The sequence below is a fragment of the Mobula birostris genome, chromosome 6 (genome assembly GCF_030028105.1).
Source record: "Mobula birostris isolate sMobBir1 chromosome 6, sMobBir1.hap1, whole genome shotgun sequence".
In the NCBI taxonomy this organism is placed as follows: domain Eukaryota; kingdom Metazoa; phylum Chordata; class Chondrichthyes; order Myliobatiformes; family Myliobatidae; genus Mobula; species Mobula birostris.
Window position 1 is genome coordinate 171,316,526 of NC_092375.1, and position 1,117,120 is coordinate 172,433,645.

Consider the following 1,117,120-nt stretch of genomic DNA (forward strand, 5'->3'; position numbering starts at 1 on the left):
ATATAATTGACCCCTGACTCTGTGGGCACGTTTGGGCACTTACTGTCATAAGTTCATGTAGTTGTTGGGAATTGCAATGAGTAGCTCACCATCTCCAAATTGTGACTTCTGCTGTAACAGGTGCTGTCAGATGCTTTCATGGCATGTATTGAGCACTTGTCTAGATGGGACCATCTATGACCAGCTTGTTTCTTCAAGAGCAGTTATGTGACGGGAACATCCTTAGCCTCAAAATTTCCTGCCACTTTGGATGTATGTCTCTATTCCTCTTTGTTACTTGGCAATTTAGGAAGAAACATCCTGGAATAAGTTTCATTGTAAAGACCACCACAATTCAATGAGAGCTCCCCGTGACTTTTTCAGGAAAGATCCATGAATGGATTCATCTTGTTATATTTTTGTGCCAGTGCATGCTATTGTAGAACAACTATATAGAGGTAAGCTGTTTATTACTTGTCCTAGGCTTAAGCTTATAGGAAATTCAAATCCTTAAATTAAATTGTGAAATAACTGGTTATAATATTGCAAATTCTGATTCATTTATTTATCACAAGTACATCAAAACGTACAGTGGAATCACCTTTCCAGCTCTTAGATCCACCCCTCCCCTCCTGTCTTCAACTATCATTTCAGATCTCCCCCTCCAAAATCTCTTACTATCTCTTCCTTCAGTTAGTCCTGACAAAGGGTCCCAGCCTGAAATGTCGACTATACCTCTTCCTATAGATGCTGCCTGGCCTGCTGCATTCACCAGCATTTTGTGTGTGTGTTGCAGTGGAATGCATTGTTTGCGTGAACATTTAAACATAAGGATACACTGGGGCAGCCCACATATTCCAGCGCCAACATAGCATGCCCACAATGTTCAGCAGAACAACGTGCTACAACAGAGAAACAAGGTTCTTTCCTCCCACCCAGCCACCCACCTACTCACACACAGACGAGCCGCCAACCCCAGAATAGGCTGCCTCCAGCACCCAGTGACCCTGCAGACATCAGGGCTCTGACTTCCCCAGCAGACACACAGGCCCCAGGGCTTCAGCCGTCAGACCTCAACTTCCAGACTCACTGAAGTTGTCTTCAACCTTTTGGGCTTTGATCTTAAGTTATGTCCCCAGAACTCCAACCCTTGAGCTCTGGAATATTCTAATTCTAAATCGGGAGGTTCATTCAGTATGTCCAAGACTGTAAGATTTTTAGGCTAATGTTGAATCAGGATTTATGGGAAAACAGGCAGGAAAGTGAAATTAAGCCTAAAGGTTTAATAATACTTTATTATTGAATGGACGTGTAGGCATACAAGGTTGTATCACCTGCTGATGCTCCTACTTCATATGTAGGCATAGTCCTGCATGTAATATTTGGAGTATAATAGTGTAACCCTTGGCATAATACCCTAGGGAATATCAAAGTCAAGTTAAAATAAGAATCAAGTTTATTATCATTGTCTTGTATGATGTGAAATTTGTTCTGCAAAGGCAAAAATGACTATAAATTACAAAATAAATAATGTTAAAAAAAGGAGTAATGAGGTAATGTTCATGGACCATACAGATATCTGATGGCAGAGATGAAGAAGCTGTTCCTAAAAATGTTGAGTGTGAGCCATCAGGCTCCCGTACCTCCTCTCTGATTGTAGTAGTGAGAAGGTGAAGGTCTTTAATGATGGGTGCTGCCTTCTTCAGGTACTGCTTCTTGAGATGTCCTTGATAGTGGAAAGGTTTTCACCTGTGATGGAGCTGCCTGAGTTTACAACCCTCTACAGCTTCTTAAAATCCTGTGCTTTGGAGGTTTCATACCAGGCTTTGACGCATCAACTCAGAATGCTCTCCACAGTAGATCTATAGAAATTTGCAAGAATCTTCGGTGATAAACCAAATCTCAAGCTCCTAATAGATCTGCTGGCATGCTGTCTTCATGATTGTTCGGCCCAGGACAGATCTTCTGAGATGCTGACACCCAAACACTTAAAGTTGACCCTTTTCCACCAATTAACACCAGTTAATGTTCGAAGTTCACTGTGGTCTGCAGGATTCCTTTAGAGAGGCACCCATGCAGTAATAGCTACCCCCAATAACTAAGTATAATGCCACGTGGAACCCAGAGGAGCAACAGCAAACGCAATCATGGTACTCAAAGGAAGTAGTCAATGAATACACAAAAAATTCTTATTTCTATAGGTGTTTGGATATTAGAAGCTGAAGGAGTATCTTTAAAGACTGACTTGTGTTTTTTTAAACATTTATTTATTAATGGATCTGGGAGCTGCTGTCTTGCAGACATATGTTGTTCAACCCCAATTGCCCTGAATTAAGAAACTTGCTAGACCATTTTAAAGATCTGTGGAGCAAGAGTTACAATTTGCCAAAGCTGCTAATATTTAAAGATTTCCTTTTCATTTATAAACTGGATGGGATTTAGTAACAGCCTGGCACTGCAATTGTCACCAATATTGATGCAAGCTATTTGTTGCAGATTTTATTTTATTACCTTAAATTTTCCACCTACCATGGTCTTTTAAGTTTACATCATGTTCTAGAGGAATACTTCAGGTTTGTGATTATTTGACCTGTAACTTGAAGGAAACATGGTTGATATTTTCCAAAAATCCCACGCAGTATTATGATATGAGTGCATAGTAATACAGCATAAGGTATGAATATTAAGCAGAGTACCAAAGACATCTATGCTTTCTGAAATAATACCATCTGACTCCTACGTCAATTTTCAGAGAAACAGAATTTGTTTTTGCCAATTATCTGTTAGATTGTGCTTCTCATAACACAGTACTTCCTCCTCACTGAATACCTTGCACACCTGATTTTTAATTGCTAATCACTGTTCTGGGACCTAATCCACTAACATTCATACCAAAAGCAAGAGTTACACTGGCTTAAGCCATTCTATAGCTACTCATCCATTACATTTCTGATTCAAAGTGTACTCATCCTATCCAAATTAATCTCATTTTCCTAACTCTCACCCCTTTTATGTAAATAAGGATTTTTCTATCAATAGTGACACTGACATCAAAGCAATCTGCTCACGAATATTTTGCATTCTCTATCACTGAAACTTTGCATTTCTGAATATTAATGTTTTAACAGATGGCTCTCTGCCATTTACAGTAATGTGAAACAGATTGAACAATTAAGATTTAACAATTAAGTTTTTTTAAATGCTTTACAAAAAGTGAAAGATCTGTTGGTGCATATCATTAATATGGAATTTATCATAGAAAACAAATTGGAAAGTTTTTAAAGTATAATGCTGAAATTATTATTGACTCCACATAAAAATATTTTTCTGAGTGAGGCAGTAAGTTGTTCAGCAGTAATTATGACTTAAGCTGTTCAATAATCTCAGCATACCTCATTCAGCAAGGCATGTGTTTCTCAAGGATGTTTACAATGAAATACATCCTGGAGAATAGTTAAAAATGAAGGTCAGATCAAGTCAATGATTTTAATATTTGCCTCTAGGTTAGTTTTAACAGCACACTTTTTGAAGGAGCAGAAAAGCACAGTAGCTTCCAGACTTCTGCTTTAGACAGTGCTGTTAGTTTTGCTAACATGATAACTATTGTTGACAGTTTGCCATAATTAAAATTGTGCATTTGATCCAATTTTACTTATAGCCTACAAAGAATATAACAATATCTTATTGCTGCAATTATATTGAAATTTTTAACAAAGACTCTCTCCATTCAGTAAAATTGTTAGAGGATGTGGCATTGTGACATCAGTTCTAGGTTCAGGTTGTTCTATAGATTTGCATAACTGTCCATCTTTTGTTGTTGTGTCTCGCATATCCTATAAGGCTTAACACCAGAATGAGAGTTCCAGAAGGTTTCTACTGTAAGGCCGAATTACCTACACCAGTTTTTCGGGTGAAGTACTTGTTAATCTAATTTAGTCTTGCTGTTCGCTAATTTAATCTATGCTAATACCATCTTGATTAAATTAGAAAGTGAAATACATGACTGCTTTATTCACAATAGCTAATTGTGAAATTGATAGTTAATGTACAGCTTTCATGTATACATTAAATGAAAAGAAATATGGCTACTTCATGTTTATTTTCAATATTCAATATTGAAATAATTTGGAATCTTGGCTTCATATTTTGGCTAAAAATGGATCTAACACAACATATTTCTGTCATCTCCAAGACAGTCTACTTTTCACCAGTCATTTTGCCCAATATTCTCCCATCTCATCATAATTAAAGAGACATAAAAGGCTGCAGATGCTGGGATCTTGAGGGAAAAAAATCAATTCACTGGAGAAACTCCGAAGGTCTGGTAATTTTTGTGGAGGCAAATAGATAGTTGCTGTTTTGGACAGAGACCCTACATCAGAACTGAGAATATAAAGGGGAGATAGCCCATTTAAAATAGTGAGGGGGAAGAGGGACTGAAGCAAATGAGACAAATGATGGGTGAATCCATTTGAGGAGGGTTTGATGGACAGATGAAACCAGGTGAGGGAAGGAGGGCTGGAGATAGTGACAGAGGTTGGAAGGTGAGTGGAGATGATATGAAGAGGGGAGTTGAAATGGCTTGTAAACAAGAACTGAAGGTGGCCACTGTGGACAGAGCACAGGTATTCAGCAATGTTGTCGCTCATTCTGTGCTTGGACTCAATGCTGTGGTTACCAAACCCTATATCCAGGCTATTGTTTTCTTCAGACTTGACCTTTCTAACACATTGCTAATCAACTTAGCTTTTACTCTCTATTACCATATCAATCAAAATTCTCCTGCTCACTTCCTATCCCTTACAAAGTCTTGATCACTCATCTTTCTGTTTTTTCCAACTTATTTTGGCTTCTGGTTAAATAACTGACAAATTTTAACACTGTCCCTATCAAATCTTCTAGTCATAGTCATAGTCATACTTTATTGATCCAGGGGGAAATTGTTAAAGGCCTTGTCCCTCTTTATGTTTGTAATCTGCCGTGTCTGCTATTCTGGGTTCTTGTTCATACCTTGTTTTACCTCTTCCACTTAAGATATATCAGTGATTTGGTTATTGGAGTTACAAAGAAAATCGTGAAGTGCACTAAAATCTAAGTCTCACCTTAAGTTAGCAGAAAATAACTGTTTCCAATTGGATAAAGATTTGTTTTTTTAAAAAAAATTTAAAATTTGCTTTAAATCATTTTTGTACTGCATTCAGAAATTCTAATTACAAATCCTCCCATTGTGATATTGGTCATTAATAGGTGAATGGGCAGAAGATGAAAGTTGTGAAGTTGTGTTCCCCAGAGACTAGACTGTAGTTTGTAATTATGGGCAGTGTTGAGCACAGGAGCAAGGACATCTTGTTGCAGCAGTACAGAGGCTTGGTAAATCCTCCCACCTGGGGGTTAGTGTGCAGTATCAGTCCCCTTATTTGTGAAAGGATATTCTTGTCTTAAATTTACTGGACTGATTCCTGGGTTGGCAGGACTTAACACGTAGAGAGAGATTGGGAACATTGCTCACTTGAGTTCAATGGATTGAGAGGAGATCTCAGAGAAACCTGTAAAATTCTAACAGGACTAAACACAGGGATAATGTTCCCGATGGCTGGAGAGTCCCGAAGTAAGATTCTCCATTTGAAGTTTGTCATTCTCTAACACGGGTCCGAATGCTTCTATTATAGGTTTTTATATCGAAGTTGGAGTATGGTATGTTCACCCTAGGATGTTCACCCTATGAGTATGTTTTTTCAAAAAAACGAAGATAAAAATATAAATTATATTACATGCTCAAACAGCTTAACAGAATACTTGGATATATTTATTTCACATCATGTTCTTCCTATCTACTCCCAAAGCCTAAATCTTTAATTCTATAATGGTGACTCACATGGCAGAGATCGAGACAGTGATTTTTTTCGGGCAGCCTTTAAACTAGAAGATCAATTTTACTTGAAGACAGCGACCTCAGTTCATTCCGTTTCCACTGCAAGTTTGTTGAATACAAGGTTAAATAATCACCTCAAAGAACTTTGCTCTGATACTCCTACAGTTATGATCATTAAGACAAATTTAGTTTGGTGTCAGGTATTAATAAATTAACGCGAACTTCGGTGGATTTGTTACAGAATAACAATCGATTGTTGTGCTTTAAACTATGAAACTAGACACAATCACGAGGGAATAAAAGTTTAGAAAATCTTTCCGCCAGTTAGCTCCACAATATCGCTTGAGAAAACCACCTCAAATTCTGAGATACTTTAATAAATAGCATTTCGCACTGCATTTTGATGTGCATTATATCATTACAAACCGTTAAATTTCTTTACAGTGCACGGTCCAACTTTCCCAGTTCAAAATGCAGCTCTGCCCTCGAGATGGTATGAATAGTCTGAGCTTGAAATACACTAGCGAATGGCGTCAGTAAACTATGACAGCTGATCGGTTCAACTCCACACCAGTCCAAAATAGGACAGGAACCCTCCAGTTGTCTGGATTAAATAGATCCCTTGTGCCTTCCAGGGCCTTCACTCGGTCATGTAAGTCACTACCGACAACACTTTATTGACTGTTTTCTCCCCATTGCTGATGAAAATAATCAACCTGTAAAAACAAGGTACGCTCGCTGTTTCTAAGTAAAATCGATCCACGATTACCTCTTGATAGTGTATTTTACTTGCTTTGTGGCTCGTTATAAACGGCGGATTCTGATTTCTGACCGAACAATAGCAATATTAAACTCTCAACTGAAATTACTATTTTTCGAAGACATCGATATTACATTATTACATGCTACCAATATGCAAAGAATAATTGAATCTGTAAACATGTTATGGTTGGAACCACAAACGGCAGTGTAATTGTATCTGTTCCGCAATAGACAGGTAATTATGCAAAGAATATCAGGTATATTTAGTGGTTTCAGGCACAGAAGAAGCTAGTTAGTTAAGTTGTTCTTCTATTAACCTTCACTAGAGGCTTCGTGTTTGAACTACCTTGTTAGCGAATATATCTAAAGCTAAAATATAATGAATCTCGTCATTATAACTTATTTAACAGTTAAGATTTGGGCCTTTCGAGGCAAAGGAAGCAACGCTGGAAAATGGAACAGCCTAAATATACATCCAGGCTAATGAAGCTTGCTGGAATTCAGGTTTGCATTTTCTCCATATCTGACAAGTCTGACTCCTTCTCAGGCAAGTGGATGCCCCTGGCAAGACTAGTTTCCGTTACAAATCTTAGTGATCCTTAAGGAGTTACTGGTGAGCTGCCTCTTTAATAATTGGAGCACTGTTCTTGTGGTGTTGAGTATTCTCATGGCTGTGTTATGAAGCTTCCCGCTGCTGCCTGTAAGGAGTTTGTCCATTTTCCATGTGACAGCATGGGTTTTCTCCCACAGTCCAGACCAGCCCAAGGGCCTACTTTGTGCTGTATCTCAATCAATCAATCAATCAATAGAGAAGATTCTGACTCTGCCATGATAAAAGGAGGATTATACATTTCACGTCAGAATAGTTATGACTTGGTACATTCAGATGGTTCTATTTTCATGCAAGGGTGATATATGTTGATAGTGCACTAAAAGGCATGGTGTGACAGTGGTGAGAGGTGTAAAGGCACCTGATGGTGACATTAGAGAATCTGGAGCAAAAAAGTCCTGGAGGGTCTCAGGGTGTTGAGCAGCATCTGTGAGGGCAAAGGGATGGTAAATGTTTCAGGCTGAAATTCTGCATATGTGCTCATGGATGGTCTCAACCTCAAATGTCAAATCTCCCTTTCCCACCACAGATGCTACTCGACATGCTGAGTTCCTCCAGCCATTCGTTTTTTGTTCTAGATAGTGATGAGCTTCTTCAGGGTTGTTGAAGGTCTGGTTGAGTATGCTCCAATGGTAGATGGTAAAAAGACTTAGGAGAGTCTGGGAATGACTTACCACAGAATGCCTGTCTTCTAACTAATTTTATGGTAGGGCCCCAGAATATTGATGGTGAGGGACCTAGTAATAGAGTAGGCAATATCAGGAAAGATGCATGTTAAAGTCACTGACTGAAATTTAATAACTTATTGAGACCTATTAAATGGATAGATTCAGTGCATGTCTTACAAGTTCAGGGCAAGCATTTACAACGCAGCCCTTGAATTTGACTTTGCCAGATATGCTGGTTGGCAAGTACATGATCCCCTTCCATGTCCTGTATAAATACAATGTAATCCAGCCTGATATTTACTTTGTAGATGGAAAGACAGAATTTCAGTAGTCAAATTATTATCTTTTGTGGATGATACCAAAACCGGTGGTATAGTGGGTAGTGAAGAATACTGTCTAAATCTACAATGGGATCTGAACTGGGAAAAGCACAACCACTGGAATTTAACTTGAAAGAGTATGAAGGGATGCATTTTGGAAAGATAAATCAGGAAAGGACATATTGTATACAGTGAATTTCAAAGCTCTGGAAGTGATATGGAATAGAAAGACCAAGGAGCACAAATATATACTTCCCTGACACACATAGACAAGGTATATGACATGTTTGCCATCACTGGCAGGAGCACTGAGCACAATGTTACAGATGTACAAGGTGTGCAGAGACTGTACTTGGAATACTGGTGCAGTTCTGGTTGCCAAGATATATCAAAGCTTTGATTAAGCTAGAGAGGGTGCAGGAAAGATTCACAAGGATGTTGGTGAGAGTAGAGGGCTTTGAGTTATAAGGAGAAACTGGATAGGCCAGGACTGCTTTCCCTGGAGTGAAGAAGGCTGAGGGGTGGCCTTACAGAGGGTGTAAAATCATGAGTGGCATGGATGAAAAGATTGTCACAGTCTTTTTCTCAAAGTAAACAGGTTCCACCTTCTCCTCCTCTTGTTGCTCATCTACCCCCCACCCCCACCCCACTACCTCCATTGAGAATGGCTTATTCTTTATGTTTGCTACTTTATTTTCTGTTGCAGACTGTGCCTTTTAGAATTACATTGCAGTTGCACCACTGGACACTTTTTTGTAATGGACATCGAATCCTCCACCCAGAGAACAATCTATGCTTGTGCTACCTTTTTGATTCTTCCAACTGATATTCAACTGGAAGTGGTGCAAAAGAGGCTGTCTTCCATAGACACGTCTGGGTGTGACCACAAAAGACAGCAGCAAGCATCTGGTTTCCTTTTCCTGAATTCAATGCTACAAGTTCGAGGATTTCAGTGAATCAGGAAAGATTCACCTACACTTTGATGTGATAGGACTCTTAACTCAGTGTTCTCTTTGCTGAAATCCAGCTCATCACTTCTCACAATTAATATTCTTGTAGGTTCATCCTTCCTCTCTTGCTATGTGTACTTCCTGACTTATCCAAATGCTTATCCATCACTGAAATTCAGTCATCTTTATGTAATGTCACACTGCTTGTTATAATCATCACCAATAAGTCTTTTTCTACCATTTATCCCATTAAATTATATCACCTCAGCTCACTGGTCTCTTCATCCAGAAGGGGAATCCACAGGTATCTGGTGTTAAAATTTAATTTCATCCAGGCAATTTATATACACATCTCTAGTCTGATGTCAAGTGATCATTCGTAAAATGAAGATCTTAATAATCCAACTAACACATCTCTTCCATCTCTCACAGTGTCTTCTGTCATTGGACAAAACATACAACAGCAAAACAAAGATCAACCTTCAGAGTGAACAATGATCAATCTTTAGTTGTATCAAATGGTGCACGTCTTCCATGCACCAGTTCAGATACTCACATTGTGGGGGGGTTGATAAGCCCTGAAATCATTGTGTAGCACAGTAGCTGCAGGTTGCAGTCACTTCAATAACCACAAGCAGAGGATATCCGCCTGATCCTGCAGGCAATAGATCTTGTCCAAGGAGCGTGCAGAGATGCATCACCCGCCTGATGAGTCACTGATTTTCTGACATATTAATGAATCTGAGCCTGCACGAAGGGTACAACCTCTTGCATTTCTGTCATGAGCACACTGGAGTGAGATGGATCAGCTGGTTGAGTGGTGTCACAGTGACAATCTTGCACTCAACAACAGTAACACCAAGGAACTGATTGTGGACTTCAGGAAGAGGAAATCGAGGGAACACACACACATGTCATCGAGGGATCAGAAGTGGAAAGGGTGAGCAGTTTCAAATTCGTGGGTGTCAACATCTCTGATGAACTATCCTGGGTCAACCATATTGATGCAATTACAAAGAAGGCATGACAGAGGCTATACTTCATTCAGAGTTTGAGGTAAATTGCTATGTCACCAAGGACATTCACAAATTTTTCCAAGACAGCATTGTCATTGGTTGCATCACTGTCTGGTATGGAGTGGCCACTGCACAGGATCAGGAAAATCTGGAGAAAGTTGTAAACTTAGCCAACTCCATCAAGGGCACTAGCCTCCCCAGCATCCAGAACACATTCAAAAGGCAGCATCCATCATTAAGGACACGTATTATTAAGTTTTGTAGCTTTAAAACATTAAACCAATTAAAAGCAAAAACAAGAGAACCAGGAATGCCAAGCAGAGTGATCCCCTTATCAGAAAAGTTGTTATTCCACAAGAATAGGAAATCCAAATCTATTCTTTACTTTGTGAAGCATACACGTATCACATGGCAGCGTGACAACATATGCAATTCACATATTTATACCTATAAATCCACAATGAATTATTTCAATGAACAAGAATGCTTAATTAACCAATAAAGTTACAAGATTATTCAAATATTACCAAAATATTAAATACCCAACACTCCTCCCTGCTTAGCTATAAACTCCAACTCAATATAGAATGCAACTTAACTTTCTACATGATATACTATACAAAACAACTACCACACATTCATCCATAGCACATGAAATTTGAAATTGGCCCATTCATGCCTAAAGATTTAATCACTGTGCAGTATTTCTTATTCTTGTGGGATAACGTCTTTCCTGACAGGAGGATCACTCTGCTAGGCAGGTGAAACCCGTGAAACAATCTCGGGTTCTGGGGCCTGCGCTGCGGTGGTTGTAGGAGTTGACTTTGACACTACAAGAAGTGGTTCTGACAGTCTGGACACCATTTTTCTTCTTTTCTCAGCTTTTCTCTCTGGATCTACTTTGATCCTTGCTTTGCTCCTGGTGCCGGCTTCTTTCTCTCTCATTATCCCACTTTTTCTTTCTCACGTTCCTTCTCTCTTTCATGCCTTTCTCTTTCTCGCTCATGTTCTTTCTTTCTATCCCTCTTCTCCTCTTCAGCTTTTTGTCTTTCTTTTTCTCACCTTCCTCCGTCCTATGATGTGTATCTTGATCTAGAGAAGGTGCATTTAGTTCACTGGAATATTTTCTTACTAACCCTTCTATTGCTCCTTCTACGATCTGATCTCAGCTCTTGGTTTCTTCATCCACAATATCATCTGACAGATCTTCTGTTTTTATGTCTCCATTGTCTCCTTTCGTTTTTGGCCTTCCATTCATCCAGATAGGCTTTGGACTTTGCATCTACTTTTACAAGCAGCTTTTTGTCTTCCCACTTGAAGTTCATATAATAACCTTAATGCTCACAGCGTAGATTCTGGTTCTTTATACTCACAAAAGCCGAATGGTTGCAACTTTCCTGTAGCTCCTTGGACTCTATTCCATCTTAAAACCAAACCATATTTCACAAGTAACTGCCTGATTAACATATCAAAACTTTCTCAGAATGTTGCCTACAAAAACAGTAGTCAGTCCACTGTTTTTGTCATTTTCATAATCCCTCTGAGCAATATATTCCTTCCTTGGTCCAATACATTTTCCAACCAGAGGCACAGAGCTTGGCACCTACACTGTCTATCCTCTGCTGGGCCACGGTTCATGGTGTGCAGCATGGAGACAGTTGTGCCATCGTTGAGTACCTTTCTTAAGTTGCTTTATTACAGGGGATATGGTACGAAAATAGTGGATGACCTCCGATCAACTTGTAGTTATCTCAGCCAATCATGCCTCTACAATGCTGGTGCTCCTGTTTTTACCATGTACAAGTTCAATGTAGCTTGTTGGTTGTTGTATTTCACTGTTAGAAATGTCATTCCCACAGGAGTTATCTTTTCCCCAGTAGAAGTTATTAGTTGGATATTTGCAGGCTTCAATTCAGTATCTTTCAAATGCCTTTCAAACCCATTTTGTGGGATGACTGAAACAGCCCAGCCAGTGTCCAATTCCATTTTAATTAATTTGCCATTCACTTCTGGTTTAAGCCATCTCATGTTGGAAATCTCAAGCTAGCCAGTCCTGTGTCACTCTGATCATTATCAAATTTTTTGTCAGCATACAGATTAGTGCTCTTTTTGAAAATGGATCTTGACTTTTTACTTCTTTGCAGTCCATGGAGCGTGCAGACATGCATCATCCACCTGATGAGGCACTGATTTTCTGACATATTAAGAAACCGAGCCTGCATGAAGGGTACAATCTGTCAGGAGGCTTTCTCCCTCCAGTGCATTCATTGGGTTAAGGACAGGGTATGATTTTGGATTGGTGCCACTGTGGAGTGAGGTGGGAAATGTAGCAGAGAAAGGTGCAGCGGTAAAATGAATCAGAATCATGTTTATTTTTTACTGAAGTACAGTATATCACGAAAGTTGTTGTTTGCAGCGGCAGTACAGTGCAAGAGATAAAAGTTACAATAAATAAATAATGCAGATGAGAAGTAATAAGGTATGGACAATTCAAAATCCAGTAACAGAGGGGAGGAAACATTTCCTAAAAGATTGAGTATCGAGTATGGGTCATCGGGTAGCAGCACCATTCTCATTGATGGTGGTAACTAGAAGAGGAATGTCCTGGATGGGGGTCCTTCATGACATGCTGACTTTTGAAGATGTCCTTGATGGTGAGGAGGGCTGTGCCTGGCTGAGTTTACAACCCTCTGCAGCCTCTTTTCATCCTGCACATTGGAGCCTCTACACCAAGCAGTGATGCAACTGGTCAGAATGCTCTCCATCGTATATCTTTAGAAATCTGCAAGTCTTTGGTGGCATACCAAAAGCATATTTTATGTGCTTGAGGAGATTTGGTATAGAGCTTAATTTACCTCAGTTGTAATCTAGCAGTATAGAATACGAGCATATTGATTGACCTGGGAGTGGTCACAAAAGGAGCACTGTTCACTGCATGCTTGACTTGCAATGCTCCAGCATTAATGTTTGAACACCAGGAGTGCCAGCGAAGTTTCTGGAGTGATGAAATAGGATCTGGAAATGATCATTATCAGATTTTACTTCATTCAGAGTGAATTCTGAATTATGTAACACTTATTATTATTCGTCCCCTGTTGGGCACAAAGACAATTCAGTCTGATTTGTTACCCAGGCATCTGTAATTACAGTCTGGACAGTGTAAAAGTTAGCAAGCCTCAAATTGTTTTTAAAAAATCATAATATGTTCTCCCACATAAAATCAAGAAGTCATGGAGTCACACAGCATAGAAACAAGTCTATCAGCCTCAATGGTCCATACTAACCATTACATGATTGCACTAATCATTTACTGATCCCATCTTATTCTCTCCACATTCCCTTGTCTAAATTAGTAAGATCAATATTTTTTTCCTGTGCAGCTTTTTTGTGTACTATATAATCCTATACAGGAGAAACCAACACTGATACCTATTTCCTCATTTTCCTCTTAAATCCTTTTGAGCTATCTTCAGTATTTACCAGTGGCCACTTTCTCAGCCTCATTTTGACAATAGAGCTATTGATCACTCAACTTTAGAAATCACTCAGCTTAATCCCATTTAGTCTGTGCTGAACTGTTATTCTGCCTAATCCTATCGTCCTGCACCTCCCTACCCTCCCCATTCATGTATCCATCCAAACTTTTCTTAAATGGTGGTAGATTAATTGTCTGCAGTAAGTCATCACTTGAGTGTCAGTGAGTTGTGGAATCTCAAGTTGATGGGAATGTGGGGAAATAAAATGGGTTAGGGTTGAATTAGAGTATAAATGGACGCTTAAAGATTGGTATAGACTCATTAGGCCAAAAGGCCTGTTTCCGTGTTGTATGAGTCCATGACCTGAAACAAAACACCACTGGAGGATGGGGTCTTTTCCTAACATTTTGTTTTGTATATAAGCATATTTGCCATACATTTACAATTCCTATGCCTACTGTTTTAACTATTTAATTTTGAAGCAGGTTCACCCTCTCCATGTCAAATTTTAATCATCTTTCCATGTACAGCTTATTTCCTTCATTTATTATACTATGTAGTGGAAGTGTTACCTACACTTACCAACCCAATTCTGGCTATTTTATGAGTTATTTTGCAGTCTGGTGTTAAATGGTTCATTACTGAATGACTTGTAAATGGACCTGAATATTATAGAATCTCCTCAGTTTTTGACAGAGAGAAAATAATTAACTAAATCTGGGTGAGTTCTGAATGTGATCTCTCAGGAGCATAGTGTTGTGGCTGTGGCCTGCAGCCACAGGGCTCCTGGAATGGCTGTGGTGCTGAACTGTCTATGGATTCACTTCTGGGGACTCTGCAGTTCATGCTCTGTGCCTTATTTGTTTCCTTTTTTATTATGTGCATAATTTGTTCTTTTCTGCACATTGGGTGTTTGATGGTCTTTATTGTGTGGGGATTTTTTGTGGATTCTATTGCACTACTTTGTTTTATGGCTGCCCGTCAGAAGATGATTCTCAAGGTTGTATTTGGTATACATATTTTGATAATAAATGTTGACCATCTTTGAAGTTTGTTGACCTCTGACTATCATGTTTAAATATAATTCCAATAACGTTGGCAGTTTTCGTTGAATAAGCCGTGTCCACCCATTCCTGACATACCAAACACCTCCATACTTAAGATTCCTCTTACTACACTTGCTAAAGGCAATTACTCTCATCTTCCCTCAAATGTTCAGCTGGTATATATGCCTTAATCAAGATTGCAGCATGGTCTGCCGTTCAGACTGGTAATTACTAACATATCATTGCTGAGTATTGTCTTTTAATAGCTTTACTGATGATTTTGCACCTCCAAATTAAATATGAACAGATAAACCTGCTCAATAGAACCTACTAAAGCAAATTTTAAGTAAGAATGACAATAATAAATGTAATTATTTTACAGATATGGCTGGAAAAGAACATTATTCCTATGAATTCAAGGATACAAATTACTCCACAGAATTCCTTAATGTGTTTAACGAATTTTATCAAAGTGGATTATTCACCGACATTATTTTGGAATGCTTCTCAGGGCAATTATTTCACTGCCATAAAGTTGCTCTGGCAGCTTGTAGCTCTTACTTCAAAGCAATGTTCACCGCAGATATGCAGGAAAAAGCTACCACGATTATTAAACTTCCAACCATTGATCACAGTATCTTAGACGCTCTGATAAGGTATGTATACACATCAGAAGTACTAATAACAGAAAACAATGTCCAAACTTTGTTAGAGACTGCAGATCTCCTGCAATTTGCATCAGTTAAAAAGGCATGTGAAAACTTTCTGGTCAGACATCTAGATTTTGGCAATTGTATAGGAATACATTCTTTTGCAGAAAGCCATCTTTGTACTGACTTAGAGAAAGAATCTCGAAGAATGTTTCTCTCCAACTTTGAAGAAATTTCAAGACAGGATGAATACTTAGAAACCAGCAAAGACAAACTCCTTTTTATACTGTCCAGAAAAAACCTCAATGTGTGGAAGGTAGATATACTTCTTGAAGCTATTGTCAGGTGGATTGCATATGATACGGAAAATAGAATTGAATATTTGGTGGAATTGTTAAAATATGTCCAAATTGATTTAGATGACCTTTACATCAAAACAGCACTTGAAGTGCATGGCCGGTCTCTTCTCACCATTGATGTTAAGATGCACTCTTTAAAAAGTCATATTCTGGAATCAAATTACTGTATGAGTTTACAGCTTTGCAAGAAGTTAACATGTAATATGTATATAATTGGTGGTTATTACTGGCATCCACTTTCTGAGGTCCACATATGGAACCCGTCAACTGATTTATGGACACAGGGTTCACAGTTGCCTGGTTACAGAACAGAAAGTTATACTGTTTCTGCTTTAGGACCAAACATTTATGTTACAGGTGGTTATAATTCTGATAACCTGGAAGCCCTAGATACCGTGTGGATTTATAATTCAGAAATGGATAATTGGGTGGAAGGGAGCCCAATGTTAAATGCTCGTTATTATCACTGTTCAGTGGTAATGCATGGCTGTATCTATGTGATGGGTGGATACCGAGCTGGTGCTCCAGCGCAAGACGCAGAGTTTTATGATCCTTTGAAAAAGAAATGGATTCCGATCGCAAGCATGCTGAAAGGTATGTAATCAATGTAAGATCAAACAGGTTTTAACCATTAACTGTTTATGATTAAAATTGCAAAAGAATTGACATGATAGCCTCCAAACCAACCTAGTAGTACTGAAATCTGGACTGATTTTGTGCTGTTTGTGTTTTTTTTTCACTATTGAGCTATGTACAGTGTAAACATTAGAACATAATTTACTTCTAAGAATGCTGCTAAGATATTTGAGCAAACAGTAGAAGGAATATTTTAACAGATGTTATTTTGTATTTTGATACTAATCTACTAGTTTAAAGAGACTTAAGTTATCAGAGCATTATTTAAAATTCATCATATATTTAATTAAAAGCAGTTTGAATTACTTTTTCTTCAGTAAGGATTTTATTACTGCACTGTTACTAACAGAAATCTGATGGATAGGGGTTGGAAATGCAACTGCTTGTGTTGTCCAGGAAGTTATCTATGTAACAGGAGGACACTACGGTTACCGAGGAAGTTCAACTTATGATAAAATTCAGAGCTACAAGTCAGATCTCAACGAGTGGACAATAACCACCATCACTCCACACCCAGGTATTTAAAGCAGTTCTAGTAAATTAAAATCACTATTAGAACATTTTCATTATTTTTTTAATTGAACAATAAAAATGACAAGGATTTTGAGATCAACTATGCACAAATGTTTCTGTAGTATACAATGAATGTGAGTGCACTTTAAAGAACTGTGTAATATGAGCTGAATAAGTTGTTACACCAGACACAGCTGTTAGTTGAACATTGATTATTTTCAATAAAAGGTGCTTAATTGGTACTTTTATCCTTGTTATCTAGCTTCATGAAAAGCAACACAAAAGAGCTCTGGATATGAAATTGTTAAGATATATGGTGTATTTCTGTTTAAGAAGAGGGCAGTAACGGAATGAGATGTAATTGAGAACAGGTTATCGAGGTAAAAAAGTAGTGATGGCAGGCAGCAGAGGTGGTATATGTCTGCAAGCTTCATAAATAGTCACCAGTGAAGACCAAGAAGGTATGGTCAAGGGAGGCAGAGGAGTGCTTACAGGACTGCTTTGGACTGGACAAGTTCAAGTTCACAGTATATTTATTATCAAAGTATGAATACTATATAAATTTTTAGATTCATCTTCAAGAATTCAGGGATTCATCTTCAAGTCTGAATGAATATGCCAGAGTTGTCAATGACTTCATCATCACCTATATCAATGACTGTGCGCTTTTAAGAACATACTAGATACACTCAAATCAAAAGCCGTGGATGAACCAGGAGAATCATAGCCTGCTGAGGGCTAGCTGTGGCATTCTTAAGAGTGAGAAAACAATTCCGATTGAGGTTCGACATGGAATTGGATGCATTTCAGCTCTGGTAGGGTTTGCAGGCCATTACTTCCTCCAAGGCAAAACATAACGTCATGAATGGCAGTGATCTTCACTTTCAGATGAGCTCAACACCTCTATGCATGCTTTGAAATGGAGAATAAAACTACATCTATGTGAATCCCTGTGATCTCTGTCTTAGAGGCTGACGTCAGAACATCACTCAAGGTGAACCCTTGCAAGGTGTCAGGCCCTGATGGTGTTCCTGGTAGGGCTCTGAAAATCTGTGCCTGCCAACTGGCGGGAGTGAAGAGAGGACATCTTCATTCTCTCACTACTACAGTTAGAGGTTCCTGCCTGTTTCAAAAGGGTAACAATCATACCAATGCCCAAAAAGAGCAGGGTAAGCTGCCCAGTGACTATTACCCAGTTACACTCACATCTACTGTGATGAAGTGGTTTGGGAGGTTGGTCATGACCAGAATCAAGGACATGGACCAGCTGCAATTTGCCTATCACCACAATATCTTTACAGCAGATGCAATCTCTCTGGCTGTCCACTCAGCCTGGGATCACTTCATAGCAGCTTCTCCAGAGCCGACCAAAGGTGTTATTGTCTTTTTTTTTTAAGTACTTTTTATGATCACAAGACCCTGCTGGACATTAAGAACTTAAAATACTGCAGATCTACCCTGTCAGTGAGTTGCTCACTGGCAGAGAAACTGAAAGAAATGGACTTGATGTGAATCCTGCTGCAACCTGGCTCCGAGGAGTCAGTGTGCGAAGGCGGTGTGCAGTCTAACAGCGAGTGATCATCTTAGTCACTGTTCTTGCAATCACAAGACTCTGGTGGACATTGTTAATGTGGAATGCTGCAAGTCTGATTCACTGATTTATTAACAGGCGGCGGCGGCAAATGGAGGGGGAGCTGCGTGGCCCTTGACAAAGCGAGCACTAGTCCTCAAGCTGTGGTGTCGTTTGTTTACAGCCACCCAGGAGGGAAATGCTGGAGTCGGTGTGCTCCACCAGTGCTGGGGGCAGGGTGGTGCAGCATCCAAGCTTGTGTTGGTGCTGCCCCCCAGTGATCGCTCAGCAGAAGATGAGCTGTATTGTGTTTGATGACAGACTGCTGCAACATTCATGGACTCAAGAGTTTTGGATGGTATTTTTTTGTGTGCAACTGTATTTTACTGATATCTTATGTATGCTTTATATCTTACATATGCTATATGTGCCTTGTGCTGTGTATGACTGTTGCTATTGTGTTTTGTTGGTATTATATATGCTTTCTATCTTACACGTGCTATATGTGCTTTGTGCTGTGTATGACTGTTGGTACTGTGTTTCGCACCTTGGCCCTGGAGTAATGCTGTTTTGTTTGGCTGTGTTCATGGATATTCATGTATGGCTGAATGGCAACTGAACTTGAACTTGATCACCTGGACAATAGTACTACTTATGTCGGGCTGCTCTTTATTGACTACAGCTCAGTATTCAACACCATCATACTCTCAGTTCTAATCAACAAAATCTAATACCTGGGTTTCTGTACCTCTCTTTAAAACTGGATCCTTGACTTCCTCACCAGGAGAGCTCATTCTGTACAGATTGGAAAAAACATCTCCTCCTCACTGACAATCAACACTGGCAACCTTCAACGACCTGTGCTTAGTCCACTGCTCTACTCTCTCTACACCCATGACTGTGTGGCTAGACACAGCTCAAACGGCATCGAAAAAGATGCCGATGACACACCTATTGTTGACAAAATTTCAGATGGTGACGAGGAGGCGTACAAGAGTGAGATAGATCAGCTGGTTGAGTGGTGTGGCAGCAACAACCTTGCACTCAAAGTCAGTAAGACCAAGGGATTGATTATGGACTTCAGGAAGGGGGAGTCGGGGAAAGACACACTACTCATCATCGAAGGATCAGAGGTGGAAAGGGTGAACAGTTTCAAGTTCATGGGTGTCAGCATCTCTGAAGATCTATCCTGGGCCGAACACATTGATGCAATTACAAAGAGGTATGACAGTGACTATATTTCATTAGAAGTTTGAGGAAAATTGGAATGTTGCAATTGGTATGCCTCAAAAAGGTGGCTTTCATCATTAAGGAACCCCATTATTATGTTTTGTAGCATCAAAACATTAAATTAATTAAAAGGAAAAACAAGAGCGGCAAGAATCAGAATCAGGTTTAATATCACTGGCATATATCACGAAATTTGTTGTTATGTGGCAGCAGTACATTGCAATCATAATAATATAAACTATGAATTACAGCAAGCTATATATAATAAAGTCAAATTGAATAAGTAGTGAAATAGAGGAAAAAAAGTAGTTAGGTAGTGTTCATGGGTTCAAAGTTCATTCAGAAGTCTGATGGTGGAAGGGAAGAAGCTATTTCTGAAACATTGAGTGTGTCTTTAGGCTCCTGTACCTCCGCCTCGATGGTAGAAATGAGAAAAGGACATGTGTGTGATGGGGATCCTTAATGATAGATGCTGCCTTTTTAAGGCATCACTCCTTGAAGATGTCCTGGATGCTGGGGGAGGCTAGTGCTGACTGAGTTTACTACTTTCTGCAGTTTATTTCAATCCTGTGCTGTATCCTCGCCCACCATACCAGACGTTGATGCAGCCAGTTACAATGCTCTTCACTGTACATTTATAGAAACTTGCGAGTGTTGTTGGTGACATACTAAATCTCCTCAATCTCCTAATGAAATATATCCGCTATTGTGCCTTCTTTGTAACTGCATTGATATGTTGGGCCCAGGATAGATCCTCAGAGGTACTGACACCCAGGAATTTGAAGCTGCTGACCCTTTTAAGTCTAACTCTGTTCCTTACTTTAAGTGAGGCACATATATATATTACATCGGTGGTGTGCAAGTGGAGCAGGTCAAAAGCTTTAAGTTCCTCAGGGTCAATATCACAAATGACCTGACTTGGTCCAACCAAGCAGAGTTCACTGCCAAGAAGACCCACCAGTGCCTTTACTTCCTGAGAAAACTAAAGCAATTTGGCCTGTCCCCTAAAACCCTCACTAATTTTTATAGATGCACCGTAGAAAGCATTCTTCTAGGGTGCATCACAACCTGGTATGGAAGTTGTCCTGTCCAAGACCAGAAGAAGCTGCAGAAGGTCGTGAACATGGCACAGCACATCACACAAACCAATCTTCCGTCCTTGGACTCACTTTACACCGCACGCTGTCGGAGCAGTGCTGCCAGGATAATCAAGGACAAGACCCACCCAGCCAACACAGTTTTCGTCCCTCTTCCCTCTGGGAGAAGGCTCAGGAGCTTGAAGACTTGTACGGCCAGATTTGGGAACAGCTTCTTTCCAACTGTGATAAGACTGCTGAACGGATCCTGACCCGGATCTGGGCCGTACCCTCCAAATATCCGGAACTGCCACTCCGTTTTTTTGCACTACCTTACTTTCCATTTTTCTATTTTCTATTTATGATTTATAATTTAAATTTTTAATATTTACTCATTTTTACTATTTTTAATATTTTTCTTATTTAATATTTGTAATCCAGGGAGTGGGAAGCGCAGAATCAAATATCGCTGTGATGATTGTACATTCTAGTACCAATTGTTTGGCAACAATAAAGTATAAAGTATGTATAACATGGTAGCGTGATGACATATGCAAGTCACGTATTTATACATATAACTCGTAATAAGTTATTTAAATGAACAAGAATACTTAATCAATATATATATATATAGACACACACATTACTCAAATATTAGTGAAATATTAAATGCACAACACTACACCCTGCTTGGCTATCAACTCAACTCATTATAGAATACATCTCAACTATATACATAATATACAACTACTATACAGACATCACAGCACAGTAAATTTTAATTTGTCCTATTCAGGCCTAAAGATTTAATCACTCTGGAGGATTTCTTACTCTTGTGGGATAATATCTTTCCCGACAAGGAGGATCACTCTGCTTGGCAGGTGAGACATATGGATGTGAAACAATCTCAGGTTTGGATCTCCTCTGGGGTGGTTGTAGGAGTGGACTCTGAGACTGCAGGAAGTAGTTCTGATAGCTCTGGAAACCTTTCTTCTCCTTTTCATGGCTTTTGCTTCTCTCCTTGTCTCAGCCTTTTCTCTCTTTTTATCCCATGTTTTCTTTCCCACGTTCCTTCTTCCACACTTAAGTTCTTTCTCTCTTCTTTTCAACTTCTTATCTTTCTTTTTCTTGCCTTCCTTCTTTCTAGGATATGCATCTTGATCTTGGGTAGGTGCATATAGTTCACTAGAGTGAACTATTAATCCTTCTATTGCTCCTATGATCTGATCTCTCCTGTTGGTTTCTTCATCCACAACATCATCTGACAACCCCTCTTTTTATATCTCCATTAACTCCTTTCTTTTTGGCCTTCCACTCATCCAGCTTGGTTTTGGTCTTTGCATCTACTTTTACATGCAGTTTTTTTGTCTCCCACTTGAAGCTCTTGCAATAACCTTAATACACACATTGTAGATTCTGGTTCTTTATACTCGTAAAAGCCAAATGTTTGCAACTTTCCTAAAGCTCCTTGAACTTCTTCCAGCTTAAAACCAAGCCACATTTTGCAAGTAACTGCCTGATTAATATATCAGAAGCTTCCTCAGATATGCTGCCTACAAATACTGTTGTAGTCGGACCACTACTTTCATCACTTTCACAATTCCTCTGAGCAACATAGTGCTTCCTTGGTCCAATATGCTTTTCAACCAGAGGCACAGAGCTTGGCACCAACACCTGTTTGCCGTCTGTTGGGAGATGATTCATGGTGTACAGTGTGGAGACAGTTTTGGCATCATCCAGTACCTTTCTGTAGCATTTTTTGTAAATTTCCTTTTAAAATCTGCATTAGTCTGGAGTATGTGAGCTCCTACCACAATTTTTAGCCAGTTTCTGTTTAGGCGTTGCAATTTTGTTCACACTCACTTTCATTCCTGACTGCAACTCAATTGCGTTTCTGTCTGCTGATTCCATTGACAGAGCTATTTCAACTACTCCTTTAAACGTAAATTGTGCTTCAGCTAGAAGCCACAGTTGAATGCTTTCTTGTCAGATCCTACAAACTAAATGGTCTCTCAGTACAACATTAAGCCCATTACCAAACTGACAATGCTCAAATAATCTCTTGAATTCAACCACATACGTTGAAATGGACTCCTCTTCCTTTTGATTCTGCTTATGAAACCTAAAGCATTCCACAACCAACAATGGTTTTGGTTCTACATGTTCCTGCATTACTTTCACAATATCAGCAAAGCTCATTTCACAAACGAGGAAATCTGCAGATGCTGAAAATTCAAGCAACACACACAAAATGCTGGAGGAACACAGCAGGCCAGACAGCATCCATAGGAAGAAGCACAGTCGCCGTTTCAGGCCGAGACTCTTCATCAGGAGTAACTGAAAGAAGAGATGGTAAGAGATTTGAGAGGGGGAGAGGGAGATCCGAAATGATAGGAGAAGACAGGAGGGGGAGGGGTGAAGCTAAGAGCTGGAAAGTTGATTGGCAAAAGGGATACAGAGTTGCAACACTTTCAATTAAGACACAACACCTTATATTCCATCTGGGTAGCCTCCAACCTGATGGCATGAACATCGATTTCTCTAACTTCTGTTAATGCCGCTCCTCCCCTTCTTACCCCATCCCTTATTTATTTTTATTCCCCCCTTTTTTTTCTTCTCTCTGTGTCCCTCTCACAATTACCCTTTGCCTGCTCTCCATCTTCCTCTGGGCTCCCCCTTTCTTTTTCCCTAGGCCTCCTGTCCCATGATCCTTCCTCTTCTCCAACTCTGTATCCCTTTTGCCAATCAACTTTCCAGCTCTTAGCTTCTTCCCTCCCCCTCCTGTCTTCTCCTATCATTTCGGATCTTCCCTCTCCCTCTCCCACTTTTAAATCTCTTACTATCTCTACTTTCAGTTAGTCCTGACGAAGGGTCTCTGCCCGAAATGTCGACTGTACTTCTTCCTATGGATGCTGCCTGGCCTGCTGCGTTCCACCAGCATTTTGTGTGTGAAAGCTCATTTCAGTTGGTTTGGTTGGAGCAGATAAACTTTGAAGCAATTGTATGCCTTTAAACCCAATGCACTCAGCAAAATTGGTACTCGTTTCTCACTGGCTGTTTTATTTGATTCAAAGTAACGTTCAATTAGTTTAGTGTAAATGAGCTAGTTACCTGTTGAACAATTGAACATGTCAATGTAGTCACCATTTCTGCTCTTTTTAATTTATGTTTATTATTACCCAGTACTCACTATTTATGAATCTGTGAATTCTTCTGTTTTCTGCCTTTTTTAAACTCAACTATCTCTGCATGTGTTGCACTGTTTTTCACTTGCTGTTCCTTTCTGTGCTTTTTCATTTGCTCAAATGTCTCACTGTGCTTCAATAGGTTGGCAGCTGTCCCAGCTTCACTTTAAAAATACCTCGTCATCACTGTTATGCTTTGTAGCTTTGAACCATTAAACTAATTCAAAGGAAAAGAACAGAACCAGTAATGTGAGTTTTGTTTTTTCTCTCTACTTTTAGTAATGGCATATAACCCGTAATGAATTATTTCAATGAACAAGAATGCTTAATCAATCAATATATTATATTCAATATTATTCAAATATTAAATACGCAACACTAATCACCCAGAACATTCCCTCTTCTCATTGCTACCATCAAGGAGGAAGTACAGGAGCCTAAAGTCACACACTCCGTGTTTCAGGAACAGCTTCTTCCCCTCCACCATCAGATTTCGGAATGAACATTGAACCCATGAACACTTCCTCAGTACTTTCCCTCTCTCATTTTGCACTATTTATTTAATATATTTTTATATCTAGTTAATTTAATTTATAATTTTATTACTATGTATTGCAATGAACTTGCAAAACTGTTTTATACCTCCATACTAGTACTTATTCTGCAAGCTGCTGTGAATATGGTTCAAACAATTTTCCCTGAGCTACAACTTTGGTCCAGGCAAAAAGGGACCAGTGGAAATTATTGGGAAAAATGTGGTCAGATTAAAGATATAGGCATTAATTTGCAATTCTCAACTCTATTTTGTTCAGGTGCTATTGGATGTTTAGTTTTTGGGTTGGTAAATGAGAGAATTCAGGTAGATTGCTTGACACACTGGACCAAACATTCAAAGGAATAAGCACTAGTATGGAGATGTAATAGTAATAGAAAATTGCTCTGCAATTAGTATCAGAACTGACATAGACATTGATTTTTTTCATTGCAATGTAATGCAGATGTTACATGTGTGTTTGGTGGGAAAGCAATGGGTCACATTGATGCCAAAAGTGGGAAGGCTGTAAATTGTGTAAGGATAAACCATGCAACAGACTTTGCTCCTTGGAATTCCTTTGCAAGATGACGCGGGGCAAAACTGCCTCAGAAAAGGGCATAGTAGTGCAGGTTCCTTTAAAAAAAAGTATATGCTGATGAGAAAGCAGTCCCCATTTGTTTCAGATGGAAGGGGGACAATATAGAACTGACAAACTGGGATACCATCTACACATTAGCTTGATGATGGATTTATTTGGAATGTAGTTTGTACATGCCCCATCCTTCCTGCTCCCCCGCCTTCTCACCTGACCCTGGCACTTCCCCACATAAACATAGGAGGGGTAACAACTGTCCCTATATGCCCTCCCACACCACCATTCAGAGCCCTAAAAAAGCCCTTCCAGGTGAGGAAGATGTTCACATGCAAATCCTCCAGTCTTATCTACCCCTTCCATACACCTTTTTTTATATTGCTATATTCCCTCTTCCAGTCCAAATGAGAGGTTTCAATTTGAAATGTCGACTGTTCATTTCCTTCCATAGATGCTACCTGACCCACAGAGTACCTCCAGCTTCTTGAGTATTGCCCCTGTTCCTGTGATGACTACATAAGGATTATGTCTACAGAATTTCTCTGTTTACTGAATGGCTTGAATCAAATAGATGGAGCTGGGTGCTTTGAGAGGGTAACGTGTTGCATTTTAGAAGCCATTCTAGAGTTCCAGAGGTCCCATGAGCAATGTTTCAATGAGCATAGATTTACTAAGCTCAAAATAGTGAGTACAAATTGCAGCAAGAGGCTGAAAATTCTAATGTCTGGAGTAGAAGCATTAGAAATAATCCAGAGAGGTGAGGCCACAGGCAATGATGTTAGTACTTCAATAGGAACAATAGGAATGGGAAAATGTTTAGTTTCACAGGAAGTCGAGGCTCAAAAGCATTCATGAAGAATTGAAGAAAATGATATGGTTAGATTTATGGTATGTAGAGTACTCTGGAGTGGGGGACGAGTTCAGGAATAAGTAACTATGATTGCACTCTTACTTAAGAAATATCTGTAATGTGTTACAGATGCATTCCCCACTTTTCTACATTTTGCCCATGTGCATTGAAATTGATTCTACTACCTGCACAGAGAACTTCATTTTTTGACAGCAGTGTTCTTGTGATGTGTCCTTTGTCCACTGTTTTAAAAGTAGTGCTGAGTAAAATACTATACTCAAATTACAGTAGGAAGTAATTTTGCAAGGTTTTAGTGCAGTGTTATGAGAAGGTACAACCAGTTACAACTAGCATAATGTTAATTATAGACTCTTACCAACTACTTCTGAAATACCTTAAATTTCTCTTCATGAAGCTTACAGTAGAGAAAACAAAATTAAAATGGATATGTTGGAATTGCTATTTTTTTAATCTAGTAACAGCAGATTTTAGGAACTGTGAGTCAGGAAAAAAGTTGAAACAGTGAATGTATGCAGTTCTTATTATAAGAATGTTTATAATTTAGTTGTTCTATTTTTCTCTTCTAGAGTATGGGCTGTGCTCCATGGGTTTATATAACAAGATCTACCTTGTTGGTGGACAGGCAACTATCACTGATTGTTACGACATAGAAAAGAATGAATGGAAACAGATAACCCAAATGAATGAAAGTCGAATGGAATGTGGTGCATTGGTGATGAATGGCTGCATTTATGTTACAGGTGGATACTCGTATTCTAAGGGAAGTTATCTGCAGACTATTGAAAAATATGATCCCGAGAAAGATACTTGGGAAATAATAGGGAACTTGCCTGGTCCCATGCGTTCACATGGCTGTGTAAGTGTATATGATATACAAGCCTAAATAATGTTCTATTTATAATCTAAAATGATGTGAGCAAATAGATGATGTCGAGAATGTTACTAGTAGGCGGATAATGATAAATCACAAACTTGAAAATGGAATTGGAATAAGAGAAATTGTGATAGAATAAGAATCCGGAGTTGATTAAAACAAATGTGTCTTTTTGGATGGCAGCACATGTTTGAAGGGCCATATGGCCTACAGTAGCTTTTAAAGAAAGTTATGATGTCAAATAATGTTTAATTTCACTATTAAAGTGAACAAAGGAAATCAAATCAGATGACTCTCTGTTTTAGTTCTCTTAATGTGGCGTGGTGTTCACAGGTAATTAGGATTACTGTGCTTGTAGTTTCCCAAAAATTTTGCTCTTTGAACTCTGCCTTCTACTTGGGTACAAGATTGTGGAATACCCTCCCCAGAACACATTTCATAAATGAAGAAAGTCTGAGAACTTCTAAGTGAAAAGAATGCTGGTACAACAAATACAGCTCAAGTTCTTTAAATCTGCAATTTCCTGGTGCACATCATGATTACATCATTAAATTAAATGTACTTTAATACTTGCCAATATCAGAAGCATGGTATATTGCAGGAAACATAATCCTCTAATGGTGTATTAACAGTCCATGATTCTGCCATACAAATGGTTACTTCCTGCTCTGGTAGGATCATGGATTTTTATCAAATCTATAGAGTGTGCTAGTAACAACAGAAACTCTACTGAGAGTGGCTGTAAGTTGATGGATAAATCCAAAGCAGCATTTGTTTCTCTTTCTATTGTATTCACTTTTTAATTTTAAACAAAAAATTAAATTAGTAACAAACTTTTGTCAGAATTACAAAAATCTTCTAAAATAAGCATTCAAAGAAAACATTTTATTATATTTTATGGCATTTCAGTATTAAAAGATTTACTTTCAATGTTATGTTTATAAAGAATCCAACAGCACTTATATTTGAATGCTGCTATTAAAATATACTTCCAACCACTTGGAGTCATAGAGTACTACAGTACAGAAACAGGCCCTTCGGCCTACTTAAGACTATACCAGCCTGGTTTTCTGCCTAGTTCCATCTACCTGCACCCTGACGATAGCCCTCCATACCTCTCTCATCTATTTACCTTATCCAAACTTCCCTTAAATATTATAATTGAACCCACATCTACCATTTCTGCAGCAGCTCATTCCACGCTCGCACCAACCTCTGAGTGAAGAAATTGCCCCTCAGATTCCCCCTAAATATTTTACCTTTCACCCTACACCTATGACCTCTATTTCTAGTCTCACCCAATCTGAGAGGAAAAAGCATTGACCTTATCTACACCCTTCAAAATTTGGGATACCCCTTTAAGATCTCTCCTCATTCTCCTGCACTTAAGGGTATAGAGTCTTCACCTATTCAACCCATCCCTGTGACTCAGGCCCGCAAGTCCCGGAAACATTCATGAATTTTCTCTGTACCCTTTCAAGCTTATTGATGTATTTCCTGTAGGGAGGCGATCAGAAATGCACACATCACTCTAAATTTGGCCTCACTGATGTCTCATACAACTTCAACATAACATCTCAACTCCTGCACTCAATGCCTTGATTGGTCAAGGCCAATGTTCCACAAGCTCTCTTTCTGACGCAAATTACCTGAGATGCTACTTTCAAGGAAATATGGATCTGTATTCACAGGTCTCTTTGTTCTACCAGATACCTCAGTGTCCTACCATTCATTGTGTATGGCTTAACCTGGTTTATCCTCCCAATGTGCAACACCTCACAGATGTCTGCATTAAATTCCATCTGCCATTTTTCAGCCCTTATTCCCAGCTGTTCCAGACTATGCTACAGCTTTGACAGCCTTCCTCACTGTCCACTATGCCCTCAAACATGGAGTCACCTACGAATATGCTGATCCAGTTTACCACATTATCATCTAAATCATGAATACCTTAACACAGAAGATAAGCAACAACAGACCCAGCACCAAACCCTGCAACACATCAGTAGTCACAGGCCTCCGGTCAGAAAGACAACTGTCTACTACTACTCTGGCTTTCCTTGATAAGCCAACATAGGATCCATTTGACTAGTTCATTCTGAATGCCAAGCAACTTAATCTTCTAGTCCAGCCTCCCATGTGGGACTTTGTTAAAGATCTTGCTAAAGTCCATGTAGACGTCCCCCACCTTCCCTTCATCAACCTTTTAGGTAACCTTGTAAAACTCTCTAAGATAGGTTGGACATGACCTGCCATACACAAAGCCCAGTTGACTATTCCTAGTCAGCCCTGTCTAACCAAATAATTACATATCCTGTCACTCAGAATACCCTTCAGTCATTTACCCAAGATTGACATCAGGCTCATTGGCCTATAATTTCATGGTTTATTGTTAGAACTTTTCCTAAACAACAGAACATTAGCTATCCTCTTGTTCTGTGGCTCAGAACTTTCTGCATCAGTCCTGAGATTTAAATGGAGATCTGCATGGAAATTGTATTGTGTGTATATGAAGTTACATAATTTTTCAACCTACACTTTTGGAGTATTGCTAGTGGAACATGCTGTAAGGTTTCACTGCTAATGTAATGGCCTCTCTGTAATGTTCCACTGCTGAGGTAGTGGTTTCTCTGTAGCAGCAACGTTTGAGTTATGACTAGAGATAACAAAGCATGTTAGCCAATGAGCGATTAAGCCGCTAGCTGAACTGAGAGTTACGCTGGGAAAATTAGACCATGTTGTCCTAAAGGCAAATATCATTGGTCATTTCCAGGATAATTACATCTGTTCAATATGACAGTAAATTGAAATCCCACAAAGATTAGCCCACAATTGGGTTTAACCTCTCTACCCATTCTATCGAACAATACCCAAATGCTTAATCTCCTTTCTGAGGTGTTGATCTCATTCCTGACCTGTTTCCATACGCTGCTTGGCTTACATCACCAATACCCTGAAACACAGACATTCCAAAGCCCAAGGTGGAGGTCCTGACTCCACCACTTGACCACTTAACTGTTCTTCATTCTCCCACCTTCCAGGCCACTTAACTGCATTTACTGACTCTTCCCCAACCTCCTCAACCATTAATTTGATCACCACCATCTCAAGATGAGGTTGCCATCAGCATCAATTCCAGACATTTCTACTCCAATCTTGCCTGACCACAAACCCTTGCCTCTAGCAACTTGCCTAATCACTGACCTGATGCTCACAAAAATGTACAATGTCCTTCCAGTGATACCTCAGGTCCACTGAAGTTTGGAGCAGTGGGCCCATATGTCATTGGCAGGCTGCTGAAACAAAACATTTTGTACACTCACTTAGAACACACTAGAATTGCTAGGCCAATTCTTACGTGCAGATTAAAGATAATCTCTGATTTAGTAGGACATACACTTTGCTAGCAATTGAAAAATACCTCACCGACTTTGGTTTCATTGACATGCACAGAGGCTGCTAAGCAATGCTTGAAATGGTCACTGAGGCACAGAGGCTTTTAAAGCAGTAAGGCTGAAAAGGCAACGTGAGTAAAAAAAAACAATCTGCAAGAGTTTTGTAGTTCCCCAAAAATCTGATGTCCGTTATCTTATTTAAGCCAAACTGCTGGAGCAGCCAAATACGACATGGGTTTTATTTTGCAGTATATGAAGATAAAATATATGAATTTAAATGAATCTGATCAAGAAAGTTGTTCAACTAGTTGTATTTTAGTTTCTGAATGATGTCCAGATTATTGACTCTAATGAAATAGATCTATTGCTGCTCGACTCGTTTCATGAACCTAAGGAGGCTACGAGGGGTGATTGATAAGTTCGTGGCCTAAGGTAGAAAACCTAGCACATTTATTTTTCAACATAGCTCCCTCCCACATTTACACAGTTAGTCCAGCGGTCATGGAGCATATGGATCTTGGACCTCCAGAAAGTGTCCACAGCAGGGGTGATTGATAAGTTCGTGGCCTAAGGTAGAAGGTGCTGAGTTATACAGCTCTCATTACATGCACATGCAGTTCAACTCTTTGAGTGATTATGCAGAAAGTTTGAAGTTAATAACTCATCAGGGGTGATTGATAAGTTTGTGGCCTAAGGTAGAAGGAGATGGGTTATTAACTTCAAACTTTCTGCATAATCACTCAAAGAGTTGACCTGCATGTGCATGTAACGAGAGTTGTATAACTCATCTTTTTCTACCTTAGGCCGTGAACTTATCAATCACCCCTGCTGTGGACACTTTCTGGAGGTCCAAGATCCGTATGCTCCACGACCACTGGACTAAGTGTTGTGACAAGAATACACATAGATGTTAGCTGTCCTGTGTGATCAGCAGTTGGTCTACCACCTGTCTTCGGGAGAGAGAGAGATAAGGAAGACAATGGAGCAGCATTTGGAGATATGTAATGAAGGGACGGGAGAGAGAGCTGTCTAGAGCGGCTCCCCCTTTGAACCCTGAACTGTTTGAAGTGATGGACAGGCGATACCCCAGCAGGGGGATAAAAAGGGACAGGTTCGCTAAGGCAACACACACGACACCACGAGGTAACAAGACCCTGGAAGCGGTGCCCCCCCCCCCCGCAAGTCGGCGGGAGTCATTTGGAAGGCTGGTTGCGGAACCAAGCCTTAGATGCACAGGGTGGAAAGGTACGATCAGCGGGAACCCGGTGTGTGTCCGCCCTTGCTTGGGTGCCAGGTTCACTGCAGAGGATCGACCGCATCTGGAGGAGGGGTCACAGTCGGTGACCTCAGGTGATATCACAAAGGACTCGCCCGAAAGCTGCTTGTGAGCAATATCGCAGGTCTGTGTGTGGAAGCCGTTTTGAATGATCATTCGTTCTTGTTCTCTCTCTCCTTCCCCCCACATTGTCCATTGCCATGGCAACGATTACTGCGAACTGAACTAAATTGAACTGGACTTTGTGTCACTTTGAAATTGGTCATTTACCCCTAGACAACGATAGAGCTTGATTGATCCTGTTATCTTAATTCTGTGCACATGTGTGTTTATCATTGCTGAACTGTTGCATTTATTATCCTTTCGATTACTGTGTTGCTTGTTTCTTTAATAAAACTTTCTTAGTTCTAGTAATCCAGACTCCAACTGAATGATCCATTTCTGCTGGTTTGGCAACCCAGTTACGGGGTACGTAACAGTGTGTAAATGTAGGAGGGGACTATGTTGAAAAATAAATGTGCTAGGTTTTCTAAAACTGACTCCTTCTGCCTTAGGCCACAAATTTATCAATCACTCCTCGTACATTAAAAAATAAGTTAATACCAGCCATTTATTTTATGAGCACCTTATAAGGTTTACATTCAAGCACTCTATTTTTATTTGGAATCTCCTGTGGCATCAGAGGTTTGAGGTGTGGCAAATCATATGCTTATTCACCAGAAAACACTGGGCAACAGAGTATTGAATATCAATGGGACTGAACTACCCTGACTTTCAGCATTTCTATCCCCAGTACACTTGGATAATTTTCCTGCAGCCTACTGTCAACCAAAGTGATATTCTAAAGCTTACCAACACTCATCCCTACATTCCCGTCCCAATCCTTCTTCTTTTCCTTTATTCACTTGATTCTACACTTCTATGATCTTTCCTAATTCACTCTTTTTTCTTCCAGAGCCTTCTGATTCCTTTCCTATACTTCACTCTTCAACTGCCATTTATCTCTTCCATTTCCTCCAATTCTTTTTCTTTAACCCCCCCCCTTCTTTTCCCTACTTTCTCCAATCTATTCTGCTTTCTCTACATGACAGTATTTCTATTTTCCTTTATGGTATATTGCTGTTTGATTGTTCAGTACATGATGTAAAAAAAAGTAATTTTATTGACCTATTTTGAAGACTAGTGCGAGAACTTCTGGAGGCAGAAAGTACATCATTATTCTCACACTGGATCAGTAAAAACAGAAAAAGTATGGACGTGTTCAGCAGATTGGGTAACATTTGAGGAGAAACAAACAGAGTTAACTGTTGATGACCAGGGGTGTAATTGAAGATCATTGATCTGAAATGTTAACTATTTCCCAACCCACAGATACCTGACCTGCTGGGTATCGCTAACTTTTTCTTTTGTTTTATTTCAATATTTGCACCATTTTACTTTTCTATCACACTTTGCCTATTGTGTCACATTTTGTGTAGTGAAAACAATCTGAATTTTGAAAACTAAAGTAACTACCAATAAGACAGTTTAAAAAGTTCCATCAGTGAATCATCCACTTCAAAGTCATGTTTACTAGTTCACTAATAAGAGCAAGCTGTAAGTATTAGCCCCGGTGTGATTACTTGATCTAACGTCTAGGGCATTAGGCTTTGAGAACTGTATGGTATCTTGTTTATATTTTTGGCATGCATAAAGCAATAACCCAACAAAAGGTTGAACAAACTTTCCTCCATCCTAGCCAGTGAAATAGTTTCATTGCAACCTTGGATGTATGCCTCATATTGTGGTATGCACATTCTATTTTAGTACAACACTGCTGCAATTTGATTCACAGGTCTCCACTGACGTTTATATTCATAAAGTCTTATTCATGTCACCCTGTCAATGTATTCTTCCATTCTCTTGCCCTTCAATAATAAATCTAGCTTTCACATAAATAAATTTAACTTATTTGACTCAATTACACCTGATGATTAATTAGTTTCAGGCTCCCCTGAACTTCCTCTTGGATTTATTAATATCTCATATTGTGGCTGCTTCCTTTGAATAGAATTCTATTTGCATAGAATCACTTTCCATTATGTACCCTATTAACTCCACTTTTAATTTAAAGTTCTTTTTAAATTACTGGGCAGCTTTTTTTTTGAGTATTATAACATTCTTTTATTTTCTATTTTCCATTCCTAGTTTTCCTCTGCCGTCCAAAATTATCAAACTGCTCTAATTTGTGCAAATTTAATTCCATGCAGATTGCATGCCTCAGAACTACTTTTATTCAAATCTACACTCTCATCAATATGCTTCAGAGGTGAACCTATTTGTTATGAATATCAATCTATTTTGTCATAGAAGGTAGGTGTTTGGCTTGAAAATCATTAGAATTTCTGAAAATATGTAGGATTCAAGGTTCAAGTACATTTATTATCAAATATGTATAAATTATACAACCTTAAGATTTGCTTGCTCACAGGTTGCCACAAACCAAGAAACCTGAAGGAACTCAATTTAAAAAAAGAATAATAATAAAATACAAACAAGAGAAAATTTGCAGATGTTGGAAATCTGAACAACACACACAAAATGCAAAAAAGGGTTTTGGCCCAAAACCTTGACGTACTTTTTTCCATAGATGCTGCCTGGCCTGCTGAATTCCTCCAGCATTTTGTGTGTGTTGCATAATACAAGACCAACACTTGATGTGCAAGAGAAAGAAAAAAAAATACAGATCATGCACACAATTGAAGCGAGCAACAACATTCCGAACCAAAATTGAGTCCTCAGATCAGGAAAAAAATCATACTTTCATGCTACAGAACATCAAAAATGGCTCTCAACATTTTCACATACTTTACAAATTATTGAAGCAGCTTCACTGATTTCTGTTGAGATTTGTGATACATTATTCTGGCGTGCACACAAATGGATGGATGACGAGAGCTTTCTTTATCCTTGATGAATTGAAACTAAACAATACTGAGTAAAAATTAACAAGCAAAAATTACTGATCAGAATGTGTGTTTGTGTGTGTATGCTCACGATGATAACTACGGATTGGCAATGAGCAATGTGTTTAAAAGTACCTGAAAGAATTGGATTGGTTTTAACAACTGTACTATTGGGAATTCTGATAGGATTTTCTTACCTTGAAGAAATGCATTAGCTAAGGTATGACACTTGCATGGTGTACGCAAAATTACTTTTTTTCTTTCTCCTGGGGGATAATGTTAAAATCAAGAGGGTTATATAATTTTTATTAAAACAAGCACACATCTCTCAGGATACCTAATTGTGTGCTCCATTTTGAAAACCACATTGCAATCTTCAAAATGTAAGCATTAAGCATGTTATTTCTAAAAGTTGGTAAATCCAATTCCTAAATATCTGAAAAGGCTAAGACTTTAGAAAGTATAAAAAGTCCAAAGGGATAGAGTGAACAGAAAAGCTAGTAGAATTATAGAAATGTGGCAAATTGAAAGAAAACCCTGCAATAAGTATAGACCTATTGAGAATTGTGGGTGAAGCAAACAAATGAATAATAAAACTAGATCGGTTATAAAGATAAAAGTGAAAAATTCCTAATGAAGTATTGCAGCTGGTGTGCATTTTTTTGTGATTACATCAATGTCATCAAAATTCAAAGTAAATTTATGTCACCATATACTACCCTGAGATTTATTTCCTTGTGAGCATTCACAGTCATCATCATCATCATCATCAGGTGCCATGCCCAGTTTGAGCTTTGACTGCCATGGCCCACACACTCCTGTTCCGGGTCAAGTGGATCCATTCACTGGTATTCATTTCTAGTTCTCTGGCTGCTGTCTCCATCATCATTTGTCTTTGTCTTCCTCTTGCTTTCTTCCCTTCAATCTTTCCCATAATTACCGTGCATTCGAACTCCTTTCCTAATCACGTCCAATGAAGTAACATTGCCTTTTCATGATCTCATACATTATTTCTCTCTTTGTGCTTGCTCTGTTCATGACATCCTCATTAGATACTCATTTCATCCATGATATTCTTTGCATTCTCCTCAAAAACTTCTGCTGCTTCAATTCGTTTCCTCATGTTACTAGATATTGTCCAACATTCTGAGCCATATAACATACCTGGATAAACATAACATTTCAGTGCTCTGAGGTGGGTTGTCGTACCTAGTTTAGCATCGGTCAGTATACTCTCCATTCTCGTAAAGGAGTCTTTTGCATTCCCTATTCTTCTTTTGACATCCGTGTCGCACCTGCCATCTGATGTCACCCAGCTTCCTAAGTAGCAAAAGTTCTGTACTTGTTTTATGTCTTCCCCATTTATTCTCAGCCTGCAGATAGGATTCTCCTTCTTTTTGGATATCACCATACATTCTGTCTTTTTGCAATTGATAGACAGACCCATTTTTGTACTTTCTTCAACAACTATATCAATTAAGTTTTGTAGTTCTTCCTCTATACTTGCAATTAGCACAGTGTCATCCGCATATCTAAAATTATTGATGTTTTCACCGCCAACTTTGATTCCCAAGATGCTCTTATTTTTGTAATATTGTTTCACTGTACACATTAAACAAATCAGGGGAGGAAACACACCTTTGTCTAACGCCTCTCTTGATTTTCGTAAACTAATTCGCTTCTCCATCTATTCTTACAGTGGCAGTTTGTTCCCAGTACAGATTTCTGATTAGGTGGAGGTCTTTCAAATCTAGATCTAGAGTTTCCTGTAATATTTCAAATAACTTATTGTGCTTCACTTTATCAAATGTTTTTGTGTAGTCGATAAAACAAACAAATCTTTTTGCACTTGAATAGCTCATTCTGATAGTATCCTTAACATCAATATCGCGTTTCTTGTACCTTTGTCTTTCACAAAACCACATTGTTCTTTACCTATTTCAGCTTGTATCTTACTTTTAGCTCTTGTCATCAAAATTCTTAGAAGTATCTTAGTGATATGACTCATTAAACTTATGGCCCTATGTAATTCACATTCTATTGCTCCAGGTTTCTTAGGAACAGTGATAAATACTGATTTTTTCATCTCTTCTGGTATTATTCCAGTCTCATAAATGTCAGTAATTAAATCAGTAAGTTTTTCAATTCCATAATCTTCAAGGGTGATAATTTGTTCTATTACTAATTCATCAGGACTTGCTGCCTTTCCTTTCTTCATCTTATTTATTGCATTACGAACTTCAGATTTTAAAATACTTGGACCTTCAATGTTCTTAATTTCTGGTTTTTTGCCTCAATCATCTTCAAACAATTCCTGAATATACTCAGTCCATCTGTTCATAATCTCATCTTTTTCCATGATAATGGTATCGTCCTTTGCTTTCAAACATCCACCCGAAGAACATAGGAGCTTTTTACCAGTGATATTCTTGATTTGTTGATGTGACCTTTTTAGATCAGTAATAGGGATTCTTTCTAATTGCTCACATTCCTGGTTTAACCATTCTTCTTTGGCTTTTTGACATAAACTTTTAACTTTTTTATCTAAGGATTTACAGTATATTCTATAGGATTTGCTTTCTTCCGTCTCCTTTCTTCCATTAGATTTTTGATTTCATCTGTCATCCATTTATCCTTTATGTTTTTTTTCTTTTTTAGGAATCACTGACTTTGCTGATTCTACCAAGGCATCCTTTAGAGAGTTAAACTTCATTTCTACATGATTGCTATCATCTTCAACAGATTCTATTTCTAGACTTTGAAATCTATTCCTTACTTCAATTGTAAATGTTTGTCTTAAGTTTTCTTCTTCAATTAATTGCGACCATGGTTTTCTTAGCAAATAGATTCTAGGAAACCTAGTATCTAGCAACGGTGGTTTGCTATTGCCTTCTGTTGGGCGAACTAAAAAATCACCATTTCTCTTCCCAAATGTTCATCCGCCTGTACTATAGCCATTGAGGTTTGAGGTCCTAGCCCATCCGCCTTCTCCGTCATAAGTTCAGTTACCGAACCTGCCGGATCCACCGTTGGCCTTCGCTCGTATCCTGAGCAGGAATCCTTGCAGGTGCTACCATTCCAGGTCAGAGCAGCCCTGGGAGCAATGAATGACCAATGGGTAACTCCACTTTCCCCAAAGCTCTGAAAGTCCCCAATCAGAGCCTCATCACCGGTTGCAGTTTAGCGTCGTACCCAGGACTTGCATTCACAGCAGGTACAAAGAAGTTCAATAGAATCAGTAAAAAACTACAATGATAGGCAAACAACCAATGTGAAAAAGATGTATGACAAGGTGGTTTTCTCCTTTCATCCCTTCTCTTTTTGTTTTCAGCTTTGAGAGCTCTCCTTGAGGCAAGTTACTGTCTGATGAAGGATGTTAAACTGGTTTGTTATTATCAAATATACAGTGAAAAACTTTGTTTTTGATCTTTGATCAATACTGATCAAATCAGTATTGAGGTAGTGCAAGGAAAATGCAGAATAAAGTGCAATGTAGGCAGACAGTAAGGACTATGACAAAGATTGTGAGGTCAAGAGTCCGTCTTCTCAGACAAAGAGACAATAGTCTTCTAACAGCTTGCTTCTCCCAGCTTGTGTTGTCCATCACTGCTTCTTGTGAATGAAGCTATCTAAATGCATATCTTGTTTATTTATATAGTTCAATCAATGCCAATGAAATCAGATAATATTGGTAATCACTAATTAATATATTAGCTTTGCATTTGGCTTAGCCTAGGAAAGTGGAGGCCTTAAATCATGTGGGACTGTCTAATTCATCCAGTTCTGGACTTCTGAAATTTTATCCATGCCAGCAGATGGTTCTAGAGAAAAAACATGCTTGCGATGCATGAAAATTTTAAAAAACACATTGTTTACTCTTTTTCTTGAACGTGGTGTTATTCAGTATGCTTGGGGTCTTTCACAAAGTAAATTTATTATCCAAATATGTATGTATCACCAATTTTCCTGAGATTCGCTTTCTTGCAGGCATTCACAATAGAACAAAAGAAGTACAATAGAATCAATGAAAAACTACACATAAATAGTGCAAATCCAAAAAGAAATAATAATAAATAAATAAATAAAACTGAGAACTTAAGTTGTAAAGTCCTTGAGGGTGAGTCCAATGAACAGATTAGTGTTGTGGTGAGTGAAGATGTCCACACTGGTTCAGGAGTCTGATGGTTGAAGGGTAATAACTGCTCCTGAACGACTTACCTAAGGCTCCTGTACCTTCTTCCGGAAGAGAGGATGGTGGAGGTCCTTGATGATGGATGCTGTTTTGCACTGATGGGCAAATTTAAGGGAAAGTGAACACTGCTAATAATGTCATCATTTTGAATTTAGTTTCCCTTCGCTTTTGTTGTTTTCTATTAGTTGTACAGTCTTACGTTGGGACTGCTCGGTCTTCGGTTTATGATGCTAGGTTGCCCTCTGAAACCTTTACAAACAACTCACCCCGCAACGAAAATCGAGCCACTGCCATAACACTGATGACGGAGTCCAGACGAGAGTGTAATGTGGCTGAAGGACCTATGACCATAAGGGACCACAGTACCAGACTGGAGATCCTCCACCTGTGGGCGCAGCAGTACACTTCGCGCCTGCGCGCACTCGGAGTTCATCGCCGGCGCCGCGATTGCGTCACGACGCCGGGTGCCAGCGCGAGGCAGGGGAGGCTTTAAGAAGCGGCGGTCGAGCGGCGGGTGGGTTTGCGCGGCTGCTTCGGCGGATCGTTGATCTAGCTGGGTAGGTAATGATGATGAAATTTTCTGCGGGCCGCGGCGCGGGTCTTTGTGTACAGGAGGCATGGGGTGGGTGGAATGAGAAGATGGAGGTCCTGTATCTCTCGTCGCCAGTCTCTGCTCGGGCTCTGGCTGCCCTGTTTTCGGCGTGTGGTGGTCAGTGGGCAAATGGGAGCCGTTCATCCCGCTCCCCGGCGTTGGTGTACGGCTGGCTGTATTTACACTGCCGTAAGGGCTGCCCAGTGAGGGTGGCCGGCTTAGCTCAGTGATCTCCGTGCCTGCATGCAACCTGGTGACCGCGTGGCCGGCTGAGCGGAGCATGATTAATGAAGCGAGCTGAATTTTCTCCTACTTTCAGTGTCCGTTTACAGCACGTTTCAGAGCACGATTTTCATTGACTGTGGACTGTAAATTCGGTCTACGTGTTTAATCAGGAATAAATACACATCCTATTTGCGTCAGTTCTGTTCGCAATTACGGCATGATTCAACAGGCCTCGAAGCCCTTTTTTCTAACGCAAGAAAAAGCAGAACGTAATTTCCTAATAACATATATTTCTAATGTTAATGTATTGGAAGCCATCGTTTGGACCGGTTTTAATAAATCTTGAAGCTTAGCAAATGATGTTCATTTTACTTAAAGAGAGGGATGGGGAAAGACGTTTGGCATCTTAAAACCTACACTGCCCTAAATCCACGAAAAATGTATTTGTGCAGAGGAAAAAGAGTCATTAAGGCTCAAGGATAATCGTCGATAACAGATTATATCTTCACATCACCAGCGTCCACAGTCTTTCCCTATGAGCCATTGAGATTTGTTTCGAAATATTTGCCACCGGATTAAACATGATCATGAGTCGATTATGGGGCTAATTTATGAATTTTTAATTCCAATTTACTTTCCAATATATAATTACCAACGTCAAAATAGATTTTGCTTAGTTAGGAATGATTTCATATTTGAATTGGACATTACACTGTAGGTGTAATGTATAGGTTAAACCATCGTGACGCTTATTCACGCTGGTTTTGAGGAGGGGAATAATTTACCTGTCATAGGACAATGGTTCTTGGGTGCAGGAGAATTTTAAGAAAATTGTAAGCATAAGTTTGAAACATAAAAAGCGTACAGCACAATACAGACCCTTCGGCCCACAAAGCTGTGCCAGACATGTCCTTACCTTAGAACTACCTAGGCTTACCCATAGCCTCTATTTTTCTAAGCTCCATGTAGCCATCCAGGAGTCTCTTAAAAGACCCTATCGTTTCCACCTCCACCACTGCCGCCGGCAGCCCATTCCACACACTCACCACTCCGTGTATTTAAAAAAAAAAGCGTTTACCTCTGACATCTCTGTACCTACTTCCAAGCACCTTAAAACTATGACCTGTTAATGTCTAATTTAAAAATACAGGAAGAGAGCAAAACCTGATGGAAGTCCTGTTTAGTAATCATAGTTTGTATTTAGGAATGTCTGCTACCTGAGGGTACCAAATGGCATGTTTGGACACAAATTTGACGTAATTAAAATCAGCTGTGGCCATCAAATGTGTCTGTCAGCTGAATCAGTGGGAAAGCAATTATTTTTTACATATCCTGACCTAATTGTCAGAAATGGATTGTATTTTTTTTGTGTGAGATGGTTATCCAACTTCTGCAGTTACTAACTTCAGTAGTTCAGTTTTTGCCTGCCTAAAATTCTGAAACCCTTACATGAATACAAATATTTTAATGTGTAAGTATTCATATTAAATATTAGTGTCATTTTACATGTACAATGGTTAACTACTTAGGCACAATTATGCCCTTTAACAACACATAATTTTCCCAAGTGTATACTAAAGTCAAGTCAGTGTGAAGGAACATTTTATTTGATTGGAAATGGCTTAATGTTTAATTTGAACCACCTGCCCACCCTGCTCATGGACCATTTGTCCTGCTCCCATCAGGGAGGCAGCTACGCAGTATCCACCCTCGGACCACTGGACTCGAGCAATACGGCTGATCCACGCCTCCACCCACTAACCCTCCCCCCAGTCACCAATACTTGCAGCATGGTAATGTTGTGGTTAGCGCAGGTTCAATTCCTGCTGTAAGGGGTTTTCATGGGTTTCCTCCCACAGTCCAAAGACGTACTGGTTGGTAGGTTAGTTGGTTGTTGTAAACCGACCTGTGGTTAGGCCAGGGTTAAATCAGGGGTCAGGTCTCAGCTTGCTCCTGCCCCACCAAACTCATTCCTGCATACCTCGACACTGTTTTATCCCCCCTTGCTCAATCCCTTCCCACCTATGTTTATGACACTTCTCATGCTCTGGGCTTTTTTTTCAATGATTTCAAGTTCCCTGGCCCCCCATCGTCTTATTTTCACCATGGATGTCCAGTCCGTATGTACCTCCATCCCCCACCAGGAAGGTCTCAAAGCTCTCCGTTTCTTTTTGGATTCCAGACCCAACCAGTTCCCCTCTACCACCACTCTGCTTTGTCTAGCGGAATTGGTCTTTAACTCTGAATAATTTCTCCTTTGGCTCCTCCCACTTCCTTCAAACTAAAGGTGTAGCCGTGGGCACCCGTATGGGTCCCAGCTATGCCTGCCTTTTTGTTGGCTATGTGGAACAGTCCATGTTCCAAGCCTATGCTGGTATCCGTCCCCCACTTTTCCTTCGCTGCATTGGCGCTGCTTCCTGCACGCATGCTGAGCTTGTTGACTTCATCAACTTTGCCTCCAACTTCCACCCAAATTTACCTAGTCTATTTCTGACACCTCCCTCCCCTTCCTTGATCTTTCTGTCTCTATCTCTGGAGGCAGCTTATCTACTGATGTCTGCTATAAGCCTACTGACTCTCACAGCTACCTGGACTATTCCTCTTCCCACCCTGTCTCTTGCAAAAACGCCATCCCCTTCTCGCAATTCCTCCGTCTCCGCTGCATCTGCTCTCAGGATGAGGCTTTTCATTCCAGGATGAAGGAGATATCTTCCCTTTTTTTTTAAAGAAAGGGGCTTCCGTTCCTCCACTATCAACTCTGCCCTCAAGCACATCTCTCCCATTTCACGCACATCTGCTCTTACCCCATCCTCCCGCGACCCCACTAGGGATAGCGTTCCTCTTGTCCTCACCTAACACCCCACCAGCCTCCAGGTCCAACATATAATTCTCCGTAACTTCCGCCACCTCCAACGGGATCCCACCACTAAGCACATCTTTCTCTTCCCCCCCCCCCCACTTTCTGCTTTCCACAGGGATCGCTCCCTACGCGACTCCCTTGTCCATTCATCCCCCCCATCCCTTCCCACTGATCTCCCTCCTGGCACTTATCCTTGTAAGCAGAACAAGTGCTACACCTGCCCTTACACTTCCTCCCTCACCACCATTCAGGGCCCCAGACAGTCCTTCCAGGTGAGGTGACACTTCACCTGCAAGTCTGCTGGTGTGATATACTGTGTCCGGTGCTCCCAGTGTGGCCTTCTATATATTGGTGAGACCTGACGCAGATTGGGACACCGCTTCGCTGAACTCCTACGCTCTGTCTGCCAGAGGAAGCATGATCTCCCAGTGGCCATGTATTTTAATTCCACATCCCATTCCGATATGTCAATCCATGGCCTCCTCTACTGTCAAGATGAAGCCACACTCAGGTTGGAGGAACAACAACTTGTATTCCCTCTGGGTAGCCTCCAACCTGATGGCATGAACATTGATTTCTCTAACTTCCGTTAATGCCCCTCCTCCCCTTCTTACCCCATCCCTATTTATTTATTCTCTCTTTCCCTCTCACAATAACGCTTTGCCTGTTCTCTGTCTTCCTCTGGTGCGCCCCTCCCCCTTTCTTTCTTCCAAGGCCTCCGTCCCATGATACTCCCCCTTCTCCTACCTTGTATCCCTTATGCCAATCAACTTCCCAGCTCTTGGCTCCATCCCTCCCCCTCCCCCTCCTGTCTTCTATCTTTTCAGGTCTCCCCCTCTCTCTCCACTTTCAAATCTCTTACGATCTCTTTTTTCCGTTAGTCCTGACGAAGGGTCTCAACCCGAAACGTCGACTGTACTACTTCCTATAGATGCTGCTTGGCCTGCTGCGTTCACCAGCGTTTTGTGTGTGTGTTGCTTAAATCGGGTTGCTGGGCGGCACGGCTCGAAGGGCCAGAAAGGCCGATTCCATGCTGTATCTCAGTAAATAAGTAAATTTCCTGTCAGTCCCCTTGTGTACAGGGTACCTCATGTCACTTTGTGGACCTGCAGCCAATCTATGTAAGCTACCTTGTATCTTATTTGTGCTGCATCAGATCTGGAGTAAATTTTTTAGTTCTCCTTTGCAGTTGTGTACTGGAAAGACATTAATCTTGAATCTCTTGGATTATGCATTTTCTGTTGTACAGATTTGCCAAAATGGCGGAGAATGGAGTGGCACTAGAAATGACTCCACTTGAGAAGAAAATATGTGAACAGATTGAAGTACGTAATACTGAAATGCATTCGGATGATTTGATAGATGTGAATAAAGTTTGATATTGGATAGAAATTTCATTGATTTTTTTTCAATTTAGAAACTGTTCTTTTTTTAAAAATGAGTATTGCAAGCTTAAGTTCTGCAGATTCTCTTGTTTGTAATTTGGCTGGGTAAATATGTAGCTGCTCTTTAGCTATCATGAGTTAGCTTCCTATCTACTCTGCTCATTTTGCTTTTCTCCTCCTTGTTACTAGAACCTTAGTACACTGTAGCAGAAAACAAGTGACGTAGGCTATAGTATTTATTGGGCTATCAACTTGTGTTGACTTCCATACCTAGGGTGTCCTCTTTTATGTGCAGGTCCTGGGTTTGTTGCTGAACCAGATCAAGACCCCTATTTATATATCGTCTTGATTTTGTTTTGTTCCAGTGGTCAGCTCACATGTGTGATGTTCTCCTCAGTATCAAATATGCTGTACTTTTTCAAATTTCTGAAGCACTTCCTTTGAAGATTGAGTTGAAACCAGTACTTCCATCCTAATCTTCATCCCTCATCATGACTAATTCATTCACTGATACTGGCGTCCCCGTCAGTTTCTTTGCTGTGTTTATTCATTCTCCATTATCGATCTGAACTTTGTGATTCTGTCGTATTCCACATTTTTGTTCTGTATCTTAACAAGTATAAAAAATAATGTTCATTCCCAGCCTGCTTAACTAAATCTGCATATGTTAGCTTAACAGAATCCCTGAACATAAAGCCCTACTCTGTCTTCCTAATATTGTTTTATTATTTTGTGTGCTTTTAATTTATTTGATTATGGCCTGTCCGAATATCACCTTTAAAGGCTTATCTGGTAGAAGGCACTTTAAATTTGCATCAAAATTATCCAGTAGGTGTACCAAGTTGCCTGTTTGGGGGGGGTGGGGGGTTGGGGGGATGGTGTTGAACAACGTGAAGAAACCAATGGCCGTTTCAAAACTGGAGTCAGAAAATGCTGGAAACATTCGACAAGCCATTCTGCACCTGTGAAGAGAAAAGCAGTTGAAGACCTATTGACTGTTCTTTCCAACACTTTTTATTTCAGTTTCCCAAAAGTTACATTATGGCAAGTCTTTTTCATAAGTCTCAAGCTCTTCTAGTTCTGATGGAGGAAGAATGTTCCAATACTTTTCATCAGTATCACTGCTTGTAACAAGTCAATTGTTTCTTGGGTGAAATATTTGATTCTGCCACGGGTTCAGATCAGAGACGTGCAAATGAGAAATTTCATTTTCTTGTTGCAGTGAATTCCCTTTTGGTTAGAGAATTGCATGGAATTCTACTTCTGCTTCACTGTTGTGCTAATGGATGGGTTGAATGCAGATTTGGTTTTAGTTTACAACCTGTTGCTCTAAATTCTTAACAATTCTAAAGTGTTCAAAGTTTTCTAATTATATCTTTAACTGATTTTTCTCAGTAAAGGCCTGTGGTGCTGTTCTTGGGTCACGATTACATTTCTTGGGGTTAATGATTAAAAACTTTAGTACTTGAAATTTTAAGCTTTTCATGGCTTTATTTGGGTGGCAGATGGGGCAGCGACTTTTCCTAGGAAGTGCATTTTGACAGCTTCTGTACTTTGTGTTTGTACAGTATTACTTTGGTGATCACAATTTGCCAAGAGATAAATTTCTCAAAGAACAGATCAAGTTGGATGATGGCTGGATACCCCTAGAAACCATGATTAAGTTTAACAGGTAAGGAAAATTGCAGTTGGCTAAAGCAAGTAGTGATGTAAATTATCTCTGAATCTTGAAAATGTCTTGCAGGTTAAGTCGTCTAACAACAGATTTCACTGTAATAGTAGAAGGTCTCAAGAAGTCCAAAAGTGGACTTTTAGAAATAAGTGAGGACAAATCCAAAATCCGCCGTTCTCCTAGCAAGCCTCTTCCTGAACTTGAGGAGTATAAAAACTCTATTAAAGCCAGATCTGTCTATGTTGTAAGTATTCCTGATGAATCTAACTTTGTTAAAAGTATACTGGATTGTATTTTTAATCATGGATTATACTTGAGAGAAAAGCATGTGATTTTCTTAAATAACTTTTGGGGGAAAAGGTAACGTTGAGAGTACAAACCTTAAGTGCATTAGACATTTGGAAATAACTAAATGTCTAGAGCTGTTGTCTATTATGTTAGTGTCTCCATTCAGAGTCTGTCGGTCTGATTTTAGTGTTGATATCACTCAGTGGATGTTATCTGCTAGCCGGAGGTGAGAAGGGTGTTTTGTTCTAATAAATTACAGATTTGGAATGTGCCACCAATGGGTGCATAAAAATGTACTTTGACCAAATAAGTTTGTAACTTGCTGGAAAGTATTTTACCTAATTCATGATAACTTTCATTGACGGGTTGCAGTTATTGCCTTGGTGTAAATGTTAGCCTTTCAGAAATATAAAATAATGAATATTTTAAACTTTGAGAGGAAACCTCTTGAATTTGAAATGTATTTGTTTAAAAAAATATATATTCTTCTGTATTTACCAAAAGGTTAACTTTTTAAACATTTTAAACAGAAAGGCTTCCCTACAAGTGCAACACTTGATGAGATTAAGGACTGGTTTGATGAAAGTGGACCTGTGGAAAATATACAAATGAGAAGAACACTGCAGAGGCAGTTTAAGGTTTGTATTTGTCTCCCCTTCTCCCTCCCTCCTTCACCTTCAAAAATATCCAAAGCCAAGAAATGACAAAATTAACTAAGTTGTTCCCACTGTTCTGCAACAGGGATCAGTATTTGTCGTCTTTGACAGTCTAGATTCAGCTACAAAATTTGTTGAAGCTCCAGGGTGGAAGTATAAAGAAACTGAAATGATTGTACTTTTCAAGTAAGTCAAAAAATTTGCTGAAGCGATAGGAGAATGCCTGAATAAGAATACAAGTTCTACTTCTGTAACTTTGGGGGGGGGGGGGGGGGTGCAGGAGGTGGTCGAAAACAGTGCTAGTGTATAATTCTGAAAGTAGGCATGATCTCCTCAATGCAGAAAATACTGCATCCTTTTTGATTTTGTTTAGGTAGTGGGGGCACATAGGGGGGTATTTAATTTGAGATTAAATTTCCACTTGAGTCAAAAGGCCAGATTATGCTGCTGTCAGCATTACTGTTCAAATATCTTTGTTCAGAGGTGCTAAGAAACGAGCATTTTTTGTAATAAAACCCATTATTTTACCATTACAGCTATTTAAATTCTGTGGGGCTTTTCAAATAAATACATCTACAAGATCAGAATTTAGCATTTTAATGAATTTAAGAATGTTTATTTTTCTTAAGAGATGCTTATTTTCAAAAAAAAGCCGAAGAGAGAAAGCAGCATAAAGCAAAATCTAAAATGTAAGTAAATTCAACAACTAATTACATACTATCCCTATTTTGTTAATGAGTATCTTTAAATTGATGGGGGGTAAGGCTGCAAACAATTGGATGATTATGAAATTTAGTTTCAAGAAATATTTTTAGAAATCACTAATTTTAATTTTAAGTCAAATCTACCTATTGGCAGTTGTCTGTATCTTAATATGAGCAGATAAGATGGGTGCTTTTGTCTTGGAAAACTGGAAGCACTGCATCTAGTTGAACATATTTTAGTTTTCCCTTTTCTCAAATTTAAGTGGTGAAAAAATTGCAGGGAATTATGGCATTTGTTTTCCTCTTCCAACATTAAAGATTTGACTGACAATAATCCATTGACTACATAGTAGATTTGCCAAAATATCTGAATTATCCTTGTTATGCAAATTCCCTTGGTTGAAATCAGTATTGTTTATCTTAGTGATAAAGAACAGCAGAAAAATTCTGAAGATGTGCTCGGCAAGGTAAGTACACAAAAACTCGCTTGCTTTCACTAACACATTTAAAAAGGATGTTGGAAACGGTTTTGAATTATGAATAAATTGAGTACCAGGAAAATTTTCCACTTATTAAGCATTTGACTACATCAAGCTGCCTTGAACTGTATAGATTTAGATAGCTTGAAGCAGTCAAAATTCTTAAACAGCAGAAAAGTTTCACTTGAAATTTTCAATACAATGAAGTTGTTTTCCCAGTTGGAGCGAGTTTCTACAATGTTTAGTAAAGCCACATCCAGCTGATTTCAGTGGGATATGTTAAGAGGTGCAATCACAGCACAAGTGTTTTAGAGCTACCAAAGTTGCAAGTTTCGGTGCAGAACAAAGTTTTGAGGAACATATTAGAATGTGAATTCTAATGCTCAGATAGCTGGGTGCATTCCACCAATGATGGAGGAAAAAATACAGGAATGTGCATAATGTCAGAGTTTAAGTATCAAAATCTGGAGTTATGGTTGGAAGAGACAATGGGATGAAGATCATACCATGTTGCTGCTTTTTAAAGAAAACTTCTGAATTTATTTTTAAAGAAGTCGTTTGAAGAAAGAACTGGGTGCTTGCTGAAGTTTGCTGGTGATTTGACCGATCAGACATGCAGGGAAGATATTCATGAAATATTCTCCACTCATGGTGAAATACAGTGGATAGATTTTATAAGGGGTGCTAAAGAGGTAAATTTTCATTTTAATAATTTCAAAAATTAAGTTTTTTTATATATTCTATAAAGATTCATTTTGGATTTAGGGAAATATCCTTTTCAAAACAAATGCAAAAGAAATACTTGAAAAGGCAAAAGCAGCTCATGATGGAAAATTGCTTTTGAGAGACAAAGAAGTGACTTGGGAAATGGTTGATGGTGAAGAGGAAAAATCAATTTTAGAGAAGATAATAGAAGACCATCAGGAATCTCTGAACAGACATAGAGCCAAAGGTAAAGCTTTATAACTGGGGTTGTCACCTGCTTTATTTTGCAACTTAATATTCATTATAATACTCAAAATGCTGCTCTATTTTGCAAATATACTTGCACTATTTACCTGCAGCGCGAAAAGGTCGGGGTAAAGGAAGAGGTGGCAAAGGAGGCTGCGGACCACAAAGGGTGCAGTTCCAAGGCAAGAAAACAACATTTGAGGACGAAGACAGTGAGGAAGCGCAGGAAACTGGAGAGGCTGGTAAGTTGCCAAACTTGCACTGTAAGTGATAGTTAAATCCAACACTTAGAACTATTCATGTAGTAAATGCACATGCCCAATCTTTGAGGGTAAACTGATGCAGAGTAAGAATTGCATTGCAATCTTAGGAAATTTATCTCAATATTCATCTTCAATATATTTACCTCTTAACTAAATTGTTAACCTGTCAATTGAAGAATTATGTTGCACACGAAAGGTTGAGCGGGCTGGTCTGAGCAAATGCTTCTTTCAGAATATTTTTAGTTACTTAGTATCACTTTGCAAAATATTTAATGTACTTGTGGGAAGTTCCACTTTATATATTACTATCTAACACATTTTACTCAGTAAATATGCTCCTGTTCTTAAATATGAGCAAACTGAGTTTCTATTGGGACAACATTGAAAGTTAATTGTAAGAACGTGACCCTGATATTTTATAAAGATCAGGATATTTTTACCCTAAGTACAATTTGAGTTATTGGTCCAGTTTAAAATTCTTGTTCTCTACTGCAAATCTGTTTTAAACTAATCAAACTCCTTTATCTAATTTAGCTGCTACAAGTCCAAAGAAGCGAACACTTGAAGAAACTGAATCTGTGAATGAGCCTGCAGCAAAACAACCAAAAACACAAAATGAATCTAGTGATCAATGAGATTGTTTTGTTGTATAAAAAGAACAAATAGAGCACATGTCCCATCCAAGGAGTCTTCACTGTTTAATTCAGACAGCCTTCACACTGCATCTCTTCAAGGATTTATTTAGCTGAGAATCGGATGAAGTCTACTTCAATGTCAATCTGCAATTTAAAATAAGTGCACTGCTGTAAATTTGAAGATGCCTTAATTGCATGCTTAAGTGTGGATGTTTTTATAAAAATTTTGTTAAAACATATTTTGGTGTAATGCAATATTAGTTTCCTATACGGATCATTTATTGGTGGAAACTAAATATTGTGTACTTCAAGTACTAAAGATTAACATTTTTATTTATAAAAATACGATACTGCTAGTATGCAAATCTAAGCCTCAGCACATGCAATGGATTTGATACCAATCTGTAGTTTTATCTACAGTGAATGCCATCTTTAATTGGATCAAAAATGAACAAAGATTCACAATCTAAATGTGTATTAAATCTCTACGATCTAAATGTGTATTAAATCTCTATGCTTTGGAATGGGAAGGAATTGCATTCCTTCAATAGTTGTGCACTGTTGTTAGTACATTAGATTAAGAAACCAAGTTGAATAAAACCATGGTAATTTTCATCAGCCCAAATATTTTGATAATTTGCAAATTGCTTTGAGAATTTGTTGCTAAATTTAAGGGAAGGTTGAAAATGACTTGATGGTAATTATCAATCTAGAAATTGTAATAACTTTTGTACTTTGAGTTCCTTAAAATGTGTGTTTGGATCTAAAATTGATTTCATTTATTGATTTAGAACTCCAGATATGACAAGGAAACAGCCTTTCAGGTCAATTAATCTAGGCTGCTCATTTTAATCAAAATCTTACATATCCATGTATCTGTCCAAATGTGTCGCAAATATGCTGATTGCTTCCCCTCTCACAGATGGCAGCTTGTGCCTTATACCCATCACTCTGGGAAGAAACTGCCCTCAGATCCCCTTTAATTTCTCTTCTTATTTTGTACCTATGCTGTCCTGATGTTAGACTTCCTCTAGACAGAGGAGAACACTGCCCTTCATGATTTTATAAACCTCCCTAAAACTACCCCTAAGTTTTTCCCATGCCAGGGAAAACAGTTCCAGCGTATCTAGTCAAAGTTCTTCTGAGTGGTCTGCACACTCTCTAGGTTAATCACAATACTCCATGTGTAGTTTAACCCATGTTTTGTACCATTCTACTACCTTTGTTCTAATGGGGTGACCTCATTGAAACACATCGAATGTTGAAAGGCTTAGAGTGGATAGGGAGAGGATGTTTCCTATAATGGGGGAGGCTAGAACCAGAAGGCACAGCCTCGGAATATTAGGATGTCCCTTTATAACAGAAGAGGAGGAATTTCTTTAGTCAGGATGGCAAAGCTGTAGAATTCATTGTTACCGATGGCTGTGGAGGCCAAGTCGTTGGGTATATTTAAAGTAAGGGTGTCAAAGGGAATAATAAATTAGCCACAGTGGAACAGGCTTGGACTGAATGGCCTAATTCTGCTCTAGTGCCTTATGGTTTAAATGCTGTGATCACAGCTAGGAAAGCATAGGCCTGTCGCCCTCCCTGACATGGGGTGGAATTCAAAGCATATCAAATGCCTTCACGATGATGTCTCTGTATTTAACCATTTTTAGGGAACTGTGTATTTGTATCCCTAGGTCTCTGTTTGGTCTATCTATACACATACACACGCACGCAGCTGAGGGCCTTGCCATTAAATTGTCCTGCCCTGCTTTAATTTCCAAAAACACATCACTTGCCAAAGTTAAATTCCATCTGATGTTTTTTTTAAATCCACTTTCCGTTGATCAATATCACGTTGTGACCTTGGACAACATTCTTCACTATCCACATTATCAATTTTGATGATGTCTGCAGACATCACTAATCATGCCACCTACATTCTCATTGAAATCATTACTTGATAACTTTTAATAAAACTAGCAATTAATAGATTTTACTTACTGATTTCCTCTTGTGGAATTTATATGATGCTGGCAAGTCATACCTAAGTTCTGTTAAATAAAAGGTAGCAGATTTCAGCTTTCATACAGGGTTTAATGGAAGCATTGCAAACGTGCCATGATGAAATATGTGCAATTTTGGTCTCTGTGTATACAAGGAAAGGAGGATACCTGCCATGAAAGGGGTGCAAAGAAGGTATGGAAGTCAACTGGGCCTGAGTACCTCTTCTCACCTGCTTATTCTCCCTGGGTCCCCTCCTTCCCTTTCTCCTCCTGTTTACTCTTACCAGATTCCTTCAGCCCTTGATCTTTCCCACTCCACCTGTATTCACCTATCACCTTCCAGTTAACCTTCCCCACCCCCCACCACCTTTTTTTATTCTGGTATATTTCCCCTTCCTTAGTCCTGAGAACAGCCTGAAACATCAACTGTTTTCATTTCCATAGATGCTGCCTGCCCTGAGTTCCTTCAGCATTTTGTGTGTGTTACTGCATAATGGCAGTTTAAAATATGAGATTTAATTGAAATGTGCAAACCTTTAACACATCTGCCCAAATGGATGCAGGAGGATGCTTCTCCACCTAAGGATCTAGAACTAGGCATGCCAACTTTCTGGAAATGTGGGTAAGATACAAGACTTCAGAAGGTGGTGAAATTTAATTCCCTAGTGCAGAATGATGTAGAGGCCAAATCAATATGTTGAAGAAAGATGTGTGGTGGGGAGCCTATGGCACATGTGCCCAAGATAGCATACACAATATTTTGTTGGCACACAGCACATAGTGCCGCCTCTCAATTCTTTAAATTCGCATAATAAAAAAGATAAATAATACTGATCTTTACTATCAAATCTAGCAGTGAAAGCTTTTTTTTACAACCTGAGAACAGTGAAATGTGTATACAAGAAATGTCACATGCTATCTTGGTGCCTGATAAAGGTGGTGAGAATTCTTGATACTGAATGGTATTTTGAAATCTTCATAGATATGTACACACCAGTATTTAGTTAATAAACAGTTACAATCACAATATTATTCAGAAGTTATTATTATTCAATTGCCTTATTAAAAGATTTTAAACAGGTTTTCTCAAATTCTTCATTTTTTTGAAGTGACAACATTCTTTGCTTTTTGAATACCAGCACACACACTGACACTATTTTAAAACTGATCACTCTCAACACAGTGTGGTATCTTAACACACATGACTTATAATTGGAAACTGTTCGGCAACAGTTTCCTGCTCCAATTAAGCGGCATACTGTTCCAAATGAACAAAGAAATTAATCCTGCTATTTTCTCAATCAGTTTTTTGTTCTTTAAGAGTTGTTCCAATTAGCAGAATCCACTCTTTATGAACCATAGTTACAGTAGTGAAAATGTATTTATCTTGTAAGTGGACTTACCAGCAATTACTTCCATCTTTACTTTCCATTCATCAGCCTTCTTCTTAATATGCTACAAAGGAAATTAATATTTAACTGGCACACTTTAAAAAAGCATAACAACTTTTTAATAAAAAGTGTAAGTTTTTCTCAACTACCTGCAATGATCTTACCCTTTATATGTCAATCCCAAAGGTAGTAATCTAGTGTGCTGCTTCAATAGCATTACGTGAACAATGATAACATTTTAAGTTGGTACAGCCATTCAAACTGAGTCATACTTGTTTTCTTTGGGTCATCTAGTGCATTTTTTCCATTATCATTGAAAGAATAATTACTGTATCTACTCTAAAACTTTACAGCACTGGCTCATGATGTTGTGCCAATTTATAGTCAATATCCTGTGCATCATCCATATCCCTCTATTCCCTTCATATTCATCTGTCTATATAAAAGCTTCTTCAACTCCACCAAATGCCCAATTCTATAACCACTCCTGGTAACCTACTCCCTGCCTAAAAAAAAATACTGCCCATCATGTTGCCTTTAAACTTCACCCCTCAAACCTTAAAAAATGTCCTCTGGTGTTTGATATTTCAATGCTGGGGAAAAGATTCTGACTGTCTACCCTATCTATGCTTCTCAATTTTAAAAGCCTCTTGTCAGATTTCCCCTTAGCTTCTAATGCTCTAGGGAGAACAACCCAAGTTTGTCTTGCCATATAGCTCATACACACTAATCTAGGCAGCCTCCCTAGTAAACCTTTTCTGCATCTTCTCCACATCCTTCCTATAATGGGGCAATCAGAACTGTATGTGATAGCTCCAAATTGTCTGATTGAAGTTTTTTTTTAATAGCTGCAGCACGACCCTTACTCAACACCCCTACCAATTAAGATATGCATGCTGTACATCTTTACCAGCTTATCCACTTGCATACCTACTTTCAGTGAACTATGGACTTTGACCCCAAGATTCCTCTGTACCTCAATGCTATTAAGGGGTCTACCATTAACTGCATACCTTCCCCTTTCATTTGACCTCCCAAAATGCAGCACCTGACTCTTGGCCAGATTAAACTCCATCTGCCCATGTCTGTAACTGATCTATATCTCACTGTAGTCTTTGATACTCTGTCCACAACTACACCAATCTTGCTGTTAACCAATAAGCTTGCTAATCCACACATTTACAATTTCATCCAAATCACTAATATATATCACAGAGGTCCTAAAACTGAATCTTATAGAATATTACTGGTCATAGACCTCCAGCCAGAATAACAGCTTTCCACTCCTACTCTTTGTCTTTAGGCAAGCCAGTTCTGAATCCAAGCTTGCAATTCACCCTGGATCCCATGCATCTTTATTTTCTGGATCAACCTACTATGAAGTACCCTATCAGATGCTTTACTAAAGTCCATGTAGATAACATTCACTGGCTTAGTCACAATAAGCTCCTTTATCACCTCCACAAAAAAACACTCAAGTCAAGTTTGTAAATTACCCTGTATAAAACCATGTTGATTGTCCCTAAGCAGGCCATGCCTTTCCAAATGTGCATAAATCCTACCCCTCACTATCCTCTCTAATAGCTTCCTTATCACTGATGTGGTGCTCACTTGCCTACAATTAACCCGCATCACCTCTACTTCTTTTCCTGAGCAAAGAAATATTTGCTACTTTTCAGTTAACTACGACTTTGACTGTTGCTAGTGAGGAGACAAGCATCCTTGTCAAAGTCCCAGCAATCTCCTCATTTGCTTACGTATTTCAATATCCTGGGGATTTATTCACGTTAGTGCTTTTCAGAAAATCCAGCACTACCTCCTCCTTAATCTCAAAATGTCCTAGTACATTAGCATGTCCCACTCTGCCTTCACTATCCTTCAAATTCTTCTTTATAAATACTGATACAAAGTACTCATTTAATACCTCAAGCACTTGTTCTGACTCCAACCACCAATTCCTTTTTATCCTTGAGTGGACCTACCTTCTCCTTAGTTATCTTCTTAACATAATCTAGCCTTGATCCTGCTAATTAAGGACAGTTCATGGCCCTTTTTGACCTTCCTAATTGCCAATTTCATCACTTTCCTGTTCTATTAATATTCCATAAGGGGCCAGTATAATTTTAGCTTTCTAAACTTTCCGTAGGCTTCCTTTTTTTCCGAGATTAAATTTAGGACTTCTTGTCATCCAAGGTTTCCATTTTCATCCTTACCAGGATATAACTATCTTGAACTCCAATCAGCTCGTCTTTAAACAAATCCCACGTCAGATGTGGACTTATCCATCATAAATGCCCTTAGTTCCTATACTTTTCTGTCATAATCTGCCCTCCCATAACTTTGTACCTTCCAGCAAGATACAATTTTATCCTTACTCATAACTATCTTAAAATGTAATGATGATAATACAATCATGATCTTGCTCAAAGGCCATGCTGTCTTGAGAGTCTAGATGGCTTGCTTACCCTGAGCAGACTGTCCAGTTCATCTGGCAAAATGCCTCATCACCAGATCTCACCAATAGGCACCAAGACCTCGCCTGGCTGGCGGTGAGAGGGGCCCTCCCAGTCAGAGCCCTCCTGTACGCCCGGAACGTGGTCTCCGCACCCCACTGCCCACGGGATGACTGCAGTGAGGAGGAGTCTGTGACCCACCTCTTTGCACACTGCCAGTTCGCAAAGAGGGTGTGGAGGAGGATGGACGGGCTAGTGTCACGTTTTATCCCCAGCAGCTGCGTAACAGAGGACTCTCTGATCTACGGGCTGTTCCCGGGGACGCACACGGAGACCAACATCCGGTGCTGCTGGCAGATCATCAACTTGGTGAAAGACGCTCTTTGGTCGGCCCGAAACTTGATGATCTACCAGCACATGGAGATGTCCATGGGAGAATGCTGCCGACTGGCACATTCTCAGCTGCAGGAGTACGTGCTGAGGGACGCACTGAAACTTGGTGCAGCCACCACAAGGGCCCAGTGGGGAAGGACCACAGTATAGGTTTCTCCACCCGTGGGAGTGGGAGGGGTCGGTGGGCGGGGAGTATACCCCTCAACAATGATATGGTAAGCTGAACTACTGGAGTGCCACGTGGGTGGCTATAAATACGTATATGTACTAACTATAATGGAAACGTATGTAAAGGATGAAAAGTTATTGAATGGCTTATTGTATATATTTATTTTTGAATAAAGTATATTTTGAAATTTAAAAAAAAAAAATTTCTTATACTGCATACCCAAATGAGAGGTAAAAGCAGATCTTGACTATTTCCTTCTATTTCACTTGCGATGTTTTAAGACGGTTGTACTGGTAAGCCATTTTTGTAACAAGCTTCTGTAGTCATTTCATTGGTAAATGTACAGTATCTAACCTGCAAATCAAACCAATTTCAAAGTTGTACATTCACTCACGTCTGCTGACTTTTATCTCAATCCTGGGAAGGCTTTGGTGAATGAGAGTGAAATAGAAAGAAATATTCAAGATTTCACTTTCTAGTGTCTCGGTAGGGTACATAGGAAATGGGAACAAAAGTAAACCATCTCATCTCTCGAGACTGTTTGGCCTTTGAGCATTTGATTTAGTTTCAGCTATAGACAACCCAAGTCTGCACAGATTCTGGCTTGGAAATATATGTGTGAGAAAATGATAAGAAAAATGTAATTCAATCAAATGTAAATTTGATTTGAACATAATTTCAGGAATGCATTGCTCTGAACTCTTGTTATAAAAAGGATATGGAGGCTGACGACCATAAGAAAATTTTGCTTAATTGGGGTAAGGATATTGCTGGTAACTGGTCATATTTACCCTTAAAAGAGATGGTGACCATTTTCTTGAACCAGTACAATTCACCTGCTCATAGAGCTATCAAGTAGAGAGCACCAGGTCAAGGACTTGGATATGAACAATTAATAGCAAAATAATGGCATGATTATATTCTTCAGGAAAGTGCATGAGGTGACCAGATAGAAGTGCTTAAGCAATGTCGGGCAGTGTTCTTCATTTCTGGAGTCCAAAATTATAGGTAAGACAGTCACTTATCTAAATAATTTTCTAAACTAATGATCAATATAAAGCCCATCTACAATTGGTTCCTTGCTGCAGAAAAACACATAAATTCACTTACATCCCTGGTTGCCGTTTTGTGAAGGGAATATACAGCTGTTCTTGCCATATCTAAAGCAGATCTGAGGAATATCATGTCCATACCTACAAAAACAAATGTTTGAAAACAGTAAACTGAATAAAAGATATTAGCTTATTTTGGTTATGGTTAAAATGTTCTCAATATTTTGCTTGCCTGTTGTAGGACTTAATTTACTTACTTGCTCCCTCAAGCAGGTTAGTTCACAAAGGAAATACTTGTAAATAACCAGAATCTGAAGTGGTCATTGATAATGATGTAAGTTAACTGACAAATTGATGATGGTAGTAGCGGTTGGTCACCATGTGCCATTCATGCTCTTATAATCCAATTCTTCATAGTTTTAAAATTAACCACACACACACACACACACACACACATCTTAGTGAGAAGAGCAGCATTCTGAGTCATCTCTCAATACCTCAAAAATTAGATGAAATAGCTTAACTGTACTTACTACTATAATTCTGCAGCATTAATAAGTTCAGCATACATTCAACTGTAAAGTTGTCATATAACAACTCCCATATACTCAGAATATCTCAAAGCAGCTCAAAGCCATTTGATTACTTTTACAAGTGCTATATGGCCACTAGATGTGGATATGTTCAAACAAACAGCAATACGTCATGAACAGTCAATGTGTCCCTGGGTATTTAAACAATAAATAGTGGGAGAACACCTGCTATACCAGGCAACATGGCACTGTGGTTTAATTACCTTGAATGATAGCACTTGCCACGGTAGCAGTTTTTACTATCAAAAGCATGAAGTTGGGAAAATATTTCAATTAAGCTTAAGAATACGGTGGGTTCTGGTTAATCAGGACAGCCACTTATTAGGGACAACTCCTAAAGAACAAAAACTTTTTGAGAAAATTCCCTTCATTTATTTGGGACACGTGGCTTAATCGGGGCAGGAGACCGTTGGCAAATAGTTTCTAACTAGCCTCAGTCATGGGCAGTTGTGTGGCCATTAGTTACTAAACCATGCTTAAAGTGAACAGTTTCGAAATAGCTTCAGTTGCATGAGTTTGCTTGTGTTCAAAAACCTGTAATTTTTGTCACTGATTGTTGGCGAGAACTAAGCAGTAAGACAAGTTAGAATTATTTTGCTCACTGCTCCTTCAAGCATTCAGGCTTGGAGATGCCAGAAACGGCCGGGAGTGAACATGAAATGATTTCACTACTTCAACAAGTTAGGCACTACAAAAAATTTGAGGGTATCTGTGGTAAACCATATATATATTGTAACTGGGTTAACTGTCTGGACACGCCCCTCTGCTGACTGCCCCTGTGGCTCCTCCCACAGATTCCTGAATAAAGGTGTTTCGCCTTGCCCCTCCCCCTCAGTCCAGGGGCAGACACTCACCATGGAGGTCGTACTGTACAGCGAATAAAAGCCTTTCAGTATTTTACCCAACTTCAGTCTTTTGGAGTTATTGAAGGTGCGCTTCAATTTTATTCGCTGTACAATACGACCTTACAACCTCCATGGTGAGTGTCTGCCCCCGGACTGAGGGGGAGGGGCAAGGCGAAACATCTTTATACAGGAACTGTGGGAGGAGCCACAGGGGCAGTCAGCAGAGGGGCGTGTCCAGACAGTTAACCCAGTTACAACATGGTTTACCACAGTATCGACAATCATCTTGAATGTCACAATGAAAATAAAGATTTGGAGGATGCAATCCTCAAAAGTATTGTATTAAGACAGTCCATTATCTGCACTAGGTACTGTGTTGATTTTGTTCATTGCGAACACTGGATGGATTCCTCTGTTAATAATATTAGGAACTAATACACAGTTTTATAGTATTGTAGTAGTATTGGTAGTGTTCTAATTTGTCCTGTATTTCACTTAAATATATAACTTGTTACTCTGTCAATGTCTTTTATACCTTCTTAACTATTTACAAGAAACTTCAGCTAATTGGGGCAGCCGCTTAATTGGCAAAATGACTCGGTCCCAATTAAGCGGCATCCACTGTATATAGTTTGAGACTTCAATGCAGTGATGATGGACTATGAATTGGTGGATGTTTAATTAAAATGAAACCCCATTTTCCCATTCATTGTGGTGCCACTGTTTAAAGAAACTCTGGGGACTGATGCTCTGATCAACGTAAGTACTATTATTTTAAAATTTGGTTATTTCACGTCCATGGAATCTTGCACAGACTGCCAGCCACCTTTCCCTCCATTACCAGAGTAGGTACTCATCATGTGCACTTAAGGCTTCCAGAGATTACAAAATTTAATGTAAAATGCAAATATTTTTGCATAATTTCAAAATTCATATTTGGATTTTGGTAACATATAGAACCTGATGTGTACTTGCAACTAAATTTCCTTATCAAAGTTTGGCTATCTTAATGACAAAGTGGCAAAATTTTACTACCCTTTCTTTGTAACCAGTATTGCATTATCACCCTAAAAATATTTGGATAAAAGTAAGATACAAGATGGTGGAAACAACAGATAATATGCTTGTGGTGAGAGTAGTTTATGTGAACTGTTTATCTCTGCACAGATGCTGCCATTGCCTCAGAGAATTTTCAGTATTTTGTGTTTTAGATTTCTAGTGTCTGGATTATTTTGCTTTTGTAATGTTTTACTGAGGATTCTTACTGGGTGCATAATTCTAATATGGATTTAAATTTGAGCACTGAATTCGAAGGGAGAATACAGATTTATTATGAGGCTTGATCTCTTGCTTATGCCATTGTTAACTGCCACACAATTGAAATTTACTGATAAAAGTGGATTTGGAAATTGTCTGCAGATCTGCTTCCTCATTTGTTTAAAGTGCCTGAAATTGTTTGCATAATTGGTAATGAAACCATATGATACGTGTGTTATTCTGAGGTAATCAAATTATTTTCTTAAATTATAGCGCAACCTGTGAAGTGCCTGAATATCTGGTTCTAACTCAGAAACTTAACTCATCTTTATTAAAACAAATTTATCTCTAGCTGGTAAAGGAGTGTACTGAAGCACTGTCTTGCAGCAACTGGAATATACCTTTCTCACTATAATTTGAATGATCTTCCTGCTTAAACAAATATTAAAAATACATAGTACAATATCAAATAATCTACCTTTATTATGCTTTGTCCCAAAGGGGGGATTCATTATTACGGTATCAAATTTTTTGGATAATTTGTCTGTCAGTTTAGAACAAACATCATATTGGATCATATTGACATTGGTCAATTCAAATTCTTCTGCATTTCTGTAGAACACATCAAGGGCATCTTCATCGATATCAACTCCCAAACATAATCTGAAAAAAGTAAAGAGACCGATAAGAAAGAAATGTTTATTCAATCCTGTCCATTTAATGTGACTGGGGTTTCTATGTTGTGCCTCCGTAACCATATTCCTTTTCTGGGTTTATCTTCAGTTTTAAATTATACCAGCTTCCACAAATACAATTAATGGACTGCCACCTATCCACCATTCAAAATATTCATTATCTCCACCCTGGCAGAAAATGCCTTCCATGTACCATCTACAAATATGCAGTAGTTATTTATCCACGATACTCTGATCGCACTGTCTAAGCCCATGTTCTCTACCACCAAGGATCAGGCACATGTAACCTGCAGATTCCTTTCCAAATCGCATACCAACTCCACTTATAGGGACTTGGGAGTCCTTGTGCAAGACTCCCAGAAGGTTAATTCACAGGTTGAGTCTGTGGTAAAGAAGCCAAATGCAATGTTGGCATTTATTTCAAGAGGAATAGAATACAAAAACAAGGAGATAATGCTGAAGGCACTGGTCAGGCCGCACGGAGTGTTGTTAACAGTTTTGGGCTCCATATCTCAAGAAAGGATGTATTGTCATTGGAGAGAGTCCAGAGGAAGTTCACGAGGATGGTTCTGGGAAATGAAGGGGTTAACATATGAGAAGCATTTGGCAGCTTTGTGCCTGTACTCACTGGAATTCAGAAGAATGGAGGGGGATCTCTTTGAAACCTACCAAATGTTGAAAGGACTAGATAAGGTGGATGTGGAAAGGATGTTTCCTCTGGTGGGGTTATCCAGAACTAGAGGGCACAGCCTCAAAATTGAAGGGCGACTTTTTAGAACAGAGGTAAAGAGGAATTTTTTTGGCTAGAGAGTAGTGAATCTGTGGAATGCTCTGCCACAGACTGCAGTGGAGGCCAAGTCTGTGGGTATATTTAAAGCAGAGTTGATAGATTTCTGATTGGTCAGGGCATCAAGGGATATGGTAAAAGGGCAGGTGTATGGGATTGAATAGGATCCAGGATCAGCCATGATGAAATGGCGGAGTGGGTTCGATGAGCTGAATGGCGTAATTCTGCTTCTATGTCATGCAGTCTTAAATATACCTCCAGTTTTTTCATTATTACTCGGTTTAAATCATAGAGCTCTTCAGTGGGAACAGCTTCATTAGAAAGATTGCAACGGTTCAAGATCAGAACTCATCGCCATTAGTCCAACTGGGGGTGGGGAACGTATGCTGGCTTTGCCAGCCGCATCCAAATCCCAAAAATTAATGAATAAACAAAAATCACTGTGTGCTCACATGAATCAATAAGCATCACCAAGATTCACATCAACTCTAGATGGGATGTAAACATGCAGGAAATAATCTTTTTCAATGATATATATCAAAAGATGAACCTTCCGACTAAAGTTTTCTCAGTAGCTTGTCCTCTTCCTCTTCTTCCCACTGCACTGCTGATGTTTCCAGTTACCGTACACATGAAGTTAGATAAGTTATACAATTGGGTTAGGTAAATGGAGCCTAACAAAATGCAATGGAAAATAAATACGACAATCAACAGTTAACTATTTAGAAATTAAACTTAAAGTATGATTGGTGTTTAATAAATTTTATGCCACAGCTTGCAATTAGGTGGTGATTGACAGTACAGATAGTTTGTGAGGTGGAGAGTATCTGTGTTTTCCAGGTGCACCATCTTGAGATTCTCAATACCATCCACAGTGCTTCTCTCCACACGCAGCAATAATGGTTCAGGGATCACTGGGAATTAGTGTAGATGTTGTCTTCTCCTCAGGAAGCTTCCCTTGAATCTATTCCTGTCAACACGATAATGACAGCTCATGACAGAGCTCAAACAGAGTGTCTGTGATGTCTGATGGGGCAAAAATAATGGGCTGTATGCCTCAGAGAGGTCAGTGACAATGGTTTACTTATTATTCCAGTGACTATGATAGATCATGCAGTATTTGTGGTACCTTCCCAGTGTCCTAAGGTGTCTGCTGTAGGTGGGCCAGGTGACACAAAACAGAAAGGACAGCCAGGATCACTGCTGCCTGGAGACCACGAGCTTCATACTGTGTCTAAGCCTCAATCTTTCCACAATCAACCAAAGACTGTGTTGACACATTGAAGACTGATGAATTTCTTCACTGGGAAGTGGCTCCTGACATTTGGGAAATGATCCACAATGAACCTTAATTTTAGGAGGAAAGTGTGGCACAACTGGTGTGGAATAGTAAAGGACGTTGGCCTTCTGTATGTTACACCAGGCCCATCGTTTTGGATCCTTCAGTGAAAGCACCAATGCCGACTTGGAGCTCATCCTGTAAGGATACAATAATACAAAGCTTGTCTGCATACAACCTCTGGACTCCTAAAATTTGGGTATCTTTGTTGTTGCCTTACATTGACTAACTTCCTTTTAGATCAGTGATCTTTCTGGTAGCAAGTTTGTTGGAAAAGAAATACAACGGTGCAGCGTGAAGGATTGAAGGAAGCGTTGGGGCAATGATACCGTCTTCGTGGATGCTGACCAGTGTAACGAATGGAGCAACTGTAGATCTATCAGTTAATATTGTGGCTTGCTTGATTCATGAAGCTTGTGTAATATGGAGACAAATTTCTGTGGGAAGATGATTATATACCTTATACTTTATTGTCGCCAAACAATTGATACTAGAACGTACAATCATCACAGCGATATTTGATTCTGCGCTTCCCACTCCCTGGATTACAAATATTAAATATTAAAAATAGTAAAAATAGTAAACATTAGTAAATATTAAAAATTTTAATTATAAATCATAAATAGAAAATAGAAAAATGGAAAGTAAGGTAGTGCAAAAAACCAAGAGGCAGGTCCGGATATTTGGAGGGTACGGCCCAGATCCGGGTCAGGAGCCGTTCAGCAGTCTTATCACAGTTGGAAAGAAGCTGTTCCCAAATCTGGCCGTACGAGTCTTCAAGCTCCTGAGCCTTCTCCCGGAGGGAAGAGGGACGAAAGATGTGTTGGCTGGGTAGATCTTGTCCTTGATTATCCTGGCAGCACTGCTCCAACAGCGTGCAGTGTAAAGTGAGTCCAAGGACGGAAGATTGGTTTGTGTGATGTGCTGTGCCGTGTTCACGATCTTCTGCAGCTTCTTCTGGTCTTGGACATGATAATTTCCATACCAGGTTGTGATGCACCCTAGAAGAATGCTTTCTACGGTGCATCTATAAAAATTAGTGAGGGTTTTAGGGGACAGGCCAAATTTCTTTAGTTTTCTCAGGAAGTAAAGGCGCTGGTGGGCCTTCTTGGCAGTGAACTCTGTTTAGAGTTTTGGAGGCTATCCCATAATCTCTACTGACTGATGTAGTCAAAGGCTTCGGTGAGATGAGAAAAGGCATGTGTTGTGGTCAGTGTTACACCCAACATTTTCTATAAGTTGTCACATGATGAAGATCATGTCCACAGTGCCTCTTGATGACAGAACCCACCCTGTGATTGGAAAGCAGCCCTTTGGCTAGGATAAGATTGTTGAGGAGGACGCTGGGGAAATTTTCCTGTGCCAGAGAGCGAAGAACACCCGTGCTTACCACAGTCAGACTTTCTTTTTTGAAGATGCTCATGATTATAAATCCGAGGTCTCCTAGGCTACCTTCCCCTTCCTAGATGTGGATGATGAGGCTATGAATTTGTAACTGAAACTTGTTATTTTTGAATTGCGATACAATCTTCTAATCTTGATCAGCAGTAATTCAATAAGATTATTGAGGATAGAGTCAAGGATCACGCATAACACAGTCAAAGTTCGACAGGCCTTCACAATCATTTTTCAAAAGGGTGCTGGTAGTTTCTTTTATCTAATGAGTTAACCACCCTTCCCAGCACTGGGTGGGTTGGGGATAATTAGGCTGCAGAAGGTTTGCAGCACAAAAGAACCTGCTCATGTCGTTAGTTATCTGTTGGTTGCTCAATCACCGGTCCTCTCTCCACCATCACCATTATTTTTTAAGTTGTTTTGCTGGGAATCTGTCACTGGGAGCTTGTACAGCTTCTTCCCCCCTCAAGGAAATGTGTAGTTTTCAATCCAACAGCTCCTTGGATTTGCTATTAATTAGCTCCTCAGTCCCCAACCATTGACAAGAACAAGAATTAGTTTGATAGAAAAGCCAAGAGTCTCTTCCTGATAGAGACTCCGGATAGCCCATTTGTTGTGGACACTGCAGCTCCTGAGGCTGAGAGTTGACTCAAAACACAGGACCATTGAATAATAAATGACAAAAGTGGTTACTTAGCCACTTGAGTCTGCCCCATCTCATTTAAGTGGTTTCCACATTGGCCAACATTCTCATATCTTGGATAGAATGATTTGAGTATCTGGTCTGTGTTGGTTATTTTGATGCAGTGTTAATGGTATACTGGTTTATTAGTCTCGCTGTACTGAGATACAGTAAAAGACTTTGTTTTGAATGTCACCCACTATCAGAAAGGGCCTTTCAAATGGAACGTTAAATTGAAATTTTCTCTGCCTTAGGAGACCAGAAAGATAGGAAGTTTGATCTTGTAGGATGAGCTTGACTGCAAATTGGCTGCATTTATCTACATCAATGACTGCAACTGGGTGTGATGCTTTTAAGGATAGTGTGAAAATGTGTTAATGTTGTAAAATTCAATACAAATTATTTTAACCAGGCCAGAATAATAGAAGCTAAATTACAGACAGCATGGATCAATGCCTGTAATATCACTACTAAACATGACATTTAACTGTAAGACATTGACTCTTGCAGAAAATTAAAGCTATCCTTTAAAAATGAATAACATCAATGAAAATAACTGCAAAGTGAAAATAGTCTAGATGTGATTCATTAGATTTTAGATGCGTTACATTAGATTTTGAAGCCAAAATTACATATTTGCTTACAAGTCCACAAATTCTTACTTTACTCTGAATATTTCACTCCTATATTTTGCAGTCCACTTACCCTGCATTCAGCAGAGCTGCACCAATACTGAGAACTCCACATCCACACCCAAGATCAGCAACCAATTTATTCTCAATGTCATCGAACGTTGTGTGTATCGTATACAGCATACATGCTAAAATGAGGGAAAATAATTTTTCACCATATTGAACTATTTAAAATTTATGCAGTTTCTCCACTGTGATTATATTGTGTTTATGTGAGGCAAAATAGTGGACCTCCTGGCATAGCTGTGCTTGAGCATAGTCAAATTAGCATATTTGGATTTTCAGAAAGCCTTTGATAAGGTGCCACACATGAGGCTACTTAACAAGATAAGAGCCCATGGAATTACGAGAAAGTTACATACGTGGATAGGGCATTGGCTCATTGGCAGGAAACAATGAGAGGGTTAACATATGAGGAATGTTTGTCCGCTCTTGGACTGTATTCCTTGGAGTTTAGAAGAATGAGAGGGGACCCCATAGAAATATTTTGAACGTTGAAAGGCATGGACAGAGTGGATGTGGCAAAGTTGTTTCCCATGATGGGGGAGTCTAGTACGAGAGGGCATGACTTGAGGATTGAAGGGCGCCCATTCAGAACAGAGATGCAAAGAAATTTTTTTAGCCAGAGGGTGGTGAATCTATGGAATTTGTTGCCACAGGCAGCAGTGGAGGCCAAGTCATTGGGTGTATTTAAGGCAGAGACTGATAGGTATCTGAGTAGCCAGGGCATCAAAGGTTATGGTGAGAAGGCGGGGGAGTGGGACTAAATGGGAGAATGGATCAGCTCATGATAAAATGGTGGAGCAGACTCGATGGGCCGAATGGCCGGCTTCTGCTCCTTTGTCTTATGGTCTTATGGTCTTACCCTAACATGGTTTGAGAATTGGTTATGAAATTGAAAACAAAGAGTGGGATAAACTGAACCTTTTGAAGTTGACAGGTTGTGGCTTTGGGCAGGAACATTGCTTGGTGACCAACTAATTACAATCATCATTTTAACTTATTTATTTAATTATTGAGATGCAGTACAGACCAGGCCTGTCTGGCCACACCACCCAGCAAATCCCCCTCCCCCCAATTTAATCCTAGCCTAATCACGGGGCAATTTACAATGACCAATTAACCTGCTGGCCGATATTCCTTTGGACTGCGGCAGGAAACTGGAAAACCCGGAGGAAACCCACGCAGTCACGGGGAGAACAAACAAAATCCATACAGGCAGTGGCAGGAATTGAACCCGTGTCTCTGGTACTGTAAAGCATTGTGCTAACCACTACTCTACTATGCTGTTCCAAACATCAACAATTTGGCTGAAGGGACCAAACAAGATATTTCTAAGCTTGTTGATACTAAACTAGGTGGGATAAGTGTGGAGGGTGTAAAACGACTTCAAGAATAGATTTGCAGGAGGAGGGGAACCAGAGTGTTAGAGCAGATAGTGAGGTGGAGGAGGATAAAGGTCATGCGAGACTGCATTATAGACAGAAATCAAAGGCTTGTACGTGATAGAAATGTTCTCAGGTGCATCTATTTCAATGCAAGAAGTATTGTAGGTAAAGCAGATGAGCTTAGGGTGTGGATTGGCACGTGGGATTACGACATTATTGCTATTAGTGAGACTTGGTTGCAGGAGGGGCAGGACTGGCAGCTTAATGTTCCGGGGTTCTGTTGTTTCAGATGTGATAGAGGGGGAGGGATGAAAAGGGGAGGAGTGGGATTACCAGTCAGGGAGAATATCACAGCTGTGTGTAGACAGGACAGCCCGGAGGGCTTGTCTATGGAGGCCATATGAGTGGAGCTGAGGAATGGGAAAGGAGTGACCACACTAATTGGGTTGTATTATAGACCGCCCAATAGTCAGAGGGAATTGGAGGAGCAAATCTGTAGAGAGATACCAGACCGATGCAAGAAACAGAAAGTTGTAATAGTAGGGGATTTTAACTTTCCACATATTGACTAGGACTCCCGCACTGTGAAAGAGCTAGATGGCTTGGAGTTTGTCAAATGTGTTCAGGAAAGTTTTCTAAATCAATATATAGAGGTACCAACGAGAGAGGATGCAATATTTGATCTCCTATTAGGGAACCAGACAGGTCAGGTGACAGAAGTATGTGTAGGCGAACATTTTGGGTCCAGTGACCATAATATCATTAGTTTCAAGTTAATTATGGATAAGGATAAGTCTGGTCCTCGAGTTGAGGTTCTAAATTGAAGAAGAGCCAATTTTGTGGAAATGAGAAAGGATCTAGGAAGAGTGGTTTGGGATAAGTTGTTTTCTAGCAAGGATGTGTTCAGTAAGTGGAAGGCCTTCAAAAGCAAAATTTTGAGAGTACAGAGTTTGCATGTTCCTGCCAGGATTAAAGGCAAAGTTAACAGGCATAGGGATCCTTAGTTTTCAAGGGATATTGGTGATCTGGTTTAGAAAAAGAGAGAGGTGTATAGCAGGTATAGATGACAAGGAACAAATGAGGTACTTGAAGAGTATAGAAAATGTAAGAAAATACTAAAGAAAGAAATCAGCAAGGCAAAAAGAAGACACGAGGTTGCTTCGGCAGATAATGTGAAGGTAAACTCGAAGGGTTTCTACAAGTATATTAAGAGTAAAAGGATAGTAAAGGACAAAATTGGTCCCCTAGAAGATCAGAGAGGTCGTCTATGCGTGCAGCCTCACGAGATGGGGGAGATCTTAAACAGTTTTTTTGCATCAGTATTTACTCAGGAAACTGGCATAGCATATATGGAACGAAGGGAAACAAACAGTAGTGTCATGGAACATATAGAGATTAAAGAGGAGGAGGTGCTTGCTGCCTTACAGCAAATAAAGGTAGGTAAATCCCCTGGGCCTGCCATAATATTTCCTCAGAACTTGAGAGAGACTAGTATAGAAATTGCAGGGGCCCTGGCAGAAATATTTAAAATGTCCTTAGCCATGGGTGTGGCGCTGGAGGATTGGAGGGTAGCTCATGTTGTTCCGTTGTTTAAAAAAGGCTCCAAAAGTAAATCAGATAATTACAGGCCGGTGAGCCTGACATCAGTAGTAGGTAAATTATTGGAAGGTGTTCTGAGAGATCAGATATATAAGTATTCGGACAGCCAAGGGCTGATTAAGGATAGTCAGCATGGCTTTGTGCGTGGTAGATCGTGTTTACCGAATCTTGTAGAGTTTTTCGAGGAGGTTACCAAGAAGTAGATAAAGGAAAGGCTGTGGATGTTGTCTACATGGACCTTAGTAAGGCCTTTGACAAGGTCCCACATGGGAGGTTAGTTAAAGAGGTTCAGACACTAGGTATCCATGGAGAGGTTGTAAAGTGGATTCGAAATTGGCTGTGTGGGAGAAGACAGAGAGTGGTAGTGGATGATTGCTTATCAGATTGGAGGCCTGTGACTAGTGGTGTGCCTCAGGGATCTGTGCTGGAACCATTGCTGTTTGTTGTCTATTTCAATGATCTAGATGATAATGTGGTAAATTGGATCAGCAAGTTTGCTGATGACACTAGGATTGCAGGTGTTGTGGACAGCGAGGAAGGCTTTCAAAGCTTGCAGAGGGATCTGGACCAAATGGAAAAATGGGCCAGAAAATGGCAGATGGAATTTAATGCAGACAAGTGTAAGGTGTTGCATTTTGGAAGGACAAATCAAGGTAGTACACAGTAAATGGTAGGGCACTGAGGAGTTCGGAGGAACAAAGGGATCTGGGAGTTCAGATATATAATTCCCTGAAAGTGGCGTCACAGTTAGACAGGGTTGTAAAGAAGGCTTTTGGCATCCTGGCATTCATAAATTAAAGTATTGAGTATAAGAGTTGGGTTGTTATGGTGAGGCTGTATAAGACATTGGTGAGACCAACTTTGGAGTATTGTATGCAGTTCTGGTCACCTAACTATAGGAAGGATGTCAGTAAGATTGAAAGAGTGCAGAGAAGATTTACTAGGATGTTGCCGGGTCTTCAGGAGTTGAGTTACAGGGGAAGATTGAACAGGTTAGGACTTTATTTCTTGGAGCGTAGAAGAATGAGGGGTATAGACAGAGTAAATGTGAATAGGCTCTTTCCACATAGATTAGGAGAGATAAATACGTGAGGACATGGCTTTAGGGTGAAAGGGGAAAGGTTTAGGGAGAACATATCGGGAACTTCTTCACTCAGAGAGTGGTGGGAGTGTGGGACAAGCTGCCATCTGACGTAGTAAGTGCGGGTTCACACTTAAGTTTTAAGAATAAATTGGATAGATACATGGATGGGAGAGGTCTGGAGGGTTATGGACTTGGTGCAGGTCAATGGGACTAGCGGAATAAAGTTTCGGCAGAGACTAGAAGGGTCAAACGGCCTGTTTTCTGTGCTGTAGTGTTCTATGGTTCTAATCTAGGGACAAGTCAAGTGAGGAGTCAGACATGGCAATGTGGAAAAATATGAGGCCTACTCCAGCCTCTACTGCTTACATTCCCTGTGAATTGATTGGTGTGACCTTGATTGCATGAATTCAATTCAATCATATTGAAAAGTGGGAAGAACTACCTTCAGGCAATCCTCTTAGGTTACGTGTTTGTTTCTGTTTTGGTTATTTTTGATGGGCGGGTGGGAACTGTATTTAGTGAGTCAAAATCATTTCTACAATGAACTGTAATTATATACAAAGATACCGAGCTGTCATTTAGATTGGATTATTTCACCCAAATGCTCAGCCACAGTCATTTTGTTCCAAGCTACATTTCGGATCAGTACTGGTAGGACCAATGCTAATTTATACAATAGAATTATTTTAATCTGGTAAACTCAGGATTTTGGTGCTAAACTGAGATTTCAGAGTTCTTTATTATTCCAATTAATATTCTAATATGCTTTTAATTCACTTCCTTTTGAAAAGATATTACAGAATAATATCTTTATAATTCCCTATATTCCCTAACAAGCAATAATATCATTGCTTGTGAGGGAAAATATTACAGCAGTGCTCAGGCAGGACAGATTAGAGGGCTTGTCTACTGAGTCCTTATGGGTGGAGCTGAGAAACAGGAAAGGTATGGCCACATTAGTGGGATTGTATTACAGACCACCCAATAGTTAACGAGAATTGGAAGAGCAAATCTGCAGAGAGATAGCAGGCAACTACAGGAAACATAAAGTTGTGGTGGTAGGGGATTTTAGTTTTCCATACATTGATTGGGACTCCCATACTGTTAGAGGTCTAGATGGTTTAGAGATTGTAAAATGTGTTCAGGAAAGTTTTCTACATCAATATATAGAGGGACCAACTAGAGGGGATGCAATATTGGATCTCCTGTTAGGAAACCAGTTAGGACAAGTGACGAAAGTCTGTGTAGGGGAGCACTTTGGTTCCAGTGATCATAACACCATTAGTTTCAATTTGATCATGGACAAGGATAGATCTGGTCCTAGGGCTGAGGTTCTGAACTGGAAGAAGGCCAAATTTGAAGAAATGAGAAAAGATCTAAAAAGCGTGGATTGGGACAGGTTGTTCTCTGGCAAAGGTGTGATTGGTAGGTGGGAAGCCTTCAAAGGGGAAATTTTGAGAGTGCAGAGTTTGTATGTTCCTGTCAGGATTAAAGGCAAATTGAATAGGAATAAGGAACCTTGGTTCTCAAGGGATATTGCAACTCTGATAAAGAAGAAGAGGGAGTTGTATGAAATGTATAGGAAACAGGGAGTAAATCAGGTGCTTGAGGAGTATAAGAAGTGCAAGAAAATACTTAAGAAAGAAATCAGGAGGGCTAAAAGAAGACATGAGGTTGCCTTGGCAGTCAAAGTGAAGGATAATCCAAAGAGTTTTTACAGGTATATTAAGAGCAAAAGGATTGTAAGGGATAAAATTGGTCCTCTTGAAGATCAGAGTGGTCGGCTATGTGCGGAACCAAAGGAAATGGGGGAGATCTTAAATAAGTTTTTTGCATCTGTATTTACTAAGGAAACTGGCATGAAGTCTATGGAATTGAGGGAATCAAGTAGTGAGATCATGGAAATTGTACAGATTGAAAAGGAGGAGGTGCTTGCTGTCTTGAGGAAAATTAAAGTGGATAAATCCCTGGGACCTGACAAAGTGTTCCCTCGGACCTTGAAGGAGACTAGTGTTGAAATTGCGGGGACCCTGGCAGAAATATTTAAAATGTCACTGTCTACGGGTGAGGTGCTGGAGGATTGGAGAGTGGCTCATGTTGTTCCGTTGTTTAAAAAAGGATCGAAAAGTAATCCTGGAAATTATAGGCCGGTGAGTTTAACGTCGGTAGTAGGTAAGTTATTGGAGGGAGTACTAAGAGACAGAATCTACAAGCATTTGGATAGACAGGGACTTATTAGGGAGGGTCAACATGGCTTTGTGCGTGGTAGGTCACGTTTGACCAATCTATTGGAGTTTTTCGAGGACTTTGAAAAGGTCCCGCATGGGAGGTTAGTTAGGAAAATTCAGTCGCTAGGTATACATGGAGAGGTGGTAAATTGGATTAGACATTGGCTCAATGAAAGAAGCCAAAGAGTGGTGGTAGAGAATTGCTTCTCTGAGTGGAGGCCTGTGACTAGTGGTGTGCCACAGGGATCAGTGCTGGGTCCATTGTTATTTGTCAGCTATATCAATGATCTGGATGATAATGTGGTAAATTGGATCAGCAAATTTGCTGATGATACAAAGATTGGAGGTGTAGTAGACAGTGAGGAAGGTTTTCAGAGCCTGCAGAGGGACTTGGACCAGCTGGAAAAATGGGCTGAAAAATGGCAGATGGCATTTAATACAGACAAGTGTGAGGTATTGCACGTTGGAAGGACAAACCAAGGTAGAACATACAGGGTTAATGGTAAGGCACTGAGAAGTGCAGTAGAACAGAGGGATCTGGGAATACAGATACAAAATTCCCTAAAAGTGGCGTCACAAGTAGATAGGGTCGTAAAGAGAGCTCCTGGTACATTGGCCTTTATTAATCAAAGTATTGAGTATAAGAGCTGGAATGTTATGATGAGGTTGTATAAGGCATTGGTGAGGCTGAATCTGGAGTATTGTGTTCAGTTTTGGTCACCAAATTACAGGAAGGATATAAATAAGGTTGAAAGAGTGCAGAGAAGGTTTACAAGGATGTTGCCAGGACTTGAGAAACTCAGTTACAGAGAAAGGTTGAATAGGTTAGGACTTTATTCCCTGGAGCGTAGAAGAATGAGGGGAGATTTGATAGAGGTATATAAAATTATGATGGGTATAGATAGAGTGAATGCAAGCAGGCTTTTTCCACTGAGGCAAGGGGAGAAAAAAACCAGAGGACATGGGTTAAGGGTGAGGGGGGAAAAGCTTAAAGGGAACATTAGGGGTGGGCTTCTTCACACAGAGAGTGGTGGGAGTATGGAATGAGCTGCCAGATGAGGTGGTAAATGCGGGTTCTTTTTTAACATTTAAGAATAAATTGGACAGATACATGGATGGGAGGTGTATGGAGGGATATGGTCCATGTGCAGGTCAGTGGGACTAGGCAGAAAATGGTTCGGCACAGCCAAGAAGGTCCAAAAGGCCTGCTTCTGTGCTGTAGTTTCTATGGTTTATATGGTTAATAGTATAATAATTTTTTTGAGTGAAACCAGTAGATTTAATGTGTGAGAAAAAGAGGCCCATCTAAGGCTACGTCCACACTACGCCAGATAATTTTGAAAACGCCAGTTTCGAGTAAAAACGACAGGCGTCCACACTAAGCGTTTTTCAAAATATCTCCGTCCACATTAGGCGGATATTTGGGCGAATCTCCTCCTACTGGGCATGAGCAGGACACACACAGAAAACAAGCGAAGAGGAAACGATATACTTCGTGCGCGTTTGTCCAGTTACACAGTAGAAAAACTTAAAAGGAATTGCTCTTGGCTCTCGCACAGGAGGACTTAAAACTTAAAAAAAAACAAATATTGGAGCGTATGGAGGCAACCGACAGGGAGTTCACGGACAGTATGACCCAGCTGACGACGAACATTGAAAAACTAACTCTGTTACATTAATAAAGCACCTTGTTAAACGTATAAAACGTCTGCATCAGTGTTATCTTGTATTTCCATACAATGTTACATTAGGCTGTTACACATCTATTGTCAGAGAAATACTTGCATAAATAGGTAAACCACCTTCATACAAGCAAGGACAGAAAACAGGGCAAAGTGAGTATACTTATTTATTCAGTAAGCTATGGGTCAACTGGCTTCAGTCTAGTCCATCTGTTCTGAAATTGTTAGGTGGTGGCGTTCAAGAAAACAACGAACATCTGTTCCAGCACGTCATGACAGCGTTTTTAAATAGTCAAAAAAACTCACTTTACAATTTAACTCTCACGCCGTTCACACCAACTGCGCGTTATAACAGCTTGCGCAGTACCAAGCAGAAGCAGAAAAAAGCATTGTTGTTGTGGTGTTGTCATGACAGCGTTTTAAAATCTCTCCGGTTACCCCATACACACTACGCCGGATATTAAGCGTTTTCAGATTTATTCACTCTGGAGAGTATTTTCGAAAATCTCCGTTTTCAGGGGCTGAAAACGCCGGCTCAGTGTGGACGGGAGGGCAAAACGAAGAGAAAAAGCTTCATTTTCAAAATTATCCGGTGTAGTGTGGACATACCCTAAGTTCAAGTGAGTGCACTAAATACTGGCAAGTTTAAATGGAGTGTGGGTACTGGGACCAAAGTAATCTTAAAAGGAGCACAGGAAATGTTGCAAAGGCAGAGTTAAAGAGCGTATAGGAAGCAGGGTCAAGCAGGTTTCAGGACCAGAGCTCTGGTGTGTTTCATGAGAGCAAGGGAATCAGCACCCCCTGAGCCAGAACCACTGTGACTACCAAACAGCTGTGATTTCTGAATGATCCGATAAAGGATTATTGTAGTTTACTCACTATGAATAACATTCCCACTTTCCACTGAGTGAAATGGAGAGGCAAGTCTTGTAGAAGCATGTTTACCACCTGAAAAGTCGTCATATAATGCCCTCATATAAATATATACAGTGCCACTTCATAAATATTGCTAAATATTTGTATTTGTCCAGTATGCGATGGATAAACTTAATGTGACTTGTGGATTTTTCTGCAGATCACTATTATGAGCATCTACTCAGTTGTTTTATTAAGTTTCTGTCTAATCTCCAAAGATGTTATGTCTGAAAATTGGAAACCATTGCTTACTTTACTTTATTGTTGCCAAACAATTGATACTAAAGCGTACAAACAACAGTGATATTTCATTCTGCGCTTCGCGCTCCCTGGAGCACAAATCGATAGTAAATATTAAAAATTTAAATTATAAATCATAAATAGAAAATAGAAAAGGGAAAGTAAGGTAGTGCAAAGAAACCGAGAGGCAGGTCCAGATATTTGGAGGGTACGGCCCAGATCTGGGTCAGGATCCGTTCAGCAGTCTTATCACAGTTTTATTGGGAAAACAATAAAATCTGGACTTAGTGGAAGGGTTGGCTCAATCTATCGATTCCTTTCTTATCTATAGTCTTATCATCATTAGGGACACCCATACTTTCTGAAAGGCCAATGCTTTTATAGAGTTGTGATACCTATAGATCACTCAGGCTTTCTTAATATAATGGTAGATTACTTAAATATTTAATGACAACATGACTGGGCTGAGAAGTGGCAGATGGAGTTCAACCCAGATAAGAGTGAGGTGGTTCATTTTGGTAGGTCAAGTATGATGGTAAGTATATAGTATTAATGGTAAGACTCTCGGCAGTGTGGAGGATCAGAGGGATCTTGGGGTCCGAGTCCACTGGACACACAAAGCTGCTGTGCAGGTTGACTCTGTGGTTAAGAAGTCATACGGTGCATTGGCCTTCATCAACCATAGGATTGAGTTTAAGAGCCGAGAGGTAATGTTACAGCTATATAGGATCCAGGTCAGACCCCACTTGGAGTACTATGCTCAATTCTGGTCACCTCACTACAGGAAGGATGTGGAAACTATACAAAGGGTGCAGAGGAGACTTACAAGGATGTTGCCTGGATTGGGGAGCATGCCTTATGGGAATAGGTTGAGTGAACTTGGCCTTTTCTCCTTCGAGCGGCGGAGGATGAGAGGTGTATAAGATGATGAGAAACACTGATTGGGTGGAGAGTCAGAGGCTTTTACCCAGGGCTGAAATGGCTAACACGAGAGGACACAGTTTTAAGGTGCTTGGAAGAAGGTACAGAGGTTTTTTATGCAGAGTGGTGAGTGCGTTGAATGGGCTGCCAATGATGGTGGTGGAGGTGGATATACGATAGGGTATTTTAAGAGACTCCTGGATAAATACATGGAGCTTAGAAAAACAGAGCTATGGGTAACCCTAGGTAATTTCTAAAGTACATGTTTGGCACAGCATTGTGGGCTGAAGGGCCTGTATTGTGCTGTAGGTTTTCTATGTTTCTAACATGCCCAACCATTGTTATTATCTGGGATTTCTTTTAGCTATTACTAACAATAGTTATAGCCTAAATTTGGCAAGTGGAGGTGGAATCATGCATTTAAAGACAATTCCACCTTATACAAAAGAAAGATAACTTCACATGGACAGTTGGAATTCAGAGTTGTACATCATCAGAACACACTTCTCCACTTCTGGAGTTGTCAAGTAACAGTCCATTGTCAAAACTGATTGGGTTGAGATAATGCACTATTAAATGAAAGGATGAATTGTGTATGGAAACCAATAGGTCATAACTACTGAGTTATTGATGGAGGTGACCCAAAATTTCGGGAAAAAGAAACAGACACAAGAGATAAAAAGGAGTTAGAGAAGAAGTTTGATTGAGTAATGAGGCAGCTAAAAGCTAGCCCATCACTAATGATATTGCTGAGAAAGGCAGACAGAGAGGAACTAACAGTACAGTGGAAGACAATAAACTGCTGGAATGTGCATGAATTTGGGAATAAGCAGTGTCGGCAATGGCCTGATTTGAAGCTACGAATTCCAGCATCTGCTCTGTCTCTCCATCCAGCCTGATATGAAGATGTTTATATTTAACCTTGTCAGAACCATTCTGTTCTCACCCACAATGCATGGATAGATGAACTATGTTCAAAATGTTTGAATTTCAGAAGAGACAACTGACTGAATGACTGAGTGTGGCATAAGGGGGAAAATTCAGCAGTCTGAAGCCATACATTATACAATGGACGATAGCTGTTGGAAGGCAATCATTGATGCAAAGGTGTTTCTTGGGGGCTTAGCCTCCATCACGGGGCTTGACCAGACTATTTTAAACTCTTGGACTTTGGTGGGCAGCAGTAACACCCTTCCAAAAGCATGATTATATGCAACTTCTTCTGGTTAAGATAAAAATTGGGTAACTAGCACTGCATGTTGATAAAGAATCACAAATCTATAAAGCACATAAATGGGCTCTTTGGCCCAAATTGACTATGCCGACAGTGATGCTAATCCCATTTGCCTGCATTAGGCACAAAGTCCTCTACTCCTTTCCATTTTAAGTATGTGTCAGAACACCTTTCTGAGACACCACTCCCTAAAGATGTCCTGGGTACTTTGAGGGCTAGTGCCCAAGATGGAGCTGTCTAGATTTACAACCTTCTGCAGTTTCTTTCGGTCCTGTGCAGTAGCACCCCCCCCCCCCCTACCTACCAACCATACCAGACAATGATGCAGCCTGTCAGAATGTTCTCCACGGTACAACTATATAAGTTTTTGAGTGTATTTGTTGACATACTAAACTCCTAATAAAGTATAAATAAATACAATTCTAATGTGCATTTTGTTTTAACGGGATACGTGGCCAATTCCTTCCTACTTCCCACCTGTTCATGCTTTATCAATACACTTCGAGGGGTTTTGGTACAGTAATGGCACAATGCATTAATATACAGTACATTGCGTCGCAGGCCTGAAGGGTCGATCAGATGTGCTTTGTGCACGGCAATGAATAAATGGGCACATGGGAGATGAAACCACGTACAGCCAATTACTGGCGGCATCACTCACTATTAAAGAAAATAAATACACGAGGATTCCATGACCATTCCAGAGTAAAGATTAAAAGGAAATCATCTGGTACAGGAGAGTAGTAGAACTCCCATGTTGTCGGGAGATGTTTACCTGCAATGTGCGGGCTGGTTGGATACTGTTCCAGTAGTAACTTAGGCCGATCAAAACCCTCGACCCGCTGCAGCAAACTTTCCAGCTCCTTCAGCTTCATGGCAACTGCCTACCTCCGGAACGAAGTCCAGGCACTCGGGGCCCGCTGAACACCCTGCTCAGCGCTGCCGATTACCGGGGGCTCATCCCAACCCTCGGAGCCTGCGAGCACCCTGCTCAGCGCTGCCAGTCACCGGGGGCTCATCCTAACCCTCGGCGCCCGCTCAACACCGGGTGTTCCGGCGGCATTTGCGTGAGGCAAAGAAAAAGAACTAGTCGATGACCTGCAATGAAAATTACTGGCGTTCTTATTTTAAAAATTTATTTCACATTTCCGACTTCCGCACTACTGTCCTTAATGAGCATGCGCTAAGCGTTACTTTAAAACCGGGTACACACTGGAAATTGTTCTAATGTCTTTAAATTAGGTTAAGCAGATCACCAACATGTTCAAGTCCCCCGAAGATCAAAATTGCAATGGTGGGGTTCGCCAAGCAACGTTGTTTGACTTTTGTGTGCAAGACAAGTTCACGCTGTCGCAATTAGCTTGACATATTCAGTCCGTTCAGTGAGCTTTTAAGGAGATATGGTACAACATAAATAATACTCTTGCACTTGGGGGAAATCTGCAACTGAATGAATGGGGGAAAAACAAATATGGATTCGGGTGGGAGAATGCTTCCAGGGAACGCAGAGAAACCTTTCTATGGTGGATTACACCAAGCTGGTTAATAACAGTACCTGTTTTTTTTGTGTGTGAAAGCTATCAAAGAAGCCAGAATTAGAATAAGGTTTAATATCACCGACAGATGTAGTGAAATTTGTGGTTATGCGGCAGCAGTACATTATAAAGCATACTAAAATTTTAAATTACAGTAAGTGTGTATGTGTATATGTGTGTGTGTGTATGTATATATATATTTATAAATATAGAAATCCCTAGCACATTACAGGCCATAACATTGAATGGGGGGGGAAACGTTACAGACATGTAAAAACACGTTACAGACCACGTAACCTACTCTAGTCACTGCCTAGAATTTCCATACCGCATAGCCCTCTATTTTTCTAAGCTCCAGAGTCTCTTAAAAGATCCTATTGTATCTGCCTCTACCACCGTTGCTGGCAATGCATTCCACACATCCACCACTGTCTGTGTGAAAAACTTATCTCTGACATCCCCCTTCCAAGCACCCTAAAACTGTGCCCTCTCCTGTTAGTCATTTCAGCCCTGGGAAAAACTCCTCTTGGCTATCCACACGATCAAAGCCTCTCATCACCTTATTCACCTCTATCAAGTCACCTCTCATCCTCCATCGCTCCAAGGAGAAAAGGCCAAGTTCACTCAACCTATTCTCATAAGGCATGCTCGCCAATCCAGGCAACATCCTTGTAAATCTCCTCTGCACTCTCTCTTTGGTATCCACATCCTTCCTGTTGTGCAGTGACCAGAACTGAATACAGTATTCCAAGTGGGGTCCAACTAAGGTCTTACATAGCTGTAACATATATATAAAATTAAATACATAGTGCAAAAATTGAGGTGATGTTCATGGGTTCAATGTCCATTCAGAAATCTGATGGGAGAGGGGAAGAAGCTATTCCTGAATTGTTGAGTGTATGCCTTCAGGCCTCAGTACCTCCTCAGTGAAGAGAAGAAGGCAAGTCCTGGATGATGGCAGTCCTTAATGATGGATGCTGCTTTTTGACGCATTGCTTCTTGAAGACATCCTGGATGCCAGGAAGGCTAGTGAGCTGACTGAATTCACAACTTTTTGCAGCTTATTTTGATCCTGTGCTGTAGTGCCCCCCCCCCCACCATACCGGATAGTGATGCAGCCAGTCAGAATGCTCTCCACGGGTACTTCTGTAGAAATTTGCGAGTGTTTTTGGTGACATACCAAATCTGCTCAAACTCCCAATGAAGTATAACTGCTGCTGTGCCTTCTTTGTAACTGCATTGATATGCTGGGCCCAGGATAGATCCTCAGAGATGTTGACACCCAGAAACTTGAAATTATTTACCCTTTCCACTGGGTGGTATCCCTCCAGAAATGCAGCCAAGTACTCCCAGCTGGTAGTTCCGGAGTTTACTACTTAAGTAAAGCACTTCACCTCGCTGAAGGCTGCTAAGCACGCTATTGACTGTATACGCTTCCCCTACTCATATGGAGAAAGTTGATGGTGTTATCTCTCCTTGACTATTGAGTTGGGTAACGTAGCAGCAAGCACCAAACTGAAAAGTGGCTCAGATCAGCAGCAGTGATCTAGAATAGTCGTGCAGTTAGGAAGCTGAGAGTGGCTGTGGCCTTGAATTACAGAAGCAAAGCATGTGTATTTGAGGTCACAGAAAGTCACAAATCCAAGGATAAAAAACATGGAGTGCTCGCCCTCTTAGGAGCACAGTTTTAGTAAGTCTGGTTATTTTGTGAGTAAATAATAGCCTTCAGATTTGGACTTTTGAGGTTGAAAATACCCTGAACATGAACTTACTGTGTTGTTCTGGGAGGATGTTAAAAATTTCCCACCAACAAACATTCAGATGGTGAATTTTTGACAGACACTCAAATGGGTTTTATATTGTTTTAGTCATTAGAACAAATGCATAACCATTATTTTGTTAGGAGTGATGTAAGTGAATTTCCAGTTCTTTGCACTAGAGAAGGTAAATGTCAGGGATTCAAGAACACAAATATATAACATTGTACATATTAGTGAGAAAACATTGGACTCCATTGGAATGACTCACCTCATCAAATATGGTGATAAATGCATAAGTGTATTCCTAAGACCTTTGGACAGATGGGGCTTGTCAACTATGATTGGCAGCTCATTCTGGAGAAGGAAAACTCTGATTGCAAACCTCCGCTGCCTGGCGGCTATATCCACTCATGGGGAAGGCTTTGGAAGTAAACCCCATGGGAAAAATCCAGAGCTGGAGTCCCTAAGGCAGTCCCGCTAAGCGCTGCTGCTGGTGCCGAACTGTATCGGTCTCTGCCGTTCCTTTGGGTTCATCAGATATGTGGATGGGGGTGTAGTCTATCCGGTCCAGGTGACTTATCTACGTTCAGACCTTTCAGTTTCCCAAGCACCTTCTTCCTAGTAATAGTGTAATTGCATTCACTTCTACCCCCTGACACTCTTGAACTTCTGGCATACTGCCAGTGTCTTCCACAGTGAAATTTGATGCAAAATATTTATTCAATTTGTCTGCCATTTTCTTGTACCCCAGTACTACCTCTCCTGCATCATTTTCCAGCAGTCTAATATCTACACTTGCCTCTCTTTTACTCTTTTACATCTCATAGGTATTCTTCAAAGTCTTTATCTTGGAATCCAGTGCTAATCTGATTTTCCCAATTTACCTGCATATAAAAATCCCCATGACTATTGCAACAAGAATGATAGATTTCCTTCCATATTGCGAGAAAGGACATACTCAGATATCATGGATTCTTATGATACAATTTTGCTAATATGTTTGTATTCCAGAGTCTAATTATCCTAAGCACATCAGCGACAAAGTGTAAATCAGAAATGTGTATATCTTCAAAAAGGTGAACATTTAGGACGAAGCAGCCCACTTGACAGCCATCCCATCAATCACCCTAAACATTATGCCTTTCACTACCAATTCAGTAGCTACAATGTACATAACCTATAAAATTCATCGTATTTACTCAATCAGATTTGTGCACCAGCACCTGATGAACACAGTACCTCTGCAGTTGTCGAAGAAGATGGCTCACCGCCACTTTTTCAAGGACAATTAGGATGTGCATTAGATGCTGGCCTTGATCACCTGAAAATGAATAAATAAAAATCCTCAAAAAACAAAAAATAACTTAGGTAGAAGGGGTAAGTCACAGTAACCTCAACAAATGAAACTTTTGGAATCTGTACCATTTAATATCAATGGTATATTTTGTGAAATGTGATGTTTTGTGGCAGCAGTACATTGCAATGTATAATAAAAACTATTAAAAACTATAGCCGTAAATTACAGTGTTGGCACGTGGCCAAGTGGTTAAGCTGTTTGTCTAGTGATTTGAAGGTTGCTAGTTCAAGCCTTGGCTGAGCAGCATGTGTGTCCTTGAGCAAGGCACTTAATCACACACTGCTCTGCAACAATACCCGTGCCAAGCTGTATGGGTCCTAATGCCCTTCCCTTGGACAACATTGGTGTCGTGGAGAGGGGAGACTTGCAGCATGGGCAACTGCTGGGCTTCTATACAACCTTGCCCAGGCCTGCACCCTGGAAACTTTCCAAGGCGCAAATCCATGGTCTCGTGAGACTAACAGATGACTAAAAAAAAATCACAGTAAAAAAATATAAAAATTGTATTAATTAAGTAATGCTAAAAACGGGTAAAAAAAGAAAAAAAAAATGTGAGTTAGTGTCCATGGACTCATTGTTCATTCAGAAATCTGATGGGGGTAGGGAAGAAGCTGTTCCACTGAGTGTGTGTCTTCGGCCTCTTGTACATCCTCCTTGATGGTAGTCAAGAGAAGAGGCATTTCCTTTACCTCCTCCTTGATTGTGAAGAGAGATGACAGCTTTTAGAGGCAACACACATAAAAGTTGCTGGTGAACGCAGCAGGCCAGGTAGCATCTCTAGGAAGAGGTACAGTCGACGTTTCAGGCCGAGACCCTTCGTCAGGACTAACTGAAGGAAGAGTGAGTAAGGGATTTGAAAAGTTGGAGGGGGAGGGATGGAGCCAAGAGCTGGACAGGTGATAGGCAAAAGGGATACGAGAGGATCATGGGACAAGAGGTCCGGGAAGAAAGACAAGTGGGGGGGGGAACCCAGAGGATGGGCGAGGGGTATATTTAGAGGGACAGAGGGAGAAAAAGGAGAGTGAGAGAAAGAATGTGTGTATAAAAATAAGTAACAGATGGGGTACGAGGGGGAGGTGGGGCATTAGCGGAAGTTAGAGAAGTCGATGTTCATGCCATCAGGTTGGAGGCTACCCAGACGGAATATAAGGTGTTGTTCCTCCAACCTGAGTGTGGCTTCATCTTTACAGTAGAGGAGGCCGTGGATAGACATGTCAGAATGAGAATGGGATGTGGAATTAAAATGTGTGGCCACTGGGAGATCCTGCTTTCTCTGGCGGACGGAGCGTAGGTGTTCAGCAAAGCGGTCTCCCAGTCTGCGTCGGGTCTCGCCAATATATAAAAGGCCACATCGGGAGCACCGGACGCAGTATATCACCTCAGCCGACTCACAGGTGAAGGACTGGAAGGATAAGTGCCAGGAAGGAGATCAGTGGGGAGTCCCTACGCGACTCCCTTGTCCATTTGTCCCCCCCATCCCTCCCCACTGATCTCCCTCCTGGCACTTATCCGTGTAAGCGGAACAAGTGCTACACATGCCCTCACACTTCCTCCCTTACCACCATTCAGGGCCCCAAACAGTCCTTCCAGGTGAGGCAACACTTCACCTGTTAGTCGGCTGGGGTGATATACTGCGTCCGGTGCTCCCGATGTGGCCTTTTATATATTGGCGAGACCCGACGCAGACTGGGAGACCGCTTTGCTGAACACCTACGCTCTGTCCGCCAGAGAAAGCAGGATCTCCCAGTGGCCACACATTTTAATTCCACATCCCATTCCCATTCGGACATGTCTATCCACGGCCTCCTCTACTGTAAAGATGAAGCCACACTCAGGCTGGAGGAACAACACCTTATATTCCGTCTGGGTAGCCTCCAACCTGATGGCATGAACATCGACTTCTCTAACTTCCGCTAATGCCCCACCTCCCCCTCGTACCCCATCTGTTACTTATTTTTATACACACATTCTTTCTCTCTCTCTCCTTTTTCTCCCTCTGTCCCTCTGAATATACCCCTTGCTCATCCTCTGGGTTCCCCCCCGCCTTGTTTTTCTTCCTGGACCTCCTGTCCCATGATCCTCTCGTATCCCTTCTGCCTATCACTTGTCCAACTCTTGGCTCCATCCCTCCCCCTCCTGTCTTCTCCTATCATTTTGGATCTCTCCCTCCCCCTCCAACTTGCAAATCCCTTATTCACTCTTCCTTCAGTTAGTCCTGACGAAGGGTCTCGGCATGAAACGTCGACTGCACCTCTTCCTAGAGATGCTGCCTGGCCTGCTGCGTTCACCAGCAACTTTTATGTGTGTTGCTTGAATTTCCAGCATCTGCAGAATTCCTGTTGTTTGAGCTTTTAGAGGCATCACCTTTTGAAAACGTCCTTGATGCTGGGGAGACTACTGCCCCTGGTGGAGCTGGCTGAGTTTGCAACTTACTGTAGCTATTTACGGCCCAGTGCAGTGGCCCCTCCAAACCAGATGATGATGATGCAACCAGTTAGAATGTTCTCCACGGTACACCTGTAAAAAAAGATTGTGAGAGTCTTTGGTAACTCACCAAGACTCCTCAAACTCTTAATGAAATATAACCATTGTGCTTTCTTTGTAATTGTATCAACATAGAATAGTACAGCACATCACAGGCCCTTTGGCCCACAAAGTTGTGCCGAACCTCAAACCCTGCCTTCCATATAACCCCCCCACCTTAAATTCCTCCATATACCTGTCTAGTAGTCTCTTAAACTTCACGAGTGTATCTACCACTGACTCAGGCAGTCCATTCCACGCACCAACCACTTTCTGAGTAAAAAACCTTCCTCTAATATCCCCCCTGAACTTCCCACCCCCTACCTTAAAGCCATGTCCTCTTGTATTGAGCAGTGGTGCCCTGGGGAAGAGGTGCTGGCTATCCACTCTATCTGTTTCTCTTAATAGCTTGTACACCTCTATCATGTCTCCTCTCATCCTCCTTCTCTCCAAAGAGTAAAGCCCGAGTTGTCCAGTAACAGTAAAGTAACCTGGAGCAGATACCTGAAAGAGTAGTAAAGGAGCAAGAACATCTTAAAGTAGAACCAAGTGGTAGAGATACAAAGAGTTTTAGGGAGGACATTCCAAAATTTAAGGCCTTTAAAGCTGAAGGTATTCCGGTCAAAAGTGGGATACTTAAATATTTAATCAGACAAAAATACAGATCTCACCAGAAGGTTGTAAGCCTGGAGGAGATTACAACTACAATTTACAAATATATCACCCTTTGTTTAGCAAAATCATTTCTAGTGTCCTTTACAAGTCAAGAGCCACATGGGTAACAAGTGAATGGGACTCAACATTAGATAGATAATAACAAGCATTGCTTTGGACAGCCTGAAGTTCTATTCTTCACTTTACTTTATACTTTATGGTCGCCAAACAATTGATACTAGAGCGTACAATCATCACAGCGATATTTGATTCTGCTCTTTGTGCTCCCTGGAGTACAAATCGATAGTAAATATTAAAAATTTAAATTATAAATCATAAATAGAAAATAGAAAAGGGAAAGTAAGGTAGTGCAAAAAAACCGAGAGGCATATAATCTTAGCTGATTATTATTAATATCATGCAGAGTGAATTGAATCAGTCAAAAGTTGGCTTATGTGATGGTGGGGATTTCAGGAGGAAGCCGAGATGGATTAATCATTCAAAGGTTCAAAGGTCCAATTTAATGTCAGAGAAATGTATACAATATACATCCTGAAATGCCTTTTCTTCGCAAACATCCACGAAAACAGAAGTGCCCCAAAGAATGAACGGCAGTTAAACGGGAGAACCCCAAAGTCCCCCCTCCCCGCACCGGCAAAAAAAGCATCGGCACCGCCACCGAGCACAAGCGTGAGCGAGCTGATAGTAAAGACACTCAGCTAGTCATCCAGTCAGAACTTGTTGCTGAACAGATTTCCACAAGACAGGCTGAAAACACTTCAAACTTGGGCGTCTTGGAACTGATTCAAAAAGGGAAAGTTGTCAGAAGTTTTAATTTGTAAAGGGTCAGCAGGATTGATGAAAGATCCCAGTATTGATCAGCCAGAGTGGAGTTTGCTGTGGTTGAGTTTGTAGTTATTCAGTCATGTATGGAATAAGATCTATAAATGTAGATACAAGATAGCTGATAAAATATATAAACCCATTTAGGCCTTTAAACGACGTAAAGACTATTCAGTACTGCACCGGTTATATAATCAAGTGACAGGAAGTGACTTCAAATGTTAAGCAATCAGCCTGAAGAAGTGATCCAAATTAATAGTCAGTTCCCGACTGAATACTGTAATGATGTTCCATATAGGTTAAAGTGAATTGGTTTGCAGTTGGGAAAGAACCTAAATAAGTGTATATTTCAATTAAAATATGCGTTTATAAATAACTGTTTCTACATTTTCATGCCAGTAAGTAGTCAACTGATGATATGAAGATAGTTGATGGTTTGTGTCAAATGTCATCATGTACATCAGTATAACACTGCTTCTTTAAGCACTTCGTGTAACTATGCGTCGTGATTTACATGATACGTTATTATACCCTTTTCTGTTAGCTGAAAGCCTTCAAATTCAGTGTTTTGTCGACTGCTCTTTCTCTGCTTCATAAAACAGCAACCCCAAAGCACCACTACAGAATCCTCTGCTTTTTATCCCCCCACAGGAAGAGTTCAACTTGCATATGTTTAACTTCATCCATTTCCTGCATACAAACACTTTCTCTCAGTTGACGTGGAGCACAATACGCATTTCCTATCTATTGCAATATTCATTTTAAAGCTGAACAATTTAAATCCTCAGAAGGTTCACCGTTGTGGGACACACAGCAGGCGCTTCGCACAAAAAATGCTGGAGAGTCAGGAAGCCTGGAGGGAGAGGAACACGCAGCCGACGTTGCGGGCATTCCGAGCGCGTCGCCCCAGGATCTGTCACCTCACGCACGGCGATGTCCATTTAAACGGCAACCGCGACGTCGCGATCGCGAGCGAAGAACGGAGTCCGCGCGACTGCGGATCTCGCGAGAGCTGCCGCGACGCTGGTCAAAGAACAAAATAAGTCAGGGATCAGCGCGGGGGGAGGGGTGGGGGGCGGCCGTCATGGCGGTGCCGTTGCTGCGCCGGGACAAGCGGAGTGTGGCTGCTTCGCTGAAGGTTGAGTGCTCTCGGTCGGACGGCAGAGGCACGCAGTTGCTCGGTGAGCTACTGGACAGTGTGCTGAGCCCTAAGAGGCCGGTGGCCGAGGCCGAAGTGATCGAGTGGTGCAAGTGCCTGATGGCTGGCGGCGAGAGCTTCGATGACTTCTGTAAAATGGTGCGCGCCTATGACAACGCCACTCTGTGCGGTTTGGTGTGGACGGCCAACTTCGTGGCTTACCGGTGTAGGACGTGCGGGATCTCGCCGTGCATGTCCTTGTGCGCCGAGTGTTTCAACGCCGGGGAGCACACGGGCCACGATTTCAACATGTTTCGGAGTCAAGCGGGCGGGGCCTGCGACTGCGGGGACAGCAGCGTGATGCGGGACAGCGGGTGAGTGACCGACCGCGGACGCGACTCAGCCTGTTCGCGGCTCCTCTCTCCAGTAATCTCCGCTTCCAGGGCTGCGGACTCCGGCCTTGGCTTGAAGTAGTCCTCGTCCGTATTCACTGGGTAATCACTGACCTTCTAGCAGCAGCTGCACTTGTTTGTAAACTCCTTGCGTTTCCCAGTAACGCCGAGGACCGGGTACAAAACGGGACGTGACTGCTGCTATCCTGAGACTTAAGGAATGATTTTATACGTTTGATTCCTTGATTTTTGGATTCCATTTAATTAATAGTGTAAACCTGACGTTAATCTCCGTGAAATCATACAAAAGTCACAACATTAAGTCCCAATAACCCTCTTGATTTTGTAATTTTATATAATGACCTACAAAAGCTGCTCCGAATCTTAAATTTTCAGAGCTACTGGTACTACTAGAGCATAGCCTGAACAATATTAAATTCGTGGTCGAATCCTTCTCGCAGAAACCTCAATTTATTGAACTCCGCGCATGGTATATGTACATCATAGGCCCGAACAGTTTGCTTACTCGAAGTTTTGGATACCATACTGTCACATGCCGATGACCAGGCAGATTTGACACTTTGATCAGGGGCAGCAGCTTCCAAAACTATTTGACTGCTATACTGGCCCGAGCAAATAAGCAAAACTGCATTCACCCAGATGGAGGATTTGAAGGTGGGGAAAGGTGCACTATGATGTACGTTTAAGAATGAGTTCTAGACTAGATTTCCATTCAGGAATATCCACTAACGTTATGTACAATGTTGTACTGTTGCAACAATATCGAGCGGACTGGGTGGGCTGATTCTGCTCCTATGTTTTGTGGTCTTTAAAGCACCGTGCAAATGTTATTAAGAGCATTATCAAGCACACAATGACACTGCCATATATTCTAAAACCCAGATTAAAGCGATACTTCCCACAGAAGTGGCTTGATGGAGAGAAGAGTTAAGGGAAAGAATTCCAGGGTCTTGCAGTAAGGGAGTGGTATAGCAATCTGGATCAGTAACTGCAAAGTAATTTGTAGATTGTGTTGGTGGTGGAGGGAATGAGTGTTTAGGTGGTTGATGGGCTGCTGTGTTCTGGATGGTGTTGAGTTGCTGGGAGCTGTTGATCTTTCAAAAATCATTGGACTCTGGCATGGTGCCAGAGAACTGGAAAATGGCAAATGGCACTCCACTCTTTAAGAAAGGAGGAAGGCAGCAGAGAGGAAATTATAGACCAGTTAGCCTGACCTCAGTGGTTGGGAAGATGTTAAGAGTCAATTGTTATGGACGAGGTGATGGAATACTTGGTGACATAGGACAAGATGGGACAAAGTCAGCATGGTTTCCTTAAGGGAAAATCCTGCCTGATGAACATATTGGAATTCTTTGAGGAAATTAAAAGTCAGATAAAGGGGATGCAGTGGATGTTGTATATTTGGGCTTTCAGAAGGCCTTTGACAAGATTCCACACATGAGGCTGCTTACCGTGTTAAGAGCCCGTGGTGTTACAGGAAAGATACTAAAATAGTTAGAGCATTGGCTGATTGGCAGGAGGCAGTGAGTGGGAATAAAAGGATCCTTTTCTGGTTGGCTGCCAGTGACTAGTGCTGTTCCACAGGGGTCACTGTTGGGACAACTTCTTTTTATGCTGTGTATAAATGATTTAGATGATGAAATAGATGGCTTTGTTGTCAAGTTTGCAGATGATATGAAGATTGGTGGAGGGGCAGCTAGTGTTGAGGAAACAGGTAGGATGCAGAAGGAGAATGGGCAAGAAAGTGGCAAATGATATATAATGTTGGAAAATGCATGGTCATGCATTTTGGTAGTAGAAATAAATATGCAGACTATTTTCTAAATGGGGAGAAAATCCAAAAATCTGAGATGCAGAGGGACTTGGGAGTCCTTGTGCAGAACACCCTAAAGGTTAACTTGCAGGTCAAGTCAGTGGTGAGGAAGGCAGATGCAATGTTAGCATTTGTTTCCAAGAGGTCTAGAATACAAGAGCAGGGATGCGATGCTGAGGCTTTATAAGACATTTTGAGTATTATGAACAGTTTTGGGCTCCTCATCTTAGAAGGGATGTGCTGGCATTGGAGAGGGTCCAGAGGAGGTTCACAAGGATGATTCCAGGAACAAAACGGTTATCATACGAGGAACGCTTAATGGCTCTGGTTCTGTATTCACTGGAATTCAATGTATTCATTGAAACCTTTTGAATGTATTCAGAGTAGATGTGCAAAGGATGTTTCCCATGGTGGGAGAATCTTGGACAAGAGAGCACAGCCTCAAGATAGAGGGGCACTCATTCAATACAGAGAAGCGGAAAAATTTCTTCAGCCAGAGGATGGTGAATTTGTGGAATTTGTTGCCACTTGTAGCAGTGGAGGCCAGGTGGTTGGGTGTACTTAAGGCAGAGATTGATAGGTTCTTGATTGGACATGGCATCGAAGGTTACGGGGAGAAGGCTGGGAAATGGGGTTGAGTAAGAGGGGAAAAAAAGGATCAGCTATGATTGAATGGCAGAGCAGACCTGATGGGCCAAATGGCCTGATTCTGGCCTATATGGTCTAAATAGTCAACCCCAACATCTTCCCAACCACTGAAGTCAGACTAACTGGCCTAGAGTTTCTTTCTTCTGCCTCCTTCCCCTCTTGAAGAGTGGAGTGGCATTTGCACTTTTCCAGTCTTCTGGAACCATTTCAGAATCAAGTGATTCTTGAAAGTTCACTACTCATGCCTCCACAATCTCTTCAGCCATCTCTTTTAGAACCCTGAGGTGTACACCATCTGGTTCAGGTGACTTACCTTCAGACCTTTCAGTTTCGCAAGCACCTTATGGTAACTTCACACATTTTATGAGCGGTCATACCTGGAACTTCCAGCATACTGCAGTGTCTACCACAGTGACGACAGATGCAAAATACTTATATTGTTCTTCTGCCATTTCCTTATCCCTCATTACTATCTCTCCAGCATCATTTTCCACTAGTCTGATAATCACTCTCACCTCTCTTTTACACTTTATGTATCTGAAGAAACTTTTGGTATCCTCTTTAATATTTTTGGCTGGCTGGCTTCCATATTCCATTTTTATCTTAATGACTTTTTAGTTGCCTTCTGTTGGTATTTAAAAGCTTCCCAATCCTCTAACTTCCCACTAATTTGTGCTCTATTATATACCCTCCCTTTGGCTTTTATGTTGACTTTGACTTTCTTTTTAGCTATGGTTGTGTCATCTTTTCTTAAATCCTTCTTCCTCTTTGGGACGTATATATCCTGTGCTTCCAAATTGCTTCCCCTTTACCCTTTTAAAGTCAAAGTAAAATTTGTTATGAGAATACATATATTTCTCCCTTGAGATTCATTTTCTTACAGGTATCTAGAACCATAGAACACTGCAGAATAGAAAACAGGCCATTTGGCCCTTCTAGTCTGTGCCGAAACATTATTCCGCTAGTCCCAGACCTCTCCCATCCATGTACCTATCCAATTTATTCTTAAAGCCTAAGAGTGAGCCCGCACCTACCACGTCAGATGGCAGCTTGTTCCACACTCCCACCACTCTCTGAGTGAAGAAGTTCCCCCAAATGTTCCCCCTAAACCTTTCCCCTTTCACCCTGGAGCCATGTCCTCTTGTATTTATCTCTCCTAATCTATGTGGAAAGAACCTATTCACATTTACTTTGTCTATACCCCTCATAATTTTGTAAACCTCTATCATATCTCCCCTCATTCTTCTATGCTCCAAGGAATAAAGTTCTAACCTGTTCAATCTTTCCCTGTAACTCAACTCCTGAAGACCCAGCAACATCCTAGAAAATCTTCTCTGCACTCTTTCAATCTTATTGATATCCTTCCTATAGTTAGGTGACCAGAATTGCACATAATACTCCAAATTTGGCCTCACCAATGTCTTATACAACCTCCTCATAACATCCCAACTCCTATACTCAGTACTTCGATTTATGAATGCCAGGATGCCAAAAGCCTTCTTTACAACTCTGTCTTCCTGTGATGTCACTTTCAGGGGATTATGTATCTGAACTCCCAGATCTCTCTTGCACTCCTCAGTGCCCTACCATTTACTGTGTTTGTCCTTCCAAAATGCAACACCTCACACTTGTCTGCATTAAATTCCATTTGCCATTTTCTGGCTCATTTTTCCAGTTGGTCCAGATCCCTCTGCAAGCTTTGAAAACCTTCCTTGCTGTCCACAATGCCTCCAATCTTAGTGTCATCGGCAAACTTGCTGATTCAATTTACCACATTGTTATCTAGATCATTGATATAGACAACAAACGGCAATGGTCCCAGCACAGATCCTTGATGCACAATCCAGTTTACAACCTCTCCATGAATACCTAGTGTCTGAACCAATCTCCCATGTGGGACCTTGTCAAAGGCCTTACTAAAGTCCATGTCGACAACATCCACAGCCTTTCCTTTGTCTACTTTCTTGGTAACCTCCTCAAAAAACTACAAGATTTGTTAAACATGATCTACCATGCACAAAGCCATGCTGACTATTGGCTGTCCAAATACTTGTATATCCGATCTCTCAGAACACCTTCCAATAATTTACCTACTACTGAGGTCAGGCTCACCGGCATCCTGGCCTGTAATTACCTGGTTTACTTTTGGAGCCTTTTTTAAACAACGGAACAACATGAGCTACCCTCCAATCTTCCAGCACCATACCTGACACCCGACACCTTACCATCTACGGGAAAGTAAAAAAAAAACATTAGGATTTATTAAAAATTGGTAGATAAGCAAACAACCAATGTGCAAAAGAAGGGCAAGTTGTGCAAACAAAAATAATAAATAATACTGAGGGCATGAGTTGTAGAGTTCTTGAAAGTGAGGCTGTAGGTCGTGGAATCAGTTCCAAGGTGTGGTGAGGGAAGTTATTCCTGCTGGTTCATGAGCCTATGGCTGCAGGGTAATAACTGTTCCTGAAACAGGTGCTGTGGGATCTAAGGCTCCTGCATCTCCTGCCCAGTGGTAGTAGTGAGAAGAGAGCATGCTCTGAATGGTGGGGCTCCTTGATGATGAATGCTGTTTTCTTGTGGCACTGCTCCATGTAAATGTGCTCAATGGTGGGGAGGGCTTTGCCTGTGAATGACTGGGCTGTATTCACCACCTTCTGTAGTCTTTTCCATTGTATGATGCAGTGAGCTAGGATGCTCTCCACTTTCCATCTTTAGAAACTTCTCAAAGTTTTTGTGACATGCCAAATCTATGCAAGTATCAAAGAAAGTAGAGGTGGTGTTGTGCCTTCTTTGTGATGGCACTTATGTGCAGGTCCTGGGACAGATCCTCTGTTATGGTAATGTCAAGGAACTTAAAGTTACCTAGTTTTTCCACTTCCAATCCCCTAATGAGGACTGCTTCATGGACCTCTGACTTCTTCCTCCTGGAATCGATAATTATAATCAGCTCTTTGGTTTTGCTGATGTTGAGTAAGAGATTGTTGTTGTGGCACCATTCAACTCTCTCCATCACCTTTGATTTGGCGAGCAACAGTGTTGTTGTCAGCAATCTTAAATATGGCATTGGAGCTGTACTTAGCCACACAGTCATAGGTATAAAGTGAGTAAAGCTGGGGGTGAAGCACTCAGCTTTGTAGTGTATCTGTGCTGATAGTTCTTATGGAGCAGATGTTGTTAACAGGTAATCCATAATGACTAGAGTCTGCAAGTGATGAAATCAAGGAACCAGTTGCATAGGGAGGTATCAAGGCCTAGGTCTTCAAGCTTAGTGATGAGTTTTGAGGGAATGGTGAGCTATAGTCAATGAAGAATATCCTTTCGTATTGTCCAGGTATTCCAGAGGTGAGTAAAGAATCAATGAAATGGCATTTGCTGTTGACCTGTTATGACAGTAGACAAATTGGGGCAGATCCAGGTGACTCCTCAGGCAGAATTTGATATGCTTCATGACCAGTCTCTCAAAATCAGTTATTGCAGTAAATGTAAGTGCTACTGTATGATAATCATTGAGGTACGTTACTACATTCTTAGACACTGGTACGATTGAAGTCTGTTGAGCAGGTGTGTACCTCGGACTGCCAAAGCAAGAGGTTGAAGATGGCCAGAAAAACTTCATCCAGTAGATTAGCACAGGTGTTCAGTAGTCGGACAGGTACGCTGGAGCCAGATGCTTTCTGTGGATTCACCCTCCTGAAGGATGCTTTCATGAAGGCCTCAGAGACTGAAATCACAAGATCATCGGCGCCTGTAAATGAATGTGAAAGTGCCTCTGTATTCTATCGATCAAAGCAAGCACAAAGGGAATTAAGCTCATGTTGGAGTGAAACCTTGATGCTTGATTTTGTTTTGTAGGAGATGATGGCATTCAAGTCCTGCCGCAGTTGTCAAGCATCCCACTGTAATTCAAGTGTTGTACAGAATTGCCGCTTTGCATGTGGGATGGCTTTCCAGAGGTCATACCTGGATTTTTTTTGTACTTTCCTGGATTGCCTGTCCTGAAATGCACCAATCTAGCCCTCAGCAGATTTCTAATCTATTGGTTCATGCAGGGCTTCTGCTTGAGGAAGACTGAATGATCTGTGGGAACACAGTCATCTGCTTTAAAGTCACTTAACTAAAGCCCCTTGGATTCCTGTTAAATCATTCACTCTCACTTTAAACCTACAGTGCCTTCGTAGAAGTATTCAGCACCCAACTTTGTTCACATAAAAGAGTATTACAATCAGGGATTTTGATCAATTTAACTGAGAATTTTTATTTTTGAATTGCATCTTTTTTTCACAGTAGACCCCAAAAATGGAAAATTGTCAAGCGTGGAAAAACTAAAAATTCAAAAGCTGAAATGTCAGCAGTTCGGAAGTATTCATCTCCCTTTGCTCAGTACTTAGCTGAACCCTTTTTGCAGTTATTACAGCCAGTAGCCTATTTGGATAAGTCTCTATTAGCTTTACATAATGTGATGGGACAAGATTTGCCCATTCCTTCTTGCAAAATTGCTCAAGCTGTGCCCGTTTAGTTGGGGAGTGTGGTGAGCAGTAATCTTGAGGTCTTGCCAGAGACTTTCAATTGGGTTAAGGTCAGGACTCTGATTAGACCACTCAAGGACATCAATTTTCTTCATTTGAAGCTATTCAATGGTTGCTGTGTCAGTGTGCTCTGGTTCATTGTCTTACTGAAAGGCAAACTTCCTCCCCAGTTTGAGTTTTCTCACAGAGGCTGGCAGATTTCTAATCCAAGATCTCTCTGTGTTTTGTAGCATTCATCTTCTGATCAATGGACCAGATTACTAGTCCCTGCTTCTGAAAAGCATCTGCATAGCATGATGCTACCTTCAGATATTTTACAGCAGGGGTGGTGTTTCCTGGTGATGCATAGAATTAGATTTACACCACACATAGTGTTTAGTGTTGAGGGACAAAATGTTCAACTTTAGCAAGACATTCCACATCTTTACAGAATCTTCTAAGTGACGCTTTGCAAAGTCTTTATGGGTGAGTATATGCTTGTTTTTTTTAAGCCAGGGGTTCTTTGTTGCCACTCTTCCATAAATACCCTTTTTGTGCAAGGCCTTAGAGATTGTGGAGCCATGATTTTTATCTCCAGGTGCAGCTACCGACTTCTGCAGCTCACTCAGAGTGATTGTTAGAGTTACAGTAGCCTCTCTTACAAGTGCCATTCTTCTCCGGTGACTAAATTTAGAGGGGCAACTTGGTCTTGGTAGTGTGGCTGTAGTTTTGCGATGGACTGCCTGAACTCTGAGGTACATTCAGTGCCTTTGAGATGGTCTTGTATTCTTCCCCAAATTTTTGCTTCTCTATTATCATTTCTCTGACTTGTCTTGAATGCTCTTTTATATTCATTTTGGCTTGATCTGTTGAAAATCTACCACACTGTTGGACCGTACAGTGGGAATATTTATTCTTATGAATTGGTGGAAAATAGGTGATCAATTTTCTACGTCAGCAAATTGGGTGTGTTGGTAAGGTAATATACAGTATTGTACTTGGGGAAAGTTAGCATAGTAATTACAAAGGAGATGAATACTTTTTTAGCCTCACAGTTTAAAAAAAATGTTAGTAAATTGTTGACAGGTTTTGAAATTTTTCATTTGATTTGACATGATGCACAATATCTTGTTGATTAGCTGAAAATACCCTACTTCAGTATAACTTAAATTTAGAAAATGAGGCAATAAAATGTGAAAAATAGTCGTGGGGGCTGAATACTTTTTCAAGGCACTGTATACTATCTGGTTCTTGATTCTGCAACCCTGGGAGAAAGACTGAATGCATTTATTCTGCCTATCCCTTTGTGATTTTAAGATCATCCATCAGTCACCTAAGCATGAAGGAATAAAGTCCTAAACTATATATCTCTGTAACTTAGTCTCTTGAACCCTGTAACATCCTTGTATGATTTTTTTTCTGCACCCTTTCCAGTTTACTAACTTTTTCCTATAGTATTGTGTTGGTAGCAATTCGCGCATCAGTGTTAGAGCTTGGGGTGTTGGAGTTCAGAAATGTGTCACTGTGGTTCTCTTAACAGAGAGTGCCGAAGGTGGATGGTTAGACTCCCTCTTGTTGGAGCAGATCATTTTTTAAAATCATTTTTAAAATTTAAAAAAAAGCTAAATCTGCTGTGTTTTGGTAACGAATGGTCAGCAGTTAAACAGGTTGGAGAGCACCGGTGTATACCTATTGATGGTCAAAACTTTTTTAAAAAAAAAGTGAAGTTCGAAAGTAACAGAAGTTTGAAGGTATTGTAGATTTGGCAAAAGATAGCAATTTTGAGGTGAATGTTGATGGACTTGGTAATAAACATAAGTAGGTTGGTCACAGAGTATAAATCAATTTGGACTAGAGGAAATTGTAGGAGTGGGAAGAGATGAACAAAAAGAATTGTGTATAAATTGCATGTTGAATTGAAGTCAACATATGAGAGGCTAAATGGGGAGAACTTTTACTGCATATTGTAATTGACAGATCTGCAGATGACTCAGTGCATTTCTGTTAATTAGGTAGATTAGAAATTGATAACTGTTGTAGCACAGAAACAGAATAATCAGATTGTCCAAGGTGAGGGAATAAATTATCAGATAATCTATCAGTTTTGCTACTTGAGAATTATATGTTGGTATTGAGACTCTTGGAATTGTTTGATATGTGCCATGGAGGCAGATGGGCCTTGGTTTGAGATCCATCAGAAAGGCAGTACTTATAACTGTGCAATGCTGTCTTCATTAGTCTGCCAGCCTGAATTATGTATTGAATTGCACTCAACCTCAGAAACAAAACATTTCTGAAGAACCACATATGGCTTGAGATTATTGAGAGAAGTATTTATTGTATATCTAAGGCTGCATTGAGTTTTGAATGTAAGGGGAATTGAGGGATGAAACAGTTAAGTGGACAAGGCCAATGATTTGATCACTGATATATTCCAACCCTCTGTCTTGTGTTCTTAAAAGTCAACTCTGGAGGATGAGCAGTTTGCTTATGTGAGTAATGTTACCTAACCCAGTAGAATAGTGAATATGAAAATTGAAAAATCACAAATAAAGGCTTGGAAGGCAATAAATTACTGAAAAAATGGAGTAAGAGTGTGGTAAAGTGAGGAATAATTTTATATTATCGCATTCTGATTTCAAGGGTTTGTTGAGAGAATGTGCTGAAAAAACAGAGTTCTGTTCAGTCATTGATTCTGTATGATATCAAATGATGAGTATGATGAATTGGTTCTCATTAAGAAGTCTTTCAGTAAAGGCTTGTGTTTCAAAGTTATTGCTGGCACCTACAGTACTGTGCAGAAATTTTAGGCCCATATATATGTATCTATAGCTAGGATGCTTAAGACCTTTGCAAAGCACTTTGTTTGTCAATGTGGAGCGGTGAGCTAGTTTGTAAATCTGGCAGAAGCAAAGGATGTTGGGAATGGCAAGGGTGGCCTACCAAGGGAGGGGTATGGGACAGGTGGCAGAGAGAAGAGCCAGTGATGGGGTTGGAACGGGTGCAGACTCACCCAGCCTTGAGACAGCAGGCAAGGTAATTTGATTTCAATCAATTGGTTTATTGATCATTACAGAATGTCTCTCTGGTGCTTCCTGCTCCCTCCCCTCACCCTTCCCCTTTTCCCAACCTGGATTCCTGTCTCCCTACCCCCTTCCCAATCTCAGTCCACGATAGAGACTAGTGTCAGAATCAAATTTATCATCAATCACATCATGAAATTTGTTTTTTTCATGGAATACAGTACAATACTGTATATGGGGAAAAATATTTAGAAGCCCAGAATAACCAAGGTTTGTTAGGCTTTCCTGTTATAGAAAATTTACTTTCCCAGTTAAATGTCTCAATTAAAAATTACTATAAAAATTTTTGCTGACTAGAAAGGACAGAACACTCGTTTTTGTAAAGATAATCACTTGGATGTTTGTTGATTGCAGTTGTATATCACCATCACTGTTATGTACTGTGCTGTATGACATAGGCGATCATGGTCTATCTATGACCATGATTGTTCTTGGCAAATTTTTGTATGGAAGTGGTTTGCCATTGCCTTCCTCTGAGCAGTATCTTTACAAGATGGGTGACCCCAGTCATTATCAATACCCTTCAGAGGTTGTCTGCCTGCCATCGGTGGTTGCATAACCAGGACTTGTGATATCCACCAGCTGCTCATACGTCCATCTACCACCTGCTCCCATGGCTTTGTGTGACCCTGATTGGGGGGGGGGGGGTGGAGGAGGTGCTAAGCAGGTGCTACACCTTGCACAAGGGTGACTTTGGTATCTCCACCCCGCCACCTGCAGTTGTATAAATGAAGTTCACACTCTCCTCTCAATTATAAAGGATGGCATGTTATTTGTTCCATCCTGCTTATGATCGCCAACATTAACTGGCCATTTACAGTAAAACAACTAATCTGGTATTCAACTATTTTGAAATTCCAGTGGTTTGGCATCTGGCTCAGTGCTGCACTGGTTCCTCCAATCACCAGGATCCTGGTTCCTGCTGTTCTCTTTAATGCATCTGGGTGCCAATTCCCTCAAACACTCTTGTACACCCAGGAGCTTATTGCTGCCATTTCCTTGAAACTAAATGGATTTATGAGAAAGTTTTAGTTTTCTGCCTAACTACTTGTTAAAATAAAAAATAAATGTGAAGTTTATTGGAGATTTAAAGGAATTGTATCTAATAGTTCTGCAAATCTGGCACCTTCAAAGTTTCTGGATTATTGGAGCTTTATTGGCACAATTCTATTTTTCTACTCTTCCTTTGGGCCCATACCCACCATCAACACCTCACCCATCCCTTTATCTAACTATCTGTCTATTTACTTAGATACAGTGTGGAGTAGGCTCTTTAAGCCGCACTGCCCAGCAATTCCCCCAATTTAATTCTAGTCTAATTACAGGTCAATTCACGATGACCAATTAACTTACCATCTGGTATGTCTTTGGACTGTGGGAGGAAACCAGAGCACCCAGAGGAAACCTATGCCATCACGGGAAGAACGTACAAGCTCCTTACAGGCAGTGTTGGGAACTCAACCCAGGTCACCTGTACTGTAAAGCGTTGTGCTAACCACTATGCTACTGTGCCACCCTTAATTAGAAGTATATAGGTGGATAGATACCTTTGAGATTGATCTCAAAGGAAATTGCAGTGTCACAGTAGCATTACAAGTGCACAGATCTACAAATAGAAGAGAAGTAAGAAAGAATAAAAAATAAGTTATCTCTAACAGTCTAACAGGAGAGGCTATAGGTTGACTCATTATAGAGCCTAATGGCTGAGAATAAGATTGACCTCATATAGTGTTCTTTGGAGCAGTGCAGTTGTCTTAGTCATGAAAAGTGCTCCTCTGTGTAGCCAAGGTGGCGTGCAGAAGGTGTGAAACATTGTCTAGAATTGCCAGGATTTTCTGTAGGGTCCTTTGATTTACCACAGCCTCCAGTGTGTCCATTTGACTCCTGTAACAGAGCCAGACTTTCTAATCTATTTATTGAACTTGTTGGTGTCACCTGTGTTGATGCCTTCTGCATAGAAGATTGTACTGGTGGCAACGGACTGGTAGAACATGTGAAGGAGAGGGCTGCATACTCCAAAGGACCTCAGTCTCCTCTGGAAGTAGAAATGACTCTGGCCCATCTTGTGCACAGCCTCTTTGTTGGTGCTCCACTGAAGTCTGTCATCCAGGTCCTCACCACATTCATATCCTCGCCATCAATAGTAACAGGGAGTAGTGCAGGCTTAGCCTTCCTAAAGTCTATCACCATCTCCTTTGTCTTACTGATGTTGAGCTGCGAATGATTCAGCTTGCACCATTTGACAAAGTCCTCCACCAGGACCCTGTATTCATCCTCCAGTCCTTATATATTCAGTTCCTTGGGTGAATTTCCATTGAATCTGCTTCCATCAATTTAAAACAGTATTTTTACTGCAACAGCTAGAAGAAAATTGGAAAAAAAAACATCTGTTGCTGAATTGAAGTTGTCCATAAATCTGAGTCCTCTAGTCACTGGTCCTTTAGCCAATGGATGCATTTTCTATTTATTAGCACTATTTATGACTTCTTGTAAGTTTGAAGACCTTCATTCTATTATTTAGAACAACCATTAAAGTTTTTCTATTCTTCCAATATCACCAAAGATCTTCAACAATGGTAAAATTGTAGTAAGTATTTCCTATGGCTTCTAGAAGATACTGACATATTTTGTAAAGTGCAGTACCCAGAATTTGATACACAACTTTTGCAGAAGCCCATTCAGTATTTTGTAAAAGTTCAGTCTGACTTCTTCCTTTTAATACTCTGTACCTCTGCTTATGTATCCAAGGAAACAACTTTATTAATTAATTCTGCAACCTTTAAGGAAAAATCTTGTTACAAGGTAGTTTAAAACTGAACATTATTTGGAGGCACATACTGTGACAATTTCAAGAAAAAATGTAGGGAGCAACCTTCTTCAAAAGAGTGTACAAAGTACATATACTGTATGTAACCTTGAGAATCAGCTCCTTGTAGGCAGCCACAAAACAAAGAAGCCCATTAGAACCCATTAAAACAGACCGTCAAATACCCAACGTGCAGAAACCAAACAAGTAACATTCAGAATTGAAGTTCATGAAAGTGAGTCCACAGCCTTGTAGGCAGTCAGAGTTGATCTCGGAACCATTTAGTTGCAGGCCACAGCCTCATTCAGCGCAGGTGCATATAAACCTCGTGAGCAGCGAGCAGAAAACCTGCCCATTCCTCTCCTCTAGCCCCAACACCCTGACCTTTTCAATCTGGGCCGGTGGTTAAATCGGCCAAACAGCGGGTCATTCTTGCTCTTGGTCCTGGGCCCTGCTGCTTCGAAAAGCTCTTGGGCCTGGGTTCCACTGCCTCAATTTAGCAAGTTTCTGACCTTTTCAATCTGGCCTGGTGCATAAATCGGTCAGAAATTGGCTTGTTCCTTGCTCTCGGACCTAGGCCCTGCCACCTTGAATCTGCCTTGCTTCGGCTCTGCCAATTCGAATCAGCTTCAAGTCTGCTCTGGCAATGACTATACATTATCCCGTTGCCCGCTCCTGGGCCTGGGCTCCCCTGCCTGATTTGTCCCTAACACACCACACTGCAACCATCCTGCATCTTCGAGGCTTCAGTTCACACCATAAAAATGCCTGGTAGTACAGGGGATTCAAAAGCTCAACACTGACAGGGAAGTTACAGGCTATTGATTGCAGTGATTGTTACCAGAAAAAGTGTGATCAATAGAGTAGTTGGTAGTTTTGTTTGCTGCCAGGTAGTCATCACTGTTTCACCAGCACCATCTTAAACTGGAAGTAATTCCATTAATTGGGAGGGACTGTGGAACATCCTCTGTAAATTCAAATGCCCACCAAGAGTTGTCTTCATCTTCTTTTGCCTAGAGAGGCACGCAAGCTGAATACTAAACAAAGAGTCTAAAAAAAATCCTATCTCAGTGCAGACAAGTTTCAAACAAGGCTGTGTCATTGTCTTAATACCATACTCGCTGCAATTTTGAGGTGAGGTGCCACATTGTCGGAGTGGAACTGAACATCAGTAAAACTACGGTAAAATTCCAATAATTCACCACCTGGTTTTCCAGAATTTGGATTTTACTCCTATTTTATTTCCAAATGCAGTTTTACATGGTAGTACAATAAATTTTCCAGTGAATTTGATGAGTTTAAAGGGAGTAAGAATTACAGACCTCTAGCCCTGGTTGCAATATACTATAATGGGAATCTGCTCAACCTTAAGGGGAAATCTTGCCTGACAAATCTTTTGGAATTATTTGAGTAATTAACAAGCAGAACAGACAAAGAAGGGTCTGTGGATGATTTTTCTTACTGAGATTTTCAGAAGGTCTTTGACAAGGTACTGCCCATGGTATTACAGGAAATATACTAGCAAGGATGGAACATTGGCTGACTGACTGGAGGCAAAGAATGGGAATAAAGGGGGCCTTTTCTGGTTGGCAGCTGGTGACTAGTGTCCAACTGGGGTCGGTGATGGGACCGCTTCTTTTCATGTTATATGTCAGTGATTTGGATGATGGAGTTGATGGCTTTGTGGCCATGTTTATAGGTAATACAAAGGTAGATGGAAGGGCAGGTAGTGCTGAGGAAGCAGAAAGTCTGCAGAAGGACTTAGACAGTTTGGGAGAATGGACAAAGAAGTAGCAGATGGAATATAGTATAGGGTAGTGTATGATCATATACTTTGGTAGAAGGAATAAAAGTATAGACTATTTTCTAAATGGGGAGAAAATTCAGAAATCAGAGTTGAAAGGGTCCTGGGAGTCCTCATTGGAGGATTTTCTGAAGGTTCAGTTGAAGTTTGGGTCAGTGGTAAGGAAAATGCAATGTTAGCATTCATTTTGAGAGGTCTAGAATATAAAAGCAAAGATGTAGTGCTGATGCTTTATAAGGTATTGTTTGGACTAAAAGGGATCTTATTGAAACTTATCAAATATTGAAAGGCTGAGATGGAGTAGATGTGGAGAGGATGCTTCCAATAGTAGGGGAGTCTAGGACCAGAGGGCACAACCTCAGAATAGAGAGGTGTCCATTTAGAACCAAGGTGAGGAAGAATTTCTTTAGCCAGAGTGTCGTGAATCTTTGGAATCATTGTCACAGACAGCTTTGGAGACCGAGTCTCATGGTCTCTAGCAACTGCACCCAGAACAAAGATGATCTGATATTCCAGTTGAGCTACTATATACAAATAATGATGATGGGCAGAAGACAGGCTCCAAGACATTATCAACATCAACTGCTTCTACCCTTCATTCTCTGCTGTACCACACTGCATGCTGGCAGCAAAAGTTAACAACAATATCTTGTAAAATGTAGACCACTTCCAATATCTCAGGAGCCCGTTCTCTGTGAGAGTAAGCATTGATGAAATTCATCAGCACAGCCTTTGAGTTGAAGGGTATTTAGTGATCAAGACATGCAATGTGGCTCAATATCGTGGTGTACAAGGTAGCAATTGTTTCTGACTGTACATGCTTCTGAAACTTGCACCACCTGCAACATATGGAAAAACACCATCAATGCTTTCTCTCCAGAATCCTCTAATTTCACAAAAAATAAAAGAAAATAAACATCAGTTATCTCTCTCAGGCCAATATTCCCTTTATTATATTTACATGTGAAAAATGAAAATAATCTTTAAACATTTGACAGTTATGGTTGATTGTCTGAAATAGACATTAGCCAGCCTTCAATTTTCTAGTACCTAACCTTTGGCTATCAATAATAAATATCTCCACATTTTTTCTCTAATTTCCCTCAGTGTCCTAGGATACACTTGATAAATCTTCTATAGCAGGGGTTCCCAACCTTTTTTATGCCATGGATCCTTACTGTCTTACTATGTGTACACATAAAAAAGAACTTCAGTTCCCAGTGTGCAATGCAGATGGTTCACCTTGAACAGGAAGTGACATTGGTAAATGAAACAGGCAGAAGCCATGTGGAGCTAGAAGCCATGATTGTCGCCTGGTAATAAATCTGTTAATGTTTTAAGACCCATGCAAAGTTTGTCTTTGTTAACAAACAAACATAACATTGTGTCAGAAGCTGGCATGAGGTGTAAATTTGGAGCGTAAGTGAATACTGCGAGTGACTGAGAAAGAAATGCAAGGTTCCAATGGAGAGAAACTGCCAGCAAGAGAGTGCATTGTCTCGAAGTTCACCAAGAAATTGAGATAATAGAAGCATGAAAAATTCTGTTACGGATAACCTAAGTCCTCCCGCACCTATGCAGTTTACCGGCCATCTAGCTGATAATTGGAAACACTTCAAACAGTGATTCAGTATATATTAAGTGGCAAGTAGAGCGGAGGCATGGATGAAATATTGAAAGTGTCTATCTTTCTACACCAGTGGTCCCCAACCACTGGGCCACAAAGCATACGCTACCGGGCCGTGAGGAAACAATATGAGTCACCTTTCCTCATTCCCTCTCGCGCACTGTTGAACTTGAACATTGGGTTGCCAACTGTCCCGTATTTGCCGGGACATCCCGTATATTGGGCAAAATTGGTTTGTCCCATACGGGACTGCCCTTATCCTGTATTTCCCCTGCTAAGATAGAGCATTCCTATGAAACCTTTTGTGCTGAAATGGTGTGAAGCGAAGAAGCAATTACCATTAATTTATATGGGAAAAACTTTTGCGCGTTCCCAGACCCAAAAAATAACCTACCAAATCATACCAAATAACATATAAAACTGAAATACCACTAACATATAGTAAAAGCAGGAATGATATGATAAATGCACCACCTATATAAAGTAGAAATAATGTATGTACAGTATAGTCGGGAAAATGAAGGCAAAACAGATTGGAAAAAAAATCGGCACGTATGCGCATGTGCGCACAGGTGCCCGCGCAAGGCTTCATGGTCATGGTAGTCTTTTTGGGTAAAGTGTCCCGGGATTTGACTGCTACTTTTGTTCCTTATTTGGGAGTGAGAAAGTTGGCAACCCTAACTGTAAAAGACATGCTGAGGTGAGTTTAACTCTACTTGAACCCTCCCCCTGGTCGGCCGGTCCGCAAGAATATTATCAGTATTAATCAGTCCACGGTGCAAAAAAGGGTTGGGGACCTCTGTTCTACACGTAATTGGTGAAGATGCTTTAGATATCTACAACAGCTTTCAAATTGATGAGACAGTCCTTAAATTGGATATTGATGACAACATTCCAGGAGTATTTTGTCCCAAGTAAAAATGTCACGTTTGAGAGACACAAGTTCTTTTCCTGTGAACAGAAACAAGGTGTTAGTTTTGACCAATACTTAGCTGAGTTATACACACTGAATAAGTCCTGTGAGTTTAGAGATGTGAGAGACTCCCTAGTCAGAGACAAAATAGTTTGTGGAATCCCAGATTACATTCTCAGAGAAAGATCGCTCAGTGAAAAAGATTTAACACTAGAAAGATTTAACACTAGAGTTAATACTGTGAATATGTGTGGGACAGCAGAAGCCACATGAGCACACGCTAAAGGGCTGTGCAGGGCAAAAACAACGGTGTATGCTGTGAAAACAGAGGGTCAGAAGACAAGGTGTTTCACAAAGGAACCACAAACCAAAGAGAGAGGCTCAAACTGTAAATGCAGGAAATGTGGATGTAGGCACATGGAAAGTCCTGCAATCATTTCACAAAGTGGTGTAAAGCTGTAAAGAGAAAGGTGCAAACATTTGCTGAGGAAATCGAGGAAGTTTGTAGATTCTGTACAAACTGTAGGTGCTGGTTAAAAACAGTATGAATTGTTTCAGTGACTGAATGAGACAGTAATTCCATTCAAGCTTGATGCCGGAGCCCAGGTGACTCTGTTTATGGATGAATACAAGACTCTTAAAATAAAGAAAAAGATTTACCCAGTGAAGTTGAACGTGATTAACTATATGGGAGAGAATGTTCCAGTAAAAAGAGGCTGGATAGTGACCTTCAGGCACAAGGAGCAGCACCTAAAGCACAGCTACTGATCGTTGAAAAGTGAGTATAGCCACTATCAGGTCTGACTGTATGTGAAAAGCTCAACCTGGTGTAAAAGAGTTTTTGTAGTGGCTTCACAGATCAAAGATGACCACACTCAGTAAAGAATATGCAGATGTCTTTGAGGGTCTCAGATGCTTACTGGGTATAACTTGAGAAACTAACAGCAACAATGAAAGATCCAGAGAGGTTATGCAAAAGAAACAGAAGAACTCCACTTTCCATTGACATCCATACTAGCTCCACCAGCATGATAGTCAGAATGCCAGTGTTGAACAGAATGATCATGAAGATGTCGCCAGTCTTGCTTCCACATCATGCACCTTTGGTTCAAAATCTGCCTCTCATTGACTTCTAGTTGAAGACTGGAAATCAAAAATATCTCCACAATCTACTCTGAAGTTGAAGAGGAAAAATAAAAAGGAAGATGGTGAGACCACGCAGACCCAGAACAACTGCAACAGTTCAACACAAACCAACAGGAGGAGTTGCTATCTATGATAGGCAACTGGCAGAAGGAGCTCTGTGAATTGAGATAGAGTCAGTTGGAACGTGCACAGACTCACTGATCACATGAATGTAGTCCAAGTCTCCATTATGAGGCATGTGAAGCGAATTAAGGTCATACAGCAAGAACAAGAACAGAGATGAATAGGTAGGATCTTGGCAGAAGTATGTGAAAGCAATTAACACATAGATCAGAGTTATCAAAAGGACACTAGTATTAATGCAGGAAGTGAAAGCAAGACATCTGTTGAAACAAATAGCAGTCCAAAAGGGATTGTTAAACCACCACAGAGGTGGATTGAGAGTGCTTGAGTGAAAAAGGGTCTGTACAATATTTGCTCATTACAATTGAAATTAATGTAAATATCTTTGGCAAGCATTATTGTTTCTTGCAGGTTTATGAGAACATACTGTTGTGTTTGTTTTCTTCAAGGGAGGGAAGATATTATTGTGTGTGTACATAATAAAGAACTTCATTTTCCAGTGTGCAATGTGGACGGGTCATCTGGAACTGAAAGTGACATTAGTAAACGAGACAGACGCATGCTTTTGGCGGGCACAAGTATGGAGCTGGAATCCATGACTGTAGTATTCTGTAAATAAAATAAACCTAGTGTTTATTAAAGAACAAACATAACACTTAACTTTAACGGAGGGGTCTGTGGACCCCGGGTTGGGAATGCTTGCCCTGTAGTGAGCTCGGTAATGGATAGAGATTACTAAGTGACAGGAAGTATTTGAGGCATATTCTTAAAGTTACCTTTATAAAATGTAACATTCCTACTGATTCTTGGGAATTCCTGTCCCAAGAAAGTTCAAAATGGAGGAGGAACTTTCTGAATGGTGTTTGGGAAATTTGAATTCAGCATTGGTAGATCAGCACCAATCCCTTTGGCTACTGTTGGTCATGGACCTCTAGTCTGAAAAATAGCCCTCTGCCACAACTTTCTCTTACCCTGAAGCCAATTTTGTATCCAATTGGTTATCTCTCCCTGGATATCATTGATTTAATTTTCCGTGCTAGTCTACTAAGCAGTACGTTGTCAAAGGCCTTGCTAAAGTCCATGTAGATGATGTCTACCACACTTCTCTTGTCTTCAAAAAAAAAGCTCAACCAAATTTGTGGGACACTATTTTCCATGCACAAGGCCATGACTGTTCTTAATCAGTCCTGACCTTTCATAATACACATCAATGCTGCCTCTCAGAATCCTCTCCAATAACTTAACTACCATTGACATTAGGCTCACCTTGCCACCTTTCTGAAATAAGCATTTGCTGCCCTCCAGTCTTCCAGTATCTGGCCTTTCGCTATCGATAACAAATATCTTCATAGGTATCCTGCAATTTCTTCCCTAGTTTCTCTCTGTGTCCTAGGATACACTTGATCAGGTGTAGGGATCTAGCTTCATGCATTTTAAGACCTAAAGCAATGTGGACAGTCTTCAAGCCATCATTATTATTTTCCCTGAGTTCTCTAGCAGCTATGTCTAAATATAGAAAAGAAATACATGTTAAGGACCTCACCCATCTCCTGTGGCTCCACATGTACGGCCTTGCTAAGGGCCTCGGTTTTCTCACTAGTTACTCTTTTGTTCTTAATAGACCTGTAGAATCTCTTTGGTTTAGCTGCCAAAGCTATCTTGTGTCCCATTTCTGACTTCCTAACTTGCTCTTTAAATGTACTCTTATACCCCCCCCCCATACACCTGAAGTGACTCAGTTGATCCCAATTACCTACACCTGATGTATGCCCCTTTGTTCTTCACTTGAGCCTCAATATCACTTGTCATCCAGGGTTCTCTACACCTGCCAGTTTTCCTTTTACCTACAGGGACATGATGTCCCTGAGCTCTCGCTTTCTCACTTTTAAAAGTCCCACACTTGCCAAACATCTCTTTACCTGCAGATAGCTTCCTTCAATCAACTTTTTCAAGTTCTTGCCTAATTCTGTCTAAATTGGCTTTGCCCCATTGTGAGACTAACTTGTGATCAGTCCTATCCTTTTCCATATTTTTCTTTAATAGGTGATAGAATTAAGATTACTGGTCGCTAAAGTGCTGTCCACTTACATTTCCAGTCACTTGCTCTGCTCTCATTCTTAAAAAGTTGTTGTTTTGACCTTTCTCTAGTAAGGCAATCTACTATTAATTGAGAAACTTTTCCTGAATGCACGTAATAAATTCCTCACCAATCAAGTTTTTATTATGATGACATTCCCATTCAATGTTTGGAAATTAAAATCACCTATTATTATAGCCTTATTATTCTTGAAGCTATCTGCAGTCTCTCTACACATATGGTGCTTCCTGCTGATTATTGGCTGGCCTATAGTACAATCACATCAAAATAATCACTGCTTTTTATTTCTCAGTTCAAACCGGAGCCACACTGGACAAGGTACTGCTTGTCTTTCTAGGTACTGCTAATTTGTAATCCCTATGGGAGCATGACTTATTCCGTTGACACATTTCTTGGGACCTCGCCCTTCCACACTTCAGTATCCCCACAATTATTAACTTGCAAACAATGATAATGCGGTGTCTTGAAAAACTGACAGTTCTTTCCCTCCACAGATCTACTTGAACCTAGAGTTTCTCCAGTAGTTTGTATTTTGCTCCAGATAACCATATCTGCAAACCACCAAGATTACTTAGTCCTTCTTTTCAGTTTCTAAGAAACCAAAGTGTGCATTCATTTCCACGGTGTTGTTATACCCTTCTTGGAAAAATGTGTTCAAATATTAGCGTCAAGCAAATGACTATATGTGGACATCAAGTTTTGTACCAGAAATTTAAAAAGGCATTTGATAAAAATGCACTAGAGAGGGCTTTAATGAAATAAAATGTCATAACAGTATTTGCAGACAGGTCTGATATGTGTGTGGTCTGCTTGATGTGAAATTCCATGGGATTGGGAACTCCCAAGGAACTATTTGCTCAGAAGGTTGTGTGAGTAATTTTGAGTAGAGGAGGTAATTTGATCTAATTACATTTCAATAAGACAAAAGTATAGAACAAATCTGTAATAATATGTATGTATATGAATGAGGAAGTTTTTTGACATGGGAATCCCATTAAGATAATAGAAATTAATTTTGTGAAGTAGAACACTCTCCAGACTTTGCCGATCAATGTCAGCATCAAACACTCTTAGGTAATGTTTCATTCCCTACTTGCAGAAGTGCTGATTTGTTCTTTCTTTCCAATCCAGCTCTTAATCTTATACCGAGTCCAAAACTGTTCACATTTGGACAGCATGACTTTTCTTGCCATCGACATACAACTGCTGATATACTTTATTGCTTGAAAAAGAATATAAAGCAAAGGAAAAGGAATTTTTGTTTTCAGGGAACTGTATCTTTGGAGTTCTTTATGTTAAAGTGTTCAGGAGGACGAGTCATTGATTATATTTAAGATCACACTAGATAGATTTTTGGTCTCTAGGAGTTTCAAGCAAAGTGAGAGGCAGGCAGGAAAGGTGAGTTGAGGTGAAGATGTGATCAGTCGTGAACTTATAAATGTTGGAGCAGGGTTGATAGTGTTTGGCTTAAGCTCCTATTTCTTACAGTTTGAGAAGGAAGATTGCTTTTTCTTAACTGATAGTCATAAGCAAAGGAACACAGATACCTATTCAAAACATAGTGGAGGAATTTTTTTGTATTTTTGAGAACTTCAGTTGTATACATATACATTTATCACCATACACACTAATAACATTTTGAAAACTTTTTGCAGTTTTTGTAAAAGGCACCGGTCCACATCAAGTTCCAGTATTCCTTCTGTTCCTAATGAGCTGATGATGATGTCAGAACACATACTCCCTCGAGTTATTCTTCGTCTTGTGCAGCATTTACGGGATGGCTATAGTGAATCAGGTAGGGCTAATGTCTTATTATACATGAATTTCTGCTTTCTGCATTAGGATAAAAATAGAGCTTAAGTATTTACATGTTGTCAGCCCTCAAAATAGAAAAGTCACTTGATCTGCTACGAACGAATCCAGTATTAATGACCTAGTGTATAATACATCACTGTGCATGAAACACGCAACTTATAAATGTCTTAAACAATGAGGTGTCTATAATGTGGCATGTGCACAGGAGCCACCCAAGTGCAGTTTGACTCTTGATGCCTGAGATGTTGGTTAGCTTATCCTGACTGCAGACTTGAAAGATGTTATAGGTACAGAGGAGATGTCGGGGTAGATTTTTTACGCAGAGAGTGGTGAGTGCATGGAATGGGCTGCCGGCGGTGGTGGTGGAGGCGGAAACGATAGGGTCTTTTAAGAGACTCCTGGATGGCTACATGGAGCTCAGAAAAATAGAGGGCTATGGGTAAGCTTAGGTAGTTCTAAGGGAAGGGCATGTTTGGCACAGCTTTGTGGGCTGAAGGGCCTGTATTGTGCTGTAGGTTTTCTATGTCCTTCTCTTCCCTGAGGTAGCTGCAGCAGTTGTCCTTTTCTCAGAAGCATGCAGGATGCAATCATTGCTATCAAGGAGACTCTAGAGTTTTTTGTTATCATTGACACCTCTATCTTTGAATACCCTTTTCCTGGGAGGAGAAGATGGCGATGCGACGCAGCGCGTGCAGCCTCTCCGGTGAAATGATATCGTATTTGTTAAATAGGGTGCCGTGCACAATTCTGATTTGATGGAGACAGCCATGTGAAGCATCTGAAACTTCTGAAATGCCCGGTTCGCTGCCGCTGCTACCGTGCAATCGAGAATCTCCGGAGGGAAGGCCCCAAATCCTCGGCTTTGCCTGCTGCTGGCGGCCGGGTCTGGGGTCAAAGCGCTCGGCAGAGATGGTGCTCGGTGTCGGAGGGCTGGTCGGAGGCTCGGAGTTTTCAGATGACTCAGAGTCGGACTGTGGTCAGGCATGGCAGGGAGAGTTTTCTTCCTTCTTCCATCTGTGTGAGATGTGGGACTTTCGAGAGACTGAACTTTTTTTTTACCGTGCCCATGGCCTGTTCTTCATCAAGTTACAGTATTGCTTGCACTGTTGTAACTATATGTTATAATTATGTGGTTTTTGTCAGTTTTTCAGGCTTGGTCTGTCCTGTGTTTCTGTGATATCACACCGGAGGAATATTGTATCATTTCTTAATGCATGCATTACTAAATGACAATAAAAGAGGACTGCGTGTCCTCATAATCTAATCTAATCTCAGATAGCTAAATACATTGGAGGTAGCAGTGAATTTCATTACTACTGTTTCAGTATTACTCTAAAGGCAACAATAAAGATGTGAGAGGAATGTTTGGGGTTAATTTAGAGAACACATTGAAAGTGCATAGTGAGCAGGCAAAGTTTAATATTTAATGGAAATGTGTATAAATTTTAACAGATGCATACATTTTAAGACACTGTGACCTACAGATGAAATGATCGGCTAATGAGAAATAAAAAGTAGAGTTAAGTCAAAGAAAGAGACCCATAAAGATACCAGAAATAGCAGCAGGGTGAAGAATTGGGAGGCCTTTACAAGCTCAGCATAAGAGGACCAAGAAATGTATAAAGAAAGGTAAGATCGAATATGAGGGAAGATTGGTAAAATACATAATAATGAACTTTATATTTATTCAAATAGGAAATAAGTGGCAGGTGAGAATGTGGACTCACGTACAGAGATAGGAAAAATTATCATCGGGGAAAAAAGATATATTAAAGAATGAAGGGTCAAGAGAGAATAAGGAACTGAAGGAATTACCTTTTGATCAGAAAATAGGTGAACTTGAAACTGATAAATACTGATGACCTGATTGAAATTCTGTAGTTATGAAGCAGGTGGCTTTAGAGATGATGAGTGGTCTTGGTTGTTATCTTCCAATGCTCTAGAGATTTTGCAATTTTTTTGTGGAATAGAGGTTAGCAATGTTTATGGCAATGCCATTCTCTTTTATGTTCTACTGAATGAATCGATGCTTTGAAGCTCAGCCTATAAAGCGAGCTTGTATACCTGTCCTTTCCAGACTGACTGGGCAAGTTCACAAATAGGAAAGGGAGAGGCCCAGTGCAGGCAAATGGGACTAGCTCAGGAAGGGACCTTGGTTGGCATGGGCCAGTTGGGCCAAAGGACCTGCTTTCCTCCTGTATAACTAACTGTATAAGTAATTGATAGCTATCTTGGGTTTGAAGTAGAGGCAATGTAGTGGAGCAGTTACCTCTTCATCTTGTTACTTTGCTTCATTTCTTTAGGAACTACATTGGATGATATTTAATATTGCAGTGAGGAAAAAGTGAGAGAAATATGGAGATACTCCCCTGGCCCATCTTTGCACTGTGTTCGTGTCTGTGATGGGACCCATTGAATGTAATCACGGCTTACATGCCATCACGAAGCAGACATGTAATATAAACAAATTTCCGACGGTAGCCAAAATTGAGGATTCTCCCCACCCCTTTTAGATTGACCATATAAAAAGCTATTCAGCTATGGCAAGGTTTTGATTTGAAGTTGTGCTCTGTATTTTTCTTGGATTTATCACATGGTGGAGGTCATGCCTCTTGTACCATTCTAATTGATAGAATTCATGTTGTAGTTTGAGGAGATCTTTGGCCACTAAGAGGAAGCAGTTGAAGGGAAGTATTGCAATGTCTTGTGAAAAAAGCAAGAAATCTCTTCTATAATTACTCTTGTTCTCCTAACCTGGCGCATTTAATGATTAATTGCCAGTCATTAGAGTTCTCCACCGTGATCTTGAGTAGTTTACATACCGCCAAAGGCTGATGTCAAGCAAGCACTCGATGTATTGAGTGCTGTGATTAACATACAAGAAATGGTTTATCCTGATGCCTTTCACATTCTTGCTGAGGACTTCAATCAGGCTAGCTTGAAGAAATCTTTGCTCAACTACCAACAGCACATCACCTTCAGCGCCAGAGGACACAACACACTTGACCACTGCTGCATTATCATCAAGAATGCATACCATTCTATCCCTCAACCACATTTTGGGAAATCTGATCATCTGGCTGTCCTTTTCCTACCTGCATGTAGGCAGAGACGAAAGACCAATGCACCAGAGGTGAGGCCAACAAGGAGGTGGTCACGGGAGAAAGAGGAGTGGCTGTGGTTGGCTTCGAGTCAGTTTTCCAGATTCAAGGATGTATCAGAGGACCTGAACGAACCTGCAACGTTTGTCATGGACTTTTTAAAGACACTTGTGGGTGATCGTGTCCCCACAAAATCACTCAGTCTTCCTCAACCAAGACACTTGTGGGTGATCGTGTCCCTACAAAATCATTCAGTCTTCCTCAACCAGAAGCCCTGGATGAACCAAGTCCTTATCATCTGCTGAGGTCTAGATTGGTGGCGGTTATGACTGGTGATCCAGGAAAGTACAGGAAATCTAGGTATGACCTCTAGAAAGTAGTAGTTCCAGACCAAACTTGAATCACAGAAGGATGTTTCAATAGCTGTGGCAGGGTTTGACTGCCATCATCTTACAAAGCAAACCCAAGCAACATAAATGACAGTGAGGTTTTTGTGACTGACAGAACATGGAGGTATCTTCATAAACCCCCTGGCAGCCCCCGAAGACCCTGTGCTTTCAGCCTCTGTGAGAGCATTCTTCATGAAGGTGAATCCAAAAGAAAGCATCTGGCCCAGTTGGTGCACTGGCTGAATACTGAAGACCTGTGCAAATCAACAAGCTGGAGTATTTAAGGACATCTTTAACCTCTTGCAGTCTGAGGTACACACCTGCTTCAAGCAGGCATCAATCATACTGGTGCCCAAGCAGAATGAATGACTATTGTTCAGTAGCACTTAGATCTACTGTAATGTTGTGCTTTGAGAGTTTGGTCATGAAGCATATCAACTCCTGCCTGAGGAGTGATCTGGACCTCCTCCAATTTGCCTGCCATTATAACAGATCAACAGCACATGCCATTTCATTGGCTTGTCACTCAGCTCTGGAACATCTGGACAAATGAGGATATCAGGATGTTCTTCATTGACTACAGCTCAGCATTCAACACTGTTAGCCTCTTGAGGCTAACATGTAAGTGCAATCACAAAGAAGGCATAACAGCACCTCTACTTTCTGAGAGAATTTTATGCAGATTTGGCATGTCATCTAAAACTTTAACGAATTTTTATAGATGCACAATGGAGAGTTTCCTGACTGGTTGCAACACAACCTTGTATGGAAACACCAATGCCCAGGAATGGAAAAGTCTACAGAAAGTAGTGGACACAGCCCAGTCCATCACAGGCAGAGCCCGCCCCACCATTGAGCAGATTTACAAGGAGCGCTACCACAAGAAAGTAGCTTCCATCATCAAAGACCCCCACCATCCAGGCATGCACTCTTCTTGTTACTGCCATCAAACAGTAAGTATTGGGTCCCACACCACCAAGTTCAGGACCATCTATTACCCTTCAACCATCTGGCTCCTGAACTAGAGCAGGTAACTTCACTTACCTTAATTCAAAACTGATTCCACAATCTACAAACTCAGTTTCAATGAAACTACAACTCGTTCTCAGTATTTTTTTTTGTCCATTTTGTCTTCTTTTGCAGATTGGTTGTTTGTTAGCCTTTGTGTATGTATCGTTTTCATAAAGTCTATTGTATTTCTTTATTTTCCTGCAAATACCTAGAAGAAAATGAATCTCAAGGTAGTATATGGTGACACATGTACTTTGATAATAAATTTACTTCGACTTTGTGAGTTGGATTTGTTACATACCTCAAGGAGATCTTGTGACTTTCTTGTGAGAATGATGTAATGGTCTTTTGGAAGTCACTTGATGTAATTTTATGGCCGATGTGAGGTCACGTGATGACATGTTCACCACGGGTATAAAAGAGAAGACCTCAGGTGATGCAGTTAGTTTTTAGTTTTCTAGCTAGAACGTTCGTCATTGTCTCTGTTCCGTTGCGTATTTGCTTTATGATGCAGTTTCATTTTTAAAACGGAGTTTTACGTTCTGTTGCAAGGTACAATAGTGCTGGACTGGCAATTTTTGCTAGATTTGTTGATGTACCTTTTTTCAGTGGTATTGGAGAGTGAAGACTTTATCGAAGTACAGGATATGAAGGATTAAGGGAAGTTGGGAATGTTCGGCAGTTTAATACAGATCGACCTTATTGAGTATTCGTTGAAGAAGTAGCGACCTGCATCGAAGATAACTCCTGCTGAAAGAGCAAGGTAGTTCATGCAGGATTTGCTCTCTAGAAATTAAGGTCAGTTGTTTTAAACTGTTTTATTTCCTTACGCGTGAATCCTTTGGACAGAACCAGCGGGAAAGTCGCGTCTGTGAAGAAATCCTTCTCCAGAAAAGTCTCTCCCAAATGAATGTAAAAATCTGTTGGACTTTCGAATTCAGCATTTTAAGAACTGTATTTGACTTTACCGCTTTAAGAACTGTTTTCGCATTTATCGCTCTAAAAACCAGTGCCGAGTGATGATTTGTTGAGCGGCCGCATAGCGGTTAACTTCTGGTTAAGGTTTTCATTTGCTTTTTATTGTTTATCCGTGTTTAATAAATGTTTGGTTGTTTTTATATAACCTCGATTGATATTCATTGTTGCTGGTTACGTAACATATTTGTCTCTTGAAGATTGTTACAATTATTCCAAAGTTCCTGGTATATCCTCTTGTTCTGTGATGTAGTTGCTGGAGGATATAAATCTTTTATTTGAAGATCCTTTCAAACACATTTCTTGTACATTTTCATGGATATCATTTATTCTGGACAGCTTGTTGATGTTTCAGTTGACACATGGCCTTTTCATTTGAATAGTAACCAGTAAAAGTGGACCTTGTAGTGCTCTGTGGAATGGAGTGTAGGACATTTACACTAAGGAAAGAGCTCTGAGAGTTGTTTGAAGTGGTCTTTTCCATGGATGCTAACTGTCTCTCTATTCTTTATAATCTTTCCTTTGTATTAGATTCTTAGCAGTAAGGACCCCTGGTAATTTGGGCTGTAGATAACCTTGATAGTGTTAGTTGCTAGGTCCCTTGCACTCCTTCCATCCATCATTATTTGCTCAGTGTTTAGCTGGAACTTGGACTTCATGTACTTTGGATTTGTGGAGTTGCCAATTGAAGAATCTTCCGTGATCTGTTGTTAGGTTGACTGATGATTATTTAGTGATTAATCAGTTATTGCAAAGTGGAATTCGTTGTATTCTTCAAGGGAGAGCAGCTGGTAAGTTAAGTTTGCAGTTTTTTTCTTTTGTATATCTCAGCACGTGTAGGATAAAAGCTAACAGTGAAAGATTTTAGGTATGTTTTTTAAAAATGAAACTGCAAAGTAACAATGTTTAAAAGAAAAGTATATTGTAGTAATCTTCAGTTAATATTTTTTCTTGTAATTGGCAATTCCTTTATAAATAGTACAGACTAAAATCACATGGATTAATGTATTATGCTGAATTTATATTGAACTGGAGAGTTCTGAATTTGCTGGTCTCTTATATAATGCAACTGTCTTTTATGTCCATTGTCTGGGTACAGAAAAAGAAATAAGCTGGGTTTTCTAATTTCAAAATGTATCTGTGGGCAAGTCTGGCATAACCACTGATATTTTTTTTTAATTACTTGGTGTCTTGGGTGTTTTGTGCAATAGGAGAATAAAATCTTTAAAGATCACAAAAGGTAACAGTATCTCCAGTGACGTACTTCAGCAATTGCTTCAGCTTTGTAGAAATAATACTTCCAAAAGGCAAGTTGCTGATATGTGTTGCCTGGAAATTGAATGTGAATTCTTTGCAAACTGTTGCCTTTTCAAATAACAGTAATGTTTCCAGGAAAATGTTCTGCAAAAGCTGAATTTTTGATTTACTGTGAAGCTCCAAAAATCCTGTGTCCAATGGTCAAGCATCTGGTATTACTCCAGATTGTGAGCTTGGTGACAGTAGTGCAGGTATTATGTGTAGCTGGTGCTGGTGGTCTAAAGTGTGGTGGGGCTGGGACCGCTATACCTTATGTGTGGTTGGAGTTCAGACACCAGGGACACCATCAGCAACATGGGTAGGTCTGCATCCAGAGCTGGGGTCTTGAGAGTTTATCTATATTCCATTCCATTGTAGTGGTTGCGTTTCACACTATTACAGTTTTCTTTTCATGTTCTATTAGCATATCAACTACCTTGTTACATAGCTCAAAAAATTCTAGCACTGAAACATTTTTTGAGGGGGTGACGAAGGTGATTGAGGATAGGGCAGTGGATGTTGTCTACATGGACTTCATTAGGCTTTTAACACAATGCTTATGTTAGGCAGATTCAGAATATAAAGATCCTGGGATCCACAATAGTACATAGCAAGTCCTGAAGGTTGAGCATCTGGCAGTTCTCCATTACTCCAGACTATGAGCCTGGTGACAATAGCAGGTAGTATGTGTAGCTGGTGCTGGTGGTCCAAAGTGTGGCAGGGCTGAGACCGCTATATACCTTCTGTGTGACTGGAGTTCAGACTCCAGGAGTCAGCAATGTGGGTAGGTCTGCAGCCAGAGTTTGGGACTCAAGTGTTTATGTAGATTCCGTTCCTTTTAAACTCATTGGGTTGACTGGAAAATTTATTATACTATTGTGTAATGTGTGAAAATAAAAGAGATAAGGGTGTGTTTGGTATTAGTAAAGTCCATTAGTCTGGAATATCTGATACTTCAGCACTACTAAAGTCTCAAGGGTACTCTGGATATCAAAACTCTACTGCATTACCTTTGTGTTAACCTATTTGCACAGATTTGTAGGTCATATCACCTGCTATACCATGTTGTGGACATTAATTTGTTTTCAAAGTATTTTCTTTATTCCTCCTACTTTAGTTTCTGATTCAGCAACTGAGAGAGATCTCCAGAAAACACTCCAACAGATGGAACCTCTAATTTCTCTTTTAGAAGATCTGACAAAAATGGGAGGGGCGATGCGATCCATCCTGACAAGAGTTCTGGGTAATCACCAGATATACAAAGATATCAGCTCTGGTGACATTTGTAAGTCTGGTTTTTAAAATTGTTTTAAAATTATTAACATTTTAATTTACTGATAGATTTTTATAACTATTTGTATTTATAATTTTAAAATCTCAAAAGTGTATTGATATAGACTGTTGAAATTGTATTATGTCACTAATGAGCATGTCTTGTGCTAAAGTTGTTAGAAAGCTTTGAAGCATACAGTATGTAAATGACTTGTGGGGCTGTTCTGGCTATGCAGGGATTTGTATCAAATTATCTATTTGGAGTGAGCTTATTGATGGGTCCCATTAATTAAAGAAGAATGCTGATTGGCTGAGTTTTAGTCAAGTGATTCAGTTATTTTCAATAACTGAAAATATACTGTCATTTCAAAAGTAAAATCTAAGCCTTGGAAAAATTAAAGAATTTATTGAAAGTGGTCAAATAGAGGCCAGCCATATTCATACATACATTTCACACTATTGTAGTTTTTTCAGCTTCTATTACCATCTTATTTGCCTTACTACATAGCTCAAAAAAGTCTAGCTCCAAAAAGCTTTTAGAGATGGCGACGAAGGTGATTGAGATAAGGCAATGGATGTTGTTTACATAGACTTCATTAGGCCTTTGACAAGGTGCTCATCTTAGGCAGATGCAGAATGTAAAGATCCTGGGATCCATGGTGACTGCATAGTTTAGATTCAGAACTGCTTGCCCATAGACAGGAGAGGGTAGTGGTGGGAGAGTGCTATTCTGGCTGGAGGTCTGTGATAAGTGGTGTAGTGCAGGGATCAGTGCTGGGACCGCAATGATTCGAATAAAAATATAGGTGGGTGGATTAGTAAGTTTGAAGACAACACAAAGATTAGGGCAGTTGTGTATGGTGTAGAGAGTTATCAGACATTACAACTCAATATAGATCAGCTGTAGATAAGAGTGGAGAAATGGCAGGTAGAGTTAATCTGAGCAGATGTGAGGTGATGCAAATTGGGAGGCAAAATGAAAGAACAGGATCTTTAACAGTATTGATCTATAGAAGGATCTTGGGGTCCAACAGCTCTCTGAAAGTAGTCATGCAAGCCGATAGGATGGAAAAGAAAATGTATGGCATGCTTGCATTTTTTGGCCAGGGAGCTTAGTATAAGAGTAATGAAGTCATGTTGCAGTTATATATCACATTGGCTGGTTAGGTCTCACTTGGAAGTATTGTGTGTAATTTTGGTTGGTCTGATTTCTAAATGGACATTGAACCCATGAACTACCTCATTTTCATTATTTCTCTGTTTGCACTATTTTTAATTTAACTATTTAACTTACATTTACTTACTGTAATCGATTTACTTATTTTTTCTCCATATTATCATGTATTGCATTGTACTGCTGCCACTAAGTTTAGCAAATTTCATAACACATGCCGGTGATATTAAACCTGATTCTGAATCCTGATCATCATCATCATCAGGTGCCATGCTCAGATTTGGCTTTGACTGCCATGGCCCACACACTCCCATTTCCGGTCAAGTGGATCAATTCATTGGTATTCATTTCCAGTTTTCTGGCTGCTGTCTCCATCATCATTTGTCTTTACCTTCCTCTTGCTTTCTTCCCTTCAATCTTTCCCATAATTACCATGCATTCTAACTCCTCTTTCCTAATCACATGTCCAATGAAGTTAGATTATGAAGACATGTAGTCCCCTTTTATTGTCATTTAGTAATGTATGCATTAAGAAATGATACATTATTTCCTCCAGTGTGATATCACAAAACACAGGACAAACCAAGACTGAAAAAACTGACAAAACCACATAATTATACATATAGTTACAAACAGTGTAACAATACCATAACTTGATGAAGAAAGTCCATGAGCACAGTAAAGTTCAAAGTTTCTCAAATGTCCCACATCTCACACAGACGGGAGAAGGAAGAAAAACTCTCCCTGCCATGCTGACCACAATCCAACTCTGAGTCATCTGAAAACTTTGAGCTCTGATCAGCTCTCTGACACCAAGTACTGAGCGGCATCTCTGCCGAACGATTCGACCTCCTTCTCGGTCGCCAAAAGCAGGCAAGGCCAGGGATTTTGAGGCCTACTCTCCGAAAGATTCCCGACCACACAGTAATGACAGCAGCGGACGGGCGTTTCAGACATTTCTTCAGATGTTCCTCTGTGCTTTCACGTCCATTCTCCATCAAATCAGAATTGTCTACTGCCCCTATTTAACAGATACGACATCATTTTTCACCGGAGGGCTGTGCACAAACAGCGCGCTGCTATCTTCTCCTCCCGTCTAAAAGGCAAAATAATAACCACTCAGTCTAGATAGGATGCATCATTGATAAGGAAAGTGTACCTGAAGTTAACAGAAGTTCTAACCCCTTTTACCCCTCCCAAGAATCTGTTTTAAGTTCAGGAGCATCAGAGAAATACGAATATTATATCACATTTATAAAATATGAAGGGGATAAACCTTGTTAACTACAAAATCAGGCAGTTCATGTGGTGAGAAACTATGAATTATGAATTAATAAGACACAGGCACAGACTTGTTCAATGCAACACAAATGATCAATCCTTTGATACAGAGAAGTTATGCTATTAATGTTACATAAATGGTGTATGAAAATGTATTTAATAGATCAGCCAAAATGCACAACAGAAATAAAAATAGAAGAAATGCTGTGGAATGAGGGTATCAGTTTAAGATACGTAATTGTCCAGGGGGCACTAGGTGATTTTTAACTGATATGGAGGAACAGGTCCACAGCAGATGCCATCTCATTGGCTCTTTACACAACCCTGGAACATCTGGACAGCAAAAATGCATACATCAGGATGTTCTTTCTCGATTACAGTTCAGCATTTGATACCATCATCCCCTCAAAACTAATCAATAGGCTCTAAGACCTTGGCCTCAATAACTCCTTGTGCATTGGATCCTGGATTTCCTCATTTGTAGACCCCATCGGTTTGGATTGGCAAAAACATGTCCTCCATGATCTCCATCAGCATAGGTCCACCACAAGGCGTGTGCTTAGTCCCCTGCTTTACTCACTTTACACCTATGACTGTGGCTAAGCACAGTTTTAATGACATAATCAAGATTGCTGATGAAGCCACTGTTGTGCGCTGTATCAAAGGTAGGGGTGAATTAGCATACAGGAGGGAGATTGAAAATTTGGCTGAGTAGTGTCATAACAACAATTTCTCACTCAATGTCAGCAAGATCAAGGAACTGATTGTAGGCTTAAGGAGAGGAAACCAAAGGTCAATGAGCCAGTCCTCATCAGAAGATCATAGGCAGAGAAGGTTAGTAGCTTTAAATTCCTGGGTGTTACTATTTCAGAAGACCTGTCCTGGACCCAGCATGTGAATGCAATTGCAAAGAAAGCATGGCAGTGCCTTACTTTCTTAGGAGTCTGCACAGATTTGGCGTGACATCAAAAACTTTGACAAACTTCTACAGATGTGTAATGGAGAGTGTATTGACTGACTGTATCACGGCTTGGTATGGAAACACCAATGTCTTTGAATGGAAAATCCTACAAAAGGTAGTACACTCGGCCTGGTACATCACGGGTAAAGCCCTCCTAACCATTGAATGCATCTACAGGAATTGCTGTCGTAGGAAGCAGCATCCATCATCAGAGATCCTCACGACCTAGGCTGTGCTCCTCTCTTGCTGCTGCATTCAGGTAGAAGGCACAAGAGTCTCAGGACTCACACCACCTGGTTCAAAAACAGGTACTACTCCTCAACCGTCAGGCTCATGAACAAAGGGGGATAATTATACCCACTTGCCCATCCATTGAGATGTTCCCACAACCAATGATCTCACTTTAAGGATGCTTTGTTTTGTTATTTCATGTCCTCATGATTTATTTATCATTTATTTATATTTGTATTTGTACAGTTTGTTGTCTTCTGCACTCTACTTGATCTTTCATTGATCCTGTTATAGTTACTAGTCTGCAGATTTGCTGAGTATGCCCATAGGAAAATGAATCTCAGGATTGTATGTGGTGATATATATGTGTGTGTATACACACACACACACACACACACACACACACACACACACACGATCTGGTGGAATAAGTTGATTAGGAAATTAAAAAAAAAATTAGGAGCACTGAATCATTTAAGCTAAGGATTTGTAGAAAACTTTAGCATAATTTCTGATTTCAGTTTCAGTTCTGGGCACCACACTTTTTAAAAAAAAAAAAAAAAAAAATGGCAAACTCAAATTTATTGTCATATGCACAAGCACATGTCTGCCTGCACAGGTGCACTGAAAAGCCTACTTGCAACAGCATCATATGGTATATAAGCATCATTCATAAGAAAAAATATAAATTAAATGTAAATTATACGCAAATTTTACAAGAAAGAGCACAATTAGAGCAACAAAAGTACATTTTATTGCAAAGTGATCGAAGTGCCAAAGCTCTTCAGAGATGATGAAAGTTGAGGGGTAAGTGGGATCAATTGCATTTTCAAATTAACATAACTGGTTTGGCTTTTAAATATGAAGAACAAAGCAGGTCTTTTTCACCTTTCATTGCCATGTTAACTTTTTTAAAAAGTCTTTCTCTGAGCTAGACTAAATCTTTGTACAACTGTGGTCCATTAATGGAAGAGGAGGTCAAATAGACTGGCCACTTTGTATTGGACTAACATGTTCAGCTGAGTGTGACTGAAACTGCATTGTGAGGCAGCTTGACTTGGTCCAATGTGTAACTTTCCCAAACCAAGTAGAATGACAAACTAACTACTGGAGGAACTCAGAACAGCCAGTCCAAGTGTAGAATCTTGACCCAAAAGATTGACTATCCATTTCCATCCACAGATGCTGTGCCAAATTCCTCCAGCAGTTTGTTTTCTGGCCTTTTATGAGATTTAATTATAGTTATTACTCTCTGGGTGTTTGTGGCACTGTACCAACAGAATTTATGGACTATTGGATTTTACTTCATCCCTGAAAACACTTTTCATTTTATTTATTTTTTCCTACACATTACACCATCTTATATTAAAATTTACACTGAACTCATTTGGATTTAAAGGGAGTGGGAAATATACAACTACACCAGATCCCAATACTAATCACAAATCTATTAAGAAATTGGACTACAACCCCATCTCTGGCTGCTCACCTTGGCCACAGGCTGGACCCTGGTCACAGCTCCTGGTCTCCTGGTTCCAGCCTTTCACCACACCTGATCCCTGGCTTTCATTATGGACCAGTGAATGAGATAGATGTTGGGCCATTAGGATATATGAACAATTTAATGCCAGACCATCAGAGTTCTACTGAAAATTAACTGAGTAGTTACTTTGATTGCATCTTGTATGGTTGTTGATGTTGACAGTGTTTTTGCTAGTTTGCTTGGTGAGTGGTTTTCTTGAAATATTATTTGTTACAATTTAATGCTGAAAAGTGTTTGTTTCCTTCCCTTAAGGCACTGGAGAAAAGACATATGCAAAGAAAAATTATGACAAGTATCTTGCAGCATTAAAAGGTTCAGGACTAGTTTCATCAGAGGAACGGTCTGTGACATCTGTACTGGATCAAATGGCAGGAGCAAGTAATGTAACTATTTTGGGTAAGTAACATGTTAGTGAGAGTGAAATAATGTGTTCTATCACAAGACTACAATTTTGTAGGGTTTTGACAAATTTAAGTGCCTCCTTTAACTTCTGGAATCTAAATTTATGTTCATGTATTGCATGAAATGGTCTTACTCATGTAGATTTGGCTTTAAAAGAGAATGAGTCACCAAGGGTGAACTGTACAGCACATATCACAGCTAACTAACTTCTAAGCTGTAAGCATTAGAATCTCGTGTGATGCATTACAATCTTTCAAAAATCTTTTTAATACTTTGGACTTGAATGAATATGTTTAGCTATTGCCCTCAATGTTGTTAAATACTCACTGAATTGTGTGCATTCAATTGTTCTGAGATTTTGAAAAACTTAACGTTTTTTTTTGCTGAAAGGGTCTGTCACCGTAATATAAAATTTTATAATAGGATAAATCTTGCATTTTACTGGGAAGAATGGATCACCTATAGAGGTGAAAATCCTGTTTGTAAGTATAATTGTTCTGTTTGCCTGGATATTGTGTCCGGATTTTTATTTGGATTTTGAGGGTAAGGAAATTGTATTTGGGAAAATAATAAATGAAACACATCCATACTGGTGGCTGGAAGTGAATGAATTTGTCATACTTGAGAATGACAGTTTATTTTATTGTTGGTGTTACAACTGCATTGATTTTAAATATAATTCTTGAGTCCCTCAAGCATTTGAAGCAAAATAATCACTTTAAGGATGTGGTTATTGTGTAATCCATTGCTTGAAAGGGTTGTGGTAGTAGGCTTACTGTAATTCTTTATATTAAAAAAAAACTGAATAACTGGTTTCTGTTCAATAGCTTAATTTGTTTAACTTGAGTGATTGTACAGTGAAATCTTTATTTTCAGTGATCTTTGAAATACTGTTCATCATGAGGATCTCTGGTTTTCTGATAGCATCTATGCACAGTGGATGCACCTGTATACCTCGCTAAAGTAAATATCTATTCCACCAATCAATGGCAGCAACTCCATGTATAAAAACATGCTGATATGGTCAAGCGGTTCAGTTGTTCAGACCAAAAATCAGAATGGGAAGAAATGTGATCTAAGTGACTTTGACTCTGGAATGATTGTTGGTGCCAGACGGGGTGGTTTGAGTATTTTAGAAACTGCTGACCACCTGAGATTTTCAGCCATAACAGTCTCTAAAGTTTGTGGAGAAGGGTGCGAAGAACAAAAAATATCTAGAGAGCAGCAGCTCTGTGAGTGAAAACACCTCGTTAATGAGAGGAGAATGGCCAGACTGGTTCAAGCTGACAGAAAGGCAGCAGTAATTCAAATGACCATGCGTTACAAGAGTGGTGTGCAGAAAAGCATCTCTGAATGCATGTTGAACCTTGAAGTGGATGGGGTACACAAGCAGAAGATCACACTGGGTTCCACTCCTGTATCTAATACAGTGGTCACTGACTGTAGCAATGTGACTAGACGAAATTCAGAATCAACAGTGGACCACATCCAAAAATGTTAATACTAGACAAAGCTTGTTTGGTACTGTTATGAAGCTGTCAGCCCAGTTTTGTGGGTCTGAAGCAGTGAATCTGCCATGAATTCACAGCTTTCAGATTCAGATGCAATAATGCTATTAACTGCATGATTGGTCAGTATATTGAAGTATTATATTTGCAGTAATCCAGTGTTTTTTTTTAAAAAAAAAGCTAAGCTGCTTGCATAGGCACCCTGTATGTCCATACAGACATATTAAGCAAAACTGGTACTTGATGGTAAGTCATTTGACTATCAGAATTCTGTTCTGTGTTAAAGCCTTTAGAGGACAACTAGACTGACTTAGTTTCCTATTTAATAGTATAGTTATTTTAATACACTTAACCAGTTCAGGTAATTCTCAGTCTCCTTCTGATCACTTAAGTATCCCCTCCCTCCCCTGGCTTCATCTGCCCATCTTCCCTTCCTATCAGATTCTGACATTTGTAATTTTTTGTGTCACCTTCCAATCTTGCAATCTTCCTTCACCCTCCCTTCTTCCTACCTGGCATCATCTGCTCTTTTTATCCTCTCCCTATCTATCCCTGCCTTTTACCCACCACTTGCTGTGTCCCAGTGCCACCATTTACCTCCAGCAAGTGACTCTTATCTGTCTGTCAGTCTCCTCTTTACTTTGATCAATCTGTCACCTGCCAGCCATTTTCTCAGTCTCTTTACTTTGTTCCAACTATCACCTGCCAGCTATTTTCTCAGCTCTCCCTCTCATGTCCTTTTATTTTCCATGACATAGCAGAATTAAGCCATTCAACCCATTGAAACTGCTCCACTATTCCATCATGGCTGAGTTATTATCCCCCTCAACCCTATTGCCTTTCTCCCTGTAACCTTTGATACCCTTACTAATCAATAACCTATCATCCTCTGCTTTAAATATACCCAATGACTTGGCCTCTATATCTGTCTGTGGCAATAAATTCCACAGATTTACCACCCTTTGGCTAAAGAAATTCCTTCTCATGGCTGTTCTTAAGAAACATCCCTCTATTGTGAGGCTGTGGCCTCTGGTCTTAGACTCCCCCACTTTAGGAAACATTCTCTCCACATTCACGATATCTAGGCCTTTCAATATTTGATAGTTTCATTGAGATTCACCCTCATTCTTCTAAACTCCAATGAATACAGGCCCAGAGCCATCAAAAGCTCCCCAAAAGTTAACCCTTTCATTCCCAGAATCATTCTTGTGAATCTCCTCTGGCTCCTCTCCATTTGATCTTTATACTGACCATCTTGTTATCCATGCTCTTTGTCCTCATATAGTGCCTTGACCAGGAACATTGACTATCCCTTTGCCTCCATAGATGGGCCTGATTCACCAACTTCCTCCAGTACTTTGATTATAGCATCTGCAGTCTCTTGTGTCTCCACACTTCCCTGTTTTGCTGTCTCCAAGAGTGCTGAAATTATGTTAAAGATTTCCATATCTTATTTCATCAGCAATAAGTCGAATTTTCTATTGTATTTTTGTTTTTAAAGGTGCTACAACAGGAGCAGGGCAGCTGGATTCTTCTGATGAGGTGGGTTTGAATATATAGTATAACAAAAAACAGCTGTGTGCAGACTTAATCACGTTTCATTTGTATGACACATATTCAAGATTAGGCAACAGCAGTCTCAGCTTTTATTTAAAGATGATTATAAGAATCCTCTGAACTTAATTTGAGTTGTCTCAGTATTGCTTTTTTGTCATTATGGAAGAGTAATTACTATAGCATAAATGATTACTAAACTGGTAATTTTCACAGGTAATTTAGATTAAAGATGTTTCAGCAAAGCCTTCTCTAAAATAACCAGATATTTTGAATTTTCATCAGTTTTATTGCTTCCTGTGTGAGCTACAGTTATTCTAGTGGGCTTCCTTTGTTTCCTGATTTTCATGATAACCCCATTAGGTTAAAATTTACTTCACATTAATAAACAAAGTAAGAAATCATTGTTAATAACCTCAAACCAGTGAATAATTATGTGATACTAAAATGCAGCAGATGCTGAGTGCTTTACATAAAAAAGAAGCACATATCAGAGATGCTTGTTAGGGCAGGCAGGTAAGTGGAATTAATTTTCAGATAATTGTTCCACCTGTTTCAAAACAGCGACGATCATAGCTGCTCAAGAAGAGCAGGATTAGTTGCCTTAATGACTTTCGCTCATTGGCACTCACATCTACTGTAATTAAGTGCTTCGTGAGGTTGGTGGTGGCTAGAATCAATTCCTGCCTAAGTAAGGACCTGGACCCGCTGCAGTTTGCCTATCACCACAGTAGATCTACAACAGATACAACCTCACTGGCTCTCCACTCTGCCTTGGATCACCTGGACTATAGTAATACATAAATCGAGGTACAGCTTAGTGTTCAACACAGTCATACCCTCAATTTTAGTCAAAAGCTCCAAAACCTGGGCCTCTGTACCTTTCTCTTCAACTGGATCCTTGACTTCTTCACTGGGAGACCAAAGTCTGTTTGGATCGGAAATAACATCTGCTTCTTGCTCAGTATTAACACTGGTGCAATTCAAGTATGTGTTCTTAGACCGCTGCTGTACTCTCCCTACACCCACGACTGTGTGGATTGGCACAGCTCAAACACCATATATAAGTTTGCCGACAATACAACTACTCTTGGCAGAATTTCAGATGGTGACGAAGAGGCGTACAGGAGCAAGACAGATTATCTGACGTTGCAGCAAAAACCTTGCACTCAATGTTAGACCAAGGAATTAATTGTGGACATACCGGTTCTCATCAAGGAATCAGAAGTGGAAAAGGTGAGTCAGTTTCAAGTTCCTGGGTGTCAACATCTCTGAGGATCTATTCTGGGCCCAACATATCGATGCAGTTACAAAGAAGGCACAACAGTGGCTATATTTCATTGAGGAAAAATTGGTTTGTTACCAAAGGTGCTTGCAAATTTCTACAGAAGTATTGTGGAGAGCATTCTAACTGATTGCATCACTATCTCATATGGGGGGAGAGGGGGCACTGCACAGGATTGGAAAAATCTGCAGTAAGTTGTAAACCTAGCCAGCTCCATCATGAACACGAGCCTCCTTAGCATCCAGGACACCTTCAAAAGGTAGTGCTTCAAAAATGTGGCATCCATCATTCAAGGATACCCATTGCCCAGGACATGCCCTCTTCTTCTTCCCCTCTGATAGTAAGTTAATTCTTCTCTTCGGAAATACAGTCAACAGATGGGTTCAGTTATTTATAATTTTGTAGTAAGATAGATGGCATTGCAGAAAATACCTATATTTCTGGTCAGCAAGAACGGAATTTGAGATTGTTCCTACAAACCAGTGGACCTGATTAAAAATGGATAGAACTATGAAATACAATATCAAACAAAAGAAAATAATTTTAATTTAAAGTTGAAACTTTTTTGCATTCACTCTTGAGGTTTCATGGGTATATTAGTTATTTTACATTTCTGAATTTATCCTTCACCGGTTAAACTGAAACAACTCTATTTGTAAAAAAAAAGATTCAATTATGAATCAAGGGTTAACTGTTTTAGCAATATGCACTCCTTTTTTCAGGAGGAGCCAGATGGCAGTCAAGGAGTTGGCAAACGGAAGAGGGTAAAACTCTGCAACAGCACCAAAGGTATTTTTGAAACAATTTATGCTGATGCTAAAGATAGTGATTCCATGAAACCCATTTGAAGGAGCCGCCCTTTCGTAGTCAAGCTTCCGATATTTAAGAATACATTAATTCCTTGCTGAGTTATATTTTCATACATTCAAATTAATTTAATTACCTTTCCAAAATGTCATTTTCATGTTTCAGTTTTGCATGATAACAATATGTGACCTTGTTACTTACATATGCAGTAAAGGGGTGGGAAAGAGGAGGTAAAAAGTTGCAGCAGGTAGATTGGAATCTTGAGTTGAGATAATCAAATGAGCCAGGATCTTATTAAATGTCAGAGCAGGTTTGAAGGCAGAGTGGCCTATTTTAGCCCCTTGTTCATGCACAGCAATTATTTATGGTTCTCAAAGCAAATATACTGTACTGCTAGGTCTAGTGTAATTGTGTTTGGATTTGGGAAGGCAAAAATAGATTAAGGCATTTTCTGCTTGCGAGTACAAACCAAATAATTTTTATGTGTGGTCTTTCTCACTGGCACGTCAATGGTGATGTGCACTCATCCAATTAAACCAAATTACAGCTGAAAGAATAATTTCTCTTTCTCTTGAGCTACCTTTGTTTTTAACATTGACCTCCATCTTTTAGCAAAGTTTGAAGAAAGTTGTATCTAAAGCTGAAGAAAATCTGGAGAAAAGCAGTATGTACTAAAAATATATGGTGGTTTGAGCAAAATTATATGGGAAGGATCAGACAATCATTTTGGGTGCAAACTTTTATAAAAACTCTACCCGTTATTTTATCATGTTCACTCTGTCAAATATATACAGAAATTTATTGTTTTTACTATAGATTGTTTTCAAATTTGTTTTAATTTTATAACTGACTTGTTGACTTACTGTGCCTTTCATTTTTCTCATAATTCTTTAGAACTACTTTCTTAGGTTTGTCTTCAATCATCACTTCTGCCAATTAGCCTTGGCTTTATTTTATTTTAATGCAACTATTAAGACTCATTTTGTGACTTATTCTGTTACGTAAATGGCAACAATGAATATCAAGTGAGACAGGTTATATAAAGACAACCAAACATTTATTAAACACGTATAAACGATAAGGGAAAAAAACAAAGGAAAACTTTAACCGGAAGTTAACAGATATGCAGCCGTTCACCAACTCGCCACTCGGCTCTGGTTCTTAAAGCGTTAAATGTGAAAACAGTTCTTAAAGCGATACAGTCAGATATAGTTCTTAAAACGATAACTTCGAAAGTCCAACAGTTTTACACATTCAATTGGGAGAGACTTCTCTGGAGAAGGATTTCTTCACAGACACACCTTTACTGCTAGTCCTGTCCACAGGGTTCATGATGCCGAAAATAAACAGTTTAAATCAACTGACTTTAAATTCCTTTAGAGAGATAGAGCACCTTTTTGCATGAACTCCTTGCTTTTTCTGGCAAGAGTTATCTCGATGCAGGTACTCCTCCAACGAAGACCCAATAAGGTTGATTCTTTATTAAACTGCCAAATGATGCCGATCCTTTGATAAATTCTTCACTCTCCCTTCAACTGTTGGAATTGAGTAAATTGGCACTTCCAGCCACAAATTTCCAGTCCAAATAATATGGAATCTTTCAACAGAACGCACAACCGTTTTAAAAATGAAACTGCGTCACAAAAACAAATGCAACAGAAACGGAGGCACAGCACGTTCTTCCTGGAAATCTATAAACTTAAAAACCCTACTGCGTCACCTGAGTCGACCCTTATATAGTCACGGGGCAGATGTCATCACGTGACCTCACATTGGTGGGAAAATCACATCAGGTGACCTCCAAAAGACCATTACATCATTCTCACTAAAAACAAAACAGATCTCCTTGAGCGTGTATCAATTCTTGTTTATGTTTGCTGCTTTACACTAGCTCTTTCACATCTGAAAAGTTAACTTATCTATTCAGTTTATGGAAATCAAAATGGCAGATATTGGAAAGCGGAAATGTAAAACTCAACAATTCAGAAAACATCTCCAGAAACAAAGAGAGGCAGTGAAAGTTTTGGATTTGTGATCTTTGTCAAAATTAGCTAGGAGCAATGCAAGTTAGTTTTCTGAAGGAGAGAGGTGGGGAGGGAGGGATGTGCACAAGAAAGGTAATGCATGTAATAGGACTAATTAAAATAACTTAATATGAGCAGTTAACAGCATTTTATATTTGTGTAATCTCTCAGTGAAAGGTTTTGGAAAGGTTTTGACTGCATAGGAGTAGGATGAGAACATCTGAGCTTATGATACAAGCAGAAAATGAAAACTGCTTATGTTTTCTTGTATTTTTTAATAATGGGGTGATGAATATTTAACAGCCTTTGAATACTTGTGAATATCACAGACACGCAGAAAGTGAAATTCCGTGCAACGCACACAAAATGCTGGAGAAACTCAGCAGGTAGATAGCATCTATGGGATGAATAGACAGATGTCGTTTCAGTCTGAGACTCTTCATCAGTACTGGAAAGCAAGGGGGAAGAAGCCAGAATTTGAGGTGGGGGAAGAAGTACATGCTAGAAGGTGACAGGTGAAGCCAGGTGCGTGGGGGATGAAGTAAGAAGGTGAGAGGTGATGGGTAGAAAAGGCAAAGTGCTGGAGAAGAAGGAATCTGATAAGAGAGGAGAGTGGACCATGGGGAAGAAGGGAAGGATTAGACACCCTGGGAGAGGTGACAGGCAGTTGAGAAGAAGAGGTAAGAGGGGAGCCAGAGTAGGAAATTGAAGAAGAGGGAAGGTGGGGAGGAATAACCAGAAGTTGGAGAAATCAATGTTCATGCCATCAGGTTGGAGGCTACCTCGATGTAATTCTCAATGTGAAATTCTGTAACAGTTCTTATTACTGGCAAGTCTAGGAGTGGTATCACTTAATCAACTGTTGACATTTCAGTAGGTAGGTAATGAAGTAACTGGCTAGAGATTGGCCATCCGTACCCACTAGCTGTTTTGATGGAATAGGTATATAACTTGTGGTTAAGAGGGTGATGCAGTAAATACCTGAGAGGTGCAATTAAGACTAATCTTTACTCTTAATCTTAAATCAATTTAAACCTGAATTTGACATGTTTGAAGATATTGGGCATTATCCAGCTAAATAAACAAAACCATTTTTTATATTCAATTTCAGATCCATCCATCATGGATATATTAAAGCATAAATGCTTTCTAGAAGAAATATTATTTTGGACTGTCAAATATGAGTTTCCACAAAAAATGGTAACCTTTCTACTAAATATGTTGCCTGATCAGGACTACAAGGTATGTAGATTTTAATTTTTTAAAAATTATCAAGTTAAACCAAATGTTAACGCGTTGACTCTTCTGATATCAAACAGGACTACTTATGTCACCTTTCCGATAATATTGTTGATATTATGAAGTAAACCAAATTCTGTTTAGAAGTTCTAATCTTGTTTTACACAAGCAGGGAACTTCATTGTACCCTAGTGTGTGTGACAATAAATTAATCTGAATCAGTGCTCACAATGTTTTTTTTCTACTGGATAAACAAATGTAAATTGATTGACTGCTTATTGGAACATCATTGTTCTATCCATAGGGGAAACAGAGATATTGGTATCTTTTTCTGCACTTAAATGCAACTGCCTGGTAAATAATTAATGTAACATTTGTTAGAATCCACACAAAATTTGAGGCTATTATCTATACTGTAAGTCTGGTGTAGTGACTAATAATTGACTGCCTTCAGCTATTTTGGATAAGATGGATAATTTAGTGATTGAACGTGGGTCCTGCCTTCAGCAAAGTTAGCAAATATGAACATATGAGTGTTTTAAGCCTGAAATGAGTGTCCCCTTTGTGTATGATATTATGGTTAGACACTTCCTCCTAGACCCTGCAACCTTCTTGTCTTAACCATGTAGACACCACTGTAAAGAATTGCTGTTTAAATCCCAAAGGCATTCAGAGTTTGTTTGCAAGATCACATGAACCAAAATTATTCTTCCTGCTCTAGTTAATAAGTCGTCATACTAACTTTTACTTTTTCTTTTGCAGATAGCTTTTACTAAAACATTTGTTCAGCATTACGCCTTCATCATGAAAACTCTGATTAAGAGTCATGAGTCAGAAACAATGTCCAATAGGATTGTTCATATTAGCGTGCAGTTATTTAGCAATGAAGAATTGGCACGTCAAGTCACTGAAGAGTGCCAGCTACTAGAAATAATGGTCACTGTTTTACTTTACATGATGGAAAATTGCCTTGTCAAAAGCGAGTTACAAGGTGAGTAGAAGTTCAATTTTTTGACAGCCTAATACTTTTGAAGGTGGTGTTTATCAGACTTGTAAACATGTATTGTATATGGAAATAAAAATACTATTGGGGGGAAAAAACTGCATGTCTTCAACTTAAATTGGGCACAATGCTTTAAATATTAAATTCTAGCAAATACTTTCAGTATTTAAAAACTTTTTTCAAGTTATTATTTTGTTTAAATGAAACATTGTAGTTCTACTGGAATTCTGAATTTCAAAATAATTTTCATTTTGTAATATTTTCTTTCTTACTGTTGTAGATGAAGAGAACAATTTTCATGTTGTTGTAAACTGTGGTGAGCCACTCCTAAAGAACAACACCTATTGGCCTTTAGTTAGTGATTTTATTAATATCCTTTCACACCAAAGTGTAGCAAAACGTTTTTTGGAAGATCAGGGTCTTCTTCAGATGTGGATGAATTTTGTTTCTTTCTTTCAAGGTAAGTTCATTCCTTAGGATTAAAAAGTCATATTTATAGAGTCTGATGTATTGTATGCTCATTGACCTGCTTGCCCATTGCATTGTTGCAGGTAGTTTGCTTCTTTAGGAGTCTTAGGGACTTTTGTGGGAGTCTGCAGAGATTTGGCATGACATCTAAAACTTTGACAAGCTTCTATAGATGTGTAGAGGAGAGTATATTGTCTAGGTGCATCACTGCCTGGTATGGAAACACCAATGCTGTTTAACAGAAAATTCTACAAATGATAGTGGATTTGGCCCAGTGAATCATGGGTAAAGCCCTCCCAATGATTGAGCACATCTATATGAAAAACTGTTGTAAGAAAGTAGCATCCATCATCAGAGATCCCCACCATCTAGACTATGTTGTTTGCTCGCTGCTGCCATCAGTTAGAAAGTACAAGAGCTTCAGCACTCCATTATCAGGTTTAAGAACAGGTCTTGAACAAGATGAGATAACTACACTCACTTACCCATCCAATGTTCTCAGTTTAAGGACTCTTTATTATGTTATCTCATGTTCTTGTTATTTATTGCTATTTATTTATATATGCATTTACACAGTTCATTGATCTTTCATTGATCCTGTTGTAGTTACTATTCTATAGATTTGCTGAGTATGCCCAGAGGAAAATGAATCTCAGGATTGTATATGGTGACATATATGTACTTTGAAAATAAATTTACTTTGAACCTTGAACTTTCTAAATAATTAAAAGTTCAAAGTAAATTTATTATCAAAGTACATATATATCACTATACACAATCCCTAGATTTGTTTTCTTGCAGACATACTCAATAAATCCACAGAATAATAATCATAACAGAATCAATGAAAGACTGAACCAACCTGAGCATTCACCCAGTGTGAAAAAGACAACAAACTGGGTAAATACAAAAAGAACGAGATAATAATAAATAAATAAGCAAATATTGAGAATGTGAGATGAAGAATCTTTGAAAGTGAATCCATTGGTTGTGAGAACATTTCGGTGATGGGTAAGTAAAATTGAGTGAAGTTATCCTCTTTGGTTCAAGAGCCTGATAGTTGAGGGGTAATAATTTAATTTAATTTTTTAAAGTACATATTTAATTTTGTGCTTTAAATGAAAATACAAGTGGGAACTGTAGTATGCAGTAGTGGGTTTGTAACTATTGCTTTGTAATGTGCTTGCTTTACCTGTTAGTGGAATTCATGTTTGTTGAGTTCAGCAGTTGTAAGACTTTCAAATGTTGTTTCTTCATCTCAAGCATTATGAACTCTGAATACGCTCTGAACATGTGTAACAAGTTAGGCACACAATTTTTTTTCTGCATTGTAGAATCAAGTTCCTGCTGATGTTCCATGTAACTTTTAACCTCCTGATTAGTACTCCTTAAAGTGAGATATTTTTATTTTGTAGGATAGTTAATGTTATTCAAATGAGACTGATACTTACTGCCTGTTATGCTGCTGCTGTTTAGGGCAGCAATGAAGGTCCTCCATCTCTGGCAGTGTTCAGGGCTTCCTTCATTCATGCCAGTAGGTTCCTGTTGGTTTTCTCTACTGTTAGCCATGCAAGTTCTGTGTGGAGACTCAGGGATACCATCACACTCAGATGTAGAAGGATTTTTCATTACTGTTTCCATAACAGTTTAGTTTTGTCAGTCAGTATTGTTACCCGTGAGCTGACCAACCACCCTCCCCCCCCCCCCCACCCCTCCCTCCCCGAACCAGGAGGACCAGTAAACCATTCGTAGTATGGCCTTTACCATTTGACCTGTTTACCTGTTTGGAAGCCAAAGCATAATGCCCTGACTCCAGCCAAAGTAGCTCTGGGAATTATTGAGGCATGTAAGCCTCCAAACCTTAATAAGATTGGGGCCCTTTTTGAGGAATAAGACAATAGTTGATATCAAATAGGAAGTTTTATGTTGAAACAAGGGATTGAATTGAGGCTATTTAATGTTTAAGTTTTATTCCCATATAAATCCTAATTGTGACAGATGTTACTCTGAGGTGGCTTCTTTGACTTGTATGTTCTGGTCCTGCCCTCTCTTGGAAAAATTTTGGAAAGATATCTTTGATATCATTTCAACAGTTTTGTGTTTTGATTTACAACCCCATCCTATTACGGCAATTTTTGATTTGCTAATGATGGAACATTGCTTTTTATCCTCTTCAGCTTATTGGATGATCACATTTATTACATGAATGGCCAGAAGGTCCATTTTATTGAATTGGAAAGAGACCAATCCCCCTACTACATGTCAATGGTTTTCCCAAACTATATCATGTTTAAATTTAGAAAAAAATCAGAAGTGTCATTTTTGATCCTTCGGTTATATTTGAAGAGACTTGGAAGCCATTTATTCAACATTTTCATATGATGTAGTTAGAACTTTTCTGAATCCTTTTTATTAACTTGGAATATATGAATAGAGGAGTGGAGTTGACGACATTAATGAATGTATTCGATCTAATATATTGGTTCAGCCCTGTTTTGTTCTGTTTGTTTTTTTTTGGGTTTAGTAACTTAGCTTTTTTTTTAGTTTTTTGTTTTCTGTGGTTTTTCTTTGTGCTTTTTCTTTTTCTTTCTTTTCATGATTATATATGAGAGTTTGGAAGTCTATTACACTTGTACTATTTATAGTTTCTCTTGTATATGTTTATTACTAATAATGTAATTCCAATCTCTTTGTATCACTATTGTTATTATGTTTATGAACTTGAAAACTAATAAAAAGATTAAAAAAGAAAGAATGTTTAAGTTATCAGAAAGAAGTAGTTTGCTGGTGAAAAAAATGATTTGTTAAATCCCTCTGTTACAGGATTTTCTTTTACTGCAATTCCAGTGAAACTAGAAACCCCTTCCATTGCTGTAATGATCTAGAAAACACAATCTGAAATCAATAATTTGTCCATGGCAGTAATGTGACTTTAATTGGAGATCTCCATGATGAGATTAAAGTTCATAAATTGTCTTGTGTTCTTGTTTATCTATTTTTAAGGCATGAATTTAAACAAACGAGAACTAAATGAGCATGTTGAATTTGAGTCACAAACATACTACGCTGCCTTTGCAGCAGAATTAGAAGCCTGTGCACAACCGATGTGGGGACTTCTAACCCATTGTAGAATTAAGGTGAGATATTTTGTGTGTTTTAAACATTTTTGAATAAGGTGTATGATGGTATAAAATATGAAGAATTAATTCTGTGCTTTAATATTAATGAATATAAATTTGCTAGCCTGGTTATATGCACCAGCAGATTTGTAATTATTAGACTGAATGAATAAATTCTGCTCCAATGTCTTATGATCTAATTATTGCTTTGTAATGAGTTTGATTACCTATGTTTGAGAAATTGTGATTGTGCCTGTAATTGGTCTAATAAATGGTGAGTTACATAAAGTTGAGCTAAACTATTAGTAGAAACTGAAATAAGTATAAATTACCAAAGATAAACAAAAGATGAATATTTGAGGGCTCAACACTTTCTCAGAGGTTAAAGTTAAGATAGCATGGGGGCGCAGCAGGTCAAACTGCTCACTCATAGCTCCTGTACCCATGGTTTAATCCTGACTTCTGTGCTGTGTGGAGTTTGAAGTTCTCCCTGTGACTGCAAGGGCTTTCCCTGGGTACTCTAGTTTCCTCCCAATCTCTAAAATAAGTTGATCAGTGAGTTAATTGGTTAGTGAATGGATGGATGATTGAAGAATCAGTTAATGACCATGCAAAAGAAAAAGGATTATGAAGAAATGTTGGGAGTGAAAATAATGGGGTTCTTCTGACAGCTGGGTTAGATTTTTCTTTGTTATTTGAAAATGAATAATATAAGAAGAGCGAATATTAGGTGGAAGTCTTGATGAGATCTGAAGTATGTATTCAAGGGATGTTGCAGTAAACAATTATAATGCAAAACTAGGTGAATTCGGCTAAATCTCTCCATGGACTGAGTCAGTCCAAAGCAGCAGTGTTGAATGTTAATGTCATCTCCACAATACAGTCGGCCCTCCGTATCTGCAGGTTCCGCATCCGCAGATTTAACCAACCGCGGATCGGGATCAAAAAAGAAAACCTGAAAGTTCTCTCTCTTTCTTCTTATTCCCTAAACAATACAGTATAACACTATTTACATAACATTTCCATTGTACAGGTTTCCCCTGCTATCCGAAAGTAGAGCGTTCCTATGAAACCTTTCATAAGCTGAAATGGCGTAAAGCGAAGAAGCAATTACCATTAATTTACATGGGAAAAATTTTTGAGCGTTCCCAGACCCAAAAAATAACCTACCAAATCATACCAAATAGCACATAAAACTTAAAAATAACACTAACATATAGTAAAAGCAGGAATGATATGATACACAGCCTATATAAAGTAGAAATAATGTATGTACAGTGTAGTTTCACTTACCAGAATCGGGAAGACAGCGAGTACACTGGAAGGTTCACGCATTTTTCTATCATACAGTTCTTTGTAAGCACTCAAAACATCCTGCAAACCTTCCCTAAACCTACATGCCCTTTCAAAATGAAAGTCATACTTTTCTGCAATCATTGCAGCACTGTCAATCATAGCAAAAATCTCACGCAGTTCAAAGCTATGGCGGCTTGATGCTGAGTATTTGTTTTGCTGAGAGCAAAACAAATGCTGAACGCTATTTTCGCTTTTTGCCACTCGGGGTGCGCGCTGCCGCTATAACAACTTGCTGCAAAACAAACGCTGAACGTTATTTTCGCTTTTCGCCACTCTCACTGCTCGGGGTTCGCGGAAGAGCTATGATGGTTACGTCTGTACTGAACATGTACAGACTTTTTTCTCTTGTCACTATTCCCTAAACAATGCAGTATAACAACTATTTACATAGCATTTACATTGTATTCGGTATTATAAGTAATCTAGAGATGATTTAAAGTATACAGGAGGATGTGCGTAGGTTATATGCAAATACTATGCCATTTTATATATGGGACTTGAGTATCCGTGGATTTTGGTACCTGCGGTGGGGGGGGGGGGGGGCCGGAACCAAATCCCCGTGGATACGGAGGGCCGCCTGTATAAAGAACATTGCAAGGAAGGGAAGGAGTAGATGTAAGTTTAATTTTAAGTCAAGAAAGAGAGGAATTATGCTTCTCTTCAGCTTGGAAAAATATATCTAAGGAAAAAAAATTACAGAATAAAGCAAGACATTTAGCATTATGCAGAAAATCAGTGAAATGTTAATTATAGGCTCACTAAGGCAGGACAGAGATGGGTTTATTCAGGGGCTACTTCTGTGAATGGGCGATTATGTGGTATTCTTAAAACTGCATAAAGGGAGCTTTTCTGGCATATCAAGGATGAGAGTAATTAAAATAAGTTTCTAGAAACAATGAATTTAAGAAAGACATAAACAGTAAAAGCTGATATTGAAGAACAATACAATTAAATGAATTCCAGTATTACCTTCATTTGAAGATGTAAAAGATTGAGGAATTTGTATGCCAAGTGATAAATGGACAAACATCTCTCAGTTACATGGGAATGTACTTGGGAGAACAACTGAAAATTAGAATATTATGTGAATTAATGCAGGAATTGTAGAATGCACTGTGTTTCAAATGAAATCAGAAAGGGAGAGTAACATTTAATTATTATTTTGGATATATTCTGTTTTCTTAGACGTCTGGTTAGGACAGTAGTGACCAAATAACTTCGTGGTGATAGAAGAAATTAAGCTCTTGGGATTAAGCACATAACAAGGTTATTAATATTGTTTTAACTTTGACTGATCTTTTTTAACATAGGAGATGGAAGAATACACCAGAACAGTGGTCCGGTACTGCCTAGATGCATTGCAGGATTGGTTTGATGCCATCAATTTTGTTGATGAGGTAATTATGAAATGGAATGTCATGTTTTAAATTCCCTGGCAATAAATAATAACTTCTTTTGATTTCCTAATTACTAACCTTTTACGAATCATGCTTTGGTACATCTAGATCCTTCTTCATCATTTAATGCCATTTAAATGATATATTTAAAAATTCTCCTGCCAGCATTACAATTACACATTTTATTTGTCAGATCTTTGCTTACTCAGTTCATATATACCTTTATATTTTTATTGGCTAGCCTAATTTCAGTCCACATCAACATGTTACATCCTACAGCACTTTCTCCCCTGCAATAACATTTGATACTGCAACTATCAAATGTCCCTTAGAGTCCAAAATATAGTTCTTTCACCAGCCCTCCTTTATCTATACCCTGTGTTTCTTGCGAGTGCTCTAATTAGTCAAACATGGCATTCCCTTCACAAAATAGTGTTAAGTTTGCTCATTTACCTTGAATTTTTCAAATTGTTCTGCTATAATTGTATTGATAGCTGGTCACACATTCCTTATGATAGATGTTAAACTAATAAGCCTGGAAAGCTGCTTCATGCACCCATGCTGATCTTGTCAATTTCATCAACTTTACCTCCAGCTTCCACCCTGCCCTTAAATTCACTTTGTCCAATTCTGACACCTCTTTCCCCTTTGTCAATCTGTCTGTCCACCACTCACTCACCCAAATCTTATATCTTTGGAATGTGAGAGGACAACAGAGCTCCCAGAGAAAACGCACACAGTCATGGGGAGGACTTACAAACTCCTTACAGACAGTGGTGGGAATTGAAACCCGATCTTATAGCTGGTGACTTAAAGCATTGCGCTAACCGTTGGAACCATAATAGGGATTTGAATTAAAATGGTCAGTCACCAGAAATTCCACTTTTGGCGGATGGAGAGGAGGTACTCAACTAGTCCTCCAAATTACGTCAGGTTTCACCATTGTAAAGGAGGCCAATCGGGAGCATTGGATACAAGAGATGACCCCCAGCAGCTGAAGCATTGCCTCACCTGGAAGGACTGTTTGGGGCCCTGAATGGAGATAAGGGAGGAAGTAAATGGGCAGGTGTATCACTTCTGTCACTTGCAGGTATATGTGTCAGGAGGGAGATTAGAGGGAAGGTAAAAATGGACAGGGGAATCATTGAGGAATGATCCTGTGGAAAGCGGAGAGGGGGCAGTTGGGAGGGAAGTAAAGAGGGATCCTGTTGAAGATGCAGGGAATGGTGTGTTGACTGCAGAGGTTCATGGGCGGTAGGCGAAAACAAGAGAAACTCTATCCCTGTTAAGGTGGCAGGAAGATGGGATAAGCACGAACGGGAAGGAAATGGAGAAGATGTGGGTGAGGGAACTATCTATGTTGGAAGAAGGGAAATCCCGTTCTTTGAAGAAAGAGAACATCTCTTAATGTCCTGGAAATGATAGCTCATCGTGGCAACAGATGCGGCAGAGACAAAGGAGCTGAGAGAAGGTGGGAAGAGTTACTGTATTCATACAATGGTTTAGACGGTTGCATTCTTCAGATCTTCATGTTCGTTGTAACATTCAAGATGATTTGTTGATAACCTTCATAATCCTTAACTTGTTGGAGTAGAAAAATTGTTTCATTTTCACTCCCGGCCTTTCTGGCATCTCCAAGCCTGAATGCTTAAAACTGTGCTGAATTGTTTTACAGCTTGCTTCTTGCCAAACATTAGTGACAAAAAACACTGGTTTTTGAATACAAACACGCGCGACTGGCACATTTAAAAACCGTTCTCTCTAAGTACAGGATGGTGTCCAACAGCCACACGATGTGCACGTAACTGATGCTAATTAGAAACTGTTAGGCAACAATCTCCATCCCAATTAAGCTGTATATTGTCCCAAGTAAATGAAGGGTATCCCAACTATATTCTCAATTAGTTTTTGTTCTTTAAGAGTTGTCCTAAATAAGCAGCTACCCCAAGTGACTGTTGGTCTATTTAACCAATCCATTTATTTTTGATTGTTAAAACATAAACTTGATGATAATATGATAATGTAGCTTTAGACTGATGTCTTTTTCTTTCTTTTCTTAAATCTAGCCTGCTCCTAATCAGGTTACATTTCACTTGCCTCTTCATCGTTACTATGCCATGTTTTTAAGCAAGGTAAAGTCATACTCAAACTGGTATTGTACTTCTTAGTTGTGTAAAAGTTATATGGTGTATTATGGGACTATAACATAATATGGGAGTATAGTAATATGGTATAGTTTGATACTCCCATATGAAAGTGTAACTTTAAGGAAATAGTTGGGAAGTTGAGTGAGCAAAACTGACAAGTGTGAAGATAGGTGTGAATATTTAAATAATAGAAATTTAGTAATAGATCTTCACCAAACTTCAGAGACCTGTATATGTTTGAATGTATTGGTCATGGGCAGAAAAAAATTGCTTACTTTTTCATACTTTGTACTTGGAAAGCAAGGATGTGTGCTGCAGCTGTTGAAAGTTGTGATTAGGCTGTAACTGGAATACAGAGTACAGTCCTGGGCACTGCACAGTAACTAGATATATTAGGCAGGTTATCACTTACTTGTACCCTGTATCCGCCTGTTTCTTGCTGTGTAGCCAGAATCATGGCAACTATACCTTGCTGGTTGTCTCCTAATTGATTAGCATGGACAAGAAAAACGCAGGGTCTTTCAGTGAGAGTGGCTTCACACAATAAAATATTTTACTTTTTTTTAAATCCCACTTATTTTCATGGGCTGGCTGTGTTTGTGCAAATTATCTTGATGTAGGTTCGGATCTGGGAAATAAGCAGAAATTTATAGGGAATTTGCTAGGACAGTACAACTGTTGCATACTCTGTTTAGTTGAGATTTCAGGAGGGAAATAGTTCAATAATGAATTTATCGGCCAGCAGGCACTAGTGGATCTCAGTGGAAGCTTGGAGAACATGGAAAGCTATTTCATCAAATGATTACCATAATATCAGGTAATTAAGGGAATATTTATTCCCTTGAATATATTTGACTAGGGAAGATTTGACTGTGACCTCAAGCTCCATAAAATAATCGATAAGGCAAATGGATATTCTTCTACAGGTGCAGACATAAGCCAAAGGGACATGACCTTAAGATTCAAGTTAGGCCATTTGGGGAGGTAGGTTGGAACCTTCTGTTGCAGTTGTACAAAACATTGGTTAGACTGCACTTGGAGTTCTGGTCGCCATAATGGGGGAAGATGTAATAGTAACAGAGCAAGTGCAAAAAAGAAATAGTAGGAATGGAGGGCTGTACTTGTAAGGATAGATTGGATAGGAAGGGTTTATTTTCTCTGGAGCATTGGAGGCTGAGGGGTGACCCTATAGAGGTTAATAAAATTGAGGGGCATAGGTAAGATAGGTGGTCAGAATCTATTTCCCTGGGCAGTGGAGTACGCAATTAGAGACCACATTAAAATGAGAGGGGAGAAATTTAATGGTGATCTTAGGGATAACTTTGTCACAAGCAGGGTCATGAATGTGTGGATTGAGTTGCCAGAGGCAGAGACAATTACAATGTTTACAAATAGTTTAGACTAGTACCTGGATAAGGCAAGGTGTTGAAGGATATGGGCTTAATGTGGGCAAATAACATTAGAATAGATAGGCATCATAGTAGCATGTCTGAGTTGGGTAGAATGGACCTGTTTCTCTGCTGTACTTTTATAGGATTCTGTGAAAGAGTATGATAAAATCAAAGCAAGTTAATGACATAGAAGATGATTATTTTGTCCATGCAAGTTGATATGCTGGCAACTGGTATGCCCATTACAGATTGTGTTTTATGAAATATGCATCCAAGTAGTTTTTAAATGTGATGAAGATCTCTTCAGGGAAGGAGTTCAAAATTTGAACCACCCACTGGGTATAAAAGTTCTCATCTCTGTTCCAGTCGCTTTAAAACTATGCCTCTGGTTTTTGACCCATGTGTTAAAGGATGATAGGTCCATCTTGTTTATGTACAACCCTCATAATTTTATATATCTCAATTACGTCTTCTCTCAGCTTCTGTTACACAGAAAAGTAACCAGTCCTCCTTCGTACCTGCAAGTTTAATGCAATCTCAGTTTTAATCAACAATCTCCAAAACCTGGGCCCTGTACCTCTCTCTGTAACTGTATCCATGACTTCATCAGGAGACTACAATCAGTGCGGACTGGAAATAACATCTCCTCCGTGCTGATAATCAACACTGGCACATCTCAAGGATGCGTGCTCAGCCCACTGCGCTACTCTGTCTACATCCACAACTCTGCAGCTAGGCACAGCTCAAATGCCATCTATAATTTTGTTGATGACACAACTATTGTTGGCAGAATTTTAGATTGTGACGAGGTGGTGTGTAGGAGTGAGATCAATCAGCTGGTTGAATGCTGTTGCAAAAACAGCCTTGCAGTCAACATCAGTAAGACCAAGGAATTGATTGTGGACTTTAGGAAGGGGAAGTTTAGTGAGCTCACACCAGTCCTCATTGAGGGATCAGCAGTGGAAAGGGTGAAGATCTATCCTGGGCCCGACATATTGATGCAAATATAAAGAAGGCATGACAGCAGCTGTATTTCAATAGGAGTTTGAGGAGATTTGTTATGTCACCAAAGACTCTAGCAAATTTCTACAGATTTACTATGGAGAGCATGCTAACTGGTTGCATCACCGTCTGGCATGGAGGAGCCTCTGCTCAGCATCAGAAAAAGCTGCAGAAGGTTGCAAATTCAGCCAGTACTAGCCTCCCCAGCATCGAGGATATTTTAAAGGCTTAATGGATGTTAAATACAATTCTACCTTTACCTCTCAGCTATTGTTTTCTATGCCTGAGCATTGCCTTTCAGCAACTAAGAAATCTCTATCAAATCAATTCAAAACTCGTATTTTTCCATAGAACACAAATCTTGAGTCATGTAATGGAAATATATTTACAGCATTTGATGTTATCTCAGTCAACACCTTTATCGCTGTCATCAGTGTATTTTTGCAAGTTGTGAAAATGAAGGAATATTGCATCAAAACTAATAGAAATCAGCCATGACACTGAATGGTGGAATGGGCTGAACTACTGTATTTCTGCTGTGATTGAAATGTCTGTACAATATTGTTTTATTAGTTTAAATTTGCTAAAAATTTTAGTGATTTATTTGTTCGGAAATTTGTCCTGGTGAGGAAAATAAAGAATGGTAGGGTGAAGGAACCATGGGTGACAGGTGAAGTGGAAAATCTAGTCAGGTGGAAGAAGACAGCATACATGAGGTTTAGGAAGCAAGGATCAGATGGGTCTATTGAGGAATTCAGGGTAGCAAGAAAGGAGCTTGAGGGGCTGAGGAGAGCAAGAAGGGGGCATGAGAAGGCCTTGGCGAGTAGGGTAAAGGAAAACCCCAAGGCATTCTTCAGTTATGTGAAGAACAAAAGGATGACAGGAGTGAAGGTAGGACCGATTAGAGATAAAGGTGGGAAGATGTGCCTGGAGGCCGTGGAAGTGAACGAGGTTCTCAATGAATACTTCTCTTCGGTAATCACCAATGAGTGGGAACTTGATGGTGAGGACAATATGAGTAAGGTTGATGTTCTGGAGCATGTTGATATTAAGGGAGAGGAGTTGTTGGAGTTGTTAAAATACATTAGGACAGATAAGTCCCTGGGGCTAGATGGAATATTCCCCAGGCTGCTCCATGAGGCGAGGGACGAGATTGCTGAGCCTCTGGCTAGGATCTTTATGTATAGGGAATAAATTATGGTATTTTTAGATGTTTCTTTATCAGAATTTATTTTTAAAAAAATTATCAACCTACTCCAAAAGTGATAAGCTACTTAAAGCATTGATGGTTATCAAGTGGAAACTTCTAAAAGTTTATAATTGTAGCATGTAACGTTTTACGTATATTTGTGACAGCAGGTCAAAGGCAGCATTTCTTAAATTGGTTTAATGGTTTGAATAACTTCCAAGTGAACATAGTGCAAAAGATAAAAGTACAAATGAAGTACTTCATAAATTATAATATACTATATAAAGTTCATTTATCCATTATTTACAAAAAAATTATTCTTGTGTTTCTATAATATATGCCCATTTTAAAAATAATTTATAGGCTGTCAGATGCCAACAACTGGATCTTGATTCACTTTTACCAGATCAAGAGATGTTGATGAAAATGATGGTTCATCCACTTCAAATTCAGGTTTTTCCATTTCTCTTTGTTGCATGTAAAATAACTTTCTGTCAGCATCTTGAACCTGCATGTTATGTCTCCCAAAGTGCTAATATATGGCTGTATATGTTCTGTTGTGCTTTTAGTAATTTGTTGAAAATTTCTAAGTGAAACTTGCCAAATTGAGCATGCAAAGACAGCAGTTACTACCCACCATGGTCTAATGCAAAAAAAAGGTAGATGATAAGATTACTCTGGAAAGCAAAAAAAATCAAATCAAACATCAAAGGCCATTCAAATAATCTTTTAAATTATTTGGTTCTCAAAATGAATATTGTATACCTTGAAGTATTTTGACCAAAAGCAGTTCAAGTTATGAAAAGATGCTGAAGTTTGACCATATTAATTTAGTTGACTTTTTGCATGCTTTCCAAAAATTTCATAGGAGTTTTTATTTCAGACATCCTTTTTTTTTCCAGAGTGGTAACTGAGTGTATGCAGTTTATAAACTTTTACAGGCAGATAAATGTGACATATTCTCTGGCTCTACCAAGTGCAAGCTTTATGTTCTCAATGTGAAACACTGTTTCTATGCAATTTTGAGTTTGAGTGACTTCTAAGCCCCTCTACAGGATCATACAATATGGTACAGAAGGATGCCATTTTGTCCATGCTAGCTTTAAAAATGCTATTTCAAATAGTATCCTAATACGCATCAAATGTGAATAGAAGCAATTTTTGAATGTTTCCATCACCAGCTCAGGCAGTTATATTAATCTAGATGCTGGCCACTTTTTGGGGGTGGGTGGGGGATGTGTTTTTCATCAACCTAGCTAATTATAGCATTTATTTTGGCTCTATGTCTTTATTCATCAGTGACTCTGCTAAGGATAAAAATTCTTCCAAATTAATCTTATTCATGCTTTTTCATAATTTCATACACCTCACTTAAACCTCCCGTATGCCTGTATATTCCAAAGGATGCATTTGGAGTTGATGCTGTTTCCTCTTAACAGCTTAGAATTTTTAAAACATCTCTGTCAACCCATTTGTCAGCATCCAAAGGTCTAAACCTGCTTGGCAGGATAAACATAGAGAAAGAGGAACCACTGAACATGTTTCTTTTTTCTTGCCTCCTAGCTCCATTGACTTCCTTTGAGAAACACATCCATTGTTTCCATCTTCACGAGTGGCTATCTTTTTGGTTTTCAAATCCTTTTTGTTATTTCTTTAGCTCCATGTTTTTATAAAATATTGCTGAGTTTAATCCCATTTTTATCTGTCAGTATCTTTGCCATGCACTATGTAAGTTTATTTCCTAATTACACTTGCACTTTGAACATTTCTTGAATTTATACAGTATTGAGCTTTTACTGCCGTCTTCTCATTGGCATCCAAGGCAGTTGTGATTTGGGGGTTACTTTGTAGCTGCTGCGTTTTGTTTTTGAACCTTCAGTAGCTTCTCCTTTTTAAAGTTATTGCTTCCTGGACACTTTTGACAGATTTCTCTGCCCAATAAATTTGGCCTTGCCCCATTTGAGAAAGTTTAATCCTTGTTTAATTTTATTTCCCCAGTTTTAAAAAGTAGGGCATTTTGTGGAGAAACTGCAGAATCTCCTGGCATTGATGTTGCATGAGTTTGAGAGAAGATGTATGTGAGCTTAATGTCTTGTTCCTCTTTTCTGAAGCAGGCTGAATACTTTTGGGAGCTATTCTTTTTCCACCCTCCAAAAGTTTGACGCAAAATAAATGTTTTCTCCAGTGGGCACTTCTGAACTTTGAAAATTGACACACATTACTTTACGTTTCCATATGAACTTAGTCTATTATTTACAGTTTTGTAATTTGAAAATACAGACTGTGAGCAGTCCAGTAGTAGAGATATAATTAATTTAGAATTCTTGGTTCATTGATCAGTTTGCTTTGTATAACTCTGAAATAGTATTGATACTATTTTTATATGCAAGGTAAACAACTTTTTGCCTCTTCATAATGGGTATGAAAGACTAAGGGGCTATTATACTTTTTTTTTTAATTTAGGCTAGTCTATCAGAAATACACAGCAATATGTGGGTTAGAAATGGTCTTCAGATTAAAGGACAGGCTATGACTTACGTGCAGTCCCACTTCTGCAATTCTATGATTGATCCAGATATCTTTCTTCTGCAGGTATGTATATATTCAGTATTTTGATGCTTGCATTTGTTTCGGTTTAGTGTATTTGATGGAATTTTGATTTAAAATTCTTAAAGTACCATCTATGTAATGATTTAATTTTATAGAATAAATCTTATGTTGGAATATCATTTTCCCCCATTAGGTTTGTGCTTCCAGACTTGATCCAGATTATTTTGTTTCATCTGTTTTTGAAAGGTAACTGTAATATTTTTGAAATCTTGAATTGATGATTGCAAAATCATCAGGATGTAACTTTGCAATTTTATAATTGTGAATTGTTTATGAATACAAAGGTGTTATTGTTGTTCTGATCTTAGCCTGTACAATAGTGAGTGCCATAAATTGCCATCAGTGGATTATCTTCTGTAGATGAAGTTTAATGCATTTGAAAGATATATATTATGATCATTACAGAATTCAAGAGGCAAAGCTGTTTAAATAAATAATTATTGATTTATCAAAGTAATTTTGTGACTTAATCTAGATTTAAAGTGGTGGATCTGTTAACAATGGCATCACAGCATCAAAATGGAGCGCTTGATCCAGAACATGAAAGATCAATGCTTGAGGGTGCCTTAACTTTCCTGGTCCTTTTACTCAGTCTTCGTATTCACTTAGGTAAGGTTCTATATTGTTTTACGTATTTCTGTATAACAAAATTGTGGAGCTACCCATTGGCTCTGATTATGATTTGATTTTTGTTATCTTTAGCCTTCATTCTAAATTGGAGTTTCAGAAAATTTAGAAACATAGAAACATAGAAAACCTACTGTACAATACAGGCCCTTTGGCCCACAGAGTTGAACCAAACATATCACTACCTTAGAAATTACTAGGCTTACCTATAGCCCTCTATTTTACTAAGCTCCATGTACCTATCTAAAAGTCTGTTAAAAGACCCTATCGTATCCGCCTCCACCACTGATGCCGGCAGCCCATTCCACGCACTCACCACTCTCTGAGTAAAAAAACTTACCCCTGACATCTCCTCTGTACCTTCTCCCCAGGATCTTAAACCTGTGTCCTCTTGTGGCAACCATTCCAGCCCTGGGAAAAAGCCTCTGACTAGCCACACGATCAATGCTTCTCATCACCTTATACACCTCGATCAGGTCACCTCTGATCCTCCGTCGCTCCAGGAGAAAAGGCCGAGTTCACTCAACCTATTCTCATAAGGCATGCTGCCCAATCCAGGCAACATCCTTGTAAATCTCTTTTGCACCCTTTCTATGGCTTCCACATCCTTCCTGTAGTGAGGCGACCAGAACTGAGCACAGTACTCCAAGTGTGGTCTGACCACCACACTTCTAAATTTTAATTTAAAAGAATATGAATTTTAGTTTTGCATTTCTACAGCAGAATATCCTGCAAGGAATAGGTATAACATGAAGAATTCTGATCTTATGGTTTAGGTTGAAATCAGCGATGTATGTATAAAAAGGGCTTGTCAATGTGTAGAGCTTTGGAAGTGAAGAAAAAGATAAGAGAATCATGCTATCCCAAACACTTCACAGCAGGTGTTGGGGTCACCATTTTTGATTACATTGACACTTTTGATCACCTTTTTGATTACATTGGCCATGCTTTAAGAGATTAGAATCTTGTCCAGAACTTAGTGAAGTACTGTTGGTCTGCTCATTGCCTTCTTTATAGAAGTGATTCATATCATCCTTCTGAAATATTCTTTATAAAATGTACCAATTTCCTTTAGGAATAAAATAGGCCTGGGCCTTATTCTATTTGATGGAGGCTTTTATAAAAGTAAGTAAGCAGGTGGCATGCAAAAAAAATTCTTACGTCAAATCAAAACTACACCAAATAAGCTAAAGTGAATACTGAAGAACCTGCTAGAAAAGAGCAGTTACTCTGGAAGATCACTGAAAGAATTAAATTACATATGAAATGTGCATAGGTTATCTGAATTTTTGGCCAACTAGTTAGTAGCCATACTGGCAAATTGTCTGGTTCAGCCCCATCCAAAATTAAATATCATTTTATTCACACATGCTTTTAATTTAAGTTTTAATTATTCCTTGTCGTCTCATCAAGAATTTCCATTTGTGGGCATAAAAATGTATCAAGTAAAATTAAAGGCTCATGAAAAACTCTGATCAAAACTCAGGTACCTGGATCATGTTGTTACCTTTCAAAATAGCTTGTTAAAAGCAAGAAGTGTGGAAATATTTTCAGTTCACTGCATCTTGTAAATACCAGATCTTTCCAAGCTATGATAAATTTCATAGCGTTATATTTTTATTGAGCCAGTCTGTTTAATTTTCAATTCTGTGTTCTATAATGTTGTGCAGTAATGAATTGTGTCAAAAATGACAACTTGTATTTGTATTCATCTGCAGATTTTTTTAAAGTAGCTTAATATTTTATTCATTTCCATTTCAGGGATGACAGATGATGAGATCCTGCGGGCAGAAATGGTGGCACAACTCTGCATGAGTGACAGAACACACAGTACATTATTAGACTTAATATCCTTTTGAGGCAGTTCTGAATTTGGTAGTGTGTAGTTTTAGTATAGCTAATTAAACAATAAATGCAGTTCAATACTTCAGCTTTACATGTTATAGTGACGAGTTTCCTCAGTGCAATGTGCATAATTTTCAAAGTTTGTAAAATGTTGAAATCCAGTAATTGAACATCAAATTGCTGTTTTGCAAGTGAGATGGATGACTGAACTTGTGAAATAATTCTAGTCAGTCTGCTGCTGGCATTGCTGAATTTCAGAATGCAGTTTTCTTCGATAAACTATTCCTGTTAATGCGATTTTTTTTTTTTGATTGGTGTTAGAATTTAGTGGGATTGTATGGAGTCCAGCAGTTTTATGGGGAGCAGGTGCCACCATTATAGAATTTCAATTAGCCTGTTCAAGATCAGCAAACCTCCACCTGTGTTCTCATGTACACATTTTCTTATATCATGCCTTACAATTTCCTAATTACCTTCAGATAGCCTTTCCTACAGAGCTATAGCTTCTGTCTTTATTCAGTGTCAAAGCACCAAGCACTTTTATTGACTTTGCTGGCTTTTTTAGAAGTTTTAATAAATATTAAACTAATATCTAAAAATGTTCAATATACATTTTAATTACTTCCTCTGCCTATGAAGTTAAAGTGCCTACTTGTCAAAAACATTCTGATGAAATTTTAAAGCTGATACTTAAAAATTTGAACAGCAATATTCTCCTGTGAAGCTTGCAGGAATTGTATGCAAGTAAATGCAGGTAAGGTAGCATATGTTAAAAAATTTGGTATCTGTGGAATACTGTAAGGACTGACTTAAAATCTCTGATGAATTTAGAATAACAAATTAATATTTGCCCAACCTTAGGCCACCAGGTGGCACTGTGATGCAGTGCTGCAAGATCATAGAGGAAATATGGCAGTATAAGCTATCTCAGATCAAGTACTAATAGGCTACATTCTCCTGAGAAATGATGGCAGTATTTTCTTCTTGTATATGTTAGGAAGCTTGGGACTCTGGTGTTGTTAATATGTGTGAGTGTGGATGTTCTCAATACCTGTAGTTTGCTGAGGTTTGGCAATGTTGCTCCGTTGGCTTATCATTAGAGTCCAGTAAGGGAGGGCTTACATCCTCTGGTCCTTCAGCATTTGCTTTGGAGGTTCTGCTTATTATACCTGTACTCAAATTTTGCGCAGCTTCATTGACTCTGTTCATTTAAACATTGAGAAATGGCTCTAAGGAAGAAAGATAATTTGTCAATAATCTTTTTTATATCAATGGTGCTTACTCAAAATATTTTAAAGATTTTGTAAAATATTTTGCAATTTTTGACTGTTATGATTGCTGATTAAGCAGTTATGTAGGCTAGGCCTGCTTCAGCCCTATTAAATGTTGATATTTATGTCCGTAAGGCTTGATAGCGAATTTCAAGGGATTAACCATTGTAAGTACTAATAAAGGCAAGTCAGCATTTGGCAGTTATTAAGTGGCATATGTGTACGGCTTGTTACCAAGAAATTTTGAATATTATTTTAGTGCTTTTATTTATGGATTGTAGTGATTTGATTTTGTTTTGGACCTTTAATATTCTGGGGAAGAGGGCGGACATGATAATAATTGATGTCTCAACAATTGCAGCTGTTTTCCTTTGGGTGAGCTAGGACTGCAATCACTGACTGAAGTGTTTTCTTTTGTCGATCTTTGACTTCAGTTTTACCAGGACTACTTGATGTTCTAATCGATCAAATACTGCCTTGATTTCAAGGCTGTCCCCCTTTCTTAAAAGGAAATGTGTACACCCAACAGGTCAGGCAGCATCCGTGGGAAGTTAACATTCCATGTCTGGGACCCTTCATTAGAACTGACAGAAAATAAGTTAGTTTTAGGTAGCGAAGAGGATGGGTAGAACAAGGGGAATATTAGAGTGAGACTCCATACTCTAATGTGGCAGTTAAGGAGCAATAAAAATCAGATTAAGCTTCTTTGACAGTATAATGTGTTGTGAATTGTGAAACTGGCAGACATTCCCAGCAGCCAGACCAAAAAAACCCCTGAAAAACTGAGTCAAAATGATGAATGGCAAAATTGTCTTTTTTTTTTGTAATTTATTTTTTATTGAAGTTCATCATCAAACAAACATTTCCATAAGATGTATTTCAGATACTGTACATATACATCATATAGTCATATTTGTCTCAAATCTCCACATAATATTTATCTGAGGTATACACTTATAGAAAGGAGAGGAAAGAAAGAACAATCAAAAGAAGAAAACTATGTATAAAGTAGGGAGTGATTTTTTTACAACATATTCATTGACTTTTGAGAAGAACAGAAAGAGTGCATTATCTAAAGTTGAAGAATTTTGTGTTGGCTCCTGGTTTCTGTAGCATACCATAAAAAGGCATTCCTCAAGATTTGATTGGGCCTGATTGTAATAGTGCAGGTTGCCAAAAGAAAGAACTTTGTGGGAGTGTGAAAGTGTATTAAAAGGCACCTATTCACACCTCCCCCACCTTCTCTGCTCTCAAAATATAATTTGTTTCCCCTCTGCCATCCAATTTTTGAATGGACATTGAACCCATGAACACTACCTCACTACTTTTTAATTTCTGTTTTTAACTATTTAATATATTTACTGTAATTCAGTTTTTTCCCCCTATTATTATGTTTTGCATTGTACTGTTGCTGTAAAGACAACAAATTTCACAATGTTTGAGGGTGATATTAAACCTGATTCTGTTTCAGGGGTTTTCTGTACCAAAGTTCTGATAAGATTCTAGATCTAACCATCAACTGTTTCTATACTGAATGTATCCAGCATTTCTGTTTTGGATTTCTGCGTCTACAGTATTGTTATGATCCTCTTTCCATCTCTTGGAATAATTTTTGCCGTTAATTTTCAACCAAAGATTTGGTGTACTAAATGGTCCTGGCCAACCTGAAAATGGCATCTGTCAGCAGGTGAATGCCACTTTTGGCTGTATCCACCATCATTTTGCTGATAACAAAAAAGTAATTAGCAAGATTGGATTTATCTTGCTTTTGTAAATATGACTTAGCTGAGCAATACTTAACATTGTCAGATAGATATCATCTTTCTAACTATAGGAACAGAGGGTAGGTGCTGCTAGCTTTGGTATACAGACTATCACTACTTCAGGGTATTGTCCAGTCTTGTGGTCTTTTCTGTATCCAGTTCTTTAAAGCTTATGGAATTGACATTGACTGGCTTACTTAATGTTGGAGATTTTGGGAGGAAGCTAAAATGGATAATCTACTCAGCACTTCTGACTGATGAGATTATGAAAAGTTTAAACATTGTCTTTAGTATTTTCATGCTGGATGCATACTTTGTTAAGAGTGTGTTGTATTCTGAACACCTTCAGCACCTGTTAACTATTTAATTATTCATCACCATTTACATGAAAGGAGTTCAGGTTTTGACTTGATTGACCGGTTGTGTATTTGCTTAACTCTCTGCCTTTTGCATACTGCATATGCTGTTTAATACATGTACGCATGTTGTACATTAAAAAAAATTGAATACTGAAGTAAGGTTTACAAAACAAGGTAAATTAATATCATTTCTTAAGATGTTTAGTCTTTTAGTAAGATGTTAAGGTGACTGGATGTCTTCCATGTGTATATTTGTAAAAGAAAGATTTATGTTTGTTTACTAAAAAAATTAGTTTTATTACTGCAAAGATACCTGACCCTAATTGCATATGTTTTTCACAATTTTGTATATATGCTGGAGTGTTGTTTTCTTAACTAAATTTGTACATTCCTGAAAATCCCAACCCAAAGAGTGGTATTATCCCAGGTAGCTACTATTTTGAAAACATGCTTTCAGCTGTAGCTGATTTTAAAGCACCAGCATTTGAACCCGGAGGTTCCATGCAGCAAGGAATGTACACGCCTAAAGGTATATCATGGTGCTTAGAGTTGTTTTATTTGAAATATTGCTGATAGTAAAGAGAAATATTTGCATGTATTAGGCATTCCTGGACCTCCTTACAAGAAGCCGATGCAGATTACAGTTGAAAGCTTTCAAAAAGTCAAAGGCCTTTTAGCATTTGGATATGCTTGTCTGCTTATGTTAGCAAGATTTTGCTTTCCTGTGAATAAAATTGGATTTTTTCCAACACCTATGGCTTACCATTAGCATAATTTCAATCTATTTTGTTGCAGTTTAAGATCATCATCATGATTTTGAGGCAAAAGTTTATGTTCTTTTCTGGCAACAATTTGGGCCATAGACCTCTTAGGTTGCATCTTTTTTTTTAAAAGAAAGAGTTATATTTTGAACGCTGAGACTTGTAGGCTCACAGAGAAACATAAGCTGTGGCAATATTTTTATCATTAGACAGAAGATGGCAGTATGTGCATTCATTTCCAAATGGGTCAGTAAAACCTAAATGCAAAAACTTGGAATTTTAAAAAAACTTATCAGCATTGTCATTTATTATCTGCTAATAGAGTAATTGAACAATACAGCCCAGAAATAGGCCCGTAGCCCATCTAGTCCATGCTGAACTATTATGCTGCCTACTCCCTTCATCTTGCACCTGAACCATAGCCCTCCATACCCTTCCCATCCATGTACCTACCCAAATTTCTCTTAAATGTTGAAATTGAACCCACGTCCAGCACTTCTGTTGGCAGCTTATTCCACACACTCACCATGCTCTGAGTGAAGAACTTTCCCCTCAGATGCCCCTTAAATATTTCACCTTTGGCCTCTAGTTCTAGTCTCACACAATCTCAGTGGAAAAAGTCTGCTTGCATTTACCCAATCTGTACCCCACATAATTTTGTATACCTGTGCACTCACAGGGAATTAGTTTAGATTGGCATCATGGTTTGTGCAGACATGATGTGCAATATTGTTCTGTGATAAGAAAATTAAAATGATTTTCATGTTTGCTCCTGATTGTTATCTAACAATCTACTTTTCTCCTAGGAAGAATAAAAGTTATGGTGATATTGCACCTATCCTTACTTGTATTATATTTGGCTTTTGGTACCTTCTTGGTGTTCCCCATTAGAACATATTTTTAAAAGAACACACATATAGGTTTAATAAATGTTCTCATATATTTTTCAGCTTTTTTATAGTTGGCAAATTTATTAATATATTTTTTGTCCTTTGATCAGCTGATGTCTGGGATCTTGAGTTTGACCCAATAATGGTGATTCTAAGGACAGTATATCGCAGGGATGTTCAGTCTGCGATGGACAGATACATGGGATTGTAAGTACCTTTTTAACTGAGTGGAACTGTTCAATAAATTGGGTTAGCACAATTCCTTATATTTACAATACTTTGTTCTGATTAAACATGTCAATACATTTTAAAAATAGGACTCTCACAAAACTGGAAATTCAACTTTATTAAGAAAATTTATGTGCAATTTTGTTGTGTTTTATGTGAATTTAGGGATGCTATGACAGGCATGTTGTTAATATAAAGAATAGGTTGTACACATTATAAAGTAGTTCTGTTTTTTTTCTCGAATTACTATCCCTGTTGACATGACAGTATTAAAGTTGGAATAGTATGCATTTCATTCTAACTTTTGCATCTCAGAGATCTACCTTATGATCTCAACTAGGCTTCAAAGGACAAATTTAAATAAGAAAAATGATCAACTTACTTTGCCTGCTGTGCTTTCCTGTTTCATTAGATTGGATTGGATTTATTTATTAATAACACTTACATTGAAACACAGTGAAAAGTTTCACTGTATGAAAAGTAGAGATATGGAGGCCTATGGTCCCAGAGCAGGTCGATGGGTGGAAGCAGTGTAAATAGTTTGAGCATGATCTAGATGGGCCAAAGGGCCTGTTTCTGTACTATACTTCTCTATGCCTCTATTTGTATTAGCAATTAATGCAATCTGTGGATCTGCCGGGGGCAGCCTGCAAGTGTTTCCACACATTCTGTCACTGAAATGACATGTCCATGATGTTTAGCAGAACAACGCACAACCAACATATAACAATCAAAGTAAAACACGCCCCTTTTCCATACCTCCACCTAACATGCAGACAGGCCTCCAACCCCAGGACAGGTAACCCCAGGGCTCTGACCTGCAGACCTTAGCCCCAGATTCACAGACATCGGGCCACCGACCCTCAGACACACCAACCCTTATCTTGTAGAGCAGCAAATTGGGTGTGCTGTTCATTTACTGGAAAAAGCAGAAGAATAAAGCCTAACTTCTAATTTGTTCTACTGTGCTATATACTGTGGAATGGAAAACAAACAATTTTTGGGCAGTTGACTCTTGGTGTATTTCCAAAAAAATTATTTGCCCCAGAGGAGAGAGCAGTGGTAAACATGAAATAGATTCTTCATAACCATTGAATTCTCACTCTAGGCATTTCCACTAATCCATTTTTGGGACTTTTTAAGTTGAATGTTGTTCTTATTGAAATACTAGGATTCCAAATGAATTTAATGGTTCTAACAAATAAGTTTTCACTTGAAGTTCAAAGAAGAATCAATTCAGAGCAGATTGCTGTTTTCACTACTAGTTAGAAGAGGTGAAGGTTAGCAGCTGGAAATGGAAAATTATAGTTTACCTGCCAATTGTGCCTAATTTAATGATAAGCCCTGATTAATGTATTAGGAACCTAGCTCTGAAGGCAGTTTAACCATGTGCATCATTTTCCTGCCATTGCTAAATCAAAAAGTGAAAGTGTTGGAGTTTTTTTTATTCCTCAATGTTTTAGGTTCTAATGATAGGTTCATTTGAAGCTTTGATGGTCATGATCTTGGTTATTAAATGCAGCTTATTCTTGGAAAATGGTTTAATATGACTGATACCTGCCGTCTTCTTTCTGAGGACTACTGTGTTGCTTCTGTGCTGGTGCCAGACAACCAACCAAGCATTTCTGACTTGGCAGATGTCTAGATTATAATCTCAGCTATACAGTATCCTAATACATTAATCAGGGCTTGTCATTAAATTGGGTACAGTTTCCAGATTCAGATTGATACACCTTTTTTCTTTAGATTATTCCTGTTTTTCGGACTCTTGTATGCTTTCTTTGCCCTAGCCATATTGAAACACCTCCAGATCTTTTGTGATATTGGAGTCTTTATTTGAAGATCGTGTGGTTTGTTCTGAGAAACAAAAAGCAAAAATCTACAAGTATTCAGCTAGCATTTGTGGTGAGAGTAACAGAATTAGTGTTTCAAGTCAAGGACCTTTTGTCAGAACTGGGAAACTTAGAAAATTACATGTTTTAAACTGCACTGAACTGCAGTGAGGAGAGCAAAGTTACTAACTGTTATAAGGTAGAAACAAATAGATAATAGTTGATACAGAATGCCATCGACTAAGAGAGGATGAAGGTGCTCGTTATTGGTTGTTAATCTGTCTGGATAGGTAAATAAAGGAGAAAAGCAAAAAAAAGAAATTGTGGAATTAAGATGCAAACCATAGCAATTGATGGAGAGCTGGAAAAAAAGGGACAATGTGGAAACTGCAGCAGATCAGGCAGCATCTGTAGTGAGAGAGAAAAACACTGAGTGACATTAGAGACGGATTGAGAAGCAAAAAAAAACAGTCCGTATATGCTAGAAATATATTAAAAATGGTAATTGTGGGAAAGGTGCAGCATACGGTTCATGAAGAGAGGCACAGTGCTAATACTTCTGATTGATTGCTTCTGCATCTTTTATTTTTTTCAGATTAACAACATCTGTATTTTCTTTTGTTTGCTTTGACATCATTGGTTTGGAGCTAGTTCTTATGGTACTAGCGCAATGCATCTGCGTCTAGATACCTAACACAGATAGGTGTTAATTAATGTGAGTTCTTGTCCCTAAAAAGTCAGGCTCTAACCCGATATTCTGCATGAAGAAGGGAGAATAATGGTGCATGAAGAAGAGAGAATAATGGACACCTGTGCAGAGTGACTGCATCCTGAGTGTTGTTGAGATTTTGGACATAGATCTGCATAGATTTGCATTTAGTCAAAGACAATTTGCATTTTCGGGGAAAAAGTCCTTTTCTGGAGAGCATTTGTTTAATATGAGTACATACTGTAGTAAGCTACTTAGATGCTTTGATGAGGTAATCAAAGTCTATAGCACACTGTCAGATTATATAACGACAATGATCAATTTTCGTTGCCTTGCAAACAAAATACCTCAGGCCAACTGAATTGCCACATATACAGGAAAAAATGAAAATGTTTATTGACCTTGTATGCACAATGCTAAAGCAAGGTAAATGTGTAGTATTTTGGGATGATGGTAATCTTGTGACATACTACACAGTGATGTCTTAGTGCTGTACTGTCTGTCTTAGTTGTGTACTTGTTAATTGCCTTCCCAGATAATTAGAGTTTACTATTGCATTGATCCTGCGTATGTCTGAAAGAGAAAATATGGTTCTTACCTGTTTTCATAATGTTAGGCCGCTTTCAGCCTACACTGTTTATTTTAATGAGTGTTTATCAGCTGAGACTAGAATTAGAGGTTGTGGCTAAGGGTGAAGGTGAAATGTTAAAGGGAAATTCACTCAAGTGTGGTGAGAGTGGAATCAGCTGCTGTAGAAGTGGTGGATGCGGGTTTGATTTCAACATTTAAGAGAAATTTGGATAGGTGTGGCAAAGCAAGTCTGTCACCAGTTCTCTCCCTGCCCCCCACCCCCAGCCCCACCCCCAGTAGCCCCATAATTCTCATGCTAAGAAGTGCTGAGGCTATGCTTATCGGGTGCACTTTTTCTAAAAGTTTTCCACTTCTGGAACATGATGAACACCTATGCAACAAATGTGCTATTGTAGCCTGCTGTCTGATCTTTCAAGTCCACACCTTCATAAAAGCACGTGATCCTCATCAAAACCCAGTGCTGTGACAATGAGTATACGGATGGGAGGGATATGGAGAGCTATGGTCTGGATGTAGGTTGGTGGGATGAGGTAGAATACTAGTTCACCATGGACTAGATAGGCCAAAGGGCCTATTTCTGTGTTGTAGTGTTCCATGACTCTAGTTCTGTAGTTCTGTTTGTTTTGTCTCTACTTAAGTTTGTGTTCTATTTTTAAAAGAAACTACTTAGTATATCTATTTTACAACAAAAGAAGAAAATCTCATCAAAATGGGTCATTACACTGTCAAATTAATCAAAGAAGCGTTAGATTTATGCTTAAAAGTAAGTGCAATGTTGAAATTCAATCCCTTTTATCAATTGGAGCAAGGTGAATCAATAGTTGGTTATATAAAGAAGCTGATTGGCAAATGGACCTACTAAACCATTACTGTGTTAGTAGATATGGCTTCTTTATCTTGTCCACATGACTGATCATTCCTTAAAGAATCAGTCTTTTATCAGAGAATTGAGGCCAAGTCATGTAGATTTTAGTTGCATGACTTTGGCATGTAAAGCAGTTAATTCTGATTAGTTCAGTTTGCCACTGAATTCTGATAAATTTTACCCTTTGCAAATGTAGGCATTCCATTGAAAATGATTCCCCCCCCCCACTTTTCAATAAGGTCTGCTTTTGTGATGTGACCATTTGTACAGCTTTTTAAAAATATTTCTTGAGAACTAAATGCATATTAAAATATGGCAGTCATATTTGCTTTGATATTTTCTTTAGATTTATTTTGTCTTAAAACTGAAATAATTTATACTTTTTAAAAAATAATCTCGAGTTCATTTAACCATGAAATGGAACTGCAGAAGAGTTGAATGCTCTGTGAAGGGTAATAATAAGTATTTTTGCCAGTAAATATCATTGAAGGCTTTTTTTTGTAATACTGCTTTGCTAATGCAGAACCAAGCTGTTGAGATTTTTGATGTATAGCCTGTCGTTTTGACAAAACATTGCATAGATTTCACATTGGAACAATTTAATTGTAAATTCAACAGTCACTCCCTGAGGCACATTTGAGCCATTCAAGGCAGGTAGAAACCATGTTCTGTAGTCAATATCTTTCACATTTCTTATAGATATTTATTACCATCTTTATTACTTCCATTTCTTGTAATAATTAGAAGCAAAAGGAAACATACTTTTATTTCCTTCCTTGCTTAGCTGTGATTTCTGCTGATGCATGCATATTTTGCATTTTTTTAAAATATTACACGTTATCTTTGTCTACTCTCGACAGCTTAAAGCAGACTGGAAAATTTAATGGTAATCCGTGGCCACCATATCGGGAGAGAGCACTTTTAAATCCCAGCTACAAAGGCTTAACACGAATATTGCACTGTAAAACTTTGCACATTGTGCTGTTTACTCTTCTCTATAAGGTAAATAAGAGACGTGCAAGTCTAATGTGTTGACTGATAACTAAACATGACATTTAAGGTTGAACTTCTTGATGCCACATTGTAATTAGTGAACTGTAGGCTGTCCTGGGTTACATAAAGATTTAATTTTGTAAGCCTAGAACTCTCTAAGTCAGAAATACCTGTTTTTAAGAAAATTCACTTCATATTATTCTTTATATACTTGCTGTAATTCTTTCATTTCATTGAATATTACCCTTAAATCTAGTCACAATTAACCTACTGGAATATGTACTGTTATAGAGTTATTAATGAATGCTATGAAACATTTTATTATTACTAGAGTACAAAATGCTTGAAAATATATATGTGAAATTGCATAAGGTTAGATTTCGGTTGTTAAGATATGTGTAACCTAAGAAGCCCCTACACTTTATAAGTTGCATCTTGAATGCAAGTATCTTTTCCTCTGGTTTCATCATAAGAGTATGCTCCACGTCTGATCAGTGTTCCCAAGGAATGACAATCATAAGAATTTGCAATTGAATTTTGTTGCACTTTATTTGTTATAAAAGTCAGGTTGCTTTATCATAGTTTTTTGGATAAATTCACTTTGGCTTGGTAAATGTTTTAGTTACTATTTATATTTAATATTTAAGTTGGCATTAACCACCCTGCTTTAAATCTCAAAAATGTTTTTGGAATTTCTTACATATGCATTTTGTATGCTAGGTGCAATAATATTTCTCACTACTATATGAAATGGCCAGGTTTGCTAGAGCTGTCATGGAAGGTTTAAGCTAATTTGGCAGGGGGATGGGGAACCAGAATGATGGGGCAGTTGGTATACAAGTAGATGCAATGTGTAGTGAGACTGTGAGGAAGGACAGGCAGATGATAGGGCAAAATTGCAGTCAGTGGGATGAATTGAAACGTGACGTGGGCAAAATCAAAAATGGTGATGAATACATTTGAATGAATGCAGTTTATTGAATAAGGCAGATGATATTGTAGCGCAGTTAGAGACTGATAGGTACAACTAGAGACTGATAGGTACAACGTTGTGGGCATCACTGAGTCATGGCTGAAAGATCAAAGTTGCGAGCTTAACGTCCAAGGATACACATCGTATTGAAAGGACTGACAGGTAGGTGGAGGAGATGAGGTGTCTGTTAGTAAAATGTAAAATCAAATTGTTAAAAAGAGGTGATATAGGGTTGGAAGATGTAGAATCCTTGTGGGTAGATTTAAAAAAACTGCAAGAATAAAAATATCCTCGTGGGAGTTTTATACAGGCCTCCAAATAGTAGATAGGATGTAAGATACAAATTACAATGGGAGAGATAGTAATGGGGGACATCGAAGTGGCAGAGGAACTTAAGTAAGTATTTCGTGTCAGTCTTTACGGTGAAAGACTCTAATTGTATGCCAGAAATTCAGAAGTGTTGGAGCAGATGTGAGCTATTACTAAAGAGAAAGTGCTTGGGAAGCTGGAAAGCCTGAAGGTAGGTGAATCATCTCAGCCAGATGGACTACACCCCAGGGTTCTGAAAGGGGTTGCTGAAGAGATTGTTGAGGATTTGTAATGATCTTTCAAGAATCACTAGGTTCTGGACTGGTTCAGGAATACTTAATAATTGTAAAAATGCCACTCTTTAATGGAGGGAGGTAGAAGAAAGGAAATTATAGGCCAGTTAGCCTGACTTCAGTGATTGTGAAGAAGGATGAGGTTTTGAGGTACTTAGAGGCACATGGTAAAATAGGCCAAAGTCAGCATGGTTTCCCTGAGGAGAAATTTTGTCCAACAAATCTGTTGGAATTCTTTGAGGAAATAACAGGCAGGATAGACAAGGCAGGTCAGTGGATGGTGTTTACTTGAGTTTTCAGAAGGCCTTTGACAAAGTGCCACACATGAGAGCCTGTGGTATTACAGGAAAGATATTAGTATGGATAGAAGATTGACTGATGGGCAAGAGGCAAAGAATGGGAAGAAAGGGGCCCTTTTCTCTTTGGCTGCCGGTGACTAGTAGTGTTCCTTAGGGGTCAGTGTTGGAACAGCTTCTTTTCATGTTACGTGTCAATGAATTGGATGATGGAATTGATGGCTTTACGCCCAAGTTTGCAGACGAAACAAAGATAGGTGGAGGGGCAGGTAGTGTTGAGGAAGTGGGGAGTCTGCAGCAAGACTTAGATTGTGAGAATGGGTAAAAATGTGGCAGATTTAGAAATTGGGAGAATGGATTAAAGTGTGGCAGAAATAGCGTAGGGAAGTGTATGGTATTGCACTTTGGTTGAAGGAATAAAGGCACAGACTATTTTCTAAATGGGGAGAAAATTCAAATATCAGAGGTGCACAGGGACTTGGGAGTCCTCATGCAGGATTCCCTGAAGGTTGACATGCAGGTTGAGTTGGAGGGAAGGAAGGCAATGCAATGTTAACTTTTATTTCGAGAGGACTAGAATATAAGAGGAAGAATGTATTGTTGAGGCTTTATAAGACATTTGTCTGACGACACTTGGTGGAGTATTGTAAACAGTTTGGGCCACTTATGTAAGAAAAGGTGTGCTGGCATTGGAGAGGGCCCATAGGAGGTTCATGAGAATGTTTCTGGGAATGAAAGGGTTAACACATGAGTTTTTGATGGCTCTGTGCTCACTGGAATTTAGAAGAATGAGGGGGATCTCATTGAAACCTATTAAATATTGAAAGGTCTAGATAGAGTGGATGTAGGGAGGATGTTTCCTATAGTGAGTGAGTCTAAGATTAGAGGGCACTGTCTCAGAATAGAGGATTGTCCATTCAGAACAGAGATGAGGAGGAATTCATTTAGCCAGAGTATAGTGAAACTGTGGAGTTCATTACCACAGACGGCTGTGGAGACCTAGTCATTGAGTATATTTAAAGCAGAAGCTGATAGGTTCTTGATTAGTCAGGGCTTCAAAGATTAGGTGGAGAAGGCAGGGGAAAAGTGGTGGAGTAGACTCGATGGGCCAAATGTCCTAATTTTGCTCCCATGTCTTATGGTCTATGTAATCTTTAATTTTTATAAAATGGTGAAATCTTCTCGAATCCTGCTAATGTTTTACAGTGTTTGAACCTAACAAATGAATAAATAATTCAAATGAATAAATATTGGTTTCTGGATTGTGGTTTACTTTTATAGATAACAATGGATCACCAGAACATGTCTGAACATATACTGTGTATGGTATTAAACTTGATTGAGCTGGGTCTTGACAACTTACCAGAAGAAACAGTTGAGGATGAGGTGGGTGAAACCTCTGAACAAAAATTTCAGTAATACTTATGTGCAAAACTGAGCACATTAGAATATTAAACCTGAATATGTGGAACATAATTTGTTTGCTCTATGTGTTTGACATTCTGAGTGTTTGATCATGTGGAGTCTGACATTTGGAAACAATGATTTTCTGGTTCTGATGCTGAAGTATATGTGTTTACTAAGCATGATTAACAGGAAAAGAGATCAAACTACCTTATCCAATTCAAAGGAGATGCTTATGTAAAACTGATGCTTTGTAAAGTACCTTTAATAACACTTCCAGTTTGTAGAAATTTAGCTGTTTAATTTGGTTTTCTTCTGAAGAATCTTTCAGTTTTAGACTTAAATTTTCTTACCCCAACATTTTCTTGTGTCACAAATCATATCCTGACAGCTTGCAAGAATGTAGCTAGTGACTGTAGTGAATGTTGATTGAAGATGCATGTCACCAAAATGACTTAACTTCTTACTTTTCAACTGATGTTCTGCAGAAATGCTTGTTCTCTTTAAGCCCTTTAAGTAACTTTCCACAGTTGAGATTGAGGATTTAATGATTTGGAGGTTTGCTTGTATGAATCAAGACCTGACAAATTACATTAAATGCCTCTTCTGTCTTCTATCATCATAAATTTTTATCCAGTTGTACTGTATAGGTGACCCCTGATTTATAAAGTGGGATGGGTTCCGTTCCTAGAAAATGTACTCCTGCCCTGCAGAAAGCTATCTAATTGCTGTTTATGCTTGAAATTGAGTTTATATTACAAACTTTCTGTACCAGTATGTCTATCATGATCGAAAATCTGCAGGTTAACTGTGACATGGTCTCCAGTGTTCTGAGGAACATAGCTTTTATTTTCTTGCAATAAAAGAGAAAAAAGGTTTAACTGAGTACTGAGTTAAAGCCAGAAAATTTTATTAAAATTATGAGCCTTACATGCAGCCAGTTGATTTGCAGGTCAAAGCAACATGTAAGTATTTGTTGCTATCTAATTGGTGATAATACAAAGGAAAGTATTAATGATTTAGTATATCAAAATTAAAAATAGATCTGCATTGATTAATAATATACAATGGTAGGATATTAGAATTTTCCTTGATTCAATAAACTAAAAGCTCTTGGCGTGGCAAACTTAGCTAGTTTTATCTTTTATCTTTTGAGCAAAAGATGAATCTCAGGTCTTTATTTTATCCCCTGAGTAACCAAAAATTACCTAAACTATTCTCAGAGTTAAGCTGAGTGGCAATGTATGTTTGTTGTTCAATACTTGGACAGGTAGGATAACTACTTGTTTTACAACTGAATACCCTTGGTACCCTCAGGCAATTGAGCAAGTGTTCTGACTCAGATGTGGTACAAAACCCTTCAACCAACATAAATGGGAAATCGTCCATTAGAAAATTCACCAGCTTTTATCTTAAATCCAGTTTTATTGTGTGCAAAGAATCTCAGGCATAAAATTGTGCAGTTTTAGAAAGAATAATGATCTACATTGCTAATTCAGTCTTTGCAGACTAAAACAATGATTTGTATGATACGTAACTCTTCAAGTAGACTTGCATTTCAAGTTTTATTTGACAAAACCTTGGGTACTGTGGCAAATTAAAAAAAAACACTAGTGTGAGAAGCCCCTTCAACCCCTCATGCCTGTTTTGCCATTCATTAAGATCATGGATGACCTAATCATTCAACTTATTTTTTGCTGCTTGATTCCCATAATTGTAGATTCTAAATAGACCAAAAATCTAATTAATCTAGTTAGATTTTACACAGCAACTCCAATGTTGTCATATCATTCCAAGGCATTTCAGGAAAGTGCAGGGAAAGCATATATGACAGTCAGTTATCAATTGCACTGTTGTTTATCAATTGCAGCGTTGACATTGTCTCAGAAACAGAGACTTGCAGCTAGGCTAATGTATGTCAGAATCAGATTTATTATCACTGACAGATGCATTAATTTTTTTGTTCTGTGGCAACAGTGCAGTCAACAACATAAAAATCTATGAATTACAACAATAAATCATTAAAAATGGAGTTGCAAGGTTTTGTTCATGGACCATTTGGATTAGCTGTTCCTAAACCATTGAGTATGGGTCTTCAGGCCTCTATAGTAGGAATGAAAAGAGGTGAATGCCCTTCATAATGGATGGTGCTTCTTGAGGTGCTGCCTCTTGAAGATGCCCTTGCTGGTGGGGAGTGCTGTACCTGCTGTAGGCTTGGCTTAGTCTATATCTCTCTGCAGCCTCTTGCAATCCTGAGCATTGAGATTGCCATATGAGGTGGTGATGCAACCTGTCAGAATGCTCCCCACTGTACATCTGTAGAAATTTATAAAAATCTTTGGTATTGTACCAAATCTCCTTGAACTCCTTCTTTGTGATTGCATCAATATAACAATTAACAATTACAGCACAGAAACAGGCCATCTTGGCCCTTCTAGTCCGTGTATTGGGCCTCTGAATTGTTGATGCTCAAGAACTTGAAGCTGCTCATCCATTCCACCACTAACCCTTCAGTGAGGACTTGTGTGTGTGTTCTCTTAACTTTGTCTTCCTGAAGTCCTTTATCAGTTCCTTGTTCTTGCTGATGTTGAGTGTGAGATTGTTGACGTGACGCTGCTTAACCAGCTGAACTATCTCACTCTTGTTTATCACCTCATCGCTATCTGAGAATCTACCAACAAAAGTAGCAACATTGGGGAATTTATAGGTGCCATTTGACCTATGATTAGCCACACAGTCATGAGTGTAGGGAGAGCAGGGAATCAGCTAACCACGCAACTTTGAGGTGTGCCTGTGTTGCTAGTCCTGCAGAGATTTATTATCTGTTCGCGCTGACAGTGATCTCCCAATAAGAAAGCTGAAGATCATGTAGTCAAGAGGGAATCTGTACTGATCCTTTCTTTACTCATCCAATAAAGCAGCAGCGTATTCTGGACCTAATCAAGATCAAGGCTGAGACTGATGAATAACATTTGTGCCACAGGGATCTTAAACAACCGTGTCAATCAATATAATGTTGATAAAGGCCAGCTGGTTCTTGCCCACAATGATAATGAACTTTAGTTACAATGTAGCTACAGGAGGAGGTCAAAAGCAGGGTGTTTTGTAATGAGTACTTTACCTCCTGATCTTGTAAAGTCTCCTCATTGTGAAATGTGAAGTGTAAAAAAAAAATTACTAACTATTCATCTGCTTGGGTGCAGTTTGAAAATTAAATACAGGTGTCTCTCCCCCCCCCCCCCTTCTCAAACGTTCGCTTTACGAAACCTCGCTGTTACGAAAGACCTACATTAGTTACCTGTTTTCGGTAACGGAGGGTGTTTTCACTGTTATGAAAAAAGACAGCACGCGGAAAAGGCAGCACGCACCCCAAGCAGCCAAGCTCCTCCCCCGGAACTGCATTCTAGCCGGCATTGCTTAAACATGTGCCTGTGAGCATCTGTGCTTTATGTCGATTTATTTTGAGCATCTGTTAGCAAGATGAGTTTTCTGGTATCGGAAAAGCCTAAAAGAGCTTGTTCCATTTAGCGTAAGGTTGTTACACTTAGCGTAAAACTAGCTATAATTAAGCGTTTTGATCGTGGTGAACGAAGTAAGGACAAAGTGAGTTTGGCTTGTGGAAGTTGATGAAGATGATGTTGAAGAGGTTTTGGCATCCCATGACCAAGAACTGATAGATGAAGAGCTGATGCAATTGGAAGAGGAAAGGATAAGAATCGAAACGGAATGCAGTAGCGAATGGACTGAAAATGAAGTCGTCCAGGAACTGAACATGAAGCAACTGTGTGAGATTTTCGCTGAAATTGACAACAATGATTGCAGAAAAGTACGACTTTAATTTTGAAAGGGTACGTTGGTTAAGGGCAAATTTGCAGGATGGTTTGAGTGCTTACAAAGAACCGTATGATAGAAAAATGTGCGAGGCTAAGCAGTCAAGCATACTGTCGTTTTTCAAGCCTTCCACATCAGCCACAGCGGACGACGAACCTCGACCTTCGGCATCGAGGCAGGCAGACATAGAAGAAGATGACCTGCCTATCCTGATGGAAACAGACAACGATGAGATGACACCCCAGTATCCCACCACCCCAGTCCCCCGGCCGCGGACTGATACATTGCTGCGGAGAATGCAGCGGTAGCCGGGACACACATAACACATCTTTAAGAAAAAAGCCGAAATAAACAAGCTAATTAATTAGGTGCCACCTGGCACGTAAATGTCGACCCAGATCAGAGGCGACGCAATTGGCAATCGCCTCTGATCTGGGCTGACATCTACGTGCCGGGAGGCATCTAATTAATGAGCTTGTTTATTTCAGCTTTTTTCTTAAAGATGTGCTGGGTGCATTCCGGCTACCGCTGCATGCTTTGCGGATCGGTATCGGTTCGCTGCCCAGAGGTTGGGGACCACTGCACCACTCCAACCTCCGACGACTCAGCCTAACACACCATCATCAGTGTGCTCAGTGCTGACTTCTCGATTCTGGTAAGTGATACTACACTGTACATACATTATTTCTACTTTATATAGGCTGTGCATTTTTATGTGTTATTTGGTATGATTTGGCAGCTTCATAGCTTAAAGGTTACTGGAGAGAGTGTTTCTGCCGAGAGCGTCTGCACCGTGTTTCTGCCGAGAGCGCTTGCGTGAGATTTTCACTACAGAGAACAGTGCGGCAATGATTGTAGAAAAGTATTTCTACTTTATACAGGCTGTGTATTTATCATATCATATTCCTGCTTTTACTATATGTTACTGTTATTTTAGGTTTTATGTGTTATTTGGCATGATTTGGTAGGTTATTTTTTGGGTCTGCGAACGCTCACAGATTCTTCCCATATAAATAAATGGTAACTGCTTCTTCACTTTAGAACATTTCAGCTTACGAACTGTTTCATAGGAGCGCTGTACCTTCGGATGGCGGGGGAAACCTGTAACTTCAACAGAATGGTACAATTGACTGTGCCTTTCTTGCTGGCTCCAATCTTTCTCCTCCATCTAATAAAGTGATTTTGGAACCAATACACTTGGTGGGACTGATTTGATGTCCTGTTCAGCACATTTGGAATTATTTGAGTACATGTTAGTGGAAGTATTTATGTTGTAATTAATATTAATACTTGGATGCAATATATCACCTGCTTTGTTGGGTAACATTAATTTTTCACTGAGAGTCTGATTTTTCACCCAAATAGTATATTGTAATGCATTGCTACGGTTCATTCGCTGTAAGTCTTTTTCTCTTACAAAGAACTTGATGAAGCCTCCCCCCCACCCCCCGACCAGTCTAAGCATTTGTCAAAGCAAGTGCTGAAATGGAATGCTTATTATTCAGAAACATTGGGGAAAAATTTGGAAATCTTACAAATAAAGTTTAAGAACACACACTCCCACAATTGCGCCCTTGTGCCTTCAAACTCACTCACACTCACACTAGATTTGGTCAAGTTAAATGTTCTATTTACTATTCCCCTCTCAACCTACCCCCATGCCCCGGCCCATTCATTGACTTTGTAGAATGCAGATCAATTGTCAGATTTCCTGGTTCAGGAACAAATAAATCTCTAAATTCACACTGCCTTTCGGGGCTTCTTTTCTGCAGCAATGGGCAGGTGCCATAGCAGAAGATAGTTTGGGGCACTAGTTAACAGTTTTTCCCCTTCTGACTGGCTAAAGATCAGTATAATCAAATATGTAAGTAATGGTTTGAATCTTATTTTGCAATCCTGCAAAACAACGCAGGGTAAAAATTAGCCGCTGGTATGTGTCCACAACAACCTAAGTGACCCAATGGCCTTTAATTGAATATTTTTTCCTCTTTTCTGTAGCTGGGAGGAACAAGTTAATTTATCAACAAGAATTGACTGGATGTTTGAAAATGTTATGTGGAGGAAATTCAAGGCCAGGAAATGGAACTAATTGATTAGCTTTATCAAAAGGTTGGCACAGTCATGAAGGCTGATTGGTTGCCTCCTTTTCTATAAGATTCTGTGATCAGTCTCTGAGCATCTGAACTTATATGTACAAAAGTTCCAAAGTCTTGGTCACTCCCACTATGTAATGATGACGCAAAGGAACAGTTTTGTTCTATTGCAACTAAAATCTGGGTCATTTTTCTCCTTTTTTTTGTTTGTGAAGATGATTCTTTTTAAAATTTTATTTCAACTGTGCAGTCATATTGCAGTTCTCATTTGCGTTCATTTATCATTTTTGAGAAAATACGGCTGATTACATAACTAACTTTCCTCACAGGAAATGTTTGGTGAAGAGCGATGTTCTGACAGTTGGTTCCATGGAACCAGCATAGCAACAAATCTACATCATGTCATTAACCACGTGCGAGTCAGGGTTCCGGAGACTGCACCTGAAGTGACCCGGGAACCACCTGCCAGCACAAGTTCAGGTGTCACTTGTGTACAGGTTAGTTTGTTCCAGTTGAAACAGTTTGGTTATGTATTTTCAAATAACAAATACTTTTGCAAGCGTTAATCCCTTACAGTTTACATTATGTGCATCATCTGTGAATTATAATGAACATTCCATTTAAAAAAATCCTTTGCGTAAAACTTATCCTCACAAGTTACCTCCTGTGTGTTTCACATTTATGGAGAACGACACTTCAGTTATTCAGCATCTTGATCCTTTTTCAAGGTGATAAATTACCTTGAATAATCTGCTGGAAAAAAAAGTGACTGGCCTTAGTTGTGAATGTCTTATCTGTACTGTACACCACTTGGAGCATAATAGTCAAAGGAGCACAATTATGCACTAAAGATACAGTAATTGTTAAAAAGTGATCAATGCACCATGTATACTTATTTGGAACTGATAACCAATAATCAAAAGATTAGAATAAAAAACAAATCCATTGGTCTCAGTTATGTCTTCAAATTGAAAGTCTATTCTTTGTATTCACACAAACACAGATTCCATATTTGTAACATATACAAAATGCTGGTGGAACGCAGCAGGTCAGGCAGCATCTATAAGAAGAGGTACAGTTGACGTTTCGGGCCAAGGCCCATTGTCAGGAAACATCGACTGTCCCTCTTCCTATAGATGCTGCCTGACCTACTGCGTTCCACCAGCATTTTGTGTGTGTTGCTTGAATTTCCAGCATCTGCAGATTTCCTCGTGTTTGCGTTTTTAAATACCATATTTGTAATTTCTTTAAAATCATTGAGTTCCTTTGCATCCATTTTGGAACGTTGATAGAGTAAATCTGTTACATTACCACTCTTATAGGAGTCGCAATGGTGCAGTTCATAGAGACTGCCTTGCAGCTCTAGTGACTTGGGTTCAATCCCAATTTCTGGTGCTATCTGTGTTTCCTCCAGAATCCCCAAGACAGAGAGGCTGGTAGATTAATTGGCCACTGTAAATTGTTGCTAGAGTGTAGATGAGAAATAGATATGACAAAATTAAGTTGGGAGTAAGAATTGATCTTCAACAACAGAATTTTTTTTCCTGTAAGTGTGATAAAGATTTCCTCAATTCTTGTATCTAAAATGCAGAAGTAACTTCATTAATACATGATCCTTTTTCAGATAAAACAGCAACTTAGGCTGAAAAGCATTCTTAAAGTAGTAGAGTATCCCAGCAATTCACTAGAGCCCAGCACACACAATAGGAGAGAGCTCTCCCTAAAGAGGTAGTGGTGAGCAAACTTGTGGCTACAGATGACAGGTCTCCTGGTCCTGATGGAATGCATCCCAGGATACTGAAAGAAATGGCAGAAGTTAATAGTGGAGGCTTTAGTGAAAAATTCTCTGTATACTGGCAGGTCCCATCGGATTGGAAGAAGGAGGTAACGATAGGTCAGTTAGTTTAACACCTGTAATTGGGAAAATGCATGAAGCAATGATTAAAGAAGAAATAGCAAGGCATCTGGGAAGAAATGGATCCATTAGGCAGATGCAGCATGGATTCAGCAAAGGCAAGTCCTTTTTGACAAACTCACTGGAGTTATTTGAGGATATAACGAGCACAGTGGATAGAGGGGAACAGATGGAGGTTATTTACTTGGATTTCCAGAAGGCATTGGAAAGGTGCCACGTAAAAGTGTTATCCATAAGAGAAGGATACATAGAGTTGGAGTGATGTATTAGCATGGATAGAGGATTGGTTAATCAATAGAAAATGGAGAGTTGGGATACATGGGTGTTTCTCTGGTGGGCAATCAGTAGTGAGTGTTGTGTCACAGGGGTCGGTTTTGGGCCAGCAACTGTTCATGATATACATTAATGATCTAGAAGAGGAGACTGAGTGTAGTGTACCTAAGTTTGCTGTTGACAGTAAATTAAGTGGAAAAGTAAATTGTGCAGAGGACATGGAGGGTCTGCAGAGAGATATAAAAAGGTTAAGTGAATAGGCAAGGCTCTGGCAAATGGACTACAATGTTGGAAAATAAGAGTTCATCCACTTTGGAAGGAAAAATGGAAGATCAGGTTATTATTTAAATGGTAAAAGATTACAACATGCTGCTGTGCAGAAAGACTTGGGAGTGCTTGTGCATGAATCACAGAAGATTGGTTTGCAGGTGCAGCAGGCTATCAAGAAGGCAAATGGAATGTTGGCCTTCATTGCTAGAGGAATTGAATTTAAGATCAGGGAGGTGATGCTGCCACTATGCAGTGTACTGCTGAGGCCACGTCTAGAGTGCTGCATGCAGTTGTGGTCTCCTTACTTGAGGAAGGATATACTGGCTCTGGAGGTGGTGCAGAGGAGGTTCACCAAGTTAATTCCAGAGATGAGGGGGTTAGACTATGAGGAGAGATTGAGTCCCCTGGGATTGTACTCACTGGAATTCAGAAGGATGAGAGGAGATCTTATAGAAACATATAAAATTATGAAAGGGATAGGTAAGATAGAGTCAGGAATGTTGTTTCCACTGTTAGGTGAGATTACAACTGGGGCACATAGCCTCAGGATTCGGGGGGAGTAATGTAGGATGGAGATGAGGTGGAGCTGCTTTTCCCAAAGAGTGGTGAATCTGTGGAATTCTCTGTCCAGTGGAGCAGTGGAGGTTACCTCAGTAAATATACTTAAGCAACACACACGGATTGCTGGAGGAACTCAGCAGGCCAGGCAGCATCTATGGAAGAAAGTACAGTTGATGCTTCTGGCCGAAACCCTTCGGCAGCACTGAGGGGAAAAAAGATGAAGAGTAGATTTAAAAGGTGGGGGAGGGGTGAGAGAAACACAAGGTGATAGGTGAATATATATTTAAGGCAAGGTTGGATAGATTTTTGCAGAGTAGGGGAATTGAGGGTTATGGGGAAAAGGCAGGTAGGTGGAGATGAGTCCATGGTCAGATCAGCCATGATCTTGTTGAATGGCACTGCAGGCTTGACTGGCCAGTTGGCCTACTTCTGCTCCTATTTCTTATATTCTTATGTATGCTCACCTTCTCCTGGTGCATAGATCTTCACATTACTGATATCAGCTTTGTAACTTATCTCTGTGCCCTCTCAATTACCTTCATGAGCTTTTCATGAAATGGTGGCCAGAACTTTAAGGTTTATTGCAAGTTTAGCACAACTTTCCCAGTTCTCTAGAATTGAACTTCAGTACTTAGTTTGCTTTCTGAATAAGATGGCATCCATGACCAACTGTGATGCCTGAAAGACAGTTCATCAAACTCCTTTTAAATATGTTTCTACAATTAAACTGCAAGCAATTGGAGCCTGTAATTTACATTTTGATGATAGGTTTTTGGTCCAACTGAGCGATTTAGTGCTTTTGCTATCTCTGGGGGAATTAAACCCCAAGGCTGCAGGAGTAAGATAAGTGGGTGACGGTCAGGGAAGCGAAGGGAAGAGCTCAGATAGTAGAGAGCACCCCTATGGCCATCCCCCTCAGTAATTGTTATCTCATTTTGGATGGAGTTGAGGGGGATGACCTGACAGAGGACAACCACAGCGATTGGGTCTCTGGCACTGAGCCTGGTTCCCTGGTGCAGAAGGGAAAGAGGAAGATGAGGAATGCAGTAGTCATAGGGGATTCCATAGTGAGGGGAACAGACAAAAGGTTCTATCAGCCTGATAGAGATACCCGCATGGTGTGTTGCCTCCCAGATGCCAGGGTACGGGATGTCTTGGATCGGGTACAGAGTATTCTGAAGGGAGAGAGTGAACAGCCAGAAGTCTTGGTACATGTTGGTACCAATGACATGCATATCAAAAGGGAGGAAAATTCAGGGAGTTAGGTAGGAAGCTGAAAAACAGGACCTCCATGGTAGTAATCTCAGGATTGCTGCCTGTGCCATGTGCCAGCGAGTGCAAGGATAGCATGATCAGGCGTATTAATGTGTGGCTGAGAGACTGGTGTAGGGGGCAGGGCTTCAGGTTCCTGGATCATTGGGGCCTCTTCTGAGGGAGGTACAACCTGTACAAAAAGGACAGGTTGCACCTGAACCCAAGGGGGTCCAATATCCTGGCAGGCATATTTAATAGAACTGTTGGGGAGATTTTAAACTAATTTGGCAGGGGGATGGGAACCGGAGTGATAAGATTGAGGAAGGGTAAAACAGAAATAAATCAAAGATAGCGTGCATCTGAGATTATACAAAGAACAGGCAGTAGATGAGGCTTAATGACAGCCAGTGGCATGAGTTACAGGGCAATAGAGGTGTGGTGCAGTTAAAACAGAAAGCAACAAACACTGGACTGTAAGTGTTATATTTGAATGCACGCAGCATAAGGAATAAAATGGATGATCTTGAAATTCAGCTACAGATTGGCAAATATGATGATGTGGCCATCTCTGAAACTTGGCTAAAGGATGGCTGCCATTGGGAGCTGAACGTCCAAGGATATATGGTGTATCGGAAAGATAGGTTAGTAGGCAGTGGGGGTGGTGGTCTCTGTGTATAAGAAATAATATTAAATCATTAGAAAGAGATGACATAGGATTGGAAGGTGTAGAGTCTCTATAGGTTGAGTTTAAAAAATGACAAGGGTAAAAGGACCGTAATGGCAGTTGTATACAGGCCTCCGAACAACAGCCAGGTTGTGGATTACAAATTTCAACAGGAGATAGAAAAGGCATGTCAGAAAGGCAATGTCATGATAATCATTGGGGATTTTAACATGAAAGTGAATTGGGAAAACCAGGTCAGTACTGGACCTCAAGAGAGAATTTGTAGAATGTCTAAGGGCTTTTTACAAGAGCTTGTTGTTGAGCCCACTAGGGGATCGGCTGTGCTGGACTGGGTGTTGTGCAATGATCTGGAGGTGATAAGAGAGCTTAAGGTTAAGGAACCCTTGGGGAACAGTGATCACAATATGATCGAGTTGACATTGAAATTTGAGAGGGAAAAAATAAAATCCAGTGTGTCGGTATTTCAGTGGAATAAAGGAAATTACAATAGAATGAAAGGGGAATTGACCGAAGTTGACTGGAAAGGGACATTTGTAGGAAGAACAGCAGAGCAGCAATGGCTGGAATTTCTGCGAAAAATGAGGGAAGTGCAAGACAGATATATTTCAAAGAAGAAGACATTTTCGAGTGAAAGAAGAACACTACCGCAGCTGACAAAGGACATCAGAGCCAAAATAAAAGCAAAAGAGAGGGCATACAAGGAAGCCAGTGCTAGTGGGAAAATAGAGGATTGGGAAGCTTTTAAAAACTTGCAGAAGGAAACTAAGAAGGTTATTAGGAAGGAAAAGATAAATTATGAAAGGAAGCTGGCAACTAGTATCTAAGAAGATACTAAAAGCTCCTTTCAGTAAATAAGGGGTAAAAGAGAGTTGACGGAAGATATAGGACCAATAGAAAATGATGCTGGAGATATTGTAATGAGAGATGGCAGTGGAACTGATTGTGTATTTTGTGTCAGTCTTCACAGTGGAAGACATCTGCAGTATACCGGACATTCAAGAGTGTCAGGGAAGTGAAGTATGTGCAGTGAAAATTAACGACTGAGGAGGTGCTCAGGAAGCTTAATGGTCTGATGGTGGATTAATCTCTTGGATCTAATGGAATGCACCCTCGAGTTCTGAAGGAAGTAGCTGGAGAGATTGCGGAGAAATTAACTATGAACTTTCAAGAATTGATAGATTCTGGCATTGCACTAGATGACTGAAAAATCGCAAATGTTGCTCCACTATTTAAGAAGGGTGGGAGGCAGCAGAAAAGAAACTATAGACCTGTTAGCCTCACATCAGTAGTTGGGAAGTAGTTGGAATCGATTGTTACGGATGAGATTACGGAGTACCTGGAGATACATGACAAGATAGGCCAAAGCCAGCATGGCTTCTTGAAAGGAAAATCCTACCTGACAAACCTACTGTAATTCTTTGAGGAAATTACAGGTAGGGTAGACAAAGGAGGTGCAGTAGATGTGGTGTACTTGGATTTTCAGAAGGCCTTTGACAAGGTGCCACACATGAGTCTGCTTAGCAAGATAAGAGTTCATGGAATTACAGGGGAGTTACTTGCATGGGTGGAACTTGGCTGGTTGGCAGAAAACAGAGTGGGAATAAAGGGATCCTATTCTGGCTGGCTGCTGGTTACCAGTGGAGTTCCATAGGGGATGGTGTTGGGACTGCTGTGTATGTCAATGATTAATGGATTTGTTATTAAATTTGCTGATGATACAAAGATAGGTGGAGGAGTGGGTAGTGTTGAGGAAACAGAGAGCCTGCAGAGAGACCTAGATAGTTTAGGAGAATGGGCAAAGAAGTGGCAAATGAAGTACAATGTTGGAAAGTGTATGGTCATGCACTTTGGTGGAAGAAATAAATGGGCAGACTATTACTTAGATGGGGAGAGAATTCAAAATGCAAAGATGCAAAGGGACTTGAGAGTTCTTGTGCAAGATACCCTAAAGGGTCAACCTCCAGGTTGAATTGGTTGTGAAGAAGGCGAATGGAATGTTGGCATTCATTTCTAGAGGTATAAAATATAAAAGCAGGGATGTGATGTTGAGGCTCTATAAGGCACTCATGAGACCACACTTGGAGCATTGTGTGCGATTTTGGGCTCCTTATTTTAAAAAGGATGTACTGACATTGGAGAGGGTTCAGAGCAGATTCACAAGAATGATTCCAGGAATGAAAGGGTTACTGTATGAGGAACGTCTGGCAGCTCTTGGGTTGTATTCCTTGGAGTTCAGGAGAATGAGGGTGGGTCTCATAGAAACACTCCGAATGTTAAAAGGCCTGAACAGATGAGATATGGCAAAGTTATTTCCCATGGTAGGGGATTCTAGGACAAGAAGGCATGACTTCAGGATTGAAGGACTTTCATTTAGAACAGAGATGTGGAGAAATTACTTCAGTCAGAGGGTGGTAAATCTGTGGAATTTGTTGCCACGAGCGGCTGTGGAGGCCAAGTCATTGGGTGTATTTAAGGCAGAGATAGGTAGATTCTTGATTAGCCAGGGCATCAAAGGGTATGGGGTGAAGGCAGGGGAGAGGGAATGACTGGAAGAATTGGATCAGCCCATGATTGAATGGTGGAGAAGACTTGATGGGCGACTGGCCTACTTCTGCTCCTATATCTTATGGTCTAAACGAGATTGAGAGTGGAGTGTATGGCTTAAAGTCCAAAGGCGAACTCATTATCAATGAGGAGTAATGGAGGCTGATTAAAGCGTTGAGCAACATTGAAGTCGATGAGGATGAGACCGGAAGGCGAATGGGTTTCAGTGCCACCTGCCTGTGTATGACGGGTCTCCCTGTCCCTCTCCCTCTTGTTCGATGCTGCTGGAGGGAGAGTCAGGAGTTTTCCTCAAGCTGGAAGGGTTGATTGGCGTAGCTCATGGCTGTGGATTTGCTTTTGTTGAACTTGTGGCTGTGGACTCATTTTTGGAGGACTCTGCGTTTAATGTTCTGTGTATTTCTGGTTACTTGCTAATTGTGTGATTTGATTAGAGCATTTCAGTGCAGACTGGCTCTGCGGCCTGCAGTCAATGAATGTCAACTGAATTGTACTGAACTAAACTGAACACTCTTGGACTATTTTGAGGACTTTGATGTTTATTATTCTTTGTGGTATTCGTTCACTTTTTGCAAAATGTTCTATTTTATTTGCGTTGGGTGTTGATACTTTCTTTGAACGGGTTCCATGGTGTTTCTTTGTTTCGTGGCTGCCTGCAGGAGGACGAATCTCAGAGTTGTGTACTTTATACATACTTTGATAATAAATGTACTTTGAATCTTTGAACCTGTGGCCACGAATTTTATTAATTTTTACCTTTGTTCCTCTACCCTACTGAGACTCACACAGTGGCACAAGAGGTAGTGCTGCTGCTGCAGATTTCTAGAGCTCCAGTGACCCAGGTTTGATTCTGACCTTGGGTGTTCATTGCAGTTTGCATTGTCTCTCTGACCACATGTTTGCTCTGTGTGCTTCATTTCCTCCCATGTTCCAAAGATGTGCTGGTAGCTTCATTGATTAATGTGAATTGTCTCCAGCCTAGGCATTGGCGGGTTTCATTAATATTTTTCACGTATCACTAATCTTTTTTTTAACATTTTGTGGCTTTATCTCATTACTCATTTAATTACATTGTCATTTCCATGTCCTCATCTTTGAGATCAGGTGTTCCACTTAGCTTCTGGGGTTCTGATGTATGGGATCTTCAACCTATTTTTGGAGGTGGGGCAGGAAATGGCAAAAAGTATGGGTGGGTAATATGTGCTATGGTGCACTGGTCCATTCCTTATCAAGGGTTTCTGTGTGTTTCTAGTGCATGGCCTCAAGGTTCTCAATAGAATAGGGAGTGTTCCTGCTTCTCTTTGATTAGCTGTGGGCAAGACTGTGTTCCTGCTTCTCTTTGATTAGCTGTGGGCAAGACTGGAGGAAACTTTGAGCCATATTCTTTTATCTTTATCTGATAATCTCTGGCGACAAAGTTTAAGTAGTGTTTTAGGAGTTCATTCAGTGTCAGACATTTGAGTGATGATACCTGTCCAAGGTAGCCAACTATGAGTGATTAAGACTTCCGTGTTGCAAATGTTGGCCCGATTCTTCAATCCAACAATAGATCCTCTCTTGTAGGGGTTTATTTTGAGTTTTGAGTGTCAGATTTAAAAAGGGAGCAGCACCTGTTGGGACTTTCTGTGGAGGTTGAATCATTTGGGTTAGTTGGCACTTTGGCAAAGACCAATAAGAAGTTAGGTTTTAGCAGAGCAGCCATTGTGGGAGTGGTTCCAAGATTATCCTAATTTTTAATGTTAGTGGGAAACAGCATATGAGTACTAAGTTCAAGGCTAAAAATCTTGCAGCTGTGTTTAGCTAGATTTGCCAAGTAGATTATCTGCTTTATCTTTAAGGTTCTGTCCATCACATGAGATCAAGAAATGGACTTGAGAGCAGGGAGTTAGCAAAGGGACCAGATAATATCTCAGCTGTAGTACTGGCACTGTGCCCCAAAACAAGTCCTGTCTTCAGTCAAGCTGCCCTAGTTCTGTTTTAATGGTGACAGCAATCCAAAAATGTGGAAATTGCTCATATATGTTCTGGCCCAAAAAAAACAGGATAAATCCACTCCACCCTGCCCTCAAGTGTACCTGGCCCATTTCTGACTCTTCCCTCCCCTTTCTCGAGCTCTCTGCCTCTATCTCTAGAGACAGTTTATCTATTGATATCTTCTACAAACTCACTAATTCTCACAGCTACCTAGACTATACTGCTTCCTATCCTGTCACTTGTAAAAATGCCATCTCCTTCTCTCAGTTCCTCTGTCTCTGTTGCATTGCTCTCAAGATGAGGCTTTTCATTCAGAACTAATGAGATGTCCTCCTTTAAAGAAAAGGGATTTCCTTCCTCCAGTATCAACATCGTCCTCACCCATATCTCTTCCACTTCAAGCATGTCTACCCTTGCCCCCATCTCCTTGTCAACCCACTAGAGATAGTGTTCCTCTTGTCCTCACCTACGACCCCACCAGCCTCCGTGTCCAGCACATAATTCTTCACAACTTATGCCGTCTCTCCACAGGATCCCATCACCAAGCGCATCTTCCCCCTCCCCCCACTTTCCACTTTCCGTAGCAATCACTCCCTACATGACTCCCTTCTCCAGTACCTCCCCACTGATCTTCCTCCTGGTACTTATCCTTGCAAGTGGAACAAGTGCCACATCTGCTCCTACACCTCCTCCCTCACTATCATTCAGGACCGCAAAAAGTCCTTTCAGGTGAAGCGACATTTCACCTGTAAGTCTATTGGGATAATCTGTTGTATCCGGTGCTCCTAGTGTGGTCTCCTGTATATCAATGAGGCCAAATGTATATGGGGAGACCACTTCGCCAGGCACCTATGCTCCGTCCGCCAGAAAAAACTGGATCTCCCTGTGGCCACCCATTTCATTTCTACTTCCCATTCCCATTCTGACATGTCAATCAATGGCCTCCTGTACTGCTGTGATGAGGCCACGCTCAAGTTGGAGAGGCAACACCTTGTATTCCATTTGAGTAGGCAACACCTTGTATCCCATTTGGGTAGTTTCCAACCTGATGGCACAAACATCGATTTCTCCAACTTCCAGTAATTGCCCCCCACCCCCACCATTCCCCATTCCCACCTCCCTCTCTCATCTTATCTCCTTGCCTGCCCATCACCTCCCTCTGGTGCTCCTCCCACTTCCCTTTCTTCCATTGTCTTCTGCACTCTCCTATTAGATTCACCCTTCTCCAGTGTCTTATCTCCTTCACCAATCTCTTCTCAGCTCTTTACTTCACTCCTCTTCCCCTCATCTATCACCTTGGACTTCCTCCCCTACCCCCACTTTGTCTTCACATCTTTTTTTCCAGTCCTGATGAACAGTCTCAGCCCAAAGTGTCGAATGCTTGCTTTTTTCCATAGATATTATCAAGGTAGCTAAATAAAACTGTAGTAACGGGGAATTAAAGGAAAAACATTCTAATGGTTGGAGTCGTGCTTTGCACAATTTGAATGGTTATGACTATTAGAGGGGATGAATCTTCCCATTTGCAGGCCATGGCCGAAGGAACTCCTGGGGATAGTGTCCCAAACTAAACTACCATAACTTGCTTTGTCAGTGACCATCCTTCCATGATAAGATGCTTACTGATGAATGTACATCATTTATCTTCATTCACAATGCTTCAGCAAATAAAGGGGCTATGCTTGACCACCTGGAAGTTTGAATTGATATTAAATTTGTGCTTGTTCTAGAAAAGTGTCAAGCTCTGTCCATCACTAACAAGAGAGTGACTAACCACTTGGCATATAGTGGCAACATTGTCACCAAATCTCCCTGCCTCTAAATCCTGGGGAGTCACCACCGATGAAAAACTCAGTTTAATCAGCCACACAAATTTTGTGGCTGCAAGAAAATTTCAGAGGTTGGGTAGTTTTTCTGCTGTGCACAAGGGACAGATTAGATTTGTGATGTGATATTCTTCACGTCTGGAACATTGAACCTCCAACATTCCTTAAGAACCACAACACCATCCAGGACAATACATTCATTCCTTTCACCTCTGGTAAGTATGGCATGCACAGTTTGCAAAACATATTGTGGTAAATTGTTCCCAAATCTGCCGCCTCTACCACCAAAAGGTGAAAAGCACCACCTTCAGTACATGTTCTCACACACTGTCTTGAATTGGAAATGCATTGCCAGTTTGTCATCATTGGGTACCTTCACAATAAAGACTGCAGCCATTCAAGAAGATAGCTTATCATGTTCTTTCCAAGGATATGAAAGGATGAGAAATAATGGTGTTTTGCCAGTGTTGGACGCATTCAAAACATGAATGAATCATAAAAAATGTATAGCATTGTGCATATGGGGAAGTTTTTATATATAAAATAAGATTGAAGCTGAGAATTTGCATTTATTTAAATCGAGATTGTATTTTACGTTTCAGGGGTCAGAGAGGAAATATTTTCAATTCAGTTTTTTTCTGAACTTAGGGAATGTTCTCAAGAAGATTCCATTTTTTTCTTATCACATTTGCATTCTCTATTAATAGTACATTGTCATCCAATCACCTATAAAATACAAAATCCTCTATCATTGTTTGTTAATAGATGGTAAATGAATTATTTGGATCTTGCATGTGTGTTTATATTTCTGTTACTGGGAATATCTTACTTTGAAGCGAGTTGTTCTTTGCCTGAAGTTTTGTCATGTCTCTCTTCCTATGTGACAGGGGTCAAGAAGGGCCACTGCTCTCAACAGAGAGGTATTTCACTGCAGTTTAAGTTTTGTCTTGTCTTGACTTTGAATAACCAGTGTGTCAAAGTACTTGTATGTAGCAATGTATAATTCGGTAAATTGCCTTTAACCCTACTATAAATATTTGTATCAATAACTACCAATAAATTAACATAACTGCTTTTTTCCTCAGCCATGAGTTAACATTCTGCACCAGTATCATGTGCTTCAGTACTTGTAGGCATTTGCAGTTTTATTGATGAAAGTATCTTTCTGGATGCATGGCTGTCAAGAAAACAATTATTTTCAACTACTTGGGCTGTGGTTGAGATCAGCCACTAAATCAATTCAAAGCAGAGGTTAATCGATTTCTGCAAATGAGGGAATCTGGGAAATGGGTAATGCATGAAAGTAGAGGTAAGATCAGTCATGTTCTTCATGAATGGTGGAGCAGGTTGAAAGGGTTACGTAGTTTACTCCTCTTAATTTTATGTTGTGATCAGAATTTAATTTATTTTTTTCTTCCAGACTTCAAATACAGCTCAGGTCTTCAGCTTAGTTGCAGAACGTAGACGAAAATTTCAGGAAATCATAAATCGCAACAACAGCAGCACTATTCACAATGCAGATGTTAGACCAAAGACATCAAAGTGGACTGCACCTAATTCAACTCCACAATTCACCACAACCATTTTGGAAGTTAGAGAAAGTATGCTTTCTCTCCTAATTAAACTGCATCATAAACTCTCAGGAAAACAAAACTCATACTATCCATGCTGGTTAGAAGATTCAGAATCAACATCGAGATTGGACCCAATGCAGCAGATCCATGGTGATGGGACAACAGCAGTTGAAAGAATTTTAATAAAGACTGCAGCACGGAGTCGGCAAAACAAGTTCAGGATTGAGGAAATTTATAGGAAGGTAGCACCTCCTACACCTCCAAAGAAGAGTATTTCGGATAAGAAAGCTCTAGATAAAGAAGAAAGGTAAATGTTTATCCAGATATACAATATATGTGCATTTGATGAAAAGCCAATAGGAAACTAAAGTTCATATTTGCATTTTTTTTTTAGGATCAGAATCAAGTTTATTATCACTGGCATATGTTGTGAAATTTGTTTTTGTGTGGCAGCAGTACATTGCAATACATAATAGGTAGGGGAGACTAAAAGGATGTTTACAAGGATGTTGCAGGGTCTGAAGGACCTGAGTTATAAGGAAACATTGAATAGGTTAGGACTTTATTCCTTGGAACAGAGAAAATTGAGAGGAGATTTGATAGCGGTATACAGAGTTATGGGGGGTATAGATAAGGTAAATGCAAGCAGTCTTTTTCTACTGAGGTTGGGTGGGACTGCCACTACAGGTCATGGATTAAGGGTGAAAGGTGCAAAGTTTAAGGGGAACCTGAGGGGAAACTTCTTCACTCAAAGGGAGAGTGAGGAACAAGCTGCCAGGGCAAGTGGTGCATGTGAGCACGATTTCAACGTTTAAGAGAAGTTCATAGGTACATGGTTGGTAGGGGTATCGAGTGCTATGGTCCCGGTGCAGGTTGATGGGAGTAGGCAGTTTAAATGGTTCAGTGTGGACTGGGTGGGCCATAGAGTCTATTTCTGTTCTGTGCTGTACTTTTCTATGACTCTAAAACAGGGGGGCACAAACTTAGGGTGAATGGGGAAGGATTTGATAGGCAACTTTTTCACGCGGAGCGTTGTGAACACATGGAAGGAACTGCCTGAAGGAGTTGTTGATGTAGGTATAATGGTGTCTTTTAAGAAGCAGTTCGATTAGATATGTGGAGGGATAGGCTTAGAGGATAAGGGAGCAAATGACGGAAATTGAGGCTAGCTGGGTGGTCACTGTGGTTGGCATGGACTTGTTGGGCTAAAGGGCCTTTATCTGTGCTGTATTGCTCAATGATTCTGACTCTGTGACTGAAATTAGCCCAAAGAAAAATAGGGTTGAAATATTTTGCTTTAACTAGAATTATACTTTATATTTTGAACCTTTCCAGTATAGTGGAATCACTAAAATTCAGAGGTAATGTAAAATATTTAAGTTAAATGATGTATTGTAGAGAAACAATTCGTACATTATTGGAAATATACTAGATTTGACTATCATCTACAAGGAATTTTATAATTATCATTTTAAATATATATTCTAATCAGTAGTATTTACAAAATCAAAACCAGTGCTACTTAAATTGCGTTGTACAAACTGATTAAAATTTAAATGTCATGTCTTTAAGAAACAAATACGACATGTATTGCTAAGTGGTGATGAAAATAAAAAAAATAAATAATGAATGTTGGAAATCTGAAATAAAAAAATACTTGGCCCCTCTCATTTTAAATGGTCATGCCTATAGTGCATTCTTACATTCCTATTGTAACTTAAGCTATTAAAACAATTGGATTAGAAAAATGATTCAATAATATTTCTGGAATTCATCAAAAATATATTGGATTTCAAAGAGAGATTTAATTTTAAGCTATTTGCATTTTCTTCTAAAAAAAACACAGCTGTTGCAATGTTGTTATGTGTAATAAGACCAAAATTCTGAATTTTGCACAGTATGTAGGAAAAAAAAGGAATTTTGATTTGGATTTCTGTAGCTGCCATTCAATTCTATTTTACAGATTTTCTCTCTGAATAATTTCATCATTTGTCATTCATTGGCAGCAGATACTAAAATTAAGATAAATCACATCGAGCAGAATACTGTTGCAAATGTAGACTCGGTTTAATCCATTGTGTATTTCAAGTTAGATTTAGTAGTGATGAAAATGGAAAGGGCAATAAGTAGGTGATGATGACCCTTTTTTTTTCGAGTTTTGACCTTTAGTCAAAGACAAGTGGCATCTCTCACAAGATAGACTGTTTCCACAGCAACCAGCGCTGTACCAAAGAAAAAGACAAATTGATGCTGATACCTTGCAGCCTTACTATGTCTACCCTTTAAGCAGTCAGAAAAATTACTGAGCTGAGTGGAATCTGTCAGAATCTGTTTATATCATATACTCAGGGATCTCCATATACATTAGGAATAAGTTTAGGTCAGAAATGCCCTGAGCTGTGAAGAAACCCAGCTGCAGGAAGTGAAGGTTAATTCAGTTTTTTTTCTGGAATTTATCTGCCAAATGTTATAGTATATTAGACATGTTTCTAATCATACATTCTTTATCTGATTATTGACCAGGTCATCTTTGTTACCACTGATCCAACAAATAAAAATCAATAAAAAGCTTAGACTAATACATTGTTTCACTTGAATGATCTTGATTTCAGGTTGCTGAAGGCATTTACTACATTCAGAAATTATTCTGACTAAGGTTTTGTTTTTGAGGATTTCAAGATTTCAATATCCCTGATGCAGCTCTTTCTTTCAAATTTTTTGCTAAAATTGCTTTTTTCACAATACAGTTGACTAGCATGTATCGTATAACCCATAATTCTGAGTTTGGGGAAATGTCCTCCAAGTGGTTGCTGCCAGATGCATAATAGTGGCTAATTAAATTAGCAAACATTATCTGTTAGTATATAAACTGCCCTCCATCCTATTGTTTCCTCCCCTACGGTTGGCTTGTTAGTGATCAAACCTAGCTGGTTGTACCTGGGGTGTATTAATGAATGAGTTGCTTGATGGCTGGTTTTTGTTTTGGTGCCCACTTCCTTGCCTGGGATGTGTGTGCTGTAAGTCATGCAATTAATGTCTCACAGAACAAAGTTCTACTATAATTGCATTTCCATGTGCCACATTCCTTCAAATGTATAAAGTCAACATATTGGAGCATTTATATGCTGGCAACAATTATACCAGTGCTCAAGAAGAACAGTGTGAGCTGCCTTAACAACTATCAGCCAGTATTACTTACATCTGTAGTGATAAAATGCTTTGAAAGCTTGATCATGGCTAGAATCTACTCCTGCCACTGCAATTTGCCTATCGCCACAATAGCTCTATGGTGGATATGAACACGATGGTGCTCCATGCAACGTTGGATTATGTAGATGATACAAATACCTATGTCAGGGTGCTATTCATTGACTATAGCTCAAAGTATAACACCATCATTCCTACTGTCCTAATCAAAAAGGTGCAATACTTCTCTCTGCAACTGGATCCTCGACTTCCTAATTGGAAGACCACAATCTGTGCGGATTGGTGATAACATCTCCACCTCGCTGACAATCAACACTGGGATGTGTGCTTAGCCCACTGCTCTACTCTCTCTGTACCCATGACTGTGTGGCCAAGCATAGCTGAAGTGCCATCTATACAACCATTGTTGGCAGAATCTCAGATGGAGACGAGAGGGGGTACTGGAGCAAGATATACCAGCTAGTTGAGTTGTGTTGCAACAACAACCTTGCCCTTAACGTCGATAAAACCAAAGAGCTGATTGTGGACTTCAGGAAGGGTAAGATGAGAGAACGCAAACCATTCCTTATATAGGGAACAGAAGTGGAGAGAGTGAGAAATTTCCGGTTCCTGGGTGTCAGTATCTCTGAGGAGCTAACCTGGTCTCAGCATATCGATGCAGCTATGAAGAAGGCAAGACAGTGGCTTTATTTCATCAGGAGTTTGAGATCTGGTCTGTCACCTAAAGTACTCGTAAATTTCTACAGATGTACCATGGAGAGCATTATGACTGGCTGCATCACTGTCTTGGTGGGGAGTGGGGGGTGGTGGTGCTACTGCACAAGATTAAATAAGCTGCAGAGAGTTGTAAAATTAGTCATATCCATCATAGGTACCAGTCTCTGTAGTATCCAAGACGTCTTCAAGGAGCAGAGCATTATTAAGTTCCCCCCATCACCCAGGGCTTGCCCTCTACTCTTCGTTACCATCAGGAAGGAGGTACAGAAGCCTGAAGGTACACACCCATTGATTCAGGAACACAGCTTCTTCCCCTCTGATTTCTAAATGAACCCATGAATAGTCCCTCACTACTTTTTTTTATTTTCTGTTTTTGCACTACTTATCTTAATTCAACTATTTGATATACATATGAATATATATGTACTGTATTTCAGTTTTTTCCTATATTTATCATGTATTGCATTGTACTCCTGCCACAAAGTTAACAAATTTCTCGACGTATGTTGGTGATATTAAACTGATTCTGGGTCTGAAGGATAAACAAAAGAGATTGTGTATCTGTTGAGTGAAATCACATGTTGAAGAGAAAAAAATAAGTGTTATTGAATAAAGGAAAAAAAAAATAAAATTTGGGGAGAAGGAGGAAATGGGAATAATCTGGTTGGGATTGGATACTTGGGTTAATATGGTCTTGTTAAATTCTGTTTGTCGGGGTGAGAGGAATGACTTCTCTTTAGGAGGTGTGGGAGGCTGTAATGAGAGAACAAAAGGAAGTTCATGTGATAATAAATTTGGTCATCTTAGTATATGCCATCTTGGTTATCTTTTTGTATGAAAAAGTTACTTAGGATGCATGAATTAATAATTTAGTTTGAAATTTCATAAAGAAGTTTAGCACTTATTTAAGCTTATTTATCAGTATGTGGTATGCTTTTGAACTAGTCTAATTGAAATGATTGGGAACTGAAATTGTTTGATCAAAAAAAGTACATTTTCATTATTTGCCAGAAGTTCTTCCCAATGGTTAATAAGTAGCATTATTAAATTAGGCTGAACAACTTCGAAACTGCAGTATAATTTATGAGTCAGATTTTACTTTTTCTCAAAAATAGGTTGCCATCATTTTTTTGGATTCTTAAGAGGGTCAAGACCTTGGTATAACATTTTTATCAGATTGCAGGAACCTCTCAAAAACAGAGACTGATTATTTATTTGTTCAAGTATCAATTAGAGAGTCATCTTTTATGACTAGTAGGTCATGTCTGTTATGGATGAAATGAATATTCCTATTTTATAGACTAAGTATTTTGGTTTGGAATATGAAAATGCATCCATAGTACTAAAATATGATAGAATGCAGATGTTAGGTGGTAGGTCAGAGTAATAATCCAATAACATTTCCTTTTTTAAATTTATGGAATGTGGGCATTGTTGTCATTTATTGCCTATTCCTAATTGCTTTTGAGAATTGACTGCTTTAGTCAATGATGAAAGAGTTTCCAAACAGCAGTGGATTAGGGACTCTTGTATTTAGATCCAGTGATGAAAGAATGACAGGTGACTTGGAGGGGAATGCAGTTGTTTTTGGGTGGCTGTTGTTATTGTCCTTTGAAGGTGGTAGAAATTCCTGTTTTGGAATATGTTGCTGAAGAGTGAATTACAGATAGTTGTACAAACTCAAAAACCTTTTTATAACAAAATATTGACCCATTGTTTAATGTGGTAGCTAATGAGCAAGAGGTGTTATCACCCTTTTGATATAATAAATATGTGACTATCATTAACTGCATATACCTGCTGATTTAATGTATAAAAAGAATCTACTAAGAAAATACTAAAAAAATGGTTGAATGTCTCAAAATTAGAATGTACCAATTGCATTTAGGCAAGCTTTTCTGATCCACACTCTGGTTAATTGGTATGTGGGAAATGAAGCTTAAGAATATAGAATAGTACAACCCAGAAACAGGCCCTTTGGTCCACGCTGTCTGCACCAACCATGATGCCAGTCTAAACTATTTCCATCTGTCTGCACGTGATCTGCATCCACTATTCCATGCCTGTTCATGTGCCTTTCTAAATGCTCCTTAAATGCCTTGTATTTTAAATAAACTAATAATACTAATTGGTAAATATTGAAAAGGATTGTTGACCTATTTGCAAAAGGGCATCCTGAATCTGGAGAACAGTTCTAATTCTTTAAACTTCTAATATTCCACCCTTTCTATTTAGAGATATCAGGGAAGGAAAAATACCCTGGATAGTAGTTCATCACTTTGCTGAATCTGAACATGTTAATTTTAGACATGATACCCCCTTATCTTTGTCTGATAACCATTTATCTATCACCTGACATGGAATCTTGGAAGATCCTGTTCGGTATCTATGTGGGTAAACTAAATTAAAGACTACTGTAATTGTGAGGTATCATCCTTGGCCTCTTATGGGCATCTTTGGTAAAAGTATCAATTCTAAGCTGTAGGAGCATAAAACTGTATTTGTACTATCACACGGAGTTGAAATATGCATTGGTGGTAATTGAAGGAAGTATGGGTGTTTTCATTTTGTCCTTGCCAAACTTCAAGCAGCACCACTATAAAAGTAACCTGATTATTTATCTTATTTGTGAGGTCTTGTGTGCAAATTGCATGGCAATTTTATCTATATTTTTGTAGCAATCTAAGCTAGATTGTAAGCTAGAGGTTATTAAATAGCTTTGAAACTTCTGGAATGTCCTGACCAAGGGAAAACTGTTCTTCCAAAGGCACTTCATTTTTTTTTCAACCACCTAGCGACCTCTTACAGTAATGAGGTGTGGAATAAGAATATTGAACTTTAATCTTATGATTGATTTTCATTAATAAATGATGGATATGTTCAGCAGGTCAGGTATCATCTGTCCAAAGAGAAACAGAATTAACCTTTTAGTTGAATAATCTTGACTCAGAACTGGGAACGAGAGGAGGGTTGTGTGAAGAAGGAATAAATCAGTCAGAGGAAATGTCTCTTGGGTGAGGCCAGGATTGTTGATGGGATAAGATGTAAATGAGGTCAGCTTTTGGATGGATTATCAGGGCATCTCGAGAGGAGTACATGGAACAAAGGAATGAGGGTGGTTGGGAAATGGGAATACAAACAAAGGAGTATAGAAGCTGCAATATGAAGACCTGTAGGATATTCCTGTGTCAATGGAGAGAAAATTAACACAACAAGCAGATGTCACAGATAGACTGGCCATTTCTGACACAGGAAAAGAAAGCAAGTTACCTGAATTTGTAGTATTTCATATTGAGTCTTGAAAGACTGCAAGGTCCCCAGAATAGAAGATGACATGCTGTTTTTCATGCTTACATTGGACCTCATTATCTGAATTTAATATCACTGGCATTTGTCATGAAATTTGTTGTTTTGTCATGAAATTTGCAGCAGTACATTGCAATACGTAATAATAAAAATCTATAAATTGTAATAAGAAATATATATAGAAATTAAATTTCAAAAGTATTGCAAAAAGAGAGCAAAAAAAGCAGAAAATAGTAAGATAGTGTACATAGGTTCATTGGCCATTCAGAAATCTGATGGTGGCTGGGAAGAAGCTGTTCCTGAAAGTGTGGGTGTGTGTCTTCAGGCTCCTATATTACCTCTTCGATGGTAGCAATAAGAAGGCGGCATGTCCTGGGTAATGGGGGTCCTTAATGACAGACATTGTCTTTTTGAGACATGGCCTTTTGAAGGTGTCCTGGATGCTGGGTATGCTAGTGCCCATGATGGAATTGGCTGAGTTTGCAACATCCTGCAGCTTTTCCCTATCCTGTGTACTGGCCCCTCCATACCAGACAATGATGCAACCAGTTAGAATGCTCTCCATGGTCCATCTGTAGAAATACATGAGAGTCTTTGGTGACGTACAAAGTCTCCTCAAACTGTAAATGCCATTGTCGCGCCTTCTCTCTAATTAAATCAATATGCTGGCCCAGGATAGATCTTCAGAGATGCTGATGTTCGGGGACTTTAAACTGTTCACCCTTTACACTATTGATCCCTTAATGAGGACTGGTGTATGATCTCATGACATCCTCTTCCTGAAGTCCACAAACAATCCCTTGGTCTTTCTGACAGTAACTGCAAGGTTGTTGTTGCGACACCACTCAATCAGCTGATCTATCTAACTCCTGTACTTGTAATAGTTCAGGGGTTACAGTCATGTCAGTTAGATTGAGAATGGATAACAAGGAGAAGGCAATCCACTGAATTATGTTTGATTTCTCCAGTGTGGAGTAGAGTACATTAGTACTGTGTACAGAAGAAGTAAAAGGACAGGTTTTGCATCTCCTGCAATTGAATGAGAAAGTGCCTTGAGCAGAGTGTGCTTTCACAGGAAAGGAAAGCTTCATAATGCAAAATGAATTGGATTTGTTTGGTGGTGGAATCTTGCTGTTGGTGATGGGAATTGGAAAAAAAGTATCTTTTGTATACTTTTCTCAGTGACAGTTTTATATTAATCTGTTGGATTTATTTTTCAGACGGCAGAAAGCCCGCGAGAGACAACAGAAATTACTTGCTGAATTTGCTTCAAGACAGAAAAGCTTCATGGAAACAGCAATGGATCTTGGTAATTCTATTTAGTAAAGTGAGATTTGTAACTTCTGTTGTCCTTTATCATTATTGTTGTATAAATGAATGTGGCATTCCTTTGTATTCTGAGATGAATTGGTTGAACTGCTTTATTGCATTGGTGTTTTCATTGTACTGGTGGCTACAGTTGTAGAATAGACAAATGTTGCTGGATTTCACAATTAGGTGGAAAAATCTTAGCACAATGAAGAATTACTCTTTGGATATATTTCTCTTATTGAATAAACTTAAGCCGGATTGTGACACCCCAAAAAAGTGGGGTCTTTACAAAGGCAAGGGTGCAATGGAACATGGTGAAGAAAAAGTATATAAAATCATAAGACATAGGAGCAGAATCAGGTCTATTAGCCTATCAAATCTGCTTCATCTTTCCAGCACCCCTCTCAACCCCATTTTCTTGCCTTCTCCCTGTGACTTTTGACGCCCTTAATAATCAAGAATCTATTAAGCTCCACTTTAAATATACTCAATGACTTGGCCTCCACAGCCATGTGTGGCATGATTTTTCACAGATTCACCACCCTCCATCTAAAGAAATTGTTCCTCATCTCTGTCTTCAAGGGATGTCCCTCTATTCTGAAAGTGTGCCCTCTGGTTCTAGCCCCCCCCCCCCCACAAACAAAAGAATACACCCTTACCACATCCACTCTACCGAGGCCTTAATATTCCATAGGTTTCAATGAGATGCCCTCATTCTTCTAAACTCCAGCGAGTACGGGTCCTGAGATCCTCATATGTTAATCCTTTCATTCCCGGAATCATTCTTGTGAACCTCCTCTGGACTTTCTCCAAAACCAGTACATCTTTTCTTAGATAAGGAGCCCAAATTTACTCACAGTATTCCAAGTGCAGTCTGACCAGTGACTTATAAAGCCTCAGCCTTACATCCTTGCTTTTCTAAGACATAGGGGCAGAATTAGGCCATCTGACCCCTCGAGTCTGCTCCACCATTCAATCATGACTGATCCTTTTTTTTTCCCTCCCCCTCAACCTCAGTTCCCGACCTTCTCCCTGTAACCTTTGATGCCACGTCCAATCAAGAACCTATCAATCTCTGCCTTAAATACACCCAACAGCCTGGCCTCCATTGCTGCATGTGGCAACAAATTCCACAAACTCACCAGCCTTTGCTAAAGAAATTTCTCCGCATCTCTGTTTTGAAAGGGCGCCCCTCTATCCTGAGGCTGTGCCCTCTTGTCCTAGACTCTCCCACCATGGGAAACATCCTTTCCACATCTACTCTGTCTAGGCCTTTCAGCATTTGAAAGGTTTCAATGAGATTCTCCCTCATTCTTCTGAATTCCAGCGAGAACAGACCCAGGGCCATCAAACGTTCCTCGTATGATAACCCTTTCATTCCTGGAATCATCCTTGTGAACTTCCTCTGGACCCTCTCCAATGTCAGCACATCTTTTCTAAGATGAAAGGCCCAAAACTGTTCACAATACTCAAGGTGAGGCCTCACCAGTGCCTTATAAAGTTTCAGTATCACGTCCTTGCTCTTGTATTCTAGACCTCTTAAAATGAATGCTAACATGGCATTGGTCTTCCTCACCACTGACTCAACCTGCAAGTAAACCTTTACGGTGTTCTGCACAAGGACTTCCAAGTCCCTTTCTATCTCAGATTTTTGGATTTTCTCCCCGTTTAGAAAATAATCTGCACATTTATTTCTACTACTGAAGGGCATGACCATGGATTTTCTAGCATTGTATTTCATTTGCCATTTTCTTGCCAATTCTCTTAATCTGTCTAAGTCCTTTTGCATCTTACCTGTTTCCTCAACACTACCTACCCCTCCACTAATCTTCATTTCATCTGCAGACTTGGCAACAAAGCCATCTATTTCATCATCTAAATCATTTATATACAGCATAAAAAGAAGTGGTCCCAACACTGACCCCTGTGGAACACCACTAGTCATTGGCAGCCTACCAGAAAAGGATCCTTTTATTCCCACTTGCTACCTGCTACCAATCAGCCAATGCTCTAACCATGTTCGGAACTTTCCTGTAGTACCATGGGCTCTTAACTTGGTAGGCAGGCTCATGTGTAGCACCTTGTCAAAGGCCTTCTGAAAGTCCAAATATACGACATCCACTACATCCTCTTTATCTATCCTACTTGTTATCTCATCAAAGAATTCCAACAGGTTCATAGGGCAGGATTTTCCCTGAAGGAAACCATGCTGACTTTGTACTATCTTGTCTTGTGTCACCAAGTACTCTATCACCAAATCCTTAACAATTGACTCTAACATCTTCCCATCCACTGAGGTCAGGCTAACTGGTCTATAATTTCCTTTTTACTGCCCTTTCTTAAAGAGTTGAGTGACATTTGCAATTTTCCAGTCCTCTGGCACCATGCCAGAGTCCAATGATTTTTGAAAGATCATTTCTAATGCCACCACAATCTCTAACGCTACCTCTTTCAGAACCCTAGGGTGCAGTTCATTTATATTCGAGTCCTCTTGAAATGAATGCAAACATTCCATTTGCCTCCATACCACTGACTCAATTTGCAAGTTAACCTTTAGAGAATCAGGCACAAGGACTCCCAAGTCCCACTGCACCTCTGTTTTCTGAATTTTCTCTCCATTTAGAAGATAGTCTACGCCTTTATTCCTTCCAACCAAAGTACTTCTCTACATTATATCCATTTGCTGCTTCTTTGCCCATTTGCCTTATCTTTCTAAAGGCTGATTTATACTTCTGCGTCAAATCAACGCCGTAGGTGTGGTGTCGCTGTGAACCCTATGCAGAGCCTACGCGGATCCCTACGCCGTAGCCTGACGCGCACCTCTCTCAAAATGTAACTATGCGTCGCGGCAACGCAGACTGCAACAGCTGTGATCGGTCCACTTGGTAGCATCACATTTCCTCCTACGCTGCAATAGCTTCCCATTGGGCGACTGAAGGACAGGGAAGGAACTCTGGGTGCAATGCTTTCCATAAAGCTTTACAGACCTCTGAAATTATGGAGGACACATTTCGCTTTTACGAAAAAAGACGCTTGCTTTAAACTTGTTTACCCCGAGAAAGACTACCATGACCATGAAGCCTTGTACGGGCAGGTGTGTGCGCATGTGTGACGTGCACAAGTTGCAGAGCGATGCAGACACACCAACGCACAAGTATAAATGCTCACAGTGCGCATAGGCCACTTGTGTAGGTTACAGCATCCATTTGACGCAGAAGTATAAATCAGCCTTCCCTTCTGCAGACTCACTGCTCCATAAACGCAACCTGCCTCTTTCCCTATCTTAGTATCATCTGCAAACGCCACAAAGCCATCAATTCTGTCATCCAAATCATTGATGTATAACGTGAAAAGAAGCGGTCCCAACACCAATCCCTGTGGAATACCACTAGTTACCAGCAGTCAACCAGAAAAGGCCCTCTTTATTCCCACTCTTTGCATCTTGCCAGCCAACCAATGCTAGTATCTTTCCCTTAATACCATGGGCTCTTATCTCATTTAGCAGCCTTGTCAAAGGCCTTCTGAAAATTCAAGTAAGAAACATCTCTCCTTTGTCTATCCTGCCTGTTATTTCTTCAAAGAATTCCAACAGATTTGTCAGGCGTCATTTCCCCTTAAGGAAACAATGCTGACTTCAGCCTATTTTATCATGTACCTCCAAATGCCATGAAACTTCATCCCTAATAATGGACTCCAACATCTTCTCAACCACTGAATTATAGGCTAACTAGCCTATACTTTCTTTTGTTTCCCTCCCTTTTTAAAAAGTAATTTCAACAATCGAGTGATACTTGAAAGATCATTACTATTGCCATCACAATCTCTTTAGCTACCTGTTTCAGAACACTGGGATGTAGTCCATCTTGTCCAGTTGATTTTTCTACCTTTAGACCTTTCAGCTTCTCAAGCAGCTTCTCTTTAGTTACAGGAGCTACACTCACTTCTGCCTCCCGGCACTCTGGAATTTTTAGCATACTACTGGTTTCCTCCACATTGAAGACTGACACAAAATACAGTGGATTCTGGTTAATTGGGGCACATTGAGACCAATACATTTTGGGCCAAATGAACAGCTGCTCCTATTAGTCAAAGTTTCATGGAAGTAGTTAGAAAAGTACATGAAAAAGACAAACTACTGTTTAACTGAGTAACAAATTATGTATTAAAGAAAATGCAGAACAAATTAGAATGCTACAAATACTACCACAGTACTATAACACTGTGTATTAGTTCTTAATATTTATCAATAATATGCTGTCATGTTCTTTTGATTGACTGTAAATGATTAAAATCAGTGCAGATAATGAACTGACTTCATACAATGTTTTCAGCAATTACATCCACCAAATCTTTATTCTAATTGTAACATTCAAGGTGACTATCTATACCTTCAAATTCTTCATAGTTCCTAACTTTCTGAAGTAGTGAAATTGCTTCATTTTCACTGCTGGCCATTTCTGGAGTTTCTCCAAGGCTGAGCGCTTGAAACTGTAGTGAGCAAAACTGTTCTGAATTGTCTTACTTATTTCTCACCAGCTATCAGTGACAAAAATCACTGCTTTTTGAACACAAATACACTCAATCAATGCTATTTAAAAACTGCTTGCTCTATGTATGGTGTAGCATCACACAAGGCATATGACTGATGCTAGTTAGAAACTGATCAGCGACAGTCTCTTGTCCCAGTTAAGTGGTATAATGTCCCAACTGAATGAAGGGAATCCCGGCTATTATGTCGATAGGTTTTTGTTCTTGAAGAGCTGTCCCAAATAAGTGGTTGCCCCGATTAACCAATGCCCCAAATTAATGAGAATCTATTGTCCTTATCAAGTTTGTCCACCATTTCTTTGTCCCCCCCATTACTATCTTTCCAGCAATACAATATCCATTTTCACCTGTCATTTACTCTTAATATATCTGAAAAAACTTGATATAATCTTTTATATTATTGGATAGTTTACCTTCATATTTCAGCATTTCTCTCTTTATTGCTTTTTTTTTTCACTTGCCTTCTGTTGGTTTTTAAAAGGTTCCTAATCCTCCTATTTCCCTTGTCAGCCATGGTTGCCTCATCCTCCCTTTGTGTATACTTCTTCTTTGGGATGCATCTCCCCTTCACCTTCTGAATTGCTCCCAAAACTCCAGCCATTGCTGTATGTCGTCACCCCGCTAGGGTCTGCTTTCAGTTAACTTTGGCCAGCTCCTCTCTCATGCCTCTGTATTCCTTTTATTCCATTTGTAATATTGATAACTGACTTTAGCTTCTCCCTCTCAAACTGCAAGGTGAATTCTGTCATATTATGATCACTGCCTCTTAATGGTTCCTTTACCTTAATATGATAGGGATGTTACAGAGAAAGCAACATAAAACAGTTAGACGTTCAGAAGTAGTGGTGAAATGTATTGTCTAAAGAGAGCAGGAGGGAAAAAAAGATGTAAATTCTGATAGTGTATATAGCAAATCAGGAAGAAATTTCTTTTGGAAATTGTAGAGGTACAGGAATAATGAGAAAAATTGAGAAACTACATTTGGAATGTGGTAATAAGGGAAAGTAATATGGAACCTGTAGATAATACATCAAAAATTGTTAGCTTGTTTGTACTTAGGATTGTTCCTATAACAAACGATAGCTTAACTGGAAAATCTGAACTATGATTTCAGAAGCACAGATGTCTGGAAAGCAGAAGGTGAGGGAAATGTGTATTGGTAAGAACATGGAAAGGCTCTGATAGGTTAATTCAAAGAGAAACAGGGAAATGCAATATTGAGTGATGACTGGTTTCTGATCTCTATTTTTGTTTAGCTATTTGTCAGCAAATATTGAATTGTTTTCCTTTACAACTTATAGTATCTTCCAAAAGCAGATGTATGAACTTCTAATCTTAAAAGGATAGGATTTCATAAGAGTTATGTTTGGGGAAGCATAATTTGAAAAAGCTTTCAGTCTGTACAACATTAACAGTGAAGTACTGAAAGGTAATTAACCTAATTGCCTTTGAGAAACTAGTCCTCCTTAAGGATCTCAACTGGAAATGTCGACTGTACTCTTTTCTATAGATGCTGCCTGGCCTGCTGAGTTCCTCCAGTATTTTATGTGTGTTGCTTAGGAAATTATATGCAGTCCGTTCTTAGATCATGCTGAAACCACTTTGCATTGGTGGTGGAGTGAGAGCTTGGAGTTCGGTGTTTGCCAAGTAGATTGTTTTGTTCTTTGTGAAGTATGTACAGTACTGTTTAAAAAAAAAAGTCTTATACATGAGTGATGAGAAACCTGATTCTGATATGGGTCTCTATTGTGGACAGAGAGAGGGAAGAGGGCAGAGAGAGGAGAATCATGGTTAGGAAAAGGGGAAGGGTGAGGGGAGGGAGCAGGAAGCACCAGAAAGACATTCTGTAATGATCAATAAACTAATTATTTAGAACCTAGTGACCTTGCCTGGTGTCTCAGAGCTGGGTGTGTCATACCTTTGCCACCCACCTCCCCACCCCTGGCACTCCTTCCTTGCTACATGTCCTACACCTCTCCTGCAGCCCTCCACCCTTGCCATTCCCAACATCCTTTGCTACTACCAGATGCACATACTCGCTCTCCGCTCCACACTGCCAAATACAGTACTGTGCAAAAGTCTTAGGCACTATATATAGTACATTTTGCACAGTACTGTATGTTGTAACTGTAGTTACCCAGTCTGGGGGAAGGTGAGGTGTGCTATCTATCTTGCTTTTTAAAAGATAATAGAATTTTAGGGGAGTTGAGAAGTTACCACAGAATTCCAAAACTGCAAGCTACTTATTTATGTTTATTTATGTAGCTTCTCCATGTGCTTCAGAAAAGAGTGAGCCTTGACATGTTGATTGTGGCATATATGGTTTGATAATGAATGTCATTAGGAGATTACGACTGGAGATTGCTGTGTGAAAAATGTTACTTGCCACTTATCAATTATCCCTGAATGTCATTCAAGTCTTGGTGCTTGCAAGCATGGATCTTTTTCATTTTGAGGAATTATGAATGGAATTGACTACAGTTATATTTGTTAGTTTATTTCAAGGCTTTAGGCAGCATGATCAAATGATTTTAATATATTAGCTATATGGGGTGTTGATGGTGCTCATTGCGGAAGAGCTATTTTAATGATCAAGATTGGGTAGGGTATCACTTTGGACAGATGGAGGCTGAGGCTACAGATGTGTGTGCTGGTAAGCAATTAAAAAGGTTGCAGGGTTATATGAAAAGGCCAAGAGAATAGTTAAAGGTTGAGCAAGTGGAAGATTATGTGAAAGCAAGTGAAAGTATCCATTTGGTAGAAAACTTAGAGAAGCACTAGGTTTAGTTGCTATGACAGGCTGGTGCAATAAATGCTGTCATACTGGCTAACTGCATGGAGTAAAGTAAATTATGATGGGTTTACAGAACTAATGTTATTTTTGATCTGTTTAAAGTGAGATGAACCAAAAAGGTGACTGAAAAGAAACTGAATGTAGTGGCTTGCAAAAAAACCTGCAAAAGATTAAATAAATTTGAGGCAATGTGTGCTTTCTAGCTTTGCAGACTGAATCTTTTGTGAGTATAATAAGAAAGTAGCTTGTCAAAGTTGCAATTAGCAATATACAATGCATTAATAGGACATATAATATTCAAAATGTTTTTTTGAACTGCAGTCCCAATAGAAAAAGAGAGTAAAGTTCTGGCTGTTGTTTTCTGTAACTCTGCCTAAAATGTTCAGCTTTTAAAGACAAAAAGCTGGACAAAATACCAAAGAGACTTGTTACTTGCATAAGAAGTTCCAGATATTTTTAGTGTATGTTTAGCTGTTCAGCATTGTTATAATTTGCTGATATTTTGCAAAAATATGACAAATAGTTTATGTAGCTGTGTGTGGCAGCAGAGAAAAAAAAATCACTAGTCAAACAAAATCCAGATGTTTGTATTTGTATTTTTGTTAATATAATGATAGAGTTTGGTATTTAGAAACTAACAGGAAGAACAGCAGGCATGAATTGGTTGAAAAACAAGAGAAAACTACAGATGTTGGAAATCTGAAATAAGAACTGAAAAAGAATAGGAAACTATCAGAAGATTAAAACCGAAGATTGGCAGGTGGCAAATGTTATTCCTTTGTTCAAGAAAGGTAATACAGATAATTCTGGGAGCTATAGACCAGTGAGTCTTGCATCAATGGTGGGAAAACTATTGGGAAGGATTTTTAAAGCAGGACTTATGAGCATTCAAAGAAGCATGGTTTGATTAGGGCAGGGGTCCCCAACCTTTTTTGCATTGCGGACCGGTTTAATATTGACAATATTCTTAAGGACTGGCCGACCGGTGGGGGGGTGGCGGGGTAGGGTTGCCAAGGGACAAGAGTAGCAGTCAAGTACGTTGTGTTTACCCCGAGAAAGACTACCATGACCATGAAGCCTTGCGTGGGCACCTGTGTGCGCATGCGTGTGTGTGCCGATTTTTCTTTTTTTCCCTACAAATCGTTTTTGTCGATTCTGTTCGGGGGAGGCAGGGGAGGGTTGTTAATCACGACTGGAATATAGGTGATAAGTGGCTAATACACTCAATTTTGTTTCTAAAAGGGTTTATCTAATGAATTTAATATTAAACACAGCGCATACTCGCATGAATATAGTGTTAAGTCAATTATCAGGGGAGCTTGAAGTAAGTGTTGAACGAACTTCTAGTAGAAGTGGTAGAGACAGGTTCGATATTATCATTTAAAGAAAAATTGGATAGGTATATGGACAGGAAAGGAATGGAGGGTTATGGGCTGAGTGCAGGTCGGTGGGACTAGGTGAGAGTAGCGTTTGGCACGGACTAGAAAGGCAGAGATGGCCTGGTTCCATGCTGTAATTGTTATATCGTTATATAAGTCACTTATAAGTCAATAGCATTATAACATGTTAAGTAACGTTTGGATATTAAACACACAGCACATATTTTCCCCGTATGAACATATAAAATCATTGCAACACACCAAGATTGCTGTATCAGTGGGAGCCCTGGGCTTGTTTCCCTGCAACAAGACGGTCCCATCGAGGGGTGATGGGAGACAGCAATACTCGAAGGGGATTCCTTATGTCCAGTCTATTCCGCAATTTAGTTTTTGTTGCATTCATTGCAGAAAACTACGCTTCGCAGCGATATGATGTTGGAAATGGAAGCAACATTTTCAGTGCTTTCGTGGCTATCTCAGGATATTTAGCCTTGACTTTGATCCAGAATGCCAGCAGAGATGTTATGTCAAACATACTTTTCAGCCCGCCGTCATTTGCAAGCTCGAGGAGTTGATCTCCTTCCTGCGCTGACATGGATGACGCGCAGGTAATGACCTCGCGTGCGTTCAAGCTCAACAGTGTGTGACAGGGAATGAGGAAAGATGCAGATGACTCATATCGCCAAATCATATTGTTTCCTCGCGGCCCGGTAGTGCATGCTTTGCAGCCCGGTACCGGTCCGCGGCCGGTGGTTGGGGACCGCTGGATTAGGGAATATCAGCATGAAGAGCAGACCATGCTTCATAATCCCGATTGAATTTTTTGAGGAAATAACAAAACAAATTGAAACAATGGATTTTAGTGTGGTGTTTCTCATGCTTCCCAATGGTAAGCTCATTCAGAAAATCAGGAGGCATGGGATCCAGGAAAACCTTGCTGTGTGGATTCAGAATTGGCTTGTCCACAGAAGGCAGAGGGTGGTAGTAGATGGAATGTGTTCTGTCTGCAGGTCTGTGGCCAATGGTGATCTTATCTGAGACCTCTGCTCATTGTGATTTTTAGAAATGACTTGGACAAGGAAGTGGAAGGGTGGGTTAGTAAGTTTGCAGATGACACGAAGGTTGGTAGTGTTGTGGATAGTGTAGAGGTTTTTGTAGGTTACTCCAGGACATTGATAGGATGCAGAGCTGCTCTGACAAGTGGCAGATGGAGTTCAATTCTGTAAAGTGGAGTGATGCAGTTTGGATGGTTGAACTTGAAGCCAGAGTGTAGGGTTAATGGTAGAATTTTTGGCAGTGTGGGGGAACAGAGGGATCATGGAGTCCAAGTTGATAGGGTTGTTAAGAAGGCATATGGTGTGTTAGTCTTCATTAGTTGGAGGATTGAGTTCAAGAGCCATGAAGTAATGTTAAGCTGTATAAAACTCTCATTAGATCGCATTTGGAGTATTGTGTTCAGTTCTGATTGACTCATTACAAGAAGGTGAGCAGGCTTTAGAGTGGATGCAGAGGAGATTTACCAGAACGCTGCCTGGATTGGAGAACAGTCTTGTGGGAATCCATCGCGTGAGCTAGGGCTTTTCTCTTTAGAGTTGAGGAGGATGAGATGCAACTTGATAGAGGTGTACAAAATGATAAATGGTAGGGTGGATAGCCGGAAACTTTTTTGCATGATGAAGTGACTAATATGAGGGGGCATAATTTTGAGGTAATTTGAGGAAAGTTTGGCGGAGGGGTGTCAGAGGTATGTTTTTTTACATAGAGTGGTGAGTGCATGGAACATACTACCAAAGGTGGGATAGAGGCAGATACCTTAGGGACATTTATGAAAATATGGATGAAAGGAAAATGGAGGGCTATGAGTGAGGGGAGGGTTAGAGTGATCTCAGAATAGGTTAAAAGGTGAGCACAACATTGTGAGTCGAATGACCTGTAATGTGCTGTACCGTTCTATGTTCAATTAGAAGGTCAGCCTCTGTGGAAAGAGAACGAGTCAGAACTTGAAGAAATTGGTCCATCATTTTCCAGGATATACAGTGGCATGCAAAAGTTTGGGCACCCCTGGTCAAAATTTCTGTTACTGTGAATAGTTAAGTGAGTAGAAGATGAACTGATCTCCAAAAGACAAAGTTAAAGATGAAACATTCTCTTCAACATTTTAAGCAAGATTAGTGTTTTTGTTTTGTACAATTTTAGAGTGGGAAAAAAAGAGGAAAGGAGCACCATGCAAAAGTTTGGGCACCCCAAGAGATTTGAGCTCTCAGATAACTTTTACCAAGCTCTCAGACCTTAATTAGCTTGTTAGGGCTATGGCTTGTTCACAATCATCATTAGGAAAGGCCAAGTGATGCAAATTTCAAAGCTTTATAAGTACCCTGACTCCTCAAACCTTGTCCCAGCAATCAGCAGCCATGGGCTCCTCTGAGCAGCTGCCTAGCACTCTGAAAATTAAAATAAATGATGCACACAAAGCAGGAGAAGACTATAAAAAGATAGCAAAGTGTTTTCAGGTAGCCTTTTCCTCAGTTCGTAATGTAATTAAGAAATGGCAGTTAACAAGAACGGTGGAGGTCAAGTTGAGGTCTGGAAGACCAAGAAAACTTTCTGAGAGAACTGCTCGTAGGATTGCTAGAAAGGCAAATCAAAACTCCCATTTGACTGCAAAAGACCTTCAGGAAGATTTAGCAGACTCTGGAGTGGTGGCGCACTATTCTACTGTGCAGCGACATCTGCACAAATATGTCTTTCATGGAAGAGCCATCAGAAGAAAACCTTTCCTGCGTCCTCACCACAAAATTCAGCATCAGAAGTTTGCAAAGGAACATCTAAACAAGCCTGATGCATTTTGGAAACAAGTCCTGTGGACTGATGAAGTTAAAATAGAACTTCTTGGCTGCAATGAGCAAAGGTATGTTTGGAGAAAAAAGGGTGCAGAATTTCATGAAAAGAACACCTCTCCAACTGTTAAGCACGGGGGTGGATCGATCATGCTTTGGGCTTGTGTTGCAGCCAGTGGCACGAGGAACGTTTCACTGGTAGAGAGAAGAATGAATTCAATTAAATACCAGCAAATTCTAGAAGCAAACATCACACCGTCTGTAAAAAAGCTGAAGGTGAAAAGAGGATGGCTTCTACAACAGGATAATGATCCTAATCACACCTCAAGATCCACAATGGACTACCTCAAGAGGCGCAAGCTGAAGGTTTTGCCATGGCCCTCACAGTCCTCTGACCTAAACATCATCGAAAATCTGTGGGTAGACCTCAAAAGAGCAGTGCATGCAAGACGACCCAAGAATCTCACAGAGCTAGAAGCCTTTTGCAAGGAAGAATGGGTGAAAATCCCCCAAACAAGAATTGAAAGACTCTTAGCTGGCTACAGAAAGCGTTTACAAGCTGTGTTACTAAGTACTGACCATGCAGGGTGCCCAAACTTTTGCTTCGGGCCCTTTTCCTGTTTTGTTATTTTGAAACTGTAAAATATGGAAATAAAAAAGTAATCTTGCTTAAAATATTAAAGAAATATGTCATCTTTAACTTTATGCCTTTTGGAAATCAGTTCATCTTTTACTCGCTTAGCTATTCACAGTAACAGAAATTTTGACCAGGAGTGCCCAAACTTTTGCATGCCACTGTAACTGAATAGGGAAAAATGATTTGCAGTTCAATAGATGATCATCATTTATGATATGCAAATATTAATAATTTTAAGCAACATTAACTAATCAGAAAAGAGAGGTCCTAAAAATGCTACTTAATCACCCATCAAAAAATCTGATTTTATTTCCGATAAATGAAAGAAATTTATGCAATGTGTAGTAATATAATTTATCAGACCATCAATACTATGGTGTTTCAACGGGTTATAGTGTTAGTATATATAATTCCTTACATTTTTTGGAAAGTGGTGTTGATAGTTTCAGGTCAAACAAAACAAACAACGTAAACAGATGGCTAATTTAGTGAAGTAATTACAGAAAATAGGGACTTGTTAGTTGCATATATTGGGGCGATTCAGGAGTTACTAAATTTATTTTGTATTCATCAATTTTTTCCTTTTTTGTTGAATAATATCAATTATGAATTTTAAAAATTCTTAAGAATTCCTAATTGCGACAAATTTCTAATAATATTTTGTTCTTTGACAAGTGGGGAAAAAAACTATTTGCAAGTAAGAAAGAGACTTTTGTTTTCTTCCCCAAGCAAAGTGATTTCACAAGTGCTGTTAAAAGCCTAGTTAGAAAAATAATTGAGTTTCCAATTGCCTTTTGGGAAATGAGGTGAAAGGCTGGGGCAGAAGACATTAAAGTACAAGTTGTTCTACCTCCAGGGAGCCACTATGGCACATACTGTTTAGTAAGGGGAAAAAAAATCGCAGTTATAGACGTATCATATAGCAATAATTCCCATGTTTACCTAGCTAGCTTTTGGTTTTTATTAAACATTGCTGGATGATCACATGAAAAATAGCTAAATCCAGAATAAGTGACGGTCTTAAACATAGGTAGATTTAGGATGTATATCTTCATTGTATTAATGTTCAGATTTGATTTTTTTATTCAATTTTATTCAATTTAAAACAGTGGCAAGGTAGATGTGTCCACAAAAAGAATGCTGTAGATAGATTTGGTGAATTTTACAGATACAGGGTAGAAATGTTTTCTTCATTGAGTGAGTTGAAGTTCTGTGAGGCAAATTGAAATTCTATTTATTTACACTGACGTTGTTTCATACTTGTGTAAGAAGTATTATAAAATGCAAATTAGATTATATTTGTGGCTTGGTTAGAATTAATTAATGTAGATGAAAATATTTCTGATACGTTTATTTAAAAAAAACACTGGTGATAGATTTTTAAATGGATACAATAAAGAATTAACATAGTCTTCCTCTGCTTCCTTTATGTTCTAGACTGAACAAATACAGTGGATTCTGGTTAATTGGTCCATCAGTTAATTGGGACAGCTGCTTATTCGGGGCAACTCTTAAAGAACAAAAACTAATTAAGAAAATAACCTGGATTCCTTTCATTTATTTGAGATGCTATGCTCCTTTTTTGGGGCAGGAGACTTGCCGAATAGTTTCTAACTAGGGTCAGTCATGTGAACCTGTGTAGCCCTTAGACTCTACGCATTTTTTAAATAGCATCAGTCACATGTGTTTGTTTTCAAAAAGCAATGATTTTTGTCAAGGATAGGTGGTTAGAAATAAACAGTAAGGCATTTTAGATCGTTTTGCTCATGGTGGTTTCAAGCATTCAGACTTAGAGATGCCAGAAAAGGCAGAGAGTGAAAATGTAACGATTTCACTACTTCAAGTTAAGAACAATGAAGTATTTGAAGACATCGACCATTATCTTGAATACTAAAATAAAAACGGAGGATTTGGAGGATGCAATCATCAAAAGCACTGTATGAAAACTGTACATCATTTGTTCATTTTGTAAATTTTGTTAATTTACAGTTAATCACATCAGCCTGTAAATTGTCCGTCATATCTGACGATGAGAGTGAAACCTGTGTGGGAGAGATTTTATAGGGGAAAAGCTATTGCACTGGCACAGTTCCTCTCTCGACCTCTGAAGTCTGGGTCTAGTGGTATAAGTGGTCTTTCTTGGTTGCAGTGGATAACCATGACTACTTCTGCGTCTTACACTCTTCGCTGTCCACCAAACATTGCAGAACCGCCTTCTTGGCCATTGGATCTCGCTGTCCATCTCATCCGCCCAGTCTGCTAACTTCACATGCTAGGACTGACATGTCCCTATTTCACCAGTTATGATGTCCACTGACTACCTTCACCTGGTTTAGCTGGCCTCTTGAACTGGTATACTGGGGCGTGGCAGATATTGCATACAAATAGCTACTTGGAGCTAAGTGTTTCCTGGGGACCAAAGGTGAGTGAGTTGCCCCTCCATGACATGATAAGTGCTTTCACCAGAGGTGCTACCCCTCCCGTGACACCTCATACACCAGATGAATTCCTCTAATACACAGTTTTGTAATACTGTAGTGCCATTGGTAGTGTTCTGATTAGTTCCATATTTCATTTAAGCACAAAATTTGTTACTTAATTAAAGGGTAGTTTGTATTTTTTATACCTTTTAAATTATTTCCATGAAACTTCGGCTAATTATGAAAGCTGCTTAATTGGGGCAAAATATACTGGTCCTGATGAACACCAATTAACCGGAATCTACTGTAGTAAAAATTCTGGCAAAAGATTGGATGCCATTTTGTTTCTGTAACATGGCCACAGATCAAAATCAAAATATTAACCGTGGCAAATTCTTAAATGTTGGTTTGTTGGCTGTTGCAGAGTTTTTTAAATTTTAGCTTTTCTTCCCCATACTAAATGTTAAAAGTTAATATAGGCAGCATTTTATGAGTATTTAATTTTTTTCTAATTAACTAGTATTTTCAAAAATATTTTTCAGCTTTAAAAGTATGCCTACTCAGTGTAACCTGATGCTAAAGTTCGTATTTTTGAGCATGACTAAATAACTGGTATATTAAAGCGATAAAGTGACACCAGTATTCTTACAATGAAGTCATGTTTTATTTAACAGAAATAATTTTGTGTTGATTTAGCATGTTAGTGAATTGCACTACTTCATGGGAGTTGCCACATTTGGTGATATGCAAATTAATTTGGGATCAACTTGAGCAAACAAAAACATTTTGTGCTTGAGAACAAATAATGTGTCCAAAGCAGAATTTCTTAATCAATGTCCTAACTGCTACAGGCAACTTATTGACATAAAACGTAACTGCTTTTGTCCAACTGTCCTTGAGCCCTGCCAGTCTAGTTCTGGATGTCGGTTTATCATAGTGAGCTCTCAGCAGTGACTGACTGGAGATGGTGCCTTACCTCCTTTGAAAGTTTTCAAGATGGGTTGGGAATGTTCACTCTAGTGATTGTGGATTCTGCTCCTAAACCAGATCTGGCAATCCAAGAAGTTGATCTGCCAGCATGATGCTGTGGAATCCTACTTGATCTTGCCCTGTCCTTGGACTTCACATTAAATATAGTGAAAAAAATTATCAATATCATTTATGTCTTCACTTCTTGTTCTGCAACTCAATGGAAAAAACATCTAAGTGGTGTCATCCACAAACTTTGTCAGTTTAAAGCAGTCATTGGAGTATAGAGAAAATAAGAGAGTAGAGAGAACACACCACTGCGGCGCACCAGCACTGACGGAGTGAGATGTGCAGACGTTCTTGCCCAGTCTTACATAATACCTGCTGTCAGAGAGGAAGTTTGTGATCCACCTGCAAATGGGACCTGATGGATTCAGTTTGGAAAGTTTCTCTTGTAGAAGCTCAGGGACGATGGTATTGAAGACTGACTGATATCAACAAAAGGAATCCTGATGTGTATCAGGGAGTTAAGTTGCTGTAGTGTGAAATCCAAACTGATGTTAATGGCATCATCTCCAGATCTGTTAGCTCTGTCAAAAAACTTTACATGGCTTGTGCAGTTTGGCTCCACTTCATCTCTGGTTTTCTGCTGCAGTAAGCCTTGACGTGATTGCTTCAAGATGGAATGGAAAGTGATGTTCCAGTAATTGATGGAGCCACTGTTATTAACCACAGTTCTTCTCCAGGGTAATTAGGGATGTTCAATGAATACTGGCCTTGCCAACAATACCCAGGTCCCAGAAATGAATTAAAAAAAACTATTGGCCACTAATCAGAACCTGTTTAAATATTTGTATCCATTGTTAGATTGATTTTGAGAGTGACATTGAATGTAGAGTTAATACATAGTGGATCACATGAACTTGCACAGTTTTGTGTGTGAATTTGTGGAAAGTATGAGGGGGTTATACGTGGGTTGGGAAGTGTTAGGTATCCTGATAGATATTGACTTGGGAAAAGATCCTTTCCTGTTGCATCAAAGATGAGTATTAGGAGCTGTGGATGCATGGTGCTATCTTTTAAATACAGAAGGAAATTTCAGTGATTCCATTGAGTTCTGAGAATTGTGGGGTGACTTGGATTGGTGTGCATGTAAGGAAGCTCATAAGATTTTAATTTCTGTAAATCACAGATCATCTAGAAGGTTAAGAATAAATTAATTTATTGGCTTATGACGTAAATGGCAGTTAATATAATTTACATCAATACAGTAATACAAAACAAATGCATAGCCTGCAGCCGATATGGTAGTTTGTTTCTCTGTGTTGAATTAGTTAGTTTGCCATGTTCATGAGTACATGGTTGTTAATTGATTTTTCTTGCAGAATTTCGCCTCATTCTGACCCTCCAAAAAAAGCATTGTAGACAGAAAGGTAACATTTTGCCATTTTAAAAAAAACATTGTCCACAATAATTTTCCATTAAAATTGCTTTAGATCCTTCAATATTACGTTTAATTTGTACTAATTTAAAAGGCTCTCTCCCGCTCTGATCTACCTCTCAAACTCTGCATATTTACGAAAGTCAGGAATTGATTTGAATGGGTAAGAAACATGTTTGTGTTTAACAGCTGATGTGCCCAGTTACCACTAGGCAGTTGGAATTAAAATTAAACCCTTGGGGGTAGAGGGCGGGCATGAGGGGATGGGAAAATAAATTAATTCTTTTTAATTTTGCACGACATTTGTAGCTTCAGTGACAATTGTTAAGTACAAATGACTAATTTTATTTTGAAGTGAGCTTGCTTCTGTGACATGTATTTTGTATCTATCAGTGAATATTTTGTTACATTTCATGTATTATTGGCATAGTCAAAATACATTTTTCTCTAGCCTGAAGCAATGGTATTTTGCTTTAGTAATAGCTATCATATATTGCCTGTACTGTGGCAATTTCATTATTGCTCTTTGACCTTCATTTCAAAATAAACACTGCTATCTTGTCATTCAATTGAAACCATTTTTGTCATTTGAAGTTTATTTTCAGTGGTGCCTTTATAGTTAAAATGATGTTGCAGGTTTGTGCCAATCTTGAAGTGCAATATTCCTTCATAAGAAATTTCCTTCTGTGCTTAAAGGTTTACAATGATAACAGTTTGAAGTGATATTACTTTTCTAAAACGTTTACTTCAATATTGCCAAATAATATTTAGGTACCCTGGTCCATTTTCAGATATCTTAGCAACTATAAGATGCTATAGAATATTAGCAAAACAATACAAAATAATTTTGTATTGCAATATTCTAATATTGTATTAAAATACTGTAATAAAACCATACATTTTAAGGAAAATTATTTTTTATAATATTCATTTTGTTACTAGTAAGGTTGGCGTTCCCAATGAGCCTTAGGAAGCTAATGGTGAACTAGTTTCTCAAACTGCTGCAGTTATTTTGGTGAAGATACTCCCATAATGCTATTGTGCAAGCAGTTCCTGAATCTAGCATGCTCTTGTAGTACGTTGAGTTTCTGGTCTTCCCCGGAATATTGATGGTGGGGGATTTGACTATGGGGATGCCATCGAAGGTCAAGGATAAGTGGCTAGATGCATTCTAATTGGAGATTTTCTGGCATACCTGTGGTGTGAATATTACTTAACATACATTAGTCTCTGTCTTTTGTTGCATACAGGCATGGACAGTTTCATTTGCTGAGGAATTGTGACTAGAATTAAACATTCCAAATATTAGCATTCTTTCCCACATCTTACTGTATGATTGAATTACAGTTATTGAAGAAGCAGGTAGTTGGGCCTAGGACACTACTGAGCCATTTAGACTGCGCTATCCTGGGGTAGGGATGATTGGCCTCTGACATCCATAACCAATTCTTTTGTGTGAGCTATGATTCTGGCTATTGGAATGTTTACCTTTTGATGCTAATTGACTTCACTTTTACCAAGATGTCTTGATGTCCCACCTGGTCAAATGCTGCTTTAGTGTCAAGGACAGTTATTCTCAACTCACCTGTAGGATTCAACTCTGGTTCAAATTTGGCAGAACCCAATTTGGGTAACAGTGAGTAGATCATTGGTAATTAAGGGCCATTTGAAAGCATTGTTGATGATGGATTCCATCAGTTTGCTGCTGACTGAAAGTAGACTGATATTGTGGAAATCAGAAAAATCTGGCTTGCCTTTTGTAGTGGGATGTATTGGGCCAGTTTTCTATCTTATCACATGGATGCCAGTATTGTAATTGCAAAGAAGCAGTGTGATTAGAGTTGCATCTTGTTCTGGAGCTGGGATGTTGTCCGGCCTTATAGCTTTTGTTGTATCCACAGCCTTCAGCTGTTTGTTTATCAATTGCTGCAGATTAAATTGGCTGGGGAGTGACATCGCTGATGGCAAGGATCCAAGCTGGAATCTGAAATGAAACATCTCTTTGGATATGTATTGACTGAACATGGTTCAGATTCTGAATCAGGTTAATTCACTGACATAAGTTGTGAAATTTGTTGTTTTGTGGCAGCGTATGGTGTGGACATTAAATTGTTTTAAGTTATAATATTTTTAAAAAAGTGCAAAAGAGGAATAGCAAAGTGATATTCATGGACTGTTCAGAAAATTGATGGCAGAGAAGAAGCTGTTCCTAAAACATGAGTTATGGATCTTCAAGCTCCTGTACCTCCTCCCATATGGTAGTAAAGAGGGGATGTCCCAGATGGTGTATGTCCTTAATGATGAGTGCCGCCATCTTGAAGCACCACCTTTTGAAGATGTCCTCAATGGTGGAGAGACTTGTGCGTGTGATGGGGTTGGTTGAGCCCACAACTCTCTGAGGACTCTTATGATCCTGTGCATTGGCATCTCTGTACCAGACAATGATGCAACCAGTTGGAATGCTCTTCACTGCACATCTGTAGAAAATTTCTAGAGTCTTCTGTTGATATACCAAATATCTTCCTCCTAATGAAGTATAGCCCCTGGCATGCCTTTGTCATGATTGTATCAATATGGTGGGCTTAGGATCAATCCTCTGAGTTGTTGACATCCGGAATCTTGAAATTGTTCACCCTTTCCTCCACTGATTCCTTAGTGAGGTTGATGTGTGTTCCTCCGACTTCCCCTCCTAAAGTCCACAATCAGTTCCTTGGTCTTTCTGACACTGAGCGCAAGGTTGTTGTGGTGACACCACTACCAGCCTATCTGTTTTGGTTCTGTATCCCTTCTCGTTACCATCTAAGATTCTACCAAAAACACCGGTGTTGACTTCTCAGAATGTTTTAACTTTCTCTTTAGCATTAGTATCCTGTGCTCTGCCATCACTGAGGAAAGAGTTTTCAAAGAGGGTACTCTTCCTGTTACCTATAAGACCATAAGATATAGGAGCAGAGCTAGGCCATTCGGCCCATTGAGTCTGCTCTTCCATTCAATCATTGGCTGATCCAATTCTTCCAGTCATCCCCACTCTCCTGCCTTCTTTCCCGTACCCTTTGTTGCCCTGGCTAATCAAGAACCTATCTATCTCTGCTTAAATGCACCCAATGACTTGGCCTCCACAGCTGCTCAAGGCAACAAATTCCACAGATTTACCACCCTCTGACTAAAGTAATTTCTTCGCATTTCTGTTCTAAATGGATGTCCTTCAATCCTGAAGTCGTGCCCTCTTCAGGATTGAAGGACGTCCATACTCTTGTCCTGTACCCTCCTACCATGGGAAAGAACTTTGCCATATCTAATTTGTTCAGGTCTTTTAACATTTGGAATGTTTCTCTGAGATCCCCCCTCATTCTCCTGAACTCCAGAGAATACAGCCCAGCAGCAGCCAGACATTCCTCATACAGTAACCCTTTCATTCCTGGAGTCATTCTCATGAATCTTCTCTGAATGCTCTCCAATGTCAGTATATTCTTTCTAAAATAAGGAGTCCAAAACTGTACACAATACTCCAAGCGTAGTCTCACGAATGCCTTATAGAGCCTCAACATCACATCCCTGCTGTTATATTCTATACCTCTAGAAATGAATGGCAACATTGCATTTGCCTCCTTCACCACCGACTCAACCTGGAGGTTAACTTTTGGGGTATCCTGCATAAAGACTCCCAGTCCCTTTGCGTCTCTGCATTTTGAATTCTCCCCCCATCTAAGTATAGTCTGCCCGTTTATTTCTTCCACCAAAGTGCATGACCATACACTTTCCAACATTGTATTTCATTTGCCACTTCTTTGTCCATTCCCCAAAACTATCCATAAGTCTCTCTGCAGGCTGTCTTTTCCTCAACACTACCCACTCCTCCACCTATCTTTGTACCATTGGCAAATTTAGCCACATATCCATTAATCCCATAGTCCAAAGCATTGACATACATTGTAAAAAGCAGCAGTCCCAACACAGACTCCTGTGGAACTCTGCTGGTAACCGGCAGCCAGCCAGAATAGGATCCCTTTATTCCCACTCTCTGTTTTCTGCTGACCAGCCAAGTTCCACCCATGCAAGTAACTCCCCTGTAATTCCATGGGCTCTTGTCTTGCTAAGCAGCCTCATGTGCAGCACCTTGTCAAAGGCCTTCTGAAAATCCAAGTATACCACATCTCCTTTGTCTACCCTGCTTGTAATTTCCTCAAAAAATTGCAGTAGGTTAGTCAGGCAGGCTTTTCCTTTCAGGAAACCATGCTGGCTTTAGCCTATCTTGTCATGCTCCTCCAGGTATTCTATAATCTCATCCCTAACAATCGATTCCAACAACTTCCCAACCACTGATGCCAGGCTGACAGGTCTATAGTTTCTTTTCTGCTGCCTCCCACCCTTCTAAAATAGCAGAGTAACATGAGCAATTCTCCAGTCATCCAGTACAATGCCAAAATGTATTGATTCTTGAAAGATCATTGTTAATGGCTCCGCAATCTCTCCAGCTACTTCCTGCAGAACTCGGGTGCATCTTCCATCAGGTCTAGGATATTTATCCACCCTCAGACCATTAAGCTTCCCGAGTGCCTTCTCAGTTGTAGTTTTCACTGCACATACTTCAATTACCTGACACTCTTGAATGTCTGGTACACTGCAGATGTCTTCCACTGTGAAGACTGATGCAAAATATGCATTCAGTTCCTCTGCCATCTCTGTGTCTCTCATTACAATATCTCCAGCGTCATTTTCTATTGGTCCTATATCTACCCTCAACTCTCTTTTACTCTTTATATACTGAAAGAAGGTTTTAGTATCTTCTTTGATATTAGTTGCCAGCTTCCTTTCATAATTCATCTTTTCCTTCCTAATGACCTTCTTAGTTTCCTTCTGCAAATTTTTAAAAGCTTCCCAATCCTCTATCTTCCCACTAGCTCTGGCTTCCTTGTATGATCTCTCTTTTGCTTTTACTTTGGCTCTGACCTCACTTGTCAGCCATGGTAGTGTTCTTCTTCCATTCGAAAATTTCTTCTTATTTGGAATATATCTGTCTTGCGCTTCCTTCATTTTTCACAGAAACTCCAGCCATTGCTGCTCTGCTGTCCTTCCTTCTAGTGTCCTTTATAGTCAACCTTGGCCAGTTCCCCCCTCATGCCATTGTAATTTCCTTTATTCCACTGAAATACTGACGCATTGGAATTTAGTTTCTCCTAATTGTTCAGATGTGGTTGTATTGCAGAGCCATGGTGATCAGTTGGTTTATGAGATTGATTATGTCCTTCTGTTGCATGCTGCTTTTGTTTCAAAGCAAGCAGTAAATGATTTAACACCACCTGGCAACCTGCTCTGCACTTCTCATTAAATATGGGTAGTTCTTGTGTCTTGATATTGATGTTAGAGTTGAAGTAAAAGAGGTTGTTTTGCAGAATACATCTTAAACAACCACTCTTTACTTGCTTAGTTTAATCATGCCCTGGTGTTCACTGTCACTTGCATGACTGTTGAGTTTTAATGAGCTTATTGCATGAGTAGCTGCTAGGCACTTTCAGGTTGGGATTATATTGCTATGAAGTATTAGAAACCCATCATATGAGTGTCAAGATTTGTTTATTAGCACTTTTTAGCATTGTTGTCAAGTAACTCAGTATGCCATTTCTGATATTTCTGCTTCAGAATCAGTTGTGGTGAACTTAACAGAGGAAAATAAACAGTGGTGTTGTGCAGATTTTGGTTTTGGTGTCATGATTTTTCTTAATGAATAACAATGTTCAGGACTTTACAAGAAGCTGCAGACTTAGAAACTGCCTCACCAAATTTAAAAGTCAGTGGTTTAGAGTCTAATATGAATCAATGTTATCTCTGTGTGAATTTTAGAAATTTCATTTTGCATTATGCATTGGCATCCTATTATGTATTTAACACCATTATTTTCTACTCCACAAAGAGGAGAACTGACACGTGGACTAGAGTAATGCAAGTGTTTGGCTTACTTCAAATTATTTGTAAATGTATAGGACTTAAGTGTCACTTTCAGTTTTTATCACTGAGGCTCTTGTACTGAAACCAATTTCTGCCAATAGGGCCGTGTAGCATGTCTGATCTATTTAGAATCTACCTTGAGAGGAAGTCAGTTGGAAACAATAAAAATTGGATTGCTCCACTTGTCTGGAAAAAGTAGTTCCACCCTCATTTGGAAAAATAAGAATGTAAGGTGTTCAGCCCATCTGAATGCTCCACCACTTAAGGATCGAACTTTTTAAAGATGTATATTGTGTGGATGATTCACCACTGTTGGTTCAAAGGCACAGACGTAGCAAGTCTTTATCAAATTATTACGAGAATGCAAGGGAGAGTTTCTGATGAGACACTCAGATCAACAGAATACGATCATTTTTAAAAGCATTTGACACAAGGATAGTTTACAGATGGTGATGTGCCCATATACAGGTACTGCCAGTGCAAAGCTGATTTTAGCAGATGTTATTCCAAATACCTTCTATGTAGATCAGGAGAGAAGATCTGTGTCTTTTACTAGACCTCATCATCAAAACATCTGTAGAGTTTTTCCTTCACCTTTATCTCCCAATTCTTGAGGGTGTAAAAGAGTTAGCATTCTTGAGTTCACTCTTCTTATCTACATATCCTTAAATAGCCACCACATGTTATTAACCTTCTGAAATTCTTTAGCCAATTGTACCAAGAAATTCTGCAGGATTGTTTATTGCGCAACTGCTTATACATTTAGTATATTTCCTAACTGCAGCTCACACACGAGGTGATTTTGTACATCAAAATCATCCAAACATTATAATTAACACAGAATAAGAATGCTAAAGCTGGTGTTTGGGTGATATAAACTCTCCCTTATTAACCAATGCCTAAATAGCAATAGTTTTCTCTTGAGTGCACACTATTTTTGACCAGTGGTTTAAAAAGTGGAGTTTCTCTTATATGCTGAGAATTGGTTCAATTTTCCATGTACTTTCAAAGAGCTTTTCAAATCCGAAACTAATCAAAAATTGAATTAGTTACTGTTTTGTGTTTTTCTTCAGGAACTATTTTTAATCATTGATTTGATTTGATCATTCCATTCAATCATTCATTTTGAAGTTAGTAATTGAGGGCTACAAGATTGCAAATGACACATACTTGCTCAAGGAGGAGGTTATAGGAATATCCCAGTAATTACAGACCAGTCAGTCTAACCTTAATGACAGGGAATATTCTAGAAATAATGGAGGAAAGAATTAGCCGTCATTTGTAGTAACACAGAATTTGAAGGGGCAAGGAACTGTGAGGGCTTGCTTGTAGATCAAATGATAAACTGATGGAACGGGTTGATTCACCATATATGACATTTAAAACTGAGAAGTATGGACGTGTTGCAAAAAACGAGAAGAGATAAAATATAGGGAGACTATTCTAAAAGTGTTAGAATTTCTAAAAGAAGAATGATGGATGTATAGTTACTCATTTAGTTGATGCAGGCAGGGACAGTTAAGGTGCTTAAAAAAGCCCAAAGGCATTTGCATTTTAAATCGAGGCTTGAAGTACAGGTAGAAGGTTGTTATGATGAACTATTTATAAAACACTGGTTTTGGCACAACTGATGTTTTTATAACATCTGTTTTTATAACATCTATTTCTAAGTGCCCCCATTCAGAAAATATGTGAAAAGGCTGTTCAAGTTTGACAAAATGATTCCAGAGGCGAAGGACTTAAGTTATTAGAATGACCAGGTGAAATTAGGGTTGTTCTCCTTGAACAGAGGATGTGCCTTGATTGAACAGTGAAACTTATAGTCGTGAAGGATAGAAACAGTCAAAGGCAACAGTCAAAGGTGGAAGGGTCAAAAAAAGGAATTTAGAATGAGGTGAATGGCAAAAGAACCAAGAGAGGCACTGGGAAAATCTTTATTACACAGCAAGTGGTTGGAATGAAATGCATTGTCAGGTAGATGTGGAGGAAGATTCAATTGTAGTGTTCCAAAGGAAACTGGATAACTATAAATATCTGAAAGGATAAGTTGACTGGGTATTGGAGAATGTGTGTAGGACTAGCTGGATCACTATTGTAAAGAATTGGGTTAAAACTTTTGCAGATACATAAGTTTCTGTGGAGGAATGAGTTCAGGTTTTCTTTAAGTAGAGTCTGATTCTGATGTGACATTGCAGTTATTGAAGTACTTTATGAAATGTGCTAAGCCCCAGAACAACCTTGCATTGTAAAAGTTGTGGTATGTTACCAGCCAGGAACTTTATTGTTTGCTTGTTTTAATGAGTTTAAGTTAATAATTGTTAATCAGAGTCCAAAAGTAGTTGACGAAGGGTCTCGGCCTGAAACGTCGACTGTACCTCTTCCTAGAGATGCTGCCTGGCCTGCTGCGTTCACCAGCAAGTTTGATGTGTGTTGCTTGAATTTCCAGCATCTGCAGAATTCCTGTTGTTTCTAAAAGTAGTTTAGTAGTTCTGAATTATACTCCCTTTAATGTGAAGGAGTACATCGTATGTTTATTTGAAGTTTATAATAAGTGAAGTTGTAGCACTCATTTCCGGGCTAACACAATGGAACTTCTATGGACAGCACCATCGGAAAAAATTTCTGTCACTTGTGGGCTTCACAGTCATTAATTACACTGTACATTGTATCCATGTTTGTAATTAACTGAGTAGTGTTGGTGAAATCCAAGCTGGGTATTGGTGACCGGTATATTGATATGTGACACTTAATACCAGGGGTTCCAACCTTTTTCTATGCATGGATCCCTGGTTAAGAGCCCCTGCATTAATATGAATGTCGATGAGTCTTTCCATCACTTCTCTCATAATTGAGAATAGACTGCTTGGCTTGTATTTAGCGGGTTTGGATCTTTCATTTACTTTCATGAACAGAGCATTCCACATCATCAGATGAATGTTTTGTTATGCTGTACTGGAAAAGCTTGGCAGGATATATGGTTAGCTCTGTAGTGTAGATCTTCAGTACTGCAGCTGAGATATTGCCTGGTCCCTTAGCTCTTGTTCTCAGTCATTTTGTATGTCACCTGCACTAAATGAAAACTGAAAACAGACTTGTTGAGAATCTTGGGAGAGAACAGAGTTGAATTAACTATTTTGTGTATCTTGGTAAATATAGTTACTAATGCCAGTGTTTTTAGCACTTGCATGCTGTCTCCTTGTCTTTAGCACTTAAATGCTGTCCCCAGCCATTACTGAGGGTGGAAATATTCTTGGAATCTTCTACTGTCAGCTGTTTAATTGTCTATTGCCATTCTTGACAAGATGTGGTAGGACAGCAGAGCTTTTATGTTGGTGGTGAGATTGCTCAGGTCTGTCTGCAGTTAGTTGCGTTTGCTGTATAGTATGCCTATATTTCTGTGTTTCAGCATTACTCAGTAGATCCCCATTTTTAGAAATAGCTGTACCTGCTCCAGGCATACTGTCTGTTCTCCTCACTGAACCACTTTTGATTCTCTGGCTTGTTTGTAATTGTAGAGAATATGATGGGCCATGAGATTGCAGATTGTGTCTGCTGCTGTACTTCATTGTTACTCAGTACTGTCAGGTTTGTTCTGAGTCTATCCCATTTGGTACAATTGTAATGCCACAGAACAAGATGGAGGCTGTCCTTGTATGAAGATAGGACTTACACTAGTCTCTAAGGATGGTGAGGAGAGCTAAATATTATTTAGGTTTTGATTAAGGAACTGCAACTTCAATAATGCCTGTCCCAATTTAAGATAATTTTAACTAAATTCTTTTGAAAAGGATTTAGTCCTTTAGTCATCCTAGGACGTGGAGCTCTTATAAGCTTTAACAATTTCCCCATGGTGTTTTATTTTTCTAAAGAAGGTGGGACATCTGTTCCAGTGATCATTTCGCCATGCTGCTGTTTAAATGCCTCTATCCTCGACTGTTCCTTAGGGAACAGGTCAGCAAGAAGCTCCTTCAAATTTCTGTTCCAGGGAGAGATTGAACCATTTATGCATGACACAAGTATGAAATTAAAAATGTGTGTGAACTCTGACAGAAAAATTAAAAGGGTTTCAGGTACCTGCACTTGCTATGCTTCAGAAATTTATCTTCTGATAATTTTACTTTCTACTCTGTGATAGCTGCAGAAAATTTATTGAGGCCAAATTAGATTATGATAGTGACCTAGATGTATGTTTTGTACAATTTGCTTTCACAAATTCCTTGCTGCTGTAAAATAATTAAGAATAAATTACTGATCACTTTTCTAATGTTTAATTGGATTAACATCTAGATATTTTTCTGATTTTTGAATAACTGATAGATTTCTGCTCGTCATAAATAATCAATTTGATTTTAATTTGACATAGATGGTAACCTTGGCTAAGTTGCATATCACTGGGGCAGATGCAATTGATTTCACATTTGTAAGAAGTTGGAAATAGCCATCATTTTAAGCCAGGATCCAATTTTATTAGCTTAAATAGCAATCATATGACTCATGCAGCTTTGGCGTGAAATTTAGCTTATTTGGAAGTTTAAATATTTAGATGTTTTGTGGAACATTATTTAAAAATAAGCTTCTTTAACCATGTGATATCCTGCTTTAAGTTAGTCAATTTTAAAAGCTGTGTTGGCAGAGAGTAGTCATCTTACTGAAAGTGAAGACATACTTGATTTGATTTTTTTACATAGAAGTAGTCCTTTTTAACCAATTTCTTTTAGCATTATCAAAGACTAATGAATTAATATGTGTTAACAGACATCACATATAGAGAATTAGAAATGAGTCAGCCAGGGTTTACTGTCCCTGGCAGCTATGTTTAGCCCTACTTCTGCATATTCCTAATTTTTGTTTCACACAAGACTGATTTAAAATGAAAGATGTCAGTAGTAGTTTGTGCCTAGTAGTAGCATTTTGTTAAGCCATCAGTTTCTTTTAAATGCATGAGCAAGCTAGGTGAGTGCCACCGAGTTTCATTGTACTCTCTGGATTTAGGTCATTGATCTGTTTGCCTCACTAACTCTATTTAAAAAGTGATTAATGTGGCTGATCAGTATTGTTGAATTCATATCTTTGATTTCAAAGCCTGTATAAAATTATAAACAATATCAAGTTTATGTTGGAGATTGTCAGTAGGTAAGACAGTAAGAGTGGATAGAGAAACCAGTAATGTGCAAGGTCCCCAACCTGGGGTCTATGGACCCCTCGGTTAATGCTAGGGGTCCATGGCATTAAAAAAATGGTTGGGAATCCTTGGTCTATTGAATTAATTGTTTGAAGTATTTTAATGGAAAATACTATTATGAGGTATGGGATCCCAGATTTTAAGAAGTCAAGAATAAGGTTTAACACTTGTTGCATATGTCATTTTATTAAGCATTACAAGAACAAAGGAAATGAAGAGAGAAGTCTGGTGAAAGACTAAGAGGAGAAAAGGAAGGAGGGTAACAGTTAACCAGTTAACTAGCCACATTGAAGTAATGTGACACTGGCCACTGAAACCAAGAAGTTTCCAGAAAAATATGGAGCCAACTGCAATCACTATCTTAGGCTATCTTAGATTGGGTGGTCTGTAATAACCCAGATCTTATTAGGGAACTTAAGGTAAAGGAACCCTTAGGAGGCAGTGATCATAATATAATTGAATTCATACTGCAGTTTGAAAAGGAGAAGCATAAGTCACATGTATCTGTATCACAATGGAATAAAGGGAAATACAGAGGATTGAGAGAGGAGCTTGCCCAGGTGAATTGGAGGAGGATACTGGCAGGGGATGACAGTAGAACAGAGCTGAAGTTTCTAGGATTAGTTCACAAGGCGCAGAATAGATATGTCCCACAGAGGAAGATGTTCTCAAATGGCAGGGGTAGGCAACCGTGGCTGACAAAGGAAGATAAAGATTGCATATAAGCCAAGGAAAGGGTATGTAAGGTAGCAAAAGTGAGTGGGAAGTTGGATGATTGAGAAGCTTTTAAAATCCAACAAAAGGCAACTAAAAAAGTTAGAAGAAGGGAAAAGATGAAATACGAGGGCAGACTAGTCAATAGTATGTAGCAGGATACCAAAAGTTTTTTCAGTTATATAAAATTGGACCACTGGAAAATGATGCTGTTGAGGTAGTAATGGGGGACAAAAAATGGCAGACGAACTGAATGGGTACTTTGCATCTGTCTTCACTGTGGAAGACACCAGCAGTGTGGCAGAGGTCCGTGAGTGTCAGGGAGCAGCAGTGAATGTCATTGCTATTACAAAGGAAAAAGTGCTAGGCAAACTCAAAGTTCGTAAGGTAGATAAGTCACATGGGCCAGATGGACTACATCCCAGAGTCCTGAGAGAGATTGTAGTAAAGTGAACGAATGCATTGGTCGTGATCTTTCAAGAAACACTTAATTCTGGCATGGTCCTGGAGGACTGGAGGAATGCAAATGTAACTCCGCTCTTTCTGAGGGAGGAAAGCAAAAGGAAGGAAATTATAGGCCAGTTAGCCTAACCTCAGTGTTTGGGAAAGTGTTGGAGTCTATTATAAAGGATGAGGTTTTGAGGTACTTGGAGACTAATGATAAAATTAGTCAAAGTCAGCATGATTTCTGTTAAGGAAAATCTTGCCTGAGAAATCTTTTAGAGTTCTTCGAGCAAGTAACAAGCAGGGTAGATAAAGGAGAGGCAGTGGATGTCTTTTGCTTGGATTTTCAGAAGGCGTTTGATAAGGTCACACATGAGGCTGCTCATAAGATAAAATCCTATGGTGTTACAGGAAAGTTACTGGATCGTGGAATGACTGACTTGCAAGAAGCAGCAAGTGGGAATAAAGGGCCTATTCTGGTTGGCTGCCGATGACTAGTGGTGTTCCTCAGGGGACAGTATTGGGACTGCTACTTTTCACATTGTCAGTGATGATGGAATGGATGGCTTTGTGGCAAAGTTTGCAGATGATACGAAGATAGGTGGAGGGGTAAGTAGTGCAGAGGTAGCAATGCGATTGCCACAGGACTTAGATAAATTGGAACAATGGGCAAAAAAGTGGCAGATGGAAATGTATGATAATGCATTTTGGTACAAGGAACAATTGTGCTATCTAAATAGAGAGAATGTTCAAACATCAGAGGTGCAGAGGGACTTAGGAGTCCTTGTGCAAGACTTCTAGAAGGTTAATTTACAGGTTGAGTCTGTGGTGAAGAAGACATTTATTTCAAAGGGAATAGAATATAAAAGCAAGGAGATAATGCTGAGCCTTTATAAGACACTAGTCAGGCTGTACTTAAGAGTATTGTCAACAGTTTTGGGAACCATATCTCAGAAATGATGTGTTGTCATTGGAGAGAGTCCAGAGGAGGCTCGTGAGGATGATCCAGGAATGAAGGGATTAACATATGAGGAGCATTTGGCAGCTTTGGGCCTGTACTTGCTGGAATTTAGAAGAATGCGGAGGGTAGGGGGGATCTCATTGAAACCTACTGAATGTTGAAAGGATTAGATAGGGTGGATGAGGAGAGGATGTTTCCTTTGGTGTGGGTATCCAGAACTAGAGGGAACAGCCTCAAAATTGAGGGGTGACCCTTTGGAAGAGAGGGAAGGAGGAATTTTTTTTTTTTAGCTGGAGAGTAGTGAATCTGTGGAATTCTCTGCCACAGATTGTTGTGAAGGCCAAGTCTGTGCATATAGTTAGGGTGGAAGTTGATCCTGATCAGTCAGGGCATCAAAGTATATGGTGAGAAGGCAGGTGTATGAGGTTGAGTGGGATCCGGGATCAGCCATGATGGAATGGCGGAGCAGACTTGATGGAATGAACGAATTCTGCTCCTATGTCTTATGGTCTATAATTATATAGAAAATACAAACAAGCATAAGAAAGATAACTACAAGGAAAATAATGATTATACAGCTCAATCCAACAGAGGGGAGCAAATTTGATTGACTGTATGAATAGTATTGAAGAAACCTGCTAAATGTATTCTTTAACTTAAATATTCTAAATCTGCATTTTTTTTTGATTAATGGATTTGAGTTGTTCTTTTATATGATTTGAGTCAGAGTTCTTACTTAGGATGAGAAAAAGTGCAGCTTTTCTTCATGAACTTAAATGGAAGAAGTGATGTTTTTATTGTGATGATGCATCTTGCTGGGCACTATTTAAAACTCTTTATCATAGTTCTTGTTTTCCTTATTTGAATTTTTGTGAATGGTTGTTCTTAGAGTCACCTGACAGTGATGTTGCCATGGACATAGGATCATCAGAAAAACAGGATTCAGAAACTGTGTATGACTGTGTAATTTGTGGACAGAGTGGCCCTTCGACAGAGGAAAGACCAACTGGATTAGTGGTTCTATTGCAGGCTTCATCAGGTAACTGTTTGCATAAGTTTTACGTTTTATCTTGTAGTTTCTTATTTAAATAAGTTAAATGTGAAGATATTCCATTGTGATTTGGCTCTGCATATGCTGTACTCTTGAGGCAAATTGCTCCTGAATGTAAGTCATGATGACACATGATTTCAAAAGAAAGTCCAGCTATGTTGCATGGAATGCTTTCATCCCCGAAGCTGATTTTTCTTTGTAAAGGTCAGTTTAGATGTAAAGATCAGAGAACTAACACAATGATTCGGAGTGGTATGCCAAAACTAATTTCTCAAGTCTGGAAAGGATTTTCTAGGGGAAAGTGTTTTTAACCCATTGCTTTTGACTGCTTTTGCTGGCCTCTGCTGTAGAATGTGAAAAACTGGTCACTATTATTGGAAATATGGAAGTCGGGGAACTGGATAATAATGTTTAATTCACTGAGTATGGCCTGCTTAATCTGATGGTCATCTGTGAAGGGGCACTAATGTTATAAAGCCCATCTGTGGCATGGAGTCCAAATGAGCAACATCATTCATGCTGTTATAACACAATGGCAATTCTAAAACGTCAAAAGCTTTTATAGATTGTCATGGGTTGGTTTTCTTGTCTAATCTTAAATTTACTCTAAATATATTCCTGGGAAATGGTATAGAATGAAAATATTTTAGTAAATGTCATCATTGGTTGCTGCTGTAACATTTTGTACCATTTTGTTTATTTTCTTACATGTTATTAGATGTTACCAGCTGCTACCTAAAATTTTCTACTTTAGCCTCAAGGGTCTTAGCACTTTAATTCCATCTAATATATGGATTACAAAGGAAATTTCTGGAATTTAACTCTTTTAATACAACTGTACAGAGAGAGCATAAAGAACTTAATTGCATGTACTAAATAGCAAATAAAGTTTTCCCCAAATATGTTTGTATTTTTAAACTATTCGATTCTTTTTTTTCCTAAAATAATGAATTTTACTTTTGCTGATTTGTCATGATTGGTTCAGGAGAAAGGATTGAATTATAATGCAATTTTATTATATTTCTGACATTCGTACGTAAAAGCACTGATTTGTTACAGTCCTTGGGCACCGTCGTAGAAGCGCTGAACCAAAGAAACTACCAACCAGTGATGAAGAGCAGATTTACCCTGAGGATACCTGTGGGACTGTACATGATGTCAGAATAACAGATTTGCAACGATGCTTCAAAGATGTAAGAATCTTATTTTTCAGATTTAATTCTCCATGTTATAATTACATTTGAGTGTAAAATGATAAATAAATTGACTGGAAAGGAAGAGGGCAAAAAGCCAGAATAAGGGCGTTTATACTTAATTGCCAATGCCAATACTGTGCTATGCCACAATCCAGAAATGTGTTGCCTCAACACAAAATTCATTTATCCAATACTTTCTTCCTTCCCTGTAATTATTTCGCAGAGAATCGGAAAAGACCAACAAATTGACAGAATGCTTAACTGAAAACAAATTATTGGCTTTATTCTTATTGAAAAGTGCCATCATTTTCCACTCACAAAATGCTGGAGGAGCTCAGCAAGTCAGGCAGCATTTATGGAGGTGAATAAACAGTCAACGTTTTGGGAGGGGCCAGGGCTGGAAAGGAAGGGGGAATGAGCCAGAATAAGAGGGTTGGGGGAGGGGAGTACTGCTTTGTCAGGTGAGGGGAAAGGTGGATGGGTGGGGGAGTAGGTATAAAATAAGAAGCTAGGAGGTGATAGATGGAAGAGGTAAAGGGCTAAAGAAGAAGGAATCTGATAGGAGAGGAGAGTTGACTGTGGAAGAAAGGGAAGTGGAAGATAGGCAAGTGAAGAGAAGAAAAGGGGTGAGATTGGTACCAGAATGGGGTATGGAAAGTGAGAGAAGGGGGAGGGGAGGAGAAATTAATGGAAATTAGAGAAATCAATATCCGTGCTATCAGGTTGGAGGCTACCCAGATGGAGTAGGAGGTGGCTGCATTATGGCAGTATAGGAAATCATAGGGGTGGGAAGTTGAACTGAAATGCATGAAACCGGGAAATCCTGCCTTTTGTGTTGGACAAAAGGTACTCTACAAAGTCTCAATCTGCCTGGAGACCCACTGATGTAGAGGAGGCCACCCCAGATACATTAGATAACCCCAACAGATTTGTTGGTGAAATGTCACCTAAGCTAGAAGTTTGGGTTCCTGAATGGTAGTGAGGGAGAAAATGTAAGAGTAAGTGTAGCACTTGTCACACTTGCAGAGATAAATCCCAGGAGGGAGATCATTGAGGAGAGTCAAGTGGATAAGGGAATCACTTAGCGAGTGGTGGTGAGGGAAACCTGCTTAGTTGTAGGATCTCGTTGTAGATGGTGGGAGTTATGAAGAATAATGTGCTGGATACAGAGGCTCATGGCGTCTGTTCTAGATACAGGAATTTACGGAGAATGATGTGTTTCTCAGGATGAGGCTTTCCATTCTAGAAATCTTTTACAAACCTACTGACTCTCACAGTTATTTTGACTATACCTCTTCACATCCGTGTAAAAATGTTATTTCCTTTTCTCAGTTTGTCCATCTCTGCCGCATCCATTCTCAGGATGATGCTTTCCATTCTAGAGCTACTGAGATGTTCTCATGTTTTCCAAGAATGGGGTCTCCCTTCCACCACCATCGATGCTGCATGCACCACATCCTCCCATTGTCATAACAGGGATAGGGTTCCCCTTGTCCTTACCTACCTACCACCTCACAAGCCTCGATATCCAGCATATCATTCCCCATAATCTATCATCTACAACAGGATCCTACCACCAAGCACACCTTTCCCTCTGCCCCCCCCCCCCCCCACTGCCAGTCTCTGATTTCCTTGGGGATCGCTGTCTATGTGACCCCCTTATTCAGTTGTCCCTCTCTACTGGTCTTCCTCCTGGCACTTATTCCTTTAAGTGTGACAAGTGCTACACCTGCCCCTGCACTTCCTCCCTCACTACCATCCAGGGCCCAATACAGTCTGTGCAGGTGAGGTGACACTTCACCTGCAAATCTGTCGGGATAATCTGTTGTTTGTGGTGTGGTCTCCTCTACATCAACAAGACCTAACACACATTGGAGGACTGCTTTGTCGAGCACCTTCGCTGCAAAAGGTGCGAGTTCCCATTGGCCACCCATTTCAGTTCGACCTCATTCACATTCCGACACTTCGGTCTGTGGTTTCCTATACTACTACAGCAAGGCCGCAATCAGGTTGGAGGAGCAACACCTCATAATCTTTCTGGGTGGTCTGTAATCTGGTGGTATGAACATCAATTCCTCTAACTTCCGGTAATTTCTTCCCCATCCCTCCTTCTCTAACCCATCCACTTTCTCCCTCACCTGGTTTCACCTATCACCCGTCAGCCTGTACTCCTTCCCCTCCCCTCGCCACCTTATTCTGGCTTCTGCCCCTTACTTTCTTGTCCTGATGAAGGGTCTTGGCCCAGAACGTTGACTCAGTAGATGTTGCAGATTTGTTGAGAACCTCCAGCATTTTTTTTGAGTTGAAAATGATATCAGTTTTCAATGAGAGTTGTTGTGTAAAGCCAATAATTTGTTGGGAGTTGAACATTCTGTCATTCTGTTGGGCTGTTCCTATTCTCTGCTAAATAATTACAGGGAAGGAAGAAATGTCTGGATAAATGAGCTTCATGTTGAGGCAACATATTTCTGTATTGTGGCATGGTATTGGCATTGAAAATTAAATATAAACAACCATGCATTATTACAAGGTTTCCACATTCCACAATAAGAAGAAATAAACTCGACATGCAACTCTGTAATTTTAGGACATTGGTAATGGCATGAAATAATTTTCTGTTTGGCTGAATTCGTCCAGGTGGCCCAGTTAGCAAAACATTAGGTCAGGTTATGCAAATTCAAATTATTAGCAGAACATTGTCTATAATTTAACACTAATCCTTGTACTGAAATGTTTTCAAAATGGTAGCTGCAATGAATGAAGGCGGTAAACTGGTGCACTTTTGGTAGTGGTGCGCAGATGACTATGATTATGTAAATTTTCTGTATACCACCAGTGCTGAATCATAGCAACACACACAAAATGCTTTTGGTACGCCTGCATATTTCCTTTAGTCTCTCAATCTTGTTGGTTATAATCTTTACAATTCCTGTTTAAAATGTATTGGGATTATATTTATTTGGGACACAATACCGCTTAATTGGGGCAGGAAACTGTTGTTGAACAGTTTCTAACTAGCGCCAGTCGCATGCACTTGCATGACTGTTCGACACTACATTGTGCTTAGAGTGAACAGTTTTTAAATAACATCAGTTGAGAGTGTTTGTCTTCAAAGCAGCGATTTTTGCCGCTGATATAGTATGTTGCAAAAGTCTTAGACACATGTATATAGCTCAGATGCCTAAGACTTTTGCATAGTATTGTAGTGATTTTATGTATTGCACTGTACTGCTGCCACAAAAAAAAAAACAAATTTCATGACATGTGAGTGATACCATGCCTGATTCTGGTATGGATCTCTATTATAGACCGAGAGTGGGCAGGAAAAGGGGAGAGAGGCATTCTGTAATGGTCAATAAACTAATTAAGTGGAATCAAATGACATTGCCTGATGCCTCAGGGCTGGGTGTACCTGCATCTGTAACACCCCCACCCTGGCACTCTTTCTCTGACACCTGTCCCACACCTGTCTCACAGCGCTCGACCCATGCTAATCCCAACAACCTTTGCTCCTGCCAGATTTACAGACTCGCTCTCTACTCCACGCTGACAACTACAGTACTGTGCAAAAGTCTTAGGCACCCTAGCTATATGTGTGTGCCGAAGATTTAGGCAAAGTACTATAGTTAGCGAGAAATAAACAGTAAGACAATTCAGAACTGTTTTGCTCACTGTGGTTTCAAGCATTCAGGCTTGGAGAAGCCAGAAAAGGGCAGGAGTTAAAAGGAAACAATTTCACTACTTCAATAAGTTAGGAACTTTGAAGAATTTGAAAGTATCGATAGTCATCTTGAATGTCACAAATAAAATAAAGATTTGGTGGATGTAATCACCAAAAGCATTGTGTGAAGGCAGTTTCTTGTTTGCACTAATTTCAACAATTAAGTAACTACGAAGAATATGAAGGAATGGACAGTTGCCTTGAATGTTGCAAGAAAAATGAAGATTTGAAGGATGTAGATGTTAACAACACAACAACATTGTATGTAGGCAGTTCGTTATCTACACTAGGTGTCTGCTGATTTTGTTCATTTGCAGTCAAAAGCACATGGTGCGGATGAATTTCTCTGATGATAAATATTGGTAGTATTGGTAGTGTTCTGATTTGTTCAGTATTTCATTTAAATACATAATTTGTTACACAGTTTGGCTTTTTAAAATACTTTTTTCTGCTTACTTCCACGAAACTTCAGCTAATTGGGACACATCAGGACTGGTACATTTTGGCCCAATTGAGCAACTGCCCCAATTAGCCAAAGTTTCACGGAAATTGTTTAAAAAATAAGAAGTATAAAAAAGACAAATTATTCTTTAATGGCATAAAAAATTAAGTATTTAAATGAAATACAGAACAAATTAGAACACTACCGATTGTATCGGACGATGACAGGAAACATTTGTGGGTGAGTTTTTAAAGTGGAAAAGCTATTGCACTGGGGTAATTACACTCTCTCAACCTCAGAAGTCCAGGTCCAGTGGTATGAGTAGTCATCACAACTGGTGCTTCCTTAGTTGACTTGACTTCTGTGCCTCGTCATATCCTTCACTCTCCAGGGAGCATTATGGAACTGCCTTCCTGACCACTGGATCTTTCTGTAGATTTCATCTGCCCAGTCTGTCGACGCTTGAGTTTGCATGCTAAGACAGGCATGTCGCTGTCTCAGTAGGGTATGAGATTCACCAGCTGCCCTCACCTGGTTAAGCCCGCCTGTTGAAGCAGAGTACTGGGGTGTGGCCACTGTTGCATGCAAACCACTACTTGAAGCCACAAGTGAGGGCTGAATGTCCAGTGGGGACCAAAAGTAATATTCAAGATGGTTGCCCATTACCTCAAATACTTCGTAGTTCCTAACTTGTTGAAATAATGAAATTGTTTCATTTTCACTCCCAGCCGTTTCTGGCGTTTCCGAGCATGAATGCTGAAAACTGCAGAGAGGAAAACAATTTTGAATTGTCTTGCTGCTTATTTCTCACTGACTATAAGTGACAAAAAATTCCTGCTTTTTGAACACAAATACACACAACTGATGCTAATTAGAAACTGCTTGTCGACATTCTCCTGTGCCAATTAAGTGGCATAGAGTCCCAGATAAACAAAAGGGGGATCCTGGCTGTTTTCTCAATTAGTTTTTGTTCTTTAAGAGGTGTCCCAAATAAGCAATTGCCCCGATTAACTGAAGGTCCAATTAACTGAGGCAGGATTCAAGCAAGCAATAACCCTTACAAAATAACTTCTTAAAATATTGTTTTGTTTCAAATAAGAGAAAGTCTGCAGATGCTGGAAATCCAAGCAACACACACAAAACGTTGGAGGAACTTAGCAGGCCAGACAACATCTATGGAAAGAGTAAACAGTTGATGTTTTGGGCCGAGACCCTTCATCAATCTTGGATTTTACCCAATCATCAGGATTTTGTTGTTCTGTTACAAACAGACTTTGAAATTTTTGTACTAAGCATAATGATCTGTAGATGGCAACATTGTAACAATATGATCTCTTACCACTGGCCTATTACATCTATCCTGTATATGACTTTGAATGTGGAGCCATTTACTAAATTAGCTGGTGAATTTCATATGCAAGAAGATTCACTGAAAACAAAGTATATAACAAACTAGAAATTAAAATTTCATTCTATCCTTACTATGTGAATTTTAATCCTCTTATGTATATGATCAGATTAAGAAACTTCATTTGCTTCCACATCTAATTTGTAGTAATTTTTGCTGAGGTTCAAAACATAACTTTAATGATTGTTTATAATTCTTCTTATAGAGTTCTTGTTTACAGTCGGTTTCCATTGGTTGGGAAGGTGGAGTGTATGTTCAGACCTGTGGACATACCTTACATATTGACTGTCATAAGTCCTATATGGAGTCGCTGAGGGTGAGTTAAAAATAAAATGATTTAATTAAAGTCAATGTAAACCATACCTCCAATGTAAAAATGTTCTTCTTTGAATACTAATTCAGAAGCCCATAAATTTGTAAATTTTCAGATAAAACAAACCAAGTATGAAGAATTTCTATGAAGTTATGTTGGACATTTGCCCCTCACCTGGACAATTGTGAGCAGTTTTGGGTCGCCTATTTAAGAAAGAATGTGCTGACATTGGAGAGGGTTCAAAGGAGGTTACAAAAATGATTCTGGGATTGAAAGGCTTGTCACATGAGGAGCTTCTGATGTTTCTGGGCCACAACTCACTGGAATTCAAAAGAATGGGGTGATCTCATTGAAATGTATCGAATGTTGAAAGGCCTCGATAGAGTGGATGTGGAGAGGATGTTTCCTATGCTGGGCGAATCTTAAGATCAGAGAACACAGCCATAGGATAGAGGGACATACTTTTAGAACAGAGATGAGGAGGAATTTCTGTAGCCAGAGAGTGGTGAATCCATGGAATTCTTTGCCACAGTTGGCTGCAGAGGCCAAGTCATTGGGTATATTTAAGGTAGAGGTGGATAAGTACTTGATTAATCAGGGCATGAAGAGATATGGGGAGAAGGCAGAAAATTGGGGCTGAGGGGAAAAGTGGATCATCCATGATGAAATGGCAAACCATTTGGCCCATTGAGTCTGCTTTGCCATTTCATCGTGACGGATCCATTTTTTTTCTCTCAGGCCCAATCTCCTGCCTTATGGTCAATTTTGTCCTGATGCAGGATTTTGATCCAAAATGTCATTAATTACTTTCACCCTGACAGACACTGCTCAACCTGCTGCATTTCCCCAGCATACTGCTTTTTGCTTCAGGTTTCAGCTTCTGGAGTTCCTCGTCTCTACAGGTTTATTATATTCAGATGTTTGAAATGATTTGCAGTTTCTTCTTTGATTATTAATCCAAGAACCTTGACAATTAAACTAACTGTTCTATAATTTCCCTGCCTTTGCCCTTCTCTCTTTTTTTGAACAAGAGTCATATTGTTTGTTTCCAGTCTTCTGATACATTCCCAGAGTTCAACAACTTATGAAAAAATTCAACCAATGGATCCAGCAACTCGTCAGCCACTTTGTTCAAGATCCTGGCATGCAGTCTCTCAGGTCCTTGAGATTTGTCAGCCTATAGTACTCTGAATCTTTCCAGTATTTTATCCCTTGCAATCAAGATTTTTCAAACTTTGACCATGTTATGAAATTAACCCAGGGTATCTTAAGGATATCAGAAATGTCGCGATGCAAATATTTATTTAACATCTTACCATTTCTTAGTTTGCTGCTATTAATTAATTCGCCAGTATAGTTCCCTTACAAACCCCACATTTACCATGGCTCCTCTCTTCCATTTTTTGTGTGTGTGTGTGTGGGGAGGGGGGAGGTGTAGGTATGAATGTATATCTATCTCTCTCTCCATAGAAACTTTACCCTTTTTAAAAAGGCATGGTGGTTTTCTCTCAAAATTTATTTTCTCCCTTATGTACACTTCAATTTTCTGCTATTGGATATTAAATATTTCCCAGTTCTCTAGTCTAGCACCATCCCTTGCCACTCTTTTTCTTTTTGTTTTCAATTTAACAATAAGACAATAAGATACAGGAGCGGATTTAGGCCATTTGGTCCATCGAGCCTGTTCTGCCATTCAATCATGGCTGATCCTTTTCTCCCCTTCTCAGCCCACTCCCTCGGCCGTCTCCCCGTAACCTTTGATGACGTGTCCAATCAAGAACCTATCAATCTCTGCCTTAAATACACCCAACAACCTGACCTCCACAGCTGCCTGTGGTAACAAGTTTCACAAATTCACCACCCTCTAGCTAAAGAAATTTCTCTGCATCTCTGTTTTAAATGGACATCTCTCTATCCTGAGGCTGTGCCCTCTTGTCCTAGACTCTCCCACCATGGGAATCATCCTTTTTACATCTACTCTGTCTAGGCCTTTCAACATTCAAAAGGTTTCAGTGAGACCCCCCCCCCCCCCCCATCTTTCTAAATTCCAGTGAGTACAGACCCAGAGCCATCAAACGTTCGTAGTATGATAACCTGTTCATTCCCAGAATCAACCTTGTGAACCTCCTGTCCAATGCCAGCACATCTTCTCTTGGATAAGGAGCCCAAAACTGTACACAATACTGAAGGTGAGGCCTCACCAGTGCCTTATGAAGCCTCAGCATCACATCCCTGCTCTTGTATTCTAGACCTCTAGAGATGAATGCTAACATTGCATTTACCTTCTTCACTACTGGCTCAACCTGCAAGTTAACCTTTAAGGTGTTTTGCACAAGGACTCTGAAGTCCCTTTGCATCTCAGAGTTTTGGATTTTCTCCCTGTTTAGATATAAATGTGCAGACTATTTTCTACTTCCAAAGTGCATGATCATGCATTTTCCAACATTGTATTTCATTTGCCTTTGTCTTGCCCATTCTCCGAATCTAAGTCCTTCTGTAGCCTTCCTGTTTCCTCAACACTACCTGTCCTATGACCTATCTTTGTATCATCTGCAAACTTGGCAACAAGACCATCTATTTCATCATCTAAATCATTGATACACAGCATAAAAAGAAGCAGTCCCAACACCAACCCACGCAGAAGACCACTAGTCACTGGCAGCCAACCAGAAAAGGATCCTTTTAACGCAAACACGAGGAAATCTGCAGATGCTGGACTTTCAAACAACACACATAAAAGTTGCTGGTGAACGCAGCAGGCCAGGCAGCATCTCTAGGAAGAGGTGCAGTTGACGTTTTGGACCGAGACTCTTCATCAGGACTAGCTGAAAGAAGAGATAGTAAGAGATTTGAAAGGGGGAGGGGGAGATCCGAAATGATAGGAGAAGACAGGAGGGGGAGGGATGGAGCTAAGAGCTGGACTGTTAATTGGCAAAAGGGATATGAGAGGATCATGGGACAGGAGGCCTAGGAAGAAAGAAAGGGGGAGGGGTGGGGAAGCCCAGAGGATGGGCAAGAAGTATAGTGAGAGGGACAGAGGGAGAAAAAGGAAATAGAGAAAAACAAACAAACAATAAGTAAATAATGGATGAGGTACGAGAGGGAGGTGGGGCATTAACGGAAGTTAGAGAAGTCAGTGTTCATACCATCAGGTTGGAGGCTACCCAGACGGAATATAAGGTGTGTTCCCTCCAAGCTGAGTGCTTCATCTTGACAGTAGAGGAGGCCGTGGATAGACATATCAGAATGGGAATGGGACGTGGAATTAAAATGTGTGGCCACTGGGAGATCCTGCTTTCTCTGGCAGACAGAGCGTAGGTGTTCAGCGAAACAGTCTCCCAGCCGGCGTCAGGTCTCACCAATATATAGAAGGCTGCATCGGGAACACCGGACGCAGTATATCTCCCCAGCCGACTCACAGGTGAAGTGTCACCTCACCTGGAAGGACTGTCTGGGGCCCTGAATAGTGCTGAGGAAGGAGTGTAAGGGCATGTGTAGCACTTGTTCCACTTACAAGGATAAGTGCCAGGAGGGTCCGCCTACAAGGATAAGTGCCAGGAGGGAGATCTGTGGAAAGGGATGGGGGGGTGGGAATGAGTGGACAAGGGAATCGTGTAGGGAGCGATTCCCTGCAGAAAGCGGGGGGGGGGGGGGGGGGAGGGAAAGATGTGCTTAGTGGTGGGATCCCGTTGGAGGTGGTGGATGTTATGGAGAAATATATGTTGGACCTGGAGGCTGGTGGGGTGGTAGGTGAGGATAAGGGGAACCCTATTCCTAGTGGGGTGGCGGGAGGATGGGATGAGAGCAGATGTGCATGAAATAGGAGAGATGCGTTTGAGAGCAGAGTTGATGGTGGAGGAAGGGAAGCCCCTTTCTTTAAAAAAGGAAGACATCTCCTTCGTCCTGGAATGAAAAGCCTCATCCTGAGAGCAGATGTGGCGGAGACGGAGGAATTGCGAGAAGGGGATGGCATTTTTGCAAGAGACAGGGTGAGAAGAAGAATAGTCTAGGTAGCTGTGAGAGTCCGTGGGCTTATAGTAGACATCAGTAGATAAGCTGTCTCCGGAGATAGAGACAGAAAGATCAAGAAAGGGGAAGGAGGTGTCGGAAATGGACCAGGTAAACTTGAGGGCAGGGTGAAAGTTGGAGGTAAAGTTAATGAAGTCAACGAGCTCGTCGATGTAGCGAGGGAAAAGTAGGGGACAGATGTCAGTATAGGCTTGGAACATGGATTGTTGCACAAAGCCAACAAAAAGGCAGGCATAGCTGGGACCCATATGGGTGCCCATGGCTACACCTTTAGTTTGGAGGAAGTGGGAGGAGGCAAAGGAGAAATTAAGGACTAATTCTGCTAGACGGAGCAGAGTGGTGGTAGAGGGGAACTGGTTTCTCATAGAATCCCTTTTTTTGTTCAGGGTAAACTCTTTCTGAGCGTTATAGCTATTTGAATATCTGGCACTGTTGTGTCCGATGGGAGGGAGCTGAGGATGCAGCTTTGTGGGGCACCAGTGTGAGAATAATTGTGGCAGAGGTTTTACGGTCTATCCCTTCTGATTGTGGTCTGTTGATCAGGAAGTCAAGGATCTGGTTGCAAAGGAGGTGTTGAGTCCCGGGTGTGTAAGTTTGGAGTTGAGTTTGCTTGGAATTATAGTATTGAAGGCCGAGCTGTAGTCAGTAAACAATAGTATAACCTAGGTGACTTTACTGTCCATGTGCTCAAGAGATGAGTGTAGGGCCAGGGAGATGGTGTCTACTGTAGACCTGGTAGGCAATTATAATGGGTCAAGGTTGTCTGGGAGGCTGAAGTTAAAGACCACCCTCTCAAAGCACTTCATGGTGGTGGATGTCAAAGCTACCAGGCAGTAGTCATTAGGGCACGTTACCTTTCTTTCCCCTTGGGTACCAGGATGATAGTGGTCTTAAAGTGGTGGGAACCATGAATTGAAGCAGGGATATATTAAAAAATGCCTGCAAATACATCTGCCAGCTGATCTGTAGGAGATCTGAGGACATGGCCAGTGATTTTTTTTTCTCAATGTTAAGGAGAAACAGGAAGCCTAATGATTATATTCTGATCATATTATATCAGATTAATATGATGCTATTGAATTATGTTTACTTACAAACATAAATATTTCTTCATGAAGTTAAATTACTTGGGGGCTATGCTGTATTTTTTGTTGTAAGAAAGTTTGAAACATTATTTAACAAATCTTATAGTGAATGTCATGAGTTAGAATTTGATGATACTTTTCATTTAAAAAAAAGTTTGTGATTTTCTTTCAGAATGACCAGGTGCTTCAGAATTTCTCAGTGGATAAAGGAGAGTTTACTTGTCCACTCTGCAGACAGTTTGCCAACAGTGTTCTTCCTTGTTACCCTGAAAAGAATGAGGAAAAGAGTGCCTGGTTACCATACAACAATAAGACACTGCATGTTCTGATCAGAGAAGTGGAGGAACAGCAGGAACAATTGGGAATGTTTCCAGTAAGTATTACTGTAAGATGGAAGTATATTTTGAGTGCTACATTGGTTTACTACTAAATGTACCGCTGGAATTTTCAGCAAGTCATTTGCCATTTGGATAGAAAATGTTGAATAGAGTTTTGTGATAAGCACGGCGCTGTTCGGAAATGTATAACTCTACTGAGAATCACATATCATCTCGAAAGATGTTTTAAAAAAAGACTGCGTGCTATGCTCTGCTCGTTGATGGTCAACTCTTCTCTGTCTTCCACATTGGTATATCAAAATACAGAAGACAGAAAGTCAGATGCCATATCAGCTAAGCCACCACTCTGTCACTGGATTAAAAAGCATGATGTTGGGACAGCACTGAGGGTGCAGCCAGCCCAACATTCAAACAACATTGAAGGTACTGCCCAGATGACATGTAGGCAGCAGTATCTCAGGTGTACCAGGCCATCATGGGGGCAGCAATGAAGAAGTGCAGTTGTCAGTATTGGGCAGTGCTGCTGGGACTCCTCGGCCAACCTTGGGGCAACATTGTACGTTGAGTGATGAGTGGATTTCTATGTGTCATTATAATGTGAAGCAAAGTGGATCTATATGGGAGAGTGAACTGAAAGTTAATGAGCAGGGAAGAAGAGGACTTAGTGAATTATGTTCAAGATATCTACTTTTTAGAATGTTACTGGCATAAGAGTCTCGGCCGGAAACGTCGACTTTACCTCTTCCTATAGATGCTACCTGGCCTGCTGCGTTCACCAGCAACTTTTATGTGTGTTACTTGAAATTCCAGCATCTGCAGATTTCCTTGTGTTAGCAAAGACCCTTTTGCTTTTGGTTCTGGGAAATGAGGTGGGAGAAGTGGAAAGCACTGAAAAAAGGCAGTGATTGCATCCAAAGGTTATCAGCTTAGTAATTGAATGAGACTTCGTTCAATCGGATGAGAAAGGAAATGGCGGGATAAAGTGAAACCAAATATAAAATGCTATTGATTCTGGATATCTGGAATAATACAGTGCTGGAAATACTTAGCTAAGGCATCATCAGAAACAGATACAACATTTCAAGACAATGAGTAATAATGCTTTTGGGTAACCTATAAAGATCTGTGTTTTCCAAGGTGTCTGTGGGAGATTGTTCGGTAATTGTATGAGAGGATTTTGTTTCCAGCACCTGTGTTTTGTTAACTGGGGAAGTGAGGTGACATATAGAAAAAAATTCCTGTCGCTTAGGATATTTTGAGTAATTTCTGTTTTCTGGGATTGCTTGTTTTGTGGTCCTAGGTTGGAGTTTTGGTTCAATGGAATGGGATTGGAAACTGGTTACCAAGTTGGGGATAATCATAGAACAGTACAGTACATGAACAAGTCCCTTTGCCCATGTTGCCTGTGCCTACCATGATGCTATATAAAATTAAACTAAATTGAAAAGAAACTCGCAGTTTTATGACAGAATGGACATGTTTGGGGACTTTGGAAGTGGTTACTCTGGACCGTTTTGGATGGGTGCATGCTTTGTTACTTTAATCGGGAATTCATGGCTGAAGGTTTTGTTGTATTTATGCACTGCCTCTTCATGATCAGCAGTAAAGATTGATACTTGATGTATTTCTGTTCGTCTCATGTTTATGCTTAAAGGAAGGAAGATTGTTTACTTTGTTAAATCTTGGGATTGAAATATTATTTCTTTCTCAGAAGCAACTGAAGAGCAAATCAACAATTCAGTCGCAAAAGCCCTGATCCTCCGGCTAAGGTTGAAGTCAGTGATGCGCCTGCACCACAGTCACGATTTTTTAAATTTCATTGCAATGCTGTGTGAGCCATCATCTGAATCTTCTGATAGCTATGCCTACTGGAATTCTTTTGACAGCTTTTCACTTCCATTTTCGGAAGTCTGATGCTTTGAATGTGCATTGTATCAGCACGACACATTTGCTTTGTATTCTTTGCAGGAAAGGGAATTATAGATTTTTGTGGAGCTTTTTTATTTTGTGAAACTGAAAGCCTTATTTGTGTCCTTTTGGCTTATTGATCTGATCTTTAACTGCTCCTCCAATACTTGTATTTTCCAAGGAAATGATTGTCCTGATGCCTCCCCATGTGGAGATTTAAGTTTAATGGAGGTGGCAGTTCAAATCCAGTCATGCTGAAGTGGTTGTTAAATTAATCTGCCAAGTAGAATTATTCTGAAAATGATACCTGTGTGCAGAAGCATTTGAAATTTGAGGCCACCTTTTTAAACATTTGGGAAAATTTTCATAAACTTCCCATAAAATCAATTGAAAGATGGTCCCTTTAACTATAATGGATTTTTGAGGACCTGTCAGATTGCTGCCAGTCTCAACATATTCAAGATTATGAACAAGTTTGAATATCTTGCATTGTTGCTACTGGAGGAAGTATATGTTAAATTTATATACTTAATTTAACTTGCCCTTGGTGCAGATGGGTTGTAGAAGAATCAAGGTGGAACTGATGAGCACATGAGAGAAAATGAGAGAAAAAAGGGTAAGAAATGGAATTGATACAATGCTTTAGAGAGCTGGCATTGATCAGTTGGGCTGAATGGTAGCTTCCAATGTCATAAGGAAATAAGAGAAATTTAAATTGGCATTTACAAAAATAGTTGTTATTTTTGTAATTGGTTCTCATTGGTTAGCTTGGCATTTATGATTTACACTTGTATATCAGATTACATACAGACAGTAAGTCTCTGGCTAGATTTTGTTATTGTCCTAAAAATGTCTTTGCTACTTTTCCAAGGAGGACAAAATGTAAAGTTCTGCATGCCATTTCAATTGGTAGGGAGCACGTTAGGAAATTTGCTGCTCAGGCAGTCACAAAAAATGTTTTCCATAACTGAAGTATGTTAGAATTCATTTGACATTGTGTGTGCTGTTCAGTTTTTTGCCTAAAGCTAGGTTGCACCCAATAAGGTGCAATATCTATTTCCTGGAAAAAAACCCAGGATAATGAAATATTGATTTGCTACAGAAGAGTTGATAGTTATAAGCAAATTATCGGTCGCAAAAATTCAGTTTGCACTCTTGAGCAGCAGCATATATGAAGCTTTTAAAATGTGATGTTTAATGTTGGTTGTGCCTGTGAGGTTAGATATCGTTCTCATGTAAGTACAGGCATGGTGCTTAAGCTACTGAAGTAGTATTCAGTGACCTGGACCATTGATGTTAATACAGAAGTTTAAATCCTTTCACAAGAGCCGCGAAATTTACATTAAAATGATTATGTATGTCTACAATTTGAACAAGAAAGCCATGATCAGTACTGGTGACCATGAAATTGTTCTCTAGTTTCCTTCAGGGAAGGAAATGTACTATCCTTTGCAGCTGGTGTCTATATAGAACTTCAGATCCTTTAGTTTCTCTAAATTGTCTTCTCAGTACAGGGACAATACCAAACTTGCCAATGTCAAATAGATCCTATATTGGGTATTTTTGTAAAAGTGTGACATTTAGATATAAAATATATTAGTAGTGGAAAGCTTGATTTGTTTTGATAAAAATACACTGTTGGGAGTCAGATGTGGCTTGGAGTTATTATTTAGATGTCCTGGGGTGAATAAAATGTATAGGAAAGGTTTTATTTGTCCATGTTTTGAGTTAGGATGAGTAAACAGATGTGATTTTTTTCTCGTAGGTTGAGTTAAATCAACACTTTTCTATAATAGGTAGTTCTGAAAAATGTAACTGATATATTGGAGTAGAGGCTTAATGGAAGGGGAGTGCAAGGAGTAGGTAAAGAGAGAATGTCAAAAAATGATGGGTTTTGAAGAAGTAAGTAGAATATAGGGAAAAGATAACTTGCCTATGAATGGAAAAGGAAATATGTTAAATAAGTAATTCTAAGGAATTTTCATTTTGCAAATTATATAATACAGTCAATTCTGTTTAATTGGGCCATCAGTTAATCAGGGCAGCTGCTTATTTGGGACAATTCTTAAAGAACAAAAACTAATCGAGAAAATTGCTGGAATACCCTTCGTTGGTTTGAGACACTCTGCTGCCTAATTGGGCAGGATTCTGTGGCCAAACAGGTAACTAGTGTCAATCACGTGTATTTGTGTGGCCGATAGATGCTAGAACTTGCTGAGAGCGAGCAGTTTTTAAGTGGTGTCAGTTGCGTGTGTTTGTCTTCAAAAAGCGATGATTTTTGTCACTGATAGTTGGTGAGAAACAAGCAGTAAGACAATTTAGAACTGTTTTGCTCATTGCAGTGTCAAGCATTTAGGCTTGGAAATGCCAGAAACGGCCTGACTGAAAATGAAACAATTTCACTACTTCATCAAGTTAGGAACTATGAAGAATTTGAAGGTAACAACAATCATATAGAATGTTACAATGAAAATGAGGATTTGGAGGATGCAATTGTCGATAGCTTTTTATAAAGGCAGATCATTACCTGCACTAGGTGTCTGCGCTGATTTTGTTCATTTCCAATCAATCAGAAGAATGTGGCAGCATTGAATTTTTAATCGATGAATATTAGGTGCTAATACTCAATTTTACAGCACTATAGTACTATGGACTAATTGGGAGAGCCTGGAAAAGAGGAAATTTAGCTGGTGTGACATCTGGGAGATGGAGGGATCTCGGCTAAGTTTTGTCAGCAGAGCCACTTATGACCTCCTATCCACACCCCAGAACCTGAACCAGTGGTGGGGAGAAGACCCCGCTTGCTCTCTTTGTCAAGCACCCGGATCAGTAATGCACATTTTAACAGGATGCACCATGAGCCTCACCCAGGCGTGGTACACTTTGCGGCATAACCAAGTTCTCAGACAGCTGGCATCAATCTTGGAACAGAGGCGAATCATCACAAACACTCTCCCACAAACATCGGCAGGAAATGTCCACATTACACGATTTGTACCAGTAGGCCAACCTCTAGAGCAAATCAACCTCATATAAAGTTGTAAGCATTCTACGGTTGCTCAGGATTGGAAAACGGACGTGGACTTGGAGAAAAAAAAAGCTTGTGTTTCCCCCAGACATGTTGTGTCTGCCAAGCTAGCATATGTTGTGGAATTGACAGTACCATGGGAAGATGGTGTCGAAGAAGCTTATGAGAGGAAAGAGACCAAGTACTCTGAACTGGCAACTGAAGCTGCCCAGAATGGCTGGAAGACCAAGATTTTCCCTGCAGAAATGGGATGCAGGGGATTCGTTGCTACATCTACGACCAGTCTACTGAAGAAGATGGGGGTGAGGGGTCACTTCCTCCAACAAGCAGTCAAATCCTTGTCAAATGCAGCAGAAGAAAGCAGCAATTGGATTTGGATTAAAAGGAAAGACAACAACTGGGCTGCAAGATGAAGATGGGGGGGTATGGAACTGAGGGGTGTGTATCTGGGACGCTAGGTAGCACCGCTGAGCCCTCTGGAAACGTCGTGGGCTTATCAACAAAACGTCAAAGAAGGAGGGTGCCCACCTGATGACCCCCAATGACGAACCTACCCTCCCTCCCTGTCACCACTCTAAATCCACTGCCAACATCGAGAGTGCCAACTTACCATAGGGATTGAAACATCAAGTCCTAGTAGCTCTTATGGGCTGTGTTGTAATTTGTTCTGTATTTCTTTTAAATACTTAATTTGTTACTCAGTTTGTCTTTTTATCCACTTTTAACTATTTCCATGAAACTTTGGCAAATTAATTGGGTCAAAATATATTGTTTCCAGTGTGTCCCAACTGACCGGAATCCACCATATTTTATGAAATATAAAATATTGTTATTTGTTAATTTGAGTAAGTATGAGAGCTGTTGAAAATATTTGAGAGAAATATTTCTAACAAATTTGGCTAACAGTAAATTTTGAAGTGATTTTTAGTTGGTGAACAAGAGTCAGCAAATATTGAGAACAGAGATGCACTACACTTACCAATTATACAGTGCCTATAACAAATATTCCCCCCCCCCCCCGGAAGTTTTCATGTTTTATTGTTTCATAACATTGAATCACAGAAGATTTAATTTGTTTTTTTTGACGCAAATCAACCGAAAAAGACTTCTTCGTGTCAAAATGAAAACCAATCTCTACAAAGTGATCTAAATTAATTACAAATATAAAACACATAATAATTGATTGCATAATTACCCTCTTCAAGTCGGTATTTAGCAGATACAGCTTTGGCAGCAATTATAGCCTTGAGAATATGTGAATAGGTCTCTGTATCAGCTTTGCACATCTGGACACTGCAATTTTTCTCCATTCTTTACAAAACTGCTCAATCTCTGTTGGATTGCATGGGGATCGTGAATGAACAGCCCTTTTCAAGTCCAGCCACAAATTCTCATTTGAATTGAGGTCTGGACTCTGACTTAGCCACTCCAGGACATTAATTTTGTTGCTTTTAAGTCATTCATGTGTAGCTTTGGCTTTATACTTGGGGTCATTGTGTTGCTGGAAAACAAATCTTTTCCCAAGTCGCAGTTCTCTTGCAGACTGCATCAGGTTTTCCTCCAGGATTTTCCTGTATTTTGCTGCACTCATTTTACCCTCTACCTTCACAAGCCTTCCAAGGCCTGCTGCAGTGAAGCATCCCCACAGCATGATGCAGCCACTACTATGCTTCACGGTAGGGATGGTGTGTTTTTGATGATGCGGGGTGTTTTGCTAATGCCTAACATAGCGTTTAGTCTGATGGTCAAAAAGCTCAATTTTGGTTTCATCAGACTATAGAACCTTCTCCAACTGACTTCAGAGTCTTTCACTTGCCTCCTGGCAAACTCTAGCCGAGATTTCATTTGAATTTTTTTCAACAGTAGCTTTCTCTTTGTCACTTTCCCAAAAAGCTGTAGCTGGTTAAGCACCTGGGAATCAGTTGTTGTGTGCGCTGTCTCTCCCATCTCAGCCACTGAAGCTTGAAACTCCTCCAGAGTTGTCATTGGTCTCTTGGTGGCCTCCCTCGCTTGTCCCCTTCTTGCATGGTCACTCAGTTTTTGAGGATGGCCTGCTCTAGACAGACTTATGGCCGTGCCATACTCTTTCCATTTCTTGATGATTGATTTAACTGTATTCCAAGGGATATTTAGGGACTTCGAAATTTTCCTGTATTCGTCTCTTGATTTTGTGCTTTCCAAAACTCTTTTCTCGGAGTAGCTTGAGTGTTCTTTTGTCTTCATGGTGTAGGTTTTGCCAGGATACTGACTCACCAGCAGTTGGACCTCACAGGTAGACTTGTATTTTAACCACAATCAATTGAAACACCTTGACTGCACACAGGTCTGAAAAACAGATCTCCATCTTACTAACTACAGGTTTCCCCCACTATCCGAAGGTAATGGGTTCCTGTGAAACGGTTCGTAAGCTGGAATGTCGTAAAGTGAATAAGCAATTACCATTTATTAATATGGGAAAAATTTTTGAGCGTTCCCAGACCCAAAAAATAACCTGTAAAATCATGCCAAATAACACATAAAACCTAAAATAACAGTAACATAAAAGCAGGAATGATATGATAAATACACAGCCTAATAAAGTAGAAATACTTTTCTGCAGCACTGTCTAGTGCAGCGAAAATCTCGTGGAAGCGCTCTCGGCAGAAACACTCTCTCCAGTAACCTTTAAGCTATGAAGCTGCCAAATCATACCAAATGACATATAAAAATACACAGCCTATATAAAGTAGAAATAAGCAACACTCACAACGCGCTGGAGGAACTCAGCAGGTCGGGCAGCATCTGTGGAAATGATCAGTCAACATTTTGGGCCGGAACCCTTCGTCAGGACTGAAGAGGGAAGGGGCAGAGGCCCTATAAAGGAGGTGGGGGGAGGGTGGGAAGGAGAAGGCTGGTAGGTTCCAGGTGAAAAACCTGTAAGGGGAAAGATAAAGGGGTGGGGGAGGGGATGCAGCGGGGTGATAGGCAGGAAAGGTGAAGAAGGAATAAGGGAAAACACAATGGGTTGTAAAAGGAGGTGGAACCATGAGGGAGGTGATAGGCAGCTGGGGGGTCAGAGTGAAATAGGGATAAGGGAAGGGAGGGGGAGGGAATTACCAGAAGTTGGAGAATTCTATGTTGAGCACCTCCCCTCCGTCCGCCACAACAGACAGGATCTCCCGGTTGTCACCCACTTCAACTCTGCTTCACATTCCCATTCGGATATGTCCATACATGGCCTCCTCTACTGCCATGATGAGGCTAAACTCAGGTTGGAGGAGCAACACCTCATGTACCATCTGGGTAGTCTCCAGCCCCTTGGTATGAACATAGAATTCTCCAACTTCCGGTAATTTCCTCCCCCTCCCTTCCCCTATCCCTATTTCACTCCGGCCCGAAACGTTGACTGATCGTTTCCACGGATGCTGCCCGACCTGCTGAGTTCCTCCAGTGTGTTGTAAGTGTTGCTTTGACCCCAGCATCTGCAGAGTATTTTGTGTTTAAAGTGCAAATAATGTATGTACAGTGTAGTTTCGCTTACCGGAATCGGGAAGACTCCAATAAATTTCATCACAGTTAAACACTTGCTTATAGGAATAACCACCTGATGCAACCGGCAATCACCTCTGATCTGGGCCGGCATTTACGTGCCAGGCGGCACCTAATTAATTAGCTTGTTTATTTCGGCTTTTTCCTTAAAGATGTGCTGGGTGTGTCTGGACTACTGCTGCACCACTGCATTCTTTGCGGCAATGTATCGGTCTGCGGCCCGGAGGTTGGGGACCACTGCTTAAACTGTGAAGCTGCCCTCACCTCAGAAACCAAACAAACCACCTATGACTACTGTCACATACCCCGTGATGGGTTAAAGAACCAGCAGAAATGGAAAACACTTTGGAGTCCACTATTGCTATTAACTAATGGTATTTATTAGTAACTACGCAATACAGTAATATAAATGCAGATATATCAAACAGGTTAGCAATGATTATATATAAGTAAGTGTGGAAATATATGAAAATCAAGCTTCTTCAAGCCTAGGGGTAAATAGATAGTCTTACGATGATGGGTAAAGTTCAGTTCGTGGTATTGAGTTGAGTAGTGATGGAGAGAAAGAGAGGGGGAGAGATTTGAGTCTTCAGGTGAGCTGATGCTGTCTATCTTCCCGTTGTCCTCTGAAATCATTTAGAAGTCACCGACTGTGACCACAACAAAGGGGACCGTTCTTCTGTGGTAGAATTATCAACCCAGGCGAGGGTCGGACACACGAATAACTCCCCACCGGTCACACCCTTTTCACACTGCGAGAACCACTGATTGATCCTCCAAAACCCACCCTTTCTGTGGGCACAACAAAGCTCATTCAATGCCCAAAACCATGTGTCTGTAGGTCTAACAACTGACCTTCTATTTATCTTACCGGGCTGAACACCAGCTGTCCATCAAGCAGCTCCTCCCTTCTCTTTCTTTAAGAACTTAGAAGCTGCCAGTGTCCTTGCAGAAGTGTAAACAAGCTGCAGAGAAACCATAACACCATCTCCGAGTAGTCTTTGCCTCTCTCTCTCTTAATAACAAGGTGTCTGGTGTTGAACAACAACTCTCTCTCTTTTTCAAAAGCACAGTTCATAGTGGTAATTCAGGATCCCGTCACACTACCTTTAAATTCCACTTTCACAACACTTTCATCACCATCATCCAATGCTTTCTGTTTCAGCTTATTAAAAAGACTGACTGATTTCTCCTTAAGTATAAGAAAACTTAACGGAACACTACGCTTTGTACACCGATCAATCCACTCAAGCAAAAGACTTTCCATTTTATCCATTACTGGATGCTGACTAAGAGAGACCACTTTGCTACAAGTAGAACCAACAGTAACATCGGCAGCTTTTCAAAATAATTTCTCTCTGCATATAAATAGTGTGATTGGTGGGCGCAGGCAAGTTCAACACGCGGATAATGTCCTTACTTCGTTCACCACGATCGAAATGCTTAATTATGCCTAGTTTTACGCTAAGTGTAATACCCTTACGAGCTCTTTTAGGCTTTTCCGATACCTTAGAACTCATCTTGCTAATGGATGCACAAAATAAATCGAGATAAAGCACGTGTTTAAGCAATGGCGGCTAGAATGCAGTTCCAGGGGAGGAGCTTGGCTGTTCGGGCGCACGCTGCCTTTTTTCGTAACAGTGAAAACACCTTCTGTTAGCGAAAACAGGTAACTAATGTAGGTCTTTCATAACAGCAAGGTGTCGTAAAGCGAACATTCGGAAAGTGGGGGCCACCTATATGTGACTTCTAAAACCAATTGGCTACACCTGTGATGATTTGATATGCCATATTAAAGGGGGGGGGAATCATTATGCCTTTAATTATTTTGTGTTTTATATTTGTAATTAATTTAGATTGTTTTGCAGAGATCTGTTTTCACTTTGACGTGAAAAAGTCTTTCTGTTGATCGGTGTCAAAAAAGCCAAATTAAATCTACAGTGATTCAGTACTGTAAAACAATAAAACATGAAAAATTTCAAGGAGGGGTGAGGTGACTACTTTTTATAGGCACCTGTATGTCCATTAGATTTACAGTAGGTATAAAGGATATTGTAATTAGATAATTGTAGATCCAATCAAAGATTTGGAAAATAAAAATTAAGGTAATTTTTGTCCAACTGTTGTTGGCTGATCTGTTGCTCATAACAAGATGATAGATATAATCTTAACCGTTCAATTCCATTTGTGAAATGGTGGCAGTCTTTTCCTTTAATATTCCAGATTTAATGTTTTCAGATTATCATTCCACAAATTATAGTCTGGTGTATTTGAACTGTTGAAGCTTGTATGCTCATTATGTTTTCTAATTCATCCAAATTTATGTCATATTACAGTCTGTTCTTAAAATTCATGTAAAATTGCATTCTTCATACTAATATTTTAAGCAAATATCTTTGGTAAAGGTATCTTTTCTGCTTTCATTGATTTGCTTTTTGTAGTCAGCAACAAACTTGAGCAAAGAGATGGAGTCGGTGATGAAGGACATAAGGAGCACAACCCAAAAGAAATACATAGATTATGGGAAGATTCCTGGTTCACCAGACAATGACTTTCTCTTCATGTATTCAGTTGCTAGGTATGTAAGTATTATTACCTAGTTTAAAAATTGGACTAATAAGAAAAATTTACTTGGCATTGATAAAATAGAATTTTTAGTTGTTCAGTACAGTGCACCATTGCTCTTAAAAGTGCGTAAGGTAAATGGAATGATTTAAGTTAATATCAAATGGAAAATAAGTGCCCTTTCAAATTGAGTTTTTATCTTTTAGTTATATTCATTCATTTTATACATTGTAAAAGTTTTTTAAAAGAGATGTGTGATTTCCCTTCCCCACCCACCCCCAGGCGAATGAGGCTGCATTAGATGTGGCGTAAATCTGTGGAAGACACTAACTGTATGCCAGAGGTCCGTGAGTGCCATTGCTATTACAAAGGAAAAAGTGCAAAGCTAACTCAAAGGTCTTAAGGTGGATAAGTCACCTGGACCAGATGGACTACATCCTAGAGTCCTGAAAGAGGTTGCTGAAGAGATAATGGTCATGCTGTTTTAAGAATCACTTGATTCTGGCATGGTCCTGGAGGAATGGAAAATTGCAAATGTCACTCCACTCTTTAAGAAGGGAGGAAGACAAAGGAGATGATATTATAGGCCAGTTAGCCTAACCATAGTGATTGGGAAAGTGTTGGAGTCCTTTATTAAGGACAAGGTTTCAGGGTACTTGGAGACTAATAATAAAATAAATTGAAGTCAGCATGGTTTCTGTAAAGGGAAATCTTTCCTTACAAATCTGTTAGAATTCTTTGAGAAAGTAATAAGCAAATTGGACAAAGGAGAGGCAGTGGATGTCATTTACTTAGATTTTCAGAAGGTATTTGATAAGGTGCCACACATAAAATATACTGGCACGGATAGAGGAATGGCTGACAGACAGGAGGCAGAGAGTTGGAATAAAAGGGGCCTTTTCCGGTTGGCTGCCTGTGACTAGTGGTGTTCCACTACTCTTTACATTGTTGTTGATGGCTTTGTGGCAAAGTTTGCTGATGATACAAAGATAGATGGAGGGGTAGGTAGTGCTGAGGAAGCAATGCAATTGCAGCAAAACTTGGACAAATTGGGCAAAAAAGTGGCAGATGGAATACAGTGTTGGGAAATGCATGATAATACATTTTGGTAAAAGGAACAATAGTACAGACTATTATCAAACATCAGAGGTACAAAGGGACTTGGGAGTCATTGTGCAAGACTCCCATAAGGTTAATTTACAGGTTGAGTCTGTGGTAAAGAAGGTAAATGCAATGTTTGCTTTTATTTCGAGGGGAATAGAATATAAAAACAAGGAGATAATGCCGAAGCTTTATAAGGCACTATTCAAGCCGCATTTGGAGTACTGTCAACAGTTTTGGGCCCCTTATCTCAGAAAGGATGTATTATCATTGGAGAGAGTCCAGAGGAAGTTCATGAGGATGATTCCAGGAATGAAGGGGTTAACACATGAGGCGCATCTGGCAGCTTTGGGCCTGTACTCATTGGAGTTTAGAAGAATATGTGGGTATCTCATTGGAACCTACTGAATGTCGAAAGAATTAGGTAAGGTGGATGTGAAGAGGGTGTTTCCTCTGGTGGGGCTATCTAGAACTAGAGGGCACAGCCTCAGAATTGAGGGGAAATCTTTTAGAACAGAAGTAAGGAGGAATGTTTTTAACCAAAGAATGGTGAATCTGTGGAATGCTTTGCCACAGACTGCGGTGGAGGCCAAATCTGTTGGTATATTCAAAGCAGAAGTTGTTAGATTCCTGATTGGTCAGGGCATCAAGGGATTTGGTGAGAAGGCAGATATATGGGGTTAAATGGGATCCGGGATTGGCCATGATGAAATGGCAGAGTGAACTCGATGGGCTGAATGTCCTCATTCTGGTCCTATGTATTATAGTATAATCTGAAGTGATAGATACAAGAGGTTCTACAAATACTGGAAATCTTGAGCAACACACACAAAATGCTAGAGAAACTCAAGCAAGTCAGGCAGCATCTTTGGAGGGCAATGAACAGTCGACAATTCAGACTGACTTAGACCAAAAGACAGAGAAGCAGAATTAGGCCATTTGGCCTGTCAAGACTGTCCACCATTTCATCATGGCTGATCCTATTTTCCTTTCAGACCCAATCTCCTCCCCATATCCCTTCATGCCCTGATCAATCTTGCCGAGACTTGCTGGATTCCTACAGCATTTTGCAGAAATTAAGTGTGTCTGGCTGCTAGCTCAGAAGGTTATGGAGCAGGAGGTTAGATTTGACCTCCACCTTCCACATAATAGAATAGATATTTCTATTCTATTATAATAAATAAAAATTTTCCCCAATCAGAAACCATGGATGAACGGAGAAGTTCGCCTCCTGCTCAAAGCCAGAGATTCGGCCTTCAGGTCTGGAGACTAGGAGGCTTACAGCTCAGCCAGGGCCAGCCTGAGGAGGGGAATCTCTCAGGCTAAACACATATACAAACAGAGAATTGAGGAGCATTTCAACTCCTTGGACCCCTGGCACATGTGGCATGGTATACAGGTCATTACAGATTTCAAACCACCTAGTACTGTGCCCCCTTCCAGCTCTGCTTCCCTCCCTGATGAGCTCAATTACTTCGACTGTCGCTTTGACCGAGAGAACAAGGAGGTCACCCTCAAAGCAGATCTCCCACCTGGTGAACTGCCTCTCTCACTTTCCACCTCCGATGTTTGCGCCACCCTGAGCAGGGTGAATGTACGGAAGGCAGCTGGTTCGGATGGAATACCTGGCCGTGTGCTCAGAGTCTCCGCAGGGTAGTTGGCCGGGGTCTTCACGGACATTTTTAATCTGTCCCTGGCCCAGGCAGTTGTCCCCACAAGCTTCAAGATCGCCACCATCGTGCCAGTGCCGAAGCATTCCACTGCTACGGGTCTGAATGACTTCTGCCCAGTTGCACTCACCCCGATCATTGCAATCTGCTTTGAGAGACTGGTTCTATCACACCTGAAATCCTGTCTGCCCATTATCCTGGATTCCCATCAATTTGCCTATCGCACCAGCGGGTCAACAGAGGACACCATCTCCACGGCACTTCACTCTGCCCTGATCCACCTGGACAGCCCCAACTCTTACATCAGAATGCTGTTCATTATCCTCAGTTCGGCATTCAATACTGTGATGCCCTCCAAGCTGATCACCAAATTTCACCAGCTTGGTATCAGCTCATCACTCTGCAATTGGACCTTGGACTTTCTGACTAACAGACCCCAATCAGTTTAGTGAGACAACCTCTCCTCCTCCACTGTCACCCTGAACACCAGCGTGCCTCAAAGCTGTGTGCTGAGCCCTCTTCTGTACTCCCTTTTCACCTATGACTGCGTTCCTGTACACGGTTCTAACTTCATAATCAAGTTCGCAGACGACACCACGGTGGTTGGCCTGATCAGAGGGGATGACAAGATGGCCTACGGGGACGAGGTCCAGCACCTGGCCACATGGCGTGCCGATAACAACCTGGCCCTTAACACCCAGAAAATCAAGGAGATCATTGTGGACTTCAGGCATGTTAGGAGCCACACTCACGTCCCCATCTACATCAACGGAGCTGTAGTGGAGCGTGTATCAAACTTCAAATTCCTTGGTGTCCACATTTCCGAGGATCTCACCTGGTCCCTGAGCTCCTCCATCCTGATCAAAAAGGCGCAACAGCACGTTTATTTCCTGTGGAGCATCAAGAAAGCCCACCTCTGTCCCAGGATACTGATGGACTTTTACCGCTGTACCATTGAAAGCATACTCACCAACTGCATCTCAGTGTGGTATGACAATTGTCCTGTGTCAGACCGCAAAGCACTCCAGCGTGTGGTGAGAACTGCCCAGCGAATTATCGGCACCCAATTGCCCACCATTGAGAACATCTGCCATAAACGCTGCCTGGGCAGGGCAAAAGCATTATCAAGGATGCATCTCACCCTAACCATGGACTTTCTACTCTGCTCCCATCCGGTAGGCGCTACAAGAGCCTCTGCTCCCACGCCAGCAGGCACAGGAAGAGCTGCTTCCCTGAGGCTGTGGCCCTGCTGAACCTCACATCACAGTGCTAAGCAGTATTGCATACATATTGTACTGTCTCAGTACTTTTATATTTGTGTGCTATAGCACTTACTTTTCATTTGCAGTTTATTTTGTAAGTAACACTATTCTTTGCATTTCTGGTCAGGTGCTAACTGCATTTCATTGGCTTTGTATCTGTACTCGGCACAGTGACAATAAAGTTGAATCTAATCTAATATATGCCTGAATCCGGAATATGCTGATCTGTGCATTCCTTGCAGTTCTCTCCAGAACAGTCAGCTAGCTGTCACTGTGGTGTGGCAAATCATGTGTTCACAGCTGAGAGACATTTTTGGAATAAAGAAAAACATGTATTCAGAGTAGCGCAAGAAAATTAAATTAACCCAGCAAATACTTGCGTCTTTATCAACATTATTCTGTCTAAGCAGCCTCCAACCTGTTGGCATGAACATCGATTTCTCCTTCTGGTTATTTCTTTGTCCTTCCTCCCTCCCTCTTCTATTCCCCACTCTGAACTCTTACCTCTTATCCTCACCTGCCTATCACATCCCCTTGCTGTCCACCCTTCTCCCTTTCTCCCATGGTCCACTTTCCTCTCCAGTCAGATTCCTTCCTCTCCAGCTCTGCCTATTCCACCCACCTGGCTTCACCTCGCACTTTCTAGCTAGTCCTCCTTCCCCCTCGCCCCACTTTATTATTCTGGCATTTTCCGCCTTCCGAAGAAGGGTCTTGGCCCAAAATGTTGACTGATTATTCATTTCTATAAATGCTGCCTTACTACTGAGTTCCTCCAGCAAAAATGTGGTTATCTGGTCATTATCATTAGTGTTCATAGGAGTTTATAGTGTTCAAATTGGCTTTCCTGAATTTTCTATTACATCAATGATTGCATTTTGTACTTTGAAAAACCTTCAAAAGGTGGTCCATGAATTGAAGTCTTTTGGTCAGAGAATGAAAAATGGTCTGTTAGTTGGTCAACTATGTATCTTGATAATGCATGAATGCTCTAGCTATGTGTGATACTGAAATGCCCTTGGGCATTGATGTCAATTGATGGCTAGTGACTTTGTTATCATCAAACTGGCAAAGCAGTCAACCACATTAATCAAAAACCGCACATGCAAATTAAACATTTAAAAAGCTAATTTTTAAGATGGAGGTTGGAATATCAGAAATATACTTTTTAGACCATAATACTTAGAAGCAGAATTAGGCCATTCGGCCCATTGAATCTGCTCCACCATTCAATTGTGGCAGATTTATTTTCCCTCTCTACTCCATTCTCCTGCTTTTTCTCTGTAATCTTTGAGGCCCATACTAATCAAGAACCTATCAACCTCCTCTTTAAATATATCTAATGAATTGGCCTCCACAGCCATCTGTGGCAATGAATTCCGCAGGTTCACTACCCACTGGCTAAAGAAATTCTCCTCATCTCTGTTCTAAAGGTACATCCTTCTATTCTTCAGTCCTGGACTCATAAATAAATAAATCATTTTTTTAATGCTTTACTTTTTCACACCTTTTTAAAATAAAATACATTCATTAAGTTAGGATCTTTGTAGGGATTGATAATGTATGGAGTCATAATTCTGGCTTTGTATGCTATTAAAACTAGTATCTGTGCTTGTACAGGCTTCTTCAGGTGATGGATGCACAATATTCAATTCCATTTGCAGCTCATTAGTAAATAGGCAACATTAAGGCATGGGCTGATTATTGGCAAAGGACATTCACATCATCTCCAGTGAGAAAGATCCTAATTATCTAACTTTGACATTCAGTGGCATTTCCATCATCAAGTACCCAGTACACAGTTGATTGGAGTACTGTGCAGACACAACAGGTGTGTTCTCACACAGGTCCAACAAAGAGCTTTTAAAAACCCAGTTTCTATAAAAGAGCAGCAGTCATTGTCGGAACAGTCTTGAGTCAGAGTAGTAAGGCTTCGATGAGAACAGTGGGAACCAAGTTAAGTAGGTAAGTTCATTTCTTATTTCTGATTTAACTCTAGAGAGAATAGGGGTTATGTCTACAGAGCCAGTGTCCTGTTCTGCGTGTCAGAAGTGGGATTTACAGGAAACTCCCAGCCTCCCTGATGGCCACGTCTGCGCCAGGAGCATCGAGATGCAGCTGCTTAGAGACCGCGTTAGGGAACTGGAGCTGCAGCTCGATGACCTTCGGCTTGTTAGGGAAAGTGAAGTAGTGATAGATAGGAGCTACAGAGAGGTAGTCACCCCAAGGCTACAGGAGACAGATAAATAGGTGACTGTCAGAAGAGGGAAGGGAGAACGTCAGTTAGTGGAGAGCACCCCTGTGGCCGTTCCCATCCCCCCCCCACCAACATTAAGTACTCCATTTTGAGTACTGGTGGGAGAGGGGGGAAGCAACAGCAGTCGTGCCTCTGGCACTGAGTCTGGCCCTGTGGCTCAGAAGGATAGGGATCTGAAGAGGATGGCAGCAGTAATAAGGGATTCTGTAGTCAGGGGGACAGATAGGCGATTCTGTGGACACGGAAACACAGATGGTAGTTTGCCTCTCAGATGCCAGGGACAGAGATGTTTCTGGACGCGTCCACAATATCCTGAAAAGCGAGGGTGAGCAGCCAGAAGTTGTGGTACATATTGGTACCAATGACATAGGAAGAAAAAAGGAGGAGATCATGAAAATAAGAACACAGGGAGTTGGAAGGAAGCTGAGAAGCAGGACCTCAAAGGTAGTAATCTGGGGATTGCTGCCTGTGCCATGCAACAGTGAGGATAGGAATAGAATGAGGTGGTAGATAAATGTGTGGCTGAAGAATTGGAGGATGGGGTAGGGATTCAGATTTCTGGATAATTGGGACCCCTGGGACAGCTGGAACATGTACAAAAGGAATAGGTTGCACTTGAATCCAAGAGGGACCCGTATTCTTGTAGGCAGATTTACTGGAGCTGTTGGGAGTGGTTTAAACTAATATGGAAGGGTATGGGAACCAGTATGATAGAGCTGAGAATGAGCCAGCAGGTTTACAAGTAGATGATGGATGTATCATGAATGTAAGGAAGGACAAGCCAATGATTGGGTATAAATGCAGACAGAGCAAAGAGTTAAATTGTACCACAAAGTCAAAAGTCAAAATGGCGAAGAATGCAGGACTGAAGATGCTGTATTTAAATGCACATAGCTTTCAGAATAAGGTGGGACATACTCATGGCGCAATTAGAGATTGGTTGCTAGGATGTTGTGGACATCACTGAGTCGTGGCTAGAAGAAGGCCACTGTTGGGAGCTTAACGTCAAATGATATACTTTGTATTGAAAGAACAGGCAGAAAGGCATAGGTGGTGGTGTGGCTGTGTTGGTAAAAGATGGAATTATATCTTTAGAAAAAGGTGACATAGGATCAGTGAATGTTGAATCGTTGTGGGTGGAGTTAAGAAATTACAAGGGTAAAAAGAAAGTCCATTATGGGAATCACATAGGCCTGCAAGTAGTAGCCAAGATGTGGGGTTGAGATTGCAAAGGGAGCTGAAAAAGGCATGTAGTAACGGTAATAACACAACTGTCAAAGGGGACTTCAATATGCAAGGGGATTGGGAAAATAGGTTGGTGTCAGATTGCAAGAGAGGGTATTTGTTGAATGCCTATAAGATGGCTTTTTAGAGCAGCTTATGCTAAAAAGCTATCTTAGATTGGGTGTTGTGTAATAACCCAGATCTTATTAGGGAGCTTAACATAAAGGAACCCTTCAGTGCAATTGATCATAATATGATTGAATTCAACTGCAGCTTGAGAGGGAGAAGCATAAGTCACATGTATCAGTATGGCAGTGGAATAAAGGGGCATGAGAGAGGAGTTTGCCTGAGTAGATTGGAGGAGGATACTGGCTGGGATGATAACAGAGCAGAGACGGCTGAAGTTTCTGGGAATAATTCACAAGGCACTGTATAGGTATGTCCCACAGAGGAAGAAGTTCTCAAATGGCAGGGGTAGGCAACCGTGGCTGACAAAGGAAGTTAAGGACTGTATAAAAGCCAAGGAAAAGGCATATCAAGGAAAAGGCATATAAGGTAGCAAAAGTGAGTGGGAAGTTAGATGATTGAGAAGTTTTTAAATCCAACAAAAGGCAACTAAGAAGCTATAAGAAGGGAAAAGATGAAATACGAGGGCAGACTAGTCAATAATATAAAGCAAGATACTGAAAATTTTTCAGTTGTATAATGATTAAAAGGGAGGTGAGAGTTGATATTGTAGCATGATATTGGAAAATGATTTTGGTGAGGTAGTGATGGGGGATGAAGAAATGGCAGATGCACTTGATGGGTACTTTGCATCTATCTTCACTGTGGAAGACACTAGCAGTGTGCCAGATGTCCATGAGTGTCAGGGAGCAGGAGTGAATGTCATTGTTATTACAAAGGAAAAAGTGCTAGGCGAACTCAAAGGTCTTAAGGTAGATAAGTCACCTGGGCCAGATGGACTACATCCCAGATTCCTGAGATAGGTTGCTGAACAGATAACAGTTGCGTTGGTCATGATCTTTCAAGAATCACTTGATTCTGTCATGGTCCTGGAGGACTGGAAAGTTGCAAAAGTAACTCCACTCTTTAAGAAGGGAGGAAAGCAAAAGAAAGGAAATTACAGGCCTAGCCTCAGTGGCTGGGAAACTGTTGGAGTCCTTTATTAAGGATGAAGTTTTGAGGTACTTGAAGACTAATGATAAAATAAGTAAAAGGCAGCACGGGTCTGCAAAGGGAAATCTTGCCTGGCAAATCTGTTAGAGTTTGAGGAAGTAACAAGCAGAGTGAACAAAGGAGAGGCAGTGGATGTTGTTTACTTGGATTTCAGAAGGTGTTTGATAAGGTGCCACACATGACACTGCTTAACAAGAATAAACTCCTGTGGCATTGCATGAATGATACTGGCATGGATTACGGAATGGCTGACAGGCAGGAGGCAGCGAGTGGGAATAAAAGGGACCTTTTCTGGTTGGCTGCTGGTGACTAGTAGTGTTCCTCAGGGGTCGGTAATGAGACCGCTGCTTTTCACATTGTTTGTCAATGAATTAGGTAATGGAACTTATGACTTTGTGAAAAGATCTGAGGATGATACAAAGATAGGTGGAGGGGCAGGTAGTGCTGAGGAAGCAATGAAATTGCAGCAAGACTTGGACAAATTGGGCAAAAAAGTGGCAGATGGAATACAGTGTTGGGAAATGTATGATAATACATTTTGGTAAAAGGAACAATAGTGCAGACTTATTATCTAAATGGGAAGAAGGTTCAAACGTTAGAGGTGCAAAGAGACTCCCAGAAGGATAATTTACAGGTTGAGTCTGTGGTGAAGAAGGCAAATGCAATTTTGTCATTTATTTCAAGGGGAATAGTATGTAAAAGCAAGGAGATAATGCTGAAGCTTTGTAAAACACTAGTCAGGCTGCACTTGGAATTTTGTTAGCAGTTTTGGGCCCCCCTATCTCCAAGGATGTGCTGACATTGGAGAGTGTACAGAGGAGATTCATGAGGATGATTCTGGGAATAAAGGGGTTAACATATGAGGAGCGTTTGACAGCTTTGGTCCTGTACTCATTGGAACTTAGAAGAATGCAGCGACATCTCATTGAAACCTACCAAATGTTGAAAGGACTAGATAGGGTGGATGTGGAGAGGATGTTACCTCTGGTGCAGGTATCCAGTACTAGAGGGCACCGCCTGAAAATTGAGGGACAGCCCTTTAGAACAGAGATAAAGAGGAATTTTAGCCAGAGGATAATAAATCTGTGGAATGCTCTGCCACAGACTGCAGTGGAGGCCAAGTCCATGCGTATACTTAAGATAGAAGTTGATCGTTTCCTTATCAATCAGGGCATCAAAGGTTTTGGTGAAAAGGCAAGTGTATGGAGTTGACTGGGATCCGGAATCGGCCATGATAGAATGGTGGTGCAGGCTCGATGGGCTGAATGGCCTAATTCTGCTCCTATATCTTATGGTCTTACCCCCACCAATAACATTCTGGCAGGTTGCTCATTGAACAGGAATGAAACCAGGTCAGCAGGAAGAAAATAGTAAGAAAAGACTCAGCTCTTGGTACACTGAAACGGATCTACCATATACAACACACAAGTCAGAAGGGTAAAGGCACATTCTCTTGACTGGGTGAATACTGCGTCAATAGACAATAGGTGCAGGAGTAGGCGATTCGGCCCTTCGAGCCATTCGCTGTGATCGTGGCTCATCATCCACAACCAGTATCCGGTTCCTGCCTTATCCCCATAACCTTTGATTCCGCTATCTTTAAGAGGTCTATCCATCTCTTTCTTGAAAGCATCCAGAGACTTGGCCTCCACAGCCTTCTGGGGCAGAGCATTCCTTATATCCACCACTCTCTGGGTGAAAAAGTTTTTCCTCAACTCCGTTCTAAATGGCCTACCCCTAATTCTTAAACTGTGGCCTCTGGTTCTGGACTCACCTGTCAGTGGGAACATGCTTCCTGCCTCCAGCATGTCCAATCCCTTAATAATCTTATATGTTTCAATAAGATACCCTCTCAGCCTTCTAAATTCCAGAGTATACAAGCTCAGTCGCTCCAATCTTCTGACATATGACAGTCCCGCCATCCCAGGAATTAATGTTGTGAACCTACGCTGCACTCCCTCAATAGCAAGAATGTCCTTCCTCAAATTTGGAGACCAAAACTGCACATAGTACTCCAGGAATTCTCAAGCTGCTTTACAGATTTCTAGCACAAAGCAGAAACCCCCTCCACCGCCATCACCATCAACACACAGAAGAGGCAGTATGTGCCATCTACAAATTAGATTCCAGTTAATCACCTTGGCTCATTGAGCAGCACCTCCCAAACCACAACTTCAGTTACCAACACTTTTTTGATTTACGAATGTATTACTGGTGTCTGTCATTACTGAAACCTGGAACCCCTTATCCAAAAGCACTGTGAGAGTGCCTTCATTAAAAACACTCTAGTGGTTCTGGAAGGAGATTTATCACATCCAGGGTAAGTTGGGAGAAGCAATAAGACAATGAGATGAAATACTTAGATACTGAATAATGAAGAAGGGTGAAAAAATACATCCTGTAACGGAATGCTGAATAACGAAACAGCGTTTTTGGAATTTATGTTCAACTGCATGTAGAGTTAATGCTAATTTCACAATGTAACAATGGCAAGTAAAATCACTTTTTGTATTTGCATTAATCTTATTCACTTTTGGTGCTAGTCAAAAATGTGATTTTCTTACTTATGTGCAAGAACAAATTATTATGTGACCGGCGCAAGAACCATCCCATACTTACTTTTTAAAACCTCTGGCAACCCCTTGTGCCAGCAATTCCCTGTTTCATCCATTTCACAAGGAAGTAAACTAAGGTAAAAGAAAGTTATTCCAAAGCCAGCTAAACAATTAACCTTAAACAGTAGTATCTTTTTATCATATACAGAGGATGTATGTAGATTCATGCATTTGATTGGCAGTTTGGTGTTTCAAGTTCTGATAAGTTCTAAAAAGCTTATCAGAATAAATAAGTTCAGTTTGAGTCGCTATTAATTAATAACATTATATAACTATTCATCTTAAACTAAAACAGTTTCTAAATGTAATAACCTAATAACTCTAAAATGTATTTTTTTCCAATCATATGAGTTAGTTTCCCCAAGGATCTTTCACATTGTTTTGTTAATATTTTGGAACTTTGCCATAGTATAAACACATGTATGCTACATGTGTAGAAAAATTAGATGTATTGAAATTTATTTGTATTCCTAAGGTGAATGGAATCATGCTGCTTTTCTCTCTGACCTGTCCATTGGTTTGTCAATTTCTGCCTCTGCTCCCTTTATTGCTGGGAAGAACAGAGCAAATTGGCCTAGGAATGGAAAATTCTCTTGTCATACAAAACCTCTTATCAGCAGCAAACAGATGGAGACCTGTGCAACCAAAAAAAAATCAACACTACTTTGCAGTATTCTTAGCAACAGAGATCATTTGAGACCTTGGTAGATTCAGTTAATGACGAGGGGATTGCTTTCTGCAGCTCTTAGTGCAAGTTCTTTTATTTCTGTTAGAATGTCTAAACACAAATTCTGCTGGCAGAAGTAAATTTTTTAGTTTCATCTATAAGTATATGTTTCAATATATTCTTCTTGATTATAATTGGAGAAATATAAAGGCAGTAAAGTAATTTTTATGTTGAATTTATAAGAACATCTTAATTGATGCCACAGGTTGAATTTGGAGTTGGAATTGGTTCATCGAGGAGGAAACTTGTGTTTAGGCGGAGCAAGTGCCACTACAAAAAGATCCTGTTTAAGTAAGTGCATATGTTTATATAATTGTTGTTGTTATTATTATTGTATTTATTTTTTCTCAGCTCAAGCTGGTAAAACCTGAGGTACGGGCATAGCCAAGCACGCTCATTTGTCAATTGCTCGGAATTTTCGGACTATTCTCGTGGTGTTTAGTATTCTGGCTTTCTGAAGGTTTACATAGATATTACTGTTGACTCTGTGGTTAAGGCAGCATACGGTGCATTGGCCTTAATCAACCGTGGGATTGAGTTGAAGAGCCAAGAGGTAATGTTACAGCTATATAGGACCCTGGTCAGACCCCTCTTGGAGTACTGTGCTCAGTTCTGGTCACCTCTCTACAGGAAGGATGTGCAAACTGTAGAAAGGGTGCAAGGAGATGTACAAGGATGTTGCCTGGATTGGGGAGCGTGCCTATGAGAATAGGTTGAGCGAACTTGGCCTTTTCTCCTTGGAGCGGCACAGGATGAGAGGTGACCTGGTAGAGGTGTATAAGATGATGAGAGGGATTGATCATGTGGATAGTCAGTGGCTTTTTCCCCAGGGCTGAAACGACTAACACATGAGGATAGAGTTTTAAGGTGCTTGGAAGTAAGTACAGAGGAGATGTCAGGGATAAATGTTTTATGCAGAGAGTGGTGAGTGCGTAGAATGGGCTGCCAGCGATGGTGGTGAAGGTGGGTGTGATAGGGTCTTTTAAGAGACTCCTGGACAGGTACATGGAGCTTAGAAAAATAGAGGGCTATGGTAACCCTAGGTAATTTCTAAAGTAAGTACATGTTCAGCACAGTATTGTGGGCCGAAGAGCCTGTATTGTGCTGTCGGTTTTCTATGTTTCTATGTGTAGCCCTCATTGTTTAATGCTGCTATTGTTATTACCCTTCCCTTTGCATTCTTGCTTACTTCTTTTCTCTTAAATAATGGCATTTAATCAGATATTTCATTGTGATTACGTTTGAGGATAATAACATGCAAGCCTATGAAGTTGCAGAAGCGAACAAATGGCTTTACAAAAGTTGATAAAGCATCTGTAATATACATTATTCAATTGTAGCTCATGACAAAAGTGCTGAAAGAACTTTCAATGTTCATTGTTCTTACTTTATTGGGTCCACAGTATTATTCAAATCATCTTCTGTAATCTCATTCATCTTTCACTGAAAATAAAACCTCTTGAGACCTTGGTAGATTCAGCTATTGATGTGAAGATTGCTTCCTACAGCTGCCAGTGTGTATTTTTTTATTTTGTTAGAATTTCTGACCAAAATATATTGTGTTCAGTTGTAATCACCTCATTAGAGGAAGGATTGGGGCTGAGAAGAAAATTGGATCAGCCATGGTGAAATGGCAGAGCAGATTCAATGGCCAAATAACCTAATTCTGCTCCTATATCTCATCGTCTTACATAGAAGCTTTTAAGAGGTTGTAGAGAAGATTTATCAGAATGCTGCCTGGATTAGAGAGTACTTTTATGAGGATAGATTGAGCGAGGGCTTTTCCCTTTGGAGCAAAAGAAGATGAGAAGTGACTTGGTAAAGGTATACAGGATGATAACAGACTTAGATCAAGTGGATAGCTGGAGAATTTTCCCCAAGGGCAGAAATGGCTAATACTGGGGTGGGGGCATAATTTTAAGGGGATTGGAGGGAAGTACAGTGGGAATGTCAGAGGCAAGTTTGTTTTTCACACAGAGTGGTGAGTGTGTGGAAAACTCTGGCAAGAGTGATGGTAGAAGCAGATAGGAGAATTTAAGAAGCTCTTAGATCGGCAAATTATTGATAGTAAAATTGAGGGCTATGTAGGAGGGAAGGGTTAGATTGTACTGAAGTCAAGGAGAAAAATACGTTATGGTATTATAGCATGTATTGTGAACCAATTTATGGAACACTGAAGTAAGAATATTGTGAAGAATATAAGCAGTTAGTAGAATCTAATTATATTTGTTCATTTTTCATAACTCGTATGATCCAGAAATCTGAAGTAATTAATTCTAGACATTTAGCCAAAATAATTTCAGTTAATCAAATAAATCAAGAATAAATACTGTTAATGTGATATGGAAATTAACAGATTATCATAAAGATCCCATCTGGATTATATCATCTGGTGATAATAAACCAACAGGACCATTACATCAGAGTGACAGGAGAATAGTATATATTTGTGAGGAAATGGCCCTGAGTTTGTTGACTGTAACTTTGGACCGCATGAAGCTTCATGCTTTCAGTTCCAGGTGAAAGTGACTGGGCATGATATCAGGATGTCTTTTGTCTGACTATTGCATTGAAGTTCCTGAGTTAAACAAACATTAGATTAGATTAGATTATGAGGACACGCAGTCCTCTTTTATTGTCATTTAGTAATGCATGCATTAAGAAATGATACAATAATCCTCCGGTGTGGTATCGCAGAAACACAGGACAGACCAAGACTGAAAAACTGACAAAAACCGCATAATTATAACATATAGTTAGAACAGTGCAAGCAACACCATAATTTGATGAAGAACAGGCCATGGGCACAGTAAAAAAAAAAGTTCAAAGTCTCTCGAAAGTCCCACATCTCACGCAGACAGGAGAAGGAAGAAAACTCTCCCTGCCATGCCCGACCACAGTCCGACTCTGAGTCATGCGAAAACTTCGAGCCTCTGACACCGAGCACCAAGCACTATCTCTGCCGAGCGCTTCGACCCTAGCCCTGGCCGCCAGCAGCAGGCAAAGCCGAGGATTTGGGGCCTTCCCGCCGGAGATTTTCAATCGCACAGTAGCAGCAGCAGCGAACCGGGTATTTCAGAAGTTTCTCCAGATGTTCTTCTGTGTTTCTAATGGCTGTGTCCATCAAATCAGAATTGTGCATGGTACCCTATTTAACAAATAGGATATCATTTCACCGGAGAGGCTGCGCACGCTGTGTTGCGCCGCCATCTTCTCCTCCCGCCTCCTGTTATTGGACTTTTAGGAAGGAAAATAGTTAAAGTTCGTAGAGGTTCTGAAATTTTTGGAAGTACTCGCACTTTGCTCAGGACATTGCTTTGCTCAATCACCTTCAACTGCTTCAACAGCAACAATTACTTTATATCATATGATCGTGCAGGTGTTCACTAAAAGACTGCATGTTGTTTAATTCTCTTTGTAGCTTCTGAGAAAGTGAGGAAATACTACATGGAGCAGTACTTGGGCATAGAATGTTAAGTGGCAAGTAACTCTGAAGCCACATGAGTCAGGCGATGGCCATTTTCAACAAATAATACCTGGTCCATCGCCATCACCAGGACTTATTTTCTTAAATACTACCAATCAAAAATATGTCTGGACCAGTCACACAAAGACTCTAGCATCTAGGGCAGGTCAGAGGCTGAGTATCTTTTGATGATCTGTTTCCAAAGACACCCAAGATACAACTACTAAATACTCACTTGAAGGGAGTGAACATTTATGCAATCAATTATTTTGTGTTTTATGTTTGTAATTAATTTGGGTCACTTTGTAGAGACGCAAACAACAGGAATTCTGTAGATGCTGGAAATTCAAGCAACACACATCAAAGTTGCTGGTGAACGCAGCAGGCCAGGCAGCATCTCTAGGAAGAGGTACATTCGACATTTCGGGCCGAGACCCTTCGTCAGGACTAACTGAAGGAAGAGCTAGTAAGAGATTTGAGAGGGGGAGGGGGAGATCCAAAATGATAGGAGAAGACAAGAGGGGGAGGGATGGAGCCAAGAGCTGGACAGGTGATTGGCAAAAGGGATATGAGAGGATCATGGGACAGGAGGTCCGGGGAGAAAGACGGGGGGGGGGGGAGAACCCAGAGGATGGGCAAGGGGTATAGTCAGAGGGACAGAGGCAGAAAAAGGAGAGTGAGAGAAAGAATGTGTGTATAAAAATAAATAATGGATGGGGTACCAGGGGGAGGTGGGGCATTAGTGGAAGTTGGAGAAGTCGATGTTCATGCCATCAGGTTGGAGGCTACCCAGACGGAATATAAGGTGTTGTTCCTCCAACCTGCGTGTGGCTTCATCTTTACAGTAGAGGAGGCCATGGAACTTCCGCCACCTCCAATGGGATCCCACCACTAAGCACATCTTTCCCTCCCCCCCACTGTTTTCCACAGGGATCGCTCCCTACGTGACTCCCTTGTCCATTCGTGCCCCCCCATCCCTCGCCACTGATCTCCCTCCTGGCACTTATCCTTGTAAGCGGAACAAGTGCTACACATGCCCTTACACTTCCTCCCTTACCACCATTCAGGGCTCCAAACAGTCCTTCCAGGTGAGGCGACACTTCACCTGTGAGTTGACTGGGGTGATATACTGTGTCCGGTGCTCCCGATGTAGCCTTCTATATATTGGCGAGACCCGACGCAGACTGGGAGAGCGCTTTGCTGAACACCTACGCTCTGTCCGCCAGAGAAAGCAGGATCTCCCAGTGGCCACACATTTTAATTCCACATCCCATTCCCATTCTGACATGTCTATCCACGGCCTCCTCTACTGTAACGATGAAGCCACACTCAGGTTGGAGGAACAACACCTTATATTCCGTCTGGGTAGCCTCCAACCTGATGGCATGAACATCCACTTCTCCAACTTCCGCTAATGCCCCACCTCCCCCTCGTACCCCATCTGTTATTTATTTTTATACACACATTCTTTCCCTCACTCTCCTTTTTCTCCCTCTGTCCCTCTGACTATACCCCTTGCCCATCCTCTGGGTTCCCCCCACCCCCTTGCCTTTCTCCCCGGACCTCCTGTCCCATGATCCTCTCATATCCCCTTTGCCAATCACCTGTCCAGCTTTTGGCTCCATCCCTCCCCCTCCTGTCTTCTCCTATCATTTTGGATCTCCCCCTCCAACTTTCAAATCTCTTACTAACTCTTCCTTCAGTTAGTCCTGACGAAGGGTCTCGGCCTGAAATGTCGACTGCACCTCTTCCTAGAGATGCTGCCTGGCTTGCTGCGTTCACCAGCAACTTTGATGTGTGTCACTTTGTAGAGATCTCTTTTTACTTCGACACGAGTCTTTTTCTGTTGATCAGTGTCAAGAAAAGCCAAATTAAATCCACTGCTTCAATGTTGTAAAACAATAAAACATGAAAACTTCCAAGAGGGGTTGAATACTTTTTATAGGCACTGTATGTTGCAATATTGCTGGTTCTAAATTAATTTTTTTTGCAATATGTGGAAATCTAATGTGTTCTTCTCACTGAGGTGTAATTTGATGTTTCAACATTTGGCTGCTGGAGCATGGATGGGTAAATCAGTTTCAGCTAATCTGAGTAACTTCTTAAATATTGTATTCACACCATAATGATTTGGACCTGACAGTTTTTGCAGTGTGTTGATAGCTTCCATCCACACTTTTGCATTATAGTACTATTTAGTATCACAGTGGAAGTCTGTGGTGCATGCAACTGGTTTGATATGTTCAGTTTCCACAGCAGATAACACAAATTTAGAGCAACCTAAGTTTCTAAAAGGCACCAGATATCAAATTTGAAGTTTCAGCTTACCGTTGTATAGCTCTGATTTTTCTATTCATCATGCAATTCAGTATAGTGGCAAAGAGACACATTGTCTTTGAATTAAATTTGAACCTGTGGACTTCGTGTGAAATTACATTCTTTAATCACAGGTATTACCATGATTCTTAGTACGTAAATTTCCTATTTGTTTTGGAAGACAAAACTGTATTTGTGCCAATGGAAGTATGCCGCATGGCAAGCCAACCTCACTTTTGGCTATTAATGGAGGAGGGAACTGTAGCACAGGCACAATACAGTTGATGTAGCCCTTCATAGTCATCTGCACTTGCATCTAAAAGTGGGGATAAAAAGAGCTTGTTTTGTGAGCTGATGATGCACTCATTGCTCTAAGTATTTATGCATTAATTTATGAACACTGGTTGATGGAACTGTGACTACAGGCAAATAAAGATAGCAAGCAATAGATGAAGCTAAGCACTGTCATGACTATCTTTCAAAGACATACAGTTAGGGTTATGAGTGTAAACATGCAACGTTGGTGCCGGAAGCATGGCGACACTTGCAAGCTGCCTAGCACAATCCTCACTGATGCACTTCACTGTGTTGTGATGTACATATGACAAATGAAGCTAATACTTTCCCTAATTTGAAGTGGTTAAAGCTCTGTGTCTAGCAGTGAGTAGTGGCAGAGAGTTAAATGTCTAATAGGAGGTTTGGAGACAAATTCCATCCTCGCTCATGGTTGGACCCAACAAATGAAGCATTTGCGATATGATCACCCAGAAGTGTTGAGTGGATGAGCTTACTTTACTTCTGTCTGGGGCCTGTACCATTACAGAATTCACTAATGCTCTTTAGAGGAGGTTCTTACCCATTTTTACCTGTGTGCCTCTATCACCTTGTGGGGCACTACAATTTCATTAGAAGTTACAGATTCAGATCTGATTATTTAAACAGAGGGATCATGAGACAGCCTAGTCCAGGGGTTCCCAGCTTTTTTTATGCCATAGACCAATACCATTAAGCAAGAGGTCTGTGGACCCCAGTTTGGGAACCCCTAGTCTAGACCATCAGCAGCAGCAAAGTTCTCCACTACAATTCTGCATCTCCTTCACATCATTCTATCCTTACTTTACCAATCCTCCTTGTATAAAGTGAGCGCAGAAGTGCTCAGTGAAAACATGTACCTAAAATTCTGATTGGAAAGCTGCAACGCTGTGTTATTTTTATACTTCCTGTCAACATAGAAGGAAGCCATTTCAGTCATTGAGTCTGTGTTGGTTCATTTTCCACGTAACTTCCTTATGCCCATAAATGTCACTCAGGTTCTATTATTCATTCACCTGAACACTAGAGGCAGTTGTATGGTAGCCAATTAACCTTACCACCTGGCACAAGGAATGTGGGAGCAAGCTGAAACTCAAATATGCAGTATCGGATTGAAATGGGATTATTTGGATGGTTTCAAATTGTTGGAAAAAAACTGAGGGAACAAACATGCTAAATGATTCTATGAAGTCCTGGTATGAATTTGATTAAGTTGTGTTTTGATATTATGCATATCCAACATCCCCACGAAGGAAGAATCCATCCATATGCTATGGTATGAAAGCAGAGAATGATGGAAACATTCAGCGGGTCAGGTAGCATCCTCTCCAGTTCTGACAAAGAATCAGTAACCTGAAACATTAACTCTGGTCGCTTTCCTCTTTTATTTTGGATTTTTAGTAACTTTTTGATTTCGAGCTTTTCATGGCCCTTTACCCAAGATCATCCAAAGTCCTTTTCCAAAATAAAGCTTATTTTGGACATTAGACTTGCTTGGTAATCTTAGAGCTAAGTGGGAACCAAGTTGCTATGTTGTACTGTACAGTGCAATAAGTGTCAAGTGATAGGGGAATAAATAGAAATCAGATATAGGGATTGGACTTTTTATTTGGTTAGGCTTGTGTTTTTATGTTATTTGCACTATTTGCCAATTGGATGACTTGAGAGAGGATTGTGACACCAATGTTGATTGTGGGAAAGGAAAGACAAGTTGTCAACAGTAAGTTAGACTGTATGTCAAGATGCAAAGGGTTGTGCAAATAAAGGCATGAAGAATGGAGACCTTGAAGAAGCAATCAGTGCAGAGATTACTACAGTTCTGTTCTTTATATCCAGTACAGTATTTAAATACAATGTTTAATTTGGTCCAGTGGCTATTAATACAAGGCTCTGTATTAAATTTGATGTGCACAGTTTAGTGCATTAGAGTGATACCAATAACATGTTAATCCAGCCTATTTGATGATTGCACAGAAATGGGAAGAAACGGACTGTATAATTCATCCAGGTAGGATGAAGTTCAATTTTATTGTCATCTGGCTGTACATTTAAATATTCAAACAAATGAAGCAACGTCCTCCGGACCATGGTACACCCACAAAACATGTATCACACACAGCACATAAACCAAAGTATTACCATAAATAAGTTCATAAATGATAATTCAAAATGCATGTAGTGCACTGCAAAACTAAACAGTAAATAGCTGGCTGTCCTAGTGACAAGACCTCAGTGTTGGCAAGTTAGTTTCACAGTCTGAGGGAAGAAGCTGTTACCCAGTCTGGCAGTCCTCATCTTGATGTTTCTGTACCTCCTTGCTGATGGTTGTGGGTCAGAGAGATTGTGGGAAGAGTAGTAGAGATCCTCAATAATGCTTTGGGCCCTTTGTCTGCAACGCTCCCGGTAAATGTTACAAATGGAGGGGGGAGAGAAACCCCAGTAGTCCTCTCATGATTTTTACTACTATCAAAGCATTGTGTATTTTTAAATACAGTTAACAGTATTGGTTGTTTTCAAATTGAAATAAATATTGTTTAACATGGGAAGATTCTACAAAGGAGACAGCCAACCTTATGAAAATCATACAACATTTATCTTGTTTAATTAGCTTGTTTTTCTGGGCCAACAAAGCTGGCACGTGAGAATTTAGAATTAATGTGATACCCTTGATGCACTTCTGTAAATACGCTTTTTTCAAAGAATGGATTAAAATTGTGAAGGATATTGAATTTCTTTCATAAGGTATACTGGGAGGTCTAAATTGTACTGGAGAATAGTAAGAAGAATCTTAATTTCTCTTGAATATTAAAATGGTCGTCTATCATTATACACCATTCTTTTGACACCAGTGTTGTCTGGTTGTCATCTGACATCTCATGCCTCAGGCTTGTAATTATCTCCAGCAGCTTTTAAAATAATTGAAGATCGAGATTGCACTGCAATTGATTGCTGTCACCTGCTTCCTGAATACAGAGTAAATGAGGATGAAATGATTTGGCAATCATTCCTTTCTCACAGCAGTGTTTCACTCCTGGGATACTAAAAATCTGAAATAGATCTCTTCAGCACTTGATAGTGAAATCATATTTAATTAACTTGAATTTTTAAACAAATATGTGCTTGAATACTTGTTGAAAAGAATATAAATGATTTGGTGTTCACGAAGTGTATGTTGTGTTTCTGTATACAATGAATGTCACGGTGTTAACATTAGACTAATAACCACTACAGTTACATTTTCTCATATACAAACAAGTAATTTTATCAAATAGTTTTTTTTCCTGTTCTTCTCTTCCTCTTTTTTTTTTTGTTGAGATTGACTGCTATTATGGTTCCATGGATGCCAGGTTAGCCTTTAGTAAATCTCGCAAGTGATTGCCATGTAATTGTCGTTGGGTATTGGAGAAAAGGGTAGATGAGGTATAGGATTAGGCACAGTGTTCTTGTTATATACAGCAGGTTTGAAGTACTCTTACTCCTCTCTTGTCCCTATAAAATGTGTTTAGTGTTTGATAAGAATATTAGCCATCCAATATAAAAAAGAAACATTACATAATTACTATATACCTCTATAAGGTACATTTCCCTTTAGGGATCAGCAAATCAGGAATTGACATGCTTCACAATTTTCCTCTCGTGCTCAGCTGGTCCAATATTTCTAGCTAAGATAACAACGGCTCATTTAGCATAATTAGTTTATCAAACTTTGCACCTTCTGTGTCATATATGGCTGAATAATTTATTGGGGAAGTTTGACAGGCAACTGTCAACTGTAGAGTTTAAAACTGAGCAGATATTTTCTTGTCTAAAATTGATTAAATTGAAGTAACATATTTTGATTAGAACACATTGAAACTTTTATTTATATCTGTAATAAAAAAACAAATATTCTAATAAAAATTCATTGGCATTGCACAGGTTGACGATAAATTTCTAGAACAATTTTTTGTACTTTTTAAATTGCCCTAAATTATGATGTATGTCAATGACTTGGACTATGGGATTAATGGATTTATGGCTAAGTTTGCTGATGATTCAAAGATAGATGGAGGAGTGGGTAGTGTTGAGGAAACAGAAGGCCTGCAGAGAGACTTAGATAGTTTAGAGGAATGGACAAAGAAGTGGCAAATGAAAGACAATGTTGGAATGTGTATGGTGGTGGAAGAAATAAACAGGCAGAGAATTCAAAATGCAGAGATGCAGTGGGCCTTGGGAGTCCTTGTGCAGGATACCCTAAAGGATAAACTCCAGGTTGAGTTAGTGGTGAAGAAGGCGAATGCAATGTTGGCATTCATTTCTAGAGGTATAAAATATAAGAGCAGGGATGTGATGTTGAGGCTCTATAAGGCACTCGTGAGACCACACTTGGAGTATTGTGTGCAGTTTTGGGCTCCTTATTTTAGAAAGGATATACTGGCATTGGAGAGGGTTCAGAGAAGATTCACGAGAATGATTCCAGGAATGAAAGGATTACTGTATGAGGAACATCTGGCAGCTCTTGGGCTGTATTCCCTAGAGTTCAGGAGAATGAGGGGGGAATCTCATAGAAACATTCTGAATGTTAAAAAGACTGAACAGATTAGATATGGCGAAGTTATTTCCCATGGTAGCAGAGTCTAGGACAAAAGGGCATGACTTCAGGATTGAAGGACATCCATTTAGAACAGAGATGCTGAGAAATTGGTTTAATCAGAGGGTGGTAAATGTGTGGAATTTGTTGCCATGAGCAGTTGTGGGGGCCAAGTCACCGGGTGCTTTTAAGGCCGAGATAGATAGGTTCTTGATTAGCCAGTGCATCAAAGGGGATGGGGTGAAGGCAGGGGAGTGGGGATGACTGGAAGAATTGGATCAGCCCATGATTGAATGGCGGAGCAGACTTGATGGGCTGAATGGCCTACTTCTGCTCCTATATCTTATGGACTTATGAATTATCTATTTTTTATTAATTTTTGGAAAAGGTACAAAGATATAAAACTGTTCTTGAGCAATCAAGAACACAATGTTTCAAGAGGCTCGTCATGAGGCACATCAACACCCTGTTGCCCCCCTCACTGGACCCCCAGTGCTGTGTGCTCAGTCCACTGCTGTTCACTCTGCTGACCCACGACTGCGCTGCAACACACAGCTCGAACCACATCATCAAGTTTGCTGATGACACGACCGTGGTGGGTCTCATCAGCAAGAACGATGAGTCAGCGTACAGAGAGAAGGTGCAGCGGCTAACGGACTGGTGTAGAGCCAACAACCTGTCTCTGAATGTCAACAAGAGAGATGGTTGTTGACTTCAGGAGGACACGGAGCGACCACTCTCCGCTGAACATCGATGACTCGTCCGTAGTGATTGTTAAGAGCACCAAATTTCTTGGTGTTCATCTGGCGGAGAATCTCACCTGGTCCCTCAACACCAGCTTCATAGCAAAGAAAGCCCAGCAGCGTCTCTACTTTCTGCAAAGGCTGAGAAAAATCCATCTCCCACCCCCCCATCCTCACCACATTCTACAGAGGTTGTATTGAGAGCATCCTGAGCAGCTGCATCACTGCCTGGTTCGGAAATTGCATCAGCTCGGATCGCAAGACCCTGCAGCAGATAGTGAGGTCAGCTGAGAAGATCATCGGGGTCTCTTTTCCCGCTATTACAGACATTTACACCACACGCTGCATCCGTAAAGCAAACAGCATTATGAAGGAACACACATCAAGGTTGCTGGTGAATGCAGCAGGCCAGGCAGCATCTATAGGAAGAGGTACAGTCGACATTTCGGGCCGAGACCCTGTCAGGACGAAGGTTCTTGGCCTGAAACGTCGACTGTACCTCTTCCTATAGATGCTGCCTGACCTGCTGCGTTCACCAGCAACTTTGATGTGTGTTGCTTGAATTTCCAGCATCTGCAGAATTCCTCGTGTTAGCATTATGAAGGACCCCATGCACCTCTCATACAAACTCTTCTCCCTCCTGCCATCTGGCAAAAGGCACCGAAACATTCGGGCTCTCACGACCAGACTATGTAACAGTTTCTTCCCCTAAGCCATCAGACGCCTCAATACCCAGAGCCTGGGCTGACACCAACCTACTGCCCTCTACTGTGCCTATTGTCTTGTTTATTATTTATGGTAATACCTGCACTGTTTTGTGCACCTTATGCAGTCCTGAGTAGGTCTATAGTCTAGTGTAGTTTTTGTGTTGCTTTTACATAGTTCAGTGTAGCACCATGGTCCTGAAAAACATTATCTCGTTTTTACTGTGCACTGTACCAGCAGTTATGGTCAAAATGACAATAAAAAGTGACTTGATATCCTGTATAGACCATTCCATTCCAAACTGAGATTACACATTTTGCATAGTTTATCCTATCTCGTAAATTTCCAAATTAGGTATAGGGTGTCAAATAATGTACACTTTAATCTTCCTTGTTTTTCTGCATTTATTTTCTGATACTTTAAAAAACATATTTTTGCAACAACCACTTCCCTCCCTTTGAAAATCATCCAAGGCTAATCATTCAGCTTCCGAGTCTGATAGCTTAACATCCGTTTATCTGTCCATGATCCAAGTTCAGCTATAAACATTTTTCAACTGAATCTTTCTCAAAACGCCCGTACTTGGTGGAAATATTTTCCCCTTCTGAAATTGGGAATGAAAACATTTTCATCACCATCATCAGTAGGGTTTTCCAAATCCAATTCTAAAATAGTACATCTTTTAACAGAGCTTTTTTTTATTTTCTAAATGATTTCAAGACTGAGTGAAGAATAGATTTTTATTTCGATATGTTAATTTTTTAATTCAGGTAAACTTAAAAAGTAAACAGTTATGAAAGACAAATGCATAACACCCCCGAGTGAACCAAATGAAGAAAGGAGGCAAAAAATAATCTGCTAGAAGAACCCAAAATGGCAACCATCCCTTTGCCTCACATATGCTGCTTGGCCTGCTGTGTTCTTCCAGCAGTTTATTTTTTTCCTCCAGCTTCCATCATCTGCAGTCTCTTGTCTCCTGGCTTGGAAGAATGAGGGATTCACATTAAGGCAAGATCAGAGATAACACAAATTGACACAGCAACTGTCATATATTGGAATTGTTTTGACTAATCTTCCACTGAGTTGATCTGGAAGTACCTGTATGAAAGAAATGGAGTTTCTGAGTCCATTATTGTGACACCTTGGATTCCACAACAGTCTTCAGCTGAACAGCAAATCAGCTTCCATTTTTAGTGGAAAATGTGACAGTTCTCTTGTGCAGGATCAGTTGATTTCATATATACCTGTAAAAAGCAATATTACAAAAGTAATGTTTTAGAAAGTGGTGGGTTTTTATTCAAATTGCTAGAGACAGATATAGGCTGTTTAAGAAACCTGACCTTGAATTAATTACCCTTTTTAAATCAATGAATTATATTAAATAAGCTTTTGTTTATATCTATCCAGCTGTCTAGATCCACATACTAAATGTTGCTCGTGACATAATGATAAACTATCTGGTACTTTTTTTAAAAAAAGACAAAATACAGCTGAAGGCTACAATGACTTTGTAAATTGTCCTGTGTTACGCTAGGATTAAATAGGTGGGCTGCTGGGCAGTGAGGCTCATTGGGCTAGAAGGGCTGTTCCGTGCTGTATCTCTAAATAATAGATAAATAAATAACTAAGTGGAGAAAATCTGTAATTAGTTTTCTCCTCAACCTTATTGTTGTGAGGTTCTGGCTTTGCTTGCCTCTGGCTATTTTGTAAGCTTGTACTACCCAACAGTTAGCATAGATTCATTAACAAGGTAGCAATTTTATGAACAAAGTCAGTTTTTGTACCTTGAAATATTTTTAATCTGTACTAAGTATCCAAGCACTTATGCTCTCAGACCAGTTCCTTCAGTAATTTAAAAACTGACTCAACGTGCTCTTCATCAAATTACGGTATTGCTTTGCACTGTTGTAACTATATGTTATAATTATGTGGTTTTGTCAGTTTTAGTCTTGGTTTGTCCTGTGTTTCTTGTGATACCATTCTGGAGGAACGTTGTATCATTTTTTAATGCATGCATTTCTAAATGACAATAAACGAGGACTGAGTGTCCTCATAATCTAAAAAAAAATTTCTCTGAGCTGCTTCAAGTAACTCCAGCAGAATTATATGTTGAATTACATAACATTCCTGTGATTTCCTAGATGAAAATTATGACAACTCCATCTTATAAAATGTGAATATCTATGACAGCATTGTTTGTTTGAATTACTTATTCCTCAAGAATATAAATGTCCACCTTAAATAATAACTTTGGTATTAAAATATTTTAAGTTGGTTACCTAAACTGACTGTCCAATCAAGCATACAAGTGCAATAATAGCCATTTCAAATTAAACAAGATCAAAACTTCTGATAACTATCTACTGTTTTTTACGCAATTGACAATTGATATATTAATAATCCTGTACATTAAGCACCACTTGGAGGGGTTACAGAAGAAACAGCTTGTACTCTTGGGTGGAGAAATTACTTAGCTTCCAGTCCAGATGAATACACTCCAGGTCTTTCAGTTCTGTCTTTACCTTCCAGTCCAGGTGGCTTCACTCCAGGGTTCTCAGGGTTACCAGACATAACCACTTACCTCAGAGATGTGGAAAGAGGGCTGGACCTCTGTAACAGCATGGGTTCAAGTCTTCCTTCCCAAGCATCCTACAAGTTAATGGGCCATTTAGAACAAAATTGAACTCAGAGCAAGACTGGCCTACTCAAGAGAACTGAGGGACCGCTGTGTATGTTACACTTGCTTCACCTGACTGCACCATTCCTACCTGAATGCTTCTCAATTCTTGGGATGGACTGTTTTGCATCGTTAGGCAAAGTCAGAGGTAAAGGGGTCTGCTTTCTGAACAATGCCCTGTGGTGCTCAGATGTGATGGCCCTGATGAGTTCCTGCTCATGCAGCTTGGAATATCTAACAGTGAGGTTGCTCATGCTACCTGCCATAGGGTATCACATCAGCTATCCTGACAACATCCCAAAATGGCTTTGAAATAAGATACCTCGAGTCCCCTTCATTATTGCTGTTGACTTCAACCAGGCCAACTTCAAGAGGGCATTACCAAAATACTACCAGCACATCCCCTGTCCCACTAGTGGCTCAAACACCCTCAATCATTGCTGCACAACATCAAAGACACCTACCAAGCCACCTCCTGCTGAATCTTTGGCAAACAGACCACTAAGCTTTCCCCTAGTCTGGGGAAATAGATGAGCTTCTACTTAGTTGGCTTGAGTCAGTACAATGGTTTATGTTCAAAGACTCAGCAGCCTTTACTAAAAAGAATATCCTGAATTAAGAAAACAAATAATATCAATCAGCAGTTTCCATAACGTTTTCATCCTGTCACTAATCATTCCAGTGATTGTGCACAATGAAGTTTTACATTTTTTTAGAACACGGAGAAATTCTGAAACTGTAGCTCATCATATTATTGCTTGTTTTAAATTACAGACCAGCTGTTGCATGTGCTTGCTATGCATATGCGTCTTTTTAGAATCGACTCTGCATACAATCCTTGGGCACGACTTACACAGTTGACGCAAGTTATTGATTCAGGGTAAGTATTCCATTTGTAATTTGTTTTAGATTTTGAACAGACCTAATGATGTAAAACAAAATTCATACATTCCAAATCTTTTCACCATAGTTTTGCCAAAGATAGGAACCAGTTGCACATTTCTCTATTAGCACACTTAGATTCTTTGGTTTGATCAAGTAGACGTTTCATAATATTGAGGTAACCATTTTTTCTGCAATGCAAAATACCTAACATTTTCTGCAATTGATGCCTAGCTCTTATGAATAACAATCTCATATTTTATTACACCTGGTGGTTCAAAATGTATCAGTCAGTTAACTCTCCTGATGGTTTTTAGTTCTGTTATATTGTCCTTCCTTTTTCAAGCTCCTTCCTTTCTCCTCCTGCCTTTTCATCTCCTCTCAAAATTCTTCCCCCCCCCGCTCTGCTTTTTCTCCCAAGTAAAGGAGGCCATTTAGTCCTTCAAGCTTTCTCCCAACTCAGCTCCCTTTTCCACACCTTCCTTTGATTCCCTTGTTTTCCAAAACCAGGTGGTGGACTGCATTTGGAAACGAAATCTTTGGTTGGATTACATCGTAATTTAAACTGATAAGTAATCATCTTCATGAAATTATCTAATTGAAAACTGCTTTTGGAGCAAATGTAATCTCCACATTGTCTTTTTAGGGAGAGTTCATTTCTTGTTGAATTTGGGAATTCCCTGCTGCACAGATTTGGACAATATCAGTTTTTTTTACCAGCTAGTAAAATTTTCTTTAATTCCATAGAACAGTTCAGCAAAAGAAAGGATCATACCTAATGTAACATTTACATAAAATTGTTTGCATTGTATGAAGGTCTTTGTTTAACCTCTTTTTATAGCTCCAAAATTATTGTGAAGTAATTACTTTCCTATGCTTTTCCATTCTCTAGTGAATCTGTTTTTAAGGTCACAGTTTAAGGTCAAAAGCATAATAGCATTTGAAACAGATTAAATCAAAAAATTTAACAGGACCATGAGTGCTGACATTTGGATCACAGAATTCTCAGTGATCAGTTTACAAAAACAAGCCTTCAGCTGTCTTGCACACTCATAACTGTTTAATTTCTATTTCCAGAATTTGTGATGATGAGAAGCCAGATGTGCCATTATTATACCGAGATGTTCCCTCTCTCCTAATGATCCTTGTTTTAACTATGCCACAAGAATTTCACAAAGGCAAGTTTTAATTTGTAGAGAAAAAAATGGTCGTTAGAACCACCTAACATATATTTTTGAGCTGATAAAATTATGTTAACATTTTGAGTGTAACATCATCTATTGAATACCCTAGTACAGCAAACAAATGATATTATCTTGAATATATGTAGAAAACTGGACTTAAAAGACCTTTAGTATAAGCTTGGTGCACTTATCATCATTGCCTGTCTCTTTATCACCTGTCCTTTTACATTGTTATCAGCTTCATTGTACACACCACACTGAGGCTTGGAAAGCCATTGAGGCTTTATATTTATTAGTGAAGTCCTTTCAGTGACCTTCATCTGTTAACACTACTGTGATCTGTGTGATCCTTCAATCTCAGCTCAGTGCCTGAAGGATAAAGATAGCAATTTACATTGAATTTTAGCAGTCACAATTGCAGCAATCATGTATAATAAGAGGTTGTACACAAAAAAATGATAATTACAGTAATGCTTACTGGATGTGACATGTAATGTCAGCACATGGCCTAAGGCAGAACAGAATGTGTGATGAATACAAAATTACAAAGCTTTTTTTGGTCAGAGTTATCAAATTCAGTAAATCTGTCTGCTTTAACAGTAAATTAAAATTGGGAACACCCATGAAAGTCTACTAGATGATTTTTTTAAAAAGCTCCCCTAAAAGTGGTGGATTTTGCACATTGTTATGTATTGAATACAGTTAAGTTTTATGAAAGAAGGGATTGATATTTTGCAGAAAAGGCTTCAACATTCTTTTACCTCTAAATGGGGGAACTATGACAGTCACATTGTCTTGTTAGCGGTTAGATGAGAATTGGTATCTTTTCCAATCCCACATTGATTAAACCAAAGTAAATGCCATTACACTGCTCATCCTGTGAAAGAAAATTGATCTGATCCCATTGCAAAGAGACACAGCTGCAAATTGAGTCTTTTATTACAGGAAGGACTTCCTGATGGAGGTCAGAACAATTGTTGGTGGTGATAGCGCAATTGGTGGTGGGGGAGGGATGCAGATGCAGTGGATGGAAAACAAGTACAAAACAGATTGTGAGCAGAGAAAAGGTTTGATTTTAAACACCGTGTCCAGACGTGCAGAATGCATAATTACAGAGCACATATTGTGTATCCTGTAATAACTGCACATGTATTGTTATCACAGTGAGGTTCTCCTAATTTTGTTGGGCATAAGTAATTTGGAATATGGGTGACGTATTGGGGGATCATTGAAGTAGAACCACCTCAATAACATTTTGACCTTTGGCTGAACCACTGAAAGGTGCATAGTCACAAAATTTAGCATGTAAGGTTAGAGAGTAAAAATAGAGAATAAAAATAATTGAAGGCACCTTTTATGAATTCCTTCTAATAGCAGGAATATCAAATGCTGAGGAAATGATGGGTAAAACTGGACCTATTATCACTACCGTCAATGCTGTGACCCTGTCGCTGATCAGATTTAAATACTTAGCTGGTTGTGTACAGTACCTTTAAACTTTATCTGTTGTATCTAAATAGCCTAACAGTAGATTGGTTATTGTATGGTACTATCAATGTACATCGAAGTATTACTGCTACATTCTGTATTTACATTTTTGTAGATTAGTTTACTGTTCCCAGTTTATTTCCAGTTTAATATAAACATTGCATAATTGTGTACAGCATTTTAAAATTTTTTGTTAATTTTGAACGTCAAAATGAAAATGATGTCAAAGATGATTCAAATGGTTAAATTTAATATTAGAGGATGTATACAGTATACAATGTAAAATTCTTACCATCACAGACATTCATGAAACAAGAAGGCCCACAGAATGAATGATAGAAATCGGAACTCCCTGAGATCCCCCTCCCCCCCATGCACAAGTAGCAGCAGAAGCATTGACTCACCCCCGCACTTGCAGAAGCACCAACACCCCCCCCCCAGCAAGCAAGCAATAGCCATCACCCCCCCCCCCCCCAAAAGAAACCTTGATCTAGAGTCCAACAAAAACTACAGCCCATAACCAGCACTTCCGTATCTCAGACAGGCTGTCTCTTTCCATTGAGGGAGAGAGAGAGAGAGAGAGAGCTCCTGCAACAACAACATAAGAGGAGACTAGCAACTTGATGTTCCAGTGTTACAATCTTCTGCATTGCTTCTCCAGGACCTTGTATCAGGTATTCTCACTCTCGATCAAAGAGAGAGTGCTCGAGTACAGAGGTCTTCTTCTGACAGCAGCAAACACCACCTGCTGTCTCGATGTTTCAGTCTCCCACAGTGGTTCACAGCGAAAGATTAGCGAAGAACCAGGCCATCTATGGTGCAGCTCCCCGAAAGTGCAAGTCTTCCAGGCCATTCCTGGAGATAGCAAAGCGCCAGGCTACGTAGCCGGTCCGAAAACCCATCACTTGCGAAGAACCATAGTTTCAATTGTAGTTCAAAGTTAGAAGTTGTAAACTTTTTCTTGTATTAATTATGTGGCCATATTTATTATAATTAATATGTGGCCAAATCAATGGGATGAGACAGTTTAAAGTTTATTTAGAATCGCTGCTTCTTATTCTTAATTTCTGTACAACAGTCCCACCTAGTCTCTTATACTGTTTTCATTTTGGAGACCAGCTAACATTCTGACCTCTCAGGATGTGGCAGCCAATCTGATATTTCATTATGTACAGTTCTTACTGTGGAAAAATATCTGCTACAAAGCTCATTTACTCAGGATTTTTGCAGGCAAAGGACATCTTCATCTAGTCAATCTAAATTGAATTTGATTGCAGCTTTCAGGATGAATGGACTATTAAAACACAATCCTATACCTCATCGCCTCACAAGAATAAGTTTTTAAAAAATATCTTTGAAAAGGTGCAGTTTGAACCTCAGACAGTCTAGATTAGGTGTTCCCAAATTTTTTTACGCCATGGACTCCTACCATTAACCAAGGGGTCTGTGGACCCCAGGTTGGGAAACCCTGGTCTAGATAAACAAAAAAAATAGTTTTTAGAAGTAAAACAATCAAATTAGTGCTCCATTTCACTAACGCTTTTATTAACCTTGCCTCATTCTTCCTCCCTTCCTCTTTTCTGTGCTCCTTTGCTCACTGTTTCACATGCTCCAGATGTTCTTCAGTGTGCTTTGTCTCTTACATCTTTGTGTCTTTCCTTCCTCTATTTCTTGCTCCCTTGCTTGTTTTGTACTTCATCTCCTTAAACATTTACTTACCACTTTTATGAATTTGCTTACTCTTTCTGTTCAATCACTCTTATGCTTGCTCCTTTGCAAGCACAATTTCACTTTCGTAGTCCTGCATTCTCTCCTTCTTTCACACTCACACACTCTCTTCATCCTTTCCATATGAGTTTCAGATAACCTGCTCTTGGCTTTTGATTTGAGTGGGACGTGTTTAAAAGCAAGATAGTGAAGCGTCTTGGCCTGAAATGTTGATTGTTTACTTTTTTCCATAGATGCTGGTTGGCCTGCTGAGTTCCTCCAGCATTTTAGACAATAGACAATAGGTGCACGAGTAGGCCATTTGGCCCTTTGAGCCAGCACCGCCATTCACTGTGATCATGGCTGATCATCCACAATCAGTATCCAGTTCCTGCCTTATCCCCATAAGCTTTGATTCTGCTATCTTTAAGAGCTCTATCCATCTCTTTCTTGAAAGCATCCAGAGACTTGGCCTCCACAGCCTTCTGGGGCAGAGCATTCCATATATCCACCACTCTCTGGGTGAAAAAGTTTTTCCTCAGCTCCATTCTAAATGGCCTACCCCTTATTCTTAAACTGTGGCCTCTGGTTCTGGACTCACCCATCGGCGGGAACATGCTTCCTGCCTCCAGCATGTCCAATCCCTTAATAATCCTATATGTTTCAATAAGGTCCCCTCTCAGTCTTCTAAATTCCAGAGTATACAAGCCCAGTCGCTCCAATCTTTCGACATATGACATCCCGCCATCCTGGGAATTATCCTTGTGAACCTACGCTCAATAGCAAGAATGTCCTTCCTCAAATTTGGAGACCAAAACTGCACACAGTACTCCAGGTGTGGTCTCACCAGGGCCCTGTACAGCTGCAGAAGGACCTCTTTGCTCTTGTACTCAATTCCCCTTGTTATGAAGGCCAACATGCCATTAGCTTTCTTCACTGCCGGCTGTACTTGCATGCTTGCTTTCAATGACTGATGTACAAGAACACTTAGATCTCGTTGTACTTCCCCTTTTCCTAACTTGACTCCATTTAGATAATAAACTGCCTTCCTGTTCTTACCACCAAAGTGGATAACCTCACATTTATCCACATTAAACTGCATCTGCTATGCATCTGCCCGCTCACCCAGCATGTCCAAGTCACCCTGCATTCTCATAACATCCTCCTCACATTTCACACTGCCGCCCAGCTTTGTGTCATCGGCAAATTTGCTAATGTTACTTTTAATTCCCTCATCAAAATCATTAATATATATTGTAAACAGCTGCGGTCCCAGCACTGAACCCTGCGGTACCCCACTGGTCACCGCCTGCCATTCCGAAAGGGACCCATTAATCACTACTCTTTGTTTTCTGTCAGCCAGCCAATTTTCAATCCATGTCAGTACTCTGTCCCCAATACCATGTGCTCTAATTTTGCCCACTAATCTCTTATGTGGGACTTTATCAAAGGCTTTCTGACAGTCCAGGTACACTAGTCCATTTTCATAGTTACATCCTCAAAAAATTCCAGAAGATTAGTCAAGCACGATTTCCCCTTCATAAATCCATGCTGACTCGGACCGATCCTGTTACTGCTATCCAGATGTGTCGTAATTTCATCTTTTATAATTGACTCCAGCATCTTTCCCACCACCGACATCAGGCTAACGGGTCTATAATTCCCTGTTTTCTCTCTTCCTTCCTTCTTTAAGAGATGGACAACATTAGCCACCCTCCAATCCACAGGAACTGATCCTGAATCTATAGAACATTGGAAAATGATTACCAATGCGTCCACGATTTCTAAAGCCACCTCCTTAAGTACCCTGGGATGCAGACCATCAGGTCCCGGGGACCTACCAGCCTTCAGACCCAACAGTCTCTCCAGTACCATTTCCTGCCTGATATAAATTTCCTTCAGTTCATCCATTACCCTAGGTCCTTTGGCCACTATTATATCTGGGAGATTGTTTGTGTCTTCCGTAGTTTTTTGTCTGTTGCTTTGGATTTCCAGCATCTTCAGATTTTCTTGTGTTTGAGATAGTAAAGAGATCTGAGTCAGAGGAGTCCTAATACGAAAAAAGCAAAGGCGGTAAGATTAGGGAACATTGGTTAACAAAGGATCATGAAGGGTTGATCAGGGAAAAGACAGGGAGGGAATTTGGTATTGAACGAGTTCTTTGAGGTTGAAAGGGATATAGGAGAGAACTTAAAAAAATAAAGTAATAAAGCAAAAATGGGTCATGAAATGACCTTGACAAATAAGATTAGAAGCCAAAAATCATTTGTAAATTTATGATAAGGGAGCAGCTAAAGAAAGAGTAGGTCCCTCAGGGGCCAAAGGAGCAATCTTTGTGTGAGTAACATTCTAACTGAATAGTTCTCACCAGTGTTCTGGTAGAAGGATATGAAGGCTGGTAACTAAGAAAATAGATGAAGGCATTGTGGTTGAAATAGACTTTACATGGATTTCAGTAAGGTTGGTGAGGAAGGTTAAGGCACAAGGGATCTGAGGTGTGTTGGCAAGTTGGATCCATAATTGGCTTGGTGATCAGAGGGAGGGACAGTGATGGATGGGTGTTTTCTGACTGGAAAGATGTGTGCTGGGATCTTTGTTATTTATGATATATATATATATATATATATATATATATATATATATATATATATCCATTTACATAGAGACAGGTTTATATTTATAGAGACATATGATAATACTCTTATACTTTATTGTCGCCAAACAATTGATACTAGAACGTACAATCATCACAACGATATTTGATTCTGTGCTTCCCGCTCCCTGGATTACAAATCGATAGGTGTGATTCATAAGTCTACGGATAACACATTTGCAAAGAAGATTGGTGGTTACATCAGGAGGCAGGTCAGCTGGAATGTTGGGCATCTCAGAGAAAAGTGCAAGTTAACACACTTTAGGAAGTCAGATTGTGGTAGGACAGATCAAGTAAACGTCAGGGACCTCGGAAGCATTGTTATACAGATGGACCTTGGAGTAGAAGTCCATAACTCATTGAAAGTGGCACCACAGACAGATAGGGTATTGAAGAAAACACTTGATATATTTAAATTCATGGATCAATGCATTGAGTATAACAGTTGGGACATAATGTTATATTTTAAACAACATTGAGTAGACAGCCTTCAGAGCATTGGGTACAATTCAGGATGCCACAACACAAGAAGGATCGAGTAGCGATAGGGAGAGTGCAGAAGGAGTTCACCAGAAAGTTTCCTGGAATGGTTTTCTATGAAATACAGGGAGATTATATAGGCTAGGTTTATACTCATTGGAACATTGGAAGCTGAGAAGTGACCTTACAGAGGTTTATAAAATTATGAGGGGCATAGATATGATTCACAGTGTCTTTTCCTCAGGACATGGGATTCTGGAACTTGAAGGCACAGGTTTAAAGTGAGTGGGGAGTAATTTAAACGATATGAGAGGTGAATTTTTAACACTGAAGTTGGTAGTCATCTGGAAGCAGCTGCCAGGGGAGATGGTAGAAGCAGATATAATTACAGCACTTAAAAATCTTCTGCACAGCTACTTAATTAGGAAAGGTATAAAAGGATGTGGGTGGAATGCAGGCAAATGGGATGAGCATTGATAAGCATCATGCTTGGCATGGGCAAGGTTTCCCAATAGGGCCTATTTATGTGCTGTGCTGTTTTGTGATTCTAATATGAATTTCTTTTGGATGAATTGGAGAAAGACATGGCTGTTACTTTCTACTCTGTTATGAGCAATTGAATGTTTAACTTTACATGGCATAGGATTCATTTGCATTTAAATAAATCAGTATAATAGCAAATAATGATGCTGCCTGGCCCGCTGCGTTCACCAACAACTTTTATGTGTGTAGCAAATAATGAGTCTGTTTTTGGAGTTTACAGTTAAGTAATGTTGCATACCACTTGTACATTAAGTTTTGCTGTTTATTTCATTTTGAAATATCGGCCCAGATTTTGCAATGCAAAATAAACATTTGCCCAATTATGTGCTAATACTACTTGCAACTCTGCAATTTTAGCAAAGACGTGATTCCCAAGGTTGCAGTAGTTTCTACATGGATGTCCTTCCAAATGCTACGTTCCTTCTGTCTTGGACTCCACATGCAACTCTGCCCTACCTGTGGTGAATACAAATGAACATCATTCCACTTATAGGACATGGCATGGACAGCTTCTCCGTTGACTTAAACAGCTGAGAATGCTGGCAAGCAATTATTTGTTTATTCAGATAACTTTAATTTTGTGCCCTCTCCAGGATTTTGCAGCCTTCCAAAATTTGCTGATTAGAATTGGAAGTAATACTTTAGTTATCACCTAAATAGATTCAACATAACATTCTTGTTATAGTGCAACAAACAATCTGCTGGAAAACTCAGAAGCGTGAGCAGTATCTGTGAGAGGATGAAAATTGTTCATATTTTGGGTTGAAATGTTGAATTGGTTCTGATGCAAGATTCTACTTTTGTCCCCTCCTTGTCACCTATTTCCCACCTTTTCAACCCCCCCCCACCACCAAATTCAGGATGTCTGCACCCTCTTTGTGATCTCTGTCATTTTTAAAAAAAAAACCAGACGGGTAACACCTCAATTGAGATTTCCTGTTGACACCCATGCTCCTGTCCCTATGAGTATTTCCCTTTTGTCTTGTGGCATCTGAACAATTTTTCTTCAAAGGAGCATCACACCTCTCAGATTTTAAAACTGAGCACTGTATTAAGAGACAAACATTCTGTGAAGATTCCTACACTTGGCATTCTGGACAGCCAACAACATGCTGCTAGGGATTCTGAAATTCAAATTGTCTCTGGGGATGGATGATGGAGGAAACCTTCACATTCTATGGCATTGTGCTGTGTGATTTCTGCTGCCCCAGGCACCGAAATCCTGACCTTGAGTTTAAGTACACGGAGGCAACTCTTACACACTTGTTCTCATGGGATGTTGTGTATGAACTTCTCTTGTGAAATGTAAGGTATTATATTTTAAGGTATTACTTAAGGCTTTTATATCTTCATAGACCAGTAGTTTTTGAATATATCTGGACGTTTTGAATGTCAGAACTTTAGAAACATTCATAGTTTTTGATTGTTTTGATAGCTGGCTAACCTGTTCTTCTTACTTTTCCAACCCCATCCTTTCTCAGCATGTTACAGAAGGTCCAGTCAATATGCAAGGGCCTTGCTTTGAGTGATTAAACTGGTTCCTGGTGGCAAGTTCCACTGGGGGGAGAAAAGCAGTAAATGAATCTGAACTTTGTTCACAGGTTTATGGCAGAGACTGGCTGTTTGCTACTGACTGCAAATTCTCAGCTATTAAAATTTTACCCACACCTTTGGGGAGGGTTGCAATTTGTGGATTTTGCTGAGGCAGTTTGGAAAATGGAAGGTTTTAAATGAGTTTTTGAACCATATTTCTCCAAGGAAACATTAATAGAATATTAATCAGCACATTAATTTGGTATCAATTGATCATTGCAAGAGATTGTGTTCTTAACCCTGCAGGTTTTTTTTAAAGTTAGAAAATTGGTTCATATCAGATAGTAATATGTGGAATTCAGTAGGATAGTAGAATTGGACATAGATTGCTAATGTAGCAGATGTTAAATAAAGCAAATGGTTGTGCATAGTACCACACAGTTGCCTTCATGAACCAGTGCCATTGTTTGATGGTGGTGTAATATTTTACTTTTGTCTGTGTGTGTGTATATATATATATATATATATATATATATATAAAAATAAAAAATATGTGTGTGTGTGTGTGTGTATATATATATATACATACATACATACACACACACACCCAATTTGTGAAATAAATAGAATTTGATTAATTAAAATGTTAAGAGGAGGAGAATAAGAATCAGCATACTGTGAAATCTCACTTGTATGATAGTAAGGACAATCAATGTATACATTTTATCTCCTGTTTCAAAGATATCATGGGATGTAAGAGTATCACTTCTGCAACAATTTTTAGGGATCAAATGTGCAGGCAGTGCAGAATGAGGAGACTTACAGCTTCTCTGTAATCACTGTGATCTGGTTGCCATGGTGATGTGCTGCACAAGCACATATTATGTGCACCGCTTCTGCAAGAAATTGGTACAAATTTTGTGATGAAAATGTAGTTTCCTATTGAAATCTTTACTAAAATGTCATACAGTGTTGATTAAAACAAGACCAGAGTTCCAATAGCTTTCAGTGGACATTCATTACTCCTGCAAATATCTCCGTTGCCTCTCTTTTTGTGTGATAGAAACACATCATCTATTCTGCATTTAGATCTTGAGGCTAATATTCTCATGCACTTTGGAGGGGATGGTGTTTTGATGACTTCAGTAATATCCCATTTAATAATTTGTATTATCATTTCATAGACTGCAGTCAGTATACCAGATTCTGAAATGTAGTTTACAAAATTTACTTATGAACCATAATCACTTGGAAATCATAATTTATATATCATAATAATCATCTACACTTTTAGGGTGCATATTCCATTGTTTAGTCATAATTTTGGCCTAAGCTGTGGGGTTGATTTCTCCAGTATGTCTGTATTCACTTTGCGTACTGAATCTGTTCCCCCAGGTCACGCATGACGAAGATTGACACTGAGAAAAACTCTTTCCTCTGTTCAGTAATGTGTCTACAACCTCAGCTTACTCAGTATCATCCTTATTTGCAATAGCAATTTTCTCTATTTCTCTTATCAACCAGAAAATGCCATTTTACAATCAAATTACCAACTCTGCCGAAGTTTCAATACTTCTACATTGAGATCTTTTCAGAAAGAATTGGCTTGATAAGCCCAAAGCTACTGAAGCAGTTATTTCATAGATAGACCCATAAAGTGAAAAAAAAAATTTTTTTTCATATCTATTTCCCTTTGTTCTTAAGTTAAAAGAACTTTTTAAAAATTACTTTAAACATTCATGTTAATTCAAATATGGTGCAGTAAAAGTAATAACTGAAATGCATCCGAAACAATTGGCTGATGCTTTGCTGATAGCAGGCGTGAAGCTGGAGAAGCAGACAGCAAGTGCATTCAGATCATCAGCTCAGTAAACTATGGAGCTACTGCTGGACTCAGCGTTGTATCCCATGCCAATTTATAGCATGGAACTTTTTAAAGAAATGAACTCATAGAATTAGCACTGGATTTTTTTAAAAAATGAGACAGAATAGCAGCCAACGAAAAGTTTATTTGGATAATCTTGACAACATTAGTAATAACTTGGATTTAGTGGTCAGCAATGAGACAGGATTTAAATGAGCATGACAGAGGGGTGGGAACCAGAGTAACAGGTCAGAGGGTGGAGGGGTTGACAAGAAGTTCAGAAGTAGATCAAGTAAGCCAGATAGCAAAGACAGCCAGGGCCAGGAAAATGAACACTTTGGGACTGTTAACAACAGGAATTCTGCAGATGCTGGAAATTCAAGCAACACACATCAAAGTTGCTGGTGAACGCAGCAGGCCAGGCAGCATCTCTAGGAAGAGGTGCAGTCGACGTTTCAGCCCGAGACCCTTCGTCAGGACTAACTGAAGGAAGAGTGAGTAAGGGATTTGAAAGTTGGAGGGGTAGGGGGAGATCCAAAATGATAGGAGAAGACAGGAGGGGGAGGGATAGAGCCAAGAGCTGGACAGGTGATAGGCAAAAGGGGATACAAGAGGATCATGGGACAGGAGGTCCGGGAAGAAAGACAAGGGGGGGGGACCCAGAGGATGGGCAAGAGGTATATGCAGAGGGACAGAGGGAGAGAAAGGAGAGTGAGAGAAAGAATGTATGCATAAAAATAAGTAACAGATGGGGTACAAGGGGGAGGTGGGGCCTTAGCGGAAGTTAGAGAAGTCGATGTTCATGCCATCAGGTTGGAGGCTACCCAGATGGAATATAAGGTGTTGTTCCTCCAACCTGAGTGTGGCTTCATCTTTACAGTAGAGGAGGCCATGGATAGACATGTCAGAATGGGAATGGGATGTGGAATTAAAATGTGTGGCCACTGGGAGATCCTGCTTTCTCTGGCGGACAGAGCGTAGATGTTCAGCAAAGCGGTCTCCCAGTCTGCATCGGGTCTCGCCAATATATAAAAGGCCACATCGGGAGAACCGGACGCAGTATATCACCCCAGTCGACTCACAGGTGAAGTGTTGCCTCACCTGGAAGGACTGTTTGGGGCCCTGAATGGTGGTAAGGGAGGAAGTGTAAGGGCATGTGTAGCACTTGTTCCGCTTACGTGGATAAGTGGCAGGAGGGAGATCAGTGGGGAGGGATGGGGGGGACGAATGGACAAGGGAGTTACGTAGGGAGCGATCCCTGCGGAATACGGGGGGGGGGGAGGGAAAGATGTGCTTAGTGGTGGGATCCCGTTGGAGGTGGCGGAAGTTACGGAGAATAATATGTTGGACCCGGAGGCTGGTGGGGTGGTAGGTGAGGACCAGGCGAACCCTATTCCTAGTGGGGTGGCGGGAGGATGGAGTGAGAGCAGATGTACGTGAAATGGGGGAGATGCGTTTAAGAGCAGAGTTGATAGTGGAGGAAGGGAAGCCCCTTTCTTTAAAAAAGGAAGACATCTCCCTCGTCCTAGAATGGAAAGCCTCATCCTGAGAGCAGATGCGGCGGAGACGGAGGAATTGCGAGAAGGGGATGGCGTTTTTGCAAGAGACAGGGTGAGAAGAGGAATAGTCCAGATAGCTGTGAGAGTCAGTAGGCTTATAGTAGACATCAGTGGATAAGCTGTCTCCAGAGACAGAGACAGAAAGATCTAGAAAGGGGAGGGAGGTGTCGGAAATGGACCAGGTAAACTTGAGGGCAGGGTGAAAGTTGGAGGCAAAGTTAATAAAGTCAACGAGTTCTGCATGCGTGCAGGAAGCAGCGCCAATGCAGTCGTCGATGTAGCGAAGGAAAAGTGGGGGACAGATACCAGAATAGGCACGGAACATAGATTGTTCCACAAACTCAACGAAAAGGCAGGCATAGCTAGGACCCATATGGGTGCCCATAGCTACACCTTTAGTTTGGAGGAAGTGGGAGGAGCCAAAGGAGAAATTATTAAGAGTAAGGACTAATTCCGCTAGACGGAGCAGAGTGGTGGTAGAGGGGAACTGATTAGGTCTGGAATCCAAAAAGAAGCGTAGAGCTTTGAGACCATCCTGATGGGGGATGGAAGTATATAAGGACTGGACATCCATGGTGAAAATAAAGCGGTGGGGGCCAGGGAACTTAAAATCATCGAAAAGTTTAAGAGCGTGAGAAGTGTCACGAACATAGGTAGGAAGGGATTGAACAAGGGGTGATAAAACCGTGTCGAGGTATGCAGAAACGAGTTCGGTGGGGCAGGAGCAAGCTGAGACGATAGGTCGGCTAGGACAGGCAGGTTTGTGGATCTTGGGTAGGAGGTAGAAACGGGAAGTGCGGGGTGTGGGAACTATAAGGTTGGTAGCAGTGGATGGGAGATCCCCTGAGCGGATAAAGTCGGTGATGGTGTGGGAGACAATGGCCTGGTGCTCCTTAGTGGGGTCATGATCGAGGGGTAAATAAGAGGAGGTATCCGCGAGTTGTCGCTGTATTACATCATTACCAGTGCTGCTAGTTAAAGTTCTGCACTCGAAAAATCACCTTTTATATATTTCTTTGCTTACCTTCCAGACGTTGTTTGTTCTTACAGTCAGTGAGCTCATAAGTCAACTCCTTTTCCATTTATGGAATAGTTCCTTTCAAATTCATGCTAACTTCTGCAAGCACCTTAACCAACTATTCTGCAAACACCAGAATTTGGATTTTGTGCAATTTATCGGATTGTCCTAATATACGGTATCATAAGTAACACACAAAATGCTGGAGGTACTCAGCAGGGCAGGCAGCATCTATGTCAATGTTTCAGGCTGAGTCCCTTTATCAGCACTGGAAAGAAAGGGGAAGAAGCCAGAATAAGAAGGTGGTGTGGGGAGGGGGTGTAGAAGTTAAAGCTGGAAGGTGATAGGTGAAGCCAGGTGGGTGGGGAAAGAGAGGAATGAAGCGAGAAGCTGGGAGGTGATAGCTGTGAAAGGTAAGGGGCTGAAAATGAAGGAATCTGATAGGAGGGAAGAGTGAACCATGGAGAAAGGGAAAGAGGAGGAGCATTGGGGGAGGTGATAGGTAAGGAGAAGAGAAGAGGTAAAAGGGGATTCAGAGTGGGAAGTGGGAAAAATTTCCGGAAGTTAGAGAAATCAATGCTCATGTCAGCAGGTTGGAGGTTGCCTAGATGGAATATGAGGTGTTGCTCCTCAAACCTGATACTGGCTTCATTGTGGGCAGTAGAGGAAGCCATGAACCAATATGTTGGAATAGGAGTGGGGATTGGAATTAAAATGGTTGGTCAAAATGTTTATGCACATCAGAATAACTTTATCTCATTTTCTGAATGTTGTTTTAACCACTCATGAGCAAGACTTTCTCATTAGTTGGTAAAATATGCTATACTTTTTCAAGGAGGCATTAAGAACATTTTTGAATTATTTACCCTACTATCCTCTTGCCAAGACAGGCTTCAAAATAAAATTCCTATTTTAAGAGTTTGGTATTAAGCTTGAACCTGTTTGTTGGTGAGTATAATTGAATTCTGGGATCTTAACCTAGAAAATGATTCTGATGTTAGTTTGTTTATCTTGCCATTTAACTTAGAAGATTTTACAGAGACATATTTGACAGTTCTCTCCAGTGCTTTTTGTTAGAATCTTCGAATCATACAGCCCTTCGATTCACTGGTCCATGCCAACTTGGATGCCCACCTAAGTTTGTTGCATTGGCCTATATTTGACTCATATCCCTCTAAACCCTTCCTATTCCTGTTCCTGTCCCTGTCCAAGAGCCTCGGCTACTTTCTCTGGTGGCTTACTCCATGTATAAATCACCCTCTGGGTGAAAAAGGTGCCCCTGAGGTTCCTATTAAATCTTTCTCCCCCTCATCTTGAATCAGTGTGCTCCATTTCCTGGTTCCTCCACTCCAAAAGGACTGTGTATGTTCACCCCATCTAACCTTTATGAGGTTATCCCTGATTCTCCTACCCAGCATCAACCTCTCTCCATGACTCAGTCCATAGAGTTCTGGCAGCATACTCATAAATCTCCTCTGCATTCTTTGTAGCATCTTTGCTGTAGCATGGTGACTAAAACTGAACATGATATTCCAAATGTAGTCTCATCAACATCCTATACAAGTGCAACATAACCACCCAGCTTCTATGCTCAATGCCCTGACTGATGGCCAGCGTGCCTCTTCACACTCTTTTCATCTTTAATATACTTCAAAAAATCTCTTTGGTTTCTCTTTAATCTTCTTTGCCAAAGTTACCTCATGCTTCAATTTTGCCCTTTTGATTTCCTTCTTAAGTACACAGTATTTCCTGTATATCTTCAGGGGTTCGTTTAATTCCAGCTGTCTAAATCCGACTACAGTCTCAATATCCCTCATTATTCACAGTTCCTACTACCACCAGCCTTGCCCTGCACTCTAACAGGAATACGCTTCACTGTACTGCCAGGTTTGCCTGCTGCTGGCAGTCCACATCTCAGAAGCATAAAGGAAGGTGACTGTTGCTGTTGCATTATATTAGGTTTGAGTTCTTGACCTTTAAATACTCTTACTGAGGTAGCCAAAAGTGTGCTGTCACACTGAAGGATAAGGTGAGTTTCATCACTGATGACTGCCTTTGTTGAGAAAGAATCTGAGAAAGGGAAAATTGTTCCGGTTGTTGTCATGGGCATTTATTAAGATGTTGTGTAGTAACAAATCAAGATGAGCAAGTTAAACCCTTTAGAAAATTTATTGCTATTTCTGCACAAGCCTCTGCTATAACCGATGTGCAGTCCCTTAACAAGACCATTGAAAAATGTGACACTAGTTGAAACATGCATGCATAACCTCATCAAAGGCAACACTCCTGGATCTCTGTACTGATCAAAATGATCTGTTTGTGTGTCTCTCTCCAAGAAGAGAAAATCTATCATGTTTGCTTATTAACACAAATTCCTTTCTCTAGCTCTGACACTATCCTCCTTTGGCAAATATCTAAAAATGAGGTAAACCATTTGCAGCCATTCTGTCATATTTGATTCCAAATTGAGATTTGAACCTCAATTTACTCTGGTACCAAAAGTGTCTACTTCAACCTCTATAATTTCTCTAACATTTTCACTCCACTTCATGTCATCTGCTGCAGAAGAATTCACCAATGTCTTTTTTTTTAACTGATAAACTTCACCATTCTAAGTCACTCAGAACCATTGTGTTTTGTCCTACACTCTAAATGTGTATTTACATTTATGAATATCACTGTGTGGTACAGCTGTATAACTGGTAATGTAAGATCCTGAGATCTGACCTTTGGTGAAATTGTTCTCCTTATGTACTATTTAAATATGAACTTTTGACGAGGATCAGTTATATACATTGCCCAGTGTTCAGAAGTTTTACCCAAATTTTTTATTATTTTGCAGAACATTTTACCTGTATTGTGAAAGTTTTATACAATTTATTATATGTGCAAGCTATTGCAACGCTCTCATTTCAATTTAATGAAGAAGAAAGAGAAGCATGGAAGAATTCTGGAAAACTGCAGGTCAGTTCTATTAATATAAAGTTCTTGCACACTAGTTTAATTTGTACATGAATCTCTCCATGTTTTTTAAAAAAAACCTTATTTGAGAAAACACAAAGATTGTGCAAAGTATGACTTTCCTCAGATGCAAAGTGCATAAACTTGGAACCTGCTACACCAGGAAATCACTTTTTGTGATTTTTTCATAATCCTTATTTATACCTTTTACATATTGGCAAGCCAACTGTGTATTGAATAAATCCTTATACTGTATATTGACAGGATTAGAGTGTTTCAGTTGTCTCTTTTAATTCAATGAGAACACTGTAGGTAATGAACCCGTCAAAGAGAATAACCTGACCAAAATGAAAAATTGAGTGACAAGTGATAACAGTTACAAATAGCCTTATGTTCTTGGCTTTTCATACCAAGATGCAGTTAACAGAATTAAAAGAATAGATTTGCTGGATTTTGGCAGTAGTCTGGAGTAAGAAACAGTACAAAAATCTCAGACTTATTGGCCAAGATCCATAGCTATTTTAATGTTTCATTCTATTGCTAAACTCCCTGTGTCTAGTGGTGGAGCAGGGACTTCCTAAAAGGCTATGACATTTATGCTTTGGAAATTGCTCTTGTTCTTGCGCTAAGTTTAGTTGCAGAACTTGAGTCAATTTGCTACAGTGTATTGCAGGAATGAATCGGGGAAAGTTGCAGTTTTTTCAAATTTTTTTGATGCTATTTAATCCTGTGTTTTCTTTATATGTTGAGAAAATTGAATGCAAGCATTGACAATCTAGAATATCTTCATCAGGAGCAAGTAGAGGCTTAACTAAAATGGCAAAAGCAATGCACCCCCTCCATACTAATCACCTACCAGCATGTCAGCACATCCTACCCCATAAGTGGTAGAATCTATTCCAAATTCAGATCTCACCAACCACCTCTAAAGTCACAGAAGTGGAGTGGACACAAATTATTCATGGCCCCAAAGAACAGCTAAAAGAGTATTTCAAGAAAATCAGCACCTGTATGTTATCAAGGAAAAATTAAGTTTAAAAGCTCAGTAGTATAAAATTAGATTATGCACAGTAGTTGTAAGCAACTGGAAAGCTTTGTAGTATACGAGGTAAAGTGTTGATGGAATGCAGATGTTGAAGTTTTCAAGTGTTCAAAAGTAATATTTGTTAGTGCCATCAGACCTTGGAGAAACCAAGTGAGATGGTATGGTCAAGTGAATGCCTGTCACTGCAGCAGTTTGATTTGTGTTCAAGGAAAATTATATTTAGGAAGTGAGAACATTTAATTTGGAAGGGAGGGGATAAGGGAGAGCAAATCAGAGACTTTCCATGCTGTGACACCCCAAGACACCTTTAACCACCTACAATGCATAAATTGAGAGTGAGTGTGATGGTAAACTCTCCACTTGCCTGGATGAATTCAGTGCCAAAGGTTCTGAAAAAAGCTTGACGTCATTAGGGCAAAACAATCTATTGGTACTCTATCAATCAATACCCTCCACTTCTGGTATACTGTATTTGAAGTGTGCACTATCTACAAAATGTGCTGCATTTACCCACCCAAACTATTCCCAAACTTATGGTCTCTGTCATCAGTAAGGATGAGGTGAGCAGGTCCATGGCAACGCTACACCTGCAGGTCTTCTCTTCAGTGCAAGTCTTACACACTGTCTGACTTGGAAATATACTATCAGTACTCCATTGTCACTGGGTCTAAATCTTGGAGCTCCCAGTGCAGCTGCACTGTTGGAGAACCTTTAGCACAAATGCAGTGGTTCAAAAAGACAGCTAATCTCTGCCAGCTCAAGGGCAATTAGGAATGAGCAATAAATGGTGTCCATACTGATAACACATCCAAAGTCTGAAAAAATAATTTTTAAACAAAGTGTAGGTTAAAAGAGACTGTAAGAGGTAAAAGTGACAATGTGAACTAGGATGCAGACAGCAAAAGTTTGAATGAGCTCAAATTTCTGGATGTTCAAAGGTGATGAAGAGAGCATTCAAAAATATCTGGGGTTAATAAGGAAATTGGATGAGGATTTCAGCAGCAACTAGTCCATGATCAGATAGTCATAGTCATACTTTATTGATCCCGGGGGAAATTGTTTTATGTTACAGTTGCACCATAAATAATAAATAGTAATAAAACCATAAATAGTTAAATAATAATATGTAAATTATGCCAGGAAATAAGTCCAGGACTAGCCTATTGGCTCAGGGTGTCTGACCCTCCAAGGGGGGAGCTGTAAAGTTTGATGGCCACAGGCAGGAATGACTTCCTGTGACGCTCTGTGTTGCATCTCGGTGGAATGAGTCTCTGGTTGAATGTACTCCTGTGCCCAACCAGTACATTGTAGTGGATGGGAGACATTGTCCAAGATGGCATGCAACTTGGACAGCATCCTCTTTTCAGACACCACCGTCAGAGAGTCCAGTTCCATCCCCACAACATCACTGGCCTTATGAATGAGTTTGTTCATTCTGTTGGTGTCTGCTACCCTCAGCCTGCTGCCCCAGCACACAACAGCAAACATGATAGCACTGGCCACCACAGACTTGTAGAACATCCTCAGCATCGTCCGGCAGGTGTTAAAGGACCTCATTCTCCTCAGGAAATAGAGACGGCTCTGACCCTTCTTGTAGACAGCCTCAGTGTTCTTTGACCAGTCCAGTTTATTGTCAATTCGTATCCTCAGTTATTTGTAATCCTCCACGATGTCCACACTGACCCCCTGGATGGAAACAGGGGTCACCGGTACCTTAGCTCTCCTCAGGTCTACCACCAGCTCCTTAGTCTTTTTCACATTAAGCTGCAGATAATTCTGCTCACACCATGTGACAAAATTTCCTACCGTAGCCCTGTATTCAGCCTTATCTCCCTTGCTGATGCATCCAACTATGGCAGAGTCATCAGAAAACTTCTGAAGATGACAAGACTCTGTGCAGTAGTTGAAGTCCAAGGTGTAAATGGTGAAGAGAAAGGGAGATAAGACAGTCCCCTGTGGAGCCCCAGTGCTGCTGATCACTCTGTCGGACACACAGTGTTGCAAGCACACGTACTGTGGTCTGCCAGTCAGGTAATCAAGAATCCATGACACCAGGAAAGCATCCACCTGCATCGCTGTCAGCTTCTCCCCCAGCAGAGCAGGGTGGATGGTGTTCAACGCACTGGAGAAGTCAAAAAACATGACCCTCACAGTGCTTGCTGGCTTGTCCAGGTGGGCGTAGACATGGTTCAGCAGGAAGACGATGGCATTCGCAACCCCTAGTCGGGGCTGGTAGGCGAACTGGAGGGGATCTAAGTGTGGCCTGACCATAGACCGGAGCAGCTCCAGAACGGGTCTCTCCAGGGTCTTCATGACGTGGGAGGTCAATGCCACCGGTCCAAGATGGAGATATTAATGAACTAGCCTGTTCCTAAGGTGAGGAGTGTATGAAACCATAATAATACAGTAAAGTCTCTGGCTGTGGTTGAACAGATAATAGAACCAGTTAGGATGAGGAGCAGTATTTACCATAGTTCTTGCAGACTAGCTTGCACACCAATGGATTTTTAGTCTCAAGGTGTCAGTTGCTTTCCTCCTAAGCAGCAACCACTTAATCTTTGTTCAGTTTAGGATTGATTATAATTATATTCTTACTTCATTACAAAAGCTATTTCAGTAAATTGCAATATGAATCAGAATCAGGTTTATTATCATCGGCATGTGTCATGAAATTTGTTAACTTAGCAGCGGCAGCCGCAGTTCAATACAATACATAATATAGAAGATGAAGAAAAAATAATAAGAATAACTAAGTAAATCAATTTCAGTATACATATATTAAATAGATTAAAAATCATGCAAAAAACAGAAATAATATATATTTTAAAAAGTGAGGTAGTATTCAGAGGTTCAATGTCCATTTAGGAATCAGATGACACAGGGGAAGAAGTTGTTCCTGAATTGCTGAATGTGTGCCTTCAGGCTTCTGTACCTCCTACCTGATGGTAACAGTGAGAAAAGGGCTTGCCATGGGTGCTGGAGGTCCTTGATAATGGACGCTGCCTTTCTGAGACACTGCTCCTTGAAGATGTCCTGGGTACTTTGTAGGCTAGTACCCAAGATGGAGCTGACTAGATTTACAACCCTTTGCAGCTTCTTTCAGTCCTGTGCAGTAGCTCCCCGCCCCTGTACCAGACAGTGATGCAGCCTGTCAGAATATTCTCCATGGTATATCTGTAGAAGTTTTTGAATGTATTTGTTGACATACCAAATCTCTTCAAACTCCTAATGAAGTATAGTTGCTGTCTTGCCTTCTTTATAACTGCATCAATATGTTGGGACCAGGTTAGGTCCTCAGAGGTCTTGACACCCAGTAACTTGAAACGGCTCACTCTCTCCACTTCTGATCCCTCTAGGGGGATTGGTGTATGTTCCTTCGTCTTAACCTTCCTGAAGTACACAATCAGCTCTTTCGTCTTTCTTTTTCTTTTTTCAATCTTTTTATTGATTAAAAAAAAAGTGTGTATACAAACAAGAGAAGAATATCTCCGGTATATATGTCAGTAACAGTACATACAGAAGGTAAAATAAACAATATCAGAATCACACATTGTGTTGATCTACTAATTATAAATTTGGTATAGAATGTATAATATAAAAAAAAGTAATTCATTCTCCTCTTATCAATTTATGAAGAAAAGAAGGACTGTTAGAAATTTTTATATATAAAAAAAGAAAAAAAAACACTATTCTAAACAGAAGAAAAGGACTGGGCAGTCCATCCTGAGAGAAAAAGCAGGAGAAGAGAGACTCTGATCAAATCCAAGGTTCTGAAAAAATAGCTGGAAGAGAATCAGTACAAAAATCAGATCATATGAAAATATTGAATAAAAGGTCGCCAGATTTCTTCAAATTTAAAGGATGTATCCAATGTCCGACTTCTTATTTTCTCTAGACAGGACATGATAGAGGAAAGCCAATAAAAGGCAGTAGGAGAGTTATTTTGTCTTACTGACGTTAAGTGCAAGGTTGTTGCTGTGACAACACATCACTAGTTGGCATATCTCGATCCTGTACGCCCTCGTCTCCATCTGAGATTCTACTAACAATGGTTGTATCATCAGCAAATTTATAGATGGTATTTGAGCTATGCCTAGCCACATAGTCGTGGGTATAGAGAGAGTAGAGTAGTGGGCTAAGCACACACCCCTGAAAAAGAAGTTGATTAACTAAAATGTATCTTAGTTAATAGTAAATAATTAATAATTACCATTGTTGACACAAACCATTATTGCCCTTCATGGTGCTTCTCTTGCATGCTTCTTTTTGTATTGTGTTTTGACAGGTATTTTTTTCAGTGTTTGTAGCTGAGATGGATTTCTGAGTTCCTATGGGGCATCTCAGGCAGCAGTTGAGAATTAATTTGATTAGCTGTGAGTGTTGAGGAAATTGCAGACTGCTGAACATAAGGATAACTGTTAGAGTGGCTGGTGAGGGAGCAGGCATGTTATCATTCCTGAGGGTGTGTCTCATGGAATTGATGCCAAACTGCCATATCCCCGGCATAGTGCCTCAGGAGTTTTGCCACTCTGTATTTGAACAAAGGCCATGGCCAAAATGGCATCTATCAGAATTCCCTGTGACTAGTGTGAAACATCAAAGCGAGCTCTTGTACATTTGTGTCCTGAGTTACAAACTTATATAAACATCTGTTTGTTGCTAACCTAACCTTTAAAAATGATTTCAAAGTCTGATCCATTGGAATGGGTAACAAGAACGCCTTCACTATCGTTACCATTCTGTGTCATGGTATCTGCCTGACGTTTTCATGATGGCCACCATGTGTTCTGTAAGCAAGGAGCTAATAAGCTAAATGGGCTCCATCTATGGTACCTTTGCATTGCTTTGAATTCCATCTCCAGTTACAATGAATGGCAAATTGAGGGAGGAGGTTTCCTGGGGTAAACAGTAGAGTTAGCAAGAGTTTTGAAGATTCTTTGGAAAATGTCCCTGCAATAATTGGTTATGTTTAATATGTGAATTTAGGATTGCAACATAAGAAGTACATGGTGAACTGATACTGCCCTTTTTTTTCTTCTGTTATTCAAGCCTATTCTTTTTGCATCAGACATCTCCACTAATGCATGTGTTATCAAGCACATTTCAAATATTTCCTGTTTTTTTTAATATGTACAATCACTGTTAGTTATAGAACAGCATTTATTATAAACCTAGTAAGTTTATAATTTTATATCTGAATTTCCATTTGTTAAAACTTTTCTCCCTTTTATACTAATTACAGTGATTATTGTGTCCATTGATCTAATTAGTTTCCTCTCTGGTCAACATCCTGTCATATCTGAAATTCTGAAATTTTAGTTACACTGTCAACAATTATGTATTCATATTTGAGATCTATTTTTGCGTCTTGAACATAATGAAAAAAATGACTTCTGTATATCACAATATTGTGTTGGTTTGGTTTTCCAAGTGGAATAACTAAATATTTATTTTAAAACTTTCACAGACCATGGGTAATTCAGAAAAAAACAATGAAGTATTACTCAGCCACATAATCACTGAACTGTCGAAAGGAAAGCTTTACTGTGCAAGTAATACCGATCAATCATCAATGGTATGTACATACTGGTAACCGTATAAACTAAACTCACTGCATTTTTATATCTTCACAAGATAAATTCTAATCAGGACCCTTCATCTGTTTTTCCTTTGAAACTGTTGACTTTATTTTCTTGCTAATACTAAATATATCAATTTACTCATACGAAGACTGAGAAACATTGAAACAGCAAGGAATACGTTTTAGCCTATGATATTAAATTACCTGGTGCACATTTTGTTAAAGATGAGGAACTCATTTTACCTAAAAACAATAATATTTCTTCTCTTGTGTTTCATTGAAAATCTATCCATTCACAATATAGCTAGATGTTTTAAAGGTGATAGTTTTTATAACAACAAATCATTGCTTAAATGCAGTAAAATGCCCCATGATGCTTAGGGGCAATACTTGACATTGAACTACTGTAGTTTAGATGACTGATAACCTGTAAAAGAGTTTTTGTTTTAATACATGCAAGATTCTAGATTGTTTATTGTCATTCTTCAGTACACAAATGTAAAGAAGAATGAAATATTTGTTATCCCAGATCTGATACAACATTAAAAAACACAATAAGCATAAAGAACAAAATTAAGTGAAAACTGTAAGTATAAATATAAAAGCAATCCTATAAAACACAAACGTATAAATAACTGTTTTATGTATATAGACTGATCGTATGTACATAAAGTGATACTAGATGATGTATGTGTCCTGGTGGTGGGGTATGTTAATGGCTGGAGGCGTTGATCAGTCTTGATAACTTCAGGAATACATTGTAATACATATTTAATAGATTGTATTGAAGGAGCAAAATGAGTTGGAAAGATAGGGTGAATTAGGCAGTGAATTCCAAACCTTGCTATTAATGTAGGCGAAGATTTGACAGAAAGATGAGAGGAAAGTGGGGCTATTATCTGAGGAACTTAAAGTTGTAGGTTTGGGGAGCTAACAGGGACAGGTAAGATCATGAAAATATTTAAACGTGGATGAATGTCTTTAAAATCAGTGAGGCTTTAGGGAGGAGGTTCTTGGGAAACTGAAAGGTCTAAAGTTAAGTCACCTGGACTATACCCTAGGGTTCTAAAAGAGATGGCTGAATAGATTTAGTAATGATCTTTCAAAATCAAATAATTCTGGCATGGTTCCAGAGGAATAGAACATTGTAAATGAGACTCCAATTCTTTAAGAAAGGAGAGAAGCGGAAGAAAAGAAATCATAGGCCAGTTAGTCTGACCTCAGCAGTTGGGAAGATATTGGAGTCAGTCGATTGTTAAGGATGTGGTTTCAGGGTACCTGAAAGCACTTGATAAAATAGGCCACAGTCAGCATGGTTTCCTCAAGGGAAAATCTTGCCTGACAAATCTGTTGGAATTCTTTGAAGAAATAAAAGTAGGATAGACAAAGGAGAATGGGTGGATGTTGTGTATTTGGATTTTCAGAAGGCCTTTGACAAGTTGCCACATATGGGGCTGTTTAACAAGTTAAGAGCCCATGGTATTACAGGAAAGATTCTAGCATGGATAAAGCAGTGGCTGATTGGCAGGAGGCAAAGTGTAGGAATACAAAGATAAGTGGAGGGGCAGGTAGTTTTGAAGTAGAGAGGCTATTGAAGGACTTAGATTCAGAGAATGGCAGATGGAATACAGTGTCAGGAAGTGTATGGTCATGAACTAAAAGGTTAGACTGTTTTCTAAAAATGTGAGGTGCAAAGGGACTTGGGAGTCCTTTGCAGGATTCTCTAGAGGTTAATTTGCAGTATGAGTTGTTGAGGAAGGCAAATGCGATGTTAGCATTCGTTTCAAGAGGACTAGAATACAGAAGTAAGGATATAATGTTGAGGCTTTATAAGACACTGGGAGGCCTCACTTGGAGTATTGTGAGTAGTTTTGGGTCCCTTATTTAAGAAAGGATGTACTGGCGTTAGAGAGAGTTCAAAGGAGGTTCATGAAAATGACTCCAGGTTTGAAAGGCTTGTCATATGAAGAGCATTTGATGGCTCTGGGTACTCACTGGAATTCAGAAGAATGAAGGGGTGACCTCATTGAGAACTATCGAATGTTGTAAGGCTTTGTTATAGTGGATGTGGAGAGGATGTTTCCTAAGATGAGGGAGTCTTAAGACCAGAGGGGACAGCCTCAGAATAGAGGGGCATCCTTTTAGAATGGAGACGAGGAGAAATTTCTTTAGACAGAGAGTGGTGATTCTGTGGAATTCGTTGCCACAGATGGCTGTGAAGGCCAAGTCATTGAAGAAGTTCTATATAGGCATCCGTTAGTCTCATGAGACCATGGATTTGCGCCTTGGAAGGTTTCCAGGGCGCAGGCCTGGGCAAGGTTGTATGGAAGACCAGCAGTTGCCCATGCTTCAAGTCTCCCCTCTCCACGCCACTGAAGTTGTCCAAGGGAGGGGCATTAGGACCCATACAGCTTGGCACCAGTGTTATTGCAGAGCAATGTGTGGTTAAGTGTCTTGCTCAAGGACACACATACTGCCTCAGCCAAGGCTCAAACTAGCGACCTTCAGATCACTAGACGAACACCTTAACCACTTGGCCACGCGCCAACACTTGAAGAAGATAGATTCTTCATTATTCAGGGCATGAAGGGATACAGGGAGAAGAAAGCAGCAGATTGGGGCTGAGAGGGAAAATGGATCAGCCATGCTGAAATGGTGGAGCAGACTCAATGGGCCAAATGGCCTAATTCTGCTCCATTATCTTATTGTCTATACCTCATGGTCTTTGACAATGGACTAACAGTTGCCTTTTGGTTAAGGACGACAGAGATTTGTGTGAATGAAAGTTTTGCCTTGTGGTAGTTGGGAGGTTGGCCAGCAGAGCACTGAATAGTTGAGCCTAGAGGCAATTTCCAGTAACAAACCAGTTATAGCAGTTTATTTTCAGTAAATTCATATCTTTTTATTGCTCGTGATGATTAATAATATCTCATTCTACAAGTTTAAACTGAAGAACATGGTCACTTTTTAAACTATGAAATTACCTCCACAAAATGCTGGAGGAACTCAGCAGGCCAGGCAGCATCTAAGGAAAAGAGTACAGTTGAAGTTTTGGGCTGAAACCCTTCAGCAGGACGGTCCAAAATGTCAACTGTACTTTTTTCCATAGATGCCGCCTAGCCTGCTGAGTTTCTCCAGTATTTTGTGTGTGTTGCTCGGATTTCCAGCATCTGCAGATTTTCTGTTGTTTATGAAATGACACGTTCAATTTATAGTTTCGTACTTTTTGTGTGTGTGTGATTGCTGCTGTAAAGCTTAAACATAAAAACAGAAATAGAAAGCAACAATTACATTTTGCATGTCATTGGTACCAAAAATATCTGCCATTTTAGTAATTTTTTCATTTTGCCTTTTAACTCCTCAGTTTACCACCGCTATTTGTTCACCCCAGTCCCTAGAATACAGTATCCAGCGGTTCTGTCTACCTTTCTTCAGGAACGCAAGCCTTCTTCAACACCATCTGTTCAGTGATGATCTTCCCAGTTGTCAGGTATGCCAACCACTTCATCTCCTTGCCATGTTACGCGTCTCACCCTTCACTTTAAAAAAGAAAACTTGCATATTTGAAAAGGTCCTGGGGAAAAATAATATTTTTAAGACTAGAAGCCATAGGAGCACAATTAGGCCACCCAGTCTGCTTGCCGTTTGATCATGGCTGATTTGTTTTCCCTCTTAATCCCATTCTCCTGCCTTCTCCTTGTAACTTTTAATCCCCTTACTAATCAAAAACCTACCACAGTTGCTGATACAGTCTGCAATAGTAATAGTGTAACCGCAGCAGAAAAACCAGGACCAACAGGCTCCGGGACAGTTTCTTCCCCCAGGCCATCAGACTGCTTAATTCATGCCGAGGCAACTGTATTTCTATGTTATATTGACTATCCTGTTGTACATAATATTTATTATAAATGACTATAATTGCACATTACACATTTGAACGGAGACATAATGTTATGACTTTTACTCATATTTATGAAGGATATTAGTAATAGAACATAGAATAGTACAGCACAGTACAGGCCCTTCAGCCCACAATGTTGTGCCGACCCTCAAACCCTGCCTCCCATATACCCCCCCCACCTTAAATTCCTCCATATATCTGTCTAGTAGTCTCTTAAACTTCACTAGCTGATACAGTCTGCAATAGTGATAACATACTTACTTTGGCTGGCTGCTTCTGGTCAAGATGGCGCCGGTGAACAATGATTCCACAGACGACATTTTCCAGATAACAAAACTTTCCAATTCTTTCACTTTTTCTACGCCCTCTGCTTGTTGTTTTTGCCTTGTTTGTGTTAAGGAAACTGTTGGAGCCTGTGACAGTTTGAATCTCGATAGAAGGATCTAGCACTGTGCTGTGTCTGGAGAGCTGCCTCATGGAGATCAGAGACGGTTGGGGGGGGGGGAGGGTGGTTCGAAAAGGTCCGAGAACACAAGCTGAGTCACGGAAAAGACTAGAGACGAGGTGTAGGGTCATGAATGACTCCATCTCAAAGCAGCGAGGAAGACTAAAGCATGGAGGTGAATGTGGAAGTGGTCAGCAAAGGCTCAGCACAAGATGGTGTGTTCAGTCCCGTGTCAGCGTTCGGACCTGGATCGGTGTGTTTAATCCTGGGTGGGTGCCATTCAGCTCCGGATGGACTGTGTTCAGCCCTGAATCGGCGGTGTTAGAACCCGGGTCGGTGGTCACTCTGTATGGAAGGACTGAGTTCGTGCAGCTGCTCTCATTGTATGCAACGAAAAGGCGTTTCCCATTCTCAGAGTTATGTGATTATTGGACTGTACTTTGTATTGGTTTCCTTCGGTTTTTCAGTTTGTGGTCAATTGGTTGGTGGGTGATCTGTTAATTTTTTGTGTGTAAGGTTGGGAACTTGGTGCTACTGTTGCGGTCCTTTTCTGCGAGTGAGGGGGTTGGAGATTATTATGTGTAAAGGATCATTGATTGTTTTTGTAGCTGTTTTGTGCTGCGGGCAAAAGGGGGATTTTGGGGTTTGCGAGTTTTGTTTCCTTTTCATGCCAAGGGGTGGGGGTAGGGAGTTGATATCTTTTCTTTCATTAACATCCGTGGTCTATCTGTATTTAATGGCTATCTGGAGTTGATAAATATCAAAGTTGTATTATACCTGCATACTTTGACCATAAAATGAACCTTTGTACCTTTGCTGAGTCTTTGAACATAGACCAGTCTACTGACTCAAAGAAGCGAAAATATTTCAGCAGAATCAGCACAACAGCACAGAAAGGTGGGAAGTCTTTAACCAAATGGTTGAATTTATATGTACCGGTGATCATCCAAATTTTAAGGATAATTTTTCAATTTAAATGTTTATCTTTCACTAACCTTCATTGTTGGTGAGGTGGGGAAAGAACGAAGAAATAAACCTGCAGTTAGAAATAAATTTTGCAGAATTAAGTTTTACTATCCAATTGCATGGGAGAAGTGAGATAGTGGTACCAGAGTCCGGAACAAGAGAAACAGAGTTTTGCACAGGAATATAAAAACATTCCCTGAGGTGCTTTGGAGAATATTGGTAGAGAGAAGTGGAGTTGTATCGGGAACATGTTGATTATGCTGAGCCTCAGCTGTGGCAGCGTGCTTGTGTCCTTGAGCAAGGCACTTAACCACACATTGCTCTAGTGTCTGTGCGAGGAGTGGCGCCCCACCCAGACTTCCAATCTGTGCCTTGTAAGGCATGAAAATGCCCGACGCAGGTCTCTCATGGTCTGAGTCGACGTTCCCTCCTGTTTCTCTCCATGGTTCACACACAAAATGTAGGAGGAACTCAGCAGGCCAGGGAGCGTGTATGAAAAAGAATACAGTTGACATTTCGGGCCAAGACCCTTCAGCAGGACTCATGTTAACTGCCTGACCTGGGAAATGTTTCCAGCACTTTGGTTTTTTTCCTGAACTATAGGGACTGGATCTAGAAGGAAGAAGTGGCTTGAATGAGTGGATCAAATTCTTGGGGTGTGGGGGAGGGGTAGATTAACGAAGGGAAAAGATAAGGTTGGGAGTTAAGATGTTTGAAAAATGGTTGATCTTGCTTCTCAGTGATTGCATTGATCTGTGGTATTACGTAGCCAGCTTGGAGAACGATCCATTTGCTAATTTCACAGCTGTCTCCTTAGAGCCCAATAAATAGGTAAACTTAAAAATTCATAGTAATCTGGTTTGTTTTGCCTCAGATCAGAAGGCATAACACAACAAATAGGTTGATAATATTTTCTTATATTATTTAAATATGTAGAATCTACTGTTAATTAGAATATTACAAATAGTTAACATTTATCATTATTGTAATTATAGATCTTGTGTTGAATAAGAATAAAGATCATGGAGTGTAAATATGATACCTGAATGCAGTATATTCAGATGATATCTTTGTCCAACTACTATAAAACAAAAGTGTGACTGCTCAGGATTAAGTGATAACCACAAGAAAGTGCTTGGAAATAAATATATGACAAGAAGGATATTTTTACAAGCTTGACTTATATAAATATGTAAAATGCTGGAAACTCTTGGTAGATAAGGCTGCATTTGTAAAAAGAGGGAAAAAACAATGTTTCACATCATAGACTCTGCCACATTTTATTCAGTTTAGTTTTCCTTAGTGGATTAGTATAAGTAGTAACTGAGCATATACTAATATACTACAGCTTGAATGTTTATGTTGATAATCAAGGAGTACTGTCTTCAGTGATTCTCATGTTCTAAATCACAGTATCATACATTAAAGTAGTCATCAGAGAGTAAATTTTTTAGATTTTTTAATTCTTCAATAGTTTTTATTCTTGTTTGATCTTATAATATTTTTGTGGTAACAATACATCTTCAGTGATATTAAAACCTGATAAGTAAATTAATTAATATTTGATAGTTTAAATGTTTCTCTTAAGTTTTGGCATAATTATGCAATGTATAAAGCAAATTGTCTTATTTCATGAATGATTAGAATGTCAATTGTCCTAATTATCAACTCATTTTCCGTTAGTGATGCATCAACATCATAAAGTCATGCTGCCATGAAACTGTCATGATGTTTGCATGAAATGACTGTTGTCAGATTAATGTGTTTCATCGTTTATTGCCTCAGTTTATTACAACAGATGGTCTGTGTAAAAGTGACATTTTTATTTCTCATTTATAAGCAAACAGAAGAAGAATTTGGGATGCTTGCCAGATATCTTGGGTTACTGCCATCTTCTCTTCATCTGACTGATGAGGTCAATAGTTCTTCCTGCCTCGAATGGCCAGTAGCAGCTCCAGATATTATTTCTCAGTGGTGCTTAGAAGTAACAACTTCTGCAGAGAGTCACTCAGGACATGTAATGGTAAAGTAATTTATGGTGCATTCCATGTATAATTTGTAATATATTTAATAAATGTTTGCTTTCAGATTTTTGAAATTTCGCAATTTACTTGACTCCAAGTTGCAAATATAATCAGTAATTTCTGCATAAAGATATTAAGAAGCAATGTTGTTGAAGTCTTATGTTGTTATGTAAAAGCTTATTTCTATAAGGAAAACCAACAATGATTATGAATTACTAAATTCAACCCTGAGAGAAAGAGGGCAGTTGGTTAAAATAATTACAGATTGTCACTTCTAAAAACCTTTGGTCAAATATAACCCAGAGGAAGAAGAATGGGGCAGGCTGAGTAAGTTTATGCACAGTCTGGTAAAAATGGAACCATGCCTTCCTGAGTTTAGAAGAGGGTTCTGCAAGAAGACCAGTAACAAAAAACATTGTATCCTTCCAATCAACATGTTGCATGACCTATTTTCAGCTTGTAATTCTAAGACAGGAAAAAATAAATACTATTGCACTTCAATGATGAACCTGAAACATTAGTTACTTGCCGCAGACAAAACTTGCTTATTATTATAAAGAGCTGCACTAGAATATTGTACAGACTAATTTTAACAAATTTAACAAAGTGGAGCAGAAATGCTGCTTAGTCTGGTTGGGCTGAGTGAACTGTTTTGTGCTATATATCTTGTAGAATAATTTAATAAAATTTCCTCAAGCAAGCCTAGAAAAGAGTATTGTTTCATCTTGACGTATTTTCATGAATACAAGATCAGAATCAGGTTTATTATCACTGGCATGTGTCGTGAAATTGGTTAACTTAGCAGCAGTTCAATGCAATACATAATATAAAAGAATAGTAATAATAAATAAGTAAATCAATTACAGTAGACATATCTTGAATAGATTAAAAATCATGCAAAAAGCAGAAATTTATGTTAACAAAGTTGAGGTAGTGTTCAAGGGTTTGATGTCCATTTAGGAATTGGATGGTTTGAGTAACACACACACACACACACACACACACATGCGCGCGCACACACACAATACTGGAGGAACTCAACAAGTTGGGCAGCATCAATGGAGGGGAATTAACAGTCAACATTTCAGGCCAAGACTTCCTCAGTATGAAATGTTTACTATTCATTCTCCTCCATTGATATTACTGTGATGGCTAGTTCAAGACTAAATTGACTTCTCTGTCCTTTCAGAATCTACTTGTTCAGGATCCACAGTGGTCATTACCACGTCTTCTTCAGCTACCTGACAATTACAATACCATCTTTCAATACTATCATCGTAAAGCCTGCGTTCACTGTTCAAAAGTTCCAAAGGATCCAGCACTTTGTCTAGTGTGTGGTACCTTTGTATGCCTCAAAGGTCAATGCTGTAAACAGCAAAGCTATTGCGAATGCGTACTGGTGAGTAAATAGAAAAGGCAATGCACTATTTGTGATTTACCCGGTCATGATTTTAAGGTCTTGCACAGAGAAAGTTAAGTCACAGTATAGTCATCCTTGGAATGATCAGAGGGAAGGAGGCATGGATCCCAGACAGGCGAATGTTTCAGTTACATAATCATTAAAGTTAGTTTTAAATTCCCTGGCCCCTATTAACCCAAACTGCTACTTGGTCATACTTCTGGTAAAACCCTCTAATATTTTCTTTAGCTTGGCAATTTTGTTTAATTATAATTAAGTTTTTTTTCCCCTATATTATATGGATAATAGTTTTTCATGGAAATTCTTAAGTGCACCTTTATCATGGAAACAGTTGTGCTACAATTCTATCTTCCAGTCAATTTTGGTATTCCAGAACCTCCGCTGGTTGGAATGTATCTCTGCACCAAATAAAGTACCTTTGTGTTAGTTCTGAAAGATAATTGAAGTGGTCCTAATTTTTTATTTGTTTTGTTCTGTTCTCACTCATGGCCTTTTTCCATGTTAAAGGCCCTGTACAAATACATGTTTTATTTGCTGCCCAGAAATGCAGTGATTTGGCAAGTAAATTGTTATTTGAAATTCTGGGTCTTCCCACCTTGTACTGTTGATGAACCATCAATATACAAAATAATTCTGCTGCCATGGGATTTTATACTTCTTCACATTTAACAGTTCTTATTGTACTATATAAAATTCTTGTATTTGCAGTAGCTTGTAGAAAATTTAGATTTTTTTTTAAAATCTGTGGTTATGTTTTTAAAGGGGCTACTTTACCTCACAGATAATTATTGTGCTGTTTTTAAGCATTCTCACACCTTTATCTAAAGGTACTCATGCAGTTAACCGGAAAAAATAGATAAAGAGAATGATTTCCTAAATTGTAATAATGTTTTCTGCACTTGATCAGTTGATTAACCTCTATAACAGTGGTTGCATATATATTTGATCTAATTTTCATTTTGGTATGGACAGTAAACTAATTGGTATAAATTACATCAGGTTTAGCAGAAACAATCAGCTTTCTATCCATATTCAGAGTGATCATTAGCTCCATTTTATTAATTATTGTTAAATGTAGTTATATCTTTTCAAGAGTAGTTTATGATTCTAATTCTGTTATAATTTTACAATAGCACTCCCAGAACTGTGGAGCAGGAACAGGAATATTCCTTCTGATTAATGCCTCTGTAATTATCGTCATTCGTGGGCACAGATTTTGTGTGTGGGGATCTGTCTACCTTGATACGCACGGTGAAGAGGACAGAGATTTGAGGTAAACATTTCAGCAGCATTTCTTGATTTAGAAATAGTATTTCTATACTAGATGCAGATTATATTAACCCTACTGGGTGAGTAAAGTAGAGGTCTGGCTTAATTTAGAATGTGTGTTCAAATCATAATAGTTTTATAATTTCATTTCAAAGAGTGGCATCTAAATTGTGGCTTGCCATTTATGGCCAAACTGCTCAAGGATGAGAGATGTAAGTCTTATTCACAGAATGCAGTACTGAAATCCCATCCAGTCAATCAGTCTACTCAGTCATTAGTAAAGTTGATGGCAACTGTCATTGGCGGTGTTCTCAACAATAGCTAATTTACTGCTGTCCAGTTTGGGTTTCAACAGTGCTACTCATTTCAAGTCTACATTGCAGCCTTGGTCCAAATATGGGCCAAAGAGCTTCATTCCAGAGATGAGGTGAAAGTCATTGCCCCGACAATAAGGCGACATTTGACCAAATGTGGCATCAAAGACTATGGTAGAACTGAAGTCAGTAGACATCAAAGTGAAAACACCCAGTGATTGGTATACAATTGCATGCAGTAGGTTGTGATTATTGGTGGTCAGTAATTCTGAGCTTAGTACATCACTACAGAAGTTCCTTATATCAGAGTTGTAGGCTCAATGACCTTCAATTGCTTCAATGACCTTACTTCATTGTGAAGTTCAAAATAGGAAAATTTACTTATGATTGTATGATGCTCAATTCCATTTGAAACTTCTCAACAAATAAAGCAGTGCATGTCTGCATGCAGCATGTCTACCTATTGCAAACATGCCACTCCAAGCTCTGTTGCAGCGAGAGATATTGAGGACAAAGAAATCACTTCAAAGCTGTCTCCAAAGCCTCCTCGTAAAAATGTAGCATTTGGATGCTATGTTAACAGATTATTGCTGTTTCAGTTTTCATAATTGCTTGTGACAAAGGAAGCCATGCGGTCCATTGAATTTATGTCACCTAGGAGCATTCTCATCAACCCCATTTCCCCATTATTTTCCATGCGACCAGTTTGAACATGAAGACTGTATTTACACCCAACTGGATCCATATAATTTGCATGTCAGATATGAGACCTTAGAAACAGATATCCATTACAGCAAGATACTGCCCAATGGAAAACAACTGAACAGATTTCAAGGATGTGTTCAAAAGCCTCATTGAAACTATCCCCCAGTACAGCATGGGGATCCATAGTACATGGCTGTTCAGAACATTGAAGGAGTATTCAAGCTAACATTGAGAACCTCAAGTCTATTCATTAGGAACAGGTAAATTCTGGTGTAAACCTCTCACTGAAACCTCGTGAACCAAAGCCTCTTTACATACCACTCAAACTCTGGCCCACTCAAACAATGGTTGCGCCACTTAGTCTGACCTTCCCAATGTTTCAGATTTATCTGTGGAATGCCCTGCCAATAAGGAATCGATTTAGTGAAGCAGTTAACAGTGGTAGATTTACAAAAGTTCTTTCTTGTTACATTGGTTAATTGTAGGTGTGGCAAATTTGCTACCAGATGAGGTTGTGGACCTCTGCATTGCAGGACTGTTATTAGCCTGGGGAAAGTAAACGTTTGGTTTACTATTTAAATAAAATGTGTTCCTTGTTGTACTGTTTTATGTACTATTTTCCCCCTTTTATTTCCAGGCGTGGTAAGCCTCTGTACCTATGCAGTGAGCGATATAAAGTCTTGGAACAACAGTGGGTGACACACACCTTTGATCACATCAATAAAAGATGGGGCCCCCATTATAATGGATTATAGTTGACTTGTGAATCCTTCTTCAAAGAAAGTCATCAAGCAGCTTTGCTTCATCTGAATGTTATGGAGTTTATTTTAAAAGTAGCCATATTGTTAAAAGCAATCCATAAAAAACATTATTCTGCATTTACAATTGTGCTATTTATATCACATCTATGGCACTGTGTGAAACAAAATCCCAGCAACCGTATCAGACTCACTCTAGAAATGGGCTAAACTATCTTCTATAAAATAAAGAGCTTATTATTTATTTGTCATATTGAAGCAATTGTAGCAATCCACGTAAGTATAAAGAAGCACAGTTTTAATTCAGATATGTCCCTTACCAAAATGAGTGTAATGTGTATACCATAAGGCCAAGACCAATGCAGCATGTTTGAAGTGTTGTTAGATGATCTCATTTCTTCATAAGAGGATGCACCCTGAGAGAGGAAAATTGGTCGCATACATGTTATTGTAGTACCCAGAAGTTTGCTACATTTGTTGTGGTATTTTTCCGATAAGTCCGCTGAGTTTTTCTACATTTTTCAGAGGTTTTGATTTATAATTCTCATCATAACATTTAAGTTCTTTGTAACGTGCCCACTTTATTTTTAAAAAATGTATAGAAACTTTGAATTAAAAGAAAACTAGGCAGTAAAATCAGAAGTCTCTGAAAATTTTGTCAACTGTTCAAAACCATTTTTTGGGAACTGAGTGCTAAGACTGGAACAATTTTATTGCTTGGTTGTGTTTATTTAGTGCACTAGCTTCTTGCTTTTTAAGCTTATAAGCCCTTTACTGGATCGGTGTGTTGATCATATTTGGTCACCAGTATTCTCTTCAAAGGTAGCACAACATGTAATATTACAGCATGATTGGATCTGAAGTACACAGGCCATTCTCGCAGTAAATTACTGTTTCAGATGCACAACTGTCAACCCTAAGCTTATCTGTGTTGCAATTGTGAAACGTAACTGCACCTTACTAAATGAAAAAGTAATCTAGTTGATTGTGGCAAATGTATTCAAATTGAAAAGTAAACCTGAGATTCAAACTTCAACTGCCATATTTTGTAGACACTTCTGGAATTGTCTTTTCATTACATAAAAAAGTGATTTTAAAATTTGGAAATTTAAGGATATATATGCTTTATTTTGTGCCTTTTCCTTATATTTTAAAACATTAATTCAAAAGCTGAAAAGTTCTCTCATAGCTTTCTGAGATCTTAATCTAGACTATTTTAACTGTCTAGTTAAAACCGTACAAAATAAGTCATTGTTATTTTTATGTTTAGGGAAACCTTGTTTCTTTCACATTCATATCTATTAATAAGGTATACAGACTTGATAAACTGTTATAACAGAAAATTGCACCACCAGGATAACATTAAAGTTACATATTCAGGGAAGTAGTTAATTAAGTGCTGCATTTCATAAATATCAAATTGTTAAAAGACTGTTCATTTATCATTATGGATTGACTTGTTTACAAGGATTCATTTTTATAAAACAGTTGCAGCGACTGAAAATTAATGTATAGTAGCAAATTTGTTATTTGCCTCAGTCACAAAATTGTTCACAGCTAGTACATTCAGATCCTGCTAGAAAACATAATTTAGTGACATATACCACCTTCTGATATTATGCAAAAATGACTGACAGATCTGAGAATGTCTTAAGTCAAATACACCAATTTCCTCTTTATTAAAAGAAGGATCAGTAAGAGTGCAATCTTTAACTAATAAACAGCATCACAGAATGAAGCAATGATGCTCCAGCATGTGATTATAAATCAGACATTGGGAAGTACAGGTGTAATGATTGTACCTGTGAAGGCTATGGGTATGAATTTCCAAAGTTACTTAAATACGGAGTATTCTTTATTGTTCTAACTCTCACAGGTGGTAATGGGCTTCCCTTTACTTTTTACTCATGTGCTAGTGGAGGTTGTGTGCCAGATGTGCAGTTGATTTAAAATGTACTTGAGTTCATGCATGCTGCTGAATTAGGCTTTATTTTACTTTTCTGGTTTTGTAAGACCCACTTTACAATTTACCATTTTAATGCAAAAGAGTGTGTAATTTGCAAATAGAAGTTGAGTATTCACTAGTAGAGTGTTACCTTGTATGAATTAATGTTAAATACAGTACATTACTGTAAATGCTGAACATTTTCTGGCACATCGAAAAGTAAATCTTAAGACTTAATTAAAATGACTGTAAAATATGTTAATAAAATTATGTAATTCATATTTGTCTTCTCTAAAAGCAAGGTCTTCAATACAGCTCCAAAGATGGTTCCTTTACTTGGTCTGATCTGGTACAGGTTTTTCTGGTAAACTCTCCAGAATGAATCCTGGAGAACTGCACAGTTTTCCATTCAAAGAGGAGTTCTAGCATCAGAGTTAAGTCTGCCGGGTTCATTTAGCCCCTCTTGTAACTGATTTAACACTAGAGTAACACACACAAAATGCCAGAGGAACTCAGCAGGTCAGACAGCATCTATGGAAGGGCCAAGACCCTTCATCCGGACTAGAAGGAAGTGGGAAGAAGCCAGAATAAGAAGGTTGGGGGAAAGGAAGGAGTACAAGCTGGAAGTTCATAGAGGAGGGTAGATGGGTGGGTGAGAGAGAAAGTAGGGTGGTGAGATGCTGGGAGGTGATAGGTGAAAGGTAAAGAAAGGGCTGAAGAAGTAGTAATCTGATAGGAGAGAAGAGTGGACCATGGGAGAAAGGGAAGGAGGTGGGGAATTAGAAGGAAGTGACAGGCAGGTGAAGAGTAGGTGCAAGGTGGGAGTAGGAATGCAGATTGCAAAGGAGATCCACAAGCCTGACTTGTCCGGGTAGGCCCATAATTTCTACCTGATTCTGCCCCACTGAACTTGTGTCTGCATACATCAATTCCATTTCCCCCCCTTTGTTCAGTCCATTCCCACCAACATTTGCAGTCTCAGACATCTCATCATCACCCCATCTTCCCAATGCCTTAACAGGGATAGAGTTCTTTACCTACCACCCCATAAGCAAGCCTTTGCATCCTGCACATCATTCTCCACAACTTTTGCCATCTTTAATGAGATCTTACCACCAACTACATCTTTACTTCCCCTCTCCGCCAACCCCACACTTTTTCGCAGGGCTCACTCTCTCTATGATTCTCCTATTTATCCCTCCCCACTGATCTCTCTTCTGGCGTTTATCCCTGCAAGCTACTCCTGCTTCTACACCTCCTCCCTCACCACTACCATTCACGACCCCAAACATAGTCATAGTCATACTTTATTGATCCCGGGAGAAATTGGTTTTCGTTACAGTTGCACCATAAATAATAAATAGTAATAGAACCATAATAGTTAAATAGTAATCTGTAAATTATGCCAGTAAATTATGAAATAAGTCCAGGACCAGCCTATTGGCTCAGGGTGTCTGACCCTCCAGGGGAGGAGTTGTAAAGTTTGATGGCCACAGGCAGGAATGACTTCCTATGACGCTCTGTGCTGCATCTCGGTGGAATGAGTCTCTGGCTGAATGTACTCCTGTACCCACCCAGTACATTATGTAGTGGATGGGAAACATTGACCAAGATGGCATGCAACTCAGACAGCATCCTCTTTTCAGACACCACCGTCAGAGAGTTCAGTTCCATCCCCACAACATCACTGACCTTACGGATGAGTTTGTTGATTTTGTTGGTGTCTGCTACCCTCAGCGTGCTGCCTGAGCACACAACAGCAAGCATGATAGCACTGGCCACCACAGACTCATAGAACATCCTCAGCATCGTCTGGCAGATGTTAAAGGACCTCAGTCTCCTCAGGAAATAGAGACGGCTCTGACCCTTCTTGTAGACAGCCTCAGTGTTCTTTGACCAGTCCAGTTTATTGTCAATTCGTATCCCCAGGTATTTGTAATCCTCCACCATGTCCACACTTCCAACTGAGGTAACACTTCACCTGTGAGTCAGCCTCCTTTACATTGGTGAGACAGCGTGGTTTGGGGGACTGTTTTGTCGAGTACCTTTCTTCCATCTGCAACAAGCAGGATTTCTGGGTAGCTGACCATTTAAATTCCAATCCTATTCCCATCCTGACATGTATGGTACAATGAGGTCACTCTCTGACTGGAGCAGCAGCACTTCCTATTTTGTGGGTAGCCTCTAACGTAATGACAGGGACATTGATTTCTCTAATTTCTGGTATTTTCTCCCCCCTCCCCCTTCTCTCTCGATTTTCCATTTTGGTACCCTTTCTCCTTTTCTCCCATTATCCACTTTCCTCTCCTAGGAGATTCCTTCTTCAGTCTTTACCTTTTACACCTATCATCTCCCAGCTTCTCACTTCATTTCCACTCCTTGACCTACACATCACAGCCTGGTATGGAAACACCAACGCCCTTGAATGGAAAATCCTACAAAAAGTAGTGGATTTGGCTCTGGCCATTATAGGTAAAGCCCTTCCCACCATTGAGCACATCTACACCAAGCACTGTCACAGGAAAGCAGAATCCATCATCATAGACCCCCACCACCTAGGTCATGCTGTCTTCTCACTATTGCCATCAGGAGCCTCAAGACTCACTCCACCAAGTTCAGGAATAATTATTACCCCTCAACCATCAGGTTCCTGAACCAGTGGGGATAACTTCACTGGCCCTATCACTGAACTATTCCCACAGCCTATGAACTCACTTTCAAGGACTCGTCATCTCATGTTTTTGATGTTTATTGTTTATTTACTTGTTTTTCTTTTTGTATTTGCACAGTTTGTCGTCTTTTGTACACTGGTTGTCCACTTGGTTGTTGCGTCTTTCATTGATTTTATTATGCCCACAAGAAAACAAATCCCACGGTTGTATATGGTGACACATATGTACTTTGAATTTTGAACTCCACCCCCCCCCCCCCATCTGTTTTTGCCTATCACCTCCCAACTTGCATTCCTTCCCCTCTTTCCCCATCTTTTTATTCTGGCTTCTTCCCCCTTCTTTCCCAGATCTGATGAAGGATCTCAGCCTGAAACATTGACTCTTTATTCTTTTCCATTAATACTGCCCGATTGGCTGAGTTCCTCCAGCATTTGGTGTGTGTTACTCTGGATTTCCAGCATTTGCAGACTATCTTGTGTTTATGATTTAACAGTATTTTCATTGTCTCATAGTATTTGCCTCATTCAATGTTAGCATTTTAAAATTCTCAGTACTGATTTTCATCTCATTAAAGTAGTCTGTTTCTGATTCAGCAACCTCCCCCTGTGCTGAGTGATTTTGATTAACACAGGTCTATTGACTGCAGATCATCAAGCAAATGATGGGGGAGTCTAGTACGAGAGGGCATGACTTCAGGATTGAAGGGCGCCATTTCAGAACAGAAATGCGAAGAAATTTTTTTAGTCAGAGGGTGGTGGATCTATGGAATTTGTTGCCACGGGCAGCAGTGGAGGCCAAGTCATTGGGTGTATTTAAGGCAGAGATTGATAGGTGTCTGAGTAGCCAGGGCATCAAAGGTTATGGTGAGAAGGCGGGGCAGTGGGACTAAATAGGATAAAATGGATCAGCTCATGATAAAATGGCGGAGCAGACTCGATGGGCCAAATGGCCTACTTCTGCTCCTTTGTCTTATGGTCTTAAAACAGTAATGGCTCAGGGATTAAGCCATAGGTTTTTCTGTACTTCCTCAGTCTGGCACCAGCTAGTACAGAGCGCACACAAAAATGGAATATACATCTACTTCTAAAACCTTGTGTTCTTTGCACCAATTCTCTGAGTGTATGAGTGGACTGCATAATAAAGCTTTTTCAAATCCACTTGTGACATAGATTAAGTTTATTCCTAAAGCAGCATTTGGGGAAAAGAAGATGGATCAGGGACAGGTTTTAAGACTGTGTATAGTGAAAGTAGTGTAGTCTGCATGGAGATGATTGGGTAGTTCTCAATTACAAGAGATTCTGCAGATGCTGGCAATCCAAAGCAACACACATGAAATGCTGGAGGAACTCACCAGGTCAGGCAGCATCTATGGAAGGGAATAAACAGTCGACATTTCTAGGCCGAGACCCTTCATCAGGACCCCAGTTCCTCCAGCATTTTCTGTGTGATTCAGAGATTTGGTCATGTTGGAATAAGCCCAAACTGATGAGGTAGCATCGTTATTTACTTTACATGCTTTTGCACTTGGTATTGTTAGTGATGTTGACATTGCTGAAATAACTTAATAAATAACAACTTGCTGTCAGGGTAATTTTGATGAGAATTTCAACACCCTAACTCATTGGTACAGGCAGTGGTGCTGATGTTACATACCTTGAAGGAAGCTCCACATAAAGGTTTATTGATTGGTGTTGAGAACATCTCAATTTCTGATGGCTATTCTCATCAGGTGCTGATTCACAAAATATCCACTCACCTTGAGCTTCCAGTCACAATTCCCACAGACTGACCTGGAAAGGAAATTACACATTCAAATTAAAATTTGAAACATTAAGATTAAAACATATGAATCTGATTAAGATAAAGGCTGACATATTTAAAAGCCTTTGTTAATAAGAATTCATAAAGCCTTGCAGTTTGAAATAGACCTGTAAAACAATTACAATATACAGTGCCTTGGAAAAAGTATTCTGCCCCGACAACTACTTTTACATTTTACTGTCTCATCTTCTAAATTTAAAATATATTGAAGTAGGATTTATGAGCTAACCTACAAAACATTTGCATCATGTCAAATCAAAAGAAACATTTCAAAACCTGTCAACAATTTACTAAGAATTATAAACCCAAAGTGTGAGGCTGAAAAAGTATTTATCACCTTTGTAATTACTATGCTAACTTGCCCCTGTAGCAACATACTACCTTACCAATTCACCCTATTTGTTGATGTAGAACGTTGGAAGAACAGCTGTTTGAAGTGAATTCATAAGAATACTGTAAATACCCACAGTGGTGTCAAGAAACCTCTCCCTCAAGGTCGCAAAAACAAAGAAGCTGGTTGTGGAATACAGGAGGAACGGATACGGGTTCACCTCTATTGACATCAATGGGTCTGGGGTTGAGAGGGTGAACAGCTTCGAGTTCCTTGGTATACACTTTACTGAGGACCTCACTTGGTCCGTACATACTGGCTGTGGTGAATAAAGCACAACAGCGCCTCTTTCACTTCAGACGGTTGAAGAAGTTCGGCATGAGTCCCCAAATACTAAGGACTTTCTACAGGGGCACAATTGAGCACATCCTGACTGGCTGTATCACTGCCTGGTATGGGAACCGTACTCCCCTCAATAGCAGGATTCTGTAGAGTGGTGTGGATAGCCCAGCACATCTGTGGTTGTAAACTTCCCATTATTCAGGACATTTACAGCAGCAGGTGTGTAAAAAGGGCGCAAAGGATCATTGGGGACCCGAGTCACCCCAACCACAAATTGTTCCAGCTGCTACCATCTTGGAAATGGTACGGCAGCATGAAAGCCAGGACCAACAGGCTCCAGGACAGCTTCTTCCACCAGGCCATCAGACTGATTAACTCATGCAGACGCAATTGTATTTCTAAGTTATATTGACTGTTCTGATGTATACCTTACTGTACACACTATTTATTACAAATTACTATAATTTGCACATTGTACATTCAGACACAGATGTAACAAAGATTTTTACTGCTCGTGTATGTGAAGGACGTAAGAAATAAATCAATTCAATTACATTCAATACCCCCTCTCTGTAAAGTCCAACAGAAAAGAAGATTTTCAGTAGACCAAACCAAAATGAAAACAAAAGAGCATTCAAAACAAGTGAGTAAAATTATAATAAAGAAGCTCAAATCTGGGGAAGGGTACAAGCATCTCAAAGTCACTGAACATACCTTGGAGCTCAGTACAGTCCATCGTGAAAAAGTGGTAAAAATATGAAACCACAGCCATACTGCCTAGGTCAGGCAGCCATCTAAACTTTGCCAGTGAAGAATGGCACTTGTAAGAGAGGCCACTGTGAATCCCAACAGTCACCGAGTGAACTGCAGAAGTCAGTGGCTGCAACTCGAGTTGAAGTTCATGGCTCCACAATCTCTAAGGCCTTATACAAAAAGACTATTTATGGAAGACGTGACAGGGAAACAAAAACGTATTCTTGCCCATAAAGACTTTGCAAAGTGTCAATTAGAAGATACTGTAAAGATGCGAAAGAAGGTTTTGTCATTGATGAGACTAAAGTGGAACTTTTTAGCCTCAACATGAAGTGGTAAGGCTAATACTGAGTGTTAGCCTGTGTGGTGTAAATCTAATACTGCACATTAGCCAAGTAACACCATCCCTACTCTAAAGTATGGTTAAGGTAGCATGCTATGGGGATGCTTTTTAGTAGCAGAGACAGAAATCCAGTCAGGATTGATGGGAAGATGAATGCTGCTAAATACGGAGATCCTGGATAAAAACTTGCTAGACTCTGCCAGAAAGCTTAAACTGAGGAAGAAGTTTGTCTTTCAGCAGGACCATGACCCAAAGCATACTGCCAGAGCAACCATGGACTGGCTTCTAATGAAGAAAATTGATGTCCTTGAAAGGCCCAATCAGTTTCCTGACCCTAACCTAATCAAACACATCTGGCAAGACATCAAGATTGCTGTCCACCACTGCTCCTCAACCAACCTAGCACAGCTTGAGCAATTTTGCCAGGAATAATAGGCAAATCTTGCTCTATCATGTTGTGCAAAGCTAATAGAGACTTATCCAAAATAGACTACTAGCTGTAATAGCTGCCAGATGTGTTCAAGTACTGAGCAAAGGGGGATGAACACTTTTAAACCGCTGACATTTCAGTGTTTGAATTCTTAGTTTTTTTCATGCTTAATAATTTTCCCTATTTTTTATATCTACTGTGGAAAAAGGAGCATGTGATTCACAAATAAAAATTCTCAGTTAAATTGATCAAAATCTCTGGTTTAAATTCTCATTTATGTGAACAAAGGGTTGAGGGCTGAATACTTCTACAAGGGCTGTAGACTTTTTTAAGGCTCAGAGGATTTTCTAAGCCGTAATTATGATCAACTTACCACTAAATACTTACTATTCTTCATGAGTAAGAAAGATTTTCCAGGGTATTTTATAGTCGTACCAGTTTGCAAAGAAAAAATCCATTTTTTTGGTGACGCAAGCAATCACAATTCATAATTTTTTGCATCTCCCACATGTGTACTTAGCAAGTAGCCCGAGTTGTCCTTTTTTTTTTAATCCATTTTAAACTTGTTTCTCAATGACACTACTGTAAGATACAAAATAAATGAAACGTCCTACTTTTCAAATTCAAAAATAGTATGTTAGAAAATGTTTTTAAAAATCTGCCATTAACAGCAGGGTGAGTTCTAGAATAGGTGAGGCAATTTGCCCGTCAGTTTCATCTGTAATGAATTTGGGAGTAAATGTGTGACTGCTAAACAGGACAGAAATATCTTGTATACTGTTGTAGTGAAAAGATTGCAAGAAATTATCTGCTGGAACCGAAAAGAAATTGAAGAGCACACTCCTGTGGTTTAAAAAGATATATGATTCTGATATGGGTCTCTTGTAGACTAAGAGTAGGAAATGTACAGAGAGAGGGGAATCATGGTTGGGAAAAGGGGAAGGGAGAAGAGACAGCTGGAAGCACCAGAGGGACATTCTGTCATGATTAATAGATCAATCGGTTAGAATCAAATGATTTTGCTTGCTGTCTCAGGGGTGGGTGTGATTTTACCCATGCCAACCCCCACCCCTGGCACTCCTTTTCTGAAACCTGTCCCACATTCCTCCCACGGCACCCCACCCTCACCATTCCCAACATCCTTTGCTCTCGCCCGGTTTACAAGTTTGCTCTCCGCTCCACCTTGATACAGTATTGCGCAATAGTCTTAGGTACCCTAGCTATCGAGTCTGCTCTGCCATTTCATCATGGCTGATCCGTTTTCCCTCTCAGCCCCAGTGTCCTGCCTTCTCCCCGTATCCCTTCATGCCCTGACTAATCAAGAATCTATCAACCTCTGCCTTAACTATGTCCAATGACTTGGCCTCCACAGCCGCCTATGGCAATGACTTGCTCCCTGTGCCAGTGAGGGTAGAAACAGGATGATTTGCACATTAATGTGTGGCTGAGGAGCTGGTGCAGGGGGCAGGGCTTCAGGTTCTGGGTTCAATGGGATCTCTTCTGGGGGAGGTTTTTTCTTGGACAAAATTGATGAGTTGCATCTGAACCCAAGGGGAACCAATATTCTTGCAGGCAGGTTTGTTAGAGCTGTTAGGGAGGGTTTAAACTAATTTGGCAGGGGGGTGGAAACCAGAGCGAAGGGACTCAGGATAGGATGGATGGTAAAAAAAACAAAGATAGCATGCAACACACATCAAAGTTGCTGGTGAACGCAGCAGGCCAGGCAGCATCTCTAGGAAGAGGTGCAGTCGACGTTTCAGGCCGAGACCCTTCGTCAGGACTAACTGAAGGAAGAGTGAGTAAGGGATTTGAAAGTTGGAGGGGGAGGGGGAGATCCAAAATGATAGGAGAAGACAGGAGGGAGAGGGATAGAGCCAAGAGCTGGACAGGTGATAGGCAAAAGGGGATACGAGAGGATCATGTCTGACATGTCTATCCACGGCCTCCTCTACTGTAAAGATGAAGCCACACTCAGGTTGGAGGAACAACACCTTATATTCCGTCTGGGTAGCCTCCAACCTGATGGCATGAACATCAACTTCTCTAACTTCCGCTAAGGCCCCACCTCCCCCTCGTACCCCATCTGTTACTTATTTTATGCACACATTCTTTCTCTCACTCTCCTTTTTCTCCCTCTGTCCCTCTGAATGTACCTCTTGCCCATCCTCTGGGTCCCCCCCCCCCCTTGTCTTTCTTCCCGGACCTCCTGTCCCATGATCCTCTCGTATCCCCTTTTGCCTATCACCTGTCCAGCTCTTGGCTCTATCCCTCCCCCTCCTGTCTTCTCCTATCATTTTGGATCTCCCCCTCCCCCTCCAACTTTCAAATCCCTTACTCACTCTTCCTTCAGTTAGTCCTGACGAAGGGTCCCGGCCTGAAACGTCAACTGCACCTCTTCCTACAGATGCTGCCTGGCCTGCTGCGTTCACCAGCAACTTTGATGTGTGTTGCTTGAATTTCCAGCATCTGCAGAATTCTTGTTGTTTGCGTTTAAAGATAGCATGCAGTTAGATTGTCAGGAAGGGCAGGCAGATGATAGGACAAAATTGCTGCTCAAAGGGTGAGTATCAGTGCATTAGGGACGCAGGATCAAAAAGGGTAGCAAATACAATATTCAAAGTGTTATATCTCAATGCACGGAGTATAAGAAATAAGGTGGATGATCTTGTTGCACTTTTACAAATTGTCAGGTATGGTGTTGTGGCCATCACTGAATTGTGGCTGAAGGATAGTTGTTGGGAGCTGAATGTTCAAGGTTACATGTTGTGTCAGAGGGATAGGAAGGTAGGCAGAGGGTTTGGCGTGGCTCTGCTGGTAAAGAAAGGCATCAAATCGGTAGCAAGATGTGCCATAGGATCAGAAGATGTTGAATCTTGTGGGTTGAGTTCAGAAGCTGCAAGAGTAAAAGGAGCCAGTGAGGAGGCATAGTTGAGTAGCAGGTAAAGCTTTTGTAGTGGTTGAATAAAAAAAAGTCACCAAACTGCAACTAATTAAGTAAAGTAAGGATGATGCAGGATCAGGTGATGTGCTGTAGCTGTATGATGTGGGAGCTGGTGGACCCCATTGTGGCTCCTGGTGACCACATCTGCAGCAAGTGTTGGCTGCTCGAGGAACTCAGGCTCAAAATTGACGACCTGGAATCTGAGCTTCAAACACTGCGACACATCAGGGAGTGGGAGAGTTACCTGGAAGATCTGTTTCAGGGAGTAGGCACACCCAGTAGATTAGCTGCCTCAAATTCAGTCTGTGCTCACGGACAAGAGGGTGTGACTGCAAGTGAGGCAGGTAGTGGGATCCAAGAGACAGTGCTGGAGGAGCCTCAGCCTGTGAGCTTGTCCAACAGGTCTGAGATTCTTGTTACCCCTGTGGATGAGCAATGGGGCTGTAGGAAGGATGAGCAACCTAACTGTGGCACTGTGGTTCAGGGAACCATTCAAGAGGGGGGAGAGAAGAGAAATGTAGTGGTAATTGGGGATAGTATAGTCAGGGGAATGGCAAAGTTCTCTGTCACAGAAATAGAGCATCCCGAAGGCTATGTTACCTGCCTCGTGCCTGGGTTCAGGACACCTTATCTGACCTGCAGAGGAATTTGTACTGAGAGGAGAAAGATCCAGTTGTCGTGGTCCACATGGGTATCAACAAATTAGGTAGAATGAGGAAAGAGGTTCTGCAGAGGGAATTTGAGCAGCTAGGAACTAAATTAAAAAGCAGAACCAAAAAGACAGTCATCTCTGGGTTACTACCTGGAATCTGCAAACTGACACAGGGTTAAAAAGATCAAAGAGTTAAATATGCAGTTCAAGGATTAGTGTAGGAGAAGTGGGTTTGAATTCATGGGAAACAGGCACCAGTATTGGGGAAGAAGGGAGCTGTTCCATTGGGCGGGCTCCACCTGAACTGTGATGGGACCCAGATCCTGGCGAATCACATAACTAGGGTTGTGGATAGGGCTTTAAACTAAATATCAAGGGGGGTGGGTTCAACAGATTAGAGAAATATGGATAAAGTAAAAGAGAAAAGCGTGGATAAAGATAAAATAAAAGCAAAAGTTTAAAAAAGGAGAAAAGTAAGTGTGGAGTGCATGAGAGACAAAGATTACTATATTTTAAAGGCACAATGAGTGTAAGGGCAGTTTATCTGAATGCCTGTAGTATTTGTAACAAGGTCAGTGAACTTATGGCACAGATCAGTATAAAGGGGTGTGATTTAGGGACCATTACAGAGACGTTGCAGGGTGGAGAGGATTGGGAAATAAATATCCAAGGATATCAGATAATACAGAAGGACAGGCAGGAAGGTAAGGTAGGTGGGATAGTGCTCTTAATTAAGAATGAGATCAGGGTGATAGTGACAGATGATATAAGAACTAAGGAGCAAAATGTTGAATCCATCTGGGTGGAGATTATGAATAGTGAAGGGAAAAAATCACCGGTGGGAATTGCTTATCGGCCACCGAATAATAACTTTACAGTGGCACAAGCAATAAACAGAGAAATATCTGAGGCATGTAAGAATGGAACCACAGTTATCGTGGGGGATTTAACTTGCATATAGATGGGTGAATCAAGTTGGTCGAGGCAGTCTTGAGGAGAACTTCATAGAATGCATACATGCATTAGTGATAGCTTTCTTGAACAGCATGTTACTAAACCTACTAGGGAACATACTATCTTGGATCTGGTCCTGTGCAATGAGACAGGTAAAATTAGCAATCTTGTGGTTAGGGATCCTCTTGGAAAGAGTGATCACAGTGTGACTGAGTTTCTCATACAAATGGAGGGTGCAATAGTTCGATCTAAAACCAGTGTATTATGCCTAAACAAGAGAGACTACAATGGGATGAAGGAGGAGTTGGATAGGGTAGACTGGGAACTCAGGCTATATGGTGGGTCAGTTGAGGAACAGTGGAAGACTTTCAAAGAGATTTTTCACAGTGCTCAAAAGTATATTCTGGTTAAAAGCAAGGACAATAAGGGTGGGGAAAGCCAGCCATGGATAACTATGGAAATAAAGGAAAGCATCAAACTAAAAGCTTGTGTGTACCAAATCAGCAAGAGTAGGGGGAAACTGGAAGATTGAGAAAACTTTAAAAAGTAACAAAGAACCACTAAGCAAGCAATTAAAAAAAGGAAGATAGGTTATGAAAATAAACCAGCTCAAAATATAAAAATGGATAGTAAAATTTTAAAAATTATATAAAATCGAAAAGGGTGGCTAAAGTGAATGTAGATCTCTTGGAGGATGAGAAAGGGGTATTGATATTGGGTAATGAGGAAATGGCTGAGGCTTTGAATGACTATTTTGTGTCAGTCTTCACAGCGGAGGACATGTCTAACATGCTGAAGAGAGATGATATGGATACAATGGGAGGTGAGGACCTTGATACAATAGTTCTCACTAAAGAGGTAGTGCTGAGCAAACTTGTGGGCCTAAATACAGACCCCTTGTCCTGATGGAATGCATCCCAGGGTACTGTAAGAAATGGCAGAGGTTATAGTTGAGGCTTTGGTGATAATTTACCAAAATTCTCTGGACTCTGGGCAGGTACTAGTGGATTGGAAGAAAGCGAATGTCACACCACTGTTCAAAAAAGAATGTAGGCATAAGGCAGGTAACTATAGGCCAGTTAGTTTAACATCTGTAGTTGGGAAAATGCTTGAAGCTATCATTAAAGAAGAAATAGTGAGGCATCTGGAAAGAAATGGATCCATTAGTCAGACACAGCATGGATTCAGCAAAGGCAGGTCCTGTTTGACAAACTTACTGGAGTTATTTGAGGATTAACGAGCGCAGTGGATAGAAGGGAACAGATGGAATTATTTACTTGGATTTCTACAAGGCATTTGATAAGGTGCCACATAAAAGACTTATCCATAAGATAATGATGCATAGAGTTGGGGGTGATAGCATGGATAGAGGATTGGTTGACCAATAGAAAGTACAGAAATGGGATACTTGGATGTTTCTTTGATTGGCAATCAGTGGTAAGCAGTGTGTGGCAGGGGTCAGTGCTGGGCCTGCAACTGTTAACGATATACTGTACATTAATGATGTACAGTAAGGAAATTTGAGGAAGAAAGAAAGTTTGAGGAAATTACCAGTAGGTTAGACAAGGGAGATGCAGTGAATGCTGTATATTTGGATTTTCAGAAGGCCTTTGACAAGGTGCCACACATGAGACTACTTAACAAGATAAGAGCCCATGGAATTACAGGAAAGTTACATACGTGGATAGAGCGTTGGCTGATTGGCAGGAAACAGAGAGTGGGAATAAAGGGATCCTAATCTGGTTGGCTGCCAGTTACCAGTGGTGTTCCAAGGGGTCCGTGTTGGGGCCGCTTCTTTTTACATTGTACATCAATGATTTGGACTATGGAATAGATGGCTTTGGGGCTAAGTTTGCTGACAATACGAAGATAGGTAGAGGGGCTGGTAGTGCTGAGGAAACAGAGAGTCTGCAGAGAGACTTGGATAGATTGGAAGAATGGGCAGAGAAGTGGCAAATGAAGTACAATGTTGGAAAGTGTATGGTTATGCACTTTAGCAGAAGTAATAAACGGGCAGACTATTATTTAAATGGGGAAAGAATTCAAAGTTCTGAGATGCAACGGGACTTGGGAGTCCTCGTACAGGATACCCTTAAGGTTAACCTCCAGGTTGAGTCGGTAGTGAAGAGGGCGAATGCAATGTTGGCATTCATTTCTAGAGGAATAGAGTATAGGAGCGGGGATGTGATGTTGAAGCTCTATAAGGCGCTGATGAGACCTCACTTGGAGTACTGTGGGCAGTTTTGGTCTCCTTATTTAAGAAAGGATGTGTTGACGTTGGAGAGGGTACAGAGAAGATTCACTAGAATGATTCCGGGAATGAGAGGGTTAACATATGAGGAACGTTTGACTGCTCTTGGACTGTGTTCCTTGGAGTTCAGAAGAATGAGGGGAGACCTCACAGAAACATTTCGAATGTTAAAAGGCATGGACAGAGTGGATGTGGCAAAGTTGTTTCCCATGATGGGGGAGTCTAGTACGAGAGGGCATGACTTAAGGATTGAAGGGCGCCCATTCACAACAGAAATGCAAAGAAATTTTTTTAGTCAGAGGGTGGTGAATCTATGGAATTTGTTGCCACAGGCAGCAGTGGAGGCCAAGTCATTGGGTGTATTTAAGGCAGAGACTGATAGGTATCTGAGTAGCCAGGGCTTCAAAGGTTATGGTGAGAAGGCGGGGGAGTGGGACTAAATGGGAGAATGGATCAGCTCATGATAAAATGGCGGAGCAGACTCGATGGGCCGAATGGCCGACTTCTGCTCCTTTGTCTTATGGTCTTATGATCTGGAAGAGGGAATAGAGTGTAATGTACCTAAGTTTACTGCAGACACTAAATTGAGTGGAAAAGGAAATTGTGCAGAGGATACGGAAAGCCTACAGAGAGAATAAGATAGGTTAAGTGAGTGGGCAAGGGTTTGGCAAATGGAGTACAATGTCAGTAAATGTGAGGTCATCCACTCTGGAAGAAAAAATGGAAGATCAGATTATTACTTAAATGGTAAAAGATTATAGCATGCTGCTATGCAGAGGGACTTGGGAGTGCTTGTGCATGAATCACAAAAGGTTGGTTTGCAGGTGCAGCAGGCTATCAAGAAGAGAAATGGAATGTTGGTCTTTATTGCTAGAGGGATTGAATTTAAGAGCAGGGAGGTTATGCTGCAACCGTACGGGGTACTGGTGTGGTTGCATCTGGAGTTCTGCGTGCAGTTCTGGTCTCCATACTTGAGGAAGGATATACTGGCTTTCGAGGTGGTGCAGAGGAGGTTCACTAGGTTGACTCCAGAGATGAGGGGGTTAGACTATGAGGAGAGATTGAGTCGCCTGGGATTGTACTCACTGGAATTCAGAAGAATGAGAGGGGTTCTTATAGAAACATACAAAATTATGGAAGAGATAGATTAGATAGAGGCAGGAAAGTTGTTTCCACTGGTAGGTGAGACTAGAACTAGGGGACACAGCCTCAAGATTCGGGGGAGTAAACTTAGGACAGAGATGGGGAGAAACTGCTTTTTCCAAAGAGTGGTGAATCTGTGGAATTCTCTGTCCAATGAAGCAGTGGAGGCTAACTCAGGACTCTTTCACAGTGGTGTCTGAAAACAGGATGCTGTCCAAGTTGCATGCCATCTTGGACAACGTCTCCCATCCACTACATAATGTACTGGGTGGGCACAGGAGTATATTCAGCCAGAGACTCATTCCACCGAGATGCAACACAGAGCGTCATAGGAAGTCATTCCTGCCTGTGGCCATCAAACTTTACAACTCCTCCCCTGGAGGGTCAGACACCCTGAGCCAATAGGCTGGTCCTGGACTTATTTCATAATTTACTGGCATAATTTACATATTACTATTTAACTATTTATGGTTCTATTACTATTTACTATTTATGGTGCAACTGTAACAATTTCCCCCGGGATCAATAAAGTATGACTATGACTATATTTAAGACAAGGTTGAATAGATTTTTGTACAATAGGGAATTAAGGGTTATGAGGAAAAGACAGGTAGGTGGAGAGGAGTCCATTGTCAGATCAGGCTTATCAGGCCAGATGGCCTACTCCTGCTCCTATTTCTTATGTTCTTATGACCCTGATAGCCATATTTCCAGGCCTTCCAACTGTAGCTGGGATGTGGACCACAGATTACAATGGGAAATAGAAAAGGCGTGTCAAAATGGCAATGCTATGATAGTCATGGGAGATTTTAACATGCAGGTTGATTGCGAAAATCAAGTTGGTAAAGGATTTCAAGAGAATGAGTTTGTTGAATGCCTATGGGATGGCTTTTTAGAGCAGTTTGTTGTTGATCCTACTAGGCGGATCAGCTGTACTGGATTGTGTGTTATGTAATGAACTGGAGGCGATTAGGGAGCTTAAGGTAAAAGAAAACTTAGGAACCAATGATCATAATTGATTGAGTTCAACTTGAAATTTCATAGGGAGAAAATAAAGTCTGACGTAGCAGTATTTCAGTGGAGTAAAGAAAACGACAGTGGTATGAGAGAGGAGTTGACAAAAGTCAATTGGAAGGAGATGCTGGCAGGAATGACAGCAGAGCAGCAATGGGAAAAATGCGGAAGGTGCAGGATAGATGTATTCCAAAAACAAAGAAATACTCAAGTGCAAAATAGTGCAACCATGGCTGACAAGGGAAGTCAAAGCTAATGTAAAAGCAAAAGAAAGGGCATACAACAAAGCAAAAATTAGCGGGAAGATAGAGGATTGGGAAGCTTTTACAAACCTACAGAGAGCAACTAAAAAAATCTTTAGGAGGGAAAAGATGAAATACGAAAGCAAGCTAGCAAACAATATCAAAGTGGATTGTAAAAGCTTTTTCTAATATGATCGAAGTGGATGGTAAAAGTTTTTTCAAGTATGTAAAAAATAAAAGAGAGATGAGAGTGGATATAGGACCGTTAGAAAATCAGGCTGGGGAAATAATAACGGGGGAAGAGGAAATGACAGATCAACTAAATGAGTAATTTGCATCAGCCTTCACTGTGGAAGACACTAGCTATGTGCCAGATGTTGAAGGGTGCGAGGGAAGAGAAGTGAATGCAGTTACAATTACACGGGAGAAGGTGCTCAAAAAGCTGAAAGACCAAAGGGTATATAAATCACCCAGACTGGATGAACTGCACCTTCGTGTTCAGAAAGAGGTAGTGGTAGAGATAGTGGAGGCATTAGTAATGATCCAGAGGACTGGAAAATAGCAAATGTTTCTGTGTGGATTGGTGATAATATCTCCTCCTCGCCGACTATCAACACTGGTGCACCTCAGGGCTGTGTGCTTACCCCACTGCTGTACTCTGTATGTACACATGACTCTGTGGCTAGGCGTAGCTCAAATACCATCCATAAATTTGCTGACGATACAACCACTGTTAGTAGAATCTCAGCTGGAGACGAGAGGACGTACAGGAGCAAAATATGCCAACTAGTAGAACGGTGTCGCAGCAACAACCTGGCACTCAACGTCAGTAAGACGAAAGAGCTGGTTGTGGACTTCAGGAAGGGTAAGACGAGGGAACACGTACCAATCTTCAAAGAGGGGTCAGAAGTGGAAATAGTGAGCAGTTTCAAGTTCCTGGGTGTGAAGATCTCTGAGGACCTAACCTGGTCCCAACATATTGATGTAGTCATAAGGAAGGGAAGACTGCGACTATACTTTGTTAGGAGTTTGAAGAGATTTGGTATGTCAACATATACACTCAAAAACTTCTATAGATGTATCATCGAGACCATTCTGATAGGCTGCATCACTGTCTGGTATGGGTGGGCTACTGCACAGGACTGAAAGAAGCTGCAGAAGGTTGTAAATCTAGTCAGTTCCATCTTGGGTACTAGCCTACAAAGTATCCAGGATATCTTCAAGGAGCGGTGCCTCAGAAAGGCAGTGTCCATTGGTAAGGGCCTCCAGCAGCCAGGGCATGCCTTTTTCTCACTGTTACCATCAGGCAGGAGGTACAGAAGCCTGAAGGCACACACTCAGTGATTCAGGAACAGCTTCTTCCCCTCTGCCACTTGATTCCTAAATGGACATTGATCCTGTGAACACTACCTCACTTTTTTAGTATATATTATTTCTGTTCTTGCACGATTTTAATCTATTCAATATACATATATTGTAATTTATTTTATTATTATTTTTCTTCTTCTATATTATGTGTTGCATTGAATTGCTGCTACTAAGTTAATAAATTTCACGACACATGCCAGTGAAAATAAACCTGATTCTGATTCTGATGTTACTCCACACTTTAAGAAATGGGGAAGGCAGCAGAAACGAAATTACAGACCAGTTAGCCTGACCTCAGTGGTTGGGAAGATGTTGGAGCCAATTGTTAAGGGTGAGATTCTGGACTACTTGGTGGCACAGGACAAATTAGGACAAAGTCAGTATTGTTTCCTTGAGGGAAAATCTTGCCTGACGAACCTGTTGGAATTCTTGAGGAGATTTCAAGTAGGATAGATAAAGGGGATACAGTAGATATTGTATATTTAGACTTTCAGAAGGTCTTTGACAAGGTGCCTTACATGTGGCTACTTACCAAGTTAGGAGCCATGGTATTACAGGAAAGTTACTAGCATAGTTAGAGTATTCGCTGATTGGTAGGAGGCAGTGAGTGGGAACAAAAGGATCCTTTTCTGGTTGGCTACCAGTGACTAGTTCCGCAGAGGTCGGTGTTGGGACTGTTGCTTTTTATATCAATGAATTCGATGATGGAATAAATGGCTTTGTTGCCAAGTTTGCAGATGATACGACGATTGGTGGAGGGGCAGGGAGTATTGAGGAAATAGGTGGGTTGCAGAAGGACTTAGACAGATTAGGAGAATGGGCAAGAAAGTGGCAAATGAAATACAACGTTGGAAAATGCATGGTCATGCACTTTGGTAGTAGAAATAAATGTGCAGACTGTTTTCTAAATGGGGAGAAAATCCAGGAATCTGAGATGCAGAGGGACTTGGGAGTCCTTGTGCAGAACACCCCAAAGGTTAACTTGCAGGTTGAGTCGGTGGTGAGGAAGGCAAATGCCATATTAGCATTCATTTCAAGAGGTCTAGAATACAAGAGCAAAGATGTGATGCTGAGGCTTTATAAGGCACTGGTGAGGCCTCACCTTGAGTATTGTGAACAATTTGGGCCCCTCATCTTAGAAAAGATGTGCTGGCATTGGAGAGGGTCCAGAGGAGGTTCACAAGGATGATTCCAGGAATGCAAGGGTTATCATATGAGGAACATTTGATGGCTCTGGGTCTGTACTCGCTGGAATTCAGAAGGATGAGGGGGGAGATCTCATTGAAACCTTTCGAATGTTGAAAGGCCTAGACAGAGTAGATGTGGAAAGGATTTATCTCATGGTGGGAGAGTCTAGGACAAGAGAGCACAGCCTCAGGATAGAGGGGTGCCCTTTCAAAACAGAGATGCAGAGAAATTTCTTTAGCCAAAGGGTGGTGAATTTGTGGAATTTGTTGCCACATGCAGCTGTGGAGGCCAGGCCGGGTCGCTGGGTGTACTTAAGGCAGAGATTGACAGGTTGTTGATGGTCCATGAAAATTACCTCATTGTCTATCTTTTGCATCATTAATTTATTTTTGTAACATGGTAATTTTTTGTGTCTTTGATAATAAACCCAATTCTGATTCCACTCACCATCCCCGAAGCCATCTCCTTCAAAACATAAATGTAAATCACCAGGTTCTTGTGAGTTATTGGATTTCAAGGGACAATGGTCCCTCCTCTCAGAAACAAAGCCTCTGCGATAATAAAAAAAATTGAAATTACATAGAAAATGCAAAACGCACAAGGAAGCCATTTTGCCCATAGTGCCTGTGTTAGTTAGGCAACAGTAACTCAGTCAATCTTGTTGTCCAAACAGGCACCTAGATGGCCCTGCAGTCAGAAATCTTCAAGTACACATCAAAGAATGTAAATGAAGAATTTTAATCTATATACTACTAAAACACTCATGCTCTGTCTATCTGTTTGTGACCTCCAATTAGAGCAAACGGTGCATTACAGCTGCACTTTTTTTGGCTAAATCGAATTAAAATGCGCTAACTTACAGAATGCAGGCAAAGTTCAGGGTTATGTATTCATATAAAATTGCTCATTCGCCAAAATAAACAGGCTCCCTTTTAACCCGAGACCCGATCGGCCATCATGGAAATTGGGACTCGACAGCCCGACGCATGCGCACGGCCAGTCTCAGCAGCTACACCTACCGGAGCAAAAGGGCAGGGCGGCTCTATTTCCAGTGGTTGCATTCTGCTGATCACCATCAGCATATGCAGGATTGGGACAGATCTAACTGCCACCCATCAATAAGAGATAATTAAATCTTATTGTAATGACATACTTCCAGACACTCATAAAACCCTTTGCTGCAGTCAAAAGACAGCGGTGACTATATCACGTCCATTTAGGAGAGCACCAACCACATCATCAAGAATAATCAGCATCCTTTGGTGTTACTGCTTCGTATCTTTTATCCAGCATTAGGGTAAAAAAAAATGGTCAGCCTAATTATGCCACGTGGAAGGGAAGGGGGACATTATGGTCAAGAGATGACACCAAATGTCGTCGAGAAGCGGCAAGGAGAGGGAGAGAACAAGAATCGGATGAGGCCAGGGCCGCACGACTCCAGGATCAATGAGTCAGGACAAAAAAAGATGAGAGAAGAAGAGACAGAGGAGGAGAGGCATGCACGTCTCCAGGATCAGAGATAAACAACAAACAGCAGAAAAGATGAAGAGATGGGGGATGAAAGGTCTGCATATCTCCACAATGACAACGACAGGCACAAGGGTGACAAATAAACCAGAAATAATGCCATCAAAAGTGTCCTTCGTTAAATGAGGAGCAGCTATATTTGCTTTGCTATGTGTCGTTCTTCTTTAATAAACTGAGGTTTTCTACTTCAGTTTCCAAAGTAAAGCAATACCAATAGCATTCAGGAAAATTTAATGTTCATTCTGGTCACATCAGGCTGCACTACCCTACTCTCAAAGGGTGCCCCAACGAGTCACCCTGTTGTCTAGTTTCTTTCTAATCAAATCTTTGTGGATGTATACCTCTTCTATCCTTCCAGTCAGTGAACACCATACATAGAAGCATAGAAAATAGGTGCAGGAATAGGCCATTCGGCCCTTTGAGCCTGCACCGCCATTTATTATGATCATGGCTGATCATCCAACTCAGAACCCCGCCCCAGCCTTCCCTCCATACCCCCTGATCCCCGTAGCCACAAGGGCCATATCTAACTCCCTCTTAAATATAGCCAATGAACTGGCCTCAACTGCTTCCTGTGGCAGAGAATTCCACAGATTCACCACTCTCTGAGTGAAGAAGTTTTTCCTAATCTCGGTCCTAAAAGGCTTCCCCTTTATCCTCAAACTGTGACCCCTTGTTCTGGACTTCCCCAACATCGGGAACAATCTTCCTGCATCTAGCCTGTCCAATCCCTTTAGGATTTTATACGTTTCAATCAGATCCCCCCTCAATCTTCTAAATTCCAACGAGTACAAGCCCAGTTCATCCAGTCTTTCTTCATATGAAAGTCCTGCCATCCCAGGAATCAATCTGGTGAACCTTCTTTGTACTCCCTCTATGGCAAGGATGTCTTTCCTCAGATTAGGGGACCAAAACTGCACACAATACTCCAGGTGTGGTCTCACCAAGGCCTTGTACAACTGCAGTAGTACCTCCCTGCTCCTGTACTTAAATCCTCTCGCTATAAATGCCAGTATACCATTCGCCTTTTTCACCGCCTGCTGTACCTGCATGCCCACTTTCAATGACTGGTGTATAATGACACCCAGGTCTCGTTGCACCTCCCCTTTTCCTAATCGGCCACCATTCAGATAATAATCTGTTTTCCTATTTTTGCTACCAAAGTGGATAACTTCACATTTATCCACATTAAATTGTATCTGCCATGAATTTGCCCACTCACCCAACCTATCCAAATCACTCTGCATCCTCTTAGCATCCTCCTCACAGCTAACACTGCCACCCAGCTTTGTGTCATCCGCAAACTTGGAGATGCTGCATTTAATTCCCTCATCCAAGTCATTAATATATATTGTAAACAACTGGGGTCCCAGCACTGAGTGTTGCGGCACCCCTCTTGGTTTAAAATATTTTCTCAATTCCCTTCTTATATTTTACCAGTTACTATAGTTTACTTTATTCTTTCTATTAAAGGAAGCTGATTTTTTAAAAGCTTACTCTATCTTGTTTTATGCATTATAATTGACTCTCCCTCTCAGTCTCCTCTTTCCAGAGAGAACAGTGCTGGTTTATCCAACCTTTCCTCACATTCACAATTTTCCCATTCTAGCAACATCCCCATCGATCCTCCCTGCACTTCAACTCCATCACTATAATGTGATGACAAGAACTGCATGCAGTGCTCAGTGTGCGGTGTAACAAGTGTGTAAAATCTCCCTGCTCTTAAATTCCTGCCATATAAGAAATATAAATCGCAGCCATTTGGCCCATGAAAACTTTTAATAAAATCATGGCTGATCCAACTTTGCTTAAATCCACTTTGCCAACATTCTTCGATTCCTTACTGGTTTTAAAAAAAACTATCTTGACTTCAAATATATTCAAAGAATCAATTCTCACAGCTTTCTAAGGCAAGGAATTCCAAGGACTTAAAAGTGGAGTTTATTGTCATATGCACAGACAGATACACTGAGAAACCTACTTGCAGCAACGTCACGGGTATATAGCATTCAGAACAATAAACAACGCACGATTAGAACAAAATGTCCATTTTCTGCAAAGTGATTCTAGTGTTTAAAACTGTAATGATTAATGATTCAAGAACCAAGTGGTTGAAGGGAGCGCAGCAGTTCATGAACCTGGTGATGTGTGACCTTTTGCCCAGTGGTAGCTGCATGGCCTGGCTGGTGGGGATTTTTGATGATAGATGTTTATCAATCATTTGTTTGAATCTAGGATTAGTTAAACTCATCAGTTGACAACTAATTTATTTTGTTTTGGCACAACCTTGTGGGCCGAAGGGCCTGTACCTGTGCTGTCTTGTTCTATGTTTCTATCTAGAGAAAGTGCCTCTTGTAGTTACTACCGATGATGGGGAGGGATGCACTCGTGATCTATTGGGCAGAGCGCATTGGGCTGTTCCTCATGTTTCTGTGCATTCTAATTGCACAGAAGACTTTTTACAGTAAGTTTTTTTTTTCCTTTCAGTTTTATTCTGAGGCTATGTCCTTTAACGGATAAAGACAAAGATCCTGTCTTAAGTATTTAATTGCTTCTCATTTTTTTAAAATCCAATGAGCATACACCTGTGCAACCTTTCCTTATAAATAACAATATTATTTCTTTATAGAGCACTTTTCATACAAACAGTACAGTTCAAAGTGCTTTACAGTGGGTTAATGTGCAAATATTAAAAAAAACACAAAGTGATGCTAGTTAAAAGCAAGGTTAAATAAATAGGTTTGAACTGGTGTTTAAAAGTGTCAACTGAGTCTGCATCCTTATTATGGAAATGATATTTAAGCCTCCAAATAGCAGCCAAGATGTGGGGTTGAGATTGCAAAGGGAGCTTTAAAGGGCATGAAATAAGGGTAATGTAACAATTGTAATGGGGGCCTTCAATATGCAAGGGGATTGAAAAAAATCAGGTTGGTGTTAGATTGCAAGAGAGGGAATTTGTTGAACGCAGCCTTTTAGAGCAGCTTGTGCTTGAGCCTACTCAGGGAAAGGCTATCTTAGATTGGGTGTTGTGTAATAACCCAGATCTTATTAGGGAGCTTAAGGTAAGTGATCATAATAGGGAGCTTAGGAGGCAGTGATCATAATATCGCAAACATGAGAAAATCTGCAGATGCTAGAATTTCAAGCAACATACATAAAAATTGCTGGTGAACGCAGCAGGCCAGGCAGCATCTCTAGGAAGAGGTACAGTCGACGTTTCGGGCTGAGACCGACGAATCAGCCCAAAACGTCGACTGTACCTCTTCCTATAGATGCTGCCTGGCCTGCTGCGTCCACCAGCAATTTTTATGTGTGTTGCATGATCATAATATGATTGAATTCATACTGCAATTTGAGAGGGAGAAGCACAAGTCACATGTATCATGATCACAATGGAATAAAGGGAATCACAGAGGCCTGAGAGAAGAGCTTACCCAGGTGGAATGGAGGATAACATCAGCAGGGATGATGGCACAGTAGAGATGGCTGAAGTTTCTGGGAATAGTTCACAAGGGGTAGGATAGATATGTCCCACAGAAGAAGTAGTTCTCAAATGGCAGCAGTAGGCAAACATGGCTGATAAGCACAGTTAAGAACTGCATAACAGCCAAGGAAACGGCATACAAGTTAGCAAAAGTGAGTGGGAAGTTGGATGTTTGGGAAGCTTTTAAAATCCAACAAAAGGCAACTATAAAAACTATAAGAAGGGAAAAGATGAAATATGAGGGCCAACTAGCCAATAATATAAAGCAGAATACTAAAAGATTTTCAGTTATACAAAGAGTAAAAGGGAGCTGACAGTTGATATTGGACCACTGGAAAATAATGCTGGTGAGGTAGTAATGGGGAACAGAGAACCATAGAACATTACAGCACGGAAACAGGCCTTCTGGCCCTTCTTGGCTGTGCTGAACCATTTTTCTGCCTAGTCCCACTGACCTGCACCTGGACCATATCCCTCCATACATCTCTCATCCATGTACCTGCCCAAATTTTCCTTAAATGTTAAAAGTGAGCCCGCATTTACCACTTCATCTGGCAACTCATTCCACACTCCCACCACTGTGTGTGAAGATGCCCCCACTAATGTTCCCTTTAAACTTTTCCCCCCTCACCCTTAACCCATGTCCTCTGGTTTTTTTTCTCCCCTTGCCTCATTGGAAAAAGCTTGCTTGCTTTCACTCTATCTATACCCATCATAATTTTATATACCTCTATCAAATCTCCCCTCATTTTTCTACGCTCCAGGGAATAAAGTCCTAACCTATTCAACCTTTCTCTGTAACTCAGTTTCTCAAGTCCCAGCAACATCCTTGTAAACCTTCTCTGCACACTTTCAACCTTATTAATATCTTTCCTGTAATTTGGTGACCAAAACTGCACATGATACTCCAAATCTGGCCTCACCAATGCCTCATACAACCTCACCATAACACTCCAACTCTTATACTCAATACTTTGATTTATAAGGCCAATGTACCAAAAGCTCTCTTTATGACCCTATCTACCTGTGACGCCACTTTTAGGGAATTTTGTATCTGTATTCTCAGATCTCTCTGTTCTACTGCACTCCTCAGTGCCCTACCATTTATCTTGGCATGGCAGATGAACTTAATAAGCACTTTGCTTCAGTCTTTACTGTGGAAGACATTAGTTGTATGCCAGAGGTCCGTGAGTATCAGGGAGCAGGAATGAGTACCATTGCACTTGAAGGTAAAAGTGCTAGGCAAGCTCAAAGGGCATGAGGTGGATAAGTCACCTGGACCAGGTGGACTACTTCCTAGAGTCCTGAAAGAGGTTGCTGAAGAGATAACAGATTCATTGGTCATGATCTTTCAAGAATCACTGGATTCTGTTACAGTCCCAGAGGACTAGAAAATTGCAAATGTCATCCCATTCTTTAAGAAGGTGACGAAAGCAAAAGAAAGGAAATTATAGGTCAATTAGCTTAACCTCAGTGGTTGGGAAAGTGTTGGAGTCCTTTATTAAGGATGAGGTTTCAGTGTATTTGGAGATTAATGATAAAATAAGTCAAAGTCAGCATGGTTTTTGTAAAGGGAAATCTTGCCTGACAGATCTGTGAGAATTTTTCGAGGATTTAACAAGAAGGGTGGACAAAGGAGAGGTAGTGGATGTCATTTACTTGAATTTTCAGAAGGCGTTTGATAAGGTGCCACACATGAGGCTGCTTAACAAGCTAAAGTCCTTTTTTCGTTACAGGAAAGATAGGGGCATGGTTGGCAGGCAGGAGGCAGTGAGTAGGATTAAAATGAGCCTTTTCTGGTTGGCTGCAGTGACTAGTGGTGTTCCTCAGAGGTCAGTATTGGGACCACTACTTTTCACATTGTTTATCAACGACTTAGATAGCGGAATTGATGGCTTTGTGGCAAAGTTTGCGGATGATACAAAGATAGCTGGAGGGGTAGGTAGTGCTGAGGAAGCAATGCGATTGCAGCAGGATTCAGACAAATTGGAAGAATGTGCAAAACACTGGCAGATGGAATACAGTGCTGGGAAATGTATGATAATGTATTTTGGTAAAAGGAACAATAGTGCAGACTATCATCTAAATGGGGAGAAAATTCAAAATTCAGGGGTGCAAAGGGGCGTAGTAGTCCTCATGCAAACTCCCAAGACAGCCTAATCCTGCTCCTATGTTGTATGGTCTTATCCGTTGTAGTTTCAGGTATTGAGTTTCACTGTTTAGGAGCGTAGTTAAAAAAAAGATGACTTTAACACACAAGAGTCTTTTTCTGTTGGTCTGTCATAAAAGCCAAATTAAATCTACTGTGACTCAATGTTGTAAAACAATAAAACATGTAACCTTCTGGGTGGGGTGGGGTGAATACTTTTTATAGGCTCTGTGAATGTGTGTATTTATATATACAGCACACACACATATATGTATACACGTACATACATACATTTTTATAAACAAAGGTGTGTGTGTGTGTATATATATATATATAGGCATCCATTAGTCTTGTGAGACCATGGATCTGTGCCTGGAAAGTCTTCACTCTCCAGGGCACAGGCCTGGGCAAGGTTGTATGGAAGACCAGCAGTTGCCCATGCTGCAGGTCTCCCCTCTCCATGACACCAATGTTGTCCAAGGGAAGGGCATTAGGACCCATACAGCTTGGCACCAGTGTGGTCGCAGAGCAATGTGTGATTAAGTGCCTTGCTCAAGGACACAACACGTTGCCTATATATATATATGTGTGTGTGTGTAGTTGAATAAGTAATACAAAAGAGTAGTGAGGTAGTGATCATGGGTTCAATGTCCATTCAGAAAACTAATGGCAGAGGGGAAGAAGCTGTTCCTGAAGCTCTGTGCCTTCAGGCTCCTGTACCTCCTTCCTGATGGTAGCAGTGAAAAGAGTGCATTTTGTGGGTAATAGAGGTCCTTAAATGATGGATGACACGTTTTTTTTGAGATATCACTCCTTCAGGAAGTCTTAGGTGCTACGGAGGATGGAGACTAGTGCCCATGATGGAGCTGACTGAGTTCACAATGTCTGCAGCTTCTTTCGATCCTGTGCAGCAGCCTCGTACCCTCACCCCCCACGTCAGATGGTGATGCAGCCAGTGAGAATGCTCTCCACAGTATGTCTGTAGAAATTTGCTTGCTGGTTTCACTGCAGCTTCAATTTACAGTGTTACTGATAGAAACTGACCTTCTGGGCTATGATTCAATCAGCAAAGTGAGGTTGTCCAGCGCAGGCTAAATGTGGAACCACCAGGTTCGGGAGCAGGTCAGGCTCTTGAACCAGAGGGGATAACTTCACTCACAACAACATCGAACTGATTTCACACCTATGGACTCACTTATCATTTATGTTCTCAATATTTATTGCTTACTTATTGATAATTATTAATATTTTTCTTTTTTCTTTTTTTTTGTTTTTACACAGTTCATTGTCTTTTGCATGTTTGTTGTTTGTCCATCTTTGTTATGTGCAGTTTTTCAGTGATTCCATTGTGTTTCTTTGTACCTACTGTGAATGCCCGCAAGAAAATGAATCTCCAGATGGTATATAATAACACTTAAGACCATACAGAGGCAGAATTAGGTCATTTGGCCCATCGAGTCTTCTCCGCCATTTCATCATGGCTGATCCATTTTTTCCTCTCAGCTCCAATCTCCTGCCTTCCCCCTGCATCCCTTCATGCTCTGTCCAATCAAGAATCTATCAACCTATGTCTTAAATGTACATAAAGACTTGGCCTCCACAGCTGCCTGTGGCAAAAATTCCACAGATTGACCACTCTCTGGCTAAAGAAATTCCTCCTCATCTCTGTTCTCAAAGAAAGCCTGAGGCTATGTCCTCTGGTCTTAGACTCTCTCACCATAGGAAACACCCTCTCCACATCCACTCTACACATGTACTGTGATAATAAATTTACTTTGAACTTTGAAATGCTTCATTACAACTAAAACAATTAAAGTAAATTGTCAACTTGGTTTGCCCTTTCCTAAAACATCTGCCATTTGTTCAAAGCCAATACTGACATTCTAAGCTCAAGCTACCAGTTTATGAGTTCACAGAGGCAATAGTGTATAGAAAACAAAGTGCTGGAGGAATTCACTGGGTCAAGTTGCATCCGTGGAGGCAATGGTTGATTTTCAGTCTGATGCACAGACTTGACCCAAAACTTTTTTTTTGCTCTAGATTTTAGCACCTGCAGTCTCTTATGTCACTTGGTTGGTAACAAAAACAGAAAATAGTAAGGTGATAAAGATACAAAATTTATTATTTAAATTATATTTCAGAAATCATCTGCTACACTGATAAATTCAAACTGAGTTCTGTAAGTAAGAGCGATCTAATAATTCTGTTGATCAAATATCACTTCTCTAAACTTCTAAAAAAAACATTCAAATTCTGCGACACTTTTAAGTACACAACCAGATAGATAAAATTTTTAAGGATGTCTGGCTGTGGAACTGTCAGGTATTAACTATCTGTTTCCTCAGCCTGTGATGAATAGTGAGCAGCACTGAAATTGAAAACTTCTGCCAATGTTTTTCAAAAATGAAGTCACGGTTAAATACACTTTGTGAATTGTTATTCTTGATGCAGTTACATGCCAATTCTCCATTTTAAAAAAACATTGTGATTTAAAACACTGTGCTTGATTTATAAAGAATACATGTAGTTATCAGTGAATATATTTTCCATCTCGAATGTTCATTTATGTTTATAATCTTCCTGTGCTGGTAGAGTTTATAAGTAAATTGAGTTCAGATAGATAATCAGTAACAGTTATTGAGCTGGTGCTTGCATTAAGATATTATAGTAAAATCAAAGAGTTTGTATTTCATTGTATTGTGTGTGTGTTTGAGTTTGTTCCTGTTAAAAAAAAACATGTCATTGCCAATATTTATGTTTTGTGTGGTCCTTCTCTACTGCTTGTTTATCTAAGTTTATTAACACGTCGTTACATTCCGAGGCGCCTCGAGGTGACTCGTGTAGCAGCAGAACTCTCACCGGATAAAATTAAATATTCTCGCTTCAGCCTGACACAGCTGAAAAGCACAACGAGTTTCAAGGTCAGTACAGTCAAAGATGTCAGTACAGTCAACAAAGAATAGATAGAGTGGATAGCCAGCGCCTCTTCCCCAGGTCACCATTGCTCAATACAAGAGGACATGGCTTTAAGGTAAGGGGTGGGAAGTTCAAGGGGGATATTAGAGGAAGGTTTTTTACTCAGAGAGTGATTGGGGCATGGAATGCACCGCCTGAGTCAGTGGTGGAGGCAGATACACTAGTGAAATTTAAGAGACTACTAGACAGGTATATGGAGGAATTTAAGGTGGGGGGGTTATATGGGAGGCAGGGTTTAAGGGTCGGCACAACATTGTGGGCCGAAAGGCCTGTACTGTGCTGTACTATTCTATGTTCTATGTCTCAATGTGTTTAACTGAACTATCACTGCTTAAAACTGATGGAAACAATGCTGCTTCTAGATGGACTCCTCAGATTCCACGTAGGAAGCGTGGCTGCAGGTCAGGGATACAAGTGCGTTTAAGGAAACGGGGTTTTAAACTCCCAATACCGATTATCTTGCTGGCAAATGTGCAGTTTCTGGTGAATAAAATCGATAATCTCAGAGCCAGGGTGCTGAATTAGAGGGACATTAGGACCGCGTGTGCCCTTTGTTTCACGGAATCCTGGTTAACCCCTTCTGTACCAGATGCAGCAATTCAGATCGACGGGTTTACTATACACTGTCAGGATAGATCTAGGGAGTCTCTCAAAAGCAGAGGTGGAGGAGTATGCTTCATGGTCAACTCTTCTTGGTGCACAAACATATCAGTGCTGTCCCAATTCTGCTCATCAGACCTGGAATATCTAGCAATTAAGTGCTGTCCAGTTTACCTACCATGGGATATTTCCAGGATCATTTTGGTAGCAGTATACATTCCAATTCAGGCCAAATTTCAGTCAGGCTTTGGAGGATTCGAGCAATGGGATCAACATGCACAAAACAGTACACCCTAACGCCTTCACAATTGTTTTGGGGAATTTTAACCAGGCCAGTCTGAAAAAAAAAATCACTAAGCAACTACCATCAACAGATCACTTGCAATACCAGAGGAAATAACACACTGGACCATTGCTACACCACCATCAAGAATGCCTACCGTGGTATTCCATGCCCTCACTTCGGGAAGTCTGATCACCTGGCTGTACTTCTACTCCCTGAGCATAAGCAGAGACTGAAGACTACAGAACCAGTAGTGAGGACCAAGAAGGTATGGACAAGGGAAGCACAGGAACGGCTACAGGACTGCTTTGAATCGGTGGACTGGACAGTATTCATGGATTCATCTTTGAATCTGAATGAGTATGTTGCAGTTGTTACCGACTTCATTAAAACCTGTGTGGATGAGTATGTGCCTACAAAGACTTACTGTACGTTCCCAAACCAAAAGCCGTAGATGAACCAGGAGGTACGTCATCTGCTGAAGGCTGGGTCTGTGGCATTCAAGTCTGGTGACCCAGTCTGTACCAAAAAACCAGGTATGATCTGTGAAGGGCTATTTCTAGAGTGAAGAGACAATTCTGAATGAGGTTGGAGGCAACGTTGGATGTATGACAACTCTGGCAGAGTTTGCAAGACATTACTTTCTACAAAGCAAAACCCAATAGTTTGAATGGCAGCGATGCTTCACTTCCAGATGAACTCAATGCCTTGTTTGTGTGCTTTGAAAGGGAGAATATAACTACAGCTGTGAAGATCCCTGCTGCACCTGACGACCCTGTCGCAGAGGAGATTTACAAGGATGTTGCCTGGATTAGGGAGTATGCCTTATGAAAATAGGTTGAGTGAACTCAGTCATTTCTCCTTGGAGCGACGGAGGATGAGAGGTGAACTGACAGAGGTGTATAAACTGATGAGAGGCATTGATCATGTCGATAGTCAGAGGCTTTTTCCCAGGGCTGAAATGACTAGCACAAGAGGGCACAGTTTAAAGATGTTTGGAAGTAGGTACAGAGGAGATGTTAGGAGTAAGTTTTTTTTTTAAAACGCAGAAAATGGTGAGTGCATGGAATGGGCTGTTGGCAACAGTGGCGGAGGCGGATACGATAAGGTCTTTTAAGAGACTCCTAGGCAGGTACATGGAGCTCAGAAAAATAAAGGGCTATGTGTAACCCTAGATAATATCTAAGGTAAGGACATATTCAGCACAGCTTTGTAGGCCAAAGGGCCTGTATTGTGCTGTAGGTTTTGTGTGTTTCTATGTTTCTAATTTGCCTATCACCACAATAGGTCAACAGCAGATGCAATCTCAATGTCTCTTCACATGTCTTTAGACCACCTGGACAACACAACCACCTATGTCAGGATGCTGTTCATTGACTATAGCTCAGCATTTAATACCATCCTTCTGACAATCCTGATTGAGAAATTGCAGAACCTGGGCTTCTTTACCTCCCTCTGCAATTGGATCCTCGACTTCCTAACCAGAAGACCACAATCTGTGCGGATAACATCTCCTCCTCACTGATGATCAACACTGGTGCACCTCAGGGGCAGGGCCGGACTTTAGGCAGGGCTAGGCTGGGCTGCAATCCAGGGGCCCGAGCTGCAGAGGGGCCCAAAATAGGTAGCTATCATCATGGTGGACAAAAAAAATTCGAGAGTGGAGCACAGAAAAGAAAAGAAAAAGACGACTGTGAGAAAGAAGCATTAAAAAAGACATTGAAATTGGCAGAATTTTATCAGCCTGTTCTTGATGATGCAGCAGTACCATCATTCTTGTCATAGTCTGAGACCGGTGGCCAAACGGAGACTGGTTCAGTAGCCAGCGCTAGCACCAGCGTTAGCACAGGACCACCGTCCTTGCCATAGTGGCCTCCAAACAATCAACTCGGGCCGCCATTAATGTTAACGTTACCGCTACTGAGGATTATTACAGCACTGATCCTGCTTGCTGGGGAAAGGAAACATTAGATGATTCAGTCCAAGTGTACTGGGCTAAGAAAGGGCCCGAGTCCTGCCAGAATAAGGATGTAGATATCAAAGCTTTGGAATGAGTATACAAACAGCAGAGACGTTTTTTCTCCAAATTTCACTTCAAACGCAAGCTCGTAAATGGTGAGTACATATCAAGGCGATGGCTCCTATATTCCCCTACCACCGGCTGTGTGTTTTGTTTTGCATGCCGCATCTTCAGCGATGGTAACCGTCAGTCCATCTTCAAAACTGGCTCTAGCGACTGGAAACATAGGGGAGCATGAAAATAGCGAACACCACAGGAAAACAATACTGACCTATGTTACACTAGCGTCTAACAGCGGAAGAATAGTTACAGAACTGCAAAAACAGTTCAAGTTAGAGTGTGTCTACTGGACCGACGTATTGAGAAGAGTGTTGGTAGTTGTGAAGCTTTTGGTCGAGAGGAGACTGGCTATCCAAGGCTCCAGTGACATATTTGGCAGGCCTGATAACGGCAACTACATAGGCTCAGATGCATAATGGGACAGAACCGGCTGAATCCTGTTTGCCCTCTACCCTGGACCCCCATCAATGTGCCTATCGCACCAACAGGTCAACAGAGGAGGCCATCTCCACGGCACTTCACTCTGCCCTGACCCACCTGGACAGCCCCAACTCTTACATCAGAATGCTGTTCATTGACTTTAGTTCAGCATTCAATACTGTGAACCCCTCCAAGCTGATCGCCAAACTTCGCCAGCTTGGTATTAGTGTATCCCTCTGCAATTGGACCTTGGACTTTCTGACTAACAGACCCCAAGCAGTTAAGTTAGACAATCTTTCCTCCTCCACTCTCACCCTGAACACCGGCATGCCTCAAGGCTGTGTGCTGAGCCCTCTTCTGTACTCCCTTTTCACCTATGACTGCATTCCTGTACATGGTTCTAACTCCATAATCAAGTTCTCAGACGACACCACAGTGGTTGGTCTGATCAGAGGGGATGACAAGACGGCCTACAGGGACGAGGTCCAGCACCTGACCGTGTGGTGTGCTGACAACAATCTGGCCCTTAGCACCCAGAAGACCAAGGAGATCATTGTGGACTTCAAACATGCCAAGAGTCACACTCACGTCCCCATCTACATCAACGGAACTGTAGTGGAACGTGTATCAAGCTTCAAATTCCTTGGTGTCCACATTTCTGAGGATCTCACCTGGTCCCTGAACTCCTCCATCCTGATCAAAAAGGCGCAACAGCGCCTTTATTTCCTGCGGAGCATCAAGAAAGCTCACCTCTGTCCCAGGGTACTGACAGACTTTTACCACTGTACCATTGAGAGCATACTCACCAACTGCATCTCAGTGTGGTATGGCAATTGTCCCATATCGGACCGCAAAGCACTCCAGCGTGTGGCGAAAACTGCCCAGCGGATTATTGGCACCCAATGGCCCACCATTGAGAACGTCTACCATAACCGCTGCCTGGGCAGGGTGAAAAGCATTATCAAGGATACAACTCACCCTAACCATGGACTTTCTACTCTGCTCCCATCTGGTAGGTGCTACAGGAGCCTCCACTCCCGCACCAGCAGGCACAGGAAGAGCTGCTTCCCTGAGGCTGTGACCCTGCTGAACCTCACATCACAGCGCTAAGCAGTATTGCACCCATATTTTACTGTCTCAGTACTTTTATATTTGTGTGCTGTAGCACTTTTTTTATTCGCAGTTATTTTGTAAATAACACTATTCTTTGCATTTCTGGTCAGATGCTAAATGCATTTCATTGGCTTTGTATCTGTACTCGGCACAATGACAATAAAGTTGAGTCTAAATCTAAATTTAAAATCAACTCTGATGTCACTTGAAAGTGATCTCGTTCAGAAACTGGATTTTAGTGATCTGATCAAGGACTTTGCTGCGAAGAAATCCAGAAGAACTAGGCTTTAATTTTGAAAAACAAGCATCTGACTTTGTAAATATCTAGGCTTGTGTCAGTGCTGTTCCTGTTTTTGTGGCAATAGGCTAATAGTTGACTGTTTACAAACTTAGTAAGTAATAAGTGGTCTTTACTCTGCAAGCCACACAGCACAGCAATAGGTTAGTATGTGCTAGATCTCATTTTTCAAAAAGATTGTTGGAGTATTGTCAAGTTTCCTAGTTTGCCATAGTGCCATCTCTCTTGGCCTTTTTGTCTCTCATTTCCATTTTACTTTCTCAGAACACGGTTGAGAAAAACACCGAGATAAAAATGCTTTGGCATTGTTTGAGAAATAAGGCCTATGGTATGTGCAGCAATAGCTAAATAAAGATTTAAGATTGGGTACATCATACTTCGTCTCCCTCATAACTTTACTAAGCCAACTAAGCCTAGGTCAATTTTTGAGTGCTTTAGATGCTGTCCTTCTAACAAAGAATCTGCATTACTTTCTGTCCTCCCTCTTAAGGTCTGTAAGCTTCTAGCCCATGTATTGTACTAAACCAATGTCTTAGTCCACAGCTTTGATATTTAGACCAGTACGACCTTTGCTCTTGTTCTTGCCTTTTTTTGCTTGGTACAGCGGCATTTTACGGTGTTGGCAAGGGCCCATCAGGGCCCCCAGCTCAGGGGCCCCGGCCCCACTAAGTCCAGCCCTGCTCAGGGGTGTATGCTTAGCCCACTGCTCTATTCTCTATATACCCATGACTGTGTGGCTAGGCATTGCTCAAATACCATCTATAAATTTGCTGATGATACAACCACTGTTGGTAGAATCTCAGATGGAGATGAGAGGGGGTACAAGAGTGAGATATGCCAACTAGTGGAGTGGTGCCACAACAACAACCTGGCACTCAGCATCAGTAAGACAAAAGAGCTGATTGTGGACTTCAGGAAGGGTAAGATGAAGGAACACATGCCAATCCTCATAGAGGGATCAGAAGTGGAGAGAGTGAGCAGTTTTAAGATTCTGGGTGTCAAGTTCTGAGGACCTATCCTGGTCCCAACATATCAATGCAGTAATAAAGAAGGCAAGACAGTGACTATACTTCATTAGGAGTTTGAAGAGATTTGGCAGGTCAACAAATACACTCAAAAACTTCTATACATGTACCGTGGAGTGCATTCTGCAGGCTTCATCACTGTCTGGTATGGAGGGGCTACTGCACAGGACTGAAAGAAGCTGCAGGAGAGTTGTAAATTTAGTCGGCTCCATCTTGGGTACTAGCCTACAAAGTACCCAAGACATCTTCAAGGAGCGGTGTCGCAGAAAGGCAGTGTCCATTATTAAGGACCTCCAGCACCCAGGGAATGCCCTTTTCTCACTGTTACCATCAGGTAGGAGGTACAGAAGCCTGAAGGCACACACTCAGTGATTCAGGAACAGCTTCTTCCCCTCTGCCATCTGATTCTTAAATGGACTTTGAACACTTGAACAGTACCTCACTTTTAAAATATATATTATTTCTGTTTTTTTGCACAATTTTTAATCTATTCAATATATGTATACAGTAATTGATTTGCTTATCTATTATTATTTGCTTATCTAATATTTTAAAAAATATTTTGTTCTATATTATGTATTGCATTGAACTGCTGCTGCTAAGTTAACAAATTTCACAACACATGCCAGTGATAATAAAGCTGATTCTGATTCCTTTTGAGCTTCTGCATCGGTGTTTTAATTGTAACTTCTTGGTGTGGGAGAATATGCTATCCTCTGGGTAATGAAACTTCTCCCAAATTCCTCATTGAATTTTCTGGCTCCTAGTTCTGATAATGGCTATATGTGGCTTCATCTTGTCTACACACGTGTTGTCATGCCTTCTCATGATTTCGAAGGCCACTCCATCCATTTCAATCCTTATTCAGAGAAATCAGCCCCTGCCTGTTATAAAATATCTTATGACTTTAAATCTACTTGCACTTCATCACTAGAATTTGAGGATCAGGACTGTTCACAGTTTTGTTAAACCAAGATTTTATAAGTAAACTCAACCCAAACATATCTACTTCATTTTCACTGGGATAGAACCTCAAATACTTCTGTTTATATGATAATGTTAATCTGCATCATTACTTCTAATGTGTCTAAATCTCCAGATATGGTTTCCTTATTCTTCCCAGCAAATTCTTCAATTACACATTATAAAATTCATTTGCTAATAACATGCCCATTTATTTAATTATTGACTTCCCATAATTTGTTACAGCAACCCTCTGTATTGACTGTACTATCAATTTGTCTGCAAAATTTAACTGCAGATTTTAGATTCAAGTGAAATTGTTTGGTAAGTAATGAATAATAATGGACTTATAATAATGTCCATGCCTTCATTTACACTATTAGACGGCCAATATATATTCTACAAGCATTACTTATAGTCTGTATAGATTTGTCTGTTGTCCAACCACCATTAGCTCTATTTAACACAAATATCACCACAACCTGACTTGCTTTTTAATTTTGCAAAGTTAGTCTCTAATCCTGTTCTTTACACATCCATGCTTCAATTCTTTCCATCGCTCATACCAAGCAGCCAAACTCGACAAAGCACAATGGAAAAAGAAGCCAACCAAATACAAGGAACACAGATTTTGACAAAAGGGTTAAAAATAACTACCCCAGAGCAGAACACTTTTTCAATCTGAACAGTTATCGCTAATGGTCTGTGATGTTAGAGATTTGATAGAGGTATATAAAATTATGATGGGTCTCGATAGAGTGAATGCAAGCAGGCTGTTTCCACTGAGGCTAGGGGAGAAAAAAAACAGAGGACATGGGTTCAGGGTGAAAGGGGAAAAGTTTAAAGGGAACATTGGGGGGGCTTCTTCACACAGAGAGTGGTGGGAGTATGGAATGAACTGCCAGATGAAGTGGTAGCTCACTTTTAATATTCAAGAAAAATTTGGACAGGTACATGGATGAGAGGTGCAGGGAGGATATGGTCCGGGTGCAGGGTCACTGGCACTAGGCAGAAAAATAGTTCGGCACAGCCAAGAAGGACCAAAAGGCCTGTTTCTGTACTGTAATGTTCTATGGTTCTATGGCTTGAGCAGTTTTGTAAAGAAGAATGCGGAAAAGTTGCCGTGTCCAGATGTGCAAAGCTGATAAGAGACCTATCCACACAGACTCAAGGCTGTAATTGCTGCCAAAAGTGCATCTACTAAATACTGACTTGAAGGAGTTGAGTAATTATGCAATCAATTATTTTGTGTTTAATAATTATAATAAATTTAGACCAATTTGTAGAAATTTGTTTTCACTTTGACATGAAAGTGCCTTTTCCGTTGATCAGTGTCAAAAAAGCCAAATTAAATCCACTGTGATACAATGTTGTAAAACAATGAAACATGAAAACTTTCGGGGGGGGAGGTGAATACTTTTTATAGGCACTGTATATCTCCTTCCTTTTCAAAACATCCATTAAGAACATGAGTTGTAAGTGTCCTTGAAAGGAAGTCTGCAGGTCATAGAATCAGTTGAGTGAAGTTATCTAAGCCGGTTCAGAAGCCTGATGGTTGTAGGGTATTAATTTTTTCTGTACCTGATAGAGTGGGGTTTAAGGCTTTTGGACCTCCTACCCAATGGTAGTAGTGAAATGCAAGCATGGCCTAAATGGTGAGGGTCTTCGCTGACAGATGCTGCTTTCTTCTGAAAATGCTCCATGTAAATGTACTCAGTGGTGGGGAAGGCTTTGCCTGTGATGGACTGAGCTGTATTCAGCAATTTCTGTGGCCCTTTCCGTTCCTGCACATTGGTGTTGCCATATCAGGCTGTGATACATCCAGTTAGGACGCTCTCCACTGTGCACCTATAGAAGTTCAAAGTTTTTCGTGACATGCCAAGTCGACACAAACTTCTAAGAAAGTAGAAGTGCTGTGGCGCCTTCTTTGTAATGGCACTCACAAGCTGGTCCCAGGACGGATACTCTGATATCCTGACGTCAAAGAATTTAAAGCTACTGACCCTGTCCACATCAATTCTCCTAATGAGGACTGATTCATGGACCTCCAACTTCTTCCTCCTGTAGTCGATAATCAGCAATTTGTTTTTGCTGACATTTGACTGAGGGATATTTGTTGTGGAACCATTCAACAAGATTTTTAATCTCCATCTTATATGCCAATTGCTCACCACCTTTGATTTGGCCAGCAACAGCAAACTTAAATACGGCATTGCAGCTGTACTTAGCCACAAAATAATAAGGTATAAAGTTCAAAGTTCAAAGTAAATGTATTATCAAAGTAAATATGTCACCATATCCAACCCTGAGATTCATTTTCTGGTGGGCATACTCAATAAGTCCATAATAACCACAATAGAACCAATGAAAGACCACACCTATTTTGGCACTCGACCAATAGGCAAAAGATAACAATGTTCAAATACAAAAAGAACATAATAATAATAATAAATAAATAAGCAATAAATATTGAGAACATGAGAGGAAGAGTCCTTGAAAGCAAATCCGTAGATTGTGGGAACATTTTAATGATGGGTAAATGAAATTGAGTGAAGTTATCCCCTTTGGTTCAAAAGCCTGATGGTTGAGGGGTAATAACTGTTACTGAACCCAGTGGTGTGAGTATTGAGGCTCTTGTATCTTCTTCCTGGTGGCTATAGCAAGAAGAGAGTGTGGCCTGGATGGTGGAGGTCTCTGATGATGGCTGCTGCTTTCCTGCAACAACACTTTGTGTAGTTGTGCTCAATGGTGGTGAGAGCTTTACTCATGATGGACTGGGCCATATCCACTAATTTTTGTAGGATTTTCCATTCAAACGCATTGATGTTTCCATACTGGGCTGTGATGCAACCAGTCAATATGCTCTCCACCACACATGTACAGAAGTTTGTGAAGGTTTTAGATGTCATGCCAAATCTTTGCAAACTCCTATAGGGTCTGCTGTACTTTCTTCATAACCGCACTTGTGTCCTCCAAAATAATAACACCAAGTTGCTGACCTTCTCCACCTCTGATCCTCCAGTGAGGACTGGCTCATAGACCTCTGCTTTCCTCCTGAATTCAGTCATCGGTAACACACAGCCATGTGGTGCACATGTGGTGCACATTTAATAATTAACAACATCCTGGCCACACTAAACTCAGCCCTAATGCTCGGAAATCTGTGGAGGTTTGTGCTGTTCTGCTGAGTGTTAGTAAGGAATCTAATACTGGAACAAATTACCTTTGATTGATAATGGCACAGTCTAGATTTATGCCTCCACTTGAGAGACTAATACTTCTGCTCCATTACTAAGGTAAAAAAGCAACATTTATCATTCAAACTCGAGGATCTAGCCAATATCTTAATGTCTCTTAAGTGAGGGCTAAAGAGAGAAATAACCAATGATTCATACTTTTTTAAAAAATGCAAACTGCTGAAAATATTGAGCGAGCCAGGCAGTTTCCATGGATAGAAGAAGAATTAATAGTGAATATTTCAAGGTACTGCAAATAGGAGATGAACAAGTCTGCATTCACAATAAGAGAGAAAAATAATTATACCAAAATGGAACAAGTACAATTTGATGCAAGAAGTGCAAAGAATGTTTGGATCTCTGGACAGTGGGAAGGGAGAAGGTAAATGGGTAGATCATACCCACAGTATTCCTCATCACACCTTCCTGTGGTTGCATTGGTGTGTGAGATGAGAAATGACATGAGTATTCATAGAGTGGAAGAGTGAACAGATCCTTCAAAGGTGCTAGTATTGGCTCTCATGATTACATTCTGGGTTGGCTATTCTGACAACTAGATGCTTATCCTATCAAGTCACAAGGTCAATTTTATTTCATTGAAGTGAAACCATCTAATTTTATTCAGGTCTTCAAGTGAAAAGTCAAGGGACAGCAATTGGTTGCAATTATAAAGGACTGAGGGCAGAAGAATTTCTGCTGAGGTCCTCCACACCCAGTAATAACCGCAGTAGGTAGTCAGCAGATACGTAGACCAATAAGTATTAACCACATTACACCTTGTGCCCCTTCAAAATAAGTTTAAATACTTATGCATGCAGCTGCCTACATCACTTATAGATGGAAAATTTATAGAATATATATTTTTTCCCCTAAGATTTAAGCTCTAAGAATTATAACAATTTCAGGTTGTCAAGATTACACAAATAATCTCTATCAATAAAAGTACTCTATGCTTTTGATTACGTTCACTTTTTATGACTTGCCTACAACCTAGACACCAGCAAAACATATTTCAGGCTGCTGTTTATGATATCAGCTCAATGTTTAACACTATCATCCCCTCAGTACTAATCAACAAGCTTCAAAACCTGGGCCACTGTCCCTCTCTGCAACTGGATCTCAACTTCCTTATTGGGAGACCATAATCGGTGTGGATTGATAATAACACCTCCATGCTGACAATATACACAGGTGCACCTCAAGGACGTGTTGGTAGCCTATTGATTTACTCTCTCAGCACATGACTGTTTCCCATGGTGGGGGAGTCTAGGACAAAGGGACAACCCCTCAGGATAGAGGGGTGCCCATTTAAAACAGATGCAGAGAAAATTCTTTAGCCAGAGGGTGGTGAATTTGTGGAATTTGTTACCACAGGCAGCTGTGGAGGCCGGTTATTGGGTGGATTTAAGGAAGAGATTGATATTTCTTGATTGTACATGGCATCAAAGGTTATGGGGAGAAGGCTGGGAAATGGTGTTGAGGAGGGGGAAAAAGGGTCAGCCATGATTGAATGGTGGAGCAGACTCGATGGGCCAAATGGCTCAATACTGCTTCTATGTCTTATGGTCTTATGGACTGTTTGGCTAGGGACAGCTCATACATCTTCTGTAAATTTTCTGATGACACCACTTTTATTGGGAGAATCTCAGATGATCTCGGAGGAGTACGGGAGTGAGATAGATTGGCTGGTTGAACAGTGTCACAACAACCTCATACTCAATGTCAGAAAGACCAGGGAATTGACTGTGGAGTTCATGATAGGAGAGTCAGGGGAACATACATTGGTCCTCATTAATGGATTAGTGGTGGGAAAGGAAAGCAGCTTCAAATTCCTGGTTACGAACATCTCTGATTGGTTGCAACATAACCTGGTATGGAGGCTCCAGTGCGGAGGATTGCCAGAGGCTGTTGTGGGTTGTATATTAAGTCAGTTCCATCATGGTCACAACCCTCCCCTCCACAGATGACATCTCTAAGAGGCTGTGCCTCAAGAAGGCAGCATCCATCATTAAAGACCCTCACCAACCGGCTCACATTCTCTTCGTGTTACTACCATTGGGGAGGAGGTACAGGAGCCTGAAGCCTCACGTCCAACATTTTAGGGACGTCTTCTTCCCTTCTGCCATTAGATTTCTGAACAGTTCTTCATTATTTTGTACAATTTGTGTCACTTATAACAAGTTAACAAATTTCACATCATATGCCGGTAATAATAAACCTGATTCTGATTCTGAAGTTTTATGTCTTGCACTGTATACTGCTACTGCAAAACAACAAACTTCATGTCATATATCAGTAATAATAAATGAGATTCAGACTATTGTCAGTGCTGTATGCTATCGTTAGTCTTCCTTTATTGTTAAAGGATCTGATCATGTTAGCAGGTGGCCACTTCATCCAGGTTTGTTTTAATTAGATGTGCACTGTTTATCTTTGCCCCTCCACTGACATGTACTTTCTTCACTACAGTAACTTCCATTATATTTCAGATGGAATGCTTGTAAAGTGTGGCAATTCAACAAGCTTTCCATCACTGTCAGGACTGCTGGAACCAGATTCATATCTACTCTTATCTAATGGAGCAGGATTGATAGCCTATATATATATTTTTTTAAAAAAAGAATCACAGCTTGCCTCATTTTTCCAGCTATAGAAGTTGAGTGACAAAATCTCATGGAGAAAAAGCACAGGAGAATGTAAACCAAAAACCTTTACATATAAAAAAAAACAAGCAGTTAGAGCAATACCAAAAATAACCAGGGTTCATGGATGATGGAATAAGATCAGAATTATTTTTGAACAAAATCCAAGCATTCAGCATTTTTTTTTTAATTTATCATGCAGGGAAGATAGTGAATGTGGATTTCATAATCGATTGGTTGTATGTCATGGTTGACATACAACATAAACCAATGACTGACATGATCTGAAATATAAATACAATCCTTTGTTATAAAATTGATGCACTGTTGGTTACCTGAAGGTGTGCACAATTTCTACTTATAATCTTGGTCATGTTGTATTTATGACAACAGCCCCAGCAAGGAGTAGTATTTATTTGTTCATTTGAAAAGTATACATCATACCATAGTCAGATCCTACTGTATCCTTTTATGTCAATATAAATGTATGTATAAAAATAAAATAATTTATTTGCTTGCACATGAACGGAAATGCCAACAGCCAAGACACATTGCTGGTATTTCAGACTTGCATTGAAAATATTGTGTATTTCTACTAAGTAATGATAAAGGTTAATTTTACAATGGTTAATTAATTTTAATTGAATTCCTCAAGTATTAAATACTGTAAATAATAATTTTCTAAGATGATTAACAGACTAACTCTAAAATAGAAAACAGATTAAAGAATATATTCCTAATAAATTCATGGGGGAGAAATGCTGCAGTTTTGACAAAGAATATGTTCATGTCAGTCAAAGAATTAATCCCACTTCCTAGCACCAGATCGACAGCCTTGTGCATCACGTCTTCAGGTACGCACTAGTCAAGTTTTAAATTGAATGAGGATATCTGACTCAACTGTTCTTTCAGAGTACCAGATTCCCACCATCCTCTGAGTAAAATTATCTTTCCTTAGCTTCTTCTTAATCCTTCGACAAATTACTCCGTAAAGAAATACATCTTTCCAGTTTACTCCAGTTAGTATCAACTTAATTCTATCAATCTGCTATGTCTTCCTTGAAGTCTTGACAAAGGGTCTTGGCCTGAAATGTCGACTGTACCTCTTCCTATAGATGCTGCCTGGCCTGCTGTGTTCTACCAGCGTTTTGTGTGTGTTGCTTGAATTTCCAGCATCTGCAGATTTCCTTGTGTTTGATGTCTTCCTTCAGCTTCCTTTGTTCCAAAGGAAAACAGCCCAATTTTTCCTAATGGCTAAAAATTTTCAGCCCTGGCAATGTTTCTACAAGCTCTTTTGCACCCTCTACGATGTTGTGATATCTTGAATTGAATTTACTTAAATCTTACATCCGTCCCACAATGTGAGGGAGTAAAAGTGTTTGCATTATGACTCCATTGCAATGTGAATTTATAACTCTAGCCTTGTAGAAAGAAGCTGTCCCGTAGCCTGTTGGTCCTGGCTTTAATGCTGTGGTATCATTTGCCAGATGGAAGCAGCTGAAACAGTTTATGGTTGGGGTGACTGGTCTTCCAGGCCATCTTTATGCACCTGCTGCTGTAGGTGTCCTCAGTAGAGGGAAGTTCACATCCACAGATGCACTGAGCTGTCTGTAACACTTGCAGCAGTGCCCAGTGATCAAGGCTGGTGCAGTTCCAGAACCAGGCAGTGATACAGCCAGTCAGGTGCCCCTGTAGAAGGTCTTAAGGATCTGGGGGCTCGTGCCAAACTTCTTCAGTCACCTGCGGTGAAAGAGACACTGTTGTGCTTTTTTGCCACACAGCCAGTGTGTACAGTCCAGGTGAGATCATCAATGATGTGTAAACCGAGGAACCTCAAACTACTGACCCTCTCAACTGCAGTCCCATTGATGTTGATTGGGCCGAGCTTGTTTCCAATGCCAGCACATCTTTTCTAAGATGAGGAGCCCAAAACTGTACACAATACTCAAGGTGAGGCCTCACCAGTGCCTTATGAAGCCTCAGCATCACATCCCTGCTCTTGTATTCTTGGAATGAATGCTAACATTGCATTTGCCTTCGTCATCACTGACACAACCTGCAAGATAAACTTTAGGGTGTTCAGCACAAGGACTCCCAAGTCCCTCTGCATCTCAGAGTTTTGGATTTTCTCCCCGTTTAGAAAATAGTCCGCACATTTATTTCTACTACCAAAGTGCAAGACCATGCATTTTCCAGCATTGTAATTCATTTGCCACTTTCTTGCCAATTCTCCTAATCTGTCTGAGTCCTTCTACAGCCCACCTATTTCCTCAATTCTACTTGTCCCTCCACCAATCTTTGAATCATAAAAACATAGAAACATAGAAAACCTACAGCACAATACGGGCCCTTCAGCCCACAAAGCTGTGCCGAACATGTCCATACCTCAGAAATTACCTAGGGTTACCCATAGCCCTCTATTTTTCTAAGCTCCATGTACCTGTCCAGGAGTCTCTTAAAAGACCCTATCGTATCTGCCTTCACCACCGTTGCCAGCAGCCCATTCCATGCACTCACCACTCTCTGCATAAAAGTCTTACCCCGATATCTCCTCTGTACCTACTTCCAAGCACCTTAAAACTATGTCCTCTCATGCTGGCCAATTCAGCCCTGGGAAAAATATGAAGGATGTAAGTAATAAAGTCAATTCAGTTCAATTCACTCTCACAGGTATGTAGCAGAAAGCAGTCGACAACCACATACATGAGAATGCACATTCCAGCATACCAGTGTTTTATTGTAGTTGCACTTAACTCCCTTCCTTTCATTTTAGTCTTGTCGAATCTTCATTCTGCAAACTTGGCAGCAAAGCCATTTATTCTATCATCTAAATCATTGATGTACAGCATAAAAAGAAGTGGTCCCAACACCAACCTCTGCGGAACACCACTAGTCACTGGCAGCCAACCAGAAAGGATCCTTTTCTTCCCACTCACTGCCTCGTACCAATCAGCCAATGCTCTAACCATGCCAGTAACTTTCCTGTAATACCACGGAACCTAACTTGGTAAAGCAGCCGCATGTGTAGCACCTTGTCAAAGGCCTTCTGAAAGTCCAAATATACAACATCCACTGTATCCCCTTCATCCAACCTATTTGAAATCACCTCAAGAATTTCAACAGGTTCATCAGGCAAGATTTTCCCTCAAGGAAACAATGCTGACTTTGTCCTAATTTGTCCTGTGTCACCAAGTAGTCCATAACCTCACCCTTAACATTTAGCTCCAACATCTTCCCAACCACTGAGGTCAGGCTAACTGGTCTGTAATTTCGTTTCTGCTGCCTTCTTCCTTTCTTAAAGAGTGGAGTAACATCAGAATATGATTTATTATCATCGGCATGTGTCATGAAATTTGTTAACTTAGTAGCAGCAATTCCAAGCAATACATAATATAGAAGAAAAAAGAAATATAATAAATAAGTAAATTACGGTATACATATATTGAGTAGATTAAAAGTGTGCAAAAAACAGAAATAATACATATTCAAAAAGTGAGGTAGTGTTCACAGGTTCAATGTCCATTTAGGAATTGAATGGCAGAGAGGAAGAAGCTGTTCCTGAATCACTGAGTGTGTCCCTTCAGGCTTCTGTACCTCCTGCCTGATGGTAACAGTGAGAAAAGGGCATGCCCTGGGAGATTTCCACATCCTTTCAACATCTGCCATGTCTAGGCCTTTTAACATTCAGAAGGTTTCAAAGAGATCACCCCCGCCCCCCACCATCCTTCTAAATTCCAGTGAGTCCAGACCCAGAGCTATCAAACATTCTTCGAATGATAACCCTTTTATTCCTGAAAGAATTAGCATATAGAAAATAAACTGAAAACCTGGTTGAGTGGTACCACAAGAACATCCTCTTACTCAACATCAGTAAAGCCGAAAGCTGATTATTGACTTCATGAGGAGGAAACCAGAGGTCCATGAGCCAGTTCTCATCAGGGGATTGGAGGTAGTGAGGGTCAGTGACTTTAAGTCGCTTGGCGTTATTATTTTAAAGTATCTGTCCTGCAACAAGCATGCAAGACGCTGCAGCAGCTCTACTTTTAGAAGTTTGTGCAGATTTGGCACGGCACTTAACACTTTGACAAACTTCTACATATGCACAGTGGAGAGTATAATGAGTGGCTGCATCACAGCCTGGTATGGAAACACCAATGTCCTCACATGGAAAAGCTTACAAAAAGTAATGAGTACAGCCTAGTCCATCACAGGGAAAGCCCACCTCACCACTGAGCACTTCTATACAGATCACTGCCACACAAAAACAACATCCATCATCAAGGACCTCGACCATCCAGGCCATGTTCTCTTCCAGTTGCTACTATCGGGGAGGAGGTACAGACCTTGGATCTCACACCACCAGGTTCAGGAACAGCTATTGCCCTTCAACGATCAGGATCCTGTACCAATGTGGACAACTTCACTCACCTCAACACTGGACTGTTTCACAACCTAAGGACTCACTTTCAAGGACTCAACAGCTTGCTCTAAATATTATTTATTATTTTTTATTATTGGGTTTTTTCATAATTACACAGCTTGTCTTCTTATACACATTGGTTGTCCTTCTTTGTGTGTAGCTTTTTCGCTGATTCTATTGTTTCTTTCTATGTACTGTGAATGCCCACAAGAAAATGAATCTCAGGGCTGTATATGGTGATGTTTCCTCAGTTGTCACTTTATTAGGACTACCTGCACATCTGCTCATTAATACAAATATCTAATCAGGCAATCATGTAGCAGCAATTCAGTGCATAAAAGCATTACAGACATGGTCAAAAGGTTCAGTTGTTCAGCTCAAACATAAACTGGGGAAGAATTCCGATCTAAGTGACTTTCACCGTGGAATGACTGTTGGTACCAGGCAGGGTGGTTTGTGTATCTCAAACTGCTGATCTCCTGGGATTTTCATACACACACCAATTTATAGTCTAGAGTTTACAGAGAGCAGTGTGAGAAAAACTACAAAATCTCCAATGAACTGTAGTTCTGTGGGTGCAAATGCCTTGTTAGTGAGAGAGTTCAGAGGAGAATGGCCAGACTGGTTCAAACTGGCAGGAAGGTGACAGTAACTCAAATAACTACATGTTACAACAGAGGTGTGCAGAACAGCATACCTTTTTCTAATCACTCTCACTGCAATCTTCAGCATGTAATTTCCCTCAAAGCAATGTACTTTCAAATTAATTTAACAATCTACAGATTTCACAGTCGTCTGAAGGATCAAGGAGCACATTTAAGCAGACAAAATTTTGTTGCTGTGGCTGGACGTGAGGCAGGAGAGGAGACTCTATGCCAGGCTGAAGCACAGAGAGATGAGGCCCCTTCTACCCAGCATCCTGTTAGCAACTGCGCAGTCACTGGAGAACAAAACTGAGGACCTGAGGGTGATTGCTGTATTGGAGGGAAATGAGGGGTTGTTGTGTTCTATGTCTGAGTGAGACATGGCTTACTTTCAGCACACCACATACAGTGATCAGACCAGAAGGTTTCTCAGTTTACAGAATGGATTGACCTGCTGATTCAGAAAATGTAAAAGGTGGAGGTAAATGTTGCATGATAAAGTCTTGGTGGTGCTCTGATCAGGTGCTTTTAATTGAACTCATGCTCTCCTGTCTTTGAACACCTTACAGACAAATATTGTCCATTCTATTTACCAGGGAGCTTTCCTCCATAATCCTGACTCCAGTTTACATACCGCCAGTGGCCACTATAATTAAGAGCCTGCGGTATCGTCTCCAAACAAGAAAAAGGTCATCCTGACACATGTCAAATCACATTTCAACCAGACTTGTTTGATGAAAACGCTATCCAATTACGATCAACATATGACTCCTAGCACCACAGGTCCCAACACACTAGACAACTGTTACACTAAGATAAGAAATCCTAGCATTCCATGCCCAGACTGCATTTCTGTAAATTGGATCATTTAGTTGTCCTTCTGCCTGCATACAGGAGAGGCTAAAGAGCAAAGCTCCGGAGATTAGGACAACAAAGAGGTGGTCACGAGAGGCAGAGCAGTGGCTATGGGATTGCTTCGAGTTGGTGGACTGGGCCGTGTTCACGGACTCATTTGTAGATCTGAATGAATACACCATAGTGGTCATGGACTTTATCAAAACAGTTGCAGAGGAGTGTGTCTCCACAAAATCATTCAGAGTCTACCTCAACCAGAAGCCCTGGCTGAACCATGAGATCTGCAATCTGCTGAGGGCCAGATCAGAGGCATTCAAGTTTGGTGATCAAAAATGAAACAAGAGGTTCAGCACAATATCCAGAAAGCCAACTCATGGGCGAAATGGTAATTTGGAACTAAACTTGAACCAATAATGGATGCTCGACAGTTATGGCAGGGCTTGAATATCATCACCTCTTATAAAGTTAAATCAAGTGACATAGGCCACAACAGGGCTTCAGTTCCAGATGAGCCTTCTATGCTTGCTTTGATCATCAAAACATGGAGGAACCATGACAAACTTGTATAGCCCATGATGATTCTGTGATTTCAGTCTTGGAGGCCAACGACTGAACAGCCTTCAGGAGGGTGAGACCACAAAAAAAACCTTTGACCCAGACAGGGTACCTGGCCAAGTACTAAAAACCTGTGCTGATCAACTGGCTGGAGTGTTCACTCAGATCTTTAACCTCTTGTTTCAGCAGTCTCAGGTACCCACCTGCTTCAAGCAGGCCTCAATTATACTGGTGCCCAAGAAGAATGAGGTAACCTGCCTCAATGACTATTATCCAGTCGCACTTACGTCCACAATGAAGTGTTTTGAAAGGCTGCTGATGAATCATATTTACTCCTGCCTGAGAAGCACCTTGAATTCGGCCTTCCAGAACAACAGGTCCACAGCAGATGTCATCTCAGCCCTGGCACATCCAGATAGCAAAGATGCATACATCAGGATGCTCTTTATTGACTACAGCTCAGCATTCAAACACCTTCATCCCCTCAAAATTATTCAATAAGGTTGAAGGCCTTGCCTCAACTGTTCAATTGGATCCTCTGTTTCCTCACTTGCAGGCCCCCGTCAGTTCAGATTGGCAATAATATCTCCTCCATGGTTTCCTTCAGCAAAGGAGCACAACAAGGCTGTGTGCTGCTCCACTTGCTTTACACATATGACCGTGAGGTTAAGCACAGTTCTAATGCCAGAATCAAGTTTGCTGACCACATCACTGTCGAAGGCCAAATCAAAGGTAGCGATGAATCAGCATATAGGAGGGAGTTCGAAAACCTGGCTGAGTGGTGCCATAATTCAATGGCAGCAAGACCAAGGAGCTAATTATTGACCAGGAAGAGGAAACCTGAGGCCCATGAGCCAGACACGCATCGGAGGATCAGAGGCGGAGGGGGTCAGCAACTTTAAATTTCTCAGTGTCCCGGGCCCAGCACTCAAGTGCAATTATGAAGAAAGCACAGTACTGCTACTCGGCATGACATCTTAAACTTTGACAAACTTCTATAGATGTGTAGTGAAGAGTATATTGACTAGCTGCATCACAGCCTGGTAAGGAAACACCAATGCCCTTGAACGAAAAATCCTACAAAAATCAGTGGATTATAGCCCAGTCCAAAATGGGTAAAGCCCTCCCAACCAGTGAGCACATCTACATAAAACATTGTCATAGAAAAGCAGCATCCATCATTGAGGGCCCTCACCACCAAATTCACGCTCTCTTCTCATTGCTGCCTTCAGGAAGAAGGTACAGGAGCCTCAGGACTCACGCCACCAGGTTCAGGAATAGTTATTACCCCTCAACCATCAGGTTCTTGAACCAGAGGGAATAACTTCACTCACCCCATTCCATTGCTGAAATGTTCCCGCAACCTATGGACTAATTTTCAAGGACTATTCATCTCATTTTTAAAAATATTTATTGCTTATTTATTATTATTATTATTTCTTTCTTTTTGTATTTACATAGTTTGTAGTCTTTTGCACACTGGTTGAAAGCTCGAGTTGGTGTGGTCTTTTATTGATTCTATTATGATTATTATTCTATTATGGAAGAAAACGATAACATATATGAACTTAGAACATTGAAACTTGAAGTAGATGGGCGACAACAGCAAATGCCACAAACAGACGTTCAGTGGCTAATAAAGTGGTCACTGAGTGTGCAGTACTTTGATAATAAATTTACTTTGAACTTTAAATATACAGTAGGGAATTAGTATATGTAACAAGATCAATAGAGCAAGCACTGAGCTCCATGGAACCCTGCAGCCTTCCAGTCACAAAAAGTTCCTGTAAAACATTACCCTTTGCTTCCTGTGAATTAAACAAATTCTAAATTCCACTCAGCCTTGGATGCCATGGGCTTTAACTTTTTGAGCAGCCAAACTAATACTCATTCAGATGAAAGAAATGTTATGCCTCATTGACACTCTTGTTGCTCCCTTAAAAAAATTATCAGTATTACAAAACTTTTTCTTAACTGCTCCAAGTTGATGGTACCCGATAAATACAAAATGAAAAAAAAAATAGGATTTTAACAATGTTGCACTAGCTCAAACATAAATGGAATTTTTTTCAGAATTAACATACTATAAAAAACCTACTCCATGCTGCTTGACCCAGAATTCGAGTGTTTGTGTGATGCTCCAAATTCCACCGTCACTCTCGTGTCTTAATTTAAAATAAACCTGAAATCAAGAGTTCCCTTTTCTCAAAAAAATAAAACAATTTCCTTAGTTCATTAAAAATGGATATAAGAGGCAACAAATGGCACAGATTCGGAGGAATTTTGGGCAATGCAAGAACAGCTAAGTTGACAGAAAAGACAGTAAAAACTACAATGAGTGATTCCAACGAAACATGAATGTTATCAAAAACAACGTTAAGATGGTTATATTAGAATATAAGTGCAATGTAGTGCCTTAGATTGTGAAGATATGATTAGAAATGAAAATAGGGAAATGGCAGATGGCTTGAATAATTACTTTGCATGTGTACATACTCCAGAGGGTGAGCTCTCAAACACAAATAGGACTTTATCAAAACCATCATACTGTAAGCAACTAACAACAATGGATGCAATGACAGAAAAGATGACAACAATGCAGAATCATGCACCTTTTATTCCTGGAATCTGAAGGAAGTATCTGACAATATCACAGAGTTCTTTCTGTTCAGCAACTTAACCCTAACTGATCCATTTTAGAGGAGAAGAAATGCCAGAGAAAAGATACAAAGCATTAACAAATCAACAGCGTAACAGGCCAAAAAAGAACTACTACAAACTATAAATAAAAGTAGTTACTCAACATCTTGAAAATATTCCACTGATTCAGAGATTGCCAACGTGGATTGCCTAATGGTCGAGGGGTAATAACAGTACCTGAACTTGGTGGTATGGCTCTTGAGGCTCCTGTACCTTCTTCCTAATGGTAGCAGCGGGTCTTTGATGGTGGATGCTGTTTTCCTGCGACAGCACTCCGTTTGGATGTACTCAACGGTGGAGGAAGGTTTGACCCATGATGGACTGGATTGTATCAGCTTTGGGCCCCTTATCTAAGAAAGGCCTCCAAGAGAACTACAACCTTGTCGTGGTTTGGAGGCTTGTGTGCCTCAGTGACCCAGAGAGCTTATTGGCTTGAGTGAGGGCTTTATGCTTTGTCTCTTGGTAGAGTCACCCATGTTAAATAGGTCAAAGGGTAGAGGACACACTAAGAGTGGTCCACCGGTCCTCCAGTTTCATGGGTTCAGCTCAGGACTGGTAAAACAAAATTGTTAAGGAAACATCATTGAAGATTTCTTCTACATCTGATGTGATGGTATTCCTAAGCCTCCACCTGGGACTTGCATGATTTTCCGTAGTCAAAACCGAGAGGAAGCTGCTGACATGATGAAGGAAGCCCTGAACACCACCAGAGCTGGAGAACCTTCATTGCTGCCCTAAAGACCAGTGTAACAGGCAGACAGTATTTAAAAAAGGATGTGCTGAATTTGAGAAGGTTCAAAGGATGTTTATGAAAATGATTCTGGGTTGAAAGGTTTATCCTATAAGGAGTGTTTGATGCCTCTGGGTTGTACTCACTGAAAGTCTGAAGAATGAGGGGTGTTCTCATTGAAACCTATCGAATATTGAAAGGCCTTGTTAGAGTGGATGTGGAAAGGATGTTCCTTATGGTCTAAGACCAGAGGACACAGCCTCAGAGTAGACACAGCCTTTCAGAATGGAGATGAGGAGAATTTATTTAGCCAGAGAACGGTGAATCTGTGGAATTCATTGCCACAGGTGGCTGTGAAGGCCAAGTCATTGGGTATATTTAAGGCAGAGGTTGATGGATTCATCATTAGTCAAGGCATGAAGGGATACGGGGAAAAGGTCAGAGACTGGGGCTGAGAGAAATATTGGATCAGCCACGATGAAATGGAGGAGCAGACTTGAAGGGTCAAATGGACTAATTCTGCTCCTTTTATTATGGTCTTAAAACACAACCATTTCTCATTTCCTTCTGATACAGCAATGTGATCCAGTTTGCCATTATGACAATGGGTGCACACTTATAACATAATAACTACAAATTATAACATGATAATTACTAATTATAACATAATTAGTAAAGGTCCTGAAACTTGGGTGCCGACACTGCTTCATTCCACGTCTCTATTTCTAGGCTTTGTCTGTAGTTTCCTGTTACCACAATCGAATAATCCACGTTCCTATATATTAGCCGTCACCATTCTTTACTCTGTAACAGTCACTCTGACAGGCTCGAGGCCCAGAATGACCAATAGGGCTTTAAGGTTACATCCCTATCTGGATTCTATTGTGACCCACTAAATGACCATTCCCCTAACACCAACACTTTACCTGCTGTTACAGTACACACACAAAAACAATAAGTTATTAAAACAATCAGCTGAATAACAATGATAATATGAGACATCTGCAAGTCAAATTCATGAATGGATTTATACCTTCACACTGCAATTCCAAATACTGTCCCAAAAGGAGGGCTCTCTAAAACCACCTCGGCCCCAATCTCATGATCTCTTATTCTTTTCGACAATACGTACCATTTCTTATCCTCCCTGATGATCTTTTCCCAATCAGCAGTGAAGTGTGGAATAGGTGTTAGTCCTGTGGCTAATTGTCTATGTCATTACCATAAGCTCCAGTCCAGCGTCCGTCCGTTCTACAGCTAGCTGAAGCAAGCTCAGCACTGCCATCTTTAACTTGATTGAAGAGTCACTGACGGCCACATTATAGCCAGTCAGATTGCATTTTAACTGCCTCGTAATACGGTCTTACTAATGTGACTTAATAGTCATTGTTCACCAATGTATACTTCAGGAAGGTTTTGTGATTAACAGGCAATATGGACAGGGAACAGTTACCATATGTAGCAACACCACATTGAGTTAGACCTCTTCATACAATCTCCTCTGGGCATGCCAAATGACTCCCCCTTTGGTGACATTGCATCAAGTTCATAAACACAAGTGATTCTGCAGATGCTGAGAACCCAGAAAATTCCGGAGGAACCCAGCAAGTCAAGGAGTGGAATAAACATTCAACATTTCGGGCTTCCAGTAATGTCTCCCCCCCCCCCCCAACCCCCGCCTCCCCCCTTCTCTCCTTTTCAATTCCCCATTCTGGCACCCCTCTTAACTCTTCCCTTCTCCTCACTTGCCTGTCACATTCCTCTAGCGCCCCTCCTCCCCCCTTTCTCTAATGGTCTGCTCTCTTCTCAGTTTCCTTCTTCAGCCCTTTATCTTTTCCACCTACCAACTCCTCTCTCCATCCCCGCTCACCTGGCTTCATCTATCTCCTTCCCTTCCCTCACCTTCTTATTCTGACTTCTTTCCAGTCCTGATAAAGAGTCTCAGCCCAAAATGTCAACAGTTTATTCTACTTCATAGAAGCCTGATCTGCAGCGTTCTCCAGCACTTTGTGTCTGTTACTCTTCACCAAGTTCACACCCCCGTCTTGGACTTGTGTAACTCAATTGCATGGGCCCAGCGGGTGCTTAGTTCCTTCATGGTATTTTCCAATATTATACACTTTCATAAGATGGCATGTCTGATTTCCACTGTGTTGGAGAATGTGGAGGCCTGCTGCAAAATACAGTGGACTCCTCAGCTAGCGCATGGGCTACTGCACCGGCAGAGCGATCCTGACACAGGAATGCTTCCACCCACCAGGTGAAGTTATCAATGATCACCAGGGCACTTACTCCTAAACTGGTAAGGACCCTGTTAAGTCCTTCTGAAGCTGTTCCTATGGACCTTGAGGCAGAAGCTGATTTTCTGGCTGGAACTTAACTGCTTTTCCTGGTCACACTGGTGAACTCATGTTATACAGAATTTAAGAAATATCTCTCCCCTTCTCCAGCTACCACCAGCCTCTTTCTAGTTGGGTCTTTATCTTATCCCACCCTAAGTGAGCTAAGCCATGGTAGGTTTTTAACACTGTACACTTGATGCTCTCTGGGGCTACCAAACATTCACCTTCTTGCCAGATCACATCTTCCCTTAACACTGGTTCTGCCCATTCCCAAATTCACTTTTCCTCTCACAACGCCCCCTCTTCATGACAGCCTCAAAAACTATCCTCCCCCCCACTAAAAACAGGTGAGCAGCCACTGTCTGTTACAGCAGCAGATGTGAGAAGGACTCAGAAGAGAGTTAACCCCCATAAGGTGGCCAGGCCAGGCAATATCCCAGGCCGAGTACTCAGAGAGTGTCACACCAGCTCACTGACGTCTTCATGGACATCTTCAACACTTCACTGGTCCAGGCTGCCGTCTCCACATGCTTCAAATCAGCCACCATCATCACAGCTGCATTGCATTTCTCTACTTCTAGTCTTTGTGGTTCCGTCACCACATTAGCACAATCCACATCCCCATTTACTAGTTACTAACCCTCACTATTCTTACTCCGCAACAGTAAAATGCCTCTGGCTGTTGGAGAACAATTAGGTCAACCCCAAAATAACGCTGAAGGAATTTCTCAGGTCAGTAACAAGTACATCAATTATACTTTCCTCTTAGTCTGTGGCTGCATGCACCAAGATTGACAAAGCAAATCATGGCTAGCTGAGGGCATTTAGGAAAAGCAAGACAAAAAAAAATATTTAATGGCAAATGATACAGAATCAGAAGACTTGGAGAAATATGAAGAGCAGCAAAAGATGACAGGACAGAGCAAGAACTCTAACATTTATACTGCAGACGTGCTCGACAATGACTATTCTCAAAAAGGAATATCCAAGCATTTATTTACAAAATGCTGGAGGAACTCAATAGGTCAGCCAGGAATAAACAATCAATGTTTCAGGCCGAGACCCGATGCTGCCCAACTTTCTGAGTTCCTCCAAAATTTTGTACGTGTTAGTCTGGATTTCCAGCATCTGCAGAATCTCTTGTGCCTGACCACTTGCTTCTGATGGTATATGACTATTGCGCTCCCAAAGGAATCCTAGTTTGGGAAGAGGAGTTGTGACGGGAGTGGTGTTCACGTTCACCGTGGACCAGACCCCGAACTGCACCACCTAACCTTGGATATAGTGCATACTATTTACAAGATGTATTGCAGCTATTTATCTTCTTTGTCATTGTCTTGCTGGAAAACAAATCTTCTCCCAAGTCACAGTCCTCTTCCTGACAGCATCAAGTTGGAGGAACAACACCTTATATTCCGTCTGGGTAGCCTCCAACCTGATGGCATGAACATTGACTTCTCAAACTTCCTCTAATGCCCCACCTCCCCCTCGTACCCCATCCGTTATTTATTTATATACACACATTCTTTTTCTCTCTCTTTTTCTCCCTCTGTCCCCCTCACTATACCCCTTGCCCATCCTCTGGGCTTCCCCCACTCCCCCTTTTCTTTCTCCCTAGGCCTCCTATCCCATGATCCTCTCATATCCCTTTTGCCAATCAACTTTCCACCTCTTGGCTCCATCCCTCCCCCTCCTGTCTTATCCTATCATTTCGGATCTCCCCCTCCCCCTCCCACTTTCAAATCTCTTACTAGCTCTTCTTTCAGTTAGTCCTGAGGAAGGGTCTCGGCCCGAAACGTCGACTGTGCCTCGTCCTAGAGATGCTGCCTGGCCTGCTGCGTTCACCAGCAACTTTTATGTATGTTGCTTGAAATTCCAGCATCTGCAGATTTCCTCGTGTCGGGTTTTGCTTCAGGATTTCCCTGTATTTTGTTGCATTATTTTTACCTTCTACCTTCACAAGCCTTCCAGGGCCTGCTGCAGTGAAACATCCCCACAACATGATGCAGCCACCACCATGCTTCACAGTAGGGATGGTGTGTTTGTGATGATGTGTGGTGTTTGGCTTATGCCAAATGTAGCACTTAGTCTGATGGCCAAAAAGCTCAATTTTGGTTTCATTAGACCACAGAACCTTCTTCCAGCTGAGTTCAGAATCTCCCACATGCCTTGTGGCAAACTCCAGCTGAGATTTCATGTGAGTTTTTTTTCCTCCAACAGTCACTTTCCCTTTGCCACTCTCCCATAAAGCTGCGTCTGGTGAAGCACCTGGACAACAGTTGTTGTATGCGCAGTTTCTCCCATCTCAGCCACTGAAGCTTGTCATAGGTTTCTCGGTGGCTTCCCTCACTAGTCCCCTTCTTGCACAGTCACTCAGTTTTTGAGGATGACCTGCTCAAGGCAGATTTACAGCTGTTTCATATTCTTGCCGATAGACTTAACTGTACTCCAAGGGATATTCAGTGGCTTGGAAATTTTCTTGTAACCATCTACTGACGTGTGCTTTTCAATAACCTTTTCATGGAGTTGTTTGGACTGTTCTTTCATCTTCATGGTGTAGTTTTTGCCAGGATACTGACTCACCAGCAATTGGACCTTACAGATACAGGGGTATTTTTGCTACAATCAATTTAAACACCTTGACTGCATATACAGGTGATCTCCATTTATCTAATTATGTGACTTCTAAAACTAATTGACTGCACCAGTGATGATTTAATGTGTCATATTATGCAATCAATTATTTAGTGTTTTATATTTGTAATTAATTTAGATCACTTTTTAGAGATCTGTTTTCATTTTAACACAACTGAGTCTTTTTCCATCCACTGTGTTTCAATATTGTTAAACAATAAAACATGAACATTTCCAAGGGGGTTGAATACACTTTATAGGCACATATTTGTCACCCTATACAACCCTGAGATTCATTTTCTTGCAGGCATACTCAATAAACCCATAATAGAACAATGAAAGACCACACCAACAGGGCATTCAACTAATGTGCAAAAAACAAACTAGGCAAATACTAAATAGATAAATAAAATAAACAAGCAATAAATAGTGTGAACAGAGGTCAATACTTGAAAGCCAGTCTGTAGGTTGAGAGAACATTTCAGTGGTGGGGCAAGTGAAGCTGAGTGAACTTATTCCCTTTGGTTCAAGAGCCTGATGGTTGAGGGATAATAACAGTACCTTGAACTGCTTCCAATGAGTTCAAGAGCTATCTCAATGGAAACTGTCAAAGTGGCTTGTGGAGGAGAGTAGAAATAACAGGTCCACATTAATAAGGTGTAATCAATGTGTCTCACTTGCAGCTCCTCTTTCAAGATAGGAGCAAGACAGGACTGCATCTTGGCTAGCTCAGAGATTCTTTAACACCTAACATACAATGGCCAGAAATTGCTGCCAGTAGCTTGCTAAATATATATCATTACATGTCACCTAGTTAAACATGTTCCTACTCTGTCCTTCAATGAATAAAGTACGTTCCTGACAACTCTGAACTTCAGATCTGAAAATTAATTTTCTCTAACCTTTCTTCAACAGTCAGTGGATTGGCGACTCCAAAGCTCTGATAACGCGTGTTCAATCCTAACCTTTGCATTCTCTGTGTGTGGAGTTTGTACATTCTCCTTTAACCATGGGGATTTCCTTGAGGTGCTTTTGGTTTCCACACACATTTAAAATATATGTTGGTTGACAATTGCAAATTGATCCTAGTGTGCAAGTGAGTGGTTGAATATGATGTGTGTGTGGCTGTTTGTGTAGACATGGTCTGCATTTGTCTACGTAGGTTCTTTAGTAGTGAAATTTGGCGTCTGAGTAAGCTAGGTGAATGGATAACTTTCAAGTAATACTAAAAATCACTCCATTCTGGATGTGTTCTAATGAAAAACATTAGACTGGGAACATTCATTTAAGTATTAATGTTCCCTATAAATAAAGGTAGCTAATTACACATCCATAAAATTAGTTATTTGCTGATCTATTAGAAAGCAATAGTTAACACAGTTGTTTCTGGCTTCTAATCCTCCTTGTACATGTATCTGCATGAATGCTCTTCACAAACATCACCTTGGAAATCCAAGAAAATAAGACAATGATATGTTGTATATAGTTTCCCGCTCTCCCCCACCCACCAACCCCGAGGCCATAAACCCTCCAAAGTGATCAGAAACCCTTGATAGTTCAACATTGGAGATGAGCCTTATTTCCATTCTCCTCCAACACACATGCATTACTGGGGTCACTGAGTGTTAAAGATGAACATCAAACCTGAGATAATTTCTTTCCACATGTCTATTTCTGTTTCAACCCTGGGGCACTGACACTAATTATAGTAGCCTACCCCTATCACATTTGGAATTGGTTAACTCAACACAGACAAGGGATTCAACATTGTGGTTAATTCATTAATCAGAGACTGACATTTTTCTTTTGAGAGGTTACACTGAAACAAAATCTCTAATTTGAAAGAATTGTTTTCAACGGCCAAATAGACAAATGTCATAAATAAAAAGAGATAGATAGCACTTCAGAGCTGAGAACCTTAATTTCAAGAATTTAAATATGAGTTAATTTATATACAAAGCAACTTAATAGTTGGTAAATCCTGAAATCTTAATGGTTGACCACTTTAACAGGAAAGCATATACAACCCTGTTCATCAGCTATCAAAGTGCAACTTCACAAAAACAAACGGCGGAGTATTAAATATTACTTGGATTGATCCATACAAGTAAGGTAAAGTTCTAGAGAAGTAGAAAATTATACTCAACATTTGGCTCGTTCATTTTTCCTGGAGAGTACAATGCACAGTATGTTGGCCAGATAGAACTACAGTCTACAAATCAATGAATTTGAATGAATCAACATCAGTGGAAGCAGACAGAACACTTGTCTTTGTTCTTGCCATGATGGAGGCTGCCATTTTATGAGGACACTCTATTTTCCATTTTGTGAGTTCAAATTGTTTGGCTTGATCAGTGTTTTAAAAACACAATGATGCTCTAGATAGTCTGCTGGACTAGAGATCATTTTCAAATAAGAAGATATTTGTGAAGTGTCCTTTGGTTAGATATAACATGCAGGTTTTTGACTGTTGGAGCCTATATCTGCCCTATGTGATTCAAGCTGGTTGCTGACTGAAGACAAAGAGTTATAAATTACCAATTGTCACTTGCCGGGAAGAGGGCAATAATTAGATGCTGGTCTGGAGCAGAGCCAAAAAATAGGTGTCAGAGGTCAGACTTATGACCTACAGCCAATAACACTGGAATGCAGTATTTGAATTGGTGAGTAATGGATAGAAAAGCAGACGCTTCAAGTGTGTTCGCAGCAGTAACTGTAGAAGACCAATTATTGTGGTTGTGAGATGCCCCACAGACATTCGAAATACAACTATGAGAAACATGAGCAGCAGCAGAAACTCTTCTTTTTAAACTGGTATTATATTTTCTGTTCTTTGTTCATCAGAGGTCAGGAAAACTTAGTAGGTGTACACACAGGTATTGGGTGTGTAAATTCATGTGTTCTTCTGTTGAGACAATAAAGGTACTTGTTGGTATACACAGATTCTCTCTGTGCCTCCCTGATCATTATTTCAAAGGGTGATTCCTGTAACAAGTAGTAGATATTTACCCACTGGCCACTTTATTCGGTACACCTGTACACCCGTTCATTAATGCAAATATCTAATCAGCCAAACGTGGAAGCAACTCAATGCATAAAAGAATGCAGACATGATCAGGAGGTCCAGTTGTTGTTCAGACCAAACATCACAATGGGGAAGAAATGTGATCTAAGTGGCTTAGATTGTGGAATGATTGTTTGTGCCAGATGGGGTGGTTTTAAATATCTCAGAAATGATGATCTCCTAGGACTTTTTATGTAAAATACTCTCGTTTACAGAGAATAGTGCGAGAAACTAATAACATCCGGTGAGCAACAGTTCTACGGGTAAAAAAGCCTTGTTAATGAGAAGGATCAGAAGAGAATGGCTGGATTGGTTCAAGCTGACAAGAAGGCAACAGTAACTCAAATGACCATGTGTTACAACAGTGCAGACCACACAAAATGTTGAACCTTGAAGTGGATGACTTTGGCAGCAGAAGACCACAAACATACACTCAGTGGGCATTTTATTAGGTACAGGAGATAGCTAATAAAGTGGCCACTGAGTATAATGGCATTGACAGGGACTTGAGGCACTATCATTTGCTTCCCACCTAATATTTTTCCTCTACCAAACCCGCTCTGCTATCAAGCACTTTCCTCTTCTGTGCTGGTGTATGGTATTCTATGTCATTCACTGCAGAGCCCTTGCAATACAAAGTGTACTAGTAATTATCCAATCTACATTTTGTCATGGTTATATACTGTCCATTGTTTTTATCACTTTGTGTACACCTGAACATTGCCTCCATCGCCACTCAATACAGTTCTCTTCATAAGCTCAGTAATAGTTAATTTCAGCTGATATTGTTCACTTATTCATGAATGTGGCATCCCTCATCCATAATCTCACTGAGTCAGTCATAGGAACTGGCCCTTTGGCTCAACCTGTACCTGCTGACCTAGTTGTGTACTTCAGTTAGTCCCATTTTCCTAGATTTGGATAATATCCCTCTAAACCAGGGGTTCCCAACCTTCTTATCTCATGGACCAATACCATTATGCAAGAGGATCAAGGACCCCAGGTTGGGAACCCCTGATCTAAACCTTTCCTATCCATGTACTTGTTTTTCAAACATTGTAATTATAGTCATCGCTACTACTTTCTCTGGTAGCTTGCTCCATGTACCCACCTCCCTTTGTAGAAAAGTTGCTCCTCAGATCCCTTTGGAATCTTAGCCCTCACCATAAACCTGAGGTCACCCCTCAGCTCCTAAGTTCCAGGGGAAAATGTCCCAGCCTATCCCGTTGGCACTGTGGAGGATCAGAAGGATCTTGGGGACCGAGTCCATAGGACACTCAAAGCTGCTGTGCAGGTTGACTCTGTGGTTAAGACGGCATACAGTGCATTGGCCTTCATCAATCATGGGATTGAGTTTAAGAGCTGAGAGGTAATGTTGCAGCTAAATAGGACTCTGGTCAGACCCCACTTGGAGTACTGTGCTCAGTTTTGGTCACCTCACTACAGGAAGAATGTGCAAATTATAGAAAAGGTGCAGAGGAGATTTACAAGGATGTTGCCTGGATTGGGGAGCATGCATTATGAGAATAGGCTGAGTGAACTTGGTCTTTTCTCCTTGGAGCGACAGAGGATGAGAGGTGACCTGACAGAGGTATATAAGATGATGAGAGGCATTGATCGTGTGGATAGTCAGAGGCTATCCAAGGGCTGAAATGACTAGCATGAGAGGGCACAGTTTTAAGGTGCTTGGAAGTAGGTACAGAGGAGATGTCAGGGGTTAAGTTTTTTTACTCAGAGAGCACTGAGTGCGTGGAATGGGCTGCCGGCAACAGTGGTGGAGGTGGATATGATTGGGTCTTTCAAGAGACTCCTGGACAGGTACATGGGAGCTCAGAAAAATAGAGGGCTATGGGTAACCCTAGGTAATTTCTAAGGTAAGGACATGTTCGGCACTGCTTTGTGGACCGAAGGGCCTGTATTGTGCTGTAGGGTTTCTATGTTTCTATCCAGTCTCTCCTTATAGCTCAAACCTTCCAGTCCTGATAACATCACCATGAATTTTCATCTGCACCCTTTCTAGCCTGATGGCATCTTTCCTATGCCCAGCAACCATAACTGCACACAGTACTCCAAGTTCAATTTCAGCACTGTTTTGTCGAGCTCTAACATAACACCTCTTGGACTCAATGCTCGGACCAATGAAGGCAAATGACTCACTAGATAGATAGATAGCTAGATACTTTATTGATCCCAAGGAAAATTTCAGTGCCACAGTAGCATTACAAGTGCACAGATATGCAAATATACAAGCATTAGAAGAGAAGTAAGAACAGAATAAAAAGTAAGTTACCTCAAACAGTTCAGCAGAAGGGGATCATCACTTCCCCAGCTTATGAAAGAGCCTAATGGCCGAGGGTAAGAATGACTTCATCTTTGGAGCAGTGCAGTTGTCTTGGTCTATAACTAAAAGTGCTTCTCTGTTCAGCGAAGGTAGCATGCAGAGGGTGAGAAACATTGTCCACAATTGCTAGGATTTTCCATAGGGCCCTTTGTTCTCCCACAGCCTGCAGTGTGTTCAGTTTAACTCCTATAACACAGCCAGCCTTTCTAATATGTTTATTGAGCCTGTTGGCATCACCTGTGTTGATTCCATTGCCCCAGCACACCAAAGTATAGAAGATTGTACTGGCAACAACAGGATAGTGGAACCTGTCGACGTGAGTCTTCAGTTTCAGGGAACTATGCAACGGTACCCCTAGATCCCCCTTCTCAACAACACTTTCCAGGGCATTATCACCATGCAAGTCCTGCCCTGGTTTAATTTACCAAAGTTGAGTTAAAATTGACTTTGTGGTTGGAGTCAGAGAAGACAAGTCAGAGTTAAATTCCATTTGCCATTGTTTGGCCCCCTTCCCAAGTCAGTCTAGAAAAACTGGATTAACAACAACCGCCCAGTGGCTCTGACATTTATCATCATGAAATGCTTCAAGAGCCTGGCTATGACATGCATCAACTCCAGCCTCCCAGACAACCCCGACCCACTGAAATTCACCTAATGTCAAAACAGGTAATAGCAGTCCCCATCTCCCTGGCCCCACACTCATCTCTGGAGCAGTTGTGCTCTAGAGATTCATCCCTAATATGATTTGGAGTCATAGAGCACTACAACACAGAAACAGGCCCTTCAGGCCATCTAGTCTGTGTAGAACTGTTATTCTGCACCTGGACCATAGCTCTCCACACCCCACCCATTCTTGCACTCATCCAAACTTCCATTAAGTGTTGCAATTGAAACTACCCACATCCACCACTTCCATAGGCAGCTCATTCCACACTTCCACCAACTCTGAGTGAAGAAACTCCTCTGGCGGGACGAGAAGATGCGATGCAACGCAGCTCGCAGCGGCCACTCCGGTGGTGGTATCAGTTATTTGTCAAGTAGGGTGCCGTGCACAATCCTGATTTGATGGAGACGGACGTGAGAGCACGGAGGAACATCTGGTGAAACTTCTGAAAAGCCTGCTTCACTGCTGCTCCTACTGTGTGATCCAGAATCTCCGGAGGAGAAGGCCCCGAGTCCTCGGCTTTGCTTGTTGCTCAGCTGCCGGGGCGGGGTCGAAGCACTCGGCAGAGGATGGTGCTCTGAGAGGCTGTGTCAGAGAGGCTGGTCGGAGGCTCGAAGTTTTCGGATGGAGTCCACTGAGGTCGGGTGCTTCCAATGGTGCTGCATCGGCAAGTTTGGCAGCGCTTGGAGGTTCATGGCAGGGAGAGTTCCTCCCTTCTGACGCCTGCGTGAGATGATGAGTCTATTGGGACTTTGAGACTTTTTTTTACCGTGCCCATGGTCTGATCTTTATCAAATTATGGTATTTCTTTGCACTGTTGTAATTGTGGTTTTGTCAGTTTTAGTCTTGGTTTGTCCTGTGTTTTCTTGTGATATCATTCTGGAGGAACGTTGTATCATTTTTTAATGCATGCATTTCTAAATGACAATAAATGAGGACTGAGTGTCCTCATAATCTCATCTAATCTAAATAATTCCCCTTTCACCCTTAACATATGACCTTGAGGGAAGGTTTCTTAGTGTTTTTCCAAGGGAGTTCCAGGGAGGTGGGAATTTGAGTGCCAGGGCAGACAATGGAGTGGTTGTAAGCAAAGTATATGCTAACCCTATATATAAAGACAGAAACCAAAATGGTTGTTGTGATGCATCTGGTGTGGTAGTGTCGTGGCTAGTGATTATTGCTCTCACTTTCAGCTTCCACCACTGGCTAGCAGTCTCACACAAAGGAGAGCTGAATGGGTAAGTCTTTCCCTGCCAGTACATAGCTTCTCCAATAACAAGCCTGATGTTGTGCCTTCTCACTGGCGCCAAATGGAAACTAGACTCCTTTCGGACTCAGGCTGAACTACAGAGGCCGGGGAGGAGGTCTGGCCCCTGCACACGTAGCACGCAGGCCCACCGGTGTGTGGACTCGCCCAGGTGCTCGTGAACCAGATCTCCAGCTATAGGTAAATAGCCCCACTGTTTGTGGGCAGCCTCGGGAGAGATGAAGGCTAATGGAGCAAACCCAGACAGCAAATCCGGACTGCAGCCCCTAAGATGGTTGGACAACATTAAACATCCTTCTGGCAGCTCCTGCAGCCAAGCTGGTGGCAAACGTATTACTTCATAAGCTTTCCTTTGGACCACACTGGTGAGGCCGGGAGAGGGATCTTGATGACTGGGCATCTTGGGATCTCTGTATCTTCCGTCCAGGATTGTGATGATGATCCTCATCACCCATTGTCCTTTGAGACAGACAGATGCCAACCAACCAAAGACAGAAACCAAATGACTGAGCATAACGTTCTGAGTTGTGCAACAAGTACTGTAAGTAAGGCAGATGAGTTCAGCAGGGTTCCCAACCCTTTTTATGCCATGGACCAATACCATTGAGTGAGGGGTCTATGGACCCCAGGCTGGGAAATCCTGGTAGAGCATGGATTATCAAATGGAATTATGACACTGTAGCCATTAGAGAGACTTGCTTGCAGGAGAGGCAGGACAGGCAGCTCAGGTTCCGGGGTTCTGTTGTTTTAGATGTGATAGAGTGGGAGGCATTAAAAAGGAGGACGGGAGGCATTACTAGTCATGGAAAATGCCACAGCAGTGCTCAGACAAGACAGACTGGAGAGCATGTCTACTGAAGCCATACGGGTGAAACTGAGGAATAAAAAAGGGATGACCACACTAATGTAGACCACCCAATAGACAGCATGATTTAGAGGAGCAAATTTGTAGAGAGATACCAAATAGTTGCAAGAAAAATAATGTTGTGATAGTAGGTGATTCTAATTTTCTATATATACTGTAATAGGACTGGAGGTATCGAGTTTGTCAAATGTGTTCAGAAAGTTTCCTTCATCAATATATAGAGGCCCTAAATAAAGAGAGTTCGATACTGGACCTCTTATTAGGGAACAAAACAGGGTAGGTGACAGAAGTGTGTGTTGGCGAACACTTTAGAACTTGTGATCATAATGCCATTAGTTTCAAGATCAGAATCAGAATTAAGTTTATTATCACCGGCACATATTGTGAAATTTGTTAATAGCAGCAGCTGTTCGATGCAATACATGACAATATTGAAAGAAAAAAAAACCAAGTAAATCAATTACAGTAAGTATATGCACATTGAATAGATTTTAAATGGTGCAAAAACAAAATATTAAAATAATTGAAAGAATAGATAAAAAAGTGCAAAACAGAAATAATATATCTTTAAAAAAGGATAATTATGGAGATGGTTAGGACTGTTCCTCAGGTTAAGATTCTAAATTGGAGAAGGCCCAATTTTGATGGCATGAGAAATAATGTAGCAGGAGTGGATTGGGATAGCTTGTTTTCTGGCAAATGTATGTGTAGTAAATGTCTTCAAGAGTGAAATATTGAGAATACAGAGTTTGTATGTTCCTGTTAGAATAAAAGGCGAGGCTAATAGGTTTGCAGAACATTGGTCTTTGATAGATATTGAGATTCTGTTTACGAAGAAGAATAAGGCGATAGCAAGTATAGACAGTAAGGAGCAAACAACATGCTTGAGAAGTATAAGAATGAAAGCAAACACTTAAGAATGAAGCAGGAAGGCTAGAAGAAAGGCATGAGGTTGCTCTGGTAGACAAGGTGAAAGAAAATCCCAAGGGCTTCCACAGAATATATTAAGTGGAGGTAATGGAAGAGAACTATTATTGTTCCATTGATCAAGAAAGGCTCTAATCTGGGAAATCTTAGGCTAGTGCGCCCGACGTCAGTTGTGTTAAATTATTGTAAGTATTCCGAGGGATTGAATACATAAGCATTTGTATAGACAGGGCCTGATTAGGGAGAGTTAATGTGGTTTTGTGCATGGTTAATCGTTTCTGACCAATCTTATGCAGTTTTTTTTGAGGAGGTTACCAGGAAAGTTAATGAAGGAAAGCCTGAGCATGTAGACATCGTGCACTTCAGCAAGGCCTTTAACAAAGACCCACATGGGAGATTGGTCCAGAAATTTTAGATTTATTCGTCACATGCATATCAAAACATACAGTGAAATGCGACATTTGCGTCAAATCAAATCAACGAGTATTGTGCTGGGCCACACTGCTGACGGCTCAATAGCATGTGGACAACTCACTAATCCTAATCGTACATCCTTTGGAATGTGGGAGGGAACTGAAGCACACGGAGTAAACCTATGTGGTCATGGTGAGAATGTGCAAACTCCTTTCAGACAGTGGTGGGAAGAAGGTTCAGTCCCTTGGCATTCAGGATGAGGTAGTAAATGGGATTCAACTTTGGTTTAGCAGGAGAAGCCAGAGAGTTGTAGTAGATGGTTGCCTCTCCGTTGTTGTTTGTCATCTACTACATATTAATGACTTGGATGTTAATGTGGTAAACTGGATCAGCAAATTTGTGAATGACACGAAGATTGGGGGCAGAATGGATAAGGAGGAAGACCATTTGGATCAGCTGGAAAAATAGGCTGAAAAATGGCAAATAGAATTTAATGCAGAGAAGTGTGAGGTGCTGCTCTATGGGAGGACAGACCAGAGCAGAACATACACAGTGAATGGGAGGACACTGAGGAATGTAGTAGAACAAAGGGATCTGGAAATACAGATCCGTAGTTCCCTAAAAGTGGCACCACAGGTATATGTCATATAGAGAGCTTTTGGCACAAATCAAAGCACTAAGTACAGGAGCTGGGATGTTATTTTGAAGTTGTACAAGAAGTCTGTAAGGCCAAATTTGGAGAATTGTGGGCGGTTCTGGTCACCTACCTAGAGGAAAGATGTAAATAAGATTGAAAGACTGCAGAGAAAATTTACAAGGACGTTGCCAGGATGTGAGAATCTGAGTTATAGGAAAAGGCTAAAAAGGTTAGGACTTTTAATCCCTAGAGCATAGGAGAATGAAGGAGATTTGATAGAGCTATACGAAATTATGAAGGGTATAGATAAAATTCATGCAGGCCTTTTCCACTGAGACTGGGCGAGACTAGAACTGGAGGTCCTAGGTGAAGAGTGAAAGATGAAATACTTAAGGGGGAGATTTTGTTCATTCAGATAGTGGGGAGAGTGTGGAAGGAACTGCCAGTGGAAGTCAGTATCTGAATCAGGTTTATTATCACCAGCATGTGTCGTAAAATTTGTTAACTTAGCATCAGCAGTTCAATACAATACATAATAGAGAAGAAAAAAATGAATAAGTAAATCAATTACAGTATATGTATATTGAATAGATTAAAAATCATGCAAAAACAGAAATAATATATTTAAAAAGTGAGGTAGTGTTTAAGGGTTCAATGTCTATTTAGGAATTGGATGGCAGAGGAGAAGAAGCTGTTTCTGAATCGCTGAGTGTGTGCCTTCAGGCTTCTGTACCTCCGACCTGATGGTAACAATGAGAAAGGGGCATGCCCTGGGTGCTGGAGGTCCTTAATGATGACGGATTTCGGTTCAGTTGGAACATTCTAGACAAGTTTGGGTAAGTACATGGATGGGAGGAGTATGGAGAGCTACAGTCCAGGTGTGTATCGATGGGATACAGTTTGACATGCAATAAGTGGTCTGAAGAGCCTGTTTCTGTGCTGTAGTGATTTATGATGAATACAAGGATCGGTGGCATTGTTCATGGTGTAGAGGGTCTCCAAAGATAAGCTGCAGGTGTGGACAGAGAAATGGTAGATGAAGTTTAACCCAGCCTAGTATGAGGGGTTGCAATTGGGAGGGTCAAATGTAAGGAGACGATACACAATTAATGGCAGGTCTTTAACCAATCCTGGGGTCAAAGTCCATAACTCCCTGAAAGGGGCTGAACAGCTAGATGGGTTAGTAAAGAAGGTGTATGGCTTGCTTGCCTTTATTGGCCAAGGCAATTCAAGAGTCAAAATTTATGTTGCAGCTTTGCATAACTCCGACAATGCAAAAAAATGCACATGGACCTCATCGGCAGAAGGAATTAGCTAAGCTCTTAATTAGTAGTTTTTACTGGTTTGTTACAACATTGTCGGCTGAAGAGTCTGTTCCTGTCTTCTACATATACAGTACTCTATATAGAAAATGCATGATTACATTGAAAGAATTAATGATATATGGACAACTTACGCATTAAATGGTAACTACACAGAAAGGCTCCTTCAGTACTTTACCCTCCACTTTATGTGTTCTTTGAACCCCTCCTAATTTCACAGTCCTGCAGCATTTCCTGAAGTAATTAGGAATCAAAAATCCTAATTACTTCATGAATAACAGAAACAAGAGTGCATGGTTTACATGATAGCTACACAATTCATTAACCCTTAACTCACTTTGTCAGATTTCCTATCATACTGTATGATTTTTATTTGACAACAATTTACAAACAACAGATTTGAAAGGACTTACTTGGACTAAACCACTCTTAAATATCCATGGTCACTAAGATTAGAACATCCTTATTTCCATACCTCTGAGTTGCTTTTGACCCTTTAATTGTCATTTCAACTTGTGGAAAACGAACCTTAATTTTATTATCAGGTGTTTCTGTTATTACGCCAAAGAAGTAGGCAACTGAGGAGACTTCTACCCATTTCTTCAATTATCCAATCTCATTTGAGTTTTACCCATTTGCCTCAATCCATGATGCCCAATGCAATTTAATCCTAAAATATCTTCCTTCAAAAGAAGACATTACATGAATGCATGTTGCAAAGGAATATTCAATCATCTTCTAGAATAATTTTAACATTACACTCAAGAAACTCAAGGAATGCAGCTACAATCTACGCAAGGTCATCAAGGCAGCGAAACGACAATACAGGGACAAGATCCAGTCACAACTCTCCACCAACAACACATGCAACTTATGGCAAGGTCTGCACACCATTGCAGACTTCAAAGCTAAGTGCAGTGGTGCTGGCAACATTGCTGCCTCTCTCCCAGAGGAACTAAATCTTTTTTTTTACGCTCAGTTCGATGTCACCAACACTGAGCTCCCAAGGAAACCACTGAAGTGACCTGCACCTTAGTCATCTTTGACACTGAAGTATGCAGGTGTTTCCAATGAGTGGACAGTCACAAGGCTGCAGGACTGGACAGCATCCCAGGGCAGGTACTTAGGATGTGCACCGCACAACTGGCAGGTGCGTCTACAGACATTTTTAATCTCTCCCTCTCCCAATGTAGAGTGCCCTCCTGTTTCAAAACATCCACCATTGTCCCTGTACCTAAAAAGACCAAGGCAACATGTCTGAACGACAGGCATCCTGTCACACTCACCTCAATAATAAGCAAATGCTTTGAGAGGCCGGTCAAGGACTACATCTGCAGCATGTTACCACCCACACTGGACCCCATATGATTCACCTACCGACACAACCAATCAACAAATGATGCAATAGCCACAGCTCTACACACCATCCTTACACATCTGGAGAAGAGGGATGCCTATGTGAAAATGCCATTCTGGGACTACAGTTGAGCATTCAACACCAGGCTTGACAAGAAGCTCAGAGACCTCAGCCTGCACCCTGCCTTGTGTAGCTGGATCCTGGATTTCCTGTCAAATTGCCGGAAGGTGGTAAGAGTGGACAGACTCCCTCACCTCTGCCCCTCTGACCCTCAACACAGAAGCCCTTCAGGGCTGTGTGCTAAGCCCCCTCCTTTAATCTCTGTATATCCATAATTGTGTCGCCACCCACAGCTCCAATCTGTTAATTAAATTTGCTTATGGTGCTACATTGATTGGCCTTATCTCAAATAATAATAAGGCAGCCTACAGAGAGGAAGTCATCACCCTGACACAGTGGCATTAAGAGAACAACTTCTCCCTCAATGTCACAAAAACAAAGGAGCTGGTTGTGGACTACAGGAGGAATGGAGACAGACTAACCCCTATTGACATCAATGGATCCGGGGTTGAGAGGATGAACAACTTTAAGTTCCTCAGCATTCACATCACCGAGGATCTCACGTAGTCTGTACATACCGGCTGCGTGGTGAAAAAAAGCAAAACAGTGCCTCTTTCACCTCAGACGGTTGAAGAAGTTTGGCATGAGTCCCAAATCCTAAACACTTTCTACAGGGGCACAATTGAGAGCATCCTGACTGGCTGCATCACAGCCTGGTATCTTCCCTCAATCACAGTACTGTGCAGAGAGTGTTGCGGACAGCCCAGTGCATCTGTAGATCTGAACTTCCCAGTATTCAGGACATTTACAGAGACAGGTGTGCAAAAAGGATCACTGGGGACCCAAGTCACCCCAATCACAAACTGTTCCAGCTGCTACCATCTGGGAAATGGTACCGCAGCATTAAAGCCGGGACCAACAGGCTCCGGGACAGCTTCTTCCACCAGGCCACCAGACTAATTAATTCACGCTTATAGAATTGTATTTCTATGCTATATTGACGGTCCTGTTGTACAATCGATGTTTTGGGCCAAGACACTTTATCAGGAATAGCAAAAATGTTCTTTTTGCCAATCCTGATGAAGGGTCTCAGCCCAAAACATTGACTGTACTCTTTTCCATAGATGTGTCAATTGCTTGGACTTTCTCGTTTTTAATATTATGCTTCATTAATTCATTCTATTCACACTAATTTAATTGCAGGAAGCAGGATGACTGTCAGCATTTCCACTTTGCTTAAACACATTTTATATAATTATACTGTTGGAATGCTTCATGTATAAACATCCAACAGTTACAAAGTTCTGCCTTTACAAATCATGATAATTCTGAACAATCTTTCAAGTGTACTGTCCACTTAAGTTAAAATTTTGGTGTGCTGTGCTGAATTGTTCAAAAGAACGATTCTTTTGCTGTTTTTTTGTCTTGTAAGCCACAATCAGTAGAAATATTAGTGCAGTGGGATAAAACAACTACTGTATTTCATAACAATGAATATTTTATTACAGAGCCAGGCGTTCCAGATTTTATTATTGCTCCATCATTACCAATTAGTGTAAACTCATGGTACTGAAAAGAATCTGCCTCAGATAATGGCATTGACCTAGATTCCACAGCAATTTTATAGTCCATAGTCACTGGATTAATGAAACCAGAACAATTCTTTCAAAGAAATCTTCAAAATGTAGAGAATTCTTCAGGGTTTTGTGGGAATGATGCTTCCCCTGGACTGGAGCATCTAGAATTTCTGAGTCGCTGTCTCAAAATAAGCAGCTGGTCATTCAGGGCAGAGATTTCAAGATTTTTTTTCACCTCTTGGGTAATGAATCTTTGAAATTCCCTACCAATGAAGATCGGCTGCTGAATATATTTAATGCAAAGATCAGCAGGTTCTTTACAAATTCTGAGATTTGGGGTTTCTATGGGTTATGGGAAAATGGCACCAAGGTAAAAGATCAACAGGATCTTATTGAAAGTTGTTACAAGAATAAATTTCTACAGCTCATGTTCTTTAGGTTTCTCTCCCCAAGCTTTATAACTCTAATCAGATATATCTGCCCTAATTCATCATTCAACTTCAACTCAAAATGTTGGCTCTGTTATTCTTCCAATTGATGAGGCCTGGCCTGCTGAGTATTTTCAGCATTTTTTAAAATTTTAGTTTTCCAGCATTTGCAGTTTTTATTTTTCATTCATTAGTCAGTATGTTCTAGTTTGTTATTGTGAGCACGACAATATATCCATGTTCTTTGACAATCTGCAGCAAAATATATTGACTAATGAAGACACATATAGGGTTATGACTGGAATATTCACTTGCCTTTCTCTTAAAACTGATGGGAAATGCTTGCATCTCTCAAACATGTAATACGCAGATCTATATTGTAAACTTGGTGGGCAGTATTGCAACTTCATCCACTGCTCCAGAAATATTTATTTCAATTCACAGTATCAGCTAAGTTTTGCAAGGTGATTTCATATTTTCCCCCAACCATCAAATAGCAATGAGGGCTAAGATTGGTTATGACTGTCATGCAGTAATACAGGGATTTAGGAATGGGGTGGGAATGGCATGTTAGGGTGTGAACTTATTGGTCGGAACACTCCTGCCCTTCCTAATTCTACAAAAAGGGGGGAAAAAATCGCTATCCAGTCTCACTGTGGGGTGGGTAAGTAACTTGGACAAGTTTAACTTTGTACTCTAAAACAGACAAGGGGATTGCATAATGCAATTCTTAAGTCTATTGCAACAACAGGTTTACATATTGCTGTTTGATTGCATGTTACTAACTTAACCCAGACAGGGTTAATACAGTTCATTTACATGAGCAGTTTATTAGCTATTAACCTCAGGAAGGGGCCTGTAGTTGTGAGAATCCAGCATTACCTGAAGTTAACTGGCACCTCTGAAAGAGGAGGTGAACTGTACATACAGCAAACTTTCTGAAACCCATTCCAATGAGAAATATCGAAGAATGAAGAAGAAAAAAACATAAGGAAGGGAACAATAGGAGCAGGACATTTGGCTGTTTCAGCCTACCCCATCATTAAATCCAAATGTGCAGATTTTCTCTTGTTCCTGGCAGAATTTTGTATCTTTCAATGAGATCTCCTTTCATTCCTCCAAATTCGAGTGAATACATGCTGTCAACTCAGTGTTTCCTCATACGATGCTGCCACCATCTCATCTATCAGTCTGTGGAAACTACCTGTTATCTTTAGTACGACACTCAAACAGCACATGATACTCCAGGTGTGGTCTCACTTAGACTCTGTGGAAATGTAACAAGATCTCCTCACTCCTATATTCAAAAACTCTCAATTACTTCCTGTATCCGTATATTTGCTTTCAAAGAATATCCAGATCCCTTTGAACATAATTTCCCAATCTGTCACCACTTGGATAATTTTCTGCCTTTATACCCAACCACAGTGGTGCTACACCTCATCCAAGGGTGACCTGCAAGTTAGTGGAGGGAAAGAGTGCCTTATGCCTCCTTTGGTAGGGACGTATCTCTGTCTCACCACCCAAACAATGCATTTACACACTGAATTTAATTAAACAACCTTGAACCTTTTTTGCATCCTCCTCATAATGTAGAACACATCTAGTTTTATAAACAATGCAAAGTATTTTCTAATTGGTGAGGTGCAAGGTAGGAGATAGATCCTGAATTACAGGAAACCCAAGGGCCCCATAGACATGTTATGTAAATCAAAGAAGGAAAAGTCTGTGAAAGTCAATGCTATCTGCAAAGTTCCAGAATTCTTATTGCATTTCTATAAGATTTTCAGTGACCTTACACAAGAGACTGTTGGTGATTGTGCTTTCAAATAGCACATCCTATCAAATAGTTTCAGATATTGCTCAATGCACTCAACTACCTCCGGTCTCTCTTAATCTGTTATTAATCTCATGAGCCTCACATCCAACCTGCCAACTATTCAAATGTGGCAGGCACTGTCAACCACTGCCATCTTCTCTCATGAATGTTGTGCTTGGACAGAAGAAGCTATTCCCTGGGTGCAGGCAAGGTTGCAAAACCTGATCTTATATATCCACTATATTTCATATAATGGATACGAAAACTTCTGTTATTAGTATACCTAATCCTTCCCTCACATTTCCTTTGCTATAAGCAGCACTAGGGCTCCACAGGGGACTGTATTGGCTCTCTTCTTGTTTACCCTGTATACCCCGGACTTTAGATAAAATACTCAGTCACGTCATCTGCAGAAATTCTCTGATGACTCAGCAATAGTATAGTGAATAAAGGGAGGATGGAAGGATGAATACAGGGCCCTGGTGGAGGACTTTGTCAAATGGTGCAAGCTGAATCATCTGCAACTCAACATCAATAAGACAATGAAGATGGTGATGGACTTTAGGAAGACTAAGCCTGCACTGCTTCCTGTTACTTTTGATGGTGAGGACCTACAGGTAGCTGGGGGTGCACCTGGACAACAGACTCCAGTGGAGCACCAACGCAGAGGCTGTGTACAAGAAGGGCTTGGTTTCCTCTACTTCTTGAGGAAGCTGAAGTCCTTTGAAGTATGCAGGCCTATCCTTCACATGTTCTGCCAGTCTGTTGTTGCCAGTACAGTCTTCTATGTGGTGGTGTTCTGGGGCAATGGCATCAACACGGGTGATGCCAACAGGCTCAATAAACTGATTAGAAAGACTGGCTCTGTTATAGGAGTTAAACTGACACACTGGAGGCTGGGGTAGAACAAAGGAACCTAAGGAAAATCCTGGCAATTCCGGACAATGTTTCTCACTTACTGCATGCCACCTTGACTGAACAGGGGAGCACTTTTACTAATAGACTAAGACAATTGTGCTGCTCCAAAGAGCGCTCTATGAGATCATTCTAACCCTTGGTCATTTGGTTCTTTAATGAGTCAACCTATAGATGGGGAAGTGATGATGCCATCCTATTAGACTGATTGCGATAACTTATTTTTTTAATTCTTTCTACTTCTCTTCTAATATTTATGTCTGTGGCTTGTAATGCTTCTGTACACTGCAATTTCCTTTGGGATCGATAAAGTCTCTTTCTATCTATCTATCCTTTCCCTTTTGTCTTTTAATCATTTCAAATGTTATATCCAACCAACTGCACCATTAGCCTTAGATGTTGCTCAATGTACCTTAGCCCCATCCCTCACCAAATTAATATTCTCCCCATTCATTTCCTCAGTGCAGCCCTACCCTTTCTTCTTTCTCCTTCCAGAAAAACTAGAACTGCAATCTGGTTAGGTGTAGTTAGATTAGTGCAAAGAGTGTAGATGAAAGCACAGTATAGAAGGTACATTGCATCATTTTCTCCGCTATAGGAGAATGAAACGTAGGCTCCTTTACACAAAGAACGGTAGTTACTTGTCTTTTGTAATCATTGAGAGCAAATTATCTCCAGCTCCAACCTAGAAGTTAACGGCCAAGATAACCACAGTAGCCACATTCTGCTCACCACAGTTGGCTAGGTGACATTGGATTGTGCAAAGCAGGAGAGAGATTTGAAAAGAAGTGAGGGGGGCAGTCAGGACATTCTGCACACCACAGATTGTGGGATAATCTGGCACCTGGCAAGGGCCAATAAAAAGAAGTGAGGTTCAAGTGGAGCGGCCATTGTAGGAGTGGCCATTGTTAGAGTGGGGGAATTGATGCTTTGGCTCAGACAGGCTTCGGAGAGGAGAGGCAGAGGCTGTAGATAGATTTTGGGTAGTTTTCTTTCTTTCTTATTGCACAGTTAGAGCAGTGGGAATGCCAGGCAGGACAGTGGAATGCTCTTCTTCCAGGATACAGGAAGACAAGGAGACATCCAGCATCCCTGATGAATACACCTGCAAGAAGTTCATCTAGCTGCAGCTTTTTACAGACCGTGTTAAGAAATTGGAACTGGAGCTGGATGAACTCCAGATCATTTGGGAGGGTGAGGGGTTGATTAACAGGCGATACAGAGAGATAGTTACACCTAAGGTGCAGGACACAGGTAACTGGGCGAACATCAGGAGGGAAAAGGGGGATATACAGCCAGAGCAGGGTACCTCTGTAGTCATTCCCCTCAACAATAGATTTGAATACTGTTGAGGGAATTAGTATTCATTTCAAGAGGTCTAGAACACAAGAGCGGGGATGTGATGTTGAGGCTTTATAAGGCACTGGTGAGGCCTCACCTTGAGTATTGTGAACAGTTTTGGGCTCCTCATCCAAGAAAAGATGTGCCAGTATTGGAGATGGTTCAGAGGAGGTTCACAAGGATGATTCCAGGAATGAAACGGTTATCATACGAGGAACATTTGATAACTCTGAGTCTGTACTTGCTGAAATTTAGAAGAATAAGAGGAGGATCTAATTGAATGGCCTAGACAGAATAGATGTGGAAAGGATGTTTCCCATGATGGGGAAATCTAGGACAAGAGGGCACAGCCTCAGGATAGAGGGGCATCCATTTAAAGCACAGATGTGGAGAAATTTCTTCAGTCAGAGGGTGGTGAATTTGTGGAATTTATTGCCCCAGGCAGCTGTAGAGGCCAGGTTGTTGGGTGTATTTAAGGCAGAGGTTGATAGGTTCTTGATTGGACATGGCATCAAAGGTTACAGGGAGAAGGCTGGGATGCGCGGCCGAGGAGGGGAAAATGGATCAGCCATGATTGAATGGCGGAGCAGACTTGACAGGCCAAATGGCCTAATTCTGCTTCCAAGTCTTATGGTCTAATAACATAGAAGAGAGAAGCCACAGCGGTCAGGTCTTTTGCACTGAGTCTGGCTCTGTGACTCAGAGGTGGGGAGAAGTAGTGATAGGGGATCCAGTGGTACAGGGAACAGACAAGAGGTTCTGTGAACAAGAACGAGATTCCTGGATGGTAGGTTGCCTCCCAGGTGAAAGGGTTAGGGATATCTCGAAATGAGACCAAAACATTCTTAAGTGGGACGATGAACAGCCTGAGGTCATGGTCCATGTCAGTAGTAATGACATGGGTAAGAAGGGCGACGAGGTCCTGCAAAGCAAGTTCAGGGAGTTAGATATTAAGTTGAAGGACAGAATCATTGGGCTCTCTTCCAGGGGAGGTGGGACCTGTACACTTGGACAGCTTGCAGCTGAACTGGAGGGAGACCGATATCCTTGCAGGAAGGTATGCTAGTGTTGCATGGGGGGCTGTTTAAACTAGAGTTGCAGGGGTATGGAAACCAGAGCACCAGAGCAGATAGTGGAGTGGTAGTTGGGAAAGATGTTGTTAAGCCTACATAGCAAGTCAGGAATCAAAAGGTTAAGCATGGTGGGATTAACGTGCTGAGTTGTGTACATTTCAATGCAAGGACTATTGTAGGGAAGGTGGATGAGTTTAGAGCATGGATCAGCACGATATTGTAGTCATTAGAGAAACTTACTTGCAGGAAGGCAGGACTGGCAGCTCAGTGTTCTGGGTTCTGTTGTTTTAGATATGATAGAGTGGGAGGGACTAAATGGGGAGGGGTGGCATTACTAGTCAGTGAAGATGCCACTTCAGAGCTCAGATAGGACAAACTAGAGAGCTCATCTACTGAAGCTATATGAGTGGAATTGAGGAATAAGAAAGGGTAACCAAAGTCTATGCTTTTACGAATGGCAGGTTGTGTCTAACCAATCTAAAAGAGCTTTTCGATTTAAGGAAGTAACTGGGGAAGTTGATGAAGGCAAGGCAGTGGATGCTGTCTATGTGGACCTTAGCAAGGACTTTGACAAGGTCCTTCTTGGGAGGTTGGTCAATAAGGCTCAAGCAACACACACAAAATGCTGGAGGAACTCAACGGGCCAGGCAGTATCCATGGAAAAAGAGTACGGTCGAGGTTTTGGGCCAAGGCGCTTCAGTGGCTTGGCATTCAGAATGAAGCTCTAAATTGGATTAGAGACTGGTTTTGCAGGAGAAGCCAGCGAGTGGTGGGAGACCTGTGACTAGTGCAGTGCCACAGGGATCAGTGTGAAGAACTGATCCTTCCTCCCTTCTTCACTCAGAGGGTGGTAAGAGGGTGGAACGAGCTGCCAGTGGAAGTGATGGATTCAGGTTTGTTTTCAATTTTTTTTAAAGAGAAATTTGGATAGGTAAATGGATGAGAGGGGTGGGACTAGGCAGATTATTAGTCTGGCACAGACTAGATGAACCGAAGAGTCTGTATGTGTTGTAGTTTTCTATGACTCTACATTAATAGGATTATATTATAGTCCACCCAATTGTCAGTGGGATTTAGAGGAGCAGATTAGTAGAGAGGCAGTTGCAAGAAAAACAAGGTTGTGATTGTAGTTCATTTTTACTTCCCACATATTGACTGGGACTCCTATACTGTACAAGGGCTGGATGGGAAGGAGTTTGTCAAATGTGATCAGGAAAGTTTCCTTAATTAATATACAGAGGTTCCAACTAGAGAGAGTGTGATACTGGAATGAAACAAGGCAGATGATAGATTTTGTCCAGAGGAACACTTTGCATCTAGTGATCATAATGACATTATGGAGAAGTATAGATCTGGTCCGCAGGTTGAGATTCTAAATTGGAGAAGGGCCATTTGGAGGGGTTTATACATCCTCAGCGTGAACACGTGAGCACTCTAGCTTCCTCCCATATTCCAAAGATGTACTAGTTGGTCATTGTAAATTCTCCTGTGATTAAGCTCGGTTGCTGGGCGGTGCAGTGCTTTGTGCCGGAGGGGCCTGTTCCTCACTGTATCTCTGAATAAAATAAAATGGATTTGAAAGAGATGGGTGAGATCTGGAAAAACAGCAGAGAGATCATGAGCCATATGCAGATTACAGGGGAGGACATGTTTGTTGCCTTGAGGCAAATTAGGGTGGATAAATCCCCAGGACCTGACAAGGTGGTCCCTTGGACCTTGTGGGAGTCTAGTGCAGAAATTCCAGGGTTCCTAGCAGAGATATTTAAAACATCTTTAGCCAAGGGTGAGGTGCCGGAGGATTGAAGAGTAGCTAATGTTCTTCAATTTTTAAAGAAAACTTTAAGAATAAACTGGGAAATTATTACCTGGTGAGCCAGACATCAGTAGTGGGAAAGTTATTGGAGGGTATTCTAAGGAACTGGATATATAAATATTTGAATAGACAGGGACTGTGGCAGAGAGGGCCTCAAGATGGCCGTGGCTCAAAAGAGGGGAGCCATGGAGTCATAAGTAGCTAGCCACCTGGACACAAGCTGGGGTCTGATCAGCCCCGGCTGGGTCACCTGGAGAAGGTTGTATGATGTTGAAAGACCCGAAACACCCGATGATTCCAGGAACATCACTGAAGATATGTCCAGAAGCATCAGTAGATGTATGCACACAGCAAGGATACTCATCACAGTGTTGTGTGTACACAGTGCATGGTAGGCCACTGAGGAGTGCAACCGAACAGAGGGATCAGGAATACAGATTCATAATCCCTAGAAAGTTGTGTCATCGTAGTTAAGGCTATAAAGAGAACTTTCGGTACAATGGCCTTAATAAATCAAAGTATTGAGTACAGGAGTTGGGATGTTATGTTGAATTTGTATAAGAAGTTGGTGAGGTCTACTTTGCAGAATTGTCTGCGGTTCTGTTCACCTACCTATAGGAAAGATACCAATAAGATTGAATGACTGCAGAGAAAATTTACATGGATGTTGCTAAGAATTGAGGATCCAAGTAATTGGGAAAGGTTGAATAGGTTAGAACTTTATTTCCCAGAGCATAGGAAAATGAGGGGAGATTTGATAGAGGTAAACAAAATTATATGGGGTATAGATAGGATAAATGAAAGCAGGCTTTTCCCCCCTCTCTGAGGCTAAGTGAGACCAGAATTAGAGGTCATGGGTAAAAGGTGAAAGGTGAAATGTTTAAGGGGCACAAGGGGGAACTTCTTTTGCTCAGAGGGTGAGTGTGTGGACTGATCTTCCAGCGTCAATAGTGGATGTGAGTTCAATTTCAACATTTAAGAGAAATTTGGACAGATACATGGGTGGGAGGTGTATGGGGAGGTGGGGGCTATGGTTTGGGCGCAAGTCTATGGGATTAGGCAGATGAATAGTTTGGCGTGGACTGGATGGGCCAAAGGATGTGTTTCTGTGCTGTAGTGTTCTACAATTCTGTCTTGCTGTTGTCTGCTGTTGGAGTTATGGCAGACATTTCAATGAGGGCTTACTGTTTCTTGTGGAGGTTTAGGTAAATTAACTTCTTCCTGAACATATTAAGTGGATACAGCCATCTACTGAGTATGTTTCCACATCTTCCTCTCTCTTGCAGCACCATATTTATCATCCACAGCTTCTCTCATTAAACCAATAACTCTATACTCTTGGTTTGTGCAGGTCTCAAAGTCAAGGAACAGTCCCACTCCTAATAGATTATACAACGTTGATCAGCACCTGGAATTCAACACATCTCATACAAACAGCAACTTACTTGCACTTACTAGATGGCCTCTTTAAAAAGTGCAAGTTGCATGGAGTTTTTACTGCTGACTGCTTGTTCAGCTGGGTGTCATTAAGAGAACATGAGCTCATTAATTCAGTATGGTAGTTAAATTAGCACTAAATGCAACCACCTACCTGGTTTTGGATAGAGATGTAGGTACAACTCATGCCAAAGATGTGCTCTTAAATTTGATTTGATATCCCAGCACTTTGTCATATGCTGGCTTTCAGTTTCAGGCAGGGCGATAACATTGAAACCCTGCCACTTATGTCTTTCTAAAAGTAGCTGTCTAAAAGAATGATAGATTTCTTTGCTACCACTGACCTTTTATGCTGAAGTGGAATGTATGATACTGATTGCGTATTTTATAACAACGTTTGAAATTTTTTTAGTCCACCCATTCCCCAATGAAAATACCTATGAAAAGGACTGTAAACTTAGCCAAAGCAATGCAAGGCTAAGAGGCAAGATATTTTAAAGCAATTTTTGGATATGATAACGGACAATGGGTTGCCTTATGAATATTAACAATGTCAGCATACATATTAACTGGAGATGAATATTTTCATACCTCCAACAAGAAATCCGTGATGAAATTTCCCTCCAGGAGACCATGTGTCTTGTTGACCCTTCAGTTCTGTAGCGAGCGAATTTCTGTTGATTTTTTTTTGCTGTTGTCTCATCATCCATCTCAGATTGGTACTTAAAGGTGAGTATTGCATTCATGAAATGTAGATGATAGTTGCCGTTCCTGCTATTCTGCTTTTGCATTGCCAGTGATGGTTGACAAGCAGAATCATTCTCAAATTTGTCAAGCTACGGCTGAATTGATGAACCTGAATTTGCAGGGAGGAGGGGGATAATGAAATACGATAAGCTTGCTTATTCCTCCCAGTGTGATTATTGAAAACCTGTGATCAGTTACACCAAAGATCTGTCAAACAGGAGGTTGTTTCAGATTCTACCATTCTGGGTACGTTTCAGATACACTTCTGACACATTCTTTCTTGTTAAGGTTCTAATACATGTATAGATGACAGCAAAAATGTAAAATCAATTTCAAAATAAAATTCAAAATGCTTCCACTTTCTGCTAGACATGCAGAAACAAAATGGATGGTGATTATTTTTTATTTTATGCAGCAAGTGGAATTTATATTTCCCTCCACTATGGCTTTGACCAGTACAGTAAAAGTACACAAAGTAATCAGGTTTAGAATTAAAAGCAATTATAAATAACGCTAAATCATTCATTTTAAGTGCTTTTCATCACTGATAGAGGCAACAAATTGATAGCATTTGATTTCAATCACAATTTATTTTTAATAACAATCTTATTGTATTTTCATATTCCAATTTTCAATATTCCAATCAATGAGACATTATCAATTTTACATCACAAATGTGGCTGATCTTCACTTTGTGTTACTTACAGGTTTAAGATTTATTTACTGAATTTCTGATGGGAATGCTTTATCACTGTTTAATGAATAATGTGATGAAAAATTTAACTTATTTGTTAAAAACATCATTTTGTTCTGAATTCACAGAGAATACATGCATATATATTAGTTTAATCTCATTTGGGTTTACGGAATTCGAAATGCTAACATGCTGAGCACTTTTGCAAATCAGACAAATAGCATATTATACAAACAACACACACAAAATGCTGGAGGAACTCAGTAGGCTAGGCAAGATCTATGGAGAAAAGTACAGTTGACCTTTCAGGCCAGACTCAGCCCAAAACGTTGACTGTACTTTTTTGTTCTCCATAGCTGCTGAATTCCCCCAGCATTTTGTGTGTGTTACTCAGATTTCCAGAATTTGCAGATTTTTTTCTTGCAGCTTGATATACAAAATACAGCTTTCTTTTGAAAAAGTTTAAAATGTAATCACCATATGTAGTTAACATTATTCAGGATTGATTTCATAGTGAAACTTGTAGGAATAGTACCTGTACCTATTAGCCCATTTGGGAATTACCGCACAGTATCTGACTGCTTTTAGTACTTGTTACCATCTTTGTCTTTTGAAACACTGCAAATATATGGTTCTTTTTAATTATCCACATTAAAACCTATTTGCTATTCTTCAACTTACATGTTTTACTTGGTCAGTACTTTTTAATGTTTTGATTTCTGTCCTAAATTATTTTCTTAGTTTAATACAGTATAACTACTGAGATGTAGATCTAATGTTGAAATTGGCTGCTGAATTCAGGATATGTACAGGTTAGGATATTACTGCACAAATGTGCAAATTTGTACTGGCCAATAGATGCAAAAGGCATAGGTAGAGAGAGGGGAAAGAGGTAGGACAAGATATAAGCAACAGTCGGGGTAAATGGAAAGAAAATAAATGCAAAAAGGAAACTATTACTACAGAGACACCCACAACACATTCCCGTTTTGTTTCCATGGTTTTTATACAAATATTGCTGATGTATTATTGATGTATGATGCAGTCTCTTAAATATTCTGGCTTTCACTAAGCATTCAGTTTTCTACATCATTTGCATCTTAGCTATAACATAGGAGAGGAAATTTTGAATTTTGAAATACTGTTGAATATATTTAAAAGCATTGTACCAGTTTATCTAATTGTCCAGCTGGAATGTGGCAGCTGGCACTGGTGCGGCCTCCTCTACATCAGTGAGATCTGACACAGATTGAGGGACTGCTTCAGTAAACATCTTTGCTCAATCTGCCCACTGTAAGAGGCTGGATCTCCCAGTGGAGACCCACTTCAATTTGACTTCCCGGTCTGAAATGTCTGTCCATAGCCAAGATGAGGCCAAACTCAGATTAGAGGAGCAGCACCTCATATTCCATCAGGGTAGCCTCCAACCTGACCGTATGAACATTTCTCCCCCACCCCACCTCTTTCTTTTTCATTTGACATTCTGATTACCCCTCACCTGCCCATCACCTCCCAATGCTTCCACTCACACTTCTCTTTCTTCCATAGTCCACTGTCCTGTCCAATCAGATTCCTGCTTCTTCAGCCCTTTATCTCTTACACCTATCACCTCCCAGCTTCTTAATCCCTCACTCACCCACCTTTCCATCATGTGCTATCTTGTACTCTTTCCCATCCCCCAACCTTCTTATTCTGGCTTCTGACCCCTTCCTTTCCAGTCCTGATGAAAGCTCTTGTCCAAAACCTTGACTATCTAATTCCCTCCATAGATGCTGCCAAACTTGCTTAATTCCTCCAGTATTTGGTGTGTGTTGCTCAAGATTTCAAGCATCTGCAGAACCTCCTATGTTAATGTTTTGAGATGCCTTAATCATTACCAAATATAGCAGTACAGGTAACATATTTTAAAATATTGTAGGTGCAGAAAATCTTTCTTTCTTTTTAAATCTTTTTATTGTTATACAGGAAAAATAACATGAGTACATTGAAGTAACAACACTTATAATGTCTCAAAAAAGACATCTTAAAGATTGAAAAAAGAAAATCTTTAATAAAAATGCAAGAAATATTGTTGAGCAAAATCTGTTGACAAAAAGAAGGTTCATGGTTTAAGTGGATTATTTTTCATGATCAGTGATTAAGTACAACATTTTTGACTTGTGTACGTGGCTAGCAAGTTAGCAATCCAATTTCCATAGATGAAATAATTGATCCAAAATATAAATACAGTATTTACCTTGAATTCACAACTAGATATTTTCAATAATACCATAACACAAAGGAGCTAAATTCGGCCATTCCAACCATCAAAGCTGCTCCACCATTCGATTATGTCTGACCTATTTCCCTCAGCAGTCTGTAAGGAGGTTGCACATTCTCCTCGTGATTGCTTGGGTTTCCTCCGGATGCTCTCATTTCCCTCCACAGTCCGAAGACACACCGATAAGGGGTAGTAAGTTGTGGGTATGCTACGGTAGTACCAGGAGCCCGGCGACATTTGCGGGCTGCCCCCAGCATATCCTTGGACTGTGTTGGTTGTGACGCAGATGATGCATTTCACTGTGTGTTTTGATATTTTGATGTACATGTGATAAATAAACCTTTAATCTCTCAATCCAATTCCCACTGTCTGTAACCCTTGACGCCTTTACTAATCAAGAACCTATCAACCTTTGCTTTAAATATTCCCAATGACTTGTCCTCCACGGCTGTCTGTGGCAATGAACTCCACAGATCCACTACCCTCTGGCTAAGGAAATTCCTCCTCATCTCTGTTCTGAAGGGACACCCTTGTGTTCTCAGGCAACGCCCTCTGGTTCTAGACTCTCCCACTACTGGAAACAACTTCTCCATGTCCACTCTATCTCGGCCTTTCAATATTCAACAGGTTTCAATGATAACCCCCTTCCTTCTTCTAAACTCCAGTGAATACCGGCCCAGAGCCATGTTAATCTTTAATTTTCAGGAACATTCTCGTGACCCTCCTCTGGATCCGTTCCAATAGCAGCACATTCTTTCTCAGCTATGGGGCCAAAAAGGAATGCCCACAATACTCAAGTGCAGTCTGACAAACCCACAGCATTGCATCCTTACTTTTATATTCCAGTATTTGTGAAATACCTGCTAACTGCATTTGTCTTCCTTACTACTGACTTAACCTCCAAGTTAAACTTAGGGAATCGTAAGACCCTTAAGTCGCTTTGCACCACCACTTTCCGAATTCATTCCCCATTTAGAAAACAGTCTACATGTTTATTCCTTCAACTAATGTACATGACCATACACTTCCCGACACTCATTCCCTCTGTCACTTCTTTGCCCAAGCTTCTAAAGTATCCAGGTTCTTCTGCAGTCTCCCTGCTTTCTCAACACTGCCTGACCCTGCACCAATATTTGTACCATTTTCAAATTTGACCATAAATGACAATTCTGCCATTCAGATCATTAACATGTAATGTGAAAAGTAACAAACCCAACACCGACCACTGCGGAACGCCAGTTATCACCAGCAGCCAATGAGAAAAGGACTTCATTTATTCCCACTCATTGCCTCCTGCCAGTCAGCTAATTTTCTATCCATGCTAATATCATTCCTGTAATACCATGGGGTCTTATCTTGTTTCACAACCTGATGTGCAGCACCTTGTCAAAGGCCTTGTGAAAGCAGATCAATATCCCCTCTTGCCTCTTTTTTTTTACTCTTTACATATCTGGAAAAAAATTGTGTGCTCTTCTATACAACTGGCTAGCTGACCTTCATGTTTTATTTTTTCCCTCATTGTTTTTAGTTGCCTTCTGTTGGTTTTTAAAAGTTTCTCAATGCTCTCACTTACCAATAATTTTTTGCTATATTGCTTTATTTTTGGCTCTATATTATTTTTTTATCAGCCATGGTTGCCTCATTCTCCCTTTAGAATACTTATTCTTTGAAATTAACCAATCTTCTGAATTACTCTGAGAAACTCCAGAAATTACTACTCTATGTCATCCCTGCTAGTGTCCCCTTCCAATCAACTTTGGCTAGCTCCTCTCCCATGCCTCTGTACTCCACTGTAATACTGATACATCTGATTTTATCTTCTTCCTCTCAAACTGCAGGAGGAATCCTATCATATCATGATCTCTGCCTCCTAAGGGTTCCTTTGCCATAAGCTCCCTGATCAAATGTTCACTGCACAACATCTAATCCAGAAGTAATACACACAGAATACTGAATGAACTCAAAAAGCCAGGCAACATGTTTGGAGAGGAATAAATGCCTTTACCCTAGTAGGCTCAACTATAAGATGGTTTAAAAAAAAGCATCTCATAGGCATTCTACAAATTCTTTCTCTCGGGATCCAGCACTAACCTCATTTGTTCAATCTACTTACACAGTGAATTCCCCCATGAAGATTGTAACATTGCCTTTTACATGCCTTTTCTTTCTCCTGCTGTAATTTGTATCCCACATTCTACAGTTCAGGGGCCTGTATATAACTCCCATCAGGGTCTTTATTCTCTTGCAGTTTCTTAGTCTATCCACAAAGATCCTACATCCTCTGATCTTATGTCACTTCTTTCTAAGGATTTGATTTTATTTTTTGCCAGCAGAACTATTCCACCCCTTCTTCCCACCTGCTTGTGTTTTTGAAATGATGTGTATCCTTGAATGTTAAGCTAGTCGTGGTCTTCTTTCAGCCACGACTCAGTGATGCCCACAATGTAATACCTCCCAATTTCTAACCATACTACAAGATCAGCTACTCTATTCCATATACTGTGTGCATTGAAATATATCACCTTCAGTCCTGTATTCATCACCCTTTTTAATTTTGACCCCGTGTTACCTGAAGTTAAATTCTCCTCCCTTTCTAAATTTTTTCTTTTTTTTAAAATTTTGGAGAATGTCATAACCTCTCCTTCCCTTTTACTTCATGCATACTTCTCCAAAATGCTAAAGCCACAGCCACAGCCCTAGTTATATGATTCACCAGGACCCTGGTCCCAGCATGGCTCAGGTGGAGCCTGACCATCGGGACAGCTGTTTCCTTCTCCAATACTAGTGCCAATATGCTACTGAACTTTAACCCACTTCTCCCACACCAATCTCTGAGCCATCTCATATGTATTCAGCTCTCTGATCCTATAAACCCTGTACCAATTTGCATGGGCTCAGGTAGCAGTCTAGAAATCATTACCTTTTATGGTTTTGCATTTTAATTTAGTCCTAAACTGCTCAAATTCCCTCAGCAGATGAGTTAGAAAAACAGTATTTTTCATCAAATGAGTTACAATAACTTAAGTGTTAATAGTCAATCCCAAAAGGAACTGACAATTTACATCCTAGAGTTTTGAAAGACTGTTTATCATCCTCCAAAATTATTCTGAAATTGTTCTTGTGAATTGGAATGTATCAAGACCAAGAGATTAGCCCAATGTCAGCAGTTGGAGAAATGCTGGATTTTACATTGATTCAACAACTGTATCAAAAATTATAGAATGGAACAGAGTCAGTGCAGATTTTATGAAAGGAAAATTATGTTCAGTTAATTGTGTGAAAAGGTGACCAGTAGGATAGATAAGCAGGGACTTTTGATAAACTGCCACACAGGAAGTTTTGTTAACAAGTTTAGAGTACATGTAATTAACCTCAATTACACTGAGTTGGTTTTCAGAAAAAAGAATAAGTGAGCATAGATGGGTCTTTCTCAGGTTGTCTAGGGCATGATCTATATCCATGGCTTGACTGAAACAACCAATGGTCATATGCTAATTATACAAAACCAGGTGAGATAGAGACTACAGAGGAGGATACAAAGAGGGTTTAACATAATATGAACAAGCTAAGTGGGGGAAGAACGTGGCAGATAAACATGTTGAAAATGTTCAGTTAATTACTTTGGAGTGCAAAACTGAGAAACTGAGTATGCTTTAAATTGAGAGACTATGTAATATTCATCTTCACTTGGTATACATAAGCCACTAAAGGTAACAGCATGTGTGGCAAATGCTTAGGAAGGTAAATAGTACATTCACCTTTTTTATGAGGGGAGCAACAATCTGCTGGAGCAGGGGTTCCCAATTTTTTTTGTGCCATGGACCCCTACCTTTAACTGAAGAGTCTGTGGACCCCACATTGGGAATCCCTGTGCTGGAGGAATTCAGATGTTTGGGCAGCATCTGGGAAGAAAAGGAATTGTCAACATTTTGGATTGTGACCCTGCATCAGTCCTAGTTCTAGCATCTGCAGTTTGTATCTCGTCTTTATTATAAGAGCATTTGAATACAAGAGTAAAGATGTATGATTGCAATTATACATCACCTTGGTTACTCAACATCTTAAGTATATATATCTAAGTATCCTTAGCTAAAAATTAATTTATTTGCCATATCAGGAATAATTCAAAGATTACAGGAATCACAGGTTTGTCATGAGTTGAGATCTGACATACTTGACCAGATGTCTTTGAAGTTCAGAATGAAAGGAGAGCTCATTGAAACTTATGTACACAGCTCAACAGACAGAAAGCAGGGAGCTTGCTTCCCCTGACTGCAGAGTCTAGAAATAGAAGACAGTCTCAGAATACGAGGTTGATTAATTAGGACTGAGAGAAAGAGAATTTGCTTCAAGTAGAGTCTGGTGAACATTTGTAATTATCAGAGGTTTGAGGAGCCTCAATCACTGAGTTTATTCAACAAGAAACCAATGAGTGTGAAGGGATTCAAGAGATATAGGGATAGTGCAAGAAAATGCTCCTTAATTGGAAAATCAGCCATGATCTCAAAGAATGGCTGAGTGGGCTCAAAGGCCAAATCCTATTCTTATTACCTAAAAGTAACATTAAAAACTGCTTTGATCCCACTGTCAGTGTAGTTTACATGTTTGTTACAAAAGGAACTTCAGAAAAACTAGCCAATAAAATAGTTCATGCTCCAAACATTTTAAGCAATTAACATAAAATATACTTAGAATTAAAAACTTGAGAGTTTATTTAATTTACAGTAGGCCACTTAGGTAAATGCAAAAACAAGTACTTTTAGTTGTACTGTACTTTTATTGTACTTTGCAATCTTCAGATAAATCTCCAGAAGGTAAAACACCCAGATTATACTTAGTCCTTCATGTACCTAACACAATTACTTTGAATAACATTTTTATAGAAATTATCTAATCCATGTTTTACAGCCGTGCTTTCAGGTTTTTACATGCTAAAATTCAGTGTTCAATTTTGTTTGGGTGCTCAAACAAGACGGAAGAAGTCCTAAAAACCTGACTGACCCCGAGTAAAAATTGCCATTATGCCGCCCAACTGTGATTTTTGTAATTTATAAGTTTTTCCAGTTTGTTTTTTTTTAATACGCAGAATTATTTCTCCAGTTCACAGTAGCATTGGTTAATTCTTTGTCGAACAAAAAGACACATCAGTTTCTGGTTAATTATTAAACGGATACTGAAAGAGTTCACCTGGCAGGCAGCCGCCACAGGCGATCAAGTGGAAAAGACGTGTTGGATGCAAACTGAGCCTGGAATCGCTACTCCCGTCTAATGAAAGTGTTCAGTTTCCGCTGGTTCCCGGTGGAAAGCCTCGGGAACGCGTGCAGCGCCTCGGGAACTCACTCACGCTTTCCTGTGAGGTCCTGGGCAATGTCTCAAATCCAGCACAACCTTCATTGAGGTTAATGGTTTGTTTACATTTTAACACTGAGAAACTGTCCAACAAGAATCTCGCAGAGGAGGGTAAGTTGTCATAATATGATGCATACTCCGATTTTCATTAGTGTTTTCTTAAACCGAGAGTTCCTTTGCCCTCCCGGCCCAAATGTCAGTCCGTGATTAGAGGCTTCTGGGGATCACCTGAACTGCATCGGCCTGATATTAGTCAATGTAACGTCCTTTAACACCATCCACTCCCACCCCCCAATAGTATGAGTTCTCATTACAAAACCAAGCCGGTTTGAATCCTTGGGAGTAGGCAGTGTGTGCAAGATTTTTAAAAAAAAAGTGACAGCGGGAGATGTGCCGTCGATCAGGCAGCTCCTGTGGAGAGAGAAATAGAGGCAAATCTATTAAATCGGCGATCTTCCGTTGAAACGGAAAAATAAGAAAACATTCGTGTTTTAAATTCCTGAGGGGGAGGGGACACTTGCAGAAATTTAGGGGAATCTGCGTTAAAGATGGAGATCGATTTCCCGGGTGACAATTATTGGTGCAGTTAGGAGGGTGATTATTCACAGTTGTTCTATCAGAAGAAGGTGTAAATTGAAAGAGTTCACGACGCTAATATTTGTAATGTTTATTGAATTTAAACTTGCATAAGTCTAAAAGTAGCGCTCAACGGCTTCAGGAAATTTTACATTTTGGGATTTACAACTAGAATGAAACAGGAATGGATGCACGAACGCTGTCATACAGTTGAATGTACATTGTTTCTAAAAAGTTAACATTTTTACCTGTTAATTGTCATTTGACTTCTTTCTCCCAGGTGTCCTATAATCTAAACTTTTTACTGAATAGTTTTGTGCATCTGAACTTCAGTTTATCTCTTTTCCATGCCTATCCTCTTTCACGTCGAATATCATTGGTTAAGGAGAAAATCTGTTTCGTCATTTGGTGACTCAACGATCAATGGCTTCGGTGCTGCAATTTTTTGCTGAATAGGTGAACTAGTGGAGACTTTTGTGAGACATAGTGTTGGTGGTCTGACCCCAGCAGGTACTGCTTGAGCAAAGTTTGTTTAATTGATGAGAGGATAGGGTCTTTTAAGAGACTCTGGGCAGGTACATGGAGATCAGAAAAATAGAGGGCTATGGGTAACCCTAGGTAATTTCTAAGGTAAGGACATGTTTGGTACAGCTTTGTGGGCTGAAGGGCCTGTATTGTGCTGTAGGCTTTCTATGTTTCTAGGATAGGATAATGCTCAAGTGAATATAAACATTGGTTCAGATTAATTGTCCATCACTCAGATGTGATTCAATGTACTTTCAGTTTGAGAGTCGTGTATTTTTCCATTGTGATTGGGTACTCTGTCTTCTGATCTATCATGATTCAACTACCATGTGATTTGATTTTTGTACCCGCTGCTTTCATCATGTGGATCTGCTTTTCAGTGAGACCATGGAGACACAGCTGAGAATGGAACCAAGGGAGCAAGTAAATTTAGCTGGATGAGATTTGTGCCCCAAGTGATAAATAGCTAGTACCAATTAAAGGTCAAAGTAAATGTATTATCGAAGTATGGATATGTCACCATATACAACCCTGAGCTTCATTTTCTTCTGAGTATACTCAATAAATCCAAAACAGAATGGATTAGCCATAGCCATGATGATTCTATTAGCCATAATAGAATCAATGAAAGACCACAGCAACTTAGGCATTCACCCATGTGCAAAAGACACAAACTGCAAAATACAAAAAGAAAGTAAAAAAAAAGCAATAAATATAGGGAACATGGGAGGAAGAGCCCTTGAAAATGAGTCCTTAGATTGTGGGAACATTTCAACGATGGGGCAAGTGAAGTTATCCACTTTGGTTCAAAAGCCTTATGGTTGAGAAGTAATAACTGTTCCTGAACCGGGTGGTGTGAGTCATGAGGCTCTTGTACCTTCTTCCTAAAGGTAGCAGCGAGCAGAGACCATGACTAAGGTGGTGGGGTTCCCTGATGATTAATGCTGCTTTCCCGTGACAGTGCTTTGTGTGGATGTACTCTATGGTGGGGAGGTCTTTACCTGTGATAAACTGGGCCATATCGATTAATTTTTGTAGGGTTTTCCATTCAAGGGCATTGGTGTTTTCATACCAGATTGATGCAGCCAGTCAATATACTGTCCACCACACATCTAGAAAAGTTTGTCGAAGTTTTAGATCTTGTGATGAATCTTCACAAACTCCTAAGGAAGTAGAGGTACTACGATGTTTTCTTTGTAATTTCACTTGGATGGTGTGCCCATGATAGGTTCTCTGAAATAACACTGAGTAACTTAAAGTTGCGGACTGCCACCACCTCTCATCCTATGGTGAGGACTGGCTCATGGACCTCCAGTTTTCTCCTCCTGAAGTCAACCATCAGCTCCTTAGAGTGACATTAAGTAAGAGGTTGTTGTTGTGGCAACACTCAGCCAGACTTTCATTATCCCTCCTACACGCTAACTCATCACCACCTTTTTCCCTCCCCCCCCCCCACCTTATTATTGTGGCATCTTCCCCATCCCTTCTCAGTTGGCTGAAAACGTTGACTATCTGTTCATTTCCACTGATGTTGCCTGACCTGCTGCATTCACCCAGCATTTTGTCTGTGTTACTTTGGATTTCCAGCATCTGCAGACTTTCTCGTGTTTACAATAGTATCAATAATGAAGCACTTGGATAGGTGCATGGAGGGGAGGAGCTTGGAGGGATGTGGGCCAAACGCAGGAAGTTGGGTTTAATTAGGTGGACAACATGGTTGGCATGGACTTGTAGGGCCAAAAAGCCCACATCATGCGTTATTACTCTTTGACTGTCTTATCTTTCCTAAAAAGGTAAAAGTTGCTTTCAAATTCGGATCACTGTAAAAGTAGAGAGCATTGAACTAAACATCTTGTATGTTTCATGTGGTGATTCAAGTTAATTTATTATCAAAGAATGTATAAATTATACAACCCTGAGATTTGTTTGCTCCCAGGTAGCCACAAAGCAAGAAACCCAAAAGAACCCAATTAAAGAAAAAAAAAGAATAAAAATAAAAGACCAACACTTGATGCGCAATCACACAAAAAAATACAAATCATTCAGACAATTGAAGCAAGCAACAGCATTCTGAACCAAAACTGAGTCCTCAGATCCAAGCCCCAGAGTAACTTGAAGTAGGCCTAAGGCCTCCTTATCAGTTCATATTGGTGGTACGGAGCACAGCAGTCAGGCCTAGACCACTCCACCCAGCGCCTCCCTCCAGTTCCAGATTTCATCGCTCAGCCCAAAGCCGCTCTCAAGCTCTTCAAATTAGCTCAGCGCCCAAAGCGAGCCGACCTCGCTCCTGAGCTATCTATATGGGCACCAGAACTCCATCTGCAATCATTCTGCAACACACCATCTTGGCTCATCCCCCGAACTCGCTTCAAAATGCTTGCCCCTTCACTGTTTCTGTTGATAATTTAACACAATTTACCTCAGAAAAGGGACTTCTGGTGATATCTCTAGTTGGATTTCTTAGCTTTTTGACCACCAGAAAGCTGTCGCACATGTTCGGCAGTGCCATCTTAACTGGAAAAACTGAATCCACCTTAGAGGATGGAAATGAAGTATTAATTTTACTCTTCTGACAATGCTATGTTTTTGGGGGTGGTAGGAAGCAGGAGGTACAAATTAACCACTTGTCATTTTACAAACTGGAAAATTACATTCTTCAAGTCAATTATATTAATAACAGATAAAAATTATCTCTGATCTAAGAATTTCATGTTTGTTGTAACTCATTTTTTAATAAATTAATGAAATATTTATTTATTTGATCAATGAATGAGTAAACATTAAACTTGTGATTATTTATTTATAACCCTAAATTCCATAAAATGAATATTCATTAATGTGTACAAATCTAGTCCTCTGCTTTGTCATTAACAGGTTGATTATATGTTTGAATAGTTTAAAAAGGTTCACAATGCTATATGAATAATTTATTAGTGAGATCAACATTCAGTCCTCCTGGGTTATCTGTTACCCTGGAGATAACTCAAGAAAAAGGGGGAACATTGTTTAAATAAACACTTTTGTTTGCTGTTATTAATGCACCAATGCTGCATTGTTACTTTTTATTAACAGTTGGATTCTCACAAGATTTGTCATTAAGGACCACGGTAATTTATATTATTTTTGGAAACTGTATATGATTAGCATATGTGTTTGGAGGAAAGTTAAGTCAAATAAGCATTTCTAATTAAAATTTTAAATCAAATGTGCATATTTTTTTCTCAAACTTCCATTTATCCCATAGGCTTGTTTGCACAGTCCACGTTGTCTTCATTTGGCCCATGGGTCTGTTCTTTGTACAGCATTCCAGATGGTCTCATTCCCTGTTCTGTCCTCTTAACAAAATGTGTTTTCTCAACAGTCTATCTGATAAAACCTGAAGAACTTTACTTTGTAAGGATGATGAAAACTGGGGAGTTTCAGATTAAAGTCAGTCTGTTTTTATAGACTCCTCCATATCTTTTTGCCTATCATTCTAAACATATGGTGCAAATCACAAAACATGTGTTCATGGGAACAGTCTAACTAAAGCCATTGTGTACTATATCAAATATCCACTCGGCCTTCTTTGCTCCAAACAGGGGCAGCACAGTGACAGAAGAACTGCAGTGGGTTCAGTCCAGACATCAGATGCTGCCTCTGTGGAGTTTACACATACTGGCTGTGCCCTCATGGGTATTCTCCAAGTGCTCCAGTTTCCACTTGCATTTCGAACACATATGAGTTCATAGAGTAATTGGTCACTCTAGTGATTGGTAGGATCTGGGAGAGAAGTTGAGGGGAGAATACAAATTGGTGTTAGTGGAAATGGGAGCTTGATGATCAGTGGGGGCATGGCTGGCCCAGTGACCTGTTTCTGTACCACTCTACCTTGAGATTAAGCCTAATTTTACCAATCTAGCCTTACAGCTGAACTCCCATATCCTTAAAAACATATATTTTCTGAACTCTTTCCCATGTTCATGTCATCTCTGGAATGTAATGATGGTGATTGAACACCAGTTTGGGTTAACCTTTTATTATTAATTGAAAGCGCCACATAATCTCCCTCTTTTCTGCTTCTTTTCATGAAGTTTGGGATATGATCTGCTTTAGCATTCATTCTCTCAATATCCTGCCACTTCAAAGATTAATGACCATGTAGGCAACTGTCCCTCTATTCTTCTACGTTCTTTAGAACATTATAATTAAGGCTATAATGTTTCTCATTGTTCTTTTTGCCAGAGCACATCACTTGACACTTCTCTGTATTAAATTTAATTTGCCGCTTGTCCACTCATTCTGTTCGTCCCCATTCACTTGCATTCTTTTGCTGAACTGCTTATTCTTATGCACACCTCCAAAATTTATATCAACTGAAAATTTTGAAATTCTGTTGTGTACACTCTGTAAGTTTTTAAAAAAAAGTTGTGATTCTTGCACCGACTCTGAGAAACACTACCTTCTTCCTCTTCCAGCTCTGAAAAGTATCTGTTATAACATATTCATCCACTTTCTGAGCTTGGATCAATTTATTACAAGTTCAAGGCCAAGGTAGATTTTTAGCTGAGTAGGAATCAAAGATTTGTGGAAACTGAGGCCAAGATAGATCAGTCTCAATTTTATTCAATGACAGAGAAGCAGGACTACAGGGCTCATTCCTGCTTCTATATCCATGTGCAACAATTTATCCACTAATACTAACACTTTTGAAGTAGTGTGTGAGGGATTCACTTGCAGGGCTGGAGCCATTTGAAAATGGCACGTCTCGCTGGGAGTGAGTTTTATTTAAGCCAATAAAGAAAAGGGAGGTGTAAGTGGAGTGGCCATTGTTGGAGTGGGGCTTGGACAAGCACAGACGCAGGCTCTAAGTAAGTTTCCAATAAGTGTTCTTTTTTCTGTTAGTATTTAGCTAGTGCACTGAGAATGGGTCCAGAGTTTGTGGTGTGTTCCTTGTGTGAGAGTGAGTCTCCAGTATCCCTGATAATTACATCGGCATGAAGTGCACCGAGCTGCATCTCCTTTGAGACCTTATTAAGGAACTAGAGTTGCAGTTCAATAACCTTCAACTCATGTGGGAGGATGAGGAGATGATAGATAGAAGTTCCTGGGTGTCAATATCTCTGAGGATCTATCCTGGACCCAACATATCAAGGGAGGGAGGAGAAGATGGCGGCGCGATGCAGTGCGCACGGCCATTCTGAATGATATCATATGTGTTAACTAGGGGGCCGTGCACAATCCTGATTTGATGGAAATAACCATGAGAAGCACGGAGGAACACCTGGAGAAATTTCTGAAATGCCTGCTTCGCTGCCGTTGCTACTGCCCGATCGAGAATCTCCGGAGACGAAGGCCCCAAATCCTCGGCTTTGCCTATTGCCTGTTGCCGGGGCCAGGGTCGAAGCGCTCGGAAGAGATGGTGCTCGGTGTTGGAGAGCTGGTTGGAGGCTTGGAGTTTTCAGACGGACTCGGAGTCAGACTGTGGTCGGATGCTTCCAGGATGCTGCATCGGCAAGTTTGCGGCGTTGGAGATGATGGGACTTTCGAGAGACTTTGAGACTTTTACTGTGCCCATGGTCTGTTCTTATCAAATTACGGTATTGCTTTGCACTGTTGTAACTATATGCTATAATTATGTGGTTTTTGTCAGTTTTTAAGTCGGTTTGTCATGTATTTCTGTGATATCATTCTGGAGAAACATTGTATCATTTCTTAACGCATGCATTACTAAATGACAATAAAAAGAGGACTGCATGTGCTCATACTCTTAAAAAAAAAATCTAAGCTACAAAGGAGGCATGGCATCGGTTATATTTCATTAAGAGTTTAAGGAGATTAGCAAATTTGCAAAAGACACTTTCAAATTTCTACAGAAGTAACCATTCTAACTGGCTGCATCACCATCCGGTATGGGGAGAGGGGTGCTACTGTATGGGATTGAAGTAAGCTGCAGAGAGTTGTAAACTTAGTCAGTTCTGTCATTGGCACTAGCCTCTACAGTATCCAGGACATTTTCAAGGACCAATGCCTCAAAAAGGCGCCATCCATTATTAAGGATCCCAATTACTCAGGTTGTGCCTTGTTCTCATCAGGGTGGAGGTACAGAAGCCTGAAGGCATGTGCTGAACGACTCCAGAACAGCTTCTTCCCCTCAGCCATCCAATTTCTGAATAGACATTGAACCCGTGAACACTACCTCACTACATTTTTATTTCTATTTTTTGCATTACTTATTTAATGTAACTATTTAATATATACTTACTGTAGTTCACCATTCTTGTTTTTTTTTCTATTTTTATGTGCTTCATTGTACTGCTGCCACAAAGGCAACAAGTTTCATGACATATGCCAGTGATGTTAAACCTGAGTCTGATTTTACTGTACAAGGAAGTAGTCACTTCTAAGCTGGAGGAGGCAGGTACCTGTCAGGAGAGAGAAAAGGAATAGGCAGTCAGCGCAGAGTACCCTGTGCCCATTCCCCTCAATAATAAGTGTACTGCTTTGGATACCCTGGTAGGGCGACCTACCAGGGAGAAGCTGCAGAGGGCAGGTCTCTGGCAGTGAATCTGGCTCTGTGGCTCAGAATGGAAGTGGGGGAGAAGGAGTGGGCTGTAGTGAAAGGGGATTTCTTGATTAGGGAAACAAAAAGGAGGTTCTGTGGATGAGGAAGAGATCCTTGGAGGGTTTGTTACCTCCCTGGTACTGGGCTCAGGGACAGCTCAGGTCGAGCCCGCAGCATTCCCAAATGGGAGGGTGAGCAGCCAGAGTACATGGACCACATTGATACCAATCAAAATTCAAAATAAATTTATCAAAGTACAGATCTGTCATCATATACAACCCTGAGCTTCATTTTCTCGCAAGCATACTCAATAAATCCATAGAGATAACAGAATCAATGAAAGGCCACCCAGCTGGGGCGTTCAGAGTGCAGAAGATAACAAACTGTGCAAATTAAAAAAAAGAGACAATAATCAATAAATATTGAGAACATGAGATGAAGAATCCTTGAAAGTGAATCTATTGGTTCTGGGAACATTTTAATGATGGAACAAGTAAAACTGAGTGAAGTTATTCCTTTTGGTTCAAGAGCCTGATGGTTGAGGGGTAGTAACTGTTCCAGACCCTGGTGGTGAGAGTCCTGAGGCACTTGTACCTTCTTCCTGATGGCAGCAGTGAGAAGAGAGCATGCCCTGGGTGGTGGATATCCCTGAATAATTATAGGTTGGTGTGCCTGACACCAATAGTGGAAAAGTTGTTAGAAGGAATCCAAGGGACTGAATATATAAGTATTTGGATAGACAAGGACTGATTAAGGATAGTCAGCATGGCTTCGTGCATGGTATGTCATGATGAAGTGAGCAGAAAAGTTGATGAAGGCGAGGCAGTGGATGCTGTCTCCATGGACTTTAGCAAGGCCTTTGACAAGGTCCCACATGGGAGGTTTGCAAAGAAGGTTCAGTCGTTTGGCACTCGGTGAGGTAATAAATTGGATTAGACGTTGGCTTTGCGGAAGAAGCCAGGGTGGCAGTAGTTACTTGCCTCTCTAACTGGAGGCCTGTGACTAGTGGAGTGCTGCAGGGATCGGTGCTGGGTCCGTTGTTGTTTGTCACCTAAATCAACAATTTGATGATAATGTGGTAAACTGGATGAGCAAATTTGTGGATGACTCCAATAATTGGGGGCATAATGGACAGCGAGGAAGACTATCAAAGCTTGCAGTGGGATCTGGATCAGCTGAAATAATGGGCTGAAAAATGGCAGAAGGAACTTAATGTGGACAAGTGTGAGGTGTTGCACTTTTGGAGGACCAACCACGGTAGGTCTTACATGGTGGAAAGTAGGGCACTGAGGAGTGTGGTAGACCAGAGGGATCTCGGAATACAGATCCGTAATTTCTTGAAAGTGGTGTCACAGCTAGATAGGGTTGTAAAATATTTTGGCATATTGGCCTTAAATCAATATATTGAGTACAGGAGAAGGTATGTTATGTTGAAATTGTATAGGATATGGGTGAGGCCTAACTTGGGAGTATGTGTGCAATTTTGGTCACCTACTTACATCCGTTGGTCTTGCGAGACCATGGATCTGCGCAGGCCTGGGCAAGGTTGTATGGAAGACCAGTAGTTGACCATGCTGCAAGTCTCCCCTCTCCACGACTGTTGTCCAAGGGAAGGACATTAGGACCCATACAGCTTGGCACCGGTGTCGTCGCAGAGCAATGTGTAATTAAGTGCCTTGCTCAAGGACACAACAAGTTCCCTCGGCTGGGGCTCGAACTCACGACCTTCAGGTTGCTAGTCCAATGCCTTAACCACTTGGCCATGTGCCCACCTACTTACAATGTTTGTACAAGGAAGGTATCAACGAGATTGAAAGAATATAGAGAAAATCTACAGGGATGTTGTCAGGACTTGAGAACCTGAGTTATAGGGAAAGGTTGAATTGGTTAGGAATTCATTCCCTAGAATGTAGAAGATTGAGGGAAGATTTGACGGAAGTATACACAATTACAAGAGGTATAGATAAGGTAAATGCAAGCAGACTTTTTCCACTGAGCTTGGGTGAAACTTCAACTAGAGGACATGGGTTAAGAGTGAAAAGTGAAATGTTTAAGGTGAATGTGAAGAGTAACTTCTTCACTCAGAAGATGATGAGAGTGTGAAACGAGCTGCCAGCACAAGTGGTAGATGTGGGGTCGTTTTCAACATTTAAGAGAAATTTGGATAGGGACATGGATGAGTGGGGTGGCAAGGTGAAAATATGTCTCTACCAAAGGAGGTGTAAGGTGCTCCTTCCCTCTGCTAGCCTGCTGGTCACTCTTGGGCAAGGTGCAGCACCTGCTTTGCCTCCCAGCCCCGGATGAGGGTCACGTGGAGCCATGGGAGCAGGTGGTGGATGGTCGGATGAGCAGCTGGTGCATGTCATAAATCCTGGTTATACGACCACTGACACCTGGCAGACAATCTCTGAAGAGTAATGGTAACAGCTAGGGTGACCCGTTTTGTAAAGACACTGCAGAAGAAGGCAATGACATACCACTTCTGTGGAAAATTTTACCAAGGTCAATCATGGTCATGGATAGACCATGATCGCCCATGTCATATGATACTACACAGAATGAACGAATGAACAAACTTGCATGAGAGGGGTACAGAGGACTATGCTCCAGCTGTAGGTTGATTGGACTAGGCAGATTAATGGTTGGGCACAGAATAGATGGGCCGAAGGGCTTGTTTCTGTGCTGTAGTGTTCCCTAAGTAACTGCTCCTTAAATATTCTTAGATGGTTACCTGATCTACTTTGTGCAAAAAAAAGTTCCTGCAACCCATCCAGCACCATCTCTTTAGATATGCCTTGTCTTTTAATTTTCCTTTATCTCACAAGGATATGACATTCACAGTAATTTAGGGGTTACTAATTTCAGTCCTTGTGCTAAATTGACTCCCTGACTAATTAATCTCCTGCCTGTAGAACCTCCCTGAATAATTTTCTTCAATGTATAGACCACCTTCAAATTGTTTTCAACCTCGGCTAATCGGTGGTTAGCGTGACAGATAACCCGCAGAGTTTTGAACTTCCTGCAGTTACCTGGCCTTTTGGCTGGGCACCCCCTTGCTTTCCTGAATTCTGCATCTCAGGAGTGCTGTACAAGCCAGGGCACTTTGAACCTTCTCATGTTCAGATATTAAAATTAAGACATTTTTAAGATTTAACATTTAAAAGAAAAAGCCCATCTGTTTTGTGCTGAACCATTAATCTCCCTAGTCCCATCAACCCGCACCTGGACATTGCCTTCTATACCCCACTCATGCACGATAGTTATGTGCTGTGCTGTAAGACATAGACGATCATGGCCTTTCCATGCTTAAGATTGTTCTTGACCAACAGTGGTAACAATTTTGTATTTGAAAGAAATGCATTTCCTTCCCCACTTACCTTACAAATCTGACTGATTTAAAAGGTGTTTCAATTTCTGGACACAGTCTCACCAGGTAAAGGATTCAAATTGTGATACCTGGAGTAATAAGAAGAAAACATGGAAAGGCTGGCCCTGCTGCTGAAATAAGTGATGCAGTGTCCTAAACTTCTTAATGAGTCTCAGAACTCTCTCTGATCTAAAATATATAAATTTTGACGTTTGGACCTTGTAGTTAAGGGCAGTATGTACTATGAGGTCCGTACTTGTCCTTGAGAAAGGTATGCCTTGGTACTGGAGAAGATGCTTCCACTGTGCTGTTTGGAGGACAGATCTATGGTTTTGTCTCAGTAATAATGATATATTTCCAAGTCAGGATGATGTGTGACTTGGAGGGAACATTCAGTTGGTGGTGTTCATCCAAACACTTGAAACTCTTATATTTTTTTGCATTTGATGTTTGAGATTTGAGGTAGGTTCTTTGTGGATGGAACACTGAAGTCACACTGTCCAGGTTAGTGCACGGTTAGTGCTTGTTCAGGGTGTCAGATGTGGGAATCCTGGGAGACCTCCAGCCTCCCTGATGGCCACATCTGCGCCAGGTGCACTGAGTTGCAGCTCCTCAGAGACCGTGTTAGGGATCTGGAGCTGCAGCTTGATCACCTACTGCTTATCAGGGAAAGTGAAGAGGTGATAGACAGGAGCTACAGGGAGGTAGTCATCCTTAGGCTACAGGGGTCAGAAAACTGGGTCACTGTCAAGAGAGGGAAGGGAAATGCCCAGATAGTGGAGAGCACACCTGTGGCTGTCCCCCTCAGCAACAAATATCTTGTTCTGGATGCTGTTGAGGGGGATGACCTGACAGGGGACGCCCACGGTGACCAGGTCTCTGGCACTGAGCCTGGCGCTGTTGTGCAGGAGAGAAAGAGGGAGAAGAGAAATGTGGTAGTCGTAGGGGATTCCATAGTCAGGGGAACAGACAGGCGATTCTGTGAGCCTGACAGAGATACCCGCATGGTGTGTTGCCTCCCAGGTGCCAGAGTACGGGATGTCTCGGATTGGGTCCTGACTATTCTGAAGGGGGAGGGTGAGCAGCCAGATGTCTTGGTACATGTTGGTACCAATGACATAGATAGGACAAAGGAGGAGGTCGTGAAGAGAGATTTCCAGGAGTTACGAAGGAAGCTGAGAAGCAGAACCTCCAGGGTAGTAATCTCGAGATTGCTACCTGTGCCACGTGCTAGCGAGGGCAAGAATAGTCGGATCAGGCAGATGAATGCGTGGCTGAGAGACTGGTGTAGGGGGCAGGGCTTCAGATTCTTGGATAATTGGGATCTCTTCTGGGGGAAGTATGACCTGTTCAAAAAGGACAGGTTACACCTGAACCTGAAGGGGACCAATATCCTGGCGGGAAAGTTTAATAGAGCTGTTAGGGAGGGTTTAAACTATTTTGGCAGGGGGATGGGAACCGGAATGATAGAGTGGAGGAAGGGGAAAACAGAAATAAATCTAAGATAGTGAGCAGTAAAGATGTCAGGAAAGACAGGCAGGTGATGGGGCAAATTTGTAGCCATTGGGATGAGTTGCAGTGCAATAAAGTTGCAGTGAAATCAAAGCAAAAAGTATCAAATACTGGTCTTAAGGTGTTGTACTTAAATGCACGCAGCATAAGGAATAAGGTGGATGATCTTGTTGTACAGCTACAGATTGGCAGGTATGATATTGTGGCCATCACTGAGACCTGGCTAAAGGATGCATGTCTCTGGGAGCTGAACGTCCAAGGATACACGGTGTATCGGAAGGATAGGAAGGTAGGCAGAGGGGGAGGCGTGGCTTTATTGGTAAGAAATGATATTAAATCATTAGAAAGAGGTGATATAGGATCGGACGGTGCAGAATCTTTATGGGTTGAGCTAAGAAACCGCAGGGGTAAAAGGACCCTGATGGCAGTTATTTATAGGCCTCCAAACAGCTGCAGGGATGTGGACTACAAATTACAACAGGAAATAGAAAAGGCTTGTCAGAAGGGCAGTGTTATGATAATTGTGGGGGATTTTAACATGCGAGTAGATTGGGAAAATCAGGTCAGCACTGGATCTCAAGAGAGAGAATTTGTAGAATGTCTGCGAGATGGCTTTTTAGAACAGCTTGTTGTTGAGCCCACTAGGGGATCAGCTGTACTGGATTGGGTATTGTGTAATGAACCGGAGGTGATTAGAGAGATTGAGGTGAAGGAATCCTTAGGAGACAGTGATCATAACATGATTGAGTTCCCTGTGAAATTTGAAAAAGAGAAGCCGAAATCTGATGTGTCGGTATTTCAGTGGAGTAAAGGAAATTACAGTGGCATGAGAGAGGAACTGGCCAAAGTTGACTGGAAAGGGACACTGGTGGGAAAGACAGCAGAGCAGCAATGGCTGGAGTTTATGTGAGAAATGAGGAATGTGCAAGACAGGTATATTCCAAAAAAGAAGAAATTTTCGAGTGGAAAAAGGATGCAACCGTGGTTGACAAAAGAAGTCAAAGCCAAAGTTAAAGCAAAGGAGAGGGCATACAAGGAAGCAAAAATTAGTGGGAAGACAGAGGATTGGGAAGTTTTTAAAACCTTACAAAAGGAAACTAAGAAGGTCATTAAGAGAGAAAAGATTAACTATGAAAGGAAGCTAGCAAATAATATCAAAGAGGATACTAAAAGCTTTTTCAAGTATATAAAGAGTCAAAGACAGGTGAGAGTAGATATAGGACCGATAGAAAATGATGCTGGAGAAGTTGTAATGGGAGATAAGGAGATGGCAGAGGAACTGAACAAGTACTTTGCATCAGTCTTCACTGAGGAAGACATCAGCAGTATACCGGACACTCAGGGGTGGCAGGGAAGAGAAGTGTGCGCAGTCACAATTACGACAGAGAAAGTACTCAGGAAGCTGAATAGGCTAAAGGTAGATAAATCTCCTGGACCAGATGGAATGCACCCTCGTGTTCTGAAGGAAGTAGCTGTGGAGGTTGCGGAGGCATTAGCGATGATCTTTCAAAAGTCGATAGATTCTGGCATGGTTCCGGAAGACTGGAAGATTGCAAATGTCACTCTGCTATTTAAGAAGGGGGCAAGGAAGCAAAAAGGAAATTATAGACCTGTTAGCTTGACATCGGTGGTTGGGAAGTTGTTGGAGTCGATTGTCAAGGATGAGGTTATAGAGTACCTGGAGGCATATGACAAGATAGGCAGAACTCAGCATGGATTCCATAAAGAAAAATCCTGCCTGACAAGCCTATTACAATTTTTTGAGGAAATTACCAGTAGGCTAGACAAGGGAGATGCAGTAGATGTTGTATATTTGGATTTTCAGAAGGCCTTTGACAAGGTGCCACACATGAGGCTACTAAACAAGATAAGAGCCCATGGAATTACGGGAAAGTTACATACGTGGATAGAGCGTTGGCTGATTGGCAGGAAACAGAGAGTGGGAATAAAGGGATCCTATTCTGGTTGGCTGCCGGTTACCAGTGGTGTTCCACAGGGATCAGTGTTGGGGCTGCTTCTTTTTACATTGTACATCAACGATTTGGATTATGGAATAGATGGCTTTGTGGCTAAGTTTGCTGATGATACGAAGATAGGTGGAGGGGCCGGTAGTGCTGAGGAAACGGAGAGTCTGCAGAAAGACTTGGATAGATTGGAAGAATGGGCAGAGAAGTGGCAAATGAAGTACAATGTTGGAAAGTGTATGGTTATGCACTTTGGCAGAAAAAATAAATGGGCAGACTATTATTTAAATGGGGAAAAAATTCAAAGTTCTGAGATGCAACGGGACTTGGGAGTCCTCGTACAGGATACCCTTAAAGTTAACCTCCAGGTTGAGTCAGTAGTGAAGAAGGCGAATGCAATGTTGGCATTCATTTCTAGCGGAATAGAGTATAGGAGCAGGAATGTGATGTTGAGGCTCTATAAGGCGCTGGTGAGACCTCACTTGGAGTACTGTGGGCAGTTTTGGTCTCCTTATTTAAGAAAGGATGTGCTGACGTTGGAGAGAGTACAGAGAAGATTCACTAGAATGATTCCGGGAATGAGAGGGTTAACATATGAGGAACGTTTGTCCGCTCTTGGACTGTATTCCTTGGAGTTCAGAAGAATGAGGGCAGACCTCATAGAAACATTTCAAATGTTAAAAGACATGGACAGAGTGGATGTGGCAAAGTTGTTTCCCATGATGGGGGAGTCTAGTACGAGAGGGCATGACTTAAGGATTGAAGGGCACCCATTCAGAACAGAAATGCGAAGAAATTTTTTTAGTCAGAGGGTGGTGAATCTATGGAATTTGTTGCCACGGGCAGCAGTGGAGGCCAAGTCATTGGGTGTATTTAAGGCAGAGATTGATAGGTAACTGAGTAGCCAGGGCATCAAAGGTTATGGTGAGAAGGCGGGGCAGTGGGACTAAATAGGAGAAAATGGATCAACTCATGATAAAATGGCGGAGCAGACGCGATGGGCCGAATGGCCTACTTCTGCTCCTTTGTCTTATGGTTTTATGGTCTTATGGTCCCATAATAGAGATAATAGGTGGCATACCATTAAGTGGATTGATTAGGGCTGGATTGTGTCAGGCTTTGGAGCTACACTCATTAAAACACATGGAGAATATTGATGTTAATAATTCACTGTCCCCAACTATGTCTCACTGTAGGTCTCTGCAAATGGTTGAAATGAATCAAACTAAAATAAAATAACAATAACAATTTTATTTGCAACGCTGAGAAACAGCCTACCCTCTGTTGACTCTGTATTTATTTCCTGCTACCTCAGGAAAGCAGCCAACATAATCAAGGACCCTTCCCACCTCAGCCATCCTCTCTCCCCCAACCCCATCCCCACCTTGCCTGCTGTGAAATTGATACAAAAGGTTGAAAGCTTGGGCCACCAGACTGGAGGACAGCTTCCATCTTGCTGTCAATCAGACTCTTGAACGGACCAATTGTATGTTAAATTTGAATCCTTGTTCTTCCAATCTCTCTCATTAGAGCGCTTGTACTTTGCCAGTGCACTACAAGCAAAGTGCATCTTTGCTTGTAGCTGCAACCCTTACGCATTCTGTTTTCTGTTTACTACTTCAGTGTACCTCAATATATGGCAGGGCCTACAAATAAAGTTTGCTATTTCAATACATGTGTAAATAACAAGCATAGAAGAGTTGTAATTAATTATTTGAACCTAAATATTCTGATCTACAATAAGCTTGTATAAGTTTATTCTTTAAAATTGGTGACTCCATTGAAATGAATTGCGGTCACTTACACCACAGAAGGCTTCAGGTGACAATTGCATTATTTGGGAGGGTTGCATTCCTAGAAGTCAAACCATGTCGCGATTTTCCACACTACAAAGCCGTTTCATTGCATCAAGAAACTTAAATTGAAAAAAAGTGTTGATTTTATTTACCCTTTTTACACACATTTCATGAGAACGAACTTTTTTCCATATCTCAAATTTTTGAGATGTAATTTGTGAATTCTGTAAGGGAGAATTTCTTAAACCTAAATATCTATTCATTGGTGGCCATGTGCTTTGTAAAGTCGAAGGGCCACATGAGAAATCTATCCAGACACTTGGCTCCCAACAACTTAGTGAATACCCGGGACTTGGCGGTAGTTCAAGGCTGTAGTGAGAGGTTAGCTGAGTATCAGTCCATTGATTTCGAAAATGTTTTATTCCTAATTTGATAATTTATTTTGCACTTTAAACTGAAAAATTTGCTTTGGCAAAAGGTCCAAAATGTAAATGTTCTGTATGTCTTTAATATAAATTAAGAATAATGAATCACGTCAGTAGTTTCTATCCTGGGACATAGGAAGGGGATCACTTGAGAGATAAGATACAATTTTAATAATTGTCACATTAACAAGACAAAATTGTTAGATTTTGATAAATTACATACCAGCTGCAGTTCAGGGTCATGCAAATTTCAAGCCAGTATAAAGAAGAATTTGGTTATTTCAGCCTAGAGACATGCATTTTATTAGATTACATAAAACATTTAATAAACCAGAACAAGCTGCCGGCCAAATCAATTGGTTCATAAAGTAATAACCTTTTCATAAATTATAGAATAACTTAATGGTTTGGACAAATAACCCAAAGGCTATGAAATTGGGGCCTTGCATTCATGAAAATCAATAAACATGGTCACTTTTGGTTGAAGCTAGGAAAATCTTTAAGAAGTTTGCTGGATTGTTGTAAATACTGCATCAGGATTGCTCATGTAATTGTGGTAAGGAAACTTGACTTACTATTTTAGCATTGTTGTTGAAAGTTCAAACTTGACAGTGCAGTTATTTCTCATGAATAAAAATGGACATTATTTGAGTTAACAAATGACATTCAAATTTCACTTATTTTTACTTTTGCTTATTTTTACATTAATTTTCTTATCAAAAAAGATTTTTGATCGTTTTACAACAATGAATCATAGAAAGGCAAGCTTGTATTTATTGAATGAGTCCTTGTAGCAAAATTCAAAGTAAATTTATCATCAAAGTACATATATGTCACCATATACTACCCTAAGATTCGTTAACTTGCGGGCAATCACAGTAAATGCCAGAAACATGATAGAATCAGGGCAGACTACAACCAATGTGCAAAAAAACCCCTAACAAACTGTGAAAATACAAAAAGAAATAATAATAAATAAGTAAGCAAGCAATAAATATTGAGAACATGAGATGAAGGGTCCTTGAAAGTGAGTCCAGTTAAGTGGGAACTGAAGTCATTATTATTTTAGAATGACCTCTTTTATCATTGGGATCTTAGCTGCTACTGTGGTATAAATATTATCTCCAAGTTATAAAATGGATTTCAAGCACAAGTTCTTTACTGGGGGTGTTCGGCTTGGTTGACATCACCACTTGTGTGATGGCATTTTAAACAGAGGTCAAGTATACTATTGGTGAATCCCATGGTGCTATTTTGATGATCAGGGGAATTAATTTCTCTAAAAACAGACTGACTGGTTGTATCAATGCAGTTTGTTGGATCTCGCAGTTAGACATTGGCCTTTACATTTCCCACACTGCAATTGTAATTACTCTTCAAAACCACTTCAATTGGGTGTAAACTAGTCAAGTTTTCTGACTTGTTGCAAAAAAATGTTTGTGAAATAGGAAAGGAAACAAAACACAAAGTTTGTGAGGGTGCAGTAACTTTTCCCTATTTTAACTGCACTTCTAGCTTTGGTGAAGTGTGTCAATCTTTTTATCAAACTGAATTCTTAAGGTGAGCATATTTATTATTATTAGCAAGGCCATTTATCTATTTAATTTGGACATGCACCAATCTAGTAACTAATATATTATTTTTAATTCTCTTTTCCCTTGATCCTCAGCTAAATGTCTCTCTTTTATGTTGTCTTCTGCACGATGATAGTTGTTGAGTTGATCAAGATTTTTGCAGTAGCCATGGAATATTACAAGGCGCTGAAGTGTACTTTTCCTCATACAATTCACTGATATGTGCATGTAAACTGCATGGCATGGGTCGGAAAATCCTGGGATGAGATCAGCGTCCAATTGACTCTGGGACCAAATATATCGATCTCAGCAATCAGGCAGCAATTCACTGGGAGCTCTTGCTACATATGTAGTGCAAGCCTATGATAGATACCCCAGTTATGCTGACAAGGTTTCATTCATTTGATTTGTTGCATCTACAATTATGTGCCAACTGTCTTTTTGGGTGCTTCTCTAGTATCGTAAGGTTGTGTCTCATTTATGATTGTAACCTTCACAGTGAACTTGAGAAATATTGCTTTTGATAGACAATTATGAAAAAACTGCTCAGTTTTTTTAAAAAAAGTATCTGTTAGCATTCATTTTGTTTCAAATGTTGTTATTCTCTGAGCCATATGCAGCAGAAAAAAAAACAAAACTGTCTCATCAACCTTGGCACTTACCTGAAATTATTTTTCTTTGTATTTTTCCAAAAAAATTGTTTTTCCAGGATTTATGGCGGCTCCCTATCAATATACTGTCCTTGAGACACTGACTGATCCTACGGACATCTGGGAAATAATAGAGACAATCGGAAAAGGAACCTTTGGAAAAGTTTACAAAGTGTCTAATAAGCTAGATGGTAGCCAAGCTGCAGTCAAAGTACTGGACCCAATCAGTGTTAGTATTTGACATCTTCCCTTTAATTGTATCATATGATGTAGGTATTTTAACTGCAATTGTCTTTTTTTCTTGTAGTGTCATACACATTTTAATTAATGTGATTGATATACAATACAGTACGTGAGGTTTTGAATGCTAGTGCATTTGGAGAGCAAGAACAAATAGCTCACAAACCCAAGTATTGAGCAGCCGGTCCAAAACCAAATGTTCTTACTAAACCAGTTTGTGCAACATATATCTTACATTTGAATATGCCAGGGTGCAGTGTAATCACCCATTGCCCAAAATAGGTGCTGAGGTCTCGCTGCAATTATCTGCCAATTAAGCTCTTGATTCAGGAATGTTGTGTCTTTTGTGGATGTGAAAGGGCTATGTATTCTTTTTTCTCCTTCTAGTCTGAAGCTGTGCTGTCATTATGTTTACCCAGTTTGCACTTAAATTTAGTTTAGGATGGCCAGTTGTACATGCAAACAGAACCATTTGCTTTCTGTACGTAGAATCAGATCAGGTTTATCAGAACTGTCTTGTGATGTGAAATCAGTGGTTTTGCAACAGCATCCAGTACAATGGAAAGATGTAAGAGTACTATAAATCATACAAAATCTCCCCAAACTGCCAATGAAGTAGAGCTGCTTGTGGTAGGTAATTTGCAGCGTGACCAGTTCTTGTTCAGACAGATGTTTATTGTAGCCATAACCAGCCTCTCAAAGCACTTCATTATGGTAGATGTGAGTGCTGTCGGTTGGTAGTTGTTCAGGCAGCACGCCCTGCTCTTTTGAGGCAGCCGGTATGATTGCTGCCCTCTTGAAGCAGGTGGGAACTTCAGATCACAGCAGTCACATTGAAGGTGTCCTTGAATAATGCAGCCAATTGAGCAACACAGGATAAGAAGAAAGAAAATATAGGGGGGCAAAAAAATAGTATCAGGAGTATGCCTTGTGCCTGCTCGGCATTGCCTAGGATTACAGCACCTAACAGTAGGCCTTTCATTTTCCTGCCTAACCTCTGTTGATCTTGAAATCCCCTGGAGGGAAAAATACCATCTTGGTTTAAACAACACTGCAGATTTTCTATTGTTTACCTTATTTTAAATATACTATAATGACTTGGCATTCACAGCTGCCTGGGCTAAAGAATTCCCAAGATTCACAACTCTCTTAGATAATAAATTCCTCCTTATCCAAGCCTTAACTAGGTGGTCCTTTGTCCTGTACTTTGTATCCTAGTTCCAGATTCTTCACACCAGTGAAGGCTTCCTTGAACCATTTACCTAGTAATTTGACCTAGTAATATGTTTCAATAAAATACCAATAATCCTTTTAAACTCCCAAGAGTACAGGCAATAATTAATAAAACATATGAATCTTTTATTAATAAAACAAAGCTTTCAGTCTGTGGATTTTGTAAATCATCTTAACACTGTCTTGAAAGTAAGTGTATTCTTCCTTCATTAAATTAGGCTGAAAACCGTGCAGTGCTCACGTTGCACCAAGACTTGGCTACTTTTGTACTCTATTGTGGCAACCCACTTCCTAGCACACATGAATCGGCTCACGAAACAGCGCACGCAGGCAGAGGGCCGGCCCCAAAAAGGGGCGCCAGGCCATCTTCACCAGCAGGGGGAAAACCCCGCGCGCGGAAAGGGTCTGGGAATATGCATTCCCCACAGCAGTCCCGCCCAGGGAGGGCAGGAACGGGAAGGCTTTAAAAGCAGGCCACGAAGTTTGAATAAATGTCTTTCATCGCAACTCTAACTCACCGACTCCGTGTGGTTATTCTAGTGCTGTGTGTAGCACACCGCTACACTATCTTACTTGCATTCAGGGCCAATATTCTAATCACCTCCATAATTATGTTCTGTACTTGCAGAGAATCACTATTCATGCTGGGATTAAAATAATTTAAATTTCTTACCAGTACTGTAATGTATTATGAGTACTATAATTTATACAACTATAGTACTAGTACTGTAGTTGTATAAATTTCTTATAAGAAGTTTCATGACACAAACAGCATGTGCAACTTTCTGATCAGTACACTGTATAAATTTGCTTCTTCTATTCCCTACACTATTACTTTTGGGCCTCTATATTCAATTGAATTAGAAATATACATTATGTGGTGACCTAACATTATTTATTATTGTCATTCACTTCACATTTTATCATTTTTCCTAGGTTGTTGATGAGGAAATTGAAGCAGAATATAGCATCCTGCAGTCACTTACAAGTCATCCTAATGTTGTTAAGTTCTATGGGATGTTCTATAAAACTGATTTGAAATCTGGTGGACATCTCTGGTTGGCTCTAGAGGTAAGAAGCCTATGGCTTTAGGATAACTTTTGTGTTTAACTTCCAGGGAAGTGTACCAAAGGAACTTGTAGATTTATAAAACTAAATTTTACAGTTAGTGATAGCAGCGAGATTAGATCAAATCCATAAAATAGTGAACATAGAAAATGCCCTTATATCAAATGTTTGTCTCCTGCTCTTTCTGATAAATTTAAGAACCTTAGAAAATAATTTAAATGTGATACTTTTCACTCTCAGAATGTATTCTAAAAACACTTTCTGTTCTTTGCTGAACAGATGCTCAGTTGCATGAACCAAAACCACATCATTGTAATGTCCAAGTAGACAGTTTACGAGGGGGAGGTGGGGCATTAGCGGAAGTTAGAGAAATCAATGTTCATGCCATCAGGTTGGAGGCTACCCAGATGGAATATAAGGTGTTGTTCCTCCAACCTGAGTGTGGCTTCATCTTTACAGTAGAGGAGGCCGTGGATAGACATATCAGAATGGGAATGGGATGTGGAATTAAAATGTGTGGCACTGGGAGATCCTGCTTTCTCTGGCGGACAGAGCGTAGGTGTGGGAGCACCGGACGCAGTATATCACCCCAGCCGACTCACAGGTGAAGTGTTGCCTCACCTGGAAGGACTGTCTGAGACCCTGAATGGTGGTAAGGGAAGAAGTGTAAGAGCATGTGTAGCACTTGTTCCGCTTACAAGGATAAGTGCCAGAAGGGAGATCAGTGGGGAGGGATCGGGGAGACAAATGGACAAGGGAGTCGTGTAGGGAGCGATCCCTGCGGAATGCAGAGAGACGGGGGGAGGGAAAGATGTGCTTAGTGGTGGGATCCTGTTGGAGGTGGCGGAAGTTACGGAGAATAATATGTTGGACCCGGAGGCTGGTGGGGTGGTAGGTGAGGACCAGGGGAACCGTATTCCTATTGGGGTGACGGGAGGATGGAGTGAGAGCAATCTGCTCTCCATTCGTCCCCCCCATCCCTCCCCACTGATCTCCCTCCTGGCACTTATCCTTGTAAGCGGAACAAGTGCTACACATGCCCTTACACTTCCTCCCTTACCACCATTCAGGGCCCCAGACAGTCCTTCCAGGTGAGGCGACACTTCACCTGTGAGTCGGCTGGGGTGATATACTGCGTCCAATGCTCCCGATGTGGCCTTCTATATATTGGCGAGACCCGACGCAGACTGGGAGATCGTTTTGCTGAACACCTACGCTCTGTCCGCCAGAGAAAGCAGGATCTCCCAGTGGCCACACATTTTAATTCCACATCCCATTCCCATTCTGATATGTCTATCCACAGCCTCCTCTACTGTAAAGATGAAGCCACACTCAGGTTGGAGGAACAACACCTTATATTCTGTCTGTGTAGCCTCCAACCTGATGGCATGAACATTGACTTCTAACTTCCACTAATGCCCCACCTCCCCCTCGTACCCCATCTGTTACTTATTTTTATACACACATTCTTTCTCTCACTCTCCTTTTTCTCCCTCCGTCCCTCTGACTATATCCCTTGCCCATCCTCTGGGTTTCTTTCCCCCCTCCCCCTTTTCCTTCTCCCTGGGCCTCCTGTCCCATGATCCTCTCATATCCCTTTTGCCAATCAACTGTCCAGCTCTTGGCTCCATCCCTCCCCCTCCTGTCTTATCCTATCATTTTGGATCTCCCCTCCCCCTCCCACTTTCAAATCTTTTACTAGCTCTTCCTTCAGTTAGTCCTGACGAAGGGTCTCGGCCCGAAACGTCGACTGTACCTCTTCCTAGAGATGCTGCCTGGCCTGCTGCGTTCACCAGCAACTTTGTGTGTTGCTTGAATTTCCAGCATCTGCAGAATTCCTCGTGTTTAAGTTGATGTTGTTTACTTGGATTTTCAGAAAGCCTTTGACAATGTGCCACACATGAGATGGCTTAACAAACTATTAGCTCATGGTATTATAGGAAAGATTCTAACATGGATAAAGCTGTGGCTGATTGGGAGGAGGCAAAGAGTGGGAATAAAGGGAGCCTTTTCTGACTGGCTGCCAGTGACTAGTGGTGTTCCATAGGGTCTGTGTTGGGACCGATTATTTTTATGTTATATATTCTCTGGAGTTCAGAAGAATGAGAGGAGATCTTAGAGAAACATACAACATTTTGAAAGGGATAGATAAGATAGAGGCAGGAATGTTGTTTCCATTGGTGGGTGAGACTAGAACTAGGGGACATTGCCTCAAGATTCAGGGGAGAAGATTTAGGACAGAGATCAGGAGAAACCGTTTTTCCCAGAGAGTGGTGAATCTGTGGAATTCTCTGCCTAGGGAAGCAGTTGAGGCTTCTTCACTAAATTTATTTAAGAAACAGTTAGATAGGTTTTTACATAGTAAGGGAATTAAGGGTTATGGGGAAAAGACAGGTAGATGGAGCTGAGTTTATGGACAGATCAGCCATGATCTTACTGAATAGCGGGGCAGGCTCGATGGGCCAGATGTCCTACTCCTGCTCCTATTTCTTATGTTCTTATGTCAGAGATTTGGAGGATGGAATTGATGGCTTTGTTGCAAAGTCTGCAGACAATATGAAAATAGATGGAGGGACAGGTAGTTTTGAGAAAGTAGGCTACAGAAGGACTTAGACAGATTGGGATAATGGGCAAAGAAGTAGCAGATGAAATATAGTGTTGGGAAATGTGTGATCATGCACTTTGGTAGAAGAAATGAAAGGGTTGACTATTTTTGAAATGGAGAGAAAATACAAAAATCTGAGGTGCAAAGGGTCTTGGGAGTCTTTGTGTAGGATTCCCTAAAGGTTAATTTGCAGGTTGAGTTTGTGGTGAGGAAGGTAAATGTGATGTTAGCATTCATTTCAAGAGGACTGGAATATAAAAGCAAGGATGTAATGTTGAGACTTTATAAAGCACTGGTGAGGCCTGACTTGAGACATTTTGGGCCTGTTATCTTGGAAAGGATATGCTGAAGCTGGAGAGGGTTCAGAGGAGGTTCACGAAAATGATTCCAGGATTGAATGGCTTGTCATATGAAGATGGTTCTGGGCCTGTATTCCCTGGAGTTCAGAAGAATGAGGGGTGACCTCATTGAAACTTACTGAATGGTGAAAGGTCTTGTTAGAGTGGGTGTGGAGAGGATGTTTCCGATGGTGGGAGAGTCTAAGACCAGTCTAAGAGCCTCAGAATAGAGGGATATCCTTTTCGAACAGAGATGAAGAATTTCTTTAGACAGAGAGTGGTGATTCAATGGAATTCATTGCCACAGGCAGCTGTGGAGACCAAGTCTTTATGTACTATATATTTAAGGCAGAGTTTGATAGACTCTTGATTGGTCAGGGCATGAAGGGATACAGGAAGAAGGCAGGAGATTGGGGCTGAGAGGAAAATTGGACCAGCCATGATGAAATGGCAGAGCAGATTCGATGGGCCAAATGGCCTATTTCTGCTCCTATATCTTTTGGTTACCCTCTCCCACCTAGTTCCTTTGCCTACGCATCTAATCACCTGGGTTTCTTCTCTTTTGACCTATCTTTGCTACTCTGTATCCCATTTGGTTCCATCTCCCCTTCAACCATCCTTATTGGCTCCACTTCCATCTTCTAGCTTCATTCTTTGTACACATTTCCCCTCTCCTCCTCAAACCTGGTTCCATCTGCTTTACTTTTTTTCAGCCTCCCTTATCTGTTCTCTGCCATTACCTAGCTCTCTCTATCTCAGAACTGCTACCTCCCCCTTCTCCCACCTTGCTCCATCTGTCCATTATCCCCCATCTCACCTGGTTCTACCTATCAACCCCTCTCTCTTTCCTTTATATACCACTAACTTTCCCCTACACTCCTAGTCCAGATCAGACCCAAAATGTTCATCATTTAACCCACTGAGGAATCAGGTTGCTTTTTCCTCAGATTCCAGCATCTGTAGTCAGTTGGGTCTGTAATAATCTGTAATATTCCTTCTCCATTTCTCCTCAGAACTGCTTATAGAGTGGTGTTCCTGGTTTTGGATTGTGATCGGAGCAATCAGTAATATCATAATAAAAATGATTTTTCCCATTTGCCTGGGTGAAAACGGCATAAGTAGATATTGTTATGAACACTTATCAGAGTCAGGTTTGTACAGGCTTTGATAAGGCTCATTTATTCTATTGTCTGTTGATTTTAAATATTCTAATTGATGTACTCGCTTGTAAAAATGATTTTATTTTCCCTTTACAGTATTGAAATGGAAGAAATATTAAACATTGAGCTGTATTTAGCCTTTGAAATGTTATGCAAAAACAATCAAAGTGACTGGGCTACTGATTCTAAATTAAGTCATTTACAGAAAATTAATGTATTTGAATTCCTGGGATGTTAGTCTGTTTGTGCACATTCATGGTCCAACACATTGGCAGTAAGTCAAGACTATTCAAGTATGCTTCTTGTCTACTTTATACTGCTTGCTAGTAGCCATGCTGATGACATGAAAGATTGAAAGGGCAATAATCTCTGTCCATCATTCATGAAATTGGTCTGCTTCAGGAAATTCAGCTTGGCTGAGAGCAGACTATCAGTTATTATGAAGAATAGCATAATCAACCCATTGTTTTTCCAGTTGTACTTTATATGAAATGAATTAAATTTTAATGTTAAACACAATTATGCTGATTGCTATATTTTATGAATGAAGTAATCCAATTTTTTTTCTATTAACGCATAACATATAGAAGTTTTTGGACTAATTTCTCTCTGCCCTGTTTTCGTGAACAGTAAGGCAGAGTGAAAAGTAAAACACTGCTTCGACCACACTTGGAATATTGGGTTCGGTTTGGTTGCCTTGCTATTGGAGAGATGTGGAGACTTCAGGGAAGGGGCACAGTAGATTTATCAGGATACTGCTTGAATGAGAGAGCATGTCTTGTGAGGAAAGGTTGAACAAGCTAGGGCTTTTCTCTTTGAAGTGAAGGAGGATGAGAGGTGATTTGACAGAGGTGTACAAGATGATAAGCGATACAGCGAGAGAGTGGATAGCTGGTGACTTTCCCCCAGGGTGGAATTGGCTAGTACAAGCGAGCATAATTTAATGTGATTGGAGGAAAGTATTGGGGAATGACAGAGGTGGTATTTTTTTAGACAGAGTGTTAGGTGCTTGGAACACACTGCCAGAGGTAATGGTGGAAGCAGATACTTTAGAGATATTGAAGAGGTCCTTAGCTATGCACATGGATGAATGAAAAATGGAATACCATGTGGGAGCTAAGGTTTAGATTGATCTTGGAATAGGTTAAAAGGTTGGCACAGCATCATGGTTGAGGGGCATTTATTGTACTGTACTTTTCTATGTTCCATGTTCTATTGTGCTTCTAAATCTTAATGGCAAGATGGTGCCAGCGAACCAATGACAATGTCCTGCAAATAGTTCATGAAATTACTTCTTTTACTACTTTTATTTCTTCTTTCAAATATGATTCTGCTACTAAATTGAGTGCGATTGGAAACTTTGAGTTACATTTTGGTGGTGTATTTTTGGGCTGAGGGACTTTGGTGAGATTGGGAGTGGAGTGTGTGGACTGGTGATCTGGAAGCCTGGATGAAGGACGCGAGCCCATGATTGACTCCACTGCTTCCTCTAGTTGAGGCGTTGAGCAAGGTTGAAGTCGACAAAGATGAGAGCAGAGGGCAGGCAGGTTTTCAGTGCCGTCTGCCTGAGTTCGACAGGTCTTAGACCATAAGGCCATAAGACATATGAGCACAATTAGGACATCTGGCCCATCGAGTCTGCTCCACTATTCAATCATGATTCTTTTTTTTAATCTCCTTCTCAACCCCAGTTCCTAGCCTTCTCCCCGTAAACTTGCCATGTCCAATCAACAACCTATCAATCTCTGCCTTAAATACACCCAACGACCTGGCCTCCGCAGCTGCATGTGGCAACAAATTCCATAAATCCACCACCCTTTGGCTGAAGAAATTTCTCTGCATCTCTGTTTTGAAAGAGCACCCCTCTATTATCTACTCTGTCTGGACCTTTCATTGAGATCCCCCCTTATCTTTCTGAATTCCAGTGAGTACAGTCCCAGAGCCATCAAATGTTCCTCGTATGATAACCCTTTCATTCCTGGAATCATCCTTGTGAACCTCCTCTGGACCCTCTCCAATGTCAGCACATCTTTTCTAAGATGAGGGGCCCAAAACTGTTCACAGTACTCAAGGTGAGGCCTCACCAGTGCCTTATAGAGCCTCAGCATTACATCCCTGCTCTTGTATTCTAGACCTCTTGAAATGAATGCTAAAATGGCATTGGCCTTCCTCACCACCGACTCAACCTGCAAGTTAACCTTCAGGGTGTTCTGCACAAGGACTCCCAAGACCCTCTGCATCTCAGATTCCTGGATCTCCTCCCCGTTTAGAAAATAGTCTGCACAATTATTTCTTCTACCAAGGTGCATCACCATGCATTTTCCAACATTGTATTTCATTTGTTACTTTTTTGCCCATTCTCCTAATCTGTCCAATTTCTTCTGCAATCTACCTGTTTCCTCAGAACTACCTGTCCTTCCACAAATCTTCATATCATCTACAAACTAGGCAACAAAGCCATCTATCCCATCATCTAAATCATTTATATACAGCATAAAAAGTTGTCCCAATACCGACCCCTGTGGAATACCACTGGTCACTGACAGCCAACCAGAAAAGGATCCTTTTATTCCCACTCACTGCCTCCTACCAATCAGCCAATGCTCTAACCATGTTGATAACTTTCCTGTAATACCATGGGCTGTTAATTTGGTAAGCAGCCTAATGTGTGGCACTTTGTCAAAAGCCTTTTGAAAGTCCAGATATACAACATCCACTGCATCCCCTTTATCTATCCTACTTGTAATTTCCTTAGAGAATTCCAATAGGTTCATCAGGCAGGATTTTCCCTGAAGGAAACTATGCTGACTTGGTACTATCTTGTCCTGTGTCACCAAGTACTCCATCACCTCATCCTTAACAATTGACTCTAACATCTTCCCAACCACTGAGGTCAGGCTAACTGGTCTATAATTTCCTTTCTGCTTCCTTCCTCCTTTCTTAAGGAGTGGAGTAACATTTGTAATTTTCCAGTCCTCTGGCACCATGCCAGAGTTCAATGATTTTTGAAAGATCATTTCTAATGCCACCACAATCTCTAACGCTATCTCTTTACGAACCTTAGGGTGCAGTTCCTTTGGTCTGGGTGACTTATGTACCTTCAGGTCTTTCAGCTTTTTGAGCACCTTCTCGTAAAAGTAACTGTACCCACTTCTCTTCCTTCACACACTACAACATCAGGCATACTGCTAGTGTCTTCCACTGTGAAGACTGACGCAAAATACTCATTTAGTTCATCAGCCATCTCCTTGTCCCCCGTTATTATTTCTCCTGCCTCATTTTCTAGTGGTTCTATATCCACTCTCATTTCTCTTTTATTTTTAACATCAAAAAACTTTTAATATCCTCTTCTTCTCGTTAGCTGCTGCCAGTGGAAAGTGCAGGAGTCTCAGGTTCCATGTTGCAAGGACGGGTCAGTGAGGCTTGTGGCTGCGGACTTGTTTTGGGGGACTTTAAGGTTTGCATTGCATACGTTTCTGGATTCTGGTTTTTCTGTTTGGCTGTTTTTGAGCGGTTTGATTGGAGTGATTGGTGCCGACTGGGGTGCTTCGGTGAAGACTGGTTCTGCAGCTTGCAGTGGGCTCGTGGTGCCAAACTGAACTAAACTGAATACTCCTGGACTCCTCGTTTGCTGTTGATATTCTTTGTGTAGTTTGCTCACTTTTTGCTGTTTGCGTGATTCGTTCTCTCTTTTTTTTGTACATTGGGTCTTTGATGTTTTCTTGAACGTGTTCCATGGTGCTTCCTTGTTTTGTGGCTGCCTGCAGGAGGGCAAATCTGGGGAGTTGTATTCTGTATACGTATTTTCATAATAAGTGTACTTCGAACTCGGAACTTGAAATCTCACTTTACTTAATATCTTCAGTCTGAAATACCCGTAAAGATAACGGGAATTTCTATTTCACCTGTAAATTGGCTAATGTACATACATTAAATAAAATCAATGCCATAATTAATTCTTGTACGTTTCACATACTGGCAATAAAGTGATTCTGATTCAGTTTAAGATGGCACTGGTGATGCCTGGTGACTACTTATCGGTGGTAAAATTCAATACAAAGGAACACCTTATTAATAAGAATCACCATCGACAATGGAGAGGCGAGCAGAGGTGTGAGGAGGCGAAGGCGAGGCATGGAGGAGGTGGGGGTGAGCTAAGTCCCGATATCTGATCGATTTAAATGCCAGGCTGAATTGGAAAGGTCAGGTACAGGCGGGATTGTGGCGGTGGGGTCCAGGCCCCAGAGCTGACAGTGAGTGACGAACAGCACGATGTTTGGATGACTTAAGTGTGGGGCGAGATGGAAGAAGATGGTGTCGGGACCAGAGGCAAGGGACAGGCCGATTCTGCTCATTTCTGCTTATTTCTGCTTGCTGCTCCGCAACATCTGCTCAGCTCTGCGATGAACTGAGGTGGTGGTCTGCTCCAGCTGCAGTGATGCCTGGCTTTGTATCTTTCGTAACACTTCAGTTCTGAATTCTATTTGTTTATTTTTATTGTTTTGCACAATCTTTTTTTTCTCCCTGCACGTTGGGTGTTTGATGGTCTTTTTTTTCAGTGGGTTCTTTTGGGGTTTCTTTGTTTTGGGCCTGTCTGTGAGGAGACGAATCTCAAGGTTGTGTAATGCATACATACTGTGATCATTTCAAAGCACATTTATTATCTTGACTAAAGATAGAATCACTTAGAGTAGAAAAGAGAGTCAACAAAGAAAATGAACTGTAGACCTGGGCCTCTGTGCCTCCCTTTGCGACAGGATCGTTGATCAGTAAACCTCAATTGGTACTGATCAGTAACAGCACCTCCTCCTCACTGATCTTCAACGGAGGCGCACCTCAATGCTGTGTGCTTAGGCCCCTGCTCTGCTTTTTATTTACCCATGACCTTATGGCTTAAGCACAGCTTCAATATCTTCTATGAATTTGCTGATGACATGACTGCTATTGATGGAATCAAGGGTGGTGGTAAGTCAGCATACAGGAGTGAGGAAAAGCGTTTGGTTGAGTAGTGCCACAATACAACCTCAATTTAATGTCAACAAGACCATTGAGCTAAATGTTGACTTCAGAAAAGGTAGTCATGAGAGCAGGTGTGTGCTTGGGTATTAATGTCTCGGATGACCTGTCATAAGCCTGGCCATTGATGCAAGCATGAAGAGTGCATGCCAGGGCTTTTACTTTCTCAAAAACTTAAGGAGACTTTGTATGTCATCAATTACACTTTCTACAGAGGCACCGTTGAAAATATCCTGGCTGGTTGCATCATGGCCTTGTATAGTTATCTCAACACAAGCTGCAGAGAGTTGTGGACATAGCCTGGCCCATCTCAGATACATCCTACCCCACCATTGATAGCATCTACAGGAGGCACTTGGTTTCCATAAGATATAGGAACAGAATTAAACCATTTGGCCCATTGAGTCTGCTCCATGTTTCATGGAACAATATGTTGTAGAACTGGGAACAAGCTGTTTTCAATCTATCCATGTCTCACAAGGTTGACTGGTGATATAGTGGCATCTGCACCTGACTTCGTGGCGAGTGGTCCCGGCTCGAATCCGGCCGGCTCCTTGTATGCTTTCCATCTGTGCTGGGTTCAGTGTCGAGCTGGCAACTCAGCCTCATTTAAAAAAAACAGACAGATGGTAAAGAAGTGGCAATGTTGCTGCCCATTGTGCCACCAGGCGCTGAAAGGAACAACAGCAATGTCCGGTAGAGTAGAGTGATCAAAACATAATTAAATTTCATTTTTGGTTTGAGAATGAGAAACTTGGATTTGTGACCACTGTCTTAAACTTGCAAAGAAAATTACAAAAATGTTGATAGCAGATCGGTGCAACTGAATTCAGAAGTATAAAAAAAGCGGATGAAAACTTGCAGAAAATGTAAACATATTTCATAATGCTCAAGAAAAATGCAATCTATTCCAGTCTATTATTGAGATAGAATGCATTGAGAAACAGTGAGAAGGATGATCCATCTGTTGCTGGCTAAGAAAGTTAAAGATGGTATCTGTTTGAAATAAAAGGCTTAATGTTGCAAAGATGACCTGTAGGCCAGAAGATTGTGATCATTTTAGAAACCAGCAGAGGATGCCTAAATATAACAAATTATAGAGGGAGAGAATAGATAACAAAATGTTGCAAGGAATTGGAAAAGAGCATTGCCAGCTTGTAAAGTGAGTAAAGCTAAATGTTTCAAGGGTGTGATGAGGGAATTAACAATTGGGAATAATGAAATAGTTAGTGATTTCATGGTAGAATAAAATCATCCATATAATTATAGAAAATCCAAGTGCAAAAGAAAGTGAGGAGATTAAAATAATCATTATAACTTGAGAAACACATTAAGGATCTGAAAAGCCTAACTATTTACAATATATTATAAATGATGAAGGGATTGAACGTATTCTAGCCGCATTTACTGATGATGCGCTGGTAGGTAGGAAAGCAAATTCGGAGGATGCAGTACATGAGTCTGTAAAGGGTTAAACGTGTGTCCACAAATTTGACAGATGGTGAATAATATGGGAACATATTGAATTATCCAAAGTTTAAATGGAGAGAGACTTATAGCAAGATTTAGGTGTACTTGTAAAGGAAGTTAGTGTGCAGATATTGGAAGTACCTAGGAAAGCAAATAGAATATTGGTCTTTACTGCAAAGGATGGTTAGTACAAGTAGGTAAGTACGGGGCACTGGTGAAACTATATATAAAGGACAGTGTGGGTCTTGTTCTCCTTCTTCAAGGAAATTTGTTTGCTGTGGTGGGAGTTCAAAGAACATTCTTTTATTCCTGAAAGTGTGTATGAAGAAAGACCAAGTGGATTGGGCCTACTTGGTATTCATTAAATGAGAGGTGATTTTATTAGAACATTTATTATATGGATTCCAAGGGGGTTGCCAACTGCTGGAAGTGCAGGAGTTTAATCTAAGGAATGTTGTAATCTTAGGGTTAAAGATGGTGCTACTGAAGACATATGACAACTTACTGGTGGTTCGAAAACAAAGGAATTTGATTAAAAACATTATTAATAACACTTTTTTTGAAATAAATTGTGGGAAATTATCTCTGTAAACAATAAGTGACGGCAAAGTGAAGATGTGCCCTGTTGGTGCATAGCAAAATCGATGCATTTGGAGTTGGAGCTGTCCAGGTCTGTTGCAGATTGCAGGGTGGCATGTTCTAGGCCTGGAGCAGTTTGCCGTGGAGAGGTTTGGGTCCTTGTTTGAGGTACAATCCACTGTTTGGGCAATTTAATAGACTGGAAAGGCAGGGTTCTTTCAGATTCCTTGCTTTGCGACTGTCTGTAAGCAAATAAATCTCAAGGTCGTATAACTTATACATTCTTTGATAATAAATACACTTTGAATCTTTAAATCTTTGGAATGGTGTGGTCAACTGTATTGAAGGTATCTGAGGAAGAAAGATGGATGGAATGCTGTAGGGTGGTCATTGTAATAGAAACTTAGTGCTGTGGGAAAAATGGAAAACAACTGGAGTCATTTAATTATAGTCCACTGCCTTTTGAAAACCTTGGTGTAATATTGTTAATGTTTCTTAAGCATTTGGCAATGAATAAATCACATCTATAGATTGACAGAAAAAGTTAAACTGAGCACTTGCACTGAGAAATGCACACACAATACTGGAGGAATTCTGCAGGTCAGGCAGCATCTATGGAAAAGAGTAAACACTCAATGTTTTGGGCCGAAGCCCTTTTACACTGAGCTACAGTTATTACAATAGTTCTAAAGATATCCTAAGCATTCTCCTCGCCTGACTATTGGAACTTTAGAACAGTACGGCACTTGTGGGGCAAATCTCACCAGACGCTAATTGGCAAGAGTGTTAGCATGTGTGAAATTTATATCAGCTGAAACAGACAGATCACAGCAGGACTGGCTTTAAAACTAATGTTATGTCCACCATAAGCACACTGACTTTTATAACTGCCTTAGCTATGCATTATCCACTTCACTTCTTGTAGGAACTAATTTTTTGTAGCAACACTATTTCATTCTCACATTTTTTCCATCTCAGTTGTATCTGTTCTGATTATGCCCCTTCTCCATATATGCTTCTATCAACTTACCTTTTCCTTTATCTCAGCTGAAAATTTCTTTCATTATGTTCGTTAGGGTTCCTGATGTATCATTCCAGTTTCTGCCTTCTGATCTTAATCAGAATTCTGAAAGGTATCCTCTTGTCAAATGCCACCCTGTTTCTGTATTCTATGGAAGGCCCATTTTGATTTCTAGCATCTCCTTTCAGTGTGATACCGCCACTCAATTTGTAATCTCTGTCCCTCTTAGTTTCTGAAAGCACTATTCATTCTGTGACCTACTCCTCAATCAATTCAGCACCTTCTCCCCTACTGCTACATCTTTCTGTGAATGCGCAAGCGATTTAGTACTTGCATTTCAGAATCAGGTTTACTATCACTGGCATGTGCGGTGAAATTTGTTAACTTTGCAGCAGCAGTTCAATCCAATACATGATATAGAAGAAGAAAAAATAAATAATCAAGAATATTCCACCTGTCCAGGGCCACCTCCAGCTGAAATAGAATTTATTCCTATCACAAACAAGAGAAAATCTGCAGATGCTGGAATTCCGAGCAACACACACAAAATGCTGGAGGAACTTAGCAGGCCAGGCAACATCTACGGAAAATAAATTATTCCTAACTCTTACAATTATGAACATTGTATTTGCTCATGGTGCAGTTTTCTTTATATTGTGGAAGTCATATACATATTGGATGTCTGCATTGCCTAATACCTCCCATTCAGTCTGCATCTGTACGCCAAGTCTGCTGATCCCATTTACACTCCCTTGTGAGTAATTGCAGAGCATTTTGTAGATTCTATATGGTCCACTCATGGTGGAGTGAAGGTAATGTGGTCACTAGAATGCTAATCAAATGAGGTACTTGAGAGTTGTTGGATTTGCACTCATCCCGGCAAGGGAGGAGTAGTGACTTGTGTCTTGTAGATGATGTTAAGACTTTGGGGTATTAGTAGGTGAGTTTTGACCAATTTCTGACCTGTCTCTGCTGTCTTAATTTTTTTCTGTGGATGTTCTGGTTGAGTTTCTGGTCATTGATAACGTCAAAGATATGCTGAATTAGTGTTGTTAAATTTCAAAGGTAGATGGTTGGCTCTCTCTGATTGGAAATGATCATTGTCTGGCACTTTTGGTGCATTAATATCATTTGCGAGTTAACAACCTGTGTTTGAATTTTGTTCAAGCCTTGCTGCATGCCAGCATGGATTGTTTCATTTGCTGAGGAATCGTGAATGGAATTGGACATTGTGTGATCATTAACCATTGCTCGAGAATGACATTATTTGATCCATGTGTGACAGGCTGCCTGAATCACATAGTCTCATTGTTGAATCTAATAGAAATGTCTGTTTTCCCCTCTGTTTGGATTCATAGCTGAGATTTTTATTACGGCAACCAAGCAAACTAAGCAGGAGTCGGCAACTTTTATTGCGTCCATTGAATGATGATGAGGAAGATTATCGAATCCATGCACTCTGTCAAAATGTGGAGGGAGTTCAGCTAGTCCCTTGTAATTCCTCCACTCCAACCAGTATGCATCTGTGAGGTGTAGGTCTCAATACTGAGTTGCCACACCATCTAATCCCATACCCCACCCACCCAAATACTACCCTAATAGATAGCCCCTTTACATCATATGATAATTCATCCCGGTATTTGCATCAGGTTTTCAACTCTTCACGTATAATTACGTGGCATGATAGTGTAGTGTTTAGCATAACGCTTTATAGTGCACCAGCTTTCTGATATGTCTATCCACGGCCTCCTCTACTGTCAAGATGAAGACACATTCAAGTTGGAGGAACAACACCTTATATTCCACCTGGGTAGCCCCCAACCTGATGGCATGAACATTGACTTATCTAACTCCCGTTAATGCCCCTACTCCCCTTCGTACCCCATCCCTTATTTATTGATTTATTTATTTTTCCTTTTCTTTCTCTCTCTTTTTTTCCCTCTGTCCCTCTCACTATAATTCCTTGCCTGCTCTCCGTCTTCCTCCGGGCTCCCCTCCCCCTTTCTTTCTCCCTAGGCCTCCCGTCCCATGATCCTCTCCCTTCTCCAGCCGTGTATGCCTTTTGCCCATCAACTTTCCAGCTCTTAGCTCCATCCCTCCCTCTCCTGTCTTCTCCTATCATTTCAGATCTCCCCCTCCCCCTCCCTCTTTCAAATCTCTTATTATCTCTTGTTTCAGTTAGCCCTGACAAAGGCTCTTGGCCCGAAACGTCGACTGTACCTCTTCCTATAGATGCTGCCTGGCCTGCTGCGTTCCACCAGCATTATGTGTGTGTCACCAGCTTTAAGATCTGGGTTCAACTCCTGCCACTTTCTGTAAGTGGTTTGTACGTTCTCCCCTATGACCACATGGGTTTCCTTTGGGTGTGCTTCAGTTTCTTCCTCATTCCAAATATGTACAAGTTAGGTTGTGTGCATCCTGTGTTGGTGCGTAGGTGTGACAACTCTTGTGGGCTGCACATCAGAAGCAGAGCATTTCACTGTATGTTTTGATGTACATTTGACAAATAAAGCTAACTAATTAACTGTAATGACTCCTTTTAGCTTTAATTCCATTAGTTCTCTCATTTCTAAGAGTGCATCCTGCATGCCAGTGGGCATAACAAAGTTATACAATCTAAACAAACTTCTTTTAAAGTGTCATTTGAATATTTATCCATTCTCTAAGTTTGTTAAAGGAAATTAAATAGCTGTGAAAATTAATCATCTATCTCAGTTTTGCTATTCAGCATGGAAACTTAGGTTCACACATCAATGTAATATTGAGGGAATGCTGCTTGTGTTGGAGAGGCTGTCTTTTATTTGAGGTGTTACGCTGAGCCCTCTTCTCCTTGCTCAGATAGATATTAAAGACTCTATGGCTCTGTTTCAAATAAAACTAATCATAACCAAATCTGCAGATGCTGGAAATCCAAAGCAACACACACAAAATGCTGGAGGAACTCAACAGGCCAGGCAGCATCTGTGGAAAGGAATACAATTGACATTTTGGGTCGAGACCCTTCAGCAGGACTGGAGAAAAAAAGATGAGGAGTAGAGTTTAAAAAAAATGAGTTTCTCCGGCATTTTGTGTGTGTTCCTTTAAATAAACCTGCCCTGTTTTACTGCGAATACCTGTTCATTAATCAGCATTGCCTGACACCAATCGTTTTATTTTAAACTGCACCATGAGAATTTGTTGTGTGTAAATTGACTTTTGAATGCCCTGAATTTTGCCAGTGATTGAACTTCAAAAGTATTTTTTATCTTGCCTGGCAAGAATGAAAGTAAATTTTCTTCCCACAGAAATATGGAATGAAAATTTTGAAACTGAAATCTTATTTCTGATATTTCTTCCACAGCTGTGCAATGGTGGTTCTGTCACTGAACTTGTCACTAATCTGCTCAAGCATGGTCAATACATGGATGAAGCACTAATCTCATACATTTTGTATGGGGCACTTTTGGTAAGAGCTAAGTGACAAAGAGACTATCTGTTCTCATTTGTGTATATATTCGTACAGCATCATATTTGAGATAATGGTTGTGACTCGAGCATATTGCCAGTGTAGTACATTAAGCATTTCAGTAATGCATCTGCAGATTAGTTTAAAGTTAACAAAGGATAACTGTTTTGTATACATCCATATGATCTGTTTGTATTTTCTGCAGGGCCTTCAGCATTTACACAACAACAGGATTATTCATCGTGATGTCAAGGGCAACAACATACTCTTGACAATAGAAGGAGGAATCAAGCTGGTTGACTTTGGTAATTTCTATTTCCCATTTATTTTCTCTGAAGTTTGCAGTTCAGCCAAAAGCTGCAATTTATTGTTGCCATAGCCAGCACAACTTTACTGTGACGCCACGGGTAAAGTATATTTTGCTTTTTTTTGTGTCAGAGGATTGAATTTAACAGATGGACTACCGAAGGAATTGTTAGCAATAGCCTGTCTGCTCAAGGATATTTGAAAAACTGTTCTTAAAATGATGAATATGTCAGCCCTCATACAATGGTACTAAAAGTGTTCTATTTACTTGATGGTATTAGAAAGCTTTCTGGTACAATAGGACAAACTATTTCATATGAGCTTTTATTATTTTACAGTGTGGTGCTTGGTTCCTTTTTGCTTCTCAAAGGGAACACTGGTTCTCTGTTAAATGACTAAATAGCCTAAAGCAATACTAGTCCCTCTGCACGGAAAGGAAAATGGACTTGGCACCAAAGATAACTGTTCCATTTAATTGCTGATTTCATGAAGGTAGATTATTAAGAGTGGAAAAATATAGATCAAAAATGCCTTGGAGAATTGGTAGTAACTGCTTTTACTAATTTAAGGTAATAGGCACACAAAGCTGTTCACCTCTATATGTCCTGCCGAGAGTCTGAGATTTCTCCATGACAACCATCATCATTCCAGCTCCACATTCAGCTTGTGTGGTATGCTTGTCCGTGCCAGTCTCTTTTGTTTATCCTGGTAAAATACTTTGCTATCATGAGATTTATCAAGAGCTATTGAAATCCTCAAATGGAAGAATGGGTTTGAATATATGCCATTCGTGGGATTGAAAACCAACAACAAACATTTTAAAAAGTGTATCTCAGCCATACTACTACTGATTTCTGACATATTACAATTTTTTTTGCAAAATATTCATTTTTCACTTTTGTTAAATAGGTGTCTCAGCTAAACTTACAAATGCAAGATTACGTCGAAACACTTCTGTGGGTACACCCTTTTGGATGGCACCTGAGGTGGGTTGGATTTTAACTTTTATTCATTTCTGAATTTTGTGGAATTTGGCATGGGATAACTGCTGCAGCTGTAATATCCAGCCCTGTTTAGTTACGTGCATTGTCAGTCGAAGAAGAGCACTATTTGTTCCAGCCTGTTCTTTTTGCCTGGGACAGTCAATTCAGTTTTGCTCCATGCTGTAGATATTGGTCATATGGGCATTTAATTTGCGAATACGTGAACACCGTGACAATAATAAACTGGGGATAAATGTGCCCTTTCCTAACATTTCTAGTCTGGAACAAGTGTGGGAAGGAATACTTAATTGACTCTGTGCTGCTACATTAATTATGAAATATGTTAATTTTAATCTGATGCATTTTCAAATTACTTAAAAAAAAAGAATCTTCTGATGGCTTATCTCTTTCTGTATGGAACCATGAAGACCCAGGTCATTCAATTTTGGTCTTTGCTCAGAGCTGAATTTACTTCATCTGAAGGATTGCATTGTTGTCAACACCCTTGGTTCAGGGAGAGAAAAATAATTTAAAAATACAATGTTGGCGGCTTCTGGCTACGATGGTAGCACAGTGGCTAAATAACCAGATTAGTAATCTGGATTACAAATGCAGAAAATGGATTTAAAATCTACCAAAACAGCGGTGGCATTTGAATCTGGTTAATTAACTGGAGCAAAAGAGTAGTGTGGTGTAGCGGTTACCGTGACGCTGTTACAGCTCAGGGCATTGTGGGATTTGCAGTTCAGTTCTGGCACTGTCTCTAAGGAGTTTGCACATTCACCCCGTGACTGTGTGGGTTTCCTCCAGATGATCTGGTTTCCTCCCACAGTCCAAAGATGTAGCGGGTAGTAGGTTAATTGGTCATTGTAAATTGTCCTGTCATTAGGCGAGTGTTAAATAGGTGGGTTGATGGATGGTGTGGCTCGTTGAGTCAGAAGGGCCTGTTCATGCTGTATCTTTAAATGAGTAATAAATAAATACTAAGACTTTCATCATGATGATGTTAATCTAGCCCCAACTTTATATTGGGCCCTTAATGTCCTCTGAAATGGTTCAGAAAGCCACTCAGTCTCAGGGTACTTAAAGGATGGGCAGTAACTGCCAGCACTGCCTGTCTGTTAAGCTCCAGGAAAATGAAGAAAAAATGCTTTATTACATCCTATGCTGTTTCCTTTTAAGGAAAAATAAAGAAGATTTTGTATTTATGTAAATCAAAAAGTTTGCAGATGCTGGAAAAATGAAATAAAAATAGAAAGTTCTGGGAAATCTCAGGAGGGAGCAAGCTTCACTACCCAATAATTATATTATTTCTCCATAATACAGACATTCTCTTTTTCCATCCATTACTCTTCCCCACCTTACCTGTTGTCCAAACTAACTTGTTCCCCTTATTCCCAGTTATGATGAAACAATAACCGTTTCTCTTCCCACAGACATTGCCTTAACCTGTTGAGTTTTTCCATCGTTTTCTGCTTTTGCTTGCACTTATGCCACCGTCTTTTGAAGTGCATTTGTGGTTGTCATGTGGAAATCTTTTTGCTCTTGAAGTGAAAGTGATGCAGAGTACCAGCTGTCTGTCACCTAGGCAGTATTCCACTCATTCCAATCAGAAGGTTCCAGTCTCAAATTCCTTTCCAGCAACTTGAGTATAACAATCTAGGTTGACACTCCAGTGCAATATGAGGGATTCTACTCTGCTGGAGTTGATGTATTTTGTTTGAGATGAGAAAACATGGATTGGTATGATCTTTTGAGAAATCATAAAATTCTGTGGAACTAGTTCAAGGAGGAGAATGAATGGAATTATTCTGTACTGGTGAATGCCTTGTTAACATTCTAAAATCGTTTTATCTAAGAGTTGTTGTATTGCTGCATGTGAGAACTGGGCATCATCCCTTTACGAAAGCAGTAACAACACTACAGAAGTATTCCTTTGAATGTGAAGTGTGACGTCGTGGAAGGGACATGTAAGACATAATACAAATACAAACACTGTGAGGGAGTTACCAATAAAAAGAAGCCAGGAAGTTCTGCATTTCAGTGTTCGTGTGGGAACTCTGAACTTGGTGTCTTTGATATTACAGTTTGCCAGCAATTCCACGTGGAACCTTTTGGGCAATTCCCAGTGGTTACGAGCCCCGTACTTTTTGCCATTTGATCAGTAGTATATGTTTTCTCACTGACATTGCCCAAAATATTTTTACTTTTGCTTTAGAGCTGATGGTCGGTGCAAGGTCAAAAGCTGAACTTTAGTCTTATACAAATGGATTGCCAGGATCGGAGAACAGCCCAACCCGACCATCAACCATCTGAGTTATGCATTTTCTGAGTTATTTCCAACAGTTTAATACAAGTTATATATCTGTTTGAATCAATTCTGATCATTCAGAGATTTGTCTAGAAGACCAGAATGAAACTTAGGTATTCTACTCAAAATTACTACTATTTAAGTGAACTATTTGCCAGGGGAGGGAACACATGGAAATAATGCCAGACCCCTCAACTGTCAGAGGGGATAATAAATCTATCCCACTTAATTAGAATTACAGAACACCACAGCACAGAAACAGGCCCTTCAGCCCATCTACTCCATGCGGAATCATTAATCTGCCTAATCCCATTGACCTAAACCTGAACCATAGCACTTCTGTAGGTAGGTCACCAAAACTGGACACAATACTTCAAATTAGGCCTCACTAACATCTTACCTAGTTTCAAAATAACATCCCAACTCCTGTATTCAGTATATTGATTTATTAAGACCAACGTGCCAAAAGATTTCTTGATGACACTGTCAACCTATGTCACCACTTCCAAGGAATTATGGAACTGTATTCCCAGATCCCTTTGTTCTAGCGCACTCCTCAGTGCCCTACCGCTCACCATGTAAGATGTACCCTAGCTGGTGCTCCCAAAGTGCAACACCTCATATTTATCTACATTAAATTCCATCTGTTAATTTTCAGCTCATTTTTCCAGCTGATCCATATTCCACTGCAATCTTGGTCTTCTTTGCTGTCTATACACCTCCAATCTTGGTGTTATCTGCAAATTTGCTGATCTATTTTACCACATTATCATACAGGTCATTGATATAGATGACAAACAACAATGGACCCAGTACTGAACACTGTGGCACACCACTAGTCACAGGCCTCCAGTCAGAGGCAATCATGTACAACTACTCTTTGGCTTCTTCTGTGAAACCAATGTCTAATCCAATTTACTACCTCATCTGGAATGCCAAGTGATTGAACCTCCTTGACCAATCTCCCATGCGGGATATTTTCAAAGGCCTTGCTAAAGTCCATGTTGACAACATCCATGCCTTGCCTTCTTCCTGGTAACTTCCTCAAAAAAGCTCTAAGATTGGTTTGGAATGACTTGTAAGCACAAAGCCATGTTGACTATTCCTAATCCGTTCCTGTGTATCCAAATACTTGTATATCCAAGCCCTTAGAAAACCTTCCAATAACTTTCTTGCTACTGATGTCAGGCTCACCAGCATATAATTTCCTGACTTATTCTTAGAGCCTTTTTAAAACAATGGAGCAACATTAGCTATCTTCCAATTCTCATCCATTTCTGTGGGGTTTTAATTATTTCTGCTAGGGCCCCTGCAATTTCAGCACTAACTTCCCACAAGGTTTGATGGAACACTTTGGGGATTTATCCACCCTAATTTGCCTCAAGAGGACAAATACCACCTCCTCTGTAATCTGTGTAGGGTCCATAACCTTGCTGCTGCTTTGCCTCACTTCTATGGACTCTATGTCTGTCTTCCGGTAGATACAGATGCAAAAAGACCATCTTCCTTATCTCTTTTGGCTTCACAAATAGATTAGTACCCTGATCTTCCAGCGGGCCTTTCTTCTGTCTCTTGCTGTTCTTTTGCTCTTAATATATCCGCAGAAGCCCTTGGGATTCTCCTTCACCTGGTCTGCTAGACTAGAGCAACCTCTTGCTTTCTTTTAGCCCTCCTGATATCTTTCTTAAGTGTTCTCTTGCATTTTTTGTACTCCCCAAGTACCTCATTTATTCATACCTGCTGTGCACCTTCTTTTTCTTAACCAGGGCCTCAATATCCCTCAAACCAAGGTTCCATTAACCTTGTTCTTCTTGTTTTTTATTCTGACAGAAACATACGAATCCTTTACTCCCAAAATTTCACTTCTGAAGGCCTTCCACTTATCAAGTACACATTTTCCAGAAAGCAGCCTGTCCCAATCCACACTTGCTAGATCCTTTCTCCACTTTTAGTATCTTTACCCAAGGATCAGATCTAACATTTTTCATAATTACCTTGAAACTAATGGCATTGTGATCACTAGTTCCAAAGTGTTCCCCGACGCAAACTTGTGTCACCTGCCCTGTCTCATTCCTTAACGGCAGATCTACTATTGTACTCTCTCTAGCTGGAACTTCTATGTATTGCTTAAGGAAGCTTTCCTGAACACATTTGATAAACTCTTTCCCATTCAGTCCTTTTACAGTTTGGGAATCCCAGTCAATATGTGAAAAGTTAAAATCACCTGCTATCACATTCTTACATGTCCTGTGACAATCTCTCTTCAGATTGTCTCCTCTAAATCCCATGGACTGTTGGGTGGTCTATAATATAATCCCATTAACATGGTCATACGTTTCTAATTCCTCAGTTCTCATTGGATGAGTTCTTCAGTCTCTCGAGTCTGAGCACTGCTGTGACATTTTCCTTGACTAGTAATGCCTCTCCACTCTTCCCTTCCACTCTATCACGTCTGAAACAATGGAGCCCCTGAACATTGAACTGCCAGTCCTGCCCCTCCTGCAACTGTCTCACTAATAGTTACACTGTCATAATTCCAATTGCTGATCCATGCCCTAAGCTCATCCGCCTTTCCTACAATACTCCTTGTGTTGAAATATACGCAGCTAGAACATTAGTCCCGCCATATTCAACCTTTTGATTCCTGACTTTGTATGTAGGCTTAACAACATCGTTGTCCATAACCACTCTACTATCTGTTCTGGTGCTGTGGTTCTCATCCCCCTATAAATTGGGCATTAATGATAATTTGCTCATTATTAGTATTTTGCTAACTATCTGGAATCTGAGAGCTAAATCCTAGTCAAAATCTCAAGACTTCATGTTAATCTTGTCTTTCAAGTTTGCTTTTCATGTTCACTGCATGTCCTGTGTTTATCACCTGGTCATTTAAATCAGCTTATAACACATCAGATGAACGGAACCTAACATGTTTTCACTTGTTTTAAACCATTTTCTCAGTGTACTGGATTTTGAATTTTAATTTGATTTATATTAAGGATAATTTGAAATTTTTGAGCATGAAGTTGAGAAGGAATGTATTTAAATTGGTGCAGATTTGACTATTAGGCTGTATGCACTAAGAATACTGAAACATCAGAAGTCAGCTAATTTTCACCAGCCAAACAAACCAGAATGAGTACAAAACAGTGAAATAAAAGATGAATGGTAGTTGTGGCACGATGATACCAACTTCACTTCTAATGCATAACTAATACATCGCAAGAGTTGTTGAACCTCAAGATCATTACTCAAACCAAGGTTTTCCCATTTATGATGGATTTCCTCTCACTGAGTAAAATATAATCTCAAACAAACTGTGTACGCACTCCCGCTTTCTCTGTAACTTTTTACTTCGACTGTGCTCTTAAAAACATGCACATTTTTAAAAAAAAAGTACATCAGAAAATATAACCTTTGCCCCCTTTCTGCTCACCTTCTCTTCCATGTGGCAGTGGGTGCTGGAATTTCCACTTCAAGATGTATCTCTGGTGGATTAGCATCCACCATGCCAAAGCAAATCAGATCCCTTTCCAGTGAGTCTGACTCAAGGCCAGCATTTTACTGCTGGGAAGCACTGAAGGGTATGATTCTCGCATACTGTTGCTGTTGCTGCATGCAGATTTTGATCATGTGATATTTTATTGGTCTCTGGCATTGCACATTTCCATTCTCCATGCAGCCCCAGCTGTCTTTCTTTGCACACCATCACAACAAAAAATACAGCTTGCATAGATTTATTTCCTTTAGCTACCAATATAAATTGCTTTTATTAAATATTGTGAAGTGCTGGTTATCTAAATTGGAAGTTCATAAGTATTAATTTTAAATAAGTAAATTGGGTAATTCACTGTTTTCTCTTTTAATTGAGATGAATGATGGCATATATAATTTAATTCATGATTTTGCAAGTATATCTTCTAAAGTACTGATCATTATTCCTGATCTTGTACGGTAGAATTAACCACTGATGTTTTGAGAAGACTTTATATTTTAAAAAAATGCAGATTCCTCATTTGGCTATAATAATTTTGCATATCATTAGGGCAAATCTCATATGATCCTATTCATCTGCCGATGAAAGATTAGGCAATGAACTTTGGAGAACTGAATGTAAAAGATTTTTAAAAGCTGAAGACAATATTTATATATTTGATTCCCAGATTAACAAAAAAGACCAAGACTTTTTTATGAATGTGCAAAAAGCCATGAGATGCCTTAAAATACACTTAGGAATGAACATTATTAATAAATGTACAGTAGTTACAATTTAAAGTATTTTGGTGTATAATTTTGCAATATGAAAATATATGGCTTATAGTAATTATATGCTGCAATGCATTTAACAAAATGAATGCTAATCATTTTTAAAATAATTTGCATATGTGCTATTTGACAGCATAATAATTAATGTTATGCTGTAGATAAATGACAGTGACCTGTGCCTGACAATTCTATACCAGTTTGATTTTGCTTCCTTCACATAATTGATGAAGAACAAAATAAATGGAAGTGTCGCTACCAATGCAATTATGAATAAACTGGTGGTTTAATATATCACTAATTGATAGGTCATTGCTTGTGAACAACAGTTTGACTACTCGTATGATACCCGATGTGACATCTGGTCTTTAGGCATCACGGCAATTGAACTTGGTGATGGCGAGCCACCTTTGTCTGATCTGCATCCTGTGAAAGCACTCTTTAAGATTCCAAGGTATGTCACTAGATGGCTCTCTTGGCTTAGTCCTATTTCATGATTACAGATGAAAAAACGATCCTTTGTGTAAAGAATGGAAATGTATTCTAACTTTGAAATATAAGGAAGTTACTGATCTGGGTAATTGACCAATATGAAGATCTGGGAAGTATTTGCTGGAAAACATTGAAGCGTTTACATATTTTCATTCTATATATGGAGCCATTGGCTGCTTTTTGACAAATGGCTTTGAGTTGCACAATAACTTTCCTACTAACATACAGGCAGCTCCTGGATTACCTATGGGTTCCATTCCTGACAACTTTTCATAAGCTAATTTCTCTCTCAGTAGCACCTGTTTTCCGTAGAAACCCTTATTGTATTGCTCTGTGTATACCTGTTTTAATTCTCTCATTTAATCGAATAATCACACACACTGCCCATAAATAAATTATCATTTATCTAGTCATTAATGAGCACCATGGAACATTTTTATCATATTGGTAGCTTGAAAAATATTTAATGTATGGGAGAATATGCCTAACTTATATTTCCATAAGCCAGTTCATCATAAATCAGTGGCTCTGGATACTTCCTATCTGTGACTTGTGCTATTATAGATCTTCCAAGTGTACCATTTCACAAGCTTTCATCACCCAAAAAGAACAAAAGCTATATGATCACTTGTACATCATAGAGTGTGCTGTCTGCCTGTGTTACAGACTGCAGCTAGTCCAGCCCCCCACTATCCTTTGTCTGAAAAACGAAATGTGGGTCCAGGTGGCAGCATTGACAATCAAATGAAAGAAAGAGGAGAGGAATTAATGAGCCAAAAAATTAACACAAAAAAGACAGTTTACAAAAATGAATTGAAAATCTTATAATGATGAAAAATATTTAATTAATTTACTGGATCTGAAAAATAGACAGGTTCATGAAATGTTTTGTGTAGTTAAAATGAAATACCTGTAGATAATATAACACAGATAATGCTGAAGTATTTTTCTCCAGGCGTTGTGAACATTGTCTAGTGACTGTTGTTTAAATATGTATATTCCATGCAGAATAAAAGTTATATTTAAGAGTGCAAATAAATCATTGAGTGAAAACTGTCTCTAAAGTGGTCACTCTAGACTTCAGATTGAGTAAGAATTTGTTTTTATATTTGTACTCTTTGCTTGTTTTGCAAACTTTTATTACATGCACAGATATTCCAGTATCTGAAATATCAAACTATGTAGATTTCAGTTTTTGGTTCAATTGTTGTCAACGTTTTACTAAATTATAGACTGCATTTCATGTATTTTCTATTTAGAAGTATTGTAGACAATATAGGCAATGAAGGGGAAATGGGTTTAACGAAATGATCTCAGGAACTAGAGTTTGTTTCTATCATTTACTTCAATTATTGTATGAGTTTTCACTTTGCACATAATGTGAGGTGATTGACAATCGGGCAACTAAGCAGCAATTCATTTTGCTTCATATTTTAATAGAGAAGATGATTGATAAAGCATGAAAAACTGACTGTCGAGGATTACTTCATGCCAAAAACCAAATCATTGCACATTGCAAGTAATTTGTTCTTCATTGCATTTTCTTTCTGCTGGTGGCTATTTATTGCTGATGAGAATTTAAATGCTGCAATAATGCAAGACTTGACCTTAATCACCACCATCATAGAGTTATTATCAGTGGTCCTTTTGGTTTTAATTTGCATTTCTGATTAGCTCTGATTCTTATTTTAACTGCGTAACAGTGTCTGTGCATTACAATGTTATCTCCATCCACCGTACCCAGAACCTAGAATTGAACATGATGTGGTGTGAGAAAAATGATATTCAGTGGTACTTAAGCTTGTTTCTTCTATACTTGTGTTAAATAGAGCATAAGAATTATAGTTAGAGAAGGGAATACAGATTTGCAGTTATTGGTATAATGATGTTAAATAGTTGAAATCCAAATTACTTCAAAAAAAAATCGAAGAGCAGAAAATGTCAGAACATTGTGAAAGAAACTAATTTAAAATGTATGTTCATCAATATTTCAATTCAACATTCTCTTAAATTTTGTTAGGTTTAAATCAAAAGTTTGTTGAGGAATTGATAAAGATATTCAAAGCTTTTTTTAGTTAACATTTATATTTGAATCGAGCTAATAGGTTAAGAAAAATCAATTTCGATTTTGGTGTAGGGAGAGAGACCAGATATCCATTTTTGGTCCAGGCAGTAACGTGTTGTTTCTCCCTGTGCTTTATTAAAATAGATTCTTGGATGGTACTCATAAATCTCCTGAATAGGGAGCTCCAATACCTGCAGTTGGAGATAAATCATACTGAGAAAACACTGAACCATGAAATGATTCTGTTAACATGTCATCTGTCTGAAATATATTTTCAGATCCCCAACAGAAGGGGCTGAATTGTAAAAGGATGGTGGTCTGTCACTGTTGATAATTTGGGGTTTAATCCCTTGACCCTTTCAGCATCTGTTTACAATGCTGGAATATTTTTCTTTAATTAAAAAAACAGATAAACGAAGATTATGGCACTGTGGTGAACATCTTTAAAGGTTCATTTATATATTCTTAGGAAGACTATTGGTGTTTAAAGCTAACTTCATTCTAGCAATGTAATGTTACAAAATGGTAAATTAATATGAGGATAAAGTTTTTGCCTCCTGTAGAGGTATTCAGTATCGTGTATGAAGATTTTCATTTTATGGCACGGCATTTAACTAATATCTGTAGCATTATATATGGTATGCTAATGTTCATTGTATTTTCTTGTCCAGAACTTGAAATCAAAATATTAATCAATTTCTGATTATTTTAATTTAAGAAAAATAGAGGGGCACAAATTAATTTTTGATATAACTATGATTTCTAAAGCAGCACATTTTCATTGGATTCCTTTTGAACATAAGGAGACTCAATATTTATTTTCAGAAAAGGGCTGAGTTTGTATTGGTAAATGCTGTGTAGTTTTGGATGTTCAGGTGCAAAATGAGTAGGCTGACAAAGCTTGGAATAGTGTTTTTGATTAGATTCCATTAATGCCTTTTTCAGTCTCTCTGAAGCCAACAATCTTGATCCAATCAGATGTGTCAAGTTGCTTATAATTGGTTTAATTGTCAGAAGTGTAATTTGCACTGTTATATAAATGCTACTCAAACATCAGCAACCAAAAGCTATCTAGAGCGACTTTTCAGTGAAATCTGTGCATATTATCATCTTATCTAGAGAAGATAACGCTGATAAGTGGAGACTCTTTGCATGCAGCTCTGATGGGAATCGTCAAATATTTCTGTATAGGCCAACTCCAGCTGAAATTCACAGTTACAGCTATTGGAACGTCAGTAAGCAACATCATTTTAATATATTTTTTTTTAAAATCTACTGATCCTCACAATTGGTGGTACCTGGATGGCAGACTCCGCTCCCCTTTAAGAAAAGGGAAGTGAAGAATGCGGGCCGGTTTGCGGGTATGATTAAAATGCAGAGGCCTCAGACCCTCACCCTCAACTATCCTGCTGATGTACGTATGTTCTAGAAAACTGAAGACCTCAGAGCAAGATTGCAGTATCAGACTGACTCAGAGACTGCTGTGTACATTGCTTCATGGATCGGCTCATCCCTGCTATTTTGGATGCAGGGCTGCACCCTAGGGCTTCACAATTCACTGTAAAGACAGGTCAGATGAGTCTGTTAATCATGTATGCTTCATGATTAACTCATCACGGTTCACAGACGTGATACTCTCTCTCAGCTCTGTCCACCTAACCCGCAATATCTATCAGAATCAGATTTAACATCACCAACATATGTGGTGAAATTTGTTGACTTTGCAGCAGCAGTACCATGCAATACATAATAATAGAGAATAAACTTATAGCATGAATATATACAGTGCCTATAAAAAGTATTAATCCTCTTTGGAAGTTTTCATGTTTTATTGTTTTGCAGCATTGAATCACAGCGGATTTAATGGCTTTTTTGGCACTGATCAACAGAGAAAGACTCTTATGTGTTAAAGTGAAAAATTTAGATCTCAGCAAAGTGATCTAAATTAATTACAAATATAAAACACAATAATTGATAGCATAAGTATTCACCCACTCCAAGTCAATATTTAGTAGGTACACTTTTGGCAGTCTGTGCGGATAGGTCTCTGCCAGCCTTGCACATTTGAGCACTGCAATTTTTCCTCATTTTTCTTTTCAAAACTGCTCAAGCTCTGTTAGATTGCATGGGTGCCCTTTTCAAGTTCAGCCACAAATTCTCATTTGGATTGAGGTCTGGACTCTGATGACTTGGCCACTCCAGGACATTAACTTTGATGTTTTAAAGCCATTCCTGTGTAGCTTTGGCTTTATGCTTGGGGTCATGGTCTTGCTGGAAAACAAATCTCCCAAGTGGCAGTTCTCTTGCAAACTGCATCACGTTTCCTCCAGGATTTTCCTGTATTTTGCTGCATTCATTTTACCCTCCACAAGCCTTCCAGGGCCTGCTGTAGTGAAGCATCTCCACAGCATAATGCAGCCACCACCATGCTTCACGGTAGGGATGGTGTGTTTTTGATGATATGCAGTGTTTGGCGTAAGCCAAACATAGCATTTAGTCTGATGGCCAAAAAGCTCAATTTTGGTTTCATCAGACCATAGAACTTGCTTCCAACTGACTTCAGAGTCTCCCATGTGCTTGTTGGCAAACTCTAGCCTAGATTTCATGTGAGCTTTTTTTTTCAGCAGTGTCTTTCTCTTTGCCACTCTCCCAGGCAACAGTTGTTGTATGTGCAGTTTCTCCCATCTCAGCCACTGAAGCTTGTAACTCTTCCAGGGTTGTCATCGGTCTCTCGGTGGCCTCCCTCACTAGTCCCCTTCTTGCACAGTCCCTTAGTTTTTGAGGATGTCCTGCTCTAGGCAAATTTACAAATTTACATTCTTTCCATTTCTTGATGATTGACTTAACATTTACTCAAGGGGATATCCAGTGACTTGGAAATTTTCTTATAACCGTCTCCTGACATGCTTTTTAATAACTTTTTCACGGAGTTGCTTGGAGTGTTCTTTTATCTTCATGGTGCAGTTTTTGCCAGGATACTGACTTGCCAGCAGTTGGACCTTCCAGATTCAGGTGTATTTTTTACAACAATCAATTGAAACACTTTGACTGCACACTGGTGATCTTAATTTAACTAATTATGTGACTTCTAAAACCAACTGGCTGCACCAGTGATGATTTGGTGTGTCATATTAAGGGGAGTGAGTACTTAACAATCAGTTATTTTGTGTTTTATATTTGTAACTGATTGAGATCAGTTTAGAAACGTAGAAAACCTACAGCACAATACAGGCCCTTCGGCCCACAAAGTTGTGCCGAACATGTTCCTACCTTAGAAATTACTAGGCTTACCTAGTAATTTCTTTGTAGAGATATGTTTTCACTTTGACACGGAAGTGTCTTGTTCTGTTGATCAGTCTCAAAAAAGGCCAAATTAAATGTACCGTAATGCAATGGTGTAAAATAATAAAACATGAAAACTTCTGGGGTGGGGGGGGGGGCGGGGTGAATATTTTTTATAGGTGCTGTATGTATACATCTTGGAGGCCGAAGAGCTTATCCACCTGGAGTTTCTCTGACCATGGTCTCCTTTTCCTTATTGCTGGCTTGATAGCCAGTCTGATTTTCACCCTGACTAGCCTGTGATCCATATAACAGTCTGTGCTTGGCATGACCCTGGTGTGTAAAATATCCCACACGTCCTTTTGGCGCTCCAGGATGCAGTGCAGGTGGTGCCAGTGTTTGGATCGGGGCTGTCTCCAGGTCGCCTGGAACCTGGCTTTCTGTTGAAACAGTGCATTTGTTACAGCCAGGCCTAACTCTGTGCAGAGCTCCAGGATCCTCCTCCTGTTGCAGTTGCAGTTTCCAATACCATGATGACCTGGTCTTGACACCTGTGCCCGCCCTGCCACTGTAATTGCCCAGGACAATGACCTCGTCGGCCTTATATGTTTCCAACAGGAGGGACTTCAGCTCCCCATAGAACGCCCCTTTGACAGCAGGGTCTGATTTCAGCGTGGGGTCGTAGACGCTTGCAAGGGTGACAAATTGGTTGTCTTGTAGCAGGAGTCGCAGGGACAGAAGTCGATCTGAGTGTCTGACCATTAGGCTTTGAAGCTTACTGACGATGGTGCCTTTGATCATGAAGCCCACCCCTGAGAGTGTGTTCTCATTGCTGCTTCTGGCTGACCAGAAGAGAGAGTAGCTTGCGCCATGGACTGTCAAAGATCCTCGATCAGCAGCACGTAGCTTGCTTATAGCAGCAACGTCAATGTCCAGCCCAGTTAGTTCTCGTGCCACAAGCACTGAGCAGCTTTGGGCCCGGTTACCTTCTGTAGACTCCTGCATTGTGCGTACATTCCAGTACATGATTTTGAGATATGTTGACTTTGATTTATATTCCTCATATTCCACTTGAGTGAGATGCTCATTGGCCACGGCGAACCAACAAAGTGGTGGTGAGGCAAGCTTTTTTTTTGAACCTCCTTTTCTAGGCCCGTGTCCATCCAGAGCAAGCTGTGCTATTCCCGAAGAGGGCGGCTTGGTCACTCCGAGGGCTGCCGAATACTGCTGTTGCCTCAACTCAACAGACAGACGTCCCTTGGGGCTGAGCTGCCTAGAGGCAGAGTTGAGACTGTGACTTCCAGTATCAGCTAAGAGCTGTTGTTTTATCTCCTTCTCCAACACTGTAGGACTTTTCTTCCTGCCTGTGCTGCATAGGTTTATAGTGAGGATTGGTGTGCGTGGACTGATTCCACTCCTTAGGCCCGGGGATGTTCCACAATGGCGCAGTGAGCTGTGATGACTGCGGTGACCGCAAGGATGTAGGTTGAGTACTGGAGTTTTCAGTAGATGTATGTACACAGCATATGTACAGGTGTCCCCCGCTTTTCGAACGTTCGCTTTACGGCACCTCGCTGTTATGAAAGACCTACATTAGTTGCCTGCTTTCACTAACAGAAGGTGTTTTCACTGTTATGAAAAAAGGCAGCGCACGCCCCGAGCAGCCAAGCTCCTCCCCCGGAACTGCATTCTAGCTGGCATTGCTTAAACACATGCCTGTGAGCATCTGTCCTTTATGTCGATTTATTTTGACCATCCATTAGCAAGATGAGTTCTAAGGTATCGGAAAAGCCTAAAAGAGCTCGTAAGTGTGTTACAGTTAGCGTAAAACTAGACATAATTAAGTGTTTCGATCGTGGTGAACGACATAAGGACAAAATGAGCTTGGCTTGTGGAAGTTGACGAAGATGATGTTGAAGAGGTCTTGGCATCACATGACCAAGAACTGATAGATGAAGAGCTGATGCAATTGGAAGAGGAAAGGATAACAATCGAAACCGAATGCAGTAGTGAACGGACCAAAAGTGAAGTCGTCCAGGAACTGAACGTGAAGCAACTGCGTGAGATTTTCGCTGCAATGATTGCAGAAAAGTACGACTTTAATTTTGAAAGGGTACGTAGGTTTAGGGCATACTTGCAGGATGGTTTGAGTGCTTACAAAGAACTGTATGATAGAAAAATGCGCAAGGCTAGCAGTCAAGCATACTGTCGTTTTTCAAGCTTTCTACATCAGCTACAGCAGACGATGAACCTCGACCTTCGGCACTGAGGCAGGCAGACATAGAAGAAGATGACCTGCCTGCCCTGCTGGAAACAGACAACGATGAGATGACACCCCAGTGTCCCACCACCCCAACCTCTGGGCCGCGGACCGATACATTGCTGCGAAGAATGCAGCGGTAGCTGGGATGCACCCAGCACACCTTTCAGAAAAAAAGCCGAAATAAACAAGCTAATTAATTAGGTGCCGCCCAGCACGTAAACGTCGGCCCAGATCAGAGGGGATTGCCGATTGCATCGCCTCTGATCTGGGCTGACATTTACGTGTCGGGCGGCACCTAATTAATTAGCTTGTTTTTTTCGGCTTTTTTCTTAAAGATGTGCTGGGTGCATCCCGGCTACCGCTGCACCCCTGCATGCTTCGCAGATTGGTATCGGTCCACGGCCTGGAGGTTGGGGACCACTGCACCACCCCAACCTCTGACGACTCAGCCTAACAAACTATCATCAGTGTGCTCGCTGTCTTCCCAATTCCAGTAAGTGATATTAAATTGTACATACATCATTTCTACTTTGTATAGGCTGTGTATGTTTATGTGTTATTTGGTATGATTTGGCATCTCCATAGCTTAAAGGTTACTGGAGAGAGTGTTTCTGCCGAGAACGCTTGCGTGAGATTTTAGCTACGGTGGACAGTGTGGCAATGATTGTAGAAAAGTATTTCTACTTTAGGCTATGTATTTATCATATCATTCCTGCTTTTACTATATGTTACTGTTATTTTAGGTTTTATGTGTTATTTGGCATGATTTGGTAGGTTATTTTTTGGGTCTACGAACGCTCACAAATTTTATATAATTTTTATATACGTTAAATAAGTAGTGCAAAAAATAGAAATTACCAAAGTAGTGAGGTCCTGGTGGCATGGTGCGAAGACAATAACCTATCCCTCGACATCAGCAAGATGAAGGAATTGGTTGTTGACTTCAGAAGGAGTAGCGGACCGCACGACCCAATTTACATCGGTGGTGCGCAAGTGGAACAGTTCAAAAGCTTTAAGTTCCTCGGGATCAATATCACAAATGACCTAACTTGGTCCAAGCAAGCAGAGTTCACTGCCAAGAAGGCCCACCAGCACCTTTACTTCCTGAGAAAACTAAAGAAATTTGGCCCGTCCCCTAAAACCCTCACTAATTTTTATAGATGCGCTGTAGAAAGCATTCTTCTAGGGTGCATCACAACCTGGTATGGAAGTTGTCCTGTCCAAGACCAAAAGAAGCTGCAGAAGGTCGTGAACAGTGCGCAGCACATCACACAAACCAATCTTCCGTCCGTGGACTCACTTTACACCGCATACTGTCGTAGCAGTGCTGCCAGGATAATCAAGGACACGACCCACCCAGCCAACACACTTTTCGTCCCTCTTCCCTCCGGGAGAAGGCTCAGGAGCTTGAAGACTCATATGGCCAGATTTGGGAACAGCTTCTTCCCAACTGTGGTAAGACTGATGAACAGATCCTGACGCGGATCTGGGCCGTACCCTCCAAATATCCGGACCTGCCTCTTGGTTTTTTTGCACTACCTTACTTTCCATTTTTCTATTTTCTATTTATGATTTATAATTTAAATTTTTAATATTTACTAATTTTTTAATATTTTTTATATTTAATATTTGTAATCCGGGAGTGGGAAGCGCAGAATCAAATATCGCTGTGATGATTGTATGTTCTAGTATCAATTGTTTGGTGACAATAAAGTATAAAGTATTTATGGGTTCAATGTCCATTCAGAAATTGGGTGGCAGAGGGGAAGAAGTTGTTCCTGAATCGCTGAGTGTGCCTTCAGGCTTCTGTACCTCCACCCTGATGCTAGCAACGAGAACAGGGCATGTCCTGGGTGATGAGGATCCTTAATGATGGAGGCCACCTTTTTGAGGCACTGCTTCTTGAAGATGTCCTGGTTACCACAGAGGCTAGTGCCCATGATGGAACGGACTAATTTTACAACTACCTGCAGCTTACTTTGATCCTGTGCGGTAGCACCCACATACCAGATAGTGATATGGCCAGTTAGAATGTTCTCCCTGATGCATCTGCAAAAATTTGCAAGTGTTGTTTGGTGACACACCAAATCTCCTCAAACTCCTAATGAAATATAACTGCTGCCTTGCCTTCTTTGTAGCTGCATTGATATGCTGGGTCCAGGTTAGGACCTCAAAGATATTGATACCCAGGAACTTGAAATTTTTCACTCTTTCCATTTTTGATCCCTCTATGAGGATTGCTGTGTGTTCCCTCGTCTTTCTCTTTCTGAAGCCCACAATCAGCTCTTTGGTCTCACTGACATTGAGTGTAAGATTGTTGCTGCGACACCACTCAACTAGCTGGTATGTCTCACTCCTGTATGCCCTCTCATCTCCATCTGAGATTCTGCCAATGATGGTTGTATTGTCAGCAAACTTAAAGATGACATTTGACCCTTGCCTAGCCACAAAGTCATGGGTTTAGGGAGAACAGAGCAGTGGGCTAAGCACACATCCCTGAGGTGCACCAGTGTTGATTTTTAGTGAGGTGGAGATGTTATTTCCTATTCACACAGATTGTGATCTTCTGGTTAGGAAGAAGAGGATCTGGTTGCAAAGCGTGGTACAAAGGCCCAGGTTCTGGAGCTTTTTGATCAGAACTGTAGGAATGATGCTGTTAAACACTGAGCTGTAGTCAATAAATTCATCTTGATTATGCTTATTTGTATTGTCCAGATGATCCAAGGCCAAATAACGTCCACTTATTCTGCTGAGAGAGTTTTCTGCCATCATCCTGGTAACAGTGTACATTCCACTTCTGGCCAACATCAGGCAGGCATTGGAAGAGCTGAGCATCAAGAGCTGGCAGACAGGGAACAGCACACCCTATCATTGCGGGGGAATGCAACCAAACCGGCTTGAAAAAGTCTCTGAACAACTACCACCAACTTATCACCTGCGGAACCAGAGGAGCTAACACACTTGACCACTGTTATACACCATCAGGAATGCTTACCATGCCACCACCTCATGCCCGTGCTTTGGAAAGTCCGGTCACCTGGCTGTACTTCTACTCCCACTGTATAGACAAAGACTGAAGACTATAGAAACTAGTGGTGAAGACCAACAAGGTATAGTCAAGTGAGGCAGAGGAGCACTTACAGGACTGCTTTGAGTCAGTGGACTGGAAAATATTCAGGGTTTTATTTTTGTATCTAAATGAATATGCCAAAGTTATCATTGATTTTGTCAACATCTGTGTGCCTTCGAGAACATACTGGACACATCTAAACCAAAAGCCATGGATGAACCAGGAGATTTGCAGTCTGCTGAGGGCTAGATCTCTGGCATTCAAGACTGGTGATTCAAAATGTATAATGTGTCCAGGTATGACCTATGGAGGACTATTTTAAGAGTATTAAAACAATTCTGATTGAAGTTAGAGATGGAATCGGATGCTGTCAGCTCTGGCAAGATTTGCAGGCTATTACTTTCTGCAAGGTGAAACTGTGAATGATTGTGATGCTTCACTCCCAGATGAGCTCAACGCCTTTTATGCACACGTTGAAAAGGAGAATACAACTACATCTGTGTGAATCCTTGCAACACCTGGTGATTCTGTGACTTTTGTCTTGGAGGCCCACGTCAGAACACCTTTCATGTGGGTGAACCCTCACAAGGCGTCAGATCCTAATGGTGTACCTGGATGACATCTTCAGTCTCTTACTGTTGCAGATGGAGGTTCCCACCAGCTTCAAAAGGGCGACAATCAAACCAGAGCCCAAGAAGAGTAAGGTGAGCTACACTCACGTCAATTATGATGGGGAGCTTTGAGAGGTTACTCATGGCCAGAATCATCTCCTACCTAACCAAGGGCCTGCCTGGAGCTTCTGCAATTTGCTTATTGCAACAATAGGTCTGCAGCGGATGTAATCTCACTGGCTCTCTGCTTGGCCTTGGGTCATCTGGACAATAGCAATACCTACTGTACATCAGGCTGCAGTTGATTACAACTCAGCATTCAACACAATCATGCCTTCATTATTAATCAACAAGCTCCAAAGTCTGGGCTTTTGTATCTCCCTCTGCAACTGGATCCTTGACTTCCTCATCACGAGACCAAAGTAAGTATCGATTGGAGATAACAGCTACTCCTCACTGACAATCAACATTGCACATTTCAAGGAGGTGTGTTTAGCCCACTGCCCTACTCTTAGCACCCAAGATTGGGTAGTTAGACACAGCTCAAACACCTTCTATAAATTTGCCAATCACACCACTACTGTTGGCAGATTTTCGGATGGTGATGAGGAGGCATAGAGGAGTGAGATAGATCAGCTGGCTGGGTGGTGTCATAACAACAGCCTTGCACTCAATTTCAGTAAGACCAAGGGATTGATTGTGTACTTCAGGAAGAGGAAGTCCTGGGAGGACAGACCAGTTCTCATCGAGGTATCTGCAGTGGAAAGGGTGAGCAGTGTCAAGTTCCCTGGTGTCAGCATCTCTGAAGATACATCCTGGGCCCAACATATTGATACAATTACAAAGAAGGCATGGCAACGGCTATATTTCATTAGGAATTGGAAGAGATTTGGTATGTCACCAAAGACTCTCACAAATTTCTAAAGATGTACTGTGGAGAGCATTCTAACTACTTGCATCACCATCTGATGTGGAGAGGCTGCTGCATGGGATTGGAAAAAGCTGCAGAAAGTTGCAAACTTAGCCAGCTCCGTGGAACACTGGCCATCCTGAGGACATCTTCAAAAAGCAATGCCTCAAAATGGAATTTCATGGCATATGCCAGTGATACTAAATCTGATTCTGATTATCTGAAGTGGTATAAATCTTTTAATGACTTCCCTCTTTCTTATTACTCCCACATCCCCTTTTCCCCCCACTCACCTCTCCCAGTTCAGCAATCTCCTTAAGGTTGAACTCTTATGATATCGGCACCCTGAATCAGAATCCTGTTCAATATCACTGGCATATGTTGCTCCTTAAAATCCCTTGTTTGACCAGGCTTTTGACATCATCTTTCTGTGTGGCTTGGCCAGATTTTGTTTGGCAGTGTTGCTGTGAATAACTGATAAATAATTAGTGGTTCAGAACTTTGACCATTTTGAATTTTTTTTCCACTAGTTCTGTTGAAGTTGCTCTTTATAACCTAAGTAATGGCTTTGCTATCAGATTTTCAAGAATCAAATTACTTTAGTGGTTTAGTCAGGAGGAGAAGATGGATGCTGTCACCTGAGTGCAAATTAGTTTCACTGTAAGATGCTTGGTTACAGCTAGAATTTACCATTATTTGTGTGTACTTCCTCATCATGCATGGTAATTATGGGAAAGATTGAAGGGAAGAAAGCAAGAGGAAGGCAAAGACAAATGATGATGGAGACAGTAGCCAGAGAACTGGAAGTGAATATCAATGAATTGATCCACTTGACCCGAAACAGGAGTGTGTGGGCCATGGCAGTCAAAGCTCAAACTGGGCATGGCACCCGATGATGATGATGATGACGACTTCCTCATCACACTGATAATTTAGGATGAGAAAACACACAAAGTTATAGTAATTTTTAGTCATTAAACAACACAGTATTGATGGCTTTATACATTTTAAAAGTATCTGTGTCATTGTGCATTGAAATCTCTGACAATAGGGTAACATTCATATTAGATCAGGCTGAATAACTCAAGGTGGGGTCCAGATGGACCGATAAATACTGCACTTTAGCAAGATAATAGAAACCAATGGGGTCTAATCTATTAAACAGTTAGGTGTAGATTAAAGTCTTCACAGTCACATTGAGTTGCATAATTTTAGTAAAAAAAATTGGCAACGATGAAACCTTATTGCTGCTTTGAGGATAGGTTTCAAGCTCATTACCCCTTGGCAAAGTGGTTTCAATCATGTGACACTGTTTCTAAGTGTATTTGGGAATCGGCCTCTTGGTCAAATCACTTGATTGATTGAAGTGCTTTCTTTAAAGATTTTGAATGCCCATCAGCTCATTTAAAAGTTATTCAACCAGTCCTGCAACTGTACAGATTGAATGAGGCAACACTTGATCACATACTTTACGATGGTGATCCACTTTGTCATTATGGTTTGAGTTCTTGAAGAATAAATTCAATAATCCCTATTTGTTTACTATCACTTCAAATTGCTATGGCACCTGCCTATATTTAAATTCTGACTTAACATAAAGAAAACAAACTAAGTTAATGTTACAAAAGCATTATATATTTTAAAACTGTAAATGTTATTAGGAAAAGAGAAAACTGGAGGGACAAATCATCGACCTTCTTTGCTCTTGAGTATGTCAAAGCAAGATACGATCTTCTGTTAATGCTTTTCTAGGAGTAAGAAAACTATTGTGCATTTAATATTTCCATAATATTTGAGTAATATTCTAAATATATTTGATTAGGCATTCCTGCTCATTTAAATAGTTCATTACAGATTATGTAAAAATATGCAAATTGCATATATCCTGACACGACCACCTGATAAGTGCATGCCTTGTTTAAAGTAAAACTTAGCGGGCCGGCTGGTGGCACAACGACATCAGGAGCAGAGGTTCCCTGGTTCGAAACTAGTCGGGTCCGCCCCCAAGTACGCTTTCCATCCGTGCTGGGTTGAGTGTCGAGATTGCAACTCGACCTCATAAAGTAAAGGGAAAATACTGTGAAAATGTCTGTGTGAGGAGTGGCGCGCCACACAGTCTCTCTCTTGCTCCATGCCTTGTAAAAAGCCATGAAAAAGACCTCATCACGGACGCACGCTCGGACACGCAAACGCACATGCACAGACTCGCACGCACACAGGCACACACCAAAAAATAATTAAAAAAAAACAAAACTAAGCTATTCTACTCTGGGCTCCGTGTTTTTGCTTTCAATTAATCTTGTGTTCTGGAGTTGCAAAACATAACAGTGGAGACAAGGAAATTTTATATGAACCTGAAACAACTACCTACCTATTGAAGTGCAGAGGGACATTCAAGTTTAAAAAAGGTGCAGTGCGTGTTCTTCGGAAGGGACAATATGGAGTTTAATACAAGGCAGAAAACCGAAAAATTTACGGGTTCATAAATAGTGAGTACTGGGTGACAATGATCACAAGTTTTAAAAAAAAGCAGAAATGGCTGGCTACATCAGAAAGATATACATATCCAATTGCACGGTAGGTAACTGGCTCATGTATACTGAGTAAATTGAGTAGGAAATTAAATAGCCAATGTGAAGCATGTGTCAGTTTTGCTGAAAGCATTGGGTTTAAAGGCATACAGTTTGCTTAGAAGTTTAACTGCTTCAACCAAACAAGTTGCAGATGTTGTGAAAGTAATTCAGGAACATTTAAAACTGAAACCACTGTTGATTGCAGAACATTTTAGATTTCATAAATGGAGTCAAATGGAAGGGAGATCCATGACAGTTTATGTTGCTGAATTGAAGAAATTGAGTGATGTCGGTTCAGTGACAGGCTTAATGATACACTGAGAGACTGGTTAGTTTGTGGAATCTTACAAGAAAGCATTCAAAAATGTCTCCTAACTGAGGTGCAATTCCCATTTAAAAGAGCAGTTGAAATCACTGTATCAATGGATATGGCAGACAGAGATGCGATTGATTTACAGTCAGGAATGAAAGTAAGCATGAACAAAATAGCAATGTCTAAACAGAAACCTACCTGGCTGAACCATGTTACTGTGTGGCAGGGGCTCACATACACCAAACCAATGCAGGTTTAAGGGTAAAACTTGCAGAAAATGAAACACAGTAGGACACATACAAAGAACATGTCAGGCAGATAAAAATAAATGGACTGCACAGGGAACAGAAAGCGATTAAAAAGTCAAATTGTAGTATCAAAAAGAGAACTAATCTGCATGCAGCGCTCACAAAATACTGGAGGAATTAAGCAGACCAGGCAGCATCTGTGGAAAAAAAGTATAGTTGACGTTTCGGTCCGAGACCCTTCAGCAGGACTAATCTGTGTGCTGTTGATGGGAGTGACAGAGGACTGGGTAGCCTGTGATTTACAATGTGAAAACTAATAATAGACAAGCAATATGGCTTACACCAGAAGTGAACGGCAAATTAAGGAAAATGGAATTGGCTACTGGCTCAGCTGTTTTAGTCATTCCACAAAGTGAGTATGAAGGTGATTTCAGAGATACTGTACTGAAGCCTGCAGATATTCAACCAAGAACTTATACTAGAGAAAAGATAACTCCTGTGGAAATGACTTTCATAACAGTGAACTACAACAACCAACAAGCCACATTGGGCTTGTGTGTGTTTTTTTAAAGGAAGGGCCAGCATTGAGGGGATGTGATTGTCTGAGACAAGTACAGATTTATTGGAGATCCATCCACTATTTGCATGCCACATCCCTTGCAACAGAGTCAACTGAAAGCGAATTAAGAAGGGTACTGGATGATGCCATAGTAGTGTTCAAGGATGGCATTGGAAAACTCAAACATATCAAGGGTAAAATAGTGTTAAATGAAAACATCACACCCAGATTTTGCAAGGCCAGTCTGGTTCCTTATACCATCTGTTATAGTAGCCAGTGAGCTAGATAGCATGGAGACTGAAGGAATTTTTTCAAATGAAGAGTGGAGCCCATGGGCAATGCCAACGCTCAAGGTAGCAAAGAAGAATGGGTCTATCAGGATTTGTAGTAGTTATAAAGTCACCATCAATCCAGTACTGAAAATGGATCAATACCCTATGCCCAGGATAGAGGATATCTCTGCAAACCTTTTTGGAGGAAAACATATCAGCAAAGTATACTTAGCTGAGGCCTACTTGCCGATGGAGATGGAAGAAGAGTCCAAAGTGTTTCTCACTATAAACACTCACGAAGGGTTTTATCGGTGTAATAGGCTTATTTTTTGGAGTAGCATCTGTACCTGCACTCTGGCAGAAAGCTATGATGGTACAAGACTGCCCAGACACTCAGTGTTACCTGAATGACATTATTGTTATCAGTAAGGATGACAAGGAAGATCTCCAAAATTTCAAGACAGAGTTAAAAAAATTAGAAGATTATGGGCTCAGAGTACAACGTAACAAATGTGAATTCTTTGTACCAAGCGTAACTTCATATGGTCACACTGTTGAGACAGGATTACACAAGTGTGCTGAGGAAATTCAAGCAGTAGATGCTCCAAGGCCAAAGAACATGTCACAATTGCAGTCCTTCTTAGGATTTGTCAATTACTGTAACAGGTTCCTGCCAAACCTGGCTACTGTGCTCCCACCCCTTGAACTCATTACTAAAGATTGGGAAGAAATGGCATGGACAAAGCAGTGTGAGGTGGCTTTCCAAAAGCTAAAGGAAATGGTAACGTCAGACACTGCACTCACACATTATGATCCACATTGTCCAGTGAAGCTTGCCATGCACTCTTCAGGATGCCAATATGTCCAGAAGAAGGTATCCAGAGCTGTCAGAACCACTTCCTGCAGTCTCAAAGCCAATTCCTACAACCAGCATGGAAGAGGCCCCAGAATCTGAAATTGCTTCACAGACCCAAGTCTCACAACGCAGAATGACCTCCTTACCATCAGGAAAGACGATATTCCACGAGTAAGAAATCCTCCATAGCAATATATCTTTAGGTCTGAATGGGACAATTTAAACTTTACTGTGCTGAGAATGTTTATATAGCAGTTGCATTATGGAGTGTACTGTATATAAGTTGGGATGCATTCTATATTGAGTTGGAGTTTAGAGCTAAGCAGGAAGGAGTGTTGAACATTTAATGTTTCAGTAATATTTGAATATTGTAAATATATTAAGCATTCTTGTTCATTTGAATAATTCATTGCAGGTTATATGTAAAAATATGTGAATTTCATACGTCATAATACTACCATGTGATAAATATATGTCTTGTTTAAACCCTTAAGGCTGATTTATACTTGAGTGTACCAGCTTACGCCATAGCCTACACAAGTGGGCTACACCGTTGTGAGCACTTATACTTGTGCGTTGGTGTGTCTGCGTCTCTCTGCAATTCACCACCAAAATGCTAGCTAGCGGTGGGGTTTCTATGCCACTGTGTTGAGTTTCTTCGTGTTGAAGAAGGTATGAAGAAGGTCAAATGAACAAGAATGCTTAATATATTTACAATATTCAAACTCAACACGAAGAAACTCAAACTTCAAACAATGGCAACTGAAACTGAAGGAGGGTGAATTTTCTGTATGTACAGTGTAGTGTCACTTAACAGAATCGGGAATTTTAATCCAAAATCGATTTGTCGGAAAAAATTGGCATGTACACGCACGCACACACACCTACCCATGCAAGGCTTCATGGTCATGGTAGTCTTTCTCAGGGTAAACAAGTTTAAAGCGAGCGTCTTTTTTTGTAAAAGTGAAATGTGTTCTCCATAATTTCAGAGGTCTGTAAAGCTTTACGGAAAGCATTGCAGCCAGAGTTCCTTCCCTGCCCTTCAGTCGCCCAATGGGAAGCTATTGCAGCGTAGGAGGAAATGCGATGCTACCATGCGGACCAATCACAGTTGTTGCGGTCTGCGTTGCTGCGACGCATAGTTACATTTTGGGAGAAGTGCGCGTCAGGCTACGGCATAGGGATCTGCGTAGGCACTGCTTAGGGTTTGTGGCTATGCCGTACCTACGGCGTCGATTTGATGCGCAGGTATAAATCAGCCTTTAGATTACAGTGGATATAGTTAAAAGAAAATTGATACTGGCGAGGTTGTGTTTTAGAGATCAACTATTTCCTCGAATCAGTTAGTAGTAAATAGAGGGCTTAAATTTTAATAAGCTGAGCTACAGTTAGCTTTTAGTTGTATGGGATAGACTGCCAGTAGCATCCTCTGCATTGTTCAGTATGTTTCTGACCTCACCTTAACAGTGATAGAGTTCCTCTTGTCCTTACCTACCACCCCATGAGCCTCCACATCTAACACATTATTCTCTGCAACTTGTACCATCTCCAAGGGCATCTACTGCCAAACATATCCTTACCTCCCCCCACCCTCCACTTTCTGAAGGGATTGCTCCTTCCATGATTCCCTTGTCCATTTGTCCCTCCCCACTAGTCTCCCTCCCAGCACTTACCACTTCAAGTGGCCAAAGTGCTACACCCGCCCATTCACCTCCTCCCTAACGTCCATTCAGGGCCCCAAACAGTCCTTTCAGCTGAGGTAACACTTCACCTGCGAATCTCCTAGAGTTGTCTATAGTGTCCAGTGCTTCCGAAGCAGCCTCCTTTACATTACTGAGACCACTGTAAATTAGGGGACCCCTTTATCAAGCACTCTGCTCCATATCTGACACAAAGGAAGATGGTTGTGGTGATTGGAGGTCCTCATCCTCAGGACATCACTGCAGGAGTTCCTCAGGGTAGTGTCCTAGGACCAACCATCTTCAGCTGCTTCATCAATGACCTTCCTGCTGTCATAAGGTCTGAAATGGGGATGTTTGCAGACGACTGTCCAAAGTTCTGCACCATTCATGACTCCTCAGATAGTGAAGCAGTTCATATCCAAATGCAGCAGGACCTGGACAATATCCAGGCTTGGGCTGACAAGTGGCAAGTGACATTCGAGCCATGCAAGTGCCAGGCAATGACCATTTCCAAGAAGAGACACTCTAACCATCGTCCCTTATCATTCAGTGGTTTCACCATCACTGAATCCCCTACTATCAACATTCTGGGGGTTACTATTGACAGGAAACTGAACTGGACTAGCCATATAAACACCGTGGCTACCAGAGCAGGTCAAAGGCTAGGAATCCTGCGGCATGTAACTCACCTCCTGACTCCCCAAAGCCTGTCCACCATCTACAAGGCTCAGGTCAGGAGTGTAATGGAATACTCACCACTCACCTGGATGAGTGCAGCTCCATCAGCACTCAAGGAGCTTGACACCACCCAGTACAAGGCAGCCCACTTGATTGGTACCCCTTTCACAAGCATCCAATCCCTCCACCATCAACGATCAGTTGCACCAATATGTACTATCTACAAGATGCACTGCAACAACACACCAAAGTTCCTAGCGCAGCACCTTCCAGACCCATGACCACTACCACCTAGAAGGACGGGAACAGCAGCTACCTGGGAACACCATTTGGAAATCCCCCTCCAAGTCACTCACCATCCTGACTTGGGAACATATCACAGTTACTTCATTGATGCTGGGTCAAAATCATGGAATTCCCTCCCTAACAGCACTGCGGGTGTACCTACACCTCAGGGACTGCAGCGGTTCAAGAAGGCAGCTTATCACCACCTTCTCAAGGGCAACTAGGGATGGGCAATAAATGCTGGCTTAACTGGCAATGCCCACATCCCGTAAATAAAAAAATACATCAAAATGCTTCTGTGTCAGTAGCCTCCAACCTGATGGCATGAATATCGATTTCTCTTTCCAGTAAAACAAAAAAATGCTTCTCCCTCACCTCTTCTTCTGTTCCAGACTCTAGACTCTTAACTCTTCTCATCTGCCTATCACCCTCCCCTGGTGCCTCTCCTCTCCTATCAGATTCCTTCCTCTCCGACCCTTTACCTTTCCTACTCACCTGGCTTTACCTATCACTGTCTAGCTAGCCTCCTTTCCCTCGCCCCACCATTTTATTCTAGCGTCTTCCTCTTTCCAGTCCAGAAGAAGGGTCTCTACCTCAAATGTTTATTCATTTCCATAGATGCTACCTGACCTGCTGAGTTCCTCCAGCATTTTTTTGTGTGAGTTACCTTGGATTTACAGCACCTGCAGAATTTTTCTTGTTTTTGACTTCTAAACTTGCATAATGTATTGTGGAGTAGGTTGGTGCTGGAGGTTGAATATTGGCATATATGCCCTCTAGCTCCATTGCCAGTCTTGGCACTAAATCTATTGATCTGAGGAACCACATATCCGTCATATTTGTAGCATGGGCTACAAGTTGCATGTGGTTACTGATTGTAATGAAAAAGGTAAATGGACTTTAAAAAAACTAATTAACGTTAATTGTTGTGCTAGAGCCTATCAGAAACATTTAAAATCCACTGTGAACATGAGGAAATCTGCAGATGCTGGAAGTTCAAGCAACACACCCAAAATGCTGGTGGAACACAGCAGGCCAGGCAGCATCTATTGGAAGAGTCCTGACGAAGGGTCTTGACCCGAAACGTCGCCTGTACCTCTTCCAATAGATGCTGCCTGGCCTGCTGCGTTCCACCAGCATTTTGGGTGTGTTGCTTAAAATCCACTGCATATACCTTTCATATCATGGACTTTGAAGAGGATGTCAGGGAGATCCAGAAACAGGACCCGTGTATCGGCACCTTCATAAAGTTAAGTGGGATTGTGACTAGGGAAAAAATACTATGGGGTTTCAATTTAGCAGGCTGAACCACACTTGGCTTTCCAATAAATAACTTAGTTTAGGATAAAACTGCTTGAGGTTCCTCTTCATTGACGAGCATGTTTCTGGCTTGTGAGCCTGAATATTGCTTTGCATGGTGGCATACTGTATATACCCTCCAGAAAAGAGAAAAGAGCAAAATTAAGAAGGAGAAAGAAAACAATAAACCAAAGTCCATTTAGGTTTATAAATAATGCAGAGAAAGTGGCTTTGTGAAAGAGAAACCAAGTTTGACCAAATTATTAAAGTTTTTTGAAGAGGTAATAGATTTTTATGAGTGATGATGAACTGGTGGATATACTCTCCTTATTTCCAGAAGGCAGATGATGAGTTGTGACATCGAAGTATACTGCAGAAAATAAAAGCTCATGGAAATGTGGATAACATTTTGGCATGGTGAACAAGATACAGAAGAGCAAGTATAGAAAATACCTGCTATTTTCTAAATAGCGAGTAGTACCTTTATGGGCTAACCTGTAAGAAGATTCAGGCTAGCCTTGTTTATCTTCAAATTTAGAACAGCAAAAAAGGATTTGAAAAGATACAGAGTGAGCTTAACAAGCTGTCTGAAGAGAGGATGATCCCTACAGAACTGGTTCACCATATATTTTCTCTTTTTTGGGGGAGAGAAAGATGGGGAGAGGTGCCTATTTAAGTTGGCCTCAGCTGCTTACAATCCATATCAATGACTTGGCTGAGGAGACAAAACGTCTTCTTTCCAGTAGAAAATAGAAAGAACAGGGCCAGTAGAATATAATGTGGAAAAATGTGAAGTTGTCCACTTAGTAATAGCTAAATGGTGATAGATTGGGTACTGCTGATGTTTCAAAAGGAAATCGGTGTGCCTATTGACAAGTTGTTGAAAGCAAACATGCCAGTGCAACAGTGATGAAGAGGGGAAATGGTATGTTGATTTTTGAACAAGAGAATTTGAATACGGTAAGAAGGATATCTTACTGCCTTTATCCAGGACTTTGGCAAAACTGCATTTGGGTAAGTTTCAGTGTAGAACGTGTTGGATACAAGATTGAAGGTTTTATATTTGGATGCATGCAGTTTACGGAATAAAGTAGATGATCTTGTAGCGCAGTTAGAAATTGGCAGGTATGACGTTGTGGGCATTACTGAGTCATAGCTGAGAAAAGATTATAGTTGGGAGTGTAATGGCCAAGGATACAATTTGTATCGAAAGGATAGGCAGGTGGCAGAGAGGGTAATGTGGCTCTGTTGGTAAAAAATGAAATCATATCCTCAGAAAGAAGCGACATAGGTTTGGAAGATGTAGAATCCTTGTGGGTAGAATTAGGAAACTGAAAGGGTAAAAAGACCCTGATGGGAGTTATTTATCGGTCACCGAATAGTAGCCAGGATGTGGGCTACAAATTACAATCGCAGATAGAAAAGGCTTGTCAAAAGGGCAATGTTATGATAGTCATGGGGGATTTCAATATGCGGGTAGATTGGGAAAATCAGGTTGGTGCTGGATCCCAAGAGGGGGATTTTCTAGAATGTCTATGAGATAGCTTTTTAGAGCAGTTTGTGGTTGAGCCCACTCAGGGATTAGCTATTCTGGATTGGGTGTTGTGTAATGAACTGGACTTGATTAGGGAGCTTAAGGTAAAAGAACTTTAGGAGGCAGTGATCATAATTATGAAATCATTCACCCTGCAATTTGAGAGGGTGAAGGCAAAGTCAGAGGTATCAGTATTACATCAGAGTAAAGGGAATCACAGAGACATGAGAGAGGAGCTGACCAAGGTTGACTGGAAGGGGACACTAGCAGGGATGACAGTAGAGCAGCAATGACTGGAGCAAGAGAGGGCACATAATACAACAAAAATTAGTGGGAAATTAGAGGAATGGGAGACTTAAAAACCAAAAGAAGACAACCAAAACTGCCATAAGGGAGGGAAAGATTAAATATGAAGGTAAGCTAGCCAACAATGGCACAGAGGATACTAGCAGTTATTTCAGATATATGAAGAGAAAAAGAGAGGTGAGAGTAGATATTGGACCGCTGGAGAATGACGCTGGAGAGGTAGCAATTGGGACAAGGAAGTGGCAAAAGGACTGCATAAGTATTTTGCATCAGTCTTCACTGTGAAAGACCACTCGTATTATACTGGATGTTCGACAGTGTCGGGGCAGAAGGGAATGTAGTTGCTATTACTAGGGAGAAGGTGTTTGGGAAGCTGCAAGGTCTGAAGGTAGATAAGTCACCTGGACCAGGTGGATGACACCCTAAGATCCTGAAAGAGCTGAAGAGATTGTGGAGACAAGTAGTGATTTTTCAAGAATCACTTGATTCTGGAATGGTTCCTGAGGACTAGAGAATTGCAAATGTTACTCCATTCTTAAAGAAGGGAGGAAGGCCGAAGAAAAGAAATTATAGGCCAGTTAGCCTGACTTCAGTGGTTGGGAAGATCTTGGAGTTGGTTGTTATGGCTGAGGTCTCAGAGTACTTAGAGGCACATGATAAATAGGCCAAAGTTAGCATGGTTTCCTTAAAGGAAAATCTTGCTTGACAAATCTGCTGGAATTATTTGAGGAAATAAAAGGAAATAACAAGCAGGATAGACAAAAGAGAATCAGTGGGAGTTGTGTACTTGGATTTTCAGATGTCCTTTGACAATGTGCCACACATGAGGCTGCTTAACAAGGTAAGAGCCCATGGTATGATGGGAGAGATACTGGCATGGATTGGCAGGAGGCAAAGAGTAGGAATAAAGGGAGCCTCTGTGATTGGTGATGTTTCTCAGGGGTCAGTGTTGGGACTGCTTTTTACGTTGTATGTCAGGGATCGGGATGACAGAAATGATGTGTTTGTGGCCAAGTTTGCAGATGATATGAAGATGGGTGGAAGTGCAGGTAGTGCTGAGGAAACAGCGAGGCTATAGAAGGACTTGGATAGATTAGGAGAATAGGCAAAGAAGTGGCAAGTGGAAGTGTATGATCATGCACTTTGGTAAAGGAAATAAAAGTGTAGACTATTTTCTAAACGAGGAGCATATTCAAAAATCTGAGGTGCAATGGGACTTGGGTGTCCTCATGCAGGATTCCCTAAAGATTAATTTGTAGGTTGACTCGGTGGTGAGGAAGGCAAATGCAATGTTCACATGACTATCGAGAGGACTAGAAGACTAAAGCAAGGATGTAATGCTGAGGTTTTATAAGGCACTGATAAGGCCTCATTTGGAGTATTTTGAGCAGTTTTTGCCCCTTATTTAGGAAAGGATGTGCTGACGTTGCAGAGGTTTCAGAGGAGGTTCAAGAGAATAATTTTGGGAATGAAAGGCTTGTCGTGTGAGGAGCCATTGATGGCTCTGGGCCTTTACTCATTGGAATTTAGAAGAATGAGGGAGGATCTCATTGAAACCTATTGAATGTTGAAAAGCATAGACAGAGTGGGTGGAGGGAATGTACCTTGTGGTGGGGGAGTGTGGTGAATCTGTGGAATTCATTGCCATAGGTGGCTGTGGAGGCCAGGTCACTGAGTGTATTTAAGATGGAGATTGATCGGTTCTTGATTAGTCAGGGAATGAAAGGTTAAGGGAGGAGGCAGGAGAATGGAATTGAGTGGGAAATGGATCAGCCATGATGAAACAGTGGAGCAGATTTGATGGCCTAATTCTGCTCCTATGTTCAAAGGTTCATTTATTATTGTAACCCCCTCTCTGGGGTCATATGCAAATTTGGCTCGTTAGCTACCTCTGCTAACAGCCCTGTGGCTCAGTGGTGAGAGGACCACCTTTCATAAACAATACACATCGAGGGTCGGTATGATTTGGGGTTCAACCAAACAGGAACATCTTGATGTTCCGATTAAAGAAACCTTGATTTGAGCAAATGCTGTGTAAATACTGCCCATACACAGTTTTAAGTTGGCAAGAAATAACTGATCGTACACTGCATAAAATTATAAAATTATTAATTTCAGCCTTATCAAACAGTTATTAGGAAAAAGAAAAGAAAATAAAAGTGCCCATTACAGTTAAACCAGTCCAATATGCACATAACCGTTGGAGCTCATCTCTTCCAAAACTGGATATTAGGGGGTGTATCTCTTAATCATGCGCTGGACCTACGGTCTGTGTGACAACACCCACCACATTTCTGAATTCCCCTCAAAGACCATCTCGAGCAAACTGTCTGTCTCTCTCTTTCTCTCTCTTTACCTATCTCTCTATCTCTCCATCTATTTCTCTATCTCCCCTCTCCCCCCTGCTCTCCTCATCTCGCCCTCCCTCCCTCTCCCCCCCTCTCTCTCTCTCTTTCTCCCTCCCCTTCCTTCTTGGAGCCATTCGTCTGTACCAAGTACTTCTTGCAATGGGGACTCTCCTTTCAATGGCATTCTGTGGCATCTTCCCTTCGGTCCTGCTCTACAGCTCCCACCAAAAGACCCACAGCCAGACTACTGTCCCTCAAAAAACTCTTCCCTACCTGCCCTCTCTACAGATCCCACCATCCTGATTGGCTGACAGCACATACCTAAGTAGAACAGCAGGACTTCTTTAGACGAAACCAAAACATTCTACCAGCAGGACACACTACTTTTGCAGAAAAATGCTAAAGTGAATTACCTACAGCATAGCATTATAAATCTTAACCAGGGCATTACATTATCTAAGAATACAACTCTGAAATCTGGCATTCATAGCAAGAGGATTCGAGTACAGGAGCAGGGAGGTACTACTGCAGTTGTACAAGGCCTTGGTGAGACCACACCTGGAATATTGTGTGCAGTTTTGGTCCCCTAATCTGAGGAAAGACGTTCTTGCCATGGAGGGAGTACAAAGAAGGTTCACCAGATTGATTCCTGGGATGGCAGGACTTTCATATGATGAAAGACTGGATCGACTATGCTTATACTCGTTGGAATTTAGAAGATTGAGGGGGGATCTTATTGAAACGTATAAAATCCTAAAGAGATTGGATAGGCTAGATGCAGGAAGATTGTTCCCGATGTTAGGGAAGTCCAGAACGAGGGGTCACAGTTTGAGGATAAAGGGGAAGCCTTTTAGGACCGAGATTAGGAAAAACTTCTTCACACAGAGTGGTGAATCTGTGGAATTCTCTGCCACAGGAAACAGTTGAGGCCAGTTCATTGGCTATATTTAAGAGGGAGTTAGATATGGCCCTTGTGGCTAAAGGGATCGGGGGTATGGAGGGAAGGCTGGTACAGGGTTCTGAGTTGGATGATCAGCCATGATCATACTGAATGGTGGTGCAGGCTCGAAGGGCCGAATGGCCTACTCCTGCACCTATCTTCTATGTTTCTAAATCCTTCTTCTCTGGGTAGCCATGAAACCAAGAGAGAAAAGAAAAGAAAGGCAGCATGATACTCAGCCCTCCAGATCTCCCCTCCCTGCACAAAAAGCGAACAACAATGGAATAAGCACATTAATCCCTGAATCCCTCCTCCCACCCAAAAATAGAAAAAAATTGGGTGGAAAAACACAGAATACAAGAACATTATAAAACCGGGAAAAAATCTATAGTCCAAGACCACATTCAAAATGCAGAAAACCTAGGCAACATTCTCCAGGTACAACCGCAGACTCTCTCCTCTCTGGTAGCATAGCACAGCGATCCTCAATGGTCAAAAGGCAGGGAGCTGGCGCTCACCTTCTGCATTTGCCTTGATGTTTCAATCTCCCTCGTTGCTTTAATTGGTGAACAATGGAATTTTTAATTGGCGAAATGGAGTCAAACATAGGCTCACGCCCATCCTGCAGCCTGCCTGCCATGAGGTTCGCGCACGCTGCCTCTGCCTTGTAGAATCCTCTTGGAGACTGCAGAGCACTGAAGCACCTAAACGATCTCCAATCTGCAAATCCAACAGTTCCAGAATCACATTCAAGATGAAAAGCAAACATAATAGACATAAAAGAAGTGAAATGCATGGTTTCAGAAGATGTCGACCGAATGAGCACCTTATGGTCTTATGGAATATTGTGTAATGTTTTGATGTCTTATGGAAGGATGCATGTTTGCCATCATGAGATTACAGTGAAGATTCAATAGAATGGTTCTAAGGGTTGTGGATTTACTGAATGAGGAGAGTTTGAACTAACTGAGACTCTAGAATCCCTACAGTTTATGGACAAGGAATGTTCTCATCAAAACATACAAAATCAGTTAAGGGCCAGGCAGACTTGATGTAGGGAAGATGTTTCTTCTATCTGAGAAATCTGGAACGTTGTGGCATCATTTTGAGAAAAGGTGGGCCAATTAGGTCAAAGATGAGAAATCCTTTCACTCAAACAGTAGTGCATCTTTGGAATTTCCCTACTCTGGACTGGGAAACTTCATTTGTTCATTCAGAGCAACGCTGGATAGTTGGACATTAGAGGAAATCAAGGATTCTGGAGATTGTACTTAAAATGTTGATAAATCAAAAGAGCAGCCAAAATCTTAATGAATATCAAAATGTACTTGAATAAGTGACCATTTATTTCTGCTTCTATATTTTATGCTCTACGGTGCAGTGCAATTATTTTCTCTCTCTTGAGTTTCTTGAGTCTCTGGAAGATTGTTCAAAGATGGTGGAAGCAAAGTCCTAAAATGCTTTTAAGGCACAAGTTCTTGATAAGCAGGAGGATGAAAAGGTTATTGCGGGGGATGCACAGTTGAAGTTACAGCCAGGTGATATTATTAAGTGGTGGAGCAAATTCAAAGATTCCAGTAGCCTGCACCTGCTCCCAATTTGTATGTGGTCATTTTCAGGTTGTAGCTAGTGAGGTGCCAGCATGGTCAGTGCAAGGACCACAGATGTTTACAACCTGTACTGATGATTTAGATGAGGGGATCCAGAGACAAGAAACTGAATATGCTGTAGTCTTCAGCAAGACCGTAATAGCTGTGACTCAGTGGGTCAGGTAGCGTTCCCCAGGCAAAGGGATGGTCAATGTTTCAGGTGGAGCCTGTATCAGGACAGAGTGTGGTAGAGAGACGGCCAGTATTAAGAAGCATGAAAGAGGGGCTGAAAGTCCATAGGTGGAATGAGATGTGGAAGAGATGATGGATAGAGGGGCCATTTGGGGTCAGGGAGTGATGGAGCTGGGTGACCACAACTGGTGGGCGATGGGTAGAAACAGACAGAAGAAAGGTAGATAGGGCCGTGTGGGAGTAGAGTCAGGCTGGAAGGTGATAAGTAGAGACATACGAGGCTGTAATTGCTGTAATCTGATAAGTATGGAAAATGGAATCTGATGTTGGAGAATGGATGGAACAAGATGGTGGTGGTGGGGGTGTATTGGGAAAAGTAGGAAAACCCCTCTTTAATGGCTAGATTAGAAGGGTAAAGGAACACTTTTCCATATCAATGCCAGACATAATTCATAATCATCTACCCTATTTAAAAATGCTCCATCTTCCTGCTAGGGCTGATAGAGTCTTTAGCTATACTTCATTTTCTACACGTCTTCCCTGAGGATCAAGGATGACGTGCTCTTATTCTACCATTTGTCATTCTCAGCTGAGTGTTTCAGTCAATATGTGAACTGCTGACTCTTCCACAGAAGGGGCATGAGGTGGCATGAAGGGACAGCTGAGTAATTTGTGAGCTACTCCATTCCTTTAACGGCTTACACAACATTCCCAGTACATATACACTCTTCTCGTAACCATCCCAGATGCTCTATCTCTACTTTAAGCAGACACGGGCCCGAGATTCCCAGGATTCAGTGCAGATGTTATATTTCTTAAGCAGGTTTTGAGCGCATCCATAAGACTTTTCCTTTGCCTACCTGGTAATCGAGAAGACTATTCCTTCTTTGGGATTCTTAGTGCTGGGATGTTGGCTTGGGAGAGAACAAGGGCATTGATTTGCTTGCAAACAACAGGAATTCTGCAGATGCTGGAAATTCAAGCAACACACATCAAAGTTGCTGGTGAACGCAGCAGGCCAGGCAGCATCTGTAGGAAGAGGTGTAGTCGATGTTTCGGGCCGAGACCCTTCGTCAGGATTTGCTTATTGTTCCATTTAATGTGGAGGATTCTGTAGGGATTGTATTGTAGTATCTCTGCTGCTGTATTGAAGGTCATGGTGAATTTCACCGTTTGACATCTGTTTTCACTGACTGATGAATTCCAAAATATGAGATGATTCAGGTTTTGAGGTTCTTTCTCTGGACCTTTAGTATGAGGGTAGTGTGATACTGCAGAGATAAGTTGGTGTAAGGCCATTATTCATTGGAGCATATAAAGCACATCCTCCAGTGTGGTCCAGTAAATGAATTGACACTGGCTTTTAGCTCAGCCTCTAACCATGTGCATTTGAAGTTCAAGTGCAAGTTTAATTGTCATTCAACCATACACATGAATACAGCCAAACAAAACAGCATTTCTCTGCGACAAGGTGGTAAATACAGTACCAACAGTCATACACAGCACATATAATTATGATAGCAGAAAAACCTGCAGGTACAAAAAAGAAGTAAAGAAAATTGTAGTCCAAGTTCCTGAGTGTCGTGGCCTGTAGATTAATGATGCATGGATGTTATCGGGGAGCCACGTTTCTGAAAGAACAAGGCCTCAGCAGTTCTTCATTATGCACAAGTACAGCTGCAGACAAACGTAACCTAGCTTGTCTTCCCAGGAGCGAACACTGGAGGGCAGCAGCAGCAGCAGGTGAATCCAGCGGCACACAGCCAATCCCGGTGTCTCCTACCCCAGCAGTTCCAACAGGCGACCCTGAAGCATGAGGGCCTGGTCTGTGCTACAACCAAGGCTACATGGCTCCTCAGGCTTTGGTCTCCTGAATGATTCAGTGAATCGGACTCGCAGTAGTCTGCATTACCAATGTCCAACAGGACCTTGCGATCACAATAAAACCATCCAAGCTAATCTTTTACACCGCTCATCTGATCATGCACTGGCTCCACACATCACCGCTGGCTTGACTACTAAGGCTCGAGTGACCTTGATTTTGGAGTGTAGTCACAAGATCTTGCCTTTCTGATATTTTTTGCTGGAATGTTATGCCACACCTCCAATATACTGTATGTACTCCAGTGCATAAAGGCATCATTTTGAATAAAATGTTTGCTGTTCGTAATTTGGAAACTAGTTTTAATGTTACACTAAAACCTAAACTTATAAAAAAATTCCTTTGCAATTCTATGACAGTAAACTGATGTGATTTTAAAATCAATATGCAGATATGTAGTCTGGATCTGAATTGGAATTTCTGTCTTTAAACTATCAGTTGATGGTGTTCATTCAGCCTATTACTAATACAATGACATTTTGTTATGACAAACAAATTTTCATTATAAAATTACTGGACTGTATCACGAATCTTCTTAAGCAAATTAAATGCAGTTGCCTTTGAAGTTAATAATTCTTCAGGTCTAAAATTTGTAGGGTGCAAGATCTCAACAGGGCTAAGTGTCTATCAGCAATTAGTGTAATCCAAAAAAATACCTATTTTCTAATATCCCTACCCCTGAAATGGCATATTGTTCCTTAGCATGGTCTGCTGAAATGCTGCAAAATAAGCAATTAATATAACTATGCAGGTGCAGCTTGAGGGAGCTCGCATACTGAAATTACCGATAATAATGTTTGTGTTTCCTCATAACTTTAGTACATAAAGTACCCCAATTCACAATGTAAATTGCTATGGATTTATAAGTAACGCCAAGGTTAAAAAAAAGACAAGCTAGAATTCACATTGGAAAACTGTGATATAATGGTAGATTTGGTTAGTTTTAACTCCAACTTGCATTTCACAAAGATTAAAAGTTACATTTTAAAATTAAGTTTAATGGGAAATACAAGCAATTTCCCACAGAGCTAACTTACTGTTTTATCTACATCAAATATTCCAGGTAGTCTGAATTATTACATGATTGTATGTCAATCAAATGCGTGATTAATTTTGAAAACAGATAATATGGAATGATTATGTGGAATAATTTCAAATACAGTAGTTGAAATTGTGTCTTGAACTTTAAGTGTAAAGCTCAGAGTGTTTTATAACAATTTTGAACCATAAAATGAGATCACTGCTTCAATAGGTCACCCCATGTATTACAGACTAGATGCTTTCAAACCTCTCCTGTTAAATCAGTCACTGAGACAAAATGTAATAGTTGCTGAAGTCGAGACACCCATCTATTTGTATTTATGTTTTATGTATAAAGTATATATATGAAATGGGTGTTAGTTTAGGTTGAATGGTAGTGCTGTTGACTAATCTGAGGAATATGATTTCAAATCTATGTCCAGAACTTAAACATATAATCTGTTCTGACACAGGCTAACACTTTGTGGCAGTTCTAAGGGGCTACAACACTTTCAGGGGTTAAACGTAGATCCCATTTATTCCTAGTGGACCCAAGTGTTTGACCAGTACTCTTGGCGTACTCCAAAACATTTTCTGCTTCAAGCCACGCAACTAATAATGTTGTACTGGAACAGATTAACTGGACTTTTTAATCGTTGCTCTTTGAGGGACTCAGACAATCACCTTTGTCTGTTAAATAATAGTAATATTACTTCATCTGCGGGAAGTGTCATATGGCTATGAAAGGCTACATTTGTTCTTTGAATATCATCCATTAATGGTAGGATTCATACAATTTTTCAAAATTGTGTAAAGAAATAAAATACATCAGTATTTTTGTGTGGCTCATGTAGTAGATTTTTTTCTCGGATAGTGTTCATTTCACCGTTTTTTGCCATAATTTGGTGAAAAGGCATTACAGAAAATGCATTGCAGGATCAGGCATGGTAATCATCAAACAGGGTTGTTAACTTCCTTTAGTGAGATTTTTATCCTTTGCAGATTTATTGTTTGGTTTATATTTTTATTCAGTTTTATTGTGTTATTTGCAATAGACTGTGAGATTTCTGTTTTGTACATCTTGCTGATGTCACAGAGTGCTCAACAGCAGTTAGGACGTTGTTCCTATGGTTACTGGTGAAGTGCCCACTGGTCCTGACAGCAGTTGTGCAGTTGTTGATTTATTTTTAGAAGTGTTAGTAGGCATAAAAGAACATACTTTATCAGGTTTATATTTTGCATATCAAATAAATATATGTGATACCAGTATAATTTATGACTAAAATAGCATTATTAGATCTAGAACTTTTATCTTAGAGTAAGACATTGCCACTTTTCATATTTTATGCACTGTATTAGAAAAAAATACCGTTTAAATGGATTTTCAGTCTTATTTTAAATCTAACTGGATATTATTTGTTAATGATGATGCAGATGTGCATTTTTATTTTTAATTCAGGGACACTTATGTATTAATGCTGTGTATGCATTTTGTTCTAAGAGTCCTATTGGGAAAATGGTATTTAGACCATAAAGCCATAACACATAGCAGAATTAGGCCATTCAGCCCATCAAGTCTGCTCCGCCATTCAATCATTTCTGTAATAACATGACATTAAACCTCTTACGTTACTCTTTTCCCAATGATATTTATATTTTTAACCACAGTTCACCATTGATCAAATGGATCCCAATATTGATTTGTGATCACTGATCAAAACATCATGTAAACTAATTTTCATTCACTATGATAGTTCCTTTTCTTCCTGCTTCTTTGTCCTGTCCTCCCTGGCTTCACTTTATTCATAAAGCTTTGCTATTTTGGCGTTTTATCAATTCCTTAACATTCTCTTTGTCCCAGACCCTGCTTCCCAAGTCAGAGATGCAGGTAGGTTCTTCCAACCTTGAGAATAATGATAGATTATTACTGCACAGAGTGTCCTTTTTTGGTCATGACACCGATATCTGCACAACACCTGCTTAATAAGCACCCTGAACCCAATCACTATTTTCATTCTTCTGCCGTTTGGGTGGAACTAATTCTGTTTCACCTTTGAAGCTTGGGATCCGCTAGCTGCCTATTATGCAGCTTCTCTGCCTCTGATCTACCATCACACATTGTGACCTTTTGACCAGGTTAAGCCATCCATCAGATTCATGCCCTTTGGTTTTGTCTTCTTGATGGAGGGAGTTCTGCCTGAGAGCACTTTTGCCAATGACCCATGGAGTGATAATTTCTACTCTCTGTTTGTTCTGACCTTCTAATATCAATTAACATTTGAAATACTAAATTTTAAACTTTTTGAAGCAATACCCAGCTAAAAATTTACACATTTCAAAGAAAATGACTGGGTAATAAAGTGTAGGTCAACTTGGTCTTGATTTTATTTGCACATTACAGCGAGCAGCAACAAGCTGGAAGTTGGATGATGGGGTACTTGATGATCTTCTCTCACTTTGGTTTTGGCACTGAACTTACAGGCAAAGAACTAATGTCTTGCATCTGGCTCGTCAACTTTGGTTTGCAATCTCTTTCATTCATTGATTGTGAGCTGTTAAAAGACAGTCAGGATAGGCTTGTGGAGGTGCCCTGTGGTCCATTGCCTGATTCTAAGATACTCTCAAATTTTGCTTATCCCCATTGGATGGCTGTGGTAAGTGAATCCCTGGAACACGTTTATGCCTAAGGAGCTCCAAAAACTGAGTGGAAATTTGGGAATAACCCTCGGGCAAGTACTGGCAGCTTGATCTGGACCATCTAAATTGCCAAATAACATATTGTTTGAGGTTCCAGTGCAGCTACAGAAAATTCAATTGGGAAAAGATTTTGTGGCTAAAAAATTTGCTAGGCACGAATTGATGTATAATATAATCTTATGCCGAATATTTACTGAATTTGCCTAAATATCTGAAATTACAACCCTGGAATATTCAACTCCATCTTCAGTCTGTGCTCATGAGTAATATTAGAAGCTAGATTTATCCTCTAGAAAACTGCATGCTGTACAGGAAAGGGTATGGCTGTGGGAATTCCTTACAAAACTGGAAGCATGAAGGATGTCTCATTACCAGCTATTGTGCAGGTGAGAATCCTGCAAACCCGCCATCTTAAATTAAAGGCAGTTGACCATCTTCAGTACGCAAGATCAAAGATGTGCAGGTCAAAATTTAAAACTGTGAGATCCTCCAGTGTACCAAGATGGTCTTGAAGGGATGCTAAAGGAAGCTCAGGTGATCTGGTCATGTTATCTTTTTGGCACTTTCTATGAAATATTTTATGTGCACTATTTTCTGCAGAGAAGATCGATAATAATTGGAACCAAAGAGGGAAACAAAAGATATATAATGACACAGTCCAGGAGAACCTCTGTCACGTCAGTACCAATAAATGAGGAAATGGACTGGTTGATCACATTAATAAACACGCAGCAATATGTTGGGATACAAGGGAGTAATAGCACTCATGGACTGAAAGCATTAATATCAAGAACCTTTTTAAAGCACCAGATGGACCATTCTAGTTTTGTATTTTTTTTACTAGAGCAGTGATGAAGTCTGACTCACTTTTCAACAATCTTTGAGAATGAAGGATAGCTACCATCATACCAGGAATATGATGGCCAGGCTTTTTAAAAGATTTACTTCAAGATAAATTAATAAAAATGATTGCAACTGAGAGTTTCAGAAGTAGCAGTCAGCTATGTGTCATTTGCTTTGTATGACATTCATTATTTTTTCTTGCAGCTGTTGCATTAAACCTTGACAGGATTTAGTGCCAAGTTCTTATCTGGTCATATTTTTGTTTTGATTATTTGTCAAGTTGTTGTCAAGCCCCTGTAAAATAGAACTTTTTTTTTAAAAAAGTTTGTATTTTGAATAAATTCAGTGGAAAATTGCTGCAAAAGTATGTAACCTTGTAATTTTATTCCTCCTTTTGGCAAAACTTGCAAATTCAACTGCATATCAAATTCAGAAATTACTGATTGCTCAGATTTTTACTGACAGTTTAATCATATGACAAAATCTTAACTGGAGATATTCCTAAATAAATTTCAAATAGCAAAGAACAAATAAACTTTTTGCACAATTATTCTTTCTAAATCTGTCTGTAGAAGTTTAAAAAATAAATGGCATTTATGTAGTAATATAGTGAACATCCCAAAAAAATTCATTATAATCAAAATTTGACACAAGACTCTATGAGATTTTTGGGTAGACATTCAATGTATAAACAGTGACTCTTCATTCAGCCCTGGAACACCTGGACAGTGAAGATGCATACATCAGGCTCTTCATTGGCTATAGCTTGGCATTCAATACTGTCACCCCCTCAAATCTAATCCATAAGCTCAAAGACCTATGTCTCAATAGCTCCTTGTGCAACTGGATCCTTGATTTCTTTACTTGCCGACTCCAGTCAGTTCAGATTGGCAACTACATCTCCTGCATGATCTCCATCAGTACAGGCGCACCACAAGGCTGTACGCCTAGCGACCTGCTCTTTTCAATTTATACTTATGACGGTGAGGCTAAGCAAAGCTCCAATGCCATATTAAGTTTGCACTTGCCACCACTGCCATTGGCTGATTCAAAGGTGATGATGAATCAGCATATAGGAGGGAGATTGGAAATCTGGCTTAGTGGTTCCACAAAAACAAACTCTCACTCAATTTCAGTAAGACCAAGGAGCTGATTATTGACTACAGGAACAGGAGGTCATGAGCTACTCCTCATTGGGGGAGTCAGAGGTGGAGAGGGTCAGCAACTTTAAATTCCTTCGTGTTATCAGTTCAGAGGACCTGTTCTGAGTCCAGCATGTGTCAGTGCCATTACAAAGAAAGTAGGGCAGTGTTTCTACTTTCATTGAAGTTTGTGAAGATTTGGCATGTCATCTAAAACTTTGACAAACTTCTGTAGATGTGTGGTGGAGAGTATATTGACTGATTGCATCACGGACTGGAATGGGAACATCAATAGCCTTGAATGGAAAAGCCTATAAAAAGTACTGTACATGGCCCAGTCTGTCCTGGGTAAAGCCCTCCCCAGTGGACATATCTACATGAAGTGCTGTGCAGGAAAGCAGCATCCATCATCAGAGACCTTCACCATCCTCTTGCCATGCTCTCCTCTTGCTGCTGCCATCAGGAGGGAGTTACAGGAGCCTCAGGACCGACACCTCCAGGTACAGGAACTGTTATTACCCCTCAACCATCAGGCTCTATAACAAGAGGGGATAACTTAACTCAACCTATGACTCCCATTCAATGACTCTTCATCTCATTTTCTTGATATTTATTGCTTATGTATTCGTTATTAGTTTGCACATTTACTTTTCTTGTATTTACTGTGACTGCCTGCAAGTAAATGAATCTCAGGGTTGTATATGGTGACATGTATGTACTTTGATAATAAATTTACTTTTAACTTTGAACTTTTTAGTGTTAAAAATATTATGACTGATGAGTCAAATTCTAAGAATTGTTAAGTGGCTGAACAGGCTGATTTATTAAGTGGATCCTGTTTTTAACCACAAGATGTTTTCTCTACATTTGTTATCTCTACATTCAGACCAATAAAACAATAATTTATAGTCAAGATCAGTGTAAATAAAAATTTGACTTTCCATACTGGCCAGGTAATCTGGAATGGAACTTTTAGGTAAGGAAGCAGGTTAAAAAATACGTTAAGAAACTGACAATGTTCTGCTCATTGCTCAAGCTGACAATTTGCTTCTCACTATGGAGGATCAGAAAACCAACTGCATAGGTTGGTTTGGTGTCACTTATTGACAGAACTGGGTCAGGTTTGCATATATGCTTCCTTTAAGGACACAAGTCAGCATGGATTTGTGAAAGGAAAATCATGTCTGACGAATGTCATAGAATTTTTTGAGGATGTAACTAGTAGAGTGGATAGGGGAGAACCAGTGGATGTGGTATATTTGGATTTTCAAAAGGCTTTTGACAAGGTCCCACACAGGAGATTAGTGTGCAAACTTAAAGCACACGGTATTGGGGGTAAGGTATTGGTGTGGGTGGAGAATTGGTTAGCAGACAGGAAGCAAAGAGTGGGAATAAACAGGACCTTTTCAGAATGGCAGGCGGTGACTAGTGGGGTACCGCAAGGCTCAGTGCTGGGACCCCAGTTGTTTACAATATATATTAATGACTTGGATGAGGGAATTAAATGCAGCATCTCCAAGTTTGCGGATGACACAAAGCAGGGTGGCAGTGTTAGCTGTGAGGAGGATGCTAAGAGGATGCAGAGTGACTTGGATAGGTTGGGTGAGTGGGCAAATTCATGGCAGATGCAATTTAATGTGGATAAATGTGAAGTTATCCACTTTGGTGGCAAAAATAGGAAAACAGATTATTATCTGAATGGTGGCCGATTAGGAAAAGGGGAGGTGCAACGAGACCTGGGTGTCATTATACACCAGTCATTGAAAGTGGGCATGCAGGTACAGCAGGCGGTGAAAAAGGCGAATGGTATGCTGGCATTTATAGCGAGAGGATTTGAGTACAGGAGCAGGGAGGTACTACTGCAGTTGTACAAGGCCTTGGTGAGACCACACCTGGAGTATTGTGTGCAGTTTTGGTCCCCTAATCTGAGGAAAGACATCCTTGCTACAGAGCGAGTACAAAGAAGGTTCACCAGATTGATTCCTGGGATAGCAGGACTTTCATATGAAGAAAGACTGGATGAACTGGGCTTGTACTCGTTGGAATTTAGAAGATTGAGGGGGGATCTGATTGAAACATATAAGATCCTAAAGGGATTGGACAGGCTAGATGCAGGAAGATTGTTCCCGATGTTGGGGAAGTCCAGAACAAGGGGCCACAGTTTGAGGATAGAGGGGAAGCCTTTTAGGACTGAGATTAGGAAAAACTTCTTCACACAGAGAGTGGTGAATCTGTGGAATTCTCTGCCACAGGAAACAGTTGAGGCCAGTTCATTGGCTATATTTAAGAGGGAGTTAGATATGGCTCTTGTGGCTACGGGGGTCAGGGGGTATGGAGGGAAGGCTGGGGCGGGGTTCTGAGTTGGATGATCAGCCATGATCATAATAAATGGCGGTGCAGGCTCGAAGGGCCGAATGGCCTACTCCTGCACCTATTTTCTATGTTTCTAAGTGATCTGGTGGATTTTTAGGATAACCTAGTAGTTTCAAGGTCATTATTACTAAGATGAGCTTTAATTCTTGATTTATTTAATTCCACAGCTCTTGTAGTGGGATTCGAACTTGATCTCAGGACAGATAATCTAGAATCTAGGATTTATGCGATTGGGATTGCGGGGTGTTCTCATTGAACATGGTGGTTGTCTCTCGGGGTCCGAGGAAGATTAAACGTTGTGCTGTCATCTGTGGATACGTATGAGACTTCGGAGGTCAGAGGACGGAGGTCGGAGGCTGCAGGCCGAAGCACACATGCGGTTGCAGGTTGGACGTGGAATGGCGGTTGTTAGAACAGGCACACACACAGCTTTGTGGCGTCAGTCTCATGCTGCTGCAAGGCGTTGATTTCGGTCATCCTCAAAGTCAGATGCAGCTTATCTGGTCAGGGCGCGCCATGCAGCCCTGTCGGCTGTGGACACCTCAAGTTGTCGAGGCTGGAGGTCTGCCCATTTGATGTACGATTTCAGATTGTCTTTGAATCTTTTTTTGGGGCGGCCCTGATTGCGACTGCCATGCTCAAGCTCACCGTAGAGCAGCTGCCTGGGAATTCTTGTTTCACCCATGTGGATTACATGGCCAGTCCAGCGTAGCTGGGCCTGGAGGATCCTTGCCTCAATGCTTGTGCTGTTGGCTCTGTCAAGGACTTCCTGGTTGGTGATTCGGTCCTGTCATCGAATTCTCATGATGGACCGCAGAGAGCGCATGTGAAACTGCTCCAGCTCTTTGATGTGCCTGCGGTACAGGGTCCAGGTTTCGCAGCCGTACAGGAGAGAGGTGAGGACCACAGCCTTGTACACCTTGAGCTTGGTTGAAAGCTGAATGTCCTTGGGCTCCAGAACTTTGGCACGGAGTTTCCCAAGTGCCTGGCTGGCTTTCTGGATCCTTGCTATGCTCTCTTTGTCAAGGGATCCATCAATGGAGATGGTGCTTCCTAGATACTTGAAGCTCTCCACATTCTTCAGGGCAGTGCCATCGATGGTGATGCATGGCTGAGGAGGGTGACTGTTTGGTGCAGGTTGTAGGAGAACTTCTGTCTTACCAAGGCTGATTGTCAGGCTGAACAGCTTTGAGGCTGCGGAGAACTTGTCGACAATCATCTGCAGGTGGTTCTCCTGGTGGGCCATGAGGGCACAGTCATCAGCAAACAGGGCTTCAGTGATGAGCCTCCTCAATGTTTTGGTCTTTGTAGCAAGGCGTCTCAGGTCAAACATCGATCTGTCTAGGCGATATCTTATGTAAATACCCAGGTCTAGGTCCTTAACATGTCCATTAGCAATGTGATTCCATCAGCAGATAATAGTGAAGATGAGCCAGATCTTGAGGGGCCGAAGATCATCTTGATGGAGTTGAAGAGCAGCTTCGAGTTGTTGATGTCAGTGAAGCGTTGCACCTCTTCAGCTTTCCTATCTCACCACAGGTCATGCATCTTGCAAATTTCCTGTTGGGCATGGGCCTGAAGGGACTTGAACCGCTGTTTTTTTGGGGATGGAGCTTGGGTCGTTTTGCCACTCCATGAATGCTTTGTTCTTCCTGGCCAGGAGAACTTTGATGGCACTGTCATTCTCGTCGAACCAATCTTGGTGGATCCGGTCCTTGGGGCCAAGGACTGATTTTGCTGTCTCTGTCACCATCTCTCTAAACTGATCCCATTTCTGGGTTGGCCCACCAGTTAGTGGTCCGTTGGCAGACAGCTTATTATCAAGGGTGGTCTGAAACTTGCGAAGATACACCGGCTCTTCAAGTCTGGTGGTGTTAAAAGCTGTTCTGATGGACTTAGGGCGCTTGGGATGGTGGGGAGCACTACGTAGTTTCATTGTGGTGCGGACAAGCCTGTGGTCAGTCCAGCACTCCGCTCCTTGCATGGCTCTGGTGATGAGGACATCCCGGATGTCTTGGCGATGTACTATAACGTAGGTGATCATGTGCCAATGTTTGGATCTTGGGTGCATCCATGTTGTCTTGTACTTGTTCGCCAGCCTGAACACTGTGTTTGCGATGAGGAGGTCGTATTCTGCACATTTGCTAAGGAGCAAGAGGCCGTTGCTGTTCATATTGCCAATACCATGCCTAGAACCCCTTCCCAGCGACTGTGATCGTAGCCTACTCGGGCATTAAAGTCACCGAGCAGGATTAGTTTGTCGTTGGCAGGGACTGAGCACAGAACAGAGCTAAGGTTGGTGTAGAACTGTTCAATGGTCTCATATTTGCTGGTCATGGTGGGGGCATAAGCGCTGATGACTGTTGCATGACGTTTGTGGCCGAGGGGCAGACATAGCCACATAAGCCTTTCATTGATTTCCACAGGCAGGTCGGAGAGTTGTTTCAGGAAGCTGGACTTGACTGCAAATCCAACTCCATGAATTCTCTCTTCATCTTGCGCTTTTCCTTTCCAAAAGAAAGTGTAGCCGCTGGTGGTTTCAGTCAGGGATCCTTCCTCCGCAAGCCTGGTTTCACTGAGGGCTGCGATGTCGATGTTGTAGCGTGAAAGTTCCTTAGCAACAAGGGCTGCTCTTTTTTGGGGTCTTGCTGAGTTCTCTCTGTCCATGAGTGTGCGGACGTTCCATGATCCTGACAGAAGTCTCTTTCTTCTCCTTTGAGCGTAACCGTATTGGTGGATGAACTGCTAGCCGTGGCAAGCTGGCCCGTTGTCTCTCTGTAGGGCAGGTAATGTTTAGGCACTGTCTCTTTGAACACATCTGGTGGGACAGATGCTGAGAGGCAAGTTCCTCAAGCTGGGAAGTCTTAGAACAAGGAGTTGTTTCTTTAGGACAAAGAATACAATTATGTTTCTTTTCAGAGTTGTAAGTCTTTAGATTTCTCTATTCAGCAAAATGTTAAATATTTAGTTGTTTACTATATTTAATACTACAATTTTTTGGCAGTTAGGAAATTCAGAGGAAGGGAACTGGACTAGAAATAAAAGATCAGCCCAGAACTCATTGATTGGTAGAGCGGGCTTGAGAGTCCAAATGGTTGACTCCTCCATTATTGTCTTTGAAAGCTTGATGGGAACCTAATTGGCTGGAAACTGCTGCCAGTGGCAAGCTGCCCACTCTCCTCACTGATCGTACATACGTTTGTGTGTGTATATGTGTGTGTGTGTGTGTGTGTGTGTGTGTGTGTGTGTGTGTGTGTGAGAGAGAGAGAGAGAGAGAAAAAGAGAGAGTGAAGCCAAAGTGTCAGGTGTCCAGCCAAAATCCCGAAGTGCCAAACTATGTGTGGTATAGAAAATAGAACTGTAAGCACATGAACAGGCCCTTCACGCCTATATCAACTATAATGCTAATCCAAACTATCCCCTCATGGTCTATTATCTCTCCATTCGCTATCTGTTCTTGTACTTGTCTAATTGACTTTTCAACCTTGCTTTTATTGTTGAATAGTCTATGAATGGCATCTCATTATTCTTTCTTTATGCACTAAAATTATTCATTTTTATTTTTGTTTTTACACTGTTCATTCATTCATTAGGTGCCACATTGTATGATGTGCGTGATCTTGACCATGATTGTTCTTGGCAAATTTTTCTACAGAAGTGGTTTGCCATTGCTTCTTCTGGGCAGTGCCTTTACAAGATGGGTGACCCCAGCCATTATCAATACTCTTCAGAGATTGTCTGCCTGGCATCAGTGGTCGCATAACCAGGATCTGTGATATGATCATCCATCTACCACCTGCTTCCCTGGCTTCACGTGACCCTGATTGGGGAGATAAGCAGGGGCTACAGCTTGCCCAAGGGTGACCTATAGGCTGGCAGAGGGAAGGAGTGCGATACACCTCCTTTGGTAGAGACATATATCCAGTCCGCCATCCCAAATTACACAAAACAACTCATCCACGTCACGGATAATGGATCTGATTCTGATTCTGCTTTCACCACTTCCCCTGGCAGTGCATTCCAGTGCAGTACTCTCTCCTTAACAAAACTTTCTTGAAAATGTCCTTTAAACTTTCCCCATTCTCATCTTCAAGCTTTGCCCTCCAGCATCTCTCATTTTTCCTGGGGAAAATGACTGACTATCTTTCTAAACTGTTCGTCATTTTATTTACGTCTGTCTGGTCTTTGCTGTGCTTCTGCTGCTCTAGAGAAAATGACCCAACCTCTCTTTGTAGCTAGTGCTCTCTAATCCAGGTAGCCTTTCTGCTGAACTGCTTCTGAACCTTCACCAGAGCTTCCACGTCCTTTCTTTAAGGCTGTGATCAGACTTGGCACAGTATAGTCCAAATGAGGTTTCCCTGAAGTTCATTACAGCCCCAACATGACATCCTGACTTTAAGTAGCACCTGCAATGATGAAGACAAGTATGCTGTGTGCTGCTTTACCACCTTACCTACTTTGTATGCAACTTCCAGAACTATGGATTTGTACCTCAAGATCCCTCTGCACTTCTGTGCTCCTAAGGTCCTTTCATATGCTGCATGCTTCCCTACAACACATTATGTGCCATTTCTCTGGCTGCTTTTCCAAATGTTTCATATCCTGCTTAATCCTTTGACAGCCTTCCTCATTATCCAAAATTCGACCAATTTTGTGTCATCTGCAAACTTACTATTCACCCCACCTGTATTTTCATCTAGATCGTCTATATGATCACAAACAGAGATTCTGGCGCTGAACACCACTAATCACTGACCTCCAGTCAAAATAACACCCTCCATCCTACCCTCTATCTTCTAAGTCCAAGACAGATTTGAATCCAATCAACCAAATCTTCATTAATACCAAACCTAAATCTTCTGAATTAACCTAATACGCCAAAGTCCATGTCTTTTCATAGCTTGTAGAGATTTCATATTCAGGTTAATTTATTTATCACATGTGCATCGAAACATTTAATGAAATGTGTCATTTCTGTTAACATCCAACACACCCGAGCGTCTGCTGGCAGCAGCACTCAAATGCACCACACATTGCAGCACCAACATTGCATGCCCACAATACTCAGCAGAACAACACAGAGCACAACAAAACAACAACAACAAAACAAACCCTTTTCCTCCCTCCCTCACACCCACAAACAGTCCTCCCAAGAACCGGCCTCAGGACCTCTGGCCTCCAGCTCACAGACTCGCAGAACACGGGCCTGTGACTACTCCAATGAACTCTCAGACTTGTAGACCCAGGGCTTCGGCTGTCAGGTTTCGACATTTGGACATCTGATAGACCTTCAGGCTTTGATCATCAGTGTCAACCCCAGGACTATCTGATAACAAGACCCCAACCCCAGGCCTGGAACGCCAGGTTTGCCAATTCGTATACATGGGGGGTGGGGTGTCACTGTGCCTCCTGTCCAGATGGCCATCTGGTCCTGTGACCCACTGACAGGGGATGGGGGTGGGAGAGGGGTCACCAGCCCTCATCCTCGCTGGTCCTTGTCCATAGTGCTTGCCAGTCGATATCCACAGATGCCCTTTGTCATACATCCAAATCACTGGTCTCTGAGCATGGATTGGAGGCCTAGACTCTGGATGCCCTTTGTCCCATGTCTGCATGACTGGCCTTTGAACTTGGAGCGGAAGCCTAGTCTCCGGACAGACCTCTAACTCCCCCACATCCCAGATCCTAAACCCTAACCTGACTTGCAAAGTTCTCTGTTGCTAAAACCGTTTCTAGGCTTAGCCATGACCTCGATGGATACCGCAGCTCATTGCTGACTTGCGCAGTAGAATTTGAGTAGCTTTAAAGGTCTACAGGCAGATTCCCCCAGTTTTACTGTCTGGTGAAATATGCCTATTTCATTCTCCATGGATGGGCATAAGGAAATTTTTTCATTAAAATTGGGGGTTGCCAGCAGAACTCACCAATGAAGTTTGACACGTAAACGACTTGCTTTTTTCTCTCCCCTCTTCTGTGTGAGGCTACTAATCCAAATTTTGTTTCTTTCTCTACAGATACTAAATTTTTCCAGCTTTTTTCGCTATCTGGAGATGATATATTGGATTTATTTTCAATACAGTGTTAAATTAAAATAAGCAGTGGTTCTTGATGAGCTTTGTTCTGAACTCTTAATTATGAGTTGATTTGTATCCAAACTGAAATATGATTGTATTTGATAAATGCGCTATGCCATTGTGTTCATGATTTTGGTGTATCTCTTCAGCTAGAAGTTTTTGTCCACTTTTGAAACTTGTTTTCCTACTTTTGGTAAAGTTAACATTTGATATTATATGGATCTCATTTCCCTAGAGAGAGCTGCTCGAACAAATGTAAGATCAATTTAGCACATCTGGTCTGTATTTCCAGTCAATTAGATACAAACATTAGGTCTGTGCCACAGATGGGTTGTGTTTAGTTGCCCAAACGAGAATTTTCCCATAAAAAGACAGCATGCAATGATCATTGATCAACAACCATCTCTCAGGAAAGTACCTTTTCTCATTTGCTAGATTTGACTTGGATAATCTTGATAACTTTAAGTTTATGCACTCTGTTTTCTTTCGATGCATAGAATGTTTGCTTTTTTGATATTCGCATCTTACTCTAATTCAGCTTGGAAGTTATTGCAAACTTAGCATGGAAGCAACTTCTCATCCCTTTCCCTCACCCCACATCCCTTTCCTTCACCCCACATCCCACCATTAAGGATCAGAAGGAAATAATTTCCAACCTGCATTGCGGCTGAGAAGAAGAAAGGCTGATTAAGTAGTCTGGTAGAGAAATTTGTTCCTTAAGATTGTCATAGCTGGGGCAGGGGTGGTGGTGGTGGGGGGCGGGGTGTTGTGTTAAGGTCCACTATCTATTAAATGCTCCCAGTGGTGTGCATCTCAAATAGCTCCTGACAACCAAGCCCAACTCTTGGCCTTCACATGTGGCTTAGGTACTAAGCCTGGTGGAACCGTTTCTACTGACAGGAGGAGGGGCAAAAGGGGGTTACTAGTGCCTTAAAATCAGTTACTTTGGGTTGATGGGGCTTGTCAGCTGTGGTGGGAAGCTCATCTAGAAGGAAAACTCTGATTTCAAACCTCTGCTGCCTCGTGGCTATACGCACTCATGGGGAAGGCTTCACCTCTTTCTCCTTTCCTTCCCAACCTCCCCCACCCCACTGAAGGACTCAAACAGCCTTTCCATCTGAAGCAGCAATTCATTTGCACTTCTGCCATGATGGTGTTCTTCATTCAGTGGTGTCAATGTGGTCCCTCCTACAATGGAGCAACCATGATTGCTTTTTGAAGCAGCTGTGTTCATCTATGGAGTGGACCCTGAGCATCCAGTTGCCTGCCACTTTAAATGTCGTCTTTCTTGTACTCTATCTGCCTGTGGTTGTCTTCTATGATAGAATGAAGGCCGATATAAGCTGAATTAACAGTACTTCATCGAGGCTTGCTGCAGCTTTATTCCTGACTCAGTGACAAAAGCAAAAACCTAAGTTAAACTCACTTTTTCAGTTCACTCATCTATAATAATTTTTTTTATATACACTAGCACAAACTGATATCTAGGCATTTCCTGCAGTTCTGTATTGTGCTGTTTTTACGTTCCTTTGACATTTTTCCCCCTCTATCTGCCTCCCCGTTAATATCCCTTCCCCACCATCTCGGGAATTTAAAATTAGGTTGTTTTCAATTATTCCTAGTTCCCAAATGGTATTCAATTCAAAATGTTACTCTTTTTCCGTATATTCTGTCTAATTTAGTAAGTGAAACACTGTCGTAGGAAGACAGCATCCATCATCAGAGATCACCACCACTCAGGCCATGCTATTTCCTTTCTGCTGCCATCAGGTAGAAGATACAAGAGCCTCACAACTCACACCACCAGGTTCAAGAACAATTATTACCCCACAACTATCAGGTTCTTGTACAAGGGAGATAACTGCACTCACTTGCCCATCCATTGAGATGTTGCCACACCAATAATCTCACTTTAAGGACTCTATCTTGTTATCTCATGTTCTCATTATTTATTGCTATTTATTTATATTTGCATTTGCACAGTGTTGTCTTCTGCACTCTAGTTGATCTTTCACTGATCCTGTTATAGTTATTCTTCTCTGGATTTGCAGAATATGCCCACAGGAAAATAAATCTTAGGGTTGTATATGATACCATATACTGTATGTACCTTGATAATGACACTTACTTTGAACTTTGAGTGTTTCCAGTGTTTTCTGTTTTTCTTTTGGATTTCTGGTATCCTGGGTATTTCTTTTTGAGTTTTGTCCGATATAGTATTTGATAGTCCTAGCTAATTTTTCGTAGAGCAGTTTTTTAAGCAAAAGTACTGAATCAAAATTGTTAACTGTTTATACATGTTTCAATAATTCATTTAAATTCTATTGCTTCATAAATCAGTAACAAAATATATAAAAAGAAGTGTTTCAGTAAATTGGTGTGTATTCAGTAAATGGGTGTAAGGGCTATTTGTAATTTTGCTTCGTGGAGTAAGAGGAAAGGGTGTACTTTTGGTTTGAAAATACATTAGAAGTGTGCAACTTGAGGTAACTATTATCCCTAGTAGAGAGATGTATTGCAATTAAGCTATCTATACATGAATAATTTTAAACTCACCACCCTGATTATAACCTGAGGTGGTTGACTCCCTGAAGAAGCATCAAGACATTTGCTATTACTGTGTACATAATAACATGTATTATGTGCTCTGAGTTTTTCATTTAATCAAGGGAAGTAGATATCTCTGGCAACATTCAGTTAGTGCTCATGCGGAATTGCCCATGAAGGTTATTTTAAGTCATTGCTTTGAACTGCTGCAATCTTCATGATGGTGGTATTCCCTGCATTGGGTAGAAGATTGTAACCTAGCAACTAAAAGGAATGGCAAAACATTTAAATCTCAGTAGTGTATTATAGTTGTTAAGATTTTCAGATTAGTAAATTTATGAGATGCATCTGGTTTGGTGTGGTGCTTTGGTGCATGTTGTAGAAATTTGATGCTGTGTGTACCATTTACTGGTTGTGATGGGAGCGAATATTTAAGATTGTCGACCTATTGACGATCTGCTTTATCTTGGAGGGTCCCAAACTTTGGTGAGGGTACATCAGAATGTGAATTATGTTCAATCATCCTCCTGATTTGTACCTTGCAGGTGATGGAAAGATTTTGTAATGTGAGTCTACAGCAACAGGATGAAGTTTTGTACTAGTTGTGAAATGGCTCCATTGCTTTGTGCACTTCAGTGAAAGATGTTTGATTGCATTGCAGAGTAGCTGACTGTGGCAATATTGGAGACAAAAGAGACTGTGGATACTGGATGCTGGAGCAGACATTAGAAGTCGGTAGTCAAACTGCATCTGTGGATGCAAGGGAATAGTCAATAATTTGCGTCAAGACATGCATCAGGACTGAGAGTGCAGAGAGAAAATAGCCAGTATATAGAAGTGAGAGAGAGGAATGAAAAGAAGCTGATAGGTATTCCAGAATACTAGCATTTCAGATAACCCACTTCCCCAGTCCCACTAGACCTCCCAGGGTCTCCTTCCCTTGGTTCATCTTTTTCCATCATTTCACCCATTGCCTAGGATCATCACTCTCTATCATCTGGCCATCGTTTCCACCTCCACCCCAAAGCCTAGTTTCACCTATCATCTACCAGCTTCTGCCTCACCCTACAGACTCACTACCTCCCCTCCACACTGAAATAGGGTCTTGACCCAAAACATGGACGATCCCATTTCCATCAAACGATGCTGCTTGACACACAATATTCTTCCAACAAGTCATTTTTTGTTAGAAGTACTGAATGCCCCATATGTTAAATAAATTCTGGATCTTAACCAATATTGAGTCTCCTTTGTGGATGCTGATATGAGATTTTGCATTTAAAGTGCAAATGTCGTGACAGATACTCAGTGCTAATATGAGTGCCAGGCAGCTACTCCCAAAACTTCACCAAGTTTTACCAAGCCCTTAGATTTGTCAGAGTGCAGAAAGAATAAACAACTGCCTTTTCAGAAGTCTCTAAACATAGTGGCTTGTATCAGATCAGCAAGATACAGTCAAAATGTCTCTTAATTTGTAATTTGTCTGATAATTACTCATATTGGTATGTCAATGTAATGGATACTTTTATTTCCTAATACTTGAACATTCTCTTTGGGAATAACCACGTAAAAATAAAGGATCCAATTTCCTATTTCAACCTGTAAGATCTATACTGTATCGCTTCAGGAAAATAAACATAGGGTTCTGTAGTATAACAGCTACACAGTGTGGGGTTCTTTTAGGCCACTGTTCAGTCAACAGTGTGTAACATAATGTGCATCCAAATAAGATACATTACACTGTAAACTCCTGTTCTGTAAACCAGTAACAGAAACAGTGTTCAGATGAGCTCCTATTGAATCAATACCGGTGGAGCTCTGTACTGATTACAAATGTTTGCTGGTCCTGTTATTTGCAATGTATTGTTTCCTCATGATTTCACAGTTTGAAAAAAAAATACTGCATCTGTGAATGTTGAAATCCCCTTTGATACTCTGGCCCCCTCCCACCATTTCATGCAGACATTGTGGCAATAATTTACTTTCTGTGTAAATACTGAGTATGGGTCAAGGGGCACTTTAAAATATTTTTTCTGTATCTCATGATGCATTGTATATACTTCTGCAAGTCAGCATTCACTGTACAAAAGGAAAAGAATGGTATTATTCCACAAACCATTTTATTAGTATCCAGCAAAAATGCCACTCAAACATGAAATATAGACTCCATTGATAGTGAGCTGAATTTTGATGTTGTATAGAACCATGTTAGAATTATACTCAATTCCAGAAGTCAGTGTTTGGCAGTCATTCATGTAATATAAAATATTAAAAAAATATATAATGCAGGTCTTTAATAAACTGAATAGTAAGTTGCATACAATGTTATTTCATCTCCCAACTTCATAGACATCAAACCATTGGAGATTTTGTACTGAACAACTGAGCCATACTTTGCAAACAAAGGAATGCAAGATTGTGACCACCTATTTCTGCACTCTTCCTACTGCGTTGCTTATGATTATGTATCTGTTCTGGCTGAAATACAAGAGTAACAATAGTTCCGTGTCATTGGTGCAATATTTTGTAACTTGCATAGTGCAGTTTTCACTTGTATTACTTGCAATATTCTTGTTATTCCTTTTATGACTGCCAATGTGTGTATGTTCCTTAAACATATGTCATATACAATATGGTATCCTTATGAACCCACCTAAAAGTTACTTTTATTTCTTACTTCCAATGCAGATCAGTCTTCTTATTATCAGATTATCTTGGTCCAGTGCACCAGTGCTTGCATATTTGGCTTCAATTTTCTCTATGCCCCCACTTAAGAGTATCTGTAGTGCTTTGCTTCCAGCTGTTGGTCACTTAGTGAGGTTTTTATCTGCATTTGCTCATTTCAGAGCCAGATGTTTATGCCAGCTAAATAGCTCATTAACTGCTTGAGTAGCATTAGGGGATTATTATTGCAGGTGCAATGTAATTGTTTGCTATATTTGTTGCTAATATTACCATTAATTAAGTGGCATTTTTAACAAAATATGCTTTTCTGTGACAGTTTTTCTACTCTCAAAAAAGTAATTTTAACACCATGGTGAATTCATGTTATCAGCAATTGCAAATAAGAAATACAGGTTTTTGCACTCTATAGGAGGAATGATTGCAGGAAAACATAAGGCTCTTGCACACACACGTAGTAGAAAGTTGTTGTGTTTTTTTTAAATCAATAATTGACCCAAGGGAACAATAGCAAAACACAGGAAGAAGATTGTTCTGCTCTAACAGAGTGAGAAGATACTCCAGCTATGATCTTGAGTGATTACACGCTGTCAGAAGTAAAACTCTTCGATGATAAAATAAGGACTTCCTTCTATGCAATTTTTTAGAAACCAAATTTCTTTATGTTTTAAAAATATATATTAAGTCTAAGGTAGGTTTTCATGTAATTTGGGCTGTGCAAAACAGTTATGTCAACATTTTAAAAGAAACTGACAAGTTTTCCAGATGACTCGATGCTATGCATAATGTTATTTGCTATGAACAGTAGACAAGTAGCCCGCCCAGATCTGCAGCACTTTTCTGGTCCCTGCACTTCAACCATTAAAATAATGGTGAACTAATCTTGCTTGCCACAGCTAGAAATGATCTTAGATCCTTGCTTTTGGTTCCTATTGTGTGATATTTGAGTGAGGTATGCTGGCCAAAGATCTTCAGCTGGAGAAGGAATAGAGAAGTTTAGCAAAATAAGGGGGAATGGCAAGAATAGTAATGAGCTAGTTAATTTGCCAGTTGTGTCTCATAAACAATTATGGAATTTGGATGGATGTATCCACACATTTTTTTATATTGTTCATGAGTTGCTTTTCTTGGATAGATTATTATAAATAAGTTTAATCTGAAATAATAAGCTAAAAACTCAAAGGTACAGATAATTGCAGGACATTGGTTTGATATTTAAAATTAGATTTACATTAAAAGTAATACAGTTATCATCCAGATAGTTGCAAGAAAGAAGGTCTGTTTCTGTTTTGAAACTGCCAAAACCTGTGAACAGAAACAGGTGTTTGATGTTTAAGCAAATTACTCAGATCATTAGTAACAGAGTAACAGGTTTTTATGATCCAATCTGTTCATTTGAGATCTGCTCAGATAAAAATATCTTTTGTGCCCTTGATAAACACTTTCCTGAGTATAATATTTGTCATGGTTTATGGTGTGAGGAAGATTTAAAGTACTCATATAGAAAATGGAAAGTGTTTTTTTTTAAATCTTTCTTGCATAAATTTGTCAATGGACAATAATTAGCTTCATGTTTAGAGCTAATTCTGCCCATATTAACCTGTTTCATTTTGACCAGCTGTGCATTGAATGACGCACAGGCATAAACCATTCTGTAAACCTTGCAACAACACGACTAATGTTCATTTATTTATAGTTAGCTTGATTTTCGTAGTTCCTTTGAGCCCATTTATGTGGTTCATTGTTGCATTTCCATTTTAATAATTAGAGATTGTTCATTTTTCAACTTTATTTCAGTTTTGGGTTCTGAATGTTCCTGACAAGACTAATGCTTGTTGCCCAACTCCTAACAGAACTGGGTGGCTTACTTGGCCATTTCAGAGTGCTTTTAAGAGGCAGCCACAGGACTGGAGTAACATACAAGCCTGATAAGGAGGGGGAAGGCGCAGCTCCTAAAACTTTTCAGGTTCCTATACCTCCTACCTGTTGGTAGTAATGAGAAGAAGGCATGTCCTGGGTGGAGAGGGTTTCTAATGATGAATGCCGCCGCCTTGAAGCACCCTCCTTTTGAGGAGGTCCTGTGATAGAGCTAGCTGAGTCAACAACCTTTCTGTTGCCTCTTTTGGCCCTGTGGTTTGAGGCTTCCATACCAGACAGTGCTGAAATGTGTTAGAATGTGCTCCACGGTAGATCTGTAGAAATCTGCATGAGGCTTTGGTCTTCTCAAACCTCTGATGAAGCAGAGTCACGGACATGCCTTCTTCCTGATTGCATCAATATGTTCGGCCCAGGATGGATCCAATGAGATGTTGAATCCCAGGTACTTGAAGTTGCTCACCCTTTACACCGCCGGTCCCTCATTGAGAATTGGTGTGTGTTCACCCAACTTCCCTTTCCTGAATTCCACAATCAAGTTCTTGGACTTAAATGACATTTAGTATATGGTTGTCGTTTGACACCATTCAATCAGCCGATCCGTCTCATTCCTGTGTGCCCATTGTCACAGTGGAGTCATCGGCAGATTAATAAATGGGGTTTGAGCTGTGCCTAGCCCCACAGTCATGGGTATTGAGAGAGTAGAGAAGTAGGCTAACCACACATCTTTGAGGTGTGCCTGAGATGATTGTCAGTGGGGAAATATTATTACCGGCCCATACTGACTGTGGTATCCCTATGAGGAAGTTAAGGATCCAGTTGCATGGGGAGGTACAGAGGCCCAGGTTTTGAAGCTTGTTGATTAATACTGAAAGGATGATGGTGTTGAACTCCAAGCTGTAATCAATAAACAACAGCCTGACGTAGCTATTGCTATTGTCTAGGTGGTCTACGGCCGAGTGGAGAGCCAGTGAAATTGTGTCCACTGCAGACCTGTCCGCTGCAGACCTGTCCACTGTATCCCTGTCCGCTGCAGACCTGTCCGCTGCGGACCTGTCCACTGCGGACCTGTCCACTGCAGACCTGTCCACTGTATAGACCTGTCCGCTGTAGACCTGTCCACTGTAGTAGGTAAATTGCAGCTGGTTCAGATGCTTGCTTAGGCAGAAGTTAATTCTAGCCGTGACCAACCTCTCAAAGCACTTCATTACTGTAGATGTGAAAGGCTTCTGCTCTTAGTGTAGGCAAGGTTTTATTTAACCCTCAATTTTATTTGCATTCTTCCCTTTCAGATATAGTTGCTCTTCACTTCCATTTTGAATGTTAGTGCTCACTTTAATAGCTATATGTGGTGCTGATCCTATTGACTATCAGCCCTCATTTGAGAAACTTCCACTACTTTCCTCTTTAATTCTTCTGCTTTATGGTGACATTTATCAGGACTGCTGCATACGTAGTGTTATCAAGGATCCCACCCATCCATCCAGCATCCTCTGACTTTCTATCATCAGACAGGAGACTACGATGCATAAAAACAAGAACGGTTACAAAGAGAAACAGTTTCTTCCCCCAGGTCATTTGGCTTCTGAACTCCCTGCCACATCCTATTCAGTGTCACTGGTTAATCTGTTCCAGTATAATATTTAATTTTAGTGCACCTTAGTTTGTTATTTATGTGTGATTCATCTGTAGATTTTATCCTTATCTTCATAAGTATTCTTGTGTTATGTTTAGTACTGTGCTTTACACCCTAGATTGGAGTAACATCTCGTTTCTATATACATTATATGGTTATATACTGTACGTTATATACATGTATACAGTTGATTGACAATAAACTTGACTTGACTCGACAACTTTACTAACTTCTCCACTCGAGGTCACTGCTCTGTGACTCCGCATTGTTGTGGCTGCTTCTGGTTTTGAGTGAATGATAGGACGTATCTTTACTCCCCCTTTCTGCCCACTCACCCAAAACATGCCTTGTGATATTTTATCAGTTTAAAAGTGATATTCTTCATTGTTTTCATTCTAAGTATGGTTTGTTAATTTTCATGCTTTTAAGTGTATCTAGAATTTGCTTTTACATAAACTGAGAAGTTACCAGTCTTGAACACATTTATGCCTTCTTGATTATTTTCATTTTCCAGATGATGGTTTATATATAATTATTTTTTTTGAATTATATGGAGCTGGTGTTTCCATCTTCTAGTTCGTTAATGTTAATGAAGAAGAAATCATACTTTCACTTAAAAACTGCCATATACTTAACATCCTCCATAGCAACAATTGTTCAACATGTTGGCAGCTTGAATACATCAAGAAGAAATTTAATGGTCCATGTGGATGCATAATAGCAATGTAAAAATAAGCCAATTAAGCAGCAGGTTAAACAAACTTAAGAGTTTGCAAAAATCATGAGACTGATAAAGTTGTCAAGAGCTTGAGATTTTAATTCCTGTCGTTTTTGACTGTTGCCATTTTGCCCCAGGCAAATTTATCCTTTAGACATCTAGGAAATAGGGGTCCAAGTATTTTTTTGTAAACTTAAATTTATTTTCTAAATTGGACTTTTTGAATTCAGGCTTGGACATGGTCACTCTGTATAAACTTATAAAAGCTTGTCAATGTGAACAATTATTGTAACACAATGTTTGGATTCTGCCCTCATTAGCTACTTAATTTCATGGCATTGAACATCCTGAATAATCCTCTGTGAAATCAGAGTGCTGGCCACATTAGAATTCCAAAGGTTTAGTGTTGAAAACAATGCTAGCAAGCATGATCTTGGATGGCAGAGATTGGAGATCAATAGTTTGGGCAAAACCCCAAAACAGCTGAAACTTTGTTGAGCACCTTCGCTCTGTCCACCATAAAAGGCAGGATCTCGCAGTGGCTACCTATTTTAATTTGACGTCCCAATCTGATATATTTGTCCATGACCTTCTCTACTGCCATGATGAGGCTAAACTTTGGATGAGCAACTCCTTGTAGTCGGTCCAAGTAGCTCCAACCTGATGACATGAATATTGATTTCCTCAGTTTCTCCCCCCTCCCTCCTCTCTTTTCCATTTCCCATTCTAGTTATCCTGTCACCTTTTTCTTCTCCTTATCTGTCTATCACCTCCCTCTGGTTTCCCTCCTTCTCTTTCTTCCATGGTCCACTGTCACCTCCTATTAGATTATTTCTTCTTCATCCCTTTACCTCTTCCACCTATTCCCTCCCAGCTTCTTTCTTCAACCTCCCTTCCCACCCATCGACCATCGCCCTCACCTAGTTTCACATATCACCTGGCAGCTTCAACCCCCCGCCCAACCACCTTATTCTGCCTTCTGCCTCCTTTGCTTTCCAGAAAAGATGAAGGGTCTCGGCCCAAATTGTTGACTGTGTATTCCCCTCCATCGATGCTGCCTGACTTGCCGAGTTCCTCTGGTATTTTGTGTGTGTTGCTCAGGATTTGTAGCATCTGCAGAATCTCTATGTTTATGAAACACTATTTAAATTGTTAAGTGCAAAATTTGTTGCTTTCTTGCTTATATTGATGACCAAATTTTAAAAAAAATACTGGGTTTTAATTATGGTTTAATAATTCAGCTGTAATAGAAAGATTAAACACTGAAGTATGAAACTTAAATTTCTAAATAAGATTAGAAGATCTAATGAGGGAGGCTACTAATTAGAAAATCATGAGGGAGCAGTCATACATAGTTCTGACTTAGGATCTGAAGGTATGAATTCAAATCCCACAATAGATGAGACATTTATATTCATCTCTTTAAGTAATTGGAAATGAGACAGGTAATATCTTACCTTTTTTTGAAGGCGATTGATGAAGGTAGAGCTGTGGATGTTGTCAACGTGGATTTTAGTAGGAAACTTGACAAGGTCCCTCATGTGAGGCTCATATAGAAGATTAAGATACGTAGGATCCATAGTGAATTTGCCATGTGGATTCAGCATTGTCTTGCCCACAGAAGACAGGGTAGTGGTCTATGGGACTTATTTTGGTTGGAGATGTGTGACTACTAGTGTTACACAGGGTTTGGTACTGGGATCTCTGCTGTGATAAGATAGATGGGTTAGTAAGATTGAAGATAATATAAAGATTGGTGGCGCTGTCAATAATGTAGAAGACTAGCAAAGGATGCAGAGTGACATAGATCATTTCAAGATATAGGTGGAGAAATGGCAGATGAAGTTTAATCCAGGTGAATGTGAAGTGCTGCACTTTGAGAGATCAAATGTGAAGAAATAGTATAGTTTTAATGGCAAGACTCTTAAAAGTGTTGATGTATGGGGGAATCTTGGAGTCTGATTCCATAGCTTTCTGGAAGTGTCCACACAGGTTGATAAGGTGATAAAGAAGGGATATGTAATAGAACCATTCGAGAGGCGCTTGGATACATAAATGTGCAGGAAATGGAAGGAGATGGACATTGTGTAGTTAGAAGGGATTAATTTAGTTGGGCATTTAATTACTAATTTAATTAGTTCAGCACAACATATGGACTGTAAGCTCTTTTCCTGTGCTGTATCATTCCGTGCTCTATGTTTTAATGATGACTGTGGAACCAGCAATTACTTTGTTCAGTAGTGACCCAGGTGTGCCTAAATTAGTAGAGTTGACCTGTAGAATAAAAAAGCAATAAGTTGTATAGAATCACCCTTCCACACTTCTCCACGATGGCTCTCATCTGCTGGGTGATCCATATGAGACTGCATTACAATCATATATTAACGGAAGGAAATTATCCTTGATGTCCTCAAAACTGACTCTCAATCTTATGAAATCTAATCAAATAAGTAAGCTTCTTTCTAATTTGTGCTGACCATCCTGCTTCAAATGGTGACTCAGTAATCTTCCATGCTGAGCATAATTTAGATGAAACACTTCATGCCCATTCTCAATTTCCCTTGAAAGGTTAATGGAGTGGACTGAGCTTGGATGAGAATATTGTCATTTCCCCAATTTAGGTTAAAACATCTGTCATCACAAGTGACGTTGTAACACCAACACGTCTCGACCACCATAGTTGGTCCTCCTTAGTCTTCAGTACATTTCCATTGTCAGTGCTATGGAAACGATCTTATTGTTGAACCATCTCTATCTCTTGCTGAAGATCCCACTATCTCAGAATCCAAATGTTAGCTTTTTTAATTCACTGTTTATGGGTATGTCTAAATGCCTCCTTTCTTCTCTGCTTTCTCCCCTAACAAAGCACAACAGGTACAGTACCTACAATTCAAAATAAAACAACCTGCCTCACTAATATCCTGTAAACTTATACCCTCTCACCATAAAGCTATGCTCTCTAGTACTTAACATTTCCACCCTCGGGGAAGCAAAGGCTCTTGACTGTCTGCACTTCAAAATTTTAGAACAAAAAAAAGCAAACTTCTGGAAAAACCAGTGAGTTGTGGAGGCAAAGGGAACATCGACATTTTGCTGGAAGTAGGAGAAAGTCAGCACTCAATGCCTCAGCTGAAGAACAGTCAAGCTTTTCCCTTTTAATAAACCTTTTGAGATTTAGTCTACAATTGATTCAACCATGCCAAGGTATATCAGATTGTTTGATCATTGCACATGAAGTATAGAATGGAGAAAGGTTACTTGTACATAAGTGAATTTTCCCATATTTGCTTCTATTTAAATTAATTGTAAGAAAACTCAGCAGGCTTCCTGAATACTGTTCTATGGGTAGTTCATTTTGTCTAGATGCGGGAGAGAAAAAATGTGGATGCAGGTAAAATGATAGTTTGTGAATTAATCTGTTTGATCCCATGATAGTCGTTTGATGATACCTTGTAACGTTACCCTGAAACTACAATTTATATTATTTGACCCGTACCATTTTGTTTCACATTTGACATTTCCACGAGGCCAGAAGCATAAAAATTCATCATGATTCAGAGTATTTTATTAGTCACTTATCATGACAATTGCTACTATCATTCTTCACAAGATTTTTATCTAGATCACTATTAAATGAATTAATCAAGTAATAGTAGCTTATTTTGCATTTATGACAGATTATTTTAGTCTCATTTTGGAGTACATTTTGCATTTATTCACCATTTCAACATAGTTTAAAATCCCTGATTTGCATCTCTATTATTCATGTCCCAGACTTCTATAATCTAGGCAATCATTTTTTTCAGCTTTTTCACTGCATTGAAAATAAGTTCAGTTATGAGTCTTCTCATAACTTATAGCTTATGGGCAACCATACTTATTACTTCCACTTCGGTCTGAGTTAAGCTATTAATCAATGTCTTCTTGAAAATGGGGTGAGCAAAGGTGTGCATATTATTTGAAATATTGCAGCAATATTCATTTATGATGATTTTCAATGATAAAGTTTTTTGGCTTAGGTAGCATTGAGATTTATTTGAGTATTTTGCTTAGCCTCATTGGTTATGGTTTTACATTACTGATGTCATAACCAAGGTGCATATTAATACATGTGCATGCACATCAGTAAGATAATCGAAAATATGTTGAGCTTCTGAAAATCATCAACCACTACATTTCTCCTGATGGAAAATTTCTTATTTATTTCTTTCAGCATTTTTTATTTTCATTTTGCTTTCATTTCAGATTGCAATTGCACATTTAGCAATATGTAACTCTGAATTCAAAGACATGCAGATGAAGAAATAAATCTAACCTTACAAAACAACTTCATAAGTTCTACTTAAGTTGCCCTCTGATTGTGGTTTTTCTCTTTCAGAAATCCACCGCCTACTTTATTGCACCCAGAAAAATGGTGTAAAGGATTCAACAACTTCATTTCACAGTATGTATTTTCTTCAACCCAGGGTTCAATTTAGTTTGTAGCATTGAATTTTGATTAAAAAATGACAGCCAATCTGATTTTGGCTTTATATCATCACTAAAATTTAAAATTAAACATCACTTTTTCCAAATAAATGAAATATTTTATGAGGTACTGTTAGAGGACCCTCAAAGGATAACTGCAATGCATTTTGGGGATGCTAGACAAAGCATACCAGTGATAGGTGAGTAACAGTCAAACTAGGTTTTAATGGTCTTGGTCAAAGATCTCAGCCTGCCAAGTTGTTGTGGTATTTGATTGCATCGGCCATCCACATTTAAGAAAAAATCACACATGGGTTTTCTTCTACTCCTTGGGGAAGAGTGGAAGCAACTCATTCTCAGTCCGAAAATAACAAAATTGATGTTATCAAGTATAGCGTACTGCTTTGGTGTGCATGAAAAACATTTTGGCTTCTTAAATATTCATGGCCCTGAATTCAATGAGGTTAAGTATATTCTCAAACAAGTGAAAATCTGCAGATGCTGTAAGTCTAAACAACACACATAAAATACTGAAGGAACTCAGTCGGCCAGGCAGCATCTATGGAAGAGAGTAAACAGGGGTTCTGATGAAGGGTCTCAGCCCAAAACATCAGCTGTTTACTTTTTTCCACAGATGCTGCCCGGCCTGCTGAGTTCCTCCAGCATGTGTGTGTTGTTAAGTATATTTTGCTTTTTTACATTGCTAATGTGCCTTGAGGATGGTGAGAGAGGTTTGGGTAATGAGGAGCAAAGTCATTCACAGCACATTGTCCAACTTCTGACCAGCTTTTACAACCACGATATCTCTGGGTTGGCCTGATGATTTTCTGCTCAATGATAATCCCAAGGATATTGAGTTCTTGATGATGATAGTGGCATTGAACTTCAAGAGAGGGTGATTAGACACATACCTCCCCCTTCCCAATCCTTGTTGGGGGTTCCTACTGCAGTTCCTTGCAAAGATTATTCTGCTGGCATCTCTGAAATTTGCAAACTCGATCCACAAGAGTCAAAGTCACAAGCACATGGGGAGCACTGCCTTGTACAACCTAACCAGCTGGTTCCAGCATAAGAGCTTTGGTGTGATAGCTGAAATTATGTTGGGGCCCTTCAGACTTTGCTGAATCCAGTGCTTTCATCTGCTTCTTGTTGCTGTATTGAAAGCTGAAGAGGTCCAGATGGATCATTAATTTGGCACTTCTGGTTAAAGATGGTTGTGAATACATCATTATAATCTTTTACATGCACATGCTGGTTCCCCCATCATTGAGGATGAATGCTAATAGAGCACTTCAATTATTTAAATGTACACTGCCATTCAAGGTTGGATGGGTTAAATCATGCATCATCTGCCCCGGTCTAGTTTATACCAGAACCAGCCAGTTCCGCTGAAAGGTCTTCAACTTTCAACCTTAACCCCATTCCTTCCCACCACCGCTGCCTTAGTATTTCCAGCTTTTTCTGTTTTTATTTCTTATTTTCAGCAAATGCAGTTTTGAGTGTCTGTAGTTTCTACCTCACAGTCACAAGATTCCACTCCTGTCCCTGTTCATATTCATCTCATGTTGTCTCTCCTCCAGACAGATTGGCTGTGATTTATAACCCTTTATAAACCTTTCTCAGCTGACTGCAACCACCAGTCGTTCAGACTGTCTTGGTCTTCAATCTCTTGCAGACATTCCCTTGTCATCTCATTATCCCTCCCCAACTTAAAACATGTTTGATTTCTCACTTCTTTTCTGTTCTGATTAAAAGGTCATTTGCCTGAATTGTTAACTATTCCTGTTTTCACAGAAGCTGCCTAGTATTTCCAGTGTTTCTGTTTATATTTTTAGATTGCTAGATCTGTTGTTGTAAAATAATGAATTTAGTAGAATGATAGTATCATATGGCAAAATTTACTGTCAAAATGGAGCTTGATTTCCATGTGGTTTGAAGTGGTTACTTCTAACAATATTGCAATGGTTAGCTACATTGATGATGGGCTTTCTGTCTGGATCAAGGATAAGATAAAATAATCTAAGCTGAGCTACAAAAGCAGTGAAAGAAATTTTAATAAGTCTTTAGTAAGTGTTTCTTCATAATCACTAAGGTCAAATTCTTCAGATACTGGAAATATGGGTGGTGATGGGAGTAGGGGCTGAAAATAAGAGACATTAGAAATACTCAATGTTGAGCAATAACATTGTGGGGGGTGGGGGTGGTGAAGAAATTATTGACTCTTTAGGTTGATGACCTTCCAACATGAAATTTGGGAGGAATAAAATGGGACTGGCATAAGAGTCAGTGAGATTTCAATCGTTCAGATTGCCTGTTTCCATGCTGCACTGCCTGAGTCAGTGGTGGAGGCAGATACACTAGTGAAATTTAAGAGACTACTAGACAGGTATATGGAGGAATTTAAGGTACGGTGTTATATGGGAGGCTCGGTTTGAGGGTCGGCACAACATTGTGGGCTGAAGAGCCTGTACTGTGCTGTACTATTCTATGTTCTATGATCTTAGGCCATCGGAGTGAATTCCAGTGTGTGTACTGTAGTGCCTTCTGCTTCCTCATATCCTTGAGCCCATATACCACGTGCTCCCAGTAAGGACGAGATCACGAAAGACACAGTAGTGGATCCCTTTGTGGATGTCGCCCTACTGGCCTTTCAGAGAGCTCCTTCGTTCTGGTCCAGGTGCAGACCAAAAATTGATCATCTACCTTGTTCCCACACCTAATGACTAAATAAAGATTAGATATGTAAGCTCAAATGGATTCAGAAGGAGCAGGACTTTTTCAATAAAGGTAAAAATATTTCACAATATAAGTCTGGAATATAGATTCTCCTGATTTCTGAAATTACATGGGCTTGTGCCAGATAATGCTACATTGGAAGCCACTGCTCATGCGGTTGAGTAGTGCAGGGGACCTTCCCAAACTCAGTCCCCCCTGTTGGGTTCTTGCCAAACAGCAAAATGGTGCATAACACAATGCTCATGCAGAAGAAGACCAAAGAAACAGAAATGTGCGGGATAAATCTGTTTTCCCATACAGTTTGTTTCTTTGCTCTTCTTTCTGAGAGAGGGTTGAAAATAAGTTTGCGCATCCAGTTGCTTCTAATCATTTGTAACCAAACTCAAGAGCTGGGTTTGTACTTTGATGGTTTGACAATTTATGAGTGGATTGTATTGTGCAATTGAATAACCAGAGTAAACTGTCTGAAATGTTCAAACTAGAATGGGAGAAATGTTTCCTTGCTTGACTGGGTAAAGGGGATGCTGATATTGTCTTACCTCCTTAGTGCTCGCAACTAAATGTGGATTTCTCTCAATTAGAGTTCAAAACAACATTACTAGATTAACTGTGCTAATTATGCATGATTTGTTATTATCATGCGTCTTATATACGTTACAACTACCCTTGTTTTCTACCCCATGTAGATTTTGTTCTTTGCTTAATATGACCTTCTAGTATTCTCTTCCAGAATCAGGTTTAATATCACCAGCATATGTTGTGAAATGTGTTAACTTCACGGCAGCAGTACAATGCAATACATGATACTAGAGAGAAAAATATCTGTGAATTACTCTGTGTGTGTGTGTGTGTGTGTGTGTGTGTGTGTATGTATGTACACACACACGCATATATGCATTAAATTAAATAAATAGTGCAAAAGAAGTAGGAAATAAAAAAAATAGTGAGGTAATGTTCATGAGTTCAATGTCCATTCAGAGAGGAAGAAGCTGTTCCAGAATCATTGAGTGTGTGCCTTCAGGCTTTTGTACCTCCTTCCTGATGGTAGCAATGAGAAGAGGGCATGTCCTGGGTGGTGGGCAATGTTCCTTCTAATTTGTAATGACCAGTGTGTGCAAAAATCTTGTGCTGTGCAATTTTTTGCCCAGTGACAACAACACGTGCGCACTGAATTTTATAGAAAGAGGTAGAAAGAGGCAAAACACTATCAATAAGAAGTTCGATCTCCTCTGGGTTTGATCATTTTCACTCTCGTTCATCTGCACTCTCACAAAACATGTAGCAGGCCTGTAGTGGGTAATGAAGGATTTTCTTGCCGGAGCTTTTGCACACCATCCATATGTGATTTACTTGCTGAATGACGCCTTAAAAAGTCAAGGTTCCAAATAGCACTCCACTTCTTCCCACTTGCAAATTCTCTGGCAACTTTTACATCACGACAATACACACAAGTTTCTGGATTGTACATAAATATTTCTTGTAGCTGCATATTCCTGCCCTCATGAGCTTTTGGTGTAGCAGTTTCTACTGTTTCATTAAGCCATTCTACTTTAAAATGAACTATCAGTTCTTTTTCGCTTCATGCCCTTTGCTTCTTTGGAAGTTAACATAGAGATTTAATAATTTCTATAATAAAAACAATATAAATAAGCCAGTTCTGAAATCTTCAGACAAATTATAGCAAACTCCACATTGTCAAATCAGAAACCGGAAAAGGAAATGTGATTGTGTACCATTGTGAAATGTACTTAACATGCCAATGAGGTAGAGGGTGACCACCTTTTGTGCACAGTTTAAATTCCTTTGTCCGCTAGTAGCAAAAGATGTGTGTGCACGCACATGCGCACACCTGAGAGGAAACATATGTGTATGGGGGTCCTTACTGAGGGACGCTGCCTTTCTGAGACTCTGCTTCTTGAAGGTGCTCTGGATACTGTGGAGCCCCTAATGGAGCTAAATAATTTTACAGCTCTCTGCAGCTTGCTTCGATCCTGTGCAGTAGCACCCCGCCCCCACAACCCATACCAGATGGTGATGCGGTCAGTTAGAATGCTCTCTACAGTACATCTGTAGAAATTTGTGAATGCCTTTAGTGCCATACCAAATCTCCTCAAACTCCCACTGTCTTCCCTTCTTTATACCTTCGATATGTTGGATCCAGGTTAGGTCCTCAGAAATATTGACACCCAGGAACTTGAAATTGATCACTGTCTTCACTTCTGATCCCTCTGAGGACTGGTGTGTGTTCCCTCATCTTACGCTTTCTGAAGTCCACAATCAGTTCTTTGGTCTTACTGAAGTTGAGCACAAGGTTGTTGCTGTGACACCGCTCAAATAGTTGGTATATCTGACTCCTGGACGCCCTTTCATTACCATCTGAGGTTCTGCCAAAACTGGTTGTATCATCAGCAAACTTGCACGTGTCATTTGAGCAGTGCCTAGCCACACAGTCATGGGTACAGACAGAGTAGAGCAGTGGGCTAAGCACACATCCCTGTGGTGAGCCAGTGTAGATTGTCAGCGAGGTGGAGGTGTTACTTCCCATCTGCACAGGTGGTGGTCTTCTGGTTAGGAAGTCGAGGATCCAGTTGCGGAGGGAGGTACAGAGTCCCAGGTTCTGGAGCTTTTGGACCAGAACTGTAGGAATGATTGCGTTACGTGCTGGGCTGTAGTCAATAAAAATCATCCTGACATAGGTATTTGTATTGTCCAGGTGATCCAAGGCTGCGTGGATCCAGTGAGATATGCCATAGACCTATTGTGGCGATTGGCAAATTGCAGTGGGTCCATGTCCTTGCTGAGGCAGGAGGTGATTCTAGCCATAACCAACTTCTCAAAGCATTTCATCACTGTAGATGTGAGTGCTTCTGGATGATGGGTCATTAAGTCAGCTCACACAGCTTTTTTTGGGCACTGGTATGATTGATGCCCTTTTGAAGCAGGTGGGAACTTCCAACTAAAGCAATAAGACTGAAAGTATCTTTGAGCACCCCCGCCAGTTGGTTGGCACAGGTTCTCAGAGCCTTACCATGTACTCCATCAGGGCCTGCTGCCCCTTGAAGGTTCCCCTTCCTTAAAGACAGCTGATGTCAACAGAGATCACAAGGTCATAATTTGCTGCAGGAATCCTCATTACTGTAGTTTTATTTTCCATTTCAAAGCAAGCATAAAAAACATTAAGCTCATCTGGTACTGAAGCATCGCTGCCATTCACGATGTTTGGTTTTGCTTTGTAGGAAATCGTGGCCTGAAAACCCTGCCAGAATTGATGTGCATCCAACCTCGATCAGAATTGTTCCTTAGCTTTTGAAGTAGCCCTCTACAAGGCATTCCTGGTTTCCTTGTATAGACCTGGGTCTTCTGACTTAAATGCCACAGCCTAGCCATCAGCAGATGACGAACCCCGTGGTCATCCACGGCTTTTGGTTTGGGCATGTACAGTAAGTTCTTATAGACATACACTCATCCATACAGGTTTTAATGAAGTCAGTGATAGCTCTGTTGTACTCATTCAGACTTGAAGATGAATTCCTGAATACAGTCCAGTCCACTGATTCAAAGCAGTCCATTAAGTCCTCCTGCACCTCCCTCTTTGGTCCTCCCTACTGGTGCTGTGGTCTTCAGTTTCAGCCTGTTCTCAGGGAGTAGAAGTACACACAGGTGATCAGACTTTCCAAAGTGTGGGCGTGGGATGGCACGGTAAGCACTCTTGATGAAGATGTAACTGTGGTCCAGTGCGTTGGCTCCTCTGGTACAAGTGACTTGTTGGTAATAATTATTTAGAGATTTTTTTCAAGCTGGCCGGTTAAGACACAGGATGTGCAGTTTCATGCATCTTGATCACATCACTGACTTGTCTAAAGCCTGCTTGATATTGGCCTGAGGTAGGATGTACATCGCTACCAAAATGATCGCTGAAATCTCCCGTGGCAGGTAAAATGGATGGCGCTTGATTGGGAGGTGTTCCAGGCCTGGTGAAGAAGAGTGGGACAGCACCACCACATTCATACACCAGAAGGAGTTGATTATGAAGCACACTGGTCCTCCCCTGCCCTCGAAAGACTCAACAGTCCTATCTTGGCGATGTATTGTGAACCCATCAATCTGAATCGCGGCCTCCAGAATGGAAGGGCTTAATCAAGATTCTGCGAAACAAAAGACGCAAGTGGTACCAATGTCCCTCTGATACAACACCCTAGCCCCGAGATCTTCAGTTTTATTTACCATTGACTGTAAGTTTGCCAGCAAGGTGGTTGGTATTGGGAATCGAAAGCTTTGATTTCTTAATTGAACCTTTAGTCCAGCTGGGCAACCTCTGTTCTGCTGTCTTAAAGGGGAATCGCGCCAGCAACCAGAGGAGTCCATTCCAGTTCTGATTTTATGTAGCGATAGATTGTTAATTGCATTAAAATGACATTACTAACAGTACAGACCTTGGATGTAGTTGTGGTTCTCAGCTGTAGCAGACTGAAATGGGAATATTTGATGGTACCCATCAGAGCTGCTTGCATAAGTTGCCTTTCGATTGCTCCCTGGAAGTGATTTTTCTTCAAAACAAGTAACACGTTTGAAGGCAAACAATCCTCTTCAGTGACAATTGGTAATAAATGGTGACATTCACAATCAGTAAGCATCCAACATATTGTGCACTTGACTTGATGCATCATGTTTTTTAATCACCTAATCCATTTTTGTCTTCATTTTTGTAGGAATATTTAATGAAACCATCATTGCAAAATAAAATGGTTACTCAATTATTTTCCATTATGGAATTGGAGGCTCTATAATTGTGACCTTTAGTTTGGTTCTATTAACTGAATTGGTGGATTGGACCATATTCAAGAGACAAAAGACAAAAGTAGGAGTATGCCATTCGGCCCTTCGAGCCAGCACCGCCATTCACTGTGATCATGGCTGATCATCCACAATCAGTACCCTGTTCCTAATATTCAGAGATTTGTATTTGGTTCTAAATGACTATGCACCAGCTGTCACTGACTTCATCAAGACCCATGTGGATGGGTGTGTGCCTTCAGTAACATACTGAGTTTTCCCAAATAGAAACCCTGGATGAGACAGGAGACCCATAGTCTGCTTAGGCCAGATCTGTGAGATTCAAGACTGGCGATTGAAAATCCTACAAGGAGTCCAGGTACAACATACAGAAGACCATCATATGAGTAAAATGGCAATTCTGCATGAAATTAGAAACACAATCGGTTGCACGTCAGCTGAGGCAGAGTTTGCATGCCATTACTTCCTATAGGGCGAAACTTAACAGCAACCTGTGATCTCTGTCTCAGAGACCGATGTCAGAACATCCTTCATGAGGGTGAACCATTAAGACTGCTGACCCTGTATCTGGAAGGGTTGAGCAGCTTAAAGATCCTGGGTGCCAACTTCTCAAATAATCTGACCTGGTCCCAGTACATTGATGTAATCTTGAAGAAGGCACATCAGTGACTACCTCATTTGCAGTATGAGGAAAATTAGTATGTCATTTTAGACTCCAGCAAATTTCTGCAGATGTACAGTTGGGAGCATTCTGACTGGTTGCATCACAGGACCCGTTGGAGATCATTGTGGACTTCAGGCATGCTAGGAGCAACACTCACGTCCCCATCTACATCAATGGAGCTGCAGTGGAGTGTGTATCAAGCTTCAAATTCCTTGGTGTCCACATTTCCGAGGATCTCATCTGGTCCCTGAACTCCTCCATCCCAATCAAAAAGGCACAACAGCACCTTTATTTCCTGAGGAGCATGAACAAAGCTCACCTCTGTCCCAGGATACTGACGGACTTTTACTGCTGTACCATTGAGAGCATACTCACCAACTGCATCTCAGTGTGTATGGCAATTGTCCCATATCGGACTGCAAAACACTCCAACGTGTGGTGAAAACTGCCCAGCCGATTATCGGCACCCAATTGCCCACCATTGAGAACATCTACTATAAACGCTGCCTGGGCAGGGTGAAAAGCATTATCAAGGATGCATCTCACTCTAACCATGGACTTCTTACTCTCCTCCCATCCGGTAGGCGCTACAGGAGCCTCTACTCCCACACTAGCAGGCACAGGAAAAGCTACTTCCCTGAGGCTGTGACCCTGCTGAACCTCCCATCACAGCACTAAGCAGTATTGCACCCATATTGTACTGTGTCAGTACTTTTATATTTGTGTGCTGTAGCACTTACTTTTTATTTGCAGTTATTTTGTAAATAACACTATTCTTTGCATTTCTGATTAGATGCTAACAGCATTTCATTGGCTTTGTATCTGTACTCGGCACAATGACAATAAAGTTGAATCTAATCTAATCTAATTTGCCTATCGCCACAATAGGTGACAATAGGCAGACGCAATCTCAATGGCTCCTCACACGGCTTTAGACCACCTGGACAGCACAAACACTTATGTCAGGATGTTGTTCATCAATTATAGCTCAGCATTTAATACCATCATCCCACAGTCCTGACTGAGAAGTTGCAGAACCTAGGCCTCTGCATCTCCCTCTGCAACTGGATCCTTGACTTCCTAACTGGAAGACCGCAATCTATGCGGATTGGTGATAACACATCCACCTTGCTGACGATCAACACCGATGCACCTCAGGGATGTGTGCTTAGCCCACTGCTCTACTCTCTCTATATACCCATGACTGTGTGGCCAGCCGTAGCTCAAATACCATCTATAAATTTACTGATGATACAACCATTGTTGGTAGAATCTCAGACGGTGATGAGAGAGCATACAGGAGTGAGATACGCCAACTGGTGGAGTGGTGTCACAGCAACAACCTGGCACTCAACGTCAGTAGGGCGAAAGAACTGATTGTGGACTTCGGGAGGGGTAAGACGAAGGAACACATACCAATCCTCATAGAGAGATCAGAAATGGAGAGAGTGAGCAGGAGTGAGCAATTTCAAGTTCCTGGGTGTCAAGATCTCTGAGGACCTAACCTGGTCCCAACATATTGATGTAGTTATAAAGAAGGCAAGACAGTGGCTATACTTCATTAGGAGTTTGAAGTGATTTGGCATGTCAACAAATACACTCAAAAACTTCTATAGATGTACCCTGGGAAGCATTCTGACAGACTGCATTACTCTCTGTTATGGAGGGGCTACTGCACAAGACTGAAAGAAGCTGCAGGGGGTTGTAAATCTAATCAGCTCCGTCTTGGGTACTAGCCTACAAAGTACCCAGGACATCATCAGGGCTTGGTGTCTCAGAAAGGCAGCATCTATTATTAAGGACCTCCAGCACCCAGGGCATGTCTTTTTCTCACTGTTACCATCAGGTAGGAGATACAGAAGCCTGAAGGCACACATTCAGCGATTCAAGAACAGCTTCTTCTCCTCTGCCATCTAATTCCTAAATAGACCTTGAACCCTTGGACACTACCTCACTTTTTAAAATATACAGTATTTCTGTTTTTTGCATGTTTTAAAAATCTATTCAATATATGTATACTGTAATTGATTTACTTATTTATATTTTATTATTTTTATTTTATTTATTTTTCTCTTCTATATTGTGTATAGTATTGCATTGAACTGCTGCTGCTAAGTTAACAAATTTCATGTCACATGCCTGTGATAATAAACCTGATTCTGATTCTGACAGTGCTAAAGCATACAATTGCAAGAGTCTGCAAAGGGTTGTAGAGTCAGCCAGCTCTATCAGAGGCACAACCCTCCCCACCATTGAGGATATCTTTAAAGTGCAAAGCCTCAAGATGGTGGCATCCATCAATAAAGACCCTCATTGTTTGAGCCATGATGGGGAGGGGGTACAGGAGCATGAAGACTCATACTCAATAATTCAGGAAAAGTTTCTTCCCCTGCCTCGTCAGATTTCTAAACCATCTGTACTCCTTTTTTCTCAATATATTTATTTTGTAATTTATAGTAATTTTATTTCTTTGTACTTTGTACTTTCTGCACCTGCAAAACAATAGTTTTCACTTTGTGTAAGATAGTGATAATTAACGTGATTCTGAATCAATCCATTGAAATGGGTGCATTTGTTATAAATGCATGTTGATGGCTGTTTTTACAAAATTGAAGTACAGTATAAAATATATATGAATGATTTTCTATATATTAAAACATTTCATAATGATACCTCAAGTTAATTTGGGCATTAATTTCATTGTTTGATTTATTCCTTAGCAATTTCAGGACAATTCATAATTATTTGCCTTTTGGGTAATGTGAATCATAAAAATACAATTGGTCTAGCTCCATAATCTGCCATGCATTATTTCTTGCCACTGAAAGGATATAGATTGTGGATTGAATACAATAAGTGCCTTGATGCTACTCAATAATGTCAGAAGGTACTTCATCTAGTCTCTGAGAGTGGTGAGTTTATGCTGAACTACTTAATTGCTGCATTGGACTTGTGCATCAATTGCTGGGGACCTTGAACCACTAAAAAACATCTTCGGGTTTAATATGGTGTCTGATCTCAGGTCAGATTGATTTGTTAATCTGAACCTAGATAGTTCAATTTATTTGTACAGAAAGGGAAATTTTTGATTTTAAACAGCATGATTAAGTGCAGAATCATCTCAGGTTTTTCAATATGCTTGGCATTACAAGTGTTATAGCCAGGCAGGTAAAAGCAGCAGTTGTTTGGTACAAATCAAGACATCACAAGCAGTATCATGATAAATTTCCAGTTCTTTTGTTTCAGTGTTTTCATTTGAAGAATAAGTATTAGCTTGCGTGCCAAAGTTGGACTTTCCTAGTAAATAATAAGTAAGTTTGGTCCAGTACAATGAAGTTTCTAACTGAAATGCACATTGCCTTAACCCACATCTACCTGCAGGTGTCTCCTGTATTACGGTAGGGTGGTGGTGGTGGTGGGGGGGTGGGGGGGAGTAGCAAGGGCAGTGTGGACTGCGTTCCTCAAAAATGATTTTCTGTAACGTGAAGCCATGTCACCTGTGAATGTCCCAAGAAATGCAAGTTGAAAAAATACATACGTTTTGTGTTTATTTACTTTTTTCACATAAATTTCAGTAATGATTTGTGAATTGTGTAAAGTTAAATTTCTGTTACCCGAACAGCCATCATGCAGGTGGCGGCTATATTTATCGAACACTGCGCATCTGTTTTAATTTGTTATTTGTCATTCTTCACAGCATTGCACAAGGCCACACACACAAATTACGCAGATAAAAGAGGGGGTAAAATTTGTCTGAAGAGGGTGGGTGAGAGAATACAGTTATTTGGACACTCATTATGTGATAGTGTTTTATGTGAAAGCTGATAATGATAAACTAGAGAAAAAATGTTGTAGCTGATCAAGAAATGTATTCGAAATTGCATGTAGATATATTAGGTGTGTTTTTTGCATAAAATGAATTTGCTACTAAAGAACTATTAAATTACTGGCAATTTTGAAAAGCAAGGAACGGCAATTCAAAACCATGAACAGCCCAGTTTTGCTGAAAAAGTAATAAATCCTCACTCACTCTGCACTCTGATGCCATATTCCCCTGAATATTTTCTTGCAGTTTATAAACGGAAGTAAATGAGCGTAAGCATTTTGAAGCACCCTTGATTTCCAAATGTATTAATGTATCACCATCTGGTGTGGGGGTGGAGGGGAAATGCTGCACAGGATTGAAGTAAGCTGCAGAGTTGTACACTTAATCAGCTCCATCATGGGCACTAGCCTTTGTAGTATCCAGGGCATCTTCAAGGAGGTGTCTCAGAAAGGCGGTGCCCATCATTAAAGACCCTCACCACCCAGGTCATGCCTTGTTCTCATTGTTACCATCAGGAAGAAGGCTCAGAAGTGATGCACTATCAATTACTCCAAAAGACTGGAAGTAGAGTAAATACTGAGGGGCTTTTATTAACAGTAAATGGACCAACGTCCATGCTGAGTATCTGCCCTGGACTGAGGGAGGAGCAGTGACACAATCATCTTTATTCAGGGGTCTGTGGGAGGAGCCACAGGAGCAGTCAGCAGAGGAGCGTGTCCAGGCATGTCCAGACAGGTAACCCAGTTACAACATATATATATGGTTTACCCCTCCTTTTTAAAAAAGAGAGTCCCGTGGGGTGAAGTGACTGACAATATTTAAAACAAGTATATTTACAGGTCAAGTCTATCAGGCGGTCGAGTCCGTCGCTGTGATCTACGTAGCACTGGTGGTGATTGCACCGGCGATGGTGGTTGTGCTGGCTCCAGCCTGACTTGAGGTGTCAGCACGATAGCCGTCGGTAATCCCTCGTGCATGTGCGTCACACCCAGTATAGGAGTGTCATGTGGTGTCTGTGTCGGGCTTGGAGTGCACGGTGTCTGATGGGTATATATATCGGTGGATACAGGGTTAATAGTCACCATGGAGTGTTCAGGGTAGGGGCCCGGTGCTCCTACGGGCGCCAGGTCGTGGATGGAGACCGTGTCGTCCCGCCCATCGGATAAAATCATGTAGGCATACTGGGGGTTGGCATGAAGTAAGTGAATCCTCTCAACCATCGGGGAGTATTTATTGCTCCTCGCATGTTTCCGGAGCAGCACTGGCCCCGGGGACATCAGCCAAGTTGGTAGGGTGGTTCCAGTGGTCGACTTCCTGGGAAAAGAAAAGAGCCGCTCATGAGGGGTGGCATTGGTGGACGTGCATAACAGGGAGCGGATGGAGTGGAGCGCCTCAGGAAGGACCTCCTGCCAGCGGGAGACCGGCAGTCCCTTTGACCTGAGGGCGAAGAGTGTGGCCTTCCACACCGTGATATTCTCCTTCTCCACCTGTCCATTCCCTGGGATATTATAGCTCGTGGTCCTACTAGTAGCAATACCCCTAGTCAGCAGGTATTGGCGCAGCTCGTCGCTCATAAACAAGGACCCTCTGTCACTGTGGATATAGCAGGGGTATCCGAACAGAGTGAAGAGCTTGTGCAGGGCTTTTATGACTGACGTTGTGGTGGTATTGGGGCAGGGGATGGTGAAGGGGAACCGCGAGTACTCGTCGATTACGTTAAGAAAGTACACATTGCGGTCGGTGGAGGGAAGGGGGCCCTTAAAGTCGACACTCAGTCGCTCAAAGGGGCGGGTGGCCTTGATTAGTTGTGCCTTTTCGTGTCAGTAGAAGTGCGGTTTGCACTCTGTGCAGACTTGGCAGTCCCTGGTCATCAACTTCAAATCCTACTGGCATTATTGATAAAAATTTTAGGTTTAAATCCTTTTCAGAAGGGATTAATAGCAATTATTTATGATATAATTATGAAATTACAGCCAGATATATCTGATAAAGTTAAAAAAGAATGGGAAAGGGAACTTCAACTTTGTCTACCTATAGAGAAATGGGATAAGATTTTTCAATTAGTTAGTACTTCTTCTATATGTGCTAAACATACATTAATACAATTTAAAGTAGTACATAGAGCCCATATGTCCAAAGGTGAACTAGCTTGTTTTTATTCCCATATAAACCCTACTTGTGATAGATGTCACTCTGAGGTGGCTTCTTTAACTCATATGTTTTGGTCTTGTCCACCTTTGGAAAAATACTGGAAAGATATTTTTGATATTATTTCAACAGTTCTGTGTTTTGATTTAAAACCCCATCCTATTACGGCAATTTTTGGATTGCCAATGGTAGAACACAGATCTTTGTCTTCTTTAGCCTGTCAGATGATAGCATTTGTTACTTTAATGGCTAGAAGATCTATTTTGTTGAACTGGAAAGAGATCAACCCTCCTACTACTTTCCAATGCTTTTCTCAAACTATATTAAGTTTAAATTTAGAAAAAATTAGAAGTGGTATTTTTGACCCTTTGGTTAAATTTGAAGAAACTTGGAAACCTTTTATGCAACATTTTCATATGATGTAATCTGACCTTTCCGAATCTTTTTTTTTCCTAGCTTAAATTATATGAATAGAGGAGCAGAGTTGACGACATTACTGAACGTGTCTGATTCAAGATATTGGTCTAGCCCTGTTTTGTTCTGTTTTTTTTTGTTTTTTTTCTCTTTTTCTTTTGGGGATTTTTTTTGTTTATATATTTTTTTTCTTTTTATTTCTTTTCTTATGACTAATTTCATTATGAGTTTGGAAGTCTATTATTCCTATGTTACTTAAAATCCTTTTTGTATATGCCGATTAAGATTATTCCAGTCTCTTTGTACCAACTTTGTTATTGAATTTATAATTTTGAAAATTAATAAAAGGATTTAAAAAGAAAGTAAGAATTTTATCATTTTTGATTTTGCCCCGCTGTTGGTTACTAAACACGAATGCGACTGCACGCTGGTCAGTCAGCAAGGGTGAACTTTTTGCCGGCGAGATAGTGCCTCCAGTGCCTAATAGCTTCCACTATGGCCTGGGCCTCTTTCTCCACCGCAGAGTGCCGAATTTCAGGGCCTTGAAGGTTATGGAAGAAGAACACCACCGGTCTTCCCGCCTGGTTGAGGGTAGCAGCCAGTGCGAAGTCAGAAGTGTCACTCTCTACTTGGAAGGGAATGGCCTCATCTGCCGCATGCATTGCTGCTTTGGCAATGTCCCCTTTAATGTAGCTGAAGGCCGTGTGGGCCTCAGCTGAGAGGGGAAATGTGGTGGACTTGACCGGGGGCAGGCCTTGTCTGCGTAGTTAGAGACCCATTGGATGTAATATGAAAAGAAGCCCAGGCACCTTTTGAGGACTCTGAGGGTGTTGGGAAGAGGGAGCTCCAACAGGGGACGCATACGGTCGGGGTCAGGGCCAATGACTCTGTTCTCCACGACGCACCCAAGGATAGCAAGTTGGGTGGTTCTGAACACACACTTGTCTTTGTTATAGGTGAGATTGAAAGCTTTGGCTGCTTGGAAGAATTTTTGGAGGTTGTTGTCGTGATCCTGCCAGTCATGCTTGCAGATGGTGATGTTATCCAGATATGGGAACATGACCTTCAGTTGGCAGTGGTCCACCATCCGGTCCATTTCCCTCTGGAAGACAGATACACCATTCGTGACACCGAAGGGGATGCGCAGGAAGTGATAAAGCCTGCCGTCCACCTCGAAGGTGGTGTAAGGGCGGTCCTCCCGGCGGATGGGGAGCTGATTGTAAGCGGATTTTAGATCTACAGTCAAGTACACCTTGTACTGTGCTATCTGATTGACCATATCCGCGATGCGGGGTAGAGGGTACGCGTCGAGCTGCATGAACCTATTGATGATCTGGCTATAGTCCACGACCATCCTATTTTTCTCCCTGTTCCGAACAACGACCACCTGTGCCCTCCAAGGACTTGTGCTTGCCTCAATGACCCCCTCCCTGAGCAGCCGCTGCACCTCCGACTTAATGAAGGCTTTGTCCCCCGCGCTGTACCTCCTGCTTTTAGTTGCCACAGGTTTACAGTCGGGGGTCAGGTTGGCAAACAGCGGTGGGGGAGGGATCCTGAGGGTGGAGAGGCTGCAAGTGGTGTCGGTAGTGCAGCTGTTGGCATGGTGTTGGGTGGAATGTGCAGGTTGGTGTGTGGGGGTGATCAGTAGCGGGGTATGTGACGTATTCCTACAAAACTGAGGAATTCTGACAGTGATTGGTGAGAGGGGCCCATCATACTCCATTGTCACGCTTTTCAGGTGGCTCTGGAAGTCGAGCCCCAATAGCTCAGGGGCACACAGTTGAGGCATGACCAGTAACATAAAGTCTCGATATTCTATGCCGTGCATCACCAGTGTTGCTACACAACCCCCCCGGATGTCTGTTGTATGTGACCCAGAAGCCATGGCGACCCTCTGGCTGACCGGCCATATCGCGAGTCCGCAATGCTGCACCGTGTCCGGGTGGATAAAACTCTCCGTGCTGCCTGTGTCAAACAGGCAGCTTGTCCTGCGCCCCTCCACCAGGATGTCCATCATTGACCTTGCGAGCTGGTGGGGAGCGCTTTGGTCGAGGGTCACGGGGGCCAGAGTAAAGTCGCTGTCTTGGGCGCGGTGGGGTGCCTGGTTAGCACCCGTGGGTCATAGGCGGTTCGAGGTGGCACTGACCGAGATGGCTGCCCCCATGTCTTGCACATGGTGGCAGCGTGCAGGCAAGATGGCGACCCCCATGCCTCGCACGTGGCGCTACTCGATCTCGCTCACAGTTTGGACTTACAGGCTTGGTGAAGTGGCCCTTCTTTCCGCAGCTGGAGCAGGTAGCTTCTCAGGCCGGGCAGCATTTTCGGGGGTGCCTCTCGAGTCTGCAGAAGTAGCACTTTGTGGACTCGAGACTGACAGCAGCCGTGGTCGATTCGCCGGCGGGTTGCGGGGTCTGTGGCATCCACAAGGTCGTCGGGAGATCGCGTGCCTGGAGAGCGTCAGAGTTGTGCAGAGTGGCCTCCAGCGTGTCAGCCAGCTCAGTTGCCGAACGTAAGGTAAGAGTGGCGTGTTTCAGCAGCCGCTGGCGCACATAGACTGACCTGGTCCCCGTGACGAAGGTGTCTCTTACTAGGAGTTCCACATGCTGTTCGGCCGTCAGCCCCCAGCAATTGCAGGCCCACACGAATGTCTGTAGGGCCCAGACGAACTCAGCGCTTGACTCTCCGGGCTGCTGCTGCCGCATCGCTAAGCGATGTCACGCATAGATGGTGCTTACCGGCTGCAGGTATTGTCTTCTGAGGGCGCTCATTGTGCCATCATAGCTCGGCTGGTCTCTAATCATTGAGTAGACCCGTGGACTGACCCTGGAGAGGAGAACTCTGCCCTTTGCGGCGGACTTGGTCACTTCAATCTCCTCCAGCATTGATTTGAAGCAGGCCAGCCAGAGTTCAAAAGCGTTTCCGGCTTCAAGTGTTTGCGGGTCGAGGTCTAGCTTGTCGGGTCTCAGGACGTGTTCCATGCTTTAAAGTTACTGTTAATAGAATTGATGCACTATCAATTACTCCAAAAGATTGGAAGTAGAGTAAATACTGAAGGGCCTTTATTAACAGTAAATGGACCAACGTTCATGCTGAGTATCTGTCCTGGACTGAGGGAGGAGCAGTGACACAATCGCCTTTATTCAGGAGTCTGTGGGAGGAGCCACAGGAGCAGTCAGCAGAGGGGTGTGTCCAGACAGGTAACCCTGTTACAACCTATATACATGGTTTACCACAAGAAGTGTGAAGACAAACACTCAACAATTCAGGAACAGCTTCTTCCCCTCTGACATCCAGTTTCTGAATGGACATTAAACCACTTATTTAATTTAACCTATATATATACACACACACACATATACACACACATGTAATTCACAGTTTTTTACTCTATTATTGTTGTACTGCTGCCACATAACAACAAATATCATGACATATGTTGGTACTATTAAAACTGATTCTGATTCTAATATTTGTAATATTGCAATATCCATAATGTGAAAGCCATATGTGTAATGTGTGCTTGAATAATACACTTAGTTTGCTTACCTTCACTTTGTCACTGAGATTAAAATGTTTGCTTCTCAGCATTGCCCGTCTTTCCTTGGTATGATGTTTGGAGTCTTGATATAGTTTAAACGCAAACAACAGGAATTCTGCAGATGCTGGAAATTCAAGCAACGCACATCAAAGTTGCTGGTGAATGCAGCAGGCCAGGCAGTATCTGTAGGAAGAGGTGCAGTCGACGTTTCAGGCTGAGACCCTTCGTCAGGACTAACTGAAGGAAGAGTGAGTAAGGAATTTGAAAGTTGGAGGGGGAGGGGGAGATGCACACATTCTTTCTCTCACTCTCCTTTTTCTCCCTCTGTCCCTCTGAATATACCTCTTGCCCATCCTTTGGGTCCCCCCCCCGCCTTGTCTTTCTTCCCGGACCTCCTGTCCCATGATCCTCTCGTATCCCCTTTTGCCAATCACCTGTCCAGCTCTTGGCTCCATCCCTCCCCCTCCTGTCTTCTCCTACCATTTTGGATCTCCCCCTCCCCCTCCAACTTTCAAATCCCTTACTCACTCTTCCTTCAGTTAGTCCTGACGAAGGGTCTCGGCCTGAAACGTCGACTGCACCTCTTCCAATAGATGCTGCCTGGCCTGCTGCGTTCACCAGCAACTTTGATGTGTGTTGCTTGATATAGTTTGTTTGCTTGATATAGTTTGTTTGCTTGGTTTTGTCATTTAGTAGCTGAATAACAGATTGATTTTTTTTAAGTACTCTTTTCAACCTGAGGAAGTTATAACACTAAGTATAGATCTGCACTTTAAATAGTCATCATTTAAAAGTGAAGAGCTCTTCAATGTAAGCCAGGCAAGAGAGAGCATTACTTTCAGTTTGAATACTTGAAGGTCCATTGAAGCTTTTGAGTTTATTGTACAGCTTGCTGAATTGTCGGAGAAATAACACAGATTCAATCCATTATCTGATTTTGGCTGCAGTATTGCCAGATGAAATAGGAATTATAATTTGTTCCATAAATTATGGAGGGGGAAAGTAATACTTCTGAATGTACATCAGCAAAGTTCATATATTAGGCAGATCTAGATGTATCTGATCTGCTTGAATGTTAGGGCACTGTTCCAAGGGCTGTGTTTTGTTCCATGTGTGAGATGTGGAAATTCTGGGAGGCCTCCAGCCAGGTAAATGCCAGGTATACCGAGCTGCAATTCCTCCAAAAACGTATTAAGGAACTGGAGCTGCAGCTTGATGGGAGACTGGGGAAGTGAAAGATAGGAGTTATAGGGAGGTAGTCACCCCGAGGTTGCAGGAGGCAGGTAACTGGGTGACTGTCAGGAGAAGGAAGGGAAATGGGCAGTCAGTGCAGAGGTACCCCTGTGGCCATTCCTTTCAATACTAAGAAAACGACTTTGGATACTATTGAGGGGGATGACCTACCAGAGAGGAGCTTCAGTGTACTGGGTCTCTGGCAGTGAATCTGGTGCTGTGGCTCAGAAGAGAAGAGAGGTGAATAGGACTACAGTGGTGATAGGAGATTCCTTAGTCAGAGGAAGAGAGATGAGATTCTGTGGAGGTGATAGATAGAGTGTTACCTCCCAGGTGCTAGGGTCAGGGAGGTCTTGGATCAGATCCACGGCATTCTGAAGGGAGAGGTGAGCAGCCAGAAGTCTTGGTACATATTGGCACCAATGACATAGGTAAGAAAGATGAGGAGGTCCTGAAGAGAGATTTTAGGGAGCTAGGTAGAAAGCTGAAAAATGGGACCTTCAACATAGTAATCTCTGGGTTGTTGCCTGTGCCACACGCTAGTGAAGGTAAGAATCGGATAATTTGGTGGATGAATGCATGCCTGAGGAACTGGCACAGGGGGCAGAGGTTCAGATTTATGGATCATTGATATCTCTTCTGGGGAAGGTACTCCCTATACAAAATGGATGGGTTACACCTGAACCAAAGGGGGTCCAAATTCCTTGTGGGCAGGGTTGCTAGAGTTGATCAGGGGGGTTTAACCTAATTTGGCAGGGGGATGGGAACTGGAGTGATAGGGCTGAGGATGGGGTAGTGTAATGAGACAGAGGCAGTGTGTAGTGAGACTGCTAGCAAGGAGAGGCTGATGAAAGAGCAAAGTTGCTGTTAACAGGATGTGGCAATGTAAAGGGTGGACAAAATTGAAAAGGGTGAATACAGGACTGAAGATGTTATACTTGAATGCATGCAGTATATGGAATAAGGTAGATGAACTTATAGCATAGTTACAGATTAGCATGTATAATGTTGTGGGCATCAATGAGTCATGGCTGAAAGAAGATAATAGCTGGGAGCTTAATGCCCATGGAAACACATTGTATCGAAAGGACAGGCGGGCTGGCAGAGGGGGTAGCGTGGCTCAGTTGGTAAAAAAAATGAAATCAAATCACTAGAAAGAGGTGACATAGTGTCGGAAAGTGTTGAATCATTATGGGTAGAGCTAAGGAACTGCAAGGGTAAAAAGACCCTGATGGGAGTTATATACAGACTGCCAAACAGTAGTAAAGAAGTGGTCTACAAATTACAATGGGAGATAGAAAATGCATGCCAAAAGGGCAATATTATGAATATCACAGGGGATTTCAACATGCAAGTAGATTGGGAAAATTAGTTTGGTGCTGGATCCCAAGAGGGGGAATTTGTTGAATACCCATGAGATGGCTTTTTTGGAGCAGCTTGTGGTTGAACACCGTAGGGGGTCAGCTATTCAGGACTGGGTGTTGTGCAATGAACCAGAATTGAATAGGGACCTGAAGGTAAAAGAAAGCTTGGAGGCAGGTGATCATAATATGTTCGAATTCAGCCTGAAATTTGAGGAGGAGAAGTCAATTCAGAAGGTGCAGGATATTTACATCCCAAAGGCGGGACAAGAAGAGTCAAAGCCAAAGAGAGGGCATATAATAGAACAACAATTAGTGGGAGATTAGGGAAGCTTTTAAAAACCAACAGAAGGCAACTAAGAAAGTCATAAAGAAGCAAAATATGGAATTGGAAGGTAAACTAGTCAATAATATAAAAGCAGATGCAAAATGTTTCTGCAAATATATAAATAGTAAAAGAGAGGTGAGAGTAGATATCGGAACTCTGGAAAATGATGTTGGAGAGGTAGTAATGGGATACAAAGAAATGGTGAATGAACTGAGTAAGCATTTTGCATCAGTCTTCACTGTGGAAGAAACTAACAGTATGTTAGGAGTTCAGAAGTGTCGGTTGTGTAAAGTTGTCATAACTAGAGAGAAGGTTCTTGGGAAACTGAAAGGTTTGAAGGTAGATAAGTCCTTGGACCAGAAGTTTCTAAAAGAGATGGTGGAGGCTGATATATCTGTTGGAATTCTTTGAAGAAATAACAATCAGGGTAGGCAAAAGCGAATCAATGAATGCTGTGCACTTAGATTTACAAAAGATCTTTGACAAGGTGCCACACATGAGGCTGTTTAACAAGTTCAGAGCCTAAGGTATTAGAGGAAAGATACTAGCATGGATAGAACATTGGCTGATTGGCAGGAGGCAAAGAGTGGGGAAAAGAAAGCCTTTTCTGGTTGGCTGCTGGTGACTAGTAGTGTTCCACAGGGGTCTGTGTTGGTACCACTTCTCTTTACATTATGTCAATGATGGAATTGATGGCTTTGTGGCCAGGTTTGCGGATGATATGAAGATAGGTGGAGGGGCAAGTAGTTTTGAAGAAGTAGAGAGATTACAAAAGGATTTAGATAGATTAGGAGAATGGACAAAGAAGTGGCAAATGGAATACTGTGTTGGGAAGTGTATGATCGTGCACTTTGGTCAAAGAAATAAAAGCATAGCCTATTTTCTAAATGGAGAGAAAATTGAAAAATCTGAGGTGTAACGGGACTTGAGAGTCCTTGAGCCATAACATAATAAGACCATAAAACATAGGAGCAGGGCCAGGCCATTCAACTGATGGAGTACTCGCTGCCATTCCATCATGTCTAATGATGAATCCCATTCAATCCCATACGCCTGCCTTCTTGCCATAACTTTTGATACCCTGACCAGTCAGGAAACTAACAATTTTCACTTTAAATATACCCACAGTCTTGGCCCCCACAGCTGTGTGTGGCAGAGCATTCCACAGATTCACTACTCTCCAGCTAAAAAAAATACCGCTCTATCTTTGTTCAATTTTGAGGCTGTGCCCTCTAGTTCTGGACTACCCCACCGGAGGAAACATCCTCTCCACATCCACTTTATCTGGTCCTTTCAACATTCAGTAGGTTTCAATGAGATCTGCCTGCATTCTTCTAAGAACAGACCCAAAGCTGCTAAATGTTCTCATATATTAACCCCTTCATTCCTGGAATTATCCTCGTGAACCTCCTCTGGACTCTCTAATGACAATACATCATTTTTGAGATATGGGGCCCAAAACTGTTGACAATACTCCAAGTGAAGCCTGACTAGTGTCTTATAAAGCCTCTCAGCATTATCTCCTTGTTTTTATATTCTATTCCCCTTGGAAAAAATGCTAACATTGCATTTGACTTCTTTACCACAGACTTGGCCTGTAAATTAATCTCCTGCAAGTCTTCCACGAGGACTTGTAAGTCCCTTTGCACCTATGATGTTTGAATTTTCTCCTCATTTCAATAATAGTCTTCACTTTTGTTCTTTTTATCAAAATATGTTATCATACATTTCCCAGCACTGTATTCCATCTGCCACTATTTTGCCTGTTCTTCCAATTTGTCTGTCCTTCTGCAATCGCATTGCTTCTTCAGCATTACCTACCCCTTCATTTTAGTATCATCTGCAAACTTTGCCACAGAGCTATTAATTCCATTATGTAAATCATTGCCAAACAATGTGAAAAGCAGTGGTCTCAGTACTACCGTGAGGAACACCACTAGTCACTGGCAGCCAACCAGAAAAAGCCCCTTTATTCCTCTATCCATGCCAGTATCTTTCCTGTAATGCCATATAATTTAATCTTGTTAAGCAGCCTCAGATGAGGCACCTTATCAAATGCCTGCTGAAAATCCAAGTAGGTGACATACATTGCTTCTCCTTTAACCACCCTACTTGTTATTTCCTCGAAGGACTCTTAACAGATTTGTCAGGAAAGATTTCCCTTCACAGAAGCCATGCTGACTTTGACTTATTTTATCATTAGTCTTCAAGTACTCTGAAACCTCACCTTAATAATAGACTCCAACACTTTCCCAACCACTGAGGGTTCTTTTACCTTCCTCCCTTCTTAAAGAGTGAAATGACATTTACAATCTTCCAGTCTTCCAGGACCATGCCAGAACAAAGTGATTCTTGAAAAATCATAACCAATGCACCCATTATCTCCTCAGCAACCCCTTTCAGGACTCTGGGTATGTAGTCCATATGGTCCAGGTGACTTATCCACCATAAGCCCTTTCAATTTGCCTAGATCTATTTCCTTTGTAATAGCAATGCCACTCACTGCTGTTCCCTGACACTCATGGACCGTCTGGCACACTGCTTGTGTCTTCCACAGTGAAGACTGATGCAAAATACCCATTAAGTTCATTTGTCATTTCTTTATCCCCCATTACTAGCTCACCAGCATCATTTTCCAGTGGTGCAATATCAACTCTCACCTCCCTTTTACTCTTTGTCTAACTGAAAAACGTTTAGTATCCTGCTTTATATTATTGGCTAGTTTGGCCTCATACTTCATCTTTTCTTTCCTATGGCCTTTTTAGTTGCCTTTTGTTGGATTTTAAAAGCTTGCCAATCATTCAACTTCCCACTCACTTTTGCTACATTATATGACCTTTCCTTGGCTTTTATGCAGCCCTTGACTCTCTTATCAGACATTTGAGAACTTCTGTGGGACATATCTACCCTGAGCCTTGTGAACCATTCCCGGAAACTTCAGCCACCTCTGCTCTGCCATCATCCTCGCCAGCATCTCCCTCCACTTGACCAGTGCAAGCTCCTTTCTCATGCCTCTGTAATTCCCTTTATTCTATTGTGATACTAATACACGCGTCTTATGCTTCTCCCTCTCAAATTGCAGTATGAATTCAATCATATTATGATCACTATCTCTTAAGGGTTCCTTTACCTTAAGCTCCCTAATAATATCTGGATTATTACACAACACCCAATCTAAGATAGCCTTTCCCCAAGCTGGCTCAAGCATAAGCGGCTCTAAAAAGCCATCTTATAGGCATTCAACAAATTCCCTCTCTTGTGATCGGACACCAACTTGATTTTCCCAATCCCTTTGCATATTGAAGTCTTCCATTAAAATTGTGACATTATCCTTATTACATACCTTTTCGAGTTCCCCTTGCACACTCAACCCCACATCATAGCTGCTATTTGGAGGTCAGTTTCTTATCTCTGCCCACAAAGATTTGACATTCTCTGACCCTGACACCCCACTTTCTAAAGCTTGTGCAGGATTTCCTGAAGGTTAATTTGCAGGTTGAGTTGGTGGTGGAAAAGAAAAATGTGATAGTAGCATTCATTTCAAGAGGACTAGTATATAAAAGCAAGGATGAAATGTTGAGTCTTTATAAAGCTCTGGTATGATCTTTCACCATGAACTTAAAGATAAAAAAAAACTTGGACCTTCAATGTTCTTCTTAATTTCTGGTTTTTTGCCTCGATCGTCTTCAAACAATTCCTGAATATACTCAGTCCATCTGTTCATAATCTCATCTTTTTCCATGATAATGGTACCGTCCTTTGCTTTCAAACATCCACTTGAAGAACAGAGGAGCTTTTTACCAGTGATATTCTTGATTTGTTGATGTAACCTTTTTGGATCAGTAACAGGGATTTTTTCTAGTTGCTCGCATTCCTGGTTTAACCATTCTTCTTTGGCTTTTTGACATAAGCATTTAACTTTTTTTATCTAAGGACTTATATTCTATAGGATTTGCTTTCTTTTGTCTCCTTTCTTCCATTAGATTTTTGATTTCATCTGTCATCCATTTATTCTCTGTCCTTTTTTCTTTTTTAGGAATCACTGACTTTGCTGATTCTACCAAGGCATCCTTTAGAAAGTTAAACTTCATTTCTACATGATTGCTATCATCTTCAACAGGTCCTATTTCTAGACTTTGAAACCTATTCCTTACTTCAATTGTAAATTTTTTAAGAAGAACGTTGAAGGTCCAAGTATTTTAAAATCTGAAGTTTGTAATGCAATAATTAAGGTGAAGAAAGGAAAGGCAGCAGGTCCTGATGAATTAGTAATAGAACAAATTATCACCCTTGAAAATTATGAAATTGAAAAACTTACGGATTTAATCAATAACATTTATGAGACTGGAATAATACCAGAAGAGATGAAAAAATCAGTATTTATCACTCTTCCTAAGAAACCTGGAGCAATAGAATGTGAATTACATAGGACCGTAAGTTTAATGAATCATATCACCAAGATACTTCTAAGAATTTTGATGCCGAGCTAAAAGTAAGATACAAGCTGAAATAGGTAAAGAACAATGTGGTTTTGTAAAAGACAAAGGTACAAGAAATGCAATATTGATATTAGGGATACTATCAGAATGAGCTATGCAAGTGCAAAAAGATTTGTTTGCTTTATCAACTATTACAGGAAACTCTAGATCTAGATTCGAAAGACCTCCACCTAATCAGAAATCTGTACTGGGAACAAACTACCACTGTAAGAATAGATGGAGAAGTGAGTCAGTTTACGAAAATCAAGAGAGGCATTAGACAAGGGTGTGTTTTATCTTCTGATTTGTTTAATGTGTACAGTGAAGCAATATTACAAAAAATAAGTGACAACTTGGGAATCAAAGTTAGCAGTGAAAACATCAATAATTTCAGATATGCGGATGACACTGTGTTATTTGCAAGTATGGAGGAAGAACTACAAAACTTAATTGATATCGTTGTTGAAGAAAGTGCAAAAATGGGTCTATCAATTGCAAAAAGACAGAATGTATGGTAATATCCAGAAAGAAGGAGAATCCTATCTGAAGACTGAGAATAAACGGGGAAGACATAAACAAGTACAGAACCTTTGCTACTTAGGAAGCTGGGTGACATCAGATGGCAGGTGCAACTTGGACATCAAAAGAAGAATAGGGCTGGCAAAAGACACCTTTACGAGAATGAAGAGTATACTGACCAATAGTAAACTAGGCAGGACAACCCGCCTCAGAGTACTGAAATGTTACGTTTATCCAGTTATGTTATATTGCTCAGAATGTTGGACAATATCTAGTAGCATGAGGAAACAAATTGAAGCAGCCGAGATGTGGTTTTTGAGGAGGATGCAAAGAATATCATAGATGAAATGAATATCTAATAAGGATGTCATAAACAGAGCAAGCACAAAAAGAGAAATAATGTATGAGATCATGAAAAGGCAACGTAACTTCATTGGACATGTGATTAGGAAAGTGGAGTTAGAATGCACGGTAATTATGGGAAAGATTGAAGGGAAGAAAGCAAGTAGAAGACAAAGACAAATGATGATGGAGACAGCAGCCAGAGAACTGGAAATGAATACCAATGAACTGATCCACTTGACCCGAAACAATAGTGTGTGGGCCATGGCAGTCAAAGCTCAAGCTGGGCATGGCACTTGATGATGATGAGATGATCTCTCATGGAGTATTGTGAGAAATTTTGGGCCCCTTATCTAAGAAAGAATGTGCTGATATTGGAGAGGGTTCAATGGACGTTCACAAAAATGAATGGAGGATTGAAAGGCTTGTCATATGAGGAGCGTTTGATGGCTGTGGGTCTCTATTCACTGGAATTCAGAAGAATGAGGGATGACCCCATTCAAACCCATCGAATGTTGAAACGTAGATAGAGTGGATTTGGAGAGGATGTTTCCTGTGGTGAGGCAGTCTTAAGACCAGAGGACACAACCTCAAAATAGAGGGGTGACCTTTTGGAACAGAGATGAGGAGGAACAACTTTTAGCTAGAGAGTGGTGAATCTGTGGAATTAATTGCGACAGGCAGCTGTGGAGGCCAAGTCATTGGGTATATTTAAGGCAGAGGTTGATAGATTTTTGATTGGTCAGGGCATGAAGGGACACAGGGAGAAGGCAGGAGACTGGGGCTGGGAGGAAAATGGATCTGCCATGATGAAATGGCAGTGCAGACTCAGTGGACCAAATGCCTAATTCTGTTTCTATACCTTATGGTCTTACGGACTTTGTATGTCAAGACAGGACTGTTTACTAAGAAGAAGAAGAATAGCCCTTAACTCAGCAGTGGAGTTACTGGGGTGCCGTCTTTTGACGGTGTTTCCGTAGCAAGGTATTCTTGTTTTTTTTATATGAGGCCGAGTTGCTAGCTCAAAACTCAACCCGACTTGGATTTGAACTCACGAACCTTCGTTCCGGAGTCCGGCGCTGATATTATTGCGCCACCAAGTGGGACACTGTCTACTAAAATGTTACAAAGTTTCTCTTTGTGCTAATGCCATTCATTAAACTGGTTCATGAGAGTGAAAAAGTTTGCATTATTGCAATCTGAAAATGGTGAAAATAAATCAAGTTTGGAGTATTATCAAATAAATTGACAGCAAGAAAGATCAGATATTCGGACCAAAACCTTGATAAGTGACATTTAAGGAAAAAGGTGAAAATGTAGAAACCACTGAACAGATTTCGAGTTTAGGGTTTGGACAACTGAAGGCAAAGTTACAAATTATTTATTTATATAAAATCAGTAACACCCAAACTGGCCAGAGTTGGGTGTGTGCAGAGATCTGATGAGGGTTGCAGTACTTGAGATTACAGTTGTAGTTTTTGATTTTAAAACCTTTTTTCATTGAGACTTTTTTCCAGGCTGATGATAAAAGAAGCATGAGCAAAGACGTAATAGCTACAATGTAAGATTTGATTAAAAGCAGGGCAGTCAGCCACAAACATTGGAATAACCAGATTCAGGGTAGGTAAAGTGTGAGTGACTTGATGTAGGGATAAAGGTGAACTATGTTACGGAACTGTAAGAAAATGGTTGTTACTGGACGGAAAATGTGATTGGAATCTGATGTACAGACCACATACAAGACTAAAGTGGAAAATGGTGTGTTTTATATGCAGGCTTTGTATCCTCTAACAAATGTGCAAATGAACACAAAGCCCTAACTATAGAGTAGTTCAGTGCATAGAATTTCCAAGAATGATATGTTTGTTGTTGCGAGTATTTTTTCTATTTTGATTAAATTCAGGTAGTTTGAGTTTTGGTAACATGAGTTATTAATATTACGTGTTCTGTAACTGCATACTTTGTATTCTGTTTCATAAATGACTTTTTTCCTCCTGGTTGTTAGGCTTCCAATATTGGCATCTGATTTACTAATAACAAAATGGCAGTTTACATCATTAAGGGATAGCAACACAAACAATGTTATCAGCAGCTGCAAGCTGCCTGCAGATTTTCAAGCCACATCATGCAGAACCATATGTAGGTGTCGGCTCTTGTTCATGGGTAATAAATGGTTTATCCTCAGCTTCCAATTATGGCAGCAAATAGATGCTCAGTGTGACAAAATGAAAATGGTGTTTAGATGCCGAGTTGCTAGATTGCAGCAAATGGCTGCAACCTATGGTTAATGTTGTAACACTAATGAATTCTGAGAATTAATTTTCAGCTCAGGAAGTCTGTTGAAGCCAGCCAGAATGTCAAACAAGATAAGAGACTCAGTGTTACTAGAGTTTGGATTTTTGTTTTCTGCTGGTGGACAATTGTTTCTGACCTCATAAATTAGAGGTGATAGGATGCAATACATTGTAAGATGACTGCCGATGTTGAGTATAAACAAAACAAATTAATAATTACTTCCTATATAATTTAAACATACAAATGCAATTTTCTTTTAGTTAGAGCCCTTAAAAGAAAATATTTTTCAAAATAATTTGAAGTGAAAACCATTTTTTTGCCAATCGCTGAATCAGAAATGTAACTAGTAAAATGCATAAGAGGCAGATGAATATAAATTCATCTAAATTTGCCACCTATTTAAATAAAACTAAAAATGAGCTCTCAGATGTCCATATGATAAACATTAGTTATGGCATTCAGTAATATACAGCTGTTAAATTAATTAGAAAATGATAAATTTCTCTGGGTGGACCTGTTGATTCTTTTATCAAATAGATGGAAAAGGTGGATACATCACGTTTTTTTTGCACTTTTACCAGCAAGCTGCAATAAATAATGAGAACACACAGCATCCTGCAAACCCTGCTTACATCATTGCCAGGAAAATGCTGGTCTAAGACATGAGGTAGTGCCAACCAGCGCACAACCAGTGGCTGGTGTGAACATACAGGATTACGAAGAACCTCCTTGGAGAATAAGATGTTAGACCAGTTGAAAAATTGGGCTAAACGAAGGAACAACAAGTGGCTTATCCTTCACTGGTAGAATCATTGTTCAAGGAATGATGTTCTTGCACTCATTCAGTGGTAGGCGAAACTTGTTAAATAATAGAAGTCAAATCCGTTTTTATATCGGATCTTGTTTTATATGCCTTTGTTTAACTTTACACTATTTCCTGAAATAGAAAGCAAGAGCTACTCTGTCAGAATAATTGTGTCAGAAGTAAAACTGGAGTTGTTCACATACAGTATATCGTATTTATAATTTAAATGCAGATTTTACTTGGAGGTTATTTTTTATAATAGTTTTGGGGGGAAATGACTTTACTATTTTAAGCAGTGGCAGATGATTTTTTAAAATAGTCAGAAATCAGCTTTATAACATAAATTTTATTTACTGAATACAAAGGAAGACTAGCCTTAAGTAAGGAAATGCCAATGTTCCAGATTATTGATCCAAGTTGCAATTTCAAAGCTACGATAATTTCTTTGGCATTTGATATTTTTGCTTTTTTTATTCCGTCATTTTGGGCTCAATGGCACAATCTTAGTCCATATTAACTCATAATTGTACCTCATGAAATGTTAAAATGATAAAGTGACATTTGTCCTTTCTGTAATTTTTGCCGGTTTTTGAAATGTTTTTGGCTTATTTAAAAATAGTTAAATATCAAGAAACATACAGTATGTTCAGATATGTACAATTTTGTATTCCATGCTCTTAGTATGAATAAGACATTTGAATGACATGATTGCCATTGCATGGATAACACGGCATTTTTACCACATGCTTGTTCAGGATTTTAATGTCATTTTATGCCACTTTTTCAGATGCCTAATTAAAGATTTCGAAGAGCGTCCGTCGGTTGAATATTTATTGGACCACCCATTTATAAAGCCAGCTCATAGAAAAGGTGTAAAGCTGCAGCAGCAGCTAGCTAATCTGATCAAAGTACAGCAAGAAGAATGTTCGGCAAAAACTAGGTATGATACTACACTGTTAATGTGCTGGTCTTAAATAAGATACTTCAAAATGGCCAGTAGTATTTGAAAATAGTTTGTAATTGAACAATGATTCATAATCAAGTCATAAAAGCATGTTGTAAAATAATTGATAAGATTGTATTTTTATTACAGTATAGTCTAAGTCAGTGGTAGAAAAATATTTTCCAGTTAAAGCTTTATACAGTAGTAAGTTGTACCATGGAAGTTGTTCTTGGAACCTCCTTACTTTTTATTCTCACAAGGAAAATATGAAAAAAAATCCACACAGTAGTTCAAAAGTTAGGACCAGAAATGCAGGGGCAACATGCTTAGGGTGCCATGGTGGCATTGTAGTTAGCGCGACACGATTACTGCTCAGAGTGTTCTGGGGTTTCGAGTTCAATTCCGGTGCCGTACTGTAAGGAGTCTCTGTACGTCCTTCCCGTGGAATGCGAGCGTTCTCCCGGATGCTCCGATTTCCTCCCACAGTGCAAGGACGTATGGGGTAGGTTAATTGGTCTTTGTAGATTGTCCCGGGATTAGGTTAAGCATGGTTGTGGGGTTACTGGGGTGGCATGGCTCGAAGGGCTGGAAGGGTCAACTCCACTCTGGACAGCTGAATAATAAATTGTATGCAGTTTGCAACAGCCAATCAATGAAGAACTTAGACTTTTTTCTTTGACTACATCTCATCATTTGAGCATGCAGATCTTCACATGTGTTATATTTTTTAAAAGCACTTTATATAATATAAATCTTAGCATATACAAATTTGCTAATTGTTATTGGTCCAACTGAAGCAACAGCATTAATTAAGCATACTTCCACATTGTGAAATATTCTTATCTGTCCATTATGTATTATGTAGTTATCTTCCATAACAATAGTTTACATTACTAAGTTGTTTACAAGAATGCATTATCTTTGTAATATGAAGCATCGATATGTATACTTCTTTTGTTGAATAATGTTTTCAGTTTGTGTTGCAATATTTGGAATTGGCCAGTGAGTGGCAGAATACAGCTGAGTATAAAGGTTTTCTACTGAGATCACTTTAATACAGTACTTGATGTTCTTAACTCACTGGCTCAAAGGTAATTTTGCATCCCCAATGTGAACATTTTAGTTGTGAGATTACAACCACATAGTTTAGTAGTGCCTGAGCAATGCTTGGGCAGGGGTAGGTACCACCGAATGGCTCTTGTATAAATCACGGACTTTCTTTTGCATGCTTGGCAAAGGCAAATTATAAACCAATCAGAATTGGGTTTATTATCACAGACAAGTGTGAGGTTTGTTGTTTTGCGGCAGCAGTACAGTCCAAGACATAAAAATTACATATAAATTACAATAAATAAATAAATAATGCAAAGAAGAGCAATGTGGTAATGTTCCTGGGTTTGTGGACCATTCAGACATCTGATGGCAGAGGGGAAGAAGTTGTTCCTAAAATGTTGAGAGTGGGTATTCAGGCTCCAGTATCTCTTCCTCGATGGTAGTAATATGAAGAGGCAGTGTCCTGGATGATGAGGATCTTTAATGATGGATGCTGTCTTCTCTCGAAGATGTTCTTGATGGTGGAGAGGAAAGGTTGAGCCCATGATGGAACTGGCTAAGTCTACAACCCTCTGCAGCCTTTTGTGATCCTGTGCATTGGAGGCTCCATACTAGGCTGGGATGCAAATCTGGGAATATTAATAGTGATGGACGAAGTGTACTGGGGTAATTGGGGAGTCGGGTGTGGACATGGTGGAGAACTGAACTGGAGAAGCTAGAAGTCAGATTGCCAGGTATGCCAGGTATGATGTTGTGGCCATCACTGAATTGTGGCTGAAGGATGGTTGTAGTTGAGAGCTGAATGTCCCAAGGTTACACATTATATCAGAGGGATAGGAAGATAGGCAGAGGGGTGGTGTGACTCTGCTGGTAAAGAATGGCATCAAATCAGTGGAAAGATGTGACAGAAAGATAGGATCAGAAGATGTTGAATCCTTGTGCGTTGAGTTAAGAAACTGCAAGGGTAAAAGGACAGTGATGGCAGTTATGTACAGGCCTCCCAACAGTGGCTGGGAGGTGGACCAGAGATTACAACTGGAAGTAGAAAAGGCAAGTCAAAAGGGCAATGTTACAGTAGTCATGGGAGATTTTAACATGCAGGTCGATTGGGAAAATCGGGTTGGTAATCAATCTCAAGAGAGTGAGTTTGTTGAATGCTTATGAGATGGCTTTTCAGAGCAGCTTGTCATTGAGCCTACTTGGGGATCAGCTATACTGGATTGGGTGTTATGTAATGAACTGGAGGTGACTTGGAAGCTTAAGGTAAAAGAACCCTTAGGAACCAGTGATCACAATATGATTGAGTTCAACTTGAAATTTGATCGGGAGAAAGTAAAGTCTGATGTAGCAGTATTTCAGTGGAGTAAGGAGATTACAGTGGTATGAGAGAGGAGTTGGCCAAAGTAGATTGGAAGGAGCTGCTGGCAGGGATGTCAGCAGGGCAGCAATGGCGTGCATTGCTGGGAAAATGAGGAAGGAGCAGGACATATGTATTCCAAAAATGAAGAAATACTCAAATGGTAAAATAGTACACCCATTGCTGACAAAGGAAGTCAAAGCTATTGTAAAAGCAAAAGAAAGGGCATACAACAAAGCAAAAATTAGTGGGAAGATAGAGGATTGGGAAGTTTTTAAAAACCTACAGAGAGCAACTAAAAAAATCATTAGAAGGGAAAAGATGAAATAGGAAAGCAAGCTAACAAATAATATCAAAGTGGATTGTAAAAGTTTTTTCAAGTATGTTAAAAATAAAAGAGAAATGAGAGTGGACATAGGACCGCTAGAAAATGAGGCAGGAGAAATAATAATGGGGGACAAGGAGATGGCTGAGAAACTAAATGAGTATTTTGCATCAGTTTTCACAGTGGAAGACACTAGCAGTATGCCTGATGTTGTAGTGTGTGAAGGAAGACAAGTGGGTGCAGTTACTATTACAAGAGGGAAGGTGCTTAAAAAACTGAAAGACCTAAAGGTACATAAGTCACCCAGACAAGGCGAACTGCACCCTAGGGTTCTGAAAGGGGTAGCATTAGAAATTGTGGTGGCATTAGAAATGATGGTTCAAAAAATCATTGGACTCTAGCATGGTGCCAGAGGACTGGAAAACTGCAAATGTCACTCCATTCTTTAAGAAGGGAGGAAGGCAGCAGAAAGGAAATTATAGACCATTTAGCCTAACCTCAGTGGTTGAGAAGAGGTTAGAGTCAATTGTTAAGGTTGAGGTGATGGAGTACTTGGTGACACAGAATAAGATAGTACAAAGTCAGCATGGTTTCCTTCAGGGAAAATCCTGCCTGACGAACCTATTGGCATTCTTTGAGGAGATTACAAGTAGGAGAGATAAAAGAGATGTAGTGGATGCTGTATATTTGGACTTTTTGAAGGCCTTTGACAAGGTGCCACACATGAGGCAGCTTACCAAGTTAAGAACCCATGATATTAAAAGTAAGTTACTAACATGGTAAGAGTATTGGCTGATTGGTAGGAGGCAGCAAGTGGGAATAAAAGGATCCTTTTCTGGTTTGCTGCTAGTAACTAGTGGAGTTCCACAGGGGTTGGTGTTGGGACCACTTCTTTTTATGCTGTATATAAATGATTTAAATGATGGAATAGATGGCTTTGTTGCTAAGTTTGCAGATGATACGAAGGTTGGTGGAGGGGCAGGTAGTGTTGAGGGAACAGGTAGGATGCAGCAGGACTTAGACAGATTAGGAGAATAGGCAAGAAAGTGGCAACTGAAATACGATGTTGGAAAATGCATGGTCATGCACTTTAGTAGTAGAAATGTTATTTAGTAGCAGACTATTTTCTAAATGGGGAGAAAATCCAAAAACCTGAGATGCAAAGGGACTTGGGAGTACTCATGCGGAACACCCTGAAGGTTAATTTGCAGGTTGAGTCGGTGGAGAGGAAGGCAAATGCCATGTTAGTATTCATTTCAAGAGGTCTAGAATACAACAGCAAGGATGTGATGCTGAGGCTTTATAAAGCACTGGTGAGGCCTCACCTTGAGTATTGTGAAGAGTTTTGGGCCCCTCATCTTAGAAAAGATGTGCTGGCATTGGAGAGGGTTCAGAGGAGGTTCACAAGGATGATTCCAGGAGTGAAAGGGTTACCATATGAGGAGTGTTTGATGGCTCTGGGTCTGTACTTGCTGGAATTCAGAAGGATGAGGATAGATCTCATTGAAACCTTTCAAATATTGATGTGGAAAGGATGTTTCCCATGGTGGGAGAGTCTAGGACAAAAGGGCACTGCCTCAGGATAGAAGGGTGCCCTTTCAAAACAGAAATGCAAAGAAATTTCTTTAGCCAAAGCGTGCTGAATTTGTGGAATTAGTTGCCACATGCAGTTGTGGAGGCCAGGTTATTGGGTGTATTTAAGGTGGAGATTGATAGGTTCTCGATTGAATATGCCATCAACGATTATGGGGAGAGGGCCATGAACTGGGGTTGAGGAGGCAAAAAAAGGATCAGCCATAATTGAATGGTGGAGCAGACTCGATGGGCCAGATGGCCTAATTCTGCTCCTATGTCTTATGGTCTTATGTTCTAAGTCAATATTATGGAAGTTTAATGGAGATAGTTGGCTTGTGATGGAATTACAATGAGTGTGGGAGTTTCCCTAAGTTGGGTGGGTTCCTAGCCCCATGCTTTACTTGGTCAGGCAGCAGAACTACTTAAAGCGTGAATCTTGGAACAGCGTGATCTAATATGCAAAGAAGAGGCAGATGAAATATGGTATAGGGAAGTGTATTGTCAGGCACTTTGGTAGAAGCAATGCCGGCCTAGACTATTTTCTAAATGGGTAGCGAATTCAGAGATTGTAGGTGTCAAGGGGACTTCGGAGTGCTTGTGCAGAATTTCCTAGACGTTAACTTGCAGATTGAGTCTGCAGTAAGGAAGGCGAATACAATGTTAGTATTGATTTCCAAAGGACAAGAATATAAAAGCAAGAATGCAGTGCTGAGGCCTTATAAGGCATTGGTCAGACTACACCTGGAGGATTATGAACAGTTTTGGGCTCTATATCTAAGAAAGTGCAAACATTGGAGGGAGTCTAGAGGAGATTTACTAGAATGACACTGGGAATGAAAATGTTAACATATGAGGACCGGTGGATGGTTCTGGGCCTGTACTAGGTGGAGTTTAGCAGAATGAGGGGAGATCTCATTGATACCTACTGAATATTAAAAAGCACAAGATCTCTTCTGGACTGCTACTGTATCGTTTCTTAGGTAAGATATTAGCACTGTGTGCAGTAATCCAGCTGTGGTCTTACCAACATCCTTTGCAATTGTAACAAATCTTGCCTATTTCTAAACAACATGATCTACATGTATATGAAGCACAAGAGGATAATTAGACCTGGGGTAGGACTGCTCAGGATCAGGGGAGAAACGTGCAAGAAGGTAAGAGAGGTCTGTAATCAATACTTTGCAGAAGCTCAGTCTTATTAGAGATGGTCAGCATCGCTTTGTGAGGGGCAGGTTATGCCTCACGAGCCCGATTGAGCTTTTCAAGGAAGCAACAAAACAAATTGATGAATGTAGATTTTTGGACATGGTGTGTGTGGATTTTGGTGAAGCGTTTGACAAGGTTCCCCATGGTAGACTCATCTGAAGGTTCATGAGGCATGGGATTCATAGGAGCGTGGCTGCATGGATTTAGAACTGACAGAGGGTGGTAATAGACGCAATGTAATCTGCCTAGAGGTTGGTGACTCATCTGTTCTGGGACCCCCACCCCTCAGCTCTTTGTGATTTCATGAGAAGTGGCAGATGGAGTTAAACCTGGAAAAGTACGAAGTGATATACTTTGGAAGATTGAACTTGAGGGCAGAGTACAAGGTTAATGACAGGATTCTTCACAGTGTGGAGACCAAAGGGACCTTGGGGTCCACATACATAGATCTCTCACAGTCGCTGTGCAAGCTGATAGGGTGGTTAAGAAGGTGTGTGGTGTGCTGGCCTTCATTAGTCAGAGGATTGAATGGTCCAGCTTCTTCCCACATCCCAAGGACATGCCGGTAAGTAAATTTGCTTCTGCAAATTACCTCTAATATTATTTTATGACAAAAAAAGAGTTTATCTGGTAAAGAAAGGCATAAAAGAGAGAAAGGGGGATGGAATGCAGGGTGGCAGGGAAATAAGAAGAGGTGGGAAGGGTCCACTTACCATAAGACCATAAGATATAGCAGCAGACTTAGGCCATTTGGCCTATCGAGTCTGCTCCACCATTTTATCATGAAGGTCCCACTTCTGCCACTCCGATCTCCTGCCTTCTCCCTGCAACCCTTTGGAGGAACTTGACAGAGAAACAAAATACCTAGTGGGAGGAACACAGCTGCCTGCCACACCCCTGACCTATTAGACATGCACATGGCACCATAGTGAAACAAAGTGGCGTTGCTGTGCTGTGAGCTGGCATTGACTTTATGGGCTGAATAGCCTCCTCTGCTTTGTATTAAGAAAGGAGCGTGAAGGAGGTTAAAGGACAGGGATGTTGAAAGAAAACGGAATAGTAGTACGGGGTAGCTTTAACTGTTCATGAAATTGTGCTCCCTGCTGAGGTGCTAAGCCAATGAACAGTGCAATAAGCACTGGCTGCATGCTGCAATTATGTCAATCAGCCAGTAGCTCATAGCTGGTGTGTTGTTTCCATTGGAAGCAATTGGCAATTTGTGATTCCTGTGGCCATTTTTAAATGTTTTCCAAATTAGTCCGCAGTATAAATAATTATAATAACCTCAGGGTTTCTTTTTCTGAAGTGTTATTCTAGGTTCTGGTGAGTATTCTCAGGTTTAAATGAGTATTTTTTATCTATTTCTGTGCACATAGATTTTTTTAAAAATGCTTTTATTTTCTTGGATTTTTAGAAAACTAATTAGACTTTCTGTATCCTTACCTAGAATAATTTGAAATCATTCTGTACGGTGAGCTGTGAATTCTGTAAGAAACTGTGTACTTGTAAATCAAAGCCACAAGAATGTAATTCAAAATTGATTCTTAAGAAAAATAATTACACATGCATCTAATCACGAGCTATCTTATACGGTCATAATAAAATCCAGTCTTGTGCCAAATGACCAAATACTAAGAAATCACAAAATAGAGCATAAAGATACATTGGGACTAAAAATCTTGCACAATGATGAAATTTGGATCTAATTAATGGCCTTGACTTAAGCACTCCTCTCTCCTATTTGAACCTTATATCTCCGAATGCATAGATACCTTTCTCTCTGTACTAATCCCAATTTCACTATCAAATTCACAGATGAGAAGGGTGCTGTTGCAGTCTGGCAGACTGACCTCTACTTTGCTGAGGTCAGGGTGGACCCCCTCAGACACTTCCTCTTACTTACCCCTTGTACGAGACCCCACTAAGGAGCATCAGGCCATTGTCTCCTGCACCATCACCAACCTTATTGACTCTGGAGATTCCCCATTCACTGACACCAGCTTCATAGTTTCCTTATCCCGTACTGCTCGTTTCTCCCTTCTACTCAACATCCACAAAACTGACTGTCTGGGAAGGCCATGTCCCACTGAACTCGTGTCCACATACCTCAGCTCCACTTTGTTCCTTTGGTTCAATCCCTTCCTATCTACATGCCTGATACTTCACCTGCCCTCAATCACTTCAAGTTCCCTGCCCTGATTTTCACTATGGATAGTGAACAGAGGGATCTAGGAATAATGGTGCATAGTTCCCTGAAGGTGAAATCTCATGTGGATAGGGTGGTGAAGAAAGCTTTTGGTATGCTGGCCTTTATAAATCAGAGCATTGAATATAGGAGTTGGGATGTAATGTTGAAATTGTACAAGGCATTGGTGAGGCCAGGTTTGGAGTATTGTGTACAGTTTTGGTCACCGAATTATAGGAAAGATGTCAACAAAATAGAGAGAGTACAGAGAAGATTTACTAGAATGTTACCTGGGTTTCATCACCTAAATTACAGAGAAAGGTTGAACAAGTTGGGTCTTTATTCTTTGGAATGTAAAAGATTGAGGGGGGACTTGATAGAGGTATTTAAAATTATGAAGGAGATAGATAGAGTTGATGTGGATAGGCTTTTTCCATTGAGAGTGGGGGAGATTAAAACAAGAGGACATGAGTTGAGAGTTAAAGGGCAAAAGTTTAGGGATAACATGAGGGAGGACTTCTTTACTCAGAGAGTGGTAGCTGTGTGGAATGAGCTTCCAGCAGAAGTGGTTGAGGCAGGTTCGATGTTGTTGTTTAAAGTTAAATTGGACAACTATATGGACAGGAAAGGAATGGAGGGTTATGGGGTGAGTGCAGGTCAGTGGGACTAGGTGAGAGTAAGAGTTCGGTATGGACTAGAAGGGTCGAGATGGCCTCTTTCCATGCTATAGTGGTTATATGGTTATATGATATCCAGTCCCTGTGCACTTCTATCCCACATCAGGAAGTCCTAAAAGCTCTCCACTGCTTTCTAGAGACCTAACCAGTCCCCTTCAACCACCACCCTCTTCCATCTGGTGAAATTGGTTTCCCCCTCAACAATTTCTCTTTTGGCTCCTCCCACTTTCTCTAAACCCAAGGTGTAGCCATGAGCACCCAAATGGAGCCCCAGCTCAGCTTGTCTTTTCTTTAGTTATGTGGAATAGTCCATGTCCCAGCATACACTAGTAATGCTCTCCTCCTGTGCTATATCAACAATTGCATTGATGCTACTTCTTGCATCCATGCTGAGCTAGTCAGTTTAATCAATTTTGCCTCCAACTTCTACCCTGCCCTCAAGTTTCCTTGGTCCATTTCTGAAACCTCTCTCCCATGGGTATCTTTTATATATCTAATGATTTCTCTTATAAACCTACTGACTCTCACAGCTATGTTGACTATATCTCTTCTCAAACTGTCCCTTTAAAAATGTTATTTCCGTTTCTCAGCTGCACCTGTTCTCAGTATGAAGGCTTTCCATTTCAAAACATCTGAGATGTCGTCCTATTTCAAAGATCAGGGTTTTTATTGATGTTGCCCTCACCCGCATCTCCTCCATTTTCTGCTCATCCGCCTTCACCCCATCTTCCTGCCGTCGAAACAGGGATAGGGCTCCCTTTGTCCTTATCTACTGTCCCACAAGCCTCTGTAACCAGCACATCAATCTCCATAATTTGCACTATCTACAACAGGATACTACCACTAAGCATATCTTTGCCTCTCCCACTTTCTGCAGGAATTGCTCTCTATGTGACGCCCTTGTCCGCTCGTTTCGCGCCCCCCCCCCCCACTGATCTCCCTCCTGGCACTTATCCCTGCAAGCAGGACAAGTGGTACAACTGCTCTTTACCTCTTCCCTCACCACCATTCACGGCCCCAAGTAGTCCCTCCAATTGAGGTGAGTTTCTCAGCATCATCTACTGTATCCTTTACCCCTGGTGTGGCTTCTACATCAGTGAGACCTGATATAGATAGGAGCACCCGTTGAACCCCTTTGCTTCATCCACCACAAAAGGTGGGATTTCCCAGAGGTTACATATTTCAATTTTACTTCCCATTCCTATTTTGACATGTCAGTCCATGTCCTACTCTACTGTTAAGATAAGGGCACTCTCAGGTTGGAGAAGCTACACCTCATATTCCATCTGGGTAGTCCCCAACCTAACAGTATAAACATTGATTTCTCTAACTTCCAATGATTTCTCCCCCACCCCTTCTCTCTTTATCCATTCCCCATTCTCCCCTCTTACTCCTTCTCTTCTCTTCCCTTTCTCCATGGTCCACTGTCTTCTCCTATCAGATTCCTCCTTCTTTACCTCTTCCAACTATCCCCTCTCAGCTTCTTATTTCATTCCTCCTCCCCACCCTCCAACCTACCTTCTCACCTATCAATTGCTAGCTTGTACTCTTTCCCCTCACCCTGCCTCTGCATTCTGCCTCTTTCGGTCTCCAGTCCTGATATAGGATTTTGGCCTGAAACATTGACTGTTTATTCCTTGATCTAGATGCTTTCCAGCTTGCTAGGTTCCTCTAGCATTTAGTGTGTATTGCTCTAAGTTTTGGAGATCAATTTGTAAACGTAATCAACGTTTCATGTCATGTGAACTGCCAGTTATCAATGGCAACAATGAGTACTACTCTCATTTACAGCTGTAAAATATTCTTAAAACACTTCCAAAGAGGTTTCACTTTGTCCATATTCTGCTTGAACAAGCACAGCATGCCTTTGGTATCTAGTGATAATGCAGAGTGCAATAGATATTTGTATATCAACAAGGAATTTATGAAGCACAGCACCTTGTCCAGGGATAGAGTCTGGCTAATAAATAATTGTAACGGTGTTTACTGGTTGAGTTTTGGAGTCCAACTGAGTCTTGGTTTTTAAAGCAACATGTCTGCCTCACCTTACAGAAGCCATCCAAATATCTGACTGATTTATCTTTATAAAGCTGACTTGATGAATTTCTGTTGAGGGAAATGTTGTGGCAATTCCTTGAATATTTGGCATTGACATTGAACATTTGTTCTAAGTCTCCATAGAAAATTAAGGGATTAGATAATATTGTTAAATAGACTCAGTAAGGCTGTAATGAAAATCTGCAACATGGGTGCCTGACATTGGTAATTGGTTTCTTATTGTCACATGTATTGAGATACAGTGAAAAGATTTTGTTTGCATGCCATCCAGACAGATCCAACCCTGACATAAGTACATAGAGGTAGTAAGAGAAAAACAGAGTACGGAATATACAGTAGAGAAACTGGCAAGAGAACATCTGCAGATGCTGGAAATCCAAGCGACAGACTCAAAATGATGGAGGAACTCAGCAGGTCAGGCAACATCTATGGAAATGAGTAAACAGTCAGTGTTTCCGGCTGAGACACTTCATCATGGCTGGAAAACAAACATGAGAGGTTAGAGTAAGAAGATGGGGGGAGGGAGGGCAGGGAAAGGAAAAAGTAGAAAAGGTGGTAGGTGATAAGTGAAACTGGGAGATGGGGAGGGGTGAAGTAAAGAGCTGGGAAGTTGATAGGTGAAAGAGATAAAGGGTTGGAGAAGATGGAGTCTAATAAGAGAGAGTGGAGGACCATGGAAGAAAGGGGGGGGGGGGGAGTACCAGAGGGAGATGATGGGCAGGTAAGGAGATAAGGTGAAAGAGGGAAATGGGAATGGGGAATGGGGAAGGGGCAATTACCTGAAGTTCGAGAAATCGATGTTCATGGAGGCTCTCCGGACAGAATATAAGGTGTTGCTCCTCCAACCTGAGTGTGGCTTCATTGTGGCAGCAGAGGAGGCCATGCATTGACATGTCAGAATGGAAAGTGGAATTGGAATGGGTAGCTACAAGGAAATCTCACTTTCTCTGGCAGGTGGCGCATAGTGCTCGGTGAAGTGGTCTCCCAATCTACATTGGGTCTCATCAATATACAGGAGGCCACTCCGAGAGCACCAGATACAATTGATGACTGCAACAGCCTCACAGGGGAAGTGCCACCTCACCTGGAAGGACTGTTTGGGGCCCTGAATGGTAATGAGGGAGGAGGTGTAGGGACAGGTATGGCACTTGTTTTGCTTCCAAGGATAAGTACCAGGAAGGAGGTCAGTTGAGTGGGATGAGTGACAAGGGAGTCACATAGGGAGTGATCCCTGAAGAAATCGGAAAGTGGGTGGGAGGGAAAGATGTGCTTGGAGGTGGGATCCCATTGGAGATGGCAGAAGTTATGGAGAATTGTGTGCTGGATGTGGTGGCTTGTGGGTTGGTAGGTGAGGACAAGAAGGACCCTATCCCTGGTGTGGCGGCAGGAGGATGGGGTGAGGGCAGACGTACGTGAAATGGGAGAGATGCAGGTGAGGGCAGCATTGATGGTGGAGGAAGGGAAGCCCCTTGCTTTGAAGAAGGAGGACATCTCATTAGTTCTGGAATGAAAAGCACCATCCTGAGAGCAGATGTGGCAGAGACAGAGAGACTGGCAGTTTTAAAAGTGACAGTGTAGGAGGAGGTATAGTCCAGGTAGCTGTGAGAATCAGTGGGTTTATAAAAGATACCAGCGGATAGACTGGCTGCAGAGATGGAGACAGAGAGGGGGAGGGAGGTGTTGGAAATATACCAAGTAAATTTGAGGACAGGGCGGAAGTTGGAGGCAAAGTTGATGAAGTCGACGAGCTCAGCATGGATGCAGGAAGCAACACCAATGCAGTCGTTGATGCAGTGTAGGAAGAGTTGGGAAGCAATACTCCCCATTGCTCTCCCTCCTGGTACTTACCCTCGCAAACGAAACAGGTGTCACATCTGCCCCTACACCTCCTACCTTACTACCAGTCCTGAAGAAGGGTCTTGGCCTGAAATATTAACTGTTTACTCTTTTCCATAGATGCTGCCTGGCCTGCTGAGTTCCTCCAGCATTTTGTGTGTGTTGCTCTGGATTTCCAGCATCTGCAGATCTTCTCATGTTTGTTGCCCATTTCAATTCTACTTCCCATTCCCATTCCGATATGCCAGTCCATGGCTTCCTGTACAGCCACAATGAGGCCACACTCAGGTTGGAGGAGCAACACTTTATATTCCATCTGGGTAGCCTCCAACCTGATGGCATGAATTTCGATTTCTTGAACTTCCAGTAATTGCCCCCAACTCCTCTCCTTCACAATTCCCCATTCCTGTTTCCCTCTCTCACCTTGCCTCCTTACTGTCCATCACCTCCCTCTGGTTCTCCTCCCCTTCCCTTTATTCCATGGTCTTCTACCCTCTACTATCAGAATCCCCCCCACCACTTCTCCAGCCCTTTACCTCTTTCACCAATCAAGTTCCCAGCTCTTTGCTTCACCCCTCTCCCCTCCCACTTTCACCAATCACCTGCCACCTTGTACTACTTCCTTTCCTCCCCCTCCCTTCTTGATCTGACTTCTTCCCTTCCTTTCCAGTCCTGATGAAGGGTCTCGGCCTGAAATGTCGACTGTTAACTCTTTCCACAGATAATGCCCGGCCTGCTGAGTTCCTCCAGCATTTTATGTGTGTTGCTTGGATTTCCAGCATCTGCAGATTTTCTTGTGTTTGTAATACTACTTATGGTTTTTCATATACACTGCTTGTGTGTGCTGATGAAGGTGTAGGCAGTGGAAAGTGACAGCAAACTAGCTAGCAGCCATTGAAAGTTGGATAGTGTGGCGCACAGGCTGGAATTTAGAGTAATATTTGGCTGTGGAGTGAGGTTTACTTTATTATTTATTTATTTTATTTTTATTTAGAGATACAGTGCAAAATAGACTTTTCAGCAGCTTCCAATTTAATCGTAGCCTAATCTCGGGACAATTTGCAATGACCAATTAACCTACTACCTAGTGCATCTTTGTGGGAGGAAACCAGGGCACCTGGAGGAAACCTACACATTCCACGGAGGATGTACCTACTCCTTAAAGAGGGCACTGGGATTGTACTCCAAACTCCAACTCTCCGAGCTGTAATATCGTCCCACTAACTGTGAGGCCACCTATTATTCTCATGGACATGTGGGTAGGGAAAAGATTAACCTGAGCAGAAGGTCTTGTGAGGCCTGGAGAAACACTCCTGTTCATCTTGGCCAGTGATGGGATAATTATTCATTTAGGATGCCAGTGAGACTACTGAATTTAACAGCTTTATCTGCTTGGCCGGCTGCAGTGCTCACTATTTAGATGAGATTTAAAAGACCTTTGGAGTCAAGGAATGTGTGACCGACTTTTCGTTTTGCAATAGATGTTGAGTCTTCTGCTCAAGTCGCCAGGGCTCTTATCCAGCCATCCACAATCAAAGCAAGCACGATTAAGACTGCAGAGAGCAAATTTATAAAATTAAACACAAAAAGGATAAGCTGATGGTGCAGGTTATCAAAATGGGTTATAATAACCAGAGTGTAACATGAAGGAACAAAGATGCAAATATTAGCATATTGTCCAACTAGAATCAGAATAGGGGAAAATGTAAAAAAAATTAAGACATTTAATCTGAATGCATGCATTTGTAACAATGACAGACAGAGCTAATGCTTTCTAGTATTAAGTAGGAAGCCAAAGAAATGGTATTATAAAATGCCATAATTAATTTAATCCAAGCTGTGTAATTGATTATCCAATCATTCTGTTCATGCCTTTTCCATGTCATTTGTTTTAAACAGGCAAGAGCACACCTGTAACAGAAGAAATCATCACATGAGGGCCTCAGAGAGCAGTGGTCAGAACATGTCTGATGACTTAGTCACCCTTGAATTCCTTGATGAGGTACGGTTTTTAAAATGCTTCTTTGTCTAAGGTAAATATTATCTATCATCATAAAGAAACACTTCTGTAACATCTCAGTGGTACTGTTTTATTCTGATGAACAAATATAAGAAAAGAGTAAAGACTTGCTGTGGAGATTGGGGTGGGACTGATTGATCAAGTTTGCCCCTACTCACAGCCTGCACAGCATTTGCATTCCTGGACAAGATGGAGAGGGCTTCTGCTAGTCCTTTGCATAATGGGATGCATCTGAAATATAGCGCTTGTCCCTTTCAATCCATGTGGATGCCTGACTGGAATTGATAGACTCCAAGCTTAATGGTGAAATGCTGCCTATATTTTCTATAGAAGGGCCTTGGCAGTTATAAGTCACATCACAAGACAAAGGTGTAAGAACAAATAGCTGAAAGCTGACACCAACTTACCTAGCTGGCTGTCAAACCTGTGAGATCATGTTGGATGTTTCTGATATTTGAAGGAACTCCAAAGCCCTTTTCTTAAATTCAGTTTTTGGCATCTGAGTGTCGATGACAAGGCCAGATTTCATTGCTCACTTCCAATTGTCCTTGAGAACATACTGGTAAGTGCTGCCTTAAATCCCTGCAATCTTTCCAGAGAAGGTACTTTACAATTCTGCTGGGTAGGAAGTTTTAGGATTTAGACCTAGCGGTAATGTATTTCTAACAGGATAATGTGTGATCTGGAGGGGAATCTATAGCTGATAATGCTCCTTTGCATTTGCAGTGTTGCTCCTCCTCGTTATCTAGATGTGGGTTTGGGAATTGCTATCTGCAGTGCATTTTGTAGGTGATGTTGACTACAGCTATTGTGTACCAGTGGCAGTAGGAATGTATGTCCAGGCTGGTAGATGTGGTTCTAATCAAGTTGGCTGCTTTGTCAAGTTTCTTGAATGTTGTTAAAAGTGTATGCATCCAGGCAAGTGTAGATTATTCCATCAGACCTCCGTGCCTTTCTGTTCTAAAAGGAATATTCAAACTGAAGATATGAAATAGGAGCAGAAGATCAGTATAGATCAAAACTGGTTTGATGTGACCACAACCGTACATTCCCATCTACCTCTGATGATCTTATGCCTCTTTTCTTATCAAATATTTATGAATCTATCTCAGCCCTAAACATACAAAAAGTCTTCCACTGTACACTGAGGAAGAGAGTTCAATCAACACTTCAACATTTCAAAACAATGAAATTTTAAGTTTGGTGCAAGGCTATCAACCTGAGATATTAACAAGATCATAGTAAGATAAGTGACATTCTGAATTTAATGTGTGCTCCTGCTGCATTTTGGCACAATGTTGAGTTCAAAGAATGAGAATAGAGAAAATGCACCTTCCAGAAGTGAAATATCCATCAATAATTGTTAGGAGTTAACACATAATGATATACCAACTGATCTGTTGGAGCTTCTTATTTTTTATGTTTATACTGTCACTTTATAAAAAAATTGAATGCCAAATTTTGTGCTGTTTACTGCCTATTAATTAGAAATAAAGAATTGTCCTTGCGGATTCTGTAATGCCTGTATGAATTAAAATCTGTAGTCTGGAAAAGTTAGGTTGCATGAAGATTCCTATTGTTTTTTCCCCCTCGTACATTTGCCATTTAATTTTCTATTACTTTCCACTTTAGCATTTACTGAGTGGTTTTACAATTGTAATCACATATGTCTTCTGATTCCTTTTTTTTGTTTCTTTGTCAATACTCTTTAACTGCAGTGTCTCCTAATTTTGGCAAAGAAACTACCAATAAGATAATGACTGATTCTCCTTAAAATGGCAGATTGGCAGATTCAATTAAAAAAACTGAAGTCTGTACCTGGGCATGACTGACATAAACACTTTTCTATGAAAGTGTAAAATAGGTGCAGCTGTTTGATTTTCTGTTTTTGATTTGAACCTCTTCTCAGGAACCCTGAAAGGATTGTATCATGCTTTTGAGTGATAATGACTTTTTCTAGAATTTTTTTTTAATTCAAGGCAACTAGTGAGCAGCATCTTTACAATGCAGCTATTTGAAAACCTAAAACTTTACATTTTTTGATTTTCCAAGGAAACCATCATCAATTGCCTACAGAAAAGGTATTCAGAGTTACAGATATACACCTATGTTGGAGACATCTTAATTGCTTTAAACCCTTTCCAGGATCTATCTATATACACTCCAGAGGTATGATCTAAGTTCTTGTGTATTGCAAAGATTTGAGCATCATAAGGGAGAAGGAATCATGGGAGGAGTTGGGCGGGCAGCATTGGGCGTTGATTGGTTAGTTGGTAGGTGTGTTTTTTCTTGTAATACCATTTTTTGACAGAATTGAATCTGTAACAAGATGGAATTTTGCTGTAGAATTCCTCTATCTCTTTATGCCAATGGGACTTTTACCAAAAAAAAGAATACGAAGTTATCTCTTCACAAGAGATGCGTGGAGAAGAGGATATATAATCTGGATTTGTGGCATTCATGGGACCTTTCAAGTAATTTTAGACCACAGACCATAAGACATAGGAACAGAATTAGACCATCTGGACCATCGAGTCTTGTCTGCCATTCAATCATGGCTGATGCTTTTTTCTATCTCCTCCTCAACCCCAGTTCACAGCCTTCTGCCCATAACCTTTGATGCCATATCCAATCAAGAACATATAAATCTCTGCCTTTAATATGCCCAATAACCTGGCCTCCACAGCTGCATGTGGCAACAAATTCCACAAATTCACCACCATTTGGCTAAAGAAATTTCTCTGCATCTCTGTTTTGAAAGGGCAAGCTTCCATCCTGAGGCTGTGCCCTCTTGTCATAGACTCTCCCACCATGGGAATCATCCTTTCCACATCTACTCTGTCTAGGCCTTTCAACACTTGAAGGGTTGAAAGGGTTTTTTTGCTTCCCCATCCTTCTGATTTCCAGCGAATACAGATGCAGAGCCATCAAACGTTCCTCGTTTGACAACCCTTTCATTCCTGGAATCACCCTCGTGAACCTCCTCTGGACCCTCTCTAAAGCCAGCACATCTTTTCTAAGATGAGGGGTCCAAAACTGTTCACAGCACTCAAGGTGAGGCCTCACCAGTCCCTTATAAAGCCTCAGCATCACACCTTTGCTGTTGTATTTTGGACCTCTTGAAATGAATGCTAATATTGCATTTGCCTTCCTTATCACCAACTCGACCTGCAAGTTAACTTTCAGAGTGTTCTGCAGAAGGACTCCCAAGTCCCTCTGCATCTCAGATTCCTGGATTTTCACCACATTAGAAAATAGTCTGCACGGTTATTTCTACTACCAAAGTGCATGACCATGCATTTTCCAACATTGTATTCATTTGCCACTTTCTTGCCAATTCTCCTAATCTGTCCAAGTCCTTCTGCATCCTATCTGTTTCCTCAACACTACCTGGCCCTCCACCAATCTTTGTAACAAAGCCATCTATTCCATCATCTAAATCACTTATATACAGCATAAAAAGATGTGAACACTGCTAGTCACTGACATCAACCAGAAAAGGATCCTTTTATTCCCACTTGCTGCCTCCTACCAATCAGCAATTCTTTAACCTATGTTAGTAATTTTCCTGTAATACCATGGGCTTTTAACTTGGCAAGCAGCCTCATGTGGCACCTTGTCAAAGGCCTTCTGAAAGTCCAAATATACAACATCCTCTACATCCCCTTTATCTATCCTACTTGTAATCTCTTCAAATAATTCCAATAAATTCATCAGGCAGGATTTTCCCTGAAGGAAGCTATGCTGACTTTGTACTATCTTGTCCTGTGTCACCAAGTATTCCATCACCTCATCCTTAACAATTGACTCCAACGTCTTCACAACCACTGAGGTCAGGCTAACTAGTCTATAATTTCCTTTCTGCTGCCTTCCTCTTTTCTTAAAGAGTGGAGTAACGTTTGCAACCTCCTTTCTTAAAGAGTGGAGTAATCATTTGTAATTTTCAGGTGTACGAATGGTGCTCAACCAGCTAACAATCAGTGACTCTTCAAGTTTGTGTGTGAATAAACCATACAAAGCAGAAAAGGCACAGGAAGAAGACAATTAATAAGTTGATCTCAGCTGAAGATGTTGTAGAGCTTTTACTGTTGTTTAAATGATGGAAAATTCGCAGTATTTCTGTTTGTATTTATTTTCTAGTAGTCTATTCTTAGTGTGATATTTCCAATGTCGATAAGAAGCAACATCTAAAGACAGATCAGTGATTTCCATAGTAGCCATTGCAGAACCCAGTAAACCAGTGTGGAAACAATTCATCCTTGGTTATAATGACTGCCTAAAAAAAGACATATAATTTATCTGGAATTACTTTCTTGATTTAATGTGTTCTCTACATGTAGGAATGTAGTGGCTACTCCAGTTCCTAGTAATGGTGCTAGCTTTAAATTCTTAGTTGGTGTTTCAAAGTTCCTAATTAGGGATTTCGCTCTCCTTACACTTGTGTACAGGAAATGACATTAAACAATCTTGAATTTAATTACAGTTTTCAAAGGTTTATCACGGAGTCAGGCGTTGTTCAAATCCACCACATATCTTTGCCACTGCAGATGCTGCTTACCAAGGAATGGTGACGTTTAGCAAAGACCAGGTAAGAATAAGGCCAAATAAAACATCAACATCAGTAAAATCTTTTAATTCTTTCTATATGGGGTGACCAGATTGTTCGAATACTTAACATATACTGCAAGTAAAACAGAAGGTATGTTTTACAATTATAAAAAAAATGGGGGAGAAAAATAATTTTCCATGGTATTCATGCACCATAGTTGGTTGATCACAGTGTTGCCCATGTACTTTTGCAACTGAAGAAATTGTTAATGTTAATCCCAAATAGACCCTCCTTCCTTACCCCAGTCTTACCTTGCATTACTCATGAATAAGATTTTTTTTTAGATTATGAGGACACTCAGTCCTCATTTATTGTCATTTAGAAATGCATGCATTAAAAAATGATACAATGTTCCTCCAGTATGATATCACAGAAACACAAGACAGACCAAGACTAAGACTGACAAAAACCACATAATTATAACATATAGTTACAACAGTGCAAAGCAATACCGTAACTTGATAAGAGCAGACCATGGGCACGGTAAAAAAAAGTCCAATTCCCGATAGCCCCAACATCTCATGCAGATGGTAGAAGGGAGAAACTCTCCCTGCCATGAGCTTCCAGTGCCACAAACTTGCCGATGCAGCATCCCGGAAGCACCCAACCACAGTCCGACTCTGAGTCCATCTGAAAACTTCGAGCCTCAGACCAGCCCTCCAACACCGAGCACCGAGCACCATCTCTGCCGAGCACTTCGACCCCGCCCCAGCCGCCGAGCAACAAGCAAAGCCGAGGATTCGGGGCCTTCCCCCCCCCCCCCGGAGATTTCGGATCACACAGTAGCGGCGGCAGCGAAACAGGCATTTCAGAAGTTTCACCAGATGTTCCTCCGTGTTGTCACATCTGCCTCCATCAAATCAGGATTGTGCACGACCCCTATTTAACAAATATGATATCATTTCACAGGAGAGGCCGCGTGCACTGCACCATCTTCTCCTCTCACCTTGTTTTTAAATTGGAAAAGCCATTGCACTGCGGCAGCTCCCCTCGCTCAGCCTCGGAAGTCCAGATCCATTCTTCCTTGATTTCAGTGGATGACCATGTCATTATCCATGCCTTGTCATGCCCTTCACTACCCACGAAGCATTGCAGAACTACCTTCCTGCTCATTGAATCTCACTATCGCTCTCATCTGCCCAGTCCATTTGAGCTGACCTTACCTGGAAGGAAGGACAGGCATGTCCTTATCTCACCAGGGTAGGAAGCCGCCGGCTGCCCCCACCTGGAAGGAAGGGCAGGCATGTCCTTATCTCACAGGGTACGAGGCCGCCGGCTGCCCCCACCTGGTTTAGCTTGCCAGTCAAAGTGGTGTACCAGGGTTCGGCTACTGTCATATGCAGTCACCAAATTGGAGCCACAGGTGGGAGCTGTGTGTTCAGTGGGGACCAAAGGTAATTGAATTGCCCTGGAATGGATACAATATACCCCTTCACCAGAAATGCTATCTCTCCCTGGACACCCCATATACCCCATATACCACCTTTATAATTTGCAGACATGCCTGCCCTCAATTGCATTTTCAGTCTCTGACTGTGCAAACCATAATATTTATATTAGTTGACTGACAGCTCTTTATTTCTTTCTTGCTTCCTACTGAGCTGAGGCTTTCTCTTTGAAACTTTCTGTTCCCTGTTTTTCTTTCTTCCTTGCTTCCAGCTTCTCCTTACCAATAACATTATTTTCAATAGCCAACCCCTAACCCCCACTGTTTCCATTTTTTAACCCAATCTTTAAGTCTGTTTGAATTGAAAAGTTCACATTTGCTTCAACTATCACTATATTAAGCCATGGGAAATCAATTAATTTGCTTTATTATTTTAGTTCAGTGATGAAACACCCAAGATACAATTTAAAATGTCAATCTGAACATCTTGCAGCTGTGTTCCTGCCCCTCAGCAGCATCATTTGTTGATCCAAGACAGAATGCAGCAAAATGCCAGGTTCAAAAGCCTCATAAGTATCTTTCTCTCTGTCAGCCAAAGACAAGCTGGAGAGGATAAGACACTGAATTAAATTTCACACCTTTATTATTTTGGCAGTAGAGCTGTGGGAAACATTGAGCTCATTTCAAAAACCCATATATAATAAAACTATTTTTGCTGTACACATCAAGGCAAGATCAACAATGAGACTCAGGCTGATAAGTGGCAAATATCATTTCAATGCACAAGTGCCCATCAGTTACATTCTTCAGTAATCAGAATCAGGTTTATTATCACCGGCATGTGTCGTGAAATTTGTCAACATAGCAGCAGCAGTTCAATGCAATACATGATAGTATTGAAAGAAAAAATAAATAAGTAAATCAATTACGTTAAGTATATATATGTATATGAAATATTCAAAAAATGGTGTAAAACCAAAATAATGTATGTTTATAAAAAAGTGAGGTAGTGTTCATGGGTTCGATGTCCATTTAGGAATCGTATGGCAGAGGGGAAGACCCTGTTCTTCAATCATTGACTGTGTGCGTTCAGCCTTTTGTACCTCCTTCTTGATGGTAAAAATGCAAGAGGGCATGTCCTGAATGATGTGGTTACTTAATAATGAATGTCACCTTTATAGGGCATCACTCCTTGAAGATATCTTTGATATTATAGAGGCTAGTAACCAAGATGGAGCTGACTAATTTTACAACTATCTGCAGCTTCTTTTGGTCCTATGCAGTAGGCCCCCGTACCAGTTTTCCATAAGACCATAAGATATAGTGGTGGGTAAATTGATGGAAAGTATTCTTAGAGATGGTATGTATAATTATCTGGATAGACAGGGTCTGATTAGAAACAGTCAACGTGGATTTTTGCGTTGAAGGTCATGTTTGACAAATCTGATTGAATTTTTTGATGTTACTAGGAAAGTTGACGAGGGTAAAGCAGCAGATGTTGTCTATATGGACCAGTAAGGCCTTTGACAAGGTTCCACACGGAAGGTTAGTTAGGAAGGTTCAATCGTTAGGTATTAATATCGAAGTAGTAGAATGAATTCAGCAGTGGCTGGATGGGATATGCCAGAGAGTAGTGGTGGATAACTGTTTGTCTGGTTGGAGGATGGTGTGTAGCGGTGTGCCTCAGGGATCTGTACTGGGTCCAATGTTGTTTGTCATATACATTAATGATCTGGATGATGGGGTGGTAAATTGGATTAGTAAGTATGAAGATGATACTAAGATAGGTGGCGTTGTGGATAATGAAGTAGATTTTCAAAGCTTGCAGAGAGATTTAGGCCAGTTAGAAGAGTGGGCTGAAAGATGGCAGATGGAGTTTAGTGCTGAAAAATGTGAGGTGCTACATTTTGGTAGGACTAATCAAAATAGGACATACATGGTAAATGGTAGGCCATTGAAGAATGCAGTAGAACAAAGGGATCTAAGAATAATGGTGCATAGTTCCCTGAAGGTGGAATCTCATATGGATAGGGTGGTGAAGAAAGCTTTTGGTATGCTGGCCTTTATTAATCAGAGCATTGAGTATAGGAGTTGGGATGTAATGTTGAAATTGTATAAGGCATTGGTAAGGCCAAATTTGGAGTATTGTGTACAGTTCTGGTCACAGAATTATAGGAAAGATGTCAATAAAATTGAGAGAGTACAGAGGAGATTTACTAAAATGTTGCCTGGGTTTCATCTCCTAAATTACAGAGAAAGGTTGAATAAGTTAGGTCTTTATTCTTTGGAGTGTAGAAGGTTGAGGGGGGATTTGATAGAGGTGTTTAAAATTATGAGGGGGATAGGCTTTTCCATTGAGAATGGGGGAGATTCAAACAAGAGGACATAAGTTGAGAGTTGAAGGGCAAAAGTTTAGGGGTAACATGAGACCATAAGGCCATAAGACAAAGGAGCAGAAGTCGGCCATTTGGCCCATCGAGTCCGCTCCGCCATTTTATCATGAGCTGATCCATTCTCCCATTTAGTCCCACTCCCCCGCCTTTTCACCATAACCTTTGATGCCCTGGCTACACAGATACCTATCAATCTCTGCCTTAAATACACCCAATGATTTGGCCTCCACTGCTGCCCGTGGCAACAAATTCCATAGATTCACCCACCCTCTGGCTAAAAAAATTTCTTCGCATTTCTGTTCTGAATGGGCGCCCTTCAATCCTTAAGTCATGCCCTCTCGTACTAGACTCCCCCATCATGGGAAACAACTTTGCCACATCCACTCTGTCCATGCCTTTCAACATTCGAAATGTTTCTTTAAGGTCTCCCCTCATTCTTTGAAACTCCAAGGAATGCAGTCCAAGAGCGGACAAACGTTCCTCATATGTTAACCCTCTCATTCCCAGAATCATTCTAGTGCATCTTCTCTGTACCCTCTCCAACGTCAGCACATCCTTTCTTAAATAAGGAGACCAAAACTGCCCACAATACTCCAAGTGAGGTCTCACCAGCGCCTTATAGAGCCTCAACATCACATCCCTGCTCCTATACTCTATTCCTCTAGAAATGAATGCCAACATTGCATTCGCCTTCTTCACTACTGACTCAACCTGGAGGTTAACCTTAAGGGTATCCTGTATAAGGACTCCCAAGTCCTGTTGCATCTCAGAACAATGAATTCTTTCCCCATTTAAATAATAGTCTGCCCATTAATTACTTCTGCTAAAGTGCATAACCATACACTTTCCAATATTGTACTTCATTTGCCACTTCTTCGCCCATTCTTCCAGTCTATCCAAGTATCTCTGCAGACTCTCCGTTTCCTCAGTACTACTGGCCTCTCCACCTATCTTCGTATCATCAGCAAACTTAGCCACAAAGCCATCTATTCCATAATCCAAATCGTTGATGTACAACGTAAAAAGAAGCGGCCCCAACACGGACCCCTATGGAACACCACTGATAACCGACAGCCAACCAGAATAGGATCCCTTTATTCCCACTCTCTGTTTCCTGCCAATCAGCCAACGCTCTGTCCACGTATGTAACTTTCCTGTAATTCCATGTACTCTTATCTTGTTAAGTAGCCTCATGTGTGGCACCTTGTTAAAGGCCTTCTGAAAATCCAAATATACAACATCCACTGCATCTTCCTTGTCTAGCCTACTGGTAATTTCCTCAAAAAATTGTAATAGGTTTGTCAGGCAGGATTTTCCTTTAAGAAATCCATGCTGAGTTCTGCCTATCTTGTCATATGCCTCCAGGGTACTCTGTAACCTCATCCTTGACAATCAACTCCAACAACTTCCCAACCACCGACGTCAAGCTGACAGGTCTATAATTTCCCTTTTGCTTCCTTGCCCCCTTCTTAAATAGCAGAGTGACATTTGCAATCTTCCAGTCTTCCGGAACCATGCCAGAATCTATCGACTTTTGAAAGATTATCGCTAATGCCTTCGCAATCTCCACAGCTACTTCCTTCAGAACACGCGGGTGCATTCCATCTGGTCTGGGTGATTTATCCACCTTTAGACTATTCAGCTTCCTGAGTACTTCCTCTGTCGTAATTGTGACTGCGCACACTTCTCTTTCCTGCCACCCTTGAGTGTCTGGTATACTGCTGATGTCTTCCTCAGTGAAGACTGATGCAAAGTACTCCTTCAGTTCCTCTGCCATCTCCTTATCTCCCATTACAATTTCTCCAGCATCATTTTCTATTGGTCCTATATCTACTCTCACCTGTCTTTTACTCTTTATATACTTGAAAAAGCTTTTAGTATCCTCTTTGATATTATTTGCTAGCTTCCTTTCATAGTTAATCTTTTCCCTCTTAATGACCTTCTTGGTTTCCTTTTGTAAGGTTTTAAAAACTTCCCAATCCTCTGTCTTCCGACTAATTTTTGCTTCCTTGTATGCTCTCTCCCTTGCTTTAACTTTGGCTTTGACTTCTCTTGTCAACTACGGTTGCATCCTTTTTCCATTTGAAAATTTCTTCTTTTCTGGAATATATCTGTCTTGCACCCTCCTCACTTCTCACATAAACTCCAGCCACTGCTGCTCTGCTGTCTTTCCTGCCAGTGTCCCTTTCCAGTCAACTTTGGCCAGTTCCTCTCTTATACCACTGTAATTTCCTTTACTCCACTGAAATACAGACACATCAGATTTTAGCTTCTCTTTTTCAAATGTCATAGTGAACTCAGTCATGTTATGATCACTGCCTCCTAAGGGTTCCCTCATCTCAATCTCTCTCATCACCTCCGGTTCATTACACAATACCCAATCCAGTACAGCTGATCCCCTAGTGGGCTCAACAACAAGCTGTTCTAAAAAGCCATCTCGCAGACAGTCTACAAATTCTCTCTCTTGAGATCCAGTGCCGACCTGATTTTCCCAATCCACTCACATGTTAAAATCCCCCACAATTATCATAACACTGCCCTTCTGACAAGCCTTTTCTATTTCCTGTTGTAATTTGTAGTCCACATCACTGCAGCTGTTTGGAGGCCTATAAATAACTGCCATCAGGGTCCTTTTACCCCTGTGATTTCTTAGCTAAACCCATAAAGATTCTGCACCTTCCGATCTTGTATCACCTCTTTCTAATGATTTAATATCATTTCTTACCAATAAAGCCACGCCTCCCCCTCTGCCTACCTTCCTATCCTTCCGATACACCGTGCATCCTTGGACGTTCAGCTCCTAGAGACATGTATCCTTTAGCCAGGTCTCAGTGATGGCCACAATATCATTCCTGCCAATCTGTAGCTGTACGACAAGATCACCCACCTTATTCCTTATGCTGCGTGCATTTAAGTATAACACCTTAAGACCAGTATTTGGTACTTTTCGCTTTGATTTCACTGCAACTTTATTGCACTGCACTCATCCCAATGGCTACAAATTTGCCTCATCACCTGCCTGTCTTTCCTGACAACTTTACTGCCCACTATCTTAGATTTATTTCTGTTTTCCCCTTCCTCCGCTCTGTCATTCTGGTTCCCATCCCCCTGCCAAATTAGTTTAAACCCTCCCTAACAGCTCTATTAAACTTTCCTGCCAGGATATTGGTCCCCTTCGGGTTCAGGTGTAACCCGTCTTTTTTGAACTGGTCAAACTTCCCCCAGAAGAGATCCCAATTATCCAAGAATCTGAAGCCCTGCCTCCTGCACCAGTCTCTCAGCCACACATTCACCTGCCTGATCCTACTATTCTTGCCCTCGCTAGCACGTGGCACAGGTAGCAATCCCGAGATGAGGGGGAACTTCTTTACTCAGAGAGTGGTAGCTGTGTGGAATGAGCTTCCAGCAGAAGTGGTTGAAGCAGGTTCGATATTGTCATTTAAAGTTAAATTGGATAGATATATTGACTGGAAAGGAATGGAGGGTTATAGGCTGAGTGCAGGTCGGTGGGACTAGGTGAGAGTAAGAGTTCGGCATGGTCTAGAAGGGCCGAGATGGCCTGTTTCCGTGATGTAATTGTTAAATGGTTATATAGGATCAGAGTTAGGCCATTTGGCCCATCGAGTTGCTCTGTCATTTCATCATGGCTGATCCAATCTTCCTCTCAGTCCCAATTTCCCACCTTCTGCCCTTATCCCTTCATGCCCTGACCATTCAAGAATCTATCAATCTCTGCCTTAAATATAAAAAATACTATGGGCTATTTTATCATGTGCCTCCAGCTACTCTGAGACCTTATCCTTAATAATCGATTCCAACACCTTCCAACCACTGAGGTCAGTCTAACTAGCCTATAGTTTCCTTTCACCTACATCTCTCCCTTCTTGAAGAGTGGGCTGACATTTTTAATTTTTCAGTCTTCCGGAATCATTCCAGAATCTAGTGATTTTTGAAAGATCATTACCAATGTCTCCACGATCTCTTCAGCCACCTCTTTCATAGCTTTGAGGTGTACACCATCTGGTCCAGGTGACTTATCTACCTTCAGACCTTTCGGTTTCCCAAGAACCTTCTTTCTAGTTATTGTAACTTCACACACTTCATGCCCCCTGACACCTGGAACTTCCAACATACTGCTAATATCTTCCAAAGCGAGTACTGTTGCAAAATACTTATTCAGTTCATTCGCTATTTCCTTGCCCCCCATTACTACCTCTCCAGCATTGTTTTCCAGTGGTCTAATATCTACTCTTACCTCTTTTTTATACTTTATGTATCTGAAGAAGCTTTTAGTATCCCTTTTAATATTTTTGGCTAGCTAACTTTCATATTCATCTTTACCGTAATGACTTTTTTTAGTTGCCTTCTGCTAGTTTTTAAAAGCTTCTCAATCCTCTAACTTCCCACTAATTTTTGCTTTGTTGTATGTCCTTTCTTTTGCTTTTATGTTGGCTTTGTTAGCCATGGTTATGTCAGCTTTCCTTCAGAATACTTCTTCCTCTTTGGGATGTATATATCCTGAGCCTTCCAAAATGCTCTCAGAAATTCCAGCCATTGCTGCTCTGCCATCATCCCTGCCAGTGTTGTTTTTCAATCAATTCTGGCCAACTCCTCTCTCACGGCTCTGCAATTCCCTTTACTCTACTGTAATACTGATACATGTGACTTTAGTTTCTCCTTAAATTTCAGGATGGATTCGATCACATTATGATCAATTACCCCTGAGGGTTAATTTTCCTTAAGGTCTCTAATCAATTCTGGTTCATTGCACAACACCCAATCTAGAATGGGTTCAACCATGAGCTGCTCTAAAAAGCCATCTCATGGGCACCATAATCCAGCATCAACCTGATTTTTCCAACTACCTTCATATTGAAGTCCTCCATTATTACCACATACTTACTACTGTTTGGAGATCTGTATACAATTCCCAACAGGGTTTTTTTTACTCTTGCAGTTCCTTGGCCACAATGATTCAACACCTTCCGACCCTATGTCACATCTTTCTAATGATATGATTTCATTCTTTTACCCGCAGAGCAACGTTTCTCCCTCTGCCTTCCTGCCTGTCCTCTCGATACAATGTGTATCCTTGGATATTAAACTCCCAGCTATACTCTTCTTTCAGCTACGATTCATGATGCCTACAACATCATACCTGCCAATCTGCAACTGTGCTGCAAGTTCATTTACTTTATTCCGTGAATTGCGTGCATTCAGCTATAACACTTTCAGTCCTGTATTCACCCTTTTCGATTTTGTACATTTTTTATGTTGCGGGTCATCCTGCTGACTGCATCCTTTTTTAGATAATGGGCCCAAAGCCGCTCACGATACTCCAAGTGAAGCATCACCAGTGCCTTATAAAGTCTCAGCATTGCATCCTTGTTTTGTATTCTAATCCTCTCAAAATGAATGGTAACATTGCATTTGCCTTCCTCACCACAAACTCAACCAGCAAATTAACCTTTAGGGAATCCTGCAGGAGGAATTCCAAGTCTCTTTGTACCTTGGATATTTGAATCATCTCCCCATTTAGAGGATTGTCTGTGCTTTTTTCCCTTTTTTCAAAGTGCATGACCATACACTACCCAGCACTGTATTCCATCTGCTACTTCTTTGCCCATTTTCTTAATCTGCCAAGACCCGCATACTCACTGCTTCCTCAACACTATCTACCCCTCCACCTATCTTCATATTGTCTGCAAACTTGGCCACAAAGACATCAATGCCATCATCCAAAGCATTGACATGTAATGTAAAAAGAAGTGATCCTAACACCAATCCCTGCAAAACACCACTAGTCACTGAAAGTGAACCAGAAGAGGCTCCCTTTATTCCCACTCTTTGCCTCCTGCCAATAAGCCAATGCTCTACCCATGCTGGAATCTTTCCTGCAATACTATGGGGCTCTTATCTTGTTAAACAGCTTCATGCGTTGAACAAAATGCCTTCTGAAAATCCAAGTGCACAACATCCACCGATTCCCCTGCTTGTTATTTCTTCAAAGAATTTCAACAGATTTGTCAGGCAAGATTTTCCCTTGAGGAAACCATACTGCCTTTGGCCTATTTTATCACGTGCCTCCAAGTACCCTGAGACCCCATCCTGCATAATCGACTCCAACACTGAAGTCAGGCTAACTGGCTTATAATTTCCTTTCTTCTGCCTCCCTCCCTTCTTGAAGCATGGAGTGACATTTGCAATTTTCCAGTCTCCCGGAACCATGCAGGAATCTGGTGATTCTTGAAAAGTCCGAAGTAAAATTTATTCTCAGAGTACATGCATGTCACCACATACGACCCTGAGATTCCTTTTCCTGCGGGCATACTAGATAGATAGAACAGTAACTGTAAATAGGATCAATGAAAGAGCAAGTAGAGCATAGATGAAAACAAACTGTACAAATGCAAATATAAATAATAATAAATATTAAGAACTTGGTATAGCAAGATAAAGAATCCTCAAAGTGAGATCATTGACTGTGGGAACATCTCAATAGATGAGTGTAGTTATCCTCTTTTGTTCAAGAGCCTGATGGTTGAGAAGTAGTAACTGTTTTTCAACCTGGTGGTGCAAGTCTTGAGCCACTTATACCTTGTACCTGATGGCAGCAGCGAGAAAAGAGCGTGGCCTCGGTGGGCGGGTTCTTGATGATGGACAGTGTTTCATGTAGATGAGCTGAATGGTTGGGAGGGTTTTACTCGTGATTTACTGGCCTAACTTCACTACCTCAAAGGCATTGGTGTTCTCATGCCAGGGAGTAATGCAGCCAGTCTGCACATTTTCCATCACACATCTATAGAAGCTTCACAAAGCTTTTGATGACGTGCTAAATCTCCGCAGACTCCTGAGGAAGTAGACGCACTGTTGTGTTTTCTTCGCAATAATATTTATATGATGGGTCCAGGACAGGTCCTCTGAGATAGTGACACCCAGGAATATAAAGTTACTGACCCTCTCCACCTCTGATCCTGCAATGAGGTCTGGCTCATGGACCTCTGGTTTCCCTCTGCTGAAGTCTATGATCAGTTTCCTGGGCTTGTTGACATTGAATGAGAGGTTGTTGTTATGGCACCACTCAGCCAGAGTTTCAATCTCCCTGCTGTATGCAGATTCATCACCACCTGTAATAAGGCCCACAACCATGGTGTCATCAGCAAACTTGTATTTGGTGTTGGAGCTGTACTTAGCTACACAGTCATAGGTGTAAAGCGAGTAGAGCAGGAGCTAAGCAGGGGTGTACCCGTGTTGATGGAGGTTGTGGAGGAAATGTTTTTGCCAATCCAAGCTGGACTGCAAGTGAAAAAATCCAGGATCCAATTGCACAAGTGGGTACTGAGGCCCAAGTCTTGGAGTTTGTTGTTCAGTTTTGAGGGGATGATGGTATTAAATGCTGAGGTGTAAGCCTGATGTATGCTGATGCTTCTACAATCTCTTCAGCTACCTCTGTCAGTGCCTTGGAGTGAAATCTGGTCCAGGTGACTTATCTACCTTAAGACCTTTCAGCTTCCCAAGTACCTTATCCTTCGTAAAGCAACTGCACTCATTTCTTTACTCTGACACTATTGAACTTCTATCATACTGCTAGTGTTTTCCACAGTGAAGACTGATGTAAAATACTTATTCAGTTCATCCACCATTTCCTTGTCCCTTATTACAACCTCTCAAGCGTCATTTTCCAGTGGTCTATCTACTGTCAGCTCTCTTTTACTCTTTATATATCTGAAAAAAAAGGTATCTTTTTTGATATTATTTGCTGTCTTACCTTCATATTTCATTATTTCCCTTCTATTTCTTGTTTAGTTGCCTTCTCTTGTTTTTTAAAAGCTTCCCAATGCTCCAACTTCACACTAATTTTTGCTCTCTTACATGCCTTTTTTTTAACTTCTTATCCATCTTAGTAAAATTTTTACAATGTTTTGCTTGCTACCAATTATTTAAAAGTTGTTGATGTAACAATTAACAGGACATAGGGTGGTAGAATAAACAGACACTTGGCAGGTGGAATTTATATACAACAGTGGGAAATGATGTATTTAGTGATTGCAAGAGGCAGTATATACTGAATAACAGGAAGAGAGATGCCTGGCAGTTTATGTGCATAAATAGAAACATAGAAAACCTACAGCACAATACAGACCTTGCGGCCCACAAAGCTGTGCCAAACATGTCCTTACCTTAGAAATTATCTAGGGTTACCCATAGCCCTCTATTTTTCTGAGCTCCATATACCTATCCAGGAGTCTCTTAAAAGACCCTATCGTATCCGCCTCCACTGCCGTTGCTGGCAGCCCATTCCACGCACTCACCACTCTGCTTAAAAAAACTTACCCCTAACATCTTCTCTGTACCTACTTCCAAGCACCTTAAAACTGCATCCTGCTACTTCCAAATCTTTGAAAGTAACAGGACAGAAGTTGCGTACGGGATTTTCGACTTCACAGAATTATTGAATACAGAAGTGGGAGATCAATGCTGAATCGTTAGAAAGCTCAAGTTATACAATGGCTAAGGTATGATTTATTTACTTACTTATTGAGATACAGCACAGAATAGGCCCCTCCGGCCCTTTAAGCTGCACCGCCCAGCAACCCCTGATTTAATCCTAGCCTAACATTGCGACAATTTACAATGACCAATTAACCTTCCAACCGGTATGTTTTTGGACTGAGGGGGGAAACCGGAGCACCCGGAGAAACCCAGACAATCACGGGGAGAATGTACAAACTCCTTACAAGCAGTGGCAGTAAAGTCACACACTTTAGAAAGGATATGAAGATCCTTGAAAGAGGTGCTGAGAAGATATACTGGAATTGCACCAAAAATGTAAAGTTTTAGCAACAATAGGTAGATTGTAGAAGTTAAGAAGATTGGAAAAATATGTTGAAAAATATTAGTTTAGATATAGTCAACAAAGAAACACCATTCTCACTCAGCTTGATGGTACAAGGATTGGGTAATAGATTCAGGCAAAATATGAGGAAGAACTATTTTACACAGTGGTAATAACCTAGAAATTACTGCTGATAGGGTGATGGAAGTGGAACTGGCAATGATTTGAAGTGGAACTAGGCTAGACAATTGAGAAATACCGGGATAAAACAGGGAATGAAATGGATTAGATTGCTTTGAGGAAAGATAGCATGGACTTGTGTTCAAGAGCCTCTGGTGTAGTAATGATTCTGATTACACTGGACAACAAAGATTTTGCTTACTGAATGCTTTTGGATGTACCCTGTGGATTTTGGGCTGTTGATCATGAAAATCACCATAGATCACGTTTGTGAAATTGCCTATATCTGTTCTTTCAATTTATAATTTGTCAGAATAGCTGATGCCAAGATTAAAGAAGGTATTTTTGTTGGTCCACAAATCAGAAAGGCCACTAGTAACAGGCAATTTGAATAACTTCTAATGGGACCGGAGAAAATTGCATGGAAGGCATTCAAGGATATTGTTGAAAATTTTCTTGGCAACTACAGAGCACCAAACTACATGCAGCTGGTTGATAACATGCTTCAACATACAAAACCATGAAGTACAACATGTTACTAAAGATTCATTTTCTGCATTCCAATTTGAACCTTCTCTGTAAATCTTGGCACTGTCAGTGACAAGCAGAGTGAAAGGTTTCACTGGGACATCACGGTCATGGAGAAACAAGAACAGGGCAACTGGAATCCATCAATGCTGGCTGATTATTGTCGGGCACTTAAAGCGAGAAGCCTCTGAGTAAAAATGAAAACCAACAAAGCATTTTTAGCTTTGTTGAACTATCGAACAATTGTATAACGTCAGCACTGTTATGCAATTAAGCACTTTATATTCAATAAAAGTTAATTTCTTATTTCTCCAAATTTGTAGACTCAAAAATTGGAAGTACATTTATTATCAAAGAATGTATAAATTATCCACCTTGAGATTTGTCTGCTTACAGGCAGTCACAAAGCCAGAAACCCAAACAACCCAATTTTAAACACACACACACACACACACACACACACACACACACACAGACACACACACACACACACACACACACAGACACCATGCAACAATAGAGTCAAATGACTGCATTCTGAGCCAGATTGAGTCCATTGGCCCAAACCTCAAACTCAGTTCATCATATTAGTGGGGCAAAAAAAGTCGTGAAACTCATAGAGACGATAGCCACTGAAGCAGTTCACAATCTTGGTGCTGCTGGGAGAGGAATGGACATTGTGAGAGAGCGAGTGAAATCAGCCCGACCCTTGTCTCTCGTTCTGAAACTCAGGCTCTCTAGTCTGTCTGGACCGGCATTTCAATTGTCCAAACACACTTGGGCCACATAGCCCAAAACCGTACTCGATCTCACCAAATTGGACAATTGTATAACGTCAGCACTGTTATGCAATTAAACACTTTATATTCAATAAAAGTTAATTTCTTGTTTCTCCAAATTTGTAGACTCAAATCCAAACTTGCACTCCCGTGTGATACAAGTAGTCTGAAATTATATTTGTATTCAGCTTCAAGCAGTCTATCATAAACAAAAAAAAAATTCTGAGGAAGCAATACTTTTGAATAAATTTGTTGTCCAGTTTTGCTTTCATAAGAACTTAAAAATATACTTCCTTTGTTTGTAGCATTATTACCTCAATTTAATAATCAAAAATATTCCTGAATGAGATTTTTTTTGTAGCACTTCAGAAGAGCATTGCAGTGTTGTACAGGCTGTGCAGAATGTATGTTGACTATTAATCAGCTCTTTTTAAAGTCTCTGTCATTTGTTTTGATCACTTTAGTGTATTATCATAAGTGGAGAAAGTGGTGCTGGGAAGACAGAGAGTGCACATTTGATTGTTCAGCACTTAACTTATCTGGGAAAGGTACGCTTGATAATTATTAATTTAAATAGATTGCACCCATTGAACAAGTAGTTTTTGTGCCTATAATAATGAAATGGCAACATTTTAGGAACATTTGAATTTGCACTTTAAAATGGAATCAAAACTGATTGGCTTTGACGTATGCTCTGATTTTATTTTATTTTCAAACACGAAAACTGAGTAACAATGTTCACAGGCCATCTGGAGCCTGGAGCAATACTTCTGATGTTTACCATGGTCTTGCTGTGATGTACAACTTGGACAATTAAACCTTTCCTGCTGCTCGCCAATCTGCTACTGCTACTGTCACTTGTGGCCAAATGTGTACCTGCTGTCACTTCTTTGAGTGGACCTGATACCAACCAGGATGACTTCAGTCACCCACACAGTAAACGTTTCCACAGGATTCCAAGACTTGCGCCCTGGTGTAAAAAGAGAAATTGCTCCAGGGTTCAGGTTAATATCTGTGCAGTAAGTTGACAGAGCTGAATTTACATTGTCAAAAGCTCAGATATTGTTCCTTGCACTAACGTTGAATTTCATTCGAATGGTGTGGGAGTTTGAGTGCACAGAAATCAGAGGGAAATATTGAGTGGAACTAGGACGGAGAACTAAAGTGATGGGCAAATGGAAGCCAGTGACCTCACCTGTGGTGAGACTGGAAGCGAGATTGTCACCGTCTTACACAAAAATGTGTTGTTTTGTGACTGCTGTAAAAAGAGAGGAAATTAATATAAGTCCAAAACAAATAAATAAATAAACAAACAAACAAACAAATAAATAGAAAAGTAATAATCAGATAGTGTTCATGGACAGTTCAAGATTCTAATGGGAGAAGGAAGGAATCTGTTCCTAGTTGATTCTCCATTTAGTCTCTCCATTGTAAGGAAGTACGCTATCATGAACCCCAAAAACTTACTAATAAATTAAAAGTAGTCCATTTAAGTCACCATTTCACATTGAAAAAGTGTTGGGGCCCTGTTTGCTGGGACATGATGAAGTAAAATGTCATGTATTGTCGCATAGGAATGTGGCGTATGAAATAAGATGGTGATTGAGGAGTGAGTGAGAATGCATTACAGTAACTGACCACTTGAGACCAATGAAGGTGAAGAGGTGGTAAAAATGTTTAGTAGTGACATCACATTGGACATGTTGGAAGGGGCAGTAAGGATCCTTTGAACCTAGGGTTGGTTGTATGGAGAGGATTGTTTTTCCATTGTGGTTTTTGTTGCTAACTGAAAAGCAAAGAGGGACAGAAAGTGAAACATGATTTCAATAAGCTTCTTCTTGCTAATGCACTTTTCTTGCTTTACGCTTTTCAGGCAAATAACCGTGTTCTGAGAGAGAAAATCCTTCAGGTTAATCCACTTGTGGAAGCTTTTGGAAATGCATGCACAATGATCAACGATAATTCCAGTCGATTTGGGAAATACCTAGAAATGAAATTTACTCCCACAGGTGCTGTGATGGGAGCGAAAATCTCTGAATATCTCTTAGAAAAATCCAGAGTTATTCAACAACCAGCGTATGTGAACTTCAGTTATAATTTTGTTCTCTAGCAATTACTGTTTTCTTAAACTGACCATGGGGAGTTTTAATACTGAAATTAATTGTTTTCCCATGAGTTTCTCTAAAAATTATTGTATTTTGCACTTTAGCACAGTTAAATTCTAATCACAAAAATAATTCAATCTCACAAAATATTGACAAATATTAGACTTGTTTCAAACTGTCCAGAAAAAGTATTTTGCAACAGAGTACCTTTGTTCAATTACTTACGACACTGAACATTTTTTAATCATTATTTAGTCTTCAACTCAAACTCGTTGTTAGCTACACTTAACCACTGGTACTACTTTTGTTCATCTTTGTTCCTTTCTAATTTTCAGGTTGAAAGTTCAAGTTTTGTGTTGTAACTTTCCAATCTACTTCATCATGCAATGTTTTGAACTCTGGTTTCAATCTAACTACCAGCTTTTTATTGAAAGATTTAGGATGATACAAGAGATTGCAGAAACGGGGATCTGGAACAAGTAGCAAGCTGCTAGATGAAATCATCAGGCTGGGATATGTGGATGCAAAGGAAATGTCGACATTTCAAACTAACATTCATTGACATGAAACAATGACTATCTATTTGCCTCTGTGCAGCTTGAATAGTTGTTTGAATTAGGGAGGGATAGAATGTGGTGCAAATAAGGTTAGCCCTGGATTCAGCTGTTGCTATGTTTGGATGAGTTCGTTTGGAATGCTTGTTTGCTAATAGTAAAGGTGAGCAGAAGCAACATTAAGTGGGCGATATAGATAGACAGGATAGTCATTTTGGAAGAATATTGAACTTAACATAAGCCATAAAAATGAGCTGGCTATTTGTCCCTTGGAATTTATAAAGCTTACTTAATGGATAATTTGCTTTCTAACTCTACCCTTATCAGTTGTATAATGCCAAGAATGTGTATGCGTATAGAGTAACATGGTGGGGGGGGGGGGCGGATGTTCATGTATCCAGGAAAAATATCCCAGGAGTCTTCAGAGGAGCATGGGCAGACTAGATTAAGCCACATACAGAGATTATTGTTAGATGAGCATGGGTTTTAAAAAATGACTTGGAGAAACAAAGCTGGAGAGAAGTTAAAGGAGCAGTTTCCAGAACCTGAGTTTTTGGTAGTGAGACGATGCCTAAATGTCTTTGTAGATCAGACCTATTAAATTTCCCAGAACTTGTTATGCAGATACATAAGTAGGACATACAATAGCTAAACTAAGTAGTGGCCATGCAATGTGCATTCGCCAATGCCTTTTTAGTTATCAAGATCATGCAAGATGAAAGATTTATAGGATACAGATGCACTCTCGGACCAACCAGGTTAGGTCTTACACAGTGAATGGTAGGGCATTGAAGAGTGTGGTAGAACAAAGGGATCTGGGAATACTGGCCATAATTCATTGAAAGTTTCATCACAGGGAGATAGGGTCATAAAGAAAGCTTTTGGCACATTGGCCTTCATAAACCAAAGTACTGAGTATTGGAGATGGAATGTTATGTTGAAGTTGAAAATAAGTAAAATTATTTATAAGTAATTAAAATTTAAATTTGGTTTGATAATACATAATTTTCTGAAACAATCAGAATTCCTTGTTGAAAATTTGAATTTTGCTCTTAGCATTTGATTCAGGTCAAATTTTAACATTAATTTGTAAAATCTATCGTGTTTTAATCACATTAATATCATTTCCTTTCAGGAGTGAGAAAAATTTTCATATTTTTTATTATATCTATGCTGGTCTCTTTCATCAGAAGAAGTTAGCAGAATATAAACTCGTTGAAAATAAATTTCCTAGGTGAGTAATTATACATTCATTTATAACATCAACTTGTAGCCTATATTTGAGACATGAACTTAAGAGGTGCTCTTGTTGGGATAAGCCAAGAAGCCTCTGTGCAATGGAGCTGGAGGAGATCAAAATGTAATTTTTTTTAATTCTTGGGGTTCTGGTGGGGACAGGAATTGCAAAGGGACAGTCAGTGTGAGGGGGAGTTTGATATTTGCCTTCCCAGCCCAAATTAAAATTAGATCTAAAGTTATTATAGCCATCTGAAATATGCGTGGGAGACGTGGTACACATTCTTTCCAAATTAATCTCAGTGAAAATAGTAATAGTGACGTGTTAGATCCTATCTAGAACATACAAAATAAAACATGTATAGTACCTTTTTGTTACTTTTTAAAATTTCTGGGTGGTGGGAAGGGAATGTTGATATTTTTGCTGCTACTTGTGTGAAGAGAGTGGGGACGGAGGCTTTCGGGGCTTCGTTGCTTTTGTTATTCATTCTATGGGGTTTCTTAGTTTTGTAGATGTCTGTGAAGAGGACAGATTTCAGGTTGTATACTGCATGCATTCTGTGATACTAATTGTACCTTTGAACCTTTAATTTGAGGAATAAAAAGTTTTCTTTTTGTATCTCAGTCCTTTCTCATCATTTGACTTTGTTTTCTATACTCTCATCCCATAGCAGACTTGTGTTTCTGCATCATCAGAAACTCTTCAGATCTTGGTATCAGTTCTCAAGCAGACTGCATTGATTTTGAAAACATTTCTATAGACTTTTCAGGATCAAAGCTTTTTGGCCCAAATCAGCAAACTGGGCTAAAAAAGATATTGTGCACGGCCTAAATCCTGCTTTGACTGAACAATGAGCTAGCCTTGCTAGATGCTATGAAGTTGGCTCATTATCATGCACTCTCTGCAAAACTGAATTGAGCTCCGGGAGATCACTTCAAAGGTAACACTACATGTGCCTGACAGGGAGTGATAATTAGGCTAAAACTATATGAACAAACTTTTACCATTGATTTATGTTAACTTCCATTAACTCAGTATCACTGGCAAAAACGTTAGGTAATGTTAGTCATGTAAATTTTACAGGCATAAAACATGCTAAAGTGTCAAAATGTGCCAGGCAGAATTCTTGTTAGAAGTGCTTCAGATGTCTAATTGGCAACTAGAAAAAAAGGGATTCTAGCATCTGTCTGAAACCACTACCCTTCATCATCTGCCTTTCACTTTTGAACATTTGCCCCCCCCCCGCAACTTCATCCCAATCCTAATTTAATAGGTCCCTCCTCAAAAATGGTACAGTTTATAGCTTACTGTTGCTTGATCACACAATGGTGTCTATGCCTTAAGATGGGACCATAATACAAGATGCAACCTTATTCTTCCCTCACCTTGTACTTTTACCTGTAGAGTCATGGAGCACTGCTGCACAGAAACAGGCCATTTGGCCCATCTAGTCTGTGCTGAAGTGTTACTCTGCCTGTACCATCAACCTACACCAGGACCATAGCTCTTCATATCCATGTACACATATACAAATTTCTCTTATAGGTTTAAATCAAAGCCACATCCATTACTTCTGCTGGCAGCTTGTTCAACACCCTCACCATCCTCTAAGTGAAGATGTTGCCCATCAGGTTCCCCTTAAATATTTCACCTTTCACCTTTACTTATGATCTTTAGATCTCATCTCACCCAACCTCAGTGGAAAAAGCCTGCTTGCATATACCCGATCTATATCTCTCATAATTTTGTATACCTTTATCAAATCTCCTCTCAATCTCCTATGCTCCTAACCTATTCAACCTCACCCTACAACTCAGGTCCCCAAATCGAAGCAACATTTTCTCTGTACCTTTTCAAAGTTTCCTGATGCCATCGCATCATCGTCCCTGAGGCCTGTCATGGTCATTCTATCAGAAACCTCAAAGCAGGAGGCCATGGTAGAACTAACAGTGCCTTGGGTAGACTGGATTGAGGAGGCATTTGAGTGTAAAAAAGCGAAATATCAGTAGCTGCTACAGCAGTGCCAGAGGCCGGGATGGAGGGCACAATGCAAGCCTGTAGAGGAGGTTTTGCTGGCTGCTTGCTGTGCAGAATCTACTCTTCACTTGGTATTGGGAGGGGGGGCAGGGGCTACAAAGAAAAGAGCCATCAGGAACATAACGGAGGCTGCTGAGCAAGGCTTCTGAAGGCTATGGATCAAGAGGTGTGACCCATGGACTAATGCTGCTGGGACCCAAGACAGGGCCTGATCAGCTCTGGCTGGGTTGCCTGGGCGAATGTATCTGATGTTGAAAGACCTGAAACACCTCATGACCCCAGGTTACATCACTGATGATGTATCCCTGCGCATCCTAGGATGTATTTCAGCATTACTGACATCTTTCCTTTAGGTAGGTGGCCACAACTGCACAAGATACTCCAAATCTAGCCTCCTTAATGACTTCTACAACTTCAACATAATATCCCAACTCCTGTACTCAATATTTTGCTTCATGAAGGCCAATGTCCCAAAAGCTCTCTTTATGACACTGTCTACCTGTGATGCCACTTTCAAGAAATTATGGATCTGTAGTCCCAGATCCCTTTGTTCTACCACATGTCTCCCTACTGTTCGCTGTGTATATCCTACACTGGTTCGTCCTCCCAAAGTGCAACACCTCACATTTGACTGCATTAAGTTCTGCTCTTTTCAGCTCATTTTTTTGAGCTGGTCCAAATTCCACTGAATCAGATTAAGGTGTACTATCACTGGCATATGTTGTGAAATCTGTTGTTTTGCGGCAGCAGTACTTTGTAATACATAATTTAAAAAACTGTAAATTATAGTCAGAAATACAGTGGATTCTGGTTAATTGTGGCACATTACGACCAGTACACTTTGGCCCAATCAAGCGGTTGTCCCAATTAGCCTAAGTTTCATGGAAATAGTTAAAAAGGTAAAAAAGAAAATGTAAACTACTGTTTAACTGAGTAACAAATTATGTATATAATTGAAATACAGAATAAATTAGAGCACTATCAATACTACTTCAGTATTAGTTCCTAATAGTTGTTGACGGAGGAATTCATCCAGTGCACACTGTTGTGTTCTTTTGGTTGATTGTAAATGAACAAAATGAGAAATTGATATGTTCTCTGTTTCATGGAGACATAGCTCACACAGGCTACATTGGTAAGACTCAAGGCCTTCTTGATACATCGGGAGGACTGGCCTGCTGATTTTGAGAAGGCAAAAGGTGGGGGATCTGTTTTTCATGATAAGCTCTGCTGCAATGTTCTTGTCACATTCTTGTTCCCTCGACCTGGAACATCTAATGATTCATTACTGACTGTTCTACTTACCAAGAGAAATCTACTCCATGATCCCGACTACGGTTTACATACCGCCAAAGGCCAATGTTAAGCAGACACTCAATTAACTGAGTGTCGCCATCAGCAAACAAGAAACAACCTATCCTGATTGTTGAGGGCTTCCGTCAGGCTTGTTTGAAGAAATCTCTGCCCAATTATCATTAACGTAGCACCTGTAGGACCAGGTGTCCCAATATATCTGACCCGTGTTATACTACAATTAGAAATGCCTACTGTTCCATGCTTAGACGGCAGTTCAGGAAATCTGATCACTTGGCTGCCCTCCTACCTGCATACAGGCAGAGGCTAAAGAGCGAGGCTCCAGAGATAAGGATATCAAAGAAGTGATTGTTGGAGGCTGAAGAGCGGCTACGGGATTGTTTTGAATCAGTAGACTGGGCTGTGTTCAAGGACTCATCAGAGGATTTGAACAAATATACCACGGTTATCACATACTTTATAAAAACAGTCATAGTTGAGTGTATCCCAACAATATTATTCAAATTATTCCCCAACCAGAAGCTTTGAATGAACCAAGAACATAGAATCTTTGTCACGCATAAGCCAACAGCAACATTGAGGAGATTACAGACCGAAAGAATAAACCAAGCTTTTGGACAAGACCAATGTGGTCTACTAAATCCCATGTGGGGATTGCAGCAAATATTAAGTTGGTCAAACTGGGAGAAAACTATCCACAAGGATCCATGAGCATCCACTGGCTGTGAACTGGCGTGAGCAACTCTCCTAGCTTCTACCAATGAAAATCAAGAGGGGCACAAGTTCGACTGGGCATCAATGAAAGCCGTGACTAAGGCAAACACGCGGCATGCAAGAGAATTCCTGGAAGCATGGTTTTCCTCAAACAATTCTGTAAACAGACATGTAAAAGGTCGATCCTTTTTATAAGCAAATCTGGGCAAAAGTCCAGATCACAACGCACAGAGTTTGCCACACAACCAATCAATGACACAATGTCCCTATGTCACAATTTAGTTTCTGTAATGATGACCAATCAGCTGATTGATAAGTATATAAAGGCCAAACATTCGGAGGACACACCACAAATGAATAGCGCACTGATGACGTCTCCTCGTATGATGAAATGTTTGCAAGTGGATTGCCGAGATCAGAGAACAGCTCAACCTAAGCTACTCATTTTTAGAGTTATTTCCAACAAGAGGTCCAAGTACGATCTCCAGAAAGCCATCTCATGTGCGAAATGGCAATTCTGGACCAAACTTGAATCTCTGAACGATGCTTGACAGCTGTGGCCATGCTTGAATGCTATCACGTCCAACAAAGTGAAACCAGGCAACAAGGGTAATATCACAACTTCAATCCCAGATGAGCTCACCATAAGACCATAAGACAAAGGAGCAGAAGGCAGCCATTTGGCCCATCAGGTCTGCTCCGCCATTTTATCATGAGCTGATCCATTCTCCCACTTAGTCCCACTCCCCCGCCTTCTCACCATAACCTTTGATGCCATGGCTACTCAGATACCTATCAATCTCTGCCTTAAATACTCCCAATGACTTGGCCTCCACTGCTGCCCATGGCAACAAATTCCATAGATTCACCACCCTCTGACTAAAAAAATTTCTTCGCATTTCTGTTCTGAATGGGCACCCTTCAATCCTTAAGTCATGCCCTCTCGTACTAGACTCCCCAATCATGGGAAACAACTTTACCACATCCACTCTGTCCATGCCTTTCAACATTCGAGATGTTTCTATGAGGTCTCCCCTCATTCTTCTAAACTCCAAAGAATACAGTTCAAGAGCAGACAAACGTTCCTCATATGTTAACCCTCTCATTCCCAGAATCATTCTAGTGAATCTTCTCTGTACCCTCTCCAACGTCAGCGCTTCCTTTCTTAGATAAGGAGACCAAAACTGCCCACAGTACTCCAAGTGAGGTCTCACCAGTGCCTTGTAGAGCCTCAACATCACATCCCTGCTCCTATACTCTATTCCTCTAGAAATGAATGCCAACATTGCATTCGCCTTCTTCACTACTGACTCAACCTGGAGGTTAACTTTAAGGGTATCCTGTACGAGGACTCCCAAGTCCCATTGCATCTCAGAACTTTGAATTCTTTCCCCATTTAAATAATCGTCTGCCCATTTATTTTTTCTGCCAAAGTGCATAACCATACACTTTCCAACATTGTACTTCATTTCCACTTCTCTGCCCATTCTTCCAATCTATCCAAGTCTCTCTGCAGACTCTCCCTTTCCTCAGCACTACTGGCCCCTCCACCTATCTTCGTATCGTCAGCAAACTTAGCCATAAAGCCATCTATTCCATAATCCAAATCGTTGATGTACAATGTAGAAAGAAGCGGCCCCAACACGGGCCCCTGTGGAACACCACTGGTAACCGGCAGCCAACCAGAATAGGATCCCTTTATTCCCACTCTCTGTTTCCTGCCAATCAGCCAACTGTCTATCCACGTATGTAATTTTCCCGTAATTCCATGGGCTCTTATCTTGTTAAGTAGCCTCATGTGTGGCACCTTGTCAAAGGCCTTCTGAAAATCCAAATATACAACATCCACTGCATCTCCCTTGTCTAGCCTACTTGTAATTTCCTCAAAAAATTGTAATAGGTTTGTCAGGCAGGATTTTCCTTTAAGGAATCCATGCTGAGTTCTGCCTATCTTGTCATATGCCTCCAGGTGCTCTGTAACCTCATCCTTGATAATCGACTCCAACAACTTCCCAACCACCGATGTCAAGCTAACAACTCTATAATTTCCTTGTTGATTCCTTGCCCCCTTCTTAAATAGCGGAGTGACATTTGCAATCTTCCAGTTTTCCGGAACCATGCCAGAATCTATCGACTTTTGAAAGATCATCGCTAATGCCTCCGCAATCTCCACAGCTACTACCTTCAGAACACGAGGGTGCATTCCATCTGGTCCAGGAGATTTATCTATCTTTAGACTATTCAGCTTCCTGAGTACTTTCTCTGTCGTAATTGTGACTGTGCACACTTCTCTTCCCTGCCACCCTTGAGTGTCCGGTATACTGCTGATGTCTTCCTCAGTGAAGACTGATGCAAAATACTCGTTCAGTTCCTCTGCCTTTTCCTTACCTCCCATTACAATTTCTCCAGCATCATTTTCTATCGGACCTATATCTACTCTCACCTGTCTTTTACTCTTTATATACTTGAAAAAGCTTTTGGTATCTTCTTTGATATTATTTGCTAGCTTCCTTTCATAGTTAATCTTTTCCCTCTTAATGACCTTCTTGGTTTCCTTTTGTAAGGTTTTAAAAACTTCCCAATCCTCTGTCTTCCCACTAATTTTTGCTTCCTTGTATGCCCTCTCCTTTGCTTTAACTTTGGCTTTGACTTCTCCTGTCAATCACGGTTGCAGCCTTCTTCCACTCGAAAATTTCTTCTTTTTTGGAATATACCTGTCTTGCACCTTCCTCATTTCTCGCATAAACTCCAGCCACTGCTGCTCTGCTGCCTTTCCTGCCAGTGTCCCTTTCCAGTCAACTTTGGCCAGTTCCTCTCTCATGCCACTGTAATTTCCTTTACTCCACTGAAAAACCGACACATCAGATTTTGGCTTCTCTTTTTCTAATTTCAGAGTGAACTCAGTCATGTTATGATCACTGCCTCCTAAGGGTTCCTTCACCTCAGTCTCTCTAATCACCTCTGGTTCATTACACAATACCCAATCCAGTACAGCTGATCCCCTAGTTGGCTTAACAACAAGCTGTTCTAAAAAGCTATCCCGCAGACATTCTACAAATTCTCTCTCTTGAGATCCAGTGCCGACCTGATTTTCCCAATCTACTCACATGTTAAAATCCCCCACAATTATCATAACACTGCCCTTCTGACAAGCCTTTTCTATTTCCTGTTGTAATTTGTAGTCCACATCCCTGCAGCTGTTTGGAGGCCTATAAATAACTGCCATCAGGGTCCTTTTACCCCTGCTATTTCTTAGCTCAACCCATAAAGATTCTGCACCTTCCAATCCTATATCACCTCTTTCTAATGATTTAATATCATTTCTTACCAATAAAGTCACGCCTCCCCCTCTGCCTACCTTCCTATCCTTCCGATACACTGTGTATCCTTGAACATTCAGCTCCCAGAGACGTGCATCCTTTAGCCAGGTCTCAGTGATGGCCACAATATCATACCTGCCAATCTGTAGCTGTACGACAAGATCAACCACCTTATTCCTAATGCTGCGTGCATTTAAATATAACACCTTAAGACCAGTATTTGGTACTTTTCGCTTTGATTTCACTGCAACTTTATTGCACTGCAACTCATCCCAATGGCTACAAATTTGCCCCATCACCTGCCTGTCTTTCCTGACATCTTTACTGCTCACTATCTTAGATTTATTTCTGTTTTCCGCTTCCTCCGCTCTGTTATTCCGGTTCCCATCCCCCTGCCGAATTAGTTTAAGCCCTCCCTAACAGCTCTATTAAACTTTCCTGCCAGGATATTGGTCCCCTTCAGGTTCAGGTATAACCTGTCCTTTTTGAACTGGTCATACTTCTCCCAGAAGAGATCCCAATTATCCAAGAATCTGAAGCCCTGCCCCCTACACCAGTCTCTCAGCCACGCCTTCATCTGCCTGATCCTACTATTCTTGCCCTCGCTAGCACGTGGCACAGGTAGCAATCCCGAGATTACTACCCTGGAGGTCCTGCTTCTCAGCTTCCTTCCTAACTGCTGGAAATCTCTCTTCAGGACCTCCTCCTTTGTCCTGTCTATGTCATTGGTACCAACATGTACCAAGACAACTGGCTGCTCACTCTCCCCCTTTAGAATATTCAGGACCCGATCTGAGACATCCCGTAGCCTGGCACCTGGGAGGCAACACACCATGCGGGTATCTCTATCAGGCTCACAGAATCTCCTGTCCGTTTCCCTGACTATGGAATCCCCTATGACTACCGCATTTCTCTTCTCCCTCCTTCTCTCCTGTACAACAGCGCCAGGCTCAGTGCCAGAGACCCGGTCACCGTGGGTGTCCCCTGTCAGGTCATCCCCCTCAACAGCATCCAGAACAAGATATTTGTTGCTGAGGGGGACAGCCACAGATGTGCTCTCCACTATCCGGGCATTTCCCTTCCCTCTCTTGACAGTGACCCAGTTTTCTGATCCCTGTAGCCTAGGGATGACTACCTCCCTGTAGCTCCTGTCTATCACCTCTTCACTTTCTCTAATAAGCAGTAGGTCATCAAGCTGCAGCTCCAGATCCCTAACACTGTCTCTGAGGAGCTGCATCTCGGTGCACCTGGCACAGATGTGGCCATCAGGGAGGCTGGAGGTCTCCCAGGATTCCCACATCTGACACCCTGAACAAAGCACTAACCGTGCAGGCATACTATCTAATTCTACAGGAATAAAACAGGAAAAATAAGTCTACTCACCCACTTACCTCGCCAAACAGACGAGCTTTTTAAACCGTTAGCTCGTACAGTTAGCTGTGGGAGCCCTGCTGTTCCTGTCTGTCCAGGCCGATTTGTGAAAGGGGGTGGGGGGGAGAAAAAAAAAGAGTTGGTGCTTCGCTCTCGCCTCTTCCCGTTTACCATTGAAGCCAAAGCCCTGCATTCTGCTCCCACTCACTCTGCTGCCCGCTGTATAGGGTGGTCTCCTTTTTAAACTCTCCGCGCAGTCCTGTTGACGTCACGCGCCTGCGCAGTCTCGCCCTTCTTGCACTCGAAGAAGTTTTTTTAAAAACTGCCTTCCTTCAGAATTCAGCTCCCACGACGCTCTGTAGTCCCAATCCAAAAGCTCAATGTCTGTTATGCTCACTTTGACTGTCAAAACGTGGAAGCACCTTCACAAACCCCCACAGCCCCCAATGACTGTGATTGGCTGGTTGCATCATAGCCTTGAATAGAAACACCAATGTCCTTGAATGGAAAATTCTACAAAAAGTACTGGATATGGTCTAGTCTATCATGGATAAATCCCTCCCCACCATTGAGCATATTTACACAGAGGGCTGTCACAGCATCCATCATCAGGGACCCCACCACCCAGGTCGTGCTCTTTTCTCGCTGCTGCTATCAGGAAGAAGGTACAGGAGCCTCAGGACTCACACTGCCATTTTCAGGAACAGTTATGACCCCTCATCCAGCAGGCTCTTGATCCACAGGGGATAACTTCACTCAACTTCACTTGCCCCATTGCTGTACTGTTCCCATGACCAATGGATTCACTTTCAAGGACTCTTTATCTTATATTCTCGGTATTTATTGCTTATTTAATTTTTTTTTTCATTTTGTATTTGCACAATTGTCTTTTGCACATTGATAGTTTGTCCATCCTGTTGGGTGCAGTCTTTCATTGATTCTATTACGTTTCTTGTATTTACTGTGAATGCCCACAAGAAAATGACTCTGAGGGTTGAACATGTTGGCATAAATGTACTTTTATAATAAAGTCTCAAATTCCTAAATGAAATAGATCCAGTATCTTGCCTTCTTTGCCTTCTTTCAAGATGTTGTAAGCTTTGATAGACTTCCTTGCTGACTACTCGGCCCCCAATCTTGCTGTCATCTGCTTCTTTGCTGATTCAGTTTACTACATTATCATTCAGGTCATTAATACAGATGACAAATAACATCGGACCCAGCACTGATCCCTGCAGCACACCACTAATTACAGGTCACCAGTCGGAGAGGCAACCATCTACTACCACTCCCTGGTTTTTCCCACTAAGCCAATATTGAATCCAATTTCGTACTTCATCCTGAATCCCAAGTAACTGAATCTTCTGGACCAGTTTCCTGCATGGGTCTTTGTCAAAGGCCTTGCTGAAGTCCATATAGACGTTGTCCAGTGTCTCATCAACTTGCCTTGTACCCTCCTTGAAAAGCTCTATATGACTGCTACTTAGAAACACCAAAAGTGTCTGCTAAAATGGATAAACAATTACATCATATATCCCTTTGCTGATTCCATTCTTCACACTGCTGCCTGTCACAATTTATTGTGCTGGTCTTGCACACCAGTTCCTATCTTTCTGTAACCTTGCTGCTCTATTCCTATTTCTCATTGATTTCCAGACCTCTGGTAGTCAATATAAAACCTTTATTCAAATCACAAGCAAGAGAATATCTGAAGATGCTGGAAATCTGAACAACACACAAAATACTGGAGGAACTCAGCAGGCCAGGCAGCATCAGTGGAAAAGAGTACAGTCGATGTTCTGGGTCGGAGCCCTTTGGCAGTATTGGAGAGAAAAAGCTGAAGAGTAAATGTGCTTAACTGGACAGCCCTAAATGTCGACTGTTTACTTTTTTCCGTAGATGTCAACTTTAAGATAACAGTTGTTAAACTACTTCATTTCGAAATGCAAATCTTTATTAATTTATTTCCCTGTGGAGTGGTAATTCATGATATTCTCTTATAAATCTGTGGTAATTCTGCACTGATTATACAGCTGCCTTCCTGCCACATTAGTGTCAATTCAGCTTCTTCCAGAAATAAAAATATGGCATGTGCCTTTAAATAGCCATGGATTACTCATCTGTAATACTTGAATTTTGGATTGCAAAGTTAACTTTGTGATATTCTGTGACTCCTCTTTGATTAATTAGGTATATTGACAATGACACAAGCAAGAACATGCACGATATTTTAACCAACAGCTTGTACAGGGAACGTTTTGAAGCAATTCAGCATTGTTTCAGAATCATTGGATTTACTGATGAGGTAAGTGAACCCATAACTGGCGGAAATAGTTATTTAAATTAAACCCCAAATACGACTGAAGTAAATAGTATTACCTCCTGGGGCAAGGAACTTGATAATTGTTCCTTATTCTCTACTTGTGTACAGCTTTAATACAATAGAACAAGAGAGAGTGAAGAGATGAAATATAAATGAATTCTCTTCTTCACCTGATTTTCAATAATAGAAATAACAGGTATAAAACTTGTTTGGTTTAATGATAGAGTATTCAATGACAATTGATTCATTGAAAAAGTCCACAATTAAATTACTGCATTTTAAGATGTTTGTTATGACCTGTGGGTGATATTATCCCTGCTCCTGCCACTCCAGGGAATTACATAGGCAGGAGCAGGCATCAGATATGCAAAGCAATTTTAGGGAGCAGGATTTCCAGGGCTGCAGTCTCAGGATTACTGCCCTTATCAAGTGCTAGTGAAGTGACAAATCGATATATAGTGCAGCTTAGTACATGGCTAAGGAGTTAGGGCAGGAAGGAGGACTTCAGATTTATAGATCACTGGGCTCACTTACGGAGCACGTAGGGCCTATACAAGCAAGGCAGTTGTTATCTGAACTGGAGGGGAACCAGTATCCTCGCTGGAGGTTTGCAAGTGCTACTTGAGAATGCTTAACCTAGAGTGTCAGGGCAGGTGGGAATCAGAGCAGCAGGGCAGGAAAGGAAGGGGGAAGATGCCAGAGTAAGAAGGTGGGGGAAGGAGAAGAAGGGCAAGCTAGAAGGTGATCTGTGAAGCCAGGTTGGTGGTGGAGGGTGGTAAGGTTAGAAGCTTGGAGGCAAATTATAACAGGGTAATGCGAGAACTCAGGAGCATTGAGCAGCTGCTGTGAGGCAAGTCCTTGTCTAACCTGAGGAAGCTGTTTAAAGGCCAGCTGATAAGAGTTCAGGATCAGCATATTCCAGTGAGGAGCAAGGACAACGGTGGTAAGGGAACCTTGGATGACCTGAGAAGTCCTAAATTTGGTCAGGAAGGAGAAGGATGCATAGGTAAGATCTAGAAAGCTAAAATCGACTGGGCTTTTGGAGAATATAAAGATCGCGAGAAAGTGTTCAAACAGACTATTAGGGATGCCAGATAGTCCGTTTGAGCACTTTCTGACATTCCTTGACGACGCCTTGATCAAGGAGAAAAGAGGGTAACTAGGGAAAATCTAGGTACATCCAAGGATAAAGGAGGGAATTTGTGCTTGGAGTCCGAACAAGTGGCTGAGGTATTAAATTAGTACTTTATGTCAGTATTTACAAGGAGGAGGAATTGGAGATTAGAAAAGGGAGGGTGGAGCATGCAATTGTGCTGGGTCATTTTGAGAGTAAAGAGGAGGTAATGCTGAAAAGCATTAAGATGGATAAGTCCTCAGGGTTTGATGGCATAGATTCAAGAATATTAAAAGAAGTAAGGAGTTTGCTGGGGTGTTGACAAAGTTTGCTGTGTCTTAACAAGCAACAGGTAAGGTCCCAGAAGGCTGGAGAGTAGCAAATGTGCTTAAAAAAGGAAATAAGGGTAATCCAGGCAATAATAGACCAGTGAGCCTCACCTCAAGGTAGGGAAGCTCTTGAAGAGAATATGAGGATTTGGCAGTGAATGTTATCTACATTAGTAATGCATTTGATAGAGTCCCTCATGGTTGGTTGATTGACAAGATAACGATGTGTAGGATCCAGGGTGATTTACAAGTTTGGATTCAGAACTGGCTTGCCCTTAGAAAACAGGGGTAGAAGGAAGTTATTCTAGTTGGAGGTCTGCAGCCAGTGGTGCTCTACATGGATCAATGCAGGAACTTCTGTGATATATGTCAATGAAGTAGATGAAATTATAGATAGGTGGATTAACAAGTTTGTGAACGATACCAAGATTTGTGGATTTAAGGACAGTGTAAAGGACTATCAAAGAATACAGCAGAATATAGATCAGTTACAGACAGCTTTTCATTGATTCTATTGTATATTTTTATTCTGTGAATGACTGCAAGAAAATGAATCTCAGGGTAGTATATGTTGACCTACTATATATGTACTCTGATATTTAATTTACTTTGAACTTTGACATGGGCAGGGAAGTGGCGGATGGAGTTGAATACACTTTGGGAGGTCAGATGAAAGGGGAAAGTATACAGTAATGGTAGACCTCTGAATAACCCCTGAAATGATGTACAGAGATATCTTAGAATCCAGGTCCATAGTTTACTGAAAGTGACTACGTAAATGGATAAGTTGTGAAAGAAGGCACATAGCATGCTTGCTTAAATTAGTAAGGATGTTGAGTATTAAATTAAGGCAGTCATGCTGCAGCTATACAAAGCTTTAGTCAGACTGCACTGGGGATACAAATTGACAATAAACTGGACTGGTCAAAGAACACTGAGGCTGTCTACAAGAAGGGTCAGAGCCGTCTCTATTTCCTGAGGAGACTGAGGTCCTTTCACATCTGCCGGACAATGCCGAGGATGTTCTACGAGTCTGTGGTGGCCAGTGCTATCATGTTTGCTGTTGTGTGCTGGGGCTGCTGGCTGAGGGCAGCAGACGCCAACAGAATCAACAAACTCATTCGTAAGGCCAGTGATGTTGTGGGGATGGAACTGGGCTCTCTGATGGTATTGTCTGAAAAGAGGATGCTGTCCAAGTTGCATGCCATCTTGGGCAATGTCTCCCATCCACTACATAATGTACTGGTTGGGCACAGGAGTACTTTCAGCCGGAGACTCATTCCACCGAGATGCAACACTGAGCATCATAGGAAGTCATTCCTGCCTGTGGCCATCAAACTTTACAACTCCTCCCTTGGAGGGTCAGACACCCTGAGCCAATAGACTGGTCCTGGACTTATTTCCATCCGGCATAATTTACATATTATTATTTAATTATTTATGGTTTTATTTTGCTATATTTATACTCTATTCTTGGTTGGTGCAACTGTAATGAAACCCAATTTCCCTCGGGATCAATAAAGTATGCCTATCTATCTATCTATGTCTAATAATGCATGCAGTCTGCTCGCTCCATTATAGGAAGATTGTGGAAACTGCCAAGAAGGTTTGTCGGGATGCGATCTGGATTAGAGAGTTTGGATGATCATGAAAAGTCAGACAAATTTGTGTTTTTCCCCCTGGAACATCAGAAGCTGAAGGAAGGCAGAATAGAGGTTTGTAAACTTATGAGAGACAAGACCATCAGAATCATTTCCCCAGAGTAGAAATATCAAATACCAGAGGACGTGCTTTTAAGGTTAGGGTGGGAAGTTTAAAGGTGACATGAAGGACAAGTTTTTTTCAAGTAGAGAGCGCCAGTTGCCTGGAGCAGGGGTAGCAGTAGAATCAGGCAGTTTGGTAAGTTTAAGATAGATGCATGAATAAGAAGGGAATGGAAGGATATGGATGATACACAGGAGGAGAACATCTAGTGTAAATTGACATCACGGTTGGCACGATATCATGGGCTGAATAGCCTGTCCAGTGCAGTACTGTTCTATGTAACGTATTAAAGCACTGTTTCATGAACAAAATTATATATGTTTTGAAAACACATATTCTGTTGGTCTGGAAAGGAAACTGCAAAACATATTTAAGTAATGAGTATCTTTAGGGGAAAACAGTATAAGTATATGCCTGCTTTCCCAAACCTTTCAGGAAGTACAGTATTAACCTTTCAATGAAGGTCTCAAAATGCAACTTATAGCATAAGACCATTAAACATTGGAACAGAGTCTGCTCTTCCATTTGGTCATGGCTGATCCAGTTCCCTCTCTACCCCATTCTCTCCTGCCTTCTCCCCATAAACTTTCAATTATCTTGTCAACCTCTGCCTTAAAAAAATTCAGTGACCTGGCCTCCATAGCTGCCTGTGGCAACAAATCCCACAGATTCACCACCGTCTGGCTAAAGAAATTCCTCCCAATCTCTGTTCTGAATGGACGTCCCTCTATTCTGAGGTTGTGCCATCCGGTCCTAGACTCCCCCACTATAGGAAACATCTTCTCCACGTGCCTGATAAAGCTTCAGCATTACATCCTTGCTTTTATATTCTAGTCCTCTCAGGACGAATACTGATGCTGCAATCTGCCAGTTAACCTTTAGGGAATCCTGCACGAGGTCACCCAAGTTCCTTTGCACCTCAGATTTTTGAGTTTTCCTCCCGGTTAGAAAATAATCCTACACTTCTATTCCTTCCACCAAAGTGCATGACCATACACTTCCCAATACTGTATTCCATCTTTGTCCAGTCTCCTAATCTAAGTCATGGTGCTTTGGGCTCAACATATTTCCAAAGGTGTGCCTTACATATTTTCTATGATAATTACGTTAACAGCGATAGGACTACAGTTTGTCCACCAGAAGCCTTGGGATTTGAGTAACAGGCCTACATTAAAAGCTAAATTGGATCAGGTAGCAGAAAGTTGGAATGGTCCATGTCACAAGTAATCATAACTATTGACTGTACCTCTCCAAAAGTCAGCAAATTTGAACTCCTCTGCACAGTTCCGGGTCTCCTGAGAAGTTATTTGACCATAAAAGTGAAGTTCAGATATTTACCCCATTAACAATAAGGAAGTGCTATTTTTCCCCTGCAAACACCAGTAAATGTACATTCCTGTGCTCCTGATTTGGCTAATGGGCACATTTCCTTTTCTAGCCTCCCACACTCCTATTTTAACTGAGAAATGGATATCGGTATTCAAAAGCGTTTTCCATTGGTGATAAAAAGAGCTCACTTAGGGGAACTAAAAGAAGACTATAGAGCAAAGCTATGTTAATATCTCCGATCCATTGGAGGTTATTATCCTGAAACTTTAACCTGATTTGTCCCCATTGACATGACTTTGTTTTTGATCTGTTAATAATGCATTGAAAATTGGAACAATTGGTATCTGAGCTGCAATTCCACCTGAAACAATGGCTACATTTACCTCAGCAATTATGAGTACATATCTAGCTCTAAACCAGTGGTTCCCTAAGTCGGCAATATCGACCTCTAGAGGCAGTGGGAATTTCTAAGGGGGCGATAAAAAATAAAGGGGGTGGTGGGGGAGCGCTTGGTAACAAGGGGTGCAGCTGAGGGATTGCAGGCTTAATTTAAGAAATGAACTACATAATATAAGCGTTTGGTCCTCAGCACCTCATAATTGATTACAATGATCACATAATCACCTCATCTCTTGCTAACCCATCATTCTCTTTGACTTTGCTTAAAATGTTGTTGAAAAGCAATGTGACACTTCTGTATTTGACATATTATAAGAAATCTGGTCTGAAGAAATTGTGTTATTTCTGGGCCCAGCCTGCGCATTATTGCTGTTCCCTGCTGTAGTACAGGGGTAGGTAGTATGATTACCATACACTCATTACAATTCCTGTTGGTTAGAGTATGGCGTTCAATAGGGTAAAGTTCAGAATCTGTCCTTTTGAATGGCCTTGACCTCATTTCTCCAGCTCATGGCCCAGCTGAGAAACTGCTGCCAACTTTCTGTATCTTCAGATAGAAATCCATGATGTCATAACTTTCCCCTTTATTGATCGCAGCACTTGAGGTTGGATTTAAACAATAAGTGATTGACTGTGGTCATTAACCCATAACATAAATGGCAGAAGTAGACCAAACGAAATATATGTGTAGACAGTAGTGTAGAGTAGCTGAACTATGGATTTATACCTGCACCAAGCCAACAACAGCCAATGTGCCTGAAGTGTGACAAAAGTTTTTTTTTCCCCAAATCAGGCAATGGAATCATCCAGACTCCTTGAACATTTGAAGAGACTGCACTTTGCTCAAGCAAACAAGATCTTGGCTTATTTTCAGTCACTTTGTGAAAACACTGTGGTGTGCATGTTCCATTCCAGATTTCATTGCTCATTGCTAAATCTGGAACACCCCAATGAGAAGAGGGCATGTCCTGGGTGGTGGGGGTCCTTAATACAGTAATAGATGCCGGCTTTGAGGCACCGCTCCTTGAAGATGTCTTGGATACTGTGGAGGCTAGTGCCCATGTTGGGCAATTCTCTGCAGCTGACTTTGACCCTGTGCAGCAGTCTTCCCCTCACCATACCAGACCATGATGCAGTCAGTCAGAATGTTCTCCACAGTATATCTTCGGAAATTTGCGAGTGTTCTAGGTAACGTACCAAATCTCCTCAAACTCCTAATGAAATATAGCCTCTGTCTTGCCTTTTTTATAGCTGCATCAGTATGTTGGACCAGGAGAGGTCCTCAGATGTATTAACACCCAGGAACTTGAAATTGCTCTCTCTCCATGAGGAGCACTGTGTTTTCCCTCATCTTACAGTTCCTGAAGCCCAGAGTCAGTTTTTTGGACTTACTGATGTTGAGTGCAAAGTCATTGCTGTGACACCGCTCAGCTAGTTGTATGTCTCACTCCTGTACGTCCTCACCTGACCATTTGAGATTCTGCCAACAATTGTTGTATCATCAGCAAATTTATAGGTGGACTAGTGAAATTTAAGAGACTACTAGACAGGTATATGGAGGAGTTTAAGGTGGGGGGTTATATGGGAGACAGGGTTTAAGGGTCAGCACAACATTGTGGGCCGGAGGGCCTGTACTGTTCTGTACTATTCTATGTTCTATGTATTTGAGCTGTGCCTAGTCACACAGCCATGGATGTAGAGAGAGTAGAGCAGTGGGATAAGCACATATTGCTGAGGTGCACCAGTGTTGATTGTCAGCAATGAGGAGATGTTATTTCCATTCCGCACAGATTGTGCTCTTCTAGTTAAAGGATCTAGTTACAGAGGGAGGTACAGAGCTGAGTTCTGTAGTTTTTTGATCAGGACTGTAGGAATAATACTGTTATACGCTGAGCTGTAGTTAACAAACAGCATCCTGACATAGGTACTGTACTGTCTGGGTGATGCAAGGCCTCGTGGAGATCCATTGAGATTGCATCCACCATAGACCTATTGTGGCAATAAACAAATTGCAGTGGGTTCAGGTTCTTGCTGAGGCAGGAGGAGATTCTAGCCATGACCAACCTCTCAAAGCATTTCATCACTGTAGATGTGAGTGCTATTGGATGATAGTCATTAAGGCAGCTCAACCAGCTCTCCTTGGCTACTGGAATTGTTGTCCTTTTGAAGCAGGTGGGAGCATCCAACTGTAACATGGAGAGATTGAAAATGTCTTTGAACACCCCTGCTAGTTGGTTGGCACAGGTTTTCAGAGCCTTACCAGGTACTCCATCGGGGTTTGCCACCTTGCGAGGGTTCACCCTCCTGAAAGACAGCCTGACGTTGGCCGCCAAGATGGGGATCACAGGGTCACTGGTTTTACTTTCCCTTTCAAAGTGACAATAAGAGGCATTGAGCTCATCTGGAAGTGAAGCATCGCTGCCATTCATGATGGGTTTCACTTAGTTGGAAATAATGGCCTGCAAGTCCTGCCAGAGTTGATGTGCATCCAATGTTGCCTCCAACCTCGCTCGGAATTGTTCCTTAGCTCTTGTAATAGACTTCCACAAGTCATATCTGGTTATCTTATACAGACTCGGTCGCCAGACTGAATGCCACAGATCTTGCCCTCAGCAGACTACGAACCTCCTGGTTCATCCATGGCTTTTGATCTGGGTACGTACAGCAGGTTTTTGTAGGCACGCAGTCATCCACAAGGGTTTTAGTGAAGTTGGTGACTGCTGTGGCGTACTCATTCAGATTTGAAAATGAATCCCTGAATACAGTCCAGTCCACTGATTCAATGCAGTCCTGTATGCGCTCCTGTGGTGCTCCTTCCTTGTCCATACCAGTCCTCACTACTGGTGCTTCAGTCTCTGCCTATACTCAGGGAAGAGGCGTACAGCCAGGTGATCAGACTTTCCAAAGAGTGAGCATGGGATAGTATGGTAAGCACTCTTGATGAAAAGCATCAGGGCGTGCTGTTTCATGCCTGTTGATCATATCACTCAGTTCATCTACAGCCTGCTTGGTATTGGCCTGTGGTGGGATGTACCACCAAAATCATTGCTGAAATTTCCCGTGGCAGGTAAAATGGATGGCACTTGATTGTGAGGTGTTCCAGATCTGGTGAACAGGACTGGGGCAGCGCCGCCACATTTGTACTCCACGAGGAGTTGATATTGAAGCATCCTCACCACTCTTGACTTTAAAAAAAACTTAACAATCCTATGTTGGCGATGTATTATGAGCCCATCAATCTGAATTGCTGCATCCAGAATGGAAGGGGTTAAACAAAATTCAGTGAAACAGAAGACGCAAGTGGTCCTAATGTCCCTCTGATACAGTACCCAAGCTCTGAGATCTTCAAATTTGTTTACCAGAGTCTGTGTATTTGCCAGCAAGATAGTCCATATTGGAAGTCAAAAGCCTCTTTTTCTTAAATGCACCTTTAGCACAGCACAACGACCTCTTTTCCTCCGCTATCTTAAAGGGGCAGGGCACCGGCCAGAATCCAATCTATTTCTGTTGATTTTGAGTGGAGATAGATTGTTTAATCACATCAAAATATCATTACTAACTGTCTAGACCTTAGATGCAGTTGTGGTTCTCAGCTGTAGCAGGTTGAAATGAGAATATTTGATGGTACCCATCAGAGTTCCTCGCAAGAATTACCTATATCAGTGGCGCCCAAGAAGTAATATGTAGAAGACGAAAACATGATTCAAGAGTTGTTATTTGCAAGGGACTAGAAATGAAAGGGGAGTCAATATTTCAGGTTGTTGAGAAATTTTTCAAAGAGAAAATTCTGCTCACCATCTTTCTTGCTTGTGCCACAGATGGGGCACCCTAAATGACAGGATGCCACTGTGGTTTTAGCACTTCCTTGAAAAAAGCTGTACCTAACATTTTTGCCATTTACTGTGCAATTCATAGATAACATCTTGTTGCAAAAACCTAAGTGATCAGCTGCACAAATCATTAAATACTGTTATCACAGTGGTTAAAATCAAGTCCCATGCTCTCAATTCTGGACTATTTTGAGAGCTATGTATTGAAAGTGATGAACACTTTAAACGCTTACTGTTGCACATAGAAGTCAGATGGCTCTCAAAAGGAAACTGCCTGAGACACTTTTATGTGCTTTTTCAAACTGTGATAAAATTCTTTGAAGACTTGAATGCTTCATTCAGTAATTAACACAAGAATATTAGGCATGACATTGCTTATTTGTCAGAATTAGTTGCAAAGTTTAATAAAATCAATCTTCGACTGCAAGGAATTGATGTGAATCTTATCAAAGTCAAATCAGACATCTCCACATTTCTGTTCAGGTTAATCCTATTTAAGTGCAACACTGGCTGTCATGACCTTTTCCAATTTCTGAGCCTCCCTGAGTTGGAAGAGAAAGAAAGAAAATCAAATGATCTTTAAATACACTGTGCTCATCTGGGTGTGCCAAGTATAAACTTGGCAGAGATATTTCAGGATCTTCACTCGATTCAGATTCCAGATTGGGTAATACTGTAACTCCATTCCTGAACACTTGTAATGAGGAATTAACAGGAAGGACAGAGGAAGAAATGATCTCGCTGCAAAATGACTTTGAACTGAAGCCGAGGTTCAAAAAATCATATCAAGACTTGGTTGCATAAAGAAATCTCTGAACGCTATCCAGCACTGTGGAAAAAGATCAAGATGTTCTTTATTACCTTTTCAACATCATATTTACTGGAGCACAGTTTCAGTTCTGTCACCCAACTTCTTTCAAAGCAATGAAACAGACTGCAAATTACTGAATGTGGAGATCTGAGACTCCTGATTGACTTTCAGCCTGATGTTGTGAAGCTGAGATCACTGCAACAAATCCATCCATCTCATCGAAAGCTGAAAAAGCAATGAAGCAGGGAATTGATGGACTATGAATGTACACTCCAAAATTGTTGAGAAAATTTGTTTTTGCTGTAATTAATCAAAGAATTAATTTTATTTGTGGCTTTGAATATGTTGATTTGAATAATTTCAGAATCAGGGTTAATGTCATTGGTATATGTCGTGAAATTTATTGTATAATAAAAACTATAAAATACAATAAGAAATATATTTTAAAAATTAATTAGTGTAAGAAGAGAGCAGAAAAATTTAGGTAGGGTATATTGGTTCACTGGCGATTCAGAAATCTGTTGGTGGAGGGAAAGAAGTTGTTTCTAAAACATTCAGTGGTGTCTTCATGTTCCTCCTCGTGATGGTGGCAATGAGAAAGGTGATGTCCTGGGTGATGGGAGCCCTTAATGATGGATGCCACCTTTTTGAGGCATCGCCTTTTGAAGGTGTCCTCTATGCTGGGAAGACTAGTTCCCATGGTGGAGCTGGCTGAGTTTGCAACTTTCTGCAGCTTTTTCAGATCCTATGTAGCCACCTCTCCATACCAGATGGTGATGCAGCCCATTAGAATGATCTCCACGGTGCATTTGTGGAAACTTGTGAGAGACTGGTGTCATACCAACTCTCCTTAAATTCCTGATGAAATATTGTTACTTTCATGCCGCCTTTGTAATTGTATGTTGGGCCCAGGGTAAATCCTCAGAGATGTTGACACCCAGGAACTTGAAACTGCTCACTCTCTCCACTTCTGATCCCTTGATGGGGACTAGTCTGTGCTGCCTCGACATCACCTTCCTGAAGTTCTGATCACCTCACTGCCGGAAGTATGTGGATACCATTGAGAGAGTGCAGAGGAGATTTACAAGGATGTTGCCTGGATTGGAGAGCATGCCTTATGAGAACAGGGAGAGTGATTGACCTTTTCTTCTTGGAGTGACAGAGGTTGAGAAGTGACCTGATAGAGGTGTATAAGATGATGAAAGGCATTGATTGTGTGGATAACCAGAGGCTTTTTCCCAGTGCTGAAATGGCTAACACGAGGGGGGATAGTTTTCAGGTACTTGGAAATAGGGACAAAGAGAATGTCAGAGGTAAGCTTTTTTACACAGAGAGTGGTGGATGCATGGAATACACTGCCAGTAACAGTGGCAGAGGCGGATACAATAGGGACTCTAAGATAGGTACATGGAGCTTAGGAAAATAGAGGGTTATGCGGTAGGGAAATTCTAGGCAGTTTCGAGAGTAAGTTACATGGTTGGCACAACATTGTGGGCTGAAAGGCCTGTAACGTGCTGTAGATTTCTATGCTCTATGTCCACAATCAAATTTTTGTCTTACTGATGCTGAGTTCAATATTGCCACAACAACATTTTTGCAATTATTTGTCACTGCATTGAATTTGCAGTTCCGATTTTCTTTCACTGTCAATTGTATGCCAAAATTCTTTATGGTGTTAATGTAATGGCCGGAAAGGGAGGGGATGTGGTCTGGGAACTGGGGGAGCTGTAACCCAAAACAGTATGGGAATCCCTGCTCTAAGCTAAGACATCTCTAATTGTATTTTAATGGGAAATTTTAGACTTGCTGATTTATTGTGAATTTAGAATCGATCTCTGTGAAAGGTCATCTTCAAACATTGAGTGGGTGCTAATATAACTGTTAAATAATGAGTTATTTCTGTGGAGACCAGGAAGTTTCCAAGAAGCAAATTAATCAAATTGCATCCAGATGGTTCTGTTTGAAATGATGAATGTATGTAAAAGTTGTTTCAACAATGTTTAATTCCAGTGATATGTTGATAATAATACAGAAAATGTTACAAATACTCAGCAAAACAGGCAGTGTTTGTAGAAAAATAAACCAACTTTGCAAATCAGCTGGTTGAGTGGTGTTGCAACAACAACTATGCAGTCAGTCTCATTAAGACCAAGGAATTGATTCTGGACTTGAGGAGAGAGAAGTTGAGGGAACATACCCGGTACTTATTGAGGGATCGGCAGTGGAAAGAGTGAGCAGTTTCAAGTTCCTGGTTGTCAACACCTCTGCAGATCTGTTCTGGACCCAACATATTGATGCAATTACGAAGGAGACACGCCAGCGGCTGTATTTCATTAGGAGTTTGAGGAGATTTGGAGTGTCACCACAGATGTACCATGGAGAGCATTCTAATTGGTTACATTGCTGCCTAACATGGAGGGGCCACTACACAGGATCAGACCTAGCTGCAGAGGGTTGCATCTCAGCCAACTCCTTCATGGGTGCTAATTTCTCCAGCATTGAGGACATCTTCAAAAGGTGATGGCTCAAAAAAAATGGCATCCATCATTAAGGACTTCCATCATCGAGGACATGCTCTCCATCAGGGAGGAGGTACAGGAGCTAGAAGACACAAACTACGTTTTAGGAACAGCTTTGACCCCTGTGCTATCAGATTTTCCTTCCTTCCTTCCTTCCTTCCCTGCTTCTCTCCCTCCTAAAGCGAAGAGAATATCTGTAATTTTTGTAATTTATTTGGTGGTTATTTTGCTTTCATTCATGACTATGAGTATTGATGGAAAGGCTTGCATTGAATATTTGTATCTCATTATTCTTAAACTGGATGGCTTGATAGTCCATTTCTTAGTGGATTAAAGAGACTGCTACAATGCCCTGGAATCTGAACAGTAGATCCAGTTCTGTAGGAATTCCTTCCCTGATATAAGTGGACCAAATAGAATTTTGGAACCATCTGGATATATTCTTATTGCCTTTTTATTTCAGAGTTTTGCAACAACTTAATTTCCCAGATTTCATGGAGATCTGAGCAGGCTTCCATATCATATAGTCCAAGTCTTTTGGATATTGGTGTAATAGTTAACTACTAATCTTCCCACCCGTAAAAATGTTATTCACTTTTCTCAGTTCCTTCGACGCCATTCCACCTGTTCCCAGGATGTGGCTTTTCTTTCCAGGACATCAGAGGTGTCTTCCTCTGCAAAGAACGGATTTCCCTTCCTCCACCTTTGCTGCCCTCACCCACATCTCCTCCCTTTCCCAAACATCTGTGCTCACCGCATCTTCCCGCTGCCTCAACAGTGATAGAGTTCCTCTTGATTTTACCTACCACCCTATGACCCTTACATCCAGCACATCATCCTCCACAACTTCCACTGTCTCCAAAGAGATCCTACCACCAAACATATCTTTACCTCCCCCCAACATCCACTTTCCACAGGGATCGCTCTCTCCATGATTCCCTTGTCCATTCCTCCCTCCCCCACTAATCTTCCTACTGGCATTTATCTCTCAAGTGGTCTAAGTGCTACACCTTGCCCATTCACCTCCTCCCTCATCTCCATTCAGGGTCACAAACAGGAGGCAACTCTTCACCTGCGAATCTGCTGGGGTCTTCTATTGTGTCCAGTCCTCCCGATGTGGCCTTCTCTACATTGAATAGACCCATCGTAAATTAGGGGACCGCATCGTTGAGCACCTCTGCTTCATTCGCCAAAAGTGGAACTTCCCGATGGCCTAACATTTTAATTCCGATTCCCATTCCTGTTCCGACATGTCAGCCCTTGGTTGCATATTGTGCCAAAATGATGTCACCCTCAGCATTCAGAGCAACACCTTATATTCCATCTGAGTAGCCTCCAACCTGATGGGATGAATATCGATTTCTACTGACCAACAAAAACTCCCTCCCCCTCCCTTCTTCTCCTGTTCCCTACATTGGCCTCTTACCTCTTCTCACCTGCCTATCACCTCCTTCCTCCTCCCTTTCTCCTCTGGTCCACTCTCATCTCCTATCAGATTCCTTCCGCTCCAGCCCTTTACCTTTCCTATTCACCTGGCTTCACCTATCACCTTGTGGCTGTCCTCCTTCTTCTCCCCCCACCTTTTTATTCTGGCATCTTCTCCCTTCCTTTCCAGCCCTGAAGAAGGGTCTCACCTCGAAACATCGGACTGTTTGTTCAGTTCTATTGATGCTGCCTGACCTGCTAAGTTCCTCCAGCATTTTGTGTGTTACTAGTGTACCATGTTACATTTTAAATAGGTATTTTGCACCTTCAATGGAGTAGTGTTACTGACAGCACGACAATGCTTTTTGAAAAGGAGGTGGATAACACAACCTCCAGTTAAAAATATTTCTATAATATAGGTATTGCTTAACCTAAAGCATTTTAATCCCATTCATGAAATAAAAAGTGTATGTTTGAGAACATGGGGAGCTCAGACTCCTATTATTTGTATTTTTCTATGACTATGAATTATAGGAGTTTGAAAAGAACGCCACTTGTAATTCTTGCACACTATCAATAACGGTATCCAAAGTTCAGGGAATATGCCAGGAGGAAAGCTCATTAACTTGCAACAGTAAAAAGCTCTCTCATATCATTCATCTGAGTCGGTAGTGATTGGCCTTTCATCAGAAGGCAGTGTATGTATTGAACAGGAAGCTTTTAAATCATTGCACTTTGCATAACTGAACTCTCTCTCTTTTCAGGAGGTTCATTCTGTGTACAGAGTGCTTGCTGCAATCCTAAACACTGGAAACATTGAATTTGCATCCAGAGCCTCAAAACATCAGATGGATAAAAGTGAAATTCCTGACGGCGAGCCATTAGAAAACAGTAAGTTCTTCCCCCAGAGGTCACTATTGAACTGCACTGAATATCATAGGAAATGAGAGCAGGAACAGACTATGTAACTGTGAAAGCATTCTCTAAATTATTATGTACCCCGCTTAGCATTAGTACCCCAAAATATCAATATATTCAGCATCCCACAGCCCCCTAGAGTGGAGATCACAAGACACTCACAATCATATGAGGGAAGATATTTTTCCTCATCTTATTCTGGGTAACTCCAGACTTTTCAGCTGCAAGACAAAGCAAAGAGCAAAGCATCGTTTTTTAGAAATGCAAGTGGCTGCTTTCATGATCTAAGGGTTTTATGTATTTAGCTTGGGGAGATCAAACAGTTTTACATCTCTGGAAAGAACTAAAGCGAAAACTATAAAAGATATTTGTGACTTTGACAGCTGCTGTCAAAGCACGGCCATTTAGTCACACTAAGCAGCAGGTCACACAGGAGATCAGCACCATTATGCTTGGTAAAGAATCTCTGAGGAACCGGATGTATTCAGGATACTGATTCTTGCCTTCAGGGTGGGTTAAGTCCAGCTTTCTGTAAGGACTCCACTGTATCTGATATTTTAAGAATGCGAGTGTTGATAATACTAATTTCAATGGGTTTCATCTTCTTCCACTTGTTTATCCAAGTAATAAACCATAACCCATGATGAACATCAAATGCTAATTTGACTTAGTAAGGGTGGAGGGAATTCAGAAGTGAGCCATTTATAATCTCAGAACTCTTGACAGCAACAGTAATGGAGTTTATGCCAATCTCCCTGCACAGACTAATGTCCCTTTAAAAATTTGATTTCATTCATGTAAGTCAGTTTGTGAAACCATTCTGGAAGGATTTTGCACAAATTTTACACTTGTTTCTGGGGATTCTAACTATATAAAGTGACTTTGATTTTCATTCAGTAACATAACGAGTATATTCCAGAGCCAAGTTCCTTTGCAGTTGGTGGAAATGGGTTGTGGGGTCAGGGGAGGTTGGTGGGAAAAGGCAAGCTCCTATTTTGAAATTCAACCTCATTGATTCTTCTGAGCAGCATGTGATAAAATTACAATAGGCACTTGAGAGGGACTACTTTCAAAACTGTGGGCTTCTTCCAGCTGCAGCTCTACTTGGTATTGGTTCTGAAGAGTTTCAAGAAGCACTTACTTCTCATTGTGTTGTGACACGTGGGGAAACAATAGTTCGCACAAATACTGTGGATGAGGCATCTGACGTCAGAGATGCCATGTCAAAGGCCTTGTACGGGAGGCTTTTCAGCTGGATTGTAAACCGCATTAATACCCTTCTTCAACCTGACAAAAGTGTATGGTAGGTGAAAGAATCATATATTAAAAAATGTGCTGAATTGTGAAAAGTGTATGATAATGTCTTTATGATAAAACTAAACTTTCTGGAAAACTGCTTTTGCTTTTAAAGAGGGAGAGAGAAACACTAATCATCCCCTTGCCATTATGGTGCTGTGATTGAGACAAGAAAAGCTTTACTTATAAAAGAATTATATAATTAATACTTATTGTATTAAGTGACAACCAAACCTTGTCTCATTTAAACATACATATATTAAAATCTGTAAGTTTATTTGACCTGGATTAATTAATAATCTTCTGACTGAACCAAATAGTTATTCCAAGATCATATATTGTATAGTGTGAGATAAATGTAAATACTGTACATACTAATGTTGTTCAGTGTGGACACTATACAAACTTTACAGTCATCCTTCTTGTTTCAAATGTTAATGTCAGCTAAGTTACATCCCATACTGCAGAATCATCTAAGATGGCATTTTTTGATTTTTGAACTAATAAATTGCCAGCTGGGTTACTATGTGACAGAAAGGAACAGATGAGAAAAATTGTCACTGCTTGACACTCAGATTTGACGAGCTTTAATGTAAATTACAGAGTGAAATCGCGTTCGATAATTAACTTCTATTTTTGTGAAATTTATTACATGCCAGTATTTTATTCCTGTGAATGCAAGCAGGCTTGAATTTTAATTATACAAGGAGATGGGATAATTGGGGTATTTTAAAATCTCATTTGAAATAAGATACTAAAGGGAGCTGATGTTAAGTTTACAAAGGGGCTTATCAATAGATCCAATCCTTTGTGGTCATAACAATCTTCCCTGGACTTTTTTTTACATGTTGTTTAACAATTGTTTGAACTTGAATTTCCCTTAGTGATTCTGAAAGTGGAATGAATGTGGGGATTCTGGACATCTTTGGATTTGAGAACTTCAGGAAGAATTCCTTTGAGCAACTGTGTATCAATATTGCCAATGAACAAATCCAATTTTATTTCAACCAACACATCTTCGCTCTTGAACAGGTCAGTAAAATTAAGAAGTAATCAGAAGTCTCTAAGGCAGTAGTAAACTTTGTTTTTTTTTCAATATAAGAACGGATGCTTCCTGTGTGCATTATAATGAAACACCATCACTGTCCAAACAGCTGAATTGTTACTTCATTGACCTAACTGGTACTGAATGATGGTTCATTGATTCTATTGCTGTGATTGTACCTGAGCTATGAATAAATGTGAGCTAGTTGAGAATAGCATTGCCGAGAATAGAAGGAATATCCTTGTTTCGAAGCGGTCAGCACCTTGCATTTCTGAGGTGTGGAACCATGTTGGGTCTGGGTGAGCAGTGTAACAGCTGGGACTGGAAAAGTTACAGATCTGGATGGTATGGTCACCTGGGAACATATTGGAAATTTCAGTGACGTGAGTTTGATCCTGACTCCTGGCGCTGTATAGATAGAGTTACCTGACGTGAGTTTGATCCTGACTCCTGGCGCTGTATAGATAGAGTTACCTCTGAGGTTTTTTTTGTTTGTATCCGGATACTTCAGTTTCCCACACAATCCAAAGACATGCTCGAATGTAAATTGCTTCTGTTGCAGTGAATGGTGATAGGATATTTATTTGTTTATTTATTTAGACAAACAGCACGGAACAGGTCCTTGTAGCCCAACAAGCCTCACCACCAGCAACCCACCTATTTAACACTAGCCTAATAATAGGACTAACATCAGCTTAATAACGTCAAAATGGTTGTTGTGACTCTTCTAGTGTGATAGTGCAGTGGGTAGCGCTTGTCGTTCTCACTTTCAGCTCCCACCACTGGCTAGCAGTCTCATGAAAAGGAGAGCTGAATGTGTAAGTGTCTCCCTTCCAGTACATAGCTTCTCCAGCAGCAAGTCTCATGTAATGCCTCCTCGCTGGCGACACATGGAAACTGAATTCCTCTTGGACTCAGGATGAATTGCAGAGGATGGGGAGGAGATCTGGCCCCCTGCACACGTAGCATGCAGGCCCACCAGTGTGTGGACGCGCCCTGGTGCTCATGAACCAGATCTCCAGCTATGGATAAACAGCCCCACTGCCTTATGGGCAGCCTCAGGAGAGACCGAGGCTACGGGAGTAAACCCAGACAGCAAATCCGGAGCAGAGCCCCTAAGGCAGCTGGGCGACATTGAACATCCTTCCGGCAGCTCCTGCAGCCAAACTGGACTCAAATGTATTGCTTCGTAAACTTTTCTTTGGACTGCACTGGTGAGGCCGAGAGGGGGATCTTGATGACTGGGCATCTCAGGATCTCCATACCTTCCACCCAAGGTTATGACGATGATCATCATCACCCACTGTCCTTTGAGACAGACAGATGCCAACCAGTAATAGGACAATTTACAATGACCTATTAACTTACAAACTGGTACATCTTTCTTTGGACTGTGGGAGGAAACCCTCATGGCTCATGAGGAGAACGTACAAGCTCCTTTCAGATGGTGCCAGAGTCGAACTCTGAAATGCCCAGGGTGTAATAGCATGGCCCTAAGTGCAGCACTACCACGGCGCCCTTGTGAAACGAAGAGTTGATGGAAAGAGGGAATTGAGGGAGAAGAATAAGATCCATAGGTATGCTCAGAATTAGAATTACATTTAATATCACTGACATATATGAAATGAAACTTGTTTCACATCAGTGTACAGACACAAAATTACTGTAACATACAAAAAAAGTGCAAAAAGGCAAGCATTCATGGGTTGAATACATGGGTTCAATAAATTTCATGTCCTAGAAGGCAGTGATAATAAATCTGATACTGCTGTCGGGTCTGCCAGAGGCTTAGTGCCCTACTAGCCTCCTGTGTCAGGAGGAAATATGAAAAAGTGTTTGAAATATTATGAGCTGAATCAGATGTGGTGCCAGCACTTGGGTGCGGAGCTTGAAAATGTCGCTCAGGTGTTATGGAGGACCTCAGTACTTGTTTTCTTAGTGAGCTTTGAGTTCCCCATATAAACACAAGAGCATGAGAAATAAGAACAAGAGTAGCCATCTGGATAGTTGAGCCTGCTCCACCATTCAATAAGATCATGGCTGATCTAGTTGTGGACTCAGCTTACCTACCTGCCTTTTCCCTATGATACTTGGTTCTCCAGCTATACAAAAATCTAGCTGTGCCTTAAATATATTTAATGAGGTGGCCTTTGCCACCTCCCCAGGGAGAGAATTTCAGATTCACTACTCTGGGAAAAGCAGTTCCTCCTCATCTCCATCCTAAATTTACTCCCCCAAACCTTGAGCCTATGTTCCCTAGTTCCTGTCTCACCTGCTGATGGAGCATCTTTCCTGCCTCTGTCTTATCTATTCCTTTATCAATTTTATGTTTCTATAAGATCACCTGTCATTCTTCTGAATTCCAGGGAGCACAGTCCAAGGCAGCTCAATCTGTCCTCAAGGCTAACCGCTCGCCTCCGGAATTAACCTGGTGAACCTGCTCTGCACGCTGCGAAGCCATTATATCTTTTCTGGTGACCAGAATTCCACACAGTGCTCCAGGTGCAGCCTCACCAGCCCCTTTACAGTTGCAGCATAACTTAACTGCTCTCAAATTCAACCCCTCTAGCAATGAAGGACAACAATCCATTTGTTTTCTTTATAGCCTATTGCACCTGCAAACGAGACGTCGTGCAATTTATGTACAAGCACTCCCAGTTCCCTCTGCCCAACGTCGAGCTTCAGTCTTTCACTATTTAAATAATAATCTGATCTTCTACTTTTCCTTTGCGGTGGATATCTCGTATTTACCAACATTGACTCCATCTGCCAGACCCTTTCTCACTCACTTAACCTGTCTATGTCTCTCTACAAACTCTGTGCACCCTCTGCACAATTTGCGTTTCCCCTCAGTTTAATGTCGTCAGCAAACTTAGACACGTCACACTCGGTCTCCACTTCCAAATTGTTAACTTATATCACGAACAGTTGCAGGCTTAGCTCTGACCCCTGTAGCACTCTGCTCACCACTAATTGCCAACCAGAGGATCACCCATTTATCCCAACTTTGCTTAAAACTGATTAACAGGTATCTATCCATGCTAATACATTACCACCAACCTCGTGCATCCTTATGGATATGTATTTTATGCAGCACCTTACTGAGGCCCAAGGAAACAACATCCACCTGTTTCCCTCCATCCATTGTATCATTATATCCTCAATGAAATCCAGGTCAAACAGAACTTGCTCTTCATGAATCCATGCTGTGTCTGCCTGATAGATGTCTCACTATTTCTTCCTTAATGATAGCTTCAGGCATTTTTCTGACTACAGACATTAAGTTAGCTGGTCTATAGTTGCTGCCTTTTGCCAATATCCTTTATTAAAGAGTGATGTGACATTTGCTGTCTTCCAGTTCTCTGGGATTTGCCCAAGGGCAAATTATCACACTTGCCTCTACAATAACTTCCACAATTTCTTTCAGTACCGTGGAATGCCTTCCAATTGAGACCAAGGGACCTATTTAACTTTAGGCCCAGTAGTTTGTTCAGCATTACCTCTTTAGTGATAACGGTTGTATCAAGGTCCTCACCTCCCATCGTATCCATAACATCTCTCTTTGGCGTATAAGATGTGTGCTCCACCATGAAGACTGACACAAAATAGTAATTCAAAGCCTTCACCATTGTTGCATTGCTTAGTATTAATTTCCCCTTCTCATTTCCCAAGAGACTTATATTCATTTAGGTACCCTTTCCTGCTTGGTATAATTGTAAGAAAATACTAAGTGTTTTTATATTTTGTGCAAGTTTACTTTCACAATCTACCTTCCCTTTCCTTATTGCTTGTTCAGTGATCCTTTATTGCTTTTTAAAGTTTTCCCAATCTTCCCACTACTTTTGGCATCTTTCAATGTATGAGCTTTTTGCTTGATACCTTTCTTTATTTCCATAGTTATCTAAGGCTGGCTTTCCCCACTCTTGCTGTTCTTGCTTTTAACCTGAACGCTTTTGTTGACCTTTATGAAAAATCTTTTACAGAGACAGGTGTGTAAAAAGGGCCCAAAGGATCATTGGGGACCCAAGTCACCCCAACCACAAACTGTTCCAACTGCTACTATCTGGAAAATGGTACCGCAGCATAAAAGCCAGGACCAACAGGCTCTGGGACAGCTCCTTCCACCAGGCCATCAGACTGATTAATTCACGCTGATACAATTGTATTTCTATGCTCTATTGACTGTTCTGTTGTACATACTATTTATTACAAGTAACTATAAATTGCACATTGCACATTTAGTTGAAGACGTAACATAAAGATTTTTACTCCTCGTGTGAAGGATGTAAGTAATAAAGTCAATTCAATTCACTGTTCCCCAACTAAATCACCATATAGTCTATAGTCCTAGTTTATACTGGCCAGCTCCTCGTCATCCTGTTGTAATTTTCCTTGATTAGGCATAATAGATCATACTGTTGCACCCTCCATTTGTATGAGAAATTCACTTATACTGTGATCACTCTTGCCAAGAGAATCCCTAACTACAAGATAATTAATTATTCCTGTCTCATTGCACTGGAAAGATTGAAGAAAGCATTTTCCCTTGTAAGCTTAGTAACATGCTATTCAAGAAAACTACCACAATTCATTCCATGAAGTCCTCCTCAAGACTGCCTTGACCAACTTGATTTTCCCTATCTACGTACAAGTTTAAGTCCCCCATGCTGCTTCATTCTTATATGCATCAGATATTTCCTCATTTGTTGCCTGTGCTGCTGTAATGTTATTATTTTGTGGCCGATATCCAACTCCCAACAGTAATGTTACCCTTCCTCCTTTACTATTCCTGATCTCTGCCTACATTCTGCTCCTTAGTTCTGATATCATCTTTCGTCATCGCCTTGATCTCACCCTACTTAAGAGCGCTACCCAACCTCCCTTATCTTCTTGCTATATTAGCTGATACCCTTGGATATTTAATTCCTAATCATCTTCACCCTGCAATCATATTTCTGTAATGGTCATTAAACTATACCTTTTGTACCAACTTGTGCCACAAGTTTTCTGACCTCATTTTGAATACTAAGGGCATTTAGATAAAGTGTCTTTACAGTCATTGTCCTTTTAGAATGTAGCAATCTTTATGTACTTTACATTTAACTTTTCTGTACTGCACTCTTCTAGCTTTTGCTTTGGTCTCTGCTTTGCTTTCCTCCAGCTTTCTGCATGAGTTTCCATCCTTCTGTCATATTAGGTTAAAGTTCCCCAACAACATTGGCAAACAATCCACTGAGGAACTTTGATTCTGGTCCTGCTCAGGTGTCTTTACTAGTCCGACCTCCTCCAGAACTGGTTCCAATGCCCCCAGAATCTAAACCACTCCCTCCTGCTTCATAGCTCAAGCCACATCATATTCATCCTACCTATTTTGCTATTCCTATTCCAGGGGTCCCCAACCTTTTTTGCCCTGTGGACCGGTTTATTATTGACAATATTCTTGCGGACCAGCCAACCCCGGGGGGTGGGGGGGGGGGGTAGATTTACCAACGGACAAGAGTAGCAGTCAAATATGTTCTGTTTACCCCGAGAAAGACTACAATGACCGTGAAGCCTTGTGCAGGCACCAGTGCGCATGTGTGTACGTGCCGATTTTTTCCCACAAGTCGTTTTTGGCGATTCTGTTCGGGGGGGTGGGTGGTGTTAATCACGACCGGAATATAGGTGGTAAGTGGCTAATACACTCAATTTTGTTTCTAAGTTCTAAAGAATTTAATATTAAACACACAGCGCATATTTTCCTCGCATGAATATAGTGATAAATCAATTATCAGGGGAGAACAGGGGAGGTTGAAGTAAGTGTTGAACGAACTTCCAGTAGAAGTGGTAGAGGCAGGTTCAATGTTGTCATTTAAAGTTAAATTGGATACGTATATGGACAGGAAAGGAATGGAGGGTTGTGGGCTGAGTGCAGGTCGGTGGGACTAGGTGAGAGTAGCGTTCGGCATGGACTAGAGGGGCTGAGATCGCCTGTTTCTGTGCTGTAATTGTTATATGGTTATATAAGTCATTTATAAGTCAATAGCATCATAACATTTTAAGAAACGTTTGGATATTAAACACACAGCACATATTTTCCCCATATGAACGTATAAAATCATTGCAACACACCAATATCGCTGAATCAGTGGGAGCCCTGGGCATGTTTCCCTGCAAGAAGACGGCTCTATCGAGGGGCGATGGGAGACAGCGATACTCGAAGGGGATTCCTTATGTCCAGTCTATTCCACAATTTAGTTTTCGTTGCATTCATTGCAGAGATATATTGGAAATGGAAGCAACATTTTCAGTGCTTTCATGGCTATCTCAGGATATTTAGCCTTGACTTTGATCCAGAATGCCAGTAGAAATGTTACGTCAAACATACTTTTTTGCCCGCCGTCATTTGCAAGCTCGAGGAGTTGATCTCCTTCCCGCGCTGACATGGATGACGTGTGGATAATGACCTCGCGTGCGTTCAAGCTCAACAGGGCGTGACAGGGAATGAGGAAGGGTGCAGCTGACTCATATCGCCAAATCATATCGTTTCCTCGCACATGCTCTGCAGCCCAGTACCGGTCTGCAGCCCGGTGGTTGGGGACCGCTGTCCTATTCTGACAAGCATTGGCATGGCTAGCAATCCTGAAGATCTACTTTGTAATTTATTTCCTAGTTTCCTAAATACAGCATGTAGAACCTCATCTTGCATTTTCCCTCCTGCAATGGCAAGGATATCATATTAAAGTGCAGAATTCACAAGTAACTTTCAAAAAGTGTTTCCAAAGGTTCATCCTGTTCTTTTTTGAAAGTGCAGAGGATACCTTTGACTGATATTAGAAACGATTTCCATGGCCCAAGGGTGGTAATCAAGGACTACTGTTGTCAAGTAGGTCAAGTTGACAAGGACAATGTATTTTATAGTCCTCAAACTGGATATATTTCCAAAATTCAATATCATTCCCATGAGAAAAGTTTGCATCATTTTGTGTGAACTACATCTAGTTTAGAAAGCTTGGGCTCAATATTTTAAAGTTCAAAGTAAATTTAGCAATATATGAGTATTTTAATGTGCAATTAGAATCTTACAGAAACATGCTATAAATGAATTCTTTCTTCAAATTACTAGATAGTTTTACTCTGATTGTTAGATTTAAATCAACCTTATTTTCACATTTGTTGGCATTAGGTTATAACTATTATTAAATAAGTAATATTTCGTTAGTGAAATATACAAAAGTATAGGCCTAGGTTATGGTGAGAGTGAAATTATAGGTGAGCATAAGCTACTTAACTAGGTACACCTGTACACCTGCTAGTTAGTACAAGTAGCTAATCAGCCAATTATGTGGCAGCAATTTCATGCATAGAAGCATTCAGAAATGGTCAAGAGGTTTAGTTGCTGTTCAGACCAAACGAACTCCTGAGATTTTCACACACTACATTCTCTAGAGTTTAAAGAGAATGATGCAAAAAAAAACAAATAACAAAATCCAGGGAACAGCAGTTCTGTGAGCAAAAATGAGAGAGGTCAGATGAGAATGGCCAGACAGATTCAAATTGACAGGAAGGCGACAGTAAACTCAAGTAGTTACGCTTTATAACAGTGGTGTGCAGAAGAGCTCCTCTGAATGCACAACATGTCAAACCATAAAGTGGATGGGCTACAGCAACAAAAGATCACAAACATACTCATTGGCCACTTTATTAGGTACAGGAGGCTACTGATTGTAAATAAGGAGTTAAGTTATAAACTTTCTTTGATCTTTTAAGATTGTAGCTAATAATTAGATGCCTTAATCCTTCATAGAAAATATGATTTGACAAAACTTAGTGAAGGTTGTTTCATTGCTATTTTTTTCTGGATTTATTTCATTATTTGCATGCTGAAGGGAGAGCATGTTTAAAGAAATAATAGTTTTCAGAGATTGCTCATGAGGGGTAATTTTATTTAAAGCTCAGTGTTTTACTTGTGATTGCTTATAGACTGAATACCAAAATGAGGGAATTGGTGCTGTAAAAGTGGAATACCAGGATAATCGACCAATTCTGGACATGTTTCTTCAGAAGCCAATGGGTTTATTGTCTTTGCTTGATGAAGAAAGCCGATTTCCAAAAGCATCTGATCAAACACTAATTGGTAAGAGTAATATCAGGTAATGTGTATACAGGGGCTTTAACAGAAAATGTGTCCCAAGGAAATGTTTGAGTGATGATGGGAGGAGTTTGAGATGTTTTTAAAAGGTGAATCAAGGTGCAGCAATAGAGAAAGGCAGTGTCAACTTTTTTAACTTTTCCCTTTTAGTCATTATCATCATTATGTTGTGTGACGAAGGTGATCATGGTCTCAGGACCATGATTGTTCTTGGCAAATTTTTCTACAGAAGTAGTTTACCATTGCCATCTTCTGGGCAGTATCCTTACAAGACAGGTGACCTCAGCCATTATCAATACTCTTCAGAGATTGTCAGTCTGGCATCAGTGGTTGCATAACCAGGACTTGTGATATGCACCAGCTGCTCATACGTCCATCCCCCATCTGCTCCCATGGCTTCATGTGACTCTGATCGGGGAGCTAAGCAGGTGCTACACCTTGCCCACAGGTGACCAGCAGGCTGGCAGAGCAAAGGAGCATGTTAAACCTCCTCTGGTAGAGACATACATCCACCCTACCACCCAACACTTTCTTCCTTTCTTCCTCCCCTTTTTCGTGCACTCCTTAATCATAAACAAATAAAATTAATTGAGATCTTGGTGATGTTGTCATCACGTTGGCCTTTGTTAGAGATTTTTTGTAAAATAAATATATGGTTATGCATAGCCCAAGATATCGTTCCAGAAGCATTAATGTTTAGCTTTCTCAGTGTGAGGGATCACAGGACCTGAATTAGTTCAGGGAATCCTTTCGATAAGTCATAATGTGGGGAGAAGAAACACTGAATGAATTCAAAGGCAGAGAAGCCAATCATGGTGAGCTGTTTTAAAATGGACAATGCTGACATTCTCAATCGTTGTAGCGGTGCATCCAAAAGGTGAATATTTTGTTATGCTAATCTGAACCATGCAATTAGTAGAGATTTAAAAATTCAATGGGCAAGGTGCTCAGTTAGGGAGTACAATGAATCCCATTTTATGACCATTTAGGTTAATAAAATATAACCTCACAGAATTCGCACAAAATACCACCCAGAGATTTGAGAGTAAGCTGTTTTCATTTGGAATTGATGTTGGGGGTGGGGCAGGGAAAGTAAATAAATCAGCGCATTTTTGTCAACTTGCGTTTCTTGAAGCATGCGCAGATATTACAACTTTGCCTTCTGGATTCTGGCCTACTTTGATTGCCATTGTATTAATAGAACTGGTTGAAATAGTCCTGTGAACAGTGATTTCCCCCCCTCCCCCAAGGATGTTGTGATGGCTTACATGACATAGGCAGTGGGCATCTTTTATTTATTTGGCCATACTGTTGTTCAGTTCACAGTCATCAATATTAGTTCCCACTTGTCAGCACAAAAGCAGAGTCACTGTTAGGGAAGTTGCAAATTGCTTGTGCTGACATGGGTATATGGAACCGAATGGGTGTGCTTTGTGGCAGAGTTAAGGAAAGTGCATTTTGCAGAATCATCATTATTAAAAAAGAATATAACTTTGAATTGAACACACAGTGTTACATACACAAACAGAGCTTCTACATTTCCAGTGTAAATATTTATTAAATCTGCTGTTTAAATTCTGCTTGTGGAGAGAATGGAAAACATCAAGTTCCTTGGGGTGCAGATCTCGGACAATCTCACCTGGTCCAGGAACACCACTGGGATTGTGAAACAGGCCCAGCAGAGATTCCACTTTCTGAGGAAGCTTAAGCAAGCATCACTCCTCACTAACATCTTAACTACATTCTACAGAGGCGTGTTTGAGAGTGTACTGACCTTTTGCATCACAACCTGGTACTCCAGCTGCAGTGCTGTCGACAAAAAAGTCTTGCAGAGGGTGGTTAGGGGAGCAGAGAAGGTTATTGGGGTCTCCCTACCTTCTGTCCAAGACCTCTTTCAGAGTCGATGCCTCCAGAAGACACGGTACGTCATTAAAGACCCCTCACACCCTCTCCATGAACTGTTTGTTCTTCTGCCATCAAGCAAACGTTACAGGAGCATCAAAACTAAAGCCACAAGGCTACTAAACAACTTCCTCCCACAGGCAGTCAGACTGCTAAATAGCTGCTCCACCTGACTCTGATTTGGACACTTTTAACTTGCACTGGATACTTATAACTGATTTAACTGACACGTGGCTGTTGTGTTTTACTATTTATTGTTATGTTTATTATTTAGTGTTGCGTTTGTTATGTTATGATTGCACTGCCCCTGAGGAACGCTGTCTCATTCTGCCCTGCAGAGCTGATGTATGGTTAGAATGACAATAAAGTTTTTTTGCATCTTTTGAATCTTGAATCTTTGTACCAGGTAGGAGGTCGTTCCAGGTAACAAACAATGACTAAGGCCTAAGATAGTCCAGGTCTCACTTGCTGACTGGAATTTGAGTTTTTAACTCTCAACCCTGATCATTTGTCTTCATACTGTCTGGTACAGTGGGGAAAAATGATCAGGGTTAAGAGTTTAAAAAGCGGTCCCTTGATTACAGAGAGAATGAAATGCTAAATAATGTTTAGTTACAAGTTTTGTACTCACCAAAAAGATAAATAGCAGTACTCCAAAATGTCAAGGACTTTCACAAGGTGAAGAAAGTATAAAATGAAAGTGTGAGATTGACTGAGAAATCTAGTCAGAAGTACGAATTGTCTAGCCTGTAACAAAAAGGAAAATAATAATTCATCTTGTGAACAGAAAAGAATCAAGAAAAATATATTGAAAGTTATTTCCCTGTGAGGTGATAAATCTTGGGCACTAATACTGTTCCATTCCAGATTTTACAGTGGATCTAAGATTGAATTAGCTCCATCATATTCTATTCCTTATTTTGTTACAGATGCAGTCAAACAGGTGATTTTAAAACTGAAGTAAATCAGATAGGAAAAAAAATCATTGATTGTAAGATCACAAAGAATGTGCAATATACATTCCACTGAGAAATATAAACTTCAGTGGAAGTTATCCATCTGTGGCAAACTAAAGAGATGCTAGATTAAAGGAAGGAATACTATGAAGAAGAGTGGAGATCGTGAAAGTTGTAGGAGCCAGTAAAAATGACAGGGCGAGAAGGTAGAAAATAGGAGCAAAATTGCAAGTGTTTTTAAAAAAATTTTGAAAATTTCTGTAACTATGTAAAGAAGAAGAATGTAACAAGATGCATCTTAGACCCCCTGGAGATAGTTCTGGCCCAGTTTGGAATAAACGGTAATGTTAACTCTGTTTCTCTCTGCTCAGGAGCTGCCTGACCTGCCATTTCCTGCATTTCCTGTTTATTTTTCATAAACAAATATATTGGGTATGTTCTCACTGCAGAGGACATAACATATTGAAATAGTGGGGACACTAACAGTCAACAGCAGCAGAGAACTTATTCATTGGTGTAAGGAAACAAATTGAAGAAATTCTTCTTCTTCTTCTTCATGTGCCTAGCGCATTACACGCCTGGGCGATCATGGCTCTCCACATCGAATGATCCCATGCAGCGTCAATGATATCTCACACACTTAGGTCTGTTAGTTCTTTCACAGCGTCCATATAGTTTCTTCTTTGCCTTCCTCTTCCGCGTGTCCCAGGGATACGGCCTTGTAATGTAAGGCATTCTATTTCTCCCTTTCTGATGACATGGCCCAGAAATTTAAGTTACCTCTCATTTAATGTTCTCATTAAAGATATTTTTGTATGGGCACGTTGGAGTACTGTCTCATTAGTTACTCTATCTCTATATGATATTTTCAGCATTCTTCTAAGAAACCACATTTCTGTTGCTTCTAAGTTTCTTTGGAGTTCTGGTGTTATAGTCCATGTTTCGGAAGCATACAGCAAGAATGACCAGATGTAACATTTTAGTAGCCTAAGTCTTGTTGTCATAGAAATGTATCTGTTGGTAAAAATGGGTTTCATGTTTTGAAAGTTGGTTTTGGCAATGGCAATTCTTCTTTTTATTTCTACTTTACTTCTAGCATCTTGTGATATAAAGCTACGGAAGTAATTAAAGCTGGTCTTTTGTTCAATCTCTTGGTTACCGATGTACAATTGGCAGTTGGGAGTATCTTGCTGTTTTGATATTACCATACATTTGGTTTTTTTACAGTTAACGGTTAGACCAAAATCTGCACTTGTTTGTACTACTTTGTCTGGGAGGATTTGTAGGTCTTCTGCAGCACTTGCTATTAGCGTGGTATCGTCTGCATATCTTATGTTGTTGATGTTAGTGCCTCCAATTTTTATCCCATCTCAGTCTTCTATTTCTCTGAGAATCATTTCACTATAGATATTAAACACTTCCGATGAGGCAACGCATCCCGCCCTAACTCCTCTTTGAATTTTAGTCCAATTGCTCATATTATCATCAATTTTTACTGCCGCCATTTGGTTCCAATATAAATTTTGAAGCAGTTGTTGGTCCCTTCTGTCAATGTTTAGTTTAAATAATTTTTCATCTTGCACTTTGTTGAATGCTTTAGTGAAATCAATAAAACATAAAAAGACATCATTTTGATATTCAATTGCCCCTTCTGAAAGCATTCATAGTATGAAAATTGCGTTCCTAGTTCCTCTATCCTCAATAAACCCATATTGCAGTTTAGAAGTTTCTGGTCTAAACTTGTTTTTAATTCAACTCAGAATAACTCTCAACAAAGTCTTTATTATGTGACTCATAAGACTTGATTGTTCTATAATTTTCGCAGTCAATAGTTCCAGGAGTTTTTGGCAGAGTTATAAATACTGATTTCAAGAGATCGTCAGGCAATACACCAGACTCATATCTGCCATTAAACAGTTCAAAAGAATATCTTTTCTCAGATCTTCTAGGGCTTGTATCATTTCCACTGAAATTTCATCAGGTCCAGTGGCTTTACCATGTTTCATGCTTTTCATTGCTTTAGTTATTTCTTCTTTGGTAATCGGTGGACCAGAATTAGGTGTTTAATATCTGGGGGTTCCCCTCTATTATCCTCAAACAGCTGCTCTACATACTGAATCCACCTCTCTATATACTGAATCCACCTCTCACATACTATATCTGGATCTATTAGTATGGATCCGTCTGCTGATCTTATGCATCCTGTAGAGGAGGTTTTCTTAAATCCAGTAATTTCCTTAATTTTCTTGTGCATTTCCTTGCTGTTGTTAATATGGCCTTCTACTTCATTGCATTTTTGATTCAGCCATTCTTCCTTTGCAATATTGCACAGTTGTCTGATCTGTCTGTCTAGCTCTCTGTATTACATTTCATTATTCTTCACTAACCTTCTTTGTTCCATCAGATCTAGAATTTCTTGGATTATCCATCCCTTGTTGGTGTATTGGATTTCTTGTACTGGGATTCTTGTACCGGGATTATCTCCTCTGCTGGTTGCTGTATAGCATATTTAAATCTGTTTATTTAGCATATTTAAATCCAAGCAGACCATTGCTTTTGTCAGAGCTGGGGAGCAACCAATACCTGCCAAAAGAACATCTGCAGGCATTCTGACCTCTGCAAGGGACTAGCAGCTGTTGGTGGACCTCGAAGGGCAGCAGAAGTTCCCCAACCATATCGCAGCCACCACCCTGCGACCAAACATTGTCCTACTGTCGAGTCTACTAAGCAAGTGGTGCTGCTGGAGCTGACAGTCCCATGGGAAGATAGCTTGGAGGAGGCCTTTGAAAGGAAGCTCTCCAAGTACGCAGGACTGGTCAGCAACTGTCAGCAGGCTGGATGGAGAGTGAGGTGTCTCCCAGTGGAGGTTGGTTGTAGAGGATTTGTAGCCCGTTCTTTAATTAGAGCCTTCAGCATTTTGGGCATCGAGGGAGAGAGGAAGAGGAGAGCCATCCGCAGTACCACCAATGTCGCAGAAAGGGCCTCAAGATGGCTGTGGCTCAAAAGAGGGGAGCCATGGAATCATAAGTGGCTAGCCATCTGGAGGAGGTTGTATGACGTTGAAAGGCCCGAAACACCCAATGATTCCAGAAGCATCACTGAAGATTGTCCAGAAGCATCAATAGATGTATGTACAGAGCAAATCTGTCCCAAATAGGTGTTGCTACGTTTTCGTTGAGGTGTTCTTCTACAGCTGACTTGAATTGTTGCTTAAGTATGCTATCATTTTTAAGTTCTCCCAGCATATACTTCTTACTCTTTTTTTCCACATTTCAGTTTCTTTAATTTTGTTTTAATGGTAGCTATTACTGGATGGTGATCTGAACCACAGTCTGCTCCTGGGTAGGCTTTAGAATTTGTGATATTATTTCTAAAGAGTTCATTGATGGTAATGAAATCTATTTGATTCCTTGTTCTATCTCCAGGGCTAATCCAAGTACACAATCTACGTGGATGGCTTTTATACCAAGTATTGGTGATCACTTGGTTGTTTCTGACACATCAATCAGTAAACCTTTCTCCATTTTCATTTTTTTCCCCTAATCCAAAGGGTCCTATTATGTATTAACCCTTCCCTCTCCAACTTTAGTCATCTCCCATGACTAGTTTTATATCCTGAGATGACATTGCTCATTAGCACTGTTGAGAGCTTCATAAAACTTGTTGATATCCTCTTCATCCGCATCATTTGTTGACGTGTAGGTTTGGATTATGCTAATGTTAAAAGGGTTACCCCTTAATTTAACTAAAAGCAGCCGATCGGATATCACCCAATATCCCATAAGACATTTTGATACTTGTTTGTTTAAAATATTTCTAACTCCATACATATGCTGTTGACCTCCAGAATATATTATCAGAGAACTATTCTTAGTGAATTTGCCACTGTCGGTCCATCTGATTTCTGACAGGCCTAAGATATCAACTTCCAACCTTTTCATTTCATTTAATGTGTTGTCCAACTTTCCTTTCTGGTAAAGTGTATGGATGTTCCATGTTGCTACCCTTAGCCTTTCCCCTATTGCTTACACAGTCTCTGGATGACGGCCTGGTGTCACCTGCAGCACATGACTACCCCTACCAAGCGAGGTGTTGTTTTGTTGATTGGAATCAACCCCGTTCACGCTGTTGGCTGGCTTCCTTCTTTTGTTTCTTTCCATGATTGACTAGGCAGAAATTTCAACAGTGGTTTGCCGTTGCCTTCTGTTGCTTCAGTGCTCATCTAACTAGAGCATTTGACCTCTACCGGTGTTCCCAATTGGGAATCCTACACTAGACGCCGCCCAACCTTTGCTGTTGTTGTACAAAGACAATCCTTCACCAAAGCTTGGAACCCATCTCCCTGCTGCCGAAGACTTCAGCGATTTTAGGTGAATTTTTGGTCTGGTTATTTTTCTGGCGCCAAACACTCGCCATAGACAGAGCTCCTTCAGCGAGACAGGGTGCACCCGGACCTGAGCCCTACGTGAAGGCGGAGTTGTCTTGGGTGGGAGAAGCTATATAATTGCTCTTGGTATTTCCAGATATTTAGTCAGGACCTCACCACCCCATACACCCCTGAAGAGATTAAGGGAGTCAAAATCAACAAATTCCCTGCACCTGATAATCTACACATAGCGCTCTAAACTAGATAGCTCTCCAGAGATACAATGAATGCGTAAGTGGTAAACATTAAAAATTCCTTAGATTCACTCTGGAAAGCTCCCTGTGGATTGGAAAGCAGCAAGTATAAAAACATCGATAAAGCAAGGAGAAAGAAAGAGAGTATAGATCTAAAGAGTAGTTGAGCAGATGCTGAAATCCATTATTAAAGGCATCATAATGTGATCCGAGCATGAGAAAATAGAGCAGGCCATGTGACCCCTGAAGATTGCTCCTCCATTTATTTATGGTATGATTGTTGGCTTCAATTTCAATTAACTGCCTAATCCCCATAACCGCCAGTTCTCTTACAGTTCATTTATCTCTCAGCATAGAACAAGGGTTCCCGACCTGGGGTCCACAGACCCCTCAGTTGATGGTAGGAGTCCATGGCATGAAAAAGGTTGGGAACCCCTGACCTAGGATATATTGATCAATCCAAGATAGGAAAATCCAAGGATTTACAATCATATGGGAAAAGGTATTCATCCTAATCTTGGGTTTTAATGGATGACCCTTCATCCTAAACTCCTTAATTGTGGATCACCTACCAGGGAAACTTTATCATAGCATTTACGCACAAAACCTTCAGAATCTCATATACTTCAGTAAGATTATCTTTTGTTCTAAACTTTGGATAGCATAATTCCAGTTTATTTTATCAATCTTCATAACTTCTGAGAAATAAATCTCATGAATCTACTCTGCATGCCTCTAGGCAGCTATCTCCTTTCTTACCAAGGAATCCAAAACATTTTACATTAGCCCAGATGTGGTCATACTTCCCAACTTTTTTGTCTCCACCCCTCTTGCAATAAAAGATATTCTCTTTGCTTTTTTAAAATACTGAACAATATTTGCATGCTAATTATGTATTTCTTGTGTAAGAACAACCAGATCTCTCCAAACACCAACATTCACTAGTCTTGAGTAATAATCTGTCTTTTTTGTTCTTCCTACTAAAGTGATTAACCTTACACTTGAATGTATTACGCTTTCTCTGCCATCTTTTTGCCTAATCACTTAAGTTGTTTAAATCCTTTTATGTCACACTCTATGAAAGGTCTATTGGAAATTGAAATAAAAGAGGTGGTTCCCTATTTTACCCTGTGATTAGATCCCCAAAGAACATTACACTTGTCAAATACTACTTCCATGTAAAAATCATCACTAATGTAAAGATTAGTCATAAAAGATTAATTGCATTTTGTTTTTCTTTTGCGTCTGACTGCTACTTTCTTAGTCATGGAGTCATAGAAGACTACAGCACAGAAAGAGGCCCGTAGGCCTATCTAGTCCATGCCAAATTATTAATCTGCCTTGTCCCATCGGCCTGCACCCGGACCATACCCCTCCCACACATGTGATTACCTAATTTTCTCTTGGACGATGAAATGGAAATCTCATCCATTGCTTTCACTGGCAGCTCGTTCCACACCATCACCACCCTCTGAGTCAGGGGTTCCCAACCATTTTTATACTATTCTTTAAGCAAGGGATCGGTGGTACTCAGGTTGGGAAACCTTGAACTGAGTGAAGAAGTTTCCCTGAAACATTTCACCTTTCATCGTTAACCCATGACCTCTAGCTCTAGTCTCACCCTGCCTTAGTGGAAAAAGCCTGCCTGCATTTAGCCTATCGATACCCCTCATAATTTTGTATGCTTCTATCAAATCACTCCTCATTCTCCTACATTCTAGGGAATAAGTCCTAACCTATTCAACCTTTCCCAATAAGTCAGGTCCTCAAATCCTGACAACGTCCTTGTAAATTTCTTCTGCACTCTTTCAATCTTATTAATAACTTCCCTGAAAGAAGTTGACCAGAATTGCACACAATACTCCTAATTAGGCCTCATCAACTTCTTATACAATTTCAGCTTAACATCCAATTCTTGTACTCAGTGCTTTGATTTACGAAAACCAAAATGACAAAACCTCCCTCTGCGACCCTATCTAGATGTGATGCCACTTTCAAGGATTTATGGATTTGTATTTCCAGATCTTTCTGTTCTGCCACGCTCTCCAGTGCCCTTCCACTTACTGTGTAAGTCTTACCCTGGTTTGTCCACCCTCGGTGCAACACCTCACACTTGTCTATATTAAATTCCATCTGCCATTTTTAGCCCATTTTCCCAGCTAGTTCGATCAAACTGCAAGCTTTGATGGCCCTCCTCACTGTCCTCCTCATCCACAATCTTTGTGTCATTCGTAAATTTGCTGATCCAGTTTGCTGCATTATAGTCATAGTCATAGTCATACTTTGTTGATCCCGGGGAAATTGGTTTTCGTTACAGTTGCACCATAAATAATAAATAGTTTTAGAACCATAAATAGTTAAAGAGTAATATGTAAATTATGAAATAAGTCCAGGACCAGCCTATCGGCTCAGGGTGTCTGACCCTCCAAGGGAGGAGTTGTAAAGTTTGATGGCCACAGGCAGGAATGACTTCCTATGACGCTCTGTGCTGCATCTTGGTGGAATGAGTCTCTGGCTGAATGTACTCCTGTGCCCACTCAGTACATTATCTAGTGGATGAGAGACATTGACCAAGATGGCATGCAACTTAGACAGCATCCTCTTTTCAGACACCACCATCAGAGAGTCCATTTCCATCCCCACAACATTACTGGCCTTACGAATGAGTTTGTTGATTCTGTTGGTGTCTGCTACCCTCAGCCTGCTGCCCCAGCACACAACAGCAAACATGATAGCACTGGCCACCACAGACTCGTAGAACATCCTCAGCATCGTCCGGCAGATGTTAAAGGACTTCACTCTCCTCAGGAAATAGAGACGGCTCTGACCCTTCTTGTAGACAGCCTCAGTGTTCTTTGACCAGTCCAGTTTATTGTCAATTCATATCCCCAGGTATTTGTAATCCTCCACCATGTCCACACTGACCCCCTGGATGGAAACAGGGGTCACCGGTACCTTAGCTCTCCTCAGGTCTACCACCAGCTCCTTAGTCTTTTTCACATTAAGCTGCAGATAATTCTGCTCACACCATGTGACAAAGTTGCCTACCATAGCCCTGTACTCAGCCTCATCTCCTTTGCTGATGCATCCAACTATGGCAGAGTCATCCAAAAACTCCTGAAGATGACAAGACTCTGTGCAGTAGTTGAAGTCCGAGGTGTAAACGGTGAAGAGAAAGGGAGACAAGACAGTCCCTTGTGGAGCCCCAGTGCTGCTGATCACTCTGTCGGACACACAGTGTTGCAAGCACACGTACTGTGGTCTGCCAGTCAGGTAATCAAGAATCCATGATACCAGGGAAGCATCCATCTGCATCGCTGTCAGCTTCTCCCCCAGCAGAGCAGGGCAGTTGGTGTTGAACGCACTGGAGAAGTCAAAAAACATGACCCTCACAGTGCTCGCTGGCTTGTCCAGGTGGGCGTAGACACGCAAACAACAGGAATTCTGCAGATGCTGGAAATTCAGGCAACACACATCAAAGTTGCTGGTGAACACAGCAGGCCAGGCAGCATCTCTAGGAAGAGGTGCAGTCGACGTTTCAGGCCGAGACCCTTCGTCAGGGCTAACTGAAGGAAGAGTGAGTAAGGGATTTGAAAGTTGGAGGGGGAGATCCAAAATGATAGGAAAAGACAGGAGGGGGAGGGATGGAGCCAAGAGCTGGACAGGTGATAGGCAAAAGGGATACGAGAGGATCATGGGACAGGTGGTCCAGGAAGAAAGACAAGGGGGGGGACCCAGAGGATGGGCAAGGGGTAAATTTAGAGAGACAGAGGGAGAAAAAGGAGATTGAGAGAAAGAAAATGTGTATAAAAATAAGTAACAGATGGGGTACGAGGGGGAGGTGGGGCATTAGCGGAAGTTAGAGAAGTCGATGTTCATGCCATCAGGTTGGAGGCTACCCGGACGGAATATAAGGTGTTGTTCCTCCAACCTGAGTGTGGCTTCATCTTTACAGTAGAGGAGGCCGTGGATAGACATGTCAGAATTTTGCCTATCACCTGTCCAGCTCTTGGCTCCATCCCTCCCCCTCCTGTCTTCTCCTATCACTTTGGATCTCCCCCTCCCCCTCCAACTTTCAAATCCCTTACTCACTCTTCCTTCAGTTAGTCCTGACGAAGGGTCTCGGCCTGAAACGTCGACTGCACCTCTTCCTAGAGATGCTGCCTGGCCTGCTGAATTCACCAGCAACTTTGATGGGCGTAGACATGGTTCAGCAGGTAGACGATGGCATCCTCAACTCCTAGTCGGGGCTGGTAGGCGAACTGGAGGGGATCTAAGTGTGGCCTGACCATAGGCCGGAGCAGCTCCAAACAAGTCTCTCCAGGATCTTCATGATTGTGGGAGGTCAATGCCACCGGTCTGTAGTCTTTGAGGCCGCTGGGGCATCTTCGGCACAGGGACGAGGGGATGTCTTCCACAGTACAGGAACCCTCTGGAGCCTCAGGCTCAGGTTTAGTACATGAATACATTGAATACATAAACTGCAAGCTTTGATGGCCCTCCTCACTGTCCACCTCATCCATAATCTTTGTGTCATTCGTAAATTTGCTGATCCAGTTTGCTGCATTATCATGCAGTTCACTGATATAGAAGACAAACAACACTGATCCCTGTGGCACACCATGTACTACCACTCTCTGGGTTCTCCTGCAAAGCCAGTTTACCACCTCATCCTGAATGCCAAATGACTGAACCTACTTGACAAAACTCCTACGTGGGACTTCGTCAAAAGCCTTGCTGAAGTTGATGTAGACAACATCCACTGTCTTGCCTTCATCAGCTTTCCTGGTAACTTACACGAAAAGACTTTTAAAGATTGGTTAGAAGTGACAATGCCATATTGACTATCCCTAATCAATTTTTGTCTATCCAAATACTTATATATTCTGTTCCCTAGAATACCTGTGGAACACACACAAAATGCTGGAGGAATTCAGTAGGTCAGGCAGAATCTATGGAAATGAATAACCAGTTGACGTTTCAGGCCAAGAGTTTTCATCGGGACTGGAAGGTATGTGGGAAAAGCCAGAATAGGAAGGTGGGAGGGGAAGGAGAGCAAGCTAGAAGATGATAGCTGTGGGTGGGGGATCAGGGATAAAGTAAGAAGCTGGAAGTTGAGAGGTGGAAAAGGCAAAGGGCTAGAGAAGAAGGAATCTGATAGGAGAGGAGAGTAGACCTTTGGCGAAAGGGAAGGAGGAGGGGCACCAGGGGGAGGTGATAGGCAGGAAAGGAGAAGAGTTAAGAGGCCAAAGTGGAGAATTGAAAATGAGGGAAGGGGGAGGGGAAAAATGCTCAGAAGTTGAAGAAATTGATGTAAATGCCATCAACTTGAATGTTACCTTGACGGAATATGAGGTGTTGCTCCTCCAGCCTGAGAATGGGCTCATCATAGCAGAAGAAGATGCCATGGACTGACGAGTTGACATGGGAATGGGGGGTAGGAATTAAAATGGTTAGCCTCCAGGAAATTCCACTTTTTGTGGAAGGAGCGGAGGAGTTTGACAATGCATTATCCTAATCTCTGTAAGGTCTCACCATTGTAGAGGAGGCTGCAGCAAGAGCACCGGATACAGCAGGTGAACCCAACAAGTTCACCGGTGAAGTGTTACCTCACCTGAAATGACTGTTTGGGATGCTGAATGGAGGTGTGGGAGGTGAGTGAGTGGAGGTCTGTTGCTTAAAATGCCAGGATGGAGATCAGTGGGATGGGATGAATGGACAAGGGAATCACAGAGGAAGTGATCCAGGCAGAAAATGGAGAGTGGGATTGGGTGAGGTAAAGATGTGTTTGGATGTAGGGTCCTGCTGAAGATGGCGAAAGTTGTGAAGAATGATCCACACCTTCAGCGACCTTATTAACTCTAGGGATCTCCTATCCACTGCCACCAACTTCACCCCACACCTCCCGTTTCTATAAGATCTACAAAGCTGCCTGTCCTGATAGGCCAATGTTTCTGCTTGTTCCTATCCCACTGAACTTGTATCTGCATATCTCGGCTCAGTTTTATCCCCACGGTTCAATCCCTTCCTACCTATATCCATGACACTACATACGTACTTGATATTTTCAATGACTTCAGGTTCTCTGGCCCCGATCATTGTATTTTCACTATGGATGTCCAGTCCTTATACACTTCCATCCCCCACCAGGAAGGCCTCAAAGCTTTCTGTTTCTATCTGGACACCGGACCCAACCAGTTCCCCTCCATCACCATTCTCCTCCGTCTGGCAGAACTTGTCCTCACTCTCAATAATTTTTCCTTCAGCTCCTCACACTTCCTTCAAAGAAAAGGTGTAGCCATGGTCACGCACATGGGTCCCAGCTGTGGCTGCTTTTTTTCGGCTACATGGAACAGTCTATATTCTTACCCTCCACTGGAATCACTCCCCAACTTTTCCTACGCTACATCGACAACTGCATTGGTGCTGCTTCCCGCACCCGTGCGGGGCCGTCGACTTCATCAACTTTGCTTCCAACTTCACCCTGCTCCCAAATTTACCTGTTCCATTTCCAACACCTCCCTCCTCTTTCTTGATCACTTTGTCCCTATCTTTCGACACAGCTTATCTACTGATGTCTATTATAAGCCCACTGACTCTCACAACCTGGACTATACCTCTTCCCACCCCGTTACTTGTAAAAACACCATCCCCTCCTCTCAATTCCTTCATCTCCGAAACATCTGCTCTCAGGATGAGGCTTTTAATTCCAGAACTAAGGAGATGTCCTCCTTCTTCAAAGAAAGAGGCTTCCCTTCTTCCACCATCATTGCTGCCCTCAACCACATCTCTTCCATTTCACGCACGGATGCCCTCACCCCATCCTCCCACTACCTCACAGGGGTAGGGTTCCTCTTGTCCTCAACTACCACCTCACTAGCCTCACGGTCAAGAACATAATTCTTTGAAACTTCTGCCATCTCCAATGGGATCTCACTATCAAACACATCTTTCCCTCCACCCCACTTTCTGTTCTCCACAGCGACTCCCTTGTCCATTCATCCCTCCCCACTGATCTCCTTCCCGCCACTTATCCTTGCAAGCAGAACAAGTGCTACACCTTCCCTTCACCTCCTCCCTCACTACCATTCAGGGCCCCAAACAGATCTTTCAGGTGAGGTGACACTTCACCTGTGAGTGAATCATTTGGAGTCATCTTACTGTATGCAGTGCTCCTGGTGTGGCCTCCTGTATATCGGTGAGACCCGATGTAGATTGCTTCGCCAAGCACCTACGCTCTGTTTGCCAGAAGAAGCGAGATTTTCCAGTGGCCACTCATTTTAATTGCACTTCCTATTCCCATTCTAGTGTGTCAATCCATGACCTCCTGTACTGTCGCGATGAGGCCACGCTCAGGTTGGAGGAGCAACACCATCTATTCTGTATGGGTAGCTTCCAATCTGATAGCATGAACGTTGATTTCTCAAACTTCTGATAATGCCCCCCCCCCCCTTTACCAGTCCCCATTCCTATTTTTCCTCTCTCACCTTATCTCCTTATCTGCCCATCACTTCCCTCTCGTGCTCCTCCACCTTTTCTTTCTTCCATTGCCTTTATTCAATTCTTCCTTCTCCAGCCCTGTATCTCTTTCAGTAATCAACTTCCCAGCGCTTCACTTCACCCTTCCCCCCCCCAACTAGATTCTTACTCTGACTCCTCATCTTATTTTCTCCAGTCCTGCTGAAGAGTCTCGGCCCGAAACGTCGACTGTTCTATTTTCTATAGATGTTGCCTGGCCTGCTGAGTTCCTCCAGCATTTTGTGTGTGTTGCTTGGATTTCCAGCATCTGCAGATTTTCTCTTCTTTGTGAAGAATGATTTGTCGGATGCGGAGGCTCATGGGGTGGTAGGTGAGGAAGTCTGTCCCTATTACAGTGGTGAGAAGTTGGGGTGAGTGCAGATGTCTGGGAAATAAAAGAGATACGGGTGAGGGCAGATCAGTGGTGGGTGAAGGGTAGCCCCGTCCTTTGAAGAAGGAGGACATTGAAAGGAAAGCCTCATCCTGGGAACAGATGCAGAAGAGATGAAGGAACTGAGAAAAGGAAGTGACATTTTTACAGGAGACGGTGGGGTAGGGGTATAGTCCCGATAGCTGTGGGAATCAGAGGGTTTATAAAAAATATTGGTATACAGTTCATCTCCAGAGGTGGAGACACAGATATCAAAAAAGCTGAGAGAAGTGACAGGAATTGACCAAGTGAATTTAAGGGCAAGTTGGAAGTTGGAGCTTCCAATAACTTTCCCACTACTGATGCCAGGCTCACTGCCCTTTAATTTCCTTGCTTATTCTTAGAGCCTTCCTTAAAGAATAGAACAGCATTAGCTAAGCAATAAACAAGCAGATAAACTACCAAAAAACAAACAAGGTCCACATAGTAATAGCCTCCAATGTGATTTTATACTTAAAATGTGGATTTTAGGCCAACTGGCAATAGTTCCCTGCCTGCTCCCTCTCAACCCGCTTTTTTGAGAATTGTGGGGTGCCTGTTTTGCAAAAATATAACGAAGTCCCAATTTAAAAGAGTTGATCCCAGAAATTTGAATATAGCAACAAATATAATATTACCATATCTAACAAAATCACCATTGTGTAATAAACATTACTCTTTCTGGTATCGTGGTTCTCTGGACCACAGTTCCACACCTAGTTGCAGCTTTGATCAAAGTCCCTCTGCAGCTAAGTCCTTGACTTCCTATCTAACTGACCACAGTCAGTAAAAAAAGGCAGCAACATCTCTGCCACGGTTATTCTAAATACTGATGCTCCACAAAGTTGCATCCTCAGCCCCCTGCTTTACTCCTTGTACACTCATTAACGCGTGGCCAGATTCTTCACTAACTCCATCTATAGGTTTGTAGATGATACCACTGTAGTGGGCCATATCTCAGATAATGATGAATCAGTATACAGAAAGGAGATACAGAGCCTAGAAGCACATTGTCACAACAACAGCCTTTCCCTCAATGTCAGCAAAACAAAAGAGCTGGTCACTGACTTAAGGAAGACAATGTGGTGCACATGTTCCTTTTTATGTCAACAGTGTTGAGGTTGAGAGCTTCAAGTTCCTAGGAATGAATATCACTAATTGCCTGTCCTGGTCCAAACACAGATGCCATGGCCAGGAAAGCACACCAATGTCTACTTCCCCAGGAAGCTCAAGAAATTTGACCTCCAATGCATCATAAAAAGCATCTTGTTAGGATGCAATATGGCTTGGTATGGCAACTGCTCTGCCCATGACCACAAGGAACAGCAGCGAGTTGTGTAATAAGCTCAGTACATCCAGAGAGACCGAGCTCCCATCCATGAACTTCGTCTTTACTTCTCACTACTTCAGTAAAACAGCCAGCATAATCAATCATCCCCCCTACCCCGGACATTGCCTGTTCTCTCCTCTCCTATCGGGCAGAAGATGCAAAGGCCTGAAAGTACCTACAACCAGGGTCAAGGGCAGCTACTCTATCACCGTTATAAGACTTTGAATGGTTCCCTAGTATGAGAATACGGACTCTTGACTTCACAATCTATCCTGTATTGATATTGAACCTTATTTTTTTTTTACCTATACTGTATTTCCTCTGTAGTTGTTGCACTTTATTCTACATTCTGTTATTGTTTTGCCTTGATGCACAATGTAATGATTTGCTATATATGAACAATATACAAGACTTGAGTACATATGACAATAATAAACCAATTCCAAATCCAACTATAGAGTAGAAGGCATCACAGAATGGATACCTCAGAGCAGTATTCTAGGTCCAATTATCCTTAGCTGCTTCATCACTGGTCACCACTGACCTTTATTATGTTAGAAGTGGGGATGCTTACTCATCATTATACATAGCTCCATTCTGTTCACTATCTCTCAGCAAGTAAAGCAGTGTATACCTGAAAGCTCACCATTGACCAGAAACTCAATTAGTCCAGCCAACAATAACTGAAGCAGAATGTCTTTCCACAAGTCCACGAGATACAAGTCAAAATTGATAGAACACTTCCCACATGCCTGGACAAGTGCAATGCCAATATTACTAAAGAGGTCTGACACCACAGAGAGCAAAGTAGCTCACATATAAGTACTCCACACACTTCTCTCAATACTAAACCCCTTCACCCCCAGTTGCAGAGTGCACCATCTATAAAATGTACATCTGTTCCTAGCCCAGGCTACTCTGACAGCACCTCCCAAAGTTGTCACTTCTGCCACCAGAAGGATTAGGGAATGCAGTGGATTCCACATCGGGACCAGTGCATTTTGGCCCAATTAAGTACATGCCCCAGTTAGTCAAAGTTTCATGGAAATAGTTATAAGGTATAAAAAAAGACAAACTATCGTTTAACTGAGTAACAAATTATGCATTTAAATGAAATACAGAACAAATTAGAACACTACCAATACCACTACAGTACTATAAAACTTTGTATTAGTTCCCTAATAGTTATTGATGATATCACTGTATACTGCCATGTTTTTTGATGATTGCATCCTCCAAAACTTATTTCATTGTAATATTCAAGATAACTGTTGATGTCTTCAAATCCTTCATAATTTCTAACTTGCTCAAGTTGTGAAATTCTTTCATTTTTGCTCCTGGCCTTTTCTCGCAGTTCCAAGCCAGAATGCCTGAAACTGCAGCGAGCAAAACAGTTCTGAATTGTCTTAGATTACTGCTCCCTATCTATCAGTGACAAGAATCACTGCATTTTGAACACAAACACACGCAATTGATGCTATTTAAAAACTGCTTGCTCTAAGCATGGACTAGTGTCTAATAGCCACACAAATGCACGTGACAGAATCTAGTTAGAAACTGTTTGACAACAGTCTTCTGTCCCAGTTAAGCAGCATAGCGCCCCAACTAAACAAAAGGAGTCCCGGTTATTTTGTTGATTTGTTTTTTTGTTCCCAAAGCGTTGTCCCAAATAAGCATCTGCCCTGATGAACTGATGGCCCAAATGAGAGAAATCCACTGAACTTGCATGTTTACTCATCCCATTTCGACGACTCCTCCCAACTCTCGCACACATTGCTGATGGAAGTACATTATTATTTCTTCATCTGCATTCGGTCTAAATCCAAGAAATCCACCCAGCAAAACCGGGTGCATCTCCATCAGAAGATCTGTACGAATTTAAATTATGGCCAAGTCATTTGACAAAATCATATTGTATGGATGAATTAAAGGACTCAGAGTTTTAACCTAGATATCTGGAAATTATCATTCAGGTTTCTCTGTGGTTTACTATGGAGATTATGTTTAGTATATCAATTTGTCATTTAAATTTGGCTTCAAATTCAGTCTCCTGTGGATGTACAAATGATGCTAGTTTTCTTCATGATATTTCAGATAAGTTTGAAGACAACCTACGAACAAATTATTTTTGGAGACCAAAAGGCATGGAATTGTGTTTTGGTGTTGAACATTATGCTGGCAAGGTATGAACAAAGATTTAAAATGACAAGTGTGTAATATCTGAAATATCTATTTATCTTACTGTAATTTTAACATAATTAAAGTGGGAATATAATTATGATTTTAAAACATGTTAAGCATCTGTATGTGGAATAACTCAGCAATAAACTAAGATCAGAAAAATACACAGTCAGAGTAATTTTTGATCTCTATACAGGTTCTCTATGATGCATGTGGTTTCCTTGAAAAAAATAGAGACACACTTCCTGCAGATATAGTAGTTGTGCTTAGGACATCAGAAAATAAATTGCTCCAACAACTCTTTTCTGGTCCACTAACTAAAACAGGTAGGAATGATCTTGTATATCCTCATTTGTTCACTGTTGCTGATAGTGTTTGCTTGTTCATAATATGTTAAATGTGCATTGTGGAAAGGTATTTAATTTCCTGTGGCATTCCACATGAATACACGTAAAGTAAGTTATTTAGTTTTATGGAGGAGGCATCAGACTTTACTAAGGGTGTCCCATGAAACAGTAGATGAATCTGTAAATTCCTCTGGTTAAAAATGGTCACAAAATATAAAATGTAAATAGTGAAGTTTATCTGTAGTTATATACAAATGATGCCTACATTTGAATTAATTATACTATTTACTGACATTGCAAGTAAATATACTCACTCAATATAGTTGAAAATAAAAATACTACAGATGATGAATATGTTAAAGAGTAATGAGGAATAATAAATCATCTCTGAAAATATGAATTTATAAATGAAAAATGACATTTAAAAAGACAACCAATATAAAATATTTAGTCATTATTAAAAACATTACTATGTCTGGCTTAATACAACTTAGTTTCTTTCTGAGGAGCACTGCATTTTCAAAATTAATTGGTGACCTTATATTTTCAAATTGCACTGAAGCAAAATAGTTAAAATCACAATCTAATATTGTATGAAACAGATCCAAAATAAGATCTAACTAAATTGTTGACTAAAACTTCTAGAACCCTAAAGGCTGAGCTAGGTTTGCACAACAATGGGATGGTAATTACCTCGTTCTCCGTTGAACATTCCGTTTACATCTGAGCTTGAAAACTCAGGATCTAATTTCAGGCATTATACATTTTCCGAAAAGTGCTACCTGTTTTTTTCCACTCAGCAAGTAGAATTAGGACGAGGATGCTACTGGGCCAGTGTGGAGGCCAGGGAGTAGGGGTGCTGCATCTGTGCCTGACACAGATGTTGGGCTTGAAGCACAGATCAGTATTTGGTGGAAGTACTGAGGAGGGATTGAAAGACTGATGTTCTGGACTTAGTTAAGGGTGGTGAAATCAGAAGAAAGGATCAAGCTTATGAGGCCAAGTGTTTTGATGTCATGTTTTTGTGCTGTGGAACAAGAGATAAGATTCATTTACTTGACAAATGTCTTAGCTTCAATGCAATCTTGACAAGACACTGTTGTCCTGTGAGTGCCGAATGACAGGTTTCCTTGAACCTTCACATCCAGCGCATCATTCTCCACAGCTTCTGCCACCTTCAACAAGACCCTACAATATTCCTACAGTGCTCCTGGTGCAGCCTTCTCTACATCGGCGAGACCCAATGTAGACTGGGGGAACCGTTTTGTTGAGCACGTTTCTTTCACCCACAACAAGCAGGACCTCCCAGTGGCCAACCATTTTAATTCCAATCCCCGTTTCCATTCCAACATGTCAGTCCATGACCTCCACTACTGCAATGATGAGGCTACTTTCGGGTTGGAAGGGCAATGCCTCGCATTCTGTCTGGGTAACCTCTAACCCTATGGCATTTCCAGCAATTTCTCCACCCTCCCTCTTCCCTCTTCTTTTATTCGCCACCCTGGATCCCCTCTTACCTCTTCTGTTCTCTTCATCTATCGATCACCTCCTCCTGGTGACCCTCCTCCTTCCCTTTCTTCCATGGTCCGCTCTCCTCTCCTCTCAGATTCCTCCTTCTTCAGACCTTTACCTTTTCCACCAATCACCTCCAGCTTCATACCTCCTCCTCCATCCAGCTATCACCTTCTAGCTTGTCCACCTTCCCCCTCCTCCACCTTCCTATCCTGTCTTCTTCCTGTTTCCTTTCCAGTCCTGATTAAGGGTCTTGACCCAAAACGTTGACTGTTTTGTCCTTTCCATTGATGCAGCCTGACCTGCTGAGTTCCTCCAGCATTTTATGTGTGTCGCTCTGGATTTCCAGCATCTGCAGAATCTATTATGTTTATGTGTTTGCAGACAGTGGCAAAAACAAAATTTGTCATATGTTTCAAAAGGGATGATTATAGTGAATTAAATGTAAAGACGGTGTTAACCATTTAATTCCTCATTAAATGCATTGAAAGATAAGTTGAGACATCATGACTCACTCTAGATCAGGGGTTCCCAACTAATTTTTATGCCATGGACCTCTACCACTAACTGAGGAGTCCATAGACCCCAGGTTGGGAACCCCTGTTCTAGATAAATTATTGGATGAAATGTGAACTGAATAGTTGAAGTAAATGTTTTCAAGAAGAAGCCAACTTAAAAGTTTTTAATAATACTGTAGGTGATTTGATTCCAGATCAACATTTTTAAGTCTTTTGATTTTGATTTTATTCCGTCCTGTTTTTTTTTCCTAAAGTGAAATGGTTTAGTTGAATGTCTGCAGTATATTACATAATAATCAACATCAACAGATTGCAGAAATGATTTTCCACAATCACTGGACAGCTGCTTAATTTCTGACAAGCATCAAATGGATAATCTTACCCTATGGAGCTCGTCATATTATGAAATACAGAGTTGCATTAATGGCATTCTCAATAGGTATTTAGTGCACTGTTTTGTACTTGGAGAATAGGAGTTCATGATTTAAGTTTTATACCCAAATAAAGGCAAGCAATGTCCTTTACTCCCTGTTGCCTAAAAACATTAGCTTCAATGGCAAGATTATAATAATTTAGATGTTGATGGATTTATTCGCTCCATTTGAACTAGAATTACTTCTACCATAGCTACTATACTGCCCATGGTTGTACAATACACTGACAGCTTTTCCTTGTAATTAGTCTTATCCTGTAATCACCTCAGTGGGTGAAGATCTGATTTAACTAACTTTATCTGTAAAGATGTTTCTTTCAGCAATTCACTTGTAATAAAAGACTTCACCAATTTGGATCTGACTTAAGTGAAAGGTAATTAACAGCCAGTTTCTAATTGCAACTGCATGATTGACTTATTGTTAGTATACTTACCTGAAGAAAATCTGTCAGTCAATATATTTTGCATAGTCAAATAAAATCTGATTTATTTTACTGCAACAGAATATAATTATATTTTAACTTTGATCCCTACTTTTTCTCATAAATTAAACTTTTTTTAAGCACTGAATACCTTTTTATATACCTCTTCATTAGTGTGAGTGACAGATGGACTTCCTGACCTGTACCTGATTCTTTTTTTCTGGTATATTTCCTAAAGACTTGAATATTAGTAATACTATTAGCTTCATATAAAGCAATTAGAAATTAAAATATTTAGCTCGGATTTATTTCCTGGATCAAGGCAGAGAAAAGCTTTTAGCAATTTTAATGTGTTGTTGGGTTGCAAACCATGCAAAAATATGGTTTGGAATCGACCTTCTGTAGGAACCTCCATCCAAATAGTTAAACTATGTCTGGAGCACTTTCTGTAAAGAAAATTCAGTAAACTATTTTTTTTCCATAGAATAGAAAATTTAGATTTAAATTTTAAAATTATATTGCATGACCTACCGCTGTCCAATTAACTGAGTAGTTTACTTGGTATTTCAAAAGTTACATGAAATAATTCTGTCAAGTGGCATTAGTTGTTCCTAAGCCAAACATGTTGGTTTGATAAGAGCTGTCTCATGCTATGCAATGTGAAGTTGCATAGTAGCACAATTCAAGTGTGAAGCTATTTTCTTGTTTGAATTATAAAACCTCTTTAACTGTAGACACTTGACACAGCAAGGCCAGATTTTGCAGCAACTCATCATAAATATATTTTAAATGCCATCTCCAATAAGACCCAGCACTAGGCGCATCTTTTCCCCTGTTCCCTTCCTCTCCCTTCTCCCCGTTCCACAGGGTCGCTCTCTCTGTGAATTCCTTATCTGCTCATCCCTCCTATCTGATTGCCTTTGAGCCACTTATCCGGTAACCTCCCTCACCACCATTCAGAGTCGTAAACAGTCCTCCCAGGTGAGGCAGCATTCACATGTAGATCCATCAGTGCCATTTATTGCAACCCGTGCTCCCGGTGTGACCTCTTGTAATTCTCTGAGACCCGAAGCTGACTGGTGGATCACTTCATCAAGCACCTTTGTAACAGGCAGGATCTCCTGTTGGCCAGCCAATTTAATTCCACTTCCATCTTCATACTGACATGTCTGTCCACAGCCTCTTCTACTGCAAATTAGAGTAAGAACACCTGATAACAACAGGAATTCTGCAGATGCTGGAAACACCTGATATTTTGTTTTGTCAATCTATAAACTGACAGCGTTAACATTGATTTCTCCAACATCCTGTAACCACTCCCCTCTGTCCCCTACCTTTTCTTTTCCCTTGGTCCTGTTCTTTCTCCCCTCCATCCTCATAACTTACCCATTATCCACACTTTCCTCCCTCTTCTTCCCCATCTCCTTCTCTTTATTCCATGGACCAGTATCCTCTCCTATCGGATTCCATCTTGCTCAGCTCTTTGCCCCTTCCACCTATCAGCTGTCAGCTCTCAAGCCTTTCCCACCTACATACCTTCTCATTCTCATCCAGATTCACTTATCACCTGTCAGTTTGTGCTCTACAGGGGGAACATGCCAGAATAAAAAGTTGGGGGGTGGTGGGGGAGGTTGGAGGGGGAAGAGGGAAGAGACAAGCTGGAAGATGTTAGATGAAGGCAGGTTGATGGGGGAGGATGTTGGAGTGAGAAGCTGGGAGGTGATAGTTGGAAAAGGTAAAGGGCTGAAGAAGAAGGAATCTGACAGGAGAGGAGAGTGGACCATGGGAGAAAGGGATGGAGGAGGGACAAACATCTGTAGCATTAGGACCAGAACTGTTTGAATGGGAAACAGCTTCTTACCCCAGGCGTAAGACTACTGAGCTCCCTGCCACCACCCAGGTTTCATCGCATATGAAGCGGCACTTGCATTATACTGTTTACTTTTTAACTTGTATCGTGCATGCACCTTATTATTTGTTAATTTATTTGTGCTGATATTTTATGTGTTATGACTGTGAGTTATGTTTACTCTGTTGTGCACCTTGATCTGGAGGAACGTGGTTTCATTTAGCAGTATACATGTGCACAGTTGAATTACAATAAATTGAACTTGGACTTGAAACTACATACTCTTTTAATGTATTCATTTCATTGGTTGTGGGGTGCCCTGGGATGTAGTGCAAGTGTTACTACATGGTATTAATGCAAGTCTTTCTTTTCAACATATTTGTTGAAGTAAGATTTTCTCACTTACTTGCAAGCTTGCAGAGTTTTTAATTTATTTTTCTATAAACTTGGCTGTCTGCTGAAGTCTGTATTTACTTCTTGTTACTCACAGCAGAACATGAAGGTATGCCAGATGCCCTGCAGGGTAGCAGGACTAACAGCTCACCAACACACTGCGAGGTGTTTATCGTTCACCTAGTAAAGCTAATTAATTGTTTATTATTTGAAGTCTATTTGAAACAACATCAAAGCCAGCTCATTACCATCTCAAACACCTGTCATCTTAGAGCATAATGCTCGGTGCCTTAAAACATACTTAGATGCAGTTCTTTAAATGTTAAAATAAAATAATGACTGCTGAGAAAACAATAGACATCAGACATGCCCACTGTAGCCACAAGTTTCCTTGTCACTTGTGCCCTTATACCCTTAATAACGAAAAGTTGAGCAACACTTCGAGCAGATGCAGTTTGGATTTATGTGCTTTGATTAGGGAAATCATCCAGGGAGTGTAACTTGGTGGCAGGTAGTCCCAGCCCATGCATGCTTGTGTGTTAAGGGCCTTGGATACCATGAGGATACAAGTGCTGTTTGAGTAATGCATTATGATGTATCCTAAGGTGCTGCTGGAAAGCTCATTGATTTCTTGGGAGTTTACTAAAGGAATCTTTAGCAGGAAAGAGAATTCTGGCCAACTGTTTAACTTTTTATGCTCTGTACTCAGTCAACTGTTATAGGCAGCTGAAAGGAAGAGTATGCATGCAATCAAAATAGAGGCTAAAACTAGAGTGCATAGATTTAAGGTGGGGGTGGAATTTAAAAGTGACCTGAGGGGCAAATTTTTCACACAAAGATTTGGAACAAGCTGTAGCAACAGGTCCAGTTACAATGTTTAAAAGTCATTTGGACAAGTATATGGATATAAAAGACCGAGAGAGGTATGGAGTAAATATGACTAACTTAGAGAGGTATCTGGATTGGCATGGACAAACTGGCCCAAAGGTTCTGTTTCCATGCTGTATGTTATGTTAATAACACCATGTATGTTATTCGTGGATGCAGTTAATCCATGTAAGTATTACATTACAAAGATATATCACACATAGTACATTTCTGTTTTGTTTTCTTAAGTCAAAATGCGTTTCCCCTGTAAATTTATCTAATCGTCTTCGTGCAGACTGATGCAAATCCACATTTAACCAATAAATTGATAATTATTAATGGGCTGTGATAAATAAAATGACTCCTCCAAAATGATTCCTGACATGTAGCATTTGATTATCAGTTATGTACATCATAAGCTGGAAATGCTCATTTAAAAGGCTTCATGGTTATGGGGAGTTAGTATGGATTGAGGAAAAATTGCTACTTTACAATTTGTTGGAATTCAAGAGGTGCCAAACTTGTTGATGAAGATACACCAGAAGTATAATTTTGATCTTCTGAAGGCCATTAATAAAGTATCATAAATAGTATTTCTAAAGACATCAGGCTTATGAAATTGATGTCAAACTAATTTTCTACATTGACATTATCTTGATGGTGGGCAGCTTAAAATGGCAAAACTGTCTAGGCAATATTGATTAAACAGGGTTGATTAAACACGGTTGGTTTGGGTTTCATACTGTTTGCAGGATTTGTGCATAACCTGATTATAAACAAGAATAAATGCAAATAAAGAAAGCCCTTCTGCTCTTAGCACATGATCCTGAAATCTACTGAAGGATCTCCAAAATGCAAATCGTATTTTTCATGAATAATATTAGGATTTATTCCAATATTCCCCAACTATTTTTCTTGAGGTTTTGTGGCTTCCTTGGCTTTGGGATTTGAATTAAGACCATAAGATATAGGGGCAGAATTAGGCTATTTGGCCCATCGAGTCTGCTCTGCCATTTCATCATGTTTGATCCATTTTCCTTCTCAGCCACAATCTCCTGCCTTCTGACATAGCCCTACATGCCCTGACTAATCAGGAATCTATCAACCTCTAGCTTAAATATAGCCAATTACTTGTCCTCGACAGCCTCCTGTGGCACGAATTCCACAGATTCATCACTCTTTGATTGAAGAAATTCCTCCTCATCTCCATTCTAAAAGGACAACCCTCTATTCTGAGGCTGTGTTCTCTGGTCTTAGGCTCCCCACCATAGGAAACATCCTCTCCACATCCACTCTACTAAGGCATTTCAACATTCAATAGGTTTCAATGAGGTCACCCCTCATTCTTCTGAATTCCAATGAGTAGAGGTCCAGAGCCATCAAATGTTCCTCATATGCCAACCCTTGAAAGTTCAAAGTACAAAGTAAAATTTTAAAATTATTATCAGAGGACACACACGTCACCGCATACAACCCTGAGATTTTTTTCAGTGGCCATACTTAGCAAATGCACAGAACAGTAACTGCAAACAGGACCAATGGACAACAAACAATGCAAATGCAGATATAAATAAATAACAAGATAAAAGAGTCCTTTGATGAATACAATCATCCTACTTTATTCAAGAGCCTGATGGCTGAGGGGTAGTAACTGTTCTTGAATCTGGTGCTGTGATTCCTGAGGCACCTGTACCTTTACCTGATGAAAGTAGCGAGAAAAGAGCATGGCCTGAGTTGTGAGGATCTTTGATGATGGATGCTGCTTTTCTACAGCAACATTTTATGTGGATGTGCTCAATGATTGGAAGGGTTTTATCAGTGATGTACTAGGATTTTCCCTCAAAGGCATTGGTGTTCCCAGGCTGTATTGCTGGCAGGCAGCACACTTTCAATCACGGAATCATTTTCATGAACCTTCCTTGAGCCTCTCCAAAGTCAACATATCCTTTCTTAGATAAGAAGCCCAAAACTGCTCATAGTACTCCAAGTGAGGCTTCCCAGTGCTTTATAAAGCCTCAACATTACATCCTTCCTTCTTCATTCTAGTCCTCTTTAAATGAATGCTAACATCACATTTGCTTTCCTCACCACCAACTCGACCTGCAAATTAACCTTTAGGGAATCATGCACGAGGACTCCCAAGTCCCCTTGCACCTTAGATTTTGTATTTTCTGTTAGAAAACAGTCAATCCTTTTATTTCATCTATCAAAGTGCATGACCATACACTTCCTGATATTGTATTCCATCTGCTATTTCTTTGCCCATTTTGCTAATCTGTCTCAGTCCTTCTGTAACCTCTCTACTTCCTCAAAACTACCTGTCCTTCCACCTCTTCGTATCACCCACAAACCTGACCACAAAGCCACCAATTCCGTCATCTAAGTCGCTGACATATAACGTGAAAAGAAGTGGTCCCAATACAGACCCTTGTGGAACAGCACTTGTCACTGGCAATCAGCCAGAAAAGGGTTTCTTTACTCCCACTCTTTGCCTCTTGCCAATCAGCCAATGCCCTGTCCATGCTGGTGTCTTACCTGTAATACCATGGGCTGTTACCTTGTTAAGCAGCCTCATGTGTGTCATCTTTTCAAAGGACTTCTGAAAATCCAAGTTCATAACATCCACCAATTCTTCTTTGTCTGTCCTGCTTGTTAATTCTTCAAAGAATTCCAACAGGTTATTCAGGCAAGATTTTCCCTTGAGGAAACCGTGCTGATCATGGCCTATTTTATCATGTGCGTCCAAGTACTCTGAGACCTCATCCTTAACAATCAACTTTAACATCTTCCCAACCACTGAGGTCAGACTAACTGGCCTATAGTCCTTTCTTCTGCTGCTCCTCCTTCTTGAAGAGTCATTTGCAATTTTCCATTCCTCCAGAACCATCCCAGAATCAATTGATTCTTGAAAGATCATTACTAATGCCTCTACAATCTCCTCAGCCACCACTTCCAGAGCCCTGGAGAGAATACCATCTGGTCCATCTACATTCAGACCTTTCAGCTTCCCAAGAACCTTCTGGCTAGTAATGGCAACTTTGCACACTTCTGCATCCTGACACTCTTGAACTTCTACTCACTGAAGACTTATTCAGTTCATCCGCCAATTCTTTGTCCCTTATTGCTACTTCTCCAGCATGATTTTCTAGCAGTCTGATATCTACTTTCGCCACTCTTTTGCACTTTATGTATATGAAGATATTAAAGAGGATATCAAGATATCCACGTGATATTAACAAATGGCTGAAAGCACTGGATACTGCAAAGGCTATGAGCCCAGACAAAATCCCGGCAATAGTCCTGAAGACTTGTGCTCCAGAACTTGTGCCACTAGCCAAGTTGCCCAAGTACAGATACAACACCATCATCTACCTGGCAATGTGGAAGATTGCCCAGGTATGTCCTGGTACACAAGAAGCAGGACAAGTCCAACCCAGCCAGTTACCGCCCTATCAGCGTACTCTATCGTCAGCAAAGCAATGGAAGGGGTTATCAGCAATGCTATCATGAAGCACCTACTCAGCAAAGACCTGCTTACAGGTGCCTAGTTTGGATTCTGTCAAGGCCACTCAGCTCCTGATCTCAACACCTCCTTGGTCCAAACATGGAGAAAAGAGCTAAGCACTAGGGGTGAGGTGACAGTGATAGCCCTTGACATCAAGACAGCATTTGACCGAGTATAGCATCAAGGTGCCCTAGCAAAAATGGAGTCCATGGGAATTAGGGGGAAAAACTTCCGCTGTTTGGAATCATACCTGACACAAAAGTGTGGCGCATGGCCAGGTGGTTAGGGCGTTGGACTAGTGATCTGGAGGTTGTGGGTTCGAGCCTCGGCCGAGGCAGCATGTGTGTCCTTGAGCAAGGCACTTAACCACACAATGCTCAAGTCTACCCAGCTGAGAATGGGTACCGGCAAAAATGCTGGGGGTTAACCTCGTGATAGACTGGCATCCTATCCAGGGGGCAGTCTTGCGCTCTCAGTCGCTTCTCGCCATGGAAACCGGCATAAGCACTGGCCTGATGGGCCACAAGGCTCGTGACAGACTTTAATTTGACACAAAGGAAGATAGTTGGATGTTAATCATCTCATCCTCAAGACACCACTGCAAGACCTCCCTCAGGGAAGTGTCCTAGGACCAACCATCTTCAGCTGCTTCATCAATAACCTTCCTTCCATCATAAGGTCAGAAGTGGGGATGTTTGCAGATGACTGCACAATGCTCTGCACCATTCATGGCTCCTCAGATAGTGAAGCAATTCATACCCAAATGCAGGCTTGGGCTGACATGAAGCAAGTAACATTCAAGCCACACAAGTGCCAGGCAATAACTATCTCCAACAAGAGAGGCTCTGACCATCGTTCCTTGACATTCGGTGGCATCACCATCACTGAATTCCCTACTATCAACATCCTGGGGGTTACCATTGACAGGAAACTGACATGGTCTAGCCATATAAAGACTGTGGCTACCAGAGCAGGTCAAAGGCTAGGAATCCTGTGGCATGTAACTCACCTCCTGACTCCCCCAAGCCTGTCCACCATCCACAAGGCTCAGGTCAGGGGTGTAATGGAATACTCACCACTCGCCTGGATGAGTGCAGCTCCATCAAAACTCAAGAAGCCTGGCACCAACCAGCACAAGGCAGCCCACTTGATTGGTACCCCTTTCACAGGCATCCAATCCTTCGACCATCAACTATCAGTTCCACCAGTGTGTACTATTTACAAGGTGCACTGCAACAAAGCACCAAATTTCCTAAGGCAGCACCTTCCAGACCCACAACCACTATCATCTAGAAGGACGAGAACAACAGATACCTGGGAATACCACCACTTGGAAATTCCCCTCCAAGTCACCCACCATCCTGACTTAGGAACACATTGCCATCCCGTCATTGTCATTGGGTCAAAATCATGGAATTCCCTCCCTAACAGCACTGTGGGTGTACCTACGCCCCAGGGACTGCAGCGGTTCAAGAAGACAACTCATCGCCACCTTCTCAAGGGCAACTAGGGATGGGCAATAACTGCTGGCTTAGCTGGCGACACCCATATCCTGTAAATGAATAAATAAAAAAATATATATTATTGGCTTGCATACCCTTGTATTCCATCTTTGTCTTCTTTATGACTCTTTTAGTTGCTTTCTGTTTATTTTTAAAAGCCTTCCAATCCTCTAACTTGCCATTAATTTTTGCTCTATTATATGTCCTCTCTTTGGCTTTTATATTGGTTTTGACTTCTCTTGTCCACCATGGTGGTGTCATCCTGTCTTTACAGTACTTCTTCTTTGGGGCTCATATATCCTGGACCTTCTGAATCTCTCCCCGAAATTTCAGCCATTGTTGCTCTGCCATCATCCCTGCTAGTGTCCTTTTCCAATTAATTCTGGACAATTCCTCTCTTGCCACTGTATTCCCTTTTCTCCACTGTAATACTGATACATTTGCCTTTAGCTTCTCCTTCTGAAACTTCAGGGGGAATACTATCATGTTATGATCACTCATTCCTAAGGGTTCCATTACCTTAAGCTTCCTCATCAATTCTGGTTCATTGCACAACACCTAATCCAGAATAGCTGATCCTCTAGTGGGTTCAACCACATGCTGCTCTAAAAAGCCATCTCATAGACATTCTAGAAATTACCCCTCTTGGGGTTCAGCACTAACCTGATTTTCCCAATCTACCTGCATATTGAAAACCCCCATGAACATTACAACATTGCCCTTTTGGCATGCATTTTCTATCTCTCGTTGTAACTTGTAGACCATTCTTTACTACTGTTTGAGGGCCAGTATATAATTTCCATCAGATGTATTTTACCTTTGTAGTTCCTTAGCTCTACCCACAAGAATTCAACACCTTCCGACCCTATGTCACTTCTTTCTAATGATTCGATTTCAACAGAGCTATGCCACTCCCTCTGCCTACCTACAATTCTTTTCAATACAATGTGTATGTTTGGACATTGAGTTCCCAGCTATAATCTTTCAGCCACAATTCAGTGATGCCTACAACATCGTATATGGTAATCCGTAACTGTGTTACAAATTCATCTACTTTATTCTGTATACTGTGTGCATTTAAATATAACACCTTCAATCCTGTTTTCACCCTTTTCCATTTTGTCTGCTTTTACATTGCAACTCATCCTGTTGACTATAATTTTGCCCTGTCATCAGACTCTCCTTGCTAGGAGTCTCACTACACTCTGCCTCTGTTTGTAAAACAACTACTCCATCTTGATCACTATCACACCAGTTCCCATCCCCCTGCCAAAATTAGTTTAAACCCTTCCAAACAGTTCTAGCAAACCTGCCCATAAGGATATTGGGCCCCCTCAGGTTCAGGTGAAACTCGTCCCTTTTGTACAGGTTGTACCTACCCCAATAATCAATAAATTTGAACCCCTACCCCCTTCACTACTTCCTCAGCCACGCATTCACCTGCCAAATCATCTTATTCCTACCTTCACTGGCATGTGGCATGGGCAGCAATCCACAGATTACTCCCCTGGAGATTTTGGTTTTCAGCTTTCTACCTAGGTCCCTAAAATCTCTTTTCAGGACTTCCTCACCTTTCCTCCCTAAGTCATTGGTATTATGACCAAGTTATCAGAAGATTGATGCCGATAAGAGAGAGACAAATGGGGGAAACATTCAAAATGCTAATAAGAGAGAGACGAGAGGGATTAACGAAAAGGAGACACAGTTCCGAGTATTGTCAGAGACCGGTTGCTTTGAACCGGAACTGTTTGAAGTTTGATGGACAGGCGATACCCCAGCAGGGGGATAAAAGGAACAGGTTCGCTAAGGCAAGGGACACAGCACGATACCACGAGATAACGAGACCCTGGAAAAGTGGTGTGCCCCCACAAGTTGGTGAGAGTTTTGGAGGTCTGATCGCAGGACCAACCATAGAAGCACAGGGTGAGAAGGTACGGTCGGCGGGAACCTGGTGTGTGTGTCCACCCTTGCCTGGGTACCGGGTTCACCGCAGAAGAACGATTGTATCCGGAACGGAGGGGTCACAGTCGGTGACCTCAGAAGACATTAAAAAGGGCTCGCGCTGAAAGCTAGCTGCGAGGAATATCAAAGGTCTGTTGAATCCGATTTGAATATCAGCATTCGCTCTCTCTCTCTCTCTCTCTCTCCCCCCCCCCAACGGCACGACAGCGATTACTGCGAACTGAAACTGAACTGAACTCTGTGTCACTTGAGACTGATCATTTTACCCCTAGACTGTGATGGAGCTTGATTGATCCTATTATCCTAGTTCTGTGCACATGTGTGTTTATTCATTGCTAACCTGTTGCATTTATATCCTTACTATTAGAGTACTGTGTTACTTATTTCTTTAATAAAACTTTCTTAGTTCCAGTAATCCAGACTCCAACTAAGTGGTCCATTTCTGCTGGTTTGGCAACCCAGTTACGGGGTACGTAACAGGATCAATATGTACCAAGACTTCTTGCTTCTCCACTTCCCCCTTTCGAATGCCATGAAACCGATCTGAGACGTCCCTGACCCTGGCACCTGGGAGGCAACATACCAGCTGCGTGTTTCTATTGCGTCCACCGAATCTTGTCTCTGTTGCTATGATATGGAATGTCCTCTCACCACTGTAGTCCTCTTCACTTCTCTGCTCTTCTGAGCCACAGCACCAGACTCATTGCCAGAGACCTGGTCTCTGTGGTTTCTCCCAGCAGGCCGAATTGCCAATCTTTTTTTCTCTGGTTTAATCAAGAAACAAATGTCCTCTACAAGTGTAAATAAGTGTCCTCTAAAATTACACGCATGAGTTCAGCATTGTGCATCAGTTTGTTCAAATGACTGTTCTTCAAGCCGAATGTCACAAAGTGGAATGCATTGACTTGAGTGATCTCTCTGGCCATGTTCTTACAACCTGCTCAGATCAGCTGGCAGGAGTATTTGCGGTCATTTTTAACATTTCCCTATTTCACTCTGAGGTTCCCATCTGCTTTCGGAAGACTACTATCATCCTGATACCTAAGAAATACAATGTAATATGCCTTAATTACTACTGCCTGGTGGCTCTGATGTCCACTACCATAAGTGCTTCAAGAGGCTGGTCATGGCACGCATTAACTCCAGTCTGCCAAACACCTTGATCCACTGCAATTCAGCTATCATTAAAACAGATCTATGGTAGATGCCAGCTCTGTGGCTCTTGATACATCTTTGGGGCATCTCGACAGTAGAAAACCAATGTTAAAGTATTGGCTAATGACTACAGCTCTGCCTTCAGTACTATAATTTCAAACAAACTCATCACCAAACTCCTAGACCTGGGAATCAACACCTCTCTTTGCAACTGGATCCTTAACTTTCTGACCAGCTATCAGTAAGAATAGGCAGGAACACATCCACTGTGACTATTCTCAACACCGGTTCCCCACAAAGCTATGTCTTCGTCCAACTACTCTAAAAACCTAAAACTACATAGTCATATTCTGAGCAAGAGCAAATCTGCAGATCCTGGATATCCAAGCAACACACACAAAATGCTGGAGGAACTCAGCAGACCAGGCAGCATTTATGGGAAAAAAGTGCAATTGACGTTTTGGGCCGGGACCCTTCAGCAGTCCTATTTTGCTCCAATTCCATCCACAAGTTTGCATACAATACCACCGTAATGGGCTGCATCTGAAGTAACAATGATACAGAGTATAGGAAGGCGATAGAGAGCTTGGTGTCATGATAAAAATCTTCCCCTCAATGTCAGCAAAAAACAAGAGCTCATCATTGACTTCAGGAAGTGGGGGAGTAGTGTGCATGCATCAAAGGTGCTGAGGTTAAGAAGATTGAGAGCCTCAAGTCCCTAAGATTGAACATTACCAATAGAATTGAATTGAATTGACTTTATTACTTACAGCCTTCATATACATGAGGAGTAAAAATCTTTATGTTACATCTCTGTTCAAATGTGCAATGATAGTAATTTATAATAAATATTATGTACAACAGGGTAGTCAATATAACATAGAAATACCTGTATAGTAGTGTCAGCCTGAATTAAGCAGTCTGATGGCCTGGTGGAAGAAGCTGTCCTGGAGCCTGGTGGTCCTGGCTTTTATGCTGCGGTACTGTTTCCCAGATGGTAGCAGCTGGAACAGTTTTTGACTGGGGCGACTCAGGTCTACAATGATCCTTCGAGCCCTTTTTACACACCTGTCTTTGTAAATGCCCTGAATAGTGGGAAGTTCACATCTACAGATGCGCTGGGCTGACAGCACCACTCTCTGCAGAGTCCTGCGATTGAGGGAAGTACAGTTCCCATACCAGGCAGTGATGCAGCCAGTCAGGATGCTCTCAATAGTGCCCCTAAAGGAAGCTCTTAGAATTTGGGGGACCATACTAAACTTCTTCAACTGTCTGAGGTGAAAGGGGCGCTGTTGTGCCTTTTTCACCACACAGCCACATGAGATCCTCTGTGATATTTATGCCGAGGAATTTAAAGCTGTTCACCCTGTCAACCCCAGGTCCATTGATACCTATAGGGGTTAGTCTGTCTCTATTCCTTCTGTAGTCTGCAAACAGCTCCTTTGTTTTTGCGACATTGAGGGAGAGGTTGTTTTCTTGACTCCACTGATTCAGGGTGATGACTTCCTCTCTGTAGGCTGCCTCATTATTGTTTGAGATGCGGCCAATCAGTATACTGTCATCAGCAAATTTAATTTGCAGATTGGAGCTATGGGTGGCGACACAGTCATGGGTATACAGAGAGGAAAGGAGGGGGCTTAGTAGTGTTGGTTTCCTTCAGTTTTTTGGCGTTTTCTTTCTTGTGGACGATTGACAGGTGAGTGATCTGTTAATATTTTTGTATGTAGGTTTGGGGGTTTGGTGCTACTGTTCTTTTTGCGAGTGAGGGGATCAGGGATTGGTATGTCTAGGGCATCGTTGATTGTTATTGTGGTTGTTTTTTGCTGCATGCAAGGGGGGTATTTTGGGGTCTACAAGATTTATTTCTTTTCTTTTTTGTGCCCGGGGCGGTGGGGGAGTTGATGTCTTTTCTTTCAACAATACCCATGGTCTTTCTGTATTTCATGGCTATCTGGAGTAGACAAATATCAGAGTTGTATTGTACATGCATACTTTGACAATCAAAATGAATCTTTGAACCTTTGTGTGTCCTGGTCCAACCATATTGAGACCACAGCTAAGAAAACTCAGCAGTACCTCTACTTCCCCAGAAGGTGAATGAAATTTAGCTCTTAACAATTTTTATTGATGCGTCATAGAAAGCATCCCATCTGGATGCATCACAGCTGGGTAAGGCAACTGCTGTGCCCATGACCACAAGAAACTGCAGAGTTGTTGACATATCTCAGCCCATCATGGAAATCATCCTCCCCTCCATGGATCCTGTCTGCACTTCTGGTTGCCTCTTAAAGCTGCCAACTTTCTCAAAGACCCTATACAACCCAGACATTTTGCCTTCTCTCCCCACCTGACCCCCTGCCAAATCAGACAAAAGATGAAAACATGGACCAATAGCAGGAAAAATAAAATCCATTACTACTCAGACTAAAGTGCTAAAGTGCAATCATCTCCATGAAGGGAGAATAATGTAAAATCAAATAAGGGATTAAAGGTGTATTGATAAGCTTGCCATGAGAGATCTATTGCTCATAAATAGTAAAGGCATTATGACTGTCTGGTGAGGGTTAACATTTACTTGGTAAAGCAGTAGAATGTTGGAATGGATAAAATTGATGGTGTTGAGTATAAATGTCTAAATAATGACGGGAAGTGAATGTGAGTCTTTTAAGTTTGTATATTTAGTTCATTCAGCCTTTTAGATTGATAAGAAGCAGAAGATTTATTGTGACTAGAGTCTTAAAGCAAATCACCATTTATCTTCATTGACATAATAGCCAGTTGTGTGCCAAATAGCTTAGAACTTGCTAGGATCATTGAGAGCATAATCAAACTGTGGCATTCAGTGTATTTAGACAGTATTCAGGTGGCCAGGCAACAATTTCCATGCATAAAAAAAATGGTTTGCAACCTACAGTTGAGATGGAAAACTGGTGTCTGTTGTTATTATTGACGGCAGGAAGCAAGGTTATCTATTATGATTTGTATTTTTCATCATATATCATAATATGCTACAAGAAAGTTAGCAGAAGAGGGACAAGAATAGCAATATTTCTCCAGAATTATTTATTCTTGGGAAAAGAATTTTGGAACACAGGTGCCAGAGCTTAAGTTATGAAATATTACTTGACTAAACATGAAAATTAATGGAAAAAGATTTTGTCTTTGTCATTTGTTGAAGGACTGCTAATAGACTTTTTATCAGACATTGAATTTTGGAACTATTTGGAACTCCTTTCTTGCTTGTTGAAAGCAGACAAGCAAGTGTTGTTATATTTAAGCACATGTTCATGTAAACAATTTGTTGCTGAATCACCTTCCACCCTATCCCATCGTAATATTCAAACGGTGCAAACCAGGCCTCAGCAAAAACAATGTCACCATCCATTTCACATGAGATTTTTATTCAGATGATGTCTGTTCAGTTTTCGATCTTGAGATACCAATCAGTTGGCCAAGGTACCATATTACCTAGTAGTAGGCTCCATATAGTGATAGATAATTGCTTTATTCTCTGGGCGCATCTACATAAGGAACTCGGGTTGGGATACCTTGCTAAGGAGCAAAATTCACACATGGTTATTGGTATATAAAGGCTGTTACTCGTATTGATTATATTAGGTTGAGAAAGAGCAGAAGGAAAAACTTTTGTTTAAAAAGGGTTCTAAGAGTAAACCAAGCAATCATTGGCCTGTGAGTTTGACGTCAATGGTGGGTAAATTGATGGAAAGTATTCTTAGAGATGGTAGATATAATTATCTGGATAGACAGGGTCTGATTAGGATCAGTCAACATGGATTTGTGCGTGGAAGGTCATGTTTGACAAATCTTATTGAATTTTTTGAAGAGGTTATGAGGAAAGTTGATGAGGGTAAAACGGTGGATGTTGTCTATATGGACTTCAGTAAGGCCTTTGACAAGGTTCCACATGGAAGGTTAGTTAGGAAGGTTCAATCGTTAGGTATTAATATTGAAGTAGTAAAATGGATTCAGCAGTGGCTGGATGGGAGATGCCAGAGAGTAGTGGTGGATAACATGTTCATCAGATTGGAGGCCAGTGACTAGTGGTGTGCCTCAGGAATCTGTACTGGGTCCAATGTTGTTTGTCATATACATTAATGATCTGGATGATTGGGTGGTAAATTGGATGAGTAAGTATGCAGATGATACTAAGATAGGTGGAGTTGTGGATAATGAAGTAGGTTTTCAAAGCTTGCAGAGAGACTTAGGCCAGTTAGAAGACTGGGCTGAAAGATGGCAGATGGAGTTTAATGCTGATAAGTGTGAGGTGCTACATTTTGGTAGGACTAATCGAAATAGGACATACATGGTAAATGGTAGAGCGTTGAAGAATTCAGTAGAACAGAGGGACCTAGGAATAATGGTGCATAGTTCCCTGAAGGTGGAATCTCATGTGGATAGGGTGGTGAAGAAAGCTTTTGGTATGCTGGCCTTTATAAGTCAGAGCATTGAGATAGGAGTTGGGATGTAATGTTGAAATTGTACAAGGCATTGATGAGGCCAAATTTGGAGTATTGTGTATTGTTCTGGTCACCGAATTATAGGAAAGACGTCAACAAAATAGAGAGAGTACAGAGAAGATTTACTAGAATATTGTCTGGGTTTCATCTAAATTACAGAGAAAGGTTGAACAAGTTGGGTCTTTATTCTTTGGAACATAGAAGGTTGAGGGGGGACTTGATAGAGGTATTTAAAATTATGAGGGGGATAGATAGAGTTGACATGGATAGGATTTTTCCATTGAGAGTGGGGGAGATTCAAACAAGAGGACATGAGTAGAGAGTTAAAGGGCAAAAGTTTAGGGGTAACATGAGGGGGAACTTCTTTACTCAGAGAGTGGTAGCTGTGTGGAACGAGCTTCCAGCAGACATGGTTGAGGTAGGGTCGATGTTGTCATTTAAAGTTAAATTGGACAGCTATATGGACAGGAAAGGAATGGAGGGTTATGGGCTGAGTGCAGGTCGGTGGGACTAGATGAGAGTAAGAGTTCGGCACGGACTAGAAGGGCCAGGGTGGCCTGTTTCCGTGCTGTAATTGTAATATGGTTATGTGGAAAAATGTAACGTAATCTACATGTGGCAAAGGCCAACGTATCAGCAGATTCATTTCAGGCATTATTATAGTAACTTGGGCTGTCCTATAAGCTTCTGCAGTATAACACTTCCTCATGTTATGCACAAACAAGAGAAAATCTGCAGATGCTGGAAATCTGAGCAACACACACAAAATGCTGGAGGAACTCAGCAGGCCAGGCGGCATCTATGGAAAAAAAGTACAGTTAATGTTTCAGGCCAAAACCCTTCGGCAAAAAAAAAGCTGAGGAGTAGATTTAAAAGGTGGGGGTAGGGGAGAGAGAAACACAAGGTGATAGGTGAAACTTGGAGGGGGAAGGATGAAGCAAAGAGCTGGGAAGTTGATTGGTGAAAGAGACAGAAGACCATGGAAGGAAGAAAAAGTGGGGAGGAACACCAGAGGGAGGCCATGGGGGGGGTGCAAGGTGATAAGGTGAGGGAGGGTTAAGGGGAGGGAAATGGTGAGGGCGGAGGAGGCATTACCGGAAGTTTGAGAAATCGATGTTCATGCCATCAGGTTAAGGGCTGCCCAAACGGAATATAAGGTACTGTTTCTCCAGTGGCCACCCATTTTAATTCCACTTCCCATTCCCATTCCCATTTCTCCATCTATCACCTCCTCCACTGTTGTGATGAGGCCACACTCAGGTTGGAGGAATGGAGATGGGCTAACCCCTATTGACTTCAATGGATCTGGGTTGAGAGAGTAAACAGCTTTAAGTTCCTTGGCATCCTCATCACTGAGGACCTCACATGGTCTGTACACACCAGCTGTGTGGTGAAAAAGACACAACAGCGCCTCTTTCACCTCAGATGGTTGAGGAAGTTTGGTATGGGCCCCCAAATCCTGAGAACTTTCTATAGGGGCACAATTGAGAGCATCCTGACTGGCTGCATCATTGCCTGGTATGGGAACTGTACTTCCCTTAATCACAGGATTCTGCAGAGAGTGTTGTGGACAGCCCAGCGCATCTGTAGATGTGAACTTCTCATGATTCAGGACACTTACAAAGACAGGTGTGAGAAAAGGGCGCGAAGGATCATTGGTGACCCGAGTCACCTCAACCACAAACTGTTCAGCTGCTACCATCCGGGAAACGGTACTGCAGCATAAAAGCCAGGACCAACAGGCTCAGGGACAGTTTCTTCCACCAGGCCATCAGATTGATGAACTCACAATGATTTGAGTGTATTTCTATGTTGCATTGACTGTTCTATTTATTATAAATTATTATACATTACTATGATTGCACATTTAGACAGAGATGTAACGTAAAGATTTTTACACATGTATGTGAAGGATTTAAGAAATAAAGACAATTCAATTCAATTCCTGCTGAAGGGTTTCGGCCCGAAACATGTCTGTACATTTTTCCATAGATGCTGCCTGGCCTGCTGAGTTCCTTCAGCACTTTGTGTGTGTTTCTCATGTTACGCAGTTGGGACAAGGTGGACCCTTTCTATTTGGAATTTCACCCAATTTAAAAATTAATCTGGGCTAAAAATATGGGACTAAGCATAAAATTGGCTTTGGTTTCCTGATAAGTCTGCACCTTCATTTTGAGTTGAGGGAAAAAGATTACTGTAAAAGTCATTTACAACCTTGCTTAATCTATACCAGGTAAACTTTAACTGTAGTTAGACCTGAATACATCTGGATTCAATGCTCAGAGTGCCTCTTGCAACTTAGTAATAAAATAGTAACAAAGAAAAGTCCTGTTGTTGAGTGCCTAGAACACAAACAGGTTCTGTACCTTGAGATTATGTCCTATCTCCACTATGCTCATATGGTGCTGGATTGTTTAACATCATTAGCAATCTCTAATAAATGGATTGCGTAAGTTTTATGATTGTGGAAACAGAATTTTTCTTTTAAATGACTACTGTTGTTTTATAATTATCATTGTTTCTGAAGTTGCAGTGATTGTCACTTGACTATAAAAGTAATGCTTCTGGTCAACCAAAATAATCTTTTGATGTCCTGTGTACATGGATTGAAAAATAGTTATAGAAGTATATGCTGCAATAGTTAAAAAGTTATCAGATTTATTTGCTCTTGCCGCAGTATGTAGGACAACTGCTCCTTTTGGCTGTCCAAGCTAACAAGATCTGTAATTAGTTCCCTTGACGAAACCTTTGGGGTTGTTTAATAATTTTGCATAACGGTTTTCATTAAAACAAATATGCATGATATAAGTGCTATTCATAGACAAGGTTTGACAACTTGCATAATATTGGCTTCAAAATGATTATAGCAATAGATGATTAGTTTGCTGTGACTTATTTTTGAAGATCATTTAAACATATATTTTATGTCACTCTGATTAGACACATTATCAATGTCATGAAGTCAGTGTGATGGAAGGAAATTAAAAAAAAGAAACTAGGCAGAGTTTATGAAATCAGCTACGTATTATTTCTTCAATGAAACTGATTGAGTAACGACAACGAAGGCAAGAATATACTGAGTATATTACACAGTAGCGTAATGTTCAGTGCAACGCTATTACCATAAGACCAGAAGAATTAGGAACAGAATTAGACCACCTGGCCCATCGAGTCTGCTCCGCCATTCAATTATGGCTGATCCTTTTTTTTAATCTCCTTCTCAACCCGAGTTTCCAGCCTTCTCTCCGTAGCTTTTGATGCCATGTCCAATCAACTACCTATCAATCTCTGCCTTAAATACATCCAACGACCTGGCCTCCACAGCTGCATGTGGCAACAAATTCCACAAATACACTACCCTTTATCTAAATAAATTTCTCCGCATCTCTGTTTTGAAAGGGCGCCCCTCTATCCTGAGGCTGTGCTTTCTTGTCATAGACTTTCTCGCCATGGGATAAACCCTTTCCACATCTACTCTGTCAAGGCTTTTCAACATTCGAAAGGTTTCATTGAGATCCCCCCTCATCCTTCTGAAATCCAATGAGTACAGACTCAGAGCCATCAAACATTCCTCGTATGATAACCCTTTCATTCCTGGAATCATCCTTGTGAACATCCTGTGGACCCTCTCCAATGCCAGCACATCTTTTCTTAGATGAGGGGCTCAAAACTGTTCACAGTACTTAAGGTGAGGCCTCACCAGTGCCTTATAAAGCCTCAGCATCACATCCCAGCTCTTGTATTCTGGACCTCTTAAAATGAATGCTAACATGGCATCTGCCTTCCTCACCACCAATTCAATCTAGAAGTTAACTTTCAGGTGTTCTGCACAAGGACTACCAAGTCCCTCTGCATCTCAGATTCCTAAATTTTCTCTCCATTTAGAAAATAGTCTGCACATTTATTTCTACTACCAAAGTGCATGCCCATGCATTTTCCAACATTGTATTTCATTTGCCACTTTCTTGCCCATTCTCCTAATCTGTCCACGTCCTTCTGCATCCTACCTGCTTCCTCAACACTACCTGCCCTTCCACCAATCTTCATACCATCTGCAAACTTGGCAACAAAGTATTCCATCATCTAAATCATTTATATACAGCATAAAGGTAAGTGGTCCCAACACCAACCCCTGTGGAACACCACTGATCACTGGCAGCCAATCAGAAAAGCATCCTTTTATTCCCACTCGCTGCCTCCTACCAATCAGCCAATGCTTTAATCATGTTAGTAACTTTCTTGTACTACCATGGGCTCTTAACCTGGCAAGCAGCCTCATGTGTGACACCTTGTCAAAGGCCTTCTGAAAGTCCAGATATACAACATTCACTGCATCTACTTGTAATGTCCTCAAAGGATTCCAACAGGTTCGTCAGGCAGGATTTTCCCTGAAGGAAACTATGCTGACTTTGTACTATCTTGTCCTGTGTCACCAAGTATTCCATCACCTCATCCTTAACAATTGACTCTAATCTCTTCCCAACCACTGAGGTCAGTCTGACTGGTCTATAATTTCCTTTCTGCTGCCTTCCTCCTTTCTTAAAGAGTAGAGTAACATTTGCATTTTTCCAGTCCTCTGGCACCATGCCAGTCCAATGATTTTTGAAAGATCATTTCTAATGCCACCACAATCTCTAACGCTACCTCTTTCAGAACCCTAGGGTGCAGTTCCTCTAGTCCAGGTGACTTACGTACCTTTAAGTCTTTCAGCTTTTTGAGCACCTTCTCTCTTGCACCCACTTCTCTTCCTTCACAGACTATAACATCAGACATACTACTAGTGTCCTCCACAGTGAAGACACTCATTTAGTTCAAAACACTCATTTAGTTCATCAGCCATCTCCTTGTCCCCCGTTATTATTTCTCCTGCCTCATTTTCTAGCAGTCCTATATCCACTCTCATTCCTCTTTTATTTTCCACATACTTGAAAAAAACTTTTACTATCCACTTTGATATTATTTGCAAGCTTGGGGCATTGGGGTTCAGAGTTCAATTCTGATGTCATCTATAAGGAGTTTGTATGACCTCCCTGTGAACACTAGGGTTTCCTCCAGGAGCTGCAGTTTCCTCCCACAGTCCAAAGACGTACCAGTTAGTAGATTAATTGGCTGTTGTAAATTGTCCCGTAATTAGGCTAGTGATTAAATTGGGATTGCTGGGTGGCGAGGCTCATAGGATCGGGAGGGCCTATTCCATGCTGTATCCATGAATAAATAAAACCGCATGGACAGGTGGTGTTGTTGGGATAAAACTACACAGTCCTGGCACAAGGGAGGGAGTGATGAAGTTCTGCATAGAAACAAGTAGATTGCTAAGTGTGTAAAGACAGGATCAGTTTTAGAAGTGCTAGGGGAGAATAAACATGAGGAAAAGGGACTTGTAGTGGAAATGAAAGCCAATGGGTTTACTGTGTTTCTTTTGCTCTGTTAAAATGAAGACCAAGAATAGACTGTATAGATATTTCACATTAGTAGCAGGGTTTTAATGTGTTGGGTAAAAAGTAATTGTTCCTGGCATATGTTGATATTTAGCTATTGAGAAAGGGGCATAGAATTGCAAGGGAAATACTCTGTCAACATCCCTAATCACTTTGGAGGTACACCTCCTCTCGTCCTTTACATTATCCTTGCCACATTCTCACTTTCTACCAGCACTTTACTCCCTTGATCACCTTTAGATTCCTTCCACAATGATGTAATACACAATCAAACCCCCACCACCCCTATGTCCATTGTTGCTTTATTTCACTGACATTAAGCACAGTCCTAATATTGCTTTCACCCCTGAATATTTTATTTCTTTCTGAAGAGCAGGTGATGGAGGTCATATTCTTTTGTCTTGTCCTTCTTTCCCATCTTTTTCCTTCAATGTCAAAAAGGAAATAGAAAGTATGGTCCAGCCAGAGAAGTAACAGCTCACAAAAAACTGCATAAAATTTTCCACGTGAAGCAGAAAGTGTGGGATTCAGAAAATTTGAAATTTATTGAAAGGAAGGGCAATTGCAATGATGTGTAAATGTAAATTAGAATGTGAGATATGCTATCAGGAGGCATAAAACAGACAGAAGAGCCTCTGGATGTGTAAAAAAGAGAAAAAGATCAGCTCAGGGTCATGTGTGTGCTGTTTCGACTAAGGCTGGAGAAATTATAGTGGAAAATTAGGACAAGGTGAACAAAACAGATTTATTTATTTGTTGAGATACAGCATGGAATAGGCTGTTCCAGCCCTTCGAGCTGTACTGCCTAGCAGTCCCTGATTTAACGCTAGCCTAATCATGGCACAATTATCAAAGACCAATTAACTTACCAACCGGTACATCTTTGGACTGTGGGAGCACCCAGAGGAAACCCACGTGGTCACAGGGAGAGTGTACACACTCCTTGCAGACAGTGGAGCAAATTGAACCCGGGCTGCTAGTACTGTAAAGTGTTGTGCTAACCTCTAGGCTACTGTGCTGCCCCCATATTTTATCTTAAAGAGGAAAGGCATAAAAGCATTTCCAAGCTTTAGGTCTAGAGTGAATAAGGAGCTGAAAGAATTTTTCTAACAATAAAAATTAGTATTAAAATATTATTGAGAATAATAAAGTGAAAAATTCACAAGACCAGATCCTAAGATTTTTGTAAGAGTTGGTTGTCATCTCCAAAATTCTATAGATTTGATTGAGAATGTTTCCACAGATTAAGTAATAACAAGTATTATTATTTAGGAAAGGAGGAACAGTAAAAAAACTTGGAAATATAGTCCTGCTGGCCTGACAGTAATAGTAGGGAAAATGCTGGGATCTATTTTTAAGCAAGTATTATCATGGCAATTTGGAATGTGTAGCATGGTGGGGGGGGGGGGGTATTAAACTTGCATGATTCGTTAATAGACAGAAAACAAAGGAGGAATAAACAGGTCAGTTTTGGGTTGAGAGTTTGTGTCAAATTGAATATTGCAGGTATCACTGCTGAGGCCCAGCTGTTCATAATCAATAATAATGATTTGGATGAGGGAATCAAGTATGATGCCTGCAAATTTGCTGATGTTACAGTAAGGCAGTGTGGGCTGTGTGAGGATATAAAAGGACACCAGGGAATATCAATGGTTTAAATGGGAAAGGATATGGCAGGCAGAAGAGAATGTAGAAAATATGAGGTCACTTCTTTGCTAATAATATTAACAAAATAGTATAAGGTTGGAATAATGTTTTAAATGATGAGAGATTGAAAATTGTTGATATCCATAGTGACCTGGTTGTCTTTCATGTCATTGAAAATGACATGGAGCTGCAACAAGAGACTCTGGATAGCCCAGCCCACTAGTTTACCAGTCTGGTAATGTAACCATTGCATCATTATCATGGTTAATAAACAATCTTTACCCAGGAATGACTTTTCTTATGTTTGTATAAAGTGAAGTAATGATTGGATAAGCCAAGATTTCTGAAGAATACATTGCTGAGCTTAAGTGGCTATCAACACTGATAAATGCAACACAATGCTTCTATATAAGGGATAATGGGCTTCAATTTATCTCTGAGAAATTTAAAGTATATGTATTTTTAAATGATTAGACTAAAGCAGAAGGTTTTGTCTTTTAAAGTAGATTAAAAAGCAATGGAAAGCACTTTGAACTGAAAAGATATTTCTGCGAATCCCCACGACGCTTGTAGCAATGGATCAGAACACTAATGTGTCACAATGAAATACTGCAGCTTCTAATTACCACTGGAAATATAACATAAATACTGTAGTTATGATAAATAAAAAGTTTAATTTGTGACCATTTCATCTATCACGTAACCCATGATGGGTTAAAGATCCAGAAGAGATGGAAAACACTTTGCAGTCCAGTTTTACTATTAACTAATGGTAATGCAATACAGTAATATAAATGCAGATATATCAAACAGGTTAGCAATGATATATAAGTAAGTGTGGAAATATATGAAAACCAAGCTTCTTCAAGTCTAGGGGTAAATAGATAGTCTTACGATGATGAGTAAGGTTCAGTTCAGTTTGTGGTATTGAGTTGAGTAGTGATGGAGAGAGGGAGAGAGGTTTGAGTCTTCAAGGTGAGCTGACGCCATCGATCTTCCCGTTGTCCTCCAAAATCCTTTAGAAGTCACCGACTGTGACCACAACAAAGGTGACCGTTCTTCTGTGGTGGAATTATCAACCCAGGCGAGGATTGGACACAAATAACTCCCTACTGGTCACTCCCTTTTCACACTGCGAGAGCCACTGATCTATCTGCCTCATCGATCCTCCAGAACCAACCTTTTTCTGTGGGCACAACAAAGCTCATTCAGTGTCCAGAACCATGTGTCTCTAGGTCTAACAGCTGACCTTCTATTTATCTCCCCGTGCTGAGTACTAGCTGTCCACCAAGCAGCTCCTCCCTTCTCTCTCTGTAAGAACTTGGAAGCTGCTAGTGTCCTTGCAAAAGTGTAAACAAACTATGAGCAGTCTTCACCTCTCTCTCTCTCTCTCTTTTTCTCTTTCTTTCTCTCTCTTTTTAACAAGGTGTCTGTGTTGGACACCTCTCTCTCTCTCTTTCCAAAAGCACAGTTCGTGGGGGTAATTCAGGACCCCGTCACGCATCAGACTTGCATTTTAACTTATTTTTTTTTCTTTTTCTTTATTAATCTTTTTATTGATTTAAAAGGAACATAAATACAATCAAGAGGAGAATTATCTCAAATATATATATATCAGTAACAATACAAACCGAGATTAAGGTAGACATTGTCAAAATCATAGATATAGTTAAACTAGTATAAAATATATAATTAAAAAATGAAAACAACAATTCTCCTCTTTTTGCTTTTTTTTTTTCTTTTTGTTGTTTGCGTTTAAATTCTCCTCTTATCAGTTTATGAAGAGAAAAGAAAAAAAATTGAGTTTTAAATGAAGGGGAAAAAAAACCACTACACTATATAAAGAAAACCAAAAAAAACCCGGAAAAAAAGGGACGGTTTTGAGGATACGACCAAAAAAACAGAAAGAAAGACTTTCAATCAAATCTAAAACTTCGAAAAAAAAGATTGAAAGAGTAATTAAGTCAAATTAAATGAAAATATTGGATAAAAGGTTACCAGATTTGCTCGAATTGAAAGGATGTATCAGATGTCCGACTTTTTATTTTCTCTAAACTTAAACAGGACATAATGGAGGAGAGCCAATAAAAGACCGTAGGTGGATTAGAATCCTTCCACTTTTCTTTTTCCCCAAGTACTTTCTAGAAATTTATATTCATTTAGTGAAAATTTGTGAAAGTTAAAATTGGCCAAATAGTAATATTTATATCAGAATGTGTATATTTTAAACCCCATTTTTGTATTCAGCAGAGTTTGTTGCTGACAACTGATAGGTGTAATGAGCTCATCAATTAAGTTGATTGCTGCATGCAAGTGAGACGAGGTTAAGGATAACTTTGTTTGTCTTGTCTAATAACTATAATTTAGATTTGATTATGAGGATGCTCAGTCCTCGTTTATTATCATTTAGAAATGCATGCATTAAAAAATGATACAATGTGCCTCCAGAATGATATCACAAGAAAACACAGGACAAAACAGGACTGAAACTGACAAAACCACATAATTATAACATGTAGTTACAACAGTGCAAAGCAATACTGTAACTTGATGAAGAGCAGACCATGGGCACGGTTAAAAAAAAGTCTCTCAGTCCTGATAGACTCATCATCTCATACAGGCAGCAGAAGGTAGGAATTCTCCCTGCCATGAACCTCCAAGCGCCGCCAACATGCCGATGCAGCACCATTGGAAGCACCCGACCGCAGCGGACTCTGAGTCCGTCCGAAAACTTCGAGCCTCCGACCAGCCCCTCTGACACAGCCTCTCTGAGCACTATCCTCTGCCGAGTGCTTTGACCCCCCCCCCCCCACCCCCGGCTGCTGAGCAACAAGCAAAGCCAAGGACTTGGGGCCTTCTCCTCCGGAGATTCTGGACCACACAGTAGCAGCAGCAGCGAAGCAGGCATTTCAGAAGTTTCACCAGATGTTCCTCCGTGTTCTCACACTCGTCTCCATCAAATCAGGATTGTGAACGGCACCCTACTTGACAAATAACAGACTTCACCACCAGAGTGGCTGCTGCGAGCTGCGTCGCGCCGCCATCTTCTCCTCCCGTAATTTAATATAGACATCCAGATAGCACTGTACCAAATGGAATTTATTAGAAATCAAGACCAATGTCCTAGTATAAAACCAACTCGCTCCTCTTAACTCCCAGCATTAATGTTATGTTCTGGATTATGCAGTCCCCACATAAAGTGTCAGAAAGTACAAGAATTCTATGAATTTGGACGCAATCACCTAGGACTCTAACTTATTGGCTGCACTCCTCTGCTGGCCTTTTTATTCCCAGAAACAGTTAAGAAACTTGCTCAAACAACCTGTAGCTTAGACTACGAGAGAATCAGCATCAGGTTTAATATTACTGGCATATGTGATGAAATTTATTGTTTTGGTGCAGCAGTACGTTGCAATACATAATAAAAAATAAATAAATCACAATAACAAATATACAGCACTGTGCAGGAGTCTAGATAGATAGATATATATATATATACGCGTGCGTGTGTGTGTATAGGGTACCTAACACTTTTATGTATTGTATGTGAGTGGCGATAAACTTGATTCTGATATGGATCTTTTTTGTGGACTGAGAGTGGAAGGAGGGCAGTGAGGCAGTGAGAGGGGAATCATGGTTGGGAAGGGAGAGAGGAGAGTGCAGGAAACACCACAGAGACATTCTGTAATGGTCAATGAACCAATTGTTGGAAATCAAATGACTTTGCCTGGTGTCTCAGGCTGGGTGTTTCTGTACCTGTGCTGCTCCTCACCTGTGGCACTCCCTGTCTACCATCTGTCCCGTACCCCTCTCATGGTGCTCCATCCTCACCACTCCGACATCCTGTGCTCCTGTCAGATTTATCAACTAGCTCTCGGCTCCACATTGTCAAGTACAGTACTATGCCAAAGTCTAAGTCCCCCTAGATATGTGTGTGTGTGTATATATACATACACACACACACATATATATTTGTGTGTGAGTGTGTGTGCCTAAAACTGTATATATAAAACAATTAAATTAAATTAGTAGTGCAAAAAGAAAGCAAAAAAAAAGAAATGGTGAGGCCATGTACACGGGTTTATTGTCCATTAAGAAATCTTTCATTCAGAGTCAGCTAAATTTCAATTAATTGATATTAGTTATTTTAATTTATTGTGTTCTATTATTTTTAAACTACAGTATTTTCAACAATTTTGACACCTTTCATAGATTATGGATTCATTGATTAACACAAGATGCAAACATGCCCTTCAGCCCACTCGTATGTGCTGCTAATCCCATTTGTTGCACTTGTGCCATAGCCCTCTGACGCTTTCCTATTCAAGTGCCTGTCCAAATGCCTTTTATACATCGTGTTTGTACTTGTCTCTACTGCATCACCTGGTTCTGCCATATACCCCCACACTTTGCATATATAAAAAGAAAATTGTCCATCAGATCCCCATTAAATCTTTACCCTCTTAGCTTAAACCTATCCCCTCCTGTGTTAAGCTCCCCTATCAAGGAGAAAGGACAGTAGCTACCCACCCTTTCTATCCCCTGAATAATTGTATAAATCTTTATAAGGTCACCCTCAGCCTCCTTCACTCCATGGAACACAGATACCACCTGCCAAAGGGTCTTGGACTGAAACGTCAACTGTACTCCTTTCCATAGATGCAGCCTGGCCTGCTGAGTGCCTCCAGTATTTTGTGAGCGTTGCATCTGCAGATTTTCTCTTGTTTGTAGCAGATACCACCTATCCAGTTTCTCCATGTAACCCAAGCCCTCCAATCCGTGAATCTTCTTTTGCACCTTCGCTACGTTAATCACGCACTTCCAATAACATAGCGACCAGACCTGTGCACAATACTGCAAATGCAGTCCAGCTTGTACAACTGTAAAATGATGTTCCAATTCCTATACTTATTCCTTTGCTGATGAGGGTAAGCTTACCACACAACAACTTCTCTGGTCTGTTCACCTGCATCTTCACTTTTTAGAAATATGTACTTGCATCCTCCAAGTATCCTTACAACATCCCCAAGCCCCAGTCAATCTCTGTCCCTGTTTTAGCCCAGTCTAACTTCCCAAAATACATCACTTTGCACTTGTCTGAGTTAAATAACACCAGCTTTTCATAAGTTCTGAATATTTTTGAATGTTTCCAAATGTCAGATACAGTTGATTGTTTTGACATCTAGCTAGGTCAAGGTCATAATTTCACTGGCTGTCAGCCTTTTTGCCAGGCATCTTCACAGACGTGTGTTATTTTGGTCCTGCCCCACTCCTTTCCCGGGGATAGAATTAGTACACATGAGGTTATGCTGAGAGTTAAATGTTCAAGCCTGCCACTTAGGAAGGGCAGACAAAAAGGCAAAGCAGGTGATGTTTTTCTGTTAATAATGATAGAAAACAGTGCAGTGAGAGAAGATGATTTTGATTCAGCAGGATTAGAGATAAGAACTAATAAAGAAAATGGGCTATTGTTAGGAGTTATTTATAGTCCACCAGGTAGAAATCATATAAATAGGGAAATTAACAGTAAGTGTAACACTAGTAATTCAGTAAAAAGGGAACTTAATTTACAAATCAAACCAATAGTGATAAAGTGGAGAGCAAGTTCATAAAATGTTGAGATGTTTTTGTTTTGATCAATGTGTTGAAGAATTAACTAGTTTACTTATTTATGTATGGGATGTGGGTGTCACCAGCTAAGCCAGCATTTATTGCCCATCCCTAGTTGCCCTTGAGAAGCTGGTGATGAGCTGCTTTCTTGAACTGTCAGTTTCCTGTCAATGGTAACCCCCAGGATGTTGATTGTAGGGAATTCAGTGATGGTGATGCCACTGAACGTCAAGAAACAACAGTTAGAGCCTCTCCTGCTGGAGATGGTCATAGCCTGGCATTTGCATGGCTCGAATGTTACTTGCCACTTGTCAGCCCAAGCCTGGATATTGTCCAGGTCCTGCTGCATTTGGGTATGAACTGCTTCACTATCTGAGGAGTCACGAATGGTGCAGAACATTGTGCAGTCAACTGTGAACATCCCCTCTTCTGAGCTTATGATGGAAGGAAGGTCATTCATTGATGAAGCAGCTGAAGATGGTTGGTCCCAGGACACTTCCCTGAGGAACTCCTGCAATGATGAGATGATTGACCTCCAACCACCACAACCATCTTCCTTTGGGTCAGGTATGATTCCAACCAGCAGAGGGTTTTCTCCATAATTCCCATTGACTCCTTTTTAGCTAGGACACCTTGGTGCCATACTCGGTCAAACGCTGACTTGATGTTGAGGGCTATCACTTTCACCTCACCTCTAGTACTTAGCTCTGTGGTCCATGTTTGGACCAAGGAGGTGATGAGGTCAGGAGCTGAGTGGCCTTGACGGTCCCCAAACTGGGCACCTGTAAGCAGGTTATTGCTGAGTAGGTGCTGTACGATAGCACTGTTGATGACCCCTCCCATTGCTTTGCTGATGATTGAGAGTAGGCTGATAGGGTGGTAATTGGTTGGGTTGGACTTGTCCTGTTTCTTGTGTACAGGACATGCCTGGGCAATTTTCCACGTTGCTGGGTAGATGCCAGTGTTGTAGCTATACTGAAACAGCTTGGCTAGTGGCACAACAACTTCTGGAACTTCAGGACTATTGCCAAGATTTTGTCTGGGGCCATAGACTTTGCAGTATCCGGTGATTTCAGCAGTTTCTTGATATCATGTGGAGTGAATTGGAATGCTGCAAGTGCCTCAGCCTTATCTTTTGCACAGGAGTGCTGGGCTCCTCTGTCATTGAAGATGGGATATTTGTGGAGCCTCCTCCCCCTGTGAGTTGTTTGATTGTCCACCACCATTCACAGCTGGATGTGGCAGCACTACAGAGCATAGATCTGATCCATTGATTGTGCAAGTAGTCTGGTATTGTGGCTTCACCAGGGTGACGCCTCATATTGAGGTATGGCCGGTGCTGTTCTCGGCATGCCCTCCTGCACTCTTCATTGAACCAGGGTTGATCCCCTGACCTGGTGGTAATGTTAGAGTGGGGGATATGCTGGGCCATGAGGTTACAGATTGTAGTTGAGTAGAATTCTGCTGCTGCTGATGGCCACAATGCCTCATAGATGCCCAGTCTTGGGCTGCTAGGTCTGTTCGAAGTCTATCCCATTTAGCACAGTGGTAGTGCCACACAACGCGGTGGAGGGTTTCTTCAATGTGGAGACAGAATTTAGTCTCCATAAATACTGTGCAGTGGTCACCTCTACCAATGCTGTTGTGGGCAGATGCTTCCGCGGCAAGCAGGTTGGTGAGAATGAGGGCAAGAGTGTTTTTCCCTCTTGTTGTTTTCCTCATCATCTGCTGTAGTCCCAGTCTAGTAGCTCTGTCCAGTAGGATCCGACCAGCTCGGTCTGTGGTGGTACTACTGAGCCATTCTTAGTGATGGACGTTGAAGTCCCCCACCCAGAGTACATTCTGTGCCCCTGCCATCCTCAATGCCTCCACCAAGTGCTGCTCAACATGGATACGTACTGATTCATCACCTGAGGGAGGCTGATTAACTAGTGCAAAGACTATTACACATTTTGTTTTAAAACCATAAGACCACAAGATATAGGAGCAGAAGTAGGTCATTCGGCCCATCGAGACTGCTCTGCCTTTCAATCATGGGCTGATTCAATTCTTCCAGTCATCTCCACTTCCATGCCTTCTCCCCATACCCTTTGATGCCCTGGCTAATTAAGAACCTATCTATCTCTGCCTTAAATACACCCAATGACTTGGCTTCCACAGCCAATAGTGGCAACAAATTCCACAGATTTACCACCCTATGACTAAAGTAATTTCTCCACATCTCAGTTTTAAATGGACGTCCTTCAATCCTGAAGTCACGCCCTCTTGTTCTAGACTCCCCTACCATGGGCAATAACTTTGCCATCTCTAATCTGTTCAGGCCTTTTAACATTCGGAGTGTTTCTATGAGATCCCCCCTCATTCTCCTGAACTCCAGGGAATACAGCCCAAGAGCTGCCAGATGTTCCTCATACAGTAACCCTTTTATTCCTGGAATCATTCTTATGAACATTCTCTGAACCCTCTCCAATGTCAGTATATCCTTTCTAAAATAAGGAGTCCAAAACTGCACACAATACTCCAAGTGTGGTCTCATGAATGCCTTATAGAGCCTCAACATCACATCATCACGTCCCTGCTCTTATATTCTATATCTCTAGAAATGAATGCCAACATTACATTCACCTTCTTCACCACTAACTCAACCTGGAGGTTAACCTTTAGGGTATCCTGCACAAGGGCTCCCACATAGTTTTGCATCTCTGCATTTTGAATTCTCTCCCCATCTAAATAATAGTCTGCCCATTTATTTCTTCCACCAAAGTGCATGACCATACACTTTCCAACATTGTATTTCATTTGCCACTTCTTTGCCCATTCCCTTAAACTATCTTAGTGTCTCTGCAGGCTCTCTGTTTCCTCAACACTACCCGCTCCTCCACCTATCTTTGTATCATCGGCAAAGCATTGACATACATCGTAAAAAGCACCGGTCCCAACACTGACCCTGTGGAACTCCACTGGTAACCAGCAGCCAGCCAGAATAGGTATCCCTTTATTCCCACTCTCTGTTTTCTGCCAACCAGAAAATGCTCCACCCATGCTAGTAACTTCCCTGTAATTCCATTGGCTCTTATCTTGCTAAGCAGACTCATGTGCGGCACCTTGTCAAAGGCCTTCTGGAAATCCAAGTACACCATGTCTACTGCATCTCCTTTGTCTATCCTGCTCGTAATTTCCTTCAAAGAATTGCAGTAGGTTTGTCAGGCAGGATCTTCCTTTCAGGAAACCATGCTGGCATTGTCCTATCTGGTCATGTGTCTCCAGGTACTCCCTAATCTCATCCCTAACAATCGATTCCAAAAACTTCCCAACCACTGATGTCAGGCTAACAGGTCTATAGTTTCCTTTCTGCTGCCTCCCACTCTTCTTAAATAGTGGAGTAACATTTGCAATTTTCCGGTCATCCAGTACAATGCCAGAATCTATCCATTCTTGAAAGATCATAGTTAATGCCTCTGCAATCTCTCCAGCTACTTCCTTCAGAACCCAAGGGTGCATTCCATCAGGTCCAGGAGATTTATCCACTCTCAGAGCATTGAGCTTCCTGAGCACCTTCTCAGTTGTAATGTTCACTGCACAAACTTCACTTCCCTGACACTCTTGAATGTCCGGTATACTGCAGACATCTTCCACTGTGAAGACTGAAGTGAAAACAGAATGAGTAAATTGATAAACTTTTAATGAACCTTTAAAGGGTAGCAATGAGAAGAGGGCATGTCTCAAATGGTGAGGCACCTTAATGATGAATACTGCCTTTTTGAGGTGTCACTTCTTTTGATCCTGCACTATGGAGCCTCCATACCAAGTGGTGATACAAGCAGTCAGAATGCTAACACCGCACATTGTAGAAATTTGCCAGAGTCTTTGATGATATATCAAATCTCAAACTATAGTTGCTGGTATGCCTTCAATGTGGGCTCAGGATAGAGCGTCTGAGATGTTGACACCCAAGAACTTGAAATTGCTCATCCCTTTCACCACTGAACCCTCAATGAAAGTGATGGAGTTCAAGCTGAATCTTACCACAGGAAATTATAAAGCTGTGAGAGGAGAACTGCCTATGATTGATCGGGAAAATACATTGAAAAGTTTGACAGTGGACAGGCAATATCTTACATTTAAGCAATAGAATTAAATCAAAGGTAAAAGCTTACAAGGTTGCTAGAGATAGCTGTTGACCTTAGAATATGGAGAAGACTGCTCAGCAGTCCTCGCAGTCCTTTGTAGTGATTTGCAGTCAGATTATTTTAACAGTAACTCAGAGGGCAAAGCTGTAAGAATGAGATCAGAACAAGGATCATTTGGCCCTTCAAGACAATACTATCTGAATGACGTTGTGACTCAGTGACATTTTTCTCTCCTTAATATTTCTTCTTATCTATTGGTCCAGAAATGTGAGTTGAAATCCAATGTAGAAAATTTAAATCAGATGAATAAATTAATCAGGAATAGTGAATGTGAAAGTTTTTGTTGACACCCATCCTGTTCAGCAACACCCTGCAGGGAGAGGGATCCACTGTCCTCATCCCTTCTGATTCAGGTAGCATGAATTGACCTAAGGAAGAACAAGAAATCTTTTGTTTTCAAGAAAAGCTAGATAAACTGAATGAGACAACTGGTGCAAAATGTAAAAATGGATTCAAAGTGCATCTATAGCTATGTTACAAGGAAATACTGAGGGAGAACAAATGTGGACCATCAAATCTGAAAGGGGAAAATTTATAGGGTAGAAGGGCTAAAGAGCATGTACTTCAATGCAAGAAGCATCATGAACTGAGAGCTTGGATACATACATGGAATTATGATGTAGAGGCCAATACAGAGACTTGGCTGAATTCTCAATATTCCTGGATTTCAGTACTTTAAAAGGGATAGAGAGTGGGGGGAAAGGGGAGGAGGGGTGGCGTTACTGGTCAGGGATACTAATATAGCTACAGAAAGGGTGCGTAATGTAGCAGGATCCTCTTTTGAGTCAGTATGGGTGGAAGTCAGGAACAGGAAGGGAGCAGTTACTCTATTGGGAGTATTGTATAGGCCCCCTGGTAGCAGCAGAGATACCGAGGAGCAGATTAGGAGCCAGATTTTGGAAAGGTGCAAAAATAACAGGGTTGTTATCACGGGTGACTTTAACTTCCCTAATATTCATTGGCACCTGATTACTTCCAAGGGGTTAGATGGGGCAGAGTTTGTTAAGTGTGTCCAGGACAGATTCCTGTCACAGTATGTTGACAGGCAGACTAGGGGGAATGCCATACTAGATCTAGTATTAGGTAACGAACTGGGTCAGGTCACAGATCTCTCAGTGGGTGAGCCTCTGGGGGACAGTGACCACCGCTCCCTGGCCTTTAGCATTATCATGGAAAAGGATAGAATCAGAGAGGACAGGAAAATTTTTAATTGGGGAAAGGCAAATTATGAGGCTTTAAGGCTAGAACTTGTGGGTGTGAATTGGGATGATGTTTTTGCAGGGAAATATACTATGGACATGTGGCCGATGTTTAGGGATCTCTTGCAGGATGTTAGGGATAAATTTGTCCTGGTGAGGAAGATAAAGAATGGTAGGGTGAAGGAACCATGGGTGTTAAGTGAGGTGGAAAATTTAGACAGATGGAAGAAGGCAGCATACATGAGGTTTAGGAAGCAAGGATCAGATGGGTCTATTGAGGAATATAGGGTAGCAAGAGAGGAGCTTGAGAAGGGGCTGAGGAGAGCAAGAAGGGGGCATGAGAAGGCCTTGGCGAGTAGGGTAATGGAAAACCCCAAGGCATTCTTCAATTATGTGAAGAACAAAAGGATGACAGGAGTGAAGGTAGGATCGATTAGAGATAAAGGTGGGAAGATGTGCCTGGAGGCTGTGGAAGTGAGCAAGGTCCTCAATGAATACTTCTCTTTGGTATTCACCAATGAGAGGGAACTTGATGACGGTGAGGACAATATGAGTGAAGTTGATGTTCTGGAGCATGTTGATATTAAGGGAGAGGAGGTGTTGGAGTTGTTAAAATACATTAGGACAGATAAGTCCCCAGGACCTGACGGAATATTCCCCAGGCTGCTCCATGAGACAAGGGAAGAGATTGCTGAGCCTCTGGCTAAGATCTTTATGTCCTCATTGTCCACGGGAATGGTACCGGAGGATTGGAGGGAGGCGAATGTTGTCCCCTTGTTCAAAAAAGGTAGTAGGGATAGTCCGGGTAATTATAGACCAGTGAGCCTTACATCTGTGGTGGGAAAGCTGTTGGAAAAGATTCTTGCATTTAGAAGAGCTTTGTGAAGGGCAGATCGTGTCTAACAAGCCTGATAGAGTTCTTTGAGGAGGTGACCAGGCATATAGATGAGGGTAGTGCAGTGGATGTGATCTATATGGATTTTAGTCAGGCATTTGACAAGGTTCCACACTGTAGGCTTATTCAGAAAGTCAGAAGGCATGGGATCCAGGGAAGTTTGGCCAGGTGAATTCAGAATTGGCTTGCCTGCAGAAAGCAGAGGATCGTGGTGGAGGGAGTACATTCAGATTGGAGGATTGTGACAAGTGGTGTCCCACAAGGATCTGTTCTGGGACCTCTACTTTTCGTGATTTTTATTAACGACCTGGATGTGGGGGTAGAAGGGTGGGTTGGCAAGTTTGCAGACGACACAAAGGTTGGTGGTGTTGTAGATAGTGTAGAGGATTGTCGAAGATTGCAGAGAAACATTGATAGGATGCAGAAGTGGGCTGAGAAGTGGCAGATGGAGTTCAACCCGGACAAGTGTGAGGAGGTACACTTTGGAAGGACAAACTCCAAGGCAGAGTACAAAGTAAATGGCAGGATACTTGGTAGTGTGGAGGAGCAGAGGGATCTAGGGGTACATGTCCACAGATCCCTGAAAGTTGCCTCACAGGTAGATAGGGTAGTTAAGAAAGCTTATGGGGTGTTAGCTTTCATAAGTGAGGGATAGAGTTTAAGAGTCACGATGTAATGATGCAGCTCTATAAAACTCTGGTGAGGCCACACTTGGAGTACTGTGTCCAGTTCTGGTTGCCTCACTATAGGAGGACGTGGAAGCATTGGAAAGGGTACAGAGGAGATTTACCAGGATGCTGCCTAGTTTAGAGAGTATGGATTATGATCAGATATTAAGGGAGCTAGGGCTTTACTCCTTGGAGAGAAGGAGGATGAGAGGAGACATGATAGAGGTGTACAAGATAATAAGAGGAATAGATAGAGTGGATAGCCAGTGCCTCTTCCCCAGGGCACCACTGCTCGATACAAGAGGACATGGCATTAAGGTAAGGGGTGGGAAGTTCAAGGGGGATATTAGAGGAAGGTTTTTTTACTCAGAGAGTGGTTGGTGCGTGGAATGCACTGCCTGAGTCAGTGGTGGAGGCAGGTACACTAGTGAAGTTTAAGAGACTACTAGACAGGTATATGGAGGAATTTAAGGTGGGGGCTTATATGGGAGGCAGGGTTTGAGGGTCGGCACAACATTGTGGGCTGAAGGACCTGTACTGTGCTGTACTATTCTATGTACTATTCCATAACGGTGAAAGAGGAAATGGCAGAAAAATTAAACAACTGCTTTGTGCCTACCAACATGGATACTCAAAACCTGCCAGCAAAAGTAAGGAAGCAAGTGTCCAGAGAGAACAAAGAACTGAAGGAAATCAGCACTCGTCAAAAGCTAGAGCTAAGAAGTTGCAAGCCAATAAATCCCAGTGATCAATATCACAGAATTTGAAAGAGGCGGCTAGAGAAATTATGGATGCTCGAGCTATCATTGTCTGTATTGCGTGGATTTGGAATCGTTCCTGTGGTTTGGAAGGTAGCAACTGGTAGAGCCATGTTTAAGCAAGGAGGAAAACAAAAAGCTGCAGAGCAATTAGTCTGGTGTCAGTATTGGGGAAAATGCTGTATTCTGTAAGAACATTAAGATGTAAGAACAGAATGTGTGGAAAGCAATATTAGGATTGAGCAGAATAGATTGAGCAACATGGATTTATGAAAAACAAAATAATGTTTGGCACCTCTGCAGTTTGTTTTTGATGGTGTGATTAGCGGAATGCATTATTGGGAACCAATGGATCAGGGTACAGTTAAATATTTTGGAAGGCTTTGGACAAGATCCAACGCAGGTGGTTAGTGAGCAAAGTTAGAGTACATGGAATAGGTTTAATGTATAGAGAATTATCATTCAGAAAGCTAAAAGTGGGAACAATCTGATCCTTCTCAGGTTGACAGGTTGTGACTAGTGGGGTGTTGCAGGGATCAGTGCTTGGGTCCCAACTACAGGTGTCCCCCACTTTTTGAACGTTCGCTTTACGAAACCTCACTGTTACAAAAGACCTACATTAGTACCCTGTTTTCGCTTTCAGAAGGTGTTTTCACTGTTACGAAGAAAGGCAGCGCGCGCCCCGAGCAGCCGCTCACCCCCGGATTTGGAACGGCATTGCTTTAACACGTTGCATTGAACAGCCATTAGCAAGATGAATCCTAAGGTATCGGAAAAGCTTGAAAGAGTAAGACATAATTAAGCATTTCGATCGTGGTGAACGAAGCAAGGACAAAGTGAGTTTGGCTTGTGGAAGTTGACGAAGATGATGTTGAAGAGATTTTGGCATCTCATTACCAAGAACTGATAGATGAAGAGCTGATGCAATTGGAAGAGGAAAGGATAACAATCGAAACCGAATGCAGAAAGTGAAGCAACTGCGTGAGATTTTCGCTGCAATGATAAAGTACGACTTTAATTTTGAAAGGGTACGTAGGTTTAGGGGATATTTGCAGGATGGTTTGAGTGCTTACAAACAACTGTATGATAGAAAAATGCGCGAGACTCAGCAGTCAAGCAAGCCTTCTACATCAGCCACAGCAGACGACGAACCTCAACCTTCGACATCGAGGCAGGTAGTCATAGGAGAACATGAGCTGCCTGCCCTGATCGAGGATGAGATGACACCCCCGTGTCCCACCACCCCAACACCCAGGCCCCGGACAGATACTGTACCAATTCGCGAAGAACACAGCGGTAGCCGGGAGGTACCCAGCATATCTTTAAGAGAAAAGCCGAAATAAACATGCTAATTAATTAGGTGCCGCCTAGCACGTAATTGTCGGCCCAGATTAGAGGCGATGCAATCGGCAATCGCCTCTGATCTGCGCTGACATTTATGTGCCGGGCAGCACCTAATTAATTAGCATGTTTATTTTGGCTTTTTTCTTAAAGGTGTGTGGTGTGCCTCCTGGATACTGCTGCGTTCTTCACGGCAATGTATCGGGTCGGCGGCCCAGAGGGTGGGGGCCACTGCACCACCCAACCTGCAATGCCTCAGTCTAACACACCATCATCAGTGTGCTCAGCGCTGTTTTCCCAATTCCGGTAAGTGATACTACACTGTACATACATTATTCCTACTTTATATAGGCTGTGTATTTTTATGTGTTATTTGGTAGATTTGGCAGCTTCATAGTTTAAAGGTTACTGGAGAGCGCGTTTATGCCAACAGCGCTTGCGTGAGATTTTCTGCCGAGAGCACTTGCATGAGATTTTCGCTACTGAGATCTGTGCAGGCAATCGTTGTAGAGAAGTATTTCTACTTTATATAGGCTGTGCATTTATCATATCATTCCTGCTTTTACTATATGTTACTGTTATTTTAGGTTTTATGTGTTATTTGGCATGATTTGGTAGGTTGGTTTTGGGTCTGCGAACGCTCACAAAATTTTCCCATATAAATAACTGGTAATTACTTCTTCACTTTATGACATTTCGGCTTACGAACCTTTTCATAGGAACGCTGTACCTTCGGATGGTGGGGAAACCTGTATTTGTATTTTTTTATCAATTATCTGGTTGAAGGGACAAATCTCCAAGTTAATTAGACTTGTGAGTACAGAAGAGGATGTAAAGCAACCTCAAGAATATTTAGACAAGTGACCCAGGACATGATGGGTGGAATACAATGTGTGAAGAATGTGGAGTCACTCACTTTGGTGCAGCAAACACAAAAGCAATGTATGTTTTAAATAATGAGGGACTGGATAATGTTAATGCTCAAAGGGAGCAAACATTTCTGGAATAGCAATCTACCAGATTGGACTGATGTGGTAGTGCCATGTGGAACGTAATGCAATACGTTCAGTATTGTACCAAGTGGCCAAATCTTGCCATGATTTCCTACGATAATCATAATACCTAACTGAAAGCAGTTGATACAGTCTGATAGGGTAATGCATTTACTTTCCTTTTCTTGGACATTGCTGCATTCTTAAAATGGCACTTGGATAACTAAATCTTTATAAACTACACTGTGCAGGAATAATTTCATCTTCCAGCCTGAAATCAGCTTTAATATATTGATGCTATAATATTAGCCCAGCAATTTCTTAGAACTCCATCTGTGCCAGTCCTGCCTCCCACACATGTGAGAGATCATTCCTTTGGAAAAAAGACATAGAACAGCCTTAATATCTCATTGTTTTTGGAATACTTTGAGGGTAATATAGGAATCAGCTGAAAGAAGATGGTATGGACAAGGAGGACTTCTTTTTCTGTTCTTCTTTCATACAATTAAGAGGAAGAAGAACTGTTTAGTTCCACTTACAACGGGCTCAAATTACCTAGATAAACAAGCTTATACTGACTCTAAAGTAATTCCTTGGCATTTTCCCAGGCAGAAACATGGAGACCTTTCCCTTGAGTGAGTCATATACTGCCAATGGGTAATTGTATAGTCAGCACAGTAGGTTGGGAGGCGGGGGGTGGTCTGTCTGTTACCCAGTGAAGAAAAAGAAAAGTGACTGCAGAGAGGTGAGAATGAAGATCTAGACAATCACCTGGGAAGAAGGAGATTTAAGGACATAGTTGATAAACTATGATAAAAATCAAAGAGGATATGAGACAGCTGACAGATATAGATGGAGGCACAGAATACTTTACAGCAACATCTCTTGGTCCAAAGCTGTTCAAGTTCATCTTCTAAGCCATTTGCAGCTCACCTCTAAAAGTCAACCATCTCGGAGTCGCTTGGGTAGAACTGCTCATGGGGGCACTGATCCAGATGGAAGACGGACACTTTAGGAAGGCACAAGAAGAGACGTTGTTTCTATGCAACATGATAAGCTTGAATTCCCAATATTTGAATAATCTTTAGTGTACACAAGATTGGAATTACTGAATTACAGTTTTCTAGAGTTATGCCACAGCATTTTACTCTGGAAAGAAGTGAGTGGAGTGGAGTCCTTATGGATCTTTCATCCAAAGCTCTATGACTTGTCCTTGGAATGGATTATCAGTTCTTATTTGAAATCCCCTGCATCTTCTTTCTCTCAGGATTTCTCCTTTTATCCCTAATGTAATGCAAAGTCTATGGATTTGTGTTAAACCCATCATTAATTTATTTTTGGCTGTTCTTTGTGCATTTACAGACAGCTCACTGGCATCCAGTGAAGCTGTGCCCTTGTAATGCTTTCCCTGACGGAGGTTGTTCATCTTGATCATTTTAACCTTTGCGGGCAAGTTGCTACCACTCAAAAAAAAGCTCCCTATGTGCTGAAGAAATTTGATAGCCATGCTAATCATTAAGTCTTACTTCTTATTGCTAATCATTAGCTCTTTCTTACTCTTCCAATTATAATGCAGCCTCTCAAACATAATGATACTGGACCCAAAATAAAATACACGGCGAGCAGATAATTCTTCTTTTCTAGAAATTTCATCTCTTCCTTTTTCCATATATCCACCTTTGGAGACTTTGGTATATCATTTGTGCCAAATTGAGAAATATTGGATGCAGTCAGTATGGATCTGTGTTAACATCTCCTCCTCATTGAAATTCAGCACAGGTGGACTTCAAAAATATGTGCTTAGTTCACTGCCCTGCTGTCTCTGCACTCATGACTGTGTGGCTAAGCACAGCTCAAACACCTTTTATAAATTTGCAGATGATACTGATGTTGTTGGTAAAATCTCAGATGACAATGAAGAGATGTACATTTCGATTAGCTGGTTGAGAGGCATCGCAACATCAACCTCGTATTCAGCATCAGCAAGGCCAAAGAACTGATAGTCAACTTCAAGGAAGGGAAATCAGGAGAACACACAGTAGATCTTATTCAGGAGTCAATGGTGGAAAGGGTGAGCTGCTTTAAGTTCCTGAGTGTCAACATCTCAGGGAATCTATCCTGGGCCTAATCCATTGATGCAGTCAAGACAGCGGCTCGAGTTCACTCGGAGTTTGAGAAGATTTCTATGAATGTCTGGTGGAAAGCCTTCTGACTGATTCCATTGCAGCTTGGTGTGGAACGTCCAGTGTGCAGGATCACCAGAGATTGCAGAGGGTTATAGACTCAACTAGCTTCATCATGGCACAACTCTGCCCACCATCAAGGCCATCTTGAAGAGGTGGTACTTAAAGAAGTCAGCATCAATCTTTAAAGACCTTCGCAATCTGGGACATACCCTCTTCATGATATTACCATAAGGGAGGAGGTACTGGAGCTTGAAGAGCCACATTTGACAACTCAAGAACAGATTCATCCCCTCCAACATCAGGTTCCTTGAATATGACCACATTATTCCTTTTTACATATTAGTTACTTATTTTGTAATTTAAAATTTTGCCTTTGGTGCTGTGCTGCTGCCACAAAACAACAAATTTCACATAATCTGTCTGATAATAAATCTGATTCTGATTCTAACTCTAATTTTGAAATAGAAAAATAGCAATAACAGTAGGCCACTAGGCCTTATCCTATTCTTTAATTGAATCGATGCTAACTTTCGAAATCATTTCGCATAATCCCATTTTATTCTTATAGAGTCATAGACATACAGCATGGAAACATAAGCTTCAGCTCTTGTTCCGAAAAAAAAAATGGAACATAAAGCAGTGGATGGGCCATTCAGCTCATATTGTTGTGGCTGATCTTGATGCCAGTTTATACTAAATGTCCTCCTCGTGTACCATCCAATATCCCACCATTCCTTTCATATTCATGTGTCTATCTAAAAGCCTCTTTAAGTACACCAAACTGCCTTCTTCCACAAAATGCTGGAGGAAGTCAGCAGCCCTAGTAGCGTTTATGGAAAAGAGTAAACTGTCGACGTTTCGGGCCGAGACCCTTCATCAGCATTGGAAAAAAGATGAGGTCCAAATAAGAAGATGGGGGGAGGGGAGGAAGAAGTACAAGGTGGTAGGTGAAAGGTGAAATCAGGAGAGGGTTGGGGTGATGTAAAGAGCTGGGAAGTTGATTGTTGAAAGAGATAAAGGGCTGGAGAAGGGGGCACCTGATGGGAGAGGATAGAAGACCGTGAAAGAAAGGGAAGGGGGAAGAGCACCAGAAGGAGGTGATGGGTAGGTTAGGAGATAAGGTGAGAGAGGGAAACAGGAATGGGGAACGGTGAAGGGGAGGGCAATTACTGGGAAGTTCGAGAAATCAATGTTCATACCATCAGGTTGGAGGCTCCCTGGACGGAATATAAGGTGTTGTATCTGCCCATCACCTCCCTCTGATGCTCCTCCCCCTCCCTTTCTTCCATGGTCTTCGACCCTCTTCTGTCAGATTTCCTCTTCTCTAGCCCTTTACCCTTTATCAATCTACTTCCTAGCTCTTTACTTCAACCCCCCCCAGTTTCATCCATCACCTACTACCTTATACTTCTTCTTCCCCTCTGCCCACCTTCTTACTCAGACTTCTCACCTTTTTGTCCAGTCCTGCGGAAGGGTCTCGGCCCAAAACGTCAACTGTACTTTTTCTGTAGATGCTGCCTGGCCTGCTGAGTTCCTCCAGCATTTTGTGTGTGTTGCTTGGATTTCCAGCATCTGCAGATTTTCTCTTGTTTGTCATCCTATTATCTTTACATCTTATACACCTCGATCAAGAGAACTCTCATTGTTCTCCACTCCAAAGAGAGAAGCACTAGCTGGCTGAACCTTTCCTCATAAGACAGGCAACATCCTGATAAATCTCCTCTGCACCGTCTCTGAGGTTTACACATTCTTCCTATAATGAGGCAACAAGAACTGAACACAATACAAAATGATGTCTAACCCGAGTTTTATAGAGCTACATTACCCTGTGTCTCCTGAACTCAATTCCCCTGAATAATGAATGCCAACACACCATACACCTTCTTAACCTTCCTATCAGCTTGCGTGGCAGCTTTGAATCAGAATCAGGCTTAGTACACTGGGACTTGTTGTGAAATTTGTTGTTTTGTGACAGCGATACATTGCAATAAGTTCAAAGTTCAACATAAATTTATTATCAAAGTACGTATGTCACCATATACAACCCTGAGATTTGTTTTCTTGCAGGCATACTGAGTGAATCCAAAACCACAGTGGAATCAATGAAAAATTACCCAACAAAGCGGACAAACAACCAACACAATAGACAACAAACTGAGCAAATACAAAAGATAAAAAATACTAATAAATAAATTAACAATAAATATCAAGAACATTAGATGAAGAGTCCTTGAAAGTGAGCCTGTAGGTTGTGGGAACATTTCAACGATGGGCAGGTGAAGTTGAGTGAAGTTATCCCCTTTGGTCAAGAGCCTGATGGCTGAGGTTAGTAACTGTTTCTGAACCTGGTTGTGAGAGTCCTGATGCTCCTGTACTACCTTCCTGATGCCAGCAGTGACAAGAGAGCATGACCTGGGTGATGGGGGTCCTTGATGATGGATGCTGGTTTGTCTGCAGCAGCACTCCATGTATATGTGCTCAATGGAGGGGAGGGCTTTACCCATGGTGGTCAGAGCTGTATCCATTACTTTTTGTAGGATTTTCTGTTCAAGGGCATCGGTGTTTCCATACCAGGCTGAGGTGCAACTAGTCAATTTACTCTCCACCACATATCTATAGAGGCTTGTAAAAGTATAAGATGTCATACCAAATCTTCGCGAACTTCTAAGGAAGCAAAAGTGTTGCTGTGCTTTCTTCGGAATTGCACTTATGTGCTGGGCCCAGGATGGGCACCCTGAAAGGATAACACTTTGACCCTCTCCACCTTTGATCCGCTGATATGGACTGGCTCATGGACCTCCAGTTTCCTCTTCTTGAAAGCAGTAATCTGCTCCTTGGTCTTGCTGACATTGAGTGAGTGATTGTTGTTTTGACACCACAAATAACAGAAAGCTATAAATTACAATAAAAAGTACAGTTATGTATAAAAATGAATTAAATAAGTAGTGCAAAAACAGAGGGAAAAATAGTGAGGTAGTATTCATGGTCAACTTCCATTCTAAAATCTGATGGCAAAGGAGAAGAAACTGTTTCTGAAATGTTGTGTGTGTGTCTTCAAGCTCCTTTACCTCCAGCTGATAGTAGCAGTGAGAAGAGGGCATGTCCTGGGTATGGGATTACTAAATGATGGATACTGCCTATTTGAAGCATCGCCTTCTGAAGATGTCCTTGGTGCTGGGGAGGCTAGTGTCCATGGTGGAGCTGGCTGAGTTTACAATTTTTTGCAGTTTATTTTGATACTGTGCAGTGCCCCCCATACCAGATTTAATACTAATAACTTATAATAGGTTTTTAAAAAACACAAGATCACTGTGATCTGGATTCATAAGTTTTTCAACTCAGGGTAATCATTTCTGAATTCTCCTAGCTCTCATTTGTTCTCCCAACAATTCCTCAGTGTTTCAGCCAATGGCAGCTCTACTGATTCAGTAACAACATTCATCTATTTGATCAACGTACATATATAAGCTATGCTATAATTGCAGAGAAAATGTCTGACTTACTAATTATTTCCTTGGTGGTCCCAAAGTCGTTCAGTCAGGCATTTATTTGCTCACCAGCGATATGATTGTAGTTCATAGTCGCACACTGATCAACCGGATGAATCAGAGTGGCTGTGTTTGGCTGAAAGCACTCAGGAGTTGATAGCAATTAAATCTGTGCTTCTGGCAGCTAATTCCCAATTTGAAGAGTCTGAATTGTCACATCATGGGTGGTTTCTTTGTGCAATGTTTGGGCACTCATGCAGTGATGTTTCCTCAAGAAGAAATACTTGCTAAGTTCTGAAAACAGAATTATTCTAAGAGCATTTTGGATGGTTATGAGGACAAGAAAAGTTTAAACTTGGTCAAGTGGATGTATTATGAAGGTTCTTGGATAGTCAAGATAAAATATTAGGGAAAAGATGAAATGATTTGGGAGAGTTGTGCTGTAATGAAGATCTTGGTGGTTAATGCTCTAAGGCAGGGGTTCCCAACCTGGGGTCCAGAGATGCCCTGCTTAATAGAATTGATCCATGGCATAAAAAAGGTTGGAAACCCCTGCTCTAAGGAGTCAGCCAGGGCATGATGTTGAAAACACAAGTAATGATAGTAAGGAACAGGAAGCCCTTTATAGGTGGAGGGTGAAGAGCTCTGTGGAGATTTGGGTCTTTGGAGTTCTAACAAGAAGCAAAATGAATAAAAATAACATTTGGTGTGAGAGCAAAGGAAATCCAAGATTACTAAGTGGAAGGCTTTTAACAAAAGAGTTCACACATTCATTGTTTCAGGGTTTTCAGTGGGGGTGGGGGGGATGCAAAGTAAGATTTTAAGAAAACGCTGAAGTTAGTGTTGGGTGGGAAAAGTATAAGATACATTGAACAAACAAGTAAAGTGATGGTAGACTAACAAGTAATGTTACTCACTATCCTATTCTCCAAGGTATGATAAAGTACTTAAGTACAACTGAGCTGCAATAAATGTACAACTTTCACAAAACCGTGTTTGTAGAGTGTTTCAGGATCTGCTTGTTACCGGGTTCGGACGTGGCCCAAGTGCAGAGTGAGAGACAGGTCGATATTTCACAGACTTTGATGCAAACAATGTTAAAGCGAAAAAGAAAACAATAAGCACTAGGCCAAACAGGGCCATTGACTAAAACACTCAAATGGAAAACGAAGACTACACTGTGGCTGAAAAGAACTAAGAATAAAATGAATACTGCTTGTCTTCAGAGTCAGTTGACTCAACAGTCCAATTTCTCAGGCAAGGCGGAATGCAGATAAAGAAGCGTAGCTGTGTCCAAGTCTCGACAAAATACTGCGATGGAATGAATGGAGTTAAATACTATCACAATTAAATAATAATTGGCTAACACGTGCATATTCACGAGCGCAGTTGCCGAATCTGATGCACTGCCAAATCCGTGGTTGTGACACTGCTGAGGAATCAAGGACAGAAGTTCACAGAACTTTCAAAATCTTGGGTGAGGACAGAAACTGTAAAGTAATGAGGAAGCATTAAAGTTGGCAAGTAGCATAAGCAGTCCAGAAAGAGCATAGCTCTAGTTCAACAGAGAGTGCCTGCAAAGAATAGAGGAATTAACTATGTTATTAGTTCTAAGAATGTATTTGTACTTACAGATCTGAATTTTACAATGATATTAGTATCAGGAAAAGTCCAAGTAATAATAAGACCATAAGACATAGGAGCAGAATGAGGCTATTTGGCCCATCGAGTTTGCTCCTTCACTTTATCATGGGTGATCTATTCTTTGTCTCAGTTCCAATCTCCTGTCTTCCTCCTGTATCCCTTCATGCCCTGACAAATCAACTGCCTGTGGCAATGAATTCCACAGATGCACCACTCTCTGGCTAAAGAAATTCCTCCTCATCTCTGTTCTAAAAGGACGCCCCTCTATTCTGAGGTTGTGCCCTCTGAGCTTAGACTCTCCCACCATAGGAAACATCTAGTTTAAATAGTGAGCAAAGGTTGTTAGTTTGAAGCAGAAATCTTCTGAGCAAACTCATTGAATAGAACCATGAGAAACGTATTACAGTTAAAAAAGCAGTCCATGCTTGACTAAAATGTTGAATTTAATCACTTGTTAAAAATGTTCCAGAGCTGCATTGCAATGGAGAAGGATGTGGGGGAAACACAGTTTGGGGGAAAATTATGGGATAGTTTTAATTATTTTTCACATATTTCATTATTAGACAGGAATTTTTTGTTTTGAATTTCAACACAGATATTTGGCTTTCATTCTTATTTGCAAAATATATGACTTCAAATTTACCTTGGTGCAAAAGAAAACTGAGATGTTAAAGTTAAGGTCATAATACTATGTGAGGGAAGGTAAAAGTATTTTTAATAAGCCTAATTTGAGCTTTAATGTAAAATTATGCCTTTGGCAACATCATTTAATAAGTCAAGGTCAGTTTCCACTGATGATGTCTAGTTCAACCTCACCACCACCTCTCTTCATTCATTTTCTGTCTCCAACTTGTCAAATTTAATGCCTTAACTGCTGCACTTGACAAACAGAAATGTGCCATCTAAACCACCATCTTCATCCCATTCAGAAACTGAACTGAAATGTTAGCAACTTCGTTGTGTTTGAACTTAGATGAGCGCCATCATTGCTCTATTTGCACTCATCTATTTTCTTTCTTACACCAAGACCCATTCACTGTCTTTCTTGTACTTGCTAACTTGCAATGACTCCTGGTAAACTAGTACCTACGTTGTAAAAATTTAACTCTGTTGAGTTATTGTTGATAATGCTAGAGAGCTAAATATTTACAACTTAGGCAGTAGTTAACCAGGAGCCATTGCAATAGTAACTGTGTCTCTATCTACAAATATACGAATGGAAATATAGAGTTTCCTTGCTATAGCTGTTTGCCTCTTGATTTGTTATAGATTTAAAGAATAGTAAAGCACAGTACAGGCCCTTCGGCCCACAATGTTGTGCCGACCCTTAAACCCTGCTTGTCATATAACCACCCCACCTTAAATTCCTCCATATACCTGTCTAGTAGTCTCTTAAATTTCACTAGTGTATCTGCCTCCACCACTGACTCAGGCAGTGCATTCCACGCACCAACCACTCTCTGAGTAAAAAACCTTCCTCTAATATCCCCCTTGAACTTCCCACCCCTTACCTTAAAGCCATGTCCTCTTGTATTGAGCAGTGGTGCCCTAGAGAAGAGGCGCTGGCTATCCACGATCTATTCCTCTTAATATCTTGTATACCTCTATCATGACTCCTCTCATCCTCCTTCTCTCCAAAGATTTCTGTTCAGGCATTCCTTAAAACTTACATCTTGTACAGAACTTGCATTATTTTACTGTGCAAGAAACTTACGGCTTCTAATGTTGTTTATTGTATCTTAAGTTTCATCTAGCCTTCTGATTCTCTGTTTTCTGACCTTTGAATTTATTCCCTCCAAAATTCACAAGCTATAAAGCACAATTCAACATGAGATTCCAGAATGAAAAGTTCTGGGGATATATGCAGATTGTTCATAAGTGGTTGAATGGGTTGAGAAAATTGTTAAAAAGTATACATGATCCTGGATCATAAGACCATAATATATAGGAGCAGAATTAGGCCATTTGGCCCATTGAGTCTGCTGCACCATTTCATTATGGCTGATCCAGTTTTCCTCTTAGTTCCAATCTCCTGCCTTCTCTATCTCTTCATGCCCTGACCAATCGGGAATCTATCAACCTCTGCCTTAAATATACATAAAGACTTGGCCTCCAGAGCTGCCTGTGGGAAAGAATTCTGCAGATTCCACCTCATCTCCATTGTAAAAAGTTGCCGCTGTATTCTGAGGCTACGTCCTCTGGTCTTAGGCTCTCCCGCCATAGGAAACATTCGCTTTTCATCCAGTCTATTAAGCCTTTCACCATTCGATGGTTTTCAATGAGGTCACCCCTCATTCTTCAGAATTCAGTGAATATCGTCCCAGAGCCATCAAACGGTCTTAATATGACAAGCTGTTTAATCCTGGTATCATTTTTGTGAACCCGCTTTGAACCATATCCAGATTCAGCACATCCTTTCTAAGATAAGAGGCCCTGCTCACAATACTCCAAGTAAGATCTCACCAGTGGTTTATAAAGTCTCAACATTACATCCTTGCTTTTATATTATAGCCCTCTTGAAATGAATGCTAACATTGCATTTGCTTTTCACACCACAGACTCAACCAGCAAATTAAACTTCAGGGAGTCCTGCACAAGGATTTTCAAGTCCCTTTGTGCCTCAGATTCTTGTGTTTTCTCTCCATTTGGAAAATAGTCAACCCTTTCATTTCTTCTACCAAACTGCATGATCATACACTTCCTGACACTGTATTCCATCCACTATTTCTTTGCCCATTCTCCTAATCTGTCTAAGTCCTTCCGTAGCCTCTCTGCTTCCTCAACACTGTCTTCATATCATCTTCATATCCACCTATCTTCATATCATCTGCAAACTTTTCAACAAATCCATCAATTCCATCGTCCAAATCATTGACATATAATGTAAAAAGAATCGGTCCCAACACAGACCTCTGTGGAACACCACTAGTCACCAACAGTCAGCCAAAAAAGGCTCCCTTTATTCCCACACTTTGCCTCCTGCCAATCAGCCTCTGCTTTATCCATGCTAGAATCTTTCCTGTAATACCATGAGCTCGTAGCTTGTTAAGCAGTCTGATGTGTGGCACCTTGTCAAAGGCCTTCTGAAAATCCAAGTACATAACACTAACCAATTCTCCTTTGTCTATCCTGCTTGTTATTTCTTCAAAAAATTCCAACAGATTTGTCGGGCATGATTTTCTCCTGAGGAAACAATGCTGACTCTGGCCTTTTTATAATGTGCTTCCAAGTACTCTGAGACCTCATCTTTAATAATCAACTCCAACATCTTCCCAACCACAGATGTTAGGCTAACTGGCCTAGAGTTTCCTTTCTTCCGCCTCTCTCCCTTCTTGAAGAGTGGGGTGACATTTGGAATTTTCCAGCGTTCAGGAACCATTCCAAAACCTAGTGATTCTTGAAAGATCCTAACTAATGCCCCCACAATCTCTTCAGCCACCTCTTTCAGAACTCTGTGGTGTACACCGTTTGGTCCAAGGTACTTACTCACCTTCAGATTTTTCATTTTCCCAAGACCTTCACCCTAATAATGGTAACTTCATTCACTTCATACTCCCTGACACCTGGAACTTCCACCACATTGCTCGTGTCTTCCACAGTGAAGACTGATGCAAAATATTTATTCAATTCATCCACTATTTTGTTGTCCCCCATTATAACCTCTCCAGCATTCATAGTGGTATTGTGCTCATATTGCGGTATAGGTAATATAGTTCTGAGTGCCCATCTGTAAAAAACATATAAAGGCTTTGGGGGGCAGGGTCAATGCAGAAGAAATTTACTGAAGTTTTCCAAAGATCAGGGATTTCACTTATGTGGATAGACAGAGGAGAAAACTTTGGAAGGGTAGCTGTTTGCAGTGTTTAAAATCAGAAATGATATGGGCAAAAAACATAAGAGAGAATTGGTTCTCATTTGCAGAGGGGTCAAAAACTAAGAGGCATAGAACAAAGGTGACCTTCAACAGCCTGAAAAGGGAGATGAAGAGAAGTTTATTTTTACTATCAGAACTGGTAATAAATACAGATTCAGACAACCCAGCTCACCTGTAGATGTGAACTTCCCACCATTCAGGACGTTTACAGAGACAGGTGCATAAGAAGGATGATTGGTACCCGATTCACCCCAACCACAAACTGTTCCAGCTGCTACCATCCGGGAAATGGTACCGCGGCATAAAAGCCAGGACCAACAGGCTCTGGGACAGCTTTTTTCACCAGGCGATCAGACTGATTAATTCACATTGACACAATTGTATTTATATGCTACATTGACTGTCCTATTTATTTATAATTATATACATACTATTTATTATAAATTACTATATTTTGCATATTGCAAGTTTTGACAGAGACATAATGTACAGGCTTTTACTCTTCATATATGTGAAGGATATAAGAAATAAAGTCAATTCATTTCTTCATCAAAAGGGAGTCAGATAAGTATCTGGAAAAGATATAGCAGGGAGCTGGGGAAAGGCTGAGTGGGACAAGCTGGACTGCTGTTACATGGAGCTGGTATGGACTTAATCGGTAGGATGGCCTCCTTCCAATTTCTATCCCTGTCTGTAATATATTTACTTCAATAGCAACCGTGTCTTCATCTGTAAATACTGAACACTAACTTACAGAACTTCCTTGCTACAGTTGTTTGCCTCTTGATTTCCGTTCAGGCATTCCTTAAAACTTGCCTTCTGTACAGGAAGTGCAGTATTTTACAGTGTGGAGTTGCTTACACCACTTAATGCTGTTTATTGTATTTTTAAAGCTGTTGTGTTTGTAATATGTACTCAGTGGCCACTTTATTAAGTTCCTCCTGTACCTAATAAAGTGGTCACTGAGCGTATGTCCGTGGTCTTCTGCTGCTGTAGCTCATCCACATCGTTTTGACGTGTTCTGTGTTTTTTCTGTGCACCGCTGTTGCAGCGTTTGTTTTTTGAGTTACTGTTGAGTTATTTTTGAGTTATTATTGACCTCCTGTCAGCTTGAACCAGTCTGGCCATTCTCCTCTGACCTTTCGCCCACAGAACTAACGCTCACTGAATTTTTTTTTTGTTTTTCACACCTTTCTCTGTGAACTCTGAAGACTCATAAACATGAGAAATTCTGCAGATACTGGAAATACAAAGCAACATGCAAAATGCTGGAGGAACTCAGCAGGTCAGGCAGCATCTGTGGAAAAGTGTACAGTCGATGTTTTGAGCTCTGGTCACAATAGACAACCCCATCAGATTTGCAGGTGAAGTGTTGCCTCACCTGGAAGGACTGTTTGGGTCCCGTCCCTGAATGGAGGTGAAGGTGGAGGTGAATGGGCAGGTGTAGTGCTTTTGCTGCTCGCAGGACGTGCCAGGAGGGAGATTAGTGGGGAGGGACGAATGGACAAGGAAGTACTGGAGGGAGAAATCCCTGCGGAAAGCAGAGAGAAGGGGGAGGTAAAGATATGTTTGGTGGAAGGATCCCTTTGGAGATGATGGAAGTTATGGAGAATGATGTATTACATGCAGAGGCTCACGGGGTGGTAGTTAAGACAAGAGCAGCTCACTCACAGTTAAGTCGGCGGGAAGATGGGGTGAATGTGGATGTTCAGGAAATGGAGGAGATGCGGGTGAGGGGAGCATCAATGGTGGAGGCAAGGAAACCCTATTCTTTCAGGAAGGTTGACATCGCTGATGTCCTGGAAAGGAAGGCCACATCCTGGGAACTGATGCAGCAGAAAAAAGAACTGAGAATAGCATTGTTACAGGAAACAGGGTGGGAAGAGGTATAGTCAAGATAACCATGGGAATTGGCAGGTTTATAAAGGATGTTGGTCAACAGTTTGTCTCCAGAGATGGAAACAGAGAGAGATCAAGAAAGGGGAGGGAGGTGTCAGAAATAAACCAGGTGGATTTAAGAGCAGGGTGGAACTCTAGAGACTGCTGTGCATGAAAATCCCAGGAGATGAGTGGTTTCTAAGATACTGAAACCACCCCATGTCACCAACAATCATCCCACAGTCAAAGTCACTTAGATCACATATCTTCCTCATTCTGATATTTGGTCTGAACAACAACTTAACCTCTTGACCATGCCTGTATGCTTTTATGCATTGAGTTGCTGCCACATGATTAGCTGATTAGATGTTTGCATTAATGAGCAGATGTACTGGTGTAGCTAATAACGTGGACACTGAGTGTATGTCTTTGGATATTGCAATTTTACCTTGTGTTACTGCATTAAACAAATAGGTACAGCAGTACTTGGCTGGATAGCTCTTTTTACCTCTTCAGCTACTATGTGAGGCGGCTTATACTTTCCAACATCCAACAAATTATTATTCAGATAATGCTGTGCTGTGAGAACAAAGGATTTCTGGAGCTTATTGTGCAGTTCAGCAGCTAAACCAGTAGGGGTCCTTCCACAGTTGTAGTACAGCAACAAATCATATTGCTTCAATGCAGCGATTTAGTTTTGTTTAGTAATAAATAAGATAAAATTAAACTATATTCAAACTCAATTTGTATTTATTTAGCAGATTTCCAGTTATGGAAATCACTTTGCAGGTAACTTAGTTACCAAAAAGCAGCACAAAGTATATTACTCTTTCAACTTGTATTTTTTATGATCTATTACAGTATATATTTAAAAGATGTGTTTATAGCATTCCGTTTCAATGTTGCACTGTATCTATCAGAGTTCATTGTTTTCACTCCTATAACATTCATATAATCACAGGTTGCATGATAGTAGGTAGTCACTGGATAAAATGCTATTTCAGTGATATAAATTTTATTCATTTACAACATTAACAAAGACAGATTTGCTTCTTTGGTGAAAATCTGCTGAATAGAGCAATTTTTTAAAAATTTGTTAAGAAAGATAACTATTTGAATTGTGTTTGTAATGAAAGCAGATTCATAACAAATTACATTCAACTTTTTCAAATCTGAATGATGAAATAATAACTTCACAATAAAAGTATTGAGATTTTATGATTGAACAGATCCTATTTTTGGACATTGAATTATGAAATAATAACTTTGCTTGCAACTTTGTGTTTTTTAACTGCTGTAATTTGCACAATTCCATGGTGTGACCTGATTCTTTCTCAAGCTATTTTTAAGGATACTTACAAAGCATAATGAGTAGTAATTAATTCTAATCAGAACGTCATCTGAAACCTTTCCAGTGTGCACAGGGAATATCAGTTCAAATTAACTGTGCCTGGAAACATTTGTAAGAAATTTGTGCAGAAACAAGTTATACCTTCTGTTGATGTATACGTTAACTCTGTTTCTGAATGCCAGAAATGAGTGTGAGTTGTGCACATTTTTAAGTTTTTAACACAATGCTGCAAAAATCTTGATGTCGGAGAACTTAAGATATAGAATAGATCATCAAGCTAAAGGAGAAACAATCAGTAAAGTTTTTTTAAAAATGAAGATTTATAAATTTGTATCCTTAATATAGTCATATCTGGTCCCTCCTTTAGTCAAGAAAGCACAACAGTGTCTGCTATTCCTGAGGAAATTGAGGTGAGGGATGATTCCCTCCCCCGCCCCCATTCTAACCAGCTTTTACAGGAGAACCATTGAGAGTGTCCTGACCAGCTGTATCACTGTCTAATATGGGAATCGCATCTGACTGCAGAACTCTACAAAAAAGTTGTGAGGACTACTGAAAGGATCATCAGAGTCTCTTTCACCCATCTGAGATATTTATCAGGAGTGCTGTGAACGCAGAGCCCTCCCATCCATCCTGCAGTCTCTTTGACCCCCTACATAGGGCAGGAGGTACCCATACCTTAGGACAAGGACTGTTAAGATGAGAGACACCTACTTCCAAGGCTGTGAGACCACTGAACTCCCTGCCACCAGACAGGTCTCATCACTTATGAAATGCCAGTGATATTACACTGGCTAATTTTTTAACTTGTGTTGGATATACACCTTAAGCTAAATGTCACTCTTCTGGAATATATTTCATTATTTGTGAATTTATTTGTGGTAATGTTACTTTATGTGTTGTGTGTGTTTTGTGTATTGTGTTGTGCACCTCGGTCCGGAGGAATGGTATTTTGTTGGCAGTATGCAAGTATTCAGTTGGGTGACAATAAACTTGAACATAACTACAGTGCTGGTAATTGGTTATTGTCAGACTTTGAGATATTTAGACAAAAAACACAACAGTACAGCATTTGGTTACATAACATAACCACAAATTTGGGATTGTTTTGGAGAGAGAATGTTTACATCAGAATCAGAATCAGGTTTATTATCACGCATGTGTCGTGAAATTTGTTAATGTAGCAGCAGCAGTTCAATGCAATAAATAGATCAGTAAATCAATTACAGTATACATATGTTGAATAGATTACAAATCGTACAAAAACAGAAATAATATATATTTTAAAAAGTGAGGTAGTGTTCAAGGATTCAATGTCCATTTAGGAATCAGATGGCAGAGGGGAAGAAGCTGTTCCTTAATTGCTGAGTGTGTGCCTTCAGGCTTCTGTATCTCCTACCTGATGGTAACAGTGAGAAAAGGCAATACCCTGGGTGCTGGAGGTCCTTAATAATAGACGCTGCCTTTCTGAGACACCGCTCCTTGAAGATGTCCTAGGTACTTTACAGGCTAATACGCAAGATGGAGCCGACTAAATTTACAAACCTCTGCAGCTGCTTTCAGTCCTGTGCAGTAACCGCCCCCCATACCAGATAGTGATGCAGCCTGTCAGACTGCTCTCCACGATACATCTATAGAAGATTTTGAGTGTATCTGTTCACATCCCAAATCTCTTCGAACACCTAATGAAGTATAGTAGCTGTCTTGCCTTCTTTATAACTACATCGATATGTTGGGACCAAGTTAAGTCCTCCGAGATCTTGACACGCAGAAACTTGAAATTGCTCACTCTCTCCACTTCTGATCCCTCTGTGAGGATTGGTATGCGTTCCTTCATCTTACCATTCCTGAAGTCCACAATCTGCTCTTTCGTCTTACTGACATTGAGTGCCAGGTTGTTGCTGCGACACCACTCCATTAGTTCGCATATCTCCCTCCTATACGCCCTCTCGTCACCATCTAAGTTTGTACCGACAATGGTTGTATCATCAGTAAATGTATAGATGGTATTTGAGCTACGCCTAGCTGCACAGTCATGTTTATATAGAGAGTAGAGCAGTGGGCTAAACACACACCCCTGAGGTGCACCAGTGTTGATTGTCAGTGAGGAGGAGATATTATCCCCAATCTGCACAGATTGTGATCATCTGGTTAGGAAGTCGAAGTTCCAATTGCAGAGGGAGGTACAGAGGCCCAGGTTCTGTAACTTCTCAATCGGGATTGTGGGAATGATGGTATTAAATGCTGAGCTATAGTCAATGCACTGCATCCTGACATAGGTGTTTGTGTTGTCCAGGCGGTCTAAAGCTGTGTGGAGAGCCACTGAGATTACATCTACCATTGACCTATTGTGGCAATAGGTGAATTGTAATGGGTGCAGGACCTTGCTCGGGCAGGAGTTCAGTCTAGTCATGATCAACCTCTCAAAGCATTTCTTCACTGTAGATGTCAGTGCTACTGGGCGATAGTCATTATGGCAGCTCACATTATTCTTCTTAGGCACTGGTATAACTGTTGCCTTTTTGAAGCAAGTGGGAACTTCTGCCGATAGCGGTGAGAAGTTAAAATTAGCCTTGAATACTATCACCAGTTGGTTGACTCAGGTTTTCAGAGCCTTAGCAGGTACTCTATTGGGACTCTTCGCCTTGCGAGGGTTCGCTCTCTTTAAAGACAGCCTAACATCAGCCTCTTGAGACAGAGATCACAGGGTCATCAGGTGCAGCAGGAATCTTCACAGCTGTAGTTGTATTCTCCCTTTCAAAGCAGGCATAGAAGGTGTTGAGTTCATCTGGAAGTGAAGCATCGCTGCCATTCATACTATTGGGTTTCGCTTTGTAGGAAGTAATGTCTTGCAAACCCTGCCAGAGTTGTCGTGCATCTGAAGTTGCCCCCAACCTCATTTGAAATTGTCTCTTCACCCTTGAAATAGCCCTCTGCAAATCACACCTGGTTTTCTGGTACAGGCCTGGGTAGCCAGACTTGAATTCTACAGATCTAGCCTTCAGCAGATGACATACCTCCTGGTTCATCCACGGCTTTTGGCTTGTGAATGTCCAGTCAGTCTTTGTTGGCACTCACTCATCCACACAGGGTTTAATGAAGTCGGTAACAACTGCAGTATACTCTTCCAGGTTCAAAGATGAATCCCTGAATACAGTCCAGTCCACCGATTCAAAGCAGTCCTGTAGGCGCTCCTGTGCTTCCCTCGTCTATACTTTCTTGGTCCTCACTACTGGAGCAGCAGTATTCAGTCTCTTTCTATACTCAGGGAGTAGAAGTACAGCCAGGTGGTCAGACTTCCCGAAGTGAGGGTGTGGAATAGCATGGTAGGCATTCTTGATTGTGGTGTAGCGATGGTCCAGTGTGTTGTTTCCTCTGGTATTGCAGGTGATCTGTTGATGGTAATTGCTTAGTGATTTTTTTCAGGTTGACCTGGTTAAAATCCCCCAAAATGATGGTGAAGGCATTAGGGTGTGCTGTGTCATGCATGTAAGAAAAAAACATAGAAAACCTACAGCATGATACTGGCCCTTCAGCCCACAATACTGTGTCGAAAATGTACTTACTTTAGAAATTACCTAGGGTTACCCATAACCCTCTATTTTTCTAAGCTCCATGTACCTATCCAGGAGCCTCTTAAAAGACCCTATTGTATCCGCCTCCACCACCATTCCACGAACTCACCACTCTGCATAAAAGACATACCCCTGACATCCCCCCTGTACCTACTTCCAAGCACCTTAAAACAGTGCCCTCTCAACCCTAGGAAAAGCCTCTTACTATCCTAATGATCAATGCCTCTCATCATCTTATACACCTCTGTCAGGTCACCACTCATCCTCTGTCACTCCAAGCAGAAAAGCCAAGTTCACTCAACCTATTCTCATAAGGGATGCTCCCCAATCCAAGCAACATTCTTGTAAGTTAGCTTTCTATGGTTTCCACATCCTTCCTATCGTGAGGTGACCAGAACTGAGCACACACTCCAAGTGGGGTCTGACCAATGTCCTGTATAGCTGCATCATTACCTCTCTGCTCTTAAACTCAGTCCCATGATTGATGAAGGCCAATGCACTGTATGCCCTCTTAACCACACAGTCAACCTGTGTAGCAGCTTTGAGTGTACAATCGCCAAGGTCCTTTTCCATAGTGAATTCTGAGACAAAGTATTCAGTAAGTACCTCCGCTATCTCCTCCAGTTCTATACACACTTTTCCACTGCCACACTTGATTGGTGCTGTTCTCTCTTGTCTTATCCTCTTGCTCTTCACATACCTGTAGAATGCCTTGGGGTTTTCCTTAATCCTGCTTGCCGAGGCCCTCTCATAGCCCCTTCTGGCTCTCCTAATTTCACTCTTAAACTCCTTCCTGATTTTCTAGATCTCTGCTATTACCTAGTTTTTTGAACCTTTCTTAAGCTTTTCTTTTTTTCTTGACTAGATTTTCAACAGCCTTTGTACACTACAGTTGCTGTTCCCTACCATCCTTTCCCTGTCTCATTGGAACGTACCGAAGCAGAACTCCATGCAAATATCCCCTGAACATTTGCCACATTTCTGCCATGCTTTTCCCTGAGAACATATGTTTCCAATTTATGCTTCCCGCTCTATAAAGCTGTCTTCTTTTAATACTCTTCCCACCAGTCTAACTCACTGACATCCACGTGCCTGCGCAGTCATTCCTCGATCCCATTGTAGATCCCATTGCTCAGATCATCTAAAGCCTGATTTACATTGGCCTGGGGTGGAATGTATACTGCTACCAAAATGATCCCAGAAATCTCCCACGGTAGGTAAAAAAGACAGGACTTAACTGCTAGGTATTCAGCACTTGGTAAGTTTATTTTATTTTTCACAATAAATAGCAATCATATGGGGATTTGAATGTAGAAATCCATAAGAAAGGATAAAGGCATTGGTCATCATATAAAGTAATTGGGTACATAGTAAAGCTGGTGCTTATTCTTTTAAATGACAGCAAGTTTGGACTTCCACACATGTGGTTTCAAATGCAGAAGTTTTTGTCGATCTTGTCAAATGACAGATGGCATCACATCTGTTGCAGGAGCAGAGCTCCACTTTGTTTGGTACCTTAGCACTTACACTGGGGAAATCACCTCTCAGATCCTGAAAGTAGTTCATTCTGCTGCAGTGTCCAAGTCATCATTGAATTTAATTATTTTTTCATTACTCTTCATTCAAATATTTTTTATTGCCACTTACAAGTTTATCAATATTTATTTTTCAAAATATTGTAATTTTTAAAAATTTTCTGCCTTTGCATTACTTATCTTAATTTGACTATTTAATATACATATATATATACTTACAGTAATTCAGTTTTCTGTACATTTATCATGTATTATATTGTACTGCTGCCGCAAAGTTAACAAATTTCACGACATATACCGGTGATATTAAACCTGATTTTGATTTTAACCCTGTTCAATTGCGAATACTTTTTAAATGTTAGGAACTTTTAAAAGAATGTTAAACACCCTCATAGTTCCTCTAGCTGATAAAGCTGGGTGCTGGGCCTGACTGGAGAAAGTTCATGCATTAAGTGGCCAGAGTTTTCACCGTGCACTATCAAACGCCTTGCCACTGTTCAAGTTACACTGGAAATGTCTGAAATGCTTCAAACCATAAAGATCATCTTTCCACATCAGCTTCAGATAGTATTGGTATACCACAGGTGGAAAGTCAAAACAGTGGAAGTGATCCAATAACATTCATCCTAATAAATGTTCACTTAATGTTTCAAGTGAATAAAATGCCAACTAAATTATTACTCATAGAACATAACATAGAACAGTACAGTATGGCACAGGAACAGGCCCTTTGGCCCCCAGTGTTTTGTCGAGCCAATTAAATTAGTAATCAAATGGGCCATTGAACTAATGTCTTCTGCCTACACAATGTCCATATCCTTCCATTTTCCTCACATTCATGTGCCCTTCTAAACATCTCTTAAAAGTCCCAAATGTGTCTGTCTTTACCACCAACCCAGACAGTGTATTCTAGGTGCCCATCACTCTCTGTGTAACAAAAAACTTGCCCTTGAACTTGCTGCCTCTCGCCTTAAAGATATATTATGGAAGGGAGTAGAGGAGCTTTAGGCCCCACACCACCAGGCTCAGAAACAGTAATTACCCCTCAACCATCAGGCTCCTGAACCGATTCCATAAGCTATGGACTCATTTTCAAGGACTCTATAACTCATGTATTCAATATTTATTATTTAGTTATTATTATTGCATATTTTCCTTTTTTTGTATTAGCACATTGGTTGTTTGTCCGACTTTGTTGTGTGCAGTTTTTCATTCACTCTATTGTGTTTCTTCGTATCTACTGTGAATGCCAGCAAGAAAATGAATCTCAGCCATATATGTACTTCAATAATAAATTTACTTTGAATTTAAACCTCTATCAGATCTCCTCTCAGCCTCCGCTACTCCAGAGAAAACGACCCAAGTTTGTCCAACTTCTCATTATAGGACATGCCCTCAAATCTGGGCAGCATCCTGGTAAACCTCTTCTGCATCCTCTCCAAAGCCTCAACATCCTTCCTATAAAGGGGCAAACTAAACTGCATGCAATACTCCAGATGCAGACTGACTCCAGTTTTATAAAGCTGCAACATAAACTCCTGGCTGTTGAACTCAATGCCTTGACTGATATTCAAGCCACATCAGAATAGGCTTTGTTACGTGTAGTAATACTATTTTGACAGCATATGATAAGAAATGCTGAGGAAACATTATGGAATCAATTTTACTAAATCCTGCCGAACGTAAAATGTAGAATGGTTGTTGTCACCTGTTGCATGATTCTCAAAATATTCTTGTAAATTTCTTCCTGCTGCAAAAACACTGTGCATATTTTAATTGAGAATTTCATCTTGATTTTAGTACTTGTTGAAAGGTGTGTGGAATATCTGCTGTGGCCTATTGTTTATTCATGGTTTAAATCTGCTGAAATGCATTAAAGTGCTTCCCACTCAATTAAAAAAATCCTGCCACCCATGGATTAAGACTTTGATGTCACCAATCCTTCTTCAAAGGCTCCTTTCATTGCTATTAATCACAGTTTAGCCTCTGAAGATGTAGCCAGCAAAAACATTTGGACATCTTGTGCGAAACTTAGTAACACTTTGACATATCCTGAATGTGCTACACATGGCTATTTACCATTTAACACATTTTCCTCTTCCAGGTAACTTAGCGCAGTCTAGAGCAAGAATAAGTGCAGCATCCAAATCATTACCTCCACAACTACATGCAAGCCGGAGCAAGGTTTGTTTGCTTTATAAATGGCTCTTTAAAATAGGGATTATTTTTAATTAGGTTTCCAAAATGAACAATGTGCTACTTGTTCTTGTTTAATAAACCCATTTTAGTAATGGTGTTTGGAAGTTATTCCTTTTCAATTATTGTACAAATTGTTTGTGTTTCATGTATGAATTGAGAAACAGTAAAATGGTTTTATGAGTTTATTAATAGAGACATTGATGAAATTGATTTCATTCCTCTTTTCAGTTGTGTGCAAAGATGCAATTAGTTTAAACTTTAACCAGCAGTTGATCTAACTGGAATGAAAATGTTTACAATTAAGTAGTTATAGTAAAGTTTATAATTGATTAATTTTAATTTGCTATCTTGCATTTTGCATTTACATTTATATCAAAGCTTTTAGTTTTGTGTTCTTCATTTGCATCTTATGGTGTGAGTCACCAGGACTTGTACCTATCCCTCTAGCTACTCTATCTTCAAAGGAAACAACTGAAGTTAAGCCAATCAATGAACACAGGCAGCACAAAACCAATATGTACATACACTAAGAGAGCTAACATTTACTGTAGCCTTCACATCAGGCTGGTGCCATTTAGAGTGATGTTTAAAATAAATTAGCTCATAGTAATGTTATGATGTCTAGAAATGTTTCTAAGATTTCAAGAAAAAGAAGAATACAATCTGTGAGCAATAAGTGTGATCCAGAAAAAAAAACCTCCTTGGTGATTGCATTCACACTATGATGTGAGAGACTAAATAATGAATCTCACTCCAGTTCTAATCAGAAAGTCTGGTATTTCTTTGGTCATGTGATCAGCTCCAGTGCTTTGATGTTATGGCTCAATGCAGATTTTTAGAGGGATATAGTGTTTTTATTTATAGTTTATTCCAACTTGTTTCTCGGTGCAAATTATAAGTGTTACTAGAAAATAAATGAAAAGCGGGTTTGAAACAACTTGATGTTATGTGGAAATGGCCAACTTTCAGCATTTACCTCTTTTAAGCTTACAACATTAATACTCTCTTGCTTTGTTTCTTGAATGAAATCCATTTTCTTGAGTTATTGATGACTATCTTTTATTTTATTTATTCTTCGCATACAGTCTCCTAAGTACTTGCTGAAGGTAAGAGTGGCAACAAGGTGACTTTTATTATACAATATTTTAAACACTGCAACAAGCACAGGAGTAATTTTCAAAATCTGTCTTTCTATAGTCCTGTTACTAATCACGTAGAACATAAAAAAACATTATTATTCTTAGGATAGTATTGAGTTTAGAATCTTTAATTACATTACTAATATTCCAAAATAGTATTTACCAAAACTCCTTAACAAATAGACCCAGATCATTTATTAAAATATATATACACTTTCATGAAGTAAGTTGAATCTACATTGAGTCAGATGTGTGCACTGACCACATTTGGTATAGATCTATAAAACTATACCTGCAGTTGAGGGATGTAATAGCCCCTTTGTAAATGCAGATAGGACACCTGAATTGAAATGAAATAGATAGTCTCTGCTCCAACATTTGCTTCCCCAACACCAAGGCAAGCTACATTCATGCAATCCAATCCTAAAGATTACCTTCCAAGTAACAACAGGTTAACTGAATGTGGAACCATGAGTGCTACTGCTGACCAAGCTTCAGTTTCAAACTTAAAAGTACATGTATACACAGGTGCAATGAAAAACTTACTTGCAGCAGCTTCACAGTCACATTGCAAAATTTCAGCACCATTCATAAATTAAAAAATAAAGGACCTAAGCTTTATTTCTTTGTCTCATCACAATTGCCACCATACCAAAATCCTCTGATGCTAAATGTGCCAATGACACCACCCTGTCAGAGCTATTAATTACAATCTCCAGGACTTAATTCCTTTCATCCATCTCTTATTTATGGTCTCCCAAGTCCAGATTCCATTGAATATCAATAATGGGGCAAGACTCAAACAATGAACATGTTCTCTCAATATTGTACAATTTTACTGAGGCCTGCTGTCTCACTCAGTCTACTGATATTTTTGCCATTCAGCTCCTCTTTTTGCCAAATGGCTTTGTCACCATGACAATGACACCCAGGAATTTGGAATTTGCTTTAAGTTTTTGTTACAAGTGAAAATTAATTGAGCATCTCAATGATCAATGCATTTATAATCAAAAGATTGAGAAGTAAATGGAGAAATAACCTATAAACTTCCAGAAGATAAACTCAAATCTGAATCCTTTTTCACTACGGATTGGTATCCTCTGAGAGTATCAATTTTGTAGCATCAACACATCTATTTTTAGTATTCCAGTTCCAATTCAGTATTTCAACTATCTTGTCAATTTTGAGTATGTCTTGTATGAAAAAACAATTTTACTTGCCAATTTGTAGAATTTGATAAATTAATTATACCATTATGACATTTTCTGTAATCGGTTATGGATTATTGCAGAATGCAAGCTTCATTTTATCTGAATTATTTTACAAACAAAAGCAATCTTAATGAGACAAATGACATTTCAGTGCTTTTTTTAATATATAATTTGGTCAAAGAATACTTAAGCTAGGTATTTTACTAATGTGTTTTGAATATCTCAGTTAGTGTTTATTTGCTATTTGCAGAGAAGTTGATACTCAAAGTTAATGGCTGAAGGTTAAATTTACATGCATTACGTATATTTATTTTATTTTATCCATTTGTCTTTAAATGACTAATTGGGTACATCAAGTTTTACATGCCTGAAAGCTGAAACAGGTATGATTTCTAGAATAATTTCCCCATTTTCAAAAAATATAGTGAGCACTTTTAAACTTAAGGTTTATTCACTAATACATTTTTATCAACCCCATTTCTATGTATTTTTGCTGTTGCCATGTCATTAATTATGCTCTGTACCTCTCCTTTTATGATGAACAGAAGATTTATCCCCAAGCTGTGTCATTAAATTTTCAAGTAATTAGGGATGATTTACTCTCTAATCACCTGTACGCGAATGGAAAGTATGGCACTATTTTGCTTCATTTGGGCCATCTTGTGGAGTTTGCTATACAGGAGTCACAAGAAGGAGCTAAGTGCTATCACTTTCTAGTTTAGAGTATTGCTGCTACCCAATGTAATATTATGAAATCCCCCAGATTTAAAAGGAAACAATTTCATGTTATATTTATGTAGATAAATTGTCAATAACTATACATTTGTAATATACATGGTTTGGAAATTACTTCAGAAAAATTATTAGTTCAGAAATAGACTAAATTTCTTTCTTATGCTAAGGGGGAATGATAAAACAATAATTTATGCATTAAGACTAAACACATACCTATGTTCTAAATATATTTACGTGGCAAACAGAAATGCAAGCCAGTATTTATGATGGCAGTGTAAGCATAATCTGAAGCAATTCATTTTAGTGCTTCATTAGATTTGATGAAATATGTTGTTTGAAAAATATAACATCATCAAAATCTTAATAGAGTGTGGTTAATATGGCTACTTTGAAGGCAGAATTTTATATGAAGGGCAAATTTTATGTTGGTTTAATAGTAAAAATATGAATTGAGCTGTGGTTTAATATCCATAGTATGCCTTTAAGCTAGTACCCTTCGATTTCTTTTATTTTTATTGGCTCTCAATTGCTGATTCTGTGCATTTTTTCATTGTTAATTTTATCACCTTGAATATAAGTAGTAGTTCTGGGAGGTTAAGGTTATTTTCTAATTTACATTTTCTTAACATTTTTTTCTGCCCTGTAACCAGGTCGATACAATGGAACTTATGAGACATCCCGAGGAAACAACAAACATGAAAAGACAAACTGTGGCTTCTTATTTTAGGGTAAGATTTTCTGCTAAGTAGACAATCATCCTTAATGTAAAATTCTCTTAATTTCAAGAACCCAGATTTTTAGTAAGGCTTAAAAGGGAGCATGCATTTGCTGTGGGGGGGTACAATGAGAAGTCTACTGTTATGTTCAACTGCTGATGTGGGCTAGTTTATAGAATTTAATGCTGTGCATCTGCCTTTGTTTTTCAGCGCTATTCTCCAACTATTGTCTAAAAATTTGACTAAAATATTTTGTTAAAGAATTATAATTACAGATATATCATGAAATATTTTTAAATTGTAAAATAAAATAGTTAAATAGTTCTAATGTTGCCAAGAGAAAAATAATCTTGAGCCGTTAGCTAAGCCTGGTAGTGGTTAAAACTTTAGGCAGCATTGCATTCAAAAGGCTGAAGGAGCCCTTTAGTAATCTTCTTAAGGGAACAGGTTGCATCCAACTGACATGTTCTTGAATGCTGACAGCAGGAAAAGAGTTACTTATTTTGTTCCAGCTTTTCCTCTTGGGCATCAGGTATTTCAATTTGAATTGACTTTTATTTCTTACCTCCTTCACATACATGAGGAGTAAAAATCTTTATCTTACGCTTTGTAATTGCCACCAAAAGTTGTTACAGGGTTTCTTCTGTTTGTGTATGCCTTGTCTATGATCAGTCGGCAAATAGTTCTTCAAATAAATATTACTTTTCCATTTGACAGTATTCATTGATGGATCTCCTGTCAAAGATGGTGGTTGGACAGCCTCATTTTGTCCGTTGCATCAAACCCAATGACGATAGACAAGCAGGAAAATTCTTTGAAGAAAGAGTATTGCTTCAACTGCGATACACGGGCATCTTGGAAACAATACACATTCGTGCACAAGGCTATTCTCATCGTATCCACTTCGAAGACTTTGTTGAAAGGTATATAAAAACAGTATATATGGTATGATTTCCAGTTTATAAAATGAAGCTTATTAGCACAAAAAGGCTTTCTAAATACTATGTGCAATTGCAAATAGAAGGAATTTATCTTTTTTGTCATGAGCAGAAATTCTTCTTTCCAATCTTGCATTAATTCCACAGGCTTCTTGGTTAAGTCCTCTTTGTTTTACCCTTTTTTTAATTTTTTTTAAATTCTGCATGCCAGACATGCAAAGCATATGAAGAATTAGGTAGGGTGCTAGATACAACTAAGATTTCAAACACAGCATAAACAATATACAGTAATGTCATTTTCTGGCACTGTGGAGGGTATTAATGCTTATTTGAAATGTGTGCTATGCAGAATTGCCACTTCTGCAAGCTGGATTTTGGGTCCTGTGGCCTGTGAGACATCTGCTGTTTACATTGTTGTTGACTCACTGCCATCATTTGGCATGATGACAGGTTGAAGATCCCTTGTCCATTCTCCCAAACAAAGCGATGCCGTTGGCTGCCTCTCACATCCTAGGAAGCAGTGAGATATCAAAGCCACTGCAAGTTTGAGGAAGAAAAGAAACTAGGGAAGTTGAGGCATGTTTGGTTCAGGCTGACTTCCCCTCCTTCACGCTGTGTCATTTCCACCCTTGCCTTCTTTGCATATGGTTGCTGAGAGTGGCACAACTGAGGGCTCATAAGTTTCATGAAGCTGTAATAAGCAGCTGGTTTTTGCAGGCTGACAAGCATTCACTCCTTGATCTCTGAAATATCTTTGTATGCAATGGATACTATCCAAGTACAGCAATTTTGTATTGGAGGTTCAATATTAGCAAGCTCAGCTCATTATTCAGCACTGTGAAGGTACAGCTCACACCTCTGCAGAAATGGATAGCCATTGCGAACATGGAGGCACAAGAAAGACTGCCGATGCTGATTTGGAGGAAACTCAGCAGTTCACGCAGTATCTCTGGAGGGCTGTGGACAATCAACATTTTGGGATGAGACCCATCCTTCAGACCAGATTGGAGTTGAGGTGCAGCTGGGTTTCCAAGAAAAGCAATGTTACAGAATGAAGATTTTAGCCTACTGCATTTAGACTTTCAAAGGAGAATGAGGTTTTATAGATTTTCAATAAAGATTATTTTTCACTCATAATGAATGCCCATTATTACAGCTGAAAACTAATCTTTATGGATCAGATTAGTCCCATGCATTAGTCTCCATGCATGTACTTTAGAAAAATTTTATGACCAATCTTCAACAGATAATATCATAGACAGTAATATTGTTTTGTTGTTTGTTTATTTTATTTCTATGGCCATTGCAGAACCATACTGTATTCATTGACATCCAAGTATTTTTTAAGAAAACATTAAAGCCTCAAAATTTTAGTGCAGCTTTTTTGACTGTGTCTGAAGATATCAAGGCTTCCCACACATTTTTTCTAAACATCCCAAATATATACTATGGTAATAATGACTGGTGTGTGCACTTTAAAACAAAAGTTCTGACCAAGCTTCAATGGTCTGTATGATAGATATCATATTGTTTTGTTGTTTATTGCTTTACTTTTAGCCTACACAGCAGGCAGACCTTATTGTGGATATTAATGCAGAACACAGCTTATCAGGTGCTTTCATACATGTTTTGGAGTAATCCTTTTTGCATCTTTTTGTGATAATAATTCTGGATCCAGTCAGAAATCACATTTCAGGGTAATTTCCACTCTGACTGACTAATAGCATCTTATTGCTAGCTGAGTTTGTTTCAATTTTTTTCAGCCATCCGACAGTAAAAGGAAGTGTTTCAATTTATTACACTTGCTGTCTGGTCATCTTACCTCACCTTGACCTTGACCTTGACTCTTTACTAGAGAGAAGTATACATTGTTTGATGACTACTCCAGCATGTTTTGGAGTAATCCTTCAAGAACTATCATGGATCAAGAAATCCACTTGATTGTCACCTTATGTCATCCTTTATCTTCTCTCTGTCAAAGTGCTGAGACTCTCTGCCTAAAGTCATGTGAGAAAAATACGATACAAGGAACAGGACTGCTGGGAATCTTATGACATAGATTCGATAGACTAAACTGCCTCCTTTGAACTCCTGAGAAAATTTAGGATCTAGGAGTGCTGTGGGAGAACCAGTAATAGGGTTTGAGGTTTAGCAAGTGCGCTGTAACCTTCTCTGCAATGGACAATCAAGATTGGCAATTTTAATGTTGTTCTCTGATGATCTCTTGTTGAAAAAAATTGTTGCCTGCTATTAAATTGTACTGGAGGTGGTTGATTTCGGGCTTCTCCAGCCAACTCACTGCCCATGATGTCAATACGTGCTATTAGTTATAATGAGCACACAGTTTGAGTGTGACTTAGTGTCTGCAACAACAGGTGTGTGCACCACATACGACAGACTGCGTGGCACTTCTCTGATGCATTTGAATTTCAAAGCTAAACAAAATTGGAACATAGTATAATCTTATGCAACAAAATATGTTGTACTGGTTTGACATTCATTTAGCCAAATGTTAGGTGATTGGAGGTTATTTTAATTGAAGTATAATTTATATAGCTGCCCTTGGAAATATAGTATGTCTATGGGTATTATCATTCATTATCAGTTGAATATCAATAATTTCATGAAGAAACAAATATAATATTTTTCGTGAATGGATTAAAAGGATACTTTAATGCTTTTCTTAATTGGTGTAGCATTGATAATTCTGATGCTTACAGTTTTCTTTGTTTCTACTGATATAATCTTTAAATTATTTTACAGAAAGAATTAAAGATTAATAATAAACTATGAAAAGATAACATTTTACAGTATTTATTTAACATTTTTATGTACCAGCATTTTGGATAAAGATCATCAGCAAGCCTAGATCTGGAGATTATTAGGGTATCACAAAAAAATTATGGAGGAGTTGAAAAAGGAGTTTGCAAAAACAGCACTGATTAAATGTGTTTTTCTATCACCAGTTTAATAAGACATCTTGTGAAAATTTGCTTGATGTCTTATCTTCCTTTATAGAGCTTTGATGATTTAGATGCCTCTGTATAATATACAATAGAATCAGAATGAAAATCAGGTTTATTATCACTGATATGTGTTGTGAAATTTGTTTTTTTTGGCATAATTACTGTAAGTTACAAAATTAAATAGATAGCTCAAATGATTTTTCTTAGGTTCGTGGACTGTTCAGAAATCTCATGGTAGAGGGGAAAAAGCTGTTCTAAAATCTTGAGTGTGAGTCATTAGGCTTCTGTACCTCTCCCCTGATGGTAGTAACATGAAGAGAGCATGTCCCAGATAGTGAGTTTTTAATGAAGGATGCTTCCCTCAATGGCAGGGGTGTTTGTGCCCATGTGTGTTCAAACTGGTTGAGTTTACTATCCACTGTAGTCTCTTGTGATTCTGTGGATTGGAGGCTCATACTAGGCTGTGATGCAGCCAATAGGAATGCTGTACACAGTGTGTCTGCAGAAATCTGCAAGAATCTTTGGTGATTTATCAAATCTCCTCAAACTCCTAGTGAAGTAGAACCACTGCTGTGCTTTCTTTGTGAATGCATTAACGTGCTAGGCCCAGGTGATCACACCAAGGACCTTGAAGATGCACCTCAAAGATCTCTCACTCTCTCTCTCTCTCTCTCTCTCTCTCTGTCCTCCCTCTCTCTCCTCTCTCTCTCCCCCCTCACTCTATCTCTCTCCCCCTCTATCTCTCTCCCCCTCTATCTCTCTCCTCCTCTCTCTCACCCCTCCCCCTCTCTCTCTCACCCCCTCCTCCTCTCTCTCTCCCCCTCTCCCTCTCTCCCCCTCTCTCCTCTTTCTCTCTCTCATCCCCTCCCTCCCTCTCTCTCTCCCCCCCTCTCTCTCCCCTCTCTCTCTCTCCCTTTCTCTCTCTCTACCTCTTCCTCTCTTTCTCTCTCCCTCTCTTCCTGTCTCCCTCTCTCCTCTTTCCCCCCTCCCATTCATGACTGTATGGCTAAGCACGTTCCTCATTTCTGAAATCATTTCTACACCTGCATACCTGCAACTATGGTGGCACCCAGAACAGATACGATTCTTTAGTTGTGGCTAAACCAATAATTTATCATTTATATGGTTCACCAACACTACTGTGCTCTTGTACTCTGTTCCTTTAATCATAAAGTACAAGATCTGTATCTCTTTTTTCAACCATCTCAGTCTGCCCTTTCGCCTTCACCAAACTAAGCACCTAAACCTCCCTACTCTTGTCCTTCTGTTTGTATTTTGTTCCTTTCTGACCAAAACATGATACCTTACAGCTCTCTGCATTGAATTTCACTTGCCTTCTATCCACCCACTTCTCCAGCCTACATCACTTTGCTATTCTCACAACTGTCCTCCAAGTCATTCATCTACATTGGGAGAAATAAAAATACCAGTAACTAATTCGAGGCAATCCTTTTGTACATTTGCCTCTCTTCATCTCCAAGGGTCTTTCTTGCACTGTTCATAAAATGTCTCTGCCTCTCTTCCATCCTGTTTAAAATTTTCTTATTCGAAAACCTTTTGATTGTGTGCCCTAACCTCTCCTCAATCAAAGCTTGTTGTGTAGTAATGTTCCCATAAATTACTTTGTGGCATTTTTTTTGCCAGTTTAGAAAAGAAGGTGAGGGAAAATAGGAAGTTATCGACCAATTAGTCCAATGTCAGTATGAGGGAAGATGTTCAAATGTATTATTAAAGAAGTGATAATGGGATTGGGCAGAGTAAACATTGATTTATGAAATAGAAATCACATATGAAAACTCTGTTAGAGGTTTTATTTTGAGATTGTACTGTAATTAGCAAAATAAATAAGAGCAAACCAGTTGACCTGGCATTTTTGCACTGATAGAAAGCCTACAATTAGGTGCCATGCATTAAATTATTAAACTGAATGAGAATGCTAAGTTTTAAAAACGCAAACAACAGGAATTCTGCAGATGCTGGAAATTCAAGCAACACACATCAAATTTGCTGGTGAACGCAGCAGGCCAGGCAGCATCTCTAGGAAGAGGTACAGTCGACGTTTCAGGCCGAGACCCTTCGTCAGGACTAACTGAAGGAAGAGTTAGTAAGGGATTTGAAAGTGGGAGGGGGAGGGGGAGATCCAAAATGATAGGAGAAGTCCGGGGAGAAAGACAAGGTGGGGGGGGGGGAACCCAGAGGATAGGCAAGGGGTATATTCAGAGGGACAGAGGGAGAAAAAGGAGAGTGAGAGAAAGAATGTGTGTATAAAAATAAGTAACAGATGGGGTACAAGGGAGAAGTGGGGCATTAGCAGAAGTTAGAGAAGTCGATGTTCATGCCATCAGGTTGGAGGCGACACTTCACCTGTGAGTCGGCTGGGGTGATATACTACGTCCGGTGCTCCCAATGTGGGCTTCTATATATTGGTGAGACCTGACGCAGACTGGGAGACCGCTTTGCTGAACACCTACGCTCTGTCCGCCAGAGAAAGCAGGATCTCCCAGTGGCCACACATTTTAATTCCACATCCCATTCCCATTCTGACATGTCTATCCACGGCCTCCTCTACTGTAAAGATGAAGCCACACTCAGGTTGGAGGAACAACACCTTATATTCCGTCTGGGTAGCCTCCAACCTGATGGCATGAACATCGACTTCTCTAACTTCCGCTAATGCCCCACCTCCCCCTCGTACCCCATCTGTTACTTATTTTTATACACACATTCTTTCTCTCACTCTCCTTTTTCTCCCTCTGTCCCTCTGAATATACCCCTTGCCCATCCTCTGGGTTCCCTCCCCCTTGTCTTTCTTCCCGGACCTCCTGTCCCATGATCCTCTCGTATCCCCTTTTGCCTATCACCTGTCCAGCTCTTGGCTCTATCCCTCCCCCTCCCGTCTTCTCCTATCATTTTGGATCTCCCCCTCCCCCTCCAACTTTCAAATCTCTTACTATTTCTTCCTTCAGTTAGTCCTGACGAAGGGTCTCGGCCTGAAACGTCGACTGTACCTCTTCCTAGAGATGCTGCCTGGCCTGCTGCGTTCACCAGCAACTTTGAGAATGCTAAGTGTTGGGAATAAAACTCTGAGGATTCGTTAATGGACTGACTACTATTGGGCATAGTGATTGGTGCTGGGACCCCAGCTTTTCACAATCTATGTTAACAATTTGGATGAAGGATTTCAATGTAAGGTTTCCGGGTTGACTGATGAATCAAACCTGGTGTGGGAAAATGAGTGAATGGGAAGGGGCATGGTAAATAGGAAATAATGTAGGGTCTTCCATTTTGGTAGAAACATGACAAAAGCAAGGTGTTTTTTTCATGGTGATGTAGTAAAAGGAGTTTGTGTGTGGAAAGACCAGGTGTCCATGTACATGAATCACTGAGAATTATCATGTAACCAGAGAAAGCGATTAGGGCATGTGCAGTTATCTTATTCCAATCATATAAGCCCGTGGTGAGACACTACCTGAGAAGTGTGCTTAAGTCTGGTTACCCAACAGAACCAGGAGAGACAGAGTGCAGTAGATTGAATCCTGAGTTGGGAAATTTGTTGTATTTGAAGAGATTAAGCAGACTAGGCTGCAAAAGTAACTACAGAGTAAATACAAGATTATTTAAATTCAGTATTGTTTTGTGTCATTTCTAGTACACAAGCGTAAAGGAGAATGAAGTAATTGTCACTCCAGATCCAATGTAGCACAAAAAACACAATTAGATGAAGAATACAATAATAAAAATACATAATAAATATAAATGCATAAGATAGCTTATTTACATACCACAAAAAATGACGCTACACACTAGAGCATAAATACGTGAGATGTCTCTGGCAGGAAATGATTAAGTAGCAGTAGTGGGGTGAGTTAGTTTGTGGAAGTGTTGATCAGCCTTAATTCTTGGGGAAAGTAACTGTTTTTGAGTCTGGTGATCCTAGCCTACTTATCCTCCTCCTTGATTTGACTGCGACAAACAATCCATTACCCGGGTGAGTGGGATCCTTAATGATATTACTGGACTTTTAATAGGGATCTTGTTTCCCCTGGCTGGAGTAGAGACAACAGACTTAAAATGAGGGAATTGCTATTCAGGGCAGGGATGAGAAAGAATATCTTTACCCAAGGGTTAATGAAACCTTGATATTCTCTACTCTTGGGTGTGGTGGCTCAGTTGTTGGCAGGATTGAGTGGCTTGTCAGATGAAGAGCGTTTGATGGCTCTGGGCCTGTATTCATTAGAATTCAGAAGAATGAGGGGTGACCTCATTGAAATCTATCTAATGGTGAAAGGCCTTGATAGAGTACATGTGGAGAGGAGGTTTCCTATGGTGGTGGAGTCTAAGACCAGAGGACAAAACCTCAGAATAGCGGGGCATCCTTTTAGAATGGAGATGAGGAGACATTTCTTTAGCCAGAGAGTGATGAATCTGTGGAATTATTTGCCACAGGCAGCTGTGGAGGACAAATCTTTATGTATATTTAAGGCAGAGGTTGATAGATTCTTAATTGGGAAGGGCGTGAAGGGGTACAGGGAGAAGGCTGAGAGGAAAACTGGAACAGCTGTAATAAAGTGGCAGTGCAGACTTGACTGGTCAAGTAGCCTAATTCTGTTCCTATATCTTATGGTCTTGTTCTATTCAAGGCATCAATTATGTTTTTAGCTGTTAAGGGAATTAAGGAATATGGAGTTACAGCGGGAAAGTGGTGTTGAGGTTAAAGATTAGCAGTCATCATATCAAATGCCGTAAAAGCTAGCACAGCACAGGAAGGGCCTCTTCAACCCACGATGTCTGTGCCAAACAGCGTGTTAAATTAAATGAATCCACAATCCACATGATCTACTATCCCTCAGTTGCAGAAGGAAAAGGAATGCAGATGTAAGGTTTAGGAAGATAAAATCAACCAGAGCACTTGACAATTATAAAGAAGCCAGTCAAGAACTCAAGAAGGGAATTAAGAGAACAAGGAGGGGCTATGAAACAGCAAGTAGGAATAAAGAGAATCCCAAGGTACAGCAGGCGGTGAAAAAGGAGAATTGTATGCTGGCATTCATAGCAAGAGGATTCAAGTACAGGAGCAGGGAGGTACAACTGCAGTTGTACAAGGCCTTGGTGAGACCACACCTGGAGTATTATGTGCCGTTTTGGTCCCTTAATCTGAGGAAAGACATTCTCGCCATAGAGGGAGTACAAAGAAGGTTCACCAGATTGATTCCTGGGATGGCAGGACTTCCATATGATGAAAGACTGCATCGACTAGGCTTATACTCTCTGGAATTTAGAAGATTGAGGGGGGATCTGATTGAAATGTATAAAATTCTAAAGGGATTGGACAGGCTAGATGCAGGAAGATTGTTCCCGATGTTGGGGAAGTCCAGAACGAGGGGTCACAGCTTGAGGATAAAGGGGAAGCCTTTTTAGGACCGAGATGAGGAAAAACTTCTTCACACAGAGAGTGGTGAATCTGTGGAATTCTCTGTCACAGGGAACAGTTGAGGCCAGTTCATTGACTATATTTAAGAGGGAGTTAGATAAGGCCCTTGTGGCTAATGGGATCAGGGGGTATGGAGAGAAGGCAGGTATAGGGTTCTGAGTTGGATGATCAGCCATGATCGTACTGAATGGCGGTGTAGGCTCAAAGGGCTGAATGGCCTACTCCTGCACCTATATTCAATGTTTCTATGTTAAGGCATTCTATACATTCATCAAGAGCAAGAGAATAACTGGAGAGAAGCTGGACCACCCAAGGATAAAGGAGGGAACAAGTGCTTTGAGGTGGAAGATATGGGAGAAGTCCTAAATTAGTATCTTGCATCAATTTAGCAAGTAAATGGATGAGGACAATTGAGAGATCAGTGTGGAATGTTCTGGAGGTGGTGTTGAGTCTTGTAAAGAACATTAAGATGGATAAGTCCCCAGATTATTGAGAGAGGCAAGAGGCCTTGACTGGGCCCTCTCATCTGGGGCCTTGACCAAGATTTTTATGTCTTCTAGTCACAGGAAAGGTCCTGGAGGACTGGTAAGCAGCTTCTGTTACTCAATTATACAAGAAAGAAATGGAGATAATGCTGGAACCATAGACAGGTGACTTTTATGTTGGTGGTAGAGAAGTTACTGGAAAAGTCTTATGGATAAGATTTCTGAACTTTTGGATAGTCAGCATGACTTTGCGCAGGGCTGGTTGGATCTTAATTAAGAATTTAATATAGAAATTGCTAGTCTGGCTGAATTTTTTATTTTTATATTTCATTTTTCTGGTGAGCATAATTGTGAGCACCAGTAATCATTTTACTTTGTATTTTCCGCTGATTGCTATGCTTAGACTGGCAATGGTTCAAGCTACCTGTGAACTTGGCAGTGGGTTTGCTATTTACAGCTGTTACGGCTGCATTGGCAGTGCAAATCAGAGCTTGTTCCTTTTGCTTTTCTCCCTCTTTCCTCTATTTTGCAGAACTGCCAGATTATCAAAGTTAGTTTCGTGTTTGCAGAAGCAGGTATAGATAACTTCACAGACAACTTTTTGCAAGCCTTAGTGAAAGGGAAATTCCTGCATGAGCAAAGTTTATGTTTCTGTGCTTTTATGTGGCTTTGATGAATATCTAATATGATTGGGATTGTTTGGTTTCATTTGATAATGTATAATGCCACACATTGTGCTCTGATTCTTAAAGCATAATTGCAGTCTCATTTTCAAATCATCATTACAGTTGTATGCTGCATGTTCTCATATTTCAGAGAAGATTCTGGATTTAACCACCATTTGTTATCAGACCATGATTGTTCTAAAGCCTGTTTAGCCTTTTTTAAACTGAACTTCCTCTGTATACACTTGCAGATATATTGTCTGAATGGTTCACCCATTCACCCATTTGAATTAGAACCCAAAATATCCCATTCTGGTACCTCACCTATCCTCTGCCTACCAAGGGCTGCTCTTACAGACCACACCTTCCAGCACCATTTTCCTCTTCCACATTCATTTATGATCAAACTCAAATATTACCAGTTTGCCATTTATTCAGCGCAAGATTCCACCCAGCTGTTAAACCTGACTTTGCTAATGTAATTAGGGACTCAGAAATGAATCCTAACTGACTTTTTTTTTCTAATTCTATTCCTCTACCTAATTGTACATTCTCTGCTCACAGAGTTCTCTGTTTCTGAGAGCTGTCACCTATGCTTTTTTTGCCTTTCTGCCCAGCCATTCTGTGCTGTATCTACTGTTACCCAGATGATGTATTCAGAAAATCTCCTATTGTAATTACACCTTCAACTGTCAAAGTAACCCTTTCTTTGCACTGTGGTTCAGCAGCTGCTTTTAATCCAACTGTATCAATCTGTGAAGGAATCAGAGTGTTGTCATCATATAACACAAACAGGCCCTTTGGCCAACACAGTTCATGCTAACCAACAAGCACCAAATTAGATAGATAGTGTTATGTACCCCGTAACTGGGTTGCCAAACCAGCAGAAATGGATCACTCAGTTGGAGTCTGGATTACTAGAACTAAGAAAGTTTTATTAAAGAAACAAGCAACACAGTACTCTAATCAAAAGGATAATAAATGCAACAGTTCAGCAATGATAAACACACATGTACACAGAATTAAGATAACAGGATCAATCAAGCTGTATCGTTGTCTAGGGGTAAATGACCAGTTTCAAAGTGACGCAAAGTTCAGTTCAATTTAGTTCAGTTCAGTTCGCAGTAATCGCTGCCGTGGGAGATGGACAGTGGGGGGGAAGGAGAGAGAGAGCAAAACGAATGAATATTCAAACGGCTTCCACACAGACCTTCGACATTCTTCGCAGTCAGCTTTCGGGCGAGCCCTTTGTGATGTCATCTGAGGTCACCGACCGTGACCCCTCCGTTTCCAGATACGATCGTTTCTCTGCGGTGAACCTGGCACCCAGGCAAGGGCGGACACACACCAGGTTCCCGCTGATCGTGCCTTTCCACCCTGTGCGTCTATGGCTTGGTCCCGCAACCAGCCTTCCAAAACTTCCCACCGACTTGTGGGAGACGCACTGCTTCCAGGGTCTCGTTACCTCGGGTGTCGTGTGTGTCCTACCTTAGCGAACCTGTCCCTTTTTATCCCCTTGCTGGGGTATCGCCTGTCCATCACTTCAAACAGTTCAGGGTTCAAAGGGGGAGCCGATCTTGACAGCTCTCCTTCCGTTAAACTCTCCTTCATTAACATCTCCAAATGCTGCTCCATTGTTTTCCTTATCTCTCTTTCTCCTGAAGACAAGTGGCAGACCAACTGCTGATCCCACTGGTGCCAGCACAGGCCAGCTAACACCTTAATCTATGTGTATTCTCGTCACAATAGATAGATATACTTTATTAATCCCGAGGGAAATTTGGTTTCGTTACAGCCGCACCAACCAAGAATAGAGTGTAAATATAGCAATACAAAAAACCCCAATAATCAAACAGCAAAATGCAAACTATGCCAGATGAAAAATAAGTAACTAACTCTGGAGGAAACAAATTAACTAACTCTGTACTAATTTATTCTTGCCACATTCCTTCCAAGTCCACCCAAGTTATCCCACTTGCATGTGGGCCATTTAGTGAACACTTAATAGTTTAAGAACTTGAGATTTTAAAACTGGAAGACCTATTATAACAAAATCAAAGATTAGTAAGGATGGAAGTATTAGAAGTAAAACTAACTATAGATAAATAAGTGTAAGATTATAAAAAGATGAGTGTTAACAAACTGAATGTTGGTCCTAAAGAAAGTAAGACGAAGGAATTAATACTGTAGGGTAAAAACAATTGGATGAATTATATAGCTATATTGTATCATTCAATTTAGAAGATACTGACAACATCACAGAAATAGCTGTATTGAGAACTGGAAGGGATAAAAAAAAGTTCAGGACAATTATAATCCATAAATAAATGCAATTATTGGTACCTGGGGGCTCACATTTCTCTGGGTGCTGAAGGGTCTTAATTGGAGGGAATATTGGGATTGTTGATGCATAGGTTCAATTTTTGAAAAATTCCCCAGATTTAAGGATGGTTCTATTAGATTGGAGATACAGCAGATGTAACTACTTTTTCAAGAAGGGAGGGAGAGAGACGAAAAGCAGAAAATGGAAGTCCAGTTAGTTTAACATCTGTCACAGGGGAATTTTTAGAAGCTTTTATTAAAGATTGCCATGCAGTGAGAAAAATTAAAGATAATCTGGCAAAATAAAGATGGCCTTGTTTGATGATTTTATGGTGTGCCAGAGAAGCACAGCAAGGAGTGCTAGTTGAGACCTTGACTGGTTACTGTAAATAACCCCTGGAGTAAATGGTGGGAGAATTCAGTGAAGTCGATTGGCATATGCAAGAGAATAGGCTGCAGGGAAATAAGTGAGAAAATGGAATTGATGTGATTGCTTTGAGAGCCAGGTGGCCATCTTCCATCTTATAAAAACTATGAAGTATAAAAATGTAATGTCTGTTGTGGATGAAAAGGGAATCCGTGGATGTACCATACAGTAAACCTATGTGAATCTGCCATATTGTTGCTGCTGCCACAGCAGACATCCTGGGCAATCAAAAGTTATTTTATTAATGCTCTAACACATTTTAATTCACTTTGTTTTGAAAGCTATTAGTAACATTTAAATGAACTTAGTAAGTTTCAAGGAAATGCAGTCTACAAAACTGGGTGTTGGGAACTGGGGGCATGTGGTTGGGGCCTACCACAGTCATCATCTGGTGAACTAGGTTCCAAACCATTGAGTTCCAAGTGGTTTGTTTGCAGATTATCAGACTTTTACTCTCTCCAGAAGGTGTTGCACCAAAAGTTATTGGGGAAAGTGAAAACTCGGTGTAGTAGTTAACAATTTGGCTAGGTAAAATATTTGCTAGATAACAAGTAATAGAAAGTAGGAAAATATGGTTCATTTTTTATTGGTAAGATGGTCATAGTCATAGTCATACTTTATTGATCCTGGGGGAAATTGGTTTTCATTACAGTTGCACCATAAATAATAAATAGTAATAGAAATAGTAATAGTAATATTACTATTAGTAAATAGTAATAGAAATAATAAATAGTAATAAAATAGTAATGGAAAAGTAGTAATAAGTAGTTAAATAGTAATATGTAAATTATGCCAGTAAATTATGAAATAAGTCCAGGACCAGCCTATCGGCTCAGGGTGTCTGACCCTCCAAGGGAGGAGTTGTAAAGTTTGATGGCCACAGGCAGGAATGACTTCCTGTGATGCTCTGTGCTGCATCTCAGAGGAATGAGTCTCTGGCTGAATGTACTCCTGTGCCCACCCAGTACATTATGTAGTGGATGGGAGACATTGACCAAGATGGCATGCAACTTGGACAGCATCCTCTTTTCAGACACCACTGTGAGAGAGTCCAGTTCCATCCCTACAACATCACTGGCCTTACGAATGAGTTTGTTGATTCTGTTGGTGTCTGCTACCCTCAGCCTGCTGCCCCAGCACACAACAGCAAACATGATAGCACTGGCCACCACAGACTTGTAGAACATCCTCAGCATCGTCCGGCAGATGTTAAGATGTTTCTATTTAAATAAATGATTTTACAGTTGGTTCAGAAGATATGGTTGCAAAAGTTACAGATGACACAAAGTAGCAATTTAGTTATGAAAAGGACAAAAGAAGGACACCTTGGTTAAATAAGTGAACAAAGATCTGATTATTAGAATATTATGTGGGAAAGTGAGAAATAATCCATTTTGGCATAAAAATAATAAAATATTTTACCTATATTTTGAGAAATTTCTGATTTCTGAGAGTTAGCCAATCTGGGTTGCCCCATTGATTCATAATATTGAATCATATATGAAAATTCACAAGAAGTTATGCTGATACTGCAAGTAATTTGGAAAGCTAACTAAACATAATAATTTATTGCTAGAGGAATCAAATACAAAATTAGTGCTTCATTTATTATTGGGCATTGATGAGACTCCAACCAGAGTGCTATATCGTTACTTAAGGATTTTAATGCACTGGAAGCAAATGTTTGCTGGGCCCATGCTTGGATGGGTTTTCGAATGAGGAAGGGTTGAAGAGCTTAGGCTTATATCCACTACGGCCTAGAAACGAGACAGAGAACCTGAATGAAGCATGTAAAATCCCAAAGATTCTTTGCAAGGGTGATGCAGAGAGAATGGTTTCTCTGTGGGAGAATCTGAAGCTCGTTGTTACTGTTTACAAATAAGAGGTCACCATTTCAGACAAAAATGAGACAAAATATTTTATCTCAGGATTCATTGGAACTCTCTTCCTTGATGAGCTGTGAAAGCAGAGTCTTTGAATATTTTTAAAGCAAAAGTTGATAGATACTCGAAAAGGAAGAATATCATTAGTTATCATGGGTAGCCAAGATTAGAGTCGAGGCTACTATCAAATCAGCCTTGCACTTAAGTGGTGGAGCAGGCTTGTGGCTTACTCCTGCTACTAATTCACATGATTATTTACAAATTATACCTGTTTTTGAAGCCTGTCGATGCAGCACAGTTTTATGAAACATGTTACTTCAAAAAATATTGTGGAAGCATGTACGTATCAAGTAATTAAGGTAGACCTGGACCAGACACCAAAGCAGAACCATAATGTTTACAGTTCCAACTAGAATCAGGATTTTGAATTCATTAAGCTCACACAGATTTGTAACTCTGAACGTATGCGTGCCTGTTTCCTCATCAAAGAAGTATTAGTCACAAATAGTTACTGAACAGATTTTAAATATGACGCAAATAGGAAACAACATTTAAAAGATTAAATTGATGACCTATCAGAAATATTAGCCATTAATAATTGTAACTATTAAGAAATTCAAAGATTTGAAGTACATTTGTTATCAAGGTATGTGTGCAGTATATAACACCGAGATTCGTCTTCCTCACAGACAGCCACGAAACACAGAAAGTAAAAGCATGGACCTCATTCAAAGAAAAACATCAACACCCCCCATGCGAAAAGAAACAGATCATGTAAACGGCAATAAAAAATTTGACCAGTAAATGCAGAATATAAAGCACAAAATCAAAAGGGTCCAGGCATATTTCAGTTCAGCTCAGTGTTCATTATCTGTGGGATGCCCTGATTCAAAAACGCCCAAAATGCAGCAAAAAATGGAGTGACCAGAAACTTGGAATACATCATAATGTAAACTAGAATCCAGGGTACAAACTGCATTGATTGAACCTTGCTCAAGACCTGGACTCTGGCACCATCCTCTGACAGCATCAGCTGAGAGGGAGAGACCATCTGAAGGCAATGACCTTCCTTCGGGAGGAGTGAATGAGAGGAGGAGAGAGACCCTATCATGTTAACACCTTCCTCTAGCGACTGAGAGGCTGGTAGACGGCGTTGATCACCTGCTCGCCTTTGTGTTTCTGAAATTAATTTTAAATTTCTTGTGTGATGGACACCGCCTGTTTGTCCTCTTCTTTTAGTCCAACAGTGCTTCTGCATGTTACACCATAGAGTTCAGGAGTGCACGAAAGATCAGTACACAGAGCTAAAGGGCTAGAAATACGTTCTATTTGATCCCTTGGATTTTTATCAACCATAGTTGGTGAACAAACGAACTTCATTCAGGGTTCCTGACTTCCCGTAACATAGCCTTTTGTCTTCCCAACAGCTGAAGGAATAATAGAAGGGTTTATGATCTACTGTTTACCACATTACTTATTCCCATTTTCCCATTCCCTACTAATTACGATACTGCCACACCAGTGGAAATGTCCAGGATGCAATTATCAACTGATTCAAATTATATTCCTATAATTAAGTTGTCATTTTAAAACTTGGATGTAGTGTGAGTGATAAATGTTTGTGTTGTTTTGTTTTGAAACTTACATTCTTATTGAAAATACAATCCACATCCAAAGACATGGTATGATTATGATTGAATTTAATCTGAAAGTATTTTCTTTAAAGTTGAGGCTTGCTCAGATGGTAGTAAGCACAAGATTACTGCTTATTTTATTTACCTATTGGAATGCATTGCAATTTTGTATGATTGAAGTGCCTTGAAGCGGTAACTAAAAAATGATGAGGCTTTGCTTTTATAATCCTTTTTCCTTTCCTTCCTCTTATTTGATCCCTTTTTCTTTATGCTCTCTCCTTCTTTCATTCACCCTATTTTTTCACCTAGTACGCAAATGAAGTGATTTTCTTTCTCAAATCAAACCAAGTAATTTGAATTCTATATGGAAGTAAATCAGCAGATGATTAATATGCCTCAAAGTGACATTTGTGAAAAATGTTCCTAATACAAAATCATTAATGATAGTAATCTTATTTTGTAATGCTGGTATTAATTAATATTATTTCACTTAAGATATCAAGGCTAATGATAATAATTCTTACTTTCCTAAATTAATCATTTTATACAAAAAATACTCAGAGGAAGTAAGCAAATTTACAATTTAAAATGCACGAGTTGTGACATGTTAAATTGGATAAAGGTTTGCCAAAAAGTCAAATGTTGTTTGTTTGCCTTAACAAAATTATTGGTTGTTTACCCTAAGGGTGACTTTATTACAGATGCTTTAAGTATGTTTTGACTACCTGTGGAATTTTCTTGTTAATACTACTGATGTGTTATTATTAATCTGTACCCTATGAAATGTTCACCTGCGCTTTGTTCTTCTGTGTTAGATATTACTACCTTGCCTTTAGGGCACATCAGACACCTCCTGCTGATCATGCAAGCTGCATTGCTATCCTACAGAAAGCAAGGCTAGACAAGTGGGTGCTTGGAAAAACCAAGGTAACAACAGTACATGGAATTTTTAATTATTACTTATCACTTGAGTTTCCTTTGTCAGGAAGTTAATTCTCTTTGAATATTTGAACAGTTGATGCTGCATTCTCATGCATGAATTCGGGTATATCTATATAAAGATATACTGTTAAGTTGGAACAGTAATAAACTATTATACATAGTTCAACAAAACAATTCTTTTCCACACATTGATAGAAGTAACAATATTTATGGGTGCATGCTTTCACTGTGCAAAGAATGGGTGTCAGCTGTCTTTCAGAGCAAGGTGAGAATCGGACTAAATGTGCGTATTTACAATCATACAGTGTTTAAGGATGCTACAATTAATGTTTATGCAAGCGAAGCATTCTGCCACTATAATTTCATTGTAGACTGCACTAACGATTGAACACTGTAGCAATCACGTCTCCACTGCGCTTTATTTATCCTTTGACACAGAGATCACAGGGCACGCTGTGATTACTCAATGTTATACTTGCAGTGCACTTTGCCATTTCTGGATTTGAATAGTATAAAATGTCAGATCCCCTTTATTTTGTCAACTCCCTTGGGATCTATGAAGCAGCTGCTGCGTATTTCAAGAAGGGAGGGAATCTACCACCATCATTCATTTCAGTCCGATTGTATAAGTTTGCTCATGGCTCAAATACCTTTGGAGGTAATGGAGCTGGAAGCAATAAATTATGAAGAAGTATCAGTAAATTGTGGATAGGTAAAATTTCTGTAATTTGATGTTGAGTTGGACAAACATGAAGTTGCCTAATTTTGACCCCTTGAAATTGACTGAACAGACTACTTTGCAAAGGATGAAAAATAGTGGGGATGAAGAAAATTACTTTGTGATACCATTGTAATAAATCTCCATTGTGGAAATAATCAAAAGGAAGTGTAAAAGAAAGTCTGTTCCCAGAGGCTGCAGGACCATTATTCACTTTTGATTTTATATTCTGTACCTCCAGGTGTAAATATTTTGTTATCTATAACTAGTAACCAAGATCCATAACATTATATGCATATGCATGGGAACCCAAATGCACTGAACTGCACCACAGAAGGGTGTATTCCTACATCCTGGATGATGAAGATCTACAAGGAGCCCCTGAAAAACAATTTAGAACCTTCTTTCCATAACTTGCAAGCCACTTCCAGGTAGAGATGGTCTTTCAATATCAGACCTCAAATTCATCACTAAACTTGGTCTATTGGGCAGCAATAGGCCATGCCCATCAGAGACATCGACAATCTACAACAGGCATCTTAAACACTAGAGAAAGCAACCACTAATACTGTCTGTGCAAAATTCACCAAACCCATTGGTTGAATGTGTGGATCAATGTCAGTGTTCTCTCATAGATCATGCTCCTCAGCACCAAGTCTCAGATCATGTTCATCTGTTTCTGATCATGTGGTCTGCATGCCTAACACGAAATTCCCAAAGCAACCTCTCGAGTCTTCATCCTGGCATGAGTTTCACAGGAGGAGAGATGGAGAAAAGTTTAAAAGGTTGTGTCTGTGGTGAGGAAGGCAAATGGCAATGTGAGCATTCATTTCAAGAGGACCAGAATATAAAAAGAAGGATGTGATGTTGAGGCTTTATGAGGCACTGGTGAGACCTCACTTGGAGTATTGTGAAAATTTTGGGGCCCCTTTACCTAGGGAAGGATGTGCCGACATGGGAGAGGGTTCAAAGGAGGTTCATGGAAATGATTTGAGGATTGAAAGGCTTGTCATATGAAGAATGCTAGTTGGCTATGGGCCTATACTCACTGGAATTCTGAAGAATGAGGGGAGATCTCATTGAAACCTATCAAATATTGAATGGCCTAGATAGAACAGATGTGGAGAGGCTGTATTCTAAGGTCTCAAAATAGAGGGATGCCCATTTACAGCAGAGATGAGGAGGAACTTCTTTAGCCAGAGATTAATGAAATTGTGGAATTTGTTGCCACAGGGAGCTGTGGAAGCCAAGTTATTAGGTATATTTAAGGTGGAGGTTGATATATTCTTGATTAGTCACAGCATGAAGGGATTCAGGGAGAAGGCAGGATATTGGGACTGAGAGGGAAATGGATCAACCGTGATGATGTGGCAGAGTAGACTCGATGGGCCAAATGGACCATCTTATGGTCTTATAGATACGTATATATGTACTTTGATAATAAATTTACTTTGAACTTTGACAGTGGCAACTTATTTCAAACGTTAAGAAAGTACATTTTGCTATTTAAATGCTTCATGTAGCTTTCAAACTATGATTATTGATTAAGATAGATAGATAGATATACTTTATTGATCCCGAGGGAAATTGGGTTTCGTTACAGCCACACCAACCAAGAACAGAGCATAACTATAGCAATACAAAAACCACAAACAATCAAACAACAAAATGCAAACTATGCCAGATGGAAAATAAGTCCAGGACAAGTCTATTGGCTCAGGGTGTCTGACCCTCCACGGGAGGAGCTGCAAGTTCGATGGCCACACATGTGTGTGTGAATGCAATGGTCAGGGACATGATAACTGTGAAGAAAAACAGTGGAGTGGTAACACATTTGGAGCACAATGAAATGGAGAATTTTTAGTGAAATTGCTTACTCAGTGATTTCACTAGTGGCCATGTTGCCACGTAGAAGCTTTGTTTGTGATCTACAGCATTCATATAAATGTCCATAGTCTTGGTGAATAAACAAGGCATTAGACAGATTCCTTTCTGGTGCAAACAACAGGAATTCTGCAGATGTTGGAAATTCAAGCAACAGACATCAAAGTTGCTGGTGACAGGCAGCATCTCTAGGAAGAGGTACAGTCGACGTTTCAGGCCAAGACCCTTCGTCAGGACTAACTGAAGGAAGAGCTAGTAAGAGATTTGAAAGTGGGAGCGGGAGGGGGAGATCCAAAATGATAGGAGAAGACAGGAAGGGGAGGGATGGAGCCAAGAGCTGGACAGGTGATTGGCAAAAGGGATATGAGAGGATCATGGGACAGGAGGCCGGTGGAGAAAGACAAGAGGGGGGGGCGGAACCCAGAGGATGGGCAAGGGGTATAGTCAGAGGGACAGAGGGAGAAAAAGGAGAGTGAGAGAAAGAATGTGTGTATAAAAATAAATAACAGATGGGGTACAAGGGGGAGGTGGGGCATTAGCGGAAGTTAGAGAAGTCGATGTTCATGCCATCAGGTTGGAGGCTACCCAGACGGAATATAAGGTGTTGTTCCTCCAACCTGAGTGTGGCTTCATCTTTACAGTAGAAGAGGCCGTGGATAGACATGTCAGAATGGGAATGGGTTGTGGAATTAAAATGTGTGGCCACTGGGAGATCCTGCTTTCTCTGGCGGACAGAGCGTAGGTGTTCAGCAAAACAGTCTCCCAGTCTGCGTTGGGTCTCGCCAATATATAGAAGGCCACATCGGGAGCACCGGACGCAGTATATCACCCCAGCCGAGTCACAAGTGAAGTGTCACCTCACCTGGAAGGACTGTCTGGGACCCTGAATGGTGATATGGGAGGAAGTGTAAGGGCATGTGTAGCACTTGTTCCACTTACAAGGATAAGTGCCAGGAGGGAGATCAGTGGAGAGGGATTGGGGGGACGAATGGATAAGGGAGTCGCGTAGGGATCGATCCCTGCGGAAAGCAGAGAGAGGGGGGGAGAGAAAGATGTGCTTAGTGGTTGGATCCCGTTGGAGGTGGCGGAAATTATGAAGAATAATATGTTGGACCCGGAGGCTGGTGGGGTGGTAGGTGAGGACCAGGGGAACCCTATTCCTAGTGGGGTGGCGGAAGGATGGAGTGAGAGCAGATGTGCGTGATATGGGGGAGATGCGTTTGAGAGCAGGGTTGATGGTGGAGGAAGGGAAGCCCCTTTCTTTAAAAAAGGAGGACATCTCCCTCATCCTGGAATGAAAAGCCTCATCCTGAGAGCAGATGCGGCGGAGATGGAGGAATTGCGAGAAGGGGATGGCACTTTTGCAAGAGACAGGGTGAGAAGAGGAATAGTCCAGATAGCTGAGAGAGTCAGTAGGCTTATAGTAGACATAGTGGATAAGCTGTCTCCAGAGATAGAGACAGAAAGATCTAGAAAGGGGAGGGAGGTGTCAGAAATGGACCAGGTAAACTTGAGGACAGGGTGAAAGTTGGAGGCAAAGTTAATAAAGTCAACGAGCTCAGCATACGTGTAGGAAGCAGCGCCAATGCAGTCATCAATGTAGTGAAGGAAAAGTGGGGGACAGATACCAGAATAGGTACGGAACATAGATTGTTCCACAAAGCCAACAAAAAGGCAGGACTCATACGGGTGCCCATAGCTACACCTTTAGTTTGGAGGAAGTGGGAGGTGCAGTCCATTTCCTGGCATGTTGCAAAATAGATTTACTACAATTGTTGTATAACAAGCATGAGCGTGAATGCAAACCTATTATCCTTAATATCCTCAAGGCCAGTCTTCATCATCATGTCTAACAAGTCACATTCACAGCTGTTTCTTTTGTTTAAATCAGCTAAAACTTGAATGTCCAACTGCTAAATATGATGTTTGTTGATGCCTCAGCAATTAGTACACAGGGTGCTAACTGAATCAGCTCTAAAATGGGTGACTGTACCATGGAGATGCATACCGGCATTGTTACTCAAGTCAAATCTAGTCACTTTTTATTGTCATTTCGACCATAACTGCTGGTACAGTACACAGTAAAAATGAGACAATGTTTTTCAGGACCATGGTGCTACATGAACAATACAAAAACTACACTGAACTACGTAAAACAACACAAAACTACACTCGACTACAGACCTACCCAGGACTGCATAAAGTGCACAAGACAGTGCAGGCATTACAATAAATAATAAACAAGACAATATGCACAGTAGAGGGCAGTAGGTTGGTGTCAGTCCATGCACTGGGTATTGAGGAGTCTGATGGCTTGGGGGAAGAAGCTGTTACATAGTCTGGTCATGAGAGCCTGAATACTTCGGTGCCTTTTGCCAGATGGCAGGAGGGAGAAGAGTTTGTATGAGGGGTGCATGGGATCCTTCATAATGCTGTTTGCTTTACGGATGCAGCATGTGATGTAAATGTAATGGCGAGAAGAGAGACCCCGATGATCTTCTCAGCTGATGTCACTATCCGCTGCAGGGTCTTGTGATCTGACATGGTGCAATTTCCGAACCAGGCAGTGATGCAGCTGCTCAGGATGCTCTCAATACAACCTCTGTAGAATATGGTGTGGATGGGGAGTGGGAGATGCACTCTTCTCAGCCTTCGCAGAAAGTCGAGATTCTGCTGGGCTTTCTTTGCTAAGGAGCTGGTGTTGAGGGACCAGGTGAGATTCTCCAAGTATAAAGACTTCGCAGAGGATCAATATAGGGTATTAGAATATTATGTATTTAACAGTGAACATATGGCTGAACTCAAACATATTGGAACAGCAGAAGGACTAGGAAACAAAATTGAGGTGTCTACAGTTAGGGGTATAAGCCAGAATGTAGTTCACCCTAATAGACAAATCAGCCAGATTGTGACTTTTCCTTCTTGAAGAAGAGATCCACAGTTAACTATCTTGCCTGCCTCATACTCTCACTGAGAGTTCTCCATACAAGCCAATGGGTTAATGCACAATATTCTTCACAAAGTAACTTTCTTCTACTAATCTGGGACATTCTCAGAAAATAGTTATGTTACCTTCTTGTAGAGTGCACTAGAGTTCAAGTAACACAGTAAGGGGTACTGCTGAACAGGGTGTCACTACGTTGTATTTGTTCATTGATTTTGGTATTATGTCACCTTTATAATATGAATTAATTGTAAATTTGATCTTATAGTTCAAAGAGTTCTTCTATGTTATTCTTGTATTGCTTCTTCCTCATTCCTAACATTAAAACAAAATACTCTCAATGTATCTAAATTAATAAAGTAATTTTGATTAATTCATTCATGGAATATATGGTGCCATTGACAGGGTATGCATTTTTGTTCACCCCATTTGTCCTTTGCCATTTCAAAGAGTGATTAAGTGTCAAGCATGTGTTCCAAATATAGTATAGTACTAAAATATATGAAATTGGGTAATATTCAAAATCTTTATTGCGTGATTAGAAATTAGAAGTGGGATATAAAAGTTTTCCTTGGTACCCCAAGAATGTCACCAGCTCTTCTTCTCCAACTATCTTGCTATTCAGCAGATATGTGTGATGGTTAGGTTTTGTTCTGTTGGATACTCTGCTGTGACTCACTAGCTCAAGCCAGAGATTTGCAAGAAAGTGGAATACAAATTGCACTAAATGGCCATTTTCTTAGATTGTCTGTGAAAATGTATAGTTGCCTGTCTGTTTTATCAATGTGAGTGATTTGGATAGAAGTACAACAAGAAGTTATTGAAGACTTCTGACATTATCAGAATACAGAAGAAAGGATGCATTACACTATGGGAAAATACAGTAAATTCAGAATCAGGTTTCTAATCAGTAACATATATCGTGAAATGTATTGTTTTGCAACAGCAACACAGTGCAATGGATAAAAACTAGTATAATTTACAAAACATACAGTAAATAAATAGTGCAAAAGGAGAACAGTGAGGTAGTGTTCATGGGTTCATAGATCATTCAGAAATCTGATGGTGGAGGGGAAGAAGCCATTCCTGAATATTCCATGTGGGTCTTCCAGCTCCTGTACCTCCTCCCCGATGGTAGTAATGAGTTATGCCCCAGATTCTGATAGTCCTTAATGATAGATGCCACCTTCTTGAAGCATTGCCTTTTGAAGATGTCATCGGTGGGGAGAATTGTGTCCGTGATGGAGCTGGCTGAGTCTACAACCCTCCACAGCCTCCAGCGATCCTCTGATTGGAGGTTCCATACCAAGCCATGATGCAAGGAGTCAGAAGGCTCCCCACCGAACCTCTGTAGAAATTTGCTAGAGTCTCTGGTGATGTACCAAATCTTCTCAAGCTCCTAATGAAGTATAGCCACTGGTCTGACTTCATCATGATTACATCAATGCACTGGGCTCAAGACAGATTCTCAAGAGAAATTGATGCTCAGGTACTTGAAGGTGCTTATCCTTTCCATTGTTGATCTCTCAGTGAGAACTGCTGTGCTCTCCCGACTTCCCCTTTCTGAAGTCCACAATCAATTCCTAGGTCTTGCTGATGGTGAACACAATATTGTTGTTGCAACATCAAGCAGCTGGCCAATATATCTCACTTCTGTATGTTCATCACTAACTGAGATTCTGCCTCTTATATGTAAATTCTCGTGCAGAATTAGATTTTTAGGTACAACATGAAAGAAAGACCTTGGCTCATGTCGCCATTTGTTGATACTTAACATAAGACCAAGTCTATTCTGCCTGATTGATATACTTAATCAATGTCCATCAGTGGTTGTTCAATATATTTTAATCTATGTATGTGATCTTTGTCTCAGCTGTTAGGGTGTATTCTGGAGTTGTGGTATACAGCAAATACAAATTTCAACAGCAACTGGTCTTCAGACCTGAATGTGGATTGTGGATTGAATTTAAAATGCAGTTCCGAACAGTGGTCTTCCTGAAGCTGCATTTTGGAGGTTGATTGCAAACAACGAAACACTCCATTTGACCTCAGATGCTTGCATATGCGTGAATGTGGCTCAGAGTCGGTGGGAATTATCATTCATTTTGGGTGTCTGGAGTGTGAGTGTTAAGATGGAGGTGTTTGAAAATTATATATAATTCAAAGGAAGCATTGTAGATATGTTGTAACTATAGAATTGTCCTGCTGTTACCTTTAATCTTTAGCATATAAAAATGTCAAGTAATATTGGGTCAGACAGGCCTCTTCTTCCAAGAGTGTCTCGAATATGAAGCCTGTTGCTTGTTTTGCTGAATAAAGACTTGTATATCCACAAGTTTCAGTGTCTCTCCGGTGACTTTGTTCACAGTCACAACATAACTACGTAATCTGTCGCTGTATTCCATACCTTCATAACAATATTTGTATACTAGTTTCATCTGTTTCTTGCTACAAATTTCACGTAACAAAGCTTTTATTGAAAACATTTCTATCAGGTCACCCTATATAAAATTACCTGTAATCTAAAAAGAGTCTAATATTTTTAATTTTGTATCTTCTTTGTGAATCTTCACTGTATGCAGCAATATGTCACAACAACTTTCATCTGAACTGCATGCAATGCATATAATTGCACTAAAGATTTTTGTAGTTGTAATATCACAACTCTTATATTTTACAACTTCTGTTATAAAACAGAAGTCTATTAGCATGTATAACTTAGTATCCGTGTGAGTATAAAAATGAATTCTGAATCTAAATTGTCATTTCACCTTACTCATAAAAGTAATCTAGCTTTCCCCAAATATCTAATCTAATATTAGATCGTTTTTTACTTGCCTGTGATTTGTATTTGAACAACTCCTCCCCTCACCCCACATTCATCTATTGTGGCCACGCAGTTGGTAGCACCCTCCTAGAATGGCGCAGTGATCTATAGGTGAGCTCTGGGCCACAAATAGTGGAAATTAACTCCATATTCATGGACTTCCTTGATAATCTTCTGACAGTTCAAGTGAAGGGATATTTATGAAATTTAGGTTAAAGATTTCAAAATCTCTTGGGTGCTTCCGTTACAAAATAATACATATATATTTCAAAATATCAAAATCACTTGATGAGTAAATGTACTAACATTGATTAAATTAAATTCTAAAAATAAAGATAGGTAAGATATAAACCTAGAGAGGTAGTGACCTAGTGTTGAAAGATTGGCTTGCCTATTTTTGACCAGTCCAATCAGAACTGGGTGGCAGGGTGGAGATCTGTCTCTACCAAAGGAGGTGTCAGGCATTACTTCCCTCCACTAGCCCACAGATCAACTTTGGGCAAGCGTAGTCCCCCGTTCCCCTCCCCCGATGGGAGTCACGTGAAGCCATGCGAGCTGCTGGTGGATGGTCGTATGAGCATCTGGTACATATCAAGGCCTGGTTATGTAACCACTGACGCCAGACAGACAATCTCTGAAGAGTATTGATAATGGCTGGGGTGACCCATCTTGTAGAGACACTGCCCAGAAGTAGACAGAAGCAAACCACTTCTGTAGAGAAATTTGCCAAGAACAATCATGATCATGGATTATGATCATGATTATGATTGCTTGCACCATAGGATACGACACACAATGATGATGATGATGACAGTCGGAATAGGCTGAATGGCCCCCTTCTGTACTTAAAGTTTTTAAGTACTTTAAGAAAGGACTTTCTTAAGAAAGGATGACTTTAAGAAAGGATGTTAGATGGAACTCCTAAAATGTTGACATTATTTCCAGTGGACATTGGAATTTGTATAGACACTGTCTTACCTTCTTTGTAGTTGCATCGATATGTTGGGACCAAATTAGGTCCTCAGAGATGTTGACACCTGGGAACTTGAAACTCCACTTCTGATCCCTCTTTGAGGATTGGTATGTGTTCCTCTGTCTTACCCTTCTGGAAGTCCACAATCAGCTCTTTCATCTTGCTGACGTTGAGTGCCAGATTGTTGCTGTGACACCAATCCACTGGTTGGCATATCTCACTCCTGTACACCCTCTCATCTCCATCTGAGATTCTACCAACAATGGTTGTATCATCAGCAAATTTATAGATGGTATTTGAGCTATGCTTAGCCACACAGTCATGGGTATAGAGAGAGTAGAGCAGTGGGCTAAGCACACACCCCTGAGGTGCACCAGTGTTGATCATTACTGAGGAGGAGATATTATCACTAATCCACACAGATAGTGGTCTTCCGGTTAGGAAACTGAAGATCCAATTGCAGAGGGAGGTACAGAGGCCCAGGTTCTGTATCTTCTCAATCAGGATTGTGGAAATGATGCTGTTAAATGCTGAGCTATAGTTGATTCACTGCATCCTGACATAGGTGTTTGTGTTGTCCAGGTGGTTTAAGGCTGTGTGAAGAGCCATTGAGATTGCATCTACCATTGACTTATTGCGGTGATAGGCAAATTGCAATGGGTCCAGGTCTTTGCTGAGGCAGGTGTTCAGTCTAGTCATGACCAACCTCTCAAAGCATTTTATCACTGTCGATGTGAGTGCTACTGGGCGATAGTCATCAAGGAACTGGTACTGTTTCCCTTTTGAAGCAAGTGGGAACTTCCGCCCGTAGCAGTGAGAGGTTGAAAATGTCCTTGAATACTCCCACCAGTTAGTTGGCACAAGATTTCAGAGCCTTAGCAGGTACTCCATTGGGACCTTCCACCTTGCGGGTGTTCACTCTCTTTAAAAACAGCCTAACATTGGCCTCTGAGACAGAGATCACAGGGTAATCAGGTACAGCAGGGATCTTCACAGCTGTAATATTCTCCCTTTCAAAGTGGGCATAGAATGTGTTGAGTTAATCTAATAGCAAAATATCGCTGCCATTCATGCTATTGGGTTTCGCTTTGCAGGAAGTAATGTCTTGTAAACCCTGCCAGAGTTGTCGTACATCCGATGTCGCCTCCAACCTCATTCGAAATTGTCTCTTCGCCCTTGAAATAACCATCAGCCATTCATACCTGGTTTTCAGAGACCTCAGTTGCCAGCCTTAAATGGCAGAGATCTAGCCTTCAGCAGATGATGTGCTTCCTGGTTCATCCATGGCCTTTGCTTTGGGAATGTGCAGCAAGTCTTTGTAGGCACACACTCATCCACACAGGTTTTAATGAAGTTGGTAACAATTGCGGCATACTCATCCAGATTTGAAAATGAATCCCCTTATACAGTCCAATCCATCGATTCAAAGCAGTTCAGTAGGCGCTCCTGTGCTTTCCTTGTTCATACCTTTTTAGTTCTCACTACTGGTGCTGCAATCTCTCCTACTTTGGTTTCGATTTTTTTACCTTAATTCATTGGATTTTCTTAGCTTTATTATTTTTGTCATTATCTTCCATCTTCATAAACCTTGCTCATCAATTTTAGCTTATTGCACAGCATATTAATAGTAGTTTGTACTTCTGGAACACATTTTCTTGTGAATTTGCAGTTCACAGTACACTTTAGGAAAATTGCCTTGAAAGGACGTTTACACGAAATTGTCACAGTCTTGATACAGTGCAGGGATAATTTTTTTTAACTTTGGTACAAACTTACTGACTTCAAAAATTCAGGTGCAACAGAAAATGCACAGAAGGTAGGATTCAAAATTAGCAGCAGAAAGGTGATGCTGTGCTTATGTAAGAAATTAATTCAGACTATTTTAAAAGTCTTCTTCTGAAAAAGATAAAAAAAAACCATAAAAATGGTCCTGACGAAGGGTCTCGGCCTGAAACGTCGACTGCACCTCTTCCTAGAGATGCTGCCTGGCCTGCTACGTCCACCAGCAACTTTTATGTGTGTTGCTTGAATTTCCAGCATCTGCAGAATTCCTGTTGTTTGCATCGAAATAATTTCATTTTATTTCCAAAATTTGCCACAGTAAGGTTATAGCTATTAATTTTAATTTTAAAAGCCTTTATTTTGTTTTCTTCAATATTACAAAGAACATTAAAGCAGAAATTTATAAAAATTTTTCAAAGTTACAAAGTTCAAAGTGAAATTAGTAATGAAGGACTAGGAATGCTGATTATAACTTGTTAGAATGGTGGAATGGCAGCTAGTGAAACAAAGGAAGCAGGGGTTCTTTCACACAGATTAGGTTATTTCATCAATTATAGAGACAGTAACCATGAACTGGAAAACTATTTGAGAGGAGAATTTGAAAGAACATAAGGAAAAAAACCAATATGTTGGGATAAAATAGACAATATCCATTTGATGAGCTAGCACCTCTGTAGACAGAACGGGTCGGATGATCTGTGCCATATTTTCACTGGTCTTATGATATGAAATTACTATGTGAAAGGCTACTTTTCCAAGGTTTTGGAAGGCTGCCAGCAACTGTGGAAATCGAAAGTTGTAATGTTCAGCATCTTTACTAAAACTTGGCGAAAATTGAACCATAAATTTAACTGTTGTTCTGGTTATTTAAGTTGAATTTGTTCAAAATAATTTTGGAGCTTGCATCATTTGTCTTTTTCTTCTATGTTTTCCAATAACCCAGTTGCCTACTTTCTATTCATAAATCTTGTACTGTTAACTTGTTATCCTTAACATCTATTGCATTTCATATTCAACACTGTCACCCCCTTGAAACTCATCACTAAGCTTCAAGACTTGGGCCTCAATATCTCACTGTGCAACTGAATCCTCGATTTTCTCACTTTCAGACCCAGACAGTTCCGGTTGGCAACAACATCTCCTCCACATTCTCCAGCAGCACAGATGTACCACAAGACCGTGTGCTTAACTCATTTCATACCTATGATTGTGTGGGTAACTGTAGTTCCAGTGCCATCTTTCACTTTGCTGATGATACCACTGTTGTTGGGTGAATCAAAGATAAGAGGGTGATTAGAAATCTGCTTGAGTGGCTCCACAACTATCTCTCATTTAATGTCTGTGAAACCAAAGAGCTGATTGTTGACTACAGGAGGAAAAAGCGGAAAGCCCATAAGCCAGACCTCATCAGGGGATTGGTGGTGAAGAGAGCCTCCATCATCATCATCTTCATTAAAAGCTGTGTTGTATGACGTGGGTGATCATGGGCTCATGATCATGACTGCTCTTGGCAAATTTTTCTGCAGAAGTCGTTTGCCTTTGCCTTCTTCTGGGCAGTGTCTTTACAAGACAGGTGACTTCAGACATTAGCAAAACTCTTCAGAGATTGTCTGGCTGGCATCCATGATTCTTCCCTCATTCTTCTAAACTCCAAGGAATACAGTCCAAGAGCGAACAAACGTTCCTCATATGTTAACCCTCTCATTCCCAGAATCATTCTCTGTACCCTCTCCAAAGTCAGCACATCCTTTCTTAAATACGGAGACCAAAACTGCCCACAGTACTCCAAGTGAGGTCTCACCAGCACCTTATAGAGCCTGAACATCACATCCCTGCTCCTATACTCTATTCCTCTAGAAATGAATGCCAACATTGCATTCGCCTTCTTCACTACCGACTCAACCTGGAGGTTAACCTTAAGGGTATCCTGTACGAGGACTCCCAAGTCCCGTTGTATCTCAGAACTTTGAATTCTCTCCCCATTTAAATAATAGTCTGGCCATTTATTTCTTCTACCAAAGTGCATAACCATACACTTTTCAACATTGTACTTCATTTGTCACTTCTTTGCCCATTCTTCCAATCTATCCAAGTCTCCCTGCAGACTCTCTGTTTCCTCAGCACTACCGGCCCCTCCACCTATCTTCCTATCATCAGCAAGCTTAGCCACAAAGCCATCTTTTCATCCAAATTTTGATGTACAACGTAAAAAGAAGCGGCCCCAACACGGACCCCTGTGGAACACCACTGGTAACCGGCAGCCAACCAGAATAGGATCCCTTTATTCCCACTCTCTGTTTCCTGCCAATCAGCCAACGCTCTATCCACGTATGTAACTTTCCCATAATTCCATGGGCTCTTATCTTGTTAAGTAGCCTCATGTGTGGCACCTTGTCAAAGGCCTTCTGAAAATCCAAATATACAACATCCACTGCATCGCCCTTGTATAGCCTACTTGTAATTTCCTCAAAAAATTGTAATAGGTTTGTCAGGCAGGATTTTCCTTTAAGGAAACCATGCTGAGTTCTGCCTATCTTGTCATATGCCTCCAGGTACTCCATAACCTCATCCTTGACAATCGACTCCAACAACTTCCCGACCACCGATGTCAAGCTAGCAGGTCTATAATTTCCTTTTTGTTTCCTTGCCCACTTCTTAAATAGCGGAGTGACATTTGCAATCTTCCAGTCTTCCGGAACCATGCCAGAATCTATCGACTTTTGAAAGATCATCGCTAATGCTTCCACAATCTCCACAGCTACTTCCTTCAGAACACGAGGGTGCATTCCATCTGGGGAATATTGGGGAAGATTAACTTGTAACTAATAGATGTCTCAATTGTTTTCCCATGTTATCTTATCCAAAATTAATTTGCAGATGAGATTTTGCTTCAGTCTTGAAAAGCTTGTTTATTGAAGTTTAATAGAAGAAAAATGTATTGGGAATCCTAAATTACAATAGGATACTGACCATCATAACTGCCACCCAGTTTCTATCTCCTTTCTTTAAGAGACTCTGGGAAAATATCCACATTTAGAAAGTTCCAAGTCAGTTCTTTAAAAATGTTCGCAATTATACCAATTTTATGTTCTAAACATAATGATGAACACTGTTATTGGAAACAAATCTGGTGTTCAGTGACATACAAAAGGACTCTTTACTTAAGAACCTGAAAAAAAATTATATTAGCTTTTATTCAGCAGGTATCACAGGGCAACTTCTCAAATATAAGAGTAGGGAATGTATTTCAAATGCCCCAAATTAGCATTATGATGCATTTATCTTTATATTCTAGCTTAAAGAACTGGTCAGACCAGCTTAAAAGAATGGATATCAATCCTTCAAACTGGGCATTTCTAAACAGCAAGGTATGCAAAAAAGGCAGCAAGAATTTTTTTCCCAAAGTAATGAATTTTAGCTATGTAGGAGATTAATAAAGCATAAACATAGTCTGAAGAGAATGATAAGGAAGAATATTACTTTCTCAGTGGGTACTATACAACAATAATTGTGAAGAAAAATTTCATATAGATCTTGGGAGTAAAATGCTGCTCCTAGTGTGGTAGTAAACCTTGTTACCCGTGTCACAGTTCATGCTGAGTTTGTGTTGGTGGATGTGTGTGGTGCCAGCTGCAGGCTAGATAGTTGCAACTGAGTACTCATTGGAGAATTCATTCACAAACGTTTAATATAAAAGCGGTAGATTGAAAAGGTTGCTGGAAAATTGGAGTGCATTTTTAAAAAGCAAACCTTTTATGATGGTTTGATAGAGAAAACCATGGTATACCCACATAAGATCCTGTCATGTTTTGTAACTTCTAAACATCAAATTAATTCAAAAAAAATATGGGAGTCTGGGAATGCGGATCTGTCTTCATCTTTACATTAAGTGAGACACGTACATATCACATGGTAGTGAAATTATATATACAAGTAATGTATTTTTACATATAACCTGTAATGAATTATTTAAATGAACAAGAATATATACTGTATATATACGATTACTCAAATATTATTGAAATATCAAATACTCAACACTCCTCCCTGCTTAGCTATAAACTCTCAGCAAATAGAGAATGTATCTCAACTCTATACACAATGTATTATAGAATGCAACTACTAAAAAGAAGCATCCACAGCAGAGTAATTTTTTTAATTGTCCTATTCAGGCTTAAAGATTTAATTGCTGTGGAGGATTTCTTACTTTTGTGGGATAATGTCTTTCCTGACAAGGGAGATGACTCTGCTTGGCTGGTGAAACTTGTGACTGTGAAAACGATCTCAGGTTTTGGGGCATCCTCCATGGTGGTTTTAGCTGTTGACCCTGAGATTGCAGGAAATGGTTCTGACAGCTCAATTCTCTTTCTTTCTCATTCACATTCTTTCTCTTTATCTCTTCCCTTCTTTTTCTAATTTGTACATCTTGATCTTGGGAGTTGCACTTAGCTCACTGGAGTATTCTCTTATTAACCCTTCTATTGCTCCCTTTACGATCTGATCTCTCCTCTTGGTTTCATCATTCACAGCGTCATCTGATAAATTGTCTGGTTTCGTATGTCCTTTGACTTCTTTCTTTTTGTCCTCCCATTCATCCAGCTGGGCTTTGGTCTTTGCATCAACTTTTATAAGCAACTTTTTATTTCCCCCTTGAAGTTCATGCAATAACCTGAATGCAAGCAGAGTAGATTCTGCTTCTTTATTCTCACAAAAGCCGAATGCTTGCAACTTTCCTGAAGCTCCTTGAACTCTCTTCCAGCTTAAAACCAAGCCACATTTCACAAGTAACTGCCTGATTATCATAGCAGAAGCTTTCTCAGATACGTTGCCTACAAATACTCTTGTAGTCAGACCACTGCTTTCGTCACTTTCACGATCCCTCTGAGCAGCATGGTTCCTTCCTTGGTCCAAAATGCTTTCCACCAGAGGCACAGAGGTTGGCATCAATACCTCTTTGTCCTCTGTTGGGCAACTGGTCATGGTGTTCAGCATGGAGACAGGTGTGGCACCATTCAGTATCTTTCTTAATTCACGTTCAGATGGTTTCATTGCATGGGGATGTGGCATGCAAATGATGGATGGATCTCCAGTCAAATTGTAGTTTTCTCAGCCCCCTCAATGCTGCTGCTTCTCTTTTTACCACATGCAGTACAAGCTCACTGTGGCTTGTTGCTTGTTGTATTTCACAGTTATGAAGGTCATTACTACAGGAGTTATCTTTTCTCCAGTATAAGTTCTTAGCAGGCTTCAGTTTGGTATCTTAAATGCCGTTCAAACTCATTTTGTTGATTGACTGAAACAGCTGTGCCATTTTAATTAATTTGCCATTCGCTTCTGGCATAGGTCATACTGTTTGTCTATTGTTAATTTTCACACTCTAAATCTCAATGCTACCCAGTCCTTTGTTACTGTCATCATTATTAGATTTTTCATTGATGGTGTGCAGATTAGTGCTCTTTTTGAAACTGCAGTTTCCCTTTTTAGCATTTTCTCTTCTCTGGGCAGTCTATTTATTTTTGTCTGCTTGACGTGCTCTTTGTATATGTCGTAATTTGTCGCATATTCTGCAAGTTTTACCTTTAAATCTGCATTTATTTGGTATATGTGAGCCCCTGTCACAATGGTAACACAAGTTGTTTGGCTGGGCCTGTTTCTGTTTGGACGATATAATTTTATTCACACTCACTTTCATTCCTCATTGCAACTGAATGACATCTCTGTCTGCAGTGTCCATTGATACAGCAATTTCAATTGCTCTTTTGAATGTAAGATGTGCGTCAGTCAGGAGTTGTTTTTGAATGCTTTCTTTTAAGATTCTACAAACTAAACGATGTCTTAGTGTCTCATTAAGCTCATTACCGAATTAACAATGCTCAGGCAATCTCTTCAATTCTGCCATATAAGCTGAAAAGGACTCACCTTTCTTTTGATTTCACTTATGAAACCTAAAGCGTTCTGTATCAACAATGGCTTTGGTTTTAAGTGTTTCTGCATTACTTTTGCAACAGCAGCAACAATCATTTCTGATCATTTGGTTGGGGCAGTCAAACTTCGAAACAGACTATATGCTTTTAAACCCAATGCACTCAGCAAAATTAGCACTCGCTTTCCACTGGCTATTTCATTTGCTTCAAAATACTGTTCCAATAGCTCAGTATACATGAGCCAATTACCCGTTGTGTAATCAAACTGGTTAATCTTTCCGATGTAGCCAGCCATTTCTGCTATTTTTTTTAATGATTATTATCACCCAGTACGCACTCTCTATGAATCCTGAATTCTTCCATTTACAACCTTTATATAAAAAAAGAACTTGATTGTTTCTTCCCTTCCAAAGACCGACTCCATATGCTTGGCTGTTTCTTTCAAATTCAGTTATTCTTTGCATGTTTTTTTTATTGTTAGCATGTCTTATTGCACTTTTAACAGGTCAGCCACTGTCTCAGGCTTGCTTTAAAAAATACCTCGTCACCAGTGTTATGTTTTGTAACTTCAAAACATTAAACTAATTCAAAAGAAAACACAGGAGTCCAGGAATGCAGGTCTGGCTTCACCTTTACTTTAAGCAAGGTGTGCACCTATCATGTGGCAGAGAAATGGCTTATGCAGTTAATGTATTTTTATATAGAATCTGTAATGAATTATTTAAATGAACAAGAATGCTTAATCAAGCAATACACACACACACACACACACACACACACACACACACACATGATTACTCTAACATTATCGGAATATCAAATTAACAACAGCCCCCACATCTCAGAATGACCTTGTATTGTCTGTCAGTCAATGAAACCAATGTCTGGACGTCCTTCAAGAGGGTAAATCCACAAAAGGCTTTTTGTCCCTATAGTGAAACTGGCAGGGTGCTGAAGAACTGTGCAGACTATCTGGCTGGAGTATTTAAGGGCATGTTGAACTTCTTAATTCTGCAGTCCGAAGTTCCCACTCAAGGCACCTTAAATCAGGAAAATCACCGTTATGTATATGGAGAAAATAAAAACAAAAGAAATAGGCTCAAGATTCAATTTTGAAAGTCAATGTTTTTCTGCAACTTGCAGTCGAATTATATCAAGAAACTGATCTCATTAACATGATAGTAACTAATTTCCTTAGATTCAGTAATTAATCCTAACCATAAATGTGACATACACAACTAACACATAAGTCACAAGGTATGTAAAGAGCTGTCCCATACATACAATGATCATTTGGACATCACATGGGCAGTAGTGTCTCACACAGGTAGAACCTGCCAGTGGTGCTGGTGTCGTATAGTCGAGCAGTGTTAGGCGGAGGATTTGGTTCTGTTACTTTGAAATTCTAAGTATATTATTGTTCAGGCTGTAGGTTTTTGCTGCTGCTGACAATAAGAGATGTGAATAAATCAACTTTTGTATTGTAGTTAGTCTTATAATTATATATGTAGCAAGAGAGAAGTGGAAACAGGATGTGAGGTTTAGGTTAAATTAATTTAGCAATGAAATTTTTTCCAGTGTTGGTATTTTCAAGATGCAGTTGACAGAGAAAAAATGGTTCATAGAATAATGTAGGATTTTATAGGAAAGAAATGCAATTTAACTCCTAAAAGTCCATGTTACTCCATGATACTCCAGAAAAGTCTTTGTCAGTCTTGTGTGGAACTAGTCATTGACTGAAGACAGAAGAGAAGTTGTAGTACATATTACAGAGAAACCTACAACACAATAAAGGCCCTTTGGCCCACAATGTTGTGCCAACCACGTAAACTACTTTAGAAACTGCCTAGAATTACCCTTCTGCATTGCCCTCTATTTTTCTAAGCTCTATGTACCTATCTAATAGTCTCTTAAAAGACCCTGTTGCAGACAAACGCAATCCAGGTGGTCTTCCATGGAGCAAACACTGGAGAGCTGCACAATGGGAGGGACCAGCTCCAATCCAGCACACCCATGCACCGTTGCTCTCTTCCACACTGTCTCTGGTGTCTCCTCCCCTGGGCGACTGCAACAGGCGACACCACGGCACGAGGGCCTGGACCGCACAGCACTCGAGACCTTGCAACTCCCCCCTCCATCGGTCTCTCCAATGAGCCAAAGAACTAGACTTGCAGTGTTCTACATTACCAATGTCCAACAGGGTCTTGCAGTCATTTGTTGGACTGTGTACCACTTCCATGCACCTCTTCCGACACCTTCTTCCCTGGGTGGCTTTAGCAAGCGACAACATGGTACTCAACAAGCCCATACTGTCTAGTAACTCAGTAGTGAGGTAGAGCTGCAGTACTTGATGTTCTTAATATCCAGCAGTATCTTCCAGTCATAGGAAAGGCGTAAAGGATGAACAATTACGCCATTGATTGAACCCGAAGAGAAAGCTTCGACCAACTTACTGGATGTTGCAGTATGTAGAGAACTGCATATTTTATCAGAATCAATCAGGTTTATTATCATTGTCATGTGTCATGAAATTTGTTGTTCTGAGGCAGCAGTATGGTGCAGAAAATAAAATATTACAAATAAATAAATAGCGCAAAAGAGGTGGTAGTGTTCGTGGAATGTTCAGAAATCTGATGCCAGGGGGAGAAAGCTGATGCTAATATTCTGTGTGTGGATCTTTAGGCTTCTGTACCACCTCCCCAACGTTATTAATGAGAGGAAGGCCTGTCTCATGCAGTAAGGGTCCTTGATGATGAATGCGGCCTTATTTAGGCGCAGGCTTTCGAAGATGTCCTCAATGGTGAGGAGGCAACATCCATTATTAAGGACCTCCAGCACCCAGGGCATGCCCTTTTCTCACAGTTACCATCAGGTAGGAGATACAGAAGCCTGAAGGCACACACTCAGCGATTCAGGAACAGCTTCTTCCCCTCTGCCATCTGATTCCTAAATGGGCATTGAAGCTTTGGACACTGCCTCACTTTTTTTGTTAATATACTGTATTTCTGTTTTTTGTACATTTTTAAAACCTATTCAATATACGTAATTGATTTACTCATTTATTTTTTTTCTCTGCTGGGTTATGTTTTGCATTGAACTGCTGCCGCTAAGTTAACAAATTTCACGTCACATGCCGGTGATAATAAACCGGATTCTGATTCTGATGGGTTATGCTGAGTCTACGCTCCTCTGCAGCCTCTGTCGATCCTGTGCATTGGAACCTCCACACCAGGCAGCGGTGTAACCGGTCAAAATGCACCCCACTGTACACCTGAGGAAAATTGGCAGACTTTGATGACATGCTAAATGTCCTCAAACTCCTAATGAAGCATTGCCGCCGGTGTGCCTTCTCTGAGATTGCATCAATATGTTGGTCTCAGGATAGACCATAACTGAAGTTGCTCACCCTCTCCACTACTGACCCCCCCCCGCCCCAAATGTGGATTGTTGTGTGTACGCCTGAGCTTGCCTTTCTGAAGTCCATGGTCTTGCTGATGTGGAATGCAAGGTTGTTATTGTAACACCGCTCAACCAGCTGTTCTGTCCCACTCCTATAACAGTGGTGTCATTGGTGAATTTAGAGATGGTGTTAGAGCGGTGCCCAGCCACTCAGTCACGAGTATGGCCATCCTCAAAATCTGAGTGACTGTGCAAGAAGGGGACTAGTGAGGGAGGCCACCAAGAGACCGGTTGCAACTGTGGAGGAGTTACAAGCTTCACTGGCTGAGATGAGAGAGACTGTGCATACAAAAACTGTTGCCTGGGTGCTTCACCAGTTGCAGCTTTATGGGAGAGTGGCAAAGAGAAAGCCACTGTTGAAAAACACTTACATGAAATCTCAGCTAGAGTTTGCCAGAAGGCATGTGGGAGACACTGAAGTCAGCTGGAAGAGGGTTCTATGGTCTGATGAAACCAAAATTGAGCTTTCTGAGCATCAGACTAAATGTTATGTTTGGCGTAAGCCAAATGCTGCACATTATCAAAAACACACCATCCCTACTGTGAACAATGGTGGTGGCTGCATCATGTTGCGGGGATGTTTCACTGCAGCAGGCCCTGGAAGGCTTGTGAAGGTAGAGGATAAAATGAATGCTGCAAAATTCAGGGAAATCCTGGAGGAAAACCTGATGCACTCTGCAAGAGAACTGTGACTTGAGAAGATTTTTTTTCTAGCAAGCCAAAGCTACACAGGAATGGCTTAAAAACAACAAAGTTAATATCCTGTAGTGGCCAAATCAGAGTCCAGACCTCAATCCAATTGAGTATTTGTGGCTGGACTTGAGAAAGGCTGTTCGTTCACGATCCTCATGCAATCTGACACATCTTGAGCACTTTTGTAACAAAGAATGGGGAAAAATTGCAGTGTCCAGATGTGCAAAGCTGATAGAGACCTATCCACACACATTCAAGGCTGTAATTGCTGCCAAAGGTTCATTTACTAAATACTGAAGGAGGTGAGTAAGTATCCAATCAGTTATTTTGTGTTTAATAACATTGGACAGCAAATTTCTTCAAAAATGTTGCTTCCTCAGAATTTTTTTTTGTTTATGATAGACTGCTTGAAGATGAACACAAATATAATTTCAGACTACTTGTATCACGTAAGAATTTGGAGAAACAACAAATTAACTTTTATTGAATATCATGTGTTTAATTGCATAATGGTGCTGATGCTTTGCAGTAGTTCAACTAAGTTAAAAATATTTTGTTAATGATTTTCATTTGTACTCAGTGTCTGAGGCTTCTCGCTTAAGTGTCCAACAATAATTCGCCAGCATTGATGGATCCCAGTGGCCCTGGTATCTTTTCTCCATGACCGCAATGGCCTGGTGAAACCTTTCGCCATGCTTATCACTAACAGCACCAACATGTGCAGGGAAGAAGTCCAAATGGGAATGCAGAAAATGAATCTTTAGTGACATGTTGCATTTCATAGTTTTATATGCTTGAAACATGCTTTCAACCAGCTGCATGTAGTTTGGTGCCCTGTGGATGCCGAGAAAAACTTCACCAACTTCCTTGAATGCCTTCCATGTGATTTTCTCTGGTCCCTCTAGAAATTCTTCAAATTGCCTATTATTGATGACCTGTTTGATTTGTGGACCAACAAAAATGCTTTCCTTAATCTTGGCATCAGTTATTCTGGGAAGCATCTGTCTCAAATATCAAAATCCTTCTAGAAATTTTTGTGCCTGGTGATAGCAAATTCCATCCTTACAGTTCTGAACCCAATAATTATCACTAAAACCTGTCCTGTCATGCAGCAGCCACGCTGCCTAAGCATGACCAAGCATGCTCAGACAAGATAGGAAACTTTCCACTTACATTGTAGGCAACATTTCAATTGACTTGAATTATGAATTGAAATACTAAACATAAGTGATTTCAAAAAATGGTGCGTGATAGGGAAATTTTATGGTGATTTTCATGATCAGTAGCCCAAAATTCATAAGATACACCTAAAGGTATTCAGGAAGCAAAATCTTTGTTGTCCAGTATAATTGTAATAAATTTGGACCAATTTGTAAAATTTTGTTTTCACTTTGATGCAAAAGTGTCTTTTCTGTTGATCAGTGTCAAAAAAGGCAAACTAAATGCCCTGTGGTTCAATGTTGTAAAATAATAAAACATGAAAACTTCCAAGGTGAATACTTTTTATAGGCAGTGTAGATTAATTGGATGTCGATAAAGTGATGCTAGGCACTGGAATATCAGTACGTAAGATGACTGATAGGAAATGATATAGTAGTGGTGGTTCAGAGCATGGAGGGATCGGTTAGTGGGCGGCGATGTTGAGCAGCCTTACTGCTCGGGGAGGTAATTGTTTTTGGGTCTAGTGGTCTTGGCGTGGAAGGTAGGTAGCCTTCACCTTGATGGCCATGGGACAAATAATCCTTGAGCAGGGTGGGTGGAATCCTTCATGATGTTACTGGCCTTTCTGTATTTTGGCCTTTAATGGCAGGTAGGCTAGTGCCGGTGCATTGGACAGTTTTGACTACCCCTTGCAGAGCTGTCCTGCCCACCGCAGAGCAGTTTCCAAACCATGTAGTGATGCAGTTTGTACGGGTGCTTTCTGCTGTGCATCTGTAAAATGGTATGATATGGATGTACGTAGTCCAGCTCTCCGCAGCCTCCTCAGAAAGTAGGAGTGTTGGTGAGCTTTCCTGATTGTGTAGTTCGTGTTCTGGGACTATGAGAAGATGTGTGAAATGTGCCCTCCCAGGAGTTGAAACTGCTTGCAGTCTCCACTGTTGTGCCAGTGATGTAAAGATGGGTTATAGAACTGAGTAATTTGGAAGGGAGTTCTATCTGTGATGGTGGTAGAGGGAATGGGAAAAGATCAGGGTGCTTCAGCTGAGGGAGTTACTTTAGGGCCTGTGATGCGCTAAGGAAAGGATTTTTGAAAGGTTTTCCTGAACGGTGTATGGATATCAGGAGAATAAAATACAGATGCTAAGAGTAAGAAATAAAAACAGATCATGCTGGAAATACAAGCCAAGCTGCATCTACGGGAACTGAAATGGAGCTTTCAGAGTCTTTGGCCTGAGGCATTAACTCTGCTTCTCTTCCCTTTCCATAGATATGGCCCAAGCTGCTGAGTATTCCCAGTATTTTCTGTTATTCGTGAATAGTGAATTGGAGAAACCACTTGCATTTTAAAATTGAGTATTTATTTTGAATTATACAGCTACTTTATGGAAGCCCTCCCGCACTTCCATGAACAGAATTAATAGGTGTAAGTTTACAGTATGACAACAGTGGTCTGTGTGGTTTAGCTAGAGTTACATGCATGTGTGGTAGGATGAAAGAGGATCTGGTGGTATTACGGAGGTGTGGATATACAGTACTCTGGGTGCAAGGATCTTCATAAATACTGTAGTTTGTTCATGTGTTTTTTTTTGTTGCTGGAGCCTCAGGTTTAGCTAGGGAGGGGATGGCAGAGTGTTGGTTGCTCAACTAATCTTAAGATCCTGACTCCTCCACAACCTTGAAAGATTAGATGAACCTGGATGGAAGGGACACTAAACGATCAGTGTGATCTGTCATTCTAAAATTGGAAAGCTAGAGGGACAATGGACTCAGCTGCTCTAAAATGTTGTGCTATGGTTTGTCACTGAAACCCCTGTATAGTGGGCGTGTAGACTATCTGGAGTGCTTCCTAAGCAATGGGATGGATTAACCTGTCAGCATGGGAGAAATGGCACCCATCTGAAACTGTTTATCTTACTCTAAGTTAGTTTTAGATCTTACCTTTTGTAACACGATTTCCTGTGGCACAAGTATTGGGTCTTTGGATTATTTGTAAATTAAATTCACTGCATAAAGGGAACCTCTAAAGACGTGTGGAATTTTCCAACAAAATTCCAATTCAATCAATGCTGATTTTCAATGACTTTTGCTTTCACTTCATATTCCACCTGCCCCATCTAGCAATGATCAGGTCATTTTACATTCTCGTGGTCCACTGGCTGTTACATCAAATAGTTTATAAATTTAACAATTAATCAACTGAGAAGTTGCAATTGGCAAAAGTTGTAACATTTCTGATTTGAACAATAAAACAGAAATAAAACAGAGATGTTGGAGCTCTGAAACAAAAGTAATAAAATTCCAGAAACGCTCAGGAGGCCAGTCAGCATCTGTGAGGAGAGAAATAGAGTCAATGTTTTCAGTCCGTGACTCTTCATCAAAGACAAAAAGTGAGGAAATCAAAGAATTAAAAGATTGTTACCAGGCAGCTACATTTATTTGAAATCCTTTTTCATGGAATTTGTAGAACTAAATATGTTACTGTCCATAAATCATACACAATTTTTAGAAGCGATCTGTGTGAGAACAGAGAAGTTGTTTGGTATGCAAGTCAGACAGTACAGTAGCTTTGCTGTTGGGAAAATAATTGAATTATTGAACACTAGAAAGTTAGTGAGTACTTTTATGGACTAAGTTTGCCTGCTATATCTGAAATATCAAAAATAGCTTCTATGGTGGCCAAGTGACAAATTGGAGAAATGTAAATTAAAAATAGTTTTATTACATTATATCAATGTCAGAGGTGACAACTCTTGAATGCGATTTTAAACCAAGGCTTCCCTCTGCCCTTGGAGATGGACTTTTAAAAAAATCATGGCGCTGTTTTTTGTAGATTATAAATACATTTCCAGTTTCTTTTAACTGCCCAGTATTTATTCCTCAATCAGCATTATTTAAAAACAGATTTATGTTTTTATTTCACAAATCTACATATGGCAATTTTCTGCATCCTTTACATTATGGCAGTCAAAGTATATTAAAGACCTTTGCAATCCAAAGTAGATTTGTAAATTGGACCTAACATTGGCTCTCTGGCAGGAAGCAAATAATATTTTATTGACTGAAAGGTTGTTACCAGTGGAGTTCCATAGCAATTAGTATTCAATGTATTACATTTTGTTCACATAACTGTAGGAGACGCGATAGGGAAGTTTGCAGATGATGCAAAGTTAGTCCATCTGATTAACAATGATAAGGAAAATTTTGGACTATAGGCAAAAATAGATGGTCTGGTCATCCATGCAGGGAAGAAACAGATGGAAAAACATGAAGTAAAGCATTTGGAGAAGTTTAAAGTTCAAAGTAAATTTACTTATCAAAATACTGTACAAATATGTTGCCATATGAAACCCTGACATTTATTTTCTTGCAAGCATAATAAATCCAAAATAGAATAATAACCATAATAGAATCAATGAAAGACCTCATCAACTTAGGTGCAACAGACAACAAACTGTGCAAATACAAAAAGAAAGAAATAAGAATAATAAATAAATAAATAAACAAACAATAAATATTGAGAACGTGAGATGAGGAGTCCTTACAAATGTGTCTATAGGTTCTGGGAACATTTCAGTGATGGGGCAAGTGAAGTTGAGTGGTTAGATTAGATTAGTTCATGAGGACACGCAGTCCTCTTATTGTCATTTAGTAATGCATGCATTAAGAAATGATACAATATTCCTCCGGTGTGATATCACAGAAACACAGGACAGACCAAGACTGAAAAACTAACAAAAACCACATAATTATAACATATAGTTAGAGCAGTGCAACAGTACCATAACTTGATGAAGAACAGGCCGTGAGCACAGTAAAAAAGTTTAAAGTCTCTCAAAAGTCCCACATCTCACAGAGATGGGAGAAGGAAGAAAACTCTCCCTGCCATGCCCAACCACAGTCCGACTCTGAGTCGTGCGAAAACTTCGAGCTCTGATCAGCCCTCTGACACCGAGTACTGAGCACCATCTCTTCGACCTCAGTCTCGGTCGCCAGCAGCAGGCAAAGCCGGGGATTTTGGTGCCTTCCCTCTGGAGATTCTCGATCGCACAGTAGCAGCGGCAGTGAACCGGGCATTTCAGAAATTTCTCCAGATGTTCCTCTGTGCCTTCTCATGTCCGTCTCCATCAAATCAGAATTGTGCACGGTATCCTACTTACAAATATGATATCATTTCATCGGAGAGCTGCGCGCGCTGAGTCGCGTCGCCATCTTCTCCTCCCACCTCCCCTTTGGAGGGGTTATCCCCTTTGGTTCAAGTGCTTGATGACTGAGGGGTAGTAACTGTTCCTGAACCTGGTGCTTTGAGTCCTGATGCTCATGCACCTTTTTCCTGATGACAGGAGTGAGATGTGAGCATGTCTTATGTGATGGGGGTCCTTGATGATGGATGCTGCTTTTCTGCGACAACACTTCTTTCACTACATTCAGATATGGCCCGGATGTGTAGAGAAAGACACTGAACTTGGTCAACATTTCACTGACTTTAATGAGAACTGTTGCGGAATTTAAAGGAAAAGGAAAACAATAAACACTAGGCCAACAGGGCTGTTAGCTAAAACTCTCAAACTGAAAGTTAAGTGCCAACACTGTGGCTGGAAGCAATAACCAAATACTAAATGAATACCGTTCCTTTACAGCATCTGTCAAAATGGTAGAGTGTAAACATTGCTGTGCTTATGGTCAAGTCTTGACAAGACTCAAACAAAAAGAAGGGACTTAAATACCACCATAATGAAACAGTAATTAGCCAGAACGTGCATACTCATGAGCACAATTGTCAAATCTGTTGTGTAACCCGCCTGCAGGCACACAGAGACTCCACAGCAGAGTCCATGGTTGTGACAGTTTCGTGGAGATGTGCTCAATGGTGGGGGATGGCATTACACGCGATGGGCCGGGCTGTATCCGCTACTTTTTGTAGGACTTGCTGTTCAGTGCAGTAAAGTAAGGGATTTCCAATAAATTGGAGGAAATTGAGCATAATGGTGGTAGACTTTGGAATGAGTGTGTGTGTGTGTGTGTGTGTGTGTGTGTGCGTGCGTGCGTGTGTGTGTGTGTGTGTGTGTGTGTGTGTGTGTGTGTGTGTGTGTCCAAAGATCCTTAAAAGGTAGTAAAACAAGTGGTTAGTTAGTAAGGCATTGTGGATCCTCTCCTTTATCAGCTAAAGCACAGAATAAAGACCAGGGGAACTGTGTGTGAACCAGCTCACCCATAGTCTGAGCACTGCACAGAGTTCTGGTCATTACATGACTGCACTGGTGAGGGTTCAGAGGAGATTTATGAAGAAATAAAAGACTGCCATCACTGGAATCTAGAGAAACAAACAATTTTTATGAAGTTTTTGCCTGGACTGGAAAATTGTGTCAATGATCAAATAAACTAGGATTATTAGTGGGATTAAAAACCAGTGGGCACAGATTTAGAGTAACTGGTTGAGGGGAAGCTGAATTTATTTTTCACTGGAGCCACTGCCTAAAGGGTCGATAGGTGCAGAAAACTGAAAGATAGTGTTCAGATACAATATATACATCAAAGAGCCGTGACCTATCTGTTATGGGCCAAGAGTTGGAAAGTGTGATTAGACTGGGAAATTATATTTTTATATGCACAGTGGGCTGAATTGCCTGCCTCTGTGATGTTATGCCTTCTGTTCACAACTGATTCATTGAATGTAAAGCTCTCTTGGACATGCAAAAGTTGTGAAAATTGCAAGTATTTCTCTCTCAATTATGCATGGTCTATTTGGGGAATTTGACTTGCCTGTGAAATGGAGCTAGTACTCTTTGTAAAGCTGTCTGATGTGCATAGTGTTATTGGTTCTCATTAAAACAGAATGTGGGTAAGTAATTGTTTACAGACTTCCACAACAGACACACAAAGGATTTCTGTAGTAATGTTATCTGCCTTTACATTTAATTCATGATTATTTATATTACTTTGTTTCAAAGCTGATAACTTGTTTCCTGTAGGTATTCCTCAAGTATTATCAAGTAGAACAGTTAAATTTACTACTCAGAGAAGTCATTGCCAGTATTGTGGTTATTCAAGCCCACATCAAAGGATGGCTGGGAGCCAAGAGATACAAGCGAGCCCAAGCACAAAAACAAAACAATGCCATCATCATCCAGTCAGGTATGCACAAACTGTTGCTAATAAATAGAATAGGATTGTTTGAAACTGTTTAAGTCTATACTGTTTACATCTAACTAGCACTACAAAGAGCAGCTTTTAAATTGCAGATAGATGGGAATTCAGTCAGTCATTACATTAACACCCCACTTGCCGATACTGGTGAAGTTGTTCCTCAAGTGGGAGCACAGCATTTAACACTGTTGCCTCATAACTCTGGAGGCTTGGCTTCAATTCTCGGTGATGCCTGTATAGAATTCTCCCATGAGTGCATTGAATTACATTGGACATGAACCCAGTGGGTTGAATAGCACAATAAATAAACAAACAAACAAAATTGCAGCAGGTTAGGCACAGTAACATCATTTTGCTGAAAGAGGTTTTGTAATTTACGGTTTGAATGTTTTGTGGTTTTCTCACCAGGTAAAAATAACGGGAAAAATAGACAAGAAGAGGGGTAACCTGACTTTTTTCACTTGTTGGGCTTAGAGTAGCAAATAAAATTTAAATTTCTCTAAAACAAGAGAGAATCTGCAGATGCTGGAAATCCAAAGCAACACACACAAAATGCTGGAGGAACTCAGCAGGTCAGGCAGCATCTATGGAAAAGAGTAAACAGTCAACCTTTCGGCCGAGACCCTTCTTCAATAGTGAAGGGTCCAGATGAAAGGTCTCGGTCCGAAACATTGACTGTACTTTTTTCAAAGATGATGCCTGGCCTGCTGAGTTCCTGCAGCATTTTTGTGTGCGTTGCTTTAAATTTCTCCTGTTCAGATGTGATTAGTTCAGGTATTTTTAATCTACAAAATTCTTGAATGTTATGAGTGGCCTCTCTCCACACAAAATTACAATTATCTTTACCAACAACTACCTCCTTTCTTATTTAGGTGGAGAAATAACCTGGAAAGTACAGATAAACCATAAGACATAGGAGCAGAATTAGGCCATTCAGCCCATCGAATCTGCTCCACCATTCCATCATGGCTGATCCTGGATCCCACTCAACCCCATACACCTGCCTTCTCACCATATCCTTTGATGCCCTGACTGATCAGGAAATGAACAACTTCCACCTTAAATATACCCACAGACTTGGCCTCCACCACAGCCCGTGGCAGAGCATTCCACAGATTCACTACTCTCTGTAAAAAATGTTCTCCTTACCTCTGTTCTAAAAGGTCACCCTTCAATTTTGAGGCTGTGCCCTGTAGTTTTGGATACCCCCACCACAGGAAACATCCTCTCCACATCCACCCTATTTAGTCCTTTCAACATTCGGTAGGTTTTTCAACATTACGTAGGTTAACCAGATGAACCATTGCTAATACTAAAATTGTGGATGTAAGAATAGAGAGGAGAAAAAATGGCTTGAACTGTCCTTGAGTGCAAGATCAGTGTTATACCTGAAGCACCAGCAGAAGCAGCTGCTCTTGGGCCTGTTGAATTAGCCCTTGGACCTTATTAGCCTTATTCTGGGAAGCCACAGTGGCACTTTGCTTGTGTTCATTGGGCTGACTGAAATGCTCTGAGCATTGCGTAGATCTCTAGTTTGTTGGGGGCTGGGGGTTAGGAGAAGTGGGGAGGAATGGGAGGGTGAGGAAAGGTGGTGATGTTGAGGATAATAAATATTAGGGAACTAGATGCAGGCTAGTAGCATATCAGTTTTTCAAAGTTTATCTAAGTTGATCTTTTTGACATTTTTCTAAACTTGTTCTAAAGCATAATAATGAGATCAAGATCATCAGTATCAAAAGGACTGACTTTTCCTCAAAGCCTCAGAGCCATCATTAGCCAATTTTCATTAGAAGGCTCATTGTAGCCCTGTAGCTAAAATTACAAATAAAACATTAATATTATTGTAGCACTAATTTTCAAGTGCAGTGGTAGCATATCCAAATGTCTATCAGCAAAGCAAAGGCTTTGCAATATTTTGTGTATTTCATGTAATATAATTTGTACTACTTTGACACTTGTTTTGCATAAAAGGCATAAAACAAATTAGTCTATTGCAGATCATTTATTCAGTATTTCAAGTGCAGGTTGAGCCATATGTTGTAAGCACAGAGAGAAAAAAACAGGATATCTGGTGAAGGAATGAATTTAAAGCTCTGCTGTGCTGACTTAAAGGACACACCAGCACATGCTTAGATAATTGCACCAATGTGCTCTTTTCCTTTGAAAACACAACCAGCTTCCTCCACAACATATTGTCTCATATGGACAATGGTTTGCAGAATTTGAGAAACTTGCAAAGCTTTTTAAAACACCCAACTTTAATCACCATTTTCACAAGCATCTTAAATATTTATGCTTGTGATGATATTAGATTGCACGTTTACTTCCTGTTTCTCACATCTTTCTGTTTATACCAGTACTGGATACCAACAAAAATGAAATTAATTCCCCAAAATAATGTGCTTACTGAGACAGATGCATTTATTGTTTGGAATTTAAGCCAAAAACTGCTTGTAAGAATGTGCAAAGTGAAGGAAATGTAAAGAAAAACATCAGATGCAGAAGGAAGTCATTATCCTTCTCAAGCCTACACTCCAATCAATAAGATCATGGCTAATCCTTAGTTCTCTTTGCTTTCCTATCCTTACAATAAACTTGGAGGAAACTAGACATTTGCAAAATATTAGCAGTGAAAAATTTGAACAATGAGAAGGGGAAATGAATTTTCTAGATATCTATGTAAGTTAGTATTTTCTAATGTTTCTAACATCTATAAAAATGAATCATATATAAGACCATTAGACATAGGAGCAGAATTAGACAATTCAGCTCCTTCGTTCCATCATGGCTGATCCCGGACCCCACTCAAGCCCATACACCTGCTAAGTTTTGATGCCCTGACCAATCAGGAAACGCTCAATTTTTGCTGTAAATATACCCACTGTCCTGGCCTCCACCACAGTCTGTGACAGAGCATTCCACAGATTCACTACTCTCTGGCTAAAAACTTGGCCACAATGCTATCAATTCTGTCATACAAATCATTGGCCTATAATGTGAAAAGAAGTCCCAGCACCGACCCCTGAAAACACCAGTAGCCACTGGCAGCAACCAGAAAAGGCCCCCTTGATTCCCAGTCAGCTGATCTTCTATATGACATTCATTTTAATTCTGAGGGAATATAGATCAACCAAAGAGAGATTGCCTTTAATAATTATGCATCATATCCATTTTATTCCCTCCTATCACAAGCTCATCATTCTCTCATTTGTTATTAGCCTGGAGAGCATATGTTGCACATAAAATCTACAAGCAATTGAAGACACAAAGAAAAGCAGCAATTTGCATCCAAGCAGGTATGGCAAATGGTCTTAAAATATCATTTCACAATTATGAAACAAATTCTTGTAAATAGCACTTCTTTCTAACAAATAATGCTAATCCAATGGTAATGCATTATTCCCATGCCTATTTTCATACATAGCTTCCTTCCTTAAATGCCTAAATCATTATCATGACATGAACCATAATGACATTATAATCATTATGACCTGAATCCCATTATAATAAAAGCATAATAGGAAATGGTGGAACCATTATTGGAAGACATGGCTTGCAAACTTTGATGTGCTTTGTTCTCATGTCAGGCTTAGAATCTAAAGTGGTGGCTTGTTAAGGGTCAATGTGGCAGTGAATATTCCTGCCTGTTGTTTGAAGTATTTTTCACTTTTGTGACAAAGACTACGATATATGTGTATTTAATTATCTGCCTGGATTTAACAGCTTTTGAATTTTGGTATTACTGCTGTCAGAAAGTGAAAGTTGAGAAGTTTGTCTGAGTAACTAGTGGAAGTTTTGTATCTCTACTTGAACCTCAAACTTATCCATGAGGCCTTTAGCCTTTGCTGTAGCTGAGAGTTGTCAAGGAGTTTAATGTGCACCATGAGCAACACCTCTAACTTCCGGTAAACTTCCCACCCCTCCCACTTCTCTTTTTCTTCATTCCATATTCTGGTACCCTTCTCAGCCTTTCTCTTCTCCTCATTTCATCATCTCCACCCTTCAACTCCTTGCTCCCTTTCTCCCATGGTCCACTGCCCTCTCCGCTCAGATTCATTCTTTTCCACCCTTAACCTCTTCCACTTCAATCACCTTTCAGCTGTGCACTTCATATCCCCTCCCCCACCCACACGCCTTCCCCCACCCCTGGTTTTAACAATCACCTGTCAGCTTGTACTCCTTCCCCTCTCCCACCACCTTATTCTAGATTCTTCTGCTTTCCTTTCCAGTCCTGATGAAGAGTCTCAGCCTGAAACATAGGCTGCTTATTCCCCTCCATAGATGCTGCCTGACTTGCTGTGTTCCTCCAGCATTGTGTTGCTCAGATTTCAAGCATCACTGCAGAATCTCTTTTGTTTATGTGCACCATTTAGTTTGTTTTGTGCCTTATAATCCTGACAAAATATTCTAGTGTATTGCTACATTGATAGTACCGCTGTCAATGGTTATGAACCTTCCGATTTTTTGGTACAAAGCCAGTGAGGTGCTTCTCTTGCCCCATTGTCTGCATTCTCAACTCTTACTAATTTCCACACTTTCCATTCAGCCTTCACATACATAATGCCAAATGTATATATGTTAAAGCAACACACATAAAAGTTGCTGGTGAACGCAGCAGGCCAGGCAGCATCTCTAGGAAGAGGTGCAGTCGACGTCTCAGCCTGAAACGTCGACTGCACCTCTTCCTAGAGATACTGCCTGGCCTGCTGCGTTCACCAGCAACTTTTATGTGTGTTGCTTGAATTTCCAGCATCTGCAGAATTCCTGTTGTTTGTGTATATATATTAAATTACATTTCTTGCCTCAATCCTATTTTCTCAGTGAATCTAGATCTGTTTGTAATTCACTTTTCTCATCTATGGTCCCAATATGTAAATCTTAGATTGAGAGTTTGCTCATGAAATAGTTTCACAGTGCATCCTTAAGATTACAATGAAAATGAGAAAGCAGTAGTTAAGATGAGCTTTCTCTGGTAATTTATCAAAAGCCACCCGATAAGTTGCAATTTGCTACCTATGTCTATCTGACTACTGCTACTACTACATTGACTCAGGCTTAGGGGGCCGGCGTCAGGCAAGTAAGTAAGGCATAAGGCATATGTCTATCTAAGCATGCATGTAATAAAGTTCAAACAAGTTAAAAGGATGTATGTGTACTGATTTGAACATATATACTGAATGTGTCGTTCAAAATGCAATAAAGCAACATCATGCAACAAAGAAATATCAGAAGGTGTGATAAAGGAATATCAGAATCTTGTTCCAGTGGTTTGATTTCTGGAGTATATATAGGAACAGTGGGTTGGAGTGCAGGGGGGAGTAGGGATGCCAGAAGGGAAGTAAACAGTTTGAGTAATTGGCATAAAACAGGCTTTTTAAATTAGCTTTTGTTTGCTATCTGAGATGCACTCATATTTTAGTCAGTCACCAAATCTAACTTACAGAAGGGTTTTGGGATAAGGGGAAAGTTCTGATTGTCTTGCTTGTGTTATTATGTGTGTACATAATAAAGAACTTCAGTTCCCAGTGTACTATGGGGGCGGTTCACCTGGAACCAGAAGTGACGTTGGTGAACAGGTCAGACGTGCTCTTGGCGGGCTGGAGCGTCCCGAGTAAAATGTGGTCGAGCTGAAGCCATTCTGTGAATTAACAACGTGTTAGACTTTTACCCACGCAAGTTTGTTGTTAAGAACAAACATAGTATTGCCCACCATCCAGCAACCTCCGCTGCAGGAATAAACCACAGGTGTTTCCACATTCCTTTGTCACTATGCAAAAGATACATTCAAAAAATTTCACAGAATTGGATGACAGTACTTTTGGGACTCTGTTGCAGACCACGCCTGACACTCAAGTGGACTATATATCCTCTCCTCCATCAGCATGTACCTTGATGTAACAGTACCAATCGTAGGTCAGATCCCAAAGAAGATAATAGACTCGAACCTTTGCAATTGAGCCTATACTGTATTCCATTTCTCAAACTTTAAGGAATAGATTAGGTCATTGCATTCATAAGACCAAAAGGATTGGATGCAATTAGATTCTAACCAATCTTGTGGACTTCTGCTCATCAACTAAAAGATTTTCTGAAAAAAATCATTTAAATGTAGAAATGATATGTTAAATCTGTAACTACTTGTTTTAAAATCTTTACTGGTTTATTTATTAGTGCATTTCATCTGAAGATTTAGTCTGAGATTCCAGAAGAATTTGGTTGACAAGCTCCTATAAACTGAAATGTGCTGGAATCTAATCTCCTTTCATCCACTTCACTGTAAAAGCAGCAATGGTGCTATCCATCTGTCTCCTCACTTCCTCTTCTTTCTGATTCTTCTTTCACAAAACATTCGCTTACCAGTAACAAGATGCCTTTTCATACTGTCAACATTTTTCTCATCTCTAATGTAAATTAATTCTTTCTAGTATGTCTCAACAGAGATCAAAGTGGGGATATTAACCTTAGTAGGTTTTCTTTCATCAGAACCAAAAGCCATATACTGTGAGGGTAGTGTAAGAGGGCCAGTCTAATTGTTATCAATAGCCCTCCTCCGGGCAGGGTTCTGTCAACAGTAGCAAACGTTTCAAAGGCACTGATTTATATTTTGTAAATGACCTTATAGGTCCAAACAGTGATGGGGAAGTAGAAATTAAATTGAATAATTCTTGATCTCTTTGCTCTGCCTACTTTGATTTGTATGGAACTTTATTAATTTTGCATATATGATGTTGCTCAGTGCTTCTGACAGCAGATGCTCACAGGTGGAGAGAACAGGGAAAACTAGCTCCTTATGGAAAACTCCTGACTCATTTATTTTGTTCGTTTGTTAAAGCTATTGCTTTGAGGTAGATTACATTAGCATTTTTAAAAATAAACACATTTCTTTCAAGTACAGGAGCTAATGGCCCAAGGGTCTCGGATGGCCTAGACTATTCCCTAACCATTCATCCATCAAAAACAGATAAAAAAATAACAATACTCTAATAAACGTGCATACTTGTTTCTATATGTTTAATATTTTGCACTTTTACCAGAAGGATTAAATAAATATAAAACAGTCTTTACATTGCAGAACTGTACAAGATCAACATTTGAAAATGTACATCAACTTCATTCCAACTGAATATAATCTTCTTATGTTGATACTTATTCCTGTGCTGAATCGTTTCATGCTCTAGATGGTATTAAATTACCGGTCTCCACACATGTGCTGAGTTTTTTTCTTTGGCTACAGAAAATGACAGGAGATGCATATCTTGGATTATTCTGGGTTTATTCAATCATTTACTTCACTGTGAATAATTATTTATTTACTGAGATACAGTACAGAATAGGCACTTCTGGCACTTTGAGCTGTGCTGCCCAGCAACCCCCGATTCAACCCTAGTCTAATCACAGGACAATTTACAATAACCGATTAACCTACCAACCAGCACACACAAAATGCTGGAGGAACTCAGCAGGCCAGATCTCGGCCCAAAATGTCGACTGTACTTTTTTTCCATAGATGCTGCCTTGCCTGCTGAGTTCTGTGTGTTGCTTGGATTTCCAGCATCTGCAAATTTTCTCCTGTTTGTGATTTTACCCAACAATTGGTATGTCTTTGGACTTTGGGAGGAAACTCACGTGAAGGTGGGGAGACATATGATGCAAACACCTTACAGACAGTGGCAGGGTATGGGACTTTTATTTCTAAATGCATTGTAACATTTTTCTTTGGGGAAAAAGTTTGCCACACTTAAACGTTGATATGTGATTGCAATGCACAATGACAAATAATTGGTCATCTAAGTAAATGTGGTAAAATGCCTTGAATTCCAACAGCCAGAGAGCATTGCCATGTTAATGCTTTCTGACTAAACTGCCAGATAGTCATGCTGAGTGATTGATTGCACATTGATTATTTCACTAGAAAGTTAATCCCCTTATTTTGGGGCTATAAGTGGACTAAAAGCAACAAAATAATTAAAGATTTTACAAGAAACAACTGCGATTTTTAATATCTCTTTTAAACTTTTAACAATTTCATGCTCACTTTAATCCTTCTTCCTTTCGAGCAAAACAACAAAAGTTGCTTTTTAGCAGCACACATCAAAGTTGCTGGTGAGCGCAGCAGGCCAGGCAGCATCTCTAGGAAGAGGTACAGTCGACGTTTCAGGCCGAGACCCTTCGTCAGGACTGTCGATATTAACGTGATGAAGGGTCTCGGCCTGAAACGTCGACTGTACCTCTTCCTAGAGATGCTGCCTGGCCTGCTGCGTTCACCAGCAACTTTGATGTGCGTTGCTTGAATTTCCAGCATCTGCAGGATTCCTCGTGTTTGCGTTTTTTTAAAAAAAGTTGCTTTTAAGTGATTTGAATTCTGTTTGGATATTTCATTAATAAATGCTTTTGTTTTTTTTAAATGTCTCCTACTTAAAATGACAAAATAACAGAACCTTGCTTCATTATTCCATTTTGTATTTTGGAAGCACGAAAACCAAGCAAGTTCAAGTTGAGTTAATACATTAATATTTTATATTGCGATCAACCTGACCATTCCCTACACAGACCTGCAGCTGAACCCACCAAGTGCCCTGGAATAGCATGTGAAGTCAGAGGTTCCCTAAGTTTGGGGACAGTGTGGTAAAGGTTTACAGTCATTATACATACTGTATATTGGTGACTATGGAATGAGTACCTCCTCCTGTCACAGAAAGAATTTGCTTAAAGCGTCCAGGACACAGACACACAGACAGACACAGACAGACAGACAGACAGACACACACACACACACACACACACTCTGTCTCTCTCCCCCCCAATTACTCACAAGTGCACACCGATCACAGACAAATATAGTCACATGTTGCCTATACATTTTCATCAGTCTCATCCCTCTCACCTCCATTCTTTAGTTTCCTTTTCTCTTTCACCTTAAAAAGGAAATGCAGAACCCGGTGGCTCATCTACAGAGCACTGGGACACAGTTGAAGTGGATCACTGAAGATTCTCTTGAGGTTTTCTGAGGGAGGCTTCTGAGAAAGGCCACAGCTTTTGGGTGATATTATTCCTGGGGCCAATGTGGGTTTGGCGGTGGAGAGGGTAATCGGCACATGCAGCACAGTCTCTGGAGCGGATTAGCGGCATGGTCAGTGTACGGCATTGTTTTGGGAGAGAAGAAGATGCTGGAAGCTGGAAAGTTGGGGGAGGCTGGGTGGTAGTTTGGGTGGGAGGGGGCAAGTAGTGGAATCAAGGGGACAAAGAAGAGAGAAGTGACTGAAAGTAGAAGGTGCTGAAAGGGGCGCGGCACAAGGCAGGGTGAAGTCCCAGGAATGCATTTAAGGGAAAGAGAAATGGAAGTGAGAGGGATGAGAAGGATGAAAGTGTAAAGATAACATGGCCATATTTGTGTGTGACCAGAGTGCACTTGTGAGCAATTAGAGAGAGAGAGAGTCTGTGTGTGTGCGCGCATGTGCACTAAGTTGGCACAGGAGACTCGTGTCTCCATTTGTCTTGTATCTCCTTATCATTGGACCAAAGCCTGATTATATAAAACTGTGTGGTAGGTGGTGTGCAATAGTCATCCATGGAATAAGTATTCATGCATTAGCATCTTCCATTCCTCAGTACTGGAGTGGATGGTAATTATCTGCCAACCCGTGGTACTGCTTCTGAAGGAGGAATTTCGTTGGATCAGCTTGTTTGCAAAACTATTGAAATGGTGATTTCCTTCAAATTTATGTAAAATGAAGTAATATTCCAAAGTGAATATAAATTAAAGTTTTGCATCTTTTTAGTCCATTTAGAAAGAGGCCATGGGGCAACAGTGCTTGGCTCAGAGGATTATACCTTGTTATTCGTAACAATACAAATAAGGTCATTTACCCATCAAGACCGTGCCAGCTTCCAAGGGATCAATCCCATGAGTCCCTTTCCATCCCTCCTTCTTTTATTTTAACACTTCAATGTACTCGCTCTCACTGTTTACCTGTTGTTACATGTCTACTCTGGTGTCACTTGATTGGAATGCTTAATTCAAAAGATTGATGGATAATTGTGCTATTTTCTGCTAATAATTTGATGTGATGGACCATCAAATCAGCATGCTGCTCTCAGTTTAGTAAGGCAGGTTGCATAGCAACAGGCAGAATTCTTGAGTTTATGCTTCTTATTTATGATAATGTCATGAAATGATTTCCTTCGTGGCAAAGATCAATAGAGTGTGTGTGTGTGTGTGTGTGCTCATCGTATGGCGTGTCTTGGGCATCTGAAACCTGGCGGAGCCCATCCCTCTCCAGTTTTTTTTTACGAGGTTGAGTTGTTAGCTCGACACTCAACCCAGGCACGGATGGAGATCGTGCAAGGGATCCAGCTGGATTCGAAATCAGGACCTCTCATTCCAAAGTCCAGCGCTGATGCCACTACGCCACTAGCTGGTCTGTACAATAAAGTAGTGTGTCACTATTTTATTGGGTCTGTAGCAAGCCCTTCTAAATTAGCAGTCAATACTATATCTAACTCCATGGAACTGCAGACTGCATGGTATTAGAAACATCAGCTTTCTGACCAGAGTGACTCTAGCTTTCTGACTGTAACAGTGATTGATGCTGTTGTTTCTCAGGGCTTTCAGTGCCATTCATGATTAGTTATCCTGGGGAAATAAATCTAAATTCCATCAGAATGAAAATGGATAAACATCCTGTTTAGTATGGCTGACTCAGGGAAAAAACACCAACCAGTTTCTAGCCCTTTCCCCAATGAGCAAAGTAGATCCTATGGTCTTATCATATGGAGTAGGACCAGCCTGCTCAGGAGCAAGTTCCAGATGCCCTGCCAGAAGTAAACTACCATACTGCAGGATATATCATTTGCATAAGCATAGCACAAATTGTCAGATTGCATCAATTAATGGCACTTTTGCAGACAGATGCACTCTTTTCTGAACAGTTAGGTCGTCTTAATTGAAATAAGAGGCAGGTTTGGGACTGACACATCTTCTCCTCTGAACAGGTCAAGGAGCATTAAGGTTTGGAATAGCTGCACACCATCATAATTTGCAACATATCTCATGTCAACATCTGGAATCTTTTGTATGTGGTTACACAGAACGTGTTTTTTCTTTTCAGGAAGTGGAACGTTTTCTTATTGAAGATTTCTTCCCCCGTAGCTCAAAAGCAGAATGGGTGCCAGTGAATGCAGCAGGATCTTGGGGAAACCAGTAATGTCAAATTCAGTGGTTCTTTTATCTTTGCAGTAACATGAAAAGTGATGCATTCACTGCATGTTTTTTTCAAGAGTATTAGTCATCTGGCAAGTGCATGTCTGTCCTGTTGTTTGTCAGAACTGGCAAACATTCTCCAAATTCAAAATGATGGTGTATATAAATGTAGATGTAGTCATTATCTTATCTAGGCTCCTTTAACACTGCTATAAGCTCTGCAAAAAGAGACCATTTTTCCAAAATTGTTACAGAGAGTAACGGTGATTCAAGAATATTGTTCTCAACTATAAGCTGACTGTTGAACTCTGCCCCAACTTATAATGTCGTCAGTCAAGCATCAGCCACAAGATGTGAGAAACTTGCAATTTTTTAATCAATATAATTACTTCCATTAGGGAGAGTATCGCTACAGATACTGCTAACGTCTAGAGTCAACCTCTTAAAAAGATGGCAACCATGTCAAAATTTACAGGTATTTCTGATTCAGAACTCTATAAAATTGTAACAAAGAATAATCCATCTACTTGCAGTCTTGACCCTTTTCCAACTATACTTCTTAAGGACTCTTTTAATAGTGTTTTCAATTTTGTTCAGAAAATTATTAACACATCCCTTGAAACTGGAGTTTTTCCAGATGCCTTCAAAACTTCGGCTGTCAAAATGTTATATTTATAGTGAGCTAACTACATGCCTATATCAAATCTTCCCTTCCTGGATGAGATTCTTAAGAAAGTAATTTTCAACCAGCTGAATAACTTACTGAATGAGATCAATGTTCTAGAAAAATTTCAATCTGGTGTTAGAGCCAACCACAGCACAGACAAAAGCCTTATCAAAATTGTCAGCGACCTCAGGCTCAGCTCTGAGCCAGCCGTCTCAGTTCTGTTTCTTCTAGATCTAAGTGCTGCCTTTGACACAGCTGATCACTTCCTGTATCTCTTTTAGAATTGATTATAAAGTTCTGTTTCTTGTTTTTAAAGCTCTTAATGGTCTGGAACCGGAGCATATCACACAGCATTGCTTTCGTTTTATAATCCAGCTCAAGCTCTCAGATCCTCGTCTGTCGGTCTCTTAAATTTAAACAGCCTCCCTCAAAAGATAATTGGCAGGTCAACTTTTTGAACTACAATCCTCAACTGTCGAATTCAATACTTAAAGCTATAAGGGATGCAGAATCAGTTGACACTTTTAAATGCCAGCTCAAAAATCTGTTTATTTAACCTTGCTTTTAACTAACATCTTTTTGTCTTTTATTTTTTATTTTATATTTGTACTTTTATCCCATTGTAAAAGCATGTTGAATTACATTATCTGTATGAAAAATGCTCTATAAAATTATTATGACTACTATTATTATTGTCTTCATTGTCATAGAATAAACTGTGCAGCAGGTAAGGTAGCCATATCTGAAAGTTCTCATGCTGTTTATGACCATTCCATACAATTGCCTCTTGCAATAAAGCTTGCTCTTGCATACAACACTTCAACTAAGATTCCTGTTTGAAATATTATTTCTATGTTCCACGGGGAGAGGTATTACATTTTAGATCTTATCCCTTAAATATTCTCTGATTCTTCTTTGTTCCATCCTCTTCTGAAATGACACGCAAGAGCATGGCCATAAGAATTGCCATATTTGATCCTGAAAATCCCTCTTCATGGTCAATGGGACTTGAACTTTTTTAATGATCTGTAGAGTCTTCAATGCAGTCTGAAGCAAATCCAGGTCTTTGTGCTTAGAATGCCAATAAAGTGTCATAGAATAACTTATAGCTGTCAAGTGTTCCATTGAAAGTTGTTTTCAAACTCATAAACTCTTCATTTTCAGCTTTCTGAGTTGATTCTGACAATAGCTGCACTTTTTAATCCTCTAACTAGCCCCAAGTGCAATGATTATGTAAAAGCAGAATTCTTCTTGTAGCTATAAATGAGCTCACTCGGGACATGATGAGTAGATCATTGTACACTAAAGCTATGCCAAAAAAGCCATTGAACTTTGAGGCATTGTTTGATTAAAAACTGATAGTTACAAACAAAAGCAAAGAATACTTCTGAATTCTACATGAAAATCAAAATCAGCATCTTTCTTCATGGAGCCTTTGTTTCAGTACTGCATCACTGCAGCATTGAAATAAAATGAGAAAACTGATGTGCAAAACTTTGGTTATTAATATTCCTTTTCAACTATGAAACCTATATAAAGGACAACTTGATCTGGCAGTTCTTTGTACACTCTCATTTCTTGTTTCATGTCTATTTTAATATAACATTATAAAACATTTTTTCTACATGTAGTACAAACACTAATAACATTGCTCTAAGGTTGTTCATGTCAGGGTTTGTTATGGCTGGTTGAACAACAAATTCTTTTATTGCGTCTTCCAATTTACTGCTATCATTGAGGTGACAATGTGGAAAGAATCGTTATGGCTACTGTGTGCAGCTACATCATAAATAAATTATTTTTAAATACATTTATGATAATCCTACTTGTAATAATCAAGCAACACACATCAAAGTTGCTGGTGAACGCAGCAGGCCAAGCAGCATCTGTAGGAAGAGGTGCAGTCGACGTTTCAGGCCGAGACCCTTTGTCAGGACCCATTCTCGAGCATCACCGTTATGTTAGCAGCACTGATTATTAAATTTTGGCAAGGTCTCTTGTATATGTTAGCTACATTTACCCTAGAAGTGGAAGGCAAAACTTGGCATTTTATTCTCTGCTTATCTAGCAACTTAAAGGGCAGTTTATCATCGTCATTCATGTTGGCTTGCGATATCACACTGAAATTGTTGATGACTAAGCAAACAGTCTTGTGTGAACTGTTATGCAAGATTTCCCCATATCAGGTGCTTTGATTGGAAGATTTCCACAACAATCTTTATGCATAACTGTTAAAATATCATTCTGATGTTCTAATGCTCCATTGGGAATGAGAGACTTCATCGATAATGCTTGCCATCACTGTCTGCAGATGACTGGGTTCCAATGTAGACAGGAAAGATTAGAAAACCAGTAGGAGCTCCTGCTATATTTGGGCAGTGCTCATTCCATCTGTTGGGTCCCTTGCATAGTTCTTTGATCTAGTGATAAACTTTTGCTTCCATTTAAAAATTGTTACATTTTGCATCCACTCGTTTATTCCAAGTAAGTAATGGGGAAGTATATTTCACAAACACAAGAAAACCTGCAAATGCTGGAAATCCAAAGCAGCACCAATAACGTAACATCGTAAACTGGCAAGTTGCTTGTTATGTCTCCCTGCTCGCTGGGAAAATGGAGACATCTCCTTTTCCCTTATTAGGGAGAGAGAGAGAAAGCCTGTAGGTATGTTGTATACCGGGTGAAACGCAAAGTCTTTGGGGCAACTGTAAGTCTGTGTCTTTGCTATTGCCTTGCTCACACTTGAGTGCTCAGTGGCATGTGCTGACGTTTCTTTTTTGGGGGAGGGGGGATTGTTGCTTGTTGCCACTTACATGCGGGGTAGGTACTTTGGGGTTCTTACGTTTAACTGTTGTGCATTCTTTGGGGCAATCCTCTGTTTTTGTGGATGTTTGCGAAGAAAAGGTATTTCAGGATGTATATTGTATACATTTCTCTGACATTAAATTGGACCTTCGAGCCTTTGACAAAATGCTGGAGGATCTAGCAGACCGGGCAGCATCTATGGAAAAGAGTGAATAGTTGATATTCTGGGCCAAGACCCTTCATCCAAATATTGTTCAAGTGATTTAAAAATATACTGGTAATACCATCTTCTGCAAGTGATTTAAAACTGCATGCTATTTTCCAGATTAATAACTATACTGTCTATCTAACCAAGTATTCCAGAAGATGAGATTTACTTATCTTGCTTCTTACTTATCATCTTTTGTAGGTGTTAGGGGATATCTGGCTCGCAAAGAATATAAAACGATGACCGAATATGATATTTTAGCAAGAGGACAAAAGTTCCAGAGCACAAGGTATGGATCCAGCAATGACTGTGAGAAAACACTGTATGTTATTGGTGAAGTTGCCAAGCAAGTTTGATATGACACAATCAATACTTTTAAAAATGTTCTTGATGAACTTAAAATAGAGAATAAAGGGTTAACCAGACGATTAAAAATAAAGGTGCAGTTTGAATATATTAGGAATTGAATGTAGTTAGGATGTAAAATCAAGAAGATTAAGAGCCTTCAATGAATAAAAGTTAATTGCTCAAAATATTCTCATTTCTTACAGCATCACAGGTGGATGCAGAAATGTTGTCTAAAACAAGGGTTCCTGGTTATGGGCCATGATAAGAAATGGTCTGAGATGCAAGTTTAGTATCAGAAGGTGCTACTGAGGTAAAAGCAGTGAGGATGGGTGAAGTAGTCAATAGCTAGAGTGAAATTTGAAGTCTAGTGTTCATTCGAAAGGTATAGTAACAATATTGAGATGACAGTTGAACACACCAGTAATTATCGTGCAATCAGGAGAGGTGCAATGAAGGTTCCCGAGTTCGAATCCAAGTCGGGCCACCCCCCAAGCATGCTTTCCATCCGTGCTGGGTTGAGCGTTGAGCCAGCCACTCGGCCTTGTAAAAAAAAGGGTCGAGTCAGGAATGTTCATATTGTGACCCAGTTAATCCGAAAGGAAACCAATCCTGACACCGTGCCCCAGACAAGAATGGCTGACTGTCTGGTGCGACATGCTAAAAAGAAAGGAGAGGTTGTTTTATTGATTGCATTTTCCCACGTGACAGCAATGACTACATTGTAACAATGCTTAATTGACTTAGCACTCTATGGAATGATCTGATTTTATGAAAGGCACATTAAAAAGTAAACCTCTTTAATGTTTTGTGTTGATTGGACATGCTGCACTTTGGGCCCAGTATCACTCCATAATCATATAAATGACCTCAACATTGTAACTTGGAAACAAGCCTTTAAGCCCATATGGATGTTTATCCTTCATTTACATAGTTGTATCAGTCCTGACATCACTTAACTTTTTTCTATTTCTTTCAATTAATGGGCTTCACTTTTTACATGACGCCTGTTCCAGCCATGAATAACAGCAGAAGTTTGCACAAACATGAGAAAATCAGCAGATGCTGGAAATTCAGGCAACAAGCTCAGTGGGTCAGGCAGCATCTATGGAAAAGAATAGGCAGTCGACATTTGGCTGTAACAAGGCTCTTCTTGTCCACCATTCTATTCTAACACATTTAATTTTGCTTCTTTGTGCCCTTGTCCTCGACCATTGAAACGATATGAACAACACCTTTCTCTACCATCTCCTTCATTAATTTTAACATTTATGCCAAATTACCTCCAGTGTCTTCCGCTCTAAGAAAAACAGGCATAATTTTTATTTCTTATAACAGGTGGAAAGCTAGAAAATTTCTACTGCTCTCTCTTAATTTCCTAATTGCCGCTCTTGGGTTGCTAGGGCGATACTGCCTCAAAAATTCTGACTTTGGGTGCTGCCAGTGTGATGCTGTAGGTTTCCTCTGGGTACTCTGATGCCCTCCCACCTGCTAGAAGAATGCATTGAGAGATTAATTGATGACCGCCAATTATCCCATAGTGAAGGTTAATAGAAAAAAGGATCAAAGAGAAGTCAGTGGGTATGTGTGGGAGAGAATATATTGCAAGGGTGCAGGGAAATGGGGGGTGGGGGTGGGGGGGGGAGACTTGCTCCCCTGAGAGATGACATCATTCTGATGGGCTGAATGGGCTGATACTACTTTAATTTTTCACCCCACTTCCATTCTTCTTTTTGTCTGTTGCCTCCTGTACTGTTATAATGAGGTCCACTGTGAGAATTAGAATAAGAATCAGGCTTATTATCACTGCCCTCTTGGTGAAATTTGTTGTTTTGTTGTGGCAATACATTGCTATATATATGTCACACCACTGGGTTTTGCTCAGGGTCACGTGCCCTTATAAAGGTGTGGACTTTAAAAATCAGGCGCAGGCCACAATAGCACATACGGTGCAAATGTGTTTATGGTGTGCTAGAGGTAAAAAGCTTTTAGAAAATATTGGCAGTGCCAAAAAATATCAAAATGACAGGAGAAAACACAGACGTATACCATCAGACCCTTAGGACAACAGCTCCAAAACATCAATCTAAAGCAATACACCTCACCTGACTGCAACCCCTCTCCCTTCTCTACTTTCACCAAAATGAGCCTTTAAGTCAGGATCTCCTTGATCTAGGAGAAAAAGGATAGTCCATTCTTTGAAATGTGTGGGTGGAGGGGAGTTGTTCCCATGAGCCTGAACAATTACACAAAAAGAAAAGAATCACAAAGGTCCGCAAATACATTTATCACAATAAGATCGCAATGGCATTGTGCAGCAAAATCAGGCCTTATCTAACCATTTTCCAGGTGCCAGCACTCTCCCCACACTTCCACAGAGCATGCGCCACCACAAACAGGCACCCTGTGTAAGCCACCCCACTCGGGGTCCCCTCCCTGAAACTGGAAGCAATAACAAGCAGGATGTGTCCAAGAAAACCACTGTCCTGGAACGTGCCAATACAAACAAAAGTGCTTATACTGCCGTGTGCACTCGATAAGTAAAGTGTCAGACAGGGTAATGAGGATTACAGGGCTACCGGGGGACCGGGGGGAGCATGGCTACCGGAGGGTGTGGAAGAAATTACTTGTTGCAGATCATATATATGTGATTTATATATATATTATATATAATGTGTACAATATATATTATAATATATGTAATAATATAATCATAATATATGCTATATATTATGATAAGAAATATAAAATATATATTAAAAACAAATTAAATAGGTAGTGCAAAAGGAGCCAAAGTGAGAGTGTTCATAGGTTCACTGTCTGTTCAGAAATCTGCTGGCAGAGGGGAAAAACTGTTTCTAAAATGTTGAGTGTGTGTTTTCAGGCTCCTGTACCTCCTCTCTGATGGTAGCGTGAGGACAGGGCATGTCCAGGATGTCCTTAATAACAGATGCTGACTTTTTGAGGTACTACCTTCTGAAGGTATCCTCAATGCTGGGGAGGCTAGAGCCCATGATGGAGCTGGCTGAGTTTACAACCTTCTGCAGCTTTTTCCGATCCTGAACAGTGGCCCCTCCACACCAGGCTGTGAGGCAACCAGTTAGAATGCTCTCTCGGGTACATCTGTAGAAATTTGTTAAGACTCTTTGGTAACATCCCAAATCTCCTCAACCTCCTAGCTGCTGGCATGCTCAATATGTTGGGCCCAGGATAGATCTTCAGAGACGTTGACACCCAGGAACTTGAATCTGCTCACCCTTGTCATGAGGTACAGAAGCCCAGGTTTTGAAGCTGATTAATTCATACTGAGGAGATGATTGAGCTGAATGTTGAGTCGTAATCAATAAACAGTAGCCCGATGTTGGTATTGTTGTTGTCTAGGTGGCCCAAGGCCAAGTGAAGACCCAGTGAGATTGCATCCATTGTAAATCTACTGTGGCGATAGGCAAATTGCAGCAGGTGAGCATAGGAATGTACAACTATTGCAGTGAGAATAGGAATAGCAGCTCATCTTTCATCTCCCTCTCCCTCTCTCCCCCTCTCTCCCTACCCCTCCCCCTTTGCAATTCTCTAAAACATGTTTGCTAATGTAATCTGGGTCTCTTAATCATCCCCAAATTTAATTTTTCCAGTATTAGAAAATGCACATTCATTTGTTATTCCATAATTTTCTGGAATTCCCTCCATGAACCTTTCCATCTTATTCTCTCTCCTTTAAGATGTGAGTTAAAACCTACCTCTGTGATCACATTTTTGTTCATTGGCTTTGATCGCTTAAATTTCTTATTGTAATGCTTCTGTGCTGCATGTTGAGAAGTTAGCGATATTACAAGTGTTGAACAATTTAAAGTTATGGCTGTTGTTGCACTTGGGGATTTCCAGAATATTAACCTAGCATCAGCAATGCCATACATGGCAGGTGGTGTTGGATCAATGGTGTAGATGCTGCAGTTAGTACACAGTTACATGGAGAATAATCACATCAAATTAAAATTTGCTCCTCTCTAGTATTCGTCATTTCTACTTTGGGAAAAACAGACTCTGACTATGCCTCTTATAATTTTGTATACTTACATTAGATCTCCTCTCAGCCTGTGACTTTTCAGAGATAATAATCCAAGTTTGTACAACCTCTCCTCATATGTCATTTCCTTTATCCAGGCAGCATCCTGGTAAACATCTTCTGTGCCATCTCCAAAGTCTCCAAATCCTTTCTGTAACGGGTTAACCAGGGCTGCATGCAAAACTTCAAGTACAGTTGAAACAAAGTTTTATACATTTGCAACTCCCGTTGTCTGTCCATCCTGATTGGTTAGTCCTTGACAAAACATGCTTCCGCTGTCTCACTTTGTTTAAAACCGTATTCCAGTTATTACTTAGAGCAAGTCTTTTGTCTTTGTTGAGAATATACATATCACAGGACTGGACATGCCTAGGCATCATCCCTGAAGAGGATGGCAGAGTTTGTCATCAAAACATCAGTTAAAATCAACACTGGGACCTGGCTGGAAGCTGGAGAAGAGTTCAAAACTTTTTTCATTATGTTGATTGAGTTTAAATGATGAATCACCAAATCACAGAGAGATGAACATTACAAGAGAAAGGTTGTGAGCCAGGGCTTGCTGCTATGCTCTGCCACCCATCTGTCACCCCACTTCCAGATCTTTGTGCACTGACTGATCCTGTTGGCACAATATTTGAGATGGGAGCAAACAGCAAACAAGTAGGCTTGCTTCTAAAGAGCCTGTTCAATCCTGAGAGCCTGTAAAGCCCTATCACAGCTCTTCCTTCTCTCAAAGTTCAGAAAAATTTAAATGATAAAACCAAAATAAAGGAAAAAATAAATAATTATAAACTGATAAAATATAATCACCTAAACCATGCTTATGTAGTTATAAACATTAAGCAAAGTTTATTTCCCCTTTCCATTCTTCCCTACAGTCCTGCAAGTAGATTCCGCCCATCTACTTAGTCCTTGAGATTGTGTCCCCTGTACTATACCTGACAGCATCCTCGACGAAAATACAGCAAGACTGAGCTCCTCTCCTGGTCTCCTTGCAGGTTCCTACAGCAGGATTGACTGACAAATAGTGTAAGATTCTTCCTTCAGTGAGGTCAGAATTGCCTTGTTTGACTAGAAATATAAAATAGGCCTAAATGGTTAGAACCTTTGACATTTACAGTAAAATGTGGTGTGGGAACATAACGTAAAAAAAGCAGATAGAAGGTTTTAGATTTGATTGGTTATATGAACAACCTTGCTATCACTGCCCTTATTTATTTACATTAGAATATTATAAAATAAAAAGAAAGTTTCCTGTCAGTGTAAATCAGAGCTGATCTGGTAAAGAGTGAATCTGAATGATCGGTTTCAACACGATTTCTCTACACTTCATCCATTCCAGAAATAAAGTGTGCTTGCTAAGCTTCTAATGAACAAACTAGGAACATGCTTGCCTTCCATTTCTGCAAGGTTTATTGGTTTGTGAAACTCCTGTGTACTTTTGATTGAAAGCTATTTCAGAAGTCAGTTTAATCAGCATAAGCTTTAGTGCAGATGGTGCACTTTTGATGTACACTGTGTTAGAAATCTGGGTTGTGACCAAAGAAAGATTGGCTGGAGTCAACTAGCACTTAGATCAAATTTACAAAATTTAGTGGAAACTAGTGAAAAGAAAAATGCCAATATTTACAAAAGTATATTTACAAGAAAACACAGTAATAACTCCATACTTAGTCTTGTCCAGTTTGAACTTCTGGCAGCCCCTATCTCTCTCTCATACTCAGGATGATGAACTCCTTTTATTAGGCACCAGGACATAATGTCCTTAATTACCAACAAAGTTAATTTAGGACTACACATGAATTAGAGCATGGTGCACCGCATAATGCAGTGACAATCATATCACAAAATAAACAGAAGTCTCTGCCTTAAATACAGTATACAAACAGCATACTGTATAGACATTTACATATCCCCATAACTAACGAAATGGAATGTTCTGCCATGTATGGTGGGAAAGTTGCTCAGCTCAGTTTAGCACACAGCTGACACCGCAGGACTGCCGAGAGATGACAGCGTGAAAGAGCAGAGCGCTCAACACAGTCGCACACTTACAGGTAAGTACAAATAAAGAATGAAATTAAACTGAGCTTTGGTGTCTGACTCTGCATGTATGTAGCAATGCGGAGGGAAAACAATGGGTTAATTATGAGACTATACCAGGGAAGTGCCTGCACACACAGCAATGACAGCAGAGTGACAAGGCAACGCTTATGTGTGAGTGAATGCACGTGTTAAGGAGTGGATTTACTGAGTGCCCTCCATCACGAACTGTGCCATGTCAATGATTTTGTGTATTCTTGATGAAGAAATTAGCAAAGTAACTCTGGCAGAAATTCTGCATATATAATGATGATCAATGTGTCATTAAGTGCTTTTCTGTTTCATCTACATTATATTTATATCTTATATAATTATAGTTTTGTAGCTTTGAACTTTACATTTGTTTACTTTTTTTACAGTCACATCAGTTATTTTGCATCTCAAGAAGAAGGCATTAAAGTCCAGAGTGTGAAAGATGGAAAGGTAACACTGTCACTCCCCCATCCCATGCTCTTATGGGCTCATCTTCCCCTCTGTCATAAACACAATCTTTGCATACTAACTCTCATTCAATTAGTTTTTTCCATAGGCATCCTCACAAATCCTTCTCTGGCACCCTGTTAGAGCCCCTCTCTTGCAAAGTGCCTCTCTCAGCACTCTCTCTTAACCCTCTTTCTCCTCCCTCTCTTTTCCTCCCTCACCCCCTCCTCTCCCCTTCTGGCCCCCTCTCTCCACCCTTCTCACCCCCTCTTTTGACCACCCCTCTCTCAACCCCTCTTGCTGCCTTTCACACCCACTCATTTCCTTTCTCGCCCTCTTCCATCTCAACGTTTCCACTCACACTCTGTAGCTTACTCCCCCAACTCAAAACCCCCCACACTCCATCTGTCACCACCCCGCCAACTCATTCTCTCACATACTGTCTCTCAATCTTTTCAAAACCTAAATGCATAGGTCTGAAATTTATTCAGAGTGGCTTTGGTATACTATCTTAACATGAAACCACTATAGTAATGTTTGAAGTTTTTGAGACAAAGGGCTGCTTGCATAGAACTGGTTCAGTGGAGAGACAGGGTGGTACAGTGAATAAGAGAATCAAAAGGCTGGAAATTTGCTGCTGCGAATAAACGCTAGCATTTCCCTGAGGTGATTTGTCTTGCACTTCACATTCTACAGATGTTAAAGCCCTTTTCTCTGTAAAGACCTGAGGTTCTTTGGTAGCACTTTGATATTCTGCTTGAATTCAATATGTGAAATGGAAGAGTCATTCTATGACTTGGAGCCGCACATAGTCTTTGATGTATGATCCAGTTTTTGCTGCTTACCACTTGATGTTGAAAGGATGAAATAAAAATGCATAGATTTGCCGGTAACTCTGTTAAGCATTTGTAAGATTAAAAGGTATGCATTTTGGAGTAAGTTGTTAGAAATCTTAAAGAGATTAATACTTTTCATTGTTCTTTTATTAAAAAATATAAATAAAATTTTGAAGTCAGTAGTGTACAATTACTGATGCACCATGTGTTCAAGACAAGTTGAAGGTTGAAAAAGTAGCAAGTTCCTGCATCCATACAATTGAAATGCATTATTCTACTCAGAAAACATAGCTAGTTAATTACAAAAAGACACCTACATTATCAGCAGTGTTGTTTTCATAAGATTAGCTGTTAAGTTGCGTATGAAATATGGATGCTCTTACTTTAAATTATAAGGGTAATTTCTAATGAAACATTTAAGTTTATAGTTTCTGATAACCATTTCCTTATTTGTTTGCAATTAATGCATGACGTAACAATTCATGTTTTCAATTGTAAATACGTGGCCCCATTTACTCAATGACTTGGTCTCCATAGCCCACAGTGTAAAGAATTCCGCAGGTTCACTACCCTCTGCTAAAGAAATTCCTCCTCATCTCTGTTCTGAATTGATGTCCCTCTATTCTGAGTCTGTGCCCTCTGGTCTTAGACTCCTCCACTATAGGAAACACCATGTCCATTATATTTATACCTTTCAATATTCAATAGGTTCACCCCTCATTCTTCTAAACTCCAGTGAGTACAGGCGAGAGGCATCAAATGCTGCACTTATATTAAACTTTTTATTCCCAGAATCATTCTTGTGCACCTCCTCTGGACCCTCTTCAATGCCAGCACATCTTTTCCTAGATAAGGAGCCCAAAACTACTCACAATATTCCAAGTGTGGTCTGACCAATGCCACACAAGGCCTCAGCATCACATACTTGCTCATATATTCTAGTCCTCTTGAAATGAATGCTAACATTGCATTTGCCTTTCTTACCACTGATCTAACCTGCAAGGTAACCTTTTGGGAATCTTGCATAAGTTCCCAATCCCTTTTCTGCTCATTCAGAAAATAGTCTATGCCTTTATTCCTTCTACCAACGTGCATGGCATGCACTTCCCTGGACAATATTCCATTTGCCACTTCTTTGCATGTTCTCTCAATCTGTCAAGGTGTTTATACAGCAGGGTTTTCCAACCTTCTTCCAAGGGGTCTGTGGAGTCTTGGTTGGGAACCCCTGTTTTCAAGACTTCCTGCTTCCTCAACACTACCTGCCCTTATCTTTGTATTTCTGTATCATCTGCAAACTTAGTCAAAAATCCATCAATTCCTTCTTTCATATCATTAACACATAACATGAAAAGAAGTGGTCCCAACACCAACCACATCACACCGGCAGCCAACCAGACCAGGCTTCTTTCATTCCCACCCTTTGCCTCTTGTCAGTCAGCCAATCTTCTATCTATGCTGTAATACCATCCTTCCCGTAATATTGTGAGCCTTTATATTGTTAAGCAGCCTCATATGCAGCATCCTGTCAAAGGTCTTCTGAAAATCCAAGTAAACAACATCCACTGACTCTTCTTTGTCTAAGCTGCTTGTTAATTCCTCAAAGAATTCCAACAGATTTTTCAGACAAGATTCCCTTTGGTCTATTTTATCATGTGTCTCCAAGTACCTAAAAATCTCATTTTTAAATGTGAACTCCAACATCTTCACAGCCATTAAGTCAGGCTAACTGGCCTATAACTTCCTTTCTTCTGCCTCCTGCCCTTCTTAAAGACTGCCATAGAGTCATAGAAAACTACAGCACTCCAGCCCACCTAGTCTGTGCTAAACTGTTTAAGCTGCCTAGACCCATTGACTTGCACCCAGACCATAGCTTTCCATGCTCCTGCCATTCATGTACCTATCCAAACTTTCTTAAACCTTGAAATCAAAGTTGCATCCACCTTGTGTTGTCAGTCATTCCACACTCTCACCACCCTCAGAGTGAAGACGTTTTTCCTCATGTTCCCCTTAAACATACCACCTTTCACCCTTAACCCATGATCAGTTGTAGTCTCGGCAAACCTCAGTGGAAAAAGCCTGTTTGCATTTACCCTATCAATAGCCATCATAATTTTGTATTCCTCTATCAAATCCACACTCAGTCTTCTACATTCTGGGGAATAAAGGTCAAACCTATTCGATTTTTTCTTATAACTCAGGTCCTCCAGTCCCAGCAACATCCTTGTAAATTTTCTCTGTACTCTTTCAATCTTGTTTCCATCTTTCTTGTAGGTCGGTGAACAAAACTGCACACAATACTCCCAATTAGGCCTCAAAAGGGTCTTATACATCTTCAACATAACTTCTCAACTCCTGTACTCAGTACTGTGATCTATGAGGGCCAATGTGCCAACAGCTTTCTTTATGAACCTATCTCGCTGTGATGCCTCTTTCAATGAATTGTGGATCTGTATTCCCAGATTCCTGTGTTCTACCACAGTCAGTGCCCTACCTCTCACTGTGTAAGAACTACTCTGGTTGGTCCTCCCAAAGTGCAAAATCTCTCATTTGCCTGCATTAAGTTCTATCTGCCATTTTTAAGCTTATTTTTCCAGTTGGTCCAGATCACACTGAAAGCTTTGATAGTATTCCGTGCTATCCACTACACCCTCAATCTTGGTGTCATCCACAAATTTGCTGATTCAGTTAACCACATTATCATCCAGATTGTTGATGCAGATGACAAACAACAGTGGACCCAGCACAGATCCCTGTGGCACTCTACTAGTCACAGGCCTCAAGTCAGAGAGGCAACTATCTACTACCACTCACTGGCTTCCCCACAAAGCCAATGCCTAATCCATTTTACTACCTCATCTTGAATGCCAAACAACTGAACCTTCTTGACCAACCTCCCATGCAGGAACTTGTGAGATGACTTGCTACCATCCATTTAGAAAACATCCATTGACTTGTCTTCATCAACTTTCCTGGTAACTTCCTCAAAAAAATTCTATAAGATTGGTTATACATGACCTTCCATGCAGAAAGACAAGCTGACTACCCCAATTCAATCTCTGTCTATCCAAACATTCATATATACAGTGCCTTGGAATACTATCCAATAACATTTCCCACTAGTGATGTCAGGCTCCCAAGCCCATAATTTCCTGGTTTATTTTTAGACCCTCTCTTAAACAGTGCAACAACAATAGCTATCCTCCAATCCTTCGATACCTCACCTGTCGCTAAGGATGATTTAAATATCTCTGCTAAGGCCCCTGAAATTTCTGTACTCACCTCCCACAGGGTCCAAGGGAACACCTTGTCAAGCCCTGGGGAATTATCCACTCTAATTTGCCTCAGGACAACAAAACATCCTCTTCTGTAATCTGTGTATGGCCCATGAACTTGCCGCTGCTGTGCCCCACTTCTATAGACTCTGTCCATCTCCCAATTAAATACAGATGCAAAAAATCTATTCAAGATTTCTCCCATATCTTTTGGCACCATGCATAGATTGCCATTCTGATCTTCCAGAGGACCAATTACAATCTTCTTGCACTGTAGAAGTCTATCTGTCGAAGTCATTAAGGTTCTCCTTCACCCTGTCTGCTGGAGCAACCTTTTGCCTTCTTTGAGACTTCTTGTTTTCTTTCTTAAGTGTTATTTTGTATTTTTATACTCCTCACGTACCTCATCTATTCCTTTCTGCCTATACCTGCTATGCATCTCCTTTTTTTTAACAAGGGCCTCAATATCTCTTGAAAATCAAAGTTCCCTAAACCTGTTATCCTTGCCTTTTATTCTGATGTGCACATACTAACTTTGTGCTCTCCAAATTTTACTTTTGAAGGCCTCCCACTTAGCAAGTATAACTTTGCCAGAAAATAACCTGTCCCAATCCGCACTTGCCAGATTCTTTCTGATACCAACAAAGTTGGCCTTTCTCCAATTTAGGATCTCAACCCAAGGACCTGACATATCCCTTTCCATAATTACCTTGAAACTAATGGCATTATGATCACTAGCTGTAAACTGTTCGCCTGCATAAACTTCTGTTAACTGACCTGTCTCATTCTGTAATAGGAGATCAAGTATTGTACTCTCTCTCGTTGGGACTTCTGGTTACCAATTAAGGAAACTTTCCTGAACACATTTGACAAATTCTATCCCATCTAGTCCTTTTACAGTATGGGAATCCAGTCAATGTGTGGAAATTTAAAATCACCTACTATCACAGTCTGCGATCTCTCTATAAATTTTTTCCTCTAAATCCCATGGGTAGTCTATGATATAGCCGCATTAATGTGCTCATATATTTCTTATTCCTAAATTCCACCCATAAAGATTCACTGGATGAGTTCTCCAGTCTGTCCTGACTAAGCACTGCTGTGACTTTTTCCCTGGTTATTAACTTCACCCATCCACCTTCGATCTCTAGCATTCTAAGGAACCCTGGTATACTGAGCTACCTGTCCTGCCCCTCCTGCAACCAAGTCTCACTAAAGGCAACAATATCATAATTCCATGTGTTGATCCATGCCCTGAGCTCATCTGTCTTTCCTACAACACAAGTGAAGTGACATTTGCAATACCACTCCCCCGGAACTATTCCAGAATCAAATGCCTCCACAATTTCAAAACCCTGGGGTGTAGCTGAACCCCAATGCACTCCTACACCATTGAGTTTATTTGTTTGTCTACAATTAGTATTATTTTAAATTAATTTTTAGAACATAAAATTTGAGTATATTCTTTGATTTTTAACATTATTGTTGGTAATTTTTGATTGTTTAAACTTGTGTTGAAAGGCTTCTGATGAAGTAACAAATCAACGATCAGCAAGTGAACTACCACCTACGTCACATCCAGTTATGAAAGGTAAGCCTCAGCATGAAATAAAGTACAGACTTGTTACTGAATCATGGCATTTGCACGAAAAAATTTCCCTCCTTAGCAAACCCGTGACCATCCACCTGTAGAAAAAAAATGCTTTAATTGCATTCTCAAAGAAGGGAAATTATTCTGATGCATGTTAGGTGCCATGAAGCTGGTTTAGTCAAACCCAGTTTGTTTTCAGTTGTTTCACAATTATAGCTTGCATTTTTGCGAGGAAACCTGGCCCTTTCATACAGAATTCGAAGTAGTTCTCAGCTTAGGTGCCAGTAACTTTCAGGATTCCCATGTGAATGTAGAAATGTCAAAGTGACTGGCCAAGCTTTAGACCTGCTTCCACTGGATTCCCTGTGGAATCCAGAAGCAGAGCTGGACTTTGATGAGGATTTCTCATCACTTATGCTTCAGATTTTGGCTGTTAAATGGCTTCTAGAATAGTTTAATTGTAGCCCGTGAGACATTGGAGCAGAATTAAGCCATTCACTCCATTGAGCCTGCTCCACCATTCCATCATGGCTGATTCATTATCCCATTCAACCCCACTCTCCTGTCCTCTCCCCACAACCCTTGACACCCTTAGTAATCAAGAACCTATCAACCTCCACTTTAAATATACCCAATGACTTGGCCTGCACAGATGGCTGTGGCATTGAATTCCACAGGTTCACCACCCTTCGGCTAAAGAAATTCCTCTTCATCTCTGTGTAAAAGGGACATCCTTCCATTCTGAGGCTGTGCCCTCCGGTCTGTGAATATAGGAAACATCCTCTCCGCATCGACCTGATCTAGATCTTTCAATATTTGATAAGCTTCAACGAGATCTCCCCTCTTTCTTCTAAGATCCAGCAGTAAAGGCCCAGTGCCATCAAATACATTAACCCCTCATTCCTGGGATAATTCTCGTGAACCTCCTCTGGACCCTCTCCAGGGCTCACTATGAAACAACCCCAGCACTGTGTGCATGGCCTGCAACTCTACAGTTGCTCATTGTCTCTTTGTCGGTCTATCATGCAGCCTGACAGAACAAGATAGGCCATTTTGATGCAACCGACCAAAATTCAATTGAGATCTCACTGCTGGTGATGAGTTTCAGCAAAAATATCCAGGCTTATGTCAAATATGTATGTGTTCTGGAAATCAATTTCACAATGCCTTCCATTAACCTTATTTAATGGATCTAATTTTCTAAACAAAATTACTCTGCAGTGAACTCAATTTAGAAGCTGAAAATACAGGGATGATTTTGACCCTCCACGACTCGTGGAACACAGTTGGCAGGTAGTTAAAACTGCCCATCAATGCTGCCCACAGATGCCCATTGTTTATCCCACAGGCTATGATTTTAACCTGCTCCTGTAAGAAGCCATGTAATATGAAGTGCCAGGAGTATAATAAATTAGAAAAAGACAAGAACTGCTGAAACATGTACATCTTGCTTATTTCACTCTCAGATTTCAATGTAGATACACATATAGATATCTCATGTTTACATATACTACACTACTTTAGTTTTTACAATGAAAGGGTGATTCACATATTCACTTAATTAAAGATTTAACCTCTTGCAGGCTTTCTCAGTCTCTGATCTTTTCAAATGACTATATTACTGTCATTGTACTTAAGGAAGACGTTATTCCTTTATTCAGTTCAGTGGATTCTTATATGTGGAATCGAACATCTTATTCACTTGTCTACCTCTTGAAATAATGAAGTGTTTCACATGTATACTTCTGATCCTATCTGCTATCCATAATGAACGGTAAGTTATGTTTGGCTGATCTATTTGAGTTCTCTAAGGATGTAACTAGTAGATAAATGAGGAGGGATGAGTGGATCTTAAGCATTTAGATTTTACATGTCCCTTGCAGGAGGTTGGTTATCAAGGTTAGGACACATAGAATCAGAGGTGAAATGTTGACATGTGTAGAGGATTGGTTACTGGACTAGGCATCTTTCTCAGGTTGGAGGGCTTGACTAATGAAGTACAACAGGTATCTGTACCATGAACCCAGCTCTTTGTAATCAACATGTTATTTGAGGAAACCAATTTTTTTCATATTTTCAACTTTGTTGATGAAATAGAGAATTGTTGGGATTGTGAATTTGGAGGAGAAAGTAAAGAGGCTTCCAGGGGATTTAAAGAAACTGACTAGGTGAGAACATGGCAGATGTAACTCAATGTAGAAAATTGTGAGGTCATCCAGTTTGATAAACATAACAGAAAAGCAGAGTATTGGTTAAAATGGTGAGAGATCAGCGTTGAAATTCAAAGGGAACCTAGCAGATGTTTCTACACAAGTTACTAAAGGCCAAATGTGGGTCTAGTAGGACATTGAATAAGGAAGTCGTACTGTAATGGTTTAATGCCTTGGTGAGACCAAGTGCCATCTGTGTGGTGTCTTCAATCTTGCTGAAGGGTAGTGGCCTAAATCGTCAACTGTACTCTTTTCCAAAGATGCTGCCTGGCCTGCTGAGTTCCTCCAGCATTTTGTGTGTGTTTGAATTTTTAGCATCTGCAGATTTTCTCTTTTGTTTGTGGTTTTAGTCTCCTTGCCTAAGAAAACTTGGCTTTGCCATAAATTAAATACGGCAAAGGTTTATTAGACCTCTTATAGGGATGGTGGGTTTGTTCTGTGAGGAGAGATCGAAAAGATTGGGACTGGTCTCTCGCAAATTTAGAAGAATAGGAGATAATCTTTTTGAAACTTATAATATTCATAAAAGATTTCACAGCCTAGCTTGATACAGGTGTGCACTTAAGTAGCCTCTGTAGTTTCTGTTGTGATCCCTTTGGTTAGGAGGCTTGCCCTTGTAAAGTGGATGTAGATATATTTCTGGGATAATCAAATTTGAGTGTTCCACAGCTCCTATTCATGCCAGAGTCAAAGGTTTTAGTGATCTCAAAGGCCACGTGTGGTGCTTGTATTTCCTTTGAAGTAATTACGCTTTGAAGATCATGTCCACTATGCCACCCCTAGATGGATGGAACCCACACTGTAATTCAGAGTGCAGCCCTTTGACTGTCAAAACAAGGGCAGCTAAGGAGGACTCTGGCAATGACTTCCCTTGTAGCAAAAAAACAGGGAGATCGCTCTGTAGTTACCATGTTGGAGAGTTTATTTCCTTTGTTGAGGATGGTCTAGAATCTAGAATGACCGTAGATTATGACATTCTGAAGATGCCGTGAATATCTGCCCCTATCCCTCTGTTGTATGCGGTTCCAAGCCTAATATGAAAAGTCCCTTATTGGCAGACCTAGCAATAGTAAAACTGAATGTGGCAGTACTGAGTGATATGTGACAGGTCAGATATGGTCATCTCAAAGAGCAGGGCAATGGCTGCACTTTCTTCTGGAAGAACAAATGGAAAGAAGAACACTGCTTTCATAGAATGGGCTTTACCACTAGACTGAGCTTGTTTGTTGTCTTAGCAACTCTCCCTGAGGGATTATTGAATACTTCATGATCCTTGAATCACTTTAAAATGGAATTGATATGCTGTAATCATCAGTGCATGCACACCAACCTCAGTAGTGACAGATGAGATTAAGAGTAATTTCATCTCGAACCTTTGAAAAAAAAATCCTATTTTACATCTCAGAAAAAGACAAACAGATCCTACAGGGTGACTTGGCAGGAAAAGATGCAATTGACTGGCAAGGCAGAAGTGCTGCGGGAGCTATCTCCAGTGCAGTCTTGCTTCAGACAAAATGCTTGAAGCGTAGTCTTGTCATAACCAACACCCTGTTACATCAGAAAGATTAACTCATGATATGTTGATTACCACCCCGGATCCAAGCTCAGGCACCTATAAGATCTTATGATCATTTATGTGAGGAACAAACAGATGCCCTCATTATCTATGTCATGACAGGAACTGATGACTGCTGAACTGACCATGGCCTTACCAGGCTCCAAAACATCAGTGCCCACAGAAACTTTACCACAAGAAGATCAATGTTAATGGTCTCAAGGACTCCACCTACCTATCCTGGTGTTACCTCTCCATGTTGAGGATATGTGTGTGTTTTTTTCTGGTGGTTAAAACTCTCACTTTGAATTAATATAGATGTGGTGACTTCTGTTACAATTGTAATAGCTTTCAAACCACCTATTTTTAATCTTGCCTTTGGAACTGTGGCCTTTACTATTGCTCTCCGCTGGTGAACTACTTTGCCATTTGTCACTGCCATTTCCTTAGATGTTGCAATTTTGCAAGCTAGATCAAATATGAGATGACGTCTGCTTAATATATCTGAATTTGTTCACTATTTAAGCCATAGAGAAACTTAACATGCAGAATACAATCTTGAAAAGTGCCAAAGTAATGCCAAGTCAGATCTTCAATGAGATGATACTGTATATTCAATACTAGCATTACCCAGTATCTGTTTCCTAGTTGAGATTTATAGCTCTCGATAGCTTGAGAGTTTAAGATTGACATGATCTTGTAACATTTGCATGACAGATGAATCCCCCCCCAACACACACATTATGAGCATTCACCCTTAATTCACAAATCATACCCAAAAATTTGAGATGTGGAATAAAATTCACTCATATAGAATTTGTCTAGAAATAAAAGTACGTAAATTGTTACAACTTTTTTTGAACTTCTGTTTCTTGATGTGTGCATGGATGGCCTCACCCCCAATCACAACACAAATTCGCCTCCATGCTGGTATGTACTTTACAATGCAAAGCACTTTTTTTTTGCTTTTCATGGTAGCATGAGATCTGCAAACATAGTTTCTTCAATGTGGGTGTATGCTTAAGAAATGTATACTATATGGAATGATTTTTAAAACATTGTTATATCACTCACTGGTGCTAACTATGAGTTTTTGACTGACTTGCTCGTATCTTATTCTGTTGTTACTGCCCATAATTATCAGCAACACAGAGGAGCCTACAGCCACGACATTGGCAGTGACGAAAGCCGTTTGGGGAGAGTGGTACAGCATTTATTAAGAGTGAAGTAATAAGGACCAGCTTCTGTAGGTGGAGAAGTGATGATAGTAGGTAGTGGATACGAAGGGGATGCCAGTAACCCAGAGAAATATGGGAGTTATCAGACATTTGTCCAGTACCTGGAGGAAGTGGCGATGTTCCTGAGAGCTATCAATGGTGTCAAGTTCACAAAAGAGGACATGTACACAGCAATGTTGCTGCTGGTAGTAGGGCTGGAGGCATATCAGGCATTGTTCATGAGAGACTATAGGAGAGAAGGTGGAAGTCAGGATGGAAGCTGTTTGAAGGCAGTGTCACATAAAGATGGAGTTTTAATATGGAAATTAGTGAAATTTTAAATAAGTAAATAATATTTTAAATAAATTCAGCAAAAATCATGTACCCTAAAATTTCAATATTCTGGCACTCAAAAATTTGGTGGTGCTGGACTGACAGATTTTCTGGACGATTGAATATTACTACTATTAGTACCTCAACGCGGTTTTACTTCACTTTTTTTTTAAAGATGTTACACAGTAGTATCTACTATTTTTTATGGAGCACAGGAACCAGAGTCTGGGTGAGTCTAAAGGGACCAGTAGGAATGGAACCTCAGTGAGTTTAACGAGAGTATGAGATGACAAACCAGCTAAGCAAGATGTTGAACAATGGAGGTTCTGAACAATCAGATACAAGATGTTTGAGGGAAGGACCAGTGTAGGGTTCTTCGGCTATTGGAGAGGGAGGGATCGGGCTGGAGGAGGAAGCCCTTCAATTATTGTAGTAGTTTACCACACAGTGGACCATATGAGCAGCAACCTTGCAATTGGTGAGTAGCAATGTAATAGAACATTATTGAAATCATTGACTTTGAATGTAAAGAATGAAAAGGCATTTCGCAATTTATTCTTGTAAATATTTTTATTGCAATTATAACACATTAAAAAATTGATATTATCCTGTATTTAGTAGTAATAGTCAATGTAAGAAAGTATATTATGGAATTTATTTTTTGCTGTACTTAATTAGTGAACAATAATACACAAACTTGTATTATACAATGCAAATTGTGTATGAATCTTCTTTGGAAAATTTATCAATATGAATTATTGATGTCTGTAGTGAAGGTATTAACTTTAACTCAGTTTCTTAGTTCTTTCAACTGAAAACCTGATCTGAGCATTGGGAATGTTTGCAGAGAACACAAAAGTTTGTGTATTGCGGCAGAGAAGAATGTTGTCTAAGACCGTAGGAGGGTATAGATCAGATAGAAAGCGTGTGGGGCATTGGTTGATGAAATTTAATCCCGACAAATGTGAAGTGATGAATTTTGGGAAATCACATAGGAATAGGACATACATGGTAAAGGCAGGGCATGAAAAATTTTGATGAAGAGAGGATTAATCCATTTTTCCTTGAATATACCTATGCAGATAGATAGAGTAGTGAGGAAGGCATATGGCATGCTTGCCTTCATAGGTTGAGGCATACACTTAGTGGCCACTTTATTAGGTACACCTGTATATCTGCTCGTTAATGCAAATATCTAATCAGCCAATCATGTGGCAGCAACTCAATGCATAAAAACATACAGACGAGGTTAAGAGGTTCAATTGTTTTTTAGACCAAATGTCAGAATGAAGAAGAAATATGATACAGTACAAGTGACTTTGACTGTGGCATGATTGTTGATGCCCAATGAGAGGGTATGGATATCTGCTGATCTCCTGGGATGTTCATGCACAACAGTCTCTAGTTTACAGAGAATAGTGTGATAAATAAAAAACATGCAGTGAATGGCCAGTCTGGTTCAAGCTGGTGGGAGGGTGATGGTATCTCAAATAACCAGGCATTACAACAGTGGTGTGCCCAAGAGCATCTCTGAACACACCACACGTTGGGCCTTGAAGTGGACGGGTTACAGCAGCAAAGAACATACACTCAGTGGCCACTTTTTAATGTTCAGGAGATACCCAATAAAGTAGCCACTGAGCGTATGTTGGGACTTTACAAAACTCTGATTAGCCCACTTGGAATTGGAATGGGGATTGGGAATTTTGAGTACCTTCGCTCACCAGGATTTCCTGGTGGCCAACCATTTTAATTCCAATCCCCATTCCCATTCTGACATGTCAGTCCATGGCTTCTTCTACTGCCAGTTTCAGCTTGGAGGAGCAACACTACATATTCCATCTGAGTAGCCTCCATCTTGATGGCATGAACATTGATTTCTCTAACTTCCAGTAATTCTTTCCCTCCCCTTCCCTCTTCTTCCATTCCACACACTGGCTCCCCACTTACCCCTTATCTTGTCCTTACATGCTAATCACCTCTTCCTGGTGCCCTTCCTCCTTCCCTTTCTCCCATGCTCTACTCTCCTCTTCTATTGGATTTCTTCTTCTTCAGCCCTTTACCTTTTACAGCTATCACCTTCCAGCTCTCACCTCCGCCACCCACCTGCTAGCTTGTACTCCTTTCCCTCCCCCCACCTGTTTATTCCAGCTTCTTCCCCATTCCTTTCCAGTCCTGAAGAAGGGTCTCAGCCTGAAACATTGACAGTTTATTCCTTTCCATAGATGCTGCATGACCTACTGAATTCCTCCAGTATTTTGTAGGTGTTACTCTGGATTTCCAGCCTTTGTAGAATCTCTTGTGTTTAGCCCACTATGAGTCTTGTGTGCAGTTCTGATTGTAGGATGGAGAGTGCAGAGGAGGTTCATCAGGATGTTGCCTAGATTGGAGGACAATAGTTAAGGGGAGAGATTGCATATCTGGGGTTTGTTTTCCCTTGAACAAAAGAGACTGAGGGGTGACCTGACAGCGGAATATAAAATTATAAGAAGCACGGATAGGGTAGATAGTAAGAATAACAGCAAGGGTATCAAAAACAAGAGGCCATAGGTTTAACGTGAAAGGAAGGAGTTTTAAAGGGATATAAGGGGAAAGTTATTTGTTGCTGCAGAGGAAGTGCTAGAGTCAGATACAATTGTATAGGAATCATTTAGATAGGAACATACAATGCCTATAAAAAGTACTCACCCCGCCCCCCACTTGGAAGTTTTCATGTTTTATTGTTTTACAACATTGAATCACAGTGGATTTCATTTGGCTTTTTTGACACTGATCAGCTGAATACACTCTTTTGTGTCAAGGTGAAAACAAATTTCTACAAATTGCTTTAAATTTATTACAATTGTTGAACACAAGATGATTGATTACATAGTTACTCACCCCCTTCGAGTCGGTATTTAGTAGATGTACCTTTTCCAGCAATTACAGCCTTGAGTCTGTGCGGATAGGTCTTCTGTCAGCTTTGCACATCTAGGCACTGCAAATTTTTCCCATTCTTCTTTACAAAACTACTCAAACTTTGTCAGATTGTATGGAGATCATGAGTGAACAGCTCTTTTCAAGTTCAGCCACAAATTCTCTGTAGGATTGAGGTCTGGACTCTGACTTGGCCACTCCAGGAGTCACTTTGTTGTTTTTAAGCCATTCCTGTATAGCTTTGGCCTTATGCTTGGAGTCACTGTCTTGCTGGAAAACAAACCTTCTCGCAAGTCACAGTTCCCTTGCAGACTGTATCAGGTTTTCCTCCAGGATTTCCATATATTTTGTTGCATTCATTTTACCCTCACCTTCACAAGTCTTCCAGGGCATGTTGCAGTGAAGCATCCCCACAGCATGATTCAGCCACCACCACCACCACCATCATGTTTGCTGTTGTGTGCTGGGGCAGCAGGCTGAGGGTGGCAGACACCAGCAGAATCAACAAACTCATTCATAAGGCCAGTGATATTGTGGGGATGGAACTGGACTCTCTGACGGTGGTGTCTGGAAAGAGGATGCTGTCTAAGTTGCATGCCATCTTGGACAATGTCTCCCATCCACTATATAATGTACTGGTTGGGCACAGGAGTACATTCAGCCAGAGACTCATTCCACCGAGATGCAACACTGAGCGTCATAGGAAGTCATTCCTGCCTGTGGCCATCAAACTTTACAACTCCTCCCTTGGAGGGTCAGACACCCTGAGCCAATAGGCTGGTCCTGGACTTATTTCCTGGCATAATTTTACATGTTATTATTTAATTATTTATGGTTTTATATTGCTATACTTATACTCTGTTCTTGGTTGGTGCAACTGTAACGAAACCAAATTTCCCTCGGGATCAATAAAGTATGACTATACTATATTCTATACTATGTTTCACAGTGGGGATGGTGTGTTTGTGATGATGCGCAGTGTTTGGCTTATGCCAAACATAGCATTTAGTCTGATGGCCAAAAAGCTCAGTTTTGGTTTCATCAGACCATAGAACCTTCTTCTAGCTGACTTCAGAGTCTCCCACGTGCCTTCTGGCACACTCTAGCCAAGATTTCGTGTAAGTTTTTTTCAACAGTGGCTTTCTCTTTGCCACTCTCATAAAGCTGCGACTGGTGAAGCACCTGGGCAACAGTTGTATTACACACAAAATGCTGGAGGAACTCAGCAGGCCAGGCAGCATCTATGGAAAAAAAAACAGTTGACGTTTCAGGCTGAGACCTTTTGGCAGAACCAGAGAAGAAAAGATGAGGGGTAGATTTAGAAGATGGGGGAGGGAAGAGAGAATCACAAGGTGATAGGTGAAACCAGGAGAGGGAGGGATGAAGCAAATAGCTGGGAAGTTGATTGGTGAAGGAGATACAGGGCTAGAGAAAGGGGAGTCTGATACGTGGGGATAGAAGGCCATGGAAGAAAGAGAAGGGGTGAGGAACACCAGAGGGAGGTGATGGGCAGGCAAGGAGATAAGGTGCGAGACGGAAAAGGGGACGGGGACTGGTGAAGGAGTGGGCGGGATGGGGGGGGGGGAGGGCATTATTGGAAGTTCGAGAAATCAATATTCATGCCATCAGGTTGGAGGCTACCCAGACAGAATATAGTTTTTTTCATAGAGTAGTGTGTACTATACGTTTTTCCATAGATGCTGCCTTGCCTGCTGAGCTCCGCCAGCTTTTGTGTGTGTTGCTTGGATTTCCAGTATCTGCAGATTCTCTCGTTTGTGAACAGTTGTTATATGCACAGTCTCTCCCATCTTAGCCACTTAAGTTTGTAACTCCCCCAGAGATGTCATAGGTCTCTTGGTGGCCTCTCTCACTAGTCCCCTTCCTGCACAGTCACTCGGTGTTTGAATTTGGTCTGCTCTAGGCAGATTTACAGCTGTGCCATATTCTTTCCATTTCTTAATGATTGACTTAATGACTCCAAGGGATATTCAGCGACTTGGAAATTTTCTTGTATCCATCTCCTGAATTGTGCTTTTCAATAACCTTTTCGTGGAGTTGCTTGGAATGTTCTTTTGTCTTCGTGGTGTAGTTTTTGCCAGGATACTGACTCACCAGCAGTGGGACCTTCCAGATAGAGGTGTATTTTTACTGCAATCAATTGAAACACCTTGACTGCACACAGGTGTATATATAGCTAGGGCACCTTAACTAATTTTGTGAGTTCTTAAAACATTGGCTGCACCAATGATGATTTGGTGTGTTATATGAAGGGTGGGGTTGCATACTTATGCAATCAATTATTTTGTGTTTTATATTTGTAATTGATTTAGATCACTTTGTAGAAATCTGTTTTCACTTTGACACAAAAGTCTTTTTCTGTTGATCAGTGTCAAGTAAGCTAAATTAATTCCATTGTGATTTTTATTCCACGAGGAATAGAATATAAAAGCAAGAAGGTAATGCTGACCCTTTATAAGACACTGGTCAGGCTGCAGTTAGATTATTGTCAACAGTTTTGGGCACCACAACTCAGAATGGATGTGTTGTCATTGCTGAGATCCCAGAGGAAGTTCACGAGAATGATTCTGAGAATGTAGGGGTTAACATACAAGGAGCATTTGGCAGCCGTGGGCCTATACTTATTGGAATTTGGAAGAATACAGGGGAATCTCATTGAAACCTACCAAATGTTGAAAGGACTAGATAGGATGGATGTGAAGAGGATGTTTCCTGTAGTGGGGATATCCAAAACTAAAGGGCACAGCCCCAAAAGTGAGGGGCGACCTTTTAGAACAGAGGTAAAGGGAAATTTTTTTTAGCCAGAGAGTAGTAAATCTATGGAATGCTCTGCCATGGATTGCAGTGGAGGCCAAGTCCGTGCATATATTTAAGGGGGAAGTTGATCATTTCTAATCGGTCAGGGCATCAAAAGATATGGCGAGAAGGCAATTGTATGGGGTTGAGTGGGATCCATTATCAGCCATTACGGTATGGCAGAGCAGACTCAATGGGCTGAATGGCCTAATTCTGCTCCTAAGTCTTATGGCTTATTTTGTAAAACAATAAGATGTGAAAACTTCCATTGGGGGGTGAATACTTTTTATAGGCACGGTTAAGTAGGCAAATGCAGGAATATGGACAAAATGGAAATGGTGGGATGAGTGCCTTACTTCTGTGCTGAATGATTCTGGCTCAGCAGTGAGTTAATTTACAGTTGGTTAAAGTTATAAGTATTTAGCACATATTTGTCTCTGGAAATTAGTTAATAGTATAATTTAATTTACAAATAGTTATTGGTATAATTCATTGCATTAGGATTAGTTTGCATAGGTTTATTCTGTTTAAGGGGAATCAGATGGGCATATCTTTAGGAATTGTTTACGTGATGTGGTATAACCTTTGATGCTTTATTGTAGCAACCCCATCATTAGATGGAAACTGTTTAATTTCAGTAAAGGGAATTTTGTTACTAGACCAACTCTTGTTACTTCCCTCAGTAAACAGCAACACAATAGAGCCTTCTCTTGCAACATATATGCTTCTTAACAGAACTTTCTTACACTCCCATAATCTATTGTTTCCTGCAAAACATTCACATCAGTTTTGCTATATTACTTACTCTACAAAGCACTGACTCTCTGTGTTTGAACTGAAAGGCTCCTGCACCCAATCATATTCACCAAACTTCTGAAGTCAAATGGCTTAAATCTGAGATTGTATGTAACCAGGTAGTTGTATAGTTGTAGCTGCACTTCTTCACAAGAAGTGAGATTGGTTTTGTCTAATTAGTTACCCAGGTGCAACCTCAGCTATGCTGCTTCCTTTTCATGCAAAGTTTTCTTATAAGATCGAGGAGCAGAATACGGCCATTTGACTTATCAAGTCCACAGTTCAATGATTACTGATTATTTTAACCCATTCTTCCTCTAACCCTTAACCCATTTATCAATCAAGAGCTTATCAATCTCTGACAAGTAGTGATTTAGACTCTATAGCCCTCTGTGGCAACAAATTCCACTGACTCACCATCCTCTAATTGAAGAAACACTTCTTCATTTTTGCTTTAAAGGACAACTCTTTATTCTGAGTGCTCTCTGATCTGAGGATCTACTGATGGAAGCATGCTGTCCACATCCACTCTATACAAGCCTTTCAGTATCCAATAGGTTTCAATGAGATTTCCCTCTACCTCATCCTTCTGAACTCCGCTGAGTACAGATGCAGAGAAATAGAACGTTCCTCATATGGTAAACCTTTCATTCCAGGGATCATTATTCAAAACCTTTTCTGGATCCTCTCCAGGGCCAGCACATCCTTCCTTAGATATTGGGCCCAAAATTGCTCACAATGTTCCAAGTGCAATCTGACCAATAAAGTCTTGGCAGTACATCCTTGCTTTATATTCCAGTCCTTTAAAGATGAATGCTAATGTTGCATTTGCTTTCTTGACTATTGACTCAACCTACGAGCTAATCGTGAGGGAATTCTGAGCTCGGACTCCCAAGTCCCTTTGTAGATCTGATCTCTGAAAATTTTCCTATTTAGCAAATGGCCTAAACCTTTATTCTTCCTACAAAAGTAATCACCCCACACTTTACTACATTGTATTCCACCCATCACTTCTTTGCCCATTCTCCCAACCTTTCCAAGTCCTTCTGCAGATTCTTTGCCTCTGTGATGCTAACTACTTCTCTGCCTGACTTGGTATCATCTGAAAACATGGTTATAATTGCATCAGATCCTTCATCCATTTCGTTAAAGTATAAACTGAAAAGTTGTTGTCCCAGTGTTGACCCCTGTGTAACTGCACAAGTCACCAGCAGCTATTCTGAAAAGAATCTCTGACTTCTGTTAGTTAGCCAGTATTCTATTCATGCTCGTACTTTGCCTTTACATCAGAAGCTCTTACCTTATTTAGGAGCGGGTGGTGGGATATGTCCCTACCAAAGGAGGTGTAAAGCGCTCCTTGCCATCGCTAGCCTGCAGGGCTAGGTGTAGCACCTGCTTAGCCCCCCGATCAGGGTTATGTGAAGCCATGGGATCAGGTGGGAGATGGTTGTATGAGCAACTGGTTATGCGACCACTGACACCAGACAGACAATCTGTGAAGAGTATTGATAATAGCTGGGGTCACCCATCCTGTAAAGACACTGCCCAGAAGAAGGCCATGGCAAACCATGGAAAATTTTGCGAAGAGCCATCATGGTCATGGAACAACCATAATACCAATATCAGACCACAAGGTACATATGATGACAACACGTGTGGCACTTGGTCAAAGCTCTTCGTGAAATACAAGTACATAACGTCCACAGACTCTGCTCTGTCTAACCTCTTTGTGGCTTCTTCAAAGAGTTCTAACAGACTTGTCAGGCGTGATCTCTTCGTAATGAAAACATGTTGACATTGTCCTGTTTTATCATACCCTTCCAAGCATTCCAAAAAAAAATCATCATTAATAATGGACTCTAAAATTGTCAAGCTCAGGTGAACTGGCCTGTCATTTCCCATCTCTTGCCCTTCTCCCTTCTTAAACAGCAGTTTCACATTTGCAATTTACCAGTCCTTTGGGTGCTCCCTAACATCAGTGCACATACACTGTAATATCCCCTGTAAAACTACATGGATCCAATTTGGTATAACACTTGGCCTGCAATTCTAATAAGGAAGCTTCCCTATCAATTCTTCATTCCAATCTATTTTGCTCATTCATTTATGTTTAATTGTGCAGCCACAAGGTGATGCTGGGATTGTTCTTTTTGGCAACAGTTTATTGTCCCCTCTTCCCCCTTCTCTTAGCTGGAGCTCCATGTTTTATTCCTGAATCAAATTAAAGATTAGGATGATTTGCAAAGTACAATAGCTTCTGGAAATCTGAAATAAAGAACATACTGGAAACACAGAATTTTCTGGCAGCAACTGTGGTGAGCTAAACTGTGTTAAGTTGTCAAAATGATATGTTCTGTAGAATTTATGTTATTGTGTACTTCAACAGTTTTTTAAATTGCTGAAACAAATTCCCTGTCAAATTGCTAGTGTTTCTGTAACTTTGTAGTAACTGATTTGTAAACATTGTTTTGGGTTGCTGAACCGTTTTACAGAAACACAATGTACACGAGAAAATAAGAACATTAATTTTAATCTAATTAATTTGTACACTGATTCAATCCCATCCTTCAATGACACATCATCTATTTAAGATTTTTTAAACTGTCTATTTTACTGTGCATTCCAGCAAAATGTATTAACGTTCTTTTCTATGGTAGGATTTAGCTCTGCCGTTTTGCTCGTGTGATTATAATTGGCAAAACATTGAACCAAGTTAATACAGCCATTTGAACAGATTCTAAGTGGATCATTGTGCAGTATCTTTCTATCTCTTCAATGAATTTAGTTAGATTACTTGTGTTAATATGTTAAATTTAACTGCATATTATTAATGATAGGTATCATACAAATATTTTGTGAATTGTAGTTAGACATAAGGGCATGAGTTTTCTAATTTGATGGATGAGATTCTGTCCGAATACTAATCCAGTGCTGGCTCAACCAACAGTTTCACATATTTACCATAACAGAATGGAAACGCACTGTTAAAGATCTCTGAGACATTTTGGTACATTGGTTTATTATTGTCACATGTACTGAGGTACCGTGAAAAACTTTGTTTTGCATGCCATCCGGACAGATCATTTCAGCACAGCAGTGCATTTAAGTAATACAAGGGAAAGCAAAAACAGAATACATAACCACAAACATGAGAAAACCTGCAGATGCTGGAAATCCAAAGCAACACACACAAAATGCTGTAGGAACTCAGTAGGTCAGGCAGCATCTATGAAAAAGAGTAAGGTGCTGATGTTTCAGTCTGAGACCCTTCGGCAGGAAAGCAATAAGTGAGGTCAGACTAAGAAGGTGGGGGGAGAGGAGGGAGAAGTACAAGGTGGCAGGTGATAGGTGAAAATGGGAGGGGGGAGGGGATAAGGTAAAGAGCTGGAAAGTTGATTGGTGGACGAGATAAAGGGTTACAGAAGGGGGAATCTGGTAGAAGAGGACAGAAGACCATGGAAGAAATGGAAGGAGGGGGAAGCACCAGAGGGAGATGATGGGCAGGTAAGGAGATAAGGTGAGAGAGGGAAACAGGAATGGGAAATGGTGAAGGAGAGGAATGGGTGGTGGGGGGGGGGTGGAGAAGATTACTGATGTTAGAGAAGTTGATGTTCATGCCATCAGTTTGGAGGCTACCCAGATGGACTATAAGGTGTTGCTTCTCCAACCTGAGTGTGACCTCATCGCAGCACTAGAGGAAGCCATGGACTGATATGTCGGAACGGGATTGGGAAGCGGAATTGAAATGAGTGGCCACTGGGAGATCTCACCTTTTGTAGTGGACGGAGTGAAGGTGCTCGGTGAAACAGTCTCCCAATCTACATCGATCTCACCGATATACCGGAGGCCACACCAGGAGCACCAGATACAGTAGATGACCCCAAACAGATGCACAGGTGACATGTTGACTCAGCACTGTGTGGGGCCCTGACTGTAGTGAGGGAGGAGGCATAAGGGCAGGTGTAACACTTGTTCTGCTTGCAAGGCTAAGTACCAGGAGGGAATTCAGTAGGGAGGGATAAGTGGACAAGGGAGCAATCCCTGCAGAGAGCAGGAAGTGGGGTGGAGGGGAAAATATGCATGATGGTGGGATCCCGCTGGAGATGGCAGAAGTTATACAGAATTATGTGCTGGACACGAAGGCTGGTGGGGTAGTAGATGAGGATGAGAGGAACCCTATCCCTGGTGTGGTGTCAAGAAGATGGGGTGAGAGCCGATGAGCGCGAAATGGAAGAGATGCAGGTGAAGGCTGCATTAAGGGAAGCTCCTTTCTTTGACGAAGGAGGACATCTCAGTAATTCTGGAATGAAAAGCCTTGTCCTGAGAGCAGATGTGTCAGAGATGGAAGAACTGAGAGAAGGGGATGCGTTTTTTATAGGTGACAGAGTGGGAAGAGGTATAGTTCAGGTAGCTGTGAGAGTCAGTGGGTTTATAAAAGAAAACAGCAGATAAACTGTCTCCAGAGATAGAGATTGATTGAGAAAGGCGAGGGAGGTGTTGGAAATGGAACAAGCAAATTTGAGGTCAGGGTTGGAAGTTCGAGGCAAATTTAATGAAATCAACAAGTTCAGCATGGGTGCAGGAAGCAGCACCAATGCAGTTGTAGTTGTCGCATAGGAAGTGTTGGGGAGTGATGCCAATGTAGGCTTGGAACATGGACTGTTCCACACAGCCAATGAAAAGGCAGACATAGCTGGGACCCATGTGTGCCCATAGCTACACCTTTGGTTTGAAGGAAGTGGGGGTGGAGTCGAAGGAGACATTATTGAGAGTGAGGACCAGCTACACCAGGTGGAGGAGAGTGGTGGTGGAGGGGAACTGGTTGGGTCTATTGTCCTGAAAGAGGCGGAGATCTTTCAGGCCCTCCTGATCAGGAACGTAAGTGTATAGGGACTGGACATCCATAGTGAAAATGAGACGATCATGGCCAGGGAAGTTAACGTCATTGAAAAAATTGAGAGTGTGTGAAGTGTCATGGATGTAGGTAGGAAGGGACTGAACCAGGGGAGATAAATCAGAGTTGAGGTATGCAGACACGAGGTTTGCCAGTGTTGGTGAAGTCTTTGATTAAGTTAGCTGCTTTATTAAGGCAGTGAGAAATGTAGACAGAGTCCAGGAAGGGGAGCCCTGTTCCCATGATGTGCACAAAGCTCTGGAGTTCCTTGTGGTAATAGGCAGAGCAATTGCCACACCAAGCCATGATGCATCTGGATAGGATGCTTTCTACCGTGCATGGGTAAAAAGTGGAGAGGATCAAAGAAAACATGCTGAATTTCTTGGTCATGGCATCTACTTGGTGATGTTCACTTCAAGGAACTTGAAGTTCTCAACACTCTTAAACTCCACACTGTTTAATGTAGATAGCAGTGTGTACACTACCAATCCCCCCAGTCCCCCTTCTTAAGATGAGTGACCAGCTCTTTTATTTTACTGACATTGAGGGAAAGCGGTAATCTCCCCCCCCCCCTGCCACCACCGATTCCTCTCCTTCACCATTTCCCATTCCTGTTTCCCTCTCTCACCTTATCTCCTTACCTTATCTCCTTATCATATCACTAGACTCTTTATCTTCCTTCCTACCCTCTAACATTCTTCATTGAGATTCACTACAGTGGTGTCATAGATGAAGTTAGAGCAGGTAGTCATGAGTGTATAGGGAGTAAAGTAAGGGCCAAGTACATAGCCTTATGGAGCATCAGATACTAAATGGAAATAAAAAGACAGAGGTTTATGTTGTCCACAGCACAGACATCTCTTTTGGTTTTGTTTTAGACAAGAAAAAACAGCTTAATCTATGTAATGGAAGTGCTTTTAGAATCTTGAAAATAACATTCAAAGCCAGCTGTCGACCTCTCATCCATCCATTTATTCCTAAGATGCCATTTAACTAATTTGATCCTTACAATACAACCACGCCATCTCTTTTATCACTTTGCTTTGCTTATTCTGTATCCTCTACATCAATGTCTGGTCTGCTGTAACCAGAACTTTACAATATATCTTTTTAAATTCAGTTGCACAATCACATTAGAGTGTGGTAGGTTTCCTTCACTTTGTCACAAAGCAGTGTTGCAATAGTTTCAGTTTAGGACCCTGAGTTCCTTTTATTTCTATGCAGTGATTTTTTGTCAATTATAATCAGCAGCTGTGCTTTCTATTGCTCCCTGAAGCACTTTGTATTTCTCTGCACTGAATTTCCAATTCGTTACAAATTCTTGGGACACAGGTAAAACCCTCCCAACCATTGAGCACATCTACGTGAAACATTGTTGCAGGAAAGCAGCATCCATCATCAGAGACCCCCACCATCCAGGATATGCTCTCTCTCACTGCTGCCATCAAGAAGAAGGTACAAAAGCCTCAGGACTCACACCACCATGATTCAAGAATTGCTACCCCTCAGTCATCAGGTTCTTGAACCAAAGGGGATAACTTCACTGAACTTCACTTGCCCCATTATTGAAATGCCCCCACAACCAATAGACTCTCTTTTAAGGACTTTTCATCTCAAGTTGATTATTTTATGGTTATTATTCTCTAGATGTATTAAGTATGCCCACAAGAAAATAAATCTTAGGGTTTTATATGGTAACATATCTGTATGTGTACTTTGATAATAATATTTACTTTGAACTTCAGAGTCTATCTTTTCTATTTGCTAAAATCCTCTGCAATCTAACTGCTCTGATTTTCACTCCCAGATCAATTAAAACTAAAAACCAAAAATCTCATTAGTTTTATTCTCTCAGGATGATAGCAATAGTTGTACCATTACCCTCAATACCCCAGTCAATCAAATATTGCAAAATATTTCTACTGGTTCCCTTTTTTATATGTTTACAAAGCTGAAACTGAAATCCATGTGCCATCATAAGAAAGGCAATAACTCTCCTTCATAAACACATCATTGGTGTTTTCATGATACTTTCACAATCCACAACTACCTTGAAATTATCCATTAATTACAATTTACATAATTTAATCCACAATTGCATTGAATTTTCGCTGGTCTATAATGTTCTGAGTTACTTTTGCTACTTATGGAATACTTGCTATATCCAGTCCTCCAAAAGTATCTTCCTTCTGCAATCCACTGGCACTGTTCTAGTATTTAGCAATTTTGAGGTAAACGTTTATAATGAGTTTCCTCTTTGTTTAATTAATTTTCACATACTCCTGAAATAAATTTCCCTTCATTATACACAACCATTCAGCAACTATGTTGATATCAGTTTATCCTGTAGTTGAGACCAAATAGTCATTCAACATTTCTGAGAATATTTTATCAAATATAAAATGCTTTGGCATATCCTGAGGCTGTGAAAGAAAAACAGTGCGCCTTGTCTTTTCTTTATTTGTTTAAAAAATCTGATGTAGCAATTTTGTAGGCTGTATTGCTTTACTTGTCTTGCCATCAATTTATAAGAAATTAGAAGAGTATTTCATCATGGTAGAAAGGCTTTGGGTTGTCAAGAAGGATGTAACTCACCATTGGATGCCCAACGACTGACCCACTGTTGTCGCACAGCAATTATGTGGCTTACTCAGTTGAGTTTCTAGCCATTTGTGACCCTATTGTATATTTATTGATGGTGGGCAACTCAAGTAATGACAGTGTCATTGAATGTCAAGGTAGATAGCTTCTCTTGTAGGACATTGGTGGTGTGATTGCTACCTGCTGTATAGCAGATCTTGCCTGGATGTTGTCTAGGACCTGCTGCAGGCATAGGTAGTTTCATTTGTAGAGGAATTTCAAGTGAAACTGAAGCAATCTTCGACAACAATCCCTACTTCTGACCTTTAAATGCAAGGAAGGTCATTGATGGTTGAGCTTTGAACACTAAAGCTGGGAATGCATTCCATGCATTTACTGAAGGCTGACTTCTCAGCATTTTTAAGTCTGGTGCTGTACCAATTATGCTCTTCTGCAGTCTTCATTGAAACATTGTTGGACCACTGGGTTGATGGTACTGGCAGAGGGATAAGTTGGCCCATCGGGTTACAGCTTGTGGTGGTGTACATTTGCTGCAGATGATAATCCACAGCTCCGTTGGCTGCCCAGTTTCAACCTGCTACTGAGTTTCTTGCATTTAGAACTGATGTATTGCCACACAAGATGTTGGAATATGGCTTTGGTGTGGAGATTGGACTTTGTCTCCACAAAAACTGTTGTTGTTTCTTTCTGCGCCCTGTGGCACATTGGATGGCAACCTCGCCGTTTCTTTTGCATTTTTGTCTGTTTTTTTTAACAAGGCTGAGTTGCTAGCTTGACGCTCATCCCAGCATGGATGGAAAGTGTGCAAGGAGCCAGCCAGATTCGAACCTGGTACCACTCACCTCTAAGTCCAGTGCAGATACCACTACACCACCGGCTGGCACATCTGTGCTATTGTATTAATGTTTTCTTGCTTAACGCCAGTTTGTACTCAGACTGGTCTGTTGCGGCCCTGTTGGCTGAGATGACAGGTTGCATACCCTCATCAAGCTGATGTAAGCTGGAGTGAATTTCTGTGTCTGTCCTAAACGATGTATCAGAAATTGGTGAAATAAGAAGAACTAGCCACCCACCTGCCCCATCAAAAACCTCCTTCCCCACCTGTGGCACCTTAACAGCTATCTCAAAACCCACAGAACAGCAGTGGAAACAAGTCATTGTTGATCACAAGGGACTGCAGAAGAAACTGTATTTTCAATGTAGCTGTTTAGATGGTTTATTTTTTTCTAAATTTCACAGTATTCCAGTGTGCCAGAGTTGAATCAAATGATTTTGGCTCTCAGCCCACAGTGAAGCTGTTTTAATCCTTATTGTACTTCATTAGTGGATCATTTTTAATTAATGAAAAGAGGGAATAAATACTATCATAACCTTTGTAGAATATATAGAGAATTAAAAAAAACTTTTCTGGCTCAGTTGTTTAAAAAAAACAAAATATTTGAATATATAATTTTTAAAAATGTAATGCATTTTGGCAAGAGTTCTGAGAGATGTTGTTTATTACAAATACTGTGTACAAGTCTCATAGGATAACATCTCAAAATATTAATTGGAATGATTCCAACATATCTTATATTTCTGCTTGTGAAACATTAAACAAAGTTTTTCTAAAAGGAATCTAAGAATTTAAAATTAATGAGAAGTTAAGATTATCAATGTTTTCACACACAGTTGAACATATCTTCATAGGCAATTCTGTTTATTTGTATTTTTAAACAAAGAAAAAATACTTCCAATAAGTCAGAGTAGATCAAATATTTCTTTATAGAGTACTGTTCTGCTTCTTGCTTGGTACTTCCAAAAGTAGAGTATCTTACTATTTTCAAAGCTGCATGTTTCTGATTTGACTTAAAATGTAGAAATTAAGCTGTAGAAATTCAGTAATGGAATTCCAGGTCTCTCATTGAGAGGCAAACTTCTGCAGTGGGAGACCAAGGTAAAAGTGACTGAACCATGCAGTTAGGGAGATCTCCCTTAACCTCACCCACCCCCCACTTCCTTCCCTGAAGGTGTGAGTATTGGTGGAGAAATAACTTCTGCACTTACTGCGGAGCTGCCAGTCACCCGTGGAACAAATGCTCATTGCGTCTGAGAAACGACACTACTAGGTAGAGATGAGGGGCCTTCAATCTGGTAAGCTCCCGCCAGCCACTCATTCCGCCACTATAGCGTGACTCATTCTGTCTGTCCTCCACCACACCCCGGAGGCTTTACATGCACAGGAGGCTATGGTGGATTCCGTGTTCTGGGATTGAGATGGTCAGAGTATGTCCATGGCCTGTGCACATGAGCATTGGAGAACACTGTAAGTCCAGCCAATTCCTCCTTATCAGCTCACCCAACACTCCTCACATCTTGGGTTACCCATGGCTCTTCACTCATGGCCCTCACTTTGCCTGGTCATTGGTTCACTGCTGAGTTGGAGACCCAGCTGCTGGACCACCTGCCTGCAACCTCAGTTGACCTCACTCCATAAATCCATGGAGACAGAAGAAACCTTCAATCTCGTCAAGCTCCCACAGGAATACCACAACTTAGCCATTGCTTTCAGTAAAAGTGAAACTAACACACTGCCGCCTTACAGACTACATGACTGTGATCTATCTCCTCCAAGGCACCACCCTTCCTTGAGGTCACCTTGTCAACCTCGTCCTTCCTGAAAGCCAAGCCGTGAATGACCACATCGCCAAAGTGCTACAGCATGGCTTCATTTGACTTTCCCAGTCTCCAACAGTGCAGGATTCTTCTTTGTCAAGAAGAAAAATGGGGTGTTCGTCCCTGCATTGACTACCGTTGACTCAACAAAATCACAATTAAAAACTACTACACTCTCCCTTTGTTGGATAGAGTATTCAAAATACTCCACGGGACCCGGATCTTCAGCAAACTGGTTCTACAGAGCATGTACAGCATCTGACAGGGGAATGAGTGTAAGATGGCTTTCTTAACACCCACTGGCTACTATGAATACTTGGTGATGCCTTTCAGACTTCCAACAGTCCAGCCATTTTCCAAGCCTTCATCAATGAGCTCCTCCAAGACATGCTACGCAGTTATGTGTTCGTCTACCTTGACAACATCCTCATCTTCTCCGAAGACTCTCAAGAGCATGTCTGTCATGTCTGATCAGTCCTTCAGTATCTCCTCAATAACCAACTGTAATGCAAGTTAGAAAAATGCCACTTCCACACCCCAGTCATTTCCTTCCTGGGTTATAACTTTTCACCTCAAGGCATAAGCATGCATGCTATCAGTGAATGGCCCTGACCACATTCCCTCAAATATCTATCTGCAGCACTTCTTGGCCTTCTACAACTTCTACGACAGGTTCATTAGAATCGACAACCGAATCACCACTCCTGTCACCTCCCTCACCAAGTCACCTACTTCATGGATAACCTAGCCTGCTGTAATGAGCAACACTATCAAAGATATCAAAACAATATGCTTGGAAGAGGGCACAGAGGGCTATCCTAGCTGCTAACTGCACCTACTGCTGCCAGGCCAACTGCCATTGGCACTCAACAAGAGTACTCCAGCCCAGGGACCATGTCTGGCTGTCCACCCAAGATCTGCCCATTTGCACCAACTGTTGGAAGCTCTAGCCCCAGTTAATTTGGTCCCTTCAAGATTATCCAGTGGATCAATCCAGTCACTTACAGTCTCCAGCTTCCACCATCTCTCAGGATCACGCCTACCTTCCACATGTCCTGCCTCAAGCCTGTTATCCATGGACCACTCAACCCATCATTTTAGATTCTGGCCTGCAGGTCCAGAACCTAAAATGATGGAAGGTGGTCCAGTGTACATGGTTAGCCAGTTGATGGATTCATGTCATTGTGAATGGGGTGTGCAGTACCTGGTGGACTGGGAAGGGTACGGCCCAGAGGAGAGATCTTGGGTGATGTCCAGTTACATCTTGGAACCACCGCTTATCGAGTAACTACACTGGACCCATTCATATCATCCTGGGCTGTTGGGGGCCAGCCGTGGGGGAGGGGGGGGAGCTTCCTATCAGGCCTGCATGGGCAGATACGTTCCAGTCTCCACACATCTAATAGGAGTCACCTATCAGTCCTTTCCAATTCATCACCTGCAGCCTATTTAAAACCAGCTCTCATCCACAATCTTCGTTTGCTCATTGAGCAAGCCAGCCATACTCAGTTACTCCTAGCTTCAGTTACCTGGTAGACTTGTTGTGTTAAGTATCTGTTCTCTTGTTTTGTGTCTCTTTGTGGTTCATTATTTTGCAGATTAAATTTATAGCTCACCGCTAAACTGTCTCCACTGCTCTGTGTGTGGCTCAAGCTCTTTTACAATTTCTGACAACTATGACATTGTAGCCATTAGTGTGACTTGATGGTAGGAGGGGCAGGACTGGCAGCTCAGTGTTCCAGGGTTCCATTCTTTTAGACATGTTAGAAGGGGTGGCATTACTAGTCAGGGAAAATGTCATGGAAGACAGGACAGACTGCAAAGCTGATCTTCTAAGGCTATATGGATGGAAATGAGGAATAAAAAAGGGACGACCAGATTAATGGGATTATATGGGACGTCCCAGAAGCCAAGAGACTTAGAAGAACTAATTTGTAGAGAGATTGCAGACTGCTGCAAGAAACATTAGGTTGTGATTGCGTGATTTTAACTTTCCACATATTGACTGACTCCCAACTGTGAAAGGGCTGAATGGGAAAGAGTGTGTCAAATGTGTTCAGGAAAGTTTCCTTAATCAATACATAGAAGTCCCAACTAGATATGATACTAGATCTCCTATTAGGGAATAAGACAGGGCAGGTGACAGAAATTTGTGTAGGAAAACACTTTGTATCTAGTGATCATAGTACCATTAGTTTCAAGAAAATTATGAAGAAAGATAGGTCTGGGTTGAGATTCTATATCGGAGAAAGACCAATTTTTATGGTGTCAGAAAGGACCTGGCAAGTATGGATTGGAACAGGTTGTTTTCTGGCAAACATGTACTTGGTAAGTGGGAGGTCTCCAATAGTGAAATTTTGAGAGTATAGAGCTTGTATGTGCCTGTCATAATAAAGGGCAAAAGGTATAGGGAACCATGGTTTTTGAGAGATGTTGAGGCCCTGGTTAAGAGAAAAAAAGGAAGTGCACAGGTAGAGGCAAGCAGGAACAAATGAGGTATTTGAGGAGTATAAGAAATACAAGAAGCACAGGAAGGAATTCAGAAGGGCTAAAGAAGGTATGAGATTGCTCTAGTGGTGAAGATGAATCCTAAGGGTTTCTGCAGATATATTAAGAGAAAAAGGATAACAAGTGACAAAATTGGTGTTCTGGAAGATCAGAGTGGTCATCTATGCACAGACCTGAAAGAGTTGAGACGATCTTAAATTGATTTGTTGCATCTCTGTTTACTCCGGAGATGGACACAGAGTCTATAGAAGTGAGGCAAAGCTACAGTAAGGTCATTGTGCATATACAGATTACAGAAAAGGAGACATATGCAGTCCTGAGGCAAACTAGGGTGGATAAATCCCCAAAGCCTGACAAGGTGTTCCCTCAGACTCTGTGGGAGGCTAGTGCAGGACTTGCAGGGGCCCTAGCAAACATATTTAGCTGCGGATAAGCTGCCGAAGGATTAGGGGATAGCTAATGCTGTTCCATTGTTTAAAAAAGGCTCTAAGAATAAGCCAAGAAATTATAGGCCAGTGAGCCTGACATCAGTAGTATGTAAGTTATTGGAATGTATTCTAAAGTACTGTATATATAAGTATTTGGATAGACAGGGCCTGATTATGGATAGTCAATATGGCCTTGTGCATGGTAGGTTGTGTCTAACCAATTTTATGGAGTTTTTCTGAGGAAGTTACTAGGAATATTGAAGGCAAGACAGTGGATATTGAATGTATGGACTTCAGAAAGGCCTTTGACAAGGTTCCTCAAGGAAGGTTGGTCAAGGAGGTTCAGTCGCTTGGCATTCAAGATGAGGTAGTAAATTGGATTGGACAGGAGAAGCCAGAGAGTGGTAATAGATGGTTGCCTCTCTGACTGGAGGCCCGTGACTAGTAGAGTGCTGCAGAAATTGGTGCTGGGTCTGTTTTCTGTCATCTTATCTCAATGATATAGATGATAATGTGGTAAACTGGATCAGCAAATTTGCAGATGACACCAAGTTTGGGGGTGTAATGGACAACAAAATAGACTATCAAAGCTTGCAGTGGGATCTAGACCAGCTGGAAAAGTGGGCTGAAAAATGGCAGATGGAATTTAATGCAGACAAGTGTGAGGTGTTGTACTTTGGGAGGACAAACCAGGGTAGGACTTACACAGTGAGTGGAAGGGTGCGGAGCAGTGCCCTAGAACAGAGGAATATAGATCCATAATTCTTTGAAAGTGGTGTCACAATTAGATAGGGTCGTGAAGAAAGCTTCTGGCACATTGGCCTTCATAAATCAAAGTACTGAGTACAGGAGTTGGAATGTTATTTTGGGGCAGTTAAAGTCAGGGGTCCCCAACCTTTTTTGCACTGTGGACCAGTTTAATATTGACAATATTTTTGCGGACCAGTCGACGGGGCGGGGAGGGCGGTGTTAGTCAACAGTGGGTGTGACAGGGAATGAGGAAAGGTGCAGCTGACTCGTATCGTTTCATTTTGCCAAATAATATCATTTCCTCGCGGCCTGGTAGCACATGCTTTGTGGCCCAGTGGTTGGGGACCACTGGTTTAAGTCATTGGTGTGGCCTAGTTTGAAGTATTTTGTGCAATTCTGGCCATCTACCTACAGGAAAGATGTCAGTAATATTAAAGGAGTGCAGAGAAAATTTCCAAGGATGTTGTCAGCTCTTAAGGACCTGAGTTATAGGGAAAGTTTGAATAGGTTAAAGTTCCAAAGGTTCATTTATTATCAAACCATGTATCTATATACAGTACAACTCTGAAATTTGTCTCTCCAGATAGCCACAAAACAAAGAAAGAACATGAAAGTCATTCAGAGAGAAACATCAAACCCACCCTTCTCTGTACAAAAGAAACAGCAATCCTGATCATCAACCCTCCCCAAGTCCCCTCCCTGCACAAAGCGGAACAGGAACCTGAACCCCCAGAAAACAATACTTCCCCCTAATAGGATACTAACAAAACATTAACCCCAAACACCCACCCCTCACACAACAGAACAGAAAAGGAACAAACGATTTAAAAAAAACACAGAATATAAAAACTATAAGTCTGGAAAAAGTCCACAGTCCATAAATGCAATAGTCCAATCCATAAACGCAGGGGTCCCCAACCTTTTTTGCACCGTGGACTGGTTTAACATTGACAATATTCTTGCGAACTGGCCGACTGGGAGGGGATGGTGTTTGAGTCCGGTTAAATTCACCTCAACATGTCTTTTACAGTTAGAGTTGCCAACTTTCTCACTCCCAAATAAGGGACAAAAGTAGTAGTCAAATCCCGGGACACTTTACCCCTGGAAAGACTACCATGACCATGAAGCCTTGCGCGGGCACCTGTGTGCACATGTGATGTGTGCATGCATGTACATGCCGATTTTTTTTTCCACAAATCGGTTTTGGCTTAATCTTCCCAACTATACTGTACATACATTATTTCTACTTTATATAGGTTGTGTATTTATCATATCGTTCTTGCTTTTACTATATGTTAGTGTTGTTTGGTAGGTTATTTTTGGGGTTTGGGAATGCTCAAAAATCTTTCCCATATAAATGTAATTGCTTCTTCTTCGCTTCATGCCATTTCGACACAAAAGGTTTCATAGGAACGCTCTACCTTAACGGGGGAAATACGGGACAAGGGCAGTCCCGTATGGGACAAACTAATTTAGCCCAATATACAGGATGTCCTGGCAAATATGGGACAGTTGGCAACAGTGCATAACAGGGAAGGAAGAAAGGTGCAGCTGACTCATATCGTTTCCTCACGGCCCGGTAGCACATTCTTTGCGGCCCGGTACTGGTCCGTGGCCCGGTGGTTGGGGACCGCTGCATAAACGGAACCACGATACCATCTTCCAATAACACCAACGTTCATCGAATGAGAGGGACATCACTCAAGGCAAAGAGGCCTACCCGCCTGCTACAGTGAGCTACACAGCAATAGGCCACTCACAGACTCCTTCTCCAGCAGCATCAGAAGGCAGGCAATCGGCACTGAAACTCTCACTCACCTTCTGCACTTGCCTCGATGTCTCAGTCTTCGTCGACGCTATTCCCTGGAGCATGGGAGAATTAAGGGAGATACGATCGAGGTATTCAAGATTATGAGGGGTATAGATAGGGAAAATGCAAGCAGGCTTTTTCCATTGACATTGGATGAGACTAGAACTAGAGGTTAAGGATAAAAAGTGAAATGTTTAAGGGGAACATGAGGGGGAATTTCTTTACTAAGAGTATAGAACGAGATGCCAGTGGAAGTGGTGGATGTAGATTTGATTGCAACATTTAAGAGGAATTTGGGTAGGTACATGGATGGGGGGGGTGCAGGGGTTATGGTGGTCTATGGTCCGGATGCAGGTTGATGGGATTAGGCAGATAAATAGTTAAGCATGGACTAAATGGGCTGAAAGGCTGTAGAGTTCTATGACTTCATATATCTAGAAGAAATGAGTAGCAACAGGAGTTGGAAATGAAGAGGAAATTTCTGCCAGATTTATGAAGGGTCAACTCATTGCATGGCATTCCCAACTAAGGAATGCTTTAAAAAGAAGGATCACAATATGAAATAATTCCAAGAGAGACACAAATTGCTCAGAAATCCAGGGCCTTGAACTTAAATTAAGCCAATTGTGTAGGTACATCAACTAGAGCAAATTGGGATGTTTGAACAGATTGTACAAATACTGTAGATAAGTAAGGACAAACTTTAAAAGGAATGCAAAATCCTCAGCATTGCATATAAATAAAAATTCTACAACAGAAGTGAACAATCACTGTCTAATGAAGCAGGTAAATACACCACTGGTTTTAAAGACCATGCTTATAATGGGACCAGACGTCTGATACACCAACTGCCATCATTGACCTCTACTTCTGCTCAAATAATGGAGCTGGCAACCAAACTCCCATCTGCCTGCTTTTTGGCAATGCCATTCCTCTGCCCCATTGCTAGAAGCTCCTATATCCTTGGTTAGTAGTTCTGTTTCCAGCAATCCAAGCTTTGCCGTTGCCCTGGAGGCACGGGTCATTTTGTATGAACATCACTTTCCGTATGTAAGCTGTTTTTATTTACATCATTTCCTGCACAGATTAGTTTTAATTTCAACTTGAAGCACACGATGGAAAGACATCCATCTCCATTCGCTCTTTATCTCTCCTTGAAACAGCAACATCTTTTCACAAATAAGTTCTCATTAAAATCCTGAAGAAAGCTTTCGGCTTGGGTGATCTTTTGAGAAGGTGTTTAACTCCTTGCCTAGCTTTGTACACTTGCACTGCAAGGGCAGTTGAGTGAAAAGGTAACTCTGTCATTATGGGGGGCACTGGGAACAGACCCAAGTGCAAGACACAGACACTGAAGTACTAGGAACAGGACTTGACTAGAGAACTAGAGTTAGGTACGGAACTGGATGCAGACAAGGAGTTGGGACAGGAACACAGACTAGGCTAGGGAAGCAGGATCAGGATGAGGGATTGGGAACAAGGAGCCTGGGTGTGGACTCCGAGCCAGAGACTGGACAAGGACCCAGACCTGGGTCTTGACTCGGGCTGGGACCCCAAAACTAGGCGAAGATGTAACGAGGCTTGGGTTTCTAGAGACCAGGCAAAGATGTGACGAGGCTTGGGTTCCTGGAGACCAGGCGAAGACGTGACGAGGCTTGGGTTCCTGGAGACCAGGCGATGACGTGACGAGGCTTAGGTTCCTGGAGACCAGGCGATGATGTGACGAGGCTTGGGTTCCTGGAGGCTCAGGTTCTTGGAGGCTAGATGGGGACATGACGAGGCTAGGGTACTTCAAGGGAACTCCTGGGCAGGACACAGGACTCCACCCCACGGAGGCAAGGACAGGGAGGGATAGATCCAACCACAGGGTAACGGCAAACAGCCTGGCTTACCCAACAGAGGCATGGGACAGGAAGGGACAGACCCAAACGCCGGGTAACGGTAAACGGCCTGGCTTACCCGACAGAGGCAAGGAGCAGGAAGGGACAGAACCAACTGCAGGGTAACAGCAAACAGCCTGGCTTACCCAACAGAAGCAAGAGGCAGGAAGGGACAGAACCAGCTGCAGGGTAACAGCAATCAGCCTGGCTTACCCAACAGAGACAAGGGACAGGAAGGGAGCTAGGTCCAGGGTGGCTCCAAGACTCAAGGCCACCAGTAACCTCAGCAGGCTACAGAACAGCCAAATCCATATCTCAATGATTGCACTAGCCTTCCACCAGTGGGTTGCTCCAAGGGGAGACTGTCAAGATGATCCAGTAACCACACTCGATCCCAGGGCCACTTCTATTCCCAGCCCCAAGATTAGGATCAGGTGCTTATGGTTAAGTCCAACCGAAACCAAGGACAGCCAGAAGACCTGGAGTCCGCGGACCAGAACGTGAACCAGAATGCAGACTTCGGACCGGGCCATGACAAACTCATCTTCAAAGGACTGGAAGCACATCTGAATGCCATGCATGATAGTGTCAGCTTTCAACCTGAACAATGCCGATCATCAAGCCCTGGAAGTCAGATAAAAATGTGATGCCTCAATTGCATCTTCGCGACACTCAAGTATAGCAGCAGCACAGGCCCACTTAAGAGCTGAAGTGGCAAGACTAAGAGCAGTGTATGCTACATGTGAAGTTGAAATGCAAATGGAGAAAGCCCATGTAAAGGCTACATTGAGTGTGCTCAAGGAAAGGCGTGAAGCTGAGGCTGCCTTAGAACAGGCAAAGTTCTATGAAGCAGCAGCTAGCTTAGAGAGCAGTGAATCTAACCGGAATCAGCCAGTGCATCTTACTAAAACTATCAGACACTGCACTGGGTGCAACCATGGCCAGCACGTAGCAGCACTCCATTCAGGGCTGGCACATTGGGCTTCTACTTGTTCCAGCACATCATGATGGAGAGCCAGCTGAGCATCTATCAGATGTAGCCACTTCCTCATACACTCTAAGAACATGTTCTGGAACTTTTGAAGTAGCCAGAAGAAGAGTCAGTGGATTTGTTGTGTAGTCAATAGGAAGGGAGATCTGCAAACCTTTGTCAACCCTCATTGAGTGTGACCATATTCCCAACAGCAGGGGTGAAATCCCAACTCCTGAAGCTGCACACAGTCATTCACATTTTAATGACGCTGCTGACAAGACTTGACTCTTCTGCTGTGAGTCTCCTGTTGCTTGGCAGAGACACCATCCATGCACGTAAGGTAGGTGAACAGCACAGGGTCTGGCACAGTGCACCTTATGCCCAGTGACTGGACCTGGGTTGGGTCATAGAGGGTCAAGTCTGTCAATGGTGCTTATCAGCACACTGTCAGCAGATTTAAGAATAATGTCCTGGAGAATGGACATCCAAGTCATTTCAGGCCTTGTGAGAATAGAATCTCTGTGAAGGAGAAGGTTGTGGGAAAGCAAACCAAGCACCCTGACATATTACCTCTGCTGAACCGGATTTAAGCAAACTGATCACCTGTCACTAGGAAGATGATTGTAAACTGCTGCCTTCCATTGAAGAAGAGGTCTTCCTTCGAATCCTAAACAAAGAATTTGGCAAAGATGAGTCAAGCAGTTGGGTAGCTCCCTTTCCTTTTCATTCACCATAACAACCCCTACCAAATAACTAAGTAGACTCGTATTCCTCAGCTGCACATTGAGAAGGAAACCAGAAATGAAAGATCACCATGTGGAGTTCATGGAGAGACTCTTCAGGAACAGTCATGTTGAGTTAACGCTTCTACCAGATCCCAACAAAGAAACCTGATAGTTGCCCAACTTTGGTGTTTACCAGCCCCAGAAACCTGCACAAATATGAATTTTATTTGATTCAAGTGTGCTGTTCAAAGATGTATCACCGAACAATGCCCTCTTGCGAGGTCCAGATCTCAATAACAGTATGCTCAGTGTCCTCATGTGCTTCAGAACTGTGTCCATTGAAGTGATGGCAGACTACTGTTCCACAGCTTCGTAGTGAGAGAGGATTGGTCAAGACTACCTCAGATTGTTGTGGTTTCATGACCACCAGTTGAACAACAATATTCTAGAGCATTGCATGAGAGTTCATGCAGTTGGTAACTGTCCCTCACCAGCTATGGCAATCTATGCCTTTGAGAGGAGAGCTTTCAAGAGGGAGAAGGTATACGGGACTGAAACACGGAGGTACCTGAAGGCAACACACACTGCTGGATATAGTGGATTGGATTAATCCTGGCGAAGGCAAAACTCACTTCAGAGCTAACTCACCCAGTTGTCATTCTGGGTAAGCACCATGCCACCACTCAGCTCATTAGACGCTACCACGAGCAAGTATGTGATCAAGGACGACATTTTAAAAGTGAAGAACAGTTATAGACCGTGTAATAAGACCGTTTAAAGACTTTTTGCCTGAAAGTTAATTAAATGATCATCTGACTTTTAGTTTTGTAGTTAAATTTGACATCCCATGGATACCAGGCGGGGTGTGCTCTGCCCTCTGGAGGCGCAGATCATTTTGTATAAACAGCACTTCCCATACATAAACTGCTTTTTACATTATTTCCTGTGCAAGTTAATTTTGATTTCAACTTGAAACACATGGTAGAGAAACAGCCATCTCCAGCCACTCTTTATTTGCCTTTGAAACAGTAATATCTTTTCACAAATAAGTTCTCATTAAAAACCCTGAAGAAAATTTCTGGCTGAGGTGGTTTTTGAGAAGGTGTTTAACTCCCTGCCTAGCTTTGTATATACACACACACACTGTGAGGGCAGCAGAGTGAAAAGATGGTGTGATACACCTGGATACACTAAGTAGCAAGAAGCCTCAAGCTGTATGGGATCTTGAGAACAAATAGGTTCTTTGATTAATGGAGTGGAGAATCTACTGAAAATCTCATTACGGTACCTTCAAAATGTAGTCTCCTGCACATTCAGTAAAGTTGCTATTGGGGAAAAAAAAACAGAAGACAGCTATCAACATCTGTGTCATAAAAATTGCTGCATTCATTCCCTCCCTAAGGCATACAGTACTTCACCATCAACATATTCCATACCACTTACCATCATTCATCACTAATATAAAAACAAATCCTGCCACTCATTGCAATAATCTCTGACCTTGATGACATTGCTCCTGGAGAAATCTGCAAAGTTTTGTTGACTTTTTGGTATTGTGACTGGTTGCATAGTCACCAGGTAATTCACATGCACAGAAATGTAAGAAGCTGCAGGGTGTAATACGTCACATACACACCTCTCCCCACCATCCAAAGTATCTACAAGAGATGCTGCCTCAAGTAGACAATATCTATCATTGAAGATCCCCACAATACAGGCCATGCCATTTTGGTATAGCTACCGTTGAGCAGGAGGTATAGAAGCTTGGAGTCCCACATAAGAAGAGCTACTTCCCTTCAACCATTTGATTCCTGATGCAACCACCATGACCTGAATCATCTCAGTATAGCAACACTATGACCACCTTACCCTACAATGGGCTTTGTTTTAGTTTTTGTTTTAATTGAGCTTTTTCTTGCATAATTTGCTTTTCTTGTGAATGTTGTATCTCTGTTGATATGTGCCAGTCATACTGTTGCAAGTTTTTCATTGCACCTGTGTATACATGTGCTTGCACATATTACAATAAATTCAACTTACGTTAAAAAAAAAGGATTTACAAGGCCCAGAGGTGGTTCAACTGAAGTAGTTTCAGGGGTGGCAGATTTGCTGTATGGAGAGAGTTTGAGGAAGCTGCATCTGTATTCCCTTGAGTTTTGAAGAATAGAGAAGATATAACTAAAATTTAGTCCTCTGTGACTAAATATTTTCAAACCTGGAAGGATGTTTTACCCAAGAATCAAAAACTAAGGGTCAAATTTCAAAATAAGAGCCAGGCTGTTGAGAACTGAGGTGAAAAATGTCTTCATATAACGGAAGGTAGAACTTTAGAATTCTCTACTTAGAGACCCGTGGAAGCTCATTCTGGGGCCAATCATATCACAGATCGATAGATTTTTCGAATATCAAGAAAATCAAGGAATATGGAGATGGTGCAGTAAAATAGGATGGATAATGGTGGAGTGGAAGATTAGCCGTGATCATGATGGGTGGTGGATCCAGCTAAAAAGCCCAGATGACCAACTCCTGCTCCTATTTCTCATGCTCTCGTCCATGCCAAATGGGAGGTTTGCAGGATTGTCAGTTCCAAGTCCAGTGCACATTTTTTTCACCATTACAGTGTTGTTTTATTTTTAAAAAATAATTTTCTCATCCAAAGAAGTGTACCAGGTGATTGAATATTCCCAGTGTATGTGGACATACCTTTATATAAGCAAAATAAAGTTTGTGATCTTTCTTTTTAAGTTAGCTAATTGACACAAGTAATTTCAATTTTAAATTGAGATTTTAGATTAGATGATGTGTGGAATTCTTTAGGAAACTCACATTGTGGTTCATAGAAAATAACTGTGCAACACAGTCTTTAAAGTCTACATCCCAAGAAATTTAGATAATCTGTGCATTTTTAATGTTAATCTTTACTCATTTTCTGATTAATCTTGACTACCACCTACAGTTAAAGAATTCAAAAACAACTGTCACAGATTTTTATGGTTGATCAAAGGCAATGAATATGAGTTTGAGAAACACTATCGGGCCTTTTGATTCCTGTTTGAGATGAAAGCACGATATTGCGAAGTAGGGGGTGGAATTGCCTGTGTGAGTTGGTTGTGTGACCTCCTACATGCTGATGAGACCAGTGGGGTGGGCGGGGGGGGGGGGTGATGGTTCAGCAGGTTTGGCAAAGATGAGTCAAATGAGTGTACTGCAGCCAAAACTTTGAGTTAAGTGCTGATTGAACATTATAGCCCAATGTTGTCAAGGAGAGTATTGAGGTAAGATACAGGAAAGTTTTTGGAAGCAATAATGAATTGGTAAAGAGTGAGAGATGGTTAAAAGCCTCATTGGGTATATTGACTTATAGACAGAGGCATAGGACTGAATGATCAGCCCCAAACTGCATTCTCCACTGGAACCTGGGGATCCTTTCACATTAGTTATAAAGATATTCATTTGGCTTTATAACCCATCTTCAGAGTTCTGACAATTCTATGGTCCTCACCAAAACAGATTATCTTGTCATATTAGCATTTGTTCATGGGAATATATTTCTCTAGAATCTGGAATGCATTTTTACAAGTAATATGAGATTGCATTTTGATCTCTGTATGTGGTAACTGAGTGAGGATCACCAACTTCATTAAGTTTGACCCAAAGCTGCTGCTTCTGACGTGCCAGGCCATAATGGGCATTTGACACTTAGGAAATGCACCAAGTGATATCATTTTAGAGCATTGCTATCAGAAATTGGGTCATATTTTTTGCTTTAGAAAAATTGTTGGTTCCTCGGAGAACTATGGTTTTATAGCATCATTCATCACAGCTGTGCCATTTAAAGTACTATGCTGCCACTTGATGCTTATACGGTCCACTGCAGAATATGTTGAAGGCTTCTGCAAGGTCAGACAATGTCTCTGAATGAAGTCCACTTAAAAGGGAGTTTCTGCTCCCACTCCATTTGCTTCATGAGCAATAGTTGCAGTTAAGTGTTTATTTTTTTTAATCAAATTTACGATTGAAACGTTCTTGCTAGAAGGGATTCTAACCTTAAAATTGAAAATGCATGTTTTTAAAACAGATTCTGCAATAAGAACATTTTACTAAATTACCATTGATGACCTCCAATAGTTTAAAATTATTGCAGATTTTTATTTATTGAAAATGCAGATAGTTTTGGTTTCACAGTGTGGTTTAAGTTAATCTGAATTTGTGATTAGACATGGTCACTTCATTAGGGTTCAGGCCCAATGAATGAAGCATATTTTTCTGAAGCTTGAAGCTATTAAAATATTCTATTTGAATTGCCAGAATTATCACTCACTGTGATAAAATATTTTCACCATCATAGCCCGTATCCATTGAATTCTACTGACTTTCTGTGTTCCTTAATATATTTCAGTTACCATTTCACGCAGAGAGCTGGATGTTATGTAATATCTCTTCTTCTGGTTTCTGACTCCTGTGCATACTCCAGCTCAAGGCAGCTGAATATCTTTATAACAAATGTCAAAGGATTCCCAATTACCAGTGGGAATATCACGGAGTCCTCAAAATACAATTGTAGTGCCTTTACCTTCTGGGAACACCTTGCTGCATTCTCCCAGATGAATGAATGAATTATTTTGTCATTAAATGCTGCATCTTCACTATCAGAAGAACTCAACCTTTGCTCAAGGCTTCGAGCACAAAGAAGAAGAGATTGGGGAGGAGGATGAGATCAGTAAATCCCACTGGAAGGGGTGGAAGCAGATGGCTATAAAGCAAATCCCTCCCAGATATGCTCACATTTCTGGAACTATATTCCAATATTGTCTTCATCTTATTTTCTAAAAGAGCCTCACTTATGATTAAGATGGAAGGGAAGGCTGCACAGCCTGTACTTCTTCAAGTAGTACTTTGGATCTTGCCCCTGAACGTATAAAGCACAGGAAGGAACTATGTTAACTCCCACCTCAAATTATGTGAGTAACTGACAAAGGCAAAGTTACGTGGTATTAATCACCTCGAATGCCTGCGCCAGAATGCCCTGAAAATTCTGCATCTTGAAGGTTGGGTGCAATGAAAGAAATGGTGACTTCCAAACTATATTGCTTTTAAGCATAAACAATAAATACCACAGCAGAATGGAATGACATCTTTGCATAGTTATCCTCAACACTCTGTCTTATAGTTTACCGGGGTGGATATGCTAGTTTGATTTGAAGGAAAGATTTTAATGAATCATAGTAACTATATAATAATATGAAGTAGTCTGTGTTGAGTTTTGCCTTGGCAGTAGTTTCATTCTTGTTATTTTGTCACTCTGTTGCAGTTTCAGATGCTGCAGTTAGGCTGTTGTAACTGTGTTCTCATATAATTGAGTGGACTGCAAATGACTCAGCATCTCATGCAGAGAGGCAGTTTGCAAAACTCTGATGCCCGAAAACTGCATTGCCCGACATCTAGTGAAGGGAAGAAAAATACTGGCATCTTACAATCTCCACAATACCTAAAGAATTAACTGTTTCTCTCTCCATATGCTGCCTGAGTATCTCTAGCTTTTGTGTTATTACTTTTGATTTTCAGCACTACAATTTACGCTTATAGAGATTGCTTTTGAAATTATTTTCTTATCATCAGGATCAAACAACACCACAATTAGTGTAACAAATTTGCAGTATGTGGGCTGCCTGGAACAAGACCTTGCCACACAAAAAAATATAGACCACAGAACCCTAGATGCAGTTTTGCCAAGTTTCAAAGTTTATCGGGGTTTTAAAATATTTTAAAAAGTATCTGATATTTGTGATATTCTTCAAAGTAATGTGTCTGGTCAGGCAGCATCCATAAAGAAGGAATTAGTTACCCTGAAGCATAAAAGCCTTCCTTCAGTCTATGAATTTAAGCATGCTTAGACCGCTCTAGAGCTAGGCTGTCCAAAATGTTGAGCTTGAGAATCTTGTTCAGTTTGGTGCAGAAGACTGCAGGCCAAATATACAAACTTCCCCAGTCAAATTTTTACAAGCTATGTAATACTGCATTATTAATATTGGCAGGGAAGCATGTGCCCTAAATGAGGGAGTATGTGAGGAACATGCTTGGACAAGAGATAATTTTACTCAATTTAGTTAGTTTGTGTCTTTGGCTACAGAGTTAAATACTCTTACAGAACAAACACTTGCAGGTGCAAAACATTAATGCCTCAGTCCCGAGGGAGAATGTACATAGATTTAAGGATGAAGTGAAGATAAAACAAATGGAATTAAATGAATAGTTTAATGGGTACAAGGCAGGGCTAGTGGGCAAATAGTGGAAGGGAAGGTCTGTCATTTTGCCTGTTACTCTCCCAAAGCGATACATCAGTAGTGCTTCTATTGTGTAATATTCCAGATTTAAGAGCTTAAGGATATCCATAAGGGGACAGTGCAGGAAGTAAAAGAATAAGGAGAAATTAGGGAGAGGAAGGACTGATCGGTGGAAAGTGCCAGATAAAGGGAAAAACAGTAATACAAAGGCAATTGAAGCAAATAAAAGAGGGAGATCATATTCTACAATTTGGTGTGTGGAATGCCCATGTGAGACAAACTTGTGTTTTTGAGAAAAAGTTCAAACACAACTGCTTAAACATGGCTTGCTTCTTAACTCCGCAACAAACGTATAACATTGATGTGATAAATATTAATCTCAAAGTTGTGATTCAAAGCCTGTTTGATTCACTGTTAAAATGTGGAGATTGAAAATTATTCAATAGTTATACTTCTAATTTGCCAACAGTTTTTAGTATGTTTGGCTATGGATAAGAAAATCTCACATCCCTGATATAAGTATGTGAATGAATTATGTTTTTAAAATGAAAACTGAATGAAGAGAAAATAGAGTAGGGCCTGAAAGCAGGTGGAGGATTGCAGTGTGCAATTAATGTAGGCTCATTGCCTCCTTTGAGGAAGCAGCACCAGGCTTATGATTATTGCTCATTTACATGATTGCTACATGCAGCCAGTAATAACTGCACTATTCACTGACCAAGCACCTCAGCAGAGGGTCCAATTTCATGAATGACTACCACCAATAAAAGCTAGCCTGCACGACTTAATGCTGGCTTCCACTTCTTAATGAGGAGATGCATTTTCAAGTTTTAAATGTTTCTGCCAGGATATCCTCGCACTAATTCAGACAAGCTGATTCAGACTAATTCAAAAACATTAGTATATGGGAGTATATGGTCTAAATATTTTGCAATGTCATTGGTGCTCTTTAATATTAAGGTGCCAAGTAAATGTGTATCATCAGTAAGCCTGCAAAACTAGTGGGATGAGATACGCAAATACGAGGAACTCTGCAGATGCTGGAAATTCAAGCAACACACATCAAAGTTGCTGGTGAACGCAGCAGGCCAGGCAGCATCTCTAGGAAGAGGTACAGTCGACGTTTCAGGCCGAGACCCTTCGTCAGAACTAACTGAAGGGCGAGCTAGCAAGAGATTTGAAAGTAGGAGGGGGACGGGGAGATCCAAAATGATAGGAGAAGACAGGAGGGGGAGGGATGGAGCCAAGAGCTGGACAGGTGATTGGCAAAGGGGATATGAGAGGATCATGGGACAGGAGGCCCAGGGAGAAGGAAAAGGGGGAGGGGAGAAAACCAGAGGATGGGCAAGGGGTATAGTCAGAGGGACAGAGGGAGAAAAAGGAGAGTGAGAGAAAGAATGTGTATATATAAATAACAGATGGGGTACAAGGGGGAGGTGGGGCATTAGCGGAAGTTAGAGAAGTCAATGTTCATGCCATCAGGTTGGAGGCTACCCAGACGTAATATAAGATTATTCCTCCAACCTGAGTGTGGCTTCATCTTTACAGTAGAGGAGGCCGTGGATAGACATGTCAGAATGGGAGTGGGATGTGGAATTAAAATGTGTGGCCACTGGGAGGTCCTGCTTTCTCTGGCAGACAGAGCATAGGTGTTCAGCAAAACATTCTCCCAGTCTGCGTCGGGTCTCGCCAATATATAGAAGGCCACATTGGGAGCACCGGACGCAGTATATCACCCCAGCCGACTCACAGGTGAAGTGTCGCCTCACCTGGAAGGACTGTCCGGGGCCCTGAATGGTGGTAAGGGAGGAAGTGTAAGGGCATGTGTAGCACTTGTTCCGCTTACAAGGATAAGTGCCAGGAGGGAGATTGATGGGGAGGGATGGGGGGGACGAATGGACAAGGGAGTTGCTTAGGGAGCGATCCCTGCGGAAAGCAGAGAGAGGGGGAGGGAAAGATGTGCTTAGTGGTGGGATCCCATTGGAGGTGACGGAAGTTATGGAGAATAATATGTTGGACCCGGAGGCTGGTGGGGTGGTAGGTGAGGACCAGGGGAACCCTATTCCTAGTGGAGTATGGATAGGTGATAACCGTGTGAAGAGTCAACCTCCTGAAAACAGTATCTAACAGTGTTCAGTGATTTCAAACAAGCAGTCAAAGTCAGTAAATACGTTGTAATATATCCCAACTGTATTACTTGTTTCAGACACTTCTCAGTGTTCCACATCCCATCATCTGTCCACCAATAATCCCTTTCAACCCACATGCATGCCTCCGTGCTCCACCCACATCTTACTTCTGCAGAGTATTCAACTACATTAAGCTCATCACCTGAGCAAGCACATTTCACTCTCCCTTGATCATGAATGTAATGCAAAATAGTTGGACACAGTGAGTGTTTGCCAAGGGATCAAACCTGTGGAGAAATACGTCATAACATAAACTGCCAGAATATAGGGCAGTAACCTTGAGGGACTATTCATATCTGTCTAAATACAGTGAATTCTGATTAATTGGGACACACTGAGACCAGTATATTGTGGCCCATTTGAGTAGCTGTGCCAATTAGCCAAAGTTACATGAAAGTAATTAAAACATATAAAAAAGACAAGCGACCATTTAATTGAGTAACAAGTTATGTATTTAAATGAAATACTGAACAAATTAGAACACTAACAACAGTACTATAAAACTGTAGTTCCTAATAGTTATCGATGGGGGAATTCATCCAGTGTATGCTGTCATGTTCTTTTGATTGATAGTAGATGAAAAAATCGGTGCAGATAATTGACTGTCTTCATACAATGCTTTTGACGATTGCATCCTCCAAATCTTCATTTTCATTGTAACATTCAAGATGATTGTCGATAGCTTCAAACTCTTTGTAGTTCCTACTCTTGTTCAAATAGTGAAATAGTTTCATTTTCACACCTGGCTGCTTCTGGATACTTGAAATCGCGGGTGAGTTAAACAGTTCTAAGTTATCTTACTGCTTATTTCTCATCAACCATTAGTGACAAAAATCACTGCTATTTTAACACAAACACACACAACTGACACTATTTTTAAAACTGTTTGCTCTAAGTAAGGTGTAGTGTTTAAAGGCCACACAAATGCTCACGACTGACACTGGTTAGAAACTTCGGCAGCAGCCTCCTATCTTGATTAAGCAGTGTAGTATCTCAAATATTTACAGTATGTTGTATCACAGGTATAGCATTTTGATACAGGGTTCTGTTGTATCAAAGTAGAAAGCTGTTGCTTCACTTAGGCCCATGCATTTGTGTAAATAAAATTGCGTAAGTGTACTTCAGAGTGATGTAAGAATGTAGACCTGAGCTAAAGGAGGGACTATTTTAGGAGTAGCTATCAAAAGCTTAGTTAGAGTTGTGTTTAGGGAAACTCTGTAAGAAAGAATAGGATATAAAGTTTGAAGTTGAATAAGAAGGGCATTTTAGAACACTAAATCCAGTGGAGCAAAAGAAAGGGGAGTGTAGAAGAAGATACAGCTTGCAAGTTGGGAGGGAGAAAATTTTAAACAATTCAGACATAACAGGAATTTGCAACACCAACCACCTGAAATGATCTTAAGCAAGGATATGCCTTTAAATGAGAAACTAGGCAGCTTGACCTCGAAACATTTAAATCAGCAAGAACACGAATGATGAGTGGTAAGTATGTCAAGCAAAATACAACATAAGCAGAAGTTTTTTGGGAAAGCTGAAATTTATCAAGTGCAGAGAATTGGGATGTTACTTTGGAGATAATATGTTCATGAATGAGAATCTCAGCACTTAATGGACTAAAGCCAAGGGGGAAGCCAGTGATATTGTGGGCTGGAACATGTAAAATTATTATTTGTTCAGTACTGTTTTACTGTAATTAATACTGAAAAAATGTTATAATGGAAATTGTGAGAAATGTAAAATGGAATGTCAATTTGCTGTCATTATTTGTCCACTTTTGCACAGTATAAAAGCATTTCCATTTGAGTGATATAGTACTGATGACAGAACAAAGAAACCAGCTTTAACTTCAACAGCATTTCCAAGTTACTAGACTACTCATTCCGATTCTGATTCTGAAATTGGGGTTATCTAAACAATTTGACTCCAAAACATGTGTTTTAGCTGTTCCTTGCCTTGAAATTAGTCTGTTACAACAGTTTAACTGCTTTAGTCTGTTAATCAGGGACTGCTCTGGAAGATGTGCAGAAAAACTGGAAAATTTATGTTGCCTGGGCAAATGTTCCCAAACCTCTGTGAGATTTTGTTTTTAACTATAATTAGTCCATCAACCTTTCAAGAGATTAAGAACAGAAATAAGAAAATGTGCAGGTTTGGAAACTGACTTTAGGATTTGAGTTTTGATTTTGGGGTGACAAGGAAGAGGCATGATGTTTGCAGAGCATGTCCTTCACAGATTATAAGGGTTTAGATGCAAAGGATGTTGACTTTATGTAAAGTATTTGGATGATATTCGTTTGGAAGTACTTGTAGGTCAGGATACAGCTCTGCTTATTGGCCTGGGACAAAGCAAATACTGGTGGGAAGTACTGCTGGTAAGTTGCATAACTCTACAATGCTCTAATTCCTTCCTCTCTTTGGTGGTTATATTTACTGAATCCAGGGAACTTGGTATTCAAAGTTCAAAGGAAATTTATTATCTACATCATATATGTTGCAGGAGGGACAGGACTGGCAGCTCAATATTCTGGGGTTCAGTTGTAGACCTAACAGAATGAGAGGGATTAAAGGGGATGGGGGTAGTATTTTTAGTCAGAGAAAAGATTAACAGCAGTGCTCAGTCAGGACAGACTTGTGAACTTTGTCTAGTCAGGCTTTATGGGTGGAACTGAGAAATAAGAAAGGTATGAGTACATTAATGGGGCTATTTTACAGACCACCCAACGGTCTACGGGATTTAGAGGAACAAATTTGTAGAGTGATGGCAGACTGCTGTAAGAAACATAAGGTTGTTATAGTTGGTGATTTTAACTTTCCACATAAGTTGATTGGGACTCCCATACTGTAAAAAGACTAGATAGGATAGAGTTTGTTGAATGTATTTAGGAAAGTTTCCTTAATCAGTCCATAGAAATCTCAGCGAGAGAGTGTGCGATACTTGATCTGCTATTCAGGAATGAGACAATGCAGGTGACAGAAGTTTGTCTAGGGGAGCTTTTTGCATCTAGTGACCATAATGCCATTAATTTCAAAGTAAATATGGAAAAAGATAGGTTTGGTCCAAGGGTTGAGATCCTAATTTGGAAGATAAAACAATTTTGATGGTATCAGAACTGATCTGGCAAATGTAGATTGGTTTTCAAGAGATATTGAAGCCCTGGTTAAGAAAAGAAAAGGAGGTGCTTAGCAGGTATAGGCAGGTAGGAACAATAAGGTACCTATGTACTGTAAGAAATGCAAGAGAACGTGCAAGGAATCAGAATCAGGTTTAATATCACCAGCATATGTCGTAAAATTTAGCGACAGCAGTACAATGATTATATAGGAAAAAATAAATAAGTAGATCAATTACAGTAAGTTTATATATGCATATTAAATAGTCAAGTTATAAACAGTGCAAAAACAGAGATAATAAAAGTGAGGTAATGTTCATGGGTTCAATGTTCATTTAGGAATTGGATGGCAGAGGAGGAAGTACTGTTCCTGAATCACTGAGTGTGGGCCTAAAGCACCTGTACCTCCTTCCTGATGGTGACATTGAGAAGAGGGCATGTCCTGGGTGATGGGGGTCCTTAATGATGGATAGCACCTTTCTGTGACTCCAATCCTTGAAGATGTCTTGGATACTACAGAGGCTAGTACCCAAGATAAAGTTGACCAATTTTTACAACTTTCCGTATCTTCTTTCGATCCTGTGTAGTAGCTTTCCTCCCATACTAGACAGTGATGCAGCCTGTCAGAATGCTCTCCATGGTACATCTGTAGAAATTTTCGAGTGTCGTAGAAGAAAAATCAAATCTCCTTGCACTCCTAATGAAATATAGCCACTCTCTTGCCTTCTTTATAGCTGCATCAATATGTTAGGGCCTGGTTAGATTCTCAGAGATACTGACACCCAGGAACTTGAAATCGCTTACTCTCTCCACTTCTGATCCCTATATGAGAGTTGGTTTGTGATCCCTCATGCTACCCTTTCTGAAGCCCACAATCAGCTCTTTGGTCTTACTGACATTGAGTGCAAGTTTATTGCTGTGACACCACTCAACTAGCTGGTATGTCTCACTTTTGTACGCCCTCTCGTCTCCATCTGAGATTCTACCAACATTGGTTGTATCATCATCAGATTTATAGAAGGCATTTGAACTATGCCTAGCACACAGTCATGGGTATAGAGAGAGTAGAGCAGTGGGCAAAGCACACATCCCTGAGGTGTGCCAGCGTTGATTGTCAGCGAGGAGGAGTTATTAATACCAATCCATACAGTTTGTGGTCTTCCGGTTAGGAAGTTGAGGATCTAGTTGCAGAGGGAGGCCCAGGTTCCGTAGCTTATCAATCAGGATTGTGAGAATGATGGTGTTAAACACTGAGCTATAATCAACAAAAAGCATCCTGACATAGGTGTTTGTGTTGTCCAGGTGATCTAAGGCTGCATGAAGAGCCACTGGGATTGTGTCTACTGTAGACTTATGGTGGCAAAAGGCAAATTGCAGGTCTTTGCTGAGGCAGGAGTTGATTCTGGCCTTGACCAATCTTTCAAAGCATTTCATCACTGTAGATGTGAGTGCTACTGGACGATAGTCATTAAGGCAGTTCACGTTACTCTTCTTGGACACTTTTTTTCCCCTTTGGAAGGAACTTCCAGCTGTAGCAATGAGAGGTTGAAAATGTCCTTGAATACTCCCGCTGGTTGATTGGCACAAGTTTTCAGAGCCTTACCAGGTACTCCATTGGGGCCTGCCGCCTTACAAGGGTTCACTCTCCTGAAAGACAGCTGATAGTGGCCTCTGAGACAGAGATCACAAGGTCACTGGGTGCAGCAGGGATCTTCACAGCTGTAGTTATATTCTCCTTTTCAAAGTGGGCATAAAGGGCATTGAGCTCGTCTGACAGTGAAGCATCACTGCCATTCATGCTATTGGGTTTTGCTTTGTGGGAAGTAATGTCCTGCAAACCCTGCCAGAGTTGACGTGCATCTGATATCACCCCCAATGTCACTCAGAATTATTTCTTCACTCTTGATAAAACCTCCACAAGTTATACCTGATTTTCTTGTACAGACCTGGGTCAACAGACTTTAATGCCACAGATCCACCCTTTAGCAGATGACGAGCCTCCTGGTTCATCCACAGTTTTTGGTTTGGGAATGTCTAGGAGGTTTTCATAGGCACATACTCATCCACACAGGTTTTAATGAAGTCGGTAACAACTGTGGCATACTCCATCCAGATTCAAAGATGAATCCCTGTATACAGTCCAGTCCACCAATTCAAAGCAATCCTGTAAGTGCTCCCATGCTTCCCTTGTCCATACCTTCTTGGTCCTCAGTACTGGTGCTGCAATCTTCACAGCCATATGATCAGACTTTCTGAATGGTTGGTGTGGAATTTCACAGTAAGCACTCTTGATCATAGTGTAACAGTGGTCCAGTGTGTTGTTTCCTCTGGGTACTACAAGTGATTTGTTGCTGGTAATTGTTTTCGTGACTCTTTCAAGTTGGCCTGGTTAATATCTCCGAAAATGATGGTGAAGGTGTCAGGGTGTGCTGTTTTGTGCATGTTGATCAAATTGCTCAGGTCATCTAGAGCCTGTTTGAGATTGGCCTGAGGTGGAATGTACACTGCTACCAAAAAGATCACTGAAATCTCCCACGCAGATAAAATGGTCGGCACTTAATTGCAAGATATTCCAGGTCTGGTGAGCAAAATTGAGACGTCACCGACACATTGGTATATCTTTAGGGACTGATCATGAGTCATTTACTACCTCTGCTTTTGAGAGACTCGACGGTCCTACCTTGAACCTGCCAATCTGAATTGCTGCATCAGGTACAGAAGGGGCTAACCAGGATTCTGTGAACACTGCCCTAATGTCTCTCTGATGTAGCACCCTAGCTCTAAGATTGTCAGTTGTATTTACCAGAGACTGTAGTCGGTAATGGTAGTTGAAAACCTCATTTTTTTTAATGTACTTGCAGTCCTGAGTGACAGCCATGTTTTCAATGAGGTACCTTCTGACCGAGGATCTTATGGTCACAGTCAGCATTATTTCCATCGATTTTAAGCAGCAATAGATTATTTAATCACCTTAAGACATCTTTATTACCTGTACAGAACTTGGATGCAGTTGTGATTCTCAGCTGTAGCAGACTGAAACGGGAATATTTATTTGAATCCATTGAGCTGCTCTGCCACAAGTTCTCCCATTTGAAGGTGCCCAGAAGGAAGAAATCAGGGGAGATTTGATAGGATATACAAAATTATGATGGATATAGATAGGGTAAATGCAAGCCGGCTTGTTCCACTGAGGTTGGGCGGCAATATTCCCTGTAAGGTGTGTGCTTGCACACATCTTTTGCTACTAGCACACAACGAAATTTAAACTGCACACAGAAGGTCATCACCCTCTACCTCGTTGGCATGTTAAGTCTATTTCAACATTGTACACAGTCAACATATTTCCTCTTCCAGTTTCTGCTACGGACGGTGTTGACAACATGGAATTTGCGACGATGTGTCTGCAGATTTTAGAAATGTCTTACTTATAGTGTTTTTATTGAAGAAATTATTGATTCACTATGTCAAATTCCAAAGAAGCAAATGGTGTGAAGTGCAAAAGAACTGCTAGTTCATTTAAAGCAGAATGCCCTTTTTAAAGCATCATTTAGGAAGTAAGTCACATATGGACAGTGTGCAAAATCCTACAGGCCTGCTATGTGTGTTTTGTGAGAGTGCAGATGAACGAGAGTGAAAATGATCAAACCCAGAGGAGATCAAAGTTCTTATTGACAGTGTTTTGCTAGCTGTTAAAATGAGTACCTCTACATATAAAATTCAATGCGCACATGTGGCCATCACTGGGCAAAAAAATTGCACAGCACAAGATTTTTGTGCACACTGGTTATTACAAATTAGAGGGAATATCGTTGGTAGGATTACAATTAGGGGTCATGGTTTAAGGGTGAAAGGTGAGAAGTTTAAGGGGAACATAAGGGGAAACTTCTTCACTCGGAGGGTCATGAGAATGTGGAATGAGCTGCCATTGCAAGTGGCATGCAAGCCCTATTTCAACATTTAAGAGTAGTTTGGATAGGTATATGGATGGTAGAGGTATGGAGAACTATGGTCCCGGTACAGGTCAGTGGGTGTAGGCAGTTTAAATTGTTCGGCATGGACAAAATGGGCTGAAGGGCCTGCTTCTGTGCTGTATTTTTCTATGACTCTAAGAGAGCATGACCTGGGTGGTGGTAGTCCCTGATGATGGATGCTGTTTTCCTGCAGCAATGCTTCACGTAGATGTGCTCAATGGAGAGGAGGGCTTTATCTATGATGAACTGGGCCATATCCACTACATTTTGTAGGATTTTCCGTTCAAGGGCAATGGTGTTTCCATACCAGGCTGTAATGCAACTAGTTAATGTACACTCCTCCATACATCTATAGTCAACTCTTCTTTTGAAGCATTTCTATATATGCAAAGTAGCTTATGAGGCAGAAATTTTTCAAGGAGGTATATCCTTTACAAGTGTAATGCCCTGCTTCACATCTTTACTGTTATGCTGTAGGTGTTTCATTCAGCAGCTCTGCAAGAGCTGCTGTTCTGCTTTCAGCCTGTTTGGGTTATTATTGAAGATAAGGGATGATATGGAATGTGTGCCATCCAATTAGCGGGAGGTTTTCTTGGTGAGGGACAATAAGTTTGGTCTTGGGCTTTTGTTCGATAGGAGATAAAGAGAAAAGATGCTGGGGAGACCAGTGGTAGCATACGATCTGGTGGGAGACCTTTTTAGAAAACATAGAAACATAGAAAACCTACAGCACAATACAGGCCCTTTGGCCCACAAAGTTGTGCCGTACATGTTCGCACCTTAGAAATTACTAGGCTTACCTATAGCCCTCTATTTTTCTAAGCTCCATGTACCTATTCCAAAGTCTCTTAAAAGACCCTATCGTATCCGCCTCCACCACCGTTGCTGGCTGCCCATTCCACGCACTCACCACTCTCTGATTAAAAAATTTACCCCTGATATCTCCTCTGTACCTACTCCACAGCACCTTAAGCCTGTGTCCTCTTGTGGCAACCATTTCAGCCCTGGGAAAAAGCCTCTGACTATCCACACAATCAATGCCTCTCATCATCTTATTCACCTCTATCAGGCCACCTCTTATGCTATGTCGCTCCAAGGAGAAAAGGCCGAGTTCACTCAACCTATTCTCATAAAGCATGCTCCTCATTTTTGTTCAAGATGGATTGCAAATGACGTTCGGAAGGTGGTGTCTGCTTTCTCGTTGAGCGAGGGCCCAGCGCGTGAGTGACAGAGAAGTCCAAGATGAGCTCCAACTTGTGCATATTTGACTGTTCAATTAGAATGGGCCCTTTTCTTTTTGTTATTCTTTACTAACCCTTTAGTTAAGATTCCTATAAGTAATTCCTTTAATCATTTTGTGGCATAAATGTGTAGCGAATTACACAGCATCCACACAAACGGGGCTTGGGGGGGTGGGGGGTTGCCTGGGCCCTCCATCTCATTCTTTAGCGGGGCTGGAGATTGTATTCCCTAGACTTATGCAGCCAAGGAAACCAGAGCCTTGGAATTGAATTGACTTTATTTCTTACATCCTTCACATACATGAGGAGTAAAATTCTTTACATTGTGTCTCTGTCTAAATGTGCAATGTGCAATCATAGTAATTTATAATAAATGGAGCAGTCAATGTAACATAGAAATACACTCAAATCAGCGTGAGTTAATCAGTCTGATAGCCTGGTGGAAGAAGCTGCCACAGAGCCTGTTGGTCCTGGCTTTTATGCTGCAGTACCGTTTCCCAGATGGTAGCAACTGGAGTAGATTGTGGTTGGTCAATAACAACCATGAAATAACAAGATAAAAGAGTCCTTAAATGAGTGTAGTATCCTCTTGTGTTCCAGAGCCTGATGGGCTGAGGGGTAGTAACTGTTTTTGAAGCTGGTGGTGCGAGTCCTGAGTCACTTGTACCTGATGGCAGCAGCGAGAAAAGAGCATGGATGCTGCCTTTCTATGGCAACATTTCATGTAGATGCGTTCAAGGGTTGGGAAGGTTTTACCTGTGATGTACTGGCTGAATCCACTACCTTTTGTAGGATTTTCCAGTCAAAAGCATTGGTGCCCCCATACCAGGCCAGAATGCAGCCAGTCAGCACACTTTCCACCACACATCTATAGAAGTTTGCCAAGGTTCTCCAAGGCTTCAGGTTCTTTCCACAGCCAAGGATGAACTGGAAGATTAACTGACTACTGTGTCACACCTTGTTGTAGGCCAACGGCAACAGAATAAAAGGGGACAGTTGATGTGCATATGAGATGGTATACATTGCAGGGGAATGAGGAGCTGGAGAATGAGACTGAATGGGAGCTTTATGAGATCTAATAGGCTGAATAGCCTCTGGTAACTGACATTAAAGAAAGACTACTGACTGCCAACACTTTCCACGCTGCCATTTGAAAAGTTCTGTGCTTCTTCCAGCAAAACTTTTTATCCTATCTCGTCTTGGGTAATAAAACCAGAGGATGCTCTCAGTAGTCAGCAGGTTAGGCAGGGAAAGTGATCTGAAATATTTAGTCTCTTTCTCATATAAGAAATTTAACTCTCTTTGTCAGCCTGATATCAACTTGTTTTCTCATTTCTGACAAGGAAAGATTCTTCATTCACCGTCATCATTAAAATGTCATAGTTCACTAGCTTAAGTTCACAGTTTCTCAAATGAATTTGATACAAAAAAGCAACTGTTTCCTCTCTGTTATAAAAAGCAGTTTTGTTTCAGATTGGGTACAGTACATGGATACAATTAATTATTGCCTGTTACAGTTTTCCAATACGTAAATGACGAGAACACGTGCTAACTGTAAATTTAGACAGAATTTCAGTGAATTATTCAGCAAACACAGCAAGATGCAAACTAAAGGCATTCTGTCCTAGTATGGCTCCCTGAGTTATTTTTTGCTGGAGGGGCAGGAGAGTGAGAGATCAGAGGAAATCAGGTTGTTGCCTGTTGCATTTAGGGAAATCCTACATCACACGAACTGTGGAGGAGAAGGAGACCAGTTTACCTTCCAGTTTTCTGAAGAATCATTGCTGCCAAGGAGGAAGTTGAAATCTGTGTGGCCATAAAATTCAGCCAAAGGTTATTCCCAGTTCTTGTCCATAAAACCTCTTACTTAGATCATTGTTTCATAAGCCTGTTTAAAATGACAGACCAATATACATCTGTAAGTTCAAATAAACCACCTCTCCATTGTCCAGCCTTGATTGCAACATTTTCTAAACAGAAGATCCCATCTGTGACAAAGCATTTTAAAATATAGTTTTTAATGTTGCATAGTTACTAAGATCAGCAAGATTTCCTTTGAAATCATGAGGTTGGTCGACATTTGATCCTTCATTTAGTTGATGATGTTCAGTCATTGCACCAGAAAATTGTACACATTCAGATTAGATGCATCTGCCCTTCAAAATTTCACATTCATAACCATCCATAGATGGACTAATGCATTTTGAATATAAATTTAGCCCTGATTCTTGATTGGTGGATACTCTGATTTCATCTTTCATCAGATGCCATAAACCAAGCCAAATTTCTACCCTCTTGACTTCTAGGCAATGCAAATGTATCCATATATAAAACCAATAAAATCAATAAATCTCTTTTAGGCTATTAATTATGATTAACATGTACTCCTTGGGTATGATGTTCAACTGTAAAATGTAGTTACATTTTATTTAACTATGAAAAAAGGAGCACTGCAAATTTAAACTAATCTTGGAAAAATTAAAGATAAAATATATCATATTTCTGATATGTACACAGGAACATACAGTGAACTGTGTAATTTGTATCAACGACCGACATCATGTGAGGATGGCAGCCCAGAGGTGTTTCCATGCTTCCAGTGCCAACAAAGCATGCCCACAACTTACTAACTGAAATCTGTATGTTTTTGGATTGTGAGTAAACTGAAGCACCTCGAGGAAATGCAGGTAGTACAGGGACAACATACGATCTCATTACAGACAGCAGTGGAAACTGAACTCCATTCTTCCAACCGCCGGTGCTGCAAAGCGTTACTCGATCTGCTAGGTGACCATGCTATCTTTGTTGGTTTTAGTTCCCCATGATCAAAGTAGCCAAGTCTTACAAGTAGTGGTAAAGGCCATTTCACTTCAGATGCGGGAAGCAACGTATCTAATATTTGTTTCATTCATTCTTTATGTGCCATGTCATATGACACAGGCAAACACGGTTTTTCCATGACCGGGATTGCCCTTTGCAACTTTTTCCACAGTTTGCCACCACCTTCTTCTGGGCAGTGTCTTTACAAGACAGGTGACCTAGTCATACTCTTCAGAGATTTTGTGCCTGGCGTCAGTGGTCACAAAATCAGGACTTGTGATATGCACCAGCTGCTCATATGACCATCCACCACCTGCTCCCATGGCTTCACGTGACCCTGATCGGGGGGCTAAGCAGGTACTACACCTTGTCCAAAGATGAGCTGCAAGCTAGCGGAGGGAAGGAGCACCTTAACACCTACTTTGGTAAAGATATATCTCCACTCTGCCACCCGCATATTTGTTTAGCACTATGGAAAAGAATGCCTGATTTCTTCAGTTGTGGCAATCATTACAACTCAATTATGTTTCAGAACTTTATGAACCATTTGTTTCCCTTCAATGATCTGAACTGGTATGTTCAACTTAAGGGGCCAAGCTTAGCCTAACTTACTTCGTCACAGGGAATAATCCTTTAACATGCTGCTTAGTGTTACTGTCCATTGAATTTGGTGTTGAGCAAGCATTGCATCCATTCGAATCAGAATAAAATAAAGTTGCCCCAAATAAGACTACTAATCCTTTTGTTCAGGGGCTTACAGCCAACTTCTGACACATATCATTGCAATTTAAGGATATGTTTATTTGTTCGAACTAATTCAAAAAGTTATTAATATTAAAGTTAGCATGCTACATCTAAAGAAGTTAAGTCTTCTGTACATCACTGTGAGGATGCTGTTTGATATACTTAATGTAGTTGCTATGCTCAGTGCACATAGATACTGAAACATTTGATGTCCATTTAAGATTTTCACTCAAATAGCAATTACTAATTGAAATCATATGAAAAAGGAAGAGAGTTTATTTATTTGACGGCATTGCTTCATGATGAAGGCATAAGAAATGAATCAGCATCCTAAAAATGTGTTGCTTCCTTCTTCTGATTTTTTTGATTCTGCACACTTTCAAATGGTTCTGTTTAGGGCAGTAAACAAGAAGCAGCCCTTGAAGTACAAAAGCTTTTTGCAGGTTCTGTGATGCACATGCCCACTAGGACTTCAAAGAGGAATGCTGATGAATTTTCCTTGTAATCCCTGCCTTTTGGCCCAAAGGCCTACTCCATCTGAATAAACAAAACCCTAGTGGCCCAACTGTGGTCAGGAAGATCAGGTGATGCAAAAAAATGTGATTTTTAAAAATCAATATAGCTTTTGTTGGTACTTTTAAGGCCCCTTTTGGCAGTTCTTTCATGTGTTTCAAAAGGCGGTTATGATTTCCAAGGGATTTGAAAACTTGTTACGTAGAGTAGGACTGTAAATCATTACTATCTTTTTTCTCTGCTGCAAGTTAGTATCTTTAACTTTGTACAGATTTTCAGTCTTTTATTATGTGACAGTTATTCATCAAGATTTTACACCCACTTTTGTAATGCCTTGACTTTCTTGGAATTATAATAATATAATTAGCTAGTTTAAGTGAAATCCAAATCAATGTGCTTTGAAATATTAATTATTTTTTAAATAAACCAAAATTTGATTTCCGGTGGAAACGATTTTTGTAAATTTTTCATACTCTTCCTTTCATTTTTGAGTCTCTTTCTGCTCCATCTCAAACAACAAATGGATTTTTCCTGAACATTTTTTTAGTCTTTCTCTATAATCCTTTCTTCTACTTCTTTCCATACCAGTGCAGGTGTTTTTTTGTTCTTTTTCCTTTTGCCTTTTGCTCTTTCCAGGCACTATGTGGAAAATGTACATGGTTTTTCATTTTTGTTTTGGCAATTAAATCCTTGCCCTTTCTCACATTTGGATGAACTTTCTCCCTGCAGAGCTGTGAGTTCAAATCAATTAGTCTCTGAATATATGGAAAAGAATCACCAGTTGGCGTTTCGGACCAAACTTCAGGATTCAGAGGGAAGGGGAAGATGCCTGAATTAAACGGTGGGGGGAGGGGAGGGAGGCTAGCTGAAGGGTGATAGGTGAAGCCAGGTGGGTGGGAAAGGTCAACGGCTGAAGAAGTAAGAATCCGATAGGAGTGGAGAGTGGACAACAGGTGAAAGGGAAGGAGGAGGAGACCCTGGGGGAAGTAATAAACAGGTGAGAAGAAGTAAAGGGTCAGAGTAGGGAACAGAGAAAGAGTGGGTGGAAGGAGAAATTGACCTTAATACCATCAGGTTGGAGGGTAGCCAGAGGGAATATAAGGTGTTGCTCCTCCACCCTGAGAGTGGCCTCATCTTGGCACGAGAGGAGGCCATGGATCGACACGTCAGCATGGGAATAGGAATTGGAATTAAAATGTTTGGCCTCCGAGAAGTCCCAATTGTGGCAGATGATGCAGAGATGCTTGACAAAGGGGTCCCCCAACTTACGACAGGTTTAGATGCTCCGATTCTCCCAAGGATGGATAGCTACTGCAGTCCTTTAACGATTCCAGCTCCCTCCACAAATTGGCAATTATGTTTTGGCACCAAGATTTGGACATTTAAAGAGCACCTGAACTCAGGTTTGGGGATCAATCAACAGGTCAACTTTAGTTCAGTTGTGTTTAGGATTTCTGGTTCATTTAGATTCTCATCAAGTCTTATTTGGTTCTCATGTAGCATCTGGTCAAGAACCCTGTTCTTGTCTCAGCCTCAAAATTGTGTCTTGATTCTAGTCTCAGATACTGCAGCACTTGGGTCCTTACCATCCTGACCTAGGCCTCTACAGTACGATTGATCCAAACATGGACCCAGCGGGATATCAGAGTTTCTCGTCAGCTATGGCCAGCCACAGTGAGAAGATCTCAAGACAGGGCCTGGAGATACATGACCTCCAGGTTGCCATGCGGCAACTGTTGTTAGGAGGAAGCCAGAATCGCTCAGGTGAAGCCGTCAGTTGCACTTCAGAGTCAGTCCCTCATTCTGACCTCGGAGAGGTCTGGCGGTGACCCAGGTTCTTGCTGCAGCTTCCTCACACAGTGCTTGTTGGCTTTTGAATAACAGCTATCCTGGTTTCCTATAGAGCACCAAAAGGTGGCCTTCATGACCATGAGAGCTCTGGCCTGGGCTGCCATGCATTGGGAGTGGAGGTTGGAGGTTTACTCTGATTCAGAAGAATTCATGAACATCATGTAGAGGGCATTCCATAATCCTGCTGGGACTAACATATCCTTGGACCATCTGATGAAGATGTGTCAAGGTAATCCAGCAGCCGCTAACTACGCAATTCAGTTTTGGACTTGGACCAAGTTGTGTGTCTGGAATGGGGAGGCCTTGGCCTCTCTGTACTACCACAGACCCCAAGGCAAATTGAAGAATGCCCTTGCTTTGGGAGAGCCAGTGGAGGGCTTAGAAGTTCTGATTAATCAGTCCATCACCTTGATTATCACCTGGCGGAGCAAAAGTGGGACCATATCAAGATGTTGAACATGGCTAGCCCAAGCTCTGCCTCTTCGCATCATAGTTCCACATCCAGACCTCAGACAATGACCAGCCTGCCTCCTGCACAAGATCCTGTTGAGGCAGTGCACGAGACACTCCGTTGATGAGAGGTCCTGGCGTCAGAGTCAAGGTTGCTGCTACCACTGTGGGGAAGCAGGTCACCTGCAGGCTAAATGTCCAAAGCTGCAGCCGTTGGGAAACTGCTAAGTCCTTCCTGTGTTGCGAGGACTGTGATGGTAGCAGCCATTACTCCCAACCCTACAGAATCCAGTGTCATGCTGAAGACGGAGATCTCTTGGGGAAAGGATTGGCAAAAGGTCAATGCCTTTGTGGACTCTGGGGCAGCTGGTAAATTCCTGGACTTGGGGACAGCCAGTCAGCTCAAGGTACCTCTGCAGAAGTTCAGCCAGCATGAAACCGCAACTGTCCTGGACAGATGTCCTCCTGGGTCCAGGCAGGTTCTGCAGCACACATCGGTTTTGTGAATGAGGATAGGGGAACGTGGAGGACATTTGTCTTCATATCATAGTTTCTCCACACACACCCCTGGTCCTCGGGCACCCCTGGCTGTCCAAATATAACTCTTCCGTGAACTGGGAGGAAGGGAGAATCATTGCATGGTCAAGTCTTTGCAAGGAGGAACGTTTTCGGTTTGATGTTCTGACCCCTAGACTCTCCTGAAACCAGCGGCCAACGGGGATTCTGACTTTTGCTCAGGGTAACCCATAACCTTCAGAGATCCAGTAATGCCTCCAAGGGTGGATAGCCGGCCCCAGTCAACAGGACCATACAAGTCCCGACCCTGTCTAGTTGGAGGAGTGCTGGAACTAGAGAGGAGGGGTCTCAAGTTCAGGAACAAGCCAAGAAGCCCACCAAGGAGAGGCCCAAGAATTATGAAGCCCTAGGATCCAAGCATAAGGAAACCAGTTGCCAGATCCCATCAAAGGGAAAAACTCCTAAATGTAGATCATCAGAGGCTAGTCCCAGGAGAACGTAAGCTATTCATAACACCTCATTGCCATCATCTAAGGATATGGATGAAGATTTGGACTCTGATTTGGTCAAGTCTCTGGAGTTGGATAAGGATTCTGATTTGGATTCTGTTTCGATAAATGTCTCTAGAGAGGAGACTCTGAGATCTGCCGAATTGTCCCCAAGAACTTACACTTTGCAACTCCCCAAGACCCTTCATATTACTCCCACCTTTCATGTGACCAAGTTGAACCCTGTGAATACCAGTCCTTTAGCCCCACTACCATCAGCCACACTGCCACCCAGATTTGTTGATGGGGAACAGGTCTTCACCAAAGAAACTTCTGGATTCACAAACTGTTCGGAGTTTCAGCAGTTCCTAATTGACTAGGTAGAATTTGGACCCCAAGGACCAGTGCTGAGTTCCAGAAAGTGACATCCTGGACCCGGCACTGATCGATGATTACCGTCAACATCACCCCAAGCAGCCAGAGCCATCAGTAGTCAGCTGCAGGGGAAGGTGTCCTGTTATGGTACACACCCGGTCACACCAGCCTCCAGAGTTCAGACATTCTAATCCTCCAGAGTATGGATAACTGGCGAGGTCTCTTTAAAGATTCTGGGACACTCCGCTAATTGGCGTCCATGTTTTGGCACCAAGATTTGGATATTTAAAGAGCACCTGAACTCAGGGTCGGGGCTGAATTGTCAGCTCAACTTTGATTCAGTCTGCGATTACATTTAGGATTTCTGAGTCATTTGGATTCTTGTCTAGTCTCGTCAGGTTCTCATCTAGCATCTGTTCAAGAAGCCTGTTCTCGTCTCTGTCTTGAAATCATGACTCATTTCCAGTCTCGGTTACTCCAGCACTTGGGTCCTTACCTTCCTCGTTTAAGTCTCTTGTCACAAAGAAAGTTCATAGAATTTTTTGAACTGATTCACCAGACTCTTTCTGGAATAGTGGTGGAAGATTGCCAGGAGAGCAAAGGAATTCTGGTGCAGTTATTTAAATTTTTACAGCGTCCAAAGTACTAAAGCATGAACTATCTGAGAAATGAACACTATGCTTTAAAGTTAATTGCAAATTTTTGTTAGGTAAATTGAGTTTGAAAAATTGAGTGGTTGGGCACGTTGCTTTTTTATCTGAAATTGAGATGGATGGAATGCCAACTTAAAAGCATCATTAAAAAGCCCCATTAAATTAGCAGATGCCTTCTAGCAGCAGGAAGTGTATGACACTATTTTCATTGTACTCCTGTCCCTCCTGGCAGTAAAGACCAAAAAATCAGTCTCCTTTATTGTTGACTATGTAAAGAAAAAAACAACAAATTCTTGTAACAATATTAACACCATCAAGAATTCCTAAAAGCTTTCACAGCCATTAATTTTGAAATAGATCCTGACGTGGGATTTTGATGCAAAATGTTGAAAATTCTTTTCACTGCACAGATGCTGCTTGACTCGTTGAGTTCCTCCAGCTTACTGTTTGGTACTTCATATTCCAGAATCTGCAATCACTTCTGTCTGTAAATAAGGCAAGTCAGTTAATAAATTTTGCATATCAAAATACCTACATTTTTCCATATAGTATTCTCCCTAAAAGACAAACATGGACCTAATATAATTAATAGAAAATAATAGTGGAGGAAGAATAAGGGTTTTAGGAGGAAATTTAGGAATATTGAGCCTGTTTGTGCTTGACCTATCAACAGCGCACACTCTTCCCTCGTGCAGTCCCTGTGGCCACACTAACCTTTCACAGCTCCTGCATCCCATTGACTGAAGGGCTCACTGCCACAGCTATTTCCCAAAGCAATGCAGTTCAAAATCTTGAATGGTGGACACTGAAGCTCCACCACTGCCACCTTTCCAATAGCTTTTTTCAACTATCTCTAAATGCATCTGATAATCATAAGCACTTAAAAGCAACTAAAAGAAATATGAATAATAAAAATAGTATGAATAATAATCAATGGAGTACATCTCATTACATATAATGCATTTAGCCAGTATAATACTTTTAATGAAATAATGTCAGTGACTGCATTCAGATGAATGGGACAGCATTTGATATTCCAGTGTGGGCAGATTTGAAGCAGAGGCAACTGATGCAAACTGTATCTGACCCTATGGTCAGTATAACTAAGAAAGGTGATTGGACTCAGCTTAGAGCCCTGTGATGAAGTGGGAGATTGGATATGTGGTCTCTGACCTCCAACACATTTGGCGCTGTTGTACAGTAATAAATAGATGCAGATGTCAAGTAAGCTCCAATGACGGGTTGTCCTCCCTCGGACCATTTGAAGAAGCATGACTTGATCTATGGATCAACCACCTATTAATATCCTCCACCAAACATTCAATTTCATTGCAAACAGTGGAACATCTGATACTCTGTTTCACTGATGCAAATGTGCCCATTTCTACCTGGAACCTTTCCAACTAACTTTTTACTTCTACCAGATCAATTCAAAGAACACATCATAGAGTGTGGAAGGTTCATAGTTTCCATCTAATACATCCAAACTAGAGGCACTGGTACAGCTATTTTTGCACAGTTATAATTAGCACTGAATCCAGGACTGAGTTTGTCACCTGTAAAAATAAAACCTGTCACCACTCTGCCAGAGTTATTAAGATAATCAGTAGTTTCATACCTTGGGGCCATCCCATTCCACCGGTAATTTTGTGACATTAGCGGTCAACTGTGTACAAAAATATTAAGAAAATTAGAGTTTAAGCACACTTCTTTGCTGGAGCTTCTGCAACTTGCCTTTCACCACAATAGGTCTACAGCAGATGCAATCTCGCCAGCTCTCCACTTGGCCTTGGATCACCTGGACAAGAGCAATACTTACATCAAGCTGATGTTAATTGATTACAGCTCAGCCATCAACACAATTATACCCTCATTTCTAACCAACAGGCTCCAAATCCTGGGTCTCTGTACCACCTTCTGCAATTATCTCCTTTACTTCCTAATTGGGAGACCATAGACAGTGCGGATTGGAAATAACATCACTTCTTAGCTGTTAGTCAACACTGGCTCACCTCAAGGATGCCGCTCTACTTTCTCTATACCTCTGATGTGTGACTAGGCGTACATCAAACGCCATCTATAAAATTGCCAGTGACACAACTCTTGGCAGAATTTCAGATGGTGATGAGGAGGCGTACAGAAGGGGGGTAGATCAGCTGGTTGAGTGGTGTTGCAATAACAACCTTGCACTCAACGTCAATAAGAGCAAGGAATTGATTGTGGACTTCAGGATGGGGGAGTGGAGTGAACACATACCAGTTCACATCGAGGGATAGCAGTGGAAAGGGTGAGCACTGTCACGTTCCTGGCCATCAGCATCTCTGAAGATCTATTCTGGGTCCAGCCTATCGATGCAATTCCAATAGTGGCTGTATTTCATTAGGAGTTTGAGGAGACTTGGTACATCACCAAAGACTCTCAAAAATTTCGGAAGATGTGCCATTGAGAGCATTCTAACTGCACAGCACTGGGAAAAGCTGCAGAAAGTTGTCAACTTAGCGAGCTCCATCATGGGCAATAGCCCCCCCCCCCCAGCATCGAGGACAACTTCAAAGGATGATGCCTCAAAAAGGCAGTATCTATCATTAAGGACCCCCATCACCCAGGACATGCCCTCTTCTTATTGCAACCATCAAGCAGGAGGCACAGGAGCCTGGACACGCACATTCACCGTTTCAGGAACAGCTTCTTCCACCTCCACCATCAGATTTCTGAATGAACAATGAACCCAGCTACACAACCTCACTATTTTTTTTCTCTTTTGCTTTCTTTTTACATTTACATTGTTTATTTAACTTAGTTTTATACATATATTAGGTATTGCAATGTACTGCTGCTGCAAAACAACAAATTTCACAATGATATTAAACCTGATTCTGATTCATTACCACTAAGAGAAGAAAAATATTTTTATTTCCGAACATTTCAGCCTTATTTTGAAGCATTACCAGATCAGACCACTGCTTATACTTCTTAGGAGCACAGAGTTTCTTCCTACCAGGATTGTCACTTTTTATGCTGTACATTGCAAAAACAGGAGTAATAGGTAGCAGCAACAACACTATCAAGAATTTGCAGTAAAGATTCTATTGCTGGCAAACCATAGCCTTTTCCTTACTCAATGGGCCACTGTCTACATCTGTTTCTTCAAAAATATGTCTCAATGCCAGAATTCTCAAAGAAGCACCAAGATCTCACTTTGCTGCCATGAGAGGGGTTCTCCCCATACTTCACATACAGCCAAAGCCTCTATCACACCATATGTTCTCCTCCAGATTACTGTGGTGTGGATGAAATGACCATCCACTTCTTCGTGATCTCTGCATTTGTCAAAACGGCTTGGAAGGAGATGCAGTGACCGTAAGATAGAGGAGCAGAATTGGCCATTTGGCCCATCGAGTCTGCTCCGCCATTTCATCACGACTGATCCATTATCCCTCTCAGCCCCAGTCTTCTGCCTTCTCCCTGGTATCCCTTCATGCCCTGACCAATCAAGAATCTATCAACCTCTGCCTTAAATATACCCAATGATTTGACCTCCGCAGCTGCCTGTGGTAGCAAATACCACAGATTCACCAGTCTCTGCCTAAGAAATTCCTCCTCATCTCCATTCTAAAAGGACACTCCTCTATTCTGAGGCTGTGTCCTCCGGCCTTATACTCCCCCACCAAAGGAAACATCCTCTCCACATCCAGTCTATCAAGGCCTTTGTGGTTCTTGTTAAGGTTCTTGCAGGGCCACTGCATAACGGAGGACTCTGCTCCATTGTCATTTTTCAGGGATGCAAAATGAGACAAATATTAATTGCTGCTGGAAGATCATCAGATCAGAGAGGTGCACTTTGATCTGCCTGAAATGTTTTAGTCTTCACATATAAAGAAATGACTACCAGTGATGGCATAGACACCGAAGGCTATGCTGAGTGATAGGGTTAATATGAAAGAGTACTGACTAGTTGGTTCTTTCATTGGTTGGTATATATTTATCTGTTCTGTTTCAATGCTGTACGATTCTTTGATTCTATAAATGCTGCCAAGTGGTACATTCCATGTTGCATGGGTACGTGCTGAGAGGTACACTGAACCCTGTTGCACCTACCAGGTGCATGATGAAATGGCGGAGGAGACTCAATGGCCCAAATGGCCTAATTCTGCTCCTATGTCTTATGGTTTTATGATCTTTATGGGGAAGTGCCACTGGACACTTAGAACCTTTGTAGCAGGCTCTCAGCTGTTACAAGTGCATTGTTTAAGGAGGCAACGTGAGTGACATTTAGTCATTGTAAGAGAATATAATGTATTAATGGCAAAATAAACGTAGAGAAAGACATGGCCATTTGTTTTTACTACACGTGTGTTTTTTGGAAAAACAAATTTGCTGCAATCTGCTTATCTCCCTGCATCTACTTAATAGTTCCCATTCCAAATAACTCTGGTGAAAGGCACTTCTGATTCTTTTGAAACAGTGAAGAAATCTTTCCCTGATACTTGTGAATCTTTTGTTTATTATGCATCTTTCCCAATTTTGTCAAATTGGAGGAACTGGAAGGAAAAAATGTTAAAAGAGTCATTCAGCTGTTACCAGAACTAAATGAATGCATATCAGGTTTAGTAGATTCACAAGGGTTTCTTTTTGTTACTATTTAGTGTATGACTTCTTAGCCCTAAGCTGGTTCCAAATGATGTCACCTGGTGTGCACAAATGTGGACAAAAAGGTATATTTCAAAGTGTTAGAAATGTTCTGATTATGCATTCCCAATATGACCCAAAGCCTTTTTGCAGCATTGCTGCAGTTGATTGCATTCTGCATCATATAAAGCTGCATCAGAGTTACACCGGTCATTTGGCCACAAGGTGCAATCAGAAGTTAGTAATTTCAAATGGGTATATAAGTGACAAGTTAATTTTAGATACAGATAAATCCAATTTGCTCCACTTTGGTGTAAAAAAAGGCCATGTTTTGAATCTCAAGGGAAAAGAATGAGTAAATGAGCAAAAGCACGGAATATGGGATCATATAATGAGAACAGTGCAGATTAATTTCATTCTTCCTTTCATATGATGCAGCTAGTTGTACTGGCTGGATCTTTTTCTTTTAAGTACTTATTCAATTGTCTCTTGAAAGCCATAATTGTATTAGCCTCCAGTATGCTATATGGCAATATATTCAAAAATCCAACTTCATTTTCCATTTTTTGTCAATAACTTTAAATTCATGGCCCTTCTGATAGGAGGCTGGAAGGTGAGAGGTGGAAATAGATGAGGTGGGATAGGGTAGGAAATTATGTTTAGATGTTGGGTAGATGGGGAGAGTTTGGAGGAAGGAGAAGCAGGGAGAGGAGAGTGCCGTAGATGATAAATAGCAACAGAAAAGGCCAAAAAATTCAGGCAAATGGAATTGGATAGGGCAGGAGTGGGTGAAGGCACAGGGAAAGTTTGGTAGATGATAGGTGGAAACAGATAATGGAGAGATACTGGGCAAATAAAACCAAGTGAGGAAGGATGAGTGTGCTATATTGAACATCTCTTTCACATCTTCTTTCAATCAGCTTTGCTTTGTGGGGTTCCTTAGCCTTGCTGCTAATATGTCCATCATCCATTTTATATTCCAGTAAATATTTTCTGTATCCTTTCCAAGGCCTTCATATCCTTCCTAAATTACAATAACCGTAACTGAATGCAATATAACATTTGTGCTGAGCCAGTGTTTTCTAAAAGCTGATCATAACTTTCTCAATGTTGCAGCCTCTTCCTCTGCTTTTGAATCACAGCTTCTTTTATTCTTTGTCGACTTAACTTCTCAAACTGTCCTCTTCTTGCAGAAGTTATCTGCACACCCAAAAGTGCTTCTGTTCGGGCATACCCTTCAAGATAATGTATTTTATATTATTCTTCAATATTCTTTCCAAGGTGTGTATTATAACACTAATCACAGTTGTCTGCCCAACCCACCGGCCTGAATATGTCTTTTTGAAGTCTGTCTGTCTGTTCCTCACTCTTCACTATATTTTGAGTTTTTTTCTATCTGCATTAGGTTTTACATTACCAAATCTAAGCTGTTAAAATATTATCAGGTAACGTTAGGTTCTAGTTTCAATTCTCTACCTTACTCCAGTCTAAGAAACAATTGTTCACTGTGACTCTTTTCTTTCACAGTCAGTTTCTTAATTGTAAGGCTACTGCCTGTTTTAATCCACAGGATTCAACTTTATTGACAAACCTGTTGTGCAGCATAATTTCAAACTAAGTTTTGAAGTCCACATTCTTCATATTAATTGCAATACTCTCAGTTTGGGGATGCAGATACACCATACCTTTAAGATAAAGATATATAATAATAATGCAACACACACAAAATGCTGGAGGAACTCAACAGGCCAGGTAGCATCTCTGGAAAGGAATAAACAGTTGGTGTTTCGGGCTGAGACCCTTATTCAGGACTGGGAAAAAAACGTTGAGAAGTCAGAGTAAGTAGGTGGGGGAGGGGAGGAAGAAGTACAAGGTGGGAGGTGATAGGTGAAACTGAAGGAGGGGGGTTAAGTAAAGAGCTGGGAAGTTGATTGGTGAAAAAGCTAAAGGGCTGAAGGAGGGGAATCTGATAAGACAGGGTAGAAGACCATGGAAGGAAGGGAAGAAGGAGGATCACCAGAGGGGTTGATGGGCAGGTAAGGAAAAAGGAGAGAGAGGGAAACAGGAATGGGGAATGCTGAAGGGGGGCAATTACTGGAAGTTTGAGAAATCAATGTTCATGCCTTTAGGTTGGATTATTATTATATAATAATAAAGTCATTTACAAAACAAAGCCATCAATGGTATTTAATTCTGGAATGAGAAATTGCAAATCATGTAAATTAAACAGCTTATATTTATAACTGATCTTCAATGTAGCAAAATGTTCTGAGATGAGTTACAAGAATTTGATGGCTGGCCATGTGAGAAAAAAATTAGAACAGTGTCCAACTGCTTGGATAGAATAAAAAAAAGTTCTCGTCATCAGATGTTGAAGTAACCTTGGAGAAGAATTTAATAAAATCAAATTATCTGCTGAGCGAATGACATTCAAAACCAGAGATGAGAGGTATTCACTCAGCAACTGGTTCAGCCTGAGGGCATGGTGTAACCAACTGTCAAACCATTTCTGTGGGATTCATGATCGAAAAGCTCTGTGCTGCTCAGAGCCCTGTCGATCAGGTTGGAGTCGGCTTAGGTGACCAAGCCACTGTTAGAAAATATGCTCCAAGTTATTTGCAAGGAGTAACAAATGTCAATGGCTTGCCGCACCTAGGCCATGCTACCTGTTTTGACATATCCATCATTATCTGAGTGTTCAGTTGAGTATTTTGTAGTTTCTTTGATTAAGTCAAGTCAAGTCAAGTCACTTTTTATTGTCATTTCAACCGTAACTGCTGGTACAGTACACAGTAAAAACGAGACAACGTTTTTCAGGATCATGGTGCTACATGAACAATACAAAAACTACACTGAAATATGTAAAAAACAACACAAAACTACACTAGACTACAGACTTACCCAGGACTGCATAAAGCGCACAAAAAGGTGCAGGCCTTACAATAAATAATAAACAAGACAATATGCACAATAGAGGGCAGTAGGTTGGTGTCAGTCCAGGCTCTGGGTATTGAAGAGTCTGATGGCTTTGGGGGAAGAAACTGTTACATAGTCTGGTCGTGAGAGCCCAAATACCTCAGTGCCTTTTGCCAGATGGCAAGAGTTTGTGTGAGGGGTGCGTGAGGTCCTTCATAATGCTGTTTGCTTTACGGATGCAGCGTGTGGTGTAAACGTCTGTAATGGCGGGAAGGGAGACCCCAATGATCTTCTCAGCTGACCTCACTATCCGCTGCAGGGTCCTGCGATCCGAGATGGTGCAATTTCCGAACCAGGCAGTGATGCAGCTACTCAGGATGCTCTCAGTACAACCTCTGTAGAATGTGTGAGGATGGGAGGGGGGGTGCGGGGTGGGAGATGGACTTTCCTCAGTCTTCGCGGGAAGTAAAGATGCTGCTGGGCTTTCTTTGCTATGGAACTGGTGTTGAGGGACCAGGTGAGATCCGCCAGGTGAACACCAAGAAATTTGATGCTCTTAATGATCTCTATGGAGGAGTCACTGATATTCAGTGGAGAGTGGTCGTTCCATGTCCTCCTGAAGTCAACAACCATCTCTTTCGTTCACATTCAGAACGTCTCAAAGGAAAAGTGGTGCTCAAATAAGCTATATCATGGAAGTTTATTCAGTCAAGAAAGTAGTTTAAGTGATTTTTAGTCACTGTATTACAAAAATTCATTTTTTGTTACTATAGTCCAACAAACTCACTTTTTCAAGCTCACAAACTGAAAAAGATCACTTTCTGTTACAACAGTCCAATAAACTCAAAAGGCCATTTAGGACAAAGCGGCCTGTTAGATTGCAGGCAATGAATGCCACTGATAAAATGTATTGCAATTACTTGCCTAGACGTGGAAAACCAACCGCCATACTACACAGTCTCTTGACATGGAAATTTCTTCCTGTTCCTTTGTTGTCACTAGCTCTTTATCTCTTTATGCAACAACATCATGGGAGTTCTTTAATCAGAAGACTACAATATCTAAGAAAGCACTCATCATCACCACCACCTCAAGCGCAATTCTGGATGGCAATAGCTGCCAACTTTGCAATGATGCCGACATCCTGAGATGAATAAATGGAACAAAAAAAATTTTTAAATTTGGATAAATAAATCAAAAAATTACTTTAGAATAGAGATTTAATCCTTCATCTGATTGTCAGTGTAACCAAATTGACCTTCCCTGCCATATAATATCAAGGTCAAGCAATTTTCAGTTCTTTGGCAGATTTGTTTGAATCATTACCGGGATGTGTAGGTGCTTACATATGAGTTATTTGTCCTTGACTGTAGATAATTCTTCATGCCAGTTCTCTTCATTGGGAGAAAATTCCAGGATGAATAATCGTAGAGAAACTTGGCAGTGTCTGTAGTTTTAGTGGGTATCTCCTGATGCATCTTGAAAGTTTCCAGTCCACCACAACTTCCCCAAAGTTAAATAAATGGGGCAGGTCATATGGAAGAGATAACTCCACTACATATTGCAGCATTAATCTCTATTTTCTAAGAGTTTCTCAAAAGTTTAGTTCATGCATTTCTTTTGTACAAGATTGCTGGATTTCTTTCATGAACAAAATAATGAGGATGCTGCTTTAGGAAACGTGATGGATCTAACATAATGATTATGAGATTGCATTTGTCACCTTAGGTTATCACATTGCTGGCCTCTCCTCCTTCATGCTGAAAATTTAATTGTTTAAATCTCTTCATGATCTTGCACTTCTTCTTCTTCTTCTTTCTTCTTCTTAGGCATCCGTGAGTCTTGTGAGACCATGGATTTGCACCTTGGAAGGTTTCCAGGGTGCAGGCCTGGACAAGGTTGTATGGAAGACCGGCAGTTGCCCATGCTGCAAGTCTCCCCTCTCCGCGCCACCGATGTTGTCCAAGGGAAGGGCATTAGGACCCATACAGCTTGGCACCGGTGTTGTCGCAGAGCAATGTGTGGTTAACTGCCTTGCTCAACGACACAACACGCTGCTTCAGCCAAGGCTTGAACTAGCAACCTAGTTCAAGCCTTAATGACTCACTAGATGAACGCCTTAACCACTTGGCCACGCACTTTACATCTCTGTAAACTAACCATACTATGGCTGCTCTCACTCAGAGCCATTTCTGATTGTGCCTTTCTTGAAATCTCTACTTCCATCTAAGGGGATGGCTTAGCTAACAATATCATTATAAGCTCATCAACTCCCACAGCTGTCTTGACAACACTTCCTTCTACCCTGCTTTCCATGATCATTCCATTCCTTTCTCTCAATTTCACTATCTCAGTCCTGATCATGAAACTTTACTTGTTTCCATATTCAACTGAAAAACCTCCATAACACCTCACATCTCCAAGCTGAAGGTGGCTAAAATATCAGTCAGTCATTTCTGATCTGCTGCCTGGTGGGTTTGATTCTGATCTCCTCACATTAGAATCAACAGGAACTCTGTGTTATTATTTTATTCTCTCTCTCTCCATTTCACAGACTCATTTCCATTTATAACCTCATCACACAACTAGACCAAATTAAACCAGAGGTAGACATATTTGAGGTGATTATAGGTCATGCATAAGATTCTAAAGTAATTAGTAGTTCTTCATTACCCTGTTCTGGGCTTAAAATTACCCTATCAAAATGATAATTCATTAGATAACTTGTAATTCATTAGATACAAATTAGTTTTGGTTATATGTTATAAAAGTGATATTTTAATTCCAACTGAATGTCTGAACAAACAAATGAGACCCCCGTTTATTAAATGTGTGGAGAAGCATCTTGGATATGTTATCCATTGTCTCTATTTATTGATTTATTTATATATTTAGTGATACAGTGCAGAGGAGGCCCTTCCAGCCCTTCGAGCTGGGCCACCTCAGCAAACCCCGACAATCATGATTTGACCCTAACCTAATCACGGGACAATTTACAATCACCAATTGACCTGCCATGCGATAGTGAGGATAGGAATAGACCAAGGTAGCAGATAAATGTGTAGCTGAAGAATTGGAGCAGGGGGCAGGGATTTAGATTTCTGGATCATTGGGACCTCTTCTGGGGCAGGTGTGACCTGTACAAGGGACAGAGGGACGAATATCCTTGCAGGCAGGTTTGCTAGAGGTATTGGGAGTGGTTTAAAATAATGTGGCAGGGGGATGGGAACCAGTATGATAGAGCTGAGGATGAGCCAGCAGGTTTACAAGCAGATGATGGATGTAATATGAATGTAAGGAAGGACAAGCCAAAGATTGGGTACAAATGCAAGAAGTGCAAAGAGTTAAATTGTACCACAGAGGCAAAAATTCAAAAGGGCAAAGAATGCAGGAATGAAGGTGCTGTATTTAAATGCAAATAGTGTTCGGAATAAAGTGGATGAATTCATGGTGCAATTAGAGGTTGATTGGTATGACATTGTGGGCATCGCTGAATCGTGGAAATCATAGTTGAGAGCTTAATGTTAAAGGACAGGCAGGATGCATAGGTGGTGGTGTGGCTTTGTTGGTAAGAGATGGAATTATATCTTTAGAAAGAAGTGACATGGGGTCAGAAAATGTCGAATCTTTGTGGGTGGAGTTAAGAAACTCCAAGGTAAAAGGAAATATGATGGGAATCATATAAAGGCCTGGAAATAGTAGCCAAGATGTGGAGTTGAGATCGCAGAGAGGGCTGGAAAAGGCATGTAATAAGGATAATGTCACAATTGTAAAGGGGAACTTCAATATGCAAGGGGATTTGGAAAATCAGGTTGGCGTTGGATTGCAAGAGGGGAAATGTGTTAAATGCCTACAAGATGGCTTTGTAGAGCAGCTTGTACTTGAGCCTACTCGGGGAAAGGCTATCTCAGATTGAGTGTTGTGTAATAATCCAGATTTTATTGGGGAGCTTAAGGTAAAGGAACCCTTAGGAGACAGTGATCAAAATATGATTGAATTCATGCTGCAATTTGAGAGGGAGAAGCATAAGTCACATGTATCAGTATTGCGATGGAATAATGGGAATTACAGAGGCATGAGAGAGGAGCTTGTCCAGCTGTATTGGAGGGGGGATACTGATGGGGTTGAAGCCAGCGCAGAGGGGGATGAAGTTTCTGGGAATAGTTCACAAAGCACAGGAGTGTCCAACAGAAGAAGTTTTCAAATGGCAGGGGTAGGCAATCGTGGCTGACAAAGGAAGTTAAGGACTGCATAAAAGCCAATGAAAGGGCATATAGAGTAGCAAAAGTGACTGGAAAGTTGGATGATTGGGAAGTTTTTAAAATCCAATAAAAGGCAACTAAAAAGCCATAAGAAGGGAAAAGATGAAATATGAGGGCAAACTAGCCAATAATATAAAGCAGGATACTAAAAGTTTTTTTCAGTTATATAAAGAGTAAAGGGGAGGTGAGAGTTGATATTCGACCACTGGAAAATAATGCTGGTGAGGTAGTAATGGGGGGACAAAGAAATGGTGGATGAACTTAATATATACTTTGCATCATTCTTCACTGTGGAAGACATTAGCTGTATGCCAGAGTTCCGTTGAGTGTCAGGGAGCAGGACTGAGTGTCTTCTATTACAAAGGAAAAAGTTCTAGGCAGACTCAGAGGTCTTAAGGTGGATAAGATGGACTACATCCCAGAGTTCTGAAAGAGGTTACTGAAGAGATAGCAAAGGCATTGTTTATGATCTTCCAAGAATCACTTGATTCTGGCATGGTTCTGGAGGACTGGAAAATTGCAAATGTCACCCCACTCTTTGAGAAGGGAGGAAGGCAAAAGAAAGGAAATTCTAGGGCAATTAGCCTAGCCTCAGTGGTTGGGAGAGAGTTGGAGTCCATTATTAAGGATGAGGTTTCAGGGTACTTGGAGACTAATGATAAAATAAGGTCAAAGTCAGCATGGTTTCTATAAATGGAAATCTTGCCTGACAAATCTCTTAGAGTTCTTCAAGGAAGTAACAAGCATGGTGGACAAAGGAGAGACAGTGGATGTCATGTCATTGGATTTTCAGAAGGCATTTGATAAGGTGCCACACATGAGGCTGCTTAGCAAGATAAAATCCCATGGCATGAGAGGAAAGATACTGGCATGGATAGAGGAATGGCTGACAGGCAGGAGGCAGTGAGTGGGAATAAAGGGGGCCTTTTCTGCTTGGCTGCTAGTGACTAGTGGTTTTCCTCAGGGGTCAGTATTGGGACTTCTACTTTTCACATTGTTTGTCAATGATTTGGATAATGGAATTGAAGGCTTTGTGGCAAAGTTTGCAGATGTTACTAAGATAGATGGGGGGGTAGGTAGTGCTGAGGAAGCAATGCAATTCCAGCAGGATTTAGACAAATTAGAAGAATGGACAAGAAAGTGACAGATGGAATACAGTGTTGGGAAATGTATGATAATGCATTTTGGTAAAAGGAAGAAAAGTGCAGACTATTATCTAAATCGGGAGAAAATTCAAACATCAGAGGTGCAAACAGTCTTAGGTGTCCCTGTGCAAGACTCCCTGAAGGTTAATTTTCAGGTTGAGTCTGTGGTAAAGAAGACAATGCAATGTTGGCATTCATTTCAAGGTGAATAGAATATAAAAAAAAACAAGGAGATAATGCTGAGGCTTTTTCAGACACTGGTCAGGCCGCACTTGGACTATTGTCAACAGTTTTGGGTCCTTATCTCAGAAAGGATGTGTTGTCATTGGAGAGAGTCCAGAGGAGGTTCACAAGGATGATTCTGAGAATGAAGGGGTTAACATATGAGGAGCATTTGGCAGCTTTGGGCCTGTACTTACTGGAATTTAGTAGAATGTGGTGGGGGGGGGGGAGGATGGGATCTTATTGGAACCTTCTGAATGTTGAAAGGATGTGGAGAGGATGTTTCCTATGTGCGGGTGTCCAGAACTAGAGGTCACTGCCTCAAAACTGAAGGGCGACCCTTTAGAATAGGGTTAAGGAGGAATTTTTTTACCTGTAGTGTAGTGAATCTGTGGAATGCTTTGCCACAGACTGTCAAGTCCATGGGTATATTTAAGGCGGAAGTTGATCATTTCCTGATTGGTCAGGGCATCAAAGGATATGGTGAGAAGGCAGGTGTATGGGGTTGAGCGGAATCCGGGATCAGCCACAATGGAATGGTGGAGCAGTCTTGATGGGCTGAATGGCCTAATTCTGCTTCTATGTCTTATGGTCCTACCCAGTACATCTTTGGACTAGGGGAGGAAACCTGGGCAGCTGGGGAAAACCCATGCATTCCAGGCGGAGAACCTATAGACTCCTTACAGAAGATGCTGGGCCTGAACTCCAAATTCTGACGCCCTGATCTGTAATAGCATCGTACTAAGCGCTACACTACTGTGGCACGTGTGTTCAGCTACCTAGATTCTGTAGTGGAACCATGGTTGCAAAATTGAAACTGGCACACCTCCTACAAATTGATCAAGCTGAAGTATGAAATGTAAAGTATTTTATAAAGCAAAATTGTGTAAAATTTTGGAATTTGAAGTCATTCTATAGTGCAGTGAGTTGTTGAATGATGTACGTCAGTCTGCTCTCACTCAGCCACTCATTGTCATAGAACACTACAGCACAGAAACTGGCTCATATAGTTTGTGTAGATTTATTCTGTCTACTCCCATTGACCTGCACCTGGACCATAGCCCTCCGTACCCCTCCCATCCATGTACCTATCCAAACTCGAACCCACATCCACCACTTCTACTGCAGCTCATTCCACACTCTCACAACCCTCTGAGTGAAGAAGTTACCCCTCATGTTCCCCTTAAAGATTTCAAATTTTACTCTCAACCCATGACTTCTAGTTCTGATCTCACACAAACTCAGCAGAAAAAGCCTGCTTGCATTTACCCTATCTCTACCTCTCATAATTTTGTATCCCTCTATCAAATCTCTCCTCATTCTCCTATGATCTCTGGAATAAAGTCCTTTTAATTCCTGTTCAACCTTTCTCAGTTCCTCAAGACCAAGAAAAATCCTTGTGCATTTTCTCTGTACTCTTTCAATCTTATTGATATCTTACCTGTAGGTAGGTGACCAGAAATGCACACAGTACTCCAAATTTGGCCTCACCAATGTCTTATACAATTTCAAAGTTCAAAGTAAAATTTATTATCAGAATATATACATGTCGCCACACAATTTCAACATAACAACCCAACTCCTGTCCTCAGTATTTTGATTTTTGAAGGCCAGTGTGCCAAAAGATCTGTTTATAACCCTATCTAAATGTGACACTGCTTTCAAGGAATTGGGGATCTGTATTCCCAGATCCCTCCGTTCTAACGCACTCCTCAGTGCCCTACTGTTCTTTGTATAGTTCCTATCTTGGTTTGCCCTCCCAAAGTGCAACACTCTACACTTGTCTGCATTAAATTCCATTTGCCATTTTTCAGCCCATTTTTCCAGCTGGTCCAGATCCCACTGCAAGTTTTGACAGCCTTACTCGTTGTCCATTATACCCCCAATTATTGAGCTGCTCATTCTACAAACTTGGTTTGTAGACGTAACGGTTCTACAAGCTGCAAAACCCATGGGATAGATCTTATTTAGTTGAGTGATATACTGTATATTGGCTAGAATTGGACAACCTTTGCTCTTCAATAACTGATAGGGTGACTGGAAGATATCTACTGATTTGCCAGAATTAACTCACTTTGGCTTACCCATTGGGGGAGCTAACCATTTAGCCAATAGGGAGATAAAAAAATCTCTATTTTCACTTTTAATGGCACTGTCACTCAGGAAACTGTCTGATCAGTGAAGTCTTGCATTTTTCAGAATCAATATTTATACCAAATTGTTTACTGCATGGTAAAGTGAAGGCATGATTTATAACAAGGAGATAATGACCAGGGGATGAAATTTTCTCAATGGAAGGGAAAACCTTGGGGATCAAAATATCAGATCATTCCATTTATCGTGTGCAGTCAAAACATCTGATTATTCATATCTTGATGCAACTGGTAAGAATGTGTGTGGATAAGAACCTTGGAAAATGGAATATTCAAAAATGGTGGGCAGAGCAAGGAGTTAAAATTCTGCTTTCAGTTGTAGTTAACATTTTGCTATAGAATTTGTTTAGTTCTTTCTTCAAAATCTTTATTTGTTCTTGGGAACCATAATGCTAGTCTTGTTCAGCATTAGAGGGGTTTTAAATGAATAATAAGCAGCAGAGGACAGGAGAATTTATGAAATGGCAGTAAACAAGTGGATGAGGCTTTGGGTTATTGGAAAGTTAACAACATTGTGATTTAATGTTTAGGATCAGGCAAGGAGACAGAACAAAGACAGTTAAGAACACCACGTCGACGTATGCAGCAGCCCAAAATGCTGAACAGCCCTGAGGACAGCCTGTATTATAACCAGTTAAATGTGAGTTCAAAGTAGCAATAAAGCTCTTTTGCTGACTTTGGGTCCAGATGATAATACCATTATAAATACCTGCCCCAACCTCTCCAGCCCCACCCCCATGCTCTTCTTCTGTCTGTCTTCGTGAACATGTGCTTATGCTCTTTATCTGTTGCTTTCATGTCAGGATGTCTGCCGTCACGGTGAATAATTGATGTGGTTTATCAAAGCCAAGCAAGATGCATGCTTCATCAGGCTCACTTGAGCTCTTTGATCAAAAAAATTATGCTGTGACTTCTGATATTATCAGCATCTGCTTGCATTCAACACAAAATCACTTTGAATTAAAAATTAACGACTTGCTGCTTTGCTGTTGACTGTGTGTTCTTTGCCCTCTCCACAGGGAATCCTAGAATACCAAGGGAGCAAAAGACGGCCAAGAAAACTTGGGTAAACAGATACTCCTTTAGTTCTTTCCAACTGTAAATAGAGAAGACTATTGTTTAATAGATTTCTGAAATTTTATTCTTTTATGAATTGAATTAAATTATACAGAAAATAAATCTTTATTTTATGACTGACATTTTTAATGATAATTCTGCACGTGCTGATACGTCACTTGTAACTATATCTTTTCCCTTCCTTATCACAGCCAAATCAAAGTGCTGGACATTGAGGATGAGTATTACAAATCACTATCAGCTGTTGAACCTGTCCCTGAGGAAAATGATTCATTAAACTCTCCTCTTCCTATTCCGAGAGGTCCAGAATTTACTCATAGCTAAAAGAAGACACTATAGGTAATCTAATGAGCTCATATTTCTCACTTAGGACTTACAAACTAATTTTCCCATTGGCAAGTTTTATGAATTATTATTGAATAAGCAGTTGCAGTCAGAAAGGACAGGAATGGTTCACTAATCGTTGTTGTTTTTTGTATAAGGGTAAAAAAACCTATAAACCGAAAATTATTTCTGTAGATCACACTGTCAATGATTTCCTTTTTTATTCAATCTATGTTCCTCTTGCTGTTTCATTCAAGTCCATCTCCAGTGGGGTTTTAATTCTAATTGCAAGTATGAAAATACACCCAGTATCGATCTGCACAATTTCAGTCAATTCCATCGTTAATTTATCAACAATGTGAGCACTGGGGGGATCTACGTCTATGTGATGTTTTGCATTAAAATTATTCTTTGAAAAAGTTACTTTGTTCATGAAATATATAAAAGTGTCAGAAAAATACACAAACCAATAGATAAGCAATGACGTGTATAAGTTAGAAACTATTTGTAATTACATTTGGTGAGTTGTTGGCTGCATGATGCAGAAAGTCTGTATTTGTGCCTAAGCTTTCTGTATTGTAAATAACTATTGACAGAGGTAATAATAGCCTTATTTAGAATGGCAATTGAATTTAGAAGTAATAAATCCAACACTGCACACCTGTCATTCGAAGAAATGTCCCCAAGTAGCGCAGCGTGGGCTCAGGGAACAGCATGGAGACCTCTTATGTTTGTGGTGTTAGCGTGCAGAGTAACAAATGGGCTGTCCAGGTGTCCTTTGATGCCTCCAGGTCATGATATGTGCCTGCTACAGCCGAGGTATAACTGGAAATAATTCAACTGATGTACATCCTTCTTCAGAGCAGAAAATTTTTCTTCAATGTCCACATTTCTACTGCATTCTAATGCACCTTAACTGGTGCATTATTTATGCATACTCTGTACAATTCTGAAACTCCATAAATAAAAAATGTTCAGCTAATCTATAGGTCTGGTTGCTTTATTGGTTTATTTGAGCTCATCAATGTGAGATATTTTATGGCTTGGGAATGGAGAAATGCTTGTTTTGTGTCTTGTCAGCATTAATCAGATCAAGATATAGTGGAGGAGTCTAAGACCAGAGGGCACAGCCTCAGAATAAAAGGACGCCCCTTTAGATCAGAATGAGCCAGACTGAGAGTAGTGAATCTGTGGAATACATTGCCACAGATGGCTGTGGGCACTAAGTCATTGAGTATATTTAAGGCAGAGTTTGATAGGTTCTTGATTCGTAAGAGTGTCAAAGGTTACAGGGAGAAGGCAGGAAAATGATTTTGAGGGAGATGAAAAAATCAGACGTGATGGAATAGTGGAGCAGAATTGATGGGCCGAATAGCCTAATTCTGCTCCTAACTCTTAAGATCAGGTTAGAGATAATAATTGTATTATGTGGAGCCTTCACAAATTCTCATTCTCCAGCTGAGATATTAGGCCAAAAACCTATTGGCCTGTTTAGATGGATGTTGGCAAAATACATGGGAGTAACAATATATTTTCCGAGTAAAGTTGGCAACCATTATTTTGAACCCACACTACAAACCAGATCTACCAACCATTAATCTTATTATTGTTTACGAAATGTGTGTGAAACTCAGCTGCAGCAATTGTTGACACAACAGAAATACTCTGAAAACAACCAAATGCCTGAGAAAAGATGTACTTTGAAAGACATGATAATGCTAAATAAATGTTAGAGCATTCTGTCATTCTTTACTATCACCAGATTCTCAAAGTTCAGTTCTGACATATTTGCCTGAAAACCAAATGTGAAACAGCAGGGCTTTCTAAGACCTGTGGCCAGGAAGTCCACCACATGTCTTTTTGGCTGTTCTTAACAAGTGCCAGCAGTTTTACATGTGGTTTGCAGAAGCTCGCTTAAAGTATTTCACTTTTAGAAACCAACAGCAGAAAAAGGGATTTGTATAATACACAAACATTATCTGTCCCAGCAACCAATATTTAATTGAATCAATTTGAGAGAAATCTTCTGTGTACACTTTGAAATTGGTTTCAATCACTTTTCTGCTCCAATGTAATGATGTCACGGACATTAGTACACGCAAAATTAAATGGTGAATTCCTATTAATGGATACATTTGTTTCTTCTTTCAGCATAGAATATGGCACAGCCTAAATTTGTTCTTTCTGCTGTTTTGTGCATTTATATTGCAAACGATGCAAAAAATTTATTTATTTAAAAAGTAAATAACTTCGAAGAAGCTTGTAGTTTGGTAAATAGAACATTGTTATTTCAAAACTGAAAGAAAATGCAAATGAAAATTTGTGTACACGTTCAATTTCATGCAGCGTATTATGGGAAAAGAAATGCAATTAAACTTATTCCATTTTACCCAACGTAAGAAAATAATAAGTTTCATCTCAATCAGCTGGAGAACTAATCGATCAGACTTTTCCCGGGTTTCTGAGGGAACTTTTCCTCTAACTTTCCCAGTTCCTTATTGGTTGGGTACCTTTGTGAAATGCAACAGCTGTGAATGGGAATCGGATGAAAGGGTATTACATGGATATGTGTGCCACCAGTCATTCAGTTGTGCATATCAGTTTTAAGCACCACCTCGGTGATTTGTTTAGTATTTTAAGTGTTCTTAATCTATACAAAAGGAAAGAGAATCAATGCAGCAGAGATGTGGTTCCTCAGAAGAATGCTATGCATATCAAATACGGACAGGATAACCAATGAAGAAGTTCTACAGACAACGAAAACAAAATGTACATTACTTAAAAAAATCAGAAAGCAGCAATCAAAATCCTTTGGACACATCATGCGAAGAGAGACATTAAAACATTTAGTTACAACTGGAAAGCTGGAAGGAAAAAGAAGCAGAGACAGACAGAGGATGAAAATGATAGATGGAGTAACATCATGATTAGAAACAGGGGGGGCAACAACTATAATTCGGAGGGTCAGGGACCATGATGGATGGAGAGACATGATCGCCCACGCCAAATGGCAAGTCACCTGAATGAATGAATCTATACAAGCAAAAAACATCCTCTCTGCTTTTCTTTCCCATAGCTGCCTCAAAAGTTTATTTCCATTCTAAGAGGTGAACTTTATGCCAGTAATATGGATACCTAGTGGCTGACTAATGTGGTTAGTGAGATATTGTGCCCAATTTGAGACCTAACCCCACTTGTTTCAGATGACATCTTGTTACTAAATTTTGGACAACCAGAGATAACTCATTTGTTCTGGGCTCTCACTGTGACAGAAAGCAAAATCTCAAAATCTATTTTTTTCTGTGAAGCTTTCCTGTTCTTTTCAGATTCTTCCTCCTTAAAATGCTTTCTCTCTTTGCTTCATCTCTTTAATGTGTGTTTAGAATTTTCGGTGTTTGCATGGTGATCATACAATGTACTGTATATGTTACTGTCCTATTCATTTAACATCTTTTAGTGTTTCCTTTCCTATTGCACACTAATGTCCTTCTTATTTTGTGTTTTTACCTTTGGCTTCTGATTTGATCTCTTTCCCTTTTATCTGCCTCTGTGTTCACTTCTAAATAATCTTCTTATGAGCTATTAAAGGTCATGCAGTTATGGAATAATTGCTGCACTACAAAGTAAAATAATATTACATAAAGTTTTCTTGTGATGTGATAAGGCAGTAAATAAATCTTTCTTAATGGTTACTGCTAGTGTTATATTTCCTTCCAGTTACTTAGAAGTCAGGTAGATCAACATTTATAGAAACAGAGAGTGGGAATGCTGATAATAACTGCATCTCATGTGAGTAAGGTTTCAGGTAGGGCAGAACAGATGACTAAAGAAATATGAGATAGAATAAAATAGTTTTTAACAATTAGGAACTGGTATCAAAATATAATGGAAGTGGAAAAAAGATTTTAACCATTTTATTATGCATCTGTTCTCATATTCCTTTACCTTTGCAGTCATTGATATAGTCAATGCATTCTCCTCCAAAATCTCTCTTCAGTTGAGAAGTTTTGTGGAATCAGATCAGAATTATATATATAGTTAAATTAATAAGGAGTGCGAAAGCAGAAATAAAAGAAAGTAGTGAGGTCATGTTCGTGAGTTCAATGTCCATTCAGAAACCGGATGGCAGAGAAGAATTAGCTGTTCCTGAATCACTGAATGTGCCTTCAGGTTTCTGTACCTCCTTTCTGCTGGTAGCAATGAGAACAAAGCATGACCTGGGTGATGCGGGTCCTCAATGATGGGCGCCACAATTTTGAGGCATCGCTCCTTGAAGATGGCCTGGATGCTATAGAGTCTAATGCCCATAATTTTGATCCTGTGCAGCAGCCCCCCCATACCAGATGGTGATGCAGCCAGATAGAATGCTCTCCACAGTGAATCTGTAGAAATTTGTGAGTGTCTTCCCTCAGTTTTGTTTTTAGTTCTTCCAGCCACCAATGAAGTTACCTTCCATGCACACACTGGTAAAATTCAACTCTACTTTTCCTCCTTCGTCTCTCAATCCCTTCACTAGCTCAACTCAGTCAGATTTGTTTTACACCCATGTCCAAACCTATGTCCTTTGGCCCTGTGCTCCCACTATTTTGGATCACGTTGCTTACAATATTGTTTCTATTACTAGAACCACTTTTTTAATATGACAACCACTGCCACTGATAACTTCTTTTCATGTATTTGCTGCCGCTAGTTTCAAATATTCCAGTTTCCCAATTTCTACTAACTAGAAAGTCCATCGAAAATAATGTTCCATTAGCTTATTACACATTACTTTAATCTCACCTCACGTTACCTTAATGGCATCCCGTGCTCCCTGACTTGACACTGGCCCTTAAACAATTCAAACCTAATATTGTTATCTTCACGTTTAAATATCTGTAACATGTTTAATCTATAATCCTATCCAATTTTCCTCTTCCTTGCTTTGTATAATATTCTCTCCTGAATATTGCTGCAAAGATATTACTTTGTGGAATCCCCTCTCTAAATCTCTTTGCCCTCCTACCTCTCTTTCATTTTCTTCCCTCCTTTGGTCAATGTGAATATATGAACATATGATTGACATGAGCCTATTAGGAATACCAGAAATATCTAGAGCCATCAGTATTACATCCTTATAAACAAATGATTTTCATTTATAGATGCTTAGAGTATCAATAACCTATATAATTAATGAATGTGACATGACTTATAAAACAGTGGCCACCTACGCTCTGTCCGCCAGAGAAAGCAGGATCTCCCAGTGGCCACACATTTTAATTCCACATCCCATTCCCATTCTGACATGTCTATCCACGGCCTCCCCTACTGTAAAGATGAAGCCACACTCAGGTTGGAGGAACAACACCTTATATTCCGTCTGGGTAGCTTCCAACCTGATGGCATGAACATCGACTTCTCTAACTTCCGCTAATGCCCCACCTCCCCCTCGTACCCCATCTGTTACTTATTTTTATACACACATTCTTTCTCTCACTCTCCTTTTTCTCCCTCTGTCCCTCTGAATATACCCCTTGCCCATCCTCTGGTTCCCCCCCCCGCCTTGTCTTTCTTCCCGGACCTCCTGTCCCATGATCGTCTCGTATCCCTTTTGCCTATCACCTGTCCAGCTCTTGGCTCCATCCCTCCCCCTCCTGTCTTCTCCTATCATTTTGGATCTCCCCCTCCCCCTCCAACTTTCAAATCCCTTACTCACTCTTCCTTCAGTTAGTCCTGACGAAGGGTCTCGGCCTGAAAAGTCAACTGCGCCTCTTCCTAGAGATGCTGCCTGGCCTGCTGCGTTCACCAGCAACTTTGATGTGTGTTGCTTGAATTTTCAGCATCTGCAGAATTCCTATTGTTTTCATCTATCAATTGTTCATTTACTTCTGATTGACAAATTAATTGTAAGATATAGTATAGCACTTTATATTACAGATAACATCTTCAAGTCCCTAAAGAATTGACTTTTTTTTCATAAACTGCTCATTTTTCTAAATTTCATCTCTTTTGCTAATATGTTTTGCTCTTTGTGCATTGAAGTCTGCCTCGTGGCGAACATTCATTTGATAACATGGATGAAAATAAAGACTACAACTTCATCTTTGTTTGCTTAGGATAAACTAGCACTTTGGTTATGGCCACCCACAGTCCTCCCCTCCTGATAATCAGTGAGGCATTATCCATTTAATGCTTGAGATCAAGGATGAACTTTTACCCTATATTGCACATTGTCAAGAAAGCACACATAAGTCTCAGTAACATGTAACAAACCAGGCACTGGTCAGTTGAAATTTCATGTTTTGATATTTCAAATGTTTTTATCTTTTTATACCCTGTATTTCAAAAGGATGCTTTTGAAAATAATGTCTAAAAATTTAATGTAATTAAAATTGAAACTACAGATCTTTAATTACCGCTTATAGATTTCTGAGCTGAGTCAGTTTAATTAGCTTACCTTTTTATTTGTTTCAACGATAACTATTATAGGTTCACTATTCACAGTCCTTTATTATCTATTATGTGAATGAATGTATCAGTTATGGAGTGCTGATGTGCCTCAGTAAGTTCTGATAAGCAGATCATCAGAGCCTTAGTGAGCCAGTTATTTGGAACACCTGGGGCCAAGCTTGTCAGAAAAATGACTTCCTGCCTGTGTGGCCTGGTAACCATATGAACAAAGGAAAGCAACAAATAGGTCTATCAGTCTGCTGTTTTATACTTCTTACACTTTGTGGCAAATTTAGTTTCTGACTAATGTGGACCTCATGCACTATTTTGACAGCATGATCTGTTTTACTCAGGCAGTTGTACTATTCTGATCTGAAGCAATCTGTGCAGCGCATATCTTTCACACTGTAAATAAAATGTTATCACTTCTTTAATAAGGACTTTTCACAAGCTTTGTCCCTTTCTAAACTATGAAAATGCATAATAATAGAAAACTAGATTTGCAGAAATGACAAATATGTTAAATGACAGTTGTTCGAAGATATATGAAAAAATGTGTTCTTTAAAGGACAGTTCAAAAAGATTTAGGGTTAAAAGAGAAGAATAAAGAAGAAAGGGAACAGAATTAAAAACATCAAAGAATTCTTAATGACGTGAAATGCCATTAGGATCTTGTATCTTTTGTTTCGGCTTCCTCACACCTGCATTTTGTTGCATCCTAATCCTCTTTTCACACATTTGAATTGCCTTCATTTGCATCGGCACATAGTAATGAAAGGAATAAAGCTTGGGAACTTACAATTTTTGCAAATACTTATTATTTTGTGGATCATTCAGATATGATGGATGCATGCAGGAACATCTCTGAATATGCACTATGCAGTAAATCCATTATTTTACCTAAACAAGTGTTTCAAATATCTGTATTTTCCCTATTTTTAATTGACTGTTTGAAAAGGAAGACTATTTTGGCAGAGGTGAAAGGAGTAATGGAAATTGAGAGGAGCAAGTCTACGGCAGCTGAGTCAGTGGCAGGAGCTGTAGGAGTGTCTGAATAAATCAGAGCGTGAAATTTAGATTAGCCCACTGCAGGCTATCAGTGGAAGGGGGTAAAGAAAGAGTTGGCTTGGCTAAAGGTGTAACCTGTCTCTTTTGGCCCTTGAAATCTTTAAGCAGATGGTGTGACCAGCTGCCTCTTTCAGCCATTTAACTCTAAATTGGTAATAGTTTGAAAAGACTGTGTGCTGAATTTTAGTGTTTTCCTTTCAAAGGCAATGAAGCTATCATTAGTTACTTTGGCAAAAACTGAACAATTGAAAACATTTCAAATAGATACAATTAAATATGTAAATTAATTTGTATAAAATATGCTTTCTGTTCAAGAATAGTGATGAATTTCAGACCATCATCATTGATCAGTGTAAAACTTGTTAGCACACATTTCATATATCTGTAGTATGTATCTATAATATTTTCCTTTTGACCTCAGCGGGTTGTATTATACAAAGTAATGATGGTCTGAGAAATTGTATTATAATTGTCTTGAATGACTGTCCAGGGATATGTTCAGCTAGGTGTGGGACAGGACGTTGGATACCTTGTCAGTTTGGACCAGGAGAAGGTCTTTGATAGATTATCACACATGACAAAGTACTCTATTGTACACAGACAAGAGTAACACAATGTTAGTGTGTGAATGGGGGGTGGAATTCAGATAAACTGAAACTAAGCAAGACTGCCCTTTTTCCATTTTCTTGTTTGTATGTTGTATTGAGTCTTTTGCCAAGGCTATCAGGAAGGGAGTGGGAAGAAGAGAGGTGATGATTTCAGGCAGCAGAGGCTTTCAGAACAAGGTCTTGTACATGGAAACACAAGGAATTCTGCAGGTGCTGGAAATTCAAGCAACACACATCAAAGTTGCTGGTGAACCTAGCAGGCCAGGCAGCATCTCTAGGAAGAGGTACAGTTGACGTTTCGGGCCGAGCGACTGTACCTCTTCCTAGAGATGCTGCCTGGCCTGCTGCATTCACCAGCAGCTTTGATGTGTGTTTCTTGTACATGGATGTTGTTGAGAATTCTATTCTGATTCATTGTCAGTTTACAGATTTATGAGCTTTGTGATGATTACAAACACATCTCTGGCAAAAGCAAGGACATACTCTTTAACAATTGGTCTTATAGTCCTTTGTCCTTTTCACTTTTAGATCTGATTATATTAAGGTGCTGGAATATGGTTCAGAGAACTTTGATATGTACTGAGAACTTGGTGGAGCATAAAGCTAAGGTGAAACTGGAACTGATATCATGGAAGTTTTGATCTCCCTCAGTCATGGACAAAAAAAAAGATCTGGTGTACAGTTATAAGCAAGAGAGATTTCTTCACTTGCAGACCTGAGTCAGGTCGGATTGGGAACAATAACTCTTCTGTGATCTCCATTAGCACATGTGCACCATAAGCTCTACTCAGTTTACACTTATGGCTGTGTGGCAAAGCACAGCTCCAATGCCATATTCATGTTTGCTGATGACACCACTGCCATTGGCCAAATCAAAGGTGGTGATGAATCAGCCTCTATAAGGGAGATTGAAAATCTGGCTAAATGGTGCCATAACAAGAACCTCTTTATGTCAATGAGACCAAGGAGTTGATTGTTGATTTCAGGAGGAGGAAACCAGAGGTCCATGAGCCAGTCCTCACCAGAGTGTCAGGAGTGGAGAGGGTAGGCAACTTTAAATACCTCAGTGTTATTATTTCGGAGGATGTATCCTGGGCTCAGTACGTAAGTGTAACTACAAAGAGAACATGGCAGTGCCTTTACTTTCTTAGAAGTTTGGGAAGAATCGGCTTGACATCTAAAACTTTGACCAACTCCTAGAGATGTGTGGTGGAGAGTAGATTGACTGGCCACATCACAACCTGGTATGGAAACACCAATGGCCTTGAATGGAAAATCCTACAAAAAGTACTGGATATGGCCCAGTCTATCGTGGTAAAGCCCTCCCCACCAACGAGCACATCTGCACAAAGAGTTGTCTCAGGAAACCAACATCCATCATCAGAGACCCCACCACCCAAGACATGCTGTCTTCTCACTGCTGCCATCAGGGAGAAGGTACAGGAGCCTTTCATTGGTTCTATTATGGTTATTACTATATTATTATTATTATTCTATTATGTTGGATTTACTGAGCATGCCCACAAGAAAATGTGGTTGTATATGCTGACATATATGTCCTTTGATGATAAATTTACTTTAAATTTTGAACTTTTGAAGTTTTTTCATCATTGTATATGCCACAGATATGGCCCGTACCCTTTCTCCAGCACTGCTGCAGTCAGCTGAGGTGTCCTCCATTTTTTCCAGAAGTCAGAAATGAACTGTTTCTGTAGAGACCCTGTGTTTACATCTTCAATGAAAAGTGGGAAAATGTACCTAAGATGGCCCTCCTCCAATGGCTACCTTCACGTGTGGCTGCAGCAACCTGTGCACAGATGGTGGGTAAGCAGAGAAGACTCGTGCTTTGCTCTGTGGTTCAATCTGTCCCTGGTATTGTAAAGGAGGCATCTGGCCGTGTGCCTTTGGACATTCCATACTTTACCACCTGTCTGCCATAAGGTTTGTGAAGAAGAACATCTTTGACCACTTCATTGATACATTTCTCTGCACAGGATGCCCAGGGGGGATAGCCTTCCGAGAAGAATGTCAAAATGATGTGACAGAGTGCCTCATCAGTAAATTTCATACCTCACTTGGCTAATGAGGAGAATTGGCATCCTCATTAGATCTTGGAGTCTCATTGCCACCACACATTGCCCTTGAGGAAGCTGCAGTAGAGATGAAACTGTCATGCTTCTCCTTCTAGACTGTGTATTTGCCAGGAAGGTCTGGAATACTTTTTTTTAGATTCATCACGAGAAGCTGTGCAACATGTTCCTATGAAAGCACACCGACACAACCGTCAGTTGCTGCTGGAAGATTAGCTTGTTGAAAGACTGTATTGGTTCCTCTGAAGCTTGCTGATCTTCCACTTCAAGGATCAGTTCAATGTTTCAGACTGTCAGAATCTATGCACCAAGGCTTGGTTCTCCCACTTCAAGAGCTCTGTGAGGAGAGGCAGTTGTTTAAGGTCTTCCAGCCATTGCACATTGAACTACTGGAAGCTTTGCAGAAAAAAATCTCCTTGGACAGTTTGCTGAAGAAATGTATGTGCAAAAGAATCGGAATCTGAACCAGAATCAGGTTTAATGTCACTGGCTTCTGTTGTGAAATACATAATAATGAAAACTGTAAATTACAGTAAGAAGTATATACTGTGTGTGTGTGTGTGTGTGTGTGTTTTTAAGTTACATTAAATAAGTAGTACAAAACGAAAACTAAAGTAGTGAGGTAGTGTTCATGGGTTCTCGCTGATGGTGACAATGAGAAGAGGGCATGTTCTGGGTGATGATAATGTAATATTATTATTATCATACAACCTTTGTGAGCACGTGGAATGATTTGCAAAAGAATGCATTTCTGGGCATACCTGTCACACTCCACAGAGAAATGTTGTGCCCTATATTGCCCACATCAATTGATGATGTCAATTGAAGCCCTATCTGTGGTCAAGGCTGCATCAGTAAGTGTGATCTTCAACTCAACAATATTCAGGCCATGGTTTTACGGATCTTTATATTGTGGTAATAGGTTTTGGCATGGGAATTGTAGATAATACAGGTGGAGTCAGTACTTTAAAGGTGATTTTGATGGATGATCAAAGGGAAAATTGTTTACAGAGAGTCAAGTTAATTGTACTCTAAGAAACAAAATGAGAATTTCATAAGTAGTTTACCACTTTAATAAAAGATATGTGGTAAAGTTATTTCCTAACTATTAAATGAACCAATTTATATGCAGAGGAATGTTGACCTGACCGTTATCCCTGGATATTGACAAGATTGAATCAGCTATCTATTTATGGTACATTTCATCTTATTATACTCTTAACTGAAAATTGTGGTGAGTAAAATCAAACAGGATAGGCCAATAAATAATGTTAATAAATTTTTAGTAGGGTAAGCTAAGTCAAAATTACACTGATCATAATTTGTGATGCACTTCTTCCCATTGACCCCTTCCGTTTGTGCATTGTTGCTTATCATGGAGTCATCATCATAGCTTGTCACACCAGACAGCTAGCGACTCTAGTGCTGTTTGGTTGATGTCGAGCGGTGTCGTGGATCCAAGTTCTGTTTACCTTTGTCAATTTTTGTTGTAGTGTGTCTTCGGATCTCTGGGGGAGCAATGCCTGCAAGTCTGTAAATGATGTTAGTGGGTGTGGGGCGCAGTGTGCCTGTGATTATTCAGCAGGCTCGTTAAGCATGGATTTTCTTTGCATGGACTGATCTGCCCCACACAGGTGCACAGTATTCTGCAGGTGCATAGCAGAGTGCTAGGGCAGTTGATCTAAGTGTGTGAGCATTAGGTCCCCATTTCTTGCCTGCTAATTTTTTCAAGAGAGAATTGCGAGAGCCAACCTTCCCTCTGAGTTTTTGGATGTGGGTGGCAAATGAGAGCGTCCTATCCAATGTCATGCCCAGGTAAATTGGAGTTGGATGGTATACGAGCTCCTTCCCACACCAGAAGATCTTGAGTTTCTGAGCTGCTTCTCGATTCCTCAAGTGGAATGCACACACTTGAATTTTTGATGGATTTGGGTTTGGAGACCATTTTTCATAATACTGCTTCATTGCTTCGAGGAGCATCATGGAGTAACATCATGCTAAAAATATGACTGAAACGGGTAGTTTCTGCATTAATATTTCATGAATGTTAGGTTGCAATACAACATTAGCATTACCAACACTAATGTTGTGGTATGTATGTCTAGTTAAAACTCAGTCTGATGTTTCCAGGCACGTTCTTTAAAATATCTGGACCCAAAACTATATTACCAGTCTTGCAGTAACATCAGTGAAATCCTCAAAAATAACTATAAGTGTAGCTGCCATTTAGTTTCCAAGGGGCACAGCCTTCATCCAACACACATCAAAGTTGCTGCTGAACGCAGCAGATGTGTGTTGCTTGAATTTCCAGCATCTGCAGAATTCCTCGTGAGAGCCTTCATCCATCCATTCAAAGCCATTGCTACAACAGAAACTTCCTTTGTGAGGAATTCATCTTAATAGCAAATGCTGTTGGTACCCATACTCTTAACCCTGGTTGGGTAGTAATGGAATTCTGTGTATTACAAATATCATGTCCTGCCTTTAACCATTAAATCTTGGTACTGCAGTGGTAGAAATCCAAAATGGGCGCAATCTATCTATTATTGTACTGCCAGAAAGATTGTAGTTGCTGAAAAAACAACATTATAAATATGCAAATACAGGATTGTTCCCTGTTTGAAGAATTAGAGATAAAAATATAGAAAAGAAAATTGACTGGTAGTAAGGTGGACTTCAATTCTGAGCAGAGAAAAATAAAATTGAAAATTATTTATCTGAATTCTCCCACATTTATTAACATTAATTGGTACAATTTAATAAGCATTACAGAAATGCGGTTATAAAATGAAAAGACCTGGGAATTATATATTACAGGATAACTAACTTATAGAGGTGGGATATCTCTGATAGGATAAAGGAAAACGTTTGGGTGAAACTAAGAGCAACAGGAGGTAGGGTGCAAGAAGTATATAAGCCAGTTCTGAAAACTTATGATAGTATAGGACATTATATAAATAAAGAAACTAGAGATCCAGCCAACAAGTCTAGTACAAAAATTACTGGGATCTTTAATCGTTTAGATTGGACTCACCAAATCAGCAGTAGGAATGAGGTGGACAAATTCACAGTGACATCTTCCTGCACTAAATCTTTAATAGTTAAAAATCTATCAATCTAACACCCCATTCCAGTAAAACAATCTGGTGAACCTTCTTTGCATTTCCTCTATCACAAGTATGACCTCTCTCTCTCTCTCCCTTGTTCTTTCTCTCTCTCTCTCTTTCCCTCTCTCTGCCATGTTCTCTCTCCCTCCTCTTTCATCCTCATTTTCTCTCTCTCTCCCTCTTTTCCTCTCTTTCTCATTTTCTCTCTCTCTCTCTCTCTCTCTACTTCATTCTCTCTTCCTCTGCCTCACTCACTCTCTCTCTCTGCCTCGATCTTTCTGTCTCACCTCTCTCTGCCTTGGTCTTTCTCTCTCTCTCTCTCTACCTCATTTTCTCTATTCCTCTGTATCGGTGTCTCTCTCTCACTCTCTCTCTGTCTTAGTCTTTCTCTCTGTCTGTCTGTCTCTCTCTCTCTCACCTCCTCAGTCTGTCTCTCTCTCCCTCACTTTCTCTGCTTCATTCTGTCCACTACATCCCAGAGTCCTGAGGTTGCTGAAGTGATAACAGATGCATTGGTCATGATAGTTCAAGAATCACTTGATATTGGCATGGTCCTCCGTCTCTGTCTCTCCCTCTTTCTCTGCGTAGTTCTCTCTCTCTCGCTCGCTCTCTCTCTGCCTTGTTATCTCTGTCACTCTCTCTCCCCCCCTCATTCCTTCTCTCTCTTTCTCTGTCTAGTGCACTCCCTCTCTCTGCATTGGTCTCTCTCTCCCTCTTTGTTCCTCTCCCTCCTCTCTCTCTCTCATCCTCATTCTCTCCCCTCTCTCTGCCTCATTCTTTCTCTCTCTTGCTGTGCCTTGTTCTCTCTTTCTCTCTCTCTTTTTCCCTCTCTGCCATACTCTCCCCCTTGTCTCTCTCTCTGCCTCATTCTCTCTCTCCCTCTGCCTCATTTTCTTTCTCTCCCTCACTCCACCTCATTCTCTCTCTCTCTGCCTCAGTCTCTGTATGTCCCTCTGCATTGTTCCCTCTTTCTCCCCCACCTCTCTGCATCATTCTTTCTCTCTCTTTCTCTGCCTAGTTCTTTCCCTATCTCTGCATCAGTCTCTCTCTCTCCCTCTCTGTTTCTCTGTGCCTCAGTCTCTCTCTCTCTCTCTCTCCCCCCCTTTCTGCCACATTCTCGCTGTGCTTCATTCTCTCTCTTTCTCCTCTCTCTCTGACTCGTTCTCTCTTTTCTTCAGTGTGTGTGTCTCTCTGTCTTTCTATCTATCTGCTTTGTTCTGTCCACCTGGACCAGATGGATGACATCTCAGAGTCTTGAAAGAGGTTGCTGAAAATGGATGCATTGGTCATGAGCTTTCAAGAATCACTTGATTCTGGCATGGTTCCAGAGGACTGGGAAATTGCAAATGCCACTCCATTCTTTAAGAAGGGAAGAAGGTAAAAAATGGAATTTATAGGCCAGTTAGGCTAACCTCAGTGGTTGGGGAAGTGTTGAAGTCCATTATTAAGGACAAGGTTTCAGGGTACTTAGAGACTAATGGTAAAAGATAAAGTCAGCATGGTTTCTATGAAGGGAAGTCTTGCCGGACAAATCTGTTAGAATTCTTTGAGGAAGTAACAAACAGGGTGGACAAAGGAGAGGCAGAGATGTCATTTGCTTGGATTTTCAGAAGGCATATACTGACATGGATAGAGGAATGTCTGACAGACATAAGGCAGCGAGTGGGAGTAAAGGGGGACCTTTTCTGGTTGGCTGCCAGTGACTAGTGATATTTCTCAGGGATCAGTACTGTATTGGGCCGCTACTTTTGACATTGCTTGTCAGTGATTTAGATAGTGGAATTAAAAGCTTTGTGGCAAAGTTTGCGGATGATACAAAGATAGGTGGAGGGGTAGGTAGTCCTGTGGAAGCAATGCGGTTTCAGCTGGACAAACAAATTGGAAGAATGGGCAAAAACATGGCAGATGGAATACAGTGCTGGGAAATGTATGATAATGCATTTTGGTAAAAGGAACAACAGTGCAGACTATTATCTAAATGGGGAGAAAGTTCAAACATCAGAGGTGCAAAGGGCCTCGTGCAAGACTCCCAGAAGGTTAACTCACAGGTTGAGTCTATGGTAAACAAGGCAAATGTAATGTTGTCATTTATTACAAGGGGAATAGAATATAAAAACAAGGAGATAATGCTGAAGCTTTATAAGACACTAGTCAGTTAGAGTGTTGTCAACAGTTTTGGGCTCCTTATCTCAGAAAGGATGTATTGTCATTGGAGAGAGTCCAGAGGAGGTTCACGAGGATGATTCCAGGAATGAAGGGGTTAACATATGAGGAGTGTTTGGCAGCTTTGGGCCTGTACTCACTGGAATTTAGAAGCATGCAGGGACTGTCATTGAAACCTATCTAATGTTGAAATGACTAGATAAGGTGGATGTGGAGAGGAATGTTTCCTCTAGTAGGGGTATCCAGAACTAGAGGGAACAGCCTCAAAATTGAGGGTGGCTTTTTAGAACAGAAGTAAGGAGGAGCTTTATTTAGTCAAAGAGTGGTGAATCTGTGGAATTCTTTGCCGCAGACAGTGGTGGAGGCCGAGTCCGTGGGTATATTCAAAGTGGAAGTTGATAGTTTCTTGATTGGTCGGGGCATCAAGGCATATGGCGAAAGGGCAGGTGTATGGGGTTGAATGGGATCTGGGATCAGCCATGATGAAATGGAGGAATAGACTTGATGGGTTGAATGGCCTAATTCTGCTCCTATGTCTTATGCTCTAATGGACCTTCCTTTCGTAGTGAGACCAGAAACAAGCTGTACACAATGTGCTGTTTCATTGGGGCTCTATAAAATTGAAGTTGTAAAACTCTTCATCAGTCATTTCAAAATGTATTGAAAAGCTGATGTTCCAATTCACATTTCTAGAGAATGTGGTTTAATTACTTCCTGCCAATCAGAGTACATTCCTGTCATTCTCTACTCTCTCTTCTATCTCAAGATCAATTTTTTCATCGGAATGATGTTTCCTTTGACTGGGCATCTAGAAATAGATGCCACATCGTTAGAATAAGGGATTGGCTACGAAGGACTAAGTTGAAAAGAACTTTTTTCACCAAACTGCAATAAAACTTTGGAATTCTCCACTGTGGAGCCTCAGTTATTAAATATATTCAAGAGAAACATTGATAGATTTTTTGATATTAATGGAATTGAAAGAAATGTGGATAGTGCAGTGAAGTTGAAAGATCAAAATAAATTTATTATCAAAGTACATATATGTCACCAATCACAACCCTGAGATTTGTCTTCTTGTGGGCATAATCCAAGAACCTCAATAGAATCAATGAAGGACTGCCCCCAAAGGATGGATAAACAACCAAATGTGCAAAAGATAACATACTGTGCAAATACAAAAAAAAGTAATAATAAATAAATAAGCAATAAATATCGAGAAGATGAGATGAAGAGGAGGTGGTGCTAAGGTAAAAGATCAGCATGATCTTATTGAATGGAGCAAACTCACATAAGGGGACCGATGACCAGCTCCTTTTTCTATTAGTTATGCCGTTACATTGAGAATCATTTCTCATAGAAGGACAGCACAGCTCACAGACCTTGAAAGGGTATAATCTTTCATGGGATTTAAGTTTAATGATGATTGATGCTCATCATCACTGCACATGCCTGACCTCCATTTTGAATATGTGCAGTGTACGAGCACAGGGAATAGAACCAAACAGGCGTAAGCCAAATGGTCATTTTAGTCTCCTCTGACATTCGGGCAGATCATGATTGATCTTGAGCCCCAAGTTCGCTTTCCTTCTGAATCATAATATCTCCTGATGTTCATAGAACATAGATCATAGTAGAGTTCAGTACAGGAATAGGCTCGTTGGCTCACATCGTCACACTAACACTAAATTAAATCTCAAAAATAGACTTGAATATAACACAAACATCCAAACACAAGAAAATTGTAGACATTTAGAAATACTAAAGCAATTTCTCTGTATTTATTATTGATTCTCCTGTTCCATTATTCAAGAAGAAAGCCAGAGATAATCCTGGAAACTATAGACTCAAGAGTCTCACACAAATGGCAGGGAAGTGACTGAAGAGAATTCTTATGGATAGGGTTTATGAACATTTGGAAAGCCATGCCCTAATTAGGGAGAGCCAGCATGGCTTTCTGCGGGGCAGGTTGTGTCTTAGTAACTTGATTGAGATTTTTGATGCGGTGACGAGGGTGAGTGATAAAGGTAGAGCTGTGCATAATGTTTACATAGATCTTAGTAAGGTGTTTGACAAGGTAACTCATGAGAGTCTCATCCAGAAGATTAAGATGCATTGGATCCATGCTGAATTGGCTGTTTGGATTCAGAAATGGCTTGCCCATAAAAGACAGAGGGTAGTGGTCGAAGGTACTTATTCCAGCTGGAGGCTCATGATTAGTGGTGTTCTGCAGGAATCTGTAATGGGACCTCTGCTGTTTGTGATATATATATATAAATGAACTGGATGAAAATGTAGATGGTTGGGTTAGTAAATTTGCAGATGATATGAAGATTGGTGGTGCTGTGAGTTGAGAAGAAGACTGATAAAGGATACAATAGGATATACTGTTGCACATACAATCAGAAAAATGGCAGATGGAGGTCAACCCAGCCAAATGTGAAGCGTTGCACCTTGGTGGGTCAAATGAAAAAAATCAGTACACTGGTTATGGGCAAGATCCTTAACAGTGTTGATGAGTCAAGAGATCTTGGGGTCCAAGTTCATAGCTCCTGAAAGTGGCCGCAGAGATTGATAGGGTAGTTAAGAAGGCATATGGCATGTCCTAACCTCTGCTTGAAATATGCCCAATGACTTGACCTCCACAGCCATCTGTGGCAATGAATTCCACAGACTCACCATCCTCTGACTAAAGAAACATAGGAAAACTACAGCACAATACAGGCCCTTCAGCCCACAATGCTGTGCCGAACATGTACTTTACTTAGAAATTACCTAAGGTTACCCATAGCCCTCTATTTTTCTAAGCTCCATGTACCTAGCCATGAGTCTCTTAAAAGACCCAAACGTATCCGCCTCCACCGCTGTCGCCGGCAGCCCATTCCACGCACTCACCACTCTCCTCGTAAAAAACTTACCCCTAACATCTCCTCTGTACCTGCTTCCAAGCACCTTAAAACTGTGCCTTCTCATGCTATCCATTTCAGCCCTGGGAAAAAGCCTCTGACTATCCACATGATCAATGCCTCTCATCATCTTATATACCTCTGTCAGGTCACCTCTCATGCTCCGCCACTCCAAAGAGAAAATGCCAAGTTCTCTCAACCTATTCTCATAAGGCATGCTCCCCAATCCAGGCAACATCCTTGTAAATCTCCTCTGCACCCTTTCTATGGCTTCCATATCCTTCCTGTAGTGAGGTGACCAGCACTGAGCACGGTACTCCAAGTGGGACCTGACCAGGGTCCTATATAGCTGTAACATTACCTCTTGGCTTCTAAACTCAATCCCACGGTTGATGAAGGCCAATGCACCATATCCCTTCTTAACCACAGCAGCTTTGAGTCCTGTGGACTCGGACCCCAAGATCCCTCTGATCCTCCACACTGCCAAGAGTCTTACCATTAATACTATACTGTATTCTGCCAACATATTTGACCTACCAATATGAACCACCTCAGACTTATCTGAGTTGAACTCCATCTGCCACTTCTCAGCCCAGTTTTGCATCCTATTGATGTCCCACTGTAACCTCTGACAGCCCTCCACACCATCCACAACACCTCCAACCTTTGTGTCATCAGCGAACTTACTAACCCATCCCTCCACTTCTTCATCCAGGTCATTTATAAAAATCACGATGAGAAGGAGTTCTAGAACAGATCCCTGAGGCACACCAGCGGTCTCCAACCTCCATGCAGAATTTGACCCATCTACAACCACTCTTTGCCTTCTGTGGGCAAGCCAGTTCTGGATCCACAAAGCAAGATCCCCTTGGATTCTATGCCTCCTTACTTTCTCAATAAGCCTTGCATGGATACCTTGTCAAATGCCTTGCTGAAATCCATATACACTGCATGTACTGCTCTACCTTCATCAATGTGTTTAGTCACACCCTCAAAATATTCAATCAGGCTCGTAAGGTACGACCTGTCTTTGACTAGGCCACACTGACTATTCCTAATCATATTATGCCTCTCCAAATGTTCATAAATCCTGCCTCTCAGGATCTTTTCCATCAACTTACCAACCACCGAAGTAAGACTCACTGATCTATAATTTCCTGGGTTATCTCTGCTCCCTTTCTTGAACAATAGAACAACATCTACAACCCTCCAATCCTCCAGAACCTCTCCCATCCCCATTGATGATGCAAATGATGAAATTCTTCCTCATCCCTGTTCTAAAGGGATATCCCTCTTTTCTGAGGCTGTGCCCTCTTGTCCTAGACTTTCACACAAGAAGAAACATCATCCCCACATCTACTCTATCTAGGCATTTCAATATTTTATAGTTTTCAATGAGATTTCTCACCCCCCCCCATTCTTCTAAGCTCCTGCAAGTACTGGCCCCCAGCCATCAAATGCTCCTCAGACATTAACCCTTTCATCATCCAGAATCATTCTTGTGAACCTCTTCTGGACCCTCTCCAATGGCAGCACATCTTTTCTGAGATATGGAGCCCAAAACAGCTAACAATACTCCAAATGCGGTCTGACCAATACCTTATAAAGCCTCAGCGTTACACCCTTATTTTTATATTCTAGCCCTTTCAGAATTAATGCTTTGCCTTCCTTACCACTTGCTTAATCTTCAAGGGATCCTGCATGGGACTCCCAAGTCCCTTTGCGTCCCTGATTTCTGAATTTTCAACCCATTGAGAAAATAGTCTAATCTTTATTCCTTCTACTAAAGTGCATGACCATTCACTTCCATACACTATATTCCATCTGCCTCTTTGCTCATTCTTCTAATCTATCCAGGTCCTTCTGCAGACTCCTTGCTTCCTCAACACTACCTGCCCTTCCACCAATTTTTGTATCATCCGCAAACCTGGCTAAAAAAATATTAATTCCATCATCCAAATCATTGACATATAGCATGAAAACAACCAATCACAACACTGACCACCTTGGAACACCAATAGTCACTGGCAGCCAAACAGAAAAGGCCCCCTTTGTTCCCACTCTTTGCCTCCTGCCAGTCAGTCAATCTTCTATCAAAATTGTTGCTTCACTAAGCTTATGGAAGGGTATACTAAAGAGATTACTGAGCAAATTAAATGCATACAGTGTGATTTGCACAATTGAAATTCAGAAACTGTACTTCGCTAATTGCATTGTAAAATACTGAATCCATGTTAACACATATAATTGAATTGTAAACACTTGTATTAATAGGCATTAAATTGTGGTCATCCAATATATGATATTTTACTCGAGATCAAATGTCTCCTGACCCACAAAACCTACAGGATGCATTTCCAGCATTCTCATTATTCTTCAGAAAGTTCAAAAATGACCACAGCTGGCTAGCTGCATTTAATGTAGCCTGCCTTTCATCTCTTCAAATATATTTTACTGCTTCTTATATTCTTCCTCCTCTACTTCCTGAGTAAATCCTTCTTCATTTTTCACCAATAGAGTGATTTATAAGTAAGCCATTTCTTACGCCTATGCTTTGTACCCTCTTCTTATTAATGACAACAGAGATCTGGAATAACTATTTAGTTTGCACAATACTACAAATCTTCATTGACTACATCATTAGGGGTTTTAAACGTAAAATCATGGTTATGATCTTCCACCAGGCTTTATTGATATTACCCAACAGCAGCCAAGCTAACACAAATGATTAAGGAATTTCAAAAGTAGATTATGTGGAATGCAAATCAAGTTTCTACAAGCTTTTGCACTTTATCAAAACCAAGAGGTAAGTATTCAGTTCAAACTAATCAGTGTTGTTAGATATAAGTCTTCAATAATTATGTTCATTTGAGGATGTGTAGAAACTCTTTAAGCAAGAGTTATTTGTTTTAGGTGTAGAGTGTAAGGGGATTTTTTCCAAATCCTCTTAGGTACTGAGCTGCTATTATACAGTAATCAACTGGTAGTCATTACTGCATAATGGTCAGCAGCTCAGTACCTTAGATTGGTATATTTTTTCCATTTACACTTTTAGTAGTATATTTTTCCACTAGCATTTGATAAAGACAAATATTTTCATTGCAGTATGAGATTGTTGAGAAATTGTAAATGAAAGTATTATGAGAAGATTAGATTCAAATCAATCAAACTTGCTTGTGTTATCCGGAAGAACAGAGATATCTTATTGTCAAGAATGCTTGCACATCTTTGAATGTAGTTTTTTCCTGACCTGCCTGATACTATACTAGGTATTTGTCTATTAGAATAAAGCATGAAACAATTTACGGATATTTTACTGTAATAATGATCAACATGATTAATTGTAATATTTCAACAAAATATGAAAGAAGAAAAGTATATTCAACTAATTAAGCCAGTTCCTTCTTTGCAAGGTGTTTGATTTGGCTACTCAATCCTTTATTTAACCTCTCGAAGAAAGCTTCTGAAAATTTCTTGAGATTAGTTGAGTTTGCCTGAGTAAACATGTAAGGACTTAAACATCATTATGTTCTTTCAGTACAAATGGTTTACAATTTTAAGGATAGAATTTACAAGAATGGGAGGAGGATCTGGAAAGGCTATCTTCCATTGAAATACCCGGTTGTTAAATAGAACGATTGCATTTATAATCATGATTCTTAATAACAGGCAATCACATTGATTGTGAAGGTAAAAATGGACAAATATAATATGATTTAACCTTTGAGAAAATAATATAATGGTAGATATGACCCATTCTGCAACCACAAGCAAGGACTGGGTCTGGATTTTTGCATGTTCAACGAACTTAATGTGATTAAGAATTTTTGACCCTAATTAGTGCTTAGTTCTGAAGCATTTTGTAATAACTTTACCGCAAAGTTAAGCTATATATCATATGAACTCATTCCTACAAAGTTAAAAAAAAATCAGATTTTTAAATCCTTGTTGCTTTTTAATTCCAATTTTAAATCATTCTGTTTTACAACATCTAAAACTAGAAATGAGAAGAAAGATTTTTCTAGATATATAAGCATATTTACTAAGTTTGTACAGGAGATCAGAAGTCAAAACAGCCATGTACTAATGAACTCTGCTGAAAAGTAGCTAGGTAAACATGAATAGAAGGTGCTAATAATTTATTTATCTAGCACTGAAAAAATAGATCAAATTCTTCTTAAACAATTGAATTTTGCTAATGTTCACATTGACATTATTATGATCAAGTTCATTATTTACTAATATTTACTAATTTTACACTCCAGTATCAACAAAAAAAACAATTTTTTGTTGAAATTCCCAATATTTTGTGTAAGTTAAGGTTAATGGGAATTCGAGATTCACATTTGTTTTTCAGAAATGGCATTAAAAAAGCAATTATTTTATCCAGGAATATTTTGACATATTGCATTGATGATACTGATCAGATATTGCTTCTCCGTTATTGTACATTACGTGGCAAACTGACTTATAACATTTCTTGGGGAAACACGCGTAATCCTGCTTTTAGGGACTGAACTACCACACACATTGTGAACTTTGGTTGAGGTGCAATGACCTATCCCTCCCTGCCTGGCCTCAGGGCAATAAGCATTATGACTTAGGCCAACTCTTAAACATGCAGGCTGTGTAAGCCTCAAAGCTGGAATTGTGGTATCATATTGCAGAAAATAGCTCCAAAATTAGAGAGGCCAAAGTTTTGATCTCTCCCATGTTTGGAGGGTGAACAATGGCATCTTCTGTTGCGGCATGACATCAAAGCTCTGCTGAGTAGCCGCCAGAAGTATTAGTTTGTGGCAGATTACTGTGGAAATTCACAGATGTTGTTCTCCTATGAGACACTGAGTTTATGATTCAAGTACACAGTAGCCTGAAGTATTGGATACTCTATGAAAAGCGAGTGCAAGACTGTAGTTATAGTCCCAGACCGGGATCTATGAAGTACAATGCAAGGCCAGCAGAATTGCTTTGTATTACTACCTGGACATCACAGCAGGTCACAGTAAGGTCAGCTGCAAAAGAGTCCTATGTTTACATGCTTGGACACGTGCTTATTTCTGTTGACAATACAACTTGTTTTTGACTTTAGGAAGTGATGGATTCTTTCATAATGCTGACTATTTTGGAAATAAATTCGCCACGCACTGCCTGGAAAATATTCAGTTGCAACAGTAAACCAACACGGAATTATACACCAACCAATTCAATCTGAAACTATTTTGAAATGACCATCTAGTTAACATTACAGTGGATCCTGGTGAATTGGGCAATCGGTTAATTGGGGCAGCCTGTTATTTGGGACAACTAATCGAGAAAATTGCTGGGATTCCCTTCGTTTATTTGGGACATTATGCCACATAATTAGGGTAGGAGACTGTTGCCAAATCGCCTAATGGCCACAGAAGGGTGCTCAGACTAACTAGTGTCAGTCACGCCATTACAGTTTTTAAATAGCATCATTTACATATGTTTATGTTCAAAAAGCTGTGATTTTTGTTGCTGATAGTTGGTGAGAAGCAATAAGACAATTCTGAACCATTTTTATACCTTTGTACCTGTTTCTATGAAACTTTGGCTAATTGGGGTAGCTGCTTAATTGGTCCAAAATGTACTGGTCCCAATGTGTCCCACTTAACTAGAATCTATTGCATTTCATTTCAGATATCAGATTATGACATTGTTAATGTTTTTTTTATGTTGCATACCCACAATTAGTAGCAGAGCTATTTAAAGGCTAGTTGAACTGGAACCCCGAACAGACGCAAGACTCTTCATCTGATTTAGTACAAGATCTATTTCATACTGGAACATGGATTATAGGTACAATCAAATCACAAACAGCTGTAACATGTGGCATATGCTGATCTCTAACAGGTGTCCCGGTTGTAAAAGTTTTGGAAATAAAAGCAGTATAATTTAAAATAAAATTCACAAGTTTCAAATGTAAAAAATATCCAGCAAAATTTAAATCAACGAATACTGTAACAAAAGCTTATTTACCATTAGTTTCAAACATAGTTTTAATTCCAGACTGCTTTGGTGATATGTTCTACACCCTCAAACAATTAATTTCCAAATGTTCCCACTTTCCCTTTGGATTACAGGGTCACCCAAGGTCGTATTGAATGTCTGAATTGATTGATAGTCAATCACTTCTGATTTTGAACTAGCTACATTGAAGTCATAGCAGAAAGTGATTCTGGCAAGAAATCAGAATACTTCTTGAGTTATAAATACAAATTTAAGTAATTTTGAATGTAAAATAATATCTTGCCCACAAATGATGTAAAATCAGTAGTCATTGATTTTCACAGTCTTGCAAAATTTTGTTTATGGTTGAGATCCTGAAATATTATTAGAAAAAAGAACTTTCGCCACCTTGATTATGTCAAATATTAAACATAAGTTGTTTTAGAATTCAATTCTTCCATTTATGCTCCTCAGTATAACTGTTGCATAAAAATCAGGCTATATCATTTCAGTGCAAAACCTTGTTCTAGGGAGCACCATTTCCAGTTTGGAGAATGGAGGAACAGATGATGGACAACCCAGAAATTATGGCAGATACTACAAACTGTAGATTATTACTACCCTGAAATGAATCAGTAGAAGAAAATAACTGGCAGGGTATTTCAAATAAACGAGACAGCATAATATGCGAAGACTATCCCTGGCCTATTACTGAGATTGAGGTTGTGCTTGCCAGGGACTTGTGGGATTCTTAGTCCTTGTGCAGGATTGCCTAAAGGTTAACTGGCAGGTTGAGTCAGTGGTAAGGAAGGCAATACAATGTTAACCTTCATTTTGTAAGGATTAGAATATAAGATCAAGGATGTAATGCTAAGGCTTTATAAGGCATTGGCCAGACCACTCAGAGTATTGTGAGCAGCTTTGGACTCCTTATCTGAGAAAAGATGTGTTGGCATTGGAGAGGGTCCAGGGGAGGTTCACGGGAATGGTTCTGGGAATTCTGGGTTACTATTTGAAAACATTTGATGGCTCTGGGCCTCTTCTCACTGGAATTTAGAAGAATGATTTGGGGGGGGTGGATTCTCTTTGAATTGTATTGAATATTGAAAAGTCAGCTCCATCCTGGGTACTCACCTACAAAGTATCAAGGACATCGTCAAGGAGTGGTGTCTCAGAAAGGCAGCATCCATTATTAAGGACCTCCAGCACCCAGGGCATGCCCTTTTCTCACTTTTACTATCAGGTAGGAGGTTTAGAAACCTGAAGGCACACACTCAGTGATTCAGGAACAGCTTCTTCCCCTCTGCCATCTGATTACTAAGTGCACATTGAACCCTTGGACACCATCTCATTTTTTTAATATATAGTATTCCTGTTTTTTTGCATGATTTTTAATCTATTCAATATACATATACTGTATAAAGTATACTGAATAAGATTTATATTTTTTTCTTCTTCTATACTATGTATTGCATTGAACTGCTGCTGCTAAGTTAACAAAATTCATGTCACATGCCAGTGATAATAAACCTGATTCTGAATTCTGAATTCTGAATAGAGTGGATGTGGGGAGGATGTTTCCTGTAATGGGTGGGTCTAGGACCAGAGGGCACAGCCTCAGATGAAACTTCTTTATGCCATTGACCAATACCATTAAGCAAGGGGTCCATGGACACCAGGTTGGGAATCTCTGGTCTAGAAGAACGTCCATTTAGAACAGAGATGGGGAGGAATTTCTTTAGCCAGAGGATAGTGAACCAATGGAATTCATTGCCACAAGCGTCTGTGAAGGCCAAGTCATTGAATATACTTAAAATGGAGATTGATCGGTTCTTGATTAGTCAGGGCACCAAAGTTTACAGGGAGAAGGCAGGAAAATGGGGTTGAGAGGGATAATAGGTCATCCTTGATGGAATGGTGGAGCAGACTCGATGGGCCGAATAGCCTAATTCTGCTTCTATGTCTTATGGTCGTATAGAACTGGGATTGAGCCTTTCCCTTCTATCTTCCAATATTTTATGATTTTCGAGACCATATTATAATAGCTTTGAACGAAGTGATGCATTATGCTTGCCCATAACTTAATTACATTGTTCTCTTTTCTTATTTAGCACCTATGATAGTCCATCTTCTGTTGGCGGATGAGCAGAATCTCTGGAATTATAACAAAACTTTTGATCACATGAATAGAAAGGAAAATTTGGAGCAACTTGCTTCAATGCTGTACATCTCTTAGCAACTAAAAGGCATGCAAAACTGGGGACGCAGAGAAATGGAAGTACTTATTGTAGAGAATGTAAACTGATTTTATTTTTCAAAGAATCTCTTACCTGGACTGCTCAGAGGTCATTGGATATCTACAGCAGTAGTATACATTTGTTTCTAGTTGGCAAAGTGAATCACATCTGATGCCACTTAAATGAACATGGAAATTTTGAACTTCTGAAAAGTACTTTTTTTCCTCTGATGTTACACTCCTTCTCTGGTGGCTCATCAGCTTGCGGCATGTTCCCAGTTGGGAAATCTGTGGATGAACTTGGGCAAGGTTAGACTCCATTCAACTCATTGAACAGGAACAATTGTGAGAAAGAGGGAAGCCAACGAGTATATTTGATTTTTTAATTAACTTAAATATTATGAAGTATTTATAAGTGAATGTCAGATACATTCACTAACAATTCAAGCTCTTTGACAGTTTTCACGTCCTGGATATTTGATTTAACCAGAATGCCCAAAGCATTGCTCAGGCACAGAATTTCCCAATTACAGTTGTAAATGTGCTGTGCTCTGCTGAATAGGAGTACACTCCAGGAACTTCCTTCACTTGAGCCTGGTAAGGAGCAATGAGTTTGGGCAGGTTGGCCTAAAACATTCCATGGGTTGCATGCTATGCACCACTGTTTCAGAATGTATCTCAAGGAGAGTCTTCAATGAGTTTCTTTCAACTTACATTCTGCAATAGAAAGAATATTAAAGCCTCCACCAAATAGAATGCTGAAGAACAGCAAAAATACTTTGTGAAAAACTTTGATAAGTGCATGAAGATAAAAGGAATAGAGGAACATAGTATCAGGGCAATAGTGAGAGCTGAGCTGATAGAAGATTTAAGGGGATCTAAGGAATGTTGAGTCCATCTGGCTAGAAATTAGAAATAGTAAAGAGAAAAAAAACACTGGTGGGAGTTGTTTAGAGGCCACTGAATAATAACATTACAGTGACACGGGCAATAAGCCATGAGATATCAGAAGCATTTAAGAATGGAATAACAATTGTCATGGGGGACTTTAATATGTACATAAATTGAGCAAATTAGGTTTGACAAGGCAGTCTTGAGGAGGACTTCATGGAATGCATCAGTGTTAGCTTTCTTGAACAACATCTTAGTAAACTTGGAAGGGAAATACTATCTAAGATCTAGTCCTGTGCAAGAAGATGGGGTGAACTTGACATTTTTTAGTTGGAGATCCTCTTGGAAAAAGTAATCTTTTTAAGGCATCCGTTAGTCTTGCAAGACCATGGATCTGCACCTGGAAAGCCTTCACTCTCCAGGGCGCAGGCCTGGCCAGGGTTGTATGGAAGACCAGCAGTTGCCCATGCTGCAAGTCTCCTCTCTCCATGACACCAATGTTGTCCAAGGGAAGGGCATTAGGACCCATAGGGCTTGGCACTGGTGTCGTCGCAGAGCAATGTGTGATTAAGTGCCTTGCTCAAGGACACAACACGTTGCCTTGGCTGGGGCTCGAACTTACAACCTTCAGGTCGCTAGTCCAATGCCTTAACCACTTGGCCACATGCCCAAGTAATCACAGTATGATTAAATTTCTCAAACAAATTAATGGTACAACAGTTCAGTAAAAACCATGTATTATGCCTAAACCAGAGAGACTACAATGGGATGAGATAGGAGCCAGCTAGCATAGGCGGGGAACACAGCTCTAAAATTGAGAAACAATGTAAGAATTGCAAATAGATTTTTCACAGTCTTCAAAAAAATTATATTGCATTTAAAAGCAAGGGCAGTAAGGGTAGGGAGAGCCAGACTTGGATAACTAGGGAAATAAAGGAAGGCATCAAACTAAAAGTTCATACATACAAAGTTACGAAAGAGTAGTGGGATGTTGGGAGATTGGGAAAACCCTAAAAAGCAACAAAGAACCACTAAGCAAGCAACAAGGAAAGGGAAGTTCAATTATGAGAGTAAACTAGCACAATATATTAAAACAGATAGTAAAGGATTTCATAATTATATATAGCAGAAAAGGGTGGCTAAAATGAACCTAGATCCCTTAGAAAATAAGTAAGTGGAATTAACATTAGGTAATGTGGAAATGGCCAATGCCTTTGTGTCTTGATACAATCGCTGTCAATGAAGAGGCAGTGATGAGCAAATGAGTGGACCTAAAGGTAGACAAGTCCCCTGGTTCTGATGGGATGCACCCCAGGGTACTAAAAGAAATAGCAGAAGTTATCATCGATATATTTTTCGTAATTTACCAAAATTCTCTGGATTGTGGGCAGGTCCTGGTGGACTGGAAGACAGCAAATGTCACGTCACTATTTTAACAAAGTTATAGGCAAAAGGCAGGTAACTATAGGCCAGTTATCTTAACAATGCTTGAAGCTATCATTAGGAAAAAATATCAAAGCATATGCAGAGAAGTGTTTCCATCAAGCAGACACAGCATAGATTCATGAAATGCAAGTCCTGTTTGATAAACCTGCTGGAGTTCTTTGAGGGTATAGTGAGTGCAGTGGATAGAGGAGAACAGGCAGGTGTTGTGTACTTGGGTTTCCAGAAGGTATTTTATAAGGTGCTGCATAAAAGACCTATCCATAAGATAAGGATGCATTTGCAGAAGGCATTTGATAAGTAGTGCTCTTTAATGTGAGGGATGTACAAGTACACTTAAAAAAAGAAATTTGGAGAGCAGGAAGAGCTCATGAGGTAAGGTAAGGGTAAAGGAGAATCCTGAACAATTCCAAAGTATGTTAAGAGCAAAAGGGTAGTAAGGGAGAGACAAGGTCAGTGTGCTCATTCATGTATGGAACTATGGAAAATGGCTGAGGTCACACCTGAATACCTCTCATATTTGTTCGCCATGGAAAAGGACATGGAAGCTCATGAGTTCAAGGAAAAGAACAGCGATTTCCTGAAACATAACAGCATTATGAAAGGGGTACAATCTTGAGTGCATAGAGATGAATACGTGTTTGGGCCCTGATCAGGTGTACCCTAGGACATTGTGGGAGGCAAGGGGAGAGCTTACTGGGCCGCTGGCAAGATTTTGGTAACTTTGTTAGCCACAGGTAAGGTAGCAGAAGACTGGAGGATGGATACTATTGGGTCTTTATTTAAGAAGGGCTTCAACGACAAACCAGTGAACTGCATGCCAGTCAGCCTAATATCAGTGGTGGGGAAGCCAAGACAAGGACTGATTAGGGATAGTCGGCATGGTTTTGTTCATGGAAGATCATGTCTGACAAATTTGAGTTTTTTAAGGAATTGGTCAAGAGGATTGTCGAAGGCAGAATGGTGAACATTGACTGCATGGACTTCAGTAAGACCTTTGACAAGGTGTTGCATGGGAGGCTGGTCCAGAAGTTTAGAATATATGAGATCCAGGCTGTGAGAGCAAACTGTTAGTCATCTACATTGATGAGTTGGATGAAAATGTAGGAAGCACGATTACACTATAATTGCTGGTAAAATGAACAGTGAAGAAGATTGTCTATGGTTACAGTAGGATGCAAATCAACACAGAAAATGGGCAAATGAAAATCAACCCAAAGAAGTGTGAAATGATGCATTTTAAGAAGTTAGAACCAGGCTAGGGCATACACGGTGAATGACAGGGCCCGGTGGAGTGTTATTTAACAACAAGGTCTTGAGATACAAGTACACAGTTTCATGAAAGAGTCAATACAGGCAGTCAGAATGGTGAAGAAGGTGTATGCTTATCTTCATTGGCTGAGTGATAAGTATAGGTATTGGGATTTCATATTACAGTTGTACAAATCATTGGGTTAGGCTGCATTTAGAATATTGCATGCTGTTTTGGATGACATGCTAAAGAGATGTGATAAAGCCAGAGGGGGTACGGAGAAGATTCACAAGGATGTTGTTACAAATGGAGAGCTTGAGCTATGAGGAGGGACTGGAGAAGTTGCAACAGTTTTTTCCTGGAGCGAAGGAGACTGTGGGGCAATATTGTAGAGGCTTATGAGGGACATAAGTTGGGTAGATAGTGGCAGTCTTCTTCTCAAGGCATGGGAGTTTAAAGCTAGAGAGCAAAGGTTTAAGGTGAGAGTGGAAAGATATGAAAGTTTTTTGCAGAGGGAGGTGGATATATGGAATGAGCTGCCAGAGGAGATGAGAGTGGTAGGAAGAATTACAATGTTTAACTGACATTTGGACAGATAAATGGACAGGGGCATAGGCCAGATGCACACAAATTGGATTTGCGTGAATAGGTATTTTGGTCAGCATGGGTAAGTTATGCTGAGGGGCCTATTTCTATGTGTACAGAATTATGAATTTTTGAATCTGCTATTCATAAATAATCCCAAGCATTCTCTTCGACTCCCAATATCTAATGTTATGTTGTGTGTAGATCATAATTCCCTTTAATAAATAATATAGGATTTAATTTTTATCACCTATTTTTACAATGTTTCAGAGTTTACTTTATTCTCATTTATACAGTATAACCTTATCTTTATTTCATGTTTTATAAAATATTTAATGCATTAGCTAAAAATTATACATATTCTAGTTTGCATTTGATGGTAATTCTCACTTTGACCCGTCACACAATCTGTTAGTTTACTTTGCTATTGCTGGAAAGAGAGATTATCTAAACCGGGGGTTCCCAAACTTTTTTTATGCCATGGACACCTACCATTAATCAAAGGATCCAGACCCCAAGTTGGGACCCCCGATCCAAATTGATGTCCAATAGCAAACAACATCTGAGAAGGGAAAATACACCACCGATTTTGGGCCACTTTCTTCAAGATCAGTAGGAGAACTTGTTACACATCCAATGTCCTTTGTTTCAGCTCAGGCACTGCTGAGATGCTCATTAACATTCTGAGAGAAAGTTTTTTTGATGAAAGGAATCTATTTCAAGGGATCAAACATGAAGATCTACGAAAGGTCAATGGGAATCTTGGAGCTACAATTATAGTCATGGAGTTTGCAGAAGGAATGGTTAGTTGCAAGGGCAGAGTGGTGAATGGGTTTTATTTTGGAAGGAAGGAATAATGAAGATCTATTTCAAGGACAGCAATGCCAAAGGATAATAATTAGTAATACACACAAAATGCTGGAGGAACTCAGCAGGCCTGGCACCAGTCCTGCTGAAGGGTCTTGACCCTAAACGTCAACTGCACGCTTTTCCATAGATGCTGCCTGGCCTGCTGAGTTCCTCCAGCATTTTGTGTGAGTTGTTTGGATTTCTAGCATCTGCAGATTTTCTCTTGTTTGTGATAATAATTGGTAAATTGGTTTATTATTGTCGCATGTACAGTGGGAAAAAATTGTTTTGCATTCCATCCATACAGATAATTTCATTATATCAGTACATTGAGATAGTACAAGAAAAGAGCAGTAACTGAATGCAGAATAAGAGTTACAGTGAAAGTGCAGCGCATCCAGACAATAAGGTAAATGCCATAACAGAGTAGGTTCTAAGGTCCAGTCCATTTTATCATACAGGCAGACCATTCAACAGTCTTATAACAATGGGACAGAAGCTGTCCCTGATCCTGTTGGTACATGCTTTCAGGTTTTTATATCTGATGGGAAGGATGAAAAGCTAGAATGTCCAGGGTGGGTGGGGTGTTGGATTATGATGGCTGTTTTACCGACGCAGTGCAAAGTGTAGGAAGAGTCCATGGAAGAGAGCCAACCACAGACAAGAGCCTGCCAAAGGGTCTCGGCCTGAAACATTGACTGTACTCTTTCCCATAGAGAGGGCCTGCTGAGTTCCTCCAACATTTTGTGTGTGTTCGATGGAGGAGAGGCTGATTTGTTGAGCTGTGTCCTTAATTCTCTACACTTTCTTGTGGTCATGGACAGAGCGTTTTCAATGCCATCTGAATAGAATGCTTTGTGTGCACCATTTTGTTCTGTGAGGACAATTTGAATTTTTATAGCCTTCTGAAGAAGTAGAGGTGCCGGTGCGCTTTCTTGGCCATGGTGTCCACATGGTTGGACCACGACTGTGTATCAGGGATGTTTACTGCTGGAATTTGAAGCTTTCAATCCTCTTAGCCTCAGAATCATTGAAATAAACAGGGCCACTCCTTTCCTGAGGTCAATGACTAGCTCTTTTGTTTTGTTGACATTGAGACTCGGCCCTCCGTGGTGGCGACGTCTGCAAACTTATAGATGGTGTTACTGCAGCATCTGACCTTGCATTTGTGAGTGTATAGTGAGCAGAATAAGGGGCTGAGTATGCAGTCTTGTGGGTGCCAGTACTGAGGATAATCCTGGCAGAATGTTGCTACCTAGTCTTACTGATCACAATTTCTTGGTGAAGAAGTCAAGGATCCAGTGGCAAAGGGATGTGTTGAATCCCAAGTCTAGAAGTTTGGAAGTGAATTTGCTTGGAATTACGGTTGGGTATCTCTTATGTAAACATTTCCCAATTACCCCTCTCCTTCCCTACTGCTACAATTATTAGTGATCTTTCAGGCTAGGCAAAATTAGTTAGGCCCATGTTATCAAACCAGATTACAGCACCTCTAAGAATGTTGCAGCTGTATAAAACTCTTCTTAGACCACAATTAGAGTATTATGTTCAGTTCTGGGTGCCTCATTATAGAAAAATGTGGAAATTTTAGAATTGAATTGACTTTATTCCTTACACCCTTCACATACATGAGGAGTAAAAATCTTTATGTTACGTTTCCATCTAAATGTGGAATGTGCAATCATAGTAATTTATAATAAATAGAACAGTCAATGTAATATAGAGTACACTCAAATCAGCGTGAGTTCATCAGTCTGATGGCCTGGTGGAAGAAGCCATCCTGGACCCCATTGGTCCTGGCTTTTATGCTGCGGTACCACTTCCCGGATGGTAGCAGCTGGAATAGATTGTGGTTGGGATGGTTTGGGTCCCCAATGATCCTATGGGCCCTTTTTACACACCTGTCCTTGTAAATGTCCTGAATCATGGGAAGTTCACAACTACAGATGCGCCGGGCTGTTCGCACCACTCCCTGCAGCATCCTGCAAGTAAGGGAGGTACAGTTCCCATACCAGGCCGTGATGCAGCCAGTCAGGATGCTCTCAATTGTGCCCCTGTAGAAAGTTCTTAGGATTTGGGGGCCCATTCCAAACTTCTTCAACTGTCTTAGGTGGAAGAGGCGCTGTTGTGCCTTTTTCACCACACAGCTGGTGTGTACAGATCACGTGAGGTCCTCGGTGATGTGGATGCCGAGGAACTTGAAGCTGTTTACCCTCTTAACACCAGATCCATTGATGTCAATAGGGGTTAGCCCGTCTCCATTCCTCCTGTAATCCACAACCAGCTCCTTTGTTTTTGCGACATTGAAGGAGAGGTTGTTTTCTTGACACCACTGTGTCAGAGAGATGACTTCTTCCCTGTAGGCCACATTGTTTGAGAAAGCTAATCAATGTAGTGTCATCGGCAAATTTAATTAGTAGATTGGAGCTGTGGGTGGCGATACAGTCATGGGTATACAGGGTGTAAAGGAGGGAACTGAGTACGCAGCCATGAGGGGCTCCTGTATTGAGAGTCAGAGGGTTGGAGGTGAGGGAGCCCACTCTTACAACCTGCTGGTGATCTGACCGGAAGTCCAGGATCCAGCTGCACAAGGCAAGGTCAAGGCCGAAGTCTCTGAGCTTCTTGTCGAGCCTGAATGGAACTATGGTGTTGAATGCTGAACTGTAGTCCAAGAACAGCATTCTTACATAAGCATCCTTCTTCTCCAGATGTGTAAGGACAGTATTTATAGTTGTGGCTATTGCATCACCTGTCGATCAGTTGTGTCGGTAGGCGAATTGTAGGGGGTCCAGTTTGGGTAGTAGCAAGCTGCAGATATAATCCTTGACCAGCCTCTCAAAGCATTTGCTTATTATTGAGGTGAAGTGTGACAGGACGCCAGTTGTTCTGGCATGTTACCTTGGTCTTTTTTGGTACAGGGACAATGGTGGATAATTTGAAGTAGGAGGGCACTCTACACTGGGAGAGGATGCAGAGGAGATTAGCCAGGATGATACCTGGATTAGAGAGCATGCATGTCTTATGAGTAACAGTCGAGCGAGCTACGGCTTTTCACTTTGAAGTAGTGGAGGAAAAGAGGTAATTTGATAGAGGTGTATAAGTTGATAGAGGCATAAATAATGGACAGCTGGCACCTTTTCTGCAAGGAAGAAATGACCAATGCAAGGGGGCATAATCTTAAGGTGCTTGGAGGAAAGTGTAAGGGAATATCAGAGGCAGGGTTTTTTTTACAGAGGGAGTGCTGGGTGTGTGGATTGTGCTGCTAGGGGTGGTGATAGAGGCAGCTATATTGGAGACATTTAAAAGATTCAGATAGGCACATGGATGAAATAAAAATGGAGTGCTATGCTGGTGGAAAGTGTTAGATTGATTCTCAGAATAGGATAAAAGGTCAGCACAACTTCATGGACTGAAGGGCTTGTCCTATGCTGTGCTGTTCTGTGTTCCATGTTAAACCTCCAACTCAGCTAAAATGTTGATGATGATTGTCAAGAAGAGTGTTCAATGCCTCTGCTTTGGTGCTCACCATTGTTTTATGCTAACTGATCCAAGCCTATGTTTGGGCATTTGTGAAGTTAATGCCCCATTACAGTTGCCAGATGCCCTGGAATAAATTTTAAACAATGACATTGCATTTACAAAGGCTTATTAGCATTTAACTCACTCCAATGTTTCTGAGAAAGTATGTAAAAGTATGTATGATTGATAGGTAAAATACTTAAGGGGAACACAAGGGGGAACATCTTCATGCAGAGGGTGATGAGAGTGTGGAATATGGGTTCAATTCCAGCATTGAAGAGAAATTTGTATAAGCACATGGAATGGAGGGAAATGGAAGACTATGGTCCAGGTGTAGGTTGATGAGAATAAGCAGAATAATAGTTCAGCATGGACTAGATGGGCTGAAGGGCCTGTTTCTGTGCTGAAGTGTTCTATGACTTGAAGTATTGTACTTTTCAGAAATGAGAATGCTAGTTGCCTTGCTTTTAACTAACATCTTTTTGTCTTTTAATCTCATGTTTGCACGTTATCCCATTGTAAAGCAGTTTGAACTCTATCATTGGTATGAAAAGTGCTCTCCAGATAAGTTATTATTATTATTATTTTTATTTTATTCTCAGCTCAAGCTGGGCATAGCCAAGAAAACCCATTTCTCAATTGCTAAGAACTTTAAGACTATTCTAGTGGTGTTTAGTTTTGTGGTTTTTTGGAGCTTTACATAAATATTGCTGTGTAACCCTAATTGTTTAATGCTATTGTCTACTAACATTGGGATTATACCAGTTGTAGATATTACTATTGGGACAATGTGTACCTTATTCATATACCATAGTCTTTCCATTTCCTCTTTTATTCAGCATATTTCTGGTATTATTATTATTATTATCATCATCTCTTTCACCATGAAAGTTTAAAAATGTCACCAGTTGTGATTCAATTATAATTAGTGTGTTCTCCCACATTCAGCATTGTCACTTGATTTGATCTGTGTCATATTATCAAGTCAAGTCAAGTCAGGTTTATTATCGTTTAACTATATACATGCAATACCGTCAAACGAGACAACATTTCTCCAAACCAGGGTGTGAAGCACCATAGTATACATAACACATAATAACTTATGAAAGTAGGGAGAAATCGACAGATGGAGTACAGTACACATAAATAAAGTGCATAAATTAAATATTGTACAGTACAGAACAGATTAACCAGTGGCACTTCGAAAGCAATACGGCAGGGAGTGGCCTGAGGGAATAAACTGTTTCCCATCCTAACCGTTTGTGATTTTATGCATCAGAGTCTCCAGCCTGATGGTAGAAAGTCAAAGAGAATGCTGGATGGATGGGTGGGATCCTCGATAATACTAAGGGCCTTGCAAATGCAGCGCTCCTGATAAATGTCCCCGATGGATGGTAGGGAGACCCTTATGATCCTCTTAGCTGTTCTCACAGTCCTTTGTAGGGACTTCTGGTCTGATGTACAGCTGCTTCCATACCAGAGGAGATGCAACTGGGAGACATCATCTGCAATATATGAATCCTTTCATTTCGTCCTGGAAATAACAAGATAGTTATACCAATGTATAAATATCAGATTTACAATTGATTTTAGTATATGGATAATCCATGGACAAGAGACTGTCGACGCTGGAATGTGGAGCAAAACAAAACAAGATGCTGGAGGAACTCAGCAGATCAGGCAACATCTATGAAGGGAACAGAATATTTCAAGTCAAGGCCCTTCATCTGGACTGAAAAGTAGAAGGGAGATAGAGACTGTTAATAGATGATGGGAAGGATTGGAGCAAGAGCTAGCAAGCAGTTTGTGCATCCAAATGAGGAGGGGTGATAAGCAAGTGGAGGAGGAAAGAAAGAAGATATCAGAAGTTGGATGGCAATAAGCAGGATGAGGAAAACACCTCTAACTCCACCTGGGCAGTCTACAAACCAGCAGCATAAACAGTACATTCTACAACTTGCACTAAATTGCTCCACCCTAGTCCATATTATCTCTCCTCCTGATCTACCCTGATTTTCCAATCCCCACTCGAGCATCCAGCGCCCTATTTCTTTCCCCTCCTCCACCCACTCTATCTGCCCATCATGCACGTATACCTCCCACTTCCCCCACCCACCCCCACTGTTCCATCTGAGCTTCCCACTTCCCTCAATTAATTACTGGCTCCACCTTCCTCTCTATCAGATTCCATCTTCTTCAGCCTTTTGTTGCCTCCACCTATCCCCTCCCAGCCTCTGTTGCCATTTCCTCTCTTCCCTCCTCCATCTATCACCCCTCCTCACCCAGATCTACATATCACTAGCTAGCTCTTGCTCCACTCCTACCCGTCACCTTTGCATGAGGCCTATTTCCCCTTCGTCTTTCAGTCCAGATGAAGGGTCTCAACCCAAGTCTCAGACTGTCCATTTCCCTCCACAGGATGCTGCCTGATGCACTGAGTTCCTCCAGCATTTTGATATGTATGTGTTTTGGCTGAATTAAAATTAGTGAATTAAATAACATGGATACTTAATACTTGGGGAGTCTTTGATCGAACAGCAGCACAGATGCGGTAGAAGCATTCTCGCACAGGTCAGGAGCTGAGCTTGAAAAACCCAGTCACCATAAAAGAGAGGTGCCGTCATCATTAGAGTGGTCTGAGTCAAAGTGGTAAAGCTTTAGCTCAACGGGCTTTGGCAAGACAGGCGGAGATGAGGTAATTACGTAAATTTATTTTTTAATTCTTTTTTCTTATTTAACTCTTAAAAGAATAGGGGGCATGTCTGCAGGGCCAGTGGTCTGTTCTCGGTGTTAGATGTGGGATTTCTGGGAGACTTGTGGGAATATCTGCACCAGGTGCACCAAGATACAGCTCCTTAAAGACCGTGTTAAGGAACTGGAGCTGCAGCTCGATGACCTTTGGCTTGTTAGAGAAAGTGAGGAGGTCATAGACAGGAGCTACAGGGAGGTAGTCACCCAATGCTACAGGAGACAGATAAACATGTGACTGTCAAGAGAGGGAAGGGAAAACTTCAGATAGTGGAGAGTATCCTGTGGCTGTTCCCCTCAACAATAAGTACTCTATTTTGTGTACGGTTGGAGGGGGACAACTTACCTGGGGGAAGCAACAGTGACCATGCCTCTGGCACTGAGTCTGGTCCTGTGGCTCAGAAGAGGATGGCATCAGTAACAGGGGACTCTCTAGTTAGGGGGACAGATAGGTGATTCCGTGGGTGCAAAAAAGAAACACGGATGATAGTTTGCCTCCCAGGTGCCAGGGTCCGCAATGGTTCTGAATGAGTCCAAGATATCCTGAAAAGGGAGTGTGAGCAGCCAGAAGTCGTGGTAATATGAATGTAAGGAAGGACAAGCCAATGATTGGGTACGAATGCAGACAATGCGAAGAGTTAAATTGTACCACAGAGGCAAAATTCAGAAAGGCAAAGAATGCAGGACTGAAGGTGCTGTATTTATATGCACATAGTATTCTCAATAAGGTGAACGAAGTGGAGCAATTAGAGATTGGTCAGTATGATGTTCTGGGCATCATTGAGACGTGGCTAAAAGAAGGCCATAGTTGGGAGCGTAATATCAAAGGATACAATTTGTATCAAAAGGACAGGCAGGAAGGCATTGGCAGTGGTGTGGCTCTGTTGGTAAGAGATGGAATTACATCTTTAGAAAGAGATGACATAGGGTCAGAGAATGTCAAATCTTTGTGGGTGGAGTTAAGAAACTACAAAGGAGAAAGAAACATTATGGGAATCATATAGGCCTCCAAATAGTAGCCAAGATGTTGGGTTCAGATTGCAAAGAGAGCTGGAAAGGGAATGTAATAAGGGTATATCACAATTGAAATGGTGGGCTTCAATATGCAAGGGGATTGGGAAAATCCAGTTGGTGTCAGATTGCAAGAGAGGGAATTTGGTGAATGCCTCCAAAATAGCTTTTTAGAGCAACTTGTGCTTGAGACTACTCGGGGAAAGGTTATTTTAGATTGAGTGTTGTATAATAATCCAGATTTTATTAGGGAGCTAAAGGTAAAAGAACCTTTAGGAGGCAGTGATCATAATATGATTGAATTCATACCGCAATTTGAGAGGTAGAAGAATGAGTCATATGTATCAGTATCACAATGGAATAAAGGGAATTACAGAGGCATGAGAGAGGAGCTTGCCCAGCTGAATTGGAGGAGGATACTGGTGGGGATAATGGCAGAACAGAGGTGGATGAAGTTTCTGAGAATGGTTCACAAAGAGCAAGATAGATATGTCCAACAGAAGAAGAAGTTCTCAAATGGCAGGGGTAAGAAACCATGGCTGACAAGGGAAGTTAAGAACCGCATAAAAGCCAAGGATGCGCATATAATGTAGTGAAAATGAGTGAGAAGTTAGATGATTGGGAAGTTTTTAAAATCCAACAAAAGGCAACTAAAAAAGCCATAAGAATGGAAAAGATGAAATATGAGGGCAGACTAGCCAACAAAATAAAGCAGGATACTAAAAGTTTTTTTCAGTTATACAAAGAGTAAAAGGGAGGTGAGAGTTGAAATTAAACCACTGGAAAATGATGCTGGTGAGGTAGTAATGGGGGATAAAGAAATTTTGGAAAAAATAAATAAGTACTTTGCATCATTCTCCACTGTGGAAGACACTAGCTGTGTGCCAGAGGTCCATGAGTGTCAGGAAGCAGGAGTGAGTGTCTTCTATTACAAAGGAAAATGTGCTAGGCAAACTGAAAGGTCTTAAAGTGGATTAGTCACCTGGATCAGATTGAGAGCATCCCAGATTTATGAAAGAGGTTGCTGAAGAGATAGCAGAGGTATTGGTTATGATCTTTCAAGAAACACTTGATTCTGGTATAGATACGGAGTACTAGAAAATTGCAAATGTCACACTACTCTTTAAGAAGGGAAAAAGACAAAAGAAAGGAAGTTATAGGTCAGTTAGCCTAACCACAGTGGTAGGAAAATTGTCCATTATTAAGGATGATGTTTTGGGGTTCCTGGAGACTAATAATAAAATGTCAAAGTCAACATGGTTTCTGTAAAGGGAAATCTTGCTTTACAAATCTGTTAGAGTTCTTTGAGGAAGTAACAAGCAGGATGGACAAAGGAGAGGCAGTGAATGTCATTTACTTGGATTTTCAGAAGGCATTTGATAAGGTGCCACACTTGAGACTGCTTAACAAGATAAAATCCCATGGCATTACAGGAAAGATAGTGGCATGGATAGAGGAATGGCTGACAGGCAGGAGGCAGTGAGTGGGAATAAAGGGGCCATTTTCTGGTTGGCGGCCGGTTACTAGTGGTGTTCCTCAGGGGTCGGTATTGGCACCGTTACTTTTCACATTGTTTATCAATGATTTACATAATGGAGTTAATGGCTTTGTGGCAAAGTTTGCAGATGATACTGAGATAGGTGAAGGGATAGGTAGTGCTGAGGAAGCAATGCAATTGCAAAAGGACAGACAAATTGGAAGAATGGGCAAAAAAGTGGCAGATGGAATACAGTGTTGGGAAATGTACAATAATACATTTTGGTAAAAGGAATAAAAGTGCAGACTATTATCTAAATGGGGAGAAAATTCAAACATCAGAGGTACAGAGGGACTTGGGAGTCATTGTGCAAGACTCCTGGAGGGTTAATTTATAGATTGAGTCTATAGTAAAGAAGGCAAATGTAATGTTCGCATTAATGGCAAGAGGAATAGAATATAAAAGCAAGGAGATAATGCTGAGGCTTTATTAGACACTAGTCAGGCCGCACTTGGAATATTGTCTAAGTTTTAGAAACATAGAAAACCTGCAGCACAATACAGGCCCTTTGGCCCACAAAGCTGTGCCGAAAATGTCCTTACCTTAGAAATTACCTCGGGTTACCCTGGCCCTCTATTTTACTAATGTCCATGTATCTATCCAGGAGTCTCTTAAAAGACCCTATCATATCCGTCTCCCCCATCGTCGCTGGCAGCCCATTCCACACACTCACCACTCTCTGCATAAAAAACTTACCCCTGACATCTCCTCTGTACCTACCTCCAAGCACCTTAAAACTGTGCCCTCTTATGCTAGCCATTTCAACCCTGGGAAAAAGCCTCTGACTATCCACACAATCAATGCCTCTTATCATCTTACATACCTCTATTAGGTCACCTCTCATCCTCCATCACTCCAAGGAGTAAAGGCCAAGTTCACTCAACCTGTTCTCATAAGGCATGCTCCCCAATCCAGGCAACATCTTTGTAAATCTCCTCTGCATCCTTTCTATAGTTTCCACATACTTCCTGTAGTGAGGCGACCGGAACTGAGCACAGTACTCCAAGTGGGGTCTGACCAGGGTCCTATATAGTTGTAACATTACCTCTCGGCTCTTGAACTCAGTCCTATGGTTGATGAAGGCCAATTGGGCTCCATATCTCAGAAAGGATGTGTTGCCATTGGAGATAGTCCAGAGGAAGTTCACGAGGATGATTTCAGGAATGAATGGGTTAATATGTGAGGAGTGTTTGGCAGCTTTGGGTCTGTGCTCACTGGAATTTAGAAGGATGCAGAGGGATCTCATTGAAACCTACTGAATATTGAAAGGACTAGATAGGGTGGATGTGGAGAGGATGTTTCTTATGTTGGGCTGGGGGGGGGGGGGGCGGGGGTGGTGACCAGAACTAAAGGCCACAGCTTCAAAGTTGAGGGCAACCCTTTAGAACAGAGGTAAGGAAGATTTTTTTTAACTAGAGTGTAGTGAATCTGTGGACTGCTCTACCACAGACAAGTGTGGAGGCCGAGACTGTGGGTATATTTAAAGCGAAACTTCGTAGTTTTCTGATTGGTCAGGGCATCAAAAGTTATGGCAAGAAGGCAGGTGTACTGGGGTTGAGTGGGCTGCGGGAACAGCCATGATGAAATGGTGGAGCAAACTCAATAGGCTGAATTTCCTAATTCTGCTCCTCTGTCTTGTGGTAGTATGGTAAACTTTCCCTTTACATTGGAATGACAAATTCAAAGTACTTTCTTATGGTGTCTATAACAGCTGCCAGGATTCTCTTAATGACCTGACAACAATAAAATCCTGCTACTTCACACACAAAATTTATCCTCTGCAACACAAAAAGGGAAGATAGTGTTTTGCAGTTAGAAACAGACTAGTATAAATTCTCCAGTTAACGCCAAGCCTACCACAGCAATTATTGTGTTATTTAAAAATAAAATAGAATTTACAAATGTTCATTGCTTACTTAACTAGATGGTTTAATATGTTCAACCAAATTTGTAGTTGAAACATAATATAAATGGTCGATAAAAATGTCACTGTACTAATTTGTGTAAACTGGTACTTTTCTAACTATATTTTTGTTAACTATATGTGCCTTCAGATTGTCTATCATAGCAAACTTGCAAAGTCTATAGAAGAATATGATGCAAGGGAGGGTCCAGTGTGATTTGAAATTATTCCTTTGGTTATTACTTGGCTCCTGGCCTCCGTTGTGATAGCAGAGGGGTATGCGAGAACAAAGGTGGCAGTCTACATGCTGCTGTTATGATACTTACATTAACTGATACAAGATTAGCATCTCTAATGATTGGGAACAATTTCTCCACCTACCCTAATGAGTTGGAATGGATTCTTTACATGTTGGTCTCCTCCGTTGTCACTCATTTCAAAGAGATTTACTGGGGTACGCCATATCCGAAAGTGCTTTGGTGTCATCAAAAAATATTTTTCTAAAGAGATGGGAGCATGACAGTGCAATAATTAAATAGTAATGGAAATAATGCCAGAGTGCAACTTGTCAGAATTTCACTTCTGAACTGTTTACTCTTGCATATCACAGCAAAAATAGTATTGCGTAATTTGGATTCAAGAATGCACAGTAGTGTTAATTTGCATTTGGAATTTTGTCAAAAAGGTATGCAGGACTGTTTTGAAATTAAATTTCCAATTCAATATTACTCTTAGAATTAATACAGAAAATTATTTGGATATGGCTAAGTTTTGCCAACTGGTCTCTGCACACATGCTCTGGGCATCATGACATCTATCCACTTACGTCATAATCCAATAGACTGCACACTGACTGGAGATCCAGGAAAACATAGACCAGACCGTGGAAGAGCCAGTCAGAAACAATTCTCTAAAATCCAAATGACAAACTCACTTTCTGTTTGTCTGAAGAAATGTAAATGAATCAATTTTATCGTGCACTTCGGTTTGAGACAAGTCTCAAGTTTATACTCATTATTACGATCTGAGACAGAATATTGGGGAAGTCCAGAAAGAGGGGTCACAGTTTGAGGATAAAGGGGGAGCCTTTTAGGACCGAGATTAGGAAAAACTTCTTCACACAGAGAGTGGTGAATCTGTGGAATTCTCTGCCACAGGAAACAGTTGAGGCCAGTTCATTGGCTATATTTAAGAGGGAGTTAGATATGACCCTTGTAGCTACAGGGATCAGGGGGTATGGAGGGAAGGCTGGGGTGGGGTTCTGAGTTGGATGATCAGCCATGATTATAATAAATGGCGGTGCAGGCTCGAAGAGCCGAATGGCCTACTCCTGCACCTATTTTCTATGTTTCTATTACATGATAGCTCATGTCGATACTCAGAATTTTGTCTTTTGATGGAAGTAACTGAAGTACTGTGGATTGTTTAGACTTGTTGACCATATATGTTTCCTGCTGATGGTCCATTTGGATTTTTGTATCTTCATTTTTGATTAAATTTTATTTTAGATTTTGAGGAATCATGGTGAATGTGAATAAATAACAAGAACTTATTGTTTATTTGTACAGTATATTGAAATTGATAATGCAAGAGTTAAAATTTTCAACAACCAGTATATTTTATACTTATCTTTAAAGATATACTATCATATTTCTTGTTTTATTTTCAGGTTGATTTGAACTCTTGCTTGAAGACAAGTGCTTTCTGTATTAAATGCTTCAAAGAGCATAAACAATGGATATATAATTAGTATATTAATTAATGTGTAACCTAGAGATTTATGTTAAAATGAAATGCTTTCATGCAAGAATTAATAAAGCATTAAGAGGAGTTTGTTGTTAACATTGGTTGTATCACAGTGATATGTAAATATCTAAATGTTCACCTCTGTTTTTGAATAAAACTGAACAGTATTTAGAAACCACTATAACACCAAATATTGTTAAATGATTTTCAAATGCATTGCCAATTGTATTCCTACGTTAATCAAAAACTAGTAATTTATTTTTTAAAAACATTTGTTTTGATTGAGTTAAAAACTTTGCACAATGAAATGTAAAGTATTTTGACCACAAATGTTCTGCTTGATAATAAATTGAAATGTAGCTTGGTTTACTCACCAGGTGAACGATTTGCTCTTAATTAGCACATTTATGTGATGTAAAACATTGTTGGATGTCTCAGAAAATTTGGCAATGAACCCAAAGTAGTCTATAATTTTCAAATGAATATGTATTTGGGCCCCTTTAATGGTTTGAAAGTCATTCATACTAATCAATATTCAAGTAAAAGTATCAAGCTGAATAAAATGATGTAGAGAATGACATCTTGTTTTCTATTCATTGGAATTTTATGTTACCTAGATGTCAATAGCAACACATTTGCTAGATTAGTTGTGCTATTCATGATATAGTTCTACTATCAAATATTCAGTTCAATTTTCCAAATCGGCAAGCAGGTATGCGTCTTATTAAGATATTTCTAGAGGCACAGAGCGTGTGATAAGAAGACCCGTATAACCACATAACATCAAAGGAGAGCTTGGCTTTATACACCCAGGTCTTGGCTCTTTTTCTTTCAGAATTCTGTTACCAATCTACCTAGACAAATTGCAATCATTGAAATAAAATGCCGCTAGTATATATTTTTTTTAAAAAAATCAAGGCTCCTAAAAAGCTTCCATATTATTTTTTAACCTTTGGGGAACTGTAACGTGAAATTTCATTGATTCGGAAGTCATAAAAGCTGGCTGTGTTACGCAACTATTAAACTGCCTGTGTGAGATTCAGATTTGTGAAGCTGGAACGGTGGAATTATTCTTTATGGATTTGGTTTGTTTCTTAAGACAAACCATACAGGCCAACTGTCTCAGGACGACCGGACAATTTGAAGTTTTCTGAAGAGGGTTGAAAGTAATTTTGTTTATTTTTTTCTTAGTTTTCATTCCATTCAATTTTTGGTAAAAAAATTAGGAACTCAACGTGTTTTTCATGTCTTTAGACCATTTTATGTCAAATATGTTTTTAAATAATAACTGCGAAAAAAGTCTAAGTTAAATGCATTAACTTGGCAGTACCCTGGCACAGCGTGAAACTCCCATCTCACCACGATTGAATCTGGAGCCGTGGGAGAGGACTTGACGCTCTAATCCCTTCAAAAGAGCCGCTCCATTTAAAACTATGCAAGTCTCAAAAGTCTTTGAGAGGATACCGATTGTTGCTACAGGAAAGGATGATAAAGATCTCTGTGTGTTATCGTTTAGAAGGATTTCGTTTGCAATGTGCGCACAATTGAAGTTAACGATTGCTGTCAGGATCATGTTACCTGAAGAAAACACTCTATAGTGTTTTCTTAAACTTTTTAAGTTAACCCAATGAGTAGCCTAACCTTGTTTTACTAAACGTTAGTTATCAGCTTATGCTTTGATATTCAGATATTCGCGTGTATCTCACGTCTGATGCTCGACCTGCCGCAGCAAAACTACATTTAAACTGAGTATCATTTTTCATATAAACCCACGAACTATTAACTTGCAGCCAAAGGTGATGTTTGGCATGCTTCCTCTTTTTCAACGTGCCTTGGTTTCAGGTTCACTGGTCTTGTACTTGTAAATCTAACAAATAGAGTTGAATGGTGGAATTGATGTGTCCAAATTATTTCCATTGATAAGGCTGCTAGGTATAATCACTATACTGAACATATTAAAGATCATGCATGGATTATGGGGTAATATTTTTGTTTTGTCCCAATATATTGATAATTATATTTACTTGAAAATGTGTGCAGAAGAATACAATTGTTTTCGTAAAGGGTTGAACTAGTGACCGATTCCACTGCAGGTGTTGGGATGGAGGGTTTGAAAAACTGCTTAAGGCGGAGATCAGGCGGGGAAGAGAGAAATTGTTTCCACTTTCCTTGAACCGAGGTGCTCCGCCTCCGCAGCCTCTCACATTGCCACCACTTTAAGGAACGTAACAGAGCTATCAACAGCCTTCACTGCCAGACTCTGATCTCTGCACACTGGTCTCAAAATTAACGGGTACAGAAAAGGGGCAGATTTAAAAATCTGACAGTTACCATTTCTTAACATTTGATTATCCAGTTTCAGTGGCATTGAAACATACATTGCGTCCCTCTTAATTAATCTATTTAAATACACCGTAATCTTTTAAATTTAGCAGGGGAATATTCACCCATTAATCATGCCTGTAATTGGTTTTAAGTTACTTTTATTTATATTTGCGTCATATATTGCATATGGTGGAAATTGGAGCATACAGTATATCTTAACGTAACAATTTTCTTTCGAAATTTGAGATGAATGGATAAATGTTAAACTTCTATCCCCAATGCTGCATATTTCTAACACGTGATATCTTCACAGCATTGACAGGGTGCTGGAGGCGTGATTCATTTACACATATGCTCCCAAGTAGTAGTGTACTGAAACTGTAAATATCTCTGGAGTGTAGTCTGACTTCAGAAGTTTAATAGAAGACATGCCTGTGATGTTGCCCGTCTACAAAGACTTTCATTAACTTTTTTCGATGTCAGCAACTCTTTCTATCGTTTAAACTGCGTGTAGTTTATGCTGTTCTCGATGCCGTCATTTATCTCCAATCGCTTTTATTTGCTAAAAGTCATCAACACAGTAATGTTGGAACAGATTTCCTAGAGATAACAAAGACACATTGTCACTTAGGGCTGTGCAACAAATCCTTAATTATAAAAAAGAGATCATATGACTTAAACATCCAATCGAACGGTCTCCTGGCGGCAGCAGTGCTTTGATCACGTAAATCCAATTATTTGTGTATATACATTTCCCACATAGTGATTACTTCATTAATTGTCCCGCCTTTATCTCCTCCTTTACCATCCCCCCTAATAATCAGTTCTTTTATACATACCAACAAACACGCCATAGGAGCTTTGTGTATTCAAAGGATTTGGTTTCCCTTCTGAAAGACCCGCTATTCTTTGATGATTGGGCAGCGGCAAACTTCAAAGCCATAAATCTTTCTCCTGACTGGCTGGCGGTCTACCAAAGTCTTATCAAATTCTAAGAAGTGATCCCTCGACCACAGATATTCCAAGGATATCTCCGAATAGCAGGAGGAGGAAAGAAAGCTCTCCATGCGGCTGATTTCCCTTTAGTACCGGTTGAAATATCGAATCGTGCCTCCTTTCAACAATTTACACGGGGAATGGCTGCTGTAGCTGTTCTACGCAGTGATTCCCTGCAAGCATTTCTCCAGGTTAGTACATTTTTAAACATTTAAGAAATGTTATCATAATAGTTTAGGTTGTTCATCTCTTGAATCGTTTACGAAACAGTTATCAAACTTACATCGATGCATGAGGAAAGTTTGAACACTTTACTGCAATAAATTAAAACTTTTTTTTCTTATTTCCCTGCTCAGGATCGCACTCCAAATTCTTCCCCTGAGTCAGCCAAGCAGTCTCCTCTGGCTCTTTTGGCTGCAACATGCAACCGGATCGGACAGACTGGGTCAGCTCACACTGATTTTTTCCAGATCCCATACGATCCATCTCTGAGTTCGCCGTCTCGCATCTTCCACCCCTGGAGTAACGAGATCCCGTCCAACCCAGGCGGGATGCCATCCCACTCCAGCCTAGCTCTAAGTCCTCCGAAAGTTCATCAGCTACCGCCACATCTTCAGACGCCCTACGGGTCACATGAACTTCCTCTCACTCCACCGGCGGAGCCGTCTTATCCGTTCGAACTATCCCCCGTCAAGATGCTGCCTTCATCTATGCAGACCTTAGCTTCGAGTTGCCAGCCGACCTATGTCCCCGCTGTCACCTATGGCACATCAACTCCCATCAGTTCAGCGATGACAGGGTTTGTTCCAACAGGATCCACCTTACTTTCACATCAGCACAGGCACATGTCTCCCAACCAAGTAGAGGACGTACCGTGGTGGAGCATTCAACAGTGCAGCAGTGTCAGCCACTCCTCGTCCATTGCTCCACATCGCTTCCCTCTGCAACGTTCCTTGGTCTTGGGACATTCAGATTTCGCCCAGTACCAAACTCAGATAGCTGCCCTTCTTCATACTAAATCTCCACTGGCTACAGCCCGGAGGTGCAGAAGATGCCGCTGCCCCAATTGCCAGTCATCGAGCAATGGAGACGAGCCCGGCAAGAAGAAGCAGCACATTTGCCATATTCCGGGTTGCGGGAAGGTTTACGGCAAGACGTCTCACCTGAAGGCTCATCTGAGATGGCACACTGGCGAGAGGCCCTTCGTCTGCAACTGGTTGTTCTGCGGCAAAAGTTTCACTCGGTCGGATGAGCTGCAGAGGCATCTGAGGACTCACACTGGGGAGAAACGCTTTGCGTGCCCAGAATGTGGCAAAAGATTTATGAGAAGCGACCATCTGGCCAAGCACGTTAAAACACATCAAAACAAAAAATCAAAACTTAGCGTGGAAAATGTGAAAAGGGAAGACGGAAATATGTTAGGGCACAACTGAAAAGAGGAAAACAAACTGAGACAAAATGCGGGCTATTGATGCAACTAATTGCTTTGGTGGTGCAATATCCTTGAAAAAGGACTATTTTAAATGTATAAAAGAATTTGCCGTAAATACTTTCTCACAAATATGCTTCAGTTAATTTCACAATTGGTCGCTATGCTTCAATATGAAGTTGTATATATTTATAGGGATGTTAAATAAAACAAGCTGTTTAATTTTGGGATTTAAACGGAGTCCTTGCTGAAAGATCAGGTCTGCTGTGCATAGAGTACTTAATAGCTTTGGTCGAATGAACATGTTTTGTCTTTATTCTAGCTCAATGGGAAGTTTCAGCATGCTTTTTAAAACTTCACACTGCTGTATACCGAACCGACCTTCTACTGTGTGAAAAATAAAAGTCCGTTTGGCTTAAATTAAACTGCTCCCCACTGAGTCGGTCTGAGTTGATCTCTTGTGTTTGCTGTTAAGAAGTGTTTCATATTTACATGAGTTACGCAAACTCCGCAAAACATTACAGCAAAACAGCTCTTAAAGAATGACAACCGAAAAAAAGATTTAAAAAATAAAAAATCATTACGCTTAATTCCAAATATTTAGTCGATATTTATGCATGTTGTACTGTTTGTAGCATTACCTTTTCTCATTCTAAAATCAGAATTTGCAAGATGATGTTCTACGGGCTATTTTCAATTTCAAGTTTTGAATCTTGAGTTTGAAGAAACATGCTCTTAGTGTTTGAAGCAAATTGGCCATCTGACTACTGGCTGCTTTTTTTAACGTAGCTCTAGCCGTGGCTTTAACTTTCAAGGAAGAACCCCTGTATTGTATATACATGTGTCGGTCGGCGATTGCAGTTGGGCAATTGAAAGTGTGTTGTATAGCTTCCTCAGCAAAATAATATTTAACAGTTAAAATGAGAGGGCACGACGTGAGTTTGTTAAAAATATACGTACAGTACTTAAACTAGAAAGAAGTTACCCTTTTAAGTTAAACGGTCCTTCTGCAATTTTGAATGGCTGGGGGTTTAACCACAAATTTCTTCTATTGATTCAAAATAAAATTGTCATCTTCACATAAGAAGTGCACATCAGCAGATGTATCAGCCAGTGTATAAAGATCATTTCAAAGAACCACAGGATGCCTGCATTTTGTAGCATTACTTTACTCAGCGCTGAAATGATTAATTGAGGGCAATGGCCGAGATTTTTTCCCAGGTACGACACTTCACGATTGATTGTGTTTTGGCCTCTTCTTGGGGTGGATAGGAGGATTTTCCAGAAAGCACGTTTAGCATGTCCGTTTGCAGCGTATTCGAAATCAAACTTAAGATCTATAGAGAGCAAAGTTATATGGGTGTGAAATTTATCATTTTTCATCCAGATAAATGGCCGAATGCTTGGCCATTTAGTTAATCTAAAACTTCAGGTTTGAATAGGCGTATTGCAATGTTATTTCATCCTTTCTCAGTGTAAACTCCATGAGCCAGATTAAAAACAATGTACGAAACCATTTTACTTGCTGAAATATGTTAATTGTTCACCTCTGTCAAAACCGTTAATGCTTTGCTCAGGCTACACTGGAGAATCGTCAAGATTCAAGTACATATGACGAGGAGAAAGTGTTTTAATTGTCGAGAGGCTAGCATGGTATTGTATTAGAATTAAATAGTAGTATCAGAGAAACCTTTTTTTTACCGCTAGCGCTTTAGTATTTAAGTATGATGTTATTTATATCAAGTTTCCGTGACACAGAAATCTTATTCACGCGAAGAAAATAGCATTCGTATTTTATATATTCATATGGCCTGTCATGAAAAGTACACTTATTTATTTGTACATCGACGGTAAGTAAAAATATCCATTAATAAGTATCCTTTCTATATAAGTACGAAAGGATTTCATATAAATACGTTTGTTTGTACTGTTGCAGTGATATTAGGCATGTCTACTACCCTCCTAAATCAAATGAGAAATACAAATACCTAAAACAGCCTATGACTTAAGAAAATATAAATTCCAAAGTGTCCTAGTAAGAACGTTTTCAAGGAAGTATCATGCAATATGTGGGCCCTTCTGGGTATATTGTTTTTGATATGGTGCATTTTTAAAAAAATTGCTAGAGTATAAATCGAGATTCTGTTCCCTTGTTACAAAATGATCATAATCCGTTTTATTAATCTTTTCCTAGTTAGTTTTAAATATATCAACGCTTTCTTCTTGGAATTAGAAGTACGTCTTTGTGTCTTTAGATGACTTTATGACTGTTTGCTCAACCAAAAGCAGAGGAAGTTGTAAATTTAACCCCCTCAAATAACTCTTCAGCATTAGTGTCAGAGGCAGCGACCAAGTATACACAATAGACACTTGATGATTCCATTTCTACCATCATCACATTCATTCTGTTAAATTGTAGTCCTTCAGCGAATTTCATATACTTTTAGCGGTAATTGGTCCAAACCAATTAGCGGTCTTTGTGCACTGGGTTAGATGTCTGGTGATCAAATATACAACTTATGCATGAAAGTCAAAAAGGGTTTGAAAACCAATTAAAGCATTTTAATTACATCCAGCCTTGACTGCGTGCTCCAGATAATTCTATGATAGTTATTTTTCTCTCTCTCAGCGATTTACTTTAAATGTTATCCGTTAACGTTGTATGATGTCCATTACACGGCAAGGAGATCGCAAAACGTAAAACTTACTCTTCTCAAATGACACAACCTTCAAGCTGTTCTTGGTCACCATCCGAGGATTTCTCACGGTAGCGCCATCTAAAGCAAATCGCAGTTTACATCAAAACTGTACCATTCAAAGTCAAAAATTTTGGTAACATCTTTTTCTTTGCGTGATCTTCTTCAATTAAATTGATCTTGCTGGGAAATATGTATATGCTTCGAATAAACTGTAAGGCCAGCAAGTACAAATGAAATGTAAATAGCAGATTGCGCTTCAATAACTTTCACCTAATACTCTATGGCTGAGGTTACCCGTCTGTTATCTTTGCAGTTATCTGATTGGGAAGTCAAAATATACATCACGGGTCATAATAATTACCATTCATCTCCTCATATTAGGGAATATTTGTGTTGGGCAAGTTTCATAAACCTTGGGGTCCACCTGCCAATGACAAGTGACCTAAAAGATGTAGCTCTGTTCAAAGGTGAACACAAAATAGACTATTTTTATCTAATTAAAATAAGTAGACACTGTATTTCAAATTATGCAAAGCAAAAACAAACTAATAAGTATGAACATTCTTCATAATCATATGTAGATCTTTAGAATCAGGGATGACTTCCACTCCTGCTGTAGCTCTGGTTCTATGGGTGCTGACGTGGCTACTGAGACTAATGTGAGGGTGCTGTTATTGCATTGCCTTCACTTTAAGGACTGGTGAATAAAGATTCCCAGCAGGCAATGAGGATGATGCATTTTTTTCATTATCTGATCCCAAGCTCTCTAAGCAGGCACTTCATTCTAAGCTCTGTCATAGGAAGAGATTACCAGATGGATAGAGAAAACAACATTGTGCCAAAGATGAATTTAATTACTTTCAATATTGGGATTGTTTAACACCAAATTCTTTCCAGCTATCAATTTTACCTAATTGAAATTGAGACTGTTCGAGAATACTCAGTAACACCCAACCCAACTCAAGCAGCTAGTGGGGCTGAGGAGGGGAATATAGGGCTAAGGAGGGGAATAAAGGATCTGCCATGATTGAATGGCAGAGCAGACTCAAGGGGCCAAATGGCTTAATTCTGCTCCTATGTCTTATGATCATATGAAGTCCATTTTTATTACTTACTGATTTATTTGAAAATAGAATCATAGTATTATACAACAAAATGTTTCAAATTGTATGTTATTAAATAGTCCAAAAATGATAGTATTCAGCTGATTTCAAATTCATATTACCACTGCAGTCGATTGTGGCACCATCTCCTTTTGGGTTGACAGTCCCTCGTGGCCAAAAACAATTTATTTTCCCGTTTGTTATGTCAGGACAGAGGGCTTTGAAGAGCCCATTGCAGGACCTACATGGTTTGATGCAGGTTAGGCTAAGTGGTGCTTAACTGGGTGGGTAAATGTGTTGTTAGTGATGCAGTTCATTCTGCTGTTTGCACAGCTGTATAACGTGGTATTTCCAAAATCGACAAAGTCAGTGATCAAATGGTCTGATTGTGCTCCTATGTCTAATGGTCTAATATCCCATATCATTGTAATCACAATGTACTATCCTTCTTTGTCTCCACAATCTTCAAGTCTGATCCATTCTTCCCTCTTCTTTCCTTTCTGTAATGATGGTTTAAATCCCATCTGCCCAAAGTGGTCTTTGTCAACAATGGATTATTCCCCAGAGGCGTCATCAAGGTCAGGGAGCATATGTGGAGAAAGAAAGCCCAGATGCTGCCTGATCTCTCAGTATTTCAAGCATTTTGTGTTTTTATTTCAGATGTTCAGTGTCTGCCTCAAGAAGATCATTACATTCTTTGTTTGAATGTAGTTATGAAACAGCCATAATGATGGAGGAACAGAATCTTATTTGGGGAGAATAAAGGAAGGTAGTGATGTAGTGTACCTGTTTTTTTTAAATAATTATCTCATTGTCTTTAAAGTCAGTTTTACAGTTTCAGCTGTTGGCTGTGGTTTTGTTGATAGTACCGTAACCTCTGATTCCAGCTCTTGTATGGAAGTCCCAGCCTTCAGCTTGTGATCTTGTATGTTGCTTGGATTTCCAGCATCTGCAGAATCTCTCTTGCTTGAGCAAGAAAACGTTAGGTTTGCACTCCATTGCAGTACCAAGGGAATGCTACACTATCAAAGCTGTTGTCTTGAAATTCAGCTACAGATTGGCAAGTGTGACATTTTGGCCATCTCTGAAACTTGGCTATAAGGATGACTGTCATTGGGAGCTGAACGTCCAAGGATATACGGTGTATCCGAAAAATAGGTTAGTAAGCGGATGGAGTGGTGTGGCCCTGTGTATAAGAAATAATATTAAATCATTAGAAAGGGATGACATAGGATCAGAAGGGGTAGAGAAATGGCAAGGGTATAAGGACCCTAATGGCAGTTGTATACAGGCCTCCAAACAGCAGCCGGGATGTGGATTATAAATCACAACAGGAGATAGAAAAGGCATGTCAGAAGGGCATGTCATGATAATCATTGGGGATTTTAACATGAAAGTGGATTGGGAAATCCAGGCCAGTACTGGACCTCAAGAGAGAGAATTTGTAGAGTGTCTAAGGGATGGCTTTTTAGAACAGCTTGTTGTTGAGTCCACTAGGGGATCAGCTGTGCTGAACTGGGTGTGGTGCAATGATCTGGAGGTGATAAGAGAGCTTAAGGTTAGGGAACCCTTAGGGAACAGTGATCACAATATGATCAAGTTCACTTTGAAATTTGAAAAAGGAGAAACTAAGTTCCAATGTGTCAGTATTTCAGTGGAATAAAGGAAATTACAATGGCATGAGAGGGGAACTGGCCAAGGTTGACTGGAAAGAGACACTAGCAGGAAGGACAGCAGAGCAACAATGGCCGGAGTTTCTGTGAAAAATGAGGGAAGTGCAAGACAGATATATTCCAAATAAAAAGAAATTTTCGAATGGAAGAAGGACACTACCATAGCTGACATGTGAAGTCAGAGCCAAAGTAAAAGCAAAAGAGAGGGCATACAAGAAAGCCAACACTAGTGGGAAGGTAGAGGATTGGGAAGCTTTTAAAAACTTGCAGAAGGAAACTAAGAAGGTCATTAGGAAGAAAAAGATGAATTATGAAAGGAAGCTGGCGACTAATATCAAAGAAGATATTAAAAGCTTCTTTAAGTATATAAAAGGTAAAGGAGAGTTGAGGGTAGATATGGGACCAATAGAAAATGATGCTGGAGATATTGTATTGAAGACGCAGAGATGGCAGAGGAACTGAATGCGTATTTTTCTTCAGTCTTCACAGTGGAAGACATCCGCAGTATACCAGACATTCAAGAGTGTCAGGGAAGTGAAGTATGTGCAGTGAAAATTACAACTGAGAAGGTACTCAGGAAGTTTAATGGTCTGAGGGTGGATAAATCTCCTGGACCTGATGGAATGCACCCTCGGGTTCTGAAGGAAGTAGCTGGAGAAATTGCGGAGGCACTAACAATGATCTTTCAAGAATCGATAGATTCTGGCATTGTACCAGATGACTGGAAAATTGCAAATGTTACTCCGCTATTTAGGAAGAGTGGGAGGCAGCAGAAAGGAAACTATAGACCTGTTAGCCTGTGACATCAGTGGTTGGGAAGTTGTTGGAATCAATTGTTAGGGATGAGATTACGGAGTACGTGGAGGCACATGACAAGATAGGACAAAGCCAGCATGGTTTCCTTAAAGGAAAATTCTGTCTGACTAACCTACTGCAATTTTTTGAGGAAATTATAAACAGGGTAGACAAAGGAGATGTAGTAGACATGGTGTATTTGGATTTTCAGAAGGCCTTTGACAAGGTGTCGCACATGAGGCTGCATAGCAAGATAAGAGCCCATGGAATTACAAGGGAGTTACTAGCATGGGTGGAGCATTAGCTGATCGGCAGAAAACAGTGAGTGGGAATAAAGGGATCCTATTCTGCCAGTTACCAGTGGAGCTCCACAGGGTTCGGTGTTGGGACCGCTGCTTTTTTATTATGTATGTCAATGATTTGGACTATGGGATTTGTGGCTACATTTGCCGATGATACAAAGATAGGTGGAGGAGCGGGTAGTGTTGACAAAACAGAGAGCCTGCAGAGAGACTTAGATAGTTTAGGGGAATGGGCAAAGAAGTGGCAAATGAAATGCAATGTTGGAAAGTGTATGGTCATGCACTTTGGTGGAAGAAATAAGTGGGCAGACTATTACTTAGATAGGGAGAGAATTCAAAATGCAGGGATGCAAAGGGACATGGGAGCCCTTGTGCAGGATACCCGAAAGGTTAACCTCCAGGTTGAGGTGGTGGTGAAGAAGATGAATGTAACATTGGCATTCATTTCTAGAGGTATAGAATATAAGAGCAAGGATGTGATGTTGAGGCTCTATAAGGCACTCGTGAGACCACACTTGGAGGTATTGTATGCAGTTTTGGGCTCCTTATTTTAGAAAGGATATTGGAGAGGGTTCAGGGAAGATTCATGAGAATGATTCCAGGAATGAAAGGGTTACCGTTCTTTCTGTCCCTGTCTCTAAACCTCTCTCTCTCTCTATCTATCTCTATTTCCGTCCCTATCTGTCTGTCTGTCCTTCTCTCTCTCTGTCTTCTCCTTTCTTCTCTCCCACAGTCCCAAATCACCCACTCACTCCACCCATCATGGTGATGAGTCAATTTACCAGAGAGGGATACCTGTTCACTGATTGAGTGGTACTGCAACAACAACCTTTCACACAACATCAGCAAAACTAAAGAGCTGATTGTTAGCTTCAGGAAAGGGAAGAGGGAGATCATGCACTGGTCTCCATTGAGTAATTGGCAGTGAAGAGTCAGTAACTTTAAATTGCTTGGCATTAGCATATTGGATGACCTGTCTAAGATGCCATCTTTGCAGGACCATTTCAATTAAGATGATCTTGCTAGAAAATATGTATATGCTTGGAATAAGCTCTAAGGCCAACAAGTATCAATGAAAATGCAAACTAATGCCTAGATGCAATCACTGGGAATGTGCTCCATCATCTTTACTTTCTTAGGAGATTAAGGAGGTTTGGCTTGCAATCAAACACTCTAACAAACTTCTACAGATATGCTGTTGAAAATATTTTCACTAGATGCATCATAGTCTGGTATGGCAATTCAAATACACAGGGATGTAAGAATACATCACAGACACATCCCTTCCACCATCGGTAGTATCTACAGGAGGCGGTGCTTCAAGAAGGCACATCTACAACATCATCAAAGATCTCAACCAAACTAGGCCATGCCATCTTCTTGCAGCCACCATCAGGCAGGAAGTACAGAAGCCTGAAGTCCCACACCACCAAGTTCAAGAACATCTACTTTCCTTCAACCATTTGGTTCCAATTCAAACAAATGGAAAAACCTGAAAAACTACATCTTTGCAAAACCATGAACACTTTGACCACATTGCACTAAAATTGACTTTCTTTTGTACTAATTGTGTATTTTTGTATTTATGTATAATTTATGTTCAATATATATTTTTCTTGTGAATGCTGCTTATATGATGCTAAGTGTTTGTGATGCTGCAAGTAATTTTTTCTTTGCACCTTGCCCATACATGTACCTATGTATCTAACAATAAACTTCAACTTTGACTTCAACTTTTCAAACCACTTTTCTCTCTCTTTCCTACTTTCCTCTTCCTTCTCTCAACACGCCTTCTTCTTTTATATATCTGTTTTCTCTTTTGCTCCATCTTGCTCCTAGCCCTGCACCTTCTATCCCCTTCCCCTCCCCTCTCTCCTGTTCTCCCCACTCCTTCCACCTTCTCCTTTTCTCCTACCATGTTCTCTCTCTCTGTCCCACTTGGTTTCTAAGCCAGTGGTCCCCAACCACTGGGCCGCGGACCGGTACCAGGCCACAAAGCATGGTGCTACCAGGCCGCGAGGAAACAATATGATTTGGCGATACGAAACAATATGAGTCAGCTGCACTTTTCCTCATTCCCTGTCACGTCCACTGTTGAACTTTAACACACGCGAGGTCATCAGGGACCCAAGGCTCAAATGACCCAAGATGTGCAAAGGAATGGTTCCCTGACTCATTTGTGAATGTCCCAGTGAATCATCCATGTCAGCACGGGAAAAAGATCAACTCCTCGAGCTTGCAAATGACGGTGGGCTGAAAAGTATGTTTGACATAACAATCCCTGCTGGCATTCTGGGTCAAAGTCAAGGCTGAATATCCTGAGAAAGCCATGAAAGCACTGAAAACGTTGCTTCATTTCCAACATCGTATCACTGGAAAGTGGAGTTTTCTGCAATGAATGCAACAAAAACTAAATTGCAGAATAGACTGGACATAAGGAACCCCCCTTTGAGTATTGCTGTCTCCCATCACCCCTCAATGGGACTGTCCTGTTGCAAGGAAACAAGCCCAGGGCTTCCACTGATTCAGCGATATTGGTGTGTTGCAATGATTTTATATGTTCATACGAGGAAAATACGCGCTGCGTGTTTAATATCCAAACGTTACTTAAAATGTTATGATGCTATTGATTTATAAGTGACTTATAATTCAGTGGTCCCCAACCTCTGTGCTGCTAAGAATGCAGCGGTACAGTGGTGGCCGGAACGCACCCAGCACATCTTTAAGAAAAAAGCCAAAATAAACAAGCTAATTAATTAGGTGTCGCCTGGCACGTAAATGTTGGCCCGGATCAGAGGCAATTGCCGATTGCGTCGCCTCTGATCTGGGCCGACATTTACATGCCGGGCAGCACCTAATCAATTAGCTTGTTTATTTCGGCTTTTTTCTTAAAGGTGTGCTGGGTGCGTTCCGGCCACCGCTGCATTCTTCACGGCAATCTATCGGTCCGTAGCTCGGAGGTTTGGGACCACTGTTATAATTGACTTATCACTATATTCATGCGAGGAAACTATGTGCTATGTGTTTAATGTTAAATTCGTTAGATAAACCCCTTTAGAAACGAAATTGAGTGTATTAGCCACTTATAAGTGACTTATAGTTGACTTATCAATAATCTGTTATTCCGGTTGTGATTAACCCACCCCCTCGTCGGCCGGTCCGTAAGAATATTGTCAGTATTAAACCAGTCCGCGGTGCAAAAAAGGTTGGGGACCCCTGCTCTAAGCTATCTCTCCTTCATTTGTATTTTTCTTACCTCCTTTCCACTTTTTCTCTTTCTCCTATCTTTATCTTCCTCTCTCTTGTTTCCTTCTTTCTCTCTATCTCTCATCATTACATTTGCCTCTCTCCTCCACCTCAATCCTCTCCTTTCTCTCTGTTCTTTCCACATCCTGGTTCCTTCCTTCTCCTTGCTCCCAATCTCTCTTACTATGTTCTCTGTCTCTAACCTACCTCTCTATCACCATCTCTTCCTCCACTTCTTGCTGAATGGTAAGTGACCAAAGGAAAATATTGTGAGACTTCACTTTTTTTAAATCACCAGTCCATTTTTTCCCCAGGTAATCAACATATTTAAAATGACTGTTTTATTTTGTAATTGTATTAACCACAAATTTTGGAATTTATAAATAGATGATTTGGCCATCTTTTCACTACTGTTTGTGGGAGCTCACTAGGTGCAAATTGACTGTCACATAACTTAAATTAGAACAATTATAACAGGAGTGGCATGCCTTTTTAAGAGTTTGTGCCCAAATTGGCAATAACCTTCTAAAAAATTCTCTCATGTGGCATGGTAATTTTGAGCTCAGATTATCATTGATTAATGAATTTATAACAATAATTATGGACTTTAAGAAACAACAATGAGTTCTGTTGCTTATTTACAGTACATGTATTCATTGTTTTAGTATTAGTATGATAGAGACAGATTGAATTAAATGAATCATTTTAGAAAACCTGTTCAAATGTTATTAATAATAATTTTTTAAAGACAGCTGAAAAATAACTTTCTAAATAGTATTGTTGTTTTTCCTTATATATAACACAAGAAATGTGAACGTGAAATTACAAGCTTCAGTGCATATTCATAAAAGATCAAAGAATTACTGTAGTTTGGACCAAGTTTGTCACTGGCAAAATGACTCACGTGAATCTGTCGATGACAATTAAAGTCTCAGGAATGGAATTGCAGAATTTCGGAAGATCATTGTCTGAATTTTAATTCTTTCTTCCAGTCTCTAACCAATCTCTTTCAATATATATGGAAAAGAGTACAGTTGACATTTTGGGCCAAGACCCTGCAGAAGGGCCTCAGCCCAAAACATCAACTGTACTCTTTTCTATAGATGCTGCCTGGCCTGCTGAGTTCCTCCAGCAAATTGTGTGTGTTACTTGAATTTCCAGCATCTGCAAATTTTCTCTTGTTTCTTTCAATATTTTCTAGTTCAGTTCTTAAGTCAACATTTTTTTGCCTCCAAGTTGAGCTGCTTTGTAAATCAATCAATCACATTTCAAAATTATCCAAATAAATCCACAGCAACATTCCCAAATTCAGTTTGTCTAATGTTACACTGGCTGCATACTTTATGAATTTTACAGTTTCTTCACGTGACCTGAACTTAGTGGCTCTTAAAGAAAATTATTCAGTAGTTGAACCAATGATGCTCAAAAATTTTATTATTAGGCACTTAATGTCTGTCTTTTCAGGAATTTCAGTATCTGTCATGTGCTTTTTTTCAGGTGGGAAATATTTAAAAGTTCCATTTTTAGCATCATGTTTAAATACTACAGTTTGATTTCAAAGGCTTCTTGTAATTTGGTGTTCAAGTCATTTAAATGTGAGAAAAAATCTGAAAAAAAATCAATCCACAAATCCATATAATTTTATATATTTCTTATCAAGCAAATTTTTCATTCAAACAAATCATTTTAGGACAGAACATTTACTAAGTCAATGAACACTATTGTACACAAGTAGCCCTGTATACAACAAATTCACCTCACTCTGTAAATTTTGAAATTGCCTTTTTTTCAAAGTATGCCAAGAAATAAAATTAGTATTTTCATAACTTCTTCAATGTCCTTAAGGCCAGCTTTTGCCCACAAACCCTTCTTACGTACTGCACAATGAAAGGCTGTCGGTGGGTGCCTGACATATTATGCAAACAGATGGACAAAACATGCCTCTTTACCAATCATGCTGGGTGCACCATCAGTTGACACTGAAACTATTTTTGAAAGGTTAACGTCATTGCGTGTTCTTGCAACCATCTAGCTTGTGCCAAGCCAGGCTGAGACTTTTCCCATGAAAACTTCTCACCTCACCGCTCTTGGTTTATTAAAAAAATCATGTGCTGCTTCACTTGGCCGTATAGATAATCTTTTTATTATGGGGGGGTGGGGTTAAAGAGTCACTAGCCAACAAAGGCTTTGCGTGTGCCTCCTTGGGCATGCATGCCTTATGTTCGCGATCCCTGAACTAGAATATATGAGCAGGAGTAAGCCACTCAGCTCCTCAAGCCTGTTCCTTCATTCAGTATGACCGCAGCCTCACCTCCTCTTCTCTGCTAGTTCCCCATAACTCCCAATTCCCTGATTTTTCAGCAGACCACCTTACAACCTCTGTAAATACCTGCAATCATCTAATATCCACTATCCTCTTCCTGTGTTTTAAATAGTTGTCCCCTAATCTTGCAACTAAGTGCCTTCTTTTGAGAATCTCTGGTAAGTGGACATATCTTGATATTTACTCTGTTATGCCCCCCAAAAAGATCTTGCATATTTCAATACAAGGAATATAGATCTAATTTCTTTAGCTGCTTGTGATTGGGCCTGAAAGTAACGGATTGGTTATAAAGTGCTTTGAGCCAGCCTGAGATTGTGAACGAGATCTACTATTTTGTACTTTCTGGTCCAAGATTCACAGAGTTACTAGAAAATTAATATAACTTTTATACTATTGTACCTCATCTTTGTATGAAAACTCCTCAAGCAAGGGCCTTTGCAAATATCCTTGATCAGTGTTTATATTATACACTTGGCTGCCGAAATGTCAAATGTCAGAACTGTTAATCTAAATGATCTATTTTGTCAAGTCTGTTAAAACTGAATATTAGATTTCGTATTTGAGCGCGAGTTCTGAATGCTCATGGTTGCACGTACGTAGAGGCATGTGCTAGAAATTGTAATGCTTCCATTAAAATGCACTGAAATGGCTCAGAACCAGGGTACCACCACATAAAACTTCAATACCTTGAGTGCAATTGACCCAACAGTATATCCTTTGTCAAAAATGTGCCACTCAATTCTTCACTCCTGAAGATGGGCTTGGAATCCACATCCACATCCTTACTGTGCTTGTGGTCAAAGTCACGAAGACATCAAAGTTCAGCATTTGGTGGGAAGGAAAGCAGGAGCTGGTTATGGCAGTTGGAAGCTTTTGATGGGTAGAGGAATATTGATAAAAAATAGAAAATAATGGAAACACTCACGTGGCCAGAGAGCACCCGTGGATAGAGAAACGGAGACAAAAGAGACAAAACTTTATAAAATGTTGATTTGCAGATGCATTTTCCACATATTCTGATGAAGGGACTCTGAAAGAAATGGTAGTTCTGGTTTCCATTTCTCAGATGCTGAGTGCTTCCTGTACTTAAGTTTTTAATTTCTCAGTTTTCCAGCACATGCAGTTTAAAAAAATATTTCAATAATTTGGTAATTTCATAGATATGTCAGAACAATTGCCCATGAAAACTTTGGGGAAGTTTTCTTGAAAGAATTAACAGACTGAATTTCACGAACCAGTCTAAGGAACTGGAGATTAAAATTGAGTAGAAATTCACAATGAAGGTAAAATTCAATCTGATTAAAAATTCAAGATTCAGGATTGTTTATTGTTATTCTTCAGTACACAAGTGTAAGGGAGAACAAAATGATTGCTACTCCAATGATATGATGCAGCATTAAAAATACACAATCAATAGAAAAGCAATCCTATAAAACACATTGTATAAGTAACTGTTGAATGTAGCTGTGCATATTATCTTATTTATGTATAATATTAATTTATGTACATAGACTGATTGTATGTACGTAAGTGATGCTAAGTGCAGGAGTATCTGAACATAAGGTGACTGTGATAGGGAATGATAAAGTGATAAAGTGACTTGGCTAGAAGAACTCTCCAAGGTAGCAGCAGGGCATATGAAAACACGGTAGGACAGTGACTATGCCAGTGTAGCTATGAGGTGTGGAGTGTAAACATAAAGTGGCAATGCAGAGGTGCGGGGGGGGGGGGGCGGGGTTGAAGGCTGCGGAGGTGTAGCTGATGTGGATATAGTGAACTGATGTTGTGAAAAGCAGTAAGAAACTGTTTTAAATTTTATATGTCTACACATTTGATAAGTATGAGGTCATTTGAAGAAACATTTTGTGCGTGTGTATTTTTAATCTGACAAAACATCTCCAATTAGTTCAAACAAAAATGTGCATGAAATAGGTCCACTAAAATCTACTCTCAATCAGTAGAAGAGCTCAGCTGTTTACCTGGACTTTGGCAAAACCTTTGACAAATATCCCACATGGTAGGCTGGTCCAGAAGGTTAGAATACATGGGAATTAGGATAAAATAGAAAATTGGGTACAAAATTTGCTTGGTAGTTGTGGAGGGTTGTTTTTTATACTGGAAGCTTGTGGCCAGCGATGTGTCACAAGGATCAGTGCTGTGTCCTTTATTGTTCATCATATACATTAATGATTTGGAAAAGAATGTAGGTAGCATGAGCAGTAAGTTTGCAGATGACACCAAAATTGGTTTATTGGATTATTATTGTTAGGTGTACTAAGATACAGTGAAAAGCTTACTTGCATACCATTCAAATCATTATTGAGGTAGAACAAAGTAAACAATAACAATATACAATAAAGTGTAAAAGCTCCAGAGAAAGTGCAGTGCAGGTAAATGATGAAGTGTATGATCATGACAAGGTAGATTGTGAGGCCAAGAGTCTATTCAGTAGTCTGATAACAACAGGCATTGCAGAAGGGTGTCTAAGGATCTAGACGAACTGGGGAGGTGGATAAGGAAATGGCTGATGGAATTTAATTCAAGCAAATGCAAAGTGATGTATTTTACAAAGGTAAACCAGCCTGGGGAACACAAAATGAATGACAAGGCCTTACAGAGTGTTACTAAACAGTGAGACTTTGCATACAAATACATAGTTGAGGATGTCTGTTGTAAAACACGTCTATGTGAGGGCCAGTTAGAAACTATGGCTGACAGCAGAAGTCCAGGCATGCCTGCGAGATCAGGATTCTGCTTCAGATTGGGGTAAAAGACGGCTCTCAGATCAGCAAGAGCTGCACTTTCATGCACCATCAGGAAGGCAATACAGGTCCATTCACGGAGAATATACAGCGATTTTTGTGACACTGGAGACATGAGGCACATGTGGCAGGGTATTCAAGCCATAACAGACTACAAGTCTATCCCACATGTCAATGACTGTGGCACTTCTCTTCCTGATTGGCTGAATATCCTCTACACTCTGTTTGATGCAGGGAATGATGTGCCAATGAGAAGGCCTCCCCTTCCCCCCCATCACCCCACCGAGGAGCAGGCAGTCTGGCTGGCTGCAGCTAATATGAGCAAGATCCTAAGCAGGGTCAACTCATATAAAGCTGCAGGGAATGATAATGTACCTGACCGGGTGCTCTGGGACTGTGCTGCCCAGATAACTGAGGTTCTAAATATACATCTTCAGCATCTCTCTAGAACTATTTCCTCAGGCTTCAAGGCAGCAGCACCATCCTTGGGCGACAGTAACCTGCCTCAATGAAGAGCTTTGAGCAGCTGGTTATAAATTTCATCTTCCTGTTACACTGGAGCTTTTCCAGTTCACTTATCACTCAAGTTGGTCCAGTGATGATGCCATAGTCTCTGCACTCTACTCCATCCTGTCCCACCTGGAAAATGGTGCCTCAAATGCCAGGATGCTGTTTATCGACTTCAGCTCGGCATTTAATACAATCATCCCTCAGTAAGTTGTCCTCATGGGTCTCAACAGCTCTGTCTGCAAATGGATCCTGGACTTGACAGAAAGATCACAGTCAGTCAGTATTGGCAGAAACATCTCTAACTCCATTACGCTGAGCACCAGTACTCTCCAGGGCTGCATGCTCAGCCCACTGCTGTTCATTTTGCTGACATATGACTGCATTGGCTACTTTCTCTTCACCATTTACACCTCGGACTTCAACTACTGCACAGAGTCTTGTCATCTTCAGAAGTTTTCTGATGACTCTGCCATAGTTGGATGCATCAGCAAGGGAGATGAGGCTGAGTACAGGGCTATGGTAGGAAACTTTGTCACATGGTGTGAGCAGAATTATCTGCAGCTTAATGTGAAAAAGACTAAGGAGCTGGTGGTAGACCTGAGGAGAGCTAAGGTACCAGTGACCCCCGTTTCCATCCAGGGGGTCAGTGTGGACATGGTGGAGGATTACAAATACCTGGGGATACAAATTGACAATAAACTGGACTGGTCAAAGAACGCTGAGGCTGTCTACAAGAAGGGTCAGAGCCTTCTCTATTTCCTGAGGAGACTGAGGTCCTTTAATATCTGCCGGACGATGCTGAGGATGTTCTATGAGTCTGTGATGGCCAGTGCGATCATGTTTACTGTTGTGTGCTGGGGCAGCAGGCTGAGGGTAGCAGACGCCAACAGAATCAACAAACTCATTCGTAAGGCCAGTGATGTTGTGGGGATGGAACTGAACTCTCTGACAGTGGTGTCTGAAAAGAGGATGCTGTCCAAGTTGCATGCCATCTTGGACAATGTCTCCCATCCACTACATAATGTACTGGGTGGGCACAGGAGTACATTCAGCCAGAGACTCATTCCACCGAGATGCAACACAGAGTGTCATAGGAAGTCATTCCTGCCTGTGGCCATCAAACTTTACAACTCCTCCCTTGGAGGGTCAGACACCCTGAGCCAATAGGCTGGTCCTGGACTTATTTCCTGGCATAATTTACATGTTACTATTTAACTATTTATGGTTTTATTATATTTAATTATTTATGGTGCAACTGTAACGAAAACCAATTTCCCCCGGGATCAATAAAGTATGACTATGACTATGACATTGCTAGATCTAGTTCAAACTGAATCATTATGTTCACTGATGACACAACAGTGGTTGGCCTCATCAACAATGATGATGAGACGACATACAGAGAGGGAAAGTGGAGCAGCTGATAGAGTGGTGTCAGCATAGCAAATTGAGTCTGAAAATGGACAAGACCAAAGAGATGATTGTGGACTTTAGGAAGGTACAAGCTGACCATTTGTCCATAAGACATAGGAGCAGAATTAGGCCATTCAGCCCATCGAGTCTGCTCCATCATTCAATCATGGCTGATCCCGGATCTCATTCAACCCCATACACCTACCTTCTTGCCATATCCTTTGGTGCCCTAAGCAATCAGAAAACAATCAACCCCGACCTTAAGTATGCCTACAATCGTGGGCTCCACTGCAGTCTGTGGCAGAGCATTCTACAGATTCACTACTCTCTGGCTAAAAAAATTCCTCCATACCTCTGTTCTAAAAGGACTCCCCGCAGTGCCCTCTAGTTCCGGATACCCCCCACCACAGGGAACATCCTCTCCACATCAACCCTATCCAGTCCTTTCAACACTTGGTAGGTTTCGATGAGATCCCTGCACATTCTTCTAAATTCCAGTGAGTACAGGCCCAAGGCGTTCCTCATATGTTAAACCTTCATTCCTGGAATTGTTCTCGTGAACCTCCTCTGGACACTGTCCAATGACAACACATCCTCTCTGAGATATGAGGCCCCAAAACTGTTGACAATACTCCAGTGTGGCCTGACTAGTGTCCTATTAAGGCTCAACATTATCTCTATTCCCCTTGAAATAAATGCAACATTGCAGTTGCCTTCTTTACCACAGGCTTAATCTGTAAATTAACCTTCTTGGAGTCTTGCACAAGGACTCCTAAGTCCCCTGGCAGCTCTGATGTTTGAACCTTCTCCCCATTTAGATAATAGTCCGCTTTACTGTTCCTTTTAGCAAAATGCATTATTGTGCATTTCCTAAAACTGTATTCCAGTGTGCATACGTAGCCTACACGGAGAGGGTTAGGAACACCAAGTTTCTGTGAGTGCACAATATGGACAATATCACTGGTCCCTCAACACCATCTCTTTGGTCAGGAAAGCACAGCAGCATCTCCACTTCCTCAGGGGATTGAGGCAAGTGAGGCCTTATCCCCTTCCCCCGCTAATTTAACTAACTTTTACAGGAGCACCATTGACAGTGTCCTGACCAGTTGCAACACCATCTGGTATGGGAATTGCAAGGCATCTGGCCACAAGTCCCCATAAAGGATTGCAAGGACTGCTAAGGGGATCATCAGGATCTCTCTTCCACTCACTGGAGGTATTTATCAGGTGTGCTTGTACACAGGGTCCTTTGCATTGTCAGTGATCCCTTCCATCATTCTCTTTGATCCCCGACAATCAGGCAGGAGAGGTACTGTTAAGATGGGAAATAGTTTGTTCCCCTACTACTGCTACTGAACTCCCTACCACCAACCAGGTCTCATCACATATGAAGTACCAGTAAGTGTTGTACTTTTAACTTTTTAACTTGTATCATGTTTGCACCTTGTTATTTGTTCATTTAATTATGGTAATATTACTTTATGTGTTATGTGTGTGAGTTATATGTGTTGTGTTGTACACCTTAGTATGGAGGAACTTTGATTGGTTTGGCGGTATACATGTGTACAGTTGAATGACAATAAATTGAACTTGAACTAGTTCCCTAAAAGTGGCACCACAGTTGGGAAGCAGGCACTTGGTAGATTGCCTTCATCAGCTGAGGCATTGAGTATAGGAACTGGGATATCATGTTACAGTTGTACAAGTTATTGGCTAGGCTGCACTTGGAGTATTGCGTGCAGCTCTGCTTCCTATGCTCTAGGAAGGATGTGATTAATCGAGACAGTATACAGAAAAATACACAGGAATATTGACTGGACTGAAGAGCTTGAGTTAAAAGGATAGATTGGGTAGGCTGGGAACGTTTTCTCTGGAGCATTGTCGACTCTGGAGTGAATTTATAGATAGGCCTTATAAAATCACTAGGGCACAGATAATGGAGATAGTCACACTGTTTTTCTCAGGGTAGGGTATTCTAAAACTAAAGGGTACTTCTAAACTTAACGTGAGGGGAAATATTTAAAAGGGTTCTGGGGATACAATTTTTCAGACAAAGGGTGGTGAGTATTTGGAATGAGCTGCCAGAGGAGGTGAAAGAGGCAGGTACAACTTCAAGTTTAAAAGTAATTTGGACAGATATGTGGATAGGAAAGTCTAAAAGGGATATGTGCCAAATGCAGGAAAATGGAATTTGCATAATAGACACCTGTGTCAGCGTGGACAAATTGGGCCAATGGGTTTGTCTCCATGTTGTACGACTATGAATTTATGAAACAATTACCCTCACCTTCAAAATGGTACAAAACCGCTTGAAAAAAAAATACTAAATTTGGTGAAATGATGATATTGTGATTGTTGTAGATAATGTACTGATGAACAATAAATAAACTAAAAGTTGGAAAACATATTCCATGAAAAATCTGAGATCATGCACCCCTCCACTGTGTCACCAGTTCTGAGGACTTTGAAAGAGGAGCTGAAAGATTCTTTTAAACTTGGTTTGATCATACAACAATCATGGCACTGGCCTAGTTAGTTTTCTGTGTATACTCTGTGAGGTAAGATTTTGAACTGGATTTTATAAGTCTGGAAGATGTTACATATGGTTCAAGTATTCTGGCTGCTATCAAGCTTGTCATTGAAATATATGAATTTAATCTGAAAACCCGTATTTTGTTTCCTACTAATGCTGATTTTGTCATGACTTGTTGAAACTGGTAAAGCAAAAGTTAAAGTAGGTCAGGTTCAGGTCAGGGTTTAACTTTATATCAATTAGATCTCTAATTTGAAAGACTAATGACTATAACATCAAAAGGCTCAATTATTTAGTTTCATTGGCAAATATGAGTGATGCTGGAGTTTTTAAAATTTATTGTTGCGTGCTTATGGAGTAAAAGCTGTACAGATGAGCATTGTTGCTAGCTAATGGCTTCAAAGTTCCATATTGTCAGTGCTCGGTCAGCACAAGTGCACCACAAACGAGGCTGAGTGCTTAGCCCCCTGCTCTAACCTATGGACTCACTTTCAAAGGTTCTTCATCTCATGTTCTGGATATTTATTGTTTATTATTTGTTTGTTTGTTTGTTTATTTATGTTTGGATTTGCGCAGTTTGTTGTTTTTTGCGTACCGGTTGAACGCACAAGTTGGTGAGGTCTTTCATTGATTCTACTATGGTTACTATTCTGTTAAGGATTTATTGAGTAAGTCCACAAGAAAATTAATTTCAGGGTGGTATATGGTGGCATATATGTACTGTGACAATAAATTTACTTTGAACTTTGAACGTTTTAATCTAGATGTGTACCACTGAAGCATTAGTTGCATTTACCATTATTTAGGATCATTTAGTCCTCCAGAATGTATTGCCTCAGCTCATTTGTATTTGCAAAAATAATAAATGATCCAAATTCCAGATAAAGTGGGAATAATGTGTTGGAACACTTAGAAACTATACTCTGTGACCACTTTATTAGATACCTCCTCTACTACTTAGGGTGTATTCATAGTCTTCTTCTATTGTAATCTATAAAAGATCTACGTTTTAAAGGACTTTTAGATTATGAGAACACTCAGTCCTCTTTTATTGTCATTTAGAAATACATACAATGTTTCTTGAGAGTGATATCACAGAAAACAAGACAGACCAAAGACTAACACTGACAGACCCACATAATTATAACATATAGTTACAGCAGTGCAAAGCAATACCATAATTTGATAAAGAACAGACCATGGGCACAGTAAAAGAAAGTCTCAAAGTCCCGAGTTGATTGACTCCCGAGTCCCCGACAGCAGGCGGCAAAAGGGAGGAAGAGGAAGAAGAAATTAAATTAATTTAAATTAAATTAAATTAATTTTTAAAGAGGAAAAAGAAATAACAGATGTTTAACAAACAAAATCTTAGGGCCTTGATGGATGAAGGCAGCTACCAATTGTAGATCAATTAAATTTGAGGATGAGCAAGTGGTCAACCTTAGGACTGATCACAGAGAAAAAGAGGACCAATAAATACCATGGAGAGATAGGAAGACAAAGCTGAGAGGTTGCTTAAATCGGAAACAAGGTGATATGTGAAACAGACCAGATGAGTATTGAGGATGTTTACCTAAGCCTCCGCATTTTACAATAGTTAAGGAAAGCACTAATATGGCAGCATATTAATATTGTATGTGTTGTCATGTCTTCTAACCCTATCTTCCATTTTTTGTACGATCCTACTTTTTTTTTATATTAGTCATTCAATCAAATGTGTGAGGCAGCCTTTAATTACTTACTTTCAACTAATTTGTTCAATTTGTGGTCAGATAAACTTTGTGCACATGTTACAGATCATTGACATGGCATGTTTGCCTGTATTAGTCAAGGCATTAAGTTCAAGAGGCAGGAACTTGTGCTGCAGTTTTATATAACTCTGGTTAGGCTGCATCTGGAATACTGTATTCAATTCCATATGGAAGTACCTGCTGTCTACATGGACGTTAGCAAGGCATTTGACAAGGTCCCTCATGAGAATTTGTTCAAGAAGGTTCAGCTGCTCAGTATTCAAGATGAGGTGGTAAATTGGATTAGACATTGGCTAGTAGATGGTTGCCTCTCTGACTGGAGGCTTGTGACTAGTGGAGTGCTGCAGGGATTGGTGCTGGGTCTGTTGTTGTTTGTCGTCAACGATCTGGATGATAATGTGGTTAACTGGATCAGCAAATATGGTGATGACACCAAGACTTTAGGTGTAGTGGACAATGAGGAAGGCTATCATGACTTGCAGTAGGATATGGACCAGCTGGCAAAATGAACTGAAAAATGGCAGATGGAATTTAATGCAGACAAGTGAGAGGTGTTGTACTTTGGTAGGACTAACCACAGTAGGTCTTACACAGTGAATAGTAGGGCACTGAGGAGTGTGGTAGAACAAAGGGATCTGGGAATACAGGTTCATAATTCATTGAAAGTGGTGTCACAGGTGGATAGGTTCATAAAGGAAGCTTTTGGCACATTGGCCATCATAAATCATAGCATGAAGTGCAGGAGATGGGATGTTATGTTGAAGTTGTGTAAGATATTAGTGAGGCCTAACTTGGAGTACTGTGTGCACTTTTGATTACCTACCTACAGGAAAGATGTAAACATGGTTGAAAGAGTACAGAGAAAACTTACGAGGATGTTGCTGGGTCTGGAGGTCCTAAGGTATAAGGAAAGATTGAATAGGTTAGGACTTTATTCTTTGGAACATAGAAGATTGAGAGGAGATTTAATATAGGTATACAAAATAATGAAGGGTACAGATTGGGTAAATGCTTGCAGGAAGTAGACAGTTTAAATGGTTCGGCATGAACTGGTTGGGCCAAAGGGCCTATTTTTGTACTGTACTTTATTATGACTATGACTCTAATTTTGAGAAGGTGGAGGCTTTGGAGAGGAGGCAGAAGAGGTTTACCAGAACGCTGCCTGGATTAGAGGGCAGATGTTATAAGGAGAGGTGGGACAAACTCGGGTTGTTCAACAGGAGCGGTGGAGGTTGAGGAGAAATCTGAAAGAAGTTATGACAGGCATAGACAAACAATGGATGTAATTTTTCAAAGATGAAATGGCTAATACCAGAGATCATGCATTTAAGATGGAGGAGAAATTTCAAAGGAGGTGCTTTGCAGAGCGTGCTGGTTGCCAGGAGTGGCAATGGAGGTAGATACAATAGAGATATTTAAGTGGCTCTTAGGCGGGCAAATAAATATGCAGAGAACCTAACTATGTGCAGGCAATAGGGATAAGTGTAATTAGGCATTTTTTGGTTTAATTGGTTCAGTACAACATTGTGGGTCAAAGAACCAGTTCCTGCATTATACCAGGGATTCAAGCACTCTTTCTGGGTTAAGGAATGATTCATTCCAACCTCTTCTAATTTAACGTACTGCATTCAGTGTTTATGATAGTCTCCTCTGCATTAGGGAGATTGAGTGACAGCTTTGCAGAACACCTCAATCCAGTGCATGACTTAGTTTAAAACAATGTACAGTAGTTTCCTCTACAATGGAAGTACCACAGTTTGAGTGGCTGCAAAACATTTCTGTTCTGTTGTTAATGAGCCTCCATTGCTTGCCAGTTTAATTATCCATCCCATTCCCATCTTTATTTCTTTATGTTTGGCCTCTACCACCACTTCAAGAAGCTCACCTTCAATATTTCACATTGGTATCTTTAGGCCTTAAAAAGTTCAGATCGGCCTGATAAATGGCCAGTACTGACAATAGGTGACACTATATTTTTCTTTTTCCCAAGGATGCCATCTGATTTGCTAAATAATTCCAGCATTTGCTATTTTTATCTTACGATTTCTAGCATCTGTAGTTTTGACGAAGGGTCTTGGGCTAAAACGTCGACTGTTTATTCTTTTCTATAGATGTTGCTTGGCCTGCCGAGTTCCTCCAGCATTTTTTGTATTACTTTCATTTCCAGCATCTGCAGATTTTCTCTTCTCTGTAGTTTCTGTTTTGTACTTCAAATGAAAGTTTAGGTTTTTTCAGACTGAAGAGAAATGCACAATAGTTTCCATGGGTTCAGAACCAGCAATACATGATTTTAGACTATTTATATTATATATAATATACAAATGCTTTGCATTTGAGAGAATAGGGCAGAGCTTCCTTTAATCTCACACAAAAGATGTAGTAGTTTAATGTAAGCAGGACAATTAGGGTAATACAGACTGACAGAAAATTAGCAGATGGCAGTGACAGAAAGTTTTAGAAACACTGCTGTTCTGAAGGCATCTGTGAAAAGAGAAACTTCTGGCACCTTCATTGTGAGTGCAAAGCCAAAAAAGGAAATGACCTTATTAGTAACTTAAGAGCAGAGGGACCTGTGAGTTTGCAAATTTGAGACGCTGGCTTTGAGTGCAGGTGTGCGAGTTTATCTGGAGAGAAAGTTAAACGACGATAGCTGTCAGGAATGATCAACTGCTTAATTATATGTATGACGGAGGAAACCTCGATGAGAAGATCTGATCCAAGCGATAAGGTCTTGCTTTCTGAAGCAGGCTGGGTGGAACGTGAAGTACCCGACAGAATGCAAGATACCAGGGAATCAGAGAAAGAGACCACCGCAGTATTCCCGACAAGGTAAGCGGATGGAAATATATCTGGGATATAAGTCGAGGAAGCGTACTTAATTCACACTTACCATTAGACCCAAGCTATCACCGAACTGTGCGCAAATATAGCCTATTGAGCGAGTAGAGAGTTAAATCAAGAAGGGTTTTACAAGTGATCTCTATTCCAACGGCCAATGTCCAGGAATTGTTGCATGCTCATAGTGCGAGGTACAAATTGGGAAACGCTCAGCGTAGCAGCCGATGTCATCTGAAGAGCGGTGGAGGAAAGCGGGCCTACAGCTGAACGCCCGGCCGCGGTTGCTAGGGAGATCGTTAGTGCGGTTGTCTTCTGAGGCAGCCGCCATCATCGGGAGGACGCTGAGCCCGGTTGCCAAGGTGAGCGTTTGTCCGGTTGACGCCTCGCGCAGCCGCCAGCACTGGGAGGACTCTGAGCCAGGGCCCGCTTCAAATAGTTTTGCGAACAAACCTCCGCCACCGGTTCCCAGGGACCGGTTGTCAACGCTTCACAGGGCCTGATCAGGCGAGTACTGGCGGGTGACTCATGTCCTTTCATGTTAATAGTTTGCTGTAGAGAGTGCCTTCTGCCGGGGGTACTGACTTTAACCGCGTTCAGTTGCTTATAATCACTCCAAGTCATCGTGAAGGTTTCCTCTGCAGTCGGAATGTTTTCTTTTTACGAAGGCTACTTTATTCTGAGTATTACAATTTCACAAGTCACTATAAACTGCAATAACTAAACATCAGGATGCAGTTTGTTTCCTGCGGCGTTAAATGCCCGAACACTTCAATGGTACTCCTTCCTTTTCTAGGGGTACCTGGCTACAGACATAGCCCTGGAAAACTATCCAGCAGTCAGATCGGGTGGAACTCTCAACTGCCCGTCTCCAGGATCTGCAGATAAATAGTTTTGCCAGATCCAAGAGCAAAGCTACCTCACCCCCTCCTTCTCCCTCTGAGTGAATAACTCGCCTCTTTCCTCCCCGAAATCTAGCAGCCAGCTACAAGACTCACCGTTCAAGTAAATTTATGATCTAATTAACGTGTGTGTCTGTACTATCCTGATATTCGTTTTCTTACATTCACAGTAGAACAAAGAAACCCAATGGAATCAGTGAAAAACTACACACAAACACTCACGATCAATGTCCACCCTCCCGGCTTCTCCCCGTAACCTTTGACACCCTTAATAATTAAGAACATATCCTCCACTTTAAATATGCCCATTGACCTGACCTTCACCACCCAGGCCAAGCTCTTCTTCTCGCTGCTGCCATCAGATAGAAGGTTACAGGTGCCTCAGGACTCGCACCACCAGGTTAAAGAACAGTTACTACCCCTCAACCGTCAAGCTCTCAAACAAAAGGAAATAACTACATTCATTTAAGGACTCTTTTATCTTTTTATTTCAAACTAGTTATTTATTGCTTTTTATTTATTATCTGCATTTGCACAGTATATAGTTTACAGATCCTGTTTGCAGTTACTATTCTATAGATTTGCTAGGTATGCCTGCAGAAAAAGAATCTCAAGATGTATGTGGTGACATATATGTACTCTGATAATAAATTTTACTTTGAACTTTGACCTCCACAGCAATCCTTTGGCATTGAATTCCACAGATTCACCACTCTCTGGCAAAAGAAATTCTTCCTCATTTCCGTTGAAAAGAAATGTCCTTTTTTGAGCTGTGGTCTTTAGTCCTAGATAGCCTCACTATAGGACATGTCCTGTGTAGGAATCTAGGCCTTTCATCATTTGATAGGTTTCAATGAGTTCCTCCCCTACTCATTTTTCTAAACTGCGAGTACAGGCCCAGAGTCATCAAGTGCTTCTCACACCCTTCCGTTCCTGGGATCATTCTTGTGAACTTCCTCTGGACCCTCTCCAGTGTCATCACATCCTTTCTTCAATAAGGAGCCTAAAACTGCTCACAATATACCAACTGTGGTCTGACCAAAGCCTTAAAAAGCCTCAGCATTACATCCTTGCCTTTATGTTCTGCTCCTCTCAAAACAAATGCTAACATTGCATTTGACTTCCTTACCACCAACTCAACCTGCAAGTTAACCTTTAGGGAAACCTCCACAAGAACCCCTTAGTCCCTTTACACCTCTGATTTCTGCATTTTGTGCTCCTAAGGGTTCCATAAGATATAGGAGCAGAATTAGGCCACTTAGCCACTCGAGTTTGCTCTGCCATTTCATCATGCTGATCCAATTTTCCTCTCAGCCCCAGTCTCTTGCCTCCCCCCTGTATCCCTTCATACCCTGACCAAACCTCTGCCTTAAATATACATAAAGACTTGGCCTCCACAGCTGTCTGTGGAAAAGAATTCCACAGGTTCTCCACTCTCTGGCTAAAAAAAAATCTTCCTCAACTTTGTTCTAAAATGACGCTCCTCTATTCTGAGGCTGTGTCCTCTGGACTTAGACTCTCCCACCAAAGGGAATATCCTCTTCACATCTGCTCTATTGAGGGCTTTCACTATGCGAGGGGTTTCAACTTTTGTTAACTTCCTTTGTACCCTCTCCAGGTTCAGCATACCCTTTCTAAGATAAAACGCACAAAACTGTTCAAAACTGTGGTTCCTTTACCTCAAGCTCCCCAATCACATCTGGTTCATTACACAACACCTAATCCAGAATTGTCTTTTCTCTAGTGGGCTCAACCACCAGCTGCTCTAAAAAGCCATCTTGTAGGTACTTTCTAAATTCTGTCCAGCACCAACCTGACTTTCCCAATCTACATGCATATTGAAATCTCCATTATTATTGTAACTTTGCCCTTTTTACATGCCTTACAACCTATATGATGAAACTTTGTCTGCCTTCCAGGTGCATGGAATAGCATCAAAACTGATTTGGACACAGAGGGGTGTATGTTGCAATGTTTTGTTTTGATTTAAAATGTGCGTAATGCAGAGCCGGGTACACTCTTTGTCCAGATACAGTTTTCTCTTCCTGGCTGTACCATATTTGCTCTTTCTTTGGGGACAACCACAAATGAATATTTGTATGTACTTTTTGAAAAGAAGGATCCAATGCCTATTTGGGAACTTCTAGAAAAGCTAGCTGATGCAAAAAGAGTGCAATCTTTGATTTTCTGTACCAGTTCTACAGTGGTCTGAGAGCTAGTAGTCTCTCATTGCCATTCTATAGTTCTTGTTGACAGCTCTTAGAGCAAAACATAATAAAACAAGATGTTGAGCATCCACTTATGAGAGAAGGTTACTGAAAAGGGCAATGTAAACAGATTGACAATACTTTGGGATTCTCGTGGTGATTGGGGTGGGGGGGGGGGGAATGGGAGAACCATGTAATTCTGTATGTCAGCTCCACTTTTTCTTTTGTCCTATGCTCCTTGATTTCCCAAAGTGCTCAAAAGTTAGTCAGTTTCAGCCTTGTATACACAGGGCATCCACTGCCCCACGCCCACCGACGCCCAAAGGAGAAAGAGAATTTCAAAATTTTCAATTCTGAGTAAAAACACTACGAACGCCTTTAAAGAAAAACAATAAAGATAAATATTGTTCCTCAGATGATGAGTCTAGAAAAGTAATAATGGAGAAATAAGAAATTACCAGAGGCTTTGAACAAATTGTATCTGTCTTCGCAGAAATAAACACTAAAAGCTCCCCAATAATACTGTAGTAGGAAATGCAAGACAAAGGAAGAACAAAAGTTTAACTATCACAAAGCAAAAGTTCCTGAGCAAACAATGGGCTGAATTCACAGTTTTAAAAGAGATGGTAGATGCATTTGTCATGGTATACCCAACTTCTGGTTAGGTCCTTGTGAATTACTGTTAAATTGTAACTGCCTTTTTCTAGAAAGGAAGGAGAAAGAACAGAGGAAATAATATACTAATTAGCTCGCAGTCTGTTATTGGGAAATTGCTGAAATCCATTATAAGGAAGTAGTAGTAGAACATTTAGAAAATCATGATAGAAATAAGCAGTGATTGCAATGAAGGGGAAATTTTGTTTGGTAAGTTTGTCAGAATTCTTCAAGGATGTAATAGTATGGTAGATAAAGGAGAACGAGAAGACAGGGCATATTTGGATTTCCAGAATCCACTCAATAAGGTGCCACATAAAAGGTCACTGCACAAGAGTTTGTGCCATTGGAAGTATGTGTTAGAATAGATAGAGTACCGGACAAGTAATCATTGGGATAAATGGGTTACTTTCAGCTTGAACAAGAGAAAATCTGCAGATGCTGGAAATCTAAGTGTTGTAATGTGAGTGTAATTAAAACTAAGTTAATACTAATTAGGATATCGGGGGGGGGGGGGTCTACTTCCGTTTGTTGTTCTTCCGGTGGCCCTCGCATACATAGTGTTCCCGCCATGCGAAACCCTCTGTATATACGTAATGTTTTGAAGTTCAAGGTAAAGTTGTTTCTTTGGCATGAAGTTGTCAAGTGTGCCTTTTTCAAAGTAGAAGTTACCACACTGAGCAACACACACAGAATACAGGAAGGTTCTCGGACTGAAACGTCGACTGTACTCTTTTCCATAGATGCTGCCTGGCCTGCTGAGTTCCTCCAGCACTTTGTGTTTTCAGCTTGATAAGGTGTGAATAATAGAATGGCACATGAATTGTTACCAACTTCTCGGTTATTTACAATTTATAATATTATTTGAAAGGAACAGTAGAAAGATCTGTGACAGTAGTAACATAGGTGGAAAAGTAAGTTCTGAGGCAGATACGATGAACTCGCAAAGACATACAGACAGGACAAGTAAGTTAGTAAAGAATTAGCAGATAAAATTTAATGTGAGAAAATATAAGGCAATCCATTTTTTTCTGGAAAGAATGGAAAAGCTGAATATGGTTGTGCTTTGTGAGAGACTTCAGAATACTACTGAACAGTGGGAATTGTGACTATATTTGCAAGTACTTTATTCACATTTAGTCTCCTTAATCGAGGAAGAATGTATAACATTTATGTTGGTACAATACTTAATTAGGAAGACAAAAAGAAAGTTGTCCATTAAAACAAAAGGAAATGAGTATAAGAATAATTAAGTTTGAAGTCTCTGTACAGTTTTGGTCTCATTTAAGGAGGCATCTACTTGCACTGAAACATTTCAGAGATGTTCACCAGCAAAACGTGTGTCTAATGTTGTTTATCAATTACAACTCTGCATTCAAAACCATTATCCCATCAGTACTAATTATTAAACTTTAAAAATTGTAACTCAGTAACTCCATTCTCAGTTGGATTCTTGACTTCCTTATCAAAAGGTCACAGTCAGTGTGGGTCAGTAGCAGTAACTCGTTCTTGCTGAAAATCAGCAAAGGTGCTCCTCAATCATGTGTGCTTAGCCCACTGCTGTACTCTTTTATGCTCATGATTGTGTAGCAAGGCACAACTCAAACGCCATCTATAAATTCACCGATAACACCAGTATTGCTGGAGGAATCTCAGATGGCGACAAGGAGTTGTACAGGAGTGGGATAGGTCAGCTGGTTGAGTGGTGTCCCAACAACAACCTGTTACTCAACGTCAGCAAGACCAAGGAACTGACTGTGGACTTCAGGAAGTGGAAGTTGAGAGAACATTCACAGGTCCTCATTGATGTGTCATTGGTGGAAAGGGTGAGCAGCTTCAAGTTCCTGAGTGTCAATATCTCAGAGGATTGGTTCTGGGTGCAACACATTGATGTAATCAACAAGAAGGCACACCAGCAGATATACTTCATGAAGAGTTTGAGGAGATTTGGTATGTCACAAATGCTTGCAAATTTCTACAGAGTATTGTGGAAAGTTTCTGACTGGTTGCATCATGGCCTGGAATGGAGCCTCCAGTGCACAGATTCAGACAGTTCTTTCACAGACACGACTCTTTCCACCATTAAAGGTTCAAAAGTTCATTTTATTATCAAAGTGTATATGCAGAATTCAACCCTGAAACTTGTCTTCTCCAGCTAGCCATAGAATACAAAAAAACCATAGAAGTAGTTGAAAGAAAGACATCAATACCCCCACACAAAAAGAAAAAAAACAAAAACTCGCAAACCCCAAACACCTCAACCCCTCCCTCACACAGGAACTAACAGTTCACCCAAACTCACAGCCTGCCAACCTGCAACAAGAAAGAATGACTGAGAACATGAAAAGGGCATAGAACTGAAAGAGGCCAATATGATCTACAGTTAGTTTGAACTACAGTCCAATCCACAAATCTCAGAATTTTGATAACATCTCCAAGAGCATTGGAACCTAGCAGCTCCTCCAAGGAAGGCGACATGAACCAGCGGCTTCTCTGAGAACTGCTTGCTCTCCTCCGCATTCGCTTTGATGTTTCAATCTTCCTTGATGCTTTAAACGGCGAGAGCTGTAGTTGATCATGGCCCCTTGTCTCATCTGTGAGCTTCTCCTCATGGTAACGTGCTTGCATCTCTCTCTTGGAGTTTTCTCAGGGATAGCAGAGCACGCTCACTTGATCGAACTACAGACTGTATAAGTCACAGGCCCCAACAGTTTCAAAAACAAAATTAAGATAAAAAGAATGAGTAGAAGATGTAGAAAACCCGAAATGATTGGCTATTTGGAAGATGTTGCCTGAGGAATCGTTGTTTGCTGGCGCCATCTTGACCAGAAGAACCTGGAGGACATTTTCATGAGGCTGTGCCTAAAGAAGCTGGCATCCATCATTAAAGACCCTCGCCATCCAGATCATGCTGGTTTATTAGATTGATTCTGGTTTCCGTTACGGCAACGTCAATCAGATGGACTATCTTTACTGCAGTTTAGAAGAAAGGGATGGAGTTAAAAATCATTAATGTTGGAATAATTAAAGAGAAGTTTTGATCTTATTTAAAGAAGATGTTCACTTACAATGGAAACATTTAGAGATGGTTAAATAGATTGATTCCTGGCATGAAGAGGGGTCTTTAAGGAAAGGTTGCTCAGGTGGACTATACTTACTGCTGTTTAGGAGGTTCAGAAACGTAAGTAATTCTGAGGGGGCTTGACAAGATAATTTATGTGAGAATGATTCCACTTGATTGAGAATCTTATACATAGTTTCAAAATAAGGTGTTCCCTCTCAAGATAGAGTTAAGGAGAAAGTTCCTCTCTGAGGGGCATAAATTTTGAAATTCTCTCACCCTTTTAGCTATGGAAACTGAATTATTGTATATATTGAAGGTAAAATAGAGGGGCTCTTTTTCTATAAATGTCATAAAAAAGTACTTGAAGGTGAATCTTTGAACATATGTATGTTAAAACTTATGGAACTAATGGGAATGAAATTCAACCCTTCGCATACACTTTATGACTTTATTGCTTCTTATTTTTCTGCCAGTTTTGTATTATCAGCAGACTTGGAAGCTGTGTGTTTTATCAATGACAAGAGTATGGGGAATTGTGAATAGCTAAAGATTCAGTAAAGATATCTGTGACACCCCACGAGTAACATTTTGCCAATGAGAAAACAACTGTTTACTCCACCCCGTCTTCTGTACTTAAGTTCTTTTTTGTATTATTATGTGACCTCTAACCTTATGAACCCTTAGTTTGTTTGGCACTCTTTGATAATTTGTATTTCTGTCTCATGCTGTCAAACCTGTCCCCCCATTAGTTACACACTCCAGTAAACTTGTCAGATTTACCTTTAAATAAAATACATTGACTTTTAGTGCTTGTTAGTGATTGTTAAAATCATGTTTTATGTTTGAAGTTGTTTATTTTTTTCTCTCTTTTTCCTCTTCCAAGTAGCACTATTGTTTGCTTCCTTCTATTTTTGTAGGAAGCATTCAAGGTTAAGAAATGTTTGAGGATCTTTTTATGACTCTTTATCTGAAGTTGGAGGACAAAAGTATTTGTTTTCTTCCCCCTTACCCAACTTCTCATGAATTATCAGAAATGTATAAGATCCAAGTTTGCCATATAACATTGGTGGCTTTGTCCAGAGGTGTAAGGTATTGCCTCTCCATTATTAAAAATCAGATTTTGGGCTCAATTTTATGAGTTGTATACCCTGACATTTGGTGTGTGTGAATTTCCACACTATTAATTCCGCAGGTTATAGGATGCATTACTTCATTTTTGTTCTTCCATAATGATATTTATTCTTTGATCAATCACATAGTAGAACCTCTGTGCAAGTGCTGGAAAACATGTATTGTTCAATTTTCCATTTATTTTAAATAATGGAACAAACTCTAGCTTTGGTCTTCTCATCCTTACCTTTACGTATTGTTTCACCATAGCCACCTCTTGCTTAGGAATCAACTAGGCTTTCTAACCATGTCTAAGTAACAGATATGAAATTAACTTTATATGTACTGCAAATTGAAAGTAATAAGAATTTACAAAATGATAGAATGATTGCAATGATTTCTGACTCAGGAATAGGACAGTTTAAAAGGGAATAAATAAGGTTATAATAACAACTGCTACCATATTAAAATATAGTCATATTTGCATTGTATTTGAAAATAGATTTTCTATAAAAAGGCACTGAAATTGGATGTATAGATTTAGTTGAGGCAGGATATCCTTTTAAAAAAATGTATCTTTGAATCATTAGACTGATGATCAGTACCAGTGATTTTTTTTAAAAGTATTAACTAATTTGTGTTCGTGTGTACATAACTGCCACTTCCAAGTTTATAGGCCACTGCCATCAGATTATTCTGTTCCTCAAATCACAACTTTCTGCTTTCCCCCTTGTCAGACCATAAATTACAATCATGAAGTTATTTATAAATGTATAAGCATAAGCAGAAGATATGGCAAAACACTGTGGCATCATTTGTGGCAAGAGAAATAATATACACTCAGTGGCCATTTTATTAAGTGCACTTGAACACCTGCTCATTAATGCACAAATCTAATCAGCCAATCGTGGCAGCAACTCAATGCATAAAAGCATGCAGACATAGTCAAGAGGTTCAGTTGTTGTTCAGATCAAATATCAGACTGGGGAAGAGATGCGATCTAAGTGACTTTGACTATGGACTGATTGTTGGTGCCAGACAGGTGGTTTGAGTATCTCAGGAACTGCTGATCTCCTGGGATTTTCATGCACAGTCATGTCTAGAGTTTATGAAGAATGGTGTGAAAACAAAAAAAAATCCAGCAAGCGGCAGTTCTGTGGGCAAAGTGCCAGAGGAGAATGGCCAGTCTCAATCAGCTGACAGGAAGGTGACAGTAACTCACATAACCACACGTTATACCAGTGGTGTGCCGGACAGCATCTCTGAATGTACCTTGAAGTGGATGGGCTACGGCAGCAGAAGACTACACAGTGTTCCACTCCTGTAGTTTACTAAGTGACTGCTGAGTGCAATCTTGTCAGAACCATTTATTTTGTAGTCTTAACAAAATCTTTTTCAAACCACAGTGTGGAGCTCCAGGATTTAGATTTCTATTTGTTGAGTCTTTGCTTCCAATGCTTGCTTTTTCTGGATTTGCTTTTACAGAATGGGTGTTTTGAACTATTTAACATAGATAACTGAGTATTGTTTCACTTTGCAATCTTGTCTTTTCTTAATTCCCCAAAACCAGGGGAAAGAAAAGTAGCTAGATGTATTGTGTTGCTACTGATGAAGGGTTTTGACCTGAAATGTCATCAATATCTTTCATTCAATCAATACTTCTCGACCCACTGAATTCTTCTAGCTGATTGTCTGTTTCTGCTAGACATAATTTTACTTTACTGTAATATTATGATTTTTATGACTTGCTTTAAAAAAAGTAATTTACACTTGGTCCAGATTAATTTAATGGTCCAAGCAGATAAGGTAAATACAGACAGATCTATCAGTACATTCCATATTTGGAGAACAGAGAAAACTGTTAGGTTCTGGAATGTGTAAAACCTTAGAGCAGGGTGTCCACAAGGTCTTTAATTGAACAGGTATTAAAATCCGGGAATTATGAGAAATGTGATTCTTAAAAATTATGTGTACTTGAGAAGAAAAACGGGACAGATTAGACTGAAAAAAAATTGAAGCCTAAGAAATGTACTAAGAAATATGCACTTTACTCAAAATGTTTATAAATCGACCTTTCCTACCTCAGTTTAAAAGTCAGATGAAGTCCCCATAAACCACTGTTGATTTTGTTTTACCATCTGCACTGACATGAAAGTTGAATTCAACAAATTAAAAACGTTGAAGTGTCAGTTTGGGGCTACCTGTCATGTCCTTCCTTTATACAGTTGTGTCCAATGCTGTATTTTCTGTAACATCAGGACTCTCCATAATCCACAAGTGAGACCTTAATGTTTAAATATTGGAGGCTAATGACATAATTTGGATGCTACCACCTACACTGGATCCCCTACAATTCATCTACCAACACAACCGATCAACAGATAACGCAATAGCCATAGCTCTACACACTGTCATTACACACCTGGAGAGGAGGGACGCTTATGTGTGAATGTTGTTCTTGGACTACAGTTCAGCATTCAACACTATAATCCCCTTCAGGCTTGACAAGAAGCTCAGAGACCTTGGCCTTCACCTTGCCTTGTGCAGCTGGATCCTGGGCTTCCTGCCAGATCACCAGCAGATTGTAAGAGTGGGCTCACTCACCTCTGCCCCTCTGACCCTCAACACAGGAGCCCCCCAGGGCTGTGTCCTAAGTCCCCTCCTTTTACTCTCTGTATACCCATGACATAGTTGTCGAAGGAAGTTCAACAATGGGTCTATCAATCGCAAAAAGACGGAATGTATGGTGATATCCAAAAAGGAGAATCCTGTCTGCAGGCTGAAAATAAATGGGGAAGACATAAAACAAGTACAGAACTTTTACTACCTAGGAAGCTGGGTGACATCAGATGGCAGGTGCGACATGGACATCAAAAGAAGAATAGGGATGGCAAAAGACACCTTTATGAAAATGAAAAGTATACTGACCAACAATAAACTAGGCATGACAACCCGCCTCAGAGTACTGAAATGTTATGTTTATCCAGTTATGTTATATGGATCAGAATGTTGAACAATATCCAGTAACATGAGGAAACGAATTGAAGTAGCAAAGATGTGGTTTTTGAGGAGGATGCAAAGAATATCATGGATGAAATGAATATCTAATGGGGATGTCATGAACAGAGCAAGCACAAAAAGAGAAATAATGTATGAGATCATGAAAAGGCAATGTAACTTCATTGGACGTGTGATTAGGAAAGAGGAGTTAGAATGCAAAGTAATTATGGGAAAGATTGAAGGGAAGAAAGCAAGTGGAAGGCAAAGACAAATGATGATGGAGACAGCAGCCAGGGAACTGGAAATGAATACCAATAAATTGATCCACTTCACCCAAAACAGGAGTGTGTGGGCCATGGCAGTCAAAGCTCAATCTGGGCTTGGCACATGATGATGATGATACCCATGACTGCGTTGCCACCCACAGCTCTAATATACTAATTAAATTTGCAGATGATACTACATTGATTGGCCTTATCTCAAATAATAACAATGCAGCACTCAGAGAGAAAGTCATCACCCTGACACAGTTGTGTCAAGAAAACAACCTCTCCCTCAATGTTGCAAAAACAAAAGAGCTGGTTGTGGACTACAAGAGGAACGGAGACAGTCTCATCCCTATTGACATAAATGAATCTGGGGTTGAGAGAGTGAACAGCTTCAAGTTCCATGGTATACACATCACTGAGGACCTTACTTGATCTATACATTCCGTCTGTGTGGTGAAAAAAGCATAAAAGCGCCCCTTTCACCTTAGACAGTTGAAGAAATATGGTATGTGTCCCAAAATCCTAAGGACTTTCTAAAGGGGCACAATTGAGAGCATCCTGACTGGCTGCATCACTGCCTGGTATGAGAACTGTACTTCCTTCGATCACAGGACTCTGCAGAGAGTGGTGCAGACAGGCTAACACATCTGTGGATGTGAACTTCCCACTATTCAGGACATTTACAGCAACAGCTGCGTAAAAAGGGCCAAAGGATCACTGGGGACCCGAGTCACCCCAACCACAAACTGTTCCAGCTGCTACCATCTGGGAAATGATACCGCAGCATTAAAGCCAGGACCAACAGGCTCCAGGACAGCTTCTTCAGCCATGAGACTGATTAATTCAAGCTGACACAATTGTATTTCTAAGCTATATTGACTGTTCTGTTGTATATCTTACTGTACATACTATTTATTACTAATTACTATAATTTGTTCATTGCACATACAGACGGAGATGTAACGTAAAGATTTTTACTCCTCATGTATGTGAAATCTGTAAGAAATAAAGTCAATTCAATGGCCAGTACAATGTTTACAGTCGTTTGCAGATCCCAGTGTTGATCAATAGTAAGCAGTATCATAACGAGCTTTTTCTAACAATTTCAAATGTTTCTGTATGGGCCAGAAAGATCAGGAATGCATTTCTGGGTCCCAAATGAAAACCATAACCCTCTCCTGCATCAGACATCTCACCCCTTCCTCAAGTGCAGTTGTCCTGGGGACACTCTTATCCATACTTGTATTATTTTGCTTTACAATCTCATCTTTATCTTTTCTTATCCCCCCGAACCATTGAAAGGAAATGTCTCCAAGTGTGTTGCATTGTTACTGTAGTATATTGATACAAGGTTTCAGCCCAAGATGTTGTCAACATCTTTCCTTCAACCAATGCTTCTCTACCCACTGAGGGTTCCCTGCAGATTGTTTGTCCTTGTTTCCAGGAGATTGCCTGTGGTCCAGAAACCTATTACTGCCAGCCAGCCTTAATGCAGTTCCTTTTCATTTGGGCAGGAGTTGACCAGATAGTTTGGACTGCCATCAGTCATGAACTACACATGCTGCAGTTACTCCGCATGCTTTTAATACGATGTATTTGCATAGTTGCAAGCAGCTTGGATCAATACTGCATAATTCTTTGTTCCTGGCACACTTACAGAACCTGATGATTTCCCTTTATACATATTTTTGAATAGTGTTAAAACATGGGTACATTCCATATTATTAAAAGATAATGATAACATAGTAACAATTCAGAAGGTTAGAATCATCCAGCAAAATGAGTTCAAAAAAACACGACGGCAGTACTTTTGCATTTGCTGGGTGTGAGAATGTGTGTCAGTGTGAGGGCAGATGCATATGTGTATGTGTACATGTAAAGTTGTGTAAGGTCAGAAAGACATTTTCATTTTAAGTATTTAAAAGCTCAGAAGCGTTACATATAATTCATAAACTTTTGAGTGTTTATTACTTATGTAAAGCATTGAAGAGACCGTGTTTGAACAGTTTGTCTCTTATATTGGGCGCCACGGTAGCGTAACAGCTATTGCAGCTCAAGACGTTGGAATTCAATACTTACAGTCCCTGTTCTCCCTGTGAGAAATACATTGGGTTTTCCTCAAGTCCTCCGGTTTCCTCCCACAGTCTAGAGACATACCAGGTAGGTTGATTGGTCATTGAAAATTGTACTTTGATTAGATTAGGGTTAAATTGGAGTTGTCAAGGGTAGCTGGGGTGGCGCTGCCCGAAGGGGTTACTCTGCACTGTATTGCTAAATAAATAACTAAATAATTTCTCTCAGGATTGTTTCAGTGTAGTGTTGTGGGAAATGGGGAGGGGGTGTTCACTTTGAACTTTAATGGAAGCCTACAGGAACAGATCTGAAATTTTCATGTGATTCTTTGCACTTCTTTACTGTCTAGGATTTAATTTGATCCTAAATCTCTATCAACTGTTTAAAAATTTCCACTTCCATTTCAAATAACTTGTATCCTTCAAGTTTCTTGGATCGACTTCTGCTTGGTCCTCTAGTAATCTACCAAATAAGCAAAAGTGACTTGGTCATTAGCTTTGGTTGCTGCAATAATGTTATGTTTTGGAGAAGAGAAAAAAAAATCACATGCTGGATATCCAGAAGTCAAACAGAAAATGTTGGGGAGAAAACATCATATCTGAAGAGAGAAATAGTTGGTGCTTCAGTTTGATGATTTTTGATCAGAATTGGGAAAAGTTAAGCATTTAATATTTTAAATTGCAGAGAATGGGAGGGTGGGGAAATCAAAGGGATTGCCTGTGATAGGGTAGACATCAAGAGAGAAGCAAAACAGAAAGGGCAGTAGAGATTTATTACTCTCAACTGATCATTGTAGGCTATATGTAAACAAAATGAATGACGACAAACAAAAGAATATTAAAATTGCTTTAACTAAGACTTACAAAGCACTTCAGTTTCTGGGGTTTTGAACTAACTATACCCAATTTGTATACGTAGATAGAGATAGATATAGAGATAGAATCATACAATGAGTACTAAATGCAATCCACTACATTTGAGGAAGTAAAGCGAATCGTTGTTTCTCCTGCAAGGTGTGTTTGTATCCCTGGAAAGTGGGAAAGGAAGAAAAGGGCATTACAGATCCAGTTATAACATGCAGTTACCAGTAAAGGAAGGGTAATCATTGATGGAGATGGAAGTGAACCAGAGAGTCAGTGAACAAACCATCCCTGTGGAATGCTGAAAGGGAGGGGATGGAATCACCGTGAAGGTGTTGGAAATTTCAGAAGATGGTTTGTTTAATATAGTGGGTGGAAAATGTTTTGTTATTGGGACAAGAGGAACTGAGGGCAGAATTGAAACAATGCTATTTAAAAGACCTATGAGCTATGATGAATGGGAAGCTACTGTTGATGAAAAAGGAAGGCATCTTGGAAGCACTGACAGATGATACAGAACCGGACAGACTGGAGGAATGAAAGCAGTATCGGAAAAGATTTATTCATGTTAGCTGTGGGAAGCTATTGCTGCTGTGGCATGTAGTGTTAATATCCATTCCTTTGGTATAACATCTGAAAGTACAGGAAGTCAATGTGTAGTTACTGAAGATGTGTTAACCTTCTTTGAATCTAATTGCATGAGTAAACACTGGGTCAGGATGAAAACAAGGGGTAAGGAGGACCCTTTCTAGTACTTGGATGTATAATGTCCAACTCTCTCCATGCAGCAAATTATACTCAGTGATATTATTCAAGTTCTTTCTGAGAACTAGAAAAAGAAATATTTCCACTTGAGCTTTCTGACAATATCTCTTGGTGTTGATTTGCAGATGCAATTATTGTGAAAATTCTGCAGGTACTGGCATGGTAAGTTAGCTACTGTGCTGTAAGTTATGAAAGACAACAGCTATTATTTCTTCAGTTATAGAGTCATACACCACAGAAACAGGCCCTTCATCCCAACTGGTCCATGCTGACCAAAATGCCTAATTCAAGCTAGTTCAATGTTCAAAGTAAATTTATCATCAAAGTACATATGTTCCCATATACTACCTTGAAATTCATTTTCTTCCAGACATTTTTAGGAAAAAATACAGTAGAATTTTACAAAAAGTCTATGCATAAGCTGACAAAGACTGACAAATAATAATGGCAGAAGAAGATAACCTGTGCAAATAATACTGAGAATATGAGCTGTATTGAGCCCTGTAGGTCATTGAAATAGTTCAGAAAATTGGTGAATGAAATATCCACACCGGTTGGAGGGTAATAACTCTTCCTGAGCCTAATGGTGTGGGACCTAAGGTTCCCGTATCTCCTGGATACCACCCTTTGTAACAACAGTTGCCTCTCAAGTTCCTATTAAATCTTTACCCTTTCAACTTGAACCTATAACCTCTAGTTCTTGATTCCATAACCCTTGGGGCAGGGGGGGGACTGAGTGCATTTACCTGGTCTCTGCTTCTTAAGATCACCTCGGTCTCGAATGCTGTAAGGGATAAAGTTCTATCCAATCATACACCAGTCCCTCAGGTCCTGACAAAACCCTGTAAATCTTTCCCTGTTCAGTGACATCATTCCTATAGTAGTACTATAAAAACTGAACATAATACTTGAAGAGCAGCCTCACCAGTGTCCTGTGCTGCACCGTGGCCTCTCATATTTTTATACAGTGCCCTAAATAATGAAGGCCAGTGGCCTAAAAGCCTTCACCACCCAGTCTACCTGTGACTACAATTTCAGTGAAACATGTACTCGGACACCAAGGTTTCTTTGTTTTCTCACACTTCACAGGCACTGCCATTCACTGAGAAAATCCTACCTTGAATTGACTTTCCAAAATGCAACACCTATAAATTATACATACTAAATTCCTTGGCCCACCTCAAAGTTCAAAGTAAATTCATTATCAAATTATGTAAATGTCACCATATATTGCCTTGAGATTCATTTTCTGGTGGGATTTCACGGGGCACGTTGTGCCTTACGAGCCTGATTGAATTATTTGAGGATGTAACAAAACACATTGATGAAAGCAGAGCAGTGGATACAGTGTATATGGATTTCAGGAAGGCACTTAAAAAGGTTCCCCATGCCAGGCTCATTCAGAAAGTAAGGAGGCATTGGATCCAAAGAGATCTTGCTTTATGGATCTAGAATTGGTTTGCCCACAGAAGGCAAAGGGATTGTTTTGAAGACAAAAGAACACTCCAAGCGACTCCTTGAATAGGTTATTGAAAAGCACAAGTCAGGAGATGGATACAAGAAAATTTCCAAGTCACCAAAATATCCCTTGGAGTACAGTCAGGCCATTCATCAAGAAATGGAAAGAATATGGCACAGCTGTAAATCTGCCTAGAGCAGGCTGTCCTCAAAAACAGAGTGACCGTGCAAGAAGGGGCTAGTGAGGGAGGCCACCAAGAGACATATGACAACTCTGGATGAGTTACAAGCTTAAGTGGCCGAGATGAGAGAGACTGCTCTTACAATAGCTGTTGTCCAGGTGCTGCAATGGTCACAGCTTTATGGGACAGTGGCAAAGAAAAAGCCACCGTTGGAAAAAACTCACGTGAAATCTTGGCTAGAGTTTACCAAAAGACATGTGGAAGTCTCTGAAGTCAGATGAAAGAAGGCTTTATGGTCTGATGAAAGCAAAATTGAGCTTTTTCGCCATCAGACTAAACACTGCACATCATCAAAACCACACCGTTCCTACCGTGAAGCATGGCGGCTGCATCATGCTCTGGGGATGTTTCACTGCAGCAGCTGCTGGAAGGGTTGTGAAGGTAGAGGGTAACATGAATGCAGCAAAATACAGAGAAATCCTGGAGGAAAAGCTGGTGTAGTCTACAAGAGGACTGTGATTTGGGAGAAGATTTGTTTTCCAGCAAGACAATGACCCCAAGCATAAAGCCAAAGGGACACAGGAATGGCTTAAAAACAACAAAGTTATTGTCCTGAGTCCAGACCTTAGTCAATTGAGAATTTGTGCCTGAACTTGTAAGGGCTGTTCGTTCACGATTCTCATCAATCTGACTGAACTTGAGCAGTATTATAAAGGAGAATGGGGAAAAATTGCAGTGTAGATATGCAAAGCTGATAGAGACCTATCCACACAGCCTCAAGGCTGTAATTGCTGCCAAAGGTGCATCAACTAAATATTGACTTGAAGAAAGTGAATACATATGCAATCAATTATTTTGTGTTTTATATTTGTAATTAGTGTAGATCACTTGGTAGATGTCTGTATTTACTTTGACCCAAAAGAGCCTTTTTCTGTTGATCAGTGTCAAAAAAAACTAAATTAAATCCACTGTGATTCAATGTTGTAAAACAATAAAACATGAAAACTTCCAGGGTGGGGGGTGAAAACTTTTTATAAGCATTGTACTTGGACAATAAATTTACTTTGAACTTTGAAGTAAATGTAGATAACATTAGGATGAATCATTAAATGAACAGAGATTTATTAGATGGCACCACAAACTGAAGATTCAGTTTAAAACGTCAGAATGTCTAAGATGTATTGTTTCATAAATTCTAGTAAGATAAAGATATTAGGTCTGTTTGCAATGTATTTGATTGTATATCTTGATGGGACATGCAAGGGCAGCCCATTAGTGTTGCTGTGCTTCCAGCAAATGTAGCATGGCCACAACTCATTAACCCTAGCCCCTACATCTTTGAAATTTGGCAAGAAACCCATGTGGTCACGGGTAGAATGTACTAACTCCTCATAGGAATGGGAAAGGTGTAGTAATGCTTATAGGGGTGTATTATAGACCACCTAATGGGGAGCGAGAATTGGAGGAGCAAATTTGTAAGGAGATAGCAGATATCTGTAGTAAGCACAAGGTTGTGATTGTGGGAGATTTTAATTTTCCACACAGAGACTGGGAAACCCAGTCTGTAAAAGGGCTGGATGGTTTGGAGTATGTAAAATGTGTGCAAGATAGTTTTTTGCAGCAATACATAGAGGTACCAACTAGAGAAGGGGCAGTGTTGGATCTCCTGTTAGGGAATGAAATAGGTCAGGTGACAGAGGTATGTGTTGGGGAGCACTTCGGGTCCAGTGATCACAATGCCATTAGTTTCAATATAATTATGGAGAAGGATAAGACTGGACCCAGGGTTGAGATTTTTGATTGGAGAAAGGCTAATTTTGAGGAGATGTGAAAGGATTTAGAAGAAGATTGGGACAATTTGTTTTATGGAAGATGTAATAGAGAAATGGAGGTCATTTAAAGGTGAAATTTTGAGGGTACAGAATCTTTATGTTCCTGTTAGGTTGAAAGAAGTTAAAAGTTTGAGAGAGCCATGGTTTTCAAGGGATATTGGAAACTTGGTTCAGAAAAAGAGAGAGACATACAATAAATATAGGCAGCTTGGAGTAAATAAGGTGCTCGAGGAATATAAAGAATGTAAAAAGAATCTTAAGAAAGAAATTAGAAAAACTAGAAGAAGATATGAAGTTGCTTTGGCAAGTAAGGTGAAAATAAATCCAAAGGGTTTCGACAGTCATATTAATAGCAAAAGGATAGTGAGGGATAAAATTGGTTCCTTAGAGAATCAGAGTGGACAGCTATGTGCAGAGCCAAAAGAGATGGGGAGATTTTGAACAATTTCTTTTCTTCAGTATTCACTAAGGAAAAGGATATTGAATTGTGTAAGGTAAGGGAAACAAGTAGGGTAGTTATGGAAACTATGATGATTAAAGAAGAGGAAGTACTGGCGCTTCTAAGGAATATAAAAGTGGATAAGTCTCCGGGTCCTGACAGGATATTCCCTAGGACCTTGAGGGAAGTTAGTGTGGAAATAGCAGGGGCTCTGACAGAAATAGTTCAAATGTCATTAGAAACGGGGATGGTGCCGGAGGATTGGCGTATTGCTCATGTTGTTCCATTGTTTAAAAAGGGTTCTAAGAGTAAACTTAGCAATTATCGGCCTGTGAGTTTGACATCAGTGGTGGGTAAATTGATGGAAAATATTCTTAGAGATGGTATATATAATTATCTGGATAGACAAGGTCTGATTAGGAACAGTCAACATGGATTTGTGCGTGGAAAGTCATGTTTGACAAATCTTATTGAATTTTTTGAAGAGGTTACTAGGAAAGTTGACAAGGGTAAAGTGGTGGATGTTGTCTATATGGACTTCAGTAAGGCCTTTGACAAGATTCCACACGGAAGGTTAGTCAGGAAGGTTCAATAGTTAGGTACAGTATTAATATTGAAGTAGTAAAATGGATTCAGCAGTGGCTGGATGGTTGATGCCAGACAGCAGTGGTGGATAACTGTTTGTCAGATTGGAGGCCGGTGACTAGTGGTGTGCCTCAGGGATCTGTACTGGGTCCAATGTTGTTTGTCATATATACAGACATACCACCCTGCAAAAACTCATTTCCGGGAGGTAGCATCATCAATTTGCGGGAGACTCCTGGAACTTCCGGGAGAGGTGGGATGTCTGCAATAGAGTAGCTCCTTAGCAGCTAGCCAGCTAGTTTAAATAACGTTAGCTACGCTAATGAACGAATGACACCTGTTAAACTCACCTCAACATGTCTTTTACAGTCTTAACCCACCATGAGCAATAGAAAAGTCACTGTTGCAAACAGTGCAGCGAGCAACACTGTCATTATTTTGACCCCTATTAGGCAGGGGTACACGTTAGGGTAGTCTGGGGTGATGTACATTTTATATTTCGTTTTTTGGAACACTCTGCCATGGCATGCTCTCTTTCTCTCTTGTGGTCGTTCTCTCTCTCTCTTTCATGCTCTGTTTCTCTCTTGTGGTCATTCTCACTCTCTCTCTCTTTCATGGTCGCTCTCGCTCTCGTGTGCGCTCTCTCTCTCTCGTGGTCACTCTTGCACACTCTCTCACTCTCAAAAAAATTGGTTTCCGGGACATTGTATATAATTTGCGGGCATCAGGGAGCCACTATTAATATGCGGGAGACTCCCGGAACTTCCGGGAGAGGTGGGATGTCTGTATATATTAATGATCTGGATGATGGGGTGGTAAATTGGATTAGTAAGTATGCGGATGATACTATGATAGGTGGAGTTGTGGATAATGAAGTAGGTTTTCAAAGCTTGCAGAGAGATTTAGGCCAGTTAGAAGAGTGGGCTGAAAGATGGCAGATGGAGTTTAATGCTGATAAATGTGAGGTGCTACATTTTGGTAGGACTAATCAAAATACGACATACATGGTAAATGGTAGGGCATTGAAGAATGCAGTAGAACAGAGGGATCTAGGAATAATGGTGCATAGTTCCTTGAAGGTGGAATCTCATGTGGATAGGGTGGTGAAAAAAGCTTTTGGTATGCTGGCCTTTATAAATCAGAGCATTGAGTATAGGAGTTGGGATGTAATGTTGAAATTGTACAAGGCATTGGTGAGGCCAAATTTGGAGTATTGTGTACAGTTCTGGTCACCGAATTATAGGAAAGATGTCAACAAAATAGAGAGAGTACAGAGAAGATTTACTAGAATGTTACCTGGGTTTCATCTCCTAAGTTACAGAGAAAGGTTGAGCAAGTTGGGTCTTTATTCTTTGGAACGTAGAAGGTTGAGGGGGGACTTGATAGAGGTATTTAAAATTATGAGAGGCATAGATAGAGTTGACGTGGATTGGCTTTTTCCATTGAGAGTGGGCGAGATTCAAACAAGAGGACACGAGTTGAGAGTTAAAGGGCAAAAGTTTAGGGGTAACATAAGGGGGAACTTCTTTACTCAGAAAGTGGTAGCTGTGTGGAACGAGCTTCCAGCAGAAGTGGTTGAGGCATGTTCGATGTTGTCATTTAAAGTTAAATTGGATAGCTATATGGACAGGAAAGGAATGGAGGGTTATGGGCTGAGTGCAGGTTGGTGGGACTAGGTGAGAGTAAGGGTTCGGCACCGACTAGAAGGGCTGAGATGGCCTGTTTCCGTGCTGTAATTGTTATATGGTTATATGGTTATAGACAGTAGTGGGAATTGAACTCTAATTGGTGGTGCTGTAAAACGTTGCACTAATGACTATGCTACTGTGCTGCCCAGTAATGTAATACAGGTCCACAATCCCTTATCCGACATCCTTGGGGCCAGTTGCATTTCGGAATTCAGAATTCTTCAGATTTCAGAAAATTGATAATTATATTGATAATTAACCTGTCTCAGTGCGGGTGGGCTTTAGGATCCGGGGGAGCTCTGGACCTACGCCAATCCTCCCGTATACTTTAAATTATCTCTAGATTACTTATAATACCTAATACAATGTAAATGCTGTGTACAATAGTTGTTATACTGTATTGTTTAGGGAATAATAACAAGAAAAAAAGTCTGTACATGCTCAAACAATGAGTGCTGGAGAGAGAACTTCCAGGTTTTCCCGACCCGTGCTCTTTTACAAATACTATTTCAGTTTATTTATAGAGTAATATACTGATAAGTGAAATTGTGGGATAATTATAGACCATAAATATACTAGTACATTTTATTTCCAACAAAAACATTCCATAAAACATAAAAATATACAGCTTCAAACGAACCGAATCAAACACATGGTGAATGATTTATTGGAATAAATGTAGAACGTAAATACTCTAGGACATATACAGGTTCAAACTAAGCTAAATACGTACAGGTACCTCTAGTTAAGTTGCATTACGTCTGGCAAACAAAGCTAAATACTTTACAGGTACCTGATGGGCCAGGAACAGGATTCTCAAGTTATGAAGCAGCACTATGACAGACGGCGTTTTTAAAGACTTCTTCAAGTGACATCTGTCTCATTAATATAGGTTTATGTCTGAGCAATCTCTCTTTAATTCAGTAAACTGCCATAATCTCTTGCTCACTGATAAATGCACATTGTTCAAGGCCAGCAATTAACTGATCACACATTTTCACCATATCGTCTATGGGGATTTGTTCACCTGTGTTCACTATGTCATCATCATCACTATTATCTTCAGGCTTATCTGTATTTAACACCATTTCAGCAATTTCCCCATCACTCAAGGAATGCACAACAGGTGCATCATTGTCAATGTTCAGCATTTCTTCGATGTCAGCTTCCTTCAACTTATTTACACTTTCGATCGATAACATTTTAGCGTAAGTTATGAAGTTTGATATCATCATCTTCTCATTAGTGACACGAAATTCTTCAAAGTCTTGATCTATAGGTTCATTTACATCAAACATCATTGTAGGCCAAAGTCTGTGCCAAGCATTTGTTAATGTTAGTTTATCAACATCATTCCAAGCATTAGCAACTGCGTAAATAGCATCTTTAACATTGAACTCTTTCAGGAAGTCTTGGATTCCTACTCCTCTGACTGCAGAAAGCATACAATTCAAAAAATAGTCTTTATACTTGTTCTTCATGGAGCGTAAAATTCCTTGGTCACAAGGCTGTAATATAGATGTCACATTGGGAGGCAAGTAAATTGCGAAAACATTACTTTTCATAAGAAGTTTGGCGGGATATTGCGGAGCAGTTATCCAGAAACAATAAAAATTTTCTCATTGTTACCCATAGCCATTGTTACCTGAAGCTCTTTTTGACATCTTCACAGTGAAATCAAACACAAAGTCAACAGTGAACACAAGATATCAGCGAACAGCAAATGCACGTGCAACTAGTATGAGCGCTGAGCCACAACTGACGTCTGGCGGCCCCTGAGTGACGTCAGCTGCTGGCGCGCCAAACAAGCCTTGTTATGACACGCTCCACACTCCACAAAAAAAGCTTCGGTTTTCGGAGCTTTTCGGATAAGGGATTGTGGACCTGTAGTAAATTGGACAACTGAATTTACAAGACTGTTCGCTGTAAGAGTGTGGAGCATAGAACAGTACAGCACAGAAACAGATCCTTCAGTCCACGATATCTGTACTGACATAATGCCAATTGAAACTAATCTCATTTGCCTGCATATGATTGATAACCCTCCATTTACTTTGTGTTTATGTGTTTGCCTAAAATACCTCTTAAACACTACTATCAATTCTGCTTCCACCTATGCTCCTGGCAGCGCATTCCAGGTATGTACAATCTCATTCTTTGTGTTTAAAAAAAACTTGGCATGCACATGTCCCTCTCTCCTTAAACCTATGGCATCTAGAACTTGATAAAGAGAGCCTATCCTATGAATGCCTCTCATTATCTTATAAATTTCTATTAAGTCACCCCTCAGCCTCTGAAACTGCAGAGAAAATGATCCAAATCTATCCAATGTCTTATTATAGCGAATTCTCTCTGATCCAGGCAGCATCCTTGTAAACTTCCTCTCCACCCGCTCAAAAGCCTCCACCTTCTTCCTGCAATGGGGTGACCAGAACTAAAGACAATACTTCAACTGTGACTTAGCAAGACTGTTGTACATCTGCAACATGACTTCCTGATCTTATACTCAATGCTCCAAATGATTATTGCTGTGTTGTTGTTTATATCCAGGAACTCTGTTTGGGTCCACCATTAACACTTGAATTACTCTGATGTCCTATTTATTCACTTTCTGAAATATGAGCATTCCTAATTGCCCTTGGGAAGGTGGCAGTAAGCAGTCTTCTTGAATTTCTGCTGAATGTACTTCTACAGTGTACTGAGCTGGGAGTTCCAGAGTTTAGACCCAGCAGCAACATAGGAACTAAGATATATTTCCAAGGCAGGATGATGTACGACTTGGAGGAGAACATTCAGGTGGCAGTTTCTCATACACATGAAGCCATGTCCTCAGTAGTAGAGGTCAGAGGTTTGGAATGTGATGTTGGAATTGCCTGTGTGGTTATCTGTAGTGCACTCTGTAGATGTTACACATTGGAGCTACTTTGCACTGATGGCAGAGGGAATTAATATTTAAGGTGGCAGACGGAGTATCAATCAAATGAGTTGCTTTGTCTGGATGCTGTCAAGCTTCTTAACAGTTGTTAGAGCTGCAGTGAGAGTATTCCATTGCACTCCTGCCTTTGAAGATTATTGAAAAGCTTTGGAGTGTCAGGAAATGACTCTGTCATTACAGAACACACAACTTCAATTCTAGCCACATTATTTATGTGGATAATCCAGCTGAGTTTTTAGACTCTCTTGTTAAAGATGATCATTGTCTGACACTACTGGCATTAGTAGCCCATGCTTAAATATTGCATGGTTCTTGTTTGATGAACTGCTTAATTTGTGAGTTGTGAGTGGAGGTGACTATTGTAAGGACGATTAAGAGTGTTATTTCTAACTTTTATTAGAAGGAAGATTTTCGTTATAGCAACTAAACTGGGCAGAGGAACTCCTACAGTGATGTCTTGGAGCTAGGATTATTGAATGGGGATCTTGCCTTCCAGTAAGCTGGCAGCACACTCGGACACAGTGGCTTCCACGGGGCCCACCAAAAATATTCACAGCACGCTGGAGGAACTCAGCAGGTCGGGCAGCATCCGTGGAAACCATTAGTCAATATTTTGGGCTGGAACCCTTTGTCAGGACTGTAGAGGGAAGGAGCAGAGGCCCTATAAAGAAGGTGGGGGGAGGGTGGGAAGGAGAAGGCTGGTAGGTTCCAGGTGAAAAACCAGTAAGGGGAAAGATAAAGGGGTGGGGGAGGGGAGGCAGGGAGGTGATAGGCAGGAAAGGTGAAGGAGGAACAGGGGAAAACACAATGGGTAGTAGAAGGAGGTGGAACCATAAGGGAGGTGGTAGGCAGCTGGTGGAGGGGGCAGAGTGACATAGGGATAGAGGAAGGGAGGGGGAGGGAATTACCGGAAGTTGGAGAATTCTATGTTCATACCAAGGGGCTGGAGACTACCTAGACGGTATATGAGGTGTTGCTCCTCCAACCTGAGTTTAGCCTCATCATGGCAGTAGAGGAGGCCATGTATGGACATATCTGAATGGGAGTGGGAAGCAGAGTTGAAGTGGGTGGTTACTGGGAGATCCTGTCTGTTGTGGCAGACAATAGATAGATACTTCATTGATCCCAAAGGAAATTACAATGTCACAGGAGAGGAAAGGGAAAGTAGAATACGCGAGTAATATAGCAAGTGACATTAAAATAGATTATCAGAGGTTTCATGGATATGCTTATAAGTAAAATAAGAATAAGTACATTTAACATGGATCCCATACAGAATGACATTATGGATCTAGGAATTGAAGGAAAAAGAATAGTAGAGCTCAGAAACAGGGTCTTTGGTCCATAATGTTGTGCAAACTAATTAAAGCAGTAATCAATTGTCTAACTAAACTAATCCCTTCTGTTTACATAAACAGAACGGAGTAATATGGGCATTCATGTGCATAAGAGCCTTTAAGCTCCTCTATTCTATCCTCTTCCTCCACCACCACCCCTGCCAACGCATTCTAGGCACCTACCAGATTTTGTTTAAGAAATTACTTACCACTTCTCAACTTAAATGCGTCCCTCTAATATTAGTCACTTCTACTTTGGGAAAAAGAAATTGGCCGTCTACCCTATCCTTGCCTCTCATAATTGTACAAATATGTATCATGTTTCCCTTAGGATTTCACTGCTCCAGTGAAAACAACTCTTATTTGTCTAACTAGTCCTTATAGCACATACTAATTAATCCAGGCAGTTTTCTGGTAACACAAACACGAGGAAATCTACGGATGCTGGCACCTCAAGCAACACACTTAAAAGTTGCTGGTGAATGCAGCAGGCCAGGCAGCATCTCTAGGAAGAGGAAACCTCTTCTGTGACCCTCTCCAAAGGCTCCATGTCCTTCCAACAATGCAGTGCTTCAGAAGTGGCCCAAAACAGAGTTTTATACAGCTGCAGCATAGCTTACTCTTTAACTTAATACCTCAACTAATAAAGGCAAGCATGCCATATGCCCTGTTTACCATTTTAATAATCTGTGCAGTTACAATAGACAATAGGTGCAGGAGTAGGCCATTCGGCCCTGCGAGCCAGCCCCGCCATTCACTGTGATCATGGCTGATCAAACACAATCAGTATCCAGTTCCTGCCTTATCCCCATAACCTTTGATTCAGCTATCTTTAAGAGCTCTATCCATCTCTTTCTTGAAAGCATCCAGAGACTTGGCCTCCACAGCCTTCTGGGGCAGAGCATTCCATAAATCCACCACTCTCTGGGTGAAAAAGTTTTTCCTCAACTCTGTTCTAAATGGCCTACCCCTTATTCTTAAACTGTGGCCTCTGGTTCTGGATTCACCCATCAGCAGGAACATGCTTCCTGCCTCCAGCGTGTCCAATCCCTTAATAACCTTATATGTTTCAATAAGATCCCCTCTCAGCCTTCTAAATTCCAGAGTATACAAGCCCAGTCGCTCCAATCTTTCGAAATATGACAGTCCCACCATCCCGGGAATTAACCTTGTGAACCTACACTGCACTCCCTCAATAGCAAGAATATCCTTCCTCAAATTTGGAGACCAAAACTGCACAACAGTACTCCAGGTGTGGTCTCACCAGGACCCTGTACAGCTGCAGAAGGACCTCTTTGCTCTTATGCTCAATTCCTCTTGTTATGAAGGCCAGCATGCCATCAGCTTTCTTCACTGCCTGCTGTACTTGCATGCTTGCTTTCAGTGACTGATGCACAAGAACACCTAGATCTCGTTGTGCTTCCCCTTTTCCTAACCTGACTCCATTTAGATAATAACCTGCCTTCCTGTTCTTACCACCAAAGTGGATAACCTCACATTTATTCACATTAAACTGCATCTGCCCACTCACCCAGCCTGTCCAAGTCACCCTGCATTTTCATAACATCCTCCTCACATTTCACACTGCCACCCAGCTTTGTGTCATCGACAAATTTGCTAATGTTACTTTTAATTCCCTCATCTAAATCATTAATATATATTGTAAACAGCTGCGGTCCCAGCAATGAACTCTGAGGTACCCCACTGGTCACCGCCTGCCATTCCAAAAGGGACTCATTAATCGCTACTCTTTGTTTTCTATCAGCCAGCCAATTTCAATCCGTGTCAGTACTCTGCCCCCAATACCATGTGCCCTAATTTTGCCCACTAATCTCCTATGTGGGACTTTATCAAAGGCTTTCTGAAAGTCCAGGTACACTACATCCACTGGCTCTCCCTTGTCCATTTTCATAGTTACATCCTCAAAAAATTCCAGAAGATTAGTCAAGCACGATTTCCCCTTCGTAAATCCATGCTGACTCAGACCGATCCTGTTACTGCTATCCAGATGTGTCGTAATTTCATCTTTTATAATTGACTACAGCATCTTTCCCACCACCGACGTCAGGCTAACCGGTCTATAATTCCCTGTTTTCTCTCTTCCTCCCTTCTTGAAGAGATGGACGACATTAGACACCCTCCAATCCACAGGAACTGATCCTGAATCTATAGAACATTGGAAACTGATTAGCAATGTGTCCACAATTTCTAAAGCCACCTCCTTAAGTACCCTGGGATGCAGACCATCAAGTCCCGGGGACTTATCAGCCTTCAGACCCAATAGCCTATCCAACACCATTTCCTGCCTAATATAAATTTCCTTCAGTTCATCCATTACCCTAGGTCCTTTGGCCACTATTACATCTGGGAGATTGTTTGTGTCTTCCCTAGTGAAGACAGATCCAAAGTACCTGTTCAACTCGTCTGCCATTTCCTTGTTCCCCATAATAAATTCACCTGCTTCTGTCTTCAAGGGCCCAATTTTGGTCTTAACTATTTTTTTTCCTTTTCACATACCTAAAGAAGCTTTTACTATCCTCCTTTATATTCTTGGCTAGTTTACCTTCGTACCTCATTTTTTTCTCCACGTATTGCCTTTTTAGCTACTTTCTGTTGCTCTTTAAAAGTTTCCCAGTCCTCCGGCTTCCCACTCCTCTTTGCTATGTTATACTTCTTCTCTTTTATTTTTACACTGTCCATTACTTCCCTTGTCAGCCATGGCCTCCCCTTACTGCCCGTAGGATCTTTCTTCCTCTTTGGAACGAACTGATCCTGCACCTTCTGCATTATTCCCAGAAACACTTGCCATTGCTGTTCCACTGTCATCCCTGCTAGGGTATTCTTCCATTTGGAGACCTATGGACTTGGACTCCAAGATTGTGATATTGGCAGAGAAAACCTTAGCAAGTATTCGTTGTTGGTCTCCATGGCACAAAATGCCTTTTGTATGTTTTGAAGAACAAGAGTCCGAGAGGGAGAAGAAGCTGAAAAAATTAGTATTAGTTTAAGACCATGAGACAACAAAATATAGGAGCAGAATTATGCCATTTGGCTCATTGAGTCTGCTCTGCCATTTCATCGTGACTGATCCAATTTTTCTCTCAGCCCCAATCTCCTGCATTCTTCTGTATCTCTTCATGTTCTGACCAATCAAGAATCCATCAACCTCTGCCTTGAATATACATAAAGACTTGGACTCCACAGCTGCCTGTGGCAACAAGTTCCACAGATTCACTGCTCACTAGCTGAAGAAATTCCTCCTCATCTCCATTCTAAAATGACGCCCCTCTATTCTAAGGCTATGTCCTCTGGCTGTAGACTGTCCCATCATAGGAAACATCCACTCTATACAGGCCTTTCACCATTTGATAGTTTTTAATAAGATCACCCCTCATTCTTCTGAATTCTAGTGAACACAGGCCCAGAGTCTTCAAATGATGAGCAATTCAATCCTGGAATCATTTTTGTGAACGTTCTTTGAAGCCTGTCCAGCACATACTTTCTAAGCTAAGGGGCCCAAAACTCCTCAATACTCCAAGTGAGGCCTTGCCAGTGCTTTATACAGCAGACATCCCACCCTGCAAAAACTCATTTCAGGGAGGTAGCACCATCAATTTGCGGGAGACTTCCAGGAGAGGTGGGATGTCTGCAATGGAGTAACTCCTTAGCAGCTGGCCAGCTAGTTGAAATAACGTTAGCTATGCTAATGAACGAATGACACCTGTTAAACTCACCTCAACACATCTTTTACAGTCTTAACCCACCATGGGCAATAGAAAAGTCACTGTTGCAAACAGTGCAGCGAGCAACACTGTCATTATTTTGACTCCTATTAGGCAGGGGTACACTTTAATGTAGTCTGGGGTGACGTACGTTTTATATTTTTTTTTGGAACACTCTGCCATGGCACACTCTCGCTCGCGCGCTCTCTCTCTCTCGTCACTCGTGCGCTCTCAAGCGCTCTCGCTTGCTTGCTCTCTCACACTCTCACTCGCTTGCTTGCTTGCTCTCACTCTCTCTCGTGGTTGCTCTCGCGCTCTCTCTTGCTCACCCTCAAAAAAATTGATTTCCGTGGTATTGTATATAATTTGCGGGCATCAAGGAGCCACTATTAATATCCGGGAGAGGTAGGATGTCTGATAAAGTCTCAACATTACATCCTGGATGTCATATTCTAGTCCTTTTGAAATGAATGTTAACATTGCATTTTCCTTCCTTAGACTGAACCTGCAAATTAATCTTAGGGAATCCCAAGTCCCTTTACATCCCAGTTTTTTGTATTTCCTCGCCATCTAAAAATTATCAACCCTTACATTTCTTCTTCCAAACTGCATGACATATATACTTCCTGCTACTGTATTCTATCTGCCATTTCTTTGCCCATTCTCCTAATCTGTCTGACCTTCTGTAGCCACTCTACTTCCTCAAAACTACCTGCCCCTCCACCTATCTTCATAGCGATCCCAACACAGACCCCTGTGGAAAACCACTAGTCACCAGCTGCCAGTCAGAAAAGGCTCCCTTTATTCCCACACTTTGCCTCCTGCCAATCAGCCACTGCTTTATACAAGCTAGAATCTTTCCTGTAATACCATGGGCTAGTAGTTTGTGTAGCACCTTGTGAAAGGCCTTCTGAAAATCCGAGTAAACAATATCAACTGATTCTCTTTTGTCTATCCTGCTTGTTATTTTTTTTCAAAGAATTCCAATAGATTTCTCAGGCAGGATTTATTTTCTGAGGAAACTATGCTGAATACATCATATTTTATCATGTGCTTACAAGTACCCTGACACCTCATCCTTAATAATCGACTCCACTATCTTGCCAACCACTGAGGTTAGACTCACTGGCCTGTAGTTTCCTTTCTTCTGCCTCTCTCCCCTCTTGAAGAGCAGAATGATATTTGCAATTTTCCATTCTTCTGGAACCATTCCAGAATCTCGTGATTCTTGAAAGGTCATTTCTAATGCCTCCATGATCTCTTCAGCCACCTCTTTCAGCACCCTGGGGTATCACCATCTGGTCCAGCTAACTTACCTATCTTCAGGCCTTTCAGTTTCCCAAGAATCTTCTGTCTAGTTATGGTAACCTCACACACTTCATGACCCCTTACACCTGGAACTTCCACCATACTGCATGTGTCTTCTACAGTGAAGACTGACACAAAATTCTTATTCAATTCGTCTGCCATTTCATTGTCCCCCATTCCTATCTCTTGCCTCCCTTTTACACTTTATGTATCTTAAGAAACTTCTGTTATCCTCTTTAATATTACTGGCTAGCTTACTTTCGTATTCCATCTTTACCTTCTTAATGAACTTTTTTAGTTGCCTTCTGTTGGGCGCAGGATAGATATATCTCACAGAAGAAGCTGTTCTCAAATGTTAGGGGTAGGCAACCGTGGCTGACAAAGGAAGTTAGGGAATGCATAAAAGCCAAGGAAAGATCATACAGGCAGCAAAAGTGAGTGGGAAGTTGGATGATTGAGAAGCTTTTAAAATGCAACAAAAGGCAACTAAAAAAGCTATAAGAAGAGAAAATATGAAATATGAGGGCAAACTAGCCGATAATATAAAGCAGGATACTAAAATTTTTTTCAGTTATATAAGGAGTAAAGGAGAGGTGAGAGTTGATATTAGACCACTGGAAAATGATGCTGGTGAGGTAGTAACGGCGGACAAAGAAATGGCAGATGAACTTAATGGGTACTTTGCATCAGCCTTCACTGTGGAAGACGATAGCAGAGCACCAGAGGTCTGTGTCAGGGAGTAGAAGTGAGTATCATTGCTACTACAAAGGAAAAAGTGCACGGCAAACTGAAGGGTCTTTAGGTGGATAAGTCACCTGGACCAGATGGACTAAATCCCCTAGTGCTGAGAGAGGTTGCTGAAATTATAACATATGCATTGACTATGATCTTTCAAGAATCGCTTAATTCTGGGATGGTCCCGGAGGACTGGAAAATTCCAAATGTCACACTACTCTTTAATAAGGGAGGAAGGCATAAAATTGAAATTATAGGCCAGTTAGCCCAACCTCAGTGGGAGGGAAAGTGTTGGAGTCCATTAATAAGGATAAGGTTTTAGGGTACTTGGAGACTATTGATAAAATAAGTCAAAGTCAGAATAGTTTCTGTGAAGGGAAATCTCGCCTGACAAATCTGTTAGAGTTCTTTGAGGAAGAAACAAGCAGGGTGGACATAGGAGAGGCAGTGGATGTCATTTACTTGGATTTTCAGAAGGCATTTGATAGCCACATGCGAGGCTGCTTAACAAGATAAAATCCTATGGCGTTACTGGAAAGATACAGGCATGGATAGAGGAATGGCTGACGGGCATGAGACAGCGAGTGGGAGTAAAAGGGACCTCTTCTGGGTGGCTGCCAGTAACTAGTGGTGTTCTTCAGGGGTCAGTACTGGGACCGCTACTTTTCTCATTGTTTGTCAATGATTTGGATAATGGAATTGATGGCTTTGTGGTAAGGTCTGCGGATGATATGAAGATAGGCGGAGGGGTGGGTAGTGCTGAGGAAGCAATGTGATTGCAGCAGCACTTAGACAAATTGGAAGAATTGGTTAAAAAAAAAAGTGGCTGATGGAATACGGTGTTGGGAAATGTACAATAATACATTTTGGTAAAAGGAATAAAAGTGCAGACTATTATCAAAATGAGGAGAAGGTTCAAACATCAGAAGTGCAGAGGGACTTGAGAGTCCTTGTGCAAGACTCCCAGAGCTTAATTTACAGGTTGAGTCTGAGGTAAAGAAGGTAAATGCAATGTTGGCATTTATTTCCTTTTTTTTATATAATTTATTTTTTATTGAATTTCATCATCAAACAATCATTTCCATAAGATGTATTTCAGATACTGTACATATATATCATATAACCATATTTGTCACAAATCTCCACATAATATTTATCTGAGGTATACACTTACAGAAAGGAGAGGAAAGAAAGAACAACCCAAAGAAGAAAACTATGTACAGAGTAGGGAGTGATCTTTTTTTTTACAACATATTCATTGACTTGTGAGAATAAAATTAGGCCTCTGAGGTGTTATGTAGTTAAACCATTTTTTCCAGTATGAATAAAATTGTTCCAACTTATGATTAACAGATGCCGTTATCTTCTCCATTTTGTAAATGTCCATTGCAATTTCCATCCATACTTTTAAATTTGGGCTCTCCTGTGATAACCATTTCCTGGTAAGGGTCTTTTTACCAGCCACCAGCAGTATATTCATTGAATATTTATCTCTTTTCAACCATTCTTGAGGTATATACCCAAAATATATGGTCTTACTCTCTAAGGGTATTTCACATTTAAAGATGTCTTGTAGGGCATTATGTATCCCACTCCAAAAGTCTTTGATAATAGGGCATTCCCAGAAAATATGATAATGGTTTGCATTTTGGTTTCCACAATTTCTCCAGCAAGCAGGGGGGGTTACTATCATAATGGGATTTCTGAGATGTTGTAATAAAATATCTTATCAAGTTTTTCCACCCAAACTCCCCCCGTTTCTGTGAACTGGTACACTTCCATTGATACCTCCATATTATTGTCCAGTCTTCCTGATATATTATTATCCCTCCTTCCTTCTCCCATTTTGTTTTAATGTATGAAGTCGAATGTGTTTTAAGATTTGACAAACCCTTATGCAGGCTTGAAATGATTCTACTACCGTTGTCTGAATTATATGCTTTTCTAAATAGCTCTACTTGCCTTGGTTACATTTTTAACTGTCCTATTAACATACTGTCGCATCTGTAAATACCGGTAAAAGTCTTGTTTTTCTAAGTGTTTCTCTTTGAGCATTTCAAAACTGAACAGTGTTCCTTCTTTCATTATATTGCAAATAGCTGTTATTCCTTTAGCTGTCCAGTCCTTATATCTAGCATCCAGTTTATTTGGTGTAAAATCCAAGTCATATGCACACCATTTAAGAATTGCAATGTCTCTCTCTAGTTTATATTCTTTTATAAGAGTTTTCCATATTTTAAGAGTCCATTTCACCCATGAGTTGTCAATATTATTTATGTAACTTTGTAGGTTGTTATCAGCCAAAATTGCCTGTATGGGGATGGAAAGTATCCTCTTCTCAATGTTTTTCCATTGAGCGTCATATGATGGGTTGCACCAGCATATCACGGCTCTCAACTGTGCTGCAAAATAATAATCTCTAAGAGAAGATAGGCCCCATTCCCCCCTTTTCTTTGGCTAATTGCAAAGTTTTGTGACAAACCCTAGGACTTTTACCTTGCTATATATATCTTGATAGCATCTTGTTCCATTCATTGAAATGATTTTGGTTAATCTCTTTTGGTAGGGTCTGAAAGAGATATAGTAGTCTGGGCAGTATATTCATTTTAATAGATTCAATCCTTGAACTGAGACCAAGAAAAGGAATTAGGTTCCATCCTGTTGTATCTTCCTTAATTTTTTTATATATAGGCTGATAATTGCATTCTCATAATTTTGCCAAATCTTTTGGCGTAATGATGCCCAAATATTTGACGGACACTGTTTGCCATGCCCAAGGATATCTATTTTCAATTTCTCTTGGTGGGCTATAGTTATATGAAAGTAGTTGGGTTTTATCTGTGTTGATCTTGTATCCTGATAATTAGCCATATTGTTCAAAGGATTGCACCAATTTAGGTAAAGAGTATGTTGGTTGCCCTAGATAGATCAAAATGTCATCTGCGTAACAGGCCAATTTATGCTCTGTCCCTTTAATAGTAATTCCCCTGATATCTTCATTTTGTCTGGTGTATTGACCTAATGGTTCCAGATATAATGTGAAGAGTAGCAGTGACCATGTACAACCCTGTCTTGTGCGCCTTTCTGGAGTAAAACTATTAGATAAATATCCATTGATTTTAATCCTGGCAGTAGGATTGTCATATAGTGCCTGTATAATTTTAATAATTGTGTCATGTATACCAAATCTATGTAAAACTCTGTAAAGAAAATTCCAATTAACTGAATCAAATGCCTTTTCAGCATCCACGCTTATCACTATTGCTTCAATTTCATTTTTTTTATATGATCCATAAGGTGAAGTGTCCTTCATATATTGTCATGAGTTTGGCGTTGTTGTATAAAGCCTGTCTGATCATTATGTATCAGTGTGGGTAGAAACTCTTCTAATCGTTTGGCCATGATAGAGGTAAATATTCTATAATCCACATTAAGAACAGATATTGGTCTAAATGACCCACGTTCGATTTTATCCTTGTCTTCTTTTGGTATAGCTAAGATTATCGCCTCCTTCCAGCTGGGTGGCATTTGCGCCTTTCTCAGGGCCCAGTTCAGTGTGGGGAGTAAAATAGGAATTAACTCACTTCTAAACTCTATACCACTCTGCCGTATATCCATCTGATCCTGGTGACTTGCTTAATTTAAGCCTACTAATTGCAGTTTTTAGTTCAGCTTCAGTTATGTCAGCAGTCATCATTCTATTTTGTTCTTTGCTTAAAGTGAGTAACTCTAAAGAATTCAGGATGGTGTCAATTTGGGTCATGCTTCCCCCTGGAACTTTGGAATATAGAGTTTTGTAAAACATTTCAAAAGCTTCTTGAATTTCACTTAGCTTATTTTTTTTTTATCACTTTTGTTCTTGGATCCCTTATTCTATGAATTGTATTTTCTGCTATCTTTTTTTTCAGTTTCCACACCAGTATTTTCATAGATTTAGATCTACTTTTAGTGTCTCTGTTTCAAAGACATTAAATTTTTTCTAACTTCTTGTGTAGCCAAACTTTTAATTTCACTCCTAACTTTTTTTTATTTCCTCTAGTGTATTCTATGCCAAACGCAATTTGTGTTTTTTTTTCTAGTTCCTTCAGCTTATTTGGTAATTCCTCTAATGCTTTATTCCTTATTTTTTTCTTATATGAAGATATCGCTATAATTTTCCCTCTTAAAACAGCCTTCAGAGTATCCCATAGAATGGGAGGTGAAACCTCTTCATTATCACTGAATTCTAAGTAAAGACCAATTTCTTTTTTAATTTGTTCCTTAAAATAGGGATCATTGAGTAGACTTGAATTTAGTTTCCAATTAGTATTCTTTGGTTATAGGTCAAAATCAACAGATAAATATATAGGTGCATGGTCATTTACATCTATTGTCCCAATTCCACAGGTGATTATTTTGTCTCTATCTTTTCCAAATGTTATGAAATTGTCTATTCTTGTATATACGGAATGGGGGGCAGAATAATGAGTGTAATCTCTTCTGTCGGGGAAAAGGTCCCTCCATATATCAATTGGACCAACATCCTCAGAAAGAGGGTTAACTTTCTTACGTAAGGACTTTGTTTCATAAGTTTTTCTATTGGAAGAGTCTAACTTTGATTGTAATTGTAAATTTAAGTCTCCCCCACATATCAAGAGACCTTCTGTTTCCGTTACCATAATATTAATAGTTTTCTGGAAGAAACTAATATCACTTCCTGGGGGTGCATATATATTCAATAAAGTAACTGGATTTCCATCTATATTCCTCCTTAGCAGAATATATCTGCCCTCCTTATCTCCCATTTCGAATACTTTTTCAAAATTTAGCCTGCTTGAGATGAGAATAGCAACTCCTCTTCTATGTGCTGATTTATGTGAGGAGAAAAACAAATTAGTGAAGCCCATTCTCTTTAATTTTCAATGCTCATTATCACTTGTGAGTTTTCTGTAAATATACTGCATGGGCTTGTTCTTTTTTCATTTTTGATAGAATTTTACTGCGCTTGACTGGATTCAACAGTCCATTAACATTAAAAGAAATGAATTTTACTTTGTTCTTAGCCATGTGTACTTATCTGTTAGTATATCTTTGAAATTTGCAGAATATAACTTAATCGATCTACTCCCTGAACAAATAAGAGCCAGGAAACGCGAATAATTAAAAAAAGGTAAGGAAGGTGTGGTTCCAAGGCTGGGGTCTCTAGATGACCCTGGGTTGGGCTGGAAGAAAAGTCTAGCTGTGGGGGATAGCCCCTCCTACCTGTGGGTTGAGGGCCCCCATTGCAGTACCTATAAAAGTAAGTTTAAAAAAACTATGTCCGTTACACAGAAATGATTGCCCTGTGTATTCCTCCCATGTATATATTCTCATTTAGGTGGGGAAAAAGGAATAAATAAATGAATTTTTAAAAATTGAGTAATATAAAATCCACATTATAATACGTATTTCTCGAGATAGGTATATCACCGTCTGATTTTGCTTCCGTTTAGTTTATCAGCACTTTTAAAGTTAGCCAAACCTTATGGCTCTTCCGAAGGAGGTGAGGGCTGCCCTCGGAGAACTCACAGTCTCTTCCTAATATCCCTACCTTGTCCTACTCCCGTCTCCTGCTTTCTAGGTTCTCTTACTATTTTCCAAGCAGTTTGGGAAAACTGCTCAGCCAGACTTTCCCTTGGTTTGACCACACTAATGGGCAGTCCACTTCTTCATGTCTGTAGTCGCCTCTTCCACCGTCTGATATAGTCGTATCCCTTCTTGGTAAAATACCCTCAATTTAGCAGGGTACGGGGTTTGGAATTTAATCTTTTCTTGTTTTAATATTCGTTTCGCTTCGGAATATTCCTTCCGTTTCTATAGGACCACGGGGGGGGGGGTCATCATGATCGAAGTATATTAACCTCCCGTTCCAAAACACCCTCTTCTTACCCCAGGCCCTTCACAGAATCTCCACCTTGCTCTTGAATCGAAGGAATCGAAGTACTATTGAGTGCGGTTTACTTTCTCCGTCTCCGGAGGGCCGCGGGACGAGCGAACGATGCGCCCTCCCAATTTCCATCTCCAAAGTCTGGCGGATCTCCAGCGCTTCCCACAGCAGCTTGTCTACAAAGTCCATCATCGACAACCCTTCCGCTCCTTCGGGAACATTATAAATCCTGATATTTTTCCGTCGCGATCTTCCCCCCGGTCAAGCAATTTACTTTCCTGTTCATTTAATATTTTTATCGTCTTACTTAGAATCTGTTCCACGTTTTGCACGTGATTTTCCACCTTCACAATTCGTGTCTCTGCCACCACTATTTTCTGATTGACGTTGGCGAGTTCTGACTTTATATCATTGAGTTGCTGTTTTATATCTTTTTGGACTTCCCTTATCTCTTCCAAAATCCTATTTGCCGCTTCGCCTGCACGAGGCCCGTTGTCAGCCTCGCCGCCACGCGCGCGTGTAGGAGAGCCGCCCGCTGCTCCGCTCTCTTCCATAGGCTCCGCAGTGGTGCTTTTTTAATCTCCATTCTTTTTCCCCATTCTTGCCCCCCCCTTATCAATTCAGATATTTTTGAAAGATCTTATATTTGATGAAGTTACGGGGCAAAATATGCGTTTTTCCAGAGGAGCTGTTGATTTAAGCTGTCATTCTGAGCGATGACGTCACCAGAACTGTTGGCATTTATTTCGAGGGGAATAGAATATAAAAGCAAGGCAAAGGGTGGTTGGAGATGGTTCGTGTTCTGCATGGACCACCAGTGGTGTTCTGCAGGGATCTGTTCTGGGACCCCTTCTCTTTGTGATTTTTATAAATGGCCTGGATGAGGAAGTAGTAGGGTGGATTGGTAAGTTTACTGATGACACAAAGGTTGGAGGTGTTGTGGATAGTGTGGAGGGCTGTCAGAGGTTACAGCAGAACATCGATAGGATGCAGAACTGGGCTGAGAAGTGGCAGATGGACTTCAACCCAGATAAGTATGAAGTGGTTCATTTTGGTAGGTGCAATTTGAAGACAGAATATAATATAAATGGTAAGACTTTTGGCAGTGTGGAGGATCTGAGAGATCTTGGCGTCTGTGTTGATAGGACACTCAAAGCTGCTGCACAGGTAGATAGTGTTGTTAAGAAGGCGTATGGTGTGTTGGCATTCATCAACCGTGAGACTGAGTTCAAGAGCCATGGGGTAATGTTACAGCTATGTAAGACCTTGTTCTGACCCCACTTGGAGTACTGTGTTCACTTCACTACAGGAAGGATGTAGATATTGTACAGGGAGTGCAGAGGAGACTTACAAGGATGTTGCCTGGATTGGAGGGTGTACTGTATGGGAATAGGTTGAGTGTATTTTTTCCTTGGAATGATGTAGGATGAGAGGTGACCTGATAGAGGTGTATAAGATAATGAGGGGCATTGATCGTGTGGGTAGCCAGAAGTTTGTTCCCAGGACTGAAATGGCTAACACAAGGGGGCACAGTTTTAAGGTGCTTGGAAATAGGTACCGAGGGGATGTCAGTTTTTCTCTGAGGGGATGTTACACTCTCTGTAAGTTTTTCACACAAAGAGTGGTGGGAGTGTGGAATGCACTGCCAACGGCGGTGGTGGAAACGGATACAATAGGGTCTTTTAAGAACCTCATAGATAGGTACATGGAGCTTAGAAAAATAGAGGGCTATGCTCTAGGGAAATTCTAGGCAGTCTCTAGAGTAGGTTACATGGTCGGCATAACATTGTGGGCTGAAGGGCCTGTAATGTGCTGTAAATTTCTGTTTTATGTTTTATGAGATAATGCTTAGGCTTTATAAGACACTATTCAAGCCCCACTTAGAGTATAGTCAATAGTGTTGGGTCCCATATCTCAGAAAGTGTGGTCATTGAACAGAGTCCAGCGAAGGTTCACAAGGATGATTCTGGGAATGAAGGGGTTAACATATGAGGAGCGTTTGGCAGCTTTGGGGCTGTACTCACTGGAATTTAGAAGAATGCAGGTGGATCTCATTAAGACCTACCGAATGTTGAAAGGACTCGATAGGGTGGACGTGGAGAGGATGTTTGCTCTGGTGGGGGTATCCAGAACTAAAGAGCACAGCCTCAAAATTGAGGGGCGACCTTTTAAAACAGAAATAAGGAGGAATTTTTTTTAGCCAGAGGGTAGTGAATCTGTGGAATGCTCTGCCACAGACGGTGGTGGAGGCCAAGTCCATGGGAATATTTAAGGCGGAAGTTGATCGTTTCCTGATCAGTCAGGGCATCAAAGGATATGGATAGAAGACAGGTGCATGGGATTGAATGGGATCCAGGATCAGCCATGATGGAATGGTCTAATTCTGCTCCTATGTCTTGTGGTCTTATGGTTTTTAGAAGTTTCTCAATCCTCTAACTTCCCACTAATATTTGCTCTATTACAGGCCCTCCCTCTGGCTGTTATGTTGACTTTGACTTCTCCTGTTAGCCACAGTTGTGTCATCTATCAATAGGTTTCAATAGGTGCATTTAATGTCACAGAAATGTATACAATATACAACCTGAAATTATTTTTCTGCGCAGACATCCATGAAAACAGAGGAGTGCTCCAAAGAATGAATGATAGTTAAAACATTAGAACCACAAAGTCCCCCCAACTCCCCTCAAAAAAGTATCAGCACCCTCCACTGAGCACTCAAGCACGCAGCAAAGCATTAATAAAGACACAGACTTGCAGTATCCCGAAAACTACTTGTTTACCCGTTAATTCGACATACCACTAGCTCTCTCTCTCCCTGATAAGGGAAAAAGGGGTGTCCCTGTTTTACAGCGAGAGGGAAGACATAACATACAACTAGCTGATTTACAATGTTAAAAGTCTGTTGCGTTGCTTTTTCCGAACTCTGTGCCCGGAGAGTCGGCACCAAAAAGGTACAGCTCCCCGGGCACACAACCCCTGGCAGGTAACCCAGAGTTCCGTGTTCTCTCACAATGCTTCAGTCAGGGGCACTGACCTAGAATCCGCAGAGCCACAAAATCCCGGAACCCTGAAGGCGCGCTATCTTCCAGGCCACGTCCTTGGGATATCAAAAAGCAGCCGGTCACAAGGCCCTGAGAGCGGGTCTCATTCCCACAAAAAGCCAGTCAGAGTGTAACTCGAGGTCAAGGTCTTCAAGAGAACCTTGAAAGGGTACAAAAAGAGATATCAAAGATAGAAAGAGAGCTGTTTCCGAAGATGCAAGCAAAGGAGTCGCCATTTAGCGCCATCTTAACCTCGCCCCTTTAGAATACTTTATCTTCTTTGGGATGTATATATTCTGTGCCTTCCAAATTGCTTCCAGAAATTCCAGCCATTGCAGCTCTACCATCATCTCTGCCAGTGTTCTTTTCCAGTCAATTTTGGCTGCCTTTCTAGTTCTGGCCTCACCAGCATGTGGCATGGGTAGCAGTCCTGCGATCACAACACTGGTGGTCCTGCCCTTTCTTTAACTTAGCACCTAACTTGTTGAACTCCTGCAGAACCTTGTTACTTGTCCTACCCATATCATTGGTGCCCATAAGGAACTATGACTCCTGGCTGTTCACCCTCCCACTTAAGGATGCTGAGGACTCGATCCAAGATATCCCGGACCCTGGTACCTGGGAGGCAACATACCACCCGGGAATCTCATTCTCACCCACAGAACTTTCTGCCCGTGCCTGTTCTTCCCCCTTCCCTTTTGAGTCACAGAGGCAGACTCAGTGCCAGAGATACAACCATTGTGACTTTCCTCTGTTAGGCCATCCCCCCGCCGACAGTATCCAAAGTGATATATCTGTTGTTGAGGTGGATGGCCAAAGCAGTACTCTGCCATGGCTCCTTAACCCTTTCCACTTCCTTACTGTCACCCAGTTTACTGTGCCCTGCACCTTGGGTGTAACTACCTCTATATGTCCTATCTATGACCCCCTCAGCCTCATGAATGATCCAAAGTTCATCCATTTCCAGCTCAAACTCCTTAATACGGATTGTTGGAAGCTGCAGCTGAATGCACTTGATGACTAGATGCACAGCTGGATGACTACTACTACACTGTTGTAATCGTCAGGGACACTGGAGGTCTCCCTGCCGTCCCACGTCCTGCAAGAGGAGCATTCAACTATACCGCCTGGCATCTCTAGTATCCTAGCCGAGCAGATATTGGGGTAAACCATATATATATGTTGTAACTGGGTTACCTGTCTGGACACGCCCCTCTGCTACTGCCCCTGTGGTTCCTCCCATAGACCCCTGAATAAAGGCGATTGGGCCATGGCTCCTCCTCTCAGTCCAGGGGCAGACACTCAGCATGCTGGAGGTCACATTTTACTGCTAATAAAAACCTTTCAGTATTTACTCTGCTTCCAGTCTTTTGGAGTTATTGATGGTGCATCAGATATAAAGAGGGGAAAGAGGGAAAAAGCTTTAACCTTGAGCTTTTCTTTCTTTGCTCTCTCTGACTGTAGCTTCTCTTCACGGAAGCCTTGAAGAGCTAAAGCCTCAAAATAACCACTCTGATGACGGCCGCTGTGATCATGGCTACTGCACTTACCCCTGCCTTCCTTTAATTTTCTCATGCTAGTAAATCACAAATGCTGATCGGTTGCTGGTCAAAGCTCTTTATCATTGTAGCGACCTGCTACTGCCATTTGTGCTTAGGCAGTGGACCTAATTGAAGTCCCATCGTCTCACAACTTCTGATGTCTGGATTGACCACCAGTGAAAGCTCTTTTTTTTAATAAGTTTTAGAGATCAGAATGGGACAGAAATGCAATAAGTCTTTTGACTTGCATTGTAAGGATTTGAAGGAGTTGACATTGGAGATAGTTGATACAGTGGTTGCTATCTTCCAAAATTTTAGACTCCAGAGCTCTTCCCTCAGACTGAATAGTAACAAATTTAACTACACAGTTAGGGAAAGGCAAACAACAGACTAGTTCAGCTGACTGCAGTAATAGAGAAATGTGAGAGTTTTATTAAGGAGTGGAAACAGGACACAGAAAATAAAGGGCCCCCACCTGCATGAGCACCAGCTATGCTTGCCTTTTCGTTGGCTACATAGAGCAGTCCATGTTTCAAGCCTCTTCTGGTAATGCTTCCCAACCCTTACATCTCATTGATGACTGCATTGGTGCTGCTTCTTGCACTCATGCTGAGCTTGTCAATTTCATCAACTTTGCCTCCAACTTCAACTCTGCTCTTCAATGCAGTTAGTCTATTTATGACATCTCCCTCCCCTTTCTTGATCTCTCTGTCTCCATCCTTGGAGACAAACTGTTGACCAACATATTTTATAGTCCTACTGATTCCCACGGCTATCTTGTCTATACCTTTTCCCACCCTGTCTCCTGTAAAAAAAAAAATCCTATTCCCCTTTCTCAGTTCCTTTGTCTCCACTGCATTTGTTCCCAGGATGAAGCTTTCCTTTCCTCCTCCTTCACAGAATGGGATTTCTCTTCCTCCACCATTGATGCTGCCCTCACCCGTATCTCCTCTATTTCATGGACATCCATGCTTACCCCACCATCCCACTGCCTTAACAGTGATAGAGTCCTTCTTATCCTTAACTACACCCTTTGCACCTCCACACACCACTCTCTGTAATTTTCACCATCTCCAAAAGAATTGTACCAACAAGCACATCTTTGCCTCCTCCCCCACCCTCCCCAATCTCCTTCCATGATTACCTTGTCCATTCATCCCTCCCCACTTATCTCCCTCCTGGTACTTTTCCCTGCAAATGTCCAAAGTGCTACACTTACCCATTCACCTTCTCCCTCACCTCTTTTCAGGCCACCAAATAGTTCTTCCATATGTGGCAACACCTGCAAATCTGCTGGGGTCATCTACTATATCCAGTGCTCTCGATACAGCCTCCACTTCATCAAGCACATCCACTCCATCCACCTAAAGTGGAACTTCTATGTGGCCAAACATTTTAATTCCCATTCCCGTTCTGATTGTTGTTCCATGTCCTCCTCTTGTACCACAATGTGGCAACTCTCGTGGTGGAGGAGCAATACCTTATATTCTGTCTAGCTAGCCTGTAACCTGATGGCATGAATACTGATTTCTCCTTCCAGTAGAAAAGTTTCTTCCCCTCTCCTTGTCTTCTATTCCCCACTCTGTCCTCTTACCTCTTCCCACTGGTTCCCCTCCTCCTTCTCTTTCTCCTATGGTCCACTCTTCTCCCCTATCAGATTTCTTCCTCTCCAGCTATTTACCTTGCACACCCACCTTGCTTTACCTATCACCTTCTAGCTGTTCTCCTTCCCTTCCCCCACCCTTTTATTCTGGCATCTTCCCCCTTCCTTTTCTGTTCTGAAGAACGATTTTCACCTGAAACATTGAAAGTTTGTTCATTTTCATGGATGCTGTCTGACCTGCTGAGTTCCTCCAGCATTTTGTATATGTTGCCACTGAAAATAATAATAGAATTAGACTGAATAATCATGGATTTATGAAAGGGAAATCATGTTTGAGAAATCTTTTAAGGTTGTTACTAACAGAACAAAGGAGTGGTTCTATTGTGAAAAGGGTTATAGGGAGGCTAGTCAATGTGGTGCAGTTGAAGTTTTTGATAACATTCTATGAAAGAGATTATTAAACAAAACTAGAGCATTTGGAATTGAAGTAATATACTGCATGTTGAGAGTTGGTTAATAATAAAATAGAGAATGGGTTGGGATGCTATGCAGGAAAAAAATATGACAGTCACTTAAGTTCTTGTGATTGTGGGTGGCCTTGCTGTTCATTTGTCAATATACTTTTCAATCTTTACTGATTTAACTTGCTGCTCATCTACAAGTTTTATAAGGTATGAAGCCACGATTCAAATTCTATTAACATTTCACTGCTCAGGCTTGTCAGAACAAGGAATTCAGCAGAAAGAGAACAGAGAAAAAGCATTTTCTGAGAGGAACATCAGTACCAAATACAGTGGATTTTAGTTAGTTGGACCATTGGTCAATTGGGGCAGCTGTTTATTTGGGACAACTCTTAAAGAACACAAACAAATGGAGAAGTTGTTTATTTGGGACACTATGCCCCATAATTAGGGCAGATGACCACTGCCAACCATTTTCTAACTTGCATCAGTCGTGTGCATGTCATGTAGCTGTTCGCCACTGCACTGTGCTTGGAGCTAACAGTTTTTAAATAGCATGCATGTTTATGTTCAAAAAGCAGTGATTTTTGTCACTGATGGTGAATAACTAACAGTAAGACAATTCAGAACTGTTTGGCTCACTGCGGTTTCAAGCATATAGGCTTTGAGATGCCAGAAATGGCCTGGAGTGAAAATGAAAGAATTTCACTACTTCAACAGGTTAGGACTATGAAGAATTTGAAGGTATTGTCAATCATCTTAAATGTTACAATGAAAATGAAGATTTGAAGGATGCAGTCATCAAAAGCACTGCTTGAAGGCAGTCCAATATCTGCACTCAGTGTCTGCACTGATATTATTCATTTACAATCAATCAAAAGTACACATCAGTGTACAATGAATGAATTCCTCCATCAATAACTGTTAGGAGCTAATACAGTTGAATTGTACTGTCGTAGTTTAAGTAGGATTCTACTTTATTCTGTATTTCATTTAAGTAAATAAGTTGTTACCCAGTTAACAGTAGTTTGTCTTTTTTATACCCTTATAACTATTTCTATGAAACTTTGTCACATTTAACAGGAATCCATTGTATTTCTTCTTCCTCATCAACCTCCTGCCTTCTTTTTTCCCTCTTCATGTTTTGCTCCTGAGGACGAAGGATCTCAATGTCTGCTCCTATTCTGAGAAGTGGAAATGCCAGTGAAATGTGAGTTCTTCTCATATATGCTGACAGTTAGATACCTCATGCTATATGGACTTGACAGAGAAAGGTTTTGGTCTAATGCACGCATAGACCACCCATTTTTAGGATCTGAGTGAATCCAGTGAAAGAGAATTCCTTGCATCATATCTAAGCTGCTGCAAATTATTTGAATAATTTCCCTAGTACTAAGGAATTGATACATGCTTGTGTTCTGTGAGGAATCTAGTGATGGATTCAAGAAATCATGGGTAAGCAACATTTCCTTGCAAAATTGAGTTTACTGTGTGAAAATTAAATGGTTCATGGGGATATCTGGTATTTTCCATGGTTGAACCTTTATTGGCAGCTCTTGCTATTGCTGTATAATCTTTATTTTTAAATCTGTAGGAGGTCAGCAGTTCAGAGTCAGAGAGCACTACAGCATAAAGCTGGCCCTTCAGCCCATCTGGAGTGTACTGAGCTGTTACTTTGCCTAGTCCCATCAACTCACATCTGGACCATAACCCTCTATAAATTTCCGATCTATGTACTGATCCAAACTTCTCTTAAATTTTGTAAGTGAAACTGCATCAACCACTTCCGTTGGCAGCTCCTTGCATTTACACTATCTATACCCCTCATAATTTTGTATACTCCGTCAAATCTCCCCTCATTCTTGTAAGCTCTTGGGGGGAAAGTCTGTACCTATTGAAACTTTCCCTATGACTCAGGTCAAGTCCCAGCAACATCCTTGTTAGTTTTCTCGGTACTTTTTCAGTCTTATCAATGATTTTCCTGTAGGTAGGTGATCAGAACCGCACATAATACTCCAAATTCAGCCTCACCATTGTCTATGCAAGTTCAACTTAACATCAAAATTGTTGTGTTATTTTGATTGTCATCTGTTCTCTTTTCAAAGTTGAAGGTAAATTTATTATTAAAGTATATATATGCAACCATTTATAACCCTGAGATTTGTTTTCTTGTGGGCATACTCAGTAAATCCAAGAAACATAATAGAATCTAATATTCTATTGTCTAAGATCTAATCTACCCAACGTAGATTGGGAGACTGCTTCATGTAGCACCTGTGCTTTGTCCACCAGAAAAAGCAGGGTCTTCCAGTGGCCACCCATTTTAATTCTACTTCCCATTTCCATTCCAACATGTTAGTTCATGGCCTCCTTTACTGCTGTGATGAGGCCACACTCAGGTTAGAGGAGCAACACCTTATATTCCAACTGGGTAGCCTCCAACCTGATAGCATGGACATCGATTTCTTGAACTCTTCCCTCCCCACCCCTTCACCATTCCCCATTCCCATTTTCCTCTCACCTTACCTGCCCATCGTCTCCCTCTGGTGCTCCTCCCCCTTTCCTCTCTTCCATGGTCTAACCTCTCCTATTGGATTCCTCCAACCCTTTATCTCTTTTGCCAATCAACTTCCCAGCTCTTTACCTCACCCCTTCCCCTCTCCCGATTTCACCTATCACCTACTACCTTATTCTTCTTCTTCTCCTCCCCCCACCTTCTTACTCTGACTTGTCATCTTTTTTTCTGCAGTCCTGATGAAGGGTCTCAGCCTGGAACATCAACTGTTTACTCTTTTCCCAGATGCTACCTGGCCTGCTGAGTTCCTCCAGCATTTTGTGTGCGTTGCTATATTTCCAGCATCTGCAGATTTTCTCTTGTTTGTGATAGAATCTAAAGAAAGGCATGAGGTTGCCCGAGCAGGCACAGTGAAGGAGAATCCTAAGGGATTCTACAGATATGTTAAGAGAAAAAGGAATACAAAGGACAGAAGTGGTCCTCTGGAAGATCAAAAAAGTAATCCATGTGTGGAGACAAAGGAGATGGGGAAGATTTTAAATTAATACTTCGTAGGTGCACTTACTCAGGAGATGGACACAGAGTCTATAGAGGTGAGGCAAAGCAACAGCAGCTTCAAACAGATTATAGAAGAGGAGTTATTTGCTTTCTTGAGGCAACTTAGGGTGGATAAATCCCCGGGACCTGACAAGGTGTTCCAATGGACCCTGTAGGATAAAAATGCAGAAAATGTAGGGGCCCTAGCAGAAATATTTAAATCATCCTTGGTGACAGGTGAGGTACCAGAGGATTGGAGTATAGCTAATGTTGTTCTGCTTTTTAAGAAGGGCTCCAAAAATAAACCAGGAAATTATAGGCTGGTGTACCTGACATTAGTAGAGGGGAAGTTATTGGAAGGTATTCTAAAGGACCAGATATATGAGTATTTGGATAGACATAGACTGATTAGGGATAATCAGCAAGAGTTTGTGTGTGGTAGGTCCTGTCTAAGCAATTTTATAGAGTTTTTCGAGGAAGTTACCAGGAAAGTCGATGAAGGTAAGGTCCATGTTGTCTACATGGACCTTAGCAAGGCATTTGACAAGATTCCGCATGGAAGTTTGGTCAAGAGGGTTTAGTTACTTGGCATTCAAGATGAGGTAGTAATTTGAATTAGACATTGGCTTTGTGGAAGGCAATGGTAGTAATTGGCTGCCTCTCTGACTGGAGGCCTGTGACTAATGGTGTGCCGCAGGGATTGGTACTGATTCCATTGTTGTTTGTCAGCAATATCAATGATCTAGCTGATAATGTGGTTAACTGAATCAATAAATTTGTGGATGACACCAAGATTGGTAGTGTTTGGACAGTGAGGAAGGCTATCATGACTTGAGCGGGATCTGGACCTGCTGGAAAAATGGGCTGAAAAATGGCAGATGGAATTTAATGCAGACAAGTGCAAGGTATTGCACTTCAGTAGGACGAACCAGGGTAGGTCTTATATAGTGAAGGATAGAGCACTAAGGAGTGCTGTAGAACAAAGGGATCTGGGAATACAGGTCCATAATTCAATGAAAGTGGCATCACAGGTTGATAGGGTTGTAAAGAAATCTTTTAGCACATTGGCCTTCATTAATCATTTACAGGAGAGGGAATGTTATACTGTACTGAAGTTGAATAATACGTTGGTGAGGCCTAATTTGGAGTGTTGTGTGCAATTTTCATCACCTACCTACAGGATAAATGTAAATAAGGTTGAAAGAGTACAGAGAAAATTTACAAGGATGTTGCTGGGAATGGAGGATCTGAGTTATAAGGAAAGATTGAATAGGTTAGGACTTTATTGCTTGGAATGTAGAAGATTGAGGGGAGATTTGATAGACGTATACAAAAGTGTATGCACCTTTGCTGTCCAGATGTTTGAGGGTTGAGTGAGGAGCAAATGAATTGGCATATGCTGTGGACCTGCTGTGACGGTAGGCAAATTAGAGCAGATCCAAGTCGCTTCTCAGAAAGGAGCTAATATGTTTCATCACCAGCCTCTCAAAGCACTTCATCATACTGGACAATAATCACTGAGGCACACTGCCACGTTCTTTTTAGGCACAGGTATTATTGAAGCCTGCTTGAACAGGTGGTACCTCGGACTGCTGCAGCGAGAGGTTAAAGATATTGGTGAAAGTTCAGCCAGCTGATCAGCATAGATCTTTAGAACTCAGCCAGGTACACCATCTGGGCTGGATCCCTCCTGAAGGATGCTTTCACTTTGGCCTCAGATACTGAAATCACGAGGTCACTGGGGACTGTGGGAGTTCATGAATGTTCCTCCATGCTTTGTGTCATAAGGTGGGCGTTGATGGCGGACCCAAATGCAAGACACAAACACTGAAGTACTAGGAACAGGACTAGGTGTGTCGAGAAAGCAAGGGAAGTGAGGAAGAAACGACGCTGGACAAGACACAGGCCCTGGATGAGACTAGGATGCAGGGCAGGGCCTGGGCTAGGACTACACTAGGAAAGTGGTACCTGGTTGAGGAACAAGGAACTTGGAACCTGGACAAGGACTCTGAGCTAGAGACTAAACAGGGACCCAGAACCTGGGTCTTGACTCGGGCTCAGACTCCGGATCTAAGCAAGAACAAGACGTGGCAAGGCAACAGGACTGGATGTGGCGGCAGGACGCGGGACCAGAGCTGGATGAGGACATGAATCTAAGACTTGGACTTGGAAGACTGGAACACAGAGCCTTGGTCTTGGGAGACAGGAATGCAGAATGCAGAGCCTTGGTAATCTTGAGAGACAGGAATGCAGAAAACAGAGCCTTGGTAATCTTGGGAGACAGGAACGCAGAAGCGAGCCTTGGTGATCTTGAGAGACAGGAATGCAGAAAACAGAGGCTTGGTAATCTTGGGGGACGGGAATGCAGAACACAGAGCCTTGGTAATCTTGGGAGACAGGAACGCAGAACACAGAGCTGGGACCCCTCCTTGGGAACAGGACATAGGGCTGGGACTCATACACAGAACACTGAGAGATAGAACTCCACTCAAGGTAGCTGCAAGCGGCCAGACCTACCCAGCAGAGGCGAGGGCACAAGGAGACAGTCCCCAACACAAGGTAGCAGCAAACGGCCGGACTTCCTAGCGAAGGCGTGGACACAAAGAGACAGTTCCAAACAACGAAAGACAGTTCCTTATCTAGACACAGCAGGGCCCCGATCTTGCCCTGGCAGTTGAACCTGACAGCGTTACAGGTGAAGGTAGCAGGCGAGGCTTCAGAAGGAAGGGGAGGGAAGGGAACGGTCCAGCAAATGAAGCTGAACCTAGGAGCTATTTATGTAGCCAGCCCAAAATGAGAATCATGTGCCTCAATTAAGGCACACAATAGGACAAGGGAAAACCGGAAAACCTGGAATACGGATCAATGGACCAGACCGTGAACCGGAATGCGGATTTCACAGAGCAGACCATGACACTTTGATGGTCAAAGTGAGCAAAGAAGATACTGAGCTCATCTGAGAGTGAATCCATGTTGTCACCTATTGTCTTGTTTTATTGTAGAACTATTTGTCATCTGTTCTCTTTTCTGTCCTCATGCAAATCTATGTGTTAGGCATTTGTTGAAGAGAATGACTCATTCAGTGGAAGCACCTGCTATTTTCTCTGAAAGTGCTAATGTGCCTATGTTCCTACCACTATTATGTCTCATTATCATCCAGGCAGATAAGCCATAATTCTGTGGCCATGTTGAGATACTACATTCTATCGCAGGGATCCCATGCCCCAGAGCTTCTTGAGTCTGACAACCATAGCTTCTGACGTGCCCTTAATAGAATCTCAGTAGTCCTTCATTTTCGAAGTTATCACTATTAACTTTATATCTTGCGCATGTACTGCGTAAATGAGCACAGACAATAATTGTTAAGAAATTGCCCAAGGGTGACTTTAATGATTACTGTTCACAGGAATCTACATACTGTTGTAGAATAGCATTCTTAAGTAATTTTCTTGGATTTCGTAGTGTTACTAATTGTAGTCGTGATGGTTGAATTCTGGAAGAATATAGAAAATTTAAGGGTGGAGATTAAATGCTACATGCACAACACGCTGGAGGAACTCAACAGGTCAGGCAGCATCTAAGTTAGGAAGGCAAAGAGAGGATAAGGGAAGTAAGATAAGAGAAAACCCAGAGATGTTTTGTTTTTACATAAAGAAAGAGATGGTAAGTAAGAAAACAGTAGGGACAATTAACAGCCCACAAATTTATATTTATATATATATAGAAGCTATGAATCTGGGTAAGATTCTTAATGAATAATTTGCAGTTGTCTTCATGAAAGAGAAGGATGATGTCAAAATTCTAGTTAAGGAAGATGGATAAACTTTGTAAAAGAGGAACTGATAAGGGGTGTAACATTACTTGAAGTACATAAATTGTCGGGCACAGATGAAATATGTTGCATGGAGAAAGCTGAGGATGGAAATGTTGCTGTGAGAATGGAAAGAGGAGTTGCAGTGGCATGCAAAAAGGAGCTAGGTATAGTCATTATGGACATAGCATTGGTGCTCAGCAAAACAGTGTCTTAGCCTGTGACTGGTCACTGACGTTGTAGGAGGTGCATGCCTCATCTTGAGTGATTAGACCCATGAATGGTGGTGAGGGAGAAGATATAAGGACATGTTGCATTTTTTACGAAGGCAGGGGAAGTATCAAGGTTGGAGAGATGAGTGGTCCAGCAAGTAATGGCGAGAGTAGTCCCTGAGAATGGCAGAAGGGGGTGGAGAGAAGATGTGGTTGATGGTGTGTTGGTTGCAGAGGCTGGATCACATAAGACATAGGAACAGAATTAGGCCATTCTGTCCATCGAATCTGCTCTACCACTCCATCATGGCTGGTTTATTATTCCTCTCAACCCCATCCTCCTGCCTTCTCCTTGTAACCTTTGACACCCTAATTATTCAAGAATCTATCAACCTGTGCCTTAAATATACCCAATGACTTGGCCTGCACAGCCATTTGTGGCTATGAATTCTACAAATTCACCACCCACCCTCTGTTCTGAGGCTGTGCCCTCTGGTACTGGACTCTCCCACTATAAAAATCAGCCCCTCCACATCCACTCTATCTAGCCCTTTCAATATTTGATAAGTTTCAATGAGATCTTCCCTTAGTCTTCTAAACTCCAGTGAATACAGGCCAAAAGCAATCAAATGCTCCTCATATGTTAACCCTTTCATTCCTATGATCTTTCTCGTGATCCTTCTCTGGACCCTCTTCAATGCCTTTTCTTAGAAATTGGACCCAAAACTCTGCACAATATTCCAAGTATGGGCTAACCAATCTTAACCCTACCTACAAGATTTCTATACCTTCCAATGCTATGTCACCTCTTCCTAAGGAGTTGATTTCATTTTTTGCCAACAGAGCCATGACATCCCCCTCTGTGTACCTGCTGTCTTTTCAATGCAATGGGTATGCTTGGATGTTAAGCACCCAAATAAAATCTTCTTTCAGCCGCAACTCAGTGATGCCCACATCATACCTGCCAATCTCTAACTGCACTCCAAGATCATCTACCTTATTTCGTATGTTATGTACAATAAAATATAGCACCTTCAGTCCTGTATTCATCACCCTTTTCGTTTTGTCCTACTGTTGGACTGCATCTCATCCCACTGACTGCGATTTTTTCCTATCATATGCCTATCCTTCTTGACCGTCTCACTCTGTCTCTGCTTGTATACCAACTGACCCATCCTCAGCCCTATCACACAGTTTCCCATCTCCCTCCCACCCCAACATTTCTTGCAAACCTGCCTGCAAGGGTATTGGTCCCCCTTGGTTTCAGGTGTAACCCATCCCTTTTTTACAGGTCATACCTTCCCCAGAAGAGATACAGAAAAATGAAACCTTGCCCCCTGTACCAGTTCCTCAGTCGTGCATTCATCTGCCAAACATCCTATTCCTACCCTCACTGGCAAATGGCACAGGCAGCATTACTGTAATTACTACCCTGGGGTCCTGCTTTTCAGCTTTCTACCTAGTCCTCTTAAATTCTCTCTTCTGGACCTTCTCCCCTTTCCTACCTATTTCATTGGTAATAATCTGTACCACGACTTCTGGTTGCTCCTCCTCTCCCTTTAGAATGCTGTGGACTTGATCTGAGATATCCCTGACCCTGACACCTGGATCACTACTACAGTCCTCTTTTCCTCCTCCCCCCCCCCCCACTTCCCTTCTGAGCCACAGCACCTGATTCAGTGCCAGAGACCTGATTTGCTGCGGCTCCCCTGTTAGGTTGTCCCCCCAACCATGTCCAAAACAGTATACTTATTATTGAGGGGAATGGCCACAGGGGTGCTCTATAGACATCTCGGATCACAAGACCCTGCAGCGGATAGAGGTCAGCTGAGGAGATCATTGGGTTCTCTCTTCCCGTCATTACAGACATTTACACTAGACGCTGCATCCGTAAAGCAAACGGCATTATGAAGGACCCCATGCACCCCTCATACAAACTCTTCTCCCTCCTGCCACCTGGCAAAAGGCACCAAAGTATTTGGGCTCTCACGACCGGACTAAGTAACAGTTTCTTTCCCCAAGCCATCAGACTCCTCAATACCCAGAGCCTGGACTGACTCCAACCTACTGCCCTCTACTGTGCATATTGTCTTGTTTATTATTTATTATAATGCCTGCACTGTTTTGTGCACTTTATGCAGTCCTGTGTAGGTCTGTAGTCTAGTGTAGTTTAAGACCATAGACCATAAGACCATAAGACAAAGGAGCAGAAGTAGGCCATTCAGCCCATCTAGTCTGCTCCGCCATTTTATCATGAGCTGATCCATTCTCCTATTTAGTCCCACTCCCCCGCCTTCTCACCATAACCTTTGATGCCCTGGCTACTCAGATACCTATCAATCGCTGCCTTAAATACACCCAATGACTTGGCCTCCACTGCTGCCCGTGGCAACAAATTCCATAGATTCACCACCCTCTGACTAAAAAAATTTCTTCGCATTTCTGTTCTGAATGGGCGCCCTTCAATCCTTAGGTCATGCCCTCTCGTACTAGACTCCCCCATCATGGGAAACAACTTTGCCATATCCACTCTGTCCATGCCTTTCAACATTCAAAATGTTTCTATGAGGTCTCCCCTCATTCTTCTAAACTCCAAGGAATACAGTCCAAGAGCAGACAAACGTTCCTCATATGTTAACCCTCTCATTCCCGGAATCATTCTAGTGAATCTTCTCTGTACCCTTTCCAACGTCAGCACATCCTTTCTTAAATAAGGAGACCAAACTGCCCACAGTACTCCAAGTGAGGGCTCACTAGCACCTTATAGAGCCTCAACATCACATCCCTGCTCCTATACTCTATTCCTCTAGAAATGAATGCCAACATTGCATTCGCCTTCTTCACTACTGACTCAACCTGGAGGTTAACTTTAAGGGTATCCTGTACGAGGACTCCCAAGTTCCGTTGCATCTTAGAACTTTGAATTCTTTCCCCATTTAAATTTTGTGTTGTTTTACTTAGTTCAATGTAGTTTTTGTATTGTTCACGTAGCACCATGGTCCTGAAAAACATTGTCTCATTTTTACTGTGTACTGTACCCTCAGTTATGGTTGAAATGACAATAAAAAGTGACTTGACTATACCGGTTGCTGCCTTTTCCTGTCTCACTCCTGTCAGTCACCCAGGTACCTGCCTCCTTCAACTTACCAGTGACTACCTCAACGTAATTCTTATCTTTCACCTTCTCAGTTTCCCATATGAGCCGAAGGTCATCAAGCTGCAGCTCCGGTTTCATAACACATTGTCTGAAGAGCTGCATTTTGGTGCACCCAGTGAAGATGTAGTTATCCAGGAGGCTGGAGGTCTCCCAGAATTCCCATATCTCACACAAAGAACACAACACTGCCCCTGGAGCCATTCTCACTGCTTGATCTACGTATTAACAGACAAAAACGCCCATTTTAAAATCTCACTTGCGTACCTGTGAGTCACCACTTTGCTCTCGATTTGATTGGACCACCAGAAAATCGCTGAAAGCCCATGAATGCTCCTTTTTAAATCTCACTCACAGACCTGTGAGTCACCTCCTCTCTTGCTTCCGATTCAATCAGGCCATCAGAAAATCATCATTGCCTGTCCTTCCTCACAGTCTGACTACATACTGAATCTAGTTGTGTACCAACTGCCCCACACTCAGCCCTATCACTCTGGTTCCCATCCCCCTGCCAAGTTAGTTTAAACCCTCCCCAACAGCTCCAGCAAATCTGCTCGCAAGGTGTAGACTGTCCTTTTTGTACAGGTCATGCCTTCCCCAAAAGTGATCCCAATGGTACAGAAATCAGAAACCCTGTCCCCTGCACCAATTCTTCAGACAAACATTCCTCTGCCAAATCATTCTATTCTTGCCCTCACTGGCTCATGATACAAGCAGCAATCCAGAGATTATTGCTCTAGAGGTCTTGCTTTTCAGCTTTCTACTTAATTCCCTATACTCGCTCTGCAGGACCTCCTTCTTTTTCCTACCTACATTGTTGATACCAATATGTTCCATGACTTCCAGCAGTTTACTATCCCCCGTTAGAGTGTTGTGTTGTGGACCTGATCCAAGACATCCCTGACCCTGGCACTTGAGAGGCAACATACTATCCAGGTGCCTCATTTTCGTCCACGGAATCTGCTTTCTTTTCCTCTTAATTATGGAATCCCCTATTGCATTCTCCCTCTCCCCCCTTCCCTACTAAGCCTCAGAGGGAGACTCAGTGCCAGAGATCAGGTCACTGCAGCATCCCCCTGGTGGTTCCCCCCCCCCCACCACCACCAATGGTATTAAAATGCTATACTTATTTTTTGTAGCCTGGGGAAAAGTACACACTCAGGACAACAAATACTTTTTTGGGTTTTAATTCCTTTATCTGTTTTAGATGTTTAAGTGCCAGAAGAGGGTCGCAAAGCAAAACAAAACGATCAAATTTACAACCAGTTCTTGCCGTTATAATCTCAGTTTAACTTGCGATTCACACCCTTGTGTAGCGGCCAATTGTGTATGCGGCATAAAAATACATAAAGCAAACCGCACAAAACTAATACAGTACTAATACGATAGTGGCAATTCTGAAGGAACACAATACAAACAATATTAGAATCCCACCAACCCTGTATCTTGTACATAGCAGTGAAAAATGTAGACCGTTGTTGGAGCACCTAAGTGACTAAATACAGTGTCTTTTGTGGATGGTATAACACTGCAGCCATTCTGCATGTATAATGAGGGAAACAGTCTTTAGGGTGATGGATGAGTACCAGTCAATTGGGCTGTTTTGTCATGGATGGTATGAAGATATTGAGTGTTCTTGAACTGCACTTGTTCAGCTAGATTATTACATTTATAGTCCTAAACCTGTGCTATGAAGAAAGTTGAAAGACTTTGAGATGTCAGGAGTAGAGTCAATCACCATGACCTATTCTTGTTGTCATAATATTTAGGTACTTGATCTTGTTGAGTTCTTTGTTAATGGAGCTGCCCAAGATGTTGGTGGTGAGGGATTTAGTGATAATATTGGATTTAATGTTGATGGTAAATGGATTACATTCTTTCTTGCTGGACTGGCAAATTCATAGCATGAACATTATCTTTCACTCATCAACCCATGCCCCAATACTGTCTAGTTGCATACAATTGCAAAGGAATTGTGAATGGAATTGAACATTGTGCATCATCTTTGAACATCTCCATTTATGAAAATCAAAATCACAGATGCTGGAAACTCAAAATAAGTCCTTGAAACACTTAGCAGGTCAGACAGCATTCTGTGAGTAGAGAAATAGAGTTAACATTTCTGAGCAATGCTCCTTCATTGGAATTCTGTTTGATTTCCAGCAGCGACAGCCATTTTCCTTGTGCAAGATACAACTCCAATCATTGGAATAGTTTCCCCTTGATGCCAATAACTTCAGTTTTATGGCATGGTACACTATGGTATTTGTTGACTGTCATGTGTACCAAAATACAGTGAAAAACTTTGTTTGCATGCCGTCCAGCTAATGGGGTAGTTAAAAAGAAAATACAGTGCAGAATGTAATGTTGCAGCTACAGAGAAAGTGCAGCACAGATAAACTAATAAAATCTAAAGGTTGCAATAAGGTAGATTGAGAGACAACTCTTTACTAGAGCTCCTGATGCCTTAATGTGAAGGCCTATCATACTCACATCACCCCTAGAATTCAGTACTGATGTCTAAGTGTGGACAAAGACTTTGATGAGATCTGGAGTGGAGTTCATCCAATTACACTCAAAGTGGACAGCAGTGGGCAGGTGATTAGTGAGTAAGTGCCAATTGCTGGCATTATCGATGGTGAGCTTTATCACTCTCCACTTTGAGAAGCACAAGGGCAGGAGCCACATAAGACTATAACATCTGCAGGATCCTTTCCAAGTTGCATACCTTGCTGACTTGGAAAGGATCCTGCAGGTGTTATAGACAGCTACACTGTCACCTTTTTCCTAAGGAGGCAATGGCCAGTAGCAGAGGACATCTGTTTTAGGTAAGTGGAGGAAAGTTTAGGAGAGATGTCAGAGGTAGGATTGTTTTTAGAGCTAGGTGCCTGGAATGCACTGCCGTGGGTGGTGGTAAGGCCTGATATAATAGATTCCTTTAAGAGGCCTTTAAATTGGCACATGAGTGTTGGAAAATGGAGGGTTATGGCCTGTGTGGAAGGGAAGGGTTCGATTGATTGTGGAGTAGGTTTATATAGGTTGGCACAATACCGTAGGTCAAAGGACCTGTGCTGTGCTGTACTACTGTATGTTCTATTAACATGGCAGAGACATTTGGATGTTCAAGTAGGTGGCTCACATTCTCAATGACAGCTAGGAGTGGGCATTGAAAGCTGAACTTGACGGTACCCATATTTGGAGGAAAAAAAAGAAAAATTGTAAGTAGTTTTACCATGATTGGAAAATTGAAGCCTTGATGGAAAATTATACAGGTGGAACTTGTTTTCTTTGGAATTGAAGAGCTTGAGAGGAGATATAATTAATGTATGTATAATTATGAAGAAATTGAATGGATTAAGTAGAAATAATTTGTTCCAAAAAGAATCTGTTCTCTTTTATAAAGAGCTCCAAAACCAAGAAGCACTTGGGGTATAACTAATAGTGCAAAGATGAAGAAAATTCTTTTACATAGAGCAGTAGGGTTCTGGAACTCCAAAAGTAGGTGGAAACACCTAACGTATTTTAAAAAAGTATTTGAATGTGTCTTTGAAGAGATGTAGCCTACAGAGATATACATCCATTGCTAGGAAGTTGGATAAGGGTGCATCACTCTTCGTTGGCTAGCATGAGAAAGAATATAAATTGCAGGAGGATTACGGGAGTGACGGATATGACAAATGGATGATCCGACAGGATGGCGTCAGGGTTGTTGTGGATGAAGTTATTAGATTGACAGACTAAATGAAGGCATAAACAAAGAATTGTAAAAGCTGTGCAGTACAGAGCTATAGGAAATGCCAAGCAGGTCAGACAGTGTTATGTATCTTGCAGTTCAGACTACAAATCTGGAAATATGCTCACAGAAATGTTGCAAAGGGCCTGAATAATTTGCAAATTTCTCAGTGTCTTGGCAGTTTCGTAGTTTGTGCTTGAATTCTTGATAGGAGTCATGAGTCATGGGGTCCCTTGTCTTGTTGTATTTCCAGCAGGTGACCTGATTGGAATCAAGATGAAGTAGAAACCTACACAGAAGGAATGAATCATGGCTGTAGTAGGAAACAATGCACAGATCTGCATTAAATTATCAAGCTCATGAATTGCTGTACTTTCTGTTGAGAAGGTTGCCATGTTGCCAACAAGAAATAAGCACATTAACTTTCGTCAAAATGGTTGTTTTTAAGGAATGCCTTAGAATAAGAAATAGAGATAAAATAGCAATGTAAAAAGAATGGATGTGAGGTAAGGGAGGGAATTCTAAAGTAGGTTGCCTTGGGAGTTTAAAATAATTGTTGCCATTAGTGTCATCATTAAATTTGAGCAGGTTTGAGCCGCTGGAATTAGAGAAGTGAAGGCACCTTTGTAGTTTTGCTTTCACAGGAGCCAATGTAGGTCAGCAAATAGAGCTTCAAAATTTGCTTGCTGATGTCAAAATTCTGCAATAAAATATTGTTTAGTCAGTGCCTTTGTTAGACTATTTTAACAAGACCCCCGTGGTAACATTTAACTATAATATTAGCTTTAATTTCAAAATAACTAAATTTAATCCTTTTTTAAAAATGCCAAATAAATATTGTTCATGATAAGTGGAACATCTCTCATAATAGATTTCCATTGAAGTTTGTAAAGGTTGCTGCCAAAATAGTTTAAGGTAAGTTAAAATTTTTAAACTTGCTCTGTTCCACTCGTCCTAATTTTCCAGATTAGTCTGGTCTTTAGTCAACAGAATTAAGTTCAGCAGTGGCTAGATAGATCTTGAAAGTCGGACATACAGCTTTTAGTTACATTTCCTACTCCTCTACTATGCCTTCTGTGATTCAGGTCTGTGCTGATCAGGCTCCATGTTAACATTCATGTTGTGGAAATTTGTTGTTTGGTGGCAGTAGTACAGTGTGAGTCATAAATGTGACTTCAATATACAAAATAAATTAATAATGCAAAATGACTGATGAAATTATGTTGTTTGTTTCATGGACCATTCAGAAATCTGATGACAGAGGGATAGAAGTGATTTAAAATGTTGAGTGTGGGTGTTAAGGCTCCTGTACCTTCTCCCTGGTGATGGTAATGAGAAGAGGGCATGTCCTGATGGTGAGGGTCTGTAATACCATCTTCTTGAGTTGCCACCTCTTTAAGATGAGATTGATTGTGTTTGTGACAAAACTAGCTGAGTTTACAGCCTCCTTCATTGGAGGCTCCATACCAGGCTGTGCATCTATAGAAATCTGCAAGAGTCTTTGATGACATATCAAATCTGTTCAAACTCCTAATGAAGCAGAACTGCTGATTTATTCCCTTTGTGTTGGGAACAAAATAGATCATCTCAGATGTTAATTCTCAGGAGTTTAAACTAGCTGACTTGACCTTAAACTAGGAGACTGTAGACATCTTGTCCAACTCTGGGTACTGGGATTTGGGGAAAATCTAATCCAATGGAGAATTTTTGGAGATGAGGCAAATATTGATGCAGTACATCATCACAGTGATAGAGCACTACAACACAGAAACAGTTTCTTCAGCCTATCTAGCCTGTGTCAATCTGTTAATCTGCTTAGTCCTACTGACCACTGTTAAAGGCAAGATCCTTAACAATGTTGATGAACAGAGGGATCTTGGGGTCAAAGTTCATAGCTCCCTAAAAGTGACTACACAAATTGATCGGACATGTGGCATACTTGCTTTTATTAGTTGAGACATTGAGTTCAAAAGTCAGAAAGTTATGTTGCAGCTTTATAAATTTCTACTTGCGCCCCATCTGGAGTATAGCGTACAGTCCTGATTGGCATATTATGGGAAGGAAGGCTTTGGAGATGGCACAGAAGAGGTCTACCAGAATGTTGCTAGATTAGCAGATATCCCACCCTGCAAAAACTCATTTCAGGGAGGTAGCACCATCAATTTGCGGGAGACTTCCGGGAGAGGTGGGATGTCTGCAATAGAGTAGCTCCTTAGCAGCTGGCCAGCTAGTTTAAATAACGTTAGCTATGCTAATGAATGAATGACGCCTGTTAAACTCACCTCAACATGTCCTTCACAGTCTTAACCCACCATGGGCAATAGAAAAGTCATTGTTGCAAACAGTGCAGCGAGCAACAGTGTCATTATTTTGACCCCTATTAGGTAGGGGTACACTTTAGTGTAGTCTGGGGTGACGTACGTTTTATATTTTTTTTGGAACACTGTGCCATGGTGCACTCTTGCTTGTGCTCTCTCTGTCTCTCTCGTGGTTGCTCGCGCGCTCTCAAGCACTCTCGCTCGCTCTCTCTGGCTTTCTCGCTCGCTCTCTCTCACGTGCATGCTCTCTCTCGTGGTTGCTCTCGCGCTCTCTCTTGCTTTTCTCTCGCTTGCTCTCAAAAAAATTGATTTCCGTGATATTGTATATAATTTGCGGGCATCAGGAAGCCACTATTAACATGTGGGAGACTCCCGGAAGTTCCGGGAGAGGTGGGATGTCTGGATTACAGGGCATGTACTATACTAAGAGGTTTTACCTCTTAGTATACTTAGTATACTTAGGCCTTACCAAGATCTTTTGCAACTTCAACATAACATACCAACACCTGTACTTACTACCCTGGTTTGTCCTCCCTTCTCTGCCATATATTAATATATTAAATTATTTTGCTATACATTATCTACAGAACTTTCTGAAAATCAGGAATATGAATATATTAATTAAAAAAGAAAATAGGGTTTATCCATTTATGAGGCCTACTTCCCTCCTCTCAATTAAAACTTCAAGACCAACAAATTTAATACGTATATACTTCATCAGCTTTTGATTGAACTAAAGTGCCATCTGATATTTCAAATAGTAAATGTATTAAATCATTTATGTAAATAATCAATGAAGCACAGGAGCACCTACAGGACTGCTTTGAGTCGGTGGACTGGACTGTATTCAGGGATTCATCTTCGACCAGAGGCGAGATTAGACCACTGGCGATGGTCAATGTGACAGGCACCAAGGGATTTCTTCAGAGAGTCCTTGTACCTCTTCTTTGGTGCCCCTCTGTCACGGTGGCCAGTGGAAAGTTCGCCGTACAGCACAATCTTGGGCAGGTGATGATACTCCATCCTGAAGACGTGCCCTGCCCAGCACAGCTACATCTTCGACAGCATGGCCTCGATGCTGGTGACCTCCGCCTGCTTGAGGACTTCGGTGTTGGTGATGAAGTCACTCCAGTGGATGTTGAGGATGGTGCGGAGGCAGCGCTGGTGGAAACGCTCAAGGAGCCGTAGGTGGTGACGGTAGGTGACCCACAACTCAGAGCCGTAAAGGAGGGTGATCAGTACAACGGCTCTGTATATGCTGATCTTTGTGCCTTTCTTCAAATGCTTGTTGTTCCAGACTCTTTTGTACAGCCCGCCGAATGCGTTGTTTGCCTGTGCCAGTCTGTTGTCAGCCTCTTTGTCGATCTTGGTGTCTGAAGAGATGGTGCCCCCCCCCCCCCCAGGTAGCTGAACTGGTGGACTGTCTTCAGCTCTACCTCACCGATGGTGATGCGGGGAGGGTGGTAATCTTCCTGAGTTGCGGGCTGATGGAGAACTTCTGTCTTCAAGCTGACTTCCAGTCCGAAGAGCTCGGCAGCCTCTGCAAAGCAGGATGTTATACGCTGCAGGGCTGTCTCTGTGTGGGCAAGAAGGGCAGCATCATCGGCGAAGAGTAGCTCTCGGATGAGTTGATCCAATGTCCTGAAGACAACCTGGATGCGTCCTCGGTCCAAGCATTGGCACCTCACAGACTACATCTTGGTGCGCCAGAGAGGCCTTCGGGACACCTTACTCACTCGAGTGATATCGTCTTGTCCGCTGCAAACTCAGTTCTCCATTTCAAACCAAGCCAAAGAGAGGAGGTGCTCCAAGGAAGGAGTTTCAGGTTGGCAACCTCCATTCAGCTGAAGTGAAAGCTGACTTTCAGTCGAATCTTCAGTCGAGGCTTCAGGATCCCAGATTCCCTACAGACTCCTCTCCAGAAGTGCTTTGGGAACACCTAAAAACCACCATCCTGCAAACCGCTGAAGAAGTCCTAGGGTTTTCCACAAAGAAGAACAAGGACTGGTTCAATGAAAACAACCAGGAGATCCAAGAATTGCTGGCGAAGAAGAGATCCGCCCACCAGGCACACCTTGCTCAGCTGTCTTGTCCTGATAAGAAAGCAGCCTTCCGCCTTGTATGCAGCAACCTCCAGCACAAGTTTCGAGAGGTTCAGAACGTATGGTGGACCAACCTCGCAAAGAGAACTCAGCTTTGCGCAGACACTGGTGACTACAGAGGGTTTTATGAAGCCCTGAGAGCGGTGTACAGCCCCTCGCACCAGGTCCAGAGTCCCTTGCGCAGTGCAGACAGTCAGGTGCTCTTCACAGACAAGGCATCTATCCTGAACCGGTGGTAGGAACATTTCCAGACTCTCTTCAGCGCCAACCGCATGGTCCAAGACTCAGCAATTCATCTCGTCCCACAACAGCCAGAGGAAACAGAACTGGACAAGATTCTAACCCTAGAAGAGACAGTCAAGGCCATAGAGCAGCTGAAAAGTGGCAAGCCAGCGGGAGTTGATGGAACCCCACCTGAGATTTGGAAGCATGGGGGCCCAGCATTACACACCAAACTTCACGAGCTCTTTGTCTACTGCTGGGAACAAGATAAACTACCACAGGACCTCCGTGATGCAGTCATCATTGCCCTGTATAAGAACAAAGAGATAAAGTACGACTGCTCCAACTACCGGGGGATAACTCTTCTCTCTATTGCAGGAAAAATCTTTGCAAGAGTACCCCTGAACAGATTGGTGCCCATCATTGCAGAAGAACACCTCCCAGAGAGCCAGTGTGGCTTCAGAGCCAACAGGAGCACCACCGACATGGTATTTGTTCTCAGGCAGCTCCAAGAGAAATGTAGGGAACAGAACAAGGAATTGTATATGACGTTCACCTTACCAAAGCGTTCGAGACCGTGAGCAGGGAAGGTCTGTGGCAAATCATGGAACGACTGGGATGCCCCCACAAAGTTCCTCAGCATGGTCATCTAGCTACATGAAGATCAGAGTGGCCAAGTCAGACACAAAAACGACCTCTTAGAACCCTTCCCAATAGACAACGCAATAAAGCAAGGCTGCATCCTTGCGTCAACTCTCTTCACCATCTTCTTCAGCATGATGCTCAAAAGGGCCACAGAAGACCTTGATGACAAGGACAGTGTCTACATCCGATACTGCACCGATGGCAGCCTGTTCAACCTGAGGCGACTACAGTGCAGTTGTTACCAACTTCATTAAAACCTCTGTGGATGAGTGTGTGCCCCCAAAGACTTACTGTAAATTCCCAAACCAAAAGCCGTGGATGAACCAGGAGGTACGTCATCGGCTAAAGGCTAGATCTGTGGCATTCAAGTCTGGCAACCCAGGCCTGTACCAGAAAACCAGATAGGATTTGTGGAGGGCTATTTCAAGGGTGAAGAGACAATTTCGAACGAGGTTGGAGGCGACATTGGATGCACAGCAACTCTGGCAGGGCCTGCAAGACATTACTTCCTACAAAGTGAAACCCAATAGCACGAATGACAGTGATGATTCACTACCAGATGAACTCAACGCCTTCTATGCCTGCTTTGAAAGGGTGAACACAACTACAGCTGTGAAGATCCCTGCTGCACCTGATGACCCTGTGATCTCCATCTCAGAGGCCGATGTTAGACTGTCTAATTTAAAGAGGGTGAACCCTCGCAAGGCAGAAGGTCCCGATGGAGTACCTGGTAAGGCTCTGAAAACCTGTGCCAACCAACTAGGGGGAGTATTCAAGGACATTTTCAACCTCTCACTGCTACAGGCGGAAATTCCCACTTGCTTCAAAAAGGCAACAATTATACCAGTGCCTAGAATAATGTGGGCTGCCTTAATGACTATTCCCTGGTAGCACTCATATCAACAGTGATGAAATGCTTTGAGAGATTGGTCATGACTAGACTGAACTCCTGCCTCAGCAAGGACCTGGACTCATTGCAATTTGCCTATTGCCACAATTGGTCAATGGCAGAAGCAATCTCAATGGCTCTCCACACGGCTTTAGACCACCTGGACAACACAAACACCAACATCAGGGTGCTGTCATCAACCATAGCTCAGCATTTAATACCATCATTCCCACAATCCTGATTAAAAGGTTGCAGAACCTGGGCCTCTATACCTCCTTCTGCAATTGGATCCTCGACTTCCTAATCAGAAGATCACAATCTGTGCGGATTGGTGATAACACATCCTCCTCGCTGACAATCAACGCTGGCGCACCTCAGGAGTGTTTGCTTAGCCGACTGCTCTACTCTCTATAGACACATAACTGTGTGGCTAGGCACAGCTCAAATACCATCTATAAATTGGCTGATGATACAACTATTGTTGGTAGAATCTCAGGTGGTGATGAGAGGGCATACAGGAGTGAGATATGCAAACTAGTGGAGTGGTGTCACAGCAACAACCTGGCACTCAACGCAGTAAGACATAAGTGCTGATTGTGGACTTCAGGAAGTGTAAGACAAGGGAACACATACCAATCCTCATAGAGGGATCAGAAGTGGAGAGGGTGAGCAGTTTCAAGTTCCTGGGTGACAAGATTACTGAAGATCTAACCGGTCCCAATATATTGATGTAGTTATAAAGAAGGAAAGACAGTGGCTATACTTTATTAGGAGTTTGAAGAGATTTGGCATGTCAATAAATACACTCAAAAACCTCTATAGTTGTACTGTGGAGAGCATTCTGACAGGCTACATCACTGTCTCGTATGTAGGGGCTACTGTACAGGATCAAAAGAAGCTGCAGAAGGCTGTAAATCTAGTCAGCTCCATCTTGGGTACTAGCCTACAAAGTGTCTCAGAAAGGCAGTGTCCATTATTAAGGACCTCCAGCATCCAGGGAATGCTCTTTTCTCACAGTTACCATCAGGTAGGAGGTACAGAAGCCTGAAGGCACACACTCAGCGATTCAGGAATAGCGTCTTCCTCTCTGCCATCCGATTCCTAAATGGACATTGGACCTTTGGACACTACCTCACTTTTTTTTAATATACAGTATTTCTGTTTTGGCACGTTTTTTAAAAATCTATTCAATATTTGTAATTGATTTACTTGTTTATTTATTATTATTAGTTTTATTCTCTGCTAGGTTATGTACTGCATTGAACTGCTGCTGCTAAGTTAATAAAAACTTCAAGTCACATGCAGGTGATAATAAATCTGATTCTGATTCAGTAATATGTCAGTTTTTTTTTTGATTTAAATGAATCTAGTTTGGTCATTCTATCTATCATATCACATTTTTGTAGAATTGCATGTTAACAGTCAGATATCAATCACCGAATAGCTGTAAAAAACACCTCCTGATATCTTCCATCAAGCTCCATGTCCAGCATGATATCTATAATATAGTATCAAACACTCACAAATTTATTTTTAAATTAAGCATTTTACGGCAATCACGAGGTTGATTTTTATTGAGTGGTTATATTAGAATGTGCGATAACTCTTTTTGATGTGCCCTGCATTATTTGTAATATGAGTTTGTATTTCAGAGGTTTCTTGGATCTCTTGACTATAATTTCATGTCATCTTCCTGTACTTTATTAAGAGATAGTGCAGAAGAGCATCTGAACTTAGCCTGTTTGTACTTCCTTGATGGGGCCATGTCTTATTTCTAGTTAATATACACTTGTGTAGTTCTTTTTGTTCTGTCTAATGCCCATATGTCTTTGAAGTGATGAGCAGATCTGCATATACTCTTCATGGTGGCACTCCAATTCACTGAATGCTTGGGGAGTCAGGCAATCTCACAATATTTAACCAGTATCTGGAACACCATGGAATAGAAAGTTATGGGCTGAGTGCCTGGAAATGGAATTAGTAAAGTAGATTCTTGATAGTTGCTGTACACAGTGGGCCAAAGGCCATTACCATACTGTTTGACTTTATGACTACCAGGGTGCTACTAAAAAGATGTTGCACATCTTAGAAAACAGAATGTGCAGTTCTTGTTGACTTGGGTCTGGATCAATCGGCTGAAAGTGAAATGTGTGTGGTGAACATCTTTAGTAAGGTTCAGGAATGGAGGAAGGTCTGGAGATCAAGATGCCTGAGTAAGAAAATGGAGTTGCAGCAGGATATGGATCAGTTGGATATATGGGTAGAGAAATTGCATATAAAGTGTAACACACACAAAATGCTGGAGGAACTCAGCAGGTCAGGCTACATCTATGGAAATGAATAAACAGTCGCCGTTTCGGACTGAGATCCTTCATTGAGACTCGAGAGGAAGGGGTAAAATGCCAGAATAAAAAGGTGGGAGAGAGGAAGGAGAACAAGCTAGAAGGTGATGAGTGAAGCCAGATGGGTTGGAAAGCTAAAAGGCTGGAGAAAAGGTCAAAGGTTCATTTTATTATCAAAGTATAGAACTCTGAAATTCTTCCATTCTCTGGATAGCCATGAAACCAAGAAAGAAAAGAAAGGCAGCGCGATCATCAACCCCCAAATTCAACCTCCCCATAAAAAAAGAAGAAAACCAAACAGGCACATCGACCCCCAAATCCTTCTTCCTGCACAAAACACTGAACAAAACAGATCAGGCACATCGACCCCCAAATCCTTCTTCCTGCACAAAACACTGAACAAAACAGATCAGGCACATCGACCCTCAAATCCTTCCTCCCGTACAAAAAAAACCAAAATGGATCAGGTACATCGACCCTCAAATCATTCTTCCCACTCAAAAAAAATTAACACAATGGATCAGGCACATTGACCACCAAATTCCCCTCCCCGCACAAAAAAACGCAAGAATATAACAACTGTAAGACCGAGAAAATATTTTGTAGTCCAAGTCTGTATCTAAAATGCAGAAAAAAACTTGGGCAACGCTCTTCACAGTGGCAGACTCTCCCCTGTCTGGTAGCGTAACGGAGCATTCAGAAGATAGGCAGCTGGTGCTCACCCTCCACACTCACTTTGATGCTTCATTCACCCTTTTTGCTTCAGTCGAAGAACAATGGGAGCTTTAATCAGCGAAATGGAGCCAAACGTCTGCTTGCACCCCGTCCTGCAGCCTGCCAGCTACAAGGTTCATGCGTGCTGCCTCTGGCTCTTGGAATCCCCTCAGAGACTGCAGAGCGCTGGATCTCCAAACTTCTGCCTTGTTATTTCAATTGCCCTTGTTGCTCTAATTGGTTAACAATGTAAACTATAATCGGCAAAATAGGGTCAAACACTGGCTTACACACCATCCGGCAGCTTTCTCGCCACACTGCTTCTGCCTCCCGGAATCTCGGAGACTGCAGAGCCCTGAAGCACCCGAACAATCTCCATTTAGCAAAACATAGTCTCCAACAGTTCCAGAATCACATTCAAGATGAGAAACAAACATAAAAGACATAAAAGAAGTGTAAAAGCTGGCTCCATGATCTCTCCAGAATATGTCGACCAAAGGACCATTGTACGCAGGTGCCATCTTGACTGGAAATGTTGACCGGAATCTGATAGGAGAGGAGAGTGGGCCATGGGAAAATGGAAGGAGGAGGGCAACCATGGGGAGTTGATAGGCACATGAGGAGAAGAGGTAAGAGGCCAGAGTGGTGAATAGAAGGAGAGAGGGAGGGACAAAAAAATTGCCAGAAGAACCATGGGGAGTTGACAGGCACGTGAGGAGGCCAGAGTGGTGAATAGGAGGAGAGAAGGAGGGACAAAAAAATTGCCAGAAGGAGAAATCAATGTTCATGGCATTAGGTTGGAGGTTACCTAGACAGAATGTAAGGTGTTACTCCTCCACCCTAAGAGTGGCTTCATTGTGGCAGAAGAGGAAGCCATGGATCAACATGTCAGAATAGGAATGGAGATAGGAATTAAAATGTAGGCCACTGGGAAATTCCACTTTTTGCCGATGGAGCGGAGGTGCTCGACAAAGTGGTCTCCCTACTTAAGTCAGGTCTCAGTAACATAGTGGAGGCTGTATTGGGAGCATTGGATACAGTAGACGACCCCAACAGATTTGCAGGTGAAGTGTTGCCTCACCTAGAAGTACTGTGTGGGGCCCTCAATGGAGGTAAGAGTGGAAGTGAATGGGTAGATGCAGCATTTCTGTCACTTGAAGAGATACATGCCAGGAGGGAGATTAGTGGGGAGGGATGAATGGACAAGGGAATCACAGAGGGAGCATTCCTTGCAGAATGTGGGGAGTGGGTGGGGGGTGTTAAGGATGTATATCATGGTAAGATCCCATTGAAAATGGCAGAAGTTGCAGAGTATAATGTGTTGGATGTGAAGGTTCAAGGGGTTGTAGGGAGGGCAATAAGAACTCTATCCCTGTTAGGGTGGTGGGAAACGTTAGGTTTAGCTCTCACTGTTAGCTTAGTGAGCGTGGATGTCCAGGAAATGGAGATGTGGGAGAGGGCAGCATCAAGGTATGATATGTTGAAGTTTGGGAGGTCAAATGTGAGAGGACAAAAATTTAATGACAAAACCCTTAGGAGCATTAATGTGCAGAGGAATTTTGGGATGCATGTCCATAACTTCCTGAAAATGGCAACAAAAGTAGATTGGGTTGTAAAGAAGGCAGACAGGTATTTGCCTTCATTGTTTGGGGCATTGATTATAAAAGTGGGGAAATCATGTTGCAGCTGTACAAAGCTTTGGTTAAGCCACATTTGTAGAATTACAGTGGCATGCAAAGGTTTGGGCTCCCCTGGTCAAAATTTCTGTTACTGTGAATAGCTAAGCAAGTAAAAGACGAGCTGATTTCCAAAAGGCATAAAGTTAAAGATGACACATTTCTTTAATATTTTAAGCAAGAAAACTTTTTTATTTCCATCTTTTACAGTTTCAAAATAACAAAAAAGGAAAAAGGCACGAAGCAGAAGTTTAGGCACCCTGCATGGCAGTACTTAGGAACACCCCCTTTGGCAAGTATCACAGCTTGTAAACGCTTTTTGTAGCCAGCTAAGAGTCTTTCAATTCTTGCTTAGGGAATTTTCGCCCATTCTTCCTTGCAAAAGGCTTCTAGTTCTGTGAGATTCTTGGACCATCTTGCATGCACTACTCTTTTAAGGTCTATCCACAGATTTTCGATGATGTTTAGGTCAGGGGACGGTGAGGACCATGGCAAAACCTTCAGCTTGCGCCTCTTGAGGTAGTCCATTGTGAATTTTGAGGTGTGTTCAGGATGATTATCCTGTTGTAGAAGCCATCCTCTTTTCATCTTCAGCTTTTTTACAGACGGTGTGATGTTTGCTTCCGGAGTTTGCTGGTATTTAATGGAATTCATTCTTCCCTCTACTAGTAAATGTTCCCCGTGCCACTGGCTGCAACACAAGCCCAAAGCATGATCGATCCACCCCTGTGCCTAACAGTTGGAGAGGTGCTCTTTTCATGAAATTCTGCACCCTTTTTTCTCCAAACATACCTTTGCTCATTGCAGCCAAAAAGTTCTATTTTAACTTCATCAGTCCACAGGACTTGTTTCCAAAATGCATTAGGCTTGCTCAGATATTCCTTTGAAACTTTCAAATAGAACTTTTTGCCCACAATGAGCAAAGGTATGTTTGGAGAAAAAAGGGTGCAGAATTTCATGAAAAGAACCCCTCTCCAACTGTTAAGCACGGGGGTGGATCAATCATGCTTTGGGCTTGTGTTGCAGCCAGTGGCACGGAGAACATTTACTGGTAGAGGGAAGAATGAATCCCATTAAATACCAGCAAATTCTGGAAGCAAACATCACACCATCTATAAAAAAGCCGAAGATGAAAAGAGGATGGCTTCTATAACAGGATAATGATCCTAAACAGACCTCAAAATCCATGATAAACTGCCTCAAGACTGTTTAATGTCTTTTTCTCAGTTAGCAGATAAATATGATTTATCTAATGTACACTTTTTTAGATATTTACAAATTAGGAATGTTTTACGTGGTTTGTTACCAAATTACCCTTCTGCTTATCCACCTAATATGATAGATGTTCTCTTTCAGTTTAAACCATTTCAAAAAGGGTTGATAGCTATCATTTATAAATGATTATCGAGTTTACGAATGATAACTAATGATAAAATTAAACACGCTTGGGAATCGGAACTTCAAGAGTCATTTTCAGATAACCAATGGAGTAAAATTTTTCATTCAGTTAATAACTGATTTACTTGTGCCCGTCATTCCTTGATACAGTTCAAGGTAGTGGACCGGACCCATATGTCAAAGGATAAACTAGCGCATATTTTCTCCAATATTAATCCTATTTGTGACAGATGTAATACTGAGCTGGCCACTTTAACTCATATGTATTGGTCTTGCATAAAGCTAGATAACTTTTGGAGAGGTGTTTTTAAAACACTATCAAGAGTTTTGGATCTGGATTTACAACCTCATTTGCTTACGGCAATTTTTGGGATTATCCCATCGGAAGCAGGAAATATTCCTGTTTCCACTCAACGTATGATAGCCTTTTCGACCTTACTGGCTAGGAGAGCTATTTTATTGAAGTGGAAGGATTCTAATCCACCTACGGTCTTTTATTGGCTCTCCTCCATTATGTCCTGTTTAAGTTTAGAGCAAATAAGAAGTCAGACATTTGATACATCCTTTAAATTTGAGCAAACATGGTGACCTTTTATACAGTATTTTCATTTAATTGGATTTATTACTCTTTCAATCTTTTTTTCGAAGTTTTAGATTTGATCAGAAAGTCTTTTTCTCTTCTTTTTTTGGTCGTATCCTCAAAATGGACTGCCCAGTCCCTTTTTTTTTCATTTAGTTTGTTCTTTGTTTAATATAGTATAGTGTTTTTTTTCTTTTCATTTAAAACCCAATGTTTTTTTTCCCTTTCTCCTTTTAAACTGGTAAGAAGAGAATTGTTATTTTCTTTGTTTATTATATATTTTATACTAGTTTAACAATATCTATGATTTTGGCAATGTCTATTTTAATCTTGGTTATTGATATATGTATTTGAACTAATTCTCCTCTTGATTGTATTTATGTTTTTTTTAATCAATAAAAAGATTAATAAAGAAAAAAAAAGACTGCCTCAAGAGGCGCAAGCTGAAGGTTTTGCCATGACCCTCACAGTCCCCTGACCTAAATATCATCGAGAATCTGTGGATAGACCTCAAAAGAGCAATGCATGCAAGACGGTCCAAGAATCTCACAGAACTAGAAGCCTTTTGCAAGGAAGAATGGGCAAAAATCCCCCAGACAAGAAATGAAAGACTCTTAGCTGGCTACAAAAAGCGTTTACAAGCTGTGATACTTGCCAAAGGGGGTGTTACTAAGTACTGACCATGCAGGGTGCCCAAACTTTTGCTTCAGGCCCTTTTCCTTTTTTGTTACTTTGAAACTGTAAAAGATGGAAATAAAAAAGTTTTCTTGCTTAAAATATTAAAAAAATGTGTCATCTCTAACTTTGTCTTTTTGGAAATCAGTTCATCTTTTAATTGCTTAGCTATTCACAGTAACAGAAATTTTGACCAGGGGTGTCCAAACTTTTGCATGCCACTGTATGTGCAGTTCTAATTACTGCATTACAGGAGGGGTGCAGTGGTCTAGAGAGGGAACAGAAGAGGTTCGCAAGGATGTTACGCGGTTAGAGTGTGTTAGCAAAGGTCTAGGTCAGACAAACTTGAATCATTTCCTCTGGAACATCAAGGGCTGAGGAGGCAACTTAATACAAGTATATAAAATTATGAGAGACATAAATAGTGTGGATAGTTAGAGTCTTTTCACAGGGTTGACATATCAAATACTTTAAAGTGATAGGGGGAAAGTTTAGACATGTGCAAGACAAGTTTTTTTTATATATCGAGTTTTAGGTATCTGAAATGTGTTGCCAGGTGGGATAATGGAAAGCAGATATAATTGTGGCATTGTTATATACCTCGTGGGTATTTTGTGACTGTCTTATGACGAGGATGTAATTGAGTATCTTGTGAGCATGATGTAATGGTTTTGTGATGGGGTGATGTAATTTTCCCATCAGTGTGAGGTCACGTGATGACATGTTCTCAACAGGTATAGAACAGGAAACCCCCGTTGTTACGCGGTTTAGTGCATCAGTTAATTCGTCAGTTACTCTGTTACGCTGCGTATTCTCTCATGACGCAGTTTCGTTTTAAAGTGGAGTTTTACTTTCTATTGTAAGTCTAGTTTTGGAGAGTGAAGACCTTACTAAAGTACGGGAACCCGAAGGATCGAATAAACTTGGTGTCATTCGGTGGTTTAATACAGGATCGACCTTATTGAATCTTCGTTCAGAAATAGTGACCTGCATCTGAGATAACCCCTGTAAGATCAGGAAGGTTTTTTGCAGTGTTCATTCTCCAGGAAAAGGTTAGTTCCTTTAAGCCGTTTTATTTCCTTTGTCGTGAATCCTTTGGACAGAAACAGTAGTAATGTCACGTCTTCGAAGAAATCCGTTTCCATAGAAACCTCTCCTTATTGACTGTGTAAATCACTTGGACTTTGGAATTTACCACTTTAAGAACTGTTCCAGAGTTGCCACATAACAGTTAACTTCCGGTTAAGTTAGTCGTTAGAATTCTTTTCGCTATTATTGAGCAGAATTTAATAAATGTTTATGTTTGTTTTTTTAAACCTGACTCAATTCTATATTGTTACATACCCCGTGGGTATCTTGTGACTGTTTTATAAGCATGACGTAATGGTCTTGTGGAGGTCACATGATGTAATTTTCCTGCCAGTATGAGGTCACATGATGACCTGTTCTCAACAGGTATAAAGGAGACCCCTGGTGTGACACAGTTTTTTCAGTTGAGTTGTTGTTTACTTCGTTAGTTACTCCATTATGCTGCATATTTGTCTCATGACGCAGTTTCATTTTAAAACAGAGTTTTATTTTCTATTATAAGGTAAAATAGTTGTGCCGGCAGTTTCACCAATTGCTGCCAGCTTTTTTGGTGTATCTTTGATTAACCTTTACAGTAGTATTGGAGAGTGGAGACCTTATTAAAGGACGGGAACCTAAAGGATCGGAATAAAGCTGGAGTCGTTCGGCGGTTTTATAGAGGATCGACCTTATCAAGCATTCATTCAGAAGTGGTGACCTGTATCTGAGATAACTCCTGCAAGAGCAGAGAAGTTTGTGCAGTGTCCCCTCGCCAGGAAAAGGTCAGTTCCTTTAAGCCATCCTATTTCCTTTGTCGTGAATCCTTTGGAGAATCAGCAGTAACGTCACGTCTTCGAAGAAATCCGTTTCCAGAGAAGTCTCTCCTTATTGACTGTGTAAATCACTTGGACTTTCGAATTTACCATTTTAAGACTGGGTTTGAATTTACCACTTTAAGAACTATTTTCATATTTACCCTTTTAAGAACTGTTCCAGAGTTGCCGTATAGCAGTTAACTTCCGGTTAAGTTAGTCGTTTGAATATTTTTCGCTATTGTTGAGCAGAGTTTAATAAATGTTTGTTGGTTTTTTTATAAAATCTGTCTCAACTGATAATTCATTGTTGCCGATTACGCGACAATATTCATTGTTGCAGGTCACGTGACAACATTTGGAGGTATTTGGATAAGCACATGAACATGCAAGGAATAGATGTATATGAATAATGTTCAGGCAGATAGGACTAGTTTAATTTTTCATCATGGTCAGGATAATCGTCATTGAAAGGTCTTGTTGCTATTCTATACTGTTCTATGATTAAATTATTCCCAAAGATAAGTAATTAATTAGTGTAATTAATTGAATTGATTATTTTGTTAGCTTATGTAGAATATAAGAGGAAATTTATCAAGGTCAAATTCAAATTTATTGTCATGTTATTACATTTGGCAAGGAGCAATGAAAAACTTTACAGCAAGAAAATGATAGGGTTGGAGTGGTTACAGAGATTTACGAGCATTTGCGAGGGCTGGAGAATTTTAGCTGGGAGAAACATTTGGATAGGTTGGGTAGACTTCAATGGAACAAATGGGGAAATTTGAGAAAGTCCAAGCAGATTGATAGGAAGGACTAACTTTCCTTGACAGGGAGGTCAGTCAGCAGAAGTCTGTGCTGTAGTTTCTATGGTTTCTAAAAGAGGGAATAAAGGTTATTTGCAGAGGAATAAAGAGATTAAAAAGGATTTTGTTCACCCAGAAGATGATAGGTATCTAGAGCCCACTTCCTGAAAGAAATGTTGCCTGCATTGCAAAGTACTTACTGTGCCATAAACTACAAAGTCATGGACCAAGAACTAAAGGTGAATTAGAATTACATTAGTATGGGCCAAATAGTCTTAAGCGGTGATATAAATTTCTACAATTCTGTAATCTTACCAAGTTGCTCTTTGATTCTTTTTCTTCAGACAGTATTTTAAAACTTATACTTTTGGATGTCAGCTTCTTTCAATGTTTCTTGAACCTTTTGTTTTCATTATGTTATTGCTTTTCCCTTTGTACTACCTTGATGTACTTACATTTTAAAATTATCTGTCTGGAGGACGTACAAAAAAGAAATGTTCACTGACTCTCAGTACATATGACAATACTAAACCAATTACCAACCATACACTTAGAAGATAATGGTGTCTCAAAGCTGTATTCAGATTGTGCAATGTGGTTAATTCGTATTCAGATGCATTAGTAACATTAACTCAGCTTTAGAGCTTTAGTTGTAAATTAAACAGTTTCTGCTCACTATTCTTCTAAGTAGCTGTGATGGTCACACCAGATACATGTTGTGGCTTTTTGCATTCAAAACATAAATTAAACTGGGGAAGAGGTGGGTGTGAGGGAGAGAAATTACTTTTCTACCAATTGCATTATTTTGAACATTACATGAACTTTAAATGCACCCAATTATATTTGCCATGTTTTGATTGTTTTTAAAGGTTAACGCGAATTACTTACACTTGTCAGATATTCTATTACCCATGAGAGAAAAGAACGAACAAATGTAAAGTTTATTTTATTCAAATTCATTTTTTTGTGCTGAACTTTGAAAGCAAGTAATGCCTCATACAAATGGATAGAAAGATTTAGAAAGAGTAGCTTGGATGGAAAAAGAAAGAATGAAGGGATAAGCTGAATTTCTTTGTAAGAACGTCTGAAGCAATACTAGAGGACTCCAGTAAGCTAATGTACTGTTTTTGTTTAGTGTACAATGATTTTGTTCATTCAATGCATTAACCAACAGGAATTGCAGTATCTACTGCACTTGATGAGCCCCTGTGTCTTCCATAATTGTTACCTGTGAAGAGGCTGTTGGGTTTTCTGGCAGCTGATTTAAAGAACTCCACGAGGATATACAGGAACTAGGAAGACTGGGGTGTTCTTGGACACCATTAAAATTGGGATGATACAGAGATGATTCATGACCCTTCTGCAAGGATGAAGTGAAAATTTGGGATCCATGCCATAAAAGAATGGAGAAAATACAGATCTACAAGAATATGAAGGCTGAGAGCCAAAAAAAATTGCAAACTTAGCTACAGGCTGTGGATAGAAATATTGCAGAAGATCCACCAACAGGTGACTGCCACAGTGTAAACAGATTCTTCAGAATTGTAAAGACCATCTATACCCTAAGGCTCAAATGACCCATTCTAGTGAGAGTAAAGTCTGTGGTGGGAAAGCTGTTGGAAAAGATTCTTAGAGACAGGATCTATGGGCATTTAGAGAATCATAGTCTGATCAGGGACAGTCAGCATGGCTTTGTGAAGGGCAGATCGTGTCTAACAAGCCTGTTAGAGTTCTTTGAGGAGGTGACCAGGCATATAGATGAGGGTAGTGCAGTGGATGTGATCTATGTGGATTTTAGTAAGGTATTTGACAAGGTTCCACACGGTAGGCTTATTCAGAAAGTCAGAAGGCATGGGATCCAGGGAAGTTTGGCCAGGCGGATTCAGAATTGGCTTGCCTGCAGAAAGCAGAGGGTGGTGGTGGAGGGAGTACATTCAGATTGGAGGATTGTGACTAGTGGTGTCCCACAAGGATCTGTTCTGGGACCTCTACTTTTTGTGATTTTTATTAACGACCTGGATGTGGGGGTAGAAGGGTGGGTTGGCAAGTTTGCAGACGACACAAATGTTGGTGGTGTTGTAGATAGTGTAGAAAATTGTCGAAGATTGCGGAGAAACATTGATAGGATGCAGAAGTGGGCTGAGAAGTGACAGATGGTGTTCAACCCAGAGAAGTGTGAGGTGGTACACTTTGGAAGGATAAACTCCAAGGCAGAGTATAAAGTAAATGGCAGGACTCTTGGTAGTGTGGAGGAGCAGAGGGATCTGGGGGTACATGTCCACAGATCCCTGAAAGTTGCCTCACAGGTAGATAGGTTAGTTAAGAAAGCTTATGGGGTGTTAGCTTTCATAAGTCGAGGGACAGAGTTTGAGTCGCAACGTAATGATGCAGCTCTATAAAACTCTGGTTAGGCCACACTTGGAGTACTGTGTCCAGTTCTGGTCACCTTACTATAGAAAGGATGTGGAAGTATTGGAAAGGGTACAGAGGAGATTTACCAGGATGCTGCCTGGTTTAGAGAGTATGCATTATGATCAGAGGTTAAGGGAGCTAGGGTTTTACTCTTTAGCGAGAAGGAGGATGAGAGGAGACATGATAGAGGTATACAAGATATTAAGAGGAATAGATAGAGTGGATAGCCAGCACCTCTTCCCCAGGGCACCACTGCTCAATATAAGAGGATATGGCTTTAAGGTAAGGGGTGGGAAGTTCAAAGGGGATATTAGAGGAAGGTTTTTTACTCAGAGAGTGGTTGGTGTGTGGAATGCACTGCCTGAGTCAGTGGTGGAAGCAGATACACTAGTGAAATTTAAGAGACTACTAGACAGGTATATGGAGGAATTTAAGGTGGGGGGGGTATATGGAAGGCAGGGTTTGAGGGTCGGCACAACATTGTGGGCCAAAGGGCCTGTATTGTGCTGTATTATTCTATGTTCTATGTAAGAGTTCATCATAGAGATAAGGCTGATGGGACTTGTGGGTGAATTTGCCCAATTTTGCATTCTTTGGAGTGTTTTATGTTATGATGAAATGAATGGCTTATTCTTGGTAAATCTTGCTAAACATACAGAGAAATTACTGGAAATAATTGATAGCTGCTATTAAGCTGAATCTGTGACATTTCAAGGAGGTGTATTGAGAGGTTTTGTAGCTGTCATACTGTGTTCTTGCAGGCACTATCTGGCAGAAAAGATGCCCCTTCTGTAAAGTAAAGGCATCCGTTAGTCTTGTGAGACCATGGATCTGCGCCTGGAAAGTCTTCACTCTCCAGGGCGCAGCCCTTGGCAAGGTTGTATGGAAGACCAGCAGTTGCCCATGCTGCAAGTCTCCCCTCTCCACAATGCCAATGTTGTCCAAGGGAGGGGCATTAGGACCCATACAGCTTGGCACCAGTGTTGTCGCAGAGCAATGTGTGATTAAGTGCCTTGCTCAAGGATACAACACGTTGCCCCGGCTGGGGCTCAAACTCATGACCTTCAGGTCGCTAGTCCAATGTCTTAACCACTTGGCCACGTGCCCACACTTCTGTAGGGGGTAAGAATTTTATAACATTTTTTAAAGAAAACATAAATTATTATTTTTTTTTACAGGCATTGGCAGGCATTTATGAAATACTTGGTCCAGAAGCTATGATTTTCTTGCCTCTGGTGAAATGTTACATTGTTAACTTCAGCAACACAGAGTAGGTAATATAGATCTTGCCTAGGTATGAGATTTAAGTACAGTATTTGTATTATTTATGTTCATTCAATACAATGTTATGTTAAATGCTTTTACTTCGTGCTTTTTGATTGAGCCTGATTTGGCAAAATGTACTCAGGAGAGGTTGCAATTTAAAAGGGTAGCATTTATACAAATATTCACCAGCTGTAGATCTTAGGGTTTGAATTAATACTAGCTGTTACAAGTAAATAACATTTGCATTTCCATTTTCCATGCCGAAAATTCCAGCAACTCTATTGCTGTCTTTCCCTCAGGCATGTGTGAACTTAAATTGATGTATCTGTAACAATTTATACCAGTTATTGTTTGAATTAGCAAAATGTATATTTACATAGTCAGAATTGTCCACTAGTTAAGAGTCAGGGCCAAGTTGGAGCCGAAGTTATTTTTTCCTCTATCTAATGGTCTTCTTAGAAGTTTCTTTTACAGCTTTTCCCTCTTAATTATGATGTTCCTTTGTCTCCCATTCTACCCTCATCCCTTCATACGTTTTGTCTCTGAGGCCACCTCCTGCTCCCTTGATCATAATATTGCTCAATTTCTATCAACTGAATTTCCTTCCTTGCTCATACTGTCAGTGATGCTCTTCAATCAAACATGCTCACTATGCTCACTGAGTGTCATGTCAACCAAATGTGTACTGTCATGCAAGAGCAACAGGATAACCCTACATTTAAAGAACTAAATTTAAGTCATCAGGCTGTCTGCAGATTAGTATGCGTTGGCTGATGGAAACCTCCGTGACTCATGATGATGCCATCTGCAGTGTTTGCTATATAAAGAACACTGACAGAGTTAATGAGCCAAAATTTGAGATTTAGGCATAGTGATGCCTGGACAATTTACTCAGAGGCGTACACACGCTCCTGAAGTTAAATATAGCAGAATTGGTCAGTCAAGAGTGTGTGTGTGACTATGAGTGAGTCATGTATGGGGATCCAGATAGTAGCATTAATGAGACATCTCAGCTCTTGCACTTGTCCAGCAGGCATGAGATTATTGCAGCCTGCATGGACTAGAGCAGAAACTGCAAGGAGACTGAGCAAAGTGACTAAACCATAGTTGGGATTAAAGAAATAGTTTTGCTGCTGTGAACTAAATTAAAAAGCAGAGCCAAAGAGATGACACTGTCTGGATTACTTCCTGATCAATGTGCAAATTGGCATAAGATCAGTAAATTGAACATGTGACTCACAGATTAGTGAGAGAGAAATTAGCTTCAGTTCATGGAGCAATAGTACCAGTACTGGGCAAAGTGGAAGCTGGTCCATTCAGATCAGCTTTGCTTGAATCTCACTGGGACCAATATTCAGTAATTCAATAATGTAGAGGAAGGAAAAAGCTCTGGTAGAAAAAAAATTAGAAAGGGAAAAACTTAGAAAAGAGAAAGTGTGTGGGTGGGAGAATGGTGTGACAAGTCAAATTAATAATGTCAGGAAGAGGTAAAGCATGCATTTCATTCAAAATTGAAGTGGAACTCCAATTAAAGGCAGTATATTAAAAAGTGACAATAAACAAACAATGACTAACTTTTAGAGGGCCTGGGTTCTAGAGTGAGGAACGACTGCTGAAGCTGTGGGCCTGCTCCAGACTTCGTGTCTGTGAGCTCTGTGATGTTTTGCACCGCTGTGTGGTGAACTGAGGCTGAGGCTGTGGGCCTGCTCCAGGCTTTGTGTCTATGGACTCATTTTTGTTCTGAATGCTGTTGCTTACTTTTATTGTTTCCACAATTTGTGTTTTTTCTCTCTCTCTGCACATTGGGTGTTTGTTGGCCCTTATTTTAAATAGGTTCTTTTGGGTTTCTTGTCTTGCTGCCTGCAAGGAGACAAATCTCAAGGTTGTATAATGTATACATAGTTTGATGATAAATGTACTCCAAATTTTGAACTTTGGGTGTCTTGCATTGAACTTAAGAACTACAGGTAGAATGACTTGTTTTCAACTGAGAATGAGTACCAGCAGTCGTCATCGACTTCCAAGTAAAGAAGAGCTGTCATTCAGTGGACCTGGCCATGAGTGAAATCTTCATCCAATTAATTCTTAATATAATAAATGATGAGCTTGTGTGAAAGAACAAGATTTGTACGGTCCCTATCTTATGAATCCATAATCAAAGGAATGGTTTTGATTAGAAGACCACAGTCTGTGTGGATTGGAAATAACATCCCCACTTGCTGACAATTAACATTGGCACTCCACAGAGATATGTGCTTAGCCCTCTGCTCTACTGTCTCTACACCCATGACTGTGTGGCTAGACATTGCTCAAATAGCATCTTGCTGGTGGTACAACCATTGTTGGCAGAATCTCAGATGGAGACCAGTGGGAGTACAGGAGCAAGATGTACCAGCTAGTTGAGTGGTGTCGCAGCAACAACCTTGTATTCAACGTCTGCAAGACCAAAGAGCTGACCGTGAACTTCAAGAAGGGTAAGATGAGGGAAGACAAACCAATCCTTATCAAAGGATCCGAAATGGAGAGAGTGAGCAATTTCAAGTTCCTGAGGACCTGAACTGGACGCAACATATTGATACAGCTATAAAGAAGGCAAGACAGCGGCTATATTTCATTAGGAGTTTGAGGAGATTTGGTTTGTCAACTAAAACACTCAAAAGCCTCTACAAATGTACCGTGGAGAGCATTCTGGCTGGCTGCATTACCAACTGGCATGGGGAGGCTACTGCACAAGATCAAAGTAAGTTGCAGAAAATTGTAAAATTAGTTAGCTCTGTCATGGGTACCAGCCTCCACAGTATCCAAGACATCTTCAAGGAGTGGTGCCTCTGAAAGGCCTGACATTGGGGATTGTGTACATAGTCTAAAATGAAGGCCTCTAATTAAAGGCACGCGTGACTTTGCCACACCTTGGGCAAATAACACCCTTGTTCAAAACTCCTGGTTGTGCATCCACTGTTTTCATCAGTTTCCTTTCAATCTGCAGCACATTGCTCAATGCTGGGTCTATACTTAATACTATTTACAAGCCTGCTGATGAAAGCATAGCTGCTGGTATTTGGCAGGTTAATCTCTATCTTGCAAAGTCTGAATGCCAGCTCTGTAACACACCTTATTTCCCTCCGTGTCAATAACTGACCACAAAACTAAAATGTATAATGAAAGGCAGTATTAGTTCACATTGTGCCTATGTTTTGCGGAATATTCTTCATTTCAATTCTACTTCATGCTGCCTTCTTTACTCCTTTGATTGGTGACTGTATTGGTGCTGATTCTTGCACTCACGCATAACTCTCTTGGATTATCAGAATCAAGTTTATTATTACTGGCATATGTCATGAAATTTGCTATCTTGTGGCAGCAATACAGTGCAAAACAAAAATTACTATAAGGTACAATAAAAATTAAAATTGTTGTGCGAAATAACAGGAGTCATGGACCATTCAGAAATCTGATGGCAAAATGAAGATGTTCTTAAGAGATTGAGTGTGTGTCTGCACACTCCCGTACATACTCCCCAACTGTAGTAAGAGGATGTATCCTGGGTGGTGAAAGTCCTTAATGATGGATACTGCCTTTGCTGCCAGTTTCCACCGCTTTTCAAGTTCTCTGTCTCTACTTCCAAGAATAGGTTAGCTGTCATTGTCAATTATAAATCCAAGGATTCCACCACTACCTTGGCTTTACTTACTGCATTTTATTCCCTCAGCTCCTCCAATGCTGTCATATCTCTTTGGTCATCTTTTACACTAGTGCTCCCAATATATTTTCCTCATTCCACCGAGATGCAACACTGAGCATCATAGGAAGTCATTCCTGCCTGTAGCCATCAAACCTTACAACTCCTCCCTTGGAGGGTCAGACACCCTGAGCCAATAGGCTGGTCCTGAACTTATTTCCTGGCATTTACATATTACTATTTAATCATTTATGGTTTTATATTGCTTTATTTATACTCTATTCTTGGTTGGTGCAACTGTAACGAAAACCAATTGCCCTCGGGATCAATAAAGTATGACTATGACTATGACTACTATTTTCCTTCAACCTTGTTTTCCCTCCCATTATATCCTAAGCAAGTTTGTTTTGTTTCTTGCACTTCTTTCACTGCAGGCCCTCCCATCTAGACTAAAAGTGCCATTCCCCTTTCCCACTTATTCTATCAGTCTCCACATTCTCTTTCGTGTCTGACATGATGCCACCATCAAACGCATTTGTTAATCTCTATCAAGTCTCCTTTCAGTATTCTGAAGAGACAGTACTGTCCAAGTCATTGTGGCCCACATTCCTGCTCAGACAGAAGAGACATAATATTTGTCCTCCTATTTCAGCCCTTCCAGAGATCCTGGTACTTGAGCAGTAGTAGTAGTAGCAGTCGTGAGGAAGGGATTCTCATCAGGTGACTTTAGTGGCTGATCTGGGATCCACATAGCCAAGATGTTGGGATGGATTTCCTTAATGGAGAATGCCTGTGTGTGACTTTGTTTAATGTGGCAAGGCTGATGCATGGGCAGCCACCACATGGTGTCCTCTACAGATCCCAGTCAGACTTCAGTGGCATGGAATGCAAGACGACTCTGATCCCTTTACTGCTCCAGTCTTCTGCTGCCTCCACTTACATTGTGATGTGACAACATCCTCCACCAGCTTCACCATTTAAGTGTGGTTGGATCTCTCTTTGGGACTTGGGCACACTCCAATGAAACAATTTATCTGTAATGCTTGCAAAGTGGTGATCTCTTAATTGAGGAAACTAACATGTTTGGTTCTTTATCTTATTCCAAGGCTTCCCAGGGAAATGTCCCTTGGCATTTACCTAGTGTATCAATGAGATAACCTCTCACATTGTTCTAATCTTTGCTGTGTCAGCTAATCCTACTCAGTGTCTCCTCAAAAGTAAACAATTCATCTGGTGATCAGTCTAGTGAGTTTGCACTGGATACTTAGCAAGGTAAATATATTTTTGCTTAAAGTAAAGGGACTAAGAATTCTACACTCTGCAACGGATGTGCTTTACCTATTGTTTGTACGTTTACTGACAAATTCTTCACCCCTTGTTTCAACCTTTCTACAATAAAAGTCATAGATGAACATGAGAATGTAAAATAGCATAGTCTATGTGGGCCCTTGTGCTTGCCCTTCCATTCAAGAAGGTTTTGGCTGATCTTTTACTTAACCACCACTTTCCTGCACTACTAGATAATGCAGCACAGATGTGCAGTGAGTAGAACTACTGCTTGTTGTGACCGACTAAAACTGAGCCACATGGAAGCTGTAAATGGGAAATATCAAAATCTTTATTCACACATCAAACCTTCAAGAGAGAGAATCTTACTTGCCTGACATGATGTTTTATACTTCTTCAACACAAAGAAAACAATAAACGATTAACTACAGTTTCAGTTGCTATAATTATCAACTTAAAAATTTTGAATATGGGCAGGTAACTTTACAGAAGTACATATTACAATGGTAACACGTCCCAACTAGAAGAATCCATTTGAATATTCAGTACTGGTGTCTGTTTGTACAAACTCCAGACGCCCAAAATATACTCTTTTTGTTTCAGTGTTGAAAGATGGCTCCATGAGTATACAACTAACCAGAAGGTTAGGTGACAAAACAAGTATGTCCTGAATGTGGCATTAAGTGTTAGGGAGACTGATAGCAGAAGCATTCATCTATTGTGCATTTCTCATGCCCATTGTGAATATGTGGAGTAATTTCATGGTAAATCAATCAGTGTATAGCCCTGGATGGACTCACAGGAGACTGCAGATCCTGGAATGTTCAAGATGCTGGAGGAACTTAGTGAATCAGGCAGCATCTATGAAGGGAAGTGGATCCCTCATCTGAACTGAAAGATAAAGAGAGACAGCCGGTACAAAAAGATAGAGGAATGGGGTGGAGCAAGAGGTAGATCCAGGTGCAGGGTGTGAAAGGTATTTCAAGGCGAGGAGAGCTGAAATAGTGACAGAAGCTGGGAGACGACTCAAGAGAGACTGAAGATGGACATCTGATAGGAGAGGAAGGAATTTGATCTTAGAGGGGCATGTTATCAAGTGAGAGAGGTGCAGAGGGCAGGTGGGAACAGTAGGGTAGGGGTGTCAGTGGGAGGACTTTTGGGTGATTAGCAGATGGGATGAGTGGAAAGTAAAAAACAGGTTGATGGTGCTGGGTTGAGTATAGAAGAACCCATGGTGGTGCTTTGTAGAGCATATAGAATTACAACTAAACAAAAATTCAATAAAGTGTATTCAAGATACAGCTTCTATTTTCAATGGATCTACAGTAATTCATACATCCTAGCTTATCTCATTTGGATAATATTATTCCCCATCATTTGACTATCTTGTTCCTTATAATGTCTGATCAAAACAGGATAAACTGAGTCCTTTTAGTAATCACACAGTAAGCAGTGTGATTATGATGATGTAATAGACCTACAACAAAAGCAATTCAAAAGAAGTGGAGAAACTTCTTGAAAATTATTTTGTATTAGCTTCAAAAGAATACAGGGAAGTGGGAGAAGTCAAAGGAGAAATTATTGAAAGTGAGGACCGGTTCCGCTAGACGGAGGAGAGTGGTGGTGGAGGGGAACTGGTTGAGTCTGGTGTCCAGAAAGAAGCGGAGAGCTTTGACGCCTTCCTGAAGGGGGGGGAATGGAGGTGTAGAGGAGCTGGACATCCAAAGTGAAAATGAGACAATCAAGGCCAGGGAACTTGGAGCCGTTGAAAAGATCAAGAGTGTGTGAAGTGTCATGGATGTAGGTAGGAAGGGACCGAACCAGGAGGAACAGAACAGAGTCAAGGTATGTAGATACGCGTTCGGTGGGCAGGAACAAGCAGAAACGATGATTCTACCTGGACAGGCAGGTTTATGAATCTCATGGATCCTCCACCACCACTCTATTCTGTCTGGGGGAACTGGTCCTCACTCTCAATAATTTCTTCCTTGGCTCTGTAAAAATGTAAATTATTTGCTTTGGATTAAGCTGTTGGAAGTGTACACCTGGGCAAGCTTTCATTTCTGCTGACAGCATTTTGGTTAGAAGTCACTGCCAGTTGATTTGTGGAGGTTGTGTAGTGCCTGACAAAGGGTCTCGGCCCGAAACATCGACTGTACCTCTTCCTAGAGATGCTGCCTGGCCTGCTGCATTCACCAGCAACTTCGATGTGTGTTGATAAGAGCAAAGAGGTCCTGCTGCAGTTGTACAGGGCCCTGGTGAGACCACACCTGGAATATTGTGTACAGTTTTGGTCTTCAAATTTGAGGAAGGACATTCTTGCTATTGAGGAAGTGCAGCGGAGGTTCACAAGGTTAATTCCCAGGATAGCGGGACTGTCATATGTTGAAAGATTGGAGCGACTGGGCTTGTATACTCTGGAATTTAGAAGGTGAGAGGGGATCTGATTGAAACATATAAGATTATTAAGGGATTGGACATGCTAGAGGCAGGAAACATGTTCCTGATGTTGGGGGAGTCCAGAACCAGAGGCCACAGTTTAAGAATAAGGGGTAGACAATTTAGAACGGAGCTGAGGAAAAGCTTTTTCACACAGAGGTTTGTGGTTCTGTGGAATGCTGTGCCTCAGAAGGCAGTAGAGGCCAATTCTCTGGATTCTTTCAAAAAATAGTTAGATAAAGCTCTTAAAGATAGCGGAGTGAAGGGATATAGGGAGAAGGCAGGAAAAGGGTACGGATTGTGGATGATCAGTCATGATCACAGTGAATGGTGGTGCTGGCTGAAAGGGCTGAATGGCCTGCTCCTGCACCTATTGTCTATTGTCTATAAATCGATTATAACAGTGGTCCCAAACCTCCGGGCCGCGGACCGATACATTGCCATGAAGAATGCAGCGACGCAATCGGCAATTGCCTCTGATCTGGGCCGACATTTACGTGCCGGGCGGCATCTAATTAATTAGCTTGTTTATTTCAGCTTTTTTCTTAAAGATGTGCTTGGTGCATTCTGGCTACTGCTGCACCACTGCATTCTGTGCGGCCCAGAGGTTGGGGACCACTGAATTATAAGTCACTTATAAGTCAATAGCATCATAACATTTTAAGTAACGTTTGGATATTAAACGCACAGCGCATATTTTCCTCGTATGAACAGATAAAATCATTGCAACTCACCAGTATCGCTGAATCAGTGGGAGCCCTGGGCTTGTTTTCCTGCAACAAGAGGGTCCCATCGAGGGGTGATGGGAGACAGCGATACTCGAAGGGGGTTCCTTATGTCCAGTCTATTCCACAATTTAGTTTTCGTTGCAATCATTGCAGAAAACTCCGCTTCACAGCGATATGATGTTGGAAATGGAAGCAACGTTTTCAGTGCTCTCGTGGCTATCTCAGGATATTCAGCCTTAACTTTGATCCAGAATGACGGCAGAGATGTTATGTCAAACATACTTTTCAGCCCACTGTCATTTGCAAGCTCGAGGAGTTGATCTTTTTCCTGCGCTGACATGGATGATTCACCGGGGACATTTACAAATGGGTCACTGACCCATTCCTTTACACATCTTGGGTCATTTGCGTCTTGGGTCACTGATGACCTTGTGTGCGTTAAAGTTGAACAGCGGGCGTGACAGGGAATGAGGAAAGGTGCAGCTGACTCATATCATTTCATATCGCCAAATCATACCGTTTCCTCATGGCCCGGTAGCATGTGCTTTGCGGCCCGGTGGTTGGGGACCACTGCCGTAGACTACAAGACCACAAGATATAGGAACAGAATTAGGCCATTTGGCTCATCGAGTCTGCTCCATCATTTCATCATGGCTGATCCAGTTTTCCTCTCAGTCCCAATCTCCTGCTTTTTCCCCGATCAATCAAGAATCTATCAACCTCTGCATTAAATATACATAAAGATGGGCTTCACAGCTGCCTGTAGCAAAGAATTCCACAGATTCACTCTCTGGCTAAAGAAATTCTTCCTCATCTCCATTCTAAAAGGATGCCCCTGTATTCTGAGGCTTTGTCCTCTGGTCTTAGACTCGCCCACTATAGGAAACATCTGCTCTACATCCACTCAATCAAGGCCTTTCACCATTCAATAACTTTCCATGAGGTCACTCCTCACTCTTCTGAATTCTAGTGACTACAGGCCCAGAGCCATCAAGCACTCTTCATATGATAAGCCATTCAATCCTGGAATCATTTTTCTGAACATCTTTTGAATCCTCTCCATTTTCAGTACAAAAAGAAAATAGGCCTAAAACTGCTCACAATTCTCCAAAGTGAGGCCTCGCCAGTGCCTTATAAAGTCTCAGCATCACATCCTAGCTTTTATATTCTAGTCCTCTTGAAATGAATGCAAACATCACATTTGCCTTCCTCACCACAGACTCAACCTGCAAATTAATCTTTAGGGAATTCTGCACAAGGACTCCCAAGTCCCTTTGTGCCTCTTTTTTTGTATTTTTTTCTCCATTTAGAAAATAGACAATCCTTTCCTTTCTTCTACCAAGGTGCATGACCATACACTTCCTGACACTGTATTCCATCTGCCATTTCTTTTCCCCTTCTCCTATTCTAAGTCCTTCTGTAACCTCTCTACTTCCACAGAACTACCTGTCCTCCCCCCACCTATCTTTATATCATCTGCAAACTTTGCAACAAAGCCATCAATTCCATCATTCAAATCATTGACATGTAACGTACAAAGAATCGGTCCCAATACAGACCCCTGTGGAACACCATTAGTCACTGACAGCCAACCAAAAGAGGCTCCCTTTATTCCCACTCTTTGCCTCATGCCAATAAACCACTGTTTTATCCATGCTAGTCTTTCCTGTAATACCATGGGCTCGTATCTTTTTAAATAGCCTCATGTGGTGCACCTTGTCAAAGGCCTTCTGAAAACCCAAGTACACAATATCAACCGATTCTTCTTTGTCTATCCTTATTATTTTTTCAAAAATTCCAATAGATTTGTCAGGCAAGATTTTCCCTGAGGAAACCATGCTGACTATGGCCTATTTATCATATGCCTCCAAGTACCCTGAGACCTCATCCTTAATAATCGACTCCAATATCTTCCCAACCACTGAAGTCAGATTAACTGGCCTATAGTTTCCTTTCTTCTACCTCTCTCCCTTCTTGAAGAGTGGAGTGACATTTGTAATTTTCCAATCTTTTGGAACCATTCCAGAATCTTGTGATCATTACTAATGCCTCCACAATCTTGTCAGCCAGCTCTTTCAAAACCCTGGTGTGTACACTATCTGATCCACATAACTTATCTTCCTTTAGACCTTTCAGTATACCAAGAAACTTCTCTCTAGTTATGGTAACTTCATACACTTCATGACCCCAGACACCTGGAACTTCCACCACACTACTAGTGTCTTCCACACTGAAGACTGATGCAAAATACTTATTCAATTTATCTGCCATTTCCTTGTCCTCCATTTCTACCTCTTCAGCATCATTTCCAGCAGTCCAATATCCACTCTTGCCTCTCTTTTATACTTTATGTATCTGAAGAAATTTTTGGTATTCTCTTTAAAGTTATTGGCTACCTTACCTTCATCTTTGCCTTCTTGATAACTATTTTAGCTGCCTTCTGTTGGTTTTTAAAAGCTTCCCACAATTCTCTAACTTCCCACTAATTTGTGTTCTATTATATGCCCTCTCTTTGGCTTTTATGTTGTCTTTGATTTCTCTTGTTAGCCACGGTTGTGTCATCTTGCCTCTAGAATACTTCTCCCTTCCCAGGATGTAATTATCCTATGCCTTCCGAAACACTTTCCTGAGGTCACAACCCTGGAGTTCCTGCCCTTTAACTTGGCACCTAACTCCCTGAACACGTTATGCCGAACCTCGTCAGTCATCCTATCCATGTCATTGGTACCTACGTGGACCACGACTTCTGGATGTTCACCCTCCCAGTTAAGAATGCTGAGTATTCAATCTGAGATATCTCGGACCCTAGCACCTGGGAGGTAACATACCATCCGGGAATCTTGTTCTCACCCACAGAACCTCCTGTCCATTCCCCTAACTAATGAATCCCCTATCATCACAGCATGCCTCTTCCCCCCCCCCTTCCCTTCTGAGTCACAGAGGCAGACTCAGTACCGGAGACCCAACCACTTGACTTTTCTCTGTAGGTCACCCCCCTCAACAACAGTATCCAAAGTGATATACCTGTTGTTGAGGGGGATGGCCACAGGGCTACCCTGTACTGGCTCTTGACCCCTTTCCCCTTCCTAACTGTCACCCAGTTTCCTGTGTCCTGCACCTTGGGAGTAACTACCTCTCTCTATGTCTTATCTATCACCCTTTCAGCCTCCCTAATGATCCGGAGTTCATCCAGTTCCAGCTCCAACGCCTTAACGTGGATGCATCTCACAATTGTGGTCATCAGGGACACTGGAGGTCTCCCTGCCTTCCCACATCCCGCAAGAGGAGTATTCAACTATCCTGTCTGGCATCTCCACTGTTCTAACTGAGTAGATGTAAAGAAGGAAAGGGAAAAATAAACTTAACCTTGAGCTCTTCTTTCCTTTGCTTTTCCAGACTGAAGCTTCTCTTTGCTGAAGCCTCGAAGAGCTAAAGCTTTAAGATCACCACTCTGACTCTGTCCACTGAGACGACGGCTGCTGTGACAATGGCCATTGTGCTTTCCTTTAAACTGCTCTTGCGAATCAATCCCAACACAGATTGGTCTCTGGTTAAAGCTCTTTTTCGCTGTGGCGGCCTGCTGCTGCCTTTTCTACTCGAGCAGTGGACCTGAATAAAATCCCCTCCTCTCAAAACTTCTAATGTCCGGATTGGTCGCTGATCAAAGCTCTTTTTCCATTGTGATTTAGTTCATAATTCCTTTGGAATGAGTTAGATTTGTTTCTAAATCTCTTTAATCCTTAATCTTGTCTATTTAGTCATGGAATAATTTACATTTGTTGGTGTTAAATTTAAATATTAATTTCTTTCTCCAACTGGAAAACAAAATTACATTGTAATTTTATCTCACTATATCTTTTACCTGTATTGATTTCCTTAAAACAATATTAGAATAAAACAATATGAACAAATATGAGGAACTTGTGCTTGGTTCTATTGTAATGGTGAATAATATTCATTAGAATTATAGCACTAATCACTCTGGAACGTAATTTACTAACCCCCCCCCCCACCCACTGGTCCTAGCTTGATATTACACGTGTTCAGTTTTCAACCAATTTCATTGTAAGTCCTTTATTCTACCTCCAATTTCAATGGTTTTTAAATGAATTTGGAATTCTCCACTGATACTCTTCTGAAAATATAAAGTATTTCAAAGAAAGATCTGTATTAATTAATCTTTCTTTACACAATTGTATCATAAGGTGTCTACATTTTTTGATTAATAACATTTTAGTTAACTGAAACAGATTTGTTGCCTTTTAAAATATCAGGGTTGTTTCAGGGTTCTATTCAAGCTCTCACCACTTCACATCAGTTCCTTCAAGACTGCAAATTTGTTCTAGAAATTTCTACCTCTTCTATTCAGAACAGTTAACTTCTTCAATGAAAGCAACACGCACAACACACTGGAGGAACTCAGCAGGTCGGGCAGCATCCGTGGAAACGATGAGTCGACGTTTCGGGCCAGAACCCTTCGTCGGGACTGAAGAGGGAAGGGGCAGAGACCCTATAAAGAAGGTGGGGAGAGGGTGGGAAGGAGAAGGCTGGTAGGTTCCAGGTGAAAAACCAGTAAAGGGAAAGATAAAGGGGTGGGGGAGGGGAAGCAGGGAGCTGATAGGCAGCTTCTTTATAGGGCCTCTGCCCCTTCTCTCTTCAGTAACCTACCAGCCTTCTCCTTCCCACTGTCCCCCCACCTTCTTTATAGGGCCTCTGCCCCTTCCCTCTTCAGTCTGCCTATCATCTCCCTGCTTCCCCTCCCCCACCCCTTTATCTTTCCCCTTACCGGTTTTTCAGATGGAACCTACCAGCCTTCTCCTTCCCACTCTCCCCCCACCTTCTTTATAGGGCCTCTGCCCCTTCCCTCTTCAGTCCTGATGAAGGGTTCCGGCCCAAAACGTTGACTGATCATTTCCATGGATGCTGCCCGACCTGCTGAGTTCCTCCAGCATGTTGTGAGTGTTGCTTTGACCCGAGCATCTGCAGAGTATTTTGTTATTTCTTCAATGAAATATTAATTTGATATTTGTCACCATTTTAACAACTTTTTTTTTGTTTTCTCTGCTAAATTGTGAATTACTGGTACCATTTAGGGTACTAGAGCAGGGCTGGAATGAGAACAGAAGTATTGTGAGGAACTGGGCTACATTTGGCAATGAGAGTGGAGCCAGGTTGTGGGCTTGCATTAGTGCCAGGAAAAGCATTGAATGTCAGGCTGGGAATGCTGGGGCTGAGAGATGGTCATTAGAAGGTTACCAGAAAGTGAAAAAAAGTGTGGCCAAGAGCTGGCAGCCCAAGAGTGACTGGGACCACATGCTGGATCTGAGATGTGGCACAGAAAATACACAGGTGTGCTTGGAGAGGGAAAAGAAGAGGGAGTTGTAATGGCTTAAAGGAGAGATTCTAAATTCTTTCTGTTCTAAAAATGAAGTTATCTGAATTAGAATATCAAAGCTATGATAATGCCAGTTGTTTTTTTTTGATGCACAAAGACCAACCAGCTAAAGTTCATATCCCGAATGCTCTGTGGGAGTAAACATGTTGGAATGATGACAGCTTTGGGTTCAACCATACTATCAGTATGATGAAATTATTTCAGCCTCTAGTTGTTTAGGCATTTATGGAGAACAAAAAAGTGTAAAATAATTTATCAGATGACACTTGCTGATGTTTATCGTACTAAATTTAGACATTGCAAGATTCTAAATCACTTTTTAAAAATATCTTTAACAAGAACTAAACACTGAGCTTCATTTTTCATGCTACTTTTCTTTGTCTTTATTGCAGATTTCAAGATGAATCTAAATTCAGATGCTAAAGAAGCAAAAGCTTTGGAGACCTCTGCAAATACTATTGAATCATATGACATAGCAACCACGAGTAATGTGAACAGGACTTTAGAAGACTACAAAGCTGATGTCAATTTAAGTGATGGTGAAGAGGAGAATGGTGATGAGGGCAATAAAGAGGAAGAAAGGAGGGCACCAATTGAGTTGATGGGAGAGGTAAAATTATGGTCCTTTTTAAAAAAAAATACTTCTAAGTACAGACTTGTTCAAATTATCGGATGCAACTTATTTAGGAAAGAGTAAATTAAGTGGCACAGAGCAGTGGAGCATTAGACAAAATGTGATCATAGATAAGAATTGGGGATCAGATAAATTAATACAGCCAAGAGGCAACTTGTAGTTTTCTTTGTTCATAAGTAAGTAAGATTAGTGAAGAATCTTATAAGCCAGAAATTTCTAGAAACACTCTGCAAGTCAGGCAACTGACTGAAACAGAATGGGCTGGGTCATCCATGTGTGACATTGTTTGAAAGTTTCTCTCCAACAGCACAGCCTGGCCTCCAGCCCTTTACCTTTCCCACTCAGCTGCCTTCAACTATCACCTTCTGACTAGTCCTCCTTCCCCTCCCCCCCACACACTTTTATTCTGGCATCTTCCCCCTTCCTTTCCAGTCCTGAAACGGCCCGAAACGTCGGCTATTTATTCATTTTCATAGGTGCTGCCTGGCCTGCTGATTTCCTCTAGCATTTTGTGTGTTGATAGGGAATAAACAGTCTGCTTTTCTGGTAGAGACCCTTCATCAGGGGTGGGGGCAAAAAACCAGAATAAGAAGGTGGGGGGTAGGGTTGGAGTACAAATTGATAGGTGAGAGCAGGTGAAGGGGAAGATGGGGGAAGGGGATGAAGTAAGAAGCTAGGAAAGGACAGGTGGAATAGATAAAGGGATGAATTAAGAAACTGGGAGGCGATAGGTGGAATAGATAAAGGGCTGAAGAAGAAGGAATCGAATAGGAGAGGACTTGGTCATGGAAGAAAGGGAAACAGGAGGGATATCAGAGGAAGGTGATGAAGAGTGAGAAACAGTTAAGAGGGCAACCAGAATGTGGAATAAAAAAATGAGAAGGGGGAAGAAGTTAGCGGAAGTTGGAGAAATCAATGTGCATGCCATCAGATTAGAGACTACTCAGACGTAATATGTAATATTGCTCCTCCAGCCTGAGTTTGGCCTTATCATGGTAGTAGAGGAGGCCACGGCAGACATGTCAGAATGGGAATGGAGAGTCCCTTTCTGACATGACCTTTTTTTTATGTATATGAGTACATAATGCACACACCTGCCAGGTTAGTTGACCAAGGTATCAGCTGGCAAGAAAGCCCTGAAAATTGGTAGCTGCACTTCAGGTTTAGGCCTAGAATGTTAACTTGTTGCTTACAGAAGTACATCTTCTGCAAGACACCATTTTCTCACAAAGCTATCAGGCAGATGCATACGTGTGGTTAATGGTGTTCCCCAATTTCAAAACCTGATTGCAAACAATTTTTATGATATCAATAAATTTTGGGGTGAAAAGTTGCATTTGAGCTTTTTGATATCTAATCAAGTCATCACAGCTGGAAGACTTTTACCTGCTCTGGTTTTAAAGGTGAATGGTTGTGTCTGGAAGATGTTTCCAATGTGATTATATCAATTAGAACCCATTATAACTATACCAAATTGACCAGTTTTAACCAGACATCTGCAAATATCTTTATACAAACACAATGAAATGCACTCACTGTTAAAACTTATTGTAAATGTGATAACTTGCTAAACAAAAAGAATGTTATTGGAATAAATCTTGCTACTCTGACAAGTACAATTAAACCTCAATGATTAGTTGTACCTGCAAGCTGATTAAATCATTTACTTAATATAGCTAACCTTCCACTCATCAAGAAATTTGTTCAAATATAGCATGTAGGGCCGGCTGATGGCACAATGACATCAGTGCCGGATCCCGGAACGGAGGTTCCTGGGTTCGAATCCAGTCAGAGCCACTCCCGAGTATGCTTTCCATCTGTGCCGGGTTGAGTGTCGAGATTGCAACTCAACCTCGTAAAGTAAAAAGGGAAAAATACTGCGAAAATGTCTGTGTGAGGAGTGGCATGCCACACGGTCTTTCTCTCACTCCGCGCCTTGTAAAGGCTTGAAAAATACATCATCACGCACATGCACGGACGCACACGCACAGATGCGCACGCACGCACACGCCAAAAAAATTTTTTAAAAACAAATATAGCATGTAACCTAAACTGTGAGACACAGTAATATCCTGGAATTCTAACAATGTGTAGGTGAGATAAATACTGATTTTATCTTTATTTCAAATATTTATTATCTCCTCTGGAGGAGATAGGATGGGAAAACACAGGAATTGTCAGGAAATTCAGATTGTAAACTCTGCACCAGCATTGTTGTCCAAAATTAGGGTAAATAATGTGAGGAAAATACTGGTACCCTAAAAATAATGGAAATATGTCTTTGTTCGGCCAACTATGAAGTCCTAAGACTCTCACTGAGTTAGTACCAACCAGCGCTGCTTCAAGCATGATCCATTAAATACGTTATCATATGTTTCAAAAGTGTATCTTTCTAGGAAGGTGGTTTGAATCAGCAGGAAGTCATTGTATTCTCAGATTAGAGTTCGTTCAGTGGCATACTGATTGGCAACTTGTTAAATTTACCCCGATCCTGAATGATCCCAGGTGAGAACTGCCCCAAGGAAGCACTTCTGACCTGATTGATAGCAAAAATACATTGATAGCCAATAAAACTTTGTTTATTGGACAAACAACCTGTCAGAGATGTCAAAAAGTCTGTGAAATTCTGTGACATTCATAAACTTTGGAAAAATTATTAAATATTAACCACAATTCAACAAATTATGAAAACACTGGAAACATTTTATTTAAATGTATTACATGTACTAAAAGCTGGGGCTGCAATTATGATGTTATTTATCAAATTTGATTTTTTCATATGCCAAATGAGAAAATTTGCAGATGCTTGAAATCTGAGAAACACACACAAAATGCTGGAGGAACTCAGCAAACCAGGCAGCATCTATGGAAAAGAGTACAGTCAACATTATGGTCCGAAACCCTCAGCAGGACTCCTGACGAAGGGTTTTGACCCAAAATGTTGACTGTCCAGTTTTCCTAGATGCTGCCTGGCCTGCTGAGTTCCCCTAGCATTTTGTGTGTGTTTCTCATAGGCCCCTTGTGTGTGACTCTGACCACACAAATTTCATATTTCTTTCAGTGTGCATCATTGGGTTGTGGAGCACGTTTATACCAGAGCTTGTGTTTTTTTCTCTTCACTTTGAACCAACAAAGGCCTGATAATGCTTCAACCATTTTGGCATCATTTAACAGTGACTGATGACATACGGTACATACAAAAATGTGACCTCAGCCGAGGCTGACTTGCCTTTTGCCAGATTTATAACAAAATTGGCTTTGGGTATACTGGCAGTCAAAGCTTTCATCTGCTTGAGATGATGATCACTACACCACGCATACCTAGACCAATCACTTCACAATAAGATATAACCATATAGCAATTACAGCACGGAAACAGGCCATCTCGGCCCTTCTAGTCCGTGCCGAACTCTTACTCTCACCTAGTCCCACTGACCTGCACTCAGCCCATAACCTTCCATTCCTTTCCTGTCCATATAGCTGTCCAATTTAACTTTAAATGACAACATCGAACCTACCTCAACCACTTCTGCTGGAAGCTCGTTCCACACAGCTACCACTCTCTGAGTAAAGAAGTTCCCCCTTCATGTTACTCCTAAACTTTTGCCCTTTAACTCCCAACTCATGTCCTTTTGTTTGAATCTCCCCCACTCTCAATGGAAAAAGCCTATCCATGTCAACTCTATCTATCCCCCTCATAATTTTAAATACCTCTATCAAGTCCCCCCTCAACTTTCTACGCTCCAGAGAATAAAGACCTAATTTGCTCAACTTTCTCTGTAACTTAGGAGATGAAACCCAGGTAACATTCTAGTAAATCTTCTCTGTACTCTCTCTATTTTGTTGACATCTTTCCTATAATTTGGTGACCAGAACTGTACACAGTACTCCAAATTTGGCCTTACTAATGCCTTGTACAATTTTAACATTACATCCCAACTCCTATACTCAATGCTCTGATTTATAAAGGCCAGCATACCAAAAGTTTTCTTCACCACCCTATCCACATGAGATTCCACCTTCAGGGAACTATGCACCATTATTCCTAGATTCCCCTGTTCTACTGAATTCTTCAATGCCCTACCACTTACCATAAGTTCTATTTTGATTAGGCCTACCAAAATGTCGCACCTCACATTTATCAGCATTAATCTCCATCTGCCAGCTTTCAGCCCACTCTTCTAACTGGCCTAAATCTCTCTGCAAGCTTTGAAAACCTACTTCATTATCCACAACTCCACCTATCTTCGTATCATCTGCATACTTACTAATCCAATTTACCACCCCATCATCCAGATCATTAATATATATGACAAACAACACTGGACCCAGTACAGATCCTGGAGGCGCACCACTAGACACCGGCCTCCAATCTGACAAACAGTTATCCACCACTACTCTCTGGTGTCTCCCATCCAGCCACTGCTGAATCCATTTTACTACTTCAATATTAATACCTAACGATTGAGCCTTCCTAACTAACCTTCCGTGTGGAACCTTGTCAAAGGCCTTGCTGAAGTCCATATAGACAACATCCACTGCTTTACCCTCGTCAACTTTCCTAGTAACCTCTTCAAAAAATTCAGTAAGATTTGTCAAACATGACCTTCCACACACAAATCCATGTTGACTATTCCTAATCAGACTCTGTCTATCCAGATAATTATACATACCAACTCTAAGAATACTTTCCATCAATTTACCCACCACTGACATCAAACTCACAGGCCGATAATTGCTAGGTTTACTCTTAGAACCCTTTTTAAACAATGGAACAACATGAGCAATACGTCAATCCTCCGGCACCATCCCCGTTTCTAATGACATTTGACATATTTCTGTCAGAGCCCCTCCTATTTCCGTACTAACTTTGCTCAAGGTCCTAGGGAATATCCTCTCAGGACCCGGAGACTTATCCACTTTTATATTCCTTAAAAGCACCAGTACTTCCTCTTCTTTAATCATTATAGTTTGCATAACTATCCTACTTGTTTCCCTTACCTTACACAGTTCGATATCATTCTCCTTAGTGAATACCGAAGAAAATAAATTGTTCAAAATCTCCCCCATCTCTTTTGGCTCCACACATAGCCATCCACTCTGATTCCCTAAGGGACCAATTTTATCCCTTTCTATCCTTTTGCTATTAATATAACTGTAGAAATTTATTTATTTTCACCTTACTTGCCAAAGCAACCTCATATCTTCTTTTAGCTTTTCTAATTTCTTTCTTAAGATTCTTTTTACATTCTTTATATTCCTCAAGCACCTCATTTACTCCAAGCTGCCTATATTTATTGTAGATCTCTCTCTTTTCCGGAACCAAGTTTCCAATATTCCTTGAAAATCATAGCTCTCTCAAACTTTTAACCTTTCCTTTCAACCTAACAGGAACATAAGGATTCTGTACCCTCAAAATTTCACCTTTAAATGACCTCCCTTTCTCTATTACATCCTTCCCATAAAACAAATTGTCCCAATCCACTCCTTCTAAATCCTTTTGCATCTCCTCAAAGTTGACCTTTCTCCAATCAAAAATCTCAACCCTGGGTCCAGTCCTATCCTTCTCCATAATTATACTGAAACTAATGGCATTGTGATCACTGGACCCGAAGTGCTCCCCAGTACATACCTCTGTCACCTGACCTATCTCATTCCCTAACAGGAGATCCAACACTGCCCCTTCTCTAGTTGTCACCTCTATGTATTGCTGCAAAAAACTATCTGGCACACATTTTACAAACTCCAAACCATCCAGCCCTTTTACAGAATGGGTTTCCCAGTCTATGTGTGGAATATTTAAATCTCCCACAATCACAACCTTGTGCTTACTACAAATATCTGCTATCTCCTTACAAATTTGCTCCTCCAATTCTTGCTCCCCCATTCGGTGGTCTATAATACATCCCTATAAGCGTTACTACACTTTTCCCATTCCTCAATTCCACCCAAATAGCCTCCCTAGACGAGTCTTCTAATCTATCCTGCCAAAGCACCACTGTAATATTTTCTCTGACAAGCAATGCAACACCTCCCCCTCTTGCCCCTCTGATTCTATCACACCTGAAGCAATGAAATCCAGGAATATTTAGTTGCCAATCACACCCCTCCTGCAACCATTTTTCACTAATAGCTACAACTTGATATTTCCAGGTATCAATCCATGCTCTAAGCTCATCCACCTTTCTTACAATGCTCCTAGCATTAAAATAGATGCATTTAAGAAACTCTCCACCCCTTACTCTCTGTTTATCCCTAATGGTGCAAACAGCTTTATCTTTTTCTTCCTTCTCCCCTACATCTTCGGTCTGAGTGCTCCCGTTCTCTGTCCCCTGCCTATCCTCCCTCACACACTGTCTACTAGCTTTCTCTATTTGTGAACTAACCTCCTCTCTACTAGTCTCTTCAATTTGATTCCCACCCCCCCAACCATTCTAGTTTAAAGTCTCCCCAGTAGCCTTCGAAAATCTCCCTGCTAGGATATCGGTCCCCCTAGGATTCAAGTGCAACCTGCTTTTTGTACAGGTCACACCTGCACCAAAAGATGTCCCAATGATCTAGAAACTTGAATCCCTGCCCCCTGCTCCAATCCTTCAGCCACGCATTTATCCTCCACCTCATTCCATTCCTACTCTCACTGTCACGTGGCACAGGCAGTAATCCCGAGATTACTACCTTTGCGGTCCTTCTTCTCAACTCCCTTCCTAAGTCCTTATATTCTCCTTTCAGGACGTCTTCTCTTTTCCTACCTATGTCATTGGTACCTATATGTACCATGACCTCTGGCTGCTCACCCTCCCACTTCAGGATATCTTGGACACGATCAGAAACATCCCGGACCCTGGCACCAGGGAGGCAAACTACTATACGGGTGTCCTGACTGCATTCACAGAATCGCCTATCTGACCCCCTAACTATTGAGTCCCCTATTACTACTGCCCTCCTCTTCCTTTCCCTACCCTTCTGAGCTTCAGGGCCGGACTCTGTGCTGGAAGCACGGCCATTGTTGCTTCCCCCAGGTAAGCTGTCCCCCCCCCCCATCAGTACTCAAACAGGAGTACTTATTGTCAAGGGGCACAGCCACTGGGGTACTCTCTAGTACCTGACACTTCCCCTTCCCCCTCCTAACCGTGACCCACTTGTCTACCTCCCATGGTCCCGGTGTGACCACCTGCCTGTAACTCCTCTCTATCAACTCCTCACTCTCCCTGACCTGACGAAGGTCATCAAGCTGCAGCTCCAGTTCCCTAACATAGTCCCTTAGGGGCTGCAGCTCGGTGCATCTGGCGCAGATGTGGACGTTTAGAAGGCTAGGAGACTCCAGGACCTCCCACATCCAACACCGAGAACAGCAAGCTGCCCTCACACTCATACTTCCCCCTTTCCTCAAATAACAGGGAAAACTGAAAACCAAACCTACTCTGCCTCACCTGTTTCCGCCTAAGCCTGTTGAGCCAAAACCCTTAAGCTTTCACTCTGCTCCCGGCTCACTCCGCTGCCCGCAGAACGATGGCTGTGTTCCTTTTAAATCTTCCGCACTTCACTGCCCGACTTCACACACCTACACAGTCCCGCCTCTCTTAACTCCGATGAGAAAAAGAAAAAATCAAAATGGCTTCCGCTGCACTCCCGCTCCGATTCTCAGACTTCCTTCTCCGAGTTAAACCCGAATCAGGATTTCTGACCTTTTTAAATCTTCTGCGCTTCACTGCCCAACGTCACACGACTGCGCGGTCCCGCCTCTCTTAACTCCGATGAGAAAAAGAAAAAATCAAAATGGCTTCCGCCACACTCCTGCTCCGATTCTCAGACTTCCTTCTCCGATGGTCTTTTGACTTCAAAATCTATCTCGCTGCACCCTGCACTGCATTTTCTTTTTGCAGCTATCATTTATGCTATCAGCCATTTAGATTATGCCAATTGGCTGACTCATATTATTGTGCCCAGATCTCAGTCTTTCTACTGCACCATTTTCAACCTTTTACGTCTATGCTAATTTCTAGGAGAGAAATCTGCCCCATATCCCTACTATCTCCCCAATTCATTATTCTCTTTGAAGTACTTAATTCCTTTCCTTAGGCATTGATTGATTTTGTTTTCATGAACCTTACAGATAGTAAATTCCAAGTCATAACCACACTCTAATAGTTTTTCCTCCTATCCCCCATGTATCTTTTGTCCGCTGCTTCTCAAACCATATATTATCGAGACTAGTTTTCCCCTAGTTATCTTACCTAAGCTACTTTGTCAACAATTGTCTGAATCTTCTTTGCTCCTTGTTGCTGAAAATCCTTATCCTGACTCTAATGCAGACAGATTTCTACTAGATGGATGATCTGTCTAAAATCCGCCTTTTTCATCTAACCAGCACTAGCGTTCACATTTCAAAAGTTTAATGAGACTACTTTTTCCCAAGCAGCGAAGCTGTGTATTGCTTTGTTTGTGAGAGAATGAGACTGAAGTAAATAAGAGAACAAGACAGCTCTACAGTTGTCTGCCACATGGAGCTGGTGTTAGGTTTGAATTGCAAACACTCTGTAAATACCAGCCGTATTAAGGTTTGAAAGCAGCAACATTTCATCATGATTTAAATGCCTTTAAAATCAAATTAGTTGGATGTTGAGAATAAGAACAATCTCTATTTGTTACTTGATTTCTGCTTAAAGTTAACATGCAATTCATAACAGCATTGAGACAGGGAGAGAATGAAGTGGCATGAAGCATAGTGTTTGAATTATCTACATGGTATCCAGAAGCCTGAAATAGTGATCTGAAGGCCATAGTGTATCTTGAAGAGCAGCTGAGGAATTTCAGTTTTTATAATTGAATAAACATTGAATTTAAAACTTATATTTGTTTGAAAAACCCCTCTGATTCACATCAGGAAATGAAATCTACTATACTTTCCTAGTCTGATAGAGATGCGTTTCCAAGCTCACAGCAATGTAGTTGACTCTCTTAACTTCACTCTTAGCTCCTGCAAATTTAGTCAGACCATTGGCAGCAAATGTTAGGACAGCACAAGAGCACAGCTAGTGGAGCTGCTGGCTCACAGCTCCAGCAACTAGTGTTCAATCCTGGACTCTGTGTTACCTGTATATGGTGTTTGCATGTTCTCTGACATATTCTGATTCCTCATACATTCCAGAAAATGCATAGGTAGGTTGGTTAATTGCTCCTAGCTTTTAGGTGAGAGGTAGATTGTGGGAAGAATTTGATGGAGATCTGGAGAGATTAAACAGGGTTAATGTAAAAATGGATGTTTGATGATCAGCATGGACTCAGTGGAATATAGTGTTTGACTGCTATATTTCTGAATGACTGTCCTTTCCTGCAGTATCAGCATCTTGTGAATTACATTTTTTTAAAAAAAATCTTGAGCGATTGAATAAATTAATACTAAACACCTTCACGCACAGATAAGCACACTATAAACAGCAGAAGGACCATATTCCCTTGGAAGATACCCACCCACCAATCCCACCTGGAGCAGCACTGTTTCTACATTGGCTTGATTAGCTGGCAAACAGAAAAAATTGGTATAAGAGGTACTGGGGTAATGAGCCTCAGGGATTGTGCTGGTACTTCAATTTCTTATATGTTTACATTAATGACATGGATAAATTGATAGTTTGATTGCCAGGTTTATTGATGATACAATGGTAGCTAGGAATGTTAGTTGTGAAGAAGCCTCAAAGGGATGTAGTTTGGTTAAGTTTGGTAAAGATCTTGACATTAACCTCTTTTCTAACCTTGTTATTGTGCCACATTTGTCACTGTGAGCCTCTTGACTAACAAAAGGGAAAGGAAATTGATGTAGTATTTTGTCAGCTGGTTGACCGTTCTGACTAAAAATGGTAATGGAGTTTTCAAGACATGGTGCTTTGATTTTTTGCCTTTAATAATTACAGGTAAAAGCTCCATTGTTAGATCACTACAGGGAAACAATAAATCTACATTTTAGTTGTCTTTCTTCTTCTGAATCAAATCCTAACTTCAAGCAGACATATTTTGCAATTTAGTTAACATTAAAAAAACTGCTGAGAATCCTCACTCTGAGAATCATGGTGGTCCATCTGCTGTCCTATCACTTTTCACATCATCAGCTTGGAAGCAGACTGCCACAGCAAGTGTTCTCATTTCTGATGGATGTTGGACCGAAGCTGTAAACTGTATAATATGTTGAAAGTATAAAAAATGACTAACTTCTTCCAATGAATTAAAAAAAATTCTTGGTGTATATATACTCTGTGGGCAGCTTCTGGGACAGAGGAAACGGATCCCTGTTATTCCCATCACACTTTTTACATTGCTCAATTGCATTGGTTTTTCAGAGGGCCCAAAAATTGCTGCCAAGGATAACAGTGCAGTAAGGTAATGAAAGGGTATTCCATCACTGCAACCCGTGTGCAACTGAAATGTAAATCACACCCTTTATGAGTTTTTATACTGCATTTCAGTGGCATTCCTTACTTCCACGAAATATTTTGCCCAGTATTCAAGGATGGTCATATTGTTCAGCCCAGCTTTGCAGGATGAAATCTGTTCATTTTACACAGGTAGGTACTAGTATTTCATTTATTCAAGAGGCATCTATTAACAGTTATGGAGCAGTGGTGCTGTTCTGCAGTGTCACCTGCTGGTTTGAAGAGTACACTATACAGTTTTAAAAGCCTACAAATATTGTTTATAATTACTAAAAATAATACTGTGAACTTTATGTTGTAAGTGCAATTTTTGTACATGAAGAACTGCAATGAAATTACATTTTGTAATGCATAATCTGATGCTAGTTTGGTTAAAGCACATTGTATTAAATCATCCTTGCTATGGCTTGAGGTCTGCAGGAGACTGATAGTGTTTAGCCTTTGCTATGGAAATTAATATTGGACTTGTGCAGAGTTGTGTAAATCCAAGATTTAGAATAAGAGATACTTCACCTTTGCTAAACACTCATTTGCTGAACTCCACAAGGTTCAATGTTGGATCCAGTTCTTTGTTAAATTCTGCAGAATTGCTTTGAAGAAATTGGTGTAGAATTGGAGACCCTGCTCATTTCAGAAGGGAAGATAAGTTACTTTTTTATGTTAGTTTAGTTCAATAATTTTAATGATTCACAAGTGTTTTAATGAGCTTCATTTATTTAAAGATTAAATTTCTTTTCATTATATTAATTGGTTTTAAATGTCTTTGACTATCAGAAATGTTTTCAATCTCTTTAAAACTGCTTCACAAACTGAGAGAAACCAAAACAACACCCCAGCTTTGGCTTTTTATTACAGTGTATCAGAGCTTCTAAGGATGGGACCATTGGACTATAGCATCTGAAGCACACCTGAGAGAATACAGGTCTATTCCTTTTAATCTCCTCATTAGCCTAGACTTGTATTTGGACGTTAGCAAGGTTTTCGACAAGGTCCTGCATGGTAGGGTGATTTGGAAGGTTAGGTCCCATGGGATCCAGGAAGAGCTAGTACGGGGGAATTCAGAATTGGCTTGGAGGTTGGAAGCAGAGGATGATGGGTGAAAACTGCTTTTTAGGAGTGAAAGCAGAGGACAGTGTTGGGACCCTTGTTATTTCTTATTTATATAAATAAATATAAATGCACAGGGCGTGGTCAGTAAGTTTGTAGATGACACAAACTTAGTTGTTGATAGTGAGAAAGGTTATTGTAAGATTACTGGGGAATCTTGATCAGCTGGAGGAGTGGGAAATACAGCTAAGTAAGGTGATGCATTTTGGAGAGTCAAATCAGCATAGAACTTGTACTATGAACGGTAGGGCACGAGGGAGTGTAATGGAACAGAGAGACTTAGGAGTACAAGTGCATTGTTCTTTAAAAGCAGCATCACAGGCAGAAAGCTGATGAAAAAGCCATTTAACATGTTAGTCTTCATCAGTCAGGGCATTGAGTACATGGAGTTGCGACATTATGTTGCAGTTGTACAAGTTGTTGTTGAGGCTACAGTTGGAGTACTATGTACAGATTTGTTCACCTTTGTATAGGAATGATGTGGTTAAACTGGAATGAGTACAGAAAGGATTTACAAGAATGTAGCCAGGACTAGAATGAATGAATTGTAGAAAGAGGTAGATGGACTAGGTCATCATTTCATAGAACATAAGAGAATGAGGAGTGACCTTATATAAATGTTTAAAATTATGAGAGGCATAGATGAGAGGAATGTTAACAGTCATTCTCACAGTGTAGGGGAGACCAAAACTAGGGGCATAGATTTAGAGTGAGAGGGAAAAGATTTAAAAGAGACCTGAAGGGCAACCTATTTACACAGAGGGTGGTGAGTATATGGAACGAGCTGCCAGAAAAGGTGATTGAGACAGGTACAATAATATCATTTAAGAAGCACTTAGATAGGTACATGGAGAGATATGGGCCAAATGTAGGAAATTAGGGCTAGATGGGTGGGCAGTCTGGTTAGCATGGACTTATTGGACCAGAGGGCTATGTTGCTTTATGACTTTGAGCCTAGGCCAGTCCTGCAATAAAAAGCATGGAAAACAGGATCAGGAGAAGGCCATTCACCCATTCATGCCTGCTCCGCTATTAAAAATGCTCATGATTTATCGTCTACTTCCTTACCCTTGCTTTTCCCCATAGCCCTTGATCCCTTCAGCATTAAGAACTAGATTTACTATCTCTTTGAATATATTTAATAACTCGGCTTCTACTGCTTTCTGCAGTAAAGAATTCCACAGATTCACCATCCTCTGAGTGAAGAAATTTCTTCTGATTTTGGTTCTTTGTGACATGTCTCATATCTCAAAGCTGTGATTCCTAGTTATAGATTCCTCTGTCATCAGGAGCATACTTTTTGTATCTAGTCTGTCTGGTTCCACTACAATTTTATGGACTTCTATGAGATTCCCTTACATTCTTCTGAACTCTAACAAATATAGGCCTAATCAACCCAATCTCTCTGCCATTCCAAATATCAGTCTAATAAACCTTTGTTACATTCTTTCTATGGCGAGAATATTTTTCTTCAAATTTGAGGACCAAAACTGCACATTTTCAAAACTCCATTAATTTACTTATTACTATTTATTTGATAATACTGATTTTCCTTCAGTTTTTCTCTCTCACTAGACCCTTGGTTTCCTAACATATCGAGGAGGTATTTGTGTTCTCCTTTGTGAAGACAACATTTGCATATTCAAATTTATTGTTTATTAAAGGTTTTGGCCATTCTGTGAAGCCTACTATTGCACTGATTGCAAAAATTTTTTTTTCTTATTTTTTTCTGATGCAAACAATTGCTTGGACACAGTGAATGGAAATCAGCTGGGGAGGCCTCATCCTGTAGGAAACCTACCAATTATATCTTACAATTTCCTCTTTATATTCAAAATTTACAAACAACACTTTATGTAAAACATATAGAGTTGCATGGTAAAGATTAGTTACTGTTGAATCTCATGCTGCATTCCCTTTTAAATTCTGTTTACTTGTGTTTCACTGACAAGTGTTCAATACTGTACAGTATCAACTTTAAAAATATACATGCATAACATAACTTCCAAAGTTTCGAAGTACATTTATTATCAAAGTATGCATGCAGTATAAAACCCTGAGATTTGTCTTCCCATAGACAACCACGAAACAAAGCCATGAAATCCATTCAAAGAAAAACATCAAACCCCAATGTGCAAAAAAACTAATCACACAAACAGCAAAACAACTAGTGAAAAACACAGAATATAAAACACCAAACCATACAGTTATCAAAAGAGTCCAAGCATATTCAGTCCAGCTTATTTCAGCCTAACCCAGCGCTGTGTCTTTGTTATCTGTGGGCCACAGGGAGCAGTCCGCCCTGTCAAAATTGCACAACAATAGCAACCAAAAAAAGCGTGACCAGAAACACATCATAACATCAACTATAGAGTCCAAACCACAAATCACATCAATTAAACCTTGCCCAAGACCCAGGACTCCAGCACCATGCTCTGGCAGCATCAAGCAAGAGGGAGAGAGACACCATTCATACGCAGACACCTTCCTCTGGGAGAAGTGGGCGACAGGGAGAGGAAGAGAGACAGGTTACATGCAGACACCTTCCTCTGGGAGCAGCAAGCCAGAGGGAGAGAAGGACTGGTTACCTGCAGGCTGTCTGCGCGGGACACCCACCCCACTTCCGCTCTCGTCTTCATGGGTTTCAATCTTCCACGACACTTTAATCGGTGAGATTGGTGAAAAATAGAGTCAATCATAGGCTTGTGGCCCGTCTTAAAGCATCTTGGCCTCCAGGCCCCACACTTCACTTGATACCTCACCGAACTCACTCGGAGACAGCAAAGCACCAATTGGCCCAAAATGTAGATCACAGGCTCCAACACTAGCAAAATCTCATTTGAAAAATAAAAGAAGTGAAAGAAGTAGTTCCGGAAGATAATGTCGTCAGCGAACAACACAGCCAAGGGCAACATCCTCCAGACTTTCATTTTGTCAACAAGCTATTTTCTTGTTCAAAAGCTACCAAATTTATCAAAACTTACTCTCACAAATCAAAGCTGGTTGTTCTTAACTACTAATGCCTTTCCTCTGTCAATTTTTTGGATTAGAGGGGAGCAAATACAGGCGTACTATAAGATAAAAAGAGAGAGAAAATGAGGAACTATGGCATTTTTTACCGAATAGAAGTAGGGAAAATGTTGAATCTATGATAAGGTATGTAATAACAGAACCCCTTAGAGAGAATAATAGGACTGAAAAGAGTCTCTGTGCACTTATGAAAGGAAAATTATGTTTGACTAATCCACTGGAATTATTTGAGAATATGACTAGCAGAATAGTTAAGTGGATGTAATGTGTTTGAATATTCAGAAGACTTTAATAAGGTCCAACACAGCAGGCTAATGGACAAAATTAGAGCATACAGAGATGGGTGTGGTACACTGATAAGGACTGAGAATTTGGTATCATACAGCAGGCAAAGAGTAGTAATAAATAGATGACTCTGGTGTTGCTGGCTCTGACTAGAGTGCCACTGGAATTGATGTTTGGGCACTGGATATTCATGATCTATCGCAGTTGATTTGGCAGAAGGGACCAAATATCATGCTTACAAGTTTGCTGGTGATGCAAAACTAAGCAGGGTTGTGCTTAGGAAGGAGAATGTAAAAGACTTCAAAAAGTAATTGGGCAAGATGACAGTAAATGAAATCAATGTGGAAAAAGATAAAATATCCACTTCAAAGTATCGAAGTATCCACGAAGTGTGCAAAACAGAAAAATCGTACTTTTTAAACATGGAGAGGTTCAGTAATGATGTTCAAAGTGGCCTTGCACAAAAGTCACTGAAAGCCAACAAGCAAGTGGAACAAGCAATTAGAAAGCAAAATGGCATGTTGGTCTTTGTCATTAGAGGATTTAAGTACTGAAGCAAAACGTCTTGTTGTAGATAGATGGCACCAGAAGAAATGGGTACAATTTTGGTCACTTCACCTAATGACGTATATATTTGCCGTAGAGGATGTGCGTCAAAATTTCATTAGATTAGTTCCACAATTGATGGGTTTTTCATCTGAGGAGAGATTGAGTAGCCTTATCTTTTACTTTCTAGATTTTGAAAGAAGACATCTCACTGAAACTAAATAAATTCATACAGGACTCAACAGGCTGGTTGCAGGGAGGATATATCATCAGAACAAGGGATAGGCTATTTATGACTAAGGTGATTAAAAATTTCTTTGTGGAGGGGTTAGTAAATCTTGTGGAGGCTCAGTCATTGTTGATTCAAAACAAATCAGTAGGTTTCAGAATTTGAAAGGAATCAAATATAACAAAGATTTTGTAGGACGGTGGCAGTGAGAAAGTTAGTCATAATTTTGACAAAGCAGGCTCAAAAGGCCAACTGGTCTTCTCCTGCTCCTATATTTTATATATGTATTTATCCTTACTCTTGCACTCAAATCCTACTTCAATAGAGTCTCATATTCAATTTGTCTCCTTAACTGCCTGCTCCACCTGAATGTTAGCTTTCAGTGATCCGGGAAGATGCTTTGAACAGCAATACTTTCCTGTCTTTCATCATTTAAAAGTTGCTCAGCATTCCTGTTTTCTATGACACTTATACTTCAGCAAACTTGGGAATATTACATTTGATTCCTTCAACTACATTGTTGATAAAGACTGCATATATTTAGGGCCCAAGCAGAGTTAGCAAGGCCTTAGTGGTGAGTGCATCTCAGCCAGCAAAATGATGAGGCTTTGCAAGAGTTATTAAATCTTTATTAATACTGATTCACAGAATGATTACACCATTGAATCTACCGGCTGTGTGTTAAATTAAATAATCGCCCTACTGTCCCCATAGTCCTGCACACTCTTCTTTTGAATTACTTGTCCAGTACCGTACAGCATTGAATGCTAGACATCTCTCTCTCCCTCTCCTTCACTCTCACACTCACACTCACTCTCACACTCACATTCACACTCACAGTCTCTCTCTCTCACACACACACACACTCTCACTCTCTCTCACACACACACTCTCTCACTCTCACACACACACTCCTCTCTCTCTCTCTCACACACACACACACACACACACACACACACACACACACACACACACACACACACACACACACACACACACACACACACTCTTTCTGTCCTGTGCAGTAGACCCCCCCCCCATACTAGTCAGCCTGTCAGAATGCTGTCAATGGTATATCTATAGAAGCTTTTGAGTGTATTTGTTGACATGCCATGTGGCAATCTTGCCTATTATCTTTTTGTCTACAATTGAAAGTCATGGAATCGTACCACATAGAAAAGGGCTCTCTCCATCATCTTGGTTCCAACTACCAAGTGTTCATATACACTAATCCCATTTTCCTCTTGCATCCCCAGCAACTGCCCCCTCACCATTCTCCTGCCACTTATCTACACTATTCCCCCCCCACATGCCATATCAAATTACAGTAGCCAGTTAGCATGACTTCAGAATGAAGGAGGAAACTAGAGGACACAGGAGATTCACATGCTGTCGCAGAGAATATCCAACTCAAAGTTCTAGTTCTTGACCACTTCCACAATGGTAAATGGTTTATTTCTTTCTAGTCTGTCTCTGCACATAATGATTTTATTACTTCCATCATAGGCCCCTTATTCCTTGGATCTTTAGATAAACATCTTCTCCACTTAATCAAAACTTTCACACCTTTCCTGAATGATATTTCAGTTGTGGCTGGACTCATTCTTCCTATGCGTTCACCATGATTTACTTTCACAGGATAGTGCTATTTATAAAGCTCAGTGTTTTGTATTCTCTTTTTTCTTTTTATGTAATTTATTTTTTATTGAAGTTCATCATCAAACATTTCCATAAGATGTATTTCAGATACTGTACATATATATCATATGATCATATTTGTCACAAATCTCCACATAATATTTATCTGAGGTATACACTTAGAGAAAGGAGAGGAAAGAAAGAACAATCGAAAAAAGAAAACTATGTACAAAGTAGGGAGTGATTTTTTTTTACAACATATTCATTGACTTGTGAGAATAAAATCAGGACTATGAGGTGTTATGTAGTTAAACCATTTTTCCTAGTATGAATAAAATTGTTCCAACTTATGATTAACAGATGCTGTTATCTTTTCCATTTTGTAAATATCCATTGTAATTTCCATCCATACATTTAAAGTTGGGCTCTCCTGTGATAACCATTTCCCGGTAAGGGTCTTTTTACCAGCCACCAGCAGTATATTGATTAAATATTTATCTCTTCTCAGCCATTCTTGAGGTATATACCCAAAATGTATGGTCTTACTGTCTAAGGGTATTTCACATTTAAAGATGTATTGTAGGGCATTATGTATCCCACTCCAATAGTCTTTGATAACGGGGCATTCCCAGAAAATATGATAATGGTTTGCATTTTGATTTCCACAATTTCTCCAGCAAACAGGGGTGTTACTATCATAATGAGAGAGTGTAATAAAACATCTTATCAAGTTTTTCCACCCGAACTCCCTCCATTTCTGTGAACTGGTACAATTCCATTGATACCTCCATATTATTGTCCATTCTTCCTCAGATATTATTATCCCTCCTTCCTTCTCCCATTTTGTTTTAACATATGAAGTCGAATGTGTTTTAAGATTTGACAAACCCTTATATAAGCTTGAAATGATTCTACTACCGTTGTCTGAATTATATACTTTTCTAAATAGCTCTATCAGACATGTACTTGCCTTGGTTACATTTTTAACCATCCTATTAACATACTGTCGCATCTGTAAATACCGGTAAAAGTCTTGTTTTTCTAAGTGTTTCTTTTTGAGCATTTCAAAACTGAACAGTGTCCCTTCTTTCATTATATTGCAAATAGCTGTTATTCCTTTAGCTGTCCAGTCCTTAAATCTAGCATCCAGTTTATTCGGCATAAAATCCGAGTCATATGCACACCATTTAAGAATTGCAATGTTTCTCTCTAGTTTATATTCTTCTATAACAGTTTTCCATTTTTAAGAGTCCATTTCACCCACAGGTTATCAATAGTATTTATGTAACTTTGTAGGTTGTTATCAGCCAAAATTGCCTGTCTGGGGATGGGAAGTATCCCCTCCTCAATGTTTTTCCATTGAGCGTCATATGATGGGTTGCACCAGCATATCACAGCTCTCAACTGTGCTGCAAAATAATAATCTCTAAGAGAAGGTAGGCCCCATCCCTCCTTTTCCTTGGCTAATTGTAAAGTTTTGAGATGAACCCTAGGCCTTTTACCTTGCTATATATATCTTGATAGCATCTTGTTCCAGTCTTGAATTGATTTTGGTTAATCTCTATTTGTAGGGTCTGAAAGAGATACAGTAGTCTAGGCAGAAAATTCATTTTAATAGATTCAATCCTTGAACTGAGACCAAGGAAAGGAATTAGGTTCCATCTTATTATATCTTCCTTAATTGTATTATCTTTTCTCAACTACTTTTTCAGTCTGTCCTAACTCAATGCATAATGTATATATAACCTCAGATGTCTCTGCTTTCACAATCCTTTCAGAAATGTTTTCTGATTGATAATGCCTAATCTCATTATCCCTACCACAACGTAACAGCAGGTTTCTCAGCACTAAATTACACTTGCCAACTATATGCTCATTCTACCAGCCCATCTGAATCCTATTGAAGATTATTGCAATCTTCCGCGAGGCTGTGTTGCATAGAGGCCAGGAAGCCAGAAGGTGGGGCTTGAGTGCATGATTGACTTCATCTCTCACCAATCTCGCCAATTAAAGTGCCGAGGAAGACTGAAATCATTGAAGCCGGTGCGGAATATGAGTGCCGTCTACTAGCCTCTCACTTGCTGCTGCTGGAAAAGGTGGCTGTACATGGCAGTCTGTTGCTTGCTGCTCCCGAGGGAGGTCCTTGCATTCGAGTGATCTCTCTCTCCCTCGATGTTGTCTCTGGATGTTGCCGTAGCAAGTTTTAATTGACTTGGACTCTTAGTTTTATGATGTGTTCTAGTTCTGGTTGCTCGTTTTTGTTACTATTTTTGGGCAATTTTTGAATCAGGCAGCCTGCAGATAATGAACTGTACTGAAATATGCCTTTTGATTTTGCTTTATGTTCTGTGTTTTTGCTTGGGTTTTTTTGTATTTCCATTTACACGATTTTTTTGTACATGGGGAGGGGTTTGATGGTTGATGTTTTTCTTTGAACGGGTTAGTTCTTCTTTGTCCCATGACTGTCTGTGGGGAAGGCGAATTTTAGGGTTGCATATTGCATACATACTTTGATAATAAATGTACTTTGAATCTTTGAACATATGTTGCAGGTTTTTGTTTTATATTTCAGAAAAGCCATAGCAACTGATTTATTGACGCCAAAACACTAAACTCAAATCACACTAAAAACCCTTAACGTAATTATGTCATCATATCAGACCAGCCTCTTAAAGTGAAACCCCAACTCAATGTTGGTGGTTGTGAATTATGTACATTTCCACCAATTACATTAACCCACAAAGTCATTCGCAAATTTGTTGCACGTGTTACATTTTCCTTGGTAGTGAGTCACCTTGCACATTGCAGTTCTTCTGATAAAGGTACAAAACACTTAAGGAGGGAGCATTTGATTTAGACCTTGTGACAATGAACAACAAAGATATACCTCCAAGTTAAGATGATATGCAACTGAGAGGGATTAGAAGGTTACCATGTATCTTCTGCCCTTCCAGAAATGGAGGTAGAGATCATTGTTTGAGATGTGTAGACAGAGTATTCCTGGAAAGTAATGGTGGAGTATCACAACTGTGGTGCGCAAGTAGTGAAGGGAATGTTAACAGTAGTGAAAGAAGTGTTAGTCAACCAGCTGTTTTACCCTATACTTCTTCCACTTTTTGATTGTTGTGAGAACAGCAGTCCTCCAGACTAAGACTAAGGAGCTGGTGGTAGAGTTGAGCAGAGCTAAGGTACCGGTGACCCCTGTTTCCATCCAGGGGGTCAGTGTGGACATGGTGGAGGATTACAAGTACCTGGGGATATGAATTGACAATAAACTGGACTGGTCAAAGAACACTAAGGCAGTCTACAAGAAGGGTCAGAGCCTTCTCTATTTCCTGAGGAGACTGAGGTCCTTTAACATCTGCCGGATGATGCTGAGGATGTTTTACGAGTCTGTGGTGGCCAGTGCAATCATGTTTGCTGTTGTGTGCTGGGGCAGCAGGCTGAGGGTAGCAGACACCAATAGAAGCAACAAACTCATTCGTAAGGCCAGTGATGTTGTGGGGATGGAACTGGACTCTCTCACGGTGGTGTCTGAAGAGAGGATGCTGTCTAAGTTGCATACCATCTTGGACAATGCCTCCCATCCACTACATAATGTACTGGTTGGGCACAGGAGTACATTCAGCCAGAGACTCATTCCTCTGAGGTGCAGCACAGAGCGTCATAGGAAGTCATTCCTGCCTGTGGCCATCAAACTTTACCACTCCTCCCTTGGAGGGTCAGACACCCTGAGCCAATAGGCTGGTCCTGGACTTATTTCATAATTTACTAGCATAATTTACATATTACTATTTAACTATTTATGGTTTTATTACTATTTATTATTTACGGTGCAACTGTAACAAAAACCAGTTTCCCCCGGGATCAATAAAGTATGACTATGACTATAACAAGTTAGCTACATTTCACCATGTTTCTGATCAGTACCTAGTAGATGATGGAAAGACTCTGTAGTGTCAGAAGGTGAGTCACCTTCTGCAAATATGTCAGCCTCTGGCCTCTCAGAGCCACAGGATTTATGTGACTTGACTGGTTGATTTTCTGGTCAATGTGGATTCTAGGATATGATGGTTGGCATTCAATGAGGGTAATGCTTTTGAATACTGAGGATTATTGATTAGACCTTCTCTTATTGGAGATGGCCATCCCTGCCTGACACTTTTGTAGCACAAAGGTATTCAGTAATTTTTCAACCTGCATGTCATTTTGGATCTTGCTACTGCAGGTGTACAGTACTTCATCCTATAGAGGCATTATGAACTTATTAAACATTGCACACTTTTCAGCAAACATTCTACAATTATGATCTTTTTATGGTAGGAATACTGTTGATGAAGTGGCTGGAGAGAGTTGGGCTACAAGCAGCCAAGATTCCTGCAATAATTAGTGTTGGAAAACTTCTCTAAAATGTAACAAAGGACTTCATTGACACAAATTGGAATTGTCAGGTGCTACTAATAAGCAATTGGGTTAATTGTTTCACTTATTTTTTCAAAACACCAATAAACATAACTCTTTAGTTACATCTTGGGTCTTTGTCGTGCATAAGTCAATTATAACTTAATAGCATCACATGCAAAATGCTGGAGGAACTCAGCAGGCCAGGCAGCATCTATGGAAAAAAGTACATTTGACGTTCTGGGTCTCGCCCCGAAATGTCAACTGCACTTTTTTTCCATAGATGCTGCCTGGCCTGCTGAGTTCCTCCAGCATTTTGTGTGTGTTGCTTGGATTTCCAGCATCTCCAGATTTTCTCTTGTTTGTGATTTGATTAATAGCATCATTATAGGAATGATAGAATGGCGCTTATTTTATTAGATTCATACTCAGACTCTTTACCCAGAAATGAGAGCAGGAATCCCACCAACAGCAACCAGAGAATAAATGCTAATTAAATAAATTTGGAATATGATGATGAAAGTAGTAATGGTGACTGTGAAACTTCTAAATTGCCACCAACTTCACTAATGCCCTTAATGTCAATCTTTTCTAGGTTAACCTATATCCAGATTTACAGGTATAATTGACTCTCTGCCATCTTCTTAAATGGCCTTTAAAAAACACTCTCAGCTGATAATTGGGGAAGAAAAACAAATGGTGACTTTTCAGTGGCAAACTTATCATGTGAATGAAGAAATGGGAGAATTAACCCAATATTTTTTCCCAAGAAAAGTGGGCAATAATCTTGAAGTATGATTATAGGTCCTCCTTGGTTATGTTTGCCCGATTCATGAGCACCTGTGAGATGGATGTGGATGAATTTGATGGCTGCTATATAGTTGCAGATGTCTTCTGCCAGGTGGGAATGGGGCAATAAGAGCTGACAGTGTTGAACAGACTCACTTGCTCACTCACTGCATTAGTGAGGCCAGCTGGCGGCCACTGTTCCCTTGCCTGTTCACTTTCCCATCTCAGCTGCTTCTTTGATCCTCTTCTGCCCACTGTTGGTATTCATTTCTAACTTACAAACAGTTCAGGTTATAAACAGTTCTTAACAACTGAACTCTGTCATAACCTGGGGACTGCTTGTATTGATTATATCGCTGTTGTTAAAAGCACATTTCCATGTGAATGATGCCATGGAAAATCTTTTAAATTTTCAATCTTGCTTTAGTACAGTTTATTTTGAATTAGTTAATACCATGTAATGGTCAAAATGTTCAGGAATTAATGTGACTTTCAAAGACATACTTGATTAAAAATTTGACGGGAATATATGTCAAGTAACAGAACATTGCATGTATTGATGCAGAGAAGTAACTTTCTTAATAAGTAGAATACTTGGACCACAGTTCATATTGTTTCAAAATTGGTGACTTGGAACATGTGGGTGCTGGTCTTAGGACTACACATGGGATAACAGTTCTGCTGATATGACTAGCAGATCTCATTTGGCAAAACACTTAGTAATTCAAAGCCATTTCATGAGATTTTGTGTAATTTTACCTTCCTACTAATATTAACAGATTTTATTTATCATAATTCTGTGAGCACTTGTTCTGTCAAATTCTGTCATTTTTTTGTTGCCTCCTGTAAGCTTACTGCTCTTCACTTGATATAAGCTTTAGAATTGACAAATTCATTTTGAATGCAGCATACCTTGGCTGCTGACTTTGGGGCATTCCATGTAGTAAATCTACTCCGACAAATAACCTCAAGAACTGATATTTTAGTATCCTTAAGTCAAATTCATGTGCATTGCTAATCCCACAATTTGGAATGTAATCTTTCATTTGCATTTTTTTTTAATCCTGTGAAAATGTAGATGTAGCCTCATTTTAGGTTTTTTTTTACAGTCCATTTGATTATGGCTTCCTCAGATAAGCTGAAGATTTTAAAGCTAAATTTTGCCTTACTGGAGCTGTAGCCAGGTTGCAATATTATTATTGTACTGTTAATTAAATTGACTCCTGATACAGTTAACTATAATAACACACATCAAAGTTACTGGTGAATGCAGCAGGCCAGGCAGCATCTCTAGGAAGAGGTGCAGTCGACGTTTCGGGCCGAGACCCTTCGTCAGGACTAACTGAAGGAAGAGTGAGTAAGGGATTTGAAAGTTGGAGGGGGAGGGGGAGATCCAAAATGGTAGGTGAAGACAAGAGGGGGAGGGATGGAGCCAAGAGCTGGACAGGTGATAGGCAAAAGGGATACGAGAGGATCATGGGACAGGAGGTCCGGGAAGAAAGACCCGGGGGGGGGGGGGAACCAGAGGATAGGCAAGGGGTATATTCAGAGGGACAGAGGGAGAAAAAGGAGAGCGAGAGAAAGAATGTGTATATAAAAATAAGTAACAGATGGGGTACGAGGGGGAGGTGGGGCATTAGCGGCAGTTAGAGAAGTCGATGTTCATGCCATCAGGTTGGAGGCTACCCAGACGGAATATAAGGTGTTGTTCCTCCAACCTGAGTGTGGCTTCATCTTTACAGTAGAGGAGGCCGTGGATAGACATGTCAGAATGGGAATGGGATGTTGAATTAAAATGTGTGGCCACTGGGAGATCCTGCTTTCTCTGGCGGACAGAGCGTAGGTGTTCAGCAAAGCGGTCTCCCAGTCTGCGTCAGGTCTCGCCAATATATAAAAGGCCACATCGGGAGCACCGGATGCAGTATATCACCCCAGCCGACTCACAGGTGAAGTGTTGCCTCACCTGGAAGGACTGTTTGGGGCCCTGAATGGTGATAAGGGAGAAAGTGTAAGGGCATGTGTAGCACTTGTTCCACTTACATGGATAAGTGCCAGGAGGGAGATCAGTGGGGAGGGATGGGGGGGATGAATGGACAAGTGAGTCGCGTAGGGAGCGATCCCTGTGGAATGCAGAGGCGGGGGGAGGGAAAGATGTGTTTAGTGGTGGGATCCCGTTGGAGGTGGCGGAAGTTACGGAGAATAATATGTTGGACCCGGAGGCTGGTGGGGTGGTAGGTGAGGACCAGGGGAACCCTATTCCTAGTGGGGTGGCGGGAGGATGGAGTGAGAGCAGATGTACGTGAAATGGGGGATATGCATTTAAGAGCAGAGTTGATAGTGGAGGAAGGGAAGCCCCTTTCTTTAAAAAAAGAAGACATCTCCCTCGTCCTAGAATGAAAAGCCTCATCCTGAGAGCAGATGCGGCGGAGATGGAGGTTTGCCAAGAGCTGGACAGGTGATAGGCAAAAGGGATACAAGAGGATCAGACAGGTGATAGGCAAAAGGGATACGAGAGGATCATTTTGGATCTCCCCCTCCCCCTCCAACTTTCAAATCTCTTACTCACTCTTCCTTCAGTTAGTCCTGATGAAGGGTCTCGGCCTGAAACGTCGACTGCACCTCTTCCTAGAGATGCTGCCTGGCCTGCTGCATTCACCAGCAACTTTGATGTATGTTGCTTGAATTTCCAGCATCCGCAGAATTCCTGTTGTTTGCGTTTTTAAACTATAATAACACCACAGATTTGTGTTTTTACTATCTGCCTTTTTACTTAAATACTTTGCCATTTCTCATTTGATTACCAGGTTATGTGTTGATTGTTATAATTAAGAGAGCAATGGAATATTTTTCATGAAATTACAGGTGCCATTGCATTAATTACAAAAACTGTACTACTTTTATTGTGCTCTTGTTTTGGTAGTTCTTGAAAGCAATAATGGACCGAGACTACAAGCTGTCAAGTAAGCTTTGCCAAATGAGTAAGTACAAAAAATTACCTCTGAGTACTTACTATGATTTAGGATTTTTTAAAATACTTTTCAAATGTTTCTTTTACAATTGAGTAATTGTAAAATAAACATTTATCTTTTAAGTATTTTAAATGAAAATAAATTCACAGTGATATAAAAAGTTGTGTCAATTGAAACCAGGTTTTGTGGAATTCACAATTTTCTCTTCTCAGGACAACTGGTCAGCATTCATCCTGAAAATTGAGGTCCTCCTTTAGTCAGGGTCAACTATGTATATTGCTTCCTAGCTGCCTATGTAATACGCAAGCCTGGGCAATACAATATGGAGAGCAAGCTGTTGCCCGTGCAGCAGACTTCCCGTCTCCACACAGCTGATTGATGAACCCAAGTAATGGCAGAGACCAATATAGTTTGGCACCAGCGGTGTCGCAGGATTTACCAGTCAGTGTTGAGCTCAATGTAGTACTGCCTTAGAGACTGCAGCTCCAGATTTTTTCCTCAGGGTTTACTCCCAAAGCCTTTCTCATGAGTGGGTATAGCCGTAAAGTAAGGGAGGTTGGAGGTTTGAGATCAGAGTTTTCCTTCTCCTAGATGAGCTGCCAACCATGGTTAATGAGCCCCATCTGCCTGAAGTGACTAGTTTTAAGGCACCAGTAACATGCTTTTGCCCCTTTTTCTACCAGTAGAAACAGTTCCAACAGGGCTACATAGCTAAACCATACATGAAGGCTGGGAGCTGCGTTGTCAGACACTATTTGAGATGCAAGCCATTGGAAGCATTTAATAGATAGCGGGAGCTTATCCCCACTATCTCCCCCAACTATGACAACGTTAAGGAACCTCCTGAAAATAATATACAATGTTTTAAAATGCATAATCCAAATTAGGACTATAGGTGACCAATCTTAGAGAGACACAAGCTGGGTATGTGAAGGAGGAAGCCTGTTTTGGCCAAGGGAAATTTGCTAATCTGAGGTATAGTGGTGATCAGAATCATACTGCATTTTCAGCTCCCCTTGAGAGCCTAGAGCTCCATGTGAAGTGCATGAAGTAGGCTTCTTGAGACTATAGCTCATGAAAAAAGTTACCTTATAGTCAATACTGTATATTCAGGGAGTTCACTGAATCTTGAGCAGTCCATGTTATTTGCCAGATTTATCTATGTTTAAAGTTGAATCTCGGAGAGTAAAGGCTATCCTCACCTCCTTAGTTTATCACTTCCTTAGTTTATCATTCCCATCTCTCTGAACTAGTATAACAGAGTACATTTTAAACCATTCCTTCAGGAATATCAGGTGCCTCATGTACAATGTCATCAGGGTGCTCAGGGTGTAAATCCAATGACTGTACCTCTCCAGGGTCAAACTGCAGTTTCTGCAGAGCGAGTTCTATATTTCATCATCACCTACTGCATGCTTTGTAACTTCACCATCAAGAGGGATCACCATTTACTTCAAGTAGGCAAATTGGATCCAAAACTAACTTGGTAATAAGAATATTTTCCCACGCAGAGAATGGATGGACTCTGAATGAACTACCTGAATGGATGATGGAGGTAGGGTCTCTCGGATTGAAAAAGTATTTAGATGACACTTGAATTGCCAAGGCGTAGAACCCTACAGACCAAATGCTGATGAAAGTGATTAACATAGATGGGTTCTTGATGGTTAGCTTGAATATGGTGTGCCAAAGGGCATATCTCTCTGCAGTTTGACTCTATAAGAGAATGTTGGTAGTTAGCAGTGAGGTGAAGTTCGCTCTGGACAAGCCTACTGATCAGTAGCTACTAAGCTCAGAAAAGACCTCAGTCCATATTTTCAACATATTACATCAGTGATAACTTGGGAATTGACTGACCTTCTTTGCATGCCTAATTTTGGTGTTTAGTTGCCGAGGACCAATGCTGAGAAGTTATAGTTTGACCTCCACTCTACAGTGCAAATGCTGTAGACTTAAAATATTGTCACTACTCTAATAAAACCAATAGCCAATATTGACAATTTCAAAATGTTAGTTGTAACATCTGATCACTTTTCAATAAATGACACCATTCCTTGGTAAGATGTTGAGCAGTGACAAAGCAATGGAAAAGAAAGAAATTAATAAGAAAATGACTTTCTGTTTTCAGGTTTTAGTGAACCTTGATGATTAGTGAAAGACTCCACTGAAATGATTTCATCCAAATCAGCGGCAGTCAAGAGAGTTTCTCAACATATCAAAAAGTCATTCAGTCCAATTAAATGACTTCATAAAGAATTCTTAAAGAGTAATGTTCTCTCTGTTCCTGGTATTTGATTGCCATTCACAAAATTCACTATCTCTCTTATGCACAAGGTTGCAGTGTTTTAAGTCTGTGACATTCTCAGCTGAACTTCAGTAAACTTGGCAGCTAATCACCCTGCCAGAACTGTAGTACTGAGTCCAGAGAATTCTTTTCTTTAAGGTAAACATAAGAGATTGTGCTAATCCTTAACCATGCATATAAATATTGCTGCATCAAACACTATTAGAAGAATAGAACTGCACAGAATAAAGTAATCAAAATATGCCTTCACCACTGCAAAGAACAGAGCAAATGTAGGATTGTAGGAGAAAGTCTGGAATATAAGAGTGCCTACATTATGCAAAGTCCTCAGAACTAGTGGAAAAAAAGTGGTCCTTTCCATTGAAACATTCCACCTTCCATTTGAGGAGTTGCTTGGTAATCAAACCTTGTACCAACCATATTATCTAGCCATTGTCTACAGCATGAGGATTCTCCCTACCTCCAGACTCATAACGGTATTGATGATCAACCCCTGCAAGGCAGAAATTCTGATCTATTGCTGAGTAGCAGTCTTCACTGGTGACAACAAGCAGAGCTCTGACTTGTGCAGCATGTCGAATGAAGGGTTTGAAGACCTCCACCTGCCTCACTGACAGCAGAAATTATTTTAATCCGCCTCCAGTAAGAATGTTAATATTGGTTGACACTAAGAAATTGCATCACTTCCAAACTGAATAGGATTCAATTCTGGCTCCCCAAATATCCTGTGAGCAGTTTAAGACTTTATGGAGATTGACAGCACTGGGCATTAGCCCTCCCATGTCTGTTATCCTAGAATAGTCCCTGGGCAAGTATGCTGGAGAAGGAAAAACATTTGAATTAGGAGCAGGAATAGGCCACAGGAACAGCCCTTGAGGCTGCTCCACCATTTAATGAAATTTTGGTTGATCTGGCCATAACCTCAACTCCAGTTGTCTCTGTCTTAAAAACGTTAAGACTTTACTTCCATTGCTTTTTAAGTAACAGAATTCCAAAAACTCTCAACTCTCTGAAGAAAAATAAATAAGTATCTTAAATGAGCAACTCCTATTTACAAACAGTGACCCCAGATCAAGATTCTCCCATGTGAAGCCTATCAGTACACCTCAAGGTATTATAAGTTTCATTCAAGTCTCCTTCAATTTAGTAGATACTTCCTAGTCTTCCTTGTCTTATGGTTGGTTTCTTCATAAGACAACCAATCCTTTCTAGGTACTCAATTAGTAAACCTCCTCTGTTCTGTTTCCAAGCACTATTGTCTTTAATAAGGACATCAATATTGTACACAGTACTCCAGATTCGTATGGTAGTCCAGAGGGTGCACAGCGAGCGTAGCGCTTAGCGTAACGCTGTACAGCTTTAAGATCGAGCTTCAATTCTTGCCATTGTCATAAGGAGTTTGTATTTTCTCCCTGTGACTGCATGTGTTTCCTCCAGGTGCTCTGGTTTCTTCCCACATTCCAAAGACATACAGGTTAGGGTTAGCCTGCTCACAACTTACTATGTTGGTGACGGAAGCATGCTGATACTTGCGGCCGGCCCCCAGCACCTCCTCAGACTGGGTTGGTCATTGACTCAAAAGATGCAGTTCACTGTACGTTTCAATGTACGTGTGACAAATAAAGCTAATCTTTAAAAGAAAATAATAAATAAATTGATTAAAATATGAAAAAATTGGTCTTATCAATACCTTATGTCGCCCCCTCACCAGTCTCATATGCAAACTTGGCTCAATAGCTAACTCAGCTAACAGCCACATTTCTCAGTGAAGAGAAGGCCACCTTTCATAAGCATTTATGTCAAGGTCAGTATGATTTTGGTTTCAATCAAACAGGAATGTCATGATGTTCCGATTAAAGCTGCGTAAATGCTGTGAGCGAATGCTGTGTAACTGCTGCCCATACACAATTATCGGTTAGCAAGAAGTAATAGAGCATACACTGCATAAACTTGTAAAGGAAGTATATTTGCTCATTTCAGCTTTATCAAAATGGTTATTAACAGAAAATAAATAAGAGGGCTCATTACAGTTAAACTAATCTAAATGTCCACATGACTGTTGGAGCTCATCTCTTCCAAAGATGGGTATAACCATTATTCCTGGCATCGAAACCACAGTCTGCATGAAAGCCCCAGCCACAGTCCGAACTTCCTTTAAATTCCATCTCGAACAAACTGACTCTCTGTCAGGAGTACTGGCCCTCCTTCTTGCAGACATTTATCTGCACAAAGTACTTCTTACAATGAGGACTCTCCTTTCCACAGCATTCTGTGGCATCTTCCCTTCTGTCCTGCTCTGCAGCTCCTCCCAAAAAGACCCCAAACCAGAGTAGTGTCCATCAAAATGCTCTCTCCACCCTGCTCTCTCTAGAAATTTCTCCAGATCCCACTGTCCTGATTGGCTGACACAACATTCCTAAGTAGAACAGCAGGGCTTCTTATCTTAGCCAAAACCAAAACATTCTACCAGCAGGACACACTGCTTTTGCTGAAAACTGGTAAAATGATTTAACATGGCATTACATTTATATAACTGAATTGTAACATCCCTATTTTTAACTTGAATTCATTTAATAATAAATGATAACATTGTTGTTAGTTTTTGAAATATTTGCTTTGGCTGCATACTAGCCTTTTAATGATCGTGCACAAGAATACACAGACCTCTTTGCACTTTGAAATTCTGCAATCTCTCGTTACTTCAATATATGATTTCTCCCTTGTGGGTCTGGCACACCAGCTTCCCTATTTCTCATGTTCTCATGATGGACTATCATCGTTAGATGTCTTCCACATAGAATATTCATCTATTATCCTGCTTGTTGAACCCTTGAAGGGCTGATATCTGAGCTAATGATTGGAGATGTCAACCACAATGGAATGGTATGTTCACATTCCCCCTCATTCTCTCACTCCCATTGCTGCATGTTGTTCCTCTGTGGGATTGTTTGGTGGTGGCAGCAGAGATGGCACCAGAATCATTAGCATCAAGAGAGCCAATCATGATAAAGGTAAAAAGATGGTTCGCAGATACACCTCCTCTTCGGCACTGTTGGGAGGTGTATCTGTAAACATGCAGATGAGCACAGACAAGACACCTGTTGAAATTAGGGAAGGAACTGCAGATTCAACATACATTCTGCAGCTATTTGTAGGGAGTTTATACATTCTCCCTGTGACCGCGTGGTTTTCCTCGGAGTGCTCTGGTTCCCTCCCATGTGTAATTGGGTGGCACGGCCCCTTTGGGCGGAAGAGCCTCTTACCATGCTGTATCTCAGAATATAAAATTTTATACAGCATGATAACTTTCACTACCGCACGGGTTACAGCCTGGTTGACACACTTGCATATGAAGTGGAGGTTCTTCTTGTCTTCCTTGGGAAGCCTTTGGGGCAGTGAGGTAGTGATGAGTGTAAGAAGATAGCTAGGAAACTGGCTGCTGTGTATGTGAATTGATATTTTCAATGTGGTTGATGTAGCTGTGTTTGTGAGGTGCAGTTCTATGTTAAAGAGAAATAACCTTGGCAAATCCTTGATTTCATAGGATTTTTTTCCTGCCTTGTTCCTACCTCGTCATCATTATTTCTTCAGAGGCCCTTCATCTGCTCCTGGTATAGAGATCAGGCCTTGACCATTCAGATTCATCTTCAACAATGTAAAAGTCTGTATTTGTAAAGTGATAGTCCGGAGTGCATAGAACTCTTTCTCTCCATTAGCACGAAAATAGTTTAGCATTTATGAAGTATTAAACCACTTATTATGTTAATAAAATAAAGGAAGAATTATGTACTCAAACCATGCATGATTATTCCTGAAGTGATTGAGACTGAGCACCCTATCCAACAGGGTGATTAGATGTGGATTAGCAGTTACCTAGTTTCTGGTAAAGTGTTTTAAATTTGCTTCTAAATGGTTTGGTTATTTAAACCAAATGAGAACTGAAACTCCAAGTTATTAAAAACAGAAACGACTGAAGAAACTCAACAGGCTCGACAACATCTGTAGAGATAAAGAGAGAGAAAGGGAGAGACAGAGGTAATGTTTTGGGTTGAAGGCCCTTTGTTAGAATTGGAAAAGAGAGGTGAAAACGTGTTAGTTTTAAGTTGTTCAGAAAGTGTGGCAAAGATGAATAGGATAAAGAGAACATTTGTGATAGGATAAGGCCAGTATGGATAAGTTGTACAGGGAGCTGATCAAAGGTTTAATGAGGTAGTAAGGGTGAAAATGGAAGCAAAAAAGTGTAAGAAGTTGCATAATAGTACACGGAGATTTCCAACAGAAATTCTGCTACATCATCTGCATATTTATTATATAATCATTTCACTATTAAATTTCTTGCTTAAAGTAGCGAGAAGAATAATTTTATTTTGTTCTTTATTGTATATATAGTTCTCTTCTATGAGCCTGAAAATTCAGAGGCCAAACAGTTTGAGGTACTTCTGGAAAAGAAATTACAGTTGGGTAAGCTGAATAAAAGCTGTTTTACATCTTTTACCCAATCGATATGATTTGAATCTTCAGTAAGAAGTATGGTATGATATGAAAATCAACCTTGAAAAATATTTTCTCTTGATGCTGAGTTTATATATTTATGCATACGGCCCTTTGGAAAGAGAAACAGTTAATATTTTAGATAGGTGATCCTTTGTCAGAACCGCCTTACATGCAGTAAGCGTCCTGAAAGATAGAAACTTGTGCTTGTTAGTTCACATTATCACAAGGTTTTTGGAAAATAATATGCTTAGTAACGCAGAATTTTTAATTGACTATTAACCTTTAAAAGAACTTTTCAGTTCTGAACAAGTGCACCACTGATTATCTGGAGATATTTTTAATTCCTGGTATAATTTAGAAATAGTATCATTTTTGTTAAATATTATGTTAACAGAAGTGTATGTATAGACAAAACTTGCATGTTATCTGTAGAAGAAAAGAATAAAACACCAGTGATTTAATGGAGAAAATTAAGATTATGGCTCTTAAAAATATTTTAATATTTTGAATAAATGTTATTATTAATAAGCAGAGAGATTTGTATCTGTTAATAATGAAGTAATCAAGTAACAATAATAGATTCTGTGATCTCTATAATTAAGTACATGATATATGCAATTCAAATATGACTTCAGTTCTGCAATTTTTGTATTGGCCGAGAGTTCTAAAAATTGATTGTTCGTTGTTACAAATAGAAATGAACAGGTTCAAAATTAGTTATACTTTGTACATTTTAATTTCAAAAAGTTGCCTGAAATCATCATTAACAAGAATCTTCATAGGAACATGAGGTAGACCCAGTGATCTGGTTCTAACATAAAATACAAAGTTTGTAAAATATGACTGATTTTCTATCTCATGTCATTTTGATCACTACATATTGTATGTTATGCATGCATCAGAATCAGGTTTATTATCACCGACATGTGACGTGAAATTTGTTAACTTAGCAGCAGCAGTTCAATGCAATACATAATCTAGCAGAGAGAGAAAAAAAAATAATAAATAAAATAAATAATAATAATAAATAAACAAGTAAATCAATTACATATATTGAATAGATTTTTAAAGTCCAAAAACAGAAATACTGTATATTAAAACAAAGTGAGGTAGTGTCCAAAGTTTCAATGTCCATTTAGAAATCGGATGGCAGAGGGGAAGAAGCTGTTCCTGAATCACTGAGTGTGTGCCTTCAGGCTTCTGTACCTCCTACCTGATGGTAACAGTGAGAAAAGGGCATGCCCTGGGTGCTGGAGGTCCTTAATAATGGACACTGCCTTTCTGAGACACTGCTCCCTGAAGATGTCCTGGGTACTTTGTAGGCTAGTACCCAAGATGGAGCTGACAAGATTTACAACCTTTTGTAGCTTCTTTCGGTCCTGTGCAGTAGCCCCTCCATACCAGACAATAATGAAGCCTGTCAGAATGCTCTCCATGATACGGCTATATAAGTTTTTGAATGTATTTGTTGACATGCCAAATCTCTTCAAACTCCTAATAAAGATTAGCCGTTGTCTTGCCTTCTTTATAACTACATTGATAGGTTGGGACCAGGTTAGATCCTCAGAGGTCTTGACACCCAGGAACTTAAAGCTGCTCACACTCTCCACTTCTGATCCCTCTATGAGGATTGGTATGTGTTCCCTCGTCTTACCCTTCTTGAAGTCCACAGTCAGCTCTTTCGTCTTACTGATGCTGAGTGCCAGGTTGTTGCTGTGGCACCACTCCACTAGTTGGCATATCTCACTCCTGTACGCCCTCTCATCACCACCTCATTCTACCAACAATAATTGAATCATCAGCAAATTTATAGATGGTATTTGAGCTATGCCTAGGCACACAGTCATGTGTATATAGAGAGTAGAGCAGTGAGCTAAGCACACACCCCTGAGGGGCACCAGTGTTGATTGTCAGCAAGGAGAATATGTTAGCACCAATCCGCACAGGTTGTGGTCTTCCGGTTAGGAAGTCAAGGATCCAATTGCAGAGGGAGGTACAGAGGCCCAGGTTCTGCAATTTCTCAATCAGGATTGTGGGAATGATGGTATTAATTGCTGAGCTATAGTCAATGAACAGAATCCTAATGTAGGTGTTTGTGTTGTCCAGGTGCTCTAAAGCCTTGTGGAGAGCCATTGAGGTTGCATCTGCCGTTGACATCGGATGTTCAATTCATTATCTGCAATATCTTGGGTCAATTTAAGCACCATTTTATGGAGACTGAGTATGAAAGTATTAAAGAAGAGATTTAATAGGCTTGATTTTGATCTTTGACTTGACTTATATGGTTGCCAAATGACTGCTTAACCAGCACCACAACAAGTGATTAATGGTAACACATTAAATTGAGGGAGATATTCACAGTATCTTTCCTCATCTTAATTGGACTTCTAAGTGACAAGGGTTTTTTTTAATTTTAAAACCAAAGCTTACAATTAACAATTAATCTGTGCATTGCTGATTGTTAGTAACAGTATACAGAGAGAAAGTAGTTGGATTTGATTAATCACTCAGTCTAGAAGTGTTTTCTAACTTCACTCCTGTAAAGTCAGGCCCCAGTCCTGAGAAGCCCAACTAGAAGAAATCAAGTATCTGCATGTAGCCTATAACTCTTATTAATTTCTGAAAATGTCAATGGAATCACTCATAAACATTCAATTCAGAAAAAAAACCTTAAATTTAATCTAATTTCATAACATAATCTGTGGCATTCAGATGCCTTTCTTCTGCAGTGACCAAAACTGTAGGTATGCTTTAGTTTTAACTTCACAGAGCTGTTAGATCACTTCTACTCCTTTGTACTCAGTATTTCAATATAAATGCTAGCATTTTGTTTCTTTTCTGAACTTCTTTGTAGCTCAGTGACTCCTATGCCCATGTTGTATTCAAGTTTGCCACAGTTTTATTCATTTGGTTAATACATTAACTTTTGTTGGGATTTAAGGCTTATTATCTACACTCTTTACAATGGCTTATATTGTTGACAACCTGGATATGTGGCTTTCTATCTCGCCCATCTGCCAAATTGTTTATAAACTTTGTGAGATAATTGTGGACGCTTGTAGTATCATGCTAGTCACATCCTGACAAATTGGGTATGTCCATTATCCCTGCTCTTTTTCTCTTACCGTTCAGTCAATTTGCTTACTAACTTGAGCAATTTAAGATCAGGGGAGTTCCCTGGGGAGAAAATAAATTAGACTACGCAGTCCCTGTATTGCCCATTTTCTTGAATTAAGTACAGCCGAAATATAGACAACGTCTAACTTACTGGAGATTGTGCAGTAGCCATAATGCTTAGCGACGGTGCTGGGAGTTACATAGAAACATAGAAAATAGGTGCAGGAGTAGGCCATTTGGCCCTTCGAGCCTCCACCACCATTCAGTATGATCATGGCTGATCATCCAACTCAGAACCCCGTACCAGCCTTCCCCCCATACCCCCTGATCCCTTTAGCCACGAGGGTCATATCTAACTCCCTCTTAAATATAGCCAATGAACTGGCCTCAACTGTTTCCTGTGGCAGAGAATTCCACAGATTCACCACTCTCTGTGTGAAGAAGTTTTTCCTAATCTCGGTCCTAAAAGGTTTCCCCTTTATCCTCAAACTGCAACCCCTCATTCTGGACTTCCCCAACATCGGGAACAATCTTCTGCATCTAGCCTGTCCAATCCCTTTAGGATTTTATATGTTTCAATAAGATCCCCCCTCAATCTTCTAAATTCCAACGAGTATAAGCATAGTCGATCCAGTCTTTCATCATATGAAAGTCCTGCCATCCCAGGAATCAATCTGGTGAACCTTCTTTGTACTCCTTCTATGGCAAGGATGTCTCTCCTCAGATTAGGGGACCAAAACTTCACACAATACTCCAGGTGTGGTCTCACCAAGGCCTTGTACAACTGCAGTAGTATCTCCCTGCTCCTGTGCTCGAATCTTCTTGCTATGAATGCCAGCATACCATTCACCTTTTTCACCGCCTGCTGTACCTGCATGCCCACTTTCAATGACTGGTGTATAATGACACCCAGGTCTCGTTGCACCTCCCTTTTTCCTAATCGGCCACCATTCAGATAATAATCTGTTTTCCTGTTTTTGCCACCAAAGTGGATAACCTCACATTTATCCACATTAAATTGCATCTGCCATGAATTTGCCCACTCACCTAACCTATTCAAGTCACCCTGCATCCTCCTCACAGCTAACACTACCGCCCAGCTTCGTGTCATCCGCAAACTTGGAGATGCGGACATTTAATTCCCTCATCTAAGTCATTAATATATATTGTAAACAACTGGGGTCCCAACACTGAGCCTTGCAGTACCCCACTAGTCACTGCCTGCCGTTCTAAAAAGGTCCCGTTTATTCCACTCTTTGCTTCCTGTCTGCCAACCAATTCTCTATCCACATCAATACCTTACCCCCAATACCGTCTGCTTTAAGTTTGCACACTAATCTCCTGTGTGGGACCTTGTCAAAAGTTCTACAGCAACAGGGGGAAAAGGATCACTGCAAAGCAATGGACTTGGGTGAACAGTGGAGACCTGAAATGTGCAGCTGGGTTTACATTATCACAGCTAAAGCTCTGAGTTCACAAGGCGTGGAGGTCGCTGCTGCAACATGATAAGTGATCTGAGGAAGCTGGTAAATCATTGTCCATAGCCTGGATTTTCCTGTAAAATGTTGTTTCAAAGCAAGCAATTGGAAAAGTACATCAAAATGGAGCAAGGAGGGTAAATGCCACATCGCTTCCATCCTAAGCTATGAACTTATACTGCCCCCAAGCAGAATTCCTGCCTTTTGCCACAGAACCTGCTGAACCCACAAGAAATTGCAGTAGAATGGCAGCATAACCTTAGACCAAAGAAGTTCTGTGGTAAAGATTTTTATATGGTTCAGCTGCACTTTGGGTCATCTTATTGTTCCAAATCCATGAAATTTTGGATGCACTTTAGACATTGTAACTTCATATTAATATGTATCTGATGTTTTAAAATTATTATGAAATACCAACCATGGTTTCAATCTAGAAACGGCTTTATAATCAGTTTAAAAAGGCAATCAACAGGGTACAAACACAGTTGATTCCATCCTTTGAAATTCACCCTTAGAAATTTGGCAGTTGTATTTCTCAGGATAAAAACCTTTTAAAGAAGGAGTCTTTATTGGTGTTTTCGACTAGTCATTTTACTGACACCATCCATACTTTCAAGTAGATAAATTTCCCAAAACTAATGCTCCAGGAAGCCAACAACAGCATAATATTTTGTCTAGCAACCGACACTTAATGAAATACACAAGGTTTCTGTACAGAAATATGAATAATCAGCCACTGAATGCAGAAGGACATCGCTACCTGAATTTGTTCAGAGACCAGATGGGCTCAGTTAATGGCAGCATTGCATTAGAGTGTTGAGGCTCCTACATTGTAGATAAAGGGCAGGAGTTTTTCATAAAGTATTTGCCCTGGCAATAGACAAGGTAGAGGCTTATTTGAAGTAAATGGTTTTACTTTGTAATTTTTACTGATGTAGAACCAATAATAATGTTGTAACATTAAGCAAGACATTCCATTTCAGAAGTTATTTCCAAAAGTTGTCAGCCAAGATTATATATTTAACTCTAAAATATTACCTTTCAACAGATAGTATCATTGGAGGCATTCACAGGTGTTTTAATTTTGTCAGGTTTTCATGGTCAGTTTTAGTAATAGAGTGATCTTAGGCTTGTGTGGCCATAGCATCACATTAAGCTTTTCATTTCATTTAGGAAGAGAGCATACTACTTCTTGACCACACCACCACAAAAACTCATTCAACCAAGTATTACTGAGAGCACAGATCCCTGTTCAAAGTTAAAAGTAAATTTATTATCACCATGTATTATGTCACCATGTACTACCCTGAGATTTATTTTGTTGTGGGCATTCACAGCAAATACAAAGAAACACAGTTAAGTTGATGAAAGATGGACAAACCAATGTGCAAAAGACAACAAAATGCAAAGATAGAAAAAAAACTAAATAAATACATAAATAATATTGAAATCCTGAGTTGTCGAGTCATTGAAAGTCTGTGAAATTATCCACTCTGGTTCAGGAGCCTGATGGTTGAGGGATAATAACTGTTTCTGAACCTGTTGGTGTGGGACCTAAGGCTCCTAGATCTTCTTTCTGCTGACAGCAGAAAGAAGTGAGCATGGCCTGGATGGTGGGGGTCCTTGATGATGGATGCTGCTTTCCTGCCACAGCACTACTCAGTGGTTGGACGGGGTTTACCTGTAATGGACTGGGCTATATCCGTTATTTTTGTAGTCTTTTTTGTTCAGAGCATTAATGTTTCCATATAGGTTCCAAAATATCTGTAATATTAGTTTCAGTACGTTCGTTCACCTCCTACAAAAAAACGTTGATTATTTGATGAATCTTGGATGACTCACTAGCAATGCAGAATTATTTACTCTTGATGTTTGTGCATTATCATTCCACTGCCACATAATTTTAGTTAAAAGCTTGTTGTGGGGTGTGATGTAATTTCTGTCCTATGCACTGAAATATGTTGGAAGAACCATATTTTCAAAACTCTTAAGTGGGAAAGATATATCCACCAAGCCTCTCAAGAACTCCCTGGATGTCTCCTTCCTCTCTTGGACATGACAGAAATCCTCATTAATCTTCTATCACCCTAACAATGTTCCAGACCCATTCTCACTAACATCCATACTCTGTTCCTGAAAGTCTTCATACACATCTTACTGCATCTGTTTCATTGCTTCTTCCTGCTGTGCAGAGAGTAGACGCTCCAACCTTTATTTAAATGGGACTCTGCTGTTAAGACTGAATGGTGGTCAGTACCTCTCAGTTTACTCCCACATTGTAACTCTCATTTCAATATTTTGCACTCTTTATTTTGTAATTCATAATTTTATGTCTTTTCACTATACTATTATTGCAAAACAGCAAATTTCATGTCATGTAAGACAGCGACAATAAAATGATTCTGATTCTGAATCACTATAAGGAACTGGACATTTTACTCATCAAGTTGCAGCCAATATATGTGACTATAACCAGAGGTCACAGGTTAAAGGTGAAAGCTGAAAAGTTTAAGGGAAACAAGAGGGGAAAGCTTCTTCACTCAGAGGCTGTGAGAGTGTGGAATGAGCTGCCAACCAAGTACTGTATGCGAGCTTGATTTCAATGTTTAAGGAAAGTTTGGATAGGTACATGGATAGTACGGGTATGGAGGGCTATGGTCCTAGTGAAGATCAATAGGATTAGGCACTTTAAATGGCTTTAGTATGGACTAGATAGGCTGAATGGTCAGTTTCTGTGCTGTACTTCACTATGACTCATATTTTGTTTCATCTGTTTCTATTTCTCACGCCCTTTAATTCACTTAGGAGACAATTTGTGGACTCTGCCTTAAAAATTGTCTACGGTTCCGAGTCCTAAATTCTAGCTATTTCTTGTGACATTTTTAATCTCACCATTAACGTTTATGCTATTAACGTGTGCTCTTTATCACATTGTTGAGAAACAGGCAGAACATACCACTACTCATTTTGCAGTTTTTTTTATGACCTTTAAGACATTGATCGGGTTACCCTTTATGCATTCTATTCCAGTGGAAATAGTTCTTCATCCCTCATAATATCCTGGTGAATCTGCTTTTCCATTTTATAGCTTGGGATATGGAGTATGGACTCTATACTAATACCTCATCTCAATTACTTCACTCTGTTCCTTACCTTTGATGCTAATTATTCATTCACCTTGTAATTGTCCATATTTGTTCCACATGATTAATTGTAAATTAGGTTCTCAATGACCTCTATTACATCATTCTATCCACGCTAATAGATGAGTTATAATTCAGACTATTCTTTACCCTTCTGTTACCATTGCATTTGAAAACTGAATCTACAGTAAACTTGTCTTTGATTAAATATAATTGAATAAATATTATTGAATTAACAACTTGCATTTAGATGAAGCTGCATCAGCTGGTCAAAATGATGTAGAAGACAGTACTGAAAGTGACAGCAGTGAAGAAGATGACAGTGAAGATAGTGGTAATGAAGACAGCGATGAAGATTAAAGATCAGATGAAGAATTTATTGGTTCACCAGAAAGTGAATAGCATACATAGAGATTCACAATTTCCATGAAAAGTATGTTCATATTACTATCACTTCTAAGATCAGCAAGCTACATCATCATTTTTCTTTAACTAAGTAGCACTTTAAAAGAATGTTCAATTCTTAGCTTAAAGTAGATAAATTGCTAGAAGTTTAGTGATCAGCAAAATATGAAAATCGAGCATCAAACAAGAATTTGTTTGGTTGCAACCTTTTTGCATTGTTAAATATCAAGACCTCTCTTGTTGCCACATTTTAGTAGATACAGTTGACTCAATGAATTGTCATGTTTAAGATTCTGTTATAATGGATTATAATTCAAATCTCGCTTCCACCCTGGACATTCATACATCAACTATTTGCAGATATTGAACAAAAATCAAAACGAGTCTTTTGCTAGAGCAGAAAGGTTTCATCAGTTGTTTGGCCTGTCATTTGCTTAATGACTTAGCTTTCTTCCACACAATTTAATAAATTTGCCCTTTGTAATTAAATATAATAGTAATTTGTGATTAAATATAATAGTAATATCTACTGTTAATGCACCTGGGTTTTATTTCTAAACCCTGTGATAAAGTGTAATGTTACTTCCCATACTTCTTCCTCCACAACAGCCACAATGTCCAGAAAGTTCAGTGAAGTCTCAGCAACATTTTGTACAAGCAGTAGGAAAATTTGAGTTGTAGTTTTGTATCTCAGATTTGTAATATACATGTGAACATAGAATCTAGATATGGCCATTTCAGATTAAATTTTAATCACTCAATGAGGGTTGCAATCTCCTTTAAACATGTTAAAACTATCCTAGCATCCAGTTTTTTTTTAAATGGCCCATGCTTATTTCTTAACCCTGGGAAGATAACTTGGAAGAGGCCTTTGAAAGGAAGCTCTCCAAGTATGCAGGACTGGTCAGCAACTGTCAGCAGGCTGGATGGAGAATGAGGTGTCTCCCAGTGGAGGTTGGTTGTAGGGAATTCGTAGCCCATTCTTTAGTTAGAGCCTTCAGCATTTTGGGCATCGAGGGAGAGGGGAAGAGGAGAGCCATCCACAGTACCACCGATGTGGCAGAGAGGGCCTCAAGATGGCTGTGGCTCAAAAGAGGGGAGCCATAGAGCCATAAGTAGCTAGCCATCTGGACACAAGCTGGGGTCTGATCAGCCCCGGCTGGGTCACCTGGAGGAGGTTGTATGATGTTGAAAGACCCGAAACACCCGATGATTCCAGGAACATCACCGAAGATGTGTCCAGAAGCATCAATAGCTGTATGTACACAACCCTGGCTTCTTAAATACAGAATGATGTAACAAAAAATAATGAATTTGTTCAACCAATGTTGAAGTGCTAATGACAGAGTTCTTAGATAAGTTTCCAATTTTCATGTTTAACGCTGTGCCTACAAAACTTGTGCTTTCCCAAATATGCATATATATAATTTTCTCCAACATTGCCAATTTCCCTCCCCAGCCATATGTAACAGACTCACTCATATTTTATGTTATGCTCATATTGTATTCCAAGTAGCATTCAAAGGTCTCAAGTCTTAATCCTGTAATCCATTACATAGAAAGATAGGAAATCAGATCCAAACAAGAGTGCCACAATGTTACAGTTTAGAATTGGGGTTGCCAACCTTTTTTATGCAATGGACCAATACCATGAAGCAAGAGATCCATCAACCTCAGGTTGGGAACCCCTAGTTTAGAACAATAATTTTTTAAAAAAATAATAATCTGGTTCCACTTTTAATGCATTATTTTATCTCCCTTGCAGAATCTAACTAAGTAATTTCTTCAAGCTGTTTGATCAATGCGAGGCAGGTTAAAAGAAAAAAATCCCAGAGAAGAACTGTACATAATATGTCTGTATATAATATTTTACATATTTATATTACATGTATGTGTAACATCAAAATGTAGAAAGGTGCTTATGCAAAGGTGTACTTAGTTTGAACTATTGGATAACTTGCAATAATTCAATTTGGAAGTTTTGGAATAATTTATGATTACAACAGAAGTTAAAAACTACTTTGTGGATCAACCAAATAAAAATGAAAATACTTATTAAAAATATGCAAATAACTTAGATTATTCTGATTATCAGCAACCTTGAATGATAGAAAAATGCGGGATCCTTTAGTCATTATTGAATAAGCAATGATTGTGTTTGTCATATGAATATTGCATGTAAGATCTATAAGATTGCTATCACCTATCTTATTCAACCAAAAACATTCTATCAGGTTATATTGTATATCAAAAAACTAAAAGTTGGTCTATCAATGCTAGAGATTATTCATTTGTTAAAGTTAAGATTTTTCCAATGGTAAATGCTCTGTTTCCCTTACAGGAGATAAAATGTTTGTACCTTGGCCTCATATAGTGTAAATAAATTCAATCCATTACAAATTAATGCTATAGAAATCGCTGTGTGGAACTTATATGAGTCAAGTGAATCATTTCCACATTTCTAGTAAAAAATGAATCACTTCTATTCAGGATGTTTAGTTACTAGTTATAGAAGCAAAGAAGAGTACTGCAGTGGAGACACAGACAGGCTGCAGATGCAAGAAATCTTATACACAAGTACATGTGTACATAGGTGCAATTCTGCTTTCTTATATACATGCAGTAGCCTTTCACCCTCAAGCTTACCAATATTTTATCCTGATGAAGGGTCTCCACCTGAAAAATCGACTGTTCACTTCCCTCCATAGATGCTACCTGAACTGCTGAGATACTCCAGTATTTTTTGTGTTGCCTGAGAGTATTTTCTTGAAACCAACACTTGACCTCAAAGAGATTTAACATAACAATCGACATCAAAGCAGAAGTACTACATTGACGTGCTGATTTCCTTCCATAAGGATGCAGGGGCAGAATAGGCTACTCCAGCCTGTTAAGCATTTAATAAAATTATGTTTGATCTGATTTTAATCTCACAGTCAAAATTGAGTTTATTGGTATATGCACAAGTGCTTGAATGCTCAGGTGCAATGAAAAACTCCGCTTTCTTATGCACTTGCAGTAACTTTTTGACCCCAAAGCTTACCAATAAAACTATCTCTGCTTTAAAAATATTCAAAGACTTAATTTGCAGAGCTCTTCAGGGAAGTGTTCCAATGATTCATAAGGCTCAGAGATTTTTAAAAATGCCTTATTCCTTTCTTAAATTAGTTATCCCATATTCTTAAATAGTGGCAAAAGGCAGTCACTTCCATTCTCCTCTCCCCGATATATCCATCACCCCCTTCACCTAGATCCACCTCTCACTTGCTGCTTTTACCTCACCCCTTCCTTCTTATCTTTGTATACAGGCTATCTCCCATTTACCTTACAGTTCAGATGAAGGGCCTTAACCCAAAATGTTTGTGCATATTCCTCTATTGATGGAGCCCGATCTGCTTATTTTCTCCAGCTTTTTGTGTGGAACTCAAGATTCCATCATCTGCAGCATCTTATGACCCAATTTCAACAAGTTACCCTAATCCCATGAACCCACAATTTTTAATTTACTATCTTTAAAAAATACCTTTGAAAATCTAGTAATGTTACATCCACTGGATCCTAAGAGTTCCTCAATACTTTATCTTTCACTGTGAAGACAAATACAGAAATTTGTTTATTGACCCAATTATTTCTTCATTCCTCTTTTGCCCCTAAGAGCCCAATATTTATCTATCACTAAATACTTTATCATGACCTTTAAAGACCCTATCACCTAATCAGAACTGTAGTGAAAACCACCTTGTTTCTCAACATTCTTCTCTATAATCTCTTATTCTACTGAGATATCTCACTAAATTGAAGTTGCATTTTCCTACTATTTTTATGTATTTCTTGTACTATCCAAAACTCTACTCAGTCCTTTAAGGTCAGAACTCATAGCAGTCTAATCTATCCTCACACCATGTCAATGCTAACAAATCATTACCTATAATTTCCTTATTCTTCTATACAGATTGCTAATTTTCCATTCTCATATTTGAAACAATAAGCTCTACACTTAAAATCAAATGCAAAATTTAATAGTTTAATACAGTGCTAGAACTGCATATTTCTCTATATCGTGTAAATAATACAATTTCAGCTCTCCTGTGCAGATACATAAGTAACAAACTTGCTTACTGGGATCTAACATTTCTCTAGATGTGCTCTGCCATTAGACTCCATTTGGAGTTTAGCAATAGAACAGGATCCTTCTGATTTCCCAACAATAATACCAAGGAATCTGCTGTTGGATGCTGTCCAGTTTAAACCTAGTGCTGGATCTGTGAACCCAATCACTTCAATAGAGATTGTATACCTGTGAGGAAGGAAGGTAGAAATAAGGGAAGTTGTTTGTTATTATTATTCTAGAACTAATGAGATGTCCTCCTTCTTCAAAGAAAGGGGCTTCCCTTCCTCCACTATCAACGCTGCCCTCACTCTCCACACAAGTCTGCCCTCACCCCACCCACCTGCCACCACTCCAGGGATAGGGTTCCCCCCGACTTCACCAGCCTCCGCATCCAACACATAATTCTCCGTAACTTCCACCATCTCCACCTCCAAGCATATCTTTCCCTCCCCCACTTTCCACTTTTCACAGGGATCGCTCCGTATGCAATTCCCTTGTCCATTCTACCCTCCCCACTGATCTCCCTCCTGGTACTTACCCTTGCAAGCGGAACAAGTGCCACACCTACCCTTACACCTCTTTCCTCACTACCATTCAGGGCCCCAAAATGTCCTTCCAGATGAGGCGACACTTCACCTGTGAGTCTGTTGGGGTCATATACTGTGTCCGGTGCTTTCGGTGTGGCCTCCTGTATATCGGTGAAAGCTGACATAGATTGGAAGACTGCTTCACTGAACACCTATGCTACATCCACTAGAAAAAGTGGGACCTCCCAGTGGCCATCATTTCAATTCTACTTGCCATTTCCATTCAGATATGTCAGTCCATGGCCTCCTCTACTGCCTTGATGAGGCCACATTCAGGTCGGAGGAGTAACACCTTATTATATTCCATCTGGATAGCCTCCAACCTGCTGGCATGAACATTGATTTCCTGAACTTCCAGTAATTGCACCCCCACCTCTCCTTCACCATTCCCCATTCCCATACCCCTCTCTCATCTTATCTCCTTACCTGCCCATCACCTCTCTCTGGTACTCCTCCCCCTTCCCTTTCTTCCATGGCCTTCTGTCCTCTCCTATCAGATCCCCCCTTCTTCAGCCTTTATCTCTTCCACCAATCTTTACTTCACCCCTCCCCCTCTGCTGGTTTCACTCATCACCTACTACCTTGTACTTCTTCCTCTCCTCCCCCCACCATCTTTATCTGACCTCATCTCTTTTTCTTCCCCCCTCCCCCAGACCTGATGAAACATTGAATATTTACTCTTTCCCATAGATGCTGCCTGGCCTGCTGAGTTCCTCCAGCATTTTGTGTGCATTACTTTGATTTCCAGCATCAGCAGATTTTCTCTTGTTTATTATTATTATTGTTCTTATTATTATTCATGCTTCTAGTGTTTTAGTGATTTTAAATGTTTTACTTATTTACTTTTAATTGTTTTTAAGATTTCTGAATTTCAGCAACATTGAAAAACAATGGAAAAAAACTTCAAAGTCAATTTATTATCAGAGAACATGTATTTCACCATATTCATGAGATTCATTTTCTTGCAGGCATTTACAGGAAAATAAAGAAATACAATAGAATTTATGAAAAAAAACTATAAATAACAAAGACTGACAAACAACCCATGTGCAAAAGAAGACAAATTGTGCAAATAATAAAAGTCAATAAATAATACTGAGAACTTGAGTTGTAGAGTTCTTTGAAAGTAAGTCTATAGGATGTGAAGTCAGCTCAGTGCTGAAGTGAGTGAAGTTATCCACACTGGTTCAGGAGCCTGATGGTTATAGGGTAATAATTTTGGTGGTATGGGTCCTAAGGCTCCTGTACCTCTTGTCCAATATAGTAGCAAGAAGAGAGTATGGCCTGGATGATGGGGTCCTTGATGATAGATGCTGCTGTCTAGTGGTAGCACTTCTTGTGAATGTGTCCAATGGTAGGGAGGACTTTGCCTGTGATGGACTGCCCTGTATCCACCACTTTTTATAGACTTTTTCATCCCTGGCATTGGTGTTTCCTTACCAAGCCATGATGCAACCAGTCAGGATACTCTTCACTGTGCATCTATACAAGTTTATCAAAGTTTTATATGACATGCCAAATCTATGCAAACTTCTGGAAGTATATGTGTCTCAGTTATACTCTGCAAGATCTCTGGCAATTGTAGATCCTATTAATCAACAGCAATATTTCCTTTTAGATCCCATCATTGGAGTTGTGGTGTGACTAGAACCCCATTCATTTCATTGGTTTCTTTCAGATTGGAGGAGAGGAGTTTTTTTATTATTTTACTTTATTGTTGTTAATGATTTGCATAGTGTTCATGTGTATTTTAAAATCTTACATTTAACAATTTGTTTCAACCTAATTTATTTACCTGGTATCCAAATTTCTCTTAGGAAATATTTTAAGAATTGGGGTAACAAAACGCACTTTCCTTGGGGATCTACCCCCTATTTTGATTTTAGAGTAATTATCTGGGTGTAGGGCCTCATGGCTTGCCACAAAAACATCACGACTTTACTCTCAGTTGCAGAGGATTTTCAATCAGTTCTTTTCAACCAGTACAGGTTAATGGGGAATGATGTCACCCTTAGGTGTTATTTTATTTTTACATATCACAGAGACAGGCCCTTCCAGCCCAACGAGCTGCACTGCCCAGCAACTTACCTATTTAACCCTGGCCTAATCACAGGACAGTTTGCGATAGCCAATTAACCTACTAAACGGTATGTTTTTGGATTGTGGGAGGAAACCCAGACACTCATGGGAAGGACGTACAAACCTCGTACAGAGGATGCTGGAGTTGAACTCCACGCTCTGACGCCCTGAGCTGTAGTGTCATCAGACCAACTGCAGTGCCCCAATGGGGGCACAGCTTCAATCCATAGTGCAAGTTGCATTTTCATTTTTAGTGAGCACATTCTAAATGAACTATATGGCAAGCTCCAACCATAAGTCCAGCCTTGTCAATAGTGATCATCATGAATTTGAAATTTTATGCATGGGCTTCTCCCAAACTGAAATTAAGCTCAGTTCTGACCCATGATGCATACAAAAATTGAGTGCAGGGCTAATGTGTTCCCATAACGGTGAAAATTAAGGTCAACAAGTCTAAGGAACACTGGACATTCAGATGTTCACACTTGTTCATCTTGCCCATATTGAAAGTTGAATAAAGGGGGAAAAAAGGCAGGTTTAGAAAGCTGAAAAGAGATTAAACCCTATACAGGTATGGAATATACATAACAGAACTGTGCGAGAAACAACAACTTTCACTGTTCATATCTGATATCAAGAGATTCCTGAGGTTAGGCAGATCTAGATGTAGAGAGGTTGAATACACAGTTATGTCTCACTTGATGGCAAGAAAATTAAATATTTTTTCTATCCATTTGTTGTGATTTTCAATCAGGGAAAGAATAAAGCCATCACAAACAGATCAGGGGGACATTTTTTATTACTGTTGTAGTATGATGAATTAAGTATGTTAATTAATGAATTTCAATTACAATAATTGCTATTTACATGCAGTATTATTGGTAGGAAATCAGTGTCATGAAGTATACTATTCTGATAGCCAAGGATACATTAGAGATATACTGTATGAAAGGTAGGGAAGATAGATTATAGAGCTTTATAGAAATTAAGGAAACCACCATCTGGGGATAGGAAGGCTGATGGTGTTATATGAGAGTTAAATTAATGGTAATGATATCAAAGATGGCTTTGCTGAGTGTTAATAGATACCAAGGAAGGCTCCAAAGGGAGACTCATCGCACCAATGCCTACGATTCTCAAGTAAAAAGTGAGGCAACCAACTTTACTCAGAAGAGGTGAGAAATCTGCTACGATAATTACTGAAGTTACGAACTTACCAGCAATAAACTAAACTAACTATTCTTCAGAAATAATTAGACTTGCTTTACATATCATCTGTTCTTTTTAACCATGTTGCCCACATTTTTGAAGTTGCTCTACATTGTAAAATGGCTGCCAATATACTACAAAGAAGTGCAATGAAAGATAGACCAAGAAAAAGGAGATTTGGCACAATGATGACTAGAAGTATTATCAAACTGTTTCAGGATGTGCATATCAGATTTCTGACATTAATTCTGTTTATCTTCTCATTGAGAGTATTTTGAATATTTTTGTTTGTTTTCTATTTCAGATTTATGGCAACAGCAGTTTTTTAAAAAAATCATTTTCTGTGTGTATCACTGGCAATCCTGTCCTATAGAGTGATCTACCTTGAAGTGCTGAATCCTTCTCTTTCAGTATTTTTACTAGGAATTCCAGAATTCAGACCCAGCAACTATGAAGAAATGGCAATATGTTTTCAAGATAAAATGGTACACATCTTGGAATGGAATATGCAGGCACTGATGTTGGATCCAAAAATTTAGCTGAGGGACGGGAAGCATTTCCAACATAGAGAAAGGTAATGCTAGAACTGTACACGACACTTATCCCACAGCCTGAATACTGCATACACTTCTGGTCAATAGATTATGGAAGAGGTATGACTTCACTGGAAAGAGTGCAGAAGAGATGCTTGAGGGTTCAAAGAGGACTGGAAAATTGCAGTGGAATATTGGATAAGCAAGCTTTTTTTGTAACGGACAGGCCCAAAGGAAGATTTAACTGAAGATCGTAAATAGGGTAAATAGGAAGGCTATATTTTCCTTAACTGAGGGTCAAACTAGAGGATGTAGATTTAAAGTTATCTGTAGGATTATAAGATAGATAACACATTTAGTTTGTCAGCTGGAGGGTGTCAGGACATTGGAATTTGCAGAGGCAAAAATATTTTTATGTGTATCTGAAGAGCCATGATGACAGGCCAAGTAATGAAAGATGAGATCAAGCTGGAGTACTATCTTCTGGCCAACATAATCTAATGGACTGAGTGACCTCCTCTGTGAGGTTCTCTATGATTTTTGAATATTCTGTTCTCATATGCCACTGCCATTATATTGTTTGGCGATATGGGATCTCAGACATAAGACCATAAAATATAGGAGCAGAAGAAGGCCATTTTGCCAATCGAGTCTGCTCCGCCATTCAATCATGGGCTGATCTAATTCTTCCAGTTGTCCCCACTCCCCTGCCTCCTCCCCATACCCTTTGATGCCATGGCTAATCAAGAACCTGTCTATCTCTGCCTTAAGTGCACCCAATGCCTTGGCCTCCACAGCTGCTCGTGGCAACAAATTCCACAGAGTTGCCACCCTCTGACTAAAGTAATTTCTCTGCACCTCTGTTCTAAATGGATGTCCTTCAATCCTGAAGTTGTGCCCTCTTGTCCTAGACTCTCCTACCATGAGAAATAACTTTGCCATATCTAATCTGTTTAAGCCTTTTAACATTTGGAATGTTTCTATGAGATTCCCCCCTCATTCTCCTGAACTCCAGGGAATACAGCCCAAGAGCTGCCAGACGTTCCTCGTATGGTAACCCTTTCATTCCTGGAATCATTCTCGTGAATCTTCTCTGAACCCTCTCCCAATGTCAGTATATCCTTTCTAAAATAAGAAGCCCAAAGCTGCACCAAATACTCCAAGTGTGGTCCCATGAGTGGCTTATAGAGCCTCAACATCACATCCCTGCTCTTATATTCTGTACCTCTAGAAATGAATGCCAATATTGCATTCACCTTCTTCACCACCAACTCAACCTGGAGTTTAACCTTTAGGGTATCCTGCACAAGGACTCCCAAGTCCCTTTGCATCTCTGCATTTTGAATTTTCTCCCCGTCTAAATAATAGTCTGCCCATTTATTTCTTCCACCAAAGTGCATGACCATACACTTTCCAACATTGTACTTCATTTGTCACTTCTTTGCCCATTCCCCTAAACTATCTTAGTGTCTCTGCAGGCTCCCTGTTTCCTCAACACTATCCGCTCCACCACCTATCTTTGTATCATTGGCAAATTTAGCCACAAATCCATTAATCCCATAGTTCAAATCATTGACATACATCGTAAAAAGCAGTGATCCCAACACCGACACCTGTGGAACTCTACTGGTAACCAGCAGCCAGCCAGAATAGGATCTCTTTATTCCCACTCTTTGTTTTCTGCCGATTAACCAATGTTCCACCCATGCTAGTAACTCCTCTGTAATTCCATGGGCTCTTATCTTGCTATGCAGCCTCATGTGTGGCACCTTGTCAAAGGCCTTCTGAAAATCCAAGTAGGGCACATCTACTGCATCTCCTTTATCTACCCTGTTGCAATTTCCTCAAAAAATTGCAGTAGGTTAGTCAAGCAGGATTTTCCTTTCAGGAAACCATGCTGGCTTTGGCCTATCTTGCCACGTGCCTCCAGGTATTCTGTAATCTCATCCCTAATAACCGATTCCAACAACTTCCCAACTACTGATGTGAGGCTAACAGGTCTATAGTTTCTTTTCTGCTGCCTCCCACCCTTCTTAAATAGTGGAGTAATATTTGCAATTTTTCAGTCATCTAGCGCAATGCCAGAATCTATCAATTCTTGAAAGTTCATAGTTAATTTCTCCACAATCTCTCCAGCTACTTCCTTCAGAACTGGAGGGTGCATTCCATTAGATCCAAGAGATTAATCCACCATCAGACTATTAAGCTTCCTAAGCACCTCCTCAGTCGTAATTTTCACTGCACATACTTCACTTCCCTGACACTCTTGAATGTTGGTATACTGCAGATGTCTTTCCACTGTGAAGACTGATGCAAAATACACATTCTGTTCCTCTGCCATCTCTGCCTCTCTCATTACAATATCTCCAGCATCATTTTCTATTGGTCTTATATCTATCCTTGTATGCCCTCTCTTTTGCTTTTACTCTGACTCTGACTTCACCTGTCAGCCACGTAGTGTCCTTCTTCCATTCGAAAATTTCTCCCTATTTGGAATGTATCTGTTTTGCACTTCCCTCATTTTTCACAGAAACTCCAGCCGTTCCTGCTCTGCTGTCCTTCCTGCTAATGTCTCTTTCCAGTCAACCTTGGCCAGTTCCCCTCTCATGCCATTGTAATTTCCTTTATTCCACTGAAATACTGACACATTGGAATTTAGTTTCTCCTTCTCAAATTTCAAAGTGAACTTGACTATATTGTGATCATTATTCCCAAGGGTTCCTTAACCTTGAGCTCTCTTATCACTTCCAGATCATTGCACAACACCCAATCCAGCACAGCCGATCCCCTAGTGGGCTCAACAACAAGCTGTTCTAAAAAGCCATCCCTTAGACATTCTACAAATTCTCTCTCTTGAGGTCCAGTACTGACCTGGTTTTCGCAATCTACTTTCATGTTAAAATCCCCAACAATTATCATGACATTGCCCTTCTGACACGCCTTTTCTACCTCCTGCTGTAATTTGTAATCCACATCCCGGCTGCTGTTTGGAGGCCTATACAACTGCCATTAGGGTCCTTTTACCCTTGCCTTTTCGTAACTCAACCCATAGAGACGCTACACCTTCCGATCCTATGTCAGGGCCACAACAACCCCTCTGCCTACTAACCTATCTTTCCGATACACCCCAAGTCCTTGGACGTTCAGCTCTCAATGGCAGCCATCCTTTAGCCAAGTCTCGGAGATAACCACAACGTCATACTTGCTGATCTGTAGCTGAATTTCAAGATTGTCCATTTTATTTCGTATGCTGTGTGCATTCAAATACAACACTTTCAGTCCAGTATTTATTGCTTTCTGTTTTAACTGCACCACGCCTCTATTGCCTTGTAACTCATCCCACTGGCTGTGATTATGCCTCATCTCCTGCCTGTCCTTTCTATCATCTCTGTTGCACATTATCTTTGATTTATTTATGTTTTCCCCTTCCTCAGCCATATCACTCCGGTTCCCATCCCCCTGCCAAATTAGTTTCAACCCTCCCCAACAGCTCTATTAAACCTACCTGCTAGGATGTTGGACCCCTTTGGGGTCAAGTGTAACCCATCCTTTTTGGACAGGTCGTACCTGCCCCCAGAAGAGACCCCAATGATTCAAGAACCTGAAGCCCTACCCCCTACACCAGTCTCTCAGCCACACGTTAATATGCCTGATCATGCTATTCCTGCACTGGTTAGCATGTGGCAATCCTGAGATTACTAACCTGGAGGTCCAGCTTCCTACTCAACTCCCTGAATTCTCTCTTTAGGACCTCCTCCCTTTTTCTACCTATCTCATTGGTACCAACATGTATCAAGACTTCTGGCTGTTCACCCTCTTCTTTCAGAATACTGCACCTGATCCGAGATATCCCGTACCCTGGCACCTGGGAGGAAACACACCATGCAGGTATCTCTATCAGGCTGACAGAAACTCCTGTCTGTTCCCCTCACTATGGAATCCCCTATGACTACTGCATTCCTCATCTTTTTCTCTCTTTTCTGCACCACGGAACCAGGCTCATTGCCAGAAAGCCAATCGCCGTGGTCATCCTGTCAGGTCACCCCTCCTCAGCAGCATCCAGAACGAGATAACGATTACTGAGGGGGCGCTCTCTACTATCTGAGCTCTTCCCTTCCCTCCCCTGACCGTCACCCACTTATCTAACTCCTGCAGCCTCGGGGTGACTAACTCCTTGTAGAACCTATCTATCGCCTGCTTACGTTCCCTAATAAGCTGTTGGTCATCAAGCCACAGCTCTAGATCACGGTCTTTCAGGAGCTGCATCTCGTGCACCTGGCGTAGATGTAGCCATCTGGGAGACTGGAAGATTCCCTGGATTCCCACATCTGACACCCAGAGTAAAGTACTAACCCGACAGACATGCTCTCTTTTCTTCTAAAAAAAAATGCAAGGAAAAAAACGAAGTCCACTTACCCACTTACCTCACCGAAGCCCAAATGAGCCAAAGCCCTATCACTCTGCCTCAGACCACTCCGCCGATGCCCAATCCTTTGATGACCACTCCGCTAGGCAGCGTCTCCCTCTTATGCCTCAGCCTGCCCTGCTCTCCAACTCACAAATGGTGCTCCAGTTATAGCCGAGTTCCCACGAAGCTTTCCCCTTTAAAACTTTGTTCCCAGACCTGTGTGCCGCCTCCTCTCTCGAAGCTCTCCAACTCGCAATTGGTGCGCCGGTTATAGCCGAGTTCACAGCGAGAGAGGAGACATAACAAACAACTCACTGGTTTACAATGTTAAGAGCCTGTTGCGTTACTTTTTCCGAGTTCTGCGTCCGGAGAGTTGGCACCAAAGATCTCAGGTCTCCGGGGCACACAGCCTTAGATTTTCCAACCCCCACGACACACCGCTCTCCTGCCAGGACACCGATCTTCGATTCCTCCCGTCTCTTTGCGCACATGTCCTCCTTTTTCAGGAAATGTGGCTTTCCCTCTACTATAGGTGATGAAGCCCTTTGTTGTCCCACTGTTGACAGGTGGGGAAAGGAAGACAGTCTCTATCACTGTCTTCTCCCCCCACCTGGCTCAATCTGCCCATCATCGCCTGCTCACCATAATCTGCCTTTTCCTGCCTTCCCCCCCCCCACCCCGCCCCACTTCGCCTTAAACTCCTTACATTCTTGTCCTGATATCTACCTCAAATATCAACTATTCCTTCGCCTCCTTAGATGCTTCCTGACCAGCTGGGTTCCTCTAGCATTTTGTTTCTTTTTCCCCATGGCAGAGGTGTTACTAAGAAGAGGATTAAAATAAATTGTAAAATACTCAGAGGAATTTGAGGCTAGAAAAGTTCACCCAGAGTGCAGTTGAAATGTGGAACTCGTGCCTGTGGATTTGTAAAGGTAGGTGTTTTCACAACACTTTAGATAAGCACTTGAAACAGCAGGAGGCTAAGAGCTGAGTGTTAGGAAATGGAGTTAGTATTGATAGGTACTTGCTGGCCACCCTAGACATAGTAGTGTCAAAGGGCCTGTTTTAATGCTGTATGAATATAACTGTATACTTTATATCTAAACATTTGCTACATTTCCAAATTTGTCATCAATTGTCTGATAAGGAGGGCCAATTCCACTCTCTTTTCCAAGAGAGCCAGCTATGTAGCTTTGCAAGGATTTTTGCGAGAGCTGATAATGTTGATTAAATATTTGGTAAGTTAACATGGAACATTGCTGAAAGTAGCATATTTGATATAGTTTGTATTGGTTTTAACACTAGACACAGTCTCACGTGGAATACTGATTATAAATGTTAAAGAGAATTGCATCCCAGGGGATGTGCCAAGATGGATCCATGTTTGACTCAAGATTGGAAGTTTTCGTATCTGAAAGACTGCTGAGTGGGTCTGTTCATCCCCATGCTGGGTCCCTTTTTCAATAGTTCAATTTAATGTCAGAGAATGTATATAATACACAAACTGAAATTATTCTTCGCAGACATCCACGAAAACAGAGTACCTCAAAGAATGAATGACAGTAAAAACAATAGAATCCCAAAGCCAACCTACTCGCCCTCCCACGCACTAGCAGCAGCAAAGCAACAACCCTCCCCCTCCCCACTTCCTTCAGCAAAAAAACACATCAGCACCCTCCACCCACCAAGCTAGCAAAGCTCCCAAGAAAGATCATGATCTGTAGTACAACAAAAGTTAATCGCTACATACCGCAAGCTCTCTCTCTCTCTCCCTTATAAAGGGACAGAAAGATGTCACCCTTTCACAGTGAAAGGAGAGATGTAAACAAAACAACTTGCTAATTTACAATGTTAAAGTCTGCCTCGTCGCTTTTTCCCCAAGTTCTCTGATTCAAGAATCAACAGCGAACTCTCCCCCACCAGCAAGAGAAAGGGAGAGAGTGCGCGATTCGCCGAGTACAGAGTCCCCAGTTCCGTTTTCTCCCGCAACACTTCTGTTGGTGGCACTGGCATAGAATCAGCTCATCCCCAGTGCCGCAAAGCCTTGGAACCCAAAGGGCGCTCGTCTTTTAGGTCTTACGCTTGGGGTATCGAAAAGTGGATGCAAAGAACCAAAGTTTGAATATAGCTCTAAGACAGGGTCTTCGACAGATCCCCATCCATTTGTGATATCCTTCAATGAATCCTCCTTGAGAAGGAGCCGTGATTAAGGTGTGACAACAATTGGCTGTGTGAGACGTAGCAAATCAAACCAGGAAAATATGAAGCAATACATTTGGAATGAAGAGGAGTACTCCTGTGATTGACTTCATTTTCATGTAAACTCCTTAAAGATAAACACAAAAGATTATGTAAATACAGTACTGGAAATCCAGTGCAACATACAAAAATGCTGGAGGAACTCAGCCGGTCAGGCAGCATCTGTGACGATGAATTAGCAGTCGATGTTCGGGCCGAGACCCTTCATCGGGACTGGAAAGGAAAAGGGGAAGACACCAGAATAAGAAGGGGGGGGGGGAAAGAGGACAAGCTTGAAGGTGATAGGTGAAGCCAGGTGTGTAAGAAAGTAAAGGGGTTGGGGAAGAAGGAACCTGGTAGAACAGAAGAGTGGACCATTGGAGACACCTTAATGAGTCACTTTGACCATCTCGATAACCTACCTTGATGTTATTGTTGATAGACTGTGACCCTTTGGAATCCAGGGTTACTTACTCAGCAATTTCTAAGACCAAATCTGACTCTATTTGTGGTTCATGCTGGAAAAATTTGGTGACATATAGTGACTATTGGTGGCAGATACAAATTCATTCTGACCATTAGCAACCAAGGTTCATACCTTCAGTGATTCACTCTGACACTGGTGACCCTTGCTGTTTCATTTGTTTCTATGTGTTGACTTCCTGGGTGCTGTAGGCTCAATCTCAATATTTAGGCTCATTTTACAGAGTCAGAGTCACAGAACACTACAGCACTAAAACATCAAGTCCATACCAAACTTAATCTGCCTAGTTCCATTGACTTGCACCGAAACCAAAGACCTCCATACCCCGCCTATCCATATACCTATCCAAATGTCTCTTAAATGTTGAAATTGAACCCACATCCACCACTTCCACTGGCAGCTCATTCCACGGTCTCACCAACCTCTGTGTGAAGAAGTTCCCCTCATGTTCCCCTTAAGCATTTCTTCTTTTGCCTTTAACCCATGACCTCTAGTTCTAGTCTCACACAACCTCTGTAGAAAAAAACCTGCTGGCATTTACTCTATCTATATCCCTCATAATTTTGTATACCTCTATCAAATATCCCCTCATTCTCCTGCACTCTTGGGAAAGTTAAGTTAAAATCAACTATTATCACAACTTTATGTATCTTGCAATAGTCTGTGACCTCTCTACAAATTTGCTCCTCTAAATCCCACTGGTCTACAATATAATCCCATTAATGTGATCATCCATTTCTTATTCCTCAGTAGATAAACTCTTCAGATTGTCCTGTCTAAGCATTGCCATGATATTTTCCCTGAAGAGTAATGCCACCCTTCACCCCTTAATCTCTCCCACTCTATCATGTCTATAACAACAGAATCCCAGAACACTGAGCTGCCAGTCTTGCCCCCTGAAAACAAGTATCACTAATTGCTACAGTGTCATAATTCCACATGCTGATCCATGCTCTAAGTTCATCCACCTTCCTACAACACTCCTTGCATTGAAATATTCACAACTCAGAATGATAGTCCCACTATGCTTAACCTTTCAGTATCTGACTTTGCATGTAGGCTTAACAAAATCTTTCCCCACAACCACTCCATAATCTGTCTGATTCTCATCCCTTTGCATATCTAGTTTAACACACCCCCCCCCCCCAGCTCTACCATGCAGCGCTAGCAAAAGTTCCCACAAGGATATCAGTCCACATCCAGTTCAGGTGCAAACAGTCCCTTCTGTACAGATCCCATCTTCACTGGAAGAGAGTCCAATGATCCAAAAATCTGAAGCCTTCCCCCTTGCACCATCTCCTTACCCACGTTAATCTATATGATCTTTCCATTTCTGCCTCACTAACACGTGGCATGGATAGCAATCCTGAGATCACAACTCTGGAAGCCCATCTCATTTCCTAAACTCACTTTGGAAGACATCGCCACCTTTCCTACTTAGGTTATTGGAACCGATGCAGACTACGATCTCTGGCCACTCAGCCTCCCATTTAAGAATGCAGTGGACTCAATCAAAGATATCCCTGACCTTGGCATCTGGGAAGCCACAGAATCTCATTCGCTTTCACAGGACCTCCTGTCTGGTCCCCTAATCAATGAATCTCTTATCACTATAGCTCACCTCTTCTCCCCACTTCCCTTCTGAGCCACAGAGCCAGACTCTATGCCAGAGACCTGTTAGGTCAACACTCCAACGGTACCCAAAATTGTATACCTATTACTGAGGGTAATGGCCACGGGGTTATATTGCTCTGGCTGTCTATCTCCTTTATCCCTCCTGACCATCACCCAGTTACCTGTACCCTACACCTTGAGAGTAAATACCTCTCTGTAGCACCTGATGATCATTCCATCAGCCTCACAAATGATCTGAAGTTCGTCCAGCTCCAGCTCTTCTTCCTCAACACAGTCTGAAAGAAACTGCTGCTGGATGTACCTCATGTAGATGGAGTCATCAGGGACACTGGAGGTCTCCCTGCCTTCCCACATCCTGCAAAAGGAGCATCCTATGATCCTGTCATTCTGTGCACTGCTCTAACTGTGCAATAATAAAGAAGGAAAATTAAACGGAAAAAAATCTACCTACATCTTCTGCCTAAGCCTCACTGAGCAAAATCCTGAATTCCCCACTCCCACAATGGCCATGCTGCTTAAACCTGGCTTCTTTTTATTGGCCCTTGTTAAATACCCAATTATGGAAAATCCAACATGGAACTGTGGCATGCCAAATGTCCTGACTGCCCCTGCTCTCTTTTGAAATCTCCCTCTCACTACACAAAATCCAACATCTCCTGATGATAGATAAGTCATTTGGACCAGATGGACCACACCCCAGGGTTCTGAAAGACATAGCTGAAGAGATTGTGGAGGCATTAGTAATGATCTTTCAAGAGTCATTAGATTCTGGAACGGTTCCAGAAGACTGAAAAATTGCAAGAATCACTCCACTCTTCAAGAAGGGAGAGAGACAGAAGAAAGGAAATTATATGCCAGTTAGTCTGATGTCAGTAGTAGGGAAGATGTTGGAGTCGATTGTTAAGGCTGGGGTGTCAGAGTACTTGGAGGCACATGATAAAATAAGCCATAGTCAGCATGGTTTCTTCAAGAGAAAATCCTGCCTGACAAATCTATTGGAATTCTTTGAAGAAATAACAAGCAGGATAGACGAAGGAGAATAAGTTGATCTTGTGCACTTGGATTTTTAGAAGGCCTTTGACAAGGTGCCACACATGAGGCTGCATAACAAGATAAGAGTCCGTGGTATTAAAGGAAAGATTCTAGTGTGGATAAAGCAGTGATTGATTGGCAGGAGGCAAAGAATGGAATAAAGGGAACCTTTTCTGGTTGGGTGCTGGCCAGTGACTGGTTTTCTTCAGAGGTCTGTGTTGGGAGCGATTCTTTTTACATTAAATGTCAATAATTGATGCTTTGTTGCAAAGTTTGCAGACGATATGAAGATAGGTGGAGAGGCAAGTAGTTTTCAAGAAGTAGAGAGGCTACAGAAGGACTTACAGATTAAGAGAATAGGTAAAGAAGAGGCAGATGGAATTGTGTTGGAAAGTGTATGTCATGCACTTTGATGGAAGAGATGAAAGTATTGACTATTTTCTAAATGGAGAGAAAATACAAAATCCTGAGGCGCAAAGGGACTTGTGAGTCCTTGTGCCAGATTCCCAAAAGATTAAGTTGCAGGTTGAGTCTGTGGTGAAGAAGGCAAATGCAATGTTAGCAATCATTTCAAGAGGACTAGAATAGAAGAGCAAGGAGGAATTGTTGAGACTTTATAAAGCACTGGTGAGGCTTCACTTGGAGTGTTGTGAGCAGTTTTGGGCTCCTTATCTTATGTACCCCCCTGCTACCCTCATCAGGATGTGCTGAAATGGAGAGGTTTCCAAGGATGTTCAGGAAAATGATTCTAGGATTGAATGGCTTGTCATATGAAGAGCTTTTGATGGCTATGGGCCTGTATTTACTGGAACTCAGAAGAATGACGGATGACCTAATTGAAACCTATTGAATGGTGAAAGGCCTTGTTAGAGTGAATGTGGAGAGGATGTTTCCTGTGGTGGGAGAGTCTAAGACCAGAAGACACATCCTCAGAGTAGAAGGAAGTCCTTTTAGAAAAAAGATAAGGAAGAATTTCTTTAGCCAAAGAGTGATGAATCTGTCAAACTCATTGCCACAAGCAGCTGTGGAGGCCAAGTTTTTATGTATATCTAAGGCAGAGGTCAATAGATTCTTGAATGGCCGGGGCATGAAGGGATATGGAGGAAGGCAGGAGATTGGGGCTGAGAGAAAAATTGGACCAGCCATGACAAAATGGCGGAGCAGATTCAATAGGCCAAATGACCTAACTCTGCTCCTATATCTTATGGTCTTATGGTCTAAATGACATGTGGGAGCATTGGAGGCTTAGCAGTTCAAAACACTGAGAGGAGTCAAAGGAAAATAAATCACTCTTGTGGCAGAAATTACTTCAAACAGTACAGGAGAGGAAGATAAATAGGTTCAGCAAACTCTGAGGCTGATTCCAAAATTATTAGAGTTGAGGGCAAGATGCAGGGCTCAACTAGTGGTACCTCAGAGAAAGGGGTAATAAAGTGATGCACAGAAGCAGCTGAACTAAATTATCTGAAAATTAGAAACAAAAACGTTCATGAGCCCAACACACTTGTTTGTAGTAGAGGGCAAAGGAGAGGATATAAGGAGATTGTACTCTAAGAAAAGTACTGATTGGAAACACCACAACAGCAGCAGACATGTCACAGATTAATTGTTGAACTTCCAGTTAAAGACATTTTCATTAATCGGAGCTTGATTGTGTACTAAAACTTGTAGAGCTCTCAATTTCTCCTCTCTGCTAAGAGAGACTTGGGATATGGGTTAATGATTTCAAATTCAGTAAAATTTAAATATGAGCCTGTCTCTTGCCAAATTAAACTTATCATCTGTGTGGCCATGCATTGAGCTCATTTGCCTCAGTTCAGTGAGAAAGAAGTCAGCAAATTCAAGAGTTGAGTGCTGCATTCCAGACAAGGACTTGGTGTAATTTCACAATGGACAGGAGAGAATAAGACTACAAGCTGTAATAAAATCAGAAATACTGGGCACACTCAGCAAGTCAGGCAGTATCTGTGGAGAGAGAAGCACGCCTACCTTTCAGATCAAATGACCCTCCATCAGAACTCAGCAGCTCCTGTTTTGTCGTAGATTTCCAGCGTCCACTATATTGTTTCAATTAAAAAATGCAGATGCTGTACACCTAAAGGTTAAAAAAAAAGAGTGCTGGAAATACTCTGGTGGTCAGACCACATGTTGGAAGAGAACTCAGTTAACTCCATCAGTTCGGAAGAAGGATCTTTAACCTGAAAAGTTAACCTGTCTCACTTCTCAAAGATGTGGCCCGACCTGCCGACTATTTCTCACATTTTCTGTTTTTATTCTTTCCCTTTGCTCTCTTAATGCTGCGTTGTTTTCTTTCTCGGGTATCCAAAATTCTCAAGAAATGTAAGAATAGACTTGCTCCTAAATGACTTCCACAACTTAGTTACTTCATGTATTCTTTCAAAGTCTATTTTCAACCTTGGTTTAGGAGTCAACATATCACTGGTAACTAGGACCTTGCACCCCATTGTGTCAGTAACGTTCGTCGTGGCGCTCTCAGTAACACATCCTGTATTTTGGGACATAGTCTATAGTTCGGTGCTGGTCATTTAATTACCGGCTAGCAATCGTCGTATAAAATCAAAGTCATTACGTTTCCTTAAATTCAAACAGCCTGAAACTCACTGAATTAGATTTAAGATCAGGCATGCATTACGAGCAATAAACAAACTTAGAAACCCCTTTAATGTTAAAGGCGCAACACACTTGTGACATGGAATACACTAGTAAAAGCTTGTAATCTACCACAAGTGTTACATATTGTCTTGAATTCAATTTCAGTGAGTAGTGTACTACTCCAATTATATAAAACATCTTTTTGTTATATACTGTGATTATAGTAGATTAGCTTTGCACTATCTGATAATGTGGATATGAAATAGTCAGAATTCCAACAGCATGGAATTAGTAGCTGTTATTGAGATACAACGCTCTGCGTCATAACAGGAAATTGTAACGCACGTCAATGTAATCTAACGATCAGACTGACCTCTCAGAATGTAGACAAATTTGTTAGCGGTTTCTATACTGCCAGTGTATAACATTGAGTACACCGCTATCGTAGGTCAGTATTAAAACATAATTATGCAGACAGCTTCGATTTCACCGATGATTAGATTTTTTGGGCTTGCAAAATACAAAGATGGGCGACACACGCATCACACTTACCCTAATATCAGCGAATGGAATTGTAAGCAGATGATATTTCCTCAAATGTTCTTAATAATTAAAATCTGGATTGTCCAAATACGCTCAACAATATAAACAATACTGTTTCTAATTGCAGGCGGTCCCAGTGCTGTCAATGTTCTATCAGATACATTAAGGTACGCGTGATGTGCTGACACAAGATGCAATTATTCCAGCGAACATAATATTTTTAACTAAAAACAGCACGTTGACTTCCAAGTATCCATGGTTGAAAAAGTTAGACATTACACTCTCCGTGATATGTGTTCTATGCCCTCTTCCCAGAGTTTTAAAATTGTGATTTCTGATATCTGGATTTTCTTGTAAAATCGTGGTGTTCATCTTAGCGACTGTTCTGTACGTCATTATTGTTTAAGTTCTTTGTGAAACAGCAAATCTGTTAATTTATTTCATCCTTCCTAGAAAATCCAACTATTTAAAGCCTGGCAGCCTTTGTTGGGTGATTCATTGAATCAGTTTTGCTTCAGTTTCTTGCGCTCGATAATTTCAGTATTTGTATAGTAAGACATATAACAAAAGACCCAGTTCTTAAAGACATGACACAATCCGTTTAAAGATGCGAAGTTTCCGTCACGAATTGCTAATTAGTTCCCACAATAGGTGCACGAACTGTTCTTCATATTAACGTCAACCCTTCAGTATCGTTATCCTGGATCGAATTACTTCACTTTCAACACAATCAGAAATGCTATATTCACCGATAAATTTATAGAAATTAACTAGTATCTCATGTGATATTAGAATCATTTGGAGAGGATTTTGGGTAATTGTCATAGTTGTATCATTTTCTTCCATTTAATTCACATTTTCTCCGGTGATTAAACCTGTCCTTTCCATTCACATTTCATTATACAGAATTTACATAACAACCCTGCGTCATATTTATTGACATGTCCATTTGAAAAAGCATTTTTGTCTGCAGCAATGTGTTTATGTTCCATTCAAAACATCGTATGAAATTAGAATTCTGTAAGTAGCTGATCTTGTTCTCTCTATCACTTGTTCGTTCATCAGGTAACACTTGATTTTCATGTTAACCGAGCTCAAAATCCATTGTCTATGAAGGTCCGCTTTAAAACCATTTCCTCTTTTCTCCCCCCACCAATAATTTACTTATGGTAACACACACAAAATGCTGGTGGAACGCAGCAGGCCAGGCAACATCTATGGGAAGAAGTACAGTCAACGTTTCGGGTCGACACCCTTCGTCAGGACTTATGGTTGCTTATGTTACTTATGGTTATAGTTTAGCCATTTCATTTATATTGTCAGTCTAAATGTTGGCGCTACCACTTCTATTTTATTTTTCACTCGCTTATCTACCCAGTTTCTTTCGCGATTGAAAATTTATAACATTTTAATAGGACTGCTACATCTTTTGCCTTTTCAACTGTCACGAATTTAAATAATCTCCCATCACTGGATGTATTCTTACAATTTTTCTTCCAAGAAGTGTAACTAGTGAAAGATGTGACAGGTTCGCGCCTGCCCGGATTCCCCCAGACAGATTCTTGACACTTGGATGAAGCAAGAACTGTAAGGTTTGGCGACCGAGGGCGCCCTCTTCTGGTCAGTTCTATTTTCTGTTTACGACCTTGTACGGAAGCAGTGGTTTTAAAACAAATCCAAATAAAACCAATAATGCCGCACATTTAATAGTTGATAAAAAAACCCTTCTCAAATAGCATTAGAAAAAGAAACCCCCGTGTTGCTATTTCAATATTGCTGATATATATGAAGTAAAGCAGACGTGCGTGATTCCACATTGATTGCAATAAAATACTGCTAGCCGTTCGCACAATAAATATATTAAATAAGCTTCTTCAAAGCTTAATTTTAAAATTCTTGCTATGTCGTCTGAATTTGGTTTCCCTTAATGTTAGATGTCCTGGATATATACCTATTGTTAGATATTCCAAGCTTCCTCTGGCGCACCTGCTCCGTGATCGGGATTCGCAAACGAAGTCTAAAACTCTAGTCTAGAGGCACTGAAAGTACCTGATGAAAAGTCACATAACTCCAGCGGAACGGTGGCGGGGCGTTGGTTTTCTGCAGACAAAGCAACCTGAACAGTATTGGCGTGACACATTTTGGAGCAGAGGAGGTATGATGTGTGACTCATTCGTGCGTCGTGTCGGATAAACGGGCGATTCACACTTTCAAAGCCGCAAATCAAACGTACTTCTGGAATAAAAAGGTCACGCTGAATGGATTTTTTTTTGTTCTTGATTTATATTCCGATGTCGTTTCCCTTGGAGTATTATAAGCGTCCTTCGTGCTGACTGAAACTTGTATCTCTACAGATGTAATTTAGTTGTTGGGAGCAATTGGTTGAGGCTGCTACCTGGGCATCTTCGCGACACGGTAAAGTCCTCCTCATTGTTTACCTGAAAATTAAATTTTCTTAGCAATCCCCTTGTTGTGCGAGTTATTTTGCTAAAATCCGCTGCTAACTTCCCTGTGCATCTCCAAATGGACGGATTATATTTTGGGAGGTTTGAAATCCCAGTGGGTAAGTATTATATATCTTCATTTACAAAAAAACTTAAACTTGAATGTGAAACGTAATGCGTTTCATCGGTTTGTCCAAGTATACAAATTGCATGTCCAATTATCGTTGTGCCACAAATTCGATTGCTTGTTTGGAGAGATAGTCACGCTATTAATTATATGTAATGTATTTGTGTTTGATTAAAAGTACCAAAGGTCAGATCAGTCTTTTCAGTGCATGGTTACTAACCGAAAATTCTTCTGGCCATAGCACTAATTATTTTTTGCAATTCGTTTGAATTATTTTGGGCAATATTTCAGTCACGTTAGATCTCACTACGATCTTTGCTGTTTGTAGCTGAGACTGGTTAAATCAAAAATTTCTTTGCATAAGTGGGTTTAAGATGACAATGGCCATTATTGTATTGCTGATTGACAATGGTTGGTGGGTGACATTGTCCTATTGGAAGTCCTTCCTGATCAAGTGCATAATGTAGGATGTCTGGAGGCTAAGCAAAAACAGTAGAAATTATTTCAGTCAATGGTTTCAATTAAATCTTTGACCAGAATGCAAAACATTTCGACGCGTCGTGCCACTAAAATGTCTGTCCTATATAGAGCTTCATCCATTTTAAGGAGTTTCTAGAATTATTATTTGATACCTTCCCATCAATATTGATTGGGCATATCGCTTGCGATTACGTGAGTCATGTCTGTACAGTCGCGATTCATTGCTTCTCCTACCTTCCATGAGAGCACTTTGGCGCCCTGAATGCTAATAAAGTGAAATGTTTGAAAGCGCAGGGCGCGTTTCGAAGCCATTCGCTCGGTCTCTCACACACGCGCAGACACTCGGCAGCTTCCGAAGAAAACAAACGAAACTTAATTATTTTCCTTACAGAAGCCCGTGACTTCGTGCCATACATTGAAGAGAAGGGATTGTAAAACAAAAGGCGTCAGCCCCATTTGACCAAAGACTTTGCACCTGCCAGACCGATGGCTTCCTCTACACCTTCATCCTCCGGGGCTGGCCAGGATTCCACCCCAACAAATTTACGACCGGGAGACAGAAATACAAGTAAGCGGTTTCTAACCAATTTCCAGAAAATTTCACGACAGCGCAATCGTCGAATTGTCTTTCTGTTGGCGGAAAGTCTGGAAAATGTTGCAAAATCTGAACGTTTCCTAAGAAATGTCTGAATGAGAACAATATAAGCAGCGTCAACGTTCCCATTAGCGTTGCGTAATTTATGCTTCTGTACTTAGAGAATGCAGAAAATGTAGCCATTTTAATGTATTCTTTCGTATACCACACCTGGAGGCTGGAAGGTATTTTCATTCAGTGGAAATAAGCATACAGCTGCATGTTGGGGGGAAAGAAACCGCCTAAGCAGTAATTTTAAGGCGATTTATGCAATTTGCTCATTATTACAGGCCCTTTTAGTGCAGAATCTGAGTGGACGTGTAATTATAAGAAAGTGAATGCGAAAGCGGCTGATGCAGCTAATTGTAGCTCTTATGAATGTGCTAATAGCTACGACGACACACTGCGAACGAAAGCGGGTGTTGAACTGCCAAAAAGCATCGGAGTAACCTAGATTTCGCTTTTGTCCATGTTCAAGCATTAAAATCCTGGAATTATACGTTGCCGCCTTATCTGAACATCTTCATATTTTGCTACCACCACCCTCATCTCCCGCCCCTTATTCAGTCGCTCTCTGTCTCTCTTACTCTCTCACTCTTTTACTCTCTCTGTCTCTCTCTCACGCTCTCACTCTCCCTCTCTCACTCTCTCACACTCACGAACACACAACATGCATACACGCACACGAACACACAACACATTCACACCCGCGAACACAAACACGCTCGCAACCACATTAGCCTTCCCCATCTTTCGTTATTTCGGTGTAATCCGCCTTTGTACTTTTCTTCAAGAGAAAAAAACAAACCGTTGCCGTTCTTTGTCACACGGGATTTACGATTTAAGCCAATTTAACTTCCCTTGTTAAAATAAGATTTGAAATAGAAGTAAGACATGATCTAGCTGCATTTCACAGCGCCGGTATAGCAAAAGTAAGTGGGCCAACAAATGATTGGCCTGGTGTACCGAATTGAAGATTCAGCAATTGCGAAGAGTACACCGTGTATATTTTTTGTCCTTCCGTCTGTAATCGTGTTTCTTTCTTGCCCCAGTCCTATTCCATTAGCTCATTTCATGCTTTATCTCCCAGTCACTGACCTGAGGCGCGTTTGTGTGTCAGTGCTTTTTCACACAAGTGTCACAAGGAGGCTTCAGGAAGCTTCACTCGGGCTGTCAGAGCCACAAAAATCACCCAAAAGGACAAAGCCCACAGAGATCGTGTGCTCGCCAAGCACATCCACCTTTACAGAAAGGCAACGACGGAGGGTTAGGATTCATTCGGGCGGCAATTCTCGCGAAATCCAAACATTTCTTTCTAGTCCTGACTCTGTTCCATCGATCTGAAATCCCCATCTAATTATCTGTTAATGTAGATAAATGACATCGTTTTCCGTCCAAGGTGCGTACAGCAACCTACACAAGTGGAATCACAAACTGTATCGTTAGAATGTTATTTTATTAATGGCGGTTAAACGTAATCACACAAATGTCTTTCTATACCAACCTACAAGTTGGACGTTGTTTCATACTTTCTCCAGATTTCACTTTAAGCTGTATGTTTGATTCTGGATTTCACAGTGGTAAAATATTTTTTATATCATTCACTTTCTCTCCTGTTGCGTAGCTACTGTGCCGTCTTTGTGGGGCTATTAGTATTTACACGCCTCATAAACCCAGGCTTTGGAGCTGTCATACTAGTGAGGGACTTCCAAATTGCCGTTTCCTTCAGCCGTTAAAATCAAGCAGAAATATATACTGATTGTTCCTAATTTTTAATTAAATACATCGGTATGTGCGTCCTATACGCAGATTATATGTTTGCAAAATCTGAAAATTCTAATGATTTTAATTGTTCTCAGTCATATTTCTTATTCTCAAGCGTACAACGCACACAACGCACTGAGTAACCCGCTGCGCTGGGCTGCCGGGCGTATTACTTGGTCAGATTTTGAAATAAATTGCTACACGTATCATTAACTTGCTTAAAAAAAGGGATACTCAATAATAGGATAAAGCACAAATGTAAATGAAGGCGGATGTCGGCAAAATAAAACGAGTTACACTCGTGCACAACAGTGTAACATTCGCTGGCTGGCGGCTAGTGGTGCAGATCCGAGTTAGTCAAATATCATTTTTCAGCCAATTAAGCCATGGACTACTCTTCTGACCTCATTTCACGCAGGTTTGTTTCAAGCTTCCAATTTGCCGGAAGTGTGCCAACATTTATTAGATATTCACTCCTGATTCGGAATTTCAGGGGAAAAAAACACAAAAGGAAAAAAAAACGGGAAGCTGAGCAACGCCTTTGTGCCTTTACTTTTAAAAATATTTGTTTTCAAAATTATACAAATGCACCAAATAATTAATAAGATAATTTCATGCTATGTCTGTTTGAATCTCATTCGTTTGAGGTCGTTTGCATAATGATAATCATTACACTTCAGCAATGTTTTGAATGCCATCTGAACCGCTTCGAAGCTTTTCGTGGGGCGTAATAGATCACTAAATAACCCCAGACCTTCTCTGACTAAACAGCTATCCTCAGGATAGAAAGTTCAATAAATCGGAAATGTGGTGAAAAGCTTTTGTCAGATGGCTTCACGGGGGGAAAAATCAGAACCGAGATATGGGCTTCTGACATTTTTTTTTCGGTTCTTTTATTTCAGCCTATGATACTTGGTGCGGAGTTGCTCATGGCTGCACAAGAAAACTTGGTCTTAAGATCTGCGGTATGTAATTCTCTATTCGATATGAATAAACACATAGATATTTGGGTAACTTCTCTATGCCAGGCTCCATCAAAACACAAGTTGGGTAATCAAACTCGGTCCAATATGCCGTAGGCCAGGGTGTCCAACGGAGTATCTGGAGGCTATTCTGACTATATTGATTTTACTATTAAACACCGGTTAATCGCCACTTGGTAAACAAGACGTTTGCCTTAAGGCTTCATTTTAATATTAATAATGTTCATACAGTATTATTAATATTAAAAGGAAACTTTAAAACAAACATTGATTCCTTTAAATCGTAACGTAAAATACTCAGTTCTGCTGATCTGAACCGGCATGATCTAAAGAATTCTACCTTTAAATTGCCCAAGTGGATCACGTAGGATCTAATGCACATACCATTGATTTATACTCATGGAGATTGTTTGATAAAAGGTCCCGTTGGTGGGACAGTCGAGATGTTCACCAGCAAAAGTGAGACATTAATGTTTTAAGCAATTTTTTTGTCAGAACCGAATAAATGGCGGATTCGCTACTGCAATCAATTATAAAGAGAAAAGAAAATCTTTACAGCGTCAAGATTCCTCTAAACGCTTCTGGGCAATTATACCTTTTCTTGGTAATTTGATAAATTTACTTTTTTTTAGCCAAAGAATCGTAGAGGTTGGATCCGGAACTCCCTTGCCGTATTTAAAATGTATTTGAATCCCGGTCTGAAATTCTGCTACAGAATTGCGGATGGTGAACGGGAAAATGAGATTAGCCATTTTTAAAAATTTGCCCTTGTACCCACCTTGAGCAAAAAGGACTCTCTTAAATCTTAACTTTCTTACATTTGGCAGAATAATAGATTGGTATGGACTAGATGGGCCGAAGGGGTTATCTTTGGATGTAGTGCTCTACGGCTTCTGTTCGAACAGTTTCGATTTGTAAAGCAATGTAGTAACCACCCTGTCCACAGCAAAATACCTCACCGATCAACACGAGTAAGGCCCGTTATTTATTTTGGTGGCGCTTATTGAAGCAAGATGCGGAGAGAATTTTGCAGATCATCTTGGGGAAGAAATGGATCTTGGCGCTTTGGTGTCTTCCTGAACAGGCAGATTGAACGCCTTGTCCAAAAGATGACATCCGTGACGATGTAGCAATCCCTGGCAGTGCGCCGAGACGTCAGTCTATATTATCAATTCTCTGGAGAAGTAAAAGGTCACTAGACAAATATGCTAATTAATGATGGAAAACTGCAGCCAATTTAGTAACAGGGGAATGGGTTTGTCGAGAGTCCGAAAACTAGACACTCTATGAACCCTATGAAATACCTTTAGCAAAACCACAAAAAGGACAATTTGGACTTATCTGTGGGTTACCCTATATCGATAACTTTATGAAAAAAATACACCCCCCCATCTAATTGCTTTTAATTCACCTTCCGCCCAAGATAATTTAGTCTCTGTACAGCAAAACTACATTTTTAGTTTTCAATGAAATAAGCATTAAATTTCACCCTAATTCATAGGAAGAATATTTAGCTCACTAGCTCGATTTGGTCTTCATCCTGCATGTACTTTTTTGAAAGGATACAGAAAGATAAACTTTTAAAAAATGGACTACAGAGGCTCCATAATGGAAAGAAAATACTACTCATTATGATTCGCCCCGTCGTCCCGTTTCTCGTGCTCCACATTTGTACGTTTCATTTTTCAATTCATACTGAAAATTGTAAGAATTTTACAATCTGAGCAATTTACTAAATAATTAGGTAGCACCCCATAAATACGCAAAGCACCACAACGGTTAGAAAGACATTTCAAGTTTTCGATTTTGAGATATAATCCAGTTACAATCTGATCACTGTGCGGTGGGGCGCTGGGATGTGGTTTGAGGGAACTCGTGCGTGAATCATCTGAGCTACAATCACCTTCGTTACTCATGGGTTCCTCCTAGCGGACGGGGCAGGAATAACACGTGCAATGACGTTCCAATATATTGGAATAAACAGAAAGCGGTGGAATAATCTGTAGGCCAGGGAGCAGCGGAAGTTCGTACTTATTTGGCAGAGGGTTTTTGACTTTTCTGAAAGAGTTTAAAAATGATGCGATATGTACAAATGGGAAGCAAAAATAAATTACTATACTGTATAACTGTACTTTCGGATAAATTCTCCGATCGCCAAACAATTTGCATTCTAACCCCTAGAGTTAAATAGTTGGGTGATAATAAACTATCAATTTGATTAATGCTTAACTTATGCGGTTTTGGGTGTTTTTAACCAGCATTTTACAGCAGTTATGTTTATACCCGAGGAAGATTAGATGTATTTCTCAATAACTCAAATTAGAGTTTATCTATTATTATTGTTATTATTATTATTATTATAAAAGACACAGGTTTGAACACTACCATCAGAGTGAATATTTCTGTAAATTAGTAAATGAATAATCTGAGTATGCTTTCCAGCTCCAATAAATGAGGATATTATTTTGCATTGAGAGCAGGGTTTCATTTTATAATCAACAAAGCAACTCTTGACACCAGTGAGAATAAGTTTACAAGTAAACAACGTAATTAATTTGACAGAATTAATTTAAGGTCAATAAATTTAATCATGCTCGAACTGTGGAGAGATCGATGATAGAACAGATTTTAAATTGTCCGAAGAACAATCGGGTGTGGACTACTGCTTGGTTGTCATAATCGTCATTGTCGATTATTGTGGAAATTTCTCTCTTTCCGCGCTCACTGGGTCTCCTTGGCTTTTAGAAAGCCCCGGTAGTCTTCACCCTCCTCCCAATTTCCTCTAGATCTTGGCATGTCCTACTTTAGAGCTGGCAATGGAGAACTTCTAGATTCCTCATCTACCGAGATCAAACTACCATTCTTTACCGCCTCAGCATGATCCAAAACAAATCTTGTACCCAGGTGAAAGGAGATTCAACACAAATGCGCATCGAACACACAATTGCTCCTTAAGCTAAAGCAACACACAAAATGCTGGAAGAAATCAGCAGGCCAGGCAGCATCTATGGATATGATTAAACAGTCGACTTTTCGGGCCGAGACCCTTCATCAGGACTTGGCCAGCATTTCGTGTGTGTTGCGTTGGATTTCCAGCATCTGCAGGTGGAATTAACTATACGTCCACGCTCCCAGCAAAGTTGTTTATTTCAACCTTTAAAACTGTTCTTGGTACCAAGAAATGTTTGCGTCACAGTTTCTCTTCACAAATTACTTTTAAAACATCTTCATCGGAATAATAATATGTTGCCGTGTTAACCATTTTTGCTGTGCCTCCTTTTAAATACCCAGATGTATATCGCCTGATATTTCAGTATTTTGCCGTACAACCAATTAAATTTTGCCGCTGAAAGCTTAAGGAACTACTTATTAAGGAGAATAATTGGGAGACAAATTGCATTACTTGCATGGAATACTGTAACTGGCGCGATTACGTTTTTAGGAGTACTCAATGCAAACCGGTGCGCCGCCTGGTGGTTAACTGTGCTATGACTTTAGTGGACTGGAATTAATCCGAGTTGATACAAACCTTCATCATCCCTAAATGTTGTATTCTGAATCACGAATTATGTTCTAACCAAATCATCCAGACCTTATTGAGTAACAGTGCATTTTGGACAATTAGTATAGTAACTTCGAGGTTAAAAAGTGGATTTTGCTGTTGCAGTCCTGGGTAAGATGATTTGCAGGGGAAAAAAACATGTTTTTGACATCTCAAGCTTTTTAAGCTACGGAGACCATAGATACTGGTTTAATCTTTTCTGACCATACTTTGCGAAGGGAATATCACACACTTGGCTGGAGTATTGAAAGCTGCTGTCGGTGTACATTTCAATGGCAGTAAAGCTTTTTATATAATTTCCGATTATAGAATATTTCATCCACTGAGTTAATCACTTTTCCACAGCAGTGATTGTTGTTGTGGGGACGGAATCGATCAAATATACTACCGTATGGAACGCCAAAAAATAAAACTTATTGTTGAGGAGAAATTAAAAGGTGTGATTTAGTATCGTGGATTTGCAGTCCCTTTTTCTCTGGATTCATCACCCTTATCTACCCAGGCACCGCCTTCCTCCGGGGAACAGATTAATCGGGAATTTATTAAAAGCTTATTCGTCACCTCGCTGTTTTCTGAGATAGCGCGGCCAGCGAGCACAAACTCCCAAAATTACAACATAAAAGCAGTCTAGCCTGGATAAATAATGAAGAGCAGCATTGGTTCTTGTCGGGTTAGTTACGTCGTGTTAGATTAATAATAGCTGGCACTTTAACGGCAGACGAGTTGTATTTCGTGTGACCATTTTCACAGACAGCTGGCGGAAGAGTAATTACTGTTAGAATTAATGAATAGGCCTGCGAAATGTGAAGATTTTGAATAATATGTGAATATTGAAAAATTTGCAATTATATTGCACCTTCATCTGCGTGCATAGAGGCAAGCACGGAAGAAATTTGTTCAATTCTCCCTACACTGAATCGATCTGTTCCGAACATTTCATATAAAAGTTCTACTTTAGCTTATTGGCCTAAGATTAAAATTCAAGTGTTTTTTTTATTGTAGGAGCGCGGGGCTTCTGTTGTTTCAGATTTGGAGATTTCATTCCGTTTCAGCAAGTCTGGTTGCATTCAAGCCCTAGAGCTAAAGTACATGAAAGTACGTGGAGCCGATCTTTCACATTTACTGCAGCCTTTTCCCATCGTTCTAACAGTGCTTGAAATTGCTTACATTTGAAGCAGTTTTATTCCAATGTAAATCATTGTCAAAGTATAAACCGTTCGCTCAGGCTGAATAACTTCAAATCTGGATGGAGTCAAAATCGAATTCATTTTTTTCCGCTCTCAACTAACAACAATATTAACGAGCTACGGAGAGTTTTAGATCTGAATTTACATGCTGATAGGTAGGTTATTTTAGGCGGAGTGGTGTAAAGAACGTATTGAGAAAGGAATCTCCAGTGGATGGATTCAAATCGGAAGATGGTGAGCACGATGCGGGATGCCGTCATTCATCATCGTTCCTCTCACTTTGACAAACTGGAAAGTTTGGCCCGAGGCTCTTTCTGACTCGGCTCTAGTGGCTGCTTCTAGCCGTCTCTTGTATCGGGTTTATTTAACGAGAATTTGCCACTGCATTATACAACGAGTATTTGTTTTCGCATGGTCGGTTTTGTGCTGACGACATCGTGACCTCAGCCTCCTACGGGCAAATATTCCATATAAATTATCTGTTGGGGGGTTACAGTGGAGGTTTAATAAGCAGCATCTCCCTATTTACCACTCAACATCTTACTATAATTACCCTAGAACAAGACAAGAATCGTACAATATGTTTGGGAGGGGGAAATTGCAACAACTAACAGATCTTTCTCGTAATGATGTAGGTTTTTTGCAAAGGACGAACAGCATCGAGGATAAGAGCAGGACGGTAAGTTCACTGAAGGATCGGCAGTCCTCCAAGAACCTGAACTCCAGTGAAAACGGCGATAGAGGCTCGATATTCAGGCGCACAGAAACTGATTTCTCCAATCTCTACGCCAGAGGTAATTTATTACTCGGGAAATAAGCGGCTTTAGTGAAGGTTTAACCTCAAACGTAATCATAGGAAATGGAAATACATCGTTCAGACCTTGGAGCAAATCACATCTATAGTAGGGTTTTTATATTGAGCTCCCGCTATTTAGCCTGTTTTCAGAGAATATTACAACTTTTAAATCAAGGGACCTTTTGGGATTTTAAGTTTATGTTAATTGGTTATATTTTATTTGACTGATATATTTATATATTATTTTGTAAAGTAATGCCTGTGATCCTTTGAATGAATGTGTAAGCATCGTTATCGAATGCCCTATTATGTAAAATACCGCCGCATTTATCGTTCTACCTCATCCTTACTTTATGTTGTTCTATGTTCTTTATCTATGTTGTAATAAAGGTGACGTTTGTACGATGTATTATTTTCCAGACTTGTTGCCAGCCAAAAATGGGGAAGAGCAAACTACACAGTTCCTTCTGGAAGTGGTTGATATCCTTCTCAATTATATAAAGAAAACTTTCGATAGGTCCACAAAAGTTCTGGACTTCCACCATCCACACCAACTCTTGGAGGGGATAGAAGGTTTTAACCTAGAGCTTTCGGACAACCCTGAATCTCTTGAACAGATACTGGTCGACTGCAGGGACACGCTTAAATATGGCGTCAGGACAGGTAAAACCTCAATGTCTTTCAAGGCAAAGGCAATTAATATTTTCCCTATTGTTTGTCTTAAATTAACCACTTTGAGTAAAACAGGAAATTTCCACTCATTTTTGGTTTTGCCACTGAGCAAAGTACTCATTATGAAATTCTGTTTCTTCTACATTGTTGTCAAATAGCTTTTTTTTGGTGCGTGTTTGTTATGCCGAGGAGAGTAAGACAATTGCTACTTGTGTAGGTGTGTAATGATCTATTCTAGATTCTAGTCGATTATAGATGATCTTGGCATATTTCCGCCCTCGGGAAACGAAACAAAGACTTGCTGCATTAGTGTGATGATTCTATCCGCCCACAACAGTCAAATGGATGAATATCGTGTGATATGAGAAGTGTTTCTCATCTACAATTCTTAAATTAACGCAAATGAAGCTTTACGTCATGTGATATAGATGGACATGCTGTTTCACTTGGCAATCTGAGTAGCATCATTTTCTTTGCATGAATAGGCGCCATGTTAGCGTAATGGTTAGTACAAGGCTTTACAGTACCAGCGACCCGCGTTCAATTCCCGCCGCTGCCAGTACGGTCTCCCCGTGACCTCGTGGATTTCCATCGGGTGTTCTGGTTTCCTCACACAGTGTAAAGACTTACTGGTTCGTAGGTTAATTGGTCATTGTATATTTCCCCATGATTAAGCTAGGATTAATCGGTACCGCCCGAAGGGCCGGAAGATATGCTCCGCGCTGTATCTCAATAAAGACTAAGATTACCTTAGTTTTCATTTGTTATAGGTCGATTGTTGCAATGAGACGGGAAAAAATCTAATCTTTTTTGTAATTAGTCAAAATTGTTCCGAGGGAGAGGACGTTTCCCTCTTCCGCCCAACCACACATGTGAATAGTTTATCTCAGCTGTGGGCTGTTTTCTGAACCGAGGCATATCTTCCCCTCTCTCAGCAAGTTGGGTTGTTTTGTTTTGGTAAGGATGTGAGTAGGTCAGTGATTGCCACTGACATAATTCCCTACTTATTCCGAGACTCATCACGTTGTAATTAACTAACCGCAGTCAACCGTCTGACTGATCGCAACGCGACGTGGATCCATAAATGCCAGTGACTATTTTGAGCTTCTGAACACCGCCTGGAAGATAATGCACATTTTTAAAAAGAAATTCTCTGTGAAGAAGTATGATGATTTGCTAAATACGGTATCCACAAATACTTCGTTTTCAATGTCCATAGTTGTATTTGGACAAAAGTGAAATTCGGACTGGGTGGGATATTAAATGGATCACTGGAATTGTGAGTTTTGGAGCTAACATTCCTTATCTGATCCAACCAAGGCTCGAATAAGGAATTCTATTGTGATTGCGACTAAATGACAAATGCGTTCGCTGTCACATTGAACATCCCCCCCCCAAAAAAAATAAAAACAGCAGCATGATGAGCCTCAGGTGTTGTCTGCTGCCTTCAAACGGGGTGACCACGTTGCGTATAATATTAAACTTATTGTTAGTCGCAAAAGACACATACAAAGAGAACAATATCAATTTACACAATACATTGATGTAAAACGGAGCCATATGCGGTAAATTATTTGAGTTGTCTCTACATTTTTGATATTCCACCATTGGCATTCAAAAATAGCGACAGAAAGGATCTGTTCACATCCAGTCCTGCATTACAAGCGCCTTTTTAAAAAAATTGTGCCTGTCAATCTCCTGTCGAGGCCCGATTCCGTTCTGTAATTCAGCATTTTCAAGTGATCGAGTGTGAAAAAAACACATTTGGTTTTCTTCACTAGCTGAGCAATAAGTAAATCACTTAGCTAGTTCATCAGTTTTATAGTATAAAACCAGTCTCCATGTTTCAAACTGTGAGCAGTTCACGTCAAAGACCTAGAATCCTCTCCCGTAAATTGTGCAGTAATGTCCATTACACACATTAGCTCCTGCTGTAAAATTACCACGAAGCGACGGCAGTTGTCCTGTTCAATACCTATCAGTGGAACTGGTCGAATTAGATCATGCTCAAGGATGGACATTCAATTATACCCACCCATATTTTTAAGAATCCAATGTGATAGACTTGAATGATGTCATTATCGAACTGTAGCACTTGCTTCCGTTTGTAAATATTCTATTCTAAAGTTAAAAGTTACAATTTACACCTGAGGTGAAACTGACCGAAAAATTCTTCAAATTAATCACTCAATTTTTAACCAGCGACTTTTATGCCACAGGAAACAGCATAATTCTGAGTGAATATTTGCTTTTTAAATGGCAAATACTAATCACGCAGATCATTGATTATAGTGCTTATAAAAGCTAATGAATTTAATTAAAACCCATTTCTGATAAATAACTACATTTTAAACCACATTTGCTTCATTGTGCCTTGAGTCGCTGACAGGGAAGTGCGAGTCATGCCGGGAAAATTCAGCTGACGGGCAGAGTCCAGATTTGATTTTCTGTGCCCTATTTTATTTCTGAAGAATTATCACCCACAGCTCCTAATATCCTTTTACTTAATGCTGTGAAATGAACACACCGTCAATAAACTCTTAATTAAAAAGTTGACGTTAAGCGTGACTAAGAATGGCACAGCTGCTTCGCTGGGAGATGACTTGCGGAATGCAATAGTTAGATTACTCGAGTAGCGTCACACCCAGCTGCTGTGGAATTTAAATTTTCTTAGTTAATTAACCTGAGTTTCAAAACAAATCTAGCCACCAAAAGATAATCGCGAACAGAAAATTGTGGTAAAAACTGTTATAATTCATGTTGTCCTTCAGGGATGGAAATGTGCTGTCCTTGAGTTCCTTGGCCGTGTGACTCCGGTACTTGGCTGTTAGCTGCCCTTTGGAACAGTAAGCCATTCAGTGTAGCGTTATTGCAGAATTAGGGAAAGCGGCTCACTAACACCTTCTCAAGGGCAATTAGGGACAGGTCGTAAAGCCAGAATTTGTCAGCGAGTGTCATATCGTGAATATTCCTCAACGATAGCGACTGTCAATTAGAATTTTTAAGTGCCCGAGTATCTCTGTACGGCTTCTGGAAATCAATACTTAGCAGCTGCCTTTTCCCAGACTGTCATCGACCACTGCGACCCAACCAGTGAGGCTTGCTGAAAGAGTAAAGATCCATTTTGGACCACAGTTTTTTCCGAATAGTGATTGGTTCTAGGCGATTAACGTTTTTCGCTGCCCTTTAATTCCACTCTACCTGCAGGCGATCAATTTGAAAACACAGACACGAGAAAACCTGCAGATGCTGGAAATCCAGAGCAACACACACAAAATGCTGGAGGAACTCAGCAGGTCAGGTAGCATCTGCGGACTCCCGAAGAAGGGTCTCGGCCCGAAACGTCGACTGTTGACTCTTTTCCATAGTTGCCGTCTGGGCTGCTGAGTTCGTCCAGCGCCTTCGCGTGTGTTGCCAAGTGCTTTAAATGGTCCACAGTTTACTGGAAGAACGCTGTGGTTCAAGCGGTATCGGTGGGAGGAAAGAAATTGTCGACGTTTCGGGCCGAAATCCTGCACTTTGCACCCTGCAGACTGATGCAGGTTTGGGGCCCACTGATGCTGCTCGACCCGCTGAGTTCTTCTAGCAGATAGTGTGTTGCTCCAGGTTCCAGCGCCTGCGGTCCCCGGCGTCTCAATCTGAAATGATTTAGCCCGAGAAGAATCATCCGAACCGTACTTAATACCGTTTTGCCTCTGTATTGTGTTGTACTAACATTATATTTTCAAAGCAGGTCTTATGTTTTCGGCCTGCACAAAGCCACGTATCGATAAGAACAGATGACCAGTGCAAAAAAGCTTTGTGGTCAGTTTAAATGGTAACACAGTACTTACCCATTCAATTGACATCAGCTCCAGAGCGAAGGAGTTACCACTTCAATAAACTAAAGCAGTTTATCCGATTAGAAGAGAGGGGCTCCGATAGCCACCAAAACATATATTCTGCGTGTTTTATATTCATATCCATTATTTTTAGAGGAACTTACAAAGCTGACATTAGGGGACACTTATTAAATTAACGCGTTAGAAGATTTGGAGCAGAAATAAATATTTTACGCTTGCGCAATTTATATTAACCTACTTCATCACAGTTTCAGAACAAGTGCTTCTCCGCTTGACGATTTGTATCTAGATCTATTTGACAGTCTGTTTTGGTTTGTTGATGTATTTAAGATAAGTAGTTACTGATCAGTTTATGTGGAATGTTACCCAAGTGGTTGTGAGCATGAATATCAATCTATAAATATATAGCAAATAATAGACGAAAGGATGAGACTATTTTCAGCACTTTAATATTTTAATTTTTATCCCCACAGGGCATCCTCGGTTCTTCAACCAGCTTTCTTCTGGTCTTGATATTATCGGGTTGGCCGGAGAATGGCTTACATCAACAGCTAACACCAATATGTAAGTTCAGCAGTACACTTAATTCTTTCGTTCTGTTACTTCCAGTTTGTGTCACAAAACGAAGTCCCACGTGACTCACTCCGAAGTAAACGTTAAAGTTTTAAAATTCAGAATAATTTAAACATTGCAGGAAGTGTTAACCCGAGCTAGGCGTAGATTCCAGGTGATTAACGAAAAACAATTCCGCATTGATATTTGAAACTTATTCGTGTTACTTGTGATTGCAGGGTTGAGGGGTCAGAGCAGTGGAGGACAGGGAAGGCGCAGGGATTTCATTTGAGCTGCCGCGGACAACCAGCGCTCAGTGTCTACTGCGGTGGTGTCTAGTGGCTAAGCAAGTACTGTCCTCTTCTGAAGAGTGATTCGAATCTGATTCTGAGTAAAATGGAATCACGCTGGAATTCTATTTCTGACACCTTCGTGTGTCCACAGAGCTTTGCTCTCCCGGCAGTTGACGTTCAAAGTTAAAAAGAACACTAAATTAACTTATTTCAACGCACCGCTTCCAGGAACATACTGTAGAATGTATAGCTTTCCACTGGGCTGGAATAAGACCTCAATGAGTCTCAACAAAGTTGTCAAGTAATCCTATTGAGGGTGGCTTGATGGACCTGGACTTGACAGACAGGGGAAGAGAAACGGGCAGATTCTGTAACAGAATGATAATCTGCTTGTCCAAGTAAAACAGACCTGTTGCAAGCCTGCAGGAGGTTGAAACCTATGGGAGGGGCAATGCAGTTTGTCATGAGTGGTGATAATTTTCGTATTCCCTTAGAAGAAAATGCAGCTCACTTTATTTTAAAGTTCCTCTTTTTATCCCCACATAGTTGCCAATAGAGAAGTGCTTATGCTGCAACACCCACCATTACCTCACTTCCTCGACACTCAACTCTGCAACACTCTATGTGCTGTCAGATTCCTTGTTCAGCAAATAAAGTTATGGATGAGCCTGATCTTTCTCCAGGTAAACAACGAGAAGACTAAATCTACCCTATTCAGAATTCTCACTCTTGCCCTGAGTTCATTCCAAACCAGAATGCAAACTTTGCTTGTAACAGACATTACCGTCCCATAGCCCTGTTTCAAACCCCACATTCTATCCATTAATACAACCACATAGTTTACCCTTGAAACATGGCCCACCAATTTTCCAACTTCACCCCAATCATCATCTTATTCACAGAAATATTAACTCTTAATTTGTTGCCAATATCCTTCTCATTGTTTTTGAAATTCTGCATCTCATTCCTAATACTGCTGTCCCCATTTTATCCCACAATATCCATGTTGATCCACTTTGCTGCTTCACCCCCCCCCATGCACTGCAATTAATATTGTCATTGTCATTTCCAAGTCATGTATGAATATGTTCTTTCCTACAGCAATCTTACCCAAATAATATCCTCAAATCTTCTGTCACTGATTCCTAATGCATTCCATCCTCCCTTCACAAGACCTTTGATCACTTGACTCTAATCTAATCTTGGAAATCCCTATCTAAACAAAGCAAATTGCCATGCTTATTGGAAATCTGAAATTTAAAAAAAACGATAACAGAAATACTCAGCAGGTCAGGCTGCATGTGTGGAGAGGAAACAAAGTTGAAGTTTTAGGTTGATGAGATCAGATCTGATGAAAGGTCATTCAAAGCGTCTTTAAAACCTACATTTTGACTGCGCTTTTGGTCTCCATTTTCTATTGCTTGGCTGCCAGTCCACATTTTAAACAATTTGGAATATTTTATTGTGTTAATGAGGCAATACAAATGTAAGTGGCTGATATACACAAGGTAATGTTGGCTTGTGTTACTGTTCCTTAAATCATCTGGTGTTCCATTCTTTAGACAAATTAGACTAAAGTCTGATCAGGTTATTTTGCCATTGTATGGGCTGCATTTTCCATTCACATTTGCCGTGAGTTCAACATAAAGGCTGACTTTTTTCACTCTTTAGTTGTGGGAAATCATCATTTATAATTACATTTGACATTTATTGACTGTCTTGTATTACAGAACAAAATTGTCCTTGGGGGATCATCACCTGGATAATTTTATGTGAATAATTGCTTTTGGACTTTGCAACCCAGTTCAATATTTTTAATTATCTTTGCCGGCTGCTTGTCTATATTTATTCTGTTCGGTGGACTGTCTGTGTGAGTTCAAATAATGGGCATTCCACATCATTTACAATGACATGTTTACAAGTGATATATCATGGCATAGGGCCTTTCTTTAAAATAAAATTAATTGAATTGCTCTGAATTAATGCAGATATGGCTGTATTTTACATCCAGGAGATAGTATTTCATTGTCTTCCAAATATTCTTCCTGGGAATAATTTTGATTTATTTGTCATAAATGAATGGCGCAATCTTTCATTAAAGGTATTGTGATTAAAAATGAGAAGATTGTTCAGAAGAGTTATTTTATGTGATACTTACCTCACAGGTTCACATATGAAATAGCACCAGTGTTTGTCCTCATGGAACAAATTACACTGAAGAAAATGCGAGAGATAATTGGTTGGCCCAACGGGGATGGTGATGGAATCTTTTCACCTGGTAGGTAATTTGATAGATTTACTTTGGTGGAATTTTCAATTTGCAACAGTGCAGCAATGGAAAATGGATATTGCTGTCAAACCAGGAAAGGTAAAAGATAAATTTTAGTTGTGACAATAATAAATTCACAACTATTCTTCAGGTTTTTTTGTATTCATACTAGTTATCTTCAATGTATTGCTGTTAATTCCAAATATATATTTAATTGTAAAAAAATAAATAGCAAATTAGGATAAACATAATCTGATATTCCAAATTTATTTGTTTAAGCAATAGTCTGGAAGCAAAAAGTAAAAGTGTTACTTTGTATGTAATTGGAAGATTTCATAAAATCACATAATATGCCATGGGACTTCAGTGTTAAATTATAAAAGTTTAGTTTTGTTCAATATTTCTTCTCCTAGAGTATGTCACCCTTAATGTCAACCCTGAGCATCAACACTGTAGTCATGATAATTCCTGATATTCCAAATCATGCTCAAAAATAATAGCCTTTCCAACAAATCAAAATTGGTTGAAAAGTTATATTTATTGCTTTCACCACTGGAGGATGGTTTATACACACACACACACACACACACACACACACACACACACACACACACACACACACATATATACATACACTCTCTGGTGTACCTCTTCTCCCTTGTAAAAATCAGGCTTGATATTAATTAAAATGGATGTTTCCTCTGTAACCCTTTTGACCAGGCATGTGAAGTCATTGTACACCCTAGTGAAGATAGACCTTGCATTTATTATAGTACCTTTAATGTAGTAAACCACCCTAAGAAACTTCACAACGTTCAAGGAATATTATCAAACAAAATTTGACACCGACCCACATTAGAAGATAATAAGACAAATGAACAAAACTTTGATCAAAGAGGTAGGTTTTAAGGAACATCCAAAAGAAGGAAAGAAGGAAAAGTACAAGAAAGGTTTAGAGAGTGAAGTCCTGTTTAGGGTCTAGGCAACTGAAAGCACAGCTGACAACAGTGGGGACATAATAAAATACTAGGGAGAACAGTAAGAGTGGATTGGAGGTCACCAGATATTTCAAAGAACTGTAGGCTTGGACTAAATTACATTGACAGATAGAAGTAAGACCTTGGAGGAATTTGAAAGCAGAAATGATATATTTTAAAAATAAAGCATTGCTCATCTGGAAATAATTGTAGATGAGGAAATAAAGGCAGTACAGTACTAGCGGAATTTTGGATAATTTGATGTTTACAGAAGGTGGAAGCTGGCAATCTGGTCAACAGTTTATTAAACGAGCCCAGAGGCACTGACTATGTAGAGTTCAGCCAAGTCTTGTTTCATAAGTGGAAGGATTTGCTATTAATGATGGTGTGAAAATATGGATCTGCACAGTCTGTTTATGTAGAAGATTGTTGTGACGGAAGATAGAATCAAATGCTGGGGAATAAAGTTTGTGACGGGAGCCCAAAGACAATGGCTTTAATCTTCCTAATATTTAGTATCAGGAATGTTCTGTTCATCCAGTGCTGAATGTCTTATTAATAGAGTTAAGGCTTGTTTGAAATAGTTGAAAAGAAGCTGGGGATTGATTTTGTATTTCAAGAAGTGAACACTTCTGCTAGATAGCAATATAACTTGTGATTCTTTACATGGACTAGACATATTTGTCAGTGAGTACCTAAACTAGAATCCATCATCTCCGCTGAAGATTTCATCTCTGGAATTTAAGAGCACGGATAAAGGTCATCTTTGGTGCGTGATTTGAGCATGAGAGTGTAGTGATATAAAGGTGATTAGAATATTATAGCTGATGGTAAGGATAGTGTTGAAAAGCTTACCTGCAGATATATTACGGTGGATAAAGGGCTAAAGAGTGCAAGGCTGTCAGTTTGTAAGTGCATGTTCAGGTTAACAAGTGTGGTACAAAGGAAAGTAAGATTAGGATGGGAAGGAAAGGAATACAGAGTGATGGATTTGTGTAGCAGAGCCTTATTTCTCTGTGAGGCAATAGGAGAAGATAGGTTGTTTGGCAAAATCAAGGAAATATTTGTGTGTGAGGTGGAGAGTTTATTGTGGGTGGAAGAGTTAAGGGAGATTTGAACAGGAGTTACATCAAAAGAGTTGAATTTCCAGAGGAAGAGGTCACACACATTTTGGTAAAATTTGGGTGGATAGCAAAGAATGAGGATTTTTAATGAGATGCAAGGGTGTGAAATAGGATAATGCTCTGTAGGAATAAGTGTGAGGAATGTAAGAGGGCACACCATGATCTGACTAGCTAATAAGAGGTAAATCAGCATGTAAACGATAGAGACTGGGCAAGAAATGGAAGATGTAGTAAGGCAGGATTTAGAAGGAATTGTCACTTCTCAGCTCAATTGCCCTCAAATTCATCTACTGGAAGGTTATGGGAAGCAAATGGTATGTTCATAAATGAATTGACAACCTTGAGGTAAGACACAGAGTCCACAAGGTCAACACTTGGAAGAAAAGCTGGAAAGTGAGGAAGTTGGCAAGGTTATTCCTGAACAGGGACACGTGGCAATAAAATAGGTGGGGCAGTTGGGCCTACTGCTTATAAGGAAGTAGCAATAAATAATGGGCAATTTAAAAGATGCCAAGGAGGGACCAAGCTGCAGCTTATCTATGAGACAATCAAATTAGTCGGACTCTAGTAAGGTCATGCTTAACAACTGTGTTGGACTAGGCATTCAGAGAGCCAGAGAACCTGGCAAGGAACAAAGAGGAATGAAAGTGTAAACATAGTCTAGAAAGACTGAAAGAAAAAGATGCAAAGTGACAATAGAATTGATGAGCTCTGATTTGAATAGCAGCCAAAGTATTTACACAAATGAATTCAGGGAAACTTAAGTTTCAAAGCCCAGCAATTATTATCTTGATATCCTGAAAGTAAACAAGGAACAGAAAGGAGATAAAAAGAAGAAATCGGTTGTAGGAAGCCCCACACTTGGATGCTGTTGCCATATGTAGGGAGAATGTAAAGGATTGCTTAAGATTTTAGAGTACAGATTTAAGGTCGGATGATAGTTGAATGTAGAAATAAAAGACGGTATAATGCAGAAGATTGTTCTACAAAACCAAAAAAAGAACGTAAATAAAAAGTGCGAGAAAAAGACAGAACAGAGATTGGTTTGGTTTGGAATGGGAACAAAAATACACAAGCCAATTGACACAGTGAAAAGTCAGGTTACACAGGGTTAGCTATAGAGCAATTAATCAGAAATATATTTCCTGTCTGTAAGTGGGGAAACGAAGTGACAATATGAAAATGGTATGAAATACAGACTGGGAGATCGTTTCGCTGAACACCTGTGCTCTGTCTGCCAGAGAAAGCAGGATCTCCCAGTGGCCACACATTTTAATTCCACGTCCCATTTCCATTCTGATATGTCTATCCACAGCCTCCTCTACTGTAAAGATGAAGCCACACTCAGGTTGGAGGAACAACACCTTATATTCCGTCTGGGTAGCCTCCAACCTGATGGCATGAACATTGACTTCTCAAACTTCCGCTAATGCCCCACCTGCCCCACCTCCCCCTCATACCCCATCTGTTATTTATTTATATACACACATTCTTTTTCTCTCTCTCCTTTTTCTCCCTCTGTCCCTCTCACTATACCCCTTGGCCATCCTCTGGGCTTTTCCCCCCCTCCCCCTTTTCTTTCTCCCTAGGCCTCCTGTCCCATGATCCTCTCGTATCCCTTTTGCCAATCAACTGTCCAGCTCTTGGCTCCATCCCTCCCCCTCCTGTCTTCTCCTATCATTTCAGATCTCCCCCTCATCCTCCCACTTTCAAATCTCTTACTAGCTCTTCTTTCAGTTAGTCCTGACGAAGGGTCTCGGCCCGAAACGTCGACTGTACCTCTTCCTAGAGATGCCGCCTGGCCTGCTGCGTTCACCAGCAACTTTTATCTGTGTTGCTTGAAATACAGATAACATTTTTTTGGTTTGTAAGAACCCATTCAAACAGTACATTTCAAACCATAACATTCACTTATCCACTAGTTAGTTCAGGATAGCCAGTGAGAAATAATTGTTGTGTGTTTAAAAACAGAATCCATTAAACCTTGTATTTCAGATAATTATTTCTTTTGTTTCACCTGAGTCTGTTTTAACATTCAGCTAATTGTAGCAATAATATTGAGTTAAAATTAGTACTACAATCTTAACCTGGAAGAGATTACAGCTAAAAACTTACAAACTAATTGTCAGCATTCAGAGATGCTATTCTAAACACATTAAAATGGACATATTTTAACAAGTGTTTGCTGAAGTTCCAAAGTAGCTATTAATTTCACATATTAAATTGAAAATTCTTCAGTGGTATGCTTGTAAAGATGACTTCAAGACTGTTTTGCATTTTCAGGAGGAGCTATATCAAACATGTATAGCATAATGGCTGCTCGATATAAGTATTTCCCAGATGTTAAAGCCAAAGGGATGACTGCAGTTCCTAAACTGATTCTATTCACATCAGAAAATGTAAGATGGGCATTCCCTTAAATTTATTTAAGTATTATTTTTTTAAATTTTGATGAACACTTTCTAAAATTAAGTATTTTGAATGTGTTTGTTTCTGACAGAGTCATTACTCAATAAAGAAAGCAGGGGCTGCACTTGGATTTGGAACGGACAACGTGATTTTGTTGAAATGTGATGAGAGGTAAAGTACATACCTTTTAAAAACTTTGCTTGAAAACTCTGTGATTATTTACTGATTTTCCATATATTAAGATAATAAATTTTACACCTGTTTTGTTTTTGAAATAATGACAGGGGGAAAATTATGCCATCTGATCTGGAAGCAAAAATTATTGAAGCTAGACAAAAGGTCTGTGTTTGCTTAATTTTAATTACCTAAACTGAGTCACCTGGAAACTGTTTTGACGTTATAAATCCTTGTCTCTGTTTTCCAACTTTTTATTAATTAGTACAGAAACATTTGTTGCATAGTTTTCATTCAAGAAATGTAACAGAGGTATGTTTAATTTCAGGGATATTTTCCAATTTATGTCAATGCAACTGCAGGAAATACAGTTTATGGTGCATTTGATCCCATTGAAGAAATTGCAGATATATGTGCCAAGTACAATCTTTGGCTCCATGTTGATGTAAGCCTTACATTTAAAGTTTAATGTTCAAATTTGTCATTTGCATTTCAACAATAGAGAAGCAGAAATTTTGTTTTCTTTTGATGGCAGGCTGCATGGGGAGGTGGACTACTAATGTCCAGAAAGCATCGCCATAAACTGAACGGGATTGAAAGGTAATTACGGTTCTTTCTAAGAATGTAATACCCTTACCTGATGGCAGTGCATGTGAGGAATAAAACAAAATAGTTTAATAAAATAACTCACTTCCTGCAAGTTTTATTTCATTCTTTGCATTTTCCTATCTTTATTTTTTATCTGTCCTTGTCTGGGTATCTCATTGTCCTTGTCTGTTCTGTTTTGATTTTAAGTGAAAGAATGGAATCAGTTGTGGCTACAATGTTAATAAACAACATTAAATAGTTTGTTCTTTCAAATTTAGCAAAATGGTGATACTTATTTTCATCACTTCTTTAAAATGACCCTTTTAAAATTGGGGAGTTTTAAAATCATACTGTTCTATATAATTGATAGGTACTAAACATGAATCTGATATTCTAAAGGACTAGTCACAAAAAGAGAATGGATAATATTCTCAATTTTTTAAGCATACATAATACGTGTGGAATGCACTTACATCTTGGGTTTTCTTTCTAGGGCCAATTCAGTTACTTGGAATCCCCACAAGATGATGGGAGTTTTGTTGCAGTGCTCTGCCATCCTCGTTCGAGAAAAGGTATCTTATTTGGATTTAACAGAAAAATTTGTTTCTTTCTCTAATTACAAAGTTACTATGGCACAAGAAAGAAATTCCACTTAGATTACAACGCAACTCCACACATGTACAATGCCAAATAATACACATTAATACAATTTGAGTTATATAAATTCTTTCATATTTTAATTTTGCTGGAATTTTCAAAGGATCTTCTACAATTATTCTAAAAGTAATGTTCATCTGTACATTGTTAAGGAAAAGGTGTACATTATGGTACTTTGTAAAACCGAAGTATTATTGGTGGAAATGTGCTCAAAGTGTTGTACTCTTCATCACACCACAGAAGGTAAAGAACTAGCACCAACCAAAATCTCACTGTGGTGTAATGATATGCCTTCTTTTGGAAGGTTGAAACATGCATATGTTGCTGAGGGAGTAATTCTAGTCCTACAATACAATGGCCACTTGTTCTTTTCCTCATTAATGTTCCAAACCCCCACGACCTCTTGGGTGAAAGATTTTTTTTCTTTCATTCCCATCTAATCATTTCATCAATAACTTGAAATACAAATCCCCTCTTGTGGAGGGGATCAGCCTAGTTACCCACTCTCAGTGCACTGCATAAGGACTGTTACTTTTCCATTTCAACCAGTTGCATTCACTGTTTAGACTGATATGCAGATTTTCCGAGGTAAGTCTTGTGTGGAATATCATTCAAGTTATCACCTCCTGCAAGAATGGATGGATAACAGTATGTCCTGCTCAGTGCTTCATCATAATAACAAATTTAGTGAACCCTCCAGGAAGATGGTACAATTGCTACATTTGCATTGTCCTCTGGCTATCAAGTGCAGGACCCACCTCTACTGTATGCAAACCTTCAAATTATGCATGATGACAGCAACTAAACTGGTAGCTGCAAATGTGAATCGTATTAACCAGATGCCTTCATTATTTTTCTTAATTAATGGGACATGGGCAATATTGAAAATGCCTGCTCTTAACGTGCACCCCAATGGTAAAGGTGATGGTGAGATGCTCTTTTGCAGTCTTTGTGTAGAAAATATTCTAAGTTCTTTTATGTAAGAAACTTCAAAATTTTGGCTCAATAACAAGGCAGTCAATATGATGCAAGACTTGGATGGGAATATGAGTCCATTTTTTTTGCTGGAGAAACCTTGCCTAGCTGGCCCAGTGCATTTATACACATTGTATTTCTGGTGCACCAGAGGTGTTGGTGTCAATTAGGCAGATTGTTTTCTCTAGACTATTTTAACTTTTTGAGAGTTATTATGCTTTATTCATCCATTTAAATGAAGAATATTTCATCACATTCCTGTAGCCTTGAAGGTAGTAAGTCAGTTAGTGAGATATGTGCCAGGCATACCAAGCCTGACTTAATGTAATGCTTATGTTGCTGGTCCAGTTAAGATTCTGGTAAATGACCTGACCACCACCAAAACACTAGTCCAGAATGCTGATGGTGGATGTTCAGCAATAATTTTATTGAATGATGGGGGGAGTTGGTCATTAGTCCTTATCTGGTGCACTAACCAATATTTGGCCTCTGCCTGAACATACTACACACCTTTAAACACAAGAATTCTGCAGATGCTAGAAATCCAAGGCAACACACACAAAATGCTGGAGGAACTCAGCAGGTCAGACAGCATCTATTAAAGTGAGTAAGTGGTCAACGTTCCAGGCTGAGACCCTTCATCGGGTACAAATCGTGCTGCATTTATCCAAACTGAGGAATTGGAAATGCAAGTGAATTCTGGACAGTTATCCAAGCCTCTGATCTTATAGTGGAAAGATGATCGCAACAAAGCAGCTGAAAGTACAGCCATGATTAAGCCCTGTATTAAAGGTTCCAGGAAAATGACTGCCCTCTATATCCTACAGGTATCTAGCTTCCAGGAAGCTTTCTCTTGGGTTCCTCTGAATTTACTGTATTCTTGGTCATCCTCAATAGCCTAGGCAGGTTGCAGGTTTTTGGTTTCTGATATAAAAACACTTAAAGGGCAAGGGGTTGAGAAAGCGTGGGGGTGAAAGTAAGAATTTGCATTTATGATGTCTGGACTTGAAAATCCAGAGACAGTTTGAATTAAGTAGAGATGCAGGGGGACTTTGAGACATTAGATTATTGTTTCTATTCTGCCCTCACTCCGGAGTTTTCTGTGTTTTCTTAAGCAAGACAGATAGATAACTCCAGTCCCAGTGTAGCTGTAGTTGAAGGCGGTTTTATTAATCACCAACATGTTACAGTATGCAACGAGTCGATGTAAAAAGACAGTAATTCTCACCGTTCTAACGAAAGACAGATTCAAATATTGATTGAAATTCTTTTGACTTCTAACAAGTGCTTCTAACTACTAAATGAAATATACAAATGATTATATAATGGCTGACCTAATGTCAAAGGCAAATTGCTTAACAATGTGATAATAGGTCATCAGCAACAGCTGTGAACTTACAAGCAGTGAGATCTTGTAATCAGGGATAAACAAACCACATCAGGCAAAACATAACAGTTAGGTAGGAGGATACCTTCATTTTCAGTGAGGCTATCTCTGCTGTTGGCCACAGCCTCACTAATGGCTCTCCCAATAATTGGCCATTACTATCTCCTTTGTGATCTGGTCATGCAGATGTACTTCCAGCCTTTACAATTTGCTCTTCTTTCCTTGGCTTGTGTTCCACCTGCCAGTGTAAGGAGAGTTATTTGGGCAATCTGGTTTAGATGATTTTGGAGTATTGTTGGAAGAGCTGGCAGTGTGTGTAAAATGTGTGACATTGGCGTGAAACACACAGCTGTGAGAGTAAGAGTTCGGCGACTAGAAGGGCCAAGATGGCCTGTTTCCATGCTGTAATTGTTACATGGTTATATGATAAGTATGTGTGCATGCAATGAGGCATTTTAACATTTTGTATGAGCTTCCTTTGATAAAGATAGGTGTTCAAAGTTCAAAGTAAATTTATTATCAAACTACATACATATATCTCACCATATACAGCCCTGAGATTTGTTTTCTTGCGGGCATACTCAGTAATTCCAAGAACATTGACAGAATCAATGAAGACCACACTCAACTGGCTGGTCAAGCAACCAACATGCAAACGTGCCAAACTGCAATGTAGCTGAGCAAAGGGCATTTATACTGCAAGACCTGTCAATATTATGCCATTCATCCCATCACGTTGCTCCAATATTCAATTATAGCTCGTTAATTTTCCCCCTCAATCTCATTCTTCAGCCTTGCCCCATAACCTTTGATGTCCTTACTAATCAAGAACCTGTCAATCATCACTTTAAATAAACCCAATGAATTAACCTCCACAGTGTTAAGTGGCAATAAATTCCACAGATTTGCCATCCTCTGACTAAAGAAATTTCTCCTCACCTCTGTTCTGAAGGGATATCCTTGTATTCTGAGTTTGTGCCCTCTGGTCCTAGACTCACCCACTATTGGAAACATCCTCTCCACATCCATTCTGCCTAAACCTTTCAGTATTCAGTCAGTTTCAATGATCTACCCTCATTCTTCTGAAGTGAGTACAAGTCCAAAGCCATCAAACGTTCCTCATACATTAACCCATACATTCCTGGAATCTTTCTCATAAACATTCTCTGAACTCTCTCCAAAGCCAGTGGATCCTTCCTTGGATATGGAGGTCAAAACTGCTCACAATATCCAATTGTGGTCTGACCAATGCCTTATAAAGCTATAGCATCACTTCCTTGCTTTTATATTTTAGTCCTCTCGAAATGAATGCTATCATTGCATTTGTCTTCCTTACTACCAACCCAACCTGTAAGTTAACCTTTAGGGAATCCGGCACTAAGTGTCTGGAGTCCTAGAACTTCTGATTTCTGAATTTACTCTCTGTTTAGTAAATAGCCTACACTTTTATTCCTTTGACCAAAGTAAATGACCATACACTTCCCTACACTGTATTCTATTTGCCATTTCTTTCCCCATTGTCCTAATCCATCCAAATCCATCTGCAGTTCCCCTGTTTCCTCAATGTTACCTGTCCCTCAGCCTATTTTTGGAGGGGAAATCTGCAATTTTGGTCACAAAGCCATCAATTATGTCATCCAGATCATTAGCACGTAATGTGAAAAGTAGCAGACCCAAAACCAACCCCAGGGGAACACCAATAATCTGCAGTAGCCACAAAAGGCTCCTTTTATTCTCATCCTTTGCCTCCTGCCAGTCAGTCAATCTTCTATCCATGCTAGTATCATTCTTGTTTAGCAGTGTCATGTGTGGCACTTGCCAAAGGTGTTCTGAAAATCCAAGTGAACAACATCAACTGATTCTCCTTTGTCTATTCTGCCTATTACTTCCTCAAAGAACTCCAACAGATATGTCAGGCAAAATTTCTCCTTAAGGAAACCATACTAACTTCAGTTCATTTTATCATTTGCCTCAATGTACGCCGAAACCTCATCCTTGATAATGAACTCCGACATCTTTAAGCTAACTGGCTTATAATTTCCTGTCTTTTGCCTCTCTCCCTTCTTAAAGAATGGAGTGACATTTGCAATTTTCCAGTCCTCTGAAGTCATTCCAGAATCTGGTGATTCTTGAAAGATCACCACTAATGCCTCTACAATCTCTTCAGCTACCTCCTTCAGAACTCTGAGGTGTAGTCCAGGGTTCTTATGGAGATTTATCAAGGTGACATGCCTACGTTCAGACCTTTCAGCTTCCCAAGCATCGTCTCCTTAGTCATAGTGACTACACTCACTTCGACCACATGAATCTCCCATATACCCAGCAACCTGGTGTCTTCCACAGTGAAAAGTGACACAAAATACTTATTCAGTTCATCCATTTCTTTGTTCCCCATTACTGCCAGTGTCATTTTCCAGCAGTCTGATGTCATCTTGCCTCTTTTTATATATCTGAAAAAATATTTGGTATCCTCTTTTATGTTATTAGATAGCTTAATTTCATATTTAATCATTTCCCTCGTTATTGCTTTTTTAATTGCCTTCAGCTGGCTTTTCAATGCTTTCCAATCCTCTAGCTTTCCACTATGTTTGCTATATTTTATGCCCCCTATTTTGGTTTTATGCTGATTTTGACTTCCCTTGTCAGCCTCAGTTAACCCATTCTACATTTAGAACACTTCTTCTTTGTGATGAACCACTCCTGTATCTTTAGAATTACTCCCAGAAACTCCAGCCATTGCTGTTCTACAGTCATCTCTACTAGTGTCCCCTTCCAATCTGCTTCAACTGAGCAGTATCTGAGGCTAATAGAACAGTTGCTGTGATATGACATTTGAAAACGCATTCACTGACCTTGACAACTCATTATGTCATTGAACTTTCTGTAGCACAACATCCAAGTCCTTTCAGTTTCCATTGCCTTTGCAATAACCTACAACAAGTGTCTCTGAGAAGATTATTTAATCTGATTCACTTAGGAACCTCACAGATCCATATTGCATTCATATAGGAATCATTGAAGAAGATGCCGTTCTGGATCTGTTGCCAATTAATTTAGTATGATATTCAGTGCTTGCAACGCTGTGTGTCCGACAGAGTGATCAGCAGTACTGGGGCTCCACAGGGGACTGTCTTGTCTCCCTTTCTCTTCATCATTTACACCTCAGACTTCAACTACTGCACAGAGTCTTGTCATCTTCAGAAGTTTTCGGATGACTCGGCCATAGTTGGATGCATCAGCAAGAGAGATGAGGTTGAGTACAGGGCTACGGTAGGAAACTTTGTCCATAGTGTGAGCAGAATTTTCTGCAGCTTAATGTGAAAAAGACTAAGGAGCTGGTGGTAGACCTGATGAGAGCTAAGGTACCGGTGACCCCTGTTTCCATCCAGGGGGTCAGTGTGGACATGGTGGAGGATTACAAATACCTGGGGATACGAATTGACAATAAACTGGACTGGTCTAAGAACACTGAGGCTGTCTACAAGAAGAGTCTGAGCCGTCTCTATTTCCTGAGGAGACTGAGGTCCTTTAACATCTGCCGGACGATGCTGAGGATGTTCTACGAGTCTGTCGTGGCCAGTGCTATCATGTTTGCTGTTGTGTGCTGAGGCAGGAGGCTGAGAGTAGCAGACACCAACAGAATCAACAAACTCATTCGTAAGGCCAGTGATGTTGTAGGGATGGATCTGGACTCCCTCACAGTGGTGTCTGAAAAGAGGATGCTGTCTAAGTTGCATGCCATCTTGGTCAATGTCTCCCATCCACGACATAATGTACTGGGTGGGCACAGGAGTACATTCAGCCAGAGACCCATTCCTCCGAGATGCAGCACAGAGCATCATAGGAAGTCATTCCTGCCTGTGGCCATCAAACTTTACAACTCCTCCCTTGGAGGGTCAGACACCCTGAGCCGATAGGCTGGTCCTGGACTTATTTCATAATTTACTGGTGTAATTTACATATTACTATTTAACTATTATGGTTCTATCACTATTTATTATTTATGGTGCAACTGTAACGAAAACCAATTTCCCTGGGATCAATAAAGTATGACTATGACTATGAAAACCCATGGGCAGTCTGGGAGCAGCTATTAGTATGATGTACAACAAACGCCTTTGCTGTTCGCGGTAAAATCTGAGCCATTAGGGCAAATCTTTCTGACTGACATTAGTAAATTATGATTAGAACTGCCAACTTTATTTGAGTGTTTGCAGCTGAATGGAGAACTCCCAAGTTTTACTTACTGACAGGTGCCAGTCTGATTGAGGTTCTGGGGGCCCAGCAAAAATTCCTTTCTCTATTTTGAGGTGTTGTGAGCCAATGATTCCCATGAGTCAGTGGGATGGTACATCACATGTTCAAGAAAGCTTTGAGAATATCCTTGATTCACTGCCTCTGTCCATCTGGTTTTCTTTTTTCATTACAAAACATAGAGCGCTTGCTTTAGGAATCTTCTCTCAGTAATATGGGCATCAAGGTACACCTATCAGAACTCCCAAAACTGCCCAATGCATCACCGACAGCTGGCCTACCTGCCATCAAGGACAGATATACAGAAAGGTGCTGAAAAAAGTCCAGCAATATCATGAGGAATCTCACCCATCCTGTTAATTTGCCCCAGTTCCATCAGGATGGAGGCTACTCTCTTTAAGAAGGGAGAAAGACTAAAGAAAGGAAATTATAGGCCTATTAGCCTGACGTCAGTGGTTGGAAAAGTGTTGGAGTCTGTTACTAAGGATGAGAATTTGGGGTACTTGGAGACTAAGTCAAAGTCAGCATAGTTTCTGAAAAGGGAAATCTCACCTGATAAATCTGTTTTTCACGGAGCTTTTCGAGGAAGTAACAAGCACGGTGGACAGTGGATGTCATTTACTTGATTTTCAGAAGGCATTTGATAAGGTGCCACACATGAGATTACTTAACAAGATAAAATCCCATGGCGTTACAGGAAAGATACTGGCATGGATAGAGAAATGGCTGACAAGCAGAAGGCCCTGAGTGGAAATAAATGGGGCCTTTTCTGGTTGGCTGCCATTGACTAGTGGTGTTCCTCAGGAGTCAGTTTTGGGACCGCTGCTTTTCATATTGTTTGTCAATAGTTTGGATAATGGAATGGATGGCTTTGTGGCAAAGTTTGCAGATGATACAAAGATAGGTGGGGGGGGGGGGCAAGGTAGTGCTGAGGAAGCAATGTGATTGCAGCAGGACTTGGCCAACTTGGAAGAATGGACAAAAATGTGACAGATAGGATACAGTGAAATGTATGATAATACAGTTTGTTAAAAGAAACAATAGTGTGGGTTGTTATCTAAATGGAGAGAAAGTTCAAACATCAGATGTGCAGAGAGACTTGGGAGTCCTCATGCAAGACTCCCAGAAGGTTTATTTACATGTTGGGTCTGTGTAAAGACAAATGCAATGTTGGCATTTATTTCAAAGGGTATAGAATATAAAAGCAAGGAGATAATGCTGAGGCTTTAAAAGACAATAGGCAGGCTGCACTTAAAGTATTGTCAACAGTTTGGGGTCCCATATCTCAGAAAGGATGTGTTGTCATTGGAGAGAGTCCAGAGGAGGTTCACGAGGATGATTCCAGGAAAGAAGGGGTTAACATATGAGGAGCATTTGGAAGCTTTGCACCTGTACTCACTGGAATTTAGAAGAATATGGGAAGATGCCATTGAAACCTACTGCATTTTGAAAGCACTGGATAAGGTGGATGTGGAGAGGATGTTTCCTATGGTGGGTGTATCCTGAACTGGAGGGCACAGCCTCAAAACTGAGGGCTGACCTTTTACAAAAGAGGTAAGGAGGAAGTTTTTAGCCAGAGAGTAGTGAATCTGTGGTATGCTCTGCCATAGACTGCAGTGGAGGCCAAGTCCATGGGTATATTTAAAGGGGAAGTTGATAGTTTCCTGATTGGTGAGGGCATCAGAGAATACGATGAGAAGACAGGTGTATTTGGTTGAGTGGGATCAGCCATGATGGAATGATGGAACAGACTCAATGGGCTGAATGGCCTAATTCTGCTCCTATGTCTTATGGTCTACAAAGCATCCATGCCAGGACCACCAGACTCAAAAGCAGTTACTTTCCCCAAGCAATAAGGCTGCTCAACACCTCCACGCACTAACCCACCCCTCCACACTCCCCACCACCACTACTTTATCATTTCTTGTCAGAGTCACATTATGTACAGACACACCTGTACCTAGCATTACTTTATGAACATACGATCTATGTATACAAGTTATCTTATGTACCGTATTTATATTTATTGTGTTCTTTATATTATTGTGTCTTTTGTGCTGCATCAGGTCTAGAGTAACAATTTTTTCATTCTTCTTTACACTTGTGTATTGAAAATGATAATGAACGATCTTGAATCTTGTATCTGAGAGTAATCACAATCTTGACACTGGGGGTGTTGGTTTAGGATAAGGCAGATATGTTGGTTCACTTAAGCTGCCAATGGATTTGGTATAGACAGCATTGTGCAGTCTACCTCTCTCTTGTGCTTTAAGATGCCCGCTGTAGGTGAGCCAAGTCTCTGGAGCATAGGAGGGATCGAATCATTGCTGTCATGTGAACCATGAGTTTTGTGTTATAGAGATTTTGAACTTCAATGCTATTTTCCTCAAACAGGTTAAGGTTCACTGATGACAGTTGTGAATTGTATCCGTTTTCTGCCATTGCTAAAAGATTGTTCCCAATATGAAGAAAACAAGTCAAATATGATTTGGTTTTCTGTAATATGGAGATGAACTTCTGTGGGCAGCCAACTCTAAGAAGCATGAGTGACACAAAGACTTTTTTAAAAAAAAAAGTCTATGTGTAGTTGTTTATGCTGCTCCCTCCATTTTTCTTGAAGATATTACATTGTGAAGATTATGTTCACTGTGCTTTCAGAAATATGAAATTTGTACAGCATTTTGGGAAGCAGCTGTTTGGCCATTAGGAGTCAATTGAGGGGATATTTCTGAATTAATTTTCCTGTGGCAACAGAAGGGAAGTCACCCTGTGGTTATCACAACTGAGTTTATATTTTTAAGCATTTGCATCTAATTAAGTTTCTAAAAGTCTCTCACTATCAGAGATATTAAATAATTTAAAGTTGTTAAATTACCACCCAGCTTTAATGAGATACATTTTCTTCTCATTCCTGCTGCAGGGTCTTGACACAAAATGTCTACTTATACTTTTAGTCTCCACAGATACTGCTTGACTTACTAAGTTCTTTCCGCATTCTGTTTACATGGAACATAGAACATAGAATAGTACAGCACAGTACAGGCCCTTCGGCCCACAATGTTGTGCCAACCCTCAAACCCTGCCTCCCATATAAGCCCCCACCTTAGATTCCTCCATATACCTGTCTAGTAGTCTCTTAAACTTCACTAGTGTATCTGCCTCCACCACTGACTCAGGCAGTGCATTCCACGCACCAACCACTCTCTGAGTAAAAAACCTTCCTCTAATATCCCCCTTGAACTTCCCACCCCTTACCTTAAAGCCATGTCCTCTTGTAATGAGCAGTGGTGCCCTGGGGAAGAGGCGCTGGCTATCCACTCTATCTATTCCTCTTATTATCTTGTACACCTCTATCATGTCTCCTCTCATCCTCCTTCTCTCCAAAGAGTAAAGCCCTAGCTCCCTTAATCTCTGATCATAATGCATACTTTCTAAACCAGGCAGCATCCTAGTAAATCTCCTCTGTACCCTTTCCAATGCTTCCACATCCTTCCTATAGTGTTTATTTTCTAGATTCCAGCATCTGCAGTCTCTTTTGTCTTTGATGAGACAAACCTCTGCACCCAGCTTTTTCTCCCATACTTTGAGATAGAATCTCAAAGTTATGCTTTCTGATGTTTGCTGAATACTTACTGCAGCTTGCTGTCAGCAAAATTAGCACTCTCCATTTGGGCAGTGACTGTAGGTAGAGGTGATGCTGGGCAGTGAATGGATCCAGCAAAATATTTGCTATGTCAAAGTATAAGGTTGCACTATGGTGGAGGCACAAAAGACACAATAGTCAACTCAACTTGTAGCTGTTGTTATGAAGTACCGGAATTCATACCTTTCGTGTCAATGCAACTCAGATACAGATACACATCAATGTGATAGTGACAGGACTGCAAAAACTGCTAAAAGCAAATTATTGCAAATGCTCAAAATATAAAGTGATGGAAATACTCTGCAAGTCAAATAGCATCTGTTGAGAAAAATTAAGTCAGTACTTTAGGTTGATAATCTTTCATCAGAACTGGGAAAAGTAGACATAAGGCAAAGGTGTAACAAAAGGGACTGAAGAAATTAAATGAAAGACTGTGGAAAGCAAAGCAAAAATAGGAACAAAAATGCAGATTATAGACTATTGTAGAAGCCAAATCATTATCAAAAAACATCTTTAGAAAATTAGCTGCTGAAGCCTAAAATGAAAATACAAAATGTAACCTGAATTTTGTTGAATTCATTTCTGTCCAAAAGTAATGTATACAGTCATGCTATTCCAATGAACCTGCTGAAACAGAATACTGAAGTAGAAATGGGAGTGTGACCTAGAATTAAAATGGCAACAGACTAAAAGTTTTTTCTCAACAGAAATGTTCTGTGTCACCTAATCAGTGTTTGGTCTGTCTGTCACAAAATGTATCACACTGAAAACAGTGAAAGCAATGTATTTAAAAATGTGTATCCGTATTCCACATCAAAAGAGTACTTGGGCTGTGAATGGTGAAAAAGGAAGAGATTTAAGAGTACATTATGTACCGGAATTTCACAGAAATTGCCTTGGGAAGGGAAGTATTTCTTGGTGATGCAAGGGGAAAACAGTATTGTGGAGAACAATTCCTCTGCAATCAAGATGTATTTGGTGCTTGTGTCACACTGCCACTGTTAGAAATGACAGTGGAATGATCCATTGATGCAGAAGACAAAGATGAGGGGAACCCTGTAAAGTTTTTGGGAGGAAAGGCAGAAGTTTTGAGAAAGACCGTGAGAAATAGAAGGCCATGACAGTGGACCTTCTACCATGGGGGGGAATACTCAGTTTAAAAAAAGGAAATATTAATCTAAATAGTGGCATCATCTGGACAAATATGATAGGATACAATATTTGTGCAGAGTTAGGTCTTAATCTCTAAAGAGTTTCATTGCAGATAAACTATTAGCTACGAGGAATATGAATAAATGTGTAGTTTAATCACATACTTTTTGCAAATTGTCTCTGAAACTTTCCGATAAAGATTTGTCCAGTTAGTTCCAACCCCTTAATGTGGCAGAAGTTTTAATGTATTGCAATTAAAGCAAATATTATTCAGTAGTTTGGGTACCATCTGTGGAGAGAGAAACAGCCAATGTCTTTACATCAGATCTGTTTTCTGTCCTTGCCATTTTATGCTTTTTCTTAATTACATGTACTAAATATCTGAATGACACAGTATATAACATATAGGTTGGGTTTAAAAAAAAGTTATGAGAGGAACTAGATCAAAAACCTGGACACTTCACCCATATTGTTGAACTAGCTACTCAAGGCAGAGATAGGAGAAGCTTTAGGTATTAAGGTAATTAAGGGATTTGCGATTAGTGCAGGAAAGTGGCAATGAGACATGATCTCATCAAATGGCAGAGCACATTAGTAGGGCTGAATGCACTGCTCCAGCTTCCATTTCTTGTGTTCCTATTTTTTTTAATATTAGGGGAAAGGCTCCACCCAAATTTCTCTGTTTCACTGATGAGCTGCAAGAAAAAAATTATAAGTGGAATGGCAACTTTTGAGCCCTTTGATGCTCTTAAGAGCAAGTTTTAATAAATTGAGACAACAGCATTGGAATTGCTTGACTAAACTTAACAAATGGAGTTATTAAAGCTGTTAAAACCCAATTAAGGTCTAAATTGGAAGTATCAAGCCACAGAAGCAGTATTACCAATGGGAATAAAAACGGGCTATTAAGGCCAGTATTACAGTAATTGTACTGAAAAGTGCAGAAAATATATTTTTGATAGTGCTGAAACAGATGGTTGAACAAAATGCATTTCCACAAATAAATGAACAACTTACAGGGTTGAATGCCTTAGTATGACCTGAGAAAAGAAATTCAGACAAAGACGTTTCATCCTTAAACTGCCATTAAATGATAAATCTATTATTCCCCAGTGGAAATATGACCAGAAGTACCAGACAAATATGTCACCATATTATTATTAGTTGCAAATGCTAGGAATCTATCACGTAATCCATTACCTATCATTTTGCATCTCAAGGATGCTAAGAATGGCATCCATTTGCATTACTTTGGATTACAGTTGGCTTCAAGAGTATTTTTAAAATTATACCAACTCTGCCTGGTACAGAAACAGTAACAGTTATGAGCTGAAAACATACTTTAATTTTTGGCACTTCAGCTGGTTCTGTCATTCCACCAAAATTCTCCCCTTTTTTGTGAAATCATCCAACTACTTGCAGCCTGTCAATTTTATTCAAGTGACTTAAGTGAATTATTGGACGATGACAGAAGAAATTGGTTCCAGCCAACAAAAATTATATACAATAATTTCCAGAAAACATATTCATCTGCATCCTTAAATGTGGTAGATTTTCATCACTCCAATTAACCATTGTGCATTGAGACAAGGGAGTATGACAACAGTGATTTTTTTTGGGAAAATGTGTTGAAATGTGGGAACAGATATTGTAGTTTTCTGCTGAAATAATATTGTTAGGAATTGAAACTCTCTTGGATTTTCTAAAAGTAGAAACCCCCTTGGAACTTTAAAAACCTCCAACAACTTGTGTCTAAGCACAGTGCTTGCTTTTTACCATTTGAAAAGTAAAAATGCAAAGTTAAAGCCAAGCATGGTAGCAAAATGCAAATGCCCAGTTGTCTTGCACTCACTGCAGAGGATCTGCAAGGCAGAACCATCTGGCTGAACCCAACAAGTGAAACTCTGCTCTGTGATAGGATGTGATGTAACTGGGAGATAACTTTGATTGGAACAAGTCCTGTCCCAAATCTTTGCCAAAATTTTCTTCTTTGCCAAAGGCTCTTTTTTTTTCTCTGACTCCAGTTTTACCTCGCTTGTCAATAGCTTTCAAAGTTTAACTTTCTACCCGTTCAGATGAGGACACCAGATGTATCTTCACATTTATTAGGACGACAGAGGACATGGGTGAATTATTGGAATTTTTTTGCCAGGACATAAGTACAACAGCTGGCCAGTTTACTCAGCACCTTCAAAAATAATAAACCTGGATCTACTGCTTTCTCACTTAAGCCTTTTTGACATAGCTTACATCATTTTCTTTGAAATCTACAAACATACAATCTGAGTTTGTCTTACCTTTGGTATATGGAGAAAATTCAACAGTTCAGTCTCTTATCATCATTTTATTGTATCCTATATGTTTCAATAGCTTAATTTCCCCCGGCTTGCTTTGTATTTTAGTGGTTACCCATTGCCTTATTTATGGGTTTAATACAGTCTCTTTTTGTTTTGTATTTTATTAATGTTTGCTGCTTTGGTCTGGTAAAGCGATATTAAAATGGAGAGGTTTCTTGTTCACAAGGAAGTTCTCAACATTGGCCTTATTTGTTTCTACATTTCTCTGAATAGTTGGCCTCTGGAAGGCTGTGTACAATAACAGACAAGGGAGAAGTAAAGATGAACAAATAAAATGGAGGTAATTAAATTATTGGAAAGGACCTGCAGTGGATGTGTCTATAAAATAGATGTCAACTGTTTCTTTTGTCTCTTTTCTATCTTAGTATTCTTAAGACTTTTGATGTTTTGCCTTGTTTGAATGATTTTCTTCACTTTGAATTTTAACTTCCCCATCTTCTTTCATCCTGCTTAGACAAGAACAAATATCTATATTTGCAAACAAGTATAAATGTACATTTTGATTTTTTAACTATTAGGGAACTAACAGTGTAAATCAACAGTTATGCTTTGCTCGCAGGGTATCCTCCAAGGCTGCAATCAGATGTGTGCAGGATATCTATTCCAGCAAGACAAACAGTACGATGTATCCTATGACACGGGAGATAAAGCAATACAATGTGGTCGTCATGTGGACATTTTCAAATTTTGGCTGATGTGGAAGGCTAAGGTATGGAAATTTCTAAACTTGCAACGTGACACAGTATGTTGCAGCACGTCCTCGTGCGATTTACATTGATGATTTGTTTCTCGGTGCTAAAGTTTAAAAATGCAACAAATAACGATCGGATCGGTAGGAGACATTTAACTGACAACCGCAGAAAACCCGAGCAGGAATTCCGCAAGTTATGATGTGGAACTGATATACTTCGTGAGACTTGACCGGTCCGGATTCCTATCCCCCAAATTTGAGATGGAGGAGTTGACAGATTTTCAAAGGTTAAATGCCCCATTATCCAGCATGTGCCGGACTTGCCATCAGCTGATTAATCATTTGTGCCAATCAATGCCAGACAATCTGTCAGCCCAGAGGCTCCTCAGCTCTACCCAGATGTCAGTCCGACTGTACCGTCAATTATACAACTTTTGTGCATACAAACCTATTAACTTGCTAGTCTGTTATATTAGTGTAACTGTCTCTACAGCGCAGTCCATCAAGTTGTAGTAAATCGACTTCACAACCAGTCAATTAAACACGTTTTAAATGCGGATTGTGATCATCAGTTCTTCAGTCTAAACTATCTCCCAGGCCTACGCCCGGGCGTTTCCTCATTCCTGCCTCTCCCTGGACCCCGAGCTCCCTCAATCCTGCCCCCTCTCTAGACCAGGGAGCTCCTCCGCGCTGTCGGTATGCTGCTCGGAACTTCCGGCTACTGGAATGTGCCGGTTAGTGATGCGGGAAATAACCAGGTTTTGGAGAATATCGGAAACTTTAATGATAAAGAAGATTGTCTGAGGGTCGAGTAGTGTATGGCTTAGAATGGGGCTGTAGGGTAGGGAGGTTGGTGCAATTTGAAAGGATGCTGATTGATCAAAGTAAGGATCTTAAATAATCTCAGTGCAAGCGGCATGATTAAACCCTTCCCTGGACTGTCCAATAATTGGCAACCTGGTGGGACCTGATCAGACAGGGGCATTGCCCAAGTGACCGCAAGATCCTGTGCGCGACTGATGTGCATATCAAGGAAAAAGCACAGAGGTGTGCCGCTGTGTGAATGGCTTCCGTCAGTTCCAAAGATACGTAAACCAACTCAACAATGATGGTTTTTACAATTCACTCCCAGCGAAATTGATGGTTTAAGTAATAAAGGGCGTCATATGGTTCAATTTATAGGCCGATATCTGGTTCGTTTTATATGTACAAATATTTTCTAATTAAAATGCCTTCATCACCTTACTTATAGGGTGATGCTTTTTCGAGCAAAAAAAAATCACGCAGAATATTCTCGAAAATAACCTCTCTCAATTTTGCTGTCGTTCCTGACTGAGGTTGCCTTGGTTACAAATGTGGTTTCTTTTAGCACTGTACAAAACACCGGAAAATTGTGTTGAAATTGACTGATTGTATAAGTAAGTGTCGTGACAGTGAAGCTAGAATGCATCATGTGTAGGATGCATATTCAAAATCTAATTGCTCATGAATTGTTACTATGGATCTTTTCCCATCAAAGATTATTGCAGAAAATAAAAGTTTGTGGCATAGGTGTTAACATCAACATGGATCTTATTATTAACGGGCTGGCTGTCCTTTTCTGACTCTGAATTCAAATGTTCATATGTTCAGAGTACTGTGCAAAAGCCTTAGGCACATATATACTGTATAGTTAGGGTGCTTGAGACTTCTGCACGTTGTTAAGATGGAGCAAAGAGCAAGTTTGTAAATCTGGCAGGAGCAAAGGATGTTGTGAATGGTGAGGGTGGTATGCAGCTCCAGGAGAGCTGTGGGACAGGTGGCAGAGAAGGAGTGCCAGGGGCAGGGGGTTGGTGCGGGTGCTGACACGCCCAGCTCTGAGACACCAGGCAAGGTCCTTTGATTCCAAACAATTGGTTTATTGGTTATTACAAAATGTCCCTATGGTGCTTCCTGCTCTCCCACAATAGGAAAAATGCTCTCCATATCCACTCTTTCTAGGTCTTTCAATATTTGATAGGTTTCAGGGAGAACCCCCCCCCCCCCCCCGCATTCTTCCAAACTCCAACGATTATGGGTCCAGAGCCATCATACATTAACTCTTCCATTTCTGGGGTCATTCTCATGAAACTCCTCTGGACCCTCTCCAATGCCAGCACAACCTTTCTTAGAAAAGGGGCCCAAAACTCTTCACTGTTCTCTAAGTGGCATCTGATCAATGCCTTATAAAGCCTCTGCATTACATCCTTGTATTTATTTTCTAGTCCTTTCAAAATGAATGCTAACATTGCATTTGTCTTCCTCAACCTTTGAGTCTTTGCATCTCTGATTTTTGAATTGTGTCCTCGTTTAGGAAATAGTCTATGCCTTTATTCCTTCTACTAAAGTGCATGACCATACACTTCCCTACACTATATTTCACCTGCCGCTTCTTTCCCTATTCTCCAAATCTGTCTAAGCCCTTCTGCAGACTCTCCCCTATTTCTACTGCTCTCTTCTCCTTTCCCTAAGAACTGATTCTGGCAGTACCCTGATAGTCACTGTCTATCCACAAGAAGGAAGCATTTCAAAGTTCAAAGTGCATTTATCATCAAAGTATGTATCCAATATACAACCCTGAGATTTGTCTACTTCACAGACAGTCACAAAATAAAGAAAACCTTGGAAGCACTTTATCTATTATAAACCCATGGAATCTCACAGCTATGTGAATTATACCTCTTTCTACCCTGTTATTTGTAAATTATGCCTCTTTCTACCCTGTTATTTCTCCTCTTCTCTCAATTCCTCCAACTCCATCGTATCTGCTGTCAAGATGAAGCTTTTCATTCCAGAACAAAAGAGATGTCCCCCTCCTTCAAAGAAGGGGGCTTCCCTTCCTCCACCATCAATGCTGCTTCTGTTCTATTTTGTGCATGTCTGCCCTCACCCCATCCTCCTGCTATCCCACCAGGGATAGAGTTCCTCTTGTTCTCACCTACCACCCCACCACCTCCACATCCAGCAAATAATTCTCCGTAACTGCCACCACCTCCAGCAGGATTGCACTACCAAGCACATCTTTCCCTCCCCCCCCCCCCACTTTCTGCTTTCACAGGGATGCGTCCCTCCCCACTGATCTCTTCTCTAGCTCTTATCCTTGCAAGTGGAACAAGTGCAACACCTGCCCCCACATTTCCTCCCTCACTACAATTCAGGGCACCGAACAGTCTTTCCAGTTGAGGTGACACTTCACCTGCGAGTCTGGTAGGGGTCATCTACTTTATCCAGTGCTCCCAGTGTGACCTCCTGTATATTGGTGAGACCCGATGCAGATTGGGAACACCCCCCCCCCCTTTCATTCTCATTTCCCTCTCACCTTATCCCCTTACCAGCCCATCACCTCTCTCCCTCAGGTGCTCCTCTCCTTTTATTTTCTTCCATGTCCTTCTGTCTTCTTCTATCACACTCCCCATTCTCCAGCCCTGTATCCCTTTCACCAATCAACTTCCCAGCTCTTTACTTCATCCCTCCCCCCCCCCCACCCCACTTTCTTACTCTGAATCCTCATCTTTTTTCCTCCAGTCCTGATGAAGGGTCTCGGCCCAAAACGTCAACTATACTCTTTTCCATAGATGCTGCCTGGCCTGCTGAGTTCCTCCAGCATTTTGTGTGTATTGCTTGGATTTTCAGCATCTGCAGATAATCTCTTGTTTGTCACTGAACCCATTTATCCTTAACTTTTTTTAAAAAATCTGTTAATCCAGCTCTCAAGCATGTAGTATCTTACTCCTCATTCCTTGTTCATCAGTGGGGCTGTTTGGGATTTTATCTAATGCCTTCTGAAAATCTGAATACATCATGTCCATTGATTTCACCTAATATGCTCTGTATCCTCAAAGAATGCTGATAGTTGAACCAAATATGATTTTCCATTCAGATATCCACCTTTCCATGTGCTATCATTTTACTTTTTTAATATCTTGATATCACATCCTTTTAATAAAGATCCCAGTATTTTTTCTAGTATCGATGTAAACAATTTCCCATTTTCTCTCTCCCCCTTTCTTAAGTAATGAGTCACATTTGCTACCCCCAATTCTGCAGGAATCATTCCATAATCTAGAATTTTTAAATTCATCTTCCACTATCTATATGCTACCTTGACCAAAATTAGGCTTGTGGATCACCAACCCTTGGGATTCAATAGTTTTCAGACTCATTAACCACTCTGATAGTAGTTCTTTATTTCCTCATTTGCACTCCCATTATTTCTTACCTTTGCTTCCTTCGATGAAGACACACAATATTTGTTTAATTTTCCTGCTATTTCTTTAATCCCTGTTTTGTAATATCTTGTGATTCTATCTGTTGACCCACATTTGCCTTTATTGGTCTTCCCCATTCAATGTTCTTATAGAAGCTCACAGTCTGTTTTTATGGTTCTCGCATGTATATGCTCATTTTGTTTGCCCTTTCTTTTAACCATCTCCTGATCTTATCCTGTTGAGCTCTAAATTTTTCAACATCCCCAACCTTCCCCTTTTTTCTGGTACTTTTACTTAGATTTAGTTCTGTCCTTAATTTCTTCTGTAATCAACAGTTGGACCACATTTTCTTTGTGCTTCTGTGTCTTAGAGCAATGTACAGTTTAGCAAATCATAAATTATTTCTTCAAATGCTAGCTAGTGCTTGTCCACTGTCATTCCCTTTAGTCATAATATCATAGAGTCATGGAAAAGTACAGCACAGAAAGAGGCCCTTCGACCCATCTAGTCCATGCCAAATCAATTAAAATGCCTACACCCATTGACCTGTTGTGGAACCATAGCTCTCCATACCCCTACCATCCATGTACCTATTCAAACTTCTCTTAAACATTGAAATCAAGCTCGCATGCACCACTTGCACTGGCAGCTCATTCCATACTCTCACGATCCTCTGAGTGAAGACATTTTCCCTCATGTTTCCATTACTTTTCACCTTTCACCCTTAACCCATGACCTTTAGTTGTAGTCCCAATCAACCTCAGTGGAAAAAGCCTCCTTGCATTTACCCTATACTCCTCAAAAAGTTTGTATACCTCTATCAAATCTCCCCTCAGTCATCTATGTTACAAGGAATAAAGTCCTAACAATTTCAATCTTTCCTTATAACTCAGGTCCTTCAGTCCCGGCAACATCTTTGTAAATTTTCTCTATACTCTTACAACCTTATTTATGTTTTTCCTATAGGTAGATAACCAAAACTGCACACAATACTCCAAATTAGGTTTCACCAACGTCTTACATAACTTCAACATAATATCCCATCTCCTCTGCTCATTATTTTGATTTCTGAAGGCCAATGTGCCAAAAGTTTTCTTTACAACCCTATCTACCTGTGACACCACTTTCAATGAATTATGGATCTGTATTCCCAGATCCCTTTGTTCTACAGTATTCCACATTGCCCTTCCATTCACTGTGTAAGACCGACCCCAACTGGTCTTACTGAAGAGCAATACTTCACACATGTCTGCATTAAATTCTGTCTGCCTTTTTCAGCCCATTTTACCAGTTCATCCAGATCCAGCACCAGGCTCTGATAGTTTTCCTTATCAAAGGACTTGCTAACGTCCATGTAGACAATATCCACTCCCTTGCCTTCATCAACCATCCTGGTAACTTTCTCAAAACACACTATAAGATTGGTTAGACATGACCTACCACACATGAAGCCATGCTAACTATCCTTAATCAGTCCATGTCTATCAAAATACTCATATGTCCAGTCCCTTAAAATGTCTTCCAATAACATTCCCACAGTGGAACAATATTAGCTATCCTCTAATCCTCCGGTTCTTCACCTGTCACTAAGGATGATTTAAATATCTCTGCTAGGATCCCTGCAATATCTGCACTTGCCTTCCACAGAGTTTGAGGGAACACCTTGTCAGGCCCTGGGGATTTATGCACTCTAATTTGCCTCAAGGCAGCAAACACTCCTCCTCTGTAACATGTATTGGATCAATGTCCTCGCTGCTGCTTTGCCTCACTTCTATAGACTCTGTCTCCTGAGTAAATGCAGATAAAAAGGTCCATTTAATATCTCCCCCATCTCTTTTAGCTCCACGCATGAATGACCATTCTGATCTTCCAAAGGGCCAATTCTGTCCTTTACAATTCCTTTGCTCTTAATATATCTGTAGAATACCTTGGGATTCTCCTTCATCTTGTCTACTAGGGCAACCTCATGCTTTCTTTTAATCTTCCTGATTTCTTTCTTAAGTGTTTCCTTGCATTTCTTATACTCCATAAGTATCTGATTTGTTCCTACCTGTTGATACCTTCGATGCAGCTCTTAACCGAGGCCTCAATATGCTTTGAAAGCCAAGGTTTCCTAAATCTGTTATATTTACGTTTTATTCTGACAGCCACATACAAGCTTTGTGCCCTCAAAATTTCACTTCTGAAAGCTTTCCGCCTACCAAATACGCCCTTGTCAGAAAACAGGCTGTCCCAATCCACACTTGCCAGATCCTTTCTGATACCATTAAAACTGGCCTTTCTCCAATTTAGAATCTTAACTGCAGACCAGACCTATCTTTTCCATATTTATTTTGAAACTGATGCTATTATGATCACTAGATGCAAAGTGTTCCCCTAGACAAACTTCTATCACCTGCCCTGCCTCACTCGCTAATAGCGGATCAAGTATTGCACACTCTCTCACTGAGACTTCTACATACTGATTAAGGAAACATTTCTGAACACATTTGACAAACTCTATCCCATCTAGTCCTTTTACGGTATGGGAGTCCCAGCCAATATGTGGAAAGTTAAAAATCACCTAGTATAATAACCTTATGTTTCTAGCAACAGTGTGTGATCTCACTACAAATTTGTTCTTTTAAATCCCTCGGACCATTGGGAGGTCTGTAATATAGCCCCGTTAGCGTGGTCATGCCTTTCTTATTTCTCAGTTCCATAATGCCTCACTAGACGTGTTCTGCAGTCTGTCCTGACTGAGCACTGCCGTGACATTTTCCCTGACTAGTAATGCTGCCGTGACATTTCCCTGACTAGTAATGCTACCCCTCCTCCTCTAATCCCTCCCACGCTGTTGCACCTAAAACAGTGGAACCCCAGAATATTGAGCTTCCAGTCCTTCCCCTCCTGCAACCACGTCTCACTAATGGCTACAATATCATAATTCCAGGTGTCGATCCATGCCCTGAGCTCATCCACCTTTCCTACAATACTTCTTGCATTGAAATACACGCAGTTCAGAACATTCGTCGCACCATGGTAGCTTGCACCCTGGTTCCCATCCCCCGCAGCTCCTGTTTAACCCCCGTGCATCACTAGCAAACCTCCCTGCCAGGTTACTAGTCCCACTTCAGTTCAGGTGCAAGAAGGTGCAGGTTCCACCTTCCCTGAAGTGAGCCCATAGATCCAGCAATTTGACACCCTCCCTCCTACACCAACTCCTTGGCCACATCTTAAACCATATAATCTTCTTATTTCTGGCCTTTAATGTTGTTAACCAATCTACTGCAGTCAACCCGCTCCTTATGGCTTGATAGTTCACTTTGTGTAGAATGGAAACTAGAGCTTTTAAACAATGCAAAATGTTTTCCTGGTAGGTCCATTAACAAAACAATTAATTAGCCCTTTCTCTTTACACTGTACTCTATCTGGAATAGTCTGCTCCCCAATGGGTTCCTCAACACACTGATCTAGAAATCCATCTTGTGGATTTTCTAGGAATTAATCCTGTATATTGTTAGTGCTAATGTAGTTTGCTCAGTGTGTAAGGAGATTAATATCTGCACAATTACTGTATCACTGCTGTTATACAGGCCTCTAATATCCTAATTCATACAATGCACTACCTCATAACTGCGATAGACAACTGCAACAAGGTTCGCTGTGATACTAAAACAATGTTATAATCGGCTGATCCAATAACAACACTCCCTCATCTCCCCTTCCTATTAGCCTGTCCTTCCTAAATATTGATTACCTTGGAATATTTAGTTTCTAATTTTGGTCGCCCTCCTCTCCAGTTACTTAATGCAGTAACTCAATCTGACAAGTACAATCAAGTGTTATAATTGCTTCTTATGTTCAAAATATTTGGCTCCCATTAATCATCATTGGTATTAAGAGAATGTTTTTGCAATTTAAAATGACTATAATGGCTTCATAAATACTGAATTTCAAAAATGGTTTTAATTATTCTGAGTTCAATATTGTTTTATTGTTCATTTCATTGCAGGGGACAGTGGGATTTGAAAATCAAATTAACAAGTGCTTGGATCTGGCAATGTACCTTTATAACAAGATTAGAAAGAGGGAAGGATTTCAAATGGTATTTGAAGCAGAAGTAAGTATAATGATTTTCATTCACTTTCCTTTTTGAACGTAGTAACTAGCACCCATTTTCTTTCTCAATTCTGGAATAGCAGGCAACAATTTTTTCTTATATGTCCTCTGCTCTAACACCTTCAGTCACTTGGAATGTATCTTCTGAAACTTTGTCCTCTTGATTACAATAAATTAATGCCCCTATTTCTGTGTTCAAATAAGATAAGCTGTTCAGGAGAAGTACACCTTTATTCATTTATGGTGGTGAAGAAGAACATACCCATAATCATTCATATCACCTTTGTTTTCCTGAAAATCTTTTGCACTGCAAGTTTTACTGGATACACTTGTCTGACCTATTAATCTGACTGATTTTGATCAATGTTCCAATCGGAGAAAAATATTCCGTTCGTCCCTGTTGACCCGTTAATTTTTGGTATGCAACCATTAAAACAAGATTTTTTTTTTCATTTCTTTTGCAGCCTGAGCACACAAATGTTTGCTTCTGGTATATTCCACCAAGTTTTCGTGACATGCCAGATTGTGAAGAGAGAAAGGAAAAGCTTCGCAAGGTAAATTTACTAATTTTGCAAGCAATCGTAATTGTTAAGGTAATAAAACATTTATTTTAGCAATAATTGTTAACTAATTGTATAATATGCTTGTCTGTCTAATTAATTCCTATTTTTATGAAGTTAGTATGTCACTAAGCATGCTTTATTACTGAAAGTAATGCTGATTACTGTCTCAAATAATGCACGTGAATTGAATATTCAAGAGCTGGCAAGTCTTATAACTGCACTTCTTTTGTATGTAGCTCACTGTATTTCCAGCTGTCACACTGTTTATAAAATACGTTAAAAGCTGACTTTTTTTGGATCTTCACAAAAATTTGTGCAGCAACAGAAAAGAATAAGGCTGATATTAGGTGTATTTGAAGGGTCCCACAATGGGATGATACATTTACCCAGTATCAATCATTGCTTTGTAAGAAGGTGGGCAATGGCTGTGGAGAAGATTAAGAAGCAATTTGATTGGGGGGGGGGGGTTATTCAAAACTGTGAGTCAGTATTGATCATACCAGGAAAGAGAAATGGTCTCCAGTAACAAAAGGATCTTTATCCCAAGCATGTGGACTGAAATTGATTGATAGAAGAATGGAGCTGATATGAGAATATATTGTTCAGGATCCTACGCAGAATACAATTGTGTTGGAGAGAGTGCAAAAGAGATTCATCGGAATGCATACTAGGTTGCACGCCTTCAGTTGCAGGGAGAAATTGGAAAGGCTGGGCTTTTCTTTCCTGGAGTAAAGGAAGTTGAGGGATGACCTGATAAATGTATATAAGTTAATGCGAGGCATCGATGGGGTAGATGTTTCCCATTGTAGGGTATCAAAAACAAGAGGACATAATTTTAAAGTGAGCGGTAGGAGATTTAAAGGGGATCGTAGGAACAAGTTTTGTTTTACACAGAGAGAGATGATATCTGCAACCCACTGCCAAAGGAAATGATGGAATCAGATACAATTACACTATTATACTTAAGAGATATTTAGACAGATACTTAAATAGGCACGGCAATAAAGGATACAGTCCTAATACGGGCAAATGCGGATAGTGAAGATGGGCCAAAAGGTCAGCATGTAGGTGGTGGGCCGAAGGGCCTCATTTCTGTGCTTTACGACTTCATGATTCTCTAACTCTAACTTGTTAGCCCCTCAACTGTTTGCAATTCTTTACAGACTTCCCTACCTTAATTAAGAGAAATTGTTAATTTAACATAAATTGTAGGTATTTGTGAACCAGTTTGTCTGTAAAATAATCTGAAAATGTTATACTTTTCAGATATTGTGAGATTTTAATGGTCTACAAAATTAATTTGTTTAAAAACCACTAGTTCCAAAATTCATGATTTAAATTATGAGGACTTGAAAGAACTTCAGATAAAAATTCAAAATATAATGGACTTAAGTGTTAACTTTATTGCAATAAATTTATAATATATCATCTCTGTCTGCACCTTAAGGGAATATTCCTTTTTTTACATAGTAAATAAAGCGTTCATAATATTCTGTGAAAATTGTACTTTTGCCTCCTTGGTTTACAATTTGCGAGAGTACTTCTTAATCTCATTTTGTGGTGAATAGCAAGCTGAAGCACTTTGCTGCCGACCACAAACTACAGACTATACTTCATGCAAAGTTGGCTTAGAATGGCTGATAGAAACAAATGCATTAATAAGATTCAAGAGAAAATTGGATACATTGTTGAAGGGAATAGATTTGTAGAATGATTTAGATAAAGTGTACAGGATTGGGATTAATTTGAATCACACATGCATTGACAGCTAGTATCTACTGTACTGCATCATTCTTTGAGGGTAATATTAGTACTGAAGTTTCAAGAACACAAAACTCTGAAGGAACCTAGCAGGTCAGCTAGCATCTCTGCAGGGAAGTGAGTTGTTTTATGGGCTGAGACACTTGATCAGGACTTGATAAAGTGTCTCAGACCGAAATATCGACTATTCATTTCCCTCCAGAGATGCTGTCTGACCTGCTGAGTACCTTCAGCATTTTGTGTGTGTTGCTCTGGATTCCCAGTATCTGCAGAATTTTTGTGTCTATTGAAGTTGCAAATCTTCCTCATGATCCAATTCCTCCAAGCAAATAGATCAGCTTCTGATCTTTTCTCTCATACAATCCACTCTGATCACTCCTATGATCCTATTTCATTTCTCCCTCCCACAAGGATGCCAAATACTTCTGTATTTCTCTCTCTCTCTCTCCCTCCTCTCTCTCTTTCCCTCCTCTCTCTCTTTCCCTCCTCTCTCTTTCCCTCCTCTCTCTCTTTCCTCCTCTCTCTTTCCCTCCTCTCTCTCTCCCTCCTCTCTCTCTCACTCCTCTCCTCTCTCTCTCCCTCCTCTCTCTCACTCCCCTCCTCTCTCTCTCTCCCTCCTCTCTCTCTCTCCCTCCTCTCACTCTCTCCCCCCCTCTCTCTCTCCTTCCCCCCCTCTCTCTCTCCTCCCCCCCTCTCTCTCTCCTTCCCCCCCTCTCTCTCCTTCCCCTCTCTCTCTCCTCCCCCCTCTCTCTCCATCCCCCCTCTCTCCTCCCCCCTCTCTCTCCTTCCCCCCTCTCTCTCCTTCCCCCCTCTCTCTCCTCCCCCTCTCTCTCCTTCCCCCCTCTCTCTCCTTCCCCCCTCTCTCTCCTTCCCCCCTCTCTCTCCTTCCCCCCTCTCTCTCCTTCCCCCCCTCTCTCTCCTTCCCCCCCCCTCTCTCTCCTTCCCCCCCTCTCTCTCCTTCCCCCCCCTCTCTCTCCTTCCCCCTCTCTCTCCTTCCCCCCCTCTCTCTCCTTCCCCCCCTCTCTCTCCTTCCCCCCCTCTCTCTCCTTCCCCCCCCTCTCTCTCCTTCCCCCCCCTCTCTCTCCCCTCCTCCCCCCCCTCTCCTCTCCTTCCCCCCCTCTCTCTCCTTCCCCCCCTCTCTCTCCTTCCCCCCCCCTCTCTCTCTCCTTCCCCCCCTCTCTCTCCTTCCCCCCTCTCTCTCTCCTTCCCCCCTCTCTCTCTCCTTCCCCCTCTCTCTCTCCTTCCCCCCTCTCTCTCTTCCTTCCCCCCCTCTCTCTCTCCCTTCCCCCCCCTCTCTCTCTCCTTCCCCCCCCCTCTCTCTCCTTCCCCCCCCTCTCTCTCTCCTTCCCCCCCTCTCTCTCTCCTTCCCCCCCCTCTCTCTCTCCTTCCCCCCCTCTCTCTCTCCTTCCCCCCTCTCTCCTCTCCTTCCCCCCTCTCTCTCTCCTTCCCCCCCTCTCTCTCTCCTTCCCCCCTCTCTCTCTCCTTCCCCCCCTCTCTCTCTCCTTCCCCCCCTCCTCTCCTCCTTCCCCCCCTCTCTCTCTCCTTCCCCCCCTCTCTCTCCTTCCCCCCCCTCTCTCTCTCCTTCCCCCCCTCTCTCTCTCCTTCCCCCCTCTCTCTCTCCTTCCCCCCCTCTCTCTCTCCTTCCCCCCTCTCTCTCTTCCCCCCCTCTCTCCTCCTTCCCCCCCTCTCTCCCTCCTTCCCCCCTCTCTCTCTCCTTCCCCCCCTCTCTCTCTCCTTCCCCCCTCTCTCCCTCCTTCCCCCCTCTCTCCCTCCTTCCCCCCCTCTCTCTCCCCTCCTTCCCCTCCCCTCTCTCTCTCCTTCCCCCCTCTCTCTCCTCTCTCCCTCCCCCTCTCTCTCTCCTTCCCCCCTCTCTCTCTCCTTCCCCCCTCTCTCTCTCCTTCCCCCCCCTCTCTCTCTCTCCTTCCCCCCCCTCTCTCTCCTTCCCCCCCTCTCTCTCCTTCCCCCCCCTCTCTCTCCTTCCCCCCTCTCTCTCCTTCCCCCCCTCTCTCTCCTTCCCCCCCTCTCTCTCCTTCCCCCCCCTCTCTCTCCTTCCCCCCCTCTCTCTCCTTCCCCCCCCTCTCTCTCCTTCCCCCCCCTCTCTCTCCTTCCCCCCCTCTCTCTCCTCTCTCCTTCCCCCCCTCTCTCTCCTTCCCCCCCCCTCTCTCTCCTTCCCCCCCCCTCTCTCTCCTTCCCCCCCCTCTCTCTCCTTCCCCCCCCCTCTCTCTCCTTCCCCC

The 1,117,120-nt window shown here is 40.6% G+C and overlaps 8 protein-coding genes across 27 annotated transcripts in view; 7 read left to right on the plus strand and 1 right to left on the minus strand.

Moving 5' to 3' along the window:
* The first annotated feature begins 15,083 nt into the window (after window positions 1-15,083).
* On the plus strand, window positions 15,084-26,982 carry klhl23 (kelch-like family member 23). Of its 2 annotated transcripts, XM_072259653.1 has the most exons (4): window positions 15,084-16,302; window positions 16,709-16,861; window positions 24,061-24,167; window positions 26,483-26,569. In XM_072259653.1, the coding sequence occupies exons 1-3, from the start codon at window positions 15,084-15,086 to the stop codon at window positions 24,132-24,134; spliced, it is 1,446 nt and encodes a 481-aa protein (XP_072115754.1). In that variant the 3' UTR covers window positions 24,135-24,167; window positions 26,483-26,569. The 2 variants fall into 2 exon arrangements, with proteins under 2 accessions (XP_072115754.1, XP_072115753.1); XM_072259652.1 differs by lacking the exon at window positions 24,061-24,167 and having other exon boundaries at window positions 26,483-26,982.
* Window positions 26,983-39,048: 12,066 nt separating this feature from the next.
* ssb (small RNA binding exonuclease protection factor La) lies at window positions 39,049-52,326 on the plus strand. Its single transcript, XM_072261900.1, has 12 exons — window positions 39,049-39,155; window positions 43,525-43,600; window positions 45,229-45,332; window positions 45,405-45,576; window positions 46,151-46,258; window positions 46,362-46,462; window positions 46,906-46,965; window positions 47,405-47,447; window positions 48,011-48,151; window positions 48,225-48,411; window positions 48,524-48,652; window positions 49,208-52,326. Exons 2-12 carry the CDS (start codon window positions 43,535-43,537, stop codon window positions 49,306-49,308), a joined length of 1,212 nt encoding a protein of 403 aa, XP_072118001.1. The 5' UTR covers window positions 39,049-39,155; window positions 43,525-43,534; the 3' UTR covers window positions 49,309-52,326.
* mettl5 (methyltransferase 5, N6-adenosine) lies at window positions 43,087-85,978 on the minus strand. Of its 4 annotated transcripts, none has more exons than XM_072261903.1 (10): window positions 85,803-85,978; window positions 83,419-83,502; window positions 80,868-80,949; window positions 77,109-77,431; window positions 65,056-65,170; window positions 59,931-60,115; window positions 56,816-56,898; window positions 52,703-52,754; window positions 51,298-51,347; window positions 43,087-44,622 (listed from the first exon to the last, which is right to left on the minus strand). In XM_072261903.1, exons 4-10 carry the CDS (start codon window positions 77,206-77,208, stop codon window positions 44,584-44,586), a joined length of 624 nt encoding a protein of 207 aa, XP_072118004.1. In that variant the 5' UTR covers window positions 77,209-77,431; window positions 80,868-80,949; window positions 83,419-83,502; window positions 85,803-85,978; the 3' UTR covers window positions 43,087-44,583. The 4 variants fall into 4 exon arrangements, with proteins under 4 accessions (XP_072118004.1, XP_072118002.1, XP_072118005.1 ...); XM_072261901.1 differs by lacking the exon at window positions 43,087-44,622 and adding an exon at window positions 44,638-49,452; XM_072261904.1 differs by lacking the exons at window positions 43,087-44,622; window positions 51,298-51,347 and adding an exon at window positions 44,638-49,452.
* Window positions 85,785-310,269, plus strand: ubr3 (ubiquitin protein ligase E3 component n-recognin 3). 3 transcript variants are annotated; one of them, XM_072261897.1, is made up of 40 exons: window positions 86,046-86,517; window positions 108,778-108,917; window positions 116,827-116,994; window positions 122,424-122,567; window positions 125,583-125,623; window positions 127,643-127,709; window positions 130,863-130,993; window positions 131,753-131,981; window positions 132,274-132,453; window positions 135,465-135,598; window positions 138,247-138,333; window positions 140,400-140,465; window positions 144,426-144,515; window positions 146,526-146,654; window positions 146,806-146,858; window positions 147,148-147,281; window positions 149,061-149,146; window positions 152,925-153,066; window positions 154,299-154,395; window positions 159,274-159,415; window positions 162,559-162,663; window positions 168,935-169,102; window positions 180,813-180,845; window positions 181,346-181,806; window positions 189,950-190,038; window positions 221,202-221,351; window positions 222,423-222,556; window positions 228,336-228,446; window positions 233,730-233,930; window positions 244,801-244,937; window positions 257,162-257,247; window positions 272,520-272,625; window positions 273,705-273,805; window positions 289,499-289,620; window positions 296,130-296,237; window positions 299,608-299,733; window positions 303,396-303,578; window positions 304,769-304,978; window positions 306,133-306,272; window positions 307,925-310,269. In XM_072261897.1, exons 1-40 carry the CDS (start codon window positions 86,090-86,092, stop codon window positions 308,040-308,042), a joined length of 5,577 nt encoding a protein of 1,858 aa, XP_072117998.1. In that variant the 5' UTR covers window positions 86,046-86,089; the 3' UTR covers window positions 308,043-310,269. The 3 variants fall into 3 exon arrangements, with proteins under 3 accessions (XP_072117999.1, XP_072117998.1, XP_072118000.1); XM_072261898.1 differs by lacking the exon at window positions 180,813-180,845 and having other exon boundaries at window positions 85,785-86,517; XM_072261899.1 differs by lacking the exon at window positions 108,778-108,917 and having other exon boundaries at window positions 86,429-86,517.
* An 88,085-nt stretch (window positions 310,270-398,354) lies between these two features.
* On the plus strand, window positions 398,355-882,549 carry myo3b (myosin IIIB). 13 transcript variants are annotated; one of them, XR_011886449.1, is made up of 38 exons: window positions 398,355-398,593; window positions 417,475-417,644; window positions 419,825-419,959; window positions 435,486-435,590; window positions 435,796-435,895; window positions 436,806-436,882; window positions 443,762-443,907; window positions 501,688-501,753; window positions 532,045-532,197; window positions 546,372-546,474; window positions 548,545-548,661; window positions 550,976-551,080; window positions 565,669-565,752; window positions 567,078-567,280; window positions 568,999-569,097; window positions 580,047-580,161; window positions 594,464-594,590; window positions 595,710-595,920; window positions 596,798-596,945; window positions 604,921-605,074; window positions 623,919-624,007; window positions 624,202-624,331; window positions 687,322-687,401; window positions 688,502-688,522; window positions 690,312-690,347; window positions 691,152-691,229; window positions 691,935-692,140; window positions 708,784-708,895; window positions 737,245-737,407; window positions 740,638-740,715; window positions 752,501-752,588; window positions 759,170-759,233; window positions 764,860-764,929; window positions 837,056-837,165; window positions 837,545-837,591; window positions 837,794-837,941; window positions 864,379-864,812; window positions 881,911-882,549. XR_011886449.1 is itself a non-coding variant. In XM_072261905.1 (37 exons), the coding sequence occupies exons 1-36, from the start codon at window positions 398,536-398,538 to the stop codon at window positions 837,924-837,926; spliced, it is 3,981 nt and encodes a 1,326-aa protein (XP_072118006.1). In that variant the 5' UTR covers window positions 398,355-398,535; the 3' UTR covers window positions 837,927-837,941; window positions 881,911-882,549. The 13 variants fall into 13 exon arrangements, 12 of the variants coding, with proteins under 12 accessions (XP_072118006.1, XP_072118008.1, XP_072118007.1 ...); XM_072261905.1 differs by lacking the exon at window positions 864,379-864,812; XM_072261907.1 differs by lacking the exon at window positions 864,379-864,812 and having other exon boundaries at window positions 443,783-443,907.
* Window positions 882,550-885,448: 2,899 nt separating this feature from the next.
* On the plus strand, window positions 885,449-886,741 carry sp5a (Sp5 transcription factor a). The gene is made up of 2 exons (XM_072259775.1): window positions 885,449-885,499; window positions 885,665-886,741. Exons 1-2 carry the CDS (start codon window positions 885,449-885,451, stop codon window positions 886,739-886,741), a joined length of 1,128 nt encoding a protein of 375 aa, XP_072115876.1.
* Window positions 886,742-982,777: 96,036 nt separating this feature from the next.
* erich2 (glutamate-rich 2) lies at window positions 982,778-1,044,683 on the plus strand. 2 transcript variants are annotated; one of them, XM_072259655.1, is made up of 7 exons: window positions 982,778-982,933; window positions 983,546-983,731; window positions 988,158-988,253; window positions 1,002,166-1,002,383; window positions 1,027,780-1,027,837; window positions 1,034,523-1,034,594; window positions 1,042,616-1,044,683. In XM_072259655.1, exons 4-7 carry the CDS (start codon window positions 1,002,174-1,002,176, stop codon window positions 1,042,723-1,042,725), a joined length of 450 nt encoding a protein of 149 aa, XP_072115756.1. In that variant the 5' UTR covers window positions 982,778-982,933; window positions 983,546-983,731; window positions 988,158-988,253; window positions 1,002,166-1,002,173; the 3' UTR covers window positions 1,042,726-1,044,683. The 2 variants fall into 2 exon arrangements, with proteins under 2 accessions (XP_072115756.1, XP_072115755.1); XM_072259654.1 differs by lacking the exon at window positions 988,158-988,253.
* A 23,096-nt stretch (window positions 1,044,684-1,067,779) lies between these two features.
* gad1b (glutamate decarboxylase 1b) overlaps window positions 1,067,780-1,117,120 on the plus strand; it is a 54,904-nt gene continuing 5,563 nt past the window's right edge. Inside the window, exons 1-15 of the mRNA XM_072259656.1 lie at window positions 1,067,780-1,067,861; window positions 1,070,594-1,070,656; window positions 1,076,059-1,076,217; window positions 1,076,640-1,076,882; window positions 1,081,207-1,081,297; window positions 1,083,744-1,083,856; window positions 1,088,232-1,088,347; window positions 1,088,449-1,088,528; window positions 1,088,642-1,088,696; window positions 1,088,860-1,088,976; window positions 1,089,067-1,089,131; window positions 1,089,613-1,089,691; window positions 1,104,104-1,104,253; window positions 1,112,456-1,112,563; window positions 1,113,027-1,113,116. Of these exons, the coding sequence (XP_072115757.1) occupies window positions 1,067,780-1,067,861; window positions 1,070,594-1,070,656; window positions 1,076,059-1,076,217; window positions 1,076,640-1,076,882; window positions 1,081,207-1,081,297; window positions 1,083,744-1,083,856; window positions 1,088,232-1,088,347; window positions 1,088,449-1,088,528; window positions 1,088,642-1,088,696; window positions 1,088,860-1,088,976; window positions 1,089,067-1,089,131; window positions 1,089,613-1,089,691; window positions 1,104,104-1,104,253; window positions 1,112,456-1,112,563; window positions 1,113,027-1,113,116 (1,611 nt within the window). The remainder of the gene's footprint in view (window positions 1,067,862-1,070,593; window positions 1,070,657-1,076,058; window positions 1,076,218-1,076,639; window positions 1,076,883-1,081,206; window positions 1,081,298-1,083,743; window positions 1,083,857-1,088,231; window positions 1,088,348-1,088,448; window positions 1,088,529-1,088,641; window positions 1,088,697-1,088,859; window positions 1,088,977-1,089,066; window positions 1,089,132-1,089,612; window positions 1,089,692-1,104,103; window positions 1,104,254-1,112,455; window positions 1,112,564-1,113,026; window positions 1,113,117-1,117,120) is intronic.

Coding starts and splice junctions, on each gene's coding strand:
- ssb (XM_072261900.1), top strand. CDS start 43,535: ATGGCGGAGAATGGAGTGGCACTAGAAATGACTCCACTTGAGAAGAAA. Junction 45,577..46,150: donor AAGCCAGATCTGTCTATGTT/GTAAGTATTCCT, acceptor CATTTTAAACAG/AAAGGCTTCCCTACAAGTGC. Junction 48,653..49,207: donor GCAGGAAACTGGAGAGGCTG/GTAAGTTGCCAA, acceptor TATCTAATTTAG/CTGCTACAAGTCCAAAGAAG.
- mettl5 (XM_072261901.1), bottom strand. CDS start 77,208: ATGAAGCTGAAGGAGCTGGAAAGTTTGCTGCAGCGGGTCGAGGGTTTT. Junction 65,171..77,108: donor AACCAGCCCGCACATTGCAG/GTAAACATCTCC, acceptor CCCTCATTTTAG/CATGTATGCTGTATACGATA. Junction 56,899..59,930: donor TGGGACAAAGCATAATAAAG/GTAGATTATTTG, acceptor TTGTTTTTGTAG/GTATGGACATGATATTCCTC.
- myo3b (XM_072261905.1), top strand. CDS start 398,536: ATGGTTTGTTTACATTTTAACACTGAGAAACTGTCCAACAAGAATCTC. Junction 605,075..623,918: donor ATCTGATCAAACACTAATTG/GTAAGAGTAATA, acceptor ATGATATTTCAG/ATAAGTTTGAAGACAACCTA. Junction 752,589..759,169: donor CAAAAGTTCCAGAGCACAAG/GTATGGATCCAG, acceptor CTTTTTTTACAG/TCACATCAGTTATTTTGCAT.
- klhl23 (XM_072259652.1), top strand. CDS start 15,084: ATGGCTGGAAAAGAACATTATTCCTATGAATTCAAGGATACAAATTAC. Junction 16,303..16,708: donor GATCGCAAGCATGCTGAAAG/GTATGTAATCAA, acceptor TCTGATGGATAG/GGGTTGGAAATGCAACTGCT. Junction 16,862..26,482: donor CACCATCACTCCACACCCAG/GTATTTAAAGCA, acceptor TTTCTCTTCTAG/AGTATGGGCTGTGCTCCATG.
- ubr3 (XM_072261897.1), top strand. CDS start 86,090: ATGGCGGTGCCGTTGCTGCGCCGGGACAAGCGGAGTGTGGCTGCTTCG. Junction 159,416..162,558: donor TGTTTACTCTTCTCTATAAG/GTAAATAAGAGA, acceptor TTACTTTTATAG/ATAACAATGGATCACCAGAA. Junction 299,734..303,395: donor ATGATCTTCCCAGTTGTCAG/GTATGCCAACCA, acceptor CTCATTTATAAG/CAAACAGAAGAAGAATTTGG.
- erich2 (XM_072259655.1), top strand. CDS start 1,002,174: ATGAATCTAAATTCAGATGCTAAAGAAGCAAAAGCTTTGGAGACCTCT. Junction 1,002,384..1,027,779: donor CAATTGAGTTGATGGGAGAG/GTAAAATTATGG, acceptor TTGTTTTGGTAG/TTCTTGAAAGCAATAATGGA. Junction 1,027,838..1,034,522: donor AAGTAAGCTTTGCCAAATGA/GTAAGTACAAAA, acceptor TTGTATATATAG/TTCTCTTCTATGAGCCTGAA.
- sp5a (XM_072259775.1), top strand. CDS start 885,449: ATGGCTGCTGTAGCTGTTCTACGCAGTGATTCCCTGCAAGCATTTCTC. Junction 885,500..885,664: donor CCCTGCAAGCATTTCTCCAG/GTTAGTACATTT, acceptor TTCCCTGCTCAG/GATCGCACTCCAAATTCTTC.